Genomic DNA, 1,153,433 nt, shown 5'->3' with positions numbered 1-1,153,433 from the left:
TTCGTCGTTATTCATACCGTAGCTTTTTTAAATTTCCAATGGTAGATTATAAACAGTTACAGCAAAAAACAAGAACAAAGAACATAGAATACAGCAACAGAATGAGAAAAAAAAACTATTCATACTGTAGCTTTACAGTTAAATGCGCGTCATTATTGGAAAATCTATGAGTAAAATGACATCAATCTTTCAACTGTCGCCCTCGTCGATTTATACATTGCTTGACTCAGACCGGGAAAATTGCGCTTACGGTTTCAACAATTCTCTTCTTATAGTGACTAGTTATGGCTTGGCTCACTGTGTTTTGACTTTGACGACGAATGTACTTCATATTAGTAGTTCCATAGATATAAAATGCAGACCGAAAGATCAGACGACCGGGGTGGCCACATGAAATCTTGTAAAATTATATGTCCCGGAATATCTATCACAGCAATTATATTGAATCCCTTGTCATGTGGGAAGTTGAACTATCCTGTTGAAATCTCACTTTAAGTGTATATTGTGAAATTATGGAGTATTCAAATACATCGTTCTGCATTAAATGTTAATAAATAAAATACGGACTTTTCATCTCAAACGTTCAACCTACACAACACTGTGAGTGCAGTGGACGCTCGTGAAGTTGTGCAACGCTTATCGACTCCAGCAATGTGTAGACCGGAAGGCACGCTATTTGCAGGATGTTCCTTTTAAAACGTAATTATTTTCGTAATTTTTTATTTTTATTTTTTAAGAACCGTGGCATACAATAAAAGGAAAAGGAAATATGATCTGAATAAGAATGAGTTCTGTGCTCTGCAATCTGAATAAAAATCAGTTCCGTGCGTCTTTTGTTCAAAAATAATGACGCTTTTCTCCCCGATCCTGTACAAGCAAAAATTATCAGTTACGGCAATTACAATTTATGAGTGATAACAGTACTTTAACCTATAGCGCCGTTATCAAATTGCTCAAAAAATTTTTGCCATCTCAGTACTCGAAATTCTTAATTCTCATTACAGCTGAATGTATCACAACTTGCAGCCCTTCCCTCACTTCGGGGAAGGATCCACGAAAGGGTATCCATGCGTACAGATATCGAGCAAAAAAAAATCTTCCAAATGGATTTGGAAACGGTTAAAATAAATATTTCCTCTGAAGTATGATAATCGAAATTTTTCGCAGCTATAAATCTAACTTTTCTGTACAAATGTTGATTTCAAGAACGTTCCTCTGCTTGCAAATGTGATATTAACAAAATAATTGTAGTAAAAATTTGACGATTTTTGGATCGAATTCGGGGAAAAAATGAATCATTTAGGTTGTTAACTACTAGGAATAAAACTATGCTATGCCCCTCTATTGATTATTTTTAATGTAATGAAATAGCTGCATTATTTTTAATGTAATGTCAATATGTTAATATAGGCTCACCAGCGGCCGAGCGGCTAAAGCCGCTGAAGACTGGTAGTTCGATCCGGGGTTCGAGTCCCGGAGAACGGGCTGGCTGCATGGACATTTTCGTGGATTTCCCCATGTGTAACGTAGATACGAACCAGTTTCCCTTAAAAAGACCTCCACGGGCATCCCTCCCTTTCCTTGTAGTGCCTGAGGGCGGAGCACGTAATAAGGAAAAAAAAAAAAAATGTTGATCTGCGTTTTTCTCATGTTTGCTTTTGTCTTGTAGCCATTTTACTCCTCGCTTTTCTTTTCACCAGTTGTTAAATTGCGAATATGTTAAACGTAAATATGTGATAGTGGTCAGCGGGTACATATATGTAAAGCTTTTCTATGTTTTGTGTTGCCCCGGATAGTTGCGGATTCTGGACTAAACCCGAATAGTCTTAAGTAAGCCGCACGGGTGTTCAGACTTCTCAACTTTCAACCGTATATGAATCCACATGAAACTTGCATCATAGTCTTCAAACTGCTCCCATAATTTTTCCCTCTCAAATTTCAGAAGATAAAAATCAGTTAAGAAAAGAGGGGCAATACGCACGGAAATACGGTTTGTATTTTAAATAAGTGGATACTAATGCAAAAATTAAATAGGAATTGTTATTATTGTTTAATTCAAGTTTACCACCTATTTTTCCTTTCACAGCTGAAATTGGGCTGTTTTGTAAACAGAGTTTGAGTATTTGCAATAATTCAATATCTCATTTTATAACAGTAATATAATATAGAATTGAAATAATTCCTTTTTCCTTAAATAGTTCAAGCGGATAAAGACACTACAGAGATATGAGTTCTGGCTGTTTATTTCATATGACTTGACATCAATCGACTTTCCCACTAATGGGCAAGGGGCTCTTTTAGTGTGCTTTCACAAACGAGCGTGCCTAGTTTCAGGTGCTCAGAGGGAACAATGAAAGGAGTGCGCCTACTTGCAGATAGTCAGTCAGATTTGAATAAGTCATGGATGATGGTAGTGAAGGTCTGAATATCTATAATACTGTCGCAGAATGAAAGCGAACAATTAATTAAGAGATGGGCTAACGGTATGTTACTTAGATGCTCTGTTGAAATACTTCGAAAAGTAATGAATTTGAATGCAATTAAGCATTCAATATTAATTTTATGGTTCCTCATATCATAATTACTCCAGACAGATTTATTCAGTGGAAACAGCTAACTGGATTACAAATTTAAAATTTTTGAAATTTTTTTATATCTGTTAAAGATTTAACTATATTGCAGCGCCACAAATGTTATGGCTTAGAGAAGAGTTGTTTAAATGAATATAGGTACGTAAAATAATTAAGAACATTATTTAAAGTGTAATCTGTACTTTGATTTGAATATGGTCAATTTTAATTCGGTATTCAATTAGAGCTACAAAAATGATTATAAAAAATCATTCAAAGGGTTGAAGGGTATGTGTTTGAAAGGATTCTGTTTGAAGGGTATGTGTCTAAGTATGAATTTCTTCTCAGTATTCTGTCAGATGAGATGTCCTTTCGTGTACTATGGCTAATAGCGTGCCAGTTTTGTTTCTGCCATCCTCTTTTCTTCTCATGAAAATTGCTTTCTGACAAATTGTTTCCAGTTTCATCCTATTCTTAAGACGTCACTTACTGGATTTAGGAACGTTGTGTAGTAAATGCTCATTGACATGTTACATTTGATAGTCTGATTGTCTTCATTCTGAAGTAAGTTCTTAACCAAGAACAGATATAAAACGTAACCCTATTTTCAAACGTGTGTTATTATTCTAATTTTGCTTCTTGACATCTTCACGCGCTGTTTCAAAAATTGTCACAAATTTATCGAAAGCAAACCTTTTCATTCATCGCTAATATTCGAACTCAGATTATATATACTGAACAAAAATTTCCTGAAAAGCTTTGAGAGACTTTGTGGTAGAAAGACTCACCTACCCCAGAGAAGAAGTGTTCCTTCATGAAGTTAGAAGAAATTTATGATGAATTCAGTTCAAGAAATTTATGATGATACCTTATTATTAACACTGAATTTGGGATTAGATCTCTTAACAATAATAGTGAGATCTGAATTTGTGAAATCGTCTATGTGCAGAAACCAATACAAGGAAGTATGTTTAATGACTCATATGTTACTAGTATAAGCTTTACTAAATATGTAGTAAATCCTAAGACGACTAGTCATAGTTCCCAGTTCACTAAAACTAATTACTTATACTGATGTCTATATACTAGAGATTGTACAGATCCGGGTTCACTGCTTATTTATTAGATAGTTCAATTTTTTTAGACTACACCAAACTAAAAACTGGGGTTATATATATAAAACAAAAAAATTAAGATTCAGATATATGAAATTTGCATATACGTGAAATTCACTCATTTGGCCGAACAAATCATGAATACAAAGTAGTTAATAAACATTCGAAATCTAAAGTTAAATCGAGTGAAAACAGTACGCCCACCTTCCTTCTGCTGTTTTAATTTTTATATTCTTTTTTAAGTTACTTTGTGTTATTAACAACGTCCTATGTAAAAACTACCCGACATCTAGCACCTGTATGGCCATGTAAACTCCCGGTGCAGCCTCATGGGGCTCCAGCGAGTTGCTTCTTCGAGATAGTGGAGGACGTGGGACATATGCCTGTTTACCTATGTTATACGCCAGGCGTCCCCGTCCTCCGTCACCTGTCACCTGCTGTTTTAATTGCTGATAGCCATTGGTGTTTATTATACCAAAAAAGGGATATATTGAGAAGTAGATGAGACGGGAAATAAAAATCATATGGAAAGGACAAAGAGCGCGATTTTGATCAAAAGATGATTTGGTTCCTGTATTGTTCACCGCATGTCATGTGTCTCAGTAGATAATAACTAGGTTTGCGCAGGATGTTGTGATTTAAAATGTCTTTAAATGTACTCCACTACGCCGGTTCATTTCAAATTTCGATCAAAAAGAAAATCACCTACAATAGACAAATCAGTTCAGGATTGGTGTAAAAAATTTGAAATTCGAACTATTTACACAAAGGCAGAAAATCTTGCATGATCTCGCATAACTGTAGAAAATTTTTAACGTGTTGACAAAGCCCTCCATAAAATCTAGATTAATTGTTAAGAAAGGCAAGTGTTGAACTTTGGATTCCACAGCCTACGTGTGCCCAGTAGTTCACTTCTGTTCAAGTTGAAGCGTTTTAGTCAATTGGTGAGAAAATTAGAAGTTGTATAGATTTAATTAAGACTTTTCTGAAAATGTTTCCTTTTTTTTTAATTTTTCCTCAAAACGAATTTTGTATGCAGTGGAACATCCCCTCAACTGTAGGCAATGGAAGTCAAAGGTTCGGCTTCCTTGTTAATTTTCTAGCATATTTTTCAAGGATGCTGTACATGCATTCAGCTCGCTCTTCAAATACAAGGACAATCTTTTATCGCCACAAACCACTTTTAAACCACAGATTTTAAATTCTTATGCACTTGAACTTTGATCGAAATTTGTGCACAGAAACGGAATGGTTGAATTCTAAGATACAAAAGGCCTTTTTCACTGAAAATGAGGATGTACTATTCCTTCTAGTTTTATCGCTTCATTTTATTTTAAACGCATATTTCATTTCATTTCATTTCACACGTTATAGCATAGCTTATTTAAAAATTGAATACATGCTTTGTAATAATCATATATTGTGTTTCTAGCTGTTTATGTACCTATTTATGAATCTGGTAACATTTAAAGCACTGCACCAACCGGTAAAGGCATAATTAGGTTAGTGTAAAAACCAATCAATTCCTAAAATGTTAATGTTTTCCACATCATACAGCTTTAAAACATGCATTTGAATAGCGTAAAAGTTATGAACTCTATTATTAAGTTATTATAGTAGTAGTAGTAATATTACTATTATTATTGATAAACGGTAAAAAAATATGCATTAATTTGTAAGTTTTATTCAGCTCAATTATTTGTTGCTAACTGGGATCCTTTATTAGAGTTACTTATATTTCATTACTTAAACTATTCCCATACTTTTGTTTAACACTGCATCCTTGCAAATATGGAGGATAATTTTAAAGCACTTCTTTTGATTTATGTATAATGTAGAATGCGTAGAGCTTATCTCCAGACCAATACATCGCTAGAGATCATTTTTACTTCCTTGTATGAAGTAAAGAAGGTATTTTAAATGCGTAAACATTTCAGCTATCATATTTCAAAGGATATACCCATTTGATTGTTCTTAAATCTGTTTGGACGATTTTTTGCGTGACATCTGTACTTATGGACATAATAAAAATACTCTTTTTTTTTCCAAAACAGTGTATAACATGGAATTCAAAAGGGACTTTCGTGTGACATCTTTTTTTCTACGTGCCTATGTATGCATGCATGTATCTCTCATCACTCTGTAGAGACATTAGGTACTTTTGGAAGCAGGCAAGATGAAAAATGAGCAATCGCCTTCGCCGGGAATCAAACCTCTGGAATACCGGCCCAGCGTGCAAGAACTAATGCACCACGAAGACACACTAGGAAGGCGGGAGAAATACTTAATGACTCATAAACGATTAAGAGTAGAACCCTTTAATTTATGTATGTGACTGCTATAATAGTATCTAATTATGCACCTCCTCTTTCATTGCAATCAGTAGTACCAAATCGTAGTCATACTTCCAATCACAGAAGTGTTTTAAATGACGAAAATAATCATGTTTTCGCAATGACAAATTTAAAAAAAATCATCAAATAACGAAATCCTTTATTATGGTATCCCGGTTCCTATACTCAAATTTGGGAAACTTGAGTTTCCAAAACTTGTTATGAAATATTTCACTCGTGGAAGGCAAAAACTGTCCGGTATGATTTATTTCGAAATTTTCAATTTTTGATGCCATTTTCAATTTACCTAGAGGGAGTGGTTATTCAAATTAGAATAATGCAGGAAAATATGCTTAAATGAAGTGCAACAAAAATGTGTGTAATTTAATAGGCCGTAAAAGGAAGTCACTATTAATCATTTCACAGCCAAAGATTAACAGAAAAGTGCTTTCTGAGACAAGTTCTACTGTTTTTGTCAACAAATGTCACGAGAAACTTATGCATCATAGCTTGTGAGTCTATTAACTGAGAACTCACACGGATCCGCTGGGCAATTGGCCATATGAGATCATTACGTTTTAAATTACATGTCTTTGTGAAAGCAATTCGTTGTTTTGAAGAAAACTGTGTAAGAAATTCATAAGAAATCTTCTCAATCTGGAATTTCAGACTGGGTTTAAAGAAACAGCAGCTGATTCTGTACATTCAAAACAAAGCTAGCAGTCAGTTAAAATTATCTACAGCAAACATTTATACAGGTAATCCATAAAATTATTGAAAAATATGTTCTTGTTTGTCAGAGGCTAACTAAAATTGCGCTGCGTTTTGAAATTTTGAAGAGTTGCAAAAGCTCGCTACATTGATAGTCATAATCATGTTTTCATTATTTAAACAGTTAAATTAACTGATTTTATAGCTTGGTACTCATAAATCAATTTACAATTTTGTAATGCTTATCGAAAACTCTTGACACTCTGTGATTTTATGATATTTCTGATTGCGGCAAATATTTTCAGTGCATTATTGACAAATAAAGCACAATGTTCACAAAGTTTACTTTCTACATTTCAAAGCACATCATCAAATTATTTACGCTTTTCTTATGTTGACAAATTAAAGCAAACTATTCAAAGCACATCATCAAATTATTTACGCTTTTCTTATGTTGACAAATTAAAGCAAACTATTGACCAAATTCGTTTGTTAATATTAGGCAAAACGTAGTTCTTACACTTCACAAACCGGTACTTTTATTTTTTAACTGTTGTAAAGTATATTTGTTTGATTACCTCTTCAATGTTATTTATCTATTATACACGTAACAGTACATCACGTAAAGTTAGAAGACAAACAAGGTTAGGCTTTTCCCAACGTAGATGACACATACTGGCCCGTGTTACGTTTTATATCTGTGTGCGGTATAAGGGCGTCCGGGGCGTTATGGCCTTCTAGAATTAACGCATAGAAGTGAAAAAACGAAGACACAAAGAGAGTAGCTGCTTTTGATCAGACTAGGAGTCGGTGACATCACACAAGAGCAAACTTTGTAACACAAAACAGCCTTGGTTTCACATGAAACACGTATCAATTGCAGAACGCGAACTTGCGGTATGAAGAATCTTCAATCTTAAAAACTTAGGTTAACAATTTTTAAAACTTAAATTTATAGTTGCTGTTCACCCTGCTCTTAAGCTCATTCGCAGTAAAGTAAATAATGTGTATCTTTTAACAGAGCGTGTTTACGCATTTTTAGAACGGTTTCCATAAAGAATTAAAGGTAAAGCAAATATTTCGAATAAAGGTTTCTGACAACATCTTATTATTTGTAATGAGAAATACCATCTAGTACCTTAAATTTATTCTTCTTTCAAAACATCGCATGAAAGCAAGCTGTGGACTGAAGGATGAGTTTTACATCTTCCCGAAGAGAAATATTCCTATTCCATAATTCAAACACGTAGTGAAGTGCTTGGTATTAAAATTTCCAAGTTCAAAATGAGCAACATTGTTAATCGGAAATGGAAAAACCGTTAGTCATTACATTCACAAGGAAAGAAGACTCCAAGTGAATACTGAAGTATGTTTCTAAAGTTTCTAACCTTCGAAACTGTTTCTGATGTTTCTAAAGTTAAATAATTGGTAACAAAAGAAAATTTGACGACGTAAACATCAATTAAAAAGTCTTTAAAATACATTAGTAGCAACCATAAATAAATTAATAAATCAAGATATATCAAAGATAAAAAAATTTATTCACCAAATTTTGCCAAAAAATTGTGTAGCTGATCACAGTATAATCTGTAGAACCCTGTATGAAATCTGTTCAGCAAGAGAGAAATGAAAGTACATTATGACTCTCGAGGAGGTATGAGTTTACTTAAATGGCTGCAACAAAATGGGTCTATTTATTACTCAAAACCTGGTTCAGTCAATGACGGGCAAAGAAAGTTTCAGTAAAGGGTTTATGATTGTTGCAGGATTCTCTTAGAAAAGGAATTCAAAATAAGAAGAGTCGTAAAATATTAAAATCAACTCAAAGCACAATAAAGAGAAAGTTTTACGTACGATATTAAGAAGGGGTATTCCGTTTCTTTATCCCAATGATTTTCAAAGAGTGAAGCTTCATTAAGTCAGAGCAACAAGTAATACTTCGAAAAATATAATTGCATGACTTGGAAAAATAAAGCCTGATACAGGTATTGCATACATGCCTTTTTAATATAGTCCTGTAAAGGAAAATGATGTTTCAGTTATGGATTATTGTACCTATGGTCTCTCTATTTTAAGAAAACGGCCTTTTCTAAGCGAGAACTCACCACGACTGATGGACTGTGGAAAGTAGTAGAAGAGGACTGGGAATCAGGTCCCTTGAAAATTTTAAGGAAAGCCCTTCTATCGATGAAACTACTTGCAGACTTACAGCCCAGATAAAGGCTATCAGATCGAATATTTAAAAAACGCTCTTTACATTTTAAATTGTTTTGAAATTTGTTTAGCAGGAGAGAAATGAAAGTACATTGTGACTCTCGAGGATTAATTAAGCTTGAGCTAAAATGTACTGTCGAAAGTGTACATTTTAGTAAAATGTACTGTGTTTCTGTACATGAGCTGTCTTAAAAGTTCCAACAGACACTGATTGAAATTAAGTATGTAAACTCAAGCGAAATTAAATCTATGCAAATTGAGATTCTTCCATAATAATTCATTTTATATTACACAGATTTATATGTATTTTTTTATTTTTTAAAATATTGAGAATTTTTTTGTAGTTGGCAGATTACTTGAGAGTAAATATCTGAATTTTTATTAAAGAGCATTAAACTTTTTAATGCCACTGATTTAAAATAAAAATTGAAAAACCTTAAAAATGAATTCATGCCAAAGGTTTAGGTTTTCAGATACTTTTATAAGCATTAGGTACTAAAGTTAAAACTTTGTAAAGGAATTAATAATTTTTGACTTAAAATCTGCACACTTTTCCAAAATAAGTTATCCGATATTTATATTTCTTTCAAAAGGGGACAGAAAGCTATGAACATATGTAACACATACAACTTGACTAACATATATGACACGACCTAACTATTGTTAGGTAATAAATTAAAATTCTAGATTATCATAATATTTAACTTACACGAGGATTATAAATATTCATAACTTTTTGTTGGGTTTTTAAAAGAAGAGATGATATTAAACTCGATCCTCATATTTTATTCTTAACACTTTTCAGTTAGAAGGATGTTGCCATTAAATGTTATTGAAATGTATTATTTTTAAAGAAATAATATAGCGAATATAAAATAAGGAAATAATATAGAGAATATAAAGAAATATATTGCCGTCTAATTCTAAAGGTAGGCGCTTCTAAATAGTTTGGGATTTTGTTATTGAATTTTATATGGCATAAATATGAAGAAAGTGAGATTAAAATAAGTTGAAAAAACGTAAAACATCTGAAAGGTTTCAGATTTTAACGGTCGCCTAGAAGGGCTTGTTACGATTTTTTACGCTCTCCCTGAGCTCGCATTTTATCAGTCTGTTCTTGCACTCACTCCTGCTAACCCTTTTTTTCTCTTTTCAACTTTATTATTAAGCATCATTCTCTTTGCACTTGCGGCACATACAGTTCAACAACAAAATCACAAAATGTTTAAAAGCAGCATAGCATATATTTAGAATTTTCGGTGAGAAATTAAGTGTTGGCATATATTTTTATATATTTTCAGTCTCTCCTCAGTTCATCGCATCAATATTAAGTTTTCAAGTAAGACAGCTACCGAATTTTTAAAATATTTTTATTACTAACTTTCTTTCTATTAATTTATTCCTTAAATATCACGTTCTTTGCTTTTCAGTTCAAATAAAATTCAGTTCAACAGCAAAATCAGAAAATATTTTTAAAATCTTTGGAATTCTCAGTAGTGATAGAGGTTACCATACATACTTTTATAATCTGTATATTTTTTCTTTAAAAACTAGCCCCCACCCCACCATTCTAAATAGTCATCATAAAAATGTATATAATGATGTTAATGAGTCCTACTAGAGTTAGTTCATAAAAAGTACTGAATATTTCTGATTAGAAATCTCATGACTTTGATACATATTTATTAAAATGAATCCCATTAAAAAGGATAAAACATATTCTTAGGAACTGTGTTTATTGCTTATAAATCGCTTAGTTTATTTCTCAATAGCCTTTTAGATTAAATTTGAAGGTAGCTTAGGCTTTACTGAAAGGCAACATGCTGGCGCGGGGAAGATAAAAGGTATTCTGTCTACGGCAACACATTGCTTTCAAAGACCCGAGTTTGTTCAATAAAACTGAAAGAAAAATATCTGACGTTTTTTACTAATGGAAACGCGCTCTGGAGAAATGTTTTGTTTTCGAACATTGTTGCGATTGCTTACTTTCAAATCCCTGAATTTATTAATAAAAAGTTCAAGTTTTACGAAATATAAAAAATAATAAAATAAATTCGAAATTGACAATTCAGGCTTCCAAGTGCACGTGTTCGGATGCAGGACGACGTTATTAAAAATTTGACGGCTCTAGATACCGTCGTTTTTTCATAATGCGAGGAATAGTCGTACATGCAGATTATTCATTAATCCACTTCTTTAAGAATAATACAAGGCGACAATATTTGGTGACAACAATTCGAAACGTGATATGTTTTTATAATGAACCAGCGCAAATTTTCATTTCGATACTAATAGCCTCTTTTGTGCTTAAAAAGACAAACTTCGATAATTAAAATTTTAAAAAAATAGCAAAGAAAAATAATAAAGACAAAAATGTCAGTTGAGCATTCTGATTATTAACTGAGAAAAGACTGAAAGAAGTAGAACATTGTACGGCAACTCTTAACAGTCGATCGAGAATTCTAAAACTATGCTGCTGTTCAAATTTTATGAATATTTAACATTTTACTGTTGAATGTTATGTGGCATAAATGCCAAGAAAGTAGTTCTAAATAATAAAGCTAAAAAGACGAAAAAAGCGGGACTGAGTCCAAGACCAGACTGGTAAATTTCGAGCTCAGCGATAGCATCGAAAATCTTAACAAACAATTTTATGCGAATCTCTTCTGTTTTTTTTTTTTTTTTTTTTTTTTTTTATTTAAATATTAAAAATAATTTCGCCTTATAGTACTTGTTTTCGAGAGGTATTTCCTAGGAATGACTTAATTCTTGAACACGTTTTGACACAGATGCGTTTGATATCGTTAATAATAAACTATTGTTGTTAATTCTAAAAGAAAATAAATATTCTAGGGACATATTTTGCAAAGTGCGTACCTAAATGCTAATAGATATGAGGAAAAAAATAGGATTTAGTTAATGAATTATGTATATCGTAATTCGAATTCTGTATCTTATGTCTTTCAAGTTTTCGTAATGAAGCTGCCCTTCTCCGAATACGATTTCTGCAGCTAAAACGATTTACTTTTCTACGTGCAATTTTGTAAACCAAATTTCAACAAAAATTTGAATCCTTTACAGCGAAATACATACCAACTTCCTTTTGCCCCTTATACGCGGTGTAAACAAAATTCCCAACGAAAGCTTCTGCATCGTTTCAAAGAGTTTATTGTACGCACAGTGTTTTTAAACTACTTCGAAAAACAGGGCGTGGAAATATAAAAAACTTGAAATGTCTCCTGGCTGAAATCTTATCCTTTCGCCTATGAGCAAACTGTATGCCCTGTCACTTTTATCGTGTCGTATATTATACACCTGCGTAGCTTTACAGCTTTCGATCGAACGTGCTTGTAAAATAGCGCAAGTTCCATCTCAGATTTTTTTTGAACGTATTTTTCTGCGATTTCCTCACCCATCTTCGTACCATTCCTTAACACCGTAGGAAAGAACTGATTTGAATACTATTTAACAGACTGAAAGAAGGGCAGAAAATCAATCGGATAGCAGAGAGCTGTGTAATTTGACATACTCTGCTCCAGGCCATTCGGAATTGCTACTTTTGCAAGACGGGCTCTGTTCACGACAGAAATATGTCTTTCGGCGACGGTTTCAACTTCTTCGGAGAGAGAATTTTCGAGGATTTTATGTCCTTTGGAAACGGCTGGGCTATAAAAGCTGACGGGTTGAGAAAAATGGGCTCAAATATGCTACTTTCTATATGATTCATTTGAAATTGTAGAATGATTTAAACTTAGCTTTAATAATAAGGATTTTTTTTTACGTATTTCATAAAATTTCTGTACGAAGCACTCTCATATAAACTAAGATAATATGCAGCCTGTCATATGATACACAATTTTATAAATCATTTAAGCTACTGTTTAAAAGAATTTGAGAATAGATTACATATATAACATAGCATTAACTGAAAATAAGCTGTGTATTTTTCGTTCCTTCATTTTTACTGGCATATTATAAAAACTGATGCTGTATTATTAAATCCTGTAAAGGCAATCCAACTTAATAATAGCTTAAAATGCGTTATTTTCCGACAAAGGAACTAAGCCCAATATTTGAAACTAACTAATCAGTAAATTCTTGCTGGCAGGCTTCTATATAAGGATACTTGTCTGTATTATGTGTATGTAACTGTAAATATCAGGTATATACAACTGTAAATGAAAAAAAAAAATAATAAAGTGCGTTATGCCATTTCGTTCTAGCTAACGTTCTGTTTGTTTATCTCTCTTAACAGTAGAGCTTATTTATTTTTGTTCTTTGTTTGTGAATAACTAACTAAAAAGTTTTTTTTTTAATTTTTTGCAAAATATTGACCACAGTCTAAATGAGTTGATAATGGGAGTACATTTTCTCCCTGGAAGTATCAATTTGAGCCATATATCATTACAGAAAAACACTTGGCTCGTATTGATCTGCAATGCTTAGTTAATTATCATTTGAATATAACAAAGCATTCGAAGGCTGTCTGTCGAGGTTAGGCATGCCTTCGTGGAGGTTAGGTTATTTGAATATATGAAAGCTGATTAGGGCTATCTGCTTAAAGGAAGGCACATCTTCGTGGAGAAAGTTTTAATGGAAACTCGCTTGTATTCACGTTACACATGGGAAAGCCACAAAAACCAACCATACGACCTGCCGATTCGTCTGAGCTCGAACGCAGATTGGACTAACAGTGGTCTTAACCGCTCGGCCACTGCTGGAACACTTTCGTGGAGGATTTTCTAAAGCAGCTGGCTAGTATTTACGTGACACATAGAAAACCAGGTGGCCAGCACGTTCGCCTGGGCTCTATCCCAATTGAACTGTGCGAGAATCTAAATTTTTAATATTATTTAAAAGAGAACTTATTTTTTGTTGAGAAATTCGCATCGAGAAATGTATTGTAAGGTTTTACTAGTTGGGTTTTTCATCGTACAAGACCGTAACATAAAATAAAAGCTTTTAAAAAATTTTTTACCGGATTTCAGATTGCCGTAATTCTGAACTTATTAATCGTATATTAAGTCTCAGTACACATCAAATGAATAACGAAACCTTTAGTTATTAGAAAGTTATCTGAAAGAAACACATTTTTCACTATAGTTGATCTAAAGTTGTTTTTAATGATATTTATTTTGTTCTTAACTTTATTTTTGGAAATTATAACTGCAAAGCAGAAACGTTTAATTTGCGCTGCATATCGTAGTTCTATACGTTTCAAGTAGCTATTATCGTTCAGCGTCAATTTTATATCCATTACGAAATTATCCAAAGCATTTGTAAGTGGTATTGGGAAGTTTACTTGCTTTTTTAATTAGTTACAAGAAAGCAAGAAAGTTACAAGAAAGTGTCTATGACTTGAAAGGAAGAATGCTTTACATAGAGTTTTGTAAGAGAAACTAGTTAGTATCTCGACCACTCGACCGTGAGTACCACTCGACCATTTATGAGCCGTGGTTTACAAAAAGGTGGAGAAAGAAGCCGCAGATGGAATAGCTTTTTTTCAGCAGGCTATCTCACAGAGCAAACTCTGTAGTATTGTAACCTTGATATTCCTGAGATGGCCTCTAAAATCACTGGATCTCACACCAAATATTTTTTCCTTGCAATTTGACTACATTTAAGAATCTTCATGACAGTTTTATTGACAGACGTACATGAGTTTAAAAAGCGAAATTTTTCTACTCTTGAGACAGTTACAAAAGACATGTTGAACAAAACACGACATGAGTTAGATTACTTTTTTAAAATCCATGCTTATGTAACAATTGAAAGTCACAAAAACAATTTCATATCAAAAGAGAATTATTTTCTTTAATTTCATGCTTTGCTAAGCCATATGATATGAAATTTTAAAAATTAAGCCGTGTGAATCCATAACAATTATTATAATAGTAACAATTCAGATAATTTCTCATAGATTCATAATAATTCTTAAACCGATTTTTGGAAATTTTCATGCTCAACTTTCTAATGATACATTTAGGGATTATTTGTGCATCTATATTGCCACAGTTCATAATAACTTGGGAGACATACATCTGCTAAATTATCGTAAATATAAATTTACGATCCCGGGCAATGAGGTGGATAGCGAAGTCTCACTGCACAAATTGTTGGGACCAGGTACGAAATCCGGCTAGGAAGTTTGTGTGCGAGTTAAGGGCTTTTGCAATATTGGGGGGGGGGGGGGGCACTTGAATTTTCTCTTGAAATATCACTAATAAAGGAGAGGATTAGTATGATCTTGGTTTCCATCCTTTGTATTCCACTTTTGGGTATCTTTCATTTTGGCTGTCAGCTCTTTTGAGAGTCAACTGATCCTTTCCACACATAGATATATGGAACTCCGTGTTAACAAACGGGTATGTATCCCTTGTTGGTTCATGGAATGCTGTCCGTCAAAATTAGGAAGTAATTAGCCTTTGTATGCTTTGTCTAATTCAATCTGGACCTTGTGATAGAAATATCGTTAAGAATAAAATTTCTTGTTATGATAATGCTGATATATGAACATAATTGTTTTTAATTCAAGTATGTGGATGTTTGTATTTGAAACTAAAAATGCTAAGAGAACTGTTTAGAATTAAAAATAACTCAAGTATTTTCCAAACAAATTATTTGTGAAGGTGAATTTAGTAACCAGTTACACTTTGGTTAAACATTACTTTCGTACCAATGAAATACATATTTTATTCCATTTAGATGGCTAATAAAATGGCGTGGACTATGCACCATGCTGAACAGGTAAAGCAATCATATGCGTTTCATGTCAATTTTAATATATTTTCAATAAAGCTTTAGTAGTATAGACTCCAAAAAGCCAGTTACGAAATTTCTTTTCTATCATCAAACGACATTAAAGAAAAGAAAATTACGTGTACATAAAGACTACAGATTACTGGAATCCAATCATTTTATGGCTTCTAGAAATAGCCTTACTTTATCTTGTACGACAGTTGGCTGATCCGTTTCAGTTAACTAAGCTGCAGGACTTAGCATAAGGGTTTATTGATGCATGTAATGCTGCTCTTTTAGGGTTTCTTTATATTTTGCTTTAACGCAAGAACCTCGGTCTATGTACAATTAATTATTTGAGGGCATACTGTGGGAATGATAATTCCTATCTATAATTATTGATGACTTCATATTTAAGTTATTTATGTTCCATGAATCCATGTTAATCTTCCGCAGATTCCAAATATAACACTGAAAGTGGAATACTGGAAAGGAAAAATAGTTTATTTTTTCATTATTTGGGAAACGTTTTTTTTTCTTAAATTTGAAGTTAGATATTTTCAATTATACCTCAAGCGTAAACAGATTTATTTCAAGACATGAAGAGTTCAGAATCTTTTTATTAATGTTTCATGACATTATAACTTGCTTTTGTTATGTTCCTCTCAATAGGACATGTTACTCCGTAATGCAGAAGCGACTTAATGGATTTACTTTCCTGGGCAGTATATTGGAGGCCAACGACTAATTTGAAACCAAGGTATGGTTATAGATGTGTGTGGGTTTTCTTTATCCTTATTTGCTGGTGTGATATCGGTTATTTTATGTGAAGCTTCCTGGGTTCTTGGGATTGGGATGTTTAAAAAACGGTTGGGTTCGATGACTGCCAACAAATTGTTCCACAGCAAGTATGACGATGTTGGTGGGGATAAGCTTGAAACTTCTTGCACCGGAGACGATTACAACGTAAATTTCATGCTTTATTAATATATTGAAACAATCCCAGTCATACTTGGGAATTCGAACTTAGGACGAACTGCAAATAATCCCAGGCTCGAATTCGTTGGCGGGGGAGAGTTCGACTTTGTTTGTACGAGATCTCTAGAGCCATTTAGCCACTATTGAATCTCCAAGGTGTGCCCTGTATGCAAGCATGAATGCAGGAATGAAGCCTTAAATTAATTATTTACTAGGATACAGGTCCTGAAAAACGCAAAAAATTCTGTAGTAATAGTGAAAAGTGGAATAAGTAGCTAATATTTTGAAATGCAAAGACTGTACAACAATACCTTTAAGTATCGAACACCTTATATTTTTGGTACTGATAAAGTATAAAAGAGCGAAATATTAAGCATTAGATACTTCCAAGTATTTAAACACTCGAGTTTGGGAGCCGAATTCTGAATCCTTTATATTAAACTCAATAACAGCAGTATTTTTTCATATAATTAAGCGTTTGATGGTTTTCGTTCATTTTTCTTTTTTTTTTTTTAATGTGGAAAAATATTTAATTATCAAGAAGCATAACCAGAAAATTGAAATATAATTAAAGGGATTTCATATTGTAAGGATCTTAAGTTTTACTGACGTTTATTTTATTTTAAATCTTTACTATCACTTCTTATTTTCTACTTCCGGCCAGAATTATAAGCGTTAATGTATTTATGCAAAGTTTGTCTGGCGAACGCCAAGTATTTAAGTTGTGGCTTTTTGCCAAGCGAGAGGGAGGAAGCAGTTAGTCGAAGCAGGCCGCTTACCTTAGAAGTTTTACTCAGTTGCTGGTTGCCTTCCAGGCCAGAGGTTTAATCCTCTTGATAACTTTAAACGTATTGTAGTGTTCACAGTTCTCTGTACTACATACGGCTTCCTGTTAATATAAGGCCAATCTTCCACGTTTATTATTTTAAAGTTAAATTAGAGTTTAGTTTTATTTTTTTATATTCTTACGTTCAGACCACGAGTAGTGGGTCTTTGTATTCCGAAGTTCGGAAATTATTGTAAATAGAGAAAAATAAAGGGTTTTGTATACCCTTCTTGTGTATCCTGTCTACTTACCACAGTTATTGAACATAGCTTTAGTAAGCTCTCTGTTCCGAGTCAGGTCCTTGCATGTTCCCGAAGAAAGTAAGACGGAACATTGAACCTGATAGTGGCGCCCAACGAAGAAGAATAACCATGGCCGAGTTTCAAGAAGAACCTGTGCTGCCTGCAGAAGCGGCTCAGAATCCAGAAATGCCAGCTGCCGCCCTGGAAGGATTTGGTTACATCGTCCAGACCATGCGCGCTTCGATGAAACCAGAAGCAACATTTAATGGAAACTCACCGGTAACCAGTTTTTTGGAAAAATTGGATGACCACTTCATGCTCTACCCCGTGCACGAATTTCAAAAAGTTACCTTAGCTACCAGCGCTTTGAGGGGCCAAGCGCTTAACTGATTCAAGTGTATAGGCAGAAGTCTCTTGGGTCAAGCAGGAAGTCCCACCTATACTTACGAGAATTTCAAGACTGCCCTAGTAAAAGCCTTCCCTGCTGTAAGGGATCGTGCGAAATTAGAAACGGAACTTTTTAGTATAAGTCTTCAAACTCTTGTATGGAAACCGTCCGGATCCTGAGATAATTCAAGTGATTTTGCCGAGGTTACTGCCCCAAGTGCAAGACTTTATTGAATTAAGAAATCCGACTACACTGGAAAAGTTATTTGAGCTAGCAATCCAGTTTGAAAGTAGAAGAACGGCGGACATTGAAAGAAGACGCCAATATCAACAGCGAAACCAATTTGGTGCGCCAAGACTACAGCAAACTCAAGCACACGGCTACGGAAGCAAAGCGAATCAGTGGGCAAGGAAACCCGAGCATTCAAAAACAGCCGGCGAACGTCGACAGTTCAATAGCAATCCAGGAAAAAACTCTCAAGGCCAGGGGAAAAAGAAGGAAAGCACGGAAATGAAAAATAATTTAAACTAAAACGGATTTCTGCTGACGTGAGGGTGCGGAAATCCGAAGGCCACTAAAACCTCTCATCCTTCAAGTTAAATACAGTAATGGTGAAAAATTTGACTCTTTCGAAGATTGAAGTGTTGGTGAATAATATCCCAGCCACCGCACTCCTGGATACAGGCGCGCAATGTTCCTGTGTGGCAGAAGATTTTTTTAGGAAGTATTTTCGGAAATACCGCATATATAATTCGGATAATACGACAGTGTTAGCGGCGCAAGGAGAAAAATGTAAGTGTATAGGTAAATTACCGCTGTATGTCCGTATCAAGGACGAACAAGTAAAGGTGATGTTTTTCATAGTAAAGAATCTGCAAGCACATATTATTTTAGGAATAGATTTTCTTTCAGAGGCACAAGCAACGCTGGATTTTAATGAAGCGTCCCTTAAGCTGACGATGAAACTAGTTCGTGGAGAAAAGGCTGAACCGCCGATGTTAAATCTTGACCACCTGCCTAATGAAGAACAGCGAAGAATCCGACAAGTGGTAAGTGAATTTGCTTCGTTATTTAGTGATATTCCAGGATTTACTCACCTTACTAACCATAGTATTGACACCGGAGATTCAATGCCAGTTCGCCACAAAGCATACCGGTATGATAAGAATAAGGAAAAAATTATAGAATGGCATATCACCGATATGCTACGTAAAAAGATCATAACGCCCATCTCAAGTAGTTATGCTAGCCCGGTGGTTTTATGTAAGAAAAATAATGAATATCCTTTGACACATCCAAAAAGGTGGAGATTCGCAATTGACTACCGTAAATTAAACTCCATAACTAAATATCCGGTATATCCGTTACCTATTATTGAAGAAATTCTAAGGAACATAACATCCACCAAATATATGACGACTTAACGACTGGTTATTTTCAAATAGGGGTCAGGCCTGAGGACGTGCCTAAGACTGCTTTTATAACCAAGTCTGGCACTTATGCATTTTTGCGTATGCCGTTTGGCCTTTCAGGAGCGCCGGCAACATTTCAGCGATGTATGGACATTGTGTTAAGACCTGTTCTTGGAAAGTCCACATTTATCTATTTAGACGATATCATTATTACTAGTGATAATCTCGACCAACATGTACAGGATTTAAGACACGTGTTTTCTTTATTAAATGAGGCCTGTCTAAAAGTTAATGTCGAAAAGTGCAAATTTGCAGCCCCTGAATTAAAATATTTAGGTTACAAAATATCTCAGAAAGGAATAGAGACAGACGAATCAAAAATAATCGCTGTACAAAAGTATCCGACTCCAAACACGGCGAAGAAGCTCTCTTCTTTTCTAGGACTTTGTTCATATTATAGGTCCTTTATAAAAAATTTTGTAGCTATTGCTGAACCATAGTTAAAATTAAAAAGGAAAAAGGCAAGATTCTCGTGGACGGCCGAAGCCAAAAGTGCTTTCGAAAAATTAAAACAAGCATTAACGCAAGCCTCTGTGTTGAAATTTCCTGAAAAGAATGAGAATTTAGAAATTTTCGGATTATGCGGTAGGAGCGGTACTTTCGCAAAATCAGCAGCCCGTGGCATTTTTTAGCCGAACTTTAAATCAAACACAAAGAAACTATTCCGCGACCGAGAGAGAGGCACTTGCAGTTCTGTTAGCAGTGCAAAAGTTCCGAGTCTATTTTGGAAAGGCGCCAATAACAGTGTACTCTGATCATGCGGCGGTAACTAGATTGTACTCAGGGAAAAACTTATCCCCAAGGTTACTAAGATGGGCACTCAAGCTACAAGAATATAATCTGGTAATCAAACATACCCCCGGAAAGGAAAATATCGTAGCAGATGCCCTATCCAGAATTAAAATAGATGGATACCGTAAAGATGGCAATGCTCACAGCATTTACGGTATGGTAATACCGTAAAGATGGCAATGCTCACAGCATGTACAATAAATTCCCGAGAAACTGTAATAACCGAACTGGGTAAGGATCCTGAGTTTGGAAGCATTTATGAGTATTTAAAGGATCCTGAAAATTTTAGCCACCAAGATATTGTGGTGATAAGAAATAGGGCGGCCCATTACGAACTAATAGATGGTCTATTATTCTATACAAAAACTACGAATTCCAACAACGAATTTCGACCTGTTATCCCAGCTAGTCTTAGATTAAATATCCTGCAGGAGCTCCATGACAGCCCTTTAGCTTCTCATGCTGGTATTCGAAAAACTATGCAACGCGTACGCGAGGCAGTCTGTTTTCCTGATTTGCAAAAGTTAACAAGGGCGTATGTCCAGTCCTGCCCAACATGTCAAGCAGTTAATTATACTAATTTCCGCCCGGCCGGGTTTCTAAATAGTATTAAATCCGAATATCCAAATGAAATAATTGGCATCGATTTATTGGGCCCTTTCACAAAAAGTCAGTTAAATAAAAGTCGCTATCTCCTTGTTATGGTTGATCATTTTAGTAAGTGGACCGAAATTGTTCCGTTAAAACGAGCCTCCGCGAAATTAGTTACTGATTCTATTTTAAATAAATATATTTTAAAATACGGGGCGCCCCTAAACGTTATATCGGATAATGGTCCTCAATTTGTAAGTAATGTGCCAAAAACTGGGCATACGTCATTTAAAAATGGTCCCGTATCGGCCGCAATCAAATATAGCGGAACGGGTCAATAGAAATATAGTAAAAATTATCCGTAGTTATGTTAAAAATTTTCATAAAAGCTGGGATAACTATGTCAATGAATTTGCTTTCGCCCTTAGGACCGCAAAACATGATACAACGGGCAAAACTCCTGCTGAGTTATTTTTAGGCAGAAAGATTATAACGCCGTTAGATAAATTATTTTATGTGCAACAAAGAGCCCCAGAATTTAAAATGGGTGATATAGAAAAACTAATTAAAGAAGCAAAAAAGAATACTGAAGTAGCACAGAAGGACCATATGTCATAGAAAAAATAACTCACGCTGTAGTGATGTTAAAAGATAGAAATGGTGAAACCTGCTCCGCAAACATTGATCAAATAAAACCCTACTATGATCGTAATAAAATGATTATATTTACAGATCTTTTGCAGGTTCCGGCACGGCAGACACCACAGGCACAAGCTCCAGAGGTGGAACAACGAAAAGTACAAGGGCAAGCCATTAAGAGGCAGGAGCAAGTGAAAAGAAAGTTTCCCCGCCGGAAAATTGAAGGTAACAAGAAAAAGAAGCCGTTCCACCGTCCAGAAAAGAGAGCTCACGAACACCCCCAGAATGAAGAAGGGAGAAGGACGACGTATGCAAAGAGAGCCAGGAGAAATGACGGCAACTATAACCGGGCTCTAAAACGGAAGATCTTCTCATCCGACAGGACTCTCCGCAGCAAATGTCGCCGAACTGCGGAAGGGCCACCAGCGGCGGAGGAAAAGTTACAAGGAAAATTTGAACGGCCAGCAACGAGGTCCAAGCAGGAACACGAAAGAGGTTTCCCGGTTCCGCCAAGACCACAGGCAGAGGCGAAAAAGAAGGTATTCAAGGGTGACCGAACTGGAAAAAAAAGAAAGCTTCTAGAGGAAGGCACTGAAGGGCGAGCTCGCACACGAAGGAGGATAAATCAAACAACAATCTACGCTACTTTCCAAGACTGGGCTCAGAAAAGAATGTCCGAATATCACAAAAATAAGTAAAAATTTTATGTTACTTTGCAAACTTAAGATAATCTTTCATTCTTACTGCAAGTGGCAGATTTCAAGAAGTTTTACCTCATGCGAGGTCTACCTTTATCGCTAAAAGGGCGAGAAATGAGTTGTTACCGATTTTGGTATTATGTTTCATTTACTCGCGTGTAAAACTAAAGTTGATGTATAATAGCGATGTGTAAAGACTTAAATATAATAAACATTATTGTATAAATTTTATTTAAAACTTTCTGGCAAGAAAGAAGTTTTAGTCTGAAAGACTTTTTGAAATGTATTTCAATGTAGAAAAATTGGCACTTGCTTTGAAAAGAATAGAAGTTAAAAATGTACTACTAATGTATGTTGTCAAATGCGTAAAATTAACGGCATGTTAATATGTTTTTATATACAATGTGAACTGTTATTTTAAATGTTAAGAAATACCGTGATATGGTAAAAGTGAAAGTAATGTTAAATTTTTTTTTTTTTTTTATTCGTGTGACTGTAAAAAGACTAAATCATGGTGAATATGTGTTAAAGGTTGAATGATGTAGTTAGGCTCTCTGACGCTACACTTCAAAGTTAGCCACTTTCAGAATAGTACCTCAGGGTTTAGAGTTGAAATTAGGGTGTGTTACGAGGTCTTGGTATGTTGAATTTTAACACGTTAATGTTTTGATTGTAGGAGGAAGTGTTGAACACGTAGACAGAAACACATTCGTGTTTGGTGTTCTTTTACAACACATGTCAGAGAGCACGGGAAGAGATAATTAAAATAGTCATGAATGAAATAAGAATTTTAAGAGAAATATAATTATACATGTTACTTGCCATTTCATTGTGTAACATTTCATTAAACTAGTTTTCCTTCCAGATCTCTGGAAGTAACCAGATTTGAATAAAAACTCCTGTTTAGATGCAGTACAGATGAAAAAATTGCGTATCCTGGGAGCTGCTATTGTAAAAACAAATTTCTTTCTTTTAAATTTCTAGTTTCTAGCGAAAAATGTTTGTAAAAGATTGGCCTCGCGTTAGATTCTAGAGCTAAAAGTTTTCAACAAGGTCGTTTTGGACCTCAGTTTCAAACTAATTAACTCTGGCGGAAAGTATGTAAGGATCTTAAGTTTTACTAACGTTTATTTTATTTTAAATCTTTACTATCACTTCTTATTTTCTACTTCCGGCCAGAATTATAAGCGTTAATGTTATTTATGCAAAGTTTGTCTGGCGAACGCCAAGTATTTAAGTTGTGGCTTTTTGCCAAGCGAGAGGGAGGAAGCAGTTAGTCGAAGCAGGCCGCTTACCTTAGAAGTTTTACTCAGTTGCTGGTTGCCTTCCAGGCCAGAGGTTTAATCCTCTTGATAACTTTAAACGTATTGTAGTGTTCACAGTTCTCTGTACTACATACGGCTTCCTGTTAATATAAGGCCAATCTTCCACGTTTATTATTTTAAAGTTAAATTAGAGTTTAGTTTTATTTTTTTATATTCTTACGTTCAGACCACGAGTAGTGGGTCTTTGTATTCCGAAGTTCGGAAATTATTGTAAATAGAGAAAAATAAAGGGTTTTGTATACCCTTCTTGTGTATCCTGTCTACTTACCACAGTTATTGAACATAGCTTTAGTAAGCTCTCTGTTCCGAGTCAGGTCCTTGCATGTTCCCGAAGAAAGTAAGACGGAACATTGAACCTGATAATATGTTTATGAAATCGTGAATTAGTATGTTAAGAAATGCAATTAAAATATTAATTTGACAACTGAAAGGGGGGAACACTTCATTTTGTGCGTTCGTACATTCGGTATACTGCTATTAAAATACATCGTAACTTTCCGTATGATTTTTGAAAGATAATCACGTAAATAATCCGACTAATTATACGTAATATAATTTTGCAGCATCATATTGCTTCTTTCTAAAATTAAATGCATTCCCAAAATAAATTAAAATAGAATTTATTAATTCCCTACTTACTCACTTTAACATAAAGAGCAAAAGATGCAACCGACAGATGTGATAACTTAAATATTTGCTTTAACTAATAAGGCGAGATCTCTGGATCTTTGGAGTGTGACAAAATAATCGAAAATTTACGTTCCTTGCTTTACAAATACGAAGTTTTAATTCTTATGTACCATTCAGTATTACGAAAACTTTTGAAAATGGTGCATCTCTATTGTCAGACCGTCAGAGGACGACTGAAATACATTAAAGGAAATGATCTGCATACAAATAATGGCGCATTTCGAATTCCTGATTGTAGCAGCTGTCGACTCTTAGTTTGAAAGTGGAATAAGTGAGGATTTTCAACACATTACGAAAACTTGAACGTTTCTCTTGTATTTGAATACTTTATTGAATTTATGTGTTTTATTGGAAATTATTTTGATTGTAATAAATTTCTGCTCCTCTGTGCTGCTCTATAATTTGAATGTTTCGAAGCTTTGTAGAGGAAGTCATCTGTTTAGTAGAAATTATATGTTGTTATAGTTTAACGAATTTCATCATCATCATAATAATAAAGTTAATTTTCCTTTTAGTTGTGAGTCAGGTTCTGTTTCAGAGTTAGTCTTTATATGATAAAACGTACCAGGATTTGAAATAAGAATGTAACCCCAAATGCATATTTTTTATAAAAGATATTTTCCTCATTTCTTTTGGCTTCACATCCCAGTACCGCTATGCCATAAGAAAAATTTTGCAAACCTTGCAGTCTTGCACATTGTTTTTCACTTGAAAACTGAAATCTGCAGAAATTTCCAAAGTATTAACAATTAGATTTTAGTAATTAACTGAAAATAGTAGTAATAAATAAACTCTAAACGTTTTAAATAAACTGCATGCATGGAAATTAAATTGAAAAAAATAGAAAATAGTTTTAAAGTATTTTATAACATATAAACATCAGAAGAATTCAGTAAACTAAGTGTCCTTAAAATTAAAATCTTAAAAGAGTTTTTGCGAACGTTCAGTGGATTAAACGCGATCCAAATTTTTTAATATTAATATTACGAAATGTAAAATTTAAAATGCTCTCTGAAATAATTTAATTTTTTTAGAAAGCCTCTAGTTTAAGGAAAATATAATATAAATTAGTGTAAATATTCTAGAATAAAAATTAAAATCAACATTTACAGTTATTAACTGGAATTTGATAATTGTCCTTATATTATTATCGTGTATTTTATATCTAAATAACAATAATTTTAGAAATTTTTTATTTGGTTAATATTCAAATGCTAAAGATTAAAGCTAATGATGAAAGCGGTATCCCCGCTATTTATGAACTTCGAATAAAGTATATATAAAATTTAAGATTTATAACTTAAAATAAATACCACGTTTTAAAATAAAACTCAGTATTTTAAATATTAATTTAATTTTAGTTTAAATAAAAAGACATAAATTATGCAATAACGCACTTATTTCATTCTTACTATTCACTCACGGGGAATATCTGTAAACTCTGAACGAGCAATATTTTGGGAAAGCCAAAATGTATATATATCTATTTCAGCACATATAAAAATGGATGCCCCTAATCTCCTCCCCCCCCCAAAAAAAGGAAAAAAAAAATAAAAGACAAGGTAAATACGCTATTTGGCGATGCAGGATTATTTTCTGATGCTTTCCAATTTCAAAATATTGTTTTCCAAATCCCCAAACGGCGGATTCTTAGAATGAAGTATAAAATAACAAACGAATAGAATTATCCGTAATCATACTTACGTTCATTTTTCCATGAATGAAATTAATTGTTTATGTTTTATTGATTAATTACTGTTTGCAGCGTATTCGTTTTCAATCATTATTTGCTTATTCTTTTTTATAACAGTTCTCGCAAGGCAATATATTCTTTGTTTCAAATCTATTTAAAAAAACTGAAAAGCAAAAAAGAAAACTTAAGGCTAGAAACATAGGGTCAGAATTTGAAGAAGGAAAATCTCTATTTTTGTCCTTTGTGCGTCTGCGTGTAGGAAACTGTTTTGCTTCTCATAAATAAATCTTCAATATTTAAAAAGGTTCTCTAAAAATCGATGGAAATTGATAACTGAAAAAATTTATATTTAATGATTAAGCGTTATTTTGGCGGATCTTCCGGAATTTTAAAATGCTGCTACGTTTTGTCAGCAAGTTCACCTTTGGCGAACATAAATTTTATATTTAATATTTTCTCTGGATTATCTGTGGATATTTAGCAGATAATTTTAAAGTAAATTTTTATTTATTAATTTACTGAATTCTCTATTTTTTTAAACCATTCTGAAGTTCAGAGTTGGCAAGACCTTTAAGTAACGCTAATTTGCAACAACTTAGTTAAATCGGATTACTTTCGAAGAAAAAAATTGCATATATGTCAAAACAAATGTAACGTTTCTTTTCAATTTTTAAACGTCACATGAAGGATATATTTTTAAATGAATTAAATTGTGGATAAAATGTAGAGATTCTCTGCACACACAGTTGTTTTCATTTCTTCTACTGTTCAGTGAGTTAATCTCTAAACGCGGGAATTGCAGGTATAGTAATGTAGAGATTCTCTGCAAACACAGTTGTTTCCATTTCTTCTACTGTTCAATGAATTAACCTACTTAATGTAGCAATACCTCTAAACGTGGTAATTGCAGATATAGTAATGTATTGTAATATAGAGATTTTCTGCATACACAGTAGTTTTCATTTCTTCTACTGTTCATTGAATTACCCTACTTAATGTAGGAATAGCTCTAAAAGTGGTATTTGCAGATGTAGTAATGTATCCCTTTGTATTCTATATGGCATTCCACTATAGTTCCTCATATATTGGTGTTACAAATAAGTGATGCCATGAAATATATAATGTATGAAATATGTAAATATGGAATATGTCAAAACATGATATATCAATGTTACAAATTAATGATGCCCTGAAATATGTAATGTATGAAATATGTAACAAAATATACTTGTTTGTTCTTTCGATATTGCAATAAAACGTCGTAATTTTTATTATGATTTTTCGCGTAAACTATAAATTTATTGTATTTTCACTAAACAACTGAAGTTTATTTTATAAAAAAAACCCCGTTGATTCATTAGACTGGAAATTCAAGTTTTGTGATAAGATGATTAGGTTATTCTGGAGGCATGTCTACGGGGAGGACTTTCAAAGGAAAACTCACTCGTTTTCTCTTTACACATTGGCAACGAAAAGAAACAACACAGTCATCCCGTGCTGTTGGATTCACATCCAGATTCAACTTCCATTCTTGAGCAGTCTTAACCAGTTGGCCACTGTGGTGACTTTGTGGTGAGATGAAAAGTTGTGTATCAGATTGCTTTATATAGCACATACATTTTAAGCAAGTTTAAATTTACAGAAGTTAAAATTTAAGAAAATTATAATCAAAATAATATTATTATTGTTATATTAACCTCAACTGTTTAAATTTGGATTTGGAATCATCAGCATTTCAAAATCACGATACAGTTTCGGGAATTAAGTTCTCAAACATAAATTCATTTTAACTTCTCTAATATTTAATGTTGTTCAAAATTTTGGTGGTTTAGAATAACTAGGATTTCGTTATTGATCTCCTTGACTAAAATATGTTTTTCGTTTTCACCTTCTGGAGATTTAGCGCTTTGTTTCGATATTATTTTATATGTCTGCGAAAGGGTTTCGTGAGCATTTCCTGCCAATGTTAACTGCAATTTTCAACTTTGTTTTACAATACCTGAGATTTTGTTACTTAATAAGCTATCGAATGAAAGAATGCCAGAAAAAAGGTTAAAAAAATCAAGCAAATATTTGTACTCCGAACTTTGCATTATATTTTGATATGCGAAACAGAAGAGTTAGCTTTCTCATCTCAAAAGCGAAACAAGGAAATTTACTGAAAAATGTACAAAAGGAAGGAAAATTAATCGGTATTTAAATCAAAGCATAAGTCCCATATTTTTAAGCATTAAAAAAGCATAATAACAAAAACCAGTTTTTCATTAGGACGAGAATTTCATACCATAGCGAAAATTGGTTTTGGGATAAAAATATATTAAAATACTATTTAATAATTCCTTTTAGTTATAAGTATTCTCCTGTTGCATGAATGATACACTGGGCCTTAATCAGGTGTTCATTAAAAAGGGTTTTAAAACCGATGCCCTGTAATCCTTCTGAAACTCTAAAAGTGAAACCGTTAGTTACATAATATTTATTCGAATGCTTTTGCTAATTAAAACACATGAGATCTCTAGCTGCAATCGCTAAAGAACTTCAATTTCTTCTCATATTTTCCTAAAAAATAAGTCACATTTCACAGTTATTATTCTTTTGCTTACATGCTTGCAATTCTGATTTCATACCTGCTGAAATAGCGCAGTGAATTTCAGTGACTCCTCCATTTGTTTTAAACCACTTTTGTTCGCAATAGAAATCCAGTCGGAGGCTCAGGCATTTAAATAGAAAATTTTTCTCAGCCCCACGGGAAAATTTAATTAAGAAAACCCGCGTAAAACCTGTCGCTTTGTAATAACCTTTTGGTTAAAACGCATACTCGCACATGTGGCGTCGTTTCCATGGTAATGATACGGAGGCATGTCTCCAGCTATCGAAGGGATAGTAGCCCCAGAAAAGATATTAGCTTATTAGCATATAATTTATGATTTGGGACCATCTTCTCTCAGTGGGAGATAGTTGTCCCAGAGAAAGCATTTTTTAAGGGCCTGTGACCAATTCTATGAAGAAAGAGAGCGGTTCAAGTAATTCACTGTTTATATATGAAAGGTTTTGGAGTAGATTAATAGGCCTGAAATGAAAAAAAAAAATACTTTAAGAGAAAATTTTCAGAACTGGTAATATAATGTCTATAAACTGTAAGTAATGAAAAAATTAAATTTTAAAAGCAGCTCAAAATAATAAATTGCACCATATATTTGACATAACAGTTTCCTCACAAGAAGCAAGAAAAGGAGAAAAAGATGTATAGTGTAACAAAAAAAAAAAAAAAAAAAAAAAAAAAAAAAAAATCCTCGAAACAAAATAGAACACTTATGATTAAAGCCTATTTCTTTTCCCCCTTTCATGTTTTGGCCCGGGTGTTAGCCCAAAAGAGCTATTAGTCTGGAAACGACACTTTGCGTCGATTCACTTCAAATGTCCGAAACAATTTTTCAAATTGTTGCCACCAAATATTATCTCCGTGTATTATATTTAAGAAACTAATAATAAGGAATTTACATGAATGTATGAATGCTTCTTACACTGTGAAAAAATAACGCTTTCTAGATTCCTCAAAATATGATAACATAGATCTCGACCCGAGCATGGCCGTCTGGAAGCCCGAATTTGGTATTTCGAATGTGTTTTATTGTCTATATCATATTTTGTAAACCTTTAACGGAATTTTTATTAAAATACTCAAGAATTGCAAACCGAGCAGTGACAACAATGTAGTAAATAGCATATTTTTATCTCCAGTGCGCGAGACTGTCTATCGAAAATGCTAAAGATATGCTGTTTTGTGGCGTTAAACAAATGCTCTCGAAACTTGTATGTGTCTGTAGATGAAAAAACCTTTAATGAATTATGTAATATCATTCTGTAAGTTCTCGTATTATGCTTCGTGTAAACAACTTCATACAAACTTCTCTTCCGAAGAAAAAAAAATGCTGCAAGAAAGATAATATAAAATTTAGTAGTTTTTCTTTTCAAATCGTTAAAATAAGATTTTAAATCATGAATAAATTTAATTTAATTTCATGCAATTAAAGTGTAATTATTTCTGATCAAACAGTGTTATATTTCAAATTAATTAAACGAATTTCTTAAAATATATTAATATCATGACTATAACATTAACAGCACTAATTGCTTGATTTCTGAACGAAAGATGTTTGCGGAAAAAAGCCATCTTAGTTACTTTAGGTAATCTTACCATCTTGGTTTAGATAATCTTTATTATTACAGAATGCCACCTACAGAAGTCTTAAGCTTAAAATCAGATTTTGTTTGTTCATATCGAAAAAAGTACTATTTTGTTTCATATAGCAATAACTAAAATGAGTCCCAAGAATAAAATTTCTTTAGGAAGTTTTGAGAGATATTTGTAATCATTTACCAACCTTCTAAAACAGCGCTGAATCTATTATTAAAGTTGATTTGTACTACAATATTTTTACTCTGCTTTAAAATTTTACTTTCATTCCATTAACTAAAAATCTACTTGTGTGCATTATTAAGCATTTGGAACTGCATCCTTCTTTTGGCATATTCATCAGGATTATGTACTGGCCCACGTGGGAAAGGCCGTGATACCATAAAATAATAATCCTGAGTTTGTTTTTAAAATATTACATACTCCAGAAAAGGTGGTTATAAAAGACATTATGAAGAATAGCTTACAATATGTGTTTAATCGCCTTTGCTGGTAGACATGATTACATGAAACATTTCGCTTGAACAGGCATATAAGAGTGATTTTTATGGGAGGGGAGGTGCTCATTCTCATTTGAGTAATTAACATATTATTATAGAATTCGTTTAAGCATATATAATAAGAAACTACAGAGAAACTTAAATTTAAGATATGTTCATTTGATAGAAGGGATGCTTCAGTATGTGCTTTCATTTGAGCGTTTTTAAATCCTTGCAAGTTCAGCTTATACCATCAGGTACAGAAACCATAAACTAAATTGAATTTATTTCGCAGACACCACATCAGTTGAGAAATAAGCTATTTCATAGTTCCCACATCAACTCCAGCTTTTAGAATTGAAATGTCGGTCTCAGTTACTGCAGAACATATCAGATGGCTAAAATGTGATCATCAGCGCATTCTTTCACAGAATAGAGATGAAGAGGGAGAAAAACATGAAATGCCTCACAATTTTTATCGGCTTATCATATAATACAGCAGATTCCAGGCAATTCAGAATGCGAAATCCTGTGTACTGGGACGACTTCGCAATGTATCAAATATTTTGAGTACATTCTTTATATGAGAGGCTTTGGAGAGTTTTGGATTTCATCTCCAAGCAATTCCGTGATATTTTCATCCATTTTAGTTATGTACGCAATGCATTTTATGCAGTATATGTATATATACAACTTTGTGTTATTGGTATTTTCTTAAATATATAATAATTTAATATTTTTATGAAGATAAAAAAGAAAATTGCAAGTTTTATTATTGAAAAAAAGTAAAAAATTAACGAAGTAAATTTCATTTTTTTCTGTAATAAGCTATTGAGTGTTTTTACTGCTATTTTTGGATTTAAAAAATAATGTTTCCACAGAATACCTGAAGCGTATTAAGATTAAAGCCGCTGGGGTGTATGGGTTTTATTCACAAAATTCAAAACATTTCTTAATTTTATATATATGTTTTAAAAATTTGAATATGTTGCCACTAAATCTTTACAAGAACAGATCATTATTATTGATTAGGTGCTTTAATATTCTTGTAACAAACATATGCATATATCTGCAAATCTCTTTTTACACAAGATTTTAGATTTCTCTCCCTCTCTCTCTCTCTTTCTGTTTGCAGTCATTTTTGAGATCAATGACAGGATGAAAATTTTAAGTACAGTGAGTGTACTGTTTCAAAGAGACAATTGAATTTTATTCTATTATAAGAAGAATCCAGCTGTAAACTGGAACATGCGCATTTTTCCACTAAATGAGTATTATGGGAATGAGTGATGCATTCAATTCTACAACATGTCCGCAAAAGAGGCCATGCGACCTACGTTTTCGCAACAGTCGGCCACAGATATATATATCCAACAAACAAAACTATTTCAGTGATGCAAATGTTCAAGATTTGGCATTACTGATTTTAAAAAAAAGACTACTGCAAAAATTACGAAATATTTACTTTTATATGGTCTACCGATCTCTATATTTATATTTAGAAAAGTTTCATACGAATTAAAAAAATTAAAACGAATAAGTTTGAACTCGCTTACGACAATTTAAAATTTGAGGTTTCTGATTTGGTTTTCAACTTATTTTAAGTAGTCAGTTAATAAATAAAAATTAGAACGATTTTAGTTTTTTTTTTTTTTTTAGTTTTAGTTTTTTTTTAATCTAAAACGCCGTTAAATAATAATCTTTTGTCTTTCATTAGTGCATAAAATTCCTTAATTTATAATTTTTTTATAAATTTTACATCAACAGAAGTTTTATACAAATAAATTATGTGTTTTCTTACTCTAAAAATACATTATTAATATCCTTATGAAGTTCCATTGTTTCCAGAAAACCAGTTGTAAAAAATCCTATGAATAAATTATTAAAATTTTTTAGAATCATTGCACTGAATGAGACTCTTTGCGACTATCTGCATAAAAATGGTGTCACTTAATCTTTTAATACTAGAAGCCTTTTTCTGAACTGACATTTTACTTTTGATTACATGCAAATGCTAATGTTTTACTCTTCAGTTTGTGGTTTTTATTTTAAAAAAATTAATTACGTTTAATTGAATTTTATAGATATGGTATTTCAAGCGCATTTAATTAAAATACTTTTTAGTCTGCATTTATGAATTATTCCTTTAAGAACAATTCAAGAAGGTAGAAGTAAATTTTATTGCTGAAGAATAAATGGAAATTCTAAACATTAGAAATAAAAATGCAAATTATTCAACTAATTGAAAGGCGTACATAATATGAATACGTTTCAATTAAAATCTTATGTTTTATCCTGTAGGTATAAATATTTATGCAAAGAAGGAAAATAACGCATGGATAAGCCACATTAATTTCACGTGTATAAGCCACACCCTTAATTTAACCTCCCCCTTTTTTTTTTTTTTTTTTTTGAAAAATAAAATTTTTGAGGATTTTGGAAAGTCTCTCGACCAGCCACTGTATTATTTTCGCTTAGGAGGTGCGAAAGCAGTTAAATTGGACACACTTTTTACCTCTCACTATTTTTTCATTGTCGATCATAGCAAAATTTTCATTGTCATTGAGAGAAAATTTTCATTGTCGATCAAAAGAAACATGTATCTGTGTTTAGTACCTCTTTTTTATTGTCACTGTCAGTACCAATGGAATTATTGCTTGCGTCACCTGTATTAGTTGTCTGCCTTACCTGTATCATTTTCTTCGTTCCCGGTATCCCACAGTATGTCTTCCTGAGAGACATCTGCAGACAGGGGGCCAAAATATCCCTTTACAAGTGTAATTATTTCATGGTAGTTTGAATAACACTTACAGTTATTTATCCAAAAATGTCCGTGTGTGCACCACGATTATTCCTGCTCAGCTTGATACGCCTGAATATACTCATACTCATCCACTTGAACAGCTGCGATGTCATATGCTGGAAGGCTTCAAGCACACTTGCCCGCAGAGCACACCCAAGCACCTCTTCATCCTGACGCAAGATATGATGATCCATCCAATGCATTGTCTGGTGTCGTAAGGTTCGGACTTCGAGGCGGCCAAGCGTAAGAGGTTCGTGAATTTTGGAATCTACGTCCTACCCACAGGCCAGGAAACAGTTCATTCAGGCGTTCACAAAGAGCAGGTGCGAAGGGTTGTTCGTAAACAACCGAGTCATTGATGCCCAAATTCTGCAACCTACCGGTCATTTTACATATGCAAATAAGTAAGCTGGGTCACGTAACCCTCAAAAAAGACTAAAGATGTATTCTTCAGTCATCCTCGTCCAAAGCATGAGTCGCTGGAAACGCTTTGATGTTGCAGAAGGGACATATTTTGAAAAATATTAAGTCGATGTGTCAAAATTGCGAATATTTGTTTTTAAAGACAGTCCTACTACTTTCCGAACAAACCCTGTATAAAACACAAATGCACACGAAATACGCAAATACAAATAAATTAGCAACTGGGAAAAGTATTATTAATATCGCAGAAGGAGATAAATCACCCATAATTAAAAGCCTTCGACAGTGGTAAAATCACTAACAGAAAATCAAACGTTAAATTATATCTTTAAATATTTTTGAAATCAAAACTAAAATAAAAATATATTAATATAAAAAGAAATCCCACAGTATTAAATAACAGTTGGAAATTCTTCGGTCTTTGTCAAGAAGCAGCGAAAAGAAATTTCAACAGAAACACGATTCTGAATCATGTCTGGATAATAAATAAAACTAGTTTAAGAAAATTAAATTTTTAAAAGAATCCGAAATCTTTCAGATTTTATATTATGCCCAAAGGGACGTTTTTAACATTTTATGTGTTACCTCTATTTATTAAATACCATGTTTCTCGTAATTAAATCACATAAAATCAATTCAACAGCAATATCACAAAATATTTAACAAAGTGCAAATCTCTAGATTTTCCGTCAGACTGTCTCGCGCGCTAGAGATAACAACGTTTTTTTTTTTTTTTTTTTCGTTACCATAGCTCGCTTTGGGATCCTTGAATTTGTTAATCAAAAATTAGTTAAAGTTTTAATAAATATGAAATAGGTAATAAACCAAATTCAAAATCCTGACTTCCAGGTTTCCCTATTCGGGTGAAGAATTACGCTATTCAAAATTTGATGGCTCTGTTTATCGTCGCTTTTTCACAATGCGAGAAACATGCATACATTCATACAGATTCTTCATTCATTTCTTTAAATATAACACAGGGCGATAATATTTGGTCGAAACAGTTTAAAAAAGGGTATATATGCATTTATATTGAAACGCCACAAAATGCCGTTTTGAGACTAATAGCCCTTCTGGGCTATTGCATCTTTGGGCTAATAATTCAAATTAATTAAACAAGACAAATGTATCAATGCAAAATAAACAAAATATTTTAAGAAATGTTAAAATTTGATTTCATTCATCGAGATATAAACCTGCTACAGCATGGTTCGAAATTAATTATGCCACATATAAAGAGCAACAAATTTTAAAAATTCCTTGAAAAAGGGAAAACTGAATTAACTCCCCCCCCCCAGTAGCGGACCTTTAGCCGACTTCGACTTGCCACTATGAAGGCCAGAAGTGGTGTTTACTTTATTATGGAGTTACATAATAGGTGAGCCACATTTGGCTCCTATGAAGGGAGGAACAGTTAAAACCATGCCTTCTCCAGGATTCGAGCCCGTGGCGTTTAGTAGCGCAGTCGACTCCTCTAACCACTATACCCTCTCGAAGTCGCTTACTTAATTTAAAAACTAGAAATATTTTTTAAAAATAGCACCTTATGAAAGCAACATGATAAATTGAGCAAGTTACCAAGAAAAATACCGAAGTAGAATGGCATGGAATAGGCAAAATTGCCCAAATTCTGTGAATGCGAAATTATTAAAAATAAATTCCAAAATAAAAATTTTAATCTAGTTCAGACGAAATATCAAAGAAGCAAATTAAATGTGGGACAATTTTTTTCGTTTTTTAGTTCTTTAATTATTTTATCAGTTTTAAATAAAAGTTTATTTTATTAACTGTATTTTATTTCTTTTTTATGTCGAAATGAAACTTGTTGCTAGCTTGCGTTGCTAGTTTGCTTCTTCAATAATATCATCTGTTGCCCCTAAAAAACGCCCATTTGCCTTTTCTTGATGAACTTTTTTAACCTGTTTGACATTATTTTGAGTAAAATACCCATCTTTCTGATTGAAAAAATATTTATACTACTTCTAGTACAGAGATTGCAAAGTAAATGCTGCTCTAAAATTCTAGAAACATTCTTGAGAAATAATATAAATTACTAGCAAAAGCTCAGAATAGTACTTGAGTATCTGAAATAATATCTACTCATTCTACATATTTGCGTTTAGCTTTGTGGCAAAGAAAATATCAGAAGCAAGTGTTGCATTATGCATTAATGTAAATTAGTATAAAGTTATTCGTACTATCTTTTTTTAGGAAGATAACAGCCTGAAGAAATATATTTTTACGCAAAGTTAAGGATTTACGGTACCACACCATCAATTACGTATGACATATCTTTCAAAATCTTTATTTCATGTATTAAAGTATGATGCCATGGTAGAAAATAGTAATTATAATTTGAAAACAATGCTAAAACATATAAAAACATGTGAAAACAAATAATAGTATTCGCAGCTTGGACTTCTAAACAAAATTCTATAAATAATCGCAAGTTGCAACTTGATTTAATTAAATGAATTCTGTTTACATTATTCCTCAGCTCGAAAATAATCATTAAGGGAAAATGTAACAACTAAAATATACTTATCTTAATACGTATATTTTAATTGGCCGGAATTTTAACGTATATTTTAATGGTTCAATACCCGTACATATGCATTGACCCATCTATAGAGATTTCATGCCTGTAATTTATTTTCCATACAGAAAGACATGTCCGTAAAAATACACTGCTGCCCATTAAAATGGCAACACCAGGAAGGAATGATCTAACAAACGTCAAAAATCACAGGAAGAAGAGGTTGGGATATGCAAATGATTAGTATTTCAGCGCATTTAGACGACGCAAGACGGAGAATAAAAGAAAAGTTGTATAGTAGATTTCTTATTATCTCATTAGGAAAGCGCTTTGTAATGTCGGTGTTTGCTCAGAATATCGTGTTATGCCTGGAAGAATGAGTTTTGGAAGGAGGAAGAGTTTTGGAATAAGTAAGAAGGAAATGTTTATAACCAAGTGGGGGGCGTCGTAATTTGATAGAGGCAAGCTTGTTGCCTATGGAGAGTGTGGATTATCGTTCCATGATATCGCCCGTCGCACTGATGTACATCCAACCACTGTCATACGAATATGGAACCAATGTGTTGCTGACGGTCATATTGAACAGCATGCAGGATCTCAACGCACTGCCATGAATAACGCCCGAGAGGAGAGACATATTGTGTGAGGTCAGCCCTGCAAAACCGTACAACCGCATCACGGACCATTAGTCAGGAAATGGGCATGTTTGCAGCATGCCCAGTATACTCTCGTAGGGTGCGTCGACGATTCCAGCAGCGTCGGCCATTACTTCGGCTTCCTTGACTATGCATCATACAGAGAGACGGCGACTCTAGCGCTCCGAACGACAAAGCTGGATACAGGAGTGGCACAATGCCGTCTTTTCAAACGAGTCCTGGTTCTGCGTGCAATATTTTGATGACCGTATACGTGTCTGGAGGCTCGGAGGAGACCGCATGTCGCCTGCTTGCATTTGATATCGGCATAGGGGGCCCTGCGCCTGGTGCGATGGTTTTCCATTGGCAGCCATTGAGTACATGATACGCCCATCTCCAGTTCGGATTGACGGTAATTTAAACGCATATTGATACATTTCTGACACCTTACGTCCAGTGGTTGTGCCCTAACTTAGAGGCCTGCCAAAAGCCATCTTCCAGGAATAATGCAAGAACACTCGTTGCACCTCGTGCTCTGACCTTCCTAGATACATAGGGTATTCGATAGCTGCCCTGACCTGCACGGTCTCTAGATCTGTCACCCAATGAAACCATATGGTAACGGCTTGCTGAAAGACTGGCCCGCCACCCCTCTCCACCTAATACTGTTAAAGAAGTGTACTATAGACTTGAAGCAGCATAAAATGAGTTGCCAGTTTCTGTCATCAAATCCGAGTTCGACTCCCTGCCTAACCGGGTAAGGTTCGTTTTAGCTGCCAGGACTAACACCCAGACTGCTAACAAGTTTGGTCAGTTTTTTTTTCATGCGATACTGTTTACGTACAATAAGTACCTCTTTTGTATTTCCTTTTCCTTCATGGTATTGCAATTTTAATGGCCAGGAATGTAATTCTACCGATTCTACGAAAGGCAATAGAAGTAAATGTATTGAAGTAACATTTTCTCTAGGTATTTTAATTTTTGTATGTAGATTTTGATTATTTGTATGTACTTTTTGAAACATAAAGTGAGGCACTGGAAATTAAAATATAGCATTTGTTAGGATAATTTTAAAGCAGGACCATTTACTTCTACGTATATTCTAACCGAAGGTTTCAGTTAGCGTTGACACAGAATCAAAATAGAACGTGCACACATACAGACGCTCCTAGCAGATTCGCAGAAGTTATAAAGAACGTTAATTATTGCATTTCAGGAAATGAGAGGTTAAAATATAAAACTAACAACTGTCTTTCGCCTTCCTTATCAATACTCTGCTGCCAAAAAAATATATGAATTCAGAAATAGTTGGAACATAACTACTAAACTCGGCAGTTGTACTGTTCGAGTAGATAAACAAATTATAAGAAACTTAGCGAAAAAAGCGTTTTATTTACGAGTAACAATACGCAAAATGTGAAAATCAGTAGTTCCCCTGGCAGGTGTACAAGCCAATACTCGGTTGGGCATGAAGTATATTAAATTGCCAATATCTCTGTGTGGTAGATTGTACCACAAATGGAGCAACTAGTCAGCGACGTGGGATGTATTTGTATACTGCTGAATTTACCTGCTCAACAAGTCCCATACATGTTCGATAAGCGACAGGTCCAGAGATATGGCAGGCCAGTCGACGACATTAACTCATCGAAAACATTTTTGGGAAAATCGTACTGTATGTGGCCGAGCTTTGTGCTACTATGAAACAAAATCTGGATGGCCTACTTGTATAAGCAGTATGATCGACAGTATATTGTCGCCAATGTACCTGTGAGCAGTCAGAGTACTTTGCAGTAATACTAATGGTGAACGGCTGTCCTAGGTAATCCCTCTCCAGACTTTCTTTCTTTTCTCCATCGACGGAACAGCTGGCCCACTGGGTTAGGTGCCTGTTGGATCCCATAGATTGAATTAGTAAATGCATAAATAAATATAAATAAAGAGCTTAAATATAAATAAAGAGCTTAAATATAAATGAAGAGCTTAAATATAAATAAAGAGCTTAGTATTGTGTCCTCCTGCAATTGACCAACAAAAGAGGAACATTAAAATAAGGACCAGAACATGGAAAGAAGGTGCATGGTGGGGACTGCTGAGACTAAGGGGAAGAACCCTCTCCAGACTGCCACAACCTGTGTTCTGGCTGCGTGCCGCTCGGTAACAAATGGTATACATTAGACCATTGAGATAATCTGACATCTGAATCCAGCCTCGTCTAGTCTTTTGAGAATCATATATCTGGATATTCCGGTATTCCTGCGAGTTGTCAAATGGCGTTGAATATATATTAGAGTAACTGGTTATGCGGACGTGGCAACCCTTCTAACGCATTGGTGGCCTGAGAACGTCCTGAGCCACTACGGCGACTGATTATGCCTTAGCTGAGGCACTAATTCCAACAACGGACAAATGTACCGCTTCGACTAAAGTGCTGGCCTATCGGCCTGTTCAACCAAACGGCCTCTTTTAACCTTATGGTACGCCCCCCTTCAAAGTCTGACAGATGTTCGTAACGCCGTCGAGTACCTCTTAAGGGGACTCATACACCTTAAACCCCTCATGATCTTCGAATATGTGACTGTTGCAAGAATTGGAATATTTTATTTATTTTAAAAACAATTGCTTCCAACTTTTTACAGCTGACTACATAATATAGCTGCTTTGGAAACTAGTAACCAGAAAGTTTGTGTTGCCACAAATATTTTTGTAATTTAATCCTCTTTGTGACAAAATATTTCGCCGTGTTTCCACCTTGCGCGCATGATATTTTAAAAATGGCTAATGGTAAATACTTGAAATTTGATGGAATTCTTTATATGGGCACTATTTTCTAACTGAACCAACAATCTGATGAATATTTTAATATTGAAAAATTTTATGGGCGAAAACATTAAAAAATGTTTTAATAAAATACATTTTATAAACTCAACTCAAAATAAAATAAGAATTTAACATGAAATTTTTAGAATTTTAGGTTCACAGTAGTTTCCAAATGTTATAAAAGCTATATATTAAATATAGAATCAAATTATGAAACAGAATGTTGTAAACTGTGCGCGCAAGTTGGAAACATGACGAAAAATGTTGTCACAAAGCGGATTAAATTATAAAAATATTTGTGGCAACACAAACTTTCTGATGACTATTTCAGAAAGCAGCTATATTATGTAGTCAGCTGTAAAAAGTTGGTATTAATTGCTTTTAAAATAAATAAGTTATCCCAACTCTCGCAACAGTCACCTATTCGAACATCTTATAGGTTTTAAGGTGTATGAGTCCCCTTAAACGCATCTTTCGTTACTATGTCGTGTATCTAAACAATCAGCGCAGTTGTAAATACTCGTCATTCGCCGCACCTAACATTTTCCTTTAACCAGCTGCGCACTTCAGACTAACATTGTATCACTCCACCAGTGCTGATTGCTACTAGTTTAATCACTTACATAACTCGACAAACCACATTTGCATACCTTATTTCGTTAGTTGTGGCTCAATTTTTTCTGGGCGCATACATATTTTTGCAGCGGAGTATATGAGTTTTTCTTGCGCTGTAATATGTTTCCGCCCACACATTCACGGCGAAGCGGGTTTGGAATGCATGTGGACGTGTGTCGTGTGGATTATGAGATGCCCACACATGCATGTTGTGGCTATTGAAGTTACTGTCCTGTGAGAAAGTTGCCTCGTTCGTGAATAGCACATCCGATGGGAACTCCGCCTGCGCCGCCCAATGCTGCATGAACCAATGACCGAAATGAACTCGAAGAGGGTAATCTGTCTCTTTCAAGGCTTGGACTCTTGCAAGGCAAATGGTATGGGTGCATACCATTTTCATGCAATACTCTCCAAACGGTCGAATGACTCAGCAGCAGACGACGTGCAATAGCTCTTGTACTTGTCTGAGGTGATTTATGCACAATGTTCAAGATGGATTCTTCAATGCGAGGTTGTCGTGCACTTCTTCTTCCACTCCTAGTGTCAGAGGTGACTTCAAATGACCCGTCTTCACACAGAAGACCGATGCAACCTCTCGAACATTGCGTGCTTCGGCATACGCCTATTCGGAAACCGTTCCTGGTACAACCGTAGCACCGCTCTGCCGTTCCCATTAGCATCACCATAAATGAGATGCATGTCAGCTTTTCCCTGTGCGTAAACTCGCCCATCACGCTCGACATCAGAATTTCGAATTATCCTCTGATGCATCGGATCGTGGTTTCTCCAGCTCACTACCGCCCTCTACCGCTACATTGCCAGCCCAATCACAGCTGTAGTTCCTACTATTACTGTTAGTGTTCCCCTTTTTTAATATTTATTGTGAATACTGTATTGCTGCAAAGAAGCACTTTGCGTTGATTTTGTACATAAACACATTTTCCTCTCGTGTCGTTTTTTTGCGTTCTTGCCTTAACCTGTCACTTTAGACTCTGCATTCCTATACAAAAAATGCATGTTTCAGTACGCTCCACCACCCCTCCACGTTTGTCCCATGATCTATGAAACATCCTGCATATTTCAAGTCGCGGTTTCGAGACATGAAAAACGCAATTTGAATTTCGTCAATCGGCTCACGAGAACGAGAGATATAGAAATGTTCCCCCTTTCTTTTTTCTTTTTTTTCCCGCAGTGTACATTACTATGTTACAAGAACTAATACAGACATATATATACTTGTAAGACAGATTCCTAAATCATCCACACAAAGGCCAGAAGTGCATTTTGATTTTTATTGGAAGGATTGGGAACTAGACCTATTATGAAAGTGGAATAGGGAAGTCAGCTTTAATTAAATTAAAAGTTAATTTCGCTAATATTACTTCTGATTGTTTACTTTATATATTCTGCTAAAAAGGAATGAATAAGAAAATGAAAAAAAGAGTGTAAAACCAAATTTCTAACAATTTACATCTTTTGTCACTAATTTTAAACTAAAAATTTCCTTTCACTTCAGAGTAATGGGAGAATTCCATGAAGTACGGGAGTTTCGACTTCAAACTTTATTTTAAAAGACAATGATTATAAGCCACCAATTTTCGGAGCAATATTGCAATATGTATGAAATCGAAGTCGTTATTTTGAAAAATAAACTACTTTCAGAAGAGAAGGAAGAAATGAAACTGAAACAGTTGTTTTAATAATTAGTATTAAATATAACTTTCAACTAACACAAAACAATATAAATAAGAAAAAGTATGTAAAGAAATCAGCAGGTTTTCTTTTTTTTTTTTTTTTTTTTTTTTATAAATGATTGATTTTTTAACTGTTAAAAACTAGGCATTTACAAATAATAATCTTTATACACGAAAGGAGATAGAAGCAAGCCTCATTAAATTCATAAAAATTTATTTACTAGAGGAAATTAAAAAGCTGGAAAATTTCTGCATTTAAAGAATAAGAACTTTGAACAGAAAAATGTCTCGTCTTAATTAAGCAGGAAATTGCATTTGAAAACTATCTCTTTATCCCATTTGTTGTAATATTTTTAACAAGGAATTTTTATTGAATGCGCATCGTTATGATGCATCTTATCACAACACAATAAAATCAAAATAGAAAATCCCCTTGAAAATGAAATAACAAAGCAATTTATATTTTTATAAGCTTAATATTAATTAAAGACATTCTTAATGAAAAAAATGCTAATACAGAACTCTCTGGAAAATATACCTGGACATTTTTATTCTTAATTCATGAAGTAGTTAAGCCTCTTTGTGTTTGCGTTTGTCTTATAACTGTTTCTATAGAATTAAGTTATTAAGCAGATGTATTCATGAAGAAACGTTCTTTGAAATATAGATAAAGTTAATTTTCTAAGGCTGTCATGTTTTATGATGATTATGGTCCTCTGTAGATGTGGTGACATTATAGAATGAATGAAAACAACCACAATTGTTTGGGATTAGTGAATTCTATAATGGGATTTGAAATGAATACTCAAGCAGAGGGTGTACTATAATAATTTATTTGTACATTGAATTAAAAAAATTGCAAATCATGAGAAGTTTTAAAAAATTCGTCATTCTGGTCGATATGTAAACCTCGCTATCTGGCGAACAATTCATAAAGCTGAACAAACAATTTCGTTGATTTTCTCTACTGAGGTTTATCTGGTGTACCTTGCATTCCTAATTCAACTTCTCAATATTTATTCTGATGAGATTTTGAAAATTATATTTATGCATCCACCGTATGTGACTCTTAACATCATAGAGAAAAGTACTGATAATATTTAGAAAATTAGCACATATGTTAATTTTTATTTAATTTCATTTCCATTTGTATTAAGATTCATATAGCTATTTCTCAGTAAATGAATTGATTACTTATGTATTATTCCTTCAGAATAAAAATAAAACGATGACAGGAAAATGCTTATAAGGGATTTTGTTAGCTTATGAACAACATATTCATGTGTTATCTGGAACGCAGATTTTAATTTGCATGCTTAAAAAGCGTTTTTCTTTTGATGATGTCTAAACTGTTTAAAAATGCAAAGCAGTTAAATAATTTGAAACTAAGGTTTCTTTTACCTGATAAAGGCCCTTACAATACTTAATTGATTCAAGCAATAATTTATCAAACACACTTTTCTACTTCTCAACATAAAACTATCAAATTTGAAAACTTTGCGAATTTTATTCTGCATTTCAGTCAAATAAAATATAAATAAAATTTATATTTTCAACTAATTTTTTAAACAACTACACAACTTTTCATCTTCACAGATTTTGCCTACTATTTATGAGTGTACATAAGAATTAACACAAAAGTAAGGTAATTAGTTAATATAAAAATGACCGTCAGTTACGTCAATTGCAATTAAACAAAATAAAATATCAATAAATGCTAAACAAACAATATAAAACTTACAAATTCAGAAATACTAAATGATTGCAAAACAGAAGCCACAAATTATGTGAGAATAATTGTAAATGTTACACGTGTTTCTTTCATGTTGAGAAGCAAATCATGGTCATGGAGGTCTTTCTTCGAGAAATATGAAGGATAATAGAACATTTGCCAGCTCCGTTGCGGTAACCAGTCAGTCCCAAATGCATTCTTGTCACTATCCTGCAAACTGATGGTAGGATTCTGCAGAATGGTTTTTCCACTTCTTTTGAGACAATGGTTTCAGATTCAGATCTAAAAATAAACATTAATACTGTACATTGGCTGCCTGTTCTTGAGGTGAGGTATACAACAAGATAGTGTCCTCAGATCCGTAAATGAGAATCACCATATTTTTACTGGAGTTGCATATTGTGCTGCTGTTCTTTCTAATCCTCCTGGTCTGAGCTTAGACGCAGATCATATTGATGGGTCCGAAGGTAAATGGCCCAAATTTCTGGTCAAATTCTGGTCTGGTTACGCTTTTTGTTGATACTTTGACACTTTGTTGGTTATTCTGGCATGCAGCGGGTGATGCACTACTCCTGCTCTTTCCAGATTCCTGAATGAGTCCCCTTAGGGTCCTGACGTATTTAAAAGTCCAAAAAAGCTTCTCTAGTTGAGATAAGCTTGTAAAAGAAAACGAAGTGAAGCTCTGAGCTTCGGAGATTAGCAAGCCATGTCTGGGGCAGCTGCAGAAGGGCAGGGAAGTGGGGAAAGCTGTCCGGAACACATGCTTGTTGCTGGCTTAGGCTTTGGACACTTTATAGATGACAGTACGAATTTACCTAGCTCCATTCTAATTATGATGGAGATGCCTCAAGCGTCATGTTGGAGGACTTTTTATCCCTTTTCCTCTACTACAATATCTGAAGAGGTTCAGCCCGACAGTATTTTAAGTCCTCCACATATCGCAAACACACTATAGACTGACAAATTCCCATGTCTACTCTGGAATTCAAATGCGAAACCAAGGCTATGGTGGCCAGATAGTAAAGAAAACCTACTTTAGCAATCTGCAACATAAATTTGGGTAAAAATATATTTACGGATGCCCCTTGGCGAAAATTGGCGATTTTTAGAGGCACATGGATACCGAGTTTGTGCAATTCTTTCACTTGTTGTTTTGAAGGTGTAGCTGAAGATTTTTGGGTCAAAAATCTCCGCTACACAAAGAAAAATAACAAGACAAAGATTTGCACAAACTAGGTATCCATGTACACGTCGACCTATTTTCACTTCAAAAAACAAAAGAGAATTGCACAAACTAGGCATTGAGCATTTCCTTGACTTTGTCCATGTACACATCGAACTATATTCACTTTAAAAAATCAAAGGAGCAGCCAACCAAAAACATATATTACCTCAGTAAACTATATTTTTAATCACACAATGAAATAACATAAAAAAGGAAATTCATCTTTGCACTACACAAAGGAAATATCCATTTACTTTTTTTACGAATTAACGTGTTTTCAGTTAAAATTCCTTAACGGATCCTAAAGTTCCTTTATCTGAACTAGAATTTGTATACGGGCGTCGCCACATATATTCTCAAAATAATAATAAAAAATATCCTCCGTAGCGCCGTTATCGTCCGAAGTTTGACCATACGCATTTCCTTCCTACAAACAGGACACTTAATAATCGCTACTAAGTAAACCTTCATTTACACACCAATCAATTAATGCTCTTTTCCTCTTTCTTTCCAAATCGTACTGAAACTTCAAATTAATCTTACCACATTCAGTCATTCTACCGTCTAACCAACACTTACACTATAACCAACTTCCTAACCAACACAAAACAGAAGCCCTTACAATTCTTCTCCCATTATTTAAAATTTACCGCTATCATGCAACCGATTACGTCATAAAAGGGTTTCCATAACATTCAATTACTCAGGTTCCCATAAATGAAACAACAACTTCACGATAATACAAGGGGCACCCTTCAATCTACTCTAACCTAAATTTGAATAATTATATAATTATTACGTGATACATTAAAAAAGTAAAAACTCATCATCTTTCCGTAATTCTTGTCACGAAGTACAGAGCTATCTATTTTCGCTTAAAAACATTCGCTTAAAGAACTGTTGCGGCAAAGCCAGCGAACTATTAAAAATAACATTACCCTTTTTGTGAATGGCATCACTTACGTTTTTGTATTCATAAATGTCTTTTGCTTGTTCTATACTTCATGTTTATGTTAGGAAATAAATAAGAATAAAATACTATCTCCTAATAAGAACTGTGGTTTCGTGCAATCCTAAATAACAACGAGTATCTAAGAAACTCATTTCCTCGTTAATCCATTTAGAAAATTTTCAGACAAAAATTTTACTGCTGTCTCCTCCATTGCTCTCCGATTTCACAACCTAATATTTTAAGATTGATATTAAGGCAAAACATTATGGAATTTGAAATACAACAAAAAAGAACGCATACGTGTGTGTGCATTTATGGCAAAGCCTCGGGGGCTATCTGCCTAAGGGGAGGAATGCATTCGGGGACTTTCTAAAGGAGGCTGACTCGTATACACGTTACACATGGGGAAAAACACGAAGACGTCAATGCAGTCAGCCCTTTCGCGGGATTCGAGCCTCGGGCCGAACTGCCAGTGTTCAGCGACTTTACCGCTCGGCCGTTGATGGGCCCATAACGTATACGAAAATAGCTGCATTGCTTGACTGGTGGACTGTTATCAGCATGGCTGCCAGAGTTTGGCACATTCTGAATTCTTGGCGACTTCTACTAAGGTGGTTGCGTTAATATACATTTAGGTAACTTTTTTTTAAAATTTGAACATATTCTCTAATTTTCTAAATACAATGTGCATTAATTTATCAGAAATTTAATTTAGAAAATATGTTCTTCAAAACTGCCAAAAGTTCAAAAGAATCATAAGATTATTTTTCGTTTCTTTTAAAATATCAACAAAATAGGTCACATGACAAAACTGCAATAATTTCCAATGAATCCGTTTGATACGAAAATTGTATTATTCGCTATATGCTAATAATTAGTTTAAGCGAAGATATATTTTAAGCTAATGATTGCTTATAATTCCAGAACAAAAAGAAACATTTCATTGAAATGCTTTAAAATTTTTAATTACTAATTACTGATTTTTTAATTCGGATTCGCATTAGCTTGATAAACTCTTATTTATTATTTTTAAGGGATTTTTCCCTTGTCATCTTCATGCGTTTGTATTTAAATGATATTTATCATTGAAAGATAAGTTTAAAAACATTGAAAAATATTAAACAAAGGAATCATGTTATACGAGTAATTTTTTGGCACGTTTCTTTTCCAAATGCTGTTTAAGTGCTTTATTTTATTCCTTGCATCAGTTTTCTTCATTTTTTTAAGCTTGGAATGCGAAACTTTTTTTACGATAGCTTCAGTTTACTCTTTCCTTAATTCCCTTGAAATGTACTTTACGGCCAATGATGTAATTAACCGTGATTTTTAATCAGCGAATTTTCGCGATTCTTTTTTCGTTTTTATTCTTGCGATAAAAGTTCAACTTTTTGTATACTTTTCAGGCGTGTATCAGTGCAGATGATGTAATTAATTAAGAATTTTTCCTCTCACTTATAAAATGAGCTAGCGTAGTGGGTTGGTAAAAGTAAATTAGTTCTTCAAATAGAATTACTTGCTTCTAAGTTATTTGCAAGAGTATTCATAGTATCAGTTTTTGTTACACAAATTAACTGATTACTGGATAAAATAGATAAATTTGCTTACGTCAGTTTAGCACCCAAAATGTGTGAGAATATCGCAAAGTTTCATAACTAAAGTTCATAACTAACTTCTTAACTACGAGTTCAATACTATTCATCTTTCATTTACTCATATTATAAAAAGCTATTATAAAACTGTTTACATTTTCAGGGTTTCTTTAGTGTACCAGTACCATTTCTAATGGTAAATTATGACATTTGAGGCAGTACATTCATAACGAAAATCGTTTGCGTTAATAGTTCTCGATTAAAATATAGTCACAGAATTTCTAATAACTATGCATATATATATATCTATGTCTATGTCAATATAGACATGTAATCAGGGCGTATCCTGAATTTTCATAAGGAGCATGCTGATTCTAAAACTTTAAAACTTTCAAAACAATTACATTAGTTAATGAAATTTATTCCTTACACGCATTCAGAAGTTGGCTATGGTATTAAACATATAGTATTTGTATAGTAAATTATAAAAGTATTTATATAATAAATTATTATTCCCTTATAAGTGTTTTTAAAATGCTGCATAAAGTGTAAAATAATGAAATGCGCATAATGAATACATTAAATTCATGAGTTTGAAGGCTTGAATTTTTGAATGAATAATGATTCAATTTTTGAAGATTTGAGGAGAAATTTCATCAGTTGCGAGAGTGGAAACGATGGAGAAGCCTGTGTTCAGACGATAACAATATACCAGAAAATTTGATAAGGTTCCTATTAAGGAAAGTAACCAAATTACTATCGCCATCTACTAATAAAAGGTGAAATCAACTACGAAGTTCTTTCTTTAAAAGCTAAAGAAAATAGTTTAATTATAATTAGGATCATTAATTAAAACTTCAAAATTTTTACAAATGTAAAACGCGGTTAGAACACCTAATTCGCCAAAAAAAGATGGTTTTGAGTAATTTTGAATGCATTTTATTGGAAGACATGATTTTTTTCACAAGCAATGCAGGCAATAGAACTTTTGTGTTGTAAGATTCGTGAACTAGCCAAGAAAAGCAAAACTTCGCCAACTTGTGGACACTGGCTCAGAGCCGTGAATAAAACTTCACCTAAGTAACAGTTACAGTGACGACTTTGTAAGAGTTAGTGTAAGGCGAGGATGGTAGGTTTTTTCGCCGGTATTTTTACATGCAAAAATTATGTATGTGTATGTATCACAATAAAAAAGGGTTCTCGTTAAGGTCGTAGTGTTCCTTGAGTTTGTGGATTGATTACTTTATTTCATGGTCTATTCGTGTTTCTACAGCCTAGAATAAGGCAGCAGCAAACCCAAAATTTTCAATGCTTTATGAGTGGTTGAAGAATCGGGGAAAAATATCATACTGGAGTAACAGAAAATTTATACTTACGGTTTCCTTTATTCCTTAATATAACAATATGTTATAAGCGATAAAATTCTTAAAGTTTAGTTAATGATCCTACATCTAATCCATTGTTATCTTCAGCTTTTAAATCTCGAATTTTACGGTTTAGTGCTATCGGGTGAGAACAGGCCTCTCTTTTATCATTTTCAACTAATGAATGTTCCATTCAAACCTTCGGAACTAGTCCTGGAAATTATGCAAGTTACACTAATAATTGTTTCTTCAATATCTAAAGGATTCGCTCTTTATTGTGTCATTGTACTAAATGCGAGAGGTATTTAAATAAGGATGCATTCGCTGTGTATTTGACACGATTCAAGCATAATAAAGCAATATGTGTAGAGATGTAATGATAGGTGAATAATGTACTCATTACGGAAATTTTTTTACCTAAGTTTCACATGTATAATAAGTAAAATTAAAGCTTAAGAAAGAGATCTCAGTTTGAAATTCTGAAAGGAAATGCAGAATTCTTAATTTTTCTTCTATAAGGTGGTGGTGGTGTATTTAATTATGGAAAAGCACACTAGGGCTATCAGCCTAAGAGGAGGGATGCCTTCGTGGAGGACGTTCTAAGGGAAACTGGCTCGTATACACGTTACACATGGGGAACACCACGAAAACAGTCATGCAACCAGCCCGTTCGCGATATTCGAAATTTCTTCTATATGGAGTTATTAGGAAATATTTTATTGGACTTTAATGAAGTTAGCTTATATAAAACTGAATGAAAGTATGGTTCATCTTATACCATTATTAAGAGATTTTACATATCTGAGACGAGTAAAAGGCAAAATGTCAAGGATAGTTATTCACTCGGGAATATTTTCATTAGCTTAAGCAATTTTCCAAAGACGTCACGAACTAGGTGATTCCATTTTTAGTTTTATTTGAACTAAAACAGAACATTTATTTTATAATTTTACCTCATACCTTTGTCGCTGAAAAAAAATATTATATCACATTAAAGAATAAACGTGATTCTCGCATATTTTTATTCACATCTCATACATAAACATATACTAAACTGAAATACAATCCAAGTGTAATTAATTAATCAGACAATCCGAGAAAAAGATTAAACTAGCCTTGTAAGCGAAAAATGCCCGTTGCATTTAGTTCTAAAAATTTGTTTATATAAACTCTTCTACCAAGGTCTGCCGGGAAAAATATCAGACGGCATGGCCGCACGATGCAAGCGCACAGTCTTCTGGTCACATGATAATTTTATTTTCAACAGTCGCCATTAGAGCTTTTACAGCATCTTGGAATTCTGATTTCTCTGCTTTTAATTTTAAATGAAGACATTTGGAGGAACGTAAGGAACGAAATCACAGATATTTTTGAAACCATTTCTTGAAAGCTGCTATCCGAATTATGAGTATTATACTAACTATCAGTTTATCGCTGAAAAATATCAAAATATTTATTAGAAACAAATTAGTTTATCTTTTTAACTTGTAAACAATATCCTACTACAGTTTGAAAAGTATATTAAAGAAAGCATGCCTCTGCCCAATGATTCATCAGTTTCTGGTAGTGCTATTTGAACTTATCCTTCCTTCCATGATGGAAAATTGTGTCTCAGCGTATTATGTTAAGTATTTTATGCATAATGCTATGATTTTAATTATCAGAGGAAGAAAATCATTTTTCCCACAGTGCTGAAAAACGTCATAAGTAATTTTTAAAACAGTGTCTGAAAGATTATATGCTTGATCCGGATTGAATTAAAATATTAAATTGTACTTCACTGTATTAAATTGTTCTACATAGCTTATTTATTTTCAAGATTAGTACTGCTTTCTTTAATGAATACTTAAACATTGCTTAAACAATATACAATATAAAGATTTTTTCAAGTTTTATCCAAAATAATATCAAGAAAATATCTAGCGTCACTTTTCTTATCAATAATAATAACCAGTCGTGAAAGATTTTAAATTGATGGAGCTTTCGACAACCGTTTAATGTTAAGGCTAACAAAATCGTGCTGTCTTCCTAATGTCTCTGCCGTAAAATATCTTTAAAGTAACTTCCTAACGAAATCTAAGACGCATATTGTTTTGGAAAAAGGGAGGAAATATAATAAATACCTCTATCGTTTCTCGTAGAGAACAGCGACATGTGGTGCGCACACTTATGAATTTATTTATTCTCCTTGTTTCTTTAGAGTGATGCATATTTCATGAAGCCTTGTTTGTCCTGCCCCCTCTAACCCGCATGTCGGCTATGAAATTTCACTTTCGCTGGAAAATAAATTTCATTCTTTGCAGTGAGGAAGTCAATAAATATGTTGCAGTCTTGTTCTTGCACGAACTCCTTGTTTCCGACTCGCGGAAGACGGAATGAAGGAGTAGGTACGCCACTAAGAGTGACTTTTCTGCTCGTGAGTTAAATTAAAATCCTCTTTCGGAGTGCCATTACAGCGGCCTCACAATTGTTATGAATGAATGCGATATTAGAGTCGAGAAATTAAGATTTGAGTACAAATATATCCTCATACTTTCTAGAACATTCTAATTTTCTCATTAATATACTATATTGGCTACTATATAAAACGACCTCACTATTAGAGAAATCTGAATTTTTGAACTTGCTTCCGTTAATGAAATCCCGCTGCCTTTCTTTATGTATAGAAAGGACTTCCTTGAATATACTAAAAACAAGAAAGTTCTTGAGTCAGATATACTGGAAGTATTTCATAAGCAAAGTATTAAAATGATCTAAAAAGTGCATATTGGAAAAGACGGCCTGACGTGAATAAACCAGATTTGCTCAAAATGTTTTATATTAAAATATTTTCTGTACATCAAGCTTATTTATTTCAGATCGTGTTTACCTACAAAATATATTTTAAAAATTATTTAATATTTTTTATATGAAATGTATTTAAATAATATAAAATGCATATTTTGAAGAGAAAATATGTCTGAAATGAATGAACCAGAAATGCTGAGAATTATATAAATAACCTAAAAATTACATGTTGAAAGAAAACGAAATATATCGCTGCTAATATAAAAAAATCTCGAAACTGCAGAATCTTTGAATAAAAAGTGGGTTAAAAGTGCGTTTTACTTTTAAAAATCGAGCTATAACATCTTCATATATAAAAATTAAATACAAATAAAACCATAATCACTTAAAAATTCATACATATAAGTTTAAAAGAACATAACTCTGTCTCCTTTACAAATATAAATTGTAAAGAAACACGGCAAAACAAATGTAAGTGAATGCAGAAAAACTGCACATTTGTGGCTGGAGTAGGTACATACCAGTTTGTAATCTTTCCACCTGACAAGAAAAAAATTAGTTCTTTGCTTTTTTATGTTACTGTCCAAAGAATATACTTATGCCTTTAATGAGGGTCCGTGACACTTAGCCGAGAACCACTTAACCGACGGGACACTTAACCGACGCCAGTTAGCCGACAGGACATTTAGCCGACACGGACACTTAGCCGACAGGACATTTAGCCGACAAGGATACTTAGCCGACAAGTCATTTAGCCGACACGGACAGTTAGCCGCCAAGAAATTAAGCCGACAAGGACACTTAGCCGACAGGACATTTAGCTGACACGAACAGTTAGCCAATAGGACATTTAGTCGACACGGACAGTTAGCCGACAGGACATTTAGCCGACATGAACAGTTAGCCGACAGGACTCTTAATTGACAGGACATTTAGCCGATACACAGAATGTGCCGTCAGGGCAATTAGCTACGGGAAAGTTAACTGTCAAGGACACTAAGCCGACAGTGACGTTTAGCTGACGCGTACCTAATAATTATTTAAATTTACAATCAATTACAAAATTTCTCGACTTCTCGATTGAGTTCAATATTTAAGTTATTTATTGCACTTATCAGTAAAATTCAGTTTTCGATTCTTGAAGATCTCATATGTGCTTTTAATTATTGTGTTAAAATTTAGCATTGTTTGATATGTTATCGTGCTGTTTGGTGTATATTGGCTAAATTGAAAAAGCGCTGAAATTTCTCGTCAGGGAATATGGATTAAATTTCGAAAGGAAAAAGAATTTTTTTTTAGCTAAGTACGGCGGTCACTTTCAATTCCCATATTAAAATGTAATTCACAATTACATTTTAATATGGGATCTTCAAAAATTATCCGTAAAGCTTCTTCATTTAATCAACTTTCACATCATTAATAATTTTTCTTGTTTACTTAATGATATTAAATTTCCAATCTCGGTCTTCCAAATGCTTTCGAAATTATAATATATTTACGTTTCATTATTATTTTGCTCATCACATCCTGTTACATTCTTTCCCTTAAAAAATCGTTTGGCTTCTCCCACTAATGAAATTTCCTTTCCCTGCCATGAAAAATCTGAATAATTCAGTAAAATATTGTTATTCTTGAATTATACTTTTTCATAGAAACATATGGCGGTGAGGGTTAGTTTCGCGAATATATTTTATTTTGTTATTAAAAACAATTAAAAAAGAGAATTTTTAAGACCAGCAAAGGTATAAATTATTTGTGACCTCTATAATTTGCAGTTCATGCCACCATCCTTGAGATAAAAATTCTGTAACATTTTATTGACCACGTTTCTCGCTTAAAATACTTACTTAGGTTAATGTTTATAGCTAACAGACAGACTGCTTTCGTGGCTTTTTCCATGTGTAACATGTATACGATGCAGTTTTCCTTAGAAAGTCCTCCACGAAGACATCCCTCCCCTTAGGCAAATAGCCCTCTGGCTTTGTCGTAATTACATAAACCAAACTTACTTCTGTTAGGTGGCCGCTAAACCAAAAACGAGAAAGAGAAGGAATGAAAGAGAAAAAAAAAAAATAAAATGAATGAAAAATGAAATGAAAATTTATACATTTTTAACAGATATTGAGAAAAGTTATATTTTATAAGAAAAACATTAACATAACATATCATATTGAAAATTACACATCGCGACTTTCAAAACATAGTAAATAATATTATCTATTTACATGACAGCTATAGTTAAATCTAGCATTGTTAGATGGAACTACATTACGGTGACTTTGCACGATGTGTCGCTTTGCTCCGCCCTTCTTTGTGGCCTCTCCTTCTGCAGCTTCAGTTATGAATAAAACTAAACCTTAAAGAATATTTTACTTCTAAATTAAACATTATGTACTAGTTTAGGGCAATAAACATTAACCTAAGTAAGTATTTTAAGCGAGAGGCGTGGTCAAAAAATGTCACAATACTTTTATCTCAAGAATGGTGACATGAACTGCAAATTGTAGTCACAAACAATTTATACCTTTGCTTGTCCTACAAATTCACTTTTTCTAATTGTTTCTAATAGCAAAATAAAATATATTTCCTAAACTAACCCTCACCACCATATGTTTCTATATAAAATATAATTCAAAAATAAGAATAATTTAGAACAATTATCAAGGAACAAGTAAACAAGGGAAATTATTAATCATGTGAAAGTGTTCAAAAGAACCCAGTTGATTAAATGAAGGATTACGAATAATATTTGAAGATCCCACATTAAAATGTAATTACGTGACCGTCGTACTTAGCTAACATTTTTTTTTTTTTTCTTTATTCGAAATTTAATTCATATTCCCTGACGAGAAATTTCTGCGCTTTTTCAATTTGGCCAATATACACCAAACAGATCATGATACATATCAAACAATGATAAATTAACACAATAATTAAAGCACATATGAGATCTTTAAGAATCAAAAACTGAATTTTATTGATAATAAGAAAAAATAACTTAAATATTGAACTCAATGGAGAAGTCGAGAAATTGTGTAATCCATAGTAAGTTTGTATAATTTTTGGGTAAGTGTCAGCTAAACTTCACTGCCGGCTTAGTGTTAACTAAATGTCTTGACAGTTAAGTGTCCCGTAGCTAAATGTCCTGACCACTAAGTGTCCGTGTCGGCTAAATGCCCTGTCGGCTAAATGTCCTGTCGGCTAAATGTCCTGTCGGCTAAGCGTCCATGTCAACTAAATGTCTTGTATGCTAAATGTCTTGTCAGCTAACTGTCTGTGTCGGCTAAATGACCTGTAGGTTAAGTGTCCGTGTCGGCTAAATGTCCTGTCGGCTAAGCGTCCGTGTCGGCTAAGTGTCCTTGTCGGCTAAATGTCTTATCGGCTAACTGTTGTCGGTTAAGTGTCCTGTCGGCTAAGTGTCCACGACCGCTTTAATGGTAATACAAGGGTCTGAAATCTGTTTATTTGCCTATTCTTTGACTCTGTTTATGCCCAGGTACACTTGCTGTCTGATAGGTGACAGAAGAATACAGAGTACCTAATATGCACACATAATAAACATGTATCGTCTCTCCATCCAATTTATCTGAAAATAATTGATCGGTTACATTCTGTTGTAGTGTATACAACTACATTCTTACAATTCTTTAGATTTATCCAACTTCGAATCTAAATATGGAAATGATTTATTGCACTTTAAAAACTAAAATTTGATAATCAGCGGTCAGGACTTTATATCTTACGTGCCTTTTTATCTTGGGTAAATTTTCCCAGTCCCAGCAAAATTTACAATTAGTATTCTCCTTATTGTTAATTTAAAAAAGTTGCTATTGTGATATTAAGTATTATATTATATAAGCTCTAAGGAATATGCCATACTATTGAATAGTAAATAGTTTTTGGATTAATTATGTCTATGGACAACACAATTCAGTAACTTAGGACTGATCGCCACCTGAGATAACCACTGACCTGACTTTCTTGTAAAAGTCTTACAGTGTTAATAAGTCCTCCGGCAGAAGGGAATATTTCTTCCGTGTAAAAATATAAATATAAATATTACATGGGCATACAAAGCCTGTGTATAAGCGTAGATATGTTAATTACAAACATTGTCTTGTACAAGTTACATGTGATGGTTACATAAAATCATGACAGTTATGTGTACATTTAAACGTTACCTGAATTCATAATTGCAATACTTTTACAGAGATAATAAAAGTAAACTTGTAATTCATTTACACATTGACTGGATTTTCAATGTCATTTTAAATTGTTTTACAATATTATTTTTATCAAGTACATACAAACTGGATAGTAATATGCTTACATTATAATAGTTTTGCTTTTACAATCCTGTTACTATTCTACGGGGTGAGCTATTTTTCTTGTGTTGATTTTCAGTTGTTGTAGTATTTGAATTGCTATTAAAATTAAGCTGCGAAGATGCAATTCTCAAGGGAGGGGGAGAATTTCTTAGTACCTCGCTGAGCATAGCCTTATCACCTCCTCTGTTTTAGCATTTCGTCTGCTTGTTGCCGCAGGTATTCTCCGCCCATTGCGGCCAGTATTCACTGCTTGGCATTTTTAAATGCTGTTTATCGGTTAGTGGACAGTTGAAGAGGTAGTGATCTGCATCACCTACTGCACCACATTCACACAATTCTGTTTAATTCTTTTGCGCTTCATCTGCTTGGCTTTTGCTAGGTACCTTTTGACAGGTAATAAATCTGTCCCTTGCAGTTTGCTGTGATACACAGCCGTTAACCGTCATTTGAAAAAAAAAAAAAAAAATGATTAGGATGCTCTTTCCCGCACATTCAGTTAGTTAGTAACAGAGTGATTTCTTTCCCAAGTATTTGATGTAGAGACCACATGACTTTCTTCCACGACCTATTAAATTATCCACGTTTTCTGCTACCTTTATTTAAACTTATTTCTGGAGGTGTATTTCTCATTTAATGAATTCAGTTCTCACTTCGCGGCAAGGCAAAAAGATATGAAAAGTTCAAAACAGCATCATTACAAATTGTAAAATACAGAAAAACATAAACACTAAATACTATTAAAAAGAGATTAAAAACAGTTTTTTCAATTAAAATTAGAGTTTCTATGCAGTTTCGGTCAACGGGCAGAAAGACCCAATTTTCGGCAAACAAAAAATGTTAGTTGTATTTTGGCCCCACTGTGTAAAAGAACACTTAAGTAGGCTGACCAACTGGGACTTAATTCACTATACTGCTAGGTGGTTCAAATGTAAACAAGTAGCCGCCACGTTAGGCTAAACGAAACTTAAAAATTTAAATTGTTGATAATTCTGCAGGTATTGGGCACAGATTAACTAAAGGCACAAAAACTTTAACCGGAACATAAGAACAATATAATTCAATCACATTTAAGGCAAAGAACGCACAATTTACCAACATGTAAGAATACAGAAACGAAACTCACCGAGATGGGTAAAATTACGTATATTCGAAACGCACACCATACGTATATACTGTATAAATATATACGTCTTGTGTGGCCAAATGTAACAAAAAGAGAGGTTAATGACTAGATGTTATAGTACTCCAATACAAAATTTCAACGTTCTACATCTAATCGTTTTTGAGTTATGCAAGATACATACGTACAGACATCTCGAAAAATCTTCGAAAAATTCTTTTGTGATTCCATTTTAAATCCGTTTTAGAATCCATTTTGGGAAAAAAACAATCCTTTATTCTGTTAGTACATACAAATGTCACGCAAAAGAAATCTTTCAAAATAAATATTTTCGTTAAAATATTTCGCGATAGCAATACTTCTTACTTCGTGGAAGGAAGTAAAAATTCATCGGGAACGGACAGCGCCCAGTCAAATACTGATTCAGAAGGAAGTTAGTACTCTCCTTATCATATTTTACTTGTGGGCAAAATTCCTGGAGTCTTATGCCTCAAGGGACATTATCCCATTCATTTGCCATTGTTTATTTTCCATATCTTTCATCTGATTGTTAAGATACGGCTTTGGCCGTTTTATGTATAGGATCGTCGAATTGATATTTTGGGTCGCTTCTTTTGCCTGTTGATCTGCTTAGTCATTACCGGAGACACCTGCTGACCTTTCAGACAGGCAATTGAGATATTAAGTTGAGAGCTATTGTTGATTAATGAAAAAACAACTTCAAATATTGGAGAAAAGTGCTTCATGCTGAAAAGCACATAAGGCGCCGAAAAGTCGCATTTTAATCCTTAGTTCAAGAAATTCATGTGTTGGTGCATAAATAATTGCGTTTTTCCTTGTAACATCTGATGTGAAACCTAATTTCCATGCGGTTTGCTGTACGGGATCGACTTCGTTACGCAGAATACTTTTTGATTCTTGGTTATTTTCGTTATTCGAAAATTTCGTTAAGCGAGTTATCCATTATTTGAGGTACCATTGATGATACGAGGCTGAAGGTTTAAATTTATAGCTAGAATTAAATTTGTAGAATTGGACATCTTATAAAATAGATCGTATTTTCCTAAAAGTTCCTGTATAATTTAACTGTTTGGGAAGCAGAAATTGTTAAAGACTAAACGTTTAGTCACTGGTATAAAATATGAAGCATATATTTGCTTTACAAATGACAGAATTTATCACGAAACGGAAGCGTATCTTTTTAATGACTATTACTTATTATGATAGATATATTTGAAGTTGCTTGTATAAATTAAACTGAAAATTTAAAACAGGATCGTGACATTATCAGTGCAGAGGAATGATAAATAATAATACTCCACATGCCTCGCAGCTGATTTTAACGTTTTCCCTCTCTAAGGTTGACAGAAATTTGAAAATTTTATATAATTTAATAAGACAGAATCTAATAAACTTTAGATTGTCAAAATTGAAAGCAGAGGTGAAATCACTTGATAATTGGAATTTTTATTGAGAAGTAAATCATGATTCAGAAAACTAGATCTTAATAACTCGATTAAAATTAAAGTCTTAGAATTTCGTAATTTAGACACTTGGGATGGTATTTTACCTTTTCATTATTTAAAGGTCTGAGCCATTGTTTTGTAACTAACCAAGATATCGCCAACCTCACAAATACTCACAACTTGTTTTCTGATTCCCCCCCCCATAAAGAATGCAAAGCTGCAAAAGATCGTTTCAAACGGCCGGATATTTGCAACTTTATGCATTGCAACAATATCCAAAATCTTTCGCGTTTTTAGCCTTCTCATTTAGGAGAGCACCGCAAGCGGCAATTGAATTACATCTGTGAGAATTTCGGAGAACGAATCCTAAAATAACCCTATATCGTCCTCTACAAATAATCTCTCGAAATGAGTTTCGTTTGTAAAGCATTTTAAGCATCTACATGTCGCATAGACACTATACAAGTACATTTATCCATGCATTTTCCAGGATTCGAACTCGAACCCAAATCTGTGGTATCTGGCTCTCCTAATATTGTGCTTACAGGACGACAAGATTCAAAGGGTAGTTTGTCGTTCTTCTATTCAATCGGCACTAACACATCTCTAAACATATGTTTTAAGAAGCTTTGAATTTTTTTTTTTTTTTTTTTTACTATTATAGGTGCTTTTAGGTTCGAAATTTACATTTTGTCCGCATCATTTTTGTGTCCGAATCACTTTTTAAATTGTTGCCATCAAAATTTATTTCCTTATATTATTAAACAAATAATAATGAAGAATTTGTATGTATCATCGCATTGTGGAAAAATGACGGTACCACCGAAATTTTAATGCACTCAGTTCTACACCGTACATGTGTACCTCAAAGCCCATATTCTGAATTTGGAATATGCTATTTATTTCATATTTTTTAATAATTTAATAATTTTTTGTTTAATAAACTATGCGATTTGAAAACGAGAAGTTTCAGCACGCTTCCAAAATAAAACATTTTTGTTTCCAGCGTGCCATACTGGTTCCATCTTTCAGTTTTAATCCAAAAATTCGGCTGTTTGAAATTGTTGGTTGTTGTATTGTCATTATCTCAACTAAAATAATTATCTCTATTCACCAGCATGTTGCCATTCAATAAAGGGTAAGATATTTAACTTTAAAATTTAATTTTCTGTTACTGAGTAGCAAACTAAGGCTAACGTCATGATATGTCTAATTTGAAATGTTAAATATTTTTATGAAATAATATTAACTGGACTCATTAAAATCATTGTACATTTTTTCTCTTTTTTATCATAAGGTTTTTAGCTGACTGACGAGTCAAACGGCTAGCTTTCAACGAAATAATATAATGAATATTAAAAAATGTACGGCAACACATTTTTTAAAAATGTACGGCTCTAACATTCTATCGGGAAATCTAAAGATATGTTATTTTTAAATATTTTGTGATTTTGCTCTAGAATTTTATGTGCCGTAAGTACAAAGAAAGCGATGTTGATTAATAAAGGATAAAAAAAAATGCGGTGTTAATTGTGAAGTCTAAGAGCAGATTGGTAACCTTGAGATACTTAGACAGAGAATAAAAATCCTTATTAAATCTATTGGTGTGGCCTTAAAAGTTGAATCCTTTCATGTTTACGTTGTCTTCCTTTTTCCTGACGTATTTACAGTGATTAAAATTTCCAGTCGCATATGCCAGTAATCATTAGCTGATTTTACAGAAAAATATGCTGTGAGTACACTTGAACAGAAATATGGTTAATATTGCTGCTATAAACTCAGTTCAACATTTATAATTAACTAAATTAATATATTTAAAATAAAGTGAATATCTCTTCTATTAGCCCTTATATATATATATATATATATATTTTTTTAATTTGGATTACTTTGACGTTTGGAAATTTAGCTTTGTTCTTGCTGAAAAAATGAGTCTGCAAACTTTTTGTGAATATTTGATCAAATAATTTCTCTTGTAGGACTTGCATTTTATCCTATGCTTAATACATTTATTTTTTCATAAACGCTGTATGAAATGAAAGTTATATTTTGGTAATTTTAGGTTTGGTTGTTTGAACATGGCAAATCACAAGAAGTTTTTCTGTCTAGAAATATTTGTGAAGTGAGGTACATTTAGACTCAAAAGATTGCTTTCAAAGGTAATTTTAAGATAAACAGAACATTTCCATAAGATCAACAGTCTATACATTTTGTGGAAGGTAAATACAAATATTAATTAGCAGTAATGCTTCACAATGTACTCTTTGATTCAAATTTAAATTTATTAATTCAGAGCTATAGATTTCAATCAAATGCTATACAATAGATATTATGTTAAATTGTAATTTAATTTGTCTGGATTTCAGACAAATCCAGACAAAATAAAGGCTCAGTAACTTAAACAGTATCTACTGGAAATCAAATAAAGTATTACATTATAAAAGATTAGACTGTTTGCCAAGAAAACTCTCACTTTCTAGAATGCCCAATGTCATACAAAGAACAAAAATTCAAAAGCTGTTTACTTCGAGCACATGCAGCGAAATACGTTAAGTTCCCAAGTCCTTTCAATACAGACACGACATTTCTATCAAAGAAATTTCGCCGACGATTCGTGTTGCTGTTTTTCCATTTCAATCCAGTTTAAGCTCTCCTAGCTCTAAAGCTAGGCGTCAACAAAATGTCATACCATATTGAGAATAAGAATGTGTCTATTGGTATTGCCAGATATGTCCCTTTATTATTGTTTTAGACTTTCTTTGAAATATGGAAGTAGCTGTTCGTGTGGTTTTATAGAGGACTGTAATATAATTCTGAACAAAAAACACAATTTATTTTATTTTATTTTATTTTAATTTTCAATCTTTTTCGAATTCTGCTTTAGATGAAGTAGCGAGACGAACGAAAAACTACATGACCATAGAAACATAGGTTCAACACAGGTAAGCAATTCAAGTATGGCCAGTTTGACGAATCGCATTTAAGTTTTTATACAGAGTGGCGTAAACATTAGTTCATAAACTTTTATTTCATTCCGCCATCAACATCAAGATAGTGAATCTTATACTTACATATGAAGTAGAAAATTAGAAAGTAAAGCAAATGTAACAATCTGTATTATTTGGTTCCTGTGCAATGATTTTACATATGAGTATGTTTTCAGCATATTTTAGAATGGAATAAAAAAGAAAGAAAATTGGAAAGGATTGAGATTTTAGTTTCACCAGAGAATTTGCTAAGGTTTTTATGCTCTCGCTGAGCATCGCAGGCTACTAATATTTCTTAGAGTCGCTCCTGCTAACACATTACGTTTTATCTTTTTTAGCTTTTAGCATCGCTTTCTTTGCATTTATGCCACATCAAATTCAGTAGCAAAGCCAGATCCGGGACAAGGGTGAAGCACATGCCTCACGTGAATCGCTAGAATGAGAGCCAAATTGGCTATACCATTTCGAAAATTACTTTGATTATGTTTTTGAATTTGTCAGTAATTATTAAGGGAAATTAGCTTCGGCAAATTTAAATTACTAAAACAATAGGAAGAATTGCAGGAAAACATGGAATTTAATGCTATGTGTATTCGATGTTATTTCTTATTTATCAGCAAAGAAAATTTTTAACATTTTTATTTGAAAGTTGTAAATAATTGGCTATATTATTTTTCTGAATTTAAATAAAAAAATACGTTAAGAATTATGGTATAATTTGTGCTATAAGAATTATGATATTTTGATTTAATAATACAGTTATTTTTGTTTAATGCAAATATAGTAATTTTGATATACAATATATATTGTTACGAAATGTCCAGGCGTGGTAGGATGGCTACCCCGCAAAGCCGGTTTAAGTTTGCCATAAAATTACAAGGGAGGTAGGGTTGACACATTTTGCGAGAAACTGCCCATTTGGTGACATTTGGCGCCAGAATTGGCGATATGTCATAGACAGATGGATAACCTTCTGAAACGAATTCTTACTGGTTGAGCCCAGAAGGTTTTCGAACACACCCAGAAACTATATAAACTCTGCTAGTACGCGGAGAGTTAGTGCCTAATCTAGCGAGTGTCTCGAAGTCTAGCGCCGAGTTGGTCGTCGAGTGCATCGAGAGAGTCTTTAGTGTATCGTGAGATAGTATATCGTTGAGTTCTGTCTTAGAGTGTGCTGAGCTCCGGAACGACTTGAATCGAGTCGAAAGCCGTACTCTTGTGTATCGTAGAGTGCATAGCGAGTTGTAGCGTGGAGAGTCCCGAGAGTATGTAGATTTCCAAAAACGACCGAGCAGAGTCGGGAGCTGTACTCTGGTGCTTTGCTGTGAAGCTGCCTTCACCGTTATAGCCTGATTGCCTGAAGGCTGTGTCCTGATTGTTACAGCGTGTCTATAGTTGTGACGAACCTGCATTTATCCATGGCGGCCCGTAGAGCAAGCACAAAACATCCGATGGTTCAGTTTTCTAATGCTATTTATTATTCGTTATATTTACATATTTACAACTGTCCTATTGTTAGGTGGACTACCTTCACAGAAATCATGTTGCCTAATCAAACGACATTTCGTTTCTACTTACATGCGTTGCGCTACTGCCAAGCAGCGCCCTTTACTTCTTTCTTTACAACACTCCCCACCTGTGAACTCTTTAAGTTCACACAAACCGAATACAAAATAAACCAGTATTTCTAAATCAAACACAACATTTGAATACTCTATAAACTACATCAAATTACAAATAACAATTAAGTAATGTTTAAACACATTAAATCAACTTATAAAGTAATTACTAAATAAGAAACATTATACTAAATCAAAATTCCCAATAATTATATAAACTAAACTACATTTAGCAACAATCAATAAAGATATTCAGAAGATGATATATGTGCAAACAACAAATTAGATTATTACACTGTAACTCTTTACTACTAATTATGCACTTCAAGGTTGTACAGCAATTGTACTGGTCTCTTTAGATTACCTGTTTGAGTTTTAATGAGACACGAGCGAACCTGACCATCTCTGCCAGGATAAGTTTCTATTATCTTACCTAGTGTCCACAAATTCCTAGGTAAACGGTCGTCATGTACAAGGACTACGTCATTAACATTAAACTGACGAGACACTTTAGTAGGTGGACATAAATTCACAGATCTTAAAGAAAGCAAGTAACCCTTCCTCCACCTATTCCAAAAGTGGTTTAACAAGGTTTGTTGATGTTTATACCTTTTGATCAAGGAATGTCTAGACCCAATCAAGTCTTCTCTGCACACTCTTGTAACTGGAAGAGAAAGTAAACGTTTACCAATTAAGAAATGAGCAGGAGTTAGCGGTGAGGGTTCTGAAGGGTCATTGTAGACATACGTTATGGGTCTTGGATTAATTATAGCTTCGATTTCTACGAAGACTGTTTCTAGCTCATTCAAAGAAAGACTAGAACGTCCAACTATTTTCCTTAAACAAGTTTTGATCGTTCTAAAATGCCTTTCCCAGAACCCTCCCCACCATGCTCCTTTTTCCACAATAAACTTCCATGTTATACCGAGGGAAGAAAACAAATTTTGTACAGATGGATGTTGAATACACTTCCAAATTTTTCGCAACTCTAGATCAGCACATTTGAATGTCTTGGCATTGTCTGAATATATCGTTGAGCACAATTCACGACGAGAAATAAACCTGCGAAACGCAAGCATGAAATTCTCCACGCTCATAGAAGGGACAAGTTCTAGATGTAAAGCTCGAGTTGTAGCACATGTAAACAAAAGCAGATAATGTTTATTCTTGCTGTCCTTTGTAAAAAAGGGACCAGCATAATCCAGCCCTGTTACAGAAAATGGAGATGATTGAAGAACACGATCAGGTGGTAAAGGAGCGGTTTCCTGTGTACCGGCACGCACCTTGTATCGTTTACACAAAAAGCACTTACTTAAAGTGGACTTGACGAATTGGCGTCCTTTTATGATCCAAAACTTTTCTCTAATATCGGCTAAGGTAGCTTCGACTCCAGCATGAAACAATTTGTTATGAGACTCAAAAATTACTAGTTCACTGTATCTATCTTTATAAAGTAACAGCCATGGGTGTTTTTCTTCGAAAGCAAAGTCTGAGAATTGAAGTCTGCCCTTTAAACGCAGAAGATCATGGGTATCCAATTCTGGGTTAAGTGAATAAATCGACGATGTCTTTTCTAAGCATTTTCCACTTGATAGATCTAGAATCTCTTTCGCAAAGTATTTTCGCTGTGTAACTTTTACCCAATAGAACTCAGCTCGTGAAATCTCAACAGAGCTTAATGGACCTTTGACTTTCACTGAATTTCGTTTTATATTGTTGGTAAACCGCATAACATAAGCCGTAATTCGATACACCTTCAGCAGCCTGCTAAATCGCGTTAACTGTAGTAATGCCGAAGATTCTACGTCTTGAACAGAAACATGAAGAGATGTTTGCACCCTTGCTTCGTTCTGAACGCTCTCCTTGTCGATGTTGGTCTGTTGATTTACTGGCCAAACACTTTCAGGTTGAGACAGCCAGCTAGGTCCCTGTAACCAAAGGGAACTTCTCACAAGATTAAAGGCATCTTCTCCTCGAGATAAAAGGTCAGCAGGGTTTTCACTCCCACTGCAGTGAAACCAGCATTCAGGATCCGTGAGTGACTGAATATCAGAAACTCGGTTTGATACAAAGGGTTTCCAGTTTCTTGCACATCCCTTTATCCAGTAGATAGTTATTTGGCTATCACTCCAAAGAAACTTTTGATGACACAGTTCAGGAAACAGCTTTCTCAAATACATAGACAATTTGGCGGCTACTAAAGCAGCCATCAACTCCAAACGAGGTAAAGTCATAGTCTTGAGTGGAGCTACGCGACCCTTTGCGGTAATGAAACTGGTGCAAATAATGTTTTCTGAATCAAGGTATCTAAAGTATGCTACTGCGCCGTACGCTTTAGGGCTAGCGTCAGCAAATACATGAAGACTAACATTAGATTTTTCACTACTACCAAAATATTTTCTCGGAAGAGAAAAATCCTCCAACATCTTTAATTCAGCTTGCCAGCGACTACAGTCCTTATTTATTTCTAATGGAAGGATATCATCCCAGTCCACACCTAATGTCCAAATTTTTTGTAACAGAATTTTCATTTTCATCACAAAGGGTTGAAACACACCAATTGGATCGTAAACTTTGGCCACCCTTTGGTGAATAGTCCTTTTTGTGACCTCAGCACTGTCATGGGATAAATTTCCTAAAAATTCGCAATTCAACTTGATCTTATCTGCTTCAGAGTTCCAGATCATGCCCAAAAATTTTGACTCTTTAGCTGGTTCTATGTTATAACCTTTTCCAATCCACCAGGAATTAAGTTCCTTGGAATTTGACCTTAATTTTCTCAAATTCATCTCAGCGTCTTTAAAAATCTTAACCGCGTCTGAGGATAATCGACACGCATCTTCAATAGTGTCTGCACCGTAGTATACATCGTCTACATATAACGAGGAATCTAACATATCATAACTTTCTGGATTTGTGCTTTTATATTTTTTAATGTGGAATTTTATAGTCATCGCTAAAATTGCTGGACTACAGCAAAGTCCGAATGGAAGACGTTTAAACCTTAAAACTTTATATTTTTCCTCACTATTCCCGAACCAAAGAAATTTTAAATATTCCCTATCCTTTTCTAAGATTCCTATCATTAAAAAGGCCTTAGCTAAATCTCCGCTGAAAGCAATTTCATATTTCCGAAATTTTAAAATTATGTCCAAAACCACGGGGATCAAACTAGGTCCAATGTCTAAATAATCATTTAAGGACTTTACACCTTTAGTTCTAGAAGAGCTCGCGTCGTAAACAATCCTACAACTTTTGGTTTCCTTAGGTTTTATTATTTCCCTGTGCGGCATAAAATACGATGCCTCCGTTATTTCCTGTGAGCACTTCTCAACTATACCCTCCTTCATTTGCTCTTCAATTACGGATTTATACTGCTGATAAATCTCAGGATTTCTAATAAGTCTATTTTTAAGACTTTCAAATCGTCTTAATGCTACTCCGAAATTATTTTCTAATTGCCCTGCTTCCGGTTTCCATAATAAACTGACATAGTATCTATTACCTTCTACCCGTATTTCCTTTTCAAAGCCTTGAATCATTTCTCTCACCTCGTTAGAAATCGCTGAGTCATCGGTAAGGCCCATCAAATCTAAAGACCATAACGATCGCAATGAATCAGTTACGCAAGAAGAAAGGTTTACTATTGCCGTGTTTTGAGATACTATTTCGCTCTCTTTATCTTGAAGGCCAACTGGGACCCATCCAAACATAGTAGAAATCGCATAAATTTCCTTTCCTAATTGAATCTTTTCCCCCCTTACCATCTTCCAGTAATAATCCACACCTATTAGAATTCCAACGCTTCTTTTACATAAACAAGCGATTCGCAATCCGCACTCATACATCATTTTTAGTGCTTGTTTTTACGGCGTGGTCATACGCGCAGCCGTTATGGCGTCAGTGACGAGACAGCTGATTTTTATTTTGTTCTTTTGCTTCGCATCTGAAACACAGAATTCGACAACCTTATATGTTTTAGGTACTGCGTATTTCATTCCGAAAGAATAAATAGACAATGTTTCTTCTCCAACAAATTTTAAGTTTAATTTCTTAACTACACTAATATGAACAAAACTTCGTGTAGCGCCACAATCGAAAATTAAATTAGTTAACTCTGGCTTTCCGTCATAATGAGCTAACACTGAACAGGTTTGCAATAAAGCATTTTTATTCAATGATTCATCACATGGAACAACAGAAAGCGTGTGTTCTTTCGGGGAGTTCTGTGTTTCATCTACTGAATTGTCTCGCGAACTTTCACACAATTCTTTTATGTTTTGATTTGAAGCCGTTCGCGCTTTGTTACGATTTGAACTACTCGTACATAGTGACTCATGATGCGACTTAAACCCGCATTTTAAGCAGTTAGTTTTATTTCTACACGATTTCCAAATGTGATATTTTCGAAAACAAATAAAGCATCTATTTTCAGTACGTAACTTACACAATTTTTCTTTAATGCTTTTATCACAAGAAAATGAATTATGGGACTTTTCGCAGAAGATGCATGCACGATTATCAACAGCATTGAAACTGGCAGCCGTAGGTACATTTCTGTGAATTTTATTATAATCAGACTTAGCATGTTCGAAACGTGGAGGCAAGGTATTTCTTTTCGTCAATAAACTCGACGCTTCACGACATTCAATTTCTCGCTTTATGAAGTCCAACAAGTCTGAAACATTAATTTCTTCATTTGGGTTTTTCCTTCGATTAAATTCCAGAACGAATTCTTCTGGAATAGCTTTTAACAACACAGGTATTAATAACTGACCAAATGAACCTTTCGTAACTCCTTGCGCTTCCAAATTCCGAACTGCAATTTCGATTTCATCATATAACCTACGTAAAGCTTTAATATTATTTGAATTCCTTACTGGTTCTAAATTTAACAGCTTGTTCATGAATTGACTAATTATTATTTCTTTTTTCCCGAATCTATCCTTTAAAGATTTTATACTCTCATCGTAATTTTTTGAATTTAATTCATTGAAGATACTACATTACTCGCGGCACCTGTAAGTAATGTTTTCAAGTATGCGAATTTTTCTATCTTACTAAGACTTTCGTTTTTGTCTATAGTGCTTTCGTAACTGTTCCAAAACTCCGTAAATTTTTCAGGATCACCTGAATATTTCTCTAAAACTAGTTTTGGAAGTTTAACCGTACTTTGTACATTTTGCAGTCTAACCAAGTTTTGTTCAGGATCTTTAATACTTATTTTATCCTCTTCCAACATTCGATTAATTCGTTTAATAGCTCGAGAACATTTTTCCTGATATTCCTCAGAACTAACTACATCCGCTTCTAGAGAATCTATCTCAATTACGGAATGAATTGCCTCGTCTAATTCTTTCAAATTACTTTTCTTTTCTATTAATAATTCAAGCACTTCGCATAATTCAACTGTATCTTTCTTTGCTAAGCTATCCTCGACTTTCTTTAGTAGTTTAGATACTACCGTTCTCAATGCGGTTCTCTTTCGTTTTAATCTATCTAGTTCTGCCATTATTTCGCGTTAATACACAAATGTACCTAAGACTGCAAATTATCAAAATTCAAATCAAACACGTTCAAAATTTAATAATAATCATACTCTTACCTAGGGCATGGTCTGGACACATACTTCCTCGTGAAGATCACTTTAACAAATCCAAACTTTCCGTAAGATGCACCATTGTGACGAACCTGCATTTATCCATGGCGGCCCGTAGAGCAAGCACAAAACATCCGATGGTTCAGTTTTCTAATGCTATTTATTATTCGTTATATTTACATATTTACAACTGTCCTATTGTTAGGTGGACTACCTTCACAGAAATCACGTTGCCTAATCAAACGACATTTCGTTTCTACTTACATGCGTTGCGCTACTGCCAAGCAGCGCCCTCTACTTCTTTCTTTACAATAGTAGTTCTTCGACGTCTGTAAACATCATATCCACTACTGTAAACGCGATTTTGGAGCTGTCTTAAATAATACTGGCCAATAAAGTGTGTTTTGATACTTCATCGAGTGCTATTCTCGTTATTCACTCCAAATCCGCACGAACCCCGTAAGTACGTTACGCCAAGAAGAAAAAAGTAAGGCAACAATATATAGGAGCGCGAGTTTAACTTTTTTGCCTCAAGTGAAAAAATATCTTGGCACGGCTCTGAGCAAAGCCATAAAATATTTCAAAGCAGCATAGCTTATATTATACCCAATAGATTATACCCAATAGAGTGTAAGGATTTCTAAGCATTTTTTTATATTTTTTATTTGCAACATTATTTCTTTGATGCTTGAGCGGTTAGCCGCCTAAAAGAGGTATCAGAAAAAGGGAAAAAATGTATATAATGATTTTAATGAGTCCAAGGAGTGTTATTTCATAAAAATCTATTTGATATTTCTAATTAGACATTCATGATTTAAATGTATTTTTATTTAGGTCCATCAGATATTTTTTAAGAACTGCGTTTATTGCTCTTCCCTCAGATATTATACTCCCTTCCCTCAGATACTCCCTAATTTGATACTCAGTAACAAAAAAAATTAAATATGAAAGTTACATATCTTCCGTTTTACTGAATATTAACATGCTCGGGTGCGGAAATAATAATAAATATTCTATTTGAGGCAGTGGCAGTACATTGCTTTCAATTAGCCGAATTTGTAGATTAAAGCTGAAGGAAAATATCTTACGCACTCATGTCCATAAATTAATGATAATTCGGAGTCACGCGGAAATCGAACTCTAAAATAAATATATCACCTGTAAAATCACTACACACATCTTCAAGAATCATATGCAAATTTCAGGAAGTAACCAGATGACACTGATAGTACATCACAATGACGAGAGTGTAAGAGATATATGAGGAATACAGGCAAAGAAGTAAAATTGTTCGCAGGCGCTTTATAAGCATTTCAGTGCAATAACCGAATAGTTATGACACAAAGGACGCATTTGGATGATTTTTTTACGTGGTAGAATTATCGGCTATCTGGAATGTGGGCGTACCCAACTGGAAGTACCAGACGAACTTGGAATTGCCCAGAGTGTCATCTCCAGGCTTTGGCAAAGATTCCAAGATGATGGTAATGCGAGTAGACGTTACAGCACAGGTCGCCCTAGAGTTACAACGCCGAATGACGACCGGTATTTGGCAGTTACTGCCAAAAGAAACAGGCGGAGCACAGCTTCAGACCTGTCTCGTCAGCTCTCTTCAGCCACTGGTACGACAATTTGAAAGCAGACCGTGTACAGACTCTAAGGGCAGATTGGTCTATATGCTCGTAGACCTGTCAGATGCTTTCCACTTACTGCAACTCACTGTCGCCTGCGGTTATCCTGGAGTAGAGAGCATGCATTGTGGACACCACAACAGTGGGCTTGTGTGATGTTTTCCGAAGAGTCCAGGTTTAGCTTGCAGTCTGATTCTCGCCGGACGTTCACATGGAGAGCTCCAGGTACCCGTTACCACCAAGAAAACATCATTGAACGACACCGTTACGGTTGTGCAGGAGTGCTCGTTTGGGGTGGAATTATTCTGGGTTCCAGAACTGACCTGCATGTTCAAATTGGAACCATGACAAGCCAAATCGATCGGGACGTCATTCTGGAACAACATGTACGTTTGTTTCGAGACGCCATGGGCGCATAAATTGTGTTTATGGATGACAACTCCCGTCCTCACTGTGGAAACATCGTAAGCGAATGCCTTCAATAGGAGGATATCACCCCTATGGACTGGCCAGCATTCTCACTGGACTTGAGTCCAGTAGAGCACGTGTGGGACTTGCTTGGCCGACGAGTTGCAGCCCGTCAACCTCCTCCTGCATATCTACCGGAACTTCGGAGAGCATTGCTTTTTGAGTGGTGTAATATCCCCCAAGATCAGATCGATAACCAATTAACCAAATGGTAAAGGTGTGGTGCCCGTCTTCCCCGTTCCTAAGATCAGATCGATAATTTGATACTCAGCATGCCTAGGCGTTGTACGGACTGTATTGCATCGTCTGGGAGACATACAATGTATTAACAATCATACCAAACATGTAATATTGGATTTTTGTAAATAGGTCTTTTTTGTAATTTGCTCCAGGGAGAAAAAATCGCTATTTTTTTTTAATAATATCAAACATATAGCATCTTTTTTTGCTCTTTACCTTTTTTTTAATAAATAAGCTTTACACATAAGTCAAATTTGTTTTGCTTCTAACTCTTCCTTTGGCCGGTTTTGCATTATCCTTAATTTATGGACATGAGTGTATTTTGCTGAATAGTAACAATCTGAAGCGCGGGAGACAATAATGCTTTATTTCAAAAAGTTGTCCTCAGTTCTCTGAGTTTCTGAACAAATTTCGTCTTTTTACAAAATTTGAAACAAAAACAAATTCGTAATTTAAAATTCAGGCTTCGAGGGGCCCATATTTGGTTTTAGGACTAAGTGTCATAAAATTTTTATGTGCCGTCTTTTTTCCATAATACCAGAAGCATACATATATAGATACATATTATTCATTATTTATTTTGTTTAAATAATGCATCGCAATAATACTTGATAGTAACAATTCGAAAAGTGATATGGACAAAATGTGAGTTTCGAGACTAATAGGACCTGTGGTGCTAATAAAGATACATTATTTGCACTCATGGTAATGGTATACAGAATCGATAAATCATTTCTGACGAATAACAACTTATTTCCGTAATAGAAATTAAGAACCAAGAATAATTATCTAATAAAAGTGAAAAACATTATAAAATGAGTCCGGTATTAAATTCATATTTTCATACTTTTATTTTAAACATTTCAAATAATACGATGTGAAGGAAAATAAAGTATGAACTTGCTTATGAAATAAGAAAATAACTATTTAAACTATATAAATAGCATATTATTCTCACATTTATATGAAAGTTCTGTTATTAGGAATACATTATACACTGATGTCTAAGCGTATTATAATCCTGTTATTTAAGCCCATTACTACCATGTGATCACTTATCATAGAAAACCACCTTAAAATCCCACGAACAATAGATAAGCTTTCTGCAAGTTTGTGGTAAAACAACGTCATCTGGTGGCAAGTATCGTCCAGGATATCGTTTTATTTTACTTTTTTTCGGGGGGGGGGAGTAAAATGCGTAGACGAAGATCATAATATTCACTCAGTTTGTTTCTAGAAATTTACCATTTGTATTCTCTGTAACGCTCTGTATTGGGATGTCGCGCAATATACGTTTGTAAATATCTGTAAGTTCTGTAAATTGTATTCGTAATGTGTACTACTCTAAGCATATGTTCTGCTGTAAAATATTCTGAATATCTGAAGTAATGTAATAATTATGCAAATGATGTAATTATGTCCTCAGCCACAACTACTACAATATCTTACAATGTTATTTGATGCATCTCCTAATGCTACATACGCGGGGACGCGAGACAATACTGCTTGACTTATTGGCAGACCGATGGTGTCTCCCATCAACTGTCAACTGCAATGATTCTAGAGATTAGAAGAGCTATACGTACTTAGAACGTAATCTAATCATAGCTGCCTCAATTAATACTTTCAACTAAAAACTATTGTTTGAGTCAGCTTTAGTGAATGATCAATAAATAACTGTGTAGCAGCCGTCAAAAGATAATTAAATAGTGCCGATTACTAAATTTATTATAGTTATTATGCAAATCTGTTAACCAGTGTTACATCAGAAATTTTTATTTAGCCTCCAATACTCAATTTGTTTTCAAATTAACATAAATGCACCATGTAGTCTTCCTCTCATCGGATCATATGTTAAAAATTTAAATGATAAAATTTGGAAGAAGGGAAATTCTCAAATTGTGTACATAATAGTTTACTGTAAATAAAATTCATAAATATTTTCTTTTATCAGATTACTCACTCACCAAATCATAACTGAGGAAAAGTACAATAATTTACTTTTTTAGTTATGGAAACAGTTTCACAGTTTTATGGATTTTACTTTTTCTACTTTCCTTAGGCTTGAAGCAGAGTACTTTTTTCTAACTCACTAAGGAGTAAAATGATGCAAAGGAGTTCTAACGCATTCGCTAAAGAAAGTGAAGATCTTATATAACCCCATCGATCGCAAGGTCACCACATTGAACCCACGAGACGCATAATTCTACACCGTCAGTATTCTTGCCAGTAAAATGCCATAAAGCTCCAATATAAAGAAATAACGGCTGCCTTGGGACCTGAAGCTTTACCCTGAGTGTTAGATGACACCTTATCTGTTCTCTTTTTTTTTTTTTTTTTTTTTTTTCAAAATTGGGAAATTTCTTCAGGCGAGTAATTGAAGCATCTCCTAATGTACCAACTTATTGAAAAATCAAAGAATTTTAAAGAGTTTTACTAAATAATATTCATTCTATTTTCTCTTTCCTTAACAAATAAGAATAAGTTCGTAATATATTCGTAATATATATATATATATATATATATTAATCTTATTTAACTTCTTAATAAAGGGAGACTTTAAACTTTCAGAAAGATGTGTGTAAGCAAATTGAACTAGGAATAAGAATTAAAACTCACTATGAATTTTTCTTATAAGTATTTCTCCCACGTTCCTAGTGTGCGGGCGTGGTGTAGTGGTTTTGCACACTGGGCCGGTATTCCAGAAGTCCGTGGTTCCATTCCCGGCGATCGCGGTTGCTAATTTTTCATCTTTCTGGCTTTTCCAATTAACCTAATGTCTCTACAGTGGCGCCCGAAATAAAAGGGTGTTGGATGAGGTTTCTCCGCACTTAGGATTTGGCGATTGGGTGCCCTGAAAAAACTCGTTGCCTTTTAAAAAAAGGGAGTATAGCAGAAATTTTAGGATGGTCTCTTCTTAGAAAATGTCAGGCTGTACGAAATCCCGAGAGAAAGTTAAAAATCCCAATAATCATCTGCTTCAAAGAATGCTATTTTTAAAAATGTTTATTAGGTGTTTGTCGAAACTAGTACTTTAAAAAAACCTGTCTGGTTTTTATAGTCCATTTTTATTCCTTTCTTCTAACTATCATTGAAGGATCATATAACCTGACGGAAAAGAAAAAAAGAGAAATATATCTCTAATTAAATTCGAGGAAATATATTTAAATGAAGTTTAGCAAAAATATATATAATTTAATAGTCGTACAAGGAATTCATCTGGTGTCCACATCAGAATTTTTCAACTAATATCTGATGAGAGGAAGTTTCTGAAACGGTAGTTGTTATAACATAAAATACTCTGAAATTTCACCTGACCAGTTAAACTTTAGGTAGGTTGGGAAATTAATAACAGCAAAGTGCTCTAGATCTTTCCTGTAAAGTAGGGTATGACAAAGAAGTAGGTTCATGATCTCTTGCGAGTTATGATCGTGCAATACATAGGGCGAGGTTCTCTCGTTGATCTCTACGTTTGGTCTCACTGGTGGTTGGGGAGTTAAGCTTTATAACTGCACCACCTTCAAAGAGCATGCATATTGCATTACAAGCTGTGTTACGTTATGTTATATTTTATTATATTATATTATGTTATATGGGATTCAACTTATAATTATTTTCGTCTTAGGGTTGGGGGTACGAGATTTAAAAAAAAAAAAAAAAGAACACGTATAGATAGATCTTTGATGTAGCGTATCTGATAAGGAAGAAATGGCTTTCTAGATGAATGTTCAAGAGGAAATCAAGTATATGTACCCTCTGCAGAAGTCAAAATGACTATTTCTTGTTTGTACGCTATTAAAAATGTTTATGTTTTAATTAAACCATCTTGAAAAGGTAAACACTTTTTCAAGCTGAACATTGACATTAATAGGTTGTTTCTGAAATATAAAATGTTTGGTATGAAAGGTTGCGGTTATTACAACAATATTTTCTAGGGGCTTCGTCTGAGTACCTGCTTTTAGAACTCCAAAGAGGTGTGTTTGTCCTTTTCAAGAAACCGTTCACAGAAACAACACTGATGTACAAATTGATTTGTGTGGAACCCTTATCTACGAAATTATTTAAATGAATTCGAAGCTTTAGCTTTGGAATCCATTTTTAGAACTTCTGGCTCTATTTTTGATGATGTATCTTTTACCATTTTAGGATGTATTTATCTACTGGTAGCATTCTTCATTTTTAACAACTGTTGCGCGACTCATTTCGCATATTAACCGTTTCATTTTATACGTAGATATATAACTAAATCATAATAAGATTTAGTTGTGCACCTCCCTTTTTTATATATATCAATTATGATCCGTTTCATTTTATATGTAGAATGTTGCAGCCCCAAAGATCCACAAAAGAAGACACAAATAAAAACCAATAACGTCACATACTTTTACAATAACGTCACATACTTTTACAATAACGTCACATACTTTTACAATGACAATCTGAAGATCTCATCGTGTATCGAAGAAATCCAAAATTGTTCATGAGTTTCAGTTAAAGAAAACTATTAATATGAAAATTCTAAATTTGTAGAAGAATGCTTTTAAAGCAGTCAATTCAGTTTGGGAAAGTCATAAGATAATAAAACTAGTTTGCACCTAAAATATTTCTTTGTTATAAATCAAAACTTGACCTTAAGTCAAGTCTCGTGGGTTTTTCATTCCCACATAGGACAAAAGAATTTTCAGTTTCTTTCAAATTCCATTAATTGAAAAACGTGAAAATTAACCTATATCTGCTCAAACAACTGAATATTTTACTTCATCAGTCTGCTAAAATTAAAATGTCCAACTCATGCATGCAATATAACTTTTCATTGTGTTTTAAACTTGACGAATTACTTTGGCTTTTCTCAAAAACGAACTCATTTCTTTCATTGGGAACATATGGCCCCAGCATATACTATCCTATCCAATCATTCAGCATTCCTAATGTCGAACGCAATTCACGTCATTTCACAAAACAGTAACCATTCATTTCGCGTAACACGTTTCTATTCCCAAAGAAGTCATATCCATAAACATAATTCACGTTCCTCTCATTCCGGTGACGAAGCTCCCAGAAACAATCTCATTTATTCAATAATTTGGAACCGAAAAGCAGCAATTCTAGATAAGGTTCGCGTTTGAAAAGAAGTCTGATTTTTAACGGGAAGACCTTCTCCTACTTCTTTAAACGCTACCCACCCCCTTCTTATCTATGCCACTGAGATATTTAATGATGCGTTTCGTACCCGTCTGCCCTTGTATTTTATTAGAAAGTTTTCTTTTGTTATTTTCCAACGTAATAAATTGCTTTTCTTTTCGCTTTCAACCTCTGGTGGTTTTTACGACCTTAGATACCTTCCGCTCTTTTTTCTATAAAAATTAAATTTTCTGGTTTCTTCTCTCCTCCTTTCCTTTTCTTACCTCCCTCCCGAATCGCGGTTAGTTACGTGCTCATGGTCCGAAAAAAGAGAAGGGATTTGGGATGAAATAAATGAAAGAAAAATGAGGAACAAGATCATCAATTTTAGAGAATTTGAACAGGTTAATTTTTTATATATATTTTTTTAAACAGATTCCGAATACTCTGCAGAAAAGAATTACTCGTATGTTTAGAAGTTACGATGAATGAATCCCACTGGGAGTTCACATCTGGTAGGTAATTATGTTCCGTTTAATTGTAAAGCAAAAGTTTTTAATTTCGGTAGTAGTATATGAACAGTGGAAGTTTAAATAATTTGCAGTGTGACTATCCCTTGGGTAAAACATTTTATTTGATCACGGTAACCTGGATTTTATAAATTAGGCGGTATACTTAATTTTATTACAGAGAAGTGCTAAAATGATGGCATATATCAGGTACAGATAGAAAGAAGAAAACTAATATTTTCTAGAAAATTAAACTCAATCGTTTTGTTTATTATAAAAAATATGCAAACAGAGACATTTTAATATAATTGTGTGGTAAAACTGCATTCCAATATGTACTCACCTGAAAAAACAAATTCAAGCAATTTACTAAATGAAAGAATACTGTGGAAGCTCAAATATGAAAGGAAATTGACTCAAAATAATTAGCTGCAATGTCTAGTTTCAGTTTACCATATCGATTGCAGCCTTATTTTTACACAAAATTTGCATTTCTTGTTGTTGCTCCCTTAGTTATTGCGGCATATAATTTACGTTTAGTTTCACTTCTTGTTATTGTTAAGGAAGGCTTTCCATTAATTTAATGTCAAAGATTATTATGTCACTTAATTTTCCCTTTCTGTTTCAGTTATCTAATGTGCATGTACATGATTTGCTTCAGCCTACTTTTTCCTTGATTTCCGTTACGATTCTTCACTTTTCCTTTACGTCAGTTGAGGTTATTTTGATTACTAGTGTTCTTCGAATCTCATTTTTCCCTATTAAAGCTCTTCGTAATTTGCTTCATTTTTTAGTTTTCATTTTAGATTCGTTCTCTTTTAATTCTAATTGAGTTTACTAAAATATATTCGCCAATTCTAAACTGTTCACTAGATTTATTTTTCTATTAAGGTATGAATGTAAAAAACGTGTGCCCACTTATTTGACAAAGCTGCAATTTTTCTAGAGAAACAGTGCGTATGTACATAGTAAGAAGCTGCCGCCATTTCAGATAAAATTTCGAAATAGTAATTAATATTAAGATTCTCCTTTACGTAAATGAGAAGTAATTTTAACAACAAAAATTTAGCAGGCCATTGGCATGTTTTTCACTTTAAACGTGTACGACAGTTTATATTCACAGCTTTATTAAGCATTATATGGCATGTACCTAGTGTTTCGGCATTTATTTTGATGTACATTAGCCTATCTAAAAACAGGACCTACTGTAATCCCTAAGTACTAATTTTATATATGAATTAATTATTCTGGATACTCGTGGAAACATATGGCTTTATTACATGTTATCTACTTATACGCTTTGCCTTTTGTTTGAGCCGCATTAAACAAATTTACAAAATAATTTTACTATATTCCAAATTTTAATCACATATGCGCAGTACAATATTTTGATATTCTTGGATAGCTATGCTATCGTAAACAAGAATGGGACATTTCCTGCTCATCTCATTAAAATTTCTGCTTCATGTACACAAATATGATATTATACTTCGGGGCAATTGTTGAATTAATATGTCTTAAATCACTGAATCTTAGCAATAGCATTTTCAGTTAGTTTCAGATTTCGTACGGTATGTCCAATGGAGCATACGGTATGTCCAACATATGGAAATGGAGCTTCTATTCTGGTGATATTTTGTGACATTCATTGTACAGGTTCATTGAGAAAGAATTGTGGGATTACAAAACTTTATTATGCAAATTAATCAATATATATGACCATAAATTTGGTACTAAAATAATACGAAAAATGTAAAATTGTATACCCATTTCAGTTCGTTTCGATATGTGCACCATTAGTCACACGACAGACATCAGTGTGATATTCAGTCTCCCTCCCTGTGTTGTGAAGCATCTGTGAAGTTATAGTTTCCATTGCGACTATGGATTGACGTTTTAATTGACTGCTATCAGTAATGTTTTCAATGTACACAATGTTCTTAATTATCCCCAAATGATGAATTCCAAAAGCTTCGTGCAAGCCAGGGAATTATGCCATCTCGTCCAATACATGAGTTGGGGAACCTCTCATTTAAGTCTTCACGCAGAAAAAAAGAGAAATGAAGAGGAACTTTATTCTGCATGAAAACGCTGTTATTCCCAGTTACAGCTTCCGAATCATCACTTTATGGAAAGACATACATTTCCATCATTTATCCTGATAAATGTTTCCACTTATACTGGTTTCTGTTAAGAAGAAAGTCCCAACAACGCAATCTTACAAAAAGCTACACTTTTGGAGAGCCACGAACTTACGGGTGGGTTTCCATCGGCTCCTGTGATCCCCAAATGCGACAAATATGACGATTGACATTAATATGAAACGTCACCTCATCTGTGAAAAGAATACGATTTAAAGCTTTCATCATCATCAAGTTTCAACATAAAAAATATAGCAAATTCAACGCGCTTAGTTTTCTCCTTAGGCTTAATCCCATTTTTAAGCTGAATCTTGTAGGCACGAAATTGTAAACGCTTATGAAAGACGTTTCGAACAGTAGTTTTCGGAATACCCAAATTAAACTTCTACGAGCAATGTACCTTTTAGGACTTCTAACACGGAACTACTAATGCTTTCGAAATTCTGAAGTGCGTGGTTTTCTTGGAGAAGCACCTTTTGTTACGCTTCCAGGTTCTTTGAATTTTTTTATCCATCTTTCAAAGCTGTATCATCTGGAACTTTTTGTCTGGGATGTAATATACGCCATTTACGCTTTACTGCTTCAACTAATGTAAATTATATAGACAACAGCGCAAATAGCGCTTTTTGATACACGGTCCACATCTCTAGGCACGAATCTGATACTGAAAGAATAACTGGAGAGAGAAAACTGCTAATCCTATACTAACAACGTCGTCTGTTCTAAGAATAACAATGCCATCTATACTAGTGAGCCGAGGAAAAAATGTGCATTCCTTCACAGCATTTCAACACAAGAGTTATTTCCGTACGTTTATGAATTAATTTGTAATAAAGTTGCAAAACCCTAGCATTCGTTTTTGACGACTGTGGATATTCTCTCATATGAGGAAAAAATCAAATAAGAAATCTAAAGTTTTATGTTAATTAATCTAATTGTCTTATTATTTCCGCTGAACTTCCGCTTGTATTTTTGTTAGCTTCACGAGAATGCAAATTAGAGTATATAAGCTCAGATTTATTGGGTTTTGAGAGAAAGTATTTGAGGCAACATAATACGAATCTCGGTATACTTGAAAACTTACTGGCTTAAGCTTCTGCTAGTCACAATTGCTTCGCCAATACTTAAACCTTGTTTAAATTAGCGGAAATTTGAGTGTAAAAAACGTTTGTGTAAGACATTTATGTGGTTATTGCATAAAATTAAAAAACAGTGTAGGTGATTATTCAAAATTTCAAGACAAAAGCATATAATTAGTACGTCAAGCAGTGCCGTAAACACACGCGCATTTTTTCGGTTCAAAGTTCGGCTAGTGAAAACGGGCTTTTAGAAAAGGGCCAAGGTTTAATAGCGGCACGTTGAAATTGGATTTCGCATTTACTCTAATAAGAGTGAGCGTTGTGATTACTGGCAATTTAGCGGAGTTCCTTTTCTTTTAAACTTTTGAATTTGTGAAATCGCCAGATCGACGTGTAATTAAGTAAAACAGGTTTTATTTAACTCTTATACTGAGTTGTGATACTTTCCAACGGAAGAATCAAATAAGATGGTAAGGATAATACAAATAGTTTCTGTTTATTATTAAGGATAATAAATTTTAGTATTATTAAATATAAACTTATTTATTTTGGTTTATAAAATTAACACCTAAAGTATACCTATTGTTTTTGTGATAAGGGCATTGTTCTTAAACAAATAACCCCCAGCTGAGCAGTTACTGGTCTTTCGTTACTTAAACGAAATAATACGAGAATATTTCTACAAATGCTTGTTTTTGCTACTGAACGCAGCTTTATAATTGGACAAGTTCTCAATCCACTTACAATCGTGTATTTGGAAATTATTTAAAGTCATGTTCGTAAATGTACACTACAGTACTGAGAAATGACAAAAGTTTTCTTTTTTTTTAGTGAAATTAAGATAAAAGAATTTTTTATTAACAAACGTATCCCGATGTTAAGGAAACTTCCAGACTTGCAAGTACATCTCCTAATGTTAAATTCCAGTTAATCGGAATCATAAATTTCTCCGTTTTATTTAAAGTGAAACAGTTAAATATGATTTATAAGTAGTTTTTACATTGAGTTTCAGATAATTTGCTCTTAAACTAATAATACAGTTTTGTGAATATTAAACACTACCTTTATGGGAGATTCCTTTGTGCTTAACGTTGTATCTCAGATAAGTAACCTTTACAGACAAGCGTACGTCATTATTTTGTTGGAGTAGATTTATTTTATTATTTTTTATTCTAGCCTTTAAATCATTTTAGAACTTGCTAGAAAAACTCATATATTTAATTCCTACAGTTATAATCTTTATATCAATTATATGTATTCAAATGATGTTTAATTGCATAAATTGGAAATTTATGTGTACTGATGTGCTGTAATTTGTGTTCGAAATGCAAGTGTGAGAATATGGATTAGAATTTTAAGTAAAGCCAAGCTTTTAAGTAAAGTCAAGCTGAAATTTCAAATTACTTTAATAGTAAAAATTATGAACTTTTCCCCCGTGTAAGTTGAATATGATGTGTTTGTAACAATATCCAAAATGTAATGATAGAAATGGTTTTAAGTGTAGTAAATAAGTATTACTTGGGCACCAAAAATAGTAACTTAGCGTTTTTTGAATTTAAGGATTAACAAATGTACATCAAATGAATTGCTTACTTAGTAGATCGCGTTGTGTAGTAAACCGTAATAACCCATAAATACTTACAAACGTGCAGATCAAAATGTGTAATCTAAAAAGGAAATATGAAATCAAAGCAACTTCTCCAAAATATGACAAACATATATTACCAAATCAATTAAATTTTATTCTTTCATCTTCGTTACTCAAGTAGCATTAATATAAATAAAAATTATCAACCAGACAGACGAATGAATCAGAATCTGAATATCAAGCACGAGTGATGAGCATCACCAAAATAAAGTTGCGCTCAAAATAAAATTAATGTTTTTCCATCAGCGCGAAACAAAATCTCCCGGTATAAAAGGAACAATTAAATTTTGATGGCAGTCATTAAGCATACTTGATTAACCATGGTATTTTTGCTTTTTCTTCTTTAAATCAGGAAATTTCAGAGCTCATAAACACGTGCGCGGAAAGAGTTCTCGAAAGGTGGAAGAAGTCGAACAAAAATTATTTTTTGCAACGATGTATAAGCAACTGTAGCAATTATTCAATATCTTCATCTAAAAAAATCTCACTAAAAATGATTTTCATGTATTAGCAGACAGTATCGAAGGAAGCAGCAACGAGAAGCCGGAAAATGGCACGTCGCATCGCCCAGAGTGAGGACAGCCAGAGAGTTGTTATACATTCCTACAGTGTTATAATTGTATGTCAAGAAGTTTTATGGTTTTCGTTCTTTCATTCATATTTTTATTTCAACAAAAACTGTTAAAAATTATAAATATTTTTATTGCCAGGGAAAAATGGAAAAGCTTTTTAGAGAACTAACTATAGCAGAAATATGTCGAAAACTAATTTTAGAAAATAATCTTTTGTCAATTTTTCAAAATAGACGGCAATTTTCTATTTAATCCAGTAAAATAAACTAATGCATTTGAATTTTATTTAAGTGCACCGTAAAATTGATCGTATTGTTTTGCTTTTATTTTCATGCTATACAATTCATATTTTTATAATATTTAAGTCAAGAAAAGAAGGAAAATGCATAATGTTGAACTTTACATAGCTAGAAAAGTAAGTGATATGGGTTACTGAAAGTCTATACCTGCTCGTGAATTAGAATCTTCATTTGTCCATATTAAGCAGTAGAACCTCGAGCATCAAAGCAGACCCATATTTCAATGAAGATGCCATTCTATAGAAAATTATGACATCTTGCTTTCTGAAAAACATTGTGTGTGGTAGAAAACTGCTAAACGAAAAACAGCGTACTTAAATATCTCCCATGATGCTAAACCTATCTTAGTCCTATTTTATAGCTTTTTTCAGAAAAAGTAATTTTGAAAGGGATTTATAGAGAAAATAATAAATATTTGAAAAAACGATTTTATCATAACATTACATATATACATAACGGTAGATAATAATAAAGTTAGTTTCTTTAATATTAATGTATTTTTATCTATCGGTATGTACACCACTAGAAATGAACAAGTAAGATGGCCTCCCTCTCGCAGATTCTGCAAAACAATTCCTGCAAGTCTTTATCAGAAGACTTATATAATTCAATGTAACATGTACACTAAAATCCGGAATTTCTGACGGAGCTTTTGTTTCAATTCTTAAATTGTAGAAGATCTGCCATGATATGACTTGCTCCTAATTTGTTCAGAGGAAAATGCGAATAGGACCATGAACTCAGCAGATTTTTGGGAATCAAAGCATGTCAACAGATTGGAAAGTTAGTCATGTTCGTAGAGTTGCCGCAAAGATTTGTGCAGTAGTGCTGCAGTACTCTGCGTGACAAACTCTCGATACTAAACAGCTGAAAACTGACTACCTCTATTATTATGAATATTTCTAGGAATATTTAATAAGATATGGAAGCTATCTACTGGACATAATTCTAAAGACTTAAAATGCTACATCTCTTCAGTGTTATTTATGTATGTTATAGTATCTTCTGTACTATTCGACAATATAATACTGTATTATATTTTTGCACCTTCTAAAAAGTCCCTTTTTATCGACATTACGACAGAAACGACAATATAGTTTCTCTCGTAGTTTATTCGATAGCTGAAAACCAGTAGTTATATATTTTTATGTCACGATTCATAGCTTTCAAACATTGCTATTTACGAAATTATTAATGTGATCATAACAAACAACCAGTGTGTGCTTGAGACAAGTACTTATACAAACGCAAGTACCGGACATGTTTCTTGATAGCCTGCTCAAAATTGAAAGCAATACAAATGTAAGACGTGAGCAAAACTTTTCATTTCTGAGAATTTAAATTTCTGTGCACAAAGTAAATCATGAAAGCAAAGTTAAGTACTATAGAAGAAAAAAGTAGATTTGTTTAACTTTCCAATTTGAAGTTTTACTTTATTCGCAAGTATGCTTTTAGAGGTATGTGTCAAAAATTCCATTAAACTATTCGATAAAGCAGCTAAATGTATTTCAAATATTCTTTATTTTTTACACTTTATTTTGGAGCTGTGAATTTTCTGCGCTCAGACGCTTTGCAAGACAACCAGTTAACGGAAATGATGAGCTTTTCAATGCGATTTCTATAACCGTAGGAAATGGTCTTCGTTAGGCCTCAGGGAATTTCAGGTTTCTTCAGACGCGCAGGTCTTCTTTCCTTCATCAATCTAGAAAAATTCTAAAGGTATTTCCAGGTGTATTTGTGCAACCGGAAATGAGGAGTAGCTGCATTCACTTGTTAAGGATGCGTTCTTATTTATGCGGTTTTAGCTCCAAGTTTAAGAACTAGTAAATTTTAAATCCTTATATCTTATTTTTGTGTGATGCAGAATACTTCAGAAATTTAGATGTTAATGTTTACAAATTTCTCTTAAAAAAGTTCTTTTGATTTAATTAAGTTTTATTTAACTTTCTGCTCTAAAAGTTTATATTTGGTTAATTAGAGGAAGTGTTTTTCATTAGAAGTCTTAAATTATCAGAATTTGTTTATGAGAGCTACAGATGTTAAAAAAGATATGTTTAAATAATTTTACAAGAATTAGAACAGAAGACAATTTGTTTCTAGTGGTTTGCTAATGATAATTTTCTAGCCGGTACATTATATGAAGAACCAGAAGAAATCTTAGGCGCTAGTTACTTTAGTGGTACAATGTACTGTAAAATTTACAAGTTAGATTATTAATATATATCAACTAGATATTTTAGAAAAATAAAATAAGTTAAATAATTTTAAGAATTTGCACATTCTTCTTAAATAGCTCAGAAGCATTGAAAAAAAGTAATTATGCACATTTTATTACATAACGGAGTTTGTAAAATTATATGTAATATATCTGAAAAATAAATTCAAAGCTACGTTGTTGCCAGATTGACAACACTTCTCATAATTAGCAGTTTATCAGGATAAATGGATTTTTACAGTATTCCTTAGGTAATGTAACTAGCGAAAAATTGAAACTACTGTCTAAACAAACAGCAAGCAAGGTATTTGCTCTTTTATTTGTTGCTGAGTATCGACAAGAGGAGACGCAAGATGTATACCTACAACTAAGACTTTCGTTTGAGTCGACATCCCACTCTTGCTTCCGGTAAGTAGTCAGCATCTGCTAAACACTTTCCAAAATCTTCTGGATGCTAATATAAGTAGTGTGGAAATTAAAACTTACAAAATAAATATAACAGAAAATTTAAACATTTTTAAATCGCTAGACCATATTTTATTCACCTGTCAATTAAAGGTTTTTTTAAGTTCAACTTTCATTTCACAGAAACTGGCTGTATAGATTCTTTCCTCATCTTATTATATCAATTATTCTTCGTATCATAAATAAGCCCCACTCTGTTTACTGAAAATTTCGTAGTTATGTATGCTACCTCAATCCGATTATTGCTATTTTTCTGTATATTAATTTTGTGTATCAGTATTTATTAGTATGCATGTAAGTATCTATCTGCATTTTCTGGTCAATAAGTCTTGTGCATGTCATTACATTGGCAATCGATTTTCTTCTATTTCAATCCAGTAACCATATATTGCTTTCTTTTTTATGCCAATTTTAGTGAGTCTGCTGTGGTTATAGGACATGGCTTATGGCACGGTAACGCAGCCTTTCCAACTTAATGTACATGAAAACTACTTAGCGATATCTGTACTAATTGCATTGGCATCATGTTTTCTTGCGTTTTTCCCTCCTTGTTGTTCTTACTAGTATGAGTTTCAGCTACCGTAGTTTCCTTTGCAGCATTCATTTTCTCTATATATGTTTATTTTTCATATTATTTTTTCTCCGTTTCCTCACTTCTACTCCTTTTTTTTTCTGAAAGATAAATTCACTTATCGCCAGGATTGGTCTTTCGCACACATGGAAATACCTGAACTCCTTTCTCTATACACAGCGGAAATAACTACAAACTTTATTTCGAAATTATTTCACTGTATTAGCAAGGCATGTCCCTAATCTCAGTACATGACCCATAGTCAACAATTCATCTAAATTATGCTCCATTCGGTATTATGTCATTATGTTTTGTTGTTGATCTGCATTGTCGTTAAATGACATACTGGACATTAAAGTTAATTGTTGTTAGATATGTATTGTCGTTAAATCGCATTGTTGTTAGTTATGTATTGTCTTTGAAGGACAGAGCGAATCATGCAGATCAGGGTTCTAAAATAAATAATGGAGTGTAATGGCCGAAATGTTAATTCAAGCCAGTGAATGGCTATCCCATTATTAATATAAAATGAAAAGACTACGGGTGTAATTTTTTCCTCTGCTTTCTTTCCAGCTGAGTTAACACGGGTCGGATTTTTCATGATGACGACTGAAACCGACTTCTTATATTGACGAATATTCGAGTAAATTATCGATAGTAACTATTTAACTAACATTGATTTGTTTTCACGATGTCGGTAATTAATTTATTATTTTTATCTGGTAAAATCTATATGGGTAAACTAAATTCACCAGAAAGCAAAAAAAGCTGCCATTCCTATTTTCGAACTATAAGACAGTTAACATAAATGACAGACAGATGCAAAGGTATCCACCTATTCTGACCCAGTTTTGCAAATGCATTGCTTAACGCTCTTAATATAGTGCCGGAATGTATAAAGGAAGACCTGGCTACTTATGGGATGCAAGTTACTGCCGTATTTTCGGTAGCACCAGTTTCTTCAATACCAAAACACCTTTTTTGGATCAACTTAGGAAAAACAACAATTTCTTCTGTTATTTTCACAGTTTAAAATAGAGAGACGAGACTTTTTTTTTTCTTTTTTTTTTAAGATTTCTTGGATTTTCTTCTCTTGTCTCATTTATCAAAGGTAGTGTCTCCCGGTGTTTCGTCATGTTCCTTGGAAGGACCATAGTTTAAACACCGAGTTCTTCAACTGTTACAAGCCATATTCTGGTCAAATGTAATTTAGATAAAAGAAACTAGAGTAGTAACGTTTTACATTTTTATTACTGTCAGAGTTTCCAGCAGCAACCCTTTTTCCTCACATTAATAACATTACCGAGTGCAGGTTAAGTAAAGGATGCCCTAAATCATTAGAATTGGAGGCAACGAAAGCTTCTAATTTAATATCAATATTGCATTCAAAAATACTACATCGCGATTCCCCACTGAGTAGCAGATGGAAGCGCAATGTGCAAAACATTTCATAGGCTTAGAAATTAAAACAAAGCTGAGTAAGTTCAGACTTGAATATATCAAGTATATCTGTTATATGATCCACCTATCATTATTCTAAGATATTCATCTGTTTCATAATAAAATAATAACAGAATATAAACAAGGCCATGTTTATGTAAAAGATAGAGTATGTCGCGCCTTGATTCTGCGTTCTAATATTTCGAAATTTTTAAAAATATTCTCTTAACTATTTAAAAGAAAATTCGTTGCACAATTAATTATAAATAATATATTTTATTAAATAATTTTTAAAAAGTGATTTTCTATTTAGAGAGTCAGATGAATATTTATCTTAATTTGATATCCTACATATTTACCATTATATTAAAAATATCAATCTACAATATAAAATAATAGCAGAACGCAAACAAAACTATCATTTAGGTAGCAGATAGTGTATATCTTTCTCGCTTCAGTGTTCTAATTTTTCAAAATGTTCTTTTAATGACCTAAACGAAAATTCAGTTAACAATCTCTTAATAAATAAAAGATTTTTATTAAATTAAAAAACAATAATTTTCTATTTAGCGGGTCAGATGATTGATCATTAACCCCTAACTGATATCATTATTTTACATTATATTAGTTACAAAAGTAGAATGACATATTTAAACTATTGAAAGAGAGATTACAAAAAATTGCCTTAAATCTATAAATTTGGAAGGATTTTACAGAAACATTATATTGTAAATAATAAATTAGCAAATTCGATTTATGTAACTGTTATTATCACTGAAGTTGTTGTGAATTGTTTTGTTTTGCGATATACTAACGGTGCATTTTTTCATGTGCCTGATGAAACAAAATAAAAAAAGAGGTCTGCACACAAATAGAGCCAAATTTAATAGGCAGAATAAGCACATGTGTTATATATGCATTACAAAATTGTTATCATTCTGCTTCTTCTATTACCAGGTATATTTCAATAAAAGAAAAGTCTTAGCATTTATTTATATGGGCATTCCAATATTTTATACAAAGAACCAGTAACAACATAAGAAGTATCGTTTTGATTTTTAAAATGATTATATTATTTTTCCAAACTTACTGTAAAATGTTATCAAATTACACGTTTTGAAACCTTGCCTAATATCCTCCATCTATTCTATTACTTTAAAATGCAGTTATTCATTTCCAGTATTTAAATAAAAGTATTTGTTCGAAAGATAATGCAAGAGAACCAAAACTAAGCCACGGAAATCCTTCCATCGTTTTTATTTGATTTAATTTTATTTTTTACTCGAAAGGTCAATAGGGAATAAAAAAACATTCGATTAATTTACGTCGGTTCGGCGTCCATTAAAAAAGTTCGAGCTTCATCATCGGTTTAAATGACACCTTTCTAATTGCCGAATTAAGAATAAAAATTGTTCTCGTAAGTTCTGGGGGATGATTATATGTGAAAAAGAAACATTAATTTTAATTACTTAACTACAGTCATTACGCTGAATCCGATAAATGGATTTTAATTCGCAAAATGTGCTGAAATACATTGATCGCATTCCTTCCCCTTGCGATTAGTGTTTTAACACAGAGAAAAGATTAAATAATAACATAATTTACTATTGTTCCATTGCTTTATTTTTATGTCTTAAAAGAATCGAAGAAATAAATCTCAGATTTATTTATGTCATTAACAATGTTAAATTTATTATATATACTTTTATTAAAGTGATTGTTATTATGGGGTACGTACCACTTTGTACTCAGATCTATAGACAGTTCCTTCGTTTAATTATTCAATTCAGGCAGTTAGAGCAAGTAATTATCAGCTACATACAAATAAAATGACCTAACTGACTTACTTGCATGCACTGGTGTACATCATTTTTCTAACATCTGAGTCTTCGAAAAGTAAGCAAAAGATGACTTATTTTGCAGAATTTACTTTTTAGTTGGCTTAATAACGGCCATGATTATAAAAAGTGGTAATTATTCACAATTCAGATGGGAATTTTAATATTATCCACAGTACCTTCGGTAATCCATACTTTCCTATCACAAAGTCTTGCAGTTTAATGTAATGCAATATTAGTTGCCCAAGAAACCTATATCATGTTTGAACAGGTATATTCTATACCGCATTGATTCAGAAACTAATCTGATTCCAATTCATTACATTAAAACATCATCTGTTTAAAAGGCGTATTTCTCCGATGCACTGAACAAGAGTTGTAGCGTTATCTCTTAGAGGCTTCTCGAGTGCTTTCGCATAGTCCGAATGAATGTGCATTTGAGCATATATTCACATATAAAAATTTTATGATAAAGAAATTAATTTGAAAACAAAATGTCTAATACTTATGTATTGGTGTAAGTAAAAAAAATATTTATGAGGAATGCAATTTTTAACCCTAAATAATTCGTGCCATAGAGAAGATATATACTTTTGAAATCATCGTAGTTCAGGATTAGGCTTAGGATACTGATCTTGTGCAGAACGTACTTTTATGGAAAGGATTAAGGTGTATTTTTTTTTCTTTCCCAGAAAGACCTTACGTTACATCATATGTCACGAATATGATGAACATTTTAATGAAACCAGACCTACCAACACGAATCAAGTCTGAACGAAATTTCCAGTGTTTTGTTCAAGAGATGTTTAGCTTTAAAAACTGCTAAAAATAATGCAATCCTTTTATTTTGCTGTTATTAGAGTATCGAAGTTGTTTTCGCGCTTCTTTAATGCTTCTAAACAAGAAATAAATTAATTGCTGTCTAGCACAAAAAAAGTATTTAAGTACATTTCTTGAGCATGTGATATGCTACAACTCATTTGAGTTTTTTAAAAATTGTTTTGCTCTTCATCTTAAAAATATATGCATATCTCGTTGCATGATAATCTTAATGTTGTGTTCTAGACTAACTAGCGACCCACCGCCCATCCATTTCTGTAGCTCTTAGATAGAGGTAACGTATGTTATTAAGCGTACCACTTGTTATGCACGCCTGCCGGTGGCAATAGGCACAGACCGCTTACTCTGGGAATTCACTTCAGATCCGCGTCCTGAAAAATGCCCTGGCTCCTTTGACGCTATTCTGGCTTTCTCTTATTGCCTAATGGGAATACCAGACATTTTTTAGCGAGTCTTTTCCCTGAAAGAATCTCTCTCCTTAGACGAATAACCTACATGCGCTTTGTTACAGTCAATTTAAAAATACATACCGACCGACAGCGTTCTGTATTACCACAGTTTTGAATATTTTAGAGCTACCTTTGAACTTCAAAATTTTCCACAATTAATTAAATAAACATAACGACCGAGGTCATTGTGCATTATTATACTTTTAAATATTTTAAAATTACTTTTTGAAAATATCAGCGAAATGTTTAAAAAATTAAATTTGGTAAATTTGTTGTTTTACCGAAGCACCAACAGTTTTCCGTTAACTTGTCAGGCAATTTTAAGTTTTGAAAAGTTTATTTGAAACGGAATTTTAAATTTTTTATTCTCGCAGCTTTGTATAAATTATCACTTTTTATTCATTTATAAAGCAGTTTACGAAAATAACTTGAAATTATGTTCTAGCACCTTGGGAATAATCCCCGTTTCTTATTTTAAGATTTATTCCAAAATACCGGTTAAGCGAAGCATAATGAGAAAATTTTTACTCGGCTTAATTTGATCGAACATATATCTTAATTTGGTCTTGATCTCAATTTCCACTTTGAAAGTTTAGAAATTGGCTACCTTTATTATGCCGCATTGGGAGAAAGTAAAAACTTTTAATTAACCTTAAACACACTCTTAATTATGAATTTCAATTTTATAGACAGAATATTTTAGATCGAAACACCGGATAATGAAAACTAATTAAAGCGCATGCATTCAAATAAAAATTTATAGGCTTTAGAAAATGTTTTAAAGTTTATAATTATACAAAAATTCATTTTAAGATTCTGTCAAGATTGCTAAAGTTCTAGCTGATACGTATTAAGCCTTCTACGCAAAAACAAGTCTCAAAATTCTGCTAGTGGTTGTTTATTAAATGTCTAAGGGAATTAAAATGCTTATAAAATTTATGTATCTAAATTTTAAAAGTCATAACAGTGCTGTAAGAAAGAAAAGACATATCAAAGCATGTAAAACACTTAAGTTTAAATGCCTTTCTTTCAGCTCAGTTAATCCTATTTGAATTTTAAAAACTTAAAATAATATATGCACTTTAAATATTTTCTAAAAAGGTTGAAAAGCTCTTAAGAAATAATCTTTAAAATAATTTTACGAAGACAAAATATGAATTTTGTATTTTTATACACTGGAATATAGCTCAAGCTCATGTGCTGTTGTCAGGTTTTATTCGAAGAGCCTTATAAGAAGTAAAATTTGAAAACCATTTATTTATTTTTAGAGAAAATGTTTGCAAATATATTTCGTTTTTGTGACTCTAGTTTAAATAATGATGAATCAATAATTAATAGTTATTTCTGAAAAATTCTTTTAAAGGTTATTTATCATAGGAGTATTCTTTAGAAGTTAATGATTGATATTTTTAAGCTAAATCTATTATTTATTGTTTGTTAAACAAGCGCAAGAAGTACTACGCAACTAGCTTATTATTTCGCAAAAGATTAAATTTATTTAAGATGTAAAAATTGCATGACAGATTATAACAAAATCTGGTAAAGCATATTTCGAAGAATATGAATGCCTCTGCGGTACCAAAAATGTACTTACGAATAGCTAGAGAAATTGAAAAAGTAAGAATATATTGAAGGCTGAATTCACAACAGTGAATAAAAATTTTAGCAAACAAATATGTAGCTTTATTATACCTGAAAATATGTATGTTAACTACATTTTAGATATTCAAAAATCAAATTACTTTTTCAAAGTAAGCTGTAGCTAGACGACATAGAGTATTCCCAAACATAGTCCTATCAATGATACTGAATAATGATATAAAACGAAAAATTGCTCAAACTGTGACAGAAGGATTATGAAATATATGACAAATGACTCCAAAGTATGATAAAATGCAGTTGTGGAAATATGACGCAAGGAAATTTGAGAAATAGTGAATTTTTTCATTCTTGTTTAGTACTTTCTTTTCTGAATATTATTTTCGAACATTCATCGCAAAAGATACATACTTATCGTTATGATAATATGCGCTTTAGTTTTACTTCCACACTTTCTAAAGAAATGCTTAGACTGAAAAATCTGTTCGAAAAGATTAAGTTGGTAATAGAACTGTAATGTAATCTTTTATCCATCTAATACGGTTGTTAAGAATTTAACTTTGGTTGCTGTTACTATATTTATTTATTTATTTATTTATTTATTTTTTTCAAAATGAAAAACGCAGTTTATTCTTTTGCAGATTGTTTTAATTGAAATTAAATTTAATAGAATAAAAATAATAAATTCTTAGAAAATATTCAATCGCTTTTACCTCCTTGTACGAAGTAAAAAGGAAGTATTGTAATCGCGAAAATTGTCAGGCAGCATATTTCAACGAAAATATCCACTTTGACAGCTTTCGAATGCAATTTAACGATGTTTCTGCGTGATATCTGTACGTAAGGACAGAATAAAAGACTCTTTTCCTCCAAAAAAAATTATAAATCTGCTTTAAAATGAATTCTGAAGAGAAATTTTCGTGGCATCTGTACGTAAGTACGTATCTCGCATAACTCAAAAACGAGTAGCCTCCGAACGTTGAAATTTTGTATATAGGACTACTATATACAGTATATTTTGTATATAGGACTACTATGTATATTTTGTATATAATATATAGACTACTTTATATGTAGAAGTGCACCTCGTATTTTGGTTGCAATCGGCCGCGCCAAACGTATATAAATATTTATGTATATATATATCTACTTTGTTACCCGGCTCAGTGATCTCCGTTTCTTTACTCTTATATGTTTGTAAATTGTACATTTTTTGCTTTAAAAATGATTAAATTATGTTGTTCTGATCTTCCGGTTAAGGGTTTTATACCTTTAGTAAATCTGTATGCAATATTTTTAGAATTATCAACAATTTTAAAGTTGTTTAAGTGACGCTAAGCCTAATAATATTTTTGATGGCGGCCATTGTTATTTACATTTGAAACAGCAGAGTAGTGGATTTGTTGCCAATCTAGAGAAACGTAGCTTCGTAACAACAAAGCTAACGCCTTCATTTATTATTGCGAATTAAATCATGCTTAATCCTATCTGGAATTTTTTCGAGGAAATAAGTGTTTAAGATTTACTTCGTAATTTTGAATACAGATATTTTGAGTTTTTATGTATTTTTGCCTTGTCGCGAAGTGGGAACTGAATTAATTGAATGAGAAATACTCAATCGTCTCTGTAAAACTGTTTCTTTTTTTGTTTTGTTTGCTTAATTTCTTTTATACACCGTTCTTGCTTTATTATAGTATGTGAATAGAACATGTGGCAACGATTAGATAATTCTTTAAATGACATGAATTTCGTGCATTATGAGTTATAATATGAAAGAAATATAATACTGTTATGTGAATCTAGCGCCAGAGTGTCTCTATGGTAAACAAATACTAGAGTGAATTTTAAATAATGCATTCATTCTATTGTGGTTTATGCGCTGTCGGCGAAGTAGATTTAATTCAATCCAATGAGTTTAAACGAAATGCAAGAAAAAATGCGTATAATTAATTATTCCGTACAAGGAAGTCGTGTGAGGTACACATCAGATTTTTTTTTCTTTAGTGTATGCCAACGCTAGCCTTTAAAAAATTGTAATGAAGTTCAAATTCTATCATTTATTGAGTAATTTAATTGAAAGTGCATTTATTTAGCACATTTTCTTTACCAAAACTATTATAAATTTTAACCAACGTAAGAGTTGTATGGAAGAAGGAGATAATTTCTTTCTTTTTTTCACCTGTGGCAACATACTGAATACGCTGATTTTGAAAAGAATACACATACATTAAACTTATCATTAGGGTTTTATTACCAGGGGTATTTGCTAATTTTGCAAGTGATAACTATTAAGGGTAAGAAACACTGTTTAATCAGTTTGATTGTAAAAATTAGAGTACGTTATTTTCTACGATGAAGAAAACGTCAAGAAAGAAATCCAATTTTTTTTTTTTTTTTTTTTTTTTTTTTTTTTTTTAAATAAAGCATGGTGGAAATCGAAGGATTCAGACTTCAGGATTTCATTAGTAGTCACAATTTTAATATTTATATAATTAATATTATTTTTACTTCCAGAGCGTATATCCAGAAAGAAAATTCCGTATTAATATATTTATTAAGGAAATAACGTATTCAGACGAAATGAGCTAGTTTTATAAAAAATGCCATTTCTATTTATATTCAGGTGATCAATGTTAAAAAATCTTGAAAGATCCAGATATGGTTCTAAACAGCAATCACTCAACTCAAACGCCGCTATGAGCGTTTGTTTAATAAAGGAAAGTGAACAGTCCTTTTCCATTTCGCTTATTTTTCAAAATCCTGATGCTAATCGGGAAGTTTAATGACTAAGCAGAATTTGTTTGTGGTAGAAAAATGGATAAAATTCTCATTATGCTTTATGATTGAAAACGAAATGACTGAAAACTACATACGATGGTCATAGATTGTTGATTAAATCTAAGAACTGTTTCACTCCTTTCGATTTAATTAGTATTCTATTACTAAGCATAAAACTGTATTTCTCTGAGAGGTCTTAAAGAAATAAAAGGCAGCGGATTTTGACGAGTTCCTTTTTTTTTCATATAATGTTCGTTTCGTGAACATTATATGAAAAAACGTCATCTATTATTAATAAATTAACAGGTTTCATTGCATTACCATGATAATGTTTACTGTATTTATTACATAACATTTGTATACTTGATGCTGTAAGACTGAAATATAGTCATGAAATTGATGAGAAGTCATGAAATGGCTTAGGATGCAAATAGCACCATACATGGGTTATTTGCCAACTGCAAGAGAATTTGAAAATAATTAATATTTCAGAATTTAGTTTAAAGAAGAAAACATTTTTTATTTTTAAATAACGCAATATTTTATCTAAAGAATCTTAAAATATGAAAAAATAATGATATTTATATAAATATAGGTAAATAAATAAATACAATTATAAAAAAAATAAATATGAAAGGTTTCAGATTTTAATTACGTCCAAAGGAGCGTTATTTTAACATATTATGTGTTAATTCAGAACTCAAACAACAAAAATCAGCGGTTTTGCTGCTGAGGATGGTGGTTCGGTAAAACCATCGAAACTAGCCCTGTGAAAATTTTGTAAATATAACGCTGATTTTTGTTGTTTGAGTTCTGAATTAGTATTTATTCGGCGTGTTATTGTGTCTTAATTATATTATGTGTTGCCTGTATTTATTAAATATCACGTTCTTTGCACTTAACTATAAAATTCAGTTTAACAGCAATGTTGCAAAATAATTTTAAAACGAGCATATCTTTAGATTTCCGATACAGAGTCTCGCGCGCTGGAGATAATGTTTTTTCATACAGTGTTGCCATTGCTGGTTTGGAAATATTTTAGTTTGTTAATCAAAAATTTGCTGAACTGTTACAAAACATGAAACCGATAATAAAACAATTTCAAAGTCAAATTAGGGCTTCCACATACCCATGTTCTATGGAAGATTACGTTATTCAAATTTTGATGGCTCTAGGTACCGTTGTTTTATCACAGTGCGAGAAACATATATACATTCGTGCAGATTTTTTATTATTTAATTTTTTTTAACTATAATAGAGGGAGATAATAGTTGGTGACAACAATTTGAAAAGTGAAACAACGCTTATCGCAAATCGACGCAAAATGCCAAAGCAAAATTAATAGTACCTCAGGGCAAACTGAACTTTGGACTAAACATTGCACGAAGGAAGACAAAATAGTATACGCAGTTTACACATCTTTAGTGTTTTCATTCTGCTTTCTCTGCACTCATGCATAGAGTTATTACTATGGTCATGTGATTACTGATGAACTTGCAAATGTTGCAGAGGCTCAGGCTTCACTTTCTGAAGAAGAAGCACCTTTCGTGGAAATTGTTGAAAGACAGCAGAACCAGTACCTTCAAGATATTCTATACTTGTGTTTGGAGTTCCCCCCCGACAGTTCAAGCGGAGTGCATTAGACTGGCTTTTGAGGAGCGGGCCAAAAATTGGTCCACTGACCTGGTCTCAGAATTCTTTTCTAAGATAAGAGACCATAATGGAATAATAGTTAAATTTGCGTTTTGTCCTCTTATTATAAATTATCTCATTGTCATAACTGCTAAGAGTTTGATCTATTCAGTCATGCCTGAAAGGCGAAACAGGCCTGTGAGAGGCGAGGAAAAGTGCACTCATCGCATAAGAAAAAAGAACACTGCATCAACTGTAAAAGATCTAACTTGACAAAAGCATTAACTGTACCACCGATCATCAGGGTAATTTCAGAACCTTAAAAGGCTTGTTAGGCCTAAAAGCAACGAAACAGCAATTATGCAGACACAACAGCCAGTAGTAGAAGTCGACAGTATTTCGTAGTGCTCCAGCAGTTACATTTATGCGATGCAATCTCCAGTGTTGTATAGATGTAACTGCTGGAGTACAACCCTGCCACCATCAGTGTTCTCCAGGTAATGGCACAGTTGGGGATGGAAGTTGCATTGTTCAAAGAAACGTATATCTCCAACAGATGTATTCCTGGCATCCTGTCCACAAGCAAAGTCTTCCTCTGAGAATTGACTAGCTGCCATCGTCTGTAATGACCCTCTTTCCATTTTGCAATTACGGAAGTCAGAACATACAGTTTCCGTTCTTTTACAGACGAGAAAATTTTCACTAGCTATTACATCAGTTTACGTCTCACACAGCTCTGCCATAGACTCCCTGCTGTTAGAATTCAATGCTGGTGTTTCTCTTTTAGCTACTTATGGCATAATAGCAGGGAACGGCATTATTTTCCTTCATATTGTTTACTTATTTTTTCTTCATATTGTTTGCTTTTTGAAGCAATAAAACTGCGATGATAAAAATGCAATACATAATGATATAAATAATTATTAACTTAATTCAATTTCGGTTGTCCTCATTTTCTTGTCATTAGCATTGTCTCCATCTTAGCATCGGAAACAGCAACTACTGCTGCACTATCTGTAATGGCCGTTTCATTTCAAATTTGATAGCCTTTGACATTTTCATTATATTCCGATCACAATTTACCGTCCTTCAAAAGCACTTTTTTTTTTCTACATTGACGAGGATCTTTTAAAAATGCAGAGTTACTTTGAGCATCCCCATTTTCATTCATTAGGCGTTTCTCTTTAGAAATTTGGTAGAATTAGAATTTTAATATTTTCTGCAGTAAACTAAACTGCAAAACTCTGCAGCATCGTAAAACTAAAAAAAATACTGAATTTATGTAGTATTTCGAAAGCAGTCACAACTTGTTTTTGCAACGTTGTGCCTGTGCATCAACGACTATCTCCTGAACTTGCATTCGGAAAACTTGTATTGTAAAGATTGTTAACAACATATAAGGTGTATTTTTCCACTAAGCTTCATGAGTAACCAACATTTACTATTTCCTTTTAGTTATGCGATAATTAATAATATTATTTATGAGATTATTCAGTTTAATAGGGTACGGATTAACAAGATGTTATGATACTTCTAAATTCATTTAAGTTTGAAAATGTATAAATAAATATAAATAATGTATTTCTTACCTTTGTGTATGGCATAGTTTTCTGAAAAAATTAATTGGACATTATAGCCTATTGTATAAGCATTTCTCTTTTGACAAAACGTAAAACTAAAAATTAATTTAGTTTCTAAAATTCCATTAAACTCTATCATAGATTTTAGATTTTTAACGTATGTTTATATTTCAGCTGAACAAAAATGCCAATCTGCTCTTTAGTAACTGACAATTTTATTTTACTCACATGAAAATTTGCTTTTAAGTTTTATTTGCTCTCTAAATATCTCTACTAAAGCTATTAAAGGTTTCCGAGGGAAAAGTTAATTCGAAGTTCATGACAAAAATCTTATGTTTGTTTCGTTCTTTTCGCTTCAAACTTCACGGCAATTACTATTATTTTTTTCCCTGGACCTTTTTCTGCTTCACCATTAGCTTTCATTGCTTGGAGACATAATGGTGTAGATCGTACCAATTGCACGTAGAATTAAATGCGAAATGAATTCTTTAAATGAAAAAAAAAAAAAAAAAAAAAAAAATTACTTTTATTATACTTTTCTTGTGTGATTTAAACATTAACTTATTAACTTTTGATAAAAAGAACTTGCGTTTTATGAAAGGAGGATTTTTTATATGCCACGATCATACGTAATAATAATAACTATATTAGTTTGGATTGAAGTAAAGGGATTTTGAAAAATAGTTAAATTCCTCTTTAACTCAAGCTGTTATAATTTTGACGTCTTCATTAGTGTAGTACAAGCCAACATGAAACTATGATACTATAACAAGAGGACTAGATAATAACTAAAATATGATAATGCAAAATCGATAGCGATGCATTTTGAGCATCTTAATTTCTTAGAGCGTTGGGGTTGATATATTTGCAAAACCAGTTGCTTTAAAATTATAAAATTATTTTGGAATTTTAGGAAAAATCAAAAGTAAAGGTAATAAAATTCAACATATATACTATTATAAAATCGTTGAATCAAACATGAAACCTTAAGCATGTACTGCTTCATCTGTATTGTCTTTACTGACGAGTCACGCTTCTGTCTGCAACACCACAATGGTCGGATTCGAGTCTGGAGACACCGTGCAGAGAGGATGCTGAAAAGCTGCGTTATGCACCGCCACACTGGTCCTGCACTGGGTATTATGGTATGGGGCGGTATTGGATATCACTCTCGCACTCCTCTAATACGCATTGCTAGTACTTTAAACAGTCAGCGCTACATCTTCGAGGTGTTGGAGCCAGTTGTCCTTCTTTACCTTCAGGCTTGCACACAGCCATATTTCAACAGGATAATACGCGAACGCACTGGCACCCATTGTCCAAGGGTTCTTCTACAATCGCCAGACTGAACTGTTCCCTGGCCGGCTCGCTCTCCGGATCTTTTGCCGATAGAAAACATGGATCCATGGTTGCTGAACGATTGACCCAGATTACATCCCAAGCTGCCACACCAGATCAACTTTGGAAACGAGTGGAAGCTGCTTGGTCTGCTGTACCCCAAGAACACATCCAAAGTCTTTTTGAATCAATGCCCAAGCGTGTGGCAGCTGTGATCCTCAACAATGGGCGGCTACACTGGATACTGATTATAGAAGGAACCACACTTCACAGAACTCTATAAATTAAACCATTTGATACTTGTTCAACATGTTATCTACTAAATACATTTTGTTATGATATCTCCTGTCTTGCAGTTTGGGTGGCCAGCAATGTATATATACTATATTCATTCTACATTTTCGATAGATTAGCGCATCGTCAGACAAAAGAAGAATACGGAGAAACGAGCTCCGACGTGTTACTCTAATGAAATAGGGTGGAGCACATAAAGGAAAACGTGGTATAGATCAAAAAACGTTTTGGTTTCAATAGAAATCTTATTGAATGATTGGATAAGAAGGGTCTGCATAGCAGCGTTTCATCAGAGCTTATGATGCGGATTAATGTTAAAATGATGCCTTTTAGATTGATGTGCTACGAACATTTACTATTTTTAGTAAAGAAAAGGGCAGTAGCCAAAGTAAAATGAACACTAAATGGGCTATTGCAAAATTAAGTTTATTAATTAGTTAACTGTAGCGCTGACTGTTTAAGTTTAGCAGTTTGGTTTCATATCTTATATGTTTAAATAATGTGTTGAAAATACGAGATACATAGAGAATAGAAACGTTATGTAGAACTATTCATTATAGTTTTGAATACGTGAGTTGACTGTATTTTTTACGGATAATTTGCGGGCAGTATATTGCGTGAAAAATAAATTAGCAGAAAAATAAAGACTGTATCAGTCTGTTTTTAAATCTCTTTTATAATTTTGGTTGAGCAGCATTATGAAACATACTAGTTTCTTCATTGCACAAAACTCCCTTATGAGTGGAGTTGCAATCCATCACTGGGTCTGGTAGTTAAAATGAATGACCACAGTTGAAAGGACTGGAGTTTAAATTCTGCGAACGGAAGAGTTACGTGGGTCTTTTTGCGGCTTTACTCTTTGTTATAAAGAAGAGCGGATTTCGTTCGAAAATTCCTTCGAAGGCATTTCTTACTTTTGGCAGATAGTCCTCTTGTGTTTTGTCATATTGAAGAAGTATTCAGTTGTATATGTAAGGTTATTGCAAATAATCTTTCAAATTCCAAATACAAAATTAATTGTATGTATAAAACATAAAAGAATGTGTGCTTTCTTGTATATCGAAGTACCATGGCAGTCAAAAAATCAAAATGAAGTAAAATTCACGTTCAAATATAATTTTGTAAGAAAACTATGTGTTCGAAAGAAAGCTATCTAAAGATCTCTCTTTACGGAATATTTTTATTTTAACTATATTTGCGTCTTAAAGAAAGGGTTTAATACCATGTCAAGTTCCTTTAAAAGACTTAAAAGTATATTTATTACATACAGCCAACTTATGTACATAGTAGCGGGAAGTAATGTTTTCGGTCCAAGAGTTTGGCAGTGAGCTTTCAGTGAACAAGCACGAATTAGAGTCTCGACAGTACATTTTTACTTTATTATAATGCTGTCTACCTGTTTGTGGGTGCGGCTGCGCATGGGGTGACGACTTTTTCATCCGTAATAACTCTTATATCAAACTTTCAAGAGTACGTGTTTCATATTTAAGCTTTCTGCATTTATATAGAGAGTTGATAAGCTTTCTGGTAAAACTGGACAACCGAAAGTGGTATTTTACTTGGAGCTCAGTATGGAAAACCGGAAGAGGTACTGCACTTGAAGCTGATAAGAGTTTATTTATGAAACATTATATTAAAATATAAGCTAAAACTTTTCATTTTAGTATTTAAGGTTTTTATATCAACGGAAACAATATTTTAGTTTTGGTTAAGAATGATAGATCCAAAATCATACTTTTCATGAAGCTCTGAACAGATTTTCATGTAAAATATGCTATGATATAATGCAAAACTTCTCGAAACGAAAACTCATATATGCATATACAATCATGATTAAGGACAACATATCAGATTTTAATTATATATCATAAACAAGAAACGACATTTTACTTGTAACATTTAATAGATTTTTGTAGAAAAATATAGAATTACTATGAGAAGAATTAAATTTGAAGTAATGCAGCACATATTAGAGCTACTTGTATTATATCTAAACCTGATATTTATTTATAGGCATATTATTAAGAGATACTATTCTATTGCTCTGTTAATGACGACGAGGCACAAGACTCAATAGCAAATTCGAAAACACCTGTTGTTTTACTTCTTATTGATCCTGCAATGCACCGCAGTCACTATTCAAATAATACTCCAAAAGCTAATGGCTATTATTTATGCATACCTAAATATCGAGGGGATACATGTGCAGATCAAAATGAATTTAGATTCATCGATATAATAGAATTAACACAGAAAATATTTTAATTATGATATTCTTTTCAAAGTATTTCTTTTAAATATATTATAAATACTTAATATTATTTAACTAAAATCTAATGAATTTATATTTTTTATTAACCAGCCCAATAAAATGCAGGTTTTTAGTAAAAAGAAATGAAAAGAAAAACATTCCATTATGTTAATGTAAATTTATAAAACCAGTGTTTTTACACATTCCTAATTATGCCTAATGAAACAGAATACAATATTTCGCACTACGGAACATTTTATTCACTGGAACAATAAATTACTGTTTTTTTACAACTGATCACTCGGAACTGATATTTTACCTAAAGCGCAATAAAACAAGAAATTTGTAGGAGGTTATTTCACTGGTCATGTCAGATTGTTTTTTACGTTGTTTTCTACAATCATGCCTATCTGGGTATCTACCAGTATGTATGTGTATTTTTTGTCCGTAACAACTCTTATATTAAACTTCCAAAAATTTCTGTTTCCATGTTTAAGCTTTCTGAATTCATATAAAGAGTTAACTATGTTTTGTTTAAAATTGGAGAACCGGATATGATACCTCACTTGAAGCTTATAACTGTGTTTGATGGGCAACCAGACGTTTTACTTTGCTTGAAAGTCATTACAACTTTTAATAAAAACCTATATTAAAATTATTATTATTTGTAATTTGGTATTTAAAATCGCTTATAAGATTGAGAAAACATTAGATTTTGTTATATATGATAAGCCGGATGGGAATATTACATAAACATTGCAAAATGTAGAATCACTATAATACGAATTTAGCCGACAGGTTTGTCCAATTGTGCCGCCTGATGATTGGTTCCGCTATATTCAGCCTTCGACTGGAAGCAACCAATGGCAGTTGAAAACATAACCTCCGTTTTCAAGCGTGGTTACAAATTTATATTACGCTATTTTACTAACATCAGCCTGAAGTTATTTAATTTGCCTTAAATATGTATATGCTATTTTTATAGCGATGATTAAAATTTAAAAAAACGTTGGAGTTTATTTATATGTCTACGTGTAATGTTTTTTAAATTTTCAGATTATATTTGAATTCACTTTTGAAAATTCGAGATAATTAAATTGCAGACATAATATATTTATTTTTAAATCTTTCATATGTATTTCATCATCAAGTAGGGTAAATCGTTTACTTGAAAACTGGTACAAAACTAAAATAATATTACAGGAACAATGTCAGAAATGTATTCGAACGAAAACGAATAGTATAGCAAACTTTATACTACAGATATTCGGCTCGCGAATTTACAAATTAAAATTAAACAGGTAGAAGGAGTTCCTCAATATAAATATATTCAAAGGAAAGGTTCAAGAGCATTTTGTCCGTTTTTTTTTTTTTTTTTTTTTTTTGCTAAACATCCGAATGCCCTTTTCTCAGTACAGTTTCCATTAAACTGAAGTCGGGAGAATTTGTAAAAATAGTCTAAAAAATGTATTAAAAAGACATAGAAAACGAGTTTTTAATACTGGCAATTATTGAGTTCAATTTGAATTCAAAGGAAAAGTCATTTCTTTAGGTATATTTCGTAGGGAAATTTACAAGCTTCTTACATAATCATAATATTCATTCCATTCAAAACATAGCATTATCGAAAATATTGTGGATTGATGATATAAAAAAAACAGTTGAAGTTCTAGAGATATTGAAAATAAAAGAGAAGCAGACACGAAGTTCTAATACTTCGATCGAAATTCCGTTATCGCCGTCTTCTGCATAAAAATTGGGCACATTAATAATAAAGTGTGAACATCGAAGGAAAAAATATTGAAATAAATTTTCTCCTCAAACTAATGATTCATATACAGCGATCGATATGGGAATAAAAAAAAATGTGTAAAAAAATGTATTTGCACTCTAGATTAAATCTTTTTAATACTATCGCCAAATCCTTAAAAAAATCTAACTTCTTAAGTTTATGCACACAAGGGATTAGTGAGACTTTATGCAAAACTCCGGTTATAAAAGATAATATTTTTTAAAGTGATTTTACAATTTTTTTTTCATTGTTGTTGTTGCTCGAAAGTATTAACAAATGTAATCCTTCGTAACTGAATTTTCATGAAAAGGAAGGCATTTTTAGTCATAAATCAATCCGATTAAAATGGAATGTACATTTACTATGAAACGTCTTATTGTCTGTCTCACAATATAATCGGGAAATTCGTTTTATTACCTTAAATAATCACTATGTCTGCAATGACCAAAAGGAAGGCTTGCTTATATATTTTTTATCATCTGGCTTTTATTTTCTTTCATCTTTCATCTTCATAAGCATATATGAAAAAACATTTTGTCTTGTATATTCTCACATTGCATTGTACGCATATGAATTCAGTTCCAAAGTGCATACCTATTTCGTATATTTACAATGCTATTATATTATCATCGAAATTGCAACAAAAAATTGCCCAGCCTAGGGACTTATTACACATTATTATTTTTAAAAAATTAACACTGCAAGGAAAATTAAATTTTCGGAAGTGTGAGGAATTTGTGTTTAGCAAGTTATATGATAAAAATATACGTGCTGCGCCACCCAACCGCTTTCTATATTGCACCCTGGATATTTTCAGTTGGATTTCGCTCTTCAGAACTTGCCGTGTCAAGTTTACTGATACTTTTTAATAAAAACTCGTTAAAAAGAAAAAGTTCCTTGAAATAGCGACAATGTTCGCTTGACCTCAAACCATGTGATTTTTAATTAAGAGGAATGAACAAAGAACGTGTCTGGTTAAAAACTGCATAATTTCGACTATTTGTGTGTGTGGGGGGAAATAAAGTAGTCATACGCACAGTTCCCATCAGTCATATTCACTGTGTGCAAAAATTAAGGACGAGACGTTTTTTTCAATATAACTTTGTACAAAAGCTTTCCAAATCAACACATTTAATACCGTAAGATCCCCAATACGTAAGGACATGAGTAATGTAAGCAACACTTACTAAAAGAGAAATCAGAGGGATAAAAAGAAGCTTTATTGAAAAAGTAGCATGGAGCGCAATGCGACTGAAGGCCGAAACATCCCTGTGATGGGTGTCCAGCAAGAAACATCCGGTCTTTAATAGGGCATATGATCTCCCCTGAATGCTAGGCAGGTTTCACAGAGTCTGCCCATGCTGAGAATGAGGGTGTCAATGAGTTGTTGAGGCATTGCTGCCCATTCGTCTTGCAGCGCCAATCGAAGCTCAGGAATCGTTACTGGTGGTAAGCTGCCAAGCGTCTGCCTGGAAAATACCATACATGCTCGATGGGATTGAGATCCGGAGATCGTGCCGGCCAATCCATACGATTCAATATCCTCACTCTCTAAGAGCTGTTCGGCAGCTACTGTGCGATGACATGGTGCATTGTCGTCCATGAAAAGGAACTGCGGCTCCATAGCGCCTCTAAAAAGACGCACATATGGAAGAAGAATCTCGTTACTATAACGGGTCCCGTTGACTGAACCTGCGTCGAAGATGTGAAGGTCTGCACGACTACCAAGCATGATGCCTCCCAAAACGAGAACACCGCCACCTCCATACCTGTCCCTTTCAATGATGTTCGAGGGATGATTGCGACTTCCCCGCTCTCTCCAGATGAGTATGCGATGAGAATCACTACTCAGACTGAATCTGCTCTCATCTGTAAAGAGTACTCGTCCCCATTCATTGTCTCTCCAATTCCGGTGTTCCCGGCACCACAGAGAACGCCTTCTCCGATGGGCAGGCGTTAGAGGTACACACCGTACAGGGCGTTGTGCCAACAGACCACCACCGTGCAGTCTTCTGGCCACGGTAAAACGCGATATCAGTCGTCCAGTCGCCTGTGTCGTGTGTCTAGCGATTTCTCCCGCTGTCTGCCGCCTGTTTCTTCTGGCCTGTAAGGCAATATACCGGTTATCTGCGGGTGTGGTTCCTCGTGGACGACCACTACTAAACCCCCGGATAGCTGTTCCTGTAGTTTGAAATTGTCTCCAAAGTCGTGAAACGATGCTGTGAGCAATTCCGAACTCTGCAGCCACACTTGTCACACTGCGGCCTTCCTCCAACTTCCCAATGATTCGACCTCGGGTAAAAGCATCCAGATGTCGTCTAACAGATTGATTATTCGCCATTTCTCGCTGAGGCAGCAACTCGGTGTGATTTTAACTGCTATACGGCGTGCAATCTCTTTGCCAGAAATACTGATCTTACACCGACAACATGCTTTATACTACTCAGACACTCCCCCATTATGTCTACCTGCATATCTGCGCATGTGCTACCGTACATCACCTTACTTAATCTCCTGATTGGTCTTTCTGACCGCTCTGCCTCTTCGTTCAGCTGATATGCTAATTTTTCGACTTCGTCCTTAATTTTTGCACACCAGTGTATACTTGGGCTTTCCAGGCTGCATTGTTCATCCACATGCATTCCAAACCCGCTTCTTGGTGAATATGTGGGAGGTATCGTTACGTTCAACCTGAACGTACAAATGGCTTATGCTGTCATATTTTTTTTGCAAGAGTTGCTACTGGAATTGCTTCAGGATGTTCTGGCTGTCGTTCGTGATCGCACGTGGTTCCGGTATGATGGTGCATCAGCCCATAACCACGTGCGGGTCCGCAATTACTTGGATGGGACATTTCCGGCCTGATGGATCGGCCGTGGTGACCCATTCAATGGCCACCCCGTTCGACAGATTTATCCAGCTTGGATTTTTTTTATGGGGCCATCTGAAATCACTAGAGATCATCATCCAAATTTGTTACATTAACTCATTTAATAATAAACTATTTTAAATAAATATTATACCCTGTTTTTTTGTCTGTACTCGAATTAATGAGAAATTCCTCCTAACAATATATAATACAACAAATATCTGAATTTTTAATTAATATCGAATTCATTTGAAATGATCTATTATAAGTCAAACTTTTAACGAATAAATGAAGATCGATGTTGGGCGGCACGCAAATTACCATTTTGAAGCAATATTTGTAGCATAAAACCTTAGAAAAATATATTTCATTCACTTATATATGGTGAAAATGTTAATAGCATCAGTTAGATGCACTGAAAATTATGTCGAATACGAATACATAATAATAATTAAAATTGCTCAGCTTCATTGCCAAATAACAACAATATATTGCAGTGCTGCAGTACACTTTTGCTATTTGACAATGAAATAAAATTCTCATATGCAAAACTGACAATGGCTGTCAGAAACAGCAATTTTCCAGACCGCGTGGTTGTTAAGTGCTGTGCTAACATCATACATAACATACTATAAAGCAGAAAAAGGAACGCACAACACAAGTATTTCTCGATCATTTGCACATATGCATCACATGTATTTCTAATACTTAAGCTTTATTCAAACAATAGCTATTCACTTTATAACCATGTTGCTGTTCAAAAGTATTAAAACATTATTAAGGAAAACATTGTTTTTTAAAGTTTCATTTTTCACACTAATGAGCAAATTACAGTTTGAAGGAAACATTAACAATTTATAAAAAGGGAAATGGCAACAGCTATTACTAATAGCTCTGGAGCAATTTTTAAAAAGTGGAAACAAGTCTTATTTCTGCCTGTTAATCAAGAAATATAAAAATAATCATATTACTGGATTTTGTGATCCATTTGTAATTATGCGCTAAGCATTTCTTTTTAATGCGAACTAGTGTTTCTATTCTAATTATTGAGTCTTCTTAGAATAATTTTACCGCTCACTCGTTAACCTGCAAAACTTAAATTAGCAGTTTGGACGTAGCAGAAATTTGAAAGAATTCTAAAAATTGCTTGCTTAAATAACATTACGAATAAATTTGATTCTTCATACAGTGCTTCTTGACCAACCCCCAATATTTACTTTTTATTTATTTTATATACATACGCTGTACGCCTCTGTAATTTAAGTATGCATTAACACGCAAAATAAAGTTAATTCGAGAAAAGAAGAGCATTTTCAGTTACAATACATTAACTAAATGCGGCATTATTACAATTTCGAAAGTCTGATTCGTTTCAATGGTCTAAATGTCGACTGGTAGTAAAAACGTTATAAGGTAATTCTCCCACCTTCCTAGCGTGCCTTCGTGGTGCAGTGGTTCTGCACGCTGGGCCGGTATTCCAGAGGTCCGTGGTTCGATTCCCGGCGAAGGCGGTCGCTAATTTTTCATCTCTGCGGCCTCCAAAAAAACTCCTAATGTCTCTACAGTGGCGCCCGAACTAAACGGGTTGTGGATGATGACTCTCCACACCCAGGATTTGGCTTTTGGGTTCCCTATAAACCCCAGTCGCCCTTTAAAAGAGGGAGTATATAAAGTAATTCTCCCACCTTCCTAGTGTGCCTTCGTGGTGTAGTGGTTCTGCAAGCTGGGCTGGTATTCCAGACGTCCGTGGTCCGATTCCCGGCGAAGGCGGTTGCTAATTTTTCATCTCTCCGGCCTCCAAAAAAAAAAAAAAAAAAAAAAAAAAAAAAAAATCCTGATGTCTCTACAAAGTAAGATAAGCTTTAGAGCACAAACATTGAAAGAGAGAGAATGTTCGAGAAGTTTGATCAAAGTGGATGGAAACGAAAATACGTAATGAATTAATTTCTTTGAAGGCTAAAAAGAAGTTTGAATTTAATTTGGATTATTCAGATTATTGCAGAACCTGTGAAAGCTGTTTGCTTATAGGGGCGCTTCCGTGGAGGACTTACAATGAGAAACTGTCTAGTATTGACTTTACTTATGGAAAATTCACGAGCAATCCTCCGCAATCAGTTAGTTCAATAAAAATTGTTCCCTGATTTAACTATCAGTTCTGAGCAACTTTAATGATGGGCCACTGATGAGCAGATAGAATTGGAAATGTTTATCACAAGAGAATTTTCATCGAAGCGAAAAACTTCAGAAAAATATAAAGTTTGTTAGTTTAACCTTTATTAAAAAGTACTGGGAGAAAATTAAAGTAAGGTTATGTGATGATGCCGAAAGTATGAATCGTTTGGCCACTGATGCAGAACATTCGAGTCAGCCAATGTGATATGATCAATAGATGGATATGTTTGTATTTTCAAAATTATATTTCTCTTATTTTTGCTGTCCTAATGCATTTTTCTCTGAAAAACGCTTGTCTGACGCTAAACCATTTTTCTGTTTGAAGGAGGGGAAATATATAAAGTATAAAATATTAAATCAAAATACTATGTTTAATTCTACAACAGCCTCTTTAGTCTACATTGTAAATTGTGTATTTCTGCAAGAAAAACAGTAACTGTCATTTCAAAATTAATTCGCGTCTTACTGTCTTACGTAACTTAGAAATGCAGATACGTTTTCTCCTATTAGATAACAGATTTCACCCAAGCACGGACAAAATTGACTCCATCACGCTTTTTCTGATTGGTGTAATCCTTTATTGCTTTTGCTTCAGTCTGGCTAACACGCGTCGCGTTGCTCGTTTCTGACGCGTATCATCCGTTTTCGTAAGATGAGCTTCGTTCTCAAAAATGTGGAGTGCATATTGAACCCATAATGACGTGTGAATCAAATATTGCGCCTTCAAAATTCCTCTACCCAATAATAAAATTATGTTGAATTTATGCACATCTGTCCGCAAATGCTATCCTTTTAACTACGCCATAAATCCCTGCCAAGTTACAATTACGCAATAAACCCTTTCTAAACGAAGCGCCGAAGCACTATGGAAGCGTAACAGAGAAGGTTAAAGGATAAAGAATGAATAATTAAAATAAAGTGTAAATATTTTAAAAAATTAAATTAATGATAAGTAAACAAATCATAAGTTAAAATAACGGATGTTAACTTATATGAGGTTTGCGCGTAAATCAGATCTCACTCAAAAATTGATAAATGCTGGAGCTATGCTCCTGCAGAATTACGATCTGATTACTATACTACTACTCTCTTTAGAAATTAAATAGATAAAAATAATCCGACCTTATTCATTGTTATATTTCGACTCGACATACTTTCGACAACAGAATTAATAATACTTTTATATAACGCTGAAATTTATGTTATTTTAAAACTTCTTTACCTTTTCTTTGCCTTCAGGAATCGGAGACTGGAAGCAAAAAAGTAGTGTGTAATATAAAATTGAAGAATGGATGACGAATGTGAATGAGACAGTGATAGCCCGTAATTTTCTCTTTCCTGAATCCCCGTGCCGAAATCCCCCAATTTTAACTTCATTCTTGGCCCTGAATCCAGAAGCCAGGAGAAGCGAATTTCAAGAAGGTGGGAGGACAAAATGCGTCGGGGGGTTAATACCCATAAAAGTTACCAAAAAAGGCTGAAATGGACGTTAGCACTTCGTTCTGTATGCATAACGTGATATAGGAGAAGGAAGTGTGATTTAACTTTTGTTCTTTGTAGTCTTTTCTACGATTTTCTTCAAATTTTTACGTGCCTTGAATTCCAATGCACTTTATCCTATTAAAAATTCTTTCAGTATTATGCGAAATCTTGTAATTTTATATGGTAATCATAAAGCAATGGTAATATTAAATTCACTATACTATATCAAACTTCAAGTAAAATTAAGCCCGGTTAAGATAAAAAGTATTTTTTCTGAAATTACACATTATTTCTCGGAGTTCTTTAAACGAATAATTTATTGTCAAAATTGCATAATTTTTTTTAAAAATAACTTTCAGAATGAGAAACTCAAGATTTTTACCTCGACTGGAACCATTAAAATATATGTTAATTAAAAACTATCTCTCAGTCTGTAAACTTTAAATTGTTTTCTACCACTTCAAAATTTAAAACATTTTTCAAAATACATACTAAAAACAAGTAAATAAAATAATGTCTAATATTGAAAATTTATTATATTAAAGTTCTGCAATCAAATTTTAGAATTCTATTAAACATACAAATAATCCGTACATAAATATTCACCATTTGTTTCCCTTAGAAAATCGTGTGTTCCTTGTCAACGCTGCATCCTTAAAACTGCCTTTTTCCTTTAATTTTTTGTTTCTATTACGTTAAAAAACAGAGGCATAAATAGCCCTTCTACATCAAAACTTACATTTATTCTCATATCGGGTCTAAATATGCAAAACAACATACACACTCAAGTGAAAATGAATTAGAACTGATAGCTTACTTAATAATTTTATCAAAACTATTAAGTATCAAATATTATTTCTGTTATAGACTCAGATACTGTTCTTTTTCTGTTTATTTAAACTTTTTATGCTACGAATAAATAATTTAAATAGATCATATTTTTCGCAAGTTTAGCTCAGATTTGAAGAAAATGAAATATTTGTTAATATGTTTGTTAATTCATGGATACTTCCGTTAGTCAGACCAGTCTTTGTGCCTTCTTTTAAATGCGTTTGGGACCAGTTTGGTTTTGTTTATTTGCATTTCCTTCGCATTTCCGTGTAACGTTATCTTCTATGGCAATAATATCTTACCATTTGAAGCCGTCTAGTAGTTAGATGCAAGTATTGACAAAAGGAAGTAAATTAATTGTGTTTAATCAGGTAAAGAATGTTTCAAAAATAGTCGTTTAAACCCAATTATTGTTCAAAATAGGTAATACTTTAAAAGTATCTTATGAGGCTCGCTGTCTCAGATAATAAAAAAAAAAAAAAAAAAAAAGTGAACTTCTTACTATCTCTAGATAGAGAGAATGAAACTTTTCTCTCATGGTTATTAAAACTAAAAAGCTCTGAGACAATATAATGGTTAGTGACGTGACTACAGTTCCGAAGGACTCAGGTTCGAATCGCCAGAAAAGGCATGGAGGAGTTAAACCAACAAAATATGTTTTGTTTCTAACTCCTCCAATAATCGTTATTCAGCATATTAAATGGCGCTTAGAATCATTTAAAATATACGGCGAGGTAAAAGTCCTCCGGAGTGATTTGGTGGTAAGGAAAGAGGGGTGGAGTCACCCAAACTGTCTCCTGGAGTGCTCTCTTTCAAAACTAGGGCGGAACTAATCCATTCATACTGTCACCTATATGATGCCCAAGGCTCATATCTAACGACAGACGACAAAGTAGTCTTGCATTTCTTGCCACGATAAAAATCCTGGATTTGTTCTAATTACGTCAAACAACTGAGATTAGATAATGACTGCATATCTCGTGTTAACCTTTATTTGCCAAAACAATAATTTTTAAATATTTATAAATGACATTAAACTGCAACTATATATATAATATTTTTGTTGTTTATTTTAATTTTTAATTTTAAAATGTAAAATAAAATAAAATTTATTAAATATGTAAACTATGCTACTCAAAAATTAGTTTTCAAGGGATTAATCCATGCATTTTTGAATCTAAAGTAAAATTTACTACTTTCTTGAAATACATAAAATATTTCCGTGACGAATGGTAACATTAAGCGCTTATGTAATAAATTATGACTATGTAATTGGACACACAATTTTCCTATGCTATTAAAATCACAAGAATTTATTAATTTTTTCATCATTAAAACATACGTTCTCTCGAGAATGAAATTTGTATCTTGTCATATTCTTTTTTTGATAGTCTTTTTTTGGAAATTACTTCGGTATACTGCACTTTTTTTTTTCGAAAACCATTTTTTTTTTTTTGTAATTTCTAGAGAGCGCCTTATTTCATTTAAAATTCATATAAAGTTTTGCGTATTGCCCAGTAGGTTAGACCCAGCTTTATTTTCCTCTACTGCATATTTGTGATTTAAAATATATATTCACACTCGAAAAATAAAAAAAAAAAAAAAAAATAAAAATAAAAAAAAAATAAAAAAAAAATAAAAAAATAAAAAAATAATAAAAAAAAAATATTCATAAAGTCGTAAAGAGCATTAATATGCATTGAATATGATAAGATTAATACGAAAAAATGGCAAAAATATTCTCACCTTTTTTTTTTAAATATGAAGATCAAGCCATAAGTGGTCGAAAGCTGAAAGAGCAAGGAGTGATGAATGTTGCATCAAAGGAAACAAAATGTTCCTTCTATGGCTCTTTAGTTTCCAAAGGTTATACTCCAAAGGTCTAAGTAATCTACATTAAACTGCATAAACTACTACCATGGTAAATTAATACACTAATTATTTTACCTGCTAGAGCTTCAAGAACGATCAAATAAAATATTTAAAGTTAGCTTGTGGAGTTATTAAGTTATATTAATGCAGAAAAGTGAAAAATGTGCAGTGCCCTCTTTGGAATTCAAACTCCGGAACTTTCAAATACGAGTCGAGCGTGCTTCCACTTACACCACAAAGGTATGCGAAAAGAACGGAAAAATGCCTTATAAGTTAATATCAGATTTTTTAGCATTATTTCTTTAAAAAATATTTTCCATGAATGAACATTTTGTTTCCTTTTCAGATAGCATTAAAAGGATTAATTATCTATCTCGGCCCTTTGTCCACTGATTCACTATCCGCTATTAAGCAATGCAGAGGGAAAAACTGCCATTCATCTGCTGAACCAACTCTGGTTCATGTTATTAAAAGGAGAATCGAAGTAGTCTTTTCGGAATCCTATGTATAGTCTCAGTTTATAGGAAACCATTCATAGTCCAAGTTCACATTCCAACTTCATTGATTATAAATATGTAATGCTGTATATTGTAAATATGTAATGCAAATATGTAATGTACAATGTTTGCTCAGGCGCTGAAAATATTTGGGATTATAGATGATAGTCAGCAGTCTTTTTGCTAAATATTCTGGGTCACCTTTCAGTTTTATAATCCAGATTGTTCTTTCTTTTATGGAATAATATCTTCTTAGTCTCATTGCGCTATTCACGTAGAGTTCATCTTCAGTTTTATTATACGAAACTTCAGTGATTCCAGTTATGCAGTAATGAGATGGTATACCATTAAACTTTGCGCATTGTCTCTGTTTTCTCATTTTTTTAATTCAAAGGACTCCAGTTATGCAGCAATAAGATGGTATAACAGCAAACGTTGGCCATTGTCTTTGTTTTCTCATTTTTTAATTCAAAGGACTCCAGTTATACAGTAATGAGATGGTACAACAGTAAACTTTGCCCATTGTCTCTGTTTCCTCATTTTTTTTAAATTCAAAGGACTCCAGTTATGCAGTAATGAGATAGTATAACAGCAAACTTTGCCATTGTTTCTGTTTTCTCATTTTTTAATTCAAAGGACATATGAATTTGGAAAAAATGTTCACTGAAAAAGGTTTGATGGAACCACACAGGACATTTGAATTGCTATTTAATACTTTAGAGTATATTATTAAATGAATAATTTCTTAATACCTTGAATGCAATTACTGAGTCAGACAGTTATTGAGGCAAAACAGTTTAGTTTTGAAATTATCCTTAATGAATGAATATTTCACAAAAATAACGCATAAAATAATTTCTCAACTAAAGGAAATGCTCGAGGAAATGCTAACCTATAATCCTATTTGGAATCAACAGCAGGAATCAGCAGTACTGCTACTTTGTATTTGTAATCAATATCAGAAAGGAACACGCTAAAATACAAGACTTGGAAGATCCAATTTTCTCGCGCTGTTTCACGGTTATGAGTTTGGCAGCTTGATCCTCCATACAAACACATAATTTGGATTTTCCAAACCGCTGTGTAAAATATACAGGGAGCTGAAATGTGCTGGGGAAGCGATAACTCTGCCTTTATACCTTTCATTTAAAGCTTGTTAAAACAGGAGTGGTTTAAGTTTCTGCTGCATGAGATATAAGTTCGGAAATGAGACATATTAAGGTAAAAGTTAAAACTCACATACTTGCTTTGTAACATTTAAAAAATTATAAATAATCCTTATTTAGAAGGATGAAGCAAGAAAATATTGTAAATATAAAATTGATTATAAAAGAACAATTCAAATCATTATAGAAAAATTTAAAACTAAATTTATAAGTATTGTTTCAAGGTTTCAATATCTCAAACAAGAATACTTTAATTTTCGGACCGGCGTTCTTTAAAATTGAGGTTTTGTGCGGCACCAGTGCCCATGAATTTTCTCATGTTGCATAAATTTAAAAAAATGAAATTGACTGGTATAATTTTAACATCAGAACTTCGAAACTGAAAACATACAACGTAATTACATTTAAAATCAGTCGATTAGAAAAGTCGATTTCATTGGCTAAACCTGAGAACATAACATAGAAATTTGCATGAGTATAAATTTATACATTACTCTATGCAAATTTTTCTCTATCAATTCAGAGTGTTACAAAAAAAATACATGATTCAAATAATTACAATGAGAAAACTCTTATGATCCTTTAATCAAATGCAAGTGTGATTGCGTTGAGAAGGGAAATGGAATATAAAAACTACTGTTAATAAAAGATTTTTTTCGGCGGGGGAGGGGGATACAGTCGAGTAAGAATGAAGGGAAATTTATTCCTACTTACTTAATTTGCGATATAGCGCATTTAAAGGCGGTAGAAGTAATTTACGCCCTTTGTTTTCTAGGGAGGAATAAACGTTTATAAGGTATTTCTTCTTAGCATGCCTTCGTGGTGTAGGTCAGCACGCTCGACGCGTATTTGAGAGGTCCGTGGTTCAAATCCCGGCCAGGGCATTGCTAATTTTTCATCTCTCCTGCTTCGAAATAATGTAATGTCTCTACACCGGCCCCCGAACTAAAAAAGGTGAGGGATAATGATTCTCCACAACCAAGGTTCGGCGACTGGGTCCCTTAATCTCCAGTGGCCTTTTAAAAGAGGTGTGTATAAGGTACATCTCCCGGCTTCTTAGCATGACTTCGTGGTGTAGTGGTCCACACGCTCAGAGCGTATTCGAGAGGTCCGTGGTTCGATTCCCAGCGAGGGCATTACTCATTTTTCATCTCTCCTGCTTCAAAATACCTAATGTCTCTACGCGTTTCTTGATGTAACTGCAGTACAACCAATACACTATAAAAATTGATTTTAGTACACAAAAGAGCTGAAATGAGCTGATAACACAACTACAAAATTTAAGAGTTACAGGACGTAAAGAGTTTTTCTTTAAACTTTAAAATTTAAACGTAAATGAGAGGTATTGTGGAGTCATTGGGATTTTTTTTAAACAGGAGACACGAAAAATGAGCAGTACCCTCGCCGGGACTCGAACCTTGGACCTCTCGAGTTCGGGCGGAGCGTGCTGACCATTACACCACGAAAGCATGCTAAGAAAGAGGGAGAGATACTTTATAGTATAACTAAAATGTCAGTGAGAAAAGTTTGTTTCCATTATAATAAAAAAAATCAAATAATCATACTGAACGGAAACAAAAGTTGAAAATACAAGGAGCTTCTATGCTCAGTTTTATTTCTGTAAGCTCAAAAATCTTCATATGACACCTCAAACAATTTTCTTCCACCGTTTCTTTGACATCCTAGTCATTCGATGTATTGCTTTATTCAAATTCATTTGTTCCTGACTTGAGATGCAGATTTGGCTCAAATTTTAAAGTCTTAGACTTTACAGGAGTAACTAATATCATTTTTTTTACAATTCTTTAAATTAAGTAACCACAGCTATAAAAGCTGGTAATAGGTTATCAGTTAGATATGAAATCAGTTGAAATCAGAAATATTAATAGTAGTTGTATATATGAATAAAATGCATAATTAAACACTGCGTTATGATATTACTTTCATCATACGTAAGTATTAAATGTGTGACGATAATATATACTAAGGCAGTTACTTGAAAAGGCATCCGTTCTTTGCATAAGGTAACTGGCCTTTGTGAACTGCATTTATACATTCCACAATAAAAAGTATAATAATAATAACCTATAAAAAATTACACTTAATCGTAAAATGAGAGCCTTCAACATTATCTTATATGAGGAAGTTTAAAGGAACAACTGTACAGAGGTAATAACAGGCCTCTGTTTCGGAACCAGTACTCTCTCAACGTATTCTATACTTAACATAAAAATCACCCATAAGTTTTAACTCCATTTACCATAATTTCATATTATTTATCTGCATTATTTTAATTTATTTTTTATATTCACTTCAATCTCAAAATAATTATAAAACTCTTAATGTTAATTCAAACACTTTAAAAATAAGTTATAAGTATAAATAATGGTATTACAATTTAATAATCTTTCTTAAAAAATTTAAATTCTTTGCATATTTAATTCAAAAGCTATTTAAATGTCATCATAAAACTTTAAATTTTTCATTTTCATATAACAAAGAAAAAACAGTATTACGTAATAAATTTCAAATAACATTTAATTATTTATATATCTAATTAATTAATTATTTCATAATAATGAAAAATTTAAACATACTCTATTAACAGAAAATATCAAATAAAATAAGCTACCAAAATTAATAAATGCAAAACCATTAAATGAAAATATCATTCTTTATATGATAAATGTCGTATGATCTTAAATTCACTTAGTGCGAAATCGACTTATTCTACTACTTACATATATTAAGAATATATTCATTCTTTCGAATACTATGTACTATGTTTTTATCTCAAAACAATAAAATTAAATTTTAAGAATTTTAACTAAAACATTTAATACAAAATTTAAAAGCCACTGCAGCAACATCACTGTTGTTTCGCTGAAAAAACAGTAAGTTAATACACTTGGATCAGAAGATAGTATTTGGATAAATATAACTACGTACTATATCGTTGCAGTAGTAATCCTGCTCAGTACGAGAGGAACCTCAGGTTCGGACACTTGGTACATGCGCCTGGTCGAGTGACCAGCGGTGGGAGGTACGTGGGATTATAACTGAACGTCTCTAAGTCACAATCCCACATAATCACTTCAACGATATTGTTTGTGCCTTACGCGTCGATGGGCTATTTTAGCCGGAGCGTACATCTCTCCCGGACTGGTCAGACTACTCTGGCGACGAGGCCTATTCCACTCGGAGTAATCAAGATGCCGCTGAGACTACGTGGTCCCTGCTTCGAAAGCCATACCGTGCAGGAGCCAAATTGTCTGTAGAACGATTTAGGTACTGGTCTGGGCTACAACTTTGAACATTATAACTCTGAAAATTGAGCAAAGATCATTATCAATCTTTAACCGTTATAGCCCACCAGTCACTGATCTCACAGACTTAACTTCTCTACTAAACTTGGTCGAGAGAAACTTATCGGATAATATAGATAATACACTCACGTTTGTGAAAATTGCAACATCAAGAAGGAATCGTCATAATTGAATGCAATTTAATACACAGTTGAGTGGTAGTGGTACAAATAAATGATTAAATGTTCAAAGCAAACAAACAAGAACAAGAGATCAGAATCAGTATTTTGTGTGGCCACCACGCGCCGCAATAAGTGCTGCTACACGACGTGGCATGGAGTCAAACAAAGTTTGAATGTGTGACTGAGGAAGAGCATTCCATATCGTTTGTACGCGTACCCAAAGTTCGTCTGCAGACGCAACAGGACGAGGATCACGAGCAAGACGCCGACCAATGACATCCCACACATGTTCAATTGGCGACATATCCGGGGAACACGCAGGCCAAGGAAGAAGCTGTACCTGCTGCGCTGCAAAGAAGGATTTAACAATCCGAGCAGTATGAGGGCGGGCATTGTCCTGTTGAAATACAGCGCCTGGCAAGCTTTGAAGGAAGGGAACAGCTTCGGGCTGTAGAACTTCACGGATATACCGGTTGCTGTTCAGATTGCCCACAATTCGTAGCAATTGAGATCGTCTATGATATGCTATGGCGCCCCAGACCATAACTCCGGGTGTTCGTCCACTGTGGCGTTCGATAATGCACTCCGGAAGGTGGCGTTCACCGGCATAGCGTCTGACACGAATGCGGCCATCATGGTACCACAAATTAAAGCGGGATTCGTCAGAAAACACGACATGCTGCAAATCAGCACGCCAGTCTCTATGCTGATTGGCCCATTGTAGCCGCAGGCGGCGATGGTCGTGCGTTAGGGGGATCCTGTATAAAGGAGTCCGTGCACGCAGTCCACACTGCCTGTGAGAGTCGAGTTTTGACGGTCGTACATGTAAGACGTACATCTGCTCGCTCCTGATTTTGTGATATTGGAACTCTTCTTTTATTATACCTGATCAGAGTGCATGCCGTTGTAACAGTAGGCCGGCATTGCAATAGACTCTGATTGCTTTCCCCGTTGCTATATTCTCTGCCATCCGCTCCACCATGGATCGAATGATTGATTTTATTGCCGCTGAGATTACCAACTTAGAATGCGTTGAAGAAGCTGATGGATCTCTCTCATCTAAAGATGCACGAGACCTTAAATTCCTTCGTCGTCTCAAACTTTTCATCGACAGAGAATTGAATGCTGATCGTTCTTCTACTTCTCTTCCCAAACCAAACATAGATCCTAAGGTTAATGACAACGATTCTTCAATAACTGGAATCAACAAAACTAATGCCAGACGAGCCAGCAGCCCTGCGCGCTCAGATGAAGAGCAATCGAAAAAATATAAAGCATTGGATGAAGACAGCTCCGATACGGACTCAGGTCCTAAAGGAGATATTACTAGAAGACCAAGAAAACCCTCTCGAAAGCCTACCCTGACGAATTCCTCTGATTCGACAGCTGAGCCGACCACGGAAACAACTTCTGATAATATGGATACAGCCCCAGAAGTACAGGTCGCAGATCCGGCTACCGAAACACCAAAAAATAACGTCATGGACACTTCTCCCAGTCCGCAACCAATGCTGACGCTACCATCGACCAATCCTAACACGAGCTCAAGAAAACCACCGCCTATCATGGTTAAAGATGAAAGATTCAAATTTTCAGAAGTTAAAGCACTCCTCATCGGTTATAATCTGCAGGCTGAAAAGGATTACTTTGGTCAATTAATTCAGAGTGGATTTAAAATCCAATCCAAATCCCCTGCGCTTTATAAACAAATCGTACAGGTCTTCAAAGACAAAGGTATTCGATATCACTGCTTCGAATTGCCTGAAAACAAATATGTTAAGGCTGTTATTAGACATCTCCCCAATGACACGGACGAAAGCGAAATTGCTGAGTATTTAACTCAAAAAGGTTATAGCATCATCAGAGTGAATCAACTCAAACGAAGACGAGACGGAAAAGTTATAAATATGCCTCTCTTCTTGATCACCCTGGATCGTAAGGAAAAAAGTAAAAATATCTTCGACGAAGAATTCATCCTAGGAATGAGGATTAAAGTAGAAAGATACCGAGGTAGAGCTGGACCCCTGCAGTGTTTTCGCTGCCAGGGATTTCACCATGCTCAGACACATTGCCACCATGAACCTCGGTGCGTTAAGTGTGGAGACGCTCATCAATCGTTTTTATGTAAAAAAGACAAGAATACTCCCCCTACGTGTGCGAATTGTAAGATGACTGGACACACTGCGAACTTTCGTGGTTGTGAAAAGTTTCCAAAGCCTAAAGCTCAGGTTCAGCCATCATTTTATGCAGATCGAGTGATTAGTAACAAATCCTACTCGCAAGCCTTAGCCAGTGGACTTGCCCCTGAAGCGGTAAGCGAAGCTAAAACCATTCTACATGAACTTAAAAGCTTTGTCGCAATTATTCAAAATTCTGGACTTCCCCTGCTCTTCAAGCAACTAACCCAAGAAAAAAACGCTCTACCTCAAGAAAATGTGATCTCAGATAATGGGCCAACACACTAATAAGGCAAATTTAATCCGCTTCATGGTGTGGAATTCAAATAGTCTCCGCAATAAAATCTCAGAACTGCAAGAATTTCTGTACGAGCACGATATTGACTTCGCGCTCATTACTGAGACACATGCTCAAAGATGTTACAGTCTGAATATCTCCAACTACAGAATCTATCGCTGTGATAGAACTAGCCATCGAGGCGGAGATGTCGCCATCTATGTGAAGAGAAATTTACCATCTTGCCTAGTTAAAGAGTGTAAAGACTTTGGTTGCGAGCTGATTACAGTGTGCATTACCCTTCCGGTGTACAAAAATATTTATTTCAGTGCTTTTTATAATCCACCGCATAATGTGTTAACTTATAACCTACTAGACTCAATCCTTCCTCCTGATACTCCTACGATCCTGGCAGGAGACCTAAATGCCAAGAGCATCGCATGGAATTGCCGTAAAGGAAATACAAACGGTAAAACTCTACAAAATTACATTTTAAGCCATCCTGTTGTTATTTACACACCGGACGAATACACTTATCGCCCGGACAGAATGGAATGTTCCGACATTCTGGATATTGTTTTGTCCACCACAACTATCCCTATCACGCTTGAAGTATTGCACGAACTATCCTCGGATCACTTACCGATCATTGCTACTTTAGGAGTGAACAAAAGTAATACTGCTTCCACTAGGAAAATTACTGACTGGCAGCGCTATGAACTCTTCATGAAAGACAGTGTTCTTGATGTCAGAAATTTGATCTGTGTTGATAACATCGACTCTGCAGTATCCTCATTTACCTCAAAAATTCAAAGGGCTATTGAAAATGCTAGTGATACAGTTGTAAATACAAACACGCTCTTCCGACTGCCGCCTAAAATACGTCAAATGATGAGGCATAGAAATCGTCTCAGAAAAATTTACAACCTTACCTGGGATCCTGTCGCCAAAAGGGCGATAAATCGCCTAAACCGGGACATCAAAACTGCTGTGAAGCAACACAAGGACGAACTCTGGTGTGAAAAAATGTGCAACTTAGATTTCCGTGACGGATCTCTTTGGACTTTAATAAAAAACCTCAAAGCAAATTTTGTTACCAATCGTCCCATCTTCCATAACGGAGTTGTTGCCCTTTCAAATGAAGATAAAGCAAATGTTTTCGCCTCGCATTTGGAACTACAATTTACGCCAAATGATTGGCCTGTGGACAGAAACTTTGAACTTTTCACCCTTACTCATGTGAAAGATTGGCTAAATGCCCCCACAGCACGAAATATTCCCAAATTTGCTACCCCTGTAGAAGTGTCTCAAATTATTAAAAAACTCAAATCACGCAAAGCTCCCGGAAATGATGGCATTTCTAATACTGCAGTTAAAATGTTACCTCCCTGTGCAGTAGCGAATTTCACTAGCATTTTAAATGCGTGTTTATTTAACTCCTACTTTCCACAGCAGTGGAAAAGTGCAAAAATTATTTTAATTCCTAAACCTGGAAAGGACCACACGAAACCAGATGGCTATCGACCTATTAGTCTCCTGCCTGTGCTCGGAAAAATTTATGAGCGCATTATTCTCTCACGTATGCAATCCTATCTAAACATGTTGCCTCCGGAACAATTTGGTTTTCGCCAGCACCTTTCTACTACGAAGCAGTTGTTACGCATTACTGACTTTTGTGGCTCTGCTTTGCATAACAAACAAAGTGTTGCTCTCCTCATGTTGGACGTGGCGAAAACCTTCGACCGCGTCTGGCATGAGGGGCTCATATCCAAATTAATTACTGCTAACGTGGACCGAGAAATGATCTTGACAATTCACTCCTTCATTACAAACCGGACTTTTTGTGTTTATGTGAACGGTGCTATCTCCTCGTCTAGAAATATCCATAGCGGTATTCCGCAAGGGTCAGTTCTAGGACCTTATATGTATCTATTTTATGCTGCTGACTTTCCTCAAGCATCTCAAAATAACGCTATTTTGGCCTGTTATGCAGACGACACTGCCCTGGCAGTAAAGTCTGTTAATATGAATCACGCCATCAAAAAACTACAAGATGTCATTCCTAGCATTGAACGATGGGGCGCGCAATGGAAAGTCCAAATAAACGCAGCCAAATCTCAACTTCTCCTCATACGCAGAAATAAAAGGAACACACCTGTCAAAAGAGGACTTTATCTATTTAACGAAATTGTTCCAATTGTTCCCCATGCCAAGTACCTCGGAGTGATTATAAATGATCGCTTAACGTGGACTAACCATATAAATTACGTCAGGGATAAGGCCTTACAAATTATCAAATGTCTCTTCCCAATTATTGGTAAATACTCCACTCTCGACCTGGGAAAAAAGCGGCTCATCTACACGTCTGCGATCAGACCGATCATGACTTACGCCTCCCCAGCGTGGGCCGCCCTGACCAAAACTGACCTCAATAAATTATGTGTTGTGCAGAACCGCTATCTCAGGATTATTACGAATGCTCATTATTTCGTGACAAATAAGTGTCTACAAGATGACCTCAAGATCGACCCCTTAGATAAGTTCATCGCAAAGCAAAATCGGAATTTCTTCAGAGAAGCCCAGAACTGCAATCATATGCGTCAATTTAACCTCTTTGAATATGAAATATTGCACGAAGACAGGCACCTTAGACCATTTACTGCATTTATCCTCAATGAAAATCAGAACTTTCCAACCTAAGTTTTTACCCTGTGTTTACTTGGAAAACTGAAATGCTTAAAGTTAAGCAGCCACTATCGGGGTCAAGGCACGGGAGGGTGACCTCCCACGGGACTACGAACTAAAGTCTTCTACTGCTTACTGTAGATCTCTCACTGCTCCTATTGGTTTCAAATTTCTTTTATTTTATTTAATTTAACTTTTAGTTTACTGGAAAGTATGTTTTTATGTCTCTGCAATTGAATATTTTGTAAATAGCAAATTCTCATGATTTTCGCATACACGTCTCAACAGCCAATCAAAAGACCTCTACTAAGAGATATCTTTGACTGCTTCTGCTGGACTCCCTGCGGAATTTTACTTTTGTATATAGTCTTTCTAGTTGTGAGAAAAATGCACTTTGATGAGTTTATGCACTGAATATTTGTAAAAATGCACACTGTACCTGAAACTTGGACCAGCATCTCTCCAGCCTACCAGACACCGCTATAGCCTCACGTGACAAAGTAGTCACACCTTCTTTAATTTTGCATCCTGTCCTCCGGACACACTCATGCATTTGCTATACCTGCAATGTACTTTTTAATTCATGACAGCCGGTATACAGCTTGCTATCAGCAAGCTACACACGGCAATAGTGGGAAAAGGAAAGGAGTCCACACTGCAGCAGACGTCTACGAATTGATGAAGCACACAATGAAACACCTGTAGCTATTGACCACAGTGCTGCCAATTGTCTAGAGGAAGCTGTACGGTCCGTCCGCGCCATGCGGACCAGGTGTCTATCATCGCGAGCTGACGTCACATTTCAGGGTCCACTCCCGGATTTCCGAGTTGTTCGACACTCGTCCGTCCACTGCTTCCAAACGCGCATCACTGTGCTGCTGTTACGCTGCACACGAGAGGCTACTGCACGATACGACAATCCAGCTTCACGAAGGCCGATGATTCTCCCTCGTTCAAACTCTGTAAGTTGTTCAAATCTCGCTCTCTTTCGTCGACGAGGCATAAGTACAGATTGAGTTAACGTTTACCACTAGCAGATAACCACCGATAACCATACACGCCTCGCTACAGCCGTCTATTTATTCGGATCCATCAGCCGTTCAGAGGGCGCTGCTCAGCATACGCATGCGCTACGGATTTGCAATTCTAATCATTTGCATATCATGCGCTACTTTGCATTTCCTGAAAATTTCAGCTCACTCGCGTAAGTCCTTCATGGTGTTGCAATTTTCACAAACGTGAGTGTATTATATTAGGTGACCTCAACGCTAAGAGTGAGCTATGGAGTTCTCCATTTGAGGACCCTAGAGGAAGAATGGTCCGAGAGTTTTTAGTTTCAACACAATTCATAATAGAAAATGACCCAAATGGTCTTCCAACCTATAATTGTTCTCGAGGTAAAAGCTGGATTGACATCACAGCTTGTCGGGGAAATGTGATTCGTGACTGGAGGGTCTTAGACGATCTCTCTTTAAGTGACCACTGCTATGTGTATTTTGAAATTTCTTATGATAAAACAACAAATCCTCTTATACGACGAAAGTATAAGTTAGAAAAAATGGACTGGCTGCTGTTAAAAGAGAGACTTGGCAATTATTTTTCAACTATAAAATTGCAATATATAAAAGATTCGGTTGATTTAAACGAATTTATTAAAACTTAGACTCTAAAAATACAAGAAATATGTGAAATGGCAATAAAAGACTAAGGTAAATTCCTTAACACACAGCATAAAGGAGTCCCATGGTGGACACAAAACTTATCTATAATGAGGAAAAGAATATTGGCTGAAAGAAAACGTTATCAGCGCTGCACTCAAGATGAAAACCTAAGAGCACAATATAAGCAAATCTATAAAAAGGACTTAGCAAAATAAAAACGTGAATTACTGCGTTCCAAAAGAACATGCTGGAAAAACCATCTAGAAAATATCGATCCTAAATCACCCTTTGGAATACACTATGATATTGCAAAAGAAAGTATTTCCTTACCATTTCAAATAAAAGCGTTACACAAACCGGAAAATACCAAAACTCAAACAATTGATGAGACCATAAAACTTCTTCTGGAACATCACTTTCCAGCAAACGACCGTAGTAAAGATTCTTTGGAGCACACGTTTATCAGAACTCAATTAAAAAGCCGATACGGAGCCAGACAAGACCTCCCGTTTACTAGATAGGAGGTAGAATATACAATTAAATCCTTAAACTCTGGTAAAGCTCCAGGTTTGGATAACCTTCCTAAAGAGATCATCTTAGAAGCATTTTATGCTAATCCAACGTTGCATACTGAACTTTATAATGAACTCTTACGACGTGGCATTTTTCCAGAATACTGTAAAACAGCAAAACTCGTTTTGTTCTCCAAAGAAAGAAAGAACTCAGAACTCCCCGAAGCATACAGACCAATTTTCTTACTAAACACGTGGAGCAAAGTATACGATAAATTGATTACCAACAGATTAAATTACTATGTCTTCTCTAATGGCAAAATTAGTCAAAAACAATATGGATTTACAGTCGGAGTATGTTCCACGGATGCAATCAAAGATATTATAAATGCGGTCGAAGAAAATAGAAGAAATAATTGTTACACGAATATTATATCTCTTGATATTAAAAGTGCGTTCAATAATATCTGGTGGCCTCACTTATTAAATAAACGAAGATCTCTCTCATGTCCTATCAACCTATATAAGGTTATTGAATCTATGCTGGATAATCGTCAAATAGTTTATGAAATCAACGATGAGCATTTCCATCATGTTCAAGAAAAAGGATGTGTTCAGGGCTCAAATTCTGGACCCTTATTTTGGAACATTGTAATAAACACAGCATTAAGAATAGATTATGGAGAAGGTGTCCAGATCCAAGCATACGCGGATGATGTATTGTTTATAGTGACGGGGTCAACACATCAGCAGATTTAAAATAGAGCTAACTACGCCCTAACTAGAATCACAGAAGGAGCAAAAACAAGAAAACTTAGCTTTTCTCCGGAGAAGTCCAGTCCAATGTTTATTAAAATTAAAAAGAGGGGCTCAGCTTATTCTTCCCCTACAATTAAACTGAATGGCATAACAATTAAACGTTAGAAACATATAAAATATTTAGGAATAATTATTGACGAGTGCTTGACTTTGCTTCCCCATCTAGATTATATAAAAACCAAGGTTTGCAAAATAATTAATAGATTAATGAAATTTCCTGGCTTATCCAAAGCGGTCATGAAAGAACTTTATAAAGGAGCAATCGAAAGCACTGCAGTTTATGCTTGTTCAGCCTTTTGGTTTCCACCAACAGTTAAAATGCGTAACAAAGCCAATACTATTCAACGAGTGGCTTTATTAGCCATGACCAAATACTACAAAACTGTCCCAACTTCGGCCCTGCAGATTCTAGCAGGCCTAATACCACTAGACATCAAACTGGACCAGGAAAGTGCAATTCAAAGGACTAAAAGAGGATGGTCAGACTTCTCTTTTGAAAATCTTAATTTTCCTCAAGAAGCTCTCGACTTCCCAGTGCATAAATGGTATACTCACCCAGCACGGATTAAGATTTGCGAATGGAATGACCATCTTCCAAATAATAAAGATTATGAAGTATTTACGGATGGATCAAAGAATGATGAAGGCACAGGAGCAGGATTCTGTGTCTACTGGAAAGCTGAATATTCATACAAATTGGATAAAAATTGCTCCGTATACCAAGCGGAAAGACAATCGATGAAATCTGCTCTTTAGTGGCTAAAAGATCATAAGTATAAAGCCCACTTATATACGGATAGCCAAGCAGTATTAAAATCACTGGCAAAGTTTGACATCTTAAATTCAGAAATCATAGAAGTTAAAAAGCTCACCTTTATAACTAAAGCAAAATTACATTGGATAAGAGGCCATCGCGGTTACAGAGGAAATGAGAAAGCAGATGAACTTGCTAAAAAAGGAATATCTTCTACGGAGAGAATTAATTGTAAAATTCCACTTAGTAGTATAGTGCTAAGTGCTAAAGAACAAGTTCTCATCCTGTGGCAACGCCGATGGCAAGTAGAAGAAACCGGTAGATCTACCTTCAAGATCCTTCCTAAAATTTCTGAGAGAAGACACTTCAATGATTTCTTCGTTAATCAGATACTTTCGAATCACGGAGCCTTTCCCTGTTATTTTAAAAGATTTAAGATCAAAAATCTATTAAGTCGCTGTCCTTGCGGCTTAGATACAGCAGATGCACTCCACATGATTCTAGACTGCCAGAGTTTAGACAGTAAATGACAAGAACTATTTCCTCAAAATCTAAACTTCGATCTTCTGTGTAAATTAATGTTATTGGAAAAAGGTCGAATTCAATTATCTAAACTTATGGAATATTTATATTCTAATGAAAACATAATCTATGTTTAACATTATACTGTATCGGCTTATAAATGTTTTACATAATTCCATAATTTTTATTAATCCAAAATGTAACGAATTGCAATCTCTGTATTTCTTACTTTACTGTATAACTGAATCTGTATTATCTTTGTATTACTATATGAATATTATCTCTTCTCTTTGATTTATAAATTGATCATTGTAATTTTTGTATTTAAATATCAATAAAGATGTTGGCGAGGCCAATACATCTTCTACAGACTTCAAAATTAATGCTAGGTTTAAATCTTTCAAAATTTTAGTATAAAATCTTTAGCTATTGCTGGATTATTAGATTTATTTAGCCTATGGCTCCGGTGATACCTCAACACTGAGGTGAGGACTGGATATTCCATTCTTATGTTGTAAGTAGTAGAGCAGCCACTATACCAAAGAACTTCTGTGTACATCATTCTGACATTCATATGTGTGCCTTGATCATAGGCCATGACGACTGTAAGCTGATTCCTCCTACGCAGAATTTTGACATATATATGTAACGGTTAAACCTCTCCTGAGATCGCTTGCATAAATGCGGGGAGGTTGAAGAATAAAATTGCTAAATTTGTAAATTTTGAATCTTTCTTTGATTTTAACATATGCATTTAAAAACTTAACAGCAGAATTAACAGCAATATTTATCAACATTTAAACTGGACAAAAATAAATTAATATTTGAAAACAAAACAGAAAGTAAACGGCCTTTTTCATTAAGGGGGCCGTCCATATTCATCCATATGATATATACAAAATTTTTAGATTTTTTCGTCTTGTAAATAGCTCCCGTTCAACAGCGCCTGTTAAAAATAGTCAGTCGGTAAAAGAACACATGCCCACTGTCATTGATTACATATCTAATGATGGTAACGTCATCTTTACTACTGTTGTCTGATTGTTGCGGTAGCTAGGGCATAATTCATAGACAATCAAGCATAATGCAACGATCTTATATAGACTTTTGTAAACATTAAGCCAGAATACATTATTTCCCCTATAGCTGTTACAAACCTGGAAATAACTGCCTAGAAATAGCTTAATAACATTTTAACTAAGAAAGCAGAGCAGGGATCATACATAAGCCGTATCTTGGAAAAAATAGTTGGTTTTCGACAAACACCTATTTTCTAAAATCAGTTCCAATGGATAGAATATTTTACAATGTATTATTGTTCGCACCTCAGTTTTTAACAATGGAGAATGATAATTCTTGTTTGCTGAAGGTCATTTATGACATTCTCTTGATATTGTGTTAAAAACTTAATACTGTTAAGTGTTTTTTCTTCTATTAAAGATTTTAGACAGGACTTCCAAACTTCAGGGAACACATAGCCCTTACAGTTTAAATTATTTATTCACTTCTTGAAGAAAGGCGAACTCGTTCTCTTCTGTGTACGCATCTTTGCCAAACGTGTGACATTTTCTTCTCGTGTAACCTCTGTAAAATACTTTCGAATATTTTGAGGCTCAAAATGTTAATAAAGTCATTAGATGCAACACATGTGAGTGCCTTATTATCTTTCCCTTCTGAAGGAAGACTTGTTTGTCTTCTGGTGAACCACAGCAACATTGTTACACACACGATTACATTGTTAAGAAGACGATCTCAAAAAATCCTATATTTCTTTAATGATTTATGACTGAATAGGACAATAATGTAGATTGGAGTGTTTGTCATGATTTATACGAATATTTCCATACACATAACGAAGCCCTCTTGTTAATGCTTTGACAATATTTGTATAATAACCGCAATTTCTAGTACCATATATACTTTAAATTACTAAAGAGGTATTTCTAAATGTTTTTTGAATTTGCTGTTGCAAAGATTGAAAACTAACTGTTTAAATTAAACAAAACATATTTACACTCAGAGAAATTATTTGATTGCTATAATTTTCAGAATAAGACCCATATAATGGAATAAAGTAATGTATAACACATAGTAAAACTATAAACCTTTATATTAAAATATGTTCTCAGCAACACATTAATTTAATAAAGCATAAAGTGTAATGATGTAAAAATATATATAAATCGAGAATGAAAGACATAATAGTGCTCTAAAACTTTAGACGTTAGAGAAAGATCATTTCATTCAAGCTCTGTCTTCCTGACACTTCTCTAATTGGTAGTTGGATGAAATAGGACAGAAAAAGGATTTCTCTTTCCTCTTCTGAGTTCTAGCATTTCCTTTCTAAACGAGCAAGGATAAGTGCCAATGGGCCAATTGTCCGTCCCTTACGAAGGAGATTAAAAAGCCCTGTTCGTAGTCCGCTGTAAAAGTTTAATGCATCGCAGTGAAATTGTACGAAAAATAGTCCATGAATGTGAATACAGTTTTGTAAGTTAATCCAGTAAACTCAAATTTATATGCAGCTTAAGAAAATTTATGGATCATAAATAAAAATTATGATGTTGGATAGTCATGACTTCCTAAACTTCCTTCTCCTGACGAAGAAGAGAGAGAGAAAAGTGTATATTTACGTAAGGAAAGTATGGCATCTTTTTACTTAGGATTATGCAATTCGCATAACGACATTGAATATTATTTTAAGGCTCTAAGAAAAGAAATGTCGAGAGATATACAGGATAATTTTAAATGGATATTACGTAGTCCTGCACAAGGCCGCTTTTGTCTTAATATGCAAATGCATGTTTGAAAACTGACGATGTTGATGAAGTGTTTTAAAGGAATTTATGATGAATAAAATTTCAATTAATTAATATCTGCGTTTAATTGTTCATTAAAATGTATTTCTACTTCCAAAAGTTAATAAACTGCAACAACTGTATAACTAAAATATTATAAGCAGATTTTCCTCTCTTAATGAATATCATTGACGACGACCAGCCATTAATACATAATCCTTTAATCCCATTACTTTTCATGCTATCCAACCTTTTTAAACACGTGACTAAGATATTCAGGCATGCATTCGTTTTTATAGTTTTTTTAAGTGGAAATGTGCTTCAAATTACTCAAACTTTTAGCATTACACGAGATAAACATTGAATATTATCTTCGATACTTTGTTCTCATTTTAATATAAAATAGCGTTTATAGTCTTTCTGCTACGTATCTTCATTAGAGAAACTTACTATCAATTATATTTCGAGAAACCTGAAATTACTTATGCAGGGTGTTTGTTTTGTGTCTGGGAATCAATGCTGAGGTAAAACTGCTTATGTGTCGATATAGCCTCTCGACTCTTGAGTACATAAATATGTTCTTAAATCTGGGTGGCAATATTTCACATCAGATAGGCACATTGCGTATTCAAATTTACACAAAGATTTTAACCGTTCAAAAGCAACTTAAAACATGCAAGACTTCAGTTGTAACTTCAATTTCTTAAAATTTATCTGCGGCTGAAAGGTAATATCCAGTTCTACCTAAATCATAAAATTAATTATCATTATTGTCCAGTAGCATATTAATCGTTGTAACCGGTTAATTAGTTAAATGATTAATTAGCTCTAATAGCTTAAAGCGAGAAACATTCATGTTGTTCTTTCTAAGGGAAATAGATTCGTGTGAAATTTATTCCTAGAAAAAGCGAAAAAAAAATCCCATGCAGTTAATCAGGAAACGAACTAAGATCAAAATACCAGTGTACAGATGTTTTATCTACTCGGCCATTGGCCGAATATATAATACATAAAACTTTGTATTAATTAAAAGAGCTATAAACTGCTTTAAAAACTTCAAAATGACTCAATATAATATTTTCTTTTATATTTATAAGCTATGTGTTTCATCATACATCTACAAGTTAATCAGTTGTCATTTTATTTAATTTTTATTCCAATTTATTTTATAAAAATCTCAACAACTCTTGGACATCAATGTGAGGTTTGTTTAATTTTGTATAACTTCATAATTCAGCTTATAAATTTGAAACTATTTTATTTTGGTTTAAAAATTGCTTATGAACTTGCATAAGACTGATGGTTCTTCGTGATTCCAAATTTTAGGTCTTTACATTTACGTATATTGATTGCGTTATGTATATTAAAATGCTTAATAAGTGTTTCGCAAATATTTTAATTCACTTTTAACAACATTTTCTGTTTCTAATTTTTGATTTCTAAATGAAAATTTAATATGAATCATTTTGAAATGGTTACTTTGATTTATCAAATGGAAACGATATAACTATTTTTTTAAGTGAGCATTGAGTTAAAAAAATTCAATAAAATTGTTTTCTTTTGGTTATATTTCAGTTTAATTGTTACCCATTTAGTTTTTTACTCGTGACTAATCGAGTAACTTCATCGTTGTTTGAGTTTCTGCTACTACTTTCCCAAATTTCAGGAAATTTTCAAACGTTTGACATCAGAATTTGGAAATTATTTTTAAGTCACATTTCATTACCTTTAGGTATTTAATTAAATCTGAAATTTAAGAATTCCAGTTTCCCTAAATTTATTACTGGATTTTGTTCCCATTTGCTCGATCACCAAGTTCCACTGGCATTTTACAATATAAAAATTTGTGTCCTGCTAAAGGTTTCCACATTAAACTTTATTTCCGATACTTCATGCCAACTCATTCATCAATGGCTTAAGTCGAATGCTATTTTTCAACTCAAAATTTTCTTTCAACCCATTGCTAAATTCTTAACGGAACTGTTTTCAGGGCATGGCTTTGGGTTGTTTTCATAGCATTTGGGCAAATACCATCTAACGTTTATCTTTATAACTTGTTCATTTTGAGGATCTAATCCCTTGAACGAACTGGGTCTAAAGCTTTGTGATTGTAAAAGTTCGTTCACAGACCAGTGATCTAGCTGAGAGTTCCGGCTCAGTCTTCCGTTGCAGTCTTACACAGATCTCTCTCTGCACAAACACCTCCGCTATTGTTTCAAGGGAAAATTCGCGCTATTGTTCCTGGCAATCAATTACTTTGTATACAAAGAGGTTTTGAGCAACTTTTAATTAATTAAGGAATTTCACGGAATGTGAGCCGAGATAACAAGTACTTTTATTTCTTTAGAAGAAAGCTAGCACGTTTATAAGATTCGAAAGCTTGAAGAATTTTTTTCCTTATTTTGTTTGAACAGAGTTAATGTGAATGATCAAAATACATTCTTATATAGTTTTAATTCATTTTAATATACGAGTCGCATATATAATTGAAGTAATTAGCATTTTATCTGATGTAACGTTAAGCACTGAGGAAACTATGTTTCCTGATTAGTCCGGATGAAAAGGAGATAATATTAAAGATGATTCCCACGCATGTGCTTCTAAAATTACGTATTAATGGAATAAAAGAAAAATGAGATTTATAAAGCAGCAAATATATCAATTTTTTTTACTTAATTCGTAAGTCCATCCCATTGTCTAAAAGGAATTTTATTAGTCTTTTGAAGTAAGTGTTTAAGCTGAAACTTTATGAAAATCTTTAACGGAAATTCTGCTTTTCAACTTCCACTATTCGTAGCGTTTATAGTGAAAGTAGAAATTGTCTGTTATTTGTGATACTGAGAAAATTATTTTAAATTAACTAAAGGTGAATTTCAAAAAGTAGAATAAACCCCACTAATTTAATAATAAAGGGGAACTAAATTTGTTGAATGATAAAAGTGGATGTATACTATTAGCAAAGTTGTCTCTAAGTTATTCAGTTATTGTAAACCAATGTGTTAACGACTCACTTTAAGAGTTTAAGTTTAAGATTTCGTTTAGCGAATGTAACTGGCGCTATTGCTTGTATCTTCTACACGGAAAATTTGGGCAAGCTAACAAAACTTTATAAATAAAGTTTTTTACAAGCTAAGATTACAGCTACATGTATCTCTTATTTCAGGAACTCTGTCTTTAGGAAACTTTGCTTTAACGAAAGACCTAAATTTTAGACCTTTTTGTTACTGAAGAATATACAAAAACAAGTTCCGTTTTTGTGTAAATTATTAAAAATCTAAAGCATGGTTCGGCATTTGATTTATGCAGACTGGAACAAAATGTAAATAGTTCCGATGTAGCATACAGATCCAGGCCAGTTTTACAGAAAGTTTTGATTGCCTGTGTAAGCCTACAACAGTGTTTGTAAAAAGGAAAAGCTATTCGCTAACTAGAAACTATTATACTGAAAACACGTGGAACATTTTAAATTTTTTATGCTTTTATTAAAACCAAAAATGTCGTGTCCTAGAGCATTTTCATGTAACATTTTCGTTTCAGTTCCGTTCCTTCTGTCGAAAAACTATTCAAGATATTTTCCTCTTGCAAATCGTCAGAGATTCAAAATATTCAAAATATGTTACAGGGCATTTCTCTTTGAAATATAAAAATAAACAATTGATTACTTCTGGAGGAGTTGAGAATTTATCATATACAGCACCTGTTATAAACTAGCTGTTGCGTCATTCTCGAGGACATGATGTGATGAAAATATTTACTTCTTTGAAACCATCTTAACAGAGAAATCGTGATAAGAGGGTCAGACATTTGGATCAGAATACAGTGGTTGCGCTATGATAGAGAACTGTTTCAAATCAAAGTATCTCGAGCTTCATTCTTCAAAATATGATATCGCTTCGAAAAATAATCTAATTCAGTTCGCACTATTTCGGTTGACGTCACTTCAAACATTTCATCTGCAATGTATAATATTCTAACAACTAAATTTAACTTGGATGTTTCATGCGCTGACATTACTTTCCATTATTTTTTTAACATACGAATATTTACTCTCGCTATCCTTCTAAAACATCCATTAAACGAATATATCAGTGAACATATATACTATATTTTGGAATGAAGATAGTTTTATTTTTCAGAAAAAATATAATTGTTTTTCCATGGCACCAAATACAACACATCTTTATATTTAAAATACTGTTTGTTATCAGTTTAAGATTTAGTGGTTTTTCTGAGTTATTTTCAGCAGTTACCTTACATTAAAATGCTCTTTCTAGGCCCCCCCCCCCGAAAAAAAAAAACTTTAACGTAGAAAATAAGGAAAATTTCTTCAAGAGAGATATATTTACGCGTACCTAAGTTTGTTTCAACTAGTCATGCATGAGATTTTTTTCAAATCAGTTAAATTCACATCTGACCGAAACTTTTGTTCCGCTATGAGGATGCAGACAAAGTTAAAACTGACTTTAAACTTCTGCGTTCTTTCTATCCATAAAATAATTTTTATGCCTTGGCAAATGCGATATAAAATTAGTATTTTATTTACTAATAGATTTGCCTAATATTTTTGTGAAGTTTCTGTTTACATCTGTAGTTCCATATATGAATCTTATATCATTTTACGTGTTTTTCGCAATGTAATTTTAATTAAGCGCATATTACGGCGCATAACGCGCACTTTTAACACAAAACATGAGATCGAAAAAAACATGAGATAAATAAGTTATTCCACGTAAAACGCGTTATATGTGGGATATAAAAATAAGGAAAAGATGAGCATACAAAAATATATTTATACATGTACCTAAAGGCTGTTTGTTTAAAAGAAATGATATTCTTTACGAACTTAAAAAATTTCCGTATGGGATAACATGAGAAGTTTGCGATATTCGTTTTCCGTTATGTCTTTAAACACATCATCGAATTATTTTTCATCTTCACCATCACTGTTATTCTGTTACATTAATAAATAATTATTTTCGTGCCATTTAGATTGTTACATATATTACATTTCTAATGACATTTGAATTATATCGGGTTAATTTCATTCCATGCTTTAATTATCCGCTCACACACTATTAATGTACTAAAATGAAGGCCTTCGATTTCACTTCAAAATCGCGGCTTTAAATGACACCAGAAAGAAAAAACATCTAACTGCTGATTGCGCGAATTGATTCAGGTTCGAAGTGCATTTCTTTTCTCAAATAATTTCACCTTTTTCTCGAAACCCTAGAATAACATTCTTGTGCACACCTGTATTGAGTACAACGCACTCTCTTTTGTATAATTATTTATTCTCTCGAGCATCTCCTTCACACACATATTGTTCTCTTTATCGCTTTGTCAATTCAGTATACCATTGTTCGAAAGCCTGGGAAAAATCTTCGAATGAATGACTTTAGAAGATAAGAGCATCGCACATGTATTTTTCAGATTTCTTCTTAAATAAAAGGTGCATAAAGATACGTAGATGTATCTAAAAACTAAAAAATGTTGTTTGAAATTATAGGCGCACGTTACACACCAGTGCGCGTTAGACTCAGGAGTATGTAGTAATTAATACTGCATTTTCAAAATTACGAAGAATCTGCTGTTATATAATACTGGTTAGTTTAAAAAAAACTTGCATTAGACTAAATTTCATCGCAGATTAAGTTTTATATGTCAGTGTGAACGCACGTAAATTTCATAAATCAAACGCAAAATCTAAAAACCGATATTTACATATAAAATAACATAACAAAGGCTTACCTTTCAAAGGATTCTTGGTTTAGCGGAGCTCTTCTACAAGAGTTTTTTTTTACACATAGATATTACTAGTTTTACTTATGTTACATGTGGATAAATCCTTGAATATCCCTTGTAGGCAACCTGTTTTTCAAGCAGACAGGCAACCTTTTCCTCGAAGTATTCAGCCCGGAAAGATCCTACAGTTTTGTATCTATATTTATTCGATTATTGGTCGATCCTTTTGTTTTAAAGTCTGTTACGTCATATTAGTGGAAAATAGGAACCCTTTTAGTTAGTTTATGAAAAGTATAGAAGTACTCCTTATATTTTTGTAAAATGACATGCATCTAACGGAAATTACGAGTTAGTTTATAATATGAATTCATTTTAAAAAGTTATTATAGCCCTGTATTTATTATCATTTCATTTTTACGCTACTTAATTCTAGAAATCTTCATTTCTGCACTCTTTATTTCAAAGCAACTATATCCATGGGGATTGTGACAGATCATAAATCTGTTTGAAAAGGTTTATGGCTGAATTCTTTTATTCAGAGTCATATGACATTATGAGATCCATTTTTTCTAATCCAAAGCGGCAATTTGCCCTGAAGAACTATTATTTTCGTTTTAGCATTTTGCATTGGTTCACTATAAATGTCCGATTCACTTTCCAAATTGTTCCCACCGAATATTATCGCCCTGTATTATATTTAAAGAAATTAAATAATGAGGAATTTGTATGTTGTATGCATGTTTCTCGCATTGTTGTAAAACAACGGTACCGAGAGCCATGCAGTTTTGAATAACGTACGTTTGCACCCGAATATGGGCATCTGGAACCCCAAATTTGGAATTTGTTTTATTATCTATTTCATATTTTGTAAACCTTTAACGAATTTTTTATTAAAAAACATAACGATTTCAAAGCGAGCAATGGCAAGACTCTACGAAAAAAAAAACATTTTTATCTCCAGCTCGCGAGACTCTGTATCGGAAATTCTATGATATATGCTAATTTTATGATATGCTAATTTTATATCTCTTTTGCGATATTGCTGTTGAACTGAATTTTATGGATTAAGTGCGAAGAACATGACATTTAATAAGGAAACACACAAAATGTTTAAAAAACGCCTCTTTGGACGTAATTTAAAATTTTCAATTAAAACGTAATTTGAAATTTAATTTAAGCAGAATTTATTAGAAAATAATCAACATTAATAATACTTTTTAAAGAAATAAGGTAACACGAATACAATTTAAGTAAAAATATAGTTATAAAAATATCTGTAATATTGAATGCATCTCCTTATGTATTTTTAGTTAACAATAGATGATAATAATCTGTATGATTTTGCGTTCTGAAGGTAATATTCATATTATCTTCAGGTACAGATTATCACATTTGGAAGCAACTCGCTATGCATAACATCTAATTTTGCTCGATTCTCATGTTTGACGTTATTTTCAATTTAAAAAAAAATCATAATAAATTCTTCTTTCTTTTTTCCCCGCTAGAATGCAAATTAGTTCGTTAGTATTTAAGTGAAGTTTTGAGATTGTTAAGACAGAGCGTGTTCTGCCACTCGTGGCCACGTTACGGCCACTTTAGATAAGAGTTTCCGTTTTCGTCTTTGTCTCGTGCCGAAAGTTTAAATTTACGCCGGTGAAGTTCTTAGCCAGTTTCGCATTTATTGCCTTTTGGCTATCAGTTAGATTAAATATAGCTTTACATTTGATTTGCTGCTTCTAAGTTTCTTGCCATAAATTCTGGTGAAGTTGTAAGCACCAGGAGTGACATCTATTCAGCTTATATACTTTAAATAAAGGATCTTTAAGACTCTTCTCAAGTTCCTGTGGAGCGTTAGCGATAAATTGCTTACTATCTATCATATTGTTTAACATTTTATGATACCCAAGAGAGTTAAAGCTTGTTCAAAATGATAATCTTAGGTGCTAGTAAAAAATTATGATTTATAACTTAAAATTGCGTGTGGTCTGTTGGAATTATTTAATGAAGAGAAGGCTTAATTGCTTAAGGCAGAGACGTATATTTTCTTTATTTGTGCATGAAGCTTGAAGTAGAATTTTCTCTCAAATGAAATCGTAATACATACCAGTTTGCTATCGATGCAATTCTACGAAATGAAAACAATAAACACATCGAAGATATTTACATCAAATTGTTAATAATTCGATTTATGATTTTCCTGATTTTTCGCATGAGTTTCAGTTTCTTTCTGGTAGTGAAAAATGAATACACAATCTTATTCATTTTGATCGAGGTTTTTAAGGAATTAAATGATTCTTCTCTTGGGAAAAGTCTTATGAAATATAGTATATAATACCCAGTGGTGAAAACCCGAGTTATTGAGTTACATGTTTTGAAAACACTATCATTTGAATAAAACTCAGGAAAATTAAATTTATTGCTCGGTACAGTGAAAATGATATTAATTTCTTTACTTAATATACGAGATGCAAAGATTTTTAAATGGTTTTTATGGAGCATTCAAATACGGAATGAGTTAAAAAAATCGCGCTTTAGCATTATTATTTTAATTTAGTTACGAAGCGTCATACATATTCAAGTACCTGGAATTCTTCTCACCCAACTTTCTTTTACCTCATAACACATAAAGTTTCATTGCATTATCCATTTAGAAAATTGAGTCAGAAAAATCTGCAAATTAAATTTGAAATATAAAAAAAACATATATGCTGGCCCTTACACTTTAAGAGTTTTCTTTTTTTAATTTTTACACACCCCTCTCTGTCAGTATTTGAGAAGAAGATGGATTGCCTTAATAGAATGAACAGAATAAAATTCTAGCTTTTTTCCCTCTCCAAAATTATATGAAGTGCAGTCTTAAGTCTGCGTCATGAATGAGGAACCAAAATATTTTTAACTAAAAATAATGGAGATTCAGTGTTGCATGGTATCGAAAGTTAAAGCTAAGATTTTTAATTACTTATTTCACTCATTGTTTAGAGTGCAGAAATAAGTTAACACATGATAGAGAGTTTGTTAATAACACAATAAAGAGTTTATATCGAAAAGTTCTGTACATTCAGAGTTATATTTGTAACAACTTGAGGTCTAAAGAATCAATCAGTAATAAAAATTTTCAGTCAGGACTCGTTATTTAATAAAGATATCAAATCAGTGTAACTGGAACAAATCAGGTGATTGATGTATTGTTTTAAACAAAATATCTAAATGCCGCCCGTCTTTTACATACCATTACTAAACGGAAGTTCTATAATATAAATTTATCGTAATGTAAAAAAGAAGTTTGTGAAAGTTTTTTATTGTTCACGTGATTAAAATATTTAATACAGGCATTTTCTAGTATCTCTTTTATTCATTTCATTTCTAAAAATAGCCTGCGTAATTCTAATAATAGATAATGCAGAAAACTATACGCTGATTTACTGGTTTTCATACATGTTAATAATTGTATGTAATTTCAATACATAATTAACTTCAAGATTACATTTGCAGCTTAACTAAACTTTTATTCTGCCTCTTCATCGATTTGATTAGTTAGATAATCGGTGTTTTGCCCCCCCCCCCCGCTTCGATCCAAACGATAGCTATCAACAGTCTATAAATCAGATTCTGCCGCCCAACCGGTATAGTGGTTCGCGTCGCTGTTTGCCGCACCGAAGGACCCAGCTTCGAGTCCCGAAGAAGGCATGGATGTCTGTGAATGTATAGTGTCGGTGCGGCATGGCAGCATTCTAAATATGCGGCAAGTCGAAAGTCATCTCGTGTGGATTGGTGGAAGGGAAGTTGGGTGGAAGACCCCCTAGGATTTCTGTCATCAAAATTGGGGGCGGAACTGAGCTAAATCGTACTGTCACCTGAGTGGTGCGCAAGGTTTTTGCAAGACTGGCGTAATCTTGCTCTCCTTGCCACGAAGAATTTCGTGGGCTTGGTCTGGCTACGTCAGACAAGTGAGCCGTAAATAACAACAATAAATCAGATTCTATGTTAAAAGCGTCAGTGAGTTAGAATCAGTTTGAAGTGACTAATGAATAAGGGAGTATGAATGCTGTTATACGTGCTACATAGAAATAGTTATTGTATGCCCCATGCTAGAAGGAAACAATGCATAATATTTTATTATAAAATCTAAACCCATTAAATCATTCAAGATATTTAATACATTTTTAATACATTTTTTTTTCATTCTTAAATTATTTGATATGAACTATTTAAAAGAGTCTTATAAAAATGTCAAAAGCTCACTGTCATAGCAGTAGTTACATTGTTCAAATTATAATTAAGTAAATGCTACATTGAAGAAATCTCATAACAACATTCACATAAAATGAGCTTTAACTTCATTACGCGTTACGTGTTCAAATATACGGTAGGAAATGCCACACAAATTGCGAAGAACATTTCATTCATTAAATGCGATCATCTGTTTCTTGGTATATTATACACTAAATATTTTCCTCTAAAATAATGATGCAAATAAATCTAGAAATGTATTAGCAATTTTAACTGGTAGCAGAGTTGTCATCAAAATGAAAGTAATAGGCACAAATTATATAATATCTAGATGCATGCTTAGAATGACATTGAATGACATTTTTAGCAATCGGAACGTCCTGCGGGATTAACAACGATATAACTGCAAAACTAAAAGTAGAAAAAATGCAATTGATAAAAAAAAGCTTATGGAAAGTTATTCTCTCCCGGGAGCTAAAATTTCTCATAGCGGGTCCCCTATGCCAATGAAGAAATAGTTGAGAAGTGTTTGTGGAATAAATTTCTCTCACCCTGAAGAACGACTTTTAATTCGTGAAGAGTTGTGAGGAAGGCTGACCCGCTTTAATGAAATCCCCGTCTATGCCAGGCTGGGTTTTCAGCAGCGGCTGTCGTAAAAACGAAGTACTGAGCATAACTTGGCAAAGAAATAGGTTATGGTAGTAGTATCTCTGTTTATGCCAAGATTCAATAACTTGTAAGAAAAAAAAGTTCATCCATAAACAAATTATTACATTAATAAATCATTTTATCTGATTTAAATTTTATTTAATTTAATAATTACTAATATATATGTCTAGAAGATGATAGTTCAATGACTTTGCTTTACTAACTTTTAACCTTAAATTGGCATTATTAAATATTTAAGTTTCTTAAATTGCATTAGAATCAAATTAAAAATGGGACTGGTAATGGCTGTCAAGGATATTCTCCTTCTGTATTAAAGGCAGCGCTGTTTTCTGTTAGCAAAAGATTGCTCATCTCCTCTCTATAGTTTAACTTTTCATATTTTTAGTCACTGTTTTTCATAATTTCCTTCCTATTTTGATTGCTAGTTTACTGTCTGCCTACGTTATTATATTTTAGCAACAAAACTTTTAAGTAATTTATCTTATTCACATTCTTATGCATCATTATGATGTAAATTAAAGTTTACTTCTATAGTGGTGCTTATAGCCTATTTTTGCTTTCCTCGGTTTCTCCATTTACTTGAATTCTCAATAATTTTCAATATTGTTCTTAACTTGCTTTAAATTTATAATTTGCTCGCTACATGTAGAGAAAGACAATGAACTCTCTTTGGTTCAAAATCACGGCTAATACATTTAAAGTCGATATCCCGAGTATCTCATTTAAAAAGAAATGCTAACAAATTTCTTAATATGAATTGTCTGTCTTATAACTTAAATTTATTCGATCAAACTCTGGAAGATCCAGTTTTTACGTTCACGTTTCCGGCTATTTAAAAGATAATTATATTTCATTTTCATCACTAACCCTCCGATCTTATTCTTGTTAAAATGTCTAATATTTTCCACTGTTACCTATACATCTCTCTATTCTCCTAGTTAGTAGCCATTCAGATAACTCAGATGATAGCCACGACTTTTAGAAACGCATCTTTGTAGAACTAATTCCAAGATTTAAAATTAAAACTTGGCAATTAATTTGATCTACAGCATTTAATGAAAAATGAGGCTTCCAGTATCAACGATGGTAAAATAGCTAGTTAAGAATTCTCATGAAATTTGCTGCTAATACTGTTACGAAATGTCCAGCAATGTTCTCGATAACAGCCCAAAAGCTATATAAACCCTCCTTGTACGCGGACTAGCAGTATTGAATTATTAACTAACTCATCTCATGTTATATCCTCAGTAGAGACTATTGGATCAGCGTAGTGCTGTAAAGCCTGCATAAATAGCTAACTGATTTCACATGTTGAACTCAATAATTTTGCCATCAGATTACACGAATACAACAAGTAGAGAGCGTACTGAGAAAGTGTAATTTGCCGATTCACAGATTATGGCTCACTAACAATGGCTTGAGAAAATGTAGACTTTAAATCATGAAGAAAGTATTAAATGGATCTGCGAAATATGTAAAGACTGAAATGGATTTTTGTTGAAAAAACAAACCAAAAGTATGCTTAATGCCGATAAAAATAAATTGCGCTGTGGATTGCCTATTTACTGATTGTCGACTGATTTTATTGTAATGCAGCTTTTGTGAGAACAGATAAGAAAACAGCTGTCTGAATAGAGAAACTGCCTAACCATACCGATCAGGATGTCTCTGGCCACCCTGATCGACGTTTGTGGCGTTTCACTTCAAGAGGCGAATTAATTTATAAATTGTTGCCACCAAATATTATCGCTCTGTAATTTATTTAAGGGAATTAAATAATGAAGAATCTGCATGAATATATGTATTTTTCTCGCATTGTGAAAAAATGAGGGTACCTAGAGCCATCAAATTTTGAACAAGCTAATCTTTAATATGGGCACCTGGACGCCTGAAATTTGAATTGCCCGAATTGGTTTTATTATCTGTTTCATATTTTGAAATTTTTTAACGAATTTTTGAATAACAAACTCAAAGATTTCAAAGCGAGCAATGGCAACACTGTACGGAATTTTTTTTTCTCCAGCATGCAATACTGCGTATCGGAAATTTTAAAGATAGGCTGTTTTTAAATATCTTTAGCCCAAATACTCTCGAAATGTGTATAGGTATGTAAATGAAAAAAATTCCTCTTTGCGTGTAATATAAAATCTGAAAGCTTTCAGATTTTTTATCATTATCTAATTGTGATGTAGTTACATTATGCAATGTAACTCTATTGCATTAAATTTTGCCCAGGTGCAACAGAAAATGTGCTATCTGTATTAATCTCAATTCCACATACATTACTATAGACAGGTGTATTAATATGAAAGAATTAATGCTCGTAATGGCACTAAGAGTATTTTAACTGCTTCAATGGCTGAACGATTAAAAATTTGTAGTTCCGTACTTAAATTAAATGTATACGGGTGGGCGCGAGACATATAATATTAAATTTAAATATTTATCATGACCTTGGCCTAAGCATGAGAATCTAAATATTTTGCAAAACAAAATCTGAAAATTAAAGAGCTTAATTAAATTATTTCTAAATTCTTTCATTTTTCGTTAGGGAGGCCATCTGCTCATCCTGAAAAACTACCATCATTTGCTGAGCCTATACCGAATGTCACGGCAGCCGTAGGGAGGGAGGCTGTATTACAATGTACTATTGATGATCTAGATTCGTACAAGGTAAGTTTTATTTTATATCCTATAAAAAGAAATGGAGAATTACTTGTAGGTGCATGCTAAAAGTTAAAAACATTTTTTCTCAGCTTCCTTTTAAAAGTAATAAAATTAGCTTGTATTGACAATTAAATAATAATAGCTTGTATAGAAAATAAAATTAGCTTAGATAGAAAAGCATGCAAGGATATTGCTGCTACCTTATGAAATACGGTGAGGAAATACGGTGAATTGAAGTGTAAGAAAACAAATATATTTGCAGTTTATGCTATGTCGCAACATTTTAATAACTTTTCAGGCAACTATTTCAATAAAATTGCATCACATTATTCAGTAAAATGAAAAATACGCCAGTAAAGTGTATTAAAGATTCAAATTTCAAGAATACTGATTTGAAGTGTATGGAAATTAAGACATATAAATTGATATTTCTTGTCTTGTATGTAGACTACTTTTCTTTAAATGTTTTTGACTCTTAACAGCACAGAAACATATCAAAATGCAAAAGAAAAATTTTAAATTCCAGTTATTCTATCACTTTTCGTTTGACCAGGTTTCAAGTACTTTTAAAAGGTCCCGAATGTTACGTTGAATTCATATATAATATTTAAATAATCAACAGAGATTATGAAAACCCAATTCGAGAAAATTAAATTATTAATAAATAAAATTTTAATTTACATGAAAAACATTACCATCACTAGCTAGTCCCAGTTCATGTTAAACTTACAAGTACCCAAACTTAAACGTGTAGTAATTATGAATAAAACTTAAACGTGTAGTAATTATGAATAAAATTTAAGAAATTAAGTAATTATAAAAAGTATAAAACTAATTTAAAATTATAAATAATTAAAAAATGGTGTTCAAGTTCTGATTTAAATAAAAAGGTTTTTTTTAACCTTTTCCAGACTCTATAATTCATTTCAATCAAAGCTATAATTTACTTATATTCTGTTAGGAGTTTAATGCTAGTTTATGCTCCAAAATAAAGTCAAATTCTATAAGTTGCTAATTATAAACTGTTCTAAACTACGTCATTTCAAAATTAATCCATGTCTCGTGATTCTCGCATAGCGCTAATGACGCAGATATATGCATAATGTTTCAACGAATAATAATATCGAAAAATATAACCGAAACTTAAAATTAACCAATCAAAATACAATGCCAACAATAAATCATTCTGAAAGGGGATTTCACGTTAGACAATACGTATTTGCTTTCTCGCTAGTCTTTTGTGAATACGTGTTGTCTTTTACTCCTTCTTGTAACAAATATATTTTAAAAATCTAAAAAGTGCCGGTATAGTTCTTCAAGAATAGGGGCATTTACTGATCTAGTGTATCTTTGCTTACTAAAAAAGTGTTTATCAACGAAACTAAAGAAATGCAAAATCGGCAGGGATGCTGTACAATCTCTCTGCACTATGTTTCATCACTCTATAGACATGTTCTCCACTGCTTTATCAATTTCTGAAGTAATTAAATGCACATATAATCATGTATTTTTCATTTCGTTTTACTTGACTATTTTATTGGAGGTGTTAAGGCAATCAGAATCAGTAAATAATCTTAAATTTGCAACACTAGTATTGACGCTTTATATATAAACTTTATATAACCTTCTTCTTCAGTTGCAGAAGTGACTATTTTAGTAAATGAAAGAATTAACAGGGAAGCTTCAAACTGATGCAACAAACAGGAAGTGCATCAAACGGTAGTTTCGTAATTCAGTATAAACCTCTTACTTGAGGCAAAGTATTAAGTGCATGTAATTTGTATAACTAACCTCACGATGTCTCACTTTATGTTATATATCAATTGCATAATAAATGATTATTATGAATTGCATTAACTGAAGTGCAGCACAGTTTAAATTTTAAGATACTATATTGGTTATGTAATATGCATCCCGTGCGTCGAATACTACATTCTTTCTAACGTAACTGATAGTATGTTCTAGAAGCTCGTAATATTACAAAAGAAACTAAAAAAAATTACATTTTTAGCACTTTTATCAAACAAAAGTTTCGGCTAATATGAAAACAGTAAAGTCTGCTTAAAGACAAATGTTTCAGCTATCGATCCCGAAGATTAAACTATCAATTCCGAAGTCAGTGCAATTTTCCCGAATTTTGTTTTACTCCCTTTTAATTTATCTAAATTAGAAATTTTAGTAGCTTGTTTAATGATTCTTTAATAGTAAACATTTGCTACTCTTTACGAATAACCACTTAAAAACAGGATTTTTAATTCGATATGCTGAAAACTTTAACCAAACATGTTAAATGCTAGGTGTCTACAGTTATCTTTCGGGTATGAAAATTATTACTTCCTTCAAGATTTACCGTTTAAATTAAGACACGATCTCTGAGACAAAATATATCAGCGCGAATACGTCGTGAGGAATAGTTTTGCTACCCATTATTATCTGAAATTTATTGTTATCTGTTCCATTTCTAATCCGCCATTATCCTTTCGGAGCCTTCTCCTGTTTCCTGAATCCGATAAATTACGTCACGAGGGCTTGGCGGAACTCTTTTGCCATCATTTTAACTGTCAGTACTTTCATTGCTTCGAGTGGTTTTGAACCGAGTACTTTTTATTACAACAGTTATTATTTTATTTTAGTGGTTGCGGATAAAAGAGGAAAAAGACGAAATTCTAGTTCTTTATTTATTGTTTCCCATTTCCATTGTTGGGAAGGTGGCTTAGTTTAAAAGAGTATGGAAGTTTGACTGTAAATTAACTTTCGATTTTATGTTTCATTTGCGACGGAAGACTCAAAGGAAAAGAAATATGTTGATTGTGAAAGTATATACTCGAAATTCTAGGATGCACATAATTTCTTGTAAAATATTTTCGAAAGCATGGTGTCACTTTTGTTGGTACTGAATTTAGATAAACTCTTTTAACTAATAACATTTATATGTGAGGAAACATGAGTTAAGGTAATCTAGTGCTGATTTATTATTTTTGTTAAATAATTGTAGAATTATTACAACATTTTGAAGCAGGAAATAAAAAAAATGTGCAATGCCCTCGCCGGGGCTCGAACCTGGACCTCTCGAATACGCGCCGAGTATGCTACCGTTACACCACGAACGCATGAAGAAAGGAGGGAGAAAATACTTTATAACAAGCAGACTTAAAGCTTATAATTTTGAATATTGCAGTCGACTCTTAATATCTCTTAAACACAGACATAATCCAAAAATACCGCTTCGCTTAGCATATTTATGCACTGTTTGATTCAGAGTTATGCAGTATTGCTGCATCAGAAATAAGGGGTTAAGCAAATGAGATACTGGATATTTAGATATAGCTCGTATAAACCATGTACGGAAGAAAGGTGTTTAAGGAATTTTTCAAGGGCTTTAACAGCGAAATCCAGCAAACACAGCGGATGTTCAAGTTGCACATTAAATAGAAAGGAAAAAATAAATTCTTTTCATTTGTATACAAATAGTTTATCCTCAGTGCTAGGAGACAAGCGTAACGACGAATGTGAGTTTCTTTAAAGTGAAGGTTCTTTTAATCCATTTAATCTAAATGCGCATACCTTTGACATACAGACTCGCACACTTTATTAGCATAGCATTCACTATTAAGGATTATTACCTTTCAGAATTATTAGGCTTAACACCATCAGATTCTTTACTTAAGGTGTTATTCCTCCATGGCAAAAATTAAAATTTTATTCCTAAGACAATGTGCAAAAGCGTCAATTTAAGCTAGCAACATCAATTGATAATATAAGAAAGTAATCCAAAATTAATTGTTTAGCGAAAGTTTTCTTAAGCTACACTAAAACTACACTAGCACCTTTTACAGCAGTGCTAATAAATGCTTCAAATGTGTGTACAACGCTTCCAGGTCCACAGTAAGAAGTCACTTAACTACTCTCCCTTTCTTCATCTTTTTAATCTAATACATGTTTTTCATACAGTGTTAGAGCTAATTTGCCCTACTCAATATTGAAGTTCTTATATTAGATTCTAAAAACGTTCTATTTAAAATAACATATAGAATTAGCATATGGTCAAACGTATCCTTAAGGTAAGTATTCGAAACTTGGGTCAAAACTTTAAGTTTTCGAAATTGTTGTAGAATATTTCTGAAAGGAACCCAACCATGAAATTATATACATGTCCTGCGCTTTTTTGGGTAGAGAGGATATTTATCCGTAAATAAATTAATTTCCCATCTTGGCAACACACGCTTTCATGCAATTGTTGAAAAGCAAACGAATATTTCAGGCTGCTTAATTTTTTCTAAATTTGATTAGTTTAAACATTTTCAAAAAATGAAAAGGAAGCTTCTGAAGCCTATCCTGATTGCCCTTTATTAGTACTGTCATTCTGTCTTTACTTGTTTTTCGCGTAGGCTACTACTGCTTATCCATTTTATTAGAGTGCGTACTTTAAAATAAATCCACTCATCTGCACTAATATGTCATATTTTGTTTTATTCAAATAAGGTTATATAATAAGGTATCTGTTTTCCCATTTCTAATCTAGGAACATTCTTTGACGTTTCACAGATACATTTACACATCAATAATTTTTTTTATCTATTTTTAAATCTGCTAAGCCATTTACTGTAAAATCCACATGAAATGTACTAGCAAACTTCGACAGCCTTCTTTTCTCCGAGTAAATAATTCCTATGTTTACTATTTAAGTTCCCATGGATAACTTTTTATCAATGTTGCTACCCTTTCATCTGGAAAATATAGCTTTATAGTTTCAAAAAACCTTCCTTTCGGCCTTTCATGTCATAGAGTTTAAATGAGAGTTTAGCTGCATTTATCCTCTGTCATTCCATTGATTAAAACCACTATCATTGAGCTGATTTACCAATTCTAATCTCGACGAAGTGGATTTGAGTTGATTTCTGTAAATCAAAACCACTTTCCTTTAGTAACAAAAGTTTTTGTTTTGTTCCTTTTTGAGTCATGATTACTTTTCCAATTTCTAGTCCATATCTTTATTTATTAGAATTTTATGATTAGGTTTCCAACAAAATTAAAATTCAGGTCAAGAGAAGACTTTTAAGGAGACAGCATTCAAATTAGCAATATCTTAGGATAAAAACAGATCATCTAAGAAAACAATTTTCTAAATATCATCTCTTTCGTGCCTCCAATTTCATTATTTCTATTTTATTATAGTTAGAAACACACTAAAATGTATTACTGAAAAATACTGCAGTGTAAAAGTAGCTCATCTTCTGTGCATCATCAGAAAATGATGCATAGCACGCGAAGCAATGTAGTGTAAAAAGTTCTTTTACGCCAAATCACTAATCTGAAATCAGTTCATCAGAAACAATCAAAAAATAAAGAAATAAAAATAGAACTGATGGGAAAAACTGAAAATGATCAGATTTTTATGATTGTCCAAATGCACACTTTTAAAATTTAAAATGATTTAACAGTAGGAATTATCGATAGAGATGGTACTGGTAGAACACAGAAACATTTTATAAGATATTAATTGAATATGTTTAGACAAACATGGGGGTTATATAGCTTCTGTATATTTAAAACGTGAAAAAATATCTAATGCAATTCAATAAAAGTGTTTAATATTATTAATTAAATATGTTATGAATTAAATGGATTTTTATTTAAATAAAAGCAAGATAAAAGTATTAAGATATACATCTATTGCTTTTAAATAGTTTAATTTGCTAAATAATAAGAGACAAATTAAATATAAAGGAATAATATCTTAACGTTTTTCCGGATAGCAACAGACTCGAATGGGAAATGAAACAATGTAAAATTGAATTTCGAGGTTAATAGCCCTTTTGGGCTAAAGGACTCAAAACGGCTAACCGATTTCGAGAAGCTTTGTAATGAGTATTTCTGTATGGGCATTCAGATTTGAGAGGAAGAAAATCGCATGTGAATGCTCGAATCCTTGATTTGAAAATATGCATTAAAATACTCTCATCTCAATTAACGACTGTAGTTACCCAAAGAGACAATTTAAAACGTTTTACGTTGATCCGTAGTAAGTTCATAAACAGTGTTTCCTGTTTCAGTGGAGTTAGCTAATTGAAATGCCTTAACAGAATACGTATATAATAATATATGCACAAATTATGAAAAACTTACCCCTATTCTAATGTTTTTTGTTAAATATGTGTTATTTAATAGTGAATAGATGTAGACAGCAATATACATTAACACATAACTGTAAAGGCTATATAAATTAAAAATGTATGTGAAATTTTCGAAATTCCGTTCTTTGGGTAATGTAAGTAGAGTCAAGAATTTTGAAAAATAGAAGCGTTAATTGCATACTTTATTAAACAAATAAAATTTAATAAAACACGCTTTCATGTTATCATGGGATTCAAACTCCAGAATCTTCCGATTACTAACCGACGTGCTACTTCTTACACCACAAAGGCAAGCACGAAATAATTCAGCAATTTCTTATACTATTACTACTCATTCTGTTATTGAAAAACTTATACGTATCATTTTGATATTATATCTTCATTATATCTATTTTATTTTGAATTTATATATAATACTTCAGTACGATTATGTCGGTAATACTTATCGCTTATTTTGGATAATGTGGGCTAAATTAAGTAATTTAATTATCCTAGTTTGAATGGAATCGATACTTAGATAAAATTAATATGATCCAAAATTGTCCATTTAATGTTCGGATGATAACCTATGCCTAAAGGGGAAATCTGTTTGCAATCAAGAATATGTAAAACTTAATGGGAACGAAACTGTTAAAGAACTCACAGTGTCGACTGGAAGAGATGCATAGCCTTGACAAATACACCGATTCCGTATCATTAATTATCATATCGGTTAATACATAAAGTTACTCGGCATATGTTTCTATCATGTATTGCATAGATTAACCTTATTTTATCTGAGTGCACGGACATTTCCATATATAAATGTCATTTCATCCAGGAATGTGCATCATCGTAACATTTTCCTTCTGTTATGTTGTCATTTTAAGCGTTATCCATTTTTTGCAAATTAAAAATTTAGTACTCGCTACATCGTATAGGTGGAAAATTACCAATGTATATTTTCTTACATACTTAGGCATAATGTTTTAAAATCTTCTGTTGGATTTCAAAGCATTTTGTGTAAAAAAAATAATTACATTATTTTCGTATATGCCTAAGATTGGCCATTAAACATATCGCGGCTAATCTCTATTGACTTGATGCACTGCTCAAGAAAACTGAAAGTAAGAGAAAGCTTCCGCGGCTTGTAAAAATCCTGAATGTGACCGCTGACCTCTTGGCAGATTTGCAGTCTGATTAACAGGTATTAAAGGATAATAGTAACTCTTTTCTAACCTCAGTCAAAGAATGGAAATTCCATTCTAGATGTTGCCGATTGTGAAGATTGGCAAGTTACAGTTCGCCCACAAATAAAAATTATATACTAAACGGTAAGGAAATATACATATCCAAATTGGACTGAATCTTCTGTTTTCAACTCTGTCAGAATAGGTAACACCATCAAGTGAACTGGGGAATGTATTGACTATTTTTCCATTTTATTGGAAATAACTATTAATTCCTCTTCTCAATGTAGTTCATTTCTTCAACAGTTTTTCTGCTCTTCAAAAGTTTCTGTACTCTTTCTTCAACAGTTTATCCATCTCTGTTTCCTCTCTCTGCCGTCCTTTCACGTTATCTGTATATATAAACTCATTTTTAACATTGCATCTATCATATACTATATATAAAGACAGTTTACTCTATTTTTAATAGCCAACTGTTTTAATTCGCCCTGATGTATTATTGCTTTATGGGAAATCGCTTTATAAATTGCATCACATTAACCTGCGTAGGCAATAAACTCGTCAATCCGCCGTTAGGCTTCATATGTGCAATTTTGCTTTGAATTACATTTCATGTGTAATTTATTTTAGGAATTAGTTTTAATTTTTTACGAATAAAAATAATTAAAACAGTTTTCAACCATATATTTCTATATTTCAACCATATAATTGATAATTCGTTAAACTTACTGTTTTAATTTAGAAAGTGATAAGAATTTTTCATCTTATCTTTTGCCAAATGAGAGTAACAAATGCAGAGCTCCAAAACTTAATTATTCATTTATAGTCTCTAATAAATATTTCAAGTAATGTTCTTGAAATGCTTCAAAAATATACAAAAAACTACGAATCACAAGTGTTAAACGCGTTACAGACCGTTCTATCTTATCACTTAGTAAGCATGTTAACTTAGCGGAGCTTAAAGCTAGAAAGTCTAAGGAATTAATACACTGTCCCATTGCACTAGAAGAAGTGTAAAAGAAATTCAGTGCCATCTGATGAGGTAAAAATTAACGTCGAAATAAATCTAGTAATTTTAAAGTCTTGAATACTAGTAGATATGAAGTTTGTAAGTAGAATCTGTTATTAAAATAGAAAGAGTGATGAATTTGAAAAATATTCAAATAGTCAAGCAAGCACCTAGTCTGCAGATAAAGAAGTTTCTTCCTTCCTCTTCATATATCATTTCGATATAAATTTCTAATAATTTATAAATAGCAAATAATGCTAAGCCCTGAATATGAATTTCGTTTATTTTATATATAAATCTTAGTTCTAATGTGTTTATGATTAGTTTTCAGTAAAATTCTGATTAGCCGGAATTATATGAATCGGAATCGGGTTTAACTGAACTAGTGTGCATAGAAATAACATTATTTCAATTATAAAAGATCCTCATTTCCACCGTGTTTATACTAAATAAATATATATGTATATATGATTGTATGTATATAACATAACAAATATGCAAATCAGCTTCATAATTTAACTTAAAAATAGTCTCTTAATTCATCATTTTTAATATGGTTATTTCCTCTTTATTCTAAAAATAATAATGACATTTCTAGACTGAATTATTTCTATATTAATCTTAGATTAATCTATGCTGCAAAGCTTGCGAAACGCTGATGACATAGTTATTTCGGAACTTAAACTCCTGAGAACTGAAACCTTCCTCTTTGGTGAACTACTATATTGGATAACTCTGTTGCTCCTTAGGCGTTATTTCGCTGTGCTTTGTTCCTGTCGCAACTGTATTAAAAAAATGTTAATATTCTAAAAATAGGCACGATTACAGTGCCAAGTGAACTGTAGCTATAAATGTGCATGTAAATAAAAGTGGAATTAAAAGTGCCAAATTTCTTTTTCATTGTGAATCGGTATTTTCAGTATTATATGCAATCAGTATTCTTCCTCGTCAATATGGATCTACTTTCTACGCGAAACAACATTGCTACGCCTTTTTGTCATTTTATTATGTGTATGCATATGTGTGTTTCTAAGATTTAAAATATGAAAACAAACTTCAATTTAAATTTTGCAATTGTCCCTTTTATGTCTCGCTTTAATAATTTGGCTGCCTCGCCTTCCGGTCCTAAAACTAGTAATTATTTATAATATATGAACCAAAAGTGCATGATTTCAAAATTAATCATCATCATCATGCTTTCTTGAATAACCCGTAGCATTGACGATATCTTATCCTCAATCAGATTAAAGGAACTTTTGACTCTATACTTCACTCTTTTTACTTTTTCCGTACTTTCCTTTGCCGCTTTGCTCTTGCTAACACGCATCGCTCGTGTTTCTGCTTTGTCCATTGTTTGAAAATATAAGCTTCCAAAAACAGTAAGGTGCCTGCTATATCAGTTAGAATTGTGTTTTACACACACACACCCCTTCAAAGAGAAAAATGATAGAAGCCTTTTTGGGAGAAAAAGCAATACAGCAACAAAACAAGAAGCATATAATTTTAGAAAAAAAAAATCATAAATTTTTCAACTAAATTTTTTATATAATTACAAAATTTTGATTATAACATTTTTGACAGTAAATTAAAATTTTCAGTCCAATTTCATTTACATGAACACTCATTTGTTTTAATTCTAAAGTGTAAGCAAATAGGCATGCTCTCTAGTTTGGCCATTTTAGATATACTTGCTTAAAACTCTTTAGTAGCAGCAGCAAAAATCAGAACAAAATAAATACCCTGAACTGTCCCAGTAATCACGATTTGTGCAATGGTATTAATAAGAGTAACGTAGTATTCTGAAGTTTCATACTCTAACGGGTGATATCAATTGCAATACCATAGCATTTGCAGATCAAATAACTATCGTGGTATTCTTGCCAGAATCCATGTGGCCAATAAGTACAATAGGAATATTTTATTCAGGCATGATTGCGTACGTCATCAATTGAAACAAATAATTATAAATTTTTAGACTAAACTTAGATTACAAATCTCACCAAACTGTGAGCACATCTTAGCCATAAATTTTAAATAATTTGAATAAAAAGAAAAACTAAGTTCAGAAACCAAACCCCAGTTATGCACTGTTAGATGCACTAATTCAGTAATAATTGTGATATCTGGCGACTGTTTGGCGATCAACAGAGCATACTTGGCGCAGGTAGCCCTTCTCCGAAAAGGGTTAATGTATTTATTAAGAGTTGCATGTTAGCCTCGGAAGAGGAAGGTAGTAGATTGTACTATGCGGTAGGAGCGACGTACTGCTCTGAGTAACTATTATATTATTATTTGAATTATATATTTAATAAATGTTTGTTTCGTCTTGCTAAATGGTGCCTTGTTAAACCACGAAGTCATCACAATAATAATTATTAAAATCCAAATATAATCCAAGCAAATTCAAACGTCACATTCAATTTAGAATAATGAATGATAACGCACAAAAATAAATTTGCTAATGCAGACAACCATTGTCAAAATGTAAATAAATAATTTAAAATAATATGAGAGCTGCTCCAAATATACGCAGGGCAAAAACAAAAATTGCTTCAAACACATGCAAAATACGAAGAAATAAACTCAGATACCTTCAACGAGTACTAAGTACCTTCAACGAGTCACCCTCGGTCATCCAAACTCGGACTGGGTGCTAAATTTCCTTACGTAGATTAAATCCTAATTACTTACGTAGTAATATTCATATGCATATATATAGTGATATATAAGTTAGCTTGACTCTAATATATGCATTTATTTCTATATCTAATTGCCATGTATTATTCGAAATGTTAACTCTCCATAGATTTGCTGTTAAATACTTTTATTTCGTATCATACTGATATCAGGATAACTAGATTTAAACAGAAAATGTGAAAGCTTTCAAATAGCTCATTTATTCCTGCTCCTTGTCTCACTGATGCTTGGGTTTTTATCGACCAAATTATTAAAAATAATAAATATTAAATTATTCTTTTTCTTCAACCATCGTTAACCGTTCTTTCTCTTATGTAACACATTTATTAAATTTTTCGAAAGGTTATATCAGTATATAATAAAAACACAATATTTTCTCATTCATATTAGCCGTACATTTAAATTTTGATCCAGCCCTATCGATGTACTGAAAGAGGGAATTTTAATAAACCACAATACTTCCCTTTTTATATTCAATGGATGTTGAAAAAGAAAATCTAAAAACATATCCCAATTGAACGATGTAATAACATAAAAAATGTGCAGCTGTATTAGCTGGAATATGTACGTTTAAACCCTAAAAAAATCGAAGCGAAATAAAAAAAAGTAAATGGAAATGCCCAGAAAAATAAAATTTGCTTCGCTCATTTGCCTCTAAAAATGTCTCCGCTTCTGTGTCAGTCATTAAGAGAAGCAACGAACAAATTGAAATGGAAGAACGTATAACATCGCCTCTTGAGCAGAGCGACAATTCTGACTTGAAATCATTCAATAGAAGAGAGATTTTTTTCGCTTCATTTCAGTTTATAAGCGCATAAGACGGGGATTTTTTTTTTCGTATGTCCCGCTTTTCTTTTTTCTTCCCCTTTTTTTTTTCACTTCTTTGTTTCCTATCGTTTCCTTCAGTACAGATTCTTCGCGCGTTATTGAACAAGCATTAACTTAACGAGAACTATGCTGAAGGAATTATCGGAAGCATTATGGATGACTAACTTGGGAAAGAGAAGATAGATTTCGGGGAATGGAAATGAAAATACTCTGTAGAAATTTCTGTAGATTCAATCCTTTTTAAAACAAATATTTTCTCGAATTATTCGTACACCTTTTAACTAAATACGCTATTACAAAACCTTTGTCGTCTTGCAGATATAAATTGCATTATAAAAACGCCGGTGTGCTATTCATTCTAAATACGTAATTTCTTTACTATTTTATCGGCACTTAAGCTTCATAACGTGTTCCTTCTACAGAATTTTAGACTATATTTTGTTAACTTAGATTATTTATTTATTTAGAATTTAGACTATTATTTATTGGAAAGAATTTTTAAATCTTTTCTACGCAAAAAGAGCGCTCACTGTGCAATTCTAAATTCATATTTCACATGCTAATTTTCCAAATTTTACACAACTCAGCAATGAAATGCAGTTTCAAGGTTTTAGGAAGATAAAAATATGTCGATAGGTTTATTAAACATCTTTCGTAAACAAAATAATATTTTAAACATCTTTCGTGTTTATGAAAAGAATAAAAAACTTTTTTTTAATATAATTTCAAGGCAAAATTAAACTGTTTCAAAATATCCAGGATACACTTGTGCAACTGAATTAATGAATGATATTTGGTAAAATGGACAGCTTTGGAGCTACAGTCCGTTTACGACTGTTTCTCAAAAAGGCCTTAAGTATTTATAGCCTAATCAAAAATATTTAACCTTGTAATTTTATCTTACGCAGTTAGTAAAGAAAAGGAAACAATAATGTATTGACCATTATGTACCAAAATGCTAATACTTTTACAAATATTCCGATCGGTAGACTAAACATTGTATCTTGAGAGGTTAAATAGCTTGAAAATTTCAAACCTATAACAAATTTTACAGTTTTATAACTATATTTTTAAATCTTGAGATTTTGTATACTTATGTTGATACTTTACCATTGTAGTAGCTCTTTTTTCATGCTTTAGAAATTAAAATAATTTTAACGAAATAAAAATATAATATTATTTTCGTCGTCTTCATAAAATTGTTACGTGCACTGCGCACAGCATTGTGAACATTATGAATAAAAAATCATTATGTTTAATTGAGTTTTAAAAAATTATAAATATTATTTTTAATTTAATTTAGTTTTTAAAAAATAATTCTTTGTATTCTTGAGACACGAATATCTACATTTATTGGCATAAAATCAAGATAATTTCTATTTTTTATGCGGGAAGCATAACGTGTATGATTTGTATAGTAAGTGGTCAACACTTCTTGAAATTCTAACTAATGGTTTCACAGAAGTCATTCACGCAAACTGAAAAATCATACGTCTGAAAAAACTAAATTTGAACAATAATTATCTTAAAATTCTAAAAATGCACATTATTTTCTTCATATTGATAAAGAAATATAAAAGTACATTCGTAAGTCTATACTTTATTTTAAATAAACATAATTATGTATTTAAACATTATTCTATACACGTAAATTACTATAATTTTAATGGAAATGTTGACAAGAGCGAAAATCTTCTGAAATTTTCTTATGATTTCAAATTTAATTATAGTTCTAAACGTTCTTATGTAAGAAATACCCTCACTACCTATTTTATATACATATAGTCTTTTTACGTTTAAAAAAAATTATTGAACTTCTAATCAGTGAGCGCAGAGAAATCATGCATCTAATCAGGAAATTGGAGTTTTTATGAACATTTAATTGAAAAGAAAATACCTTGGAAATTTATAAGCATATTATTCCCTTAACATTAATAACTATATAAATATATATGCTAATAAATCAACTTTTCTGTCACGCTTAATTATTGCATTTGTATAAAACTGTATACAGATGAATTTTATGAATATTACAGGGTATTTAATATGAGAATTTTGCTAAAATGCAAATATAAACAAAACATTTGGACGTTTAAATTACACAAGTTCATTTTTACAGTAACTTCGATTGAAGAGGAAAGTTTTACATGCAGTTTGCTTTAAAATTCTTGTATAAAATAGAATTTTAGTGTAAAAGGATAAACAATTTAGTTTTTTGATTAAAGATACATGATTTCTTAAAATCAGTTTTATAGATTAGAGTAAAATACCTGCAGGTATATTTAAAAGAAACTTCATTTATAAGAGATCTTTATGTTCAAAGTAGAAGAGAAAATATCAAGTAAACTAAAAATTTGGCAAAAAGGAAATCTTAGGTTGGTGCAAATTTTGAGAATATGTCTATCGATGTCCAGAACTCAGACATAGATGATTCTTGTTCAGGAGTGGAAGAAAATGGCACAGAATAAATACAGCGGAAGATCAGCACTTGAAATTATTTAAGAAAGAGCTGAAATATAAAACTGTATGGAGGATGAATCTGGTGTCTTCAATTTCCTGTTCCAGATGTTCTGTTTAACATATCATTAGAGAAATTCCATCCACAACTTCTCAAATAAGTTCGATATCCATCGCTAGGGTCCACAAATCTTCTTCAGAAAAAAATTACGCCATTGAGAAGCTTCAGGTTTTATAACTGATAAGATGGTATTTTTTTATAAATGATTAGATTTTTGAACATAATAAATACACAGTAGTTGAAGCTGGAATATTTTTGTCCCTTAAAATACAACTTATGTCTGAACGCCCTTGAAATCGATATAATTTTGTTTAAAATTTATGGCAACTTAAGATTGCTTTCTTGACTAATTTTAAACATAGCTTTCTTGTACCGGTTAATATTAATATAAGTAATGCATATTCAGAGTTACAATTTTTATTTCATATAATGTTAGTACATGTCATATGTCATATAATGCTATATAGTATCTAAAGGTATATTCTTCCAAGCAAATTAAAGTTCTAGAGATTTTTCTCCCGTGTAATGTCGATATTTTTAAAGATGTAACATTATGTCATCAAAATTATCAAAAGTTAAGTGCTGTTTAGAAAAATGTCAGAATTAACTCCTTATATGAGAAAACAATTTAAACAATATTACTATACAGATTCTTGTTTAGAATAGCATAGTTTATTTCAGAGCATATTTTACATAAATTTCTATTTTAATTTTTGAAGCATTTACATCAGAAAACATTCACTATGATATAGAAAATAAATATTATCCATCAAATCGTATTCATCCAAAATCATTAAGCATTCCGCAATGCCAGTAACAAAAATACTTAAACTCACAAAGAAAATAGAATAAGCTAAGGAAAATGCAACATATTATGAATTCCTTCCGAGGTTTTCAGAAATTCCTATTTACAAAGAGCCCAAAATATCTTCATGAGATCTACATTTCATAGCCCAAAGCTTTCAAATCTATCATAAAAATGCTGATTTTAAGCAAAGAATATAACATTGTCTGCCGAGAAAAACAGTCTTGTAGATAAAATCACGTTCTGATTATGTCTATGAAGATTATTTACGTGCAGAAAACTATTACGTGCAGAAACACATAAAAATTGCAATTTAGAAATTTCTTGCGATTTTGTATTATTTTTGGTATAAAGCTATATATAAGAAGCATATTATACTTCTTCAGATATTCAAATAACTGTGAAAATTAATAATGGAGCAGTTTCTTGGATCTATTGTCTGCATTTTAAAGTCGAACATATGAGAAGTAAAAATGTTATTTTAGTTAATAAAAACTCCCGTGTGTTAAACCGAATGACGAATAACAAATTCAAATATCACTATGATTCATTTTCGTGGTTTTCCCCATGTGTAACGTGTATACGAGCCAGTTTCCCTTAGAAAGTCCTCCACGAAGGCATCCCTCCCCTTAGGCAGATAGCCCTCGAGGCTTTGCCATAATCACACACACACACAAACTATGATTCGTTATCATACCTTACGCAATCTTTCAAAACAAATATAAAATATGAAATGTAAAACACTAAAATCAGGAATTCGGAGAATAAAAACTTTTTGACAGGTATTGCTCAAATTTTAAGTTTTTCTCCAAATAGTGAATTAGACTTTCATCCATACATCAGAATCTTTCAATTATGGTAACAAAAAAATTTTCCAGCATAAAAACCTGTATCCGTTATCTTATAAATTTGTTTCTGTTATCCCTTCTCTCCTTTTATCATGTTCTACTCAACAGATGGCGTTAAATATCCATTGCTTTGGAAAGGGTGAAAAACTAGTTTTCTGAGAGGCGTTTAGAAAAGGAAATGGAATTTGTGTTACGTCGTCCGTTTACGTTTATGATGTGTTGGTTTACGTCGTTGGTCTGTGAGAGAATTATTACATCATTATGGCATATTACTGTACTTCTTTATTCTTTCATTAATTTTAATTTAGTCTAATTACGATTTATCGTAGGTAAAGATGTATTTAAAATTTACTGCAAATTTACTAATTTCTATTTGTGTGAAAGTCGGTTATTAAATTTAAGTTTTGTTTATTCTTGTTTTATTTCCGCACAAAATGCAGAGATGTGGAATGAACTAATAGCATTTTAAATAGTCCAAAGTTAGTTAAAATTCGTTGTCTACTTAATGTATGTAGGAAACGCCCCTGTTTTTAATATAATAAGCACGCAACATGTTTCAGCTAGACGCTTTGTGGTACATAATTATATTTTAATTATTTTAAGTGATTTCCGTTATTCAAATTAGAGTATGCAAATTTTAAATAGTCAAATAATAAGGCTAGAGGCATATGGTGTTTAATTGCATTTGAGACTACATTGGTGTGCAAATATTAAGGACGAAGTCGAAAAATTAGCATATCAGCTGAACGAAGAGGCAGAGCGGACAGAAAGACCAATCAGGAGATTAAGTAAGGTGATGTACGGTAGCACATGCGCAGATATGCAGGTAGACGTAATGGAGGAGTGTCTGCGTAGTATAAAGCGTGTTGTAGGTGTAAGATCAGTATTTCTGGCAAAGAGATTGCACGCCGTATAGCAGTTAAAATCACATCGAGTTGCTGCCTCAGCGAGAAATGGCGAATAATCAATCTGTTAGACGACATCTGGATGCCTTTACCCGAGGTCGAATCGTTGGGATGTTGGAGGAAGGCCGCAGTGAGAAGTGTGGCTGCAGAGTTCGGAATTGCTCACAGCATCGTTTCACGACTTTGGAGACAATTTCAAACTACAGGAACAGCTATCCGGGGGTTTAGTAGTGGTCGTCCACGAGGAACCACACCCGCAGATAACCGGTATATTGCCTTACAGGCCAGAAGAAACAGGCGGCAGACAGCGGGAGAAATCGCTAGACACACGACACAGGCGACTGGACGACTGATATCGCGTTTTACCGTGGCCAGAAGACTGCACGGTGGTGGTCTGTTGGCACAACGCCCTGTACGGTGTGTACCTCTAACGCCTGCCCATCGGAGAAGGCGTTCTCTGTGGTGCCGGGAACACCGGAATTGGAGAGACAATGAATGGGGACGAGTACTCTTTACAGATGAGAGCAGATTCAGTCTGAGTAGTGATTCTCATCGCATACTCATCTGGAGAGAGCGGGGAAGTCGCAATCATCCCTCGAACATCATTGAAAGGGACAGGTATGGAGGTGGCGGTGTTCTCGTTTTGGGAGGCATCATGCTTGGTAGTCGTACAGACCTTCACATCTTCGACGCAGGTTCAGTTAACGGAACCTGTTATTGTAACGAGATTCTTCTTCCATATGTGCGTCTTTTTAGAGGCGCTATGGGTCCGCAGTTCCTTTTCATGGACGTCAACGCACCATGTCATCGCACAGTAACTGCCGAACAGCTCTTAGAGAGTGAGAATATTGAACGTATGGATTGGCCGGCACGATCTCCGGATCTCAATACCATCGAGCATGTATGGGATTTTCTAGGCAGACGCTTGGCAGCTCGTACCTTAGCACCAGTAACGATTCCGGAGCTTCGATTGGCGCTGCAAGACGAATGGGCAGCAATGCCTCAACAACTCATTGACACCCTCATTCCCAGCATGGGCAGACGCTGTGAAACCTGCCTAGCAGTCAGGGGAGATCATATCCCCTATTAAAGACCGGATGTTTCTTGCTGGACACCCATCACAGGAATGTTTCGGCCTTCAGTAGCATTGCGCTCCATGCTACTTTTTCAATAAAGCTTCTTTTTATCCCTCTGATTTCTCTTTTAGTAAGTGTTGCTTACATTACTCATGTCCTTACGTATTGGGAATCTTACGGTATTAAATGTGTTGATTTTGAAAGCTTTTGTACAAAGTTATATTGAAAAAAACCGTCTCGTCCTTAATTTTTGCTCACCAGTGTACATTTGCATGCAAGTCCGACTTAGCTTCTAAGATTATATCATGACACCAAATATCAGACTGTTTATAAAGTGCTTGAGTTCAAAATTTTACAGCTAGCTATATTGTTGCTAAAATATGTGCCAATAAATTCTGTACATTAGATATCGTGATAAAAGCGACATTTCGAGGTTCATGCAGACAAAGACGCAATAAAATTCAGTTTAAGTTTTAATGAATCTACACGACATTTAACTTGAAATTATAATACAAGTTACAGTCTACTTGACTAAAAATTGGTTTCAGTATAAGATTCACAGCTCAGTTTTACCCTAGGAGAAAGCACAAACCCTAATAGTAACAAGTTAAACCTTCAGTTGTAGCTTACCATTTTACAACACTTTTGCGGAATCAACTACACCAGAATAAAGCCAGGATTAAACAGGATAAAGAAGCTCACAGATTTCTCACAGATCCATAGTTTTGCTCGCATGCTCAACCGCCCTCAGCCGCAGGCTCGAATTAACGTTCTTCAGACAATAGGACCATGGTTACAGTTAACCTAGTTGGACTCCTATGCTCCTCTCAGAAATTTACATAACCATCTGGAGAGAACGAGCAGAGTGACTAAGTAAAAATCAATAGAAAGATACAAACTAAAAACAAACTTGTTAGTTAAACTGATGTTTTTTTATAGCTAAAACTGTAAAGAGAATTTAATAATGAATTTTTAGAAAAAACACGTACGTTGTTATTAGTACTGGAAGATCGAATAGCTGAAACAATGTGCGAATACATCTGGACATGGCTTGCTGCTAACCAGTAAAATATTGCAAATCTATTAAATCTATCAAATATTGTAAATCTATTAAATCTATTAAATATTGCGAATATAGATATTTTATTGTTGTTATTTACCAGACTTTATGCTTTGCCTAATATTCCTACATCGCTATGATATGTTCCATTTTTTACTATTATTGCTGTAGATTATACTATTTGTTATAACATTTATTATTCCTTTAGGTTGCTTGGATAAAAGTGGACACAGAGACTTTGCTCAGCTACCATACCCATGTGATTCCTCGTGACAACCGATTGAAGGTGACCAACAGTAACAGTGACCGTCAGTGGTTTCTCCATATCAAAAATCTCGATGTGTCTGATCGAGGATTTTACATGTGCCAAATTAACACAGAGCCTATGATAAGCCAAGAAGGTTACTTGGACGTAACTGGTTAGTGATATTACTGCATACTCACATTTACCTTGCTTTCGCTTTTTTGATTTCAGGTCATACATGATGTGCTTCTGGCGAATTCGCAAAACTTACACGTTGCCTTATAGTATTAATTCTAAAGATATACACTGCGCGAGAAATGCAACACTATGAAAAATGGGTGAAATGTGATGTCAGCTGATACGAAAACAGAGCATCCGTATGCAAATAAGCGATGCTATTTATAGAAAGATAAATTTATACATTTGTAAGGCCTCGTTTAGTTTATTAACCAGTTATTTTATATTAATTTGGCTTCCTGTCCTCATTGTTTCCCATTTTCCTGCCAGAATGTAATACACGCGAATTTTTAATTCGAATACATACCACTTTCTAATTCGCTTGTATTCAAATGTGCTAGATAGGAGATAGTATATAAAAGACAGTTTTAAAGGGTAGAATTAGAGCATGTTTTGCCTGCTGAAGGCAATGTTACTGATTTGATTTTCTTGAGAGCAGTATTCTGAGGCGGTGCGTTATTCTCCCAATTAGGCTTGTTACTCCGACTTAAGCCATTAGTTCAGAGCCGACTTGCGCCTTACTCTACTTTTTTAGCCGTTAGGCTAACTTACCTTAATTTAGTTAAGTCAAATTTAATACTGTTGATTTAATCCATAAATGCTGGCTTTTGTAAGCACGAGTGGTGCCTTAACTTTTATTTTTTTTCAATTAAAAAGGCCTCTGCACACTTCAATTAAAGTCTCTCTTTATGCAGTCTCTATGATATTTTACAAGACATAGTGATAATTCACTGTAAGTGTTAAGACGTTTCGTAAATTTTATGTTACCAAATAAAGCGAGACGTTAACAGTGCTGAATTATACAGACAATCCTTTGAAAATGAAAGCCAAGGACAGAAGTGAAAAAAAAAAATATGATTTCGAAAGTTTAAGTTTGCTTTATCATGAATACTACATTTAATATTTAAGCATCAAACTATTATTAACTGAAACTTTATGTAAGCTTTGTGCATCAAGAACTTTATGTGAGATTTGTATAACTGTGTTAATTTTGAAATGCTGCAGTTTAGAGAGGTTTATAATAAGTAGTTTCTATTTATCAAAAATGAAGGAGAAATTATCAAATTAAAATGGAGAATGAATAGACTTTTACAGATTAAAGCTAAAAGTTTGCTTTATGGATTCTTTTATATTACATGTGTATGCATTCTATAATTGGGTGAATTCTAAAGGTGTTTGTGGTGAAAAGTATAAAATAAAATCTTAATTTGCTCATCATTCTTTAAAATAAAATCCTTTACTCTGAAAAAAACATATCATGCTTTGAAATATTGATTACATTCGTTTCAAACTAATGCTGCATATATGATGCAATAACTTGTTTTCTGTTTAATTAATTACAATTTGCTTTAGTTACAACCTGGCATCTTTTCTATTTTAGTAACACTGCTAATTAAAATTATACATTTCCATCTAAAGTGTATAAATATATGATTAACATTTTTACTCAAATACTTAAATTCCCTGTTGTCTATATTTGATCTTATATTTTAATCCGTACAACAACAGGCTTTTACGCGAGTGAGAACCTTATAAATTAAGTGCACGCCTTTCTGGCGGAGTTCTGTCATAAAGGTGCTAACACATTTATATAAGGCGACTGTTTACCAAGGTAGAAACTTTCACAAGGGTGCGTCAGCCCATGAAGGTATTTTCAGCCTTAATGATGATCAGTTTATAGTCAGTAGATAGCAAACCTGCGCAAAACTGCTGCTGCAGAAATCTGCAGTGAGGTATTCATTATTAATCAGAATAGTAACCTAAAAGTCTATTTACAGCTCCGAAATGAAGATTCCCTACTTTTGCGAAATTTACTTTTTTTGGTGACTGAGTCGTTAAAATCGTGACACTGTTTTAATATTAACTTGCTTTTCTGTACAGAACATGATAGAATTTTTTAAACGCAATCTATAAATATATAGATCTTATGTACATTTTAATTAATTTTTATAGAAAAATTCTTTTCGTATCTAATCACGCCACTTGTCAGCTTAGTAGGCACTTACGTCGCAGTTAGCTTGAAACGCGCAGCAGTATGAAAGATTCATTTAAATCTAGACTTTAGATCAAAATTTAATATTTTAAACCGAAAATTCTAATTTATCATCAAATAAATCTTTTCGTAAAATAGAATAATAACTCCTTTAGCCTAAAAAATTTTTACTCTAAAAATATAGTAGTAAAATTCATTTTTTCAGTACCTCTGTATTGTGCGCGTATTTTGTGAGTAGATTTTGAGTTGCTTTCCATTCAAAGGTTTTACTTGACAATGAATTAATCATCAGCACCTTACGTCTAATAAATACAGGTAAGAAGAAAATATCTTGTTAAAACCGTAATATAATGCCTCTTTTCGCTTTTGTTCTAAAATTAGCATTTGTTTAATGGGATATCTAAATATTATAATTTAATTAAAATTCTCATGTATTTAAAACATGAGAATTTTAATTAAATTACTTATTATAAAGGAAATTTCATTTGCATCATATTTTCATAAAATTTGCTAACATAGTAAAGATTGTCTTGGAATTTGTATAATGCAAATTTGTGCTAATTATTATTCGCCTTAGTTCCGCCGTCCATCGTAGAAGACGCTACCAGCACAGATATGACGGTGGACGAGAGGTCAAGAGTTAGTCTGAGGTGTCGAGCAGCAGGATATCCTACACCTCGAGTTTCTTGGAGAAGAGAAGACGGCAAGGAAATCAATCTTGGTCCAATGGGAGCTCAGAAAAGCTCAGGTTAGACCTTTTGAATTTTGTTATTAGCATTTCTGTGTTAGCACTGCATGTCAGCGTAGATAAACAGCGTCTTAAGAACACTGAAAGTAGTAAAATTAATTACATTTATATTTTGCCTATTATGAAATTTAAGATGATTTTGTATGTGAGGGAATTAAAAGTTTTTACATTTAGATGTGTGAAACACAAATCTTAAAACGCGTTTTGTGTATTGAACTAGAAGGTCAGTGGCTATATCAATGTATTTAGAAATATTAATTCCTCAACTGTTTAAAAAGACTGACTATTTATAACCTTAACTTTTATTTCATTACATTTAAGAAAAACATTTAATGTGGTAATCATTAAGAGCAATGTATTCTGCAGATGATCCGTTTCATTTCTGCGGGTTGCTGAGGAAATAGCCTGTGGAATCAGTCAAACTTTAAAATTAATACTGTATAAGACTTCTAAGCAAATTCAAATTATAATTTCGATATTTGTACATTTGTACATTTTTAATATAGCATAATATATATAATTTCATGAGAGTAAAATATTTGGAATAAATATTAACTTTATTATTTAAAAGGGTAGTATTTTAATCTCTTTTTAATGAAGGGTAGCGTTCAGAACATAATTTTCAGTAATTTGAAAAAAATTATAAATAAGCTTTGCCCCGTTCCTATGAAACATTTTCTGTATGTTCAAGTGCTTTTTTTTTAAATCTGAAGTAACTTTTTTTCTATTTTTTCTGTATTTGTGTTTTTTTTTAAATTCTACTGACCACAATTCTGAGAAATAAAATTTTATTCTCCTTGGAATTAGGAGAAATGCATCGTTTTTCATTATACATCTTTGAATATGTATTCCAATCTATACAATTCCCTGAACTGATATGAAGAAAGATTTCATAATATAAAATGCTCCTTTTAGAGTTAAATATGGCTGCCTGAAATGTCAAAGCCATATTTATCACATCTGAAGTGAAAACCTGGGATGACCAGAGACTATCGTGACCCCTACATTGTAAATATCACACATCTTATTAGCTGTTTTAAGTACTTTTTATTTCTTTACATTCACCGCAAGAATGGCAAATCAAATGTACAGGTTGCTTGCAGTTTTGAGACACCTTTCTGACAAAAAAATTGAATGCGCTCTAGTAATCTGATTAATTAATTAAACGGACTGGATGACCATTCAGTATGTGCTCTAGGTCACATGTCCTAGGTTCTGCTCCAGGTTCCATTGGATATCTGCATTATTAGAATCAAGATACTTCAAACTGAAAGTCTGTAAAAACGTTATATATTAAAGTAAACACAACTTTTTCCCTTTTCAGGCTATCGGAAAACGACGCTTAATACTAAAAATGAAAAGTCATGTGACAAAAGTTATCTACTTACCGCTTTTACAAAATACCGCTTTTACAAAATACCGCTTTTACAAAATACAAATGAAGGGAACGTAACTCAAAATGTATGTGAGGGGAAAATACCGGTCAGAAAATGAAAACAATATAATATCCGCAACCGAAATAACTGTTAAAAATTAAAATGCTTGAAAATGAAAGCAGTAGAAAATGTGCACAGTATCTTAAATTTAATAACATGAAATTCTCATGTAAGAACTTGATAAATACATAATAGTTTGTAAATTTAAATGTTTTTTTGTTGATAGATGGAACAGTTATAAGAGTAGAATGTAAACATGCGAGTTAGGATATGTGATGACGTGCTTGCAGGAGCTTTTAATGCGTGGGATGAAATGATTAAGTATTCACAACTTTTTCTGTTTCTTTCTCCGCTGTGAAGATTTTTAAGTTCTACAATACCTAGGCAAAAGAAAAAAAATAGTTTTTTAGTAGTAGTAAAATTGCGGGTGTTAAGATTTTTCTCTAGCAAGCCATCATATTGCATGTTTTTGGAATACTTACGTTACAGAACCTGTTCATATTACTATTGCATAACTTATCCTTGTTATTATGGAAGTAATTATGCAACAATATTAAATACAATGTACCTACATGATAATGAATTGTAAATTGAGTTCTTTTATTAATAACTCATGCTATATCTGATAATATTTGTAAACCTTTTCACCATTTGTGCAATTTGTAAGGAACAAGGTATTATATACATTGCTGGAGAATTATCTTTCGCTTGCCACTCCACCATGTCTATGTTTAATTTTTAAGTTTTCCTAAATACGATCTCATTTTATTTATATATATATAAATAAAATGATTATTTATATATATATTTTATTTATATATAAGTAAATGTCTATATTAATGTATATTCTACAACATTTCCGACATTATTTTAAAATTCGTGTTGAAGAGTTTCTAAAAAATATATTTTTCATGATTTCAAATTTAAAAAAGTGTGTCTTATTTAGCATAATTTTCACGTTTCATTATAGTTTACATTATAAAATGAATATTTCCTTTCTGAAATTTATCCTTTACCCACGAAGAAAAATTCAATAAAACTTCTAATGAAATAACGAAAATAAATGCCAATTAAAAGATTTTTCAAAACTGGTAAATACATGAAACTAATGGTTAAAGCTAAACTTTTTGCAATAAAATTCGTATTATATTCATAGACTAATATCATTTTATATTACTTTGGCAGTCCTTCGCATGGTAGGTGAGTTTCTGAATTTGACTCAAGTAACCAGAGAGGATATGGCAGCATATTTATGTATCGCTTCTAATGGAGTCCCTCCATCTGTAAGCAAAAGAATACTTTTGCAAGTAAATTGTAAGTATAGAAAAATTTTATTTTTTTCAAAGTATGTATTTTGTGTAGAAAGTTATTTTTTATGGAGTAAAATAAACAAAGGTAATGTTAATAATCTTAATAAAAACTAAAATTTAATGCCAACAACGGAAGTGCTATTATCGGATTGTAATTGCAGTCCAGTTCAAGTAAATTCAAGCTCATAATATATTTAAAGCATGTAATACAATTGCCGTCCTACATCAATTTTCATTAATCCAAAGTTGAAAGAAGTCATTGCATTCTGATGTATTGAGCTTCACATTTTATAATAAAAGTAAAGTTTGAAAATTTGATAGATATTTTTGTATAACTCTTATTTAATACACTTATTAAATGACTAATTATTTCGAAAATTGCTTAAAGCTGTTTCTTTATTGCAGAACACCAAAGATATGTCACATGCGTAACTGAAAAATTTTCAAACATCTCCCAATTACGTAATAAATATTCATACTGGATTGGTGTTCTTAAGGATTTGTTTGTTAAAAAAAGTAAAGCTGAAAATAATTATTTAAGATACAAATTCTTTAGTGGGAAAAATGTCATATTTTTAAATAGCATGATTTTATTGACAAGAGTTTCTGCATAAACGTCATATAGTATGTCTCAAGTTTTCATAGCTTCAGCGATAAATGTATTAATCATTAAAATGTACAGGAAGCTCCGATTATATTATGTTGTCTGAATGCGAGCATTGCTCAAATTACATAGTCAAGGTCAAATTATTTCCTGTTCAGAAACGCTGAGAAAGTGGTCTTGACTTTATATATTCTCAGATTTTTAGAGATATGCCAAGGAAAAAAAGATGAAATTTTAAAACAGCTTTCTTCTTCGTCTTCACTCAACCAGAAAGAGGTCACTCTAGAAAGATAAAGGACACATTAAAAATACACATATTCAGATAATGTAAACTGTAGCTTATGTCTTTACAAGAGCATTGTTCACACTGATTTTGCAACGCATAATATCACGCGAGTGTTGATCTTAAACTGCAATGTGTTTTGTTTGACTACGATATTGGCGCGGTTTTTGCTGTTTACTGCAGTTCATAATTTGGATTTTAAGTGTGTTCGTTTATCAGAAATAAATGCCACCTAAAAGCTATGGGACGCTATTTCTGAATCAGTAAGGCAGTTAACTTTTCATACGTCGCGAGTAACACAATTTCAATAACCCCCTTAGCTTTTTTTTTTTTTTTTTTTGTTCTATTAAAAGAAAATCTATGTATTTGCACAACAATATGTGACGAGGATTTTTATACTAACTCAAGGATTAATAATTTTAAAATCTAGTATCATTTTAAGGTCTTCATTAACTAGTCGTTATTATCAACAGTTTTAAATATAAAAAAGCAACTTTTAAACAATCTAAATATCTGTCTTTACGATCCAATACGTACATTGTACGAAGGATTTTATTTATATTTCTGGCCTTGGCAACAGCAAGTGTTGCTGGGCGACCGCGGACGATTCCAGTTGAAACCTTGATAGTTTTAACAATAACAGCTTCACAAAATTTTGCCATTTTAGCGTGATTTGTGTTGTTTCCAGTAAACTGGAAAATTCATCTCGAGCAAAAATATGGAACTGATTCATGAACATTTTCGTGTGATTATTTTTCATAATTTTCGACGTGAATTATCAAAAGAAGAGCTCTTCGATATACTTAATTCTCTATACGGCGATAAAGCACCATCGTAAAGCACTGTAAAAAACTGGTATAACGAATTCAATCGTAGTCGACTTTCGCTACAGGACCAATTCCGTGAAGGTCGTCCGAAATTGGTTGTTAAGCAGAAAATATCAATGCTGTGCGCAAACTGACAAGGCAAGATCTTCATGTGATATACTGTGAAATTGAGGCATCTTTTGGGCATTAGTATGAAAAGCATCAATAAGATATTATATGAAAATATTCGGCCGTTAAAAAGATTTGTTCGCGTTAGATCCCACATAATCTGACAAACGCTCAAAAGAAGGCTCGTGTCGATTGGTGTGAGGAAATGTTAGAAAAGTACGTTCAAGGTGCATTAAAGGCTGTGTATAACATCTAAACAGGTGATGAATCATAGATCTATGTATATGAGCCCGAAACAAAACAGCAATCGACTGTACGGGTCTTCCAAGACAAGCCAAATAGAACAAAAGTTTTTCGCGGAACATCGAAACAAATGGTTGCCTGTTTCTTCGGCATTACCTGTTACGTAGTGGCAGTGGCGCTAGAGAAACGGAAGGCTGCCATTTCCGAATGATACAGGACTATTTGGTTTGCCAGAAGTCATCGGAGAAATTCATAAAAAGCAGAAGAGGTGAATCATGCTTCATCATGATAATGCAAGCTCTCACACATCGGCCAAACAAAGGAATTTCCGACGGGCCAAAACTTCGAATTGATGGGTCATTCGCCGTACAGCCCTAAGTTGGCACCCAGTGACTTTTTCTTAATCCTACACATAAAAAATAAATTACGTGGTCAGTGACTTGCGCCACCCGAAGAAGCAGTTGATGCATTCAAAACGCAAGTTTTGGAGTTACCTCAATCTGAGTGGAGAAAATGTTTTGCAAATATGTTCAAACGCATTCAAAAGTGCATTGATCCTCATGGAAGAATATTTTGAAAATCAATAAAACCAATTTTGATCGTAAGGATTTGCTTTTTTTATTATTAAGCCAGAAATATAAATAGCAACCCTGGTATATCTATCTAAAAGTAATTTTTTTATGATTTTTTATTAATTTGTTGAATGCGGATTTTTGGATTTATACTATGTAGAATACCTTCTTCTAGACATATGTAAATGAATAGTTTTTAACTAATGACTACCGCATCGATATTAAAATGCAACGGATAAATACAGCAATTTTGAACGAAGGGGGGGAAAACTACACTTTTTGCTTTTGGAATACTTATAATATTAGGTTATTTTGTGCTATTGAAAGTATTATTATCTGTCTTAAAACAAAGTAATTTAATTCTTTTTTTTTATTTAAAAAGAAATTTATTTGAACTGTGATTAGGGAAGCAATGTGATATGTTAAGAATGAGCAGGGAACAGGACTTCGAACCTTCCATTCACTCATAAACTTGTTTTGAGAAATATATCCTCTGTCCAAAACAACTGATAGAAGACGATAAAGCTTAACAATTATTCAGTTTGTGTGCCACGACTTGCGTCTAATCCAAAATGCCGAAACTAGTGTTCTCAGTTCATCCAAACTCCAATCAAATGTTAAGTTACAAACAGCACACATGTTGCTGATAGCTGAATGTTTACCCTGCCCTTTCCATGTTTATTTCATGACCTTAATTATCTCACGATACCTTCCTTACACGAAGCGTTTAAATACGGCTCATTTCTGCGGTAGGTTCAGTATCGCTGAATTTCAGCCATTCCGAACGATAAGGATTATTGTCCACTCAATATTTCATAATCGCATGTTGTTGTGATAGTTGCCATACGATTCGCCATTAACCATTGCTAAAGCTTACTTATCCAGCACAACCTTGCATCGGTATTATGATTTCATTTAGGACTCGAGTATCTCTAAGGTGTTTATATGAGGAAGTAAACCCAGGTTAACAATTTTCATTTTTAGGAAATGTCTTGAAAATGTTTTTACTGACACTGTTCAGCACAGATGAAATTATAATTTCTTTCATTTTCAGATTAAGTTAATATTTATTTAAGAAGTACTCAATTTATAAAACAATTATATAATAAATTCGAATCTAAATTGAAAGCAATATAATAAAAATGCTTTAAAATATTTTAGGTAAAAAAATAAGCATTTCTCTTTCGTACATAACATTTAGCTTATTTCTCAAGGCAGAAAAAATTCGCCATTATCAAATCCAGATTGCTTTTCTCAACATATATTCTGTACATTATAAGATTTTTTTGAAAACTTTAATGCTTTTTACTGCGATGTAACCCTTAGTTATACATCAGCATTCCTGACTCTATGCTTTGTAATATCGAAACATATGCAAAAGTTGAAAATAAATGTTGGGCGAAATTGTAAATGGTGGTTTGGTATGTTCATTGCTAATAAATAAATTGCAGATGTAATCCAAATGTTAAAGTTTTCACATTTGCTAGAGTTCTGAAATATTACATGAGATTTTCCGTAAAAAAATGTGTAATAGATCAGATCAAGATGAAATTTGTTTTAAGCTATTTACCACAATAGTTGAAAGGCTGGATTGCACAGTCGGTTCAGTCGAATGACCAGATATATATAAATTCAGCTTACACTGCTGCAAAATACTATTACTTATTTCTGCAGAAAGGATAATTTTGTAGATATGTAAGGATAGTATGCTTACTTCTCCCGCAGATTATTTATTCAAATCGCTGATACTATTTTTTTAATGTGAAGTTTCAACTTTTCTTTATGATAAATAAACTATATGATAGTGATATGCAACATGTCTCTTCAAAATGAAGTAAAAAGCGTCGGTATCTCTCATTTTAATTTATCGCAAAATATAAACTGTAATGTGAAATATCCAGAAAACTTAATCCTGAAATGTAATTGCCTTGTTTTGGTGTAACTTTTGAAAATGCTTTACAGAAAAATATTATCTAGAGTTTTGTGAGGAAAGTATAATTACAATATTTCATTGATGAATCACATATCTAACTTTCATGAATGCATTTTTATTGCTTTTTAATGATGAATAGCATTGAAGTAAAGTGGAACAGAATTTCAAAACTTATTGTCAAGTTTTCTTTAGTCCCCCCCAGCCCATAAAAATTAAAAGAGAATGCATAAAAGTTATTATGTGCGACATTTCAAACATTAAAAATTTATGTTTTCCTATTCCCATGAGCAAAACTTCATATTAAAATTATGAGATATAATATTTGTACTATATAATAGTATACATATATTGTAGGAAAGGTCTTTTTAGATTTCATTCTGAACTGTTTAAGAAAGGAATTTCTCCAAAGGAACGTTTATTGCCTATTTTAACTAGATTAATCGTTATATTACATTTTCAATCGTTCTTCATAAAGACAAATACACGCTTACTTCATTTTAAACCTCTCGATAAATGTAAAAGTTAAGAGGTTCGTTATTCCTGATCTCTAAGACGTTGGAACTCTTTGCAACTTACGAAGAAATCGCTTTAATGCAAATTAGGTGTGAAAGCTAAGCACTAAAATATTTCCATCATTAATATAAGTAAATTCTCAACAAAAGAGCACTTAACATTTCTGAATGCAATTCCATTTATCAAAGGTCCGCAGCTTAAAAAGCTATATTCTGCTACACCCACGAGCCTGTCATATTTCTCTCAAGCTAGTTAATTGCCTTGGACAAGGTGTCACGCCGGAGGGTCCTTGCGCTTGCAATTAACAAAGCCTCCGCTGCCCTTCGATGCACATTCATAATTAGAAAATGGCAATTATGCCACAGAACGAATGGACGAGCTGTCAGTTGCTTGAAAATTATCATGTTTTGCGAAACCCTCTCCCTGTCAGCTAATGAAATGAAGGTGTTTGTAAATAGATGTGATTAATGGCCGTGCACGTCGGTCGCTTCGAAGATAACACGGAGAATTGATGGAATGTTCTTTGCTTCCTTCGCAAACACCTTAAAAGTCTACTTCGGAGCTACATTAAAATCTTAATTTTTAATCAATTGAAAAATTCCGGAAATATAAAAACAAATTCATCATGGACATCTAAATTCATTTGAAGATATTCCAGATTTAAGGATACAGGGTTATTCTTTTTATTTAAGAGCTTAGTAAAACTGCTAAACAATTTGCCATTAAATTATTTATGCAAATAATATCTGAAAACTTACATGCTTAATAATTTTAATTCAGTTATTTGTAGAGAATTTTTTATAGTACTTAAATAAAATTTTTACATTGGAATAAAAATAAATAAATTAATAAAATGATGCTAACTTCTCCTAAATCCTCATTGTCTCCAACTGCAAGCACAGGAAATTAACATAAATCTAATGAGCCAAAACTTATAATTCAAGGTTGTTTGCTGACGTCTATAATCACTTAAAATTAGACAAAAATGCAATTATCAGAAATTATCGTTTTTAGGAATATATAGATGACCATGTTTAACTTGTTTCTGTTGTAATACACTTCAAGGAATGAGTTGAATGAAGGGTAAGATACATCTTCCCTAACGTAGGGCTTGCCAGAGCAAAAGCTTTTAATTTTTAGCCGACAAGATAGCCTATCATAATCTTTGGCGCCTCAGACTGTCAGGCTTAGCGATCATCTATTAAGGCTGGATGCCTCTTTTCGGAAGATTGTGTTGAAGTCTATAGTGTCTAAAGCATAATCGACTGTGTCTAAAGGTTCTGCTGATGAATGCGCTGTAGCCTTTGTCATCAGTGGGTTTGCTTCAGGAGAATTTTGCCAAACGAATGTTCGCAGGCAATCCGAAGTGCAGCAGACGAATGTATAATGTTGAAGTTGATAATGGCGCATCTGTAACAGTGGAAGGTTTCCATGCTAAAGTTACATTTGCCAGGTTTGCGATTTGTCAAGTCTCTTGAACCAACTTCTTCCACATACATATATGAGCTGCAATTTTACGACAGTAAAATCTTATTTCTTGCGTGTCGATCTAAACCGATCTACTGAAAACAATGCTTGGATCTCACTCTAAATTCTAATCATATACCTGTATACATGTTTTGCAACTTCCCGTTTATTCCTTCATTGTCTGGGATTCTCACATAGAGAAAAGTAGAAGTACTTATCAATAACTGTGTTCTTACTTTACCTTAAGACCTTTTCTCTTTTAAAACCAAGCTCACCTCCCGTTCTTAATGTTTGCTTTCTTTTTATAGAAAGAAATAAAAAATATATATTGTATTACATAATGTAAAGGGGAATGGTGACTCGCAAATTGAATGTAATCAGTTCTGCAATTGCGTTCGTTGTGTTTTTACCATATTTTAGTACGAGAATAATTTTAGTCTTCCGAAGCCTAGTCGCCAAAATATCATAAACGAATATCAGAGAATATTCAAAATATTTACTAAATTTCGAAATTCTAGTAATTTACTTATTTATTAGTTTTAATAATATTTATATTTATCTTTTCTATACAGAGCCTCATATCTTCAGATTTCTGTATAGTTTAAGGAAAAGATTTAGTTGTCTTCAACCCCCCCCCCTTGCTCATAAGCATTTAGTTTTTAGTAGGCCTCTATGTTTAAAAGAATTGAGTAAAATGTTTTGAAGTTTTCTAAAATTGTATCCCTTTCTTTCAAATTATGACTAAAGTACGGCTTGCTATTGCATTTGGACATAGTAGTCACTCTGTTTATCTTAGCTTATTAAAATATAATCGCTTGGCTGTACGCTGGGCTTCTTCGAACGTATAATTAAATACGTGTCCTTAGGAAAATAAGGAATTAATATTAATGACTATATTTCTGCCTTAAAATTTTTTCTGCACATTAATGCAGCAGAAAGATTTTTAATATCGATACGTATTAGATCCTATTGCCGCATTTATGTTGAAAAATTCAAAGTGCTTTCACTGCGTGAAACGTGTTTCTGAATTTTGAATAATACGCGGACCAGCACTAATACGAACAATAATAATAATAATAATAATAATACATTAATCATGAAATAGAATAATATGTAATACTTATAACAAGAATATTAAAACTTGCGTAAATTAAATTTTATGATATGGTAATAATTATGAATTTTTACAATTTTTTGCAGGACGTTCCGTTTTAGTGAATGAAATATCACGTTTCGTTCCCGTATTACAATAGATTAATAGTAGATCTACAAATTTATCACATATGAAACTCTGTGAGCAAAGAGTTTAAACAATGGAGTGCAGATATGTTTAAATATTTCATTTGATACCTTTGGTATTAGTTACATACTGGTAACAGCATAAAAATAGCAATCACTGTAGTAGTTATTCAGCTTTCTCAATCATGCCCCCCTTCCCTCCAATGGCGGGCTCTAGCCGTTTAAGGCCGAAAGCGGTGGTTTCTTTATTATGGAGACACCTAACATGTGAAACACCGATGAAGGGACGGACAAATTATTCCCATGCCCCTCCGTGATTCGACGGACGGTAGTCTGAACGCCCACGTCTGAACGCAGAGTCACTAGCCACTTTCCCGTCTGGGCGGTCTCTCCAAACTATTCCAACATAAAGTTTCTTTTCCCCTTCTACATTTCCAATCTACTCGCTTTCTTTTCTTAAATTTCCATTTAAGACATTAATGCAATCAGTATGCCTTATCTTCAAGAAGTCAAAAGATTGAGGAAGCTTCCTCTTGTATCTTTATCACAAATGCAGCACAAGACATCTGAAAAGTTGCAATCCCTTCTTCTAGGAGAGAAAAATTAGTTGAAATATTGCAATCGGAAACTTCGGAATGTAAATCGATTCTGATCGGTTTTTACCACAGGACGATCGATATCATTTTCAAGAAGTACTAATTAATGGATTATGTTTTTTGAAAGCTTATAGGAATTAAACAATTAATTTATTATAATGTATACTTCTTACATTGCAATTGAAACGATTACATATGATCTAAAGCTAAAATAGATAGTGTTCTAGTGCTGGAAATAATTTAAACTAGTGTAGTGTTTATTTTTCACGTTAAACGCCGTGAACAGAATAGCAAAACAGCAAATTGCAACAGAAATAGCAAATTGTAGCAGGAGTAAGAATTGGTCTAGCAACTGATAAAAGTTTTAATATTCACTATATGCTTTTCCTTAATAAAAGTTTAAAGAAAAATGCATTACTTTTAAATAATTTCTTCTCTCCCTTTTTTCCATCCTAGATGAAAAAATCAAACATTTTTTAAAAAGTAAATGTATTAGTTAATTTTTTTGTTTCGAAGAATTTCTCATTCAAGAACTGTTTCGAAATTTTTATACACACTAGTATCTAAGATAACATCTATGCTTCAATGTTAACGCAGTTCCATCGAAATATATCTATCCCACGTCTCTGCTTAGCACAATTAAGCATAGATGACTATCTTTAGAGCCCATCAATGGATAAGTGTTAATGTTGCTGAACAGTGGTAGTTCGACCCGTGTTCGAATGCCGCAAACGTTCTGGCTATATGGTTTTTATGGTTTTCCAATGTGTAACCTTAATATCAGCCAGTTCCACTTAGAATGTCCTTCACGAAAACCCTAGTCTTAAGCTGAAAACTCTCGCGTACTTTGACGTAATCGAATAAACCAAACCAAACGTGGCGCTCTTTAAGGATTTCCCATTTGCATAATGAGACTACCATTTAAACAAACATCGCGTATTTGATCACAAATTTGAATAATGTGCTTTCTTTATCCCATACACCTAAATTATACATTTTATCTTTAAATTTCATGTAGAGATTTTTTTTTCCGTTTCTTACTTACTTTTGAAAGCATCTTACTCACATATGTGCGTGCTTTTTTGTGTAATATAAACGTATTTCCTTTTGCCTCCATTTAATTCATTGTGTAAAGCATTCATAAATCCATCGTAAAACTTGCATCGGTGTTTAGTTAATATAAACATCTCTCGCATTTTCAATAAAGTAAGCTCATCAAAAACTTCAAATTAGAGCTGAAACAATATATTTTAATTTTCTCAAGGATATTTTGAAAAAGAAAATTGCAAGTTTATTCTGTTTCCGTCTTACATTTTTTAATTAATTGGTTTTAGAGATGCCTAGAGGTTTTTTTTTTTTTTTTTTTTGGAATCTCTAAACCTTTACTGTGCTTTTTCTCAGTATCCTGTGCTGTGCTACTCTTTAGACACAAACTGCGCATTACACACTAAAGCGGCTTGTAAATAGATTTTTATTGTATTCTCTGATTTTCAGAATTTCGATAATTGCGTTATTCAACACGAATGTTTTAAGACTAAGTGTTTAGCTGGAAGTCAAAAAGATTAGTTTCTTAGGATCCAAAATATAATTTTAGCTATTATTCCTGAGGTCTAAAGTGCTTTATTGTATCCTACTTAATTTGCTGACCGCTTGATAAAAGTAAATGAAACGAAAAGCTAAATCTAAAAATTTGTAAAGCTCGTTTATAGCACTTTGGTATTATGCATCAATAAAGAACGTTAACTGCGTAAAAGTTTATTCTTCTCTCAAGAATTAGAAGTAATTCTTTTAATTTAAAACCACGTTTAATGGTTAAAGATAAGCATTTCGTTACGAAAACGTAAAAAGCAGATGCTGTAAATAAAATAAAAGATAATTTATTTTCTTTTGCAAGAAATCTGGGTGTGAGCAAATGTTTTAATTCTCTTCCCTATTTCGTAATTTTTAACAGTTTTAAACTAACTGTCAGTGATAGCAGCTTAAACTGAGTGTTATACTTCGCGTTCATGATCTGTCATTTGCCACAGTTAAAAGTTTTTTATTTTCGTTTTACTCAACTGCATTTTGTTCCCTTGAGAAGTTAATGCAGTGCATTTATCTGTATCGATCACTCTCCAAGACTCTTTTGTACAGTTACTGCTTGGCAAATGAGAGTAATTATTACTCCCATCGCTGGTTTCGAATTACACTTGGAAATGCGATAGTGCCTTTATCAAATAGATGGCTCCATTGTCGTACGAAAAGTGAAATTTGATTCCGATTACATTAAATTGCTCCTGACTGGGCACACTTTTTACTGCTTTAACCGGTTTTCTTATTTGTTTTGTTACCCATTGTAGTTTTTCAACTAAATAAGCTTTCGAATGGAGTATGTTAAACTAATGAGAAAATTATTTTATAAGCGAACGTTAAACCATGATTTACAATCTGGAAAAACTACCCAGGATCACTTATAGTAGTAAGCATCCAATTAACATATCTTTAACTTCATTAATCACTACAAATTTCAATAAATCTTTCCAAAGCAATTGTAGGAAATCAATTATAACACTGGGAACGTTTGTACTTAGTTTCAAACAACAAGCGTAAAACACAAAAGTAAGCTTTTACGTAAGCAGGTGGAGCATAAAATGCAATCGTGATTTATATCACATGCAGTTCAGAAGCTTTAATTTAGCTTTATTTATTTTTTACAAGTAAAATATTACTTATTTCTTGTGATATGCATAATTATAAAATAGAAATAGAAATTTAATGCGGTGAATTATGTACCATATAATATAAAAATATACAGTATCCCCTTCTTAAAAATGTTATGCTTTCGAATAACTTATTAATTACTTTTGTTATAGTTAGTTATAAAGAGCTGTGCTCTAAAAAATTACTTATCATAGATAGACTTTAGTTTTAACTCTATGTAATTAGATATCCGCTACCATAAACTAGCTTCGGATAACCTCTACTTAACCATGGAACTTGTGTAGTCCTGTTGAAAGATGTGAAAGAGGTTTCTTCCTCGTAACTTTCTCGTTCTGTTTGAAGCAGGATGGTTTCCGTAATAGTGCAGTAATGGTAAGGAGACTTTATACTGCTTTTGCTGAGAAATTACACTGTGGGACCTTGCAATTATGAAAGAGCAACTCCTCGTAGAATAGCAACACCAATGCTCTCGATGACGCTGAATAGTCAGCCAAACATCATGAAGATGACAATATCCCCCTCCCTTTTTTTTGTTGTTGTCTACCGACGGCATTTCGAATCTTCTCGACGTCCTTTCCTGCAATCTTCTTTAATCCAATCTGTGCCTACGTTTTCAAGCGCAAAATTATTCCTCGAAATTTAATAATAAAATAAATTAATTATAGACATTAGCAATGTCTATAATGCCAACAATATCTATTCCGTCAGACTAGCTTATGTGATTATACGCTTGTCTTACAGGACGAAGCGACATCTTTACTAGCTGTTAGGCAAGGATTACAATTCCCATCCGGCCATGACGCTTTAATAAAAGGTTTCTTTCCATTCGGATACATTTTGAGTTCTCATTTGCGTTACTTCGGAATTCCTTGACCACTGAGGCTGAAATGCTATTCCTTTATTCTATAACGCGTGATTTCGTTCTTTTGAAAAATTAACGTTTTAGCTGTATTCCATTTAGTTGCTTTGATTTTTGAAAACTAAAGTTTATAATAAACAATCAAATATATAACAAAAATGTCGAAAGATTTTTTATCGTTAAATTCAAAATAGTTTTCTTCAAGCATCAAATTACTGAAAGCAAAAACAAGACAAATAATTCTAATCTGATGTTCTTTGAAAATGTCATATTAAAGAAACCAGGATTTATGTTATATGAACCAGGATTTATGTTATATGAATCACTTTAAGTAAATCAGTGGTTGAGCAAACCTTATTAAATGAAATATTGACTAAAAAGACTCTATTGGTAAAAAGAGGCAGATTTCAGATACTATCATGTAGCTTTCGTTTCATGTTTCCAAAGAAATCCTGTATTCGTGCTAAACCACGCGTTCATTCGATGCCTTTAAGAAGGAACTTCAGTTGGGAAATTTTCGATTATAATTTCAGTTAAGTTAATCATTTTTTAATACTATAAATTTTTATTTGTTGAATAACTAATCAGTTTTGAAATTTAAAAGAGCATTCTTTCGTTCAGAAGCTCATTTTTATCAAAAGAAAACATTTTTCAAGAAGTTAAATGAAGACCAATTATTTTTTTCTACTTTTAACCCATTCGGCAAGAAACAGAAAGACTGCACATGGAGTTCGTAAAAGTTCGTAAAACTGCACGTTTTATTTCTTTAAATATTGAGTTTACACATGTAAGTAAACTTCCAATTATTATATGCCAGATCTCTACTTTAGTTTCTGAAATTAAGGTAGAGAATTTTAAGGGAACTATAGCTATAGCGTGAGTGGAGGAACTGTAAAAAAAAATAAAATCTTTTTCATGGTCAGTGTGGATGAATAATTCCAATCAGTAGTATGTTCACTGCATTTTAATAGTGTGTAGAGTCATGAGGTACTACTTTTGTGACGTCTTCTACGTGCGTATGTATGTATACATCTACCTCTAATCACTCTGTAGAGACATTAGGTATTTTTTGCAAGGAGGAGTCATGAAATATGAGCAATCGCCTTCGCCGGGAATCGAACCACGGACCTCTAGGGTATCGGCCCAGCATGCAGAACCACTACACCAGGAAAGCACGCTAGCATGGCGGGAGAAATACCTCATAAGTGTAATATGAAAAGGTTCATATATTTACAAATAGTTTTGGGTAGAAACTTGCATTTTAAATTTATATTTTCAGAAAGTGACCAATTTCAAAAAGTGTTATCTTTAAAGAAAATATAAATAAAATTAATACTTTTCGCTTCATGAACACTGAATTTTGTCAAGAACTTCGGAGTTTCAATCATAAATATGGACTGGAAAATGAGCTAATTCAGAAAATTCTTTTCACGAATATTTTGCAATCATAGATATGGAACTTGTTGTACTTCATCTATAGAATTATAATGAAGAGTTTATCAATATAGTTTTTGCTGTACGATGAACTTATAAAATGTTAGATTTTGTAGGTTCGGAATTCTTTTGCTTAAAGTGATAAAAGAATTTCACAACATTTTCCTTTTTTACTTCGAGAAACTTTGAAATTGAAACACGTATCTGAAGTCAACATGTAACAAAATACAGCCTGGACGCATTTTAGCTGAGCATCCTTTGAAAAGATTTCACGAAGCTAATTACATATTCAATGTATTCCCATTAAATAAAAGATTTTTGTTTTATAAATTAAAAGTTGCTACCGTAAAGATGTTTCAGTTCAAAACAATTTAAAAATTTAAGTTTTTGATGGCAATAAAAATTCATATTTTTATTTTTCTGAATTTTTTCGCTGAATTATGTAGAAATGAATCTTCCCATGACTTTCTTTTGATACTATAGAATGTCTGCTGTGATTAGCCATGTACCTGATCGAACGTAAACAATTTTACGCAGATAAAGTGAACTTATTCTTTACAAACGCAGATAATCAAGAAATATTGTAGCTGAATGAAACAGAAAGGGAATCTTCAATGAATTTTATCGTAATTCTATCCTCAAACATTAATTTAGTAAACTCTTTTCCATTAATTTTTGGCTGAGCTGCCAAAACAAACATCTGTAGAGGCTGTCAGAAATTTGACAATTCAGTAATGCATTCTGTAGTAATGTATAAATATGGAAGTAGATTACCTATGTGTTTTATTTTAACCCGCGAAGACGCGCGCTGCTTTTAACTACGCGAGGACGCGCGTCGGGCTCCGTAGGCCCGAAGATTTTTTCTTAAAAGAACAAAAATAAAATTGCTTGTTTAATTGAAGAAAAAAATTTAATAATAAAAAAAGAGTGTATAAAATATATTTTTCATTTAATAAGTCTAATAAAATTGTATTTTAAAACAATTTTAAGACTGAATTTATTTATCATTAACAACAAAAATTAAACTGATTTCTTTTTGAGCGCAAATGAAATTTAGTACTTATTTATGCAATATTAAATTTTTGCAGCAATAATTTCAAAATAAAACTTACATTTCAATTTTTTTTTGCAAATAATCGTGCTGTGTTTACCACAAATATTTTTCTCGCACATAGCGCAGCAAATTTGTGCAATATTAAATTTTTGCAGCAATAATTTCAAAATAAAACTTACATTTCAATTTTTTTTGCAAATAATCGTGCTGTGTTTACCACAAACATTTTTCTCGCACATAGCGCAGCAAATTTGTGCAATATTAAATTTTTGCAGCAATAATTTCAAAATAAAACTTACATTTCAAATTTTTTTGCAAATAATCGTGCTGTGTTTACCACAAACATTTTTCTCGCACATAGCGCAGCAAATTTGTGCAATATTAAATTTTTGCAGCAATAATTTCAAAATAAAACTTACATTTCAAATTTTTTTGCAAATAATCGTGCTGTATTTACCACAAACATTTTTCTCGCACATAGCGCAGCAAATTTGTGATTTTCGGTCCGTTACGCCAAGACTGTAACCTTTTTTACAATTTTCAACGAACGTTTCAAAGGCATATCTTATCGGAGACAGTTTATTTATTTCCCTTCTAGAGAAGCGATCTCTTATGTCATCAAATCTCAAAATCTCATTAGAAATAAAAAAAGGTTTGTTAGACATTGTTCGATGAAAAATGTCAAGCACTGTTCCTTTAGTCACCCAAAGGTCGAGAACATTTACGGGAGAAGCCTTGTGGAGTCCTCCAATATAAAGAAGACAGATAAATGCTCTGATCTGGATCTGATCTGAATATTTGTGGATCGAGCATCTCTCTGTCTCCCAAGTTTGACGGCAATGGATTCGATATAAATGTTTGCACAATCTACTAGAATTTTTACTATTATTTTATCCATAAGCAGCTGCCAAGAATTCATAGGGAAGGACACAAATTTTGCTTCACAAAAATTTCTCAATTTTTAGCAATTTTCTCACAATGTTGTGAGCATGAGTTTTCACAGCAAGTCTTGGTTCTGTTTTATTCCATTTTGTCACATTATATTTGAAAAGATAGCAATTCGTAGACGAACGCAAAATTACTTAATTCATTACTAGATTCATCGCTTGAGTCTAATGCCTCTTTAGAATTCGATTGGTGATCACTAAACTGTTCTTCACCAACTACTTCTTCGTCCTCTTCATGAATTGTATCTTCATCAGTCGACACTTCGGCTAATAGTTTCTGTAGTCTTTTCATTTCATCGTCATAACTCAAATAGCAAGACATTTTTGCAACTGCCTTATCTCTTTCACAATTATAAATGACAATGCGACCGCGCGCCTCGGGCCTGGGGAGCCCGGTTACTCAGTTTCTGAGAAAAGATGAAGGGTTAAATTCCGGAAATGCTTCTGAAAGACAAGTACATGACCTTAAACGCGGCTACTGAGAAGGTCGAAGGATTTCACCAAAGGGAGAAATTTTTGTATCACGTTTTTGTAACGCCCGGGCCTCGCAGGCCCGACGCACGTTCTCGCGAGTTTAAAACAGTTGTAGGATAGAGTGATTGTTGAGATACATTTGAGGGCGAAGTTAACTAACTCATTTTCCCATGGCATTCAATTACTGTGTGATAACAGATGTTATCCATCATATTAATAGTCTTATATCTTACTTTTGATTCTGAAAGATAAATAAAAGAATTATGCATTCTTTAATGTTTAATGATATAAAAATATATTCGGTATAATTTAACTCCTTTAATTTTATTTTGCTCTGAGTAAAGCGTAAAATGTTTTTTTTTTTTCTTTAATTATGCAAAATGGCGGTCTGTTCCTGTACCTCCGAAAGCTAATTTATGTATTTCGATCCGGGACTACATAATATATTATATTCAGCTAGTGTTCAGGAGAATATTTACTGAATTAACATAAACCGATTATTTCAAGATTCTTGTAGTAAAAGTTTCAAATAATTTGTATATAAAAGTATTCCTATGTAATCGTCAGAAGTATGAAAATATACACGAATTTGGAAATTTGGTTAATAAATGTAAATTTTGTTTAATTATCTGCTGCTCGCAGAACTTTAGTTGACTATCTCTGGTGAATGAGGCTAGGTCGCAAGAAAACATTTTAAATATATCTGGTCTAGTTCAGCAAGAAATCTATTCTTCCAGAAAACATTTGAAACATATATGGTCTTCTAATTGAACAAGAAACAAATTCCGCAAGCAAGCATGCCAAACATATCAGGTCGTCTAACTGAACAAGAAAATATTTTCAATATATCTCTCCTTCTAATTCAAAAAGAAATCTATCTCAGGAAAAATTCCAGACGTATCTAATTCAACAAGAAACACTTTCACAAGCAAACATATCTAATTTTCTAGTTCAAAAAGGGAACAATTCCATAAGAAAATATTTCAGATATATTTGATCTTTTAATTTGAAAGGGAATCAGCCGCAAGAAAACATTTTAAATGTATCTGGTCTGGTAATTCAACAAGAAAATAGTTCTGCAAGAAAATATTTTAGACATATCTGATCAAGGTGTCATGGAGTTACCTTGGGGAAATTACCGCCCCTTATCGTTTACCATTCTTAATTTAGCCTGTTTTGGTGATATATAAAATAGGAGCAAAAAATAATAATATAACACTACACTTATGCGCACTTAAAACCGAGAGAGCAGATGACTACTCCAAAGTATAAGATTACCGCAAGAAACAAACTTATCATGATTCTTTGATCATATAATCCTGCTAATTTTACATTTCGTCATTTATTCTTTCTATATGTGCTTGCGTTCATTCTTGGAATTCGTTTTTTAATTTGTATGAAGTATAAGTTTTAGTATATGAGAGTATAACAATTTTATAATTTTTTTTTCAAAAGACTTTATTTTTTCTCTTTTCAAACAGTTCAACCAAAAATACGAGTGAACAATCAAATGGTTGGAGCTGCCATTGGAAGTGATGTTGTACTTGGTTGCCGACTGGAAGCATCACCTCGACCCCTAACATCTTGGATTCGCAACGACGGCGTCATTCTTTTAAACAACAAAAAATATGAATTAATAGAAGAAGCAGAATCCTATAGAATTCACATGCAACTGAGGATAAAGAATTTAGATGAGAAAGATTTCGGTCATTATAAATGCGTTGCTAAAAATACTTTAGGAGACAAAGAAGGATTTGTTAGACTCATTGGTATGATTGTGTATAAAAGTTTGAATTTATAAACTCATACATATGCTTATGATAAAGAAAAATATGATATATTGAATAATTAAAGAATTAAGTTAAAAGAGGGAAACATGCAAATGTGTTTGTTAATAATAAAATCTCGAACGAAAGTAAAAATATTTTTCAGTTTTGCAAAGGTAGAGGTTTGACAATAAACAATTGAGGCAGATCTATCTAGAATAAACAAAAATGTTTTAATCAATAGCTAAGCTAAGTTTAATGATTAAAAAAATTCTTTTATTTTTAATGGATAGTAATTTTGATCCTTTTCCTTATGATTTAACAGTTGCAGATTGGCCTAATTATTTATTTGTGGTAACTAATTATTTATTTGTGTAGGCCAAACTTAATTGCTCAGCAACTTAGAATGTCGATTATTTTGAGGGAATAGTTTAGTCATTAGTTGGAATAAAATGCATTTCTGTGAATTAGAGTAATGCTAACAACGCGAAACTTTGAAAACGTTTCATTTACCAGATATGAATCACCTTTTTGAATTATTAAATCGAATATCTGTTATAAGTTAAGACCTTATGCATTCAAAATAGCTATCTGTTCTTATGCTTATCAATTTCCTATTCTAAACAATCTGCCACTTCATAGGCGACAAGAAAATCTCTTTTATTATTGGAAATCAGAAATTTTATTTACAGTTTATATGTAAACTAAATAATATTACATTCATTAAATTTCATGTATCGGCATTAGGCATTAGACGAAATGTCATTGGCAATGAGCTAACGTTGCACATTTCAGAAGCATCTAATGAATCACATATCATATAAGAAAAACTTGGTAAAAAGAAAAAGAAAGAAAAAAAAAAAAGCTAATCGACAAAGAAATATTTCCTGAATTTAGTATAAACATAGTGTTTACTCAAAGCTGCAAATAAAAGATCAGTATACGTTTCATTCTTGTTGAAGTTTGGGAAACTGAAGCAAGAACAACTAATATAAAATACATTCTATAACATAAAAAACAGCGTGCGGTCGAGAATTATCCTGTTGAAATGCAAGCTTCGGGGTCCGTGAAAGGAAAGGCAATACTGCGGAGTATCGAATCTCCTCAACGTACAACCACTCTGTAAGAGTGCGGCGGATGGCAACAGCGGACTGTGTGACGGACGACAGTCAGTTGAATATCTCCGCGCTGTCCTGGACGTCTCCAGAAACGTCTTCGCTGGCCATCGGCGTTCACTTCAAAATGGGACTCATGGTTGAAAACAATTCTGTTCCAGTCCATGCGATCCCAGGTCAAATGAGCTCGGCACCACTGTAAACGTGCATGGCGGTATGCGATGGTAAGGGGCAGTCGGTGTTATAATATCCGTGACCTCAGACCTTTTCGTTACCAATGGCCTACCAATGGCCATTGCAATTACTGGTGTCCCAATTACACCTCGGATCGTTAATAAAGACGCATTAGCGACTGCAAGCGCTGATCGGAGGATCACTGTCCTTACAATCTCTTGTTAGGCTGGTATCCGATGCGGGCCAACCGAAAGCCCAGCGGGTACCCCTGTTCCTGTTCTTACAATCTTCTCGGTCAAGCTCTAGCTTTTTGGTTCATGTTTTCCTGACCTGTCAACATCACTGAATGGTAACATTGCTACGATCTAAATGCCCAGCTATCCTGCGATTTTACTGTTCTGCTTCTTTAGTCCAATCGCACATTCTCAAATGGTGACATTTGCCCATAGTGTTCGCGAGGTCGTCTGCTAGGCATTTGTATAGTTTACGTAGGTTGATGGACCTACGTTCGCACGGAGGTTATGCCTTACCATTTAAATATCCTTTTTTATGCACATCGAACTTTCTGTTGCACTACTTCAGATTGGCCGCCAAAAATGAATCGTTTGCATAGGTTATTGTATGGTAAGGCATACGCAATTTCGTCCCATTCGGATAACTCCTTCTTGGTGCGTCGCCTTTTATATTATAGAGTGTATAGATGGGGCGATGAAATAATATAATTTAATGTATGCTTTCTTAGTTAGCGTATTTTCAAAACTGGATAGTATATAGCTTAGAAATATTATTACATTAAGGCAAGTTACATTCCGATATTAATGCAAAAAAAGACTTAAAATAAAATATAAATAATTAATATTAACATACGACGATAGTTAATCGTTTTTAATATCATTAATAATTTTCTATACAAAACATAATGGCATTAATATTTTTCAGTTAATTCCAATAGTATTAAAACCATCAAGCACAGCATTTACTAATGAACTAAGTAAAATGTATTTTTAAAGCATAAAAGGAAGAAAAATGAAGCATCACGGAAAGGAAAGTTTCATACAAATTAAAAAAAAAAAAAAAAAAACAATGTAGCGCAGACACTAATAAACATAATATTTTAGAAAACAGAATAGATAGCACGGAAATTTTAATTTTATGTTAATCGGTTTGCTGTTTTGCTTTAAAACTCAACTTTTAAAAACCGAATCTCATCTGTGTGAATTGGATTTATAGCATAGAAATAAACAATGTATATTCAAGATAATAACTAAGAATATATACATCGCATATTGTAATTAATAGTGTTAGTATTCGTACTAACATTAGTAATATAATTAGTATTTCGCTTAAAACTTTTGAATGAACCTAATGCCACTACACGTAAAAATACTTCCAGACAGTATTTTTAAATGACTAAAATGTAAAAAATTGTATATATTTTTTTATATTTTTATTAAACTTCATCTTTAAAATTTGCATCTAAAAACAAAGTTCACTTTTCGATATCGAATTAAATTGCATTGCTAATAAAATTTTAAACGTACAACAATTGTAACTACTTATCAATAAAATTATAGTAGCAACTGATTAACCGTTCACTGTTAATGCATTTTAATAATTAATTGAATACAGTAGAAGTAATAATTAATTTAACTGATACATTAATTTAAAAATTCCTTTAAAATGCACGACAAGCTGTATGAAAGGAAATATTGCTTGGCTATTTTTGTAATACCGTGTGTATTTATTCTTTCAGTTATATGTATTATATTTCAGATATATATTAATGCTATACCTTTTTGTACTTTTCTTAGAAATAAGTCCTCCTACAAGTGTGCCATATTCCACACAACCACATGATTTTTATGTTCCAGTGCAAAGAGGTAAGAGCCTTTTAAATTTACGTGGAACTGTTCAAAAATCATTTTCCTGCCGATTTAAAGACTTCTTCTTCATAAACACCAGCGCGAGTGTACTATATAATAAGACTATACAATTCCTTTCTTAATACATTGTTTTCAATAAAAATATTTTTAGTAAATCCGTTTCTAAATGAAATATTAGATGCCTTTTGTATTGCTGGAATGAATTGAAAAGTATTAATGTCATGTTTTGTTTAGAATATTATTAATAATATATTTCATTATTAATAAGTAATGCAGCCACTTACAAGCGTTAAAATCGTGAAACGTAGATAAGAACCCTAACTTTTAAAACTACATTAACTTTTGCACGTGGAAAACTTTCATACACTCATTGTGCTGTACCAATAATGGAAAGTATCAAAGACGAGCTGTAATAATGAAATATATATTACAGGTGGCATGTATTATTACAGTACAAAAACAAGCTGACATCTTTTTATATGCATTCATTTCGTTTTCGGTTTTTAGAAATTTCATCTCTAAATTCTTAAGATAAATTTTTCTTTACCATTTATGCTCATAAATTATGTGATGAACTGAAATGAAAAATACATTGAACTATCCTCATTACGTCAAAGAACAAGAAAGGATACAATAAACATCAAAATTGATTACATTTTCTTTTACCTGACGTTTACACTCAAATAAATGATCATAGCGGCTGATATATATCTACAGGAATGCCATAACTTTTAATATCAGCAAACATGAGGAGATCCCTGTTTGCCGGTTAGCCAATCTATTAGCTCATTTAATGGTAACGAAAAGAGAAATAAAAGAATGAAATTACCTTACAAGAAGATACTGTAAAGTTGTTTTATGATAAAGTGTACAAACGTCAGCGATGTCTTCTAAATTGAAAATGCAAATAAATAATAGCTATGGATTTTAATTCGTTTACATCGGGTATTCTTCTTTTGAGAAAGTAAATACAGCGTGTATTTTCAGATATGGAACATTATGCAAAAGAAGAGTTTTAAACCAAAATGAGATTTCATTTTGCCAGCATGTCATTTCAATAAAGATTTTATTTGCTTCTGAATTTATGCGACCTTCAACAATAAATAAAAGTAAGAAATATATAATTTCAAAATATATTTTTAGTTGAAATTTTTTATATCTTGAAATTAGTCTCATTTCTAGATTCTGATTAACTTAAGAATAACAGAGATTTACTGCTTTCTTACATTCTTCGTCAATTAGATTGCCAGCACTTTGATTGTATTCATAATGTTCAGGGTGCTTTCTACGTAATGGAAAATTATTCTTTTTCCCTCTGGACCTGTTTAAGAGTAACTAACCTATGTTGGCTTTCAGCTGCATTGTCTAGTTAGTAGGAAAAAACTGATAGCCATATGTTCAGCCATGTAGTTAATTAAGGTAGGCTATTCAATACATAATTTAAAGAATATTAACAAAATTGGCTGAATAACGGAAGAAACTTGGTTTTCATGAAAACTTGTTAACAGTGGGTTAGTGTACCCTCAAATGTCATTTTGCGATTTTACAGTTTATTTGCATCAAAATTTGGAACAACCTAGAACCCTGAATTGCAGCTGCATGTTACATCGTGCCATCTTGAACGTACTTCTTGGAGGCTTTTGCTTCAATTTGCCTCAAACCTTCTTTTCTGTAGATCCTTCTTAGTGGTCTGATGATGTTAATACTGCTGTTGTTATACGAACGATATACTCATAAGTTTTGATGCTGCCACTTATTTTAAAAATAGCAAAATCACTGTGAAATGTGTCGAAAGAAATTTATAATCATTCATTTGTTGATAACATGTTCTGAATGTGTTTAGTATTATGTTGCTTTATAAGGAACAAAATGTACATTTAACGAATTAACCGTCTGTTTGCCTAAACACGTACGACATGAGTGTAAAAGCATTACTCAGTGCAACGTTCAGGCCGTAAGCCTTGCATAGTTTCACGTACGATATTTCCTGGAATGGAATCTTCCTAGCATATATAGTTCACACAAGCAGACTTGATTTACTAGAAAAAGAGGAAGGAAGATCCTTTTTTTACAAATAATGATTGTGAGGAGCTAAATTAGTAAATTCTGGACTTGTACTTTTCAGGAAAGTGAACTTGTCAGTTGCAATCTGAGGATTAAAATAAACAGTTAATTTTTAATCAAATTTTATCATCTCTAACAGATACATAGTTGTTCATTAGAAAAATTAGAAAAAACAACAACAATAGTTTTTCAATAATTTCTGAAAACAATAATTTCTGAAAAGATCTGTGCAAAAATATTCGTATTGAAATGAAAGGAATATATTAGCTGAAATACCAAGGATTTTTCTAGTAAAGGCTATAATTTTGTTATAAAAATAGAACGGACTAAGAGGGAAAAACCTGAGACTCCGGAAAAACAAAGCACCAAAAAATCCTTTGTTTATCTAAAATCTGTGAAAGGGGATTACACGGACATACATAGACATGTTAAACTATAGAAACTAAAGTGAAAATGCGATCATTTGAACAGCAGTTGCTACATTTTGCAGTATATATCTAGCGTCATCATGGTCGGTCCTAAAATCTTCAAGTAAAGACGGAGGCATTCTAGTGTACAGATCCTTTGAGACATCTAAAAAACATATTCTAAAGGTGAAAAATGTTAGAAGTCAAAATCAGTATGGAATAAGACTGTTGCTCGAGGATAAGTTTTCGTTTTTCTGCTGGGAATTTAGATAAGCCTTAGTAATATCAGCTTTTAGACATCCTATATAGAGAGATAATACATATGTAAGCCGCTAAAGGAGCCGAAAAATTCAACATACATAAGCAGACATTCACTATAGCATTACTATGTTCTTCCTCCGCAGCATATATAAAACAAATGGCAAATGGTGCATTAGCGTTGCCTAAGCACTCTCTGCAGAAAAAACCGGCGGCTTAAGTTGCCTCTTCAAAGGCGTATTGAAGAAATGTCCTGAAAATGATATATACGATCACATTGATCTGTTTTCAACAACTCATGCAAAATAAACACTATGAAAAGTTGAAAGATTATGAACTTTAAAGCGTAATGTCGTTTTTGACATTTGTACGAAGTCCGCCTTAGTAAGCTTGAATTAGTTATTAAATGATAACATAGTGTAATTGTCCGTAAGTCGTGATGTTTCAAATTGTCATCACTCAGTGAGTTTAACGACTTATAAATTCACTGATAACATAGTGTAATTGTCAGTAAGTCGTGATGTTTCGAATTCAGTCATCGCTTAGTGAGTTTAAACATTTGTAAATTCAAATTACCGAAACATGCAAATTTTAAACTCAAGTATATGCTTAAAATATTAAAGCTGTTACGATGATAATTTTATTGAATTTTGGAATTAAACTCAGAATTAGTATGACGAATTCTTTTAGTCCATGGGATAAATAAAGGAATGGAGATATTTTAATTTATTTTTATTATTTACGATTATATGATTTTCTGAAACCACTTAGAATTTTTAATGTTTAGCTCTTGAAACTTTCAAATTTCTTCGATTAATATTTTACAACTTTTTAAATAAGAACAGCATATGAACATCCTACTATAAGCAAATATTAAGTCATTTCTGCTTTATAAAACAAAAGTTTTTCACCACCCTATATATGAGACAAGTAAAGGATTTAATTTCGTACTGAAAACGCTTTTCAAAAACGTATTTTATAACAAATTCCTAATTTCATTGAAGCAGAATCAAACTGAAACACGAAATTGTTTGCTGTCTTACACTAAAGATAGTTTCAAAAAGTACAAACAGCAGTTTATTGTCACCAAAGTATACTTTTTTGAATCATTATGAGCAATGTTTATCTCCAATACAATTAGCAATAAACTATGACGATAATCATTAATTATACATTTACACAGAATTAATGATTCCAGATATCTGACGAAAACGTCAAGATCGAAAGAAGCCCCCCTCCCCAAAAAAAAAACAGATTTTATAATGGAATATGTACTCAGAAGTTATGCATTAATGTAGTACAGACTGCTGCTGAGTGGCAAGTAAATGCGTTTTCTGGTTTAAATTGTACTTTTCCATGCGGTTTCCGAGAAATACGCATTATTGGATGAAAGCGATGTTTACCAATGTCTATTTTATTAAGTGGTTTCAGACGGAAACGGAAAAGCTTCTCAGATGAGGTACTAAATTTCCTCTACTCAATAGAGGTACTTCCTATACCCAATAGAGTTAATAGAGACACAATGCTACTCTAAAGCGGCTTCCTCTTTTGAGTAACCTCTTCATTTTATCCTCTCCTGTACGTAAAATGCATCAGCGTTTATGTAACGATGCCATATCGCTCAAAATTTGTATGGGGAAGAACAACTTAACCAGTGGAATGCTTTTAGCTAACAGCCCCTTATATCACCTTAATGCGTTCAACACGCGCATTCCATAATAAAATCTTTTTATATCGGTCCCTTTACCTATATATATTTATCACATACATATTTTTAATCATCCTTATTTTCTAACACTTTGAGGCAGCTGAAAGATTTTTCAGTTAGCCTGCAGTGTTTCAAGTGTGCTCAAAACATTATTATTTATATGCTTTTATTATTCAAGGTCCCACGGACGAACACGCTTCTAAAGGCGATTCTCCGTCTAAGAAAGGCTATGGTATACCTGCGCCAAATTCCCTTCGGGATGAATCTCAGAGCTTGTCCTCAGGTAAATTTAAACACTCAGTATTTTAACAATGAAACTTTCTGTATAACCTTTCCTGAAAATTCTTTATTAACAGCTTTAAAACGAGTATCTTAATTTGTTCAAGTACGTAAATTTATTCTGATGTCTTTGTAAGCAACCAAAGTATTTTTAAACTGTAGTTTGTCCATTAGTTGCATATCTAGGTGAATTACATAATCACGTACTTTCAAAATTCAGAAAATATTTAAAAAGTAGCAGAACATTGATAACATTTTCATTAAGATGTCGCAATGACTTCCCTTTCTTTTGACAAAGGTTTTGAGAGAATTATATATATATATATATGTATGTATGTATATATATATATAGAGAGAGAGAGAGAGTATGATATAACAGCATGAATATACACATAAATCTATAAACTTCAAATTTAAATTTTTGATTTCACTAACAACTGCGCATTTTCGCACGCCATTCAATCTACAAAATAATTTAAATTTTTGTCAGCTTTTTTTAAATCTCCTCGTTTTCGCTTTGAACTGTTATCTTGAATGATAAAAAAGTGCCATTTCGAATAAAATACGCACAAATGTTTCTGTTAACCTTGAATATCCAACAAATTTCGATTCTATAATTTTAACAGCTAATTAACTAATTTACTAACGTAACGGTTATTCATTTATGTTTCAGATTTTAGTATGACCTTGCAGTTGCAAATTACCTACATGGTAAAATGCTTGTTATTGTATATGACTTTTAAGTTTATCTGTAGTAAATAAAAGTATATTGCAATAAATAAGTTAACATGCAAGCATGTCTCCATATTTCATGAAATTTCATCGCCAAAGTATTCCAACCAGCAACGTCATACATACTGAATATCATATACTAATTAAAGTTTTGTTATTTAAAAACGCGGCTCTTAATCATTACTTTACCGTTCTTATAAAATAAAATGAAACTTTTGTGTACAGTAGAACAGTAAACATAGAAGAGAAGCACAAATAAGAGTATTAAAAGTACTCGTAACAATGTAAGGAGTTACATAAAAAATTGCTATAAGTATCTGTACCAAAGAGGCTTATAGAGAACTGTGAAGCATTTTAAACATTAATCAGGATTAATATAAAATAACACGAAGAACAATTATTAATCAAAGTATTCATAACTTTTATAACGCTGATGTTTTTAACTTATTGTTTTTTAAATCAAATTCGAAGAATAAATGTGACTTTTCATAATATGGACTATTTCATATTTGACGCTAAGTCAAAACATGTTTCCAATAATTTCAGGTTTCCATAATATCGGAGCTAATGAGTATAAATAAGCAGTTAAGTTGTTCCTTAGGAAATTGAATAAGAGAAAAGCATTTAAAAGCTATTTGGAAAGTGGCGGATATGGTTGTAAAGGTAATTCTAAGTGGAAACTCTCTTGCGTTTAAACAGTAAATATTCATCCGGAAAGTTGTGATGATTAGCAGTTAATTGTGAACAAACACGTCTTTGAACGTGGATTTGAATTCAGCGCAAGATGCAGAAGTCTATGATTTATGAAACTTTCACCTCGACACATTACAAAATTTTAAATCTGCTCAGCTGTCAACTCAGCTGTCTGTTTTATAATCTGGAAAGTTCTCTCGAGAACTTGACAAGAATAGGAGACTCGGATTTCATCACTGGAGAGTTTTGATTCAAAATTAAGATACAGCTTAGACGTATAATATGCTAAACTTTGAAATCAGGTACAATGCAATCTTAAAACCTCGTTTCTCGTTAAAATCTTAAAACTTTCAGTGTATTTCATGGAAATAATTTTCAGATCGCCTTTCTTTCAGTGCTATTTATCAATTAGGAATCGCTTTTATACGAAGCAAAATTTTCATTTAAAATTGAAAACTAATGTAATTACGTTTTTGTGAGTATAAATAAGATGCAAATAATAAGCCATGCCTTTAAATGATAATCGCTGTGAAGTCTTTAATAAATGAATAAATAATTCGCTAATAAATATAAGTTAAAGTGACATCATCTGCAAGTAAGAAATTGTAGGTAAGACAACATCTTCTATATTGCATAATAAATATTAAAAGATTCATTGTTCAATGTTTGGGTAAGGGATTTGGATGATTCAGAAGATTCAGAAAATCAGATATTAAAATTTACTACATTGTTTAGATTATTTTTGTTCTGATAAAAGAAATTATTGATTAAAATAATATTGTTAGAAGAGCTCTCAGAATACAAGTATTATTAATTCAGAATTTACCTATGTATTAAAATGTTGCGTTGAAAGAACATATTGTAATGAAGAGCTTCATAAGTATTATTAAACTATTGCTTATTTTCATATATTTGATCGCTTAGTTTTTTGATTCATAAGTTTTACATTATTTTCTTGTTTGGTTACATGAGAAGAAAAACAAATGAGCCCAGACAAAGAAGGCAATGGACCAGAAGACGGCAAAACTCATTGGAAACATAATCTGATTCCGACTCAGAGGAGCCAAACAGGTAAAAGACCTTACTTATATATGTTTACTTTTTTCACACTGAAATTTTGAAAGGCATAATTATTATTATACGATCCTGCAAAAATTTAGCTCTGAGAACTTTTCTTAAAATTTTATACTGGCTTTTCAGCTTACTGCATTAGAAAATTTGAAAATTAGCTTAACGGCTTTTTCTAGCAAGTGGAAATTTATTATAGGATTGCAATATGTGCTTGTTTATTTTTTGACAAGTGCTTACATTGCCTATTGACTTAATGATGACAATACCATCAAATAAAACCTGTTCAGTGAACATTTCAATATCTATTTCAGTAAACACGTACTTTAGAAAGTATTACATATATATAATTAAAATAGAAATTGAAAAGCTACTAAGTAAAGTGCGGTAAGACATATTTGGTCTTAAAAATTTTGCGCAAAATGCTGCAAAAATATGAAATAATAGGAAGAAATATTGCTCCTAGTTTAAAATTTTTTTTTGTTCTGTATTTTATTTCGCGTGTAGGCTGTTTTTTCACCTTTCCATGTTAATATTTTTAAAAAATTACTTCCATGTTAATATTTTTTAAAAAATACTGCGTTGAACTATTTCTTGTAGCCACAGCTCCTGGTACCTTTTTAGCGAGCTCTCTACAATATTTCTTCCTATTATATATATATATATATATATTTGCTTTTTACGTGCTCCGCCCTTAGGCACTACACGGAAAGAGAGGGATGCCCAGTGGAGGTCTTTTTAAGGGAAACTGGCTCGTATCCACGAATTACATATATTTGCGGAATGTTTAAAACATAATGTTTTACACAAGAAAATTATTTAAGCAGAAACATTTCTGCTGTTGTCTTTAGGTAATAAATTTGTGTTTGCTGATCATTCTATTGCGTAATTTGTCTTAAATTCCATGTGTGACATTGAATCATATTCTGAAATATACAAAAACACTAGACAGTTATCCTGATTCTTTACGCCATCGATATAAATGCTTAATTCTAAACTATTGCACCAAGATTTTCTGGAAATGTTGCTACTAATTTTTTTAAAAAAAAAGGTTATTCATTCCTTGGACAGCTTTAAGATTTTAATTTTTGAAGTATATATTTATCATTACACACTGAATCTCTTGTCTGCTACTTCAAACTTTTCTATGGGATTCATTAAAGCAATTAAAAATTCCTTTCCAATTTCATTTATTATAAGTTCCGAGTTTTCATCTATATATTATTTTCAATGCTGGTTCAAGTAAAATACTTTCTCTGAGCTTCAATTCTCATAGCAGAGAAATATCTACTCTCCTGTCTAAGAATGTTCAGTTTTTATTTAAATTTTCGTATAGCATTTGTTCATGATAATTATGTTTGACATACGTGAGAGTTATCAAATTTTTGCAACTTTCTTGCAAATGTATAGAATGGCGATGCGATGAACAGCCATTAATTTGTTCTCGTTAGCATATTTCACAAGTGCACATCTGTGTAGCCACCGAGGGAGTGGCTTCTAGGATGGACCAATGAGCATCCAGTAATATTTCTGTCATGTCACATGACCTTTCGCACACTTTAAGATTTAAGCAAGATGGTTGAAAATATTTTGCCACGCAATTTTCTGTACAAATTTCTGTACATCGTCATATTTCTTCTGAAAATTTTCATTGCGAAGTTAGATTAAATATAAGCAATTGGGAAGATTTCACTACCTGGTTGAAAAATTTAAAATAAATACAAACACATGTTGGATACTCCGCAAAAATACTCATGTGAAATATTACTTAATAAGTGATAAATAAGACGAAAGAAATATGTGATACACAGCTGAGAAGAAATGCTATCTTTACATGAAACTATGTATATGAGAAAAATATTTACACCAGTTATATATGTAAATAGAAGTCAGCTCTTTTTATTGCAGTCTATATGAAAAAGATGTTCCTCTTGAATGATGAAGTCTATAGGAAAAAGTCTATATGAAAAATAATAGCCAATGCATAATTTTATTCAAAGTTTTATTCATTCATTCACTTCACTAATTTGAATTCTTAATTCACTAATTTGTATTTAGTGTGTTAAATTTCGCATTTAATAACTGCTCACTCTTAAATATACTGTCTACACAAGAAATACTCATCAAACAGGTTGAATTTATCTAATTCACAACAAATATATTCAATTTATTCACATATAACTTTTAATGTTAACAATGGATATAATCAGATCATATACAATATGTATTCTAAATCTTACACTTTCAAACTCAAAAGAGTGCAAGCACTGAAATAAGAAAGCGCTAGATTCATTGTAACACTTCCAGTCTTTCTCAGCTCAATAACAAATAAAAATAAAACTATGCACATGAATTCTCTTAATCCACATTTGTTAGTAAATGCGTAATGTTCGAGACTAATTGTAACCTGAGCAATTCTTGATGTAAAATGTATAATTCTTGATGTAAAGAGCGATGATATGCCGTGAACATCAATCCAAATATCAATATGTGATAAAAATCGCGAAAGGGAAATGTCAGCGATTAATTAAATTCATAAAACGAAAGTACTACGAGATTTCCTACTATTACGCAATACATTTATATTAGAGCTACTAGAGATACCCTAGAGATTTTAACCCTTTGCGACACGCATATTTAAAATATATTTTAATCTTTAAAAAAATGCTTTAGAATAAGTCAGATGGACTTACTTAAGTGCCTTTAAGGCTTGAAAAAAATTCTGCGCTTTTATTTTTTACGGGGGAAGGTGGGATACCATTTGTCCCACCATGCAACTAGCACATGTCTTATAGCATATTGGTGTATAGCAGGGAAAAAAATCATATGTGGAATGAATAAACAAAATAAAACGCGCATTCTAAAATATTCATAATAAACACACTAAAATGCATTTTGTACTTATTGCATATATGCATGACTTGTAAAATTTTGAATATGCACATTTTGCATATATATATTTAATATTTTTAAATTTTAAGAACAAAAGAAAATATTTTCTTGAATATTATTTTAAGATTAAAATTTGATACACGTACAATTGATACTAAATAAAATATTGAAATTGGCACTTGATTCAAAAACATTTATATATGATTAAAACTGAAAAACAGTCATTTTTCATGAAACTTTGAAAAACATGTTGTTTCATTCTTTTGTAAGCATAGAGGCACTTCACATGTTTCACATATCCAAAATGTTCGTCGTTCTTCTGTCGATGTGCTGCGATATGCACATCTTTCTCCTGCTCGTTCACTTTGGCATGTGACTTATATTTTTTAGTCTCTTTTCTGGTTGTACGAACGGGTTTTTAGTTTTTATTTGAACTGGGGATTTCAGTTTTCTTTTCTGCTCTTTCTTGCCTGCAAGTGCCATTAGACCTTCTATAACTGAGAGAAGAAAATCTTTCATTGTGTTTACATCGTGATCGGTTCGCGAACAAACTTAAATAGAATAAATGCGTTTACTATACTCTCCTCTAAAAAGTAAAAAAAAAAAAAAAAAAAAAAAAATCATGTGCCACCATTTCTTGCTTTTGCGGTCTATTTCATATAGTCCTTTCAGTTGCTCAATCAGTCGACATATCCCATGTTCTTATTGTATGAAATAATGCTGTTTGGACACAGTACTTTTTTTGTCTTTCCATCTCGTTCTTTTCTATTAATTTCTTTCATTTGAGTTGCCTTTTCCAAGAAAGAGAGGATAGAAACGGATCTTTTATCCTTCCATTTTATGCAATAAATTGAATCATCTCTAACTGAAAAGTCTATATATTTTCTTGACATAAATTTGTGGGTAGATACTTCCGATTCATATTTAAAGTGCCACATGCATAGATGGCAGCCACACGCATAGATGGGTCTGTGTCTTTAAAAAGCGAAACAAATTATAACTACTTTCCTTTCTTCTTCAGCAATAACTTCAACCTCATTTATTCTCTCTTGGATTTCAATTTCATCTGAATCAGAACTGACATCTGAAGCATTTGAGTCGCAATCGGATGGCAATTCAGCAAAAAGATCCAAAGCTTCCTGTGTTGTTAATTTTTTTCTAGACATTTTAGCACATCAGAGCATAAACCGGATGTAAAAGCGCGCGCAATCACGAAAAACGTAGATGCAAAAAGAAAAGAAAAAATAATCGTGAGTGCTGCCATCTATTGAGCGGAAATTCAAGTGTGTGGTGGGACAAATTTTAACCCACTTATTTTAACTGCAAAATTAGTGTTATAAAATATTGAATCCAATTAAGATTTTTGAAAATAAAATACCTTTGAATATTAAAAAGAATCATGCATATCCTAAATTGTATACCAAAATGTTTAAAATATTGTAAAATGCGAGATACATGGATATCATTTTTGTGATCCTATTTTGAATAGTTTTTGCTTATAAACTGAAGCCCTGGTATAGTAGTGACATCTACTGAGAAAAATAATAACTAAAATAGATTATTTTTAAAAGATTAGAAAATTTCTAACGGAAATTGCTAACTGAGAAAATAAATATTAATTAGGTGGGACATATATTGACCCACCATGCCGCAAAGGGTTAAGGAAACTATAAGAAATTTGTGACAATCCAGAAAGATTTTCAGTGCAATTTATTCAGAGTCGGTCACAGTTTTGAACGAATAAATGAAAAAGAATTTTAAATTTCTCTTCCACGATTAGCAAAGCAAGCAAACATGTTGTTTTGATATCATAGCTGAATCCCATTTTCGAACACCAGTTTTTAATCAATTCTCGGATGCTGCGTTCTTGCACTTAAAAGGTTTTTTAAACAAAAAGAATAGATAATTCTTTTAATATTTTAATTCCCTAAAAGAAAAAATTTCTTCATCTCACTGAATATAAAGGAACATTTGAAATACTTTAAAATATACTCGTATATTCTTCTGGTTTCTGGGATTGTAATATTGATATTTTAAGTGCTGAATATCATCTTCGGTAAAAAAAATTGCATTAGATGACTAAATTATAAAATAAAAAAGTGAAGGAATAAATGTGTGTTTAGAAAGAGCAACATCTGAACTTTTGTTAAAGCCAGTTTAATTTTTTTTTGTCATTGGCATATCAAAATATACGAGTCATTTTCATTTACTGAGAAGATAGTGTACAAAAAATATTTGCTTTGAGATAGAATAACGTTATAACACTAAACTTTGCATTTGCTTTCGAAACGTTAGAGATGATTCGAAAGAGTATATGGTGACGCATCATCAAGAACGCAAGTGTACGAGTGGTACAGCCGCTTTGGGAAAGGGTTGTAAATGAAGCAAAGATAGGGCATCCTTCAACTTCAAAAGTCACGCACATTTGGCGAAAGGGGTTACTTCCAATGTCTATGAAGTGTTTCGGTGACCTGAAGAAAGGTTGAAGAAACTGAATAGACTCCTCTGGCGATTGTTTGAAGGCGATAAATTTATTTGATGGTTAGTAATCTTTTCTTTATTTATACGAAATTGTCCGTTTACTTTATGGGTGCACCTTAAAAATAATATATTCTAACCGACTTTTTTTGTTTTAAACGAGTTTGAATTTAAGGATATTGTCCAAAGTTTAGTGTTTAGCGTTGCTGGCTGTGGTGTCATTTGAACGGTGTTGGAACCTCGGAGAAAACCCAGCTGTTTGTAAACGTATAGTGTCTTTGCGCATGAGAGCACCTAAAATACAGGTCTAGCTGAAAGTCTTCTTGACTGAGTTGATAAAGGAGGAATAATGAGAAACCCTTGCACTAGAGCTACTAGAGATACAGGCTGACTCGTCAGCCATTTTGAATCTAAGCTTTAGGGTTGCAATTTAGGTGTGGAGCGGCAACTTTGGCTCTTTAGCGCTGTCCGCTAAAATTTAACATTCTAGAGAATCCGAATTTCAGCTTTTTTCTGCACTCCTATAAAGATGTGTGGCTTTTTCCCCTTCTTTTGTCTGCAGTACAGATTCTTTCTCGTATTTTTTTTTTAAATTGCCAAATTTCTCGTATGATTCAAGTTATTTTAAAAGTTTCTAAAACATTTTCACATATCATATTTCAAATTTGTATTTTTAGTATTAATACAATTTGCCAAATTTGTATTTTTATGCTTTCTTTTTGAATTCCTTTATTGAATTTTCAATTTTTTCTTTTAAATACACGCATAATGTTATTTATCTCAAAATGTATTTTTTGACAAGAGCTTTCCCTCAACCACATTCTTAATATGGTTGAGGGAAATCCCTCAACCTCCATTAATTTAGGATAAGGTTTAATCTTTAATTTTTGTTTTTTATTTTTAATATGTTATTTGAATTTTGCTCACATGGAATCAAGCGTCTATTACTGTAGCAAATTTGTTAAAAATGTTATTTTGTGTGTGTTTCCAGAAAAAGCTGCTAAACACTTTATGATTTTAAATACTGATTCAAGATATACACCTTTAAATTATAACGCTTTTAGAATGAAGTGCAGAATGCTATAAAAATTACTTCAATGCTCAGATGACTGTGGGATTCATAGATTTAATAGAGTAAAAAAATTCCATTTTTTTTTTTTTCTTTATTTAGCTATAAACAATATTAAAATAATACACACACAAATAAATAAAAATAAAAATAATACCTTTACATACAGAATTTACAGATACTATTTACTTATAAGTTTATTTGTTGTTGATGGTTACTTTTTATTATACTTGGAAAAATTATACTTACATACATATGCTCTTAATATTACACGTATCTGAATATTTAAATTATAATTCCATAACATAATAAGATTCAATCTATATCACAGCAAAGACAATACTTAAATCACAGTTCTTTTATTAATTAATTTGCATAAGTAAAAACATAAAAATATTATTTAGCTTCAAATCTATAAAATAAGTCCTCTAGTAACAAACATATGACAAACACATATAGTGAAAATAAAGATAAATAAATAAAAATGTTTTGCTTTTTGGTCTAATGTAGTGCAATTCAGTCTATTATATTCAAATTTTATTAAAACATACTGCAGTAATTGAATTTTTTCCATTATACATCAAACAGCTTTATATAGAATGATATTATATTAGTTTTACTTTTAAAACTAATATAATATAATTAATTCTCATTTATATGCGGAGATGTTTGAATAAATGCAAAAAACCATGTCCCTGACACAGTTCATTTGGGGCTAGCAGAGAACCACGATATGGCTGCCCAAACCAGAACAGAACCCCCGCCATGTTTCACTCTTGGCAACAAACAGTCTGTATTATAGGCTTGAGATGGCGTTCTCCAGACGTAAACTCGGCTAGAAGTGGGAAACAATGTGAAAGAAGACTCGTCAGACCATATTACTCGCTTCCACTGCTCTATAGTCCAGGCTTTATGATTTAAACACCACCTTTTCCTGTAACGGGCATTAGCGTCACTGATGAGTGGCTTCTCAATTGCAGCACGGCCAGCAATTCCCTGTTTATGAAGCTCCCTTCTAATTGTTTTGTACTCACAGGGTTCGGTAACACAACATTCATTTCAGCAGTAACTTTTGCAGCTGTGGTCTTCTTATTTTTCGTCACAATTGCTCTTAATGATCGTCTGTCACGATCACTCAGGACACACCTTCGTCCGCCCTGTGATTTAGCAGATGATGTTTTTCCGCTTTTCAAATATACGGAATAAATCTTCGATACAGTACCTCTTGAAACACTAAACACCTCGGCTACCTTGCTTACGGAAGCATCTACCATACGTGCTCCAACAATTTGCCCACGTTCGAAGTCTGTTAACTCTGACATAATGCAATGACAACCTCACATAATAGTACTCCGACAACAAGTGAACTGTTTAGCACATTTACGAAGTTGTATAGGTGGCGTCAGTAGTCAAAAACGCCAGCGCCACCTACATTTCATTAAAATCAATCTTTCTTTTCAAACATGCATTTCACAAGGTGTTTCCATATTTTTGTCCATCCACTGTATCTCATTGATATATTATAAATATAGCTTAAACATGTTTTATGTGCATACCCAAAGGGGGTGGGAAGTAAGCCTTGATTCAAAATCTGTTTTAAAGCAATAAGTAAATAAATAAAATACACTGGTTCTATTAGAATGTCAAAAAATACTGTTATGTATTCTATAAACAAATCCAAATTATCACATCATACTATATAACCCTGGTACAAAGGAAGAAATGTCTGATTAGGAACATACTCTATTTATTTGGTAAAAAAGAAGAGTAAAACATATGCAACATCCCATTATGAAAAATCCTGCAAGCCATTACAATACTATAAGACATTAATTAGTAAGGTAAACATCAGTTGATCATTCTTTCACAACAGCAATAAATGTTTCATTTAAAATTCCTAATAACATGCCAAAACAGATTCACAATTGATGCCTCATTTAAGGTCACACAAAAGTAAATCCGATTTAGCTGACTATGAGATCTTCTATTGTAGAGGACTTTCTAAGGAGAACTGGCTTGTATTCACATTACACATGGGGAAAAACCACAAAAAAAAAACCAACCATGCAGGCAGCCTGTTCGGAAATAGAACAGAAGATGGAACTCCCAGCATTCAGTAACTTTAACCATTCAGCTGTTGGTGGGCCTAATTATTATTCGAAGAGACAAACAGCAATTTTTCAGTGACAACTACTCTACTTTTTTACAGACAGAACTGAACAGCAAAAACTTCTTAAACTCTTGATTAGATTCTAGTTTACTTTCTTCCTTTTAAAAGCAGGAGATGCAAAACTTTGCCACTGCTGCCTTTTATTTTGAAGAAGCTTCTTGAGACCAATTCCACGGGCAGTCAAATAATATTTTATTATCTTTGTTTTGATATTGCAACAAGAGGGAATATTTACCTCGCCTGCTTTCTTACAAATCATATTAACAAATTCCACATCCATAGTTACATTTCCATGTATTATTTCGTCTAAAAAATTTTGAATTATTTTTTCACACAGAAGGCACAATTTAAAAATTTCTGGAGAAGGACATTTAAGCCCACCTAAATTTGCAAAATTAATTATGTACTGCTTATTTTCATCAATGGAAGGAGTATTTTGCTCACAAACTAAGAGAAACTGTGAGCATGAATTACAAGCATTTTTCAAAACAGAATTTATTGCAGCTCCTGCAATATAACAGACGTTATTTTCCTCACTAAGGGTGAGATTCTGTAGAGATACATCAGAAACTTCTGGTATGGTAACATGCTCTAAAGCTTTTTTCTCCTTCAGAAATTCAAATTCATCTTTCGCATAGTTTAATAAGTAAATATCTGAATCAGTAGCATAACTGGAGTTCTTAATGTCAGATATAAACTGAGATAAACAGATAAGCTTTAATGCTTTCACAGCTTGCAAAGCACTTGGCCTCAAACCAGCTTTTCTGCGTATCTGAGAAAATACATTTTCTAGAGCATCTTGTGTCAATCTGCTCGTCAAAATAAACTGAAAATCATTCAGAAAACATGCCTCTGCTAACTGTATGGCTGATAAAGTAGAAAGAATCAAACCAGTATGTAATGGTTTCCACCCTTTACCAATTTCTATAAGCTGTATAACATTAATAAATTCAAAAAGTAACTCAATTTTTTTGCTTTTATTTGTCACAGAAATTGAGTTCTTTCTACATCTAGAGGATAGCATTTGAAACCACTGACATATAAATCTTATCCACCATGCTGTTGTAAGAGCATTAGGGCTTATCTCTTTTAAAGCTACTGCCTTCTCCAATCCCACAGCTGTTTTAATTGGAAAAAACCTCACAGCAGAAGCAACATTCATTTTATCAAAATGTGAGGGGAAGAGGTCTTCTTTGCTGAGATGATGCATAGTTCTCAAACCACAATTTTGGTTTGTTTCAGTAATCCAGATATCTTTTATAAATCCTGCAGATACATGCAAAATAACCAAATTTTCTTTATTGCAAACATAACTGGGCAGTTTTATACTATGATTAAGAGTTGCAGACCAGAGATTTTTTAAAAGATGTGGCACATCTGCAAATACATAAATAATTTTGCCCTTAATTTCAGTAGTGAAATTATTTCTTTGGTTTCGAGAAACAGATATTCCCAAAGAATTCCACAGGCTTCTATTTACTGCTGCCATATCGCTAACAATACCAGCAACATTAAATCCAACAGAATTGACAGCTTCGATAACATTGACAACAAGTTGTTTGAGCTGGCATCCTGTTACCTGTCCAGTTATCTCATGGGCAACCACTTGCTTCCATTTCAGCTTCAAACCTCTTAGTAAAATAACTAAATAGTGATTTCCTGTATCCTTTTGATTTCCTAATGTACATTTACCAATAAATTTACGTTTTGAAATATCAAAATCAGGATTGCCAGAAATCTCCATTTCATCCAATGATAAAATACAGTCTTTATCACTAGCATTCATTTTTTCTCCTTTAATTTTCAAAGGTTCAATCATCTCACTGATGACTCCAAAATTCATTTCAAGACCTTGAAGTCTTTTATTTAAAGTGCTGTATGAAGGCACGGAAAACCTATTCTGTGCAAGTAATTATAACCATGCTTGCCCAAGGCAAATCTAACTTTGAGGCCTTTTATTATTGCCTCGTTAGACCATTTTGCAATGCTTCTATGAGGAATTTTCAACATTGCTATTTGTTCATCTGAAAGAAATGTTTTCACTCCTTTCAGCAATTCCTCATGCTGTACTTGAAGGTCATGAAGTTGAATTTCAGTGCTATGCTATTTTTTTAAAACATTAATTTCATTTTTTTTGGTTGCTGTAAGTTCTTTCAGTAATATTTTGTTCTCGCATTGCAGAAGCGAGATCAATTCAGTCTGCTGTTTTATAAAATTCCTTAAAAGAACATCCTGGAATAAAGAAAAAATCTATATGAATAATCATCAAAGAAGGGGGGGGAACACAACAAACAAACAAAAAAGATCTGAAAGGTTTCAGATTTTAAATTACACCCAAAGGGGCCTTTTTTAACATTTTGTGTTTTACCTTTATTTATTAAATATCAAGTTTTTCACACTTAAACTATAAAATTCAGTTCAACAACAATATTGCAAGATAATTTTAAAATGAACATATCTTCAGAATTCCCGATTCATTGTCTCACACGCTGGAGATAAAAGTGTCTTTTCTGTACAACATTGCCATTGCTCGCTTTGAAATCCTCAAGTTTGTTAATCAAAAATTCGTTAAAGTTTTACAACATATATATATTAAAACAAATTCCGAATTTCAAATTCGGTCTTCCAGATGTCCATATTCACAGTAGAATTAAGTCATTCAAAATTTGATGGCTCTAGGTACCGTTGTTTTATCAGAATGCAAAAAACATACATGCATTTATGAGTCTTCACTATATAATTTCTTTAAATATAGTACAGGGTGATAATATTTGGTGGCAACAATTTGAAAAGTGATGCAGCCGTTTATAGTGTTTCAATACAAAACGAAAATAATAGTCCTTCAGGGACAAAGCCCCTTTGGATTAAATGTCAAACTTAAACAGATAATAAATCCACAAAATAAAAATGCAAGTTCCAGGTCTCTTTTCCTATACTGTGGTGGGTTTTTAAATTTGACTCTATTGTTTTCAGCATTTTCTAGATTATTTTTGTTTTATTTTCTAATATTTAAAATTTATTTCACTTAAAAATAGATTTTTAAAATTTATTTCCAGCTTTTCAAGGGATCGATTATCTCCATAATCATGAGCAATTTAATAACACAAATTATCAACTTATATCACAGCCTTCACAAATGCTGATGAAATTAATTAAAATTAATTACAATTTGGTTGCAAGATGAATCTAAAGGTTGTTTTTGCAAACAAAACTGAAATTTACATAGAGAATTTGCAACTATTGATGAAATTAATTACATTCCTTTTACCAAAAAATTACTTTATAGAACATTTTAAATGCATATAAGGAAGTAATTTAATTTAACATTAGTTATCAACTTACATCAGAGCCTTCACAAATAGATGGTATTTCATTGCAAAATGAGGCTAAAGGCTGTTCTTGCAAACAAACCTGAAATGTACACAAAGAATTTGTAAATGCTGATGAAATTAATTACATTCCTTTTACCCCCCCCCAAAAAAAAGTTAATAGAAACGTTTTGTATAAGCAAGCAATTTAATAATACACTAATTATCTTACATGAGATCCTTCACAAATAGATGGCATTTTATCACAAGATGAAGTTGAAGCTTGTTCTTGCAAACAAACCTGAAATATATATATAAGAAATTTAGAAATACAGATAATATAAACTACATTCATTTTAAGAAATAATTATTTTACATAACATTTTATAATTCATAAATAGATAATAAATTGTTAACACTCAAAATTCAAAAATAATTCCATAGCACAACAGCCAGATATAGTACAGCTGTTTAGCAACCATAAGACAAACAATTTCATATTTCAGAAATCGTATAAAAATTCATTAATATATGTAAAACATATGACATTTAATAGCTGCTCAAATGAAAACATAGAATAGATTCTTTACTAGCAGCTGTTATTTAATCAGAAGGTAATGCTAAATGTTGTTGCAAACACACCTGAGATGTACTGTAATGTACACATTTGCAACCACTGGTGAAATGAAATAAAGTGCATGATTATGAAGATGGAAACATTTAAAAAAACATAGTACAGTTTACGAATAGATGTTAAAAAACTATTAAAATTTTTTAGAAGTGCAAAATGGCAATTTACATCAGATACTTCGGCAGCAAAATTTATTTCTCCAAAATATGAAGCTGAAGGTTGTGGCAAATGAACCTAAAAGAAATTATAATATATGAAATATGTGGAAGTGAAAGAAATTATAAACTCTGATCGGATAAAAATAAATACAAATAATCATTACCATTTTCAAAGTAACTCAACTTATAAAAAAGCATAAATACATTGGACTGTTCATAGCATTCATACTTCTTAAACATAAGTAAATATTACGTTAATATATTTTTTAATTTTAGAAACAGTGTTAATACTTTTTAGAAAAAGTTTATAATACTAAATATTTAATAACTGTTCAAATGAAGACTTACAACAGATGGTTCAGCAACAGAAATCGCTTCAGTTGATAAAGGTAAACCGTGCAGCAAGCCACCCTGAAGATGCAAAAATTATGAAACACATATAAGTAAGGATACCTGAAAATGCTGATAAATAAAATATACTTAATGTAATTTTAATAATAAATAATATAAATAATCCTAATAAGTTTTGTAAATCTTTAAACAAAAAATAACAACATTCAGACAAGACATATAAGACATTAAAATATACATTTAAATCAATGTATTATAACTATATTATTGTATTACTCAAGATTAAAATTATTAATTTCAATATTATTTCTTCTACTTACTCCATACATATTTCTCTCTATTTATCTGGAATTTAAAATTAAGCAAAAAAGCAACTTTATTTTAATACAAATTTTGATTTAAACTCTTTTGACTTTGAAGGCAATCAGATACCGGTTTCTTTCTTTTAGGAGCAAATTTGAAGAAACCAGACCCATGTATGACCGTCCTCGAAAAACTACAAAAACTTTATCCAAAAACTACATCAAATTGAGGTTTTATGCTTAATTTTCAATATATGATTATAATAACAAAGTACATACTTAATTATATATATAACAACAGCAAAATTTTAATTTTTAAATCTAATCTTAGGGACTGTAATTACAGCTTTATCACATAATGCCTTAATTTCAATATTTTGATTCTTTTATAAAGCAATTTAGTCCATTTGTAATAAAAACATATTTTTTTTATGAAAAACCATAAAAATAAAAAACACATACATTACAAAAATTGGATGTAACTTAACGGTGCTTTGGTAAACCAATGCCTTTTAGACGCTGTGGGGTCAACAGTTGTGGGGGATTAGGCACATTGAAAAGAGTTGGCACAGCATTGGGCTTGAGTTTTTTACGCCCATCTTGCCTAGAGCATTCAAATTGATTTTCTTCAAAATGTACCTGCATATTTAACAAAAGCATGCATGAAATTTCACATTAAAATCAAAAGCACTAGTATTAAATTACAGTTACATATATTATAATAATTTAAGAATGTAATTTTCTGATAAATTAAAATTTTTTTATGAAAATATAACAAAATTTTTAAAAAGTAATCATGTTTGTAAAACTACTTAAAACATATTTCCTGCTCACACACTAAAAATAAATTCAAAGTACCTATAGTTAAAAATACAACATTAAGATTTGCTACTACAATAAAGGATAATAATGGGATCAAAACGATTCATCGAATATTTAAATTAATATTTAACTTCTTAAAAATGTCTAAAAATACAGAATATATTTATCTTACTATAAAGAAAAAACAAAATCATTTATTATTTGGATCATACCATCCAGTTTTTAACATTGGCGCCAACTATCCGATTTGGCGACAATACATCAGAATCAAAACATAGAATGCTACTTTAAATCACCAATCGTACAGTAAAATTAAAGAAAGAAAAAGGCACATCACATTTCTAACTGAGCACAAAGTTTACATGAAATGTATGATATAAATTTTACAAACGGTATAAACTTTTCACGATAACAAAAGAAACAACATGAAACAACGATATTTTACTGCACAAACACATACACATTCCGCAGTTGATTTTGTACTTATAAAATCAGTTGATCGTCAATAAGTGACAGTTAAATGAAAATAAATATTTTAAAGTACCAAGAAGAGTAATTTTTCTAACATTCTATGGAAAAATACGAAGCTGAACTTACCTCACAAAGATACGCTCCTGGGCCCGGGATCCATTGATCTAGACGAGAATTAACTATCCATTTTCTTCGTCTTTCTTCATTTCTAGGGAAACGAAACATCCTAAAGTTATTTTTAGACTGATTCGAACAATTTGGTGCAGCACAACCACCCATTTTTCTGAAAATTAGGTCGGAATCGATCCACAAATATGTCAAGAAATCAGTGCTAATCCAATAGCGAATACCAACAAGTTAGCTTCAAAATGGATGATGATTCAGCTCCCCTTTATAGTAGCCTTAATTTATATAACTGCGAAACAAATGCCAGTTAAAACGTAAACAACATACGCTCACATGCACGAAAATTCAGCGTCACAAGAGCAATAGAAGCTCATTGGTCCATTTTCGAAACCCCTCCCACAGTGGCTACGCTGATGTGCATTTGTGAAATATGCTTCCCGTTATGTAATTGTTCCACCTTTTTAAGGCTACTTCCTGAGAAAACATTTAAAGTGTTTAAAAATTCATAATTTATTATCAGTAATAAATTCCTTCTATGGTTTATGTATTCACTTTTTTAAACAATGTACAATTAATAAAATTATGCGTTTTATTCGTGTAATGAAATATTAACGTGCAAAGTATGTGATAAAAAGTCAAGTTTAAAAAAATGTAATTTATTACACATGAATTTTAATGTCTTTATTAAATGACATTTAAAGCTAAAACGTTCAAGAAAAGCTTTCGTTAAAAAAAGCTAAAACTTTCAAAAAAAGCTTTCGTTAAAGCCACTGTTTATCACAAATTCACGGTGTCCGCCGATAACATCGCGGTAGAAACATCGCGGACGAAAACGTCAAAGAGAAAACAACGCAAGGCGAAAACGTCGTGCTACAAAACATCGTGGAAGAAAACATCGCAAAGAGAAAACATCGCAGTTCTAAAACATCGTGGTACAAAACATCGTCGTCGAAAATAAAGCGGTTCAAAAACTTCGCAGTTTAAAAACATCGTCGTCGAAAATATCGTGGTAAAAAATAAAGTATCTACAAATCATCGCGTGACGATAACATCGCAGACATGCTTTTTTCAGACTTTAATAACTGTAAATAGATATTCCCATAATAATTTTATATTAACAACTAAATTTTTGCTGAGAAAATAAGAAGGAAACTTAAGCATAGAAAATTAATGCAACTTATAGAACTTATTAGAATTTTAAACCGGCATAGTTAACTAACAGAGACCATTAATAAATAATTTTTTATAAAGTTTTTACTGGTAATTTTTCATAAAAAGTATAATCTATAAGTTGCATTTAATTTTCTATGCTTAAGTTTCCTTCTTACTTTTTCTGCAAAAATTTAGTTAATAAAAAAATGTGAAAGTAAAAATTATCCTTCTTGCGCTCACAAATTATTAAAGTAAAAATTAATTAATCTATTATTAAATATTAATATAAAATCTATTATAAATTAATTAATCTATTATTATCTATTATTAAAGTAAAAATTATACATCTTGCGCTCACAAATTATTATGGGAATATCTATTTACAGTTATTAAAGCCTGAAAAAAAGCATGTCTGCGATGTTATCCTCACGCGATGATTTGTAGAGACTTTATTTTTTACCACGAAATTTTCGACGACGATGTTTTCAAACTGCGAAGTTTTTGAAACGCTTTATTTTCGACGACGATGTTTTGTACCACGATGTTTTAGAACTGCTATGTTTTCTCTTTGCGATGTTTTCTCCTACGATGTTTTGTAGCACGACGTTTTCGCCTTGCGTTGTTTTCTCTGCGACGTTTTCGTCCGCGATGTTTTCGGCTGTACCCCAAATTCACTCTTATTTCGAAGAAGTTTGTTTACCTTTAACAGTCATTTTGTCTGACTTTGCTTACCTTGTAGCAATCATTTTGACTTTGCTATCTTACTATGATTTTGAATTTTTGGTACCTAAATCTTACTTATCTTAGTATTATAAAGTATTTGCTGTTTTAGTGAATTTAATTCCACTGTGTAAAAATACACTGGTAATGCAAGCTATTAAATATTATCGGTCAATTACATAGTAAAGAAATATAATTCAAAAGCTTTTGTTATTTTTTTTCCTTTTATTAGTGACGTTCATATAAACGTTAAACTGAGTTTACAGATATCTGGAGCTTTCTAGAATGTTATTTGGTTGTGCAGCAGAATTAAACTCTATCAGAAGGCTTAGAAAGGTTTTAAAATTACTGCAAGTATTAGATCACAAATTTCTATCATCTTCTTTTCAAATTTTTAAAATCAAGTCTCTAAAATCTAGATTTTCTTATGCATAAACGTCAACTTTGACTTCAAGAATTAAAATTTAGAAAGTGAAATCTATTGATAATGCAGTGTTAACATAAGAGTCAACTCTATTTCGTAATTCTGTTGCTGGACAGTATTCTTTTTGTAGATTCGATTATTACAATTTTATGCGTATATTGCATTAGCTATTTTATTTATTTCCGTATTTCCAAATCAGGTAATCCATGGAAATGGGTTGACTAACATATTGTAATATGTCTAGCCTGTATATCATATTAAGCCAACAGATAACCTGTGGATACCTTTTCGGGAATTCTACTTGTGTTGTTCCTTCACGGTTCTCTTCCAATACTGAGCAAGTTATCATCTTTATTTCTTCCTCTGTTAATCTCGGAGAGTTTGAGCTAAAGGCTCGTATTCCTTCCCTGCTAGATATCTTATCATTGACTGGCTCACAAGCGTTTCATTTTTGGATTTGCATATTTGCTTTGTTTCCCAAGGACAGACCCGAGGGACATGCCACAAGTTCATCCGATAATCATCACATCCACAAGGGCATCCCATAATGGACCTTTTGGTCGGAAAGCTAACTAAATCCAGTGAATGGCTTTCTTATTACTGGTGAAAATGAAAAGAAGTGTTTAACAAAAAAGGCACTTTGAAAAATGTGCAGAGAATTAGAGGAAAAAAAAATTAGAATATAATTTCGGGAAATAAGTATAAAATTTGCATATTTGTACGAATTCATACACAAATTAAACTCAGCTTTCTCTTTCAAGCTGCAGAATTAGAGCTAAGGGGTTTTCTTTTCGGGGGGGGATTTAATTACACCAATAAAAGAATGAACTATGCCGCAAAGAATCATCCATTAACTATTTTTAGTTTTTCTAAACTGTATGGAATCATTAGGATTCTTGACGCTGAGAGACGTGGAAAAGGAGCAATGCCCTCGCCGGGACTCGAACCTCGGACATCTCCGATACGCACCGAGCGGGCTGACCATTACACCACGAAGGCATGCTTAGACGGCGGGAGAAATACCTTATAACTAAAATAAAACATTACGATTGAAACTGAGCTATTTCCATAATTTTCGGCTAATAACTTACCAGCATTTATTGCGAATTGAAAAAATAAAACTTAGAATTGTTCGTTATAAATTATTAATAAAACGATTATTTCAATGTCTCAATTAATTGCACTAACATGTTATTGAAAAACATCCATTAAAAACAAAGAATATGAACGAGGAATGGGGTACTTCAAACCGTGCGGATCAAACTGTACTAAGATTTGTGACTGATATGAAACTGTCTATTATCATATTCTAGATCAGTAGCTAAGGAACAAATATTTTACCAAGGAAAAAGAAAAATTTTGAAATTTAGGAAATCCATAAAACCTACATGAAATCCATGTAAGAAAGATGACAGTAAAAGTGAGGAAAGAGATTTCTACAGAATGTGGATTCAAACTGTAAAATCCCGTCCTAAAGATAAATGCTAGAAGAAATAACACAAGGCAAATAGTAGAAAAAGCAATACGAAGCTAGAAAATCCTATGATGTGTAAACTTACAGAAAAAAGCGAGAACTTCCGAAAAACGTAGAAAGTTCAAAGGAAGCCAGAAAACTTAAAAAGGAGACCAGTAGCACCTTGGAAAAAGACGATTCCATTTCATATATGCTTTTAAATATTATGTAATATTAATGCAATTACTGAAAACACATAATTGGAAATTACCAGATTAAGAATGTAAAATATTGAGGATTTCTGTTTATTTGTCTTAATCTAAAATAACATGATAACCTTTAAGTTTATTCATTACAATATAAAAGAAGTAATAGTATGGTAGCGCATGGGTACATTTATGATGTCTTAAGAAATATGTTCTAAATTTTATCACTGGGATCTACTTATAATGTCACTCTACGGCTTTTAAATAATATGTGTCAAGTAAGTTAATATAAAAGTAAGAATCAACTTTTCAGATTTAAGTTAATATAAGAATATCTTTCAGACTCTGGAAAGAATATCCGTTTGAATATCGCATTATTCCTGTATCACAGATGGTCCAGCGAAAATATTAGTCCATTATTTAAAATCTAAGGTAATCTAAAAATTCGCCACTGTGCTTATCAGCAAAAATTCGTTTAAACCTAACGTTATAATTTTTTGAGATAAAAATAATTTTCCATTACCTTAGATAGAAGACAGACCTGTAACTCTGATCAGGAATTTACAAGTTTACTTTTCATTACATTATTAAAAAGAAAAGTATATTCAAAATAATGTTTTACATTTCTAAAAAATAATTTTTCGACATTTATCGCTTAAATTACAATCCTAAATTAAGCACATATCTTTGAAAATATTGAAATGGCTGCATTTCCGGAAAATGTTTAATTTTTTGCAAAATAAATTAAAATTAATTACTCGGTTTTGGTCACAAATTTTCCGGTGAATATTTTGCATTATATGATCAGTAGCCTCGATCAAAAATAAGCCGAAGCATTTTTCAGTACTGTAAACAAATTCTTCTAAGCATGTAGGAGTGAACGTTGACAAACACCTTTTACCTTCTGCATCATAAAAAAGCATGTTTATTAATAAAATGAATGTAATTAGAAGAAAACAAATTGTAGTAATGTACTGAGAAGAAAGAAGACAACTGGGTCTTAAGCAAACACTGATATTGCTGAGATCAATTTCCTTATCCAAACTTCTTTATTATTATTTTTTTATTCAATTAGTATTTTCGTTAATATTAAGGTTACCTAAACGGATACCACATATGCTACGAAGATACTCAATAATTAGTGGCTTTCATTTCATTAAAAACAAAAGTAATAGGTGCAATTCAATAACAGGCTTCTTAAAAATATAATTGTATCGTATATGCTTTCATGCTCAGTGAAAGGTATATTCTATTTTTATGCTATATTGTATAAACAAAGGTTTACAACTATTGATATAATGCAAATATGGGTTGCAGTAACTCCATGATCAAAACTAAGCAGGTCTGCGAATTATAAATAGATTTCTTCTGCCACGTTAGCATTAATACCCGTAAGACTCATGCTTGAAACTGGGCATCTTTGTATTATTTTTAATACAGTAACATTATATGTATTTCTTTCCAATATGCATTACAGAATTAAGATCATTTTAATTCAGTGTATTTTTTTCTTTTTCAGATTCTAACATTTCGTGCCAAATTTTGAGTTCTTCAGTCCTGGTTCTTATAGTTATTTCTTTGATTTTCTTTTTATATGACTAAGAATCCAGCCTGGAAGAAAACAACTTAATATATTAATCTTCCTTTGAGAGTAAAGGACAACTTGTAATAATGTACAGTTTATGGTCATTCGAAGATAAATAAAAGTACCGAAGCGGGTATTCAAAATGCAGCCAAAGCGTGCATTTCGTGGCCGAAAATTAGTACCAAAATAAAGAAGGTGTTGACAGCAATACAAGCCATATGAGTGAATCCTAATCAAAAGGAATTATAAATGTCATCAAATTCGCTGCTGAGAACAAATATATCTCTACTGAATAAATGTGTTCTACATTATTTTGAAAAGTAATATTAACAAAATAATAAAAATATTAAATGAAAATCATCTCTATTTCAGGTGGTTTAAATTTGTAAATTGGTAGATTTTAGTATATTGTATTGATATGATTTCGTAAAAATATTCCATTAAAATATATAATTACTAAATATTACAATAGAATACGTATTTTTACATTACTTTTATGACATACGATAAGAAATTTGACTCGTGGTGATTAATAATTTAAAAGTTTAAACTATATAGTTATAGTTTAAAAGTTTAAACCTTAACATCACCTTTCATAAAAGTAAAATTTTAAAATTCTTTCTCACTATAATAGTTGTAGTATATATCTCAGAAAATGTTTCTCAAGAACTTCAAAAAATTTGATTTAAAACTAAAAATACCGATCGTGTTAACCAGAAAACTAATGAATGAGAAGACGCATATAGATATTCTTATTTCAAGGTCAGTAAAAACGAAACATTTCGACAATTTCATTTGTTAAACACAAAATATTTGCTTTAAGTAACTTAACAAAGTCTAAAATATATTAGTATTATGAAGATACTGACATTTAAACACTCATTAAAATATATATCAGCAATTCAAGGCATGATTATTTTATTTTTGAAAACTGAAATTCAATGATTTTGTTTTATTGATTTTAAAAATAAAAATACAATTCAAATTATAGTTAATTTATTAAATTATCTATTATTAATGCCAAGTAAAACTACGGTAATGTCAGATTTTATCGTTGAGATATATTTTAACAGCTCACTCCTGTGTATTTAATATTCTTGTAAATGAACAATGAAATGTATAGCAAAATAATTCCATTGTGATATATAAGTATATAAACGCATAAGCTGCTTTATGTATATTTATATACATATATATTGCGTCATCCTTGCGAGTGCCAAGCTTTGCCAACTATTACCCAATTCGGGTCATAACTAACGTCCGATTATTTAACAAAAAAGAGAATATGCTTTAAAGATATATTCATTGTTTTCTTTGGAGATGATTACCGCAGAATATTTTCCACAAAAATGTAATGCAGTTAGTCATCATCATGCTATTAAATTCATGCATATTTAGTTCACTTCGATTTAATTTTAAATTCCTTTTGCTTCTAATTTTTAATCCCATTTATGCTGAATATTGTATACATTGAAAATATGCTGGTGGAATATGAAAACTAGAAAAAGGCATATATTTTACTTTTATGAAGGTATTTTTTAGTTGCAAGGTATCTTTTTCAAATTCATTGAAAATGAAAAATGAAATTGCACTGAAATTATTATTTAATTTTATTTTATTAGCTGCAAGAAATTAGCACAGATCTTTAATTAATGAATACAAAAAACTTTAATTATATTACAAGATATATAAACTGACATGCTTGCAGGTCTGAACCAATAAGTTATTTTATTGACATTTTATGAATAATTTTAAAATTTTAATTAGGAAAATAGTTTTCTATTGAATTAAGACTTGTGATTATAGTAGCAAATATGTATATTATTCATTAAACGTTTTCCTCTTTTAAACATACATCATCTTAAAGACAATACTTTTAGCTTTTCATAAAATATATTTCATAATTATTATTATCAATTTGGAGTATAGCTATGAATTATTTAAATTTTGAACTTAAAAAAATATATTAGTTCTGGCCTATTATTGTTTCATTGGCAGTTAAATGAAGTATGATTCTAGATTTAGTTTTAAATCTCAAATGCAAATTTTTCATTATTTTATGGAAGTTTAACATCAGGTATCATATAGTAGTTTTTAAAAATTGTCCTATAAAGGTAATATTTATGTTGTGGATACCTAAATTTAAATTGCCAAGGAGCTATTTATTACATTAATGTTGCTTAAAAACTATTTTTATGTAAAATACTAATCCAAGCATATTTTTTCCCTGGAGGTCATAGATAAATTTAAAAAAAGACATGTAAAATATATTTTCATATGAAATTGTGTCAAAACTTCTAAGTTTAGAATTCATTTTGTTTTTAAATGTTTCCAAAAATAGATATTTTCTTGATATTTCTCCATAATTTGCTTCGTCTCCCATGTACTGGGATTTTTCATTCATCCATTTACAGTAAAATTGTATGATCCCCATTAGTTAAAAATAGGTATATTTAGAACATCTAAAGATTGTATTGCATTGAAATACTGTAAATATATCCCATATAATTTGCTGCTCATTATCATACAGTAATCGTTTTGTTCTGGAAATGTATAAACAAGAAATATGTCTGCACGTCAGATTTATTTAATAAAACAATTTTGAGAATACCAAAATGTGTTTTTTTTCCTTCTACCTGTTTCATACATATGAAGTTGTGCTTGTCATTCTGAAACATATGTATTGAGAATTTTCTAACAATTTACAGTTTCTCGTGTAACTTTAAACTAAATATTGAATAAAATAATTAGAAAATAGTAACGTCTTAAAAAATTCACTGACCTAATGCAAATGAATACAATTTGAAAATCAAGCATGTACAATGACTCACTTTTATCTTCAGACACTTATGATTTTGAAATTTATTTGAAAAAAGTCCCTAACTAAATGTTAAGAAATGAGTTTGAGGCTAAATAATTGAGTTCTTTTCTATATATACTCTTGCTTATGTATTTTAAATCATGCTTATTGTAAAAGAAATATGCTTAAAATGTTTCTTAAAATCATAAAATTTTATCAAAAAGTGCTGAAAGTGCACTCCTAAATTCGGATATTTAGAGCACACAATGATTGTAAATATGTAAATAAAATTAGTATAAGTATGCAAATAACAGAACATTTAATTTTGACGCGATGTCCTTTCGCTGCAATTATACTTTTCAATAAGGATTAAAGTAGAATTTTCTTGTGGGAATGTTCAATTATTTTCAATTCCTACGTCAAAATTCAATGGGAATTTTAAAGAAATATTATATTTTCTTGTTTTTAATTTTTCATACAGTTCCGTCAATACGTGTTTGTGGTGTTTGCTCTCATAGATCACAAACGCCGTTTGATAATTTTAGTAAAAAAACCACCATAAGCAAATGCATGCTTACGTTTATGATCCACTTAGAACTTTAATGCTTTCTGCATTTCAAGATGTTTCATAGAAGGTTTCAGGACTTCATTCTGAATTTTTATATTTACATACTCATATTTATTGCTAACTATAAAAACTGAATTTCCCTTCCGAAGACAGCAAAATATTTCCCAACCATTATGCCTTCAGTTTTGTGTTTAAAATAGGAAATATTTTCTTCGGAAAACAGTTTCTAGTTAGAACTTACGCTATTCAGTATGTTGTCTATTGGATCAAAACATATTAAATTAGGAATCATCTAAAAATGTTACATAATGCCAGGGTGACATTTTTTGTTTAAATGGATATTACAAACATCAATCGTATTTTCCTTATTTCTTTGCTCACAAAAGAATTTTTTTTAATATTTGGCCATTGCACCCACATGATTTGACGACTCGAATGGGAGTTTCAAATTTATAGTTTATTAGAAAACTATTTTTCGGCTTCACTTGTAGGTTTTACTTACACTAAGCCTTGGCTTTTGCTTGATTTTCTGCAAGATGAACCTTTGAATCCTTTGCTATCTTAAAATATGATCTTGATTTTAATGCCGTTTCGGTTGCTGGAAGTAGTATTCATTGTTTAATAATAGGATAATCATAAGATAGCTTGACGCTTTAAATTAATTAACTTTGAGATATTTATAATACTTTTACCACTTTTAAAACGTTACATAATTAAATTTCTAATCTAGTAGAATTCGTTGTTAGACTGTGGCATCTTGCCAATGTTTATATCATATTTGAAATTACTAAAATACCTTGTTAACAAGCGGTTTTATGATATTGACGATAATTTTCGAGATGATTATCATTTAAAAGATTTTAAAAATATGACGAAACCAATTCTCCAGAAAAAAAATCTCAACAGATATTTGAATGTCCGAATTGTTATGAATATTTATGTTAGCAACTTTTGAATAAATTACTCCGTTTTAAAGAAAGATTTTGAATGCATTTTAATTAGAAGAAACAGATTTTTAAATATATAAAAGAACGGTATACGCGAAAAGAAATCCGTTAGTTGCATACAGTAGAGAATTTTTTTCAATTCAAGAAGTGCTATTTGAGCCAATGTGCATAAATAATAATTACGTGTGACTAAAATGAATAAGCTGCTAAGATGTATAGTCTACAGAAAGTGCTGATACAGAAATTTTATTTACACAAACTGCTGATATAAACTTGATAATTATTTATAATAAATCTATCAAATACGAATCACATATAATCAGTATTTCTAACTTTTCTCCTATGATCAGCTGCATCACTTGCATTTAGTTACAAATATATTCGTGCCCATAATGGCTGTCCAATTACTAATTTTCACTTGATAAGGAAAGTCAGTTCTTAGACTGCAGTACCATTTAAAATCTTGTTTGCTTAATGAAATGCATATTTATTTAAAAAATATCTTTAATTCAAAAAGTGTGTACACATCATATTACAGCATTAATATAAGAAAAATATAATATACTGCATCTCATAGTGTTAATTTATACAGAAGACGTGCTGATGAATATTAAAGTATCATTATAAGCACAAAATATTACACAGTATAGATGACTGTAACATAATATTTCTATCATATAATCATTGCATTCTAAATTAAAGGTCTTAATTACTTTTGGCTCATACAAATTCCTGCAGTTTATAGGTAACTTTATTTAGGGCATTTAATATTGTAATTTTACTGTTGTACCTGAAAGAGTTAAATGAAAAGAAAATGTTATAGGAGATGTTTTCCGGAATTAAGTCCTTTTCTTCAAAAAATCTTATTCTCTTTTTCAAAAACATTATCTTTAAATCTGACAGGAACTAATAATTTTCTTTTTCCTAAACTGTACTGAAAAGAGTAAATTTCTCTTTGTTTTAAGTCAAAAGTACGTTTTACGTATGGAAATAACAACAAAGTCTCTGCGAAAAAAGGCATTTACATCAGTATCTAAAAATCTGATTTAGAAAAACTTTAAAGCCGATGAAACTTGTAATTAAAGTATTAGCTTTGCGATAACTACTATATACCTTCATACAAACGCAGTGTTAATTATATTATTACATGGCTTTCATTTGACACTAAACAGAAATCAAATTTCGATTAATATGGTGTTTAAAGAAAAAAATATGTACATGTATTTCGAGGGGCACGGTCATAGGCTTTCCCTACCACTGGGAGCAGAAATGTTCTGTTAATTAATAACTTGCTTCATGAGGAAAATCTTAGAAATCTTTAAAAGTACAAAATTTCTAACAACATTCATTAATCTAATACGTAATTTTGTGGGTTTTATATTCCACATTTGCTTGCACTTTGCATAATTAATACTTATAATTTTTCATGTACATAATTCATATTTTTAATTTTAAAACCTATTAAATCTTCATATTGCATATAATTAGCTGAAATTATAGTTATTAAAAGTTTTAAGTCTCCTACCTACTCGAAATATTCTATTATACTGTTTCATCTTTAAATCATCAAATCTTGGTGAATGCAATTAGTTTTATTATGTTTACCGCACAAATAAAACTTATATTGACAAGTATGCATCATAACTGTAATTATTCTGCCTGAATTCGAAAATTATGTGCTACTGTATTTCGTCTTCAGCTATTTTAATTTTAAGTAATCTATAATGCATTTATTTTTTGGAAATTAAAATAAATGTTACGTTTATGATTTATGTTACATAAATTTATTTAAAACATGTAACTTATTACTTTTTTTTTTCTTTTTTGCAAAGTTAATTTTAGGTACGTGGTTGTTACCTTGATAATCTTTGAAACCTACCTTTGCCGTATTTTCAAGTAAAGAAGCTTATCAAATATCAAAGTTTTCATTATGTAATTATATAACTCTAGATAATAATTCTTTTTAATAATTTATTGCAGAGTACCACTTTAGCTGATCTTCTAGCAATTCTCATAAAAACAATCGTGCTCTTTAGTGATAATATTAACTTTTTTGTAACATGTTCTCTTTAATGATGATGTTTACGCTTTAGTGGAGAGTTTTGAAAATCTACTGAAAATAAACTTCTGCCCTATAATTTAACGAATTAATTATAAATAATTTTGGAAACTGTAATATTTAAGTCTAATAATAATATTATAAGGCATGCTGTTTATAATTTTATTACTCCAAACAGTTTTAAAAATTGGCTATTGCAAAATTGTATACGAAGTATAGTGATATACACAGAGTTAAATAATTATTTTACCCCCAAAAAAAAGAAGTACGCCAAAGTAAAACTGAAAATTAGGCAAAATAACAACATGATTTTGCATATATTTGTGGGTGTCTTTATACTTTACTTTAAGAATGACACTAATGTTGAGATTTAGTATTTTAATGAAAAAAAAAGAAACATAGAAGGATGAAAAGAAGTAAGATATAAATTTAGCTCCATAGCATAGGGTGGCATCACAATAGTGGTAATCCTCACACCAAATGGGAATGTTTTTAAAGTTTCTAGCTACTACGTACTAGTTTTTAGGATACGTTCACCACGTTGCCGTCGCAGCATCTATCACGCACAGAAGTGGAGAAGTCAACTTATCACACAGCTTCGAGAATCATCTAGCTGCTGATGCGGTTGCCAGGTGCAGGGAGGATAAAGGTGGATACGTTGTAAAATCGAATGTCCACACTCCTCGCCTGGGGGTTGATCTGAAAAGAAAGAAAAAAAAAAAGCAGAGAAAGTGGAAAAAAAAATCAATGTCCAGGTAGCGGATGTTAGCTTTGTGCACCACCGGTTCATCTTATCAGCACAGGTTGACATTATAATGGTGTCTTCATGGCGTATCTTTCGTACTTCGTAACAGTCAGAGGGATGAACTGACTCATAAGGACCGAAAAATTTGGGACGAAGTTTAAGTCCAAGTTTCAGTTCAAGTCGAAGATTCAGTCAAAGTGGAAGTTTCAGCTCAGGCTAGATTGGCATTTGGTGTCCAAGTTTGTATTTGCAGGCAGGTTTGTGACGTTTCTTATACTGCCGTATATGTGCTTGCTGTAAACGGAGGAGGTTCCGTTGAGCTTCAATGCATAATGCAGTTTTTCATCATCATGCTGTGTCAGCAATTTCATTGTCTTTGAAGTTCGTTTAAATTTTCTTCGTTTATACTTCCAGGCCCTCTTCTTGCGTTTCTTTGGGCTTGAAGCAGATAAAATGTATGAAACAGTAATTTTTCGTCCAAGTATTTCAGCATTCTTTTTTGCCTCAAAAGCTTCAACTGGAATGTCAGAGACAAGTAGTTTCCTTGGATTATTTTTCTGTTCTTTGGGAATTTCTGCACTTTTAGCAGGTGTTTTGTCGTTTGCTTGATCAGCACATGCTTGTTCAAATTGATTCAGTTTATTTTTCACAGTTTCTTCAATATTCTGCACGTTTGGATCATTATCGACATCATCATCATCATTAGCTTCATGACTGTCATCATCATCAACGTTGTCACCAGCATCATCTTCATTGACATGAGCTTCATCAACAACAGCAACGTTATCTTGATCAACATCATTAACATAATATTTATTAGCTTCAGGAGTGCCATCATCATCATCAGCAGCACCATTAGTGTTATGATTGTCGTCATCATCAATATCATGATCTTGATCCATGTCGTCATCTGCATCATCACTATCTTCATCAACGTCAGCGTCATGAGCTCCATGATTGGTATCAGCATCATCTTTGTCATCGTGATCATCCAAATCCAAATTGTCATCATCTAAATCTAAACTATCATCATCTAAATCCAATTCTAAATCCTCATGTGCAGCAGCATCATTTTCCTTACGTGTTTTCTTCAACTGATTTTCACTTTTTGTTATTTTCTGAAAATCTTCCATAGCAGTGTTAACTTCGTGTGGTTGGTGAGGAGTAATGATATGTTGAACTTCGAGAATTTCCGATTTGGAGATGCGTGAAAGATCAGGTGGAAATGTGTGATCATGAGTAACATTCGCAACATTAACAAAAATTTGATCATCATTATTGTCGCATAAATGAATACCATCTTTATCAAATGTAAATCCAGTTTGTTGCAAAAAGTCTATTCCAATAATGGCATCAAGAGGAATCATATAGTTTTTTACTACATGGATTTTAGCAGGTAAAATAGTGTTTTGAATTTGAATGTAGTCCTGAAAGAATCCAATACTTTGAACTGTGTCTCGGCCAAGTCCTGAGAATGTAATTCTGGAAGGATGTAATGGTGGAGAACCAATTTTGAGGTATGTTTTCTCCGTAATAAGTGTTGCTCGGGATCCAGTGTCATAAAGAGCAGTTAACTGAGTTCCTTTAAGTTGAATATCAACATGCTTATGATTTTTAGAAAAATTTTGAGCAGAAAGTGCATTTACAGTACTATCAGATGTAGAACAATTAGGAGCAGATTCCGTAGTAGAACTACCAGAACGTTTGGGACAATTGGAATGAACGTGACCATAATTTTGACAGCCATAACAGAATTTGCCATTAGATTTATTAGGACAAGTATTGCTTTTGTGACCTTTTAAACCACAAGAATAACAGACTGGTTGAGTGTCTGATGTATGGTTAGCATCAATTTTAGCATTGGGAAAGGAATTTGTAAATTTCTTTGGAGTATTTAGCTTCAAATTTTTTGAATTGTTAAAGAGTTTTTCATAAATCTTCCGTTTTTCTTTAAATTCAGGAATGGATTTACAACCGTATAAAATTATTTTGTTGTTTGATGAATCAGGAATACCATTGATAACATAATCAATCAAAGAAGAATCATCCATAGAACCTTTGTGTGCGAGGTCTCTCATAGCTAAAAAATATTCTTGTAAGGTTTCAAATGTCTTCATGTGACAAGATTCCATTATTTTATGTAATTGAAGGCTATTAATTTTATCCGAAAATTCATCTAATAAATGGTGTTTTATTGTTCCCAATTAGTAATTCCACGAATTGATCTTATTAATGTTAAAGCTGGACCTGTAAGACATTTTTTAACAAAAATTACTTGGTGTACAGGATTCGTGATTTCATAGAGATTAAAAATATCTTCTATGTCAGAAATAAAAATTTCAACGCTGTAATTATCCCGAGAGGAAAAGGGTTTGATCAAATCAACAATGCCCTTTAAGCCAAAACATTAAAACGGAACAGTCTATGTTTGCGGGTGAGTCGACATCAATAAATTTGCAGGCGCACTTTCAAGAGAGATTTTTGCCTCCATTTGTTTACATAAAGAGTAGTGTAATTAATGGCTGTTTGGGCGACGCTATGCGTCGAGGGTGAACTTTGCACCAAAGCGTCTTCTTCAAGGTCGCTGTAGTCAGCGGAATCTGATTTTAATAACGATACATCAGCTAGATTCATAAGAATATTGCCAGCACAGTTTTCAATATCGGTGGAAAAGTCTAAATGCAGTACGATACATATGGCAATTAAATCTGGGAGAGAAAATTCTTTTATAATTTTTTGTTTCGTTTCTTCAAAGTTAAATGGTTTGGGAAAACTAGAAAAATTGCGTAACCTAGCACGATTCTGCCGATCACCATCTGAGCCCAAAACTAAACGATGTAAAAGCTTGATATGCTTTGTACTGGTAGTGTTTAATGACTGTGCAATGTTAAGATAATCGTTAAGTGTAGCCATTATTTATTAGTTTTGTTTTTACCAAATATGAAATTCACAAAATATGTATGTTTTGATTTCATCAAATATTATTTATCTGGTTTCAGAAATTAGTATACCAAAATATACTCTTAATTTTTCATATTCTTCACAATAATATTAATTCTTCTTAGTATATTATGTTAAAACATTCAAAAATCATAAATGAAATTGTGAACATATGATTCAAACAAATGGTAAAATATATCGTCAAACAAATCTTCATATAAGACTATGTTAAGAATAAAAAATAGAATTTCACGTTAAGATATGATATCAAAATTAATAACTTCAAATAATATACAGTCCTTGTAAAATATAGGCATCACAAGAAATAAGAAATTTATGCATCAAATTCGAAAACGAAAGTACTTCTTCAAAGTAACTTTTTTAATACATCACAATTCTGTAAATAGTCAGCAATGGATTTTCATCAAAGTCATATACCTTTAGTTTATTCAATTAAACTTCATCAACACTGTTTAATTAATTACCATCAACATCAAATTCGAAAACGGAAGTGTTAATTCTTCAAAGTAATAATCATTCAAAAATAAAATGAATTTGCATGAAAAGCATAAAAGGCCTTTCGCTTCATCAAATAAATTTCATAAAAAGACGTCATCAAATATTCATAATAACCTGAAAGAATATTACTTCCTGATTAGAATTACTTCATCAAATAAAATTAGCTCTACAACTGGAATCTTGCGATATTATTCCACAGTAGTCGATCATGGATAATTATACTCGTTATCTTATATGGTAGTCTAGGGGGTTTAAAAAGCTGAAGAGAAGAACAGATTTTAGTTCAAGGGGTCGAAAGAGTTCCTGGGGCCGAGCCCCCATGTGGGTGTCTTTCTACTTTACTTTAGAATGACACCAATGTTAAGATTTAGTATTTTAATGAAAAAAAAAAAAAAAGAAAGATAGAAGGATGAAAAGAAGTATGATACAAAGCTCCATAGCATAGGGTGGCATCACAATAGTGGTAATCCTCACACCAAATGGGTTTGAAAGTCTCTTTCTTAACTACCACGTAATAGTTTTTAGGATCCGTTCGCCACATTGCCGTCGCAGCATCTCTCACGCGCAGAAGTGGAGAAGTCACACAGCTTCGAGAATCATCTAGCTTGCTGTAGCTGTTGCCAGATTTAGGAAGGAGGAAGGTTGAGTTGTAGGAGCGAATTACATATTTTAAATAAAAATCTCTGGATTTCGAGAGGAGTAGAATTAATTTCAAACTATTTAACTATTAAAAATCAGGAAATTATTAAATAATATATAATTTAAGTGATCATTAATTCAGAATAATAAATAAAACCTTGATAACATCTTTGAGAATAAACATATTATTATACAGTGAAAAAGTATTTTTAAATCTTATAAAGTTTCTCCCTCCTTGCAGCATGCCTTCATGGTGTAAAGGTAGAACACTCGGCGCGTATTTGAGAGGTCCAGGTTCGAGCCCCGGCGAGGGGATTACTCCTTTTACACATATCTAGCATTAAACAAAAGTCTAATAACTCTACAAGTGGCACCCAAACTAAAAGGTGGTGGAGGTTAATTCCTAATCACCAGGATTTGGCAACTGGGTCCTCTAATCGCCAGTCACTCTTTAAAAGAGGGTTTGGTTTGGTTTAGTTTGGTTTATTTAATTACGGCAAAGCACACTAAGGCTATCTGTCTAAGGGGAGGAATGCCTTCGTGGAGGACTTTCTAAGGGAAACTGGCTCGTATACACGTTACACATGGGGAAAACCACGAAAACGCCGATGCAGCCAGCCCGTTTGCGGGATTCGAACCTCTGACAGAACTACCAGTGTTCAGCGACTTTACCGCTCGGCCGCTGTTGGGCACTTTAAAAAGAGGGAGTATATAAGATATTCTCTCCCTCTTTCCAGCATGTCTTCGTGGTGTAACGGTAGAACCCTCGGCGCGTATTTGAGAGCTCCGGGCTCGAGTCCCGTTGAGAGCATTGCTCATTTTTCACGCCTCCTACTTCAAAAAAAATCTAATGATTCTATAGTCTTAGATCGAGATACTATACCTTATTTTAAAATTCTATTTATTTTTTTTAGTTTTATTTCTATAGAAAATTCGATGAAAGCTAAATACATCAAGAATTAAATTTTTCCTTATAAAATTCTTTTTTCTCTTATCCCCTCTTATTTAGTAAATGATACTATATGTAAACAAACTATATCTTTATTATGTATAAGCATAATAATCTAATAAACGTTTACATACATTCACATTTTATACATTTAAAAGCATGATATTGCTTACTAATATTTCTAATATTTCTTCCTTGCAAATGATGAATGAACGAGTGATGAATGATCAAATGGATGAGTTTTACAATTCTTCTAACTATTTGCATTCTCAATAAAAAAATTTTATCTCGGAGTAAGGGGATTGAAAACTCTATTAAGAAAGGATTATAAAATTTGATAAATATTAGACATCTAACCTAAAACAGATTGCGAAATTTTCAAACGGCTGAATCGAAGTTAAAAATAAAATTTAGGAAACGAAAAATTTAATTTGTACACTCCACTCTTAACACTAATAAAATATACATAGAATATATAATAGAATAAAGAGTATACTACTCTTTATTCTACTAAAGTGTACTAGAATAAAGAGTACACTTTTTACTCTACTAGTCTAGTATAATTAAGACACAATAACACGCCGAATAAATACTAATTCAGAAGTCAAACAACAAAAATCAGCGTTATATTTACAAAATTTTCACAGGACTAGTTTCTATGGTTTTACCGAACCACCATCCTCAGCTGCAAAACCGCAAATGAACAAGATAGAAAATAGTGATTAGATAAGATAAGAAAGCCTGGACATGAATAAGCAAGTGGCGCTACCTGTTGGTGATCTAGAACTAGAACAGAAAACTAAAACAGAAACTATAACAGATCGTTAACTAGAACAGAAAGATTTTTTTGATTGTGAAATGCCTCCAGAAAATCCAGTTCTCCAATGGAAGATGTTTTTTAAATAATTTTGGCAACAGAAAAATTGAAAGTGTGATTTTCGGACCAACAATATTGAGCAACAGAAGACTTCCGTGTTTCTTTTTTTCTAACATATGCATCATGTTCCATGACGCGAAATTTTAAGGCTTTCTTAGTTTGGCCAATTTAAATTTCCTTGCCAGTGTGGTTTAATTTACATTGGCCAAACTGAGAAAGCCTTAAAATTTCGCGTCAAGGAACATAAGGCATATGTTAGAAAAAAGGAAACACGGAAGTCTTCTGTTGCTCAACATTGTTGGTCCGAATATCACACTTTCAATTTTTCTGTTGCCAAAATTATTCGAAAACATCTTCCATTGGAGAACTGGATTTTCTAGAGGCATTTCACATTCAAAAAAAAAATCTTTCTGTTCTAGTTAACGATCCTAATTCCAATCCAAATTTGCCTTCGACCTTTAAAGAAATTATGTTTTAGTTCTGGTTTCACCAACAGATGGCGCCACTTGCTTATTATTGTCCAGGCTTCTTTATCTTATCTAATCATTATTTAATATCTTGTTCATTTGCGGTTTTGCAGCTGAGGATGGTGGTTCGGTAAAACCATTGAAACTAGTCCTGTGAAAATTTTGTAAATATAACGCTGATTTTAGTTGTTTGACTTCTGAATTAGTCTAGTATAGGCTAGTATAATCTCTTTACTCTAGTAGTTTACTAGTATTCTGCACACAAAATGCGTAATCGGTAAATACTAAAATTGCAAAAACAGTTCTTTTTGCTGTTTCCGTTATGAAATTTGATGATTTCCATTACATAAAATGAATCTATACCTTAGATCTTCTAAATGATGCAAATATTGTATTTAAATAATTATGCAAATTAATTATTTGATTTTATATAAAAATATAAGATACCATGTTATAAAAACAACAACAACAAAAAAAAAAAAAAAAAAAAAAAAAAAAAACTTCACACATCTAGTTTTAAGCGTTACACAAATATTTTAATCTCAATATTAAATTTAGTTTAATATGTACGTAAAGTATTCTCCATTTCGTTTTAAGCACACACACAGATACTTGTAAATATATGTGTGTGCGCGTGTTAGGTAAATAAGGCCAATTTTATTTTACCTATTATCCAAATTATACCATTACATTTATATAAACTATTATTATCACATTTTAATAAATATACTTTTAAATAAAATTGGGAGTAACTTTAAAGTAGTTTTATGATTTAAAAGTATTTGATTGGCTTTGAAGTATCCAATAACGACTTTGTAATTCACTCATCAGTATTGCTTGTTGCTATTCTTAACTGTTAAGCTATACTTAAACAAAACTGTGGCGAGTATTTTTCTGCTTATCTGAGTTACACTGACCTCTGACGATCAATTGACAGTAAAAAAATATACATATATATAAATATGTGTATTTACTTTTAATTATATCATCTTTTGAAGGATGCTGCTCAACTGGATTGAAAACAAATAGAATGGATGGCTGCTTTTTGATATTGGTAGACGACAGACACGCATTTCAAATACTAGTTTCAATTGTAAGTCGCTATCATAAGTCTTATCTTCATTGCTAATCATAAGCCTTGTTACGTTTTCCTATACTGATCCAGTGTCATGGTGCTACTGTCAGTTGTATACCGTCGATTGTATGCCCTCTCGATTCTATGCTGATGTCGATCTCATGCTATATCACTGATATGCTGACATCGATCGTAAGTAATGTTGTTTGTACTATAGTGATTCTGTATATATGAGGAGGTGACAAACATACATTAATCCATTTATTCATAATTATATCATTATGAATATTTCTTTCTTGTCTATGATTTCCCAGAGTTATTGTGTGTTATGCCTGCGTTGTCTTCAGACAGTGTATAGTCTAAGCCGTGTCGATGTTATGTAGTGTCACTTCCTGTGAATTATCAATTGTACACAATGGCTATCTTATGAGCAGAAGTCTTAATTTTCATTTCATATTTGAATCTGATTAGGAAATCATCTTCAAACGTTCGGAATTTATTAAAACATCTCTTAACTAAATATTGTCTTTTCAGGTATAGCCGAAACTTTACAATATTTGCCCTTTTTTATTATTACTAAAATAATTCATCTAAACTGTATTACTTACGCATGACAAAATTATTCCAATAGTAAAATTACAAAATTCAGTCACCGAGGACTTAAGAGTCCATTCAGACATTTAGATATTAATGGAAGCATATATTAATACATTTAGTATTTCTCAAAAATTAAAAGAAGACACATTTAATAGCACAGTTGCGTGGATATCGATTATTCGTAATTCAATATTTCGAAATACCGGCTATTCTAGGAAAGAACGAAGAAATAAACGACATTTAGGATTTATTAAAGACTAGTGGGAAAACACGCCAGATGAGGGGAGTGAGAGCAAAGCAAAATGTATATGCTTTTAATATACAACTGAAAAGAAAATGCATAAAAATGTCTCAATATGAATGAAATCAGTTCATTTTTTCCAGGCAAAAATACGTAAATAAATTTTCCATTGCCAAACCAGGAAACAAAAACTTTTGACACTGCAGGTTAGTATGTATACGTACGACATCATGATTTAAATTTAATGTAATATAACAACTTTTTCTCAGTATCAATAAAAGAATTAACATTGACAATACCCTGTCAGTTTTCCTAACATGAAGCGAAAAATTTGCCAACAGCAGCTATTTATTTAAAATGCTGACAATAACAAAACATTTTCAACATACGAGTACAATGACGTCACATGCAATCGCGTGCTTTCTTCAACGTCAGAATATGATAATAATATATTTAATGCTTGGCAATTCTATTTTTATTTCAAAATTTGTAAAATTAAAAAAATTTTTATCAACAAATTCTACGATTTTAAAGCGAGCAATGGAAATACTTTCATTATGTTTTTTCTAAATAAAGCATTTTTAACTGCAGTGCTCGAGACTGTTGCTATTCGGAAAAATGAATACGAAAATTGGCGATTCAGAGTTTTTAGTTAATATTTCGCCTGATAATTCAGAATTTTTAATTAATACCTTGCCTGTAACAATAATAATACGTATTTTTGGAAAAGTCGTACAAAGATGCGACTAGTCGAAATGGCTTCAGACGAATTTTTAAAATCCGGAGTAATGTATTAAATGTTTGGCAATGCTCTTTTTATTTCATTGGAAAACTTAGAATTTTTTTATTAACAAACTCTACGATTTGAAAGCGAGCAGTGGCAACACTGTAGCACTGTAGCAAATAAAGCAGATTTTTATCTGCAGCTCTCTAGACTGTTGCCACTCTGAAAAATTAGAACGAAAATCAGTGTTTTCAGAGTTTCTAATTAATATATCGACTGAATAAGAGGAGAATGGTCGAAATGGCTTTCCTATGAATTTCTGGAATCTGGAGGTACCTCTCTCGAGACTCAACTCCCGCCGTTCCAAAAGAAATAATACCACAAACAAACATAGCAAAAAAGAAAAAAAAAAAAAAAAAAAGATGAGCACAGATTTTAATAGCATAGATTTTGCTTAGAGAAATCTGTTACGGGGTTTAAATGAATTAGATCACTATACACATAATATTCTCTTAAAGAAACTTGATTAAAACATTAAAGAAGTAAATGTTCTGTAAAATTAAAGGAACGTTCAATACCGTATACATTAATGCTTCCGGCTCACTGAAATAAAGTACTAATATCCATAATCCTTTATCCAAGTCATATGTATTATTAGTGTTACGAAATGTACAGATGCGGTAAGATAGCTTCTTCTCAAAGAAAGTTTAGGAATGCCAGAAAACGGCAAGGAAAGACCGGGTTGTCAGACTTAGCGCGAAATCACCCATTTGGCAACGTTTGCCGACAGAATTGGCGATATACCATAGACGGAGCGAGAACATTCTAGAACGAATTCTTACCTGTTTGCTCCAGAATTTTTAGAAGGCAGGTCAAATGCTATAAACCCTGCCTGTACGCGGAGTAGCAGTTTATGGTGAGTTTATTGTGGAAAGTATCTTCAGTACGCTGAGTTCAGTGGTAGTGTCTTGAGCTCCGAGAGCGATCAACTGAGTCGGGAGCTGTACTTTAGTGCTTTGTCGTGAAGCTGGCTTCACCGGTATAGCCTGATAGCCTGAAGGCTGTGCTGTTGATTGTCTCAGTGTGTTTATCGTAATTTTTCGACGGCTGTAAATGCGTCTTTGGAACTCTCCTGTGTAACATTAACGAATAAATTGTGTTTTGATTTGATTCTTCTTCAAGTGTTGTCATCAATCACTTCAAATCCAAGAATCCATAGAACGAAATGTTATGTTCCATATAGTTTTTTTTTTTTTTTTTTTTATTCAGTTGCAAATTTTTGGAAGAAAATTATCTTTATTCTAACTTTCGTGTCATTTTTTATAATTGCAATTTTTTATAATTCTAATAACATTTTATATAGTAATATTGTAAAATATGCATTCTTATTAAGAATAGGAAACCACTTCTCACAATTTTTACAGTAATTATCGCATAATAAAATTCTTTCTCACGTTGGCTCCACTTTAACTTTCTGTCTGGAAATATGAACGTTGTTAAATCAGTAAAATATAATTTCTCGCAATTCGAATGTCACCATTACTTTAACCGTTAAAGTACTAGTAAAGAAATAACACCTACAAAATATATAAAATTATAAATTACTCAAAGTACTTTCAGTAACCTTAAGCAAGATTTTTAACAGATAAAGATTAATCTTACATGCTATTCAATAATTTTCTCACTCTTAAGTCTTTAATTTACGTTCGCCAGTTTAAATTTAATCTTATTTAATAACGCATTCACTACTTATTGCTCAGAGCATTAGAAGAATATTTTTGGAAAATTTTAGAGGATAATTGGAATAAAAGAGAGCTTTCTATGACAACTGTTTGCTTATACAAAATATTAAGTTTTGAGGATCCAGCGAAGTCTTCTTGTCATTATTAAGCAAATACCGAAATTTAATCAAAGAAAAGAAAGTCGGATGTTACATTTGATATTGTTTAGAGGCTATATTAAATTCTCTACTTACAGCTTAGAGATGAAAGTGACAGAATCAATTTTCTCCGATAAATAAAGTTCAGGTTAACCTCATATCTCAGTTTAAGCTTCATTTTAAAACGAATTAATTAAACTGTAATCTCTAACAAATAATACAATGAAGATGCTTATTAATTATTTTTAAATTATAATTATGCTGGAACAGTAAGATTGAGTAAATATTTGTTATGGCAGATTTAACAAAACAGAACTGACACTTAAGGTTTTGTCAATAATCAAATGAATTTTTATTTCATCATTAATCAGTAAATTATTTTATTTCTTAAAATTCTAAGTCTACGATCAGAAAGAAAATATCAAGATTTGTTTGATTTGAAGAAAATATCAAAAATGATCATTAAAATGTTCTATAATATGTTTATGTTATATCGCATTTTCGTCTGAAGTAAAATACTTGCTGTGGTTATGCCGTGGTTCAAATTGAAATTTCTCTTCACGGTCCCATCTTCAAAAATTGTTAAAATGCTGTCGCACTAAGTATACTCACTCGGAAGAGATTTCGGAAAGTTAATAAAATTGCACATTACACATACACATATACTGATACATGTTTACAAACATTCGTTTTTGCTTCGTGTTACTGTAATTTGTAGTCCCAATGGGCATTAGCCCAGAAGGGCTAAAAATCTCGAAACGGCGTTTTAAGTCGAACCACTATAATATTATAAAGTATTTCTGCAGCCTTCTTAGCATACCTTCGAGGTGAAATGGCTAGCACACTTGACGCGTATTTGAGAGTTCCAGATTCGAGTCCCGACTACGGCATTCATCATTTTTCAAGACTCCCGCATAAGAATGACCTATATTTCCGATATTATAGACCTGTATTATACTTAAAGAAACTAAATAATGAATAAGCTACATGAATGTAGTTAATGTTTCTAGCAGTTTGGAAAAATCAAAGATAAATAGAGTCATCAGATTTTAAAAAACATTGTCCTCCACCTGAACATGGGCACCTGGAAGCCCGAATTTGGAATTTGGTTTAATATCTATTTCATTTTTTGCAAAACGTTAAAGAGCAGTGGCAACACTGTAGCAAATAAAACATTTTTATCTGTAGCGCTCGAGAATGTCCATCAGAAATTCTAAAGATATGTTGTTTTTTAAATAATTTTAGCTCAATGTGGCGTTAGCCGAAATGCTCAAGAAACGTCTGTGTAAAGGAAAATATGCCCGTTTGAGCGTAATATACATTCTGAAAATTGTCATATTTTTGTTTTCTTATTTGTTTTTAATTATCAACTGCCTTATTTTGTTTTTTCACTGTTTCAGGTATTAATATTTTCCAGCTTTCTATTTGCTTTTCCACTATTACCAAATGATCTTCATTTGCACGTTTTGGAGATGTATTTTTCCCTTTCATTCTTTTTTTGTTCCTTTCATTTTATTTTTTTAATTAATTAATTAAATTTAGGCATTGCCTGTTTGTTTTTAATTTGATTTTTTTTTAAAGCCGATTTAAATTTTACCGCATGTAGGACTTCGTGCTTTAGCGATGTAGCTATTTTTAACGACGTTTTCACGTTCTTTAATTATATTAACTTATTATTTACTTTAAATTAAATCTAGAACTTGATTTAATTATTTTATTGTAGTTTAATCAATACCCTTTTGTTTTAGGTGTTTTTGATTAAATTAATTTTTTATCAAGGTTTTTCCTAAGTATCCATGTCAGTTTTTGGACTGTGCTTTTTGGCTTAGCAGCCATATTGCATATTTACCATTTATCTTAGATGAAATTCAAGTATTGCCTATTTTTTTATTTATATTTAATTTAAAGTGTTTACCTTTTTTTCTTAGGACATTGACTTAATCAATGTTAAAAAAATTAAATGGTTATTAATCTAGTATTTTTTCGCACTGTTGTTCAGAATACAGCAATATTGAGACATGAGTTATACCAGACAAAAACACAATTTATTTTATTTTATTTTTTAATTTTTATATTTGCTGTTCTCAGCTTGTCTTGTGTAATTTCAAAAATAGAGATTTTGTTTTAATTTGATTAATTCAGATTATTTTAAACACATCTCCTCCCCCTCCTCGATGAAGACGTGTTAAAAAACAATCTTTATTATTCTATTATGTAGTTTAATTTTTATTTCTTTTACTTTTTATTTTATTTATATGTTTATAAAATTGTTTCAGGGCCTAAATATTGACAGACAAATTATTTATTGATTTAATTTTTTATCACTTAAAAAGTTATTATATTATTTATATGTTTTGGTTTTTTGAAGAGTTTAAAACTTTTTTCTCATTAATATTAATTATTTTTACTGCTTTAGCCCAAATTTTCCATTTCCAAAATTACGTATATAAAATTCTTAAAGTTACACACACATATATGCAAAGAGGGATAGATATATATATATATTTTCAAAGTCTGCTGTAAACTCTGTTTCGTAAAACAGGCTTGGATATATGTTAACAGGCTTGGATATATGTTGTACTTAGTTATTAAAGCAACCTATTCCTAATTAAAAATTTTTGTTAGTGAATCTCTGTATTCAAATGGCCTTTCATTAGACAGTTGTTTTAATTTATTTTTACCTGCATTCCAATAACATTTATACTGCTTGGTGTCTATCTTTTCTAATAGGAAAACGTGCAAGATATTTAGGGTGTTGTAAGTAAAATCAATATTAAACTCAGCATCTTTTATTTTGAAGTTGAAAGGTATGAAATCAGAAAGATTCAAAAAAGAATTTCTCTTTGAGAATTTCCGAAATGGAATTTTCTCCTTCCTTCTCTAAAAAAATTTCTCTCCATAATACCTTGTAGTATCGCCAGCATTCTTTGTCCAATTGTAACTGCAAAATGCCTTTGACAACAACTGAGACTGCATACAAAACCCATCTTCGAAAAATATAAAATAGTGCCTTTAAGCAGATAATGTAAGAAAGGAACATTTACAAATAATAATAATCTAGCGGTAAGATATTTGAGATTTCAATGTTCAGCCAAAAAAATATTGTTAGAGTTTGTTTCTCTTATACTTAATATCTTAATGCAAGAAAGCAGTTTCTTGTGAAATTTGATTTTTCAACACAGATAGAAGAGTAACGTAGAATCTGAGCAATACTTCCTTAAAATAAGGAGATGATGATTTTCGAACGAAATAATGTTACCTGCATCGCTTTCAGAATGTATTAAATTTATGATAAGATATTTTAATTGTCTATTTATGTGTATCCCCGTATTATTAATTATATATATTTACGGGGCAGCATTTAAAAGGTATTTAATTGAATCCAAAGATGGTTAACTATTTGAATAATGGGGGTTAGTAACATCAACCGTCTTTTCTATTGTCTTCTGAGTACCTTCTGACAGATGGTTTGAGAGGAATAATGGTAGCGGATGTAGTGCGTGCAAGTAGTCAATGAGAGGCACAAATCGTCAGAAAATACTGAAGTCCATTTTTAAGGAATTGTGTTATAAGGTATTTCTTCCGCCTTCTATGCGTGCCTTCGTGGTGTAGTGGTCAGCACACTTAGCCGGTATTTCAGAGGTCCGTGGTTCGATTCCCAGCGAAGGCGTTTGCTAATTTTTCATTTTGCTTGCTTCAAAAAAACTCCTAATGTCTCTACAATGTATCAGTCTGTAAAGTAAAAATAACGGCGGTTGGCTGTTAAACTTCGTGCTCCCATTTTAGTTGATTTTAAAGGTGGAAATAGCTACAGTCGGTATTTTTCATGTTTTAAAATGTGTGCATAAAGTGTTCCTGATCAAGTAGATACCAATTTTGTGAAATTCGAGCTGCAAATTTTAAAGTTATGGTGATTTTGGATACTTAGTTGTGGTTTAGTGTTGCGAGATTCCAGCAATGGGGGTCTTCGTTTTGTAAAGTTTTGGATCGTGTTTTGTGACAAACATGTGTAGAAATTATGTTCTACAGCTTCCGTGGATTGCATCGATTTGCGTCATATGTATTTTAGATAAGTATTTACTGATTTATCTTCAATTTTGTATTTGTTTACATTGTACTTTGTGTTCATAGACTGATATTAAGCTAGAGACTGTTTTCGAATTAATTAATGGTCCTTTTGGTGAAATTAATTGCATTTTCTTTTAAATACTAATGTTTTTTATGATTTTATGACTTACAAAAATTTTTTGGACTGTTTTATCACAATTAGGATAATTAATTAAGATTTTTATACTATGGTACAAAAAGGACGCTATCTTACACCACTGTCCTTCGAAATTCTTAAGAGTCTGTAACCGGAAGTTGCCATACGCATAGAAAATATGTTCTAAATTTATATGTTGTTACTGATTATAATCACTAGAGAAGTCATGTTTTTGAACTTGTCAAACTAACGTTCTGAGACTGTGATTCTTTCCTGGAAAACTCCATAGACTATATGTTAAATTCATGCTTATATTACTACTTGAAGTCAAGTGATAATTGTTTTAATTTCTGTGCTATAATGTTCCTTGGGGTCCTTTTTGTTAATTTAATAATTCAAATCGTACTTACTTTTAATTAGTCTTTTGTTAATTAATGATTTTTGTTTAATTGGTTCTTTTCCGCTTACCGATTTGTTTTTCATAGTGTTTTTATTTCTGTTTCACTTTTAAGTCATATGTTTAAGGGTTTTATGATTATATAGTAACTCCCTCTGCAGAAAAGCCCATTTTATAGAATTATAATAAAATGTCTCATTCTAATGTTACGCTTTCTCCGGGACATTCAGTTTCTTCAGTCTTTGAATCTTCTCCTGGCTCTGTACAAGATTTAGCTCCAGAAAAGGTAACTGGGAACCATCTATCATTTATTAATGAATCCTATGACGGTATATTAGCATTTTTAGTTGATGCCAATGCAAAACATAAATTAAATAATAAAGATGCAGCGAAACTTAAAAAGTTTGTAAGCAATATCAGATCACATTCAAACAAACGTGAATTATACATAGCTCACCTGGAAGGTTTTAACGCCTGCTTGAAGGAAAGAGTCTCTTCATTGGAGGAAAAGAATTCTTTGTTGGAAAAAAGACTTTTGGAACTTGAGTTAAAATTTAATCAGTTAACACAGCTTGACCAAGCCACTGTCTTACCACATTCGGAAATAGCGTCCGATTTACAGGCTTGTCACTCACATAGTTTAGACGGTAAATTTGATAAAGTGAATTCGGAGTTATCTTCTGCAGAAATTGTTAGGCTCACTTCGAAGCCTTCACAGGTAAGGAAGATTCCAGCTCAACAGGATCACGTTTTGATTATCAAGGCTAAAGATACAAGTAGATCGCCAAACAGTATTAAGACGCAATTAGTTCAGAATATTAAACCGCAAAGGCTCGGAGTAAATATTTTACAAGTTCGACCAACAAGAACCAAAGAGTTACTTGTTCGTTGTAAAGGGGAAGAGCAATTGGTGACATTGAAAAAAGCCATTTTGGAAAACTCGGATTTGAAGGAACATTTGGACCTGATAATTCCAAGACTACCAAGAGTGTTTTTCATAGTTTTTGGGGTTCCTTAGGATACTACTTCTGAGGAACTACAAATTGCTTTTCAAGAACTCTTATCATCAGGTGAGAATAATTTTGTTTTTCCAAGGGAACCCAGATCCAGAACAGACGGTACGTGCAACTGGCTTGTTGAGGTATCTAGAGAACAGGCACAATTGTTGAAGGACCTGAAGAGAGTCTATATTGATTTCGCATCGTGCTTCTTTCGAGAATTTCATAAAGTGACGCGTTGTTATCACTGTCAAGCCTTTGGTCATTTAAGTCTAATTTGCAAAAATCCACCGGCCTGTGCAAAGTGCGGGAAGGGCCACCTTACTCAGGAGTGCTCCGAAAGCATTGCAAAGTGCGTCAATTGTACTCACTCCAACGCCTCTGCAAGAACGAAGTACGAGACATCACATCAGGCTAGCTCATCACAATGTCCGCTATACAGGCAGGAGATTCTTCGCCTCAGCAACACTCAGAAGTGACAGGCTCAATGAACATACCTGTTACTCAGAGCATCTCGAGTCTGACTTGTGCACAAGTAAATTTACAGAGATCAAGGGCAGCTACTTTAAATTTTATTGATTTTATGATTAAAAATGAAATACAGCTTGCTCTCTTACAAGAACCTTATGTCAAAGATGGCAAGATCATTGGATTACCAAACTGTAGTAAGATATTCTTTTCTGGTTCTTTTAAAGCGTTGATAATATATAACGGCCCTCTAAATCCATTTTTTGTGGCGAGAACTTTAGATGCAGTGACAATTCGCTTGCAATTTATCAATAGAAGTATTAATATTACTAACGTTTATTTTCCACCGACGGCCGATTTAGATAGCAATTTAACCGAACTTTGTTCACATATTATTCATAATGATCATTTGCTTATTGCGGGTGATTTTAATGCTACGAATCCTCTTTGGGGTGGAAATCAAGAAGATCATAGGGCTGCTAAAGTTCTTGATTTTATCCACGAAAACAGACTGTGTGTTCTTAATTCCTCCGATTCAGAGCCAACATTCTTGACTGTCAGAGCCAAGGGTTGGCCTGATATTACATTAGCTTCATCTCCTTTTGCAATTTCTATTACAAATTGGAGGGTGTTGACAGGTTTGTCTATTAGTGATCATCAAATTATTTTGTTTGAAATTGGAATCTCGGAAGACATAATTTTGAAACGTAGATTTAAAACTTCATATGGTGGACATGTAAAATTTATTGAGAAACTTCTCAATTTATAAATTTATTTGAATCTAATACTTCTCGAGAGGATTTAGAAAATAACTACGACTTTTTTATTGGTTCATTGATGGATGCAGTAACAGCGTCCTATAAGTCGAAAAGAGTACGTATTAAAACCTCTACATCATGGTGGTCTGACTCGCTCACAATAAAAAGGAACAAAGTTCGTCCTTTAAGGAGACGTATGCAAAAAGAAAGGGATGACAATATAAGGCATTCACTTAAAATTTCTTATAAGAAGGAACTAGCAATTTTTAAAAGATTGATTATAAAGACAAAAAGTGAATCTTGGAAGGCATTTTGTGCTGCTATTGAAAATCCTTATGGCATCACTCAAAAGATTGCAGTGGACAGAGTATTTTGACCTCTTCAGCTGCCAGTAGAGGTAGCTCCGGACTGTACTTCTCTGGGAGAGAAATATAAAAAAATTTTAGATGAGTTATTTCCATTGGATTTGGAGATTGACGATATGGATTTACATAAAGTAATGCGAGAAAAATTAAAAAATCAAACTTGGAATTCTACTATAAGTGACTCTGCCCTCCTGGAGCTTGAGGAGTTAGAAAATACAATTCGTTCTCTACCGTCTAAGAAGGCCCCCCGGACCAGACGGTCTTGATAATATTATCATAAAGATACTTTTCAAAGAATTCCCCCAATTGTTGTTATCTTTATATCGAGCATGTTGGAAATTGGCTTTATTTCCACGGTAGATGAAAATTGCCGAAATAGTTTTATTTGGCAAAAAAGGTAAAGATCCTGCTATTTTGTCTTCTTATAGACCAGTGAGTCTTCTTTCTTCTTTAAATAAACTCTTTGAAAAATTAATATTGAACAGACTAAATTATATTCTAACTGAAAATAAAGTGATCAGCGACTTTCAATTTGGATTTAAAAAGGGGGTTTCAACTGAAATGGCTGTTTTTAATCTGCTAAACACAGTAAAACGTAACAGGGATGGTAACAGGCACACGTTAATCATCTCCATTGATATACGTGGTGCATTTGACATGGTCTGGTGGCCTGACATAATTGATGCATTGGATAGCGCAAACTGCCCTGTAGAAATTTTGAATTTAATTCGAAATTATTTGGAACAACGCAAAATTCAATTAACCATCGATAATGAAATTTTAATAAAAGATTTGCAAAGAGGCTGTCCACAGGGTTCCTGTTTAGGACCAACCCTGTGGAACTTAGTCGCTAATTAATGTAATAATGTTTGAAAATACTGAACAAGTAACTTTGCAAGCTTATGCCGATGATTTTCCGTTAATTATCTCAGGCGTAAAGGACACTGAAGTAAGAGCTCAACAAGCGATTAATAAGTTTGTAGAGTGGGCAGACATGCATAAATTAAGAATTTCCGAAGAAAAAACTACTATGTTGTTTATCGGTAGGAAAAGCAAAATGCGTCGAAATCCGTCTATAAAAATCCATGGAAGGCCAATAAAATGTGTAAACACCTTGAAATATTTAGGCTTTGTTATCAGCAATACGCTGTCTTGGTTTCCACATGCGAAACATTTTAAACAGAGATGTGCCGTTCTTACGAATGGCATGACAAAGACTATGGGCCTTAATTGGGGTACTTCCCCAAAAATCTTGCGGCTGTGGTATAAAACAATCACTGAAAGAGTTCTTTTGTACGGAGTCTCCATTTGGGGTTTTGATATGAACAAAACTATGAGTGGCTTACTGAATTCAATACAGAGGCATCAGCTATTACTTATTTCCAAAGGTTATAGAACAACCTCGACAGCCTCACTGCAGATTTTGGCGGGTATACCTCCATTAGATCTGCAGGCTCAAAGAGACTCTTTCTTAGGACGGATCCTACGATTACGATTGAATGGGGATTTATGGAACCAACATCACCTAATAAATGATTATGAACTACGGGTTCCATCTAATCTTGGCCATCCTGCCTCTTTAAAACTCAAATCTGCAGTCAATTTATACTATACGGCTCCAGTAGCCAATGGCATTGCTCTATTTACAGATGGTTCTAAAACTGAACGTGGAACAGGTTGTGCATTTTGTGTATTTAACAATACTCAAAAGGTATATACATGGACTCGAAGGCTTGATAACAGAAATACTGTTTTTCAGGCAGAACTTTTAGCGATAAACGCTGATCTCACTTATGTTAAAAGAAATCTATCGGGCAAGACTAAGATCTTCAGTGATTCATTATCTAGTCTGCAGGCTATCTCAGACATTACGAATAGAAATCCGATTGTACAAGTTATTCAAGAGAAATTGCTAAGATTTAATTCATCTGAAAGACCACTTCTTACCTGGGTGCCAGCTCATGTTGGCATACTGGGCAACGAAGAAGCAGATACTTTAGCTAAACGGTCTGCTAATGATATCAACGGAATTGAAAATCCAACGAAATTGCCTTTTTCACACTTGAAGAGCGAGACCTTTAAATACACTGCTTGTGAAATGGCAGGAAAGATGGACTAATGACTCCACAGGAAGACGAGTCTTCTCTTTCTTTCCAAAAGTTTGACTCAGTCAAAGAAGCACATCGAATTTTTATACTCAATTTTTCACTGGTCATGGACCTTTTAATACATATCTCTTTCGATTTGGACTACGTACGACTGAGCTTTGTTCTTGCGGGGAGTTGGGAGACCCTGAACACTTTATCTTTCACTGTCCATTTACTAAAAACCTTCACTTGAATAAACCGTTAGATCAACACAGCCCAAAATGGGCTGAAATGATATTAAAAAACTCTAGTGAGAGTAAGAAATTTAAGGAAATTATGCTTTTCTGTCAGGAATTAAATTTTTCTGTAAATAATTCTCTCAGATCATCTCTATTGGGAGTGAGTAATTGACTTTCAGCGACTGTTAGATTTTTACTGTATAATGGTAATTGTTTAACTTTGTGTGTTTGATGCTTATTATTGTTCAGTTTTGTTGTTTCCACTACTTATGTTACTGAATTAAAATTAGAAATGGTTTTATGTAGAACAGACGTATCTGATATTGAATGCATATATGCTCTTATAAATTGTAACGGTTACTTGTAGCCTATTACTTTCTTATATTGTACAAATAGTCGGTTTTATTTGTGATGCACATAGTATTTGTTGTATGGTACTGAAATCGTTCTTAATCATATATATATCATGATTATTTTGTTCAGTTTTGTAATTGTTAATTAAATTTAACAGAAAATTTTTGTGACAATTTTATTATTTTGCATATTTTAATGCGTTCTTTTGTAATTGAATTGATTCCCTTTGGTGAATTTGATAGGCATTAATTGTGCATTCTATTATAAAAATTTGCATTCATGATAGTTATTTTATATTAATTTTCTTTACTTTAATCTTGAATGCATTTTGTATTTGATTTTGAAATTCTGTAAAATTTTGTGTCCGCATTTTTCTAGTATTGCATTTGTCTTAGCCATGCCAGCAAACCTAATCTAGAATAAATATTTTGTATACCTTTTTGCACTTTTCTGAATTGAATAGTTGACCTGTTTTTGTGAATTTTATTGGTTTTACTTTAGTTCTCTATTGTAAAATGTGCATTTAAGGCAGTATTTTATAATAATTTTCTTTGACTTATTTTTGAATCTTTGACTTATTTTTGAATGTTTGACTTATTTTTGAATGTATGTGGTTTTGGGAATCGGAATTTTTCATATATTTATGTTGGCATTATTCTTGTACTGTATTTCTATCGCATTGCCAGCAAACCTGATGTAGAGTTTTTATACTACTTGGAGTGGTTTTGTTTTTAAACCAAATTTATGTTTTGCATTGTAATAATATCTCAGGTTCAGTGTATTTTATCATAATATTGTTCAGTTATCAAAGTTATTGGTTCTTAATTCTAAATTCATATGAAAAAAATTTTATTTGGCAGTTTATTATTGTCTTAGTTTATCTTTATGCATTTTTTTTTCTAAATTGAATGGTTCTTCTTGAAATTGTGAATCTAATTGATATTAATTGTGTATAATGCAGTAATGGATGTATTATATTTTGTTTGTACCATAGTTTTTATTTAAATTAGTTGGACTCAGTTTTGAAAGTATTTCGTATTTTCAGTACAAATTATGAAAGTATACTCGGTTTATTGTTTGAATGCTATAGGTACTACTTGTAACATGCTTTCTTTAGGGTCTATTATGACTATGTTACTTATGTTCTTGTGTTCTTGAAGGCCTTGTATGCCACTGTAAACTTATTCTGCTTAGTCATAATAAATAGCTTCTGGAGGCAGGGGCTTTAATCCGTGTAAGGCAGACATCATGTCAGCTAGGTAATGGAGCCCCTGTTCTCTGGTTAACGATACGCGACAGAAATGTAATGTGTATAACGTTATTCAAACAAAATTATTTTCGAATTTATCATAAGAAGTGGTGTGTTATGAAATCTGTAATGACACTAAATTCCTGAATTAACAATAAATCAGCTGAATGGGTTTCTATCATGTAACTTTTAAAAAATATACAAAATCTGAAATGATATGTGAGTCCTTTCAAATTATGGCATTTCTTTAGTCCCAGTTTGTTCATTAGACTTCACAGAGACGCAAATCCATTCCCGATGCAAGCTTTCTGGGTCTCGGAAGCTGCCGGTTTAAGATAGTGGAAAGCGTGGGACATATACCTGCTTACCTTTGCTAGACACCAGGTGTCCCTGTCCTCATCATTCTTTTGTGTCCTTCTGAAAGTCAAAATTAGTTACTTTATCTCAGTTACATTACAAATAAGCTCACATATAATTCATGGTTTCTTCGCATCTTCTCTTAGATTTCAATTATTGTTATCCTTTCAGCAAAGGCAACGGCCATTTTATTCGCCATGTATTTTTAATTCAAGCTCAGATATGTATGCATATGATGAAATTCTATAGAATCAATTCTGAAATGAAAACTATGACTTGCAGAACATTTACTTTTAGTTATATTTGATTTCAAAATAATTAGATAATAATTAGATGTCATAATTACCTTTGCAACTGAAATTATGGAAAGCAATAACTTAAGAAAACACAATAGAAACATAATAAATAAAAGTTAAAAATGGTTAATAATTAACTTCAAATATTTTATAGAGAATGGAAAAAAATAAATATCTATTTTAGTAGACAATCCTAAATTGAAAAATAACTGCAAATCATAAAGCATGGGATTGAGTTTTCATAGTAGAGTGGTCTCTCACATGGCCTTTTCTTTTCATTCCGTTGGTTCATCAAGAGATCCTAATTCTTTTGAGATCATTACCATCATCAACTTTATTATTATTTTATCCTTTTTTAAGAATCCTGCAAGGCGAAAGGCGTTTCATAAACACCTTTAAAATGCGTTGGCGTATCTCGTCGAACCGTGGCAAATTAACGTGCAACTTTTCTTTAATAAAAATTAAATTCAAACTTTTCTTTAATAATCGATAGCAAGGATGCAATTATCCAAAGAATGAGAACTGTTGTAGAAAAAACGCACTTCATAAAGGGTATTAAAAAAGAAGTGAAGAAACACAGTGTGGCTTCGAAATAATATTCATGCGTTACCTGAAAACTCTCCTCATTATGTTTGAAAGACTGTTTTGAAGTATGGTGGATTGAAGCGTTTAAAGTACCTCTTAAAAACGGATACTTGTTAATTTTCAGAAGTAAATAATTACTTTTTTTTAATTAATGCACGTTATTCAGCTTTTATTTTGCTGTGACAATAAATATATAATGTGATAAAGCAGAAATTAAAACGAATTCAGACGCATTAAAGGCACATATATTTAGTATCATCGAAAAGATAATTTTGACTTTCGTAATATTAACTAGATAAACATGGATCTAAAAATGCATTAAATACTACAATAATATATACCACTGGAAAGAATATTTTTCTTATTGCGTATTCGATGTTGCATGATTTAATGACCTCTAGTGATTGAAACTGGTTATTAGAACTAGAACTGGGTTATTAACATGCATTCACACCTTACTATAAGAGAAACTGGGTCAGTATGACGTATTAGTAATTCTAGTGTTAAAGGACTTTTATAGTCGCAAGCTGCTCGTTGAAAATTGTTGAATAGAGAATCTTAATCCTTTTTACAAACTACACTTAATTTTCTGCATATCATAATCATTAAGACCCAAACTGAAAAATGATACTCTTCAAGTAGGCTCTTACATGTGATACAGATGACAAAGATCGATTTCTTTTAAAATTGAAGAAGATTGCTTAAGACAAGACCGATTAATAGATGGTATAAGAAGATGACTTGAAACTCGTCATTAAACTGAAATGTAAAAAGGCATCATTGCATTTACTGTTCCAATACTCGTATTGCATATATTTTTAATCACTTAAAGTAAGGAAATTTTGCTATTACTGTGTTAATTGGAAATGATAACTCGTACCTTAGTTGCTTTCAGATCGAACATGAAGTCTGATTAACCTACTGTTATTCTCATTTCATATATCTCTTTATCACGGTGTCGCCAATTTCAGGCAGCATCTTACATAGTCAATATTTTGCAACAACATTAAAAGGGCGTAAATATAAATATTCTTCATCTTTAGAGAGTTCATTAAAATGATAACTTTTTAGTTTAATTTCGGCTTTATCTTAACCTTTGTTTATATAATGATAATATTGTTTACCTAAAGAGTTTTAGTTTTCTGGATAATATAATGCTTCAATTGATTAAGTCAGACCCACCAGCGGCCGAGCGGTAAAGACACTGAATACTGGTAGTTCGGTCCAAGGTTCGAATCCCACGAACGGGCTGGCTGCATGGTCGTTTTCGTGGTTTTCCCCATGTGTAACCTGTATAAGAGCCAGTTTCCCCTAGAAAGTCCTCCATGAAGGCATCCCTCCCTTTAGGCCGACAGCCCTCGTGTGCTTTGCCATAATTGAATAATCCAATCCAATGCAATTAAGAAAGTTTATTTGGTCAGCTAGCTCATGCGATGGTTTGTAAAAAGAAGCATTTAGATAGAGATGTTTCTCATAATGCTATTTTCAATATTTATTAAGTTTGAAGCGACTTACAACAGCATATATGTCATGCTGCAAGAATTTTAAACTTCTTAAGAAGATCCATTTAGAGTAGAATGGTTTGGTAAAAAAAATAATTTTTTTTATAAATAAAAATGCCTGCTTGTTTTAAAGTAGATCTAAATGCCAGTTTATTCGATTATGGCTAAAGAAACTTATGGCAAAGGTCACAAAGACTATCTGCCTAAGGCTAGGAATGCCTTTGTGGAGAACTTTAAGGGAAACTGTCTAGCATTCAGGTAACAAATGCAAGGAAAGCGCAGAAACCAATCATGTAGCCAATCCTTTCTTCTATCATCGAACTCTGATCAAACTGTAAGTATCCAACAGTCTCCATCACTCGGACACTGATGAAGCACTGGATCTAAAGTGTAGACAGACGAATAAAAAAGCACCAAAGACTGATTATTTTATTTAGATTTTCATTTTATCGGAATACTCCAAGTTTTTTATGAAATACTCCGAGTTAATTTTCCATTGATTAAAAGTAAATTGTAATTTACTTTACTCAGCCTTTTAATAGCTTCTTGTTTTTTTGCAAACTGAAACTTGCAAATATCTTATATCATTGTTAATAAATAGAAACATAGCTCTTTTAATGACGTAAAAAGTGTAATTCATTGCTTACATAAATTCAGACTCCAAGTTTGAGAATGGGTCAAAGAATTAAATTACTTTTTCCTTATATTTCGCCTTTTCAGAAAAAAACACGCTGCCACTTTGAGTTTTTTTTTTTTTTTTTTTTTTACATTTAGCATAAAAATTCGCATTAAAAGGATGATCTACACTAAAATGTGGGGAGAAAAAAGATAAGAAGCGTATTATTAGCTAGTGTATTGCTAGCATTTTCATTTTATCGGAATGTCCACTTTACACGCAAGTCGTTTCATTGCACAAAGTATCTGTCAGTCTATCCATTTTGAGCCTTTTTTTTTTTTTCATTTTATCAGAACATCCACTTTACACGTACGTCGTTTTTTTCCCTTTGAGAACATACAGACTCCCCGTGCACCACATATGTACAACACGGGGCTTACAGAAGTAAGTTAACTAGAATATTAAAGGTTACATGTATAAACAAACATTAAAAATTACATGCATAAATAAAGCGAACAAAAGCAGAGAACAGCAGTCTGGACTTCATGAAAACAGATAAGTTCACTGGCCAAGTCACTCCGAACATTTTCAAATCGTTCTGTAAGCATAATCTAGGGCCATCAAATGTAGGGCACGAGAAAATCAAATGTTCCACATCCTGAGGAATTCTTTTTGAACATTCACATAAATTGTTTGATCGAAGATTAAAACGAAACAGATAACTTGCAAATTTACCGTGACCAGATAAAAACTGAGACACTTTAAAATTTAACGAGAGGAAAGACTCGGAATTCAGTCTATGGTAAATAAAAGGAAGGAACTTTTTGCTGACTTCAGCATTACAAGATGAAATGTATTCCTCATTCCACATAGCTAAATGCTTTTTATAATGAAAGGACTTCCAATAACTCTTTGGAATGCTAATGTTGATATCAATGGGTAAATTTAAGGCATCTTTAGCTAAGAAATCAGCTCTTTCATTTCCGTAGAAACCATAATGAGCCACGTAAGTTGTTTGATATCATAAAGAATCTAGTATCTATCTGCTAACGCAAAGCAACAGAAGTATCCTATTTTGATGAAATAGCGAAGTCTGGATTTATTCTGCTTATGAACATGCGATTAGAATAAAAGCATTCTGTCACCAAAATCGGTAAACTTAATAGCCTAATATGTAACTTGCAAAACTGAAATCTCGCCACAGATTTATACAACAGGTCCTTTAATAAAGATATATACAATTTCCTTCACGTGATCTTGAGGTGATGCCCCGTGGAGGTTTTTTTAAGGGAAAATGGCTCGTATCCACGTTATGCATGGCAAAAACCACGAAAACGCCCATGCAGTGAGCCCGCCTGCTCGCCAGGACACGAATTTGAATTGAACTACCAATAATCAGCGGCTTTTACCCCTCGGCCGCTGGTGGGCATCTTGAAATATCACTGTGCTATTTCAAGTACAACCGGAAAATCCTGCTGACGATCAGTTTTTGCTTAATGTAAGCTATATTATTCTTAAATAAAATTTATTTCTGCTGTAATTTTCTTCTCTTAAACCGGAAAAAATACTCATGGAATTAATCCTTTTTTTTTCTTCTAAGAATTAAGCTTAAAATAAAATTTATTTTATTTTGATATTTTATTTACTTTGCTGCATACAGACATGATAATCGAATTCAGAACAAAAGATCATTTTTGTGTATTCATTTAAACCAATAGAAAGTAATTTTAATTAATTTGTTAAAGCATTTCTCTAGGATATTAAATTATTTTCAGTTTTCTTTCATCCTGTTGAATATAACGTTAATTATAATTTGTACTTTAGTATGGAATTGAAAAACGAGATCGTATTTTTTCTAAAGATTGATTTTTATTCTTCTTAAAAAAAAACAACATAATACACTCACTAAATATTTCCAAAAGAATTAAATCACACTTGTGCGAAGGCAATGTAGTTATGTTAGAGTAATGCTGAAGCGCTTTCAACATTCTTACAAAAAAAGAAGAAAAATTGGTACATCTACTTATTTATCTATCTAGAAAGCTATTATAGCCCATTTTGATGGAGCAGGATGTATTGTGTTTCGTTTCCCTTCTTCTGAAGTCTGATTATTTCAACAGAACAGTGATTCTTAAAATAAGGTAAAAGAAGTCCTATGGTTATGAATCAAAAAATCTAAAAGCATTAACAATGTAATCCACGAGGAAAACATCTTGACATTTCATGATTAAATATATGGATTTATTATTAACAAGTTTTTTAATTCGTGCGATTGTAGAAATGAGATTATGAAAGGAAATTTTCGACATGGGAGAGAGATTAAAATTTCCCGCTGTCCAAATTACTTTATACGAGACAAATAGCTTGATCAAAAAAGTTCGCCCTCTAAGAAAATGGATCCAGTTTTTACTTAACGTAATTTATTTGGGCAAATGGTAATACAAATTTCATAAACGTTGGGAAAAAAAGTTTTTCTTAATGTCTTCACTACATTTATAATACAATTAACTCAAATTTTCTTACATTAGTGGGCATTCCTATATTTTGTACCTTGGCATCATTGATCTATTGCTTTGCTATTGAAATATAATTGCCAAAATTCGGTTTTACCCTCACATATACGAAAGAGTTAATAACTTGGGAGAAAGGCAAGTATTAGCAGAATTAGAGAAACATTAAGTATTTATTTTTTATCCTTTCCAATTTTCTGCAACACTAGAGTAATAAATATGAAATGTCATTTGCATCTTTACACTATGCAAAAAAAAAAAAAAAAAAAAAAAAAAAAAATGCTTCGATTTTTGAAAATGAGGCTAACTAACATCGCGTGTGAAGAGTAGCTATGCGACGTTATCAATAATTCCTACATAAAAGCAATCTTTTCTGGCCAAAGTCTTAGTTCGTCACTGAACAAACCGATAACTATTGCGCCATAATAAGCATTTATGATGAAGTATACTGTGTTTTATGCATAAAGCGCCATCTGGCGATCGTAATATGTGTTAGAAACGCATGGTAAAATATTTTGAAAGTAATGGTATGCATTTCTGAGCTAATGATATTATGTGTTAAAAACTAAAATGCCAATATTTAAACATTTATTGACTTTCTATTCACCTCATATTAGAGATACATTTTATTACTTTATTTTTATTTCACCTATCCATCTCTGTTTTCATTTTATATGAAATACTTCATTAATAAAATACTTCATTAATAAGCAACACAGTCATATTTAATATTTTTAATTTAATTTTTACTTCTCTCTCTCTATATATATATTAAAGTTATAAAATATAAATTCGTATATATATATATATCGTATTCGTATTCGTATTTTAAGCGTTAAAATAAGTCTGTCGTAAATAAATATGCAATTATTGCTGTACATCTAAACTGTTTTTCTGCATGACCATTTCAGACATAGTAATAGAAAAAAAAAATGGGAAAACTTCAAGGAAATGTTAGAAATAGAGAGGGGGAAGAAAAGCAATTAAGCTACCTCAGGCAAAGTTTGTAGTGCCAGTATTCACACTTGCTGCACGTGCGGTCTATGCAAACAGAATGGTGAATGGAGCATTTATATCGGAACTTTTATATCGAATGAAGGGCGAGGGGCTTCGAAAGGGATGGCAGATTTTACTCAGGGTGTTGCCAGGCAAAATAAGTAGAAAAGAAAAAAAAAAGTTATATATATAAGATTTTCAGCCGGCATTAATTCAGAGGGGATTTTCGTAGATGCGGAGCAGTTTTAGTTTGGTGATTTCAAGCGAAGATGAAAAGAGATTTGGGGAAGGGAAGGGGAGGATTTCAGTGAAAAGGAAGGAGATGATGGGAACGCTGAATTTAATTTTGAGCGAAGTGGCGTTTCCCCCGATTTGTCGATTGCGATTTGACGATGAAATTATCGCTAAGCGTACAGAGGGAAATCATTTTAGAATGCTGATAATGTAGTGGCTCGTAAAAGTTTATTATTTTTCACAGCACTATTCCATTTTATAGTGCAGTTTTTGTCAGACTTACTCTAATCTGTGAGAAATCGTTTATTTATACTTTATAAATAAGTGAAAATTCTAAAACAGTTGACAAAGACCATATTAAAGTTTCCATTTAGTCTCCTCATTTTTGAATTGCATTAATAAATATATTTACGCATTTTTCACTTGGAAACGAAAGCATAACAGGCTAAAAATATTTAAAAAAACGATTTAAAATTTCTCGTTTTTCCAGGAATGAACTAAAATGCAAAATATGGTATTTCGTTATTACAATATTCCTCATGAAATGTGAATAAAACTAAAGGTTCTTTACAGAATGCGAAAATGCAATATAGAAAATCAGTCACTGCTTCTGAACACAAAGAACTCCTCTTTTTGCAACCTGGTATAAGATTAGATTCGTTTCATTTGAATTTCTGTCTGATTTTGAAACCCGATCTCTCTATCACTTAAAATCTTCGCCTGGTAGTAACAAAAGGTTAAGTAATTGATTTAAAATTTCACGCTTGTTAACAGCTGCATGATAGCTGAAATTTCGAGCAGGATTTTGAAAACTGACAAAATTCTGAAAACTACATTAGAAGTTCTGAAATCCCTACACTTAGATGACTATGTGTCAGTCTATGCGTTTGTGTAATGATAAAAATTTGCCAACGATCATTTTGACTGTTATGGTTAACGATTAATTTAACCATGACAAAAATGAGTGAGAGAAATCCCAAACTAAATGAAAAATACCCGCAGTGAGTTTTGAAAAACAAAATGTAGATTACTGAATTATCATCTCTACATATTGTTACGTATTTTGTATTTAATTGTCTATTTTTAGTAGAATTGTAATTAAAATTGTTTCATTTCCCCGAGCAATGCGTTAAGAGAAGGCTACGGAAGAGTAAAAATACAAGACAATGTGCATTTAACGTTTAATAAAAGTTTCTCTCCGTAATGAATATTTAATTTGAATAAATGTAATTGACTACAATGTTAACTGTAACCGTAATCCTACGCTTTTTGCTTTCCAGAAATTGCTAGAACTCTCTCGTGCGTCCGATTTAAAAAGCTATAAAAGCTGGAGAGAGAACATCTCAGCTCCGTTGTTTTACCCAGTTATTGTTGTTTACTTAGCTGCTGTAAATTTTGATCGGATTAGCTTTCTATGCGCCTTCGATTGTGTTCTATTTAACGTTTTAGTAGTTTAGAATATGCCTACTGTTTATATTGCGTAATATTGAGATACTATACGATTAAGTTTGAGGAATAGTCCATCATTTTGTAATAATTCATGTGATTAGAATAAATTTCATTAACTTTTTATCGGACGCCTGCCTTTAATCTATTACGAACCCGTACGCACGCAACAATATAATAAAAGGAAGAATTTGTCTGTCTGTGTGTGTGTCTTTCGTTCGTGCTAATATACCCAGGACTACGAAATCTGGTACGTAGGGTGTATCTAGACAAGAGCCAGTGCACCTCGAAGCGATTTTTTCAAAATTAAAATTATCTTTTTTTTTAATTTATGTTTTTTGAGGAAATCGCATCAGACATCAGACATAATGAGCATACCAGCAACAATGGCACGCAGCCAATGTTGCTGATATACCACTGTCGCCATTGTTCCTGATATCAGTACTGTTGCCACTCTGAAAAATGAGGACGAAAATTAGCGTTTTAAGAATTTTGAACTAATATATCTGGTTTCAGCTCTTTTTTTAGTCCAAAGAGATTTGAATCCCGAAGGACTATTAGTTTCGTTTTGGCATTTTGCGTCGGACTCATAAATGTCGATTCACTTTTCAAACTGTTGCCACAAAATGTTAGAGTCCTGCATTATATTTGAAGAAATTAAATAATGAAAAATCTGCATAAATGTATGTATATTTCTCGTATTGTGATAAAACAACGGTACATAGAGTCATCGAATTTTGAATAACGTAATCCTCCAACGAATATGAGCATGTGGAAGACCAAATTTGAAATTTGAAATTTGTTTTATGATCGATTTCCTATTTTTTAAAACTTTGACGAATTTTTGATTAACAAACTCAAGGATTTCAAAGCGAGCAATGGCAACGTTGTGCAGAAAAAAACATTTTTATCTCCAGCGCGTGAGTCTCTGTATCGGAAATTCTAAAGATATGCTCGTTTTAAAACTATTTTGCGATATTGCTGTTGCACTGGATCTTATGATTTAAGTGCGAGGAACATGATATTTAATAAAGAAAGGTAACACACAAAATGTTAAAAAACGCCCCTTTAGACGTAATTTAAAATCTGAAACATTTCAGTTTTTTTTTTTTTTTTTTTTTTTTTTACGTGGACATCGGCCTTTTCCAGGACTCAGAAAAAAAATTGAAGAAACTTCCTGACTGTTTTCTCTTGAAAATATGAGATAAAATATTATTAATTATACTTTTCTTTTCAGAACTTTTTGTGTGTTTTTTGCGTGTTATTTATTCCTTATTTCTATGTTTTTAAGATATTTAAAAGGTTTGCGGGATTTTGCTTTAGGAAATAAAGTTCTTAACTTCCTTTATACCATTTGAATTCTTAAGATTTTGCAACGAGAAGTTGGTTTATTTATTAGGATACTTAATATTTATATTAAGATATATTGTTTTTTATTGTAATTTTTAGAAAACGTCTTTATAGATTTTTTTTTTTGGGGGGGGGAATAAAGTTTGTCTGCAGAGTAACAATGTGCAGTTTTTTAATTTAATGTTTGGTGTTCCCTTTAGGCATTTTCCCAGTACATTTAAAAGCTAGAAAAAGACTGGCTATCTAGAGGCTAGTTGCAAATACATACGTGTTTAAAACATTTGAAGGTAACTAAGTCAATAGATGGAGAGTCAGAAATTAATTTAACGATTTTAAACAAGCAAATCAACAGAGAGTATTGTGCTAAAATAGAGTGATAAAAATAAGGAAAGAAATACGTAGAAAGTAAATTTGAAATTTCAAAAATGTAAAGATAAAATCCCTAACGTATAATTAAAGAAAAGCATTAGCAGATTAAATGCTAATATGAAATGAGGAAATACGGAGATAAATGATTCTTCTTCTTCACCTTAAAAACACTTTCTCATTTCTGACAATTTTTCTTAGTACTGTCACATTCAGTTTCACAATTGCATCTACTAAAATATAATAAGGAAAGCTATAAGTTTATTTACCAAGCAACTATGTAAAACAACATTTCGACAGAAAACATGTGCTGATTGCAGGTATCTTTATACATAAAGCTAAAAAGGTAGGAATTTGTTCAGTTATTAAACGATTAATTTGATATTGAAGCGGGAATGGCCTTATACATTTCTATTACACTAATAATATAGCAGTAAAATATATTAATTGGATATACTAAAATTATGTTATGTCGACAAATGTTTCAAAACTTTTCAGTTTGTTTTTTCTAATCTGGAAGTTGAATGAAAGATACATAGCACTATATTCTGTGCAACCTTACAAATCTTTTTCCGAATGAGAAATCCACTACACAGCTTTTCTTTTATGCAATGCCTCATATGTCGTTTCTCCCTCCTGCGTCTACTAATTGTGCTGAAATAGTATTCATTTGCATATCCAAACTTCTTGCATTCATACAATTTTGACGTTCGTCAGGTCCTGTCTTCCTGGTGTTGTAATTTTAATGGCTAGCAGTGTAATTACTTTACTATTATAATTTTACTAATTATTTGACTTATAACGAATTTATAAACAAAGTTTTATTTCCACATTTGAGAAGTATTTCAAGAAAAAAATTGTATCCGAATGGGCTTGCAGAAGAAAATAACAGAGTATAACTAGAAAGGAAAAAAAAAATTGTTTGTAGATAACAGAATATAACTAGAGAGGCAGTGATTCAAGAAAAATTGTTTGTAAGGTGCATTTAACCGTACTATTATTTTATTTAAATATTCAAGCAAACGTGATATATAATCACTTCATAAACTACAACAGCAAGTTTTTCATTTTTTATGCAACTGCAGTTTCGAGCTTTTCCCCAACTTTCACGAACTCAATACTGATTTTAGAGCCAGTTGGTTGAATATAGAGTTTCATGGTTTTGCCCTTATATAATGTGAATACGAGCTAGTTCCTCTCACACAGAAAGCTGCTGAACTATCTCAAGAATATCGGCATGAAATTTTTAAGGGTGATTAAAGTATGTGAAAAAGACGATAGTCAAGGTATGGATTCTCACAGTCGCCTATAACAGCCGAGCAGAGGTCCTATAAACTAATACCCGTGCGAGCAAAATTCGCTGCTATGGACTAGCAAACGCAATGCATTTCTGAGTTTTACAAATTTGTTGAGGGATAAGACGCTTTTCTAGTAGGCGGCCTGTCTGTCACAGAAGAGGTTATTGTGTAGTAGGGTGCTACACAACGAGGTCATATTCGATTACTAACAAGTAGTGTTGTGGAGTAATAAATATGTTGCATGATTAGCAAAATGCTTGTAATCCTCATGCTATGGTACAAATATTATGAAGGAGATGACTCAAAAATACCCGAAAACATACAACTTCATTTTCTGACAAGCATTTTGTAACGAGATTCTTTATTCAACTTCAGCTACAAACTCCTTAATAGCATTTTCCCAAAAATATAAAACAGCCCAGAATAAAGGGCGACGTATTATAACGGCTCTTGAAACAGGTGTTATAATGGAGCCCATAATGCCATGAATTCGCTAGCATATGTACCTCAGATTTTAGATAGCGGGGACCACCAGCGGAAGAATTGTAAAATCGCTGAATTTTGGCGTTTTTTGGTTTTCGCCATATGTAACATGAATATGCGTCAGCTTTCCTTAAAGTTCTAGTTTTTATCTTAGGCAGATAGTCCTATTGTGGTTTGCCTTGATCTAATATCTAGACTGCAAATGGCATTGGACTGGACGACTGACATTTAAAAACGAGAGCCAAAGAAACAGCTATCTCAATTTCAAATCCGGTACATATTTTCTTCAATATCTAAAAAGGTTCTTTCATTCTTGATTTAAACTTAGCACAGCATGATATGTGTAAAACTTCTACCTGTGGGTCTAGTGCTGGCATTACGTATTCAGTCATTAACGTTGCTCCCAGTCCTGCTTTCTCCTACCATATTACCAGGCCATGGTGTGACGTAACTGTACGGCATGTGCTATTTTAAGATGGAGCACGTGTTCTTTTCTGATAACAGAATGTCCCAAGCCTCACAGGTATACTGTTTGTCAATCTAGAGTTTCAAATACTGTGGGCGCATGCTGTACTTTATGCGCTCAGTTTCAGGGAAGCAAGAAATTGCAAAATCCATGTATTTGCGTTTTATTCAGAACTTAATCTTTCTTGAAAGTTATGATGCGATTGTCATCGAAAATCCGGTATCTTTCGTTACTAGAAAACTTTCAAAGAAGTATCTGTTTCGTTAGTCACATAGCCGCAATATGCATTGCTATTTTAGTTATTACTCAGAGATACTATATAGCCTGTATAAGCAGTTTAACCAGGTGCTGATCTCAGTCCTATTGTCCAAGAAAATCAGAGAACTTAAGGAAAGATAGCAGATGAAAACTGTGGAGCACATAACCAAAATATGGGGAGAAGGGAGGATATTTCACGGGTTAATGTGCAGTTACATAACTAGTAATGCTGTACCAATGCAGAAGGATGGAATTTTGAAGGTGACAAGGACTGAAGATTATATAAATTTACTACATGCATAAAAATAAAAACTCAATCCCAGAACTTTGTGATCAGACCTCGTATTTCTGCAACTGGAAATCACTTTTCTACAGGAAGGGGAGAAAAGAACCAAATTGCTCCTTAATAACTTAACTGACTGATTCCATGCTCACAAAGGTTCATTATTGTTTTTAGTAAGGAAAAACTACACCTTTCATTAAAATCCCCTGCATACAAAAACAAGAACAAAAAGTTTGTTTTTAAATGCATATTAAAAGGAATTAAAAATTTAACTTCAAATACAAATGTGCATGTTATGCTTTCTTACATGAATTCTTTTTTTTTCTCATAATTTATACATCATCCATGGACATGGATCAAGCTAAAAAAATGTAAAATGGGATCAAGAGAATTTTAAAAGAAAACTATTTTTGGTAACAAAAATGAAAACATAAACCTGACTATTTACACCTGACTTCAGTGTTGCCTAAATAAAAAGGGGGTAGAAACTGGTATGCAGTGGGAGTTATATGTGGATGCAATACTGTGGTTGAAATGCCAATTTGCACACCTTTTCATTCTACGAGTTAATTGTAGTGAACAATTAACAATTTGAAGGCCAAAACGCCCGAGACAACCTTTCATTCAAACAACCGCAACCGATCGAAACGGCCAAGATTGTAATATTGTTTTCTTCCCTTCCCCTAAGGTAAGCAGTATCAGGTGCAGTTTCCCCCAATACTTTGTATCAATTTATTACTGATAGCCTGTGGCTAATGGAAGGCTAATTGAAGCTTCTATGTTAGGAAGTAGAGATCTTATTTGAAATCTTCACACTTCTTTGTGCATTAATGTGCAAGATGGCGAAACTTTTGGAAAAAAGAGAACTGATCTTCTGCAAAAATTTTATATAGACCTTCCGCTCCATTCTGCTAGATTAAAAATAAAGATAATTTTCAAGCAAACATTTCGTCGTGTGGTTTCCCATGAAGTCCTGGAATGAGCTTTGTGGTGTTTGCATTGTCCTGACTCTCCCCGATTTGACTGACTTAAGAGTTTGACCAAACACGATTGTCTTAGTGTCTATTTGTTTCCTTTCGAAATGACTAAATCCCCTGGATGTGTTTTGTGTAACTCCGGACAAAGCATGACTGTTGCTTACCTGGACGAGTGTTCTGCACTAAATTGTATTATAAAATATATTGGGGAACTCATCGTCTAACTCATCGTCATGCTCTAATGGTCAATAACCTGTCATTTTTTAATAATAACAAAGTAAAAATTTGAATTCAATTTAATCATTTTAGCCTTGGCCTCCAACGTACTGCCTACACATGAGCTTTACAAAAAAAGGAAGGAATATTGCTATAAAAGCGAAAATATTTGGAACACGAGGAAACACGATTTCTTGTAGAGAACAACTTATTTTTCTTCATAGCTATCACAATCTTTAAATCTGCCTTGATTTATCATGGTATGGCCGGCTGTTTAACCTAAGGGCAATTTAAATAGTGACTGAAAATAAAACTAAAAGAATATTTCAAAAAGTTCCTAAAGATCTATATTTAGAACTTTTTAAGGTTTAATAATAAAATTTTGCCTTTATCCTTTATGATTTCTTCCTTATCTGTAACTGTATAAGAAAAGAAATATTTCTTTTAACATTTTAGAAATTTTACGCAAGACACGGATAATTTCTTACTAACTTTGATAAATCGGATTTAATTCCCAATACACGAGGTATAGAGTTATTTAAAAACAAAGTAGAGGAGCGTCAAACATGTTCAATTCAGACGAAATTTAGATTTTCCCGTCCTCCACTAAAATTTAAAACTGATGAATCTTACATACCCCTCTTCGATTTAAGTTAAATACCATTTTTTTCAAGAATTTTAAGCTGACTTTTGAATAACTTTGAACTAAACTATGCAGTACACATCTTTAAAATTGCATTTTTCTTTAATTCGCCGTCCTTTAATTTTTGTCGGAAGGTTTGTGATCCAAACTCCAGTATTTCACTTCACGAACACATCATATGTTTTTATAAAAAATGAATAGTGCAATCCAAATCAAATTCAATTAATTGGAGTGCAATTAAAATGCAAAATATTCTTTGATAATGCAAATTATGTTACTAATACTTTGCAATATTTCTATTATGGCTTCATTTATGAAATCAATTAAATTTTCGGAAAAAATGCAATGTTTACACACGATTTGCAGAAAAAAGTGTTCTTTCTTATTACATTAATATACTCTATATTTCACAGAGTTAAAATACAGCATCACATTACTAGTAATAAACACTTGAAATTGAATTAAAATTAATCTAATTAATTAAAAAACGATTCTGAATGTGCAGCTCAAAATCTTTGTTTCGTTAGCTGAAATAAAATCAATCATTTTGATAAGAGTTTAAAATCCTACTTATCTCTACCTTTTGGATGCCGATATCTGAATTTAAATGTACCATGAGAAAGTATATGACTGTAAAAGAGAGATATCCCAAAGGAAAACAAACAAATGTCTTTCAAAATGTAAACCTTGGTATTCAGTTACCAATTAGCATGTGCTTTCTGTCATTATGTTTCTTTTCCTTTCTCTAACAAATGTTTGAAACTTTGCAAGAAGAAGTTGATATGTAAACTTAAATTCTTCAAAGGGCAAACACGAAGATTAAAAAGTTTTATTTTTTCTGAGACACTTTTATTTAAAACATTTTCCCCCCCTCTCTCTTCTTTAATAAATCATTTTTTCTCAAATAATTACTTCCCAGAAGTTTGAAAGTTTGGTTAAAAAGCATATTTAAATCATATTTGATACAAAATATTATGTGGCAGTTTAAACTTCTTAAAAAATTAAGGCTGTAAGTACTTCTGCTAATGCAATCATTTCACATTCAGCGGGTTGAATAAGACATACTTCAAATTCATTAAATAAGTACAATGGATATATTCACTTCAGATTTTGCACGAAATACATAGTTAAATGTTTAGAATTTTCGAAAACTGACCAAACAAACTCAATTATAATCCGATACTTCCGTTTTTAGAAAAGTTAGAGAATGCCAATTATATTTAATTGGAAAGTATACTGTCTTATATTTAAATACTTTTTTTTTGTGTAAGGCACTTCTAATGTAAGATCAATAAAAACCATTTTCATTAAAATGCTTTTAGAAAACAAGAAATTACAGGGAGAATAACTTTTGCATCTGTTTACAGATTTCTTTGATCAAACAAGATAGAAAGAGTGATATTCGTTTTCCTTCAAAAGTAGTTAAAATAAGTGCTTAATAAATGGTCTTCTCCTTACATATCCTTGCATGAAGTAATGGAAATGAATAAAGACGTTTTTAATTTTCCCTCTTAACTGAATTTTAATCAATATTTTGATTCCTGACAATTATTTTGATAAAACAACCCAGATTTTTTAGTTGAGGAATGGCATGTTGTAAACTTATGGCTTGGAACTCCTTTAAAATACAAAACTAGCGGCTGGCTATTGTAGCAAAACACGCAGAGAATGCACTATTTCGTAAAGTATCTTGGAAATATCATTTACCTCTCGAAAATGCGTGCTAAAGCAAAGAGGTTAAGTCTAAGAGAAATAACTATTTACAACTGATCAGATAATGGTTGGCAGTTAATAATAATAATAATAATGATAGTAGTAATAATAATAAAACTAATAGCGACGATAACTGACACAGGTATTTCTAAAGTGTTCACTTCAAATAGAAAATAAAAAATTACAAAAGTCCCTTGCAACTTTATGTCGTCAGAATTACAAAAATAATGCAACGAAACTAAAAAAATTACGATTTTTGTGTGCCACTTCATGATGGTGTTTTCTATTAAGGAGTTATTCTCTTTATTGACATTTATTCGGGAAAGTTAAGAAAAGTTCATAAAGTTGCCTTCACTCTTATGAAAATTAATTTATAATGTAAAAAATATCAGCCTTCGTAATGGTATAAGCACGTTTATGTCAGAACACAACTATGAGAATAAGCTTTTAGTTTGCTACTCCAGTTACGAAACCGAACGAAAATTCCACCTGCGCAAAGGTGTCATGGAATAAAGGTGCACAGACAGCTTGTGACACAGATACTTATGAATGGAAGGAGAGGATACACCAGGAACGGTATGCCTTCCAATGCCATTCCGCGGCTTCCTTTCATCTTAAGAAGTCAGATGCCAACAGCTGAAAAACATGGGCAAACAATACACTGGCATCCCACTAGCTCTTACAAAGTTTAGCAATTTTACTAAGTTCTGCGTTAATGTAGTGAAATATTTTTTACCAATAACTACTTCCTTATTAGTGGCTTCTTAAGGGCTGTTCACAATGGGGTTTATCTGAGCCGACATCTGACACAACCGACGCTGCTCCAAAACCAGTTTTTCTTCACAGAGGAGTTGAAAAATCCGAACTTTCAGGTAAAACGAAGCTACTCGACACATAAAAACGACTCCGTTAGAGCAGATAAAATCCAGTGTGAGTAGCTTTTTTTTTTTTTTTTTTTTTTTTTTTTTTTTTTGTATGAGATTTCATCTTACATCATTGAATCTATTAATTTTTACTAAAGTGTATAAAATCCCAAAAGGAATCAACAAGTAGTACTACAAACCGAGGTCAGGTAATAAACAAGGCTAATTTCTTAGGTTCAGAAGTTCAGAAGTAAGTGAGTTTAGAAAAAAAAGTCACAAAGGAAGTAGGCTCTTTCAAGCACGCTAAAAATCATCAGTGAAGTCTCATAAGAACAAAATTTGTAGAAACCTTCCTGGAAACTACAAGAATACTCCGCAGATAAGGTATCACTTGCAACTGGTTACTCAGTTCAAACAATGGTTAAGTTTCCTCATTGTACGTATATTCTAATAAATGTACGTGAATAAGCTTTGCTACGTATTATGAATACTATCTAAAATTTTAAGTTACATGTTGTATTGTTACCACATCTTGGCACAGTGGCTTTAATTTTTATTAGATTTAGCATAACATTCCATCTTAATATAATTAGTCACTATCTCAATTTGAAATTCTTATCACATGGACATTAATTGCACTTAGACGCTAATTACTGTTATGCTATTTGATAATTTACTGCGAGAGTTTAAAATATGTCTGCTGATATTTTTAGCATTGAAATTGATTTTTTGTTCACTTTTTTAAAATTTGTTTTCAGCGCTTCCATTTATAAGTACTGCATAGCAACGTAAAATCCAATATTTGTGAATGCATAATGTACTAAATCTAGTAACTAGTAATGTATTATTTATCAAATCGAATTTTAGTGAACTAGAAAAGTCCATGATAAATACATTTCCTTCAAAGAAAAGCTGTGCTGTGAAATTTTCAATTATGGAAACAAAAACTGTGCTATGAAATTTCTAATTTTGTACCAAGAAAAATCTATTAGTTCTGTTAAGCTGTTCAAAAGAAAAGAGAGCTCCTAAAGTTCTCCTTCCTGTTGTAAATGTATTATAACTCACAAAAAATGTAATATATTTGAAATATTAAAGAGCGTATCCAGGTTTTTAAAAGCGCATTAAGTTAAAATAAATCAAATAATAAAAGTTGTTCATAAGATTAAAAAATTCTGCAACAAACTGGCATAAACGATTCTAAAAATTTAAAGTGAATTCAATGCTTAAGCAAAAGTATTTATTCTAAGAGAAAGTGACTTGAAACTTGAGCAAAATAAAAAAACACTCATATTTTATAACAATTAGTATGTTTTGACTGATATTATGCCATATTTTTCTATAGTACATTTTATAGGGTTACTATTGACCTGGAATCTGAGTTAAAATCCTGCAGGCCCTATTAGACAATTTCGCTAGTTTTTGCTACTTGGGAAATAGTATAGCAAAGCTCTGAGAAGGCTTAAATAACCTTTTTATTTAATTCTGAACTTGAACACATCATGTACTATTAAGATAAAATAAAATAAAATAAAATAAAAAAAGACATACAACCACCTGTGGCTTTTAATATTAACAATACAGCAAGCATTTAAATTTAAACGTTGATAAAGTTGTTTATTCAATAAACTAAGCTACAAATTAGTTCAATATTTTACCGGTACGTAAGTCTAAAACGTCTGCTAGAGAAGAATGCAAAAGCTTAATAATCGATTTTAGTCAAAGCTCTTTAGAAATACTAACAGCGCGACACGCGTGCCAGAACATTCTTCTAAGATTCAAAACTGTCAGGTTTATATACTCTCAAAGATAATTTGCATTCTGATGAGGAATATGAAAGAAAGACGTTATAGTAAAGATCAAAATTAATAACTGGTTAATTAACATAAAGTACGTTAAAAGTTTAACATTGCAAAGGCTTCGTATATAGTGAAAAGTTTTATCGTTAGTTTTCTAATTTGCATGCATTGAAGTGCAAGAAAAAATAATGTAATGGAATGATAGCAGCAAAAGCGAAAAATAAAGCTATATCTTTACTAGCTATATCAAGCTATATCTAATAATGATGTAGGGTTTATATTTATTTTAACTAACATTTATTTTAAGTTTAAACTATATTTCCTGTCAAGCCTTACTTTCCCCTTGAATTGCCAATGCCAAAGTATGTAAATTTTAGTAGAACGCGCAAAGTATTCAAATTCTCAGCGGAAGTAATTTGAGTTAAATAGAAGGAAAACGAGTTCGTTGCTTCACGAGCGTGAAGGTGGCTAGGTAGAAATTGAAGAACCGCGCGTTTCGGCCTGTGTTCTTGCCTCAGCAGATAGTTGAATCTTTCAACTTAATATTCAGAAAGTTTTGCTGAAATATCAGCTGTATCTTAGAACGCGGTTAGGTTAGTTACGTTTAGAGAGCCTCGTAGGTAGTAACTTGTTATTATTCATTTTTAGTTTCTTATTTTTATTTTACCGCCGGGTCCGCGTAGTTTGTGAGCGTCAAGTGCACGCATCTGTAACTTCTAAAGTAGAATAAAAAGGGAGTTAAACCCTTCTTAAGAGTTTTGTGTACTTTCCAGTTCATAGCAGTGACTATTATTGTTGCGTGTAGGTTGGGGCCGCGCAACACCACAATGATAATAAATATAACTAGAAGCTCAAATTTTTGAATAGCTCTCACAGTTATAAAATAATTGAAATTACAGCAACAATAACATGACTGTTTCTCAACTCATGATGACAGATGTGAAATATGTACTATATATATGCACTGTTGGTCAGAAATATATAACGACTAATCAGAAAAAATAATATGCTCCATGTTTAAAGGTTTCAGCGAATGTCCGATGGTGTAATTATTTAGGTTAATATAAACCTTAATGCAAAACTGGACTTTTGCGTATAGGCTAGCGCATAAAATGCTCAGTTAGACGACTGATATCGCGTTGCGCAGTAGATGCATATTAGAATTCGGATGTATAGTGTTCCTTAAACTTAATATGGTTTATGAGAGTGCGTTATTTATTATGCACTGTCATAATTTAAGTGAAGGGCTAGTGACTCAAAGACATCGATTAAATGAAAAGTGGTGACCAGTTGGTAGATTGGAGAGGAGACTAAACCAAGATTTGAATATCCCTAAAGGAGTCATATTAAAAATTTAAAACGTTTTCTAAACAATATATCAGCTCTTGTTCGAGGGCGTTTAAGTGTAAAAATGGAATCCAAAGATCGTTTTTCGTCTTTGTTCACTGAAATGAAATCGAGAAACGATTTGAAGAAATTAATTTTAGGCCAACTATTAGCGAACTTGAATAAACCATTCTATTGCTACACGAAAGTTCCACAAATTGGATATTATACGAAAAACCTAATGTTTTGTATTTCACTAACTTTATCTTCCGAGAGAGTGGTTCCAAAGGGTGATTTGAAGGGAGCGAAGAGCAAGTAACTTGTATGTTTTTGATCGAGGCTCTGTAAACGGTCACGTAGATGTGAACGAGATCTTGGAACCTTCTGTAAAACTGTTTAGGAGTCCTGTGGCTCAGATATTTTGCTATTAAATAACAATTGTCCCTCGTATCAAACATGTCTGTTCTCAGGCTATTTGGCCAACTTACTCATCAAACGTGAAGCCAACTGATCATTTGGGGGAAAGAGCACATGCCTCCGAACTGCATAATTGAAATGTTTTTCTGGACCTGAAAAATGTAAGCTCAGAACGTTGGAGTGTAATTACATAAGATATGTTCGATAGTCTGCAAAATTCTAGGAAATCAAGATGTGAGGCCTGCATTTGTGTCACAGGCAACCCTATATCATATTAAAAAGAGATTGCATTAATTGCTCATAATTAAAATAATTTTTCCATCATCTTTAAATATCCGTAAAGTCGATTATAATTCAATATTTTGAGATCAATGAACAGATACACTTGGTAATTAATAGTAAAATTGTTTTTGTAGAATCTGTTTTTATCGTTTTTTGATAATTAGCAGATAAGTTTTACTTTTGCAAATACCCTTCATTTAGGGAAGCAGAATATATGCAAATGGAAATTGTTTTTTACCTAAGCGTGTTTCACATGGTAGATATAATTTAAAACCAAATTTTAGTTTGATTTTTTAAGTTAATGCATTTTCTAGAAGGCTAAAAGATTTACTTATAACAAAAGTCTTATCGCATTGATAAATATATATTATGTTCACTGAAATTTTGAAAAAAAAAATACTAATATAATATTATTTAACTAGAGGATCTCATTTTAAAATATAATAATAATAATAATTGAGATCTAGAAATTTCAGATTACAGTGTAACTCCACGTAAAGTTTAATACCGAAGTTTTTTAAAAATAAATTAAAGTCATGTTCCAGTTTTCAAATAGTGTAAATCTGATCATCATATGAAAATTCCAATTTAAAAAAAAATGTGTGTGATTATGGCAAAGCCTCGAGGGCTATCTGCCTAAAGGAGGGATGCCTTCGTGAAGGACTTTCTAAGGGAAACTGGCTCGTATACACGTTACACATGGGGAAACCACGAAAACGCCCATGCAGTCAGCCCGTTCACGGGATTCGAACCTCGGACCGAACTACCAGTGTTCAGCGACTTTACCGCTCGGCCGCTGGTGGGCCCAATTTAAAAAATGAAACAAATTTAAGCCAAACAATGAATGGTAGCTTACAAATGTTGCTTATATTTTATAAATTGCAATAGAAAGATAAATGCTAGCAAAATGCTAATATTTAAGTATAGCATAAATCATAAGATTTTTAATGCATGTATTGCAACTTAACATAAAATGGATATGGTACTAGAATAGAATTAAATAAAGTTATGAAAGTATCCTTCCAGAAATTCAGAGTGCTATATACGTATCTTACATTGCTATATACGTATTTCGACGGACTGCTTGTGCATGATGTTTGAAAAAAAATCTCTAAAATAGCAGTATTTTTTAATTTGCTAGAACACAACCATTCAAAAACTCATGTCTAAACACCTTGACAATTAAAACAAAATAAAAACTAAAAACTGTCAATATTGTATAAATTAAGAACAAATGTTATCGAGGTAACGAAATTAACTCCAATGATTCCAATAAATACCAGTCAGCAGACTCGACACTCAACAATCAAGACTGTGTACCTGAAATTTAAAGCACAAAGCAACTGATTTCACCATCAGAACTTTTCCTTATTAAAAGTATCTGCTAAATTTTTATAAAGGCACTGGTGATAGAAATCGTTAAAACATAAACGATTATTCTTCGTCATATACGGCGTCAGAAGCAGATTTTATTAATTGAAATGAAAAGATTAATGCTAGCAAAATGCTGACAGTTAAGTATGCCATAAATCATAAGATTTTTAATGCATGTATTGCAGTATTGCAGCTTACATAAAATAGATATGGTACTAGAATATAATTAAATAACGTTATTATTAAAAGGTACTTTTCAAGCGCTGAAACTGCTGTTTGTTAAGAATCCGCAGTTGAAGAAATGATAATAAATTAAAATTCTCACGGCACATTAAATGCAAGATTCTGAAAACTGGTTGTTTATCTGCCTGTGTGGAAGATTAATTGAAGACGTTATGCCTCGTATATAATAGCCAGACATTCCAAGCTAATAAAAATTGCTCTGATAAAGCAATTTCGTGATCCAAAAATTCAGAAAGACAATTTATATATATATTTTTGTAATAATCTCATTGATTTTAAAATTTTATGACTTAAAATTCCATTTTTCATAAATGTTTGTGGCATAATTAGTTTTACTATTATCGTCATAGAGGTCCGGTTTTAGTTACAATGTATTTTACATAATTCTGCTTACACGTTATTAACGTGATTTTCTTGTGTTTAAAATGATTTATAGTTTACCTTCCAAACATATGCAGTTTTGATTTTAATTTATTATTGAATCTTGACAGATGATTACATATTTTTACAGCATTACTTGCGAAAAGGTATTGGCTATAACGTAAAAATGAATTTTACTTTCTACTTCGTATAATTTACTTACTGTACAAAAGCCTGTATAATACAGTAGTAACCTATACAATGCAAATGATGATAGTTAAGATATATTTTAGAATTGCTGAAATTTATATTGAATATATATTATTTTGATACTTTTCCTAAAGAATAAAAGTACTCGGGATAAATACGAAAGCTAAATATTAATTTGTTTTCAAGAATGCTTTATACATTACTAGAGGGAAAAATACTATTGTGCTACTTATATCAAAGAAAAGAGTCAGTAATAAAAATTAAAGTTCCTCATTCATTATCGTTAGAAAGTATGCTTTTTTTATAACTACCGAAACTTTCATAATGGATATTCATATTATTTAAACTTACATTACTATATAATTATCAACTTGTTTACAAAAAGTAATAAAATTTCACATCTGAAAATGCAGATGCATCATTTATGTAAGCAAAGGAAGTTCTTTGCATTTGCGGTATTAGTATATGATACTATCATAATAAATTTGAGAGAGTGATGTACTGGAATAGAGGAACGTGCTTTATTAAAATAAGTGTGTACTTGAAACAATTATTAATTATATTCAAGAATTTTTAAACTAATTAGCAGAATTACTTTAAATTATGTAATTCAATAACCCTAATACAACTTACCGTCTTTTAGATATAAGAATTAGTAATTTGAGATGTACTAGCTTATATGTGTTAGGAAATATGATACACCAGCGCTGGTCAAGTAGCAATACTCAAGCGCTTATAAAATGCAAAGTGGACCCAACGTACATGGCACAATCAAGTTAGCATCTGCATATCTCATCCTTTTTTCACTCTAGCGGATGGACATATGTTCATCTATCCTATTAAATCTAAGGAAAGACTGAATAAAAACTTATGTTATTCAGTTAAATCCAGGGTTCTAAAAAATGTCGCAAAAATTCTACTACGTAACCATCAGTCTCAACACCTAACAATATGTATTCAATGAAACGTTAAAACTTCCCAGGAAGGAGATTATATTTTTCAGGGAAAAGTACAATTTAGACATATTTGGTAAAATTCAGGAAACATAAATCATACACAACTACCAAAAATAGATTTCAACATTTATTTTACAGCTTACTGTACAGTGATCTGATAGATACGTAATAATATCATATTATTCACAAAGACAAGATTACATAAATTTTCTTGGCACATATGTACATATAATTAATAATATCATTTAAACAGTTCAGATGATTCATAAAATGACAGAAGTTTGATTATCTCAAACTGTGTTGAATAGATGATAAGATTTAACGTGAGCAAAATTATAAAATTTTATGCCTTTTGAGCATTAATAAATATTTCAGTCACAAAAGAATTAAAGAGAATATAAAATTCAAAGAATGAATATGAATTCCTTAATCATGAAGAAAAAAAAATCATGGGCTGCGGGTCGGGTATTGTGATATCTTCCTGAAGTAATATAAATCTAATATTATTCCTAATATAAACATATGTCGAAATAAAATTTTGACATAGTTATTATTAAAAATTCTTCTTATTTATATAAAGATACTGAGAACTTTGCAGGACATTTTTACGAGATATTTCATGGATTAACCACATTTCACCATAATTTGTATACATTGGTTTTATCCAGGTGTCTTAATACACAATATTATGCTCATGAAAGTTTTGTATTCAGTTGGACAACTGTTCTATTGATGAGTCACTTTGAGCTTGAGGAAATTATTTAAAATGTCTTCTTCAATAGGAAGTGTGCCATTAAGACTGCAGCTACTGTAATACAGGACGAAACTCTTTCCTGACCAGCTTCGGAAGCTAGAGGAGACAATAAAAAAAGACAAATAAATTAGTTTTTAAATGTAGGCTTGCAATATCATTAGAATTTATTTGAAACCAAATACAGTATAAAATAAAATGCACAAAAAACTAATGAGATTCATCTGTAGATAGTTTAAATAAGTTCAAATTTAATAGAAATAATTCCGAATAAATACAAATTTAAAATATATTTCCTTAGGAAGTACTATAAGGCATTTCTCCCGCCTTCTTAACGTGCTTTCGTGGTGTGGTGGTCTGCACACTAGGCGCGTATTCCAAAGGTCCGTGACTTCGATTGCTCATTTTTCATCACTCCCCTTTCTGAAATAACCTAATGTCTCTGCATAACAGCATTCTTAAGATGTGGGGAATAAGGAGATAAATTTGCGTCTTATTTTTAGCATAAATATTTATTGAAACTGTAGTTTCTATGAAATAGTGAAAACTATTCCGTATTAATGGATATCCGTTTCCGGCAAAAACACGAGTATGAATAAAACATTTCGAATCTATGTCGTCTGAGTTTACATTCGATATTAAAAATTCATTCCATGTGATAAAAGCCCAAATATAAAAAGTGTAATTCTTAATGAAACATTGACGTAGATGTTTAGGATTTACCAAATGTACATTAAAAATTATGTTTACTTAATTCTATGAAAATCATGCAAATATATATACTCATTATGTAAATATTTTCTCACAATTAATTATAACTGAAAAATCATTGATCAGTTTCCACAGAATGTATTCCAAAATTAAAAATCGAGAATTACGATTTAAATAAATTTAGAGTTCCATTATCCGTCATTTTGAGGGATTTCGGTCTCATGAGCAAAATTACGAAACACTATTTTTATAGCTTCTAATTTATTCGGACACACATCGATGTAATGTGTCGAATACATGCTCAAATTTATTTCCTTTTCTGCCCTTTAATTTCAAAATTACATATGATGTATACCTATCTATTATGCATGATAATACCCGTCAAAATGACGGGTAAGCCAATTTTATAGTTTATTTTAATAAACCGTTTTTTTAAATAATTTTTATGGTGATAGTTGCAAAAGCAATTAGAATGTAGATACTAAATTAAAATCATAAGTCAACGGAAATAAATATCTTTCGATGATTTCGAACTCAGTATCAAGGCACCACAGTTCGCCAGAGCAAGGGATATGTCACATGTCATTATCTTTTAGTCTTACGTACCTAAAGCATAAACATAATGCGTTAGGATCAATACTAAGGAACGATCTGCAGTCTTTGAACTCCAGTCAATGTATCAAGACATTTTAGGAAAAGTTTCAATTAGTGCGAGTAGAGACGATCGAGAAGAAAGTATTAGATTATTACAAGCAGTATCTTTAGAGAATTATAGGAAAGCATTAGTTTTATTTTATTCTGACGAAATATTCTTCTTTAATTATCATGATACTGATTCTAGGAAAGATACTGAATGGCTAGAGAGAATAGTTAGTATCAGCAAAGACTGCTGTCACAAGCTCTGATAAGTCTGATAACACTAAAAATACCGTAAGGTTTTTTACACAGATAAAAACAAATATAAAGTAATCAAATTGGTGGTTATTAGTAGTTCTATGGTTAGGAATGTAATTTTTTTTAAATTAAATTAATTATTTTTAAAGAAAATATGTGATTTTCGATAACCGTCAATTTGATGAGTGTCCGAAAATGTAGGTTACAAAAATGACCGTAAACCTAGTAGTAATACATTAAGATGAAATGAATCCAAATCAGAATAAAATTTTCTCATCCTTTTAATGTTACACTGACTTATATATATTGCCGTCTGATACATGTTTATACGATAGAGTACACAAAAATAACTGGAATTATTTTTAAGCAATTGCATTATAATTTACACTGATATTTTTCGTTTCCTTCCAAATTTTTCTTTATCAGTGTCGATTCACTTTCACATTCACAGCTAAGAAATGCAGAAACGATATTGGAACACTTAAACACGGAATATTATTGAAGTTATATTTTGTATATGGGTCGGCTATAACATGTAATTGTGCACCTCCCTTTTTGGTTGCAACCAAAGGTGTATACATCTATCTATCCATATCTTTCTCTATATATAAATATGTTAAAAATTTGATATAAAAATTAGAATATTTTTTTAAAACCCGTCGTGCGCTATAGGCTATAGCTGCAGGATTGAAGTAAAATACATTTAAAGCATCTAGATGGACGAGGAGCATCTTAAAGCATCTAAATGGACCAGAAGAACGAAACATATTAATCGACTTTTATGAAGCTTTAATTCATTTTCCCCTGATGAGTTCTGAATTGGAGTTTCAAGAAAAGGAGATTAATTTTTATTCGTATAATTCTGTATATTTTTCCCTTCGCAATTTTATTTTTCGTGATTGCTCTACTATGAATTCTCTGAATTAATTTCGATATTGTGTTCGATATTGTGTGAATTTCACTGAATTAATTTCGATATTGTGTTAAACCTCTTATATACGGTTAATTATTATGTTATAGAGGAATTGCCGTGCTTTTATTCCAATTTACTTATTTAGATGCTTTAAGATTATGTATATATATATATATATATATATATATATATGCATATGCACTCTGTTGCCCGCCTCGGTGAGCTCAATTTTTTTAGTCTCATAACTTGGTAAATTGTGCATTTGTTTCTTTAAAATTGATAGAATTAAATTAGTCTTATGTTCTAGTAAATGTTTTTATGCCTTTACGTAATCTGCATGCAGTAGTTGTAGAATTATCAACAACTGAAAAGTTGTTAAGTGAAGTTGGGTTCAATTTTTCGTTGATGAAGAACAAAATTACTTCTATACATAGACTACTTGATGACAGAGAGAAGGAAAGCAGTGACGAAGGTAGCGACGAAGTACGGGCTATGAACTCAAAAGATCAGGGTAATAGATAATGAATGGGAAACGATACTGATTCCGCAGAGAAGAGAAATTTCAGAGAGGAGGAAAAAAAGACAGAAAATTCAGAATTAATAACGTGCACAGAATCCCAAGAAATACTGTTTGCATCAGGCGAAATAGCCGCAGAACCGCAAGTATATTCAGATATTAAAAAGAGATTTCTTTAAAATGTGTGTGAAATCATTTTAGATTAGCTCTAAGAAATTCACCAAGTTAGCGGAAAATCGCGTCTCAAGTTGTTGGTTCACCCGAGCGAAAAAGTCCTCGAGTGCAAAGGACTAAATAGCGTTCCTAAGCCCTCACACATTTTATTAAGAGAAAGAGAAAACTTTTTTTTCGCTGCTTAAAATTGCAAGGTTGTATATAAATTTTGTAAAAAATAGTCTATTTAATATATCTTCACCATTTTATTTTAAAAACGGGCAGTAAGCTGGATTAATAAACGAACAATACACGATAAGAAGAATATATGTTTAAACGAATACTTTATCGAGATTATTAGCATGAGTCTGTCCTTACCTCTCCTTCTTGATTAAAAATATCCTTAAAAAGAAAAATAGAGAAAAATACTTTCTTTGCAAAATTATAATCTTTTTTTTTATTTATACCAATAATTTAGTTTGTATGATTCTGTGGAGGAGAGGAAATGTTTTAGAATTAAGAAACGAAAACTTTACTACAATATTCAGTATGAGAAATTAAAATGTATTTCGACTTTTATTATTTCCTGCAGTTTATGTATTTTATTCAAAATTTACTGAGTACACATATTTTAATCTAGAAACTTATAAGAAGGACGGTTCACATGTTCAAACTCAAGAGCTGTTGTAGGATATAATTTATAATTATTTTGATTTATTAAAGCAACACTTTGTTTTATGTAATCTGAAAAAATTATAATGCAAATTTTAACCCAAATCAACATGAGTGTCAAATGCATGAAAATTAACCTAAGGTGTTTTAATTTATTAGATTTTTTATCAATGTTGTAGAATTTATATGCATATATATAATAAAATTATTAGTCAATGTTGTAGAATTTATATGTATATATATAATAAAATTATTAGTCAATGTTGTAAAATTTATATGTATATATATGATAAAATTATTAGTGGCAGAAATGATGTGTAACACAAGGGACAAATAAAATAATATTTAACTAATTTCAACTATCATAAGAGAAAATAACATGAGCACACTTTCTATATATTTATTCGTGCATGAATTGACAATTTTCAAGTTAAGTAATTACAGTCACTACTTTATTGTTTCAAACTATACCCTATATAATGAGATGTATACTCTGTTGACATTATATTAAGTGGAAATAACAGAAACTGATATAAATTAAATGAAAAAATTCATTTTGAACTGAAAAGTTAAGAAAAATTTAAAAAAAACATAATAACATAGATCTTTACATATAGGTAAGAAATGTGATTAATAGTGTATGTGATGCGATGCTATTCGAAAAAAGAAACACTTTCAGAAGTATTCTACAGCTATTGCTCATTTAATGCTTCTCATTGACGCTGGTCAACGAAGTAAAGAATTATAAAATTATTTTTAAACTTAAATATTGTAGCCGTTTTATGGAAATGATATAAAGACCTGTAAAATCCTTTAAATCTTCCTAACTATTCCAACGCAAAACAATAAAAAAGTATCAAAGAATCGATACACATTTTAACTGCAAGAGTGAACAATGCATTTTTTATAATTCTGTGTTATAAAATCAGGAAAACAAATATCTTACTTGGCTTTTTAGGATGTAATGTTCTGTGATCAGTGGTTCTCTTCTGCTGTTTCTCATCTTCTAATCTGCTTTCTATTTTCCCTGGTCTAAGCTGTTTCTCTGAAATATATACAAATTATTAAATGATTAAAAATTATTTGTTCTTAAATATAATTCAAAGATAGTAAAATCATTTCATGCTTTCAGTCATAAAATTTTAAATGAAATGTACCCATTACATTTTTACAGTTACTATTATTACTATTTACACCCATTTCTTCTACAAATTTTTCAAAGTGATCCAATCGGAGCCAAGAAACAATTGAAAATGAGCTATTCAATTTTGAAAATGCAATTTAATTCAGTTAAAAAAAAACAAATGTCGTAATAATCATGCTTCAGTTTTAAGAATAATCATTGCAGTTTGAACTACATTATATGCATTATTAGTTTATATAACGCATATATATATTTTAGACTAAGAGCAGAACTAATGATTTAAGATCAACTAAAATTTTATGTTTCAAGGAAATCATTAAACCTTACTCTTTGCAAGCTACTGTAATCTATACTTAAACTTAGTTAATTACAGCATTTGAAGTCAATGAACTAAATAAAAATAAGTACTTAAATAAGTAAATGGAGTAATGATCTCTATAAACTGCACTCATGATTACCATATTAATATAGTCATAATGGCCAGTTTCAAAACCAAATATTAATATTTTAATTAAATATTATTAATATGTTATGGGATTTAATGATTCTAAAGGAAACGTCAGTGTTTTATTTATAAGATGGTTAATTATGCATATTTCCTGTCAAAATCCTTGTTAATATTTTCACTCAAAATACATTTTAAAAGTGATTTTAAAAGATTGACTTTTTATTGTAGATATGTAAAATAGCATCCTGGAATTGAAATATATTAGCATAGATTAGGATTAAGACACAGATAGGATATTCTTATATAGATTAGGATATTCTTATATAATGTGTAGATTTAAAATAAAAAGGAGCAACATTCTTTAAAATTTTTAAAATCATAAACGAATATCTGGCTATTACTTTGATCATAAACTTACATTTTATTTAATTTTGTAAAAAAATGCTATATATTCATTTAAATAGTTTTGTCTCATATTTTATATTTCATTCGACTATCTTACAAGATAACGCACAATGAAATAGATATCTAAGGTTATAAATTATTATCAATTTGGTTTCAGATACAGTTATTATCTGATTACAAATAAAGGCACCAATATATACATTTTATTCATTATTCTGATGCTAGAACGCACTTTATAAATGCAAATGTTACGAAGATTACTACCTACCTTACATGCTAAAGATAAAGTTAAAAAATATTATTATCATGTAAAAGGAGTTTCATTCACCTCGTAAAAAGAATAACAAAGTCTGTTTTACACATTTTAAAATTATAGAAATATTTAACATTTTAACCCTTTAACTGTCAAGTTATTTTGATGATTTGGGCACACAAATTGTCAAATTTTTTTATTGGAAAAACCAAATGTAGCCGAAATAAACATCTCCCGATACATATTCGGGTATGACAATACGATGCACTCAAAAAAAAAAAAAAATTACCCCGAGAAATACTCGGGCGTGACATTTTCGAACACCAGTGCCGTGCCCGAGATAATCTCGGGCATGACAGTTAAAAGGTTAATGCATTTCCTACATATTTTTTAGATTTTCGTAGGATATTACAGAAGAATGGTAGTTCGCATGCGAGCTGCAAGTTGAGCTCGTTGATGACCAACAAAATGTTAAGCAGAACTGATGTCATAAATTAGTTTAATTTACAGATTTATTGATAAAATAATTTACAACATAATTTTAGATGCCAGTCTTAAAGCTTTGATACTGCGCAACAGATTTAGATACGTAATCCCGCAAGATTCAGTTTTACATTTTAAAACCCAGCTTTTAAATGCAGTACATTGACAGAGCTTGCATGTATAATACCCACGGGTAAAGAACAAAGAATTAATTTTTCATGAGATTAAGATATAATGTCTTAATGCATAAATTTAGTAGTTGAAATATTACTTTTATGTTCAAGAAATGAACTGTAAGGGATTAAAAACTACGGCTTGCGGGCCAACTCGAACTCTCCTAAAGGTTCTGTCTGGTCCTTTTTAATTAAAAAAAACATTACATTTACATAACATAATTTTCACATATATTCTTTGTCATATGAACAGCTTAAATATCAAGATGCAAGGAAAACGTGTATTTATCACAGATATCTGGGCGCATCTTAAAGGTTTCAAACTAAAACTTGATCCGTTTGTTGAGCAGCTAGCTAAGAGCGACTTGTCTCATTTCCCAATGTTAAATTCAGTACTCACAGTTAATGATGACAAGCTTAACAGTTATGAAGATAGCGTGAGAAAACTGCATTTCGAGTCTGAACTCAGATTTCAACATCTCAGTGCCATTCAATCAGAAGTGAATATTCTCGCTATGCCGTTCAGCGTTAATTGGGAAGCACTAAGGCTGGATTGGAAACTTGAAATAAATGAGTTACAATCTAAGAATCATTTCAGGCAGTTATTTCTTAATGTTCCAAAATTAGAACTTTATAAATGGTTCTTGAAAGAAAGTTTAGCAAATTTTAAAATCATTATATGTTTGCTTCATCTATTATACACGTGAACAAATGTTTCCTACCATGAACCTTTGGAAGAATTCTTTGAGAAACAGGCTGGCAGATGAGCATTTAGCATACTTCTCAGAATTAGTAACATCCCACATCGAACTTGGATTTAAGAAACTTTTAAAAATACAGTTTCAATTTCATTCATCAATTTAATATTTGTATATTCTTTTGGAAATTTTAGAATAAAATTTATTGGCCCTTTAATTTTTTTCTTTTGCTTTTTGGCTGGCTGCCGCAGAAGTTTTTCAGTCACTCATTTAACCAAAAGTTACTCGAGACAACTAGGATAAGAAATCGGAAAACCACTAATATAAAAGCATTGCAACTTTTAAGAATCACGTCAGACTATGAATGGTGCACATTATAGAGGACAAAACTCATTTCTTAAAAAAACGTTGTACGGTCCCCTTAAAAAAAATAAAAAGACTTGAAAATATCAATATATGTGCATAAACTTGAGTTCACGTTTCAGCATCTACAGGAAAATGAATCTTGAAAAATTTCAGATCTCCAACCTGCGTTTAAAGATCTTGTAAATAATGGCATAATAAATGAAACGAATGAGATTTTATGAGTGTCAGTAATGTCGTACGATGAAACGAGACTTAACATCTCAATATTTAAAGAATTTTATAATTTACTATAAATGTGTGTGTGTGATTATGGCAAAGCCTCGAGGGCTATCTGTCTAAGAGGAGGGATGCCTTCGTGGAGAACTTTCTAAGGGAAACTGGCTCGTATACACGTAACACATGGGGAAAACCACGAAAATGTCCATGCAGCCAGCCCGTTCGCGGGATTCGAACCTCGGACCGAACTACCAGTGTTCAGCGATTTTACCGCTCGGCCGCTGGTGGGCACTACTATAAATGGGTTCCATACATGCAATTCCTAAGTCTGTGATAATTTTGAAAACCTATTAGCATTCGAGTCTTTCGACACCAGATCTTGAGATATGACTAACGCATCATAGTACTTTAAGAACATTATGCGCCTTGAAGACTTGATACATTGGTATTAGAAGCTATTAATAACTGATTTCTCAAATCAAATAGTTTCGAATTACATGAAATAGTAACTTTGGCAAATAACGACGCAAAAATGGAATAATTATTTAAAAGATCATGATCATTTTCCAAAACTCGTCCTTATAGTAACAGCGCAAATATTATTTATATGTCGAAAACCCATTAAATGCCATCATGCCTTCTGTTCAGAGTTAACATAGATTTTCCCCACCACAGGCCAAGATCTTAGAATATAGCATACTAAGCTTCAGATTAAAAACAGAACAGCTGAAAACTTGTAGAAAACTACTATATCATAAGTTTAAAATGAATATCAAATGTATATTATGTTGAACTTTTCAAACCAGTTGAATATGAGTCGTGAGATTGCAAACTACCATAATCCTTTATAACAAATGAATCTACTTAATTTACCTATTTTAAATACAAAATTGAAAATAATTTTTTTAAGTAAATCATATTTACTCTAACCCCCCTTGGCAATAATATTCCATAAAATCATCATTTTCATCATTTATTTTTAACAATTACAGAACAAACGATTTCAGAGGTACTTGATAATCCAGCATCATATATGCTGATTAAGTCATCAATGGGTGTGATTTATAAATGAGACATTTTTCATTTCCCGAATAATTGGAGAAACATAATCGAGCTCACTAAAGAACTAAACATTAGAAAGAATTGGATTCAGATTTTCTAGTTAATGAAAATACTTTAACACCCTTTTTCCAATATAATCACTTTTAATACCATCTAAGGGAAAATTAAGTGCAAAGAGAATAAACACATTGATAAAATTAAATGCATGCATCCCATTCAACATTTTTGATAAAACATTCGTTGTGTGCATAAGCCAATGATTTATTCCGAAACAAATCACACAATTATCTTAACAGCCATGGTATTGCCAAAAATAAAATTTCAACATTCTGCTTAGCTCGATGGCATTTTATGTATTTCTTGATTTTCTGATTTCTCAAGGGAAACGTGAAGTATAATGAAGGAAAAGAATCTACGCAAATCATAAACAGGTTTTTCATAAACGTTTAAAGGCGAATAAATCGACCTGCAGTTTAAAAAATGAGTACACAAGATGAAATAATACAAAGGCAATAAGAATGGCAAGTACGTAAATTTTTTAATCCTATTCAAGTCTTTTTAAAATATTAGAGAAAAATGAAACAGTTAACACTTTTCATACAGCGCTGATTTTGTTCGAAAACATTGCTTGATTGGTTCTCAAAATTTATTCAAGTAAATTCGTTTGCAGGTGCCTAAAAGTGTAATTCCAGAATAAATATTTAAATCTCTTCGTTTAATTCATGATTTGTTCCTGCTGGTTTTGAGTATGAAGAGGAATAGCATTTCTTTTCTGTAGAATGCGTCAATATTTCTTGACATCAAAGTTTGTAGAATAAGAGTTGAACTATTTCGAATTCGAGAAATTGGTTGAAAAGTGCAGTATATTAGATTTAATATGTCTTCAAATTATATAAAATAACAAGCACAAGGGTGTTCAATATTTTTTTTTCAAATCGCCCAAAAAATAGCTGCCGTTAGAGTGGATGGTCACTCCAAGAGATGAAAATTAACCTTAACATATGTTACTACTAAACTATTGAAGTCTTTATAATACCCAAAGCTGAAATTCGAAAGAAATATCATAAAAATAGAGCTTAATCCTCCTTTGACGAAACAGCATAAATTTTCTCTCATGAAGTTAGCCAAAACATATCGTTTGAAAATAAATACCAGAATGAATTATTTACTGATAAAAAAAGGGTGTTGATTTACTTGGGGCAGAGGGCTTTGAAAATAATGGTGATATTCAAAAAGTAAAGTTTTACTTCTTGAAATGGTAGTATAGGGGAGTGGTGGTGTAGTTGACAGAAGGTGGTACACTACTTATTGTGGTAATTCGTAACAAATTAGCGAGGAATATTAAAATGTACATAGAGAAGGACTGTTGCTGAATAATGTTCTAATTTTTGATATGCCAGTAGGGGGAAAATAAAAGAAGATGGTACATTCTATTAATTTATGGCAAATTAAGCAAAGAAAACTATTAAGGCGTATAGAAGGTATCCATGATTTGCTAAATAATATTATACTGTTACGTAAAAACGAAAATACATATCAGATGAGCAACATGAGTATCCATAATTAATTTTGTAGTTACATAAAGAGAATAGACATATCAAATAGGTAATGTGAGTATTTATATTTTAGTTCAATTGTAAAATAAGGAGGGTAGCTATATCGGATGGACTATGCTAATATCCATACTTTAAATTCTATTGTTAAATAAGAAAAATAGAAATATGAAGTGAGTATAAGTATATCAGCATTATACGAGTATAAATGCTTTTAATTGTTGCCACATAAAAAGAACAGACATATTAAATGGATAGTACGAGTATCCCAGTTTTTGGACTGACAAACCAATGGGTTGACATAACTATTCCTTTTTTGCCTTACCGCTCTTCCTCTGATAAATTAAATATTCGGATTTTAAATTTCTGGAAAACCATTGACTCTCCTTTGATTCAGTCTGTTTACAAAGAATGTCGGATATAAAGAACAAAAACTCAGGGAAATTTTGGCAACTCGAATTTTAACTCAATTAATTGAAGTTAAAAATCGATAAATGAATATGGTTAATATAAAACGGTGATTTTATGTAACATTTCACATTCAGATTTAATCAAAAACACTTTGGTATTACATTTATTTCCCAAACAAATTTATAAGAATATATTGTTTGTGGTTTATTATAATAACTATTTTACATGAATTTTGAGATATATATTTTGTTTGTAATACAGTTTGAATTTTGATCGCATACTTATACCCCATTGGTCTGTAAGATCTTGAGAGTACCCTTAAATATCGATATTTTAAGGTTACTTTCATATGCTTATTTGAATGAATAATTTTGAAAACGGCTTCAAAAGATGTTTTTTAGGGTTCTTGCCATGTGTTTCATTATCAAAATCTTGTATTTAAAAGAAAGAAGAAAATGACGAAGAAATGTTTTGGTGACGCATGTTAATTTGCATATGCATTCACTGCGTAAAATTTCAGTCCCTATCTTCTTCAATATTTCAAATTCATTTGCTTTCTCGATATTTGTTACAAATGGTACTCAAAGCATAAGAATAATAAATTAATTTATTTTCTTCTTTTTTTTCCAGAATAAGACTGATTTTTTTACAAAGTCATGTAAGCTATCCTTCGAAACAAATCTTGATGTCTAACGACATTATTACTTCATATATTAGAACTAATGTTAAAGAAATATTCTGTTTCTTAAAATAAATTGTATACTGTTAAATTTTTCCCATAAAGAGTTATTAATTTTCTATGAACTCAGTTTGAATATGAAAAGTATGGACAGGATGATGACATACCGGTGGCATTGGTTCGGTGAAAAATATGTTAACAAATCGGTGAAAAATATGTAACAAAATATGTTAAATCTTAGGAGGAAGAAATAAAATTAGCATAAATGTCTTTTTTTTTGGAAAAGATTGATATTCATCAACATAATACATCAGAAAATTTTCTAAGGTGATCTATTGTCTTGAATCTTAGAATTAATAAATTCTAAGATTATCAAAACTTCAAGTGAGTCACAAATTCAATAATTTTACCAATTTTAAATTCCACTTTAATAATAATGTAAAAAATAAAACAGTAAACTATTACATCTGAATTACTCGCCCATTATCATTACATTACTTAAGGAGTAAGCTATGTATCGAGTATTGAATTGTGTATCGGTCTCTTATCGTAATAATATTATATATATAAATTTACGAAATCATAGCACTGATTCTTAAATTTCCTTAATGAATACGCTAATTATATAAATGATCTTACCAGAGGAAACGATATGTGATTCATCTCGCAGAGAATTCGTTGTTGGTGCACCATATTCCTTTTTTTCGGGTGTAGTGACATCTGATACTGTATGACTTTCTGTTACAACTAGAACAGAAAACATAAATAGTCAGGTTGAAAGTTTTTATTTCTGAGAAAAAATATTATGATATATATAGAAGGTAAATGTTAAAGTAACGTTCTTTAAAATTTAAAACAACATGCATAAATAAAAAATTCGCTTACAATAACAAGTACCAATTTAAATAATATACATTCTCGTATGTTGTGCATTGGCCATATTACTGAACTAATGCAATTAATACACCATTTTTATTTCGAATTTTATATTATAGCATATTCTGAACTCAGATGTTTGGAATCGTTGAGGTTAAAATAAGTGAAAACAATTGCAAAAATAATATTTAAAAAAAAAAGAAATAACATTTTTCGGCTTACCTAAAGATGTATTAAAAAATTCCTGCTATCATTCCCATTTATTTGGATTTACTAAGCGAAGAAAGCAATAAAATTAACTTAAACAATAACAAACTAAACAAATTCAAACAATTATTTAACGTACGAATAACATTCCCCAGCTTGTCAAAAGGCTTCAGTCCATCAATGATATTAAAAATCATTTTTACAGGAGACACAAATCTCTGATTTACTCAAACCGCATAAAAACGCAACAGAAGAGTAGATTTCCTCTCTTAAACCGCAGAAATCTATTCAAAATCCTTCCAACCTGTCAATTAAACCAAAGGTTTTTTAAAAAGTATATTATTAAATCTTTTATTCCGAATGAAACAGCAATAAGTCTTTCACCATTAGTATAAATTATTTTAATAAAATTGACTCTTTCGGCGTATACATTGGATATTTGAGTTCATATTTATATTTTAACATGAGTTGAAGTTAATATTCTTTCGCGATAGATCAAAGACTTGATTTTTCGAAACTGTTTTTCAAAAGTCAGCCTTTACTTGAACAAAATTACTTTTACTTCACTGAATGGAGAAAAGGCAGCTCAGTTACTGATTAAAACAGATAGGTGTATAATTTACGATAATGAAATCAATATCTTTGGTAAGGAAAAGTGCATTAACAGATTCAGATAAAATAAATTTCTTAAGTTTATTTAATTATTTTATTTATTTATTTTGCCTTCTCTCTCTTCTGCAACCTGGTAACTCCTTATATCCATTTACTGTAAAAATATTGATAAAATAAATAAAAGAATAAATAATTAAATAAAAAATAAAAAAATAAAATAAATAAATAAAATAAAAGAATGTCTGAAAGATTTCACATTTTACATTATGCCCAAAGGGACTTTCTTTAACCTTTTGTGTGTTACCTTTATTTATTAAATGTTCTTCGCACTTAGACCACAAAATTCAAATCAACAGCAGTATCGCAAAATAATTTTAAAATGAGCATATCTTTAAGATTTCCGATACATAGTCTCATGCGCTGGATATAAAAATGTTCCCCCCGTACAGTGTTGCCATTGCTCGCTTTGAAATCATTGAATTTGTTAAACAAAAATTTGTTGAAGTGTTACGAATTATGAACTCGAAGGAAAGAAATTCCGTGTTTACTAACTTGAATGCAAACATTGGATGTTTCAGTATATTTTGTCAGCCGTAACTAAATAATGAGAAAATACTATTTGCTTCTTTAATGTTATAATAATAACCTAATAATTTAAATGTAACATTAGTTGAATGCAAGATAAAACAAAATATGAAGACAAGCTAATTAATGAAAAGCACTTTACGTAATTAAGAAACATTACCTCTCTGTGGAATGAAGACATTATACGGAAGAGTGGACATTGTTGTGCTGGTTGTTGGTGGAATCTCTGTAATTAAAAATAAAATAATATTTCATATTTTCTCAGTATTTTCAATAAACATTAGTAAATTTTAATGCATAAGTTTTAATTATTCATAATCAAAATATTGGTAAATTGATTTTCGTTTGCACTTAAAACAGAAAATTTATCAGAGAAGCAAAATAAAATTTTGAGAATCATTTCATTAGCCGTAAGCTCTGTCATTTTATTTCTAGTTTTAAGAAACGTGTGATAAGTTGATAAAAATTAATGATATTATGATAAAAGGAAAAAAAATTGATAAAAATGTCCGTCTACTTTCTTCAGATTGCCCCACCCCTTCATCTGGACTGCGATAAAGAAAGATCTCCAGACTTCTTTGTTAGAAAAGACAAGATGCATTAGTAATGATTATGTATCACCAGAAGATCATTCTATATTTTTGTATGGTTACATTTATATCCGATTACATTTATATCTGATTTTTGACTATGTTAAGCATTGCAGAAGAACATTTTTTTTGTGGTGAATCATAAAGAATGTTGTTTTCACAAATAGCCGGACACATAATGCATTCGTCAAGAATGACCAAAATCCATACGTCATCTAGTTGTCGCAAAAGCGAGAACGTTGCTCAAGGTACGCCCCCAGGATTAAAAATTTCGAATGCCTAAACAGAACGAGAAACAATTCAGAGAGCAAGTTATCGTTTTTCCTCTTATTTTTCCTAGAAGGAACTTTGCATATGTTTGAACATGAAATTAAAATACACCTTCCTTTTTCAGAGCCTATCTCTAGCCTCTGTAAATTTGGAATTTGAAGAAACAATCCTACGGATACATTCGTCTTTAGGTGCTGCAGAAATGCATATGAAGCACAGAAGTATTTACCACTACCAAACATTCCTTACTATAAAAACTTTCAAATTCCAAAATTAACGGTTAAAAATGTTACAGCTAGTATTTTATGGTTAATAATGAATTTCATATACGTCGTTGGAAATTAAAATTAACAAAATTAGTTTTATGATATTAAGATACACCGTGGCATCTCTTGCCACGGCAATTTTTTATTCATGCTAGAATTCAAAATCGAAAATAACTTGAAAAAGACTCTTTCGTTTATTACCTTATTTGATGCATACACTCAAGAATTGTATAGTACACTTCTAAAACTACAGAAGCATACTTCAAACATTAAAAATCTGAAGTGTAATTATTATTTTCTTGCTCCGTCCTTAGGCCCTACACAGAAGGTAGGGAAGCCTTCTTGGAGGCCTTTTTAAGGGAAATTGGTTCGTGTACACACTACACATGGATAAAACTAGGAAAACGGCCGTGCAGCCATCTCGTTCGCGAGAGTCGAATCTCAGATCGAACTACCAGTGTTCAGCTACTTTTCCGCTCAGCCGTTTGTGGGCCATATTCGAAATACATAAGCTTTTGTATTTGAAGTATTAGCTTTTTCTGTGTAAGCACGAATAGCTAACGTCACCTCTAATTGATTTTTGGAATATGCTTATAGGTATTCTACTATGTTTCAATAGATTTTGAAATTTTATAAATTGTGACCAATGTGGAAAATGTGAACCCTTGTAAACTGAGCAATAATTCCTTTATGTTTAATTCTTGAGAAATATTGCTGGTTTAAGCCTTTATTTAACGCATAGTTGTTGTTTAAGCGAACATTTTCAAATGACTTACCCAAAAGAAACTAAACAACAAAATAGTTTGTTTACTATATGTTCTTTTTCTCTTGGCAACGGCTAACAAATAATATTTTCTTTCATTATAAGTAGTTTACTAGATACGGAATTCCCATCCATCTTTAATATAAAAATTTACATAAATATATGAAATAGATTTCAGAAAAATTGTTTTAAGAGGAGAAAGCATTTTGTAATTTGTATGTATTTCGTAGCGTGCATCAGATATTGTCAAACACAAAAAATTAGAATTTTTTCTAAAGTAAATGATACAAATATCTGAACAATTACATTGATATTCTAAAGGCACTATTAAAATAATACTTTTCTTATAAAATGTAAACGCTAATATACATTTGTCTAGTTTTGTATAAATAAACTATTCAGATTGTTATTCAGACTGCAAAGGTTGTTTTCTTTATATTTCATGTGCATTAAGTGTCTTGCATTTTTGAAGAGAACGGATAATATTTATATGCACATGTTGAAACAAATTTGCGAAAGCCTCCAATTTGATTTCAAAACTAAGAACATGGAAGATTTGTTTTTCCTTCTAAAATATTTAATAAGATTACTTATTACAATTTATGTTCTATTGATTCAATACATCAAATTTTAAAACAGAAAAAAAAAAAATAGTATGTCGTTTAAATAAGTATTCATAGTTCTTATAGACTGCGTATAATGAGCAACAACATAGCTCGCCAGGACTATCTGGCTTAAAATGGATGCTTTCATGGAGAACGTTTTATGACAAGCTAATTTGTACGCATTTTACACATGGCGAAAGCGACGAGTACCCTTGTAGGCGACCAGGTAGGATGAAGTCAAACTCGTGCTGGTCTGGGCTCTCGTCCTGTTGACTTGGTAATTTTCCTGATTTTATATTCGGAATGATGTATAGATATTATATTTTATTTAGGCAATATACCAAAAGTATGTACAATTTTATTCATAGCAGACATATAGACCAACAGTATCGACAATATTGGTTTGACGTATTTTCTTGCATCCCGCAATAAAGTTTTCAAATTTATTAATGATATTACCATTACTGAATTGAACTTTCTAAGTATACTGTTGTAGACATTTTGACGATCATTTTTTTCAAGGTAAAATTGCTCGTACTCACGCAAAAATTTGAAATTTTAGATTGCCACTATGTGCAATCGAAAGTAATATTGTAGAGATATTAGGATTTTTTTTTGGAGGCCGAAGAGATAAAAAGTTAGCAATCGCCTTTTGCCTTCTTAATTTTAATAAATATTCAACGTTTTATGTAAATTTTAGGGAAGAAATATCTGTATTTATGTGATCAATTGCATGTTTGAATCTCTTCCCTAGTAATCAGCATTACGTGCTTAATTATGTTTTGTATAAATTATGTGCATGTTCTAAGGTGATAAAACTAACTATGGAATTAATGTAGGTAACTTTCTCTTTGTATCAGCATTATGTATTCAACTGTTTGGAATCAGATATCAGTTTTACTGAGTATGGTGCTGTACTTTTCTGTTTATGTTCACTTTAAAGTACTCAAGTCTGTATTTATTCCTTCTCTGAATGTACTATGAAGGTCAGTTCGTACTTGGCTAGGATTTAGACTACATAGCATTACTTAATGATCAGTTTTATGTATTATGCTTATCAGTTTTGTTTTTAGTTTTCATGTATTATGTATACATTTTTAAGTATTATGTATGCAGGCATTAGGGATCAGCTTTCTGTATTTCTGTACTCAGTATCATGTTAGTTTTTCACTTTAATATTCAGTTTTGTACTTATGTATGTATTATCATGTCTGCAAGTACTACGAAAGAAAATGTAGGTGAATGGTTCAATTTGTAAAACAACTGCAGTTTAAGTATGCGCAAAGAACTAAATTATGCAGGAATTTGTTATCTTAGTGATAACAGGTATACATTCTTTTAAATGTTCTTACATAAGAGTCAGGCATATGGAATGTAAACTGCGTTAAATTATGTTTGGGCGCTAGGATTTTTTTCTTAATTATCTTTTAATCTCTCTCTTTATTTATTAATTTTTTATTATTTTTTATTTATTTTTTTTTAAGTTTACTATGTGCAATAATTTAATAGGTTACAACTTTCCTCCTTGCAGGACCAACGATTTCACAAAAGCCTCATAAATATATGACAGTTGTGTCAGGATAAGCACCTGCACGTAGACATTTAGCAAGTCCAGAAAATCCACGGCAGTTAATTTTTCCGGCAGAGTCCTCCTATCTTTACTTTATCTAACACAAGTTTCTGTCTATTCTAACAGCGGTTCTTAACAGTCTTTTGATTGCTACTTTGCTTAATTTTAAGTAGTTCCTAACAGGATACTCTTTCCCCGTACAACAACATCCAAGCTTATATGTAGACTTTATGAGGCTCTTAGCCGTCTATTCGGCTGCGTTCTCGGAGCAGGATGGAGCAGAGAGTAGATGGTTTCTGCCAGAAAGATAACACACTGTGAGGCTAAGGCCAGGTCAGTGGTCCTCCTTGGTGGCGCTCACTCACTCACTCACCACGAAGGCACGCTAGGAAGGCAGGAGAAATATCTTATAATATCATAACACAGTTTAAGATTATTATTTAAACTAACCAGTTATTTTATAATTTCAGCCTTTAATATAACTTCTCCTTTCCGTTTCCCCATCAGAATGTAAATGAGGGCGGAAATGAAGTTTCTGAATTATAAGACAGAGCGTGTTCTGCCTCTTGGGGCACGTTACGTAGTGACTACCAGCTCTTATAAGCTTGTAATTATTCGCCTTTGCGTTATTGCTGAGGATATTTTAATTTGTTACATCGGTTAAAGATTTTAAGCAAGCTTAGTTTATATTTTCATCTTTGACTATCAGTCTACATTTTAAATTTGAAACTGACTATTACTTTAGTTGCATCGCCACGAGTTGTAGTTGATTCTATTACCTCGAGAAAGTTCGTTTAGGTTCAAAGTTTGTGTTTAAACAAAAGAGTTTATTTTAAACTTTTATAAGACTTTATAGTTAATTTCGGAAGCAGTGATAATTCGCTTCACCTTTGTCAGGGTTTTCAACTATTTAGCGTTACGAATAAGTAAAACCTTTCAAAACGTAATCGGGGAGGGACCTTTTTTTAAATATCTTGTTGAATCAATTATGAAAAAAATTCAGGAAGGCCTTTTGCTTAAGTGAGGGTTGCAATCGTGGGATTAGGATTTAGGATTAGGATTAGGAATAGGAATTGGGAATACGGCACCACACCTTTACCATTTGGTTAATTGGTTTAGCGCCGTCTTCCCATTACTTGATCGCAGCCATTTATTGAATGAATGCATAAATTACATAATACATAATAAATACATAATAAGAGGCTATTTGTAAAGTTATTAATATCCTGTGTTGTTTCACGTGATTGAAGCTGTGGTTCTTCTACTGGAGAGGTGTCTTCGTATACTCTCTGTAAATATTTGAATTTTCTTGCCAAGCAAATTATATCTTTTGGTTATTACGGTAGATGAAACTTGTGCGATTTGGGTGACCTTTTAAAGGAAACTAGTAGCACCTATTTACGTTAGATGTGGATAAGCATCAGACATCAACTATTTTCTCTAAGAATGGAACCCGGATGACAGGCCTTTCAAAAACATAGAAGATGTCTAGCCAATAATCCACTTCAGGTTCACGCCAATGTTGCATAGTTTGCTAAAGAAATAACGGATTTTATGCTCTGTTTTAATTCTATTAAACCTCAGACCAACTAGATAGTTTTCTATCCACTTTTGAGAGTAGTCCGTACATATCGTGGTTGAGATGAATCTGTTGGATAAATGATTATGATCAAGCTTATCTTGGTTAGTTGAAAGTCTATGGATTCTTAATATAGAATGCATTGAAAATCAGTTTTTTTGAACCCATACTGTGCTCAGATTTACGAGTAATGAAATGAAATAACGCGTTATCAAGGCTGTGATTAGTCAGATATCCCCGAGTCAGCTCTTGCATCATTCATTTAATTTCCGAATGAGCTTCTGCATCATTTATTTAATCATAATTCATAATCAAGCATCAGTTAATATAAATGAAATAATATAGCATAAGTAATATAAAAATCAAACATTAACAAATTAACAACATCTCTTGCATTACTATTAGTTACCTATCAATCTAATAAATCCTTCTTTATCACCAAACGTGTTCTTGGCGACACATTTATAGTGTCCAAAATCATTCTCTGTAACATTTTTTATCTTCAGCTGCATAAGTATTTTGTAGGAGTTTTCAATCTCGTGCATTTCGTATTTATTATTGTTAATCAAAATTGCATCATCGTGACGTATCCATGATGTCAGTGGTCTGGGAGATGCCTCTAAGTGACACCCAAGCACTGTTTCTGTTCCCACAGATGCCCTCACCATTTGGTTTGCTACACGGATCTTCGGTTGGACTGAAAAAATAAAATTTATGTATTAATTTAAAGCGTTAAAATGCATGAAATATTAAATTGTTTCATAAATTTCATCATTACTTTACATCCATTTTTTGTTAACAATATATACAGTACAAGACATGTGAGGTTCTCTGTTTAATGAAAGATGCTTACGTAGAGGAATTGCTAAAGAACACCTGTTCGAAATTCGGGTTACAAATGCAGGAAAACACGAATACACCATGCAGTTAGACCATTTGCGCGGAACCTAATTTTGGAGTAACAAAGAAAGCTTTATAATTTTAGTCACTTGTCATAGATAAATGCAGAAAAAAAAATATGGGACCAGTCTTACTTCTCGCGTTATAATTAGCAGTACAGCATATAAAATTATATATTTAAAGGATTATGTTAATTTTATTAACAGTTAAATTTTGAGTTAAACTTCCTTTCCTATCGATTCTTAATTTCAACTTAACACTTCCGGTCAGAATGTAGTTTTAGAATCACGTCTGAATGCTAAAGAGGAAAAGTTGCATTTAACCGCGAAGTTGTACATGCGACATGCTAAGGAGGACGTGGGCACCACTCCTCTACCAATACGGTTAATCGGTATAGCGCCACGTCCACCTTTATCTAGATAACCGTACGTGTTCATTGTGCTAATATACTAACACATAAACATACATACAAATTTGGTAGTTAATACAGTGGCGTTAAAGCTAATTAATGTTAGACACTGGATAATACATTGCCATGTTACGAGGTGTATGCAAAAGCATGGATACGGTAGCATATATACATAACGTGTGTACTCATATGTTGAGAAAACTATGATCCTTTGAAGCATTATGATTAGATTACAGAAGACATGTACATACTGAAATATTAGGTGCGCAATGTTATGCTGGAATAAGTAATTAGTACAGTGAATTAAAAGTTAGACCATAGATTAGTACTGTGTGGTACAGAGTATTGCTACTGAATTATTTGTGCTGTTTCCTAAGTACATTAACCAATGTACAAAGATATTAAAACACGTGTATTAGGTACACAGTAATTAGTGGATACCCAAGCGTTAGGTAAGTGCTACTTTAACATACATTAACAATAGGTACTTAATACAACGCTGAGTCTTAAAGAGAGAGATATCAGATATTCTGGCTGCACGCGTCCACCTTTTTAGGATATTCTCTCGTAAGCTATTATTACGCTCGGCCGTACTTTAGGCCCTTGATAGCTTCGCAATCAATTAGCGTTAAGGGGCCAACTCTGTTAGAATTTTGATAGCTTTGGCTATATCTCTTTAGTTAAGATTAGTTTAATTTAATTCTTAGTTTCTGAAGTTCAAGGCCAAGTGTCGGCTTTATTGTGCAACTCCAAGACGGAGTTTTGTTAAACTTTAGTTGGAATAATAAAGGGTTATTTCACACTTCTTACTTGTTATTTTCTATCTCACGAACTCAAATGATTATTCGCGTATTAGTTCTTAGCGTTCTTCACTTTCAACTATAACTTAGAAATACACAATGGAGAATCCTACAATATATTAAATTTTAATTCTCAGCAAATTCATTTAGAAAAAAAAATTAATATTATAAATCTCGCGCTAGAATAAATACTAAGAACATTATAATAAGCATGTTTACGCTTATTCAATAATAACTTTTTCAATTATATCTATTAACTTTTATGACTACTAATGGTACATTGCATTACTGTTAATGGTGCAATATTTACAGGAAAGATTTAAGTGATTTTTTTTTAATTTAACGTTAAATGGCACCTCATATATTGGCACATGATGAAGCATATATTTTTTATCTTATTTATGTAGTAAAAAGGTTTAAACAAATTTGAGAACCTCTGATGTAACATACCTGTGACTGTGATCAATACTGTTTGGGTTTTAAAATATACGATTTTGTATTCAGTAGCAAGAAGTTTGCTGATCTAGCATAAGGGATATTTGACGTGATAAAATTCTCTCTCATTGCTGAGTAACGTAGGAATGTTTCTTAGTGGCCGGAATATCTATGTATTTTCCAATAATTAAATAATCTATTTCAATTCTGTTGCGTTTAATTTTACTCAATATGTCTTTCTGTATAATATTTTAAAGAATCTAGTATTTTTATGAAATTATAATTTTATTTATTATTATTATATACTTAAAAGATAAAATACTTAGATCTGATTATACTTGGATTAAAGTTTTACATTTGAATTTTAAAAATAAAATAATAGTAAAACTTTAAAAAAGAATATGGACTCCATTTTTTTTTATCTAATATTTAATAAATATGAAAGGTTCGCAAAATTATCTTAGCATGGGACGATTTTTTAATATGACATAAATACTCTTGGAAAATACCGAATAGCAGTGGATAATTAAATACAAAGATAATTTTCTTCAGTTTCATTTTTTGGTATTATTTCTTTTATTACATTGTACAGACATTAAAAAAAATTTTTTTAGGCTGGAGAGATGAAAAATTAGCAACCGCCTTCGCCGGGAATCGAACCACGGACCTCTGAAATAACGGCTCAGTGTGCTGACCACTACACCACAAGTTTGATTCATGCAATTTATCATATTGGCCTATATATAAGACTAGTTTAGCGTTAAAAGTACCGTCCGGAAATCATGTTTGTTTATATGTACACTCTAATAGCTGAAAAGCATATTATGAACAATACTTACTTATTTACTATCATATATGTTAAAATGTTTTCATAGTTACTTAAATTTATCTCAACTTATGGCCGATTTAATTGTTGTTCTTAAAGTACGCCTTTTAGATACCAAGCTCTTATATGTAAGGCCGTCTTGTGTGAGAGACTTCTCCCCTCCCTGACAATATTTTCAAAATTCAGGGTTGTTTTATATGTCAGAGTATTTTATATACAGTCCAATAAGTTTCATTTGCATCTTAAATGTTAATTTTCAAGCGCTTCTTATATTTCAGATAACACTCATTGCACGGCAAAGCTATAAAGTATAGTTAAGTACTATGGTTAAGTGATAAAACATCGAACTTAGTTTATTTACAACAATGACATTCTTATAACTTTTATTACTTATAGCAGCAGAGAAGTTCATTGTTTAGTGCTCTCATAACAAAGAACAAAATAGACTCGTCGTAAAACACAATAAAATTATTGGCATATCCATCACAAATCCCAGCCAAGCAACAAAAGGGACATTTTTCTCAAGCAGTACATAACAGCAAACAACTTTCGATCTGCAGTCCGTAATTTCGTAAGCGTCATAAATGCAATTTTTGTTTGAGTGGCTGGAATTTATGGCCCATTAAGAAAGAATGGCGAAAGTTGCATTACCGTCCATCACAAAAAGTGCCCTAAATATCTCAACTTACAATTCACCTGCAGCAGTATCCTTTTGCTCACAGAAGGGGGAACTCCATTCGAGGCAATGCAGAGATAAGCCCCCATATCCTCACGAGTCACTTGGGTGAGGTTGAGGAATTCTCCTTCTACTCGTTGAACTGAAATATTCAGAAACTTATGAAATGACTGCAGAATAAAACACATATTCAAAGTTTTCTTGCCCTTTCACATTTTATTCCAAGTTTGTTTATTCGTACGCTGTCGAGTAATCATTACAGTGTTTCGAATAGCAGCAATATCGCTGGACACTTTATAAAAGGAATAAATTCTATTAATCAGAAATTGCGAATACTGATATTTGCTCATTTAGCTGCAGAAATTTCTTTAATTACCTTAGAGTTTTAAAAATTTTATTCTATAATGAGTGTCTCATTCATTATAAATCTGATCCACGAGTTATTCCAGCTATGCTTGATATATCCATACTTTCTGCAAAAGAGACGAAGCGTTGCAGTGCAGAAGATTATTACTTTATGTAATTCTGTAAGTCGCTATAGAAAACATCATTATTCTAAACGACTGAATTTAAAAAAAAATTCTACTATTTCTATCTAAATCATGACTTTTATTGGAGGAAAATGGGGCTATGTTTTTCTCCTTTTTTACTTAAATTTAAGTACATTTAAAACATCAATGTGATATTTGCTTCAAAAAATAATAAAAACTTTTATATTATTATACTATTAATGTGATGTGCATTAATATAAAAGTTTCTATTTTTTCACACTTAAGGAAATAAATAAATATTAAGAAAATATTTTCTAAAGTTTAAAATTTAAAACAGATTTTTCTTTAATAACTTAAAAATTGGATGTTGACTTTCTCCTACCAGATAAAGAAATATGAAAATTATATTAACTTTATTAATAGTAAAAATTGTTTAATTATTTATTTTAAAAAGAGAGAAGGAAAAAACTGTTTAGTTATTCATTCAGAAATAATCTTTAAATATAATATTTTATTTTCATAAAGGAAAAAAAATCATCACACCATCAGAATAATTTTAACAAAAAATTTATTTCATTTTATCACAACATTTACATTAAGATAAATTTGCTGAAAATTAGTCAATATTTTCTCTTCATTCTTTTCATGCAGGTTAAGATAATATGGTTATTTGCACTAGGTCATGCACCATTCAGTTCAACGAAAACAAAAACTATATATTAATCTATAGCACTAATTATTGAATTGTATATTTGCCTTCAAAGATTGTAGATTAGATAGTCATTTAGATATGAAATCATAAACTATCTTTTCATACTTAAATCAAATAGTAGTTTAGCTATGAAAAGATAATACCTCATTTTCTTAATAGTTTAGATGTGAACTACAGATCTGATTACAGCCTAGACTTACAAGACCCCGGTCTAGGATTCTAGATATTAGTGCCCTTACAAATCACTTAATAGTTGTAATAACTCAATCAGATTCAATCATAATCATGTTACAAATCACTTACTCACAATCGTGATTTTTCCTCATATAAATGACGAAAGTGTGAATTTGGAGGCCACTAAAGATCGCTGTACTTATGAAGCCCAGACTATGAAAATCGGTAGGAGTATATATAAACAATTTTTTTTTAAGAAAATCCCTGCAGCTTGAAATTTATTTAATTCTTTGCATTTTCTGCCTACATTAAAGTATTTTTTCGTGAAACGACTTCGAGTTACGGAATGATATGTCAGCTACAAATTCAAAGCTAAAAGACGTGATCAAATTTTTCCACAGCTCCGGTCGCTCACATAACAACACAGCTGAAAAATAACATTTACATAATAACATGTCCCGTGGATAACACAATAGGTGCTGGTCGCGAATTTTTTAGAAATTCCCGAAGGATTCCCGACTCCTGTTGTCCTTTTCAATAGAAACTGGACTCCAGACAGCTGGGAATGGAGAGTAGCGAAACTGGTCAGTTTTAGATTTTTTTGTCGCGGAAGCTGTTTTGCTTGAGAAATTCTAGATTTCGTTATTACGGAAACACCTTATTTAGAATTTTTAAAGTTTTCAGCGAAATTCGATTTAAAAAGTTTCTGATCTGTATCTAGTACGAAAAATGCATCAGAAGAATAAATTTGCGAATGTTCAACTGATTGGAGGATTCTTTTTAATCTTGAAAATAAGCGAAAACTGAAGATGCCAATCAATATGCAATTAATGTAGGTGGCACAATTATATGCTCAACAGATGAGTCAAAATCTGTTTCCATATCAATCCGGTGGGTGAAACGGATATCAAAAGAAGTTCTTCTTTCAGTGCCCTGGTACATTACATTACTCTGGGATATTCAAATGAATATTTTTACGGCTTTCATTTTCCTCATTTAAAAATATGTTATTTACAAATCATCTTAATTTTTTATATTAACTTTGGTCAAAATATACCTAACAAGTGATCAAACGATTATAAATAATTTTATGTACGAGTCCCAATTTTGCAAAAAAATGATTTTTGTGTCAGAATATACAGCAAAAACAAGTACCGCTGTCAAGCAAATGAGCGGGTTAAAGTATGATTTGTTCCACAATTTTTTCACACAAATTAAACAACTTGTGTGAAGTGAGTGTTATTGAACACACACTTCACACAAGTATGAGTCGAATGTTTTTGTTTATCTGAAATCTCGTTATTAATATTAAGATCTCTATTTTGCAATTTGTTTACAGACCTTTCATTTTCTTCTACAATCACAACCTAATTAGCGTAATCTTCATTTCAAGAGTTGAAAAACGGCAGTCATACAGAAAGTTCACTACAGATCTGGCCATGGGGCATTGGTCCAGCCGTGAATTAAAGACCAAAAATAAGAATAAAAATAAATAAATAAAATCTGTCAAATTCAAATTTAAATTATTCCTCAAAAAGTGCAGTGAATGGTCAGTATCGAATATCTTAGTAGCTAAGCAATAAAATACACAAAGGCAGTCTGCTAGAATGTTTTAGCGAAAAAAAAAAGGTAGTCGGCAAGCATGAAATGAGATTCATATTGGATGAAAATGATTAATGGCCTACGAAAATAAATATTTAATGTATTGCTGTTTCTACTATCTAATGAATGCGTTAGCCCCAATACACTTTAAAATGTAGCAGTTGGGGAAGACAAACGCCTGCACATTGAAATGATTGATTGACAAATGCCAGCACATTCAGTGATTCTTACATGAAGCTGCAGGCAGATGGTACATAACAGAAAAATGTCGAGATTGTAACGAACGACTAAGCACTATGTTATGCTCTCGGCTTTCCAACAGCAGAAAACCAAGCATCCAATTTCAACCAAGTGATAATGCATTTTGCATGGACTTCGGCCGCGTTTTTGAAAGTGTCAAGGAGAAATACAGTATGAACATTTACCTCATTAATGTGTCGCGAAGAGGAAACTGATAGCAGCTGCCAAATTCAGCGTTTTTATATCGGAAAGTCACTCTCCTCCATCAATAGGACTTCCTCATTATAACCAGGGCGAAAAGTTTGACCAAATGTGCAATTTTCCTTTGCAAAAAATTCAACATTTTTAAATGCTTCATAACCGACTTAAATTCAACAGGTGTAACAACCCTAGAATCTTTTGCATTACGAGCTGCCAATTCTTGCCTGATGGGAGTGGAAGAAGAATGTTTGAAGAAGGAAGAGCAGTAGGAGAAGTTGAGGACAGTCAAAGAAAACCCCAAAGAATTTGCCATAGATAAATTTGAATTTGGTGATCAATTCTATCGTGAAAGCCTTTTCAACTTCAACTGAGCTTCCTTTTTATGTTTCTTACAAGATATGCGCCATTTGTATTATCAGTGCTCAGAGAGACTTCTCAGAAAGTTTAACTCAGTACTTCAACGTCTTAGTTCCAAAACATACAGATGTTCAGCCTTATTTAGGGAAACCTTGTCAAGTTATCAAGTTGATAGCTTTATCTATCCTTATAAAGCTTTTTAAAACCAATATTTTACTTCCTTAAAGATGTATTATATTTCTTAGAGTATGCAATTATGACTTATTCAAAACTGAATGACGAATGCTATTAATGCTACCAGAATGGAATAAAGGTGTTTTATCAGTATCTTTCTTCTAGTCATTTATTATGCTACCAATCTAGAGACATATTATTATTACCTTCTTAATTTTACTAGTCACACCTACATTGCGAAAACGGTGTATGGCTGGTGATTCCGATAATACGTTATAAAAGTTAACATAAATTTTATGTAGTCTTAAAATTATACATGAAGTGATATATTTTTAAAAATATCATATAGAAAATGTTGTTTTACTTAATTTCATGTTTTGAAATTATTTTCATTTCTGATTTTAGCAGAACAGAAAAATATGCAATATCATGTAATGGAAAGTATAATAGAATCATGTAAAAGAATAAATAACACTGGTAAGATTTTTAAGTAATTTAAAATAAGGAAATAAAGTAACTCAGGAATCATAATATGAAATCTGTTTTAGCAACATTTCAGATGAACGTCGATTTTAATGAAGAACAAAATTCTTTATTAGCCCGAAATGGCGTTAGTCCGAATGGGCTTTTAGTCTCGAAACGGGAATTTACGTCATCCACTGTAAACGCCTTTACACATTTCTTATTCTTGCCGCCAAATATTATTGCCCTGTTTTATTTTTAAAGAAATTAAATAACGAAGAATCTGCATGTATATATATGTATGTTCCTAGCTGTGTAAAAAACGACGGTACCTAGGGCTATCAGATAATGAATATCGTAGACCTCCACCCGAATATGAGCACCTGGATGCCCGAATTTTGTATTTCGTATTTTGAAAAACTTCAACGAATTTTTGATTAACAAATTCAACGATTTGAAAGCGAGAAGTGGCAACACTGTTCGGAATAAAACTTTTATAGATCCAGCACAAGAGACTGTATATCGGAAATCTAAGGATACGCTGTTTTTAAATATTTACCAATTTCCTATTGAATTGAATTTTATGTGGCAAAAGTGCGAAGAGTGTGATATTTGATAAATAAAATTAACGCATATGCAGTTAATAATAAAAAGAAAAAAAAAATGGTTAGCTATCTTACTAAGAAAAATTGACAAATTAAGAAAAGACTTAAAAGGGATGCCAACACTTAACATACGCTGCTTTTAAAATTTTGGCAACTTTGTCGTTGAATTATATATTTTGTATGTGTGAAGAAAATGATGCTTAATAATAAAACTAAAAATGAAAAATATAGGGGTTATCAGGAGCGAGTGCAACAGCAGACCGATAAAGTGCTCGCTAAGAAAGAGCGTAAACAATCTTAACAAACCCTTATGGACAACCGTTAAAATTTGCACCTTAAAGATTTTTAGTTTTTTATCAATTTCAGATCTTCAACATTTTTCCCACTGGCATTAATATCATTATAAATGAGGTTCTATTAAAATCAAAAGGCAATGCTGGTTAAGTTGGTCAGAAGAGAAACTTAAAATGTAAGTTGTAATTTGACTTTTATTGAAATATTACCTATATTTTTGGTATTTCCGACAGGTCCCAGATTTATGTCTTTTCCATTTTCCCTCCTCCATGATATCTGTGGTGATGGATAACCAGAAGCGCCACACCTCAGGCTTACTTTCGACCGCTCTTCGACGACAGTGTCTGTACTGGTTTCTTCTTCTGTTAAGGACGGGGGTACTACGAACAAGAGAAAAAATTATATTCATGCAAAAGTATTTAAAGAAAACAGTAATTACAGTTCCTTTTTTACAACTTTTTTTATTGTCTCTGCGTTCTAGCGAGATATGATTAAATCTTACGCATAAAACGGTTACAGAAACGAAAGTTTCAGGATTAACCAATCACAGTGTGTGTGTGTTTAATTATGGCAAAGCACGCTAGGGCTATCTGCCTGAGGGGAGGGATGCCTTTCGTGGAGGACTTTCTAAGGGAAACTGGCTCGTATACACGTTACACATGGGGAAAACCACGAAAACGCCCATGCAGCCAGCCCGTTCGCGGGATTCGAACCTCGGACCGAACTACCAGTGTTCAGCGTCTTTACCGCTCGGCCGCTGGTGGGCCTAACCAATCACAAAATATGGAGTAAGTCTCACCCAATTACAAGTTATTTAATGGATTGATTTCAGTACACATAGTTTTTTTATTAGTAATTTTAATACATTTTCACGAATACCAAATCTGCTATTCCTTTTAATTACTTTGAAAGAAAAAAGTAAAAAAAAAATACTGTTGTTTAAAGAATATTAATTATTTGCATAGAAGAAGCATTAAAATAGTTGACTACCAAAATAAGAAAACACTAAAATATCTGAAAAACTCGCTGGGATTTTTGGCGAAGTGTTGAATAAGAGAACGTGCCTATTCAGTTGTGATAAATTTGTTAAACCGCCTGGTATATCAATCTTCCAGAGTACTATCAAATATTAAACATGCTTATTCTTACGAACGGGTGAAAAGCTTATAAAACCAAATTAGTGAATACTAACGTATAAAAAATGAAAGGAAAATTTCAAAGTTACTCTAGTCTTTTTTGAAATTTTTATTTTATTATTTCTCAGTTTGATTTGTTAAATTGCTCACTCTACATGGCATCTTCTTCCATGCGTAACTTAATATGTTAAGAGATCGAAATAAATGTACATCCGAATAACATTTTATTCAGTATAAATCATAAAAGGCTAAACGCATTTACCAAACTAGAAAATGCGTCGAGCAAAAAAGTGCTAGATTAAATGGTATTTCTTAGCCAATTAAAATGAAAATGGAAACATAAGCCTTAAACCATACATACTTTGTTAATAGAATAAAATCTGCTCCTATACGTTATAGCTACAGAAGTCTTTACTCGGTCTTTATTTTTCAAACCGTTGGTCGTTATATACCGTATTTTCTTGCATATTTCTTTTTAGCTACGTTCTGAAGATTAAAAAAATATTCGCAAATTTTCTCCTTCTTCTAATGTATATAGTTCCTCCTTCTGGGGATAGTTTATTTGTAAAATGTATTTCCTTGGCTATTTTTACTTTTATTTAATGTATTATATTTATAGTTGCATTTTTTGTATATTTCATTTATTTCATTTTCTCTTGCATTTCTTATTAGAAACTTTTGTTATTAGATTTTGTGTAGATTCTTCATAAAGATATTTAGACGTGGAGGTATTCTCACACTAAGAAACTTTCCCGATATGTGGTTTCACATTGCTCCTGTTATTAACGTTTCTAATCGTTGTCTCTATCTGTTGCTGATGCGTTCGATCTTTAGAAACTGTAGTATTTTTCTCACCCCCTTCTTCGTTTCTCTGGGTCCCATTTCGGAATTGCGGTCAAGACTCATTCATGTGAGGTGCACTTGAGGGTTTAAAAGGTAGTTTTGCACGACGTATCCGGGTCGCTTACCGTCATATATTGTAATGTTAATATTACTATGCATTCTTAGTGCACTGTAAGTTTCTTTTAAAGAAATGATATTGCGATAGTTACCAGTTTTAGTAGCAGTAGTTTATTCATGACTAGTTTTAATTTGTAATGTTCTGATTGTAACCTCGGTCTTCGTAAACGAAATTACTTGTCTAATTTTTTAGTTCTTACTTTTCGTTCTTGCGTTCTTTACGTTCTTACTTTGTGTCAGAAATTCTAAAGATATGGTCTTTTAAATATTTTGTGATATTGCTGTTGATATAAATTTTGTGGTTTAAGGGCGAAGAACATAGTATTTAATAAGTAAAGGTAACACACAAAACATTGAAAAACGCCCCTTCGGGCTTAATATAAAATCTAAAAGCCTTCAGATTTTTTTTTTTTATTAATACTGTATTCATTGGCTCTTTCTTCTTTCATAAATACTCTGCGTCTAATTTACATTTCGCGATAAAGGACGAACGGAAGCAAGAGAAAAAAATTAAGGAAATAAACAGGATGAAATTCGGTTTAGATCAAACCTTTTACTTCATTTTTTTAAAAAAATTTTATGTAATGTGATTTATTACCTCTCTTACATGAAGTTTCCAGTATTTCTGTGCAGCTTCTCGTGCGGCTGTATAGCCTAAAAGACAGTTCATCATGCAGGGTGTACCAGAATAAAGTCGCTAAATTATGCCATTAACATCTAGATAGGAAACGCATTATGAGTTGCGAGACGTTAACATTGGCGATAAGCTGATGTAAAAGGGAGTTCAATATATAGAATATTCCAAAATATAAGGCCTCTACACTGTAGCAATGCATTATACAGCTGAAGATAAGCAAAATATAACTATGAACAATAAACGGAGAAAATGTATGACACGCTTTGTATATACGAGACGTTGTATATTAGTTATCACAAGATGCGAATGTTAACTCTCTGTCTCGAGCGGATATGTTTTCATAAATTCTTCATAAATATTCATTAATAGAAAGAATTATCTTCTTACTGATCTTCACTGCCTGGTAACTACTGAACTATTCATTTTTTACTTTATGCTTATTGTAGATTTATTACTTATTTTCGGCCGTTGCGCTCACTCACTACATTTGACGACTTTTTAACTCCATTTGATGAATATTTTTCATTTTGGGACACTATAGATGAGATTCTATATTCAGGGAGATTTCTATTATGTGTTTGACTACCAGAAATCACTATTATTTCAGTTGTCGAAACAATTTGAAGCCTTTATTTCAGATCTCAATTAATAATTTTATTTTAAACTATTAGTTCCTTCTTCATTAACTGATACTTAAAAATTTCTTTATAAACCAATACCTTTTAATGTCTTTATTAACACTTTACCGACCGATCGCCTATTAATCGGCGTTTTAACGCCAACGCCTACCGACCGATAGCCTATAAATGGGCTTTTGTTCGCCAACGCTTACCGAACGATAGCCTATTAATCGCTTTTTCCTCGGGGCTATCTAAAAATAGCCTATCAATCGGTAGCCATGGCGATAAACAATTACCATTTGCTACATCATCTGCATTTTATTATTATTATTGAGGTACACATTGTTCACTTGCGTTAAGTGCTTTGCTTCGTAAACTACCACGTTTTCACACAGTTTTTAAAAGCAAATTACCGTTCACGATGAGCGAAAAAAATGGTACTGGAGAGTTTTATTTAGACGATTTATCAAATTGTCCTGACAGTTATACAGAACAGGGAGAATCTGCGGCTGACAGTTACGGCCGGTCGGACGTGCGTATGTGTTAAACCGCTAGCGGTCGGTAAAGTGTTAAAATTAGTTAACCAGTTAGGTTTCTAGATTCTTATGGATTTATTGGTAGTGTAATCCAGTGAAAATACTATAATTTTCGGCAAGCTACTGTGTCAGCAAGCTGTTGTGTCAAGAAGACTTTAATTACATATATTACTTCAAGTTAAACTCCTCACAGGTGTAAGTTTTAAATTAACTTTTACATTTTATGTTTTGTCTTACGTCCATAGTCAGAATCAAAAAAGGGATATAACTCGGCAGAACGTATATGTTTTGTAAAGTGCAGAACCAGATAATGGAGGAAAAAGCTCTTGCCTGTTGATGCTGATCATATTCCCCCGAAATACGTTTACACCCACACACTTGTCGTAATTTCAAAAAGTTTCCGGAATTATTCTATTCATGATGCGTGCTTTAAACGGTTATATGTGAAAATATACATTTCGCTCTTGTTTCGGAAAGGTAATGAATGGCTCATTTCAAGGACCTTCAGCAGTTAAAACACATTAAAAATCGTTTAAATGGTAAATATTTGTCATTGTCAGAGCGGTAATATCTTCAGAAATTTTGCAGATATTTCTCATTTTACATATGTTCTGTGGATGCCTCTAGTCATGTTGTTGTATGGCATTAATATACATTGTACGTAGATTCTAACAAAATTTTTGACAGTGTGTATTCTTGCATCTATTAGTAACAAAAAAGTTATAATTCATTCTGACGGGGGAGGGAAAAAATATCCCCAACAGAATATTTTCGTGTCAAAAAGAACAGTCTGTAGTTGAATTTATATTAATTGAAAATATTTAATATAAAAAATATTTAATATATAAAGTGGTAAGATTAACTAAATTAAATTGGCTTAAATTTCAGGAAGACAGTTATTATTAGCTTTATTCTAACACAGTGGTTTTCAGCCTTTTGTGCCCATGCACATCTTTCACCATTGCCAGACGATCATCTCCTCCTTTCCAGAACTTCAAAAACACCTATAAATTTATTTAAATTTAGATTATGTTTAGTGTGTTTTATAAATTAAACAAGAAAAAGCATAGAAATATTCCTAAGTATCAAAACGTGAATATATATATATATATATATTTTAATATAGTCATAAACTGAGACTAAGTACTTAACAAGTAAATAAAAGGCTAACCCCATTTTCCCTGGTTAATAAATCTTTGTAACTCATTAAAACTTATTTTAGCTTATGGATTTGAAAATAAAAGTAAAGAAAAAAATTTAAATTCATATGATAAACCTATTTTAGAAATTCAGAAATAAAATACACATCTATTACCTTGGAAATTAGATAGGTCAATCTCACAAAGAGAATAGAATACTGTAATTCTTTACACTGACAGTTTATAGTAAGAAAACCTGTTATGTTCATACATTTGTCTCCTCCGAATTCGAAATAATGAATTATTTTTAAATTACTTTATAAAAATTAAAGATCTAATTTATTTGTTATTATCCTTCTTTTTACCAAGGCTTTAACATTTCTTTCGTTCATTTGCTTTAGCAAGTGAATATCTGTTTCATTGCTTTAAATTTTAGCCAATGTTTAATTACATAGCAGTGCTCAGTAAAAATACTCATTTGAGAGCTGCATCTACTCTAAATTCCGAAGAATCCTTACTGTAATTAATGCTTAGTCCTTCTACTTTTGTTCTCCCACACTTCATTGTTATTCACTTCAAGTAAGGATTTATTTTCGATTGGTGCTCGATGGCGGCTTTATTAAGGTCGGATATGCGGTTTTTATTTTATGTTGGTGACAGAAAGAGCCTAGCAAAATAAAAGTGGTCGAATATTTAAACATTCCTAAAAATTACCTTTTTAAACAGAAATATTATGATTTTGCTTATCGTTTTCATTTTATTATTTATTTTTAATTATTAAAATATTGTTATTTCTAAAACGCTACTGAAGTATTATGCAATTTATGTTCCCTGTTTAGAATAGAAGAGGTTTATTAGCAGTTCTATCAAAATACAGTCCTTATGATTCATAGCTTTATTTCTTTATAAAGGATAGTGTTTTTTGTTAAACGTTTTGATAGACATGTAACTCTTACTGCCTTCTTGAATTTAAAATTTCTTTATTAGCCTCATTATAAAACAACTTATAAGGTATTTCTCCCGCCTTCTTAGCAAGCTTTCGTAGTGTAGTGGTCTGCACGCTCAGCTCGTAATTGAGAGGTCCGCGGTTCGATTCCTGACGAAAGCGTTTGCTCATTTTTTATCTTTCCGACTTTTGCAATTAACCTCATGTCTCTACAAACTGTTATTTACAATCACTCTTATCTGTACATTATTTATCTAAGAAATGAAATATTATCATTAAATCTGGGCATAAGATTAACGTAATTTAAACGAATTACGAGGTAAGAGAAAAATTAAATTGTTAATTATAGTCAAATGTAGCTGAAGTATCTAAAAATCAAGGGTATAAAAATTATTCTTTTCGTTCAAAAAACAATTAATTGAATACTATCGGAATGTAATCAAGACGGGTAGTCAAGACTTTAAAATACTGAAAACGGATGCCTTGTTCAAGTACAGTTCTCGAGCAAACAGATTGTCTGCGTGAATGTTTTCAGACATTATATTGCGTTTAGTAAAGTAAAATTTTCTTACAAAGATATCTATGAAGGCATCCCACCCAAGGCAAATTATCTTTCTAAACTTTGTTATTACCAATCCCCTATCCTACTATTATCCTAAATGGTGTTATGAATATATAATTGTTAGTCAACTTTATTCATGCGAAAACTAAAAGAAAAGGCAATAATACCATTGCTTCATATAATTAAAAACAGACGATTTCAAAATTGGGAATATTAATGAAACGCAAAGAAATTATTTATCGCATGATCTTTTCTTTTTAATATTTTTTTTTTTAAATTTTGCCATATTAAAATCCTTAGACTTCACATTAAAGCATCTCCTTTACTTCACTTAATTTAAACCATGAAGTAGCACAACGCTTCCAATCTGTACTTCGCAGAGACTTAAGAGATCCGCTTGCACTTTACAGTTGCTCCGCAGCCACTTTTATGAAAATAAAATAAATTAAAATTGATGAAATTAAAGAATAAATATAAAAAAATCTGAAAGGTTTCAGATTTTATATTACGCTCGAAGGAGTGTTTTTTAACATATTGTGTGTTACTTTTATTTATTAAATATCATGTTATTCGCACTTAAACCATAAAATTCAATTCAACAGCAATATCGCAAACTATCTAAAAGAGCATATCTTTAGAATTCCCGATACACAGTCTCATGCGCTGGAGATACAATTTTTCTTTTTTTTTTTTTTCGTACAGTGTTGAAAAATCTGCCTTTTTTCCCGCTGGCCGAATTACTTGTTTTCGCGCAGAAACTGGAATTTTGATTGTAAAAAAATTTCACTTTTTTATTTATTTTAACTGTACTTAGTGTTTTATGTTTTTCTATATCTTTCAATTTTTAATGAAAATAATTCGAATTTTGATGTATTTTTGCCATGCCGCGAAGTGAGAAACTGAATTAATGAGTAGCGCATGCGCATTAGGTAAGCGGCTCTGAAACGTCTGTGGTGGTAATTCTTCAGATGATATAATTTTTGTGCACTCTGAGTTATAAAATGAATGAGATGTAATAAAGTGAATTCTACTGCCAAAGTGTAGCAATGGTAAATAAATATAATGAACTTTAAAGAATACATTTATTCTATCGTGATTTATGCGCTATCAAAGAAATAGATTTAATTTAAAATTCGTTAACTGTTAAGTCGATATGTTTAAATGAATTGCTGGAAAATTGCGTATAATTTAATATTCCGTACAAGGAAATCATGTGATGTAGACATCAGATTTGTTATTGTTGCTCTCATTGATAATCTGTTGCAACACAAATGGTTTCAGTTATTGAACGTTTATTTTATTTATTTATTTATTTATTTATTTATTTTATTTATTTTATTTATTTTTTGATACGGCAAAGTTCTGGGGAAAAAAAAAAAACATGGATATCGGTAGGTATAGGTAGGTGAGTATGAACCGAGATATTATTGTAAATTTCAAAGTTTCTAACATATCTTGTTTGCATGAATATTGTGCTGTTGTTTATCTGTTTACTTCTATTCCTTTACCAGCTATCCCCTCTTCCTCTTACACGCCTTGTAAACACGATTAACTTGTAACGTGCTTGTAACACATAGAATAGTCCTTAGGGGATCAGCCGTAGAAACTGATTCTAAAAAAGGCGCAAGACAAACCGGTTGGGAACAGTTAAGGTAAGGAAGGTTGTAAATTGAAAATCTCTACATTTTGCTCAGAAAGTTTGATTTTTCGTGTCATATTATGAACCTTAGATTTAACAAGTATTAGAATCAAATTGCATTCAGAACTGACCATTCATCAAAATCACAATTTTTGTTTTCAGAATGTACTCTGGAAAAGGAAATTTTTAGATACGGGGATATAAGTGTAATTAACCAGATAAAAGGAACAAAAATATTTTAAAAAGAATGTGCACGAAATTAACTATTTACAAACATTACAAAACGTAAAATAGTAAAAAAAGTTTATTAATGTTATTGTTTTTCTTGGGAAATGCTATTCTTTAGAAAACATAATCTTGAGTAGTCTATTATGGCCTTTTGTGAAACAGAAAAAATAAACTTTGCCATTCCCTGGATTCAAATTCAATGCGTTCCGATGCCATCCCGCGTTATTCAAATTACATCTCAGAGGCGCTTGATAATAGCTGTATGACACGACTCCTGTAATTGCATACAACTGTGAGTGCTCACCGGGTCGGTGTGACTTCGGAATTCCGTTTTATGCTGAATTTGGTAGCCTGTTTGCTTTCGGCGATGTAGCCTCTACCTCATATTCAAATTATATATTTAAATTTCCCTTTTTAGATTTTTATTTTTCAATTCCTCTTTTGGTACCTTTTCCCTTAGCGTTTGATGCTTATTATTTGAGCACGAGCGTATATTTGCATAAGAGCCGCACCACTCGCCTGCGAGACCCACACGCAGCTCGTCAGCCGTGCTATGGCCACCCTTGTGTAACCAGTATATACGAATTTGGGGAAAAGAGAAGAGGTGAAAGAGAAGAAAATGAAAGTTCCTTGCAACCTGTTTATCTTCATTCTTTTATAATAATTAAACACCTGATTTTAATAACAGTTTAATATTGTAGAACTGTTTTTCGCGCAGGTTGCTAATCCCTGGGAAACAATTAGCCAAATTAAACATAAATTTGATATATTTAATATTAATTTATATAATTATAATAATATAATTTGATATATGTAATATTATGTAACATTAAGTGAAAAAACTTCTTGCTTAGAAGATACATGATAACGCACGGTGAATACCGCTAAGATAATTAGAAGAATTTAAATGCATTTTTATGTCATGCGATTAGGAAATTATTGAAACAATATTCAGGCTTTAAAATATATTATTCATTTTTTTAAAATTTTATTTAGAAAATCGTAAATTTAATACAAAGGACTCTCAGAAATGAACTCTTTTTTTTTTTTTTTTAATTATTGTTTGTCTATGTATTTATGTGCTTAGATGGTCATGAGAAACAAACCAAAGGCTAGTTCTTTTTCCTACTATTATAACTTAATTTTAAGCTATCCTCCTATTTTTTAATTTAATGTTGAAATGAATAAAATGTTGCCAATTATAACAGTGGCGGATAGCGTTATATAGCTCAGACGAACAGGAAAGATACATACATAAGTAGGATGAAAGTATTTGCTTCAAACATAATAAAAACTCTGTAAAATATATTAATAAATAATCGTTTGCATTTATAAAACGAAACTTCAATACGAACATGAATAGTACATAATTAAAATTATCAAGGAGATCTTTTTATATTAAACTTCAACATCTTATATTCGTAACCACCATCATCTCCAAATATGCTTCCTGGAAATTAAGAAAATTTCGCCAGAGAACCAGCTTTAAAGAAAGCAAGAGATAAGAAACTATTTTTTCGTACCATTTTTAATGATTAATTTGTAGCACATGTTCAACTCCCCACGAGTGATTAATTTCTCGTTTAAAACCCATTAATTAAAGAATTTGTTTTTCTCCCTGGCGACTGCCCTGCATGTTGTTTCAAGCAAATAAAAATTTTAAAAACCTTACTTGATACAGTGCTCTTTTATGACACAGGCACGTATTAATGACAGCATGCCAAATTAGCTGTGTCTCTAAGAACCATGCATCTCAGATAATTTCCTTTGAATTTCTCAATTTGCAAGCGCGGTTTATTACAAATTGCAGAAAATGATGAACTGCTCGCTGTATTAATTAATAATAAAGGAAGATATAATCTAAGAGATAAAAGAGGAAATGCGTACCATTACCTTAAATAACTGCCTTAATCTTTCCTTTTGTCTGCATTTATCTCTTCGTAATGCTGTGGGAGTAATGATATTCCTCACGAATGAAACTGCATTAAGGGTTATTTTAACAATTATTTTCAATAAATCTGCAGTTACTACATCAGTTTCAAAAGGAAACATTAAATTAAATTGCTAACTAGGAGCAAGAGGAATAAGCGCATTTTATTAAGGAGCTATTTAAGGTAAGCAGCGAAATTCGGAAAAGTAACGTTCTCTATTTATTTTTAGAATATATAAGCTCCGAAACTCTATTAAAATATTTTGTTTATTACCTGATAAGTTGTGAGGTAGAGAAATATGAATAAAATACTAGCTTAAAGGTCAGCACTTTTCTTAGTATTGAACGTTTCAGTATTTCATAGCATTATTGTATCACAAAATACCTTTACAGTTGTCACTACGATTTATGAGAAGGGGATGAAGTTACAAGTGATAGCAAATGCAAATTAAATAAGAAAATCATTGCAAGATCAAATGAGAATAGCAGAATACAATGTAGACGTTTTTGCTTAAAATGAGGAAATATTTTGGCTATATCTTGTCTTTAGTGCCGAATAGATTATTGTCTTTATGTTCGAATGGGAATGCAATTACACAATATTTGTCACATGGTATCAATACTGTAAACCAAGCGATACACTTTTCTTTTTCTTGGAATATAATGCCGAAGCTAGGTTTATTGTTAAATAGAGTCCTACATATCGATGTAGCTCTCTTTAACCTTCTCTGTGATATTATCGTAGGTTGCTGTTGAATTGCATTTGCTATGCTACTTTTAATTGGGCTTAAGCATCATAATCTTAGGATTTAAAACTTCCGTCTCGACTTAAAAGTACAATTTTTTTGTTTGGTTTTGGAGGGAAGGGGCTGTAAATAGCTTTTTAGTTCTTGTAAGGCCAAACAGGTACAGAAACATTTCTCGAGAACATATCTTCTAGCTATGGATTGCTCAGTTTCCTCTTGTGTTTAAATAAATAAACACTGCCCGGTGATGAAATACTACCATGAACACAACCAGTGTACTCGATAATGCAAATCTTTTTTTGATTCGTTCAGCCAAAAATGTATTCCGACGTTTTTATAAATTTCTCCACGTAGAAAATACAATTTCGAGAATTATAATTTCAAGCCTACTTATCATGCTAAAATAAAAAAATATAAAAAAGCTGTACTTATTAAATTTCTTGTTGATAAAACAAATTGTCGTTTCTGACTTGTATGTTTCTGACTTGTATGACTGAACATGTTCCTACTGGGAACATGTTCAAAAAAATACATTTGCATCATTATACCATAAATATTTCTTTTCGCCCAACATTTTATTTGTGACTGCTCTAAAATATGGAGACGTTGAAGTATACTTTATAAATTCTACTTTTTTGAGTCCTGGAATGGGAAATAACCATTCAATTAAAATGATGATTTTGATAAATATAGAAATGATGTAGAAACTCCAATCAAGATATTTACGCTAACCAGAACTCTAAAATACGGGAGCCACCTCTCACAATCTTTCTTTTTTACTTTCAGTTTCATCCCCGAAAGATGATTTGTGAAACTGAAAAGATAAATAAGCAGAACTCTTTTTTTTTTTTTTAGTGCAGTTGCTATCTGCACTATCTATACAAAGCTTTTTTTGAACTGTGAAGGTGTAATTAAATTTCAAATAAAAATAGTGTATAGATATTTTTAATATCATCTCATAAGTCATTTATTAGATTTAAAAAATGAGAAAAGCTGTCAATGAATGCAATGAAGATGTAACACTAATTTTATGTATATGTAAATTTTCTACTCAGAGCTCAGATTACAAAATGCATTTATTAACAGGAAGAATGCACTAAAGACCGTAGAAAACACTTTCAAAGTGGTCTGCTTTTAATATGATTCATATTAAATTGAAATGTCTATTTTTCGGTTTAATTAATGAATAAATATGCGTGGAAAATCTAGAAACACAAATAATTCCAGTATAATCCAGTAAATATGCGAAGAACATTAAGAGATTTTTAACCTCAAAATACTTAAAATAAGCTTAAATTAAAATTATAATAATAAAAATTAAATAAATTTTCAAGCTTTTTTTAGGAAAAAATATATATTTTGTGGGTATAAATCACGTAGACATTCTTTCGTTTAATCTGAAGAAGGCTGAACGTAGTTATGATGTCATACTATTTGAATTCATTTTGTCGACTCACATTAGTCTAAAAGACCGTCACCAGATTTAAATTCACATTGTGGATAATCGATGCTGTTTCCGCTTCATCTCTACTACTTATTTCTTTCACATTTATCTTCTGAACAATTGCATTCAAAAAGTGTTGGTAAAGTTCTATCGCCGCCATCATCATTCGTGTTTTTCTCCACCGAAACATCCACGTTCACTTGAACAATATTTAAAAATAATTTTACATTTGAAATGATTTAAAGAAGATTCGATGTTATTATCACGTTATCAACAAATTATAGTCCTTTATCATTTCAATGATCAGTATTTCAAGATGCGATTTAATTTTAAGCTATTAACTTGATATCGGAACTTAAAAATAAAATTCATTCTCCCATATGTTGTGAGTTTACTCCAAAATTTCCAAACTGTGCATTATGCTTAGAAGATTTTTTTTCTGTAAATATATTTGACTTCTATGACATCCTTGGGTGTGAGCTTTCATACGGAATTTTTTTTATATCCTCTATATTAACTGAAGAAAGATTATTAAAATGGCAGCACTGATGAGTAAAAATCATATACTCCATTAGACTTCCCTGCTACTGAAGAGCATTGAAGGAATAATGGTTCATACCTGCCAAATATGGCAGCTGACTGTTTCAAAGACGATAAAAATGATGATGTAATGATATTTGATATTTTATTTCCAACAGAAATACATTTTTTCCTAAGGCGGTGCACAGATAATTCATTCCCATATAATCAAGAGTCTAGTTTATCCGGTACACATTTAAAGTGATATGATTCATAGCCATTTTACATTATCTTATAAATCCAAAGTTGGAACAATTTATGTAAGAGTATGTATTTTTATGATTTACACACTTCTGAGTAATACGTTTTCAGATGAACTACGGGAAAAAATAAAATTCTTGAACTTATAATTTGATAGAAATGTGTGTTTTCAGTACTTCCGTTCTAAAACAAAAGTACAGAAACTCCTGAGTGAATAAGAGTGCTCTTGAGTACCCTTGTGTAACTCTTAATTACTCAAGTACTCTTATTTAGACTCGAGTATTATTTACTCAAGCGTACTCTTGAGTAAATAAGAGTGCTCTTGACTATTTTGAGTAACTCTTATTTTTAGTTAGACTCAAGTAATCCTTTTTACTCAAAAATACTCTTGAGTAAACAAGAGTACACAAGTCAATTTTAACTAATATAATAATATTTGAATGATCACTTTGTGATACAATGAGAATAAGCCCTTCACTGAATATTAATGTATGTATGTCTTTAATATAAGTAGTTGAGATTTGCTGCTCTGTAACGCAGGTAACTAATATTATTATTTATAAATAAGTGTTTCATATAATAACAATGTGCACAAAATGAACGAAATTTATTATAAGCATCTTAAACTTTCAATTTTTAAGTCTCAGAAAGTAATATATCTAAATAATAATGAATGCTAATAAAATATTAAAATAATAAAATTCATAAACAAATACATCCAACATCATGCGCTAGTTTAATGACATCTGTATGGGGTATTCCACAGGAAATACTCACTTCTGAATTTCTTTGGAAATCGTGACGATAGATAAAAATATCATGTACACTGCGAAAAAAATGGAATAGTTCTATATTTCCCGTTCTAATGCGCCGATTGACAAAATTCAAATTGCGTTTTTCATGTCTCGAAAGCGCGACTTAGGATATATATTAGATTTATATATAGCATTGTTGTAACATAGGTATTTTGACACAAAATCGGACTTTTTCTGAAATAACAAACCAATTTTTCCATATTTCGATTCTACGACTCAAATTATACCTAGATATAAAATTCGGTGCGAAATTTACGGAGAAATTCACAATTTTATATTGGCATATTGTTTTCCAGTTTTCGACAAGAATAATTCGCTTGGCGAACTTCTTAATATGTGACAACCAATTTTCCTTTTCCTTTCATTATGAAAAGGTTTCTGATTCAGAAACATTTTCTTCCCAGAAAGAAGAACCTGTGTCTGGTGGCCTTCGAAATCAATAGAGATTTTATTCAAGGTCTGTGTCAAACGAAGTTTCATATTTATGTACTTTTCAAATATGATTCTGTAGTTAGTATGCAACACATAACGATATATACGAACTTATTCGAGAAAGATAGATTAAATAAATAAAATTTCCAAGATGAGAAGTTTTTTGTTTTGTTTTGTTATTTTTAATTTTATCCTTTAAACCTCAAGCCATGCAAAAGAAATATATGGGAAGAAAGAATCGTACATTGCAAGAGAAATTCAATAAATGTTGCTTCAGCAATGAAGTAGTTTCTTAGCCTATAACCTAATGCATTTCTTATTCATTAAACGATAGTAACAATATTCACTTTTCTATATTATTTTATTTCGGTAGTAGTGCATACCTAAAACAAGAGAAAATTGATAGGATTTTAATATACCAAGTAAGATACAGGACGTTGAATACATGCACTCGAAATATAGCTATCTCAAAAGAAGAATTCAGATTAAAGATTTCGGACATTGAAATTACTTTTTAACTATAATGCACTTTTTTCCTTGCCATAGTTATTAAAGGATATTAGTTATTTCACTCAGTAGCATCTAATGCGAAACAGACTTTTTTATTTATTGGGATAAATTATTAGACTTGTTTTGCAAAACGATTAACCGGAAGTGATACTTCAAAGCTCGTTGCTGACTAAAATATGGGATAAGCTGGAGATCATCAGATTTTTTTAAGTGAATATAATGCATGATGAATTATAATTATATTTTTGAAATTAAAATGAGTAATTAAGAATTTTTAAATAGTTTCCTCAAATTTTCTATTCTTTCTTTAAATGAACACTTGCACTGATAAACGTCAATAAAAAAAATTCAGAGTTTTAAGTTAAAAAAAATTAGCACATTTTTAGATTAAGATTCGAATGACGAAATTTCGCAAAGATTCAGTTTTTTAACCTCTTTTAGAACCTTCACAAGATTTGTAAATTATAATATTTCATATTTATTAAAAAATTCAAAAAATGAAACAAATTAATTACCTTGAAAAACTTCTCAAGAATTTCATGCTCGATGTATTTTATAAAAGTTCCGTTCTTGCAAGTGCAGCATGGAATAATTAATGAAGACACAAATGTTTCGTATATTCAATAATACGGTGTTGAAATTATATTCGTCAACGCGTTGCTTCTAAAATATTAAGCATTAACTTACGACTACTCTCCACTTTCGCTGCCCCATTTGAATACCATACGGCCAATCATTTCGATGCGAGATAAAATGCCATCAATGCGCTTCGATAAATAATGCCTCTTCGATTGTAAACTCTCATGCTATAGCTGATAATGAATGAAGGTATGACTTCCTTTACTCTCCAGATATTCCGAATTATTTGCGGTCGTACTTTGTGGATGTAGCCCATCGCCGAGGGCTGTATTAAGTACTAGCCAAATATGAATGGACACATTGACAAGTCACAACTCAAATCTCGGAGCAGCAGTTAAATTTGGGTCCAATCTAGCCGTAATTATAACGATTAAGCATTCATATTCAAATGTTTGAGAGAACTGCAATGGAATCATATTCAATAAGCCGAAAGAGCTGGCAGAGAACGGAACAGCTCAAACGCTCCTGCTGTCTCTTCGATTTACATGCTAATATCCTTCCACGGCTTAGATAGAAATTTAGTATCCTCGACCTACTAAATCAGGAATAATCCAGTTTGTCCGGCCCCAATCCTTATATGAAGTGTTTAAATAGTCTTCATAACATCCTGGCTATGTGGATCGTCCGCTTAACATTAAATTACAGTTCACGCTGTTTCCTGTTGTAAAATGGCAAATGTTGCTATATATTGTTTCAGGAAGGCAACAACGTACCTAATGCGGTTTTATCATGCTTTCATCCCTTTGTACGAAACAGATGTAAAGCGGATTTCGATTGCAGCCAATTTTTAAAGAAGAAGCTGAAAACATGACGTAGAGATTGTAGAAGTAATAGAAGACAAAAAACAATGAAATTTAATTATATATTTTTTAAGTTTTCATTCATATCAATAACAGTATAATGAAGTCCAAGCGAAAACGTCCTAGGATTTATTTAATTATTAAAATTCAACAATATAGAAATAAAGTTATTATTTTAATTTCTATTATTAAATATTAGTCAAATATAGCAAAAAAAGGATTATAGCATATAATACATTTTAAGTACATTTCCTAAAAGACTGAATAATGTAATATATATTATAAGGTATTTCTCCCGCCTTCTGAGCATGCCTTCGCAGCGTAGTGGTCAGCACGCTGGGAGCGTATTCCAGAGGTTCGTGGTTTGATTCCCGGCGAAAGCGTTGCTCATTTTTCATCTCTCCTGCTTAAAACAATTACCTAATGCCTCTACAGTGGCGCCTGAACTAAAAGGGAGGTTGATGATGATTCTCCACGCTCAGAATTTGGCGAATGGATCCCCTGAAATTCCCAGTCGCCCTTTAAAAGGGGGAGTGTATAAGGTATTTTTCCCACCTTCTTAGCGCGCCTCCATAGTGTAGTGGTCTGCACGCTCGGCGCGTATTTCAGAGGTCCACAGGTTCGATCGGGAAATCTGCCGGTTCGCCGGGGCGAAGGCGTTGTTCATTTTTCATCTGCCCTGCGTCCAAAATATACCTTATATCTCTACAACCTGAGTGTATATTGACTTAGCAATACATATCCTAAGTCGATCTTTCGAAGCATAATAAACCTAAATTTCATCAATCGGCGGCAGCAGAGGGGAAAATTTGTGTCTTTTCTTTTCTTTTTGTGTAGAGTGTACTATAAAATTTTAACAATGCTCTGCCCGAAACATTAAGTTTTTGCTTAATTTCATGAGTGGTTTATTTCGTTAACCTCACTGATCATTGTTGGGCAAAGTTTGAGTTATGTTGTAAAATAAAACAACAAAATAATTTATTGATATAGTCTCGTTTGATCTTCATTTAATATTGTTCGTTTATTATTTAATTTCTATCTTATTGCCAAGTCTCAAAATGGGTTACAATATTAAGTTTGGATTTTTCTTCCTTTTTTTTACTTTTCAATTCGTCTTTTCGCATTCCCATGTAATTTATACCGTAGCGAGTTTCAAGCGTTCGCTTATTCGATTCTTTAGAGAATCGGATGCTTACTAGTACTATGAAAGATATGATTGATTTGATGAATATTATTATTCAGCTTTTGTCTTTACCTGCAGAACAACACATTGTATGAGAGATCAAGTTTGTTTTCCTAAAAAAAAAAAAAAATTAGTCGAGATACATTTGGTCACGTTTTTTCAACAGTAACACTAATTTTTTACACATTATGCGGATAAAAATCATCATGAAAAAAGGAAACAATATGTCGCTACTGTTTCTTAAAATCAATATAATAAATATCGGTTATCATTTGTTACTACTATGTGAATTTTCTTTGAAGGAATGGGCAGAATAAATGGCAGCATTATAACTTGAACGCAAGAAAGGTCCCGATTTTAATCACAAACGGAAAATTATGAAAAGTAGTAATGTCACATAAATAACCGTAACTTTCTAATTTTAGAGGCAGTGCCTTGTAATAAAGCCGATTTTTTTACGGTTACAAACTGGATGGTTACAAAGTTTTTCGCTTTGGGAAGGACTGTAAGAGATCTGCATAAATCGTTAGAACTTTTCCTATTTTAAAAGCATTCTAGTTCTTTCATTACAGTGAAAATTTAAGTTGACATGATCATCGGTCAATGAAAACGTAAAAGTGAACCTATATCTATATCTAATTTATAGCCGGTCAACTCATTTTGTTCCGACATATCTTCACATATTACTATAACAGAGTTAAAATTAAAATATAAAAAACTGCATCTTTTATCACAACTAAAAATTAATAAATTCTAGTTACCCTTACTCGTACGGTTTCAAGAGCTCGAATATTTAAAGCTATAAATCACAAAATCCTGCTTTCAGCTATGCTCCATTTAATTCTTGCGCTCTAACTGATAGAAAATTCAGTCATCAATATGCATGTTGGTTTGGTTCGACGAAGGTTCGTTTTCTTAGGCTAATATTTTGTATTGAGTATTAAAAAAAATTCATTTCATTATTTAGCTTGAAGCTGAGAGGTATTCTAATGAAGATGAAATAAGGCGAAATAAGTAGATGTTACAGAAAAGAATTAACATAAAAGTAACGCATTAGCTGAAACAAATTTAATGAACATAGATTCATGAATGAATGTTATCTCATGAATACACATTTAGTTTACAATTCACAATTTGTATGCATTGGGGTAACTTTTCTCCTTTAATAAAATGCTCATTTACTTCTGAAAAAATGGAATAAATCTTATTTAAAATCAAAGATATAGATGACTCGTTTTTGAACTGTTTTAATATTATTCCTCCCCTACCTCAGTTTGTTAAACGAGATTTCGGCTAAGCGAAGATCAGTTAACTGAGATTTTGCATTGAACAGGTATTCGAGAAAGATTAAAGGTTACATTTTCTTATATATTCGTCCCCGATATGCATTTCCAGTTATAATGCTTCTTAAATTAAGATTTGAGAAAAATATAGAAACTATATTATCCTTAGATCACAGCATCACGCCATTTTAATGTGCTGAAGCTCTTGTTATACTTCAGTCTTGTTGTATGATATACGCGTAACAGTTGCGAAAAATGCAAAATATGTGTGACAGTTACTCTTAATTAAAAATTAATCTTCTTTTCTAGTAGTTTGTTTAGTTTTTTTTTAGAATTCCATTTAGTAAACGGCAAAAATTCAGGATGCTTAGCGTCGTTTGTTTAAAGCTAATTAATTACTTAAAAAAGGCGCGAAAACTTTGCCAACTCAATGATTGCTGTTCCTGTTATCGAGCAAAGAAGCGCAAAATTTCACTTTTGTATAGCAGTAGGAAAAGTACACCTAAGATCCTTCTTTTCAAATTTACATGAAAATAATTTAAATATTTAAATAATGTAATGCATTTTTGAACCAATTTAATAACTACTTAATTCTGGAATAACGCAGAGCCCTTACAAATACGCACATTTTCAAGATAATTTCACATATATGTTTCATATATGTTTCAAGCAAGATAAAATGTGTCACGAATGGAAAATTTTCAATTTTTTTTATTAAGAATCATATGTTTCAATACCAAAAATAAAAATGCTAAGCAAAAAACATTTCTTACCCATAACATCAAGATATCCTGCTTGACTGATCATAGGCTCAGTGTTTATTTGACACATATAATATCCTCTGTCTAAAACACTCACATCTTTGATATGCAAAAACCACTGTCGTTCATTGTTGTTGGTGATTTTTAACCTTCTGTCGCGGCTGATGACGTGAGTTTGGTAGCTCAGAAGAGTTTGTGTGTCAAGCTTAATCCATGCAACCTGTTTAACAAAGATAAATACGATAAAATTAGCGGATTACAGAATTTTCTCTTATCTTAAATAAGACACAATCTCAAATTAATTCGGTACTGCTAAAATTATCGGATTTTAAATGAAAATTGTCAAGGAAAAATTCAAGTGAACTAAATGTAATCATGCTTATATACGTCACACATGTAATTTCTTCTTGGTTTCTGAAACTCTGTTAATCTCCTAATACATACGGCATGTGAGAGTACAGGATTTGTTTTCAATCCTATATGACCAAGAATATTATGAAAGCTAAATCGTAATTTACTTTTGGGTGTCTTACATTTTATTCTATACTTTCCGAATAACGGAACATAATAAAATTAATAAGGAAATAATGTAGAAAATTTAGTGCAGCAATAAAGTACATGTAGCGCTACCCCCACCCGAATTTACTCTGACTCATAGGATGGCGTAAATTTACGTTTCATTTCCTTAAATTTTTGATTGATTTAGAAATATCATCTCATCACTACTTAAATTCACGCAGCTTCTAACAATGAAAGAATAAATCGTTTAATTTACGATTTAATCATTCCCTGTAATGCAACCTGAAAAATGTGCTTTTTGAAGCAATTGCAAAATGCGTATGCAAAACAAAAATCCGACATTATTATCTACCCTTTGTTAGAAACTACAAAATAACTTTGAGAAAGGAAGGTTTTTGAAACCCCATTAAAATACAGTAAATTACGTTTGAAGCTTCCACAAATCTTCTTTTCAACAAATATATTTCTTTTCTGTCCCCTAACGTAAAGATTCAGATATTGAGATGAGAACTTCGACTGTTACCAACCATATGAAAATATTCATCAATAAAAAATTGATATAGAAATTTAGAAAATCTCCGTGCAGTATTCTATAAAGTAAGCTATAAACGTGGTTACAAAGCAGTAAGCTACAAAATCACATTGGCTAATGTTATTGCTACTTATAATGCTCCCATTATCATTTATAATGTCATGTTTTAAAAATAATAATAATGCACGGTAGATATGTTTTTCAAGAATAAATATGAATGTTATGTTAATAAACCTTGTACATATGTCGAAAATTTCCTAATGTGCATTTTGAGATTTAATAAAATAAAAGTACGTATTATAATACGTATTATTATAAGACCGATTAAGAGTATTCTTTTAATATTTAATACAGTTATTAAGTAAAAATACATCATATTCGGATGTATTCTAGAGATGATATTCATATACTATTGCCTAAAGAAGAAAAATGTCATTCATTTGCATTTCAGATGGGCACAGTGCCATCTAATCCACATGGGTGTTCTGGTTAATGCATTGCATTATTATTGTGCTTTTCAAATATTCCAGCATTTTATACTCTCATTCTTCATAAGCTTACAAAATGTACTGTGACATTATAATAATGCATACTTTATAGTTTACATTGAAGTTCTTTTATATCTTTAGGAATTGTTCAGCTGAAATGCGAACAATGTAGGACTATAAAGAAAAGAGGTTTCAGACCCTTTCTTGCATTCACAGTTTGAAATCCCTTTATGCAGAAAATAAAAATGGACCAAAATTATTTCCTCAATTTCTGAATTTTTCGGGACGAATTATTTGGATCCAGCATTGCGCATAAAAAAGAGGACAAATAAAATGAATATTTTAAGTACTGTCATTTAAGTAAATGAAATCTGAATAATGTCAGGAATACGACATAAAAGAACAATCAACTCTCAGAGTTTCGAGAAGCAGTTAAAAGAAACTTTTTTTAAAAATGACGTCACCGTCAAAAGCAGACGCCATTCGTCTTGTTCATTTAATTCCGCATCAAACACTAAAGCCAACCATTAGATTTAGCACACCAAGTTGAAATAATGTAGAATCTTCCAATCTGGTATGAAGATAATGATTCCAGATGAATTCCTTTCCGGCGATATTTCCCCATTTCATACATTTTTTATTTTTTTATTTTTCGCTGGTAGTCATTTCTTTCTTTACTCTTTTTACCTTTCTTTCCCCAAGCCTCCATTAAGATAACGAGCATTCGCTCCAAAGGAATTATCTCTCCCAGTTCGTAATATTATCTCAGAAGTGGTATGGAGCGAGGAATATGTTCGGACAACTTGAGGATACTTGAAAAAGAAGGCATCAACGGCGAGCTATTTTAATTGATCTGGAATAATGCATTCTTTTCACTTATCGGAAAAGCTTAAGAACCGAAAAAAAGCTAAAATTTTAGTTAATGCTACAATTAAAACTCCATTAATAGTCAGTCTCCATAAATTATAGTTTTATCTCTTTGTGTTTGCCCACTCGTTTCATAAATGCAGTTTTCAATTAAGTAAATTATAATAATAAGAAGAGTGAGAGTAAAACAATGATTAGAGAATAAATACAAGTAGCATTATATTAAAAATGATCGTATCTAGGGTATTTATTTGAATGCTGTGGGGTCTTAAATCTTCTGAAGTGCAATGAAAATGTTCATGTGAAATCAATACCAAAGATTTCTTTGCCATTAAAAACCACATGAACCTTTTGCATTAATCATTTACAAAATCATTTAAAAAAAAAGAAATTAGGTTTAAAAATATAACGGATTTTAATTAAGCATATACTAACAAAATTAAATAATACAAAATTAACGTATACTCTCGAGATTATATGTTAGACAATTTTTTTACAAATTTCTTTCAATTACATGATTGATTAAATGTCGAGAATATGCATTATTTTGTCTCTGATTTCGTTTACAATGCTTGATTCAGTTTCCATCCCTGAAAAGTTCTGTCTGGAAAAAGGACGCTTTTAAATGATTCACTATTATATTCAGTTATTTTAAATGTAAAAGCAGGCTTTTACCCTGCGACTTGGATGAAAGAATCTTCATCGCTCAGCGCCAGAACATAAGGTCTGACCGAACCGATTTTGTGACGCATGTTTGCATGCTTCCACCGCGCTGCAAGGGCTCTCTTCTCTCCTGGCCCCCACTGCCACTTCTTATTCGCACGTTGTAAAAAGCGTATGTGTAGTCGAAATCTTCCAATTCCAATTTTTCTGAAAAAAATGATTCCGTAGCTCACGGTGCTATAATATGTAAAACTGATATCTGATAGAACTGCCAGCGATTAATTAATGCCAACGATTAATGCCGAAAAAATAACTTCATTCGTGGAAAGATAATGTCTTCCTAAAGAAGCGTTTCGGCCGGCATTGTCTATAGGTCGCCATGACTGGTGGTGTGAAATTCTTCAGTAATGTCGAGCGACTTCTTCTTGCTTGAAAAAAAATAACATATGGGCTTTAAAGAACGAAATCTTCGACGTAATTTCGCCGCACCTACCTTGTGTCACTTTAATTCATTATGAAGAAAAAATAGGATTTTTCGTCATAATTCATTATGAAGAAGAAATACAATTTTTCTTCATAATTCATTATGAAGAAGAAATAAGATTCTTCAGGATTGCACGTACTGGACTCTGTGATGGTGCGCGGTAAAGAACAGTCACTGTATTGACTGCAAGTATGGTGTAACTATGGAGATCTTATTTGTAATCAATAAATTAGTGAAATTACTTAGTAGGTACTAATAAATAAAATGAGCAAATGTGTAAATCGTATTTATTATATGCTCATGGGTGAAAGTAACTGGCACTATGTAGTTAAGTAAAATTGTTTCGATATTTAACAAATGATAAGTTGTATGAAGGATAATCCCAGTATTTTTAATATTTGGTTTATTGCAGGCACAACGCAATGGGTGTAGATTTTAGTTGAAATTCACTTCCTTACTGGGCACGCTCGGTAATCTTTCTTAAGTCATTATTCTTGGAAATTTGTATCTTATATACCAATTACAATCTTTGTTTCGACATTTGGCCCAACAGAACAACAATAAGCAATCACTGCACAAATTTTCAAAAATATTTTTCTCTTCAGAATTTTTTCAGAAATATCTTTCTTTGTTTCTAAACCAGGGCTTCCCGGCGAGGTCGGTTTGACACTTTAAGGGTCGATAATATTTCAAAGGTTCTCAGTGATGATCATGCGGTCGATAACCGAATATATAGCGGCAGTTGATCGGCATAATCAAGACTTCATTATTTACAAAAACAATTTATTAATAAAACTGATAATTTTGTTAATAAATTCTTTTTGCAATCAATCGATTAATTCTAAACCAGAGCTTCTAAGCAGTCGATGATATTGATGATCAAGGAGTCGATTGGGGGTTCATAGCTGAATATGCACCAAAAATTGATCACCATAATCAAGATTCCATTGATTACAAAATATATTAATAAAACTAATAATTAATTGTTTTTTAATATAAGGGTATCTCATGTAGTAAGAAAGAAATAATACAACATAAACTTAAAGAAAAACTGCGAAAAAATAATTTAATGTATTTCTTATATCAATAATTATTTTAGGATATAATTGTTTTAAGCTGTAAGTGCACTATCAAAAAGCGTTAAACACAGGAAAAAAAGAAAATAGTACTAAAAAGAATACGAAAAACGTAAAATTGTCTCAGAATATATAGATGTGGGATGGCATCGTTCATTATAATCAGATGACGCGACAAGCTGTGAGAATAAATCTTTTACCTTTTTCGATGATGAAGTCAGCCGATTCCGCCATTAAGACGATGACGCGATTAACCCGTCAGCACACGCGCTGGGGTAAAATCCAACCCCACGTTTAGTCTTTTCTTAAAAAATAAGGGAAGGTTGTACGTGACCTTTCTAGTACTTCATGTACCTTTCAAGATAAAGGTTAGGAAGGGGTCGTATAAAGGAATTTTTCCAGTGCCCTTGGGATTTTGAGTTTTCGGTAAAGGAATGTGCAGTGGGATTGTAGCTACCCCGCGCGTGTACTAAGGTTTCACTTCTAGAAAGATATTCACTGAAATGAGTGCGTACGAACGAGAACAGCAACGACTGCGGGTTCTTCTAGTGTTAAAACTAGATTATTCGCTAGTGTTAAAACTCATAGCGAAATTGAAGATTCCGATTCTGAGTGCGATAGTATTTCTGAAAGTGCTCACGAAACTGATTCTGACCAGTAATATGATGATTCACATAATTTAGGGAGCATATCTTTTTTGACATCAGATGATATTTATGTTTGAAAAGATGGAACAACTTAAAGTAAAAAATTACCCTCGAAAAAAGTTTAGACACGGCCGCACAATATAGTGAGACATTTAACTGGTGTCAAGAAAAGCTTTAGAAATTTGAAAAATCCAACTGAGTGTTTATTGCAAATTTTTGATGAAGAAATAATGGAGCATTTGGTGAAATCAACAAACATTTACATTTCATCAATAAGAAACAAGTTCTCTAGAGAACGTGAAGCACAAGAGACAAACGTAGGTGAATTGAAGGCGTTGTTTTTCTATTACATTACGCTGGAGTGCTGAGAGCAGCACTTCTCGAAACAAAAATTTGTGGTCAGCTGACGGATGCGGAATAACTGTTTTTCAAGTAACAATGTCTATCAACCGATTCCACTTCCTGTTCAGGTGTCAATTCAGACAATATACTGTAAAAAGTAAGCTACCTAGATATGGAATAAAAACTTTTGCTTTGTACGATTATCATACATTTTACGCATACAACCTAGAAATTTATGCTAGTCAGCAGCCTGTCGGACTATATAGACAATCATATGTGGCACTGGATGTTGTACAAAAACTTATTGCACCCATAAGTGACACTAAAAGAAATATAACTATGGAAAATTTGTACATGGGCATTTCCTCCTTTCCCAATGAATTATTGAAAAAGTACAAATTGACACGTTTGAGGACACTTCGAAAAGATAAGCGTGAAATTCCAGAAGAATTTCTGCCAAATAAAATAGGCTTCTGTACAATTCGCGTTTTGGGTTTAGAGGCAAAGGATTAACTCTTAGATCATATGTTCCTAAAAAGAGTAAATCGGCTCTTGTTCTATCATCCATGCATGAGGATAATCAAATCGATCCATTGTCTAAAGAGCAGCTCAAGCTCGAAATGATAACTTTTTGCAACTCTACCAAAGCTGATGTTTATACTGTTGATGAGTTATGTGGAACTTAGTCTGTTTCAAGAAAATTCCGCCGCTGGCCTGTAACGGCATTTTTAGGACTAATGAACATTGCAGGTGTGGTGGTGTATTGAGAATACGGCAAAGCACACTAGGGCTATCTGCCTAAGGGAATGGATGCCTTCGTAAGGACTTTCTAAGGGAAACTGGCTCGTATACACATTACACATGGGGAAAACCACGAAAACGCCCATGCAGCCAGCCCGTTCGCGGGATTCGAACCTCGGACCGAACTACCAGTGTTTAGCGATTTTCCCGCTCGGCCGCTGGTGGGCCGAACATTGCAGGTATAAATACTTTTATTATTCATCGATCAAATAACGACCAAGTGAATATGAGCCGAAGAGCTTTTTTCAAAGATTTAGCATTAGAGCTTGTAAAAGAACATGTCCTAAAAAGGGCTGCAATTCTATCTCTCTCGAAAGAACTCAAAACTGGAGTAAAAAGATTGGCAGGAATAGAAGATGCAGCAGACCTTCATCCTAAGAAATTATTTGTAAAAATATGTTGTCACACTATGTGAGGGTTGTTCAAAACGAGATTATTTGAATAATTAAACTCAGGTAGGAAGGGGGAACCTATGTGTTATTTATACTTTTTGATATTAGTATTTAGAATCTATTCTTTGATATGAATAATTGTATGACATTATATTGAGTTTTAAGGAAAAAACCTTGTAAGAATGCAACCTTTTCATATTACTCTAGTACTTCATCAAACCACTCTTTATAATAAACAATTATGTTTAAAAAATATGTATATATGAAAACTGATTTTTCTAATATAAGAAACCGTATATGTATCTTATATAAGTCAGTAATTTTGCATAAATTTCGTTTTTATGGCTTACTTTAGATAACTAGTATGGAAATGTTTGTATAACTTAAAGTAAGATTATCTCGAATTAAAACTGGAAAAGAGGTTTAACAGAATTCATAAAGCTATTAGTCATTTATGCATTCATTTAAAACAAAGAAAACACATTTATTTATACTTTGGGGGTGAACTCCGAAAAACAAGCACTGGGGAAAAATTTGTCCCGCGCGTGTACTAACGTAGCGCAGTGATGCGCGTGTGCTGAAGGGTTAAAAGATGTTTGTATGTAAAAGACGATTCCTTCTCTTCATATGTATATATCATCTATGTAAATTCATCTTTCTACACATGTAATCATTTTGTAGTCCGTAGCAACTATTTATGTTTCATTAAATATTCGAGTTATTCTTAAGTCGAATTAGTCATTTCAAGCTTTAGACAGCCACATCGGAAGTAAGTTTACAAACATCATATTCCTAGACAGTAAGTGCCGATTCTACAGAATTGGGCGCTCAGGCCGGTATGAGCCTAGGAATTAGCATGATGAATATTACAAAAGAAGAGAAGTAAGTTTTGTTTCGATTATTTCCACATTGTTACTTCTATGAATAGCATTTTACGATACTGTGAATTAAGATGACTACCTTAAATTCTATTCCTAGAATTTCAAATTCTTTAAAGACTGGGCCTACTAAGTCAATTAAAATTTTACATCAAATTGTGTTTGGAACTTTGGGTGATCGAAAAAATAGAGCTAGATTGCGTAACTTTTGTAGTTTCCCATCTGATTTTAATATTGAAGAAACAAAACAAAAATTACTTAAAACTCTTACTGCAAATGATTTTATTTCTGTGTGTAATTTGTTACATCTTAATTATGATTCAAATCCTGATAAAAACTGTGATTTAATATTGAATAGTCTTTGTGATTTTAAGCTTTTAAAATCCGAAAGTGATGACGATGATGAGTTATCTGAAAACGAAAGTGTTTATGATTCTGATAAAAATGATGATATTAATTCTGCTCGGTCAGAATCACCTCCCATAAATAACTCAGTGGATGAAAACATTATAATGCCTAGCAATATTTCCCTACATTTTCGTGATATTTTAGAAACTGCTCCTGAATTTAATGGCACTGATACATATCCAGTTGAATCCTTCATTAGTGATTTAGAAGAATCTTTTAAATTATTTAAGTTATCGGAATTACAGAAAATCGTGTTTGCTAAAAAATTGCTTACTGGTTCTGCTAAAGTATTTATTAGGTCTTTGAAGGGTATAATATCATGGCACAAATTAAAAGAAAATCTTTTATCTGAATTTGGTCCTAAAATAAACAGTGCACAACTTCATAATTTGTTACAGAAACGACACTTAAAACCTGGTGAATCACTTTCCGAATATCTAATTGCCATGCGTGAAATAGCCAGTCGCGGTTCTGTTGAAGATTCATCAATTCTTGATTATGTAATCAATGGGATACCAGATCAGAGTAGTAACAAAATTGTTTTGTATGGGTGTAAACTACTTCTGAATTCAAAGAGAAATAAAAAAATTTATGAGTCAATTCGCGTTCTAGATACGAAAATAAGGGTTATTCAAGTACTAACACACAAAATAAAACACGCGCTGTACCTAGTAAGATTAAAGAGCCAAGGTGTTATAATTGTGGAAGTTTAGGCCATAAGTCGAATTTTTGTAACAATAAGAGTAAAGGATTTAAGTGTTTTAAATGCGATTTGTTTGGACACAAAGCCGTAGATTGTTCTAAAACATCATCTAAAAATATTCAAGATGCCAAAGCTGTTACTCCAATAACTCAGACTTGTCAGAAAGAAATGCATAAAACTGTTAATTTGGGTAATTTGCAAATTGATGCTTTAATAGATACTGGTAGTCAGGTAACGTTAATCCGAGAAGATATACATAAGAAGATAGGTTCTCCTGAACTTAAGTCGGCAGATCTACAGTTAACGGGGTTTGGTAATGGGAAAATTAAGCCTATAGGAAAATTTGATGGTGAATTCGAAATCGATGGTTCTTCATTTCGATCAAATATTTGTGTTATCGCAGAAAACGAAATGTTTTTACAAGCGATCATTGGTACTGATATTATAAGGCAAGGGGAATTAACTGTAAATAAAAAAGGAGTCGAAATTAGAAAATTGCAGCGTGAATACTATTTGATGTGCATTCGTGATATTTATAATGACGAGGAAATTGATTTAAGTCATATCAAAGACGGAGTACATAGAAATGAAATACTACACTTAGTAAGGAATTATGAGCCGAATAAAATAGAAACATCTGGCCTGAAGATGCGAATAGTGATGACAGATCAACTTCCGGTTTATTGCTCGCCGCTACGCTTTCCCCCCGCTGAGCAGCATGAAATTGATAAACAGATTTCGGAGTGGTTAGAGAAACATATCATTAAACAAAGCTGTTCTCATTACGCAAGTAATATCGTGCTAAGTAGAAAAAAATGTGGCTCATGGAGACTTTGCGTAGATTATCGGCGCCTGAATAAAAAAATAATTCGCGATCGCTTTCCTCTGCCATTAATTGATGATGTTATTGATAAATTACAAGCAGCAATGGTATTTACAACACTAGATTTAAAGAACGGTTTTTTTCATGTTGAAGTGGACGAAGAAAGTAGAAAATACACATCTTTCGTGACACAAAACGGACAGTATGAATTTCTGAAAGTCCCGTTCGGTCTTGCTAACAGCCCAAGCGTTTTCCAAAGATACATCTACGATATATTTAGTGATCTTTTAAACACAATATTGTTGTAATCTATATGGACGACATCATAATTCCTTTCGAAAATGAAGCTCAGGGAATTCAAAAATTGAAACGCGTATTACAGACTGCATCGGAATATGGACTACAACTAAACATTAAGAAATGTCAATTTTTGAAGCGCGAAATCGAATTTTTAGGACACAAAATTAAAAATGGGAAATTATATCCTTCTTCTTCTAAAACGAAAGCAGTAATTAACTTTCCAGAACTTAAATGTGTAAAAGATGTTCAAAGTTATTTAGGTTTAACTGGTTACTTCAGAAAGTTTATACCTAATTATTCATTAATTGCAAAACCGCTTAGTGATTTACTGAAGAAAGATTCTAAATTTAAATTCGAAACTAAAGAACTTTATGCTTTTAACGAATTGAAACGTATCTTGACATCTGAACCTGTTTTGTGTATTTATGATCCGAAATCAGAAACCGAAATACACACTGATGCTAGTGCTGACGGTTATGGTGCGGTTCTGTTTCAGAAATCCTTAATTGATAATCAGATGCATCCGATTTATTATATGAGTAGGAAAACGACAGACAGTGAACGTAAATATTCGAGCTACGAGTTAGAGGTTAAAGCAGTCGTACAAGCTCTTAAAAAACTCAGGGTGTACCTATTAGGCATACCATTTAAAATCGTGACAGATTGTAATGCATTCAAACAAACTATGAGCAAGAAAGACATTTGTACGAAAATATCTAGATGGGCATTAATGTTACAAGATTATGATTACACAATCGAACACAGATCTGGCACCTGTATGGGACGTGTGGATGCTCTTAGTCGAAATCCTGTATGTATGGTAATTCAAGATGGTATAACATTTAAGATAATTCAAGCTCAAGAAACTGATGAAAATATAAAAGTTATAAAAGAAGCTTTGAAGTCTAAGCCATATGAAGATTATTGTTTGCATAATGACGTGCTTTACAGTGTGATGAATGAAAGTGACGCTGTGAACCATGGATTAGTGGAAGAAGCTCAAGAAGACACAATACACTCAGATTCGAAGCCAACTAGGAGAAACGCCACTGCAGAAGGAGATTCTGGAGAGAAGCATTTTCTCGAAGAAGAGTCAGTTGCTAAAGATGATGAATCAAATGCAAATTCCACTAGAACAATTTCAGTGAAATACCTTACAATAAAGAAGGAAAAGTAGCCGCTGGAGATGAAGAATCTACAGAAACCAACGAAGAGTCGAAGATTGAAAAGGAGAAGTCGATCAGGAAACCTGATGACAATGACGCTGATACAGAAAGCAAAGACGGAACAAAAAAAACGAGAGAAAAGAAGAGAAAAAGCAGATACAGAAGATATAGGAAGAAACCCGAAAGGCTTTGACAATGAAATACCGATTTTGATGATTTCTGATTATAGACTTTTTCCCAAGTTGACAAATTTCTCCCGATTTGACTAATGGACTATTATTTTAAAGACGTGAACTAATTTATGAAGACTCAAGATGATCTCTAAGGATGAAATGTATGTAGGAAGACGGCTTAAAGAAGATGATTTTGAGAAGACGCATTCGAATGACGGATCTTGAAGATATCTAAGACGCATTCAGAAGACGTATCCAGACGGTATCTAAGAAGACGCATTCAGAAGACATATTCAGATGATTTTTAAGAAGACGTAAATACGAAGACGAATCCAGACGAATTGTTCCAGACAACATCAAAGGAAGACGTGTTTGTAAAATACATGTATTCAGATAGACTGTTCAAGATGAACGAACACTGAAAGAGCATTTAAGAAGAGATAACGCCGTTATTTCTGAGGATGTTAAGATGATAAGGGAAGATGGCTGAAATAAACCATTTAAGATGACTTTTCCCTCAATAGTAACTAAAGATCTTTTTTTTTTTTTTTTTTAATTTTATTTTTCAGATCCCTAGATGTAGATGGTGGTGTTACGAGAATGCGAGGCCGCATTCCATCAGGAGCATTTGTGGGGTGGCATCGTTCATTATAATCAGATGACGCGACAAGCTGTGAGAATAAATCTTTTACCTTTTTCGATGGTGAAGTCAGACGATTCCACCATTAAGACGATGACGCGATTAAAAGATGTTTGTATGTAAAAGACGATTCCTTCTCTTCATCTGTATATATCATCTATGTAAATTCATCTTTCTACACATATAATCATTTTGTAGTCTGTAGCAATTATTTATGCTTCATTAAATATTCGAGTTATTCATAAGTCGAATTAGTCATTTCAAGCCCCTAGGCAGCCACATCGGAAGTGAGTTTACAAACATCATATTCCTATACAGTAAGTGCCGATTCTACATATATACACATGGGAAGTTTTAATGTTCGCTTCCAATATACTGAAACTTTGAAATAATGACTCATAAAACTTAAGCCTTCTTAGAATTTAAACCGCCATCGTTTCTTCTTTAGAATATGAACCTTCATCCTATCTCTCGTACCGTAAATCTTTATCTTTCGTTGTTTAAATGCGAAATATTTTTAAAAATTGAAATGCACATTTGCGGTTTCCGGGCATTCGTCTTCGCATATTCCGTCTATTTTGCATATTCTTTCCAGTCATTAATTTAATCCTCGAAATAGTATGCTGATATATAAGATATAATATATATTTATATATATTGTATAAGATAATATGCTAGTTTACATGAAAATTACAATACGGAAACCACATATTTTATTATGAAACTTTCAAGTCACAATGTTTTTATTTAGCATCGCTTATTCAGCAGCTGTATATGAATGAAAATCTGCTCAGAACATTTAGAAAACTTCTTCAGAAAATGTATCTAATCGTTACTCATTATTATACGCAAGACTTGATTCATCTGATATTATGAACAAATCAGTGATACAAATTATACTTCAGATCTTAGTAAAAATAATCCAATGAAATGAGATTCTTTAGATTCTTTACTGTTAACTAAACTTGTTGAACACCTAAAAGAATTCCGAAATCAAGACTGAAAAATTCAATATTACCTCAAAATGCATTGCCCTCTAAAAGTTAAGGAGCAGCATGTTTTTCAAAGCTCACCATTACAAAAATGTCAGTAACGTTTAAATTCACAGTTCATATGTATGTCAGTAACGATGTTTATGAAAATATATTGGAAAACAATAGCTACCACTTTTATTTTATAGAAATGAATACCTATATAGGAGTTTGAGAAAAAATGCAAAAATTGTAACTTTATCCACGTGTGTTGATCTTCAGTTGTTATTACAGCTTTGTGGACAACATCCAGGAGGGTCTATCAATTATCCGGGAGAAGTCATTTGCCCGTTTCGTTGAGGTGGCGGGTGATCGGATGGATGGAAATGGAGATGTCACAAGTTGATGCTGCTAGACGTCTCAATGACTCTCGTAGTGTGGTCCATCGACTATAGAATTAGTTTGAATCCAAGGGTTCTGTGTCTAGAAGACTTGTTCCAGCCGGACTCAGAAATAATGTACCAAACTAGCAGGAGACCGTTATTTAGCTCTTTCAGCCTGAAGCGGGAGTAACATTACTGTGCCTCAGCTCATGGGAGATCATTTAGTCTCAACAGGAACAAAAATATCAGCTATTATCTCGTTCAGGACCAGCGTCGCGTATACGTGACGCAACGATTCTACTCCTAACAGCTTAGCATCCCATAGGCGCGACGCAACGATTCCACTCCTAACAGCCTAGCGTTCCGTAGACGCGACGCAACGATTCTGCTCCTACGAGCCCAGCGTCGCGTATACGCGACATTAAAACGGAACGATATATTTGAATTTTTAAAAGCCAGTAAATTTAGCTAAGTGGTAATTGTTTTCACATAGGTTGATTCTTACTGCAGTTGACCTTCATATACTGGCATTAGTTTCTGTTTTGTGCTTCTTTCTTTGAGAGGTTTTATCAGGTTCAATGCTCCTTCTAACCTTCTTCGGGAACATACGAGGACCTGACTAGGAACAGAGAGCTTACTAAAGCTGTGTTCACTAATTGTGGTAAGTAGACAGGATACAGACGAAGGGTATACAAAACCCTTTATTTTTCTCTATATACAATAACTTCCGTACTTCGGAATACACTGACCCTCCACTCGGGGTCTAACGTAAAAAAGTATAAAAATAAAACTAAACTCTAATTTAACTTTAGAATAATACACGTGGAAGATTGGCCTTAAAATAACAGGAAGCGTATGTAGCACAGAAACTGTGAACACTACAATACGTTTAATTTAGCAAGAGGATTAAAACCTCTGGCCTGGAAGGCAAATAGCAACTGCGTAACTTCTAAGGTAAGGGCCTGCTTCGAACTCACTGCTTCCTCTCTTTCTTGCTTGGCAAAAAGCCACAACTTAAGTACTTGGCGTTCGCCAGACAAACTTTGCATAAAAACCTTCACGCTTATAATTCTGGCCGGAAGTAGAAAATAAGAAGTGATAGTAAAGATTTAAAATAAAATAAACGTTAGTAAAACTTAAGATCCTTACATACTTCCCGCCAGAGTTAATTAGTTTGAAATTGAGGTCTAAAACGACCTTGTTGAAAACTTTTAGCTCTAGAAACTAACGCGAGGCCAATCTTTTACAACATAACTTCTCTAGAAACTAGAAAATTTAAAAGAAAGAAATTTGTTACAATAGCAGCTCCCAGGATATATAACAATCTTTTTTTCATCTGTACTGCATCTAAACAGGAGCTTTATTCAATTCTGGTTCCTTCCAGACATCTGGAAGGAAAACTAGTTTAATGAAATGTTACACAATGACATTGCAAATAACATATAGAATATACTTCTCTTAACATTCTTATTTCATTCATGACTATTTTAATTATCTCTCCCCGTGCTCTCTGACATGTGTTGTAAAAGAACACCAAACACGAATGTGTTTCTGTATACGTGTGCCACACTTCCTCCTACAATCAAAACACTAACGTGTTAAAATTCAACATAACGAGACCTCTTAACACACCCTACTTTCAACTCTAAACCCTGAGGTACTATTCTAAAAGTGGCTAACTCTAAAGTGTAGCGTCAGAGAGCCTAACTACATCATTCAACCTTTAACACATATTCGCCCTGATTTAATCTTTACAGTCACACGAATAACAAATTTTTAACATTACTTTCACTTTTACCATATCACGGTATTTCTTAACATTTAAAATAACAGTTCACATGTATATAAGAACATATCAACATGCCGTTAATTTTACACATTTGAAAACATACATTAGTAGTACATTGTTAACTTCTATTCTTTTCAAAGCAAGTGCCAATTCTTTCTACATTGAAATAATACTACATTTCAAAAAGTCTTTCAGACTAAAACTTCTTTCTTGCTAGAATGTTTGAAATAAAATTTATACAATAACTTTTTACAATATTTAAGTCTTTACACAACGCTATTATACATCAACTTTAGTTTTACGCACGAGTAATTTAAAAACATAATACGAAAATCGGTCACAACTCATTTCTCGCCCTTTTGGCGATAAAGGTAGACCTCGCATGAGGTAAAACTTCTTGAAATCTGCCACTTGCAGTAAGAATGAAAGATTAACTTAAGTTTGCAAAGTAACATAAAATTTTACTTATCTTTGTAATATTCGGACATCCTTTTCTGGGCCCAGTCTTTAAAGGTACTGCAGATAGTAGCTTGGTTTATCCTCCTTCTTGTACGGGCTCGCCCTTCAGTGCTTTCCTCTGGAAGCTTCCTTTTTTCACCAGTACGGCCACCTTTGAATACTTTCCTTTTCTCCTCTGCTTGTGGTCTTTGCCGTTTGATGGCAGCTGGTCTTGGTGGAACCGGGAAACTTCTGTCGTGATCCTGCTTGGACCTCGTTGTTGGCCGTTCAAATTTTTCTTGTTCTTTTTCCTCCGCCGCTGATGGCCCTTCCGCAGTTCGGCGACTTTTGCTGCGGAGAGTTCTGTCGGATGAGTAGATCTTCCGTTTTAAAGCCGGGTTATAGTTGCCGTCATTTCTCCTGGTCCTCTTCACATATGTCGTCCTTCTCCCTTCTTCATTCTGGGGGTGTTCGTGAACTCTGTTTTCTGGACGGTGGAACGGCTTCTTTTTCTTGTTACATTCAATTTTTCCGCGGGGCAATTTTCTTTTCACTTGTTTCTGTCTCTCATTGGCTTGCCCTTGTACTTGTCGTTTTTTCACCTCTGGAACTTGTACCTGCGGTGTCTGCCGTGCCGGATCCCGCAAAAGATCTGAAAAGATTTGCATTTTATTACGATCGAAGTAGGGCTTGATTTGATCAATGTTTGCGGAACAGGTTTCACAATTTCTGGCTTTTAACACTACAACAGCGCGAGTTATTTTTTCTATAACATATGGTCCTTCAAATCGTGGAAAAAATTTGGCAGTTTTATCTTCTGGTGCTGAAGAAAGTGAATGCTTAATTTTTAAAACTTCATCCCCTACTTTATAAGTTACTCCCCGTCGTTTCAAATCATAATATAATTTCTGTTTTCTTTGTGCTATTTCCGTATTCTTTTTTGCTTTTTTTATTAGTTTTTCTATATCACCCATTTTGAATTCTGGGGCTCTTTGTTGCACATAAAATAGTTTATCTAACGGTGTTATAATCTTTCTGCCTAGAAATAACTCAGCAGGAGTTTTGCCCGTTGTATCATGTTTTGCGGTCCTAAGGGCGAAAGCAAATTCATTGACATAGTTATCCCAGCTTTTATGAAAATTTTTAACATAACTACGGATAATTTTCACTATATTTCTGTTGACCCGTTCCGCTATATTTGATTGCGGCCGATACGGGACCATTTTTAAATGACGTATGCCCAGTTTTTGGCACATGTCTTCAAATATATTACTTACAAATTGAGGACCATTATCCGATATAACTTGTAGGGGCGCCCCGTATTTTAAAATATATTTATTTAAAATAGAATCGGTAACCAATTTCGCGGAGGCTCGTTTTAAGGGAACAATTTCGGTCCATTTACTAAAATGATCAACTATAACAAGGAGATAGCGACTTTTGTTTAACTGACTTTTTGGGAAAGGGCCCAATAAATCGATACCGATTATTTCATTTGGAAATTCGGATTTAATACTATTTAGAAACCCGGCCGGGCGGAAATTAATATAATTAACGGCTTGACATGTTGGGCAGGACTGGACATACGCCCTTGTTAACTTTTGCAGTTCAGGAAAGTAGGCTGCCTCGCGTACGCGTTGAGTAGTTTTTCGAATACCAGCATGAGAAGCTAAAGGGCTGTCATGGAGCTCTTGCAGGATATTTAATCTAAGACTAGCTGGGATAACAGGTCGAAATTCGTTGTTGGAATTCGTAGTTTTTGTATAAAATAATAGACCATCTATTAGTTCGTAATGGGCCGCCCTATTTCTTATCGCCACAATATCTTGGTGGCTAAAATTTTCAGGATCCTTCAAATACTCATAAATACTTCCAAACTCAGGATCCTTACCCAGTTCTGTTATTACAGTTTCTCGGGAATTTATTGTACACGCTGTAAGCATTGCAACTTTTACGGTATTACGCTGTTCGTCTAATTTAATTCGTGATAGGGCATCTGCTACGATATTTTCCTTTCCGGGGGTATGCTTGATTACCAGATTATATTCTTGCAGCTTGAGTGCCCATCTTATTAACCTTGGGAATAAATTTTTTCCTGAGTACAATCTAGTTACCGCCGCATGATCAGAGTATACTGTTATCGGCGCCTTTCCAAAATAGACTCGGAACTTTTGCACTGCTAACAGAACTGCAAGTGCCTCACTCTCGGTCGCGGAATAGTTTCTTTGTGTTTGATTTAAAGTTCGGCTAAAAAATGCCACGGGCTGCTGATTTTGCGAAAGTACCGCTCCTACCGCATAATCCGAAGCATCCGCTGAAATTTCTAAATTTTCATCCTTTTCAGGAAATTTTAACACAGGGGCTTGCGTTAATGCTTGTTTTAATTTTTCGAAAGCACTATTGGCTTCGGCCGTCCACGAGAATCTTGCCTTTTTCCTTTTTAATTTTAACAATGGCTCAGCGATAGCCGCAAAATCTTTTATAAAGGACCTATAATATGAACAAAGTCCTAGAAAAGAAGAGAGCTTCTTTGCCGTGTTTGGAGTCGGATACTTTTGTACAGCGATTATTTTTGATTCATCTGTCTCGATCCCTTTTTGAGATATTTTGTAACCTAAATATTTTAATTCAGGGGCTGCAAATTTGCACTTTTCGACATTAACTTTTAGACCGGCCTCATTTAATAAAGAAAACACCTGTCTTAAATCCTGTACATGTTGGTCTAGATTATCACTAGTAATAATGATATCGTCTAAATAGATAAATGTGGACTTTCCAAGAACAGGTCTTAACACAATGTCCATGCATCGCTGAAATGTTGCTGGGGCCCCTGAAAGGCCAAACGGCATGCGCAAAAATGCATAAGTGCCAGACTTGGTTATAAAAGCAGTCTTAGGCACGTCCTCAGGCCTCACCCCTATTTGAAAATAACCAGTCGTTAAGTCTAAAGTCGTCATAAATTTGGTTGATTTTATGTTCCTTAAAATTTCTTCTATGATCGACAACGGATATACCGGATATTTCGTTATGGAATTTAATTTACGGTAATCAATAGCGAATCTCCACCTTTTTGGATGCTCCAAAGGATAATCATTATTTTTCTTACATAAAACCACCGGGCTAGCATAACTACTTGAGATGAGCGTTATGATCTTTTTACGTAGCATATCGGTAATGTGCCATTCTATAATTTTTTCCTTATTCTTATCATACCGGTATGGTTTTTGACGAACTGGCAATGCATCTGCGGTGTCAATACTATGGTTAGTAACCTGAGTAAATCCTGGAATATCACTAAATAACGAAGCAAATTCACTTACCACTTGTCGGATTCTATCTTGCTCGTCATTAGACAGGTGGTCAAGATTTAACCATTTAACCTTGGCGGTTCAACCTTTTCTACACGCACTGGTTTCATTGTCAGCTTAAGGGACGCTTCATTAAAATCCAGTGTAGCTTGTGCGCCTGAAAGAAAGTCTATTCCTAAGATCAAATGTGCTTGCAAATTCTTTACTATAAAAAACATCACCTTTACTTGTTCGTCCTTGATACGGATATACAAAGGTACTTTACCTACGCACTTACATTGTTCTCCTTGCGCCGCTAATACTGTCGTATTATCCGCATTATATATGCGGCATTTGCGAAAATACTTTCTAAAAAAGGCTTCTGCCACACAGGAACACTGCGCGCCGGTATCCAGGAGTGCGGTGGCCGGGATATTATTCACCAAGACTTCAATCTTCGGAAGAGTCAAATTTTTCACCATTACTGTATTTAACTTGTAGGAAGAGGGGTTTTCGTGGCCTTCGGATTTCCGCACCCTCTCGTGAGCAGAAATCCGTTTTAGTTTAAATTATTTTTCCTTTCCGTGCTTTCCTTCTTTTTGCCCTGGCCTTGAGACTTTTTTCCTGGGTTGCTATTGAACTGTCGACGTTCGCCGGCTGTTTTTGAATGCTCGGGTTTCCTTGCCCACTGATTCGCTTTTTCTCCGTAGCCGTATGCTTGAGTTTGCTGTAGTCTTGGCGTACCAAATTGGTTTCGCTGTTGATATTGGCGTCTTCTTTCGACGTCCGCCGTTCTTCTACTTTCAAACTGGATTGCTAGCTCAAATAACTTTTCCAGTGTAGTCGGATTTCTTAATTCAATAAAGTCTTGCACTTGGGGTAGTAACCTCGGCAAAATCACTTGAATTATTTCAGGATCCGGACGGTTTCCATACAAGAGCTTGAAAACGTGAATTTTTCTTAAAATAAAGCTCGAGAGATTTTCGATTCTTTGTTGATATATACTAAAAAGTTCCGTTTCTAATTTCGCACGATCCCTTACAACAGGGAAGGCTTTTAGTAGGGCAGTCTTGAAATTTTCGTAAGTATAGGTGGGACTTCCTGCTTGACCCAAGAGACTTCTGCCGATACATTTGAACCAGTTAAGCGCTTGGCCCCTCAAAGCGCTGGTAGCTAAGGTAACTTTTTGAAACTCGTGCACGGGGTAGAGCATGAAGTGGTCATCCAATTTTTCCAAAAAACTGATTACCGGTGAGTTTCCGTTAAACGTTGCTTCTGGTTTCATCGAAGCGCGCATGGTCTGGACGATGTAACCGAATCCTTCCAGGGCGGCAGCTGGCATTTCTGGATTCTGAGCCGTTTCTGCAGGCAGCACAGGTTCTTCTTGAAACTCGGCCATGGTTATTCTTCTTCGTTGGGCGCCACTATCAGGTTCAATGCTCCTTCTAACCTTCTTCGGGAACATACGAGGACCTGACTAGGAACAGAATGCTTACTAAAGCTATGTTCACTAATTGTGGTAAGTAGACAGGATACAGACGAAGGGTATACAAAACCCTTTATTTTTCTCCATATACAATAACTTCCGTACTTCGGAATACACTGACCCTCCACTCGGGGTCTAACGTAAAAAAGTATAAAAATAAAACTAAACTCTAATTTAACTTTAGAATAATACACGTGGAAGATTGGCCTTAAAATAACAGGAAGCGTATGTAGCACAGAAACTGTGAACACTACAATACGTTTAATTTATCAAGAGGATTAAAACCTCTGGCCTGGAAGGCAAATAGCAACTGCGTAACTTCTAAGGTAAGCGGCCTGCTTCGAACTCACTGCTTCCTCTCTTTCTTGCTTGGCAAAAAGCCACAACTTAAGTACTTGGCGTTCGCCAGACAAACTTTGCATAAAAAACTTCACGCTTATAATTCTGGCCGGAAGAGAGAAAATAAGAAGTGATAGTAAAGATTTAAAATAAAATAAACGTTAGTAAAACTTAAGATCCTTACAGTTTATTGAAATAAAGAAACTGGAAATCCCGGCTCTTTATAAATGCGCCTGTGAATTAAAGCGGCACAGGCGTTTTTGTTTATTTTGTTAGGATTTTCTTTTTCTTTTTTTTTTCTAGGTATCTATTTTGAAACTCAACATAAGCTTTCTTGGTTAGTTAAAAATTAACATTACAACATTATTACAGAAGGAGAAAGACTATCAGCTTTCTCGACGCGTAATGCGTCTTGCTCATATTTCTCAGAAAAGAGCCAGCATTTTTGTTTTTCTTAATCGATTTAATAGGTAATTATATATAATGCCCTGAATGGTCGTTATATATAATGACACAGGCATTATATTTTGGTATATAATGCATTTATATTACGTATAATGTATAGATTGGACGTGATCAGTAACGGATATCCCGAAAGTAGGGGTCTTTCCTTGATCACTTCCCGATCATCGTTGACGCTGTTTTCGAATTAGAAAAACATTAAGTTTTCTAATATAAACCTGATGTTACACAAGGTTTGAGGATGAAATATGTCTGAGTGTCTTTTGAAGAAGTTTTGGGACATGTGTTGGGGTTATATTCAGTTTCATTCCGTTACCCATGGCTAAGAGACCTTAAAAATTTGTCCAAAATAACCGAACACTTCATCTTTCCATCTAACTGGAAGACAGTTTCCGAAAATGTACGTTGACGGAAAAGGTAATAAAAGTAAGAGAAGATGCGTTGTGTGCGCTAAAACTAAGGAAAAGTGAAAGCAAACACGTATTTTTAGTGCGAAATGTGCAATGTAGGACTGTGTGTCGATCCTTGTTTTGAATTATTTCACACACAGCAGAATTTTTAAATTGGAATTTAATTACCCACAGGTAGTTCTTGTTTAGTTTTTTTTTTTTTTTTTTTTTTTTTAAATTTCGCATTTGTAATTTTGTAATAAAACGTAGAGATAAAAGCAAAATAACTGTAAGTCTTTGCTACCTTGAAATCCCGAATTTTATTTCAGCATAAAACTTAACTTTTTAAACATAAGAATATTTTTAGTAATTTGTATGAATGCGATTATAAAATTGCTGGCTGAAACAGATTTAATATAAATATTCTTTCAGTATAGAATTATAAGTTAATTTGAGATTTTTAGTTTTAGTGTTCAAGTGATTTATTTCGTGTGTTGAATCCTTTCAAAGTTAATGCGAAATTTTTCATTTAAGATGACATAAAATGGCATAAAATATCTTGTCGATTTTTATGATCAAGCGAAAGATTACCTATTACAAGCGTAGAAAAACAAATACCAGAAGCAGAGTGGTAAACTACAAGAAAAAGGAGGCAAAACATACCAAAAACAAAATAAGAAATTTACATCTTTCACTGCGTCATAATCAGGAGCATGGTGCAACGGAAGATATATATAAATACTACTTTTTTGAACCAATAAAGGCGCATAAAATAATCTCAGAAAAGCAAACTCAGTAAACTGTGTCTTTATCAGCCCAGCCTTTTCAGGTTGAAGTAAGCAGTGCAAACAATTGTAAAATTATAGCATCAAAACATACTAAAATGTTTCAAAAGCATGAAAATGTTATTTAAATGTGGAGATGTTTGCATGGAAGATTTGAGGCAAAAAGAAACGTAGTTCCTCGCGAAGACGTATTTATACTGCGTAAGTGCATATGTGAATCTAAGCCGTTTCTGATAAATTTTACTTTTAGTTACCTTTTTCAAGCAGTGTTATGTAATTTGCAATGGTACTGAATTTGAAATACAGGATTAATTTTGGAGGAGAGCACCAAATCTAGAACAGTTAATTTGAGTTCCCCAATTATTTCTTAACATAGCCATAGTATTTTATTATATCTTACATATATATAAACACACACACATTGATTATCATTAATTAAGGAAAAATCACAAAAATAACGATCTTACATATATATAAACACACACACATTGATTATCATTAATTAAGGAAAAATCACAAAAATAACGATCTTACATATATATAAACACACACACATTGATTATCATTAATTAAGGAAAAATCACAAAAATAACGATTACTGAAAAAGTTACATGTAGGATTTATGTTATAGAAAAAATAGCATATGTATAAAACGAACTGAACGCAAGTGTCAATCTGGTATAGGATAATTACCTTCAATTTGGAGTATGATTTTCCCTAGAAGCAATGAAGTACATACAGCGATGTGCAATGTGCTGTCAATTATGCGGTCTATCAGTTCAGTAGCTAGTGAGAGCCATCGCTCTTGCAAAGCAGTTGTAAGCTTGGCAAGGGTCTGAAGAGGAAGAATGAAAGCAGGTATACGTCTTCCTAAAGCATCCCAAACATGCTTGATATAATTAAGGATCGTTGATCGAGGCGGCCACTCCATGTTTTGCTGAAGATAATCATCCAAGATGCGGGCACTGTGCGGTCTACTACCTGTGTTTCTGCTGCAGTTGTTGTATAGCAGAAAATCATTACCTATTGCTCCGGCATCAGGTCACACATGCGCATCAAGAATGTCATCTCAATAGGCCAGAGCATTCATGTCTCTACGTAGAAAAACATGGAAGCTTGCTCGTTCGAAACCTAAAGAGACACCACCCCAAACACAGACACTGCCTCCTCCGTATGCATCTCTTGCATGGATGTTTGATGGATGATAACGGGTTCTAGGTTTTCTCCAAAACAAATAACACCGACTATTATTTAAGGCTAAACCTTGATTCCTCCCTAAAGAAAACAACCCTCCATTGATAGCTGTCCAGAAGACATCTTGACGTGCCCTCCTGAAAATTTCCCTTCTATGACGTGACTTGAGTGCTACGCAAATGGCTGGTCACCTCGTCTACATATTTCCTTCCTGAAGCCTTCTACGCACGGTTGACTTTGATATCAGTCTTGCAGTAGCTGCAGCAGAGAAGGATCTGAGTTGAGGTTCTATTCCTTCATGCGCACAACAACAAATATCAGTTATCAGCACTCATCGTAGCTTTCGGTCGTCGTTAGCTGAACATCCTGTATGCCGAAATCTGTCGTTAGAAACTTTTGCTGAAGTCCATGAACCACAGAAGGACTCACATTTAGCCATCTGGATACTTCTGTCTGACATTGTTCTACCCCTAGTCTTCCAACAGTTCTCCATCGCAGTTCTTAGGGCAAATGATGCATGGAGGTCATTGTTACGAATTGGCTAGCATAGATTTCTTATCTCAGTATCACAGCGAAATTCCAAGCTTTCTCCGAAACATACAATTTTATGCTCCTCGCAGATGACGTATTTCGGTTGCAGTGCGACTAATTTGCATACTGCAGTTTTTTTTAGCAATTCGTATTTGACAACATATTCAGAATTGTATATGGGTTGTCTCATTTTTGAACAAGTTATCCCTATTTTTGTGATTTTTCTTTAATTTTTGGAAACCAGTGCATAGATATGTATCTATAATAAACGTATGTGTGTATGATTTTTTTGGTACGTCCCTGCACATGCAAATATGCATACGAATATAGATATTCTTTCCATATAAGCAATTTCAATATGTCGTGGTGTTAAAATAGTTATACTTGTGTAGAAAATATGTAAATTTTTCACATTATGTCGTATTTCTGAAAAAAAAACACTGATATATTTTTATGAAATTTGGATTGGAAAATGAATTTATAACAGCAAAAGATATGTACGAACAAAAGTCCTTTTCTGTATGGATGATTAGCAGTAAAGGCTCATTGCGCAGAGATGCCGGAAATCCACATTGTCATATCGAATTGAAAATACCTCTAATACGGACTACCATGTGGCAGTAGATCCCGATCTGCAGCAAGGTAATTTTCAACTGCGGTATGGTTATCGAAGGGAGATGGCGAGCTGAAATTGCTCTCTAAAGGATGTCTCAGACATGCTACGAGTATGTAGAGGTAAGGTCAGGAGATCTAGCTGGGTAGGCGTCAAATATTCTTACTTTCGAACGAATCGCAGACCAACTGAGCCCTATGTAGACGAGAGTTCTCGTCTTTTAACAGGAACCCATGACCAACTGTGCCCTTGAAATGCCGAACATAAGGTACTAAGCTATCCTTTGTGTATTTCCCAGTAGTCAAAGAGCCTGCCTTTGTCAAACACATACAGGGGAGTGGGGCGTCCAATATAATGCGTGTCCAAACCTTTACACCTCTACCACCATAATGATCCTTTTCTAGAGAATGGTATCGATGGAGTATGAAGGGAGAGATGGTATCGTGTTCTAAGTTCTTTCCAAATACAGGTACGCCTAGAGTAAGTGTGTAGGGTAATCTCAACTCATCTGTAAAAAGCACGGGGATCCACTGAAGTCTGCTCATGCTGTCTGCACCAAGCTAAATGCGCTCTCTTGTGGGTTGCAGAGAGCAGGACGCAAATAGCAGATCTTCTGCCATACAGCCCTATCTCATAAAGCATTCGAGCAAATAGAGGCGGTAAAACTCGAACTGCAGTATCAGCATACAGCTCACGTGAGAGCTGTTAACCTATTAGCCGCTGTTGTTGCGTTGACGCAACGGTCAAAATAAATGCGTATATGAATATAACTAAAGATATGTTATACCAGCAGATGATTTTGTGTAAGGAATATTATGAAGATTATATCTGTAAAAAAATATATGCCTTCAACAATCATTTTGCTTATAATAATTAATCTCATACTTTAAGCAAAATTTAAGCAAAATTTTCGACCGAGTATTTTTGCTGAAAATATTTAACTAAAGAATCGCCGTCTTTATGAGTGATCTATTTTTAGTCAAGGTCACCGTTTATCAGAACATTACATCATTCAGATGTTTATATTTGTGTTGGGAAGAAAGGGAAAACAGGTGTTGCGCTGACGCAACGTCAGCAGGAAACGGGTAGTCAATCTCCTTTTTCATTCATTCCTTTCGATATTCTGGTTTATGTTCTGGTTGTTTAAAAATGCTTAAAACGAGGTATCTTACATTAGAAGAAGCCCTTCGAAGATTTTTTGATGAAGAAACAGATGATGATAATGTTAATAATAAGCAGAATGAAACTGATATTGTTGTTGTTCCCCCAGAAATTGCAGAAACTGGTGACGAAGAAGAAAGGCATGGCAATGTTTTAAATAATGACAATGATATTTTACCAAATGATACTGCTGATACTGCTTGAAATTCACGTAAGAAGTAACTTTCAGCCTTCTAAAAGCAGTTATAGTTATAATAAAAAGTTTAAAAAGCAGAAGACTGAAATCTTGAAGTGTATAGAAAAGGAACTGTTAGTTATGTCTCAGGAAGAACATGAAAAAAGACATAGAAGAGAAATTATAAAAGACGAAATACAAGGTAAAACTAGTGCAAAGATTTTTGATTTTCTTTTTGGTTTAGACATTTATTCTCTTCTCGTTGAACAGACAAATATATACGCTCAGAAAAAAAAAAAAAAAAAAAAACTTAATTTATTGCATTTGAAGCCTATATGAGAAGATTTATTGGAATATTATTGCTTACAGGATATCATTTTTTACCTCAAGAAGAAATGTATTGGTCTTTTGATAAGGACATTTCTGTTCCTGTTGTACGAGAATCGATATCACGTTTGCAGTACAAGAATATGAAGCAGAACTTGCATTTGACAATAGTCAAACTGCCAGTACTGATAAATTATATGAGGTGAGACCGTATCTAAACTTAACAATTATCACCACATTTTACTACTGGAAATATAAAGTCTCTTTTACGAGATTTCAGACGCGAGAATGCATTATTCCTTTTGAAAAGTCCTATTGAGAGTGTAGAATTAGCCAGAAATAGATCAGCAACAGGAAGACCTGGTGAATCCAGCACTCAAAAACCACTGCATGGAGATGGTAGACATTTTATCGTAAAGTCCGTTGATAACAAAAGACTTTGTTGTAAAGAGTACCATAGCCAGACTGTTTATAGATGCAAAGTATGTAATGTAGCTTTACATCATGATTGTAATCAGGCTTTTCATGCTTGAATCTTTCAATTGAAATATTCTGTATTTGTAAAAGAACTACAATTTATATTTTAATATTAAATTAATTACAAGTAAAGTGATTTGTAGATTTATAAAACGTTACACAGCTAAAAAGTAATCCTGCGCTCCACTCAAAAGAAACATCACACGAGTACAATCCTACTCACTAAACAACCGTAGTCTTATTTCGCTGACGTTGCGGGAACGCAACACTCGCTTTTTCCACAGGTAAGAGCATTTGTTTTTTTTAATTTTCAATCTAAATTTATGTTATAAATGCTTAATTTAATATTTGTTATTATTTTCATGAGAAAAGAAACATTCTTTGTAGTTTTGGCGGTTAATGGGTTAAAATGTAGCAGTCCTGTGTCGCTGCACTTAAGCGCGGTGACACAGGTCTGCCACATTAAGTGCGGCGACACAGGACTGCCTTAAGTTAAGGATCGCTTAACGATCCTGATTTGTCATTGGGGATCTTGAAAGACTTTGTTTAGGTCATCTCGATGTGAATCCAGTGTCCTCACACTGTGTCAGAAATTACGGCCGACACAGGGCGTTATTATGGGGCAGCTCAGTAGCCATCTGCACTTGTGACTGGACTGCTCCCAATCTACCTACATTACTCCATCTCATTCCAGCATCTATACGTTCTTGGTGCTCATTTTACATGATACCTTTTAACATTTACCCATATCTTGCGAGAAATAGAGCTGTCGTGAATGGGTACAAGGACACAAATCGCGGAAAACCTCCCGCGTTTTCACACAAACAAACATTCTCGTGTACGTTTACGTATATGAATGTTTACATAATTCGCAGGTGGCATTAATAATTTTGGTTTAATGCTTTCCATAAAAATAGATATAATTTACAAACACTTTTAGTTTTGCATACGACTATACATGTAAGATATCAAATATGAAAGAAAACTGTTAACTTAAATTTAGCAATAGTCATTTTTATTTCCCATTTTAATTTCATTTCTTCCCTCTTTCTCTTCCACAAATAGCACTTGCTCTACGAATTTTCTGGTCTGCATCTTTCCGTTTCATGCTTGCTTATGTTATCCGCCTGCAGTGACAGCTCGTATCCAATCGCAGATTCAAAATTAACCAACGAAATCAAGTATGTAAGTATCACTGCTATTAATACACATTACTTTTTTTTCCTACTCCTCTCTGCTGTCAGCTGTATCAATTAGCCTTTGTTAGCTATCGTCTCTGGTTTTTAAAATGTAAGCTGTACAATTTGTGGGGGTGCGTAGCGCTCCCGTAAATGATGATGTATGAATCTATTTATGCATATCAAGGCTTGTTCTATTACTAAAATAAAATTATGGATGTATATACGAGTATAAATGAACTGCCACATCTGAAAGCGTCTCTTCTCCGTTCTCTCATTTGAAGTATCCATGCAGATTTTTCTAATAAATATTTAAGGAATTTATGAAACACATTTTGAATAAATCTTCAATGAATCAATTCCATTAAATTTGTACTTAAAATTGTCTATGCTAATTTAATTTCCTTATACGTTTACTTGACCAAAACAAAATATTTAATTACTTTGCGGACTTTTTGAACTCTGCAATTATCGACAGTTTATGGATTAATGGACTAGAAGAGAAGATTAATGGACTTGAGGGAACAATTAATGGACCAAAAGGGCGGAAACGGAGAGACAATTTTTAAATTGTTCATCTTTAAAGGAAAAGTACTAAACATGTTCCTACGGTAGTCTTCAGATAAGAATATATCTTTAACTAAAATGAATGATTATGTAATTTCTGCCATATGGTTCGTAAATAAATTCCTGCAATGTATTCAAAGTGGTTTTCGGAGCCATAGAATAATCGAAATGAGATCTGATTTTGTATCAAGATAATAATAAAAAGAATATATAAAATAATACACGTTTAATGCTTCACAATACAGGCAAATTATGTTAATGAAGGTTATGTGGAAATGCGTATTCGTACTGTGAGTTAAATTGGTCTAACCAAGAACAGATAAGTGCCTAGAAGAAGTACTACAAAAAAATATAGTCATAAAAAGTAAAAAAAAAATTAATTAACTTTACTAAAATTAATTTACCCTATTTAAATAAAACGCATTACTTTAGATATTTACTTATACGGGAATGTGAATATGTTTTCACCGCATCGCCTGATACCTAAATTCGCTCTACTTTCTTAAACACATACACTTTTAAGTTTTTAATTTAATGAAACCATAGAACATAAAAGCACCAAGTAATTATGCTTATTACAAATGTTTCATATAAATTAACGAGAATAAGGCTTGTTTTGGTGTATAAAATACAAAAATGCAATTACTTCACTGAAGAAAAATAATTCTTTTCTTCCCTCCCTCGATGAGAATTTCTAGTGTTCGGTACATAAATCTGTACAGAGAGGAGAGAGTGAAAGAGAAACACCTTCATCTAGTACGAAATATTTTGTTATTACGGGGTAGTCTGGAGATCAATACTTAACTTTCTTGGAAATGATGGACGCAAGTCTTGTTCAATCAATTAGTTTGTAGTGTCATTAGGGTTTTTTGAAACAGGAGGCTTGAAAAATGAGCAATGCCCTCGCCGGGACTAAAATCTGGACCTCTCGAATACAAGTCGAATGTGCTACAGTTACAACACGAAAGCAAGCTGAAAAGAGGGAGAAAATATTTTATATACTCCCCCTTTTAAAGGGCGACTGAGGATTAGGGGACCCAATCGCCAAATCCTGGCGGTGACGAATTATTGTTCACCACCTTTTAGTTAGGGCGCCACTTTAGAATCATTAGGTTATTTTGAAGCCGGATACGTGAAGGATGTGCAATGTCGTCGCTGGCGCTCAAACCTGGACCTCTTCAGTACGCGCCGAGTGTTACACCACGAAAGCATATTGAAAGGAAAGAGAAAATACCTTATAAGTTTTATAATTTATTTTGATAAACAGTCGTTACTTCCTTCTATATTGGAGCAAGAGACAAATGTTTTCGAGATTTGTTCTTTAGGCAAGCATAATGGTGCTGGGATTGATGAGCTGAACAGGCTGTGAAAATGTTATAGCACTTTGATGTTCTTAGAACCATCGTATCACTACTTCTACGTTGTAAACTGCTGCATTATTGTCCTTGTACATAACGGATCATGCAAGATACGAAGTTGGAACAATTGAGAGGACTCGATCCATCACTTGCCAGTAGTATCATCGTCAGGAACCCTCAGCGTTGTCAAAGATTTCTGAGATATTGATGCTGAAACCATTATGTGAAAGCAAGTACTCAAATTTGAACTTCGATTATTTAGCCGTCAAGTCGCGAATGATTTCTTACTGTCATCGAAATGGTTTTCCTTTTTCTTGAACGGCGGACAATACGGATGAAGAATTCTTTCTGCCTCTCTCTTCTCCGCTAATTTGTGCTAGATCGTGCATGCAGTTTTTTGTCCCAGCTTGCAATTTGTCATGACAGAAATTAATTACCAAGTCGTTACAATATTTTGAAAATTGTTTTCGAGTTCCTTCATTCCTCAGTAAAGGGACTTTATTCACCACGAGAGTCAATATATCATCGAGAAAAACACGTTTTGTCATTTTTTGATTTTGCCACCCGCTAATGTCTTACTTCGGCCTACTGAGCTATCAAGAACTCTCTTCTTGTGTGAAAATGGACCAGCGTTCTTTCAGTGGAATGGTGTCATCAACTAATTTTCGTAAATGCAGTTGCTAGGAGAATGAAAATAGATATCTACATGGCTTAATAATGTCCAATGCAGGACTTCGTTGTGTTCGAACTGATAAACACTGTTAACAAGGTGATTAATATTTATAATTTATTTTTAGTAATCATTTACATGGGCAGATAGTGGTGACAGGAGTATAGCTACTGGTAAATAAATAATCACTTTGTTTCTATTTGGCACTGCAGTATAGAATAACTACAGTTATTATTTTATATTCTGATAATAGATTAAGAGAGATTAAGTTTCGTCATTCCTTAAATTTTGGGTTATAGAATTAATACAATTCAATGTACTGGTTTCTATCTAAGGAATGTTTGTTTATTAGTCTCATGCAATTTTTAAAACATCCACATTTATCATAACATTTTAGCTATCTTAATACATTATAAATCTAGCTTCAAGTTTGACCTCGTAGCATGCTATGAATTAATGTTGACGGTCAAGAGATGATTGTCACTGGCATATTTGTCAGTAGTAACGGAAGATATTCTTGATTTTACGCATGAGGAATTAACGAAAATGTTAAACCTAAAATTTCTGAAGTCGCATACTTTATAATTCTCATTGTTCAATAATATAGTTAATGAAGCGCCTGAAATATGCATATTTGCTTCACTTATGTATGGTTTAAATGGATAACATGAATTTAATTTCTTTTGAAGAAACTCAGAAAAATGTCATAGAGCAGGAGATTGTCAGAATCATGTACTTCTTAAAGAGGTCTCCACAAATAATCTTTGCCAGATGTAGGAAAGCGACTAAAGGTGGACTGACGGCTTAATATTTCATGTTTTACATTGCCGGTTGCCCAAATTTTTCTCCCTTAATCAATAGCTTTGATATAACTTCATAGATATCAGTCATATATAGCTATCTATAGGGAGTTTCAATAATCCTGAGCATGTTCAGGAGACTGTATATTTCTGAAGTAATAATGAGTAGTCGCTGTTTTATGCTTTTGGTTGCAATTGTTTTTAATTCCCTAAAATTTTCTCAGGTATTTTCTTTTACTTCGGCAGTTACAACTGGATTACATTCTTTGCCGCTTAGGATATTGAAAGAAAAAAGTAAATACTTTTCATGTGCTGTTGGAGTAGGTGTAGAAGAGTTCCTTGTTATTTTAAAGATATCATATTTTTAAAATTCAAAAGAGAGATCATGTGGTGTCTAATATTTATTAATAGTGCCAAACTTCCACTGTTTAGAAGAAATTTAGGATATGTAACTATGAAAAAGTTGGAATGTAAAGTATTTTGTTGTGTTAAATATATTTTGACGAAACGTTTTGCTCCTGAACTTAGATGTACTGAAACAGGGAAATCATTACCTACAATTCAAGAATAATGAATTTGCATCCTTTTTTAGATAAGGAATGTGTACTGAAAGTGGTAGGTTGCATAATGAGAGTTTAAAATTCTGTCGGAGATATCCAGCTATTTTACCTGATAAACACGCTTGAATAAAACATATGTTATGATATTTTCATAAGAAACATTTGCATTTTGATGTTCAGTCATCGCCACATCGTGTTTGGCTAGCTTTTTAGCCATTAAATGGTAAATAAGTGTGTAGAAGAGATTGGCATGAATGTATTTCTAGTTTCAAGGCTAAGCCTATTTACGCAAATCAATTTATAGGTAATTTACCTCGGAACTGTGTGAATAAGAAAAATGCTTTTAATTGTACAGACGCTGGTTTTTTCAGAACTGTGGAATCGGAGTCGGGCAGAATTTGGGGTAAAAGGAATCGGAGCTGGATTCGCTAAAAACAGGTCGACTCCGACTCCGACTCCGACTCCAGGTTTTGTTGGAAAGTTTGAATTTGAAATGAAATTAAAATGATTAAAAAAATTAATGATAAGGTGAGTTCTCATTTTTATTTATGGACTATATACACTAATAAATAGTTATTTTCTATTTTATTGACATATTAATAAATAAATATAAGAGCGGAGGATGGATGTGATATTTGCCATTAGTGATTGAACTGATTCATTTAGTTAAAAATCTCGCTGGTAAATTTAGGTAAGCAGCAAGAACTCCCAAAATTAATGCCATTCTTAGGAAACAAGCAGGAAGAAGAGCAATTATTGATCAAGCAACGCGATAAGGAAGTACATATTTGATGATAAAGAGGTTGTTAGAATTAAGAACATTTTTAGGAGATGTAGATAACCTTAATGTTTCACTAACAGAAAGACTGTGGAATAAACTTTCAAAATTGGAAACTCTTCTTTCTATACCGTATACAGACACAAAAAAAAAGCTGCAATCTGAAGAATTGACAGGAAGCGAGAATGGGATGTTTGTTATTTCTGAAATGTAGGGTTTATTGCAAAAGGAAATATTTTTTCAATGAAGAAAAGAGAAACTAGTTTGCTAGACAATGACATCTTGCTGGGTTCGGCATATGTAGATCCGAAACACTGAATTTTCTTAGATGACGAACAAATTAAAACCACAAAGAAAGCCATCTATGAACTTTCATTAAAAATGAAATTATTCTCAGAACAATTGGAGAATTCTAATCAGGACAGTCAAACTGTAGGCATAGCAATTGAGTTTATATCTTCCTCTTCCACTGATGAATTAGAGTTTGAGAAATATTTTTGGATAATATTGAAAAGGCTAAGGCAAAGTGAATGAAAATAAAGAACCAAGAGGCTTTATATATAAAAATGAAGAAAAACAAACAAGATTTCTGCATTGCCTTTGAAAAAATAGAGAAATATGATTGTGCTTGCAAAACACCTCTTTTAGAAAAATCTATCCTGAAAAGTTAAAATAAGTAGCCTTAAAAGTAACAGCTATTCCTCCTACCCAAGTTAGTGTGGAAAGAATCTTTTCAGTTCTGAATTTTATCAAATCGGATCTATGGCCTTAAGAAGATCTTGCCGAAGCTATACTGTTTCTGAGAAATAACTAATGCTAGCTTTTCCATTTCATAATAAATGTTAATTAATATAAACAATTTGCTATGCCATCAATTGTTTCTGTAGCATCTATTACTTTTTACTTCCTTGTACGAAGTAAAAAGGAAGTATTGTAATCGCGAAAAGTTTCAGGCAGCATATTTCAACGAAAATATCATTTTGACTGCTTTCGAATGCAATTTAACGATGTTTTTGCTTGATATCTGTACGTTAGGACAGAATAAAAGAATTTCCTCCAAAAAATTTATAAGACTGCTTTAAAATGAATTCTGAAGAGAATTTTTCGTGGCGTCTGTACGAACGTATGTACGTACGTATCTCGCAAAACTCAAAAACGACTAGCCTCAGAACGTTGAAAATTTGTACATAGGACTGCTATAAGATGCAGATGTGCACCTCGTATTTTGGTTGCAATCGGCCGCACCAAACGTATATAAATATATTTATATATATAACCACTCTGTTACCCGGCTCAGTGATCTCAGTTTCTTTGCTCTTGTATGTTTGTAAATTCTTCATTTTTTGCTTTAAAACTGATTGAATTATGTTGTTTTTGTCTTCCGGTTAAGGTTTTTATGCCTTTACTAAATATGTATGAAATATTTTTAGAATTATCAACAATTTTAAAGTTCTTTAAGTGCCACTAAGCCTAATAATTTTTTTGATGGCGGCCATTGCTTGTTTACATTTGAAACAGCAGAGTAGTGGATTTGTTCCCAATCTAGAGAAACGTAGCTTCGCAACAACAAAGATAACGCCTTCATTTATTATTGCCAATTAAATCATGCTTAATCCTTTCTGGAATGTTTTCGAGGAAATAAGTGCTTAAGATTTAGTTCGTATTGCTAAATCTATGCTAAGTTCAATTATGCTAAGACACACTTGGAACGCACAGTGAAATGAAGAAACGTTTTAGTACTGTTAAAAGGCCTGATGAGATATTAACAAGATATCTAGCTACTGAAGTCGTGATGGAATTTGATTTATCCCTATCCCCAACTTTTGGAGGACTGTGGGGAAGCTAGGCTGAAGGCTCTCGAGTATCATTTAAAGTGTAACTTTTGGCATAGTTTCTTGCTATGACAAATCAAACGGAAGAATACTTAACAGTCGCCCTATTTTCGTTCTGTCATCGCATCTAGATGATCTCGAAGTGTTAACTCGAGCACGTTTAAATACAGATATTTTGAGTTTTTATATATTTTTCGCCTTGCCGCGAAGTGAGAACTGAATTAATTGAATGAGAAATACTCAATCGTCTGTAAAAAACTGTTTCTATTTTGTTTTGTTTACTTAATTTCGTTTATAAATCGTTCTAGCTTTATTATAGTATTTGAATAGAACATGTGAGAACGATTAAATAATTCTTTAAAAGATATAAATTTTGTGCATTCTGAGTCATAATATGAACGAAATATAATACTGTTAAAAGAACCTATCGCCAGAGTGTCGCTATGGTAAACAAATATAGTGAATTTTAAAGAATGCATTTATTCTATTGCGGTTTATGCGCTGTCGGCGATGTAGATTTAATTCAATCCAATAAGTTTGTAAGGATTCTAAGTTTTACTAACATTTATTTTATTTTAAAACTGTACTATCACTTCTTATTTTCTACTTCCGTCCAGAATTAAATGCTTTAACTTGTTTATGCAAATTGTCTTGCTAACGCCCAAGTATTTAAGTTGTGGCTTTTTGCCAAGAATTAGGGAGAGAGAAGGAGATTTATTAAGCAAGCCGCTTGCAACTGCAGTTCTACGAGCCCTTTTAAATACGTACCCTTTTAAATAAAGGCCAGTCTTAGTGCTAGGTATTAGTATACTAATTCAAAGTTAGCTTTTAGTTAGAGTTTTAGTTAGTAGTTTTATATTCTTACGTTCAGACCACGAGTGGTTGGTCTCTGTTTCCCGAAGTTCTGGAGTACTTGTAAAAGTATAGAAAATAAAGGGTTTCGTATACCCTTCCTGCTTGTGTCGGCTGTTACACACAAATCTTGAACATAGCTTGAGTAAACTCCCTGTTTCTAATCAGGGCACATCATGTTTACAAAGCATATCAAGAGAAACACAAGTCCTGACAAGTTTAAACGAAATGCAAGAAAAAAATGCGTATAATTTAATATTCCGTACAAGGAAGTCATGTGGTGTACACATCAGATTTTTTATATTAATAAAATAAGCTGCAACCCATGCGTATATGTTTATATATATACAGTGGATGGACAAAAATATGGAAACACCTTGTGAAATGCATGTTTAAAAAGAAAGATTGATTTTAATGAAATATGTAGGTGGCGCTGGCGTTTTTGACTACTGACGCCACCTATACAACTTCGTAAATGTGCTAAACAGTTCAGTTGTTGTCGGAGTACTGTTATGTGAGTTTGTCATTGCATTATGTCAGAATTAACAGACTTCGAACGTGGGCAAATTGTTGGAGCACGTATGGTAGGTGTTTCCGTAAGCAAGGTAGCCGAGGAGTTTAGTGTTTCAAGAGGTACTGTATCGAAGATTTATTCCGCATATTTGAAAAGCGGAAAAACATCATCTGCTAAATCACAGCGCGGACGAAAGTGTGTCCTGAGTGATCGTGACAGACGATCATTAAGGGCAATTGTGACGAAAAATAAGAAGACCACAGCTGCAAAAGTTACTGTTGAAATGAATGTTGTGTTACCGAACCCTGTGAGTACCAAAACAATTAGAAGGGAGCTTCATAAACAGGGAATTTCTGGCCGTGCTGCAATTGAGAAGCCACTCATCAGTGATGCTAATGCCCATAACAGGAACAGGTGCTGTTTAAGTCATAAAGCCTGGACTATAGAGCAGTGGAAGCGAGTAATATGGTCTGACGAGTCTTCTTTCACATTGTTTCCCACTTCTGGCCGAGTTTACGTCTGGAGAAAGCCATCTCAAGCCTATAATACAGACTGCTTGTTGCAAAGAGTGAAACATGGCGGGGGTTCTGTTATGGTTTGGGCAGCCATATCGTGGTTCTCTGCTAGCCCCATGATAACTGTGTCAGGGCACATGACTGCAAAGACTTATGTGAGCATTTTGGCCGATCAAGTTCATCTCATGGTACAAACTTTGTTCCCCGATGGTGATGGTGTCTTCCAAGACGACAAAGCCCCTGTTCACACAGCTCACATTGTCCAGGACTGGATTTCTGAGCACGAGGATGAGTTGTCCCATCTCCCCTGGCCACCAAAGTCACCAGACCTGAATATTATCGAACCTTTGTGGTCTACATTGGAACGGAAAGTGCGTTCTCGTTATCCACCGCCAACATCGTTATCTGAACTTGCCACCGTTTTGCAGGAAGAATGGTATAATATTCCCTTGGCAAACATACAGGAACTGTATTTATCCATTCCGAGAAGATTGCAAGCTGTTTTGGATGCCAATGGGTTTCCTACACCATATTAAGCAAAGAAACATGTTTTTTAAAAGTGTTTCCATATTTTTGTCCAACCCCTGTATATATATATATATATATATACTGAGGGAGTCGGAGTCTTTAAAATTCCGGGATTCGGAGTCGGTCATTTTCCGTACCGAACCAAAGCCCTGGAAGTTTTGGTCTATTCTTTATCAGATAAAAAAAAGCAAAGGTGTTTATAATAAAATTTATGTTTGCATTCTAATATGTTTTGTAATTCGTGCCATACATTTAGAACATTTTATATCCGAATCTATTATTGCTACCCTAAAGAGATTCTTTGATATACGTGGTAAAAGTAGGAGATTATATAGCGTTAATGCTAAGACACACTTGGAACGCAGAGTGAAATGAAGAAACGTTTTAGAACTGTTAAAAGGCCTGATGAGATATTAACAAGATATCTAGCTACTGAAGGCGTGATGGAATTTGATTTATCCCTATTCCCAACTTTTGGAGGACTGTGGGGAAGCTAGGCTGAAGGCTCTCGAGTATCATTTAAAGAGTAACCTTTGGCATAGTTACTTGCTATGACAAATCAAACTGAAGAATACTTAATAGTCGCCCTATTTTCCCTCCTGTCATCGCATCTAGATGATCTCGAAGTGTTAACTCGAGCACGTTTTGTGATAATCGTTCAATTGTAGACATTCCTCAGAAATATTTTAGTACTTTGGAAGATATTAGACTTCCCACTGGCAAACAGTAACAAAACTGATTCAATTCATTTCGAAAAGATGGTCGCATAACTATTTAAACAATTAACAACAGAGAAGTAAGTGAATTTTTTAAAAAGAATGATGCGGAAACAAGGGCTTAGTAATCGCAGCTGGTTACTGAGAAGAGTGCTAGTTTTTTTTTCAAACAATTAACAACAGAGAAGGAAGTGAATTTTTAAAAAGAATGATGTGGAAACAAGGGCTTAAGTAGTCACAGCTGGTTACTGAGAGGAGTGCTAGTTTTTTTTTCAAACAATTAACAACAGAGAAGAAAGTGAATTTTTAAAAAGAATGATGCGGAAACAAGGGCTTAAGTAATCGCAGCTGGTTACTGAGAGGAGTGCTAGTTTTTTTTCAGACAATTAACAACAGAAAAGTAAGTGAATTTTTAAAAAGAATGATGCGGAAACAAGGGCTTAAGTAATCGCAGCTGGTTACTGAGAAGAGTGCTAGTTTTTTTTCAAACAATTAACAACAGAGAAGGAAGTGAATTTTTAAAAAGAATGATGTGGAAACAAGGGCTTAAGTAGTCACAGCTGGTTACTGAGAGGAGTGCTAGTTTTTTTTTCAAACAATTAACAACAGAGAAGAAAGTGAATTTTTAAAAAGAATGATGCGGAAACAAGGGCTTAAGTAATCGCAGCTGGTTACTGAGAGGAGTGCTAGTTTTTTTTCAAACAATTAACAACAGAAAAGTAAGTGAATTTTTAAAAAGAATGATGCGGAAACAAGGGCTTAAGTAATCGCAGCTGGTTACTGAGAAGAGTGCTAGTTTTTTTTCAAACAATTAACAACAGAGAAGGAAGTGAATTTTTAAAAAGAATGATGTGGAAACAAGGGCTTAAGTAGTCGCAGCTGGTTATTGAGAGGAGTGCTAGTTTTTTTTCAAACAATTAACAACAGAGAAGGAAGTGAATTTTTAAAAAGAATGATGCGGAAACAAGGGCTTAAGTAATCGCAGCTGGTTGCTGAGAGGAGTGCTAGTTTTTTTTCAAACAATTAACAACAGTGAAGGAAGTGAATTTTTAAAAAGAATGATGTGGAAACAAGGGCTTAAGTAGTCGCAGCTGGCTACTAAGAAGAGTGCTAGTTTTTTTTTTCCGCAATGTGACAAAAAATGCAAGTAGTAAATGTGAAGACGAAACAAAAGATAATAAATAAAGCCCTTTGAAGATTTGTATTTAACTATTAAGATAATATTGAAGGATCTCAGCTATAACTGTTAACTTCGTATGCTTCCGGGTAGTTCTAAACAGTTCTATGATTAAGAATTATAATTTTTCTTTATTTTCATTGATCCGAGAAGGTTCAAGAGGGTTGGGAGCATGTTGCGTCATAAGATAATACCATGAGATTTTTATTCATATATGGTTGTGTCGAAATAAACCAGCAGTCTGAGTGCAGCACTCGCAGTGAACGAGTTGATGAGAGAAAGAACGGCTACTAAGAGCAAGGCGAATTTGGAGTAAATTTTACATCTCTCGCAGTGAAAAGGGGAATAGTAAAGCTTAATAACCAGAGCTCCATGTAAGCGGAAGTATACTAACTACAGTAAAAGGATTAGAGTTCACATCCATGTGGTGTCCAAATTCATTGTGAGAAACAGCAAACCAAGAACGCTACAACAAACCCATCAAGCGAAAAAAATATTAATTTTGAACATTTTAACCCTTATTATTGCTGTGAAATACATTGTGTTGTAAATGCCGAAATAACCATATAAGTATGAAAAGAATAAAAATGGATCAAATCTGAAAATTTTAACTGTTCTTTTGCAGAAGGTAACCACACGAAAACTAAGACGATTGTTCATTGTCAAAATAAATGCACATTATTTTGACAGTGCTGCTACAATTCCTAATAGTAAAGGTACAATAACACATAGAACATTCTGCTAGAATACAAAATAAACATATTAAACGCAACTGCGAAAGAAAATAAAAGAAAGACCTGAATAAAATGTTCGCTAATTAACAGTCCGTGATGAAAGCTGAAACCTTACTTTTACCGACAAAATATAAGAATTGTCGAAATTAACAACGAAATCAGTCCGAGTTCTCAGAAAAAAGTAAAGGAAAAATTCAGTTGCAGATTGTTCTAATTGTATCTGTGAGCTGTGATAATGGAGACATTTATCTATTGGCATCTTCTGCGAATTTTATCATCTTCACAAACCTTCTGTAGAATAAGTGCAAAGCTGATCTTGCAAACTTCGACTCCATATTTTGCTTAAGAAATAACGCTGACATTCCTTCAAAAGAGCGCAATGGCCCTACCAAAATGGATACAAATTTCATAGCATGTGTTAATCTTTCATTGTAAAATGTTTAAAGAATTAAAATCTGCTTGCTTTAGCGCTACAGAATTTTAAATTTGTGATTTAGTCATAAAATTATTATGATGAATAAAATTTGATTTAATTAGTCATGTCTTCATCATCTTTTAGGGAAAACAATAAAACCGCCAAGAAGACTGAGAGACTAGCATTCAAATGCTGCATTTCCACGAATCACGTTCAGGAATTAAGGAATGCGTACTCCCTAGAAAAACTGTCCTATGCAGTAAAGAATTTATTAGAAAAAAGAAGACAGTGTGGAGCTGGTTTTTTCCTATGTCTACTTAATTTGATATAAACATTTGTTTTATACATACAGCCTGTTTTTATGCAAATAAAAGTTAAATAAATAATAGTTCATTCAACTGATAACTGACATCTTCCGAAAATTGAATTCTATGTTATAAGCAGTATGAACTTTCCCGCAAGATTAAGACTCAGTAAGTGTTGAACTCTAATTGTCATCATATCATCATAAAAATGCACCATAATAAAGCAACAACCTGCGTTAGGCAGAGAAATCTGAGATTTCTTTGGTCCTGATGAAGAGGGACTCGAAATTCACCCTCGAAATTGATAGAATTTCTATTCTAAAAATCTACGCTTAATACGGGTTGTTTCTTCACTTTTATGATTTATTTGAGGCGTGTTTCTCTTCTGTTTAATTATCAAGTTAAAAATTTGGATAAGATTGTTAATAAATAATGCAAATTTTGCTTCAGTGGTCTTGCTTATGATATGGATTTGTAAAAGGGTGACCGAAAAATGCCCACAGAAAAAAAGCTCACAGAATAATGCTCACAGGTATAAATGCTCACAGGAAAAAAGTCCACACAGAAATTTGCCCACATAGAAAAAAGCTCACATATAAAAGTGCTCACTTAGAAATATACTCACACGGAAAAAAGCTCAGATATATGCTCACATGTAAATAAGCCCACTGATTAAAAAATACGTAAAAATATCCTTACATTAATCAATCAATAATTAATCGATTTGAACGTCGTACACATACTTGAATTTTTCAAAAACAAATTATTTAAAAATACCAAAACATCTATGGGCCGTTTTGAATTAGGAAAATGAGAACAGGAAGGAAGAAAAATGAAACAAAATATATAGCGAAAAATTATTACAATTTTAATTGTTAAAAAATAAAATAATAGTAAGTAAAAAGTTACACATTTTATAATATAAACATTTAGAAGAATAAACAAATAGAAATAATTATTTTATTTAAATTACTTAAAATACCTTGTTATATTTAAATCATGTACATTTCACATAAACTTATAAGGTATTTATCCCGCCTTCTTAGCATGCTTTTGTGGTGTGGTGGTCTGCACGCTGGGCGCGTATTCCAGAGGTCCATGATTCGATTTATGGCGAAGGCTTTGCTCAATTTTCACATCTCCTGCTTCCAAAATACCTAACGTCTCTACAGCGGCGCCCGAACTAAAAAGTGAGGTGGATGATGATTCTGCACACCCAGGATTTGGCGATTAGGGTCCCCTAAAATTCCGGTCGCCCTTTAAAAGGGGGGAGTATATAAGGTATTCTCCCGCCTTCCTAGCACGCCTTCGTGGTGTGGTGGTCTGCAGGCTGGGCGCTTATTCCAGAGGTCTGTGATTCGATTCCCGACGAACGCTTTGCTCATTTTTCACATCTTCTGCTTCCAAAATACCTAATGTCTTTACAAACTCACTAAATATTAGCCAATATATGTAAATATCTAATTTTATCATCGAATTCATCATAGTTCTTACTTGATTCGCGATTACCAAATGTAAGTTTACATGTTTTCTTTTACTTCAGTACGCCCTGTATTTACAATAGCTAGTAATAAACGTTCACAGGCAAAATCTTTTTTCACTTCGTCAATCAAAAACCACATACTAGGATGGCTACAATTAAGTAATGAATTTAGTACCTTATGAAAGCTTTCGTAATAATTTGTTGTTTTAGGAGATTTTTCGAAGTCTGCTTCATAATGATTCCGCACTTTGATTAGAAACTGTGGTCTTCTAGAACATTTTTGGCTCCAAACGTAAATAACTATATTCAAGCATCAATTTCTATAGACACACATCAAAAGTAGGCAAAAATATAATAAATAAAAAACAAAAACAAACTATTCGACAGTTACAGGAAAAAAATGTCGAACGGGAGGGCAGTAGTATAAAATATTACAGAACATACAAAATTTTACTATAGTTTTCATTCTTTTATATACCGCCTCTGAAAAGGTTAATATGAGCATTTGTCCAATAATTTTTTCAAATGACCAAATAATTTTTCTTTAAATAATTCAAGTAGCTGTACGATGTTCAAATCGATTAATTTATTGATTGATTGATGTAAGGATATTTCTACGTATTTTATTTTTCAGTGGGCTTATTTTCATGTGAGCATATATTTATGTGAGCTTTTTTCCGTGTGAGCATGTTTCTAAGTGAAGATTTTTTTCATGTGAGTATTTTTCTATGTGGACATATTTCTGTGTGGGCCTTTTTTCCTGTGAGCATTTATACCTATGAGCATTATTCCTGTGGGCATTTTTCCTGTGAGCATTTATACCTGGGAGCATTATTCCTGTAGGCCTTTGCCCTGTGGTTTTTTTTTTCCTATAATCTCGCAAAATAATTAGCTTAAATTTCGTTACCTTTATTAATATAAATTGATACTTTATAAGATGGTATTTACAGCCGAGGATTCGAGAAATCGGGCAAGTCCCGATAATGAAAGGCCCTGCGTACCATGGATCCTCAGATTTAATCAGTTTTAAAAGACAGTAAATATACCCGGTTGTTAACAGGAGGGGACTCTGAAAATTTCACGTCAAAAGGTAATTTCCTGAATTCGCAGCTGGATATCTGTATGACATTGTAATTTTAAGCTTGATGCCCAATACCGCAGACTTATTTCCAGAATTGTTAAAATGTTACAAAACGATAGTAAATATATTTTTAAGAAAACCACCACAGGGTTCTGATATTGCCCAAAGTATGCTAGGAGGCATACAAAACAAAATAAACAATTCAATAATTAATAATACAAAGAAGATATATTAATAATATTGCGCTCTAAGGATTCGTGGATTTGAAGTAATTGATGGTAATACTTGATGAAGAATCAAAACACAATTTATTCGCTAGTATTAATTATTACACAGGACAGTTCCAAAGACACGTTACAGTCATCGAAAAACTACAACAAACACGCTGAAACAATCAGCAACACAGCCTTAAGCTATAACGGTGAAGGCAGCTTCACAGTAAATCACTAAAGCACAGCTCCCGACTCGGTCGATCGCTGTCAAGCTAATCTCTGAACTCAAGTCACTATTATTGCACTACTCTGCCCGCGTACAGGTAGGTTATAAATAGCTTTAACCTACATTTGAGAATATTACCGAGAATGAATTCTAGAATGTTTTCGCTCCTCCTATGGCATATCGCCAAAAGGACAATTTCGAGCCAAATGTGGTTACTGCCTTTTCCTGTCATTTTCTGTGAATCCTAACGCCGCTTTACGGGGAAGCTATCTCACCGCAGCTGGGCATTTTGCAACAACGCATAATATCTAGATCTCTAAAGAATAAGAATGTATATATTACAAATACTACTAGAAAAAGAATACTAAAAAGTGATTACTATGAGTAATAATACTATAATAATTATATTATGAAGAATATATAATAATAACATAATAATAATTATTATACAATAAAATAATATTGATACATTGATAAAATATAATGATTGCATAATTTTGCGTAAAAAATATAATAATGCAATAATAATAAAACTTATACAGCAAAATGACTGCTACGATAGGAAAAGCCTTGGAAGTCTTGATAAGGTCTAAGGAAACAGGAGGCTAGAAAATGCCGAGATGTCTTAAATGTAGTTTTTGTATTCGCATTAGTCATAGAGTTCAATAAGACATACTCTACCTCTTCTACAGTAGTATCGCAAACATAAGGCGCATTGGTCACGATATTAAAATGAAATAAATAATTTCTATAATTACCATGTCTAGTTAAAATTAGTTTATAATCCGGTTGATAGTAAAGACTTTCAATTACTACTAAGTACTAATAATAAATAGCAAAGTCATTTTCAAAATATAAACTATGTAAGTACATAAAATTAACTAATCATGAATTTTACTTAAAATTGGGAGTTCCCCCCCTTGTGTATTAAGAAATAGCCATTAAACTGTTTTTCGAGTTCAAGTAAATTTAATACCATCATCAATTTGATTTATAGTGCAATCAAGTCTTTCTGTTACAAAATTGAAGCAAGAATGTTGAATCTCGAACTAGCTTTCGGTATTTATAAATTTCTAAAATATGAAAAATATTTTTCGAAGTTATATAAAGATACCACGTGAGGTCTGTCAGTACTAAAAAATAGTACAAATGTATTAGTTTTAATGGAGAAAATACGAGTATGTAAGAGTACAGTATAATATATCAAAATGCCAGTCGTTTGAATGGAAATATTTATCTCATATAATGATATAACCTTTATTTCATTACTTTACAAGTGTTGACTTTAGATTTAAAAACGTTTATATAATGCTTTGTTGCATGCAGTGTACAAGTTCTTTGTACAAAAGGTTTGTACGTGAAAGAGTAGTTTTCCTTTTTTTTTTTCATTCCTCTCTGGGGTAGGATATTAGTTTTAATCCAATCAGAAATCTGAGAATTTGGTCACGCTAGTAAGAATACATTCACACACGTAATGTAGAATACATGGTAAGTAAGAATACATGGCTAGTAAGAATACATACACACATTCGAGAATACATTCACGAAATCACATTATTCTCCACCGCCTTGCGAAATTAGAATTTTGTTCTCTGCACAATTGCTGCCTTAAAATTTTTATATATTCATTAACATATTTAAAAATTAATTATAAAATCATAAATACCTTATATGAATCTAAATCATCGATTGTACATTTCAAAATGGCTTCTCTTCCCACTGTGGCTGTGGTATTCGGAATAGGCTCGGCAAAAGATGGTACATTCGTTGATTGAGCTGAAAAGAAAGTTCTCAGTTAAAGCAAAATTTCAAATATTTTACCATAAATCTTTGCACAATGCAAAAACTAAAATTCTAGAAGAAAAATAATGATTGAGAAGGTGAAGCAATAGTACAATAACGAAATAGCCCATGAAAAAAAATGAGAACGTAATGTTGAAACAAATAACGAAGAACCATGATGGATGAGCTCTGGGATTTTTATTTATTTTATCCTTGACTCTTCAGTTATCGTTAGCTATACCTAAAAAAATTCAAAATGAATTAATTCATTTTATATTCGGTGTTTATCAGGATAATATCGTAGAAAAAAATCTTTTTTTCTTAACCATCCTTCAGTTTACAATATTTTGCTTAAATCAGTTATTTCATGTTCAGGTAATGAAAGCAATTATTTTGCATGAGCTAAAACGGTGTGATTGTGTTCTTGCGTATTACCTTTTCATATTGCCCTTACTGCATAAGTATACATTAAAAATATTATTGGTTTTTAAAATATAGTAAATACTTTTTGTACCGTTTTCCCCTTGTACTTGTTTTATATGATTTTTTCCTTATTATACGATTAAGCTTTATATCATACGATAAAGCTTATTATATAGATAAAAATAATTATCAGTTTTATTAATATTTTTTGTTTTGTAATCAATGAGATCTTGATTATGTTGATATTCTTTCACTTCCTTTAAAAATTTTATTAGCCGGTTGCCATTAACGACCCTGTTGGGAGCCCCTGATTTAAACGAATCATCAATCTACTAATTAGAGTGTCATAAGCTTGAATGTTTAACAACAATGTACTTTCAGCTCTGTGCTCCTGATATTTATTTTCACTTTGACCTTTCGTGATCGCATTACATTTATTTATCATACCAAATCTCAAAACTACATTTTTCTGCTGGTAACTTAAACTTCTCATCTGATTTAATAAACATGCTGTGGTATGGACTTAAAACCAAGGATTTGTGCTATAAAAAATTTCTAAAATTTGATTTAGTTACTTTAAATTTTTATATATAAAAGCATGCTAATTTTTCCTGAGAAAAATAAACACGCATTTATTTCGAATAGTGAGTAGCTATAAATGTGGTAATTACTAACCATTCATATAGTGTCTTGTTAACCGATATCCTGTTTTGAATGTTATGATATTAAAAATGGAGTATAAAAGTATTATATATATAAATATTGGTTATAAAAAAGTATTAATGATTTAAATAAGTGACTAACTATAACAAAATTCATTATGGTAATGTAATTAAAAAGGGAAATGCATAATTTAATTTGAAATTATGATGAATGACTATTTATTTATTGAATTTAAAGAAAAGAGTATATTGAAGGGAACATAGGTTCAGCATCAGAGGAATATTTTTTTAACTGGGAGTTAATTATTTCCTTTTATCTCTTAAACAATATTAAGATATTAAGAATGAATATAGTGTTTTTAATAGAATTAATGTTTTATTGCTGAATGCTTTAACGCCCCTCTCAAAACGCCAGTTACCTTACGTAAGGAAGGTATGCTTTTTATGCCTTATATAAGGAACGTATAATGCTTTAATGCCCCTCTCAAAACGCCAGTTACCTTATGGAAGGAAGGTATGCTTTTTTATGCCTTATATAAGGAACGTATAATACATTGTATAACGCATGCCTCACCCCTTAACCAGCGGACCCCTAATATATCAGGTGATTACAGAGGGTACAGCCAAATTTAAATGGAAATGCTCGTCTTTAGGGAACTGTGGAGTGTTTATAAATTTAAGAAACCGAAGTAATTATGAATAAGAATGTACCCATCGTTAAATAAAAATATTAGGATATTTTTCATACTAAAATGTATATCATGAAAATAAAAATTAGACTGATATATAAATTTTGTGATGTGTTATAATGTGTCAAGATGAACAGCGGTTTGTTAAAGACTTTTATTTTAAGTATTCTATGAGAATGTGTGAGACCCCTTCTGAAGAACCATATTAATTACTTGGACATTCAAAAGCAAGAATATTTTCGAACTTCGAATAAATTTCAATAGCATTCTTAAAATGTGTGCTTATTTTTTTTATTTATACTTAAATTTTTAATTTGAACTTATTTAAAAATTATTATCTCAAAATTTCATGTTGCATACTTTCCATGAAATATTCATCAACATTTTTTACTGCTGTGATGCCTTTTTTTCTAAACAAGCTTTTCTATCGCCTTCTTGCAGGTATGTATGCAGCTAAAACGTATGTAAATCAAAATTTTTCATTTAATTTGCAATAGTCGCCTGGATCGCAGTAATCGCATTTTAATTGCTTATTTCTTCTTGCTGTCCTAAAAATAGCAATGTTTCCCTCTGCTTCTTTTACTAGCTAAATTTCTATCGCAATTTCTTTTAACTCATGTTCGTCAAAATTGTAAAACGTTCTTCAAGAATAGACGTGTTATGCATGTGCCACGTTATAAGCACCCACGTCATACTATGAACTGTGTTATATTCATGTTATACGTTAACCTGGGTCACGTTTTATGTGGCTGCATGTATCAGGAATAAAAGAGATTCTAAATCGGCACGACTGCAGCATCATTAAAGAAACTACTTTTTTATGCATCAGCGTGCATTGGTAACAGATATTATATCTATTTATCAATCTCTATCACCCTCTCTCTATATATATATATATGAAATGACATGAATAATTTGAAACTTGGTGGTGGCGTAATAGATGCGTAGCGGTAAGGCGGACTTGGTAAGGCGAACATGGTCAGATTCAAGATAATATTATTATTGAGGAAAACAATTCGTGATCCGCAAATTTGGGTTCACATACGGACGAGCGTCTTATGCGCCATACATTTTTGTTAGCTCTGCACATATTTTTTGAACAAAGAAGATAGCAGCATAGCGTCTAGCCAGGAGGAAAGCCTAAGCGAAAGTTATGTAGCAATTCAGAGGAAGAAGGGAGGGAGTCAAAGGTTTATGTTCGAGTTAAAAAAGTTTCCGTTTACAGTTATTCGATTGGGTAAGATGTATCTACATTAAGCGCTACGTAGGATCGCATGATTAATTTGAATGACGCAGTTTAGACATTTTTTTTTTTTATTTAAAGAAAAAGAAATCCTCGTGCACCACAAAGTATCACACGAGACTTACAAATCGTAAGTGAAAAAGGCAGAACAGTAAGTAATATCATCAGTTTTCAACAATACAATGAAATCATAACAAGGAAAAAAAAACACAAGTAAATACAAAAGTATAAAAATGTATAAAGAAATCATTAACAGTGTTTAAAATAAAAGCCAACAAAATCATTGAAAGCTCGGTAGGCCGAAATCGAGGATACAAAATCATAACATTTCGGCGGCCAATGAATTCCAATGAATTTCAATCTACATTTCAAAAGATTTCTTGCTTTATCAAGCAGTGGGCAATCAAAAAGCAGGTGGAAAACACTTTGCTGAACGCTAAGACTGCATTTACACAAATTGGAAGATGTCAGCTTAAATAGTTCAAGATAAACATTAAACTTACCATGTCCAGACAATATTGCGTAACTTTAAAATTGAGCAACAAGTCCTTACTTTTCTGTCTTTCAAAAATAGTTGGGAAGAATGCTTTTGTAACAGATCCCTTATCAGAAGAGATATAATCACAGTTCCACCGCTCAATCATTTTAGCTTTGAATGTTTTTTTTAAATAGATTTTGGAATATTTACATCAACGTTAATATCATTTTTAGTTGCATTCTTAGCAAGCCAATCAGCTCTCTCGTTTCCATAATTACCCGAATGACCACGGAAAAATGTAAAAAACACTGAAATACTCCTCTTCTCCAGATCTCCGAGAGACTGCTGTATATTGACAATAATATCATTACATAAAGAGGTATTTTTAAGAGATTCCAGGGAAGAGAGTGAATCCGTACAGATTAAGTAGCTGGAACCACTTCCATTCTGGCTAATTATCCACTTGATTGCAAAATTAATACACAGAAGCTCAGAAATATATACAGTACATTCATTTCTAATGCGAAATTGGTGACACTCAATTTCAATATCATCTTCAAAAATAACATAAGCAAAACCAACTTTATCATCAATCCTACTACCATCCGTATACAGCACAAATGAGAATGAATTAACATCAGTGTCCGTACTATCCAGAATCTGTACTGGTTGTCTTACAGAAGGATGTGGTAGAACAGACAAGGGCAATAAACGATCAAAGTGAGAATTGGAATAATTTGCAAGACTATTGTTGTAATCTATAAAGGTCAGAATAAACAAATCCAGTGGTGGAAATCCGGCAAGAGAGAAAACAGCATTGTAGCTAATAGTTCGGTAACCGCTTATAACTCGCAGCAAAATTCGTCTTTGAACCCGAAGCAGGAGTTAATTTTCTTTTTTAGAGACAATCCCCAAGCTCTACATCCATATGAAATAAGGGGTACAATGCCTTGTTTATAAATAATTGCGCTAACATTCGATTTAACACCAAAACTATTACAAGCAATTCGATTCAGCCCACGCTGAAGTCTCTCACATTTATTAGAAATGTAGGAAATATGGTTTTTCCAGTTAAATTTGCTGTCCAACAAAACACCTAGATATTTAATTTCATTCACCCTCTCAAGGGGATTGTCATTTAAAAGCAATTGATATCCTTCATAAGTAGTATTTTTTCTATCAATAAACATGGTCTTGGATTTTGCATGGTTAAACTTTAACTTAAAATCTATTGACCAATGATAAATGAAATCTATAGCATCTTGCGCGAGACGAAAAGCTTTTTGCATTTCTTTTCCTTGAAGACAAATCAACAAATCATCTGGAAAGGCAATGACTTCACAACTGAAGAGATCAGAAAGTTTCTGTAAGAGATCATTCATAATAATAATCCAAAGCTTGGGACCGGAAACAGAACCTTGTGGACAACCTCTTTGAGGTCGACGAACACTTGAGGTGCCACCCAAAGAAAGCTCGACCGTCCTGTCTTTCAGCAAATCAGAAACAACATTAAACACATTTTGAGGTATCTTCATTTCCTTTAGTAAATTAAGAATAGCAGGCCACCATACATTATCAAAAGCTCCTTCAATATCAAGAAAAATTAAAATAGTGTACAAAACTCTCATCTTACCCCTCTGTACAATGTTGCTAAGACGCAGAAGTGCATCCTCAGCACATTTTTGAGCAATGAAACCATATTGGTCATCACTAAGAATATTTTCTTTATGTAGATGCCAAGTAATTCTGTTAGTAATTAGTTTTTCAAAACATTTACCTAAAGAAGAAAGAAGACAGATACACCTAAGATTATTCACATGTGGAACAGTAAAACCTTGTTTCTTGGGTATCACAATAACAAGGGCGTTCTTCCAAGTTCGTGGAAAAGCACCAAGATTCAAGCAAATATTAAATAATCTATGAAAAACTGCAGGAAAAAGCCGATGGAAGTATCTTGTGGTTTCATTGAGAATAGAGTCCGGGCCAGGAGACCTGCCAAGCCCTAAATTACGAATTACATCATCAACCTCGGCCTGCGAGAAAGGAGGATCAATCTGAGACGCATAACTACTGCGAGCAGATGAGCGCCACTGAGTATGAAAGTCATTATCAAGTCTCACACATCAGGAGGAAAAGCTTTATCAAGAATAGCGTCGATAGTTTCCTTCAAGGAAGACGTAAAGTTACCGCTTGAAAGCCGAAGGCCCGAGATCTCAATCTTCCTCATAAAATTTTCTTTAATACCATAAGTGTAAATTTTTTTCCACACATTCTCATTATTGATATCGGAAAGAAACTTCCTCCAAGACTCTAATTTGTTCTCAATAAGCATTTCATTGTATTTTTTCCTTAAATCAAGGTATTTCCGCTTATACAAGTCCCTTATATCATTTCTAGTAGTCCTCTGGAACCTCCGTCTAGCCGCGTTGACTCTCTTTCTCATAATGGAAATTTCCAATGACCACCAAGGTACTTTTCGCCTACCAGTCCTTCTAGTAGGCATAGATTTAATACATGCCCGAAAAATAACTGAAGTCATAAAATCTACAATCACATTAAGTGAGTCAGTGCTCGAGCAAGAATCCAAACCATTAATGATCAAAGAAATATATTGTGAACAATATTTTTCAAAATATCCCCAATTTGCTTAATTTGTATTAAACAAAATTCTACTGACAGCCATTAAAGAAGCATCAGAAACAGATAAGTCGAATTCAATCATTGCATGATCTGACAATGATTCACAGTCCGAGAGACACCAGCGGGTAACATTTGCTAGCAAATCAGCTCCCATAATTGTGACATCTATATAGCTTGATCCCTGTTCCGAACAAAAGGTAGGGCCACAGTCCTCATTGATCACATATAAGTTATAGGAGCTGACAAAATCTCCAAACTTGTTTCCTCGAGCATCACTGTAGGGACTAAACCACAGTTCAGACTTACTATTGGAATCCATACCCCAAATAAGCTTTGCAAGATCCTTAGCCTGGAAGACCCGACTTATTTTATGCAAATCAAATTCAATACATCGGGAGGGCTCAAAGTAATATGAAAATAGAAAATATTTAGTATCTTTAAAAATAATATCAAGAGTCACCATATTATAATCCAAGAATCTCAAATCCAAAAAAGTAGGTAGAAATCCGGCTCGAACAACAATAGCAGCCTTTATGACCTCTGAGTTAAAATCATAGTATAACCTAAAGGAACTCGGAAAGCCAGGCATAAGACCATGATAAGAGTAAGGTTCTTGAATAAAAGCAACAGAAACATTGTTTACCTCCATATTCAAAACAAGTTGCTGAGTAGCAGCCGTACATCTATGTAAATTAATTTGAACAAATTTTAAAATAAAATTATGACTATTATCCATAATTTGTTCTTGCTATATTTTGACTTTTATAAATTCATGACAAGAGCAACTTCCAGAAAAAGGCAAATGGCTTACATTTATTTTTTTTTCTCATCTTTTATTTTTTGATTGCGTCTAATGCAATTGATACTGACTTTCAAATTCTTATGTGGGCAATTTTTACTTTCATGTTCACGTGCACAGAAATAACAAGCGCGTAGATTTTTACAATGTTCAGCACGGTTATTATATCCTAAACAATTAAAACACCGATTAATCACGACAAAATCATCCACAGTACAGATGCTCCAAGAAATTTTTAGTCTACATTCCTGTAAAATACCTCTACGCATGTCTGGATGCACCTCAACAACTAAATGTCTCGTATTTTGAAATTTCCTTAACGTAAATCGAATTCGAGATTCACTCCATTTATTTTCAGAGGCGATAACATCTGGATTTTGATTTTTTAAAACATCGAGAACATCCTCATCCCTTATTTCATTAGGGACATTTTTTATTAAGATCGTAGGATTCCTTCGTCTGGAAGGAAAGGTAGTTAATTCCGGTGATTTTACTTGAATTTCAGTTTGTATCCTTTTTAAATCATTTTCAGAGGGGCATTCTATCAATACCTTGCCATTTCCAATATTTTTTAGATTGAGAATACCCACTTTTTTCTCTACAGGATTAATTTGTAATTTAAGAATCTTCTTAATATCCTCTGACGAACGATTTTCCGAAGAAATGACAAGACCACAACTTAAAGAATTTTGTTTTGCATTCTCCACAGGAGATGGCAGCACAGCACTAGCATACGTTGGTTTTACGAAAATGTCTTTAAGACTTTCCTTACAAGCTTCACGGTAACCCAACGACTTAATACGTTCAAAATTCTTAGTAATCAAACACTTTAACTCACACATTGCATGCCTTGCCTCTTCACGAATATTCTGGTTCATATTAAACTTTGACTCAATAGCCGTTTCAAGTTTATCATAGCAACATTTAAGCGCACTATAAAACACATCATCGTCTTCGTCCATCTTGGCATTCTTTTACTTCGTAGCACTTTTCAAAGAAGTAAACAAATCGTTAAGCTAGGCTTAACTATACCGAAATCTTGCAAGAGCAATAATATTAACAATACTTCTTTTAACTTGAAACAAATTGCACAAATATAAAGCAGAGCACTTGCACAAATAAAATTATACACAATAAATAGTTTACACACATTAATTATCGCAAAATAAAGCTGAAAATCAGAGCTCAAGAAAACACACACAGCAATGGCGCGAGCATGCGCAGCATTCGGGGTGTAATAGTTTAGACATTCAGAGCTGTTTTTTAGGATAGAAAGAGGAAGCCCTCAAATCAAATAAAAAATAAAAGATTTTATAGCCAATTAAAATTAGAAGCTTGCTTTCATATTTTTTATCATACACATATATATATATATATATATATATATAAATGTAATGTTTTAGAAACGTAGTAGATACGTCGCAAATGCACATAGAAGAAGCAACTTGCAAAAGTGGCTAATTTTAATACTTTCTTAATATCATTAGCCAATACTAAATAAATTGGTGCAGTAAACGCTCCTGTTCTAGAACTGTTTACTTTTTTTTTTTTTTTTTTTTTTTGTGCTTGCAATAAGAGGAGAATAAGCGGCAGTGCGTCTACTCAGCAATCGAAATAGAAAGCAAGTGTATGTTTGAGTCAGATTCTTCTTTCGAAGTGAATTCTTTTTATTTTCATATCTTTTTATTCTCTAGTTAATTACACTGTAAAATTATTATTGGCTGAAGGCTTATGTAAGTTGTTTTGGAACTTGAAATGGCGTGATTTCTCCCTCCATTCCGCATATCTTCGGGGTGTAACTAGAAGCACGCTTAACCGCGTGTTCGGTAAGTCCACACTTCGAATCGAGGAGAGGGTTCGTTCGGAGGGAAAGCATTGCGTATTTCTTCAGTTCCTGATTTCGAAAGAATTCTGAATGTCTCTATAGATGACGTTCCAGCTAAATAAAGATGGTGACGATAATTCATCACCACTAGGATTTAGCGATTGGGTTCCCGAAACCTCAGTCACCCTTTAAAAGAGGGTGAGTATATTAAGCCTTTTCTCCCGGCTTCCCACATGCCTCTGTGTTATAACTGGAAGCGATCGCAATATATATTCGGGAGGTCTGGAGTTCGAATCCAGACCTCCCGAATTGTTTATTTCTTTTAGTTTCCTGACTTCGGAAAAATATTCTGATATACGAACTCACGCAAGGCCTATCTGTCTCTCTCTGATTTAAGAAACATGAGGAAAAAAAAAACGTTCATCATATAGATGTTTACTTTTTTAACTGAAACCAAGAACCATCCAAGGTCTATCTACAAAATCTGTACGGGAAAATATGCCTTCATGAAGGGTTCTTTAAGGAAAATGTTTCATTCTTATTTCACAGCTAAAAAATACTACGAAAACTAACCCCTTTGCCAGGATATGAATGAACATGATACAGATGCAAATCAGATAAGGAACACATAAAAATGCAACTCAAGTAAGAAGACAATCTGAGAAATTTGTTGGAGGACTTCAAGCAATATGAAGCTTAACTATTTCATTTTTATGGCTTTAACAGTAAGTATTCTAGTCTTCAATAAGCAATGCTTTTACATTTTAGTTGTTCCAAGTTGACCTTTACCTTTTTCATAAAGGAAAAAACTTGATGTATCGGAAAAAATCGCTATCTCTCACGACAACATATTTTACTGTTGCTTATAGTGACTGAACAGTAACGTACGCATACTACCGCATATTAATGTAATAATTAAATTGCTACTGCATAAAGGTAATTGCTACATTACTACAGCACAGTAATGTAATAATTACTGTATAGTAACACAATTATTTTAGTAACGTGATATTAATGATTGTGAATAAAATTATAAATCTGCATATAATTTAGCTTAGGCTTGTTGAATTAAACATGCTTCAAATGATTAATAGTAATAAATGCAAACTGAAAGAATTCAATAGATGATTATTGAAAATAAACTCAACAATATTAGCTAAGTAAATATTGAAACTTAATTACCAATGACGATTTTAGCTTTAAAACAAATACGCCAAAATCTATATTATACGAGTAGATTAGTTATTGCTTTCTAAGAATTGTTGGAACTAAATGTAATTTACCATAATTCTGTAAATAAAACAAACAAATAAAAAAATCTTGGCAACCTGTGTTTTAAACACAACATGAAATATCATTATTTTTTATACTCTCACAAATCTATCGGCTAGAAATAAATGAAAATGAAATTTGATCCCAGAAACTTAAAGAAACTTTCTTCTTCTCAAAATACGCTGTCGCAATCGAATTTGTAAAAACTAAAAATAAAGGAAAACTTTGCCCTCTTAACTGCTATGCCGCGGTAAAACAAAGAAATAATAAAGCAAATAGAATAAATGAAATATCTAAGCCTGCGTCTTTTTTTGCTTTCCTTTTCTGCGGGTTGTGGGCAATAAAGGAATAGCAAATCGAAAATTCCCCAATGTTTTTCTGAAAAGTTTCAAACATAGTTTCTTTGCCTCGTGAGAGAATAAAACGGCGGAGAAGAGGGAAAAATGGAAGCATAACATCTGGTTATGAAATCCCTAAAGCCTAAGCGGGATTTAGTAAATCTGAAAAGATAACGCAGAATTTAGGGAGAAACAGATTTGGCGGCACGTATCTCTTTTTTTTAGGAGAAAGAAACGAATATAGAAAAGTTGAAAATATATTGTGGACCATAAACAAAGCTGTTTGTCTGAAAATTATCACATGGATTTAATGGTCCTAGCACACAATATTCAAGAATTTTGGACACTTTCTTTGGCTTAAATTTCAGTTATTCTTTTCCAAACGCTTTCAAGCCAATCTGATATCGTTTTAGTTCTTATAAGTTTCCGAATTTTGATCAGTAATCTCTTCTTCCTCTCCTGGCAACACAAGTAGCCCGCGAAATTTGTTGTTCCGATATTGGCACTTATATCTTTTCCTTCCATTAAATAAATACATAGAATTTTTGGATACATAACTTATAGTATCATAGATTAAAGATTACAGTAAACACGAACGAAATGTGGCATTATTAAACAAAAGAGAAAACAAAACAGTATAGGCATTATTAAACAAAACAAGTTTTTGTGCTCAGATGCGAATAGTCTTCCTTCATTTTCAAAAAACAAATAAGAATGACTTTATTTATTAAATCATACTTTAATCTGTATAAGAATGATGATACATAAAAGAATTATTAAGAAAGAAAAATCATAAGAAAATATTTGTATCTATGTTTGTAGAAAAACAATTGTTTTCCCCTTTGTGCAAGTATTATTTTTATATTTATTTAGCATGCATTATTTCTCCCTTCCACGTGTATTATTTTGATAGGGAGGATAATTAAACTAGTGGTTATCAATCTGATTAGGATAATTAAATCCAGGCTAAGATTTCTGAACACTTGCAGTTCAACCTTGATTAAAATCACTGCGAAAGACTGATTGTATGAAAATTTTCTAGAATTTCTCATTTCTTTCCGTGTAATTTGAATACCAGCCAGTGTCCTTTAAAAGGCAGGTCCCACTCGACGTCGAGTGGTTTAGGTGGCTGAATTCTGGTAATTTAGCCCCAGTTCTAACCCAGATGAACGGCTGACTGCATGATTGGTTTTGAGTGTATTTTCCCATATGCAACTTGAATGCAAGTCAGTTCCATCAGAAAGTCTGTCATTAAGGGATTCCTTTCCTTAGGCAAGTAGCTTTAGTGTGCTTTACCATACTGAAATAAAGTAAACATAATCTTAAACATGTAAAAAATTGATAAGTTACCTCTGTTTCAGAGCAATAAAATTTGGCTTTGGCTGTACAGTTAATTTGCTATGAATGTTTGAAATGTTTCATGGAAATATGAATAAGTGCAATAAAATATTTTTGTGTTTTTGTTTTGAGCGTTTGAAGAGTTTCCCCTTTGACATAGACTTGCATGATAATCATGTCCCTAATTCAAGGCGCGTTTAAGATTAGATATCTTAGTTTATGCCATTTTCATAAAAAAAAGGATGAAAAGGAATTGCTGTGTTAAAACAATTATTAAACTCTTAATATTTTCTCAACAGCTGATATTTTAGGTACTTTTTGAAGTTTTGTAGTAAGTAAACTTTTGAAATACCCTTTAAGGTATGATAGTACCCCAAAGGATTCTATGTTCGCATATTCTATTTGAAGCAGCTCCTCTGATATGGTCGCTCTACGACATTTCGGAGCTTCAGAATTACGTGTTTTTTTGCTGCAATTCCTTCATCAGTTGGTGGGTTTATGACACAACTCCATATGAGAAATTAAAGCTCAAAGCAGTAGCATCCATACCTTTATCTAGTCATCTTTGTTTACATCTCTGGCTATATTGCATAAAAAATGCTTGTGAATGAAAATTTTGTTTTTTATAATGAGATCATTTGCGATAATTTAAACGCATTTCCCAAATGTATAAAAGAAAACGACACTTTTTTTTTTAATACAGAAGTAAAAGTTTGCAACTCTTGCAGAGATTTCCTTACTTCAAAAATATGTGTTTGAGACACACAAATGCATATCTTCGTATTAATTTAAAAGAAAAGCAGAAAGTTAGTATTTCTTATGATTTCAGAAAGAAATGCATTAGATTGAAGCTCAGCTGAATGGCAAATTTATGTCAACATTTCATTCAGCTTAATTCACTACTTTTTTATGCCGTTTGCAACGTAAGCTGAAAATAAATAAAATGGGGGGGGGAGAGGACCTCAACAAATTGTGAAAATGAAAGAAAGGCCAAGAACCGTAGAACAGCTTTCCATCACATTTCCTATTCTATGCACTTTTTCAGAGGTTATAAAAAATCAAAATGAATTGAATCCAATTTCCACCACGAAAAGAATTTCTTACAAAAGAACCAGAGAGCAAGTAGAAGCAAAAACAGAAAAAAATATGTATTTTCTGAAAACAGGGTTGAATTTTCATTTTTACTTTGTGAAATGTACTGGATTCCGAAGAGATGCAGTATGAGAGAAAATTTATTACGAAGGATGGGAAGAAATGTTACGTGTTTGGAAAAACCAGTAGAATACAAAAGGCTTTATTTTCTTCTCCGAGAACTCTCCAATGAAATTCAGGATGCTGGAAATCGTTCTTTTTCATAGGCAGTCTGATGCATCATGGTCGATCAATTCATTCCAGGGAATCTTGTTACTTGCTGAATCCATAATTTAGTTTCACATGTTGCTCGAAATCGAAGATAAGTTTTTATGTAAAGAAATTACATAAAACAAAAATGCATGAAATGTAAAGGAAAGTACCTCCCATATGCTATTGCAGTATGTATAATAAATCAAATATGGAACACCAGACCAACAATACATAAGTCTCACACTCGAGCCGGGAGAAGGACGCATTCGATACTTCGCTATGAAATTCATCACCTTCTCTGTAACGAACTGGCTGGCAAACTGAAACAGTGGATGATAATGGCATAATGGCATGAACAACATTTTTAGAGAGTGTATCTTCAGAATATGCTGTAGTTTATCTTCCAGTTTACTCGTTAATAGAAAAAAAATATAGGCATATACTTACTTCTTTTCCTGATGCAAAATTAGCGTAAAACATAAGACTGAACAGATTTGTTGTGAGAACATGAATTTATATGTCGCTGATATTACACAGAAATTCGTGCCTAATCAACTAGTTACTAGTTAAAATTCAGTTTTATGTAACGAAATTAAGAATATTTGGAAGCATTATATAAAAGGAAAAAACTGATTTTGATGTTCTGTTATATCTTTTCAATTTCGACCTAAAAGTTGTAGGATTCTCCACTGTGTAATTCCAAGTTACCGTTGAAAGTGAAGAATTTTAAGAATTGATAAGAGAATAATCGCTTGAGTTCGTGTGACACGACAAGATAGAAGGGTAAAATAACTCTTTATTATTACAATCAAGATTTAACAGAACTCCGTCTTATAGTTGTACAATAAAGCCGACACTTAGGCTTGAACTTAAGAAACTAAAAATTAAACTAAACTAATCTTAACTAAAGAGATATAGCCGAAGCTATCAAAATACTAACAAAGAGATATACCCCTTAACCCTAATTGACTGCGAAGCTATCAAGGGCCTAAAGTATGGCCGAGCGTAATAATAGCTTACGAGAGATTAGCCTAAAAAGCGTACAGCCAGAAAATCTGGTATCTGTCTCTCTAAGACAGAAGGACTTCGCGGTTAAATACCGCTCTTCCTCATTAGCATTCAGACGTGATTCTAAAACTACGTTCTGGCTGGAAGTGGTAAGTTGAAATTAAGAATCGAGAGGAAAAAAAGTTTAATTGTTAATAAAATTAACATAATCCTTACAAATTCTGGGATTATGCACTATCAAGTAATTTTACAATTACGAAGAAGTTCCTGTAATTAATTGAACGTATATATAAGAGTAAAACCTTGCTTTTGAATTAGACAGAATAGAAATAACATGTGATAATATTCGAAAACTTTTTTAGGCTTAATTTCATCGGCATCTACTGCTGTGTTATCGATGAAAATAAATAACTCCAGTGTTTAATAAAGACGAGAACTGTTAGCATATTGAAAATATATTATTATTTTCTAATGACTACTATACCAATAAGTATAATACTATAGAAAGTATTGCCATAAGATGGGTTATTTTGTATAAATATTCGATTTTCGTTCAAATGATAATAGATTAAAAATTTATTATAGATTTTTTTTCGTTTTTTTAAACGGAAGTGCTTTAAAAGGATTTATTAAAAAAATTCAAAATTATGCATAACAGCCAGGAATTTTGTTTATAGTGCAGATAAAGTTTGAATAAAATATCTGTTTTTGGTATTATTTGCTCTTATACTTTCAATAAATTTTTGGAAAAGGAATAGCGGTAAATTATCGATAACCAGTTAGGTATACCTGGATGAGTCAATTATTTTAATTATTTTATAAATTGTAAATAATTTAATTATTTTATAAATTGTATAAAATTTTATAAATTGAGGTGTAAATAATTACGGCATTCGCATCATACAGGTTTGTGATACAATGTATAGCACACCCGTTGAGCAATCCTGAGTTTTAGAGTTCGAATTCGGATGAGGAAATAATCTATCTTACACGATTAATGATTCCAAAATTTTTATTTTCTCTCTTAAAAAAATATTACTTTAAAATTCTTGTTAGATACAAAAACGGAAACCAACTCTTATAGTATCTTAATATACAAATACCTAGAGAATACAACAATTTCAAAGAAAACAACTTATAAAAGAATTTATTTAAGAATTAATTTCTTTTATTTTATTCCTTTCGCTTTACTCTTCTGTCGGTCGTTCCAAAGGTACATGTACAACTGTTATAATTTGCAACACAGCAATGCCAAGCATTTTTATTGAAACCAATGAACAATAATAGTTTTATCTACGAAACGTTTCTTAATACCTGTCTGAGCTGTGCTTTGTCTGTCAATCTCAGAAAAATAAAATATCCTAAGGCAAAGTAAAAATTTGCTTATATTAAGAATATGTAATATGAATGGAAATTTTCTCTTAATTCGAATATTAAAAAATTCCCAAATCTCTCGAATATTTAGATTATGCAATAAACTGCAATAAATAATAAATAAACTTCTAACCCTTTCCAGTAACAAAACAAAGAAAAGAAATGGAGGGAAATTCCTTAATGTTAAATGATTAATATTGTCCAAAGTTAATATTGAAATCCGTATTTAAAAAAAAGTCCCATTTGAGAATATATTTTTTAAACTACATATTTATAAGGTATTTCTCCTACCTTCTCAGCGTGCCTTCGTGGTGTAGTGGTTTTGCACGCTGGGCGGGTATTCCAGAGGTGCGTGGTTCGATTCCCGGCGAAAGCGTTTTAATTTTTCATCTCTCTTGCTTCCAAAAATATACCTAATCTCTATATATTAAAGAAGTAAAACGAAATACGTAATTAACACATAAGGTTTTTCCCAAAAATTAAATTTCTAAATACTTTTATGATTTGAAAAAAGTATTGTGAATGTATAAGAATATCCATAACATTTCAAATATTAAACAAATTCAGATACTGATTTTTAAATCAGAGCAAATAAATGCTGTATTCCTTTTCAGTGCTATTTAAGGATTTTTTTTATTCCAAGTACTGCTGATATATTCTGTTATATATACTTGTGAACAGATTGAACTCGACCAACCTGCCTTATTACAAAATACTTCTGATATTCCCCGATGTCGTCAAGATTTTCTTATTGCTGAATGGCATACTTATACAGCAGAGCAGTTTTAATTATTATTGTCATTTTTATTCTTTTTGATTTCTTGCCCCCTTTTCTTCCTTAATTGTACGAGATCGATTTATTTATTGACAGGCTTTTTCTGTAGAGTATATTTCTTACTCTAATTTCATAACATAAAATAAAGTTATCACTTTTATTCCTTATAAGTGAACGTAAAAATTCAAACATTACGAAGAATAATCACTGATTTGCATCCTGAAAAAGAAATGAACTCAAGAATGCTCGAAGAAAATCGATTAAGCTATGTTAACAATTTTATACTTTAATTTTTGTCATTTAAATTAACAAATGTATACTTTATTAAGTTATTTATCCTTAGTATAGTTAGGATGTAATTCTTTGCGAGAACACGCTTGTTTCACAAATATTTCATTTAGTCCCTGAAATTTTATGCACTCTTCAAATGAAATATTTAGCATCAGCTGTGAGTTTCTTTTCTGATTCCGCAAATTCATTGCACAACAACTCCAATAAATGCAAACTATATTCTCACGAAATTGTAACATGGATATCCTTTTCAGCTGGAGATAAGTTTTGATTTCTAAGATAATCAAAATGATAGAAATTGCATTCGATTTGCTTTATTTCTTTTACGTTCATTATAGAAGAGCACTCGAAGGTTAACTGCCTAAAGAAAGGAGTGCCTTCGTGGAGGACTTTCTAAGAGAAACTAGCTCGCGTACACGTTACGCATGTGGCAAACAGTGAAACGTCCATGGAAACATACCGCTCGTCCGGATTCAAACCCCCGAACCGAATATCCAGTGTTCAGCGATTTTACCGCTCTGCCTCTGGTGGATCGAAATTGGGTTCAGATTTCAGTAAAAACCATATACATCGAAATTCAACTCTCACTTAACAAAAAACACTCAGTAATGAATGTAAAGTTATGACAGCTTTGTATTCAAACGACTGATTACGCATTTTCAATCAGAAAATAACATTTTCACAGACAAATGGAAATTGCGTCTATTAGAAAATATACATTTCCCCCCCCCCCCAAAATTTTCATCCTACATGAACTGTAAACATCGCAAAGTGAGTCTGAATTTCATATACTAAGTCGCAAATGTATTATAATATAATTAAACCAAGTTTATTATAATATTAAACCAAGAATATTTAATTCCATTCAGATACCAACGGTAAATTTTACTAAAATCTAATTACAAATGCAAGAGTGAGAAATCTGCCAAGCGTGAAAACAATTTCTACGAAATTAATTTCAAATACAGTAATATTTATCCTTAGATTAATTTATAAATCAAAATTTAAATGAATGCTTAAGAATTTACAGCTATCTTTAATGTATTTTTAATTGCAAAACGTTCTTAACTCTTTTTTTAATTAGACAGTGTAAAATAGATAAGAAATTCTAGCGTTACATAAGCTTGTACTAACATCACATACGTAATAATTTATGTTGAGATTTGTTATACTTGAGTTTGAAAATCAGAAATCCAGAGTTCATAAGCTGGAAGAAAAATTGTGGTGTGGTGGTGTGGTGTATTTAATTATGGCAAAGCACACTAGGGCTATCTGCCTAAAGGGAGGGATGCCTTTCGTGGAGGACTTTCTAAGGGAAACTGGCTCGTATACACGTTACACATAGGGAAAACCACGAAAACACCCATGCAGCCAGCCCGTTCGCGGAAGAAAAATTGATTTAACATATCTTTTGTTATTAACGGCACAGCTTGTGTACTTGAACAGAGCTTATATAGATCAAATGATCGCTTTACTGTGTTAAGTAACGATATTTTCAACAGTAATATCCGCTGCTTTAATTACTGAGCTTAAACGATTTTCAAAACTGCGATTTCAGAAAACACCAGATCAAGTTATCCAGCTAGATTGCTAGCATCAATAATGTCAAGTAGTCAAGATCGAAGCATCCGAGACTTTTTCTTAAATATAAATTAAAGAGACCTAGTACTCGAATATTACCTATTTTCCATTTTTTAATGTACCTTAAGACCCTTACGATTTGACAATATAAAATGGTATAAAAAGGTTTATAAAAATTTTGACAGCCGTTTAAATGCCACACTCATCTCAGTGTTTATTTTCTTTTACTTCCGAATTGCGTCAATTATTTACTAAGAATCAGCGTGGATGAAGAGGAGCGTAACTGTATGTGACTGCAACTCTGAGCAAATTTGCTGTATGTATAAATTGATAGATTTTAAATACTAACTGCAGTATCCTCTCCCCCCATAAAATCTCTTTTTTTCACCCACTGTCATGGGCACTTCTCCGCTTTTTTTTTTTTTTTTTTTTAATACTTATCTCAGCAAATATCTGTCCGCATTATCTGTCAATTCTGTTATGCTTCTTCAGAAACGAAAACGTAAATTATTTGTGATAGGCATAAACAGAAAGAGCTCCTGACTGGAGCTCTCTTGAAAATCTTATTGAATGCTTTCATTAGTTAAATTACTTTTAAATTAATTAAACATGCAATTTATGTACGAGAATAATTGGATAAAAAAAGCGAAGCAAGCACCTGTTCTGCTGCGCAGTTTTAAATTAAAAGTTTTATGTCCGTTCAAATTTCAAATTTTACTTTTTGAAAAAAATGAATAGAACGACAAGTTCATAGTAATAATATTAATTAAAATGTTTCAGAAAATATATTATAATTCATTCGTATTGAACGGGTTTTACGAAACAAAAACAGCTGAAGAAAAATTCTACTTATGTTTGTGATTTTTCTTGCACTATTTCCAGTCATATAAGGTTTCAAGTAAGAGATTGTAACTTATAATTATATTTACTAATTTAATCTCTGTAGATTTTATTTTAGATACATATGTATTCAAATTCAGTACAAAAGAGTATATAAGGAATTTGAAATGATTTAATGGTAATTTACTTTATTATTCTATTATTAATTTACTTTACGTTTACATTCTTTTAACTGCGCTTCCTCAGTCTTCACATTTACGATAGTTCCTTTTACTTCAGCACTAAAACTCACACAGGTATGGACTAAATTATCTAATATTTTTGCTGCTTGTTTATTATTATATACTTGATAAAAAAGAATGGGTTTTGAAAAAAATTGAAAAATAAAATGTTTGGACGGGAAAACGCAATTGATATCATATTTTTTCCTTTAATTTAAATTCATTAATAGTACTTAAATCATCGTAAAATTTTTACTTACAAACATTCTTTTTATTTTTTTCTCATAAATTAGTTCATTAAATCCAAAACCGAACCTTGAAATTATTAAGAATATTTCAGTAAATTTATAAAAAAAAAAAACTGGCGCAAAAACATTGGACGAAGAAAGATATAATTACTAACTTTTCCTTCACAACTTTTAAACAGAAAAACATTACCTGTACATTTAGTTTCATCTTCACTTCACTTTGCTTAACATAATCATTTAATAGCGTTCGTAAAACATAGAATAAAAGTTGTGAAATTAAAAATGTCATTCAAAAGCTACGGACTCACCTTAACCAAACTAGTAAGAAGTTTTTGGTGGGTGTATTAGTATCTAAGTATCTAAGAGCAAGACGATTTGGAAGCATCATGAAATAAAATTTTAAAAAACGGACTGATCCTTACAGTAAAAATATTAAGTTAATGAAATATTATGCTTAAGAATTTCTGGTATGAATGCTTCTTACTTCATAATGGATATGTTTTGCTAAATATGTAAAACCTTTTATCAGGGGTAGGGGAAAAACCCATAAATTTAGCTTTTTTGTAGGCCTTTTTTACTTCCTTGTACGAAGTAAAAAGGAAGTATTGTAATCGCGAAAAGTTTCAGGCAGAATATTTCAACGAAAATATACATTTTGACCGCTATCGAATGCAATTTAACGATGTTTTTGCGTGATATCTGTACGTAAGGACAGAATAAAATACTCTTTTCCTTAAAAAAAATTATAAAACTGCTTTAAAATTAATTCTGAAAAGAATTTGTCTTTGGCGTCTGTACGAACGTATGTACGTACGTGCGTGCGTACGTACGTATCTCGCATAACTCAAAAACGAGTAGCCTCAGAACGTTGAAATTCTGTATATAGGACTGCTATAACATGTAGATGTGCACCTCGTATTTTGGTTGCAATTGGCCGCACCAAACGTATATAATTTATATATAAACGTATATAATTTATATATAAACGTATATAATTATATATAAACGTATTTATATATATATATATACTCTTTTACCGGGCTCAGTAATCTCAGTTTCTTTACTCTTGTTTGTAAATTGTACATGTTTTGCTTTAAAAATTATTGAATTACGTTGTTTTTATCTTCCGGTTAAGGATTTTATGCATGCCTTTAGTAAATCTGTGTGCAATATTTTTAGAATTATCAGCAATTTTAAAGTTGTTTAATTGCCGCTAAGCCTGTTTTTAATGGCGACCATTGATGTTTACATTTGAAACAGGAGACTAGTGGATTTGTTGCCAATCTAGAGAAACTTAGCTTCGCAACAACAAAGATAACGCATTCATTTATTATTGCCAATTAAATCATGCTTAATTCTTTCTGGAATTTTTACGAGGAAATAAATCATTTTAGATTTACTTCGTAATTTTTAATATAGATATTTTGAGTTTTTATGTATTTTTACCTTCTCGCGAAGTGAGAACTGAATTAATTAAATGAGAAATACTCAATCGTCTGTGAAAAGCTGTTTCTTTTTTGTTTTGTTTGCTTAATTTCTTTTATACATAGTTCTAGCTTTACTATAGTATTTGAATAGAACATGTGGCTACGATTAGATAATTCTTTAAATGATATACATTTTGTGCATTCTGAGTTATAATATGAATGAAATATAATACTGTTAAGTAAACCTAGCGCCAGAGTATCGCTATGGTAAACAAAGTGAATTTTAAAGAATGCATTTATTCTATTGCGGTTTATGCGCTGTCGGCGAAGTAGGTTTAATTCAATCTAATAAGTTTAAATAAAATGCAAGAAAAAATGCGTATAATTTAATATTCCGTACAAGGAAGTCATGTGGTGTACACATCAGACTTTTTAAATTACTTTTACATTATTCTAATCTCATCTTTTCAATTTGTAGAAAATATAAATTACGAAAATTTAAATATAAATTTTTAAAAAAAGTAGCAATAAAAATACTTAAAAAATATTTCCTATTTTGTAGCATATTTTGTTTAGCATCATGAAATACAAATACTTTGAAGTACAAACAATTTATCATTTTTATGTCAAAAAGAAGTGGCTCTGCATTTCTCAAAGCACTTTTTTATTTTAAAATTTTGAAGAAGAAACAACTCTACGCATATCAAAAGCTTCTTTTACAACGTTCGCTTGAATAGCAAATGAGATTCCTTGTTTATTTTCCGAAACAGTGAGCAAACATTTGAAAAATAAAATTTCGTTTTTCAGAAATGTGTATATTATATATATATATATATAAACATTTTACAGTATGCGAAAGGATGAACAGATTTTGCAAGTACCGAAGAAGAAATCCACAGTGACATAGTATGCAGAAAAGGTGTAATTAGAGCAAAAAGATGAAACTGCATTTCAGGTCGAGACACTGACCTTATGGTAAATTAGAAATTACCAAACAAGTTGAGATCTATTCGGATATCGTAACACTACAAAAAAAAAAAAAAAAAAAAAAAAAAAAAACCTCAATGCTAAATCTGACCAAAACTGAAATCTATTTGATTTACGGGAATCAGTGCCGAAGTAGAGGGTACAATTATTGAGTATTGGGCTTTCCGTCAGCGTTTCGATTCTCATTTGCTGAAATAGTTAAACACATGAAGTTGTCAAGATTTACAAATCATTTTATCGCGTTCCAAAATCATTATCTACTAAGAGACGAGCATATGAGGTAAAAAAAAAAAATAAGAATTCCATTAAGAAAGTGAATCTCCGAAAATAACTTACATAATATAATTATAATATTTGGGGGCTCCAAAATCTTCGCTTTTAATACTAGTCATTCTATATGGAAATTACAAGTATTAAAATGTTTATGAATTTAAATTAAAGATTTTTAACCATTCTTATAGTATGTCGTAAGAGAAAACTTAAAGGTCAAATATCTTGTTGACGCAATATTGAGTGTGTTAATACTGCAAATGAATAGGTCAATGCTCATGTATATAAATATTTTCCTATACAATTACATATGACACAAAAATTAGATAATTTCAATCTAAAATAAATTAATATAAAAATAATATACTTAAAGCTAAATTTTGGTTTTTTGAATCTTTCCTTTGCTAGAGGTTATTTATTTATGGTCTTATTTTCTGAGGCACATAAAGGGAGTTAAATTACCAAAAACTAGAAACGAAACTCGTAGTTTCCCAAATATAAGTGCTCCCCCCCCCCCGCAATTTAAAATTTTTAAATTACAGTCTAGTACCTTTTGAAACTTTAATGGTACCGTTTAATATTTTAAGAAGTTAGGAGAAATTTTTTTAATAAAATGATAAAATTAAACGAAATTACAATCTAATCTTGACATGCAGATTTCAGCTTAACTCCTGAAACTATTTTAAGCTGAACTTTTTATGATTGACTTAGTAGTTAAAGAATTCATCTCTTAGAAACTAAAGGTATAGTCTATGAAACGTAATATCCTGTATTTTCAATGAGCTATTCAAAATGACGAATGGAAGTTGTAAGAAAAAATGCTCTAATGTTATTTAATCGTAAATGAACGTATCCTGTAGAATTGGGCACTTATTTAATAAAAAAGAACTTACTCATCGAAAATCTAGTTGCGCTTTATTTCACTGAACTACTTGCAAGAAATATTTCGCTCAAGTAGTAACACTCTCTGCTTTAGGAGGACACGAAATCCATTAATTAAAAACACTAAGCACCTCGAAGAGATTCAGATTAATTTGATTACAGGAAAAAGATATTGGAATTGAATTACGAAATCCAAGATTTTGTAGATATAAGAACATTAAAAGTTGTAAATGATGATCTAAAAATTTATTTTAATTATTTTGTTCATATGAATTCCACACGTCTTTCATTTATTACTCTCGATGAATTTCGTCACTGCAATATACACAACGTTTGCTCAATTTAAGTCAAGTATGGTAAAGTTTAGTTGCATCTGGTATAGCCTTTGCGGAGACGAAGAACTGCGGTAGTAGGAAATTAGTATTTCCTAGAACTATCCGAGTACTCTGGGACTTCAACATAATGACTGCGTAAGCAAGATTCTTTTATCTGGATCATGTACATCCTGGATAGTTTGAGGTTAGGAATGGGAATCCCTTTCATAGATTTTTAAAAATCTAGTATGTAAGGAAATATCATACGCCAGCAAATTTTCTGCAGTCTCAGTCATACTATTTCCGTTGTAATCTTTAGTAAATTATTAAACAGGTTTTGGTTCAATAATTATTTTTGTTACTGGTTTGCTTTACCCCCTTTATAATATAGTTGACATTTCTGATAATGCTTTTAATTCGTCCAATGATTTCTAAATAAGGTACAGTAAATGAAGGGATTTTAAATTTGTAACATCCTACTAGAAAACCGATAATAATGCAGTTAAGATTCTTTGTTTAAAATCCTTTTAACTTAAAACAAGTTTGCAGATATGACAGAACATTTTGCTGTTCTGTGTATCAGAAGTAATCTTGGTACTTCTGAATATATTTAATATAATTAATTCTGAACATACTAGCTAGGTACTTCTGAATTTACGCAAATAATTACGTACAAACAGTAGCCTAATGTAAAAATATATCTTAAAAAGTTGCAGCGTTGCAGTTTTCCTGCTCTTTCGACATTGTTCCAAGAAAATAACAATTACATCAGTTTAAGCTTTCGTTATTTGTAAATAAAGCGAAGTGTTTGCAATCCCTTGAATTAATTTATAATCTTCAGCAACATTGTTACAAAAATATTATAATGAAACGAAATCTGTTTCTGATCAAAAGACATTTAAATAGAGCTTATTGGGTAATTGGATAAATTTGTAATATTTTAAAGAGATTTACGAAAATAAAACTCTTAAATTTTGAGTAATATTAACAGTGAAAATTGTACAAATCTGATAGAAGCAAGAGATTTAATTTAAACGTTATCAAACAGAAAGCAACTGTTATGAAATCGAGAAGTAAAAAAAAACTTAAGATTGAAAAACTTAGACTTTAAGATAATCTTACTGCAAATTAAGCTTTGATAAAATTTTTTTAAAGTAGTTACAGGGTTAGGACAACATTTAAAATAAAATATCGTGGCCATTGCTTCCGTCGGAAAGAATATTTTTATTTCCCGATAAAAGTTTGAAAGGAAATATGATCTTGGTATTGAAAAGCATTATCACAGTAATTGTTTCAGAAGACACAAAACGAAATTGTGCTTCGTTACCTAAATTAAGGTTTTGAAAAATTTGACTACGATGTTAACGAAAATATTTAGAAAAACAAAGCAAATTTAAAGAATAACTAGCTCAATATCTTGCTTTAAAAATGAACGACACTTTTTGAAATCTTTATTTCAGATTTTTGAAAGATAGTTTTAATCTTCTTCAGATGCAAAATGGGTAATAACTATAGTCTTTATTTAGTTAGCATAAGTTAGTAACACAGGGATTTTTTTCATTTTTGCAGCTCAAAAGAAAGGCACTATTTATTCTTCTAATACATAGAGTACAAATATACTCACTTTACATAGATTTTAATATTTTCTTCACTTTTCAGTGTCCAAAGATTAAAAATACACAGTTCCAATACTACATTTAATCAAATATTTAATCTAATTAATTTTTCTCATAAACAGAATTGAATATAAAAGATGAATATTATTAAAATCTTAGAATTTATAAAACAAGAAAAAAGAAATTATGGATTACTAATTCGATAGAAACTGCGAAAAAAGAAAATATTATATGAATGAAATGGTATGATATATCATCACTCAAAATACTGACGACTGTCACCGTCAGATATAAATAGCTAGATAACTAAAATTACTGGCGCAAAACCAGAAATGATTATAATGTGCCTAACAAAATTCAGATGGATGTGCTTTGTTTTGTTCAAATAAGAACATGATTATAAGAAATCTGATGTAGACACCACATGACTTAATCACCACATGATCTTGTACGGCCTATTAAATTATGCGCATTTTTTGCTGCATTTCGTTTAAACTTATTTCCTCGAATTTCATTAGAGGTATAGTTCTCATTCAATCAATTCAGTTCTCACATCGCGGCAAGGAAAAATAACATATAAACTCAAAGCATCTTCATTAAAAGTTGTAAAATACAGAAAAACCTAAGACACCAGATGAGTTAAAAACAGTTAAAAAACAACTTTTACAATTAAAATTAGAGTTTAATTTAATCAAAATTAGGCAGAAAGGTAGATGTTTCGGTGAATGAAACTTTTGGCCCCACTCGGCAAAAAGACACTGAAGTTGGTGCATAACCTGACTTAATTCTCTATGCTGCTAAGTTTCAAATGCAGACAAATCGCGGCGTCGTTAGGCTGAGAGGAACTTAAACAACTTTTAAATTGTTGGTAATTCTATATGCAGATTAACTAAAGACATAAAAACCTTAACCGTAACATAAGAACAATATAATTCAATCACATTTGAAGCAAAGAATGCACAAATTACCAATATATTGCTGTTGTTGTTCTTGTTCCTAATCTCCATGCCTAGGAATATACTAGACGAGGTCCACGAGTCCATTCACCTTTAAAAAATTGAAAAAAAGGTTAGGAGACCCGTAAAGGTTCACAAGAGACAACTCCAGGCACTCAAGGATATGTGCCGGTGATTTCATGACTCATGGGTGGAGGAAAAGGGCAGCCTCTGTAAGTCATGAGACCCGAGCACTGGGCTCAGATGCCTGTAGGCTTTAGCTGGGTATAATGGAATAGCCTTCAAGCCTAGGGTGGCCCTACCAGGAGTATACACTTCCGACGTACTTCGCCTATTCCACCCAGTGCCACCCCCTCGCCACGTTGAGGCAGCCTACAGGTCTTGAGGGTCCAATATAAAAGAATAAAAACTCACCGAGCTGGGTAACACAGTGGTTATGCATATACATATATTTATATACCTTTGGTGCCACTCATTCAAAAAAAAAAAAAAAAAAAAAAGGGGAGGTGCACGTGTACATGTTATAGCAATCCCATATGCAAAATTTCAACGTTCTGAGGGTATTCGGTTTTGAGTTATGCGAGATACATACATACGTACGTACGTACAGATGTCACAAATAAAATCTCTTCTGAATCCATTTAAGTCAATCTCACAATCCGTCTTGGGGAAAAAAAGTTCCTATTCTATCCGTACGTAGAGAGGTGAAGCAAAGACATTGTAGAAATGGAATCGAAAGAGGTCAAAATGGATATTTCGTTGAAGTACAATAACCGACATTTTGCGCGATTACAATACTTTCTTTACTTCGTAGAAGGAAATAAAAAACGTAAAGCACAAGTTAATGCTGATGTCAATCCATGCAGTAAATCCAGACAAGTCAAATATACGACTAGTTAAAATTAAAAAACATGAGATGCATTAAAATACGTTAGGCTACTATAAAACTAGATCAGAGTAAATAATAAAAGCCTGCCTTCCTAAATCCTAAAATAAATTAGAAATAATCTCTTTTCCAATTAAATGTTTAAAAGGTAAGTCACAGCTATTAAAACATTTCACGAAATCTTTCAAAATATGAGCACTGTATTATACACTGATTAAATAGCCTAACGCTTCAAGCAAATAGTCTCACTCTCAGAAAGCAATCAGAAAGCAATTACGAGTTTATCAAAAGTGATCGGCTTTAAAGTCCGAGTCAAAGAAATTCCATCTTACGTGTGAGCTTACACTCAACACCACATTACGGTTTCTAGTTGTCTTCCAATATTCCACTCTAAGTTTTTACACTTCTCAAGACTTTGTAAAGCTGAATTTCCTCGAACTGTTGCCATTTCCTCAAGATCTTCTGCATGATGACCCTCCTGATATTGCTGAACGGGGGCAGATGGCTGGACAGTTTGTAGAGACAATAAGTACTTTTTTGGTAGAAGGAAAGATGAAAAATGAGCTACGCCTTCGCCGGGACTCTAACCACGGACCTCTGGAATACGTGCCCAGCATGAAGACCACCACATAACGAAATCATGCCAAGAAGGCGGGAGAAATACCTTATAAGTTCAACAGGAGATTTTACTGTGATATTTGTGATATTTGCCACCCCATTACCATTTTTTCCTATTTGTCCAGAAATCAAACTAAACAATCTGATATCCATGGCTCCTACGTTTTATTTAAATTTAGAACTTCAATAACTATTGTATTCGGGGCATAGGAAACATTTCTAAAGCTTTCAGAACAGTATACGAGCCAGAATGAATAATAAAATTTTTATGGAATATCTTAGATATGAATAAAAAGACATAATAATGCAGATTAAGTATCATCTATCTTGTGTGTGATTTTCTATTATACACAATACTCCAACATGACTTTTGCTTTCTATTTATCTGTAGATAAGAGAATGCAACTGCTGCAACTCTGAGTATTCTGTAGGGAAAATTGCTGCTACATGACTTCTTTGGTATTTATTACATCAAGAAGTCTAAAAAGAACAAAACGCGAAATTTGTACATTCTTCCAAGGTGGAATTTTGAGATGTTTTACTGCATTTGTATACATATACATGAATCGTGCAATATTCTACAATCACTGAGCGACCCTTAAAGAGAATTAAGGCATGCAAAATGATCTCTCTCGAAATAAGTGATCGCATAAGTAGACTCTGGGCTCTAAAAATTCTAAATACTCTGGAACGTATTCGTATAGAAGCTGATGATGAACAGGATCCAGCTTAGTAAACACAGAAGGCTGTTGATAATCTGCGGTAATAGGTACCTACCAGATCAAAAGATTCAGTGTTTTAAAACAATTCTTTCTTCAGTACTATGCGGATGGAAGAATAATTTTTGATCAATGTTATTCCTAAACTTTTATTTCAGATAGGACTGGAATCACTAACCCTTAAAGATAAAGCTGTGGTTCATGGTGTAAATTTCGATTCGTGCAAAAATACCCATAAAGAGTATTATTATAGAGAGTAATATTATAGAGAGTATTATTATAGAGAATATTATTATAGAGAGTATTATTATAGAGAATATTATTATAGAGAATTTATAAGAGTATTATTATAGAGAATATTTATTTTTTATTTTTTGCCTTAACAGAAACCTGCGTCTGTTTAACCATTCCTAAATCCTGTTCAGAGTGTTCTGCTATTGTCTCTTCAATTATCTTTTTATGCATCTTAATAACTTATATAAAGGTCATCAAGTTGTAATGATCCTGTAATGGTAGCAGGAGGCTTTTTTATGAGAGAGTTTATTTTTAAACTTGAAAGAGTAACTATGAGAACACAGTCTTACGGCACGCTGTCTTTTTGTTCAAAATCTCCTGAAAGCACAAAGCCAGATTTTACTTGGAAATACATAATCCTTAAAATGTTTTTGTATAAAAACTGGCAGATTGCTGAGCAGGTCGAATCGTAAAGCTCTCTTAAAATACCATATTTGTAGGTTTTCTCGGAAGCCTTTTCCATGTCAAAGAACACATAGACTAAGCGACTTCTCTTAACATAGGCTTTATGAATTTGATGTTTCCGAACACTAAATATTATTATTCATTGTCAAGGCAGCTTTTAAATACTTATAAGCTGCAGGAGTGTATGCTTCTATCATGCACTCTTAAAACACAGCAATAAATGAGGAGCCGACATTTATCTAAATAACTGACATGATTCAAATAGCTCAAATATAATTATGTAAATCCAAAATGTACCACGGTAGTTAAATTATAAAAGATATTAATGTAGTTTATTGTACAAGCGTTATAACACAAAAATGATAAAAAAAAGTTGCTTTCAAACGTTTATAAACTAGTCTATGTGAGGAGAAATCATATTCTAGATCATATCTATTCATTCATTATCAAATGACGAGTTGTCATTGACAGAAAAAAAGCAAAACCTTACCCAAAATCCAATGATAAACAAATTAATTAAAAAGAATTCCAAAAAATTCTATGAAATCATTTGTGAATGAACTCAAATCAGGTTACTAACTATGTTTTAAATTTCTCAACAATACACTAAGCACGAACTACAGTCAACCAGTCATTTGTTTTGGAATTCAGCATAAATAACTTATGTAATTATGCATAATTATTTTAATCTCGAAGCAGTCCCACTGAATATTACTTTTTAAGATATTATGTTCAATAAATATTGCTTCTATACAACTTGATTTTAAAATAAAGTATCTGCCACTTGGAATCTAATGCTGCTAGTTAACTTGTATACTTTCATCTCCTGTTTTTTCTCTGTTTTCTTCCTTGCTTCTTTTATATAGGACTTCGAAGATATATATTTCTAGACTAGATTTATTCCTGTAGATTATACCAAGCTACAAGGTCCAACGTTATTTGATCCGATTATGACGATAATCCGATTAAGTGTTTACGTTCGTAGTTTCTGGATACTCTGCGTTAAGGTTGCGAGCAGAGTAGTGGAAATTGTTATCTGAAAATAGGAAGATATTTTCTTAAGTGTTGACTTACGAAAGCGTTGCAACTCAAATGTTAGAGACAGAAAATTTCTATTTAATCCATGTAGCTTATACTTATCGGAAACAAAGTAATATTTGTTGCTAAAACTAAGCATTTTTTCTTAGTCGTTTGCTGTTACAATCCGTAATAATAATATTAAAACAGTTCACATTTTGTGTCTGTTTTTAAATTGCAGTTACATTTGTAGACATTTTAATAGCATTAATAATGCATCTGTATAATTTCAGGACTGAATCCGTACACAAAATCGAGATCTACAAGGAAAAAGTTATTACTGTTTTGTCTTTTAATTCTCTTAACTCGCTTTGTTTCTACTCAGTAAAAGAAATGCTATCAAAAAGGTGCTATTAAAATTGAGATTTTATTTTAGGCAAAAGTAATTCACAGACTGTCTAAAAGAAAACAGTAACAAAAATTGTCTTTCACAAAACTCCAATAAAAGTAATTGTACCCTATATACATAGCAATAAAAAGAGATACGTTTCACAAAAACAGAATAAAAATGGTTGTGTTGTGCAGCGGTGGAATTATTACTAATAATATTAACTTAAAGTAAATAATACTTTAAGTTACTCAATCTTTGAATATATAAAGCTGACAATGCCTCCGTACTATGGAATAACATACTCAATTTTAACAAATGATATTTAAAAAAATAACCTATGAGTTAATCACTAGATGTAAGCAACCAGAGCTTCTGAAAGCGAATTGTGTGTATCAGTTGAATTTTACATGAAATTACTTGAACTTGAAAAAAATGTCTATTGATCTTATCTAAAGTAAGGTAATCCTTAGAATTTCAGTGGTAAATATACTAGGCATATCATGTGATGAAAAAAGAAAAACAGTAAAATTTTATAAAATAAATAAACAGTAAAAAAAAATAAATAAACAGTTTCGCTAGAATATGAGAACAGACACATGAGTATATTACTAACTTAGATACTTTACTGAAATGCAACACAGATACATTCGGCCCTTGGTTTATTATTCACTAGTTGTTAAACAAACTGCCGCCATGAGCAAGCGAAGGCATCCCTCCCCTTAGGCAGATAGCCCTCGAGGCCTTGCCATAATCACACACACACACACACACACCGTCATGAGCAAGGTCTAAACTGCTGCCTCAGACTGACAAGGCTCAGACTTCGGGACCAAGATTCTTGAGAATCCCGAAATCATTTCATAATTCCTCCCTTCACTTTTCCCCCACTAAAGGTGCAATTAGTTTCTACATATTCGTTTTTTTTTGCCCGCGTAACTTTTGTGCCATGTGTTGCTATTAAAAAAATAATGCTATAGCGAATAAAAGTGTATACTGGTAACACAAATAATTGTATGTTGCCTCCAAATGTTGTCGCCAAATACCATGTTAAAAAAACACTAACGTAGCGAATATGAGATAGTAGGTACGGCAACAAATAATGCTTTACCGGGAATTATAAGGACATGCTGTTTTGAAATATTTTGGCACTATTCTTTTGAATTTTACATTGCATAAATGCCAAGAACGTTGTAGAGCATTAGGTTATTTTGATGCTGGAGACAGGAAAAATGAGCAGTGTTCTCACCGGGATTCGAATACGCGCCCAGTGAGCTGTCCGTTACACCAAGAAGGCACGCTGGGAGGAGGAAGAAAATACCTTATACACTCCCCTTTTAAAAGGCAACTGGGACTAGTGGATCCAAACACCAAATCCTGGTGGTGAAGAATCATTATCCACTCCCTTTTAGTCCGGGAGCTACTGTAGAGTTTTTTAAAACAAAAAATCCAAGAAATGAGCAATGCCCTGACCGAAACTCGAACCCTGGATCTCTCAAATACGCGCCGAGTGTGCTATCCATTACACTATGAATGCATATTGAAAGGAGAATTTATACCTTATAAAATGATGCTTGAAAAATAAAATTAAAAAAAAAGTTAATAGTAAACATGGAATAAGAAATACTAATAAGGAATTATAATAATAATAAAGAATAATAATAATAAGGTCATAAGGAAACATAATAATTATTCGAAAACTTTACTAAAAAAAATTCTTACGAAGGAGCGGAACAAATGGAATATTCTTTCTCGAAACATATAGCTGAATAGATGTCAAAGGCCATGAAAAGTACAATTTTAGATAAATGATGTCCAATGAAATACTGAATTCCGAGTTATTTTGGCTTTTTAAAATAATTAAAATGCGTTTCAGTGCGTCCAAATAAATATGTGACTTCATTTTACAAACTTCTTGAATCAATTACTTTATATTTCTACTTTTTACCAAAACCGTTTTGAATAACTTTCCTTCGTGCCTTAAAATACTTGATCAGTATTATGTGTGAAAGATAAATAAAGTGATTTTTCTAATATTTAGTAACTTATATTTTCCAATAAAGCTTAAAAATGCAGGTGTCAGAAAACTAATGTGATCCACTCTTACGTAGTAATTCTGGTCTCAGAGGGTTTTCTAACAATTGAATTCCTTGACAGGAAATTGGTCCTCAAAATATGAGCTTAAATTAGAGGTAAAGAATAGGCCTCATTCGGTTTCTAGTGACAATGAAATTCTTTCCCTAAGGAGATCTTGGCTACTAGGTGGTTTGTAAGAACAACGTTCCGATAAAGACTTGAAGGAAAAAGTTAAGATTGTTAATAGGCAGTCGACCACCTTTCTAAAATAAGTCTTGAATGAAATAGGCGCCAGTCTGTGTAATGCTTTGCATTGCTTGATCTGTGATGCAAACGGAATACGTAGACAAAAGTATTGTTCATCGTAGGAAATGTTCTGTTGGGGCGTGAAGGTTTTCGATTTTCTTTCCCAGAAAGAGGAAAGTACCCTGAGGATTTCGCCCACCGTTAATAAAGAATTATGTGCGCGTCTACTCAAATTTTTACTGAGTTATTATTGGCTAGGATAAGGTTGTGACAGATTGCGATTCACCATCAATGAAAAGACGCGTGGTTGCGTCGATCGTTGTTGTATAATAATAATTAGGAAAGAAGTTAAAAGAGAGGATTTGGTTGAAATGAAGAAAATTCATGGACCTCCTTATTTTGAGTTGGATGGTCAGAGTTCCATTGAGCTACTTGTTTTGATTTGGATGGTGAGAGTTTTCACCTGCTAGTTTAGAGCTGCCAAAAATGAAGAAGAAATAAAAAAAAAAGTAGATTTTGTTGAAGATGGGTAGTTGAGAGTTTTTCCCCCGTCAGCTATGAGATCTGAGTTGGGTGGTCATAGTTTCCGTCAGCCACTCGTTTTGAAGAAAAACTGCAGTTTGATACGGAGATGACCTGTTCCAGTTTCTAGATTTCAAGGAAAAATTCCGACAATTTACTAATAGTGATAGATCTGTGTCTATAAATTGTGCACGGAGTGGAAGGAGAAAGAATTATTTTGATGGTGTCTGGAAATAAACAGTGTGAAAATGAAGAAGAGTAGGCTGAGTAATACGGTCATGATTCTCCAGCGTATGTGAGATAAAGTAAATTTGTGACGCAGTCCCGACCACAAAGAAAATTACCACCGTTTTCGAATTAATAAGAGTGAAATGTAAGTGATGCACAGGAACTCATAAAGCACTTGAGAAGAAGCTGAAACGGGCCGTGTGATGTTCTCGGCGGTTGTTTTAGTTTCCGAAGCCTAAAGATACATTGAATTGCGGATACATTGAATATCGTACTGTGTTAATCAATTTGCATGAACAATCGTGTGGGCAATCGTGAGCAAACACAAACTGTGTTATGTATTAGTAGTAAGTGTGTTAATGACATTTTTCTCGTATTCGGGTCGCACTGTATTGCTAAATTCGTTTTGTTTCTTGACGGTGAAGACCCTTTAATTCGGCAGTCGTAAGTGCCCTTCACCTTCTCTTAGTTGAGGAGAGATTATGTAAATCTGAATTTTATTTGACTAGTAGATATTTATTCAAGAGTTTTAGGATAAAGCTTTTATTGGTATGTTTATTTTAACTTAAATATGTTATTGGGGAACGTATCAACACGTATTAAAAATTAATAATTTTATAGCTAGGATGTGTTTATGTAGAAATATGATTTTGTCTACTACAGGTCCAGTTAATGAATGGTAAGCAGAATTATTGACCGAACATAGGTTATTTCTTATTAATATCATATATGCACAAAATATCAAAATTTTCTTAGGCAGTAAGATTAAAAATTTGTGGTTTCTCAAAAATATGCATGTGGTTATTTCGCACATATTTCGTATCAAACATTCTACATAACTAACATTCTACATAAGTCTTGAATGAAATAGGCGCCAGTCTGTGTAATGCTTTGCATTGCTTGATCTGTGATGCAAACGGAATACGTAGACAAAAGTATTGTTCATCGTAGGAAATGTTCTGTTGGGGCGTGAAGGTTTTCGATTTTCTTTCCCAGAAAGAGGAAAGTACCCTGAGGATTTCGCCCACCGTTAATAAAGAATTATGTGCGCGTCTACTCAAATTTTTACTGAGTTATTATTGGCTAGGATAAGGTTGTGACAGATTGCGATTCACCATCAATATATCAACTGTATATTTGTCTTATTCTGAATGTAAAGCTGCCTTTTAAAAATCTGTGCTCGAAACTTATATGCGTAAGTGTCCTTAGAATATGCGGTAATCGTATTTGAACGTAAGAAAATGATTTTTTTTACCTTGTTATAAATATTAAAGCTTTCTGTCAATTAACTTAGAAATATGATAAACACTCAGAGGATATTCAGCCAGCAAGTAGATGCGTATAAATATATGTATATCAGATAAATAAATTATACTTTCGGGTATTAGACTGATAATAGTCACCCAGCCTTGCTATTACTTATAGATAGTATAGCCATATGATCAGTTGCAGCTTATAGTAAAAATCGATTAAAACACCGTATTTAAAATATTAATTTCAAAAAAAAATGTTTTAAAACTATATTAGAAAACACTTTTACGCAGTTTATGAAATGTTAGTGTATCAATATCATGCATAGTATTATAAATATTTAAAGTAAAAATATTAAATTATATAAAATGCCATGATGCCCTTTTAAATATCCGTTATTAAAACGAGTTTATTTTCCATATTCTGCTTTGTCACTACCTTTTTGACCTCACATTTCACATTACAATGCATTCTGTTTCGAAATTTGCAATTTTCTTCACTTCTCCTATTAATCTCCTATTAATCCTATTAATGTTCTATTAATCATGATCATCAATTTTTTTATTCTCTTTCTCTCTCTCTCTCTCTATATATATATATATATGTGTGTGTGTGTGTGTGTGTGTGTGTGTGTGTATGTATATATAAAGCAGTGTAATAATTATTTATTCGAAAAGTTCTGAAAATGAAGTCACATAAGTATTCGGACATATTTGAAAACACACATTTTATATTTTTAAAAATATGAAAATAACTTGGAATTCAATATTTCATCATATATATATATATAGCAACTGTCAGTTATCCTAAGAAGTAATGAATAAAGTAATCGATTTTTTAATTCAATTGCCAAATTTTTTGAAGCTATCGCTTAGGAAAAATTCAAAACAGTAAATTAAAGTTTATTATTTTAGCTCATGAAAAAAATAATTCTACCTCAAGGACATTTTAATCACAGTTTGATTAGCTTTTGTTTGAGATTTTATCTTGCGAGAAGAAATATTAAAAATGGACATCGGTACAATCCAAATTTTTCTTTCTTTTACAAAGAAACTTCTGAATTTTTCAAACCTCATCAGAAATTAGAAACTGTGATAAAGTTTATTATTATTTTTACTCTGTTTCCGATCACCAAAACGGAAAGTTAATCATTTTCATCTTAATAAAACCCACGATGCAAAAAATTAGATTTTTTGTTCTGAGCTCAATTATAAAAGAATCATCAATAAAGTTAAAAAATCAGATTAAAGTAGTTTAACTAAAAAAGAACTTCAAAGAAGAATGAAATAAGTTTCTTAGCAATTTACTTTCTAGAAATATCAGAATCCTTTCTAGAATTACAAATATTCATATTTAAATGTCATTAAATACTGAAATAATATTTCGAAAATGATGTCAGCTTTTTAAAAAGCAGTCTATTTTAAAAATAGGAATTTCTGTGTGCAGAATTGAAGTTTAATTAACAAAGAAATATCACATTTATTTTTAAGATTTTTTTCGAGTAAGGTGTTTTATAAATTTTTAATGTTATTTTAATCAGTATGATTTAAAATAGAATAAAACAAATATAATATATGAAGGAATTTTAAAGATAATGAATAATTTATTGTAAGTGTCCTTTTCTGGCGAGCTTTTATACCCCCTCCCCCAAATGATGTATACATTCCGCCATTTAGTTAACTGCATGCAGAAGGCGAGCACAGTAATGTAAGACCACCTTAAAAGTTAATTGAATTGTTTTTATTAGACAAAAATCTTTCATAATCTCATATAGAGAAAACATATGAATAATTTTTTTATCTACTGTGTTTAAATAAAAAGCATATCAACTTAAGACAAGTTGAGATATTTTTACACTTTTTCAGTTCATTTTTACACTTTTTCAGATATTAATCAGTTCAGGGGATTGATGCGGACTAGCATCGTTAGTTAATACAACAAAAACTTGATTATTGAAGTAATTAGTCCGATAAACAAAGGGATGGGGGAAGGAAAGTGGTGGGAAAAGGTGAATAACGAACATCTACTTAACCACAGAATATTTTCCTCTAAACATTTTTGCCTCGTTTTCTCTTAGTCACAAATTTCCATGAAGAAAGAAAATAATTACTTCTTAGTATACTGAGAAATTCTTTGTGACATCCCGTATGAGCCCTTCTCGAGTGCCACGAATTTGTATTTATGCGGTGCTAAAACAAAATGGAAAAAATTGCTTGACAGTTGTATGATGAATGATGGTATTGATGGTAAGTATGGTTTGTATGACACAAATGTTATAAATTGTAACATTTATTGTCACTGGCTGTCGTGACAATATTGGAAGTTGTAAAAAATTGGAAAAATAAATTTTTTATATTCACCAGATGAAAGTGTTTACCGAATTGATCATTGTATGTCGAATTGATATTGTATTGTGTAATTGATCACTTTTGAAGCTGAAGCAAGCATACATATTTCTGATAATAACATTCTAATGTTTTAACATTCTGTTTTCATAATAAAATTCTGTTATTATGAGAACATAATGTTAGTTCTGTTTCTTTGTTTTTTAAATGTTAGCTTTGAAGAAAGATCTGTTTCTCATAACAACATTCTATTCTCATATAATAACATCATCTGAAAGCCACTTAAGAGTTAAAAAAATTTCTGTTTAAAATAGAAATTCAGAATATAGATTTTATTAACTTATTTCTTGATTACTATTATGGGATAGGTATTTTATGACTAAAAATCTATCCAATTTATCCACATACGTTTTTATGATTTGTTGCAAATGAAATATTTCTAAGTTTCTCTGCTTACATATGATTTTAGAAGGTTTGTTAAATTTTTTCTTACCTCTTCAGAAGGATGTTTAAAAGTTTTGGATGTGAAACTTTAGAACAAATTATATCGCTTAAAACCTCTGATCATTCTCCCTGCAGTTCTGTATGATACAGAACTATATAGTTTGTACTGTGAGCGAGAAAAGATTTGTGTCTTTATTTAAGCTTATGTTACAGGACAAAAGGTAAGGTCCTAACCCATTCTTCATCGGCCTTTCCGCTCAAAATCTCCAGAAAAGAATTTTCTTGAAAGCTATGAAGATATTTGCAAGAAATTGAAATCATTTTTTTGACATCAGCAAGTTTCTTGCTTAAGGTAATTTTCTCATTTTGTTCAAGAATTTATGACTTAGTTATACACGAGGACCTTGGCTTATATTTCCTAAACACTAAATTCGCTAAAATTTAAAGACATTTAATTTCCAGGCTTTACGAAGAGAGCATAATTATGGCCGTTGCTAAACAAGCAGGAAATAAGTTTTTCAGGATGTCTCTTAATAGTGTGAGATCAATTTTTCACATGACTCTAATTAATATGTTTGACACCCATCAAAATTAAATTTTTTGTTAATTTGACGAAAAGTCATTTAAGAACAGGCAAACCATAAAAAAATGACTCTTTTCAAGATTTGAATCTATTACCACTTGCATCAAAGAAGCATTCAAGGGGGGAATGTAATCACTCCTCATGTTCTCGCTGTAACCCGCTTAAACGTTGACTGTAGTAAGGCATGGGAGCCAGTATATTATATATAAGAAGTAGCGAGTTATAGTTCAGCATATTTTAATTGGGCGTCAATGTAGACACTTTTTTTAGAGCCAAGGAAAATAAGACGGTATTCAAACCACGGAACTTCTGACTCCTACTAACCATCTACACCAAAAGAGTACAAACGCAATGGGATAATGCCTTATAAACTAAATAACATCATTAAATAAATTCACACAGAAGTTTCAAAAATGCATAAAAAATGTGCATATGTTGATGCGTACGTTATTTGAATAAATTGCCTTATTAACATGACATCCAGTTGACACTGCTACTGACAGAAATTGTGGAAGGCATTCTTGGTAAGGAATGGGTCTTTGTTCCTGGACCTTCTAAATAGTATAAGACAATTCTAAAATCTTTCAATCACAAAGCCGTGTCGAGAAGCGTATGTCAAGGGAAGAAAGGCATGATAATCTTGGATTCCATCCCCTGGGAAGTTCTTCATTAAAATTTGAGTGGAAAGGAGAAAAGGCTTGTTGCTTATGACCAAGGTACACTACTAACAATAGATTCTGGTCTGCTTATTATTTATGAGTCTGCCTATTCAAGAACTCGGAAAGCAACAACGGCATTGATATCTGTAATTTGATTGATATCTGTAATTAGGAGTCTGAAATTTCTGTTGCACTTAGTATTTAGATTTCAGAAGGAATGTTTTAATGCCTCTTCGGAATTTGAATTAAATTATTAAAATTAAATTTCAAAATTCATTCTTCGCATTTCTAATCATTTTATTAGTATTAGAAACCTATCTTTATTTATCCTTTACTAATAAAAAATAACAATTCAAGTAATCATAGGAATCTTTCACTCTTTTTCAATTATGCTGACTAATATTTTTGGAAGCAAACATGTTATACACAAAGATATGAAATGCCAACTTAAGATAGTACTTACACCAGTTTTAGCAAAAACGTTCTACTGTACGCACTTGTGAGTTCAGTAAGTTAAAAACCTATTCTCATGCAGAACAATAGGGAGAATTTTCAAAGAGCCTAGTGGGGATTAACAAATTTTACGGATATGTAGTTTTGAATAGATTTCAACGAACAAAGCATTCACCTCATCGTCTTTAGAAGTCGATAAAAACATCAAGCTCTAAAGAGATTACTGCTTTGTATCAGATCCGTTTCTTAAATTTCATCTGGAGTATTTCATATGAAGAGGAGAATTTCATGCATGGCATGAGGTTCCAAATAACCAAATGAAATTTCTTCATCGGGTTTTAAAATTACATCTTGATGAAGACTCTTTTTAAGTTTTGACACTTTAGAAATTTGATCGTAAAAATGAACTGTTTTTCTGGAGTTATATGTGATATTGAAAACTTCGAAACATTTTTAATTGAAAATTTCAATACTTTTATGAAGAATCATTCTAGTAATGAATTTCATTTCAAGGAGTCACTGATGGAATCAGATATACACTAAAATGAATTAAAGGACTTATTTCAGAAATAACGTTTATATTTTGCACCAGGATACTTAACAAGCGCTTATGTACCTATATTATGGTTTTTTAAGAAGTTCCTATTTGGCTTAAAAAGTTTAAAAGTTATACATTTGTTACAAATAAGTTCTCTTAAAATCAAGGAATGAAGCTGTTATCGATGAAATACAGAGCCTAAACTTATCATTTTACGAGTCAGTATTTAATGCAAAACTCACATGAACTAATTCTGAAGATTTTCCTAATTATAAGCCTATTGAAGTTTCTTTTGCATTTGTGTTGACTGAGTAAACCTTGTTATGTTGTGAATAACTGTAATATTGTTGTGTCCCGGTAAGCTGATTTTCGAATTTTCATGCATCATATCCGAGCAGGTACTGTAAGTTTTGAAAGTAGTATTTTGATGAGTAAATGCAGTGAAACTTATTAATTAGGGTAAGTCTTCTCCTCTTGGTAAGTCTGTATAACGAGAAGCAGTTATTTAAATATTGCATTACCATTATAAATTTGAAAAAACACCAGGAATGCCAAATACTTATATAATTGTTTTCAAACTTTGAGCTTAGCATAGCATTTACAGTTAAATAGTTTAAAAGAACAATAACTCACCTAAATAATTGGGTAATATTATGGTTAGGTCGTAAGTTGTAAAGCCAGTTTTAAATTCCTTTTCCTCTACAGAGTTACATGTTAAATGCCATGATGGCTGTCTTTCCACAGTGCATTCATCAAGAAAATTTTAAGATTAGAGAAAAACTCAATTTTCAGCACCAGTCAGTTTAAATAATTATTGGCGTGAAAAATTTTGTGAACGCAATGAATTTGAAAACATAACTGAAGTTTTTTCCTACAAGATTTTATGCAGAACTAATATATATGACATAGAAATGTCGTATCAGTACCAGCAGAATCAGTAAATCGCAGAATCAACAAAAAGATTTGATGCTGGTCATACACACAGTAGATTGGTGTCCCAGTATCTCAATATTCCAGGAAGGTGGAATATGTTATAAGAAAGTCACCTGCCATACGTTTCTCAAATATGCAAGACCATCCTATTATTAATAATATAGAAAATTCACTAACAAAAGCTTTGCAACAGCCTTGTGATTAGATCATACAGATAAATTATTTAAATAAGCAACGCAGTACTACTCTGTATTCAACGCGGCTTGCTCCGTGCATTCCTTCAAGTTGCAATCCAATTAATATGGTGTATTGCACAAGCTTATGATGCCTCCTAACCACACAATAAGGTGGTAATTTGGGTTCCTAAAACATGCAGTTTTTTTCTTCCGCTGTTTCCCGCAGGTATTCCCGAGAAATTTTACGAGTTTTACGGTTGTCTTAATTTAAAAATTTATAAATATTGATTGTTTATGTTCGCATAACATTAACTAGACACTTTTTTTTACAAACACAAAAGCAAAAGATAAGACTAATTTACTCTCCAAAGTAATAACTGAAATCCGCAGCAACACCTAAAATCCAAGGATATAAAGCATATGGCATGCTTAATTAGCCCACAAAAAGTAATTGTTGTGACTTATCTCACTTGTTTGATAATAACATAAGAATACATCCTCGAATTTTATCATGACTTGGAGTACAGTATGTATCTGTCCTTAGTATAAATCTTGGGTACCGTATAGTTGTTGGTGCGACTTTTCTCAGTTTCGTCCAGTTTTGAAGGCAGATCAAAGAGTAGGCTTCTCTTACCTTATTATCATACCGGAACAGAAAAATTTAGGCTCACCATGTATTTTAACTATTCCCACGCCGAAATATGCTATACAGTGTGGCCATAAAGTCCTTTTACTCCTGAACTAAATGTGTGTAACAGTTTAAGAAGGTAAGGCATTGTTACGAAATGTACAGGTACGGTGGGATAGCTTCCCCGCAAAACAGTTTTAGGGTTGCCATAAAATGGCAAGGGAAGGCAGGGTTGCCACATTTGGCGAGAAATCGTCCGTTTGGGGGCAAAATTCGCGATATACCATGGACGGATGGAGAACCTTCTGGAACGAATTGTTACCGGTTTAGCCCAGAATGTTCTCGAACACAAGCCGAAAGCTATATAAACCCTACTGGTTCGCAGTCAGTTAGGGTGTGTGCTTCATCGAGAGGGCGAGTCAGAGTACCTCGTCTGGAGTGCGAGAGACTTAGTATCGTGAGTGTGCCTCGAGAGTGCGAGATAGTAAGTATCGAGTTGGTGTCTCGTCTAGCGAGTCAATCCCTGCAGAGTCGAAAGAGTTGACAGCCGGGCAGCGAGTGCCGAGTGGGTCTTCGAGTTCACCGAAGGAGTCTCTTAGTGTATTGCGGTTAGTGCATCTTCGAGAGAGCGTGTTGAGCTCCTGGAACGACTGAACCGAAGAGTCGGGAGCCGTGCTCTGTGTGTCGTCGAGTGCGTCGCGAGTTGTAGCGTGGAGAGTCTCGAGAGTACGTGGAGTTCCAAGAACGATCGAGCAAAGTCGGGAGCAATACTCGGGTGCTTTGCAGTGATGCTGTCTTCACTTATTGCCTGACAGTGTGAAGGGTGTGTCGCTGAACGTGTCAGCGTGTTTATAAAAGTTTGAGGACTGTAAAAGTGATTTTGGATCTATCTGATTAATATTGGTAAATAAAGTGTGTTTCAATACTTCGTCAAGTGTCGTCGTTATTCACTCCAAATCTACGAACCCCGTACGAACGTGAAGGAATAAAATAACGTAACAACTGGTGTCAAAAAAAAAAAAAAAAAGAAAAACGCAACAGTATTTAAAATTTTAGCCTATTTTCCTGATCATTTTTATACTAATTGTGCTCCTTGAATTTCAATGTGATTGCCGCAGGACTACCACGAGACTGCTTAGAGAGGAGAATAAAGTCTGATGCATTAATCAGTTAACTGTCAGTCCTTTCTGTTCTAGATGAAGGACAGTTGCAGATACCGTATTTCGCAAATTTTAAATATATTAATATGCGTTTTAAGTTATCATTATTCTAGTATTTTTATTTGTACTCATATATATTTTAATATGGTAAGAAGAGTATTCTTAAATTGTTATAGCCTTAGCTGGTAGGTTTTGAAACTTTCGTGTAAAAAAAGACAGGAAATGTTTGCAAGGAGACACCTGGTTTATCGTATTTCTACTAGCAGTGGCAGCAGTTAAGGTGCTGTCGTTTTCTTAGCTGAGGACCTTACCAATGACGTTGAAACGAAAATCGTAAATCGGCTTTCTCATTCTTGCTTTGTTATAGTTGCAATTTTTTCCCTTCAAGATAGTGAGGATTTGTTGTAAGTTTATATAATTGGATTCTTATCGCCTTGTTAGCTGGGGGTTCTAGTTCCCACGTTTTTCTCGAAGTACAGATGGTCAGGACTGCATTGTGCGCTTTGCCTTGTGTTGATTCGTTGTGAGGCGTAATTTTCTCAGTTAAAGATAAATTATGGGAATGGTGAGATTTAATTTTATGATTTTTTGGTAAGCCTATGAAATTTCCTGGGCCGGAGAGAGAGTTTACTGTGGTGCTTCCACATTGTTCGATTTCATTCTGATTCTGATTTTTGAACTAAAAGGAAAAGGAGAAAAAGAGTGGGGGCTTGACACCTTGTGAGTCTTGCTCTTGCGAGCGGCGTGTACCAGCGAACTGCGGACTTGGATTTCTCTCGGCTTTCAGCTGATGAGAATTTTGCTCGAGTTGAGACAAAATGCTCTACACAAAATATAGCTTCGCTGTTTCTTCGTTATATTTTTCCGAGAACTTTGATTAGACATTCTCGACATGATCCTAATACAGGTGTTCGTCCTGGATATCCCCACGTTTTCCTGACCAATGTTTTTCTAAACTGGTCCTTACCAAGGCGTTCCTGAGTACTACTTTAGCGCGTGATTGTTAGTGAATATACCTGACACTTGTAAGTTCCGGATCGAGGTGATTTATTACTATCCGGCTCTTGTGGTTCCTGATGCATAAGACGTTCCACACAGAAATTTGTTTCTGAAGAACGAACTTTTTCCTGATCGGGCGGTTAATTTGACGAAAGGACTTCACCCCTTTTCCAGAAATGCTTGTGCAGAATGGACTTCAACGCGCGAGAATTAGTTTATTAACTGTAACCAAGGTCTAAGGGAAATATACTTCCTCCGTGGGAAAACTTTGACACTTTCCTCAAGATTATATGTCCCGTAAAATCTGTGAGTGATTTTAAAATTAGTCTACCTCTCTATCTTTTCAAATTACTTATAAGAAAAACATTTGTTTTATATACGTAAACTACTAAGTGATTAGAATATTTTGAATAATGACCAGTTAATTTAAAGTCTGTAAATGAAGGTTTAAATGTTTGTTTACCAGCTTAATTTGTAAGCTATTGAATGTCAAAAATAGTAAACTTTTAAATTAATATGACAATGTTAATTTTTGAATGAGAATGAGTGTTATTTTTCATCTTAAAGTTTCTTTAATTATTGTGAGCTATAATTTGGTGTGATATTCTGTGTTATTTTGCTTAGTATTATTATATTGTGGTAGGATTGACTGATCAGTTATCCAATATTTAGTAATATAATATTATTCTAGAAATCAATAAATGTGTACGTTTAAAATTTAATTGCATTTTTTTTTTATCTTGTGTGTATATTTTTTGGGTGGTCTGTCATGTTGCTCCATTTCTTTGAGGCGGAAGGCTTTTAAGAAAATGGAGTTTTATTGAATTTGGTGTTGTTGATTTTCCTTTTTTACTCAGGTTTTCTCACAACGCGAACCTAAAATCTGATTGCGCTACCACTATACGCTTGATCTTATGATGAATTGTTCATTTTCGTTAGTTTTTGTCCGGCACCATGTGTTAAGTTGCGTCAAAGTTAAAATTCATAAAAGTTTAAAACCCCTAATTTTCAGCGCTTTAACAAACGGAAATAAAACATCGAAAATGTGAGTCAGGTGATGGATATGTTTTGTGAACGGTTGAGTAAGGAGCCACAAAGTTGTCAGAATTCGAACTCGCTGGGAAGTTAGCCTTCGGTTTTGGATGCCCCCCCCCCCCGCTCAGGAAGTCTTCAAATCATACGTCAAGAAAAACGGTATGTGGACAATGATACTCAAGTGTGCTGAAGCCTTCCAATATGTGACACCGCAACTGGGAAAGCGGATGAGTAGGAGGACATTCAGATGTATTTAAACTGTGCAAAGACGAACTGGTGCATATACGAACGTTTTAGACGAAGAAAACTCTGTTATTAAGCCTACAATGAAATAATTATACGTGTAAAGGGAGGTTTTGGCCACACTGTACGTTTACAAACATGCAAGCCTGGGATTCAACGATACAGCAACCAACAAGGCTAACCATTATACTGATAACAGCAGTGCTCACAAGAAGACAATACCATAGAACATATCTCTGCCTTTATCAGTGGCGCTTGCAAACAGTGACAATCTTTACTCAAAAGAATGTAAAACAGCATTATTAGTAGCATCCAGAAAATCCGTATAGCAAATTGCAGTTAAAGTAAGTTACACATTTTACTTAACTTTTCAACTATAACTAAGGATATAATTATCTTCTCAGTTGAACACATGTTTATATTCCCCTGGCTATATTTCGTTTTGAACGGGCATTTATGCTGTTATTTCTTCTACTTTGTTTATTTTCTTCTTGTTGGCTTCCCGTAGGTTTGTCAGGTGGATTATGCATCATCCGTATTTTATTTAATTATGCAAGGCAGTAATTTCTTTAGCGGCTTATGAGTATTTATTTATTATTATTTAAAAGTATCATATTGTTGTGTAGTATTATATTTTTATGTAGTACCATGTATAGTATTATGTATAGTATTATTATCACATAATATTTTTCTGTAGTGCTACTGAGTTCATTAAATATCAATGAGTAAATAAGAGTTTTTCTTCAGATTGAAAACATCAGGTTCTTAGGAACACATTTTTTAAATTTTTCTAAGGGTTTTTAAAATTAAAGAAATAAATATCTTTAAATGGAACTTTTCTCTGTCTGAGTGTTGAATCAATTAATAATATAATACGAATAAATATTTTATCAGTTTAAATAAGGAACTAATTAAAAGCCGATTAAAAATCTAACCTTTACACTAATATTTTCGTTACTTGAATAATTAAAGTTTTGAGTCACGTGAAAAATATTTTATGCAAAAACAAACAAGCAATTCATCTTTGATTATCGAATTAAGACTCGGAGTAGAAATGTTTAGATATCTTAATTTAGAAATAATTTTCTGACTTGATGTTAATTTTGATTGTTAATTTTGTTAATTTTGGATTTCCAAAATTTGGAGATGTTAATTTTGGATTTCCAACTTAAAAATTTGAAGTGAAATAATATACGATGTGTTGCAGTAACAGCCTATATGTTAATTTTGCTTATGTGTGTGGCAACAGCCATCATATATTCAATAAAATATCAAAAAGTCGGGTCTTTGAAACAGCCAGTCTGGAATCCGCTTTCAGTTTTCAGTTTACAATCTGAATCCGCTTCAGAATTTCAGTTTACAATCTTCTTATTTTTTTTTATGTCTACAGCTAAATGTCATTTAGAACTTTTAATGTATAGATGAGCATCTGTATGTCGTTTAATCTGTTAAAAATAAAAATAAAATTATTACTGTGAAAAATCATGCATTGTTATTAATTTTCGATAAAATGGCAGAATAAAACATCTAGCATAACAATTTAAAAATTTTCGTAGCGATACAAATTTTACACTTTGATTAATGGTTTGATTAATGGATTGGCCTTCAAAGAAACAGAATTTCGGCAAGAATTATTTATCTTGAGAGCAAATCGAAGAAAAATACTTTAGCCGACTTACATACCTGTATTAAAGATAAAAAATACATTTATGTATCAAATAATCTGCAAATATTACGCATAAAAAACCTCTCATCTTCCAGCTTATCATAATAACGCAGGTGCTTAAGAAAATGTGCTGAATGCGTGATCCCTGAGTGCGGATTAAAAGCTTAAAGGGAAATACTGGGAACAGCTGACTCATCAACTGCTTTTCCTGGTAATATTTATAGTATAACCGGGAAAAATAATGTCTAGAAACATATGTCGTTCGCTTTCTGGAGATGCGCTTGTGAGTATTATTTGGAGAAACAAAGTTATCTGAAGCAAAGTGATTTAAGTCACAGCGTAGCCTAAAAAAATCTATTCTTTTTTAGTGCCAAGAGACAAAAGATAGCATAATTCATGCATTCATATAAATAGTTCTTTTCTACCGAAAATAAATGTTTCTTTCTGAACTATTTGCATAAAAACGTTATTTCAGAAACTTTGTTTATATGTTTCATAAAATTGCCCTATCCATATATAACTAAGTTATTCAATCGTTGTACCGTTTTCTGGTAATGAAAATAAGGGAATATGGAAAATGGATTGTAGTTAATTCTAGCTTAATTTCATCATCCGTATTTTTTTATTTTAGAATCCTAGGACTTACGCTGACTATTGATGCACTTATTATCATTCTTTTAAACACCTAACAAAGGATTGTCCAGTATGTAGATAAAACACATACTGCCTAAAACAGTATGTCCCTTTTTTACGGCTAATTTTATCATCCCCAAATTATGTGATATTTAATATTTTTGAGGGGTAATAATTATAAGAACATTCAAATGAAAAAAAATGCATGGGCATATATAAACTCATTTTCCGGTTAGCGAGGAAGTAGATCAATCGTTAACCGGTTAACCGGTCAGTTTTAAAGAAAGATAAGTTTGCGTATCGCGGAACAATGAAAGAAATTATTACAATATACCATCAGCAGAAAACAGATCTGTCTAAGGACAAAAAGTGAAAGGAAAACAAAATACATGAAATAACCTCAGTGATAATATCTGCGAGATGTACTCTGTGAAAATACAAAATGATATGAACACATTTTTGCACGAAATTGATCTCAATGATATTGCTCAATTTCTCTTGTAAATTATGCTCATTAATGCCGTTTATAAATCACTTTCTTTATTTTTGATCACGTCTATTTTTTCCGCTATTTACTGTGTATATTTCTTGTTTAGAATAATGATTTAATTTACGTAATCAAACATAATTATTCTCCAAAATAAACTGCTTAAGTTAAAGGTGAATTTGTTACTGGCGTGTTAATAATATTTTTTTTTATTTATAGTTGATTTTCCCTTTTTTATATATTTTTAACTGCATTTAAATTAAAAGGATTTTGTGTTAATTGTAAACTTCATCCGCTTATTAAGCCTGTTAATTTGGGATAGACTGTACAAATATTATGAATTATATATCAACAAACAAATTCACTTTAAACTTAAGCACATTAGCTTAAACAAATTCACCTTTATTTAGTCAATTACAGATGCTTTAATTCCTCTTTCTATTACTTGATTCTATACAGGATTTGATTATTCCGTAGATGCACGAAGTGAAGACCTAAGATAGCATGCTCTATGAGTTTCTGACATAGTTTAGTAATGCCTAGTAATTTTATCTTTCCCATATAAAACAATAAAAATTAATATCTAAAGCCCCTGTAAGAACGTTCTGAGCAGAACCCCAGCCTATTGTAACTGTGTCTAAACTATTCGCGGCCACTTAATTATACCTTTATTTTGTTGTCATAAACAAGAAGTTTATAATTACGAGTATGTGCTAAAAACGTTAAAGTGTAAAAACCAGTGGTAGCGAGAAGTATTTTACAAAATAATGCATTTAATTTGGAGAATGAATTTAAATATTTTTGGATACATATTTATATTTTGTTTTACTAATTATATTATATGTATATTTCACAGCTGGTCATATTAACGTATTTACGTAGTGTACTAATTTAAAGGTGGTTTTGCCTATTTAGTGCAAAAATATATTTTTTTAAGTTTCTGTTAGTAAAGTAACGTTAATGTACTGGTTCAAATTTTTGAAATAGCCCCAGTAGGACGTGATGTATTGCCTGGTCATATCTTTTATACGTGTCGATGAAATTTGATTCAAGTGGACGATGTTAGGCAAAATGTGTGCAAAATATTTCAAATTTTTAGAAGATTTGGTTGCGTGTGTGTGTGTGATTATGGCAAAGCCTCGAGGGCTATCTGCCTTAGACGGTGTGTGTGTGAGTGTATTTAATTATGGCAAAGCTCACTATGGCTATCTGCCTAAGGGGGAGGGATGCCTTCGTGGAGGTCTTTCTAAGGGAAACTGGCTCGTATACACGTTACACATGGGGAAAACCACATCTGCCTAAGAGGAGGGATGCCTTCGTGGAGGACTTTCTAAGGGAAACTGGCTCGTGTACACGTTACACATGGGGAAAACCACGAAAACGCCCATGCAGCCAGCCCGTTCGCGGGATTCGAACCTCGGACCGAACTACCAGTGTTCAGCGACTTTACCGCTCGGCCGCTGGTGGGCGAAGATTTGGTTGCAAAATATAACATTGTCTTGACAGAGTTTATTAGAATATTTTAGAAATTTTCCCTTAATATACTATTGAATGCTAAAAACTTACAAATTAAAATTTTCTTCCTATTATTATGTGTTATTATTAGCGAGTTATTAAGGAGTTATCATTCGGTGAACGTGTTTGGAGGCTTAGCTTAGAAAGCCAGCAACATTTGTAAGCAACCTGTAACTGAAGTTAACAAAGTTAACTTTAGTTAAGTCATTATTAGGTGGTAAAGCTCTAGCTAGCATTAAAAGATTCTCAATTACTCCAGAGAATTATAAACAGGCTGTTAAATTAATTTCTGAAACATTTTGGTCAAAGAGACATTTTAATAAGTGCTCACTTGTCAAATTTATTAAATCTAGCACCTGTAAAAAATGCATCTAATATTCAGGCTCTTCGTAAACTTTATTTTGAAGCACAAACTCAAATTAGATGTTTAGAGGAATTAAATGTCAAATCGGAAACATACACAACAATACTGACTAACATAATACTAAAAAATTTGCCAGGAAAATTGACTCTTGAATTTACTAAGCAAAATATAAATAATTGTCATGATTTACAGGAATTGATGAAGTTTTTACATAATGTTATTAGTGCAAGAGAAAAGGCATTCCGTATTAATTCGAATAATGTATCTTCATATAATAATTTTCATTCTAACCAACACAAACAAAGCAAGTTTCGAAATCAGAAACGAAACTTCCCTCCGAGTCGCAATAATCAACACGTGTGAGTAACAGAATTTATGGCGAAAACTACCCAAGTTTGTTTATTCTGCGGTCAAGGTCACTGTAAGACTGAATGTGAAAACATGACTGTACAGCAAAAAAGGGATAAATTAATTAAGGAAAGGAGATGTCTGTTATGTTGTAACACAAACTGTTTTGTGAAAAAATGTAACGCTAAACAGTGTTCATTCTGCTTTGGTAGACACGCGAAAGCTATTTGTTTTAAATTTGAAAATTCTAGCAAGTGTAAATATAATTCAAAACAGAAGAAGAAAAACCAAAGGAAATGGAAATTCTGCCTACTATTTCGAATTCAGTTGTAAATGATAGGAATGTGATTTTATTGCAGTGTATTAGGACAGAAATTGTTGGTCGTAAATCGTCAGGTATACTTATTGCAATGTTTGATAACGGTAGTGAAAAGAGTTTTAGTAAAATAAATGTTTCTATGAAGTTGGGATTAAAATTTCTAGGGTCAGAAACATTAAAGATTTATTCATTTGGAGCAAAGGATCCTTGCTTGCAAACATATCGCAAAGTTGAAGTGAGATTGCGAAATATTTTAGATGGAAATGAAGTCGTAATACAGGCATTGGAAATAGATGAAATTTCGAGGGCTGCTATTAATTTGCCGAATGAGAGTACAAGAGCTGAAATGGAAGCCAAGGGACTAACTTTAACGTGGGGATATAATCAAGCGTCAGATGATAATGAAATTTCCTTGTTAATAGGTATAGATTTTTATTGAAAGTTGACAAAAGGTTTTGAAAGGTTAAGTACGTCATTGGTAGCTGTAAACACAGAACTTGGATGGTCCTTGCAAGGAAATTGTGGTGATATGAGTAAAACGGCTGCTGTAAACTTAGTTTTTAGTTTTTGGTGATCAAAGCACTGTGTCAGCTGAACTCAGGCGTTTCTGGGAACTGGAAAGTTTAGGTATTGAAAACAAGGAAGCGGAGTGTTTGACTTTAGTGGAACAGGAGATACTTAATAAATTTAATAATTCTGTTGGGTTCGTAGATGGAAGGTATTGTGTAAAGTTGCCGTGGAAACCAGGTATGCAGGAGAAATTAGCAAATAATAGAGAAGTGGCTTGGAAACGTTTCGATGGTCTCGTTAGGAGATTTAGAAATGATACAGCTTTTTATGAGGATTATAAAAGGGTAATTGATGATTATCATAAGGACGGTATCATTGAGAATTCGTCGTCACATACTGAAGTGTCATTTAAAGTTTCGACAAAATACAATCGCCTTCACAGCGGATATAAAGCAAGCGTATCTACAAATTTTGATCGATCCTAGTGATAGAAAATTTACTAGATTCTTCTGGACTGATGATATCGGTTCTAATTCATATCAAGAGATAAACTTTAGTAGAGTTTTATTTGGACTAAAACCAAGAAAATATTTATTAGCTGCAACTCTGAAATATCATTTTGATAAATGTAAACAAGGATTTCCTGATACTTGCAAATTACTATCAGAATGGTTTTATGTCGACGATTTAATTGGAGGCGAAGAAGACTTGCAAGCGGCTTTGAAAATTACGACTGAAAGTGTAGAAATTCTCAAAAGATATGGCATGATATTACGAAAATGGAAAACCAATCCCATGGAACTGCGTAAGCTGTGGAAAGATGCTGAGTTCGACATCGATGAAGAAAAGAGCTCAAGTACGGGACTTGATTCACCATCCAAGGTGTTGGGTCTAGTTTGGGATCCAGATGCGGACAGTATATCTTTTAACGTAAAAAAATTATCAAAGTTTGTCAAGAACGGAACTGCTTCGAAAAGGTTTATTCTTCGAGTAGTGGGTCGTATTTATGATCCTATCGGATTTCTTGGACCTTTCATCATAAAGCTGAAGTGCATTCTACAAGAACTGTGGAGTACATGACATGGATTGGGATGACAAACTTCCATCGTCACTGGATCACAAGTGGCAGTTGTGGTGCAGTGAAGTCGAACACTTAGAAGATCTCCAGATTCCTAGATGTTATTTTTCAAATTTGAACTGTAAATTTATTTCATTTGAAATTCATTCTTTTTCAGATTCATCTCTTTTAACCTATGGAACTGTGTTGTATTTATGAGCTATATCTGAAGAGAGGAGGATAAGTATCAGTTTTATTTGTTCTAAAAGTCGTGTAGCTCCTCTGAAAGGTCTTACATTACGAAGACTGGAATTAATAGGAGCTTTATTGTCCGCAAGATTAGTCCATCAAGTAAGTAAATGTCTTAAATTTAATACTTCTAGTTATTTTTGGACCGACTAGATGATTACATTATGTTGGATTAAGGGACAAGCTAGTAAATACAAAACTTTCGTAAAAAACAGAATACAAGAAATTCAATCTTTATCAGATACCAATAATTGGGCTCATTACCCTGGTAAGGATAACCCTGCAGATATCTTGTCCAGAGGAATTTCTGCAGCAAATTTAGCTACAAACTAGCTTTGGTGGCACGGTCCACCGTGGCTAAGCCAATCACCTGAATACTGGCCTACTGAAAGACAGAACTTAAAATCTATAGATGTAGACTTAGAGCTAAAAAAAGAATTTGAAAGTACAGTGAAAAATAAGTGTTTGGTAGAAAATTCGAAATTTATTTTAGATTTAAGGAAATATAGTTGTTTGTTAAAAGTACTAACAGTAACTGCACTAGTTAAACAGTTTGTTAATAAACTTCAAAGACGACAAACGATTGCAGGTCCCCTCACAACAGAACTTCAAAATGCTGAAATAGACTGGATAAAACATGAGCAAAACATAGAGTTCAACTTAGAATTACAGAACCTTAAAAATGGTAAATCGATTCCTAAAAGCTCTCCACTTTCAAATTTAGCCCCATTTCTCGACAGTTGTGGCGTATTGCGTATAAAAGGCAGATTAGAAGAAGGAGCGTTTACAAAGGATGAAGCTCATCCTATGTTTCTTCCAAAGCAGTCTAAATTTAGAGAGTTAATTATTATTCAAGAGCATAATAAAATTTTTCATGGTGGAGTTACATTTACACTAGCCAAAATTAGGTCTAGATTTTGGATTCCTCGAGGTAGACAAATTATAAAAAGAGTATACTGCCTAATTTGTCGAAAGTATAAGTTGAAACCAGCTAAACAAATAACTAGTCAACTACCTAAAAGTAGAATTACTGAAAACCCTCCTTTTACTGTAACTGGTATAGATTTCACTGGCCCAGGTTTAATAAAATCAGGAAAGGATACGCCTCAAAAGGCTTATATAACATTATTTACATGCAGTGTTACTAGAGCTGTGCACATACAATTAATCACAAATATGTCAACAAAAAATTTTATTTTGTCATTAAGAAGATTTTTAGCTAGGAGAGGAAATTGTAAGTTATCATTTCCGACAATGCAGAGCTTTAGAGCCACTAATGAAATTATTAAAAAATTTGCAAAAATTATAATAGATTCAAAATTGAAAGATTTCATATCAATAAACGGCATAACTTGGCAATATATTGCGCCTCACGCGCCTTGGTGGGTTGGTTTTTATGAAAGGCTTATGAAAAGTATCAAAGATCCTTTCAGAAAGGTTCTCAGAAGGGCTGTTCTTAACTTTGAGGAAATGATGACTATTCTATCAGAAATTGAGTTAGTTCTAAATCATAGACCTCTTACTTATGTCCACAATGAAATAAAAGAGCCAGGAGCTCTCACACCTGCCCATTTCTTGTTTCCAGGGCAAGAAAATATTTCTTATCCTGTACATTTCGCCGACCTTTTCAGGAATGAACCATTGAACAGGCAGACTTTGACTAGGAGAAAACTGTATCAAACTAATATTTTGAAACAAATTTGGAAAAAGTGGAAGGAGAATTATCTCCTCAAATTACGGTCTGCGCATACTTTTCTAAATCCATCCCCTGAAAGGAATCTTAAAAAGGGTGAGGTTGTATTGCTGGAGGGGTCGAAGAAATCAAAATTTTTATGGCCCATTGGAATTATAGAAGAAGTTTATAAAGGTAGGGATGGGTATGTGAGTTCATGTTTGATTCGTACTTCTCAAGGACTTTATCGAAGACCCGTCCAATTGATCTATCCTTTTGAAGTTTAAAGTTATATATAATATATGTTTGTGTCATGTATTGTATTTTTTTTTGCAATGTAGTTTTCAGTATTGATTCGAGATTATATCTACATATATTATTGATATGTAAATTTAGTGTGCTCTTAACAGAGCACAGATGGGGTGTGTTGGAACTTTTCATAGTATAGAGGACGCTGTTGCGCTAAAAGAATTCTTCTGTGTTTTTACATTATGTAACTGTAAGTTCGCCATTGCGATGTGTCTGTATTACTGTGATATATTTGATGTTTTCATTAAACATAAATGAAAGATATCGTCATATATTTTTGTATACCAAATCAATATCAAAAATTAGACTGATGCAAACTCGTCGAAACAAAAATAGCGTTCAAACAAGAATCGTCAAGTGTTATTACTCGCCTTTCGAACTTCGCATACGTATCGTTAATCGCTTCGTAATACCTTACAAAAGCAACGTACATTCATTTAATCCAGTCCTCAACAAGCTCTGACACGATTTGTCTCATCAAGACCTAAGAAAGTAAGCAATTTTTCTTGTGGGCTTAGATGAATTTAATGGGAAAATGCCACTGTATGTTTCCTTTCAAGGCTCTTTTGCTTTGAATCTTTTGACGAAATATTTTAATGTAATCCCAATAAACCTGCCTCCTGTCAATTAAAAACTTCCCCGTCCTTCCTTCCAACAAGTCAAACTAGCTACAACAAATAGTAACATACAAATTATTTTTTTCTTCCGTAAAGTAAGACTGCTTCATAACACTTTTTATTTCATACAAGTTTACATTTTCTTAAATAGTGCTGTTATGTATTTTGTTTGTTAGGTTATTATTTCATTTTAGATATGAATATGGGAAGTTATTAGATTTAGGTATATTTTTTATCATATTTATTAACTACTTTATACTGTCTTTCATTTGCATATTTTGGAGATATATAAGTTAATGGTTATATTTTTTACTGTGAAGCGCGAATAAATTTATTTATACTTGTGTTCAGGTAAAATACTAATTATGTTACCTTAAGAAACGCTTCCTAATTTATCATGACAGGGGCAATTTTCAATGTCTATGAGGTTTAACGGAACAAATGTGATAATGCTGTTATCATAAACGCTCTTTTTGTTTTTTTACCCACATGTATATCTTTACTTTTATGTCTAATTGAGGTTTATTTACATAAAACCTACTACTAATGTTATATATTTATAATAATAACTTTCATAATTACTCTCACTTAAGGGAAAAAATTATGAAATCTTAAATAATCGTAACGTAGAATTTAAGTTATTTAAAAAAATATAGTTTAAAGTACTGAAAATAATTAAGGCTATTATTAATTATGCATATTTAGTCTAAAGAGAAATTTAAAAACTTTAAAGTACTGAAAATAATTAAAGCTATTATTAATTATGCATATTTAGTCTAAAGAGAAAAAATTGTATTATCTTCTGGTTTTGAAGAAATGATAAAACATTTAAACTTTAGAAAAATACAAGGAATACAAAAATTTTAAGAAGAAGAAAAATATATTAATTATTAAGCTTATTTTTCTGCATAAATCAATATGTAACACAAGTACATAATATTTGCAACGGTTACAAAACAGTGGATGTTCGCGGACATCCGGGCGTCTTAAAGACGACTTATTGCAACGACATCCGCGACGAGTTTGCAACGTCGTAAATGACATTGCTGTGCTACTTGGGAAAGACAAACACAAAATGATAAAAATTGTCTTATTTTATTTAAAAATAATTGTATAAAATTAATTCAGTTTTATAAGAATTCATCCAGATGTATTTTAGATGCTTGAGTTTATTGATAATCTTAATGGATACTCCTTGATACAGACCGAAGGATTATAAACTATATTAAAGTGTTTTGCTTATGTTTTAATTTGAATTTTATTTAGGGCAACATATAACGAATAACAACGAAAAATAAAAACAACGAAAATAATTTAAGATTTATTTCCGTTGTTTTTATTTTTCGTTGTTATTCGTTATATGTTGCCCTTTCTTATCTCTTTTTTGTCTCTTTTTTTAAGTGACTAGCCATCTTCAAAAAGATTACTACTACAGCCTATTCATTTTTATACACATTAATTTTCCAGGTTTTTGCGCGACATTAATAGATTTAATTAAATTGTTTCATCCTCTTATTCTTTCCCTCGTTAATCAGTCTCTTTCGTAAATATAACAGAAAGAACCCATGAGTAAGCAACTAAAAATTTTAGTACAGATATAATCTGCTTTTTCAAGTTAAGTTGTCGTTTTAATAACGCTGGCCGCACATTACTATTTATGCATTCGCGGACAGAATGGTTGAATTTATTGTTAATTTCGCTGGTTTGTTACCTCAAAGTTTTACGAGATACATCATAGGAATAGATAGGTTAAAGTCATACTGCATTCTCTAAAAGTTTAGGAGGATAAAAACAGTTAATCTTAAGTAATAACTGCAACCGTGATCCCAGTAAAATTAAACAGTTTACTGCGCTAGAAACTATAATTTAGGACACTGCAAAATATTTTTTTTCGGGTTTGCTTTAACGAAATTGTATATTGAAAAAATTATTCGCAATGCTAAACTGTTTAAGATGTTCTTTTATTGTACGAAATGTAAAAAAGTCCAAATGAAACATTATCTCTGTGCCTCAGTTCTAAGGCTCCTTAATACTGAAAGCTCTATTTGTAATCAAACCTTGAAATCTAGATACTTCTCGCTGAATAACTTCGAAAGCAATAAAATTTTCGGCTCTTTGATATGACGTTGAGAAATTTCCAACCGCGTAAAACACACTACCCGACATTGAAAATGCAATACCAAGAAGAAGATGCCAGAAAGTGATGAAACTCGGCAAACACAGAAAGACCGTAATGAACGACGATTTCGAAATGATATGCGTAATACAGAGTGAGAACAGCGTTGGCTCAGTAGGTTGTAGGACCAACTTGGATGGCGATACACGAAGCAACACGTCTAGGTACAAAGTCAAAAAGACTTCGAATGGTGTTCTGAGGAATGGCTCTCCATTCCCTGCTAAACAATTTTCACAGTCCGTCTTCTGAACGCGGCAATGGCAGGGTCTGCAAATGGCGTTCAATCACTTCCCAAATGCGTTCGATTGGTGAGAGATTAGGAGACGGCTGCCAGGGAAGCATCGCGGAGCACGCTGGCTAATGCAAGCAGTGTGTATTCGGGCGTTATCCTACTGGAAATTTCCTGAAGGTAAAGGTGTGTAACCGGCTGCAGTACATCAACCACGTATCATCCGGCTATCATAGCACCCTGAATACGAACTACAGATTATCTGGAATCGCGCGAAATTAAGCCTCAAACCATGATGCCGCGTTGTCGCCCGGTGGAGTGTTCCACAATTACTACCGGATTAGACCTGTTTCTACGAAATCACCTCATATGCGGTCAGGTCGTAAATTTACCATCCCTTTTTTCAAGGAGAGAGCTGACGAGGAGGAGATAATCTTGCTCGGGGTCTTGAGAAAATGTGGGGGGCCGTTTAAACATGTTACTTCATTTCATTCAGTTTTATACAGAGGAAAATACAAATTGAATTTTTCTAATGAATGGAATTTTGTACAATGAAAATTTATTATTGAACGATAAACTGTAAGGCAAATAACATCTTTTTTTAAAGCCATAGGAGTAGAAAGACAGATATTTGTTACATAAATGAATTTGTAGTAAATATTGAGTTTTTCATTTCGAATGCTATGTTACATGTATGCGAAGTAGCTGAGTATCTGAAAAAATAGTCTTCATTCAAATGGCCTTCAAACTTTTCACGTCTAAGGACTGTTTTTCAATTACATTGTGGTCGCTGCTTTTTGGTTAATTTTCTAATGACATATAAACAATATTTTTTTTTTTATTTGAGACTTATGAATAAAATAACGCAAACTAGACTTCAAAACAGACAAATAATACCTAAAAATACATTTTTGGTGCACTTTTAGGTTTTATATGTAGTAGTTAATATGGAATCCTTAAACTATATATATCTATGTATAGGTATATATATAAACGGAGCAAAATATAGAACAAGGTATAAAATATCAAAGAAAAATATCCTTATTATACGAAGTTCATTACCATACCTATGTTTACGTAATATCAATATATATGGTTAGTTAGGTTTCGTAAACATATAATTTATTTTTATATTTTGTATTTTTTGTATTATACATATCTAAAGTTTAATTTTACTTGTTCTCCTTTTGGGTTACGACTTCAAGTGAGAAAGAATTGTTAGGGCATTTATAGGGATTACATTATATGCAATCAGTTAAGATCCTACTTTTCCTTTCTTTTAATCATTATATATATTTAAATACTACTTTATAAGTATACATAAAATATAGCAGTTTTTTAAGCTACTTATTTATATATCTATTGTTTGGTCTGGTTTGTTTGATTATAGCAAAGCATTCGGCGGCTATTTGCCTAAGGGTAAGGGTGCCTCGAGGAGAACTTTCTAAGCAAAACTGACTCTTACGCACGTTACACGTGGGGAAAACCACGAAAACGCCAATACAGCCATCCCGTTCACCGGGATTCGAAGCCCGGATCGACCTGCCAGAGTTCAACGACTTTACCGCTCAGCCGCTAGTAAGCCACACACACACATCCACACATATACATTAAATTATATTTACATGTCGTTTATTAAGTATAATTGAATGCAATTTAATCATAAAGAGTTAGAAAATATTCTACGGCATTACTTCACTTCGTAGACTTTTTGTAAGCTTCACCATATTTCTTAAAGAGCATCTCAGTGCTAGTTCCATTTCCAAGCCGTTTATGTACCTTATTTTTTTATACTTTGAGTTATATTTAGAGAATTATTTCACCTGGTTATAGCTGAAAATGCAGTTTTTTTATTGAAGAATTTAAGGGTAAGAAGAGAATTATGTCCTTTTCTAATTATTCTTCAATTATTATATTTTTAAAAAGGGCACATTAATACGGATCACTGAACTATGGTACTCAATACAGGACAGATTAATCAGCTACTAAATTTTGATTTTCATTGAGTAAAAATGAATTCATCTGCATTGTATAAAAAAACAGATATTCAAAAAATGTTTCTTCTATTCTCGCAGTCATAATATTTTTCTTAAATATTCAGCTAATTCATATCTAATACTCCAATCCATTACAATTAGTAATAAATCGATACAGTAAATAAATAATTAAAACCAATTAAATGGAATTTTAATTGCCATTTTCCCTCTGATAAACCCCTCTTTAGAGTTCAGTAACAGTCGATCAGCTTTTGTTGGGGTTCATTTTCCTTTATGGTATGCTTAAGTTATATATGCATGTCTTATGCATTGCTCATACTCGTCAATTGCAACTTTTAATATCTCTTGGAAAAAAAATCAGTATGGGAATCCAGAAAATGATTCTTAGTGACTCTAAAACTATTATTACTAGGCATTACCATTGCACAGTGTTTAAAAAAATCCCATCGTTTAAAGGTAGATCCTATGCTCATATCCTAGTCTACAATTAAAAGCTGCGAGTCAAAATTAAGGGGATTGCTCTTAGGAAGCCTTAATTAGAAGTAGTTATAGGAAATGTTAATCAATACTTATTATATTATGGTTAAATACTTACTCCCTATTTGATCACGTGTATGGCAAACGGATATTCGTCAATCATAAAGAAAAGAAAGGTGAATCAAAATGAGTTATATTCTTGTTTTTCCAACTGCAAAACCATCTTAAGCTACTATCGGATTTAATCTTTAAATTATTCCAATAATAATCAGAACAATGGGGACACTATTCTTAACTATAATTTATTAATGCAAATCCTATTTTGGTTTCAAATGCCTTTCATTAATTACATTAATGATATGGATATTTACTAATTATTACTATTACTAAAATAGTTGTAAATACTTTATTACTGATATGTTTATGTACTATTTTATTAAAAAAAGTATTTATTAATTTATTAGTAAATTTATTATAATTTATTAATATTAATTATTTATTTATTAATAAACCAAAAAAGTTCATACTAATATTATTAAGCTGTTTAATAAATACGTAAAAGAGCACTTCAAAACTTTTCGTATCCTATATAATCTGTCTCCATTCCGGTACCGTGTGCATCCTTGTACGCGTTACTGACTTACAGTTAAAAACAGAGGAGAGCTCCGTTCAAGATTTTATCCCTGATTTACTGATACTTAATGAGACCTAAACACTTTTTTTTAAATATATCTCCCCTTATGATCCCTGACACAGCCGTTTACTTTCCCCTTCCGTAATTAACGTCAGTCTCCTGCTCTTGACCGCATTTGCTAAGCCAACGTTTCTACATCGACACCACACTCGTACGCGGCGATTATCATTGGAGAAATAGAAGCGTGGCTCATCTGAGAACACGAGCCTGTGCCATTTTGTCGTCCACATCGCCCGAGCCTGGCGTCATTGCAGACAGTGGCGACTGTGATATGAGGTCAAATGGCAGTCTTCTTAACGGACGCAACGAATGCAGGCCACTAGCCATCAATCGACAACAAATGCTTCTGGTCGATACGGGAACATCCAGGGTGTCTTGAGCATGCTACAAAATGGAGGTATGAATGGAGACGTCTGCTTGCCCCTCGTAAAATTGTCGGCCCGCCAGCGGCCGAGCAGTAAAGTCGCTGAGCACTGGTAGTTCGGTCCGAGGTTCGAATCCCGCGAACAAGCTGGCTGCATGGGTGTTTTCGTGGTTTTCCTCATCTGTAACGTGTATACGAGTCAGTTTTCCTTAGAAAGTCCTGCACGAAGGCATCTCTCTCATTAGGCAGATAGCCCTAGTGTACATTGCCATAATTAAATAAACCAAATAAACCAAACCGTAAAATCGTCTGTTTGCTGGACCTGCCACCATTGACGACGGCCTGACATTTTCTGCCATTACGCGAGTTCTCTGAGACAAGCACAAATTTTCTACAATTATTTTCCTAGCAGACATAATGGCTTCAATGTCGGGTAGCGTATTTGAATTTTTTGACTTTTAGAGTTTCTAACATGGGTTTCTAGCTCAATTCTAAGAGCTATTAATCCAGAAAGTATATCTTGAAAGCTGAAATAAAAATGCAGTTGCAGACAGGATTTCGCAAAAAATATGTTAATAAATTAATAAAATAATTTACATTGATATACTGATTTCACATACACGAATTAATACTAAAGATGTCTTGCAGGTCAAATTCAAACCTGGCCAAATTTGTTGGTGTGAATTTAAATTTTCAGATTTTTATCTCTGAAATATAGATGTCGAATGATAACCAAATTCATCGTTCATTCAAAATTTCCAGTTTATTCATCGAAATACGATGAATAAACTGGAAAGGAAACTGAGGCACTATATTATACCAATATGTCAATACTATATGTATATTTTGGGGTTTGAAGCTTATTTTACAGGCAACAAACTTCTTTCTACATTTTATATTTATGTCAATGCATGTAAATTAAATTTTTCTGTAATCTGACTGGTTTACACATTATGCTGAATTGAGAGAACTTAAGCTTAACCCGACTGCTCAATTTGTGTATTTTGTTTTCCATATTTTAAATCTATATATATTGTAGAGTTGCAAAATTTCTTTCTAGAAAATATTTTTATATAGACTTTTATCATGAGAAACTATGTTGCCAGAAAAACCAATTTCAGATGTTATCACAAAATAAATAAATAAATAAAGTAAAAATAAATAAATACATTTCAGTCGAATTACAGTTAATTTCTATTTATTGTATAATATAAAAAAGTAAAATGTATAAAATTTAAGAAAATAATAAAGCGCTGAGGGAAAAATACCTTAGAAATGCAGTTTAGTATGACAAACATCAAAACAGAGTTCAAAACAGGGTTCAAGATAAAGTCCAACTTCACAGTTTTTGCACCGGATTCAATAATTCTAATTAATAATTAATCTAATTATTAATCTAAATAATAATTCAATAATTTAATTAAATAATCAAGATAATCAAGATGAACGTTTTATAGCAGCCATTTCTGTAAGAAAAATACGGCAAAATGTGAAGTTTGAGCTCTAATACCACGTGCCTTCAAATGCCGCAATTTAGTGGACAACTAACGATAGCTGTTGGCCAAAACGTAAACTAAACGCCTAATACTGTATATAATTAACTTCAATGGTTAAACGAAAAAAAAAAAAAAAAAAAAAAGGGATGCTCTCCTCAATAAATGTAGAAAAATATATGCCCTCGGAAATCACGGTTTAAGCAAATTTTGCTACATTTGATTTGCCCGTGGAAATCGCGGGATGATCAGCCAGAGGGTTAAACAACAGCATGCTTTAGAAAATTTTATTTTTATTATTACAAAAGAGGCGAAATTTCAAACCGAGTCAATTCGAAACTAAAAACGAATATTTGATCGAGTAATGAAGAGAAATATATGCAATATTTCTTTCTTTCTGAAAGAGGTAAACCTTCCTCTTTTGAACTAGTATTTTTCTTAAATAAAATTTATATGATTAAGCATATAAATATTTCAATCTAGAATTAATTTTACGCATTATGTACAGAAAAGTTCTCTGTATTGAGCTGCTTAAATTCATTTAAATTAACCAAAATTCAATTACAGATTGACAGTGGTCTTAAGGTGCGTCTACGGACTTTGGAAATATTTAATATAGGTACTTATTAATTTGGTTTAAATTCTGGGCTAAATCGCAAAATAGGTTGCATCAGTCGATGCTGTGTTTACTTCTCTTATGCTTGGACACGCCTTTTTATGACGTAATATTGGTTACGCCTCTCCTTAAAAACAAGTTATAAGTATGCTATAGCTTCGTATTTAAAGAAAACTTAAATGAAGTTTTAACTGAGTTAAAATGGTAGGTTTATAATGTTCTGCGAGAGATTTTTTTATTATAAATCTACGTTCGTGTGGTGTGTGGTAGTGTTAGCATTTAACGCAACGAATTATCTCTGACAAATGTATTATTAAGATACCAAACGATTGAAAACGATCATTACCAAACGATTGAAAATACTGAATGCATGAGTTAAAAATTATAACCGTAACTTCTGAAATTACAGAAAAGAATTCTTTTGCTTAAAGAATGTTTTAGTTATTGATGAGTGTGTCAAAATCGGTGCTTGCAGAATGGATGGGTATCTGAATCTGGATTTTTTAATCAGATGGAGCAAAGAGGCAAAAAGAGCGTTATTGAGTGGTGTATATATGGAGAAAAGTTTGATTGCAATATCGTATAAGTGCCCAATTTGTCGAACAAATATGAAACTAGTAGAGAGACGGTTTTGAGACGTATAGACGACTTTGAGTGGTGCGCAATGCCGAGTTTGTGCAACTCTGAGATGTTTTTTTAAGTGAAAATTGATCGATATGCAGATGGGCAAAGCCAATGCCGTACGCGATGCAGAGTTTGGGCAATTCTGAGATGTTCTTTGAAGTGAAAATAGATCGATGTGCACATGGGAAAAGCCAGTGTGGTGCGCAATGCCGAGTTTTTGCAATTCTGGGATTTTTTAAGTGAAAATAGATCGATGTGTACATGGGCAAAGCTAATGTGGTGCGCAATGCCGAGGTTGTGCGCGATGCCGAGTTTGTGCAATTCTGGGATTTTTTAAGTGAAAATAGATCGATATGCACATGGGTAAAGCCAATGTGGTGCACAATGCCGAGGTTGTGCGCGATGCCGAGTTTGTGCAATTCTGGGATGTTTTTTAAAGTGAAAATAGATCGATGTGCACATGGGCAAATCCAATGTGGTGCGCAATGCCGAGGTTGTGCGCGATGCCGAGTTTGTGCAGTTCTGGGATGCTTTTTGAAGTGAAAATAGATCGATGTGCACATGGGCAAGCCAATGTGGTGCGCAATGCCGAGGTTGTGCGCGATGCCGAGTTTGTGGAATTCTGGGATGTATTTTAAGTGAACATTGATCGATGTGCACATGGGCAAAGCCAATGCTGTGCGCAATGCCGAGTTTGTGCAATTCTGAGATTTTTTAAGTGAAAATAGATCGATGTGTACATGGGCAAAGCCAATGTGGTGCGCAGCGCCGAGGTTGTGCGCGATGCCGAGTTTGTGCAATTCTGGGATTTTATTAAGTGAAAATAGATCGATGTGCACATGGGTAAAGCCTATGTGGTGCACAATGCCGAGGTTGTGCGGGATGCCGAGTTTGTGCAATTCTGGGATGTTTTTTTAAGTGAAAATAGATCGATGTGTACATGGGCAAAGCCAATGTGGTGCGCAATGCCGAGTTTGTGCAATTCTGGGATGTTTATTGAAGTGAAAATAGATCGATGTGCACATGGGCAAGCCAATGTGGTGCGCAATGCCGAGTTTGTGCAACTCTGGGATGTTTTTTTAAGTGAAAATAGATCGTTGTGCATATGGTCAAAGTCAGTGTGGTGCGCAATGCCGAGTTTGAGCAATTCTCTGATTTTTCTTTAAGTGAAAATAGATGGATGAGCACATGGACACGATGAGCACGAGTTTGTGGAATTCTTTGATGTTTTTCGAGCGCATACTGATCGTTGTGTAAAAGGGAAAACGAGGTTGTGTGTGATGCCGAGCAGTAATGTAACTTTATTTATGTGCAATGTTTAACATATCGTTAGTGTATTTTAAATTTGTATTGTTGTTTTAATTGTGAATTATATTTAAGACGTCATTTTTCATTTAAATTGTACTTTTAATTTTTTGGCTTTGATATGTTTATAACGCTTTCCGACTTACGACATATATCGATAGCCCGATCATCTACTCAACAGTAGCAAAGTTGTTAACTTTAACTCTTGAAGTAGCGTTTACCTCATATTTTAATACGTAGTGTTTGGTATCGTAGTTGCACTTGATAATATGAGTTTATTGATAATATGTGTGTGTGTGCGTATGTGAAGCATTGCTTAGTGTTCCAAGTTTGTAGTATTTATTTTATTATATTATTTTCTTTCATTCTGAGAAATTAGATTTTTTTATTTATTAATGCGTAGAATTGTAGCATGCCTACACAGAATATGGCGTGATTTAGGAATTTTAGAAACTGATATGAAAGCTGTGTAATGATGTTCATATGCAATAAAAAATATTCTTCTTTTTTTAATAATGTAAAATTTAAAATTTTTAGAAATAATGAAAATTATCGAATTATTGGTATGTAAGGAATTATGTCGTTAAGTAGCAAGAAGGTAATTTGTAAAAATGATAAAATTGAAATGTTCCACAATATGAGTTTAAATTTTAAAAAAAAAAAAAAAATATTTGTATAAATAAAAAAAAATTAATAATAATAATAATAATAATAATAATAATAATAATTTAATAAAAATCGTTGAAAATATTGAAGCTCTACAAGTATTAGAGACTGCGACGTTGTTTATCGTTTTAATAATTGGTAGAATTCGCTCACTGTATCATGGTAATTTTAAATATAAACAATTTATTATACTTATTATCAGTAACGCCTAAGCTTAAATGTTATAAATGTAAAGTAAAGAATTTGATATTAATTTACAATAATAAACAATTTATTATTGTTACTTTTAAGAGAAAATAGAAAGTACACGTAGTGTAAATGCGAGACTACATTGTGACGTCATAACCTTAGTCCCACCCATTTATGGACGTCACACAGCTCCTCCTACTGAACTTTTTTGATGCAGCCTATTCTGCGCTTTTACCAAATACTGCCTAATTTTACCAATATGCTTGCTGCAAAGAGAGTGGTGACTCTTGTAATAGGCGTAGTCCTGTTAAGTTGGCCACATTTCTAGGAGTCCGTTATGTACGGATGCTATTTCCTATGTATTATTATGGAAATAATTTTTATGTGTGCAAGAGCTCAGTCTAAAATCGCCTAAATCCATAAAAATATAGAATAATATTAAAACATTACCAGTATTAAAAATGCGAAATTAAGTATTTATTATTTACATTAAATTATTAATTATTTAAATTAAGGATTGGTTTACTTTAAATAATAATACTTATTATTGTAATTGATAGTATTTATTAATTACTTTAAATTAAGAATTTATTAATTACAGTTTATGTACACCATGTTGAGTGTCTTAGTTTCTTTATTGAGCTTTCCTAGTATTCCATTAGAGGTGGAAAAGAAAAGCTGTTCTTGACAACTGCTTTCTGGAAGGCACAGAATCAGAGATGCTAATCAAGTTCAGCGACAGTTAGTGGATTTTAAACTCTTTCTAAAATTATTTGTTTCTTTTCATCATGATGGTTCTGAATTAATGCATGGCATTATCATTTTACAGAAGAGCCATTCTGTTTGCATCAGATTGGTTGGAATACAACTGATTGAATGTGGCAAGAACTTTCCCTTACTCTTCAGCAGATCTTGGCAGATGCAGCAGGCATTAATCCCTTTACGCCTTCTGTTTTCTCAAGAAGAAACCTTTCTGTGGATTAATCTTTATTTCTACTTTAGAAGGATTTAAAATTGTTGCTAATTTTGATGTTTTTTAACAGCCGATCCACATCTTCTTATCCATCACTAAAACCAGATCCTTTGTTGTGGAAAAAATGTCCTCCACTGAATCTTCATCATTTGCAATTTAAACCTGGACATATAAAAATACACTCTGTTAGGATAAATTCAGCATGCCTTGAGAGAGAATTGTGCATGGCTAAATAGTCCATTTTTTTTAAATCCCACATTACAGGAACACGATCTAGAAGTCTAGAATTGAAATTACGTTTTCTGATTATGATTTCTTGCTTCATTGCAGTAACAAACGTTTTTCTACACTTTTCACAATATTTCTTAGTGCATTTTAAAGTTCAAAAAATATTTTTTTTTACAAATTTTAGAACACAGATTACCACAATAGGGTTGCGTTTGAGGTCCAGTGCGATCATCGGTACTCACAAGCAATTTCGTCCTTCTGAGGGTACTTTCGGTCAGAAAATATGACTATACCGCTGTACGTTAGCAGCAGTTTCTGAGCCCGCAATCTAAAATATCAAATACAGGAAACATTTAACATACTAGCACAAGACACTAAACTATTTCTATTTAAGTGATGTAAATCCGCAGAGAAAGTTATTAAACTTTTCATCCAAGCAGCTATTGTCCATAAAGTCCGAGAATATCAAAATGTTCATGTCATTCAATTTAAGAAATGTGTTTAAGTGCTCGCGCTTAAACACATGATAATTTTTATTCGCAGAAGCGCTCATAATACTTATCTCCCGCGTAATTAGTAAAGGTATTCTTGTGCTGTTTGTCATTTCGGAGGTGGTTGGTTTTGAAGCGAAAGTTTAGGACCATGTCCAAGTTCTTTTTGTAGGACGTTCATTATGCTAGTCGTCAGTGTGTAGTAGAAACTCTTGACACTTTGCTTAATATTTTCAGTTTATCTCTTTACAATGCTACAGGGGAATATCATTTTATTTCAGCGTCAAAAAATTAAATAGACGAGTATTTCGAGCTATCTCATTAGACTTATATTCAAAAAATGTTTGTGTTCCAGAAAAGATCCGAAAAGATTTTCTGAGTGCAGTTTCTACAGAAGAAAGTTTCTTTCTATTTTGAAGAAACTCCCCGCCAATATGCAAATCCTTAAATTAAAAAAAAAAAAGTGCAATTAAAATAAAATATGATTAAAACTATTTGATTAATATCCTTTCGAATAGGCAACAAGCATTCGCCAAAAAAAGTTGTATTCATTTAATAATTAAAAAAAAAATATTCTGTCTTTATTAGAAACAGAACGCAGGATGTAAAGGAAAACATTTACTAAATACTAGTGGGCAGAGAAAATTTAAAAGAGTATACATTACAGAAAATAGCCCTCTTAACTCACTCTGAGTAAGCTCTATTAAAAAATAAGATGATCATAATAACATACATAATAAGAAGGAAACATATATATATATATATAAACATATAAATTACTTCTTATTATGTATAAACATATAAATATATTCATAATAAGAAGGAAATGAAAAGCTACATTTTCATTCCATTTCAATTTCTTTGAAGCTTCTTTCATTTCCCCCCCCCCTTTTTTTTTTTTTTTTGTTTTTTTTTTTGCATATACAAAACTTCATTGTAATCATATATGCATATTTGGTATTCTGTTGCGTTAGTCTACATTAAAAAAGGCAATGTAATATGAAAACAAATTTTAAATAAGAAAATTTAGCCACCATTAATGTAAGAACTTGCGATCCTGCACAGGGTTGCGAGTTACAATTCCTTATTATAATCACGAATTTATTAAACTTTAGAGCACGAAATATTCAATATATGTAAGTTAAGTGCTAAAAACAAAGTATTATTTAACTATACATGCGCATAAAAATGGGGACGGCATTTTTTCTATTCTCCTTTTAATTTTTTAACATGACATAAACTGCTTGAAGGCCTATAAAGAATTAAGGCTGGAGAATGATTGAAATAGAAAAATAAAAATAGAGATAAAGAAAGACCGTTGTACACTCGCCCATAAAATCCATTAGGTGATTAGGTACCCTCATACTTTTTTTTGTGTGCATCTTAACCGTATTATGCATCTATGACATAAACAATGACGTTGAAAAAATAAATCAGATGAAAGAATGCAAGGAAAAAAGATGCCAGCAAACGTTAAGGCGGGGAAAAAAAAAAAAAAAAAAAAAAAAAAAAAAGAAAAGAAAAGAAAAATATCGTCACATTCTTGCTCATTAAATTATCTTTCGTTTTTCGGAAGAAAACATATAGTAATCAAGTGGAGAGTGAAATTAAAATAATTAAGAATAAAGAAAGAAGTAGCGGAAAAATGTGAAAGGAAATTATTTAACAGTGAAAAAGAATTATGCAGTGTCACCACTTAAAGATGAAAAAAATGCATCAGACCGCGTTTGAAAATGCAAAAATGCGGAATGAAATTATTGCAAAGTGAATATTGGAAGCGAGAGAAAGAGTAGTGTATGAAAATTCCGGAGCTTATTAAGAAAGAGAAAATATTTATTTGATTTTGTTCTTTACCGTTTATGAGATGTTGACTGTATTTTGGTGATTGAACGCAGTTCGTTTAAAAATGCACGGATTTCTTTCATACGTAGTCAGCTTTGTAAGGAAATATTATTTTTTTATAACATTTCACAGATTAACGCTGTTACCTTTAAGAATATTATTTTATGACTTTATTAAGAAATTTATCAAAATCAGATCCTTGTAAATAAAACAACACAGCTACTTAAAACTATTTTAATTCAAATAGAGCAATAACCTTTATCAAAGGATATAACAATTTAATGTGTATTAATTAAAAAAAAGCTGAATAATCACTGACATTTTATATATACAAATGATATGTTTATTCAAAATTCAAATGCCGCATAACCGTAAAATATTTATTCAGTAATTTAGATTTTAAAACATTCATTAATACGCTTACTATTCGATTGTTTTCACCTTCTGCTATGGAAACGAAACATGGCCAGTTTAAGGCAAATATTGATATTGAGAATGTAAAGTAATGGTTGCTCATGATTATGTATGCAAATAATTTATGTTTACTTCTTTAGGGCTATTTTACAGGGATTTGCGTACAGCCTGTATTTGCTAATTTAACATTCCTGCAAAAAGATAGAATAAATAGACATACAATATGTTACAAAAATAGCAGTATTTTGCTACTTTAAAAATTCATCTTCTGTTGAACAGTATATAAAACGCTTAAATATCAGCTTTTAAACTTGTCACATCACGTAAAAAAAAATCTAGCACATGACATAACAAAGCCGCTTTGTTAATAAGGTACTGAGTCAAGATAATTCATTACAGGAAAACGGTAATTATAGAGATACATTCTCCGTAACTCGTATCTTTATTTATTTATGTTTTCACATAGTGTTATTTATTTTTATGGCATGTTATTACCCCAGTTGAACAATGTGGTATACATATTTTTCAAGTTTTGTATACACACTCATAATTTTACTTGGAAGGTTTGAAATAAGTTTTGTAATTTTATCCCTTTCACCCTTTTTATGCTAAATAAATGGATTGGAATAATTAAACACTTACAGCATGAAAATGCGCTTATCCAGAATATCAATCATCAATCAGGAATTAATATATCCAGAAAAATAAATTTACACAATTAGAAATGCGTAGGAAAATCAAACTCTCTGAAGCTTGATTCGACCGAAAAACTTAAAAGAATACAATTAATTTTGTAACATATGTTTTGTGTTCAAATAAACTTATTAGGGCGATAATATTTGGTGGCAACAATGTGAAAAGTGTTGAGATATTTGTAATCGCATTCTTATTGGTTAAAAGGAAGTATAGCTTTCTGTCAAGTCCGATACATTCATTAGCTTTCTGCCAGGTCCGAGTTATTCTGAAACTTAATCCCATTCTGTATGTTTCTTTTGATTGGTTATTTATTGTGTCTTGTTTATGATTTGTTAAACCATGATCTGTTATAAAGTTATATATATGACCTCTGTAAACGCTTATCGCTGCTAATGCTTGTACTTACTTATTTCTGCTTGCATGTAACTCTGCGTGTATCTCTGCATAACTCGGTAATAAATATTTCCTTTGCAAACCACGGCATTTTCTATGTTTAACAGCAGAGCGTGGTTCCTTCAAAAGTTAGAATTTGCTGATAGTTCCCTAATTGAACCTTCAGTGTAATAATTTATCGTTCGCGTGATTTTGATTTGGTGTATTGTGAATGATGGCTTTTCCGGAGGTGAAAGGGAAGCTTTTTGTGTAGCGCCATTTGACGGTGTTAATAACTTTACTGTTTGGTGTCGAAGAGTTCGAGCAGTATTTACGGCAAGGGAATTGGATACGTTTTTGGAAACAGAAGCAGTTGCGGACAGAGTTGCAGATGTTTTGAAATCAAAAAAGGCTTATGCCTTAATACTTGCGCTTCTAAGTGATAATGTTATTGCTTCTTTTCAACGTGAAGACACTGCATGTAAAATATGGAAGAAACTAAGAGCTGCGTATAGCGCTAAAGGTGCAGTGAGTCAAATTTTAACGCGTAAGCGTCTAGCTACCATAAGGAAATCCAAGGATGTATCAATGAGACAGCATAATGAACCTGGTGAATAGTCTACGCGTCTCTGGTGGTCAAAGTAAGTGACTTTGATATTATTATTTACATTTTAATGTCTTTGCCAAAGGAATATGAAAATATTATGGCATCTATAGGAATCAGTCAAGCAATAATTTGAGTTTATATTTTGTTATAAGTAGACTTACTGATTGTGAATCTCTTATGTTTGATTATAAAAATGAAAATAAGTATTCTAAACCAAATACAGATAACTCTGTTTCTATTAGTGCTCGTAAAGACTTGTTTTGTACTTATTGTAAAAGAAAAAGACATTCTGTTAAATTTTGTAGGAAAAAGAACTGCGTCTGTCATAACTGTGGGAAAACTGGTCATTTCAAAAGTGAATGTTTTGATAATTCTAAAAAGCAGGCAAATTCAAATAGTAATAAGTATGCATCCCCTGCAATATCTTTTATGGCTGGAAATTTTGTGCATGATCAATTTATTATTGATTCTGGTGCAACTTCTCATATGTCTTCTCACAAGGAATGGTTTACCTCAATTAAGCCTAAGACTGGAACTGTTAAGTGCGCGTCTAAGTCGGCGGTTTTAGAAGTGGAAGGAATTGGTGATATTTGCGGTAAAACTAAGAATGGTGTTGAAATAATGTTAAAAGATGTTCTTTACGTTCCAAAATTAAACGGACAGTTAATTTCTGTAAAAAATATCGAAGAAGCAGGTTTGAGCGTAATTTTTAAAAATGAAATAGTTTATATTGAAAACAAAAACAAGCGTTTTAGATTTGGAACTTGGACAAATGCGGACAATATTTTAGTGATTTTTCACCAAATCTATTTACAGCTTTAGCAGTAAAGAATGATGATTTATGGCACAGAAGGTTAGGACACTGCTGTGATCAAAAATTAAAACTAATGAATCTTCCTGTAAAAGAATCCTTTTGTGAAGTATGTGTTCGTGCCAAACAAAGTGCTTTGCCTATAGGAAAGGGTCCTCACATAAAAGAATCCAAGCTGCTTATAACTATACACACTGATATATGTGGTCCAATAGAACCTCAAACACTCCATGGGGAAAGGTATTTCATGACTATAATTGATGACTATTCGAGATTTATGGAAATCAGACTGCTCAAAAGAAAACGTGACATTGCTAATGAACTCAAGCTATTCTTTAAATTGAATCCAACTGTTACATAACTGCGCTGTGACAATGCGAAAGAATATGTCAGTGGAGAATTGCATGAAGTTGCTAAAAGAGCAGGTGTAAAAATAGATCCTGCAGCTCCTTATACGCCTTTTCTAAATGGTGTTGCTGAACGAGCAAATAGAACTGTACTGGAAAAAGCTAGAGCAATGATACTTGAGGCAAAATTACCAAAATTCCTTTGGGGTGAAGCAGTACTTACGGCTGCTTACATAAATAACCGACTCCCAAATAGTTCAATTGAAAATCGTGTTCCTTATTTTCTGAAGTATGGTGAAGATCCTGATTTAACAAACATGCGCGTATTTGGCTGTGATGCTTATACTCTAGTGCCACCATCGCAAAGAAAGAAACTAGATGAAAATTTTGTCAGAATGATATTTGTAGTTTATTCCACAATGGGATATCGTTTAATGATTCCAGAAACAAAACGCATCATTGTTTCCAGAAATGTTAAATTTAATGAAGAAAAGAAGAAAGTAGAAAATCAAGAATATATTTCCGATAGTTCTAATTTGAATGAAAATGACAATGATGACATTAAAAATGAAGACAAATCAATTTCAGACACTGATAACGGCGAATTAAATGCTGAAAATAAGAAGGAGGAACAAAGAAAATCTTCAAGAGAAAGAAACAGCCAGTTAGGTATCCTGATCCTGAGATTTACCAAGTAATGTTTGCACAAGACATTCTGACATTTGGAAGATATTGTAAATCTGCCACAAGTAGAACAAGAACTATGGAAAAGAGCTATGGACGAGGAAATGAAATCTATGGAAGATAACGACGTCTGGGATCTACAAAGTTTACCCCCTGATAAAAGAGCTATTTCCTGCAAATGGGTTCTAAGTAAAAAACGAGATGGAACTTACAAAGCGATGCTTGTTGCTCGTGGCTTTATGCAAAAGGAAGGCATAGATTATACAGAAACGTTTCCTCCAGTGATTAGTATGTGCTCTTTACGTTTAATCCTGGTAATTATCAATAATGAAGGTCTGCAAACCTTTACTTTAGATGTTAAGACAGCTTTCTTGAACGGTAAGTTAGATGAAGTCATCTACATGGACCAGCCAAAAGGATATGATGATATGAGTGGTAAGAAATGTAAACTTGAAAAGAGTTTATATGGTCTTAAACAGTCTCCTCAAAAATGGTATCAGAAATTTCTTAATTTTGTTATTAAACTAGATTTTAAGCAACTGGACTTTGAACCATGTATTTTCTTCAGAAATTTAAATTGTAAGAAAGTAATTATGGCTCTTTACGTAGATGACTTATTAATTGCAGGTTCAAATGTAAAAGAAACAAGTATTATAATATCATTGTTATCAAATGAATTTAAAATGTCAAAATCTTAAATTGTCTCAGAAATTTTGGATATTAGACTGAAATTTGAGTCTGGTTGTTTTTATTTAGATCAGAAACCATATATTGAAAAATTACTTGATAAATTTAAAATGTCTAATTGTAAAACAGCCCAAACTCCCATTGAACCAAAATCTACAGCAGTTGATTTTCAGAAAGGAAATGCATTTCATGGCCCATACAAAGAATTAATTGGATCTTTACTTTACTTGGCATATATCACAAGGCCAGATATTGTGTTTGCAGTAAATTGCTTAAGCCAACTGCAGGAGCATCCTACTGATGTTGCCTGGTGTGCTCTAAAAAGAATTCTTAAGTACTTGAAAAACACCTTAAATTTAAAATTGATATACAAAAAGGGTGATTTGGAAAGGGCAAACTTGTGTTTGTATGTAGATGCAGATTGGGGGGGGGAGATACTCAAGAAATCAATTACTGGTTACTTTATAATGTTTTCAAACTGTCCTATTATGTGGTGCTGTAACAAGCAAAAGTGTATTGCACTTTCATCAACAGAAGTTGAAATAATTGCTTTATGTAAAGGTATTCAAGATGTTTTATGGATAAAAAATGTAATAAATGAAATTTCTAGTGTTAAAAATGTTTATATTTTTGAGGATAACCAGTCATGTATCAAAAGTATTGTTAATGGAAACTTTTCAGGTAGGTTGAAACATATAGCTATAAAATTAAAGTTCACTCGTAAGACTGTTAAGGAAAATAATATTAGAATTGAATATGTACAGTCAGGTTTACAAATTGCAGATATGTTAACTAAGGCTTTGTCCAAAACAAAATTCTATGAACTGTTATCATTGAGCTGTTTAAAAATTGTGTAATTCTTTTATGTTTTGTATAATGTGCGATTAAGGGGGAGTGTTGAGATATTTGTAATCGCATTCTTATTGGTTAAAAGGAAGTATAGCTTTTTGTCAAGTCCAATACATTCATTAGCTTTCTGCCAGGTCCGAGTTATTCTGAAACTTAATCCCATTCTGCATGTTTCTTTTGATTGGTTATTTATTATGTCTTGTTTATGATTTGTTAAACCATGATCTGTTATAAACTTATATATACATGACCTCTGTAACCGCTTATCGCTGCTAGTAGCTCTTGTACTTACTTCTGCTTGCATGTAGCTCTGCGTGTATCTCTGCATACCTCGGTAATAAATATTTGCTTTGAGAACCACGGCATTTTCTATGTTTAACAATAAGTGATATGCTGTTTATAGTGATTCAACGTAAAATGCCGTTTCGAAACTATTGTCATCCTAATTGGGACTTTTGACGGTTTATTGATACGCTTATCTAAAGGCTAAACTAATGGCGATTATCCGTCTGGAACAATTTCTGTTTTCCATTTTTGTATTACACTCTTTCAACAAATTCTTCACATTATCCATTACATGGGATTTGAATATGCCTCTAAATAAAAGACTTCCTGGAATCTTTAAGACGACAGAGCTTTTTCGCCAAACATTTCTTCCGAAGTTTCACACCGTTTTCGTTCATTCTTAATTTTTCGTAAACATGAATGAAAACGCGATTTGGAAAATTAGGTTTCGACATCTTCTTCTTAAAAATAACCATTTGGTTAATTTTAACAGTAACACGATGTAAGGTTTGTGATAGACGATGTTATTTTCCACAGTAAGACCCAATGTCTTATAAAGACGATGTTATATTTAAGAGCGAAACCGAACGGTTAAAGATAACCATTGGGTTATTTTATTATTGCATAATATCCAATTCTCATCTCCACTAATGATCCGTTTAAAATGTTTTAATTTTTTTAGCAAATAATCACGTGCCGAAGTTTGGGGAAGTATATTCTAGTATTTTAAAATATGGGGCATCCATACTTCGGACCAGTTTACAAACCAAAACTTCTTCAAATGGTTATGTACTGTATTTTATAAAATATTTAGTGTGTCTGATAGTAGTTCCTGAATTGTATACGGTGGATTTGCAGCACCAGCTTCTTTTAACAGGTACTTATTTGTATAGGATTGTCATCAAAAGCAGGCATCATCCTCAAGGCTGGTGTGGTGTGTGGTGTGGTGGTGGTGGTGTGGTGTATTTAATTATGGCAAAGCACACTAGGGCTATCTGCCTAAGAGGAGGGATGCCTTTCGTGGAGGACTTTCTAAGGGAAACTGGCTCGTATACACGTTACACATGGGGAAAACCACGAAAACACCCATGCAGCCAGCCCGTTCGCGGGATTCGAACCTCGGACCGAACTACCAGTGTTCAGCGACTTTACCGCTTGGCCGCTGGTGGGCCCATCCTCAAGGCTGAGATCTCCATACATAAACTTCTCCAACCGCATTTGAACTATGTACTCAGAAACAACACACATTTTATAATTAGTCTGACTAGCAACTCTCTGAAAAATCCTCTGCAATTTTATATCATGAATAATAAAATCACCTGCGCCTAAACAGCGAAATCGAATTGCATTCTGAAAAGTATAAACCATTACTATCGCAATTTGTTTCTTTTTCGGGGCGAGCGAGCTACGTCTTAATTATTCTCGATATATAATCGTAGATGGAGTTTATAAAGAAAATTTCATTTTATTCATTTCAGAATTTCTTTTCATTCATTCATAATTTTCATTATATTATAAATTGTTTTCTTTTTTAGTTCATTAATTCTTTTATGAGCTTTAAATAAAAGCTTATTTTATAAAACTTCATAAAATAATTTTTTACAATTAAGCTTAGAATTTGCCAAGAGCTGTTCACCGCAAAATAATAAAAATGTATTTCTCACATATTATGCACGGCGATTATAATCTTGTTACAGCAAAGAAAGAGACGAACATTTAGTGTAAAAATCGGAAGTACTTAAACTGTTTAAAAAATCATTTAATGTTGAAGTTTTATCAATAGTATTCGTTTAAAAAAGGAAATTTCTAATTATTCAGGAACTAGACAAAAAGTATTTGCTGTACGAAAACTCATTACTAGGTGTTAACATAGGAATTCTGAACTAGCAAAATAAAAACTAGCGAAAGGAATTTAAGAAACAGGAAGTAACTTAAGAATAATTATCATAACATTTTAAAAGAACTTCAGGTAATAAAATTATCATAAAGATTCGAATGAAAAGAGATCAGTGATATGAAAAAGAGATGCAAAATGATGTGCTCTATGTAGCAAGAAATTTTAGAAAGGTTTATGAAAATAATGAATGGGAATGGGATAAGGAAAACTGTGCTTAGAAAAAGGCTTCCTGAACTTAAGGAAAGATAAAGAATGAAAAGCGAAGAAAAGAAGGACAGGTAGGAAGGAGAATGAAGAAAAGACAAAAGAAACTTCAGTTACTTCAGAATCTTGGTCATAAATGAAAGCAGACTAAGGAAATTTGAGCCCAGAATTTCTGAAGAAAAATAAGCGAACAAAAAAACATATGGCCACTGCCGATTTAATATTTATAAAATATTAAAATTGAAGTGAATGTATTACACAAAGTCCAATATCATCAGAAAAAGAATATTTGCAAATTATTGGTTCGAAACTTTTTTATATTAAAAAGAAGAAAAATTTTAATGAGAAGTAAAATTCCCCTGCAGTAACAATTCGACTGTACATTTCAGAAGCTTCATCAAACAAGCTTAAAATAAAGAAAAAAGCTCAAATTTTATCACTACATTCTGAAGACCAAAAAAAAAAAAAAAAAAAAAAAAAAAAAAAAAAAAAAAAAAAAACTTCCAAAATCATAGCTGAAAGCTTTTCTACAGGAAGAAATAACTAATTTTAAAGTGCATTGTATTAGATGATAAAAAGTTTAGGTATACATCATATTAATAAAAGGCGACTTCCCGCTTTATTTCCTTGAATATTAACCCTAGACATGTACCTCCTGACACAAAATTTCTTAAAATAAAGTAACTAATATGGAGAAACTAATTTCAGTAGTTGGAGCCACAGGTGTTTTTCGTATGAAAGTACAGAAAACACGAAGAAGCCTCAAATATCAAAAACTTGGCAAACGATGCAATCAACACAGTATGAATAATTGATGCGATTTATGAAAACGACTGAAAGAGCTAGAGAAGCATATTTCAGCGAAAATGTTACTTTGCAACGGATAACTATTCCTGGATTAAAAGGTTTACAGGAATTACTTATAGGGAAATTGTATTTGAAATGAAAAATTTGATATCGAAATTCCTACGAAGTTTCATCCATCTGAATAACATTCATGAATTCTAGAGTAATCCCTAAAGGATATTTCGCATTTGTTATAGACTGACCATGGTGTTAACTTGCATAGCTTAAATTTCCGAAAATGTTTTCCAAGCAAAAAATCTCGATAAGAGAAAAGGAGACAAAAAAGAACAAACAAAAAAGAAGAAGCTCTCACACTTGCGAGGAGCAGAGAATGGCTATAAAGACTTTGGCATTTATGATATCTGCTGCAAAATACTGCATTTTGATGTAAATAAAAGCTCTAGAGATGTTTATGAGTATTATTGATTTCTTAGCATTATAGGAATTAATGAGCAGTTTATGAACATTATCTATGAACAGTTTATGAGCATCACATCTATGAGCATTATAGGAATTGAGTTATGTTTATTGAAGCTTAATTATAAAATAAACAAAAATCAATGATTTTATGAGCTGGAAAAAGTTGCAGATAATTGCAAATTGCATAATTTTCTCCATTATTATTTAAACACTCTATTTCAAGAATATTTTATTAATTCTCAAGAATTCGTAATATCTAAAGAATGAAGTACATGCTTTATTACAGAATTTTCAGTTTATTCAAACTCTTTCTTTAGAGATTCATATCCATTTTGTAATTAATTAATTTCAGTTTCTCCTATTCGATACTTCAATATAGTACAATTTACTGTTGTACTTTTGTACCTGAAATACACTATGTAATGAATAATATTATAATCGATCAATGAGTAAAATATTACGATTTATACCTTTATTTTTTTTTAATTTTCTTTCCTCTGTTTGAACTTCTTGTATATTTGAAATACTGTAGTTAATAAAATTGACTTAAAGAACTTCAAAATCATATACTCTTACGATATTCATGAAGTCATATACTCTTACGAACTATCATATACAATTCATATACTCTTACGATAAGGTAACATAACATTCTTTTCCTAATTGACACCAGAAATGCTTTTGACGGATTTTTCCCGCAAAATCTGAAGCATTACGTCAGTTCTACATATTACATTACATTACGCTACCATGAAAATTTCTTACACATATCTTATTAATTTTCAACCTGCGCAAAATATATGATTTTTAATTTCTGCTAAATGCTTACTCGCAAGTACTCGACTCTCTAAGTGTTGCCATTCAGAAAAGAACAAAATATTTAATTTATAATTCATATTAAATTATCTGTAACTTTTTAAAAAAATGATGTTTTAAAATAATTAAATGTATTTCTTAATAACTCAAAGCTCAAATTCCTTTGCAGCATTTAAAGAATTGACGCAGTTTAAAACACGTTTAATTTATAAGACGCCAATTAATGTGATCACGGTTAATGTTATCATTCGGAAATTGTTATCAAATTCTTTAAAGTCCTGCCCGTTTGTATATGAAAACTTGGAAAATATATTTGTGTGTTATTCGTTTATTGTATAGTAGAGACATTAGGTATTTTTTGGAACAGGAAGAAGTGAAAAATGAGCAATACCTTCGCCGGGAATCGCACCACGTTCCTCCTGAATACGCGCTTAGCGTGAAAGACCACAATACTACGAAGGCATGCAAAGAAGGCGAGAGAAATACCTTACATACTTCTCCTTTTAAAGGGCAATTGGAGCTTTTAGGGGACTCGATTGGCAAATCCTGGTTGTGAAAATCATCTTCCAGCATCCTTTTCGGTCGGGCGCCATGTAGAGACATTAGAATGTTTTTGAAAGCAAGATAAAAATGAGCAAACGCCTTCCCCGGGAATCGAACCGCGGACTTCTGGAATACGCGCTCAGCGTGCAGACCACTACACCCGGAAGGCATGCCAATAAGGCGGGAGAAATACCTTATAGTATATATTCGGTTATTGTGATAAACAATTCGGTTATAAAGATCAAAATAATATTACAGAATATATTTTTTAAACTGAAGTAATGTCACCAAATAAATACAAAATTCACAATAAAAATTGTTAAGTGACACAGAAATGTCACCAAGTAAAGAATTAAGTCCCTAAACAGTTTCGTTTTGATTTTAATCAATAATTTTAAATTAGACAAATAAACAAACTAGCTTGACGTAGATTTTCAATAAGTCTATTAATTTTGAGAGAGGACATGGACTGGTCTCTCTTCTTCAGAAGTAAAATATTTTCCCCTGAAATAAAATTCTTTAAAAAAATCTCCGACAAATAAAGACTTTTTTTTTTTGCCTAATTTTCAGTTTTGCATTGGCAAGGTGTATTCCAATGAAAGATGCTTTCTCAATATTCAGATTAAGGGTACAGCATCGGTCAAATAACTTCCAGAAACATTATGAACAGTTCACAAATGGCCTTTTGCACTAAAGCGATGAACAATTCATAAATATACAGGAATTTATATCTAGGAAACGATTAGAAAAAGGCATTACTTTTGCATTTACCTAATCAAAATGCTACGAAAGTATCTATTTTTGTGTTTCTAATTATATTTTTATTAATTTAATTAAATTCCATTGCTTTTATGAAGGATGTTTTTCCTCATCATTTAATCTTTTGATTCGGTAATGTTATCAAAATACCCATGGACAAACGTGACCACATTATGTGGAGCCTACTGTATACTATATATCCAGTCGGTAACATTTGTGAATATTTGCAGGATTATTATATTTACAAAATATTTTTTACGCTATATTTTACCTCAGTACCTCAGATCAAAATCCTAACCTTATATTTTCCATTGTCTGTATTTCTATCATGTAATGTAATTGACATTTATTTTTAATGTAATAATAATATACTACTATTGTTCCTCAAATCAGAAATCCAACACTTTGCAATTAATCGATTACAAAAATTTAAGGAATATCTATTTTTCTGTCTTTGCCACATGGTTATTTATTATACAAATGCATTTATTTTGCATGATCAACTAATCCTGGTAAATTCAAAGAAGATCTACTTATTCGATATGAAATATAATAAAATTTATAATATATATATATATATGAAATATAAGACTTACTCGATATGAATATTTGCATTTGTTTTACATGATGAACTAATCCTGGTAAATTCAAAGATCTACTTATTTGATATGAAATATAAGAAGATTGTGGAATACCATATAAACGGTTTTAGAAATCGTTTAAAAAATTACTAAACCTTAGCTATTAGATGTAATAAATTATAATTTCATAATTAATAGTTTATAATTTCTAACAGATGTACAAAATTTATTCACAATTCTAAAAATTCAAATAAAATTCACATTGACTATATACGTTTTCAAGAAAATTCTTGAAATAATTCAAAATTCCTGTTTCATTCGATTTACTTTAAAAACCATGACATTTCATTTGAAAGATGCGTACTTAATATAGCGTTCTTTAAAATTAAGAAATGCCTTGAAATATTTCGGTCATAATAGCATTCATTCAAGTGTAATGCGGAACTCGTAGACATGCGGAAAGTTCGATTTTACTTGAAAGTTTAGTTTTTGTTTTATGTCAATACTTTTTAAGCTTTTAGATAAGAAAATAAACTTCCCAATAAGTACACACACACATACACACACACACACACACACATATATATATATATATAATACACACACACACACACATATATATATATAATATACACACACACACATATATATATATAATTTTTAAGTTTATAATTTCTAACAGATGTACAAAATTTATTCAGAATTCTGAAAATTCAAATAAAATTCATTGACTATATACGTTTCCAAGAAATTTCTTAAAATAATTCAAAATATTGAAACTCAATGCTATTCTCTCATAGCTTGAAAATTGTGAAACAGAACGCAACGTATGAATAATTATTTCTTTTAAATATGTACAATGTTATCCTTTTACATTAAGCATATGAGAGTATCAGATGCATTTAAATTATAAAATCCTTCGTATTTTATATTCTGTTTGAGACCGCTATTCACAATTTTATAATAAAATTATATTATTTCTGAAAGTAATTATCAGTGAAAGAAATAATGTTTAAAAGCTTAAAAAAAATCCGTGCTGCAAGCAGTGCTTCGTTTTAAGAGAAATGCTTTACTCTTCGTAAAACTGTTTACTTCAATGCCTGAGATGTGATGGAAAAACATCTTCATTTTATGCTATTGAGATATATTCATGTTTCTGTTTCATTTTTACTGAATTACGCACGGAAAGCAGACAAACGCTAAAGGAGGGGAATGCCTTCATATAGGAACATAAGTAAAAGAGTGTGGAAATAACTTTAAATAAATGCGTTACAAAGGGAGATCACGAAATTATCCATGCAGTCAGACCATTCGCCGGGATTGAAAGCGGTCGAACTACTAGTGGCTTATGTTTTAACGACTGACGTGTGAGCTGAAGTTTTCACTTTAATTGGAAAATTATGTAAAAATTAGTCATTCTTTCGGCTGAAGACTGTCATTAAAGTTATTAATCAATCGGTATGTAACAAATGCACTATCTAAAACGTTGCACATACTTATCCGTGACGGAAATATTAGGTAATGCATTACTAAAATAAAGTCACGGAATCTGAAACCTACATTTGATAAGGGAGGAATTTTTAAACGCTGGCGTTGCAGTATATTTCACTTAAAAAAGTTTTATGATGCGTATATTTATGCTGCAATTAAAACTTAGTACACAAATTTGACACTGCTGTTTACATTTACATCAAAAAGACCAGAATGTACATAAAAGTATCTACACAGAAATACGATACAGAATACAAGCAAGTTACATTATAGTTTTACTTGAAGTTATGATCTTTATCCCAAATTATAGTATTTCAAAACATTTTAAAAGACAGAGTATAACATTATCTATTACTAGCGGAAACACCCGATGCGCGTTAAGTTACATTGAGAGTAATGTATCTAACAACAGAGAGAACGATACCGCTGTAATCCTTCTCTAATAACGATGCAGAAAATACGATTCACAGCCATACATTTTTCAGTTTGATGCGTTTATGGAACCCACATAAAAAATTTCGATAGATAAATAAACTAATTCTCTCTCATTATCTAAGCAACAATGGCACACAATTTTTCATAGTTTTCATCTAATCAATTGGTCATAAAAGTTCAAGTTCCCTCCAATATCTCACTTACATATAATTTCAGTCGATTAAATGTGGCAAAAATTCGTCATAATTGATAAAAAATTAATAACGCGAACAAATACACAAATAATGATTCTCCTTTGTATATAGAGATTTTGTAAAATTTAAACATTTTTGATTAACAAACTCTACGTTTTGAAAGCGAGTAGTAGCAACACGTTTTTGAAATAAAGCATTTTTATCTCCAACGCGCGAGACTGTTGCCACTCGGAAAAATTAGGGTGAAAATTAATGTTTTCAGAGTTTTTAATTAATATCTCGGCTGTTTAAAGTCGTACAAAGATGGGAATAGATGAAATGGCTTCCCACGAATTTTTGGAATCGGAAATAATGTATATAGTTAAGACACAATAACACGCCGAATAAATACTAATTCAGAAGTCAAACAACAAAAATCAGCGTTAATTCACAAAATTTTTAATCACACTTTCAATTTTTCTGCTGCCAAAATTATTCAAAAAACATCTTCCATTGGAGAACTGGATTTTCTAGAGGCATTTCACATTCATAAAAATCTTTCTGTTCTAGTTAACGATCCTAATTCGAATCCAAATTTGCCTTCGGCTTTTAGAGAAATTATGTTTTAGTTCTGGTTTCGCCAACAGATGGCGCCACTTGCTTATTCTTGTTCAGGCTTTCTTATCTTATCTAATCATTATTTCCTATCTTGTTCATTTGCGGTTTTGCAGCTGAAGATGATGGTTCGGTAAAACCATCGAAACTAGTCCTGTGAAAATTTTGTGAATTAACGCTGATTTTTGTTGTTTGACTTCTGAATTAGAATGTATATAGTGTTTCAAAATGCTATTTTTATTTCAGTGTAAAACTTAGGAATTTTGTGTTAACAAATTCTACGATTTGGAAGCGAGCAGTGGCAACACTTCTGGAAATAAAGCAGATTTTTATCTCCAGCGTGCGAGACTGTTGCTACTCAAAAAAATTAGGGCTAAACTTAGCGTTTCCAGAGTTTTTAATTAATATCTCTTATTTTAGCTACGTTTTTTGGAAAACGTGGATGTCGACCTTCCCCAGGACCAAGGAATTGAAAGTTTGGTCACGATAGTTATAGTAGTAACTGAGTTAATCGCGAACAAACACACAGACGTTCTAATTTACATATATATAGAAACATTTGTTTGAATGAATGAACAATGAAACTTTTGTTTTTATTTTAATATTAAATAGCAAAACGCGTCTTTGAATTTTAGCGCGAATGATATGGATAGGAAAAGATGCCACTGTTTCACTGCGGCATTAAAGCCACAACGTAAAGTGATTATTAAGTTTTAACAGAGCGTCTTACGAGATTTGTATATTGAAGCTGGAAAGACTGTTCTCAGCACAGCCAAATGATGGTAAAAGTATCATTAAAATAAATCAAAAACAGAATTTGTTTTTTCGCTATCACCCTCAGGATATAAAGGTGGAAACCTACAGAAAAAACAGCAACAGAAAATGAACAGCCACTGCAATATGACAACTGTCCCCCAGGCTATTGGAGCAAGGCATACTTTTTGTGGAGAATGGATCTGCCATTTCCGGTAGATTGCATCGTTCGTGAAATAAATTGAGCGTGCACAACAGAACGCTCCAATAGAGAAACCCAAGTGCCAAGGATGAAATTTCAATGCTTCGTGCACCTGCTATTTGAGATTCCCATTGACATCGGCATCTATATTTCCTTAAATTACGCTCCTTGACGCAACTACAAATATACTACCGATTTTCCCCTTCTGGCTGTTTTGTGCGCAAAATGATTTGGACGTAAAACTCTGTTTTTCATATTTATGACTGAAATATGCGATTAAATAGCGCTTTGAAACTTTTTATTTTCAGAAAATATTTTTTTTTAATCTCAGAGGATTGAATTTTCTGTGAGACATACATATTAATGCATAAATTTTCACAATATGTATTTACAAAGTATACTTAAATATGATTTCATTGAAATATTCCATTTCAACTATAGTTATAACTATAGTTAAGTAATAGCATTGGAAATGGACTTAAATTATTTACTTCTATTTCAAGGATCAGTATCCTATTTAGGAGGATAGTTTCTGAAGACTGGGTCATTCGTATGTGATATCTCCATCAAAATATCTGACTACAAAATAAAGATATTATTTACACAGTTTTAATATGATATATCACTATAACTTTTTACTTCGCTTTCTAGATCTAGGCAATATGCTCAACGAAGCTAATGAAATTTGTTGTTATATTCATAATAAAGGCAATTTGAAAATATACATTTTTGATGAAGGACTTATACTGGAACTTCAAATTAGATAATTGATCTGTAACGTAAACATTTTATTCTGATTGTTTTAATCATATTGTTACGTTTTTTTCCCCCTTCTTCACTTACGTTCGCACGGGGTTCGTGCAGATTTAGAGTGAATAATGACGACACTTCTTGATGAAATATCAAAACACACTTTATTTAGCCAATGTTAATCAGGACAGCTCCAAAATCACGTTTACACAGTCGTCGAAGATCTACTATAAACTCGCTGGAACAATCAGCGACACAGCCTTCAGGTTATCAGGCTATCACGGTGAAGACAGCTTCACTGCAAAGCCCCAGAATGCAGCTCCCGACTCTGCTCGGTCGTTCTCGGAATTCTACGTACTCTCGAGACTCTCCACGCTACAACTCGCGATGCACAGTTCGAATACTGGTAAGGGTAGAGCTGACTGTTTCACATTTGTTGAATCCAAAAATATTTTAATGTCTTTATAAAGTAATAAATAATTTTAATTGTTTTAAGCATATACGCTTTGAAAAATTTGGTCCGAGATATAATTTTATTGGTGCAAGATATATATGTATATATATATCTAAATATTCTAACTGGTATTCTATGTTTGACAGGGCAAAAATTTAACTTCATTTGCTATAAAATATTTGACCCGAAAGTATTCATGAGAAAAGTAGCTTAGATTTACAGAAAAAGAGGCCTCTTCTTTTACCGTAACTAGCAAGTGTAGCAATGATGCTGCTTTTTGCAGCTTCTAATTGAACATATATAAATTTCTTATTTAAAAAATTAGAATAAAAATATTAATAAAAGCAAAATTTTAATACTTTTCTAAGGCGTTTCTTCCATAAAAGAACTCGAAAAAATACAATATTTAGAGAGAAAGCTGACTACATTTACTTGCACAGAGAACAATACACAATCTACATATTTAAATATATAAACAATAATTTTATACGCTAAAGTAACCATTCAAGAATATTTCATCTCGTTCATCAATATATTGCTGTTTAAAGATTTTGGGGTAATGACGGTATGCTGCACTGATGGCGGGACCCCACGTGGTAATTGTTGTTGGTTGCGTTTGTTAAAACTGCGTATTAATTACTGCATAGAGAACATAAATATATTTAGTATAATATTTAGTATAAATGTTTGACAATTTCTGTAACAATACATTAACAAGCACTGAAGGCATAGAAAGAATTTATGTTATTACCCTCATTATGTGAGGAATCTGTTAGCGGCAAGAGTCTCTCTATCGAGAGTTTTTTTCAGTCAGCAAACTGCTTAGACAAGGCAAGAACTGAAAATAGAGGAGTCTATTTTCAGTTCTTGCCTTGTCTAAGCAGTTTGCTGACTGAATTAGTCACGCCTTCATAATTTTTCGGTTGTATTTAAGTTCTCTGATATGTTGTAATTAAAACGATATCAGAGGAGCAACAGCAACATTAGTCCCTCAATCTCCCTGATATCTAGAGGCTTTGGTGAGAAGCACAGTGCATCTCACTAAAATGCCTTGATACTGGCCGTAAAGTTATGATTCTCGTAATGCCAATTATTGTAATGTCAGAGCTTATTGTCTCACATCTCAAACACAGCGATGTGTGGGGGAACGCACACATGAATTTCTCATCTTTTTGTGGTTCGCCATATACCCCCCCCCCCCCATCTGAAATTCCTACACCGCAATTTTATGACCATGTGACAAGAAATCTGTAAATCATTATTTTATATTATATTTTTTTTTAAATTACAAAAAGAAAACTTATAAAAAGTAACAAAATGGCTTCCAATCTCCCTAACTTAGCGGTTAGCGTGTTATACGAATGACCGTTAGGACTCAATGTCGAATCTTGTTAATCTTTGTTAATTTTTCCAAACATTTAAGACACTGAAAAGGTTTCATTTTCGCCTTAAAATTCCATGTTGATTTCTCTTAAAATTTGTTCTTAATATCTGTCGTGTTTTATATGTTAATTCTGCTTGCTCTTTATACCTTTATGAAGTGGAGGTAAATGGTTTCAAACGATAATCTGTAAAAATTAGTACTTGATACCTGGTTATAATTGTTCGAGTAAACTCACGCATTAGTTACTAGGCCCTTAATACTTAATTTTGGTTCCTCAAAAGTTTCTTAATACACATCTTAATTATTTACATTCTAGAAACTCTTGGTGCTAGGGAATACACAGACGATGTTGTTTTATCTGTAACAAAAAAATGCATCTCATTTTTTGCACTTTTTAACCAAATAATCATTCTCATATTTATCTGGAAAACAGCTTTAAAGAAATCATAGCCTCTTTTCTTTTTAAAGCAATACATTTTGAATGATTCAAAGATGCGAATTTGGAAGGGTACCTAATGTTAATAGAAATCGCGAGAATCTTACATAGCATAATATTCCGAATGCCATACCAGACACGTTTTTGAATTTGAGTATGATTTTGACTCAATGTGTCTCTAAACACATAACGAGATTCTGAGTCTAAATTTCGATCAGAATGTAAAACCTGAATCTATTTATCTGAAATATTTAATAAAGTCATATTTATTTATTTGTTATTATTGTATTTTGGAATCTATTCTGACGGTGTTGGCATTTTTAATGAACGAAGCTATTCATTAATAAAAATATAAAATTCTGCGATATTCACTTACCGTAACTTATTAATTTAAACCATGAAAACTAAGTTTGAGAAGAGTTAGTCTGAAAATGAGGCTATTCTCATTCATCATTTAGAATTTTTTTAAATCAGAATATAATTAAAATGCTTAGAATAGAAGCTTTGTCAACACCAGTTTCATTAATAAGGTGCTATGAATTAAAAGTACTTCATGAAGTGTCAAATTAAGTAATAACAAAATACCTGACTTTAAGACGCTATAACCCATTGGTAAGGGTCCAGTTAACTAAGTTTCCATGTTATCAGAGGCGGAAATCTAAGTGAAGCGTACTGTATTTTGTATGGTTCACAAAACTTGGACAGGGATTTTATAAAAAGCATACATAAATTCTTACAAGATTTCACATGCAAATTGGCTACTGGTATGGCAAGAGAGGCAATAGGCATATTGAATTCCTGGTAAACGTCACAGGAAAAGCACGCTTATTGCAAATACAAACGCAAAAATGATTTAAAGCGAAGGGGTGCAATAATGAAACTTTAAACTTTAAACGGATAATTAATCAAATAAATCGATTTTTTGCATTTAGTTTCCTTTTATTTTCCAATATGCAGTGAACGCAGCGCCCACGTTTGCTGAGATTTGGATAAAGTGAGGATCAGCTATCAAAAATTGCAAAAAAGATGAAAACATCAAGAGTTATTTAAATGTATTCATTTTTTCTCCCTTTCTCTTTGTTTCAAAATTAACTTAGTCAAATTTTTAAGCATAAATAAAAATTAAAACAATCGGTTTTGGTTAACGTTGGTGAATTTAGTCTCTAATATAGCTTATAAAAGCGTCCAGTATTTAAAAAATACTTTGCTGCATTTAAAAACAATTGTGATGTCTCCTGGCCCGCTTATCGGCTCCGTGCATAGATAGACTTAATTTACGCTGAGACTCAGTTTTAAATAAAGCTTAGGCAAATACATAACTTTTTTGCCGCCTAAGAATGTGTCACATATTTTACAGAAAGCACAATATTTTTATTTAAGGAGACATTTTATGATGCAGTGATTTCCCGTGCTGAATAATTTAATCCGGACTCATGCACACACACGCACTAAAAGAAAAGTAGTAAGCCTTCTTTTACTCTCTTCAGCGAAGTATTATTCTTTAGGCAAATCAATATCTCTGATGATCTTCGCATGCGTATTTTTAAGTTATGCTCGAATTTATCAGTAGAGTTTTATAGCATAAGCTATTTAGTTGCATCCGAAAGTAAAATTTCCATTAAGTTTATCAGGACTATTATTTTTACTTATTGTCTTTGTGAACATACTGGAGTCCTAAGTAATAACATTTAGTTTACTTAAAATTTAAACTAACTGTTCTTACTTAGGACTCCAGTATGTTCCTGCAAATGTAGAAGATACGACACAAATGGAAAAGGTTGAATCACCCTTTACTCTTCACGCAATACAGACGTTCCCGCGCTTCGGGATACAGAGATCAGTACTTGACTGAAACGTAAAATTAAGAACTAAAGTAATTAAATTAAATAAGAGGTTAACTCAAATACTTTACAAAGACTAGTAACGCGAATATTGGCCTTTTAATCTTTACGTATGTAGTACGCAGAATGCGGGAAAACTGCATATACGTCTTCAATATCAAGAGGTCTAAAGGCGGATAGCAACTGACTGAAAAGCGCTCGTGAGGTAAGACAGCGAGAAGTCTCTCTCTCTTTTCTAAAAGCCACAACTTAACTATTTAACAGTTTGCAAGCTTAATTCGCATAAATAAAACTAACCGCGTTTATTCTGTCCGGAAGTGGAAAACAAGAGAGGACAGTAAAGTTTTAAAATAAAATAAACGCTAGAAAAACTTAAAATCCTTACAAGTTTATTTTGTATAAGTCAATGAATCATCAGCGGCTGAGCGATAAAATCGCTGAACAATGGTAGTTCAGTCTAGGTTCTAATCCCGCGAACTGCTTAGCTGGAACGGGCTTTCGTGGTTTTCCCCATGTGTAACGTGTAGACGTGCCAGTTTCTATTAGAAAGTCGTCCACAAAGGAATCCCTTTTTTACGCAGGTAGCGCTCGAGGCTTTGCCGTAATCACATAAAACCAACAAACAAAGTCAATGAAATGCTCTCCATTTTTTTAGATATATGACAGTTTCCGTTCTGCCATTCTGTGCATGATAATAATATTTTCACACACATGCATTAAATATTTCCTTTTGATTTGATATGAATGTTGTATTTTATGATCCTTGTAGAATTAATTCGTGTACAAGGATTCGTAATTAACTAGATTTTTAATTAACATATCCTAAAAATTTATACTTCAATTACAGTGAATTTTCCACTGAAAGTTTAATTTTTTCTATAATAAAATCAAACATATTTTTAAATGATATAAGAGGCACTATTTTGAAGCCAATTTAGGAGTTAATAAGATTAAATTTTGTAGAACATTCATGATTTTAATGAGGAGTATTTTAATGTAGAATTGCTCAGTTCCTTTTCTTTTGCTATTTAGGGTAAACTACAAGTATTCTTCTTATTTTTGTACTAACGTAACAAGAGTGTCTTAAACTGCATGGAGTGATAGATTAAGTGATCTCCTAAAGTAGGTTTTTCTGTTTTATTCTAGTGTTTGGTATTTTGAGGAATTTCATCGGAAAATTCAGAAGCAGTATATACACTTTAGAGCCAAAACATTAGGACCAGCCCTACATTTTGCGACGAACGCTCCTGGATGACGTGGAAGGCACGTGATCAGGTGGAAGTGGTATTTAACTGCTGCTGGAGAGTCTGAAGAATCATTCTTTCACTTACTTTTGTGTGTGATGGGAAAGGCTGAGGATCTAAGCGACTTTGATAGAGGGCAGATTATAATGGCTCGGAACAAGTATTTCCGAAACAGTACGAAACTGGGTTGTTCGCGATCTACAGTTGTTAGTACGTATGAAAAGTGGATGAATGACGGTGAAACCAGCAGTAGACGACATGTTGTTGGACGTCCACACGCTCTCAAAGAAAAAGGTCTTCGGAGACTGTCTCGCATTGTGAAGCAAAACCGGAGCCAGACAGTGGCTCAGCTGACAGCCGAATACAATGTAGGGCCAATAGAAAAGTATCGGAGCACACTGTTCAGCGGACACTGCTGGATATAGGGCTACGCAGCAAACGTCCCACTCGTGTGTCTTTGCTGACCAAGCGTCATCGCCAATTTCGCCTGCGCTGGGCCCGGGAACATCGAAACTGGTCCATGGATCAGTGGGAAAGACTTTCCTGGTCAGATGAATCACGGTTTGTTATTCATCACGCCGATGGCCGTGTCAGGATACGCCGTCTTCCAGGCGAACAGTTGCTCCCTAAATGCACAGTAGGTCATACACAGGCCGGTGGTGGCGATATTATGCTCTGGGGGACGTTCTCTTGGGCGTCTCTGGGATCCGTGGCTGTGGTAGAGCAGACCATGAATGCTACAGGGTATCTGAACATCATTGCGGACCAGTTGCACCCTTACATGTCCTCTGTTTTTCCAGCTGGAAATGGAATGTCCAACAGGATAACACCCGTGTCACAAGGCTACAATTGTGTTGGAGTGGTTCCAGGAACATGATGCTGATTTCCAGTTAATGTCCTGACCGCTTAACTCACCGGATCTCAATCCGATAGAACACATTTGCGATGTCATGGGACTGCAGCTCAGAGGTCAAAGACTACCAATTCGCAATATCTCGGATTTGTGTGACCGTTGCTACAACATCTGGTACAATCTGTCTCCGGCCATCTATCAAGGATTTGTGGCATCCATGTCAAGGCGGGTTGAAGCTGTGTTGCGCGTCAAAGGTGGCCCATTTCGTTATTGACTGATGGTCATAATGTTTTGGCTCTTGAGTGTAGATCAATTCTGTTCTGAACATTTGTAGTCAAAGAAAAAATGTAAATCTTTAAGTCCGAAAAAATTTTCAAATACATGAACATAGTCATTTCCGAATTGTAGCTTCATTACCAATGCACTTTAACATTACAACCAGTGCTGCAGTTCTGTTACATTTAGTCCAGCAGTTGCCTCATTTTGATTTTCACTCTTTTCGTGCTTCCGAAATGCACTGTCCAACTTTATTTGAAATTTTTAGATTGAAAATTATCGTATGAGGTCAGATCGAGGGAACAAGAAGAATATTCGAATACAGAGATTAATTTACTGGTGAGACACTTACGAAAAATTTAGTGCGTTTCCACGATGCAAAAATCTCTCTGTTTCCTTCCTACAACTGCTATCGCGTACATCATGTTTTGTTTTGTTAGGGCGCAGCCCGGTCCACCTTGCAAAACAAAGTTTGCCGCATACATCATGTATAGTCTCGTGACCAGTTTATTTTTCTGGAATGAACTCATAACGCTAAATTCCTGGAAACTTGTAAAAAACGATGATCATGATTTTCAAGTTAGATCTGTGTTTTTGAGATTCTCGTGTTTGAGCTTTTTCTTTCACTGAGATTTCAGTGTCAAATCGTATTTGCAAATCCAAAGATCCTCACAATAATCACCGTACCGAGAAAACATTCCTTGATCATTTATTAAGACGCTTCAATATTTTGTTTAACCAGTTAAGCATTTTGCATTTTGCAACTGGCCATCTAGCTCTTAAAAATCTACTCGTCTCGACCCTCTTACCCACTTGAAAATGTCTTATCACTTGAATGATGCTGCTTGTTGCATCGTAGACTTTTCACACGTATACCTTAACACTTCATAAATTTCGATTCCATTCGTCCTGTACTCAAGTTCTATTCTACCTACCTTGAAATTTTCTAAAGGGAAATTTCACGATAATGTGCTATTCCTTTTATACATTACTTTCGACCGAAACCTGCACGTGAAGACAATTTTATAAAATAGTCATTATTCGCATTACATACATCTCACATAAAGTAAACTTGCAGTGAGCAGTCTCGTTCCTGACGGGTATGCAGCTAATTCCCCACACGCAGCTGGCAAAATTTAGGGGCATCAAATTCGGTGGGTATTCTGTATTACCAATGCAAGGACAAATACATTATCCAAAGATATTTATATTTAAAATTATAGCGGGGCATACAAAGAAAAGATAATGCATGCAGGCTTTCGAACCCCCGGCAAGGTCCTAGCAGTAAAGACGAATAACACGCTGATTTTTCATTCCCCTAATGTTACTGGGTGCAGAAACGTTTCGGAACAAAATATGTAAATCAAAAATAGTCAAGACAATATTAAAGCATTTCATAATAATAAAACATAATTCAATTTTTTGTTTACACGTCGTCATTTTATTTTTAATTTCAATCTGAGACGAATAATTCATATGTACAATTTTAAACTTGAAGCTACTTTATATCTCAGATGATAAATAAAAGACGTATTTCATAATAAATAAATACAAGAGGAGATAATTAGTTTTATTTTTATCGAGATCTGAATTTAATGAGTTATAGAAGCATAATGAAAAGTTGGTCTGTTCAATAGAAAATGATCAAATCTGCAGGATTTCTTTCTAAAAATGTATGACCTTCCATTTTATCTTAAATTTCACTTAAACTATCTTAAACTAGCCGAACTCTGTGAGACTAATTTGGGTTGTGTAACAGATAAATCGAACTATTTTTATTTCCAATATCCACACACAGAAATAATTGCAAATAAATTTTCTGGTTATTTGGAAAAACCATTATATAGAAACTTGTGTTTATACTTCTGTTTATACTAATTTGGGTTGTGTAACAGATAAATCGAACTCTTTTTTATTTCCAATATCCACATACAGAAATAATTGCAAATAAATTTTCTGGTTATTTTTAAAAAACATTATATAGAAACTTCTGTTTATACTTCTGGAAATACATTATTTGAGGTTTATGAAATGTTACAAATGCAAGTTTATATGCTACAAAGTAAACAGAACAAGTTTCTGTGCACCTCACTCAAGCTTTAAGCAACATGATGAAAGTGCTTTAAATTTCCTAATTCAAACCGAAATGCTTAAATAACTTTGATAGCTGCATTTTCGTAACATAACATTTCTTAGATACATAAAGATTCTACAAGAAGTAGTAACGGAAGAATGTGTGAATCGTTACCAAGAATAGAACTACCAGTATAACTGTTTCAAAATCTGTCCACTTACAAATAGGAAATCTTTGAAAAAGAAATTCTTTTATAACAGAGGTAAAAACTAGTTTCAGTGAGATGAAACAGCAATAATATCTTGACAATCATTTCGAATACTCGCTGCACTTTTCCTTTAAAGAAAATCTCACATCTGTTCTCCCCTCCCAAAACAAAAGTATTGAAAAAGATGAGGAAAAGATCACATCACGATACGTATAGGTGATATGAACCGAATGGACCAAAACATTGCAAAATATCGATTGTGAGTTTCTTCAAACACGTATACCAGTTTCTGTTTTTATTGGGAATCGAAAAACGTTATTTTAAAATGCGTATCTATTTTAATATCCATCCTCAAAAAGTACATCGAAAACGTGGGATTCTGCTTGAAATTTTAACCACATATTTTAAAATGTCTGTCTGCATTCATATTTTAAACGTTCTGTACACTATAATAGGTATTTGTACCTGTTTATGCAAACAGCAGGATTGTAAGCACAATCATTGTTTTTGCATGAAATACAACCTAATCCTTAGAAAGTTAGTTTTCATTCTAGGTAGAAGAGAAGGATGAGAAGTCGGAAAAAATAAAACTCTTGCTCCATGCATATTGAAATGGTTTGGATTGGATTATTTAATTATGGCAAAGCACACGAGGGCTATCTGCCTAAAAGGAGGGATGCCTTCGTGGAGGACTTTCTAAGGGGAACTGGCTTGTATATACGTTACACATGGGGAAAACCACGAAAACGCCCATGCAGCCAACCCGTTCGCGGGATTCGAACCTCGGACCGAACTACCAGTGTTCAGCGTCTTTACCGCTCGGCCGCTGGTGGGCCTGTGTTGAAATGAGAGAGTGATTTCTTGAAACTTCAAAATCTTTCTTTTAATAATTAGGCGCAATGAAAGATTTGAGAAGTTGTCCTTTTGTAATTAGGTATCGTAAAGTGAAGACTATTTCTTTATCTCTAAATACTTGTGCTTGAGAACACGTTTAATGTGTTACTTCCAGAGAATATTCATATTAAAAATGATAAAGTTACATTTTTTACCTTCCGCAGAGTTTAAAGTGAGAAGAATAATATCAGGCGTAAAGCTTGATATAATGGCCAAAAATAAAATAGCATTTAGGTTTTCTATTTACAATTAATGGTGTATTTTATATCAGAACAAGTTTTGTAAAAATTTCCTTTGCAAAGATAATTTTAGTTTATTAGAATTGTTACAAAATCACGTTTTACGCATCATTCTTTAGACTTTCAAGTTTTCGATAAGCTCATCAATTAAATGAACTATAACACTTTTTTTTTAATTTCAACAGTGCTAAGCTAATAAGAAGCTATGGAAATAAGAAAGCTATGTACAAAGATTTTCCTCATAGATTAACTAAATCCGTTGCAAAATCATCAAAAAGGTTTCTGAAATTTCAGGAAAGTGCAAGATTCTAGAGATTAGAATTAAATGTATGCTAGCCAAATACAGTATTTTAAAGATTTTTTTTGCAATGAGTTATGCAAAATTCTACAAAATATTTTATTTTACTCTGAAATTTTTAAAAGTATGTGAGCACAAGAAAATTACATACTTCCAGTTCTTTGCGACGAATTAACAGTAGAAATATTCACATATCTATCGTTTATTCGAATTTGGGATTAACGAAAAAAATTCTTTTGAAAATCACAGTCATTTGAAATCATGTGTATAAATGCATTATGTACACATAAACATATATTAGTTATTAAAGGAAAAGTAAAAAATAACCAACTGTATCAAATCGCCTTAAAACTGCACTATGATGTAAGAACAAGTAGGAGCTTATAGGAACAATTATTGACTAATCTTTACTAAATTCTAGCATTTGCAAGTTGTATAACTATCTATGTAACCGTCTGTTTATCTATTCATCAATCTTCTTCTTCGCTTACCCCTTTTTTAACTTATGTAATTTTAACTTATATAGTTTGATTACAGGAAGTCTCTTAATATTTGCAGTTGCATATAATAAATAAAATTCCTGATCGTTTAAGTATAAAATCTTCTTTTTTACTGCAACTTTTCCCTCCGATAACCATGCAAATATTAGCAAAAGATAACTGACCGTAAGTGTAAATTTAAAGAACGGCATTGATTCTTATTTAAAAATGCATAAATTGGGATTCATAGATGAACAAAATTACTGACACTTTTTAAATTTTAGTTCCGAAATGCTTTTAGTACTTACTATAATCTTTTTGCAAATATAAAAAAGCTATAAAATAATATGAAAAAAAATTAAACTTTCCTTTTTTATTAAATGATAATATACAATATAATAATCATTTTAAACTTATTTTGTTAGCTTTAAATATAATTTTAAGAGTTTACGTCTTTCCTTTGAGCCAAGCGCTTTTTCATTCCATTCAAAAACAGCCATCAGAGCCGTGAAACACATATTTTATTAAAATGTGTTGTGCCATAAAATTTCTATAAATTCTAACCTATGCGACAAAGACTTATGAATCATAAAGTGCTTCTTCAACCTATAAAGTCACTTTTCCCAGACATTTTGTAAACAACGACGAAAGAATAGCAGCATAAATTCACTTTTCTTTGAAGGAAAGAGCTACCGCCTGAAAATTCAATTTCTGCGTCTCTTCTTTTGACAGCCAAAGTGAAATTTCAAAGCTACACTTGAATGCAAATCATATTTTCTTTTATATTTGATTTAAAGGCATTCTTTAAAGCTGAAAATTATGCAAAATTTTTAATTTATGCATATGAAAACATAACATGATCACTATTATCCCACATTGTTCTTTATATATACTATTTTTAATAAAGTAAATTTAATTTATTAAATTTTTATGACAATCTTAATGATCTGAAATGTTTCGTAAATATGTATTATTACTTTACTAAAATTTTTTATTTAAAACCTTGTATTCATTATTAACTTAATAGGACGTAGCAATAGAATAATACATGACATTAAACTAGCTATGGAAAATTTAATTTTATAACCCAGACACCCCGAAAAAAACCCTCTGAAACAATTAATTAAAAATGTCAGTGTCATTTATAAAATAGATGTTTTACAAAGAGAGTTCTGAGAGTTTTACAAACAAATGTTCTCAAAATTAATTCATCTCACAGGAAATGTATTCTTAACGTTTTTAACCTAAAAGAAATAAATTAAAATTAATATTATACTAAATTTTTTCGAAGATTTGAATCTTTTGTTGCTTTGGTAACCGAGATTTTCAAGTTGTGTTGCACGTCATAAATTGTTCTGAGAATTTTATATTGCTCAGTGAGTGTGCAGAATGTTTCATTCTGCCTTGTTTTGAATTTAGAAGTATTTGTATTTATTAACTGCATATGTAAAATTTAAATAAATAGTGAATGAAGTGTCGTTTTCATTGAAGCTGATAATTTGAACCTATACTTTATGTCTGATTTCTTGTTATATCTTTGAAACAGTCTGCCTAACAGGCATACCCAATTTTCGTTCAGAAGTTTTTCGGTGATACTATAAGCTTCTTTTGTCACTGAACGCATCAAAACGTCTGCTGAGCAACGCTGCTGAGATCTTTCTCTTTCTCTGTTTCTTAAGGAATAAAATTTGTGATGATAAAGTTGATTTAAAATATTGAGAAAAATTATTAGTTTGTAGGGTTTATATTTATTTTAACTAACATTTATTTTAAGTTTAAGCTATCTTTCCTGTCAAGCCTTTACTTTCCCCTAGAATTGTTAATGCCAGAGTATGTAAATTGTATTAGAACGCGCAGTCTATTCAAATTTTAGCAGAAGTAAGTTGAGTTTAAATAGAAGGGAAACGAGATTGTATATGTGCTTCCTGAATCGCGAACGTGAAGGTTGCTGAAATTTAAGAACCGTCCGTTTCGGCCTGTGTGCCTATTTCGGCAGTTCGTTGAATCTTCAACTGATTAATCAGTAAGCTTGCTGAATCTCAGCTGTATTTTAGAACGCGGTTAAGTTAGTTAGGATTTTAGAGCCTCGTAGGTAGTGATCTCGTTATTTATTCATCCTGTCATTTATTTTTAGTTTCACATTTCTGTTTTGTTAAACCGCCGGGTCGGCGTAGGTTGTGAGCGTCAAGTGAAAGCAGCTGTTATTTCTAAATTGGAATAAAAAGGGATTTAAACCATTCTTACGAGTTTGTGTAATTTACCGTTCATAGCAGTCTCTACCACTGTTGCTGACAAGTTGGGGCCTCGCAACACTATATTGGCGCCCGAAAATCATACGAACTTAGATGGCCGGAAACTGGATGGAAGCTCCTGTACAACTCCAACAGCAAGAAATGGCGAACCAGTTAGAAGGATTTGGATATCTGGTCCAAACCATGAGAGCATCTATCAAGCGAAACGTCAATTTCGACGGAAAACATTCGGTGGCGATATTCTTAGAAGGCCTCGAAAATCACTTCCTGTTATACCCTGTGTCTGCAAGACAAAAAGTTGCCATTGCCACGTCTGCACTAAGAGGACAGGCCTCACTATGGTGGAAGAGTATAGGAAAATTTTTATTAGGAGAATTCGGAGGCCAAACATATACCTTTTAAAATTTCAAAATATCATTATTAAAAAGGCCTTCCCCATAGTGAAAGACCGAGCAAAACTAGAAGCCGAGCTGTATAGTTTTTATCAACGTAATATGGAAGATTTGACGGACTTTATTCTGCGAAAAGTTAAGCTGACGGATATGCTGTATGGAAAGAAACCTGATACGGAGATAATTGAAATAATCTTACCAAGATTGCTACCTGCTGTCCAAGATTACTTCGATATCCGAAATCCAAGCACCTTGCAGGAACTCTTCGAGTTGGCGGTCAAGTTCAAAAAACCGAAGAACAGCGGAAAAATCTAGAGGGGCATCGTATTCTCAAAGTACCCGCAGCCAATTCTCAAATCAACAGACCGGAAACACAAATCGCTCTTATGGGGGAAAGAGCTATCAAGCCAACTCATCGAAGCTAGAAGGTCAAGGCGCAAAAAGGAAATTTGAACAAAAACCGTCCGCGTAAAGACTGAAGTTGAAAGAAAGCTTTAAACGAGTAGAGGGGCCTGTAAAAGCGAGGGTCCAGACCCCGGAAGTTTCGAAAAAACCCTCAAGAAGATACTTAAATACGGTCATCGTAAAAAACTCACAATTACCGATTATACAAGTCCTGGTTGGCGATGTACCAGTGGAAGCCCTCATTGATACAGGGACAGAAGGTAATTTTATGAGTGATACATTTTTCAAGAAGAATTTTAATATGTTACGATTATTTAAAAATAAAAACACGGAAATCATAGCGGCCCAAGGAAAAACCTGTTAATGTATCGGGAAATTATCATTAAAAATACAGATAAAAAATGAAAGCCTTAAAGTATTAATTTTTGTGGTGAAAAATTTGCAGAATCCAGTCATCTTAGGCATGGAGTTTTTAAACGCCGCGAAAGCCAAGCTAAATTTTCAGGAGAATTCGATTATGCTGGAAATGGATCGGAGGGTGGTGGAGCCAGTGAAACAACGGTAGGTAGACCTTAGCCATTTGAGTGTCCATGAAAGCCAAGCCATCCAGCAAGTGGTGAGTACTTTTTCAAACTTGTTTTCAGAACGGCCTGGTAACTGTCAAATTGTAACACATGATATACACCTAACTGCCGATAAACCCTGTAGGACTAAACCCTACCGGTATGATAAGCAGAAAGAGCAAATTATCAAGGAACACATTCAGGAAATGCTGCAGAACCATATAATAACGCCCATAAATAGAGAGTACGCGAGTCCAGTCGTACTATGTAGGAAAAAGAACTATTTCCCTCCTTCGGATAAAAGGGCTTGGAGGTTTGCTTTCGATTACAGAAAGCTTAATAGTGTTACTAAATTCCCAGTTTACCCTCTGCCGGTTATAGAGGAAATTATTAAAAAGATTAAGTCTACGAGATACATGAGTACGTTGGACTTAACGTCTGGCTACTATCAAATAGCTATGAGACCCGAAGACATACATAAAAGCGCGTTTATAACAAAATCGGGCACTTATGCATTTTTACGCACGCCCTTTGGGTTGTGTGGGGCCCCGTCAACATTCCAGAGAGCTATTTACATTGTTCTAAAGCCTGTCCTAGGAAAATCGACTTTAATCTATCTAGATGATATAATTATAACGAGTAATACGTTGGAACAACATATTAAAGACTTAGAAGAAGTTTTTAAATTATTAAAAGAGGCCGGTCTTACAATTAATGCATCAAAATGCAAGTTCGCAACTAAAGAACTTAAATATCTGGGTTATAAAATTTCGCAAAAGGGTATATACTCAGGATTCCAAAATAAAAGCCATCAAGAATTTCCCACCTCCCCAACAGCGCTAAGAAACTTTCTTCTTTCCTTGGGTTATGTTCTTATTATCGGTCGTTCATAAAAGATTTTGCTAATATTGTTGAACCATAGTTAGTAATTAAAAGAAAGAAAAGTAAATTCACGTGGACAGCGGAAGCAAATACCGCTTTCGAAAGGTTAAAAGAAGCACTCATCAATGCCCCTGTTTTGAAATTCCCGGAAGGGGAAGAAAACCTAGAAATTGCAGCAGATGCGTCGGACTATGCGGTTCTCATGCAGAATGGCCATCCTTTGGCATTTTTTAGTAAAACTTTAAACTCTACGCAAAGGAATTATACAGTTACAGAGAAAGAAACATTAGCCGTATTAATGGCTGTACACAAATTTCGAGTTTATTTCGGCAAAGCGCCAGTAACAGTCTTTTCGGATCATGCGGCTCTTGGTAGACTTTACTCGGGGAAAAAACCTAACGCCCAGGTTAATAAGATTGGCTTTAAAACTTCAAGAATATAATCTAATAATTAAATATAAACCAGGGAAAGAAAGTAATGTAGCTAACGCACTATCCCAAATAAAACTGGACGATGAAGGGAATGAACTCAAATGCGCTGTGTTGACTGCGCTTTAGATCAATGCGCTGTTTTGACTCGCTTTAGAACTCAAATGCCCTGTGTTGACTCGCTTTAGATCGCTTTAGATCAAACTCAAATGCGCTTTAGATTCTAGAGAAACAATTATTGCTGAATTGGAAGCTGATTCTGAATTTGGAAGTATTTATGCTTATTTAAAAGACCCCAAAATCTTTGAACATACAGATGTCGCCGCAATAAGAAGTAAGCAGAAAACTGTGAAATAATAGATAATTTATTGTTTTATACGAAATCAGCAAACGAAAATTTTGAGTACACACCAGTCATCCCAGCCTCTCTTCGATTGCGCATTTTGAAGGAATTACACGACGCGCCAACATCGGGTCATTTAGGGGTCAGAAAGACTATAAAAATGGTACGCGAGGCGGTATATTTCCCGCAATTATACAAAATAGTAACTGCGTATGCCAGGTCCTGCAATCAATGTCAATTAAAGAATGATATTAATTACAGCCCGGCCGGGTACTTAAATAGCATTCGCGCTACATTTCCGAATGAAATTTTAGGCATAGATGTTCTTGGTCCTTTTCCCCAGAGTGAGTTAAATAAAAATCGTTTTCTTTTAGTAATTGTAAATCATTTTTCAAACTGGACAGAAATTGTTGCACTTAAACGCGCGTCAGCCAAAACAGTTGCAGATGCATTCTTACACAGGTATATTTTAAAATACGGTGCACCGATAAAAGTCATTAGTGATAACGGTAAACAATTCGTTAGCCAAATTTTTGAAAACATTTGCTCTGGAATTGGCATACGCCATATCAAAAGGGTTCCGCATAGACCACGGGCAAACATCGCAGAAAGAGTTAATAAAAATATTGTAAAATAATTCGAAGCTATGTTAGCACACATCACAAGCGCTGGGATGGCTACAGTTAGCTTATGCTTTAAGAACAGCAAATCATGATACTATTGGAAAAACTCCAGCAGAATTATTTTTAGGACGTAAGTTAATTACGCCACTAGATAAATTATTCTTTGTGCAACAAAGGGAAGAAGAGTTTAAGTACAACTTATTGTTTATACAGAAACTTATTGATCAGGCGGTTAAAAAATCGGATACGGCAAGAAATAGACAGAAACTTTACTATGATCGAAAACGCCGTGAAGCAGATTTTAAAGTAGGTGATGAAGTGCTAAAGCGGACATTTTCTTTATCAAGTGCCCCAGATAATTTCACTGCAAAATTGGCTCCAAAGTTTGAAGGCTCCTATGGAATACAGGAAATCAAGGGAGTCGTATTGTACCTTAAGAACGAGAGAGGGAAAACCTGTAAAGCAAGTCCCGACCAGCTGAAAAAATATTATAATCAAAATGATTTTGAAATCCTTAAAAGTTTCTTGCAGGACTCAAGCGCAAAAGAAGTGGAAATTTCAGAATTAACGCCACCCGCTCCACCAACCAAGAAGCAGAGAACAGAAGAGAAACCTAGCCCTTCTACAAGTCATTCTAGGGTCCCGAAAAGAAGGAAGAAAATAGTCACACTCCAGCATTCAAGAAGTGCAGGAAAACAACGCCGTCTCGTAAAGAATCTTTGGTAAACAGGAAAAGACCAGTTACAACTTCCCACAGTAGAAAATCTGCGTCGAGGAAACCACTTCCAGAGCTAGATAGTCAGGAGCAAACAAGGCCGCCGCTCACGAGAAGAAAAAGACAGCAAGAGGAACGAAAAAATTGGCACCAACAGAAAAAATTCAAACAAGAATCCAGACCGGAGACCGCCAAGACCAGCCGTCCAGGGGCCAAACGGAAAAGACAGGAACCCGAAGACTACCACCCCAAGAGGCCGGCGTATAGAGGGCGAAAAAGAAAAAACCCAATGGAGGAAACTCGAAGAACCCAAAAGCGGAAATTAACTTCCATGAACTCTGTAACTTGGGATCAATTTTGCCAGAAGAGGATGGAGTTCCAAGCATCGAAAACTCAAAGATAAGTTAAAATCTTCTATAAATTTTTCTTTTGTTTTGAAATGTTATGTGTAAATACGAAGTTCTACGTGTTGACGGAAGTCAATTTGTCTCGGTTGAGACTTAGTTTTGTTTACTGTAGTTAGCTAAGTCAAAAGCATTATATTCTTTAAGTGTAAAATCTAACAGCAAGCAGTTCCTCTTGGTCGAAAGACTAGTTCTGTTATGTTAAAGCCAAAATTTGGCCGAAAGTAAAATGAAAGTGAATGAGGGGGAATTTAGAATGAATGCGTTTTGTAGTGTTCTCCACCTACAATTGTATTTTAAGAATATTAAACATAGCTCATCGAGTTTCAGCATGTTCGATTAAGGTGTGTAATCTTTGGTCTTTGAATTCTAACAAATCATTGTGGTTAGGGGAAGTGTTGTAATACAAAAACACGAAGATTCCCATTTGACACCACACATGGTGGAGAACCAGGGTAAGGTTAAATTCATGTTTGAATATTTGAATGAATGTTAATGTAAGCAGTTAATTAAGGAAAAGAAAAGGATCAAAAACGAAAACGTTATCCAATGTTAAGAAAGTGTAAATCATAATGTATTTAGAATATACTGATACTTATTCCTTCCAGATGCTGGAAGGAAGAGAAAAAGGTTGATTCATGAAACCAATTACCAGAAAGGATCCTGTAAGAAGATATGCTATTTTAATCATCTACAGAAACCATTCTAATTGTTTTAGACAAAAGTTTGTTTTTGTAAACGGAGCTCTTGAGTTTTAGGTCAGAATATGGAAACTTTTTCAACAGGTCGTTTCTAGGACCTGCTTCCACGTTTACCAAATTCTGGCAGCGGGAAATGTAGGGTTTATATTTATTTTAACTAAAATTTATTTTAAGCTATCTTTCCTGTCAAGCCTTTAGTTTCCCCTAGAATTGCCAATGCCAGAGTATGTAAATTGTAGTAGAACGCGCAGTCTATTCAAATTTTAGCAGAAGTAAGTTGAGTTTAAATAGAAGGGAAACGAGATTGTATGTGTGCTTCTTGAATCGCGAGCGTGAAGGTTGCTAGGTAGAAATTTAAGAACCGCGCGTTTCAGCCTGTGTGCCTATTTCGGCAGTTCGTTGAATCTTCAACTGCTTAATCAGTAAGCTTTCTGAATCTCAGCTGTATCTTAGAACGCGGTTAAGTTAGTTAGGATTTTAGACCCTCGTAGGTAGTGATCTCGTTATTTATTCATCCTGTCATTTATTTTTAGTTTCACATTTCTGTTTTGTTAAACCGCCGGGTCGGCGTAGTTTGTGAGCGTCAAGTGAATGCAGCTTTTATTTCTAAAGTGGAATAAAAAGGGATTTAAACCCTTCTTACGAGTTTGTGTAATCCAGTTCATAGTAGTCACTACCACTGTTGCTGACAAGTTGAGGCCTCGCAACACTATAAGTTAACATGGCAGACTTCAAAATGAAGGCAAGTGGAAATTGTCTGAGTATTTCTGTACTCAGTACAAATATCATAAACGGACAGAACATAAAGCAGAACGCTTGGTGAAACTGACTTACAAATTATCAATGAAACGCCTTCCATTTATAATTAGCAAATAACATTTCAGTGATATCTTCGAAACTGAACTCTGTACACAAATTTATTTTAAAATAGATTAATTATTTAAAGCATAGATAAAATTCTCTAGGATTTAAGTATAAATATAAAACTCATTATTAGCAAAATACATCTTCATAATGGTAAAATGCATTACTACCGGAAAAAGTACAAAATTCTTTGATATTTGAGCAGGCAAAGTTGATCATTCATATTTTCTATTTGGATAGAGGGACCTCTCGCCGTGTTCTCTGTTGCAGGGTAGTAATAATGATCATATATAGCCCACTTTAAAAATTTATTTGACATGATTGTGGTTCCTAAATTATTGTCCCTTGAGAAATACTAGGTGTAACTAATGTAAACTATTTACAGTAAAGGATTAGTTATTGATTAGAAAGCAATGATGCTGTTCTGCACTATGGCAATGGAGATAAAGAGTAATGGATATAAAGAGCTCAGAATCAATATTAATGTAGTAGGAAGTCAAAGATATAGTGATATAATGCTTCAGCTTATTAAATATGAACTTAAGAAAGCTTTCAAGTTGATGATAATGCATATATCATGACTCAAGTATAAAGACTGAGCGCCGGCGTGTCTCATTAGAAAACTTAACCGGAAACTCAAAAGAATTACAACTTCAGTAAAACATCAAAGAAAAAATTTGTTTACCTTCTGGTTGGTCATGATTTTATGGAAAAGGATATTAATCCTTTACGAAATAATTAAGCAGTATATAGACTCTCACTGTAAATATCTGCAGTAGATTCGAAGAAATGTAAAAGTGAAATGATAATTAGTAGTAAGTAAACGAAAAATCATCTATTCTTTTCTTTAAATGAAAGGAACTTATACTAAGAAATAAATATAAAAATTCCAGAATAATCTTATAATGAGATAAAAGACTAGTTAATACGATCATTTTAAAGTGTGAGAAATATTGATTTCCAACTCCAAATTTCAATTTCTTCTGTGATAGAAAGACTGTTGTCAAGTTTATAAAACGCATATGTAAATACGCCATTAAATGTACAGCTTTAATGAGTTTCAAAAATTATTCATCATTTAAAATGAAGAATAAACTCATCTGTTATTTAAACTGTTTAGGATACAAAATAGGTTCGAAATAACTGGTCTTGCCATATATTAAATCATTTGGTTTAATGTTTGTCTGCGTTAGTTAGCAGTGTTGAAGATTAAACGTAATGTAATTGTTCCAAACATTTTATAGATAGAAGTTGCGCAAGAATCTGCGTTTTTAGGAACTGTAGTAATAGCTTTGTATGAAATATTTGATGGGATCACTTTTGTTTTCCAGTTTCTAATTACTTCATGATAGACAGATTAATCCCCCTTTCTTTCCCTTCTTGAAGATTCTGGTCAAATTTCACAGTCAACAACAAAAGTCAGGACTTAACTAGGAGTTTCGACATCTCATGTATCAATTGCTTGATTTAATGCTCCGATGATTAAATCTAGGAAAACATTCTGTTGGACAACATACAAGTTAAATGGAAAATAGTATTCTTACATTCTGGTACATTTCCATAAAAATTTCTTTACATGTACCACAGGGCAGAACAATCAGTTAATTCTCGGACAACCTTCCTGGTCTCAAAATCTTAAACATTAAGTTCCATATTAACGTTTTTAGAAAGCAGATTTATGTTCAAAGTTTAAATAGTAATTTATGTAATTTTTTGCATAGAATATTATATTTACTTTATCGTTTTGTTTAAGGTTATGTGTTTTGTTCGAAGGCAAAAATTCAGCATTACTTAAAATCTGGTTTAAAATTTACTGGAGGAAAACTTTTTCCGATATAACTATTTAATATTTTTTTGTATCTAGTGCAAGTTTAGAGTAGTAAATATTTCGATGCATAATACAGGATGAATAAATAAATATTCGTTGTACACAATAAAAAAGAAATGATGTTAAATTACTCTTTATATAAAAGATTTTGATGTAAATATTTGTATTCATTCTGTTTAAAAAATGAGAAAACTTCATACTCGTAAAATATTCACTCTCTTTTCCTTGAATTCATTTATGCAGATACGAATTCTCCAGTTTTAGTGAACAATTGCAACGCATCGCTTCCTTGGATAAGTTGCGCATTAGGCTGGATGTGTTCTAAAGCGTAATTAAAATCTGAAAATATATATTTAATTGACCTCTAAACTTATATGATAATTTGAGCGTTTAATCTTCAGAAGGAAGTAAATATTTTATTCGCAAATATTTTATTTACATATAATTTTTAGGTCATAATGATTTATCGATACTACTTTGGTTACATGCACACGTTTAAACCGAAATGCATTCATTGAAATTTCGATGAGAAATTCGTCTTCTATTCACTCAACATAAGTTTAATTTTTTACAGTAAGACTAAGATTTAGAAGATGTCTTTGGGTATGATTCACACCTTAATAAAATCATTTTTTCAATGATGATTCTTAATGATTATAGCTGACGCTTTCTTCTAAGAAACATGTTGTTAAATAAGTTTTATAATGTTTTAATTTTTCGCAGAAAAATATATTGCATAGATACTATAAATCATTTGTTCATAACGCGGCTCTAGCTCACTTCCTGCCTCTGGTTTTTGCCAAACCAAATGTGCACGTCTGCATTCATTGTCAATATTTAGATCTATTTCCTAGCACGAGCGGTAACTGGTCACGAAGCCATTCCAAAGAAAGTTCTTTAAAAATGTAACTTTTCCTATTCTTTCTTACCAAAATACTCTCAGGCTTTGCCAAATTGCAATATTTTTTTAAAAATTATATGATAAGTAAAATTTTGGTTAAAATAATAATAAATAATACAAGCTGAAGCCCAATAATAAGAAATTACAAGAAAAGGCAACACTTCTAGAGTGTAAACTTTTAGATCGCAGAACTTTAAACACAGTCCTCACACTGAAATTCAGATAAGATTTCAAGACAAAAGAAAGCAATCAAAGAATTTGGATTAAATTATCATCTCAGATATTATCGTAACATGTAAGATGCTTAAATTTTGAGAATCAAATAATTTTATGAAGCAAATAAATAAAGGTACCAAGAGTACAAGCTTAATATGAGGTAGTTAGACAAGGAATGGCTCAAAATGTTTCACTACAAGCTGCCTTTGTGTACATGTGCTCGTGATATTGGAGCTATATTAAATAAGTAACTAGTGTGATATAAAAATATAACGTCTCATTCAGTTGCTAATTGCGCATAATTTGACCTTATAAATCTTAAAGTAATAATTGTAGACTACTTTGTTGGGTATTGTACAAATAATATAATTATTCTGTACAATAAATAACAATATGTTGTAATAAATGCAGTTACAGAAGGAGGATATGTTGTTCACAAAAAGACTGCAAAGTAACGAAGGATTACGTTGTGTGTATATTGTGCACTGTAAAAAAAACCTCGAAGTTTACAGACAAAAGTCTTGTATAGTTACAGAAATGCGAACAATTACGAAGGAAATACCTGTAACGAACACAGAACCAAACGAAACTGTAAACTCTACAGGAGTTTTTCAAGAAGTTTTGCTTGGATTTTGTCCGTAGCGTGTGATCGCGTGGCTTAAAACAGCTGAGAGAGAAGAACCAATCAGGAAGAAGGTGGAAAAACAGCGTCTTAGCGGGAGAGTTCAACGATAGTCGCCATGTTAGCCATTATTTTTGCTATGGTCGAGGTAAGTTCGAAATAGTGTTTGACGTGTATTTTACTAATTTTATGTAATGTATTTCTTATGTTCTTTACACTATCTATAATTAAATTCTTTTAATGTTTAGCTTATAATTCTAATGCTCCTAAATAAACCTGTGTTGAATTATTGTTAGAGTTTAAATCACAGAGCTTGTGTTCCATTTAGTAAAATAACAACTTTTATTCGTTACATCTGCAGGTGTCTGCAGTTAAACTGCTCATATTTATAAACAGAAACAAATTTGTTAATATGTTAGTTTAAAAACAAATAAGCTTAATATTAATGTTCTATCTATAGTCTAATAATTTCTCATGTTAAATATTTATGTATCTTTTAAAACATATCGCGTTAGAATATTCATATTTTTCATTTTGTTGACAGATGTAACATTATTATTCCATACATGTTATCATTAATCCCAGCGTGAACTGCTTTAGAATATTTTTCAGAGCATTATTACACTATGTATGTTATTATTAATCTCAACGAAAAAGAAAAAATAAATGTAATATATTTAAAAAATTTGACAAAATAACTTAACATACATTAAAAATGGAATATCATTTCATTAATACATGCGATAAGTTCGCCTTAAAAGATTATATAGTCGGATAGCAATTACATATTTGTAAAAGTATTCAATGTATATTATTTTTTGTGTTAAAGATAGTTTTAATCCAGGACAGTCTTTACCAACTTATAAAGCATCTATTAAGTTACATTATAACCAACATTTACAAAAGGCAATCGAAATGCCGTGACTTTGACATATTTTTAACTATGATGTAACATACTAGGAACATTAAAGAAAAAAAATTCTATTTTTTCCTTTATGCTTGTTGAAAAGTAAAATATTAATAAAATGGTACAACATTCATTCTAGTACTTACAATGTAAATTTACATATAAATTTACTATAAATTTTGGTGCAAAGTTCATTATAAAATGCATTTGCTAATATTTAATAGTTATAGCATTCAATATCAAATCATGGAAATATTAGTAATGATACGTCAGTTGCATATATTAATTTCAATACTCAGCTCAATGCCAAATTTCTTCTATATCTGAGATAACATGTATTTTTTGAAAATAATTATTTTGTGTCATCTTTTCATTGAAAAATCTCTTTCAGATATATTTTAATGTGAATTATTTTCAAAATTATCCTCATTAGAATGAATGTTGTTCTCTTTATTATGTTTGAAACTGCCGTTACGCTAAAAAATATATTCAGAAAACTATTTATTGCTGAATGTTTAAAATAAGTTCTACTGCTCCTTTTTGACAAAGAGTATCCATTTGAATTGCAGTTGGTTTTAATTAATCGTTGGTTGTATGTTTAAGAACTACTTGATAAAATTCAACAAATTAGTTCAATCTATGAGTTCATCTGAAAAACCTAAAATTTTTATTCCAATTCTGTCATGTGTATATATTTCAAGAATGAAAAAGAATTACAAATTCACTATCCAACAATACTGAGTAATATGTTTGTTGATATAGCCAAACTTAAAATGACCCATTTTAAAACCAGATTAAATAAATCATCGCGTATTTTCGGTCATCGAATTTCTTTGGCGTTAAAAGTGTCATAAATTTAGTAAATCCAAGGGTCAAGGTAAGCTCAAATATTTTTTTTCATAGTTCATATTTGCTAAGTTATAAATTTTGCTGATGCAAAAGTTATGTAACTTATGCAAACATATGCTTAGAGTATTTGAACTAGTGTTGAAAAATAACTGGAATTTAAAATGTAATTGACAGTATGCCTTAAAGCTTGTTTTGGTAAAAGCATATTTATGGGTGCCCCTTAACAAAATTTGGCGATTTTTGGCAGTACATGGATACCGAGTTTGTGCAATTCTTTGACCATGTTATTTTGGCTTGTGTAGCGACGATTTGTGTGCCAAAAACCGCCGCTACACGAAGACAGATTGCACATATCCATGTACACATCGACCTATTTTCACTTAAAAAAAATCTGTGAATTGTACAAACTTGGCATCGCGCACTCTCTTGACTTTATCCATGTACACATCGACCTATTTTCACTTAAGAAAACACACAATTGCACAAACGTGCGCTCCCTTGATAATACAGGGAGCACCCTTCAATATACTCTAACTGCTGTTTTTCATAAATTAAAACATTTTAGGCATTTAAGATATCTTCCTGTAAGTTACAACTAAATGAATGACTCTTTTCAAATTTTTATGCTTAAGAGTAGAAGGAGTTATACACTTTTTAAATAACGGTGTCAGAAAAATATACTTTTTAAAATATGTAAACCATTGTTTGAAGTATAGAAAAACCTTCCTTAGCAACTATACCTCTTTAAGTGATTATGTCAAGTATTCTGGTGATACAAACATTGATATTAATTATCACTGAGAATCATGCTTTGTGAAGTAACCACCTCCATTAAATATCAAAATTGTACAAAATTATGGAAAAGTTATAGAGTGGTTTTACTGTATACTTAAAGTATATCATATCACTGTTAGATATTGATTATGTAAAAGATATTATCTAATCATAAATATTTCAAGCATTAAATAGCTTAGTGTAAGTCAATAAGTTTTCAGATTCTGACTTTGTACCCTGTCTTTCACTATGTAATATTTTTCTATCAACTGTGTTAAGTACCAGTAAGTAAGTTTGTCTTAAATACCACTTAATGTAATCAGGTATCATCTGTTCTGTCTGTAAAACTTAATCGTAATAAGTGAACAAATGAATATCTGTAAAACTAAAGATGACACTCTATGTAAAAAATACAAGTATTAAAATGTCTATGAGAGGAACATTTAAAATATTAAATCCACGATCAATTTTTGCGACATCTAAGATAGAAAATACCCAAACTGACTAGTTAATTCAGAGGATGAATGCATGTAACATCATTGTTCATGTGTTTGTTAATTGTGTAAGTATTGAAGTTCATGCATTAATTGTTGATAACTATATTATTGGCCTTATATATATATACTTGCATTTCAAAATTTTGTATATTTTGCCAGTGAGCTAAGTATTAAATGCTGTTACGTATAAGTTCATATTATGTGGAAAAGTAGTTTTTGACCTAACACTTTCTGAGAATTTTTTAATGTTGATCATCAAGCTTAAAGCATATGGCTGAAATTACCAGTATTAACGATAATTTAATTATTCTCTTGTTTCAGCATTTCTCAAACGTTTTTCGAATAGAGATTATGTGAATTATCATAATTTGTGAATCACCTTGCTGCTGTTCCCTTCGAAAGCAATTTTTTAGCATATATTACTACTAGTACACTTATATTTTAATATATAATTAAAATCCGTTATATTTCATAATTAAGTCCATTGAAGAAAAGTTATATTTCTAATATTTCAAGATTATTAATGAGAAGGATGATTTGTAATTCTTGCATGGCTCTTCTATATTTGGATATATGATGGTAAGACCACAGTGTTAGTGGATATATGATAGTATATTTGGATATATGGTGGTAAGTACCACAGTTATAGTGCTTTAAATCCATCTTTTACTGCTAAGACTGAGTGGGAAGTCTGTAAGTAGGGTAACCAATAATAAATTTCATAAAATGTCTATCTTACGAGAAAAAGTGATAGATGATTGTCATATGTAACTTTTTAAACTCTGAGATTTTTCAACTAAATTTTTTTGTCTTCTTTGGAAACTTCGGAGGACCATGAGGGCAAGCTGTATGATCCACAGATTGAGAAGTGCTACCTTAATACATTTCAATTTCTAGAGAAATTAATCTTAAAAAAAATCTGATCATTATTAAAACTATTTTACAGATTTATTTTATATTACAAATAAATATAGTAAATATCTAATAAACCTCAAATTATTTTCTGCAAAATGAATTATTTAAATTTGTACTGTTTTTGCTTCAAAAATGGATGATACATGCAATTTATGATTTCATGAAAGGACCAAAAGGAATCTTGTTTGCAATTTAATTATTTAATTTAAAAAAAGATTTAAATCATTTGGAATATGTGCAAGTGCATGCAATTATTATGAAGAGATTCTAAATTAAAATGTCACATAACAAATTTAGAATATGTTATGTACTTCCAACGAATGTAATTTTTTCTTTATTTAGGAGCCATGCTTTGAATCCTAAGAAGAAGAAGACTGCACCTTCACAACTAGTTAATTAAAAATAACAATAATATAAATTTTACCTATTTTTTATTTTATTTTCCTTTTGGATAGTTTTCAAATAAAAATAAACCTATTTTTGTTTCTATATTCTGTGTATTGGAATAAAGAGTCGAAATCCATTGCAATATCCAGTATTTTCAAAATATGATATTTTTTGAAATAAAATATATGATTATGGAATATTACGTTAAAATGAAATGGTTCCTTATGTAACCTGTATGTTACACTAAAAGGCTTCATCGAATACTTGTAAAGTAATGAGCAAATACTAAGTTAATATCTTGTGTGAATGAATATTATCTTACAGAATTTTTTATTCCATAAAAATCTATCTAAAAATATAATTTTGTTGAATGAAGATTTAAACATTTTTCCCGAAGATTTAAAAAGTCGTTTGAAATAATGATAACAAAAACATTAATCTGAACCATTTAATAAATGAATAGAAAATTTTGAGAACAATTAAATCATCCACAGGAATTTTGAAATAATCATCGTATTTTTGACATCAGTTAAAGAAAGAAAATCTGAGTCATTTTGATTATAGTGATAAATTAGTTCCATTAATAGTAGGATAGAAAATTAAAATTTTAAGGAGCCATTATGCATTATCAATTTTTCATTAAAAAATTTTTAGTTTATTACTACTATCATATCAATTATTAATGCTGAATTCTTTATCTTCAGTTTTTACATTCTTTTCTTAATTTTCTAGGCATAGCAGAGAAAAATATAATTATAGGATCAAGGCATTTCCAAATACATTATATTTTCTTCCTTAAATTTTTAAGATCATTCTATATTCATCATGTATTATAGACACAGTATCAGGGGATTCTGTTCAATTTTTCAGTTAGAATTTGGGACGAAGTTGTGAAGTCATACCTACATTAAATGCTTGAATTGATTATTTGAAATATGACAAAGCAAGAGAGGGTCATCTGTCCAAGGAAAGGAATATTTTAAGGAAAACTTCATGTTACGCAAACATTTACACAGGCAGCCCATTCTCTAGGATTTAAATCTAGAGCCAAATGCTAGTGTTCAGCTTACTGTCTGGCTGCCTGTAGGCAATAAATGTTTTAGTAGAAGGAATACTTGAAAAATTAAATTTAGGACTAACTAATTCTTCAATTTTGTATTCAATGAGAAGAATGTAATTTATTAATAAAGTTTTAAATCTGGGAAAATACCTGTACAACTGTCCGATTAATTAATCTATTATTTCAATTAATGGTCAGTAGCAGAAGAGATTAAAAAGCATTTATGCCTAAAAGAATTATATGTTGTAATTAAAATGAATAATGCAATTAAGCATGAAAATAATTTTGATAACTGAATTTAAGTTCATTGTTGAGTTACATAAGTAATTTTTTTTAGAATTTGAAAAAATATTTAGAATTGTTTATTGAAACAATTTCATTAAAATATTTTTTTACTGTAATTATATCCAATTGCAGTCTCTTTAGATTACACTGTTGGGTATAAGGAGAATGATTTGGTTTAGTTTACTTAAGTATCGCAAAGCACACTAGGACTATCTGCCTAAGTGGAGAAATGCCTTTGTGGAGGACTTTCGAAGGGAAACTGACTTATATACATGTTACACATGGAGAAAACCATGAAAATACCCATACAACCAGCCCATTCGCGGGATTTGAACCTCGGACCGAACTACCAGTGTTCAGCGGGGGAATTCTAGAACATTACTAATTTATTGCCAAAAAACCATTAAGTCTAATACACAAGTTTTTTTTCCAGCTATTTCGTGATGCATATGTAACTTTGAGATGTCTTAAAATTCAATAAAGGAAAGTAATGCAGATGTAAGAAAAACATAAAATGTGAGCTTCTTTTTAACATTGGAAATATTTTGAAAGAAAATGTTGTATATCTTAGAAAATCTAAGGTATTTTTCCTTAAAAAAAAACTTAATATTTAAAGTTACATAACTTCCCTTTCCCCACAAATAAATAAATGCAGCATATTTTGTTACAAGCAGTAGCTGTAGACATTTCACATAAAACATATGTTCTACATGTGTAATTATTTATAATAATATTACAATCAAAATATTTAATATTTAGGAATACATCATTTTTGTATTTTGTATAAGACAAATATGTTCTATATGCATAATTATTTGGAAGAACTTTTAAGTAAATTATCTGCAACTTTTACATATATATCCTTTAAAATTTCACATGAAAATACATGTTCTTACATAATCACTTGCAATAACCTTACAAGCAGAACACTAGTAATCTACAAATATTCCCTTTAGTAATTCACATTCAAAAATTACGATCTACTTACACTATTATTTCCTGTAATCTTTACAGATGTTTACATTGGTAAATCACATATGAAAAACATGTTATACTTACACGATAATTTCCTGTTACTTACACGAATCTTTGATCTGTAACCTTTACAGGCATATGCTTCGGTAATCAACATACAAAAACTTTGTTATGCCTACAGAATAACTTCCTGTAACATTACATGTCAAACATATGTAACCATTACAGGTATAATCTCTGTAAAGTTACTAAGAAAATTCCTGTTTTGATTACTCAAATAATCCATGGCATCCCAGTTTCCACGACTTTTCTTAGTAACTTTACAGATTTTTTTTACAGTGTGTAGCATATGTAGTCTTTTAGGGAATGACAAAAAGAAATCATTCATGTTCTAGCAAGCGCGAATATGGATACAAGAAGCACTGAGTGAACAGCATAGACTTAGTATGGATAGCTAAAGTTCATCGCCATTCATTCTTATACTAAAGACGCTTCGAATTCTTAGTATAAGAATTCATTCTTATACTAGGAATACTAAGGATATCGCTTGTCTGGAAGGTGATCTGCAATCTAAAAATTTACAAAAATTCCTCATGGAACCACACATTTGTTCGAAATACCTATGTAAGTGTTCATGTTCGTGACGGTTGTAAGACGGTTTGAGTTGCTATATTTCTTTACGTTAAGGTCTTTTCTCACTTAAAGAGTGTTGGCTCTTTATTAATATCTCTGAAGGCCCTAAGTAACCGAACTTTGGGGTTATATTATTTTCCCCTATTTGATATTTTAATTTTTAGCCTTTCCTATCCATTCTGACTTCTCTCACGTTTCTTGGCCAGGATGCGTATGAGCTAAAGTGAACGAGAAAGAATTTAAACTGAAGTAGCAAGACGTTTTGTGAGAGAGAGTGATTTCGCTATAGGGAGCGCACGTTGCTATTTTCTTTCAGCTAACTAATTTTAAATATCGGCTACGCACTCTTGCCGCCGAATTATTATCCTGCCTGTGTAAGTTCTGAGTCAACCTGTTAGATCAAATTGAATTGTGTATTCTTGTATTGCTGCTGCCTTTAAATTTAGTATTACGTACTTTTTAAGTTCTCACGGCAAGTGGCCGTTATTTGTAAGCATCTACGTAATTCCGTGCCGTCTGTAAATTATATTGTATTCAATAAAAAGTTCCTTTACACCCTTACCTTTTGTATTCAATAAAAATTTCCTTTACACCCTTACCATCGCTATGTTCATCTGTGCGAGAATTCGCAAAGAGACATCTAGGTAGACCTAGTTACATTTTATAATAGCGAAAAGAACTACATTCTACAAATCAACGGCTTAACTTAAAAGTACAAAGTTGTTCTGAATGACTGAAGAAAATATTATTTTTAAAAAATAATTAACTCAAATTAAAATTAAGTTAATTTTATATGTAACTTTAAGCAATATCAGAGCTTTGTAAAACTTAACGTAATATACTGTGCATATCTAATTTCATCTACCGAAGATAATCTGATTAAAATTTCTTATTTTTAAACAGCATTGTTTTGAGTTAATAATTTTATAGACAGTAAATACCATTATTTAATAAAATTTGATCTTAATGTTCTCTAAATTTCTATCTGACATTCAATGAAACAGAAAACTTTGTGAATTCATAAATCAGGCAGTAACAGGAGAGGATTTTGCACAATGTGAAAGCAGAATGTCATCGCACTGAAACAAGCTATTTATGAAGAGATTAGACATTTTACCTCCCGAAAGATCCCCTATAGTAATCAGATTGCGATTCGCATGATGGATGGCATGAATAAGAAATTTATTACCTGCTGATAATAACCTCCAATAAAATTCTCTTTAGTTTGTTTACTCATTCTAATTAGACTTATATATAAAAATAAAGCATAACAATTTTGTAAATTTAGCAAGATTTCGGATACTTTCGTTACCATACAACCGTACTTAAATACGTAGCTAGAAATAGTGATTTAATGTTTCCATTAACGTTCTTGAATATGTGACAGTTATCCAAAATGCCATTTCCGAAATTTTTACTCGTTCCCCCTGTTTTTTTATCCCGCGATGATACAATTTCTGCTCCAGTGACCAAAGAGAGAAGTACCGTACCTTCTGCATATCACCAGTTCTCAGTATGATGCCATAAATTATATGCTAATAAGGCCATATCGCCCACTCTCTCTCACCATGCGATGACACCTCTACGACATCGCTCACGTTCGTCGTCATGGAAACGGCGACCCGTGAGCCAGGTCATTATTATGTAGTACCGACACGACAGGTATTACTAGGACGCGATTTCTTAATTAAATTTCAACCTAGCTTTCTGGAAGATTGCCATTTTGACTCAATTCGCTAAAGCGTGTGAGGAATTTGAGACTTAACAACAGCTCTGTGGTTGAGTTTCCAAGAATAAGGTACAGTTGCATATTTCGTGTGCAACTGCTTCTAAATAGGAATGGGTACTTGGAGATATATATTTAGATGAAAAATAATTGGATACGCAATTTTTTCGCACAAGTATAAATGCTTCCTGAATCTGAATCAGTGATTGATCCTGATTGCTCTAGAAAAATCTCAAGAGCACTTCTGTAAATTCGCAAGGGAAATCTGTAAATTGAAAACACGCATTTTAAAATTTCATACATGCAATTTCAAGCATACAAACAGGAATAATACGTAGAGATTTCACATATGCATTTTAAAACCACTGCATTACCGCCTAGTATAATAACTAGACTGGTGATAAAGGCGGCTCAACATAAATTGTTGACATTCAATGTGATAAATTCTAACTGTAAAGAAAATCTCTTTTCCCTTCTTTAGGAAATAAAAGGTTTAAATGGGAAGGGTAGTAGCAGTCCACAGATAAGTAGGTCTTCAGTCAAACATATTTTAAAATGGAGTAGTAACAATACATTTGTGATAAAGTATTAAAAAGAACGTTAATTAAAAAAAAGGAACATTTTGAGATACCAAAGAAATAATTTCCACTGCTTGAATTCTTTAGTGAAATAATCCAGTATTCCAGTGATAATTTTCACATTCGAAATTTCAAAAATTAATTTTAAAATTGGAATCCATTTCTGTTGCATGTTATTGGCATAAGTGGATATGCATGCTAGTGAGTATAACACCACATACCATTGAATAATTGGGCAGAATATGATTCGGACTCACAAATAATCTGGTTATGATCATATATCTAGTCGAAAAGACTCACTGAGTTGATTTATCACTGGCATGTTGTAACAAAAGGCTCACATTCTTGTACTTATTCCTTTTTTTTGTTAGAATATATTGCACTTGAATTTAGTGACATATTTAATACTAGTAATGTCGACGATTTACCATTAGTGGAAATTACTGGCAGAGTTTTGTAGTGTTCCCAAACAACCAGGTCTTTAAACAGTCAATATCATTTTCAATATTACAGAATTCCTGAACATTTTACTGCTTTCCACAAATATAACTCAACTTATAAGTCAAATGCGTGGTTTAGGTTTTTTGTTTCCTCAGAATAAACTACTGAGTAACGAGCTTTTATTTCTTTGCACCAATAAATTTCAATCACGGCATTTTATCACTACTAAATTATACCTTATTTTCGGAACGTTAATACAGTAATTTGACACATAAGTAACGAAGAATATTTGTTCTGAGTTTTGGTAGCATTTCGTGATTTATTAGCGCTTTAATTATGTTCAGCTAGTCACCTATAGAAGGTGATTAAATGCATCAGGCAAAAAGGCAAAAGAAGGTAGAGAGTCACGATAAGATTATACAGGGTTCCGTTGAGCAGCAGATGAAGCGTTCTGCTGGTGTAAACTTTCATTCTGAATTCGAATTTGGAGCAGTATGCATCGCTTTACGAACGTAGAGCTTAACGAAATTCATTCTATCCGTGGGTTTCCAGACAAGAATAGGATAGTTCATCATTTTGTGTACCTTCTTGAGAAACTGCCCCATTTTTGACCACAGCCCTGTAGGTAAAGTGCATATCGATGCACCCCACGTTCGTGTAGCGATGCATAGAGTTCAAACTTTTCGCGGTAATGATGATTTGCTTAAAAGAAATGGTTTTACCCGCCTTTCAAAATGGCATTTTATTACCCGAATGCGTACACGCTTCTCCTCAAAAAGGTTTCCTGAATTTTAGATTTAAATTCCAGTTTAGTAATTGATAATTTACCTGCACTTATTTTTTTGCAATATATTTTTGACACTCCCTGTATCATACATAAATACATATATACACCCCTTCATCACACACACACACATATATATACATATGTATATAGTATATATATATAAATATCTACCTATATCTCTCTTTCTGTATATATGCGTCATACATTCTCGCTTGTTATGCTCCAAATAGCATGTAGAAGCTCTTTTTTCTGTATCATCCATTTTCTTAAGATGTAGTAAACTTTCAAAAATGTGAAATGCATGTTGCACTCATGACAACGTGTCAATAAGAATAACAATATGTGTCTCAAGAAATATTTTTCCAGGAATAAATTGTGTGTATCTATACATATACGTGTGCCTTCAAATTTTTCATCATTTTAGGGCGCAGTTAGACATTCCACACTAATTACTCATCAGCTATAACTACAATTATTGGTCTTCTCTCCGGCATCCTAAATTATTATATTTTATAAAAGTGCCAGTAGGATTATTTTTATCTTTAAATTTCGCGGATGCTTCAGTAGAAAGCTCAGTGGAGAGTATAGTTTATTTACTATGGAAAATTTCATGGACCATCTGTTTGAGTTGTCGCTTGCATAATGCAAAGTGGTGTGACACAAAAAGGTATACGAGGTATGACACAAAAAGAACGACACTGGTCCAATAACTCATTGTACTTACAAGAACCAGTTCTCCGTGACATTATCAACTTCAAAGTAGTACCCTTGAGCATTCACACACTTCTGCATTCTGGTGCTGCCATTGCTGGTAACAGTTCTGCAGCGAGGTTTTTGGAAGGCCCTGCAGGAGATTCTGCGTTTTTGCCTGAACTTCTTCTACTGAGGTAAAATGGCTTCACTATAAACAATATTTAACTTTAGGAAATAAAAAAGTCGAACTGTTTAGGGACTTAATTCTTTATTTGGTGACATTTCTTTGTCACTTAACAATTTTTATTGTCGATTTTGTATTTATCTGGCGACATTACTTCAGTTTAAAAATTTTATTCTGTAATATTATTTTGATCTTTATAATCGAATTGTTTACCACAATAACCGAATATATACTATAAGGTATTTCTCACCATTATTGACATGCCTTCGGGGTGTAGTCGTCTGCACGCTGAGCGCGTATTCCAACGGTCCGCTGTTTGATTCCCGGCGAAGGCGTTTGCTCATTTTTCAAATATCTTGCTTTCAAAAAACTCTTAATGTCTCTACAGGGCGCCCGAACTAAAAGGGTGGTGGATGATGATTCTCCCCACCGAGGATTTGGCGACTGGATTCCCTAAGAACCCTAGTCGCCCTTTAAAAGGGAGAGTATATAAGGTATTTCTCTCGCCTTCTTAGCGAGCCTTGATGATGTAGTGGTCTGCAAGCTCAGCGCGTAATTAAGAGGCCCGCTGTTCGATTCCCAGCGAAGGCGTTGCTAATTTTTGAATTCTCCTGCTTGCAAAAAATACCTAATGTCTCTACAGTTTGAACAACAGACTCATTTCCTTGTACTTATTTTTTTTTCTTTTAGTATAAAATTTTTGTGTTCATTTCCCTGTTGACCCTGTTCATTTCAGCCTGTGCCGGAGAAGACTGATGAAGTCACTAATTTCTGTCATTAATGTTCTATGGTTTATTAAGTTTTAAAATCTGATTTATAATTTGTGCCATTATGGGTCAGAAACAAGCTGCTTCGTTTAATTCTTTCATTGCACCAAACTTCTGACCGATGATGAGCGGAATGATGTAAATAATAATTTTTCTCTTTCTGGTTTACGCATTTTTTTTCATCTTTTTATGCAGTTTTGTCACTATGCTTCTCGATTTTATTTTGAATGGTTTCTTCCGAGTTGTGTATAGGAAGGATTTAAATGTGTTACAGAGCGCATACGCACTTTTATAACAATTTTGGGCTTATATAATTAATGCTTAAATGTAAAGAGTATTTCTTTAAATGTTCGATCTAATAAACTTTTTTCCTGGGATATAAATTTGCATTGTAACTTCTATGTCAGAAGCGCGTTTCGTAAAATTACAGGGGTATTGATTTCTGTTCCTCTCCGACTTGTTTCCGGAGTCCATCAATCATGGTGGGTTTGCTTTTAGGAAGATCTCTTTTCAAAAGACCGAAGCCTCAATAGTCCACAGATGAAACTTCAGGGATGAAACAGGATACAGGCAATACCTGCATTAATCACTCTAATTTTAAGAAATGCAGTGGTGCTTTTCGAAGTATGACTTGTTGCGTTGTCTTAAAGAATTTTCACTCTTTGGAAGTCACTGTAAAAAATAAATAATATTTCTTCTGTAAATATGGAACATAAAATATCTGCATGATAGTACGTTGAATTGATTTTAACATTTCGTTTCCACTCTAAGAGAATCCTGCGACAATCACAAAACCTTTACTGAAACTTTCTTTGCATTGACAGAACCAGATTTGCACTTTGTTTTCTTCCCGTTTTTGATAATAACTTAACCTTTCTTTGCTGCAGTCATTTAGGTAAATCAATTCCTTCATCAAGATCCGCAATTTATTTCCTTTTGTCAGCAGCAAAATGATTTTTATACTGGCGTCTAGAAGTTATTCTGCATTGAACCTCATGCCTGGGCCAAGGCTGGTGAACATTATATTTTTAGATTTTTTTAAGTTACAAATCTTGATTTATTATTTTACTTATTGTTGCTAGAGATGTATTTAATGACTTTATGATTGATTTCCGAGTCCGTGGCTTTTTTTTTTTTTTTTTTTTTGCAAACGATTTAATTTTAGAGGCACTAGAAACAGTTACTTCTTTTCGGGTATTTCGAGTCTTCATTCCATGTAGAAGTAACGATTAAAAGGTTTTGACTTTCCAATTAACAATAGTGTTTAATTTGCATTTATACTTTAAATACCATATTCTTCACAACAATTTTAATTACAAAATAGTAATATTTCCCTTCGGGAAACGCAGAAACCTATTCTTAAACTCAGAACCCTTTTACATGCAACATTTTTAAGCGACATTTTGAAAGCTAAATAAATTTAAACGTAGCAGCAGTTATTTCTCATTTGAAATAATAAGCTGTTGCAAAATGTTTTCATTTTTATTTGCTATTTTGTGTATTTTTTCCAATTTCAATCATATTACATTTGTGGCATATATCTTCGTATTTATAACTTTATCTTTCATTTATAAAATTTTTAGCAGTTCAGTTTTTCTTTTCTTTAAAATAATATTAATATCTTAAATAATTAATAACTAAATTTTATACTACAGTGTCCCGTACATTCGTACATTAAAGTTTAGGCATTCAGAAGTCTACCATGGTAAAAGACTAAAATGGAAAACCGTCACTGGATTTACGAATGCATTTAGACCATGTTCTAAACAACCGACACAGCATAATCTTGAAGGAAGTCTAAAATAGAGCATCGATACGATTTAATTTACCTACGATTACTGCACTTATAGTACAGTCTTTTTTCTTTCAAGATTTAATTTCATATTTAAAATGCTTACTGCATGCTTTGCTTTAATACGAAAATAAAACTTCGAAATTATAAAAACTTATATGAAAGTTATAAATCATCCATTTTATGGAGGGATAAAATGTAATGAGTAAATTTTGTATTTTTTATTATTGCAGCAACTAAAATATTGATTAGGCAGAGTATTAAATTTAGGCAATTGAACTGAAGATAAAAACACGTCTAGTTTCATGAAATATTACTAGAGACTAAAGTAAAATTTAAAGAATCATTTTCTATTTTAAAAATCGAAAATATATTTTTCCTATTTCTGACCATGCAGAAAATAACGACTGGCGATACAGAACATTTAGCTTTTATGCTTGAAATTTACTGCTTCATAACTCGAAAAATGTTTATCTCAAACAAGTGAAATTTAACGGGCTGATTCAAGGTTTCCTTAACTTTCAGTTTTATGCCTTACGTTGCAAGATGTCGCAGTAACTTAAATTGGAACTCTCATACAAAAGCACAGTAAAATCGAAATCCCAGTTTTCATATATATTCACGAATTTTCGTATATTACTACATAGCTATTTCGTTTTAATGAAATGGAGAAGTTATCAGCAAGGTCGTAAACCTAATACACTTAAAGCCCTGATAAACAGAAATCTTTAAGCTCTGTGTTTATGATAATAGGTTAGTACTGTTAATCGATTCTTCTGATTTAAACATGCTATAGATTAGTGCAACATATAAAGGACATATTTTGCTTAATTAAAATAACAAAACCTTAAAAACTTGTAATGTTGCGCGGCCCCAACCTGCACGCAACAATAGTGGTGACTGCTATGAACTGGAAAGTACACAAAGTCTTGAGAAGGGTTTAAACCCTTTTTATTCAACTTTAGAAATTACAGACGCGTGCTCTTGACGCTCACAAACTACGCCGACCCGGCGGTAAAATAAAAATAAGAAACTAAAAATGAATAATAACAAGTTACTACCTACGAGGCTTTTAAACGTAACTAACCTAACCGCGTTCTGAGATACAGCTAATATTTCAGCAAACTTCTGAATATTAAGTTGAAAGATTCAACTATCTGCCGAGGCAAGCACACAGGCCGAAACGCGCGATTCTTCAATTTCTACCTAGCCACCTTCTGGCTCGTGAAGCAAGAAAACACACTATCGAACTCGTTTCCCTTCTATTTAATTCAGATTACTTCCGCTGACAATTTGAATACATTGCGCGTTCTACTAAAATTTACATACTCTGGCATTGGAAATTCCAGGGGAATATAAGGGTTGACAGGAAAGATAGTTTAAACTTAAAATAAATGTTAGTTAAAATAAATATAAACCCTACATTTGCCGCTGCCAGAATTTGGTAAACTTGGAAGCAGGTCTTAGAAAAGACCTGTTGAAAAGTTTCCACAATTCTGAACTAAAATTTAAAAGCCTCGTTTCCATAAAAAAAAAAAAAAAAAAAAAAAAACTGTTTTTTCACAAAAGTTAGAATAAATTTCTGTAGACAATTATTTTACCCTCTCTTCTTACAGCAACCTTTCCTGGACTTCAGCAATCAATCTGTTCTCTTCCTTCCAGCATCTGGAAGGAGTAAGTATCAGTATCTTTCTAAATACATTATAATTTACACTTTCTTGACACTGAATAAGTTTTGGTTTTGATCGATTTATTTTCCTTAGTTACTGCTTAATTCAAATTCATTCAAGTATTCAAACATGAATTTAACTTTACCCTGGCTCTCCACCATGTGTGGTGTCAAACGGGAATATTCGTGTTTTAGTATTGCAACACTTCCCCTAACCAAAATGATTTGTTAGCTTCAACGACCAAATAGACACACCTTACTCGACATTCTAAAACTCGATGAGCTATTTTAGCATTCTTAAAATTCAAGTGTAGGTGGAGAACCCTACAAAACACATTCATTCTAAATTCCCCCTCATTCATCTTTAGACATGCAGGCTTTCGTTCTAAAGCATGATTTTATCTACAGTTTAATACTTAAACTTTAGTTCATTTCTTTCGAGTATTTACTTTTAGCATCTAAAATTTTATGCTTCTAGACTAAATTCTACTTTTACATAACTTTCAAGTATTTACGTATATTTACAAACTTCTAATACATATGATTTTTACAATTTACCATAAAATGAATAAGAGAAAAATAAATTTTTACTTCACGCATTCTTCGCCAAGCTGGCGGCACTGAAACTAAATTTCTTATTAATACAAGAATACGAAGTTATTTTTATCTTCGGCCAAATTTTGGCTTTAACATAACAGAATTAGTCTTTCGACAAGCAGGAACTGCTTGCTGTTAGATTTTACACTTAAAGAATATAATGCTTTTGATTTAGCTAACTACAGTAAACAAAACTAAGTCTCAACCGAGACAAATTGACTTCCGTCAAAACATAGAACTTCGTATTTACGCATAACATTTCGGAACAAAAGAAAAATTTATAGAAGATTTTAACTTATCTTTGAGTTTTCGATGATTGGAACTCCGACATCCTCTTCTGGCAGAACTGCTCCCACGATATGGAATTCATCGAAGTCAGTCGTCTCCTATGTGTCCTTCAAGTTTCGTCCATGTTGATTTTTCTTTTTCGCCCTCTATATGCTGGCCTCGTGGAGTGGTAGTCGTCGGGTTGCTGTCTTTTCCGTTTTGCCCCTGGACGGCTGGTCTTGGCGTCCTCCGGTCTGGAATCGTGCTTGAATTTCTTCTGCTGGTGGTGGTCTTTTCGTTCCTCCTGCTGTCTGCTCGGGAACGGCGGCCTTGTTTGCTTCTGACTATCTGGCCCTGGAAGTGTTTTCCTCGATGCAGAATTTCTACTGCGATACGTTGTAACTGATCTTTTCCTCTTTACCAAAGATTCTTTACACGGCGGCGTTGCTTTCTTGTATTTCTTAAATGCTGGATTCTGAACGTTTTCATTTCTTCTTTTCGGTACCGTCGCATGACTTGTAGATGGGCTAGGTTTCTCTTCAGTTCTCTGCTTCTTGGGTGGTGGAGCGGGTCACGTTACTTCTTGACTTTCCACTTCTTTTACGCTTGAGTCCTGCAAGAAACTTTTAAGGATTTCAAAATCATTTTGATTATAATGTTTTTTCACCTGGTCGGGACTTGCTTTACGGATTTCCCCTCTTTCGTTCTTAAGGTACAATATGACTCCCTTGATTTCCTGAATTACATAGGGGCCTTCAAATTTTGGAGCTAACTTTGCAATAAAATTGTCTAGGGCACTTGATAAAGAAAATTTCAGCTTCAACACTTTATCTCCAACTTTAAAATCTGCTTCACGGCGTTTTCTATCATAGTATAATTTTTGTCTATTTCTTGCCGTATCCGAGCTTTTAACCGCCTGGTCAATGAGTTTTTACACATCTTTTTGTTTGAACTCTTGCTCTCTTTGTTGCAAAAAGAATAATTTATCTAGTGGCGTAATTAACTTCCGTCCTAAAAATAATTCTGCTGTAGTTTTCCCCGTAGTATCTTGATTTGCTGTTCCTAAAGCATAAACTAACTCATTTATGTAGTCATCCCAGCGCTTGTGTTGTGTGCTAAAATAACTTCGAATTATTTTTACAATATTTTTATTAACTCTTTCTGCTATGTTTGCCTGTGGTCTATACGGAACCATTTTGATATGGCGTATGCCAAGTCCAGTGCAAATGTTTTCAAATATTTGCCTAAGGAATTGTTTACCGTTATCGCTAATGACTTTTATCGGTGCACAGTATTTTAAAATGTATCTGTGTAAGAATGCATCTGCGACTGTTTTGGCTGACGCGCGTTTAAGTGGAACAATTTCTGTCCATTTTAAAAAATGATCTAAAATTACTAAAAGAAAACGATTTTTATTTAACTCACTTTGGGGGAAAGGACCAAGAAGATCTATGACTAAAATTTCATTCGGAAATGTAGGGCGAATGCTATTTAAGTACCCGGCCGGGGTGTAATTAATATCATTTATTAACTGACATTGATTGCAGGACCTGACATACGCAGTTACTATTTTGTATAATTCCGGGAAATATACCGCCTCGCGTACCATTTTTAAAGTCTTTCTGACCCCTAAATGACCCGCTGTTTCGCGTCGTGTAATTCCTTCAAAATGCTTAATCGAAGCGAGGCTGGGATGACTGGTTTGTACTCGAGATTTTCGTTTGTTGTTTTCGTATAAAATAAAAAATTATCTATTATTTCATAGTTTTCTGCTCTATTTCTTATCGCATCGATATCTGTGTGCTCAAAGCTTTCGGGGTCCTTCAAATATGCATAGATACTTCCAAATTCAGGATCAGGTTTCAATTCAGCAATAATTGTTTCTCTAGAATCTAAAATTTTTGAAGTCAACACAGCGCATTTGAGTTCATTGCCTTCATCGTCCAGTTTTATACGAGAAAGTGCGTCAGCTGCATTGTTTTCCTTACCCGGTTTATATTTAATTATGAGGTTATACTCTTGAAGTTTTAAAGCCCATCTTATTAACCTGGGCGTTAGGTTTTTCCCCGAGTAAAGTCTACCAACAGCCGCAAGATCCGAAAAGACTGTTACTGGCGCTTTGCCGAAATAAACTCGAAATTTGTGTACAGCCATTAATACGGCTAATGTTTCTTTCTCTGTAGCTGTATAATTCCTTTGTGTAGGGTTCAACGTTTTACTAAAAAATGCCAAAGGATGGCCATTTTGCATGAGAACAGCACCTACAGCATAGTCCGACGCAACTGCTGCAATTTCCAGGTTTTCGTCCCCCTCCGGGAATTTCAAAACATAAATATATGGTCGTTAATTGTAAGACCGGCCTCTTTTAAAAATTTAAAATCTTCTTCTAAATCTTTAATATGTTGTTCCAACGTATTACTCGTTATAATTATATCATCTAGATAGATTAAAGTCGATTTTCCTAGGACAGGTTTTGGAACAATGTCCATAGCTTTCTGGAATGTTGACGGGGCCCCACACAACCCAAAGGGCATGCGTAAAAATGCATAAGTGCCCGATTTTGTTATAAACGCGGTTTTATGTATGTCTTCGGGTCTCATAGCTATTTGATAGTAGCCAGACGTTAAGTCCAACGTACTCATGTATCTCGTAGACTTAATCTTTCTAATAATTTCCTTTATAACCGGCAAAGGGTAAACTGGGAATTTAGTAACACTATTAAGTTTTCTCTAATCGATAGCAAACCTCCAAGCCCTTTTATCCGAAGGAGGAAACTCGTTCTTGTTCCTACATAGTACGACTGGACTCGCGTACTCACTGTTTATGGGCGTTATTATCTGGTTCTTTAACATTTCCTGAATGTGTTCTTCGATGATTTGTTCTTTCTGTTTATCATAGCGGTAAGGTTTAGTCCTACAGGGTTTGTCGGCTGTTAACTGAATATCATGCGTAACAATTTGACAACTACCAGGCTGTTCTGAAAACAAATTTGAAAATGTACTCAGCACTTGCTGGATGGCTTGGCTTTCATGGTCATTCAAATGGCTAAGGTCGACTTGCGGTTGTTCCACTGGTTCCACCACACTCCGATCCATCTCCAACACAATAGAACTTTCCTGAAAATTCAGTTTGGCCTTCGCGGCTTTTAAAAACTCCATACCTAAAATAAGTGGACTTAGCACGTTTTTTACTACAAAAATTAATACTTTAAGGCTTTCATTTTTAATCTGTTTTTGTAATGATAATTTGCCAATACATTGACAAGTTTTTCCTTGCGCTGCTATGATTTCTGTGTTTTTATTTTTAAATAATCGTAACCTATTAAAATTCTTCTTAAAAAAGTATCACCCATAAAATTACCTTCTGTTCCTGTATCGATGAGGGCTTCCACTGGTACATCGCCAACCAGGACTTGTATAATCGGTAATTGTGAGTTTTTTACGATGACCGTATTTAAGTATCTTCTTGAGGGTTTTTTCGAAACTTCCGGGGTCTGGACCCTCGCTTTTACAGGCCCCTCTACTCGTTTAAAGCTTTCCTTTCAACTTCTGCCTTCTGGGTACGCGGACGGTTGTTTTCAAATTTCCTTTTTGGGCCTTGACCTTCGAGCTTCGATGAGTTAGCTTGATAGCTCTTTCCCCCATAATAGCGATTTGCGTTTCTGGTTTGCTCATTTGAAGATTGCCTTCGGATACTTTGAGACTACGATGTCCCTCTAGCTTTTTCCGCTATTCTGCGATTTTGGAACTTGACCACCAATTCGAAGCGTTCCTGCAATGTGCTTGCGTTTCTAATTTCGAAGTAATCTTGAACAGCAGGTAGCAATCTTGGTAAGATTATTTCAATAATCCCGCGTCGGGTTTCTTCCCATACAGCATATTCGTCAGCTTAATTTTTCGCAGAATAAAGTCCGTCAACTCTTCTATATTCCGTTGATAAAAACTATATAGTTCGGCTTTTAGCCTTGCTCGGTCTTTCAATATGGGGAAGGCCTTTAATAACGATTTTTTGAAATTTTCAAATGTATATGTTTGGCCTCCGAATTCCCCTAACAAAAATTTACCTATATTCTTCCACCATAGCGAGGCCTGTCCTCTTAGTGCAGATGTGCCAATGACAACTTTTTGTCTTTCAGGCACAGGGTATAGCTGGAAATGGTTTTCGAGGCCATCTAGAAATATCGCCGCCGAATTTTTTCCGTCGAAATTGACGTTTGGCTTGATTGACGCTCTCATCGTCTGGACTAGGTTTCCAAATCCTTCCAACTGGCTTGCCATTTCTTGTTGTTGGATATGCCCAGCAGCTTCCTTCCAGTTTTCGGCCATTTCAGTTCGACAAGTGTTCGGGCGCGAATGTAATGTTGCGCGGTACCAACCTGCACGCAACAATAGTGGTGACTGCTATGAACTGGAAAATACACAAAATCTGGAGAAGGGTTTAAATCCCTTTATATTCAACTTTAGAAATTACAGATGCGTGCTCTTAACGCTCACAAACTACGCCGACCCGGCGGTATAATAAAAATAAGAAACTAAAAATGAATAATAACAAGTTACTATCTACGAGGCTTTTAAACGTAACTAACCTAACCGCGTTCTGAGATACAGCTGATATTTCAGCAAACTTCTGAATATTAAGTTGAAAGTTTCAACTATCTGCCGAGGCAAGCACACAGGCCGAAACGTGCGGTTCTTCAATTTCTACCTAGCCACCTTCACGCTCGTGAAGCAAGAAAACATACTATCGAACTCGTTTCCCTTCTATTTAACTCAGATTACTTCCGCTGACAATTTGAATACTTTGCGCGTTCTACTAAAATTTACATACTCTGGCATTGGCTATTCCAGGGGAAAGTAAGGCTTAACAGGAAAGATAGTTTAAACTTAAAATAAATGTCAGTTAAAATAAATATAAACTCTACAAACTAATTAACTAAACAATTCTTCTTGTTAATCATTTCTCATTTAGAATGCAAAAAATAATATAATAAATAAATGCATATATATACTATATTAATATATACTAATATGCATAATATATATATATATATATTTATATATAAGCGGCTAAAGTGTGTGTAGCCGATAGTTTATTGTGGCCACTCGGAAAAATGAGTGCGCATATTAATTTTTCCGCAGTTTTTAATTAATAACTCAGCCTATTAAAGTCGTACGAAGATGAGAACGGTATCGATGGATTCGGAGAATTTTTTTTGGAATCCGGGGATACGCGTCTCGAATTTCAACTCGGCGCCGTTCCTTAGATATTCGAGAAAAAAGAATTTGGCACGTAGACAAATCCCTCTAATAGGGAAAACCCAAAAGAAAGTAGAAAACGTAGGGGGAAATTAGTTTTTAATTAATATCTTAAGTACCACGAAGACGCGACTGGTCAAAATGGCGTGCCACGGACCTGCGGAATCCAACCGTTTGCTTCGCTAAGCCCGGGAGCCAGCCGTTTCAGGGGAAATGATGTTATTTCACCCCATGTATGTGGCTTAAGTGTCTGCTTTTCGCCGATAGTTTATTGGTTGCTTGCGTAACTGTACTAGCCAATGCAGTGAAGTTGCCACGGCACAGGGTTGCCGTTTCAATTTGGACGTAGACAATTTCCTGTAAAACTTGCCTTTGCTATGACATCAATAAGTCTCAGGCCAAGCGCTTAAGCGTGTTGGCATTTTTTAAGCCATTTTTTTAAGCCCAAATGCAGGCCAACACGCTTAAGCGTGTAAAAAATTTGGGCACGGTCAACTTTATGTTGCCTGTTCAAGAGTTCGTGAAAGAACGGACGTAAAATTAAAAATAATGGATGTTCCTCTGCAAGGCAAGCTTAAAAATGATGGAAAGATCTACACAAGGAATGTTGTGAACAAAGAGATCTTTGACATGTGAATAAACGTTTTATTATTTAAATTACCTTTATTTATTGAGCTAGCGGTGGCTCTTAAGAAATGTACCGCCAGTGTTTCCTTCATTGCACTCTGCTTTAAACAAGTAATGCAAGTAGAAGGGGGTAACCCCGTGGGTCAGTAAGCAAAGGGGCGTCCTCGCCGCCTACCCTGAGTAATTCAGTTTGAATTAGCCGAAACCTTTGCACAAATCATTTTAATTACAATTTATAATATCTAGAACAGCGGTCATTTCGTATGACCGTACTAAGGTATGACCGTACTAAGGTCATACGAAATGACCGCTGTTCGTAAACGTAATAAAGTTAAAAGTAAATTGGAGTCAAAGCAATGCGATTCCTCAACAATATGAAAAACTACATCCTTGTAAAGGGGTTAAACATAAAAATAAAATATTTCACAATGAATTTATGTTTAATCCCTTTACAAGAATGAAATTATTAATGTTATTGAGGAATTGCCTTGCAATGACTCCATTTTGCTTTTAACTTTAGATGCTATTTTTTTACTTCAATCCTGCAGCTATAGCACAGGACGGGTTTAAAAAATGTGTTTTTTTTTTTTTTTAATTTTTTTCCTCTTACTAAGTTTCGTTATGTATTTATATACATACATACATATATATATCTTTATGTATTTATATACATATTTATATACATATATATTATTATTCCTGATGATTTAACTCCAGTCCCCGTTAAAACATTATTAACATTTTGCTTTCAAATTACTTCAAAACATCTTTCAAAATATAACTTACCAGTATGGATTCACTCTTTTAAAATAATTCTACTTTAATTAAACTTAGGAGATAATATAATCAATTAATCAATACTGTTTAGGAAATAAATTATATATATATATATATATATATATATATATTTACTTTATTTACTATATTTGAAGTCTTTTGCAGTAATTGCTATTGATTCCACTTTACTATATTTGAATTTGCTCTTAAATTAAATTTAATTTAAAATTTTATAAAAATACATGCATACATATATACAGTTAGAAAAGAAAACATTTCGCGAAACTTCGAAACGTTTCCGCTACCCAGCAAAAATTGTCGCCACCGATGAGTGGGAACCGCTGAGAAAAATACGGAATATAAAAAATGATTTTCAATATGTATTTTATAATATTAACACTTACATATTTGCAAGGTTGTAATATGTATGCATATATATATACATATATGGTCATCCGCTCTTTTATACAAGCAAACTGGCAACAGCAACAGCTAGATACTTCTTCAAGCTGTGTGATCGAATCGAGCCGAGTCCGCTTTTGAGACGCAGAGATGAAAGTGCATGCAGCTCGATGTGATGGAACCAAGAGGACTGTGACTGTTTCTTTGATGACGTCAAGCTATTCTTTTTTTTATGATGACTGAATCTTTCGTCTCATTTTCATCTTACTTCCTTTCATTTTGTACATATCATCCTTATGTTTATTATTTCATTATTAAAAACTATAAAATGACACTACCTTCTTCGTTATTAAGCCTATCCTCATCCTATACACACACACACACGGTCCCAAAATCTATGCAATAGACACACACACAATATGCGGTCTTTTGTGGAAATTCAGAAATTTGATGTTCAATACCGTTATTAAACGTCTTGAAGGGGAGCTATTTACTGTTCCTAATAAGTGGAAGTCACATCCGGCAAAATACGAAGTGTTGCTATTTGAAGAAAATATTTGTTACAAGCCTTGTGCGCAAGCGATCACATAATGTCAACTATGAATGAGGAAAAAAAAAAAAAAAAAAAAAAAAAAACCTTTTATTTTACTGTTTGCTATAGCGATATTTAGCAGCTTTTTAACACGGGGAAATTTTAAATGCTTTAAACATATATTAGATTTTATAATTTTTTATAATTTATATATCAAAATTTTTGAATACAGATTGTTAAATCCGTAAGATAACTGGAAGTGTTTAATTTTAGGGGTTAAATGGAATCAGCATAGAAACATTAATTTGCGATCTTAAAATATTTATCATTTTTATGGTTTTTTAAATTTTGAAATAGTTGATATTTTTTGAAATTTGAAAAAGCTTATCTCGATATAAGTTGTAAATTTTGAATGTGTATTTTGTTGTTTTAATTACGTTTTCAGAAATATAAATTCCTTTCACTCTTGGATATTTTAATAATTGTTATAAGAAGCTTTACTGTTTTTGTGGTTCTAAGTTTATAGAGAAGGAATAAAGTTAGGTGCGAATAAACTAGAAAATCTCACTATGTTTTGTTCTAGAATCGAAAGCGGAATTTTTATGAGCTGGACTGATACGCCGCAAAAGTACATCAGAGAAATTCCTTTAAATTCTTAAAAATTTATTAAGTAAATTTAAATATTCTTTCATCTCCAAGTTTCAGTTGAGGAATATAACAAAGAATAAGTGAATCTGAATTTACTCTCTTTATGGTGTAGTAATTGGAAAAACATGACTTAAAATATATTAATAATTGAAAAATCAATATATATTTTTCTTATGCTTTTGTTTCAGAAAACTGTATTATCTGTCTATTAGACAGTGATTATTGAAAAGGAAATCTTTCTCGTAGAAAATAACAACACATTTTGTAGAAATGTTCGTCATATATCCACCTATCTCCTTAAACACTGCCACATTTATTTACATACAAGTTTTGTGATAGTGCTGCATAGATTTTGGGATATTATTCTTCAATTCTTTGAATGTTTGCCTAGCTATAAGGAAACAAAGAAAATAAAATACAATCAAAAGTAAAGTTTTAACGAGAAACATTATGTTAATTTACTTACGAAAGGTCATATATTCTATCTGTTTTCAAGAGAACCAAATATAATAACCTGACATTCCGCGGGATTAAGAAACCAATTTTTCTAATCAAGTATACTTACTAGTAAAATGAAACCAAATTTCAAATAATAGAAGAAAACTAATATCTGATTTGAAATCTTACAAATCAGCAGCGCGGAAAAGAAATTATATTGAATATAACAATTTAAACTTTTCCTCACGTGATTTTATTATTGTGGCGCAGAATGAGATCTGCAAGTAAAATCGGTGGTGCAATAGAATTTAAATTTCAGAGCTCGAAAAGGAATGATATCATTCTTCCTTACCCTGCAGGAAAAAGTACTTTTTTTTAAACCCAAACTCTTTTTTTTTTTGGGGGGGGGGGCTTTCCCTTTTTTTTTTTTTTTTTCGTTCACTGTCTAGATACTTCTTTTCTCGACGTCTTTACCCGGATTTGAATTTCTCGACCAAACTTACTTTGAGATTATTTGAATACTGTTTAGAAGTTCAGAAGTGCTGCTACTATTTGAAACCTCGCCTGGCGCTTCAAGAACCAGGAAATTGGTTCTATTCTTTGAGAGTTTTGCTGTGAAACATTCTTGTCCACCTTCTGAGACAGAAAGAACCGTATGGCAGAATCCTGTATACATTTTTGATGTATCGTTGATTGAAATTTACAAGTATTATTTTCTTTGTGCTATTGCTAACTTAGACTGAAGCCCAAGTGACCCTTGAAATAAGCCGCTTTGAATTGCGCCGTTTCTCTCCTATGTGATTTTTTTTTTAATATTGATACTGGAAAAATATGAGAATTAAGACAAATTTGGGGGTGGGTGAGAAGAATTACATATTGTCTAGTTATTAAAAGAACTGAAAATATTTAAAAGGTATGTCATAAATGTGTAAAGTATACTTAAATGTTGATATATTTTTCCATTTATTATCATAGCATAAACACAAATTTGAAATGAAAAATATAATTTCACCAGCAGGTTAGCATAACAATTCTTGGAGATTTTACATAAAGAGATGAATAGTGAATGAAACACAAGAAAATAAAACTAAACCCTTTTTCCAGTTACAGTACACATTGTATTATTTAAGCCAGTCTGCCGCCGCTTCCTGTTGCTATTATTTTTAGCATTGACTGAGCTTAAACATAGACTAATCCAGGAAATTAAGCAATGGAAATAAAATATATAGTTTTTGCAAATCTTAGTTATGTTTCAGCATGTTTGTAGTAATATTAATGTGTTTGCTATGGATCACAGACGACCTCAAAATAACACAATAATTCGTATACGAAATCTACCCTATTTCCCATCCATTGCTTTCAAGAGTGAAACTAGGCGAGCTTTAATTTAGCAACCTAAACGATAATTATCATTTCGCTCTAAGTAAAATAAATGTTACAGCACAAAAAGAGAAATAAAGGCAATAATTTCGTTTGTTTTTAACTAACAATTTGTTCTTTTTATTTTGCGTGTTTTCCATCATTTCTGACTCAGTCAAGCGATTCGCTTCCTTTATATGGTCTTATAGGTTTTTTGAAACGAGCGTAGGAGTATAAGTAGGTAAACTAGAACTATAGAACCACCTATCTGCGACTGCTTAAAGCTGTTTTCTGTCTGAGAAACAACAATTCGAGTCTGGGTTTAGGTGTAATGGAGGGAATTAGATGATGGAGTCTCGAGAAATTAGCTGCTGAGGAATATTTCTGTTTAGTTCTAGTCGGTGTCATTGATTCTAAAGAAGTCCTATCCGAAACAGAAAGCTACAGTTGAAAGCTTAACACATCAAAATTAGATAGAATTGTGGCTCTTCTTAAAGTAAAACTGAAGGTTGAATTTTAGCATAATCGAGTGGACTGTTATCTGTATTTTTTATGTTAATTCCCAAATAAAGACTCATTAAAGTTTAAACTATTTTTTTCTGTTCTTTTATGCATGAATCTAGAAATATCACTTCCATCACGATACCTCGATAAAAAAAAATCAGTGGCACCGAATAATTCGAAACAAATGAGCTAGCTGTAAAGGTTACAATAACCCAAACATTCTCAAATCGAACACTAGGCATCATATGCGTAATCTTTGATTCTGGTATTAAATTAAAATTTTAAAACAAGCAATTTCATAGTTTTAGAGGGCCCACCAGCGGCCGAGCGGTAAAGTCGCTGAACACTGGTAGTTCGGTCCGAGGTTCGAATCCCGCGAACGGACCGGCTGCATGGGCGCTTTCGTGGCTTTCCCCATGTGTAACGTGTATACGAGCCAGTTTCCCTTAGAAAGTCCTCCACGAAGGCATCCCTCCCCTTAGGCAGATAGCTCTCGAGTGCTTTGCAATAATTAAATACACCAACACCATAGTTTTAGATGATGCAAAAACTACGAAGATTTTACTTTAATATTATGAAATTCTTGAAAACGCATTGCAAAAATATTGCAAATTAGTTGTTGTTTCTGAAATCAAAGCTTCCTACTTCTGAATTTTTTTAAATTCTACTTTTAAATATTTTATAGTTCCTTGCGATTATACAAAATTGCATCAGTTGCTCGAACGAAATTCCTTGAAGAATTCTGTTGAAATTACATGATGTTTATTGTTTGTTTTATTCTTCTTAAAGCTTTCAAAAGCTCGATTTGGAGAAATTTTATGTTATTCTTTTTCTGGTCTATTCAAGTAGTAGTATGTCAACTGTTGTTTTGACTTTTGTGATTTATTTATTTTTATTTCATCTATTTAAGGGATCAAATTCTAGCAAATGCAGAATTAGTTTTTTTCCTGCCGAACTGACTCATATTTTCTCGATATGCATATACTAGCAGTTTTAACTTTCCATGAGATATTCCACTGGCTTTCAGTGTGCTGGAGCGTGCATTCCATGTGTAAGTTTTTTTTTTTTTTTTTTTAAATCGTCTATTCGAACATATATTCAAATTAAAAATTGAACACATTTCATTTCAGTATGCTTTAAATGTACAAATAAAGTTAAGCTTTATTACATTATACAAACGTATGTTCGTTATATATGAAGCACCTAAGGTAAACGTTTTCAGCACTTTTAATGATGCCGGAATCAGTCACCTTTCCCTGAGTGAGCCTATACTTTTCTACCTTTGTTTAAAATGTCAAACTACTTGAACTACAGAGACAGATGATTTTGTCTCACTGTTTGTTTACAGCAATCACAAACTCAGAGTGAAAATTTGAAATGTAACATATTTTTATTTTATTATTTTAATATGGTTACATAAACAGAAACTATATAACATAACTCAAATTGCTGTATATGCAGAATAAGGAGTTCAAGTCATATTGAAATGTGAAATACAATTAGCATTTGTTTAAATAAGCCTTGGCGACAGCCCTAAATAATGGCGAAGCAAATGTAGCTGACCGAAATTACAGTTGATAAATCAGTCGAAGCAGCAGGAAGGCGTAACTGAACAACGGAGAGCAAAACTGCTAAAAGCTCTCCGTTAAATACAAGAAATCTGAGTTAATATACTTTTAATTATTTTCATCCGAATGTCATGTTAATGTTGTTTGGATTTGTTGGAAAGAACATGGGAACTGTCTGCGTAGGGTAGAGATGCCATAATGGAGTAGGGTTTAAGAGAACTCAACATGTTTACAGGTTTCCACCTGATAAAATCTACAAAACTCTCTCATGCAGCCAGTCCGTTCTCTGGATTTGAACCTGGAATGAATTGCCAGAGGTCAGCTATCATACCACTCGGTCTTTGGCCTTTGATAGGGTGGGTTTCACAGAAATAGAAGCTGTATATTAAGGCAAAATAACAAAACAACTAAGTTAATTAATATAAAACCCTATAAACTCTTTTTAATAATGAGTGTTTTAATCTTAAATTCAAAAAAAATTTCTTCTGTACCTGCTTCATTCCCCTTCCCAGCTGTGCCCTTGAGAGAGTTTAGCATAGAGAGTTTTTTGGAATAAAACTAAAATTAAGGTTGAATTTGTCTAAATTTGAGTCTTAAATGAGGTTCCTAATCTTTCCCAAATATATTTAACGTTTAAACATTTTATGTATGTTAACCTTCTTATGCATTTTATTCATGTTAAATTACGTTTATGACATACTTTGGATAACTGCATTTTTAAAAATTGTACAGTAGTAAAACAAAACCTTTGCATGCCGATACTAAAATAAAATCTGTTTGCACTATTTAAAGCAATAAAATTGCTTGTTTTAAAAATTTTAATTTAATATAAGAATTAAGAGATTAGACAAACAATTAAATAACAATATATTAAATAATTCATGCAATAATTTCCTTTGCAGATAAAATGGCTGGGAATATTTTGAAAATAATCTTTCCTTTATAAGTGACTAAAATTCTTGACACGTGTATTGGAAAACTTGTGATTTATTGCGTATATTAAGAAAAATTCTATAGTTGTGGTAAAAGTGTTCGAGGGGAATACAGAAACACATAAAATACATTTTTAAAACATTATTTCCCCAAAAACAGTTGAAGCAAGAAGAAATATTTAGTTTATATTTTGAACAAACTCCTCAGTATCAAAATATTTTATGCAAAATAGATTAAGCTGCTGTTGGTTATAAGCTTGCTATGGAGATTCCATTTGAAACAAAATAGATACAGATACAAATATATTAAATTATGCACTTTTTCTTTCACTTTACATTTCCATAAACATTTCAGTTCACATATTTCGTTTACAAAGAGACATAATTTTACCGAACGAGAACTTTCTTTTCAATTTAGAAAAAAAACTCGAAGCCGCTGAAACATCAATTTCCTAATACATATAGACTAAACTCCAAGGAGAATTTATTACATTTATTTACAGAATATTTTGTTCGCTTTCTCAACGCCACATTGATATTTGTAACCTTTCTTTGTTTGAATATATTTCAAAGATAATATATCTGTTTTCATTTAATCGGAAAAATAATATCTGAAAACAAATTATTTCAAGTTAATATCTGGTTGATAGTGTATGTATATATATATTTCTGTATGTATGAGCATAATATCATTTTTGTGGACATTTATTATTATGCTATTGGAAAACTTAATTTTGCATGAAAGGTACTAAACACTGGATATTTAACGTGACCAAAAGAAAACATTATACGGTTTTCAAAATCATTTTAAATAAAGAAATGTTGAATCTCGCATAATACTTTAGCTTCTAAATGCTCTCTGGATTCAGGTTTAACTATCTGTAGATTTTATTGAGGAAAAGATTAAATAATGTGTATGTTATGAAAATTGCAGTTTATCCTCCCGTAACGAGCACTTTATCCTTACGGATAAATCATTTGCAAATATAATCAGATGGCTATTATCGAATGTGCTAAATATTTTGGTGATGAATATGCCCAAATTTTCGTTTTTTTATTAAATTTTGTTCTTACGATAATTATAATTTTATACGATTTGTGTAAGAAAATGTTTCAAATTACAAAATTCTCTTTATATAGATACCGAAGACAATAATCATACAGAAAAAGAAAGTCATTATTTTGTGAAGAGTTTTGATGACCTGTGAAACGTGGAGCTAAATAATCACATAGGGCCCTATCAAACTATCTTACCTGACTCCTTATAAAGGAGATAATCGTATATATGTAAAGACTTATTAACCTTTGAAAGAGATAAAAAACAGAACTGTAAAGAATTTGCCAAGTTATATAATTAATGCTAAAGTGTATTTCTAAAAATATGAAAACGGCTAACAGCAGTACAAAAAAATCAAATCCACCAACATATGGATTGAGTAAATACTCGGAATACCGTACAAAACTTTCATGTAATATTTTTATGCCGAAAATCGCTTTCCTACCTTTGAAATACATCATGTACTTTATACATTTAGAAAATATGTAATGTTTTGGAAGAAAATGAAAAATGTTTTTAACAAACAAACAAAAAAAGGTAAAACTAAAGTTGAAAGCCTTCAGATTTTATATTATGTCCAAAGGGGTGTTTACTTTAACGTTTTGTGTGTCACCTTTATTTGTCAAATATCATGTTCTTTGCATTTAAACCACATAAAATTCAATTCAACAGCAATATCGCAAAATATTTGAAGACAGAATATCCTTAGAATTTCCAATAGACTGTCTCGCGCACTGGAGATGTTTTGTTTTCGTACAGCGTTGTCATTGCACGCTTTGAAATCGTTCAGTTTGTTAATCAAAAATTCTGTAAAGTTTTACAATATAAGAAGAGATAATAGAGAAATTCGAAAATCAAAATTCGGGCTCCATGTTGTTCGGATATAGGTTTTCCAATAGGTTAGGATGTACGTCTCCAGGTTGTTCCAGTGTTCGGATGGAAGATTATGTTATTCAAAATTCGATGGCTCTAGGTACCGTCGTTTTTTCACAATGAGAGAAACATAATAGAGAAACGATAATATTTGGTCGCAACAATTAAAATGATTATTGACCGTTTATATCGAAAAGACACAGAATGCCATTTTGAGACTAATAGCCCTTCTGGACTACCACCCCTAGGGCTAATAAAATTATGGAGAAAAAGTTATACATAAATACACCGAATTATATATAGATGTGTATACTCCTAGGTTCTAAAAGCATATTACTCATCTTTCTCGAAAAACAACGATGGAGTGTTTTTAGGTAAAATGTACCAGCCACCGTGAAAATTGAGGTACTTTTCCGTTTTGCCGGCGCAAACGATAAAGTCGCCAAGAATGGTACAACTGATGCCAAACGGAATACCTTCGCTGGTAACCTTTTCAAAACAAGTCGCAGCCATTTCTTATTAGATTGATTGTTTCTTTCAATACTGGCATACAATTACATAGAAATTTTACAAGATAGTTAAATTTTATGCTCTAAGACAATTAATTAAGTCAATTAGAATGCAATCACACCGCTCACCCGAAGTCGAAATACAGAAAAGGCAAAACCAAGGGTTAAATTCATCAATTCTAATGAGAATGCACTAGCAAAGTAAAGCACTGCGGTTTTACGTAATTTCTGAGTAAGCTATTCGTACGAATTTACATAATTCTTTCATTTAAACTTGTATTCAAAATAAAGATTTAACTTGAAATGAATGTGTATAATTACTGAGAGAATTATATTTTTGTAGCGTAGTTTACGTGACATGAGATCACTTTGGGTCACGTGATACGAACCGGCGAATCAGGATGTTGAACCATTAAAGCATAGTCTAAATTCTTAAATGTCTTAATGTCTTTTTACAAATTTATTGTCTTTATTTATTGGCTTTTTACAAAATTTTAAACCATATTAAAATGTTTATGCCTTCAAAATAAAAAATTCTTAGCATTAACAATTGCTAAAATTTTTTATGTGTTTACTGTACGTTGTCGCCAACAAAGTCTGCTTGGCAAGATTTGCGCTGGCGGAACGGAAAACTACCAAACCTGAATCCTCACTAAACACAATTTTTTAACAAAAATATGAAACAGACTTACGAAATAGCGTATCCAAATAAAAACTTGCATCAATTATTTTAATATAAACAAGTAATATAAGGGTTCGTGACACTTAGCCGACGACACAGTTATTATCCGACACTGATCATAATTTTATTTCTAAGAAAATTATTCATAAAGGTTTTTTTTAGTTAGTAAACTGGGTTACTTTGAACCATTTTACAACAACAAAAATTTTCTTCTTTGGTATATGACTTATTTTAACAATATTAATTTTTTAACAGTTTTAAAATTCTAATAGCTTAGTTTTTTCATGTCTCATTAGTATTTTTATCAAATTACATTCTTTTGCGCTTTCCTCCACCCATTGCTTTCCATCTAAAATCGTTTCGCTCCTCCCACTGCTTAAATTTTCTTTTCATTTCTGAAACTGAGGGATTGTTTAATAGATCTCAAAATTAATTTCAAATCCATGATGAAATAAGATTGCTTTTCTACGATTACCTACAATTAAAATTTATACTATATATATACTCTAAATACTCTCTTGAGCATTTTATAAAGACAAACATCTGGTACGTGTCCGTAAAACCTCTCGTTTTGTATCCTGGAAACGATCTTTTGCCTATTAACCATGGGCACATTTTACTAAAACATTGTTGTATGTTTCTGTCTATATGTACTTAGGCAGTTAAACGTGATGTCGTCTAAATGCCCATGTCTGCTAAGTACACTGTCGGCTAAATGCCCGCGTCGCCTAAATATCGTGCCAGCTAAGTGTCCGTGCTGGTTAAATGTGTGTGTCGGATAAAGGTCTTGTCGACTAACACCCGTCCGCTAAGTGCCCGTATCCGCTAAATATACGTGCCAGTTAAAGGTCTTGCCGACTAACAACTGTCGGTTAAGTGTCCACGACCAGTAATATAAGACGTACAACAGAAGGTATATAGGAGCACATTTTCAAAGATACGAAATCAAGGTAAGTAAGTCTTATGAGAGTTGATTTAGCTGACCACCATCTTGATCAGGACGACTTGAAATTTGTCTATACGTATATTCAGCACTTAAGCATCTGAAGTGATTATGGGCTGTATATTTCCTTAATTGGAAGACATTCAACTTGTATTGTAAAGATCTAAGTTTTACTAACGTTTATTTTTTTAAAAACTTTACTGACCTCTCTTATTTTCCACTTCCGGCCAGAATAAACGCGTGAATATGTTTATGCAAATTCTACTTACTAACGCTTAAGTATTTACGTTATGACCTTTCGTCAAGAACAGAGTTAGATGGAGAGAAAGTGAGCCTCCTTGCCACTGTATTCCACGCGAGCTTTCAATCAGTTGCTGTCCGCCTTTAAGACCATAGGTTTAGTGCTCTCGATATTTAAAAGGTATTGTAGTTTTCTGCAGTTTGCGCTCTTCATACGTGATAAACTAAAAGGGCAACCCTAGTGTTAGTCATCTGTATAAAGTATTCAAATTTAGCTCTTATTTAAATTTAGTTAGTTAGTAGTTCTTATATTTTTTACGTTCCGACCGCAAGTGTTTGGTCTTTGTATCCCGAAGTGCGGGTGCGGGGTGCGCCTGTAATATCGTGGAGAATAAAGGGTAATTAAACCTTTCTCATCTTGTCGCCTCTTATACACTCCATAAGACATAGTTTATAGTCAGACTCACTGTCTTGTCAGGACACTTCATGTTCGCAAAGCAGATAAGGAAGAATAATAGTCCTGATAAAATAAACTTACATGTAAAGCAATCTTTGTGTAATTTGAGAGGTATGTGAAGAATATTTACTTTAAAAATACTTTTTCTTTTTAAATTTTGTAAGGTCAGTTTAAAAAAGATTACATTAGACTAAAGAAGATGTAAATTTGGGCTACGCATGATTGTGGTAGTCCCTTCTAAAAAACGTCTCTTCTAAATACCTGAACCTTTATAATTCCCGGCTTCAGTGGCAAAATCTTCATAATGTATGATGCCTTTCAAATTTACAGCCCAAAATGTTTTTGAGACACAAAGCAAATAAATAAACTAAACGTTCCGAAACGTTCCATTTACAGGTATCTTCAGGTATTGGTAAATAAAATTAACATGCTTATTTTTGGTACACCACTTACATTGCACAAAAGGAAATGTAACACTATAATCAAGATGAATGTTAAGATGATTTACTAACAATAAAATTCTTGTTTTCTGCGCATGCTTTCATTTCAAAACAATTTAAAAAACTCTTAATCGCATTATACTTATCGTTGCGAAAAAAAACTATAATGAGCTCTAAAAACTTCGAGCAGATTATTTTATTCTAAAGTGCAACTTTTATTTTAATAGAAAGTATTTTGCCACATATTGAGATTAAAAGGAATGCATCTCTTAACCAGGGAAATATATACATGTGCCATGGAATATTTGAAATGATAATTATATTTCTCAAGATTATTTATTGTACAGTGAACAAATGAAATAAATGTGTCTTAGAATATTGTGAAGAACAAATATATCTCTTAGCAATATATTTTCCGCCGATTATATACTGAAAAAATAAAACGCGTGTTTTTGAGCTGCTGGTTTTAAATGCCATTAGTTGTTATAGGTCGCATTATATTTTTTTAATTAAAATGTAAGTGTACACAGTAATACCAGTAGATTATGCTATATTTTTTGTTGTGCTAGTTTTATTTAATTTAGAAGGAATGCTTTTCGACCATTTTGCACCAAGTTTACATTTATTTCTACGTAATTACAATTATGTTACTCTCATTTAGTAATTTTTAATTTTTAATTTATTATTTATTTTGAAACTTGTTTTATTATGTGATCTTTTTTTAAAAATAACAATTCACGCATACTTCAAGTGTTACAGAGTGCATACATGTTTTTTTTTTTTTTTTTTTTAATATTGAGAACTGTTTGAGAAACGGCTTATGGCTTTATTAACTTTAAACTTCTTTGTACACGCGAAAACCCGTTAACCATATTCTAACGGTACGTGGATCACTGGTATCTAGCTTACATCGATGTGCAATTACAAGAGATTAAAAAGAAAGAAAAATTAATATACGTTGCATGTCCATTAAGTGAAAAAGATAAGTTCGGTTTCGCGATTTGGAGAAATTATATTTTCATATTATCTCCAAAAGCACATTACGCTATTCATAGCGAAGTTTTTTTTTCGGTAAATTACGTGCAGTTTTTTATAAGTAGGAGAACACTTCCGTAAAGATATAAACTTCATAAATTTATCCTAACAAGAATTATAGAGTGAATATTAAGACGCTCCTGTTGGACGCTTTACCTCAAAGCTCAAGAATTAGTAAGAGAGTGAAAATTTTACATAAAATGCTGTTAATTGCTCGAAAAGTGTTGTTCAAAAATGAACACTGTAAAATTGACGTGTAAGTGTAAAAGTGTACATTTTATCATAAATATGTTTCCCTAACATTGTTGTTTCATTACTTATTGAGCTTACGTGTACTGCAAAAACTGTTTGTAGTAAATAAAAGAGAACAGTTCTGAATAAAAAAAGAACATTTAACTTAGTTTATGCTTAATTTCTTATCATAATAAATACTTTTGTTGAAGAATGAATTGAAATAATAATAAAAAGTTATGCCATGCTTAATTTCTTATCATAATAAATACTTTTGTTGAAGAATGAATTGAAATAATAATAAAAAGTTATGCCAGGCACTTTTAAGACTATAGTTTTAATTTAGAAGCTGCATTTGGCTTACAAAAATACTGAGTACGAGGCATAACTTTCATTTAAGTTATTTAAGTAAAGTTTTATAATTGATCTCAGAAAATGTATTTCTTTCAAAATTTATTCCTAGATTCGGATCCTTGTTACAGAAACATATATTAAAATGCTATATAAATAAAAGGAAATAACTGAAAGATAAATAAAGCCTCTTCTGCTACGATATTTATAAACTGTTTCTTTGCTTAATAGAATTAGTTTAAGAGAATGAGATAGTAGCAGGAGCATTTACTCCCAAGAATATTATGAATTTATTTTATCATAAAATGAGAAATATTTTATTCCTTTTTAAAATCTGCAACAACAGGTTTAAGGGAGAGAAACTGAAAATCGATATACGCTTTATTTCAAGAAATTAGTTTTCCTATGTTTATTAATTTTACACATTTTAATTGTACATAGTTATACATCTTTTTATGATTATAAATTAGGCTACAAAGTTTATGAACTGCAAAGCATTTCATGTTATAGAATTTGAATTGGTAATATTCTCGTTTTTAGTGAAATAGAATTTATCTTTCTTTTGCTATTAGTCATTCTTTTTCCTCTAGCATCTTTCGGTAATCATATATGAAATACTGGTAATTGCTAGCCCATTCTAATTTAATGAACATCACTTAGAGTTAGTTTAACTTATTTATGATGAAGCATGTCGAAAGAATGCATAAAGTCAAGATAAACATGAGGATTTTCACAGATTGGAAATAAAATGTAAACATCACTATTTAGATGCTGATAAATTGTTGATAGGAGACTTAAGGTGATAGGTGATAGGGTGATAGGTGAAGTAAGACCGAGATTGCTTGGAAAAAATAACACCTACATGGGCATAACTTCAGTAAGTTCTCTTTTATTAAATCGAAATTTTCGTAAAATATATTTGTATTTTGCCTTAATGAGTATTTTTACAAACTGTTAACTGTATACTGCATAAACATATTTCATAAAAATGCCATATTTACTATACAAATAAATTATTTTAAAGCTTCAGACTATTTTCAAAGTTACATTACATGATGTTAATGAATACTAATCGTCGGACATGGTTTCTCCTATTAAGGTACACTTAAATAGTACTTATGTGCAGATTTTTATAATATTTTTTGTCTGACGAATAGCCCGACCTACTTGGTACAGTGGTTAGCACTGCTGGCTGCCTTATCGATGGGCCTCAGTTCGAATCCTAAAGAAGGCGTGGTTGTGTATAAGCGTATTGTGTATGTGCGGCAGGGAAGCACTTAAAACACTGGCAAGCCGACAGTACTCTCGATCAGTTTAATTTCTCGGAAAGAAGGGTGGGAGGCCATCGGACCGTCCTTTGAGGTGTTCTCCATCAAGCGTGGGTGAAATTGCACAATTAATGCGGTGGAACGACCAGAAGGTAAAATTCTGGTGACCTGTCCACTTGTACCTGTTTGATGAATAACACTCAGCATCATGTAACATAACTTGAAAAAACACATAAGTTACATAGTATATGATTACCAAGGAGTTCACCGAAAAATGAAAGCGTTTTCTCAAATTTAATTCCCAAATTAATAATTAAATAATAATAATTATTTCTCTTAATAATACATATATGCAGATTTGAATGTTATAATTTAGTAAATATTTAAAAGTTCATATTTACATTTCTAGAATCATATAAACACAGTTAATAAAAATATACAAATATCCTTGTTAATATGAACAAAAAAGTCATTTAACTTGATTGCTCTGCACGTTGCTTCACAGTAACTAATTTAATAAACGGATATTAACTAATCTCTGCTTGTGTCTTTACGCATCACAGATTAAGATTTGTAATAGTCTTAGTCGAGAAATAGTAATTCTTTTCTGTAGATGTTCTACTTATTTTCTTGCATCACATTCCAGGTTAAAATTTTTAAGTGCTTCATGTTAGGAATTATATCATTTTCAAATTTTTTCATTTAACAAAGTAGTTTAAAATTAAATAAAATACACAAGAAAACTGCAGATCCAATTAAAACCCACAGTTTATTTTAATAGAAAAATGTACGAAAAGCACATGTTGTCATAGAAAACGAGTCACGTTCTAGACGTGTAAAAAACAAAAATTAAGCTTAATTAATTTGCATATAAAAATAGTGAAAGAAGAAATTAGTTTAATTACTTGTGAAAGAATTAGCACACTTTATAATTTAAAGCTTTACCTTCATTTGGACAAGTTTATTATTTTGTTCTAATTTCTAATATTGTGTTTTAATTCACAGAAATATGTGATTCTTTTCTTTCATTTGAATTTTGATTTTTAAAATTAAATTAGCTTGAGATTCTGCAAGAATTAATGATGAATAAATTAATTATATTTAAATATGTTTCTTAACTTATGCAACCTTTATACATGAGCTTTTTAAATCATAGATATCAATTCAAGGGTTTCAAGAAAGGAGAATAAATAGAGAAAAGCTCGACCGTCTGAAATTCTTATCGAACTTAGAAATTATTTAGAAGCAACTTGCTTTCAAATTGTTTACTTTGTTCAGATTATGCAAAACAGCCAGCTAGCGTGGAATTTTAAGATTACATTGTAAATAAAGCATCCTTTCCGCCATAGCTATTGCTCACGAAATTTCAAAGATGGACAAATCGTAAGTTTTTTGTTCCTTGATAAAACTGGTAGGAGCTTTCTTGCAAACAACGATATGTGTGTCAGAGCTTTAATTTAATTTTGGCGGTTTTGTGCTAGGATCGAGTTTTGCCTCAGTTGTTCCACCTAAGTGATATGTGTTGTTTCAGTAAATCTCAGAACAGAAGAGACATTCATTTCTAATTCCCAACATGAGCCGATGAGGAAGAATTCACCTGACATAACTAACGTTTACTGATCCAGGCAACCAGGACAGATTGTGATGAATCTTTGCCTTGCTTATTCACCTGTTGGTAACATTTCACTCAAATGCACATCAGCTCGATTTTACCATGATGAAGATTCATCTAGGTGATTCGAAATTAAAGGGAACTGAACCATGAATTAGAATCGTAGTAAGGAGTTAGTAATGCGTAGATGCATACAGTTGCGTTAACTCGGCAAGCAGGGATGGGTGGATTTTTAATACAGAATACTTGTCGTCAGTGAGAATTTGAACGAACTGAAAAAAAAAAAATTGAACATTTAGTTTCCGCGAGCGTTTGCCATGTTCATTTTAAGGCAGAGTGGATTTTTGCAAATTTTTAATAACCTAATGAGATAACGATATTCTTAGTTTTCCTGTAAAATATATCTGTGTGTTTCACGAACAGTAAAGGCTAAGCAAAGGTTTAAATAGGCGTGTTGCATTTGTAGTTTTCCTCTTCATTCTCTCAAGTCACTTTTATTTCAATTTTATCTTTTACTTTGAGTTCTGTCTGATACTTTCGACTAAAAGATAAGACGGGTCGATAAGTCTTCTATTGGTTTGTATGGTTCCATGAGTTGATTTGCCAATTTAAAGTAACAGAATACGCTATGATGTCAAACATTTATGAGTTGTTATGTATTATTTATTTATAATTTTATTTTGTCATTTTTGCTTTAATGCTTCTTTACTAAACATTTACATATCAGGAAATAAAATTACGTTCATGCCATTTTAGTTTACAGAAGATATATGTAAATTTAATGAATAGACTTAATGTATAACTTAGGGCAAATGGTTGCAAATTATCGTTAAAGACAGAAGTTTTAATACTAGACTTGCTAAAATCATTTACATATGATCTTTAATTATAAGTGTCTGATTTCATTGTACTTCACTACATTAAGTCTGAAGGAATGTCCATCAGAAAAATGTAACAAAATAACAAAACCCTTCAACATAGAAAAATATCGATCTTAAATATTTAGTATAATAATTATTTACTATTCGATCATACAATTTGTAAATTTCAGAAAGTTATTAGCAGAGAAATTCTACTATATTAATTACACATCATGTTTTCAAAACAAAAATGACAAAATCTGTGCTAATAATAAAATAAAATGCATTTTACGTCATTAATTTTGTTACTAATATTGTATTCGTGAAATAAATTGATGCTTAAATTGCAGAAAGTTATTTATTTCTTACTTTAGGGTTTCTTAAATTTCTAACAATTTCGGAATGAATGATATGCTTAAATGTGCTGTCTTAATGGATACCAGTATCCAGAATTTCAATTTCTAGAGCAGGGCTTCTTAAATTGTGCGAACCTGCAGCAAGGGGTCGCGAAAATTTTTTAGCAGTTTTCATATTTCTTATTATAATAATTTTACAATTACCAAATATTTTTACTCAATTTATCTGAAAATAGGTGAAAAACGAAAACTTCGACGCATTCTTTTTATAATATAAACGTTCATTTTTTCTTGCTTTGCACGTGACGCTGTTACTTCTTCAGTTACTTATTTAAAATTTTAACACTGTTCTATGTCTTAAAATTAAAAATTAAAGTTAATGACCTAAAACTACAATAGTATATTACATACAAGTAAAACAAAATTGAGTTTCACTCACGCATGTATCGGATTTGCGCAATACTTATAAGGTCCCACAAAATTTTCGTAAATGTTATGGGGTCCTGGGGTTCGCGAAAAAATCTCAGTGGTAAAAGAGTGTCGCGACTGGAAAACGTTTAAAAAACCTTGTTCTAGAGTATCTGCGTCATCAAAATAATTTTTTCCTTTCTTACAAGATGCAAAAAAATATGTTTTGCTGCTTAGTTGAAAACCAAAATTACAAGTAATTGATGTACATAGAGTACTGAAGCTTTTTGAAGTACCGCAGTCACATCTAAACATCCAAAATATATCTTTCTAGTTTTAAGTTTCTGTAAACTTTATATGTAAGGCAAAAGTTGATGAATAAGGGGTGAAAAGTAATAAGCGGTATGAAGAGCAGTACTTTGAAAGCACTGAACGGGAATTCCGTTTTAGCAGTTTCCGAATTTTGATAAAGAGAAGCTTTATTGCATATGTATAACATACTGTCCGGTTTGTCTTTAATGCATACATGAAATAGTGTACGGCCAACTCTCTGGGTTTTAACAGGAGAATTTCGGATTTTCATCACACCTTCCGGTCTCCCTGTAGATCACCATATCTCTCAGTTTTTAAGTTTTAGCTTTTAATGAGGAGGTGCTTTTAAACAATAAATGAAATTTATTGAATTAGACAAATTGTTTAGACTGACAATTAGACAAGTTGAATTAGACAAATTTTATTCCCTCATCTCTAATGATTTTTAGAATAATTTTTCTTATAAATTGTTTTCCTTCTGAATTGTATTTTCTTCTTTTTGTATTGTCTCGATCTTTTCCTTATGAAATTTCATTTGATTTGAGGGTTCTAAATCTACTGTAGGCATTTGTAGATATTTATAGGAAGATTCACGTAGTGTTTAATCAGTTAATATTTGTATTTAATTTAATTTTACATCCATACATAATACATTATTATATTTATCCACACAATAACTATGTACATTAATTATTAATTTTATTTTCATCGTAATTGAAGTACTTTGACAAATGAAATCGAGCTTTTAGTACTCGAGATTTTCTCAGCATAAAAGCGCAAGAAATTAAAAAAATTATATTAACCAAGTAACATGAAATTTAGAATATCCAATTAGATGCTAATATAATTCACAACATAATTAAATTACAAACAGTTCAATACCCTTAATAATGCTTTATAAAGTGACTTAATATTAGTTTGGATTTCCTTTGAAACGGTGTAACCACGCAGTATGAAAACGTCCCTGTTTCTCACAGTTTTTAAGGTTTCAAGGTTGGCAGCTATGGGATAAATAATTTAAGAATGCGGAAACTATTCTCAAATCGCCATATGATTTAATGTAATTTTATAGCTGCTCTAACTAACTCCTAATTAAATATTCCATTCTTATCTGATTTCGATCTTATTCTTATTTTCTTATAATTAAAGTGTTGTACTGAAATTTCAGGTATGTTCTCACAAATAAAATTCAGTTAAAATTTAAGTTGTTACACATAGACTTAAAATAAGCTCTAATTTAACAAAAGTTCTACACTGTTACTTCAGAGACGAAACCTAATCCAAAGATTTAAATTGAATAAAACAGAAAATATAATTATCCTGGCAACCTTCTGTTGACTAGCTCTCACCAGCTGAACACTCACGCGTAAAGAATTGTTAAAACATTCATAAAAAATGCAACACCAGCTCAGTCGTAAAACTGGTAAAAATGCTATTGTTGATCTCTAGATAAACAGTTACTAAATGCCACAAATGCAAGCAAATTTAATAATAGCTATGAGAGATTTTTAAATTTAACTTAATTTGGAATTTAGGGAAAAACAGAACTACTAGAAAGGAATAAAAATATAATAAATAACTATTTATTTAAATGACATTTTGCACAATAATAAATTATTTTTTAAATCCCTTTGATTCTAAAAGATTAGATCCTAATTTTTCCACAAATTTGATGATGAAAGTTTGGATAAATCTTAAATTCTGTACATATTTAATATGCACATCAAAATGAAATGTGGAATGATGCGCTAAGATATTGCTTCTCCAGTTTTAACACATATTTCCCCATCTTCCTAAAAAATAGGACAATAGACATAAATGATCTTTGTATAAAATCGAAAAAATGTAATTCAAATTAAAGATGATTCGTTATTTTTAAGAGTCATTTAATGATATATTTGTCTTTATCGCAAATTATAATTAATTTAGATATTTTTATTAATTTTTTAAAATGGGGATTTTTGTGGATTTTTTGCTTATGTTTTCAACGTATAAGTTTACTAAAATTTTGAGCTCCAAGAAAAACATACGTATAAATTTACTGAGATAATATTCCATACTTTTATAACAGTGAAAAAAATTGTTAAAAGATAAACTTTCCTTGCATTTTCAACTGTCCTAAAAATAGGACGATAGTAAAACTCACTGCTACCAAATTTCCATCAGTATGTAATGGAGATAATCCTCTACAACTAACTCGGGCACTTAGCCTAGCTGGCAGGTGCATATCACGTGACAGCCAGGTGTGTGAAATCTGGGGGAGGGGTTTGAATGTTTCAAACATTGACTCAAGAAGCCAGTTTGTATTTGAAATTCATCGAAGTAGACTAAATTTCTCTCGTTTTTGCATGCTTGAATTTTGGAGAAGAATAAAAATCTAAAGGCACAAAAGAAGAAACCAACTAAGAAAATCGTAAATGAGCCATTATCTCATCCCGTCAGTTATCCAGAATTTGCTGTCAATAATTACAAACCCTGAGATATATAAGATTCGTATGGATAATTTCTTTAATTCCCATAAATTATTATCCGTTCTTGCAAATAAAAACTTCTTCACTAAAGGTACTGTTAGAGAACGCAATCTAAATGACCACCTCTAAAACAATATCAAAACTGGAACGAGGCTCTTCAGATAGCAGTTTTCATTCAAAAAACAAAGTTGCAGCAGTTCGATGGAATCACAGTCGTGTTGTTTCAATAATGTCCAATTTCGAAAAAAACAAAAAGTGTATCAACCGTAGGAAAAAAAAAAGCAAAAGCGGGCAGAAAACAGGTAAAGATACCAATGTGCATTGCATCCTACAATAAGTATGAAAAAGGAGTGGACTCCAGTTCGAAATTATAATTAAATTTCGAACTATAATTAGGGAACTATAATAATGATTGCATCGATAGGAATAACATTAATAACCTTCTTGTGCTTCCATTTCACCCTTCTGTCATTTAAAAAATTTCACGGATTCTCCAGAAGTTCACGTTTTAAATCCTTTTCTCATCCACCCATAAAATACATGGTTCGATTCATAAAGATTCCTTTTCTAACAAATTTATTGGGGAATTTATAGCATATCTTGTCAGTGCTGTTTGAGATATATCTGCCAAACTAAAACAAAGTTTTGCATTAAGGAATCTTATGTCCGAAAAAGCGAAATTAACGAGTCTTCAGCTAATCATAGTAGGAAATTTAATCGTTTTGACTTTGGGTCTGCAAACATTATCCAAAAGACTTCATTGAATTAAATTTACTTGCAGGTTTTCATATTAAAAAAATTTATCTTGTTTAGTTAATGACTTTAATTTTAATCCAGTCCTTCCTAACGCTTTCAAAATTTTATTAACTTTGTTTTCCCATTTCCTTTACTATTTCTGCCGACAGATTTCGCTACCTTTTCCTTTGCTTTACTCTTTTCGGGTATAAAGACATCTGTGGCATTATCTTCATTGGAGGTTTCTTTGCTCCTGATTAAAAGAACCCGCACCTGTGTGCCCTCGAAATCAATACGTCTTGACTAAAATCTGCGCCATACAGAAGGCTGTTGCTTTTGAAAGTTTATGTGCATTTTTATAATTTTTTATAATTACTTCTAAATTATAAGCTAATATGCACCAAGTGATTAAAAATCTCATGACCGTATAAAGCTGGTCGTGCTCTTCAGGGGTTAACTACGAAATTGAAGTTTTGTGTTCGCTAGCATTCATTGCAGATAATGCTGTTTTCAATTATATTTACTTAGAAACATATAGAGCATTCTACTTTGCATATAGGTCTCAAGGCATTTTTCTCATAACTCCTACAATTATAATTTTTTTAATACCTAGTGACCGGTAGTACATTTCATGAATGGAAATGTGGATGAAATGCCGATTTAAAATTTTTAAGGTCTATGTTAATTTTATAACAGTTATTTTTAAGTTTTCCTTTCAATTCTTGTTTCCAACTTTTAACTCCCTAAAAGAATGAGTTTTCAGAATCGCGTTGAATGCAAGTGTGTTAGAAGTAGTATTTAAAGGAAGTTCAACTTACTTCGAAAGTAAGGCTTAGGAGTCATTAGTGGCGCGTGTTTGTCTTCTGGCTATTTCGTTCTTGAATATGTTACGCTATCAGGTTCAGTGTTCCTCCTTACTTGCTTGGGGAACATTAAATGACCTGACTCGGAACAGGGAGCTTACTAAAGCTATGTTCAATAAATGTGGGAAGTAGACAAGATACACAGGAAGGGTATACGAAACCCTTTATTTTTCTCTCTTTACAATGATTTCTGGACTTCGGAATACAGAGAGACCAACCACTTGTGGTCTGAACGTAAGAATATAAAAATATTAACTAAATTCCAACTAAACTAACTTTGGATTAATAAACAAGCGTCTACTTGAAGATTGGCCGTATATTAACAGAAAGACCGTATGTAGTATAGAGAACTGTTAACACTACGATACGTTTAAAATTATCAAGAGGTTTAAACCTCTGGCCTTGAAGGCAACCAGCAACCGAATAAAACTGCAATGGCAAGCGGCCTGATCCTAATCGCTCCTTCCTCTCTCTTGCTTGGCAAAAAGCCACAACTTAAGTACTTGGCGTTCGCAAGACAAATTTGCATAAATAAGTTAAAGCTTTTAATTCTGGCCGGAAGTAGAAAATAAGAAGTGATAGTAAAGATTTAAAATAAAATAAACGTTAGTAAAACTTAAGATCCTTACAACGCTCGGCCGTATCGTACGTGTCTGTTGAGAATCGCCGGCTAGCTTAAATTAAGGGCCAATTACGTTAAATATTTGTGTCTACCTTTGGCTAAGTCTATTTCAATTAGTATCAGATTAGTTTCTTACTTTTTTATCCTGATTTAAAAGCCCAAGTGGAGGCTTTCATATAACCCCGAGATGGGGCAGTCCGTTTTATTTCCTTGAGTGAATAAATGGGTATTTTAACCTTTCTCGAGTCTATATTGTAAGTACTTGAAATCAATGATAAATCGCTACTTAGTTCACTAGGTTCCTCAGAATTTCATCACAGACAATGTAGCAAGGAACATAAGAAATTTTGATAGCAAAAATAACACTTCCTTACAACTGTATATTTAATCGCAAAAGCAAAACATTTTCGAATCTTTACTCAAAAATTCCAATAATTTCTCATTTCTTCGTGTTTATATGGCAGCACATATAAAAAGCAGCAAAAAAAAGTAGCCGCATTCACCAAAAAAAAAAAAAAATACTGCTGGATAAAGAAAACTTGGGAAAGAACAGAAAAACGTCTTTCATAATAATCTTTGGACATTAATTTGGCTAACGATTTCTTTCACAAAAGAAATGATAAGTGGATACTTTGAAAATGTAAAATTTTATTATTCTTATGCTGAAATTTGGTTTTTTTGGATTCAAGATTTCAAGTATTTCTTTACTTATGTTAACGTAATACATTCTTTTAATTTCCTTTCCTCATTTTACAGATCGTTTTAAAATTTCATTCTGCTTATTTAACTTTCGTGCATTTGCTTAAAATTTAATTCATTTTGTAAAATTTCTCTTTTAAAATATTTTAATAGGCTCACCAGCGGTAAAGTCCATAAACACTGTTAGTTCGGTCCGAGGTTCGAATTCCGCCAACGGGCTGGCCGCATGGGCGTTTTCATGGTTTTCCCCATTGTAACTTGTTAATACGAGACTTTTTCCCTTAGAAAGTCATGTATGAAGGCATTCCTTTCTTCCGTGTAGAGCCTTAGGGCGGAACATGTAAATAATAATAATCATAAGGAATAATAAAATATTTTAATAGAAAGTCAGAGAAGCTTAATTTTCCGTATTTTTAAATTTGATTTTCTTAGCATGTAAATATTTTAATGCGCTTAAAATAGAAATGCCCAACTAAAATAGTCTCGAAAAATATGGAACAGGCCCTGGAAAATATGTTAAATATTTGACAAACACCAAAAGCAGTCTTCCTTAATAACTTTATTGAATTATGCAGAATGAGGGTAAGGAGTATTGTGAGTCTTCACGTAAGATCGACTTCAATTCTAAATTCGCTGACGTTGAAATTTAACGCTTCCCTTACTCGAAAAGGAATTCCCTTCACGATTTTAGTCTAGCTTTTGCATCTTACAAGTATTTGCGTGTTCGGTAACTGCAAGCGCTTCCTCCCTTCTCTTGGAAAACAGCCTCAAGCTGCGTAGAAAAACGTGTAAGGAAAGCGCAACGATAAGATGTTTGCATATGTCGAATTCTTGTTCGCTCTTCCGAATAAGCAAGCGAAGGTAACCCTTGACAAAGAATGAAAGGAAAAAAAGAGATTTAACCTATAGTTCTTTTCTTTTTTGTTCATGGTACTTATGCTGTGATATATATAAATATATGTGACCCGCAGAGAAGATATTCCCACCGTTCATATTTTAGCATTTATACTAAATATAACAAAAAACATTAATAAAAATAGCTAAACTTTTGAAACAGGCAACTATTGTTTCATATCAAAAGACCCATAAAGCCTGAGCTTCAGATAAAAGAAGGAGTTTTATTTGGGTTTACATTTTTCATATTTGAAGTCCTTCTTTCCGTTTGTCGTCCAACATAATATTTCTTTTTTAGTCTGCATTTATGCTAAACTGAGCAGTCGTTTCTCTTACGCAATTTTCCAAATGATTATTATTAATAGTTTAACACCAAAGTATTTAATTTTAACTGAACTTCCGAATTAAAGAGAAGGTAGTGTTTTATGAAACATGTTAAGGACATATTAACAGTTACATAAGCATACCTGTTATATGTTGATACTGCGAACAAAGAAAGGTTAATTACAAATAGACTGACCAAATTCAACCTTTCAGGGATGAACCCCCGTTTGCATAATTATTTCCTGTTCCATCTTCCGAACACGCAAGTGAAGGCGGCGTTTGGCAAAGAATGATAAATTATTAGTTATATTGCAATAAGTATAATGTTTATGATCACTATGAGAAAATATTTATGCTGCTTATGCCCTTAATGAAGAGTGATGTTTGCGGTAAAATATTAAATGGAGACTGATGCTTGTGATTTCGTCTCTCTTGTACTTGACCTTCATTTAGCTTTTAAAGAAAACGACTTTTTGAATCATTGAAAACACGTGGACTAAAATAACGTCAACCAATGCGATATTTTCTTGCATTTATTTTTACTTCACATGCTATTTTGTTCTATTTTCTATTCGGAGGATTACTGATGAAGTAGTGAGAAATATTTTGTGTATGATTAAAACGCTGAGATTATACTCTTTTAATAACAAGAAGTCATAAAAAGTAGCCTTTGAATGTAAATCAAGTTCTTGAAACAAAAACGAGAGCTCATTTACGATTAAGAAACGTTAATATGAGTTTTTTGTTACGAATATAACATACTTAAGATGCAGCGACCTCGTAGAATGATTATATACCACTCGAAACTAATTTAATTTTAAAAAGAACAAGACTTAACATATCAATGAATTAATATCATCTTAAGGATTTAAGAATATTGTAAAAATGCATTAAAACTTTCAGATATAATACACTAGCTAACTAAGCTGCTATTAAAAATAATAGCACTTTGTTAAAGCAATCCCCAAGGGAAGAGCAATCCTTAAACTCTTACACACGAAGGAGTTATATTCGACAAGATATCTTGTAAATTTTAATTAATGTTACAAATTATTTTAGCAACTGATATGTGACATCTAGGTAATTTTTATTATTTTCGGAAGAAAAAAAAATCTTTTATCTTGCCGTTGCATATCATTCTCGAATGTGCAGAAATTTAATTCAATACAGAATTTGAAATTCAACACTTTTGATTAGAAATTCAAGTATCGAACAGTGTGAATAAATTTCACCCTTTTGGCAAATCTTAATAATATTCTAAAATTTAACATATTATTATGGGCATTAAAATTACTTTACTTTGAACAGGCGTAATTGAAATTTCAGAGCTTTTGAAGAAACGTTTTATCGCTTTCGATAGTTGTTTGAATAAAAAGATCCTACATTCTTCTTCCGTAAATGACAATATTTTTGGTTTCCTATGCAAAGATGGGTATATGTTCTTCCCCTAATCAAATGTTCATTGAGCTAGATGGAATTAGTTTCTTTGAAGCCTGCTGGTTCTCTTGAGTTAATGTCTATGAGTAAATGGAGGAGCTGTACATGCTTCTTTATTACACTCTATAACTGCTATCACAGCTCAGTAACAGAAGTTTTCTCCATTTTGATTTACTCAAGATCTTCTGAGAGGGTTTCCGTCGTTTAGACAAAATAAACGGCATGGCTACGTTTGCGAGATTAAAAGCAAATTCTTCATTTCATTTGCAAAGTCTGCTCATCTTTTCATTTATATACTGAGAAAAAATTCTTGTATCATTCATAGGATGCCTTTCTAGAATAACACTAAAGTACATATTTTTATTTTTACCACCTCTTCAACAATTTCTTTGAATTTCCTGTCGCATTCTTCTACAATCTCTAAATTTCCTGTACTATACAACACACTATCACCATGTGAACGTGAAATACAAGGATCTCAAATCATTAGAAATCTTAGAATATGCACTAAGATGACAGTCTAGAAAACAAGTTGAAGGTGTAATAGAACATATCTTAACCGATGACATTAAAATACTACTCAAGATACGTTTTGACTATAGGAGATGTTTGAATGAAGAAAAAAAATTATAAAATGATTATATTTCACGTCCACATATTGAAGATATAAATGGATTGTAAAAATAGAAGTCTTAGCTCGGTGACGCATATGACGGCAAACAATCAACCAAAATAAAAAAAAATCAAGTAAGAATTTGGAAAACATATCTCAAAATTCGAAATTAATTCTACTGTTGTAAATAATTCTCCATATAGTTAATCGTATCAACCATAGCATGAAATACATGTGCGATTGTAACATTCCATTTTATTAGAGGCAGTTGATTTGTTTTATACAGACCATACTCGAAATAGTACACATTACAGTTAATACAACCATAATAAAATAAATTACATTAAATAAACGGTGTTCCAGAAGCAGTGTAAAATTATAATCTTCTATATATCTCTTAGCAAGCATTTGAAGACCTTCCAAAGCGTCATGGGACACATTGCTTTAAAATTGCTTTGTAACATCTAAATGTACATGGACAAACTGAAAACTCCGCACAGCTTTTTAAACCACATTTTGAATATAATAATGCAATGAGATTGTAAAAGCTAAAGGTAATTTTTGAAATTTAAATGCTGCAAAGAATTAAACAATTGCTTCAAAAGAGGAAAAACATCATTTTAGCAGCGCGTAAAGAAAGCTTTGGAATACATTTCCTTTCATTAAAGCAAATAACAGGCATATTTGGGAACTTCGTCTAGATCAAGTGACACTTTTTTTAAAGAAAATGCATGATGAGGATGAGAAGAATGTATGAGAAGGATTAATAAAACCAATAGAAATAGAAATTTGAGAAGCGACTGCATCTGAAACGCGAAATGAAATGAGATATTTGGATGTGATTAAAAATAGGATAAGTTCCGCAAACAGAAGTATGTAAATATTTGTAAACGCGTCAAAAGTAAATGAAGTGCAAAGAAAGCGGTAATGAAATTTAAGAAGAAACGCTTTGTCCTCAAAGCAAGAAAATTCAGCAGCTAAAAGGACATTAAGACTTGATGAAAATGGAACATTACACTTTGCTGATATAGTTGTTCTAGAAACTATTGCATAATATGTTTACCCATAAACTCCCAGATAGAGTGGTGTACAAACTTTTAAATTATTTCAATTGAAAACTGAAGTATTGAATTTAAATCTGAACAACATTAAATTTATTTAAGTAAGTTCTGTTATATAAGGCTAATGAAATTATTTGCATTTTTACTTCCTTGTGTGAGGTAAAGGAAGTGTTGTAATCGCAAATTTCGGATATTAGATTGCAAAGAAAATATCCATTTTGGCCTTTCTCAAATCCATTTCGACTCTTTTTGTCATGACAATTGTACGTCCGAACAGAATTAAGGACTACTTCATAATGGATAGTAAAATGGATTAAAAATGGATTTTCTTGTGACGTCTGTCCACAAGTACGTATGTATATCGTCTACCCATCCACTTATCCGGTTTAAAAGTTCTCACCTGCCTTTATTTCCGCAATCGTTGATCGTACTCATATACTTCCAGACAGAAGTGCTTTAAATAACAAAAATATTCATGCTTTGCCAATTTCAAATTTTAAAACAATTAAATTTTTGGGCGAATAACGAAACCTATCTTTTAACGTAGTCTCTTGGTTAATATACTTACATTTATAAACGTTTTATACTCGTTACGAAAAAATAAAAATACAAGAAGTTTGACTACTGTTCGACAAGAATTGATTGGAATATTTAATTTCAAAATTTGCAATTTGATTAAGTTAGAATAATTCGAGGGAATAAATTTAAATAAAGTGCAGCAGCAGAAACAAAAAACAACCCCCCCCCCAAAAAAAAAGTCTAATTTAATAGGCCATACAAGGAAGTTGTGTGGTGTCCACATCAAATTTTTATGTTCTTAATCGCAATGAGTTCGATTTGTAACATAAATTAATTTTGATCAACAGCAATAATAAGCTACGCATTCTGAGCTAATAAAGTAATAAAATGGTACAATGCTTTGTGAGATGCGAAGTTCACTATAATTTGAAAAAGAAGTATATCTAAATCACAATTAGAAAACTCCATAGTGTTCAGATGTAACTAAATAATAAAAGATGTACAAGATTTCAAAAGAGAGACATGAACTGCCTAATAACGTTCTCTATAAATTAAAAATGTCTGTAGAAAAATATTAATATATTATTATATTCACATTGACCATTAAGAAATATCAGTAATAAAAGCAAAATGTAATACGTTTATTTAAATGTTCGGTGTCAATAAACACCTGAGTAGGAGCAAAGAGTTTACTCAAAACTTATGTTCGTGCGAGTGTAGAAGATACAGTATAAATGCGAAAGGTTGAAATTATGCTTTATTTCTCACAGTATACAGCCGATCCCGCACTTCGGGATGCAAAGAACTAGCACTAATGGCCTGAAACGTAGAGAATAAGAAATAGAACTAACTTAACTTAATAAGAACTAAAGAGACTTTACAAAGACTAGTAACGCGAAGACTGACCTTTTAAACTCTATGTATTTAGTGAGCAGAATGCGAAAACTACAATACATCTTCAAGTATCAAAGAGAACTAAATTCTGGCCTTAAAGGCAGACAGCAATTGACTGAAAAGCGCGCGCGTGGTAAGACATCGAGAAGTCTCACTCTCGCTCTCTCTTGGCTTAAAGTCATATCTAAATATTTAACAGTTTGCAAACTCAGTTTGCATAACCAAAACTGTTCGCGTTTATTCTGTCCGGAAATGGAAATAAAAGAGGATAGAAAAGTTTTAAAATAAAATAAAAGATAGTAAAAACTTAAAATCTTTACAAACATAACAGGAAAATTCTCATAATTTTCGCGTAAAATTTTACTGCTGCATTGCACATTTATTTGTGAACTTTATATTACAACCTGTCATTTATATATTATGTCGAGTGGAAACTTTCAAAATTTCCTATTGTTACATTATGCTGCCATGTTATTTATCATTTGCGTTTTATGATATTCCGTACCACAAGATTTAAGATGCTTCATTTCTCTTATGCGAGAAGAGATAAATAACTACTTTAAAAGAAAGATGTCTTTCAGTGCAACATAAGATGTTTTAAGGAGCCTTTCAAATTGTAGCCAAAATGCTTAACAAACTGAGCAATTTAAATGCAATGAACATACTTCTTAAAATTCCTATAATTTAAAGTATTTTAAATTTATTTTGCACCTAATTCATACAAATAAAGACTGTTTAACGTCATATATTCGTTAGAATAATTTGTTGCTGCTGCCGTTTTAAAATTTGTCATAAATGAGACAGACTTTATTTCGAATCACTTGAAAAACCTAAATATTTAAATCACTGAAATGTAATATCTGAACCCGAGAAGAAAATCACTGAAATTTAATATTTGATTCCTTCGATACATGTTTTAAGAAAAATTATTCTGTTTTCCACCTGTTTAGCACAATATTGCTTTCGAAATCTGAAAGCTTTGTTTTCTATAACTTATTTCTTCATAGCGTGGTGCTTTCTTAAACATGTTTTAGAATAAGTATAATACTTAAAGATTTTAGTTATAGATTGGAAAGCTATTTAAACGTAAAACCAATTTGTAGTTTCTAAGTGACGCAATGATAACAGTATAAATTAACGAAACGAAATTATTATATTGTAACTTATCAAAAACTTTTAAATAAAAATTATCCTTATACAAAACAATATGAACTCCAAGTAATAAATTAAGGCATTAGCACTATACATATGACAACATCTTTTTTAGTAGAAATGTCGCGCTACATATTGTATTCGATTCTAATATATCTTCTTCCCATAAATATTTCTAAAAGTGTAGTACTTTATAGAAGAAGATTGCGGTGTTTTAGAGCATGATATATAAATGTTGGTTTCTCCCACTGTATTCATTCATTTTACATCTTCAAAATGTTCGATCATTTGTGAGACTATATATTATGGCATGATGAAAGAAAACATGATTCAGAAGAACCAGATCTAAAGACTTCTGATATTAAGATGCATAAGTCGATGACTGAAATCAATCAGATTCTGATACTTTTTCTGAAAAAACTATAATGTATTTGTCGTTACATAAGCATATTATTGTTACATATTTTAGAATTTAGGGCTTTTTCATTTAATTTTTAATTTCTTCCAATTATTCTTTCTAGTTGCTTTTTATCTGAAATTAAGAGATGCGTTTTAAAATTTATAGAATAATAGAAATGGAGAAATAATAACTACACTTTGTCAATTTCTGAGATCCACCGTTTGTTGAGTGGATATGATCAATATACTATATACACTAGTGTGCAAAACCTAAACAATGGTTTTGATTTTTGCTGTAATTCCGCAAACATGAAATTCATGCTACAAAGGCACAGTGTTGTGTTTAAAGGATAAAAAAGTATAGTAGAAAAAAAATTAATAGGAAGCGTACAACACGGAAAGAATTTTAAAAAGGCTTTATTGACTGAATATCATTTGTACCAAAAATTGCCCGCCCAACAATAAAACAAATAGCCATAGGACAAAAGGGATATGACCTCCCCTAACTCCAATGGTTACGTTGCAGCGTCTATTGACACTCAACACCTGATTATCTAACAGTTCTTTTAACCATATTTAGCAGTCTAAATCAGGAAAGCAAGCAGGATAATCTATTCTGTGGATGTCTTTACATTCCAGAAGCCCCTCAACAGCATGAGTTCTGTGTGGCCATGCACTGTCGTCCATCAAAACAAAGCCGGAACTAATGACAGCCCGGAAAAGAAGCACGTGAGAGAGTATAAAGCCATCTTGCGTTGAATCACTTAAATAATATGTATTACTTTCAAAACTTTTGCCACCAAATATTAGTGCCCTGTATTACGTTTAAAGAAAATTAATATAGAAGAATCTGTATGAATATATATATATGTTTATGGTATCGTGAAAAAACAACGGTACTTAGAGTCATCCTATTTTGAATAACATTGTCCTCCACCCGAACATGGGCATCTAGAAGAATTTCGAATTTGTTTTATTGTCTGTTTCATATTTGTTTTAAACTAAAAAAATTTCTAAAAAATTTTTGTTAAAAAAACTCAACGATTTGAAAGCGAGCTGTGGCAACACTGTACAGAATAAAGCATTTTTATATCCAGGGTGCGAGGTCTATCGGAAATTATAAAGGTATAGTATTTTTAAATATTTTTAGCCCAACGGGGCGTTAGCCTAAATGCTCTCGAAACGTGTATGTGTATGTAAATGAAAAATCTGCCCTCTGGTTTAATATAAAGTCTAAACGATTTCAGATTTTTTTTGTTGTTGTTTATAATTTTTTTTATACTAAACAGCATTCCCATCACTCACTTTGTGTCTTTCCCACAGTTCCACCCATCATAGGTTTTTCTCTTATCACTCTAGAGCCCACCAGCGGCCGAGCGGTAAAGTCGCTGAACACTGGTAGTTCGGTCCGAGGTTCGAATCCCGCGAACGGGCTGGCTGCATGGGTGTTTTCGTGGTTTTCCCCATGTGTGGTTTTCCCCATGTTTTCGTGGTTTTCCCCATGTAACGTGTATACGAGCCAGTTTCCCTTAGAAAGTCCTCCACGAAGGCATCCCTCCCCTTAGGCAGATAGCCCTAGTGTGCTTTGCCATAATTAAATACACACTTATCACTCTAGAATTACAGGTACAAATCCGTCATTTGGTAATATACGAGATAACGTTTTTCTCTTTCACTATTTATTTATAGCTTACTATTCTTGAAATTCATTTTATCTTACTTATTTTTTAAACTGTATTTTTATATCCGATTTCTAAAATTTTAAATTACAAAAACTGCATGACTGCAATTATCGTTTTAGCCATTTACTTTGATTTTCCAAAATGTTCTATTTTACAGATTACTCGGAACAGTGTTTTGTTAACCTATTTTGAGTTTCATTATTGGATACCGAAATTTAATTTTGGAATTTTAAGTTGACTTTTATATTTCGCTTTTAAATATTTTACGAATTTCCCATTTTCGGAACTTCAGTAATTTTGCCTTTTCTATAAATTTGGTTTCTCCAGTTGTTTTATTCTTAATAACTTGCGTATTCTACTTCTGCCGTTTCCTAAGCTACTAATTAAAAAAATAATAATACATTTTTTTACCTTTGTTTGAATTTTTTTTTATTCCATTTTATATGTTATTTACCTAATTGCGAGTCACATCGGATTTTATTTTGATGACAGATTTCAGACAACAGCAGCAGGATTTCTCCTTCTGTAATTAAAAAAAAATTAAATCTCTTAAAATGCTTTATGACTACCTTAAGTATTGCAATTATTTAATTTTTTTAATTTATAATTTTGTTTCAAATCAGAGAATTTTTTAATAGTTTTGCAGTTCATCCAGACATAATTCAGAAAAGTTGCTCTGTTAATAATTCTTTCGTATACCCCTTGACAAAGAATAAATAATTATCAAATATTATTTAATATTTTGTTAATTTTGCTTTATTTTTGTATTACTTGATTTTATTTTAGTTTTTTTTCTAAGTTATTGATTTAAGCTTTTACTTTAGACTTGTTGCTAGAAAATTTACCACATCTATTTACTATTAATTCTACATATTTTAACTCCTTCTTACAGTCGTAGCTAATTCGGAACTTGAACTCAAAATTTTGAGAACTGAAACCTTTCTATCCTAAACCAAAACCTCCTCTTGGTGAACTTCCATATTGGATAATTGGGCACTTTAGCTTCTACTTCTGTTGCCACTTCTATTTCGCTGTGCTCTCTTCCTACCGCGACAGTATACAAAATGTAAATCTTCTTCAATAGGAACAATGAGAGTGCCAAGTGAATTATGGTCACAAATGTCAATTTAAATAAAAATGAAATTTATTCTGCCTCTAATGCCAAGTTTCCTAGTCATTACAGATCGAACATATTAGCATTCCACACGATCAGAAAGAATTCTTCCTCTTCAATATGCAGTCTGCGTGTTTCGCCATCAGTATTTCTGGCTTTGTACGTCTCTTTATTCCCCTCCCATCACACACACACACACACACATATACTTATGTATGTAATATAAGATACAGATGTACAAAAATGTTTTTTTAAATTTTATGTGAACAAACGAGATCTTCAATCACTCAACTTTTCCTAGAATTTACGCATTTTACTCATCAGAAAGTAATTGCAGGGTAAACGGGGGGTGGTGGTGCAAAAAGAGGTACAAAATACAAGAACAGGAAATTCATAAAGGCACAATTTGAAAAATGAAGAAAAAACAAATAAATGCAAGGTTTTCCGTTTATATAGGAGCTCCAATTTTACAAGTCTCGAAGACTTTTCTCAAACTAGGAGATGAAGTGACACTGGATGTTAATTTTTACCCCGTAAAACTTGAGGAAGGTGACTTGCTGCATCTTGTACTTGGTCCAGTATGCTGTTAAATCCCTTGTTGTGCAGTAAGTAACACTTAATTTTTTTTTTCTCTCCGCATATCGAAAATTTCCCCAACATCTCAGCTACACCGGCTTTCCAATCACGCACGCAAACGAAAACAATCGCCACCAGTTACCAAATTCGATTAAAAGTTTGTTGTTTTAAAGCGTGTTATCCTCTCATGGGTAAGTGCCATTGGGATCATGACCTGTCAAGATAAGATCAACAAGGCTTTCCATTAAAGAAAAAACAAAAATAAGAAAAAGTCGACTAAAGATTTTTTCCCTGAACTGGTCAGCTAGTGGAATGCAGCTTGCATGGGAACGAAAACCAGCGTCTATTTTCTTTCTAGAAAATTTTCAAAAAAAAGCTACAGCTCTTGAAATTGTAAATATTTTTTTGAAATTTCCATTCATATATAAATTTAATATATGATTTAAATATATTCAAAGAACTGAACTAAAAGCCAGTCTTTACTAATAAGCAAAGCACAACAGCAACTGAGCTGACTTACGTTAATCTAAAAATATAGTTTATTTTTGTTGTTTTTCACATTCTGCACCTGAAACTGAATGAACTGAAGGAATGAACACTCTTTATGAAAAAGGGAACTTAAATAATGAATTAATGGGCATTTAAATGTTTTTCTTAGAACACATTAGGAAAAAAAAATTCATTAAGATAATTAAATTTAAGTTGAAAAATTGATTTTTTAACATTAGATAAAACAGATAATCATTGCAACAAATTAAAATGATATTAAAGGCAAATTATGATACACGGCAGGCTTATACTTATCCATCAAACAAATGATATATGTGCATGTATTTGTAGGCAAAATGTTTTAAGCAGTTATAAATGAAGAAAATACTATGAAAATTATATTAATTATTAGTAATTTCTATGGATGAAATTCGAGTTTCGAAAAATGTACATTTCTGGTATTATATGGATGCCAAAAAGCTTCTTATAAATTGGAAAACTGAGCAGAAGTAAAAGTAATAGGTCTGGTCTGTCCCTCAGACATAAAGCGTTTTGCTTAAATTAGCAATTTTTCTTAAACATTGCTAATCCTTCTATATATTATACAAGTAACGTATTTTTTCTTAATGTAAGCAGAAATATTCCAGAAAATCTCACTATCAATCGTTTGTTCTAAAGGTTACCACATGATTGACGCAGTTAGAATATGGTTAATTTGATGGTTAAGTCAAATGAAACTAACGTTAGAGGAATAACACGTTGATTGAATGATGTATTTTCCCCACTCCGATGTTAATTAAACTACGTTAATTCCGAAATATCTCTGATATTTGATCAGCGCTTTTAAAAGAAAGATCTTTTTAAAAAGCGGTCTTTTTAAAGGATTAATAGGCCTCTTTTCTTTTGAAGCGTTAGTAATAAATCTAGAACACATTTTTGCTGCAGTTAAACGTTGAAAGATTACTAATTCATCATTTTCATATAATTTTTATGAACTATAAAATAAGCTATGAAAAACTGTTATACTAATAGACCTAAAACTATACTAATAGACCTAAAACTATACTAACAGACCTAAAACTATACTAATAGACCTTATATAATTGACCTAAAAATTCAATATAGCATTTCATGTTTATCTGAAAAAAAGTATAAGTACTAACTGCAAAGGCCACCTGGAAATTGTTTGTGAAATTATGGTGCGAAACTGCTGAACGTTTTCATAAAACCTTATAGCAAATGTATCTTTAAAAAAGCTTCAAGATTTTAGCATTTCAAAAACCAGATTGTACGTTTCGGCCCCTACGGATGTGAGTTTTAGATTGGCACTGTGCGAGGGTTATACCAATTTTGCCTACGGAGCTGTGATTGTGTCTTACACTCTTGTTCCTGACTTGTCTAGTAATTTTCGACAGTGCAGTTGCTTTACTGATATTCAGTTTTGATAGATCCAAGAAAGGTATGGATTTCGTAACTGCGTAATGCAGAAACTTATGGAAAATGGAAGTATTTTTCTTTTTCATGAAGAGGTTATAAGAAAGTATTTTGGTATAAAAATTTGACAATTAATCAGTTCTCTGCAGCTCTAATAAAACTTGCTGACCAATAGTAGAGTATCTAAAACAATAAAATACTGGTAGTTTGCCTTCGGATCTTTTTCCAGTAGTTCAATAGCCAGTCCGTATGAAGTTTTTAAGAGCCTTTTTCAAGGGTACAAAAAAAAAAAACGGAACAGTTTATTAGTTACTCTATACTTTATTTTAATTTCCTAATAGTTATTTTTATTTTTGAGCAAGCTTTCTTTTACTTCGTTATTTCCCACCTACCTGCTAGAATGAGTTTTCAGGATCGCGTTTTATATAAAACAGGTAGAAAAAAGAATTTAAAATGAAATCTCTATCACTTCAGTAGAAGGCTTAAAATTTCCTAGTAGAGTGTAAAGACAGCATGTTCTGCCTTCTGGCCACATTTTACTAAAAGTTCAATCTTGTTAAGCTACGGCCATATTTTTATGTGCCTGCTAGTATTCGCCTGTGATCCTTAATAAGGACCAACTCTGTTAGTTATTATTATGCAGTTTCGGCTGGTTTAGTTAATATATTATTAGTTTCTTATTTTCTATCTTAAGCTCACGTGGAGGCTTACTGTAAGCCACGAAGCGGGCATCTATGAATTCAATTCGTCCCCTAAATTTTAACTTCGAATAAAGGGTAAATTTGTCCCTTCTTTGGAATTATGACTGACTAGGAACTCTACGATTTATTAGCTAGACAATTCTTAAGTATTCTAGCGTGCAAGGACCCCAAATTTATCTAGAACATAATAACGTCATGAAAATATCCTCTTCTATAAGCATATAACATTTAAAAAAATTCGTTTAATTGAAATAATCTGATCCTGCCTAAAAAACTCCTCACTGAAAGGCCGATCAGAGGCTAAGAGATTATGACTGCAGAAACGTTAGCTTTTTTTTTTTTTTTTTTTTTTTTTTTTGAAGCAGAAAAGGGGAAAAATGTACTAAGCTCTCGTCGGGACTCGAACCTCTCGAATTTGTACCGAGTGTGCTGAGCCTTACACCACGAAGGCATGCTAAGAAGGTGGGAGAAATAGCTTATATATTCTCCGTTTTTAGGGCGACTGGGGATTAGGGGACCAAATCCTGGTGGTAAAGTGTCATCATGCACCACCTTTTTATAGTTCGGGCGCCACTGCAGAGATGTTAGGATTTTTGATGCTGAGAGATGAGAAAAATGAACAATGCCCTCGCCGGAACTCGAACCTCGGACCTCTCGAATACGCGCTGAGTGAGATGGCCATTATACCACGATGGCATGTTAAGAAGGCGGGAGAAACACCTTTTAAGACCACCAAACAATATTAGTTAGACGCGGTATTGAAGTTCAGAGAAAGGATTGCTGCAAATGTCTTTTCATGGATTATCCGTATGTAATGTGAATAGTAGGTTTCTCTTAAAATATCCTCCACTCTCCCTCCACTTAAGCACATAGCCCTTGTGTATTTTGCAACGTTCGGATAACCTAACATAACCTATCTTATGAATCCTACATGTTTTCAGACGATAATTAATATTTTAAACTGCATAATCTGGCTTAAGTTCTCTACTAATTATTATCCTACGCATTGCGTATTTTCTACTAATTATCTGATCTATTTTACTACTAGAAATTAACTATTACCAAAGATATAAATACTTTTATACTTTAAACGTTAAAATCCTTTGCGTTCTTTATAATACATAAAGCTAATGCATAAAGCTTGGTACGTATGGAAGAAAATGAGATTTTAATTTGGAATAAAATAGTTTTCATTATTTAAGCCGTTTGTTTTTTAATCACAGAGATGATAACAAAAAAGTATATTTTTAGAAGGATGGAATAATATTGCTTGCAGCGATATTTTCTCTTCACATTACAACAAATTCGAGTTCCTCTTTCGAAATAGCAATTTGTCTCGAATGAAAAGAGCCTTTAGAGAAAAGCAAATCAATTCTTATGCAAATAAGAGATGCATCTGGTCTTTCTCGCATTCTGCGTAGTCAGCAAATAGTATCCCTTCCTTCTTCACTTACTCCATTCCTATTTCAAATAAACTAGATACAGTTTTTCTTACAACTGTCTTACAGTATCTGTATATATATATGTATAGAACACGAAATTGGTTTTGCGAAAATATCTAGTTTCATTGAAATCACGGGCTGCGTAACATCATACATTTAATAATCTAGGAATTCGACAGAGCAAAATTAGGTCTTAAAATTTCGTAAAATAACCTTCAGATGCAAATTTTGAGACTTGTTCTCTAGATAAATGTTTGCAAGACATCTTTGTATGATCAGCTACTTCAATCTATATATTAAATTATGTGTGAGCTACCAGACATTAAAATGTAGATGAGCTTAAAGATTTAAGTTTTTATTTTCAAATGTTTAATTTTTTAAATTGAAGAATTAGAAATTATTAGTTAAGAAAAATTACAAGCATGCAATTCTAATATCAGAAATATTCTCAAATTATAATATATGTTATATTTTCTTACAAAACTATAATTCTTTTTTGAACTGTGATTTCAAGGGCAGTAAATTCTCCAATAATTCCTATGCCAGTTATTAGTTTCTCACGCGCAAGCGATTTAGATAATACTTTAATACTTTATAAGGTTTAATTTCTTTACTACTGTAAAATGCAACTTAACGTTTTTAATCGACTTTAAGCGACTTAGTTTCAAACACGTATAAAACTTTCGAAGGATGTAAATGTCCCTGTTACTGATGAATAGAAGGAACGCCTGGTGCCTGAAAAGTCCGTCAGCACTTAGGGTGAGAAAACTCAAAGTAGAAATTCAGAAGTTACCTAATATAAATACAGATTGCCAAAGTAATTTAGTCGCGAAGATGGCTGTGAACTTAAACTATCAACAAGCAGCAACCAGGAATTCTTTAAAATAGCAAACCTAATAACGTGGCTTTCAAACAGCAGAATACGTCCTACCTTAACAATTTCAAAAACTGACTTAAATCCACGCGAGCTAATTTGCATTTTGGCGACAAAACGGAAAGAAAAACGTGACAGCAAAGATTCTGAGCATTAAATAACTATGTAAATTAAATAAACTTCATAACTTAAAGGAAATGAAAGTAGGGCAATGTTTCGCGAAAATTAAAAAAAATTGAAGAAATGCTTTACTAGTGAAGAGGTTTTAATTGAAATCATTTCTGGTACCAATTACTTCATGCTGGGCTAGATCATTTGATTATGTCAAAACAAAGGACAGCTGCCTGCCAAAAGGGAGTTATAGATAATAATCAGATAGTTCTGGTCATTTTTCCAAAAATTGTCCTTCATATTGCAATAGTTCAATTTTCATGCATCAGTCAATCATGTATAACAACAAGAATAAAAATAGTAAATTTGTATATACAGATTGCATAGAAAAAAAAGATACTAAATTTTTTTTGTATTGTAGTTAGCGGCAAAATGTTATTCTCATAGTGAAACAAGCAACAAGCTACAAAAATCAGCGTTATATTTTCAAATTTTCCCAGGACTAGTTTCGATGGTTTTACCGAACCAAAATGGAAACTAGTCCTGTGAAAATTTGAAAATATAAAGCTGATTTTTGTTGTTTGACTTCTGAATAAGCAACAATCTTGCAGTATTCATTGCTGTTTAGAACTGAATATTATACACTGAAACTTCAACTAATTCAATGTTACATCATACGCTTAATTTATTAATCTCCTTTTAGTTCAAATTTAGAATCAATATAATATTAGTAATAAAAAGCTTGTGCTAATTAATAAAATTCACTGCAGACTAAACATATAATAATATTACATACTGTTTTTCTCAGGCAGGAAAATTTTCGAATTTTGATGAAACAACAAGCTCATCTTTACTCAACAATAAAGTCATCTTTCGATGCACAGAACGTTACTTCTGAAACATTAACGTAAACGTTTTCAACCGTTAGAAGTTGAAAACTTTGCGGCATCATTGCACCCATAAATTAACATCGCAGAAAATATGGGATGACATTAAGATACTAATTAACGTACGGAAGTTATAAAAAAAATAAATACAATCAAATAATTGAGTAAGGTGTAGCATCATTTAAAATCATTACGAATAAAATTTTTTGAAAATCTTAAAATTTCACTGACAATATAAGGATATTAATAGTGCATTCTTTCTGCATTTAGTTCAAATGAAGTTGCTCAGTTTCTAGCTAAGCAAATTTTAGAAAACTAAGGTTTTGTTAAATGAAATAGGACTTCGCTCAGATCAGTCTTACGATATGACACTGCAATCGCTATTCTTCGGATAACTACTGTAAATGGGGCAGAACAACAATCGAGGATTCATCTAGACCTAAAAATAACACGAATGGAAAAGTTGAAGGAAATATATTGATAGTGCGTTACATTAAAAAAAGATCTACTAATAAAAGAAAATGCCAAGTTAATTATAATGTGGAGAGATTTGGTCGAAATAGGAGGAGAATAAGTTCTCTGAGGAGAAATAAAGTTATATTTTAAATGTAAGGGAAATTGTAAATGTAGAAGAGAAAGAAAATTTAAAAACATAGATCTGGAATAATTTAATTAAAAATGGCATTATTAGAAAAGCAGGTTTACAACTGGTGTTGGCAAGAAACTGCAGTCATTGTCACACAAATTGCTTGAAACTAAGGACATAATCAATGCAAGATAGCATCAGGAAAACATGTCACACAGTTATTAACTTTCTATAGTTTTCTGTAAATCAAAAGAAAGAAAAACAAGCAAGGGAACAGTCCAGAGAAAAGACGTGTTGAGGTTAATTAAGTATATTGCCAGATGAAAATTTTCTTTAATTCTCCAAGAATTTTTGAAATATATAAATGCATTTACGTTCAATAATAATAGTTTGTCTAACACTTTTCAGTAAATACTTATATAAACATCTTGAAATACCATCGAATAGGTACTCTTGAAACATATTCTTCAGGAAATATATATTTCGCTTTGTATTTTCTAGATTTTGTTGTTTTTGGAGCAAACCTCATAGCCGGTTGTAGGATTTTATAACGAATATCCCTACAACAAAACAGAAATTATTCGTTTTACTTGTAACCAGGTAATAAGATGAGGGATATGTACAGAAATGTATGTCATAAACTAGAGATGCGTGAATTCTATCAGGTTGCAGTAAAAAACTTATTAAACTTTAAATCTAAAATGCTTACTTGTCGTATTTAAAGGAAAACTATCAGTTTAGATATCTTTGCCCTGCCATATGCACGCAGCAAAATAAAAATACCGTTTTTGACCAAAAAAAAAAAAAAAAAAAAAAAGTGGGCAGCTAGAGTAAGTGAAAACTTTGCATGAAATGAAAGTAGTGTCCTTTTCACTGAGCTGGGGGTGTCCTCTAAACTAGGTAAAGAGAGAAGGAAGTGCTGACATTTGATTTTCAGCAAACCCTCACTTTTGCCGAGAGTGACCACAGGCGACGCCATTTACCAGTGGGAGCTTTAGGCTGTTAAAATATGTGTTCCTTCAAAGACAAGCGGTCAGACTCGTTACATGGTATTTATAAGACGGGCACAGTGGAGAGAAACTGCAGGGTGAAAGCATTTCCATTCTGAATTGCTACGTCTTTACTCGTATATTCTCAAAAATGTATTTTATACCTATTTTTCTCTTTTTTTTTAATAATTTGGCAGCCAAAATTACAATTGCCTCAATCCCTCCTTTTCTGTATTTTTTATAGAACATTCTTACATAAGAAAATTATACTTAGGTTTCCTGCATCAGATAACAACGGTCGTTCATCCGATCACTGTTTGAAGAAAACAAAGCATTTTCTTGAAATAAAAGTATTAATGTGCAATTTGTCCGTTCAAATACATACAGACCATTTTTAGCGCATTTAAGCATGCCGTAACTATTACTAGAAATTATACAATATCATAGATATTTCAAAGATTTAATTTTGAATGAAAGTAACTAAATAGTTTAAAGCAGAATCTTTGGAGAGGACAAATAATACTTGTAAATTATCACTAATATATGCCTTGAGTGGCCTTGAGTGGAATGCCTTGAGTGCATATGCCTTGAGTGGAAGTAATGAGTCAGTCTTTCATGAATTTATCTGCCAAACTCAACTTTAGTATATTTAAATATTTAAATTTTATTATCAGTTCTTCTTAAAATGTAGAAATATATTAATTTCATAACTCATCTGCTTATCATAGATATTATTATTCCGTATAATAAATAATCATTGCACTCTTTCATAACAGATGCTTGCTTTAACAAGAATTTAAGACAAGTACATTTACTTCAGTGACGTTTCTGAAAGCTTTTCTATTTACTGCAATAAATGATGCAAAATTTTAATCAGCCTGAAAATATTGGGGACAAAATTTTAAATTTCTTCATCACGATAAAAAATTCTCTTGTAGGGAAATACAAATAGCAACATAAAATCCATACTTAATATGTGAAACAGTTAGCTAGTAGGAATTGATGAGGTAAGAATGACGAATAGAATTCATTTACTTATTATACAAAGTAAATGCACAATGTATTCTCAGATTTGTATATTATATGTATTAATATGCGAATGTAATTTTTTATGTTACATACGTTGAAATAATATATTTTAATAAATTTATTTTAGACTATTATACATTAAAAAATTAATATTTTATGACCATTTTGTCTCGTAAGACTATTATTAAGAAAAGAACATTTAAGTTAGAATTTAAATCAATTCTAAGAACATTTATCTTTTTGACAATTTTAAGTTCTAAATTTCGATAAGCCTCAAAAAGGATGAATTTTTAAGTAATATCATTAATATATGTGCTGGTTATGAAGATTTTTCAGGGATAAAATGCATTAAACACACGCCTAAAACGTTTTTTGTTAAAGCAGTAAGAAAACCTTTCTAAAATTTAGAAAAGTTGGAGCTGAAATTTCCATCCTCCCATGTCTTCAGTTCTCTTCACTGTATAAAAATGCATCTTTTTCCTGTCATTATACTTACAAGGTTTACGACAGATTTTTTCCCTCCTCGCCAAGCACTCAGTAGGACGTTAAATTCTTGTTTGTATTCAATATTACTATTCATTGTTTATCAGTAATTCAGTTAATTAAACTATTCTCCAATCTAGAATATTTAATTTGCCTTTTATATATAGAGTTTCCAGTTTTGTTTTCTTTTTTTAAGCCTACCATTTATAATTTCTAAACTCAAGCCGTCAATAAAATGCCCTAAAATCTTAAAAGCTTCAAATTCTATAACTAATGTTTTGTTTCACAACGAAACATATTGTGTAAGCATTTGTTTTTATCTACGTTGAAGAAAAAAAACAACGTTATTCGACTATGGTTGAGTTTATTCTTTAACCAAGTTAATATGAAAGATTAAAAAAGGTATTAAAATATCCTACTATTTATGTTCTTAAAATTAGTTAACAGCTTATATTTTATATAGAATTCTATACTGCATCTAATTTATTTTATTCTTTTAAATATTTTTCTATATTATTTTCTATTTATTATATTTATTTCTATATATTTATGTTTTATATTATTATTTTCTGTATTATTTATATAATTCCGAAGGTGAATGTCAGGTGCTCTTTGAGGTGTTTGAATCAACTCAGCGAAAATAAATTGCAAATCGTTGTAGAGAGCTCAGCTATGGTAATATATTTAAGATTCACTTACTTTCTCTTTTATGACATAATATACCGTTTCTTAATGAGAATTTTTCGTCTGCTTGATAATCAACGTACTTAAGAGTACTGAATTTTAAATTTATGTTCATTAAATATAGTTTAAAAAAAACCTGCGCGAATTTGATAACTTAAATTGTAATAAAACGTGTCCTTTTAAAATAACATCTTTAAATGAGATTTAAATTAGGTTCATATGTAAGAGAGCACTCATCTGAGTCATGCTTCCTATCGGAGAAAAAACATATCTTAATTTTCAAAACATTTTCAACAGAATATTTTTATTCGTTAGTTTGCCCTTTAATATTCCTTTTGCTCCAAAATATTTAAAATAATAATTTAGTACGATTTAAAATTCTGAGGCGAGTTGAAATTTAATCGAATCTTTAAAATTAGACTTATATAACTTAGTCTGCAACATTGCTATCTGTCTGAATTTATGGGGCTGTTAAACTAACGAAAAATTAATTTGTTTTTCGTTTTGCGTATTTCATTGCTTTAAATTATTCAGTTTCATATAGCAAAAAATATAATTCATAAAATGTGTCAATAGTTTTTCTTTGATGGAGATTTTCATTGGAGATCTTATTTGGCAGACATTTACAATAGCAATAGGACATGTTAAACTTCTGAAACATTAAAAAACTTGCAAACAAATGCTATTCGTTAACTACAAAGCATAATAAAACAAAAATATCCGAATTAGAATTTAAAATAAAGTACTGAGAAAATGTTTAGTAATAATAACGGAAGTTATATAAAATTTAAAAATTATTAGTTTTAAAACTATCGCTAAGTTTTACAACTCAATTTCCGAAATCATACAGTGTTGTAAATTCCTCGCATGTATTCGGCTCGTGATCGTACGAACTTTGTAAATCATTGGAAATAAATGTCATGTTTTGGTGAGGAGAAGCTTAATATTCGTCCGACAGATGGCTAATTTATTTTTAAGCATAGTCTCAAAATGTAAAAAATGCGAGATCAAAATGTCAGCTAGATAGATATTCAATAATAATACTAATTGCTTGAAGTATTTATAATTAAGAAAGTCTCAGTTTAAGTATTATATATCTCAGTTTAATTATAATAATTAAGAAATTGAATGCATAGAAATAAGTCTTAAGGAGACCCATTTCTACGCTATTCTATTTCTACCAACAGTTATTTTCAGGCAACTGCTTGCTTACCTATATAAGCAAAATGAAACTTTGTAGCGGATTCGAAAGGAATGTAAAACGCATCTTGTCTTACGTAGATGAAAAAATGCGGCTTACCCCAACAGAATATCCATTCGAGAGAGGACCTTACAGGATTTCCTTTCTAGACTTGTATTATTAATGCAACAGCGATAAAGCACAGCCATCAGCAAATAAAGGAAAGACATATGTGAACAACCATTTCCTTTCCTTTTCTATAGCGAGCTTGTTTCCTCCATTCCGTGGCAAAGTAAAGTATCTAGATTGGTATCAATCATTCCAGATCAGGAGTCTCGGTCCACTCAGGGGTCAGTGGGCGCAGATTAACGGCGTTTTTATGTCCTTCCTAGGCGAGTATATCGGATTTTATGCCTGGGATTACAGCTTCTCCATTAGATGCCGGACGACGACATTCGTAGTTTTTTGATGGCTCGCTTTGATACGTGATTACTAAGCATTGTGATGAACGGACATATTGTTTCTGTGAGAAGACTGTAAATGCATATAAATTCAGTCGCAAAATATAATTTTTATTGAACAATAAAAATTTTGTAATTCGAAGACGTATTAATTAACCGAATGAAATTTTATTTTAATTACACCTTTCTTCCTGCGTATATAAGTGCATTTGTTGAAATAAAATAAATTTCGTTCGAAAAATAAAGTAAATGAAATATTATGAGGTGAACCTATTTTATCACAATATTAATTGAAAGAATATTGGTGTGATTAATGTGTAATTTGCAAGTTTTAGTGATCGGAGTATAGTACTGTTACTGCTGTGATTTTAATTATAATTCATAGGTAAAAGAAACCCCCCCCCAGAAAATAGTTTCTTCCGCTTTCTGTTTTTAGTTTGCTACATTTGTTACATATTGCCCTTTTACCAATAAAAGTAAACTTCATTTGATCTGAACTGTAGATTCAAGTGTAAATTCGCCGCTTTATTATTAAAGATGTATGCCCCGCATATCAGTTACAGGCAACAACTCTTGTTGGCTGCAACTAATATACGGGGCATACATTCCATAACTTATCGTGCAACTTTCAATTATGCAGATGGATTATTATTAAACCAGGAATGTAAACAAATGAACTGAAGTTGTCTCTAAACCCTGTAGCTTTCATTACAAGACACAATTAACAAAACTCCAGTCTGCAGTTATGCAGATAAAATAAAACCACATTTTCATTAGAGATATATTTCTCATTCAAATAATTCAGTTATCACTTCGTGATAAGGCAAAAATACATAAAAACTCAAAATATCTATATAAAAAATTGAAAGATATAGAAAAACAAAAAATAACAAATACAGTTAAAAAATAATTTTTATAAATAAAACTAGAGTTTCTAGGCAAAAACAAGTAATTCGACCAGAGGGCAAGAAGACAGACTTTTCAGCTCACAAACATCGTTCTGAGGCTACTCATTTTAAGTTATGCGAGATACATACATACATACATACATACGTACATATGTAAGTACGTACAGACACCAAGAAAAAAATCTCTTCTCAATCCATTTTAAATGAGTTTTAGAATTCGTTTGGGGAAAGAGAGTCCTTTATTCTGTCCTTACATGGAGATGTCCCGCAAAATCATCGTTAAATTCGATAGCGGTCAAAATTTATATTTTCGTTGAAATATGGTACCCAGAATTTTTTGTGACTGCAATACTTCCTTTACTTCGTATAAGGAAGTAAAATGTAGGAGATTGATTGTCTCTTTTCTTTACTCAGTTGCGTATACAGCCTCGAAGAGAGAAAAACAGATTTAGATAATTTTAAATTACAAGTTACTGGAGTCCAGAAAAAGGGAATTCTAGTAGATGACAATTTACTGGTTTACGTAATCGCTTATGTCCAAGTTTAGTCTACAATAATCTGAAATTAAAATCAAAAACCTCATCGTACTGAAAATCATTGAAGATATTAATTTGGTCTTGAGGTTAATGAAGGTTAAATACACACAAACGTAACTCTAAAACGATATGATATGTTAAGTTTAATTCCCTAAAATCGAAAAAAGTGCTGGAAATTCATTTCGATTTCTATGATGATAATTTTCGACTCAGTAGCAACTGAGAAGGCATGCATAATTTTGTATTTAAAATCTAAGCCAAAACAACTGACAGAACAAAACTACAGGCAATCTTATTTAGACATAAATATGATGGAGTGAGTGGCTAATAAGCTAACACATTAAAAGAAGTGTAAGCATTTTACTCATAATTTCAAGTTAACAAACGGCTGCAAATGAATCTAATCTCTTATTTTTTAATGCACAGAATTTATAAACTGCACAAAAGTGTGCAATGCTGTTTTTAAACACAAATAACACGAATAAACACAAATAACACATTAATTAATACCCATAAACACAAGTAAGTGCACATTTATTAAGATATTAAAGATTATTTAAATTTAAAGTATTCTGAGGTAGGGAAAGAATACACTCGTTTGAATTCAGTTTTACATATTTTCTTTGAATCTTCATGAAATACATAATTAATTTATTATTATAAAAACTGCTTAATATTATTTAATTATTTTTATTTTTATATTTGAGAATGATTAAAATAGCAATAGTTGGATTCTTTTAAAATGTGTAAAAGGTTGTTCTTGGCATCTGTTTAATACTAGCTTTTTATCTGAAACAGTTCCTTAATATTTCTTTGAATGTTCATGCGAAATTTATAAAATATAAAATCAACTATTTTGGGGGCAATAGAATTTACATCATTTTTGTCCATATTTCTCATTTTGCCAAAAGTCAAGAAGGCGTTTTCCGCATATTCATTCACTCAGTCACTGCTGACTGTGTCTCTTCAGATATCACCCCTACTATTTCTTTAAGAAATATCACGTGTCAGACTTCAGCCTTACATTATGCATGACTAAGTCATTATTCACTCTTATTCTAACCACGAAGATAACAGTGCAATGATTGGAAAAGGAAATTTATTGCCATTTTATGCGGCTTTAAAGGAGCTTCGTGGTGTGAAATCGCATGCAATTTTATTCCACTTCTATCGAATGTCCACATTTTGTTCTCACTTACATTATTTATATTCCTTACGAATGCAGGTTTTGTTTGTATCTTCGGGATAATCAACGCGTTTTTAAAAAGTAAAAGTAAATAAATAAGATAAAAACATAAATGAGTAACAAAATATATAATCAACAACATATAATCTCGGCTTAAAAGCTATTATTTGTAGTATTTTAACCATAAAATATCACTATAATAAAAAGACTAACAATAAAGGCAATTTATCAAAAAATAGTTTTATAAAAGAATTAAATAGTATTTTATATTAAAATACTACTTTATTAATATAACTATGCATAAAAACAATTACAGGTAAATATAATTTAACAACAGAATAGTCTTATAAAAAATTAATAAAATAGTATTTTATCATAAAATACTACTTTATTAATATAACTATGCATGAAAAAAAATACAAATAAACATAATTTATCAAAGAGATAGTTACAGCAAAAAACTTATAGATGTATCGCAGCATTTGTGCTTTCTTGTGTACAAGATATGTTTTGGAATACATAGTTTTTCTCTAATCTAAAGACATGGAAATGTTCATCACGATAACTCCGGTTCAAAACTACTTGGGTAGCTTATTCAAAACCTTCGGTTCTGCACTTGCAGCCTGCTTGTTTATAAGTGCAGACAGGCATCCCGTGTCAGTTTTTAGTTGAAACATTTAAACAAGCAGCCTAACTACAACGAAATCCTCAGAAATTTAGCCGAAGCCTCTCTACATTATTTTAACAGCCTTAGACATATCTTGGCTCGAAGATTAGAAAAGACTGTGAAGAGACATAATATTCATGAATATTTCAGTGGTTGTTAATATTAGATGATGTAATGATACATTGATAATGTCTTAGATTTGATTGCTAGTGGAAACAAACCTTAATAGTTTGAGATGTCGTCGCTAATGATTGTACTTTTTCTCCCTATTTATATGGATTGAGCTAGTTAGGATTAATCACCATTAAAAGCGCTCAAGAAAACAAATTAAGAAGCCATTTTAAAAAGGAAATTATTTAAAATTGCCTTAAAATCATTCAAAAGTGCGTAGCCTCTAAATAGACAATCCTTTGATTCAGCGGCCCTACACCCGAGACAAGCTGCTGAAACTCATACAGTTTATCTATTCGAACCTTTTTAGGAGCTTTGTGTAAGTTCGGATGTTTTCTAAATACACGTTTTCTTCTCCCTGTAACTTATTTCTTTTCTTGGTAAGCATTACCAACTTACATCATTTTATATTGTCAAAAAAGTGAAAACTTATTGCTTTTATCAAAGACAATACCAGTGACCATCATCTGATATTAATGTTTGAAATACCCAACACTTTTATGCGATTTATTAAATGTTAGAAGTATATATGCAATAAAATTCCCTCAATACAAAAAATGTTCGAAGTATCCATATAATAAAATTCAGTAAAGTATTGCAATGATTATTAAAATTCAGGATAAATTCAATATATTTTATGATGGGCTGTAACCAATTAGGACAAAATGGGTCAGTAACTCTAGCGGGCTGTTACGAACATTCAGACCTGGTCTGAGCTAAAAGTCTACAATCTTTTACGTACTTCGTAACTCTGTAGCAAATTTTTGCAAAGAGGTTGCTCATCTAATAGCCTGCGAATTGCTTCAGACTATCAACTTTATTGTCCTGACTAATATAAAACTTATACAGTTTACATTTAATAAAAACGTGTGTTTACTAGATGACTTCTTAGAGTTTTGCATCTATATTATTTACACCTGAACTGAAAATGTACAGCTATGTATTTTTACAGCTGAACATAAAATGTGCAAGCTAAAAGTCGATACCTGTCGAGGCTTGACATTTACATCCAGACGATTTACTTAGAACTGGAAAATTTACAACTCTTTACACAATATTCATAGAATAACTCTCCTAGAAAACTATAAAAAGTATTAAGGTTCAATGAAACACTATCTTTAAATTATAAGCTATTATTCACAATGTGTTACTATAAAATTGTTTTAAAATCATGAAGTTTTCTTGGGATGTGTTCTTAGCAGTATAGGAATTCGACTGCATTAGATTATGGCAAAGCACGTAAGGACTATTAGCCTAAATGCAAGAATGCCTTCGTATAGGACATAATAAAGAAAACTATCTCATACTCACGTGAAGTATGTGGAAATCCACGAGACCTCCTTCACGACAGGCCTATTCGCCGCTGCTCGAAAATAGGTCGAACTAATAGTGTTCAGCGGTCTTACTACCTGATCACTAGTGAGCCTGCATTTCCCTTTTTAGCTTTTCTTTCATTAGTTTGTAATATATTTTGCGGGAATCCATTATCTTGGTAATTTTCCATATTTCAAAATTGCACATATTAGTTTTGGAATGTCCGGAGATAGCGATACATCGCTATATCTCATAATCCTTTACAACTTAGGGCTCATTTATAGAATTTTAACAGTTAAAATGTCTACTATCATGGCTTTCTTAATAAGGATATTCATATGTAGAGACGCTGTGCAACATTTCAGGGAATTACAGTTTGACCGATCCATTGTAATATGAAATCTGTTCGTAAAATGTTACTTGTTTCCCTACGCATATCTTCTAAGAATGTTTGTGAGATAAGAGCTATCTACCTATTAAATAATAAAAATTACTAAAGTAAATAAATAATGTATTTTAAAATTTAACTACAGTACATTACAAACAGGAAATTATAAGAAAATAATGAATTTGTTTACCATGTTCCTTAGATTATCGCTTTTGGGGCATGTGTGGTTGGGGTGAGAATAAGACTAGTAAATCTTTACATGGAAGATTTCAAAGCCTGCCTCCTCTCTGAAGATTCATCGACACGGAAAGGTGATATGCGTGATGAGGAGGCTGTATGAGAGGCGGAAGAAGTTGGTATGTTATATGGGCCAGCAATACCGATTTTTAAAGTGTCCTTTTTAAAGCACTTATTGTTTACATTTATCTGAACAAATGTCCTTTTCTTTTTTTTTTCTTTGCCGTAAGTGAAACAGTAGCACTGTATGGTATATTGCATATTAGACTGCTCCTCAACAATTATTTCAGAATCTAGGTCTTAGTTATCAAAAAGTGAAATCTCCGATTGTTTACTTTTTCCTTACTCCGAACAAATTTCATTCCTTGAAAAGAGACTGATTTGTTCATATCTGCGAAACTTCCTTAAGGGAGTTTTTGAAAGTACTGTTTGTAAGGAGTACTGTTTTTGAAAAAAAAAACCGCAATTTGAGGAAAAATTATTTCTAGATATCAGGGCTACTTTCTCAGCATATATTTATTAATCATATTGTTGTGGAAGCATTTTGTAACATTTATATAACCTAGCTATTGAAACTCTACTTTTATTATCTTTGGATTATAAAGCATTTCCATCAATTTTGAACAAATTTAATTCCAGATGAAATTTTCAAGAATTTCCCTCTAATATCCTGTGGATGATTCTATTCAGATGTAAAATTTAAGAACTTCCATTTAGACTACTTCAGTAATAAACAATATAATAATTTGGAAACAAAACAAGTCTATTAATTTTTTTTAATAACTTTAATAATTTTGGAAGCGAAGCAATTCTTTTCCATCCGATGTGTTCCAAACTTAGCATTTTATAATTTCATTTACAAGTAATTAAAATCGTGTTACCCATTTTATATACAAAACAGAAAAAAATAATCACTTGAAGGGTGACAGAACAAATCAATCCTGCTCCTCCCGAAGAGCTAAAAATTATTTGCTTTACATCAAAATCTTTGAAGGTATCTAAACGAAACTTGTAAATCATGTTTGTAGACATTTTTATGACTATTAGTTTGATTAAATGTCATAAAACTAGCCATCATTTCTTCTAATTTCCTTCTTCGTTAAAATCTTTAATTACTTAAAGCCTTGCTGTCGGTTATTTTGTGCTCTGTTAGCTGAAGCAAAGCATTTCTTAAATTTTAATCGGACTTATATAAGCATAAAGACTTTTTAATATTTAGATAGCATATATCTTAGATAAACGAAGAACTCTTTTAGAGAACGATCAATTTTTGTAAAGAACAAGTTTCTCTCTTAGCTTTGTTTTGTTTGTGTGTGTGTATGTCGTTTTGTTTTGGTAAAGAATCATTAGACTTAATATGAATACCTTAAATAATTAATATCATGACAAACAAATACAGAGAAACCTAGTAGAATTGTACAGTACTTCATACAGTATGGTATAAAGCACTGGACAGATATTAGATACAGAATTTCACAGTACAGAACCGTACTAGATACAGAGTTATACAGTACAGAATATATACGTTTTTCCTCAATTTCAAAGCAGGAAAGAATGTATTATATTGTTATAAATTCAAAGTTATTTGAAATAATGAATAGCAATGATTTTTAAAATTATTGTCAGAAAACACGGCATTCAAAATAAATAAATAAATAAATAATTCTACAGAATCTAGTTTCTGAAAAAAGTAGCTTAATTTTATAGTTACGTAACATTTATGTTATATTTGAAAATAAACCTTAACCTTTTATGTAAACGAAGCATAAAGATAGCCCAAAGCATGTTGAAACTTAAAATAAATATTTATGATACTCATCGTAAGGAACGAAAGGTAGAAAATAATGCATTCATTTCTGAACGTAAATCTCTATAAATTAGGTAAAGTACTACAACCACCGAAAAATTGTTCGCACACAAATTGGCCCGCACTCTCGTGATAAGTTGAAAAATGTTAAGCATATAAGCTGTAACGGGAAGAAATAAGCGCCCAAAGTCAAATACAAAAAGGATTTTAAGCGTATTCTCATTTTCAGGCAAATTCTGTCAAGTAAGCAATAAGAAGGAAATTAGAATTTTATGTTTTATAAATATTTTCTGAATCTATACCTTTCGGAAATTTATTTTAAAAATATTCCATGAGTATTTTGTTCTATATAAAAATAACGCCTCTCAGATAATTCGGTTATGTTTAAAAGAAAGAAACACCTGAAGTACTCTTATGTATATATTACAGCAGTCACGATACTCAGGATTTGTTGCAGTCTAGAAACTTTTTGTTAGCAGATCTTGAAGTAGGATTTCTTGAGCCGTCGTTCCACCTTAAACAGCTGGAATATCATTTTACTAGCATAGTTAGCAAAAGAATTAAATTACTTTTCATAGAAGAACACAAAGTTTTAGCTAGATGGGATTTTGCGAATTCTCGAAACGTGTTATTTGCCATAACAACAAACGGAACATTTAAAATGTATATTCATTTTAATTTAATCTTCATAATTGTTCAAAGAGTTGAAAGAGAATATATAATTTCCCACACGATGTGTACAATTTTGAAGATTGGCAAGTAACAGCTTCATGCTTTTGTGCGCATTCGTTACGTCGTGTTATAAAGTATAGAATAAGGAACTTTAAATACACAAATGCATAGAAGCATAGATACCAAATTTATGCAGTTCGAAACGTTGAGCTGTATATTTATCAGAGCCCCATACTGCCAACATCTAAAACGTATAATAGGCAAAATATACATCAAAATCAGCAGTAGAAAAAGAGCTATGGAGCTTTCTGGAATTCCCCTTAGTCATTACAATACCTTACCGTCTAGCCCCAAGGTTCAGTCAGCCTTATTTACAATAATTTAGAGAACTGCGAGAGCATAATTTTCCTTGTCCTAATACCGTTGGGATTCCCAATTTGTTTTGCGAATAGCAAACTAAAAATGCGGAATGTACTTCTATTTTCAAGTCTTCTGTTGTTATTTTTGGCGTGAACAGAACTATCTCATGTTACGGCATAGTAACTGTAGTAAGTCTATAATGTTAATGCATTGAGAAAAACCCACTTTTAACAAGTCTTCGGAAAATCATTCACGAATTCTGAAAACGCAAGAATACGTATCTGTTTATCCATAGCAGTAGTACAGATAAATATTGATAAGTTCAAGTTCTTAAGACAGGAGTAATATTAATGAGTTGCTTAAGAAAACAAAATTGGAGTTTGATTTGTAATTGAACGACCTTTTCTTACAATAAAAAAATCAGATTTGATAAGAATCAGTTCGGAATGATAATAATAATAGGTACAGGTGGAAGCTAGCCACCATCTCGACAGTACCACAGGTAATGGAGGTAATTCTGATCTCAGCTAACTATTAAACATCTGCCCAAGTTTTGGGGAGAGCAGTCTAAAAGTTAGGGCAGTTAGAGGATATCTCATCCTTCTTTCTCATTCTTCCATCAAACTCTCGAGAGGACATTCGGCTCTCCGTGTACTTTAAATGCCCCCTTGCCGCCCAGGCTTAGAAACTTGCATGCTTTCTTCGGAATTCGAACTTTAGCCCATCGATACGGCAGCTAGCATCATTGCTGGCTAAGCGGCGATAATAATTAACAATAATAATAAAAGAGATAGAGAGAGACGGAAAGTAAGATAAAAAAAAAACTTGGATAAATATGTATTCGTTTTTCTTTAGGCCAAATACGTGTAATTCTAATGCTGCTGAGCACAATTGTTTGTTTTTATTTAAATATTTTATTTCAACATAAAATTTCAATTAAATAGCCAACTATGGAGTCAGCAAAATCCTCAGCGTATATAATTACATACTTTAAAAATGCCCTTAGGCTTCCGAAATTTAAAATAAAAAGATTAACGTAGAAAATAAAAAAAGAGTAGGTTTATGTAAAATTACGAGAGATACCTGTACGTAGTATTACTGCATGCAACTGCATTTCCATCAACATTTTTAAACTATTTATTGCATATTGTAGGCCAATCAATATGATGACTGTATTTTTAAATGACTGTATCTGTATTTACGACTGAACGTTTCTGAATTTTATGACTGCACTTTTCATTACTGACAAAGAAAAGGAAAATTAATTAATAAATATTTATTAACTGTCTATTTTTGTATTGAATGATAATTCATAAAAACATAATAATTATTAATAACAACTCCTTGTCTATATTATGTTTATTTTCCAAATTAATACTTAATGATTTAACGAAAATTGTTAATTAAATAAACTTTGCAGCTTTCAACTGTTTACACTAAATATTAAATTTGCTTTCTTTTCTTTTTAATCCCCTAAATGTACGTTTGAAGTTTCACTACATACGTCAACTCATTCATTTTAAACTAATATTAAAACTTAAAGCAATGATCTTGAAAATTTAACAAATATATAAAGAGCATCTTGGATAAGATTTTTGAAAATAACTAAATAAATAAATTAAATTCTATTCTCGAATCACCTACCACCAAATTAAAAAAGGTAAGTAAGGCAAAGTTAGGTACTTTCCATTAAAAAAAATGATATATACAGTCGTAACTCCGTTTGATAAAATATTATTTAAAATGCGAAAAACAATGAATTAGATAGGAAATCGCTCTTTGTAAGAAATTATTATTTAAAGGAAAGCAACGTCATATAAAAATTACAAATCCATTTTTATCGGTGCTACATAGAAACGAAATTTTGAAAACTCTGGATTTGCAAACAAAGAACAAATAATCCTTCGATAGAAAATTATCTCAATAAACAGCATTTACTTTACACATCGTTTTTTCTTTAATCGATAAGTTGAGATTTTGCTGCTGAACAATCCTTGGAAACACATAAGACACCCGGATGTATTCAGAATATCATAAAATAACCTAAAAGTGTTAATGACACATTAAAGGTAAACCAAATTATAAAAAAGTAAAATAAAGGAAGGGAAATCAATAAAAACCAAAACCAAAAAATACTGAATGCAGGAGTTGTTTTCCCATTTGAGCATTTTTAGATTTTTGCCAGTCATGATGGATGACAATTAAATGGCTTTGGAGATTGTACACACGTGGTTGCAACTACTCTAATAATTTTTACTTGTCTTTTTTAATTTTAAATATAATGTTGGAAACTCATTTCATGTGCTGTAAAATAGTCACTATTAATTTGGTTTTCTGTATTTGTTTCAGATTAAGTGTTGAAATATCTGATTTGGTGCTTTGCGTTACACAGTTCTGATAAATCCAGAAAAAACAGCTCTATCCATCCGCAGAGTTGTACCAAAAAAAAGGAATATAAAACAAATATTCTAAGAAAATTATACCAGAACAAATGCATGGATTAGTAAATGCGAGATATATGTTTGAACGTTAAAACTTTAAATTTAACTTACGATTAATTGTACTTCAAATTAAATTAATTTAAAATGAAAAGGAGTTTTGAGAGAGAAATAATATCGTTTTCCTTTTTCAAAAGCAAATTATCATATACTGTTGCCTTTACTTTCCCCCAGAATTATTTGCTTCTAGAGATACAGAGGCTTCGACCTGTTCTCTTGAAATACTTTTATGCTATATTTGCGATTAATGCCAGACAACGCTGAATCTTGCAATTACGCAAAAAATAATTTCATGCACTAAAAATTGTTGAAACCAGTAATTCAAATCAAAGAACTTAATGAATTTAATCTCCAATAAACATCAAAATTTTTAGCTCATAATATACTTTGAATTTAATATACGTATCTAATAATTTATAGCCTCCTAAGAGATACCTAATTGCTCTGGGAACGGTGATCCTAAAGACTTTTCTAAACACGCCTTCATAATTCTTTTGTAAGCGATTATCTCGAGCTTGTTGATTATTGACAGAAGGGTGTATTTCCGCTGACTCGGTAGAATTCCGAATACGCATTTCTGAAGAATTTTTGATGCTGTATGCAAGAGAAAGAGCTACGTTATCTTTTGAGCTTACATTTGCTTGTCTGTTTAATCAATTATTGAAACGAACTCGAGTATTATCCGTCTAAGAAGATGATGCCTAAAGGAATTTGGCTCATATAACACATTTGATCTTGAGAGAGATTCATTTGATTTGAAGACGTTAAAGATAACGCTTGAAATACTTCGAAAGAGAGAGTTTAGGACCACACAGGACTTAAATTTTAGCCTTTTGATTCAAAACTAAAGATATCGAAAATATCTTCTTTGCTTTATCGATGAAAAGCCTTGACTTCTCTTGAAAGATTTATCTCAAGGAAACAATATTTTGCAAATAGTTTCGATATAAGTTCAAACTCAGAACATAAACTATCAGTGTGAACGTAGTTGCCTAATTTCTTGATAGAACGTTCAGAAAGAAAATACAATGATACAGGTAAAAGAAAAATAATGTTTTAAGTTATGGTTTTGCTGCAGAAATCACAGACTGGCTAATCTAAAAAACACGTGTGTCATTAATAAATCCTGCTGAGAAAAGGCAAATGAAATAGCCGTAATATACACACATGGTACAATATACTTAAATATTAGAAAATTGCCATTAGCAAGGACTTTGGTCTTTGTGGAAGCGGAAACAAAATAGGTAGTTCCACTGAAAACAAATCTGATAGTCTGAAACAGGGGCTTTTGCGGTTCAAAATGTAAGAAATGGTCACTCAGGCAATCAATTAAACCTTTAAGATAATACCTTAAATACTTAAAGAAAATAATACTTTTTGCCTTAGCTAAATAAAGTAAAACAAAACTAAGACTCAACCGAGACAAATTGACTTCCGTCAAAACATAGAACTTCGTATTTACGCATAACATTTCGGAACAAAAGAAAAATTTATAGAAGATTTTAACTTATCTTTGAGTTTTCGATGATTGGAACTCCGACATCCTCTTCTGGCAGAACTGCTCCCACGTTATGAAATTCATCGAAGTCAGTCGCCTCCTTTGTGTTTTTCGAGTTTCGTCCATGTTGAATTTTCTTTTTCGCCCTCTGTATGCAGGCCTCTTGGAGTGGTAGTCGTCGAGTTGCTGTCTTTTCCGTTTTGCCCCTGGACGGCTGGTCTTGGCGTCCTCCGGTCTGGAATCGTGCTTGAATTTCTTCTGTTGGTGGTGGTATTATCGTTCCTCCTGCTGTCTTTTCGTTCTCGTGAACGGTGGCCTTGTTTGCTCCTGACTATCTGGCCCTGGAAGTGTTTTCCTCGATACAGAATTTCTACTGCGATACGTTGTAACTGATCTTTTCCTCTTTACCAAAGATTCTTTACACGGCGGCGTTGCTTTCTTGTATTTCTTAAATGCTGGAGTCTGGACATTTTCCTTTCTTCTTTTCGGTAGCGTCGCATGAATTGTAAAAGGGCTAGGTTTCTCTTCAGTTCTCTGCTTCTTGGGTGGTGGAGCGGGTGACGTTACTTCTGGACCTTCCACTTCTTTTACGATTGAGTCCTGCAAAAAACTTTTAAGGATTTCAAAATCATTTTGATTATAATATTTTTTCACCTGGTCGGGAGTTGCTTTACAGATTTCCCCTCTCTCGTTCTTAAGGTACAATACGACTCCCTTTATTTCCTAATTACATAGGGGCCTTCAAATTTTGCAGCTAACTTTGCAGTAAAAGTGCCTGGGGCACTTGATAAAGAAAATTTCCGTTTCAACACTTTATCCCCAACTTTAAAATCTGCTTCACGGCGTTTTCTATCATAGTATAATTTCTGTCTATTTCTTGCTGTATCCGAGCTTTTAACAGCCTGGTCAATAAGTTTTTGCACATCTTTTTGTTTGAAATCTTGCTCTCTTTGTTGCACAAAGAATAATTTATCTAGTGGCGTAATTAACTTCCGTCCTAAAAATAATTCTGCTGGAGTTTTCCCCGTAGTATCGTGATTTGGTGTTCTTAAAGCATAAGCTAACTCATTTATGTAGCCATCCCAGCGCTTGTGATGTGTGCTAACATAACTTCGAATTATTTTCACAATATTTTTATTAACTCTTTCTGCTATGTTTGCCTGTGGTCTATACGGAACCATTTTTATATGACGTATGCCAAGTCCAGTGCAAACGTTTTCAAACATTTGGCTAACGAATTGTTTACCGTTATCGCTAATGACTTTTATCGGTGCACAGTATTTTAAAATGTATCTGTGTAAGAATGCATCTGCGACTGTTTTGGCTGACGCGCGTTTAAGTGGAACAATTTCTGTCCATTTTGAAAAATGATCTACAATTACTAAAAGAAAACGATTTTTATTTAACTCACTCTGGGGGAAAGAACCAAGAAGTTCTATGCCTAAAATTTCATTCGGAAATGTAGGGCGCATGCTATTTAAGTACCCGGCCGGGCTGTAATTAATATCATTTATTAACTGACATTGATTGCAGGACCTGACATACGCAGTTACTATTTTGTATAATTGCGGGAAATATACCGCCTCGCGTACCATTTTTAAAGTCTTTCTGACCCCTAAATGACCCGCTGTTTTCGCGTCGTGTAATTCCTTCAAAATGCTTAATCGAAGCGAGGTTGGGATGACTGGTTTGTATTCCAAATTTTCGTTTGTTGTTTTCGTATAAAATAATAATTTATCTATTATTTCATAGTTTTCTGCTCTATTTCTTATTGAATCGATATCTGTGTGTTCAAAGTTTTCGGGGTCTTTCAAATACGCATAGATACTTCCAAACTCAGGATCAGCTTTCAATTCAGAATGATTGTTTCTCTAGAATCTAAAATTTTTGAAGTCAACACAGCGCCATTTGAGTTCATTTCCTTCATCGTCCAGTTTTATACGAGATAGTGCGTCAGCTACATTGTTTTCCTTACCCGGTTTATATTTAATTATGAGGTTATACTCTTGAAGTTTTAAAGCCCATCTTATTAACCTGGGCGTTAGGTTTTTCCCCGAGTAAAGTCTACCAACAGCCGCATGATCCGAAAAGATTGTTACTGGCACTTTGCCGAAATAAACTCGAAATTTGTGTACAGCCATTAATACGGCTAATGTTTCTCTGTCTGTAGCTATATAATTCCTTTGTGTAGGGTTCAAAGTTTTACTAAAAAATGCCAAAGGATGGCTATTTTCCATACGAACCGCACCCACAGCATAGTCCGACGCATCTGCTGCAATTTCCAGGTTTTCGTCCCCCTCCGGGAATTTCAGAACAGGGGCATTGATAAGCGCTTCTTTTAACCTTTCGAAAGCGGTTTTTGCTTCCGCTGTCCACGTGAATTTACTTTTCTTTCTTTTAATTACTAACAAGGGTTCAAAAATATTATCAAAATCTTTTATGAACGACCGATAATAAGAACATAACCCAAGGAAAGAAGAAAGTTTCTTAGCGGTGTTGGGGAGGTGGGAAATTCTTGATGGCTTTTATTTTGGAATCCTGAGTATATACTCTTTTGCGAAATTTTATAACCCAGATATTTAAGTTCTTTAGTTGCGAACTTGCATTTTGATGCATTAATTGTAAGACCGGCCTCTTTTAATAATTTAAAAACTTCTTCTAAGTCTTTAATATGTTGTTCCAACGTATTACTCGTTATAATTATATCATCTAGATAGATTAAAGTCGATTTTCCTAGGACAGGCTTTAGAACAATGTCCATAGCTCTCTGGAATGTTGACGGGGCCCCACACAACCCAAAGGGCGTGCGTAAAAATGCATAAGTGCCCGATTTTGTTATAAACGCGGTTTTATGTATGTCTTCGAGTCTCATAGCTATTTGATAGTAGCCAGACGTTAAGTCCAACGTAGTCATGTATCTCGTAGACTTAATCTTTTTAATAATTTCCTCTATAACCGGCAAAGGGTAAACTGGGAATTTAGTAACACTATTAAGCTTTCTGTAATCGATAGCAAACCTCCAAGCCCTTTTATCCGAAGGAGGGAAATAGTTCTTTTTCCTACATAGTACGACTGGGCTCGCGCACTCACTATTTATGGGCATTATTATTTGTTTCTTTAACATTTCCTGAATGTGTTCTTCGATGATTTGTTCTTTCTGTTTATCATAGCGGTAAGGTTTAGTCCTACAGGGTTTGTCGGCAGTTAACTGTATATCATGCGTTACAATATGAGTTACCAGGCCGTTCTGAAAACAAATTTGAAAAAGTACTCACCATTTGCCGGATGGCTTGGCTTTCATGGTCATTCAAATGGCTAAGGTCGACTTGCGGTTGTTCCACTGGCTCCACCACCCTCCGGTTCATTTCCAGCATAATTGACTTTTCCTGAAAATTCAGTTTGGCCTTCGCGGCTTTTAAAAACTCCATACTTAAAATAAGTGGACTTTGCAAATTTTTTACCACAAAAATTAATACTTTAAGGCTTTCCTTTTTAACCTTTATCTGTAATTATAATTTGCCAATACATTGACTAGTTTGTCCTTGCGCTGCTATGATTTCTGTGTTTTTATTTTTAAATAATCGTAACCTATTAAAATTCTTCTGAAAAAATGTATCACTCATAAAGTTACCTCTGGCCCTATATCGATGAGGGCTTCTACTGGTACATCGCCAACCAGGACTTGTATAATCGGTAATTGTGAGTTTTTTACGATGACCGTATTTAATTATCTTCTTCAGGGTTTTTTCGAAACTTCCGGGGTCTGGACCCTCGCTTTTACAGGCCCCTCTACTCGTTTAAAGCTTTCCTTTCAACTTCTGCCTTCTGGGTACGCGGACGGTTGTTTTCAAATTTCCTTTTTGGGCCTTGACCTTCGAGCTTCGATGAGTTAGCTTGATAGCTCTTTCCCCCATAAGAGCGATTTGCGTTTCTGGTTTGCTCATTTGAAGATTGCCTTCGGAGACCTTGAGAATACGATGCCCCTCTAGCTTTTTCCGCTATTCTGCGATTTTGAAACTTGACCTCCAACTCGAAGAGTTCCTGCAAAGTGCTTGGGTTTCTAATTTCGAAGTTATCTTGAACATCAGGTAGCAATCTTGGTAAGATTATTTCAATAATCTCCGCGTCGGGTTTCTTCCCATACAGCATATCCGTCAGCTTAAATTTTCGCAGAATAAAGTCCGTCAACTCTTCTATATTCCGTTGATAAAAACTATATAGTTCGGCTTCTAGCTTTGCTAGGTCTTTCACTATGGGGAAGAATGATTTTTTGAAATTTTCATAGGTATATGTTTGGCCTCCGAATTCCCCTAATAAAAATTTACCTATATTATTCCACCATAGCGAGGACTGTCCTGTTAGTGCAGATGTGGCAATGGCAACTTTTTGTCTTTCAGGCACAGGGTAGAGCTGGAAATGGTTTTCGAGGCCTTCTAAGAATATCGCCACCAATTTGTTTCCGTCGAAATTGACGTTTTGCTTGATTGATGCTCTCATCGTCTGGACCAGGTATCCAAATCCTTCCAATTGGCTTGCCATTTCTTGTTGTTGGACTTGTCCAGAAGCTTCCTTCCAGTTTTCGGCCATTTCAGTTCAACAAGTTTTCGGGCGCCAATGTGGTGTTGCGCGGCCCCAACCTACACGCAACAATAATAGTGACTGCTATGAACTGGAAAGTACACAAAACTCTTAAGAAGGGTTTGACTCCCTTTTTATTCTACTTTAGAAGTTACATATGCGTGCACTTGACGCTCACAAACTACGCCGACCCGACGGTAAAATAAAAATAAGAAACTAAAAATGAATAACAAGTTACTACCTACGAGGCTCTCTAAACGTAACTAACCTCACCGCGTTCTAAGATACAGCTGATATTTCAGCAAACTTTCTGAATATTAAGTTGAAAGATTCAACTATCTGCCGAGGCAAGCACACAAGCGGAAACGCTCGGTTCTTCAATTTCTACCTAGCCACCTTCACGCTCGTGAAGCAAGAAAGCACACTTACGAACTCGTTTCCCTTCTATTTAATTCAAATTACTTCTGCTTAAAATTTGAATACTTTGCGCGTTCTACTAAATTTTACATACTCTGGCATTGGCAATTCCAGGGGAAAGTAAGGCTTGACAGGAAAGATAGTTTAAATTTAAAATAAATGTTAGTTAAAATAAATATAAACCCTATAACATGAATGGTAATTTCTGCCTAATGCTTTAACTACTCCTGCACACTTTAACACTTTTTTAGTTAATAGCACATTTATGTTTTTAAGTTATATTCATATTCAGCAAAACTCATAAATCACCCATAACACACTAATAAAAACTAAATGTAGTCTTACAACCGCACGCACGATGTAGGCCTGTGAATTATCTCAGAATAAAAAGGGGTGGTTTGTGAAGTTACATACTCAAATAATGTTAAAGATCAGGGGGGAGGAAACAAAATGGGAAAATCATTAAGCACTCCACGAACTCGTAATTAAGAACTGCATTTCTTAAGACATAAAAGGCCATTATTATATCATAGCTCTGTTTCCCAATTTTAATTTAATTTCATTCGGCAATTTCGTTTCATGCTAAATAAAGCAAAATCTTTTAAGTAATTGAACTTCTAATTACTTACAACCTTCGATTAAATTTATAATTATTTTCTTGCCTGAACAAAGAGCTAGCAAAGCAAAGAAAAAAACTAAACTGCATATCTTAGTATATATAAATCACTTTCAGCTGATGGAATATAAGTAGCGTATATGACTGCATTGGCCTACTGAGGATTACTATTAGACATCAAGATACCATTCAGAATGATTTTTACTTTGCAGTAATCCAGCGATGCACTGGAATTGGCACTTGACCACTCAGACATATCTACAGGTCTCGCGAAACGTTTTTGGAAAAAGGAGTATTTGCAACATAGTATACAGTGATAATGCGAACGAATTTAACAAAGCAAACTTAGAGCTATATGTACTTCGGAAAATAAAAAGAAAAACGAGGAAATGCAGCGGTTTTTGGGGAATTTATCTAATAAATGGAAATTTATCTTCAAAAGACCTGCCTGACGGGGTAGCTTTTGGGAACACATAATAAAGTAAGCTATTTCCGAGAAAATTCTAGGAAGAGCGTCAGATTCCTTTTAAGAACTGAAAATGTTATTGATCAGAGCTGAGTTATAAACACCAGGTCCCTCATTTATGCTTTCAGTGGTCAAAATGAACTCGAACCGCTAAAATATGGCTATTTCTCAATTGGAAGATAGTTATTGACTTTTCTTCAAACGAGTTAAAAGTTTTCTTCAGTTCATTAAGAAGATACAGATTACGGAAAAAATGAAAATCGTCCTATCTTCTTGAACTTAAGTCAGCCCAACAATCACGTCCAATCAGCTGGTCCAAGAAGTTTCAAGAAAGTACTGTAGTTTTGATAAACGATGTAACGCACCACGGCATTTATGACGAAGGAGTTTTGTGATAGAATTGCATCCTGAACGTGATGGCTCTTTTCGTGCATGGTCCATGAGACTCCTGAATGGAAGAGAACTGTATAAATGGTATGTCCTCTGTAAGCCTCAACCAGCATTTCAGGAACCTCTAGTCTCTTGGCGAATAGTCGGCTCCAAAGAATTCTGAGATGATATATGTTTTATGTTGTGACTCACAAAGATGGCACTTTGATACCCCAGAACTGTTTTGCTTTGTCTTAGCGTTTCGATACTAACTAGAGAGTTGTGTATTGTCAAGAACGCGTAATTGTCTCCCATTATAGTATGCTTAGTAAAGGACTGTGTCTAAATCGTGGTCGATTATTGTTTTAGGAACTCAGAAAATTAAGAAAAAAGGAAATTTTCTATTTTTATTTGAATTGAATTGGAGATTAAATTTTGCTTTAATTATTTTAGAACTGTCTTTAAGTACTAAATACATTGGATACGGGTGATGAATTTTCAAATGGGCAAGAATATGATTCGCTCTTTGACACCGTTGATGACAATTAACCCTCTGAATGAAAAATGCACTTTTTCTTTCTAGAAAATATTTTTTATATATTTTTTTATCATGAGAAACTAAGTTGGCAGAAAAACCAATTTCAGACGTTATCGGAAAAAAAATTAAATAACTTTCAGTCGAATTATAATTGATTTCTATTTATTACATAATATAAAAAGTAAAATGTATAAAATTTAGGAAAATATGAAGTACTGAGGAAAAAATACCTTAGAAATGCAGTTTAGTATGATAGAGTTCAAAACAGGGTTCAAGGCAAAGTCCAGCTTCACAGTCTTTGCACCAGATTCAATAGATCTAATTAATAATCAACCTAATTATTAGTCTAATCAGTAAATCTAATTAATGATTCGATAATTTAATTAACTAATCAAGATAATCACTGAACGTTTTCTATCAGTCATTTCTGTAAGAAAAATGCGGCAAAAAGTAAAGTTTGGACGGTAATACCACGTGCCTTCAAATGCCGTAATTTAGTGGACAGCTAGCGATATCTGTTGACCAAAACCTAAACTAAACGCCTAATACTGTATATAATTAATTTCAATGGTTAAACGGGGAAAAAACGGGATGTGCTCCTCAATAAAGGAAGAAAAACGTATGCCCGCGGAAATCGCGGGATAAGCAAAATTTGCTACATTTGAGTTGCCCGTGGAAATCCTGGAATGAGCAGCCAGAGGGTTAAAAACAGATCTGTTTGGAAAACTTAGAAAGTATCTGAAAATTTAAGTAAAATTAGGTACTCTCTTCTTGCAATTCAAGGCGTTCCAAATAATACTGTCATACATAAAGTTTAATAATATTAAGGAATTAAATTAAGTATATTTATGTAGTCTTTAGTTCTTTAGTCCGATGTTAACATTTTCAGAGCTTAGGAATTCATGTCGATGCTATAGGAAAGCAAAATGGCAGACTCTTTCAGTAGCTGGTTTGGGAAAATAAAATAAAGGGGTTAAATTTCCTTTGGCCACTGTTCAACCTAGTTAGTCGATCTTAACTGTACCTGCATGAGAGGGCTGTTTTTTCACCTTGGTAACCAATTAAATAGAGAGATGTCCCCTTTTTAAGGTTTATATTTCTGTAAGCGTATTTATTGCAGAATGAAAGTACAACACCGGATTTCTTAAAACTAGTCGTGAAAAGTGTGTTCTGACATCTCGATAGGAGCTCCCCTTTTTGTACGAAATCATAAGTGTCCACTCTGGGTTCTTTTTTGTGAACACATTTTTATGCGAATATTATGTGATGTGTGTTAGATTCCTACATTCTGAGTTTTAGTATTTTTCAGATTAAATCATATTCAAAGTTGTTTGATTAAGCTTTATTAATTAGTACATTTCGGGTATTTTTTTAACTGTTGGTTATCTGATGTAACTACATAATAATACTTTTTAATTTTAAAGGGATTCTGAAGACTAAAATTTAAACCGGAATAAAAAATTTATATTATCTAACGTGAAACTTTAAAGAGACTGACGCTAATTTATGTCGTACCGAGATAATGATAAATAATAGCTGGTTAACTTATTTGAACAAAAGTCTTCTCTGTCTAAAGCTGTGTCCACGGAAATATTTAGAGATGAAATTAATGATCATCTTCTTAATGGCCTTTAAAAAAATTGCATTAGATGTTTATGAAATGATAAACTTGAGAAAATTGCACAAATGTTCGTCAGGAGTTTCCGGACTAAGTAGACCATGCTGGGTGTTTACGCGAGTACATATTTTTCCAAGCTGACACTTTTATTTGTCTCTTAAGCTCCCAGATTAGTAACGAAACTGTTATAATTTACAATATACTTCCAACAAATAAAAAATATACCCCTAATTAAGTATCCCCTACTTCCGCACCAGTTCAGTGGTTTTAGCCCACCGGAAGAAGACAAAAAAGCAAAAAGGAAAGTTTTCGTTATCTGTGAAAGTCCAACTTTAGCAAATGGGCAGCATAAATAATAAGAGAAAAATAATTGCAGAAAAAAAATGCGCCACACATTTTCTTCTTTACTTTTTCTGTTTTTTCTTATCAAGTTTTGTTCTAATATGGCACAGCAGATTTCATTATGATGGGCGTTGAATTTCATTTCGCTAGAAATACATGCATTTAGAAGAACAATGGTGTAAAGAAACTTTTATCGTCCATGTGAGTAAGAGAAAGCATTAGTTTCGTTATTAGTTTATGATTTTGTTTTATATATCTTTTAGTTATAAGCTGGTAGCAGAGCAAAATCTATTTTTTAAATTTGGCTTATATTTAGTCACCAAACTGTAAGTATTCGCAAATATATGTCATTACGAATAAAAATATATATGTATCAATGTTTTCCTCAAATTTTTATATTTGAAGGTTATAAATATTATTGCAAAACCTTTGGCACACAAACACACATGTTTAACTTCTGAGGCCTCAACATTATTTTCCAAGATCCATGGTAGAGTTCAGTTGAAGAGCAAACGGCAAGGAAAATAAAATATATCGACTTATTGATTTTGTAAAAACAATATTTTAATAAATTCTTGGAAAGGAAAATATTTATTAAAAATTTCTCCTTTATCCGCTGATTTTTTCTTGAATTATAAAATTGAGTTTTCTGGAAATATCCATTGACAAATTGATTGAAAAGTAATCTTATTTTCAGCTACTTTCAAGAGAACAACAAAGGAACCTCAATATCAGAATGCAACGTTATCTTTCATTGATATAGCCTACTGAATTTATTGAATATTAGAACAAATATATTTACAGAAATAGTCGGATATATCGTCTTAAATTTCGTTCAAATCAATAGCTTCCACAAGAGTGTGTCATAACCCTTTTAACTTATTTTTGCTGACTGTGGATGCAGTCAAAAGATATTAGTATCCTAACAATTTTGAATGAAATTTAGGACTTGAAATAAGCAGAAGACAAAACGTATAACTTATGGGTATTTTAATAAATTAGATTCACAGACCGACATTTGGTTTCATCTTATGCGTTTTAAGGAATATATTAGGAGATAGTATTTTATACTTATTTATTTCCTATCATAAACATGAAGTATAGAACAAGCAAAAGAACATTTATAAATACAAAAAACGTAAGTGATGCCATTCACAAAAAGAGTAATGTTATTTTTAATAGTTCGCTGGCTTTGCCGCAACATCCTCCCCACCCTGGTCAACCTCCAGGGGGATGACCAGCTGCACAGGTAGGGTAATGGTATGTCCATTGGTGCGCAGAACACAAGTACGGACTCTTTTGTCGCGGCCAAGGATTAGCTCCTCAACACGGGCTTTCTTCCAGGTGTGGCGAGGTCTAACATCTTCTTGTAGTAGGACAATGTCCCCTTTCCGTATTTTATTTGTTTCAGATGGATTCCGCACTTGATGAAATGTTCCATCAAATATTCCTTTTGCCATCTTTTCCAAAAGGAGTCCATCAAATGTTGACGATTTTTCTACATATGATTTAAATTTGTTTCAGGATTTGTGGGGCTGGAAGGAATAGTGGTTAATTTCTTTCCTATGAGGAAGTGCGAGGGTGTTAAAGCTTCCTCAGAGTCATCTTTTATTCCATATTCGTGAACAATCGGTCTACTGTTAAGAGCGGCTTCAATATCACATAATACAGTGATCAAACCAGCGTCCTCCAAAAGCGTCCTTACCTAATGTTTTCCGAAGGCATCGCTTAATTGAGCCAATCCATTTGATGTTGTGGTGGGCATAAAACTGTTGTGCCTTGGCAGAGGATATAGTATCCCACAATAACTTCAGCTCTTTGTCCGCAGCGCAGAAAGTTGTGGCATTATCAGTGTACACTGTATAAGGAAATGAACGTCTAGAGACAAAACGTTGTAATGCAAGTAGGAAGACGTCAGTACGCAGATCGGAAACTAATTCTAAGTGGATAGCTCGAGTTGTAGCACATGTGAAGATGACAATGTAGGCTTTTGTAACGGAGTTATTATTTTTTACGTAGAGTGGTCCAGCAAAATCAATTCCGGTAGTTTCGAAAGGAGATGACTTTTGAATTCGCTCAGCTGGCAGTGGAGCTTCTATCTGTTAACTTCTCTTTTGTTTCAGTACTTTACATGGAAGGAAAGTTTTTATGACTTTTTAATGGCTTGTCTTGCTCTTAATACCCAATATTCTGAACGAAGCTGAGAAAGTACAATCCGAACACCGATATGATGCATTCGTAAATGTGTTTGGCGTATCAGTAGGCTTTCAAAAGGATGAGAACCTTCCAATAATATGGGATGTTTTTCAGCATGAGATAAATCAGAAAATTGTAGTCGACCACCAAGAAGTATAATATTGTTCTTGAAGAAAGGGTTAAATTGTTTTATCCTTGATTTCTTAGGGAGTGATTTTCCTGTCAACAGAGCTTCATATTCTGAAGGAAAGGATTTTTTCTGAACGGTCTGTATCCAATAAATACGAGCTTGATTCAGTTCTGTGGCATGTAACTCACCCATTAACTTTTTTTGCTTCCTACAGTTGTGAATAAAGCGAAGAATCCAAGATGTTACACGTAACAATCGAACGTAAGAACTGTAGTTTCCAGCCTTTATGATTGGTTGAGTAGATACGATGTGAAGGGTCTGAACTTTTTCTTTCTTTGCCTCGAAGTTATGACTGTAATCTTGAGAAATAGTATCAGAATGAGGCCAATCTTCTAGAGATTTGACTAACCATGGAGGGCCGTTCCACCAAATTTCCAGATTTTTTAGTGTTGATGATGAAACACCTCGAGAAAGTTTGTCAGCTGGATTGTCTTTGCCAGGGCAGTGTCTCCATTGTTAAGGATTGGTATAGGAAATAATTTCTGTTACTCTGTTGCTAACAAAAGTTTTCCATTTGTTGGGGTCACTGCGTATCCACCCTAAGACAACTTCAGAATCACTCCACAATGTTGCATTTGACGAACAGATGTTTGTTTCAGCACAGAAATATTGCAACAATCGTGCTCCCATCAGGGCGGCCAAGAGCTCCAAACGAGGTAAGGTAACTTTCTTTATAGGAGCTAGTTTGTTGCGACTACACACTAAATTCACATTCGATTGTTCACCTTTAAAGGTAACAATGTACAGAACTGAACGATAGGCACCTTCAGATGCGTCACAAAATTAATGAATAGTAAAAGGAACATGTGATGAAATCCCTATGCATCGAGGAATTTGAAGGGAGCAAATGTCATCAAGTTCTTTCACAGCTGCATACCATAAAGTTCATAAATTAGCAGGTAGTAATTCATCCCACTTGATTCCAAGAATCCATGTATCTTGTAATAAGATTTTCCCAAGAATAGTAAACGGTGAAAAAAGGCCTAAGGGATCATAAAAACTAGCAATGCAGCGGAGTAACCATCTCTTTGTAAGTGGTTTGTCTGTAAAAACACAGAGGGAAGTCTTGAATGCATGCTTCAAAGTATCAGAAGTTGTATTCCAGCCAATACCTAAGACAGTTGTTTCCGTTTTGTGAGATTCTTCATGTGTTTGTAGTACATCTTTGAGTTTCAAAGAGTTTGTAGCCCATTTTTCCATAGGCAATTTTATTAGAGCCATTAAATTCTTGATCTCGTGATATAGCATTATAATGAGTGATTCAGTTTTTATACTAGCAAAAAAGTCAGCCATATAGATATGTTTATCTATCATTGGTGCAGCAATTGGAAATTCTGCGATATGTTTTGCAGCCAATTCTCGTGTCGCAGCACAGAGTAAAAACGGACTGCAAGTAAAGCCAAATGGTAAACGAGTAAATCTGTAAACAGTTATTTCATCTGTAAAAGTTGTAGGTTAAGATAAATCAGATTTTAATTTGTACCAGAAAAATTTTGAGACGTCCCTATCTTCTTTATGTAGTGACAACTGTAAAAAAGCTTCCTTACCATCACATGTAACAGCGAATTCATGCAATCGAAATCTTAGTAGACAACCAACAGATTCAGGAAGAAGATTCGGGCCAGCTTCCAAGGTATCGTTCAGTGAAATCATTCCTGGAGCATGCGAGGAAGCATCAAACACAATTCTCCACTTGGTTTCAGATTGTGTTTTCTTTCTTACAGCATGATGAGGAAGGTAATATACTGGCTTCTCATTGGATTCATCTATGGAACAAACTTCAGCATGCTTTTGTTCAATGTAATTCAGCATGCAGTTGTCATAGTGTGTCTTTAACACATCACTAGATGCAAGTCTTTTTTTAAGAGAATGAAATCTGTTTCCCGCTATAATTTTGTTTGTAGGCAAAGGTGTGACCAATGGTTTTCTAGGCAGAGACACAATTCTTTGATTGTCTTCAGTGTTGTACGTTTTGTGAAATTCTGATAAAATTTCTTCATCTCGAGTAGTCATTTTTCGTTTCTGCGCATCTTGTATCCCTGTGGAGTCTAATTCCCAGAAGCGACGTACCTGATCATTTAAACAATCAGTTTTAACTTGCACACAAACTTGATGGACAGAAGTCTTCTCAGCGATTGTAGTATGTGTTCTTGTTCCACTAAGAACACATCCAAACACTGACGGTACCATAACAAAAGATTCTGAAAGCTTGATTGGAGCTTCTGTGGAAACAATTTGCCAATAATGATCACCACCAATAAGTATTTCTATGGGAAGTGAAGAGTCATCCGGAGGATCAGCAATTCTCAATCTTTTCTTCTGAGCAAAGTGAACTATTTCTGGTGGAGCAGTAGTATAGGAATTGGAGCTTTCAAATGCGGAGATCAAAAATGATTGGTTGCTCCACAAACTTGAAAGTGACAGTTGAACACATCTACGTTGTTCTTGTGAAGTAAAAGATTCAAATGCTTGAACTGAAAGTGAGGCAGAACTGACAACTTTAAGCTTCAGTTTTTCAATGAGGTTTGTGTGAACAAAACTTGCTTGGCTACCACCATCTAAAATGCAACGTGTTAATTTAGTAATGCCTGTGGGGCCAGTAACGTACACACAAGCAGTTTGCAAATGTGTGAAAATTGTTTTAGGAAAGGTTATGTGATTTACAGCACTGCTAGTTATCCGCAGTTGATTGTTTTCAACAGGAGGACAAATAGAAACATGATGCCTTTTCTTGCATTTAGTGCACCGTGCAGTATTTTTTCTTGGCCAGTTTGAAACTCTAGGACCACGGTTAGTACACAGAAAGCAGCGATTTGAAGTTTTAATTTTCTGAACACGAGTATCATAGTCTGTAACAGTTTCACAATATTGAGGCCAATGTCCTGTAGTATCACAAAATGAACAAAATGATGAAATTTTCTTACGTTTGTTTACTGTTTTGGAATTGATATTAAAATTTTCTACAGTGCACTTTACGGTGTGATCAGAAAAAGACGTACCTTTAACTCTTTGTGCTGCAACTACACTTTCCACTTCTTCTGCCAAAAACTGCATCAATCTAGTAATATTACCTTCGTTTAGTTTTTCACATTTGGCATATATAATCCAGCGGCAACAAATATCATTGGGGAATGCACGAATAATTTTTGGCACTAGGATTCTACCGTATGCTTCAATATTTTCACCCAGAGCAGTTAAAGCTTGAATTTTTCTGTTACATTCTATGTAAAGATCATTTAGATGCGTAGGAGATGGGTCTTGAATAACATTAAAATGTAGTAATTAAAGTGTGATTAGATAATTCGATCTTTATTTCCATACCTTTCCTCCAACAATTTTTTTGTTGTTTCGTAGGTGTCTCCTATTACACCAATTCCATCAACAAGGCGTTTAACTTCACCATCTAAATAACCTCTGAGGAAAACATGTTTATTAATAACAGAAAGATGTGGATTGGCATCTATAGAAGATTTTAAACTGTTCCCAAAAACATTGCCACTGTTCAATTTCTCCTGTAAATGACTGTAGTTTAATTGTTGGCAATTTAACTGTATATGGTTGAGTCATAGGCACTGTAGTAGGAGGGTCGCCAATTGTCGTCGCTAAATCATTGGTATCCAAATTTGAAGCAGTAACATTATTTGGAGTTGGCGATAATTTATTTTGAATAATTTTTCGTGCTTTGAAAATTGCGGATTCACCAGTATCTATGTAGTTTTCACACTGCAAATTATCACTTTCATATTCATCGTCAGAAAGGAAGTTGTGAATTTCGTTATCTATTAGTTTCATATCATTTAAAGCAGTTGTTAAGCGATTACAAATATATTCAACTTTCTCAATTGAGAAATCATCTTTCAAAGTATCAATTTCAGTAGAAAAGCAAGAAACATTACTTCGCACGGCTTTCCGCTTTCGTTTCAGTTGCGTCATTTTGTCTACAGCTTCACCGGTCGGCGCCATTGCCCGAGTAGTAGAAAAAAACAAAAACAAAACTAAGTTTTAATGTCGGAAGTAAAATATTTCAGCAATAATAATTCAACAGTAGGAAGTATAAGTTCAAGGTCCTGTTTCGTAAATGGTTTTTTCGGCACCAAATATTAGGAGATAGTATTTTATACTTATTTATTTCCTATCATAAACATGAAGTACAGAACAAGCAAAAGAACATTTATAAATACAAAAACGTAAGTGATGCCATTCACAAAAAGAGTAATGTTATTTTTAATAGTTCGCTGGCTTTGCGGCAACAGAATATGAGACCTGCAGTCTGATAGAGAATAATAAGTTCAAGCATTCCTTATCGAGTCATATTGATACCAAACATATGAAAGGTAACTACAAAAAAAAATATATTTGAATCACTACCTGGTAAAAGTCGAAAAGGATATAACACTTAGAATCCTTAGAAACAGATTTAGCCAGCAGGTACATAACAAAAGTGTGCGAAAGCTGTTTGTAATGCAGATAAATTTCGTTTCGTATTTTTCTCTTTTGTTCTCTTCCGATTTCTTCAATCATATTTGCATTTAATTTGACATAATATTAGCTTAGGCTCATTATATTCATTAACAGTCCTTTGTCATACCAGACAACACTAGTCATAAATTTGACTAATTTTGTTGACAGATTAAACTACTTGCTAACAAGAAAAGAGTATGTTTCCGGTTCCCTCTCTTTTGTCTATTCTTAGGATCCAATAGATACATTAATACCTAAGGTACTCGCATTAGAAATCACTCATAATACAATCGTTGCGTTTCGAGTACGTTCCAATTTGCAAGCCCGCATATCAAATAATCTGTCTTCGAAATCCTGTTATGGATAATTCGCCATGATGAGATTCACGAATTTCTTTATGAAATTAATTCGGACAATGGTATCATGATAATAGCTTAAGCTCTGAGGGTGTTATGCTTTTGATGTTATGGTTTGCTTGGTTGGTTTTCCAGTAAACATTTATGAGCTCTTAGCTGAAATTCCCGTTGCTTCTTTTTTCAATGGATATTCGTACGAAATGATTCACAGTGATGTGGTGGAGATGTGCTACTTCTTAGCTGGACAAAAATGACAGCCTATTCTTGTTGGACGTATTTCGAAATTACTTTTATCTGACAGTCTGAGTGGATTAAAATGCGTTTAAATATTTTCTTCTTGATAGTTACATTCACCACTCTCATTTTACTGAAACATATTACCAACACCAGTTGTAATTCAGTTTACCTGTTAGAATATGTTAAAACATTATCAAAAGTTACTTTTATATTCTTACACGATCCATTCTCTTTGCTACCAATCTGAGTACCTGACTAACCAAGACGTTTTTGTCGTTGATTTTTCAAACTGATCCTGTGCTACAAAATCACATGTGAATTTTCTTTGCTATAGGCCTAAAAGGTATTTATCTAACTGATGCCAGGATTATTTCAACGTCGGCAGTCATATACTTTGTCATTTACTTTGTTTTGTTACTTCTTGATGCAGTTGAACGACTGAGTGTGAAGAAAGGAAAAGAAGCCTCTAAAATGAATTTGAAATAATTTTACTTGCATTTTGTCGTATCTGAGTCTTGAATGTTCACGTCCCTGTAGTTGGTTGGTTGGTTGGTAACGGAGGACGGGGACGCCTGATGTCTAACAGAGGTAAACAGGCATGTGTCCCGCGCCCTCCACTAACCAGGAACAACTCCCTGAGACCTCAAGAGGCCGCCTCGGGAGCTTTTTTTTAGGATGTTAACAAGAGCATTTACATGGCCATACCAGGGCAGATTGCATTCGTTTTACCGTTTTGACATTTGTTGTTGCAATTTGCTATGGTAATTTTGCATATTCACAATAAAATTCAAATAAAAATATAAATTAAATATACAGAAACAAAAATACAGTTACAAAACAATAGGATTAAAATACAGGCTCATAGGTTAAAAAAAGTATTATGCATGTACAGAAGAGGAAATTTTAAATACATTTGATTGTACATTATTTGATAAGTGTCTGTAATAGGGACTTATGTAAGTTTTAGGAGTAGACTTATGTGTCTGAGAATGTGGAACTGCATGCTGACTTAGTTAGTGTATCATGCCTTGAGAGTTTTGATTAATGAGGAGAGCACAAATCTTGGCCCATTCTCTTGAGCTTGTTAACAACTTTGCAAATTGTATTTACTGCCGGTTTGTGCTTTATAAGGAAGCGGTGATAAGCTTCACTATTGTTGATGGGAAGAGGGAGGTGATTTCCTGCTGTCAGATGGCATTCAAAAACATATTGGTCTGGGGAGCCTTCCGCTCCGCAGGCGCATATGTCCGTGGTTGTTATGCCATGTCTATTGAAGTAGGTCGGGAATGGGCTGTGTCCCGTAATATAAGCCGTAAGAGCAGCTATTGCAATGTTGCGTTCAGTGCTGACTTTCGGGAGGTAGCTGTATGTACGTCTTCCAGTTGTGCAGTGCGTCCAGTCTTCCTGCGAAAGATTTAGGCCTTGACCCCGTAATAGCCCTTTCAGGTAGGAAGGGCGGGCTGGGATTGTGATTTTTTCAGCTTTTGGAGCAGTGACTGCTTGCTTGGCCAGGCTATCAGATGCTTCATTCCCCTCATTTTCTGCATGTGCCTTGATCCATGTTAAGGAGAGATGTTTCTGCGGGTTGCTCTGTAAAAGTTGTTGTAATCTGATGATCAAGGGCGAGGTGTGGTTGTGATTATTTAGTGATAGAAGTGTTGACATTCTGTCAGTGAAAATTTTCGCCTGTTCTATATTATTATTGAAAATGTAATCTACCGCGGTTATAATTGCCTGCACCTCCGCCTGGAACACACTGTTGTTTAAGTCAAGGCGTCCTTTCCATACATGGATGATTCTTCCTTTGTCATAGTGTGCAAAGGCGCTGCCTACCCCGTCTTCCTGCTTAGAGCCATCGGTGTATATTTGCGTATCCTTTGAAACTCGCGTCATTGACAGTGGCTGTATCCGTGATATGTTAATTCTTAGTCCTGTGCCTTTACGTGCGGGATGAGTGTGAAGAGTGTTACCTGGGCTTTGAAATTGCAGAGGGCTGTATGTTATGTTGCCTAATGTTGCATCTTTGCGGAGGTATATGAGGGTGGTGGAGACTGCCTCTTGTTCTGCCCGTATGTGGAGTGGAATGAGCCCTGCAAGGACTGTCGCTGAGCTGGTGGCTGTGGTGCGGTACGCTTTACTGAGATTCAGAGCGAATGGTCGTTGAAGAGATGTAAGATGTTTGATCTTTCGTCCTCCCATCGGTTGGGCCCATACGGCAGCAACATACAAGACTATTTTTTCAGCTACCGCATGGTAGAGGATCTTCTGAATATGATGATTTTGACCCCAGTTTCTACCTTGGAAGGCGCGCGCCTTTCTGGCTATAGCTGATGTTTTGTTCTTTAGTTCTTGGATGTGAGGGATCCAGGTTAGTTTTTTATCCCAGATTACACCAAGATATTTTAGCGTTTGGACAATCTTTATGTTGGCTTCTTGTAGTTTGATGCAGGGGCGGCGCGTTGGATTCGTGCCTGCTTTGGGTATTATTATTGCTGATGACTTTGCGGCAGAGATTGTAAGCTTTAAGTTGATGCAGATATTAGCGAGGAGGGAGCAGACTTCGGTGCCGTTTTTCTCGAGCTCCGCACGAGTGCGACCTTTGACAAGAAGAGCTGCGTCGTCTGCGTAGGCGATGACACTTGTATGTCGTGGCCAGTTTGCATCCAGTACACCGTTGAATGTTAAATTCCAGAGAATCGGTCCAGCACAAGAGCCTTGGGGACATCCTCTTTCTTGCACTTTGTAGGTAGTGTCGTTGTTGATGGCTATGAGAAGACTACGATTCTCTAGATAACTAGTAAAAACGCTGAAGATGTTGGTAGAACACTGTGCGTCTCGGAGGGCCTGTCTTATCGCTGGCCACCAGAGTGTGTCAAACGCACTCTGGAGGTCAATGGATATGAAAGCTGTATGGAAACATGTAGTGCTATTGCGTTGAATTGTTTCACAAATTTTGGAGAGGGCATGCGTAGTGGACAGACCAGTGCGAAAGCCATACTGCCTGGGGCTGAGATGATATTTTAGTCTGTTAACAATTAATTTCTCGTAAATTTTGCCCAGGGTTGGCAAAAGGCATATCGGGCGAAAAGAGCGCGGATCTTGCGGGCTTTCATTCTTTTTCAGGAATAGGACAACTTGTCCTTTCTTGAACGCCTGCGGGAATATTTGGTTGTCAAACAGTTGGTTAAAGAATTTGTAGAAGAAGGAGGGGCGTGCTTTGTAGGCAACTTTGATGATGCTATAGTCCAGGCCGTCCGGACCGGGGGCCTTTTCAGGGGTAGATGTCGTAAAATTTGCTTGACTTCCTTGTCACTAAATGGTATATCATGTGGAGTCGGTGGGATGTTGGTATTCATGCGAACAATTTTCTGTGCTGGCGTATCTTCCTCCGCGTTGTCTGTGGGAAAGACTTCGTTGAGGATTGTGGTGGCTGTATTTTGTACTGGATTGTCGTTGCTTGTATTTGGTGGCTGCATGAAGATTTGATCTGGCTGATATATTTTACTTGAGGCTAGCTTGTGGAGGATTCCATACGGATTGCTGTTTACGGTGCAAAATATCCTCCAACTGGTAATTTTGGCCGCTAGTGTTTTTGTAAAGAGCGCGCTCTTTGCGGAATGTCGCCAATAGTTGGATTTTCCTGTCTTCATTGGTGGTGATACGTATGCGGCGTCTGATAGCTCTGCATTTTTGCCGTTGTTGTCTGAGCTCTTTCGTCCACCACTTAACTCCTTGTATTTTCTTTGTGGGGAGTAGTTCACTACAGGTTGCTTTAAGGTTTTCAAGTAGTTGGTCTGTAAAAATCTCCATGCCTTCTGGGCTGTTGTGAAGTGCAAGTTTGTTTTCCTCAGTACTTAAGATGCGTGTAAAGGAGCGACTGAGGGGGCGGATCTTGTTGCCTGGAAGCCTGTACCTACGTAGGACTGTGATTTTTGTGTCACAGTTTATGAGAAATTGAAGGTATTTGTGATCGGAGGAGCTCTCATCATCGACCACAGTCCAGTCCTGCACTAGGTTTGCGATGCTGCTTGAACAGAGGGTGAGATCTGGCCAGCCCACATGATAGGTATTATCAAATGTAGGTGGGGAATCGGGTGTATATAATAGATGAATGTTATTGGCTGCCAGAAAGTCCTCGAGCTCCTGTCCCTTCGTCGTGGTATCTGCATATCCCCATATGGTGTTATGCGCATTAAAATCACCACTAAGAAGCAGAGGGGTTGAAGGGCATCGTTGTATGGTGTCAAGAATGTTTGAGGTGGTGCCAGTGATACTGTCCGTTGGGGAAGAGTAAATTGAAGCTATTAGTACTGTGCGTTATTGAATGCTACTAAGATGGCAACGAAGTCTCGTTCTTGCTTGATGACTAGTGGTGACCAGGATGGATTGGTGCATGCTATTGCGGCTCTGGGGAATTGTTCGTTAGTTTCTGCTTTGACGTTGATAGACTTTCCACGATATGGGAAGGCTTGCTACTTGACCCTCTCTACAATAAGGTTCCTGTATCAGGAGTAGATCTGCATCGTGGGATATTGCATGAATGACTGCTTGAGATGTCGCTGCCTGCGCTCTTTGCAGATTAATCTGGACGCATTTTATGGGGCTAAATGTTACTTGGTTGTTGTGGTCTGTAGGCATAGATTGATGGATGTCCGCAGTGCTATTACTCGTAGGTTGTGCTGCGTTTGATTCTTTCAACGCACCTGCTGTAGGTGGGACAGGAGATATCATAGGCGGGATGGGCGCAGGATATTTTGTTATTACTTCTGTAGTTATAGTCTTCACAGTTGATGCAGGTGGCCAGCCCGGATTTGCAGTTCTTGACGTTGTGGCTTCCGGAGCATCACTCACAGTAGACTTTGTTCTTGCAGTCTTGCTGCGTGTGCCCGAATTCCTGGCACTGGAAGCATCGTCTGTTGTTGAAGAATTCCGCAATTCGGTGCACTCTCCAGCCAAGATACAATCTGGGGTATTGCATGATGCGGTGGAAGGCTGATGGCTGACATTCCAGCACCTATTTGACGCCATTTGCTTTATTTTTTAGCCGGTATAAGATTTTTGTAGTGCTGCTGGTAAGGTTGTATTCAGAACCTAGTGCCCGTTCAATGTCCTCCTTTGTGACGTCTAATTTTACGTCGTTAATTGCGACTTTAGGTAGTCTGACTTCTGGCAGTTTTGTTTTGGCAAATTGTTTGCCTTGCGTGCTTTCTAGTGTCTTTGTGAGGTAGGTGAGATCCTCTTTGGTGGCGCAGTCAACAGCAATCCCCTCCTTCTGGATATTTCTAACTGAGTGTATTTTTACACCTAGTGATGGGAGAGGGAATTTGGCGTTGAGGTGTTAGTTTAGTACTTTCCTTGTGGCGTTCGAGTCTTCGTTTGGGTAAATAAGAAGTGTGTGTTTCGTAGAATGTGATGCCACTTGCGCGTAGGAACGCTCGATAACCGGAGCTGCTGCTGGGTGTATTGTTGGTTGAGATGGAGAGTAGGAGAGTCCTGAATCAGTATTAACACCTGTGTTGGTTTTATCTGGAGGTGGAGTGGCAGCAGGTCCTCTGGTGGCCAGAGTCCGGAAGGCCTCTAAAATGGCCAATAGTTTCTTTCTTTGCTCTGTCGGTAACATGTACTTGTTACTTTTTGTACTGGTGCCAATGTCTTTGGCTTTCTCGTAGAGTGTATTAATCTTTTGTTCGTAATTAAGACTTTCAGTTACTACGATTGTTGCTGCGTCGAATTTGCAAAGGCGCACTGACGCTTCCGAATCAGGCATAGTGCTGGTTTGTGCTGGAAGGAATATGGGTGATGATGAAGTTGAGTATAGCAATCAAGGGGTATTTTGGTGTATTTACCAGTGTAAAAATGCCGCTAGATAAGTTGTATGTAAGTTGTATGAGTATACATAAGCACTGGTCATACACTGCTCAATCAGGATAGTGGGAATACTCTGCACAATCTGGGAAAGTGACAAGTAATGCAAGTAATACTCTGCTCAATCAAATATGACAGGTAACACACTGCTCAATTAATACATTAGCAGTAGAGCTGTACACTTCTTAATTAGTAAAGATCAATTAATAAGTCTATGGGCCGTATAATAAAGGTATAGAACATGATATCACACTGAATACAAGCATTGAAACTATTCTCTGTATAAAAATTAAATCAATCAAATTATTATTATTAGCTAAAAGTATATAACACAAAATATCAGCATAAATACTTAATTAGTTAAATTATTGTAAGCCAGAATTATATAATTATACAACACATTAGGGGGGAAAACTTGATTAATTAAATTTTTGTAAGCTAGAAATACATTACACAAGATTCTAGCACTTACTGATATATAAACACTCACAGATATACGTATGGTTAAATGTATAAAACAGGAAAATATACAAGATACGATCACTGAATCAAATATGACTGAATTAAATATGACAAATACTCTGCTCAATCAAATATGACAGGTAACACACTGCTCAATTAATAAAGTAGCAGTAGCGCTGTACACTGCTTAATTAGTAAAGATCAATGAATAAATATATGGGCCGCATAATAAATGTATAGAACATGATATCACACAGAATACAAGCACTGAAACTATTCTCTGTATAAAAACTAAATCAATTAAATTATTATTATTAGCTAGAAGTATATAACACAAAATATCAGCATAAATACTTAATTAGAATAATAAATACTTAATTAATGTAAGCCAGAATTATATAATTATACAACACACATTAAGGAAAAAAAAATTAATTAATTATTATTATTTTTTTTAAGCTAGAAATATATTACACAAGATACTAGCACTTACTGATATATAAACACTCACAAATATAAGTATAGTTAAATGTATAAAACAGGAAAATATACAAGATACGATCACTGAAACGAATCCTTGCAAAACTGCTAATATTTAGGAGGGTGGTATACAGGATTAAGGAATGAATACGCAGCTAATTTACCAGCTCCTAATTGAACGCACAAAATCATAAGTTTTAAACAGCTATTATTACCCTGATGCTATTTAGGTGACTGGTATTGTGTAAATGTAATGCAATCTTAATTATTGCTCGTAGGATTATCGGCTATTTTGTTTACCGGATAATTAAAACAATCCTACCTTGATTGCAGGGCTTCTTCTGCGCTTCCTTTGTTCTCTATGAAGTAAAGACAATGATATTTATTAAGCACTAATAGTGCTGAGTACTACACACACACTGTAGAACATTGTATTCGCACAACACTATCAATCTATCACTAATTAGCTCACACTACTACGTTAATTTTTGGTTTCAGCTGAGAAAACCGAAGTTTAAAGAACTAGCGAGAAAAGTTATAGAAAACGTACAATCCGGAGGACTTTTCCAAATTCTGAGTCTTAAGGTCCTGATTCGTACTACTACGTCACACTGCTATGTGGATTGCTCTTTTCAGCTGGGAGATCCTTGGTCGTTTATCTTCTGTGTATTTCATCTATTGAATTAGGTAATCCAAAAGCGAAGGCACAACACAATTAGAACAAATCACTATAACGCACTAATGAGCACTACACTGTAAGAACTGATGTCAACACACTCACCATGATACGCACTACTCTGTGAGAACTGATGTAACACACTAAGATGAAAAATTAAGCTTTAAAAAATAAAAAAAATCTGAAATGTTTCAGATTTTAAATTACGTCCAAAGGGGCGTTTTTTAACATTTTGTGTGTTACCTTTCTTTATTAAATATCATGTTCCTCGCACTTAAACCATAAGATCCAGTGCAACAGCAATATCGCAAAATAGTTTTAAAACGAGCATATCTTTAGAATTTCCGATACAGAGACTCACGCGCTGGAGATAAAAATGTTTTTTCTTCACAACGTTGCCATTGCTCGCTTTGAAATCCTTGAGTTTGTTAATGAAAAATTCGTCAAAGTTTTAAAAAATAGGAAATCGATCATAAAACAAATTTCAAATTTCGAATTTGGTCTTCCACATGCTCATATTCGTTGGAGGATTACGTTATTCAAAATTCGATGACTCTATGTACCGTTGTTTTATCACAATACGAGAAATATACATACATTTATGCAGATTTTTCATTATTTAATTTCTTCAAATATAATGCAGGACTCTAACATTTTGTGTCAACAGTTTGAAAAGTGAACCGACATTTATGAGTCCGACGCAAAATGCCAAAACGAAACTAATAGTCCTTCGGGATTCAAATCCCTTTGGACTAAAAAAAAAAAAAAAAAAAAAAAAAAAAAAAAGAAAGGCGTAATTTGCGAATCACTAGTCAGAATTCCATCAGATAAAGAAACTTGGATCCGTCTCGATGAGCAGAGATCAAAGATGCTAACCCTCTCTTGGTACACTAATTAGTTCTACTATTAACACCGTGTATAAAAACGCCCACTTCTCTATTTTTAAACATTCTTTGCGGTCACTCCGTAGCGAATTCCGTTGGGGAGGGGGAGACGAGTGCAACGGCCTTTTGCTCAAGATCAGAGTTCACAATCGCAAACCACACCGTGTGTAAAATCAGAAATTTTAAAATATTAAATTCCCTAATTAATAGAACGACTGAGCTTGATCTTAAAATGCTCCTGGAAAGATTAAACATCCGATGGTAAAAGTTACTTGAAGATCCAATGAGCGGCGGCTCATATAGAACGGTGGCTCATATAGAACGGTGGCTCATATAGAACGGTGGAAAGTTGTAGCTTGCGTAATTACAATACTTTTGCCATTTGAGAGTTTTGAACAATCTGAAAATTCATAAATCATTTTCTATCAATCTCTCTATCACAAATCTGGTATCTTTGTAATCCTTAGATCTTCCTCTTTACGATAATGCGAAATTTGTATGCTTTAGCCCAATATTTCCGCAAGATGAGCAGGCAAGAAGCGGAGCGATAAAAAAAACGCGTGCGTCTCCTCAGAAGGTTAAGGAGTCTCCCGTCCCTGTAGTTAATGAACCAACACGTAGATCAAAAAACACTGAGTGATCTGACTAGGAAATTCCACGAGTCCAACCGGATTGAGAAATGGCGCCACGCATACCCCCATCTGGTTCGTTGCTCGTTACCCGAGTCAATGCTCGTAATTAAAGACAAATTTTTCGCTCATACTTTCCTCGTATCTCGAATTTCTCGTATATAGAGGTGCTCGAATATCGAGGTTCCACTTATCAAATCAGTGGATGAAACTGAATTTCCGTCTATGATAAATTATTTGTTTAAAACCATACTGACGCATGATATCAATAAAAATTTGTCGAGATTTTTGGTGTTTATATATAGTACGTAGACGAAATACACTACAATGACATACATTATAATTTAGGAAATAGATGGGTAAAATAAATGGTGTGAAAAAATTTTTTCTTTCCAAATTGTTTTTCATTTTATCATTTCACTGAATTTATTGTCTTTCTTCCATCAGGAATATCACTTTAGACTTGGCTGCATATCAGGATTGTGCAAAAAATTTAATAATTTATACAATACAATATTTTTATAGTTATGTTGCAAAAGGAAAAGAAATCCTTGTAGGTATGTAATGTGAATTTTCTTTCCTACAGGTCTAACAGATATTTATCTAACTGATGTCAGGATTTGTATGACGCCGGTAGTCATTTGTTGTGTGATTGGACGACTGAGCGTGAATCATTTTCTTAGGGAATATTTTGATGGCAGAATATGGAAACTGTAAAACATTGTCTTTTATTATCTCGACAAATTTTATTGATGTCATGCGTCAATATGGCTTTCAAACAAATAATTTATCATAGATGGAAATTTAGTTTCATCCACTGATTTGATAATACAGTGGAACCTCGATATACGAGCACCTCTATATACGAGAAATTCCAGATACGAGGAAAGTATGAGCTTTGTCTCTAAATACGAGCACTGACTCGAGTAACGAGCAACGAACCAATATGGTGGTATGCGTGGCGTCATTTCCCGATCCGGTTGGACTCAGGGAATTTCCTAGTCAGATCACTCAGTGTTTTATGATCTACGTGTTTGTTCTTGTGAGTCGATTGTTTATTACATTTAACGTGAAAATAATTGTTTTACGATGGCTCCCAAGAAGATTGTTATCTCAGATAGTGTCGCAAAGAAAAATAAGGAAGCCATGGCCGTTGAAATTAAGAAAGAAATCATCACGTGGTGTCAGAGGGACGGAATTGCCGAAGACTTGCGGCCTTTTGACATCGACGATCTGCACTATTCTGAAGAAGCAGAAAGAATTAAAGAAACTTGATATAGCGAAAGGAGTTAACGTTACTTTCAAGCACCATTCAAAATTCCTAGAAGTTGAGAAGCTGTTGTTGGTGTGATTAACGAGAAGCAGTTAAAAGGTCGATGTCGGAAGTTATCATTTGTCAGAGGCTATCATTGAGGTAAATTATTATTTACCAGTGTTATTTATTAGAAAAAATTGTTTTTATGCTGATATTTTGGGGGTGCGGAACGGATTAACTGGATTATTTTCAATAGGGAAGTCTGTTTCTAGATACTAGAAATTTGCTATACGAGCTCAATGCTGGAACGAATTAAACTCGTATCTCGAGGTTTCACTGTATATAATTCTGGCTATTTAATATTTTTTTTTAAATCTGCAGATATCAAACTTGTCATAAAGTATATGTAATGTTTGTAAATTATGTAATCTTCGTAAACAATATAAAGTTTGTGAAAAAAGTCTCTTTAGATATGTTTATTTTTACCAGCCTTCTGTGAGATTGTTTATCTCTAGTCATGTATACAGGGATAATTCTGCTTTATCCGAAAGTACCAGTAATAAATTATGTCTTTTCGGGATTTAGCAGACAATTATCACATGATAAAAGTTTAAGACTCTCAAACTTCTTCCCATTCGTATGGCACATGTTTTTAAGAGTCTTAATCGCCAGCAGGCATAAAGGATCAATGATAACTGCATTTTTCTTATGTAAGTACTCATTACGAGTATAACATATTCGGTACTTAAAAATTATTTAAAAATTGCCTTAGAATTTTATTTAAATGTTTTTCTTCAAGCAACACTGCCAAACATGGAAAACTTCCCTATGCAAGAGATGAACTAAAAGAAGTACAATTAATTCTCCATTTCTCTTTTAAGATTTCCAAGGAAGAAAAGCAATATTCGAAGAGAAATGTAATCCATGTGGCTAAAAGGAAAATAAAAATGTAATCTTCGAAATGCTTAAGGACATAATTCTCTATCTAAAATTAGAAGTAAAATTTTAAGGTTTATTCCTTTCTATGTTAAATTATAATTAACAGTAATTATTTATCTGTGAGTTGGGACTAATATCAGAGACGGATTTAATATCAGTTTAACATCATTAGCAGCATAAACAAAAGAAATTGATTTTTCAAAACATTTATGACTGTAAGAGAAATACATCTTTCCACAATTATATACAATTATATATCAATAAATTAATAATACTTGGAATATCCCTTACTTACAATATACACGGAGTAAAAATTGTTTTCACAAATATTTATCAAATATTTGAAACATTTATATCTAGGTTGTATCATCACGTAAATAATCAGCCAAAAACAGAAATCCAAATCAATAAGACTTAATAAGAATAAGAATTGATAAGGCAATAAGATACAGCGTTCAATATATCACCACTAGCCCAGTTGGCGTTTCTTCATGGAAAGAAATTTGCAAATTTTTCGCACTCAAGGAGAGAATTTTATACTTTTTCAAGTAGAAACATCATTTTGCCATTGTTTGTGGAAAATCATTTTCTCATTTTCATTGGAAAATGCTGTCTGAAAAGTTGATTTAAATTATCCAATAAATATTCACATGGAATTTAAGTCTGGCGAATGAAATAAACATACTAATGAGTTAATTACTGATGGATTAATAATACTGATTGGTGATTAGGTTACATGTTCTACATTATAACAGTCCAGAAACAGATGCATAACTGAACTGGAGAACTGAAACTGAGTCGCTGTATAGAAGAAGTGAGTGCCATAATGAGTGATAAGGATAATTTATTACTGCGAAATAGTAGGCACTACGCAATGTCCTTTTCAGAAATAAAATAACTGGAACCAACTTAGCCATATAAATACGTTTCAAACTATTATGGTTATATTATCAGGTATCTCTTTTCCATACTTCACGAATCTTCATATTTCAAGTATACGTTTTTTAAAAGTGCTGAGGAAATCGAATAATTGTTGTATATTTCAAAGCCGTAAATGAAACGTAAATAAAGCAAACGCATCAAAGCTAGCTTGAAAATTTGCTTAAAATATTTCAGTGATCATGTATTTTATGTTAATGAATAGGATGAAACTAAGTACTTTCCAACGCAAAATGCAGAAAAGATTTGTAATATTTTTACTTCCGTTTTTCTTTGCCAATATTCAGCATATAGCCGAATCTTAAGTAATTTATTGAAAAGTTTAGACAACTGGGGTATTTTTGAAATCCTGGAGACCTGATTGTAGTAAATTACAAAGTTAATTTTAGGAAAGCGAAAAAAAAATTATTATTTGTTCCATAATTAGAAATCTATTACTTATTAACATTATTAACCTATTATTTATTAACATACAATATTAACATTATTAATTAGAAACCTATTATTTTTTAACATGAAAAATATCACAAATAGCTTATTGGAAACTCACATTTACACTTCCGGGCGGCTTAGTAATCAATCATATATTAGTTTCATCGCAGTCATTCACTTCAAGTGCATTGCATCTTAATCAATACCATCTACAATCAATACCACTCTGGACGGTCACTGAGTGACAGAGAACTTCATGAAACCAATTAAATTATATATCTGTAATAATGCATGTGTCAGCTTTATTAACAATTAGATAGCTATGGCAAAGCCGAAAGAGTCATGTTTCAGCCTTCTAGCACAATGTGCTATCAAAACTGTAACGATACTCGATTTTAACTCGTAGTAACATATGATTTCTTTGTCATGGGGCGAAATCCTATCTTTCCAGTTTTATTATTTTTTAATTGTTATATGGTTTTATTAAGCTTACTTTTTTTAACTTTACTGTATAGTTGTATTTCTTTTATTATTTTATTACTTTTACTACATGAAAAAAATTCAGAACATTTGCTCAGAACTTGTTCGTGTATGTCTCGTCAACCATAACAATCGCTTCTGAACTTGCCGTAGTCGTCAGATTTAGATTCTGTCGAATTCTTTCTTTCCCGACTGTAAAGATGCAATATACAATGCAGCAATATGTTGTGTCGTGCAAAATCATGCCACATCAAATGTATCATATAGTTCAAAGTAATTCATGCAGAAGCATATACCCTTATTGGTATATTTTGCGCAGCATCATGTTAATCATGATAAATGTATTCTACACTTTTTTTAATTATTGTCATCTCTTAGTCTCTTGTATCATGTCATATGTAGCCCTTTTGCAGTATATAGCCTATAGCCTCTATGTAGTATGTAGTATATAGAAATGTCTTCACAATTCATGTCATATATAATTTTCATCCATTGTGTATGTAGTATGCAACAGTCTAATTGTAGTCTTTATACAGTTACCCAATGTCATTAGTACCATTGAGTATCATTCAGTAATATATCACGTAGTATCAGATATCATATATCATTGAATGTCTCATGCAATATTATGCTGCATATGTATGTCACTTAAAGCAATAAGTGTGACAAAGTACTTATCTGCCATGGTCCTTGTTTGGCATTTTTTACATGGTATTCAATAAATATGCTGGGTCTCAGCGACTGTTCTGGGGGTTCATGTGGCACCCACCTTTCTCCATGCCACCTTGGGTTGCTCTAGATAACGGAGGATGCGGTGCTATGCCAATTAACAGCCATGATAGAGGAATAGTGCTCGCGTCCTCCGTCACTAAACTAAACTAAACTGAAAGATTTCCATTTCACACCATTTCCAAGGTCTATGATGCAATTGTATACTATAATGCACGTATGATCGAAAACACCACTATAATAATTCCAAATTTAAACATAGCTATGTTTCTGGGTACACCGCTTAATAAAAATTGAAGATCACTATTACTGTTTCATAACATTGTGCTGCCATTTGTTGACACACTGCAAAACTAATTCCGAACGTATTAATTTAGTCAACCATATAAATCCCTTATATTGCAGTATAAAGACCAATAAGAGTAGTTAACAGGTAAAAGTGAAAAATTCTGCACTTCTGCAAAACTTTAAAGTGAATAACACCGGTAGGACATTTAAAGCCACATGATAGATCAACATAAGTGCGTAGTGATTTTATGACAAGAAACACAAAGTTCAGAAATTATGCAGAATTTTATATTAATCAAATATGATTTGACGATTAAAATCCTTTTGCGTATAAGATTGCTTCCAAACATGTACGACAAAATCAATAAAAATGGAACAATAAGGGCCTGATTAACTCCTTATTGCGCAAGAAGATAGCAGGTTAGATTAGGCTATTTAATTACAGCAAAGCACACTAGGGCTATCTGCCTAAAGGGAGGGATGCCTTCGTGGAGGACGTTTTAAGAGAAACTGGTTCGTATACACGTTACACATGAGGAAAACCACGAAAACAACCATGCAGCCAGCTCGTTCGCGGGATTCGAACCTCGGACCGAACTACCAGTGTTAAGCGACTTTACCGCTCGGCCGCTGGTGAGCAGAAAGCAAATGTGTTTATGCATGAATGAAAACAATTAAAGTCAATTTTTGTAAATAATATGATGACGTCACATTTGGCACTTTAAAACATTGATGTTTAGCGCTAAGAACGAACAATAAAAATGTACTTAAGGTATGCGACCATCCAGAAACTTCACATAAACTTTATAGCGAATGACCACGTTTTCAGTGAAGTGATTAACTACCGCAACTGTTAAAGACCTTTTGCCCCATTGCAGATTTCAACTGCCTGAGAGTGACTGGAGGAAAAAAAAAAGTTTCGAGACAAAGGATTATCGAGAGTATCCGAAAGATTTTCAATGAGCTTAAGTTCGGAGGGAATACAGTAACCATCCATACGAGAAATGTCCTCACTTTCCGGATACTCGTTGATAGTGTTGGCTCGAAGGGGACGGACATTACAGGGGCGTAGCTAGAGGGGGGCAAGGGAGGCATCTGTTCCCGGGGGCAGAATCCAAGGGGCGCCAAACTGATGTTACGACATTTTAGAATTAAATGTTTTCCATCCTTGGCAAGGAGTAGGGGGCGCGAAATCTTCAGTTGTCCCTGGGCGCTGAAAACCCTAGCTACGACACTGGGACATTATTACCCATAAGGAAGAAATCAGGAGCAATAGCTGCAACGCATAGTCTCACAACAGGTGACGGACATTATTACGATACTGCGCATCTATACAGTCTTTAAATGCGGGCAGCTGGGTGCGATAGTGAATTGAAGTTTTAGCCTCCACCATATTGATGCAGCCTCCGAATGCGTAATGTTCAGTGACATTCTCGGCCTAATTTCGTGTGGAGTAGTTTCTTCAGGCATTTATACGCTTATCATCTGATTCCTGGTCACTCGTCTGGAAACAGGATGTTGCACCAATCTGAAACATTCTTCAGAAATGAGGATGACACAAATTTTATTAAATCCTCTAGATAGAGCGGCTAGTGAAACACAACATTTGGTACTCAGGCATTCAGTATCTTAACATGAACCCTTCAACCTACAATATGCTGGCAGATATTGTCTTACCAATTCACGTTGCAATCATGGTTGTAACAGTTGTGCAAGCTTCTAAAGTACTATACTGATCTTCATATAGGTTGGCAAACCTTGGTGGATAGGGAACAGGTCTCCGGACAACTGTTTAACTAGTTTATAATAGCTTCCTTGTTCGAGAAATTACTGCTTAATTAACTCCGAAAAAGAAACAGCGAAAGTTTTGATTAATTGCCCTGTCTCAAACGCATCTGATAGTATACCAGCATTCATTATCTGTCATTCGTCTTTTTTCAGCAATAAGAACATGAATATTACCGAAATGAAAATTATAAACACTTTGTAACAGTATTTAAAATGAACCCTCGCAAACTCTTCAGGATCCTCCCATCTTCAACGACGGCCTAATTAGTCCACGTTTGGACAATCAATCGTAGTTCATTGACACATATGATATTTGCATAATGTCATCTGCGACATCAACAGCGATATTCAGCCCTCAAAAGGGACTTCTGTTCAATTCCGAAATACTATTCAGTTTCTTTTATAATATCGAAAATTGCTAATCTGAATTGCGTGCTTAACATTTGTAAGGCAGTGTGTGTAAGCTTTAAATGTGTGAAGAATTTGAGTAAGTCGAATTTGAAAATTGTAAACTATTTCTTTTTCATAAGGGATGGAAATATACACACGGACATGAACATTTATGTGATGAAATTTTGAGTTTTGAAGGTTATGATGCTAGAGTTGGTGCATAAAGATGCATATGGAGTCATGGCCCTTTGATAAATTTCTTTAATTTCGGCCCATTTGAATTCAAATAAATACATATCTAGATGAATTCGTGCTAGTAGTGCACCCGTTATGTAGTAAGTACGCACATACTCTTTACATATTCATAATATTACGATTGTGAAGAAAGAAAGGGGGCATATTACAAGTTTTCAAGCCAAGATTAAGCGGGAAATAAGCGAAGACTACTTTATAGCTATTCTAAGAAAACGTTACAAATATGTTTCCCACTAATTTTGTTAAGCGTCGCGTAATTACCTAGCTGTATCTAAATTATAACTCATTTAGCTAAAGTTACTTTCTGGTTTTATGATAGCTGAATGGAATAACTTTTCTACATATTATTTTAAAATCTATTTAACCATATCTCATGGAGATGCTCTGAATACTCCATAAGCTTTAGGAAAAACTGAAGTAAATGTTACCCTTTGGAAAATCAATATTAATGTATCTCTTGACACTTGCATTGCGCAAACACGTGAATGTCATAAATTAACAACTTTTATAACTGAACATATACAATATGTTTCAGTCTCCCATATATAATGCGACAGAAAACGCGTGAAGAAAAAAAAAAAAACAGTGTGGAAGAGAGAAAAAAATCTAAAGACAAATACTGAGGAATTATTTATTTCGGATATAAATTTACGAAGGCAATATCAACGGTAATACACGAAATACATTTAAACAATTAAAAGAACAATGTAGCACAGAACTGTTCCATTTAAGCGCACATATTTAACAATAAAACAGAAGATTTATTTCGTTGCAGCTTAAAGAAAAATAATTGTAAGTAAGGGATTTATAACAATAGCATAGGGCTAGAAATGGATAATCGATGAATAGATACTCTTCAAGCGAGATCATAATGAGAATGAATTGGCGCAGATATAAAGAAAACCGATATTTCTACTTATCTTCCGATCCCGATTTTTCTGCAAGCATAAGACTCTAAATGTGTAAACTATATGGAGTTAGATAAGTTGATGCTCTTGTTTCTGAGCGATAATAAGTACACAGATATTCTTGTAAGATTAAATACTAAGGCGTTATAAAAATTATAAATGGAAATATATGTAATAGGTAATTAAAAGCTATTTAGTTAGCTCACAGGAACGCATTTTCTTTAAATATTAATCACAAAAATATCAACTGCAACAAGATTGCTTATGTTTGCACAAATAAATTTGCTTGAAACACTGTAATTTAAATATCTATTAAGAACAAACTAATTACAAAATATTAAAAAAAATTAAATTCTCGAGCATATAAGTTGATGTATTGAAGATAAAACCATTCTGTATAAATTCAAAAATCATTCGCCATATCAGTATAGCGAAGCTAATAAGTAATAAATTTAGTATAATTCTTGGAATTTGTTAACGTCTCTTCAATAATTTGTATAAATTGTCTTTGGTATTTTTTGTAAAACTTTTATAATTTTCCTTTGACATTAGCACATTGTTCGACTACAGGAAATGCGTTTTAAGAATTTCTATGACATATTTGACATACCGTATATAGTCATATGCACAGCATAAAAATGTTCATTTTGTACTCTTTGTCGCAATATGCTGACTGAATTGACTGTGCTGGCAGACAAAATTGTCTTCTATGTCATTACATTAGGTTGTTACTTAATATCTATCAAATGTACCTTATATACATAAGTTACAAAAATAAAATTCATTTGAATAATATTCCAGGCTTCTATTATGAATCGTATGTAATAAAGTGGAGCGAAAAAGATCTCCCAAAATTTTTATTTGGTTAACTCAAATCATTCACAGAAAGGCGATCTAATTCCCCGCCCCCCCAAAAAAAAATTGCACTGTACTGCTCTACTGTTATATGCAGTTTTGTTCAGAACACAATGCAAATATGGGAAATATTTCTATAAATGTTTTGAGACAGTTAATTCAAACGTTGATACGCATACGTGTGGTAAATTTGCTTTTATCGAAGTTAATAATTCCATAAAATTTGAGGTCCATATCATATAACAATTGGCTACAATTTTGGCCTTGAGAACTCACACAATCTAAACCAACCACTTCGTAATTCTAATAGTAAATGAACCGATATGCAGTGCAGCTATTAACTACTTTCCATTTCCTAAATAAAAAGTACTCAGAAGGCACCACTATGAGATAGGTGCATATCGAGGTTCCGAGTCTTGTTCTTCTGACCATCGAAATGAACACCATACGCCAGTAATAAGGCTTCTCTTTACTTTTCGTCACAAGACCACTTCAGACTACGTCATTTTCCTCTAGCTGTTTCTGTGATCGATAATAACTGATGTGATATATGCGATCAAAACCTCCTTATGCTTTAAAGCAACACTGGTATCTAAAACAGATCTGTCGCAAGGCTAGGCTAAATTTAAATTTTTATAAAGATAATTTCATATATATGTTAAAATAATTTACAGTGGTTTATGTCGAAACCCCAGAAGATTATTTTCATCCGTTCAGTAGAGTGAATAATCACTACGATTCATATAAAAGCTTAAGCACAATTACGATATTATAGTATAAGGCATATACACTTGAATGATAAATTCATCAAGAATAGTTTTAATGTGTTTGTGTGTAGCAACATGTTTTATAAATTTTAATTTTTTTTATAATCAGGAATATGATTAACTGCAATGCAGCAATTTGTATTTCCTTTGAAGAGAACAATTATACTAAAATACGAACTTAAACTATGAATTCATTCTTTTCCATTACAATTTTAACACAGTCAGCTACTAGTACTGAATAAAAATTCTTCTACAAATAAAAAAGTGCAGTTTTCTGCTTCGGAAATGTAAAATACATGTAGCAATATATTAGAATTTTTTCGAGTCAATTTATACTTCAGAATTTTGTTAATTAATCACTCAAACTTTAGTATTTTATTTATCAAAATATATCATTTTTAACTGGCTATATTAACATAAAGTTTCTCTTTTACTTTTAATTAAATTCCTGAATATTGAACAAAGAATAAAAAGCACTTATTAGTATTTTAGTTATCTTAGCAGAAAAATTAAATTAATCCTAAAGAATTAAGTAATTTTACCTTCTGAACATTAACACTTTGTTACACATGGAGCCTTCTTGCTACAAAGTTTATAATGATATAAATTCATTTCAGCTTAAGTACAAAGCGGCTGGAATGCTAAAAGCACACTTAAATAACTCATTCATCATTTAAGTATGATTTAAGATGAGCATAATATGCGCTTAGATAATAGCTTAGCTTCTACTGCAAGCTTTTCGACAATGGCAAATATTTGCATTTAGCTTTTCATCTCCCCTTCACACTCATGCTGAAATACTTAAAGAAATTGAATGATAGCTCAGCCTATTAACTTGGTGATTGCATTAAGTAATTAGCTCCGGTAAAGCTTCGTTAATTACATTACGCGTATAAAGACTTATTTTTTTTTTCTTTTACTGTACCTTAATTCCATTCGTTCCTTATTCCTATGCGAAGTACAATGGAGAAGAGAAAATAAAACATTAGCAATAAAAAAAGTAACTTTAGGTTGTTTTATTTTTTTCTTCGAAGTATGCTTTCTAGCTTAAAGTATTTCCTTTTGATCTGCTTAAAAGGGCATAGAAATAATGCAGATAGTTTATATTATATTTATGTTATCATAGAGAAAGCATTTAGTGAAAGTTTCAATATATTAGGTACATTAACAGATTAATTTTCATTGTCAAGAAGATCGTTATTTCTTCTTTCATAACTCATCAACTAATGTTACCAGTTAGGAAAATTTATTAAAAATAATTTAATTAATTATTTTCCGATGTTTATGTGTTAACTCTTTTAGCTATTATTTGACTGAAATTGCATTTTATAACAGTTTTTCAAAAATAATTACATTTTAATTGCAAAGGACAATTTTTCGAGTAATTCTTATTTCCATTAAACTTCTTTCAAATGTTAATGTTCTGCATAAATGATGCATATTCTGTATAAATTATGTATGGTGTTAAAATATACTGTATAAAGTAATTTGTCACTTCCAAAATATGTATTATTAAATGTGCGTCTTTCCAAATAACATATGCAAATAAAATACATTCAAGAAATTGTATGTGTAAACATGGCATATGTAAACACATTACAGCATAAAAATTCGAATTAATGGTAACCAGTCACATACCTTAAAACTACAGTTGTAGAGTCATTAGGCATTTTCAAGCAGGAGACACGAAAAATGAGCAATACCCTTCTCGAGACTCGAACCTAGAGCTCTCAAATACGCGCCGAGTGTGCTAACCGTTACACCACGAAGGCAGGTTTGAAGGAGAAAATACTTTATATATTCCCACTTTGAAAGGGCGACTAGGGATTTGGGAACCCAATCGGGAAATCACAGTGGGGACGAATTATTGTCCACCACCTTTTAGTTGCGGCACCGCTGTAGAATCTTTAGGGTTTTTTTATGCTGGCGGCGTGAAAAATGTGCAAAGTCCTCGTCGGGACTCGAACCAGGACCTCTCGAATAAGCGTCGATATTTATGGCTAGAATGCTAATTAGTCCTATTAGAATGTCCTATTAGAAAATAATTGGATAGGCTTGAAAAATAATGAGAGAAATGTTTTATCACTGCTTTACTGACAGAAAAACTACCTAGATTACCCTTTTAAAAACGCAACAGAAAGGCCTTTAGCAACACAACAGTGGTAATTAACATTTGAATTTTAAAAGATTTCTCAAATTTGACGAAAGGAACCGTTGTATATACAAATGACTTACCTTCTAAGGAATACAATATATTAGTCTTACGCTTAGTCAAACATATGCTGTTTCTTTTTAAATCCGGGTCAGAATCTTACCTGAAATAAATAAAAAAAAACATGTGTTAGTTAATTTACTGGTTACATAAACATATCCATAGCTGCATTTACAGAAGAGATATAAAATAATCCAAACACTTGCAAAAAGCTTTGCTACATTTTACAATCTCCCTGTTTGCCACAGAAATCTGCCGCAGTGAAAAGGGTAGCTACCATTCTTTCGAAACTATCATAGCTGTTGCATACTCTTATCCTACTCTAAGTAAAACTCTGAACTGACAGACCTGAAGGATTTCCAAAGATGCATGATTGCTGAAACATTTTTAACTGAGAACACAACACCACTTTTTGGCTAGTCAAGGAATGCAATATCAGACGTTATGACAGCAAGCTTAAGACGATTAGAGGGCATCTTCATAGCAGAACAATAGACGAATAATGGTATCGCAGTCAGGCTTCCCTAACCACTATACCGTCTGAGCGGCTTAAAGTTTTAATTAAAAATAGGTATTTAGAAAAAGAAAAAAAAATACTTTACTAATTTAAATAAAATTTAAGTAAATTCGGATTTTTTAAAAAACAAATAGAGAATAAAGAATATGATTCAGTGTAAAACTTTAATTAAATTTTAGAATTAATTATACTTTAAAATTAGTAGACTCAGTAAGGGTGTACAAAAAATTTTATAAATTGTTTTTGTAGAAATGAGTAAAAAAAAACTCCTATATGTTAAATTTTAGATTTTAAAATTTTTTTAGTTCAAAGTTACACAAAAATGAAGAAGAAATCTTAAAAAGAACTAAAGGAAGTATTGTTAGAAAAGTAAAGTCTTCATGTCATGGGCTTATGACGACTATGAATATAGGAGGTCCTTGTTTTAATAAAAGAATAATAATTAAGAGAAAAAATAAAAATTAAAAACATAATAAAACCTTTAAAACATACTTCGCTTTTGGAGTTTTGAGATAAAAAATTCATACTTTTAAAAAGTATTATAGGGTGTGGACTACACCAGACTTTTTTAAAAGACTATTAATGAATTTTATAGGAATTTCATTTTCCATTAAAATTTTGGTCAGAATTAGAATTTCTTCTTTTTATGTTTCTATTTGAGTGCAAACGTTTTTAATTCTGCTAATTTGCTTAATAGTAATATTTGCAATAACTTTTTAGATATGTTAGAGTTCCAATTTATGAGATTAAAAATAGAAAAATTAAATTATTTACATTTATAAAAAAAGTTTAACTTCTTTAAGATTATGAATACTTAGACCAAGATAAGTTATTTCTGTTTGATTTTTATTAGTCTTATTTAGACAGCTTGGGTAGATGTTGCTATTTTCTATGAGATTATAATCGTTGAATTTAAAGTTTGGATACATTTGTATTTTAATCAGAAGTGTATCGGTAGTTTAAATGCATTTTGTTCCTTTTTTCCCTCTTGTGCTTTAACCTTTTTCTATGCGTATTTTGGCGGGGTGTGTTTATTTCAAGAAAACTATACATTTCAGAATTTGAATCCAATAATATATCATGCATTGCATATTATTCTTACTGATTCTTGAGATTTTGAGATATACACTAAATTTTTCGCCTTATAGTACTGTTGCATACAGATACTTTAGAAATGAGTTTTCCCACCATAATAATAATGAAGCCGGGAGCAGCTCTTCTGCGATAGTATGCGGTATTTTGCACTTCGTTACGCTGTGAGCTAGCTGTGTGTTACTCGGAACGGACACTTGTTTAGCAAACACGCTGCTTTGCATATATAAAATTTGGAACTTCCTACTGAAGAAATCGCTAGATTTGTCGACCGAGTTATGGTGAATGGTCTCGAGATGTCGCTTTAGCTTTTACGTGGGTGACTTTAGAGTGCGAAGATTATTTAACCATTTAAAGGCGAAAACACCCGAAATGGCCTTTCATACGAACAACCACAACTGCGCGAAACGGCGGAGATTTCGATGTTGTTTTCTTCCTTCCCCGAAGGCATACAGCAACAGGTGCAGTTTCCCCAAAAACATTGTATCAGATTATTGCTTAATTAAGACACAATAACACGCCGAATAAATACTAATTCAGAAGTCAAACAACAAAAATCAGCGTTATACCTACAAAATTTTCACAGGACTAGTTTCGATGGTTTTACCGAACCATCATCTTCAGCTGCAAAACCGCAAATGAACAAGATAGGAAATAATGATTAGATAAGATAAGAAAGCCTGAACAAGAATAAGCAAGTGGCGGCATCTGTTGGCGAAACCAGAACTAAAACATAATTTCTCTAAAAGCCGAAGGCAAATTTGGATTGGAATTAGGATCGTTAACTAGAACAGAAAGATTTTTATGAATGTGAAATGCCTCTAGAAAATCCAGTTCTCCAATGGAAGATGTTTTTTGAATAATTTTGGCAGCAGAAAAATTGAAAGTGTGATTTTCGGACCAGCAATGTTGAGCAACAGAAGACTTCTGTGTTTCCTTTTTTCTAACATATGCCTCATGTTCTTTGACGCAAAATTTTAAGGCTCTCTTAGTTTGGCCAATGTAAATTAAACCACACTGGCATGGAATCCTATAAATACCCCAGGAATTCATATCCGGAATGGGGTCCTTGAGTATAGAAGTTGGAATTTTATTGATGGGAGAATAAACAACTCGAAAGTTAAATTTCTGAAAAATATGTGCAACTTTATAGCTAATTGATGGAAAGAAGGGAATGACAACAGAATTTTTATAATCTCCTAAAATAAGAGTGTGGCTTTTAGTGTGTTCAGATGAGAATTTTTTAACTGCTTGATTAATAATGTTGGGTGAAAAGCCCCTGTCAGTAGCTATTGCTTTTAAATAATTTAGTTCTTCATCAAGGGCTAGTTTGGAGGAGCAAACTTGAAGAGCACGGAAAACATAGGAATAAAATGAAGCTAACTTTTGTTTAGTCGGATGACATGATTTAAAGTGTGGTGGAAGGCAAACCGATGAAGGTTTACGGTAAACTGTAGTACTGAAGTTGGATGTGTTACGTGTGACCAGAATGTCGAGAAACGGAAGAGAATTGCAAGTCTCAAGTTCAAAAGTGAACTGAATAGCAGGATCAATAGAATTCATTGTTGAAAGAACTTTATTTAAATTTTTCTGCTGCCAAAATTATTCAAAAAACATCTTCCATTGCAGAACTGGATTTTCTAGAGGCATTTCACATTCATAAAAATCTTTCTGTTCTAGTTAACGATCCTAATTCCAATCCAAATTTGCCTTCGGCTTTTAGAGAAATTATGTTTTAGTTCTGGTTTCGCCAACAGATGGCGCCACTTGCTTATTCTTGTTCAGGCTTTCTTATCTTATCTAATCATTATTTCCTATCTTGTTCATTTGCGGTTTTGCAGCTGAAGATGATGGTTCGGTAAAACCATCGAAACTAGTCCTGTGAAAATTTTGTAGGTATAACGCTGATTTTTGTTGTTTGACTTCTGAATTAGATTATTGCTTGTCCTAAAAGGCCAAAGGGAACTTCTTTGTAAGAAATTTGAAAGGATGTTCTTTGAAATCTTCACATATCTTCATGCATGAATGGACGGGGAGAAGAGAAAACGGATACTGGACGGCGGAGACGTGCTTTAAGTGTTTTAAGTATACAGGTTAGCGAAGGCTTTGGTTTTCCAGGACGTTAAAGAGACAACTCAACTGTCAGCATTGTCTTTCATCATTGTTTACTTCTACTAAAGTAAAATGAAAATCAAAGTAACTTACGACATTTTCGCGTTGTACTTACGACATTTCTTTTCCGCCAGTTGTCGAAGCCTTGTCACTCAAAATATCGTTACTATCTGTTTGCTTGTTTAATAAAAAATAATTAATTTTGTGAAATCTTAGTAAGAGCTCGTCTATTTACTGTAATATTTCGTCGAAATTACGACTTTTTTTCGTAAACGTATACTATTGTATAATCTTCTGTTCCTGAGTTTGATACTAACGGTTACAAACGGAAAAAAGAAATGCCAACAGTTGCCACTGCTGTGAAGCTTTTTTCAGTCGCGACGCCCAGGACACCATAATATTTACAAAAATTTTCTGGGACCCCATAAGTATTGCGCGAATCCGACACACGCGTGAGTGAAACTGTCACTTTTTTCACATGGACTGTAATATACTATTGCAGCTTTAGGTCATTAACTTTAATTTCTAATTTTAATACATAGAACAATGCGAAAATTTTGAATAAGTAACAGACGAAATGACAGCGTCACGTGAAAAGCAAGGAAAATGAACGTTTGTATTATAAAAAGAATGCGTCGAAACGTTTTCGTTTTTTTTTTCTTTGTCTGTATTGTCTTATCTTTATCTATTTTCAGATACATTGTGTAAAAAATATTTGGCAATTGTAAAATTATTATAAGTTAAGGAAATATCAAAACTGCTAACATTTTTGGCGAGCCCCTGCTGCAAGTCCCGCTACGCCTTGGAGGTCGCGACCAACCGTTTAAGAAACCCTGCTTTAGATTAAATGAGGAAATAAAAATGATAAAAAATAATTTAAATGCAATTAGATGACCAAATGAAATATAAATGTTTAGAAAATTTAAGGAACTATTATTTTAATAAATAAAATAAAATTAATGAACGTATAATCATTGTCTTTCCGTGAAACAAGGCAGAGGCGCCTCGCGGCGACCCTAGCCTTATATCACAGCGCCCTAGGGCCTCGCGGCACAGGCTTTGGGAACCTCTGCCGTAAAGGAAAGGTTTCAAAAGCGTTTGGTAGTTCTTTTTGCAATCCTAAATGAAAAGAAAAGGGAGTACATTACTATTTCCCGGTATTCAACTAAATGGTTCTCGTTGACGATATCTCTCTGCTGTTTGACGATAATAAAGATGCTTTAAATAAAATTTTTGCAATAATGAATTCCATTGATCCAACTATTCAGTTCACTTTCGAATTTAAGACAGCCAATTCTCTTCGGTTCTTCGACATCTTGGTCACTTCAAAAAAGCCAATATCAGTACTACTGTTTACCGTAAACCTTCATTTCTTTGCATTCTTTCAAGTTTCAAATCTTTTCATTCAACTAAATGGAAGTTAGTTTCATTCTTTCGTTTACTGTGCACTTTAAGTTTCCTCCTCCGGATCAGCTCTTAATCAAGAACTAATTTAAAAGCAGATACTATAGTCTGTCACTTTTCACCTAACATAATTGAAAAATCGGTTACAGAATGCTCATCTCAACGCAGCAAAAAGCAACCTGTTGTTTTAGGAGATTATAAGAACTATATTGTTATTCATTTCTTTCCATCGATTAGCTATACGTTTGCACGCATTTTATAGAAATTCAAACTTCAGATTGTTTTCTCTTAGGTCAATAACAAATAACAATCTCAGTTTGATACTTAAGGCCCAATTTCGGATATGAATTTCTGGTTATATATGGAATTCTTTGCCAGTATAATTTTAAATTACATCTGTCATACTAAGAGCGCCTTAGAATGCCGCTCTAGGGAACATGAGGCATATATTATATTACGAACAAATATACACACAAATCGTCTTTTGCCATATACTACTGGTCAGAAAATTAAATCTTCCTTTTTCTGCAGCTAAAATTATTCTGGAAACATCTTCATTGGCTAGTTTGGTTTTTGCAGGCATTTCGCGTGCATAATTTTTTTTTTAGTTAACGATTTTAACGCCAGGCATTATACTCAGCTATTGACAAAATTATTTCACAATTGTCTTCATTCTTTTGTCAACAGATGGAGCCAGTACCTTACCTTTCTCTCTGTCATTCTTGCTACCATATCTTATCTATGATTATATCTAACATACATCATATATTACATTATAACTTCTCTTCCATCATTTGTAAGTAGAGGTAAATAAGAGTTCTGAGCCAGGGATCTTAGGGATCTGGAGTTGAGGGAGCTCCCGAGAAGGAAGGCTCAGCCGTGGAAGGGACGTTTATCTGAAAATGGGGACAGGGAGCCTTATCAGGAAGTGGATGCGAATAGAGTTATTGCTACGTCACAGAAAAAGGACGTGTGCTTAGATTATTTTCTTTTTTAATTTGGTGATTTAGGCATTTAGTAGTTATATGATAATTTGTAAACTTGCTTATTTATATTGAGTTCTTAAAAACGTATATCAAGTAGGTGTTTTAAGTCACTGATACAGTTATTTTCTAGAAACAGATATAAAATAAAATGTTTCCTTCACAGTCTTTGGAAAATAATTATTTCCTTACTTGTATTTATTCTATGACTGAATATCTGCAAGATTGCTACATGTCATCACAATTTAATAAGAGATTATATTTTACTGATTTTTCGGAGGTGATTTCCCTTCGTTAATAAATTTTTAGCCTTTGTGTTTTTCTTCGTATTCCAACTGTTTTACTACGTATATGATGAATATCTCCTAGTTACTCTGAACGAGGATTATTTTCGAATTTAATGATTGAATGATCCTATACACTCAGAATTTTACCTTATTTCTTAAATCTTCTGTTCATAATATCACATATACTTTCCGTAATCTTCATTGCATTACTCATTCTTATTCCTAAATTCATTTTACCCAGAGTTTTTTCAGACTTGTTAGGCAATACTTTTAACTTATTCGTTATATTTTATGAGTGTAATTACTAAAACACGCATTTTCGTGTATTATATTATTCAATGTTAGATGTAATTTTTAACTTTTTTCGTTCTTTTCAACGTTAGCGATCTTCAACATATTCTGTATTTTAACTTATTTCATACATTTTCTAATCATATAGATGACTTGTATTTAATTTTAGATGTAACATTTCTAGCTTGTTTTGTACATTTTAACCTTCACACTATTTAATATACTTAAATTTTTAACCAGTTTATATTTTCACACTCTATACATGACTTTTACTTGATTTCTCTCATACATTTTAACCTCCATGATTTCCAATATAGTCCTAATTTTAACATAATTCCTGCATTTTCATATCATATACCTGACGTTTATTTACTTTTATGTGTAAATTTTAACTTATTTTCTATTTTTTAACGTTTTTAGTTTCCAACATACTCTGAGTTTTAACTAATTTGCTATATTTTCACACTACGTACATGACTTTTACTTCATTTCTCTCATACATTTTAACCTTCATAATTTCCAATATAGTCCAAATTTTAACATAATTGCTATATTTTCACATGATATACCTGACTTTTATTTAATTTTAGGTGTAAATTTTAACTTCTTTTCTATATTTTAACGTTTTTAGTTTCCAACATACTAAATTGCTATATTTTTACACTATGTACATGACTTTCATTTAATTTATAGCTACTTTCATACGTTTTAAACTTCGTAATTTCAAATATACTTTACATTTTAGTTTAATTCCTATATTTTCTGACCATATATATGAGCTTTATTTCCTTTTAGATGTAATTTTTAACTTGTTTCGTACATTTTAAACCTTCGTAAATTTTCAATTTTAAACTTTAATTTTAAACATTTTACTTTAATTTTAAACTTGTTTATTACAATTTCCTACCATACACCTAACTTATTTAATTCTAGATGTAAATTTTAGCTCCTTTTCTGTTTTTTATTGTTTTTAGTTTCCAACATACTAAGAATTTTAACGAATTTCTTATACTTTCACATGACTTTTATTTAATTTGTAACGACTTTCATACGTTTTAACACTGCTAATTTCGAACAGGCTCTTAATTTTAGCTTAATTCCTCTATTTTCTTGCCATGTATATGAGCTTTACTCAATTTTAGATATTATTTTTAACATGTTTCGTACATTTTATACCTTCGTAATTTTTAAAGTACTCTAATTTTGAACTTGTTTATTACATTTCCCTACCATACCCATGAACTTTACTTAATTTCAGATGTAATTTTCATACTTTTCTGACACTGGGTTTCTTTCTAGTTTCCAACATACTCTAAAATTTAAATCTGTTTCATAATTTTTGATTGTAATTGCGCTTGTGATTTTACTATTTCAGCTAAATTAACACGCTTAAATTTCTTAAACATAGAGATAGATTTCAATTAAGCATATTATTTTACAACCTTTAACTGTTATTCATATCCAATTCGTTGAATAGCCCTTACTTAATCCATATTTTATAGTACTATTTTAATTTGCCAATTCTACAATTTATCATTCTGTAGTACTCTTACCATGACTTATCCTACTACTTTACTTTATTATTAACTTCATTCGCATTTTCAAACTTTAAAATTTCCTGCGTATTCCGGCATTTCCTTTTAATTCTGAATACCCTTTATATCTGAATATATGTTTTTAAGCTCTTCAGTGTTACCAATGTTCAGTTTTGAATCTTGATTATCATTAAGCTAGTTTGATAGATTCCGAATTTTTAGAATGAAATCTCAACTTTCATCCATAATTTTAGACCCATATTCATTCTTTCATGTACTCGTCAAAATTCTTTCTTATTATTTTGAACACTCAGTACCTCTTAGTTCAGTAATTTGAACTAATTGAATGCATTCTACTTCACTTTAAATGTTTCGACTATGCAAATTTTCCTTTTATTACCTTTTTCTACACTAAGTATGCATATTTCTGCCTTCATGAATGATTTTCATGTGAAATTGACGATTATTTAGGTTACATATCCAAAAGAAAGTCCTAATACATTTCCAGTTTTGAATAAGAAATGAAGGACAATTGATTTTACCCATTGGCTACGATTTCATCTCTTGAAAGTTTGTTTTATTGGTATACATTTATTTCTAACACATAGTACACATAGTGTTAACACATTTTTTTTTATAACTTAGTCCAGTTCCAACTTAATTTCCCTAGACAATATCATATATAGTCTGTTTTTTTAATTTCTTAGACTAAAATGTTCTTTTTGCAAATGTTAGTTTGCATTAATTTATTTACCAATTTATTTTCTTATGAATAAAATATTGTAAAACACTACCAAACCTTTACACAACATATATCATTACCAATATACCTATATTTACAGAAGGAACCAAAGAGAGAAAGTGTAAGAGACATTTTACCCAAATCTCCACTATAATTTCGAATATTTTAACCTGTTTCATCACAAATACAGAACTTTCTTCGCACAATACGTGTCATAGCAGTTAAACATGCCTTACTAACGCACATTTGATGAGGAATAACCCCTTTTCAATTCAAAATTACACCCAAATAAGTGTTATGTTTTCTTATAATTGTACATATATGTTTGCATTGTAGGAACTTTTTATCCATTTTTGAGAACTGTAATTTGCTAAATATTACCTCTATCTGAGAGAAAAACTCCAAACACCATATAAATCATTTAACTTTTCCTGTAGTATTAACACACTAGAGAATAACTATTTTAGAACTATTTTCTTAATATTAAGAACTAAATATGAAATAAGCATTATTCATTGTAGAATATTTAAGGTTTTACCTAAATGAGGATATAACCTTTACCGAATTTAAGTTATTTATTCAGAATTCAAAAACAAATGTTTACAAAATGTGTTGATAGAAAGCAATATATTTACCTATATTTACCTAAGGTCATAACTAAGTCTATAACAGATTTTCATCGGCTCCAGATTTACTATCCGTGAGAAAAACCTGAAGTTCACTTTATCTACCCTTGTGAGTATACACAAAAAAGTCATGAAACATTCTGTAGTACAATTAGCATTTTACATACATTTAATACTAAATAATTTTAATTAACTTTCAATTAGGATTTTTAAAAGAAAAGCATATTTATGCGACATATTATTAAATTACTCCCAAGCGTTTTTGAGGAAAATGTAATTAAATATCCACATACACATTAAGAAAATCCTACTCATTAGGAACATTAAAATCTTACCAATACTTTAAACGAAATGTAAAATATTGTAATGCATTAATATAAAACCTGAGTAACAAATCATTTCCTATAATCTGTATACGATTAAAAAGACTTTTCTTATAACTTATCAACTTTTAGGAAGTAAGAGTAAGGTAATGAACCAACGTTATTAGAAATGTTCCTTTATTTTCTAAATCTACCCTTTTGTAGTAACGAGAAAATTCAGTCATACTCCTATTTTATTTTTTAGTAGGCATGCGCATTTCTTCTAACAGACAAAAATTTGAAAATATATCACTTTTCCAAAGATTTAGCTTTAGACTTACTTTCATCGGAAAAGGAAAATAATTTTTCTTAAAAGCAGGATATCTTCTACTCAAAGAACTTGAAACAATCACGATCACATCTATATGTAGCAATCAGTGATTTAGTTTCAAACCAAATTTTGATATTGTTTAATCATGCAAGCAACAATTTTCATCTTCGAGTTAAATTTTATACGACTGCAACAGATTTTTCAATGGCTTTCATGCTCACATTGCGTAAACGACTTCTAGTTTTGACTATTTTAATTTCTAATATTGAGAAATACATTGATTATTTTCAGAAAATGTCATTTCACAATCATACTTTACCACTCTGAAACTTTTGAATAACACTTTCTACCATAATGACAACCAGATACTATATTATGTTTTTACAAAAACATGAATATTTTTTTCCTAAATCCTCTTCTAGAGATACTAATAAATTCTGCTATAGAAAGAAGATTCATTTCCTATTATAACTCTATATACTACTTGCAAAGAGAAAAGACACTCTAGATGATAACATATCACCCATATATTTTTAAAAATTTAGAACAATTTCAGTAAGGCAAATTATCTACAGAGTTTTCGAATACGGATATATTTCTGAAAGAAACTGCCTAACATACCGCTCATTTACTTCTAAACCATTTAAGTAAAACCAATCAATTCATAAAATATTTGAATTTTCCATAAGGTTTAGTACATCTATACAGTTATTTAATTCATGAACTACTAAATTTTGAAAATAATAAGAGAGAAAACATCACTGTTTCAGAATTTAGGAAGAGATCTTCAATAATGAGAGTGAACATATACCGAACTTCATGCAAAATTTTTATCGTTTCATACCAAACATTTCACTATTTCGTAGATTCTAATAACATAGCCCAATATTTTTCAAAGAATATATATCATTTCACATTAATTAGAGAGTGCCATACGAGTTTAATTGCAGGTGCTTACTGAATGACACTAAAAATTTCAAGGAAAAAATCAAATATTTTTCATCTTTCATGAAAATCTGTGAATAACAATAATATTTCATAAGAGCTAGAAGACTTAGTGCAATGAAACAGTATCAAAAATAGAAAACTATTTTCAAAATTTGAATTCCCATTGAACATTTTAGATATTCTTATGTAAAGTTATATCCGAAGTTATATCAATTCAGTCGAACTTGAAGACCAATCAAATGTACTACATGATTTTACACATTTCTGGTATTTTTTCCCGAAAATAGAAGTTTATATTTTTCATACGCAAACTATTACAACGGATTAATGACATTTTATACTGCACAAAACTATTTTAAGTTCCATATTCGAAGGACAGCATCCATAAATTTCACATAATACTACAGTTACACAATACAAACTATAAGAAAAGCTGAATAATCTATATTACATACAGAACAGAGACTACAATACTCAAGGACCTACTTGAAGAATACTTGAAACTTTTCAAAATTTTATATAATTCTATGCATATTTCATATATTAAGCACATTTCACGTTTTTAGAAATGTAGCATCACGCTTCCCAAGACAATGACCAATGTATCCAACCTTATGAAAGTGAATCATCTAAAATAAGAAGGGGTAGTTTTATTATCTTCAACCGGTAAACAAGCGATTAGGGAAGTGAGGCCTCGTTAAACAAGGATATGTACATAACCTAGTAGTGGTAGTTTAACAGGCGTCACTTTCCTAATCACTTGTTTACGGGTTGAAGATAATAAATCTAACCCTTCTTATTTTAGATGATTCACTTTCATAATGTTGGATACATTGGCCATTGTCTTGGGAAGCGTGATGCTACATTTCTAAAAACGTGAAATATGCTTAATATATGAAATATGCATAGAATTATATAAAATTTTGAAAAGTTTCAAGTATTCTTTAAGTAGGTCCTTGAGTATTGTAGTCTCTGTTCTGTATGTAATATAGATTATTCTATTATGTGAAACTGTAGTATTATGTGAAATTTATGGATGCTGTCCTTCGAATATGGAACTTAAAATAGTTTTGTGCAGTATAACTTAAAATAATTTTGTGCAGTGTCCTGAATTAATTCGTTGTAATAGTTTGCGTATGAAAAATATAAACTTCTATTTTCGGGAAAAAATACCAGAAATGTGTAAAATCATGTAGTACATTTGATTGGTCTTCAAGTTCGACTGAATTGATATAACTTCGGATATAACTTTACATAAGAATATCTAAAATGTTCAATGGGAATTCAAATTTTGAAAATAGTTTTCTATTTTTGATACTGTTTCATTGCACTAAGTCTTCTAGCTCTTATGAAATATTATTGTTATTCACAGATTTTCATGAAAGATGAAAATTATTTGATTTCTTCCTTGAAATTTTTAGTGTCATTCAGTAAGCACCTGCAATTAAACTCGTATGGCACTCTCTAATTAATGTGAAATGATATATATTCTTTGAAAAATATTGGGCTATGTTATTAGAATCTACGAAATAGTGAAATGTTTGGTATGAAACGATAAAAATTTTTCATGAAGTTCGGTATATGTTCACTCTCATTATTCAAGATCTCTTCCTAAATTCTGAAACAGTGATGTTTTCTCTCTTATTATTTTCAAAATTTAGTAGTTCATGAATTAAATAACTGTATAGATGTACTAAACCTTATGGAAAATTCAAATATTTTATGAATTGATTGGTTTTACTTAAATGGTTTAGAAGTAAATGAGCGGTATGTTAGGCAGTTTCTTTCAGAAATATATCCGTATTCGAAAACTCTGTAGATAATTTGCCTTACTGAAATTGTTCTAAATTTTTAAAAATATACGGGTGATATGTTATCATCTAGAGTGTCTTTTCTCTTTGCAAATAGTACATAGAGTTATAATAGGAATTGAATCTTCTTTCTATAGCAGAATTTATTAGTATCTCTAGAAGAGGATTTAGAAAAAAATATTCATGTTTTTGTAAAAAAATAATATAGTATCTGGTTGTCGTTATGGTAGAAAGTGTTATTCAAAAGTTTCAGAGTGGTAAAGTATGATTGTGAAATGACGTTTTCTGAAAATAATCAATGTATTTCTCAATATTAGAAATTAAAATAGTCAAAACTAGAAGTCTTTTACGCAATGTGAGCATGAAAGCCGTTGAAAAATCTGTTGCAGTCGTATAAAATTTAACTCGAAGATGAAAATTGTTGCTTGCATGATTAAACAATATCAAAATTTGGTTTGAAACTAAATCACTGATTGCTACATATAGATGTGATCGTGATTGTTTCAAGTTCTTTGAGTAGAAGATATCATGTTTTTGAAGTAAAATTATTTTCCTTTTCCGATGAAAGTAAGTCTAAAACTAAATCTTTGGAAAAGTGATATATTTTCAGATTTTTGTCTGTTAGAAGAAATGCGCATGCCTACATAAAAATAAAATAGGAGTATGACTGAATTTTCTCGTTACTACAAAAGGGTAGATTTAGAAAATAAAGGAACATTTCTAATAACGTTGGTTCATTACCTTACTCTTACTTCTTAAAAGTTGATAAGTTATAAGAAAAGTCTTTTTAATCGTATACAGATTATAGGAAATGATTTGTTACTCAGGTTTTATATTAATGCATTACAATATTTTACATTTCGTTTAAAGTATTGGTAAGATTTTAATGTTCCTAATGAGTAGGATTTTCTTAATGTGTATGTTGATATTTAATTACATTTTCCTCAAAAACGCTTGGGAGTAATTTAATAATATGTCGCATAAATATGCTTTTCTTTTAAAAATCCTAATTGAAAGTTAATTAAAATTATTTAGTATTAAATGTATGTAAAATGCTAATTGTACTACAGAATGATTCATGACTTTTTTGTGTATACTCACAAGGGTAGATAAAGTGAACTTCAGGTTTTTCTCACTGATAGTAAATCTGAGCCGATAAAAATCTGTTATAGACTTAGTTATGACCTTAGGTACATATAGGTAAATATATTGCTTTTTATCAACACATTTTCTAAACATTTGTTGGGAATTCTCAATAAATAACTTAAATTCGGTAAAGGTTATATCCTCATTTAGGTAAAACCTTAAATATTCTACAGTAAAAAATGCTTATTTCATATTTAGTTCTTAATATTAAGAAAATAGTTCTAAAATAGTTATTCTCTAGTGTGGTAATACTACAGGAAAAATTAAATGATTTATATGGTGTTTGGAGTTTTTCTCTCAGATAGAGGTAATATTTAGCAAATTACAGTTCTCAAAAATGGATAGAAAGTTCCTACAATGCAGACATATATGTACAATTATAAGAAAACATAACACTTATTTGGGTGTAATTTTGAATTGAAAAGGGGTTATTCCTCATCAAATGTGCGTTAGTAAGGCATGTTTAACTGCTATGATACGTATTGTGCGAAGAAAGTTCTGTATTTGTGATGAAACAGGTTAAAATATTCGAAATTATAGTGGAGATTTGGGTAAAATGTCTCTTACACTTTCTCTCTTTGGTTCCTTTTGTAAATATAGGTATATTGGTAATGATATATGTTGTGTAAAGGTATGGTAGTGTTTTACAATATTTCATAAGAAAATAAATTGGTAAATAAATTAATGCTAATTAACATTTGCGAAAAGAACATTTTAGTCTAAGAAATTAAAAAAGAACAGACTATATATGATATTGTCTAGGGAAATTAAGTTGGAACTGGACTAAGTTATAAAAAAAATGTGTTAACACTATGTGTTAGAAATAAATGTATACCAATAAAACAAACTTTCAAGAGATGAAATCGTAGCCAATGGGTAAAATCAATTGTCCTTCATTTCTTATTCAAAACTGGAAATGTATTAGGGCTTTCTTTTGGATATGTAACATAAATAATCGTCAATTTCACATGAAAATTATTCATGAAGGCAGAAATATGCATACTTAGTGTAGAAAAAGGTAATAAAAGGAAAATTTGCATAGTCGAAACATTTAAAGTGAAGTAGAATGCATTCAATTAGTACAAATTACTGAATTAAGAGGTACTGGGTGTTCAAAATAATAAGAAAGAATTTTGTACGAGTACATGAAAGAATGAATATGGGTCTAAAATTATGGATGAAAGTTGAGATTTCATTCTAAAAATTCGGAATCTATCAAACTAGCTTAATGATAATCAAGATTCAAAACTGAACATTGGTAACACTGAAGAGCTTAAAAACATATATTCAGATATAAAGGGTATTCAGAATTAAAAGGAAATGCCGGAATACGCAGGAAATTTTAAAGTTTGAAAATGCGAATGAAGTTAATAATGAAGTAAAGTAGTAGGATAAGTCATGGTAAGAGTACTACAGAATGATAAATTGTAGAATTTGCAAATTAAAATAGTACTATAAAATATGGATTAAGTAAGGGCTATTCAACGAATTGGATATGAATAACAGTTAAAGGTTGTAAAATAATATGCTTAATTGAAATCTATCTCTATGTTTAAGAAATTTAAGCGTGTTAATTTAGCTGAAATAGCAAAATCACAAGCGCAATTACAATCAAAAATTATAAAACAGATTTAAATTTTAGAGTATGTTGGAAACTAGAAAGAAACCCAGTGTCAGAAAAGTATGAAAATTACATCTGAAATTAAGTAAAGTTCATGCGTATGGTAGGAAAATGTAATAAACAAGTTCAAAATTAGAGTACTTTAAAAATTACGAAGGTATAAAATGTACCAAACATGTTAAAAATAATATCTAAAATTGAGTAAAGCTCATATACATGGCAAGAAAATAGAGGAATTAAGCTAAAATTAAGAGCCTGTTCGAAATTAGCAGTGTTAAAACGTATGAAAGTCGTTACAAATTAAATAAAAGTCATGTGAAAGTATAAGAAATTCGTTAAAATTCTTAGTATGTTGGAAACTAAAAACAATAAAAAACAGAAAAGGAGTTAAAATTTACATCTAGAATTAAATAAGTTAGGTGTATGGTAGGAAATTGTAATAAACAATTTTAAAATTAAAGTAAAATGTTTAAAATTAAAGTTTAAAATTCAAAATTTATGAAGGTTTAAAATGTACGAAACAAGTTAAAAATTACATCTAAAAGGAAATAAATCTCATATATATGGTCAGAAAATATAGGAATTAAACTAAAATGTAAAGTATATTTGAAATTACGAAGTTTAAAACGTATGAAAGTAGCTATAAATTAAATGAAAGTCATGTACATAGTGTAAAAATATAGCAAATTAGTATGTTGGAAACTAAAAACGTTAAAATATAGAAAAGAAGGTAAAATTTACACCTAAAATTAAATAAAAGTCAGGTATATCATGTGAAAATATAGCAATTATGATAAAATTTGGACTATATTGGAAATTATGAAAGTTAAAATGTATGAGAGAAATGAAGTAAAAGTCATGTACGTAGTGTGAAAATATAGCAAATTAGTTAAAACTCAGAGTATGTTGGAAACTAAAAACGTTAAAAAATAGAAAATAAGTTAAAATTTACACATAAAAGTAAATAAACGTCAGGTATATGATATGAAAATGCAGGAATTATGTTAAAATTAGGACTATATTGGAAATCATGGAGGTTAAAATGTATGAGAGAAATCAAGTAAAAGTCATGTATAGAGTGTGAAAATATAAACTGGTTAAAAATTTAAGTATATTAAATAGTGTGAAGGTTAAAATGTACAAAACAAGCTAGAAATGTTACATCTAAAATTAAATACAAGTCATCTATATGATTAGAAAATGTATGAAATAAGTTAAAATACAGAATATGTTGAAGATCGCTAACGTTGAAAAGAACGAAAAAAGTTAAAAATTACATCTAACATTGAATAATATAATACACGAAAATGCGTGTTTTAGTAATTACACTCATAAAATATAACGAATAAGTTAAAAGTATTGCCTAACAAGTCTGAAAAAACTCTGGGTAAAATGAATTTAGGAATAAGAATGAGTAATGCAATGAAGATTACGGAAAGTATATGTGATATTATGAACAGAAGATTTAAGAAATAAGGTAAAATTCTGAGTGTATAGGATCATTCAATCATTAAATTCGAAAATAATCCTCGTTCAGAGTAACTAGGAGATATTCATCATATACGTAGTAAAACAGTTGGAATACGAAGAAAAACACAAAGGCTAAAAATTTATTAACGAAGGGAAATCACCTCCGAAAAATCAGTAAAATATAATCTCTTATTAAATTGTGATGACATGTAGCAATTTTGCAGATATTCAGTCATAGGATAAATACAAGTAAGGAAATAATTATTTTCCAAAGACTGTGAAGGAAACATTTTATTTTATATCTGTTTCTAGAAAATAACTGTATCAGTGACTTAAAACACCTACTTGATATACGTTTTTAAGAACTCAATATAAATAAGCAAGTTTACAAATTATCATATAACTACTAAATGCCTAAATCACCAAATTAAAAAAGAAAATAATCTAAGCACACGTCCTTTTTCTGTGACGTAGCAATAACTCTACTCGCATCCACTTCCTGATAAGGCTCCCTGTCTCCATTTTCAGATAAGCGTCCCTTCCACGGCTGAGCCTTCCTTCTCGGGAGCTCCCTCAACTCCAGATCCCTAAGATCCCTGGCTCAGAACTCTCATTTCCTCTACTTTTGTACTTCCGGAGCTGAAGAAGATTCTATACTTAATCCTTCGAAAATAAACCTGCAAATTTATGAATATTACGCTGATTCTTTTTTCTTTTTCTTCTTCAGTTTCTTGCAGTTTAGTTATTAAGAATGTATATGATCATTAATTTGATAACAATTCGAAAAGAAGTCTCATGCCCACGAATTTGAAATGATTCGACTAAACACATTCTGGTGACGGAATTATGACCACAAACGTGATGTCACAACATGCTTAAAATATCTGTGCTTTCGTCCGATGTAACAACGAGTGATTTTTAATTAGCCATCTTTTGTTTTTTATAAGTAACGACGTAAATTTACTAGTACTGCTGTATTTCCCCCTTGCATTTTAAAACAAATGATTGAAATTTGGGATGTGCTTTCTGCAGAACAATAAGCGATACTTTATTCTCAGAGGTTAAATGACTCTAACATCACAAAATGTGTCTATTAAAATCACAATATGCTACTTACTTTGAAAACGGTTAAACGATGGATATCAAATGCGAAAAATTGTCAAAACAGAATATCCATCTGAAAAGAAGCGTGTTTCAAGCTTTACAGAATCACATTTGTGACTGTACTCAGGTTAAAGGGGAAAATACCTACAGAAACTTTGTACTCTTAGCGTTCTAAACAAAACTTCCGGCAAAATCGGAAAAATCTAATGAAGTAATACAAATCTATACGAAACCTTTTCTACGAAGCATGGCGGCATCTCCGCAATCTTTTATGGTTCGATGGTAGCCAATTTCACACTGACGGTATAACACGTAAGTACCAAAATACATCCCGATTTATTTTATCCTAAATATAGTGTAAAATGCAGAAGTATTTTTATTTTATGTATTTGAAATTTAAGTGTCTTATTAAAGTAACTGACTTGAAAGTAATTCTAAAAATAATATGTAACTCCAAATTAAGACACAATAACACGCCGAATAAATACTAATTCAGAAGTCAAACAACAAAAATCAGCGTTATATTCACAAAACTCCAAGTTTAACGCACTTCTGCAGCTTGCGTATTTCATTATCGGAAGTTGTTTTTCAAATGGTAGTTTTAGGTTATATCAAAAGTAATAAAATGAGAGTTCTCCTCTTCCATCATCAGTACACACTTCGGTTAGAAATTCACGAACCATTACATATTTCATAGAAATTATGTGACAGGATAGTACTGCTTCGGTAATGCAGTTTTTCCTTTTATTACTCATTCGCTTAAAGTTGTATTTTTCTCTTTTAAAATCTCAGCTACCAATATTAAACATAGATTTCTTGCTCAAATTTATGTATGAATGAACTGTTTATTTAGATTTATGTATATTCATGAATGATAATGGATTTTGAACAAGCGCATTTAGTATAAATGATGGTGAAATATTCATGAAGCATCGAGAACAATAAATTGCGCGTTGTGCACTTGTCAAAGTAACGAAAAGGTTAATTTTCATTTATTCACTAAATGCTAATCTTCCGTTAATGAGTGTCATTATTCTATAACGCAGAAATTTTGAACTCTTCTGACTTATGTGTACTTATGTCCGTATGCAAAATCCATATTATTTTCTACCGTGTAAAACTAAATGTACAAAGCAAACATTAAAGTATCTTATATATATATCGTTTACTTTGTATTAGACTTTATTTTGTATATAAAAATATGATTCTTTAATAAGGTTAAATCTGCTACATATGGCACTGCATTGTGTATTGTCAAAAAAATTAATTTCTAATGCAAAATATTCTCAGTTTCTTCTTCAAAAACGTTTCTAGGTTGGTGTTAATTCAATAATGTCCAGTGTTACTCATTCGTATCCAGAAAACCATATGCAAAAGTTTCATTGAAACCTCTGGTTTAGTGTTTTCGTTTTCACTGTTAATATCAAAGAAAACTGCATGCATTCTTGTCCCAGTAATAATTCTATCAGTATTCCTGGTTTCAAAAATATGCGATTTACTGCGTAAGGAGCGTATATTAAAATTTTAAAAAAGGCCATATATAACGAAACGTATGTTAAATAAAAACATTGTTAAATACGACAAATACCTAAGTATTGCTTTTGTCTAACAGTAATGACCAGGAGCGCATACATATATGTGTACCTATCTATCTATCTATCTATTTGTCTGTCTATCTGTCAATCTATTTACCTGTCTATCTATCTATCTCTCTATATATGCTCAATTTTAATGGATTTTATATTGGTTACTCCCTTTAATGGAGAAGGGTGTTTGTTATTTTCTGTTGCTTTCTGAAAGTGCGCGGCCTAATATACAACGCGTCTGACGTATTTATCTTAGAATTGCATTAGAATGCCAGAACTCGTTAATTTCGCATTTAAATTACAGACGGAAAGGACAAGCACACTTTAAAACTGCAACGCAGGATTATCTGCTTTTCCTTTATTTAATGCTGCTTATGTTGTACTATGAATAATGCATTAAACTTAATATCTAGATGCATATTTCACTAATACCACTTTTACGTACAAATATCCTTCGGTATTTTCCGTACCTTAATATAACACCAACAGGATTGTAAATGTATTATATGGACGATATGAAAACCAACCGTTGTACATATTTCTTAATACAAAGTTATTCAAAACTTGTATTTAGATTTTTATAAATACACGCACAAAAATAAAAAGGAAAGCTATTCTTTGGAATATGGTAACAGGTAGTTTGGTTTAAAAACCTACAGCTAAATTTTTAAAAAATCCAAAAGGCAGCAAATGTGAGTATGACTGCAAGGATAAGATACGCCCCGTCAAGAATTGAAGATGAATGATTTGAAGTTATGTTGCTTTTTTCTCTAACAATATTACACTAAAATGGTAACGGGGACAGGAAAACACTGTTCCTTGACAACTGGAATAATTTGATTAAAGTTGACTTAGTTCCTTACTTAAAATTGACTTGATCGACGTGTTTCTGCGGTCTGGAGCATATGAATGTAGTAAGAATTCCACAAAGATTCTGTGGAACGCCTCGTCGAGATGGAATATCTTCAAGGTAACTATGTCCTTGGAGAAATTTAAAATAATATCGGAGAGAATAGAACCGGAAAAAAAAAGACGAGAAAATTTGCAGGGGTAATAGAACTTTGGAACAAATGGTTGAACATTTTTCCGATGCTGTGTAACTCAGGACTGCGTGCTTTTGTGGATGAACAGCTGGTAGTTTCCGAGGAAACTTTCCTTTCTGCCAATACATGCCCAGCAAGCCAGTGAATTAGGGAATAAATGTTTGGGTACTTTGTGGCAACGCAGCGCTACTCCAACTGCTGACAACGTGCCTTCGAAAGCATCCTGACTCTACACTAGAAAAAAACCAACGTCTCAGGATTGTCAAGGATCTCATTAAATTTTGAAGGGATATAGTGTAACATGTGATAAATTTTTTACGTCGTGTGATCTTGGACAAATTCTTCTGAAAAACTGACAATGATTGGAACAATACGAAAAATAACTTAATAATTCCTCCGCAGTTGCGCGCAAAAAAGGTCCAAAGTGCACATCGACATTTGCATTGACAAAGGATACGAATCTTGTACCGTAATCCGGAACAGAGGGAATACGTAGTCCTCCTTAGCAACTGTTCCCCATGACAGGGAAATAAGAGATGCAGACACAACGAAATCTCAAATAATTCTGGATTATAACAGCATCAAAGAAGTATACGCGTTAGATAAACTGGCCTTCCACTATTCCTGTCACAGTAAGACAATCAGATGGTCGATCATAATTTTCTAAAGTATTTTAGGCATTTCTCGTATAATGCATTCGTATTTTTAATCAAGATCAATCCAGAGAAAATGAACTTATTTCACAAGAGAAGAATCCTTATTGAGAATCTCGGCTTGGCTTTGGTTATCTACGACAGAGAAGGAAGAAACCATACGCTGAGAGCAAGGAGTGGCCTAGAATTTTCGGTAAGTATTTAAAACTCAGGACAACTAAATGAAGCATCCAGAAGTTTATCATCTCCTACCAAAACAGTAAGATGTCGCTTATGCCCACAGACTGACAGAAAAAGTTGTGCAAATTGTTTCTAAGGTGGACAGCTCACTCGCAAGAAACATTTAGATTCAGTTGCTGGAAAGAGATATCTTCATTGGAGAAAAAGTTTGTTAAAAGGAGTCCTGCCAAAATTAGGAAATAAATTAGAATTTTCAGAAGATTTTTTTTCATTAAGAGTGAGAAGTTCTAAAATGCATTTATAAATGTATAAGCGCTTTCTTTAAGCTGCGATATTAATTATTATCAAATACGTAATTTTTAGAGAGCAAATTAGGACTTATTCAAAACAAATATCCAGTACTAAAATAGCCTAAATTATGATAACGTAAAATAAATAATTTATAACTTCTAGGAATAGTTGCGAAATTTTTTAATTATAATGAAAAATAATGTCTAAAAGCCGCCCAGCTGGTATAGTGGTTAGTGACGGCGCCTGGCCATTAAAAAAGCAAATAATGTCTAAAAGAAAATCTTAAACTAAACAGTAAATTCTTACTTAAAAAGCCTTCAACTAAACTTCCAAAAATCAAATGGTAGGCGATTCCTTAACATGTTAAAATCAAAAAGCTGAAAGTTGATTCAACATTTGAGTAGTCCTTCAACAGACGTTCGTCGGGGGAAATATTGTTAGATTTCTTTCCTTTTGTTGGATTTTACTAAAACATTCCCATCATTTTTGATTAGTTGAAACAAGCTCGGATGTTTCGGTTTCGCAGTATAAAATGTCCAGTTTTTTACAAGCCACAGTAGAGTTAGAATATTTTACCACTCGTCATTTCTCTAATACGAATTGAATAGAAATTTTGGATATGAGTCTTAATTTAAAAAACAGATTATTCACATTACATTTTTAAACTCAGAATACTCTATCTTATGGACTAAAGTAGAGTTACCTACCTTATGGACTTCGCAAATCCAAATAAGTGCAATATAACAGTGTACATTATAATTGGCTTCAAATGTTTAGAAACAAAACAATTCGAGAAAAAAGAAAAGATGTCATGAAAAAAGTTTATTCCTGTTTTAGATATCATCAACTTCAAAAATGTTTATGTAAGGAAGCCAGATTTACAAAAACATTTTAAAGCTTTTACATATTTTTATGCAAAAGCATTTATTACGACTACAGAATTTCGCATTAGAAATTTACAATGGATTTTTCTGTTTTGAATACGTAGTATTTCGTTATATAAAATTTAAATTTACAGTCAACAACAAAAAAATAAAAAAAATACTATACTATTAACTTACTGTATTTTGAGACACATGGTATTTAACTTTCTGCAAGGTTCCTTCTTTAAACAATATTTTTCCCACTATACCAGCTGGGGCTTTAAACTATTAACTGAATCCGCAACTGTAAATGTAATAGCAACTTATCTAATTTAATGAAGAAAATTAAACAACTTAAACAGAAGCTTTTTATCACTAGAATAGACAAGACTAGAAAACATTTTAGCACTACTTGAAAGAAAGTTTACCGTGCATTTATTTAAAAAGAACTGAAACTATTACGTATCGTAAAAGAAATTCAAGTGAGAAATCTGTTCTTAACAAATTGCAAGTATTTCATCGAAAATTAAATCCCAGTTAATCCAATAATATCCCCTGGTGAAACCTATTGGAGAGCTTCAGATACATTGTCGTAAATGCTGCATCAATTTTCCGTTGTTTGATTTCAGCATTTTAGGCGATCGCTTACCGTTGGACTTTTGAAATTTAGCGCAAGGCTTTTTAACCAGCATTTTAAAATTCAACATTTTATTTTGGACGTTATTTCACATAGTAACTAAATGATATGCTTAACTGGTCTTAAAGAGTAATAAATTATTTTCTTATTACTCTTATTTTTTAATTATTTTTCTATTTTTTATAGATTGTATTTAGTTTATTTTGGTTTACATGCATAATTCGTGTCAGGGAAGTTCCAGAATAGACAAAGATTTTCTAAATTACTTTGGATTTATACTTTTAATTACATTGGCAATGTACTTTTAATTAATTTTTTCCCTAGTCGATTTGCTTACTAAATTTCTAAAAATTATTTTATAGTTAAATTTCTTATTTAAGTAATTCACTACATTTTGTTCTGAATAATTTAATCATGCTTATATGGAAAACGAAACGCGAATTGAATAACTGAAGAGTTACGTTTGGAGGCCAATTCCCCTTGAAAAGATCTGCCTCCAGCCTGCTCAGCAATTTTTCAATTTATGAAATTAATTTAGTCTTAACAACATTTAAAAAAATGCTTAGGATAAATTTGATTATTAAATATTTTATTACGCTTTCAGATACTTAATTTAAATATGCTTTCTGAATTTAAATGATATTGCAAATTAATTCGTAGCAATAATTAATCTTTTATTTGTATACAATTGAATTTTCCTAATTTAAAATTTTAATTAGCTTTAAAAAATAGAGAATATTTGTTAAATTCAAATACATATATATAGCTACAAGTACATTATAGTATATGCAATGTATAGAAGAATAAATACAAAGTAAAAAGCAGTTCAAAACGCAATTCTGTTACGCACTGAAAGCAGAAACAAGTGATGGTAATAAAACAAAATAAATTTAAATGAATAAAATAATAAAAAAGCTGATTTATACACTACATGAATTACTTGTTCGGAATATACGCACTTTTGCCTGCATTTAATTTAAACTTATTTCCTCGAATTTCATTATAGATATATTTATCATTCAATTAATTCAGTTCTCAATTTGCGGGAAGGCAAAAATACATAAAACCTCAAATATCTTTATTGAAAATTGAAAAATATAAAAAGGAAAGAAATCTGAAAGTTTTCAGATTTCATATTAACCCAAAGGGACGTTTTTCTAAACATTTTTGTGCAACCTTTATTTATTAAATATCATATTCGTCGGACTTAAACCATAAAATTCAATTCAATAGCATTATCACAAAAAATAATATTTTATCACAGAAAAGAATAAACGTGATTCTCTCATGAAGACCATGTTGTTTAAGTGTTTCTTATTTTTATTCACAACACACCTCATACATAAGCACATTACACTGAAATATAATCCAAATGTAAATAATCAGATAATCCGAGAAAAAGATTTAAGAATAAACTAAGCTAGTAAGCAAAAAATATCTATTACATTCCGAATCCTAAATATTTAGTGGCCCACCAGCGGCCGAGTCTTAAAGTCGCTGAACACTGGTAGTTCGGTCCGAGGTTCGAATCCCGCGAACGGGCTGGCTGCATGTGCATTTTCGTGGTTTTCCCCATGTGTAACGTGTATACGAGCCAGTTTCCCTTAGAAAGTCCTCCACGAAGGCATCCTTCCTCTTAGGCAGATAGCCTTCGTGTGTTTTGCCATAATTAAATACACCAAACACCTAAATATTTAGTTGCATAAACATTTATGGCAAGGCTTGCCGGGAAACAGATATGCAAACGCACGATCACCAGAGATGATATGATCATTTTATTTTCAACAAACTCAAAAGTGAATTGACGCAAAATGAAATTTATAGCTCTTCTGGGTAGATTCCCGCTTTGGGCTAACGCGAAAACAAGGAGTTAGGCCAGCGGGCAAGGAGGCAGATTAATCGGTGCACGTAACTAAAAGTTTCCTTTTGGTCCGACTCGGCAAAAAAGCATTACGGGTGCAAAATGACTAAATTCACTATTTTGATAAGTTTCAAATGTAAAAAAAAAATATGGCTGCTATGGTAAAAAAAATTAGGCTTGCAGCAATTAAACAACTTTTAAATTATTGATAATTCTACAATTATTGCATGTAGATTAACTAAAGGCGTTAAACATTAACCGGAAGATGCATTAACAAAAAATATTAACCATAAGATAAGAACAACATAATTCAAGCATTTTTAAAGCAAAAATGCGCAGTTTACCAATATATAGAACAAAAAAACATTGACCTCACTGATCCGAGTGACAGAGTGGGTATACATATATTTATATAGTTTTGGAGTTGCGATTGCAACCAAAAAGTTATGTGCCCAATTACATGATATAGCAGTCCTATATACAAAATCAAGGCTGCCTTCTAAGAAGGCTGGGCCTTATATTGGCGCCCGAACATCAAAACGAACCATGTGTCAAGGAACTCCACGATTTAGTTTGGCCCCTTCAAGTCGAAAGTTCGCCGACAGCAGTTAATCCCATGGAGGAATTTGGATTTATTACTGGTATAATAAAGGCTGCTATGATGCTATGAAAACAGCAGTCACTTTTGATGGCAAAAGCTCTCTGATGAACTTTCTTCACTTGAATTCCGACTTCCCAATGTATCCAGCGCCAGAGGCACAAAAAAGTCCCAATCGCCACTGCTGCACTTAGAAGCTAACCCTCCACTTGGTAAAAAAAGTATTGGAAATTTTGTGGCAAGTGAGCCAGGTAGTGGTGCCTACACATCTGAAAATTTAAAAAATGCACTTATTAAAGCCTTCCCCATTGTAAAAATGTAGGGCCAAGTTCGAGTCGGATCTATTTGGTAAATTCCAGAATAAAATTGAGTGACTCAACAGATATCATTTTTTTTTTAAAGTTCAAACTTGTAATTTGTTGTACGGAAAGAGGACTGATGAACAAAAATTATCTAAGTTACTCCGCCAACCTTACTGCCACAAATCCAAGACGTTTTGAAAATTTGCAACCCAACGACGTTAGGAAGCCTATTTGAATTAGCAATGAAATTCCAAAATTAAGAAATGGCAGAAAAAAACAGAAATGACGGGGCATGGCGAGAGGCCAAATTGGCTATGTTTTAGGCCATATGCCTCAGCGAAGACCACAGTTTGGGCAAAAGAGACAATTTAAGAAAGGAAAAGATTGAACCCTGAGATATTGTCACCCAAAAGATCAAAAGAAATATCAGGTGGATAAGTTAAACTAGAAAGGGGTACTTAGCTAGAGGGTGCAAGTACTCTGAAATCAAGAATTATTTAAAATCTGAAATCAACTAAACACCGTGATAGTGAAAATACTGGAGATGCCAATTGTGCAAGTGTTACTAAATAATATCCCTGCAGAAGTATTAATCGATACCTGAGCTCAATGTAGTTTTATTTCCGAAGCATTTTTTTAAACGTAGTTTCGAAATTATACATTTGTCAACGTGAAAGGGGCAAAAGTTATTGCTGCATAAGGCAAGCAGTGTACATGCATCGAAAAGATATTATTGCATGTACAAATGAAAGATGAAAAATTAATTTTCTTGTTATAAGAAATCTTCAATCTGCCATAATTTTAGGGATAGATTTTTTTGAAAAGCGGTAGGAGTTCATCTTAACTTTAAAGATCCTAATTTGCAACTACGTATAGATAAGATGGAAGAAAGAAGAACGCAGTCGCCGGAAATTTGCGTCGAGCACTTGGGGCCGGAGGGAAAAGAAAAATTAAACGGATCGGTGACTGAGGTATTTTTTTTATTATTATTTTTTATTTTTATTTATTTGTTGTTGTCTTTTTTATGATAGTCCAGGCTACACACATACCGTTCACCCATGAGATCGATGCGAGATTGCTGCTCCAATGAGGTCTAAACCATATCATTATGATAAAATTAAAGAAAACGTAATTAAGGACCATATAGAAAAGTATTAAAGAATAAAATTATAACATTTATAAGCACCCCTTTTGCAAACCCGGTGGTGCTGCGTAGAAAGAAAAATCCTCTCTCAGCTGCCAACCGCAAAGCATGGCGATTCACCGTTAACTATAGAAAACTGAATTGCTTAACTAAGTATCCTGTCTATCCCTTCTCCGTAATTAAAAGATCATACGAAACAATGAATCTGCTAAATTCATGACAACGTATCATCTAACATTCGGCTATTTCCAAACTGACGTGAAGCCTGAAGATGTCACTAAAACTGCGTTCATTACGAAGTCCGGCGTATACGCTTTCTTGAGAATGCCGTTTCATTTATGGGGAGTACCCGCCACATTCAAAAGGCCAAGGTTACGTATTACGACCAGGCATGATACATAAAAATGCCAGTCTTGATAATGGACAAAAATATATTTATTTATTTAGACAATATTACAATAACGAGTAAAGCAATCGAGTAAACAACAAAAAGATTGCATTCATAGAATACATGAATAAATTCTCTTCAGAATGAAAGGACACCTTGAATGAAAGGGCAGATAAATTTAAATTAAATGTTTTAATAAGAATGAGATAATGTAAATTGAAGCAATGTACCATGTATTGAATTTTTCTGCTACAGTCTTCCTTCTAGATTTGCCGGAGCTGCTGAAATATTATCTTTAAAGTGTATTCAGGGCTTTGTTATGTAAAATTAGAATTGCACTTCAAATTTCACATTATTGTAAGAAGTTGGCTCTGAATTCATATATAATTTGAATCTAAGCTCTTAACGAGGTCATTAAGGATCTCCATTTCATATACTGAAAACTCAGGCGGTGAAAAGCAGAATGTCTCACTTTAATTTCCTAACCAGTTCTTTTAAGTTAAATTACTATCCTATCAAGCCTAGTTTAATTTCCTTGCCAGAATGTAAGTTTCCAGAGCGCGCGATATTCAAATTATGTCAAATGAAAGAAATATTTAAAGGAAGGTTCTGGAAGTTGAAACCAGAGCTTCTTCTGTCGGCCTGAAGGCCATCTTACTAACTTTGATTCTATCGATTAGAATTCTGCGGAATTGAGTTATTTTGGCCATTAGGCTTGCTTGCGCGACATCGGTCATAGCCAACTTGAGCGTTCGTTATACTGTGAAGTCGTTAGGCTATACTTAAACTTCATCAGTTTTAGCTTACGTATTATCTTTGATTTAAGCCAAAAATGTTGGCTTCTGTCAGCACGAGGTGGTGCCGTCTATTAAACTTTATTTGGGTTAATAAAAGTTTCCTTTACATCGTTTCCCTATCTCTATACTATTTATAAGACACGGTGAAAAGTCACTAGCTGTCTTTTTAGAATTCTGATCTGACTATATGCTTCTTAAAATGCATAGATATCATAAGCTTTATTATAAAGCTAATTTTCTTCGCAGTTACACCATATGCAATTCAACAGCAAAATTATAAAAATTGTTAAAGCAGCATTTGTTTAGAAATCCCGATGAAGTGTTGGCATACATTTTTCTATTTCTTTTCAGTCTTTTCTCAGTTGATCATATCAGAGTACAAATTTCTTAGTAAGATAGCTTGCAAAATATTTTTGTGTTCTATTATTAACTTTTTGTGTTTTAAATTTATTAAGTAAATATCATTCTGTTTGCATATTTGCGAGTAAAATTCAATTGAATAGCAAAATCACAAAATAATTAAAAACGGCATATCTTTAGAATTTTCGATACACAGTTTCGCGCGCTACAGTTTTAATCCCTACAGTGTTGATACTGCTTACTTTCATACAATTGAGTTTGTTAAAAATTCATTTTTACAAAATATAGAATATAAAATTCAAAATTCAAAATTCGGACTTTCAGGTGCACTACGTTATTTAAAATTTTATGGCCCTAGGTACCGTCGTTTTTTCACAGTTCGAGAAACATACTTACATTCAAGCAGATTTTTCATTATTTAATTTCTTTTAAAATAGTACAGCGCGATCAAACATTTAAAGTGATATAACGCCTAACCCCGTAAAGCACTTTTGGGATAATAAATTTAAAATTCATCTCGCATTCAACACGAAATAAACATACGCAAAATCAAGAACCAGAAACACACTGACAGACTGAAAAAAAAAAAAAAAAAAAAAAAAAAAAGGACAAATCATGTAAAAATCAAAAATGAAATAAGAAATTCATATCTTTCTCTGCATCAGGGTGTCGGTGCAACGAAAAAAAGTAAATAAATCGCAACGAAAAAAGTAAATAAATCAGTTTGTTTTTGAATTAACAAACACACAAATTAAACTTTATAATTTAATCTAAAAAAACAATTAAAGTAATATGTGTCTTTTTCAATCCAACCCCTACGGACCAATGTAAAAAGCGTAAAAAAATTGCAAAATTATAGTATTCAAAGCGCAAACGAATTTTAAAATATTATTATTTTTAGCCGACCGAGCCCAGAAGACAAAACAAAACATGCAAACAATCAATCCAGTACATGAAATAAGCAATCTAATACATGGAAAAATATATGTACATTTTGAAGCCATACAGATGGGATGCACAATAAACCAATACAATACACCACGTCTTTCTAGATCGCTGAATTAAAGAAAACAGTAATTATTATTTTGATATTTAACTCTACAATTTTTCATTCGTTGAACTAAATACTACAACCTGTTCCCTTCCTTGGATTGAAGCGAACTGATTCTTCCCTTTTAATTAAATTTATGGTTGTTTTGTTTAACTTCTTTTCGGATTTTAATCCAGGTAATTTGATGAAATTTCCTTTTTTTACTTTTACAAAGTAATTTTTTTTGTTGCATCATTTTACTGCATCATATTTAATGTTACAGTGAAAGCTTTATTCTAATTTTTTTTCGATTTCTTTAGGTTTCGCTTTAGCTAATATTAAAATGAGTAGAATTAGCAGCAACCTAAAGAGCATTTGATTCTACCCGCAGTTTATTTCTCCTAGCTCAAATATTATAGGAGAATTATTGACTACACATTATTTTAAAATATAACTTATGCTAGGGGTATTAATAATATTCGAGCTTTAAAGAACAGCAGATTAAAGTTTTAATTAGTAATACCCTGGTATAAAACTCTTTTCTTAGAACTTCTGAATTTCTAACATATAATAAATGAATATATTATATAGTAGGTAATATTCTAAAACAGTGCTAACAAAACTTACAAGTCTTTTCCATTTTTCTAAAATGGAAGTATAAAATTTAAAATCATTTCGATTTATTTTATATATGTATATGCAGAATTATTTTATATATGCAGAATATTTATTTTATATATGTATATATTTTATATATGTATAAGGCGAAATAAGTCACTTTAGCGTATTGCAAACATAATGTTTAGAAACCTGTATTGTAAGATAAGTTTATTTCATATAAAAGAGCTTAATCATTCATTTGCAATCACAGTATGCGAATGCATTTTAATGTTTAGCTATAAATATGATAATTGCGCTATAAATATCATTTAATCTCTGTTTGAATTTAAAGGATTTAGACTTACGCATGTGCAAGAAAAGCACTTCCCATAAAACGCAGAATTAGGAATTAATAAAAAGACATTTATATTATCGTATATTTGAAATAAAACTCTTCCTGTTTCCAAGACGATTGACAAAAGCTGTTCTTTTTCAGTATAAAAAAGAAAAACTTAGTGATAGGGGATCAATTAGTTCAACGTTGATGAAATGACTATTTTAACGTTTATTCATGAAAAAGGATTCTGTGAAATAAACCGATATATCAATATAACTATAGATGAACTTAAATACATTATATATAATTTTTACCTTGAATCGAACGTTTCACTTTATACAATAATTAAAGGATTGCTTATTTATGCGATTGAAACCTCTTATTTGAAGGAACAGTTTTTAGTTTCAAGTAAACAAAAGTATTTTTCCGAGAAAGTTAAAGTTGTTGCCTTTCTAATCATAAAAATTATTTAAAAAGAAATACTTACATATTTTTGAACTTTTAAATAAGATTACATCATATCGTGTTCTGTTCGTTTGCATACTTAAATAAAGCATTTTTATGTAACATTAAAAACTATACTTTTCCTCAAAAATAAAATTTTATTTGCTTCGTTTTATGTATTTGTTTTTCTTTTGGTGCTAAATTTTCGTCTGTAAACAATTTAATTTTCTTTAAGGGGACTCATACACCTTAAAACCCATAAGATGTTCGAATAGGTGACTGTTGCAAGAATTGGGATAACTTATTTATTTTAAAAGCAATTACTACCAACTTTTTAAAGCTGACTACATAATATAGCTGCTTTCTGAAATAGTAATCAGAAAGTTTGTGTTGCCACAAATATTTTTATAATTTAATCCGCTTTCTGACAACATTTTTCGTCATGTTTCCAACTTGCGCGCACAGTTTAAAACATTCTGTTTCATAATTTAATTCCATATTTAACATATAGCTTTTATAACATTTGGAAACTACTGTGAACCTAAAATTCTAAAAATTTCATGTTCAATTTTTATTTTATTTTCAGTTGAGTTTATAAAATGTATTTTATTAACAAAATTTGTAATGTTTTCGTCCAAAAAAAATTTTTCAATATTAAAATATTTATCAGATTGTTGGTTCAGTTCGAAAATAGTGCCCATATAAAGAATTCCAACAAATTTCAAGTATGTACCATTAGCCATTTTTAAAATATCATGCGCGCAATGTGGAAACAAGGTGAAATATTTTGTCACAAAGAGGATTAAATTACAAAATTATTTGTGGCAACACAAACTTTCTGGTTACTAGTTTCTAAAGCAGCTATATTATGTAGGCAGCTGTAAAAAGTTGGAAGTAATTGCTTTTAAAATAAATAAAATAGCCCAATTCTTGCAACAGTCACATATTCGAAGATCATGAGGGGTTTGAGGTGTATGAGTCCCCTTAAAATAAATAAAAGAACATTTTGCTTTAGATTTAGATGTTTGAAGAATTTAAAAGATTCAGTTTTAATAAAACTGCTTTCTAAAAAAAAGTTTAAAAGTATAGATTTTTTCTAGCTTAAAATAAATACTTTAGTGATGTATTGTACTTAAATATAGATATTATTCGGGCTTAACGCATATATTCTTTTCATACAAAAAATAAAACCCATACAACTGAAGTAAAACTGTAATCAACATGGTATTCATTCAACTAGATCTTTACAACCATCTTCAAAGAGATGAAGCCATATATAAAAGCTTGATTTAATATTTATTTAAAACTCAGTTGAGTTACCCTCTGAAGGATTACAACAAATAAATGTTCTACATACCTTACACTTCCTTCATTGCAACCAACTATTTCACTGCAACAACTAATCTATTTCGTCATTTCATTCGTTCTGTTATAGTCAGCACAATGGTAAGGCTCGAGTAATTTTAACAAAGTGCAAAAGTTTATACCCCCTTCTCTGAAACAATTCCAACTTTTCTCGGGAGCAGAGTGAACGAAGTAGAGAGTTTGCTCCCCTATCAATAGACACGGCATCGATTAAATGCCAACGGCAAATGCCATAAACCGCGCCTTAGCGGCGCACTTCGTTTCCCCCACAAAGTAGCCCTCCATGCTCTTGCAGGTCTCGAAAGAGGATATTGAGGGAAACATTTCCAAGACTAAAAAATGGTGCATCGACGTTTAGTACCTCAAGACCAAAGACCACATCTGTGACCGGACACTTACGGCTCTCGGTTGTTACGAAGTGCCGCTTTTCTTCGCTATAGTTTTAGACGATTTTTTTTTCTTTACTCGCTATAGAAAAGGCAATAGAGATAGCATATTGGAACTTTATCCTCCTGTTTTTGGACAATACTTTCGGCATATAAAACAAAGTTATTCTCCTGTGTCTGAAAGCCCAATAGCAGATTTATTTCTTCCACCCCCTTTTTTTTTCAAATAACTATACATATTTCAATAGAATTTTTTCAAATAACCTTCCATAAAAAGTCAGTGTTACGGGGGAAAATTACCATGCAAACATACAAAACTATCTAATATCCGCATCAGTAATAAAAAGTCAGTGATAAAACAGCCTTGAGGTCTTTTTTCTCATAAAATGGAAGGAAGTTCTAAAGTGAAAAACTATAATTCATAATTCGATTTGTTTTACATATAAATGACATACAAGAGGGATCTGTTTAGAAAAAGAAAGAGATAGGTAGATTATAGTATTACTTTCATTATATTTGGCGGAAGGAATATATAATATATGTATGAATGAAATGAAATATCTACGTTTCTTGAACTTCTTGTTCTTGTTATGTCTTCTTGAATTTTCCCCTTTTTCTAGAGTGGTCAATTCAGAAATTAGTAATTAATTTAATTTTCGATGATTTCTTTTCCGAAATGCTCAAGGATGTCAAAATACTTAAATTAATAGTTAGTTTGGAAAGAAATAATTTATTTTTGCTCTAAAATTTACATCTACTTTCATTGCATGATTAACATCCTGTACAAACGAAACATTCAGGATCACGCGAAAAAATGTATAAAAACGTAACATACATATACTTAATACATATAATTTGAAAAGTTTGAGTCCTCCTAAATTTCACTTCAGCAGTATCTTGCTCACTAATATCTCCTTCACAGTATTTTATTCACGTATCTATGTAGAACCAGGCAGATAAAACTGCATCCGGTCATATATATTAATAAAAGTCTTGCTTTTTTAAAGCAATTCTTGTTGCTGCTTTTGATGTTTTTTCAGACCCTCCCACGAAATTTTAAATTCATCGCACCAAACGTTTTGAGCATAAATATCTTAATATGGAACCCATTTCTCAATCATTTAGCTGTGTCCTTTAATTTCATATTAAATGATCGAATTATTCATATATCATCAGTCTAAAATTTGCTTGCAAAGTCTAGTAGAAGAAAAGAAGAAACGTATTCAGATTTGATGTATCACAATTAAAAACTTACTAGATTATTTATTTATTTCTCATTTCCATATTTTCTAAGAATTGTTTTCGGGAATCAGAAATTCCAAAATTGAGAAATAAAAAGACTTGAGAAACAGGAGTCACAATTTTCTTATTCCTTTCACAATTTATCGAAAGAAATTCTGAAGCTGTATCTCTGCACATAGAATAATATGTAATAAAATAATGAGAGAGAATAATATGTTCAGAGAATTTCAGAGAATAACATGTAATAAAATTAAAATTTTAATATTAGAAACTTGCTTTGCATATAATATTGTTTGCTTCTAATATTTTTTTTAATAACGCATCTAACAAATAATGTATTCCAAATCGGAAGAACCTTTTCAAAATAAAAATAATATTAACTACGACTTCTAGATTTCTTATTAAAAATATTGGGAAACTTTACGGGCAGTTGACGCTTTTATTTAGCTTTATCATATTTCTGTAAGAATTCTTATACTTCTCGTAGTTATATTCCGTGCAATAATTTTATTGTAGAAACGGAATAAAAGGAAAAAATATTCGTAAACTTTAACGTTATTTTTTGTATATTGTTGTTTTATGGATCAATATCTTCTGAATTATAATATAACTTATTCTCTTATATTATCATAATATAACTCTCTCGAACGCATTACAGCTAAGAGTTACATTATTTGTGCAATGAAGGAATATGACTAAAGGGCATTAACTTTATTCATATTCCTTCACTGCACAAATATTTAGAAAATTCACTTCTGCAAGACACATAAGAGAACATTTTAGCATTTGTGGGCAGTATTATAATACATTATAGCTTTATTCATATTTAAAAAGTGAATTTGCTTTTCAATCTAACCCTAATATTTTTATTACAAATTAAACAATATTAGTCTAAGGAAGTCCCTTATCTTATTCTTTTTGATTGAAATCCCCTTCGGAAATTTTGTACTCAAATAAAATTATTTGACTTCTTAGTAATTACTACTTAAGGATGTTCTTAAAGAAATAACGGATCACAAAGCTTCTTTGTTTGGTTTGTATTGCTGGTATTTTCTTACAAAATGCCTACTATATTTACACTACTTTAGGCTTTACGGTTCTTTTGCATTAATACACAGTTGAAAATACCATTTTCATTTGAAGCGTAAAACTAACTTGGAGCTCCCATTCACTGTATTATTGCAACACTGATTCTAGTATTCTTCTTGACTTGTCTTTACAGTCTGGCAGAAGCTGGATTAAACTAATTAAACTCATCTAGTCCTTAATGCTAACATAGATTAAACTTTAGACTTTAAGCCTGATTTATGAAAGCAAGATATGCCTTTGAAACAATTTCTGCTGTAGGATTTGAGAATTACCTTACATTTGCGGAATTGCTTGCAATTTAAGCTGGAAATCCCTGGCATGTTACTACTCTATACATATCTGCAAGTACTTAGACAGATTATCTGAATATTAGCATAGAAAAATAAAAAATGCGTTCGCATTGATATAATGCTTGTTCTTTTTGATAACCAGTTTAAGAAGAAAAATTGTTTCTATGCTAGAATAATGATGTCTTGGTTTTTGCATTAAAGTTTAATAGTAAACAAATGTTGACTCTGAATAAGGATAATTAGATCTTTATGCTTTTAAACATTTAGTTAGCGAAGTGCAGCAAATAAGTATAATATTTTAATAAACAATATGGGTGGAACAATAGGTTGGAACATAGGCATAAATACACACATATCGCCGGCAAGTAGCCAAACATAAGTATCTGCATTTTTTGCTGTTTTCTGTGATATAGAAATTTTCATGCTAATTTTTTTTACTATTCTAAAACAGAAAAATTATGTATTTGACAAGTTGCTTCTTAAAAGAATCATTGCATAAAATCATAAATCGATATTTCCAAAGTTAAGCGTTTAACTAATTTTCTACGCACCTACTTAACAATTATAATCCCTATAAGTGCAATACATACTACTTCTAATAAACCAAGTAATATAAACCTAACCAAGATTTTTATAATAGATTTTATAACAATTATAATATTTTTAGTTTTAATTATACAATTTAAAATGTTGTCAAAAATACTAAATTTTAAAGTATAAAAAATCAGAGATGTCATATGAAGACCGAAACCCAAAGTAAATGCTGCCATGTTGGGAGAAAACTGCTTCTAAACTCGGAAAACACATAACAAGAAATTAAACAACTTAATTCAATTAAACGGGGAATTATACGTGTACTGTTTCTCTCTCAGAGGTGTAAAACTATAATAAAAGTTAAAAATATGCAAATTTACGTTTCTAAAACATAAAATGTTAATATAAGGTAAAAACTGAAAGTAATATTGATGAATTCGAAATAAGTCTGAAGCAGCTCTTTTAAACATTCTGAATGTCATATAAAAATTATATAAAGTAGTAATACTCTGTCCACAAAAAGAGTCCAGAAGAGATTCTCAGTTCAATCAAGTAGCTCAATGGGTGAAAATAAATTGATCTACAAAATCAGAAAATGTCTGGCTTCCAAATCGCCATTTCAGTTCACGGTGTCACTATGCTGTCTTAAAGATAATAAATTTAATTAAATAATTTTTCAAATTACTTAACTCAGCAAATTTAAAGTTCTACATTAAGAAACGTATAATCTCATTTTTTCACTATTTGAAACAATTCAATACCTCTATATTTTCTTCAAACGACAAGAAGATTCATTTTCATTTAATTATCGACAAACACTATTTATAGCCGATCATTAAATGATTAATTAGGATTATAATTATAATAATTCGAATTAATTTTAATAAGAAACAAATATAAATATTTCCTGCCTTTACTTGCTATACTTATGACAGTGCAAAAACCTTATGCATAAAAATATACAGCAGCTAGTTATAACAATATTTTAAAATTCCAATCCGTAAGTCAAACTTCTAATAATGTAATTAATGTTTTCATGTCCATTTGTTATCAAAGTGTAAAATCTGCCCAAATACAAAAATAATTAGAATATTTTAGGGAAATGATGCTAAGGATAACAAGGATCAACCCTCACATTTTCAGAGCGGTTTATTTCCTATATATACTTTCATTCTCAGCAGTATCGTTACTTTTATAACATTGCCTCTAAAATAAAAACACCCTTTCAGCATTTAGAATCTAAGAAAATGCCTTTTAAAGTTTGTATAAGTTTAAATAAGTGAGTTATATGCGTAAATCAAGTACAATTTTTAACTTATATCTAATGAATAAAATATTATAGAGACCTTCGTACTTAGAATATACCTAATGACAGAACTTTAATAAAAATTTAGTTTTAATTAAATTTCCATTTGTAGGTATATACAAAATGTTAACAAAATCTTGTACTTCCTTTAAGACAAAATAGTAACCCCTAAGTAATGTACACATTCAGAAAAATGAGTATATTCAGTCAACTGGATAGGTTCGTAAGTTCTTTGGAACTTACAAAATTTAATTTCAAATCGATGACAATTCCCAAACAAGTCTAAAGAACTTAAGTTATAAAATTGGAGGTGTGGTGTTTAATGAATGCATAACAATATTCTGTCACCGGGAAAAGTGTCTACAAAAAGGATCCATTGAAACATGTTGCTTCCCATCCGCCAGATCTGAACCTGCAGCCAGATCAGGTCGTCCACAATTTTTATCGTGACCCAGAAGTAAAGGATGCATCTGTCGATGGCTCAGGTCTTAGCCATCAACGGTTGCACGAGAATCTAAATATCACAACCGTCATATTCATTATAAGTCAAAAAATCGTTAGCTTAGTACCTGTAGAACTGAGTCTAATCTATTGCCAATTGCGGAAACTTCTCTATTTTGTTTTGTTTTATTATGTTTTTCCATCTCGGCGTAAAGTTACAGCATTTAGTCCAAATCCTTATATCAGTTTTTGTGATCTAGCAAGGTTTAGCTGCACAACAATGCTACCTATAAGTGACAGTAAAAATTTGCCCATCTTCTCCCTAATTTTGAAGGAGAATCACCCTGGAAACGGATCTGACCATCTCCAATATTTCGTCCCCTATCACCATCCTATCGAGATGATCTGTCGCAACCACATGCAGGGAAAACACATAAAAACATCCAAGCTTTCTTTGGGATTTGAATCCCGGCCCAAAGCTACATGTTTGTCAGCCACCATTCCATTCCGCCATGAAGGCAGTAGTTGGAACCTCATTTGCAGCGGTTAGCACATGACAGGAATAGTTACATTTTACAACTTTTATAAGCTTTTCATTTCATGTGAATTTAAAGAATACTTTAAATTAGCAACAATCTATAACTTACGTTTCCACATTTTTGTTACTTTGCCAGAAAACGTTTCCCACTGAAGTTTTAGTTCGCTTTTCCCCTAAGTATTTCCGTTAAAGCAAACGTAATCTTTTGCTAATCAAACTGTTCGTCCTCCATTTTGCAATTTTATTTTTTTTTAAATCTATGTTTACTAATTTATGAGTTATTTCTTTTGAGATCTGGTATTAGCAAATACTAGACAAGCGTGTCCACTAGTCTGCTCGTGGGGGAGGGGGGGAAATATGTTCCTATGAAATATGTTCTAAGTGTCATTTCGAATTTCTTACCGCAGCCTTCAATTTCCGCAGCCTTCAATTCTAATTTTCTCTCAATTATGTTTCAGTTGCAATATTCTTTGTGAAAGATATTCAAAATTACTCTTGTAAATATTTTAAAATATCGTTGTTTAATTTCCTAAATGTATATTCCTAAATGCTTCCTGCGATAATAACAAAGGGTGAGCACAAAACAATTTATAAGTTTAAAATGTCGTATAATTAATCTTAACAACATATTTTTATGAAATTTTCTTCCAAATTCAATTAGCTCAAAATATATTTTCATATCATTCTTTCCAGAATCTCTAACTTTGACATGAGTATTTTAAGCGTGGTGTTTTCGAAAAGGGTTTATCCCGCAGTGAAAAAGCTATGGTACTTGTTTACATTTGCCAAAACCAACAGTACTGACATCTTTAGGTAACTTTCTGAAGGATAACCTAACCGATGGATAGGATGAGGTGAATCCGATGGTCAGCACTTTTGCAAATGGCCTCCACTATCACGGAACTTATCTGGAAAAATATCTGGAGAAAATTTATATTATATGATACATTACTAAGCTGTGGCCTGGAGGCAGCAATATTCCAGACTGAGAGATTTAAAAGTTCTTCGGGTATTCTTTATGGTTGAAAATGTCTTTTAAATTCACAGAGAAAAGCGGAGAGTGTAAACACGTTCTTGCAATCATATTGTGATTCCTTCTTCATTATTTGTTGTTTAGCAAAATTTTCATGTACTTTTTAAGATAAAAGAATTAAGTAAGTAGTACATAAAAGAATTAAGTAAGCATTAAAGTATATTAAAACTTGACAACTTTTAAGAATTTTTATTTTGCTGTTAAAATGTGCCAGAGATTAATTTATTAATTAATATTTAAACTTAAGCTTCTTTTAATACCTATTTTATCCTCACGTGAAAATGCATAAAACTGCTTTATTAGAAGCTTAAAAGAATGTAATATGTAAATTTTTAGTTTTATTTAGTAAAATTAGAGATATTTTCAGTTTTCAAAAAGGTTAAATCTTTTCACAATTTAAAAGTTTTAACACATTTTAATTTCTTCAATTCCTAATTCTAAATAATTATATCATGTCATATCTTTTCGAAACAATGTGAATTATGATAATTTTTTACCTATTTATGAGAATTTAAGTTAAGATTTTTTTAAATTTTGAAACTCTCTTACATAAAACATAAATGCTTCTTTTAACCTTAAAAAAATGTCTGAGCAAAAATATACATTTACAAAATAAAAATAATAATAATAATAATAATAATAAATAAATAAAATAAAATAAAATATATGAGCGGAAAAAATAATTAGAGTATTTCAAGCCCACGGAAAAAAAATGTACTCTAATAAATGCAAGAAAAACGTTTGGAGCTGCTTAGTCACTTATCTGCAGATTAAGTTCACTTTCATGAAGATTATTTATTCAATTTTTTATTAGCAAATCATATATTTTACTTTATTTTCAAAAAATTCCTAAATTGCATTTTTTGGTATTTCACATTCCATCTCTTGTTTTGTTTAAGAGAGTATTAAAGGTGGATTATTAATTTTTTTAATGAACTTTGAAATAAACATCCAACAAATCAAATCTTGAAACTTCACGTTTTGTTAGTTTTACTTTAACAGTTATCTATACTAATATCCAACAAATCAAATCTTGAAACTTCACGTTTTGTTAGTTTTACTTTAACAGTTATCTATACTATATTCCGATGATAAGCGCATACTAGAAAAGAGAGATATGTATTCTATAAGACGAATATTTGAGTATTGTTTAGAAGTCATAACCAAATTTAGCCTAAAATCGGGTATCAGATTTTCATAAACGTCTCTTTGCCGAAATAACGATTTTTCCTACCCATGATATATAAATAAATTAAAGAAATAAAATATATATATATTATATTATATATATATAAACAATATTAATAATTATATATACTTATATAAATAATCAGTTTGTAACGTCGTGTATCCTTAGATAACGTAAAATGTTCGAGACGGTGAAGACAGCTTAGTGAATTATCATTAAGATTTTTAAAGTACAAAAAAGTCAGGAGAAGAGTATAAAGAATCATTTATTAACTGAAATAAATATTAAATAGTCGGAACCAACACTTTTGGTTTAAATCGAAAGGTAATGAGTAACTTAAAATTGCTGATGTTAAGTACAGCCTAACGGTTTCATAATTTAACTATCGCGCAAGCTATCGAAGTAGGCGTAAGCAAGGATAATGGCAAAAATATCTCAATGCCGCAGAAAACTATTTTCTAGAAAATCAAACTTAGCAACGTGGTGTTCAAACAGGCAAAACACGCTCTGATTTCGCCTTCCAAAACCTTCCTTTTAATACTCTCTTCTTTCGACGCAATTTGAACAGCGCTTGTGTTGGAAATTTGCATTCCAGCAGGGAAACGAAATGATAATTGGCTTGAACTTAAAATAGCGGATCAGAAAAATAAACGATACTATACAATTTTATGATTATTGTGCTAATATTTCTCAGTAATTATTTTAACTATAATACAGTACGGACATATAGAGATGAATTTTACAAATGGGGAAATTTACGTAAGAGAGACATTTGCCATTTTGCAGCTTAAGCAGAAGAAACATTAGCTTATTCTTCATACTGAATGGTAATAACAGTAAAGTATTTTTATTCTAAAGTTTTACTTTCTCAAATGGCAATATGCTGTTACTGAAGAATTATCGGCATGAATCAGGTAAACTGGTGACGAAATGTAAATGCGAGTTGAAATAATGCAAAAGAAGAAAAATGAATTTCTGGTTTATGTTCAGGGAGGTGTATTTCTAGTAAATGTTACGAGCTATGGTACTAAAGTTAAAACACTTAAAACATATAAAAACATTAAAAATTATCACTGGAAAAATTCGAAGCACTCTTTCAAAAGGTGCACTAGGATACCTAACATTTGGTATAGAAAACGAGAAGAAATTTACTGTTGTTTGCGTGTAGTACGGGGAAAATGAAGACATTTCATCCTGTACCAGAACCAAGAAATTCTTAGAAAGAGCTAAAATGTGCAACGAATAGAAACTGTTTAAAGCACATCAAAAGATTTTCCAAGTCACACAAATGAAAGAAACATTTGAAAGCTCAAAGAATTCATGATGAAAACATTATAGAAACGCGCAATGATTGTATGAAGAACAGAGAAATAAAGAATAGGCTTTCGAATGCTAATATTGTATAAATTACAGTAACATTCTTTGGGGAAAATGTCGTACAAAAGTAGCAATAATGAAATAAAAATCCTCGAAACTTCCAGCATGAAAAATATAACAAAACGGAGCGGAGGAAGAAGAATCAAATTCCTAATGGTTATAAAGAATAGTTCTAACTCAGAATGAAAGAAAAGAGCATTCTAGTTATTTCGGAAGAACATCCAAAAAAAATTTTGGTAATACAAAGAATTTTTTTAACTACATAAAGCCAAACAAAGGTCTAAAGGATATTAAAAAAATAGAAAAACATTTTGGGTCACAAGTAGAAAATTAAGTTTAATTCTTTTGGTAGCGATAAAACTTTAAATTTAAGCATATATTTCAGTTTAAATTAATAAACACTACTGCTCAAAACTATTTTTCGCTAGTAGAAAGTGTCAATGCGAAACATGCATTATAGTGTAGAAGCAAAACGCACAAACCTAGAAGGATTTCAGAACATAAAAAATGCAAAATTTCAAATCAGAATGGGAAAACCCATTGAGAGGAACTAAAGCATGTGAAAAGAATTCAATTAAAATTAGAAGTAGTTGGAAATAGTTAAATGAGACCTCATTCATCTCCCTAGCATCTAAAATTTTCTAACTTAAAACAAACCGTTTTTAGTAGGTTTCGCACATAACTCCGGCATCACACACCACACATTTAGGATTAGGAAGGAAAGTATATTAATTTCTAAACAATTATGTTCCATATTTAAAAAGAAAAATTGCAAGAGAAACTCTTCTAATGGAGTGAGTTTCCTCTAACTCTGAGTTCGTGAGCTCCTGAGTTCGAATCTCGGAGATGGCACAGCTAATATTTCCTGCTAACTGCGTCTATAATCCTAACGACTGTACACAGGCGCCCGAAATTAAATGTAGTGGACGGTAATTCATCACCACCAGGACTTGGCGATTGGGTCTCCACTTCCCCAAACTTCTTTAAAGGGGGCAAAATGTAAGGAATTTTCTTCTTTCTCACCGTGTGTCTTCGTGCTGCAGTCTGAAACAGGTTCGGCTAGCAGGTTTGGATGTTGAACTGGAACCTGCAGTCAAAAATTTCAGTAAAATTTTTTTAAATTCCAATAAGAACAATTCAAATTAGAAAATAACGTCTGTGAATGTACAGCTAAAGTTTCTAAAAGTTAAAAAAATGTACTTAAAATTAAATAAATATATATTAAAATCATGAAATTAAAGGTAAGTTATTTTCTGACCTTCGTATGGAGATTTCAGTTTGATACCTGAAAATGCTTTAAATTAAGCAACTACAATATGCTTAATATTATAAATGCCTTGAAAAAGTAAATATAAAATATTTAAAATGAATTTGACCTCTTAAAGTTAAACACAATAAATAAAATGCTGGGTATTATTTCGTTGCACATTAAAGGCACGAGGAAACTTTTGCATATTTAATATAGAATAGATTTAATTTTTCATTTAGAATAGATTTAATTTTAGATGTGTGTTTATTTCATTGAATTGCTTGCGCAGAGATATCCAGCAAGTAATTCCTCCATATGAGAATAATTATTATTTTTAGGTTACAATTAGTTTGCCATAAGCAATAAAATCTCTTTAAGAGAGTTAAATATTAGTTGCATTTTAACCCGCAGTTTTTGTCATTTTTTCGACTCTTATTCCCTTTTTATTTCGAAATGTGGATAGGTAACATATATTCATAATAATAGCTGTCTGCTATAAAAACAGCCCATTTACTGTATACCGCAAAATATTGAAAAATTTTAAATATTGCATATATCACATATAATATAAGCTTTTACATATTTTTAAGTTTCTGTTTTCAAACCGATTAGTTTTTCTCCCAAAATATTCAGAAATGTGTAATTTTTTCAAAACATAGCAAAATTAAAGGTGATAAATTGACAGTGTTTAAAAGAAAAGGCTTTCTGCTTTGGAAGGAATTTCTCTTACTAAATTTTTAAAAACATATTACTATAACTTAATTCATGAATTTGGTTTAATGTTTGTGACATACGTAAGAGATAACTATATCAATAAAAAGGTACTATATACATTTCGTGAAGATATTTGAAATAGCGATAAAGGTTCATACGGTTAAACAATGCATTAATGCATGAATACCATGTCAAATCCATTTCAACAATCATTTTGATTTATGAAAACATACGAGAAAATTTCAGTATGTAACATTTTTGATAAATATATATGCAGGATAAGAAATAGGTAAAAGAAAATTGTAACTTTAATTAATTATTGTCTCATAACGCTTCATTTCAATTTGGGTATTTCTCTTCTCTATTCTTAAAATAGCAATGACTTTTTATGCGCTGAACTATTTCTAGATTACTACGATTAATACATATATTACGGCTTTTACATAACGACGATGACAAAACTAATTCAGAATTAAAAATTTCATGAATCCAAACCTATTTCTTAATAAGCATCCATATTGGATAACTATTGTTTCTACCTCTGTTTCTCGTAAGACGCTGCAGCACTGCTTTCTTCATAGTATCAAAAATGCAAATGTGTTCAATTAGCACGATAATAATAAAATCAATTACTGATGATTCACTGGATTAGTCTTTTCCGGAAAAAACAGCAATAATTACGAGCTTACTATTTAACTTAATTTAAATTAATTTTTATAATTGCAATAGCTTTACTCTTCATTTCCAAGGGGATAATAAATATTAATAAATAATATATATATATGTATTACTATTATTACGTTATTTATTTATTTGTCTAAAGTGAAAAGGGTGTCGTCTTCTTTTTTCAGATAGAATCGAGGAATTTTTTTTCTGGATTTATATGATTTAATCAATGAAATTTATTTCGATTATTGGAGTGAATTTCATTTAAATATACGAAAGAAACGAAACACGATCAAATCTCAAACATTGTTGGTGATTCTATCGAGAAAAACGAATTCCCCTTTAAAAGCCAGGCCTTTTTTTATGAAATCGCTAAAAACGACATTTTTTATCACTTTTTTATAATTTGTGTATTTTATAAACAATAGTTTTTCGCCCAACTTAAGTGGCAATTATTACTTAGTTTTATAAACACAGTAGTTGTAACACTTCGTTTTCGAAAGATTTCCTCTTTATTAAGTTTTATGGTTACAAGAGATTGTAATCTTCATTTTCCAAGTGTATAATAATCTCTGACATATATACATAAGAAACTCCGGTATGGAAGTAAAGTGGAAAATACATTTGGTTACGAACAACTTTTCTTGCCTTAAGACATCCGCCTTAACAGATGTTATTAAATAAGACATTGCTTTTGCCCGCTCTTATAGCAACTTGGTTTAATACGAGTAATTATTTTCAGGTAATCCCATCTTCTGTCCACTGCATCGGACATTTTAATGAACACATTTTTTAAAGGAAAATGAATATTTTATTTCCTATTATCGAACATATTTAAAAATTTTAAAAGTATAAAAGTTAACGATTGAAAGATGGATAAATTGTGGATGTTGTCTTCAAACAACAATATTGCAAATTAATGCTGTTACGTAAATGCATCTATTCATCCAGAAATATACTTAACTAAATTAGATTCATTCTTGTCGCTTTGTTTAGATTAATAGCAGTAGAATCAAAATTTTGTTTTGGCGTGATTTCAAAGGTTTGAATATAAAAATATAAATAAACTAACATTCATAGTGAGATTTAATGAAAAATACTTTAGTTAAAAACTAAGCACAAATAATGAATGAAGGTTCTGTGATAGGACTTAACCTATTAATATAAATCACAATTCTAAATTTTTTATATTTAAGGACACTAGATAATTAAAATGTTTAACAGTAAAACATGCATATTAGAAATTTTTCTGTAGGAACTTTATTCTAACAAAATATTTAAAACATGTAATATTAAAGGAAAAGTCTTTGCGATTTCTTTTAGTGAACGGGTATCATAAAATAGCAAAACACCTAGGAAATTAAACTCACTTTTCACAAGCTTCATGTTAAATACACAGCACAAAAAAAACTTCTTAATAAATGTTCCATTATTTAATCTTTAAATTATTAAAAAATGTATCCTCGTGAGACCAAAAAAGTGTTCAACAAATGATACCCATATAAAAACCAACAGGTATAAACACGGCGAGAAAAATTAGAAATTTATCCCTAGACTACTTAACTCATTTTCAACGTGATTAATTACACTAACAAGCCCAGTCTAGAGACATGATGAATAGAGTGGATAGCTCTCATAACCAAAGGGCAAGCACATTTTATAAAAATAAACAAAATCTAAACAAACAAAGGATTATGAAATAAAATTAATGACTCTAGTGTAAACGGAGAGTATGTTTTATTTCCTTTCCACTTTTACAGTTTGAAGTAGCAACAGCCGAGATGAAATATTTAAATTTGGATGCAATTGTAACTTTAATTTAGATTTGAGGAAGACATTTTCTAACCGACTGGACTGGCTGCGTTTGAAAACAGCAGAAACTTTGCATAAGGGTACCTAACTCTAGTTTGTGTAAGAAACTAAATATCTTCATACTTGTGAGTTACTGTTTGCAGTAACTTAATTATAAAAGTGAAAATATTGTACATGTTAAAAATAGTGCACTTTTCTGCACAAAGTTTTAAATACTCAAACTTCAGTTAAAGTTTGGCGTAAGTTGCAGATAGCATTTTCAAATTAATAATAAAGCAAGTGTTCTTTTTGCCATTTGATAAATTACATTTTCTCAACTGATGCTTTATTTCCAACTAAGCTTATTCTTTCATCGTTTATTTGCAGCTGCATTCGTATTTGCTTAGAAGTATATATAAAAAATGTACTCAACAATCTGATATTGCAAGATGAAAACGGGGTTGATTTGCACATAAGGTTTAACGTCAATGGATAGGAAAATATTGTAAAGCGCTGGTTGACCCTAATGGTTGAAATGCATGAAAAACGATAATTCTAACTGTAATAACGTGGGTCTTGAAAATTACATGCGCTGACGCAGAAATGTTAAACATAAATGACAAAATATACGCTTAACAACATTAGTAAATATGGGTGCATATATTATAAAAGTAAGTTTTGAAGTTCTTTTCTTAGAAAATATACCTTTACATTTACCATATTCACCATAAACAAAATGTCAACATCCAGATTTATCTGGAATGCGATCCGTTTACTCCTGTTCAATGGCTTTACACTTATGCAAAAGCAAAGCCAATTTTCTTCTACAGAACTCTACCCGGTAACATGTCCATAAAAATATCAATGTGTTATCGGAAACTGACCCAAGTCAAAAACATTTATTATTTACTTTTACTTGCCAGATAAGTCTGAATTATTTCATTCTACACAAAACAATGGCAAAAGAGTTTATTTAGTCTTTTATGTTTAGCTTTTTTACTTATCTGTACGAAGTAAAGGTAGTATTGAAATCGCGAAAAAATCCCGGTACCATATTTCAACGAAAATATCCATTTTAACTGCTATCGAATGCAATTTAACGATGTTTTTGCCTGACATCTGTACGTAAGGGCAGAATAAAACACTCCTTTCCCCCAAACGAATCATAAAATTGATTTAAAATGCATACAGAAGAAATTTTTTTTCGTGGCATCTGTACGAACGTACGTACGTACATATATATATATATATATATATCTCATAACTCAAAAGCGAGTAGCCTCAGACACTTGAAATTTTGTATATAAGACTGCTATAATATATAGTTGTGCACTTTTTTTTTGTTGCAATTGGCCGCACCGAAAGTACATAAATATAAATATATACCCACTCTGATACTCGACTCCATGAGCTCAGTTTTTTTTATTCTTATATGTTGATAAATTGGGCATTTTTAGCTTTAAAAATGATTGAATTATGCTGTTCTCATTTTCTGGTTAAGGGTTTTATGCCTTCAAGTTGTGTGCAAAAGTTGTAGAATTATCAAAAATGTAAAAGTTGTTTAAGTGTGGCTAAGCCTAATTCTTTTTTTTTACCATAGCAGCCATATTTATTTACATTTGAAACTTAGAAAAATAGTGAATTAAGTCTCTCTGCATCTTCAAGTGTCTTTTTGCCGAGTGGAACCAGAGGAAAATTTTTAGTTTTATGCGCCGAAAAATCTGCTTTCTTACCTGCTGGCCGAATTGCTTGTTTTTGCGTAAAAACTGTAATTTTAGTTGTAAAAATTGTTTTTTTAATTGCTTTAACTGTGTTTGGTGTTTTATGTTTTTCTATATCTTTCAAATTTTAATGAAAATATTTTGAGTTTTTATATATTTTTGCCTTGCCGCGAAGTGAAAACTGAATTAATTGAATGAGAAATATATCTGTAATGAAATTCGAGGAAATAAGTTTAAACGAAATGCTGGAAAAATGCGTATAATTTAATATTCCGTAAAAAGATGACATGTGGTATACACATCAGCTATTTTAGTTTAGAAATATAGAGCCTTTTCATCGTGGATTCGTTTCTTTTATAATCCCTGCCATCAACATCTATGAAATACAAAATTATACACTTCTCTTATTTATTTTTATAAGATTAAAAAATCTTTTAATTTGTTAATAGAGTTGTTAATCAGTTAAATTATAGTTATTTTCCAAGACTTATTTGAATGATCCTTCTCTTGTCTTTTGGTACCTTGCTCGATTTTCAATAGAGATGGAACGAATCCTAAATATTCTTGATTCGGATCCTAAAAAGGTTCTGGAAATTATCGAATCCCTTCATATAAGAACTACAAGAGCAAGAAAAAAAAATAAAACCTTTCATTTAATGATAAAGCATTTTAATGAAAGCAAAATCTTAAATCTGCGTTTAATTGAAAACAGAATTTTAAATGCAATATTAAAAATTCGCATTTAATTATCAAAAAGAAAGAACTGTAGTTTGGGTGAAGAGTAAGTAAGTAAAATTCTTGCAACTTGATTTTAATTTTTTTCAGTATAATTTAACAAAATAGGTTAAAATATTCTGAATTTTTCAACACTACGTTTAATTTTAAATATGTGTAGAAGTTGGGGGATTATTTCAAAAGCTGACATACTTCTAATTATCTAAATCAGTGGTCGCCAACCAGTGGTCCACTGATAACTTTTTGCTGGTCGGCAGAAAAATTGGGACATTATTTATATTTTTATGAAGATTCAATCTAAAAAAGGACGAGTAACAAAACCTATTATGGAATATGGATTATACTTTTTTTAAAATTCTAGCTACTACTTTTGGCAAAGTTCCTTCTGAATTTGGCGACTTTTTAGTGCTTTCTAGCCACTTTCGCAGGTGAAGTTAGCGACATTTGAAAGTGAGAGTGAGCATCCATGGATATGCTGCTGTTATCAACAACTGGAATTCTCTTTCCTTTTGAATTACAAGCATATGCTGTTGTAGTCGTTAATAATACAGTTTTTCTCCTTGTCAATAGGCAACTTGATGGATTTTTATGAGAACCATCTACATTCTTGTTTATTACTGGAAGTTTCCGTTTTTGTTTTGTCTATGGCATCGTTGCTGAGCATAGGATGATTATTATGCTTCCAATAATTAAAAATTGGCGGCATAACACCATCAGTTTACTGATATTGCTTTGGTTTTGCTGATTTGTTCTTGCTTTTAGTGAAGTTCCTTTTAAGTGATATGGAAATGTGAAGCTCTCTGTACAAGAAGATAAGATTTTTGTACTTTTCATGAAATTTTCCAATGTGAACGAAATATGTGAAGTTTGCTGATTATTATTGTATAAATGTATTTACCTTTTTAATTCATACTAGTGTTAAATATAAAATTATGTATGTAGTGGTTCGTGAAGTTCTAAGGGTTGACGACAGCTCATCTAAATGATCATAATTAATTCTAAATCTCGAAAGTCAATACTATGGCACTGACAGGTGTTTCGATGTAGTACTGCTGATTTAGGCAAACTTCAAATGACAACAATTTTATTCTTTAATTAATTCGATTTCTATTGGACGTCAATTACACTAATTAAAGTTTGAGTTAAAGTATGCGCGAAGTTTTTAGGTAGAATTCAAATGATTTGAATGGTGGAAACGATGAAAGATTTATGCTATGGAACATTTTTTTTTATTTCATTTTATTTTGAATTTTCTGTTATTTTTTAATGCGGGGATTTCAAATATGACTTCCAAAGTTTGGACAACAAACTAATATTATAATTTCACAGCTACAAATGCATGCATAGAAGCACAGCAAAAAAGGGAGTTCTGATTTTGTTATGTTTTGCTTTCCGTGCCTATCCAATTAAACGCTGCTAAAACCTGTACTCCTAAATCCATACCTGAGTAATAAGGAATCAGGAAAGAGTAATAAGGGGTCAGGAAAAACTTAATTAATATGTAATCAATATTTAATGTTGCATTTCATTAAAATTGACTCAAGCGTACAACACAAAAGAAAGTTTTTATTATCTGTCCATTAGCACCCACTTAATTGCTTATGATATTTGCACATAGATATTCAAAGCTGGATTCGGAAAACATATTATTTCATGAGCATTTTTACACTAATTTATGATTCTTATGCATATATTATTCGATAATCTCCTAGGAATACAAGTTTGTTCAGTTCTGAATTAGTATGCGAAATCCCCACACTGGATTTTTCAAGAAATTCATTGTGCTCCGTGTCTTTAGATATGATTATTCATGAACAGCCGTACGTTATTAAAATATGTTTCTTGATTTAAACATTTAAAACATTTTTCTAAATGATTTAACACTTTTCTGTTCAAAGACTTTTATACTGTTGAGTAATTAGCAGTATATTTGCATATGGGCTTAATGATTATTTTTAAATAAATTCCAAATTCTCTTGCATAAAGCAGGCATATATTGCCATTCATCAAGATTTCTACAAATCATAAAAATGTTTTTTTCTTTGTAATTTATCGCTTCCTGAGATAATATTACTCTAAGAGAAAAGAAATATATATTTCATATTCTGTATCTCTCAATTCTTCTTTCTCCAAAAGTAAAATCCTTATCTGCCCTAAGCCAGTTGGAATCCAGATACATTATGCCTCATTTCCCTTTTATCTCAAGAAGAAACTTTCGTGCAAGACATCTTGCGTTTCTTATATTTCTTCTTTTTTTTCTACATAAAAGCATCGATTGTATTTTGATTGTTCAGTGTTTTAATGTTTCAAGAGCTGTTTTACTTTTAGAGTTTTTACCGAGTCGAATGTGTTTACTTAATTCCATCAGGGACAATAAATAAGAGTGTTGGAGTAAATAAGGCAATTTTGTATAGTTTTCAAATAGCCTCGAAAAAAGAAAAAGTATTTCCCCCCCCCCAAACTGAAAAAAACGTTGATTAAAGGTTTCTTTAAATAAAGTACATGAACTATAAACTACTTCTCGAAAGAAATACGAACTCATTTTATTCATCATTGTGGTTTCTAAAATTCTTTACGTTTCATATGCAGCAAGCAACTGCAAGTTATAACTAAAAATGAAGATTAATGCTGGTTTAATACTCAAAACGAGAAAACGTTTTGTGTTAAAAAGCATAATTAATCCATGGTTGACAGAATCTAGTGTGAAAGAGTCTTTAAAATCTTTGATGATTAGGAAAATTAGGAACATTAGGAAAGTTAAAGGAAAAAATTATGTTGAATTTTGATTTTAGATGATAATTTATTGGCTATCAATTTGAAAAGCATGAAAGAACCTTGTGTTGTTATTTGTTGCAAAATATAAAATAAAGAAAATAAAATTTTTTGATACCTATGATATTAATTATTACATAATCCCTCTGGTTTATTTATCCGATATGCGAAAACAATTTTCCCGAAAAGAAATGGCTAATTAAATTTAGAATTTCCCTTCCCAAATCATATAAATGCCATGTTGCAATAAATTCATTCTGCAGTCTTTAAAAGAAGGTTTTAGACTATAAAGTATTGTTGCGTGCGTACGGGTTCATTTGAACTGAATGCACAAGTCCGATGAAAAATGGGCAAAATTTATTATTATTACAAATAAATAAAACAAAATACTTAAATTTTCTCAGATATTCTTTCAGTATTACAAATACCTTACAGTAGTTATCTTTTAACTACTCAAACGCTCAACGGAAGTTAATTCAAAACAGCTAAAGAAAGCTAATCTGCGAATTCGCTACAATCAACAAGAGCAGTTTTCTAAACAAACTCTTAAAACAACAATAAACTAACTAATAACAACGAACTGAGAAGTTTTCCTCCTTTTATAAGATTTTAAATCGCACGCGAGAATTTTCTAGAATTTTCTCGAAATCAAAAAGAGGTATTTATTTATTTAATGTTAAATGCACGTGCTCTTGTATTTTTAATTTTCCGGCTAATATTTCCTTTAATATTCATCACGCGCTGCACTGCACGGGGATTAAAACAGTTTAATTTATAATTAAACTAACATTAGCTATTTAAATACCAAATCAGTAAGTAACACTGCCCCGGACTGCACGTTCCGTGTAGTAGAATCCCTGGACAGGAAGCCAAACTTACAAGTAAGGCATAAAGGCAATATTTAACATTACATTACAATAACAAACAGCATGAACAATAAATGCAGTAACTAACTTAAACGAATCAAATACTAAATACAAATCAAATCAAATACAAATTTAGAAACAAAAAGGACCATGGTCTGACGCAATTTATAATTATTTACATTAGATACTATGGCTGTAGTAATGAGATAACCTGTCGTAATAAACAACTTTAGGTTTAGAGTTTGAAGACTTACGGATCCGAACCAAGACGTCATTCAAACTGTTTAGGACTGTGTGCGGACCATTCTAAGGTAACTGTAATTTAGGCCTGACTCCTTTACGTCGAATCGGGTTCCACAACCGCACCTTGTCTCCTTTGTTGAATCTATGTCCAGTAGCTATCTTGTCGTATCTGGTCTTCACTTTCTCCGTCGCCAAGCTGACTTGCTTTCGTGCAGAACGGTGCATCAATTCAAACCGGGCCTGGACGTCTTGGATGTATTCATCAGGCGATGAAGACGCATCCATAGGGCGACCAAACAGGCGGTCACAAGGCAGACGAAGGTCTCGACCGCAGAGCATCTGAGATGGAGAATAGCTGGTAGTATTGCGTTTCGTTTCAAACCTAGTATGATTTCAGCAGCTTCCTGAGTTGGGTCTTTCGGACAAGGCCTCGGCATTTCCAGGTGAGGATCCCTTTCGAGGATGGATAGTCATGTCCTCAGATTCGGAAAGCAGTTTGTTGTTTTTTAAGTCCAAGGAAAAACTGTATTTCCTTAAAAAGTCCAGTCCGAGTATGCATGGATCTGTAATATCCGCCACATATGCCGTGTGATGGTAGGCGGCACTTCCAAACGTGATGTTCACGTTTAACTTCCTAGCTATGCCGATCTTATCACCAGATGCAGTCTGAAGGGTAACAGAGGATGGCGTCCAAATAAGTGTTGAGCTAAATCTCTCTGAATGATGGTAACATTAGCTCCTGTATCAATGATCATATTGCAAAGAACTCCGTCGATATGCCCATTAATGGATAGTCCATTACTGTTGCCACTCACTGCAGAAATCTTGAGCGCTCTAAAATGGTGTTTTTCATTCTCTGGCAACCTCCGTTTCTCGACATGGTCACTAATTTTGTCTCTTGCGTTGTTGCTGGGAAATAGTCTTATTTTCCGTGCTCTGGGATGTTCAGCAGTTCCTTCGTATGTGGCCTTCAACACCGCAGTTCCAGCACTTTAGGGTTAGTTTCTTCTCACCAATTTTCCGCCTCACCAATTATCGCCAATTTTCCAAGGCGTCACTGATCTTGTCAAATCATCCGTTATATTATCCGTGTCCTGGGGTGTTCTGCAGTGACGTCGTATGGGCCCTTCAGTACCACATTTCCAACACCTTAGATCCACTTTTTTCTTACTCTTACTCTTTATAAAGCATTTACTTGTCTGCATAAATCATCTAAACGAGAGAGCAACTGATCCACTGGCTCGTGGACTCACACAGCTCTGACTAGGTAGCGATCTCTAAGAGTTGCTTGCTGCGCTGCTTCGAATTTAACGGCGTACAGAAGAGCGCTTTTTATGTCTTTCACATCTGCCTTTCGTAAAGCTTTCTGTATTTCAGGATTCAGGATGCCGTCGTTGAAGTATTGCAGGGACAGGATTGCCCTTGTTTCTTTTGGGGACTCCGCAAAGGCGAGATGGGACAGCCTTTCAACATCTGTGGTGAGGTCCTGGAGTGTTTCCGTGGTTTTCTGTTGACGGAATTTTAACTGAAGCCTACTGTAGTCTTTCAAACATATCTCCAAACCGCAGCTCCAATGCGCCGGACAGAGCTTCGAAATCTATCCTTTGGTTTTCGAAAAGAGTCTGAAGGATATCCACTACGTCTGCTCTAAAAAAAGTGGCGAGATGACAGGCCATAGCTTGGGAATACCATCCATTTGCATCCGCCACGATAGAAAATTGTGTCTTATACACTTGCCATGAGGTCTCAGAACGAGACGAGCAGGCATCGGTAAAAATTTAAAACCATCCGAATTGTTCCCTGCCGTTGCTACGAATTTCTTTAAAGTATCAACTTCTTTGGCAACTGCAGAAACTCTATCATCAATTTGTTGTTCAATTTGGTGTTGGACGGTAGAAACTCTTTCTTTTATTTGTTGCTCCACCGCAGGGACGCTTTCTTGAATTTCTCCAACTTTGTCTTCAACTGTATTTATTCTTTCTTCCACTTCTTTCTCGAACTTTCTTCCACTCCTTCCTTCTTCCTCGAACTTGTTTTCTATTACTCAAGTAATTTCTCTTTTCCTTTCCTCTTCACCTACTTTCATTTCTCCTTTATCAGTTTTCATCTCCTCTTTAATGTATTCTTGGCCAGCTTGAACGGCTTTCATTTCTTCCTTCACAGATTCTTAGCCCAGTTTCATCTCTTCCTTAACGGATTTTTAAATCGTTTCTTTAAAAGATACTTGGCCAGCTTTCCTTGAAATGCAGCAAATGCAGTAATCAACTGTCTTAATTGTTCTTCCATCGCTCTAGTTATTGGCATTCAAATCCCACTTCTGACACCAAAAACTGTTGCGTGCGTATGGGTTCGTTTGAATTGAATGCACAAGTCCGATGAAAAATAGACAAATTTTATTATTATCACAAATAAATAAAACAAAATACTTAAATTTTCTCAGATATTCTTTCAGTATTACAATATATCACAGTAGTTATCTTTTAACTACTCAAACGCTCAACAGAAGGTAATTCAAAGTAGCTAAAGAAAGCTTATCCGCGAATTCGCTACAATCAACAAGAGCAGTTTTCTAAACAAACTCTTAACACAACAATTAACTAACTAATAACAACGAACTTTGATCTTTGATCGTATCTTTATTTCGGGCCTCAACCTCCAAGGGTTTTTACCAGTATCATGAAAATTACAACCATTATACATTTGCTAGGTTTAAAATTAATAAAGATGTACCTTAGTACATCAGCACACAGGGGCGAAAGTTAAACAAAATAAAAGTTCATGAGTTTCTAAAGTCTGTACGAAGGATGTCTTGCGCTATGCTGGCTTGAAGGCAGTCAGAGGAGAGTCATGTGATCTTGAGAGGGCACCTGGTTGGTCAGCTTCGAAGTAAGCAAAGTTCGTTAAAACTTCTTAATTAAGCTAGGCAATTTCTTAATTTGATATAAAATTTTGTATTTTGCTTTAAAACATAGTCCATATGAAAAATGGCTTATGAGAACCAATGCAGTGCAGCTAGAACTCGAAGCATAAAATCATAAAATAAACTAAATCCAAAACAAGTAAAATCTTAAGTAAATAAAACTATTTACAGACTACAAGTTGAAAAAATGATATATACAGAATGAGGATGAGTTGAAATAATAAGTTGCAGTTGTGGAATTGTAGTAAATTAAACTAGAATTCCAAGTCAATACTCGTAAAATAATAGAAAGCGGCTATGCCTACTTCGATTTTACTCATCATTGATTTCGCAGTTTTGAATTTTCGAAGGAATTCTTTTGCTTTATTAATGTAATCCATGAAAAGATCGAAGTTTCATTTTCATTTTCAGTATTTGGATTATTTTTTGTCCAAGCTGATTTATTTGTATTATTTGATAGCGTGGGAAGTCAGCGACTTTAAGTTGGAATTTATTGATTGCTTCTGCTTCTTTTTTGGCTTTCGCTGCAGCGATGGCTTTTTGTATATTATTTGGGTGTTTAAAATAAAAATATAAATCCAGACGTGATTTTCTCCACAAAGGGCACAGCAAGCAGGTTTATTATCCTCTTTCTTTCGGGTACATGTTTTAGCGCATTTCATGCTCCTTGCTGAATAATGACATAGCTCCCGTGTATGCTCATATCTTTGACATCTGTGGCATTGCACGGGGCCTTTTCTGGATTTGTATGAAAATAAAGACATCCTATCATCTCAGTTTCGTTATGCCATAAACGTTTTTGCCTTCAATATCTCGTTTGCATTCAACTTGAAAAAGCGGTAATTTAAGAATATTTCCATCTCTTACGGTAGTAACCTGACGAACTTTAAGATCAGGAATACCTTTTTGTTGAATTTCTTGTTTAATTACTTCTGGATTAGAATTCTTTGGGAGTTTTTAATAACCGCTTTTAGTGGTTTTTCATTATTAGCTTTAAAGCTGTGATATTGTATCACACGCTCTTGTAGGAGGCTAGTGATAAATCTGAAGTGATTAGGATCATAGACTCGGATAGTTAAGCTTTCACCTTGCATGTTTCCTAAGTAATGAGGAATACCATTACTTTCAAATTTTTCGTTACGTTCATCCCAATCCCCTCTGAAATCATCGAGAACAATTGGGGAAATTTGTTGTCTTTTTACTTGTGGTTTCTGATTCACAGGAATTTCCTCGTCCATTTGGTCGTGATCACTAAGATTAGCGAATTTATTCGACTGAGTTGGTTCATTTTGATTCTCGTCCGATGGACATTTAACTGAGTTACGAGGAGAAATAAATCCTTCGCTGTCAGTTAGTGTGCGTTTTTCCTTTTTAGTAACTTTAGAAGTAGAAGGAACATTTTTATCAACCTTTTCTTGCAAACTGTTTTCTTTTGTTGTTTGTGTTAAAGTTGATTTCTTTTTGAGATCCTCAATCAAAAGTAGAGTATTATCAATTTCTTTCTGCACCTCTTGTCAATATTAGGCGCGGCGTCTTTTATCATCTTCGGGGCCTTTACTGTCAGTAAATTTGGCCGTCTTAGCAAAAAACATTTTGATATTTAATTCCTTTCAAGTGACTCAATGTTTGGTATAGGGACCGAATTTAAATCTGTCTCATCATTGTCCATGATGTCTACCGTCGTTTTAAACCAAGCAATTGTTAGATGGCATAATTAACAGTATAATCATCAGCTTTTAAGTTGAACAGATCCATATCGTAAGGAAAACAATCAACAAAATAGCGGAGCAAAGAACATATCAATATTCAAATTCAAACAAATTCTGAAATGACTGAACAACGAACCAATGCCAATGAGGAAAAATTCCGGAGTCCCTATGGTAATCAAACCATCTCCCTCCACATCAGAAGAGTAATGATGAGCAAGGCTGAAGGAAACCAGAAAAGAAGGGAGAAAGGAGAGGAGGAAAGCTTACATGGCTGGTGAGTTCATGGTACAACATGAGATCCTCGTTCCGAGACGGTGAGTGTTAAGAGAAATCACAGCTGAGTAAAAAAGAGGATAAAGAATCATTGGCAATGGCAAATATGAGAAGAATATGGGTGGTAGGATGAACGAGAAGAATGAGAACGAAACAGGTAACGTACTGGAGCGGTGCTGGTGACAGGAAAAGTTCGGGTTCTAAGATCATCTCCTGTGGCGCCATCTATCTGCGTGAATGGAAGCTTGCCGGAAAATCGAAATTAGGGTTAGCTGATCAATGAACAACGAACTGAGAGGTTTTCCTCCTTTTATAAGATTTTAAATCGCGCACGAGAATTTTCTCGAAATCAAAAAGAGATATTTATTTATTTAATGTTAAATGCACGTGCTCTTGTATTTTTAATTTTCCGGCTTAGCTTTCTTTTAATATTTGTCACGCGCTGCACTGCAAGGGGATTAAAACAATTTAATTTATAATTGAACTAACATTAGCTATTTAAATGCCGTATCCGTAACAGTCTCATTAATAGCAATGTGATTGATGCATTTCGTAAATTATATTTTGCTGTCATTCACTAATTAAAAAAAATCTGATGTGTACACCACATGACTTCCTTGGACGGAATATTAAATTATACGCATTTCTTCTTGCATTTCATTTAAACTTATTGGATTGAATTAAATCTACTTCGCCGACAGCGCATAAATCACAATAGAATAAATGCATTCTTTAAAATTCACTCTATTTGTTTACCATAGCGACACTCTGGCGCTAGGTTCATTTAACAGTATTATATTTCGTTCATATTATAACTCAGAATGCACAAAATTGATATCATTTAAAGAATTATCTAATCGTTGCCACATGTTCTATTCAAATGCTGTAATACAGCTAGAACGATGTATAAAAGAAATTAAGCAAACAAAACCAAAAAGAAACAGTTTTTCACAGACGATTGAGTATTCCTCATTCAATTAATACAGTTCTCACTTCCCGACAACGGCAAAAAAACATAAAAACTCAAAATATCTGTATTAAAAATTACTAAGTAAATCTTAAACACTTATTTCCTCAAAAAATTTCCAGAAAGGATTAAGCCTGATTTAATTCGCAATAATAAATGAAGGCGTTATCTTTGTTGTTGCGAAGCTAAGTTTCTCTGGATTGGCAACAAATCCACTATCCTGCTCTCTCAAAGTAAACAAGCAATGCCCGCCGTCAAAAAAATTACTAGGCTTAGCGGCACTTAAACAACATTAAAATTTTTGATAATTCTAAAAATATTGCACACAGATTTACTAAAGGCATAAAAACCTTAACCGGAAGATAAGAACAACATAATTCAATAATTTTTAAAGCAAAATATGTACAATTTACAAACATATAAGAGTAAAGAAACTGATATCACTGGCCGAGTAACAGAGTGGATATATATATATAAATATATTTATATACGTTTGGTGCGTCCGAATGCAAACAAAATACGAGGTGTACATCTACATGTTATAGCAGTCCTATATACAAAATTTCAACGTTCTGAGTCTACTCGTTTTTGAGTTACGCGAGAAACGTTCGTACAGACGCCACGAAAAATTCTTTGATTTTTTGTACATTTTCATCTGCTTTTCACTGAAATGCAGGCGCCGATCTGTGTGTCTGTGGAGAAATTGGTACCCCAGACCATCTTATCATCTACCCACTTACCAAAGAACACCACATTAAAGTACCCAGCAACAGTACACAAGCCTTCTGCAAGTTTACGGTGAAACAACGTCATCTGGTGGCAAGGATTGCCCAGATTATTCACAAGCTTGCAAAATTTGAAGCTGACCTGTGCCTCGTGATATCTGTCTATCTTTCTCGATATATATACTTAAAATTTTATTTAACCTTTTTTTTTTCGGTGGGAGGTGTAATAGGAACCGAGTAAGAATTTAATATTTGTTTTGATTGCTTTTAGAAGCTTAACTTTATGTGTTACTACAGTATTTGGATATCACGCAGTATACGTTTGTTCATTTCTGCAAAGTCTATAAAGTGTCGTTTTTGTAAAGTGTATTTGTAGTGTGTACTGTTGTAAGTGTATCTTCTACTGTAATATCACTTGAGTATCTGAAATAATGTAATTATTATGTAAATCACGTAATTATGTCCTCATCCGCAACGGCTACAATATCTCTCAATCTTCTAATGCTAGATTCTTCTAATGCTTCTACCTTATCTTCTAATGCTAGATATGCGAAGATGTAAGACAATACTATTTAAGCTCTTGGTAGAATGATGGTGTCTCCATCAACTGTCAACTATTTACTGAGTATGTTTTTTTGAAATTTGTTTGCTTTTAATGAAGGATTTTCAAATTATTTTCTTTTGTGCTGTTGGTTTCCCGCACTATTTCACTTCAACTGATTAACTTCAACTCAATTAACTTCAACTACTAAGATTTAACTTTTAATTCTGCAGAAACTTTAATGCAGAGTTTTCTCACTAGTTTAATTTACATTGCTGATTTCTCTAAAAATTGAATACTTTTCTCCGCATCTAGCAGATGTATTTATAATATGCCTTATTAATAAGTTATTTGTTATTGCGAAACATTGAATAATTTTATGTAAGCAGAAAAGTTTAGCACGTTTTAAAAATAAATAATTTCATTTCTCTATAATTTGTACACTTTAATGCATGTAGGTGCATATATGTTAAATATTATTAGCTCAAACATGATCCCTAAAAATTTAGATCTCTTTTCCCATAACAAAAGTGGTAATTACGAAAGATAAGGATATATCCTGGAAATTTATAAATTTTACCTAAAAATAAGACTGACGTATTTTAAGAACAGTCAGGCTAAAGTTGTGTATTGTGGGGAATAACTGTAAAATATTTTCTGTAAAACTGAAAGCGAGAAAGAAAGAAAAATTTTAACAAATCTTTAGACTTAGTCTCTTGTCATAGGTGTGATAAAATTACTATTTTCCTTCCTTTCGTATTAAATATCAGCTGTGTATGACTGATATAAAATTATTTTACACATAGTAAAACTCTTTAATACACTACAGAATATTAAGGCAGAGATAAAATTCAGATTTCCTTTCTATGTATTTCAATATTTTACATAGATTTCTGTAAATTAATAATGTTTCCTACTTCTTGAATTTTAGAAAGATTTTGAAAATAAAGTTTTGCTGCCGTGGGAATAAAAAAACTGAAAGCAATAGTATAAAATCAAAACTTTCAAGCTCATTTAACTATATGAATATAACTCTGCTGCAGATGAAAGAAAACATGATCACACAAAGTTTAAAAAATATGCTAGGCTTGTCTTATGAAAAACAAAATTGTCTAGTCTCGGTCTTAGACAATTTCTTGCAACTCAAGAAAGTTAATGCAGCGTCAGATGTTTTCAAAAAACAACATTATTCTGCCTGAGACTACTAAACATCGTCTTTAAAAGCAAAATGAGTAGGTAAGAGTAAATAAGGTATTGAATTAGAGCAGACCTGATTTGCCAAATCATATAAACCAGACAGCAAGGTAAATGAAATAAATCAAAAAGTCATTATAGAAGGTCTTTAAATCTGCAAAAATAAATTTAAACTCTTTTCGAGGAAAAATATGTTATCAGTTGCGTAAATTTTTGCTTTATACCTAAGAAAGCTCTGCATTTCTTTGAAGCAAAATTTCAAAACCCTATTGATTTAACTATTATTACTTGCATTATAAATAAATTTGTAATCAGAGCAAAGGTGAATATTTGTCTTAATGACTTAAATGGTAAACTAGGTTAAATCAGGAAAAGCTTATATAATTAAAGTAGTTTGTCTATTAATCTTAATTAAAGTGATTAATCTTTTATCTTTAAGTTATAACTGAAATTAAATTGGAACAGAGATAAAAAAAATAGAAATCAGCATAGTGAAGATTTTATCTCTCGTCTTACTTGATTTTAAGCATTATTTTCATTGTTTTAAATTATTTACGATTTTTAAATATTCCTTAAATAAATCATACATTATTGATTTTAAAGATTCTGAAATATTCGAAAAAAAAATAAATAGCTGCAAACCTTATCCTTCTTCAATTTTAATCAAAATTTCTGAATTTCCGATTCATTCTAACAATGAGAAATACAGTTGGATTGGACTGATGGTTTATCACTTCAATTCCCAAAGTACTAAAGAAATAAGAATAAAATATAAGAGAAATTTAATCAATTAACGAATATAATTTACTTTCATTCCGTTGAACTGAGTTGCCTTAAATTAATGCATTTGTTAAATTTTAAATGGCATTCCTCTAAGTTGCATTCTACATTTTACTTACGATCGCATAATTTTTGGCACTTCTGCTGAAATTTTTGAAGGAGATTAAGCAATTCAAAATTTTACAATATGGAATTTCACCATGTTATTTGTTTTTTTAAATATGAAAATATATTAATTGACTATTTAATGAAGGATATTTTATATTCTTAACTATTTTAATACTTTTAATGTGACAGCTTTTAAAATATAGTTTTTATATATGTACTTATTCGGAAAAGCTTTCATTTCCTTGCATTAAATTCGGCTATATATTGCCACGTATGTATTAGAAACGAAGTGATGCAGCGAAGTAACTTCATTCAACGCAATACGAAAGATAAGGAAATTAACTCAAGTTGATATTCAGCTTTAAATGAATGGAAATCTGCAGAAACAGTTTCCTCCTACTGAATCAGATTTCTGCTTCATCGCATAATTTTCACTTGCAAAATAATTTGAGAGCACGACGATTTCGTTAGACATCTACTGATCAAAACGGAACAGGAAAAGCCTGGAAACTTTTGTTGTCGCTTTCTAAACCTTGGCTCTCACAGAAGTGGGTGACTCTCACCATTAATAACATAACGTGCTTCTGCCCACCCCACCTCCCAGAGTCGCTTGGAGTTTGGAACTTTCGTCGCTCAATTAAGTCCACGGAACAAGCTGTGCCCCGTGCTTCTTTTCGGCAATCAACTTTGATGCAGAAGTAATTAAATGCGACGTTCTCCAAACTGCCTGTAACCGTATCCGCGGGTAATTAGGGTAATTTGAAGAATGATTCAGCTGAGGGGCTGCGTAAAAGGAGATGAGCTGTTGGCGCAGTTTCTTTCTCATTACAAGTCAGAATTTCCTCCACTTTCATTCGCTTTTTACATGAATAATACCTATCCGAAGTACTCATAATTGGACTTCAGTTTCAGACCCATTTTTGCACCCTCTCATCTGCAAGCATCTGGGTACATATATGGCAGTAATTTACATTATAAAAGGACGTGAACAGTCACCAATCAAACGAAATTTTATTTTCTTTATCTTCGATAAATACTTCAATTCATTTAAAATATTTGAAGTTAAATTACTAGGAAACTTCATATTAACAGTTCATATGATTGTCAATAAAACTGAAGAATAATGTAAATATAATATAATATTCAAATATGTTATCACAATAATATAATATGCAAACTTCTTTAATCAAAAGCATTAAGCTATTTTGAATAAATAGGTAGCTGAGCTTCCTACAATTTTGATTTGAATTACATTTGTCAACTCAAACACAAATATATTTTCACCTGAAAATAATGGCTGGTTTTGTGGAATCTGCAGAAATTTGAAAGGTCTAGAAAAAGATCACATTATTCACAAGTTTTCCACTTTTTACAAGTATAAAAGTGGAAAAAAAATTAAAAAATATAAATAAATAAATAAAATAAAAAACCCCCAAATTGCGTTTTGTGTATGACCTTTTTCTTATTAAATATCATGTTCTTCGCACTTTAACAATAAAACTCGATTCAACAGCAATATCGCAAAATAATTTTGAATGAGCATATCTTTAGAATTTTCGAGACACGGTCTGGCGCGCTGGACATAATTAGTCCAAAGGGGCTTTGTCCTTGAAGGACTATTGTTTTCGTTTTGCGATTTTCCGTTGGTTCACTATAAATGTCCGTTTCACTTTCCAAACTGTTGCCACCAAATGTTAAAATCCTGCATTATATTTGAAGAAATTAAATAATGAAAAATCTTCAAAAATAGATGTATGTATATTTCTCGCATTGTGATAAAACAACGGTACATAGAACCATCGAACTTTCAATGACGTAATCCTACGGCGAATATGGGCATGTGGAAGTCAAAATTTGAAATTTGGAATTTGTTTTATTATCGATTTCATATTTTGTAAAAGTTTAACGAATTTTTGAGTAACAAACTCAAGGATTTCAAAGCGAGAAATGGCAATGTTGTACAGAAAAAACATTATTATCTCCAGAGCGTGAGACTGCGTATCAGAAATTCTAAACATGTGCTCAATTTAAAACTATTTTTCGATATTGCTCTTGAACTGACTTTTATGGTTTAAGTACGAAGAACGTGATATTTAATAAATAAAGGTAACAGTCAAAATGTTAAAAAAACGCCCCTTTGGACGTAATTTAAAATATGAAACTTTTCAGACTTTTTTTTCCTAACAATATTGCCATTAGTCGCTTTGAAATCGTTGTGTTTTTTTAATCTAAATTCGAAATTTAAATTTCAGGCGTAATTTCAGGCCCATGTTCGGGTTGAGGATTAGATTGTTCAGAATTTGATGGCTCTAGGTATGCAGTTTCTTTATTATTTTATTTCTTTAAATGTAATACGAAGCAATAATGTTTGATGGCAACAATTTGGAAAGTGAAACGGACATTTAAAGTTTTTGACGCAAAATGCCAAAACGAAATTAATAGCTCGTCTGCGCTGACGACCTTTGAGCTAATAAATAAAATAAATTAAATTAAAATATATAAAATACATAGCAATAATGCACGAAATGCACGTAGATAGTTGTCTGTGTTATTCGTTCAATGCAAAAGAAATAAAAACCCATTAAAATTAAAAGGTTGCAGGATAAGTGTGCACAAAGGCTTACTGACGCCATTCGCAAGAAAATAAAATAAATGAATAAACGTAAAAATGCAATATTAACTCCTGCCTGCAATTCTTATATTCTTACTGAGCTATTGTAACAATTTCACAATATTTAAAAAGAACTGTCCCAAAAAACAAAATTTGAATCCCCAGTTAACATACATTTTTCAAACATGAGCTCAGTCATTTGCGATTCGTGTAAACCAGGCTTACTGTATAACATATTTACAAACATTCTAACAAATCGGGAGCATACGTATGAAATATATAAGTTTTTCCACGCTATGGTATTCATGTATTGCATTTCATTAGATGCTAATCAATCATAAAATGGAAACACGGTTAGTAAATATCTAAATTTAAGTGAATTCGCAGATGAATCTTTTAAATGCGCTTGCCACTATAGTATTGAAAAAATATAAATTATTCCCTTTTTTACATAATTATTATGGGCGACTTTAACATTATCCTAAATGTGATTTTGTGTCTTTTTATTATTTTTATGCATAAAAGCTCGGATAATGTAAGAAACTACAGCACTAATATTTACAAATAACAATGTAGCTATTGGATTGGATTATTTAATTATGGCAAAGCACACGAGGGCTATTTGCCTAAAGGGAGGGTTTCCTTCGTGGGGCACTTTCTAAGGGAAACTGGCTCGTATACACGTTACACATGGGGAAAACCACGAAAGCGCCCATCCAACCAGCCCGTTCGCGGGATTCGAACCTCGGACCAAACTATTAGTGTTCAGCGTCTTTACCGCTCGGCCGCTGGTGGGCCCACGTAGCTATTGTATTGATGCTTTGTTTCAACATGTAGATATTTTATACGCAATCGTTTCGTTAGTGCAAACTATTTAAAAAGTTTAGTAAATAATTTCAAGAGGATGTGTGCCACGCTTCAGTAAAAAAGAGTGATTGTTGAAGGTTTTATTGTATCTAGTTCTCTGCTGGAACAAAATACAAGACAATAAATGCTTCCAAACTTCAACAAAACACTCTTTAAAGGGATCTATTTAAAAACGTAATTATTTGCACATTGTGTTAGTAGAAATATAAAAATTAATTGACTTATATTTACACAAAACAAAATTTCTATGTATTTTAAATATGCTTTCTTATCAGTCCAAAGGGCGTCAGCTCAGAAGGACTATTAATTTCGTTTTGGCATTTTGCGTAGATTCGCTTTCTGCGTTGATTCACTTTTCAAACTGTTGCCATCAATTATTACAGCGCTGCATTATATTTAAAGAAATTAAATAATGAAGAATCTGCATAAATGTATGTTTCTCGCATTGTGATAAAACAACGGTACCTAGAGCCATCAAAGTTTGAATAACATAATCCTCCAGTGAATATGGGCATCTGGAAGCCTATTATCTATTCCATATGTTTTCAGACATTAAAGAATTTATGATTAAGAAACTCAACGATTTCAAAGCAAGGAATGGCAAATAAATCGTATCGGAAATTCTAAAGGTATGCTCATTTTAAAATTATTTTGCGATATTGCTATTGAACTGAATTTTTATGGTTTAAGTGCGAAGAACATGATATTTAATAAATAAAGGCAACACACAAAACGTTAAAACAAAAGCCCCTTCGGGCGTACTTTCAGATTTTCTTTTCTTTTTTTTTCCCTCGATGTTCAACAATTTAAGTATAATTGAGATAATTAATTGGTAATGGTTCGTTATTGCTTTCATTTGAATAAAGCGTGAAGAGTAAGGGACAGTTTTCATTGGGTATGGATAAGAGTGTTAGAGTATCTACGACACATAATCTATACAGCTATGCATAATTTTACATTCACGGAAAGAACTAAAAATACATTTTCTGCTTTACTTTTTTAAGACTGAAAGAAGAGTCATTTTGTGAAGCAGTTATAAAATTGCATTAGATAAAAACATGCTCATTATACATGAAAATTCTATCTTTCTTCATGAATGAATAGAACAGATTTTTAGCTTGTTATTAAGTAAATGGAAGCAAAAAGGAATCCGGTCTGGTTCATTAATGATGATAGAATTTAGTTAGCCGTTTGGTGCATGTTATAATAATTTTCTTCTTATTATTATAATTATCATTTATTATTGACACTCAAATGCAATTTTGTCTTCTACCCATTCTATAATCTTTAAAAATAACTCGTTATATAAATTTTAAAACAATACGCAACGTATAACGGTTATCTTTACTCATATAAAGTCAGATCGTTTAGCTAACCACACAAAAACAATTTCTCCAAGTTTATCATAACAAAGCAAGTTTTAATCTCATTTGAAATGTCATAGCTTTAAAAATAGTTTCACATCTTTTAATGATTACCGCTTGCTTCTACAAACATTTACTCTGAATTGGATTTAAGTACATTTTTAAGTTTCCATAATATTCCAGCAACTTTTATCTTTATATATAGGAATAATGCATTCATGATCGATTGACAGTTTTAAAAATCTGAATGTTTTGTGGTATTTTTCAACATATTACTTAATGTAATTTTCAGAGAAATAATGCATCTATTTTGAAATTTAAAAAAATCGCGTAAACTTTGCATTTGTATCTAGTACAGTTTGAATAGTAACTTATTTCTCATATCACGTCAAACAATTTATAGTTTAAACAATATAGTTTAATTTTGTATACCACAAATAAATATGTGCCAGTTATATTTTTTGCCATAGCAAGTTTGTAAAAGGAGGGAATTTTTACATATTTTGTTTTTCAATTTATAAGTTATTTCTTCCGCCTTCTTACATGCCTTCGTGGTGTAGGGGTCAGCACACTCGACGTGTATTCGAGAGGTCCGTGGTTCGAGTCCCGGTGACGGCATTACTCATTTTTTCCTGTCACCTGCTTCGAAATAACCTAATGTCTCTACAGTGGCGCCCAAACTATAAAAAGGTGGTGGTTGGTGATTCTTCACCACCAGGATTTTGCGATTGCTTTCCCTAATCCCCAACCGCAAGGAACGGGCAATTGCAAGGAATTTAAAGAGATTTAAAAGGGCTTCGTAGTGTAATGGTCAGCATGCTCGGCGCGTATTCGAGAGGTTCGAGTCCCGGCGAGGGTACTGATAATTTTTTATGTCTCCTGTTTCGAAGTAACCTAATGTCTCTACAAATTTATTGATTTATCAAACGTTTAACAAACCTTTCGTAATTCATTGTAATCTTGAATGTTTAACACACGTTTTTTATATAAAATTTCTGATTTTAAGAAAAAAATTATAATAAAATTGAAAATTACGAATATTTCTGACGGCAATTAAAAATTAACCATAGTTCGTAGATTTATTTTATTATTAAATTTTATCGTCATGTTAATTCAGAGAGAGAACTTTCATATGCAATTAATATTTTAATGTAAAAAAAGCTTTATATCATAAAAATCGTATGACTAATAAGAATAAATTAAACTGTGCTATATATTTGCATTATTTATATGAAACTTTACAATAAATCTGGTATGAACAAGCCGTAATAATTTTGTGGCCAGAATTCAATGTTTGATTATGCATTTCTCCCAGAGATTTTTAGTACTTGAATAATGAAAAAGTTTTATTAAAATATTCGCATTTTGTATACTGAAATTAGAAAAGATAATTATTATTATTTCATCAATAGTATGCTTGTTTATAATTAACTTCAAATTCAGAAAAATATTCCTTAACCATTCGTTCTTTCAAGTATTCATGAAATGTTAAATAGTCACTTTTCTTCTTTTAATCTAAAGGAAATGTAACAGCATTACCAAATAATGACCATATTTGCATTTACTTTAATAGTACGTTATAATTTTTTAGAGTTTTTTAAGTTTGGATGTAGTATTTCCTATTCGATTGCCAGATTAGGAAAGAATATAGTTAGTTCTTAACAGTGTTTTCCATTTATCGAAAATATTCGTTTTTCGATTTCAGTTTAAAGAGGTGAAGTTTCACAAACCGTAGTTTTATTTCTCCAGCCTGTTTAAAGTGGAGATTCGCCATAAGGTCAAAAATGGCTTCGTATGCTTTGGAGGAAAAAATCATAGGTAGAAACATCCACGCAATGACTATTTTCAGTATCTTTTCGAATTCTTTTGTTGAAAATGTGCCTCATTTTGAGTTACGGCCGGAATTTGTATCTCACGGGGAACACGCTTCCCTTTCCGCTCCTTTATGAGTCAGAGAATAATTCATTCCTAGTGGATCGTATTTCGTCTTTTACACGACTCCATTCCATTGGTTTTTTTGTCATCGGCTTCCCTTCCTTTCTCCTCGCTTTCTGTGCTGCTGAATTCGCCGAGTAATGGGACAGGCAGGAAATTTGCGATGACTTTCAAAAGTTCGACTCGAGGATTTATCATTCCACTGGGTTGTGTCGAAACCGTTTAGGTGATTTCCTTCCCTCTTAAATATGCGGACGGATTTTTGTTTACTGAAGCGTTTGTTATTGTTCGGAGTTCCGGTTCTGTGTATTATTGCGTGGTGTAAATAACAACGGCAACATTTTATTTTCACAAAGCTACTGAATCGCACAGACATATAAACGAAGCTGGCGGTAGTGCATTTAATTTAACTAGAGGACCATATACGTGATATAGATTAATTTCGTTATTTCATTCACTCCCGAGTTCTTTGTTCATTTAAATAAGAAAAGGATGTCTAAAATATTTAAAGACAATAATAATCGTAATATTCGTCACAAAATACATGCTATGAATCATCAGCTTCTCAATGGGGTGACGGAAGTTCTAGTCTGATGATCAAAATTATTTTCACAAATAAAAAAATCAAGGTTTTCAAAAAAAAAGTAAAAAAAAAAATCAATCTAATTTATTTTTAATACAAAGAACGAACGGCAAATTTAATTAATACTAGGCAACTGAATTTGATCAGTTTATATCTTAAAAGTAAATTAAAGTTTGCTGTCATCGAAAGGCATGGGAAGAATTTCAAAAACTATATTTCCCCTTGGAACTTCTGAAAGTCAGGGTTTAATTGACCTTTTGACAGAAAATATTTTTTTTAATTGTGCTTAAGCATCGTTTGATAGATTCCTCGACATCGAGCGTTGTTAGCGTTTAGAAGTGGAATAGACAGTTATGAAAATAGCAGAATCTAACTTGACATTGACTATTTCAAGACAAACAATCTCTGAAGTTTAAAAAATTGGACATGAAACATGAAAATCAATAGCTTGACTAATTAGACGGTTAATAATTTGAAAATGAACACTTTTATTAGAAACTAAATAGCAGCCTGATGAATAGTTTTAAACAACAAGGAAAAGCATATCCTTTTGGTATCACTTTTAAGAGTAATATCTTTCAGGTGAGCTCCAGTGGAGGTAAGGAAAGTTGTCTGACGTTATCCATGACTTTCATCAGCAAATTCACTGGAACCGCATAGATTTCCTTTTGAATATAATCTCTCAATTCCTCTGTAGTGGAATGTCGGTAGATATAGACCTTATCCTTCAAATAGCCCATAGGGAGACGGAACATTCGCATGTTAGTAAAGCAGGTGAGCATGAAGGTCATTCAACGTCTCCAAAGCGAGAGATGTACGGCTCAGTATATGAAGTTTTCATCGATAATGGTTTGAAGGAAAATGATCTTCATCGAGCCTTATCAGCGGATCCAAAGTACTGTTGCGTAATATTTTTGTGCGATGCTTTTCTGATTAACTCTGCACGATTGCTATTGGCTTTACTCAGCAGTGTGTCTTTCGCAGCGTCTTCTACAAAGATGCCGGTTTTTGCACCAAATTTAAATCATCTATTTGTTTCTGCACCATCCTATATATCATAATGTTAAGCATTATCTTTAAAAAAATGCATTCGGTTTTCTAGTCTTATTCAACAGTGTCTGGGAAACTGGAATTTTACTGCTGGCAAAAATTATTTTCGGCAAAGTGTATTACGAATCATATCAATAGTTCTTTTCACGAGTGTAGTTCTCACAGACAATCAACACAGTTTTCTAAAGTTATGCAATCAGCAAGAAAGCTAGATGATATTTCTGTTGAATAAAGACCTTTACTTATTATCTGTGAAACGAAACAATAATACAATACTGCAGTACGTTTTATGTCTGATAAACATAATTTTCAAGGAGGTTTCTTAAACAGTCATACATAAGATGACTGTGTTAAGAAGAAAAAATTTATTTTCATTGAATAGTATTTTAATACTTTCGCAATAAAATATATAAGTATTATGAGCGTCGTATAATCTAGAAAAACGAGAATGTAAATAACATCTGCTAACATAAAAAAAAAAAAAAAAAAAAAATCAGTATTTTTGGAAAACAAAGCAGGCAAAAATCCAAATGGCATATTACTATACAATTATCATATTACGTTTACATTGAATTTATAAGCAAATATTTAAAAATTACTTTTATTATTGAGAAGGCATGCAAAAATAATAATAAGTATTATTTTGTACAAATATTTGTACGAAAAATTGTGCACTGAAATATATCTGAAGCTGAATCTTATTTATTACCCATAAAGAAAAATATGTTGTAGTGGAAACATTACGAATCATAACAGCAGCTCATCTATTTAGCGGTTATATTTCAAAATGTTGTAGTAAAGTTATGAGAAAGACTGTTGTGCGATGGTTCTAAGTTTCGTAAAACTTTACTCCTTATTCTTAAATAAGGATTAATTTCAATTTAAATTAATTTCTAATTTCAATAAAAATAAAATGTCCTCTTTCATATTGCTGCTTTAATAATTTTTTGTTTCTTAAAAGTTCGCATGTCTGAAAAACTTTAGGATATTCGTAACTAGGTTAACCCTCTGCTATCGTGAATAGTCAATTCACATGTATTTAGTGGCGAACTACCATATGAAACTTTACTACTAAGCAAAGCTTGGAATTAAATATTATTTCACACAAAATTTAATAAATAAAAGAAAAAGTAAAAAATCTGAAAGGTCCTAAATTTAATATTATGCCCGAAGGTGTTATTTTAACGCTTTGTGTGTTACCTTTATTTATTAAATCTCTTGTTCTTTGCACTTAAACCATAAAATTCAATTCTAGAGCACTATCACAAAATAATTCCAAAAGAGCATATCTTTAGAATTTCCGATATACAGTCTCGCGCGCTGGAGATAAGAATACCCCCCTTACAATGTTGTCATTGCTCGCTTTGAAATAGTTGAGTTTGTTAATAAAATTTCGTTAAAGTTTTACAAAATATGAAACAAATAGTAAAACAAATTACAAATTTGAGCTTCCAGATGCCCAATTCGGGTTAAACTTAATGTCTCTAGATACCATTGTTGTTTTCACAGTGCGAGAAACATGCATACATTCATGCAGATTATTCATTCTGTAATTTCTTTAAATATTAAATGCAGGGCTCTAATATTTGGTGCCAACACTTTGAAACGTCAAATGCCGTTTCAAAGTGTTGCCACCAAATATTAGAATAATATATTATAAACGGCGTCAGACGCCGTTTATAGTGAACCAACGAAAAATGCGAAAACGAAATTAAGAGCCCTTCTGGGCAAGATACAATTAAAGATACTATGTTTTTACCCTTTGCTAAAAACATAGATGATAACGGTGAACAACTTATAGAGTATTGCTCCCGCTTTATCGCGTGCTTTTGTAGTGTAACTGGGATGCACGTCCGACTAGAAATTCAAAGGTCCGGAATTCGAGTCCCGGTGATAGCATTGCACATTTGTCTCGTTTTGCTGGCTGCAACAAAATAAAATATTATATTTATAAATAAAATTAAATAAATTCTAAAAATAAAAAAAATTACCAAAATACCTAATTTCTGTACAAGTGGCGCCTGAACTGATAAGCGGAGGACTCTTTCTTGTCATCACCAGTATTTGGTGACTCGGTCCCATCCTTCTAGTCTGTTTTTAAACGGAGGAGAAAGATTTCTCTGTCTCCATGTCGCATGCCTTTGTAATGTAACTGGAAAGCATATCTGGCTAGCAATTGGATGCTCTGGCGCTTTGGAGTCCCGGCTAAGGTATCTCCCATTTTTCATGTCTGCAGCTTCAAAAATTAAAGGTTCTACAAACTAAATGGTCCATCACATTAAATGAGTGCTAAATATATATGCTAAATATATGCTAAATATATATGCTAAATATATGCTAAATATATGCTAATATTTAAGCTATATATTTTAGTTCTAACATCATACTGAACGAAATACTTCAGAACTTTGCTATATACAAATATTGATGTTAAAAATCATTTCCTGCATCCTCAATTCGAAGTGCCTCTTGAAGATCGCAACAGTACTTCCGTAGAATAAGGTAAAAAAAAAAAAAATGACTAGAAAAATTTAGGAATTAAGAAACTTAAATGTTGACATGTTGGTGGTTTCCAACTATAAATTGAAGGCATTATCTTTTCATTTTTGTGTGCGCAACTTGAAATGACTTAAAAATTAATGGGAGGGGAAAAAATCATTAAAAATGTACGCGTATAACATTGAAACAACTACATAACTCCTTCTTGGAACAGAAATCTCACAGTTCTTGTATTCGCTTCCTTACTATTAATCATCTGAATTGTGCTTTTTTAGTTATCGGTAACTTATTTTTGTTTGCCGTCCTTTGAGAAAGAAATCTTGAGACCAAATTCAAAAGTAGCTTCTTTGTACTCTTGCACTTCTCAGGTTCTTATTGTTTGTTCGTCGCGAAAATTCAGTTTCTTGAAACCTGTTATCGCTGAAAAAATGTTTCTCTTTCCATTAATCATATTATTTAATTTTTTTTAATCCTCATAATTAGTACTTTCGAATTAATCTCGTTGCCATGCCATTTTTACTTGCTATTAGTTACAGAATTATTCGGGTTTTACTCAAAATCAGATCCAAATTTACTGTCAGTCCTATCAACGAGACTAAGTGTTCAATCTTTAAAAGCTTTGGTTCTAATTTTGAATTTTTCGGTTTTTGTTTTTTGTATTGTATAAAAAAAATTCCATGGATCCACAGATATTTTTTATTTATGTATTTTGAAGCAAAATGTTTTTATCTGTGTCATTGTATACATATTAAATATTTCTATTATGTTTTTTGTGTTAGAAAGCTAAGACAAATAGGGAAAACAGACAATTCAATGAGACTTCTTATGCTTCTAATTTTTTGACAAATAAATTAAGTATTGCGTTTACAAGTCTCAGTGAATGTCAGAACGAAATTTGTCTTGGCTCTCTTTTTAATCGACCAAGTATGGAGCTTCAAAATACTTTTCGCTTGACAAGTTCTATTATGAAGTTGCAAACAAGGGCTAATAAATAAAGTTTTGTGCATAATTGTTTAATTTTTTGCACGATTACTTCCCTTGTTTACTTTCTTGTTCCAAACTAAGTTTTAGCATCTTAGTTTTAATTTCTTCTTTCACATCAATATCTTAACTTCTTAGATTTTTTTGCTTTTATGTAGTTCATGTATTAATTTACTTGGTAAAATTCGGGTCTTATTACTGATAGCTGGATCTAACAATGCTTTTAAACTTTTAAACTTAATTTGTAATTTATTGGCATTTTGCACTAACTTATTCTTTTAGTACTAGCGTGCTTTATTCTTTAAATCGTTGATAACTTCTTTTTTTTTATCTTTTTTAAATATTCCTTATCATTTTATGGCAATATATATCGGCCAGACGAAGAGAAACTTTATATGACACATTGAAGAATAAGCGGCTTATGTAGGAAAAGGTAAAATAGATAAATTTTCCATACTTAATCCTGTTTGACTGCTTAAACATGATATAATTAAATTTATGTTGTCTTTAATGAAAATTTATAATGTCTTTAATTAAAAGTTTTCAAGATGTAGCTTCCATTGTTCGACAACAACAGTTTTTTACGTGCCTCGCCGGCTCTTAGACCATAATAGCGCCCCAACCCCTTTGGATTGGTTCCGGAGGTTCAATTTCCTTCCCCGCTCCTCAGAGAGAAGGACACCGTCGCCATACGGCGACGCTGGTCGTTATTTGCTACCTACCAATCGCTCGGGCTGCCTGTCGCAGAGGGACATTATCCAGCGTATCCAGGACGCTACCCCCCGGACTACTAGAGCTGTTCTGCTCTAGGACACGCCAAACCACCGAGCCGGCGAATAAGTGACCTTTCCGGGGCATCCAGAACCACTAGGTTTCCATTGGTAATGTTGATTTCTTTGAACATTAAAATCGTTTCAACTAACTGCAACTAAAGATTCTAATTTCGGTACTGTTCTTCTTAGTGAGAAAGCTTTGCACCATAATTGCTGATCATTGTCTTTGAATTATGTTCAATAGATGGTGTTTCATGCTGCTTTCTTCTTCAGTGTTTGCTTACTTTTAAGTTCTTACATTAACAAATGTTGCAAAATGTTCTTTGTTGAAGGGATATAGAGTCTGTCTGAGAATCCAATGTACACTAACCTAAGGTAGACTATAAGAAATCCCACGGAAATTTAAAACACTAACCTAAAATGATTAAAAATTATTTTTGATCTAAAATGATTAAAAACAATATGTTTATTGAGATACATGTATCATTGAAGTTCTAAGTCTATTGAAAAATAAGTGTATTTTAAAGTTTGACTGCAAAGGGAATTTAAAGTTTTGAGAAAAATAAAATATTTTTCTTATTTATAATGAAACAAAAGAAAAAATCTTTTATTTCAAAATGCATTATTATAAGTCTTAAAAATGTTCCAACGATCAAAGATGTTTAGCAGAACAAAGAATATTGATTACCTAATTCTGCATCGTAAGCGGCTGTTATTTCTTACAGCTTTTATAAGATGGACTGCCTGCTCACCCCAATGCCATTCATCCTGTTTAAAAGGTATTTTAAGTGAGCTATTGTTCTATATTTTGTAGCACGCATATTGATTACGTCTTTGTTAAAATTTGAATTTTAGTGCAAGGACATTAATTATCCTCTTAATGTCCTGATGAAAAAGCTTTTTCACGTGAAAAATTGGATTGATTTTTCTTTCCTTTCTTAAGAAAACGACCGTGCTGAAATTTTTAATGATAGCTTACATTTAGCAGAAAACTCAAATACTGCCCTTTAATTTTAGACTGCTTAGGCTTTAATGAAGGCAATTATACTATACTCTGACACAGTTTGAATTAATTAATGAAAGTTCACTAAAAATTATCGTGGAGTTCCATTTCTCACAATAAAATTTTGATAAAAAACTGATTTTTTCATTTGCATAAATTTGTTTTCAATTTACTTAATATTAGAATCTTTAAAATATTGTTATATATATAATAACCACGGCAACTAATAACTAATATCATATTAGATATTTGAATTTTTCTCAATAAGAAAGAGGGAAGCATAATTTCTTGTTTTAAAAAATTTGTTTTTTCGCATATTTTCCGTTAAAACAGGTAAAGATGCATTTTGCAACAATGAATGATTAGATTTTATATTTATTTACTTACACTTCGTGGTAAAAATTATTATTTTATTCAATTAAAACGCTCAGCATCGCTATGCAGAATCTATATTATTAAAATATGTGCGCATCTGTTTCATTGTTTGTTGCATTATTTCCTCCGGAACGGTCGGGATTTGAGCCTCGAGACAGGTATCCCCGGATTTCAAAAATTCGTGGAAAGCCATTTCGACCATTTTCATCTTCATACGACTTTAATTAGTCGAGATATTAAATAGAAACTCGGGAAAACGATAATTTTCTCCCTCATTTTTCCGAGTGGCCATAGTCTCGCACACTGGAGATGAAAATCTGCATTATTTCGAAAAGTGCTGTCACTGCTCGCTTTCAAACCGTAGAATTTCTTAATAAAAATTTCTAAGCTCTACAAAATATGAAATAAAAATAGCATTGCCAAACTTTAAACATATTGTTATTATTATATAAAGTCATATTCTGACGCTGAAGAAAGCATGTGATTGCATGTGACGTCATTGTATGTCAAAACTGTTTCATTAAAATCAGCATTTTAAATAAATAGCTGCTGTTGGCAACTTTTTTGTTTCAGATTAGTATAGTATAATTGACACAATATATTAATGACATGTCAATTGTTTTATTAATATTGAGCGATAGAAGATTTTAAGTTAAGGAGATAGAGAATAGATCTTCCGTATCTTAAAACCTGTTTTGCGCATTCTGCATGAACGTCTTCAAATGATCAATGTCTCCACAATATGAATTAGAGACTCCTTTCAGTAATTCGAAAACAGCAACTTGTTAATGCAAATCAGAAGCAGCATTTTGGATCATAACGAAATTGACCACCCGTCTTAAGCCCAGATTTAGCATCACGTGATTATTTTATACTGTGTAAACTGAATTCTGATTTGCATGAAAAGAGATTTAATAGTGGTGATGTCGTGAACAGTTGTAGAATACTTTAAAGAAACGTTTACATATTCAAGGGTATAGGGTTGCTCACTAAACAGCGAAAGTTGAATCAAGATACAAGAAAATAAATTGAAAAATAAACTCATAGCATTTACCCTAATCTTTCACAAATATAAAGCCAGAAGATTTTTGGATCTACCTACGTACTTCGCTGAGAGATTTATATTCCTTGCTAGAATCAGAAGAAAGAATATAAGAATATAAAATAGCTACCTGAACCCTTTCAGACATAAAATGCAGGATAATAAAATACTATATGAATTTAATGATTAAATTATATACTGTGAGAAAAGCATTGTCGTATGTCTTTCAAAATTTTAAATTTTCATTTTGGTCAAATATAAAATACGTTTATTTTGAAACAAGCTGCTGTACCATAATATGGATAGAATTACTTTCCAACAAAAATTTCTTTAATTAACCTAAAATCAACAAATTCTGTAACTAATTCAAAACTAGTTACTTATGTAACTAATTTTAATTCAGTTATCGGTTTAATATATTAATTATTATGTTCGCTCTTAAATGATTAACTCAATATTCGATATTCCATCAAGATAGTGGACATCTTATATTCACCTAGCTTAGCTAGCATTTCAGTCTTAATTTGTACTTATTTCTCCTATAAAAATTATAAAATAATTTGAACTTATTAGCAGCAATCTACGTAAAATATAAAATAATACATTTGATTTTGATAAATGAAAGCAAAAATGAAAATTGAGCAATTTTTCCAGATCATAAATCTGTTTCATGTTCCATAATATCGCTGACCTGCACCAGGGATCATCATCCCTTTTGTCTCTCAACATCTATTAGAAAAAAAAAAGTTAAGTCATTTGTGTTACTGTAGTTATAATGGTTAGAATATAAATCTCTAAGGAACACTAGATTTAAAATTATAGTAATATAATTTTAGTAAATTTTTGTAATTTTAAAAATTATAATATAATTTTAGTGGTGAAATAATTGTAATAATATAAAAATATTATACGGGTGATTGTCTACCAGACTGACAAACTTGCAGGGTGTGTAGGGGGTACAGAGACGATTCGTAATCACATAGGAATGAAGGGTCGCAAATGAAGTAGTTGTGAACGATGGTGCAAAGAAGCAGAGAAAAAGAATAGAAATGGGACATTGCATTAATGCATTAATGGGACAGAAAACATTTTATTGAAAGGTTCTACTACAACAGGTGTTCGAAATTACGACCAGAAATCATTTGGCAGGCCTGACAGCAGCGCTGCATGGACTTCCTTACGTTCTGGAAGATTCCTGGCATGTCACGTATCCTCCTGGCAGTTACAGATATTTGAGCGACGAGGTCTTCAACTGAGGGAATGGGCATCTCGTACACCAAACTCTTCATAAGAAGAAGTCCATACATGATAGATCAGGTGATCTGGCAGGCCAATGAACCGGGCCACTACGACCTATCCACCGCTATCTAAAGGCTACGTCGAGGTATCGGCGTACGCCAATCGTGTAACGTGGTGGAGACCCGTCATGCTGGTATCACATTGACCTACACCAGACCTATCATGTAGTTGAAGACCTCTACGCTCGAATATTTGTAGCTGTCCATAACGTAAGGAATTCCATGCAACGCAGCTTTCAGGCCTACTAGACGACTTGTGGTCGTAATTTCGAATACCTGTTGCAGTACAGCCTTTCAATAAATTTTTGTCTGTCCCATTTAATGTGTTGCTATTTCTGGTTTTTTTTTCTCTGTTTCTTTTTCGCCAAAGCTCGCAAATACGGCATTTGCGACATGCATTCCTATGTGATTCCGAGTCATCTCTGTAGCTCCTACACACTCCGCAAGTTTGTCGGTCTGGTAGCGAATCACTCAGCATATATAATGGTTAGAGTGACACCTGTGTGTAATACCTTAGCACCTGTGTATAATACTTAGTATGTGTGATAGCTGTGTGACTTATAATGGTTAAAATAAAAATCTATAAGGAAAGCTGAATTTAGAATGTTATAACAATTCTCCATTTATAAGTTAGAGAAGTATTTGTTTATCTAGTGCAAAATTTTTCAAGCTTTCGTGTGAAAAGCCTTGCAATTCACCAAGTCTTCTTCAGATCAGGAAAATATACTCACTGGAAAAATATTAAAAAGCTAGCTTATGCACTGCAGCTGAAATTAATTTAAATCGCTCTTCGAAACCCATAAAATGTGAAGGAATTGAAAGTATTCAGGAAAATGACATATAGCATATAGTGACCATAATACATTTTGGAGCTACTTCCTAAACTTTTATATTTTTTTTTTTTTTTTTTTATTACAGTGGACGTTTTATTTTTCAAGTAGCATGAATGTTTTGTTCTTCACATTTCAACTGAGAGGAAAGGCGTTATTAATTTAACCCTTTTTTGCCTTTATGATTATTCTCTAAGGTTTGAGAAGCATGAATTCGGCGTGAAATTTCGCTTAAGGGTTATTGCTATCGTTACTTAGATTTTAATTGAAACTTTGATGCAATGTTTTATAGCGTCGAAATTCTGGGTAATCTGTTTTATGTATCTTTCCCGGAATCATATGTCACAATATTTACTACTGACACAGCCGGAAGTAATGTTGTTAAAATCCATTTCCATTCCCGATTTAATTGAAAAAGGTAAAATGTCTTTTTACGATATGATGTTAGCTACTGATGATTATTAGAAGCTTCAGTTCAAGGGTGGGAATAAACAAATGTATTTCAAATTGATTTGCTTTCCTTGTGGTCTATCATATTTTAACTATTAGGTGTTATGAAGTGTTATACTCTGTATGGTAGATTTTCAAGCAGTTTTTCTGAGATTTAAAAAAAAAAAAAAAAAAAAAAAACTGAGGTTCGTAGAAAGAGGCTGTTCCAATTAAGCTTCGGGCATTCTTCTGGAAGAGCACAATGATCTTTGATGACAGCGGAAAGATAACCGTTTTTACAACAATTATTCCGGAGTAATTATTCTTTTTGCATGACTTCATTCATAAAATCGTTATGACATAAGCTGTCACATATTTTTCAAAAATATATAAACTATATATACATTTTTCAAAATAGTTCTACATAATAGTAAAAAACCTTTCTTAATTTAGAAAAAAAAATAACTAAGAAAAATGAATGAAGAAATGTATTGCAAAGAAAACTGAGTCCCAGGCTATTAATTGATACGTAAGATATTTTACGTACTCTTACCCAACACAGTTAGCCTTAAGCTAAATATCTTTTTTTTCTCCAAATCAAAATTTTTTCCTGCTATATTAAATTGCTCTGAGATTCTCTTGGGTTTTGAAAAAGCGATAAAATCTTTTGAAAGAAACCATATTCATTTAAAATAATGAAACTACACTCCAGATACATTTTCACTAATCCTATATTCCATTTAACAGCCTGATTATTTAATTAGACATAATTCAATCAATGGGTTCTTTTTTGCTTTCGAAGAAGCAAGTTGGAATTAGTATAAACGAATTTAAAAATGAAAAAAGAAATGCATGTCATGTCGCAAGAAAATGTTTAATTTGGAGGAAAAACATGTTTGAAAGACGAAAAGCCACATTATTTGTCAAGTGATACAGAGGAATAATTTAAATTCATGTTACACTGCAACAAATGTAATAAAAATGCGATGCGAACAATTTTAAATAAATGTATTTTATATACTTACAGTTTCGTTCTGAAAGATGTTTTGCATAATGATTCTTAACAAGTAGTACAAACAAAACAATACGAAACTTACATTGAATATGAAAGAATTCGGAAAAAACTCGCATTTTTCTTACAAATGATATGCCCTCCAACGAAAAAAATGCATACTTCGAAAGGCTGTGCGAAATTCTCATTAGTTTTATTCTACTGTATATTTGAAATATATTTATTTATTTTACAGAACTACAAACTCTAATGGCATTTGCAGTTAGATAAATCAGAAAAGTAAAGTCGTTATTGCAGTATAGGAAATGGCCCTACAGAATGATTATTCATGGAATTTTTTTTAATTATATTTCGGTTAGGCGTATTCTTCAGTTCATAGAAATTTAACTGTTATATTTTGCATCATTTCTAAAACTGATTATTAATAGCATGAGTATTCAGCAAATAAGTTATGAACTATTCAGACGTATCCAAAAGAAATGCATATATATATATATATATAAAATCTATGAATCAAAATGTTAGCGAAGAACTGAGGCAGGAGGTTCAGATATGTACTAAGGAATACCATGGGATTAAGTTGTATTAATTTAAATAAAGAAATAATAATTTTTAATTCCAGAATGCTTTAATACCTTTAATTGAAAATTACACATTTTACCCAAAACTGGCGAAGAAATACCTTTGTATAATAATGTAAGGAACAACTGGCTGGGTGCTTGCTTTCTTTACTCTCCTGTAAGACAGATACGAGTTGAAGGCTTCACAAACCCATGCACTTCTGACATGGGTTTTCTCCATATGCACTTTTTTTTTTTTTTTTTTTTATTGAAAATTTTAAATCCTTGTGCACCACATAGTATTACACAAGGCTTACAGAGGTAAGTAAAAAAAAAACAAACAAATACAACAACACAACACAAAATAAAATAAACTTACAAATTCACAGATGATACGTAAGAGATAAATTTACAGAAAAAAGAGAAAGCCATTTTATGTTGAACAAAAACATGAAGAGGGGGAGGAAATGAAATATTCACAGAGTTTAACTTAGAAATGAGTTCCTTTCGTCCTTCCTTGAGCTTTGAACAATAGAACAACAAATGTTCGACATTTTGCACTCCCCCGAAACTGCATGAACACAAGTCTGTACTAGATAATCTAAATCTCTTCAGATATGAATTGAATTTACCATGTCCAGTTAGAAATTGAGTAACTTCAAAATTGCAGAAAAAGTGTTTATTATTCAGTCTGTGAGGAATGGAAGGAAAATATAGTTTAGTCAAAGAGGCAGTAGTAGAATTCCTGTATAGTTCATTCCACTCGAGTATTGTATCATCTCTACTTTTGTTCTTGTAAAATGACTTAGGAAGTATCATTGGAGTAATTACTTGAAGATGTGTAGCTTGTTTTGCCAACCAATCAGCCCGTTCATTTCCTAGATTGCCAGTGTGGCCACGTACATGAGAAAAGATAACATCAACACCTTTATTATTAAGGTCTTTAAGAAGAGCATGGGAAGTCACAATTAATTTATTATATGAGAAGATATTCCTAAGAGAAAATAAGGATGAAAGAGAATCAGTGCGAATAAGAAATTTAGCACTTAGCGAACAGTTGTTAGATATCCACTTAATTGACTCACTAATGCACAGTAATTCGGCTTGGAAAACACTGCATTCATTGGGAATTCTAAAGAGTTTGTATTCCAGTTCAGAACCATTATGGAAAACGACATAAGCTAATCCAACTCGATTATTAATTTTACTGCCATCTGTATAACACACAACAGGGAAATTATCATCAACAGAATTGTCATAAATGATAGTTTTATCATTGGTTTTCTTCATTTGTAACATGAGTATCATCAAGCTCTCCTAGCAAATGTTTTACGAAGTGTCTATAATAAGTTAGGTAAAGCCCTCTAACAGACTAAAGAATTAAAAAATTGTTAATGCTCTCACACTATTGTTATTAAAGGAATGCTTTACTCTAGATTTTTGCTGAAGAATTCTGAATTTTTATTTCAAGAAAGGAGTACTTGAATTTGAACTTGTACACGCGCTAACAGTAGTTAAAGTGTAGACCCCATTTTGATCGCGAAGTAATTTTTCATATGTTGCACTTCTCAAGTAAATATCTGTAAAGCATAATTTTTATGACTAAGGGTATTAAAGGTTGTTTCTTGTTTTTTTTATCTCCCCAGCCACCTTCCGCGCAAGCTCAAACATTATAAATGTTGAGAATTTGGCAGGTATTTGACGATTACTTTTTTATAAAAAAAGATTAATTGTAACAGCAAATATTTGCTTACATTTGGGCCTTTTCTTTATCTTCTTATGCTCTAATCTTTATGAAAAATGAAACTAAGATGTCGATTATTTTAACAACCTCCCACTATAAGCAAAGCCAGCTGTAGTTCAAAGAATAATTATATATACAAATATAAAATAGATAAAGGCAAGGTATATGTTAAATATTCAAACCCTGTATATTGCGTTTATCGGTAAATTTAATTCGAAAAATTAAAGCAACGAACTGATATAAAGTACGCTTCACTTTCAAATGCTACATAAGATATGGATCAAGAGAATGTTTCCAAGATATTAAAAGGCAATATAATAAAAGCGAATAATTCCAGATATAAACTCCCAGATATGTATTACAATAAAGTATTTTGGAACCTAATATAGCACCTAAGTACCTAAAAATTATTGATTCGCTTTTTCAAAAATATTTGGAATCATTTGTGTAGATTGAAGTCTTCACTGGTAATTCTTTTTAACCTATTCTATATTTATTCTTTTTTCTGGACTAAGGAAACTGCTTTCAGCAATTGTTCGGTATATGACTTACAAATTTTTGCATGCCTTGAAATTTGTAAAGTTTTTCCTCTTTCCTTTCGTATGACGGGCAACGCACAGTTCATTTCAGTGAAACGTCTATTTCAAGTTTTCATATTCATGTTTGGATAAAATATAGTCATTCCCCAAGTCATTTTATGGTATTATCCGTTTTAGGCGCCTTTATGCTAATTCCATGATATAATGTATGATTTTAAAAGCTACTATTTTACTGTATTGACAAAGCACCATTCACATGTAGCAATTTGCTATAGTGTGTCAGAATGTTATTCATATTTTTTTTAAATATGCGATATGCCAGTTAAGTAATAATGCTAATATCAAGAAAGGGGTATAAATTAGGTAATGGCATCGAATCTAAAGGAATAACACGTAAATCGGTCCCTGGAATTTTAAGAAGACTAAGGCAATATAATATCTACGTAAAGATATCTTCATAAAGCTCTATGATATTATCAATGAAACAAGAAATAGATTCTTTGGATTCGTCTCAGATATTTTTATAAATTTTGAAGGAAGAAAATCCAGAATACGTTTTCAAACGGAAACTTTCATAATCTAATGAAAGCATTATTAATAGCAATTAATAAAGATTAAAAAATGTAATATGTTTTGAATAAAAAAAGCACTTTTACAACTATCTCAAAATATGGAAGGGAATAGAATCAGTTGAAAGATTATATTCTTTAATAAATTAGTACTTTTAAAAGTTGTTTATTCATTGCTATTGTTTTAGAGAAGAAAAAAATATTTCCCCATTTTTGAACTTTAACATTTTTGAACTTTTTTGAAGTCATTAATTAAGATTCCGATAAAAATAATCCAGACTTCAGTTTTGTAAACAGACATAGAATTGAGAAAAAGAAAAAGGAATTGTAAAAAACCCTGATTAAAAAATCCCTTTCAACGAGCTCTTTCTTCTAGCAGCGAGATAAACTGTATATTAAATCAAGAAATGAGGAAAAAAATGATTAACATTTGGGACATATTTTTTTAGTGCAGTATATATATATCTTTTTCCTTTCAAACTGCAGTTTCCAACAGATGAATATTATCACATTTCACTATTAACTGTAATTAAAAATAGTTATAATTTATAAACTATTTATTCAATTTGTTTCTATTGCTTCTTTTTAAATTATTACACAATAAACTATAAACTATTTTTTATTTCAAATCTAAAGTAACGTATATCGCTATTTCTGAGAGATAGTTTTCAAAGAGTATTTAAGTTGTCCATTTTAATCACCATTGTGTTGATTAACGTTTATCTAATCACCATTGTGCTGACTAACGTTTATGCAGTTTAGAAGTGCATTCCTAAAGAGTGATAACAGTGCTGCTGTTCTTTCTTTTAGTTTAGAAAAAATGCAACAATATCCTCATAAAAAACACAGTTTATATGCGGAGGAAGGTTTCGAAGAAATATTTTCCTTTCAAATGTTTTGAATAATAATTTGTTGATTAGGATACGTAATTAAGGAAAACCTAAACAACCGAATCTCACATTTTGTATGCTTCGTTCTTAAAAGATTAATGAAGCTTAACCTTACATCCGCTTCTGATACTAAGTTAATAAAATACTTAGTTCACTACTGCCAGTTATTCAATAATTTCTTCTTCAATTTATCTTCATCAGCCTACCATTCGTGCAACAACTGAGTTTTCTGCAGACATCTGGAGTTTTAGTTAAAAGCAACTTTCCATTTTCCCACTAATAGGCTTCAAACTATTCAAGAGTCACTAACTTGTGACTTATTTAAGGAACTAAAAATTTATTCGATATTAATGAGCAGATGTTGAGAATTTCATATCTTTAAATATTAGTTATAAGCACTTTTTTAACACTTAATAGCCTTCAAGAAAAATTTACATTATCGTAAGCCATTAGGATAATATTTTTCTTTAATCAGAATAATGACTAACCCTTAGTATCAATTTATAAATGAGAAGTAAGCGTAACAAATTAAATGATAATCAGTAAGAGTTTTACAACCTATCACCAAAAATTGAAATTAAGAAAGGCCTGTTTTCAGTCTTTTCTTAAATTGAATTTCCTTCCAAAATGAAATTATTTTACGAAGTGTATTTTAAGAACTATTTTATCACTATGCAATTAGGTTAGTTCTATGCATAACTTGTTCTTTCTTTTATATTCAGACTTAATATCCTGTAACTGAAGAACATTTAACGTAGGTTTTCCTTTTGAAATTGTAAATAAAATCTTCATCAGTATTCAACATAACATGTCAATCTCTAAACGATAAACTGAGTTCTTTCACGTTTGAATATTGACATCTTTATATTACATTATGTAACTATAAAACGAACTAGTTAAATTAAAATTTTTAAACTTTTGATTCTCGCACATTTCCTTCCAAACGCATATTTAAAGGGATATGCATAGTTTGAAGACTAACATAAAGCATGAAAATATGCATATAAATTTAGAATGGCCTCCTTAATTAGAAGAAAATAAATTTTTGAATTATTATGGTGCCGCAGTACGAGATTTTAGCAATTTTCCATTTAATTACTTATGAAAGAAAATAACGTTCAACTGGAGTATTTCAAGTAATACCTCATTCGTGATCTAGGAAATTGTCACCGCTAATGATAATTTCCACTAAAATAATGTAAATAAACGTTTAAGGCGAAGTAGTTTAACAGTTTGGCTGAAAACGCTCCGATTAGGAAGCAAACATTTATCAGAGAAGCAAATGCCTTCACTAGTTTATTCAGCAATAATTTTATCTAAAATAAAATCAAAACGATAAGATTAATTCTTAGAATCCATAAGAAGGAGTTTTTTTTTATTTTCAGGGGTACTGAAAGAATTTATATTATTAATTAAGTGCATCAAATCATTTAGCTTACACAAATAGAATAAATCTGCCATGAAAAAAGTGTATTGTCACAAGAACGTCATACCCCCTTTGGACAACGTGAGAATCTGCTGACAACACAGCTTTATACATTTTTTACTTCCTTGTACGAAATAAAAAGGAAGTATTGTAATCGCGAAAAGTTTCAGGCAGCATATTTCAAAATATCCATTTTGACCGCTATCGAAAGCAGTTTAACGATGTTTTTGCATGACATATGGACAGAATAAAATACTCTTTTCCTTCAAAAAGATTATAAAACTGCTTTAAAATTAATTCTGAAAAGAATTTTTCGTGGCGTCTGTACGAACGTATGTACGTACGTATCTCGCATAACTCAAAAACGAGTAGCCTCAGAACGTTGAAATTTTGTATATAGGACTGCTATAACATGTAGATGTGCACCTCGTATTCTGGTTGCAATCGGCCGCACCAAACGTATATAAATATATTTATATATATATTCACTCTATTACCCGGCTCAGTGATCTCTGTTTCTTTACTCTTATATGTTTGTAAATTGTGCATTTTTTGCTCTAAAAATGATTGAATTATGTTGTTTTTATCTTCCGGTTAAGGATTTTATGCCTTTAATAAATATGTGTGCAATATTTTTAGAATTTTCCGCAATTTTAAAGTTGTTTAATTCCCGCTAAGCCTGTTTTTAATGGCAGCCATTGATGCTTACATTTGAAACAGGAGACTAGTGGATTTGTGGCCAATCTAGAGAAACTTATCTTCGCAACAACAAAGATACCGCATTCATTTATTATTGCCAATTAAATCATGCTTAATTCTTTCTGGAATTTTTTCGAGGAAATAAGCGTTTGAGAGTCACTTCGTAATTTTTTAATATAGATATTTTGAAGTTTTATGCATTTTTGCCTTCTCGCGAAGTGAGAACTGAATTAATTAAATGAGAAATACTCAATCGTCTGTGAAATAATGTTTCTTTTTTGTTTTGTTTGCTTAATTTCTTTTATACATAGTTCTAGCTTTATTATAGTATTTGAATAGAAGATGTGGCAAGGATTAGATAATTCTTTAAATGATATACATTTTTTGCATTCTGAGTTTTAATATGAATAAAATATAATACTGTTAAGTAAACCTAGTGCCATAGTGTCGCTACGGTAAACAAAGTGAATTTTAAAGAATGCATTTATTCTATTGTGGTTTATGCGCTGTCGGCGAAGTAGGTTTAACTCAATCTAATAAGTTTAAGTGAAATGCAAGAAAAAATGCGTATAATTTAATATTCCGTAGAAGGAAGTCATGTGGTGTATACATCAGATTTTTTTCACTTATTACGCTATATTTTATTTTACATGATATGGCAAAAATTATTTCCATTCCATTTTTATTTTTTAGTTTTTATGTTAAAAAAATCAGCTTACTCATATTATAACTTGCAGTACCACTAATTTGTTCAATTAATATTTTATTGCTTTTCCTGTTACTCGTTTTGTTTGCCTGTTTTTAGTTTTAATTTTACCTCAACCTCTCTCCCTAATACAGGGTTTCTTAAACTTAAAGTTTCTTAAGGTTATTTCAGTCGCGACCCTTTTTGATCACTGAGATTTTTTCGAGACCATCAGGACCCCGTAATATTTACAAAAATTTTGTGGGACCCCATAAGTATTGCGCAAATCCGACACACGTGTGAGTGAAACTGTCACTTTTTCATTTGTACTCTAATAAACTATTGCAGTTTTAGGTCATTAACTTTAATTTCTAGTTTTAAGACATACAATAATGAAAATTTTAACAGACGAAATGACAGCGTCACGTGCAAAGCAAGGAATTATATTATAAAAAGAATATATTATAAAAAAGATTTATATATAAAAATATATATTACAAAAATATTATAAAAAGAATATTATAAAAAGAATGCGTTTATATTAAAAAAAGAATGCGTCGAAACGTTTTCGTTTTTTTCTTTGTCTGTATTGTCTTATGTTTATCCATTTTCAGATACATTGTGTAAAAATATTTGGTAACTGTAAAATTTTTATAGTTAAAGAAATATCAAAACTGCTAAAAATTTTGGCGACCTCTTGCTACAAGTCCCGCGAACCCTTCGGGGTCGCTATCCATAGTTTAAGAAACCCTGCTCTAATACATATATATATATAGATACAGATAGGTTGTTGCATGCGTACGGGTTGGTAATAGAGTCAATGCACACAGAACGGATGATAGCTTGATAACATTTATTTTAGCTACTTCAAACTACCAAGAACGTTAAACACAACGAATGCAAAGTACATCTAAAAGGAGAAAATGTCACAGGTATCTCAATACTCCGAATTCTATTTTGAACTAACAACTAGTTACTGATTCTTTTCCCAGTCTTATATAGTTTTATCCCAGCTACCGAGATATTTACAGTACTACCCACTTCTTGAAATTACTGGAAGGTATATGAGGACCGGGAAAGGTAACAAGTACATAAAGAGATCAGTTGCCCTCTTACATGGCGTCTGTGTTCTCAATTGAAAATCAATCATAGTTATTCAGTTATAATACTTATTACAGTTATACAGGGATCGGCGCAAAATGTAGCCATATGGTCGCCAAGTTTGGCGACCTTTGGCCAATTTCTTATTACAGTTTCATATAATATTTTACTGAAATTATTTGCATATTACAAAATTCGTAACATTGTCCCCTCTCCCAAAGATTGCACTTCCCCGGCAGTACACGGAAAGAAAGCCATGCTTAAATATAAGGAAATTCAATGCAATATTAAAACAACAATTTAAAACGAAACACTAATCTGAACTTACACATTTATACCAAAATAGACCAAGGACTCTGTATGTACTATGGCCGCACTAAGGAGCTAGCCTTAGTATGGCCGTGTCGTATCGGGTCACTTTCTCCGTCGCTGACTCTCTCTCGTGAGAAACAGTGCATCACTTAAAACCCTGCTCGGAGATCTTTGGATGTACTTCCTCAGAATATGAAAGCGACTGTGGAGGGCGACAAAACAAGACAGCACAAGGGAGACGAAGGTCACGGACGAAGAGCATCTGCGATGGTGAATAGCTGCTAGTCTCGCGAGCAAGACTGAGATAGACCAGTAAGAATAATGCTAATCAGTGGTCCCAGACCTGTTGGTTTCTGAATACCATCAACGGGAGCGTATTAGGAATGGTTTGATTAAACCTCTCTACCAAGCCATCTGACTAGGGATGTAAAGATGTCGTTTGTGTTTTGTCAACGCCAAGAAGCTGCAGAGTTCTTTAATGACAGTCGAGGTAACATTTCTTCTTTGATTGAACTATAACTGAAGAAGCACTTCGAACATGGAAATTCGTGGCAGCTTCTTCATCAGAGATAGGATACGCTTCAGGTCACTTGGTGAAGTAATCACTGACAACGAAGATGTATTTGTCGCCATTAGCTGTTCGTGACAGATTTCTCCGGGTTTGTCAAAGGCGATGCATACAAAAGGCGCTCCTACATTATAACGTTGCTGCTTCCCTCGACTGCGTTTTTTCGGCTCTTTCCGATTCGCGCAAGCATCGCAAGATCAGCTTGACAGTATCTTGCTTAGGAAGACAACAGTTTACTCAATGTTAAACAGTCTTGTCCCTGTATTCTTACTGTACCTCCAAAGCTTCACTTCAGTATGTTTACATGTTAGATTATACAAAACATACTACAATTTTACATAAAATTATTTATATATGTACATATTTCGTAGCAATATATATATATATATATATATATTCCGTATCTTAATTTTTGTGTAATCGTAACTAAAGATATACTACAATACCGGTAGATCATAATTGGTTCACTTCCAGAAGATTAAACCATATGGCGGCATGAGGATTTTAATGTTTCCTTAGAATTTCGCTTAAGTAGAAAATCGCCAAACACTGATATTTCGACATGGGTTCAAATCTATGCAAAACAGTTGGCTGCATGGGAGTCTAATGATTTCCTCATTTGTAACGTGAACAGGGGGTAATTTTCCTTTGGAATGTCCTCCACAAAGGCCTTTCTCCTCTTAGGCAAATAGCGAAGGAGTGTTTGCCTTAATCTGAAAAATCTAATGTTCAGAATTTCTTCATGAACACACTTCTTCCCTTAAAATCAACAGTATTAATCTTTTCGTAATTAATATATCCATTTTAACTCTTTTTGATAATCAGGAAGCAAGGAAAACCTATCATTAGATTTACACTCTAAGACTCATAGAAAGGTCCTGAAGAAATTGTTAGACCTGAAACTCAGGACTTAGAACTATTCAAATATGAATTAGATTTTCCTTTCTTGCCGTAAACGTAAAGTTATTTTCTGATTTTAAACTCGACTAACCTTGTTTTACAATTTCAGTGAGACAAAAATTATTTAAGATGCAGCAGGAAGGAAAACTGGAATGCATGCATTTGTCGAGTGGATGAGCATTGTTATATTTTTATTAATTATACTTTTGCGATCTAAGTTATCAAGATGAATTTTGCAAATTTGTTCAAAGATCTGTAAAATACAACTGTACGTTATTTAAAATAACAAATGTTTGACAACCTTAAATTTTATCTATTAAAATGTATTATTACAGTATTAAAATGTACAGTACGTGTTTATTTATGTTAATATAATAATAGTGCATAGTTATTTTGGATAAAAAAGTTTTAATGAGTAACAAAACATGCTTCGAACATTATGTCGTTCCAACTTCCAACTAAGTTTTAGCCAGAAACTTTGCAATTAATATGCAAGATGGGGAATAATTTACTTTGGTAAATTCAGTATGAATGCTATCAATGTCATAATTAATATAAAAAAGTGAAAAAGTATGTTTATTACATGCGGAAATTTTTTTCCATGAGGATGTTCTTATCTCACCTTTCAAAAAAATGAGGCGAACGAAACTAATTATTATTTTTTTTAAATCTTAAAAAATTCTCAAAAGATATTAAAAGATTGATCTATCAGCCTTTTTCAAATGTATGGAGATTTGAAAAGACAAAATAAGTTTCTCAGTCATTGCCTAATGCAATATAAATGCTAGTAATTTCATAATTAATATTAAAAAGCAAAAGCATACGGTTGTTAAATTCAGAAATTTTTTCCATGGATATGTTTTTCCTTCCCCTTCCAAGAAACTAGAACGAAACTAATTCATTTCTTTTGGAAAAATCGATTTTATATTTAGGGATTTATCATCGGCATTTTTCAAATATGTAGACATTTTGGTTTTCAGCTATATAATACTGATATAAGTTATTTCTGCTAACGTTTCTTCGGAAATTTTCCATTTTTAATTTTTAAAGTATTTCGAGAAGAAACATTCAGAGGAAGAGAATATTTGTGAAAGTGCTGAAAAAATCAGACGAGCAGTTCGTGCAGCTTCCAAGAAACCTCTTATAAATATATAAATGAAAAATTCGAAATTTCTTATTTTAAAAACATGGTACGTGTATTTTAGCTTCAGAATTTTAATACTACTTTTATACAATTACGACTATAAAATTTAATTTTATCATCCTGATTATAATTTGCAAAATCAATAAATAAAATACTATATATATTTTAACATACAAAACATATAAACATATAAAACCTTTTAACATAAGTATGTTAAAATACATGTATTTTAACATACATATAAAAAAGTAATACAATATATTTTTACAAAATCAAAATGCTTCATTCCGAAATTCATGAAAATCCATGCTGAATGGTATTCAGCATAGAAAAATGAGACTGACAGCCTTTTTGTTTCAAAAACTTATCTTGAATAAGTAACACATTAAAAAAATTCAACGTGTTTTAGACGTAAATTTTAATTTTGGTTAAAAAGAAAATCTTAGAGCGCTTGTTGATGTGCCGTTTCATGTTTAGCTTTAGCAAATCACTAAGAAGAGGAAACATTCGAATTAAAGCTTGATTACCAAATTACACAGAAAGCAAGCGTCTGCCATCAACAATCCTGCTTAGTCAGCGGATTCCATTGTCAATTCTATGCTTCCTAGCAACCGTCCATCCATTCATCAGCTGGATTTATCCTCCCGCGCCGAAACATCATACTCCTCTCTTTCTTCCTTTCGTATCTCAATGCTCAAAAAGAAATTATTTTCGAAGGAACTGTTTGAGTTCCGAAAAGTAAGACCGAAGAAAACTTGGGAAAAAAATATGTATACAACTATAAGTTACGCTTCATTTAATTCAAATATTGAAAATGGATCTCAATAGAAATAAAAGTCCTAGATATGAAAGACATATAAATAAAAAGTTTGTAAACGGCGTCGATAAAGAATCTCTATATACATATTAAATGATGCTTAATATCCCCAAGCTCCATTGATCAGCAAGTGCCTGCCTCGTTTATGAAACAAAGTATAACTCCACATGGCCCCTTAACAAATAAAGTATAATCCCACCCCATTAGTTTAACACCCTAATCCTCTATGTTATTCTTCCTATTTGTTTACGATAATCAGTGTTACACGCGCACATCGTGCGTCTTGAATGAGGTTATAACTGCATTAAATGGATTTTATTCTCGTTTTCTGTACAATGTCATTCTTCGTAAATTAGCCACATACACACACATATATATATATATAGAAACACATGAATATATAGAAAGAAATATATATATATATATATGTATTTCTTATAGACAAATAATTAACGAGCCCAATCTTCCGAAGTTAGATGTACTAAGAAGCACTGATGTATAAGCATTTGCAAAATATATACGGAGGAATTAGTCTCTCTTATGAATAAAACATGAAAATATATTAGTGTAGTCAGATTGTAAAGAATTAAATACGTGCCTTAGGAAATGTATTCCTCAAAAATAAAATACTTTTTTTTTTCAATTTCTAATTTTACTTTTCTCATCTAACTATTCAAATTAAGGGCTGTTTTTAAGTATAAATATTTTTTGAGTAAGAGTAGTTTAATCCTATGCTGCCAAAATTACGTAAATTAATCTTCTTCGCAAAAAATATGAAAACTTTAACATCTTAAAACACTGAATGTTTACCCTAATAGAGGATATGGGTGTGGAAAGCGTATTTTCGTCTTAAAAATCCGTGGTATTCTCATAGCTTTTCTTTAAATTATAAAAAACGTTTCTAGCAAAGTATTTCTTCTGAAAATCTGAAAATCCCATTCTGGATTTATGCCTTGTATCTGAAGAAATAAATAGTGAATATGTGCAATAAAGAAAATTATTTATCGTGTGTTTCGCTTCTGCAGTGTCGCTTTTAAGAATTTTTCGAAGTGAATAAATAACTTTTCATTTTTAAATGCCATAAAATTTTCATTTACATTGTTTTTCCTTTCTAGAATCAGGACAATTGTTTACATGTTTTTGGTTTTTAAGCATGAGTCTTTTTATACACTCATGTCCATAAATTAAGGATAATGCAAAATCAAGCAAAGGAAGAGTTAGAAGCAAATCAAATTTGACTTATTTGTAAAGCTTATTTATTAAACAAAAGGTAGAGTGCAAAAAAGATGCTATATGTTTGATATTATTAAAAAAATAGCGATTTTTTCTCCCTGGAGCAAATTACAAAAAAAAAAAAAAAAAAAAAAAAAAAAAAAACCTATTTACAAAAAAACAATATTACATGGTTGGTATGACTGTTAATACATTGTATGTCTCCCAGACAATGCAATACAGTCTGTACAACGCCTAGGCATGCTGAGTATCAAATTATCGATCTGATCTTGGGGGATATTACACCACTCAAAACGCAATGCTCTCCGAAGTTCCGGTAGACATGTAGGAGGAGGTTGACGGGCTGCAACTCATCGTTCAAGCATGTCCCACACGTGCTCTACTGGATTCAAGTCCGGTGAGAATGCTAACCAGTCCATACGGGTGATATCCTCCGATCGAAGGCATTCGCTTACGATGTTTTTACGGTGAGGACGGGCGTTGTCATCCATAAACACAGATTGTGCGCCCATGGTGCCCCGAAACAAACGTACATGTTGTTCCAGAATGACGTCCCGATAGATTTGTCTTGTCATGGTTCCAATTTGAACATGCAGGTCAGTTCTGGGATCCAGAGTAATTCCACCCCAAACGAGCACTGCTGCGCCACCGTAACGGTGTCGTTCAATAATGTTTTCTTGGTGGTAACGGGTACCTGGAGCTCTCCATATGAGAGTCCGGCGAGAATCAGACTGCAAGCTAAACCTGGAACTCGTCGGAAAACATCACACAAGCCCACTGTTGCGGTGTCCACAATGCATGCTCTCTACTGCAGGCTAACCACAGGCGACAGTGAGTTGCAGTAAGTGGAACGCATCTGACAGGTCTACGAGCAAATAGACTGTCATGCACATACTCGGTAAGGGGATGCTACCGACCAAGTCTGCCGGAAGAAAAGTAAAACCAACGACTTATAGCTGAAAGGAGAGAGGAGAAAATCTGGCAACGAGAAGAAGAAGCGTGCTTGATGCGAGAAGCACGGCATGCTCGTGAGAAAAAATTTGAAATTAGTTTGGCTGTATTCCAAGAGTAGAGTTGGTCTTTTTTTTTTTTTTTTTTTTTTGTTAAGAACTGAGAGATGCAATGTATTACTTGTGCGTTTGATGTAAATGTGAATAAAAGCAATACTTTGTGAAAAGTTAATGTGTATTTACAAAATTAAAAATATAGCTCATGTTATTCTTAAACCTGCATAAGTGTCCAGTTTATTTCCTGCAAATAGAGTTGACTAATAACATTCATAAGTGGGTGGAAAACGAACCGACAAAGATGAATTGATCAAAGGATCCATGTATGACATAGACCAATCTGCCCTAAGCGTCTGTACACGGTCTGCCTTGAAATTGTCGTACCAGTGGCTGAAGAGAGCTGACGAGACAGGTCTGAGGCTGTGCTCCGCCTGTTTCTTTTGGCAGTAACTGCCAAATACAGGTCCTCATTCGGCATTGTAACTCTGGGGCGACCTGTGCTGTAAAGTCTACTCACATTACCATCATCTTGGAATTGTTGCCAAAGCCTGGAGATGACACTCTGGGCAATTCCAAGTTCGTCTGATACTTCTAGTTGGGTACGCCCACATTCCAGATGGCCGATAGTTCTACCACGTAAAAAATCATCCAAATGCGTCCTTTGTGTCATAACTATTCGGTTATTGCACTGAAATGCTTATAAAGCGCCTGCGAACAATTTTACTTCTTTGCCTGTATTCCTTATATATCACTCTCTTACACTCTCGTCATTGTGACGTACCATGGGTGTCATGTGGTTACTTCCTGAAATTTGCATATGATTCTTGAAGATGTGTGCAGTGATTTTACAGGTGATATATTTATTTTAGAGTTCGATTTCCGCGTGACTCCGAATTATCCTTAATTTATGGACATGAGTGTATTTATATTTTATTTGAATAATATAATATACAAAGATTCAATTACAAAGAATGAATGTCTCTTTTTAACAATATAACATTTCACCGCTTCTCATCTCTTTTTTACTTACAGCATTCTCCTATTTCATTTCATAAAACCATGAGTTATTTCTCCAGTTATTTTTTTTTGAAAGCATATCTCATTTATTAAATAAAGGAGGTTAATATAACAGGCAACAGTACAGTAACACACTGTAGAGTCATTAGGTTTTTTGGAAGCAGGAGAGATGAAAAATATGCAACCGCCTTTGCCGGGAATCGAACCACGGACCTCTGGAATACCGGCCCGGTGTGCTACCCTTACACCAAGGAGGCACGCTAGGAAAGTGGGAGAAATACCTTATCTACTCCTCTTTTTAAAGGGCGACTAGAGTTTTAGGGGACCTAGTCGCCAAATCCTGGGTGCGGAGAATCATCATCCACAACCCTTTTAGTTCGGGCGCCACTTGTAGAGTCATTAGGATTTTTTTAGTGGCAGAAAAGATGAAAAATAGCAAACGCCTTCGCCGGGAATCGAACCACGGACCTCTGGAATACCGGCCCAGCGTGCTACCGTTACATCACGAAGGCATGCTAGGGAAGTGGGAGAAATACCTTATAACATATGCGCATTTTGACTTAGCATAGTTGATTTCGCATTAGACGGCAGAGTGCATTCATGAATGGGTATCGGTGATTCACAGCGGCAGAGAAGAAAATATACTGCGCCAAATCGTAAATTTGGAAATGAAAGTGAGATAGGCGTAATATATCAGCACAAATAAGCTCAGTTTCCTCTTACAATCTTCTTGCATGCTCAGTCCGAACGATGAAATTAAGTTCGTAGGGGAAAAATGTTTATTTCAGAGTTTTATATGTCTGTCAGGTTAAAGGAAACCTTCGAAACTTTGAGTTAATGTCCTCGCTTGATGGCCATAATTATGTTGGTGGGCTGCAACTCATCGTTCAAACATGTCCCACACGTGCTCTACTGGATTCAAGTCCGGTGAGAATGCTAACCAGTCCATACGGGTGATATCCTCCGATCGAAGGCATTCGCTTACGATGTTTTCACGGTGAGGACGGGCGTTGTCATCCATAAACACAGATTGTGCGCCCATGGTGCCCCGAAACAAACGTACATGCGTTGCAGTTATTAATGATCACAGTGTTATTTGATTTATTACAAGTATTACTCTCAAATCATTATATTATTATCGCTTAAATTTGTTTTCTGTCTTGTCTCTAACATTCTCCGTGTTCCTTATAGTGACTTGTCAACGTGGGCTTTTCGGATTTTAAAATTCTTCTTTACCGCAGTACCATAATTTATTACAATAATTTCTTTCAGTCTCGTGATTTTATATTTTTAAACATCAATATCTATTATCTATATCTATATCTACATCTATATGTATTATCTGTTCGAAACTTGATTATTAAAAATCTTCGAGAAGTATTATCTAAAGTTTTAAGATTGAAGTGCTTCTGCAGTTGAATAACAAAAATCACATTTTCACACCTTTAAAATCGAATTTGTGATACTAAAGCAATCATAATTAAACTGCACTCACAGTCTGTATTACTAATCAGGAAACGTTCATGATCTAGTTAGTTGCATTCATCACCCTAAAGAAAGCTATTTTCGTCCATAATCCCTAAATATTGGAACATAAATGACAGGGATGATGAAGGACCTTATCTTATCATTAATGGCTCACTTCAAGGAAACTATACTTACGGTCCTAGCATCCCGATGTGAGATTTATTAGGCTTTGAAATACAATTTCTTGCTACGATTCCTTCTTGCTACTATTATATGCAACTTGTTGCTTATTATTTTATGCTGAATGGAAACTTATGTTACTAAAATAATATCTCAAGAAAAAATCTTTTAACACATAAAATAATCAATTTGAGTAATCTTACGAAAAAGCACTAAAATGGTAATAACAGAATACGATGATTTTGTGATTGTTAAAAGTCTAAGAATCAACATGGCGTTAACCAATTAAAGCCATCATTAAACTACATTTCGTATAAGGATCATTTTCTAAAAGAAAGCTAAATAATGCTATCTCTCGACAACTCTCATTTAGTAAAAACCTATTTCTTTTACGTATTTAAATGAGCACACTTTAAACATATATGAACTTAACTTCCCTATCATGAAAATGTAAATGCAATATTGTTTTGTTTTTTAGCATTGGTCCAAGCAAATGCTCGAAGGAAATAATGGTTACAAGCCTAAATATTTTTCATAAAAAAAGATAACACTGTTTTCTAGATATGTATTAGAGATTTTCTTTGAAAGTATTTTTTAGTTAAATTCAATGGTAAAAACTTTTTTTCTGGAATTAAAACACACATACCTTTTTGTAATCACATTAATATATTCTTGGTAAAAATTTTAAATACGGCAGAAATTTGGATTATGAAGCATACTTAATTCCGGACTGCTTCGTAAAAACATTTTTCCTTAAAAGGTAACTATTATTATTATCAGCACCTTCATATGACTTTTCATCTTATTCCTATGTTTGGAATTTCAAAATTAAATTTTTAAATTAAATTCGCAGGACTTCAGCCATGTGGTAACCTTAATTCTTAGCAAAGCTCAATGGCCATACTAACACTTTCATTATGACAGCACCGCCATTTTGGATTCTATCATTGGATGGTAGGCCATGAAATATGAAAAATAACTCGAACAATAAAAAATATCTGAAAGTTTTCAGCCCAAAGGTTTTTTTAACGTTTTGTGTGTTACCTTTATTTATTAAATATCATGTTCTTAGCACTTAAGTTATAAAATTCAATTCTGCAGCAATATCACAAAATAATTTCGAAAGAGCATATCTTTAGAATTTATCGATACATTGTCTCGCGCGTTGGCGATAAAAATGTTTTTTTTTTTTTTTTTTTTTTTTTTTTTTTCGTACAGTGTTGCCATTGCTCGCTTTGAACTCGTCGTTTATGTAAATCGAAAATTAGTTACACTTTTCAAAAATTTGAACCAGGTAATAAAAGAAATTCCAAATTCGGACTTCTATAGATGCCTGTTTTCGAGTGGATAATTACGTTATTCAAAATTTGATGGCTCTAGGTACCGTTGTTTTATCACAATGCGAGAAACATACATACATTTATGCAGATTCTTCATTATTTGATTTCTTTAAATATAATACAAGGCGATAATATTTTGTGGGAACAATCTGAAAAGTGATATTCCGCTTATAGTGATTCAACGCAAAATCCCAAAATGAAATTAATAGCTCTTCTTGTCTAACGCCCTTTGGACTTACATTCTGCTAATTGTCCAGACACTTACTGGACGTTAGTTAGGATGCTTGTGACTATCTGATTTGCCTGCCATTTGTATTGAATGAAGACAAAATCTTTTTATTTGCATTTTATTTCTATTCTGCATTATGTATAGCTACATTTTTTCCAGTTTTATTATTCCTTAAAACTATTTAAAAGAAAATTTCAGCTTCTTTATCAAATGAATTGGTTAGCAAATACTATGCCAACAAATTTACGTTTCCTAAACGACAACTACCAGCATTTTCATCTCGAAGGGTAGTATCCCAACCATTTCATGAAATATCCTACTAAATTATATTGCTATACAAGTTCTTCTTTGACAGACACTGTCTTTCAATAAGCAAGAATATGACATTCATGAATGTGTCAGTTTTTAGCCTAAATGTAGTCTTACAACAAAATATAAGTTTTCTCTGCCCCTTTGAAAAATTGAATAAATCGAATGATGATACTGATTGCACAAAACAGACTTATAATATTTTTATGGGAACACTAACAAATTCACAGATAGCAGAAATTCTTGCTACTTCAAACAGACTACGCAATTTAAAATTTTTAACACTTGCCATCTATCACATTTCATAGTGTTTCCAAGTTAAAAATTAAAAGTTATTCTGATTATTTAATGCCAAACATGAAATAAAATATGTGACTAGCGTAAGAGTCAATTATATCACTCCCAGCTGTTCTAAATGCGCAAAATCCTGAGACAAAATAAGAAACATTACCACTCAAACATACTTCTTGACATAAGAGTTCTTACCTTTCTCTTCTGAAAATTTAACAGAAACGTATCCGTGTTTGTGAAACATATTAAAATTTTGATAGTTCATATAGCAAAGCTCGAAGTTAATTCTATTATTTTCTATCGGTTAGTAATTAATTTGATAAACACTAAAACTAATTACAGCCAGATGAATTTCAGGATGAGGAGTATTTTCAGGACTGCGTGCTAGATTTAAATTACACCGAAGAAAGGCCCGTTATAAATTTCAAGTGTTCATTTGCTTCATATGTCTGCGTATATACTATATATTTGGTAATTTCTGTTCATTTCATTTTCAAGAATTTGCCTTCTGCGGCAAATTTTGAAAATCTGCGTCCATCACTCAAAAGAAGAGACAAGATTTATTGGTGCGGGTCTCATTATTCTCTACGAAAATGCACTGTGTATGGCAACGATGGCTCTGTAAAATACTGGAACATCACACCAATAACGTCGTCGCTTCTATGCATACTACATCCAAGTATAAGATTTGTGTATTTCTGATGTAGGATTTTCCCCAATCCGTTTACCATAATTGTGAGAAACATAATTTAAGTTTTAGCATATCCAAATGCAAAAGTAATTTATTATTTATTAATTGTAAATGAATATTTAATTTAACGTCTTGTTTTAGGATAATGTTTTCAAAAAAAAAAAAAATCATACTTACAAATTCCACCTCGATATGCTTTTAAGAGCTAACAAATTTCCTAGCTTTAAGACAAATAATGTTATATTGTGTTTAAGCAAAATTTTACGGGCTTCACTTTCAGGTTTTTATAACAGTTCCCGCTCAAGAATGTGATGAAAAGCGTTTACTAAAGTATACCACAAATTACTTATTATCCTGTAACTCTCAGGGTGACAAGGATAGCAATGAAAGTTTTTTTTCTTTAGGCTTGACGGCAGACATGACAAGAACGGAGACTTTTCTTCATCGCCAACCGACGCTGAGTGATCAGATAGCAAAGTAAGAATCACTATATAGGCCAATCAGGAAACAGAAGCCAGAGTTTTGTTTATTACTATTTCGCCTCCAATTTGATAAGCCGCCAGAACCAGAATGAAGTGCTAGCAAAGGGCCATGCCTACATGTCATATTTTGTTGTAACTGTCTAGTAGGAACTAAGCATTCCCGAATTAAAACGGAAATCCCTTTGGTTTCCAAAGCTGTCATGAACGCCTTCGAATTATTGTTTTAAGTTATTTTGCTGGTTTATAAAAATCTGATTTTAAATCTACGCAGTTACACAAAGTCAGACGCCTTAGAAGAATGGAAAGCAGTAATTTCCTCATTAAATTTAATATAATGCAGGTATAGAGCACAGATTCTTGAAACAACTCATATCAGCCATTAATGTATAGATATTCTTATTTCTAGTTATGGTAGACTTAGAACTAAGTTAAAAAAAGCAGGTGATTTGCATAAATAATAAATACTCGTAACTAGATAAACATATCTTTACATGTCATTTTCTTTAGCTTATAGTGGCGCTAATTGAAATGTCTCATGTAGGGTTATGTAAAAGTTCATTAAGAGGACATTAAAGTAATGCGTTATCTTGTCATACGTATCATAATACAATTATATGGAATTATTTATGAATTTAATTACTCTAACGATATCTGACTTGCACAAACTACTCCATCATATTTATAAAGTAATAAAAAGGATGTATAAAATATAGGATGTATATTAAAATTGCAGCAATTTTTCAGCTTATAAAGGTCTGTTAGTCTTTAAGTTACTCTTTATAAGATTACTTATTTTGATGTAGATGCATTGCGTGCTTTCCTGTGCGATATTTACATATTTAACCGACAATTGTAAAGTCTGAACACAATGATCTTGTACCAAACGCTTTAAACATTTCAGTAAGTCTTATCTATGGATAATAAACATAGGTGACTGCAAAATCTTTAATGCGCTGAATCAAAAATCTAATTTGTATTTCTATTTCTAAAGCGGAGATTACTCTTTGCAATTAAATTATTCCTCCAAAATTATTTTAAAGAAACGCGTCAAATAGTGCTTTCGCTATGTGGAAAATGCAACTGCTGTAAGCATACATTAATGTTGCCCGTGGGCGTCGTGGCATAGGATACGGCTGCCACGAGATTCATATGTCAGAGAAGGCATGAATTTTTATGTCTTTAAAGCATAGTACTTAAAATGCTTTTGAGCCGAAAGTTCTCTAGTGAGATTAGAGGAAGGGGAAAGAAACATTTAGATGCGTCATCCAGGGAATTTTCCTTCAAAACTGTGATGGAGCTTGGCAGATTTGTTCTGTTGTCTATAAAGTATCCTATACCAAGACAAAATCAAATGCAGCCTCCTTTGTCTCTTGACCACAATAGAGCTCTTGTTCTTCATCTTGGAATAAAGCCTATTGCCAGACAAATGCAATAAATCATGACAGATGCATTAAATACTCAAAAGAATTCTTTGAACTTTAGAAGCATGTTGAAACACATTTTCAGAAGCTGCTGAACCGCATATAGAAGTGTATGTTAAGTATGATAAATATCATAAATTCTAACATGTTAAAATGCATTACAATAAATGAAATTCATAAAATTCAGCATGTTTAGGTTCCATATCGTATTGTAGTTACTTTCAAAAGAGAAGTATTATTTAGGAAAGTATAAGAGCATGAAAGCAAATTTTCTTTTATATTTTAAACACTGATAATAATTTTAAAATAAAAGAAAAAGTAAGAAAGCCTTATCGTTATGTAAATATACATTAAATGGAGTAAAATTTAAATTAATAAACCTTCATTAAAACTTAGCGATGAGAAAACATTAATTATGCAGCTTACTTTAAAAATTACGGTAATGCAATTCTGGAATTAATTAACATTTATAATCTTACTTTTTTTAGCATCTACAGATATTTTCAATAAAACTCGGTAGAAATTTCAGTAAGCCATTGATAACATTTCCAAATTATGAAAATGTATCTTGGGCTTTATTGACTTTGTGTACTACAAAAACCACCGCTTTCTTTTCATACAACACTGATGAATTTTTCATTCCATTCAACCTCAAATACGTTAACTAACAATCAATATTTAAACATCTAATGAGGCATGAACAAAATTTATCCCAGAGAGTGCGAAGTAAAGGAAAAAAAAATGGATATATTCATTAATAGAGTATTTGCAGTCTCGGTTACAAAGGAATCGATACTTTCATCGATCTTCCTGTTACTTCACGTTACAACAAAAGCTCGAGTAGAGAAGTTCATAAAAGTCACTTATCTCGAAACAGCGGCACGTCCCACTGCCTCTTCATGTCCATAGCATATTTAATCACAGCGAAATATCCGCTGTCTGCGGACATATCCTATAAGGAACTCTGGAGTACAGTGCGTCCAAGACAACCATGCGGCTATGCAATTTCCGGAAATATGAAACCTTCTTCAGTGAAGCATGATCTTCATTACATTGATTGCCAAATCGACATTCCATCCAAAGAAAAAAAAAAACAGCGCGCTACTCCGCTCTTTTTTATGTCTGTTCGTTTACGCATTTGCTGATATGCTTATATGCACAAGAACTGTTTTCTCTCGGTTTAGTCATGAGAAATATTAGTATTGGTTTGTTTCTCGTACTATTTCATTTCATTGTTTTCATTTTTTCAGTAGTTAGAATTAAAACGAAAATTCTAGCGTTTTTCTAATGCATTAAATCTGTTTCAGTCTATTTTAATTTTTATTAGGAAGAGCTCTAGTAAAAATATTGTTTAGTAACAATGCTAATTAAGAGGTATGACAACTAGAAACTAACAGAAAAGCATTTATAGAAACGTGAATTAAGACAACAATTTCGCGTATGTAGTATCTATCCAGCTGGAAGAGAAAGACCTAATGTAAAAATTTAAATTAGTCAAAAGAGATATGTTATATTGTGATATATTTTGAATAAAACACTATCGATTTCGAAGGCAATCTAGATATATGTCAATCACACTAGAAGAGCATCTAAAGTTCACTTCAAAGAACACAATTTCTATGTTTGGGGAAAGGTAAAATAATAGCTGATTACTAACTATAATTTTCATTTTGGATCAGCATATTATCCACATCGCTTCTTCAATTAGGGAGCTGAATATGATGAAACCGTTCATATTTATAAAACCTTGTTTTCTTAAGTTCCATTAATTCCAATCCAGCTCTTGCCACCCTTCGACAATTGCAAAATTAAAATTAAAATTTTTCATAGTTGTTTACCGTAACAAATGGTGCTACATTTGCTCTCGTTTCGTTCCGCCTATTGGTTTTCATATAAATGTGGTTGTTGCTAATCTTATATCTGAAAATAAATGAATACGTTTTCGATATTTAACTGCCTTCGAAATCTATAGAGTTTTATACAAAATCTAGAATAATCTAATATTACATTTTCGCCTAGTTTTGCCTAGTCATATCAGATTTTTGCCTACTCACATCAGATTTACGTTTTACCTCACAGAACGGTTAATACCACTATAATAATTTTATAAAGAAAACATGCTGAATACCTATTTGTTTGTACAAAAGAAATTTGTGCGTACAAATAGGCAGAGCGGTGCTTAAGGTTTTGTTCATCTGAAGCAGAATAGTAAATGTGCGCTCCTATATGTAGTGCAAATTAATTTTGTTTGCTTTCTTAATCATTAAATATCACTAAATATCTGTTTTAAACCAAAATACCACAGCTTTTACAGTACTTTTTAATCATGGGTTTTTTATATCCAGATAGTAAAACACAAAATATTTAAAATTTTAAACTGAAATAAGTGTACTAAGGTTTTGATCATGAATCAAAATAAATAACTTTGAAAGTATTAAATAGCAAGGCAGGTTACAGTAAGATGTTATATTAATTTCAAGCCTTTATTTTATATACTAATGTTCTTGCCTTTAACGAAGAAAAGCCATTAATAATTTTTGGAAATTTTATTACATAAATCATGGTCCACAGACACACCAGAAGAGGACCTCTGAGCCTCATTCTACGGGACCCATACAGAGTTTGGAATATCCGTCATCCGTGGGACCTCGTTCTCGCGGGCGCAACACCCGCAGTCCCCGCCCGTCTTTTACAAAGCATTGGGCAGAACTAGATCGTTGCAAATTCAAAAACTCTGTCACCTTGCCTCCAGGCACCACTCCATCGGCAAAAATTCCATTGTTAGTGGGTCCTCTGTTCACTCTCTCAGTCCCCGCCACGAGAACGGAATGGGACCAAACCCCTGGGAACTTAGTCGAGGATCTCCGATATACCTCCACCACATCCGGAGGAACAGACACGACAGTACCAGTACGGTCCCTGGCCAAGTCTGAACCAACCTGAGCACAGTACCGGGTTCTAGTCCTGTGAAGTCAAATTATACACCACCGTGGTTGAGACTGCCTAGGTACAGATCCTAACCAGTACTTCCCAGGCGTTCGCCTGAGTGAACCCCGGGGAGGGGACCATGGTCCACAGAGAGAACACCTATGTTTAACAGTTTTTTGCGACTAAATTAAGGCCCTTATAAAATGTTTTATTACTTTAAATTTACCAACATTTCTTTCGTATCAGCAAGTTGACTGGAAACGTTAAAAATATACTAAACACAGTTTTCAAATATGAATTTGAACTAAATTACATTCGGGAGTATTCAGGATTTAAATCATTCGGTTATTTAAATGCTAAATTATAAGCTGCCTTTTTAATCACCTGAAATCAATGGCGCTTATTTTTTACCAGTAAGGAATGAAAAATCGGAAGTGCATCAAAGGATTCTTTTAATGGAATAGTTTATGATAAAATTAGTTTAAGTAAATAAAGCAGAATGGAAGTTACAAAATTCCGAAATCGCAAAAAATATCAATTAGAACAAGTACTAAAAGCAAATACTACATGCTTCAAATAGTTTACATATTACTTTTGAAAGTTTTTTAAATAATTACAATTCAAATTTAAATTTAAAACCAAAAGGACAAGCATCAGTATATATTTGGTTGTAACAAACCTTTTTCGTCAAAAAGCGTTCTTTAAAGTTAGAAAAAAAATCAAAGCAGTACCTTTAGTGCGGGAAGTAATCACCACTAAAATTTATGATTTTCTGCCAACGTTTTGGTAGTTTTTGAATTTGGTGGCAGCAAGTCAAAAAGCAGGTTAACTCCATTTCGGACTTCCTGTGCAGAATGGAAGACAGCAGCAGCAAGGTGTAGCTGCAGGTGTGAAAACACGTAGAAGTCCGAAGGAGTGATGTCAAAGCTATATGGGGGGTATGGCAAAAGATCCCACTCGAGTCCATACAGAGTCCCGCCGGTGAATGCAAACACGTGTGGTCTTGCATTATCTTGATGGAACATTACCTTTTTGAGCCGGAACTCAGCTAAACGTTTTTCCTTGATAGTAGCGTCAATACAGACTAGTATATCACTATACACCTTACTGTCGATGGCCATTAAAATCACATCAGTTACAAAGCGTGATCATTTTGTTAGTCAAATTGCGCTTTGCGACGCTGCCGACGGGCTCACCGACTCTTTTTTTCGGCCTGTGTAGTTAAAGTAAATCATTCCTTTTCCAAAGTGACGATTCGCTCCATAATTTTGTCTTTGCATTGATATTCGAGCAGATTAGTGCAAGTCTTAGCACGTTTGTCCTTATCTGCTTAAGTCAGCTCATGCAACATTCAGCGATTGAACGCCAAGTTTATGCGACGAGTTTACGCATAGGGCGACTAATGGATATAACACTAACGTCTGACTTCTTCGAAAGCTCTCGAGTGGTTGCATACTGATCCTCTTACACAAGTTCTAACAGGCGGTCCTCATCAACATCAGTAGGCCGACCAGAGAGCTCTGCTTCTTGAATATCATAGTCCTTGTTTTTGAACTTTCGGTACCAAACCTTCACAATGTCATATGATACAACATTAGTACCTAAAGCTGTACACATTATTTGGTAACATTCTGTAGCTGACGTCTGCAGCAGAACTGAAAGTAAATGATGGTTCTAATCTGGTAGCGTAATAGCTGCATTTCAGAGACCTTGTACTTGATGAAAGCGATATGTTTCTACAAATTTCACAATAGAGTGCTCTAAAGCAAGTCTCTTCCAAATTCTAAAAATCGTTTGACAAAAACTTATTTAAGACGCGAACGCGAACTGTTTGCTCAGACCATATTTGCGATGGCAAGAAACTTTCGATAAAACCCGACATTACATTTTTAACATTTCGTTTGCTATGCGACGGCTATCCACTAGCTTGATGTACACAACACATTTGGTGTTGCAGAAATGAATTGCATTTTCGATTTAGCTTTCAATGTTCTGAAAACTGACTAAGTTTAGAGGATTTCCGTTTGAAATATTACAATAAATAATTTGAACTTTTAAAAAATAAATGCTTTATTTATTTGTTTCATGAGTTTTTCATCACTATTTTTAATATGAGATGTGATGGCGCCGGGTAAATTTCCAATAATTTGCTGCCTTAGAATCTTTAACTTTCATTAAGTTATATTGTGTAACACAAAACGTAGACTTAAAGAGAACGTGATTTTAATGTTGAAAACATTGACTTTCCCAAAATCATCAAAAGATATTTTCGGTATCGTTTTGAGTCATGAACTTATAATGAATTTAAAATTTCATTATATTTTATTTGTTTATTTTAAAACCAGTCAATAAATTATGATTTCCTCCTAATATTATAAGTTCTGCGATGCCCATGGCCGAATGCATACGACTGCTAAAAGTACTGAGCTAAAAGTGTTGAGTGCCCTGGTAAAAGGACACGCTTACGAACCCCCTGCTGCACGAGTATTTTCGTGTGTTTACCTATATGTAACATAAAAGCGTGTTTTGATTATTTTCCCGAAAACTTCCCCACGATGCTATGCTTTCAGTTGGAGAGATGACCTGTAGTACTTTTCAGCATCCCCCCCCCCCCCGAAAATAAAACGGAAAAAAAGTCTTAGAGATATTTCTGATATCGGAAGCTGTTTGTTCTCAGTAAATAATCGTTAACTTCTACTCTTTCCCTAATTTCAGAAAGTATTTGTAATATCCTGTGGCTGAGTAAATACGATCGCTAAATGCTATTAATTTGCCCCAGGTTCAGTTACTAACTATAAGTACTAATTTTAATAGATTTTCATAACTATATATTAGAAACATTTTGCTTTTATATCGATAACAATACTTATTGCTTTTTGAAGATTTTCGCAAGACCGCAAGAATTTCTTATATGATTTTCAAACCACCTTCAAAAACTTTATAAATTTATATTATAGGGACTTTGAAATTGACCTCTAAATTTAATTTACTGAATGATATTTTGGTCTAGTAATTCTAAATTACTTCTTGAAAGCATTTATTTGTTTTGTTAGTGAAATGGTAAATATTGTACAAATTTTTCCTTCCGTTGCGAACATTCTAACGTTTTTGTTTTTTTTTTCTTCCCTTCCCCCAAAAAAATATTTTTCTATCGCCAACATTTTGATACTTCATTGATATTTTGTTTAGTATTTCTAAATTACATCTTGAAGCCCTATATACTTGTTTTCTGATTGAAAATTATTGTACAACCTTTCCCTTTTTTTGGTAACACTTTAATGTTTTTTCCGCAAAAAGTTTTTCGGTCGCAAAGTCTTTATTCTCTTTGAAGAGGGAAATATGTAAGATATAAAAATATGATGGAAATTTATTTACAAATTAAAATTAATTGAAATAATCTGAAAATAGACCTCTAAATTACTAATTTTCCGCTTTTGTACAATCTCTTCAAGGCATCTGCATTTTCCCTGCCAGTATCCGCATTACTGTAATGTCTTACCCAGTCGCTATCCAGAACTAAGACAAATGATTTCCAAACTTGTATATACTTGTATGTAGTTTTGCAACTAATTAATTACGGATCCTCATTTGCTGCCTATGCTTGCTAGTTAAAAATGCCTCTTGCCTGGCTGCTTCTGTTCCTTTATTTTAAAATGTAATTCTTCGTAATTTAAATTATGGGGTGCGGATTGCCTTCACGTAGAATTTATTCAATGGGAAATGGTATTTATTCAATAGCAGAATAATTCGCAGCACAATATATTCAAACAAAAAGGTTAAAAACAACAAAGAAATAAATTGTTGTTTGACTTCTAAATTAATAAATAATCCATAGCTTGAGATGTATCTGGTATTCTAGGAAAGTGTTCACCTTAAAGAATATGATTGTCCATAGATCCAGTATTATTCATAAATTACATTTCAAGAAAAACGGGTCACATTGAGACAGGTCATCTTACATATATAGTCCCTCTTAATTATGTCAATAACTTATGGAAAGGCTTGAGAATAAAGTTTTGAAGTTCCATTTATGGGGCTATTATATTACATTATTTTTCTTATGTGTTGTAACATTAGCACCTGTTAGGAATCTTACATCATTACTTAATGTTTTAAATTAGTATGTTTTAGGGCTATTTAAGTTGTAGAGTCATTAGGTTATTTTGAAGTAAGAGATGTGAAAAATGAGCAATGCCCTTGCCGAGACTCGGACCTGGACTTCTCGAATACGCGCCGAGTGTGCTGCCGTTACACCACGAAGGCATGCAGAAAGGAGGGAGAAAAGACCTTATAACGTTTTGTAAAAATCACACGGAGTTTTCATGGGTGCTCTTAAAGCAGTATGATTCATAGACTAATTGTGTAAACACGTTACGATATGTAGATTTGGTATAACTATAATGAGACACAACAAAGTCTTAAATTAATATCGTAACACGTATTGCTCTTTGTTCTCTTATCGTACTTCATCGAATGATAGAAAATGTACTTAGCCAGTTTGCGAAAAAAAGGAAACAGCGCTAATTATCATGTAAATTTTAAAAGGTTATAAAAGTTTTGACAAAAGAAACCGTCATATATACAAATATCTTACTTTCTGAGGAATGCCAAATGTTAATAAAAAAGTGTTTAGTTTAACAAAGGTCTCAATAAACCATCAAAAGTGCACTTTTTCTTTTGGAAACTGAGTCCGAATCTTACCTGAAAGAAAAGATGTTTTTTAGTTAAATATGGTTTAAGAAATGTAATTAAATTTGATGGCAATATACAATATGAATTAAACTTTATTTGATGCATATGTATATAAACATCTATATAAAAAAGACTTATACAGATAATAGGTTTGTTTACTAGTTAATGGTTAAATCATAGTTAGCCAATGAAAACATTAAATAAGCTGCACAAAGAGTATATTTATGCCCATTCCATAAACTCTAGGTATTAATATAGTTATTAATATAGTTATTAATACGGCTTCAAAGAAATATAAGATCTTTTAAGTGATTTCAAGTACGTCTCGCAAGCAAATATTTAAAAGCCGAAATTTTGAAGAGATCAAGGGAGGCTGATATAGTGAATGATTTTTTGAATATTTTTGGAAGTATATGAAGTTATAATGAAAGATGCTAATTGGAGAAGTACACGCCAACGGGAAGAAACAGGATAAAGATATAGCAAATATTTTACAACTCAAAAATTTCAATTCGCTTTGATTCAAACCATCTCCGAAATTTTGAATAAATATGAGTGGGATTCTGCGATTCAGTTTTTATTCAGCAATAAATTAAATTTTGAAGGAATGTAATTACTCAGCGCAGTTACCAAAATAATATGATTTTAAACAGACCATGCTAGTTTTTGATCATTAACGTCTATAAATATCACCTGCTAAATTAATATCCAATAACTTTACTAATCAAAATTTTCATCAGAGTCAAAAAAATAAAATGAACTAAGATATCGTTCACAATTTTCGGTCTTTTAAGTGCTTTAAAAATACATACAAAATAATAATAATAATAATAATAATTACAAAAACGATAAAAATTTAAAAATTTTGAAATGAAATTCTCAAGAACATATTACTTAATTACTTCATTTCGGCATTTTCCCGAATTTCATAAAAAATTAAAAAGATTCTACATGCCGAACTGAATGGTTTGAAAGTTAATTTTCATTATTAATAACTTGTTCATAATTTTTCCTAATTTATTTTGAAACCAAAGCAAAACGTTGTCAAGGAAATAATATTCTTGGTCATTTTTTGGTGAATTCCTTAAATAGTAAACCGGTGCCAAATTGCAGAAAATGTTCGATTCGATACTTCTACTACTTTTGAGTGATGTTTGTGAAATTAGTAATTGAAAGTGAATTTCAAAGCATACATAACATTTGAGCAATCAAAAAAATAAATGCCAAAAAAAAAAAGTTCAAAATACCAAAATATTGATACAACTGATATATTTTCAGGATATTAAGCACTTAAAAATTTTAATTTAATTAATGCTTAGAAACTATACGATCTTTGATTCTAATTTGGTGCCTACTTTGGTGTTAATACAATTTATAATATTCGTTTCAGACTCATCTTTTCGATAGAAACACCAGGTTGGAAAAAATGCTTATCTACACAGCGCTATTTATACTGACAACTACTCAGAGCCATCTGTAACTCGATCTAAATTTTCGGTTTCGTAAGCAAAGTAGCACAATGACGTAGCAAAGACGTTACCACGACCACCTCGCAACCTCTCGGACCAGTTTGCAACGTCTTTGCTACGTCATGTGCTACTTGGGAAACAACTGCAACGCCATTAATTCATTTTTAAACTTTACCTCAGCGCGTGTTGCTTGTCAACATGCTTATCTTCATCAATCGAACACAAGCGCCGCTTTTTGTAAGTTTAGATGTCGTAATAACCTATGCAAAAACCTCTATAATGCAGTTGAAGGGTACGAATTTTGAAGAAATAGAATCCTTATCAGTTAGTTTGTCAAAAGGTGGAAACCGGTGTCAGAACAGGCAGTTACTGATGTTGCAACTGCAATCGTTGACCGTACCCATGGAACCGTTGCTGGCAGTCGTTGTGCTCAGAGAATAGCGCAACAACTGGATTTAAAACTTGTTACGGTATGGCAAATATCGTCGAAAGTTTTTCACTTCTATCAATACAAAATAAGCCGCTTGCAGGAATTAAAACACAGCCATTTTTGCTAAACGGGTGGCATTTGTTCTAACATTTCTTGCCAGGATGGAGGTCGACGATGAATAGCTCTGAAGAATTCTGTGGGAGACTGAGGCCCATTCTCAGCTAAACAGAACTGCTAAAACTCATAGTTCTCGAATTAGGCATCCGAGCAATTCCATGCAGTTTAGAATAAATTCCTTTGCGTTCATCAAACATTGTTGTTTGGTGTGGCTTCACAGAAGATTTTCAAAAGCGGACCATTATTTAACATTACTGTAACAAGACAACACACCTGTAACGTTACCATGCAAACGTATCATGATATGCTGAATAGTTCTATCATTCCACAACATTTGCCGAGGCAGTTGCTATATCAGGCAACTTTTATGCAGGGTTAGATCCACCGCCGGCCATTGGTCTAGCGGTACAGTGACTGTTGTGTTATCACTTTACGGAAAAATATGACATAAGTCCTTTTTTTTTTCACTAGCTTGACCACCTAGTTCCCCTGAACTAGCCCCACGTTACTTTTCCTTCAAAGGGCTATTTGAAGTCTATCTTGTTGGCGTCCCGACCTCGGCGACTTTACCTTACTTTAGTTTCAACCACCTTCGTTCTACTAAACAGCGAAGAACTGTCGAAGTGAACGCTAACTCTAATTCTAAATAGAAACAATTAATTAAAAAATAATCATTTAAAATCATTAATAAATTCTTTTGATGATTAAATTCTTTTAATGTAATTAATTTATATCTCTAAATAATTGATCTTCTGACTGTAATTTTTTGTGCGGAGTATATCTAACCCTTCCGTACACTAACTGTTTTAATTAATTTACACTCCATTAATTTTAAGAGATTTTATATCGATAGATTTCTTTCCAAAAATGTTTCAAGGATTACATATTTTTTCTTTAGATTTCAAAACATTTTGGATTTAAAATCTTAATAATAAAATTTATAAAACAAATATTTCTAGAAATTCCTTCGGCGTATTCATTTATTCCATTTAGTTGAAGTTTCGAGTAGAATATCTTCCTTTCAACATTCATATAATTTTTATATGTCAGTTCGCCATTTCTACGGAGAATAGAGCCACACATACGAGTACAAAACTCAGGCATGCTGCAAGTACAGTTTTAACATTTAAGAATGTAAAAAGACGAATTTACCATTATAATAACGCGCATTTGAAATACGAAGGCAAACAAGAAAGCTGGTTGCAACATTTTATATTTTTTCCTGACGAATCAGAAATTGTAATCATTTTTCAATACAAAAATAAAATATTTGATTCTATAACATATAGGCATAAAGGCGTCCTCCGTTACAATTCTTATTTTTTCTTGTTTCTACTAAAATTCGGCAATGTACTATAACAACGTCGGATCCTGTTTGACTTTCATTTGTATAAAGTACCACAAGGCAAACAGTTGTAAAACGATTTATCTTCTTTCGCAAACTTTTAGTCGGCACACAGATAATACATACCTGCTGTCTGACAAAGATACTTCACTCTAAGGACTTTTTCCTAATGTGCTCTTTTTAAAGAGACTTCACACCCTATTAAGACCTTTGTGTCAACTGACAGCCGCCTGCAGAAAGGTAGGGGAAGGAAGACCAGATCGCGTCGTCTAAACACGTCTTAAGCAATCTTCGTGAAATTCGGGCTTCGTGTATACACGTCTTAAGCAATTTTCGTGTGATTTGAAATTCGTGTAAAGACGTCTTAAGCATTTTTAAAGAGATTCCAAAAACGTTTAAACACGTCTTAAGTAGTTAAAGGGTTAACGCATAACAAATTGTGTTATTTGCTGTTGCATAACCGTGTATATGTGCGTAAAGGGAAATAATAGCATGTTTATTAGGAATATTCTTACGTTTTAATTTTTACTGTGAAAAATTTATCTTCAGATCAACGAGGAAATACTTTGCATGGAGAAACTAATTTATCTGTTCATAATGTCACTGTAAGTAAACAAAATTCTTTTTGATTTATTACTATTAAAGAGTTGACATTCCTTTTATATTTATTCTTAAACTCCAGAACTAAAGTTTAAGTGACGGTACGAATTTCGTTTTGTACAATACATAAAACTGCAATTTTAACTGAATTAGGTGACTCTTGGAAATCAAAGCGATGCGATTTCTTCCTTTAAGGAGAAAAATTTCTTCACTTCCTTTCTTAATTTTCACATTTAATTTTAATGGCATGGACAACGAACAATTCCCAACAATTAATACTTTAGCTACTAACGCCTTCTCATCAATTAACACCTTCTTTAAGAACGAAGTTCGTGACAAACTGCGATAAAATGAGATTTACCTCGCCCATGAACAATGCAGAAAACTGGCAATTAAGAAAGAAAATTATTATCATCTTGTTGAATGCAGATGCCGCTATGAATTCATAATATATGCATTGATGTTCTGTTTTCTACGTCTACTAAACCTTTTCCTCTTGGCTTTATATTTCGTTGGAATTTTCGGAATGAATTTAAAGCATGCTTAATGAGATCTGGATGGGAAGGTTCATAAAACTTCATCTGCTGTGACTAAGGGAGGTGATTTAAATTATTTCCAGTTTAATTTAATCTTTCATTAATTTATTTTCATTTTAATTCCTCGAACACTTTCTATTAAGATTTTAGTCAATATCAAGAACTCAGGAAATTAGTTTATTAAATAATTTTCATTAGAGGTTTTAAGAGACTACATTTTTTTAAATATTTCATTTGAAATTGATTAAATAATATTGAGGGAAACAGATAACTGTCTAATTAAATTTGTAAGTTTGTTAATGTAGAAAAAGGAGAACTAGTTTTAATGGTTGTTTTTTGCAATCTTTAATGGCATTTTCTGTTATTAAACTAAGGAGATATTTTTTTTTAAACTAAACGAAAGTAACCAGTAAAAAAAATAATGTCAAAGAAGATTATTAAATTTCCATTGGATATTTGTAAGTGTTTTAAAAAAACTAATTAAAATATTTGGAAGAATTAAAAGTATCCTTCAACGAATGACATGAAGAAATTTTTTGTTTAAAATATTTTCACAAAAATTTACTTAATTCCTTGTCTTTAGTTGCTAGCTTTTATTGATATTGATTTCACCATTAAATTAAAACATCAACTATAATCTGCGATTTGTATAACACAATTATAAATACATATAGTTTTGTGAAAAAAGCTTTAAGTTGTTTTCTTGTCCGATAGGGAAGATATTATGAAACGTAATGCGTGTTCGTTTTTTCTTATGTTATTTTGCAGTGAACAATTAAATAGATTAATAGAAAAGTAATGAGAGGCAATGCGTTTTTTGATAAAACTCATATCTAACTATTTTATTTATTTGCTAAATGATACGGAATTGTTTAATCCGTGTTACATGACAAAACTGCTGACAATAAATTTGTTCTAGAAATTTAGCTTATTTTGCATTAAAATCATGGCATATCTATTATAATATTATCTAACTTTTGTATAATTATTTTGGTATTAAAGATATGGTTGCAAAATTAAATAAATAAGTATATAATTTTATAACTTTATTTATATTATTATTTTATTTTCAGATATTATTTATTTAAACCTTATGAATTTTAGAGCAATGTTAAAAATACGGGGTCGAGAAGAAGATGTTAATGATAAAAGGTTTTTTTTTTTTTTTTTTTTTTTCTTAATCTGTGATAGTTTGAATATCAAATAATTATAGAGCACTAATGCCTAGAAGTCTACCTGCAGGACAATCAGCGTCGTTTCTACTGATGTCCTAGTCCAGAACAGCATTTTTTAATATTAATTTTTATCCTCATATATTCGCATATAGTATAATGCATTTTGTATACAATATGTCACATTTCTGCATATAATATAACAACAGTGATGATAGCATGATCCGAAAATTTGAAGCTAAATTACGAGCATAATTTTACGTTTTGGATAATATAGCAATTGCTTCGATTGTTGTTTTGATTCTAGGCCAAAACTGAAAGTTCAATATTCGTCTTCTGTGGCGAAATCAAACCAGTGTTCCTTCTTAGCACCAAAACGCTATACATGTAGCTGCGACAGCACCATTCTTTTTCCATGTTTTTAAGTTATAACGTATGCGGGCTGCAATGCAGGAGTAAATTGCATGATACCCCATATTATAATCCATTACTTCTTTCCCTGCCAAACGCAAAATTTTCCAAATTCTCCTTGCACACATAATAACAAAGCTTTAAAAATTCTAAATGCATGAATCATTAAATATGTATTTTCTCACTGTAGTCACATTATTTTACCAGCATATACAACTGCTACTTAATCGCATGATTTAGAAATAGTTACAGTAATATTCACCTCGGTTGTTAGAATAATATCCATGTAATATCAAATAAAGGCCACATTTCATCAATTAATCGCAAGTTGACCACAGCTTTTGAATTTTCTTTGAACAACAAAATTAGAGCAGTCTTTAGAATTTGGAACTATACTGAGTCTTAAAAATTATGTATTGGCAGCTATAGAAGTCAAATTAATAGTAATATTTTCAAAACTGACTTACATAATTGTAAGACCTATCTCTGTTATTCCACATAAACTAAATTAGATCCTACAATGAACCTGGTGAATTCTCGCACAGGCGTAAATAAATTACCAGCACAGAAGAAAGGGTGAAAAATAACTCTTTATTAATTCAAATTAATTTAACAGAAAGGTACGGACTACGTGCTTTACAAAAACACCGTCCACTTGCGGTGGGAAGTAAAACGTAGAATATAATACAAGTCAAACCTGAAATAAATAGTGCAAGAACGCACTTAAATTTTCGCCTAAGAGCTGGACTCACAGAAACCTAACCGGCGTGATACTAATCTAATAAGGCCTAGAGACTTACTAGCGTGGCCGCGAAATAACAACGAAACGAGCGCTTGGCTAGCAAAACACGCTCTGAAGAAGAGATATTCATACGTATTAATAGCACTTCACTTAACTTTAAATTTACAACCTGCCGAGAGAATGTGAGGGGAAGTTGAGAAGTTTAGAACAGGAAATCAAAATTAAAATAAAATTGTTAGTCAAAATAAGGAAAACCCTACATAACATTATGCAAATGATATATATAACATTATGAAAAGTTTTCAGATTCTGTACAGTTTCTCCGAGAAGAAACAGTTTTTGTGTCTCTTTCATATTAGCATGCCTAATCAGCACTTTGAGGGAAACTATTGCATGGTCAAAGAGGAACGGGAGGCTTGGAAGGCGGTAAAAGACAGTGGACGGTTATTTCCCCTACTGGAATAGGCAGAAGTGTAATAGCATGCTTATGGTTTGGATTCCAAAGAGGCGGGAAATATTCTGAGACGTTACCGTCATTTTCACTTGCATGTTACCAACTCAGATGATGACCTATTACTTCTTAATAATATCTGTTTGGAACAGTTGTCAAAATGCCATCCAGTTGCAAAGGCAACATTTAAGGAGCACCAGATACACAACATAGACACAATTAATATACATTATGAGGATTATATGCACTTATGCCACCTGAGCCCCAGTGGATTCTCAACATCACAGGCCTGAGAAACACATCGATTAAAGATTTTCTTGTAGAGCTACATTCTCTTTTATGACGAATACACATTCAGGCTGAAGTTGGAAAATTGACAGCTTCTGATCTAAAGAAAATGTGCATTTTGTTCCACTGGTTGGACAGGGAATACCTTAGGAGAGCGTACTAATATGTATGTCATTCAGAATGAATCCTTTGGCCATGCCTTATTGGTGAAGTCCTCAATTTTGCCCTTTTTATACATTTTAATTCTGATATAGCATGTTTCGAGCATACTTTGCAGACGTGTAATAGCTAGAACAAACTCTCCTTTGCTTTCAAATGTTGTTCTTGAAAAGTGGGGAAGAATTTTCCAAAGCATTCTTTCGAGATGGTCCCACGCCTCAGTAACCAGTAGCTAAAATCTCTCAGTGTTTGTATTTTCTTCTAAAAATATAATTAATGTAGATTTTTATTGTATCAAATTAGATTCTTGTAAAATTATCTTTGTGTTAGAAAAAGATTTTTCATTCGTTCGATTCTTTCATTTTTCATCTCGTTTAAAAATATATTTTTCGGAGGTGATGCTTAAGCAGCAGCTTTCTTTCATCGTTAAATTATCTGCTTTCCTACTATTTTTCACCAGATTATTAACGAAATTTACATATAATTTAGAAAGAAAGTGGAAATGTTACAAATTATAATTTCGTTTTGTTTGGTGATATAAAATTAAGCCAAAACTGTTCTTCAAAACCTCTTCAGTAAAAAGAAAGAAACTAACTAAATGGTACTTAACGATTGTAACCTTCTATTACTTCGCTTATCCTGGCACATATAGAACATCCTTTTAGAAATCAGATTTAATTTATGATAAAATTATGTCTGATGTGATTTTGATAATAGGCTTCCTGCTTTCTAATTCTTCGTAAGAAAGCTTTTATCAAATGTCTTACCACTTATGTGCTAATAATATTTAGGTATGCAAAATGTATTCACAAGCTAATACTAGCAATCGTACTAGTAATAATAGTGTAAGCGAAAAAAAAAAAAGAATTGTTTGAAAAATCTGTGATGCGTATAGTTACTCTTGTTTTAAAATGAAGTGAATCACATTTTAATAGGATTTGAATTGTGCATGCTGCTAAAACTTAAATTGGGTTTTTTCGTATTAAAGTGCATTTGCTTCCAAACAATATTCCAGAAATTTGAATGCATTTAATGGAAAAAAAAATCTGAATTGTTTCAGATTTTAAATTACGTCCAAAGGGGCGTTTTTAACATTTTGTGTGTTACCTTTCTTTATTAAATATCATGTTCCTCGCACTTAAACCATAAGATCCAGTGCAACAGCAATATCGCAAAATAGTTTGAAAACGAGCATATCTTTAGAATTTCCGATACAGAGACTCACGCGCTGGAGATAAAAATGTTTTTTCTGCACAACGTTGCCATTGCTCGCTTTGAAATCCTTGAGTTTGTTAATCAAAAATTCGTCAAAGTTTTAAAAAATAGGAAATCGATCATAAAACAAATTTCAAATTTCAAATTTGGTCTTCCACATGCTCATATTCGTTGGAGGATTACGTTATTCAAAATTCGATGATTCTATGTACCGTTGTTTTATCACAATACGAGAAATATACATACATTTATGCAGATTTTTCATTATTTAATTTCTTCAAATATAATGCAGGACTCTAACATTTTGTGGCAACAGTTTGAAAAGTGAACCGACATTTATGAGTCCGACGCAAAATGCCAAAACGAAACTAATAGTCCTTCGGGATTCAAATCCCTTTGGACTAAAAAAAAATCTTTTTCCAGAAGTTTAACGAACTACTAAAGATTCTAATTAAATTACTCTCTCTATGTTATCTCAAACCACATGTATCTTAATTATCAAGTTAAATTTAAGGTGCTACTTTGGCAGACGGTTGCACGGATTTTGGCGAACGATAGGATTTATGGTAAACCCATTGCTAGACAAGTTATTTATGGTAACCGATGCTTTGTTGTCATTTTATTTAAAAAAATAATGCGTTTTATTATGCATAAATTCCGTGTTTTAAATATTATTTATCGCTTCTAAATATTAAAAATCAATTTAATTTTGCATTTTTTTTGAAATAAAAATTTTATTGTTTATGATATTTTATTTAATTTTATGCTGTGGATTATGTAATTAATGACGTCACATTACTTTAAAAGTAATTGGTTTTAATATCTATAAATTTAATCTAATGTTTTAAACATTATTTATAGCTGTTAAATATTAAAATGCAATTTAATTTTGCATTTTTTTGAAAAATTATGTTAATATGATGATTATTTAAATAATTTTAATTATATGCGTGATGAAATCAGCTCCCTGATTGGTTACAGAAAATTTGTGCATTATCGCGCCATTTTAAAATTTTATTATTCGTCTCTTCTTATTCCTTAGATTACATTTTTCAAATTTTTTTACAAATTTTGTTCATTAATATCTAAATTATGATTCCGATTTTTTGTGGTACTTATATAAGACGGGTTAAATACTCAAAAAATGTAAGTACATATTTTTATTTTACTTTATAATTGTATACTTCAATTTTTATTAAAAAAATTAATACACTGTTTTTAAAAATTGCGGAAATATTTATTGCCACATAATTTTAATGTTAAATAATTATATCTTATGAAACTAATTTTAAAGGACTTGAATATAAGTAATATTTTAATTATTTTAAACGTTGGTTGATGTTTTTAATTTGATATTCATTTTAAGCAATATTTTAATCCAACTAAACGTGGGCGCAATGTTTTTATAGTGGTAGTGATAATTTAACCTTAGCTTAGTATTTTATACTCATAGTAAATTGATTTATTTCCATTTGCCTGCCATCTTAAAAAACGACATTTTCAACAAAAATTTAATCCATTATTTTTAATGATATTAATTTTTTAAAGTTTCGAATACTTTACTATGCGTAAAATACGGAAAAACAGCGTTTTTCAAAATGGCTGACGATTGTAAAAACCGCGCCAACAATTGTGCCAACGTAAATCGCCAAAAATCCGTGCAACTATCTACCAAAGTAGCACCAAATTTAATATTCAGATATACGTAATATAATAATGATTTTCTTTATTTCACTAATTAATGAAATTTTAAAAACAATACATGAGCATAAATGCAAGCGAAACTTATAATAAGACGGAGATAATTTCAAGTGTGATTTAAATACCTTGTTAAGGAAAAACCGTAATGTGTATAAAAGCAGTAATTAAATAAAGCTGTATATCTACTGGGAATTCGACGACAGTAATTTATACAGATTTGTGTCATTTTGATGTTAATTCCAGCCAAATAATGCCAGTTTTAATCAAACAATACACACAATACACATTGTTTTAATCAAACAATGATCTTTCGTAAAGTAGATTAATTGCAGTACAAATGCTTTGTTGTCACTATCAGTGTTATAACAAGTTATTGCCGCAAGACGATAAGCATGCAGTCGCAGTTGTAAGACATACCTAACTATTATACAGATATTTTATCTCAGTAGGAAAAACATAGGCTATAATTTCTAGTTTCTCTGAAGTTAATAAAAGATACATAAAAGTATCACGCTGAAAGGTTATGTAATACTTTTAGAACAAATTATATTTTTTAAATGTACTCTACAGTTTTAATTATGCAAAGGGTTAACTGTTTTCCATATTTTTAAAAGTTTAAAACCTTAAACTAAATAATAATGTTATATCATATGTAATAAAACTTGCAAATTACCTAAATCAAAGTTACTGATGAATTGCAGCAAGAATAATGCCACAAGCAAGCAAGCAAAGTGATAAAACAAAATGTGAAAACACTAAAATTATTTATTAGCTATGCAGTCAATTAAAATTACGTTCTCATATTTCTGTACTGCAAAAATTTCTATTAACCGACCTCATGCAATATCTCGCCAGAATTTCAATGGAATACATTTCAAAAGTTATGCAAGAGGTTAAGCTAGTATATCCCCAAATCATTGTAATGTATTTTTATTGCAAAGATTTGTGATTTTTTTGTTTTGTTTCCAATTAGTTTAATAGGAATTGGATCAATGTATCAGTATGAAAGATCTGAAATTTTAGAACTGTGGATTCGACTAAGTGAATGACTAATACATCTGTGTTCGAGTGCACCTTAATTTGAAGCATTTTCCATTTCGCTTATCTGAAAACATTGTTGTACGTTCCTGATTTTATTGGAAAAAAAAAAAACTCATTGGCGCAACAGCCCTTAGTGACGTATGGCCTGCAGTGCCCTGATATCTGCTTTCTTGTCCGTGCTGCTCCGGGGTGCATCAGCATATTCCCTTGACAAGTGTCAGCTTGTCGTAGGATTTCCGATGTTTAGTTCTCAAGCGAACTTGGTACTCATTTTATCGCCCCACTCAAAAAATGAAGGCTGATGCTATCCGCACCAGTGGTGCTATTAGCCACTTGAACTATTCGCACCAACATTAACCACGCATGCGCATTGAATTGTCAGATCCGTCATTTGATCCCAATCGAAAAGAACGGATTATACGTACGCGAACTGTCTAAGTGTAGTGAATCTTTTATTTTTAAAGGCGGGTTACTACCTTGGCGTAGTTTATCATCTTTTAAGCGTTGGCGACTTTCAGAAAATTTAGAAAGGAAGATAGAAGTTTAGAAAGGAAAATGGGTTCCTTTTCTTATAAATTTTAAAAGAAGCAACACATTTTCTTTTATTAAAGTATATATAAAAAAGGGCAGATTTTTATCTTCACAATGTTTATCGTTTTCCTGAACAGTTGGAATAGTTTAAATGACTGATGTTTTGGTACAAAATCTTGTTTACATTTTTTGTACTTTTTACAATACATTTAGCTTCAAAGATGTGTTTTGCCCAATCAAAACTTTAATTCATTCCTCTTTGAAAATTGTCTGAGAAAAGATAATAAAAATTAGACAGAGGATTTCTGTGTAGACATGAAATACGATAAAAGCAATTAAATCAACTATTAAATTAAATGGAAATAAATAATAAGATGTAATTTAAAAGACAGAAATAATTTAATGTAAGCGATTTAGATTTAAAAATTTGCACACACAAATGATTTATCAGATTTTATAAGGTTTTATTTCGTAAATAACTTTGATTTTGAAATATAAACATATGTGAATACTGAAAAAGTGATGAATATATAAGAATATTGTAATGTTCAGTAAGTTTTCTTATTTAATAAGGAATTCTGACAGTCATATGATATTAGACTAAAGTCTAAGTTTGCATAAAAATTCCTCAGTTAAATAAAATAATTTAGGTAATTTCTGTAGCCTTTTTTGTCAAGACATTAAAGATTTTTTAACCAATTACACGTCGTCGCTTGCAATTAGAACCATCATTAAACCCCTACTTTATCCTTAATTTCCTGAACATTATTATGTATATAGATTGACCTCGTTTTTGTAATTGATAATTATTACTTGCAAATTATTCTCTTGCTGGTGAACTATTAACAACCCTTTCTATTGCTGAGTTAGGGTTAAAAACCTCCGGTCACGCTACCGCCTGCCTTACGGAAATCAGCGTAAAATGCTGGTACATGAGCTGATTGTGCGCATGCGCGAATGTAGGTGGTGCACCGTCGGTGCGATTAGCCACTGCGAAAAATGAGAGGCTGAGTCAACCTTGCACAGCCGACGATCGAATCCCAGACCTGTTGTGCTGCTGCCCGACGCGCTAGCCTGCGCCTCCGGGCCTCCAATAGCAACCTTGCTCTATTGGAAAACGTGGGAACTACCGGAAATATCACGAAATTCTGATTCATTTACAGCTTAGCAGAGGGGTTTCAGCAGAAATAAACCTGCAAAAATGGTCGAACAACGAACTATGCTTAACATGAAGGATGCTTTTTTTTCTTTCGTTATTATTATTATGACGACAGAGTGTTCTTGTACCATTTTTTAATGTAATTTTTTCTAAAGTTATCAAATGAAAGTTCTCATTAATTAATTTTTAAAGTCTTTCTTATTCATAAAACACTGTCACATTTTTAATGACATTATTTTTAGAAGTAAAAAAGGGTTCTGATTTCGCAGGTTGTTTCTGGTTTCCTTCACCTTTTCCTTTCAATTTTACTTAAAATGGAAAAATGTCTGTTTCTTCATAAGGGGTGCAGTTATGAGTAAGTAAATAAAATACTCTTCCCACATAAAGAGACACTCTTAAGAATGTTTCTCGAAACACATTAAGCAGTAGTTAAATATTGACGTGTATTAAAAATATTAAAAATTAATATTTAACTAAATTTAACGTAAAAAAATTAATACGAATTTCGTTTGAATATATTTATACATTTAATCAAATGAAATTTTCTTATTAACACATTCAAGCAATAAACGTTCTGTCTTTTGATTAGAATGCTTATTTCAAAGGTTTTAAACTTTTTTTGTTTTTCTCAGGTATTCATTAATGGTAAATGTAAGTTAAATTAATACCTACAACAAAGAAATCCTGTAATTTATATAGTTTAAAAACTCTAAGTAAAATACGACTTTCGTTTTCCTTTGTAACAAATCCTTGCATATTCAGCTTTCATAAGACAAATACTAAGATGCATGGGATTCTTACTGAAACAAAGCAGTCTTTATGTGTCCATAGAATAGAGTCTTCTTCAAGTAGTGCAAAACAAGGCGAATTTAGACATCTGAAAGTGCATATAAAAAACGAGAAAAAGGAAGATGACCCGAGAAAATCTAATTTGCAACGGTTACTTACAGACGAATGGGCCAAGCTGCAGTGTCCCTACGCGTAAGTGCACTTTCGTATTGTATGAAACTGCATTCTAAAGGAAAGAAGGACTGGGCGCTTTTGCCTTAGTTCTAAATCCGAGAAAAACCGGTCTAACTTTAAAAATTTGATTCCATGTCTTAAATTGAAGCTTTTGGACGACAATGACAAAATAAGCTTTTTTTAGAGTACATTAATTCTATCTTTCTGTGACATGAATTATCTGTGTTTGGATTGCTTTAAAAGTGAAGTAAACAGAGGAGCTTTATAATAATGAATACATACGGAAAGAAAGATATTTTAAGGAATCTTTTAGTGCTTAAACTATATTTTAAAGCTTAAAGTGTATTTGAACCATGAGTATAAATTTAAGTAGAGCTTAAAGTATATTTGAATCATGAGTGTAACTTTTCCTTTCAAAGTCGAATTTACTAGCGGTTGATTTCATCAAACGATGTGGCTCCATCGGTTCCCGATGAACGAAAGTAATTGTTACGTGGATTTTCATGCTTCACTATATGTAGTTACTGCAAAGAGAAAACTCTTCACTATGAAAACGCATAATGAACGATGTACGTTTAGAAGAATAAAACTGTAAAACTACTTATTGTGCTATTATTCGAGTATTAAAACTATGACTTTCTGTTTCAAGCGTACATCATTAACTGCATTTGCAAAATATTAAAATAATTCAGTCTGTAAGAATTGTTCAGGTAGGTAACAGATCTATGTCTTTTTTGAACTTTTATATGATGTTAGCAATTATATTTGAAATAATTCCAAGAAATTCTGATTATTCACAACCACAAGAGATGAATAAATAAATTTCACGCTACTTCTATTTCCATGTTACAGGTAAGTAGTCCCTTACTGGGTTTGAGTTTTGTTAAGGTTATATTAACGACATGTTTGCATCTGCGGTTGGACAGTATTCGTATTTGGTGACCGAGAATTAAAAAAAAAAAAAAAAAAAAAAAAAAAAAAAACTAGCAACTTTTATTAAGAGAGGATTCTCTATTACTATATGATACAGTTGTGATTGAATGATTGAATTTTGTTTTGAATTTAAACTTAATGTGAGGTTCGAATCCCGCGAATGGGCTGGCTGCATGGATGTTTTCGTAGTTTTCCCCATGTGTAACGTGTATACGAGCCAGTTTTCCTTAGAAAGTCCTCCCCGAAGGCATCCCTCCCTTAAGGCAGATAGCCCTTGAGTGCTTTGCCGTAATCTAATAAACCAAACCTAAACTTAATGTAGGAGTAAAATAGTTACAGCACGCATAGCGGGAGGAAACATTTAACCCCCTTTTATATTTAAACGTAAGAGGCAATCCAAGTGAATAATCTGCAGATGATTGATAAACCACGTTCTCGGAAGGTATCCATTGCGGTTGCAAATATCAATATTGCACACGCTTGGCCAAACAATGAAGATTATTAGGCCTTGAAAACGCCTTGAAAACCAATCGCGATGACCCAAGAGCAACATAAGACCGTATTCCATGATGAAATAGTGATTTTTTTCCTGGACACTATCCTGTTGCATATTACTGCTGTGTTGCTGATACTAATAATTCCTGTCAACCGTAGAATACTTTATATAGTAACTACAGCTTTAAGCATTTGCTGTTTGGAAGTTTTCAATTTTTAAAATACAGTTACATGATATAATTTTCTCTTTGGATAAGGAAGTGAAACCATTATGTCCGCATTGCTAAAGAGGATGTCAGAAAACTTAATATTTCAGGTTTTTAGAATCGTTTATGAAATGACAGAAAAAATATTATTAATTGTGAAAGGTTCCGAATTTAAAAAGAAAAATAATATAGTGCCTGTAGAGTCATCTGATTCTAAATAAAATAATTATTTTAAAAGCTTTTCAATTATTCTGCGCGTTTACGTTTCTTCCGTTTCTTTAGTAGAATTTTATATCTGCAACATGCATATCTAATCAAAAAAGAAATATAGTAATTTCACAGAAAGCAAAAACATTTTGCAATTACTGAAAATAAATTGTTAAAAAAAGTTTCTCAGAATTTTCTTTTCTTCCATAATACATGTTTTCAAAATAAAATTTTCGGAAAATATGTGAGATTTACTCATATTTTATCATTGAAAGTGCGCTCTATTTTTTGTTCATACATTATTAGAAAGGAAACAGGAAAATAACTTTGTATGCTAAAAATAAGAGATATCCTATATACTAAAAATAAAAAAATATGTTGTACATGCATACATTTATTTTATTTCAGATTCGAGACATAAATACAATCTTGAACTTTGTTTCCATTAACTTCGTTTTCTCTATGTTTTTCTCAACGAACTCATTTCAATTTTCTCTGTCAACGAATTACTCAGAATTAGACACTTTTTCCTTTGAACACTTTTATTGTAAGCTTAGTGATGAAAACTAATAAAAGTTAATGATAAGGTATTGATAATCCAACATACATCTTCAAATGCGTAAGAACTATCGACGTGTATATAGAGCGAATATTGGCAATATTGGCATGTTATTACTGTAATAGCACAGATAATGAACATAAGATACAGTAAAAATAAGTGAAATATCACTTTCAGTCAATGATAAATAATAAATAGATTCAATTTATGGTAATAAGAAATTATAATAAAAATTTAAAAAATTACCATTAATTTTAAAGATATTCAAAATGATGTAATTCAAAATTTTTCGTTAATTATCATTTCTCGGCATCGTACCTCAATACTAAAATTTTAAGGAAAGTATTAGATTCTAGTTTTTTTGTTCTTGCTTTGTATTTGACTAACACCTCATTTGAAAGATTTCACAATATGTCATAATTTGATTATTTAAAATTTTTTTAATAATTTAATATACTTATCCAGAACAATATGTCTAATAGTTTACAGCGTTTTTCGAAAGTAAATAAACTTCTTGAAAGTCTAAATTTAATGAAACGTTTTATATACATTATTAGAATTAACCAAGATAAAATAGTGAAAGCGTTAAAAATTCAATTATGGAAATATTTAATTATTGTCATGTTCGCTAGAAAACACTTCATCGATAAAGTAACACAAAATATTTAATAATAAAAGCTGAATGCATCATCCATCTCTGTGCACCTGAAAACGAATTCAGACGTGTAGAAACCTTTAGAAAACTGTAAGATGTGCTCGTTACATAGCATTTTTCTCATATTGCAGCGGAAAAGAAGGTGATACTTCGTCTTGATAGTCTTAAGGTTCAGAGCTTGCCTTTCCATTACGTCAAGAAGGATTTTGGTTCATAATAAGACAGCATAATGCTGACCTTTCACAGGGAAGTTTTAAAAGCGCAGCCATGTTCAGGATTCCAAGGTATATAGTTTATATAAATGAACTTAAAAAACAGTAAACTTTGAAAACTGTCATCCATGACTTTACCCATTTTTGTATTTATTAGGTAATGATGCATAGAAAACTTCCAAAAATGCACATTTTTAAATTTACAGATTTTTACAGACCACCTTTTGTATTAGTAATAATGATCCAAAAATTTCATGTTTTAAGTTGCAAGTTCAAAACTTCAAGTTTTCACTCTAATAAGCCAGTCAAATATACGTAGGCACTCACAAAAACGTATTTTGATATTTGTGCAATAACGATATTAGTACGACAGATTTATTAAAATATTCGCAAGGATTGAATTGTGGAATGGTTAGGTTAGGTTAGGTTATCTAATTACGGCAAAGCCTCGAGGGCTATCTGCCTAAGGGAAGGTATGCCTTTCGTGGAGGACTTTCTAAGGGAAACTGGCTCGTATACACGTTACACATGGGGAAAACCACGAAAACACTCATGCAGCCAGCCCGTTCGCGGGATTCGAACCTCGGACCGAACTACCAATGTTCAGCGACTTTACCGCTCGGCTGCTAGTGGGCGTGGAATGACAGAAGTAATTTTTTAAAGAATTTTATGGAAATTTCTACGGTAAGATAAATTTAATAGAAAGAGGTAAGTCATCCGCAGGAACTAATTCAGATTTTACCTAATGGACACGGCAGATTGTTTCAGAATTTTTCCTTTTGACTTTAAACACAATCTGAGTGCAAGTCTAAAAAAAAAATTCTTATGCATTTGTTCATTCGTTCTGCTTGCATGGTAGATCTCCGGAAAATGAATGAGAAACTGCGAATCTGCTGATAAGATAGAATAATAAGTGGTCAAATCATAAAATGGTAACGGCTAAGCGTCAGAATGATAGATGGGAGAATTGCATATCAGTGGGTGTGGCAGCTAAAATATATAAACTGCCGGAATATACTGTCTCAAACTAAGATTTCCTAGAAAATAAAGTCTCTTGAAATTTTTATCTCTGCTTTTCGTGTCACAAGCATTATACAGCACGTGTCACAAGCGTTCTAAAATTGCTATTTTAAGGCTGAAATGTATTTATGTCAAGTGACGGATTCATATCTGGCAAGTAATTCTGCTATGACAAGCCCGAAGACTTGATAATATTCTGTACTCTTTGTCATGAAAAAGCATTTTACATATGCCAAAGCCGTTGAAATAGCAGTCATTTCTCGCTTAGATAAACAGACAGAACATTTAAGCTAGAAAAATTCTAGTATTTATTCTTATATTGCGTTTACAATATCAATGAGCTATAACGCGCAAGTGTAATACTGAAAACTTTATCTAGTTTATCAAAATCTGAACTTCGAATATTCGAAGTTCAGATTTTGAGCGTGAAGGTGCAGTTGCCCCTCGCTCCCTATTTTTAACTTCGCTAATTTTTCTTGTCCTTTGTGTTACATGTTTGATCAGATAGCCTGGCTCAGTAAAAGTAGGCGGCCAGTGTAACTCTGATTAAAAATCCGTTTATAACCACGTGCAGTGCTGATAAGGACCACGTGTTTCTGAGACTCCTTCCCCTTTATTTTTCTTCTTTCTAGTTATTTCTTTCTTCTTATGAGGAGGGACCTTTAGCTGCCCTCGAAATCGATTGAGTGTTTCAATATACTTACGCTAAATACAAGATTGTTTATACGATTTTGATTGTCACATTAGCGAGTTTCTCTTCTAGTCTGCTTGACCCTAAGTCGTACTGGCAGTTCGCCAAACTGTTAAAAAGGAAGTATGATTGTGTGCGTCTGCTAAAGATTGGAGACACTTATGGTTATAAAGAACGAAATAAAAGCAGAGCTTTGAACACCTTAAAAATAGTTTAATCCTAACGCAACTCCTACGGACTGTGATTTTGCAAACCGTATAGAAGTGGAGGTTTGGATTAATTCCCCCGCTGCACTCAACGCATAATCTTACCACCTCAGCAGAAATTTGAAAATTATTTAGAGGCTTAAAAAAGCCCTTGAAATTGATGGCATTACCAATGATATACTATGAAATCTTCCTAACGACACTATTCCCAGGTTGGCCAGTATTATAAACGCTTGTCTCACTCACTTGCTACTTCCTTTCGTGGTGGAAATTAGCAAAAATCATCGTAAAACTGAAATACGACAATAACCACAGCTCAGCTGAATACTATTGACCGATAAGCGTCCTTTCTTAAGTTGCGAAACTCCTCTATACCGAATTACTTACATCTCGTCCCGGATGAGCAATAAGGCTTTCGTAGCAAATCTTCTGCTGGCCAGGTCATGTCAGGTACAAGTGTGTGAGGCATCAAACCAGAGCCATAAACAAAGTTGGTAACTTCCCAGCACACTAACCAATCTGCTTCCTTCAGGGGCCTCAAACTGGAAATTTATTTTTAATTTAAAAATGTTACAAAAAGTTTACAAAAGTTATGAGAATTTAACAGAGATTACAAGACCTTTAAGCGAACTTTGCATAGCCAAGCAGTTTAGGATCAACCCTGCAACATACGGTTTCTTTCATTCTTTTCTTCTACTCTTACCTACTTTACTGTCAACTGTAGAGTCTTATTTTTCAGCCTATCAAGGTTGGTGCTTCGCAGGTTTCATAATGTTGTCCAGACCTGAAACTATTTTATGTCGCTGATTTATTTAAGGAAAAGCTCGCCTATAACTTTGTGCTGATCTGATACGCAGACGAAAGTGCCATAGCGGTACGATGGACATTCAGGAATTGTGTTTTTGTTGGAAGATTGCTATAATCAAAATATCAGCTTCTCTTTGTTACAGTGTTACAGTTCACCCATTTTACCTTTTCGGAAATCAAACATCCAGTATCGCTAGCGTCAGTTAACTGTGTGTTCATCTAAATCCGCATCTCACCTGGAAAACTCATGTTAAGTGTGCCGTAAATAAAATATACTCTGTCTTTGGCTAATTTACATACAGCCTTGGAAAAATCTCTGGCCTTACCCTACGCTGAAAATGACAGATTTATCTGAATATCTTTCGCTCCATCACGTGCTACACTTTCCCTGACTGGACAGTAGATTTTAATACCGATATAAATCGTCTGCAGGTGCTGCAGAATAAAATTTTACGCACAATCAATGGTGCACATTTTCTAGTAAGAAATAGCCGTCTAGTCTATATGAGGACTTATAAATATATAAGCGAATATATTGCAGACCATTTTCATAGTGCTAACAAGAAATTCGTCACAAAAGGAATTAACGAAAACAAGGGAAGTTTCTCTGCTGCAATAAATTATGAGACTATCTTTGATGAAAAAAACACCTTTTTATATGATGAACATAGACCATGTTCCTCATCAGCTTCAAGATCACAATTTTGTGAATTAATCTTGTCGATCTCTGAATTGTAGAGTTGCTGTTTTTTACATAGTCGTTTCTTCTGCACTTTTGTTGCTTTGTTTACCACCTCATAGATGCTATTAATTTTGGATCTATATTTCTTAGTATACCTTATACTGCATGTAGTTGTAAAGAAGTTTGGTCCTGTTTTTTTCTCTTATTTTTTCACTTTATATAGATGGCTTTTACTCTAGATTTCACTTACTGCACTAATGATGTGTTTTTTTCTTACCGTGATTTTGTGATTTTTACCTTTCTGCTTTTAATGCATGTCACCCGGAGGGCTTGCTGTTTTCCTCGCTAGTTTCTGATGTTGTATCTTTCATGCAAAGTTGTCTCCCCTTTTTCCTAACTTTCCTCATATTTTCGCCACGGAAAGTTCAAGCTTATGCATAATTTCATGTGACACAAGCTTAGAACACAATTCACAGCTTTCTAAACAACTACTGAATTGAGATGTTTTCCTCCAATTTTTATAGGTTTTTAAACATGCACGAGAAACTTCTCGTATCTTCTTGATTTTTCTGGATAGAGTATAGTTACAAGATATCTATTATTAAAATGTTAGATGCGCGTGCTCCTGTATTTAGTTTTTCCAGCCTAGCTTTCTCTTCAGATAAGTCTTGTGCCGCATTGCACAGGAATATAAAACAATTTTAATTACAAATTTTATTAAAACTAGCTAAATAAATACAAAAACCGTAACAAAGTCTTATTGTGTGAATTGATGTTAACAATTGAATTGGTATTAAATTTTAATGCTGATGTATTAAACTAAATTTTTCGTAGTATAAATTAAGTGGTTAGGAAATATTAATACAGTGCATTAAGACAGACTTGTATCTATTGGAAACATACTGTGTTTTAATTTAGTAGAGGAAATTTAGTACATGATTGAAATAGGACAATGGCGTATTTAACGAGAGACAAGTACAAGGAGTTAGTAAAGTAAGCTGGTCTTGATATAAATCCGAGAATTACAAATGTACATTTAAGCAACTTAATTGTAAATAGTAAAAATTGAAAAGAAAAGTTTAAGACCGCTCTTGATTGTTATCGACAGGAAAAGGGAGATAGGGAACAGAGCAAATAAAATAGAGAGAAGACAGCGAGGAAAGGTGTAGGATAGTAGATAGTTTGAGCCAGAGGTTAAAAACTGGAACAGGTTACAATGTTTCTCCTGGATATTTCATTTCAGCGAAACATGCTTGAAATAAAAAGACTCATGCCAAAATTCGATGTTGACTGATATAAGCGTATACTACTGACAACTGATATTAGTTTATATTTAGCCCTCTTTGAGCATCAAGGCGAATCTCTTGCTCTATCAGAAAGCGAAAGCTCAGTCCAACGTATGACTATTTTGCCAATGGAGTAAGGCAGATAATAATTCGAGTAACGATGACAGGAATACCAGATTATTCTCAAATCAAACAGGTATTGTTAGATCGTTACTTTTCAGCCAAAAAGCCTTTACGCAAAAATGTGTAACACACAGAAAGAAGCTGAACAAAAGGTGGAAAGAATTCCTGTATGACTTGCAGACTTAAAATAATCCATGATAAAGCGGTTAGAAGTTAATACTTTTGCTGAGCTGAGAGAAATAATAGTTGTAGACCAGATAAAAAGGCGTAAAACATACATAGAAATACAAAATAAAATACATAGATGAGTGGGGAAACTAGGTAACTTCTAACCTGTGACGCTTGATTTGAAGAGAAATATATTCGCTGCTAAAAGAGATTTTCAAGTTTTGAGACCCAACGAACCAGAAATAGGGAGCAGAAAAAAGAAAGCAACAGTCTTTCAAGAAATTATCGAATATCTAGAAGAGTAACTTATGGGAACGAGTCGTTAGTCCTACGCGATTCTGTCGCTTCTATCGATGTGGTAACAAATTCCTACGCGCCTAAAAATTTTTAACTGGCGAAGTACTGTGAATCCGTCAGCCGTTGAATCGAAACTATAAGTACCTACTCCTTGCTGAAACACAGATTGAGATTGATTTTAGGTTCGCTCTTACGAAATCCGTGGTAATAGATACGTTACTTAATTCGGGACACTACAATCTAGGAAACAGAGCCTTCGAGTTCTAAATCCTCTGAAAATAGTAAAGTTCTCCTGGAGAGAACAAATGCCTTTACTCGATTCGAGACAATAAAAAGATTTCCCCAACCCGAGAGAGAGAGTTAGAAAAGATAGGAGGCGAAATCAGTGAGCATAATTTTCAAAAGGCGCAGGATAAACTTTCTTTTGAATACAACAGAGGAAAGGAAGAAACCGAAAAACTGGGTTTGAAGGTAGTCACTAATGAAACGACAATTTCGAAGGAGCGCTGATTGAATATTCGTTGTTAAATTCTAAAAGTTAGCCGTATTAAACATAAAAATTGCGCTACTCGAGACGTATCAAATGTTGAAAGATTACATGCCTTCGTTAATGAATGATAACAAACTTTATGCATGATGTCATTTTTAGCCATGCTGCTAAAAGCAAATTCATATTTCCTTTACATTTTCCTGCGGTTTCGTACCAGCATAATGATAAAGAAATTTACAAAATTATAAATATGTATTAGCATTTATATAATTTTTAGGACTGTAAACTCTACGTCGAAATATGATTCTTCTAAATATTAGTTACTACTAATATGAGCTTCGATGATAAGGATCTTAAGAGTATGTCATCGGATGTAAAAGCAGAATAATTTGTCAAAGATTTAGGTTTAGATCTTAAATATTATATAGTGTAATAGACCATAAAAAATAATTTAAAGTAACTTGTTGGACCTTTTTAAAGTCTTTTCAGTGTATACAGTGCTTATGTGGCCAGGTTTCGTTTTACTTTAAATAAATAAATTACATAATTAAATATGAATACAGCATGATACAATAAGCAGCATTCTCATATCCACCTTATAATTTTGAGATTCAAATGGTCGCCCCAAAAGAGTGCTTTTAAAGTTTAATATGGTTTATGCGTAGAAATTATCAATAGAGACGTCTCAGGTAGATTGAACATGAAAGCAAAATAACTTACATTTTGCAGAAGGACAACAACTTCGAATGAAAAGTGAAACAATGGATTTGCACTGGACGATATTTAAGATGAATTAATGCAAAATCATGTTTCGAGACAAATAGCCCTTTAGGGTTCATAAATATCAATCGAAAAATTTTTAGCTTAATACAATAAACGTTTAGATAGAAAGATAATACACCAAAGAGTCACTACATTATGACCAGATATTTAACATGAATTAATATCATCTTTCAGAATCAAAATGGCCAATAGTCAGTGAGGCATTAATTTGACAAGCTGCTGATAAGTAGCGTGGCAGCACAAATTTGGTTTTCTAGATGGAACCACAAATCTTCAGTTGGATTCATGTCAGGTTCAATTCAGAGGCCAAGATGATTCAGCTTTCATGACACGGTGAATTTTCTTACTGACAAACGCCGTCACCCGCCGGGAACGTTGTTGCCATCAAGGGGTGCATCCGGTCTGTAGTGAGGTTCGCATAGTGTATAGAAGTCAAAAATTGTTCTACGGGAATGATGGATACGAAAATACCAATTACACCCTAGTAATGCCGCCACCTCCTTGGACCCGGCCAACTTTACACACGAGTACCACAGTTTCCATTGGAAATCAGTTTATTCACAGTCACCCGTCAATGTGATTAAAAAGAGGTGATTCATCAGACCAGTCGACTTTCTTCCACTCTTCTGTGGCCCAGTTCCCATGCTCCTTGGCCCATTGCAGGCGCTGTTGCTGATAGCATGCTATCAGCACAGTGATGCAATTCTGTCTCCAGCCGTGCAGGCCCATACGCAGGAAAGTACGCTTCAGTATGTGTTCAGACACACTGTCTGGGTCACCACCGTTGTAGCTGCTGGTGATGTCGTTAATTGTAGCCCTTCGGTCATGGCGAACAAATGCACAATAGTCTTCGTTCTCCTCTGGAATCAATGCGCTGTGATCGGCAAACTGTTAGCCAGCAGCTTGTTGTTTCATCATCCATGCACCACTTTCGATAAGTACTCGCAGCGACTGCAGGTGAGCAGCAGACCAAAAGTGCCATTTTTGAAATCGATGTTCCCAGGCTCCGAGCCGTAACAGTTTGACCTTAATTTAAATCTCATAAATTAGCTGATTTTTATTACTAAATATTCTACATATGCAAAATCAGAGCATGGATGTTTAATTCATGGATGCTCATGAATCAGCCACGTGTGCATCGCGGTTTTGTTTCCAAGCGAACTCATTGTTCTAGGTGAGAGGTGGTCATGATATAATGGCTCTTCAGTGTATATGAGTACACATGAAGTGCTAACAATCTACTTATATCTATTGAAAATTATCATTACTTAAAAAAGGAAGTATTTTCAAGATTTATTATTTTCCTGATGAGAATGCAGGTAATCCTCGTATATCACAGTAGATAGGTTCCTAGAAAATGCCATAATGCGTGAAACCGTGTTGTATGCGACCCAGAACTAGTATAAAAAGAGGGGTTATGTTCCGAAAACTTATAAAAAATATTTTTTTTTAATTTTACATAAACAACTTAATTTTTATTAATCATATATATATATATATATATATGTACAACACAATACAAAAATATTACATATTTTAATTTAACACAACTTTAGTTTAATGAATTTCCTCATTGTCTCTGCTCAATATAATCCGAGAACGTTTTTTCGGTGGAATGAAATCGCTTTCACTTTCAGAATTTCTTTCTTCCTCATTTAAAGTTCTGGCATTTTCTTCCCTTTTTCTATAATTTTATTTGCCTACTAATTCTTACCGGGTCAATGTAAATTTCTCAATATGGAGCTAGACAGTTTTGCAGCTCCCTTTTCAATTTTCGGATTATTTCAGCGGAAGGGTCTGTACTCAAGAAAAATATTTCGATATTTTTCAGCTAAGCTTAGGGGCTCACCAGCGGCCGAGCGGTAAAGTCGCTGAACGCTGGTAGTTCGGTCCGAGGTTCGAATCCCGCGAACGGGCTGGCTGCATGGACGTTTTCGTGGTTTTCCTCATGTGTAACGTGTATACGAGTCAGTTTCCCTTAGAAAGTCCTCTACGAAGGCATCCCTTCCCTTAGTGTGCTTTGCCATAATTAAATACACACACACAGCTAAGCTTAGGCCTTCTTTTAATTTTTTTAATGTTAAATTATTAGCTGCACTATCTTCATCAGTGCTAGTGTCCTCAGAATCAATTTGATTTATGGCTTCGGATGTCATTTCCATCAAATCTGCCTCGTCAATTTCTTCTTGCGCTAATTACTCCTGAACGTCCTCAATAGTCATCTCGACAAAACCTTCGCCTACGATTGATTTAGAAAGTTTTTAATAAGCCAAAAATTTCATTTTCTGACGATTCACGCACATTTTCTATTTCATCTGAATAGGGCCATATCTTCTTCTAACATGCATTTAAATTTGATGCTTTCAGATCTTTGAGAGACAAAGATACCATGTCGATACAGTGCTTGATTGAAAATGTCTTCTAAGCTTCCATTACCTTAAGTGATTTTGAATCGGTTAATTCTAAAATGCATTGTAATGCTTTTCTTATGTAATATGTTTTTAAAGGTATAAATAATACTGTTGAAATTATTTCTTTTTCCCACCGATGGAACCAATTTTTCTTTTATTATTTATCGTCTGTCGCCGACTAGGTCACGTGACTGGCGGCAGAGAAGGAATGTAATAACTCTTTTAGTTTAGTTTGAATGCGACGCTTGAAATGATCTGTTCTTGGCCGCATAGCGGTAATCAACAATTATAATAATTGTTCTTGATAACCTAATCTTGGCCCTATGACGGGGAAATTTATATTTTATGTATATTTTGTGCTTTCAATAATGTAAATAATGTATATAAGCTTTTCATTAAATATTTCTGTGTTTCAACTGGAAGTTCTTATTTCAAGTTGAGTCTTTACGTGAAAATGGTATATTGACTCTTGATTATACTAGTATATTCTTGACTAATTTGATGCTCTCCCAACTCTCCCAATAGAATCGTGAATTCGTGATCATAACGTACAAGTTTTTATAAATACCTTGATCCAAAGTTTGGAGTAACGAAGTAGTGCTATGTGGTAGGAATAGTGTTTTAACGTTGGGATGATTCAAATCTTGTGGGTGACATGGAGCATTATCTAATAGTAATACAGCCTTGAAACTCAAAATTTTCTGCCTTAAATAACGTTCAGTGTCTGGCACAAAACAATTTAAAAGCCAAGCTTTAGCTTCATAATCAACGTCCGAGCAGCTTTATAATCAGCCGATGTAGATTATACTTGAATTCTTATGCTGTGATTTGCAAGTCGCTTTTTAAAATGTTCGAACCAACCTTTACTTGCCAGAAAATCTGGGTTGACAGAGGATTCTCCATATTCTTTAAAGTGCTTGAAAATTATGAGTGCTTTTTGTTTACTGATATTAACATCCAACGGATTTCATTTTTGAGAGCTATCATCAATCCAAATCCTGCGTGCCTTTTCCATCTTCTCAATTATTCGCGCTCGGGAGGGGCGAACTGTACGTTTTGCGAATGTCGAAGATCCTGCAGCAACTGCATTTCTTATTTATTTTTCCTTTTTCTTAATAGTCCGGACTGTTGCTTCATTCAAATTAAAACTTTTCCCAATGTGAGATGCCTTTTCTCCTTTTAAACGACAGTCCAGTTTTTTAGTCCAAAATTTATACCTTTACTTTTAAAGAAATTAATTTCTTCTTAAACGTTTTTTTATCTTTATCAGACATGTTTTCGGACTGAAACTTAATGTCTTAAAGATGAAAAAGTTATTCTTTAACGCACCGTGGCTAGACGCAGACTGCCGACCAGCAGCGTGAGACACTTTTGTTTTCAGGCCACGGAAATGAGGATTCGAATTTTGGAAGCCGAACGTGCAGGTTATGCGTTTTGTGAACATGCAGGTTTGCACTTATTGTGACCTCATGTTGTTCACCTTCTGTGATAGTGAGTTTTCTGTATTGTTATCTGGTGATTATGCTTTCTTGAGACTGAGTATTCTTTTTGTTGTGCAATTGTGCTTTGAAAGTCATGGAAGGAAATGCTTTTCCTTCGTTACCGGTTAAGAATTCAAATGTCGCTCTCCACCACGTAGCACGTCTCCCTGAGTACATTTGTTCTTAACGGGTACCGGATCTTGTAAGATAACTGGCAGAACTTACGAAGCGAGGATTCTTACGTGTTAAATAACTATATTTGTGCTTTGCTCAAGATGGAAAATCTTCGTGCGGAGTTCATTAAATTTATTCGGATTGCTTGGGCAATTTCTTATCGTATTAGAGAGAAACCGTTTTGTAGGAGGGCTACCTTTACATTATAATCGATGAAAAATGATTTTGTTTATATATATTTAAATTTTAAAAAGAAATATTATAAATTTAGAAGAGCTCTTTCTAATTAACTGAAGCCGAAACAAAATATTATTTTTAATAGATTTTGTGTTAATAATGCGGACAAATGTCAAAAGATTTTACATTTCAGCAAGAGGAATTTAGACCGAAATTTATGTTTAAATGTTAAGCATAGGAAAGAAGGTATTCAAAGGAGTAACTAATTGAGATGTAATATTCTTATTCAAGATTAATAAAACTATTAGGATGAAAAGAGTACTTTAAAACAATTGAATCGTTTGCTTCATGGAAAACGTCTGTATCATGGTATGAAAACATATTAAAAAAATTCGCATAAAAATAAGGATACATTTTCAGCATAAGACAGAAGATTAAAATATCTTTAGGAATTATATTATATTATAATATTCATATGAAACTGATATATGCATTTCGACTTTTTAAATGGCTAAATATCTATAGCAATAAATTTCCTTTAAACACAACTACTTTTTATTTTCTTGTTTTTTGACTTAAAAATAAATAGCCGGAAGAAGAGACCAAGAAAAAAAGCACTAATGGCCTGGGTAACAAATTCTATGCATTCCATTCGCCTCATTTTGGAACATATTTCTGCTTTAACGTCAGGAACGTGATTTGGTTTACAAAATTAGGCACAGTGGCTACTGTACTCCCTTTTAGCATCTCGGTTTAAATTAAAGTTGACTTAAGCCCTATAATCAACTTCATTCAGCTTTATTACCCGTGCAAAAGAGTTTTTGCGTCTTAAAAATTTTGCGCCTATAAAAGTGCTTTTACAACGACAGTCATTTGCATAGCTATATTCTTAATCTTAACTTCAAGCAAATATTGCATACATTACATAAGTTGTAATGCCAGGGATTGAAGAAATAATGCGATTTTGCTATTTACGAATATTGGTACATGTTTACACAAAAAAAGGTATTAATTTTCAGTTATTTAACATTTCCATTGCCAGGCAATGTAATTAAAAATGGTAATGCCAATGTGCTTGATAAAAATAACAAAAAATCAAAGAGGTTAAAAGTTTAATTAAAATAATTTTAAATTTAATTATTGCATAAAATAGACCAAATTTCTAATGAAGGAACATAGTAGTTAATAGAACAGAGGAGCAAGTTAAAAATTAAGTTCTCCAATTATTTAATAGCATTCATGCACTTTGAAGAAAGTGTTAACATGAACAAATTTCTCTTAACTTTTTCTTTTTTTCACACTCTTCAATATTATTTATTACCCACACTGAGCTTCTTTTCATTAAATGTATTTTATTGAACTACCCAGTTAATAGCGATCTATTTTCGGTAGGGTAGGAACTGCGCGAAATTTGATCGAAGATCCCTCCCCCTCCTCTTATCTAATAGACAAACTGCGCGATTTTGTCCTGACCCCTCTTTCTAAGAACTTGAATTCCCAAGGAGATTGGGTGTTACAAAAGGTCATTTATCGCCATTAACGGAACATTCTATTGAGACTGCAAGCCTTTACTTTCGTTTATCAATATTGTAAAAATTGTGCATGCAAAACAAATATTAATTTAAAGTCTGGCGTGTGCTAAAGTAAAAATAATTTGCTTTTACACACATTTTAAAGTTTTATGATGCTTAAAGGAATGATGAGCCAGATCTTTTTTATTCTCTGTAAGAATTAAAAACTTTCCAAGTTGTAAATTTTAGTCGCTGATATATATATATATATATATATATATATAAGTTTTGAATAGTAAAATTGATAGATTAATGACATACACAAAACTGATACATAATCAACCTATCAAATATCGGATTTGTAACTCACCTTAAGTAAGTTTCTTGTCTAGATAAATATTATCAAATCTTCTTAGATAGCAGAATGGTTTTAACTTTCAAATTTACCATTTTAGGTAAGCAGCTCTAAATTAATTAAAAAAATTCTCTTTATTAAATCTAAAAGTTGGACTTCTTAAGTCGTTCTAAATTCACACTAATATTATTGCAATATATTCCCGTTATTAAGCTTTCCATTTTTAGTCATTAAAGTTATTTTAAGGTTATTTAACTTTGTTACAAATTCCATAATTTAATACTAGAAACGCTTAAATATTTATTCTGTTTTCCACCTGATGTACTTTGGCATACATTTAATTTCTAATACATATTTAATTAATAAATTAGTAATTATGAGCGTCAGTAGAATTTTCATAATTAACCCCCCAAAAAATCAAAATCCCTTATATTCATATCCTGGAATTTTCAGTTCCCTTTTAATCCATTCCTTTTCACATATTGTTGCACTGTACTCAAGTTTTCATTGTATGTAGAATTTATATTTGTATTGTATTTATGCCAATTTATATTTAAATGACAATTTTTACAAATTCTTGTATCACAACTCTAGTTAACAGAAGATGTTTCTAACACCTTGGCAAAGCTTAATCTTTAGCATGTAGCTTATTTTCTAACCTAGTTTCAGGCTGAATTATTTGTAAAATTAATTACTTGAAATTATTTGTTAACAAAGATGGTCGCTAAATCACGCTAATATTATTTCTAACTGTTGTAATTTATAACGCAGCGAGTTCATGTGATTTATAATATAATTTTTTCAGCAGTATTGAAATTAATAACAGATACTGATAATGTTATACATTTAGACTGCAATGATTTAGATTGCCATTGCCTTCTTCACTCATGCTTTTATGCTACATTCCTAATATTTCATAATGGCATACATGTAAGTTTAACCCATTCATTAAACATGTAAATCTTTAATTCAGCCCACTTTTGTTCTTACGTGTGCTGTATCTTCTATTTTCTTTTATATATTGTTTAGCCTAATTTCAAAAGGTCTTATGATCAAGCGGAAAAGTCACTAAACATTGGTAGTTCGATCCGAGTTTCTTGTCCCAGTGATTCCCCAGCTCTTCCTTTTTTTGTACTTATTTACTGTGCAAAAATGTAGCGTAAAAATTTCAATTCATGAAGTAAAAATACTTTTTTAATTTATTCTTTAAAAATATTGCAAAAATTTCAACTTTACCTTAGCATATCCTTTTAGAAATTCCTCTAATAAAATTCGGTTTCGGTTTATTTAATTATGGCAAAACACACTAGGGCTATCTGCTTAAGGGAAGGAATGCCTTCGTGGAGGACTTTCTAAGGAAAACTGGCTCGTATACACGTTACACACGGGGAAAACCACGAAAACGCCCATGCAGCCAGGCCGTTCGCGGGATTCGAGCCTCGAACCGAACTACCAGTGTTCATCGATTTTACCACTCGGCCGCTGGTCGGCCCTCTAATAAGGAAAGAAATTAACTCGGTTTCGATGATTGATACATTAATGCAAATTACATGTAACATTTTTCCAAAAACATTTATATTGGATATCAATAAATTAAGGATTATTTCTCCATCTAATTTTCTTAACATGTTTATTCCAGAATTTTCTTTTAACACTGGTGCGCTTAACTTTATGAGTTTTCTATAATCATTCAATTTCTCTAGTTATGGCAACTTTACATACCTTTTGACGAGTAGTCATATTTTTAACCACTGTTATTTTAATTCCTGTTGACTATCAGTACATTATTCACTTGTTTCACAAATGCAAATATTCATTTTATACGCAAATCCACGTAAAATAGCAATAAAACATCATTACGCGGAACTCCTGATCGATTGCTTGTTTTAGATTGAATGAAATTAAGCTTAATTTTGCTGTTAATTAGCTTGTTATTAGTTTAATTATACAATTCTAATTAACTATATGTTCAGATATTTCCAAGTATATTACTCAACATTTTGCATTCCAATTTTAAATTTTTGGTTAAAAAAATAAACTTTTATTTATTGAGAGGCCTGATTGATTATATTAATTTGCAGTATTGTTTATCTAATTCCTTTCTTCTAGATAAATTTTAGAAAAAACGTCTTAGTATAATAATTTAAATTTATTTACAATTTATACGTCAGTGTTCCAAATGCATAGTAATGTAGTTATAATAGATTTCATGCTAAGCTGTTTTTAAATTTAACTAAATTTAATTTCTGCAAACATTTACACGATTAATTTAATTAACAAAAAATATTTTAGCACACTTTAACACACTTTGATATGGAATCATTTTTTGCACGCTAGTGAACTCTATTAAATTTTCCAGTCTAGTTCAGACATCTTGTCTATTATTGATGTAATTTATTAAAAATATAATTGGTAATATTAAAAATATTATTTAATTTATGATATTATTACAATAAATGAAAGATGTTTGTAATGCTAATATGCATGTTTACCAATAACTTTTATTTTCTTTGTTAGCTCTCGCATTTATTACTGTTATTCAAGTAATTAGCCTGCTTGTTAGATACTTTTTACTTGTTCTTGTGATATGTAATTCTATTTATTTACTTTTATTTTTCTCATGGCTACAATTGGCTTCGAAAAGTTAAATTGTAACCACGTAGGCAGCAGGGGGAAGAAATGTAAATTAGCGCAGTTGGTCTATAGCACGAGCCGGAGGGATTTTCATTAGCGCAGTTGGAGTACACACTTCTTTACTTGTTGTTGTGATTGTGATATGTAATCCTATTTCTTTATATTTTTCCCTCTTGGTTACAATTGGATTCGAAAAGTAAAATTGTAACCCTGTAGGCAACAGGGGAAAGAAATTTTTATTCTTACAGCTGGACTATAGTAGGACGGGGGGAGGATTTTCCATTCGCGCAGTTGGATTCCACCCCTATTTTCTTCACCTGCTGTGGTCGTTGTAATTCATTATTTGTATTTTTCTCAGTTAGAATTAATATATATTATGATCTCTGTAGAATTCTTATGTTTGGAATTTGGAATTTAAAATTAAAATTTTATGACCTCTGAATATTTTCCCTGCATAACGTTTGCGAATAGTTTATATCAGTGCTCCGCAACCTTTTCTCACCTGCGACGCACAAAAATCTTTCTGGAATTTCGTGGCACACCAAAGAGTTCCGAGTTATCAAGGAAGTGCCGAAAAAATTCAAATGCTGACACACTTACATTCACACACACAACCACACAACAGTGAAATATATAAAAACATTTAAAATACACATTATTAAGGGAAACAAATTGTCATTGTGTATTAAATACATGATAAAAAATTGCAAAATGTCAAATACATGTATTTGATTGCGGCACACCTATATCCTACTCATGGCACACCAGTGTGCCGCGGCACACCGGTTGCAGAGCACTGGTTTATATGTTCTGCGAATCAAAAAATATTTGAAAACCTGATTATGGTAAACCGAAGTGCACCGTTCAAGAAATTGAGACTGTTAAACCATAAGCAGAAGATTAAAATTTAAAAAGATTAAATAATGGAAAAGCTGAAATCTCAAACTGTCTTTTAGGGATATCATCTGAATTTGTGCTGTAAAAAATCCTTTCATCCTACTTAAGACATTTAACCTTGGAATACAGGGTTATTCCTTGGTTAACTGCATGAAATATAACATATTATCATAGTTCAACGTTGATTTTAAAGTGAGAAAAAGGAAGCGGTTCGATAATTACGTATGGTGATAAAGAATAAGAATTCTCAGAATAAAAATGGAAATGCAAACTAAAAAATGAAGCAATTAGTTCTTCTAAAGCATCCACATTTTATCAATTCACTGGAAAATTTTAATAAAAATCTTATCATAGTATATATTAATACCTTTCTTGAAATACACTTCGGAGCTTTTGTGTTCAGTTTTTGGTCAGTATCTATTGCACGTTTATATTATATATTTATTTCAAGATGGAGAGAGTTTTATTGCAATTAAATGCTTTGTTGAGAGTTATGTGTTTTAAAAAACAAATTTAATAAATGATAAGGGCTTAACCTTGTATTTAAGAAAATAAAAATTCAGTAAGCGAATATAATGCTTAATTAGTGCTAAAATGTCCAAATTAGTGTTAAAATGCAAAAATATATTAGTCTAGAAATTATTATAATCCAAAACTTTATCTAAAACAAACACTCGGAGAAATGAATTTTATATGCCCAAACAATATTCTATGGCATCTTAAAGAATTCTGTATTCTAATTCCACGATATAAGCTATAATGTTTTAAAAAACATGCCGCCAACAGAAAAGTGATTGTACACGAATTAAATTATTTAATGCAAGATTTTAATACTCATTGCTGTTTTCGACTTTCTGCCACAATTAGGATGTTTTAAACAATCTAAAATGTAGAACGTATAGTATAAAATAGGTTTGTATAGAATTTTAAAGTTGTTCTTTGTATTTTTAGAAACCCTCTTTCTTTCGATGTGCACGCAAAAAGTTAATATATCAATAAGTCAATTCCATTTTATATTCTAAATGTCACCAGACGTTCCTTCTTTGAGTTCTAAACACTTTTCTGCCAACAATTCTTGACTTCTAGTGCTCCAGTGGAACAAGATAATTAAGAATCGCTGTGAAGGGTGGTATAATGGAATTTTCTTCTTGTTTCCTAATTCTGTATCTCAATCTTCTCCCAGTGCCCTCTGAGACCTGACAGCCATTAAAACGAATATACAAAAATTAAACATTTATACATTGGTTGACATTTATGAGAATAATTCAGGTCGCAGATTAACTTAGCAAACTAAATACTAATTTCGCATATTTTGTAGGACCATGTATAATAAGGTACTTAAAGCAACAACGATAAATTTGTATACACGAGAATAGTAACAACTACAATAGAATGATTAGTGGTTTTACCGCCTTTCAGATTTAGAATTTCCACTTGTAGTAAATGAATCGATTTAATGGATAACTTAAAATGATTATTGAAATTAAAACAAACCTTTATTTTGGAGGCGCAGATTATGTAGTGTACCTGCTTCCAAATATTTATTAATATTGATCATGCCGAAATGAATTAAACATTTAGATTAATCAAAATATTTTGACTAATGTAGGCTAATCCAAGACTGTGAAATTACTACTACTACGCTATGAAAATTACACCTATATTATAATATTTTCTACAAGCCTTTTGGTCTATTTGACATATAATATAAAAATATAACAGTTTTGCTTAAATTTGTAGAAAGTGCATCTGAAATTATTTACAGAATAGTTTTATAAATCAAGTAAAAACCAAGCGAAAGAAAATAAAGTCATGTGTGGTAGATGGCATTCTACATTGAAAAAATAGAACACTAAATATTATTCACTCAAGGAAAGTATGAAATAAGAAATCTTAGATTTTTGTTTAGATAGTTACAATATAAAGTAATAATAAAGGTGTTTAATGATTTCAATAACAAAAAAGTCAGAAACCGATTTCAGGTATAATATTTTGCGCTAGGATATAACATTCATTAGAAAATACTGACACCATAATTAATTACTGATAATTCAGAGTTCCCTTCTATAAGTAGCAGTGTTATAAAGAGCTACTCTGAATTTTTGTTTTGCATTGGACTTTCACATTTCTGAAGCACAAGAACTCAAATTAGTAATGGAAAGAAGTGCTTAGGGATGGATATAAGTTGGCCGTTTGTAACTGTAGCTGGTAATTGTTCGCACTGATTATCAATCAAGTGAATTCTTGTGTGATTACTCTACTTTGCGCTGCGTCATCTGGGAAAAAAGGAAAAAAAAACATTATTTGGATATAAACTAATTCTTCAGATGAAGAGAGGTCATTTCTGAATTTTTAATTTCACGTTATGTAGATGCTCTCATCGAATATGTCTGGATTGTTGAAAATTAACTGAAATTATATTTATGGCATACGTTTGAGAAGCAACAATTTAGGTTACATATTTCTAACATACAAACTGTGGTAACAAAATTTGAATTCGCTGTTATTAAGAAAAATGTCGAGATCTAACGTGTGGCAAGTTCCCTAGCAGTTTCTTTAATCATAGCTGTAGGAATGTGCAACGTTCTTCAATTCATTTAATAAACAATTTATTACTTTCTTTGATATCGGATTTCTAACTTGGCAAATTTTAATTGTCAATAAATTAGGTTAAAAAAAATTCGACTTCTCCAATTAGAAATTACTTGGCAAGTTTTAATTGTCAGTAAATTATGTTAACTTGCCAAGTTAGAAATCCGATATCGAAGAAAGTAATAAATTGCTTTTTAGATGAATTGAAGAAAGTTGTACATTCCTAGAGCTATGATTAAAAGAGCTGCTATGGAACTTGCCCATTCGTTAGATCTCAACTCTTTTGTCCGGTGAAACCGATACACCGAACGTCGTTTGTCTCGAATTTCGCCCCTTTTTCATATTTATGTTGTTGTTATTATATGATTAATTTTTTAAAAGCTAAATTAAGGGTTATGTTCTTACTTAACTACTTAAATGAAAAGCGTCTAAACATTTATGTGACCAATTTTGTTTTCTTCCTTTTATTGGCTTTCTGAGATTTTTAATGGGACGTAAAAATGTAAACAATAAATTTAAACAGATATTTTTAATTATTAACCAATATAAGTGTTCAAATCTTATTTTAAAGTATAGATTAACGTTTCTTTTTTTTTTTTTTTTTTTTTTTTTAGTTTCTGTTGTTTTATTTGCATCTGGCATCTGTTTCGTTACTTATTTGAGTTGTGGAACGGCAACGCTTTTATCGTTTGAAAGCTGTTTACATTCCTTTTGCGATATCACTGTAGTTAGGCCAGAACCGACTACCAAAATGAAAAAAAAAAAAGAGACGGTCCTACAATCTACCTTTGTGATATCATTTCATCTACTATAAATAGGTTTTTATTCTTCACTTTCGGCAAAGTTGATTAGTATCTGAGTGGCGCGGAAACCGGCTATCGGTGCATCGCCATCTATTGGTGACGTTGTCAAATCCTCGTTATGAGTATTATTTGGTTTAACCTCGATAAGTAATGTAGTTTTTTGAAGTTTTAGAATTTTTTCTTTGTATATGCCTAATCTACCTTGATGCCAAATTTCAAGTATCTAAGTGGCTTAGAAGTGGACTTGGTTTCTGATGAGTCAGTCAGTCAGAGAGTGATAAAAATGACGCTTTTCAGACCTTAATAATTCCATAACTATAAGAGGTAGATTGACGAAATTCGAGATTTTAGGGTTCAAAAGAGCTCTATCAGACATACAAAATTTCAAGTTTGTAGGTCTAAAAGTTTTTGAGTTATGTGGAGGTCGAAAGTAGCTTGAAATGGTTATGCGTAGACATACACATGGCCGGTGTCTCGCTGTTTTTATTTTCCGTCTGTTCCAAACTTAGCTGACAAACTGCTGTGTATCTTAATTTGGTGGATAGACTATTTGGACGTTTACTTTTAGCATTTTATCAAAGTAAATTCCTACATTTCTTTAAACTATTGGTTAAAAAATTCAATTTTTTTATTAGTTTGTTATTTAGTTTAATTAATTCAACAAAACTTTGGTTTTAATTTAATTTAAATAATATTTATTAATTATTTTAAATTTATATTTGTGTTTTTTTATTACTTAGAAACACTACACTTTCAATATAGCATTTTAATGTTTATGATTATAAGATAATCCAGTCATGGGTGCAAAATCGGGACTTTACGTTTAAACAAATAAAAGAAACCTATTTTATTAATTATTTAAAGCCTTAGAAAAGGAAATGCAAATGCGTTTGGAAACCTTGGCAGAAAAAGAAGAAAAAAAATTCCTGCTCTTAAATGTACGGCTTTCTAAAAAATAATAAAATTACGAATTTCCTTTAGCAAATATAGCAATGAAAATCACACCAGGTTTATTACTAAGCTAAGATCTACGTTGCATTTTATTATTCTGATTAAAGTTTTGCCCTTATTTTGACATTTTACTTGGAATAAATATATGCTTTTCCTATTTTATGGATTTGAATTTAATTCTGAATATTTTATAATTTTGCTGTAAACTTGCTCTTTCGAATATAATTTCTTTATTTGAATACACTTGCTATGTTTAAAAAGGAAATCATTATTTCATTTTTAAACATTTGTCACCTTTATTTAAATCCTAGACATTCAGTGAGGTTTTATAATTTTATGAAATGGTACACATTTTATTCAAATCTAAAGTACTTATTTTTATTTTAGCTTATTAGAATAAGATAAATTTTGCATTTTCTTGAATTTCATTTCATTTTCAATACACAAATTTTATTCTGCGGTCTTTGTTTCGCGCAATTGAATTTTTCATTTTAGCCAGTATATTAACGCTTAATTATATGTAACTAAAACGTAAATTAATTGAAATGCTTCATAGTTTCAAATTTTATGAGATAAATACATAATACAGAAAAGCGATTATTTAAAAGTGTTTTTAAGCAAAACCATTACTACAGTCGTTTACTTTATAATAAGCAATACAAAGGCATTTCTTTTGCCCAAACCATGACCCATAACCAAGCAACAACTGCTGCAGACGAAAGGACAGATCCTCTTATTTGCAAAAATTTTCTAATTCCTTTTATGCAGTGAGGATGACACACGTTACGATCGTTAATTTAGACAGGGTCACTACAACCTTAAAGTGCCTATTTTAGACTAACAGACTATATTCGGAGAGCAAACGATTATTTAGTACCTAGGTAAGGCTTACAAGGAATTAAAAATATCTTCTAGAGTTTGCTTAAAATGCTTTAAATATTTATAAATATAAGTTAGTTACACTTTTAATAAGGTGTTGTTGTGTTCTACGGGTTCGTGGATTTGGAGTGACTGATGGCAACACTTGATGAGGAATCAAAACACAATTTATTCGTCAGTATTACACAGGAGATTCCCAAAGACGCCTTCGAAAAACTACAATAAACACGCGAAACAATCAGCAACACAGCCTTCAGGCTATCAGGCTATAATAGCGAAAGCAGCTTCACGGCAAACACTAAAGTATAGCTCCCGACTCGGTCAATCAATTTCTGAACTAATTTCTGAACTCAAAGCACTACTACTGAACTCACGACACTCAAGATACTCTTTGCGATAAACCTCCACGATAAACTGCTCCTCCACGTACAGCCAGGGTTTATATAGCTTTTGACTTGCCTTCGAGAACAATCTGGAGCAAACAGGTGAGAATTTTGTCGCCTAATGTCGCCAAATGGGGGATTTCGGGCCACATCTGGCAACCCTAAACCCACTTTGCGAGGAAGCTATCTTACTGCAGCTGACATTTCGTAACAGCGTTTTGAAAAGTTTGGCATTTAAATATATTATTAAAAATGAAGCAATGGCAACTGTTAATAAGAAGCATTTAAATTTAAGTCATTCAGATTTATTAAATTAATTTGGAAGATCTGTTAAATATCTCATTTTGCTTAGCAGAACAAAAGTTCTCAGAAATGATTATTAGTCCATATATAACTTATGTAACGCTATGTGACGAAACGAGTGATAAAATGAAAAAAATGTCATATCAAACAGAAACTATTAGAAACAGTTATTGAATTGTTGAATGGACTATAATAAACACTTTGTTTTAGAACAAGGCAAGTTTTAATTAAGAAATGGACTTTAATATGCAATTTTTTGTAGGAAAAAGAGAAAAAGTTCTGAAAATATGTATGAAAAAGTAAGAAAATTTCCGATCAAATTTTTTGTTTTAATTCTAAACAGGCATACTAACATCCTTTATTCATTTTCAACTAAGTAAAATTATCTCATCATCAATTATTATACTTAAAGTCATAATCTTTAAGTAGTAAATATAGAATTTATTACATTTTAAGAAAGTGGACGACTTATGCTCAGCATTCGATGTTTAGGTTACGTAAAGAAGGTTTCAGCTCAAGGTACCTTAGTGTTTAGAAAAACTCTTCATCGTCAACAGAAACCAATGGAGTATATTTTTAAAACAATAACGCGGAAAATAAATTCAATAGAAGGCTGAGAGTCATTCACATGTAATTTCTTCTTAATTGTAATTCTATTTAAGCTTTGAAAAATCCATTGATCCACTGCATGTTTCTATTCAAACTTTGAAGCAGACCAAGTAAATTTTTGCAGATATTCATTGCAAAATATTCCAAATCTAGGACTTAATCTATCTGAACGTTTGATAGGCATATTTGGCAGCTGTTGCATCTGTCGAATACAGAGAATTTATAAAACATTTTTTCTCACCCAATAACGCGCAAAGTTACAAAAGATCTAATCAAAGTACCCCACCTGATTATACTGTGAAATTCTGATCGGGTGGTTTCCAGGAAATATTTCATAAAAAATGATAGTATTAGGAACATTTATAAGAGTTTTTTTATAGTAACAATGAGATTATTTTTCCTATTGTATTCTTCTCCGATATCTCCACAAACGCGTATATAGGCCATGTGGAGTTTTTTTGTTTCAAGTACATGATATTCAACTGTTGAAAAGTCGAAAGCATACAGCATTTTATCACTCACCATAAGCTGACGTTTTCGTAACATGTATCTTATCTTGCGGCAATTATGCCAAAAGCGTTGTATTAATGCATTATTGTGCAGGTACCTGTTTTGTTTAGCTAGTTCCTATTAAATATAGTAGGTTTCAACGACTCATCAGACTACATACAATCAATATATTCAGAATGTGTCTGCTCACTATAAGCTTCGTCATATATGAATTACATATCATTATTACCAATCACCGTGTTTATTTCCTCTCCAAGTCCTTCTCATAAATTTGCATTCTCTAATTTTCTCTCCGTTCTCTCACCTCGTACTGACACTTATTTGTACTTCTAATGGATACAGTTTGAATGCAAGATTTTCACTAGAATTCCTCTTGTGAAGGTTTCCTGCTTTATCTTGAGAATTATGGGGGCTACAGTTATGTTAATATTAAGGAAACATAAGAAAAAACGCTCAGAATAAACGAAAGGGTAATACAGGTGATAAAAGCGATTCTTCGTATACAAAGATGTAAGCACAAAAATATGTTTCATTTGCTTTATTGGGCACCCTGTCATTCATACTTCAGACTATTTCTATTATAGCAACTATATATTTGATAGTTGCTAAACTTTAAAAACCTTTTCTCTAAATGTAAAACTTAGCGCATATGTGGATCAGTGAAATATAACAATCAGGTTCATCTTTTGTAAAAGCTCGCATACGTCAAGCTAACGGCATTGCAATGGCAGCTTGTAGTATAGTTATAGTATATGCATTAGACTCAACAGTCAAACATCAGTTAAACATGACCGAATTCGGAACTAAGCTGCATCATTTACCTAGTTTCGTCAATGTTAAAGCTGATCGTAACATATAAATGTCTTTTATATTCAGATATTTAGGAAAAATGTCTAAATGCAGTGAATGAAAAATAAAGAATAATCGTAAGGTGGATATTACAAGCGTAACTCCATTCTTTAGAGTCGTTCCATCGATTAGGTTTATGTACAACAACCACGAAAACGATCTCAGGAAACAGCACAGACAACATAAGAGAGTTAAAAAAAAAAAAAAAACCGTAAGAGGCTCAGACCGCCCGTAACGCAAGCTTTCCAGTTGGCGCAGGAGAAAAGTCCAGAGACTAGCTGTTAGAGAAATCATTTACATCAGCAACGGAATTTATGCTAATCACACTGGCTTTTAACCGTAATCCCCCCAAACGCCATGTCCGGCATAAAAATGCTAATTTGACAATTGTGAGCCACTGCTTCTAATGCGCTCGCACTTGTAAGCCAAGCAACCGACTAATTTAAATAAAGCTTCAAATAGTGCGCAATCAGGATTTCCAGATGCGACTGTCTCGCCGTTAAGAGATAATAAATTACGATGGAACAGAGGGAAAAATATCAGGAATCCTTCATTTATTTTAATGTAGCGATGCAAAGAATATGGAAGATAATCAAATTTGTTTTTAAACCGCCCTTATTTCCTTGTTGTTGGGTGTGGGAACGGTTAAATTTGACAGCATGATTGAGGGTTACTCCAGAGTAAAGAGCATTAAGCGGTATGATAAAGTCGCTTCAAAGTCTTAAGGTTAATTCCAGATATAAATATTGGCTATTACCTAAATTTAACATTTGACAGATTGACAGCTTATGCCACATTTTAAACTCATCCCCAAAATAAGAATGACGAATAAAATATAAGATGAAGTGTATTTTGCGAATCTTATTAAACTTATGTAGTTAGCTTGAAAGCATAAGTGATGTTTTATTTAAAGCTTATTTATTTCACAGAAACTTCTAAGAATATTGCCACAATTCTAGTTACGAATGTGTATTTTCAAAAGAATTAAAACAAAATAATATAGTACCTAGTAATATGATTCTTCAAATAAATTTACGAATGGTTTTAGTCAAAATGGCGTTAAAGACATCAGTGAATTTCATTGTTTACGTTGTCTGGCTTTTAAATGAACCGGAAAATTGCTTAAAGGGAATACCGAACATTAAATTTAAAAACTGCACAGAAATTTACTCTGCAGAACAGATTTATCAAAAAAAATCAATAAAAATGTATTATATATAAAAATTACAATGAAATAAGCAATACTCCTTAATAGAAATATTAACTAGCCTAATAAAAAAATTAACGAACTTGCAAAATCTTAAGATTTCAAAAGGTATAAAGGAAGTCAAGAACATTTTTCCTAAAAGAATCACACAAAACTTTTTATATAATTAAAATTATATATAATTAAAACATAATATAAAAAATTACAATATAATAAGCAAGAAATCTCATATTTTCAAGAGAAAACAGTCAGCAGTCTAGTATGCAAAGTAATGAATGAAAAACTGATGCCAAAATCACATTTCTAAAAAAGTGAAACTGTGATCAGAAAGCAATAACCAATCAAAAATCTGCTTTGTGAATGACGTAATTGAAAATATACAAACCTCTTTGTCATTAGCTAATAAAGAGAGAGAGAAAAAGAAAGGAAATTCTTTCTGTTGTGCCTCGCAAGAGACATGTGCGTCAGAATAAGAAGATTGCGATGTGCGTGTTGCGAGTCCAAAAGTCAAAAGAAAATAAACAGCATTTTATCTCATATTTTCAACAGCCAGCAGTCCAGTATACAAAGCACAATGAAAAACTGTTGCCAAAACCACATTTCTAAAAGAAAGAAACTATTCAAAATGATGCGATTTCACAAAATAAATAAATAAATAAATAAAATTAAAAAAACAAATCTGATTCGAATTTTGAAAAAAATCGCTTCGAGGTGCACTGACAAAATTCGCTTCTAAGATGTACACTGCTCAAAAAAAAAAAAAAAAAAAAAAATGGGACAGTCCTATATCTCCCGATCTACTAGGCCGATTGACAAAATTCAAATTGCGTTCTTCATGTCTCGAAAGCGCGACTTAGGATATATATTAGATTTATATATAGCACTATTCTAACATAGGTATTTTGACACAAAATCGGACTTTTTCTGAAATAACATACCAATTTTTTTTACATATTTCGATTCTACGACTCAAATTACGCCTAAATATGAAATTTTGTAAAATTTGGAGCGAAATTTACGGAGAAATTCACAAATTTATGTTGGCACTTTTTTGTCAGTTTGCGCCAAGAATAGTTCACTTGGCGAACTTCTTAATATATGGCAACCTAGTTTCCTTTCCCGTGAGCGGAAAAAAGTCACCATCGTTCCTTTTTCCAAATAATATTCTTTATATTATATTTTTAATTATAACTTAATATTTAAAGTAATTTTTTTCTTTTTCGAATTTCATTTTAATTGTTTAAGTTGCATGGTTTTTTTTCGAATAACTGTTTAAAAAATTTCTACTTACCTATTCGAACTGCGTAAATAAAGGTGCAGCATTTATTTTTTTTTCAAATAGTTTTCTTTATATATATTTTTTGTCATAGTTATTATTTTAGGTAATTTTTAAATTCTTAACTTTTATTTTAATTGTTTGTGTTGCATTGTCTCTTCAGATAATTGTTTTAAAATTTTCTATTTATTCCTTCGAATTGAGCATTTTAAATATATTTATTAATATAAATTTTCCAGAATTTGATTTTATTTATTTGAATTGCGTTTCTTTCGGAGGAATACTTTGTAACCCAGACTACGATGCGTTTGAAAACTGCATATATTAAAAGAGAAAATACAGTAAAGCACAGTTAACACGCCTTTCAATGTTCCGTTCAGAAAAGATATATATAAATAAGAGAGACATTTAACTTAGGATTGCGACATTTTAACTTAGGATGACTTGCATACACTGCTTTAAACAGTTTTATCATTGTGCCCATTGCTTTACACAATTTTATCCTACATTTGGCTTCTTAAATGTTATTCATATTTTAGTCAAATATTTTATTTTTGAAATCGTAAAAATCAAATATCATAAGATTAAAAAGTTTTAAATTTTAAAAAATACAAATACTAAATTTTACCCAAAAATTTATTTTTTCTTCTCTTTCTCCTCAGGCATTCTACTTTATTCTTGCTCTTTTTCTTCATTCTACTTTATTCTTGCTCTTTTTCTTTAGGCATTCCGCAAGTATATTAAAAAGTATCCAAGTTTTCGAAATACGTATCTTGATATTTCTTACAAATGTTTTAAATAAAGTTATCGCCTTCCATTTCATAAAGGCCCACAAACGGCCGAGCGGTAAAGTCGCTGAACACTGATAGTTCACTCCGGGGTTCGAATCCCGGTAAACAGGCTGGTTGCATGGGCGTTTTCGTGGATTTTCTCATGTGTACCGTGTATGCCAGCTGATTTCCCTTAGAAAGTTCTTCACAAAGGTATTCTTCCTTTTAGGCAGATAGCCCTGCTTTGACGTAACTTAATAATTCAATTCAATCCATTTCATCAATATTTGGTCAGAGCCTTTATCAGTCTTTAGAGGCTAAACATTTTGAAGGTATGAGATGAAAGGAAAGACTGGTTTCATCAAGAGGTTTTGGTTTATTTAATTATGACAAAGCACATTAGGGCTATCTACCTAAGTCGAGAGATGCCTTCGTGGAGGACTTTCTAAGGGGAACGGGCTGGCATACACGTTGCACATGGGAAAAACCACGAAAATGCCCAAGCAGCCAGCCCGTTCGTGGAATTCGGACCTCGGACAGAACTACCAGCGTTAAGTGACTTTATCGCTCGGCCGCTGTTTCATCAGGAGGAAAAAAAAAACATCTTTAGGTGACATCCACATAGATCACTGGATAAACTCCTGAATCTTCAAATAATTCGAATGAGAAAATCATGGGATTCTCCATTTATGATACGATATGATGTTCTATAACGTAATTTAAATTTATACAACCATATTGTCTTTTCTGTTAACCACTAGCTCAATTAATGGTATTTGCTGGTGTACACGTCCAAGTGTTTCTTCTTTGAACACCTAAATTCATTGAAGTATCCTGAAAGTATCTTCAAAAGCGTCCAACTTTTTGAAACATCTTGGTATGTCTGACAGCCAAATTTCCCTGCAAATTTTTGCTTACTTTTCTCCCTAATTTTCTTCTTTCCTTCTACAGTTATTTTCAGTGCACACACAAGAAAATTAAGATTTTTCGATTGCTAGACTTCCATAAATTTTGCTTTCTTGTCAATTTTTTAAAATATCAATTACATGAATTGCGTTTCAGCTGAAGACAGCTTTTCATTTTCTAGTCATTTTAACTATAAATAAAAATAAGCGAAGTCCAAGGGATAAATATTTTAATTAAAAGATTTTTGCTAAATGGCAAAGAAATAAAACAGTCCAGCAGGATTAATTCTGTACCACCGAGTAACCCGATTCTTATATCGGCTGAAACAAACTAAATCATATTAAAGATCATGTTTTTTTATACAATCTATAACGCGAGAGAAAAATTAGCTTCTTAAAACATTCTTTCCAAGAGGATTAATATAAAAGATTTCATTTTTATATATATTTTTAAAGCTGGGACTTGAACCAAACTGTAAAATTTTTAAAGTTTAATTTACATGGTGGTTATAATTAAAGTTCCAATTTGAAATGGTCATAAAAGGAAAACTACCGTACCAAATGTTATCAAACTTGGGAATCGTGTAAAGGAGGTTATGGGAATTTATTTTCAGCGAGGAAAAAATAGTTAAAAAAACTCATCACCAGGGGGAAAATGACGCTGTATACAAGATTTTTAAATGAAATAAGACACGAAAACATCTGCTTAAAATGTGTTTAATATTTTCCGAAACGTGTTACAAAGCATGTTCAATGTAGCGTCTAGCATTTTCCGAAAGCAAGTTAAATCCTGTTACTGCATTCTCAATAGCAGCTCTTTGCATATCGGGAGGAATGTTACGGACATGTCAGAGTTTAACATTTTTCATTTCTGCCAAATTGTTTAGATTATCACCATAAACAGTGCTTTTGAGAAAACCCCATAGCTAAAAGTCACAGAGGTTGAGGTCTGGTGAGAATAGGGGAAGTGTTGGCGTATAAGACGTTCATTCGTGAAATGTTGCCTAAGTAACTGTGCGACACACGTGAGGTGGGGTCCAGCCGTGCATAAAAATCGTAGTATCTAAAATGCCACGTTACTGCAGTTCATGTATCACGAAACATTTTAACATTGACTCTAAGTGAGCTGCAATCACAGTAGTCCAGCTGTCGACTGTTCTTCAGAGAAAAATGGTTCAGTTATAAAACTAGTTGTCATTCCACACCAAACGGTGTGGAATGACTGCTATGCAATCGAATGCAGTAGGAGAATGCAATGGAACTAGATAGATAAAATGAGGGATTTTTTTGGCCCAAATCGATTAAAAGCGTTTTGAATCAGTATCTTCATGTTTTAGGGCCGAATTTAGGCTTCAAAAATTACAAATTAGCGATCTGTAAGAAAACGATTTCCAGATTGTACGCACTTGTGCGAGTGATTTGCGATCTCACATTTTCTAATCGCTAATTCGTGGTTTTCACGGACGAATTTCTCACTTACACGTATGGCGCACTCGACTGTTATCGAATTTAACGCCTTTAAATGGTAATTTTCTTACTTCAAAATTTCTTAAGGGTATGCAACATATTAAACCCGTGTAACAAAAGGTTATGTTAGATTCCGACCCATATTTCGTTTAAAAATATTGCATACAGCGCCATTTTGCCCTGGTGGTGAGGTTTGGAACTTCCCTTTTTTCGCGGAAAATAAATTCCTATGATCTCCTTTACACGATTACCAGGTTTGATAACATTTGATCCAGTAATTTTTGTTTTATGACCGTTTCAATGTGGAACTTTAATTATAAACATCCTGTATATTATTAAATTTTAATTGAAGCTGTGCGTTATATGTATACCATGCGTAAGATTTCCGCTTTTATAGAAAAAAAAAGAATCGAAGTAAATATACTTAGGATAATGGAACAAAACTGAAAAAAATTCCCCTCCCTCCGAAAATAAAATATTGAAACTTCGACCTTGAATTTATTGGATTATCGAAATATTCAATATGACCTATCTTCAAAGTCCTAGTTCCAACAACAATTCCGTCAAAAATTCCGAATTACTTAAGCTGAAGTAAAAGATTTAGTATATATTCACTGTATGTTAATAAAATAATCAGAGTGTAATAAAAATAGATTATAGAATTAACGCTGATGCAACTTTTTGTCTGACTGCACAACATGTAATGGAAGAGAAGGCTTGTAGAGATCTGTTTTTGACATGCCTCTAAAAGTAGATGTCATACTCCTTTTGTCTCTTCAATATCAAAAAACTTTCCTTTGAGAGGCAACTTTAGTTTTGGGGAAAGAAAAAAAATCACAAGAAGACAAATTTGAAAAACATGCAGGAAGATTGAGTACACATACTTATTTTCGGAACACAAGCGGTTCTCCGACTGGTTATTGAATAATGAAAAGATGCATTATCATGCAATATATTAAACCCGTGTATTTGGAATACGTTGTCTGACTGAAAACGTAAGATTAAAAGTCATCTGCTTAATTCACAACCATTTACAAGTCAACTACTAGGGCAATTGCAGAATCGTTTTGATCCTGAGCTTCTAAGACAAACCTTATATCACTGGATTTAAACACTTCTTTAATCTTCCGAGAACGTTCCATCTTTAGCTCATATTCCAAGAATATTAAGTGAATATAATTATTGCAAATGAAAATGAATATTCATTTGCACTACGGCTTGGTAATGCTGCTTTTTGTGTCTAAGTATACAACAATATTTTAAATATTTACAAATAAAATATTAAATTGGAGATTTAATTGGAGCCTCACCAGTTGCCTAGCATTTGAAGATTGTTAAATACTAACTGTTTGTTGCGAAGTCTAACCCAGGGTTTCGCACGGTTGGTTTTCGTAGTTTTCTAGGTTCTCTTTACAAAGGTTCTCTATGAAAGCATCTTAACCAAATAGCTCCCATATTCTTTCTATGTTCAAATAACCAACTAACCTAGTTTAAGCGCGATTTCCAAATGAAGTTACTAGCAAGACTCAAATACTCATTAAAAATCATGTAGCTTGCCAATCAGGAGTAACATGAAAGATACGGCGCCAATAATTGAATTGCTGTTACGGCACGCTGTTTCTAAATTTAGATGGTCATTCCTTAATTAAATAGCCCACCAGCGGCCGAGCGGTAAAGACGCTGAGCACTGGTAGTTCGGTTGGAAGTTCGAATCCCGCGAACGGGCTGGCTGCATGGGCATTTTAGTGGTTTTCCCCATGTGTAACGTGTATACGAGCCAGTTTACCTTAGAAAGTCCTCCACGAAGGCATCCCTCCCTTTAGGCAGAGAGCCATCATGTGCTTTGCCATAATTAAATAATCCAATCCAATCCTTAATTAAATATAATTGATTTGTAACTTCTACTAGAGCTGACGGTAAAAATTGAAGTACAAATAAATAATATCGTGTGCAATCTTGATTAATATAAATTAAAAATTTTGCATAGAAAAATATTTGTATTCAGACAGAAAGTTTTTTGAAATATTTGCAATTACTTTATAAGAAGGATTTATTAATAACCGTAATAATTACTTATTATATTACTGATGATTAGAATTCAGTTCTTGACAATTACATTCTAAATTAGAATTTTAAGGATATAATGAAAATAAGCTACGCACAAAAATACATTTTTACAGATTAAATTGACATTAAATACAAAAATACAGAATGTTCAGTGTCGTTTATATAATTATTCTTGCTTGTCCACAGAATCTGCTGACTTATCCAGCCATTAAGTAGCTGCAGATCATTTCTACATAACCATTGAACATTCCATTAATTCAATCTCTACAGGGTTGTATGTTTATATCATAATTTGACTTTTATAAAAATGATTATTCAAAATCTTATATTTCTATAAAAATATACTATGCTTTAAAAATATGGATGATAGTATCTGCCGCTCTTTCAGCCACTTCAAAAGCAACAGTTTGTTTAGAAATAAATTATGCAGTTATTGTCATAAAATATTTTCATTAAATTCAAATAAACATTAAACGAAAATTCTCAGTTTTAGACAATTCGATTTAAACGAAGTAAAGTAGCAGACGATAAAACACGGAAGGTAAAAATTTACTATTAGAAAAACGTACTCTTATTTTTTTTAAAAAAGGAAGAAAGAGAGAAATTAAAAAAAAAAAAAAAATATTGTTAAAAATTTGAATAATATCATCTATAATTTAAAAAATAGACTTTCATATTATTTATTATATATTAATAAATATTTATTACGCCTTATTGTGGGAAAAAATTTCATATAATTAATTCTCCGTAAAATTTTACTTGAAATTTAAAGTTAAAAATAGCTGTGGCAATTTAGTGTAACAAAAATCCATAGACCACATTTGGCGTTATTATCGCTCAAAAAAAAGATGCCAAATTTCAAAACGCGAAAATATGTAAATTCGTGTATATCTTAGAAAATTTTGAATAAAAAAGTCTAATTTTTTGCAGATATGCTTAAAAATACACCTACTTTATGATGATGGTAAAAATTTTATAGGTTATAATTCAAAATTTTTTTCGAAAAATTTATAAAAATTATTTTAAAATAGAAATTTTAAAAATAAAACACAAAAAAATGGGTAAATTTTATTTGGAATGAACCTAAATTTCGAAATGTGAGAGAAAAAATAAAAAAAAGTTTAGTAAAAAAAGAGATATTAATAAATATTTGCCAAATTCAATTAACATTGAGGAGCTAAAATTTTGAGAGCTAATATTTTAAAAACTACTCGTACGATTTTTACAAAACTTGGTATTCTGGCATAATTTGAGCTGTAGAATCGAAATATGGAAAAAAATTGGTATGTTATTTCAGAAAAAGTCCGATTTTGTGTCAAAATACCTATGTTAGAATAGTGCTATATATAAATCTAATATATATCCTAAGTCGCGCTTTCGAGACATGAAAAACTCAGTTTGAATTTTAGCACTATCCTTTTTTTTTTTTTTTTTTTTTTTTTTGAACAGTGTACCTATGAACCAAATTTCGTAGCTCTGGGTGTATTTAGCTTACGCGCAGTATGAACGAAAGACACAAACACACACACAGACAGACTCTTTCTTTTTTATATGTAGAGAAATATTTGTTGTACACAGCTGAAAAAGTTAATAAGAAAAAATACCAATCAAAAATATAAACTATATTTTATCAATGATCAGAAAAAATACGAATATTTTCATTTGTTCATAGAAAATATTCATGAAATACGTTTAGTATTATATGTATATAATTTACAGTTTGAGAAACTTAAACGAATAACATGTCCGTGAATCTTTATGGAGGTATGCGGATTTGTTTCCTCGAAACTGTTACTTTAGGTGGTGGCAATTACGTTACGTTCCTTGTAGTTCAGATATAAATTTAGCACAAGTCTTGTTCTTCTTGGTTTTGTTTTCAATAATTCGTTCATTGCAGAAATTTACACAAAAAATAGCTGCATGAGAGTATTGCAATTCTTAATTTGAGCTTTTGCTGAATCAAAATCAATCAATTAATGTGTGTTTTGCTGAATGTTAGCGAAATTAATGACTAATGGTGAAAATATAATTTTTGAAAATACTTCCTGTTCTGTCGGACAGCTATATAATTCCGGAATAATGTGCTTTAAATCTGTAGACGTTTTCTAAGGAATTATCGCATTTCTCCCGTTAATAGCACATCTAGTTAGCCATGAAAGATTCATGGCTGGAGATTTCATGTTGGTTTTTCACAGTTCGTGCTTCAAAAACCTGATAGTGTCTATAACGTAAGATCTAGATAAGTAATTGCTTGACCAATTATTATAATTGGGGACAAAATAATTATTATATTTGAAAACAAAATTTTTATAAGTGCTGATTTCAAAACTAAAAAGACGGGAAATGAGTAAGACATGAATATTTTCGTATTAGTTGTCATTCAGCTGTTCTCAGCAGTAATAACATAAATATATAAGAAAATGAATTTTCATACCGTAATACCGTATTCTATGTAGCAAAGCGTTACATTTATTAAACATACCTACTAAACAAATAGAACGAAATGACGCATCAGTAAATTTTGTTAAATTTACTTTAAGCTATTACCAGCATATATTGATATTTATTTACGAAGTTTACATCTGCATTAATCAGTTTACTTTCTCCTTTTCATATTTTATGACAACTAACACAAATATTCTGAGTGCGTGGACTGTGTGTTGTTTACATTGATTAGACTATTACTATATTTTCAAATATAAATCTTAATAAGCTCTATTTGTGTTAACCCATCAAAAATCGAGGCTTCCCAAACATATGTATGCTTAAAATACTGAAACGCCCGTCCCCGTCCAATAGTCATCCCTTCCGTTTTGTGCTTTCCAGGTCCATTCACGCAAAAATACTTGTGAAGACTTCAAATTACATCCTTTCTATATTCTAACAAAGAAGGTTCCATTAGCCTTTTAGGGCAAACTGTCTTCAATAAACTGATGCAATGCATTTGGAAAAAATACATCTGCTAATGCATATCTTAGGGCGAGGAAAGAAGACAACATCGCAATCTCGGCGGTTTCGGGTTGTTGGGGTCGTTTGAATGAAAGGGTGTCTCGGGCGTTTTGGCCTTCAAAGGCTTAAATGTATTGTATAGCAAAAATACCAAAATTTTAGTTACTCACCTACTCTAATAATATATATTAATTAATGCTATCTAACTGGGGTAATCCCACTCATAGAAAAATGTTTAAGCAAAGTATGATATATATTTGCATTCACTAAAAATACTTAAACGGAAACAGAGCAACATGCTAAAATTGAAAACTTTTCATTCCAGTCTTCTCAGTTGTTGATATGAATAACTTGCTCAGTCGTATTTTGGTGCATTTTTCGTTCTTTGACGAAATTTGCAAACTTATCATAATCAAACAATCACACATTTCAAGTTTAAGATGATGATGAAACTTAATTTAAAGCAAATAAATTTTCAAAACAAAATGCTAGATGAATGAAATTTAAAAAATAACAGGCAACGCTTAGGAAAAAGGAGAAACTAGTTTTTCTCCTAGAAACGTTATTCTAGGAGAAAGGAACATTTTGAAATAATCAGATCATTTCAATCAGATCATTTTGAAATAACCTTTCTCAGAACCAAGCACGAGGTATTAGAATAACCGCTTCAGTAAGCAATGTTGATTTCCTATAAATCTTAATAGAATTAAAAAATATGACTAAATTTCAGTTTCCTCCAACGATTATTTTCATTTTCGTAACAGAACTTTTCCGACGAAAAATACTGCAACTAAAAAAAAAAAAAAAAAAAAAAAAAAACATATATCAAAACACAAACTTCTAACTGCAACACAATTGAAACAATTTACGGTTCCAATTAAAATTTACTAAAAAACAGAGTAAGGAAAGAAATATCGATTTAACAGAACCTTTTGGTCTCAAAATTCAATCCTATGAGACATTTGTGAGGAAGGGTGTGTGAAAAATATTCTCTATGAGCATTAAAACTCGACTAATCTTCATTAGAGATGTGCCAAACATTCTTTTATAAGTTCAGATAGAAACCGCTCGCTCACTGAATTTAATCGGTTTTTTTAAGTTCATATATAAGAAAATGAATTTTCATACCGTAATACCGTATACAATTAATATATTAATAACAAGCCCCGGCAGGCTGAGGTTGCCAATCGTCTTTACTAAACTTAAAACCTTTTTATCTAAAACGTATGAATTTTCAGGTTGAGCAGAAAACGTAGCAGATGTATAAAAGAAAGATTTAGTATGAGAATTAAAATAAGCGCTACAAATTCAGAGATAATTTTTCTAAAATAATGGCCCCTGAAGAGGTAAAAGCAACATAAAATAATTTTTTGAGTTCAGTAGCTCACATTGTTATCTCGAAAGGGTCTCCAAACACAATTTTGTGTTGTTTCACTTTTCATTCGAGTCTGTTCCTATTCGGAAAAACGTACGATAGTTCTTCAAATTTAATCTATCTGCTATTAATTAACAAACTATTTAAAAATAATAGATGAAGTATTCATGAATATTATTTTTTTCACCTTTTATTCTGTTTGATTTAAATAAAAATGCATTTAACTCATAATATACGTAAGTAAAAATAGCCAAATATTTTTTTTTATTAAATATATGTCTTCTTTCAAATACACAGATGATATATAAATTTCCCTTCTAATCTAAGTGCATATTCATCTAATATTCTATAAAATGTTTCGCTATTCCACATGGGCTATGTCTATCGGTAATCCCGATAAACCATATTACAATTTACGAGATCCCTTTCTGAGGGATCTGAACCTTTTCAGATTAATTTTACTATTTCTTTTTTATTTATTAATTTATTACTTTCGTTAATAAGTATATCAGTAACGTGCGTCTCATATAGATTCAGCTCTACAGAATAATGTATAGCAACATAAACGCGTTTAAAGCATCCATTTCAGAGAGAAGTCATGAAAATTAAGATTATATCTGAATGCAGATTATAAAGAATTTATAACCCCCATGCTTATATTTATCGCTTGTCATCGCGAATTTTCATTTGTTAATTAAAGAAACCTGAAATGGTTTAAGTATGTTAAGATACACAGCGTTATTTTAATAACCTTTTCATCCCTTTAGAGAGAGAAGCTAATTACATAAGAGTTCGTTCTGAAAATTAAGATGTATCCTGCACGAGTTCTTTCAGTTAAGTATGGTTAGTTTTATGGTAGGTTGTTTTAATTACCGTAAAGCATACTAGGATGAGATAGCTGAGAAATATTTGCTTTCAAGAATGTTTCAAGAAAATGTTGTTCATATACAGAATTTAGACGAGATGTAAGCAATGAACATTTTGCCTGTCTGGTAACTGAAAAGGATGAAATTATCGACGTTTAACAAAATGCATATCCAAAGTATTTCTACTTATAATGTTTAGTTTTACATACCGTGAAAGAGAGTGCTGACTAAAGATTACTTCGAAAAATACATTTTCGTTTCTAACTTCGAACGTTTCGGATCTTAGACAGTGTGTATACGAAAAATGTTCCAAAATATTGCACTTTTAAATAGTTCCAGCTGTAACCGAGCGGTTAAATATATTTAGCAACATATCACTAAAAGTAATTAATAGATAGAGTTTATTGTAATACAGACTTCAACAGATGTGTAACTTATAAAAGAATCCGTGCGCATAATTCGATAATACACATCTCGAAAATCAAATAGATACCAATATTCTAATAATATCAGCCTATTTGACATATCGACAATTTTCAATTATGAAATTATCAGCTTTCTTTCACTCTATAAAAGGATCACTTGAAATCGAGATTATGTAATAATTCCGGTTACATTTCATTATGCAGTTTAGATACACTCGCACAGGCGGAAAAAGTAATGATTATATATTTGATTAGTAATTTTCATAACCGATTGATATATGATTAAATATAGGTTTAGTAATTACCGCTAAAGTTCATTATTTAACCTATTGCTCAAATTTATACTGAAGCAACACTCTGTTGTATGGATGTATATTCGAATTCTCATGTAATTGGATACAAGGAATGCAATCACCTTCAAATTTAGAGCTTTAACCTTTATGTATTCTTTGTTTGACATCAGAAATATGTTAGCTAGATTTACTACTAGTTCTGTAGAACTTCGTTAATGTCTGAGTGATTTTGTGATATACTTTGAGAAGAGCAGACAAACAAATATATTTTATTTATTACAGAAAAGTTCTGAAAAAAAAACTCTATTATATAGATGATTTAAAAGATTGCTGAGAGTTACATAACCTCTGAACTTGAAATGAGCTTTGCGCTCGACATTCGTGTTCACTATAAACCATCAAAGAAAGAAGTAACTAAGCCAATTAAAAATCACTGATATGCCACATATATATATAGACAAATTAGTTTTGAAACACTGAAAAGTAGAGATTCTTATTTTAAAAAAATTAAATTCGTGTTTATGATATGTTTTATATAAATTAGTTTCAGCATGTTGCTTTATTGCATACACGTATTAGTTAACGTAAATGTATACGTATGATGTATCAGCCTGCTTATGAAACCAATAGTTATAATTTATTTGAAATATGCTACTTTACTGCCGATGCAATTTAAGTAACATTCGAGCAATATGATAGATTCGCATATATTAAAACAAGCATTAGTTACTTTTAAATTTACTAGAGCAGTTTATATTTTAAGAAGCTGTATTTACTTTTAAATTTATTAGAGCAGTTTATATTTTAAGAAGCTTTATTTACATAGATCGCCTTAGTTACAGTACGGTTTAACGTGACAGAAAGTGTCAATCTAATAAAAACCGCTATTATTAACGATGCAAGTAAGCTAAAATGTATGCATTTATTTCGGGTAAGTAGTCAGACTGACAATAAGCAATATATTAGTGTGAGAATTGTCCAAATAAGTAGTTCATTTGCTTAAGAAAGTCTGAAATTCCCCCTAATGAATATCTTTGCAGAGCTCCGAGTTCTAATGTAAAAGCTTTTGTAAATCTACTGCGTTTAGCGTACTGAGAAATTTGAGTAATGTGTTCTACGCTTGTATTACGTAATAGTGAACGATATTAAACATTCTTGGAATTATATTTGATTTATTATTACAATTCCTTTATTTTATCAACCTCACTTAACATCAGTCTCCGTTAAAATTTCATTTACACTTCTAAATGCTAGAGGTTATATTCAATTATAATGATTTCATTATTTACAATTCTTAAAACATTTTTAATTCTTATGAATGAAAATATTCTTCGGACGTTAATTTGCATAAATTAATTTAGTTGCAAATGTTATTATTTCTGAAGAAAGAGGATTTTAAATTATTGTAATTGGCAGTTATGCAGATTATATAATGTGGAAACCGAGGTTACTTGGTCAACTGCAATTTATCATGACACATAAATTCTAAGCGCTTCGTTGACAAGACGACATGTCACCACGCATGGCCACTGAAATAATGGCGCTTACTAAGAAAACAAAAGGTTTTTGGAAACGGCATAATCTTGAGAAAAATAAGGTGCTGACACACTAACTTATAAGCTCCTGCTAGATTAGGTTCGTAATTAGGGCACTTATCATCCAAGCAGTGTGGCATATGGTCTTTAACATATATGTTGTTGAGTACTCTCACTTGTGTGACCTATAGTCAGCCCAAGCCCACGAAATTCATCCTGGAAAGGAGCGCAAAATTACGCCTGCCGTTGGCAACAGCCTTGAACACTTAATAGGTGACAGTGCGATTTGGCTCAGTTTCGCCCCCAATTTTGAAGGAAAGCACCCTCGGAGGGCGGGTCCGAGGGTCTGTCACCCCTTTCCCCTTCCCATGGAGAAGATGGTTTTCCCCATGGAGGTAAGAAAGGACTTACACTTCCTAACTTCCTACCTCCATGGTTTTCCCCATATCCTGCTCTGAAGCACTGGCGATCTCTACGTGGTGACCAAAACATTGGGTAATTTACCATTAAGTTCAATGGGTTTTGACACGATGGGCTGTAAATATTTTATAATTACGTCGTAAATATATATATAAAGTATATATTTTCTTTCTTCTACAGTACTTCAGAGTCCTAAGTACATGAAAAGAATATATTTTTAAACATTTTATTCTGACCGGAATTAAATGCTATACATTTCACAGAACAGTTTGCTCAGAATGGTTTAATTTGAATGAAATATTTTCACAAGTTTTCTTTAATTACATTAAAAAAATTAAGGTAATTTGATTTTATTCGGTTAAGGATTAGAAAAATTAAGATCAAAGTTTATTGTATTATTAATATTAAAATTATGCATTACTTCTTTTCTGTTTATAGAGCTTCTTCCTAAAATACTTTCTCAAATATGACATGATTTTTTAGCTTCTAAAGCATCTTTTAAATCGAAAAATATAAGTCAATTTAAAATTAATGCTCTATTCGGTCCATTTCAAATTAGAGCACTTTTTATTTTAATAGCGAAATACTTTAAATAGTACTTCACTTTCTCTGAATATTTCTGAAAGGGAATAAAATAAGGTTTTTTTTTTTTTTTTTTTTTTTTTTTTTTTTTTTTTTAATATTATTTAAGACTTGCAACTGAGTTATTATATAATGTAAGGTAAATAATTCTTTTAATTATGCTTATCAGATATTTTTACACTTAATTTCAACAATATATTCCAAAACTATTCTTTATTACTTAAGTACGCATCTCATAGAATTTGCGTTAGAATACACTTTAATAGATTGCTTTCCAGTACGAACAACTATTGCTTGAATAGTTTTATAGCATATTTGTCAACAGGATTTCAATTATGTTTACAAATCAATTCTAAGTTTATTTTATATTTAGATAACATTTGTAATCATTATAAATTTAGATACATTTTTAATAATTAGATTTCTTCACAATATCTTTCATTTGTTAATGAATGAATGAATTTTTCATTTCAAACACATTTATAAATAATTTAGTAAATATTTACGTATTTTGTTAAAGGCAGATACATGCTTTTTGCAAGTACATGCATAAATACCCATACATATTTCATATTTTTCATTTCAGGCATGTGCAAATCTTTAATTTCTGTGCATTCACTATATTTTTCGAGTAAAGTAATTTACACTAATTTAACATGTACCCGAAAGTTTTATATAAATATGTATAAATATAATTTGAATGAAAATTATATGCATTATTTTTAATACCCACTCAAAAGTAAGTTTTTCTTCAAAATTCCTCCACGATGGCATCTCTCCCTTTAGGCAGATAGCCCTTGAATGTCTTACTCTATTTAATAAAAACTTAACCTGACCTATGTGTCTAATTACAAATATTTTAACATGCATAATTTTATATTTACATTTAGCCATCAAGTTTCAAAGTTTTGACTTAAAACACGCTTCTTAAGAATACATTCATCATCAAATTCAAACCTTCTAGTAAATATATTTTGACAGAGCATTCAATCACTTTTTTATCGATTTTACAGAGTTTAATAATTCTCTGATAATATAATAAATAATAATAACTAAATAAAACGTGTAAGCTCAAAGTGATTATTTTTCAGATATATAAAAATAAAATGATGAGTTTAAAATGAGCACCAGTAAAGCCTCTCCTCTGAAAATTTTTTAAAAGTACATGTTACAATAATATGTGGATGTGAAAAAAATTTATTTTATTTAAATCATATTGGCGTTTGGAACATAAAATAAAAGTAGCGAATCCTCTATCAAGGGTATCGAAAGATGTATACAATTTTAAAGGTACCGTAAGGTATTTTTCCTTTTTCAAGCATCATATTTTTTCTAAAATCTATATTTTTGTAGTTCAACAGCTTAGAATTTTATAAAACAAATTCATAATCAAATCGCTGTTGTTATTTATCTAAAAATAACCAGGATGTGATTTTTGCGTAAATGTCACTAAAGTATACAAGTTGCTATTATCCATCACACTAGGAATGTTTCTTTCATGCGAAAGTGTCCCGTTTTTCGATTTGTATGGAACTGTCGTGTATCGAAAACCCATCAGAGCACTGTCAAGTGAGCTTCTGAATGTAAACAAAAAAACACTCCTTTTGGTGACCGAAGCCAAGGTTTGAAGCAGTGCTTCACTTCTAGTGCCGGCCACCTCTATGACCAAACCACACCAGAGGACTTTTGGCTTACCGCATATTTAGAATCTCGCAATGCCGCAATGCAGTATACATTTGCAAACATCCATGTCTTCTCGATATAGTGTCAACCGATATAGTGTAAGCGACGCTAAACACTATCGGTTGGGAGAACTAACATATCTTTGAATCTGTATTAGTAAATTGTAGATGTTAGCAAGATATTATTGTTGAACATTTTAAAGCAATAACAAGAGTTGTAATAATTTATATTTTTAATTTATTTGAAATATATATTAGTGTTTTAAATATATATATATATATATATGTGTGGGAAATCATACCGTCCAATGCTGAATGAGAATTGCCCGTTATGACGTCATCAGTACAGCATCACCCAGCGCAGTAAGAATCATCCCAGACAGCGCTGAGACCTGGTCGAGAGTGGAAGGCAGACGTGAGCAGACGGCTCACACGTCTTCAAGAGTTTATGAACTTTAATTGTGCTTTCGATGTTATGCCTTTACATCATTATGTTAATCCTGCATACCGTTAACTTCATCTTTATTTACTTTTATTTCTTTCTATTAAATAAACCATTTAACTATTACTTCGTGCTCTCATGCTGTGAATTAAGTCAAATTCTACAAAAAAATATGGCGACCAACCGTGCGGCCTCGAATTCCAAAATGTGCGAGTACTAGAACTGTGCTTTGAACTGTGAACTGAGTGAACTGTTGTCACAAGTTATTCGATTTATTGGATTACTCGTATAAAGTGTGGATTACCCAATTGACGACGATCATCTGTCAGGTGAGTACAAAACTTTCTTTCCAATATGGAATTAGTAGAAATTCCAGAATTGGAAGCAGCTTTAAAGAACAGTAAAAGTTCTGAAATCAAAAGTTTGCATAAGCTTATTTTTAATACTGATGGAGATCGAAATAACCGGAAAAGATTACGTGAATTTTCTGGCTTTATATTTAAACCAGATTCTGAAGAATTTAATAAGAAAATAGATGCAGTGCAGAATAGTTTTACTTTGAATGAGTTAATTAAAATTTGCAATGTACTGTGCATAAATTCAGAAGGTTCAAAAACGGAAGTCGTAACCCGAATTGTCTCTTTCCTATGTGATTTATCTGTATTACTTGAAAATATTTTGCATGAAGAAAATAGTGATATTGAAGATGAAACTATTAATAAAATTTCTGAAGTAATGCTTGATGATAATCAAAGAGACAATCCTGGTTTTAATGAGTCTCAAGTAAACAACAGTATGCAGCTTCCAATTCAAGATCATTTTAAACCTCATCTTAGTTTTTCTGATATTGAAAGTATTGTTAATCCTTTTTCTGGTAATGCATATGAAAATGTTGATAAATGGATTGATGAATTTGAAGATGTTATAAACTCTTTGAAATTGAGTGATTTGCATAAATTAGTTTTTGCTAAAAGATCATTAAAAGGTAAAGCGAAACTATTTATTCAGAGTGAACCTAAAGTTAATGATTGGTGTAAGTTAAAAAAGCTTTTGAAATCTGAATATGGTAAAGCTTTTAATTCTGCTGAGTTGCATGAAATGTTATGTAAACGTAAATTAATGCCTAATGAATCTTTAGATGAGTATTTTTTGAAAATGAAAGAAATGTGTTCGCGAGGTAACGTTGAAGATGCTTCATTAATTAAATATGTTATTGATGGTATTCCCGATTCTGTGGTTAGGAAAACTATACTGTATGGTTGCGAAACAATATCTGAATTTAAACAAAGGCTTAAAATTTATGATAAGATGAAATCGGACAATGATAAGTTTAAAAATCCGAAACCGAAAGTAGACACTCAAGTTAAAGATAGAAGTAAGCTTTCGTCATCAAACCGAAATCAATCTAACGTTAATAAGGTCAAATGTTTTAATTGCCAGGAATTAGGGCATTATTCTAAGCATTGTGTAAACAAATCAAAGGGTGTAAAATGTATAAAATGTAAGAAGTTCGGGCATTATTCAACGAACTGTCCAGAGCAGACCCCCGAGACACAACAAGCAGCTTTATTACAACGAATTTGTGACAAGGATAGAATTAGGAAGACTGTAGAAATAAATAATCATTTAGTTAATAGTTTAGTTGACACTGGTTCAGATGTAACGATATGCAGCGTAGAGTTACACAAGCAGATTGGTTCTCCTAATTTAAATTGTAGCGATATCACATTAAACGGAATTGAATCAAAGCAAACGTACCCCATCGGCTTTTTCATTTCTGATATTTCAATTGATGGGTTTTCACTGCGTACGAAAATTTATGTTGTTAAGTCATTATGTAATCAAATTGTATTAGGTTTGGATGTATTGAGTCAGTTTAACTTCTCTTTTACTGAGAATGGCCTTCAAATAATTTCTCATCGGAATAAAAGTAATGTAAACTTGATAACTGCTGAGTCATATCGAAATTCTAACGTTCGTTGCGTTATGGGAAATTTGAATATTGCTGTCTCATTGAAGAATGTTTATGATCCTTCGCAATCGTCTGGCGTCTCTGTTAATGCAAACAAAAGTCCCGAAAGCGGAAGTAGCGCGACGTTTAATTACCTTTCACATCTGGTGGATGCTATTTCTGTCAACGAGATTGATTTATCGCATATTTCAAATGCAGAACATAAAGAAAGACTGTGTAATTTAATTAATTCGTACCAGCCTCGGAAAAATAGACAATCTGACTTCAAGATGCAAATAAATTTATGCGATGATATTCCTGTCTGTCAAAATAGAAGATACATGTCTTTCGCGGAACAAAAAATTGTTGACGATCAAATTAAGGAATGGTTGAAAGAGGGCATAATAAAGCCTAGCAATTCTAATTATTCGGCGCCTATTGTGTTATGTAACAAGCGTAATAACTCGAAACGTTTATGTATAGATTATCGGAAATTAAATAAGAAGATTATTAAAGACAAATTTCCACTGCCTTTAATTCCGGAAGTACTTGATCGCTTAGAACAGTCAAAAGTCTTCACGACACTAGATTTGAAAAATGGCTTTTTCCATGTAGACATAGACGAAAATTGCACCAAATATACCGCATTTGTAACACATAATGGTATTTACGAATTTCTTAAAGCTCCTTTTGGTTTATGTATTAGTCCAAATGTTTTTCAAAGGTACATTTATTCAGTATTTCGTGACTTGCTAAATGAAGGTGTACTAATTATTTATATGGATGATATAGTTATACCGGCTAATGATGAAGTTGAATGTTTAGACAAATTAGAAAGAGTATTCAAAACTGCTTCGGAGTATGGATTACAAATAAATTTCAAAAAGTGCCAATTCTTAAAACGTAAAATTGAATTTTTGGGACATGTAATTGAAAACGGAACTATTCGACCATCACCTTCCAAAACTGTTGCTGTTCGAAACTTTCCACAACCGCGTAACTGTAAACAACTACAAAGCTTTTTAGGACTAACGGGATATTTTCGTAAATTCATTCCTCAGTATGCTAAAATAGCTAAACCTCTTAGTGACTTACTTGGAAAAGGTATTGGTTTTAAGTTCGATTCCGAACAACAGGAAGCTTTTTGCAGATTAAAAGAAATTCTCTCTCAGGCACCTGTTCTACACATATTTAGGCAAGGATATCCATTAGAACTTCATACTGATGCTAGTAGTCAAGGCTTTGGTGCGGTATTACTCCAATTGTCTGATGATGGTAATTATCACCCAATCCAGTATATGAGTAAGAAGACTTCACCGCAGCAAGAGAAACTCTGTAGTTACGAATTAGAAGCCCTTGCAGTAATAGAAGCTCTGAAGAAATTTCGAAACTATTTGTTAGGGACTAAATTCAAAATTGTAACTGATTGTAGCGCTTTTCAGAAAACTTTAGATAAGAAAGATTTAACTCCTAAAATTGCAAGATGGGCAATGTTTATTGAAGAATTCGATTACGAAATTGTACATCGTTCAGGAAGCCAAATGAAACATGCTGATGCTTTAAGTAGAAATGCTTTAATTTTAACATCATACACATCCGATGTAACTGAGAAGATTCGGTTAGTACAACAACAGAACGAAGATGAACATGTGAAATTGATAAAGAATTTAGTTGAGAAGGGAGAAGAAAATGGATTCTTCGTGAGAAATGATATTTTGTACAAATTTGAAAATGGTAAAGATCTTCTAGTAGTGCCAGAATCTCTACAGAACGAAATCATACAGAAGGTACATAAAAAAGGTCACTTTGCTGTAGATAAAACTGTGAATGCTGTAGAGCAAGAATTCTATATTCCCAGACTGAAATGCAAAGTTGAAAAAGTAATTGCTAACTGTATAGAATGTATACTGTACAACAAGAAGCAAGGAAAATCAGAAGGATTTCTTCATCCTGTACCAAAAGAAAACGTTCCTTTGAGTACGTATCATATCGACTTTATTGGACCTCTTCCATCGACGAACAAGAGATACCAACACATTCTAACTGTTGTCGACGCTTTTACGAAATTTACTTGGTTCTATCCAGTGAAATCACCAACTACGCAAGAAGTTATTTCAAAATTGAAGCAACAACAGACTGTATTTGGAAATCCAGCCAGAATCATTTCAGATCGAGGTAGTGCCTTTACATCGAAAGAATTTTCAGCGTATTGTACTGAAGAAGGAATAGAACATGTCAAATTTACTACCGGTATTCCAAGAGGTAACGGACAAATTGAGCGAATTCATAGAATTTTGATTCCTGTTTTGTCAAAATTATCACATGAAGATTCAACGAAATGGTTTAATTATGTTTCAGATGTTCAGAGAATAATCAACAGTACAACTACGAGAAGTACGAAATATTCACCGTTTGAGCTTCTCATAGGTACGAAAATGAAGAATAAAGAAAATTTGAGAATTAGTGAGATATTGAATGAAGAATATCTAAAACAATTGATGCAAGAACGTGATGAAATGAGAGAAGATGCGAAAAACAACATTTTGAAGATACAAGAAGAGAATCGTAAACAATTCAACAAGAAACGTAAGAAACCGAAACTATACAAGATTGGCGACTTGGTAGCCATTCAGAGAACTCAATATGGGACTGGTTTGAAACTACGACCTAAGTTTCATGGACCGTATAAAATCATAGCTGTTCGATTAAATGATAGATATGAAGTCGAGAAAGTAGGATGCCATGAAGGACCAAATTTGACATCTACTGCGGCTGACCATATGAAGCCATGGTCAAATTGATTTAATGCTTGTATCAGCTCAAAACCTAAGGACCTGATACTCTCTTTTTCTTTTTTTTTTTTTTTATTATCTTTGCAGGTACATGATGGTGATGTCTATTCAACAGACATCGAGGACGATGCCTCTTCAGGCTGGCCGAAGCTGTGGGAAATCATACCGTCCAGTGCTGAATGAGAATTGCCCGTTATGACGTCATCAGTACAGCATCACCGAGCGCAGTAAGAATCATCCCAGACAGCGCTGAGACCTGGTCGAGAGTGGAAGGCAGACGTGAGCAGACGGCTCACACGTCTTCAAGAGTTTATGAACTTTAATTGTGCTTTCGATGTTATGCCTTTACATCATTATGTTAATCCTGCATACCGTTAACTTCATCTTTATTTACTTTTATTTCTTTCTATTAAATAAACCATTTAACTATTACTTCGTGCTCTCATGCTGTGAATTAAGTCAAATTCTACATATATATATATATATATATATATATACATATATAACGTTATTTCTAATGCATTTATTTGCACTATTGGTCTGCTTGGAGTTATACGATATATATATAAAACGTAAAGCTTCCAAAATTAAAAATTAAATTAAATTGGAATCAAAAAAAGGCAATTTTCTATTAATATTAATAAATAAAACCGTGGAAAATATGTCCAACATTCTAGCTAACCATAATCAAAATTAATGTAAGAATTCATCAGTAGAATAAACCCGAAAAATAAAAATGCAAAATGGCAATGGAAATAAAAACAACAAATTAATCTCCTTTGTCTGAAATCTTAATTCATAACTCATCATTTTGTTAATTTTTTCTTTTTGGCATATTACTTTTTTTCTTTATATATATATATATATATAATGTTGTATGAACTTAAATCCATTTAGTGTGAATACAAGTTATTATTACTTGCGCAATTGCTGCAAAGTTAGTTAATAATAATTTATTTCCTAAACAGGACATAATATAATCAATTAATTAATTGATTATATTATGTCCTAAGTTTAATTAAAGTAGAATTATTTTAAAAGTGTGCATCCATAGTGGTAAGTTATATTTTGAAAGATGTTTTGAAGTAATTTGAAAGCAAAATGTTAATAATGTTTTAACGGGGACTGGAGTTAAATCATGACTCCCGTTAAACGGGAGTTGGTTTGTTCCCCTTGAAAAGTCAACTAATTTCCGATCAATGACAATAATTACATGTTTTAATTTTTCCTTTTACAATTGATTTATTATTCTTCGTGATGATTTTACTCCAGTCCCCGTTAAAACATTTTTAACATTTTGCTTTCAAATTACTTCAAAACATCTTTCAAAATATAACTTACCACTATGGATGCACACTTTTAAAATAATTCTACTTTAATTAAACTTAGGAGATAATATAATCAATTAATTAATACTGTTTAGGAAATAAATTATTATTATTATATATATATATATATATATACACTGCACAAAAATACATATATCTTATAACTCCATATTTTTAAACGTTTGCAGTGCGGTAAAAAGAGAAACAGCAAGCTGCAGTCTATCTAAGTGTAGAAAGCAAGTAAGTTGTGTTCAGTATGTAATTTGATTGGATAATTAATACTGTTGTACAGCTATTATTGGCTGTTCGAAGTTTACTTCCATTTACATTACCCATGGATTCGTCCAGATATGAACGCAGTGCAAAAACAATTATTGCTATTTTTAAAACAGAGAGAGGAAATATGCAAATAAAAAGTGAAGCATTAATGGGCTACTGCTTATTCAAATTATAATTTATATTTACATATTTTTATCTCTCTTGAACATTATATATATGAGATATATAATTTACAATTATTTTATGAATATTTTTATGATTGTTGTAATTGATAAAAGACGTTTCTTATTTCATACATAAATACAGAATAAGCGTTTTCTTTGTTGTTGTAAGGATTATCCCAGAGGCCTGATGAATGTCTATACGAACAGATGCAATAACGAAGCAGACTAATTATTTTTTGACAAAAACAATATTACTTTAATTGCAGTAAATAAATAAATAAATAAATGTTGTTTTAGTCTAAATTCGTTTTATACAAATTTCGTACTTTTAGATATATAAGTAAACATAATCAATTACCTGAATGTTTGCGATCATTCCTAAAAAAACTATGTTACTTCCCATAACTTTGGGGGCAAAGGAAAAAAAATTAGGAATTGAGAAATTCTTCATACTACTCTTTCTGTGTCTATTATAAAAAATTCTTTATTATTCTGAGTGTAATAATGCCAGCTAATGACAAAGCAAAACACGTTAGTCTAACAAATATTTCTAAAGGACAAGCTTAGTACAATGTCGAGGGTAAATGTGTTACTCCTTGAATTCATCGATTTCCATTTCAGCAAAGCAAATTGACTGCTACTTTTTTTTTTCAGCTAGGTATGCGAAAGTCATTAAGAATAAGTTGCCCATTATGGTCAATCTTTTTCCAAGCACTCTCGGTGATTTGGTATAACGAAAAGAAATATTTAACGCCTTTCTATTGCCATATCGAAAAGAACTGCTCGTGCAAAAAAAAAAAAAAAAAAAAAATGATTATCTTCACCGCTTCAGGAAAAAAATGTGAGGAATAAAACTCTTGACTATACCTCGCCTATTCATGGTTGGTGCAAATTGACGCTGTGGGTTAGCAGATATAAGCTAAGCGTAGAATCATCGGAAATATCTCGCCAAGGCGAAGAAAAACATCGCCTAAGTAGTAGACATTCTTCCGAGACAGTGATTGATGAGACCCGGATGCAATCAGCTTTTTACGGTTTCCCCGTTCGCTCTTTGATTTGAAGCAAAGTGATGCGATGCTTCAGAGGAAGAGTTTTAATTGATTTCTAAAATACATAACTTCTATTCCATTAATTATAGAACCTCCGTTACCCAAGAAAAGGCACGTTAGATTGCAAGAATAATCTCATATTAGTTTTCTTTTATTAAAAAGAATAGTTTGGGTAACAGAAAATGAATTTTTGCACAAGTGGTAATGGTTCTCATGTTTTCCCATCGGAAAACCATCATCCGTTCATGATTTTAAGCAGTAGATTTAAATGCACATACAGGAAGGTTAAAATGGTCTCTGCTAGGAAATGAAAATAATTCTGGATTGCATATGAGAATGAGAAGACGATAATTTCAAGTCCCCTCTCTGTGATATATATCTGTATCTCTAAATATAAAAAACTATTCTCAGTTGTGAATGATGTTAATGCATGTTTCTGGAATGACGAAGCTTAGTGCATAAAGGCTGTAGCAAATGTCGTGGCCTTAACGTTTACTTTCATTGTTACATAACACTTTTAGCGAATGCATTAATATATCGGAGCAACTTAATGTCTTTTTTTCATTACTTATATTTGCACCTTTTTTCACATTTGAACATCTTTACTGGAACATATTTTAAAAAAGGAATACAAGCGGCGACATGTTAACACAGCAGCAAGTGAGCGAAGAATACTTTGTTCTCTAATGAAGAGTTTGGTAAAAATTATAAATATATTTTTTCCTTATCTGGTAATTTTAAGTAGTTTCAGGGTGAATATTTTATATCATTATGATTGGCTGAAGCGTTATGTAACTTCTTGCATCATTAGTGGTATGTACGAATAATGAGAAAATGATTAATTTTTAAATGACGGAGTTTAGAGCCTTTGCTAAAAGTTTGTTATTATTTTTAGGATGGAAATTGAAAATAACCAAATTTTTTTAAAAAAAAAGAGTCAAGGACCAGCTGCAAATTAAAATTAATATTTTATCATATATATTTTTAATCTAGTATAGTTACATATACGTATGTATGTGTATTACAATGTTATGTTAAATATTTTAAACATTGGTTTGAATTTTCAGGCAGCATTGGTAGCCATGCAGCAGGCAGCAAAGTTTAACGCTGCTATCTGAAACTTCTCTTCTTCGGTGTTTTTCACAGTTACATGGCAGCATTTTATGAATATTTCATTCCTTTTCAACACTTGGTTACCATACAAGCCCTTAGTGAATCCTCCTTAGTGAATTACTAAAATGTTTTGGAACCCAAAACTTTTCTAATACTTTTCACAATGCTCTTTGACGAGGCCCGTACCAAGCTTAATCGGCGCCGTTGTGCAAATGTCTAGCGAGCGCCTTTATACAGTGACGATATATTAAAGGGAAACTACTTATGGTTAACACTTAAAATGAAGTATTATTAGCATAATAATATGAGAAACCCAAAAAACTACATTTTACCTTTCAGTTTGTCTAAATGTACAAACATTTTGTGCTTTGTTAAAACCCACTCTCAAACATATTTATTGAAGAATTATACACATATTTTTATTATAAAAAAGTAACACTGCAAATGAAGCGAAATAATACACGAAACGCATTGGATACCAAATATATTGCTTAAAATTGTTTATCATCTTAAAATTAAAAACAAATTAATTTACGTATCTAACAAGTTTGCACCGAATAAATTGTCGTTTACGACAAGGTTCAAACTGCGATTACAACAGGGCACAAAAAATGCTCTAAGACTGATCCAAAATTCTTTTCTGCACACCGCTATGTTGTTGACAATGATATAAATTAGAGTTTCAGCAAAAGTCACAAGGGCTAACTACTTAAAGGAAGAGATGTATTCGTAGAATGCTTTTGACGGAAAAAGGGATCATATTCAAGTTTCACATGATAAAATCATCCATGCAGCTATCTCTTTCTCCAGCCCAGAAGCCAAAGTCAACATCCCTTATTTATTGGCTCTACGTACTTCCCATTAGTGGTCTAATTTTTATTATCAATTCAGAGGGAAATATTCAAAGAAGAAAACTGCTAATTTGAACACGAAAGTTATGTAGAAATAATATACGAGTATGTTGAATGCGGAGCATAGACGTAAATATTTGATTTAGCTTAAAATGCTATTTTAAATTAAATCAGGTTAAAATTTTATTTTTACTTCTGCACATAGAAAGTTAGCTGATAAGTTAAAAAAAGTAATAAACACTGCATGGAAACGCGAATTTCAAGTTTATGTGTTATTTTTTATGAAACGACTGTTAGTTAAAATGGAGTCTACTTTAAATTGAACAGTATTTTTTAAAATAAAGATAGAAATATTTATATTTACAAATATGGAATTTTGGCATGAAAAAAATGCGAAAAATACACTGCTTTTAAAGCACCATATTCTCAAGTATTGGACACTATTCTTTTTTGCTTTCCTCTCACTTTTGTGTTAAATTAATTTCTTCTTATGTTTCGATAAATTAGGCAATTCAGCCTTAATAGTAATTTAAAATAATCTATGTTATTTACTTGCTTATGAAACTCCAATCGCAATTTTTAATAGAAACTTAAACTTCCTTAAAAATGAAAAGAATAACATAGTCAAACATTTTTATCATTCGTTATAGAATTCAATTTTTGATATTTCATACCACGTTGTACGTATCCAAATGATCAGAAGGTTGTTGATGCTTGTTCCTTGATCTATTGCACCAAGATATTTTAAAGTACATTTATTTACAATTTATTTACAAGTCGTATGCCACCTGGCATATTTACAAGCGTTATGCCTCCTGGCATGTACATGATAGACATATTCTGCCACCCGACAGATACGATGCAATTACCTCAATTAGCGGTAATACGCCCGACATTTTGGCGTGTCCGCTTCCCTTACGTTCTGTAACGCAACTAACTTTTTGTGCGGTGCGCCCTCTGGGCACAAATCACCGTAATCATCGAGGAGGCCAAAACATCCTCCCCCCCCGATGAATTACATTCATCTTAATACAATCTTCAATATATGCAAACAAGTAAATGAAAAATATAGAAACTGAAAACATACAAAAATCTTCAAAAAGTATAAAATTACATGTTACACTTACCAATCTTCTAGCAAAACATCTTATATCTTACTATATTGAAACGTTAACTATGAGGGTTAAACTAGAACAAACAAATAAAATTATTAGTACAATAAGAAATGAAAATAATAATAAAACATATTCAATATAAACCTTAACCATAACACTTAAGTTAATGTTCTTCAACTGGTAAAAGACACAGTTTGGTAATAGGACGTTTAATGTCCCCGTGCACAGTTTTTAGTCTAACCACTCGGACATTATTGTCTCTTCCATTAAACACTTCTATTACTCGCCCGAGTTTCCAACGTAATGAAGGCATATTATCTTCTTTAATGATAACCAAGTCATATAGACGAATATTTCTGCTAGGCTGTCTCCATTTGCTACGCTGCTGTAGTTGGCACAGGTACTCTTTAGACCACCGCTTCCAAAACCCTTGGAACATCTGCTGTGTTAGTTGCCATCTTTGCAATGGAGACACTCGTACTTCGGTTAAATCTTGTTCCGGAACAGCTGTTAAAGAAGTCCCTATAATAAAGTGTCCAGGAGTCAAAGCTGTCAAATCATTGGGATCACTGGAGACCGGTGTTATTGGCCTCGAATTTAAGCATGCTTCAATTTGTGCAATTAGAGTTAGAAACTCTTCATAAGTCAAAATTTGAGTTCCAACACATTTCTTTAGATGCAGCTTCATAGATCTAACAGCTGCCTCCCATATACCACCATGATGTGGAGCAGCAGGCGGGTTGAATATCCACCTTATGTTTTCATTTGCTAACCACCTTTGAAATTCTGAAGCCTTCCGTAACTCATAGGCGGTAAGCATACCAGATTGCTTTTCACGAACGGATTTACAGTTGTTCACGAAGCGCAGAACATAAGCCATTATTCCCAGTACTTTGGTTAAATTTCCGTACAGTTCAAGATTTAGTAACGGTTCTGTAGATTCCACAAGTGTTTTCAAAGTAACACATTTACGTTCTTCACTAACGTTTTGCAAGTCAGCTTCGGTATTCATTTCGTTTATGTGATGTCGAATATCTACTTCTGAAAGCCAGGGTGGCCCAGAAAACCAATCACTATCATTAATTAGAGCTTCAGCATCCATCCCCCTCGTAAGTTTATCAGCAGGGTTTGTCTTCCCACTGCAAAAGTACCAGTTGTTTAAAATTGTTTTCTCCTTGATTTCTACCACACGATTTCTAACAAATTGTTTCCACTCGTTGGCAGATCCCTTGATCCAGTGAATGCAAATTTGGGAATCAGTCCAGTAAAATATATTTCCCTTATACAACTGCGGAAATATCGATTGCAAATACGAACCTAATCTTGCAGAAATTAATGTTCCCAAAAGTTCAAGCCTAGGGAGTGTTACCCTTTTTAATGGAGCCAAACGGTATTTCGACATTATGAAACTTGTTTTACATTTATTTTTCTTCTTAAATCTAAAATATGCTACGGCACCATAACACTTGGGACTGGCATCAGAAAATATGTGAACTTCTATTAACTTCCAACACATATCACTGAAGTACTGTCTGGGAATTTCGAAAAACTTTATTTTTTCAACTTCTTTTAACCATTCCTGAAATATGAATTCTGTATCAAGGGGAACACTTTCGTCCCATTGAATACCCTTTTCCCACATAGTTTGCATTAAGAGTTTAATTCGAACAGTAAATGGATTCATAATTCCTAAGGGATCAAAGAGCATACCACATGCTGCTAAAATGATGCGTTTAGTTACTTTGAGATTTTGTAACTTCTCAAACTGAGATACATCTATTTTCAAATTATCATTGACATTGTCCCAGATAAGACCTAAAACTTTCAACGGTACCAAAGAGTCTTCAAATGTTTCACGAGAGTCAATTCCATTAAGTTTCCATAGTTCATTCAGCTCAGGTGAGTTTGAAACCCATCTACGTAAATTCATACTGGCCTCGCTAAGAATGAAAATCATGTCCTTGCTTAAATGTAAGGCCTTTGCTACATTAACTGTCCCAGAAATTAAATCATCTACGTAAAGCTCTTTTAACATACTGCATGCCTCTTCGTAGGCATCTTCATACTTTTTAAATGCAGTCTTACTGTAGCTGTTAATAAATAAGGTGAGCACTTGACCCCGAAAGGAACTCGATTGTGTTGGAGAACTTGTAAATTGGGATTACTGTGATCGAGATTTGACCCTTCCTCATTTATCCACAAAAACTTTAAAAAATCCCTATCTTCTTTAGCTAAGCCTACCTCTAAAAATGCACGCTGAATGTCGGAACAAAACGCAATTGAATGTACCCTGAATTTAATGATAATCTTTAGCAAATCAGGATTTAAATTAGGTCCGCTTTCCAAACAATCATTAAGTGATAAATTTCCCTTACTTTTAGAAGAAGCGTCAAAAACTATTCGAACCTTTGTAGAATCCTTCAGCTCGCGCACTACCGCGTGATGAGGCATGTAATACCCCGTTTTCAAACTACTATTTAAATACGTATCTACCCGTTCCACTATACCATCTCTCAAGTGTTCATTAATTATCTCATTATATTTTAAATATAGCTCGCTATTTTTCTGAAACTTATTATTTAAAAATTGTAAACGCTGTTTCGCGATTTCATAATTGTTATTTAAACCTTCAACACCCTCTTTCCACAATAATCGAGTTTCATACCTTTTATTCTTGTAAGTTGTATTTCGTTCAAATGACTCTAAAATTTCTTTATCTGATAGAGATATTTCTTTATCCGAACTTATCCCAATTGCTTCTAATTCCCATAATTTTTTAACTCTTTCATAATCTAGTCCTCATTTACAACGGTTATATGATTAACTCTTGCGTCCTTACACTTTGATCCTTCGTCCCTGCCTTGAATCACAAAACCGAAAGTGCTTTCTGTTGCGACTAATCTTTTACAAATCTTCACGTTTCGTTCTCCTAAAATTTCCCAAATATAATCCGAACCTATTAATACTTGAATTTCGTCACTCGTACCAGCATCTGCTAATTCTATTCCCTTCTCAAACGCTATCTTTCGTATCCACCGAGAAGGAACTTTTACTTGCCCTAGTGTTATAGAATCAATGACTATTGCGTTAATTTTTATCTTTTTACTGGGATGGCTTACATTTTGCAATACGATTTCTACGATATCATACAAGCACTCTTTTGCATCTTTGCATCCAAATGTGAAAATAATAAGCGCTTCTTTATTAATAATTTTCAACTACAGTGAATCAACCACTTCTCGTAAGATGAATGACTTTGTTGACCCTGAATCTAGCATACAACGTAATACGTTTTCGTTCCCCCCTTTACATCTAACTATTGCCGAAAACGTCTGTAAAAGAACGGAAGTCGGTGGTTTAATTTTGTTATTATTTTCATTATATAAGAGCGAAAGAGAAGCTTCAGGGATTGGCGTTTGTTTTGTCTGATTGGAAGTATCCGTCTCTAAACCTTTCGATGCGGCGTCACATATTAACGAATTATGTAAACCTTGGACATTGCACAGTCTGCATTTTTCATCTTTATGAGCACAGAAACGCCTTGGATGCCCTTTCGAAAAGCAAATAAAACATAAACCTCGATCCATTAATGCCTTTCGGCGAGCCTTTAAATCAAGTGCGCAATCATGATTCATATGACAAGCAGATAAACAAAATATGCAGACATTTTGATTCTCTTTCTTAGGCGGGGTAGAGAACTTTCGATTTTGATTAAAATGTGATTTTTGAAAGTATTTAGAGGGAGTTTCGCTTTGACTAGTTAATACTGAAGCACCTTGCTTATTCGTACTGTAAATATTTCATTTAGAATGCATGTAAGATTTATTTTGATACCCTTGATGGGAACTTTTGTTTCGCATTGATGTTTCATTTACATCAAGATTCTTAGAACGCGCCAACATCATTGATGTTTCCCTGCATTCCACTTCCGTTTTCAAGAACGTTAGTAGTTCATTAACATCGAAATTTTGTTTATCACTTCTTTTCCTAGTGAATTCTAGAGTTAAATTCTTGGGTATTAACTTTAACAAAATAGGGGCTAATAAATGTCCATAAGAACCACTAGTAACATTTAAAGAATTTAAATTCCTTATTTGTATTTCTATATCGTCATAAAGCTTCCTCAAAGAAGCCGTATTTCCGGAATATTTTACAGGTTCTAAACTCAACAATTTATTCATATGCGCATTAATTAGCAGGTCATCTCTGCCGAAACGGTTTTTTAGTAAATCAACAGCCACCGTATAGTTTTCACTAGTAAATGTTAATCCACTAATAGCATTTAAAGCTAAACCTCCCAAAAGCGATTTTAAATAACAAAACTTGTCAACCGAACTGAGACTTTCGTTTTGGTGAATGGAATTACTAAACTGATTCCAAAATTCAAGCCAAGAACAAGGATCACCGTAATATTTTGTAATCGTTAATTTTGGCAATTTTAAAGTATTAACTTCACAAGTTTTCAACTTCGGAGATATAGTTTCCTCACTAGAATTTCTAGATTCAACTTTACACGCGTTTTTTCTTAACTTTTCCTGAATTTTACATTTAAAACTTATAATTCTTTCCTGATACTCCTGCGCGGAAATTACTTCTGTTTCCAACTCCTGTTCCGTAATTATAAGTTTCTCAATCTCAGAATCGTATTGTTTCAACAACTGCGATTTTTCAAGTAACATTTCGAGTAATTCTTTTAATTTCTCATCCGCAGTTTCACCCTCTTCTAACAATGCAGAATCTATTTTACTCATCAACTTGGTAGTTAAGTTAAGCGTCACCGTACGCAACTTCTTTGCCTTATTCATAGCCTCCATTTTACCATTAGATTCTATCAACTATAATAATCACCAAGATTTTTATTCAACAATTCTATTCAAAACTGGAAAAATGAAAAAGGGCCTACCTCGAATTTCTTCGCGTTAAATCCTGGCTTTTCAGTCATGAACTCACTAATTTTCTTCGTCCATTCTTCATCTCCACAAATCAAGTCCGGTGTCACCAGAAAAAATGAACGTATCCAAATGATCAGAAGGTTGTTGATGCTTGTTCCTTGATCTATTGCACCAAGATATTTTACTGTACATTTATTTACAATTTATTTACAAGTCGTATGCCACCTGGCATATTTACAAGCGTTATGCCTCCTGGCATGTACATGATAGACATATTCTGCCACCTGGCATGTGAATTGATACATCATACTAGTTTTCTGCCACCTGACAGATACGATGCAATTACCTCAATTAGCGGTAATACGCCCGACATTTTGGCGTGTCCGCTTCCCTTACATTCTGTAACGCAACTAACTTTTTGTGCGGTGCGCCCTCTGGGCACAAATCACCGCAATCACCGAGGAGGCCAAAACACACGTATTTGAAGTGAAAGTCACATTTATATATATTTTTTTTAATTTTAGAAAACTTCTAATGCCGTTTTAGGATTATTTAGAAAAATAAATGTATATGCAAATAAAAATACTCATAAATATATAATAAATTTTTCTTTATCGCATTATTTGTAGGCATATTTGACCCACAATTAATAAAATTTCAATTTTTATAGTTCTCCTTTTCTGTTCCTGTATTATATATTGTTTATGGTATGACTTGTACCGATAGTCTTCTGAAGCCACTTTTGTGTCTGTATATCAAATCCTTTGCAAAGAAACCTCAGCTAAGATTAATCAATAACTGTATTGAAATATACTTTTTTATACTTCGGAGAATGCTTTTCACCTCTTTTTCATGCCTCAGCCAGTGCTCTTTTGTGAAGGCACTAGCAAGAAATTTTTCACGTTTTTGTCCGCAATGGTGTTACAGGAGATCATATTTTTGCGTGAAAAAAAAACATTGATAACCACGCATTCTAATATTTTTATCATTTATTTTACGTGAAATGTACAGGGAAAGAAGATTGTTAGAGATTCGCTAGTTTATTGGTACTGAAGCTTCATAATGGCAGCTGCTAACGTGCAAGACCAATAAGAATCACACCGTTTTTTTAATAAAGATTTTTTGGGTTTTTTATTAGATACTATAGTTATTTCGGTTAAAGTGATCTTAAATTCGAATGACGTTATAGGTAAGCATAACGCGGAAAATAAACAATCTTCAGCTACCGAAACTTCTAAGAAAAATCTTGAAATTTCTATTAAAAGTAAAATGAAAAGAAGAAATTCTAAATAATTTTGTAACAATTTTCAGCATTAAATTTACTTTCCGTATGGTTTGTTTTTAGAAGTTTATCTCTAATATCAGGTTACATCTGTAAATAGTCACAGATAACATGTAATAAACTTTCATGATATCTGAGACTATAAGGATTTTCTCCCTCCTCCCCGAGTGTCTTTGTGGTGTAATATGGAACACGCCCGGCTAACATTCAGAAGATCAGGAGTTCAACTCCGTGTGAGAGCAATGATGATTTTTCTTGTTTAGTGCTCTTATAAACATCTAATAGATAAAAGAGAAGCATTGAATTTATTTGGTCAATTGACTTCAAAACCGAAATAAATTCTGTGTCTCTATTTTACTCATGTAGAATAAAAACGAAGAGATAATAGAATTTCGTCCATTTTTCTATGAGAAATGAACTCCCAAATCTTATTCCTAAACACCTTTAAAAAAACTGTATGACTTTGTGGTTTCTAAAGTTTTTAGGGAACTATTGTGTTATAATTTAATATCAATAAGTATTCAATCTAGACGTATTCAGTATTGTTGATTGGAAATATATATTTTATGACTGAAGAATTAAACAAGAAAATTTCTACAAAATGCTGCAATAGTTCGTACAGAACTTGTTTTAGATAAGCTGCTCCTAGCCTTCAAATAAATTGGACATTTTATTACACGGCCCCATCTACTTTCTGGAAATATCTCTATGTCTGGTTGAAGCAACAATCAACTGGCCTGAAAATTTAATACGCATGAGTGAAGGAAAATTCATGGGTAAATATCAGTCAATGAGAACGATTTATTATGTTAGTGAGATAAATAAATGAAACACACGCCCTAAGGATGTATTTAAAGTATTTATAATTCGCTTTGGTTAATAACTTGAATATCGCTAGACTGAATTGATCAGAATACAGTCCAAACCTCACTATCTCTGAACATGTCTGGAATGTATTAGGCAATACACCAACCTTCTCTCATGAATCTCTATTAAATAAGGTGTCAATTTCTAGAAGAATGGGAGTAAATCCTATATTGTTTAATACTTAAGCGTTTATTATTAATGCAATTAATTCTATATAAAACATTGCATTTCCATGTAAAAGTGAACTAAAGTTTGATGCTCGCAGATCAAACCATATTAATAGCCTTGCTAAAGGTAATGGAGACAACATGATTTTTCTTTTCAAAATATTGCATATATTTCCTCCGTAAAAAGTTTTAGTATACAAATGAATTGCACATAAATCGCATATTACGTCTTCGCTATAATTTGTGAAAAATACAAAATTTTCCTTTTCATAAAGAAAATGTCTATTTAGCTTTTAAAGTTATCCTTTAATTTTACACTCCGTTCTTTCTTGAAAAACATTTCATTGCTTTGGAAACAAAGTGTTGTGCACTTAAACCTAAAATAATCAAGCCTTTCAAGTCCTCGTCCTTAAGCCTCGGCAGTCCATTTCTTAGAACTTCCATCTCGTTATCTTGTGCTCTTTCCCTTTCTTGGTCTCAGACTGAAAATATTTCTAATGGATGCTATTCCGATCGTCTTAATGCATTGGAATTGGATTAGAATAGTTTATTTATGACAAAGCATATTATGGTTATCTTGGTATGAGAAAGGATACTTTAAAAAAAGTTCTATGAAGCAATAACCAACAGTTTCGTAAGACACAAGAAAAATCACAAAAAAGGTACTCAGTCAATAATTTCTTCCGTTGGGAATAATGGAATCGAGAGCAAACTATTAGAATTTCGAGGCTTTAGTTCAGATGCTATAGCAGGGTTCTCACCCGGGGGGGGGAGGGTAATGTCATAGCTTCAGGCGGGGGTGGTGGTCTTTTATTTATCTGTTAAGTACTTAGTTATCGTTTATGAACAGTAAAAAATATTCAAGTTTTCTTATTTATCCACATTTTCTATGATTTTTGCTGTTTGATTTATAAAAAGCTAAATTTAAATGGATTTATATATGTATTTTTCGAGTTTTAGAAAAAAGTGGTGAAAATAATCTTCCAGCAAAACTGAAAGGGGTGCATGAGCTAAAAAGCATGAGAACCACTCTGCTAGAGGATATCATTCAAAAATGGTAACTCGTTTGCTATATGGTATCTAGCAACTAAAGGATGCTAGACGGCTAGAGGATAAATAGTAAACTCTGTTGTTAAATGTTTTAACGTTAATTTTAATTTAATTAACCAGGAATTTTATATTTGGTACTCTGTACTATCTCGTGTTCTTCTCATTTACTGGCTTGAATGCAAATTAGGTCCCGTATTTAAGTGAGAGTTTGAGATTGCTTAGACAGAGCGTGTTCTGACCACGTTACCTTTTACCTATTCTAAGACAAAAGTGCCTGCCCTTCGGCGTTGCTTTATTCTTGCCGATTGTGCTTTGACGCTGGTGTGTGCTTTAAGAACCAATTTTTGCGCTTAATTTAATCTGCGTAGCCTTTGGCTATTTGATTCTTCGATTTAATTTTAAATGTAAAATCCGATTCTCGCCATAAATGCAGATCGATTTGTAAGCACCAAACATGCCTTCTGTTTACCTAATTGAGTTTTAAATAAAAGTGTCTTTTAAACCTTTTCCAAGTCTCAATAGTACTTGTCGAGTCATAGCAATAAGTCACATGCAGACTCATTTAGGTCTGGTCACAAGTTACTTTTAGTAAAAGGCAAGTATCTTACAATCGTTCATCCAAAATTAATTCTGTAACCATAAGGCGGTGAAGTCCAGTGCAAACATGATGAAATCATTTATTGGACGTCACTGTCATGCAACATTTATGGACACTACTGCACCACCATGAACATTTCAGTATTCACTTCCTTAATAGCTCTAGCAGCTGAAAGAAATATTCTTATAAAATTTCTTATTTATGTCCACGATCTGTACTCATTTTTTCGGGGCGAGTTGTAACTTTTTGAATGTTTACGAGTTCCAGTTTTCTGCTAATTAAACTAATATTTCATCTTTTTGCGTGTACCGGTCCCATTATTTTGGTTCCTAGCTCTACTGCTAAAACGTTAAAAGGAATTGATGCTTAATGGATGGCTCTTAATGACCGACTCTAGTTTCTAACTATTATTTTCTAATGTCTCGTATTAAAGTAGTTTATACGATTACTGTCAGGAGTTTGATTACTTTCTAGAATTTCAATCTGAATTCGGATTCCGATTTCCAATTCATTAGGACAGCGGTGTAAATTTTAATTCTAACTATGCAATTGAATTCTAAACGCTTAAATTAAACCATTTGCGTTCCACATCCCTAGAAATCCCCGAAATCACTTTCATTAAACACATAAAATATTGAATCTTAATAATCTTAGCAAAGTAAATTGCCGTATTTTCGATAATGAACCTCATTTTCACATCTAAAATACTTCAATGATAACAACGCTTCATTTGGAGCACAAACAGCAAAACAAATTATAAATGCTGAACACTCAAACGTTAACGTCTCTGTTAAAAGTCTGTGCCAATCAACGTCTCTGTTAAAAGAGTCCCAATCAACGTCTCTGTTAAAAGAGAATAAAATGAAATAACGAAAATTTAAAATGGAGATTTATAGACAGCAGAATTTTGATTGGTGACTTAAAAAAATTTAGGCATGAATATGCTTTCAATAAAATGAAATTATTCAGCTGGTAACATTAGTTACAGATTTTCTGTGCTTTATTTGTGTAAAGCTTATTTCGTCATTTTCATTTTAAAGCGAATTTACTTAAAGACAAAAAAAAATATAATTCGAAAACCAAATAAAATGTAACATGCCTATATATCGTAAATGCAAAATTGGTAAATTAAAATGAAATTTAATATAGATTAAAATATACCCAAAACACACAAAATCACAGTTTCTAAATAACAGCGAAATTGGCAAATGAAAATTGCGAACGAAAACTCAAATTTAGTATAAATCCTTCGCTTCGAATAATTGTCTGATAAACAGTGCTTTGTGGATGGTGAGATTGAAATTAAATTCGACAAAAAACGGGTTAAATTCTGTGAAGGATGCTTAGGAAAGTGCAAAACTGATATACAATTGTTGCATTAATTAAGATAATAATATTAAAATTACAAGAATATAAAGTAAAATTATGAGCGCGATTAAAATTAAATTAAAGTGAAACTGTAAATTAAAATTTACATCCAAAAACTACAAATTTTCAAAAGATTTCGTTAAAATAAATAAACTATGATTGCGGGTAATGTAAAAAAAGATGCTAATTCAGGAGTATTTTTGCTGCTTAATAAAATTGTGGTATAAATAATACTAATGCAAATTTCAACTATCATTTTTTTTAAATTATCAAAATGAAGAATTAATATATTGTAAATATTTTAAATAATTTATATTGTATACATTTATAAAAGATCAAATTTTGGATTTTAATATAAAAGCAGCAGTAAGCTATCTAATAGAAATGCTATAGCCAAGATGTTTCTCCGATAGCTTATGGTAACTTGAAATAAAACATCCTTGTCACCAAACCCTGGAAAACAGCCTCCATTTTCTGCAACGCCACTCTAGTGGACGATTAAAAAAAAACCAATCAGTTTTGGCGGATTTTTGCATGGATACAACTTTTCTCCTTATCCCCGAGTACATTTCTTTGCCTTGCTTTTATTAATTTTGTCATGTAATTCTTTTACATAGTGTTGATGTTTTAATTTATTTTGTCACTTACTGTTTTCGATTAGGTTAAAACAACGCTACGAATATTATTATAAGTATTACATTAGAAAGAAAGCATACGTCATAAAGAAAATAATGGAATAATTATCTGGAAATAAACTGAAATAATTACAGACGATTAGTATTTAATTAAACAGAAACAAAAGTAAGCTTTTAAATCTATATATACTTACATGAGTGTGCTTGTGCATTTGCTTAATTATATTATACACATGCGTAGAAAAGCCACGAGAAATAAGATAAAAAGAAACTTTAAATGGCAATCACTGTTCGGAAATATATAATTAAAGATGCATAAATACACACATGCTGTATTACTCAGAGATTAAATACTGCCATTAAAATAATTCTCTTTCATCATTTTATACCTGTGGGTAATGTAAGGACACGTTTAAAAACATGCGTATTTTATTCCCAATAGGTTCCTCTTCATCATTTAATATTGCCAGATCTCATGTATTAAGCGCAAAACTTTCAATAATGGGTCTCAGTATCCAGCTTAGTATAAACCGCTTTACGTTCACGAATGAAATATATCAGAAATAAGCCACTTGGTGGACGTATCTGTGGTTGAACTACCAGAGGGACGTGCTCTGTTGACAAATAGAGTTCTAATGCTTGTGATAAATACAGTTATTCCTAGCTTACCTACTGCAAGATCAATAAGAAGCTTTAGATATCGATTCAAACAAGAAAGTAAAATGTCTCACCGCAGTTTTCTTTCAAGAGGAATTACGCAAGATTCAGACGATGCTGCTGTTGTGGGGATTTAAAGAGCTCCAGTTAGTTTTCATTATAACATCGAAGATAAACATAAAATTAATCGGTTTTAACATCAGTTATATGGCTTGAGCATCTTGCTGATGTTAATTATCTACAGCACATATTTGATCTTAGCAAGACGCGAGAGAAATATTTTTCAAATCTAAGAAGGAAAACGCGAATTTACACCATCGTTAACAGAAAACCTTTATTTCCTCAAACTTATATGAAAGTTACATATTCCATATTATGCAATAAATTCGTCATTTATTATATTTACAAAATAATCCCGACAGCAAGCCTTTTAATTTTTTAACAATTAGCGCAATGGCTTTCTAGTTTAGTCTTTCTTGCTTACTTCATTTAATTACTTTAGCAACAAGTAAATCGGTTAGAAAGTATTTAAGACGACAACATACGACTGATTGATCTTGAGTACTTGAGAGGAATACCTTGTGTTATAACAGATGATTTATTGAATTTCTGATTTAAAGCCGCCTGTTGTGCTCCGAACAATCTGAAAATTCTCGAATGACAAATATGTTTCGCTATCAGTTTGCTTTGATTAGCATAATAGGGTGAGTTTTTTAAATACTCCGTCTAAACTATCTTGGACTGTCAGTCTAAAACTGGCAGCCTATACTAGTTACATTTTAAATTCTGTACCCGGAGTAGAGTTGTAATACATATTTACTTTTTGATTCTAAAACTTCTTTGCATGCGCTTATTTAGAATCTCGCTTTAGTGTTCTGTAAAAAATTGTCTAAAGCGAAACATCTCTAACAGAAAAATAGTACACAAATTTTAAAAATGAATTCAGTCTTTGTTATACATTTTATACAATGAATATTATAAAATAAATTTTTGTATCTTATTTTTAATATAAATGTAAGAAATTTTTCCCCCAGAAAGGGTAATCGATCTCGAAATGTGATTTTGCCTCGAATCAAAATAAAGCATCATTTTAATTTTTAATCGAGTCTGTAGCCGTTCGGCAAAATGCAAGATATTTTTAGCTTTCAATTTGAATCTCTCTGTGATGGATTAGCAAACTGAGCTATTTGAAAGTAATATATGCAGTTCTTAAGAATATTCGTTTTTTCTTCTTTTGAATCGGATTGATTTGAATAATAAAATGTATTTAATTCATGATTTATTTAATTAAAAACATTCAGTATTTTCATAGAATGATGTTATACATTTTTGTTATTTATTTGATACTTTGCAAACATTTAATAAATTTCTGATTAGCAAGTGCAACGATATCCAAGCGATTACTGGCAACACTAACTGGAATAAAACATTCTTAGCCCAGCGCGCGAGACTGTGTATCAAATTTCTAAAGATATTCTGCCTTTTAAATATTTTGTGATTTTGCTGTTCAATAGAATTTTATGTGGCGTAAGTGCAAAGAATATCATATTCAATAAATGAAATTAACGCAAAAATAATAACTACAAGAGAGAGATTTTATAATAACAAGATAAAAAATGTGCAAGCCTTCTTATAGAGACATTAGGTTATTTTGAAGCAGGAGCTATGAAAAAGGAATAATGTCTTCGCCGGGACTGCAACCATGGACTTACGCGCCGAGCGTTCTGACCACTACACCACGAAGGCATGCTAAGAAGATGGAAGAAATACGTTATAATCTCATTCGGAAAACTAAACATTCATATGATGAATTAACAGAAGATAAGACAGAAGAAAATAGAAAATGTATGCCAGCATTTAAGAGTGAAATTCTAAACGTGAGGTGCTATACTGCTTTTAATATTTTTGTGATTTTGTTGTTGAATTACATTTGATGTAAGTAAGAAGTAAAGATGCTTAATAATAAAGCTAAAACGACTAAAAATTAAAACAAGAATTGGTTAGAAGGAATGAGTGCAAGAGTAGGACTCGTAAGTAGACTAGTGCAAGAGTAGGATACTGGTAGACAGTGAGCTCAGCGAAAGCGTAACAAAAAGCTTTACAGACAATCTTTGTGTAACCGTTAAAATCTGAAAATTTTCAGAGTTTTTCCTTTCAGTATTTAAATTTATTAAGTTTAAAATGTGCATTTATTGTATGTATATATTGTATTTATTGTATGGATATGTGTCTACATATGCATGTGTAATGCTGACTAATTATTAGCACAACAAATAACGTTTTACCCAAGGAAGAGATCGATGAAGTAAATGCAAAGTATCAGTTTTGAATTCAGCAAAATTTGCCACATGCATTCCAAAAGAAATACATGTTAATTCATGAGAAACGTAAAACAATATAAGAAAGAATTTTTTAATCCAGATCGTTGGTTTGGTGGTGATTTAAGACAAAATATTCAAGGGCTTACTTCAAATCAATGAAGTAGTTTCTCTGCATGCATGAAAGACTTAAAACTAGTGTTCACTTCCTCGCCTATCGAATTAATTTCCACTTTTCGTTGCTCTGCGTTGGCAACACGCTTTTGAGATTTGTCGTCGGAAGAATTCGGTCGCTAAAAACGTAGCTGATCTATAATTGTTGTAATTCTTATTTTAAAGCTTATCTGTATTGCTGAATTATTGCTAGATGTTTACGTATGAATGTTTTATTATTAAATGTATGCAGTTTGGTTTGAATAGATCGAGAGTGGTTTGATTTGTTAAAGATATTTAAAATCGAAAGTACTTTATCCATTTCGGAGCCATTCTAATACAGGAACGTAAGCAACTAGATAAAGTATCTTTCCATTGTTCACATCTAGACTTCTAAAACATACCTTTTGCTTTAGGCATAGATTAGAGACACAGTTTTTTAATATATCATTCGGTATGTTTTGCAGTCATTTAATAGATACCAATCTCTTGGTAGACTGGCAGCAAACTATTGTTAAAGTAAAGTATGAAATTTAAGACTGGTGTAAAAGATCCTTTATTTAAAACTAAATGTGAACAACAAGCACACTTGGTGCTTACAACTCAGCATAGAATAAAGTTTTTTAATTTATCATTTAGTATGCTTTGCAGTCATTGAATAGATACCAATCTCTTGGTAGACTGGCAGCAAATTATCGCTAAGTAAAGTATGAAACTTGAGACAACTTTGTAAAAGATCCTTTATTTAAAACTAAATGAGAATAGCAAGCACACTTGATGCTTACAATTCAGCCAACTACTTGTGGCGAGATAACTGAAAGTAACAGTAAGTCAAATGTAAAATTTAATTTAAATAAGCTAGTAACGAAAGGCTAGCAGTATGGATATTCAGCCAACGGCAATTATAATACAAGACCCAAGAGTACAAATCTTTTCTAAGATAGCAACCTCGTTTCGTCGCTCCGTAACGAGGCAGAAAGCGTTCCGTCTTTGAGTTAAAAAAACCTCAATTGAAACAAATTCGAGCTAATTTGCATTCTGGTGGGAAGACGGTAGGGAACAGTGACAGTAAAGATCTAAAATATAAAATTGCTCTTTAATTAACGTGAAAGAAACTTATAGATCTCTAGAAGTAAGGAGAGATACATTTTGTAGAAAATGAAAATCTCATTTTTTCATCTGGTGAAGAATGGCATAAAGAGCATCATTATGACAGTCTTTAAATAGTTTTTATGGCCAATTGCTGAATAGGATAATGACCAATATGCAGAGTAGAACATATTTTACAGACACCCATAATAAAACATTGGTGAAAATGTGCTTTAGGCCCCCTTGGCGATTTTCAGCAGCGGCGATTTTTTGAAAATCGCCAGTAAAATACGGCGATATCAGAATACGTTGCATAAACAAAGTTGCGAACTATGTGACGTTCATAAATGGGTGGGACTAAGATTGTGACGTCACAATGTATTCTCTACAGATGTAGAAATAAGTATACTAAATTTTTTGTATTTCAAACTACTATAATACGGTAAGTGAATTGTAACAATTATTAAAACTGTAAACAACGTCGCAGTCTCTCATACAGGGTGAATATTTTTAAGCTTTAGTATTTATACAAATAAAAACTGATTTTTTTAAATTTTGATTTCATATTGCGGAACATTTTAACTTATCATCTTTACAAAATTACCTTATTGCTACGTAACGACACCATCTCTTACATACTAGTAAGTAAACAATCTTCATTATTTTCTAAAAATTTTTAAGCTTTACATTAATAAAAAAGAAAAATATTTATGATTGAATATCAACATCATACACAGCTTTCATTTCCCTGTTTCTTAAGTTCCTAAACCACGTTCTATACTCTCGTATTAGAATTCTACACATTAATACATTTAAAAAATATAATTTCTCACAGTGAAAGAAAATAAGAAAATATTAAAAATAAGCAATTTTAAAAAGAAAAAGTATTTTCACTTACCCTTTTCAAGAAAATAAAAAGTCTTTTTGACAATGACGGCACGTTTCCCTTTCATTTCCAATAAAGTAATAAATTTACATGTACATTCACTCACCTCTCTCAGCATCACAGATAAATCCATAGCGATTGTTTATTTAACGAAATATATGCAGAAAAATGTTAAAAACACACAGATAAAACCACTCGATTGATAACTACCAAATAACATTCAAACGGCAACTGAATTAACTGCCCAAATTACGAAGTAAAAATTCCAAGAGAAATTGTCTGCTTGGAAATTCTTTTTAACTACAAGTATATATTTTTGAAAACATAAATTATCGTCTGCTACTTGACAATTCGTCTTCGGACATTCGTGCTCTCTCCGAAGAAATTTATTCGTATCTAGTTATTAAAAAACGCTGTGAAAGCCATGGCTTTTCGATATCTAAAGCTACGATAAGTAATATTGTCAACGATAGGAAATTAAAAAAAGACAGCAAATATAATGAAATTAAAAAACAAAATAAAATCTGAAATTTAAGTTTAAAACACAAAATAAAATTAATTTCGCTTAAACGCTACGTGTAATTCACAACAAATGCGAGAGGTTTAAACCTCGTAGAAAGTTACAACATTTTCATTCAAACATGGAAGTTTATTTCTCGCAAAATGCATGATTCATGCGAAGGATTCATTTGCTAAATTTATTTGCGTGCATACATATTTTCTTAAGGAGATATCAGTCACTATACATACCAGAAACAGTGTATAGAAAAGCCTGCTATACAATTTGAAGTCAATTAAATAACATTAAAATATTCAGATAATTACACAAACTTGGTATTGCGCACTGCCTTCGCTTTGTCCATGTGCAAGTCGATCTATTTTTACTTAGAAAACATTAGAGAATTGCACAAACTCGGCATTGCGCGCTACATTGGCTTTTCCCATATACACATCGATCTATTTTCACTTAAAAAAACATACCAGAATTGCACAAACTCGGCATCGCGCACTACATTGGCTTTGCCCATGTGCACATCGATCTATTTCCACTTAAAAAACATCCCAGAATTGCACAAACTCGGCATCGCGCACAACCTCGGCATTGCGCACGACATTGGCTTTGCCCATGTGCACATCGATCTATTTTCACTTAAAAAAATCCCAGAAGTGCACAAACTCGGCATTGCGCGACACATTGGCTTTCCCCATGTGCACATCGATCTATTTTCACTTAAAAAACATCCCAGAATTGCACAAACTCGGCATCGCGCACAACCTCGGTATTGCGCACTACATTGGCTTTGCCCATGTGCACATCGATCTATTTTCACTTAAAAAATCCCAGAATTGCACAAGCTCGGCATCGGACACAACGTCGGCATTGCGCACCACATTCGCTTTGCTCATGTGCACATCGATCTATTTTCACTTCAAAAAAATCCCAGAATTGCACAAACTCGGCATTGCGCAATACATTGGCTTTGCCCATGTGCACATCGAACTATTTTCACTTAAAAAAATCCCAGAATTGCACAAACTCGGTATCGCGCACAACCTCGGCATTGCGCACTACATTGGCTTTGCCCATGTGCACATCGATCTATTTTCAGTTAAAAAAACCTCCCAGAATTGCACAAACTCGGCATCGCGCAAAACCTCGCCTTTGCGCACTACATTGGCTTTGCTCATGCGCACATCGATCTATTTTCACTTCAAAAAAATCCCAGAATTGCACAAACTCGGCATTGCGCAACACATTGGCTTTGCCCATGTGCACATCGAACTATTTTCACTTAAAAAAATCCCAGAATTGCACAAACTCGGCATCGCGCCCAACCTCGGTATTGCGCACTACATTGGCTTTGCCCATGTGCACATCGATCTATTTTCACTTAAAAAATCCCAGAATTGCACAAGCTCGGCATCGGACACAACCTCGGCATTGCGCACCACATTCGCTTTGCTCATGTGCACATCGATCTATTTTCACTTCAAAAAAATCCCAGAATTGCACAAACTCGGCATTGCGCAATACATTGGCTTTGCCCATGTGCACATCGAACTATTTTCACTTAAAAAAATCCCAGAATTGCACAAACTCGGTATCGCGCACAACCTCGGCATTGCGCACTACATTGGCTTTGCCCATGTGCACATCGATCTATTTTCAGTTAAAAAAATCCCAGAATTGCACAAACTCGGCATCGCGCAAAACCTCGGCTTTGCGCACTACATTGGCTTTGCTCATGCGCACATCGATCTATTTTCACTTCAAAAAAATCCCAGAATTGCACAAACTCGGCATTGCGCAACACATTGGCTTTGCCCATGTGCACATCGAACTATTTTCACTTAAAAAAATCCCAGAATTGCACAAACTCGGTATCGCGCACAACCTCGGCATTGCGCACCACATTGGCTTTGCCCATGTGCACATCGATCTATTTTCACTTAAAAAATCCCCAAATTGCACAAACTCCGCATCGCACACAACCTAGGCATTGCGCACCACATTGGCTTTGCACATGTGCACATCGATCTATTTTAACTTAAAAAAAATCCCAGAATTGCACAAACTCGGCATCGCGCACAACCTCGGCATAGCGCACTACATTGGCTTTGCCCATGTGCACATCGATCTATTTTCACTTCAAAAAAATCCCAGAATTGCACAAACTCGGCATTGCTCAACACATTGGCTTTGCCCATGTGCACATCGATCTATTTTCACTTAAAAACATCGCAGAATTGCACAAACTCGGTATCGCGCACAACCTCGGCATTGCGCACCACATTGGCTTTGCCCATGTGCACATCGATCTATTTTCACTTAAAAAATCCCAGAATTGCACAACCTCGGCATCGCACACAGCCTCGGCATTGCGCACCACATTGGCTTTGCCCATGTGCACAAACAACTCGTCCTTGGCAAAGGTCACATACACAGCTCAATAGAGCCTAGTAACAGGCACTTCCTTTGTATCACAGTTTCTATGATTGAACAATTTTAACTCAATAGTTTATATTAATTGTAATACAGCTATTAGCATTTAATACGCCTATCTACTCTTAACTGAAAGTTTCTCTTTGTACATCACATCTAAATGTTTAATAACTATGTTTTTGTAATATCTTGTATGCAACAGCAATCTTAATAGTAAGATGTTCACTGGTTCCCGTCTGCGTGTCAACTCTTAAATGTACCTCTTGTAATATAAAGTGTCATATTTTTCTAATATACTTAGAACAACCAAAATTTTTATATCAATATAGTAGATTGAGTTTGGCAAACTTGTCGAATCAGAATTTTGATCATTCTTTTTGTTTAATTAAAAAAATTAATATGTATAAAAGTTATGAACACTGGTTCTATTCAGCATAACCAGGTCTTTAGTGAAGTAAATTCGGCTGCTACAGTCACTTTTAAGCAATTTTTAACTGATTTGAAATGTTCTTATACATTTACTAAGCTCTTAATCTTAATCTACATATACTTTAGTGTGGTTTATAATGATCTCTTGCTAAAATGTGTTTTTGTTAATTAGTAATTAATCTTCAAACCTAGCCGCTTAGGTAGTTCAGAAACTTAAGGGGAGTTTTCTATTTAATATCCCAGCTATTTACAGATGTTTTAATCGTATTTAAAATGTTTGCATTCATGATTTTCATTACTAACGACTGTTCATATATCTAATTGTTTACTCTAAAATGTTGCATTTATACCTTAAGTACATCATTTATTCATTGTTAAATTAATCACGTTAGGCTATTTTCGTTGTTGAGCCAGATTGCTAATTTATGTTATCTGTATATTTGGTACTGCATTATCTCTTTAATTGCCTACATTAATAAGCGTATATGTGATATTACCTGTTGACAGTATCTAAGAGTTGACAGAGTTACAGTTGACAGATTCTAAGTCTTAAACAACTGCTTTATTTTTGTAAATCAATTTCTCAGTAATGAATTGTGGTATTTTACCATCTAAAGAAGTATTTATTATCTTAGAATATATTACTGCATCATTCTATCCAATTTTGCAAAGCTGCATTTAAGACCTGTTACTTTACACCAATAAGTGTATAGTACCTTTATTATTAATTCGCCATTTTATCAGTCATAATACTGTTGTCAATCACTGTGTATGCCATTTCATCATATGACCATTTTCTAATGGCCGCTAAAGACTCCTCACTCCCTCCCTCCGCACCCCCCTCCGTTACATCAGAAGGCTTACCGTGTCCAACCGTTATCGACTCATCCCTTTCAAGAACGCAGAACGTTTTGGCTCAGATCGCCTTCATTTCCCGGTTCCTGGCAGCCAACAACGCCAAACGCAAACTGAACAAAGAGGATCTCAAAATAATCCTGGACTTTATGGACCTGGCTCAGAAATTGGTGCTTGAACAGGAATTAATAATAAACTCCCATCAAACACAACTGGAAGTCTACAACGGACAAGCAGATTCTCTGCAGAAATTGCTAACATTATTCGAACCTTCCTCAACATCAGTTTCTGTTCCAACCTCCTCTCATCTCCCCACCACTGCAGAGGCACAGCAGGAAGTTCAAGAAGACGAGGGAGGTCCATTCACCTTGATTCAACGGAAAAAGAAACGGCCACAGAAAAAGCTGTCGGACAACGTCCTACTTCTAGCCCCCATAGATTCCACCACTTCCCCGATTGCCATCCAAAAGCAGCTTACTTCTCAGCTAAACCCCTCTAGATTGGGCATCCCTATAGAGCAGATTCGCACCACAAGATCCAAAGAGCTTTTAGTCAGGTGTAACACCCGCGAGCAATTACTCAAGCTGAAAAGTTCAATAGAACAAATACCATCTTTAAAAGATTCATTCACCCTTCGAGAGCCAAAGCCAAGAAGAGAGTCGATAATCCTCTTTGGTGCCCCGGAAGAATTCACTACAAAAGACATCGTTACGGCATTTGAGTTACATCTCCCGTCCAACAAAGTAGGGACTATCCACCCAAGAACTCCCCTACACCAATCCAACTCCAAGAATAACTGGATTATCCAATTGGATAGAGACTACTTCAACAGGCTTGGATCTAGCGACCGCATCTACTTAGGCTTCTTCTCCTGCCCTTTTAGAAGATACCTCCGTGTCCCTCGTTGCTTCAACTGTCAAGGTCTATGCCACATCAGCAGGAATTGCCAAGAACAACCCTCTTGTGTGCAGTGCGCAGGCCCACATTCCATGCCCATAGGATCCTGCAAGGAGCATCCTATATGCAAAAACTGCACATTGGCAAATCAGCAACAAGGTACAGATCACGACTGCCACCACGCGGCTAGTTCAAGACAATGTCCTGTATACAGGACTGCGGTCCAAAAACTCCTGCGGACAGCAGGACAACAATAGATAACACCCAAAGATCAAGAATTCCAGTTCTCAAAGTCATACAATGTAACTTACAAAGATCCTCAGTAGCCACAAGTCACATGCTGCATGTCCAATTCCAACAGCAGGCGGACTTAGGTATCTTTCAAGAGGTTTATATTACTAAAGGTCTTCCAGTTGGCTCAACTTCACACAACAAAATTTTTCTTTCCCATAACAAGCTAGCTATGATCGTCTATAACGTGCAATGAATCCCATGGTCTGGAGAACGACAAACCACACAATTGCCATCATTCTGGACTCAATAGAGGGAAGCCTCATGGTCATTTCATGCTACTTTCCCCCTAGTCTCAGTATCAACGACCTCCTAACTGAACTTGACTTCTTACACCATACTCCTCTAACCCACATCCTGATCTGCGGGGATTTTAACGCTGCTAACCGCCTTTGGGGCTCACCAACAGACAGTCCTCGCTCCTTTCCTGTCATAGACTTCATAAGTTCTCATGGATTGGTCATCCTCAATAAAAGCGACTCCCCTCCCACCTTTGACACAATACGTGCCAGAGGCTGGCCTGATCTCTCTTTGGCAACACCACAGCTATCCTCACATATTGCAGCCTGGACAGTAGCAGACTTCCCTTCTCTTAGTGACCATCAAGCTATCATGTTTAACTTGCAATCCCCACGCAGCATTGTAATTAAACAAAGATTTAAGACGGCATATGGTGGGACACAAAAACTGGAACAACACCTTTCTCCCTTCATCCCCTCTATTAAAACAGCACTTCAGAATAGCACGACCAGAGCAGCTCTAGACAAAGCCTATGACCAATTAATTGACCAATGCTCTGATGCCTGCCGCAAGAGTTTCAAGACAAAAAAAATTAAAATTCGGACATCAGCCTCATGGTGGACACCCCAATTGTCACAGGAACGGAGCAAACTCAGAAAACTGAGACGGCAAGCTCAATCCACACAGGAGCCAATGGTCCGCAGGACACTCTTCGCCCGTTACAAAATACAACAAGCGCAATATAAGCGACAGATCTCTATAGCCAAGCAAGACTCCTGGCGCGAATACTGCTCTCGCACCGTTGAGAAATACGACAAAGTTTTCAAGATTGCAACCAACAAGGTCTTTAGACCAACACAAATCCCCCTGTCAATATCTCCAACAGCCACTAGCGCAACCGAAGCAATCAGCTACATACTTAAGTCACTCTTCAAAGAAGACCCACCGACAGATGACAACCTTGCGCAATCAGAGATAAGAACTTCATTCAATAACTTCACCAGTTATCAGACTTCTTTGGAACCACTCCTACTAGGCATGAGATAGAGGCTATCGTCAAACACCTAAACACAAAGAAGGCACCAGGCCCGGACGGGCTAGACAATGCCGTAATACGCATGATTTATGCTTTTGCGCCTGACCTAGTCGAAGAGTACATCGGTGCCTGTTGGAAGAATAGACACTTTCCGAAATCGACCAAAAATGCAGAGGTAGCACTCTTCCATAAAACGGGCAAAGATCCACAACAACCCACATCCTACAGGCCAATATGTCTCATCCCCTCGTTTGGCAAGCTGCTAGAAAGGGTAGTACTTGGAAGACTAAATTTTTTCCTACAAAGAAACAATTCCATAGACCCCAGGCAATTTGGCTTCCGAGGAGGACATTCTACAGAACACGCCATCTCCAAGTTAATGAACTTGATAGAGTGCAACAGAAGCAAGGGGCACCACTCCTTGATCATTAGTCTGGACATCCAGGGAGCATTTGACTCCCTGTGGTGGCCAGACGTTATACAGGCTTTATCTCAGATGAACTGCCCGGCAGAACTACAAGAGCTAATTCATAGTTACCTCAGCGATCGCACACTCCAGTATACAGCGAACGATGGTATAGTCAGACATCACCTAAAGAAAGGATGCCCCCAGGGTTCATGCCTTGGACCAGTACTTTGGTCGATAGTTGCCAACTCAATCTTCAAGGAATTTGATGACAATTGCCAGGACTGTGACATACTGGCCTACGCGGACGACTTCTTGATTATAGTCCATGGAAGATCCAAACTAGAAATGACAGCGCAATTCTACCTCGACAAGTTTAGCTTCTGGGCAAGGGACCACAAGATCACGATCTCTGCCTCAAAATCCCAAGCTTTGCTCATAGGCGCCAAAAGACCTCTCAAAAGGAATCCATCCATCAAACTTTATGGCAACCCAATCAAGATAGTTAAACAACTCAAATACTTGGGCTTAATCATTGACTCAAGGTTATCCTGGCTTCTGCATCTTCAGTATCTAAAAATAAAAACAGACAGTCTTAAAAATTACATGCAGAGAACAGCGGCTCCAACTGGGGCATTTCATCGAAACTGCTAAAACATTGGTATCTCACCGTTACTCAGGTCATAGTTTTATACGGATCCGGCATTTGGGAAAAACATCTAACGGTACAAGAGAGGCGCCTACTTAACTCACTCCAACACCCACACCTTTTGCAAATAAGCAGAGGATACAGGACAACTTCAACAGCGGCACTGCAAGTCCTAACAGGGATACCACAACTAGACTTGGTGGCAGAGCGAGAGGCGGCCATCTTCAATACTCTCCGACTTAAGAATGACTATAAACTCTGGAACAGGAACTTGCATACCTCGGAGTATATGCACAGGATCTTTGACTATCCCTGCCACCCAGCCTAGCATAACCTCGCGGAAAATATATACACGCAGACACTTATCTGTCGGCAGAACTCAATAGCCATCTACACGGATGGTTCCAAAACAAAGGATGGCACTGGATGCGGCTTATGCACAATGATCGATGGAGAAATCAAATACCGCTGGAAACGTAGACTCAATCCGAACAACAATCCTACCAAGCTGAATTGTCAGCTATTAAAAAAGCAATCGATCTCTCATATAGTCACCAAGAAACTGTCTATATCTATAGTGACTCACTGTCGAGCATAGCCGCCATAGAAGGACCAGCCAGCCAAAACCCCTTCGTACTCAACATACAAAGGGCATTAGTCAACCTCCCACTCAATTATCGTCCCATCATTAGCTGGGTACCAGCGCACACAGGTGAAGTCGGCAACGAGCTGGCGGATGAACAGGCAAAACAAGCGGCTTCGGGTATCTTCCTGCCAGAACATGCTCTACCTCTGCCTTCCTCTTATCTCAAAAAGATTACACGCGGCGACCTTTACGCAGAATGGCAGCAGAGATGGGATACTTCCCGGACAGGTCGAAGGACGTATAAATTTATCCCAAAAGTTACAGACCTTGTCTTGTCCAACTCATCTTCATTGACTACGTTCCTCTCTGGGCACGGCCCGTTTCCTGATTACCTACACAGATTTGAACTTAGAGACTATGATCTCTGTGAATGTGGACTAATCGGAACGCCAGACCATTATGCATTTACATGCGGATTGACAGAGGCGCATCACATGCGTCCTCCTTCAGATAGATATTGGAGGGAATGGACAAAAGTACTACTAGAACGGAGGGGTGCGTGCTTTAAGCTTCACAAGATCATCAGGTTCTGCAGGGTACACTTTTCATTTGTCACCTAATACCTCCCATCGCATAACCCTGCTACCAGATAAGTAATATCTGTTTACTACTGCTATGTCCATATTATTTTCATCATACTCTTATCCTATTCGTTAGATGCATTTAACGTATTACCTTAAATACTATACTTTATGTGACTTTTACTTGACTGTAATAATCATCCTCGATGTGTTTATAGTATTAACTTAATTATTATAATTGATATCACATGTTTTCATTTTAACCTGAATTTTGTAGCTACAGTATATGTTGTCAACACCATAACGTGTCTAATATATTAATTTAATCATTATAATCGTAATCTTATGCCTTCCACTTAAATTGAATGTAGTAAATACATAATGCAACGTATATATATGTAAGTGGATTCCCATCAGCATTAAGTAATGAACTGACATTCTTATAAGTATGTTTCATAAGCAAATTATCTTAAGAATGTATTATATTATGTATATTTAAGCATTGCCATAAGTAATGTAAGCAAGATCCTTTATGCGTATCAATAATATGTGTTGCCAGTTGTACAAAATTTCATGCTTGTTTAATCATTGTACCACGGTATTCTGTGCTTTGCTTACTGTACTCAGAAACTTCATTCTTAGTACTCATTCATCTCAGTATGTTGCCATTTTTATCTCTTATGTTTTTATTGCATATTACCAAGAAGTGTCATGTAATCAAAATGCGCACTAAGTCATGTCAGTCATAGCACTTCCCTATATTCTTTATTATTTTACTGCTATGTAATTATGCCTTATTGCAAATCGTGTAACCTACTAAGCAAGCAAATATTAATCTAGAATTTATCATGCGCTTACTTAGTATTAATAGTTATAAGATAGTTGCCTCATTTCGATTTCCGCACAAAATTCCTGAAACACAGCTGTATGTTTTGCATTAAATTAAGAAATTTTGAAACTTATAGTACTATTTGCGAACTTTGTTATGCATTTATGAGCTTTAGTATTAAATACTATTCTTTAGTTACTCACTATTAATCGTTATTAAGGTATCTCAGTATCATTCATTTACTTACCTATTCAAATTTGCAAAGTTCTGCATTCGAGTATTTAATTATTTATCTTATAATCCTATATATTATGTAAGCGCATATTATGAAACGCATATGTTGTGTAATATGTAAATAACGTGTGGCTGCTAGGACCTATTTAATGTTTATAATATTCTATGTGCACAGCTACTAATGAGTACAATATTTGTGCGGATAGTAAGTTATATAATTTGTTCATTGAGCAAAACAGTAATAATGTTTGATGCTATGTATATTTTTTTAATGCTATGTGTAATTTTTAGTGCTATGTGTAATTTTTAGTGCTATGTGTAATTTTTAGTACTATGTATAATCTTCATGCTATGTATGTATTCTTCATGCTATGTATATCATCATGCTATGTATGTATGTACAGTATGTCTTTAGTATGTGACACGGACAGATACGCAGCATAGATTAAGCTAAGTTCACCAATAACGATTTGTAGTGAAGTCCGGACACCTTACTAACTCAATGTACTAAATTTCATGCAGTGCTCTTAACCATTACTGCCGATGGAACATTACACAATCAGAGCAATTGTAATTACACGCGCGTATGAATAATACTCAGCTCAGTACAGCACTTACATCTTTTCATGTAGCAGACAACGTCTGCAAAGGTGCCATTGTAACAACCATTACTGTGAATCGATAACTTCTGACTTAGACTCAATAAATGCCGCTGGTTTGCGGGGCTCGCCCTGGCAGTGGCGGAAGTAGATAGTAGATAATTTCTAAAGGTCAGGCACTATTCCGATTGGTTATATCTGAGGCCGGAAGCCTGGTCTGTAGTGCTCTGCCCATGTGCACCGAGAGGCGGCCATCTCCAATACTCTCCGACTTGGGAAAGACTATAAACTCTGGAACAGGAACTTGCATACCTCGGAGTATATGCACAAGATCTTGGACTATCCCTGCCACCCAGCCCAGCATAACCTCGCGGAAAATATATACACGCAGACACTTCTCTGTCGGCAGAACTCAATAGCCATCTACACGGATGGTTCCAAAACAAAGGATGGCACTGGATGCGGCTTATGCACAATGATCGATGGAGAAATCAAATACCGCTGGAAACGTAGACTCACTCCGAACAACACAGTCTACCAAGCTGAATTGTTAGCTATTAAAAAAGCAATCGATCTTTCATATGGTCACCAAGAAACTGTCTATATCTATAGTGACTCATTGTCGAGCATAGCCGCCATAGAAGGACCAGCCAGCCGAGACCCCTTCGTACTCAACATACAAAGGGCATTAGTCAACCTCCCACACAATTATCGTCCCATCATTAGCTGGGTACCAGCGCACACAGGTGAAGTCGGCAACGAGCTGGCGGATGAACAGGCAAAACAAGCGGCTTCGGGTATCTTCCTGCCAGAACATGCTCTACCTCTGCCTTCCTCTTATCTCAAAAAGATTACACGCGGCGACCTTTACGCAGAATGGCAGCAGAGATGGGATACTTCCCGGACAGGTCGAAGGACGTATAAATTTATCCCAAAAGTTACAGACCTTGTCTTGTCCAACTCATCTTCATTGACTACGTTCCTCTCTGGGCACGGCCCGTTTCCTGATTACCTACACAGATTTGGACTTAGAGACTATGATCTCTGTGAATGTGGACTAATCGGAACGCCAGACCATTATGCATTTACATGCAGATTGACAGAGGCGCATCACATGCGTCCTCCTTCAGATAGATATTGTAGGGAATGGACAAAAGTGCTACTAGAACGGAGGGGTGCGAGCTTTAATCTTCAGAAGATCATCAAGTTCTGCAGGATACACTTTTCATTTGTCACCTAATACCTCCCATCGCATAACCCTGCTACCAGATAAGTAATATCTGTTTACTACTGCTATGTCCATATTATTTTCATCATACTCTTATCCTATTCGTTAGATGCATTTAACGTATTACCTTAAATACTATACTTTATGTGACTTTTACTTGACTGTAATAATCATCCTCGATGTGTTTATAGTATTAACTTAATTATTATAATTGATATCATATGCTTTCATTTTAATCTGAAATTTGTAGCTACAGTATATGTTGTCAACACCATAACGTGTCTAATATATTAATTTAATCATTATAATCGTAATCTTATGCCTTCCACTTAAATTGAATGTAGTAAATACATAATGCAACGTATATATATGTAAGTGGATTCCCATCAGGATTAAGTAATGAGCTGACACTCTTATAAGTATGTTTCATAATCAAATTATCTTAAGAATGTATTATATTATGTATATTTAATAATTGCCATAAGTAATGTAAGCAAGATCCTGTATGCGTATCAATAATATGTGTTGCCAGTTGTACAAAATTTCATGCTTGTTTAATCATTGTACCATGGTATTCTGTGCTTTGCTTACTGTACTCAGAAACTTCATTCTTAGTACTCATTCATCTCAGTATGTTGCCATTTTTATCTCTTATGTTTTTATTGCATATTACCAAGAAGTGTCATGTAATCAAAATGCGCACTAAGTCATGTCAGCCATAGTACTTCCCTATATTCTTTATTATTTTACTGCTATGTAATTATGCCTTATTGCAAATCGTGTAACCTACTATGCAAGCATATCTAATCTAGAATTTATCATGCGCTTACTTCGTATTAATAGTTATAAGATAGTTGCATCATTTCGATTTCCGCACAAAATTCCTGAAACACAGCTGTATGTTTTGCATTAAATTAAGAAATTTTGAAACTTATAGTACTATTTGCGAACTTTCTTATGCACTTATGAGTTTTAGTATTAAATACTATTCTTTAGTTACTCACTATTAATCGTTATTAAGGTATCTCAGTATCATTCATTTACTTACCTATTCAAATTTGCAAAGTTCTGCATTCGAGTATTTAATTATTTATCTTATAATCCTATATATTATGTAAGCGCATATTATGAAACGCATATGTTGTGTAATATGTAAATAACGTGTGGCTGCTAGGACCTATTTAATGTTTATAATATTCTGTGTGCACAGCTACTAATGAGTATATTTGTGCGGATAGTAAGTTATATAATTTGTTCATTGAGCAAAACAGTAATAATGTTGATGCAATGTATATTTTTTTTTAATGCTATGTGTAATTTTTAGTGCTATATATAATCTTCATGCTATGTATGTAATCTTCATGCTATGTATGTAATCTTCATGCTATGTATGTATGTATGCACAGCATGTCTTTAGTATGTGACACGGACAGATACGCAGCATAGATTAAGCCAAGTTCACCAATAACGATTTGTAGTGAAGTCCGGACACCTTACTATCTCAATGTACTAAATTTCATGCAGTGCTCTTAACCCATTACTGCCGATTGAACATTACACAATCAGAGCAATTGTAATTACACGCGCGTATGAATAATACTCAGCTCAGTACAGCACTTACATCATTTCATGTAGCAGACAACGTCTGCAAAGGTGCCATTGTAACAACCATTACTGTGAATCGGTAACTTCTGACTTAGACTCAATAAATGCCACTGGTTTGCGGGGCTCGCCCTGGCAGTGGCGGAAGTAGATAGTAGATAATTTCTACAGGTCAGGCACTATTCCGATTGGTTATACCTGAGGCCGGAAGCCTGGTCTGAAGTGCTCTGCCCATGTGCACATCGATCTATTTTCACTTAAAAAAACATCCCAGAATTGCACAAACTCGGCATCGCGCAAAATTTCTGCATTGCGCACTACATTGGCTTTGCCCATGTGCACATCGATCTATTTTCACTTCAAAAAAACATCCCAGAATTGCACATACTCGGCATCGCGCACAACGTCGGCATTGTGCACTGCTTTGGCTTTGCCCATGTTCATATCGATCTATTTTCATTATAAAAACATCAGAGAATAGCACCACGTCAGCTTTTCCAATCTTCTAGGATTGAGCCAAAAATAAATACAAAATATTTAAAATAAGCAACTTTAAAACGAACCATACAAGAAAAATTTGTTCCCTTTTCAAGAAAAATGTAAAGTCTTTTAGAGGGGTTTTATTTATGAAGTTATCTCAGGGGGAAACCCTTTTGTATCCCTCCTCATCTTTAAATAAATTTACTAACGTTTTATACGCCGTTTTCGTAATATATGCAGAAAAAAGGCTAAAACCCACAGTGGGGGAAAACACTCGATTAAAAAAAGAACCACCGCATAAGAATATTCAAACCGCAACAGAATTAACAAGTAAAAATAAAAATAAATAAATAAATAAATTTAAAAAATGAAAGCTTTTAGATTTTACATTACATTACGCCCAAAGGGGCGTTTTTTTAACGTTTTGTGTGTTACCTTTCTTTATCAAATATAATGTTCTTTACACTTAAACCATAAAATTCAGTTCAACAGCAATATCGCAATATAATTTTAAAATGAGCATATCTTTAGAATTTCCGATACACAGTTTTGCACTCTGCACGTAAAAATTTTTTTTTTTTTTTTTTTTTTTTTTTCTCGCACTGTGTTGCCGTTGCTCGCTTTGAAATCTTTGAGTTTGCTAATGAAAAATTCGTTCAAGTTTTACAAAATATCAATCAGATAATAAAAAAAAATTTCAAGTTTGGGCTTCCAGATACCCATATTAGGTTGGAAACGTATGTTATTCAAAATTTGATGGCTCTAGGTACCGTTGTTTTATCACAATGCGAGAAACATTTATGCAGATTTTTCAATATTTAATTTCTTTAAATATAACACAGGGCGATAACATTTAGTGGCAACAGAATAACAACACAGCTTCAAAACATCGGGTTAGCCATGTTGGCGCGCTTATTGCCCATTGAAAAACAATCGCCAAGCAGTGGGCTAAACCGCATTTTAACCAAAACATTAAACTTCGCATGTATTTGATAAAATATATCACAAGTTAAATGTTTTCAATCTGAAAGCTTATGTTTGATTCATCTTTAAGAAGCGATCTCAGTTTCCACCAACGGTGTTCAAAGACGTTTAGTTTGCAATATTTTTTAAAACAACTCTTTATAACGTTTACCGTCCTTATTTAGTCTTTAATCTGTAACTAAAATACGTGCCTTTAAACAGATTATTAAAACTTTTAGCTGCTTCTCTACCGGTATATAAATAAAACAATTTATGTAAAAACAGATCTTTATTTAATATAAAATAAATCTGCTTATTTGAGTACGAGAAACAAAGTTCGTTAATTTAAAAAACAATAAATTAAATCTTTAAGGTAAATGTTTAACATACTTACAAATAATTTCATACTTTAAGCTCTTAGCCAAATAGCAAAAACAGATTTTCATCTTAAACGTGAAAGTCTGAGCAGATAAAAATAATTTTAATCAGTTGCCTACGTTCCCACTGAATAGTATGGGTGCCCACGTTCAGATGACATCGCGAGTTTTATATTACTTTAACAATCATACCATTATTATACAAAATTCAAATTTATCCAACAACACAGATTAAAAGTGATATTGTTTGTTTTTAATTTTCACCTTGTTCTTCGTTTACTTTAAAAATGATTTTGCTTAGTGATTTTCATCTGGCGCGATTTTTATTTCTGGGAAGGAGCGAGTTTAATCAAGTACACGTACTTCACGATCATCAAGCTGCAAAGACACCAATTCATTCATATGCTTCTCTTAATGACCTCTTTAAATAATTAAATCATATTAACTCAACACAGACAAATTAGAGTCAGTCCCTTCAGAATAATTCACTTCCTTGTGGGTATTTTATTTTGCTTTTATAAAATGAGATTTCAGCGTAATTCTGCATTTCACTTTGAAAACTTATCTTCCTTCCTCTAGAATCTAATCTGTAAAAAACAAATTAGCTATTATGAAACTTTATGCTTTGAGTAGTAAATAAAAGTAAATAAATAAATAGAATCAACATTTAAAAAGGTATTATGTCAATGCACATTCTCGCATAATATTATCGACATCTACTGAATATCAAAATCCTTTTTGGTTATTTGTAATAGACAAAGAAATACGCATTCGTTCTCTAGCAGCACTACTGAACCATTATTAAGACTTAACATTTCCCTTCAAGCTCATAATAAAATTTTCCCCAAGAAAATTAGATGAACTTAACCAAATTACATCACGAAGATTAGTTGTAATCAAAATGAAACTTTTCATAATCCTCTAGAGGCGGTTCTATGTTCCCTAGAGGCGTATGTTGATGACGTGTGAATATATTAAATGGCGTTTCAAAATGGTTCAGCAGAGAAATATTTCCCGTATTTAAGGTCGGTTGGTTGTAGAGCCATAGTTCTCATTAAACAAGATGAATGAAATGGTTTAAATCATTTTAACTAATTTGTTTGATTCACGTCTAGATTTTATTCATGTGATAGCTTTTAGTTACTAAACATCTTTTAAAGAACCGCTCTTTTAACATGCAAAATTCGCTCTTAAAAATCACAGCTGAATGAATTAATTTCCACTTACTCATCTGAAAGAAATGACAAAAGTTTGAATTTCCAGGTCCATACAAAAATTGATTTATTTTACTTTAAAATATTCTTAGAAACTTGCGTTTCAAACTTATACGCATATTTGTCTGCATTTTCTTATTGCTGCAGACAAAATTATGATTAAACTTTTAACTAATGATATCTCTGACCATACATATTTATCATTTATAAGAATTCTGGCAATAAGAAACTATTATGAATGATCGTTTTTATCTTTTCTATGGGACAAGTATAAAATTTAAATTTCGTCAATATATAACGTAATAAAAATAGTTGCGGTTTTAAAGCACAAATCATTTGATTCATTTCTCAAACTACTGATACGATTTTACGTCAGTAGATAAATATATATACTAGAAAGCCCGGCAGTCATACGAATGACCGCTGTTCTAGATATTATAAATTGTAATTAAAATTATTTGTGCAAAGGTGTCTGCTAATTTAAACCCAGGGTAGGCGGCGAGGACGCCCCTTTGCTTACTGCCCCACGGGGTTTCCCCCCTTCTACTTGCTTAATTGCTTAAAGTAGAGAGCAAAGTAGAGAGGTACATTTCTTGAGAGGCCACCGCTAGCTCAATCAATAAAGGTGATTTAAATAATGAAATGTTAATTCACATGTCAAAGATCTCTTTGCACACAACATTTCTTGTGTAGATCTTTCCATCATTTCTAAGCTCACCTTGCAGAAGACCATCCACTATTTTTAATTTTACGTCCGTTCTTTCACGAACTCTTGAACAGGCAACATAAAGTTGACCGTGTCTAAATGCAGGCTCAGGTAAAAAAATGCCAATACGCTTAAGCGTTTGGTTCTGAGACCTATGGATGTTCACAGCAAAAGCAAGTTTTACAGGAAATTGTCTACGTCTCAATTGAAACGGCAACCCTGTGCCGTGGCAACTTCACCCCATTGGCTAGTACAGTTACACAAGCAACCAATAAACTATCGGTGACAAAAAGACACTTAAGCCGCATATATATATGAGGTGAAGTAGCCTGATCTCCTTCGAAACGGCTGGCTCCCGGGCTTAGCGGAGCACACCGTTGGATTTCGCAAGTCCGTGGCACGCTATTTTGACCATTCGCGTCTTCTTGGGTCTTTAATTAGCCGAGATATTAATTAAAAACTAATTCCCCCTACGTCTTCCCTACATTTTCCACTTTCTTTCTTGGATTTTCCCTATTACAGGGATTTGGCTACGCGCCAAATTCTTTTCCTCGAATATCTACGGAACGGTACCGAGTTGAAATTCGAAACGCGTATCCTCGGATTCCAAAAAATTTCTCCGAATCCATCGATACAGTTCTCATCTTCATTCGACTTTAATCGGCCGAGATATTAGTTAAAATCTGCGGATATTTTAATTTCCGCGCTCATTTTTTCGAGTGGCAACAATAAACTATCGGCGACACACACTTTACCCGCTTATATATATAAAGAAGGTCGTGAAATCGTTTTGGAATTTTTCATGGAAACATCACTTGAAATCAACTTGATCAAAGAAGTGAAAATTTATAACATAATGTGATAAGGACGCGTGTCGTTGGTTATTCGTAAAGCCTTGGGCTTACGAATAACCAACGAATAACTTCTTCTTCATGGTATTAAGATACTTATGATTCAAATTTAGTCAGAAAACTTAGGGATATAAAAGTTGTGCATTACCGCTCACAATATATTTAGATTTAGATTTTGATAAACAAATTCAACGATTTAAAATAAGTATGTTGCCGCTATCCAAATAAAAATATTTTTCACCTTCTATTCGTATGTGCATTAGCCTTCAACAAAGTGTTAAAATATTTAATTTTTCTTTCAGATATATTTTGTTATTAATTAACAAACTAAGCCATTAAAGACAATAAATACAGATTCATTTAACCTATTATTAAATGAAATTACATTACTTGCATTCCTTAAAATCATCTTTATATATACTCGTATTTATATATTATATACATACATTGTCCCTTTGTTTGTCCGTGTGGGTGTGTAATTCATCCTAATTTAATTTTTTTTTTCAGATCTTAATGATATGGCGCACTTGATCTTAAAAATGAGAGGACGGTTCCGTGTCTACATAATATTTTGAAAAACCAAACCACACTCAGGGCATTTGTATTAGAACAAGAACCAACTCACGACACCAACTTTAATTCATATATCCATTTTATTGATTCCGCTGTCACTGGAAGCCATACATGCTACGCAGGGTAGTTCTAATTTTTTTTTACAAATATATAAATACCAATATTTATACACGGTTTTAATTTTGAAATCACTTCATCCATCTTAGATTGACGTCACTGCTGTTGCGTTCTCGCTTGTCAGTTCCTATGAAATCCATTAGATCGTGCCATGTTCGTTTACTTTTAAGAATATTGTAGAATATTTAAAGCAGAATTTAAGTGCCCTCTCTATGAGTTTTGCGTGAATGTTTAAAAATCGGTCAAAACGTACGGTGATTTTCTAGAAAGAGGCGTAACTAATAGCAAAGCAAAACTCTTAAAAAAATCGATAGACAAGCATATATATTGATTCATGATTATAAAGATAGCGGCAGAGAATTAGGATGAGCCCCTGTTAGCGACTTTCCTGTTCTACGGATTACCCTGGCATTCTGGTAAAACTTACAGACGACCCGTTTGGGAATTCCTATGGCAACTCAGATCATCTCACCCGAATAGCATCTTCTTTCTTTCCTTTTATTGGTTTAATATTTCCAACGCCGTATCTGTCATTTGGTCCGCTGTAGAATATTCTATGAGTTTTCACTGAGGTCTGCAAATTTCTTCAAAAACGGAAGTTCGAAAGTTATTTACACACCGCGGAAATTCTCAGATTGTCATTTCTAATTTGAATGTTCCTTAGCGTGGTGGTTAGCTTAGATTATCATATTTCAGTTTGTCTATCACAAGAAGAACTCTCGTCAGATAGTTTGCAGCTATCTCTTGTCGATACAGATCGATTCATTTGTACGACAACAGATACCAAAGATATCTGTTGTCGTACAAATGAAGAATAACATTTTTTTCATAGGGTGTCCTAATAAATTTCTTTTCAGTGTGCCATCGTTGCGCACTTAATGTCGATTTGGCGATATGGTTTAGCTTGAAGTAACATTCTTGTTGTAACACTTTTAATATTCCAAGCGATTTCTTTTTTCTCTGAAAGACGTTGAATTATTTTTCCTTATTCTTAATTTTCTTAGAGATATATGATTACATAAAACTTGGTTATATAGCTACAGTTAGTTTTGTTGCATGAATATAATTTTGTATTCATATTTTTATAATAAAATAAAACATTTTTAATGTATACCTCTTTTCTTTGCTTTAAACATTTTGCCAGCCGTATTACACATTTATCAAAATTATTACTTTCGCAGCTTCTATCAGCAGGCCTTTTAAAGTTCTTTCCAGGCATACTTAGTTTCATTGACCCATGGTCATTGCTTCATTCTTAGTTTTTATAATTAAACTTTGAGATATACTTCAGTCGCATGAGATGTTCTCTTCAAAGCTTGTGGGAGAGTAACTACTAAATATCTCCCCGAAGCTTCAGGAGAGCAAATTCTAGTAACCCTCTACACGATCTGATGGGCCTGATCTTTCAAAGTTTAATCTTTCTTAAACTGGAAGGATATTTTTAAAAGTGAAGATTAACAAACTACTCCAAAAACAAGGATGGACAGAAAAAATTTTAACAAAAGCCAGTACGAAGGAAATAACAAAAATAACGACAGCAAAAATAATTGAAAGTAATATAAAGCTGTATAAAGAAAGCGTGTTCTTCTGGGTTGAAAACGAGAATACGAAATACACACTTTCAGTTTCCTCGGCCAACATTTGCCAGAAATAAAATAACAACGCGTCAATCACTTGGCTTCACTTCTACTTGAAATATGCTAGCCCTGTTATAGCAATCGCCAGAGCCAGATTTAGACATGATAAGGTCTTAAGCTATTTGAGATAAAGGGTCCTTTATAAATCTGTTATACTATATTTTAATACTATATTTATACTATAGTTTAATTTTTTGGCCCATAGCTATAGCTCGTGTAGCTTATACGTAAATCCTGCACTGGGTAACCGTCACCAACTAGGCATAGCAATGAGAGCTATTCTTCCGGTAAATAGACGGGAAATCATATTGCTTTTTGTATCAGTAGGGCTATGTGAAACTGGCAATTTTAGCGCCAAAAACCGATGGTGTTAAGTATGCTAGCAAGCTTTTCCAGTAAATGTTTTCCGCCAATACTGTTGCATTTTCGTCCATTGATTAAATAATGGATACAGAACAAGCTGTACTTTATGCGACAGAATTTTGAAATTTTCTTTAGGCCTCAGAAATATCACCACGCAAGCTCCCTTTAAGAAAAGGATAACCTATCGTATCATCGAACTACCAATGTACCAGAACTCTTATTGTGATGAATCTTTTGCCGAACCACCTTCACTCCTTGCATTCCATGATTACCCGCGATTCATATATGCCCTTCGATTTCAAGTAATAGCTGTTTCCCAATCGGCTTGCATTCAGTATGCTATCGAGCACGTGGGCTGGAAATTTAACTTGCTGCTTGAAACTGTCTTGGGAGTAGTTTGAGACTAATTTGCTTGGAACTAGCTAAGAAACAACAGGAAAATCTTTCTCTACCTGGGGTTTTGTAATGTCAAAGGGTGCTGGTATTATTAATATTCAAGAGTATTAAAACGTTTTGAAACTTCTGGCTATGTGGTAAATTTTCTAAGATTTACAAATGTTGATGTAAATTTAAAAGAGAATTTCGAAAGCATAAAGAATAAATCCAGAGCTATAACTGCCTCGATGACAGCTATCATCTATTACCTGCCTTGGAAAAGTATGACTATTTCAACCCAGCAAAGGTCGTTCCTCTATAGGGCTATGATGTCTATTTTCAACTTTCACTTGGATATCTCATGCATAGTATCTTGCGTAAACCAACAATTCTCTTTTCTGCCAGGAAACCGAATGACGGTTCGACATGATAAAATCGGTATACAGGGTGTATCACTACAGCGGTGATAAACTTTCAGAAGAGATTGAGTATAGATAGACAATGGGAAATGATATAGCAATGCATAGTCGGAAACGCTTTTCTGGCTCATTAGTGACGACACAAAACGCAAAAAAAGGAAGAGCACAAACAATGAGACAAAACGTTTTTTATTATGTTTAGTACAGCAGAAACCAACAAAAAAGAACAAAAACAAATAACAATAGTCATTAAAGAAGGTGTTCCAAATTAGACCCCGGACAGTGATGCAGGCCTCACTTCTCCGGCGCATGAAAGATGCACGAAGCACGGTTCCTGCATCACGGTCCGGGTTGTAATTTCGAACATCTCCTTTGATGACAATCATTGTCTCTTTATGTTGTTTTTTCTTTGTTTTCTGTACCACGACCACGAATAATAGACATGTTTTCTCATCTCGTTCGTGGCCTTTCTTTCTTGATTTTTTGTGTTGTCCCTACCGTGCTAGGAAAGGGCTTCCGACCATGCATTACTATGTGATTTTCTATCATCTAGGTGTACTCGATCTCACCTGAAAGTTTGTCACCACTGTACTGATACACCCTGTATAATGCGGTGATCAGTAGGAATCTGTAATCATTACAGAATAATTTTCATAGTGATTACGTAAAAGAACAACAGGCCTTTTACCAATACTGTACTAAGCCTTAAAAGAGATAATTATAGTATCATACTTCTGTAAGGACTTAGTACGCGCATACTACAAAAAATATTAATTTTGATTACTATAGGAATGCAGTCCTGAAGTTTTATACATATTCTTTAAGGTAAGTGAAACAGAAACCCATTTAATTTGTGCGTTATGATGTGCTGTACACTAGAAAATAGAACAAATATCTGTAAGAAAAATCTAAATTCAAATCTCTTAATATTAACATTATCAAGTATATTTTGATTGTTGTATTCGACTTCTCTGAGATATCATCTCCAGCATCAGCTACGAATAACATTGAAAGAGCACAAGTATCGTTGTTATCATTGATTTAAGTACCATTTGAAACGATATGAAACATCGCAGACCTTGCTGTTTTTGAAAGTATTTATAATAGTGCGGCCCGAAGTACTAATTTTGATGACAAATAAGTTTCGATAAAAAGTGTCAGCTGAGAATTTCTTTAACATGTGGTCACCCATGTATATTTACTTCAGAAGTGCGGGCTAAATTTTCAGATCAAATCGTTATCGACTCGTTTATCACGCTTGTATTTTCTGCTTTCATTTTTGTTTTGTTTTCTTTTTTTATTTCATTTCTTCAGAGACATCTTGCAAGCAAAACAAATCGATGCAATATAGTAGTTTCCGCCTCACACTTGAACGGAGGCAACGTGGACAGAAGCAAAGGAGAGAAAAAAATGGAGAAATCGTACTTCAAGAAGAAGGAAAAAATCCCAACGTTCATTTTCAGAACCTTAGTCGATATCTCAGATTTTAATTTCCTTTCTATGAAAGGAAAGAATGATTGCTACGTAGAAAAAAGAAATTGAGTTTTGGCGAAAATTACGACTCAAAGTTTGAAAACCTTTTTCCTCTAAGTTTTCTTTTCTAAACTTCTTTTTCGCTACTCGAAAGCGATTCGTTGGAATAATGATTCACAGCTCCCATCGAGTTATTGATAAATTACTGCAAAATGGTCAAAATAAAAAAAAATAAAATTGAAATCGTTAAGAAAAATATGTAGGCACTGAACGTTGGACTATAATTTTGGCACTCGAAAGACGTTAGAGCATCAAAATTATTTTTTGAATTAATATTTTCTTTTGACTTTGGCGGCTAGAGTTTTCTTGCAGAAATTTTCAGAAAGTTCTTTTAACTATCATTTCTTTTGGAACTGTTCAAATGGATTTTTCAACTAAGAGAAGAAAGTAGTGCATCATGCTTATTCAAAACAAGATTCAGATCATTAACTTCGTATATTTTTGGTTTCGTCTGCCTTATTTCACAGGCTGAATATTTTCCGTTAAAATACTAACTTTGAACAAAGGCCTTTCGAAATTATACTTGAAAAATAATTTATTTTCTCTCATTCTTATGCCTCATAACCGAAAGCTCTGAATACTTAAATATGTTACTTAATATATGTATGCAAAATTAAATATTAAATTTTATTTTTAAAAACATGTTTTTGGTTTTGTTTCATCGTCCTCTAAACAGGTACATATTCATAATATATACATATATATATATATATATATGTATGTATGTATATATATGGTTTTTCTTGTGCTTTTTATGTAACTCTGCTAATGCAAATAATTAAGTGGCAGTAAAAACGTGACTATATAGCAGTGATTGAGAGAAATCCTCTGTTCAGTAATATTAAAAAAAAAAAAAAAACATTTAATAGCGAGTAATAATAAAAAAGAATTACTTATTTATGTTTTAAATAAAATTATAGGACCCTGGTAATTTATTATTTATTCTACCTATACTTACACTTACACTTTTCGCAATACAAACAACGTAATTTTTCCCCTGCCATTTTATATTTTTCAAATGACATTTACTTCAGCTAAGGCCTATTCTTTGCTGCGGGTAATACCTTAATTATCGTTGCCTTAAAAACTAAAATTATATGTTTTTCTGTCCTGCTCACCTAATAGACATTTAGATTAATTTGAACTAACACAAGGCATTTCAAAACTTTTCAAAATGGAAGTGGCTGTGGCTATGTTTTCTTGTGCCCCAGCTGTACAAAAATGAAATGACGTTCGAGTCCTTTCACAAAACTTAATACCGAGGCTTCTATCACCAAAATTGAAGGCTGGCTTCATCTATGCTCACATGTTATTTGTGGGATCATCGAATCCTTCAATCGAACATGCAGACGCTCCTCCAACTTACAATATTGCAAAAGCTAAATTAAGTTTGTCTTGACTCCAAGCATTTTTAACTATACGCTTTGGGAACCAATGTATGACTCTATGCTACTTTAAGTGCTAACTCCTAGAACTGTGAAGACAGACAGATGTTTTATCTTTCCATGTTACTTCTAAAGTGCAAGAGAACACAAATATAGCTCACAGAACAATTAGAGGAAATGTAAATACAAAATAACCCGTGACTATTAAGCTTTGGCTCAGAGTTAAGATTTTCAGAAGCAAATGCCGCTAGCGAAGCAAAAGCCGATTAAGAATTCAGTAGCAGGAAAATCTCATTAATTAGGCCGGTTACATTAGCTTAAAATCTTCAGTAGCTGCTAAAAGCTCTCTCCCGAGCTCAAGAGCTTTGTGCTTTTATGCATTAATTAATTTGTATCATAACGGTGAAAACATAAACAAAGACAAAATAAGAATATTACTATGTAAAATGACATAAACGTCAGAAAGTAACTTCCATATTCGAAATAAGCTTCAAAGGTGCTCTTCATTTTCCTTCCTTTATTTGCATAGGATAGATGAAAAAATTTCTGGTACAAACGTATAATTAGCACTCATTTACCTCTTTGTCCGCCAGCAAATTTACTCACTCTGCTGTGATTTACACCAGTGGAACCGCATTGGAAAGTGTTACAGACATAGCAAATTAGATGAAAACTAAACCAAGCAAGAAAGCAAATTTTTTTAAATGGCTATGCCAGGACATGGAAGCTAAACACATGGACCTAGTAACATATTATTGCATTTCACGATTTCTTTCACGTCCTGTCTTCTTCATTTGAGCTGTACCTAGAAATTAACACTTTTCTGCAAGAGGAAAATCACAGAATTGATCGCCAAATATTTTGTCGAAACCGACTTGAAATAAAAATTGCATAATAATGCTACATATTTGACAAATTAAATATCTTGAATCTGTCTCTCCAGGACAATGTGTGGAAACACTGAAACTTGTAGAAAATATTTCAGCGTTTAGGGAAAAGCTGTTGTTGCGGATAACAAAATTGAATGGCGGTGGTGTTAGGATTGGTTTTCTATATTTTACCAAAGCATAGCTCCTAATAAAGTCGTTGTTCTACAGAAATCGCAATCTCTTTTCAAGGAACATCTTTCAGAGCTCACTGATCAGTTCGAAAAATACTTCGAAGAAGATAATGTAGAGAAATTTTTGTTGATCCTTGATCCTTTTCCTTCTAAAGCTCCCTACGACTTTTCTTCGTAAGCTGAATACATTTTAATTGAACTGTTTTGTGACAACAACCTGGAAACAAAATTTGCTTGCTCAGATATATTTGAATTTTCGATTTCAGTCAAAATTTAGTATCCAAATTTAAGTTCGAGAGCTCTAAGGATTCTCATTTTCTTTGCGACATCCTATCTACCCGAAGATGGATTTGCAGTTGTCGCTGTAATAAAGACTGAAGTTACAGAATCAATGTGGAGCAAGAAATGAGATTAACTACATCAAGCCGTTTTCCTTGATCTGAAAACCTGTGTGGGATTAACAACTCAAATGCCACACTGACTTTCTGATTTGCCACTGAAAGTTTCTTTTATTTGTATTTTATCAGTATGTTTTCTTGTCAATTAAAATCATTACATTTTTTCACTAAAGTGTCGTTTTTATTTCTGTACCAGATTAAAGTTATAGTATAAATATTACAACTAAGGCGTCGTGAAAAATTTACAAAACTGTAAGTAAGGCAGTAAGTGCACCGCTTACTGAAAACGTTTCAGGACCCCTGGACTGAGTTATTGCATTTTTCACTGTATGCTCGTATATCAGGCCTCGTAACAATGATTTAGCATTTCTTGTTCATTTAACCTATCATTGAAGCTATCCTAATAAAGAGCTGCGAGGAAATAATAAACTTATCACTGATTTTATGCTTGCATAAAATATTTTAAGTTAAATTGCAATTCGAGCATATATTATTGCAATACTCAAAAGCGAATTAAGAGTGAATAAAAATATTTCGTGCATTTTATATATAAATAGTGCTATTTCAAATGAAAATTCTTAAGAATGTGCAAGAAAAATAGCATTATTACTATAAAAATTTGAAGAACATTTTTAATGATTTGAAGTCGGATTTCGCATTATCTCCAGTAAAACCAAACATCAGTAACGCACCAGCAAATCTACAGTCAGAGCTAATTAATTTTCAATATCATATTTATCTTATTTAAAGATCTGAAGATACAGAGTTTATTAACATTTATTCTTATTGTTCGAAACATCAATTCTCTCAGTTATGAAATGAGAATAGAATAATCTCTTTGTTTGGGAGTATATTTATTACGTGAATAGATTTATTTCCGTAGACGAAAACTTACAAGAAAAGAATCTAGCATGCACATCTCTATAATAAAATAAATTTCTAGTCATATGTTTTCAAGGCTAGATTCGACACGCCATCAAGCGTTAATAAAGAAAAATATATAAATGATTTGCATAAAACTCACATATGTGTTCTGTATTGAAGAAACATTTCATAAATACGAGTAAAATAAGAGAATAGGTTATAATTTTTTATTATATTGTATCTCACTTGGAAAATGTTTCGGAAAAAACGTGAAAAATTTCCATGATCGATTAATTTTAGCTTAAGTTAAAAATAAGTTATTTAGGAGTTTGTAAGGTTTATTCTAAGTTTTTAACTGTTATCTTAAGTTAAAGCTACTTTCCGGTTCCTCCTAATTTCAGTTTACAATTTCATACCAGAATGTGTTTCTAGAATCGCGTTTAATGCAAATGAGTAAAAGCGGTATTTAAGTTCCTCTGACTGTGTTAGAGAGCCAGAGTTTCTGACTAGCTTGCGTTCGCCTTTTGACTACACTCTCTCTAAGCTATTTCGACGCTCGGTCGTATCTCAGGCCCTTGATAGCTTCGTCAGCTTAGTTGATACTTAGGGGCCAACTACTTAGAAATCTCGATAGCTTCGGCTATATCTTTTAGTTAAGCTTTAGTTAAGTTTCATATCTTAATACCTTAAGTTCAAGCCAAAGTGGAGGCTTTGCTGTTTGTCCTGAGAAAGGGACCATCTGCTAAACTCTTATTTTGAGAGATAAAGAATAATTCACCCTTCTTGAGTTTTACGTATCTGTTTCTGACATGAAACGATTATTCGCTTAAGTGTTCACGAGGTTCCTAAACACTTAGCTGTTAGATAAAAGGTTGGAACCCCACAAGTTATACCAATATATTAGAATTATTCAAATAAAACGCCTGTCTGAAAATGAAATAGTTAGCTGCTAGTACGTTTGAATTAGAAAGTGTAACCTTTAACCAACCAAATTTTCTTACTGGTACAAAATTTTAGATTTCAAACATAAAATAAATAGGAATTAGAAGGTTTTCATTTTCATTGTTATTATTGCTCTTTATATAAGTTTTGATAATTTTTTTTAAAAAATATGTTTAAAAATTTCTTACATACAGATAACCTCACGTACAGTTTACGTACGTGATTCACGCATCTCATACACATTACCTTATGTATTCGTACGTTATTTACTATTCTTTATGTAATAAAGAAGTCATTTGTAATATATCTAATGTTAATATTTACTTTTTTATCCTTGATGCTTATATTATTGAAATCACATGTATACAGTAACATCAAAATTACATAACTAAATAATATATACAAAACAAATTATACTAAATTTAGAAATCTCTTTAATTTTATTCAATACTATTCAAAAATTTCATTTAAGTGTAAAATATATAACCAGAATCATTTATGTGAAGAATTGTTAAAATATAAAAGCGCTGTTAAACTTTTAGCTCATTATTTTATTGTAAATAATGCGCAAATTTTATCTAATTATTAAAATAATAAATTGCATGGTTCACTTTCAGGAAATGCACTTATAAGGTATTTCTCCCGCCTTCTTGGCATGCCTTCGTGGTGTCGTGGTCTGCACGCTGGTCGTGTATTCCAGAGGTCCGTGGTTCGATTCCCGGCGGAGGCGTTGCTAATTTATCATCTCTTCTTCTCCAAAAATACCTAATGTCTCTAAGGTGAAGCCCGAACTAAAAGGGTGGATCATGATTCTATCCACCCAGGATGTGAGCCGTGTGGGGCTCAGGATGTGAGCCGTCATTGAGGGCAGACGTCGTTTCGATTCGCTCCTGTATTTTTGAGATTTTTGGTGGAAAAAGTGCCGCCGGAAGTGTGTTGTTTATTTTAAATTGTGTGTGAATATACGCTGCATCCGAGGATATATCATTTTTGCGTGTGCCCCAAGTATTTCTCTAGTTATTAGTGTTTTAGTGCCGAAAACAAAGGATTCTAGGCCGCTGCAAAAGTGCCGGACTTTTGTTCATATGTGATGCCGCCACTGCTACGGTCGCCTTCCGCCAGCTTACCACGTGGTGCCCTGGTAGGGCTAAGAAAAATGCTCAATTTTTTGAAGTCCCGAAATTGGTGTGTAATTTTGAAAAAATCATATCTTACCTCCAGTTGCACCTAGGCTTACCTGGTTTCCGGGAAAAAGGTATTTTTTTCATGATCTATTATTCTGTACAGTTCTTTTATTGCTAACTATTGTATCTTCGGACTTGATCTTTTAACTGAAATTTCTATTGTTCTATTAATTGGTTTGCAATCATTTTACTATGAAACCCATATTCTCAAGCTAAATATTTAATAGTGCCAAAGGGTTCGTCCTTCTGACTTAGACTCTTTGAAATTACAATAATTTTGACTCTGTTGAATTGCCCTATATTTCGTCGTTATTTGAACTCGATGACGAGTGTTATTACGACACTTTCACTCTTATTTCGATAAGTGTTGAATGCTATCTATATGTATTATTGTAACAGTAATTGATGTTTAAACTGTTTTAAATAATTTTAATTGATGTTTTAATATACTTTATGTTTAAATATTGTTGTTATTATGCAGTATTGGTAAATTTACTTGTATTATATTATTTTGCTCTTTATACTTCTTGTTGAATTACATAATTTTGTGGTACAATTTTATCTTTACTCATTATACAGCTGATTAATATATATGTTTAATGGTGTTTATGCTACATTACTTTTTGTAAAATGTCTCGCCCTTCTGTAATACCTGTTGATAGTAATCAAACTCCTTCAATAAGTGATTTGGATCCATTTACATTGATACATTCAGACATTTCTTATCATGAAAAAATAAAGGTATTATATGAAACTATCCATACTATAGCAGTAACATATAAAGGAAGCAAATTTGTCCTTCCCTCAAATTTAAGAGAACCTCTTTGTAAATCCTTAGACGCCTTCAAACAATTAGCTGAAGAAGGCCCAGATTTTGTACCTAAGCCTCCCACAACTGATACTGGTAGCAATACCTCGACTGTTATTTGTTGTGAACTTGCCCATCATAAACAGGCTTCAGATATCTCATTTCCTGTGCAAGATACAGTAAATTTGCCACCTCCACTCGCAGGCTATTCTTACGCTGCTGCAGTGCAGCATTCCATCCTTCCAGCAGCTCCTCAACCGACGTTGCTAATATATCCAAAATATACGACAACTAGTCGTAAATTGAAGGATAAACTTGTTAAGGAGTAACTGCTATACGTTCAATTAAAAAGGGTGGTCTTGCTGTTGTTTGTTCAACAGAGTCAGATAAGAAGAAACTAAAAGATACCTTAACATCTGAGAGAGCTTCTTCACTAGTTACTATCAAGCAACCAACATTAACAAATCCTTTACTAGCCATTCATAACATTCCTACAGATCTTCCTCAAGAGGATTTAGGGGAAGCATTTCTTACTGAATTTGGTTTAGACACAGAGGACATAAAACCTCTTTTTCGATTAAAAGAAAAGAAAAATGTTAAGTGGATCTTCCAATGTAAGCCCGCAGCTTTCAATACAATTATGCGATACCTCAAACTCCATACTGGATGGCAGTCTCACAAAATCACAGAACATTTTAACATCAAGAGATGTTATAAATGTTAACGATTTGGACATTTGCAGCGGGAATGTCGCAGCAACTTCTACTGCACATACTGTGCCGGTGAACACGACTCCCGAGACTGTTCCTCGGATTTTGCAGCCTGCATCAATTGTCTCGACGCAAACAAGAATTCCAGAAACCCAGTCCCAGTTGATCATACCGCCAACTCCAACGCATGCTTTTGCTATCAGAAACAAGTCGAACGAATGCGCCAGAATACCACATATATCTAAAGGTGCGATTCATGTATCACAGAGTGCTTTGCAATCATTTAGATGCTTACAAATAAACATGCAGAGATCTCGGGCAGCTACAGCACAGACAATAGAATTTGCATTAAGAAATCACATTGATCTCATATTGGCCCAGGAGCCGTATACTACAGACGGTCAAGTTGCTGGTTTTCCTCTTCTTTGGACAACCTTCTCCAAGGCAGACACTTTAGCACCTCCACGTGCAGCCATTATTAACTGTAATACACAAATTTCTCCCTCAATTTTATCAATTAATAGAGATCAAGTTGCTGTAGTTTTAGAAATTCGAAATTTAATAGTTGTTATTTATTCAATTTATTCTCCTCCTACGGATGACATTACCCCAGTTATTGCCTTTTTAGAAGAGAATCATAGCATTATTGGTAATAAACACCAAATCATCAGTGGGGACTTTAATGCCTATTCAATAGCATGGGGTTATACAACAACTGATCCTAAGGGTCGCCTATTGGAGGATTTTATATCTTCAAAAAATTATGTGCTTTTTAACTCACCAGACTCTGCGCCTACCTTTGATAGAACATATGCTATTGGATGGCCTGACTTAACTTTTACTAAAGCAAATACTGCACATTTGGTTCATAATTGGACTATTCATGATGAAATAAGTTTATCGGACCATAAATTCATTACGTTTGAAATAACCAACAATGGCTCAGTTCCTATTCTCATTAGGTATAATCTCCCAGGTCGTAAATATCGTCAATTTACGAGAAAAATTAGAGGAAAATTGAACCAACTGAGAAGACAACTATCTTTGCAAACAACTCCAGCTGCCTTGGAACAATTTACGGACTTGGTTTTAACTACAATCCAAGATATTTGTCAAGATCTTCTTCCAAGGAAAACAAATAAAAATCTTTCAGCTCTCCATTGGTGGAACGGTGAATTAAGAACTCAACAACAGAAATGTCGAGCGCTTAGAAGAAAATTAAAATCTGACCGTCGAAATGGTATCACCTCAAATACTTTGCAACATTATCAAACAGAAAAAGCAATTTATAAACGTATGATTATTCAATCTAAATTAACAGCATGGAAGCAATATTGCACTCAAAATCATGATCCATATGGACTTCCTTACAAAATTGCAAGGACAAAAATTTTTCAACCTTCGCAAACTCATTTAATAGCATCTTCTACTTCGACTGAGCACCCAACACAAGACACAATAGAATCAATTTTAACCACCGTGTTTCCATCTGATGATCCTTCCACAGATTCTCAGTTCCAGACAGAAATTAGAAATAACTTAACAGTTCCTGATACTGCAGACGATCAAGATATAACTTTAGACGAAATTAAAACTACAATACGAAATCTTCCTAAAAAACGGGCGCCAGGGCCAGATGGAATTGATTATGTTATCATCCGAGCAACTATTAATTCTCATCCTTATTTCTTCAAGGACTTCTTCAACAAAATTTTCCATTTAGGACTTTTTCCTAGGGCTTTTAAAATTGGCAGAGTGGTCTTATTCCTAAAACAAGGTCGAGACCCACATAATCTTGCATCATACAGACCCATATGCTTACTCTCTGCATTGGGTAAGGTATATGAGAGAATAATTGTTTTACGCTTAAAACATCATTTGCATGTGCAAAACTTTTTGTCTGATAATCAGTTTGGTTTTCGACCTGGTAGATCCACTGTTCAGGTATTGTCAAAGATTGTCAATGATTTGCAATCTAATAGAATCAGTGGTCACCACAGCGCTTTCATTAGTATTGATCTTCAAAATGCTTTTGATACGCTGTGGTGACCAGCAATTCTGGAATCATTAAGAAAAGCTCATTGCCCTAAGAATATATTCTTGGTATTTAGAAGTTATCTATCTGAACGAAAATTAATGTATTTAAATAACCGGGAAGTAATAACCAAGATACAAAATCGTGGCTGTCCCCAGGGTTCCTGTGCTGGCCCTGATTTGTGGAATGTAACATTTAATTATGTTCTATCCTCCACTTGGCCAGCACATACCCGTTTATATGCTTATGCTGATGACACAGCTTTTGTTGTCACAGGGCGAACAAGAGATGAACTGCAAATTAACTCCACAGAAACTTGTAATCTTTTTTATGAATTATGTAATAATATCAAACTTACAATTTCCTCTTCAAAGTCAACCATTCTCCTTGTCCCAAAGAAAGGAAAATCTTTAAATCGACGACCGAGAATTACAATAAATGGTACCAGAATTGGTATTAAAAGGCAGCTCAAATTTCTCGGTATAGTATTTGATGAGAAATTAAATTGGATTTTGCATCTGCAGGAATTGAAAAGAAGAACAACTATCATTGCAACTAATCTTCGCCGTATGTATGGACACAATTGGGGTATTAGTCCGTACATACAAAAAATATTATATCAAACTGTAATCGAGAAGATGGTTATATATGCAGCTGCAGTCTGGGCCGACCCTATGCAGGGTCGTAAGGCCAGACTATTGCAAAGCTTACAACGACCCTTTGTATTACAGATTACCCGCGCTTTTTGTACAACTTCTTCTAATGCTTTGACTGTGCTTGCAGGCATTATTCCATTGCCTCTACGCACTCTACAGGAGGCAGCTTATCAAACAGTTCGCCAATTGCAGCAATCTGTAAATTTTCATGATGACATATTTCTTCCAACCAACTATGAAAAGCAAACACAGCATTTGGATAATCATCCTGCTCAACAAGGATATGGACTCAATGTCTTTTTGAAATGTGACAATTTGCCACAACTACCTCACTTACAGATATTCACTGATGGTTCGAAAATTGAGCAACAAACTGGTTGTGCCCTTGTGGCTTATCACAATGAAGACCAAATATTTAAATGGTTAGGACATCTTACTGCTGAAAACAGCGTTTTTCAAGCAGAAGCGATGGCTATTCTTAAAGCTGTTCAATATTTTAAACAAACCGGCGAGATGGAAGGTATAATAATAACGGATAGCCTTTCATCTCTTTTTGCAATTAAAAATCCAAGGCATTCTTCACCTATTATCTCTGCCATTCAGCAGGAATTGCACATGTCCGGAAATTCTAAAATACTGATGGCCTGGACAAAAGGTCATGCAGATAACATTGGCAATATTCAAGCAGACTTGTTTGCAAAAATAGCTGCCCAAAAAAGTATTGATCATATTGGTGAAATTGAAAACCTAATGGTAAAATGGCCAATTTCGTATTTTAAAAAGGAAATTTTACTCAAGACTATTTCTGCGAGGCAAACAAACTGGGATGACTCCGACACAGGTCGTCGTACTTATTTTCATATTTCATATGCTGATATACATAGACAGGTTACCAATCATCATTTGGTACGTTATGTTACAGGGCATGGACCCTATCCAGATAAACGTGGCTGTCCCCAGGGTTCCTGTGCTGGCCCTGATTTGTGGAATGTAACATTTAATTATGTTACATTATCAGTATTTGAAATCCCATGTCGATAATAGTAATGGATATCCATTACTATTATCGACATGGGATTTCAAATACTGATATGTGTGTATGTGGTGAACTTGGAAATCCTGAACATTATGTGACTCAGTGTCCTATTACACAAAATTATCACATTCCCATACCAAATACTAACACTCGTGCATTTTGTAAGTTTTTAATTAAACAAAAATACTTAGTTAAAAAACTGATCAAAATTATGGAAATACTTCATTCCTATGGTACTGACTTGTGCTTGGTAATATAATTTACAATTTTAGTATATTGTACGCATACATGTTAGTGTTAATCTACTATTTCCATATGTCAACTTATCACATGCTTGGATTGGTATTTGTCTCATCGAATCTTCGTTGAATTTTGTTCAATAAGAATGTTTATATATATATATATATATTATTTATCTTTGTTAGAAGTACCATTTGATATATGCATTTACTTTTCTATTAGTATCTGGATTATTTTAGTATTTGAATTTGTATTGTATAGATCTTATCGATTATATTGGGATGTTTTCTCGATATGTCTTTAACTTGTTATGCATTTATAATTATATCAGTATATATCTATTGACTGTATTTGAATATGCATTGCATAGATATTTTAAGAATAACATTTTGCTTTTGTATTGGTCATATGTTCGGATTTTTATTTGAGTTTATTATTATAATTATATTTTAATACTGTTGGTATTTAATTGCAATACCATTCTGTTGTAAGAATATGATTTTCTTTTGTATAGTATATCTATATCTAACATTGTATACTACTACTCTTTAACTTTATGTTTTGCATCGATATGCATAGTCCTTTAACTTAGTATTGTTTTGCACTGATGGTTCATGAAATATTAACATTTGTAATTACATACTTGTGTTTGCATTATAGTGTACTGTTGGACTTGTATTGTATTATACAGTCTATTTATATTTACAATCTCATTATGTACCAATTGATCATTGTATTATAATTGTCAGAGAATTTCAGTATTGTTATCATATGTACTAATATTTGTAGCAGTAGTCCTTAAACTTACTATTATTTTGCACTTATGGTTCACGAAATATTTGCATTTGTAATTATATCTTACTTTTTACATTGATATTGTACTATTGGACTTGTATTATGCAGTATATTTATAATTGGAATTTCATTATGTACCAATTGCACATTGTATTATAATCGTCAGAGAATCTCAGTATTTGCTATCATATGTACTAATGCTTGGACGGTTGGGTGAGCGTTGTGTGGAGGGCGCTTTTGGTCTGTTTGACTGCCCTCTGGATGGTCCGAGCGTTGGGCCTCGGCTTTTGGTGCTGGGCGCAAATGTGGCTCCTACACATTGGCTCTAGACAGTGGTGGGCACGGTGCAATACCGATGAACCATTATGGTAAAGGGACGGTGCCCGTGCTCCCCGTTACCTATACCTATACCTATCCACCCAGGATGTGGCGATTTTCCCAGTCGCCTTTTAAAAGGGCGAGTATATAAGGTATTTCTTCCGCTTCCTTGGCATGCCTTCTTGGTGTGGTGGTCTGCACGCTGAGCGCAGACCAGAGGTCCACGGTTCGATTCCCGGCGAAGGAATTGCTAATTTTTCACGTCTCCTGCTTCCAACTAACCTATAATGTCTCTACACATTAACTGCTTTTTCTCTCACATTTTAAGCAAAAGAAACGTAATAATTATTCAATGAATTTTCATAATTAGAAATTGATCAGTTTCATACAAACGTTCGGGCAGAAAGCTTTAAGTTTTTATCATCAATCAGTTGATTATAAACAACACGAATTTAAACATGTGATTAAAAATTTGCAGTTCAAACTGAATTTAATGCAATAATGTATATTTAAGTAAAGTAAGTAAGATTAGTAAAAATATTAAGTTGCTGAAAAATCATTAAAAAATGGTTAATGTAAATCGGATAAGAGTATGTAAACACTTTAGTAACTACCTCTGCTCTGCTCACCCCTTAAAAGTTACCTGTAGTTGTCAGTAAGTTATCGCACTTGTTAATTCTGACTGTGCAAACAATGTACAAAACAAAATCTAAAACGTAATTTTATTTCCTTCCTTTGACGTTAACTTAAAAGATTACGACGGAAACTAAATTTATATTGTCAACAGCAGCTTGCTGAAACTTTGCAGTATGTTAACTGGATTACTCTGTCAATAAATCTATACGCTATCAGTAATCGAAGCTACTATATTAATTAGATCGGACAAACGAATCTTAATTAATTTACATCATTTACCAACCATGCCAATGTCAGGCGTTCATGTCTAATCTGACCAGAAGCTCGCTTCTGCACCAAGCGGTAGCTGCGGAAACATCCAGACCTCAACACTGTGTCATGCCAATTAAAATCCTTCTTTTCATTTAATCTTACGTCACTCTTTTGTAATTATCTGGATAACTCTCTGAAATCAGCGACTACGTGATAAAACGCATAAAGTAAAGAACCAAGGTAAAATTAGTAAAACTATTTAGTAAAACTTAAATAAAATATAAGAAATGTGAGCAGTGTTTAGAAGAGGGTTTTGTTTTTACCTCAGACCAAGTTAGTTGAGTAAATTCTAGAAAATGCCTCAATAAAAAGCCGTTTTCATGCAACCAGCAAACTACTTCCTCATCCTACTTACACTTTCAATAACAGTGTTATTAACAAGCTAAATAATTCTGTTTAATGATATAACACATCATTTAAATCTTCTTTCTACATGAAAAATATCCTAAATGTAGCAACATAGAAAAGAAAGAATGAAAGGTTTTCTTTTCCTCTCATGAGTTTATTAAAAATTTTAGGCATGTTGATGGTTTTATTTTAAAGACGTTTTTCCTCACAATAAAAATCAGTATGAAGCAAAAATTCAAATAAATGCATAAATACATGAATAAATCTGGAATATTAAACATATTCCTTTTAATATTTTATTGTTTTGGATGCATCCTTTTCAGTTATGAAAGGTGTCGAAATTATAATCTTATATTCACGCTCGGTTTCATCATAACTTTGCTCACATCATATTCAACTAAATTTGATTTCTTTTCACAGATTTGGTTTAAAACATTGTTATTGTAAAATTGTATTTTTGAAGGTGCCAACGAAGATGCTCCTTTCACGCTCTAGGGCGAAAATATGCAGCATCAGTTCTTGGTAATAATTCTAAGCAGAAATTATTATGACTTATAAATACATATCTCATTTATTCAGGATTCCACAAATTAATCATTGTTTACCAAACAGGAATTTCAAGAGTCAAGACGCAGCGTAGGCATTCAGGAATTCCGTAGTTTCGATAGAGTGGAAGTGTGCGGATATTAAAACGATGTAAAGCTTTTATTAATTTCGTATATCCTATGTTCCGCAGGTATGTTATTAAGAACGAGAAATCACGTATGTTTCTCTGTGCACAGAATTAGATCATTGTTGTAGATTTATATACGGTACATTATCGAGTTTGCCTTTCCTTCGGACGCCACTTAAACAGAATGATTTTTAGAATTTTCTGATGTCAGGAAACTGAAGAAATTCACTTTGCCCTCGCCAGAATTTGAGCTCCTAACCTCCCGAATACCAGGAAAGGAAAGGAAAAGGGTGAAGCAAATACCCTAAAATGGTGATATTTTACAAATTAATTCACATTTTCACTTTAGTACAGCGCTTCCAAAAATATTTTTTAAATTGGTTTCTTAAATTTTCATACTCTGTGTGCATGACCATTTCAGTATGACTGTACATATCAGATTTTATACTCCAACAGTTAAACATAAAAAATGCGTATGCTAGCATTGCTTATTGTTTTTCTGCTATCGCAGTCGTAAGTATGTTTCACTACCATTGGAATAATTTAAGTTTTTTATACTTATACAAATATTAAAACCTTCTTCAAGTACACATTCTGAATATATAACGTCAAGAAAAGGGCAGGTATATTTCCAAGTATCTCGAACCAAATCATAAGGACTTCGTGCTCTAATCATCAACCTGTTAGCACTATATAATATTGCATTATATTCATGAAATACAGTTTCATTGGGAAAGGGAAGCAATTCAATCTAATGCGTGCCACGTGAGGTCGCGCATTATACTGTTGAAATATGGCTAAAGGCAAGCCCTGAAGGTAAGGAAGGACAACTGGCTCCAACACCTCGCAGATGTAGCGCTGGCTGTTTAAAGTACCGGCAATGCGTATTAGAGGAGTGCGAGAGTGATATCCAATACCTCCCTATACCATAATACCCGGTGCAGGACCAGTGTGGCAGTGCATAACGCAGCTGTTCAGCATTCTCTCTCCACAGTGTCTCCAGACTCGAATCCGACCATCGTGGTGTTGCAGACAGAAGCGTGACTTGTCAGTAAAGACAATTTCATTCCATTCTGCCGTCCACATCCCTTCTTTCATCGAACCATTGGCGGCGGAGACGTGTGTGGTTCTGCGTCAAGTGTAGACTAAGCAATGAAGTCTTGTGGACAGATCACACTGCTGTAAACGGCGTCGAATGATACGCGAAGTCACTGGATAGTGCGTTACAGACTGAATGTGCTGTACTATGGTTCGTGATGTGACTGAGCAATCCGTCACTGCCATGCTCACAATGTTCCTGTCATCACGTGAAGTGGTGCACTGAGGTGGATGCAATCGAACACGTCGGTCCGTCGTACCCTCCTGCATCCAACGGCTACATATCCGCATTACAGTTGTTTGGTTTCGTTCAACACGACTACCGATTTCCCTGAAAGATAATCCACACTCTCGATAGGCCACTATCCTTCCTCTGTCGAACTCGGATAGTTGATCAAACGATGATCGCTGTGTACTACGAGGCGTAATTGATCTTTTTTCTGAAAAAAAACCACAAGAAAACATAATTGCCGAACTTGAAATCGTCGAAAACTCCGAACCTTAAAATCTCACCTCCGCTAATGCATGTTGTAAATTTCATGTTATTTGCATGCTTTCTTCAGGATGTTGCGTTTACGGTGGCCAGCAGTGTAGTTTTCTCGATAAATGCATCAATGCATCATGATTGTCTAATTCGAAATAATATATATCAATATTGCAGTGTACTTGCCCGTAGCACAAATTATCTTCGCTTATTTAAGAAGAGGGAACTCTCATTTAAGAAAAAAGTTGAAATTGGAAGTTTATGCTTGCAAACAACGGTTGCTAAAATCAAAGGCCGAGCCAGGATTTTTGAGTACACGGTATATAAATGCGGTGTATGATTATTTAGGATGCGAGAAAAGATGCAGGATTATTTATTATAGCTGATAGTTTTAGAGGCATGGCCTGTCGAATGCATAATCGTGGAGTTTCTTTCAGACGCAACGTTTAGGACTAGTAAACACACTTTATTTCTAGATAAAGGAATAATTTTAAAATATTTTATTTCACACATTATCTGCACCCATTCCTCATCACATTGTTGTACCTATTCGACATCTTCACACGTGAGGTAGAGAAGAAAGCGGCGCCACATTAGTTTGAGGTGAGCAAAGCAGGAAAGATTTTTGACGCATTCAAAAGAAAGCCTGGAAGAAAATATAAAGATTATGGCTACCAATGTTAGTTTCAAATTATCGTGATTGGTTGATTAATGAAGCTCTTCATTATTATTAGCTGTTTGAGTTTTGGTTCAGCTCTCAAAACCATTTACATAACCAGCGTTATTTAAATTACCTTTAAAATATTAGTGAGATAACCTATTGAGAAGCTTGGTTGTAGGAAAGAAGGCTAGGGAGACCCTCGGTTCCCTTCATCGAGATATTTTGTACCAAAATTGGGATGGAAGTGAACAGTTGTCTCTACGAGCTCTATCTATAAAATCATTAATGAAGCTCTAGTGTTTCACTACAGCTTCATCAACGAATTTTTACATCTTTATCTAGTCTATAAAACATCAATACTACATCCTTTTCTAGTCTACTAAAGTGTGCCTGCAGCACGGTTTCAATTTATTGCAGATAGAATGAGTAGAACGACAACCAGAATAACATTTTAATTCAAAACCAAACTGAGCAAGCAATATGGGAAAAAAAAATTATTACGGCTATCGAATGCAATTTAACGATGTTTGGTTGTGACATCGTACGTAAGGACAGAACAAAGGACTCTTTTTTTTTTCTCCAAAAGGATTATAAAATGGATTTAAAATGGATTCAGGAGAGATTTTTACGTTGTCTCTGTACATATGTATGTATCTCACATAACTCAAACGAGTAGACTCAAGTTGAAATTTTGTGTATAGGACTGGTAGGATTGGAATAATATTTAGTTGTGCACCTACCATTTTGGTGGTAATAGGCCGCATCAAACTTATATATATATATATATATGTGTGTGTATATATCCCCTCTGTTATTCGGCTGACTGAGCTAATTATTGTTATTCTTATATGTTGGTAAATTACGCATTTTTTGCTTTAAAAATGATTGAATTATGTTGTTCTTATCTTCAGAGTTCATGTTTTTATGCCTTTAGTTAATCTGCATACAACAGTTGTAGAATTATCAACAATTCAAAAGTTGTTTAAGAACGGCTAAGCCTAATTTTTGTTTGTCATAGCAGCCATATTTGTTTACATTTGAAACTTAGCAGAATAGTGAGTCCAGTTTCTGCACCTTTAGTGTCTTTTTGCCGAGTGGGGCGAAAATTAAACTTTCATTTCTGTGCACCGAAAAGCCTGCTTTGTTGCCTGCTGCCCGAATTGCTTGTTTTTGCGGAAAAACTTTAATTTTAATTGTAAATGTTTAATTGTTTTAACTGTATTCGCTGTTTTATTCTTTCTATATGTTTCAATTTTAATAAAGATATTTTGAGGTATTATCTATTTTTCCCATGCCGCGAACTGAGAACAGAATTAACTGAATGAGAATTATATCTCTAATGAAATTCGAGGAAACAAATTTAAATGAAATGCATCAAAAAAAGCGTATAATTTAATATTCCGTAAAAGGAAATCATGTGGTATAGACAAAAGATTTTTTTCTCTTCTTTTATCAAATAATCCTGTTCTTAGCAATGCATTATTGACATTTGTATTCATCTTTTGCTTCTCCAACTTTAAATTTTTATGTCATTTCCTTTTAAAATTGTAGCAAATTTAAAAGTTATAGAGCAGAGTTTTTAATACATTCATGTAACCTTTCCTAAGAATTGAACACAGTTCTTCACATTTAACTGCTCTCCAGCAAGAAAAAATAAAAGGAATAAGTTTGGTTTATTTCCATATTACGTTTGACAAAATAAGCATTATTTTAAGTATGATAAGAAATAAGTATTATTTATTAGTAATCAATTCGCAAATATAATTATATTTCAAACCTTATTTCACAATTTATATCAAGATATATGTTTAAAAAAATTGTAAAACAACAAAAGCGAAAATAAAGTCCTGGATAACAAGTATCGATAAAAAACAATCCATTAAATCATTCTTATATTGCTGTGCATATATCATGTGATGATAAATGTATGACTTCAACTAATGGACTTTAGTGTTATAGTTTGTACAGTTTTGATTGAAAGTAACAAACGAATGACAGCTTGTAACGTGCTGAAACACCGGCATTCTCAAGATCTCAGGTTTTAGACACTTCACTTCTAAGCTCTAGTTTAGGTGAAATGTTATGAAATTACTTTCTGAATTAAAATTAACTTTCCTGAAAATTTCATCATATATTTTCTTAAAGGATTCGATAAAGGAGCTTTGTTAATTTTCTAACAATCAATTTAGAATTTTTTGATAAGCATCTAGCTAACTATGAAAAATTAGACGAAAAATACACGTTTTAGCTTGGCATGGAAATTAAATAAAACTCTACCGACTTCAGATGCAGGATACTCTGTTTCAAGACGAAAAACGTATTTTTAAGAGATTATTTTGCTCGTGAACAAGAAAGATCCGTGCGGAAATTGTAACCCTTTTTGTCAAAATCTATGACGAACCTAAATTGTTTTCACGTATAATTTTAAGTTTTGTATTTGTCTCTTATAATTGTATCTAGTTTACATTTTATTTGTAATAATGCTGCTTTGTCTCGATATAGTTTACACACGCAAGTTATGTTTGTGAAAAAAAAAGTGTATGAAGTATGCAGCTAGGATGTCAAAAATAGAAACTCCAGAAAAACATAATTATAAAAACAAATTGATGTAAAGATTGCTTTAGAGTATTGCTATTGTAGAGACATTAGGTATTTTTTGGAAGCAGACAAGATGAAAAATGAGCAATGCCTTCTCTGGGAATCGAACCGCGGACCTCTGGAATAGGCGCCCAGCGTGCAGACCACCACACTACAAAGGCATGCCAAGAAGGCGAGAGAAATACTATAATTATATTTGAATATAGTTACAAAAACCATTTTCGTGGCAAGGTCAATTAAACAAAATTTTTCAGTGGAATGATGGATTCAAACGTTTAAGTTAAATTGTTAATGTTATGTTAAATATTAATTAAGAAATAGAATTATCATTAAACTAATACATCAGTACTGTTGAAATACGAGCATTCTTTTGTTACTGCTACTTGTTGCTTATTAAAAAGCCGTGAAGTGCATTTCAGTTTCTCTGCATCAGGCTTAACTCTGCTCATGCTTGAGGTATTTGTCACTAGAACTAGGTATATCATCACAATGCTATTTAATCTAATCTTCCTTAGGCTCTATTTGAATTTGTGTGAATAGTTTATACCGTATATATATTCCTTTTAAAGTTCTGATAAATGAGTTTTCTTACTAAAAGATATTATCTAAGGCTTCTCTCTATAACACTTAGGCTAAGTAATTACTATTACAAAATGATTGAATAGGAATTATATTTTTAACAATTATTGCTAAATTTAGGTGATTTTTATAATTGAAAAAGAAGCATTAAGTGTTACGCTTTCAGCTATACGCCATCATTTCAGTTTTCTTCCATAAAACCAGAATTTAAATTTTATTACGCTCCGTTAGGGCCGAGATCCCCCGATATTTACACACACGCTTTTATTTGCATGCAAAACGATAGCAAGTAAAAGGCTCCAACCGAATCCACGAGCAATCTGCGGAACAACCTTTCAACCGAACAAATTCCGAAAGCTCTCGCTCTTTCCTCATCCCCAGCCGATACTTAAACTCAGTTATCAAAGCATCAGTTTAACAGAAATTTGGTTAGCTAATACCCTCTGCCGTACGTGGCGAGGATGCTGAAAAGGGTTGCTGCGGGAAATAATTTAATTACGAATGGTGGATCTTCGAGACGAATTCCGAAATCCACACTACGTGGAATAAAACTTGGCTCGTTAGTACCAAATGAACGGGCTTCTTCCCATTTCTGGCCATCGGGTCAATAGCTGTCGTTTCCTATTACCGAAGACGAGCGATATCACCCGAGCTTGGATGAATGACTGTTATTGTTCCGATTGGAAGATCTTGCAGGTTGCTGAAGTGGGAAGAGTTGGGACAAACGTTGAGCGACGCAAGGAAATATATACTGAAATTTTCTTCCTTCAAGGAACGAGATATACGGTTTAATAACCATAGCTACTAGACATTGAATTTGGAAGACATTTATGGTTGATCTTATTGAATGTCTAAAATGTTTGGGTGGATAATACATTTTTGAATACTCATTAAATTTAGCACTGGGAAAGTGCACTGATTGTCTACGTAATAGGAATACATTACGGTATTATTAATGTATGTTGTCTGATGCTCATCATGTTAAAGCTTAGACAGGAAGTAAATACCAGAAGCTTAAAATACAGAAGTTATAATCAGATAAAGAAGGCTCTGATTTTCAGATATATCGAATTAATATATCAGCTGACTCTAAGCTATATTGAAAAAAAAATTATATTTGAATCAGTACGAAGATACTGTTTTGTTCTTAGAAAAGTTTTAAGAATATTTTTCTTGTAATTTTATGGTCGACTTCAGAGACTTCTGGCATTTTACTTTTTTTACTATCTAGCATGTTTAAATAATTCTCTTGAAATTCACAAGCAGTCGTTTTCAATTTTTATTCGAAAGTTTATTTTTTGATCAGTTAAATGTAAAAATACGTTTTATCTGCGATGCGAAACACTTTTTTATCATAAAAGTTTTCGTTAACCCAAAACTGAGCTTATGTAGGAAAAGTAATGGAGTCAGAAAAAACTTCAAGTTCCAATATATCCGTAAAGCTTTCAAAGGCTGTTTATGATCCTAGTGACTAGTACCACGATATACCTTTCTTAGTGTTTATTATTACGTTTCAATTAACCAAAATTAGCAGTGCCGTAGTCATGAGACATCTTTCATTCTAAAATCGAAACAAAAACAGAATTTATCTGTTTTTTTTTCCTTTTCTACTTTTTTGTGAGCTAGGGAAAAAGGACAAAAGTATCTCCCGAACAACCTCTTATATCTTCAGAAAGAATGCGGTATCTTCAGAACTTAAAGCATACCTTCAGAAAAGAGAAAACAAGCAAAATATGTTCATATTTCTGCCACGGATTTCTTTCCTTTCAGTAAGTTTTGCAACGATTATTCAAATTTGAATTTTTAGAGGTAGTGAAGTTTGGAAAGCATCTTTGTAACCTATTTCTCTGACTTCTTTTTTAATGATGAAGAAGATATCATTATTTGGCATTAATCATAATTGATTAATACAAGATTTCTGGTTTGCATACACGCACGTAAAAACAGTTTATAAAGAAAAGTATTTATGCTGGAATTTTAATCTTGTACCTTGTTTAGTTATTGAAAATGTAAAAACATTACTTCAGAGCTTACAATACTCTGTGAAACAAATAACTGGTGGGGATGCATAATAAAGTCTGTAATAAACGGAATAATCTTAAATTTAGTGAGCTCTTAATAATATATATGCCGGGAATCTTTTTTTCTTTTAAGCGGATTGAAGAAAGCACAATTTATTATAATTATTGAACTATAAACTATTATTCTTTACGATTATTTTGTTCTTGATCCCCTAGAATTTAATTCGGAGTGTTCTCCCTGCAAGCTGAAAAATTAATTTTCTTGAAACGTCATTAGGTTTTAATCGAAAAGAAGTTATCGAGGCGCTGTTTGACAGTCTCCAAAAATGTGAATTCAAGGCAGTACAGAGAGTTTCGAAGCTATCTTAAGAAATGAAAATCCGAGGAAACAAGGTCTAAGGAATATGTGTGAGGGGAGAGGCATAAGACATCACACATAGTCAAACTCCCACTTTTCCGAAATTATTGTCCTATTAATGAAGTAAATTGACGGTACACAATTTCTTTGTAGTCCCGCCATACAAAAATCATTACTTTTTTGGAATGGAGCTCCCTCTCTATGGTACTAAAGAAGTTCTTTCGGCTTGCATCATGATAGAAGTTTTGCAACATTTCTGTATAATATCCACATCTCATCTGAAGTAATGAACCGCTTCAAAAAAGGAGCTTAGTTACTTCCTTCTACGAAGTATTGTAATCGCGAAAATTTTTCGTGAGTTATATTTTAAAGAAAATATTAATTTTGACTGGTTTCGAAAGCATAAGAACTATTTCTTTTGCTTTACCTCTGTACGTACGGACAGAATAAAGGTTTTTATTTTTCATAATAGATTGTAAAATGGATTTAAAATTGATTCAGAAAGGAATTTTACTTTATGTCTGTACGTACGTGTCTGGCATAATTCGAAAGAGATTAGCCGTAGAACGTTCAAATTTTGTATATGGGACTGATATAGCATGTAGTTGCGCATCTCCCTTTTATTTGTAATCTTCGGCAAAAAACGTAATAGCTACTTACTCGGCTCGCTGAGCTCTGTGTTTTTGTTCTTGTATTTTGGTAAATTGTACATTTTTTGCTTTACAATTGATTAAATTATGTTGTTCTTATGTTTGGGTTAAGGTTTTAATTACTAGTTAATCTGCATGCATTGCAAAATTATCAACAATTTAAAAGTGGCCGCTGTTTGTTTACATTTGGAACACTTAGGAGTACAGTAAATTAAGTCAGTTGGTGCGCCAATTTCAGTACCTTTCTATCCAGAAGGAGAAAAAGTTAACTTTTTTTTTTTTTTTTTTTTTTTTTGCACCGAAAATTTTGTTTTCTGACCGTTGGCCGAATTGCTTCGCAAAAACTAATTTTAATTGCAAAAATATTTTTTACTTTTAACTGTATTTGGTGTTTTAGGTTTTCTATGAATTTTACAATTTTTAATGATGATGTTTTTATTTTTTACGTATTTTTGCCATATCGTGAAAAGAGAATTAAATTCATTAAAGAGTAATATATCTCTAAAGAAGTTCAAGAAAATGAGTTTAAATGAAGTGCATAATTTAAAGTAGCATAGTGCATAATCCACAACAGAATTTTGCTTTCCTTTTTAGCAAAGAATTTCAAGCCGAAACTCGAGCAAACGCATTTGTTCTGTAAAGTACAGATTACCCATTTTATATGCCCAATTTTTTTCTAATGATCCTCTAATGTACTATTCGAATATTTAGTTTATTCTAAAATGTATAACGTGAATTTTCAGAGATAGCTTCTTTTATATGTCCTTGTTTGCGAAAGGAGGTCGTCCGCGAAAATCATTTTCGAGGCTGAAATTTCTAAGCTTTAACTTCTCAAACCACCTTAAGACTATGCCATCAGAAACAGCACTTTGTCTATATACAGTAAAAATGTATATGACGAAAATGAATTTTTGTGTTCTCCATTCTCCATTCTTTGTTCTCCATATTGTTTCGAAATACAAATTATTCCAGAACACATGCTAGAAGTATGCAAAGTGAGCAGGAAAAATCGCATTTAAATATCCTCTTCGATCAAGGTAACTGCTTAACAAAATAATTAGAAGAAAACACGCGTAGTTTTGAGAAATCGTAAAATTTTTCGGATGACCAAATATACAGATCCTGTTAGTTATGCAGATTGCAACTTTGAGCTCAATGCTGTAAAGATAGATATCTCGCGAAATATAATTATTACAATCAATATGCATATGCATGACCTCATCTACAGATGATATTAATTCAGATCGATACATCTTTAAAAATCTCGAATTTCCAAATTTCTGATTCCAGATTAACATTTGAAATCTGACATAAACGTGTAACATCGCAGTGTGGAAACTGGTGCCAAACTCCGGCTTTTTTCAAGTAATGCAAAATATTTGCTCGTTATGCGACAAGGATATGCAAACAAAGAAAAGCGGAACTGAAGTATTGAGAGAAACTGGGCGTTCAACGCTTCCTTATAATATATGTTATGAAAATCTATGTTTTTTATTAGGATAGTCTTGCTTTTCTTCGCGTAGAGGAAAACCTGTCTTCAAGGGTTCAGAAATAGAGGATTTTTAATATATAAAAAGCAAACATTAAAACATTAAGCAGAGGTTGCAAAGTACCTACAGTTTTAAGATATACGTTTTTGCAGAATGATTGGCATTATGTTCCCATTATTAGTCTTTGGAATATAGGCTTAAAAATGCTTCTTAAAAATAACAGGTCGTGAGCAAATAGTAACATTTTACAAATAAATTAGAGTTGTTAATAACACATTTATTTATATGCTTAATGCGTTCTATATTCAACTATTCCAAATTAGTGTTCACACAAGAATCTAGAAAAAAAAAACACATCTTAATGAAAAGGTTTCTTTAAAATTACTTTGAAGGCGATATTTTCTTTGTTAATTTTTTTGCAAAGATTTAATATCATTATTGCTTTTGTCATTTTTCCGATTTCAATTAAAGCTCTGAGTTTAGCGGCGAAACTTGCAGATGAAAAATACAAAATAAATATTTTAATTACAAAATAAATATTTAATTCTTATGTAATTAAAATAAATTAAAATAAATAAATTCTTATGTAATTATATACCATGATACAAATTCAGTTATATCTATAGACATAGAACATAGAAATTAATTATATCTGTAAAACTAAATTATATCTATAGAGAAAGATGTGTAGAAATCGTGTCTAGAATGCAGTGGTATTTAGTGTAACAGTAAAATAATACAATTATTCTGAATCTTATCGAGTAATTATGTAGTGGTAACAGAATAATTGTAAATCTGCCAGCTATATTAATTGTGAAGAAACAAAAAGCGTATTCAGTCAATCTTTTAGTTGATTCGTGGGTAATTTTCATAAATAGCGCTTAATGTAATTTTAAATTGTCATAAATGTATTGAGTAATTTCAAAATGTGTTTTGAATATTAAGCTGAAATTTTAACGGAAACCTGTACATCTCTAATGTTATATAAAAATTATTTTTTAATTCATGTGAAAATCATTATTACTTCCTTGTACGAAGTAAGCGAAGTATTGTAATCGCGAAAAAGTCTGGGTATCATTTCTCAAATATCCATTTTGACCGTCCTCGTATCCATTTGAATGATGTTTTTGCGTGGCATCTGTACGTTCAAACAGAATAAATGACTCTTTTGTCGATAACGGATTGTAAAATGGATTTAAAATGAATTCAGAAGAAATGTTTCGTGACATCTGTTCGTACGCACGTATGTATGTATCTCGAATAACTCAAAAACGAGTAGGCGTTTTGAGTTTTGTATATGGGTCTTGAAATATATATGTGACTTGAATATATCTTATATGTGGAACTGCTATAACATGTGGTTATGCACCTCCCGTTTTCGTTGAAATTGGTCGTACCAAACGTACATACGTATATATTCCCATCCTGACAGTTTTGTTATGATTTGGTATGCTGAGTATTTTTATTCTTATGTCTTGATAAATTGTCCAATTTTGCTTTTAAAAGTTGTTTATTTTATTCTTATGTTTCGGTTAAGGTTTTTATGCCTTTAATTAATCTGCATGCAACAGTTGTAGAATTATCAACAATTTAAAAGTTTAAGTGGCGCTAGGACTAACAAGGCTGCCATTTGTTTACATTTAAAACACTCAGAAGAATAATGAATTAAGTCGGTTGGTGCACCAACTTCAGCGTCTTTTTGTTTATTGGGGCCAAAAGTTAGCTTTCCATTGTGTGCATCAAAAGTTTGGTGTTCCTATCGGTTGGCTGAATTGTTTTACAAACTCTAATTTTAATTCTAAAATTGTTTTTAACTACTTTAAAGTGCACTGGCTGTTTTAGATTTTTCTGCAATTTACAGTTTTTAATCAAGTTGTTTTGAGATTTTATGTATTTTTGCGTTGCGGTCAAATGGGAACTGAAGTGACTGAATGAGAAATATATTTCTTAAATGAAGTGTGTGTGTCTGTGTGATTATGGTAAAGCACTCGAGGGCTATCTGCCTAAGGGGAAGGATGCCTTCGTGGAGGACTTTCTAAGGGAAACTGGCTCGTATACACGTTACACATGGGTAAAACCACGAAAACGCCCATGCAGCCAGCCCGTTTGCGGAATTCGAACCTCGGACCGAACTACCAGTGTTCAGCGACTTTACCGCTCGGACGCTGGTGGGCTTCTTAAATGAAGTGCAGAAAAAGTATGTATAATTTAATAAGCCTTACAACGAAGCGGCCATTTTTCATCTGCGATAAGGATGTAGAAATCGCATTTGAGATTCTAATATGGTTGTCCCACACCAGTCATCATTTGTGTGGCAGAGGCAAGATTTGCCACTGAAGATTACACTGCTTACATACGGCGCTCAACACTGTTTGACACAATACAAAGCATTCATAACATGGCATGTTGTTGATAGAAGCTTCGTTAGGACAGACGTATAGCAGCCATTCTTAACCCAGTCGTCGCGAAAGTATTCTACATCGATACTGGAGTGGTGGAAACATGATGTCGTTTTAGAATACGTAGTATTCTTGTGGATCGTAGGTGAAATATGGTGTCGCGACCTACAAGGTGATTATTGTGCTCTAATATTCTAGTTCTAAGACATTTCCTTTCTGGGCACTATGTAGCGAAATTCGAACAAAATTTGTGACATCAACCTAAGTTTCCTCCATTCCATGAGGCAAAGCCAACTAACAGTGCTGAAGCCTAACAAGAAATTCTTCACGAACTCGCGCTTTTGCTGATAATGAATACAAGGACGACTTAAGCGCGTTATTTTGTATTCTTCTTCGGACATCGAAACAGTTTAAAAACTCTTTTTTTGTTATGACGTCATCGAAACTGATGTATTTACATGTTGTTTGGCACTTACCCATAGTAGACCATGAAGTGCAGCGGTATACGCATTAGGATATCTGGGCGATAAGCCAACCTGCTTCGAACTAAGATTTAACCTTTCTAATCAATTCTTGACAGTAATTTATTATTTTTCTTAAACGGAATTGATGGGAGATAAGTTATACATATGTATAAAATATTTATTCATAGGAGACGTTAGCTTGCACATTTGTACACCTAGTTGTTGCCTACCCAGTTGCCTACCTAGCAGCGAAGTTGTCCTTTGATAATCGTCTGACTGGTGTGCTATAACAAATTATTTACGTAGCTTGTGCGTGTGCACGCCCACAGGAATCAGCATGGAAGTGCGTTTTTTTGTGCTTGATATTTTCTCTTTCTGGTAGAGCATATGGAAACAAGATACATTCCCACCCCCTCGTTAAATATTACACTAGAGAATGCTATTTTATCAAGAAGAATCACTTCTATTTTTACAGACATTTTCTGGTGGCCACAGTTCAGCAACTGCTTCTAATAATGCTTCAAACATATATAGCTTCTTTTCTCGTTGTCGGAAGATTGAAAATACTAAGCATAATGAGTGTTTTACAATAAAAAACCGTCATAAAATTCTCGCCAAAGCCGCTGCAAAAAGTAGCAGAGACAGTCTTAAGGAAAACGTTATCTTGAAACTAGAAGTCTTTAGGATATCGGGGTCAAACGTTTAATAAAAAATTATGCATATAAAGAGGTGTCATATAACTAACAATTTCCAAAATGAGGTTTTAAAACAATTTTTCTAAACGTGCGTACACTATTTGATGTACATATATATATATATGTAATATACTAAGTGCGCAGTCATGAATCTGGTATACTTTTAACTTCTGGCTGTAGACATAGCTGGGTGGATAAGGCAGGAATAAGACGTTGACAAAACTAATTTCGGATAATCACCATCTTTATTTTTAAGCACATCAAAAATGATTTCTTTGGCAGACAAATTACCTTTCGATCATAGTTGAATACAAATAATTTTTGTACACACGGATAAAAAGCCACGACGTCATTTCAGTCAGGAAAGCATACGCGGCGTTGTTTGCAAACCAGAAGTCAGGAAAAAAGGAAAGCGTAGCACTCATATGACTCAGTATTTGTACTTCATTAAGTGCAGAGAGTATTCTAAACTATGATTGGTTAATATTAGTTTTAGTTTACCTTTTTTAAGCAGTGTTACGTAATTTGGAATGATCTCGAATATGGGAGAACAGATGAATTTAGGGGAAAGAGTCCCGAATTTAGAATGTTAATTTTTGAGGCCGCCAATTATTTTTTAAAGCAGCCATCGCATTTTGTTATATTTTACCCATATATATAGTTATGCCATATGCGATGACATTTTACGTATCAACTTTCTTTATTTTTTACGTTTTCTTATGTTGTAGGTGCATTTTAAATACTGAAATAGATTACATAATATCGCTGCTTTTTAAATTCCTTGCCCATTTATGTCGAAATGCATTAAATATTTTTAGAAATTTAATAAATATTTTTAGAAATTTAATAAATATTTAAGTATATAATGGATTGGCTTGGATATTTCAATTATGGCAAAGCAAACAAGGGCTATCTGCCTAAAGAGAGGAATGCCTTCGTGAAGGACGTTCTAAGGGAAACAGGCTCGTATACACGTTACACATTGGGTAAAACCACGAAAACGACCATGCAGCCAGCCTGTTCGCGGGATTCGAACCACATACCGAACTACCAGTGTTCAGCGTCTTTACCGCTCGGCAGCTGGTGGGCTTAAGTATATAATGGTTTTACATCATGTAGGTTTTCCAATCTATTATCCGGGGAAAATTTCTCTTTCAATATAATGAAGGTTCGGTTCTTTTACTAACTTGGAAGTTCTTAAAACAGAATGCTGGGGATATAATTATATATCAACATAAATATTATAACACTAACATATATTAAACAACTATATACTAACATAAACTATCACAAAAATGTACCTTCCGTCCAGAATGCAGTATATATAAGCTGTACATAAATTACATAAATAATGAAGAACAAAAAAGCCTCCTAATTACGGGAAAAGATTTTTATCTCTTTGAACGTTTCAATAATATCTTACAATTAACTGATTAATTAAATTGTACGTATTTTTTAAATGAAAGACAAAGTTTAATAAAATGTCACACATAGTTATAGGGTAAAAATGATCATTTGCCCTTCTGAATATTTTGGTAGCCTTTGAGATTAGTTAATAAATCTAACTACAAATTTTTCTTGCTTGTACTGTATTTTAGTTCAAGGTATTATTAATTTTAGTTTAGTATCACAGCTGAAGCAGCCTGAACATCTGCAAAAAGAGAAATAAAAAAATACCACAATTGCCAACTCGTTTGACTCATTCTTAATTCTGAAAGGAGAGGAAGGATTTAATTGTATTTGCTTAACATAAGTCCTTAAATTATCATTTTTATCAAAATAATTTTCCACTCATGGGGGAGCTAAAAATACCAAAAACAAAAAGAGAGGTACTGTAAACTACGCCAGAGACATGCTAGGGTTAGCAAAATGGGAAAATGTGTTTATTCTGCATAAAGTATAGATTATTTTTCTCAAGTTGTGATAGAAAAAGTACTCTTTTTTTTAACAAATCAATATGAGATATTTTTTTTTTCAGAAACAACATGTAAAAATGAAAGAAATTTTCCGTTTGAAAGATATAAAACTAATTTCTGGCAATAGACGATTTTGGAATGGCATCGAATTTAAAAAAGTAAATCCTAATATAAAACTTGGATTTACTTTCTAGCAAACAGATGTCTTAGAAACAACATTCCATAGTCATATATCCGCACCGCTTAGTGATGAATGTTTAATTGGTAAACAGTCGTAAGTCTTAAGATCGTAGTCTTAAGATCTTCAGTTATACCCTTATAAACCACGACCCGATTTCTAGGAAGTTGTATTAAATGAAGACATATACCGAATGGATGGATTTATTCATTGTCTTATTCTTGTTGAATTCCCGATTCTTGTCCATGGGCCTTTTTCATTTTTTCTCTACTAAAGTGGCTAATGAAATTATTCTATACTATATTATTAAGATATTTGAGGAAGATAATTTTGTTTGTTGAATCAATGATTTAAACTGAATCTTGATATTGGAAGAAAAGATCCTCTATCAGGCAACTCAATGCAGAATTTCACGTTACAAAAATAAACCTTCAAACAGAATTCAGCGTAAAAATGACAAAAATGGTTTTGAAACGAAAATTACTACAAAAATAGTAAATATAAATGTTGGCAACATTATATATTTTATTTCATTTCTACACTTTATTAACACCTTTCATTTAATTAATATTTTATACGTCCTTTTTGTTGTTATATTTTGTAAATTAATTCAACAGTTCAAAGGGCCCACCAGCGGCCGAGCGGTAACGTCGCTGAACACTGGTAGTTCGGTTCGAGGTTCGAATCCCGCGAACGGGCTGGCTGCATGGGTGTTTTCGTGGTTTTCCCCATGTGTAACGTGTATACGATCCAGTTTCCCTTAAAACATCCTCCACGAAGACATTCCTCCTTTAAGGCAGATAGCCCTCGAGTGCTTTGCCATAATCTAATAAGCCAATAATCCAACACTTCAAAGAAAACACGAATAAAAAATAAATCAAGTGAATAAATATCAATGCTAGAAATAAGTACGAGCATTTATTTCCATAGTCTTTCATGATTACTTGGAAGCAATTTATAGGATATAGATTTATTTTAATCATGGATTTCCTAATATATATATTACGTAAAAAATAACTTGGTTCTCACATTTCCATTTTCTTTTATTCATCATCGTGCATTTCATACTTTACGAATATCAAATGTTATTCAAACAGGTTCCGCATATTCTTAACAAGATAATGCCTATTCACATAAATTTAAAATTCAATTCTAGAATTCCTTAGTAGAAAATTCTTATTGTGTCGAGCTAATTCAATTTAAATTATCGCACATTCTTTCCAAAACTTAATCGATAAATTTACACAATAAATTTTGCAATTTATAGGAACTCATTGATTGAAATTATATCTCATTAGAATCTGTCAGCCAACAATAATTTGGTGAATGAATTGTATTTTTACTGCTAATGCGTTTTGAAACAATAGCTGAAATCCAATTACGAAGTTCTTTCTTTGACGCTTTTCCTGCCATTAGGTAAAACCTGAATACACATTCTTTAATTCATTCTTTCCTCTTTGATGCTGCACGATGCAGAATAGCCAGATAATTATAAATATCGGTAATACATGCAGAATTGACCTTATTTTTCTGTTTCCATCGGTAAAATATGGAATTAATATTTTCGAGTACATTCTAAAAGAACACAATTTTATAAGCTTTCGAAAGGGAAACGCAGCATTTCGAACTATGTTAATGTCAAAATTTATTACAGTTCTAACAATTTATTTTGTAAAATGATCTAATTTTACTGCATAGCTTTACTTATTTTTTGTAATATTCAGTAACTGAACTTTAAAAAGAAGAATATTAAAAGGCTTTTGCTCAAGAGGAAATAGACGAAGGCTGATCGAAAAAAAAATAAAACCTATTTCTCTGAATCCCTATTCTGATATTAAGGATGCCAAAATTCCATTGAGTTTTGTACGTGCCTTCTATCTGCTTGTTTTTAACCCCCGTTGAAGATCCATGGGATTTTCACGAAGAGTGGAAGCATGTAGTATGTTTTGTCGGGAAGCATAAGAAAGAAAAAAATGTGTGCGTGGAAATACAACATAGATGGGACTAAATTTTCTATTAAACTTTATAAAAAGCAATGAAACATTTTAAAATGCTTGGCATGAATTTATAGTTATTAAATATTTAATCCTGTTTAGGGATTGCAATAGCATCGGTCCTTCAAAGACAATAAAACTAAGTTATCGACATAACAAGTTCCTGTAGCAGATTTACTGTGGTTACGGATGTCAACGTAGCCCAAATATTTGCAACCATTGAACGGTCAATAACACAGATTTCTTTAAAAGTTACTTACTTTGAAAAATAAAAACAAAAACAAATTTCCTCAAGCAACAGTATTTTGTCTCCAGAACTATGCTTGACTATATAATGACATTAACAACCCAATCTAACTTGAATAGGACAACACTAAAATAACCTCCACCATGCAGTCTGCATTTAGCTGCTGGCGATTTCTGTACAATCGTAAAGTTGAGAAGACAATTGTGGTGTTCCCATGTGGTGAGGAGGATGTCTTATAACAGTAAGTTATCCTTAACTAAGTGTCATGCTTGTGATTGGTTCTGAAAACACAGTAAAAAGTGTAATTCGATAAGAATACTTTTTTCATTCTCAATTTTGGAATCAATCTTAACATATTTTAATTGATATATGCATATTATTGCAGCAGTTCTTAATCCGAAAATAAGTTATTTTTTTCTTTCGCTGACAGGAATAAAGTTTTAGATAAATTATGATTTGTAGTATTGGAATTCTAATAGGATACAATAATAGAACAGACTGGGTAGATTGGATAGTAGTACTATGACAAAGAACTCTATGCGTTTTATCTCAGGGTGTGGATATCATCATGGAGGATAACAATTTTTAATTATATTTTTATCATTATACTTTATCATCATAATAATTATTATTTATTATAATAACGCTGACTTATGCCATGCCCCATTTTTAGGCTCGCATTATTTATAGAATTAAGTATTCAATAGATTTACCTATTTTAAGCAAATAAGCTGCAAAATTACTTCGCAGTGTTTTAAAAAATATTTATCTTCAGTCATTCTGTGCACAAATACATAATTTATATTCTTTCAATAATGTGAAAGTCTAATCTATTCGTATGGAATTTACATTAAGAATTAATTTATTCATTATGCTAAGCATTTTATGAAAGATTATAATATCATGAAACCTACGACCACAAGTTGAACTATTTTGATGCAAACTTGCACAAATCAAAGAAAAAATATACGTATGTTCTTATTTTTAAGCCACATAATGGAACAAAGGGAAAAGTATGTGGTGTTTAAGCCCAAACGTGTTCTTCCATGAAAAGCTATCTGAAAGGCAAAATTTGGCATTTTAATGGGAGTGGCAATTACTAATACAAATATTTAAGGTTTATCTAGGTTTGTGTACTTTTCTTAGTATCGTAGTTTTCTGCCTACAAACATTTTCGTGTCACGAAATCGTTTAAAGCTAGAACCTTAAAGTTTTTAATAATATTAACTGCCGCCAATTCACAAGCAGACGTAAAGTTCTGATAAAACCCTTTTTTCCCCCCCAAAAAAAAATTCTTGATGTACATATATGCACAAATCTTCACTGAACATAGAATTCCTTTTTATTCTTTTAGCGGCCCAAGCATTCGTTAGTGCATCTATCACTAGGGCGCCCGGAGCAATAAGATTAGGATTCCTTCCTTGTTATTCTTTTCTCCAGATTTAGTGGCATAGAATTTGTTCCGAGTATCGTTTCTCTCTTTTAGTAAAGAAAAAAATTCCAAGCCTTTGTGGCCGCTTATCAGATTTATAAGCTCTCCTTCATTTCCCGTGACAAGGGATTGTGGTACTTCCAAAAGCCTTTTTATCTGACAAAGCGTGCCGATACCCTATCAAAACAGGACACAGTCTAACTCCCTTTTTGGAACAGTGATATAAGTTTTGCCATTCTAAGCTTCAAAGGATATTACTGAACCATAAATTTTCAGTATCTTAGATGGTAAATAATTATATTTTAGAGTTTCTAGTCCTTACAAATGCAAATAACACTCAAACGGAAATATTACTTGCATTTCTCAAGTCATTTAAAATCATAATAAATCATAACTTTAATAAAATTTAAAAGGATGTAATTGTGGTGCCACATTTAGTCGCCTAGCTGTAAAATTGTATTAAAGTTATTAGAATGTGCCTCCTTTTTAAATTTCTGTGTAAAATCTTGATGGAAAAATCATATCCTACGCATGAAACTTGCAGTACTCTCATACGGCTATTAAATTTATTAACATCTTTCTATAGAAGACAAGTATAAACTATCATCGTTAAGGAATCTCGTAGGTTTCCCTGAAATGCAGGCAAAATTAAAACTTCGAGCGACTATTAGATGAATTCCCCATTTCTTTCAAAAAGCTTTTGAGGAAAGAAGCTTGAAATTCTTTTGTCAGAAACCAAACCTTGTCATTAAGCAGTCTCATATTACCTGATTTGTCACCCCTCTGAACCTGTTATTCTTTTCTTATGAAAGTTCTCCAATGGAATAGGCGGTTCCAGATACGTCGAGCTCTCTTACGCAACGCGACAGGTAGTTTATGCTAGATATCAGAAAAAGGCATTGCTTCCATGAATTGATTGAGTTACGAACCACACTACTTAAATGGGTGTTACTTTGAAAGTGTAAGTAATAAAGTTTTTTTTTATTTCAATTGTAACTGCCTTTTAAACGTTTTAGTGATATTTTTTAATGCAGGTGTTGTTAACATTTTGACCTGCTGCCAAACACTTTTGCATAAAATTGCCGAACACATAGCAAGAAAATAAGAAAATTCGATGCATTTAAATCATTTGTAAGAGAAACTAGAATATGAGAAATATTTTTCCCAGTAGGTACTAGTCTATAAAAAACAAGTAATAGAAAGGAAATAATCATTAATAGTAAAGCAATATATGTAGTATCAAATAATTCACCTTTTATAGTCCAATTATCAGTCTTTGACTAGTTTACACGCAAGAATTGAGAATATCAACTATCATATTCGTGTTAAACTTATCAAAAACACTTAGAATTTATGTTTGTTTATAATGTATAGTTGCCGTTCAAAATATTTAAAATTAATCTCAGCATAAATCATAATATATTCTAATAGATAAAGAAATAATTATTCATGTCCTCTTTTGTTTATTAAAGCCTTACAGGAATTCTACAATAATTGCAAATATTTCTTGTTTTGTTCTAGGTTTTGAAACTACTGTTCATACTTTTTAATAAATAATTTCGAATTTTATCCCTTTCAGTGATAAATACATTAACACCCCATGAAAAAAGGCATTATTATTTTAATCAAAAATGAAATTTCTTCATGAGGAAACTGAATCACATTAAAATGGAAGATTGTTGTCATTTCAAAGGGCAACAAAAATTTATCTTACATCGTTTGTGACTACATCTCACGCTTCAAATGAAAGTTTTATTCGTCAAATCTATAGTCTGAATTTGAAGGAAGTAAATATGTCTTACAAAAAAATTAAATTTGAAATTTTTAAATTTTACCATTCATTGTTTTTCATTGCAAGAGATAATCTAAGTGATTTTAAAATGCAGATATTTTAATTTAGCTAAGTTTAAACGACACTCAGCAATTAGCATAAATTTATAATTGTTTACTTTCAATGAGGTAGAAGAAATATTTCTTGGACTTTGCCAATAAAATGCACTGCTCCATTTTTCCCTCCTTCGACAGCTTATTAAAAATTAATTTAAGCTTATTAATTTTCTGTTAAATATTTAATAATATGCATCAACATTTGTATTACTTAAATTACATGAAGATATTTTACACAACATTCGATGTTAGTTATTTAATTTATTTTTCTAAAGTTTATATATAGATTATATAAGTTATGTTATATAAGAACTTGGAAATAATTTTTTTTAAAACATTGCAATTTGTTTTAGATATGTTTTCAGAAATTATCTGAATCTTTCTTACATAAATGAAATAATACCAACTATCTCTCAACGGTTGGATGTATACTAGGTTTGGCAGAGAAATCATGTGTACCGACGTGAAATATATAGCACTAACAATTCTGCATCTTCCCATTTTTATTCTAAACTTTCATATGCATTAATTTTAATAAAAAGAAAATCCACACTTTTCACAAAATACTGGATTTATTACTATTAGTTTAATTATTTTACGAGTTAAGAGTACGCATTCTACACAGTTATTAACTTTGTATTACCTCTATGCTATATTAATTTTATTGTATTGTACTATTGTGCATCTGTACATTTCACATCTAATAACCCATTTTACATTCACCGGTACGCAGCATTGATTGGTAGCAAATTTTTTATCAGTATTTAAGTATTAAACGTCGAGATATTACATATTTACATCCATACTTTGCATGCATTACGAATCCTTTGAAATATAATTAGAGAGGTTTGCTTAAAAAATGTGTGGCTTCACTCTTTTGCTAACAAATGGATTTTATAAACAAATTTCTTCTCAGTGTTTGCAAATATTCTTAATTCGAAACTCGTATTTTGATTGCATATTATCAAAATCTAATTCATTTATTCAATTCAATTATCAGCTATTCACTTATTTTTCATAACTGTAAATAATCAATGTGTTTCTGCTATTTATCTCAACTTTATTAGATTAGTATTTATGTTGCCATGATTAGCTTATTAATCAAGATTAACATGTTAGTGTATTGATAAAATGCTATGCTTTAATTACACAAGTAACAACGAGAGCAATTTCAGAGAAAATCAAATCAGAGCATACTAATGAAGCTAATGAATAAAGGATGAAAATGGCTTAGTCTTTATTTGCTTTAAATTACTTATAAGTTATTTACCATTGATATGTAAGCATTGCCAGAATGAACAGCTCAGTTAGGAGAAGAAATACATGAACATTTCGTCTTAATTTTCTGATCTTATGCTTGAAAAGAAAATTAGTGTTAAATTATTCGGTAGTTAAAAATAACACTGCGTATTACAAAATTAAGAACTGATTGCTTAAGGATAATTCTAGCTTACAAAAATACTCAAAACATTTAAAAATGATATAGGAAAATTCTGTAAATATTTAAATTTTCGGATGAAAATATTACGTGACTTAAATTAATTTTTGCGGGGAACGGAATAATTAATAATCGTATATTAAATTTGTGAGTACTACGCAAGAAACATTATTAAATACTAATTTGTGAAACAAGCTCTATATAAAAATAATTTTAGTTTTCTACAATTAGATGAAGTATACGGGAATTTCAGCTATGAGAATGTGAGTCAAAAATATATACAGAAAAAGGAATATCTATGTTAGGTCATTTTTCGAGTAAAAATCCTTTAAAATTCATTTTAAATGTGTAAGTTATATTCTGAGGGAGTTTAATAGCTTTTCTCAGTATTTTATTTTTTACAACCGAGTAAATAGAACTTTTTTGTGCAGAATGGTGATTATTATATTCATTATTTTAAACTTAATTTATAGTAAACATTTACTATCATTCTATTATTTGTATTCTTTCCTGTGCTGGTTGATTCTTGATTTTAGATTTTTTAGATTATGGCCACGTACACCAGGGCCCTCTACCTAAGTAGAAGAATGCTTTGTCGACGACTTTCTAAAGGAAACTAGGTTTTATTCATGTTATAGATGGAAAAAAGCAAGAAAACACTTGTACAGTTAGCCTCTTCGTCCAGATTTTTAACACGAACCAGTCACCAGGATTCAGTAGTCTTATCTTCCTGGCCGCTGAGGGTCTTGAACAACGCGAGTTTAAATTACAGTTTCACTTATGGAAGAACCGATAAATTTAAAAATAAATATGCTGAGAAAATCTTGAAAATTTGTCGTAGGTTTAAACTAGCAGGCGAAACGTTTACAGTAACATTTGGGGGAGAGGAATTACGATTTTAAACCTATGCTAGAAAGTGGAAATTTTTATAAACTCTAGTCTTGCATATAGAGCACGAGTGCAATTACATACTGACTTCAGTGGGATTCTCAAGATTCCTTTCATCCCTGTGCCGATAGTCTTCTGTAAGATGCCAACGTATAAAATTTATAATGACATAAATGTTTCACCACCGAGTTATAATTCTGTTTTGCAGAATTATGAAGAAAAGTAGATGAAACACTGTTGTTCTCCTGATTCATCTCACTTGTTTGACAGTAATAGAAGAACAAGTCCACGAAGTGTCGATGAACGTAGAAATGAGTCTTTCTTTCGCATGAAGCTTGGTTAACTTATAGCTGACATTATAACTTCGACCAGCTCCAGTACAGGTTTGAAAGAAAATACCCCGTGGGACAGGTCCAAGTGTTTCTCCCCTTTTCGCTTACTACCAAACCACACGAGTGGACTCCTGATTAGTCATGTATTATTTTATGTGTCCTCTCGTACTCTCTGCCTGCGTCCTTAACAATAAGGATTCTTTAGCTACTTTTTGACTTTAGCTTAACTGCTCTTACCTTTACCTTTAGCGAATGCTTTTCTCTCAATTATTTCAATTTTTATTAATGATGATGTGGAGGTAATTGTAATTATTTTTGCAAAGGTACTCCGTAACCATATGTCTTGGTCCTTGGTCAAACCACGATATCTCTATACACTCACAAACATACAGGATTTCTCCGGGGCTTGAAACCGGGCCATTGAGACGGCAGTTCGCAACCACTATACAGATCACTATACGAATCAAGAAGGCAGCGAAAGCACTAAGGAATTAATTTACTTTATCATTTAGTGTTCCAAAATACACTTAAGCAACCTGTAAAAATAATTTGTTTTTAATATCTAATGAATAATTAACATTAAAGAATTTTTAGCATATCACATGAGAGAATATTCACGTAGATAACCTTCATTATTCATCTTGCACACGAAAACGCAAATGTAGATAAACACACAACAATATTGTTAGTATATTTTCTCTACACTCTGAATACAAAATGTTGTGCCTAATGCACATAATGTAAAAAGTACAAGTTTATGCCATCGATAAGCAAAAGGGCTCTTTTTTAATTAACTTCTTTAATAGCAAAAGTAATACCTGGGGGAATTTTGTTTAACTCTAATTTGTGAAGAAATTATAACAAAAATATCTCATATGACACCACTGTCATAATCAACTGCTCAGATACAGGACTTCCGTATGTTCACAAAATCTGAATACAGGCTGCTGTTTACTTAAATATTGAACCTTTGAAGATCATCAAGCTAAGCTACAGTTTTCTATGGGAACATTTTAAGTATGGGAGATTAGATAGTTTGTAAATGTAGCATTCAAATGTTTTGTAGGGATGGACCAATTGATAAAAAACCCATGATACTTTGATGCCCATTATACTTTGAAATATGAAAATATTCCAGGCTGCTTGTAAAATGCTTGTAAAATGCTAAAGGCTGCTTGTAAAAATAATAATGCTAAAGGCTAAAGGCTGCTTGTAAAAATAATAATGCTAAAGGCTAAAGGCTGCTTGTAAAAATAATAATGCTAAAGGCTAAAGGCTGCTTGTAATCCTAAAGGCTGCTTGTATCCATAAGGCTGCTTGTAAAATGCTTAAAGTCACTGGGTAAAATGTTTACTTGCTTAGTTCATATTTCAATACTGAAGTTATTTCGACAAAATTTTAACTGAATTTAGTAATATCTTAGAAACCAAGAGCTGCTTGTTTTGACTATTAATGTTACCATACTGGGTAAACCAGCACCCTTTTATACATTTGTATCTGTTCTTTTAAATTAATTAGAAATACCTATGCAAAACATTTCGGAAATCTTTAACGCATTAATTTGGACCATGATGCATCTTTCACTTATCCTATCAGAGACTTGAAAAACCCTATTCCAAGCTTTACTTTCTTCGTTCTACTTCATATTCTAACTTGCGGTTGAACTGCTGGAGCTTCCTTTGTGTCTATCAAACAACAAATCTAGACTAGATCTAAAGAAACTTCAGTCGAAAAAATTTCATCTTGTATTTGTGCTAGTTTTTATGCCGAACTATTTCTGGTTGATTTCATAATACTTTCAGTTTGATTTCAGTAGAATAATAAAGATAAATTTGCGTCGCTCGGGCTCAGATTGTGGGATCATGCCTCATAGCCTGCAGCTTGGTTAACAAAATATATCAAATTAAATATCCAAAGTTGTGTATATTGTCATGCTTCTGATCAACATAGGACTACTTATATGCAAAGAATATTTGGAATCAATACCATTGTAGTCTTACAATAACTGGTATTTATTGGTCAAGAACATATTCCTAAATACTTATTAAGCATAACAGCAGCTTCAAGGCATAATAAGAAACTGAACTTCGAACTTCGGGGTGGAGGGAGGATTACAAAAGTTGGCTAAATATTCATAGCTTTACTGTATATAAGTATTTCTTCCCGGGGTCGACGCAGAGAATTCTGCGAAGCTACTGGCTAGGATCTGTACCTAGGCAGTATGGGCCACGGGGGTATAAAATTTATGAACTTGGTGGTTCTGAAGGCCCTGGGAATGATCAGGTCACTTATTGGCCGGCCCCGGGGTCTGGCGAGTCCTGAGCGGTACGGCTCTAGTAGCCGGGAGTAGCGTCCTCCGGTTTGTTAGATAATGACCCACTACGACGGGCAGCCCGAGCGACTGGCAGGTAGCAAATCAAACGACCAGTGCTGCCTGGCAATAGCGGAGGTTGAACCCTGCGACTTGTCCTAAAGGATAAGTGGACGTGTAATTTTGTTTAATCTAACGAGACAGGGAAGCCAATAATTAGTTAGTATATTACTATTAACATTTTTAACTTAGCCAAACTGACAAAACTGGGCTGCCATCATATGAGTACTCATGAATTGTAACCTTCATAGAGAATATATAGCTTATTTCCACGTTAATTTTATTCTTCATAACATAGAACCATTTTGCTTGTAACTGATTATTGGTAAATTTAACATATTGATTTTTTATTAATGTTGCCTGTTTTGTGCTTTTATCAAACATAAGTTATACTACAGAGATCTGGAAAATTCATGTTTCAATTCATGTCAATTCATGTTTTTTTTTTCCTTTCTTAAATGCGTTATTAAAATAAATCAGAAATATAGATTCAGTACTCTTGTTAATGTATCTCATTATATAAAGCATGCAAACGTAATCGGAAAAGACAATTTTATTACTTAGTATTCCGTTCCATATGTTCATCATTCATATCTTCTTCGCTGTTTGCAAAACTTGTACAGTTCGTTTTACTGCCACGCCTCAATTCACAGAAGTCTGAGTAAATCTCATTTTCTCAGACATCAGCTTAGACCACAGCATATTTAGCAGCATGATGTCAGCCGTCATTTCAGAGTACACGGCTGGAGAAGTTTGGCGAACTATTTATTTGTCTACAATTATAAAGGCGATAACAGATGAAATTTTGAAGCTCGTTTTAATATCTAAAGCGTTATTAGTGTCTCCAAATTTTATCAGCGGTTGCCAAACCTAAACTCGTAATCCTCTCTGAAGATTAGCGGAGGTACCTATTGATCCTTAGGAATTGAAAGCAAGGAATACGAATAACAGTTCGTTATGAACTGTTATTAATAGGAGGTTAGAATAATAATAGGAGGTTAATATAGGTAAGATAGAGGATAAGTAGGTTAGAAAGAAGAAAAATGGCATTATTATATAGATTAACAACATAGTTTTTTCTATGAAGTTAGCTACAAACTAAGAGATAAGTAATTAATTCTTATAAAAAAAAATTTTAATCACTATTTTCATTTCCAAATTTTAAGAGAATAAACCTCATTTCGTATTACTTCTAATATGTTAATGATAAAAGCGTTTCTTCAAAATGTAAATTGTGCAACTCTTTAGAAGTTAAAAAAAACCGCTTTTCATACTGCAACCATTTTCTAGCAATGAATATGCAGCATCTGTCCCAGGATTACTTTAATTTGATTATGATTGAAGAGATAAGCAGAGGATAAAGTGGACAAATGATGTCTTTAGTTTACCGAAAAAACAGCAAATTCCAGTTAACAGTAGTTTGTTATAAGAGAGGCACTAATTTATATTATGTGCTTACAAATGTTTTTAAATTATATTTCGGTTATAATTTAGAAAATTCTTCCAGAAATAATGGTTGAAGCAAGTTTACCTCATTAATAACTAAATGAGATTTTAAAGGCACAGTATCCAATTATCAGTAAGGCAACAAAAGAAGTTTTATGAAAGCCTAAGGATAAAATTAAGTTTCACAGAATAAAAGTTAGCTTAGTCGTTAATAGATAATCTACGATAAAGTCTTTTTTCTTTATTATTACTAGATTGTTTCATGCAAAACATAAAAGAGGAGAAAATTAAATAGAGGGTATAAGAGAGATTTTTGATGGCTAGAAATAATGCAGTTTTTAATTCCTATCTTTACTGCTTATTTCTACAAAATGTGTTTCTTTTAAACACGCATTTGTAACAAAATTTCTTTCTATTAAACACACATTTGTAACAATATTTTAATAATTAATATCTAGTCCTTTACAGGATTGAATTCCAGCTAAAGTCCAGTCTATTATTTTACAGATTAATACTACATAATTTTATTTGGTTCTTTAATATTTAATATATTTTTATATAAATAATAATAGCTTGCTAGTTATATAACCATCACAAATAATATATAAGTAAAGTCTAGACCTTATACCCTTTAAAAAATTGTTCTGGATAGACATATAATTTAGACCTGGTTAATATTCATCTTCAGCAAAGTTCAATTTAAACTTGACTTCATGGCAACACGTCTAAAAATCTTAAATAAAACGCTTTCTCGTTATTAACGGGATGGAAAAGGGGGATCAAATTTAGTCTTTGTTAAAAAGGCATAAGATGTATATTACAAATTAAATCATGCAAAAAATAAAAGATTTATCTCGGGCGATGTATAATATTAATAAGAGAATACGTATTTACGTAATAAATGTTACACAATCAGCCAACTATGCAACTTAATATGTAATACACCAAATATAGTTTCAAATATAGTTTATATATATATATATATATATATATATATGTAAGATAAAAATATATGAATCAAAATTATAGATTAAACTATAAACATTAATTCTTCCTCTCTATTCTAAAATCGTAATAACTTCTTTGCATTGCGTCATTTCTAGATCACTCTATGGCCCGCGCAACTCTGATGACGTAATAATTAAGAACTGAAACTGTCCTTGTAAACCAAAACTTTTCTCTTCGCGTGCTTCCATCTTTCATAACTACGCACTTCAGCTTTTGCTCTGTGCTCTGCTAAGAATATGTAAGATAAAAATATACGAATCAAAATTATAGATTAAACTATAAACATTAATTCTTCCTCTCTATTCTAAAATCGTAATAACTTCTTTGCATTGCGTCATTTCTAGATCACTCTATGGCCCGCGCAACTCTGATGACGTAATAATTAAGAACTGAAACTGTCCTTGTAAACCAAAACTTTTCTCTTCGCGTGCTTCCATCTTTCATAACTACGCACTTCAGTTTTTGCTCGCTACTGTGCTAAGATGTGATTTCGCTGGCTTTCTTTCTATCCCAACAATATCAAAAATGTAAATCTTCTGTGGAAAGGCACGGCTAGAGTGCCAAGTGATTGTGGCCACAAATATCAATTGGAAATAAAAATGGAATTAAAACTGCCTCGACTGCCAAGTTCTTTAAATACTACGCCATCAAAATTCTTCTTCAGTATGGGTCTAATCACGCATCTATACTGCTCCGGCGTTTTTCCTTTGCTTTTAATATGACAATTAAGCCGGTAAGGATAGTTTCCTGCAGCCTGAAACCTCAATGGAAAATTTAATTCAGCTCTTCAAATCATCGTTTTGTGATAAATCCAAGATAATGTGAAAGAAGTGAATCATCAAGTTTATTTTTTCAGTGTGTTTTTTCAGTGTTTAAAAAATAACAGATCATTCTTCTGCTGTGGTGTTTTGCAAGTGCTCCAAAAAAGTAATCACGCGTAGTGTTTACAGATTGAAAGTAATATCTCGATAAATTGAGAAGTTCGAATGCCTAGTGAAAAGGAAATCATCAGTGAATTACCGTTTAGGAATTAAGCATTACAGCGGGTTCAAGGTCGATCCGAGTTAGTGTTTGCAAGTATGTGCGGCAGAAAATTATTTGCACTTCCGCTTTTTCAACAGCTCAAAAATTATTACATTCGTGTGAACCTAGCTCAGATGTGCTGCGAATTCTATAGTTTTCATTTCAACATTGGTTAAAATTTCTGCAATTTGTTTTGAGAAAATCTGAAATTCTTGTTCATTAATTTTTCTAATTTTTCATAATTATGTGTGAGCAAATTAAGTAACGAATTTTAAGCTATTTAAATTATTCATAGGGAAGGATATTAAGATAAGTTTTTATGTTTTTGAAAATTTGTTGAGAATTTTGAATACGAATTTTATAATTATTCTAAAAATAAAGATGTTAAAAATAAGTGAAATTAGTACAGATAAGTAATATGAAATTATGGTAAATGCATGTTAAATTTATGGGTGATTTTATGTTAAGTATAGTGTATGTCGAGGGAGTACCTCTGTACAGTTGTTCCTTTTACCCTCTTCATGCAAGATAATGTTGGAGGCTCTCATTTTATGAATGTTTGTAATTTTTTTATATTATTATTATATTTTTTTTTATTATGGAATGTATTAGTGCAGTTCTCAAAGGCCAGTTAACTTAATGCAAGGAACGGAGGCCTTTTCAAGTAACTGTCTAGGCACTCTGGGCCACCAGTGCAAAGAACACACTGGTTAGCTCAAGAGGACAGCCCTATTGATGGATATGTTTGTTTAGAAGTATTGCGAGGCTTCCAGTTTGGTAAAATCAGGAATTGTAAATGAAAGCTGATAACGGTGAAACCATAAATTCTGAAAATATTAATCCTATTATTTATAATGTTAAATTATAATTAATCAGTGTAGAAATAAGTATTATAAATATTTATGTGCATTACATTTAATTATAAGTACTAAATATGTAAAAGTTTATTTTGTGATATTCTGTGATATCAAGAACCTTCTCTGAAGAATTATGATTATGTGAATTCTCAAACAAAAAAACTTTTGGACTGAAATGCTGAAAAATTCAATAGGACTCTAAAAATTAAAAATTTATTTAAAAAAAATTGATATTTATAAATTATACTTTACAGGACAAAAATTTTATGATTTATTTTTTTTTAACATTTGCTAGTGCTTTACCTCTTTCTCTTTAAAAAGGCTTCTCTGTCGCTACGCCTTTTTCTTTTTGAAGGGGGGAATATGTAAGATAAAAATATATGAATCAAAATTATAGATTAAACTATAAACATTAATTCTTCCTCTCTATTCTAAAATCGTAATAACTTCTTTGCATTGCGTCATTTCTAGATCACTCTATGTCCCGCGCAACTCTGATGACGTAATAATTAAGAACTGAAACTGTCCTTGTAAACCAAAACTTTTCTCTTCGCATGCTTCCATCTTTCATAACTACGCACTTCAATTTTTGCTCGCTACTGTGCTAAGATGTGATTTCGATGGCTTTCTTTCTATCCCAACAATATCAAAAATGTAAATCTTCTGTGGAAAGGCACGGCTAGAGTGCCAAGTGATTGTGGCCACAAATATCAATTGGAAATAAAAATGGAATTAAAACTGCCTCGACTGCCAAGTTCTTTAAATACTACGCCATCAAAATTCTTCTTCAGTATGGGTCTAATCACGCATCTATAGTGTTCCGTCTTTTCCTTGTGCTTTTATTATGACATATATATATACAGTCAACTCTGTTTAATTGGGACACGTCGGAACTAATCCATGGTTGGTCAATTAAGTGGTTTTTCCATAAAGGAATTAATAATAAATTCTAAATGAAACTATTTTATGCGATTATCATATCTTAGATATATAAACCAGTAGGCAAAAATAACAATTAGGTATCTACGGTGATGCATTAATAAACCAAAATATTGAAAATATTTCTACTTAAAAAAATAGAAAAAGTAACACGTGCGTGCTAAATTTTAGAATATCAGATTTTACTTCTGCAAGAAATGCCTCAAGTGTAGTTATTTCTATTACCTCAATTATTCCAAAATACCTCAAGTGTATTTATTAACTGTGGTTACTGTTATTTTTCTTCTGAAAGTCTGCGGTTCTACAAAATCAGCATATATATTCAATGCAAATATAAGGCGTTTTTCATTACCTTCCAGCTTAACTGAAAGCTGCACCTGACGTTTTTTGCCTCAGGATTATCACAAACGTAGATATGCCCATCATCTTCCTCATTGCTTCCTTCTTCAAACGTGCTGACCGTCGTCATACGTAACACCACGAAGGCATGTTAAGAAGGCGGGAGAAATACCTTATATACTCCCCCCTTATAAAGGGCAACTGAGGTTCAGGGGACCCAATCGCCAAATCCTGGGTTTGGAGAACCATCACCCACTACCCTTTTAGTTCGGGCACCATTGTAGAGACATTAGGTATTTTGGAAACAGGAAAGATAAAACATGAGAAATGCCCTCGCCGGGAACCGAACCACAGACCTCTACGAAACATACTAAGATGGCGGGAGAAATACCTTATATACTATCCCTTTTAAAGGCGACTTGGGTTTTTAGGGGACCCAATCGCCAAATCCTGGGTTTGGAGAAGCATCATCCACCACCCGTTTAGTTCGGGTGCCACTGTAAAGACATTAGAATTTTTTGGGAAGCAGGTGAGATGAAAACTGAGCAATGTCCTGATCGGGAATCGAACCACAAACCTCTGGAATACGCGCTCATTGTGCAGACCATTACACCACGAAAGCACGCTAAGAAGGCGGGAGAAATACCTTATAATACATATATATTTATTTAAAGTTACATTATTTCTAATGTGTTTTAAAATTACAGAAAATGTTGTTAAATAGTATAACTTGAATAAAAGTAGTGTGTTATATTCATGAAACAGTATTTAATACGTAAATATATAATTTACGGCATTCCCACCCTGAAATTAGGGAATGAGCTATGAAATTCCCCAACAGTTCTTTCCAGGATAGAATTTATGCCTATTTGAGAATACCTGGTGTATAGGAATAACTGAAATATGTTTCGAAAAGTCACGTAAAATGTTTAATAAAATTAATATATTCATATTACAATTAAAACACTCCAACTGTGTAATACGAAAAAACATGTTATTCGCAATCACTGAAAGAATCGTCTCATTTCGCAGCGATAGTTTGAGAAAACTAATTTAAAAGCAACCCTGCCTTTTAGAAAGAAGTCATGGTTTATTTTACGTAGCCCATCACGCTTAAGGTATAAGTTTTATTCTGCTTCTTTATTTAAACCTATTTCAGTGTTTCGGATGAGCAATCAAAGCAAAGCTTGAGCAAATGATGCTGAAAATTTTAACTTAATAAAGAAGCAAAGAGCAACTATAGAGAGAATGTAATGTTTATTACCTTTCCTTTTCTCCAAATGGCACGATCAATCCTAATCGACTTGACTACCCGACGTTTACTTTAAACCGGGTCATTTAAGAGAACGCTACATATTGATTTTTTAATGATTACAGTACACAGCTACTTCTTTCCTAAACGATTAAATTTAAATGGTTTCGAAAATTTTCAGTTCTACTAGAATACTTTAAAACTGTTTTAAAGTTTGTTGCTATATTTTTAATTTTAACATCTAAGATGCGGTAGAACTTAAAACTAATGAGAAGATAAATTTTTCTCTCTCTGATACGTTAACTTTTATTACTACGGAACAGCAGCATGTAAATCCAGTAAAGTATCTCTCTGATAGTATTGCATAAATATTAGAGCGGTCAAGGAAAATGTTAAGCATTTAACAGTTATGTAATTATATAGGTTACTAAGTTAGGAATTATATGTTGTTAAATTTCATTTAAACAAATTATTTTTCCGGAGTGACTATATTTGAAGCTGTATACTTATTTAGAACATTAAACTTTAGACGGAGTCTGGAAAGGGTGAGACAGTAGAAAATCAGCGTAATACCAATTTACACTTTTAGCAGTTCGTTGGCTTGCGTGGGTTATCGGAAAACACTAAAACTATCTATCTAAAGGGAAAAGGGGCTTTCGTGGACTAATTTTAGGTAATTATTTTGTATTTCCTTTACGTGCCGGGAAAATCAGAAAACGCCTATGTAGCCAACACGTACGACCACAAAATTTCAGTACCTTCCAACTTCTAGAGCTTAACATCTAAACCAAAGCTTAAAAGTTTTTTGATCTCTCGTCGACAACTTAAGATAAAGAATATATTTTAGAATAAAAAAACAATATTTTACAAACAATTAAATATTTAAATGAAATATAAAACGAAAACACGTATCAGAAAAGTAATCTGACAAGTGATATTCATCCTAATCATCATTTATGCACGGATAAACTGAAAGGAACCTAAGTTAAGTGATTAAAATGTTTGAAGAACCGATAAATATCTGTTATTGGTATCTGGACTCACATAGAGAAAACAGCGGTCTTGAATGGACTTAGCTCACATTCAAGATACGTCGCATAGGGCGCGCTGATGAGCTCAGTTTTCTAGAACGACATCTGCTTTGTGGAAGACAAACGACTCTCCTTTGCGCAGCAGATTTTTGCGCCATGGCAAATAACAAAGCTGGTATCGTTTCTGAAAATAAGTTAGCTTTAAGGATAATCTTAGATATAACTGGAGAAGTTAACTGAATTTAAAGACTGTGCATGGAGTAGAAATGACGTTAAGTACTGTGCATGGCCTTAAATTTTTGCGTAATTTAGCTGATTTCTTTGTTCAGACATCAGAGCTTTAGATGTCAGGGAACATTAAATATGAATCATGTCCATGTCGGGTTTCGAACCACAGATCTTCCAGTATTTAGCTGGATGTTTTTTAACCGCAATAATTATAAAATATAAGAAGAACGTGAAAGGACGATAATTCCTTCGTAGGGTACCTTATGTTAATTAAGCCCTTATTATAATTTCAGCCTTTATTATAATTTTTCCTCTCAGTGTTCCATTTAAGAATGTAAATTAGTTGTAAGTATTTAAACTGAAGTTTTTCGATTTAAGATAGAGCGTCTGGCATCGTTTGAGCACTACATTGTTAGTTTCTGCCAGCTCAAACAGTTGTAATTATTCGACTTTGCTATCTTTCACTGACGACACATTAAATCCGAAGCGCCCTTAAAGTTGTTGAGTAGCTTCAGTGTAGTATTTACATAATTGTATGATCCTCGACTGTTGTTAAATGTTTAATTTAAGTATGGTAGTATGGAAAATTTTAGGTATTGTAGTAGACTTGTTGGCTCGAACTTAATACCGGCGTGATAAGCTTAATGGCGAGAATAAAGCAACTCCGCAAACAGACTGCTAAGTAAGCTATTCAAATAGTAACGTGGCTTTCAGCAGGCGAAATACACTCTGATTTAACAATCCAAAACCGCTATCCCTTTCTATCTCAATTGAATACACACGAAACAAAATTAGCATTTTGGAAGGAAAACGGAAAGCAAGATTGATACAAAAGCTACTGAGCGTAAAATAATATAAATATAATAATAAATCCTTACAGGCTATGGAATAAATAGTAGGAAGCATGTATAATGCATCTGCATATTCTGACCGAATTTAGCGAAATTTAATTTTTCTCTAATTTATGCTGATTGAAAATAACTACTCATAATTTAATAAGAAAAATAAAAACTTTTATTTTAACTCTACTTCACGTAATTTGTAAATTAAAAAGTAAAAGATTTACCTACAGCTGTTCGGAAGAGGAAAACCTAAAGTGAATTCCCCCCGCCCAAATAAAACCCCTCAGTATTTATGTGCTTCCACCTTATTAGCGTACTTCATAATTCCTACATTTTTCGCTCTTGAAGAGTGATTCTATGGTCAAAGTTATAGATTCTGTCTGGACCTCTGAAGTCTTAACATTAAAACCATAAGTATCGTTAATAAGCAAATGAAAAAATTCAATATATAGTTTCCCACAAATAAACATAAAATGTTTTGCTGACTTCATATTCGTTAGAACTCAATCAAACATTACGAAAACATTACAGCTACTACTGACGCTTGCAGTAGAAGTCACAATGTTACTATTGGAAGTTGGAAAGCATGAAAAAACAGCGGCGGGGTTAACGTCAAGCTTTTCGGAAGCAAATAATTAAGTTAACATCATTCTTCTCTTTTCCCAATGTTACAAACGGTATAGTCAGCAAAGAGAATTTCTCTTCCTTCACATATTCACATTCCATCGACTGCAATTTTACGTTAAGTAAGTTAAGTAAGACAAATCTGTAGATCTTTAAAAATTCAGAATTAGTAAATATATTTAGTATTTTTAACGCAAAAAAAAAAAAAAAAAATAAGTGTTTACAGTAATTTTTCACTTTAGAATAAAAATCCCAACTTTCAGATTTCGGAGGTTCAATCTATTGCTTATACCATTTGAAAAACTTAATTTTAATTTCCAAAAGGTCATCATCATAACAATAGAAAGAAAAAAAAAGCTGAGGAGAAGTATAGAAATAATACGGCACACAAAATTGGTTAGAAACTAATAAAAATTAGAAGCTAAATATCACTGAAAACAGTAATTTAGAAATAAAATTAAAATAAATTAGAAAGAAAGTGTCACTAAATAAATAGTTATAAGTAGTACAATAAGTATTTGGAAGTAAATAAAAATTCCATAAAAATTCCATTGCCAGAAATTTCTTGCAATTGTTGTAAACAAGCAGAGAAAGTTGTAACTATGATTGTTGCATTAATTCCTTAATTTTTTTACCCACAAAAATTCTTCAATCGTTGTTCCTTCTAAAACGTGTAACATTTCGTGACTTCGGCCGGTTTGCTCCTACTGCAATGGTTTTCTAACAACCGGAATAAGGAAAAAAAAAAGACCCAAATTGAAGCGTGCAGCTTCGAAATCCGATAGATGCATCTCACTTTTACACCACTGCTGTCTCCTTCAAACATCGGACTTCCACACACTCTCTTCCACCATCCATTCCCTTACTTTTTCTGTCTCCCCTCTTTAAATGGACTATTGGATAAGTATGACGTTTTTTATCATCTTCATTCCGCACTAAATCCGCTTTTTACTTGAAAACCGTTCGAGAGGAATAAAAAGTGAAGAAAGAAAATAAAAGACTGAAGGGGGAAAGATCGGGAACAAAAATAAATACATATAGAAAAAAAGGAAGATATCTTCCTCCTCCTTCTTTTCTGCAAATAGGAACATGTGATTGCAGAGATCTGCTGATACTGGATCGAGTGCCCTGTTCAAACTTGGAGATAGAGCAGTTGGAGAGGAGGAAGATCGAATGGAACTACGAAAAAAAAGTGGAAAAAATGTATGGAATACGGCTGAAAAACGAAAAGGGGTAAAGGGATGGGAAGAAAAATGAGGGTGGAAAGTGGGTTTGCTGAGCGCCGGGTCCAGGACTTGGGTATTTCTCTGCTACAAGGACCCAATGATTGGTATCCTTCCCAACTCAGAAGAGCAAGATGGGAACTGAAAAATAAGTCTTCGGAAATAAGAGGCTATATTTTTCCGAGGAAGGGATGGTGCGGGCAGATGCCTGAAAGAGGAGTTTTATGGGATCTATACATTTCTTAACCACAGAAATCTGATGCTGATGCTGCTGAAAGAAGACGGCGTCTCCATTTCGGAAAATTACAGAGATTTTGAAGTGCAGTGCATGATAATAAAACGCTCAGCGTATATGGAAGAAAGAATTGCTCGAGGAAACTCATTTAATTGAATGACATTTTTCATAAATGCTTTCAAATGTATTTCTATATATTCAGAGCAGACGTATCTCGACAACGAAACTAACGATACAAATGGTTACTTAGAGAGTGGCTGTAAGCTTTATTTTATAATACACTTCGCGCATTACGAAATGCATTATATTTATATTTTTTTTTAATGAATGTGATATAAGGGACTAAGTATATCGCAATATATTAATTATCTTTAAATTAAAATAAAATTCGGTTATAGGCCTAAGTCGAGATGTTTAAGATAAGGAGTCTTTTTGAATGTCACATATTAATCATATTGGCACATATTTATCCATACATAGAAATCAATCTGTGACCGAGTTTATAAGATTGCTCCAGCTCTAATTGTTCAGCTCGGTTCAAATCCTATTTCGGTGCATGCAAATTTCATAATTTACTTCAAATTAAACACTTCGCTTTCCCTTTTTCACAAAGAATCCTTGCCTTAAATCAGGTAATGACTATGTATTGTAACTTACGCAATTACGTTAACTGCCTTAAGCAATTAATTGCAGTTTCAGACCCACAGTACTGTTGCCTTTGCGTTATAATAGATATAAAATTCATTAAACCAATGAAACATATTTCTTCGTTTCAAACTGCAATATGCTTTTGTAATAGTTTTTATAGCACTCTGAAAAGTAATATATTTATTTTTTCCTATTTGTTGTATCACTTGCATATTCGCTGACGCAACCGTTAAAAATATTGCTCTAAAGTGTGTTCTTCTCGTTCGCAATCCTGTTGTTATTGAACATAAAATACCCATTTGCCAGTGTGTCTTTGGTATGGTATGTTGTTCTATAGACACCGGAAATATATATGTTTCGTTTGACTTAAATAAACGACGTCTAATCCATTTTTTTAGCATTTAAATGCAAATATGTGTAGCTTGAAGAAATCGTAATTTAACGGAATTATTGTTGGCATAATTATTGTAATATACTTAATAAATTACGAGAATTATTTATTTGCGTCAGAAATTTACAGAAATGCTGCTTGTATGGACGGAGTAGTATGAACAGACGTAAATTAGAAAATAATATTATTTAATCACAATCACAAGCCAAAAATCAATCATCGAACAAACTTCCGATTGTAAACTATAAAAGGTAAAGTATTGGTTATAATTTGATCTCTCACAATTATATAAGACATACAACTTTGAGATAAAGTTCACAGTGCAAAAATGTGCAGGTAATTAGAGAAAACAGAATTACTTGCTTCTAAAGTATTAATATGGTATTGCCAGACAAAGTTGAATGAATGTCTTTTTGATGTCACTGAGCACTTACCTAAATATCACTGAACACATATCTGAGATCACATATGTATAGTACGTATTAATTTCAATCAATTAATAGTGAAAATATTTGATAAGTGACGAGAATATTTAGGACTTGGCGCAAAAGCATGAACCGAGCAAATAATTTGGCAAAATGACATCAAAGCAATGCCTCAACACAAATTTCCTGCAAACAATCCATTTGTAAAAATTAATGTGTTAGGAATGCAATAAAATAAAGCAAATTAAAACTATACATGGTTAAATACACAAAAGAAGTAATTTCAAAAACCATATGACAAAAGCATGATAAAAATATACTATCATTTGTTTGACAATACAATAACAAGAAAATAATTTTAATATTTGATATAATTCAGATGAAACAATTTTGCACTGAATCTCATGACATAAGCAATACACTTTGTTTTAGCTTGTGAGCTACTTATAACAACATTATAAACGACAAAATCTTTGCAATAGTTTCCCATTTTAATCGTTCTAATATATCACTATTTCAACACTTACGAAAAGGTCCAAATCACTTTTAAAGGTTTAACTTAATTTGAAATTCTATACTGTTTTTGAATCGAAGATAACAGCAAATTTTGTGTAACATTTGAGACATTTCTGTCATGTATTATGTACCAAAATTATCAACCTGAAGGAAAGACATGCTTTTAAGCGTTGACAATTTGTACCATATTTAAATAATATTATTTTCTAATTTTTAGACTTAACTTCTTATATTATAATTTACTTAGAGATAGAAATGTGAAACAGAAGGTGACAGATATATTCAGTATTAATATGAAATATTTCGTTTCATAAAATTAATTCTTCATTAATTATATTTTAACACATCATATGAACCCTTAATGCTAACGACTTCCTATAAATTACGCATCGCAGTGCTTTAACTTAACAATACATCAGACTAGGCCTCTGACACTTACAACTGAACTACAGAAAGCTGATCGGGGTCCAGACAATATATCCTGTTCCTAAATCTAAGACAATTACTGCTTTGTGTCCAGAAATTTAATGTGTCATTAGACGTATTAGCGCGAGGATTTAAGCTCTGTATTCCTGGGGGAAACCGTTAATTCAGATTTCGAACGGTGCTTTCGCAGTCTCGTGTGCCTTGCGAACAGAAGACAAGGGGGTTACTACAAGGATGCAATGAGCCACTGAACATGCGGAGTAATTTACTTAGAGTTAATTCTCAGTCAGTTTGTAGCGAGAGAAGAGTAACAATTAAACATAGGTGGTGTAACTAACACTACAGACAGAGGCCTGCACTTAGTTTTATCTGAGTTGACAGTTTGTAAGGTCGTACTAGCCCTGAAGCTGAAAGAGAAGTTAGACGGTAATGGCAGTTTGGTAGTTTGTACATCTGCAGTAAGCGCGAAATAAGTTCGATTTTGCTAGGAAAAGGAGCGAAAATAACATTTCAGGTTGTGGACTGAACACTGCATAGTAACAAATATGTACGCGAAAACACGGATGCAAGTGCTTGAAGAATTCATTACCATCGTATTTGTATCTTAGGAGTAAAATTTGACTTTTAGAATAAGGTGATGTTTTTTTAATATATAAGGTATTTCTCCCACTTTCCTAGCGTGCCTTCGTGGTGTGGTGATCTGCACACTGGGCCGGTATTTCAGAGGACCGTGATTCGATTCCCGGCGAAGGCAGTTGCATATTTTTCGTCTTTCCTGCTTTCAATTAACCTAATGACTTTACAAGTGGCGCCCGAACTAAAAGGGTTGTGGATGATGATTCTCCGCCTCCAGTATTTGGCGTCTAGGTCCCCTAAAACCCTAGTCGCCCTTTAAAAAGGGGAGTATATAAAGTATTTCTCCCGTTTCTCTAGTGTGCCTTCGTGGTGTAATGGTTAGCACACTGAGCCGGTATTTCATAGCTCCGTGGTTCGATTCCCGGCGAAGGCGATTGTTCATTTTTCAATTCTTTTCTCTTTCAAAAAAATCCTAATGTCTCTACAATGGCGCTCGAAATAAAAGGGTGTTGGATGAGGATTCTCCACACTCAGTATTTGGCGATTGGGTCCCCTAAAAACCCCAGTCACGCTTTAAAAAGGGGAGTATATAAGGTATTTCTCCCGCTTTCTTATAGTGCCTTCGTGGTGTGGTGGTCTGCACACTGGGCCGATACTCCAGAGGTCCGTGGTTCGATTGCCGGCAAAGGCGTTTGCTCATTTTTCATCTCTTCTTCTTCCAAAAATTACCTAATGTCTCTACAAATATCTTGTGTGATAATATAGTAATACTTCTTCAAACAATAACTCATACAGAAACACAAACAGTCAAATAAGAGCAAAATAATAATACCTCTGTTGCTTAGAATGTAAGTCGAAATTGCATGTAAACAGGTTTAACATTTCAAAAATGTTTTTAAAGAGAGTGAAACAAGAAGACTTGAAACGAACAGTGGCACTTGCTTGTTTGATATTTCCATAGTTCTGTATGGAAAACAGTTAAATATTCCTTAAAACTACAATTGAATAAAAATGTATTCTTCTAGTTCAAAATAAATGAGTAAAAAACAGAAGAGAAAAATGAATAAAAGAAAAAAGCATTACACCATCTTTAAATGTTATTCTCCATAAGGTAAATCAGTATAGCTTTCGGAAGTCATTTCAAATAAAACAAGATGATATCGTATTCGAGCTGGTATGTTATTTATTAGAAAATGAGTTTTCCCCTCCTTTCAAAATTAAATTTATCGAAGTAATAAATAAACTAGTATATAATACAACATTTTAATATTTAAAAACGTGTCGTTTAAATCCTGAACGGAAAACAAGAATGAAAACTATCATCTTTAAACTTGAACCATAAAGTCATTCACATAACTTTCTAATTATTTATTTTTATTTTATATTAATGTGCATGCCTCATCAGTATGCAAATAGTCCTTAAAATAAGTATCATATATGGATCAGTATAAAAAAAAGATGCATTTAAAGCGGAACTTCCTTTATCAAAATATTTTAATATATTTTTCAAAGGAGAAATATGGAAACAATTACTAGAGTTTCAAAATTTAAATATGTCTGTTTAACTCCCAGAAAACTAAATTTAAATATAAATTTTAATTTAAAAACTTTTAATCAAGGGATTTCTATTTGATAACAGACAGCTTTAATCCGATGAAATCACGCTTCCATACCTCAAACAATATACTGCACAGCTTCTAAAATCTTAATGCCAGCTATTTTTGAAATATTGCGAAACCGTGTAAGGTACACTGTGTAATGAATTATTGCAAAAGTATGCAATTGTGTTGGTAACTTTAACTTTGGACATTGACTATATTTCACGCATTTTATGATGTAATACATATGTATACTTCTTATTACTCGTATTATTAAAAATATTAATGTGATTTATAGTAATATTATTAATAAAATATAAATGCAAGCAAAAGCAAACATCTGTTGTGAAGTTGTAATCTGAGCACAAGTGATTTTTAAATGTCTTAAATGCATTCTAGTATAGATAATTTTTTTAGATAACATTTTACTCAGTTATAGGGTTTATTTTTATGATTTGTCAATAGTAATGCTATTATCTATGATGAAGATATAAATATTTGTCTAATTTCTCATCTTTGATATTTTCATATTTTCGTATTTTTTAAAACTTTTATTATTAAACTCTTGCTTGACATGTTTGATCATAAACTATATTTTTAAGATTGAAAGATGCCTTTTTATTCATTGTTTTCTGTATCGAAATGCCATTTTCAAAATGATTTTGTCAGAGCTCAAAATGCACCTGCTCAATTTATAATGCTATAAAATTTCATTAAAAGTATTGCATTATAAGATCACATTTTATAATGATGTAATTCTTAATGTTGAACAAAGACCAGTTAAAACAAAAGGATCATCACTTAAGGAATTGATACAACCTTTTGCTTATTTCTAACTCTCATCTCTCAAGAGCAGGGCAAAAGTTTGTAACAAATTACACCGTCAACTAGGAAGGAAACGAATTTCCTTTTGCGTTTTCTCCGATATATAAGACTGAAAGTTTTAAAGTAGATTTTCTCGTACGTGTATGGCTAAATGTATAAACACAAATATAAAAATTGCAAAACTGAAGCTTACTTTAAATTAAATATACAGTGGTGGCCAAAATTGGGGACACTTTTGGAAATTTTTATGTTTTTGAACTTTGTATGCTTATAGAAAACGTTACGTTTGACAAAATGAAAACTTGTATATATCATTTTAAAGAGAATTTATTACCGAATTCAATACAAAACACAAAATTCAATTATTTGCAATACAAAAAAGTTAAACGATAATAGTTATCGATATATATTAGATAGTAATGGATGCAGTGAGTTATCAGTACTTAGTAGGGTACCCTTTATTTTTGATTACAGCTTCACATCGACGTTTCATTGAACTGACAAGAGTTTTAAGCTCTTCCTTCGTTATTACATGATGCCAGGAAACAATTATAGCCTCAATTAGTTCCGTTTTATTTGATGGGTGCCTCATTCGGACAAGAGTTTTCAAACGGTGCCACAAGTTTTCGATAGGATTGAGGTCAGGACATTTTCCTGGCCATGACAACAATTTAATGCTCTTTGTACGAAACCACTCTTTCGATATTTTGGTCGCGTGTCAAGGAGCAGAATCCTGCTGAAAAATAAACGAAGCATTATTGGGAAAGATATCTCTGATGGAAGGTAGAAGTTTTGGCTCTAGAATAGTGTCAATGTATTTTCTGGCATTCAGTGCCCATCGATGACATGAAGGCGACCAATACCATCTGCTGACATGCATGACCAAATCATAACACTAAATGGGTTCTTCACAGTTGCTTGAATGCAGTCAGAATGAGCTCTTCTCCTATTCTACGTCTTACATATTTTCACAAATAACTACCGAATAACGATATCTTAGTTTCATCACTCCATATAACTTGTGACCACTGATCATCTGTCCAATTAATGTGTTCCTTTGCCCACTGTAGTCTTTTTCTTCGATGCTGAAAATTAAGATCAGGCTTTTTTCGTGGAATTCTACCTCTCAGTCCAACATATGTTAATCTTCTTCTGATTGTTCTTGAACTGACAGAAACACCAGCATCATTCAGATCAGTTCTGATGGCCGCTGATTACATTTTTCTGTCTTGGGGACATATTCTTTTTATTCTTCTGTCATCAATAGATGTGGTGCACCTTTTTCGGCCTTCTTTGTTTTTTATTGAATTTGTCTCCTGATATCGTAAACAAAGCTTTCGGACTCCAGATGTAGTCACTGAACCACCCATCTGTCTTGAAATTTCAGCACAGGAAAAACCACTTTCTCGTAACACAATAATATTACATCTCTTTCCAGGTGTCCAATCTACTATTTTATTTGATGTCATTGCTTCTTGACTAAATATTAAAAATTTTTACAAAAATTCCGACTTGTAATTGCAGTGTATAAGAAACAGGTCCTCCTTCTACAGAACAAAGCAAAACAATGAATTGTTTCGAGTGTAAACATGATGTCAGCTTCTACTGGCAGTTACTAACATTTATTGGTTCTCAGATCAAGAACAGTGATTGGTCAGGAAAGCTAGACATTACAAACCACTTCATAACTGTGTTTTTTATTTATATTAAAGTACATATAACTTTTTTTGTATTGCAAATAATTGAATTTTGTGTTTTGTATTGAATTCAGTAATAAATTCTCCTTAAAAGGATATATACAAGTTTGCATTTTGCGAAACGTAACATTTTCTATAAGCATACAAAGTTCAAAAACATAAAAATTTCCAAAAGTGTCCACAATTTTGGCCACCACTCTATTAGATATGTAAGTAAAGTTTGCAGATTTATAGGTTGATGTCTATGATGAATAACTGTACCTATGCAGAGAATGTAAAAAAAAGCCTGCAAATATTTAATCAGAAAAATCTGTCAAAATTGAAAACATTAACTACTCAATCTAATACATTTTTTACTTAACGATTCTATGATTTATTTCTATTTCATGAGAAATTTCAAGAAGTTTGGAAGCACTTTCTTCTGAAACATTTAGAACGTTGATGCATCAATGTATACTAAAAGCAAAATGTTAACAATTGATGAATGATTATAGTAATATCCTTAACGGAAACCTTTGTAAGGACAATTTGGTAACGGAACATAGTTTTAGGAACCTCACTTGGACTTTACGGAAATGTTTCAGGTAACATTGTTGATGAAATAATAAAGGATTAATTATCACGCAATCTTGTTAAGAGTTTGAAAGATTCAAGTAAATATTTTTGCTTTGCACTGTGCATTTATTCTCTTAAAAGGAAAATCTTTTATATCTGAAAACGTTTTTCACATTTAAAGAAAATAATAGCGTTGTTTGCAGAAGGTGATACGCATCGACTCGTTGCCCGCCCATGTACAAGCTTAACAGATTACTGCTTTTAGTGACAACGGAATTCTAAGACTTCTTTGTGTATATGAAAAGGCGATACTGGAATGAAAAGACGATATTGGATAATTTAAAAGAAAGGATATCGTAGAAAAACATTTCATTGCTCATATGATCTTGATACGGTGAAATCTGTATGTGCTTTACTGTTGTGTACTGAACTGTTATATATTTCATCCATAAAACGGATTTTTATAAGTCATACCCCAAAGACATATGCATAGAGTCATATATGCAATATTAAAGATAATATCTTTTGGAAGTTCATGAAATTTATTGAAAACAATTTCGCTTTATGCAAGGAATAATATAAATGAAGCAAGGGACATCACGCGTATTTACAATAACAATATCCTATAACATAATATTTATAGAATAAATAGATTTATGATAAATATTAAAACCCCATACAATATTTATCATAGATCTGTTCGCTTTATATTTATAAACATATCCACTCTCCATTTGCCGTTTTAAGTGGCATTTTCAGTCAATACAATCTCTTTAACACTAAATTCTCGTAAGTGCAAATTCTAACACATGGGACTCCAACAGTAATGCAAGTAGGAGGCATATGTTATTACTCGAAATTCTGAATGGTCTTCAGAGAGATATTTTTAGATCTGAAGTTATTTATTTATAAAATTTAACCTGTTTTTGAACAGGAAGAATTGTTTCAATTGTTTCAAATGAATTAACAAGATTTTTGCATATTTTAGATTGTGTTTTTAATGCGTTTATTTATATTCATAAAGTAGCAGTTCTCGCTTTAGTTTGGATTCAGGAAAGTATCATAGAAATGAGAGATTTTTAATATAAGTACGATATGATGAAAGTTTATATTCGAAACAACTAACTTTTATGAAATTGTACTTCTGTCTTTTATATGAGCCGAACTTAAACTTTTTTTATTGTTGACTATAATACAAAGAAAGATTTTAGACGAAAGAAAATAGAATGCTTTTTACAGTAATGTTCAAATGATCTGCACTGCGGTTAAAAGTAATGCAAATAATTTAAAAAACTGAACCATTCATTTTTTTTTACTCTTAGCGTCTGAGCACTTGAAACGAATAAAAATGAATAGAAACCACGCAATATGAAAAAAACTCTTAGTCGAGAAGATAAAACTATTTTCAATAATAGTGTAATTTTCAACACACGGTTAACACTAAGACTAGCATATGGATATCACACCTAACCATAAATAATTTAACTAGATTCTAGATTTGAATTAAATCATCATATATAATTTGTTTTCCCAAAGTTCAAGTTACACACACCTTATATAATACGATAAATATAAATACACACACACACACACATATATATATATATATATATATGTGTGTGTGTGTGTGTATATTTATATTTATCGTATTATATAATTCGAATGATATTATTAACGCAAACGTTATGACGATAAAATATCGGTTTGTTATCAATGTTGTTACTACATGTTTTTAAAATATATTCGTCACATACACAGAATTGTTTAATATTAAGTCCAAAGAGGCTTTGTTCTTGAGGAACTATTGTTTTCTTTTTGCGATTTTGCTTCTAATCACTCTGAATGTCCGTTTCACTTTTCAAACTGTTGCCACCAAATATTATCGCCCTGTATTATATTTGAATTAATTAAATAATTAAGAATTTGCATAAATGTATGTATGTTTCTCGCATTGTGGTAAAACAACGATACTTAGAGCAATCAAATTTTGGATTACGTAATCCTACTGCGAAAATGGGGATCTGAAAGCCCAAATTGGAAATCTGGAATTTGTTTTATTATCGATTTTATATTTTATAAAACGTTAACTAACTTGAGATTAACAAACTCAAGGATTTCAAAGCGAGCAATGGCAATATTGTACAAAAAATATTTTTTTCTGCAGCTCGCGAGACTGTGTATCGGATATGCTAAAGCTATGCTCAATTTGAAATTATTTTGCAATATTGCTCTTGAACTGAATTTTATGGTTTAAGTGCGAGAACATGATATTTAATAAATAAAGGTAACACATAAAATGTTAAGAAACTCGCTTTTGAACGTAATTTAAAATCTGTAAACTTTCAGATTTTCTTTTTTTATATTTTATTTATTATTTTTGTGATTAACGTGCTGACACGTTTTTGCATTACAAATTACATTTCAGACATTAAACTTCTACTGTTTTAACGTGAACGTTTTAAGAGACGTATGTAACTCTCGTGCATTATTGTTGGATGCCTGGTGTTACAAATCGGAATATGTAAAACATGATTTGTTACGAATAAATACATAAATATTGCATTCGATTTAACTATTATTTTATTATCTTAACGAATAGGTTCTTCCATGTCTGAAAATATGATACTCCATGATGTGACAGACCGATGATTGTGGTTTCTTTTCATCCGTTGTTTACTGTCAGTCATCAGCTAAGCCTGTATTTTTTAATTCACTACAATGCAATAAAAATAACAATATTTTTACATATATTTCTCACAAATCTCTTCCTAAGAGTTTCCATTTTTAAACCTTTCAGCGCGTTCCGCGTGATTCGTTTTTATTGTTTTTCTCTGCATCTCCCTAGCGTTTCCGTCCTCGCTCTTAATAGGGGATGCCTGTGCCTCACGCCTCCCCCATTCATGTGGGTGCTCAAACGGTTTGAATAAAAATACTTAACTTGAAATAAACTAAATGAAAAATATTAAAAAATTAAATTTGAATGCAAACATTGATATTTAAAACATAAGATTTCCATACTGGATATTATAAAAGTAAAATGTGTCTAGGAAATTATTCATAAATGTTATATGTCGTCCCAGTGAGTAGCTGGTAGTCGACACAGAACATCGTGATTTAAATTACTTTTTCTACGCCGGTAGCTGACACTAATGTTGTATCTTTCTAATGACAGAGATTATCTCTAATTCGAGCAGTTTGCGAAAAACATTTTTTCAGATAAGTCAATGGGCTATGGTTGCTCACTATCTGGGCTTTGAAGTCCTACATATATATATGTTTCAAACTTTCTTAGAGCGAAAATAATGGCATATGCTTCTTTTCCATTAGTAGCATATTTTATTGGGATCGTGTCAATTTCTTACTCGCAAAAACTCTGCCGCTCAATTTCATCTTCTTCATTTTAAGCAAGGCAGGCTTCAATGGTTAAATTGGAAACATAATAAAAGGGGTGAAATTTTAGAGCAACAAAACCAGGAGCTTCACAAATAGCTTTTTGGAGTTTCTTTAAAGCATCATATGTTACAAGGAGCTTTGCCCTTTGTAACTTCTCTCAAAGGAAGTGCTATTTCTGCAAATTTTGAGACGTAAGATCAGTAATAGTAGAGGAGACTTAACAGTCTTCCTACATCTTCCTTTGTCTAGGGTGATAAAATATTTTTAATTGTAAACATACTTTTCAAGATCAGACGAATAGTTGCCGGAATCTATAATATGTCAAAAACGTTTTACGTGAAGTTCAGAAAAGCTGCATTCTTGGTGTATAATCGTGAAGTTTGTTTCATCTAAGCTATTTAAAACAGCGTCAAGATGCCTCAAATGAACTGTTCAATTATTCGAAACTATAACAATATCATCTAAATAAGATACAGTACAGGTTCTATTGACTGGTCAAAAGTTGGTTCATTGTATTCGGAAACGTAGCTGCGTCATTCTTCAGGCCAAACGGCGTAACTTTGAAAGCGCATTGGAGCTGATGAGTTACAAAACAGGTTAAATATTTCGATTCGAGATTCATTTTAATCTTCTTTTTAAAATGTTTGAAACAGATTAACACAAGTTGTTTCAACAGGTACTTCTTGGTAAAGCCATAATAGAAAACGTATATACTTGTCCCATTCATTAGGATTTTATCTCATCACGTTATACTATACTTTCCCAAACAGTCCATCTCTCGAAAATCCCATTTGATTGTAGATGTTCTGGAACAGATAGCCTAAGAGAAGATCCTATTCCTTTCATAAATTATTTTGTAAGACTCGAAGGGAAATTTGTACCCTGATATATAGCAATTATTTGAGGTATGTCAGTTTGCGAAAATATTTGCAATAAAGCATAAACATTTGCTGTAGCCAATGTATTCTTAATGTATCTAGGTTAAAGTTATCGTGTACATTGGCCTATTACTCACAATACGTATTTAATCCTTCTACTGCTTGGGTTTTATTGGACCTATGAGATCGACATTAATTATTTGGAAAGACTCATCAAGTCGAGTTACTGGAGTTATGACTATTTCATCACATGGGCTATTTTTAGCTTGTAGCTGACATGAAACGCAAGTATCACAAAAATATTGGACACCTTGAAAATATCCACTCCATACAGTGGAATGCGCAATATCTAATAATTGAGTTCTGCGGTCATGCAATTGACTAACAGGTTCACATAAAATCTTTATGATACAGAAAGTCATGTTCGATAAAATATCCATTAGAACCGTTTTTGGTGACTTGCAAACATTTAACTAGGTTCGCATCATTCTTTTGCTGAAAATGAAATTCGCATGAATCCGAAGCAAAATCTTGCATATTACTCTCAATAATATTATCACTTGTTGAAATTTTGACAAAGCAATCATTGACACCATACATGAGTATTTTATAGAGTTTTTGGCAGTACTTGGATGTCACGTTATCCTCACCAGCACTAACAGAAATATCTTTATGAGACCATTATATTTCATCAACATTCAGAATATAACTCAATTTAAAAAATTATCTTCAGATAAATTTCGTTAGCACTAAATATAAACTAAAATAAGCACTAAAATATAATAGCAAATCAGGTACTAAATAATTAACTATAGCAAACATAAATGAAACAGGTGCGTACAATGTTTTGTTGGGAACTCATTACTAAACTTACATTTATTAAAGATGAATTAACCTTTTGACCAAAAGCAGATTTTAATATTGCACTTCCACAAGGTCTTTTACGATACTATGCTACACCAGAAATTTTTATGATTCTGATCTGAGTGGTAATATAAACGACAGCATTTAAAACTTATCACAACTTATCAATTAAGACCTATCATAGTCTACTTAAAAAATAATTAGACTATTAACTTTGTCAGAACCATCCTTCAAACTTATTAAAGCATCATTTGATGTATTCGCTGTAAATAAATGATTTTCTGTTTTACTTCATTGCTTATCGATTTCCAAATTTTGCTTTTCAGAATTACATAAAGATACATGTTTAGGTTTATTGCATAATTCACAACGAATTTTTATTCTGCAATCTTTCGCTATATGCCTCTTGACGAAGCATTCCTAAGACCAGCACTTCCCTTTTATTTCTTTTTTCTTTGCAAGTCTTTGTCAACATGCGAAAAGTTTACTGCGTCGCGGCTCAAAATAAACAGGTTTTAGACACGGACGTTACAGTGTAAGGTGTGGTGGTGTGGTGTATTTAATTATGGCAAAGCACACTAGGGCTATCTGCCTAAGGGGAGGGATGCCTTTCGTGGAGGACTTTCTAAGAGAAACTGGCTCGTATACACGTTACACATGGGGAAAACCACGAAAACGCCCATGCAGCCATCCCGTTCGCGGGATTCGAACCTCGGACCGAACTACCAGTGTTCAGCGTCTTTACCGCTCGGCCGCTGGTGGGCCGTTACAGTGTAAGACGTTTCGCTTCTGAGTTATATTCGCATCGATCTACATCAGTTTGTAATGTCTTGTTGGGGCTAAACCGCAACTTTTCACTTTGTGTACATATTCTATGCGTTTGCACTTACAAGCTCGAAAGAGAGCAAACGCATTCAGTTGAGTGCGTTTGATCTCGTTCGAGCGTGTAATTCTTTTTTGAGAATTCTAGAAATTTATTTATATAGAAACATGTCTCATCATCATTCGTATGTCTATATTCTAATAATAAATTTGCTGGATTACTCTAAATAAAACTGTAATCAACATATTGCTATAAGTTTTGGGATTAACATTTAAATAAGAAAGACTTCGAACCTGTATTTCTATAGTGTCATATAATTTCGTAATTTTAAAACGTCGCTTGATCGGTAAGCAGGTGAGGTTTAGGAGGTTTTGCACATGACTATGTATCATAATATCGCGTCTTCGAAATCTAGTATTTAAAATTTATATTGCTGCATCGTAATTTCCTTCAGCTATCGGAAAACATTCTGTAACATTGGAAGGAATTTCACTTAAGTAGGATTTTAAGTAATTAAATTTTTCTACTTTCGAAAGGGTAATATTGTCGTGTATCGCGATTTTGAATTCATCCCAAAAACTTATCCATTGTCTGATGTCACCATAAAATTTAGAAATCTCTAATTTAGGAAGGCGAACTCGATGATTTTCACTCTTGCATTCAGTTGACCTAATATCAAAGTTTGTTTTGTGTTTGTTTCATATTGGATTTTAAATATCTACTTATCCTAGATTCCCATAAATTATTTTATCCTTATTATTCATAGAACTTTCAATTTTGCTTCAAGGGTCTTTTCATCTTCTATCAAAGATACAATTTCTTCATCTAAATTATGTAGTTCTTTTCCTTTTTTAATTAATAATGCTAAAGAAATTTTTTGTAAAATTTCAATATCACTACTATTTTTTACATCGTCATCTACTTTGTTTATGATGTTAATTATTGATGTCTTGAAAACTCCGTGATTTTTAAGAAGCGTATTCCTTTTATCCATTTTAGCATAAACAATAAAACATTCTTACCTTAAAAGTCTTTGTACATTCTATAATCCGATTTAAGGTAAGAATAATTCATTTTTTCACAGTAAACAAAACTTGATGCTTCTTTCTTTTTAATCTTATGGTGCCATTATTCTACTTCACTTTTCTGACACCAGTTTGTGAGGACCTATGCTCGTGGGTTTTTTTCGTTCGTTATTTGGCATCAATTATCATCGTATTTATTAAACGTTTTTATTCATAGTAATACAACACAAATAACTACATTTTTACATATAGTTCCCCAAATCTCTTCTTAAGATTTTCTTTTTAATCCATTCCGCGTGATCTGTTTTGCTGTTCTGGAGTTAGTGTCCTAGCTCTCCATCGAGAGCGCTGGTGGCTCACACTGTACGTATCTGCAATACTTCCAAAATATTGCAACAAAATATCTCCTCGTTTTATTAATCACATTTTCTTTTCAGAAATTTTAACCTTTGGGCTTAAATCTGAAATTGGTTATGTAAAGTCCTGACTTAAATCAAGCTTTAAACATCTTGTCTGAGGTCAATGGACTACGGTTATCATTCTGAAGATAAAATCTTATATCTCTTTCTAAAAGCAATGCAAATGCGAAATTTGATTTGTAATATATGTCATAAGATTTTTATTAGAGGTCAGAATAAAAAAGCGAATAAAATTACAAGAACTACAGTTATAACTATATCCGATATTTTTGTTCTGATGTATACGTGGCTCATGAAATAATTTCTGACTTTATTTACACGTTTTTCCGACAATTTAGCCACTTCCTTCACTAAATAAACTATTATAAACAATCAGTGATTTAATATTTAAAAGCGGTAACTGAGAGTAAGTAAAAAATCATTTATTCCATTTTAAATGCATTACGTTCACACTTTAGCAATCTAATACTTTACATTACATTAATTAAAGTTTAATAATTTAAGTAAGCAACTAAATTAATATTTTATTAAAGTTCTTGATAAGAAATAAGTCTCTTAAAGAAAGCAGAATCTCATAAATTCAATTGGCAAAAATATTGCGACGTAATAAAAAATATTACATTATATCCAGCATGTTTGAATACTGCAGTGTAGCTACATAAAAATTATTGGTATCTTTGGAGAATAAGTTGCTGTATATATAAATAAGACGCTAGTATATTATGGGTTATTTATGAACAGTTGTCATAATGTCAGAAAAAAGGAAGGCCTATAGACGAGAAACCTCTTGTCGCCATATTATTTCATACAGCGAAGCGAAGAAATTATTCTGCTTATATTTTTAGGTGATGAAAACATTTGAAAGCTTTTACTATACAATCATATTATTTATTTTGTTCTTTCTGTGGCTTAAATATAAAAGTCTTTTAACCACAATGGAACTGAAAAATTTTAAACTTAAGATATTATTATAAAAGGAATTTACTTTTCTAAAAAGTATTTGTGATGAAAATGTAAATTTTTTGTTTAATTTTTTAATTTACGTTATATTATTATAATATACAATATATCTACTGCATTTTCTTTCTTAATTTGCATAACATTATTTAAAACAATAGCAATTACAGGTTTCATATTGTTTTTGTTCTTGCAAATGTTCCTACGATTTCTTTAGTTGGAAAGAAAGGTAGCTTACATAATTGCCATGGTATACATTCTTGCCATCTGCTCTACATTAGATTAATCCCTCGTGAATACAATTCCTCTGAATCAGAATAAAAGAAGTCCTGTGTAATGCTGTTTTTCATTATTTGTGGCATACAAACTGTGAAGTGCTAATTAATAAATTATGTTATTGTCGTACAAGATGTTAGTCAGGAGAAGTAAAGTACGAGGATAAGTTTAAATATATTTAAATTTCGAAACCCATTTTATTGAATTACAAACATTTATATCATACTTCTGCTTAATATCTGAATAATATTAATGATTTTTTGAAAAATGATTTAGTATTTCTTTCTTTATGCTTATCCATAAACAGAGTATTTCATTTTACAAGTGCGAAACTTGTAAGGATACATTTGCAAGAATAAATGATTTCATTTACTAGAATCCTTTGATAATACAATATGAAAAAAGGCTGTATTTACTGGAATTCTTTGTTAAATGATGATTTTATTTTGAACAATCTAGATTCCCTTTCAAGAAATGAAACAAGTATTAACTAAATAAAAATGTGTTAAATATTAAATTTCTGAAATTAATTAATTAAATAAGCAAAAAAATGCACTTTTTAAATATTTTATTCGTAAGGAAGTTAATAAATGCTGAAAAATATCGCTATCTTACAATGAATTTTGGACTATCGCCAACAAATCTGAACATATACTGAATAATATATATTTTTTTTTCACAAAAACGCTGTTGTTGTTGTTGTGGGCGCAGCCCCGACCCCCCCTAGTCGATTCATATCAGCCATAAGGCCACAAAGAGGAAGGCCCGTCTAACACAAAACGAGGCAGCCACCGAGCCAACCGTGCCCCAAAAAGAAACACAATTCTTAATTTTAAAATTCTTAATCTTAAAAAAAAAAAAAAAAAACAGACAATTCTTAATTTTTAAAGCCATAAAATATCAAATGCTCCCGCGAAACCAGGCCCGGGCCCCGAGCAACAAAAAAGATAAAAAAATGAAACATAACAAACTAAAAAAAAAAAAGGTTCAAATGGTTGCAAGCCTTTTAAAATCTCTTTTAAAAACTCATAACATCCAATTTTAATTCTCTCCTAACTACCAATGCCCACGATACTTTTATTTTTATTTATCACAGTCATAACATCTTGTGAAAATTTCAATAATTTATCATATTTCATTTGCGTTATATCTAATCCTGTTATTCCATATTTTGCCCTCACCCCTCGGGTAAGAGTACATATCTCAACGAAATATTCCGCATCTCCAATAAGATCACATTTGAGGCATCTATCGTTGCCCTGGAGGTGGAATCTCTTTAAATATTGTGGAAATCTTCCATGACCTGTGATGAGTTGATTCACATCTATATCTGTATAGGTTTTCATTTTTCTATTTATTTTAATATTTTTTAAATAAGACTTTCGTCTTGTTGAATCAACAAAAACGCTGTAGCATTTCTTTTCCTACTGTAGAAACTGACTAAAGGTTTAGTTTTTTTCGACTGATTACGGCAGCATGAGTTCTGACGTTATCACGCTAAGAGATAACACCATCAAAATTGCAAAGTGCTGGACATTTGCTTATAAGCTTTTGTCTCACCTTGTCCAGCTGTTGGTAGTGCACGTCAGTAATAATGTCTTTGGGTTACGTGTGAACAAGTCTCAGTGAAATATTTCCTTCATATCTTACTATACATTTAAAAACAGCTTTTCAAAATCCAATCCTTATTTTTTTTTTCTTGAGGTGGATATTGCCTTTGTTGCCACGTGACGCACACATTTAAATTTAGGGTATAGAAAGTTTTTGTCATTACTCATAAATTTTCTCCAAAAATTGTTATTTCAGGAACGAGAAAACAAAGAAGACGGCTACTGGTTCTCACTTGTAGTGGCTTTTCATACAAATGATGCGAAGCTCAGCTTTCTAATGAAGCCAAGTGGGGACATTTATGAATAACTTATTCGTTAATTCCTCAAGAATTGTATTGGTGAGATTTGATAAGGTCTTATCCAAAATCTGCTTAGAGATAGACGTCCGGAACATGGTTGAATTTTGCAGTTTCTGTCTTTGTATCTAAATTTCCGAAACCAAAGATGCCTATTGTCATACGTACATTCCCCGTTATACTTAATTTTTTTTCCAAGATGCTAGGACTACGGTAATGCATTTATCAATCCCGTCAAAAATTTCGTCTGATACGTCACTGTTCCTTGCATTTTAAACTGCATAATATTTTTATTAATGGTTTACTCTTACAAGAAGTTTGTATTTGTATGCTGTCTGTTAGCATGTTTCATCGAAACATTTCAGTCATCACAAAGACATGTATGAAGAAAATCTAGTCTTAAATTGAATGTCTTAAAACCGGACAAACATCCCCACCAAACTAATAATTTTCATTTTCCGCTGAATAATGTTTCCATTTTTCTCCCTTCTTAATAACTTTCTTTGAAAAGAGAGAACTTTTATCTTTTTGAAAGGTGACACATAAGACATTTTTTTAACTTCTTAATTCTCTAGGATTTTTTTTCTTAAAGACAATCATCTTAATCATCTTATCAGATATTCTATATGTCATTTTCTGCTACCCTTGAGCGTAAACTTTTAATCATCTCTGAACTTTTAATGAAGGATATTTATCTTATCCGGTTTTCCATATGACATTTTTTTGCTACCATTGGCAAATTTTAAACATGGGCATATTTTTAAAAATATGAGTTTTAATTAGGCATCCTTTTAAGACCTTTGTCGTTTGAGAGGAACTGCGAGCTTGAAAAGTGAAACGAAGTCACACAGAGGCTTAACGAACTAATTGAGAGTTGCATCCACACGTGCAAATTAATGTAACTAATGGAAACTTACCCCGTAGCTCAGTTCCCCCGTATTAGTTCCCCGTATTAGACAGGAGATAAGATTCGACCAAAGTGTCTCGCACTCATCGACGTCGGCCCGAAACTTTTGCCGACCTTCGATGCTGATGAGGAGGCGTATTTCCCAACAAACCTCGAAAAATCTGAAGGCTGTCCGAAGCGACGTCATTGATAACTCGAACCGTCACACTACAGGCTGAAATAGATGTTAAGTAGAAACTCTGATCATGCATTTTATACTCTCAAAGCCGAGACTCTTAAAAGACAGATATCAGCAGGTACAAGTATCAGCATCTGGGGGAAAAGGGGGTATGCGAGGTTAAACTACACTTGTCCGTTGTATTTGGAAAACATTTCGAAATTTGTTTGGACAAAATATTCTTTCACAAAAGGCAAGGTTTCAAGAAAAGGTTTTCTATTCGTCCCCCAATTCCTTTCTTTCGTCCACGAACATTTTGTGTCATCTGAAGATTGGGGCTAAGGAAGCACAACCCCATAACTTGCCCTTAACAACTCCAACGTTTCAGAAAAAGATTATATGGTTGTCGGGAAAACCCTATCATAGAACGCTTCTCGAACTTCTGTATTTTTATCCTCAAGAGGACATAAGAATTAATATGCATTTTGATATTGTACAGACTGCTGCTGGCTTACGGTTATTTGGATAAAGGCAAAGCGCAAGGGGCCTATTTGATCGACCACTGGTTGACACAGACTGCGTATTAAGAACTTGTAAACTGTCTTTTTTTTGCGATTAGTCGGTTTTGTTTCACATCTGCCGCTGTCTAGAGGAAGAACCTCGCGTAGGGGATGAGCATATATAGATCTGGGAAGCCCGACATTTTTAATGTTATGTTAGGTCAATGTGTATGTAACTGTTCTTCATTATTCAAATCTGATTGTACATAGCTATAATATTATGTTACTTAGATATTTTGATTTCTAGGATTATATGAATAATAATATATACAACACATGATAGTGAGACAAATAAGCAACAGAGTAAAAAATAATCCACGCATTCATTTTTTATGTGTAATATACATGCACCTTTATGTCAATATACATGCATACGAAGTTCAACGTATACAACGTTTCGAGATAGAAAAATATCCTTAACATTGCAGTTTCATGATCGCCGCGATTCTCTTATTTCAACCGATCGATTTCTGGGTTTGTGATTATCTGAAATCTAAATCATATCAAATCCATGTGATTTGTCGGAATTGGAAGATGCCATAAAATGTGAAATTCCTTCCGCGATGTTACGCTCGTTATTTATTCCAACAACCTCTCGCATGTAATGTGTTATCTGCAAAGGTGAAAACTTGCAGTTCCAATGAAATTTTTCTCGCTGTGCTGTCATTTTTTTCCGCCGTGCTTCATTGATTACGGAAGCAGACCATTCTAAAAGTCCGTAATCAAGGGTAAAGGTCTACGTGCTGTCAAAACATACTTAAATCTGCAAAATCATTGTGTCTCTAAAACTAGTGTAATCATTCAAGTGAAAATAAATCCATTTCTTCGAAAAGTAACCTAACGCAGTGAAAGTGAATTAATACATACGTACATTCTGAGTTACTTTTAACTACGTAATCTAGTTCTTATTAAGGTTGTCGCTCATTCTCTGAATAATTTATTACTACAGCTATTCCATCGTATAAATTATGCGTCAGCAATCTTTTCGTTAAAAGAAATCTCAAAGTTTACTTTTTCTAAAAAAATATAACTATTTTTCTTACGCTATTTATTCATTCACTTTTGATTTCTGAGTTTTGTAGTTTGGATTAAAAAAAAAGAAAGGTAAGATATATTAATCCTCTTCTACCCTATTAAACTTGAACCAAGAAAATTCTTTCTGACAGGAGTGAAACAAATGAAAGGTTTGATAATATGAAAGGTTTAAGCATCTAATTTTCTGAAATCAAATATTTAAGCATAACTACGAATATGTTTTGTTCATTCAAAACTGTACTACGTTCCCTATTTCATCAGCATCCGTGTGTTACGTCATTTTTGGTTTACAACACAGGTTATTACTGGCTAGTAATTTTAAGGATCTTCTCGCCACATTAATTTTTATTAGTGTTCATATTAATCAGTGTTCGCCTTTTAGCGCAATTTAAATAATGTATTTAAAACATCTTTATTTAGTGCATTTACCAAATAAAACTCCTAAATAAAGTTTGTGCTAAGAATATTTAAAGCAATGTACTTATTTAAAGAGGATCAACTAGTCGCTACTCGTTAATTTTTACATTTGGTGAAAATTATTTTCCTTTAAAAAAATGGTATTAATTTCTTTATATCATTTCACGAGCTTCCTTTTTGAGAGAATGAAAGTTTTGATCTTTCTATTATAGTGCAATTTAGATCATTAGGTACTTTTTGGATTACGCAAATTTAATAGTGATTAAAATTTAAGCAATTAATTAAGAATTTCATCCATTAATATTTTACTCATTTACCTGTGAATTTTCACCTTTCAATTTTACAATGACTTTACTGGTGCTGTAATACAATAATAGCAATAACTGTAATTTAATAGCAACTTAATAGTACCATAATAGCAATTTTTCCACATATATAATTTCTTCAGAGCTGCAGGCAATTCATTATTACAGGCGTCCATTTTCAGGGTTTCAACTTGCATGTGTTTAGCTTTATTAGGAAATATGTGTTTCCGTAAACATATAGAGCATTCATAGTTTAAATTATTATATATTACAGAAGTTAAATCTCTAAATGCAGGAAATAAAATTTTTTATACTGCTGAAAATTACATTTTTACCTTATTTGATATTCATTACTTGAAATAAATTTCTGATGCTTGCTTTTAAGCGCATCTTTTCAGTTAGATTTGTAATTAAAATTCTTCTTTTACTTAAATCTGTAAGTTTATTTCAAATAACTGTCTAGGTTTACTTGGGTTAAAAAGATTTTAGTTTCAATAAATTTCAAAATACACAAAGATTCCCTTGAAAGTTTTGTGTAATTAACTAAGACAGGAAAATAAAAAATTACCTCACAGGTGCACAGATAACTGCTAAATTTTAGTTTACTATGACTATTCAAAGTAAATCAAAAATAGCAAGTACAAGCCAGTTTTAGTGCCATATCTCTGCAATTTAGTAGTTTAAACTGGCAGTAGTTTCATGGTTGAGAGAAAATTTATTGGTCATCAGTAGGAATATATATGAGGCTTAAAGTAAAGAAACAATTATATAAAGGTACTTAATGTTAATTCTATTCACTGAGATCCAACGAAATATAATCAGTGGTAGATCAAGTTTAAATATACCCTTCTGCCCCAATTTTAACAAGAATAACCTGGAGGGAGCGGTCCAAGGGTATCCCACCCATCTTCTCCTCCCACCGTCCTCTTAAGAAGACTTAACGACTCGGCGTGTATTTTAAGTGAACCTCTTGCCGCACAGGCACTATACGCTTATGCCAAAAAATCCATGCCTTCTCCTCGACTGAAACCCAGGGATATCGATATGGTTGTCAGCGTCACTAATCTGTATACCGACTGGGCGGCTAACATAACAGACACTGGAACATGTGTGCAATGACATAAACGTTGGCAAAAATGTCATTTAAAGAATCAGGAAACAGCTTAAAAGCACTGCTGATTTTTGCGGCCGAGGTAAAAAATGTGCCATAACGTACTTTCAGGACCGTTATTTGGCAAATGTTGCTGAAAGAGTTCGCTGAAATTTCAAGAGCCGTTCAATCAAAACAATAATTGTAAACTTCCGAGATGTTTCATACTTGCAGTGGTCAATGCTATTCAACTATATGGATTTTGTGATGTCTCTTTGATGGCATATGCAATAACCACCTACTGTCTTCAAAAATGCAATGATACGATTAATATTAGTGTTTTGGCGTCAAAGACTAAAGTCGCGCCTGTAAAGCAAGTATCTATAGCTAGTAGCTATCTATAGCTAGTAGAGCCAGCTGTGTTCTCTATCCGGTCGTAGAAACAAGGTGTTCTCTATCCGGTCGTAGACAAAGGCGTTCTCTTAGCGGTGTTTAGCGTACAACTAAACTTTTTCCCCTGTTGGTTTTTGTAAAGATTAATCCTGATAGAATACGAGTATGCTTACGCTCACGCTAGGTATTCTCTCATAATTAATTTACATTTATTCATTTCCTTGCTTTGGCAACAGGATTTTAGCGTTGCCATCGCCATGGAATTCGGTCGCTAGAACGTCGCTGACCTATAACTAATTTAATATTTATAGCTGACAGTTATATGTTATCGGATTATTATTAGATGCATCTATATGAAAATTCTAACTATTGCGTATTTACGATTTGTGACTTGTACAAAGCAAAAGTAGTTGAATCCATTAAAGTTAGGGCATAATTGAAACTTCATCGCATTTCGGCTCCATTTGCTTATCGTCCATTTAGTATTATCTGTTCCATTTTATACCCGTTTAGTGTGTTATTATTTGTACTTATGTTTCGCAAAAATTGAACTTACGAACTTTGGAGACAGATATCTTAAAATAAAAATCTTGTGCAAGTTCCACGTTCTTCAGAATCATTCAAGAAGCATATTCATTCATGTTGCATGAGGTTACGCTTGTCATTGTCTAATTAGATGTTTAGGATATGAGCATTAATAAACTAGAATTTTAACAAACTTAATATGTAACAAACTAGCATTTTAAAAATCAATTTTCAAGCTATTTGTTAATATACAACTTGTAAGCCTCAAAGTATAAATACAATTAAAAGCCTACAAATGTGTCAAGGGTTTGTGCGTTTCATAATATATTTTCCTCAGGGCTGATATTCTGAGCAACAGATATCATATGCTTTAGAACTGCTGAAAAGAATGCAACATCAGATGCTCCGTATATTAAAACGAGGAAGCATATGGGAAGGGAACATTTTAATTTTAGTCTTTGTGATCAAACTAAAAATTGAATTTTCTCATTTTAAAAAGATTCTCTATCTTCATGTCAAAATTCGAAGTGACGAAACTTGTATGACGATCACTTTCTTAAGAGCGGAAGAAAATCTTCACTTTTCATTTTGATACCATAAATTTCGCACTAAAATGACATTTATCCACCACATCGAGTGACATCCCTTACACCTAAATGGAAAAGTATTATACCGTCAAGATCGAATGCATATATGAATGTTCATTACAAGGCTCGAATGGAAGAAAAATCCCCACTCGCCTTCAGACCATTCAAGCTAACGTGGCCTATCGGCGAGAATATTTTTCTTAAAGAACCTATACGTTCAAAATTTCTTCTAGACATTTTTATCTGGTTCTTTCTCTGTACATATATATTCTTTTCCTATGCATTAAGATGTCTCTGATTTACAGAAACTGTCAATATGTTTCGAAATATTAAAATAAATTACGATTTTATTTTTATTTTTAACATTTCTAACAAGTAGTACTTGTTCTTTGGGGGGACATCAATATTAACGCTCTTAAGTTACTATAAGAAACTGCTTTAAATCTTATTTCGACAATATAGTTCGGAAAATATGTTTTTGCGTGGCCCCAACTTGTCAGCAACTATGGTAGTGACTGCTATGAACTGTAAATTACACAAACTCGTAAGAAGGGTTTAAATCCCTTTTTATTCCACTTTAGAAATAACAGCTGCGTTCAATTGACGCTCACAAACTACGCCGACCCGGCGGTTTAACAAAACAAAACTGTGAAACTAAAAATTAATGACAGGATGAATAAACAACTACATCACTACCTACGAGGCTCTGAAATCGTAACTAACTTAACCGCGTTCTAAAATACAGCTGAGATTCAGCAAGCTTACTGATTAAGCAGTTGAAAGATTCAACGAACTGCCGAGATAGGCCGAAATGCGCGGTTCTTAAATTTCTACCTAGCAACCTTCACGTTAGCGATTCAAGAAGCACACTTACAAACGCGTTTCCCTTCTATTTAAACTCAACTTACTTCTGCTAAAATTTGAATAGACTGCGCGTTATACTACAATTTACATACTCTGGCATTGGCAATTCTAGGGGAAAGTAAAGGCTTGACAGGAAAGATAGCTTAAAATAAATTTTAGTTAAAATAAATATAAACCCTGCAAAGAAATAAGCTTCGGCAAAATTTCAGTAATATATTTAATTTTCCTTCAAAATATAGTCCATCAAAATAGCTCACTGCTAAGAAAAGCAAAAGCTCAGACAGCATCCATAAAAATACTCAAGAACGAATAAGTATTTCCCTTACAAGTTATGAATGCACAAATTTCATGAATGGTTATTTTTCTGTTCTTTTAATGAATTTATGAAATTTACTTCATTATGGATTTTGTGGATACACATATGCATTCCATGTTATAGTATTACAAAATTATTTCTGCTAATTAAGTGTGAATTTATTTCAAACATTAAGTGTTGAAAATAAAATTTGTTAAATTAAGTATTTATAAATAAAACCTATGAAAAGGAACAGTGAAGTACCACATTAATTTTAGCTTCGTTTGTTAGGCAATCATAATAAGGAAATAGCATGAAGCAGCAGATAAAACGAATGTTTAATTTGTTTAAATAGAGTATTTGTTTACACGCACATTTCTAAGGATATTCTAAGGATATCTTCATTTCTAAGGATATCTAAGGATAGGCTGATCGCAAAGAGAATTTATTATTACCTAAAATAAATGTTTTTTGCTGTTAAAATGGGAAATTTTCTTCCCCTATCGCAATCGAATTGAAATGAAAAAGATATTTTGGACTACTTTGATGTATTTAAATATAAGCCTGGAAATAGACAAGTTATATCATAAATTGTGATTCGGAGCTAATTTCAATCGAAAAAAGGGAAAACTGTAGAGGGGCAGCTGGATCTGATGATTATGAAAGACAAGCAAATTACAAAATCCTTTTATTGCTCAGAAGCTGATATAAGGCTGCACAGAACCTAGAAAAGCCCCAGACGTCGCTGGTCCTGGGTGAAGACTTTCGAGTTTTATTTACTATTTTCCTTTTTCCATGACTTTCAGCGAGAGAGTAATATGTTTCTGTTAGCTTTAATCCGAAATAAAGAGTAAACTTGATAGCCAATTAAGTGATTTATAACAACAAAAAATTCACACTGAAAACACTGAAAATTACACTAAAATATCTTCGCACTAAAAATTGTAGCCAATGAGAAAACTGAACTCTAGAAGTTTCTCGCCAACTAATCACGTGTGCAGCTCTACTCTGTCGTTCTAAAATTGTTTTTGGTAAACTTAGGCGTCACTTTTATTGGTTCCCTTTTGCTTTAAGTATTTTACAAATAGCTAGATTGGGAGTTGAACAACTAGTTTAAATACATAATATTTTTACGTCTAAATTTGCGTTTAGTTATATATTGTCTTTTTAAATTTTTTATATTAATTAAATATGTAATTCCTTTGTTCATAATTTTTTATGTATGCTTATTTTGTCTTTGCATTGTCTTTTCATGGTTTTATTTCTCCACTCTCTTTTTCTATAATATTATGAATATCTTATATTATTAATTATATGATTTTATAGTACTCTTATATTATGAATATTATCGCTTTGGAAAAATCTATTATTATTGAATTCATATTTGAACTTTAAGTGATCATTATTTTTTGCTTCTGTGTGCAGTAGAATTAATTTATTAGTTTGTATTTAAGGATCGATTGTGACGAAATGTGATAATCCTCAAATTATTGCACATCTGTTAAACAAAAATTATATCCCATACATGCTATGAGTACCTAAAGCAATGTGGCTCAGCAGGCAGTATACCATATTTCTCCCTTATTTTCATTGAAAGACAGGTGACAAAATCATAATAGTATGTAGATCCACCACCAGTGACTTGATAATCTGTTACATAAGCAAGTGGATCGCAAATAATGAAGCTGGATGTAACAAAAATGAACTTGTATTTATTATACTCTTCATTTCTTAGATATCTACTTTCATTATTAGCAACTGGATAATATCACGACTGCGTAATGCATGTGTTATAAATCTTCAACACGGGCACTTTTTCCCGCTGTTGTGATGAACAAATAGTAGCAAAAACATGATATTTTGCAATGAAAAAAATGCCTTGAAGTGATTTCTCTCTTAATACTTAACAGCACGAAAAAGAACGAAAAGATTTGAATTTGGTTTTCTTTGCGATATATCTTGAAGGTTATAAAATCTTAATCGGAACTCCAAATGTGTTGCATATTTACCAATTAAACTAACGTTGCTCTGCAAGAATTTTTTGAAGCTAATGCAAACTTGTTGGATGTTATAAGAGCTGCGGTTATATGCATTTTTTCTTGAATGAGAGACAAAACTATGTAATTATATCAAATCAGCTATCAGTTTCTTAGAAATTGCATTTTAAATATCCTATATAACATATGGTATAGAAAATACTAATGGTGAATTGTTTTAAGCTCTATTAACCCTTAGAAAACAGAAGCATTCACTAAGCTATAAGCTTAAATTACCTGTCCATTAAGGCACAAAACGGGATAAATTTCATTAGCTTTTTAGGATAAGCAGTCTGTAATAAACTGATACAATGCATTTGGGAAAGCTGCACCTGCTACAGTATACATTAGTGAGAGGTAAGAAATAATATCGCAATCTCGGCTGCGATATTATTGAATGACTGGATCACGCGTTTTGACCCTCAAAGTGCTAAAAGTTCAAATTTGAATATCATACTGGAAGCCTTTGTAACGAATCCCTTGAAACAGAAATTTATACAAATTTAAGTTAGGTGCAAATAAAATTAAATAACACCTTTCCTTAACTCTTGTTGTTACAGAATGCACCCATAATGGTAAATAATGGTTGAATTTTCCAGTGTGTAAATCATATGTCCTGAATACGTTACTTTTAGATACGGCGACTAAATGATCGGGGACAATCAATTAGTTGATAGTTCAGGTACCTCTTGATCTCGAACAGATATTAACTTATAGAGAAGCAGCGAGGCTATTAAATTTAGGGTTGCAAATAGGACAATATGTGCATTCACATTTTCTATTTATGATATCATCGCAGTATAGAAATTAGTGAAGGCTTCCTGCTAACCAAAAACCAAGAGTAAAAGCTCTACTGCAGCATAATATTATGTGTGTTATACTTCTTTTCATCGCAAGTGTAATATCAATGAGGCGTGTGAAGCAGCTTGAGCAACATTCTTGTGCTGAGATAGCTAAATGGCAGACAGATGTGGCCAAATTCCGCACGAAAGTTTAACAACTACGTACTGGATTGATACATGGAGGGGAGGAGGGTTAGTTTGAACCTTGCGTTGTAGCTTTAATAAATTTTAGTTCATTGATTTTTAGACGTTTAGATGTTTTATGCCAATAACTCGCCGGGGTACCTGATTTAACTGTTTCGGTCATTATCTTTAAGATCACGAACCAGTTACTGAAAGTGTGGATCAAGAACTACAGATTAAGAATGACATTTTTATTTGATAGCGAAAGATATTCATTGTAGAATTTAGTACAATGATAAATGGTATGAGGAGACCATCAACTATGAATTGTCTTTTGTCTTATTTTTCGCAAAATGGTAAACACATGTATATCTTTTCATCTACTAGCAGTATGTGTTCGGGCATTATCATGCAGGAGGCGACATCATCACTCAACTTGCCAGGATGCTTGTATAGGGCGGTTTCACGGCCTTGTCAATGTGGCACAATAACAATCGGCAGTAACGGTATCGCCAGCCTTCAAGGATCCGATCAAAGAATACTGAGCCACGGATCGCACCTCCAATTAAGAGGAGTTTTCTAAACGTCTTTCCACTTCAGATTTCAGTTGCTCTCATGCGTCTGCTAACTTATTCTACTAACTATCCACACAATCGCTGCTAGACAAACAGTGCCATCTGTCTACACTCCGTCTAAAACTCCGTCTCTAAAACTATTCGTCTACAATAATGCTAATGCTTGTAACCGTTTTCGTTGTAACTTTGCTTATAATTTTCAAATGCTGATGCTTGTAACTTTTTCTTGGATCTTGTCTTTGGGAGCATGGGCTAGCATTTGCATATCCCAGTATCTAGTATCATTCACGAAAATTTTACGCTTATTGCATGCTACCTTCATGGTGTAACAATTTTAATGGCCAGCATAGTATTATGCATTGCAAAGTATAAAAATATGTGTACTTCGAAAACAGTCTCTCTAAATTTTAATATTTTATTCTCCCGTTATTAAACTGTAATAAAAAATTTGAAACTCTGTTTAGAAGCTTGCTAAAATATCTTAAAAATACAAATATTGTTTAATGTTTTTCGTCAAATGAAATTAATTTGAAAATAAATATGATCTAAGTTTAATCAACGTGTATGTAAGACATTTAAACGTTTAAAAAATTTTAAACAATTGAATCCCATTTTACTATTGTCTTCGCTTTGTTGCCCTTAAAATGTCCAACTTATCCAGTTATATTTCATTTTCCTCGCATGTAAAAGATGCATTCTAATCAAAACAATAAACGATTTGGTGCTTTTAAAATAAAACTTGATATCTAAAGAAAGCGCGCTTTCTTGAAATCCTTAATGGAATTATTCTAATATTTGTGTTCTAGTGAATGTGAGGAAAGAAATGTTATGAAATTAAAAGAAAATAATAATAACAGCTCAAAGGGAGATCATTGCTTTGCTCAAGCACGAATAAAGCATGTCAAGTTCAAATAAATAAATAAATTTACATTTCCTAATCTATCGTAGATTATGGATTAATTAGGAACTCGTATTTGCTATTTGTTTTATCGTTTTATATGTCAGTTATATTTTAAAAAATTGGAATTACTTAAAAAGACGGCACAATTTATTGTCTTAAAATTACGTTCCACAACTTTGAAACGTTCTATGTGTATAGGAGTTTACGTGAATGTTCTTTATATCTTTCTAGACTGAATAGCGAATAATCGCTCTAAACTGAATAAAAATGAAAAGTGTTACGAAAAAAGGCGATAACTGCGCTAAAGAACAGAATCCCGCCTTTTGTGAGTATTTAAAGTAACGTAGTTCAGATTTGAGTAACGTAGTTCAAGTAATTAAAATCTTTTCAGTACCGCATTTGCAACAAATACATCATTTAATAAATGTACGGGCCACATAAAACTACTTTAGGGGGTCACAAGCGGCCAGCAAGCTGCCAGTTTGAAACCACTGATTTACACTATATATATGAAAACACGGTATTTAACTTCCACATACCTTAGCAAATAAAAGCAGTGCGATTTATATGCTTTCGAAGAAAAAAATGTGGTTGAAATACATGAAAGAATTACTAGGTTTGCTTTGGATGAAATGAAAAGACATGCAGATACTAGCAGTAATCTGTTCACTGACAGTCTGAATAACAGAGAGAGGACTGTTTGAAGTATTACTTGTAATTAGTTTCAAAGATAAACGATTACTATTTTTACATGACTATTGATAGCTCTTTTCTGGTTACAACAGATTGGCTGCATAATTATGAGGTGATTAATAAACTCATATTAATTTATCAATCGTCAATAATGTTAAAAGCAGTCTCAAACGAACACCTCTAGAAAAGCATTGGTGTCTTTTCTGAGCTACAAACTTGGCAGCACCCGAAACACAATATTGGCAGATATTATATTTTAGATATCACACGTATTACAGACACACATAAAAGGTGCAAAAATAAAATGTAAGTCACAACGCTGATATTTTAGTAATTAAGAATTATATCGCTTACGACTTTTAAGGATACCGTTCAATTAATGTAAACCACAAACGGAACTAAAGTAAAGTTTATATGTTTTATCCGAATTGTCTTGAAGGTTTCAAGGACCTAAAACCACAAAACTCCATTTTAGAGGATTTGTTTTGTTTCGCAGTTTTTTTCAGAAACCGTTAATATTATTCAGATTAGTTTGTAGTTTTATGAAATTTAACTGATAGTAATAACTAACAGTTAACTTTACCCAACACATTTCTATAGAAATGTTGTATCAATCTCATAACTTGTAGATCTTGTTCTCAAATTGATTGGATCTGAAAAATCGTTTCATAAATAAATAGGTATATTACATAATACAGGTTCTGAAAACGAGCATTGCGGCATATGGCTAGCGTCATCATCATCATTTTTATACAACATAATCCATACATCGTATTTGATACATGTGCATACGACATGCCCCTGAATTTTTATCTTCTAATTAAAAGAGATGCACATTTTTGAAAGTTTTACACATTTAATAAGCTCAAAATGTATTTCATAGAGACCCTTATTTTCATTTTTAATAATCTTTCTGCATAATTAACCATTTGATAAGGCCTAAACATGCGAGACGATGGATGTTTTGGCTTTCATTCAAACGACCACAACCGTTCGAAACGGTCGAAACTTCTTTCTTTCCTCCCCCTACGGCAGGAAGTAGCAGGCGTAGTTTCCCCAAATGCATTGTGCCAGTTTATTGCAGACAGCTTGTCCTAAGAGACTAATGGCTAATTCTTTGTTAGGAAATAGAAAGGATGCCATTTGGAATCTTCACGCCTCTTTGCGCGTTAACGGTTGAACGTTTGATTTTCTAAGGAGTAGTTTAGATGCTATAAGTGACATTGAGGATTTTTCCCAATTAAATGAAATTTGAAACATATTATGATAATCCTTTTGCGCAAGCTATATACTGTTTATTTTCTTATTCAAGCCAAAAGGTTCCAAACGAAGGCCAACAACTGCCAACTCACTGCAAAGCACTGGTGAAATTATCCACTCTCATCTATCCACTATCAATATCTGTGTCGAGATGCGTAATATATTACGTTGGGAATATCCATTCTTAATTTTAATAATTCTGCAAATATTTTAATTAGTTAATGGATGTCTAGAAAACAAATCAAACAGTTATGAGAAATGGACATTTTCTAATTATGTTTGATAAATGGGTAGCAGCGAACGCATATAAGAATGCAACATTACAGAAATTTTTAAAAGGCTCTACTATATAGGTTTAATGATTAAATGCAGTAAGTGAAAATATATTCTTAATAAACAAAGCAATTTACGGTCTTAAAATAAGAAATGTATTTACTATGATGTTAGTATACATCATAGTAAATACATTTCTCATTTTAAGACCGTAAAGTTATCACTGATGTATTAACTAATATCTTTGTACCTTAGTCACATCAATACTTTCGAAAAGGCTCCAAATAGTTTACCAGCATTACAATAGAGGAATTTCATTTTAATTAAATTAATTTAAAAAGTTTTATTTTATAAATTTAGGAGAAAACAAAAAAGAATTAGATTAAATGGAAAAAAATCAATTTGTACAGAACAATTTAAACGTATTTCTTAAGATCAATCATGCATCTCTAAATTTGTTTTTAACCACTCAGTTCATAGTAAAGTCCACTTTGCAGAATAATGGCTTTTAATGCTACTAAAAATTGCACCTTAGTATCTTGAAAGAAAGATGTCGCATTCATTTAATGACCCATAAAATAAGATTAGATCCATTTTCTTATAGCATCTTGGAAACTTCTGAACCGGGAAATGAACTGTGGTATAATGCACAATTTATTGTTATTTTTACGATGCATAGTTATAAAAATGTTGACTACAGTTTTTTAATATGATAAATATGAGTAGTTTTAGTGATGAGGTAGCTTTAAACGCTTCATTCCTGAAAACCATTACTGCTATTGAATAATAAATACATTTATATAGGAATGGAGCTTCAGATAAATCTTACTTTAAATTTCACAGATTTCCCTTTTTAAAGGTTTTTTTCTTCTTAAAGGAAATATTTTGTAAAAGAATAAAATTATAAGCTTAGTTGAAAGGAAATATGCAGAATAATACATAGATTACAAGAATTTTAAACGGAAACATTTTCGACATTTAAAATGCAGAATTAATCCAATAAGTGAGTTTCCATTGCATGCTTCCTGGTTGTATGTTACAAGTACACCGAGAACACAATTAACAAGGGACTTACTTAACCCTTGAAACTTCACACTTTTATCAATAATTTTTGATGTAAAACAAATTAGCACAATGACAAATTTTAACATAAACCGTAGAAATTAGAAAATTATTCCTTAAATCTGCATAACTATTCTTACTTTTTAAAAAACCTAGCAAAACTTAAAGCGCAATTTATATTCTGGAATGTTAGCTTGAAAAGCTAGAATTAAGCTTTCACTGATATTTGAAAATTATCAAATATGCAGCTACGCTATAAGGATTCATATGATAGAATTCGATATCTACAGAATAATGCGTTAATTAGATTTTGTTTAAAAAAATATTCTCTTTTTGTATGCTCTGTGTATTGTGTGTATTGTATATGCTGCTTGTGGTAAAACTTTTCAGTTGATAGCAAGACGTTTTCGAATGAATAATCTTTATGTGATTTAAATAATGGTGGTTCATCCTTTAAAGCATTAAAACCACCTTTTAACGAAACGTATAAATTGTGATTTCTCATAGGAAAAGGCATATTCCAATTACACATTTTTGTAAATTTTTTAATTAGTGGTAAAGCCAAGACTCTCTAGAAAGTGCACAATGTTCATTTTACCTTCGGAATGGTAAACTATCTAAAATAATCAGTAGAAAAATTTATTTTAGTCCCATACCCAATTATTCAATCCCACCATTACAATCTCTATTGTCTGCTATATGAAAAAAAACACATATGTAGCTAAACACAGACAGGAATGAAAACACTGTTTTGAGGCTTGCCGGAATTCACATTTTAAGATTTAACTTGCAACAACAAACCGGCATCAGAAGATCTTCTATACTAATCAGAGATACGAATACGTAAAGAGATAAGTACATATTCTTAAAATTTCAGCTTTACATATAGCGAATTAAATCACCTACAGCTTAGGATTCAGCGTTTTCAGCCTCACATAGAATCTCCGCTAAAGAATCCCTTGTTTAGCAGATATCAGTTTTATTATAATTAGCTAATTAATGAGTCATTACTACTTGCAACGTAGAGATTTATGAGAACTGTTATCAAGTGACATTTTTCTCTATATTGCAATCCTACAGAACTTCAGGTAACAACGGTCTCTTGATCTTAAAGTTACAAAATATGAAATCAATCACATATATGTACATTTTATGTGATTTATAGTTGGGTCATTAATCCACTAATTAACATAATGTTAGTGTATTATATGACTGCAGTATGAGTTATGAAATTAATAATCATAGCATAATCCATTATTAATTGATTCACTACTAATGTATCTGCACCCAAAACCAGAAATTGATCTGCATTTTAAAGACTGCAATGTAAATGTTCGCAAACATTTTAATTGATATTTGATAATTTTGTGTGCTTTCGAATTTATTTTTCCATTCCTTCAGCTTCCAAAATATCATGCTTTTCCAAAGAACAGCAATACATGCCAGATATTTGCTCTTATATTCAGAACCGTACTTAATATTTGCAGGGTAATGTGCTCGCAAATCTATCAAGATGCAGTGACCAAAAGAACCGTATTCTATGAAACGGTTCTGCGTTTCAATTCAATGTCAGCACAGTGTTCATTGCAAATATTTTTAGAAACATATCTTGCATTCTGTAAATATTCTTGGATTTTTTAAATGTATATACAGAATTTGAATGAACTTTTAGGGTTTCCTATCATTATGATATATTTTGTGAGATCAGAAATCTGATCAATAATCAAATATTCATACTTTCTTAAATGTAGGCTTTCAAGGATCTACCAAGGTCGATAGAAAGAAGGATTTATGAAATAATTTCTGGATTTCTATTACATCTGCGCTGTGTACACGGAAAATGGGGAAAAAATAAATTTTCTGAAAATTTTTAAATGCATCACCTTTCGAAAATAGTATAGAATGTAAAATTGTGGTCGAGCGTTTAACTCCTAAAAGAAAATATTTTGTCGAACGATAATTATATGATATCGAATACTTCAATGAAATATTCAGTGAGTCATGAAGGTACAAAACAAAGCAAAAATTCTTCTCGTTTTTATATGCTAAGTTTTCCGAATACAAAATTACTAAAATTAAATGGGATAAAGCGATATTTCTCTAATAATAGAACCAATCACACTTCTTTCAGTTTTCTAACATTAATACCAAAGCTCCATTTATTAGGAGCAATTGAAGAAGGGCGCATTTAAATAATAAATAAACTTTTCATGACGACAATCCCTGAAATTAGACAATATGTTTGAAAAAATAAATATTTACTAAGCATTTATTACTAAGCAAATATTTACCAACAGCCACATCCTGTAAGGGGAATATTTACCTTTAGAGTACACTGGAATGGTCTGGAAACATGACTCTCTTTTGGATGCTACAGAGGAAATTTCACTGTACATGTGTAGAAATTATTAAAAAAAAAAAAAAAAAAAAAAAAAAAAAAAAAAAAAAAAAACATCTTAACTGTTTGATATATACGACTACACACCATATGCACAAATAGCCTTTCCCGGACTATACGTTTGGAACCTTGGTTCATAAACTTATACTTCCATTTACTCAAATGTTTAAAATGATGCAATATTCATTATTTGACATTTTTAAATAATAAAAAATATATATTTTTTTAATTATGAAAATCTAACTTTTTATACTTTCTATCGGTCAGTATATATATTCGTATTCAAGAAAATGTTATACTCATTATAAGACGCCTATAAGGTATTTCTCACACTTCCCTAGCGTCCTTCGTGGTGTAGTGGTTCTGCATGCTGAGCCGGTATTCCAGAGGTCCATGGTTCGATTTCCGGCGAAGGCGATTGCTCATTTTTCATCTTGCCTGCTTCCAAAAATTCCTAATAACTCTACACGCCCAATAAAAGTATGTGATTTCGATACGTCAAAAACTGACCAAAATTTTAATTTTGAAGTTCATATTCAAGGCCACGTACACAAATTTAAGGGTGAAGTTCTTGCATTTATACTTACACAATATCCATTTAGGGGAATTTTTCTGATTTTACTAGATTACGTTATTAAAATCGATATATGCATATTTTTGTGAAAAGTATTGATCAGAATAATTTGTGGGTGAAAAAGAGAGATCTTTCAGAATTTCGCAGAATACTTGATCTAGAATTACTGGCAAGATTAAGGGCTGCTTTACTACCAACTCGTAATATTATTTTTAAAATTAAAAAATTCAAATATTTTTAGCTTTATGATTCTTTTGTGTAATTTTTAGATTGAAATTCTAAAGCAATAAAATTACAGAAAATACTAATAACATATTTCTAATTTTCGAAAATTATAAATTTTGTATGGGAAAATTCGTCTGATGTATGAATAGTAAGAAAATTATAAATTAAACAATGCTACATGTTAGTATGTCATAAAAGAATATCGTTGTAGGGAATTTAAGAGAAAACTCAAACTTAAATTTACGTAATTTATTTATTAACCAATCATTCAATGAAAATATAAAAGTAAATCAAAAATTGGGAATTTTGAATTTAAATATTTTGTTCAAACTTTGTCGCACGTGATTCAAAACTTTTTCATAGGCCTTTTAACAATGAGCATAACATTTTCCTTAATACACTTACAAGGAACGGAGGATTGCATGAAAAGTCAGATTGCCTAATTTTTCCAAACCTGATTTCTAAAATTTGAAGTTTTCAAAACATTAATATGTGCGCGATTTAAAATACATTTTTAATTGGAAGACACTTTTACGGACACGATGAGTATATATATATATATATATATATATATATATATATTTAACAAGCTAGGAAGTAATTACAATACTGAAAGACCAATTTGGTCTAAAAAATGTTTTGCGCAATATGCTGCAAAATTAAGGAAATAAGAAATTGTAGAGAGGTCGCCAAAGAGTTACCAGGAGCTGTGGCTCCCAGAAAAAGTTCAACACATTTTTTTAAAAAAAAACAATGTCATTGAAGGGTGAAAAATAAGGCTACACGCGAAATAGAATGTAAAATATATTAAACACAGTAAAATACTAATCGTTGGAAACTAGTAATGGCAAAAAATACAGTAAAATACCTATCGATGTGATAAGTGAAAAGGAAAAAACATATAAAAAACCAATCGATGGAACAAGTTAAAACAAATAAAACAAACAAAAAAATATAAAAATATAAAGCAGAAAATGGTAAATTAGCTCAATTCGAAGTCCAATCTGGCTTTTCAAGGGAAATTTCTAATTAAACGTCGAACCAAGCTAACTCTATTACGCGTTTCGCCGAAACAGACAATTGAAACTTTTGCGTTACAAAATTTTTTATTTAATTAGATGAATTGTTTTAAAAAAATTTTTAGTCTCAATTCTCTGTTCCAATTTCCCGACGCGTCCGCACAAAATGACACATTGAGGTGTTAAAAGATGTAAATGCAATTACGATGTACAGCAATAATTAAGATAAAAATCAATAGCGGTCTGCTATTAGTCAAAATTATATATGTGTATATATATATATATATATATATATATATGTGTGTGTGTGTGTGTGTAAGATATAACAAAATACGATGGCTGCTTTAAAAATAATTGGCGACTTCAAAATTAGCTATACTGGATATGGTGGTCCCCCCCCTAAATTCTTCTGTTCTGTCAAATTCGAGATCCTTCCATGTTATGTAGCAACCTAAAATTAATCAATCACAGATTAGCTGTACTTATACATCATTCTTAGTATAAATACGCTTGGCACAATAAACTACGTCATTCCATTCCTTTCCCTAAGTGCTGCTCTGTCAATGCTGCGCCGCTTCGATTCGCAGATCATACGTCTTACTTTAAAAATCAGTGAATAAAATTATATTTTTAAATGGCTACATCTGTAAGTTTGTGGTTTATGCATTTATCCATCAAACTGTGTAGACTTCAAGCTGCAGCAAATCAAAATATCCTTTCCCGGACACGACGACTGCAAGACGATTCCTCCTACGCATTAAATTATGACATATATATGTGGGAGGCATATAATCAGCGAACCGCCAGCGAGGTGTGACGTCATCTGACGCCAGCCCAGCCCAGCGCAGAGCAGCAGATGAGCTCTGAACCTGCTGAGACTAAGACGTGTTCCAATGAGCAGGCTGAGAATCCAAGATTCCATCGAGGCTTAGGTCCAAGCGGACGATGCTTGTCTTCAGCCATGAATGAGTATAGGCGTATTCTCTCAAGGCATGAGCTTACGTGCCTGTAGGACTTGTAGATACTGATAGTGTGTAAGAATTACTCAGTATTACACGAGCTGACGAACTGTTGTGAACTACTGAATCTTTGTGGGGTTGCCTTTATCTTAATCAATGCTCATGTCAATTTCATCGATCACCAGCTATATGTTAACCTCATCATTTACCATTTTTTCATTCATCTTATTAATCTTATAAATAAATTAGTTAGTTATGTTTAACTCGTGCTCTATTAGTGATCTTCATGTTGGGTAACCTTACATATATGTATATGAATTTTTCTCCAAACTGTTGATGACCTTCCAGACATCAAGCGTACTTATTTAAAATTCTTCTATCTCACGAGCAATGCTTTTAGCTTCTAACAACGAAGTGTTATTTAAAATTTTTCCGAGTATTTCCAATTTTCTATTTTCGTTTTAAACATTAATTTCATTTACTTATTTATTTACTTATTAGTTTTGATAATGAAATTCCTGCGTATAATTTCTCTTTCCTAAAGTGTTCTCCTGAAAGATATACCTCCTTTCTTCCTGTAATAATATTTTCTTTCCTACAATTCAGTCCAGACAGAGAAACTAAGCGACAGTGAGAGTAAGCAATTTTTATTATAACTCTCAGCTTTCTTTGTAATTTTTAATAACCTTTCAGTATCTTTTGAATCACTGAAAATACAATACAGTGCAAAAGAATTATGTCAGTCAATGTCACTTCTTTAGTCATATGAAAAGTTCTATAATTAATATAAGGAAAAAATCGTACAAAATAAGTCGGTTTGTTTGATTATTGTAAAGACGTGAGGGCTATTTAACTGAGAGAAGGCATGCTTTCGTGGAGGATTTCCTAAGGGAAATCAATTCGTGTTTATGTTACAGACGGGGAAAATGGCAAAATTGTACCTGAGACCAGCATGTAAAATAGGGATAATATAGTTTTTGAGCAGTGTAGGAAATAAATTTCTTTGTGATTAGGTTACACGCAATAACGGCGAATGTAGGTTTAGCAAATCTAAAAGATTATGTGCAACAATATGAAAGTTTTTTTGAAAGGAAATTGACTTTTCCAGATTAAGTATCCGAGAGGTAGCAAAAATATATTGCATCTTAGAAAACAGAGTAACAACAACTTAGACCACACTATGAAGAAAAATCGCACTCACCACCTACTTTTCTTTACGGAAGAACTAAATTGCAGCATTTCCACGCATAACTAGATTTGCCTGAAAACTCTATTTAATCATAGGATACAGATTAGGCACTACAGCGTATGAGAAATTAGCTTTCTTAAGACAGCGAAACTAGGGTTTAATTCCCAACAAATAAGGTCTATAAAAAATTACGAATTGTAATTTTATACAAAAACAAGCCGAAGTGGAAAAAATCTGATCATCTAAAAGTGTCCTTCAAAAACTTGAATTAACAAGAAAAGCTGCTTTTAGGGAAACAAAGACAAGGAAACAAATCCATTTGATACACTAACTATCTAATGCAGCAGTTCTGAAATTCATTAATTGAACGTCCCAGAAAGACGCCATTTCAAGAAAAATTCATATCTATCTATAAAACTCTTAAAGATCAAAATATAAAAGCTAAGAGACATTCTGTAAACGATTCACAAAATTAGCATATATTTATAGATATAGATATATGTATAGAGGTATAGATGTATGAATTAAATTCTTGAAAGTACTGCACTTTTCACTGAATAAGTTAGATTCAACACTACAGAAAACGCAACAATCGGCGTTAAAAATTCCTGAAAATATCCCATGAACTAAATGTAGCTCTGATTTATCTGACTCTTTTCATATCACGTTATATTCTTTAAAAACGTCAAAAATTGCATATAGAGTATATCTGGCATAAATACAGGAAGGTCTATCTGGATGCCCTCCAGGGGTCTCAGTCATTCGAAATTTCAGTGCCATTTGATTCTATAAATTCTGTATTATATGAGTAAGATTGTAAGGTCATTAGGTTATATGGATGCAAGAAACTGAAGAAATCCGAAATGTTTTCTCTAGAATTCGAACTGCGAATAATCTGAATGCGTATCCAACACCCTACATTCCAAATCCAGTAGTGGTTTCAGTGCCAGATTCTATCGTGGCAATCTAATTTGTACGCGTTGTTCCATAAATGGCCATGGTAGTGAAAATTGTACTACCGAGCCACTCTGCAGAAATTCAAAGAAAGATAATACACACTTTTTTCAATATTGCACATAATGGAACATAAAATATTGGAATTCCAATCCATAAAATTCACCCAAAAGATATCCAACACGGAATTAAGAAATAAAGTAAATGATAGCCAAGCAACGTAATAGGTCTTTTGCAAGCAGTGTCAAACCTACCACTAGGTCAGTGGCTACCCAAATAGCATTAAGTGTAAAAAAAAAACCTTTCATAGACCCAAACTCATCAAAACATAACCCAAACTCCGTGATTCTCAAAAATTAATATACTTATGAGAAATATAGAAAATAAAAAAAGAAACAAAGCATACAAAGGGCGATTCTAAACAGGCAAAATAAATTTTAAAAAAATTAAAAAAAAAAAAAAAAAAAAAAAAAAAAAAAAAAAACCCTCCCAGAAGTCAAAGCTTGAGGTCTTCTACGAGCATGCGTTCGGAATAGTTAGAAACCGATATGGACGTATAGCAAGACAGGAAGTTCCTAAACACCGTTTTTCCAGCGAAATCAAAAAGCAGCATCCAAAGAGCAAACACTATTCATAGTGGCCTTCAAAATGTCATGAAACTGTCAGACCTTCTATCAAAATTTTAACAATGGACGTGTAGGCCTCCTCGCCTCTTATCCACCAAATGCTCTTAGTCTGACAACAGGCCTCCAAGCTATCGCTACACAAATTAATTTCCATATGTGTGTTTCAGTTTGCCCTGTCTATTTGCTTCCAAATCAATGAGACTTGGATGATAGATCTGATAGAGCCGTTGCCTGAAACTTTTTATTCTTATAGAAGACTTTAATGTTCACACCTTCTCTGGGGAATAAGGATTTAAATTCATGAGCGAGACAGATCGAAGAACTAACAGAGGATCAATCACTGCACTGTTGATTAACGGACAGTACACTTGCTTCTATCAGCCTGCAGAAACTTTCAAACTATGGATCTTTCAAACTATGTTCGCCAGCTCTTCAACCGCATTTTTCTTTTAATGTAGGATTATGACAACAATAAGTTTTCCATATCTCTAACCTTCACATGAAAGGAAAGTGTCCCTTTTCAAAACCAACTGCTTTCTTGCTTGACAAAGCAGACTGGTATATTTTTTCCTCACTAGCAGATATCAGTGAGAAAATAGTGAATGATGAGCTTATCGATGAAGAAATGAAAGCTGTTACACACACTATAACTCAGACAGAAAAAGTCTTGGGGAATGTTTTAAAATAACACACATTATCAAACATTACAGCCTTAAAAAAAGCCAAAGGAAACGCAAGAAGTCTAAGTTGATATTCAGAGGGATTCGAGGTTATCTTATGTGTCATTTATAACACCTGCTAGGCCAAATAAATGAGTATAAGAAAGAATTAGGAAAACCTGCGAAATCTATAAAGATCACGCGCTGTACTCTGTGGGAAAAGATGGCCAAGTAATCAGCAAAAGAGGAGAAATTGCGAATGTAGTTGGTAAACCTATGCTGCCGTTTAAATTAGCAGGAATTATATACGAGCACTACGTTTTGCAAAGCATCGCCCCTAGAAAATTCCATTGCGTAAAACGTTCCCAAATCGTAACCATATAATGGTGATTTTAGCAACCTTAAACTAAACACATAATCCATAACGAGAGCTATTAGGCTAGTCACATAGCTGTAGGCTTGGTATGGAACGTGTAAAATATGAAATGATAAAGCATCTGATTTGCTACTTTTGGAAACTCCTATTTTTAAAGTCGTCAAAAGAAACCATGTCTCTGTATTTTTTGACATAGGTTTCTGATAAGGCACGGAAATGTAGTATTATGCATGATCTTTATGTCAGTGGCTTGCGTGGCAACCTATCTGTTTTCATTCAAATGTTTTCAGGTCAGAAATGTCTTGGTAGTCTTGATTGGATCTTTATATTGTCAGATGTCTTCGTACACGTAGAAGGCCTGCTCAAGGCTGTATTCTGAGTGTAATCTTATTCAATCTAAAATTAAATTCTGTTTCGAAGAAACTTCGTCCATTCATGTCAAAATATTTAAATGTAGATGACCTCCAGATATGTTTCAAGGTGCAAATATGATATATCTGGAGAGACAATTGCAAATCGCTGTTAATATGATTCAGAAATTTTAAGATAAAGAAGGATTTATATTTCCATTCAGAAGATGGTTTGTGCGCACTTTTGCAGAACGGTGGTCTTCATATTGAACCTCAGCTGCGTCTTCATCGATCATTGATTCCAATTACATCCGAGGTAAAGTTTCTAGGAGTGTGATTCGATCACAAACCAGCATTCCTTCCACTCATTTTATACTTGAGAAGGAAATGTTTCAAAATATTAAATCCTCTAAACGTCCTCGCAAGCACGTCTTGGATTGAGGATCGTTAGTCTATGCTTCGCATGTTCACTGCATTTATCCGTTCTAGAATTGACTATGGCTCAGTAATGTATGAATGAGCAATACCTTCAGTTTTATTCAAATTGGATCCTATGCATCATCAGGACCTACCTATTTGTTTTGGTGCTTTCAGGACATCTCCTGTTCAAAACTTGTATGTTGATTGTTATGAACCATTACTAATGTTGGAGTGTGAGAAGTTGATCGTTCGTCAGTATTTCAATATCCTAACGATTTATGTAAGCTGCTTTTGCTTGATGAGATGTTTGAGCCTCTATTTGACACACGGGCGTCCTGTATAGCTTCCATATCTTTAGACGTTCTCCCACTGATTGAAGAACACGGCATGAACCAAATTTATTATTCACAGGGCCCCATTCAGTGTATTATGAGCTTCCGAAGCACTTTGCAAATCCAGAATTCTTTAGTAAGTCCTTAAATTAAATTCTGGCGTGAAGAGCCTTGGTGTGAGATTCTATTATGTTGCGTTCTCGGACACATAAGGATTAATGGGAATGAACGTGCAGATTTCGCAATAAAGATTACAGTTGAAATGCCCATTCGGCTCATTCCTTCCAGAGATATTAAGATTGCCATCAAGCAAAAAATATGTGTAAGTGGTTGTGATTGGGAGTCTAATAGAAACTGGAGAGAGAAACTCCTTTTAACTCATCTCAGAATTGGCCACTCTTAAGGTACACATAATTAATCACCTTCTGAAAGCTAAGAGTTAGCCTATTTGTTGTAAGAGTAGTCGTGTGCTTTTGGTTCACCACATTTTAATGGAATCATCTTGATTTAATGCACTTTGTGAGAAATAGTTTAATAATTGTACTATAACATGTGATCTTGTTATCGAGCATGACTTTAATTGCAATATATTCCTGTATTTAAGAAAGAGTGGTTTTCATCATTTGTTTTGAAAGATTTTTAATGTAGATTAATATATTTCAAATGTTTTTCATGTATCTTGCCTGTTTTGTTATCATAATTCATTTTGAAAATTCATTCATCACATTTTAATTCATTAGTGCTTACCTTACGTTCTTATTCTGCTTCAGTTTTAGTTTCTGATAACATCACGAATTTTAATTCACCCCCAGAAGAATATATGGATCAAAATTCACTAAAAATGTAAAATATGTTTTACTTTTTTCCATATTCTTATCATCTTAAAGTTTGAAATGACGCCATGCATAAATTAGAGATATCAAAAGTCAAATACTAGAAGATTCAGTAAATCATAACTCATAGATATACTATTAGTTTTTCTTTGAGACAATTAAAGGCAAAAATTGATTCTGAAATCTGACCATGACACATTAGTTAGCAAATTTTCAATAGAGATTCTTAATAAATTTTCATGAAAATTCAAATAAAACTAACATAATTAGAAGGTGTATTGGTACAATCTTGCCCAGTTAACTTAAATATCCATTTCCTGTGTTATCATAGATAAAACTGAGTCATAATGAACCGAAAAATGAAGAAAGCAATTAATCTCGTCTTCCTTCAGTTAAAGCCATATCGATAGATGAAAAATGTTTCCTTATCATTTGTATTTTATTCACTTTTTATAAAAGTATACAATGACTTATTTTAAGATTAAAATTTTTCTGAAACATATTTTATCTGAAATCGTGTTTTATCCCAAAACTCGTGTTCTGTGCAAACCACACGGTTACAGAAAAGTTAAAGAAAGGCAATAAAGCAATCGAAAAAGACTACAATAGAATCTAATGAACATAAAACTACAGAAACACTAAAAGGTATTGAGTTGCTCTCAAATTAAATTTTTTATTCGGAATTATGATTTTATCAACAAAATTCGAGACTTACTGGAGCTAACTAGATAATATTTAAATTCAGCAAATAATAATCTAAATAAAATAGCTTTATAAATTGCATTACCTAGTATCTTTCAACAGTATACAACAGGCAGCGTGTATTTAATAAAATATTCAGTAAAACATGCAAGATTGTGTTGCATTTTAAATCGGATTGATCTTCAGCAATGTTTATTCAATATGCTCATATTTTGTTGCGTTGAGAAGATATAACACTTTATTTCAGAAAATAAACAAATCATATTCTGTGCGTTGATATACTGCACATGGATATTCACGCATTCGTTCCAGCTTGTTTGAACATTTTTGTGAAGACGTGCATAGCAGAGCTTATGCAACAAATTATATGCAATTAAATGTTTTCGATTTAGTCACTTAAATTCGGTAAAACTTAATCACACCCAAGCAATGTTTGCAACAATTGATCATATTAGAAATATAAATTCGTTTTCATGATGTGTGCTAAAAATGCAGAAGCATGAATCTTAATTATTTAAATTCTAACCACATCAATTAAGCCGATTTCGTTTAAAACGAATGCTCGAAGTAAAACGGAAAAAAGCAAAGTAATTTATGGAACTCTTAGCCAGTTTCTTAAAATTAAAAAAAAAAAAAATGTTAACTTTTTTTTCATCAGAATTAAGGTTAAATTATAAACATAAATATGTAAAAAATTAAAATCAAAATTAAAGAAGGTAACGTGAACTGTTATCTAAAAGGAAATACACAAAACAAAAGTACGAAATTTTTTTTAAATTTAAATATTATAAAAGATTAAAAAATATAAAACTGTAAAAATTGTTGAAACCTCCTTGGCCTTTTCAAGGAGCAGCAGAAGATTTTCCAACAGAGCAACTTTTTAGTTATATCTATATCATTTTTAAGCCCGGACACATTTAAAACATTACAATAAAATTAAGATAAATGAAGTGTTTAAAAGCGCAGCTAATTAAATTTTTAAAATATTTTAATTTAATAATAATCAAAATACAACATGCCACAGCATGGCTCCAAAAATTAAAAGGAAATCTTCTTGAGTAAGAAACAGAAAATCAAGTTTAAATCAAAAGAATTCCGTAAGCAGTTTTCATAATTAATAAAGTAATTGAATAGTCATTGGGTAAATAACTCAAAAGTAATGTCCAAAAAATATATATCTGTATAGAAAAAGAATTTTTATTGGGAAAAATTCAAGAGTAATGTGATAGATATAAATTAAGTGTAATATGCTAAACAAATATAAAAATTAAATTTTTAGCAAATGAAAAAGCAAAATTGGCAAAGAAATCATAAGGTATTTTTTTCCTCGTTTCCGCGTGACTTTGTGGTGTATTTGAACAGAACGTCGGACGCATAATAAGGAGATCCAGAATTCAAATCCTGGCGATACCACAGTACATTTTCAATGTTCCTGCATCAATACAACATAATGACTCTTGTAACCTTATAAATCAAAGGCAACTGTTTAAAAATGAAAGTTAAATACCTGAAATATATTTGAAATTGGGAAAATAAAACTGAATAAATCAATCCAAATAAGTTAGTAATTCCAAATAAATTACTTTGAAAACGAAAATAAAGTAAAACTTGAAGAAAGAAAATTCATGTCGCTGTAAGAAATCGTGTGTTTTAATACGAGTGAGTTTTACGACTTTTCTCAATATAAGTGTTGTATTGAGTTGCAATTGTGAAGCTGGAGAAAAGGAAAAATAAAATGCAATGAGTTGAGTTTCAATAATTTTTAAATCTTAAAAATGGATGTTGAAAATATGGTTGACAAATCGAAATAGATATGGTATTTGTTTCGTAAAATTAATTAATTAAAAATGAATTGCAAATTGGAAATGAAATTAGAAAAATTAGAAATTTTAAAATATATTACTAATTTCGAAATATAATGAACAAATATTGTTTAAAATGTGAATTTTGGAAAAAAAATATAAACTTTAATTAAAAGATATATAAAGAAATATATGGATTTAACAGGGCAACTTTTTAATCAAATTGCCCTCTGTTTAAATTACACGTTTTAAAAAATCATTGAACAACTGGGGTAAAACTAATGTTTAATCTTCAAAATCCTTCCTGATTTACGAATTTCTAAAAGAAAAATAGCAAGCACAAAAGGAAGTAAAGGAAAAAAAAAATCTTATCAAATATCAGGCTAAAGAAATACTTCTTTTCTTTATCTTTAGACAAAAAAGAACTAGATAAAGCTCCTTCACAAAAATATTGCAAATGAACTTTCAAGTGCTTTTCCCTTCAAGGATACCATATTTCAAAACGATGTTTGAACAGAAAATAATCCTACATACATGGACTGTACATAGAAGGAAATCATTTAGATTTTCGATATGACCTTCAGCGGAAAGGAATCGCAAATATGGAAATATAAACCAATATAACTTACCGGATGTGAGAAAATTCGTTTTGGGGTACAAATTTGTTTTTGAAATTTTGTTTGTTTCAATTTTTTGTTTTTATACCATTTGTGTAATACGTATTTTTTAAATTATGAAAAATAAGAGTTAGGTTTAATTTGTAAAAGAAAGATAGTTTTCATAAAATAAAACTGCTTTTAAATTACAGTTTTATTAATTCCTGCACAGATAAAAGAGAAAGCATTTTTTAAGCATTTATTTCAATATATTGGGAACATATTATATTGAGATTTATATGATTATTTAAAAATCATTGAATAATGTAATTTGAATAATTGCAACTGTATGGTATTTAAAACACAATTTGTTGCTTTATATTTACAGTTTTATATAAACAATAACTTAATTTATTTTAAACTTTATTCGAACCTAAAAGTCTTGTATAATTTATACATTTTAGCGTACAGGTTACTAATATAATTTCAGTATTTACGAACATTATGCATAGCGTGTTTTCACACTAGCTCAAAAGTTCAATTTCAAATGAAATGTTCTTAAATGAAGTGAAAGTTCCATGTGATTTACCTATTTAAATTAGTAATTAATAATTATTAATAATTCTCTTATAGTCATCCTAATTAGTCATCAGTGAAATTAAATTTCTCCAGAACGCAGCATAATCAAATGGTAACGTCCGCTGTGCTTGCAAGCAGTTAATCTACGTTTCCTAAGTGCAGCAAGTATTTTCATATAGAAATACAGGAAAAAGTCATTTTCTCTATTGCCATATGTAAACTTATATATTGTGTATACTTTAAAATTGGTGCTTTTTCTAAGGCATTTTTCATATCGCCCATTCATACGGACTTGCTTTTTCCTAGAGTGTGTAAAATTTTAAGATCGACCATCGAAAAAAGGTAACAAATATAAGATACATTTTAACGTTTTTAAATGAATACTTCGATGTATCGTAGACATGTATTTTCAGACTTTAGAAGTTTTAAACACATGTTTTCGCAGTGATGCGTGAAAGCAAGAAAGAAAGGGGAATATTTTTGTTTCTGTTTTTCATACTTTTTGAATTAACAAATACATTTTTAAAGAAAATCAAGAAAACTTGAGCATTCAAACCGAAAGCGAATAGAACATCAATACAATATATAGCAGTTCAAGATGTTTTAAAAATGTCAAATTTTTAACCACTTCATTTTTTACAACAATGTTTTTTTCCAAGATGTTTCAAGAACTGCGATATTTTTCTACTTGTTTTAAATCCTCCCACGTTGTTTCGCGCAAAAATGTTTTGCCGCTGCATTGTTTTCTCCGCGATGTTTTCGGCGGATATTCATTTTACTTTTCCCAACTGCCCTTCCCATCGAGAGATTCTTTAAAAAATCTTTTATTTATTTTGCTTATATTTCAAAATACCTTTCAAAATTCATGACTGAAAGAAAAATGTAAGATCCTTAATAGAAAAGAGCATTGGTGATGCTATACACAAAAGTTTACAAACTAAAATTCACACTTGTAGTATTATTGAAATATAAGGATTTGGAAGGGAAAGAAGAAGATGTTTTAACAAATGCATTGTAAAAAACATTTATTTGCAGAATCTGATTTCAATTAACCACAACGTTTTTTATTAATTCATCTTTTCAACTTTCTTTTGGAATAGGAATAGGACAAGGAATAGAAGGAGGATATGATTCATGGATATGCAGGCATTTAACGGTTTTAATTTCAGTGAGATAATATTTCATACAAACACATCAGCATGTCTAACATTAAATACGAAAGAAAGTTTATTTTTCAATATATGGAAGATAAGCATTAACTATAAGTATGACAATAAAAAACTTACAATTAAGAAGAATTAAACTTTACATAGACTTTTGGTTTTACAGAATGTTTTATGCAACCAGCAGTTGCACATAACGTTTAGTAAAACACTACATTTTTCTAATTTTCAAGCAAAGTTCAATTTTATGTCAATGCTAATTTTAATAAAATAACTGGTGCTAGAGGAAACAAAAAATTTTGCACATCAGTAACTGAAATTACTTTTGGGATGTTAATGATAAGGTAATCATTATAGTATTCATTTAAAGTAACTGTCTTTTTAAGCAATTAAATTAGAATGATTTAATTAAGTAATTAAGAAACGGGATTACTGAGAAATGACACATGTTCCGTTTAATTAATTCAATTGAGTTTAAATGTTGGCAGCATTATTCTTAAATGAACACCAAGCAATTTATCTCTGTGTGTATTTTTTACACTACCAATTTTCTGAAATTAAAGTCTCTTTTGAATAATGAATCTGTATTTTAACTATTGTCAGTTGTGCTATGCATCCTACTTTTCCATTTTTAAAAGAAGTATATTTTCTAGTATCCATGTCTTTTCAGGATCAGAAACTTGTCATCAGCGTTGTCTGCCTCTTATATACATTAATTCCATGAATATTACAACTATTCAAAAGTTGATATGTTACCGTGAAAGACCGAAATTGGAGAATGTCGACTTTCACCGGAGAATGTCAACATTCACCAAATACGTCAGTGAAAGATCGGATATTGTACTACATTCTTGTATATTCGGACCCTCACCGGTGTATCTCGACAATCACAGATATGCTCTGGTGAAAGTCGAAAAAAGAGGTCATAAAGTGCCATAATAGTTTAAGTTGCTGCAATAAATAAGATTTGAATCACATAATTTAGTAAGTTTTTATTACTGTTATTTTATTTTCTCATTTACAACGTACTGGTAGTAATTAAGTAAGTTTTTAACTTCTGTTATTTTCCTTTCTCATTTTGAATGTATTGTGTGTTTTAGGTTCCTTTCTCATTTTGAATGTATTGTGTGTTTTAGGTTCCTTTCTCATTTTGAATGTATTGTGTGTTTTAGGTTCTCATGCTCTTAAGTTCATATTTCAAGTCTCAAGTACGTTTATTCGCGACTGAATTACGGAGAAGAAAATATAATATTGTTATATGTTCAACATTCACCATTAGTACATGGTGAATGTCGATATTGAACGGTGTAAGTCAGAAATAAGAGTATTTGGAAAATATTTCGGACATACACCAAAAGACTATGTGAATGTTGACATTCACCGGTGAAAGTCGACATTCTCCAGATTTCGGTGTTTCACCGTAACAGATACAATGCATATAATTCAATTGTCGATTGTGCTGCCTGCTCCATTAAACAATGTTTATAATTTATATATAAAATTATTCTAATAAAATGAAGCAAATTGAATTTAATGCATGCGGCTTTTAAAAATCGTTCACAGCACTCTAATTTGAAGCTTTTATCTACGACACTCTAATTTGAATTTTAGTAATTTCGTTGGAATACGTCAAGTACAGTGTTCTTAAATAAATGAAACTTATTTAATTACAGGATAAAATCAGATTAAGCAATACAAGTTGTTAATAATAACCTTATTTCATCTAAATTAGCCCCACTGGTTATTTAATCGAAACGATATGTAATCACTTCGTAAGATTTATATCATAGTTGATCTAATTGTATACCATTTTCATAATAATAAAAACAGTGATATACAAATATCTATTAAGTTATTCACCAAATGGAGCGATTTATGGTAACAGGCACAAAAACATAGACATTTACATCAATTTCAAGGTTTGAATAATGTTTCAGTTTTATTTAATATTACGGTTCACATATGTATTGGGCTACCAATTTTCAGAGACTTTACTTAAAGCTGAAAAAGAATATAAAGGATTCGTTTAGGGCTGGTTTATTGAGATTACAGCAAAGCACATTAGGGCTATTTGTCTAAGGGAATTGATGCCTTCGCAGAAGATTTTCTGTGGAAAACTGGCTCGTATACACGTTACACCGAAACCGCCCATGTAGCCAGCCTGTTCGCCTGGAATCAAGCCCAAGTCAGAATCACCAGTGTTCAGCGACTTTACGCTCGGCCGCTGGTGGACATAAATGACTCGTTATACGATAATAAGAAAAGAAAACAGAAACATTACAGCAAAGAAATGAGAAGTAAATTTGGTCAAATCAAAACGAATGCTAGTATATAAGCAAAAGGTTCAAAGAAAGTATAAGGGTCAACGAAATATGTATCTAAAAATTAAAGCATATTATTTAAAAATTAAAAAAAATCAGGAGATATTTATAAAAATGCAATAACTTAAAAATATCATATTCCATATATAAATAAGGGCAAAATATTATATGACAGTTTTAACTATTTAAGTAGTTTAAAACTTTACATGATATGCATGTTTCTCATAAAAAAACACACGCATGTCATAACTGAAAATTAAGAGGTGAAATGTTTGCACTTTTTTCTGAATTCCTCGAAGAGGTTTAATTATTTTCTTTAAGTGCGTTTTGTTTACGGAAAAATAAGAATTCTTGCTGCTTGAAGGAAATATTTATTGTAAATTTCATGTGCGTGTGATCCGGCAAAATAAATGCATCGGTACCCTTTACTAAACATCTTTAATTAATAAGACCTGATTGACAAGCTAATATAAGTATTTTAGAATATAAAGAGAAATGTTCTTAAGTAATATCTCAAACAACTCAAAAATAATCTCATCTCACTTGCATAAATGCATTTTTTTTCTCTTTTGTTAAATTATATTAAGACACAAAGCATTGAATCATGTTCTTCATTAGTTTAATAGCTGAGCAAATAGTTAAATAGATCTGTTAAATAACCAGTCCTCTCAAATACAAAGTACAAAACATTTCATTATTTCTTCAAAAGTAACAGCTTAAACCAGTAATGCCAAAGGGTAAGAGAAAATAATGCTAATAGCATGGCAAATTTATTTTCATCATAATTGCACCCAGTGGCGGATTGTTCGCATGTATTTATCTCTGAACAAAACGTGTGAATAATATTCCAGCAAAAGAAGGGACAACCATTAGAATTTAACTAAAACGCGAAATTCGCGTATTGAAATCAATAGTACATGATTTCACGTGTCATAAGACAAATCATTCTATTTTGTTTCTATAGAAGGTAGTTTGGCAAAAAAAGATGGTATGTCCTTGCTCAAATGTTAAAGGTAGATTAATATTCTTTGGAGCAGTTCACAAAGAAAATCCATTTCTTAAGATTGTGAGGATTTATCTATTAATTTTGACTAAATGTTAATTTTAAGTTGTAGGGTTTATATTTATTTTAACTAACATTTATTTTAAGTTTAAGCTATCTTTCCTGTAAAGCCTTTACTTTCCCCTAGAATAGCCAATGCCAGAGTATGTAAATTGTAGTAGAACGCGCAGTCTATTCAAATTTTAGCAGAAGTAAGTTGAGTTTAAATAGAAGGGAAACGAGATTGTAGGTGTGCTTCTTGAATCGCGATCGTGAGGGTTGTTAGGTAGAAATTTAAGAACCGCGCATTTTGGACTGTGTGCCTATTTCGGCAGTTCGTTGAATCTTCAACTGCTTAATCAGTAAGCTTGCTAAATCTCAGCTGTATCTTAGAACGCGGTTAAATTAGTTACGATTTTAGAGCCTCGTAGGTAGTGATCTCGTTATCTATTCATCCTGTCATTTATTTTTAGTTTCACATTTCTGTTTTGTTAAACCGCCGGGTCGGCGTAGTTTGTGAGCGTCAATTGAACGCAGCTGTTATTTCTAAAGTGGAATAAAAAGGGATTTAAACCCTTCTTACGAGTTTGTGTAATTTACAGTTCATAGCAGTTACTACCGCTGTTGCTGACAAGTTGGGGCCTCGCAACATTATAAAGCAACTTTGCTGTCACTCTCCTTCTCACCCAGGCTTTTCATGTCAGAATGTAAATTTATTCAGAGTAAGGGAGAAAGAAGTTCTATTTAAGTGAAGGTTTCGAAAGTTTATTTTAAAGCGTGTTCTGCCTACTTAAGGCGATACCGTGACTAAATAGACAATGGATTCTGTAGCGTTGAGTGCTCCTAGCCATTAGGCTTGTCTCGCCGGCTACCACGAGCCAGAGCCTTCCTGCGCTTTTACTTTATCCTGTGAGCTGTTAGGCTAGTCTAAATAACTTTTATTTGAATTTCAACATTAGTTGTTTAATTTAAACTAGAAGTGTTAGCTTATGTAAATCTAAATGGGGTCAACTTAATAATATGGCTTATGTAAATATAAATGGGGTCAACTTAATACTATGGCTTATGTAAACCTAAATGGGGTCAATGTTAATTTTTTGTGATCGACTAAAAGCGTCTTAAACCTTTCTTCTGACTGCCTTTAAAGACCCGAGGAAAATTCCTCTATAATCTTACTACAGCTCGTCAGTTTACGCTACTAAAGCATAAGAGAATCTATTAAAATAAAATATGGAATGTGAATATAGCATTTTCTTATCTATAGCTAAATGCGTTAGTAAAATCTTTAGGCATGCAACTTCATTCAGGTGTACCTATTTTTTTTTTCTTTCAGACTGTAATAGAATCATGATATCTTCAATTTCACTTTGTTACTCGTATTACTGGCAACGCATGAAACTGCTAGATTAAAAAATATGTATTATTTGCTTACTGAAATTGAAGCGTAAACAAATATTGAAACTGTGCGCAAAAACATGACAGACATATGATGAGGAGATAGTCCGTTTTTACAGAAAATTTCTCAACTACGAATATAAGTACCTTAAAGTAAAATCCGCTCACTCATTCAGTGGCTTTTGATGAAGTTTAATAGTAGAAATATATATATATTAAATTATAAATCTTTTTGGCGCTACATAACCTACGAATACGGATGAAACTTATATAAATTCAAACAGAAATATACAAGCTGGCAATAGCATTAAATAAGTAAATATCTAATGAATCGATATATCTGCCTAGTATAATTTAAAAAAAAATTATTATATGATAACAATAAATACATATGATACATTTAGTTCCTATTTCTCTCAATGTTTAAACATTCAGATCTTTTTAATGACATTATTGCAATCTAAAACATTCTTTTGGTTCTTTTTAACGCAATGCGTATTTTCCAATGCTAAGAATAAAATTGTAATCAAGAACATCGGCGGATACAGCGAGCTCTCTGCGGTGTGTGTGTGGTAGATATAGGATATGTTTTAGTTCTTTCCTTACCTTGTGGATTAAAATTATATTACACACACATATATATTATTGAGTTTGGTATTTATCTGCGATAAAGTGGAAACTTGAGGTCACTAATTTACGTCAGATTTCATTTCTAAAATTTATGATTGTAAGTAGCTACCTAAATTTTTAAAAATATGATAGTCATTTCAGATTACAGTCTAATACTTTGATAAGTTATTGTAACATTACAGAAAATAGAAATTATATTAAAATTTAAAAATATAAAATTTGAAAGATTAGATTCACAATCTTATCTTGGAATACAGATTTTAAATTAACACGTAAATAAATCTAGTTAAATAGTTTTGACTAGCCTACTAGTTTAATACTAGCCCCTCACAATGTTTGAAATTTAGTTCCAAAACTTCAGTTTAATTTTTGATTTTGTCCTAATAGCTGCTTTTTAATTTTAATAAAATCTACTTACTAGTATTTGCAATAAATAAAAGTGAAATCAAAGAGGAAAATGTTTCTTCTGGTGAAGAAGAGACATACTTTTCTTTTAAACGTTTTTTCATGTTCAGTGAATGCTTCTCAATTATAATACTTCTAAATTCCGTCTTTTGTGTTTATATAACTCAGCTACTTTTTTCATCGAATTAGCATTACGTAATGTTAACGTTTCCTGTTTTCCAAGTTAACTTGCATTTGCTATACTTACAGTAGCAAACAGAATGATTGTAAAGTTTATCAAGAATATGTTTAAGTAATAATAAGTTTATCTGAGCTTTGTTTAGACTTCATATAATAATTAACAACATTTTCCAGTAGTATCGAAAGGAAACTCACAATCGTAATTAGTAATCCCTGTAAAATGCAAAGTTCATTCAGTCTAAGACAATAAGAGCCACATTTATATTTAAAAAATAGTTATAAAGATATTAGAATTAACAAGGGTTTTGGATATTCATAATTTTTATTTTATTTGATGACAATGGATTTGTGTCTGGAAATAAAAACAAAAGCAAAATTAGCTGCGTATGAAAAGGACTAGTGGTTTTTATCGTTTTGGGTGATACTATAAATTCAACTTCTACTATTATAGTCTCCTTTCTAGAACATGTTTTATGTCTGAGCTGCAAATTAAATACTAAACACAAGTTTTTACAACGTATGTTATTCCTATAGTTTTGTGAAATTCGATTGCTGAAGACATTTTATAGACATTCTGTACTTTTGTATCTCCAGGTGGAGTCTGCGTCTAGAAGAATAATATCTTCAACCTAACATTAAGTCTTCATGACATCTAGGACACCATACAGTACTGCAGCCTTAATGTACCTATCAATTTTCATTTGTTTCAACATACCGATCGTTTGAAAGCATTTGTGAGACAAAGAGATGTCTTTGTTTCATGTAGTGCAGATTAATCTTTTCGAGCAGGTAGACATCAATAAGTCAACAAAACGTCAGTACCTAAAGTTCTGGCTTGTTTAGTTAATACATCTTTAACACATTCCGTTTCTAATTTGCATTAAGTCACTTTCAACAGCGTCGTAATATTTTTAGCTGCATTCGTATTTCAAATAGTTCTTAAAGTCGATTTATGCTTTTGTTTCTAACTTACTCATTTTGAACGTTTTCGCCTAGACCTCCGTAGAATTCTGTGTTTTCCCTGAAATTTGAAGTTTGGGTCAAACATATTGCAAACTAAATTTATCGCTAACGACAAGATTAAATGATTCATAAAATAGTTTAAAAAGATCTATTTATAGTTTTCTTAATATCATTTGCTATGATATGAACATTAAAATGCCTTTCAAAATATCATGTCACAAATTCAGTGAAGAAAATGCAATAAGTAAATTATGATTGAAACATATGTGTTATGTTTTCTTACATATCCAATAATAGTAGATTTCACTTCTGTTTAGACGACGTAGATCTCGGATGCTTTGAAATTTTATACAAATTTTATGTATCTAAAATATTACAAGAATTTAAAATCTACTTCTGTGTTTATAATTTAATAATACATGAATGCCTTTATTAAGCTTAACGTTTTCCATTTAAACTCCAGCAGATGATTTTAAATTATGTTATACCTACTGTAATGAGGAAATAAACAAATACCTCTCATATTCACTTTCTTGGAAGAATTTGATTTTAAACTGTTCTAGGTACCATTTAATGTTTAAGCTTTCGAGGTTGAACAATGTTTGACAAACTATATTCATGATGAAGAAAATGCATATTCTGGAGACAGAAGTGACCATTGCTTAAAATAGTTTTCCGTAAAGTAATTTTCATAATTCAAGGATGCTATAACGAAGACATTTTTCTCATACCGTTTTGTACTATTTGGCCAATTTTGAAGATACGCCACTAAAATGTCTAACTTAATAGTTAATAATGTATGTTAAGACAAATTATGTGTCCTGACTGATTAACTGTCCTTCCCATATTTTCTCTCTTTTAGAAGATACCATTTGTTACGGCATGCTTAAAGTGTACCAATTTTACAATATTTTATAAAAAATATACTACAAACTTTGGATTATCTGTAAGTTTTTACACATAATTTCAAAGTAACGTAATTTCGAAACATGGATTATAAATTATAAGTTACGAAAATGTCAGCCCTAAATCTGGAGGTTCAAAAATAAAAATATGGATATGAAAAGATAGATTATGGATAGAGATAAATTAATTATACGCTTGCACAACTATATGATATCCTAATAAGACGTTTCAAAACTCTTAAAAAATAATTCCAGACCTTTATAAAAACCAGAAATATAATTGTCGTACAAAGCCACTGTTCTTGTTTCTGATGCACTTGCTCTTTTTATTAACTTTAGTTTTATCATACACTAAGAATTTTCTCGACTTTTAATATGTTTTCATATCCTACGAGATAAAAGACTAGTTATAATTGCAAACGTTATAGGAGACAACATGTAAAATGAACTGCATCAAGATCAAAGCAAAGCATACGTGGACTATCTGCTTAAAATAATTGATACCTTTATGAAGGACGTTCTAAGGGAAACTGCAAAAATTCACGGTACACACGAGGAATTTACATAAACTAACCATGCAGCCACCCATATGCATGCAGGCGAACCCGGGTCGATTTACCATCACACGCTTAGTGATGGACAGCTAGTGGGGCATAATTTGTGTGATCGGACCAGTCAATGAACATTCAAGAAGACATTTGCAAACCTGACTTTCATCCCAAGAGGAAAACAAGTATGTTCATTTGCTTTGAGACTATCTGAGTCCACGTTTTCATTACAGTTCACCGTACAGACTGTAATTGACAATCTCTGTAATAAAATATGAAGTCAAAGGTAGAGTAGAGTGATAAGACCACTGGACGAATATTGAAGTACATATCAACAAAGTCTGGCGACCACTTGGGATAAGTCAGCAGCGCAAAACTTCAATTTATTGTTTTATTAGTGTATACAAGGGGCTTTTCTGATGTTGCCCATAATTCCGTTCCGAATAAGAAAGGATTAAAGAAGACAGCCCGCTAGTGTCTGGTCAATCATATCTTGTCAAGCGGAAATTATGAAAAATTGATAGACTTCATCACAGTAGAAGTTATATGCCTATCCATTCACAACAAATTTCCCAAGCGTGTCCAAATTGCTATTAATTACTATTTGTAATTTTCCATACTGCTTCAATCAAAACAGTAAAAGACTGGTCCAGTTTCCATAAAAAGTTAGTTTCCATAAAAAATATGACATGTTATAATAAGTTTATGCTTCATTTTAGTGTTTCAGAATTAAAATCGAACAATGTATGTTCAACAAACATGAAAACAAATCTATGAAATACACAAAAAACATGAAAAAGTAGACATAAATCATTACTCTGTTTCTATTACTATTACATTTCAAATATTTACAATAATTTGAGCATTTAACATATTTTTACTCTGATATATAATCAAACGTATGGAAATCCATAACAGTAATTAAACTAAGATCTTTCTCTAAATTACAAAATTAATGCACTTTCGGATGATTTAATACCACACGAACTAAAAGTCGTAAACATAACAGTAAACAAATTCTCAACTACATAAGGTCGTTGAGAAAATAGAAAATAATTAGGTGGAAAGTTTCATTTAATAGCGGAATCGTTTTATTTTACGTCACTGTTGGAACTGGCTTCAAGATTATCTGCCAAACACGATACGCTTTTGAGAAAGGTTTTTAAAAGCGCAGATCACTCATATTAGAAGTGAAAAAGCCACGGATGTTCCTGGGTACAACTTTGCTTCAATGCCGATAATTAACGCACAACTAACCAGTAAACGTTTAGCAGCTTTATCCATTTAACCTGATTATTACGTTGAAAAACTTAAAAATTGTATGCTGAATGAATTAGTAATGTTCGTATATTCTGATAATAAAAAAATCATTAAGTTAGACAAAAATGTACTTAAAAACACATATTTAAATAAAAGACTGATTAATTTGATTAAAGATTAATTTGTTATCTGAAACTAAATGTATAATATCTGAGATAAAATCAAAAGTTTCATCCCTGATATAAAAACAATCACAAAAGCAAGTCATAGATTTTCATCTTGTAAAAGGCCCACAATTATTCATGCTATAAATCTATGCAGAACTTTGCAATCACTCCCCCCCCCGAGTTAGTAGAAGAGAATTTTAACGTAAATTCAAAAATCAATTCAAAATAGAAATAAAATTGTTTAACTAAGGTCGTGATATCTTTAAAATGAACGTTTAGTTCAGAAACAGAAAATAAATTTCAGTAATAGATGAAAATTATATAAGAACAATTTAAAATCCAAATTTTAAGCTTCTTTTAGATCCTGAATTTGATTGGCCTATGCCAGTTTGTCTTTCTTTCACTTGATATTTTTTGCGCAATTAGGCAATATTATGCAGAATATACATATATACCGGACTTCAAATCAAGTAATGGAATTAATTATTTACAGCATACTTCAGCTCGCCTAATAGCGTTTTTTCTCTCTTATAACAAAATATTTAACAATAATTCCTATTTCCTAAAAATAAATTATTAATTTATAATTAATATTGTTTCGACTGTCGAAAAATTATTGTTCTGAATCTTCACAATTCATACAAAGGTAAGTTTTATTTCATTACAATGAAATTTGAAAATACAGGGAACGCATTTAAAAACATTCATGTTGAATTATTGTGTGTGTAGGATATGCGAGACATTGACTTTAAGTTTTAAAATAACTGCACTTACACTGCTTAAAGCACATAATGTATTTAAATAAACTAAAAACGCGATACATAGTTAAAATATAATTCAGACTGAGGTTATCACGATTTTCTTAGCATTATAAAAACAAAATTATATGCTTTCAATCATATGCTCTGTAATTATTAATAATATTTTTCAAAATATAAAGTGCCGCATTTTTTAAGATAAAGCAAATTATGATCTCGAATGGTATGAAATGTTATTTCCTAGAGAAGAAATTAGGAAATGATCGTAAGAATCGGGGAACTCTTCTCTTATCGGGACCGGCTTAATAAATGTATGCATGTGTATGTGTGTGCACGTGTATATATATGTGTGTGTGGATGTACGACATGTGTGTGTATACACACATACATTGTACTTACATAGGCTGTATAGTACGTACATACATATGCATACATGAACGTATACATCCATCCATATATGCATATATACATTTCTGAATCCGATCCAGTTAACAGAAAAGTACCGAAAAAGAAACTTAACGATATGTAAACACTATATAAACGACACGTAAAAGTAAGCGATATGTAAAAGTTTATACAACATACGTTTCTAATCTTATTTTTCTAGTTATTACTAGGACACTTAATTTAACGTTATAAAGGGTAATCTATGACTATTTTACAGTTTTTAGAATTATTATCATAAACGTCACATTTACATTAATGCATACATAAATTTGACTGACATTAAAAAAATAATCTATGTGCTAATTTATTCTGCTTTGAATATTCAAATGAATTTTTAAAATTGATGAATCTGAGTATTTCCTAGTAAAACTAGTTTTTCTTTATATAATTTGGCTTTCTGTAACACAAAATGTAAAATTTATTAAAATTTAATAACATGATTTACAGTGTTATTAACGTGCTAAAACAGATCAAAACCAACCGTCATCCAACATTTATCTCCAAACATTAAGAAAACTATCTTTTGAAACAGAAAAATATTTGTTGCTTTAAATTGTGGGTACATTATCTTTATTCATAAGATGTGACTTCTTAATGAAAAATTCGTTATTCTACTCAAGTAATATTCATTAGTGAAATATTCCATTTTCCATTTCAGTTCCCCCTTTAAATTCGGTATGAAAAATCTCTTCTCTGTTTCATATACAACTAAAGAGCATTAAAGAATATTTGTTCTTCATGTTGCTATATATTTCTATAAAAATGTATCACAAATTAAATCCAACTGTTTTTTCCTACCTGGAATGATGAGCGAAACCCATACTCCAAACAGAGCATGAACAATCTGTGCACAAAAGATTTCCATAACTTTTGAATTTCCCGCTTTCACAAGAGATTCTTTATGCGAATAAGTAAGTGATGGCCAGTTCACTGATACTGAACACAGACTTTTAGACACTTCATGTGTCCGTCTGCTTCCCGTCCATACTGCGCGCGGGTTGCCGTGATTTCAGGTGGCGCAGGTGTCAAAAGTTTCGAGACAAAAATACTGGAGAGAATATTCGGTATGAGTGCTCTGGCGGGAGCGGTCGTCAACCAACTAAACATTTTCCGGAAAATACTCCTTTCCCTAGTGCACTTTTATGCGCTGCCCACAACAACGCCCCCTGTGGCGGATCTCTGTCCTATGAAGCGTTCATGAATGAAGTAAGGTGTTAGGAAAATACAATTCCGTTTCAACATTTGGAGAGTTAGTTTGTTTAGCGAAGACTTGAAGAGACTGTAACTGTCCTTCTAGTTTGTCGGTTTCCTCTCTCTTCGCGTATCTCCCGTCTTGCTATCATTCTGTTTCTCACTTGCCTGCCTTCATTGTCTTCTTTATCTATTACGTGATGCACATCTCAGAAAGTATATATCTCTTTGTTTCTGCATTTTTCGTCTCTTGTTATCTGTCTCAGGCAAAAATAGCTTGATAAAATAATAAAATAATAAGATCGTAATATCATTAGTAATACCTTAAATAATAATAGTAATTGCTATTGAAACCTTCAAAAATAATAAAAATAGTAAAAGGATAGACGATTAGACAATATGCATCTTAAGAGATTCATGAATGTGTATCAGATATAAACTAATACGGTCAATATTATATAAATATTCTGTTCAAAAACCCAGTTTATCGATGTCAGTTCAACTGCAGAGCCTTAATTCCCTTTGTGCTAGCTTTAACATGTATCAATTAATGGTTCCCATATTGTCCACTAAGCTTATACTAAGGCTCACTAATAATTTCGTTCTATGTATTAGAACTTACTATACTTTTAAAAGCCCTTGCATGATTTACAGTGTTATTTTGATTCTGAAAATTATGCTAAAATTAAATTCATAATTATTTTAGGTCAATTGACTAAGACCAAATATACAAAGGCTACCTATTTAAAGGAAGGGCTGATACCGTGGATGATTTTCTAAAATAAACTATCTCGTATTTGCTTATTCTTTCAGGTCAATGCTAAATTGTCTTTTCTTTTATTGCTAATACATTGTTTCGATAATTAATTAGAGAATGCATTTTGAAAGAAACTATTTCTACAAAATCAAGAAAAATTCTGGGTTTCATATTTCAACGAAAATATCCATTTTGACCACTATCGAATGCTATTCAACGATATTTTTTCGTGACATCTGTAGTTAAGGACAGAATAAAGGACTTACCCACCCCCCAAAAAATAAAACTGATTTAAAATGTATTCAGAGTTTCATGAGTTCATGAGTTTTTTTGTGGTACGTACATAGGACTGCTATAACATGTAGTTGGGCACCTATTTTAGTTGCAATAGGCCGCCCCAAATGTATATAAATACATATATATATATATATATATATATATATATATATATATACCAACTTTGCTACACGGCTCAGTGAGGTCAGTTTTTCTATTCTTATATGTTGGTAAATTGTGCATTGTTTTGCTTTAAAAATGATGTTGCTTTAAAATTTATGTTGTTCTTATCTTTCGTTTAAGGTTTTTATGACTTTAGGTACTCTGTATGCAATAGTTATAGAATTATCAATAATTTAAAAGTTGTTTAAATGCGGCTAAACCTAATTTATTTTTTACCGTAGTAGCCGTATTTGTTTACATTTGAAACTTAGCAGCATAGTGAATTAAGCCTTTCTGCACCTTCAATGTCTCTTTACGGAGTGGGACCGAAAGGAAACTTTCAGTTCTATCCACCGAAAAAGTTGCGTTCTTGCCTGCTGGTCGAATTGCTTGGTTTTGCGTAGAAACTGAATTTTTAACTGTAAATCATCATATTTAACAGCTTTCATATCTTTCAATTTTGAATGAAAATATTTTGAGTTTTTATGTATTTTTGCTTTGTCGCAAAGTGAGAACTGAGTTAATTGAATGAGCAATATATCTCTAATGAAATTCGAGGAAATGAGTTTAAATGAAATGCAAGAAAAAATGTGTATAATTTAATATTTCGTACAAGGAAGTCATGTGGCGTACATATCAGATTTTTTGTAAATGTCCAAACATAAACTTTTTATATATGATGGAGTAAATACATGTTTATTTTCCATGATATTAGAATTTTTTAGCTTACTAGAAAAGCAGGGAAGATTGAAAAGTAATCTTGCACTGACAGTTATCTGAAATAATGTCAAAATTGTAACCACTAGATATTAGCTGTAGATTCTGTTTAAGTATTTTGATTTGTTTGAGATTTGTTTGAGATCTGATTTGTTTGAGAAATGAAATGTAGGTAGCTCTGCAGCAAAATTAAAATGATGGTATTTTGTATCAAGCAACAACTACAGGCATGGCGTTCGAATTACATTAATAAAAACTCATGTAATAGGAAGCAGTTATATGTCCATAGATTATAACTATGAACTGAAAGACTGATATCCGCAGTCTGTTTATGAAATGAAACTTAAAGATGACATGATGATAGTAATTTACTAATAAGTAACTGATAAAAAGTTCTTAAAATAAAACAAGAATACTGTATTTACGCCATTCTTTTATAAAGTTACTTTCACGACTTTTATTCCTCATGATTTTCACTAAACAATATTACAAGTTACATTAATTTTATGAGTTGAATTTATAAGAAAGTACTTCAGTTTTACTTATTAATTTTTTATTTTTATTTTATTTATTTATTTATTTATTTGCATTTACTTTACTTTAGTTTTGTTCATCTTTCCGATGGCTTGTTCTTCTTTTAGAGAAAAAGGGTTTTTTTTTAACATTTATTCTCAGCTTCAGAAGTGTGAATTCTCGTATGCATATTCTAAAAATTAAAAATACGTATAAACAGCATTGTTGTGTGACTAGAAAGAAGATCTTTAAATATAAAACTTAAATTGTGAATATGCTTCTCACATTTTTTTTCTAGTAAGGTAACAAAATTGCTGTTGTAACTAGCAAATGAATGTTTTACATTATATCATAAAGATATAGCATCATTAAGATCAAAATTGATTTTTAAAAATAAACAGAAGCTACGCTAAAAAAAAACCTTTTGATCAAAAATTGGGAATATTCTGTAGTTATTGTATTAGTAACCAGTAATAAACATTACAGCATGCATTTGAAATGTCGACATTCAAACTGTGATGCGGGCATCAATTCTTCTCTTTCATCAGGCAGTTTGTAGGTTTTAGAAAATACCACTAATCATAGATAAGACAGCATACTGACAATTAAGCTTTATGAATTTGATTAAATCTCTTCAAATTTTCTGTAATGTCACAAGCTTTCGAAATTCTTGAAGTATTTTACATAGTATTACGTGCTGTTGTGTCGTGAGTCGTATGTTACTGCTACAGAGAATGTCAAAGAATACAGATCAGCCGATTAATTAGTACGCTTTTCTGTTGCAGATGTAATTTTCCTTGAACATTGAGCAATCTTCTATCAACCACATACTGCGACCAGTTCATCAATTTAATGTGAGCTTGCTGTGGTCTATCTAGAAAGCGTTTTGCTTACTATAGGATTCTTACCATCATAGCGAACATCTTCATTGATAAAGTTAATATCCGTAAGTCCAGTATTGGCATATTTTAGGTTAAGAGTATATTAGTGAATAGTACATAAGCCCTTTATTTAATGCACTGTTTAAAGACTTCCGTTAGAGAAACGCCTTCACAGTAACTTTTTAATGATTTTGTTGGGGGGAATTTCGTTACCGCTAAAGCCTATTTTCACCATTTGGTTATTAGTACTGTTTATAATGTAGCTGACTGGAACTCTTAAAAAGAGATTCCCGAACATTTTTAGTAAAAACATTGCTCATAATATAATGTGTACTTCTGCATATATTACATTATGTGTATTTCTGTAAAATATATTATATTCATTCTGTAGAAAACAGAATACTACAATACGAACATTGATCTATGATATTCTATATTCGTATGTATAAATAACTAGCTGGGGATATAAACAGTGATAGAATAGAAATTATACCCACTCTTGTGATCCTGAGTAAGTAATGGCTTCATACCTTTATTAAATAATTTTTGAAATATTATAAAATTATATGCGTGTACATATGTGTATTCTAAAGTAATAATAAAATTTTATTTTTGCCAATTTAATTCTCAAAAAGTGTTTTATAAAAATGTAAATGATAAACAGAAGCTTAAGTAAAATTTTTGTCAGTATCCATATTGGAATATAATTGTTGTTCCGGTGATTGTGAACATGAGAAATAAAAAACAAACAATTTGTCTAAAACGTTTAAAAAACCATTTTTATGTGAAAATTTAAATACTGTTGGGTAAAACTAAATTTATGGTTTAAGTTTTGTCTACATGAAAATCTTGGCACAGTGTCAACCATCGTTGAAAGTGATAGAAATTTCCGATTATGATCAACAACTGTTATTATATATGCTTAATATCCAAGTTTTTCTATCTCTGCAAAAATGCGCTGAGGATATGAAAGAATAGGATGATTATGAAAACTTTCCCTGAGGATCCCAGCAAAATTAAATGAAATCAATTAACTTTAAAAAGGCATTTGGAATATTTTGTTGAAGTAGCAAGTTTTTTATTGCTTTGTGAAAACTTTTGTTTATTAAATTTTATTGTTTGATTAAAGGCATTTTGAAATATTATCTAAACTTTTCTTTTTATAAAAAGAATTTTTTGATAAAGATGCATTGAAATTTTGTTATTTAACCATGTTGTTAAGCATTCTATTTGAATGCATGCGCATTTGACCAAACATGGTATTTTACAATTTTGTTTTTCTTTATTTCCTATAATAATATATATTGAACTTGAACAGTTGTGATTATTATGTATACTGTTATGAATTATGCACCAGTCTCCCACCAAAATGCTAAAGATTAAAAGATTTTCTTCTAGGTACTGATTTAGCTTAGCATCAATCTGCCACAAAAATTGGAATTTGAGAAATTCTGTGCATTTTCTCTACCAAACTGGGAGTAAATTTCTGTTTCACTTATCATATTCATACTGTATCCTAATCTGTGCTTTTGCAGACACAATGTTAGTTTGTTGAATTTCTCAAAATCAAGAAAGATTTTTCCAAACTGGTAGTATTTTTAATAGCCGAAATGAAAAAAAAAAAAAAAAAAAAAAAAAAGTTCTACCAGGAAAAACGAACTTTGACTGTTTAAAAACATAAGTGATTATTTCTAGCCAATTAAAGTATGAGCTAAGTGTTATTTCTTCATACGCCATTTTGTTAGAATTAAATATGGTAGAATTTTAAATGATAGAATAACTAACATTCAGTTAAATTTTTAAATTTGCTATCAGTAATTCGTAGATGCATAAACTTCTTTCATAATTGGAAAGCATAACACAAAGATTTAAATTAAGTACTATTTTTTTAACTGTACAGTATAATTTATTGTTGTCAAGGGCAACAAATATTGCCAAATACTGTTAAGGTATATGCCTACATACAAAGCACTTTTTTTTTAATACATAAAATTTTTATTAAACACACATGTTTTTGAGTAAGATGGGATATAAAACTATGAATTTATATGGGATTTTATAAAACGTTTCATTAAGTTTTTAAATATAGACAATATTTAGTAAAATTTTAGTGAAAATTTTCATTTACGCCAGATCTTCTATAATAGATTCTAATGAATATACTTCAATAATGTTTACACAGTATATAAATAACATACTTACCTGTGTTCTGTAGCAAAAGATTTGCTGTACTTATAAAATCTTTTGAAATATTCCAAACTTAATACAAAAACTCAAAATTAAAACAAAAAAATCCTTTTTTCTTCAAAATACTGTCAATAAAATCAATAAATAAATACAAAGAGGTCATATTTTGCTACAAAACACAGCTAAACATGAATAAAACATTTTGGCAAAATTTCATTTCAGTATTCTAAATAAATTGAGAAATTAACGTAATCGCAATCAAAAGTAACGAAAAACATAATTTCTCACAAAATGCATTTAAAGATTTTAATACAGCACAAAAAGTTTTGTAGCCACTTTAGGCCTTTAAAACTCGCTGTATTTGTATGTTAGGCCCTCTTTTATTTCATTCTTAACTAAGTTTGACTTTCTTTTAGCATTTTTCTGGATAACTTTGTTGCTTGTAGAGATTGGCCTTTCGATTTCTTAATTCGCTGTTTCTCTATTCCCATGTAGCTTTCAAGCATAATAGGAATAATTTCTATTTCTTTATACCTGAAAATAGATAAAAGTCCTAAATATCTTGAATTAAATAATAATACAGCAATATGTGCACCTAAAAGCAATGTTTTCAGTTGGACAAAAGTTTCTTTAGGTAAAATACACCTCAAAAGGTTATTAAAACACTCATTATTGTTTTGAGTCTTCCCATATAGGCATTTTATCATGAAAGTGTCACACAGTGAAAGATGTGTTCCTTTTATAGCTTTTATATTGTTTAATAATTAGAAAATAGTTGTTTAAACTTATTGTTTACATTTTACGACCATTTAAATGCCAACTTCCGGCATCTAAAAATTCACTTCCGGTTTATTTTTTATACAATAACTTTTCTTCTACTTATCGTAAAAACAGAAATAAAGCATTTTTGGATACCTAAATGTATGGCGTATAAAATGAGTAAATAAAAAACATTTCGAAATTTTTGGCTAAAACGACGAATTTAGGGTAGGCACTTACCTTAACGACCTTTAAAAAGCATTATATTAGTGCCTGAGAGAAAAGGGCCTGTTATATAGGAAACAAATCAAGAAAATTGTGCAAAACTGACATTCTGAAATTTCTTGAATATTTTTACTAGTTGATTTTTCTTTTATTTAATCTAAACCTTATTTTTTATTTGAATAACTTTAACTTTTCACTTAATTTTGCAAAGGGTACTTTGCCGTTTTTCGTAATTATTTTAGGTAACTTTTAAGTGCTTATACATCAATACAGCAAAAACGTTTAATAAATTTAAATTAAATGTATATCATGCATCTTGGTAACTGCATATATCAGTGTCTTCTGCACCTTGTATCATATATCTTGTAACATCCTGCAATACGTGCCCTATGTTGTAAAATGTAACCCTGTGTGTTTTAATACGTTTTAACAAATACCGTATTTATGCGAATCTAATGTGCCATCGAATCTAATGCATCCCCATTTTAAAACTTAAAAAAAAAAAAAAAAAAAAAAAAAAAAAAAATCTGAAATTTTTCAGATTTTAAATTACGTCTAAAGGGGCGTTTTTTTAACGTTTTGAGTGTTACCTTTATTTATTAAATATCATGTTCTTTGCACTTAAACCATAAAATTCAGTTCAAGAGCAATATCGCAAAATAATGTTAAATTAAGCATATCTTTAGAATTTCCGATATACACAGTCTCGCGAGCTGGAGATAAAAGTATTTTTTTTTATATATAACGTTGCCATTTCTCGCTTTTAAAGCATTTAGTTTGTAAATCAAAAATTCGTTAAAGTTTTACAAAATATAAAATCTATAATAAAACAAATTCCAAATTTGGGATTTCAGATGCCCATATTCGCAGTAGGATTTCGTCATTCAAAATTCGAGGCTCTATGTACCATTGTTTTATCACAATGCGAGAAATAGACAATCATTTATGCAGATTTTTCATTATTTAATTTCTTCAAATATAATGCTGGACTCTAACATTTTGTGGCAACAGTTTGAAAAGTGAACCGACGTTTATGAGTCCGACGCAAAATCACAAAACGAAAACAATAGTCCTTCAGGGACAAAGCCCCTTTGGACTAATAATAAAAAAATTGTTTTTCGGCGAATGTAATGCGCATCAATGATATGAGGAATTTATTGAATCTTATTTTATACAACAATGGATTTGTATATAAACTATCAATTAATGGTATGATAATTTTATTTAAATTTAGATACGATATTTTATACAACAATGGATTTATACATAAAGTAGCAGAACATAGAATTAACATATTAGTGGGCTATTGTCATTTGAAACAATCATTGTTAATTAGCACTACCGTATATACGGTACCTATCGTAAAATATGAACATGAAATAAATCGTAACATTTCTATCCAGCTAACAGTTTCTACAATCAGTGATTAATAGTAAACGTCTTTATTCACTAATGTTTTCATCACTGGAATCCTCGCAGCTCTCTTCGTCAGAAGCAGATTCATTTCTTCTTTCCTTATCATCGTCATCGTCATCCTCGGCGTTCCAGAGCAAGTCATCGTCACTGCCATTCAATGAATTTGAAATGCAGCATTTCTTGAAAGATTTCACAATCATTGCTGCTTCGATGCTTTTCCAGGCAGCAGAAACCCAGTGTGCAACAATGTGCGGTGCAGCACGCTTAATTTTTCCTGTCGGGGTCAATACACGGTTTGGCTCACAAAACCATTTTTCGTACTCCGCCTGAACGTACCCCTTAAAAGGTTTATTTATACTAACGTCCAGGGGTTGTAACACAGACGTCATCCCTCCAGGAATGATAACAAGATCACTGCCTAGGCTGTGCATCTTCTTTTTTACGTCGTCGGTGAGATGACCACGAAATGCGTCCAGACAAAGCATTGATGGTGGATTAGAGAGCCCACCGAGACGGCGTTTCCATACATTTCGGAGCCAATCAAGCATTAATGATTCCGTCATCCACCCCTTCTCTTGGTTTCGAATCAGGACATCATCTGGGAACAGCTTTTCATTCGGGGTTTTAGGGCATGTTTTCCGTTTGAAGATTAAGAAAGGGGGAAGTTTGCACCCGTCTGCTGTTATTGCCAGCATCACTGTTACGCGTTGTTTTTCACATCCCGAAGTTTTGATGATAACTTCCTTAGTCCCCTTCTCCGTAATGGTGTAGTTACGAGGCATATCAAACCAAATTGCCGTCTCGTCAGCGTTGCCAATTTGCCCCATTGAAAAATTCTTTTCCTTCCGAAGTGTGATGACATACCGCTGAAATGTTAGTAGTTTTCCCTTAAAATCTGGAGGAAGTTTTTGGCATATTGTTGTACGGCGTCTTAGAGATAAACCAATCCGCTTCATAAACCGATCCACCCAACCACGGCTAGCCTTAAACTCTTGTTTCCCACATTATTACAATAATTATAAACATGAGACTATTCGGTATTCCAAGAACTTCAGCCTCCTCTTTTGCTTTATTTCTTATGGTGTCACTAGTCACAGGTTGTCCATTCTTCCTCCTTTCACGTACAAATTCCAAAACTTTTTCTTCAATTTTAGGGTGTCTTCCTTTGCGAGCACCAGTGAATTTCTTTCTACTAGCTTTAGTTGCAAACAGCGCCAATTTTTGTTGCCGCCACAAGCGAACATTGCTCTCAGCTACGTTGAACTCTCTTCCTGCCTTTCTATTGCCATTTTTTTTTCAGCATAAAGAATTACTTTACGTTTGAAAGTAGCATCATATGACATTCTTCTCTGTTTGCCCTCCATTTCGTGACTGCGTACTCTGCAGTTTGTATCCTCTATGCAATAATGTGTCAACGATAAATGTAACGGTAAATGTAGTCGAGAAATTTGGTTGAAGTCATCGCCGAACTTTGCACTCGAATCTAATGCGCACCCCAATTTTGAATACTACATTTGGCCAAAAACGATGCGCATTAGATTCGCGTAAATACGGTATATCGTATCATCCTGTAATATGTGTCATATACCTCGTGGCATTCTTTAATATGCATTATGTATAATGTATCTTGGTATCTGCCTATATTAGTATCTTCTGCACCTTGTATCATATATCTTGCAACATCCTGCAATACGTAACCTATGTTGTAAAATGTAACCTTGTATTTTTTTAACAAATATCTCGTATTATCCTGTAGTATATGTCATATTTCTCGTATCATCCTGTAATGTGTATCATATATCTCATATCATCCTTTAAAATGTAACCTATTTTTGAACCTTCTGTTCTTAAGTATGTGTATGTCACCTCATGCATGTCCGTATATTTGTCACCTTACGTATCTACTGCGTCTTACGTTCTACGCATCAGGCATCCTGGTATCTGCCAATATTTGTATCTTCTGCATATTGTAACATATATCAGGCATAATCCTGTATCATGCATCTTATTTCGCGCCCCTTCTACCATGTATCCTGGCACTTATATCACTCTGCACCTCTTATCATGTATCTTGACATCTGCATATATCTTTATCCACAGCATATTGTATCATATATCTCGCGACATCCTGTAACATGTAACTTATTCTGCATCTATATATCTTATATTCTTAAGTATGTGTACGTCACCCAATGTGTGTCACCTTAGACATGTTCTTATGAATGTCCCCTTATACACTCATGCACCCCATGTTCTTTCGTAACATGTATTTAGGCATCTGAATATATATGTATCTTCTGCACAGTCTATCTGTTGCCACCGTATGTTCTTATATATCATGTATCTGAGCAATAGATAAAGGTGGACGTGGCGCTATACCGATTAACCGTATTGGTAGACGGACGTGAAGGATGCGACGGAGGACGTGGTGCCTACGTCCTCCGTCGCAAGTCTCATGTTTATAATTATTGTAATACAAATATTAATATCATTTCAAGATGACAGTAATAAAGGTAAATTAAATTTTCAGTTTAAATTCTCAGAATATAAGTTTCTGATTTGTATTAGTAACTATGTGTGTAACTGCTCCAGTCTTCGTTTTATAACTTCAAACTGCTGAAATATTCAAAATATTCAATTTTTAATCTGTTTCATTTTTAAAATATGTTATTACAAAAAGTTGCATTTCTGAAAATTTCCTATTCCACTTTCTTAGCTAACAGCGGTTTTTGCAATCATGACATTATATCAGTAGTTCGCAATGGCATCAGTAGTGGCCCCTGGCGGGCATCGAAATTTTATAGGAAGTCAATGAAGATCTGGGCATTGACAGCCGAATTTGCAGTAGCAATTAATCAGCATGGTCAAGATTCCATTGATTCCAAAAAAGCATATGTATGCTAAATTTCAGATTTTAAAAGTCATACAAGAGTAATATCCCAAAATAAAAATTGTTACCGAACCAACATTGCCTTTTTCGTCTTCTAACAGAGTATAAGTAGGCTTGAGTCAAGTCAGCAATTTACTGTGGGAAACAAGAAACAGGTTGAATATTTCTGATGGAATTGATATAAGAATTACGCAGTTTTATGCCAAATATCAAATTTTCAACAAATATATTCAAATGACTGCTGTATATATGTGTGCTTTCTGAGATTTATTATTTGAAATACTCTTGAATGTGAACCTGCAAAATGCTTTTTGTTAATATTATAAGTAATTGTTAATATCACACATGCTTTACAAGTAAATTTATCTTATTTATTTCATACAATTAAAGTTTTCAAGTTAGAAATAATGTTATTGATATATATCCTGCTTCTATATGAGAATAATAATTCTAACATGTTTAATCAATCATCTAAAGTTAATCAATCAATAAATTACATTAATTTAAATAAAAAATAAAAAATATATTAATGTTTTGTAAGTTTTCAGAGGTAAAGTAGGATGAAGCTTGAAAATATATAATGATAATTTAGCCTCTTTCTTTTATTTATGAAATGTTTCTTTGTGTAAATAAAAAAACATCTGATGTGGACATCGCATGACTTCCTTGTACGACGTATTAAATTATACATATTTTTGGCTGCCTCTCATTTAAACTTAGTTCATCGAATTTAATTAGAGATATACAGTGGATGGACAAAAATATGGAAACACCTTGTTAAAGGCATGTTTGAAAAGAAAGATTAATTTTAATGAAATATGTAGGTGGCGCTAGCATTTTTGACTACTGACGCTACCTATACAACTTCGTAAATGTGCTAAACAGTTCAGTTGTTGTCGGAGTACTGTTATGTGAGGTTGTCATTGCATTATGTCAGAGTTAACAGACTTCGAACGTGGGCAAATTGTTGGAGCACGTATGGTAGGTGCTTCCGTAAGCAAGGTAGCCGAGGTGTTTAGTGTTTCAAGAGGTACTGTATCGAAGATTTATTCCGCATATTTGAAAAGCGGAAAAACATCATCTGCTAAATCACAGCGCGGACGAAAGTGTGTCCTGAGTGATCGTGACAGATGATCATTAAGGGAAATTGTGACGAAAAATAAGAAGACCACAGCTGCAAAAGTTACTGCTGAAATGAATGTTGTGTTACCGAACCCTGTGAGTACCAAAACAATTAGAAGGGAGCTTCATAAACAGGAAATTGCTGGCCGTGCTGCAATTGAGAAGCCACTCGTCAGTGATGCTAATGCCCGTAACAGGAAAAGGTGGTGTTTAAGTCATAAAGCCTGGACTATAGAGCAGTGGAAGCGAGTAATATGGTCTGTCGAGTCTTCTTTCACATTGTTTCCCACTTCTGGCCGAGTTTACGTCTGGAGAACGCCATCTCAAGCCTATAATACAGACTGCTTGTTGCCAAGAGTGAAACATGGCGGGGGTTCTGTTATGGTTTGGGCAGCCATATCGTGGTTCTCTGCTAGCCCCATGATAACTGTGTCAGGGCACATGACTGCCAAGACTTATGTGAACATTTTGGCCGATCAAGTTCATCCCATGGTACAAACTTTGTTCCCCGATGGTGATGGTGTCTTCCAAGACGACAAATCCCCTGTTCACACAGCTCACATTGTCCAGGACTGGTTTTCTGAGCACGAGGATGAGTTGTCCCATCTCCCCTGGCCACCACAGTCACCAGACCTGAATACTATCGAACCTTTGTGGTCTACATTGGAACGGAAAGTGAGTTCTCGTTATCCACCGCCAACATCATTATCTGAATTTGCCACCGTTTTGCAAGAAGAATGGTATAATATTCCCTTGACAAACATACAGGAACTGTATTTATCCATTCCGAGAAGACTGCAAGCTGTTTTGGATGCCAACGGGTTTCCTACACTATATTAAGCAAAGAAACATGTTTTTTTAAAGGTGTTTCCATATTTTTGTCCAACCCCTGTATTTCTCATTCAATTAATTCAGTCCTCACTTTGCTGCTAGGCCAAAAATGCACAAAAAATAACTTCATTAAAAAATTCGAAACACAGGGGAAAATGTAAAATACTAAATACATTTAAAACAATTAAAAAACAATTTTTACATTTAAAATTAGAGTTTCTACGCAAAAACAAGCAGTTCGACCATCGGGCCAGAAAGCAGATTTTTCGATGCAAACAACTAAAAGTTTATTTATGGTCCCACTCAGCACAAAGACGCTGAAGGTGCGGAAACTGACGTAATTCATGATTTTGCTAAGTCTCAAATGTAAATAAATATGGCTGCTCTGTTAGTCTTAGCCACACTTAAATAACGTTTAAATTGTTGAAATTCTACAACTATTGCGTGCAGAATAACTAAAGGCATAGAAAACCTTAACCGGAACATAAGAACGATATAACTCTATCATTTTTAAAGCAAAAAATGCATAGGGTCATAATGGAAATTTTCGTTGAGATATGATGCTCGAAATGTTTCGCGATTACAATACTTTCTTTACTTCCTATAAGGAATAATACGTATGTTTGCATTTGAAGAATTGTAAACTTCTTTATTACATACTACAACTTGACTACCTTTCGATTACCATGTGAGCAATGAATCGAATTTGAAGAAATTACTAGAAATAAATTTTATCACGGATTCCAAAAGCTCATCTGTCAATCTTCTTCTTTTCTTATTAATTTTCAGCTGTGAAAAAACGCTGTTCACACATAAATTTATTCTCAAACATAGTGATTGTTCTTAGTGTAAAAATTTGTGACTGAAGCTATTTATTTTTTCATCAGTACGGATAAAACTTAATACAATCAAATCTGTATTATGAAATATTTGAGCGAATTTTATATCATACTGCAAACTAATTAGTTTATAGATTTTTTGATTCGTTATTCATGTTCGTTTTTAAAGGTAATGATGCTAATGAAGACTTAAACTAAAAATAACAAAATTTTGAAATCTTTGCAATACCGTATTTTGCCAAATAACATAATTGAGATGTCTTAAAGAGCTTTCAGTTTGAGACTATTGGAACAAGCGATTATCAGGATAGAGAAGGTAAGTGGTAAACGCATTACGACGAGACTCATTCACATTTGGCTAGGAATCCATTATTCAGTATTAAAGAAAGAACTGAAGTGTATGATAGTATTTATTTATTCCATTCCCAAAAGTAGTTGATTCTAAGGAGTAAAGTGTGAAAGGACCATGTGAGCAATGAAATCAAATATTTATTACGTTTCACACTAACACATTTTCCATATTTAATTTCTCATTTGGAATTGCGTCGAAACATATATTTAAGAACTGGTTAGATACTGAATAGGACTATAAACGTTACCTCAGGAGGATAGCATTAACCCTTTGTTAATGCGATGCGTGCGTTGTTATATAACAATTTCAAATTAACTAGAAGTGGACTGTACTAAATATTTTATTCGACAACTTTAATCAAATGCGTGCCCTCTTTCAAGCGATGACTTAATACTAACAACAAGGGAAAAAAAACTGAGTAAGCGTTTACAGGGTTGCTGTAATGAACATCTGCGCCATGCAAGGCGCCAAGAAGAGAAAAAATAACGTAATCTTACAGTTAAATAGTCCTAATGACTTAACACCCTTTATGAAAAGTGTACTTAAGGAATCATATAATTCATTACTCAGCACAGTGGTTGTACTTTCATGAATTTATTAAATTATTAGCCCAGAGGGCGTTAGCCCAGAAGGGCTGTTAATTTCGTTTTGGCATTTTGCGTTGATTCATTATAAAAGGGGAATCACCTTTTTAAATTGCTACCACCAAATATTAGTGCCTTCTATTATATTTAAAGAAAAGAAATAATGAAGAATGTGCATAAATGTATGTATGTTTCTCTCATTGTCATAAGCAACTGCAACTAGAGCCAACAAATTTTTAATAACGTACGTCTCCACCCGAAAATGGGCATCTGGGAAGGTAAATTTGGACTTTGTTTTATTATCTGTATCATATTTTGTAAATCATTTATGACGTTTTGGTTAAGAAACTCAACGATTTCAAAGCGAGCATAGGCAACACTGCACGGAAAAAAAAAAAAAAGACATTTTTATCTCCAGCGCGAGAAAATCTGTATCGGAAATTCTAAGGATATGCGCTCTTTTAAATAGTTTGATATTGCTGTTGAATTGAATTTTATAGTTTAAGTGCAAAGAACATGATATTTGACAAATGACGATAACACACAAAACCAACGCTCTTTGGGCGTAATATAATATATCAAAGCTTCCAGATTTTTTTAAAATTTTTATTTATTTATTTATTTATTTATTTATTTTTGAAAAAAAGAATCATAATCATCATAAACATACATTGTATTTTACCACAACTGCGATGCTTCGTTTTATCTCTAATAAAAACACTCACGCCAACTACAAGAATGTTTTCAAGTTTAAAGTATACGAACCATTGCACGAAGTTAAGTTTTTTTCCTGCACTAATTTTTTTCTTTTCTAATGTGTTATATGTGTTTATAATGCATGAAAGTTCTATTGGTTCAATTGTGTTAATACATCGAATGCGATATTTGGCTCTATGTTAACCACATAGTAGAGTCTGAATTCAAACTTAAATTGAACGGTGATGATCAAATTTAATAATAAGGTAGAAATTTCAGTTCTCTTTCTATTAATGCACATATGTTTCTTTCTTCAACTTATGTTCCGTCTTACTTTCTTCGGGAACATGCAAGGACCTGACTCGGAACAGAGAGCTTACTAAACCTATGTTCAATCACTGTGGGAAGTAGACAGGATACACAAGAAGGGTATACAAAACCCTTTATTTTTCTCTATTTACAATAACTTCCGTACTTCGGAATACACATCCCACTACTTGTGGTCTAAACGTAAAAATATAAAAAATAAAACTAAACTCTAATTTAACTTTAAAATAATAAACGTGGAAGATTGGCCTTATATTAACAGGAAGCCGTATGTAGTACAGAGAACTGTGAACACTACAATACGTTTAAAAATTATCAAGAGGATTAAAACCTCTGGCCTGGAAGGCAACCAACAACTGAGTAAAACTTCTAAGGTAAGCGGCCTGCTTCGACTAACTGCTTCCTCTCTCTCGCTTGGCAAAAAGCCACAACTTAAGTACTTGGCGTTCGCCAGACAAATTTTGCATAAATAAGTTAACGCTTATAATTCTGGCCGGAAGTAGAAAATAAGAAGTGATAGTAAAGATTTAAAATAAAATAAACGTTAGTAAAACTTAAGATCCTTACATACTTCCCGCCAGAGTTAATTAGTTTGAAACTGAGGTCTAAAACGACCTTGTTGAAAACTTTTAGCTCTAGAATCTAACGCGAGGCCAATCTTTTACAAAAATTTTTCGCTAGAGACTAGAAATTTAAAAGAAAGAAATTTGTTTTTACAATAGCAGGTCCCAGGACACACAATTTTTTCATCTGTACTGCATCTAAACAGGAGCTTCTATTCAAATCTGGTTCCTTCCAGAGATCTGGAAGGAAAACTAGTTTAATGAAATGTTACACAATGAAATGGCAAGTAACATGTATAATTATATTTCTCTTAACATTCTTATTTCATTCATAACTATTTTAATTATCTCTCCCCGTGCTCTCTGACATGTGTTGTAAAAGAACACCAAACACGAATGTGTTTATGTCTATGTGTTCAACGCTTCCTCCTACAATCAAAACACTAACGTGTTAAAATTCAACATACCAAGACCTCGTAACACACCCTAATTTCAACTCTAAACCCTGAGGTGCTATTCTGAAAGTGGCTAACTCTGAAGTGTAGCGTCAGAGAGCCTAACTACATCATTCAACCTTTAACACAGATTCACCATGATTTAGTCTTTTTACAGTCACACGAATAAAAAAAAATTTAACATTACTTTCACTTTTACCATATCACGGTATTTCTTAACATTTAAAATAACAGTTCACATTGTATATAAGAACATATTAACATGCCGTTAATTTTAAACATTTGAAAACATACAGGGTTATCCAAATTAAACTTCCCCAACTCAGAGGCCTGTGCAGAGTGTTGTATAGGTCATAATGTGATGAAATTTTAAAAACAGACACTTCAGATCATGCGCTCGAAATTTATTAAACAAAAAAAATTAATACAAGAATTTGTCGATAGGTGGCGCTGCAGATCAACAAGACATTCTACAAATGTTCTATATGTGTGCCATGGTTCTCCACAACTCTTTTCATTCGCAAAGCCGGGTGTTTCACAGCGTAACGCAGTAAGTCTACATGAATTCCACGAACATGTCGAATAATTGCGTCTTTCAGATGTGCCAAGGTCGCTGGGTGTTTTCGGTAGACCCGATCCTTTGAGAATCCTCATAACCAAAAGTCGCATGGCGTGAAATCAGGCGAGCGGGGAGGCCAAGCTGTAGGGAAACAGCGGCTGATCACACGTGCATCGGTAAAAGTTTCCCGTAACACCTGTTGAATGCCACGAAGAATATGGGGAGGTGCACCATCCTGCATAAATATCGTGTCCTGGAGGCGGCCACTTGTTGCAGTTCAGGGATCACAAACGTTGTCAACATGTCCTGATACAGTTTTCCTGTGACAAAGCAGGTTTTGAACCTTGTTGGAGTCACCTCTTCAAGAAAATAAGGCCCAATGACGAATGTTGCAGTGAAACCGCACCATACAGTAACCTTTGGAGGGTTCAAGGGCACTTCATGGATTGCGCGCGGGTTTTCACTTGCCCAAATTCGGCAGTTGTGCGTATTCACTTGACCATTCAGGTGAAAATGGGCCTCATCTGTCCAAAGGATGTTCTACGGCCAAGCAGCATCGACTTCCACTCTGACAAGGAAGTGCAACGCAAATGTTTCCCGAACTACAGGATCCTTTCGGACAGCTGATGATGACTATGGATTTTGTAAGGAAAATAACCGAGGATTCGACGCATCACACGCCAGACGGTCGTATAGGGCATATCAACAGCACGGGAAACAGTTGGCACATTGACAACACCATGTGGCGATTGGCTAGTGGGGTCCATGACCGCCAAAGCAACGTCTTCTACGCGTGCAGATTCCACAACCTTTTGTCCTCTACGTGGTAAAATTCCGAGCTGTCCCGTTCTTTCGAACTTCTTCATTATGTCTCGTAGAGCACGTGGTGTCATTGGTCCTCGCGTAAGATCTTCAGCCGACGGAATGCCCTTATCTCAGCACAGGAGTTCTCTTCATTCTGGTAGAAAAGTTTCACTAACAGAGCTTTGTGTTTCAAAGTCGCCATTGTGCATCAGCGAGCTGGAAACATCTGCCTGTGCAAGGGATGTCTTCCACTTTTGTAGGGCTCGTCTTTTGGATACGTTGCGCAGAAGCTTTATTTCTGCAAATCACGCTGCTGCAATAGGCACATTACTAGTGTTACAGCGCCACCTATCGGCAACTTCTTGTACTTATTTTTTTTGTGTAATAAATCTCGAGCGCATGATCTGAAGTGTCTGTTTTTAAAATTTCATCACATTATGACCCATGCAACGCTCTGCACAGGCCTCTGAGTTGGGCAAGTTTAATTTGGATAACCCTGTACATTAGTAGTACATTGTTAACTTCTATTCTTTTCAAAGCAAGTGCCAATTCTTTCTACATTGAAATAATACGTTTCAAAAAGTCTTTCAGACTAAAACTTCTTTCTTGCCAGAATGTTTTAAATAATATTTATACAATAACTTTTTACAATATTTAAGTCTTTACACAACGCTATTATACATCAACTTTAGTTTTACGCGCGAGTAATTTAAAAACATAATACCAAAATCGGTAACAACTCATTTCTCGCCTTTTTGGCGATAAAGGTAGACCTCGCATGAGGTAAAACTTCTTGAAATCTGCCACTTGCAGTAAGAATGAAAGATTAACTTAAGTTTGCAAAGTAACATAAAATTTTACTTATCTTTGTGATATTCGGACATTCTTTTCTGGACCCAGTCTTGGAATGTAGTGTAGATTGTTGTTTGATTTATCCCCCTTCTTGTACGGGTTCGCCCTTCAGTGCCTTCCTCTAGATGCTTTCTTTTTTCTCCAGTTCGGTCACCCTTGAATACCTTCTTTTTCGCTTCTGCCTGTGGTCTTGGTCGTTTGATGGCAGCTGGTCTTGGCGGAACCGGGAAACTTCTTTCGTGTTCCTGCTTGGACCTCGTTGCTGGACGTTCAAATTTTCCTTGTAACTTTTCCTCCGCTGTTGATGGCCCTTCCGCAGTTCGGCGACAATTGCTGCGGAGAGTCCTGTCGGATGAGTAGATCTTTCGTTTTAGAGCCGGGTTATAGTTGCCGTCATTTCTCCTGGCTCTCTTTGCATACGTCGTCCTTCTCCCTTCTTCATTCTGGGGGTGTTCGTGAGCCCTCTTTTCTGGACGGTGGAACGGCTTCTTTTTCTTGCTACCTTCAATTTTTCCGTGGGGAAACTTTCTTTTCACTTGCTTCTGCCTCTTAATGGCTTGCCCTCGTACTTGTCGTTTTTCCACCTCTGGAGCTTGTGCCTGCGGTGTCTGCCGTGCCGGATCCTGCAAAAGATCTGAAAATATTTGCATTTTATTACGATCATAGTAGGGTTTGATTTGATCAATGTTTGCGGAGCAGGTTTCACCATTTCTGGCTTTTAACACTACTACAGCGTGAGTTATTTTTTCTATAACATATGGTCCTTCAAATCGTGGAAAACATTTGGCAGTTTTATCTTCTGGTGCTGAAGAAAGTGAATGCTTAATTTTTAAAACTTCATCCCCTACATTGTAAGTTACTCCCCGTCGTTTCAAGTCATAATAGAGTTTTTGTTTTCTCTGTGCTACTTCAGTATTCTTCTTTGCTTTCTTAAGTAGTTTTTCTATATCACCCATTTTAAATTCTGGGGCTCTTTGTTGCACATAAAATAATTTATCTAACGGCGTTATAATCTTTCTGCCTAAAAATAACTCAGCAGAAGTTTTGCCCGTTGTATCCTGTTTTGCGGTCCTAAGGGCGAAAGCAAATTCATTGACATAGTTATAACAGCTTTTATGAAAATTTTTAAAATAACTACGGATAATTTTCACTATATTACTATTGACCCGTTCCGCTATATTTGATTGCGGCCGATACGGGACGATTTTTAAATGACGTATGCCCAGTTTTTGGCACATGTCTTCAAACACATTACTTACAAATTGAGGACCATTATCCGATATAACTTTTAGGGGCGCCCCGTATTTTAAAATATATTTATTTAAAATAGAATAAGTAACTAATTTCGCGGAGGCTCGTTTTAAGCGAAAAAATTTCGGTGCACTTACTAAAATGATCAACCATAACAAGGAGATAGCGACTTTTATTTAACTGACTTTTTGGGAAAGGGCCCAATAAATCGATGCCAATTATTTCATTTGAAAATTCGGATTTAATACTATTTAGAAACCCGGCCGGGCGGAAATTAATATACTTAACAGCTTGACATGTTGGGCAGGACTGGACATACGCCCTTGTTAACTTTTGCATTTCAGGAAAATAGACTGCCTCGCGTACGCGTTGTATAGTTTTTCGAATACCAGCATGAGAAGCTAAAGGGCTGTCATGCAACTCCTGAAGGATATTTAATCTAAGACTAGCTGGGATAACAGGTCGAAATTCGTTGCTGGAATTCGTAGTTTTTGTATAAAATAATAGACCATCTATTAGTTCGTAATGGGCCGCCCTATTTCTTATCGCCACAATATCTTGGTGGCTAAAATTTTCAGGATCCTTTAAATACTCATAAATGCTTCCAAACTCAGGATCCTTACCCAGTTCGGTTATTACAGTTTCTCGGGAATTTATTGTACATGCTGTGAGCATTGCCACCTTTACGGTATTACCTTCTTCATCTATTTTAATTCTGGATAGGGCATCTGCTACGATATTTTCCTTTCCGGGGTATGCTTGATTACCAGATTATATTCTTGTAGCTTGAGTGCCCATCTTATTAACCTTGGGGATAAGTTTTTCCCTGAGTACAATCTAGTTACCGCCGCATGATCAGAGTACACTGTTATGGGCGCCTTTCCAAAATAGACTCGGAACTTTTGCACTGCTAACAGAACTGCAAGTGCCTCTCTCTCGGTCGCGGAATAGTTTCTTTGTGTTTGATTTAAAGTTCGGCTAAAAAATGCCACGGGCTGCTGATTTTGCGAAAGTACCGCTCCTACCGCATAATCCGAAGCATCCGCTGAAATTTCTAAATTCTCATCCTTTTCAGGAAATTTCAACACAGGGGCTTGCGTTAATGCTTGTTTTAATTTTTCGAAAGCACTATTGGCTTCGGCCGTCCACGAGAATCTTGCCTTTTTCCTTTTTAATTTTAACAATGGTTCAGCAATAGCTGCAAAATTTTTTATAAAGGACCTATAATATGAACAAAGTCCTAGAAAAGAAGAGAGCTTCTTTGCCGTGTTTGGAGTCGGATACTTTTGTATAGCGATTATTTTTGATTCGTCTGCCTAAATATTTTAATTCAGGGGCTGCAAATTTGGACTTTTCGACATTAACTTTTAGACCAGCCTCATTTATTAAAGAAAACACCTATCTTAAATCCTGTACATGTTGGTCGAGATTATCACTAGTAATAATGATATCGTCTAAATAGATAAATGTGGACTTTCCAAGAACAGGCCTTAACACAATGTCCATACATCGCTGAAATGTTGCCGGCGCCCCTGAAAGGCCAAACGGCATACGCAAAAATGCATAAGTGCCAGACTTGGTTATAAAAGCAGTCTTAGGCACGTCCTCAGGCCTAACCCCTATTTGAAAATAACCAGTCGTTAATTCTAAAGTCGTCATATATTTGGTGGATGTTATGTTCCTTAGAATTTCTTCAATAATAGGTAACGGATATACCGAATATTTAGTTATGGAGTTTAATTTACGGTAATCAATTGCGAATCTCCACCTTTTTGGATGTGTCAAAGGATAGTCATTATTTTTCTTACATAAAACCACCGGGCTAGCATAACTATTTGAGATGGGCGTTATGATCTTTTTACATAGCATATCGGTGATATGCCATTCTATAATTTTTCCTTATTCTTATCATACCGGTATGCTTTGTGGCGAACTGGCATTGAATCTCCGGTGTCAATACTATGGTTAGTAACCTGAGTAAATCCTAGAATATCACTAAATAACGAAGCAAATTCACTTACCACTTGTCGGATTCTTCGCTGTTCTTCATTAGGCAGGTGGTCAAGATTTAACATCGGCGGTTCAGCCTTTTCTCCACGAACTGGTTTCATCGTCAGCTTAAGGGACGCTTCATTAAAATCCAGCGTTGCTTGTGCCTCTGAAAGAAAATCTATTCCTAAAATAATATGTGCTTGCAGATTCTTTACTATGAAAAACATCACCTTTACTTGTTCGTCCTTGATACGGACATACAGCGGTAATTTACCTATACACTTACATTTTTCTCCTTGCGCCGCTAACACTGTCGTATTATCCGAATTATATATGCGGTATTTCCGAAAATACTTCCTAAAAAAATCTTCTGCCACACAAGAACACTGCGCGCCTGTATCCAGGAGTGCGGTGGCTGGGATATTATTCACCAACACTTCAATCTTCGGAAGAGTCAAATTTTTCACCATCACTGTATTTAACTTGAAGGAAGAGGGGTTTTCGTGGCCTTCGGATTTCCGCACCCTCCCGTCAGCAGAAATCCGTTTTAGTTTAAATCCTTTTTCGTTTTCGTGCTTTCCTTCTTTCTCCACTGGCCTTGAGACTTTTTTCCTGGATTGCTATTGAACTGTCGACGTTCACCGGCTGTTTTTGAATGCTCGGGTTTCCTTGCCCACTGATTCGCTTTGCTTCCGTAGCCGTGTGCTTGAGTTTGCTGTAGTCTTGGCGCACCAAATTGGTTTCGCTGTTGATATTGGCGTCTTCTTTCAACGTCCGCCGTTCTTCTACTTTCAAACTGGATTGCTAGCTCAAATAACTTTTCCAGTGTAGTCGGATTTCTTAATTCAATAAAGTCTTGCACTTGGGGCAGTAACCTCGGCAAAATCACTTGAATTATCTCAGGATCCGGACGGTTTCCATACAAGAGTTTGAAGACGTGAATTTTTCTTAAAATAAAGCTTGAGAGATTTTCGATTTTTTGCTGATATATACTGAAAAGTTTCGTTTCTAATTTCGCACGATCCCTTACAACAGGGAAGGCTTTTACTAGGGCAGTCTTGAAATTTTCGTAAGTATAGTTGGGACTTCCTGCTTGACCCAAGAGACTTCTGCCTATACACTTGAACCAGTTAAGCGCTTGGCCCCTCAAAGCGCTGGTAGCTAAGGTAACTTTTTGAAATTCGTGCACGGGGTAGAGCATGAAGTGGTCATCCAATTTTTCCAAAAAACTGGTTACCGGTGAGTTTCCATTAAATGTTATTCTGGTTTCATCGAAGCGCGCATGGTCTGGACGATGTAACCAAATCCTTCCAGGGCGGCAGCTGGCATTTCTGGATTCTGAGCCGCTTCTGCAGGCAGCACAGGATCTTCTTGAAACTCGGCCATGGTTATTCTTCTTCGTTGGGCGCCACTATCAGGTTCAATGTTCCGTCTTACTTTCTTCGGGAACATGCAAGGACCTGACTCGGAACAGAGAGCTTACTAAACCTATGTTCAATCACTGTGGGAAGTAGACAGGATACACAAGAAGGGTATACAAAACTCTTTATTTTTCTCTATTTACAATAACTTCCGTAGTTCGGAATACACATCCCACTACTTGTGGTCTAAACGTAAAAATATAAAAAATAAAACTAAACTCTAATTTAACTTTAAAATAATAAACGTGGAAGATTGGCCTTATATTAACTGGAAGCCGTATGTAGTACAGAGAACTGTGAACACTACAATACGTTTAAAAATTATCAAGAGGATTAAAACCTCTGGCCTGGAAGGCAACCAGCAACTGAGTAAAACTTCTAAGGTAAGCGGCCTGCTTCGACTAACTGCTTCCTCTCTCTCGCTTGGCAGAAAGCCACAACTTAAATACTTGGCGTTCGCCAGACAAACTTTGCATAAATACTTTAACGCTTATAATTCTGCCGGAAGTAGAAAATAAGAAGTGATAGTAATGATTTAAAATAAAATAAACGTTAGTAAAACTTAAGATCCTTACAAACTTTATTCAAACGATAATATACTTCCTATTAATATATTGATATTTTCCACTTGTTCTATTCTGGATTTAAAAAGAAAATATAAAAGCAAAATCTGTAGCTTTTAAAATAGAAGACTTTTTGAACTGAGCCAAATTTTATTCAGCATGAATGATTTAGTTTTCTTGAACACGAAAAAAAAAAAGGTCTTACTTCTATTGAAACAGAAAGGATAACTATTTTCGAAGCTTTTTAATTTTCTAAAGATTTAATTTTCTGAGTTGGTATAAAATATTCAGTTAGTTTGATATAGCATTTATTAAAATGTTACATTTATTTAAAGGAGTTAAATATTTGAGAGATATTATAATTTTTAAACTTTTAATCACGGACTCATATTTCAAGAGTTAAATCATAATCCAAAGTTTTCAGACTATAATTTTATATACTATTTAGCATTTTTTCATTTCATGTTAGTTTCATTATATATGTATATGCATTTTAATGTATTCTATTTAATTTTGGGTAAGCAATTTTAGTTTATATCGTTTTTGTATTTCTTGTGAAATTACTAAGCACGAGAGAAAACAAAAATATGCTTTTAAAGTATGTTCAGGAAAAGGAAATTTGTTTCCTTTATTTCCCTCCTTCCACTGTTTTTTCAATACATCGATTTTTATCTTTTGTATATACAGTAAGAATTCGTTCAATTTGTTTAGCACAATCTTCCATCTGCAATTGCTACGTAAGAATAAACTCCAGATGTTCAATATCAGCTAGTTTTTTCATACCTGTCTCAGAGAAAGGAATAGCAAAAGCTTTCAATCAATAACAATAGCAAATACAATTCTAGAATATGCAAATTTGAAGAATAGGCGAAAAATATAAAAGATTATATGAAACATGTTAATAAAATTTACATGAAGCAGCCCAGTTGCTTTTTGAAATACAAGATGATCACAAAAAGAAACTGCGTGACGGCGAGATGTTCATGGTAAATCCCCAGTAGTTTTAAAAGCACATAAAAGAAATTACACTTGAATTAACAATAGAAGAATGAACCTAGCAGTGATTTAAGTGTAACAAGAGTTGCTCACGCAACGAAAGAAAGAACAGAAAGATATACGTGTCTAAAGTCTCGTTATTTTAAAAAATGCATGCTGTTAGTAACAAAATGTCTACTTTCAAAATCTGTAAATCTTAAATAACACATACGTCTCTTTCGCATAACACAGTAATATATAACTTTATGCAAAATTATTGTAAACAAAGTGTTTTTCCCTATTTAGTTTCATTGATATTCAAAGCCTACTTAGTATATACATCTGAACGTCTTTCTCAATATTGCTCAAATATACCTTTAAGTAAAAATGTAGACTTTTAGTCTAGATTTATCTGGAAATTATTTAGCAATATGTTCCTCACTTACTGATACAATATGATACAGTGAAAGAGGCAAAATATATTTATGCTGTTGGTATATATCAAATGTATTTAAGTTTTAAAGTTACGTCTTTGTCATAAAGGTATAAATAAGCGTATATTACAAATCAAAGTGTAAATTAGAACGCCGATGTTTTACCAGTTGTTCATATTTTCCCACAACATTGCATGTCTTGTGATGTAAAATGTTTTTTAGTGTATTACTTCCAAATTATCAACAGAAAAATTTGCAGCTCACAGATATAACATTGTAGACAAAACTTACAATATGTCAAAGGAGCGAGATTCAGACTATACAATGAAGAAGGGAGAATTTCGGTTCTGTACAGATTAATTTTCATACTTCTTTTTCTAGGGATGTAAAGATAATCATTGTAATTGTGAAGAAGGATATTCTAACTGCTAATTCTAACATCTAATATTCTGTTCTGTACTGAAAAAATCTGAGTAAAATAACAAGCCGAATATTTATTATTGGTGGTGTTAAGGCAAGTGACAGCGTAGTATTCATAAATTTAGTGGACTAGTTTCGAAGGTTTAAATATAGAACTTTTTTCCATCTGCAGAATTGCAAATAAGGAAAGAGAATCCTATGCTTAGGCAATAACAGTGAGAGAAAAGACCTAAAGCTGCTGGCGCAATCTGTTGACAAAAATGAAAACATATATGAAATAATTTCATTAAAACCTGAGGGTAAAGATGAATTGGAGTTGGGTCTGTTAACTGAAACTGAAAGATTTTGTCAATGTGAAATGTTTTTATGAAATATAATTCGCCAACAAAAGATGTCAAGCTAAGAAAGCCTTAACATTTCGCGCCAAGGAGCATGAGATATATATTAGGAAAAAAGAAACATATATTATTTGTTGCACAATACTATTGAGCAGAAAATCACCTTTACCATTTTTATGCAGCCAAAATTATTCAAAAAACAAACTCCGTTGGCGAATTCGATATTTTAGAGGCATTTTACTTTCATAAGCATATTTCAGTTCTAACTAATGATACCAGTTCCAATCGGAATTTTCCCTCACCGTTTAATGTGATTATTTGATAGTTGATTTTATTGTTTTTCAATAGATGGCGCTAGTTATTTGACTTCCTTCCTCTTATTGTTATCTCCGAGCACAAGCTTCTCTTTTGTCATTTGTACTTTTGCAGCTGAAGGAGAAGGTTCGATGTTTAAACCTTCGAAAATTAGGCAAATTTTCGCATACTACTCTGTTTCATATTGCTTCAACACCTCCAAACGTCGGAGTAGTTTTCAAGCAAAGAAACACATCATCTTTTAAACTAAGTTTATAAAAATTAGAGTTGATGATAGAAACATCTGGCACTATTCCAGAGTGGACTGCTGGCTTAAAATTCTGTTAATCACTGATTAAAACATTTTCTTTGAATCGTGAGATTTTTGCCGATTTTTTCCGGATTCAATATAGAAGTATGGTGTCAGAATCCTGACGTTTTTGATTTAAAAAAGCTAAAAAATGTGAGAAATGATTTTGCGGCTTCCGAAAACAGAGGCTCTAAACCTATGCCTATTTATCCAGGTAGGAATCAGACACAGTTTCCTGTTTTCTTTATTTCCTGTTCAAATTCTTCACTCGTCATGTCATTACTTATTTATAGAACTGTAGAATCAAAATGTTTTCAGGGAACATTTTACAAAGGTTTGACTCGAAGATTTTCTTCTAAAGATCATGGGGTAATAAGTTTTAAGTATTGGTACGGTTTGTTTTCGTATTCAGTTTGTAATTTTTAATACATTTGTTATTAAATTGTTTAATTTCCTCGTGCAATGCTGCGCGCGACAAGTTTTAAGAGAAAGCTACGCCGAAAAAGTAAAAATACAGGAGCACGCGCATTTAACCTTTAATAATTAGATATCTCGTAACTGTACTCTTTTGCTACAGAGAAAAATCGGGAAAATACTAGAATGTTCTCGTGAATGATTAAAAGGCTCAGAAAAGCCAGATCAAAACATCTAAGTTCAGTTGTTTACTTAGTTCTTGTTGTTGATTGTAATTCACGGTGAGATCGGATTAAATTTCTCTGTTTTGAATTGTGTTCTTTTAACGTTTCTATAGTTTAAAATATAACTACTGTGGGAACAGCTTTAGTATAACCCACCTTCAAAGTTTGGCGAATTTGGTTTGGCGCCAAAGCACATGAAATACGTTGTTTTGAAAAATGGTTGCCATCCAGATTTTCGACAAAACTCCGTGTTTCAAAAAATGGCGGCCATCTTGATTTCACCAGAAATCGTGGATAATAGAAATAAGTTTACGACTATTATACACGATTTTAAGAGAAAGAAATATTAAGAAATGATTAATAAAAATGATTAAGGTTAATAGGATGTAATTTTAAAAACAATACCGGAAACCTTTAGCTATTTCACCTTTAATAAATAATGTGTTGTGACGTCACAATGTATTCTCCATGCTACGCGTAATTTGTATTTTCTCTTTAAAAAAATAATGAATTGTTTATTATTGTAAATTAACATCAAATTCTTTAAATTTACATTTCTGAGCTTAGGCGTAACTGAAAATAAGTATAATAAATTGTTTATATTTAAAATTATCATGATACAGTAAGCGAATTCTACCAGTTATTACAACGATAAAGAACGTCGCAGTCCATACTTGTATTTCATACAGCTTCCATATTTTCAAAGATTTTTAAGCTTTAGCATTTATACAAATAAAAAAAGTTTTCTTTTAATTAATACTCTGGAACATATCAATTTTATCATATTTACAAATTAACGTTTTGCTACGTAACAACATAATCCCTTATATACCAGTCAGTAGACAATTTTCATTATTTTCTAAAAATTTTAAACTTCACATTAATGAAAAACAGGTTCTTAAATTTCTAAATCACATTATATTCTCTATAGGCAGGCATACTAGAATTCTACACATAAATAAATAAAAAATTTAATTTCTCGCAATGAAAGAAAATATTATAAGAAAATAAATACTACAAATTAGGAACACTAAGCAATGCTTCACATACACACACACATACAGTGTCTTACAAAAGTGATGGGACGCTTGTGCTTTACAAAAGGAAACTGTAGTAAAATAAATGAAAAAAAAAACATGTAAAAATTTTTTGTGGGTGTGTTTCATACTTAAATTTAGTAACAATTATTACATAACACATTTTCTCAAAATATTAAAATATCAATTTAATAAAAATACAATTGTTTAGAACGGAGCAAAAAATGGCTCACATAAGTGATGGGACACTTACTTTTCCATCAAATATTTATCCAAAAATTTTACTTTATAAAAGGTTTTAATATTTTGTTGGATTTCCTTTTACTTTTAAAACATGATTTAATCTTCTTGGGATGGATTCGACTAATTTTTTTTGCGACTTCTGGAGTGATTTTACCCCATTCTTCTTGAAGCACCGATTTTAATTGTTGTTTTGAAGAAATGGTGTGTTTGCGAAATTCTTCCCTGGGTTTTCTCCACACCAAGATTCTACCGTCAGAATCAAATATATTAAATTTACTCTCATCAGCAAATATAACTTCATTCCAGTAATCAGAATTCTTATTTATGTTGGATTTTGCGAAAGCCAGTCTGAGGTTTCTATTCTTTTCACTCACGAAGAATTTTTTCCTGGCTGCTCTACCGTGATATCCAGCAGATCGAATTACTCTTCAAATAGTCTCAGGATTAACAATTACTCCATATAATGCTTGTAAATCAGGCAGCAACTTTGGGAGCATTCATTCTTGGATTTTTTTTAATATTTCGAACGATAGTTCGCTTTAGTCCATTGGATAGCTTTGATGGTCAGCCAGGTCTTCTTTTAGCCTGAATCATATGATTCTTTTTATATCGTTTAATGATATTAAAAACTGTTGAATGACTCAGGTTAACGGTTTCAGCAGTTTCTCTAATAGAATTTCCACGTTCAATATGCAAATTAATAACTAATTTTCGAATTTCAGGCAAAGTTTCTTTTCGTTTAGCATTCATGGCTGCACAGAGATAAAAAACACAAGAATTCCAAAACAAACTGGAGAGAAATACTGCAGACGATTGCGATAAATTATTGCCAATTGCTTTTGAGTAAAAACAAAAACCCCAAAAAATATTCTTATTGCTTACTTCAGACGATTTTTGTTGCATAGTACGTAGTAGTATCTAATGGTGTCCCATCACTTATGTGAACCATTTTTTGCTCCATTCTATATTTTTATTAAATTAATATTTTGAGAAAATGTATGTGATATAATAATTGTTACTAAATTTAAGTATGAAACACACCGACAAAAAATTTTTACATGTTTCTTTAATTTATTTTATTACAGTTTCTTTTGTAAAGCACAAGTGTCCCATCACTTTTGTGAGACACTGTATTATCAAAGAACTCATATTTTCAAGTGCGATTACGATTGCAAAAACTACGTATTATAATAATTATAATAATGAGGTAAAAGTTACTTATAGGGTCAAAGTTTACAGTTTTGCTACTGTTGAGTAGATCGTCGGGCTATCGATATATATAGTAAGTCGGAAAGCATTATAAACATATCAAAACCAAAAAATTAAAAATACAATTTAAATGAAAAATGATGTCCCAAATATAATTCACAATTAAAATAACAATACAAATTTAAAATACTCAAACAATATGTTAAACATTGCATATAAAATACGTTACATTACAGCTCGTCATCACACATTATCTCGTTTTCCTTTGTACACAACGATCCGTATTCGCCCGAAAAACATCAAAGCTCAGTGTCCATGTACACATCCATCTATTTCCACCTTAAAAATATCAGAGAATTCCACAACCTCGGCATTCCGCACTACATTGGCTCTGCCCATGTACACATCGATCTATTTTCACTTAAAAAACATCCTAGAATTGCACAAACTAGGCACCGCGCACTACATTGGCTTTGCCCATGTACACATCGATCTATTTTCACTTAAAAAACACAATAGAATTGCACAAACTCAGCACCGCGCACTACATTGGCTTTGCCCATGTACACATCGATCTATTTTCACTTAAAAAAAATCCTATAATTGCACAAACTAGGCACCGCGCACAACCTCGGCATAGCGCACTACATTGGCTTTGCCCATGTACACATCGATCTATTTTCACTTAAAAAACATCCTAGAATTGCGCAAACTAGGCACCGCGCACAACCTCGGCATTGCGCATTACATTGGCTGTGCCCACGTACACATCGATCTATTTTCACTTAAAAAATCATCCTAGAATTGCACAACCTCGGCATTGCGCACTACATTGGCTTTGCCCATGTACACATCGATCTAATTTCACTTAAAAAACATCCTAGAATTGCACAAACTAGGCACCGCGCACAACCTCGGCGTAGCGCACTACATTGGCTTTGCCCATGTACACATCGATCTATTTTCACTTAAAAAATCATCCTAGAATTGCACAACCTCGGCATTGCGCACTACATTGGCTTTGCCCATGTACACATCGATCTATTTTCACTTAAAAAACATCCTAGAATTGCACAAACTAGGCACCGCGCACAACCTCGGCGTAGCGCACTACATTGGCTTTGCCCATGTACACATCGATCTATTTTCACTTAAAAAACATCCTAGAATTGCACAAACTAGGCACCGCGCACAACCTCGGCATTGCGTACTACATTGGCTCTGCCCATGTACACATCGATCTATTTCCACTTAAAAAACATCCTAGAATTGCAGAAACTAGGCATCGCGCACAACCTCGGCATTGCGCACTACATTGGCTCTGCCCATGTACACATCGATCTATTTTCACTTAAAAAAAACATCCTAGAATTGCACAAACTAGGCACCGCGCACAACCTCGGCATTGCGCATTGCATTGACTTTACTCATGTATATGGCGATCTCTTTTTACTTAAAAATCAGAAATTGAATAAACTCTGCATTGCTCATATACTAAGAAATCTGCTTTCACTTAAAAGAAATCAGAGAATTGCAGAAATTCGCGCATAAGCAACTCCATTAATTCGCGTTTAAAAAAAAAAAAAAAGTTTCTAGAAAAATTGAGTTTATAACAGGCGAATCAAGATCCAAGCCTAATTGATTTCTCAGCCGTACATTTCTTGCAAGTACTACCATTCGATGACTTTTTCTGACTAACTAACCAGCATGGTATCTTACATTTTTCACAGAAAACGTTATCCTTCAATAATCGACAATCCATCAAAAATCGTCTAAAAAGTTCATACTATTGTTAATTCATACATAAAATATCTGTACCCAAAATTTTACGCTTGTTTGAAAACTCCCACCTTAAATTTTCTTTATAATCTCCTGATATTTAATTACAACATCACTAACAGCAGTTTTAGAGCAAGCAATAACTAAACGCAAAAATATCACCTCAAGTAGCCAAAAATATATATACAAAATAGAATTCACGGTATCTGAGCGTTAAACAATCGCCAATAACAGTGTTACGAATTGTGTATTTAGATATTAATTTTAGTAGAATTCTAATTTAAAATGTATTTCCTCTTGCAACGCAGCGTGAGACAAATTTTAAGAGAAATCTATACCGGAAAAGTAAGAATACAGGGCACGTGCATTAAACTTTGAGTAAACGGATATGTCGGTAATTTGTATTGAAATTGAATAAATGTAACAGACTACTAAATTAGCTGTAACCGTAATTCCAGCCTCTTGTTTACATTGCGTTTGGCGAATAGTATGGGTTACCAGATCATATCATTTATCGCCGCTCTTGGCGATATTGTTTTTGTTTAAAATTCCGGGTGTGCTATACTAAAGCTGTGCCCTACTGTGAGATATTGTGATACTGAGCACCGCCTGAGATAACCACTGACCTGACTTTGTTGTAAAAGTCTTACAGTGTTAATAGTCATCCTGGCAGTAGGGAATATTTGCTCCGTGTAAAAATATAAATATAAATATTACATGGGCATACAAGGCCTGTGTATAAACATAGATATGTTGATTACAAACATTGTCTTGTACAAGTTACATATGATAGTTACATAAAATCATGACAGCTATGTGTACATTTGTTATGTCGTGGAGCAAAAACTTTACTTTACACCTGACTGCCACTGGGTCCGACATAGCAATGTGAATACTCTACATCTAAAATTTTAAAACATCATTCCAGAATTTTAAATATTTATTAAATAGAATTCTATTCATATATTTGCAAGTTATACACTACAAACACAATAAATAAAATTCGAACTTATCTGCACCAGCGTGAATAAGCCTGGCATAATATTCTGACTCGACGCAACTTTAGGAGGAAAAACACCGCAAATTCAAACACAAGGTTTCATCCTTTCCAACGCAGCTAATTTTCTAAATATATTTTACTAATATCCGCAGCGGGATAGCGGATTCATTTCATTCACCCAAAACTCAAATGTTTTAACGCAATAGTATCGCAAAGGAAACATCGACTCAAAATCAAAATATTAAAATCTATAGAATATCATCCGCTGTTGCCATTCCAGCACTGCCAAGTTTTTTCTCCCTGCAGCTGTTGCCAGACTTATCCTCGCTGTATGATGAGAGGTACAACAGATATGCTGATTACGAACATTGTCTTTTACAAGTTACGTATGATAGTTATATAAAATCATGACAGCTATGTGTACATTTAAACATTATATGAATTCATATTTACAGTACTTTTACTGAGATAAAGTAAACTTGTAATTCATTTACACATTGACTGGATTTTCAATATCATTTAAACTGTTTTACAATATTATTTGTATCAAGTACATACAAACTGGATAGTAATATGCTTACATTACAATAGTTTTGCTCTTACAGTCCTTTTACTATTCTACGGGGTGAGCTATTTTTCTAGTGTTGATTTTCAGTTGTTGTAGTATTTTGAATTGATATTAAAATTATGCTGCGAAGAAACAATTTTCAATGGAGGGGGAGAATTTCTTAGTACCTTGCTGAGCATAGCCTGATTTCCTCCTCTATTGTAGTTTTTCGTCTGCTTGTTGCCGCAGGTATTCTCCACCCACTGCGGCCAGCATTCATTGCTTGGCATTTTTAAATGCAGTTTATCGGTTTGTGGGCAGTTGAAGAGGAAGTGATCTGCATCACCTACCGCACCACATTCACACAATTCTGATGCTCGTTTGCTGAATCTCTTAAGATAATGTGGGAAAGGACCATGGCCAGTGTAGAATTGAGTTTGTACTCCGCTGTATGTATAAATTGAGCATGTAACTTTCGGAAAGAACTTGTAGGTTTTCCTCCCTGGGCTTTCCCTTTCCAATCTTTTCTGCCATTCTTGTAAAAGGCTATTGAGCGTGAATTTTTTTAAATAGAACTGCGGAGCACTTACTGCGTTTTCCAATCTACTGGAGTCATTGGCTGCAGATTTCGCAAGCACATCCGCCGCTTCGTTGCCAGTAATACCCACATGGCTGGAACCCAGATCAGGATAGGTCTGTCATCTGGTGGGATACTTAGAAGAATTTTCTGAATATCTTGCACCAAAGGACTCCTTGTCTTGTGCCTTCGGATGGACTCCAAACTTGAGGCATAACATTGTCTTGTACAGATGGACACGGATGGACTTTATTTTTATTACCTTTATACCTAATTGATATTTTGCCAAACTGATGGCTAATAATGAAAGAAGCTCTGCCTGAAAGACAGTATTTTTTGTCTGCTAATCAAATTGATTCGATCCAAGTAAATAATTGCGACAGAAACTGATAAATAATTTTTAGTCTTCCGCGATTCATTTGACACTTTTATCGTTTTTGCATGCTGAGTAGTATGAGGAATTATGGTACACTATTGATTATACCGTTATTTATGGTACATTATTGATATATATTTATCAATTGTGGTTATTTACATTTTTGACACGTTGTTGCAAAAATCCTAGGGAACACAATCATAGTTTGGATAATGACAAAGCCGCCTGATATTGATAGAATGTATGATATCTATTTATACAGCAATCAAACGCAGTAGTTGCATAATCTTTATAAATATTTAATTTAAATTTCTTACTTATATTATACTACTAATTTGGAACATAATTAACCATACATATTAGTTTATAAATAACTTATGTGAGTGGGTCGTTTTAGATAGGGTCATAGAAGAGACCTGTATAGTGTAACAAGTATTTATTAACAGGTTTAAGTTACACACGCACATTACATTTAACTTTAAGAAAATTACAGAGCAAGAGTCTGGTACAACCTATCAAGTGGGACACTTGGTTTTTTACGGAAGTACTTCTCTGTCTACTCACCAGAGGGCAGCCTTGTTGTCACAGTTAGTCCAACAGTTTATGTTAAAAGATTGGTTACAAACTCCCCCTCTGGCTCCGCCTACGTCCCGGCAAGGAGACAGAACTGGAGGATTTGGGAACTCTTGTAACATTGTCTCTCTAGCCTAATTTTTTTTTTTTTTTGGTTTCACTGGTAAGGGAACCTCTCTTTTAAGCACTGTCCGGAACCACAAGTTCTTGATTATTTCGGGAATGCAAAGTAACTTTTGTCGGTCTACCTCTCTTCCTGAGCGGAAAAATGGGAGAAGTGGACGAGTTTTTGAAAGTTGTTAGTGCAGACGTATGGTACGTTCCTAACAGTTCTGATGGTTTATGAAGGCTTGAAATGACATAGGAAGTAGGTGATTTCTGTGACATTACCAAATATGGACCGTTACTCTTTGGTATGAATTTTGAAGTCTTTTTGTTTTTTGCATTGCTAACGGGAGTAAATTGACCCATACATTATCACCCGGTGAATAAAACACTTGTCGCCTTCCTTTATCATATTGCTTTTTACGTTGATCTTGCTTTATTTCGATACTCTCTCGTATGTCCTTTGTAATAGTTGCGAATTGTTTAGGATAAGGGGAGATTTCAGAAACAAAGTATCATTTTCGACCACAGCTTGGAAATCCTGAACAACGTCGTCGACAGTCTTCAGCTCTTTTCCAAACATTAGGAATGTTGGTGTATGGCTTGAATGCTGGTGTATGGAGTTTCGAATGCCAGTTTTCCTGTACATCTCCTACAAGAATTGAAAAACGAGGTTTTAAGTCTCTAATTTTCTGTTCTACAGGATTTGATTGAGGAACGTAAACTGGTATCAAGTTTTGATTGATATTTAATGTGCAACAAACTTGTAGCATGACTGCAGTGATAAATTGGGTTCCGTTATCGCGGATGATTCTTCGTGGTATACCATGCCGCATGAATACTTCTTCAATGAGGGTTATAACGCAGTCGCTTGCTGTAGCTTGAGCAAGAGGATATAATTCAACCCATTGCGGAACACAGTCTTCGACAATGAAGATCCATTGTTCCCCAGTGTCAGTTTTTGGCACTGGTCCAAACCAGCCAATAGATATGATCTCAAAACTCTGAGAATAGACAGGGGTTCTTAGCAGTACAGTTGGCTTTTTGTTGGTAGCCTTGTATTGGTTGCATTCAGGACAGCTTTCCACATAGTCGGATATGTACATTTTCATACCAGTTCAATAATAGCGTCTGGCAATTCGTTGGAATGTTCCTTCCTCTCCATAATGTCCAGCCATTGGGTCATCATGGTGCTTTCGCATGATGGACTCACGCTCGGCAGTTGGAATTGCTAACTGGGCTGAATCAGAGTCTGGGACATATCGGGACACCTTGATTCATTAAGAATCTCCGTTGTTGGCACATTCTTCAGTTTTCTGAGTGGATTCGAAACTTTCTATAATCATTTTAAGTTTTCATCTTTAAGTTGGGATCACGCATGTCTTTTGGACTTTTTGTGGTCATGTCCACTACAGATATATTTGAAATCTCGGAAGGTGAAACTTAATGTTCGGAGCTTGGACAGGACAGCATGTCAGCGATGACGTTTGCCTTTCCAGGCATGTATTGGACTTTCAGGTTGAAAGATTGAATTTCACGCGCCCATCTAGCAAGTTTTCCGGTTGGAGACTTAAGGTTCAAAGGCCATTTTAAAGGTCGATGATCGGATGCTAGAGTTACTTCTGATCCTTCGACGGAACCGCGAAATTTTTTCAGGGCCCAGACTACAGCGAGGTCTTTTCGTTCAGTCGTGGAATAGTTTCGCTTAGCCGGAGAAAGCAGTCGGCTGGCATATTCGATAGGGGTGCTCTTTAGACCCTTTCCCTTGAAGTAAAACGGCTCCAAGAGCATAATTGCTTGCATCTGTTCGAAGAATATACGGATGAGTACCATTTGCTTGCTTCAACACAGGAGGTGTTATGAGGCAATTGTTTAGATTTTCAAATGCTTTTTGCTGGTTGAAACCCCATTCCCATTGGACTTTCTTCTTCGTCAAATCACTAAGAGGTCGTGATATTTCCGCGAAGTTTTGTATATATCGTCTAAACCAAGAACACGTTTGAAGGAAGGATTGGAGTTCCTTGATGTTTTGGGGAGGTGGAATTTTAAAGAGGCAGTTTAAAGAGCAAAAGAATTTCGAAAACAGCTGTGAGATCAGAAAGGTGTTTCTTGAATGATCCTGACAACACGAATATGTCGTCCAGATAGGTGAGGGTTAGGATGTACTCAAGTCCATTACGAAAACGGTCTATCAATCTCTGGAATGTTGCTAGGGCATTCCGAAGACCGAAGGGCATTCGTAAGAAATGATATATTCCGAAGAGATACACAAATGCTGTCTTGTCTTGTTCCTCAGTATGAACCTTCAATTGGTGATAACTTGCACGAAGATTAAGGGTCGACTTGAAAGGAGTAGGTTTTGCTTCATGTAACAGGTCGTCTTTTCTCGGAAGTGGATAGAAATCCGGACCTGTAATCGCGTTCAATTTCCCGTAATCTATGCAGAGGCGTACTGTTCCATTAGGTTTCGGTATTAAAACAACTGGAGAAACATAAGGGGATTCGCATTCTTCAATTATTCCTTCGGATAAAAGCTTGTGAATTTCTTGCTTTAGATTTCTTTCTTGGCAGGGTGCATTCTGTATGGTGGTACAGCTACTGGGGAATGGTTTCCAGTTTTAATTCGATGTTCTATGAAATGTGTTGCTTCTCCCCATGGTTGGAAGATTGTTGAATATTGACTCAAGTTCATTTAATTAGTCCAATTAGTTCATTTAATTGTGATCTTTGATGAGCCTATAAATGTTGTCCTTCACATTCTCTTTATAAGTCTAAGAAAACAGTACAGTTTACAGTACAGTGTCAACTTTCGACGTACATTCAGTTCAATCATTGGGTTCAAAATCATCATCAATAAACTTTTGTTGCGGATTATCGTGGTATAACCACCAATGATTTTGTAGATCTAAAACAATTCCAGCGCTTCTAAGAAAATCCGATCCTAAAAGTGTCCTGTTAACCTTTGCTGGGGAAGCGCAAATAAAGTTATGTGGAATGATCTTCCTTCAATGTGAATGTCTATCTGGGTTATGCGGACCTCTTCGTCCCTTTGAATACCTTCGGCAAGAGTGACCTTCATAGCAGTTTTCTTAAATTCTGATTCCTGTTCTTTCAAGAGATTATATAATGTTTCTCCCGCTATAGTGTGAGTAGCACCAGTGTCAGCACAGACAATTCCCGTAAATCCGTTAATTTTTACTTTTAAAAGAGTCGTGTGAGATGTCTCTACCAACACTCTATGTAAGGTTTTTGCTTTGAAGTCGGCTGATTCTTTACTTAAAGAAGGAGAGCAGTTGGACACTTAGCCTTAACGACGCCTGATTTTCACACAGCCATAACAACTAACAGTTGGTCGATCTTCTCTCATGCCAGAATTCCTTGTGCTGAGTTTGTAACAATTTGAGGGTTATTTTTATAATTTTTAGGACCACCACGTTGAGATGGCTTTGGAGTGTTATTACTGACGTTTCTACTCCTGATGGTTTTAGTTTCTTCATATAAATCTAATTTATCAGCCAGTTGAAGCGGGTCAGTCTACTCGGACCAATGGCCCATAAAATGTTCTTTATACTCACAAGGGAACAGTCTTTTAATTTGGTCCGATATCATCAAATCCTTTAACTTCTCAAAAGTATTGTGACTTTTAATTCACCAATCCAGTCATCAAAGAAATTTCTCAAATTCTCTCAATCCAGTCATCAAAGTAAAAATCTCGCCATGTACTATCAGGACTTTTGCGATGTTGCGAAAATAACTGTCGAAACGTTTCAGCTCTTAATTTTAAACGCTTTAGGAGAATTTGATGTTGCCATAATCTTGTGCATCACTAGCAGATTTCTTTGCAATCAGTTTTGAAACGTCATTAGGTAACAAACCTAAGAGATACACTACCCATTTTCCTTGAGGTATGTTCAAAATTGTTAGTTGCCTTTCAAATAAAGTGAGAAAAAGGCTCATGCCATCACTTTTTGGATTAAAGTGAGGAATTAAAGTTTGTAATTGTAACTTGGATATCCGTGTCAGTGGGTTTCAAAGCAGGTACGGAATCATGACTAGCACCTGAACTAGCTACGTGTATTTTCAATTTCTCAAGCTCGTGCTTGCGTTCTACTATCTCTTCCCTTTGGTTATACTCACGTTCCTCTATTTCTTTTCGTTCCGCAATAATGCTAAAAAATGGATCTTTAGTGAACTCTTCATTATATCCTTTACTCGTTACTTTTGTCATTTGTTCCGTAACATTCACACCAAGTTCGTTTGCTAGAACACACATATCTTGTTTACGTCCTTTAGCAAAAAACGACAAGATGACGTATTTCACTTAAAATCAATTGTTCGATGAAAAAAAAAAAAAACTTTATTATGGTACTATCCAGAAGTTTGTAATGAAGTCACCTTACCCAGAAACGATTTGTAGTAATTTTAATATAGAATAGCACTATACTAAAGTTAGTTGTATCAAAAGAAGCACAGTGGCAAAATAATATATAAAAAACAGTCCCTTCCTTAAAAGAAAACATTTTACAGGGCTTAGAAATGACGCAGTTTAAATAACATCAATAAAATCCTTTTTTTGTTAATTTTTTTATTCTCAAAGGACAAAATAAAACATTCATGGATAGCAATACACTTATGAAACTAAAAGAATTATGCACATCTGAAACTTATATCAATCAGTATGAAAAAATAACATTTTGCCAGAACGAAACTTACGCTTCTTTAAATCATCAAATATAAACAGTTTTCAGCAATGTAACAGGAAATGCAAGAAAAAATATCAATAAATAAAACCGTTATGGAGGCAACAGTATAATAAACATGTCATTGAGCCACTGGTTCGTTAAGTTAAGCTCAAATCGAAACTACGTTTATAAGATTGAATACATTTAGCATATTATAATAACAATTTCTAATACAGAATTTTACTCTTAAAATGCCTCGCTTTGAATATATTATACCTTTTTATGTTTTACCACATTTACCATTTCGAAACAAAACTGAATATTATGATTATGCAGTTCTCGAGCACTCATTATGTGTAAACAAAATGAACGAATTTCTTAATTACTTCAAGATGATACAATATTCATAAAAGTTATACATATGTACTTTAAGAACACAGTAAAGTATTGTTACGACATGTACAGGGGCGGTAAGATAGTTTACCCGCAAAGCAGTTTTAGGATTGCCATAAAATGGCAACGGAAGGCAGGGTTGCCACGTTTGGCGAGAAATAGCCCATTTGGCGACAAAATTGGCGATATACTATGGACGGTTGGAGAACCTTCTGGAACGAATTCTACCGGCTTAGCGCAGAATGTTCCCGAACACAAGCCAAATGCTATATAAGCTCTGCTGGTCCGCAGTCAGTTAGTGTGTCTCTCATCGAGTGTGTGTGCGCCTTATCTAGCGAGCTGATAGTCATTGAACGAGTGTCTCGAAGTCTAGTGCCGAGTTGGTCGTCGAGTGCATAGAGAATCCTTTAGTGCATCGCGAATTAGTGCATCGTCGAGTTTTGTCTTAGACTGTGCTGAGTCCAGAGCTATACTCTTGTGTATCGTCGAGTGCATCACGTGGAGAGTATCGAGAGTACGTGGAGTTCCGAGAACGACCAAACAGAGTCGAAAGCTGTACTCTGGTGGTTTGCGGTGAAGCTGTCTCCACCGTTGTTCCTTGACAGTGTGAAGGCTGTGTCACTGAACGTGTCAGCGTGTTTATAAAAGTTCGACGACTGAAAAAGTGGTTTTGGAGCTGTCATGATTAATATATGTAAATAAAGTGTATTTCGATACTTCATCAAGTGTCGTAGTTATTCACTCCAAATCTACAAACCTTGTACGAACGTGAAGGTAGAAAATAACGTAACAATTGGTGTCAGAAGAATAAAAAAACGAAACAACTGGCGTCAGAAGTGGAATTTGCGAGTGAATGCCAGTGACCCGCCTGCAGAGGAAAGCCATGGCGGAAGAAATGAAGACTTTGATGGACCTTTTAGTCGAGTGAAAGCCGGGCAGGAAGAAATGAAAGCTGAGATAAAAGCCGGATGTGCTGAGATAAAAGCCGGATATGATGAGATAAAAGCTTGATATAAAGAGATGACAGCTGAGATCTCTGCCGGACTGAAAGAGATGAAAGCCGGACTGGAAGATAAGAAAGCCCAGCGGAAGGAATAAATGACGGCCAAGAAAATGTGCGAGAGCAACTCCAACCGCTGAAAGTGGAGTTTGCAGAAGAAACTAGAGCCATAAAAGAAGATGTGAAAATGACAGTGGTGGCATGTGGAGAATCCAAGGATGAAGAAATGAAAGAAGTAGCTAACGAACTTCCTGAGAAAGATCCAGATATGATCAATGAAATATCTAACGGGATTAAGAAAAAAGAACGAAACCATGAAGAAATAAACTACGGGAAGGAAGAATTTGATTCTCACGTGCCTGAAGTAAAGATAGAAGGAAGTAAAAATGCGACTGTCAAGTTCCTAGAAACTGATAGTGAAGTTATGAAAACGCACTCAGCAAGTCTCGAACCATCTGAAAGTGCATGTGATGCAGAGATGGGAGAAGCTGATTTACAGCTTAAGCAGTGTGCTCCAAAATAAAACTGAATATTATTTCACTTTTGAAGAAAACTTAAGAAAATTCACTCACCTCGCAAATTATGTGTGCGTCTCATAGTGCGGATTGTGCGGACAAGGACTTTATTTTAAACCTGGATAATTGTGTTTGTGAAGAATCGGGTTCCGTTCATGACTCTACGAACGACCAAGACCCGTACGAACGTGAAGAAAGAATATAACGTAACAACTGGTGTCAGAAGAATTAGAAAAAAAAAGTAACAGTATTTTTACGCTTTCATATTTACGTATTTTCACGTTTTCAACATTAAGAGTTAACACATTGTAGAACAGTTTAATGCTATTTAGTTTTATTAGCTATAATTTTAGTGTTTAAATGCAAAAAGAATTATATCATTGACAACAACTATTTGTTGCTGATAAGTCATGGGAGTAGCACACACACACACACAAATCATAACTGACGGGTGAGGTATTTCTTTTCCTAAAGTTTTAGAAGTTGGATCCAGCGGGTGTGGATGCAAGTACTATTTCTGAAAAAGAAAGTGAGCAAAAGCCAAGGAAAATTCTTAAAGCTAAACATTAACGTTGCGCGTCACTTTGTGAGGGGGTCGTTTTAGATAGGGTCATAGAAGAGTCCTGTATAGTGTAACAATTATTTATTAACAGGTTTAAGCTACACACGGACATTACATTTAACTTTAAGAAAATTGCAGAGCAAGAGTCTGGTACAGCCTATCAAGTGGGACACTGGGCTTTTACGGAAGTGCTTCTCTGGCTACTCACCAGAGGGCAGCCTTGTTGTCACAGTTAGTCCAGCAGTTTATGTTAAAGTATTGGTTACACGTATATTTAAATTAAATGTATATAATCTTGGAAATGGCAGCACTTAACGTACACCAGGTATTCTCAAAATACAAATATGCCATTAAAATTGTTTCTCTAGTCCGAAGTCACTTATGATATTATGGGAATTTACTTGATCTGGTTAAAGTTTAGTGGATCTAAACACCCAACAGACGTGAAGCAAACTATCCGTATGTCCAACAGTAACTACATAATCAGTGAAAGGATTAAATAAGCCTTTCTGTTTACACAAAACTTAAAATCTAAATGCAAGCTCTTGTGCCAACAAAGTTAGTCACAGCTTTCGGTGGCGCAACTAAAGAAATAATAAAGTTTATGCTAAGACGTGAAATAGTAGTCAGACTGTACAGTTAAATTTTACCCTTAGCTGGTTCAGTAACCGTACCGTCGTATAAAAAATAAGAGTTGGACAGTGATATAATGCAAAGCGGAATAATTACAATTTCTCAGAGATGGCAGGAACTATACTTAGCCAGCAGGCACAGGCCAGAAACAAGCTTTTCCTTGAAACTCCAAGTTCCTCAGTTTAAATACTAGCTACACTCATTTGCATAGTGGGGAGGAAATGGAAAGGGAAAGTTACATTAAAAACTGAAATTATAAATGATTGGTTAATTTAAATAGTACCTTATCGTATTCAGTGGTGTTTGATATCACTTAATGCACAGTGTAAAATAGTCTGTAAAACTGAATTAAGTGTAGCCTTTAAGTTTCAAGTTAACGCTAATCGACAAAAGTGCTCAATTAAGCTGGACATTTTGGAAATGTGGTGTACTTCAGAATGGAAATAACTAAAGTGAATTGTGAATTTTTAGGCATAATATTTCACGCAGATATGAATACAAATATTTTAAACTCAATTCCGAAGTGTTACTGATTTCACAACATGTATTAAGATATACTATATCCACTCAAGTAAAATACCATGCAGAACATTTGTTACATTTGTCATTTTTGTATACAACATTCATGTGAGTATATTCACGTAACAGTCTATAGACTGTTTCGATCCCATTTAAAATTTTAAAAATTTGCGGTTGGAAAATGTTATAAAATGCAGAACCAATGAAATTGTGCCATATCAAATCACTTGCAACGATTATTAAATTAGCGTATTTTAGTGGTTATGTTTCTTTCCCAAATGCAGTATTTAAGAATTTATAAACATTCTTAAAATAAGTTATCTTTTTTCCAAAATTTGCCTATTAATTCATTAATTTTGTTACAACGTTGAAATAATTTTAAATTAATTAATTAAAAGCATAATTTACAATTACAATACATTACAATTAATATAATTAATAATTAAATTAAGATTTTGTAAATTAATTCATTCTTATTTTAATTTATTTTATTTTATTTTTGCCATTTCAAGACATTTCTAACATATTTGACATAAATAATTGAATGCATTTTAGTCTTCGTATAGAAAGACACACAAACGCACACACACACATATACATATATATATATATATATATAAGTGGGTAAACGCAAATCCTGCCGATGTCATAACTACGAAATGCACCATACAGAATAATATTATTTTTGTAAAAGCAAGAATTTCTTTTCACACTTTAGTTGCTGTAAAATATTTTCAAATATCACTGCAGTAGAGTAATACTGCTTTAAATGTATATATTTAAAGCATGTGCTATTCTCAGTGTTATTTCTCACTGTTTGCCTTCATTTCTACTCTGGAAAACTTGATAATTTATAATAAAAATAATATTTTGGCATTCGTCATTAGGGTTTGTGTAATGATTTCTAAATTTAGTTAATGAAATGATATTTTGAACGAATCATCATTTCAGCATACAGTCTGAATTTAAGAACGTAGAGTTATAAAACTATGTAAATTCTTCAATTCTGTTTACAAACGTTTCCGTAAAGTCTTTACCTACATATAATTTAACATATCTAATATATAGTTAGCGTATAGGATTTTATTAATATTTATTATTTATTTGGCATGCAAAAGAATGTTTTACTTTAATAAAGAAATGATATAAAATTAAATTAAAATATTTGTGGTAATCTATATTTGTTTATAATCATAAAATTAAAATCATGATTTTAAGAATCTAATGTAAGATGCAGGAAACAGAATATAGACGACAAACTTTACAGTAATTGATACAGTGTTTGAGCTTAACTTAAAGATGTCTGAAAATTTCTCAAAGCAAAAATTAAAATATAAACCCTCCATAAAAATGCTAAAATTACTAATATAAAATAACTTAACCTTATACACATACTGTTTCGTATCTTCTTTTACACCTTATGATAAACAAGAATAAGCAGGGTCAGGAGAAATTACATAGCGAGCATTTATCAATATTGTTTGTTATTTCAATATCTTGATTTCGTTTGATCAAACAGTGTTGGTCAATCTCTTAAATACTATTCAAATTTGCATACTTCAGCTAATAACTATGATTTTAAAACGAGGACGCAAGCAGGAGCATAAAATAAAACAGAACTACTTATGTATGTGAAATACCTTGTATTTCTGTTAATGAATTAACTTAAAACGGCTAAAAGATGTTTCCATTTTGAAAAGTGTAATCTACTAACTATTTGATTTTTAGCCCAGTTTTTGATGTAATATATTCTTATATTTAAATAAAATTATCTTTGTTATGTAATTTAAGCAATGGTGTTCGCTTTCTCTGTCATATTCTTAAAATATTAAAACAGTTGTTTTTAAAACATTTTCCATGTCATTTGCCTTGAACTTCACGAAATATTACGTTTCGTTTCGACAAAAAAAGGAAGAGTTGGTTGATTTGATAAAAAAAGATAAAAAATATTGAGAGTTATGAACTCTGACATCAGAAGTAAATTGCACAGGAGCCGTATTACGTGACTTTTCGATTGCTATTATTGCAAGATATAAATGGTTCTTTTCCTTAAAAATATACACACTTTTTATGCAAGTTATTCGCGAGATATCGATATTTCAAGTTAATGGAAGTTCAATCGATTTTTATATTAAGCTGCCTGAAAACTCTAAGGAGGGAAATTCGGAGAAATAATTTTAAGTCAAAACATAAATTTTTCATGCCCAAAATTATTTTATTTTGTTAAGGGAACATCAAAAACTCGATTTTCATCACAATCTCTGCATTTTCTTCACCTGCGTCACTGAAATCAATTTTTGCAGTAGTTTAAATTTAAGAAAACTTCTGATTTAAATAGGCTTTTATTTCTCAATTTTTTTTATTTAAGGGATATGTACACTTCTGTTTCTTATAAATTATGCAGTCTCAAACAATAATGGTCTTCCTGAGAATGTATGTAAGAAACATATTAAAAACTAAATTTAAAATAATTTTTCTATTATCATTTATTAATTTTTGCTAGAAGATTTAGGTTCAAAATGTGCCAAAAAATAACTCATTTTAAAACTTATTATCTGTATAACTGATTAGCTTATGATCGTGGTATTCTGCATATTTATTTCTATACTCTTCATACTACAACTTCTAATTTATGTTTTAGATATTAAAATACTTAAAATAAAATAAAAACGATGTTCCTTCTTCGTTCATTGATATAAAATTGCAATTCCTATGCAATTGGCATCGTAGAGAGCTTCACGCTTTTGCTTAAATGGGGCTTACTAGTTTTGTATAACTTAGTGAAAGAAAAGAGGATAATACACTTGCCCTTTTATTCGGCATGGAATGTACTGGTAGATTATTCAAGTCCACACCTGTCATTGCACGTCGAAGATTTGTTCAATTCATAAGTAAAGGTTTCATAAAAAATCGCCTGAAACGTTGCTGCATGTTATCAATGTAACTATTCTTCGCGATTTTAAGACCACAAGCAGATTTTTTTGCTTTGGCTAAATACGTTCTGCACAGCATTTTTTTTCCAAAAATGATTTGTTTCATTTGCATTGAAAAGTTGGTGTGAAGTGCATTCCACATTTCTTATCAATTTTTGATAATTTAGCAAGAAATTCTTTAGCCGCGGTTTTATCAGCGGATGCGACTTCACCTTTTATTTTAACACTATGCATCGCATGCCTGTTGAGAAATCGTAATAACTATTCCGCACTTGAAGAAAATTTATCCTAACATGGAAATCAAGACCCATCGTGCTAGCCTAACGCAATTTTTGACAGGTCATGGGCCGTTCCCAGTATATCTAAAAAGATTCAGATGTAGGGATACTCCCTTCTGCGAGGGCGAAGAAAAAGCTGACACGGACCATCATTACTTTCCTTGTGTTAATTCGGTACTTAAACCAGCGCACTCTACCTGAGCAATGTGGAAGTCCAACCAGTCAAAAAAGAGTAGTCCATATTAAAATAGAGAAACTCTCAAGACACTACGTAAGCAGAATCATTTCTGAATAAGATTATGTTTAAAATGACCATAATTCAACGCAGATAATATAGATAACGCTTAGATTCTGCAGTTATCAAACTAAAAAATTCCTGAAAGACTGGTACTTTTATCACAATCTAGTAAGGCTTGTTTTCATTCAGCAAAAAGTATGAACCTGTAGCGTTGTTGGTTGTGCATTAGCACTGAAGGCGTAATGAGTACGTTTTCTCAAGCACAGAATTAAATAATCATAAGTCAAAAGATTAACTACGAAATCTTTATTTAATAAAATAGGATACTTTTGCTTAACTTAAGCATAACAATAAAGTAATAATGTTCACGGACATTAAAACACTGAAGTATTGAAAAGAATAACTTACAGAGAATCATCATCAGTCCTAAATCACCAGGCTTACCTATTTAAGGCAATAAGAACAATAAACAGGAACATACTTCGACATCGTACCTGAAAGAGAAGAAAGTACTACTGGATTAGACCTTTCGCCAGGTAAAAGTAGCTAGGTGAGAATAGAATATACTGCATTGGACACGAACTTTACTTTCTCTCGCCAATATATATCTTGGCGCACGTCGTTTCGTATGCCTTTCGAGTTTCATTATGCAAAATACCTAAATTTATGCTAACATTGCCCCTGTTTTGCTAATGAAACTCATATCAATTGTAATTCATTCCTGCAAAACTGAAATTTAACTTTAGGAATTGGTTTAGTCATAATATCAGCAACCATTTGCTCTGTCGAAAGATAAGCAAGTTTTACTATTCTTTTGTTATTCAAGTCGCGTGTATGATGAACTTTTGTATCAATATGTTTGTGCGTGAACTGAATTTTTCAGATTCTACAAGTCTTATAGTAGACTGATTATCTTCAAATACCTTTATCGGTAGAGTTTGGGGTAGATTGAAATCTTCTGTTAATTTTAATAGCCATAATAGTTCTTGAGTAGCTTGCGATAGTGCAACATATCCAGCTTCTGCTGAGAATAAAGAAACATAAGTTTATTTTCTTGAAAACCATGAAATACAGTTTTTTCCTAATAAAATAACACTTCCTGATGTAGATTTTCTATCTTCAATATCTTGTCCCCAATCAGCATCTGAATAAACTGTAATATTAGGTTCTTCACTCGACGAAATTTGTAAGGATAGATTCTTTGTCGTATTTTAAGTATCTAATGATTCTTTTAACTGCATTCCAGTCCTTTTGACGTGGATTATTACACCTTCTGCTGAGTATGTGAGTTGAAGCTGTTATATCTGGACTTGTGATAAACGATATATACAAGAGACTTCCAATAGCTTGGCGAAATTTATCATTTGAAGTTAGGAGATTTTCTTCCTTGTTTAGGTTATAATAGTTTGTTTCCATTGGTGTGCTGGCGGATTTCGCTTCGTCAAGTTGAAATTGCTTGACAAGTTGATTTATTTTATTTTTCTGTGATAAGAGATAACTTCCATCTTCCTTGCGATTTATTTCCATGCCTAAGAAATATTTAGCTTCACCAAGATGCGTTATTTGATAACGTTTCTTTAAATTATTTATTGTTTGAAAATTAGTCCTTCTTCTGTAGAACTTATTAGCATATTATCAACATACACTATTAAATTAATTCTTTTATCACGAACCACTTTTGTGAAAAGACACGGATCTGCTTTGCTTTGACTGAACCCAAGATTCTTCAATGTATTTTCAATTTTTGCATTTCAGCACCTATCTGCTTGTTTGAGACCATAAATAGACTTCTGTAATTTACAAACTTTATGTCTTTCTTCCGGAACCACGAATACTTCTGGTTGTTCCATATATATTTCTTCATTTAAGTTGCCATACAAAAAAGCTGTTTTAACATCTAGTTGATGTACCTTGGCATTATTATACGCTGCCCATGCTAAGAAAACTCTTATCGTAGTGTGTTTCACTACTGGTGAAAAAGTTTCATCATATAATCACTGTCGTATTTTCGAGTAAATACTTTGGCTACTAAGCGTGCTTTGTATTTTATATTTTTACCAGTTTCATCATATTTTGTCTTAAACACCCATTTGCTGCCTACTGCATGTTTTCCTGGTGGTAATTCTGTAAGTGTATAGGTTTCATTTTCATTTAGAGAATGTATTTCTTCTTGCATAGCCTTGATCCAAGCTTCTTGTTGACGTTTTGGTAAGCTTATAATTTCTTCAAAGCTTTCTGAATCTTTATTTTTAGATAAGATTGATTCTTCGTCTTCTGCTTTATACAAGAATCTTTCCGGTGGAACCCCTTTGGTTGATATACTAGAAACCCTTCTTTCTACATTTTCTTCATATTTAATTAACTCTTCGGAACTTTTTGAATCTTCTGTAAAATCATCGCCGAGATGTTTCTTCATTATTTTCTTCATCTTCTTGCGAGTTATTGAAGTGAATTAATGCTACATCTTCCGCATTATTTTCTGTATGTTTTTCGATAAAGACGTGTTTTCTGAAAATTTAACAGTTCTACTTACTATTATTTTCCTTCCACCTACATAAATCCTGTATCCCTTACTTTGTAAATCGTATCCTACGAACATTCCTTCTTCAGCTGTATTGTCGAATTTAAGCCGTTTTTGTTTCACGTAATAAAATGCTTTACAGTCAAATACTCGTAAGTGACTTAAGTTTGGTTTTCTACCATTCCACAATTCATATGGTGTTCTATCTGTGGCTTTAGTTGGTAACCTATTTTGAAGATATGCGGCAGTAGCTGCTGCTTCAGCCCAGAATCCTTTCGGTAATTTAGAGTTTATTAGCATAGCTTTTGTCATTTCTATTAAAGAGCTATTTTTTATGTTTTAGATATTAAAATACTTAAAATAAAATAAAAACGATGTTCCTTCTTCGTTCATTGATATAAAATTGCAATTCCTATGCAATTGGCATCGTAGACAGCTTCACGCTTTTACTAAAATGGGGCTTACTAGTTTTGTATAAATTAGTGAAAGAAAAGAGGATAATACACTTGCCCTTTTATTCGGCATGGAATGTACTGGTAGATTATTCAAGTCCACACCTGTCATTGCACGTCGAAGATTTGTTCAATTCATAAGTAAAAGTTTCATAAAAAATCGCCTGAAACGTTGCTGCATGTTATCAATGTAACTATTCTTCGCGATTTTAAGACCACAAGCAGATTTTTCTGCTTTGGTTAAATAAGTTCTGCACAGCATTTTTTTTCCAAAAATGATTTGTTTCATTTGCATTGAAAAGTTGGTGTGAAGTGCATTTCACATTTCTTATCAATTTTTGATAATTTAGCAAGAAATTCTTTAGCCGCGGTTTTATCAGCGGATGCGACTTCACCTTTTATTTTAACACTATGCATCGCATGCCTGTTGAGAAATCGTAATAACTATTCCGCACTTGAAGAAAATTTATCCTAACATGGAAATCAAGACCCATCGTGCTAGCCTAACGCAATTTTTGACAGGTCATGGGCCGTTCCCAGTATATCTAAAAAGATTCAGATGTAGGGATACTCCCTTCTGCGAGGGCGAAGAAAAAGGTGACACGGACCATCATTACTTTCCTTGTGTTAATTCGGTACTTAAACCAGCGCACTCTACCTGGGCAACGGGGAAGTCCAACCAGTCAAAAAAGAGTAGTCCATATTAAAATAGAGAAACTCTCAAGACACTACGTAAGCAGAATCATTTCTGAATAACATTATGTTTGAAATGACCATAATTCAACGCAGATAATATAGATAACGCTTAGATTCTGCAGTTATCAAACTAAAAAATTCCTGAAATACTGGTACTTTTATCACAATCTAGTAAGGCTTGTTTTCATTCAGCAAAACGTATGAACCTGTAGCGTTGTTGGTTGTGCATTAGCACTGAAGGCGTAATGAGTACGTTTCCTCAAGCACAGAATTAAGGAATCATAAGTCAAAAGATTAACTACGAAATCTTTATTTAATAAAATAGGATAATTTTGCTTAACTTAAGCATAACAATAAAGTAATAATATTCAGGGACATTAAAACACTGAAGTATTGAAAAGAATAACTTACAGAGAATCATCATCAGTCCTAAATCACCAGGCTTACCTATTTTAGGCAATAAGAACAATAAACAGGAACATACTTCGACATCGTACCTGAAAGAGAAGAAAGTAGTACTGGATTAGACCTTTCGCCAGGTAAAAGTAGCTAGGTGAGAATAGAATATACTGCATTGGACACGAACTTTACTTTCTCTCGCCAATATATATCTTGGCGCACGTCGTTTCGTATGCCTTTCCAGTTTCATTATGCAAAATACCTAAATTTATGCTAACAAGCGTTTTTTTCAGGTACTCAGAACGTGTATTAATATGAACTAACTTTAGACAAGAAAAACATCGTAGAATACAAAAACTGCTCTAGTACATAATATTGTACCTGATTTACCCACATTTCGAAAGCTAAGATTAATAGATTTTCCCGCTGAGATGGTATATAATTCCGTTTGGCTCACCTCCGTGGTCGGAAGTCATCTCAGCCGCGCACTCATTCACTCGGATGGAGTTTTTATATCATCATCCGATTCCTATTTCTTAATCTGCTTAGAAAATCCTTTAGTCATCTGCTTAATAGTGTTGCCATCTATGGGAATTAATTTTTGGGTATTATCTTCTATCCATATTATTACAATCTTTTCAAATTTTCTCTATAATAATATGTCTTGTTTTTGACATAATAATATGTCTTGTTTTGATTGTGCTCGAACGTTTTATTTAAAAGACTCCAGTTATCTTACAGCAACTTCACTTGTTTAGTTATGTTTCTATTTTAATGGTTTTTCCACTTATTTTTAATTTTGGCACTACCTGAAGTTTTAGAGTTATTTTATTTTGCGGAAATATCAAGAAATTATACCATATACACAGATCAAACCATCCGTCTGCAGTGCCCCACGGAATATACTCAACTGACTAAATTGTACTGCGCAGTTTCTAGTGATTTTCGCTCCTTCTAGACAACTCACTGCAGATGCCATGTAATAACTATATACAGCATTTGTGGAAAATTCAAAACCTGAACAGTATTAACGTTTCGCATTTAGTGTTCACGACATACTGTAAAATTATACAGAAAATGAATAACTGCACAAAACATGATCAATACTAGGCAATACTAATGCCACATTTTTTAAAATCTGTTATATAAGATATGCCAGCTTGACAAAACTATTCTTTTTCTGCTGAAAGAAAACTTTATGGAGCATATTGTAATTTTTAGATTGCAAAAGATGTCAAGCATCTCATCTACCGGCCTGACTAATCAATGAGCTTCATGGCAATGATAAAACGCATTATGAAATTTTAAATCCTTAGAAATGGATCTCAACGAATATCCTGAATAACATAACAGTCGGATATCAGTTCCATCTTCAGTACACACTGAAAATTATGATTAAGCAGTGAACATTCAATTACATCTTTAATCAGCTTCTGTTCTAAATTTCAAACACTTTGATCAATATTTATTTGAAACCCCTCCAGATGAATAACATAAGATTAAATCTTAATTAATGAATCCATTGGTTGAGGGAAAAAAACCCTTGATATTAGGCAGATTATTGTTGCATTGCTTAGATCTATTTTTCAGAACTGATCCAGTCCATGTTGTAATGAACCTGCTGAGATAGTAGATCACACATATAACATGGGTGTAAATAGATGCACATGTTAAAGTGATTTAGTCAAAAAAGAGTCAAATATATACTCATTAGAAGAAGCTTCTTTTCTTGTCTCAATAGTTTGCATAAAGATAAGGTTGTAGAGACATTAGGTGTTTTTTCGAAGCTGGAAAGATGAAAATTTGCAACGCCTCCGCCGAGAATCGAGCCACGGACCTCTGGAATACTCGCGTGCAGACCACCGCACCAGGAATGCATGCCTAGAAGGCAGGAGAAATACTTTATAAGGTATATCAATAGTTTGCATAAAGATAAGATACAAGTACCTGTGAATTTTGTATCAGAAGGGGCAAAACTAAATCCTAAGAAAACCTTCGTTATTAACTAATAATGAACCTTAGAATACTGTGTAAATTTATTAAATATAAAAGGCTCATAAAACATAAGTAAGTAACAAAGCCTAACTATACATTTCCTGTGGATTGATTAGCTTGGTATGCTTTCAAGATCATACAGCCTAATTAGTCTTTCCTTTACAATCAAAATGTTACTAAAGTAAAATAAACCGAATGATAAGAGAAAGTAAAAATTTATAAAAGTATTTTTCTAGGAAATAAAATCTGTGCTGCAGCTTTATATATGGGTAAAAACGTTATTCAGGGCTATCTGATGATACTGCCCTGAATTATCTGGCATAGATGTTTTTTATCCAAACTGATGCTTTCTATAACATTTCCTAGACTCAAAAATTTATACCGTGATGAAAGATTTAGCCTTCCAATGATTTCCTGGCGAATAACTGAATACATTGAAACAGTTTGTTAGTTTAGAATGGTACATGCGTTAACTTCTTTCCTTACATTTTATGTTCTACATTTCTTAGCAGACATTATGCGTATGTCGCTATATTTTTGCCTTTTGCGTGCTTCGCCAAAGTTATGTATAATTTTCCACTTATGTGTATCCAGTTACTAGATTTTTAAGCATATATTACAGTAAAATATACTTTTTATACTGTAAATATACTTTTTACTCTTTAATAAATGTTTGATGAGGGAGTACAAAGAAAAAATTTACTATATTTTTAAGCCAAGTTACCGGTGCTCAGAATAGTGAGTGCGTATTAGGTATTTTTAAAGCATAAATATGCTTAAATACATCATAATTTAAAATATCAGAATTTTTAAATTTATATTAGTATATAATTTAAACATATCAGAATTTTTAAATTTATATTAGTGCGTGTAAAGTACGCTTAATATTGAAATTTACAAGTACAATATTAAATTTTTTGTGCTCTAAATATCCTGATGTAGAACATTCAGATTCAAAAAGTTTCTATCGTATTAATTATTAAAGTTTATAACTTTAAAAAAATTTATATAATTAATTTTAAGTTTCTGTAATACTCTCATTTATTTAGTTTAATAACATTTCTGTAAAGCTGGTCTTTAGATAAGATTCTTAATTTTAAAATATAAAACTTTAATATTTAATATAAATATATCCTTTTTCCACAATCAGCATGTTAAATATTGGCGATTTCCGAATAATAAATCATGCATACAAAAGTGCACACAAATTGCAACATGTCTGTTTAATTAAGATACAAATTAATAAAGATGGCATAAAAATAGCTGGAAATCAGACATATTTTAAAAAATAAAACGTCCATTTTGTGCACGTGTAGGAGTATAAATCATTTAATAAGAAGTAAGAGTTTTAAAATACATCTATTACAATTCATTTATATTGCTGCAATTAATTTAATACCACATCGTTGCTACAAAATTAATATTACTACGGATTTGGTATTTAGTTAGATATTTTTAGTAGACATATACTTAAAATTGTTTTACATCCCCGTGCAATGCAGTACGAGACGTATTTTTAGAGAAATCCACGCTGGAAAAGTAAAAATACAGGAGCACGCGCATTTAACATTTAATAAATATATATCTTGTAATTTATATTTAAACTGAATAAATGAAATTGACTACTATGTTAGCTGCAATCGTAATTCTACTCTTTTACTTTCCAGAAACCTCGAGAAAACAGAAAACACCAGAACTTTCTCGTGCCCGATTAAAAAGCTTTAAAAAGCCGGAGAGAAATATCTCTTCAATTGTTTACTTAGTTGTTATCGTTGACAGCAGCGAATTCGTGTTCAGATCGGATTAGCTTCCTCTGCACTTTGGATAATGTTTCTAGTTAACATTTTCGCAGTTTAAAATATAACCCCTGCGTGATATTGTGTGATGCTGTAATATTTACGAACATCTTTAGGAAATATACAGCGTTTTGTTATATTTCTTGTGAGAAGAATGCATTTTTATTAACTTTTTATCGGACTAGTGCATTCAATCTATTAGGGACACGTACGCACGCAATACTTTCTGCTGTCAGAAGTGGGATTGAATGCCAATCACAAGAGATTTGGAGAAGCAGTTAAGACAGTTGATTAGAGCCTTTGCTGCATTTAAAAAAGAGCGAAAGCTCGTCAAGAAGCAGTTAAAGTACAGATAAAAGCTGGCAAAAATTCCGTTAAAGGACAGATGAAAACCGCTAAAGCAGAGATGAAAGCAGGTCAAGAGGAAATGAAAAAAGATTACCTGTACAATAAAAAAAAATTTTGAAGTTATGAAAGGCACAATTCACGCTGTCGAAAATCAAGTTGGACACACTGAAGGAAGAGTTTCTTCTGTAGAAGAACAAACAGAAGAGTTTCTGCTGTAGAGAAACGAAACATTTCTGTTGTCCAACAACAAATTGATGACAGGGTTTCTGCTGCTATTGCCAAAGAAGTAGACACCATAAAGAAGTGCATAGCGACAGCAGTAAGCAATTCACATGGTTTTACATTTTCACCCATGCCTGCTGGTCCGTCATTGAAGCTATCCACATATGATGGGAAGACCTCCTGGAAAGTGTATAAAACACAATTTTCTATAGTGGCGGATGCGGATGGATGGAATTCTCAAGTTAAGGCCCTGTCATATCGCCACTTCTCTGAGAGCAGACGTTGTGGATATTCTTCCAAAACTTCCCCAAAACAAAAGGCCAGATTTCGGAGCTCTGTCCAGCGCGTTGGAGCTGCGCTTTGGGGAAAAATGTTTAAAAGACTACATTGCTCTGTTGACAGGCTTCAATTAAAATCCTGTCAACAGAAGCCCACGGAAACACTCTAGGAGATCACTACGGATGTTGAAAGCTGTCTAACCTCGCCGTTTCTGAGTGCCCGACAGAAACAAGGGAAATCCTGGCCCTGCAATAGTTCATCGACGGCATCAGTGATCCTGAAATACAGAAAACTCTGCGAATAGGAAATATCAAGGAATAAATTTTACCTCAGCTGTAATTAAAGAACTCTGCAAGCTACTCGAAATTGACAGAACCCAAATTAAGCCATTACATCCTTAGTCAGACGGCATGGTAGAGAAGTTTCATCGAACCATCCTTAATAACCTATCACTGGTGGTTTCCAGAAACCAACAGGACTGGGACAAGAAGTTACCACCGTTTCTACTGGCTTACCGCATTTCTGTCCACGAGAATATCGGCTAATCCCCATCTCTGATACTCTTTGGTCGTGACCTTCGTCTGTTTTGTAAAATTTTGTTTGTTCGCCCTCAAGATGCGCCTTTATCGCCTGAGGAATACATTCAAGATCTCCACGCCCAGTTTGAAGTGATGCACAACGTTGCACGAGAGCGAGTCAACTTGGCGACGGAGAAGATGATCCGATACGATACAACAGCTACTAGACATCGATTCAACGAAGGAGACAAGGTGTGGTTGTGGAATCCGACTCGACGGAAATGGCTCTGTTCTAAACTACAGTCGCCTTGAGATGGTTCTTACACTGTCCTAAACAGGCTGAACGACCTCGTGGTTCGGATCCGTAAATCATCGAATTCTAAGCCTAGAGTCGTTCATTACGATTTTCACTTGATTAAATTTCTATTTAGTATTTGAAAGTATTTGATTTAAGTTAAATATTGCATTTATTGTTTAAGTTGTTTGTTATTGTAATGTAATGTATTGCATTGTGTTGCATTGATGCCTTAGTTGTAAATTTGGCTTCCTGTCCAGGGATTGTACTGGCCGGGATGTGCAGTCCTTGGGAAGGGGTAAAGTATAAGTAAATTATATGTAAGTTTTAAACTTTTGATAGTAGTGAGCTGTATAATTTCGAAAAAGAAAAAAAAAGACATTCTATTAAAAGCGAAATGGCCCAAACATATCATGATTTAATAATATAAAACTGCAATTTTATACTATTTTAAATTATGTTGCTTTCAAAACATTTCAGAGTTTGTACAGTTTTCCCATAGAATTAGGTAGCTATTTATTCATCTTCCTAGAAAAGTTCTTACTGGCTGTACGAGCGTTTTCGTGGTTTTTTCCATGTGTAACGTGCTTAAAGCCGGTTTCCTTAGAAGCTCCTCCATCAAAGCATCCCTTCTCTTTGTCAGATAGCCCTCAAGGCTTTCACGCTGTAACCTAAACCAAACTTTACGCGGTATTTAATTTCGTAATTGTTGTTCTAAGGCATATACAGATAATCTTCGACTTACGATGGCACAAGGTGAAATCTGGACGCATTCCGTTCCACCTGGAGAGCGAGGTCTTCTTATGACATTAAAGAGAGAACGCTCGTTCTAATAACCCACAGAGACATCCAGCGATCCAGCCATGATCCAATAAAAAATACACCAATAAAAAAAACCAGTTACAGAAAAACACAAATTAACCAGTTACAGAAAAACACAAATTACAAATTACCAGTTCCGAGAAACCAATCCCGAAATTCCGAGTAAATAAAAAGTTAATAAGAAGAAACAAAAGCAAATAATAAAATACATCCAGCACGCAAAGTTCAAATTTACCTAAATTAAAATTCAAATGCTGGATGAAATAAAACAAAATGAAAGAAGGAAACAGAAAATTTATCTAAAAATAACGGGATTATTGAGAGTGCAAACAAAACTAAAGGAAACAAACAATTTCAGACAAAAAACACAGAAACATGCAAACGACTAAATATCAGTACCATTGATACTACTACTATTGACATTAACAAATAGTACTACTACGATTGACATTAACAAATACACATTATTTCTTGAGCAAAACTTGCAACCAAGTAAGGATCGAAATTCAAAAAAACCCAAACTTATTACTCTCTCACTCACTGGCTTAAACTTCAACAATGTTACAATAGTGGCATATGTTTGCGTCCTGGAGTCCAAATATTTTTAAATGCGCAGGAAACCAACAGCATATACAAGGTAACAAAAATACCTTAACGCTTTGAGGGGCGGTATATAAAATAATTTAAACTGTGGTAACATTTTGCGTGATTGTAACTTATGGACTCTAAGAACACAAAATTGAGACTTAAAAAAATCTAGAGCTAAATCCTGAATTTAAAGAGCCGGTATATATTTTATACCGGTGCCCAAGACATTTTTTCCCAGATAGCTGCTAATTGTTAATTTTTGTTTTTTAAATTAATTCTGCGTTCTTTTGATGTGCGTCTATAGAGATGGGTGCTTAAATATAGTTACGTAAGTCTGAAGACAAAAACTTTTAAAATTTTGCTAGAAATTTAAAATTTTAAAAATAAATTTCATGTTTTATGCACTTGATGATGCAATCGAGCTGAACATACTTATACAAAATATGGGTAAAAAGCTTATGAACTTGATATTTTTATTTTATGAAAAATTTAGCAAATAACTTTTGGAAAAATTTTGGTTAGCATCTGAAACTGGCCTTAGAAATATTTTTCCTCCTTTCGCCAATTATTAAAATTTATTTCAAAAACCCCCTATTTGTATCCTAATCCAGAGATAAAATTTCTCTTTTGTTCCCTAGACTCTAATCTGAAATTAACCAAGACCCTACATAATACCCTAAAGAATAAAAACATGCTTTCAAATCAGTAGGGGGTGTTCTTCTGTTACACTAAGAGAAGAACAAAGTGCATTTCCATTCCCGTATTTTTAAGTGAGCTTTCTCTTTGTGCTATTAAATCACACAAAAGAAAGAAGGTGTGAACACCATAACACTCTTTCATTTTCGACAAAAAGTGTATCCATGTTTCAAAAAGTGACAAAACTCCAGGCGAAACAGACATTGTTTGTACCCATATAACACTGCGCTTCACGCCTCAAGACAACCTCTACATCCATGCAAGATCATGTAGTGCGTATGGTTGACTAATAGCCAAGCTTTGCATTAAGAGCTACAATTTCCAGGCCACACCATCACTGAGAGCCGGTACTCGAAACAAACGGGTGCAACATGTATTGCTGCAGGAGGAGGTAGCATTGTTTAATCTCAAGAGTGTGCTATAGATCCAATGCAATGGATAAATATTGTGAAAAGTACAGAAATTCTCTCACGGGGGGGGCAAGGATGATCAGGGATACCATTCAGCTTCTTGACTGAGAGATACTATGTTCATCGGACTTGATGCTCAGACATTACCGCAGGTTCTATGCTCTGGACAACTTACTCCATTAGAAATACACTGACAATTAAACAGACTTCTTGCATGCAATAAAGAACTTCTTTGCGTCCAACACCACAGTTGATAACTTCAGGACTTTGCACAACTGCAACAGGTTATCAAAAAAATGCTGGCTGCTGAAGGAGGTCAAATGCTGGATGCTGAGTACAATGCGCTGTATCTCTTTTGACGATTATGCACGGCAAGAAAGTTTCTAGTTACCTTGTACCTACACTCATTGTTTGTGTACGTGATGGACAGAGTATAGAATCTATGCTATGCCTACAAAATGCGCTATTTGACTTTTGAAAATGTTATTATTTTTTTTCTTTATTTTCTTGTTGGGAAAATATTGGAATATTCTGAAGAAACAAGTTATCTGCAAAAAGGCGATGAGAAATTATCATTTTACTACGGGTCATTACGCCATATCAGTTTATTTCAAAAGAATTACTACAAAGGCAGTTTTAAAAGACTAATAAAAATATACATAGCAACTTAGAATTTGACTTAAATTTAAAAAAATGTCAAAACATGGATTTTTACATTATTTAAAATATTTTTTAGTAATTAGAAATGTATGTTTCTGACCAAGGATTGCAACATTAAAGGCCACGTAAGGAGTTTGATGGACACTATGTCTATTCATTAAATATTCATGACTATATAAACTTAAATGCTGCAAATATAATAGGTTCAAACATATAATTCCCAAATAAAAACGTATTTGATAAGACTAATATGTATCGATGTTCATATTTTGAAAGCTAACAGAAGCAAAAATGGAAAAATAGAGTATTGAAACAAAAGTAATATTTGCAGAGATTTAAGGAACGCTGGAAGATTTCCAAAAACAACGGAATGCTCCGTGAATGAGAGGAAAAAAACTCTAATGAACTACTTTAATGCATTCTAAACAATGTATATCAGCATTATAATTGAGAATGCATAGCAATCTTTCCCGTTTCTAATCACCTGCTTGCTTCATGTATGGATCCAATTTTTGTAAATTTCTATTCATTAGATAGATTAGTGGGTAAAAATTTCGGTTTATATAACTGTTAATTTCATTTAAGTAAAAGATAAAAAAGACAATCGAATGGAAGAATGTATGGATGAAAGCTCGAGAATGTCAATGCTCTCAGCTGGAAACTGAATAATTGAGAAGAATTCTTCTATTCGTCGATAGAAATGAAAACGAAAGATAAAATTCCAGATAAATGGTTCAATAACGATTAAATTCGTACGATAATTTTAAATGCTGTGTAAATCTCCTTGTACACGTATCAATTTATTCGAAGGAAGATATTTGCATACAATTATGCACATATTATTGATTCTTGTCAAGGGAATATATATATTATTTATGATTTTTTCTTCCTATATTGAGCACGTAATTCGCTGTCTCTTCATGTTGAGAATCAAAACTACAGTTTCGAAAACGTTTAATTTCAGAGTTTTGAATAACATGCTGCGAAATTCATGAATGAAATATTTTTAATATGTCTCCAATTTTTAGTGTTCCTATTTGAATATACGTATGTATTTCTGTTTTGTTCTACATAAATGCCAGCAAGACTTTATAAAAGCAATAAATAAATAAATAAATCGGAATAAATTTCTTCAGTATTTGAGATTTTTTTGTTGTAATAGCAGACCTATTTTCCAATGCTAGCTTCATCAACGTGTATGTGTTATTGCAATAATATTTTACTCGTACGTGTCTTAAAATTACTCTTAATGCAGGTAAATAATCTACAGCTTTTCGGAAGGTGTATTATTTAGATCGAAAATCAAACAATCAAACAATTTAATAAGAATATAAAGACTCTTAGATAAACATCCCAGAAAAACGGATCTTCCCAATCTGCATGCATTTATAGCTTTAAGATTTAAGATATATATACACGTACGTCTTCAAAAGGGATCCATCATGTTTTCAATCTCTAGGTATGTATCTAAAAGTTAAAGCAGAGAAATAAAAAAAAAAAAAATTTAAATTGCCTACATTTAATTTCCTCTGTTGAATTACTGTCTTTTCAATTTATTCGTGTCTAATGTAATTTCAGGAGACAAGAAAGACTTAAAACTCCCTTCAAGGATTATAACCTTCAAAATTCGTAATCGTTACAATTTTAAAACTCGAAGTTAATAAAATTAGCATTGTTAAAATTACTGCTTGCGGATATGCCGAGGTCACATTAAATTTAAGCTCTTCCGTTATTGCAACTTTTACGAATACAGCTGATAGATTGCCTCAGATTATGATGCGAACATTTAAGAAACTTTCTCAGTTTCTATTGGTGATAGAGTCATTCACCAACTTGTTTCTTGTAACATAAGTGAACTATTTCATCGCAGAAGAACTCATTTCAGCTGTTTATCTAATAAGCATACGGTAATTTATGATCAGTTATTAGATAATTTTATCATTGACGGCGATATCGGAGCATTATATTTGTAAGTGCGGATACCGTGTAGATTATTGTAGCTATTTCGGAAATTACAGAAAGCTGCTGCTATTGCGATGGTGACTTTTATAAATTGTTACGACTGCTTAAAGATGAGCTTGAGATGTCGAATTTGTGAAGGGCCTTCGTGTTTTATCTTCGCCGGTGTGTTTTTCTCTAAGCTTTCGTCCAGAGCTGAATTTACACTCAAAGGATAGCATCTAATGCAGTGTTTGTCATCCGTGCCTTGTTATCTTCATCGTATGAGGCAAGCGACTCCATATCACGGATCGCATCTTTCTCTCGCGATCGTTCATAAAAAAGGTAGCCCATACTAAAGTGAAAATGTTATAAATAGAGTGACTGTGTTTGAACAAGTTCGTTTTGTGTGCGTCGTCTCTTCTCACCATGGCCAGGCACCGAGCATGAACCATTTATGCAACTCATCATTAGTGTCATTATAACATCACCACACCTAACACAACACCGCAATTGAGGAGTTGCAAGAAAAGCAAAGGCATAAATCATGTGAATGCAATTCAGATTTCCCCGGTCAAGTCGTGAATATATACATGGCTTGTTCCAGTTAAGCTAGGTTTAATGAAATGCGAAAATTACTTGCCTCTCTAGCGGAAAAATGTTAGCAGCAGTACTGGCTCTTAAGAAGAACACCAGTATTAATTTAGAAGATAAACAACAAAAATCAGCGTTATACTTTCAAAATTTCAAAGTGCCGTGAAAATTTGAAAAAAAATTATGTTTATATTTATGTTGAAAATATGTTGTTTAACTTCTAAATTAATACTTTATAAGGTATTTCTCCCACTTCCCTAGCGTGCCTTCGTGGTGTAACGGTAGCACGCTGGGCGGTATTCCAGAGGTCCGTGGTTCGATTCCCGGCGATGGCGGTTGCATATTTTTCATCTTTTCTGCTTCCAATTAACCTAATGACTCTACAGTGGCGCCCGAACTAAAAGGGTTGTGGATGATGATTCTCCGCACCCAGAATTTGGCGACTAGGTCGCCTACAGCCCTAGTCGCTCTTTAAAAAGGGGAGTATATAAGGTATTTCTCCCACTTCCCTAGCGTGCCTTCGTGCTGTTAACGGTAGCACGCTGGGCCGGTATTCCAGAGGTCCGTGGTTCGATTGCCGGCGAAAGCGTTTGCTCATTTTTCATCTCTTCTGCTTCCAATTAACCTAATGACTCTACAACTTGTTCGGCGCGTTATTGTATCTTAAGTACACCAGTACTTAAGTGTTGCTAAAGTACACTCTAGAAATTTCTCTTCTCACTCGTTATTTAATTAATTTGCAATATATTGAAAGTTCAACGGAAGAATAAAAAACGCCTAACTAATTAACATAAAATAATTTGATAGTTAAAATAAACTTTATACTATTGCCATGAGTTAGATAACTAAATGAGTATTCTATTAAAAACAATATATCTGACATTCGTTTTTATGAAATGTCATATTCTGAAAAAAAGGAAATTATGACAGGGGTTTGCTAAAACGAAAGAAGGCTTAATATACGATCATCAGGTATTTTAGACCTCCTTTATATGAGTTGGTAGAGACATTTCATAACGGTTACTATAGTGGAGTAATTGCTGTATGAGCTGTAGTCATTATAGCTTTTTTAGTTGTAAATATTTGTGCATAATTTTACTCACTGCTGCTACAGATATATTTAAGGACTGTGCAATTGATTTCTGTTTGAGCAGATTTTCTTTTGTTACCAATGATTTAACTTAGGATGTTATAAACAATACGTATCTATTCGGTATTGAAGTGTTCTATCCATGTAGAAGCAAAAATTGATAAGTTTTCTCTTTCCAATTAATAATGTTGTTAATTTTACACTTATAAATATTAATACCATGTATTTCATAACATTTTCGAATAATGTAATAGGAATATTTATCTTCGAAAAGCGCAAAAGCATTTCTTGTATCCACAGCTTGTTTAAATGCTACATTATTCAAATAATTCTAATTTTTTCAAATAATAAGCTGTTGCAGGAAAAATTTACCTGAAAACATTTGCTGTAGCAGATTTCAATATTTTATTAATTTACTTAGGGGAGCCAAATCAAACCATAAAACACTTGATAAATATTCGATTTTATTGTTCTGTAAGTAAGCAGTACAGTTACCAATGCTTCAAAGAACGCCCAACAAGTTGCAATAGACTGCAAACAAGCGAAATGTTGCCAAAATACCAGTTTAAAATGGTTACAATGCTTGCTTGTTTACCTATGCAGCAAATGCAGGATTAGAGTAGGAAGTTCAGAAATGACGTGATGTATATGGTAGATGCTCCGCGCCCAGATCAGGCACACCGCGTTGTGACTCTAGAGTCTACTGCAACAGATGTCCAATCCTGACAAGCATAAAGGCCTTGTTAGGATGGATGAAGTAGCCGCAGATATTAACAATGTCAAGGTTGAGCACATCACATTATTCATGATGTGATAAACTTTCACAAGTGTCTGCAAGGTGAATGCCAAAGCATTTCACTCTACAACTAAAAGAACAACTCATTGAAGAACTATTGCAGCTCTCCGGGAACGCGCGCACTGGATCCAATGGACCCGCGCTATTAAACAAACCTTTCCCAAAGCAAGCCTATTGCACGCAAGCTCTTGACGTCCACCGTAGTCATGTCTGAGGTCCACCTCTTTATGTTTCGGAACGAGCAAGCAGATCAACTTGCAAAGGAGGCTACAAGAAACATCAATGCGGAACATATCACCATCCCTTGGCCAGTTTCATATTTAAAGAAAAGTCTGAAACACAAGGCAAAATCCGTTTGGCAGGAGGAATGGGATACTGGTGAAACAGGACGCCGTGCTCACTATCACGTCCCTACGGTAGACTCAGACCGTCTCATAGTGCATGCACAAATGGTCCGATACATTACCGGACACGGTCCTTTTCCCGTGTACTATGAAAAACACGGGATCGCACAAAATGCACATTGTATATGTGGTGAGATGGGCACCCCAGATCATTATGTTACCCAATGCCCGCTTACAGCAGATCTGCACCTGCCAATTCCAACTACAAACACGCAGGCTTTCTGCAGATTTATGGTTAAAGACAAACGTACTGTCCGAAAAATCAACAAGATAGTTGATAAACTCATGAACGTGGGCACAGACTTATGTCTAATCTAAAGCAAACGTGCTAAGATATGATATGCAAATGCAAGGTGGAGTGTGCAACGCCATTTACCATGTGCCATGTATCGTGTAAATTAAAAACCATGTCATACAAACTCCATGTATATATAACTATCGGCATGATGTGCTACGAGCAGCTCACAAACTAAAACTGTAAATAATGCAAATGAACTGAGTCAGTAATGAACATTACGCACTGAGGTCAGTTATCGTGCATATAACTATGCACTTTGCAGCGCGTATAACTGCCTTCAACAGAACAGCAACGTGTCAATACTGGCAAATTACGCAATGAAGGACAGTTCATGTACTACGCGTACTAATACCATCACATCCATATACCGCGACCTATTCTAAGGTGCGAAATGTAAGTAATGGAGAAATGCACAGATGCAAAATTCTGCAGTAATATGCTAACTGTAAATGCAAAGTAATCTATGTATATTAAGGAATGCTAATGTAATCCATTATATGTTTTTGTACATGGTAAATATATTAATGTAATGATTAAGCAATGTATTATAAGTGTAAAGAACTTCGGTACAGAATAACATTGTAAAGCTTACCGGCTTAATTATAAGGAGTAATGTAATATGCACTTTCGTATAAGTTAGTCAGTATAATTTATCCTGCATAATGTTTCACCAGTGCATAACAAACTTCCCTGCGTGTAACTTAACACGCATCATGTATATACACCCTTCTGTGCATAATGTTTTTCCAACGTATCACTAATTTCCCTGTGTATAATTTAATGCGCATCTTGTGTTGAATGCGCAGCCAGTGCAAAACAACATTATTACAATCTGATGATAATATATCTGTTACCAGTATACGGTATATTAGGAAAGAAAATTAATGTAATAAGTATTTGGAAGTTAATGTAATGTTAAGGTAAGGCGTTATTTTGTCTTGTCAATCTGATGTGTAGAATATAATGTAATGTGTAAACCATGTATCGCAATATAAAATATGTAGTGTAGTATGTACTGATAAACTATCCTGTTAATTTGATATGTAGTACATTATCTAATACGTAAGCCAAGCATCGTAATATGTAATGTAATCGTAATAGTGTCATATGTATCATAATATATAATGTAATATGTAATACAATCGTATTAGTGTCATATGCATCATAATAAATAATGTAATATGTAATGTAATTGTAATAGTGTCATATGTATCATAATATATAATGTAATATGTAATGTAATCGTAATAGTGTCATATGTATCATAAAATATAATGTAATATGTTATGTAATCGTAATATTGTCATATGTATCATAATATATAATGTAATATGTAATGTAATCGTAATAGTGTTATGTGTATCATAATATATAATGTAATACGTAATGTAATCGTAATAGTGCCATATGTATCATAATATGCAATGTAATATGTAATGTAGTATGTACTGATTAATGAGCAACATGACACAGAATGCAAAGCCCAACTGAAGAAATGTGAATGCAAACTTTATAATAGTATTATGCATAACGATGTAGGCAGTGTATCGAGAAGCCTATCATGTGAATAAGTTATCCTGTATAATGCAATACCTGTGTATAACTAATTTCATGTGAATAATCTAACCCGTATCGTGCTTATAACCCCCTATTGTGTATAATGTTCCTATGTATCATTAATTTCCCCGTATATAATGTAATGTGTACCCAGTGTATAATGATAATATAATGCGTATCCTGTGTCTAATGCGAATCCTGTGCAAAATAATCCTTTCATAATGTACCAATATAGGGTTTATTAGAAAAGAATTTTAATGTAATAAGTTGATGTGAAGTTAATGTAATGTTAGGATAAGGTATTAATTTGATATGTAGTATATAATGCAATGTGTAAATCATGTATCGTAATATATAATGTAATATGAAATGTAAGATAAAGGTGGACGTGGTGCTGTACTGATTAACCCAAATGGTAAAGGGACAGTGCCCACGTCCTCCGTCGCTTATCGCTTATCGCTTATGTTTCGGAAGTTTTTTTCGCTGGGCTATAGTTCGGAGCCTTGGTTTTGATCAGATCGGTCTTTTAGACCCAGCGCCTTTACTATTGGATTACTATTATATACATAGTTGATTTGTGATAGTAGAGAAAGCGGCAAACCTGTCGCGTAATTTATTTGACAAAAAAAAATGTTGCAAAAGTTATTAGATGTATCAACTGGCGAAGAATATATTAAAGAAAATTAGGATGGAAGCGATCAATTATTATTAGTTCACATGATACTGATTCAGAAACTGATATAGATTATGAAAAAACGAAAGTGAGAATGACATAAATTGCTTTATTGGGAAAAAATATCGAAAACGAAAGAAAAAAAAAAGATGCAGTGTTTGCCCACCGAAAAAGGCCAGATAAACAAAAACGCGCTGTGGCGAATGTGAAAAATATTTGCATTTGGAACACACGGCAACCCTTTATTCAATGTGTTGTTAACATTTGTTGTTGCATTTTTTGTCTGCGTCTATAGCCTTAATAAAGAAAATAAAGAATCGATACACAGTATATGTATATTATTTTTTATTTATGCTAATATGTTATGCGATTTTCTATTCCTTTAAAAAATTTAATTTCATAAAGGCACATTTGAAGAAAGTTAAAATTTTAATGCGCATATTTTTAAAGTTTGATCATAAAATTTATTATTGGCATAGATGTAGCACTTTTTCTAAAGAGTTACAATTTTTTCTTCAAAAAACACGAACCGGGTCTTTTGAACCCAGTGCGCGCGCTCGTGTAACTCTTATGAGCGCGCGTGCTCCCGGGTTAAGTACAAGGTAATAGCTAGAATCGTTAAAGGAGACGAAACCTAGATCTACAAACATTAAACTCAAAACAAGTTAGCAAACAAGGAATGGCGCTATTCAGCATCACCAAAACCTAAGAGGTTTTTCACGCAGCCAGTTGCAGGAAAGATTACGCTGGATAAATGAGACATTATCTTGTAATACTAAACGCCTCATCAGCAGTGCGTCGTATGCCAATATATTGAAAAATCATCTTCGGTCTGCGATCAGATCAAAACCAACGTGGATGACTGCAGCTGCCATTTTGCAGTACGAAAATACACGACCTCATACTTCTCGCACAGCAGTTGCTTCACTCACTTTCACTTTTATACTATTCCATATCCACCATTCACATCAGACATCACTCTAAATTATTACCGTATGTTTAGACAACTCAAAGAGAAGGTGGGAAAAGCGAAATTTCGTTCCGATGGAGAGGTGCAGCAAGTGGTACATGTGTGGTTGCACATACGAGCACAGTTTTTTTAGAGGAATCCGTGCACGATAAAGGCATTAAAAATTATGCATTTGCATTCTACCTTTGTTCTATAAATCACGTGCAAAAATATTTAAAGCGTTCGTTTCACTCACCATTTTATAAACTCTGATTAAATTTTAAGTACCGATTTTGAATTTGACAATATTTCTGACAAATTATTTTTCAAGCACCAAGAGAACTAGATAAACTTAAAAAGTAAGTAAAACATAGAGAATAACAAAATTAAAGTACAGTAAGTTAAAGGTGCTATTGCAGGCAAATAATATGTCAGATAACTGCACGTAATTATTTATAATAATTCCCAGAACGTAATAAATTCTCCAGCGACACTTTAGTGCTTCTCACAGAACTCAAGTAAAATAAATTGATTTTAAATTGCTTGCTCCGCAAGAATTCTAACCTTAGAGGAAATTAGCAACAGCTACAAATTAGCAAGAAAACAACGTCAGCAACCTCCTACAACAGTTCGCTGGCAGATCCTAAGGGTACGGTTAATTTCGCTTCTGATCAAATTAATCAGTCAGAGATGCAACTTAAATCCATTTTATGCTTAGAAACACATTTATATATAACTGCAATAAGCGGATGATTAAGAAACGAGTAAATGCATCGAAAAGAAAAGCTTTAAGGTGTAAATGAAAATAATAAAACCTTACAAATGTGTAAAATATGGAACTCACTATATAAAATATATTAAAAGACATTACACTTATTTTATTTTGATAAACATTCTTGTGATAAGATTTTCGACTGAAATGTTTACTTATTATTTTCTGTTGCGGACTCCTAATTTTATTTATATTTTTACTCATTTTAATGAAAATTAAATTTAGAAGGAATGCATTACTATTAACTCTTATTACGAAAATAAATAACCAAATGCTCAAAATTATTTGGAACAAAAGGAAGACAATAATTTTCTCCAATTATATTTCTATATTATGTAGTATTTCAAATTATATTTATATTATGTAGTATTTCAATCATTATTATGCTAAACTCTGATAACTAATTATTTAAATCAATATTTATAAGTTAGCAATCAACGTATACATTCAGAAAGCAATGATAATGGAGTACATTTTTTTATATATTTATTAAATATTAGCAAATTACGGAATATTTTACCTTCTCATTGCTTTGCGTTTGCGCTGATATTTTTGAACTGATTTCCTTCAATTTCGAATTCTCTTTTGGAAGCCTATAATGCAACCTGTGAACTATTAATGAGATTTGTAACATGAAAATGAAATTTTCTGCAAACATGTATCATTAATGCAATTGATTTAAAACAATTTCAGAAAACAAGGAAGAGAAAGAAAAAAGAAATTTTAAATGTCAGCTATATTTTTCGCGGTATAAAGTTCCTTAAAACTTTATTTTATTACAGTTGTAAAAAGCTAAGTTTACAATATTCAGTTTAGGCAATTTTAGCGTTGTGCACGCCATTATAATGATAAAAAATATAATCTACTTCTTATTAAAAAATCAAACTTCATCTGAAGGGAGACATTAACTTAAGTCATTTGAAACATTATAACTTTCAAATGCATGATTTTCAGTATTAATCTTATTTAGTTGTTTTATTTCTTATTCTTTATTCTTAACAACGAGATTACTCCTACTTAATGTTGATGTAGTTCAAAAGAAGCTATGTGTATAAAGATACAGTATCAGGGCGTGCTATCAGTTGATCTTTATGTATGTGAGTTTTATTTAATGTTAACTGTTTTTATGTGTGAAAAGTAATGAATAAACTTCACCTATTTATGTTTCTTCCAAAAACATCAACTGAAATGTATAATAATTAAAAAATTTTTATCCAGCCCTTTTATTGAATATAGAGCGAATATTGTATTAATTATAGCACAGCATTATGTTTTAATTTCGTAACACGATCTACCACAGCAAACAGATGACTTTATGGAAGAAGGATTGAATGTATGTTACAGTGGGGAAACACGTAAATGCCTAATGGGAAAGAATATAGATCGAAAGAATACAAGAAATGAATACAAATCAAAGTGCTAGAGCGTCGGAAATTTAACTACTAGGCCATTTCGAGGGGAAGTCATATTAACTGTGATTCTGCATTCTTCTGAAGGAAACATATAAGTGTAATAAAACTAAAGAGTTTATATTATAATTCTTGATTCGGAACAAGGCAAGAAATGAAAATAATGCCCAAACAAGAAATTAATATTAATGTAATATTTATTATAATTTTAAAATGATTTGCCACCAGCAGGTACATAAAAGCTGCAAAGCATTCTCATACAGATAGCTTAAATGCTATCGAAACTAAATTTTTTTGTGCAAAATTACATTAAGATGCTAGGTTTTACACATATTTTAATGCTGAGGCAACGACGAAGCATATCACTAGGGCAAGGAACACTGCACAGAAAATATAAAAAATAAAGATTTGTCTTCGAATTTTACAAAATAATGAAAAATGAAATAACTTGATATTTCCCATTGCCTTTTAAACGTTGAATTCTTACTCATACTGAAGATTAGTCAAACCACTCTCATTAAAATGTGCATTTTAATTCTAAAACTATTGAATATATGAATATATTAACTCTGTAATGAATAACATACAATGAAATAGTTGTCATTTCTATCCTAACACTTAATTTATCGAGTCATGAAAAGAGTCTTAAAAGTAGCACTATACCATCTAAATTGATAAAGTATTTATAGCAAAACTCTTAATTGTAGAAAGCCTTGTATTTTATCTGAGGAAGTCTTTGCCCACATTAATTAGATAATGCAAGATATACTGAACTTTCGGAAATTACTATAGGACAATATTATGTATTTATATTTTCGCATAATATATTATTCCGAGTATCACACATTGCAAATAATTGAAGAACTGCTGACAGATTTTTATGCAGATCATAATTAATATTGAGTTAAAAAATATGCTTTTTAGTTTCCATCTCCAGCATCATACTAAGCACTCAAAATGTCATCATTTCGATTGTAAAAGAAACGTAATAACCTTCTAAATTATTTCTGAAGCAAGAAAAGTAAAGTTGCGATAAATTATCAGCTCCCGGCGGTTTCCTCGATACGTTTATAGTCACATCCTCTACATCATTAAACAGGAATAACGGACTCTGTAACAAGCTTGTATCGGTGTGAAAACAACATCAGCGGTTGAACGGAAATGCGGTTGCGAAAGCTGCATTAGTCTTAGAGAAATGCTGACTGATTGTTGGTCTGCTGCTCCCGTGGAGAGATCGATAAGATTCCATTGTTGGTGAAGCAAATGAACGATTTCTCGTGTAAATTACAAGTTTGAACCGAAAGGTGCATTGTTTGTGGCGGGAATGTTTGAAGACAGCTCACTGCTTGATTTATTGATTTAAACGATGTTGCGTACCATCAACCGCTTCAGATGATTGATATCCATGCAATAGTTGCGTGTTGTTTTATGAGGTAGCTGCTCGTGCCGGTGTAGGTCTGAGGAAAAGACACCAGGGAAACATCTTTGTTTTTAAGAAGTGGAAGATGATGGAGAGGGTTATCGTGTGTAAAACAACAGCTGTTTAGGGTATCATAGTAATTAGAGCTCGGGTTCCATATAAGCAACCGCATATTTCTTGAATGCTTCCTCACACACAAACTGCAAGCCTAGGAAATCAAAACCTCAATTATTAGGTGCATAGGGGGCCAAATAAATTACTTTTGAAAGAAATTCCTCATTTCAGGAAGGAATATTTTTCACCTTTTCTATGAGCTTCGTTTTCCGACCTTGGAAATCACACATGTTGGCACAGGTTTCCTTTAAGGAATTTTGCTATAGAATTTTTGTGTAGATTTAATTGCACATTTTAAAGATAAAACTAATGCATTTAATACAACTAGACATTAATATTAAAAATACAAGAGAGAATTTTTTATCCATATTGACAAACTGAAAATACTAATATTTATAATAATTAGAGAAGTAGAAAAGTAAGTTTGGTTACTTAGCAAGTAATTATCGCAAGCAGTATTTATTGCTCATATATCACGAAAAGAGACTCCTTATATGTTATTTCTATGTTATATCATGAACTTGAATTACTTATAATGAATTGTTTCCTGAAATAAAAAATAGTTTGGAATAATCGGAGTGCTATAAACAATTATTATGCCTTCGTTTTGAAAGGAGATTGATTTCAATTTAATGACCTTTCCTGCTGAAACTAGAAAAATTAAAAAGGAGCTTCGATCTTACACACTGTGAAAGATGAAAAGAGCATGTATTAAAACTACAGAGCCATGAACTAATGCTGAAACGCGTAGAAATTCCATAACATATTTTCAAGACTGTTAAAAAATATGAAGTAACGTACTGTAAATAATTTGGTCCAAAATTAAAAATTTAAATATTTGCTGCAAATGCAATATCAATTTGCCTTTTACGGGTAAATGAAGTTATTTGTTAAACTTGTGATAAAAAAGTAGTGTCGAGTTGTATACAATGGAATCATAACAAATAAAATAAAATTTATAGCCTTTATTTTCTTTGGCACAATAGTTCAAACATATTTAACTGAAATTGCATTATTATTGATATACCGTGAGGTGTAATTTTGTGCAAATGCATACCTTTTCTTCAAATCTCCACGGAAGTCACGTATAACTTGCATTTTTTATTTCATTTTATATATTAAAAATTCATTACTGCTTGTAAAGCAGCATTCTAGAAATTTGCACTGAATTTTTCTCTTTCCGAATTGTGATTATCTGAGTTACGGTTAGTTATAATTTTAATACCATTAGTATGGTTACTTAAAAAATACGTAATGATTCGATTCTTAATAAGTTTTAGATATAAAGGTATTTATATTCATACTAATATTAACTTTGAATTTGGAGATTTATTTCATTTCAAGTGTGATACGTAATTTAGAAAAATCCAGATTTAAGATTTATGTACAGTTCAGTATAATCTAAGAGCACAGCACTTGGTATATAGTATTTGCACAAATTATTGCGTTTCATATTGACGATTAAAGGGAAAAAGCGTAATTAAATTCTGGTTTAAATTTTCTTTAAAACAATCGAAACTCTGAGTTTATATACCCCTGGTCTACTGCGGAATAATTTTGATTTAAAACAGAATTTCATAAGCTCATATTGAAGTTTCGCAATAGAATTTCGGCTTTTGCGTTGGCCTTGGCTATTATTACGATCCTAGCCCTTTTAGTTAATGTAATGTTCTTCATAAATCGGTTCACAGACTGGATGAAATTTATCATTACCTGTGATTCCGATTTAATATTCTTTCGACGAATAGAAGGAAGATATTGATTCTCTCTACTTGAGAGGCAACGATAAAAAAAGAATCTGGTTAGCTCCGATATTGTAATTTATATGCAAATATATACCAAAGTTATTCCAAACATGGTACTGGCAGCCGAAGCAGTAGTTTAAATTTCTTTTTTTTATAAAACTGGGCTGGCATGCAAATATTAATCTAGGTCTGGTATGGTGAATATTCCAATTTCCCACAGGTGAAAAAATTATCAGAACTCTACGGATGCCATTACCATTGTTTGGGCCTTCGACTATTCCCAAGCTAGCTCCAAACTTTATTCAAGTCATAAAGTACAGAACCCTACGAAACTCTTATCCAGTATTGTACTTTGACAGTTATACTTCCTTTTAATGCAAAAGCAAGAAGATACTGTAATCTTAATTAAACTATTTAGTATGTCCAAATGCTGAAAGACTGGTTCTCTTTGAGAGGAAAGAGTGAGGAAAACGATGAGTGACTTCATGATATTTTTTGCTTAGCTATTGCCATTGCAAAAAAATGAAATGCAAAGTTTGGATTTCCGTAATGATATTTTAAAATATGTGCACTGAAGGTGAGGCTTAAAAAGCATTATATTAATACGAATTATAGATAAAAATGGTGTAGTTGTACTTTTTCGCCTTTATATGTTTTTTATATTCAGCATAAAAAGTTTTAAAATATTGAATATTTTCTTCTAAATTATTTTACTACTTATTATACTTTTTAGTTCTGAAACTCTGTTAAAATAAAAGCGTCGATTTTCACAATTAGATTAGGTTATTTGAATATGGCAAAGGCAAAGCATGCGAAGGCTGTCTGCCTAAGGGAAGGGATGCCTTCGTGTAGGACGTTCTAAGAGAAACTGGCTTTTTTCCACGTTACACTCGGAGAAACCCATGAAAATCAACCACTCACTCAGCCCGTTTCCACTCAGTCAGCCCGCCTGGACTGAAACCTAGCAAGAAATACTAAAATTCAACGCTCGGTCATTGGTGGATCCGTTAGTCAAATCCAAATAAAACAATAAGAAGTATATACTAAATAAAAATACTGTATTACCTCATATGTTATTTATTAATCTTTTTAAATACTTGACTTCAGATTATATGAAATATGTGTTTTTTTAATAATCTTCGGTAACTAGATATTAATTGGTTTGTTTTGTCTTGCTATTCAGAAAATAAACATCAGTGCCAAGTTTTGTTTCGATTTAATGATTCATATAAATAACATGAATGCGCCTTATTGTTATAGGAAAAGAAAGAATACATGGTAGCTTTAAACTTAATTCTACACATCATTTATAATTCTATATACAATTATTCCAGGCATTTAAAGTTGATACGATATAAACAATTTTTTCAAGCATTTAAAATTGATACGATATAAATAATTATTTCAGGCATTTTAAAGTTGAGATGACATAAAATTTTGAAGTAAAATATACTTAATAGAGAAACAACTGCGAAATGTAGTAATTTGAAGCAGCTTTAGATCATTCGAAGCAAATAAGACTGATTAAAGATTCAAATTACACAAGTCTATTGAAAATTCGGTAGCTTAGTCTTATTCAAGTAAATTTTAAGACTTTTGCTTCAAACACACAAGTAACACTCTGTTGAGAATGCATGTCAAACTTCGCCTTTTGATTTGAAATAAGCTTCCGAAATGTATTTTTCGCTTATAATCCGAATTGAGTACATTTAACTCAATATTCCTTTGATATGCATCATGTCGTGAGAGAGGAAATATATCCTTGTTACGAAGAATTTTACTGCAGTGACCATCTTTTTAGTTAAATGTACGAAATTAAAGATATCTTCTAATAATGACATTTATCTAAATGTTTAACATTCTTCACTTTCGCCAAAGAAGGAAATTTTTACAATATTGTGAGAAAATACGAGAAAGCAAGATATCATACGTGCGGTCTAAAATGACAAATGTTGTTTATTAACTAAAAGGAACTTCTGGTACAGATTTCCAGTTTTCAACTTTTCGTAGCTTATAATAAGTAAGGTGAATGTTACACATATTCCATCTATTACTAATTCATAAAAGTAATAATGAAATTAAAGTTTGTATATCATTATGTGAATTTTTAAAAACTTATGATTAGCATTTCCGATATTCTTAGCAATATCAGGAAGGATTTATGACTTAGTTTCACATACAGCTACAGCCACACCAGAGGAGTATAGAAATCAGTTTAGTTTCTTTAGTATATATATAAGTAAAGACATAAAGTAAGATTTAGAACCAAATTTTCGCAAAAAACTGAAATTCATAAGTAATAAATTTCAAATAGTGCTATAAATGCAAAAAAGAATTAAAAAAAATGTTAAAAACCAAAACACTTCAAATAAGCAAAACCCCAGAGAAAAAAAATCAATTAAATTTAAAGAAAAAAGAACAAAATAGAAGACGAATTCAAGCAACTTCAATGCCACTTCGTCAGTGAGGAACATTAAAATCAATTGAATCTCTCTTCTACATAAATCCTTGCTTTTTCTGTATCCAGAATTATCTGATGAACCATTTCAATGTATTTGAATTATAATAGTTCACGCGACAATTCTGGCCCCTCTTCATTACAAGGAGAGAACAATGTAATTTCTAATTAAATGTTTTTATATTATTTACCTTTTAATAAACAGAACTCTATAGAAAAATTGAAAACTTAAGTGAAATAATAAAATACTTTAGGGAAAAATTCAAATTAAAATTTTGCCTTTAAACAAAGAGAACATTATCAAAAGAATTGAAAACGTAAGTGAAATTATAAAATTTCAATGAAAAGAATCTAAACGAATGAAATATAAACTCACAAGAAATAACAAAAAAACTTCGACAACAAAATCGAAACTAGTAAAAAATCGTTACTGTAAGGACGTTTAGGTTTGTCAGTTTTACTACATTTTCGAAACTAACGAAAGATAAAAGTACTAAGCATGATTATCTTATGTTTTTTTTTTTTGAACAACTGTTATGTAATTATATATAAGAAAAGTAAAGAATATGTAAAAGATTAAATTAGCAGCGTTAATTAATTTCCCTTCTCTATTCTAAAAATAGCAACATCTATTTGCACTGCGTCATTTCGAAAAAAATCTGTCATATGCATGGACCTTATAAGAAATAGACCAAACCAAATGGATTTTCTCACTCGTCTGACGCGTTCCCGGCTGTCACCTTGGTCACATCCGGAGGAGTAGGGACAACTTGCAGAAATTTAACCGTAGTTGCCTATTGCAGCGTGTATATTTGTCAAGAAAAAGCTGGTTGTAGCGCCTCATTTCACAAATTAGAATTTCTCTATATTTTTATTTTTGAAACTGAGATTAATTTTAAAAAATTTAGCATATTTATCGAGCATAATCAGCGTTCCAAGTAATTATAAAGCTATTGCATGCTTTCAGGGCTTGATATGTTTTTAGCTTTTCCTATGCTGTAAGGAAATTTGTAACTACTTCTTTTAGAAAATAATATTTTAAATCTGAACTAATAGAAAATTTAAAACAAGCAATTTTCTCTTGCAATTTTTATGCTTTTTATTGGTGTAAATAAGTAAAAAAATGCTAAAATATTTAAAAACGAATTTTTGAAAGTTTTGTTTAAAATTCTAAATTGTGCTGCTTTTTTAAAATTATAGATGAGTATTATAGCACAATTTCTGTAAAGGAATTTTATTTCATAATACATCAAGTGATAAACACTTTTGACTCCTTAAAAATTTTTATAAATTTAAATCTGATATTAAAATTCTATTTAACCGTAATAATTAATTTTGCTTGTACTTTATAGTGATTATTTTTTTATTTATTTTTAGTTCTGCATAATTTTTTTTTATTTACTGTTAATTTACTTTATTAGCTCGAAGCGGCATTTTGCGCTGTTTCACTATAAATGTCCGTGTCTTCTTGCAAATTGTTGTTACCAAACATTACAGCCCAAATATTATTATATTTAAATAAATTAAATAATGAAGAATCTGCATGAATGTTTCACGTGTGTGTTTCTCGCACAGTGACAAAAACGACAGAATCTAGAGCCATCAAATTTTGAATAATGTAATCCTCCACCAGAACATGAGCACCTGGACTGTCGAATTTCGAATTTGTTTTAATCTATTTCATATTTTGTAAAACTTTAACAAATTTTTGATTAACAAACTCGACGAGTTCAAAGCGAGCAATGGTACTGTACGGAAAATAACATTTTTATCTGCAGTGCGGAAATTTTAAAGATATACTGTGTGGTTTACGCGCGAAGAACATGCTATTCAATAAATATAGGTACCACACAAAACATTAAAAAAAGGTTCCTTTTGGGCGTAATATAAAATATGAGTGCGTTTAGATTTGATTTTATCTTTTTTTCCCTTCATTACACTCAGAAAATTTTATGCTCCGAATTTTATAAATTACTAAAATAAATAATTCACTTTAATGTTAATAATTTAATCATGATATAATCAAACAAATAATCGTTTTGTAATGTTATTATGGTTTTGAAAATAACTGCCTGAAAATGTTCATTAAAAAAATATCAGATCTTGTTTAAATTTACATTATTTATTTCAAGGCATCACGTACTATCAATATTATTTAATTTTACTTTATTTTTAACAAAATTAAATTCATAAATTTTGTGTTTAGAGTTTTTACCGTTTTACCAAAGTAAAGATGTTTGTACAAGAATTACGCGTGAAAAAAATGCGCGAAATGCAGTATAAAGTGCTTTAATGAGATTTATTAAATCCTATTTGGAAAAAACTGTGACTTTCATAACCTCATCACTATATAACGTATCACATTTAATAATTAAAAACAGTTATGTGGTACAAAAGCCATAGGTTTCAGTGTTAAAGTAAACCAGATCGTCCCTACTCTTTCTTGCGGACATGTCGGTGACGCGTGCCCCCCGCCCACTGGGTTACTCTATTTCTTACAAGGTCCATGGTCATATGACTCTTACGTAATTCTGGTGATGTAAATTGAACTAAAACTCGAGCAGCTAATAGTAATTTTACAGCAATATTAACTATCCAATCAAAATGCTTTGAGAACCAAAACTAACTTAGTTTGACTTGAGATTTCATCCTGAACACTAGGCACTTGCTTTCCACGCTTTGGCCTAGCTAGACTGCTGTCTATCTGCTGCTGCCTTCTTGCTACAAAGTTATCAAAAATGTAAGCCTTTTGGAACAGACAGATTTAATGTGCCGACTTGTGTGTAGCCGCAACCTCTTGCTGAAAATGAAACTGAATATTTAATCTGCCTTCGCCTCCAATTTCCTAGTCATTATGGATCAATACTTCTTCTACGCCATCAAAATTCCTGCTCCTGAATATATTACATTACTCCATATATTACTCCTGAATATAATTATATATATATATATATATACATATATATATATGCGTTTTTAGCGCTTGATTTTGTGCATATATTACTCTTTTTCTTTTCATTTTATTTTTAAATGTATGTTTTCAAGATATACTAAATAAATATTAAATTTAAATTTGTTACAAGTTCTTAATAATTTTATCACAGTCCTCTTAACATTTCCTAATATGATTGGCTATAGATAATAAGATAATAATAAACAGAAAATTAATGATTAATATGTCCAAATGTCTACTACAATATATATATATATATATATATATATATAATGTAGTAGACATTTGGAAAATAATAATTTATGCCGCGCATAATGCTGATAAATTCATTAAATAGTCAAGGAGATAAGTTACGTAGAATTTATATCCAGCTACAGTGGTAAACTTAAATAAAAGAAAAGAACAAAATAATGTAATGTGCAACAAATTCTGTTTGCAATAGCATGATGCCTTGTCAACTCCATTGTACTTGTTTTGTTTTCTGGCTGTTCTTCTTCATCTAGATTAAAATTTTTATTTTAGAATTTTACTTTTAATAATTTTAAATTTCAAGAATTTGGGAAATTTTTCTTTTTTGTGTATTTTTCTTTTTAATTTATGCAAGTTTCCAAGCTTTTAATTTTTTTTAAAAATGTCCTTGTTTTAAAATTTTTTATTTTATTCTCGTTCGATGAATTTTTTAGTCATTTTTGTGTACTCTGTAATTAATGTCGAGTCACGTTGGAGTCGGCTGTGTCTTGACAAATGGATTTGAATAACATAAAATTTTATCAACGTTTATAAAATTAAAATTTTTTAATAACTTTCTATTTCTATTGATTTATTCATATTTAAATATTGTTCATAATCTTCAGTTAGATTTTTAAATTTTTATTTAATTAGTTTTGTTTTTGATCCCGATATAAATTCAGAAACAGGGCTCTGTTAAAAATTCTTTCAGCTCCTCCTTAAGAAATACATAGGAATTTCCATCTATTATTTAATATTATGCGAATTTTGTTTATTTTCTTTAAGCATTTCAGTTTTAATATAAAAGTTTGGAATATATATATATATATTTATACCACACAGCACACACACACACACACACACACACACACACACACATATATATATATATATATATATATATATATACATGTACTATTTTAGAGCTTCGCAGTCGTGGTATGTAGCAGAGAGTTAACTAGAGAAGATGAAATCAGTTCACGTTTTAGTCATGGTTGAAAAAAAAATTGTTTTTGAAGTTATTTGTTCTCAAATAATGTAAGAGTCTGACAATTTGTATGCTTTAGTTTTTAGCAATAATATGGACATAAAGTATTTCAACGGATACATTCATAAAGATTTATAATTTTGAAGGTGGAAGATATGCTTTAGAATTTAAAAGGAAAAGTAAGGCAGAACTGAAAATTTTACAAGAAAAAAAATAAGCTTTGTTGCATCTGAAACAATTTTAAGTATGATAGAAGGCATGTATAAGCCAAAGCATATATTCCAAAGCAGTCCTTGTGATTTGACCAAGAAGAGAAGACAAATAATCTTAGATTCAAATATTTATAAATAAAAACGGATTGTTGAGGAGAAAAGTTTAAAAAAGAAGAAATACCATCTCTACGTAAGCCTTTTTTCTCTGGGAGAATCAGCTGAATTCCTTTTCGTTTGAAAATACACCACGCAGTAATTAAGAATTTATTTTAAGACCAGTTTCCAGCTCAGACTGGTTCAATTACAAAAGTTTCAGAGATTCCAATTTATAATTTAGCTTGGAGCAGAACTTTTAAGTATATTCTTTCTCGTTAATACTACATACTTAAATATTGAGTTAAACAAAATGCATGTATTATTATTATTAAACGCAGGCTAAATTCTACATTTTATAAATTCTGAAACTATAGTTATTACCTTATTACACACATCGCAAAATATTATTGGGATTTTTCTGCTATAAATGGAGTTAATCCATTGTATAAGAGAAGTAATTTGTATGAACTAAAAAAAAGAGTCACTCTGTTAGATTAGGAAACGATAGAAGTAAGCACATTGGACAGAAGGAAAAAAATCGCAGATGTCTCAGAAAAGAATAATGTCATTAGAAATGTCGTTTACTAGCCTGTTGAAAGCATTAGCAAATCTTGAAGCAAGACATCGAGGATACTTTGCTGATAGTCAATAATGTACTTGTCAATAATGTACTTGTCAATAAAGTTATTACTGGATTTCTGATATTTTTAGTAAACATTAATTTATTATTAAAAACTATTAAATTGATTTTCGGAATGTTAAAGAGAAGCAGATTGATATAAAGCCTGTGGCTTATAAACATTGATGGTTAATAAATTAAATATTACGTAGAGTACTACTATTTTCTTTACTCAGCGAAATGATGCTTTTGCATAAACTTTGATGCTTACCTTATAAGGTATTTCTCCCGCCTTCCTAGCGTGCCTCCGTGGTGTAGTGGCTTTGCATGCTGGGCCGGTATCCCGTGGTTCTATTCCCGGTGAAGGCGATTGCTCATTTTTCATCTCTCCGGCTTTTCCAATTACCTAATGTCTCTAGAACCTAAAAATTAAACTAGATAAATGTGATGAGAGTGGCTAAACGAAACAAATATGTAGATATATACTTTCATTTTCAGTAGAGAGACTATAAGTGAATTGAAAATACTTTCCTATACGAAGATAAATAAAAAAAAATATATAGATAACAGGTTATTGTTAAGAGGCAAAAGTCATGAATACGTTAGAGATGCTATGAGGCTAATGGATGTTAAATAAAATAAATAAATGTTTTAAATACATTTAACATCTATCAGAACTCAAGACAATTAGAGAAGTTCATTTCGTAGTTAATAACTTCGAAGCATTCTGTTTTACATTCTTTTTATTCTTAAAAACCTTACACTTTAAAGGATATGAAATCAGCAGTCGAGAATACAGCAGTATGATATTGGAAATTAATGAAAAGGCTGATCTAAAACAACCTCATTGCTTGCTTGCATAGTTTCGGTCGTGATTTTCTGTGAGGAATTTTCTTCATTTTAAGATGAATTAATTACTCGGGAATCTCAATAATTATTGATTCTGTCCCCATAGACTTTATCTAGAATGATCAAAGCAGTGTATTTTACTTTCAACCGCATATCAAAACAATGCATTCATTTATGCGAACTAAAATGCTTTACTAAATACAAGAATAGCGTCACTTCTAGGAAGCCAAATAAAATCTTAAATTGTTACAATAGCCTGCTATAGTAAAGAATATTTCTATAGCATAATAAGAAAAAGCGAAAAGTGCTATCCACCTCCGAAAATAGAATCGACGAAACAAAACTTCTCGATTTGCATCGAAAGAAATATCCTTGAATAACACAGGTTCACACGTAGAAGGAAAATGTCGTTTTTATTTGTATATGTATTTTTAAATGTTAGATAAAAATTAGCGGGAAAATATTTGTACCAAATATGCTGGTAGGGAAGTACAGCGTAATAACATTAGTCAAATAAAAATCATTCCAATGTTTCATCTTTTCGAATGAAGTGTATTTTACATTTTGTTTTACGGAAATAGTACAATTCTTAAATTTTTATTCATTTTGTTTTTGTGATTTTGTTGAAATAAACTATGACGAGCTATAAAAGAAACCTTCTTTTCTGTATATTGCAAAAAGCAAATTGTGATCTTGTTTCAAGTGAAGAAGATTATATTATTATCCCACTTTTTCAAATATTTGGTTTGGTCCGAGTATACAGAGTTTCTGGTTAATTCTAATTCAGGTGTACGGGGTTCTACAACGCTTATTAATAAGATAAAGTAAAAAAAAGATAATACTGGAAGCAAAAAAGTACGTACATAGCAGCCATTATAGTTACAAGGTTTTTCATTTATATATTATCGCGTGAACTGAAGTAACTAAGTTTCTTTAAGTTACTCGATGCAGATTTTCTAAGCGCATAAAATGCTTAGAAAATAATGCATAAAATGCTTAGTTTGTGTTAAAAACAAAGGAAACCCCCAAAACTCCATCTATTCTTCTCTTAAATTGATCCCACTGGGACACTACAATTATACTGAAGTTTCATCTACATGAATACTGCTGTAGAAAGAAGTAATAGTAATAGTGTTTGCTATGAAGAGAAAGGCCCTTAATTGCAGTAAAAGTTCAGGTAATGAAGCCTATTCCACAGAAAGGAATATTTTAGCCAATCAGTTGATATTTCTGTAATATTTCTGTAAACTCGCATTACAAGGAAATAGTTACGTTTAAATGACTGTTTTTAATTTATATAGCGAAGAAGGAAAAGGAAGAAAATAAAGAAAATATCGCGCTTTCTGTAATACTTCGTTGGTGAATTCATTACAGGGAAATCCCGTCATGATTTAAGAGAAATATCTTCTTGGACAACTTAAGTTAAAGTGGCTCGTACACGGATTCGTCTATTAACGGATTAAATGAACTCATGTTAAACATAGGAAAAGTCATAAAAACTGCTTTCGATTAGTGCCTTCGTTTTAAAGGTAACCTGACATATTAATTGTCCACTAATTGTCTTGTACATTTGTTCCTTGGAGAAGTCTTTGAAAAGGCTTATATCCTCTGAAATTTCTCAACATAAAGTTTTTTATATTTTATTTTCACGATACTTTATTTTCTTATGAAGAAATGATATAGACTTAATATTAAAAGAAATTCTAAATTTTCTGCGATTGAAAAAAAATGTAATACAGTTGATAAGAGCAAAACCTATCAGCAAAACAGAAGGGACAAGTACAGAAATATGTCTAATGATTCATGATTTAATAGCTGATGATGTTATATGATCAATGTGAATAATTATTTCATATAAAAGTGCAGCACATAATTTTTAATAATATGAAAGACCTTAAAGAGCTGAATTTAAAAATTATCGAATTCTATCTATTATATATCAAATCAGAAAACAAATGCTTAAATTATACAGGTCAGATGAAGATGAATGGGATAAAGATTAAAATCAGCGAAATATTTCTATAATCAGTAGTGTGTTCATTACACGACTTACTTCAGATGCCATTAACTAAGCGATTTACTAATACGGTTGAAGCTGGTTTAGTCAAAACCAATGAAGCGCTCAAGCCGACTTCAATATTCATTACCCCATTTCTCGTTATTTAATTTCCTTTTTTATTTCATACCTAAGAATTCAATTCGGTATTCAGATACTCAGCAAAACTATAGCGTTGGAGTTACGCTGAATCATCACTAACGGTAAACACAAAATACAGTACTAAGCTTTTATTGCTTCTCTTAATACCACCCAAACCAATAAGTTTTGAAAAACAATACTTTCAAACAGCTGTCCAAAAACTCCCAATATTTTTCTCATCCCGGTTGCAACTTTGACGTGAGGAGAAACATAACGAAAATTATTGATTACGTTCTTTATTAACAGGAGAGGAACTTTTTTTGCTTCTTCCGTTTGCTTTCCCAGTCGAGATTTGAACTCGTTAATCAAATAGAGGTTTTAACTTTGCCGTCTGTCAGATGCAGTGTCCGGTTTTCCTTTGCAGCTAATAAACTAGTTCTAAGTTTTTTCAATCCTAGAACTCGGAAAACGCATCATTCTTTCATTCAAAAGAGTTTTGATGAATGATTTCTTCGCCCTCGCTGGCATATGTATGGATTAGAAACAAATGAGAAAATATTAATTTTATCTTCACTTTTTTTTTTCCAAAGGACCTTTACTGGACTTAATTGCATACCGCGGCTTATTTAAATGCGTGAAATTTCATCAAATAAAATTTTTGCTTTCCAGAGAATAATGAGCCCTCTTATTTTCGTTTTCTGGTTATCTATTAAAATGCAAATACACTTTTTAAGCTATAGAACGAATTAAAAACTGGAATTTCATTCAGAATTCTATTATTGGGTATGTCAAAAGGTAAACGAATAATGAAATGTTTCGAGCCTTTAAAAAGGAATTGACTGCTATTATTGTGAAAATTGCTTTAAAATAAATAAGTTAACAAATGACTTTCTTGGGATTGGTATCGTAACACTATTTAAGAAATTTAGTAAAACATTTTATTTTAACATTCAGGCAACATTTTTTTCAAAATTTGTTGTTCTGAAAAACATGTACGTTTTACAAGCGCAACCTAATATTAAAGATACATTAAGTTTAATTATTACCTGTCCCTCCTTTTGTGTCTGTTAAAATCATACTTCTGAAGTGTTATCGCACTTAAATACAAAGTTCAGAGCATTTAATATTGTTTTAATTTTAATTTTAATTTCATTATATATTTATTTATTTATCCTTTTTGCAAAGCAATACACGTAGCTCATAAATGTGACGTTGTAATGACATGGAAGCCATTTTGTAAGGTCTTCAGCAATGCACGATTATCTTGCGTGCCAAGTTGCATTATATTTAATGTATGATATACTTGTTATAGAAGTTGGATTTTCATGACCATGCTTACCAATGAATTTCTTCACATGCCTGTCATGAGAAAAATTGTCTATAAATGTCTTCATCCTAAAGTGGCAAATCGTGAACGTTCAATCAGTTAAGTTCAAATCATGAGCATTCAATCACTTAATCTGATAATTGGGAGATGAGGTGTAAAATAGCTTTCTAACATCTCTTCACTTGTTAATTTAAACTCTGTTTTGCTCATTTAACTACAGCATCCTATTGAAAATGTAATTCCTTTTGAATATTTGAAATTTTTTAAAGCCGAGTAGAAAGCATTCACTCTTAAAACAATTTCTAAAATATTTCAGAGTATAAAACATTTAACTCCTCAATCCATATCTAGTTTAAAGGACTTGCTCTGAAGTAGTTCACTCTATGACTATGAAAACGCAAAAGAAAGAAAAAAAACTTATATGGTTTGAAATTTTACGTGTAAAACTAATTTTTCATGATTAAATTTAATTCTTTTTAAAATTTTAATTAAAGAACATTCGGCGATTCTTGAATACATGTATGCAATAGATTACTTTTATTCCAAGACATTTTTATTCAAATTTTGCTCATTGATAACATAATGGATTTTTATATGCTTTAAAAGCAAGTAGCATTCCTCTATTCTAAATTTTCTACTAATTCAAGCTAAGAAATTTCGGGAAGTTGAATGATAATAAACATTTTTTATCATCTAATATATTTTATATTTTAGACGAAATTTGTGAGAAAGGATTATTTCGGCTATCAAGGAAGTACTATAAAATCAATTTACTAGCTCTTAGATGTTCTGTAACACCCAATAAAAATCGATAATAAAAAGATATCTAGCCACATTCTGCACATTTTAGAGTAAAGATTTCTCGTTCGCTGAGACTGCACTAAATTATTTAACTAAGGCAAATAATACAGAAGCTATCTTCCTACCTCCTTTCGATATGAATTAAAAACGTCTTTATTTTTTTTTCCTAAAAAAATGACGAATATTCGAACATTCGTCATCAATTAATAGTCTATCTTTCTATCCCTAGTTTTTTTTTATATATATATATATTCTTAGAAAACAACATTAAAAATGAAAATGTACGCACACTTCGTTCCTCTTAAAAATCATTGTAACAAATGCTTTTTTTTTCCTCAAAGTTTAAAAGAATTTCTATTTTTTTTAATCTTTTTCTTTTGAGAAAGGGATTTGCAGCTCGTTTTCAGATGCAGCCTCATCGCTCCGAATTCTCGCACTTGGAAATTAAGAACCCTCTGCAGATTTTTCCAAGTATTATTTCATAGCTTGCCTTGTGGGAGCCGAATTATCTTTAACCAGTTCACCGTTTGCGCTAAGAAAGACTTGTCCACTGGAAACGTGTCTCAGTAACTGCAGACACTCGTCGGGGTGAAATATGGGCTGGAACGTAACCCCCGAGATAGATTCGTCGCATCGTGTTTTTCCAAACCCCAGAATGAGTCGAAAAGGAAAAGAAGTGATTGATAGATTATTTGGTCACGCTTATCTACACAATGGTGTTGGATAAGTTTCACAAGGTTGCTGTATCAGGAAAGAAAAGGATGGGGGATCACTTTCGTCAAGTAGATACGGCCTCAACACATCTCGTGATATCCACAACAGCTTCGTCCCTTTCATTAACAAACAAAGACGTTTTGAAGTTATTAAATTATATCGTATGCCATAGCTAAAAATGATTACATGGGACTTCTAAAACATCTATTAATCACAACCGACAGCAAAAGGTGTATATGCTATATATACTTTTGAATAGCGTCAAGGGGTGGTTATATATATATATATGTATGTATGTATGATATTTCTCAGCAGTCGTAATGAATCTTGGCATTGCTTTTACAGAGTTTTAAGTCGGTATCCAAAGACGACACAGGATTTCACTTTTTACTATTCCATATCTTTATTTCAATTTCAGAAGCCGATCAATATTCGTTACTAAATAATACTACACATTTACGGCGTCATACTTTGAACAAAGAAAAGAAGAAAAGCAGCAGCGACGTATTGTAGCGCAGCAGGAGCTTCTGTTGGTGTGTGTCAAAAGGGCACGAGCTCATTATTTATAGTACGGTTACGTAATAGGCTAGCATATTCTAGAAGGTACTGGTCTTGGGGAGAAGATTTTAAATTGCGGAAAGTTAATTGGAGGTTGCGTATTCGCGTAGAGCAAAGCTATCGTATTTTTTTATATTTTACATATGTATAGTATATAGTAAGCCCCCCTTACCTTACCTAGTCCTTATCTGACCTTAAACTTTCGTAATCGTCGGTTGTAGTCATATATTCTTCTAATTAGAGAAGCGTTTTAAGTTACAAAAATATTCATATTTTGGAAATGTAAAATTTTAAAAGATTATTTATTTATGACAAATAATGAAATCTAACTTTTAATGTGTTCTCCTGGTTACTATACCTATATTTAGTAAAGTTTGCTACTTGTTCAAAACAAAACTAAAATAAAAGAAGTTTGATTCACTATGTCAAAAGTTGAACGGAATATTTAATATAAAAATTTGCCACGTTTTTAAGGTTATTCTCAACTTGCCTTGAGGTATCGATTAATTAATTTAGAATGATTCAAAGTTTAAATGAAGTTTAAATAAGTTTAAATGAAGCGTGCATTAAAGTACATTAAAGATATTGCACTAATTTTCAACTCAGAGTTATAATTCAATATTTCGTTTATTGAAGCAAAATCTTTAATATTTTTAAACACAAAATATTTGATCGCTCAATTAATATTTTCTGGAGAGAATATTCTTTATCGACAATTTTTCTTTCCTGAGGTTACTTATCCGTTTTAATTTGACCGAAAGTTTTGCTCCTCTGGGACAATAACTGATAATGTTAAAAATATCCTTATAAATTTTGTACATGAAATTTTCAAATTCATGTGAGATGGAACTGAAAGGATTAGTGAACTATCCTCAAAATATATCCCAACTAGTTTAGTGCCCGTAATTATTGTAGTTAAATCTGTTGCGAAACTGATTAGTTGTATCTTACAAACATTAAAAACAAATCTCTTCATTTGATGTACGAGACACAGATGGCGTTGGCTGTCATTGAAGTAGGAAGAGAAAAAGAGTTTTTTCCTTTCGACCTCGTGACGTGAACCGTTTAAGATGTGTAATAACTTTAGAGGCCAGAAAAATTTCCCGAAAATTGTTAAATAATGTATATATTTTGTAGTCTAGATAGAATATAATTAGATAAATCAATTCTTAGAGTTTTTATTCCGATTCAACATCACACTATCCAGGTAGGTGAGCAAGTTTTGTCTTTAGTTTTTTTGGATTGCTCGGTATCTGGAATAAGTGAAGGAAGTATTTTTATTTTAATGATATTTAATGATAAGATTATGTTTTAGTAATAACAAAATCATTTAAAGATAAAAAAATGATGAGATTTACTCGAATTTATAGCATTCAGATTTTGACTTTCAGGCTGCTTTACTAGTCAACTTACAAGGTTTTTCTCCCACCTTGTTAGCATGCCTTCGTAGTGTAGTGCTCTGCACGTTAGGCGCGTAATCCAGAGGTCCGTGGTTCGATCCCCGGCGAGTGCGTTGCTTCTTTTCCATCTTTCCTGCTTCAAAAATACCTAATGTCTCTACAAAGTAAACCCCAATCATAATTTTTTTTAATGAGTGAGAAATTCAGAATCGAAAGTGAACAGATAAATTATTTTAGCGTAGCACTTTATTATAATGAAATTAGTAAAGGAAAGTAATGTAGTAAAATTCCATATAATGCAGAAATCTTAAAAAAAAATGAGAATCAAACAGCTGAATAATTTCATGTACTGTACCTCTATACCTGGGTCATAGTAAAAATAGATAAATAAAAATATAATAAATCAATATGTGTAATAATGCTACGGAAAATTTAAAACTTTTATATAAAAAGACAACAAAGTAAAAATATCACTTCTTCATATATAACATTCAATTTTCTTGCTGCATTAAATCGCACAAGTTATACATAGTGCTTGGCGCCACAAGTATGAGCCACATTTTTGATTTAGCCTTTAATACTCCGGAATTCGAACTATGACAAATTGTTCTCTTTGAAACATTTATATAATTGCGTTATTCGGCTAATTAAAAATGTTATCTGACTAATTACCATCTTTCTTTCTGCAATATGTTTCCGCTGAATAAATTTACTATAATTTGTTACCCAAATCAATTTATTTGTCATTTAATTTTTCTTCATTTATTCTGTATATCTCATAAAGCTGACACAAAGTTAACACATTTTTACTGCTGACAAAGATTGGGATTCCTAAACCAACTAAACATTCTTCTGTTTGTTAGTTTGAATTCTGCAACTACAGCGAATTTACACTTTCATAATTTTACAATTCTTCAATTTTAGCATATATCAAAAGATATCATTGTTTCATCTTCTCGTAGTAAGCCCTGCTCACCGATTTTCGAAATAGGAAGACTGTCCATAGATCAATACGATAACGCGGTCGCACGAGACGGCAACGCTTTTAGAATTTAGGGAAACTCCAAGCAGTAAATTTTAAGAATTGCAAATTTTTTTTAAATAAGGGGAGGCACTCGGCAGCAGAATTTAGGGTTGGCAAATTTCTAGAATATGGGGAAGCATAGAGCAGCGGAATTTAGGACCCGCAGATACTGCACCGGGTGGCAATATGTATAAATGCGAGTCATCTTTCCTTACAACGTTTCTCCACTTAAGTATTCATCTCCTTAAGTAAAAGCTCTCTTGCATTTTATTTTATATTATTAAAATAATTGAAAACGTCCAAGAGATATTTATGTTTTGAGAATTATTCCTAAGAATTAAACATTCATTTCTAAATTTCTGGTTTTCCCTTTAATGTCTGTTATCTCTCGTCACCAAAAGAGTAAGACTGCTGAATGCTAGTAGCTTATTCTAGGTTTGAATGCTTATATGATCAGGCTGGTTTTACTAATCGTTTCTTGCCAGATAACATGAATTTGTGTCAGTCTTCTCTGGAAATTACGCCAGAAAACCTTCCGCCTACGTGTTTGATCACGAAGACGTTTTGATCAATCGAAAAATCTAAATACTTTTAAGTAAGGTTTTATTATTAAAATGATTTAAAGTTTTAATTATATTTCAAATGATCACTCACCAGCCGTCATCCATGTGATTTCAATGTACCAATGATTCAATAAGTAGTTCGAGAGTAATTTTTATTCAAAATGTCAGCTGTAACAATAGCTGCTTAATTATATCTTTCTTTTTCTTCTCTTTTCACATTTTGATCTGTTTCTTTTTCTCGGAGAAAATATTCTTCTCAAATTATCATCCTTAAAATGTTTATAGAAAAGTGATTTTCTTTTTAAATAGGCTCTTTTATATTCAGTTTATCTTAAAATCAGCGGAATGAAATTCAAAAATATGTTCATTTAAAATAAGTTCTTTTATTTTCAGTTATCTTAGACTCTAACGACGTCATTTATCTTAGTCTCTTCACACCAAATTTAAAAAACTTATTTCTTTAACATTTAACATGTTTTATTGCTTTATATCAAGAGTGGAAATATTCATAAAAGGACAAGTCAAGACTTTATTTCTTGACATGCTAGCTAAATCTCGTTTACTCTGAGATATTTCTTTCCATTATTTTAGTGGTTCTTCAGAAACATTTCTAGTATTTCTTCAAATGAAATACGAATTTTTGGCAAACTAAATAGATTTCGTTTTTGAAATTTTAGCAAATACAGAAATATTACAGCTTTTCAAAGCTCTATCTTAAAATTTAATTATTACTCTTATAAAATTAAATTTAGAAAACGTCAACAGCATATATTCTTCTGTTGCATTCTATTGATGCACAGTTTTTTCTTTATTCGGAAATCTGCAATTCATCAATAATTTTACAATAATTGATTACAGTTAGATGTTTACAAATAAAAATCGATAAAAGCGTATACTAATCTTTATAGAATATGGAAATAGACAGAGAACAACCAACAATGATATTCGATGTATAAATTCGAAAGCAAATAAAATTTGAATGCAGCATGGCATGACTCCACCCATGAGTCTCACTTAATAGCAAACATTAGTCGAATACGGAAGCAAGAAGCTGACATAGTATATAGTTCGCTTTCAGTCATAGGCTCTCGCATGAAATATTTGTAAGAGAAATTAGATAATTTATACTCGAATAATTCATTATTTATTTGTTTGAATATACTGCGAGTAAAATGAAAACTGAGAAGTGACGGCCTGATTGTGCAGATGACTCTGAAAAATGATTAATGGAAACCAATAGTTGGCTATGTAGCACGAGTAATCAAATGCAGATTCCATATTTTAACGCGGTCTCTTTTGACTACTTACACATGGCAATTTAAAATCAAATGGTTTGTTTTATGGTACTTTCTCAAAGTGTTTCAAGGTTTAATCATCATAATTTCTTTTTTTAATGTATTCCTAATTTTTGTTGGTAATTTAGTCTCCCTCCTACACGTTTTCCTGAGGCAAGTCAGTCTCTTTCTTCGCCTTTGTCTCGGGTCTGAATATTCTCACTAAATAACCAACTAAATAACCAACTAAATATATGTACCAATGTACTAGATTCTTAGACATTTTATGTGTTTTATTTAGTTACTATTTCCTATAACAATCTGATTTAATTAAAATATATATCTTAGAACCAATCGTATCCTTGAAACGTCTATCCACTAACCACATCTTATTTTTAACATAATAACATTTAATTTTATCATCCTATTGTTGCTAATAAAACTTCAGTAATAAATTCTGTGCCAAGAGCCTTAATGGCGGCATATCTACACTGTTGGCCATTAAAACTGCAACACCAGGAAGGAATTATCTGGCGAACGTCAAAATCACATGAAAGGAAGAAGAGGTTTGGATATGCAAATGATGAGCATTTCAGCGCATTTAGACGACACAGGAGGAAGAAACTTCATCTGAAGAACTCCATAAAAGAAACGTTGTGCAGTGAATTTCTCATTCGGAAAGCGCTTTGTAATGACGGAGTTTAATGAGAATAATAAGAATAGTAATGAGAATAATAGAATAATAACCATCAAGTGTGAGAATTCGATAGAGGCAGAATCTTTGCCAATCGAGAATATGGATTATAGTTCCGAGATATCGCCCGTCGCACTGGTCAACATCCAAACACTGTCATGCGAATATGGAATCAACAGATTGCTGAAGATCATACTGAGCATTCGAGACCTCAACGCCCTCCCGTGACTAACGCCCGAGAGGACAGACATATTGTAAGGTCAGCCCTGGAAAACCCTACAACTACATCACGGACCATTAGTGAGGAAATGGGTATTGTAGCGATTTTTGAACCGTCAGGTTTTTATTATTGGTAGCGTGAATAAAGGTAAGTGTTAAATTTCACAAACTGAATTTTAAGGTAAGTTCAACTGCTTATCATAACAAAGTAGTTTGCTTAGCAAAGTAGTTCGTTTACAATAGGAAACGATAAACACTTGAGTTCAAACAGAGGTAGCGGAGAAAAAGTCCGGCTACGCTTCTTTGAGGGTTTCTTTTTCCCGCTCATGACAGAGCTTAGTAGCGACTCGGGACGAGCCGTAAAATACACAAGAGAGAAAAGGGCTCTCTAAAGATTACTAGCGACTCGGGAAGAGCCGTAAAATACAAGAGAAAGGCTCTCTCTTCTCTACGCAACGACTGCGTATTCTTCAGACTAAAATCTCTCTAATTATTTTCACTTACTGTTTTTATGTCCAGGTTTTCTGGGCGTGTCTTGTGCGTCTGCTGCAGTGATTCGCTAAACGTCTTTTTCGGAGCATCTCTCCATTGGTCAACAGGCGCTGATTTGTTCTCAGATACTGTCTTGACTGCCTGAGAAACTGAAATTTTCCGTGAGAAAATTCAGAACGTCTTTTTTGGGAGGTCTATCTAAATTATTTCGAGAAACAGGCAGTTGGCGACAGTCTATCGCATACACACAATGGACACTCCACAACCCGTGAGAACTTGTATGAAAGTTTTCTCCTTTCGTAAGAACAATATGCTTTCCACACTTTGTTGGGGGTCACGTTCGACCTCAAGAATTCGTAAGTGTCATCAGGGTTGTCATCTGGCGCCCATTTGAAGTCTCCTTTTCCCAGACTTCATGGGAGTCCGTGGGAAAATAGCTGACGACGTTACAGCTATAGATTCCTTCCCCCTTCGGAAGAACTTTTCTCGAGTTGAAACGAAGAGGAAAGTTTTCCTCATCATTTCACTAACTTAAAAAATGACACGAAATAAACTGTTCTCTCGATAACACTTTCACACACACCTATACAGGAACACAGCTACATTGATTAATAACAGTACTAGTAATGTCACTATTGAAAAGTTCACATATAAGTCAATAAGGCATTAACTCTAGAGGCGAGAATTAATGGAATATTTAAAATCAGAATCACACACATATATATATATACACATATACATCACAAATATTCTTAACAAAGGGACGAAATAACTGATGATATATTCTTATATTACACTTTTACTGTATACAAAATACTTATTCAGATAAGAAACTGGCATGATCACCTCTTTAATGTTTCGCCCGATTCGAAACGACTCAGCCCATCAGCATTTTTATTCAATTTGCCTGGGCGGTAAACTACCTCAAAGTTGCAAGGCTGCAACTGTACTATAAAGCTAAGGAACACAATAAATCCTAAGTAATTCTAAAAGGATCAACACTCAATATACAAATACAAAGTACTACAATAAATAAAACAAACAAAAAATTATTGTACTCAAAACAAGTTGTCGACTCCTATTGGTACCTAATTCAGATAAAATCTCAATTTATTTGGTGCGTTTTCGCACCTATGAGCTTTCATTATGTCTGTGGGTTTCCCACTTACGGCTAAATATTTTGTGTTTCTATCTTGAAAACTACTTTGCCAGTGATCTGTTCGATTTCGATGTTCAGTTTCAGATTTCCGAACAGCACATCGTGAATGGAAACCCTCCGGGGGTCTTCCTGCACTTCTTTCTTTCCGAGTTTTTTCTTCCGGGATTCCAGACAAAAATTCTTCCTGACGGACCAGCGTTTTTTTCTTAGAAATGTTTCGCTTTCTTCGTAAATCTAAAGAAGTTCATGCACTTCGTGGGTTAATGACCGCTTTTGTTATCTTGATTTGTCCATTTCTTGACCTGTTCTCCGAACGGTGAGGACACTTCACCCTTTCTTTGCCTCTTGCGTTAGCTGACTGGACGGGGAAAATTTCACCCTCCTCCTCGTCATGCATTCGCCCCGCGGGGCGCTCAACTTCGTTGTTCTCTGGACCTTGGCTAGGGGAATTTTCTTTCCTGCTGCAAGCTTTCGTTGACTGCGAGTCATAACAGCATTGATTTTATGGGGCTGCATTTTATTCTGTTCTATCAATCGGGCTGTTCGATTTCCCAGCAGATAATATTCTTGATTCAGGTCGGAGCTAATCACTGCGGCTTTAGTAATGACTTTCCCAAAGTCCTCTCCCTCTAATTCAATTCGAGCCAAGGGTAAACACCAGGGATGTAAATCTAGCGGCTGCTTAACCCACACTGTCTCTCCTAGAAGCATCTGATGTGTTACTTGGTCCAATCCGATCAGATCGATAGTGGAGCCAGTATCTCGGAGTACAGGCATTTCTCGATTGTTTACTCTCGCTGTACTCATATAGGGAGCTAACCATGTATCTGGAGATCCTGAAATGCCTAGTTTGTTTACAGCTTCAGCGGCCTCTTGTCTTTTTAACCGAGGACACTGAGGTCGGAGATGGCTATCTGAATTACATTCATAACATCTAGGTATTCTCCGTTGTTCGAAAACACTTGACTTCCATTTCTCCGCAGTTTTTTCTTTCGAAACATTATCATGGCGACGTACTCGATCTGAAAATTCTCCTTTTTTCCTTTCGTTAATATTTGAATCCTGTTCGGTATTTTTAGTAAAACCTGTTGGTTTTTTTACGGACTTTCGTACTGCTTCATATTCATCTAATTTCTTCACTAGTTCGGCAGAAGATATTATACTCGGCCACTCATCCACGAAGTGTTCGCGAATTTCGCTGTTTACTCGACGTTTAATTTGATCCGTCAACATTAAGTCTTTTAGCGCATCGAAATCTCGTACGTCTACTCCGTTTAACCATTCATCTAGATAGTTTTTTAACTCAAAAGCAAAGTCTTTATATAAACTATCCGCACGACGCTGGTGTTGAACAAATTTGACGCGGAACGCCTCTGGGTTCAACTTAAACCGCTGCAAAAGAATTTTCTTTACGTAGGAGTAATTATCTAGCTCCTGTTCCGGCTCTCGTAGAATAATAGAAACAATGCCCATTGGCAATAGAGCCATCAAATGTGACACCCAGTCTCCTTCCTCTACCTTCGCTTTGCGAGCCTGACGCTCAAACATCGCTAAGTAAAGCGAAATATCCGACGATTCGGGATTATATCTCTGCATTAAATTTTGCAAATCTCTCATAGATCTCGGAATATTATTTTGAGAATTTTCTCTGCCATTATTGGCGTTTGTCAACCTTAGACGTTCTAATTCAAATTTTCTCTCCTTTTCCCTTTCAAGTTTACGCTCTTCGGCTTCTTCGCGTCTATGTTGTTCGATTCGCGCTTCGATAATCGACTCTAGTGTTGCCTCGACGAATTTTTCGTCATACTGAGGGCTCTGTACAATGAGGTTTTTAAGATATTGTATTTTTGCATTTGGGGAAACTTCTAGACCTAATTCTACAGACAGATTTATGAGGTCTTGCTTTCTACCCTTGCCAAGATATGACATTTTGCCAGTGACAAAATTTTAAAATGATACAATAAAATAAAACTAAAGGTACCAGTTTGTCTACTCTGAAAGTTTCACACTATCCAGAAATACTACAGTAAAACAACATAGCAATGCAATTTATGGTATGTATGACATAAAATACGTACCATTAGCAATATAGGAAAAAAATTAAAGTAAATTAAGCATTTCTTAAATAATCTGTTGCCGCTTAACACATAACCATACTTAATGCAGTATATAAAAAAATTTGCTAAATACTTATTGGCAAAAGAATATTAGTCACAAAGAGCAATACTTATTAATTTCGATACACAAAAGACAAACTCCATTAAAATGCCTCTTTAAAAATATAATGCCATATCAACTTAAAAATTAAAGTAAATTAAGCATTTCTTAAATAATCTGTTGCCGCTTAACACATAACCATACTTAATGCAGTATATAAAAAAAATTTGCTAAATACTTATTGGCAAAAGAATATTAGTCACAAAGAGCAATACTTATTGACTCAATTTACAACTGATGCGTGCTTTCTGAAGGTTGAAAATACTATTATAAAATTCTCTACTCATCAAAAACAAAACATTTACGAGTAACCATTTAAACATATAATTTCGATACACAAAAGACAAACTCCATTAAAATGCCTCTTTAAAAATATAATGCCATATCAACTTACCCATTGCAGACAAAAAAAAAAACAGCTCTACTTTCCTTTCTTTTCTATTTGCACACGCGATTCAATGACCGAAGAAGGAAACCAATTGAACAATAGTCGACTGGGCGATTCCTCTTTCACTAAACACCAAAAGCACTTTCACTGCACAGAGGGTGGTAAACACCAAACGCGAATTCACAACACTTCACTCTTGTCTGGACTTCATGTGTCTTGTCTTTACACCTGAGGGAGAATTTTACTTCACACTCTTTCCCAGGCACTTCCGGAACTAGTCTTTGTAGTAGTTGATACTTCACGAACGCTTCTCATTGATGATCCCTCTTCAGCTGCTGGTTAAACTCTCCAAACTTTACTGCGAAAGAATTCTTTTCCACTGCTAGAATCGGCTGATTCTGAATGAAGATAAGAACCGGGACGGTTCTCCAAAACGATCACGTCTTTGTTTGTCTATTGGGTTTTTACGATCCCACCGCTGCCACCAATTAACACATACCTTCTAGCTGTAGCGATCTTTGAACCGTCAGGTTTTTATTATTGGTAGCGTGAATAAAGGTAAGTGTTAAATTTCACAAACTGAATTTTAAGGTAAGTTCAACTGCTTATCATAACAAAGTAGTTTGCTTAGCAAAGTAGTTCGTTTACAATAGGAAACGATAAACACTTGAGTTCAAACAGAGGTAGCGGAGAAAAAGTCCGGCTACGCTTCTTTGAGGGTTTCTTTTTCCCGCTCATGACAGAGCTTAGTAGCGACTCGGGACGAGCCGTAAAATACACAAGAGAGAAAGGGGCTCTCTAAAGATTACTAGCGACTCGGGAAGAGCCGTAAAATACAAGAGAAAGGCTCTCTCTTCTCTACGCAACGACTGCGTATTCTTCAGACTAAAATCTCTCTAATTATTTTCACTCACTGTTTTTATGTCCAGGTTTTCTGGGCGTGTCTTGTGCGTCTGCTGCAGTGATTCGCTAAACGTCTTTTTCGGAGCATCTCTCCATTGGTCAACAGGCGCTGATTTGTTCTCAGATACTGTCTTGACTGCCTGAGAAACTGAAATTTTCCGTGAGAAAATTCAGAACGTCTTTTTGGGAGGTCTATCTAAATTATTTCGAGAAACAGGCAGTTGGCGACAGTCTATCGCATACACACAATGGACACTCCACAACCCGTGAGAACTTGTATGAAAGTTTTCTCCTTTCGTAAGAACAATATGCTTTCCACACTTTGTTGGGAGTCACGTTTGACCTCAAGAATTCGTAAGTGTCATCAGGGTTGTCATCTGGCGCCCATTTGAAGTCTCCTTTTCCCAGACTTCATGGGAGTCCGTGGGAAAATAGCTGACGACGTTACAGTATGTAATCAGCACGCCCGGTATCCGCGCGCACAGTGTGTCGACGTTTGCAGCAGCGTGAACTATCAACGGCAACCATTACTTGGGCTTTGTCTTGACAATGCAGCATCGAGAGAGAGAGGACGAGTCTGGTGCGCCGAACGACTAATCTGGACACAGGAGCGACACAATGTCGTCTTTTCTGACGATGCCTGGGTCTGCGTGCAGTATTCTGATGGTTGGATACGTTTCTGCAAGCTCCAAGGACACTGAATGTCGATTGCTTGTTTTCGATATCGCCATAGGGACCCTGAACTTAGTGTGATGGTGGGCAGACATTGAGTACATGACACTCACATCTCTAGTTCGCATTGACGATAATTTGAACTCACATCAGTACATTTTCGTTGTTTTAGGTCGAGTGGTTGTACCCTATCTTCGAGGCGTCGCAAACGCCATCTCTCAGCAAGATAATGCAAGACGACATGTTGCACGTCGTGATTTGACCAGCCTTAATACGCAGAGTATTCAATTGTTGCCCTGGCCTGAACGGTCTCCAGATCTGTCACCCATTGAAAACATGGGTTGCTGAGATACTGGCGCGCCATCCCTCTCCAGCTAATACGGTTGCTGAAGTGTGGCACAAATTTGAAGCAGCATGGAATGAGTTACCGTTTCCGTCTTCTAAGTCTTCTAAGCGTCTTCTGAGCTTCTAAGCTCAACTATATGCCTAGGCGGGAAAGTGCCGTTTTAGCTGCTAGGGGTGGTAGCTTATTTTACTGATTGCGCACCTCGGTAAACCCCAAAAATTTTCACAAACTTAATCATTCTATCTTCATGTCATACTGTTTACGTACAATAAATATCTTTCTTTGTATTTGCTTTCCTTCATAGTGCTTCAAGTTTAATGGTCAGCAGTGTATTATGAATACTTTGCAGATTAACTCTGTAGAAGTTACTTTATTCTTAAACTGACAGATTCGTGCTGAATGAAAGAATATTTAAACTCTTTTTTCGCCTGCAACTTGCAGATTGAGTTGTTTTGAGGCGTTCTGTAAAATGGAATATCTCTGGCCTCCACGATTAAATTCGTTATGCTTTGTTAAAATTATTGGATTTCAAGTTTTTTGCCCATTGCACGAAAATCATCGTCTTCCCTTCACAAAACATGAGAAACATTATATTTACATTATTTTATAACACGTTTTATAAATTAATCAGTAAAAAATATTAAAAAATTTTAATAATGCCACAACTTGAGTAATAGTAGTTTTTATATAACAGCTAAATAAAAGACTGACAATATTTTCCCAGTTGAAACCACGAAATTCCTTCATGGTTGAGAACCTGTAGGCTAGATGCACGGTATTTTACTCTTCTTTTGCCACAACGAGCAAAGGGATTTTCTTTATGCTTTAAGCATTTCCCGTCCTTTTTTAGACAATTTTTTTGGTCTAATGTTTTTGCGCAGTTTTCGGATTTATGATTAAAGTTTATAAATCATATGTAGAGTTCATCTATTGCACTCTATCATTGCACATGAAGTTTTATTTTTCTCATTTTTGCAAACGCACAATGAAACATTACGAAAATTTAATTTGTCTCTAGAATACTGGGTGTTCTTCGTTTGATGTTCGACATCTGTTTCGGTTCGTTATAGAAACATTTATTTTTAATTTCCGATTTAAGACTTCAAAGCTTTAACAAATCTAAACTTCCCTTGCTTTATCTCCACTGTTATGTTAGTTAAAATCTGAGGCAATACTATCAGAAATCAGTTTAATTAGCACAGGAAGTAACAAAGAAACGGCGTGAATTATGTTTTATTGCCAATGATTCGAAACGTCTGATTTATATTTCACAAGCATCGTGCAAATCACGAAGACCCATGAAGTTACTTGCAGAGATCAGAAGATGCAAATTTAGTAACTTATCAATGGGTGCTTGAACTGTAATCTCCCTACGACTGAACTTTCTGTCAGCACCTCAATAGCTAAATAAAAATTTTTCTCCGAAATAAGTAGCTTTTGTGCAATAATGAGTGCTGATCCTTCAAAATAGACTCAAATTTAATTTTCTATTTTACTGATCATTGTATCGTGAAACTTTTGTAATTCATCATAGAATTCTTCAATAAATAATTCCGGCAGTATTATACTGCATTTCGTTTCGAGTTTCATTTTCTTGAATTATTAGTTAACTTCTCGATTTAAAATCCACCGAGTAAATTTCAGATTTTCTTAAATTTACTTCGAATTTTTATTCCTACGTAGTTACGAACAGGTGATTTATATATATTGAACTAAGAACGTGATATCTATAGTCTTCTATTTTCGGTACAAACTTCTCATGCGGTGAGTTCTCTAATATCAAGTTGAAACTGAAATAATGTCCCAGACTTTCCACATAATCCATCAGCATCAAGTAAAATAATATTTTGTTCAGTAATTTGTCCTTTACTCACATAAGTAGGGAGAAAAACAACTACTAGCAACAAAAATTTTATGTAGTATAGCTGCGTTTTTTTTTTCGTCTGACACCAGTTGTTACGTTATTTTCTTCCTTCACGTTCGTACGGGGTTTGTAGATTTGGAGTGAATAACGACGACACTGGATGAAGTATCGAAACACACTTTATTTATCAATATTAATCAGGACAGCTCCAAAACACATTTACAGTCGTCGAAGATCTACTATAAACACTCTGTAACAACCAGCGACACAGATTTCACACTGTCAGGCAATAACGTTGGAGACAGCTTCCTGTAGAGCACCCGACTCTGCTTTCCGGAGTACAGCTCCCGACTCTGCTTGGTCGTTCTCGGAACTCCACGTACTCTCGAGACTCGCCACGCTACAACTCGCGATGCACTCGACGACACACGAGCACAGCCCCCGACTCTTCGGTTCAGTCTTTTCCGGAGTTCAACACGCTCTCTCGACGATGCACTAACCGCGCTACACTAACAGACTCCTTCGGTGCACTCCACGACCCACTGCCCGGCTGTCAACTCGATCGACTCCGCAGGGATTGACTCGCTAGTTGAGACACACTCTCAATACTACTGACTTACTGCGGACCAGCAGGGTTTATATAGCTTTCGGCTTGTGTTCCAGAACACTCGGGACTAAACCGGTAAGAATTCGTCCCAGAAGGTTCTCCAACCGTCCATGGTATATTGCCAATTTTCTCGCCTAACGGGCGATTTCTCGCCAAATGTGGCAACCTTGCCTTTCCTTGCCATTTACGGCAACCCTAAAACTGCTTTGCGAGGAAGCTAAACACCGCGCCTGTACATTTCGTAACACTGCCCCCTCCCAAGGACTGCACGTCTCGGGCAGTACAACCCTTGGTTAGAAGCCAAATTCGATACAAACAAAACATAATAAAACAAACAAATAACATAACTAAACAAATATTTACACTATGTACAAGTTATATACACAAATTAAACAAATAACAATTTTAAATTTATATAAAATTAAAGTTCAGAAAGAATTTCTGTCTCAGTCTTTTCATTAAAATATATCCGGGTCAAATACTTTTCCACTGCAGTTCTCAGATGCATTTGTGTTTTGCATATCACAGTCTGAAGAGTCAGTTTTTTCAGGCATTTTATCCACAGGAAAATCTAAAACAGTTCGTACACCGCTCTGTAGTTTATTCCCATCATGTGTACAGCTCACCTTGATACTTTTAGCAAATGGTTCATGCTTTTTTACCTCTATTTCCTGAAAGCCAGATCCAATGTTTGCACCAGGATCATGAATAGAATCCGATCCTTTAGCAGAACTATCCAGGTTTAGAATCAAGTCCTTGTCTACAAAATCTGCACTATGAGACGCACACCCAGTTTGCGACGTAGGTGAATTTTCTTGCAGTACTGGAGCGCACTGCTTAAGCTGCACATCAGCTTCTCCCATCTCTGCATTACATGCACTCTCAGATGGTTCAACACCTGTGCCTGTGACTTCGTAACTTCACTATCAGTTTTGACGAACATAACAGTCGCATTTTCATTTTCTTCCACTTCAGGCGCTTGAGAATCAAAAGCTTCATTCCTGTCTTTATTTCTTCATGATTTCGTTCTTTTTCTTTAATCTCGTTAGATGTTTCATCCTTAATTTCTTGATCTTTCTCAGACAATTCATTAACTACTTCCTTCTTTTCTTCATCCTTTGATTCTTCAGATGCCACTCTTCTCATTTCCACATCTTCTTTTATGGCTCCAGTTTCTTCCGGAAGCTCGACTTTCACCTGTTGGAGTTGCTCTTGGACCTTTTGTTGGCCGACATTTATTTCTTCTCGTCGGGCTTTTTCCCTTCCAGTCTAGCTTACATCTCTTTCAGTCCGGCTTTGATTTCAACCTTTATGTCCTCCTGTCCGGCTTTCATCTCAGCCCTCATCGTATCATATCCGGCTTTTATCTCAGAGTATCCGGCTTTCATCTGTTCTCGCCAGGCTTTGATGTCGACTAAGAAGTCCATCAGTCTTCGTTTCCTCCGCCATGGCTTTCCTCTGCAGGCGGGTCACTGGCATTCACTCGCAAATCCCACTTCTGACACCAATTGTTGCGTTTTTTCTTTCGTCTGACACCAGTAGTGTTACGAAATGTACAGGCACGGTGAGATAGCTTACCCGCAAAGCAGTTTTAGGGTTGTTATAAAATGGCAAGGGAAGGAAAGGTTGCCACATTCGGCGAGAAATCTCCCATTTGGCGATATTTTGCGGTATACCATGGACGGTTGGAGAACCTTCTGGAACGAATCCTTACCGTTTTAGCCCAGAATGTTCTCGAACACAAGCCGAAAGCTATACAAACACTCCTGGTCCGCAGTCAGTCAGTAGTATCGAGAGTGTGTCTCGTCTAGCGAGTCAATCTCTGCGGCGTCGATCGAGTTGACAGCCGCGCAGTGGGTCGTGGAGTGCACCGAAGGAGTCTGTTAGTGCAGCACGGTTAGTGCATCGTCGAGAGAGCGTGTTGAGCTCCGGGAACGACTGAACCGAACAGTTGGGAGCTGTGCTCGTGTGTCGTCGAGTGCTTCGCGAGTTGTAGCGTGGAGGGTCTCGAAAGTACGTGGAATTCCGAGAACGACCAAGCCGAGTCGGGAGCTGTACTCCGAAAGCACAGCCGGGTGCTTTGCAGGAAGCTGTCTCCACCATTATTGCCCGACAGTGTGAAGGCTGTGTCGCTGATTGTTCCAGCGCGTTTATAGTAGATCTTCGACGACTTTAAAAGTGTTTTAAAGCTGTCCTGAATAATATTGATAAATAAAGTCTGTTTCGATACTTCATCCATTGTCTTCGTTATTCACTCCAAATCTACGTTCTCCGTACGAACGGGAAGGAAGAAAATAACATAACAGTATTATATTTATGCCGCCCATCTAAACACACCATTTCATTCAATTATGCATAGAATTTGTTCCCTTTAGAGTACATGCAGCCGAATTTGAATGCATGTCACAGTATCCTATCGTGTATGTCGGTCTATTAGGCTAATATACGTTGCGTGTATTTAGACACTTGTGGCGTTTAAAATGTTAAACATCATATTTAGGATATTTACATCGCATCTGTTTTTATCAGAGCACTAAAAATCACTTTTATTTATAAATAGCTGCAATGCAGTTAATTCCAAACGTTCCTGGCCATTCTTTTACGATAAAATAAATACAATATTATCTTCAAAAAATTAGAATTCCAACCTTGAAAACAACATTGTTTGGTAAGAAAATGTTGGTACGTTTTTCACAAATCCTGTTGTACTGTCATGATGTGCTTGGGGCTGTAAGGCATAGAATACAAAGTAGTAAAAATAATAATAATCGTGATAATAGTCTGCTTGCCTTGAATGTAGACACACTGCCGATGAGCTCCCTTTTCACCATGTTTACCACTAAATGAAAAAAAAAGGCGGCAAACTTTTGTATAATATGTATTTTGTCGAAAGAGAAAACACTCGAAAATATTTCGAAGAAATGGAATTCTCGGAACCCGATATTTTAACTCTCTGAAGTATTCTACAAGCTCCATAATCATAAAAAATATTACCATTTTTGTTCGATTCCTATTTAAATTTTAAATATAATCCTGGAATTTTAACTTCATCATTAATGAAACTGCTATAACTTTTACTTCCAACGTTAAGTTGCTTTTTTGAACAAAACTGAAATCAGCACACAGGTTGAAGAACTAATTAAAGCTGAAATTATCCTCTTACAGAATTCTGAGCTTCGATTTTCCTGTTAATAAGAAAATATGATAAGCAAATATAAAATCGTGTTTGTCGAAATTAGGCTGAAGTGAATAGGATGTCCATTCTTGCCTATGCCAGTTGCATGCATCCAACCAGATACTGAACATCTTCATAAACAACTACGATATAGATATCGTAACACTTAAAGTGAGAGGAAGAGTTTCTGTAAATTCTTTTTAATGCGTCATTATTAACATAAGCAATAAAAATAATGTCAGGCGTTTGATCCAAGAATGAGCTTAAGTAGATTCAGAAATGTCTAGCTTTACATATAAAACGTCTTTTGTAATAAGTAATACTAAATAATGAAACTGAAACAATTTGTTAGTGAAATTAACTGTCTATTGAAGTTTTGGCTGTCTATTGAATGATGCTTCAACTTATACTTAAATGTGTGTAATATTCTCTGATTAAATGTTTCACTGAAGAAAGCCTTACTCTCAAAGAAATAAAACAATGTTTGGATGATAGGCATGCTGATTAATCTATTTTCTATTCTAATGGGCAAAACAAATATTCTCGTGAAGGGTCATCATTGGAAGCACCGATATAATAAAGATCTTTCGTGTTCTAGGACTAAATATTGAGTCATAGAAAATTAAAAGCTACATGAAAACTGGATCCATTTAAAAGATCTATTTTGATCTATTATTCTACATGAACATTTTCAAGCAACCAAAGAATGTTTAAAATGCATATCTCGACTACTATTAGCAGTTCAAAAATAGCTATGTATTAGTGCAATTCAAAATCAGCAATATGAGTTTAAGTAACTAGACTACATCCCTTACTTTGTTCCGAAAGGTTTATCATCCGTTATACAAACTGAAATGTATCCATTGTGGAATGTGATTTAATGATGAAGATAGCATAAGCTGCTGTGAAATATTTCGCGGAAAAACCTTCAGATGTCTTTTTCAGGGGTATATATATGCTTATTAAAAGATGCGAAAAGTGGATCTAAGTAAAATATAAACTATTAAAATTTTCTCCATTACTTTTAGAAATAAATAAAGCCAGAAAACTTTGAATCTACCTACATATCACTTGGAACAAGTCTGTATTTCCATAAAGTACGCTTCGTTTAGCATTAATAAAATATTTGGTTAATATTCTTATTGTACTTGTTTTACTTGTTTTGTGTATTTTCGCTCGTCTTAGAACAACAGTGGGGGCTGATACTACTTAGAAGTAAAACAGCATGTTCTACAGAGATATTAAATTCACTGTCTTCCTGTGAAGGCAAGCCTCCACATGAGATGCTAACTGCAACCGGCACTGATCACGAGGCGAGGTTGAAGGACGAAACCGGTTTCTCGCTCTCTTCTGCTGCTGGAGTTTGTCGAGGTAGGACGCCCTTCTGGGTTGTCCTGGCCGAGTCCTCTCTTTCCGAAATTTTTTTTCCCTGGCTGCGTGAGTTAGCCATTTTTCATCTTTGGAGTCCCATCGAATTAAATCCATATTAAAAGAACTTATTTGGTCAATTGCCTGAAAGGCAGCTTTACGAGAACCATCTTCTGATAATGCTCAGTGACGAAAAAGTATTTTGCGCAAAATTTCATCGGACTCTTGTTCGTTCCAAGAAATCACACAGCCACGTGCTAATTCTTGAGGTCTAAGATTCCGAATTGGAAAGGCATTTCAATTAATTTCATCAAAAATGTAAGTGATTTCTATGCAACTAACTTTACCTAATTATGCTATTCACGTAAGGACAGTACTTTCGCGGATGAATTAGGATTCTTCTGGACTTCGTCTGTTACTCACGAGCAGCTTCATGTGCGCCTTGTATTAGTTGTTTTATGTCTGGCAATGTGATATTTTTTATATATATCTTTTACAGTCTGGCTAACTAATAAATTGTGAATTGTTTCAACGAGTCAATGTTGTCATTTTGGGGTAAGTTAAATTTTATTTTTTATTTCCTGGTTCACACAGTTTACCCTTAGTCCTTTCCAAGCATGTTACAGGTTATTGCGGCACAATAGCAATTGCGACACAATAGCAACTGCGGCACGATAGCAACAAAAAAAAATATATATAACATTTATTAACAAAACAAATATAACACTCCCTATAAACAAAATTTAATCTCATTTTGTATTAGTTTACATTTCTCTTCCACCGGCAATCTACTAATGTTTAACTACTGTTGGTTGGTAAATTGTATTGCTCTTGGATAACTTTTTTATTAGTGCGGAAATATTTGACTGTTTTCCATAAATTTGGAATCCTCTGAAAGCCCTTCCGGAGAGGAATATTTTGACACATCTTTCAAGAATTTTGGACTTTTTTTCGAAATCTTACAGGAATTTTTGGACTTTGGCAGATCCGTTAATTAGAAGTACAACAGTGCAACATAGGATTTTGAGTTCATCATTCAAGCAACTTACATCAAATTATCATTCAAAACTGGATTTAATGCACAGTTTGGATAAATAATGGATACCCGCCACTTGTTCAAGAAGCAATAGGACTAATTTATACAACTTCTCGGACATCCCCGGTATTTTAGAATAACTTATTAAGATTTTTAACTAATACTTTGTAAAATCAAATTATTAGCTTATTTACTAATTTTGTTTCATATTTCATATGATATTATATATAATATGGTTATAATTTATGTTATTTAATTCATTTACATGATTTAATTGTAATAGATTTTAAATTATTTTCATTTTAAGTTCTTTGTATGTCAGTTAGTTAGAAATTCATTATAACTTTATTTACTGTTCGCATAATTTTCAAATTGTAGTTGCCACTCAAATATTTCTTAATGATTACACGTACTCTTTAACTCATATTTTAATATTGAATTTCATTATTTAAATACTTTATTTGAATATTCATTATTTGAATACAGATACCATTTAAATTCATTTTCCATAGGATTAACATTATAATATCATTGACTTAACTTACTTTACATATAACTCGGCTACAATTGTCTTACTTATTTTACATTCTTTATTAATATCATTTCAAGTAGTTTAAGATGAAATTTTATTTTTGTTGCCTGTTAATATTATTATATATATAGCTATTTTATACTGTATAAACTAAAAGGACTTACTTAAGGAAATACTGTTAAAGTTAAGGAATTTACATTTCGACGAACTTTTCTGGAAATCAGACTTATTATGAAGAACTTTTACTGTAAAGACACTTTATTTTATGGCCTCAGCTAATGATACTTCCTCTGTTGTGACCCCATCTGTGGTCTCAACTCCTTCCACTTCTGTGAACAATATTGATTCTGATAATATTAGTACAGATTACATACTTTCCCGTATTGCTGCAGCTCAACAATTCACTGGGTCAGAAAAAGCTAGGCACAAACTGAATAAAACCTATACTAAATTCTTCACAGATTTGTTCTTATTATTGCAAAAAGCATTTTTGGATAGAGATTCCCGTATTCTGGAGGAACGTGTGCAAAAAGAAACAGCTTTAGCACTTAACAATTCTTTGCTGAAATCTCTATCTTTGATTGACCCATCCTTAGTTCCTAATTCTTTAGTTAATTCTGACCCAGCTTCTCAACAGCCTCCTAATAAAGAGGACGATTCAACTTTCACTCTTGTGGAAAAGCAAAAACGAAAACCGCGTTTACCAGTGAAGTCTGAACATGTTCTGTTAATTGGCTCTTCCAATTCAGATTGTTCACCACAGGATATTCAAAAACAACTTGCCTCTAAATTGAATCCTAAGAAAATTAAAATTCCAATTAAACAGATTCGACCTGCGAGGAATAACGAACTATTTATACGCTGCTCCACAAAGGAAGATATATTGCATTTGAAAAACACTTTGAAAGCTTCTAAAGAATTGCCGAATATCAAGTTTCGAGAGCCTAGAATTCCTCGTAAATCAATTATAATCTTTGGAGTTCCTGCTGATTATACTGCAGACGATATAATAGAGTCCTTCGATCATTTACACTCATTTGGAGACCTATCCCCGATTCACCCTAGCACACCATTACATCGTGTAGATTCCAGGAACAACTGGATAGTTCAAGTCGATAAATCATACTTTGATCAAATTGGTGAAAAGGGAAGGATCTACTTGGGATTTACTTCCTGCCCATATAGAAGGTATTACCGTCTGCAACGCTGCTATAATTGTCAAAAAATAGGACATTTAAGCAGATTTTGCAAGGAACCACCTAATTGCGCTAATTGCTCTAAATCGCACGATACTTCTACGAGGGATTGTAGTGATTCACCTACCTGTGTCAATTGTCTAGATTCTAACTCAAATCTCAAAACCTCCTTTGATTGTAGTCATCCGGCGAATTCTAAAATATGCCCGTCATTCAAGCTAGCGCTACAGAAACTTATGCGGACCCAAGCTCAGAATTGAAGAATCAACCTCTTGCAATATCTGATCCATCGTCAACTCTTCATAAATCAAAAGAATGCCACAATTTGAATTGTGAAACCAACACCTCTAGACTAAGTTTATTAAATCCTTCTAACTTAGCTATACGCACACTTGATTCCATAAAATTTTTGCAATGTAATTTACAACGTTCTATAGTGGCAACCAGTCACATGCTTCATCAACAATTGGAATTGGGAATAAACATTGCTCTGTTGCAAGAACCATATATTAAACTGGATGGTACAATTGAGGGAGCTTCACTCACTCTAAAACAATTCTTCTCTGATAATAAACTTGCAGCAATAGTTGTAAATAGTGCTTTTAATCCAACTTTATGGCATACTACGGAACACACTGTTTCCATTTTATTGGATGTAATGGACCTCCGACTCTTAATTATAAGCGTCTATTTTCCTCCAAGCCAAAATATTGATAACTTACTATTTGAATTAGATTTCTTACATCGCACCCAGACCCAATTTATTTTGTTGGGCGGAGACTTCAATGCTTCGAGCTCTTTGTGGGTCTCATCAATGGAAAATGCCAGATCAACGTCGGTGCTTGAATTTATTGAATCTCACTCATTAATAATATTAAACGCAACGGACTCTCCTCCAACTTTTCTAACTAGTCGTGCTAGAGGTTGGCCTGATATAACTCTTTCTTCTCTGCAACTTACTCAATTTATTAGTAATTGGTCAGTAGATGATATAATAACCTTAAGTGACCACAAAGCAATCACATTCCTCCTTGAGTCACCAAGTAATTTTATAGTTAAGAGACGTTTCAAGATAAATTTTCATCAATTCGAAGCTTTTAGAGCAAATCTTTCTCCTTATTTGGAGGAGATTATTTCGCAATTTCAGAATTGCTCCACACGGAAGGAACTTGATATTGCATATGAAAATTTTATTAACATCTGCTCTAATGTTTGCAAACATACTTTTAAAGTTAAACAATATCGTTATCACTCTTCAGCTTCATGGTGGACAACAGCTTTAGCCAAAGAACGCAGTGAAGTGCGAAAGAAACGACGTCGCGCACAGGTAGAGAAAACTCCTTCGCTCCGTCAACAACTTTTTCAGTTATATAAACAATCTTATGCGGTCTACAAACGACATATTGCAGAGGCAAAACTGACCTCTTGGAAAAATTTCTGCTCAAGAACAGTCAATTCATTTGGAGTTGTTTTTAAGATTGCGACGGATAGGGTTTTTCCCCCGTCCTCTTTACCAGCTTCCTTAAATCCAGCAGCAAAGGATACATCAGAAGTTTCAGCTTCTGTTTTGGAGAATTTATTTCATCAAGATTCCAATGAAGAAGACTCTACACAACAAGCTTCCTTGCGCACTTCTTTTGTTCATTCATCAGTGATCTTTCCTTCAGCAAATCCTCTGCCGACCACTGAAGAGATTTCTACAATAATTACTAGACTAAATATTAAAAAGGCTCCTGGCCCAGATAGTCTGGACAATGCATTTATTAAGATGTTATACCGTCTCTCTCCAGGCACCATTCATCTATTTGTTCGTAAATGTTGGGAGATGCAATATTTTCCCAAAATGACAAAAATAGCAGATGTGGTCTTATTCCATAAACCAGGACGAGATTCTTCACAAGTGACTTCATATCGCCCTATAAGTCTAATCCCTGCATTCGGGAAATTGATTGAGAGGGTGATCTTGGGCAGACTCCTCTACTTTATGCAAACCAATAAAATCTTAGCACAAAATCAGTACGGCTTTATGAAGGGTAGATCTACAGAACATGCCATTTCCAACTTGCTAGACCAAATTAATATCAATAGAGCAAATGATTTACATACCCTGATAATAAGTCTTGACATCCAGGGGGCCTTCGACTCTCTGTGGTGGCCGGATATCTTTGATATTCTGGTGGCCATGGAGTGTCCGGGGGATCTCCTGGGCCTTATTCGCAGCTATCTGGATGATCGTTTTATTCAAATTTTGCATGACAATGGAATTGTCCGTCACAAGTTATCCAAGGGTTGTCCCCAAGGATCCTGTCTAGGTCCTATTTTGTGGACCATAGTTGCCAACTCTATCCTCTTAACTCTCAAGAATGAAGATAATTGTTCAGTCATCGCTTATGCGGACGATTTTCTGCTTGTGATCTCAGGCAAATCTAGGCTGGAATCAACAGCCCCGCATATCTTAAACATCTTTTCTGCTTGGGCTCGACAACATAAGATAATTATTTCGACTACCAAAACACAAGGTCTAGTTATTGGTGCTCGCCGCCCACTAAAACGAAATCCATCACTCAAGTTGAATGGTACATCTATTAAGATCGTCCCTCAAATAAAATATTTGGGATTAATAATTGATCAAAGACTGTCTTGGCTACCACATATTAAATTTCTTAGGAATAAACTTCTTAATTTACATCAGAATATGAAACGAACTACAGCCCCAAGCTGGGGAGTCTCACAACGCCTACTCAAAATTTGGTACCAGACTGTAATTGAAAAAATTATTTTATATTGCTCTGGAGTATGGGCTGCTCATTTGACGAAACTGGAAAAAAGAACTTTACTTTCAATCCAGAGATTATTTCTAGTTCAAATAGCTTGAAGCTATAGAAGGTCCTCAACAGTAGCACTTCAAGTTTTAACAGGCATACCGCCAATAGATTTGGTCGCTGCAAGAGAAAATACTTTGAAGAAAATACTTTGAAAATACTTTTTACGTCTCACTCAAGATTCTACTCTATGGGGACGTACTTACAGCACGGCTATTTATGATAAGAAAGTTAATTATCAAATTTGTCATCCAGCGGCTTTTAACCTTCAAAATTCGATATCTTTACAACCTGTTTCTTTCTCTAAAGGCATATCCATTTTTACAGATGGATCGAAAATGTCCACTGGCACAGGCAGTGGTTTATGTATCATGAATGGCATAAATTTATTACGTGAATGGCGAAGACGTTTAAATATAGAAAATTCTGTCTTTCAGGCAGAATTAACTGCATTCAAAAAAGCCATTTCCTTATCTTTTGCATTTTTACAAAATGTCACCATCTATAGCGACTCTCAATCCAGCCTCCTGGCTATCGCAAATCCAAATATTCGACATAGCCTGGTTTCTTCAATTCAGCAAGCCCTTCTAAATTTACCTGATGCAATTCGCCCACAATTATCGTGGATTCCTGCACACCAAGGATTTGTAGGAAATGAGCGCGCAGATGTTTTAGTGAAGCAAGCCGCTCAGGGAACAATGCTACCTGAACATGCCCTTCCATTGCCGCCTTCCCATTTGAAAAGATCAATATTTACTCAACTAATCAGTGAATGGCAATCACGTTGGACTGCTTCCACTACCAGTAGACGAACCTTTAAATTTTTACCAAAAGTCTCCGTTGAATATTTAACCACTTCTGCAGCCTTAACGTATTTCCTTACTGGACATGGACCATTTAAACAGTACTTATTTAGATTTGGGCTTAATGACTCAAATATTTGTGAATGTACTCTTTCTGAAGGCACTCCTGAACATTATGTATTTAATTGTCCGGAAATACGCCTTCACTTGCAGAGACCACCAGAGACATCCTGGCCAATATGGCTTACACATATTACGTCAAACCCTAATTTGTATGGTAAATTAATTACAATAATTCAACAATGTTCAGAACTTTGCGCATATCGCACTTCTTAGTGTTACTGCTATATGTATTTTACCTGTATATTTATATGTATTTTATTTTATTATTTATATATTTCTGTATTATTATTTTTATGCATATTTATATCTATATTTATATGTATAGTTTCATTACTTAATGCCTTCAATTCTAAATTCTATTTATTTATTTTTTGTATTCTAAATTGTTTATTCTGCAACCTTTATGCAATTATGCAATTATGGATAAATATTCTAACCTTGATAGTGACTATGTATAATCGAGGCAACCTTCAACTTGTAACTGAGCCTTTTAGCAGATGTACTGTGATGCATATTCCTGCTGAACTTGTTATTTTAAGATACCTCGCAAAATTAGCAAAATTATCAATAAGTCTTTTTCTTTTTGTCATTTATGTATACACTCTTGAATTAATGTGCTACTTGGCAGAAGATGACTATGTATCTAAAGATGACTATGTATCACTTCTTAGTGTTACTACTATATGTATTTTACCTGTATATTTATATGTATTTATTTTTATAATTTCTGTATTTCTGTATTATTATTTTAATGTATATTTATATGTATTTTACCTGTATAGTTTAATCACTTAATGCTTTCAATTCTAAATTATGTTTATTTATTTTTTGTACTCTAAATTGTTTATTCTGCAAACCTTAATATTTAAGTTTACTTCTGTTTGCAACTATTTTGGATAAATGTCCTAACCTTGATACTGACTATGTATAAGCGAGGCAACCTTCAACTAGTAACTGTGCCTTTTTAGCAGATGTACTGTGATGTATATTCCTGCTGAACTTGTTATTTTAAGTTACCTCGCAAAATTCTCAATAAGTCTTTTTCTTTTTGTCATTAATGTATACACTCTTGAATTAATGTGCCACCTGGCAAAAGATGACTATGTATCTATTCATTGTAACTCTGTAATTTTCTTATGATTATGCACTAAATGCCCGTCTGACCTGCCAGTCTCTCCTGAGGCTGTGGGTCGTTAGTTGTAGATTTTACAACGGACTGAGCATTATTCTGATTGGATTACATAGGTCAGAAGCTCATCCCGTGGTGCCCCTTGTATTTCTCTTCCACCATACTAAACTGATACCCGTATGCGGAGGCATATTACCAAAATAGTATTAAAAGAATCAAGATTCATTTTCGAGTTGTTATTTGCATTTATCTATGATTTTTATGTCTTTTAAATGTATTGTTCATGCTTTTTAGTTAAAAATATTTAAAAAATCTTAAAACATTTGACAGAAACTAAATTTTCGTGGAAATTTTCTTGCGTGTCTTTATCTGAATAGAAATTTTTATTCGGATTTTTCGAATGGAAAAAAGCATCGTTATTTTAATTGATACCAGCATTAAAAGTAACAAACAATTAAAAATGCGTATGAATATGATGTTGAATTTGATTTGAAAAAAATTAATATAAATAATTTTTTATGCTCTTTTACTGTATATTTTGCACGTCTTCATAAAATAAACGTCTCGCCAAAACTACTACATTGCTATTAAAATCTGCGCCCTGTTTCGTGATTATATTTCAGAAAGTTACCATTTTTATTTTATGAAAGAAACAGTTTGTTTTTAATTTAGTCTATGCTATTTCGTTATTAGAAATCTACTCTTCAATCACTTCCATTTAATCAAGTAGAAAAAATTTAAAAGTTAAAAAGTATTAACCACGCTACAGTAAAATAATGATGAACATTATAAAAGTATCTTCCTATACAATCAAAGATTCCTTTCAATATAAAATCGTTTGAAGAAATTTGTTATTCATTTTAATGCATTTTAACGTATATGTATTGCTTCTTTTGAATGTTAAAACTGACTCGATTTCAAATGTATTTCGTAGATACTTCTAAACAACGGATTGGGAATCTATGTTATTTAATGTTTCATTTGCAGCTTTTCTGCTCTTTTCTTAAATTATGAATATGGGAAAGACATCACTAATACTCATCGAGTTATTACTAAATTACGATTTATTTACATGAATTAAAAGTGATAAAAAAAACAAAGGAGAATAATCTTCACAATGTTATTAATGTTACATGTCTGCATTCGTCATCATCGCTTTTACTCGTCTGCGCACTCATCTAGATGGTGCATTATAGCTACATCACTCAGTTGTAGTTATAGTTAGTTGCATAGTAATTTCCTACATAAAAACTGCTTATTTTAACGTATTCCAAGTCATAGCCAAACACTAAACGTGGTTATATTTTCAAACACAGTTATTTATTATAATCTTGCACATATTAATGCTATCTTTGTTCTTACAGTACTAATATTATGGTCATCAAAAGCTTGATTTTTGTGTGCATTAAATTACAGTATGGATTTTACGAATGCATTACATAAATAAAGTATGGCTTTTGAATTATAAAACGATTCCTCATCGCTATTATGAAAAGCATTTAAACTAAAAATATGAGGTTCCAGTTATGTCTCACTTGTTTTCTTTCTGTAAGTACTAGATAAGAAGAAATTAATGGTGCGTCAGGTGATATTCTAATACTAAATCTCATCGATCACCCTTCTTTTAAACTAATCTAATCACCCTTCTTTTAAATTTTTAGATATTTGAAAACAACAAATATCGTTACTATTTCATATTGTAATTTTTTTTAATTGGAAATTTTAAATCCTTGTGCACCACATAGTATTACACAAGGCTTATAGAGGTAAGTAAAAAAAATACAACAACACAACACAAAATAAAATAAACTTACAAATTCACAGATGATACGTAAGAGATAAATTTACAGAAAAAAGAGAAAGCCATTTTATGCTGGACAAAAACATGAAGAGGGGGAGGAAATGTAATATTCACAGAGTTTAACTTAGAAATGAGTTCCTTTCGTCCTTCCTTGAGCTTTGAACAATAGAACAACAAATGTTCGACATTTTGAATTAATGAATGTGAAAATTAGTCATGCTTATTTAATAATTCTTTTAGAAAATTATATAAATAATAAATATACAAATAATATTATGTAATTGATATTTAAATTACTATAATTTTGTATAATATTTAATAAAATTATTATTAAATAACTATAGTAGATGACCAGTCAAAATAATTACTAAATAATTTTTATTTGAAAAAATTAAATATGATGTGGTTCGTATTAATATTGAACCAAGAATAAAATTGACTTCAGAACTTTCGGTAGCTTATAGACCATATAGGACCTCTCTAAATATAATAATGAAATTAACAAACAAATAGAATATTACTTGCAGGCATCATAAAATCGTCATCTAGCACCTTCGGTGTTCCTGTAAATTTATCCTATAAGAGAGATAAAAGTAGAAAAGCTAAACTAATGGCATCAAATACGCAGCACCATGAAGGAGTATCTAAGCAGCATAAAACTTGCATCATATGTGAACTGCGATGGAATATAAAGATGATTACTATTTCAACCCAGCCATAACATAATGCATAAGATGCATTCCTTTAAATAAACATACATACAATACCGAAATAAGGTGGATTATGTAGTGTAAATAGCTGCTATGTTTGAAAGAAATATTTTATTTCCGAAAATACACTTCATCAGAATTGTTTCATGGAATATGTAAATTAATAAGATTAATAAACACGGTATTTACCAAATTGAGTAAATAATTTAAGAAATAGTTATCACATTTAATGTTTTATTTACACATAAATGTTGTGAATTTTGGAAACCAACAGTTCACAACATGCATGACATGGTTACACATGTCGCATTAAGTTTTTTATCAATCCTGATATTATGGGAAACAAGAAAGAGCTAGTATTCGGCCTGTAGGTTTCATAAGGAAGCAAAAATTAAGATGCGACTATGACGGGAATATATGTATTATATGAATACACTGAAGTTTTAAAATGTTATATACCTTCTTTAACTTGTTATTATACATGGCGAAAACAATTTTTTCCTAAGCTCATTTTTAATAGTTTGTATATGTTTATTGCTTTTCTGCAGCACATTAGAAAATCTAGGATAACAAAATGACATGTTTTAACTAAATTTCTGAGCAATACTTACAGATGTCAAAATACCCACACTTTTTTGTACACTATAATCTACGGAACAACCAACGTACAAATTTTTCGAGCAAAACTGCTTTCTAAATTCTTATAAAACTAAGTCTGGACAGTGATATTACGCCGTCCATCCTGCATGACAAAGCTGAAGAAAAAGTGGGAGTGAAAAGAACCCCCGAAGCGATTTCTTTCCCTATTTTCCAATCCCCGTACTAAGATTAAACTCCGCGAAAGGGGCTATTTTCGATGATGAAGAGCGCATTCTCCGGGTACCATACGTTCCTATTCAACCTCATTGAAGGGGCGAGGGAGGAGCGCCTCATCTCTGAAAAATGCCGGGGCGCACCAGATGGTTTAAGACATCGCGAATGGCGGGGGAGATGCAAAGGGAGGGTGAATACAAAAGAGAAGTTTTCGAGCTGTGCGTTCTTCATCTTCTTCGGTCACGCGAGTCCAGCCAGTCACGCACCTTATATACGTCAAACCATAGACACCAAGAGCTGTACAGCTGGAATTGTGCAGTCTACCATGGTAACATTGCAAGCCAAGGCAGTTTCAGAAAGAGGAGAAATGTTCCATTAGAAGACTTGCATTTGTAGGTGGTTAAAATGGATAATGTGTTTCCAATGTAAATATCTAATTTAGTTTGGAATATTCTGTAAATGTATATTAAATTCCTTATGTTTTTAACGAGATAAATAAAAAAAGAGCTTTCAGCACATGGTTACATATTCTGTGAATTTTTACTCTAATTATGCATTATAAATTATCTAAATGTTTTTTACATGTAAAACTAATGTAAAGAAACCTTTACTTCCTTCTTCCGTTTATCTCTACTACTTTAAGGTAAAATGAAAATAAATACAGCTTTAAAACTATGTAACTTAGAAACTAGTAGTTCAACGTTCATTCTACAGCAAGAGTCTACGACATTTCTCTGAGCTGTTCTTTGAGATCTCTTCATATCCAATCTGAAATCATACATTATTGGTTATGCCAGGCTGTATATTTTTTACTTTACAATATTTTTTGCATGTCAGTCCCACGAAGCCTGAACATCTACTGCCTCAGTATCTGTTTGATATTTTTACGCTCTAAAACTAAGAGAATATCTGAATCAGAGAATTAATTGTTAGGGAAAAAGTAATCAATCCCTAATAAGTGCCATCCTAGCAGCACATGGCATTTGCTAAGTACCATTTGTTCTTTAGAGTGACATCTCATTTTATTTGTTTTCATTCTGAGAAAATTTTGAAAATTAAGCCCATTTCCATGACCGAACTAATGTGTATATCAGCAGCTGGCTTTCATAGAAGAATCACGAAAGTGCACAAGTACATTCTTCCAATACCATTTTTCTAAATATTTTCTGAATAACAATCAGAAGTAGGGCATCTGAAGAAATCTCTGTAAAAGATTAATCAGTGAATTAAATGTTTCTTTCAGTATTAAAATTCTGTTCCCATACACTGGGTGTATTTAAAATATGATCCGTTATAATTATATAATAAAATAAGATATAATAAAATAAGATATTTTATTACAGTTCAAGTATTGGTTTAAAGTCACTTATTTCCTTTTTACTATAATTTGTGTTCTTTGAAGATACTTGAACAAACGTACGTACTAAATCTCAACAGGCAAAATAACCTACGCTTTAAATTTCCAACATTTTGTATTAAATAAGAACTGTGTTGTCTGTGTGTATGACAAAAAATTATAGTGATGCATATATTGTAAAATTTGCCTGAAAACCAAACATTCCATTTCAGCTATACAGCAATTTCTTTCGAGTTTGCTTAAGGTTCAGTGTTAAGGGATGGAATGTATTGTATCAGACACATGTTGCTCATTCAACGGAGCTCGTATTCTAATTTCGAAAACATCATTAAAAGATGGCATTACACATTTGGATGCCGTAACTGTAAATGCGGTGTAGATGTGAAAATAAATTTTTGCTTTCCAAAAAGCTCTTGACATTCCTCAGTCCATTTTTAGATCTATCTTTCTAACAATTTATTTTGAAGATACCTCAGCCTAGCATAAATATTTTACTCTTTACGAAATTAAATTAATGTCAGAATCAAACTACTTTAACCACACAATTTATGGGAAACCTAATACATAAAACTCAAACGAATATTCTCATTTAATATTATGATAATGTTTTCGTATTCATGTATTAACGCATGCAAAGTTTTACAAACGACGCATTGCTCTAGAATAATTTATGCATAGTCATATTCAGTAGCAAAAGAAAACACAATAAGATTTTAATTTCGCTTCTGAAAATCTTTGTTTGAATCCTTAATCATTGTGAAGTGCTTATTTAACTACATTTGCTTTGCATATATATTTATCTTGGAAAAACCTTTAACAGTTTATATGTAAAAATTGTACTTAATGCCGATTCAAATAATTTTGCTGATTGTATCAAAATATGTTCCCTTTTTACGAAAGTAACGGAAAGCAATTTTTCTGCGTATTTAATTTATTTTTGATTTATTTATTTAAAAGCGCATTTTGATTTATTTTCATTTCTTATTATGAATATTCTTTCTTATAAATAAAAAATAATAGAAACATGAAAGGCAAACTTTTATTTTTGAGAACTTACGCGAGAGTTAATTATGGAGTGCTTATGACCAGCATATTTATTAGTACTGAAACTGTGCTTTTTGAGTTATTCAAAGTTTCTAGAAAGGAGGAAAATTTATAATAATTTATAAAAAATAACGTTCCCTTTAAGTCTTCGAGCAAAATGTACACATAATTAAATAAAATTTGCATCTCGTAATTGGTTTTTCTCTGAAAGTGAAAAATTTATAATGTGGAAATAAATTTTGCAAATAATTCTGGGAAAATATGAAACGGTCTGCAAATCGTTAAGTTTAAAATTCACGGAAAGCCTCAGGGGCGTTTTTGAAACTGGAGTTTTTGTTTAATTACTTAATTTTTTAAATCAATATTTTGTCTTTTATTCTTGTCCGAATTCAAGTCACAAATTTAATTACTCTATTGAATTTTTATTAACAGTAATAGGCTTTGTCTTTTAAAGTACATTAGTTATTTTCACCAAATAGCGAATTATAACAATTTCGAATCAATTACTATTTTCACCTAAAGGATACCTCCAAAAATAAATTAAGTAAATCTTCAACTTAAGTTTGGAGTTCGTTTACTGGAAATTGTGACTGTTGTAATGCACCAGCGGTAACCTAAACCCGAGTTTTGCCTAATTTTATTTCAAGCATTGCCATATGTTTTTTCTTTAAAAATTCGATAAATGTTTCTTTTCCATTTGCTACATCTCATTCTATACAAAATAGAGGGTCATTCAAATGGATTGTTCTTGTTTTAGATCAGCATAATCCTGGATTTCTTAATAGTTTATTAATTTGGTGTTCAAAAAATAAAAACAATATTACTGGAGTTTTAGTGTATTCATAAAATGTTACTTCACGGTGGTTTTAATAACTCATGTATTCACAAGACTCAAAATTTAGAAAGAGAGATTTGGTAATTTAGTCCCAGGACGCTGTAGTGCTGTATACTGATTGCTGGTGATTTTGCTTTCATTTATTGTGAGTGAGAAAGTTCTAATTAACCTACTTCGTAGTTTGAAACGTTTTAGTTTTATATAATTGAACCACTATTATATTTCTCAAGCCGAAAACAATGCAAGTAAATTTCGTGTAAATCTACTTAGTTCTGAAACGAAGCTTTAGTTGCTTTTAGACAACTGTTATTATCTGCATTGTGTCACTGAATATTAGACAAAGACGGAACGAAACTTTGTCTAGCATTCTAGTAAGGTTACACAGTACTTCGAAATAGCACAATTAGGATGCAATTTTGGATTAGATTGGATTATTCAATTATGGCAAAGTACACGAGGGTTATCTGCCTAAAGGGAGGAATGCCTCCGTGAAGGACTTTCTACGGGAAACTGGCTCGTATACACGTTAGACATGGGGAAAACCACTAAAACGCCCATGCAGCCAGCCCGTTCGCGGGATTCGAACTTCAGACCGAACTATAAGTGTTCAGCGTCTTTACCGCTCGGCCGCTGGTGAGCCCGAATGCAATATTGTAAGTGCACACCCATTTACCTTCAAACCTTGAACGAATAAATATGTTAAATGGCATATTCTTATATTATACAGAAAAAATTGATTACTTTCATACTAACTACCATTTTAGCCGTTTGTTCAAATTAATGAGCATTATATCAGGTTTTGTAAAATTAATTTTTAACTTCCACTTTTTAAGTCTAACAATATTTTGTAATATTTTACAAAAGTACTTCAAATGTTTAATGACTCAACTCCTTGTGACGTTTATTTAAAGCCAAAGTAATGAATGTAAGTTTTATTTTAAAATGCTTTATTCAGGTATCAAAAAATAAACTTAGGCTAGAATGCTGAAACATTGAAGTTAGATATTAAATATACATTTTGGTAAATCAAATTTGCCATGATATAAGGGTTACTGAATTAAGTTACAGAATAAAAACTGATCCATGCTTTCTCAGTAAATTCGATAGCCCAAAGAGATAAGTAATTTCTATTTGAGTTTGAAAGAAAGGACAATCTGAAATCTTTAGGGCAGCTGATGGAACTCGAATAAAATGATGATTGGAATATAATAGTTCTCTATCGAAAAAATATTGATTTAGAACATCTTGCAAGCATGAGATTTTGTTCAAGAGAAAATCATTAGTAGCATACGTAACGCCACGTCATGCACATTCAATAGACCCTTTACTATCGGAATGGAAAAATAATCATCTTTTAAAATAATAAATTAAAAGAAAGATAAATAGTTTATCTAGAAGGAAAAGTTATTTTCCAATCCAAGAATTCGGAATGCAGATATAAACTCCTTATAAAATTACATAAGAGTAAAGCATATCTATGTCTATCTATCCATCTATCTATCTATCTATCTATATCTATCTATCTATATCTATCTATCTATATGTGTCTATCTCTCTCTCTCTGTATATATATATATGTTAGGAAAATAATTTTTGTGTAAAATTCGTCAAGTAATTGCTTATTTTTAGCAGATGTAGTAATAATACCTTTCAATCTAAAATATTTCGAATATTTCTCACTATTTTTAAATACACTATGAATATACAAATATAACAGAACCCTAGCTAAAGGGTTAAAAAAATTAAATGGAAGCAACAATAAAAGTATTTTTTACTGAACAATAACATTAAACGTAAAGGCAAAAGGTAAGCATAAATCCTGAAATGAGTAGAAAAATCCAGTTATAAAACTTAATACAGGATGCTCAGGAATATCTGGAAAAAATTTTAAAGCAAATAGTAGAGACAGAAACAAGCAGATTTGTAAAGGAACAGGTGTGCCAAAACGCCGCGTAGATTTGTTAGAGCAATCTATTTAGGGTAACACTGAACTGGCATAAATTGTCATTCTTCATTTTCAGTTTATTATTTCCTGTCGGGAACTTATTTGAAGAACTACTTACGTGATATATTCCAGTAGCATTACATTACTGAACCAGAAACGTGGCGCTGTTTGTCAAACCCGAGGTGGTATTTGAATAGATATATAGATAATTGTCATTATCCGAACAGGTTTCGAGTAGTATGCATCGCTATGACACCGCGAAGCGCTCTGTCATTAAGTTTATCAGATAGGGCCTTCAGTTAAACACAGCAGCTGCTAAAAAGAGGCACAATGATTGTCCTTTGAGCATCTGGTCCGTTTCCATCAGCAACCCTAGAGACAAGATCATATTAACGAGCTCCGCCTTCAGCTGAGAAGCATACCAAACGAAAACTACACGAGAAATGACAATTAACGCCAGCAAAGGCCTCTTAATAACACCGTTCACCCATTCTATAACGCCTTGTGCCATCTTAATGCGTCATTTGGGTACGTACAGAAGGTATTAGCCCATTTTTGTAACGATTTTATATACTATAAACAAACCTTAGAATTTTATTTTCTAATATGTTCAGTATGATAGGACTTTTGTTGAACTATCATATTACATCTTGGTTTTCCAAAACGATAATTAAAACTTTTTCCAGTTGATGCCAGTCACGTTTGTGTTTTAAAATTAATATTTAAATTCATAGAGAAAATCAAAATCGTTACAAAAATGTATGAACACCCTCTGTACATTCCATCACAAAATGTATTCATTTCGGTTCTTTCTAAATGCTTTTACATTTTCCCCAGATATTTTCCAAGAAACTTGCTTAATAAGTTTGGTTCAGTTAATTTAGTTTTTGTTAATAGGCAATGTAAATTTTGGTAGATATGCCATTTGTAAAAAGAATGAATTTTGTGAAACACCCAATTGTGAGGGGTTAAAAAAATACACTTCTTTTGATTAAATTGTAGTGTTTATATTTATTTTAACTAACATTTATTTTAAGTTTAAACTATCTTTCCTGTCAAGCCTTACTTTGCCCTGGAACTGCCAATGCCAGAGTATGTAAATTTTAGTAGAACGCGCAATGATTCAAATTATCAGCGGAAGTATTCTGAGTTAAATAGAAAGGAAACGAGTTCGAGATGTGCTGTTCGTACTTCACGAGCGCGGAGGTAGTTAGCCAGAAATTGAAGAACCCCGCGTTTCGGCCTGTGTGCTTGCCTCGGAGAATTGTTAATCGTTCAACGTGATATTCAAAGTTTGCTGAATTAGCAGCGGTATTGTAAAACGCGGTGAGGGTAGTTACTTTTAGAGAGCCTCGTAGTTAGAGTCTTGTTATTATTTTCTTTTCAGGTTCTTATTTTTATTTTACCGCCGGGTCGGCGTAGTTTGTGATCGTCAAGAGCACGCAATTGTAATTTCTTAAGTTGAATAAAAAGGGACTTAAACCCTTAGCAAGACTCTGTCTATTTTCCAGTTTCAACAGTCATCTCTAGGTTGCGTGCAGGTTGGAGGCGCGCAACTCTACATTGGCGCTCGAACTCTTATCGAACTGAAATGGCCGAAAATCGGATGGAAGCCGCGGCACAACACCAAGAAATGCAAACCAATTGGAAGGATTTGGATACCTGGTCCAGACTTTGAAGGCGTCAATCAAGCCAAACGTCAATTTCGACGGAAAAAATTCGGTGGCGATATTTCTAGAAGGCCTAGAAAATCACTTTCAGCTCTACCCTGTGCCTGAAAGACAAAAAGTTGCCATCGCCACATCTGCACTAAGAGGACAGGCCGCGCTACGGTGGAAGAATATAGGCAAATTTTTATTAGGGGAATTTGGAAGCCAGACATATACATTTGAAAATTTCAAAAAATCGTTAGTAAAGGCCTTCCCCATAGTGAAAGATCGAGCAAGCCTGGAAGCCGAACTATATAGTTTCTATCAACGGGATATAGAAGAGTTGACGGACTTTATTTTGCGAAAAATTAAGCTGACGGCTATGCTGTATGGGAAGAAACCCGACGCGGAGATTATTGAAATAATCTTTCCAAGATTGTTACCTGCTGTTCAAGACTACTTCGAAATTAGAAACCCAAGCACATTGCAGGAGCTCTTTGAATTGGCGGTGAAGTTTCAAAATCGCAGAATAGCGGAAAAAGCTAGAGGGGCAACGTATTCTCAAAGTACCCGAAGGAAATCTTCATATGAGCAAACCATAAATGCAAACCACTCTTATGGGGGAAAGAGCTATCTAGCTAACTCATCGAACCTCGAAGGTCAAGGCCCAAAAAGAAAATTCGAAAATAAACATCCGCGTACCCAGAAGGCAGAACTTGAAAGGAAAGCTTTAAACGAGTAGAGAGGCCTGTGAAAGCGAGGGTCCAGACCCCGGAAGTTTTAAAAAAACCCTCAAAAAGACATTTAAATACGGTCATCGTAAAGAACTCACATCTACCAATTATACAAGTCCTGGTTGGCGATGTACCAGTAGAAGCCCTCATCGATACAGGAGCAGAAGAGAATTTTATGAGTGAAACATTCTTCAAAAAGAATTTTTATAGGTTACGATTATTTAAAACCAAAAATACGGAAATTATAGCGGCGCAAGGAAAAACCTGTCACTGCATCGGGAAATTATCATTAAACATACAGGTAAAAGAGGAAAGCCTTAAAGTATTAATTTTTGTAGTGAAGAATCTGCAAAATCCTCTTATTTTAGGTATGGAGTTTTTAAGGGCCGCGAGGGCCAAATTGAATTTTCAAGACAGTTCCGTGGTGCTGGAGATGGACCAGAGGGTGGTGGAACCTGTGGAGCAACCGCAAGTTGACCTTAGCCATCTGAATGACCATGAAAGTCAAGCCATCCAGCAAGTGGTGTGTAATTTTTCTAACTTGTTTTCAGAAAAGCCTGGTAGTTGTCAAATAGTTACGCATCAGATACAGGTAACTGCCGAAAAACCTTGTAGGACTAAACCATATCGTTATGACAAACAAAAAGACTTAATCATCGAAGAACATATTCAGGAGATATTAAAGAATAAAATAATAACGCCCATAAATAGTGAGTACGCGAGTCCAGTCGTACTATGTAGGAAAAAGAACGAGTTTCCTCCTTAGGATAAAAGGGCTTAAAGGTTTGCTATCGATACAGAAAACTAAATAGTATTACTAAATTCCCAGTTTACCCTTTGCCGGTTATAGAGGAAATTATTAGAAAGATCAAATCTACAAGATACATGTCTACTTTGGACTTAACGTCTGGCTACTATCAAATAGCTATGAGACCCGAAGACATACATAAAACAGCGTTTATAACAAAATCCGGCACTTTTGCATTTTTACGCATGCCCTTTGGGTTGTGTGGGGCCCCATCAACATTCCAGAGAGCTATGGACATTGTTCTAAAGCCTGTCCTAGGAAAATCGACTTTAATCTATCTAGATGATATAATTATAACGAGTAGTACGTTGGAACAACAAATTAAAGATCTAGAAGGAGTTTTTAAATTATTAAAAGAGGCTGGTCTTACAAGTAACGCCTCAAAATGCAAGTTCGCAACTAAAGAACTTAAATATCTCGGTTATAAAATTTCTCAAAAGGGTATAGAAACGCAAGATTCAAAAATAAAAGCAATCAAGAATTTCCCACCGCCCAACATCGCCAAGAAACATTCTTCTTTCCTTGGGTTATGTTCTTACTGTCGGTCTTTCATAAAAGATTTCGCTAATATTGTTGAAAAACTCTTAGTAATTAAAAGAAAGAGAAGTAAATTTACGTGCACAGCGGAAGCAAATACCGCTTTCGAAAGATTAAAAGAAGCGCTCATCAATCACCCTGTTTTGAAATTCCCGGAGGGGGACGAAAACCTGGAAATTGCAGCAGATGCGTCGGACTATGCGGTGGGTGCGGTTCTTATGCAAAATAACCATCCTCTGGCATTTTTTAGTAAAACGTTGAATCAGACACAAAGAAATTATACAGCTACAGAGAGAGAAACATTAGCCGTATTAATGGCTGTACACAAATTTCGAGTTTATTTCGGCAAAGCGCCAGTAACAGTCTTTTCGGATCATGCGGCTGTTGGTAGACTTTACTCGGGGAAAAACGTAACGCCCAGGTTAATAAGATGGGCTTTAAAACTCCAAGAATATAATCTAATAATAAAATATAAACCGGGTAAGGAAAACAATGTAGCTGACGCACTTTCTCGTATAAAACTGGACGATGAAGGAAATGAACTTAAATGCGCTGTGTTGATTTCAAAAATTTTAGATTCTAGAGATACGATTATCACTGAACTGAAAGCTGATCCTGAATTTGGAAATATCCATGCATATTTGAAAGACCCCGAAAACTTTGAGCACACAGATATCGATGCGATAAGAAATAGAGCAGAAAACTATGAAATAATAGATAATTTATTATTTTATACGAAAACAACAAACGAAAATCTCGAGTACAAACCAGTCATCCCAGCAAGCGTCGATTAAGCATTTTGAAGGAATTACACGACGCGAAAACAGCGGGTCATTTAGGGGTCAGAAAGACTTTAAAAAGGGTACGCGAGGCGGTATATTTCCCGCAATTATACAAAATAGTAACTGCGTATGTCAGGTCCTGCAATCAATGTCAGTTAATAAATGATATTAATTACAGCCCGGCCGGGTACTTAAATAGCATTCGCGCTATATTTCCGAATGAAATTTTAGGCATAGATCTTCTTGGTCCCTTCCCCCAGAGCGAGTTAAATAAAAATCGTTTTCTTTTAGTAATAGTAGATCATTTTTCAAAATGGACAGAAATTGTTCCACTTAAACGCGCGTCAGCCAAAACAGTCGCAGATGCATTCTTACACAGATACATTTTAAAATACGGTGCACCGATAAAAGTCATTAGCGATAGCGGAAAACAATTCATTAGTCAAATATTTGAAAACATATGCACTGGACTTGGCATACGCCATATCAAAATGGTTCCGTATAGACCACAGGCAAACATAGCAGAAAGAGTGAACAAAAACATTGTAAAAATAATTCGCAGTTACGTTAGCACACATCACAAGCGCTGGGATGGCTACATAAATGAATTAGCTTATGCTTTAAGAACGGCAAATCACGATACTACGGGAAAAACCCCAGCAGAATTATTTTTAGGCCGAAAGTTAATTACGCCTTTAGATAAATTATTCTTTGTGCAACAAAGAGTTCAAACAGAAAGATGTGCAAAAACTTATTGATCAGGCGCTTAAAAGCTCGGATACGGCAAGAAATAAGCAAAAAGTGTATTACGATAGAAAACGCCGTGAAGCAGATTTTAAAGTTTGGGATAAAGTATTGAAGCGGAATTTTCTTTATCATGTGCCCCAGACAATTTAACTGCAAAGTTAGCTCCAAAATTTGAAGGCCCCTATGTAATTCAGGAAATCAAAGGAGTCGTATTGTCGTATTGTACCTTAAGAACGAGAGAGGGGAGATCTGTAAAGCAAGTCCCGACCAGGTGAAAAAATACTATAATCCAAATGATTTTGAAATCCTTAAAAGTTTCTTGCAGGACTCAAGCCTAAACGAAGTAAAAGGTCCAGAAATAACGACAACCGTTCCTCCACCCAAGAAGCAGAGAACTGAAGAGAGACCTAGCCCTTCTACAACCCAGACGACGGTACCAAAAAGAAAAAATGAAAACTTTCAGACTCCAGCATTTAAGAAAAACAAGAATGCAAAGCCACCGCGTAAAGAAACCTTGGTAAACAGGGCAGGGACAGGGAAAAGTGGACGGAGCACCAGAACTTCGTCAGTGACTTTTACAGGTGTTGCTCCGCCGCACTACTGTACCCCGCTGGGCTTTTAGTTGGCCCGCATCGGATGCTAGCCTACCAAGACATTTACATAGTAATTTTACATTAATATTAGACTTACGTATTGAATATACAATTACAAAGACATAGTATACAATTATTGCAAAGAAATTAACCTATTAACAAAAGTTGGATTATGGCAGATTGAAATAACATAATTACTTCGAACATACATACAAACTTTCATTGTACATTGTACTTCATACAAACAATATATTTACATTAGTATATCTAGTTACATCGAATTAAAATAAACATCATTTTAAGGAGCTAATTGAAGGATTTTTTTTTTGTGCACTTTATCATACTTAGTTGAATTACTAAGGCGAATTCTCTTATTAATACATTTCCTTTCATTTTTTTTAACTTGTTACACACAAATGCATCAGCACTGAAATCTTACATTATTATTTTTGTAAATTAATGTATCATAAATACAGAAAATATACATTAGAAAATCACATAATACTTACATTAACACTAATATATCTAATAGAGTCGTATATTATTTATATTATTTTTTAATTAATGATTTAATTATTACATTAATACAGTCCAAATTCTTAATGTAACTATTTTATAAAAACTGTTTATACCATATTTTGCCTGTTTCAGACACTTGCAATATTTCTGAAATCTTGCATTATTTTTGCAAGTTGTAGAATAAGAGGTATTTATACAGATGTGATAGCATCTTGACATATGTCTTCTCTTTTATATGCAAAAAGTTTCTTCATAATCAAGGAAACCTTTTGTTGTAATTGAGGTATCGTTAGCATGCATTTAATGTACTCAGGCGTAATTTGTGACCTTCCTTTGCAGTGTAGCTCTTTTGTGAGCTGGCACTTGAAAACATAGTGTTCTGGGTCTCCCTTTTCCCCACATACGCACTTGTCTGAATCGCTCAAATTTCGTGCAAAGTAGTACGTGGGGAAAGGACCATGTCCAGATAAGAATATGTTGATGAAGAAGTTATGAGAGATTGGATCATATGTGGGTTTCTTGTAGAAGTTGAAAAGCCTTCTACCTACTTCTGCATTTTCCCATTCAGTTTGCCATTTTTTTAATGTAATTTTTTTCAACATATGTTTCACATACGATTCAGGGAATGGGACATTGATTGGAGGTAGAGATGGGTCTTGAGCTGCATTTTTAGCAAGCGCGTCTGCCCTTTCATTTTGGGCTTGTCCAGCATGCACTTTTACCCACTTTATTTTTATAGATGTTCTCTTGCGCTGTGATAATAAATCGTAGATATCTTGCACTATTGATGATTTGTTTCTTGCATCATCGACAGCTTTAATTGCCGCTTGGCTATCACTGTAGATGGTAACATATGTTAGATGCTTTTGATGAGACCACAGAATAGCGTGTTTTATGGCTGAAAGCTCAGCTTGGAAAACGCTGTTGTTGTTCCTTAGGTGTCCTTTCCATTCTGTTGTTTCTTGTTCTGAGAGGAGTGCAAAGAATGCGCATCCTACTTCTTCGTTTAACTTTGACCCATCTGTGTACACGACTGGAAATGAAGGTACACTGAGGGTGTCTTCTTTTGTAGATATTCTGAGTTTTGCATGTACTGCAGGGTGTCTTAGGTAAGGATTTCGTGGCTGTTCAAAATCAAGAGGGCACAGGTTTTGATCTTCTACCTCTATGTTTTTCTTGAGGTGGAATAACGTGGCTAAGTCTGCATCTTCTTTTGCTTTCAGGTGGAGGGGTGGGATTCCTGTTAATACACAGAGAGCTGCCGTTGAGGTAGTTCTGTATGCTTTTGCTATTTGTAAGAGGAAAGGGCGTTGGATCGAAGCTAAGAGTCTTTTCTTTTTCACTGTCATAGGGTGAGTCCATGCTGATGCCCCGTAGAGGATTATTTTTTCGATCACGGTATTATAGAGAATGTTTTGCGTCCTCGACTTGAGGCCCCACGTTGTGCCTTGCATCCTCGCGAGGGCTCTAGAAATAGTTTGGGTCTTCTTCCGAATTTCCATGAGGTGTGGGATCCAAGAAAACTTTTGATCAATTTTCAATCCAAGAAATTTGATTTCTTTTGAGATCTTGATTCTTCTATTATTGATTTTAATGCAAGGTAGCCTTTGTAGCGATTTGCCCGGTTTTGGAAATAAAATAATATGTGATTTAGACTCTGAAATTATTAGTTTTTGATTGACGCAGAGTGATTGGAATATGGAGAGAGTCTCGTTACTATTCTTTTCTAGTATGTCTCTTGAATGCCCATTTGTTACAAAGGCCACATCGTCGGCAAAGGCGATGAGCTTTGTATGGTCCGGCCACTTGTAGGAGGTGATATAATTGAAGGTGATGTTCCACAGGTCTGCACTTAGACAAGAACCCTGTGGACAGCCCCTCGTTATTCTTCTTTCTACTATACAGTTGTTGCTGATGATTATCGTTGCTCTGTTTGTTAGGAAACTATTCATTAGCTTGAATATGTTCTGAGGGCATTTAATGTTGCGCAAGGCTTCAAGGATACCAGGCCACCACACGGAGTCAAACGCATTTTTGAGATCCATGCAGAGTACTGCTGTATGGAGGGCTGAAGATTTATTCCTACGGATCTGCTCTTGAAGTTCTACTATCGCATGTGATGTAGATTTGAGAGGTCTGAAGCCGTATTGGTTGGGGCTTATGGTTTTGTTTTTCTCTAAGTGGTGGCGTAATCTGCCCGCGATTGCACGTTCCAGAAGTTTACCTATTGCAGGTAAGAGGTTGATTGGTCTGAAGGCTTCCGGATCCGTAGGATCTTTATTATTTTTCTTGAATAGTATTGTTTGTCCCTGTTTGAGACAATTCGGGAAGACATAAAATTTGAGGCAGAGGTTTAGTAGTTTGTGGAACAGAAAAGGCATTGCGTGGTGAATTATCTTAATAATCCTGTTGTCTAATCCGTCAGGTCCCGGAGCTTTATTATTCGGAAGATACTTAATAATTTTTTAAATTTCTTGTGAGTGGAATTCCACATCGTCTGGAGTATTTGGAGCGGTATTATTGTATCTAATATCGGAATGTGAGTGGCCATTATCTTCTGCGTTATCTTTTAGGAAGACAACATCTAGAATATTGTTGAGAATCTTTTCAGTGACATTACCAAGCTGGCTGTTATGTGAGAGTTGATCTCTCGAAAGACCGATATGTGCGGGACTAAAAACTTTACTTGTAGCCATTTTATACAGCTGGCCGTACGTATCTTTATTACTACAGCAGTAATTCTTCCAGCTGCTTAATTTTGCTTCAGTTATTTTCTTTTTGTAATTTGCCAATTGTTGCTTGTATTTTATCCATATTTCCATTTTCAACCCTTCCGGAGCACTTTTCATTTTTCTACGAAGGGCCCTTGTATGTTGCTTTTCACGTCTTAATTCCTTTGTCCACCAGTTAGTCTTCGTAATCTTGTTGTTATTACGGAGTTTAAATGTGTTGGTCGCTGTCTCCTGTATTGTTTTGATAATTGTTTCCATTAAATCATGGACTGCATCGGGTGATGTGCATTTATCTATAAGTTTCTCCGCATACTGAAGACATGTGGAGATTTTTCTTCCAAATTGCCTTGCTTTTTGCTTTGAGATTGAAAATCTTCTTAATTTGAGGTCGGGGATTTCTTCTGATAATTCAAATGAAATGTAGTTATGATCTGAGTGGCTTGGATCATCAAGAACTTTCCATTCTTGTATTTTATTGGAGATACTCAATGTTGACAGTGTCAAGTCCGGCCATCCTTTACCATTTGTTGTTTCAAATGTAGGAGTGTCTGAAGAGAGGTTATGTATATACAGATTGTGTGTAGCAATAAAGTCAGCTAGTGTATGTCCTCTATTATCTGTATTATTGTAATGCCACATTTGATGGTGAGCATTGAAGTCACCTGTAATCACGTGCTGTGATCTTCTGAGATTACTAAAGATATTTTCTAATGTGTGGAGATTCGGCCCCATATCCTCTCGTGGTGAGCAGTAAATGGAAGTAAATAATAGCTGTTCTGATTTACAGTTAATACTTATCGTCATCACATCTCTATCTTTTTTTTTACGATGAATAATACCAGTATAAATTACTAATCAGATTAGATGAGTTAAATATAAAATATATAACAAAAAACAAGTACAAACATAATAATAGAATGTTAAGAACAAATAGATTCTATTCAGTGCAATAAATGAAAAAAGTAACTAATATAAGAATGTAACTTATTAAAAACATTGGTAAAATGAAATGAAAAATGTTAGGCCGAATATATATTAAGTCAACTGCGTTATTCAGCACTTAAGAAAATAAGGAATATTAGGCACCTTAATTCATCTCTTTAAACACTAAGCAATTAACTCTGTTTGTTATTAAACTATGCAATGCGTGTGGTATAATTAATCAATTACAGAAGCAAGGAGAATGAGAAGCGGGGACGAAAGAGTAAAAAGTCCTACCTTGGTAGCAGTACTTCTTCCGTAAGTTAGACAATTTCCAAGAGAGAAAATTCTCAATTCTTGTTAAGAAAAGAGTGCGAAAACAATGATACACTAATCTTATCACACAATATAGAGTCTGTACAAGCTGTTACTAAAATCAAAATTTCACCAAAATCACTAAAATTGAAGTAGATGACCGATAGAGATGCAAAGTTCACTTTTAAAGTACTCTGGAAGACTTGAGAAGGAATTTCTCTGTCCTGTTTCCGTTTTCTAATTGAATAAAGAGTGACTGCACAATTGAAGAATATCCGCTGTCGTAAAAACCGCAAACGTAGTGGGAGAGGCTCTTTGTTCGTAAGGGTCCTGGGGGGGAAGGGGAACGTTGTAGATTCCTTCCTTGTGGCGATTGCTGCGGTGGGATTTCCTCCAGGGTAGAAAGGAGAAAATAAGCCAAATTTTATATTTTCTGAACTATTTGACGGAGAATCTTTTAATTTAGAAATGCGCTTAATCGTCATTTTCCGCTGATTGTTGTCATCTTTTTTTCATGAAAAAAGGGCTGTAAAACCTGGAGAAACTGCCTGATGAAGAAACCACTAGTACCTTTTGTTATCAACAGCTTTTCTTATCTCTTTGGAGCTCTTTGTCATAGTTAGCAATACGTTCAGGGATGAAACCGTACTTTTTCCTGCAATTTCACAGATGACTCATCACACCACGTGCTAGCTAAATAATCTTACGTAATTAAAGTAATAATGATCTGATCACTACGAAAATAGTTCCAAGGAAAACCTGACACGATTGCGCGTCCGGTGATATAAACCTTGAGAGTAAATGATGGACTAAAGTGCCATGTTGTTCTTCCCTTGCATGAACAATGGCGGACACAATGGGCTCCCACGAGTAAACTAGAAATTAATTAATAACTTTTTACGTATGGATGATACAGGCTTAATCCATATATCAAAACGCACGTCTTGGCTTCCTCAATAGTATGGTATGATTTACTCAACCTAATTATGAGGACTTACGCGAAAAATTGCGAATATTGAGGAGCGTGAAAACAGCGATGCACGTCCAGCATTTAAGAAAAACAAGAATGCAGATCCACCGCGTAAAGAAACCTTGGTAAACAGGAAAACACCACCTACAGCGTATCGCAGTAGAAATTATACATCAAGGAGAACGCTCCCAGGGCCAGAGAGTCAGGTGCAAACAAGGCCGCCGTTCCGGAAACTGAAAAGACAGCAGGAGGAACGAAAATACCAGCAACAACAGAAGAAATTCAAGAAGGACTCCAGACCGGAGGACGTCAAGACCAGCCGTCCAATGGAAAAACGAAAACGACAACAACCCGACGATTGCTACGCCAAGAGGCCAGCATGCAGAGGACGCAAAAGAAAAACTAATGTGGACGACACTCGGAGGTCAGTAAGGAGAAGATTGACGTCCATGAAACCTATAACGTGGGAACAATTTTGCCAGAAAAGAATGTGTTTCAATCATCGAAAACTCAAAGATAAGTTAAAATCTTCTATAATTTTTTTTTTCTTTTGTTCCGAAATGTTATGCATATAAGTACGAAGTTCTATGTTTTGACGAAAGTCAATATGTCTCGGTTGAGACTTAGTTTTGTTTTACTTTATTTAGCTAAGGCAAAAGTATTATTTTCTTTAAGTATAAAATATAAGAAAAAGCATTTTCTGTTGGTCGAAAGACTAATTCTGTTATGTTAAAGCCAAAATTTGGCCGAAGATAAAAATAACTTCGTATTCTTGTATTAATAAAAGCTTTAGTTTCAGTGCCTCCAGCTTGGCGAAGAAGGAGTAAAGTAAAAATTTATTTTCTCTTATTCATTTTACGGTACATTGTAAAGTCATATGTATTAAAATTTTGTAAATATACGTAAATACTTGAATGTTATGTAAAAGTAGAATTTAGTCTAGAAGCATAAAATTTTATATGCTAAAAGTAAAATGCTCAAAAGCAATGAATTCAAAATTTAAGTATTAAACTGTAGATAAAATCATGCTTTAGAGCGAAAGCCTGCATGTCTAAAGATGAATGAGGGGGAAGTTAGAATGAATGTGTTTTGTAGGGTTCTCCACCTACACTTGAATTTTTAAGAACGTTAAAGTAGCTCATCGAGTTGTAGAATGTCGAGTAAGATGTGTCTATTTGGTCGTTGAATTCTAACAAATCATGGTGGTTAGGGGAATTGTTGTAAGACTAAAACACGAATATTCCCGTTTGACACCACACATGGTGGAGAGCCAGGGTAAAGTTAAATTAATGTTTGAATAATTGAATGAATGTGAATTAAGCAGTAACTAAAGAAAACGAATCGTTTAAAAACAAAAATTTATTCAGTGTCAAGAAAGTGTAAATTATAATGTATTTAGAAAGATACTGATACTTATTCCTTCCAGATGCTGGAAGGAAAAGAACAAGATTGATTGATGAAGTCCAGGAAAAGTTGCTGTAAGAAGAGAGATTTATATAAGTGTCGACAGAAATTTAGTATATACATTTTGTTACATAAGATTTTTTTTTTGTGTAAACGAGGCTCTTACCAGTTAGTTCAGAATTGTAGAAACTTTACAACAGGTCGTTTGTAGGACCTACTTCCAAGTTTTCCAAATTCTGGCAGCGGCAAATGTAGGGTTTATATTTATTTTAACTAACATTTATTTTAAGTTTAAACTATCTTTCCTGTCAAGCCTTAATTTACCCTGGAACTGCCAATGCCAGAGTATGTAAATTTTAGTAGAACGCGCAAGGATTCAAATTATCAGCGGAAGTATTCTGAGTTAAATAGAAAGGAAACGAGTTCGAGATGTGCTGTTCGTACTTCACGAGCGCGGAGGTAGTTAGCCAGAAATTGAAGAACCCCGCGTTTCGGCCTGTGTGCTTGCCTCGGAGAATTGTTAATCGTCCAACGTGATATTCAAAGTTTGCTGAATTAGCAGCGGTATTGTAAAACGCGGTGAGGTTAGTTACTTTTAGAGAGCCTCGTAGTTAGAGTCTTGTTATTATTTTCTTTTCAGGTTCTTATTTTTATTTTACCGCCGGTTCGGCGTAGTTTGTGAGCGTCAAGAGCACGCAATTGTAATTTCTTAACCTTTTAACTGTCATGCCCGAGATTATCTCGGGCACAGCACTGGTGTTCGAAAATGTCACGCCCGAGTATTTCTCGGGGTAATTTTTTTTTGAGTGCATTGTATTGTCATACCCGAATATATATCGGGAGATGTTTATTTCGGCTACATTTGTTTTTTCCAATAAAAAAATTCGACAATTTGTGTACCCAAATCATCAAAATAACTTGACAGTTAAAGGGTTAAGTTGAATAAAAAGGGACTTAAACCCTTAGCAAGACTCTGTCTATTTTCCAGTTTCAACAGTCACCTCTTGGTTGCGTGCAGGTTGGAGGCGCGCAACTCTACAAATTTATTGATGTTTAAATATTCTATTTTAAACTTAGTAACTAGAACTGAGAAATCAGTTTGCTGAGTTTCAGCTATTAATTTTAAATATAAAGTAGGAAACCGAAATCTTTGATCACATAAAAATTAATTCATGAACAATGATTTATCTATTTAAGTTAATGATTTCAAATTATTTTGAGCATTTGCTTGATCAAAATACAGAGAACTCTCCTTAGTATCCCTATACCTTTTCGTCCTGTACTCTGTTGGGTGCTAGGGCACGTAGGAATACTTGGAAATGAAAGTGCAGACCTTGTGGCTAAAGAAGCAGCCTGTAGTGCATCCTTACTTGAGCGCCCAACAATACTTCCAACCTCGCTGCTAAAGCATTCCATATGCAAACTTCTTATAAGACAGTGGCAAACCCGCTGGAATGATGCTACAACGGGTCGACGTACACATGCAATGCTCCCAAGTGTGAGCATGGATCTGCAGAGCAAAACTGGCAGCATGTCACATTTCCTAACAGGACATGGACCGTACAAAGCCTATCTGCATAGGTTTGGTCTATCCAACACAGACATCTGTGACTGTGGGAAAGTGGGCAGTCCAGACCACCATTACTTTGAATGCCACGTGACGGCGAAGTTCCATCTAAAAAAACCAGCACCCATGTTTCGCGCAGCGTGGTGGAATAATATTCAAAATAACAATGTTGCTCTATCGAAACTTCATGCTATCACTACCTAATGCGCTGCAAAAACGCAGTAACCTGGAACAGCTCTCATCACAGTCATTCCCCAAACAGCCAAATTACTGTTTCAGTTCCTGTAATATAAGTATTTAATTTTCTGATATATATATATGTATATATATATATATTTTACATATATACCTTTTTTTTACATATATGTAGTTATTTAACTCTTTTGTTATAAAAATCTTTGTTCCATCGAATCAACTTCTTGACATATACAAATATTTGTACTCATCCGGTGTAATACATTGTTCATACAGTTATCTAACTTTCGTAATATAAGTGTTCATTCCAATACAGTAAATATGTCAACCTAACACATGAAATACCAATAACAATGTTGCATAATGTCTATATATTTCTGTAGTGTAAAAATATTTCTTCCACATTGATTGTCATCACTTCAGTGTATCACATTTGACTTATTTATACACTAAATGTAGTATTCATTTAATGCACTGCGAAATGCACACATGTGTATGCATACAATATAATTTCACTTATATAGAGTATTGATTTATGTTATAAGAGTGTTCATATGTAATGCTGTGATATTCAAAATATCTTGTAACAAAAGAAAATAATGAACAACAAGCCTTGTATGCCAATGTAACTGATTTCCGCAGAAATGACGTTCAATTCCGTACGGCAAGAACTAGGACGGATGTCATCTTCGCGGTGTATAGTATTTGTTTGATGTAACTGACTACAAAATGCCCCAGATATTATTAAGTGCAATCCCTCCCCCCCCAAGAAAAAAAGCTGAATAAATCGTATTGGAAAAAGCTGAATAAAGCGTATTTAATTTAGGATTTATGCTTAATTATTGACCACCATTAAATTTATTGTTCGCTACTATTCATCAAAATTGGTGGCGAAACACAGCGAAGTCGTGCTATCACCTACACGGTGCTGAAGGCTCTTGCCAACGACAGGTGAAATCTTGCATCCTTTGGCATGATGAATTTCGTGGGTTTGTTTTGATGCTACTGTCAGACAAGTGAGATAAATCACATACAAATGTATTCTCAAATATAAAAGAAATTTATGATTAATTTTCTTTATTAACTATTTACAGTTACTTTTAGGTAGATTTTTGCTAAGTTTTTTACGCTATTGAAACGAAAATTGTGATATTTTTTGAAAATGAAAATCATTGATTTCAAAATATTTCTCTAGTTAAAACGTTTTAACACGTTTTAACTTTTAGAACAACATGTGTAAATTTACTATTTATTCAAAATATCATTTTAATAGCTTTTTTCGAAAAAAAAAACGTTTAAAATTTAAAAGCAATTAATATTAGTAAATATAAAATTTTGCTACATTATTGCTGTTGGAGATTCGCAGTTTCACTTTATCGTTTGAAAGTATAAAAATCTGTTCGGTTCGCCCATGGAATGTTTTAATATTCTCAATGCAATTACTTTGAGAATCATAATTTAGTGAAGATATAGTTTTAAATTAAATCTTAATAGTAATTTAACTCCTTGGTTCAAAATAAATATATTTTATAAATATAATAATAACACCTTGCTTCCAGAAAAGAAGAAGTTTTAAATATCAGGAATATAAATGTAAGATTTAAATATCTAATTTAGGTTAAAATAATACTCGAACAAAGATTAGTTTAGAAATACGAACAAAGATTAGTTTAGAAATCAAACAACAAGCTTTAAGTTAATTATTTGCACTTCGGCAGCTGAAGCTAATGGTTTGGTAAAACCATCGAAATTAGTTCTAGAAAATGTGCAAATATAACGCTGATTTTTGTTGTTGAATTTTAAATTAATCTAATATAGTAGTTAATATAATTGTGCTTCCTGATTATTTTTTATTCGGCTTGTCAAGATGGAAGTGAAATACGAAGATATTTAAGCTTCTCAAGATTTCAGAAAGGATAGAAAAGAGCAAGCATATACAAATCATAAAAAAATTCTCATACAGAACTTGTCATCATTTGCTCGACATGCATTTTCTATGAAAGGAATATGAAAATAAAATATGCAGTAGCTCATCGATAACGTATAGTGATCATGATAAATATATGAGAAACTAAAGCATCACAGGTCATAGGTGCTTACTGCATTATATGAGAAAACCTACACGTACTTAGCTGGTCATGCAGAATATTCATGATAAAACACTATAGAGGTATTAGGAAGAATTTACAGTGAGAAGTCGGATTGGTGATTATCTTTTCATATTAATATTTAATGTAATAAAATATCACCTGCTAAATATACCTTTACTTTTCCTTGTAAAAGCGGCTTTAGTATTTAAATATTTTACAGCATGTAAACTTTAACTAAAAATGTGGATATTTTTCGACAAAATTGCACACTCGAGTTTTAAAGAAGATCGCTTGATATTTAATATTATGTTCAATTTTAAATTACCAATTTCGGAAAGTATATAGAATGTCGGTGAAAAGAGAAAATGCTGGGAAAAAGAAGAAGATGGAGGAAAAAAGGCTCTTAAACATTTTGTTGCTTCCCTCACTATGTAAAGATATCGTATAGCAGCGAATTTACGTATAGAATACAAATTTAAGATTAAAAACTTTAACCAATAACACAAACGATGTCTTTACCAATAATTTACTTAAAAATAAATTTTTACTTATTCTACTGCAGGTAATCTTTCATCATCACAAAGTGCTTCTCTTTCGGAAATACAGATTTTCTCTTTCATTTTGCTACACTTAGTTAAAATGTAAGTAAATGTTTTACTTCTTATTTTTTGTCCTCTTTACTTATTTCTAATACATATATATCTATTAAAAATAGAAAACTCAGAGCAGTGAAGACCATAATATTCTAAATGTTAGGTAAGAAAATAAAACCTGAAACTTAATAAAAATATATTACTGAATACAAACCTACTTCGTTTATCAATCTCCTACTGTTGAAAGTATTTTACAATAAAAATAAGGTTGAAACTGGTTTCGTAAATATATATGTATGTTGGCTTCATTTACTTAATATTTAATTGCTTGGGTATTTGATTATAGCAAAGCATTCGAGGGCTATCAACCTAAGGGGAGGAATGCCTTTGTTGAGGTATTTCTAAGGGTAACTGGTTCATATGCACGTTGCGCACGGGGAGAGGCAAGGGGGCCATGCAGCCGACCCTTTCTCAAGATTTAAGCATCGGATGGAACTATCAGTGATCAGGGACGTTACCGCTCGGCTGCTGGTGGGCCCGATACTTAGTTGTTAAGAATAAGTGTTGTTAAGGAAATTTAACAATCTGAATATATACGATATGTGTACTATACACATATGTATAGATAGATAAATAGGCACACACACACACTTATACGATACATATACACATATATATATTCATTCTTTCTTTAATTACTCAGCCAATTTTTTTTACGGTAAACGTTAAGGAAGACAATGCATAATTTTCAATGTTCATATATAGAGAGATAATTTATGCAGCACGCCTTCACTTATTAAACCGACTGGTTAATAAAGTCCTTATTACGTTCATATTTCCATATACCAAACAAATATATATTAATCAACAGAAAAACAGCCTTTTATTTAAATCATTTCTCCTGCTTATGAAACTCAGGTTAGCAAAAAGTGGATTCTTTAGTGTTACTATGTCCTACTATACTTACCAAAACTGTTTGGTATTTACCTCATTTAACTTTAACTAACTGTCGACCATGCAATACTTATCTTACATGTAGATAGTGTTTAAAAAAATGGCTTTGTTCAAACATTTTCTAATCCCCTGTTTGTGCACCTGCCAGACACTAGTTTCAGAACTGTTTGTCTGCACTGTAGCTCTGAGTATCATAATTTTCTTATATTAATTTTAACTAACTAACTAGATTTGTATTCACCGATGCAAATGAATCTAACTACGGGGATCTTTACCCGTTAGTAGTCAAACATTTGGTACTGAATGTTTGCAGTATTACGGAAGCTCTAGGTGGTTAAGTACTAGGTTCTTAGTAGTTCTTCTAGATTTTAGGATTACCAAGCTCAGGCTCTGAGGTTTAGTTGCGCCTCCTCGTTAAAGGTAATGTCATGTGCGGCCTTTGGAAGGGCGCTTATTACTGGAAACTTTAGAACTGGAATTGGATTAATTCTTGGATTTGATTTAGATAACTGAAACAACTGTTACTTTGGATTTTGAAAATCTCTTCTCAAAGCTTTACAATCAGATTTTATATTTGTAGGAAGTTTAATTAAACCAGATGAAGAACATTATTATTTACCAACTAAACCAGATGACGAACATTACCAGAACATAACTGTTTCATCTGATTCAATAAATCAAATAAAATAGCAATGCTCAAAGAAGGAGACGCTCATTCAAAAACAATACAAAGAAAAACTCAACGTGAAGGATAATTTGACTCATAATCCGACTAGACACAGCAAAAGATTGCCGGAAAACGCTCCAGAATCCCGGTTATCTGAAAGGTCAAGGAATCTTCAAAAAGGTTCAGTGTGATAGAATTGGACCCGGAATCCAAAATTACCATTTTGTAGAAGAAACTAAAATCAGCAAAAAACCAGAAAAGAAAGTAAAAGCTAAGTGTTTCAACGCTATCAAACTGAAGAAACATACATCCTCTCAAAACGTCAATTCCACCGAGCACCTCCTCGACAAAACGAGATAGAAGACCAAGAGAGAGGTGGGATTTGCAAACTCGCAGTCGTTGCCCTTTTTCAATCAAAATTCTGTCTCGCAATTCCTACTTGCCGTTGTTTGTGAAGAAAGGGTTTCCGTCTCGATTGCACAATTTCCCAATTGCCAGGATAATGCTTCCATCAGTATGGACACTAATAATACTCAAGTACATGACGAATCTGTAACTGAACGAGTGTACAGTACCCAAGAGAAGTTCCAGAATGCCCCCAGGTATAATTGAAGGTGACCGCTTTACATGAAAGCAAACTGAAAATATGTTTTTTGAGGCAGGCATTAATGACTATAAAAATAGTATGAATGACAGTTACAAAAACAGTATTATGATATCTAATGCTCAGGTACACCGACATATAACTGCCTTTCTTGACACCAAATTTGTCAAATATGATTCTTTACTGCTTATTGAAGACAAAATACCAAACGTTATCAAATGGAGTGTTCCCAGTACAACAGATACTGTTTATCTAGAAATATCCTTATCGAAAATCAGTTTCACCATATTAAAAGTCAAAAATATTATCAAAAGGCTTAGAGGTGAAAACACCAAACTATAACAGTATCAAGTAACGCTCCCAAAAAAAAAAAAAAAAAAAAAAAACTCAACGTAAAGGATAATTTGACTCATAATCCGACTAGACACAGCAAAAGATTGCCGGAAAACGCTCATTACGTATTCAATATGTCTTACTTGTTCCACTTTGAAAAATAAAAAAGATGTAATATAGTGGACTCCCTTAGGGGTGCCTTCCAAGGGAAACTGGCTAAGTTGTTTCCTGCCCTCGAGTGCATTGCAGTAATCAAATAAATAAAAAGGCTACGTTGGAATCCAGGATGAACTACCAACATTTAGCAGTCTAAGTCGCTCGGTCACTGTGGTGAAGTGAACATCAGCTTGGAACTTACGCCGATTTTAAGGAAACAGATACGTCGTGTTTGATATTTCCGCAAAAGTAATATTATTCTGAAGTACTTTTTGTTGCTCTAACATTGTATATAATGTATATATATCCGTAAGAAATAATGATACCAATGGCATTTTTAAACTAAATCTCTTAATGAAGGAATACAAGCTGCTCTAAAATGCAACTTGAGACTCATATCATTAACTGATAACTTGGTTTTGCAACAGTATTTCAGAGCAAAAGGTAGTATGTAAATTTATATATGAACAGAGTCTCAGGACAAGAATATTAGAAACACTTAAGCTAATTATAATTCACGTTTACTGACTTGTCATTTTTTGTTTACCTTCTGGCGGATTATAATGTCTTCCTTTGTTTTCTAAAACAACAGCCGGTATAATTCCGCTAAATTCGTCTCTACAAGCTAATATTATTCCAACCGATTAGAAATTTCACCGAGTAAAGGATATAATCAATTTTCCATAGATGCACATTAACACAATAATAAGGAGTGGGTGAACATTAACTGAGAGCATTTTATGGATTATTGGACTAAAAGCATTTGAGAACTAAAATGGTGAAGACGAAAACAGATTTTTGATCGAATACTTCAGTTAATCTAATTAAATTTTAATACACTGAGCAACAAGCTTATAGATGATTAAAAACATCCTGGATTGGAAATATATTCAATATTAAGTGGCACCATGAATATGTCATATTTGAGGACAGCCACACATTTTATCGATATAAAAATGAATTTATTTTATGTTTACAAGCTAAAATTATTCCTAAAAGAGCATGAAAGCGAAATCAATAGGCAAGAAAAATAATAACTTCTCATTTCGGAATTTAATCAACGAATATATCATATCCACGTCTATTTCTTTTAATTACAAGAGGCATTCTTCTTTAATACATCAATTACAGTTGTGATATAAATTGGGGTAAATATTTGTACCATTGCTGTTGGTTTGTTGATTGGATACAACCAAGTACACAAAAACTATAATAAGGATACCTTCTCAAAAGACCTTTGAAGAAATACTGGCTCATATTCAGGTTACACATAGATAAATTCTTAAAAAATTATGTACCAACCCGTTCTCCCGGATATGGAGCCAGACTGCCTATACTTAACTGGCTGATGGGACTGCATGCCTGATATTTGTAAATCGATTCAGTTCGATAATTGCGACTGATGTAAAAAGAACTTACTCTCAAATACGTTTTTGGAACACGTAACACGGAAATAATTTTATATTTGTATCGTCGCAAAATAGGAATAGTATGAGACAATTTTCTGCAGCAAAATACGTGAACGCTAGAATTTTTTCACTCTATCCAAGTTTTCAAAAAATCAAATTTCCACCATTATTTGCCTTCCTTTCAGTATCGATCGGCATTTATTGACAACCAAAATATATATCTTGCGTTTCTCATATCTTCATTTATCATTTACATTTTTCGTTACATGAGTAGATCAGCTTGGCCATTTTCCAAATTTTCAAAACTGCATTTTCAAATTTAAGAAAATCACCGAATTTTCAAAAGGACAGTTCTGTATCTCCAGATCTCGTTTTTTTAAAAAAAATTAAATTCTTATCTAGAAAATATCAGCAACTAATTTGTTTCTCGGTTATGTATTTCTAGATGAGCAGATAAATACATATTTCATTCAAAAATAATGACAAATGTTTTTGAGACTTTGCTGCGCTCTTAGAAACTCTACAAGGTTAACGTAAAAAAAAAAAAATCTTTACATGCTTATAGTACAATCTAAATCATTATTTTGTTTTATTTAATATGTCTGAAAATGTTATTCATAAAGTTGTTTCTGTTTCTAATTAAGTTGAAATAAATATCGAACTTTGAATAATTGTGAAATTATGTAATAGTTGCGATCATTTATTTTTAATTCTTTTCTGAAGTATGGTATATCTGGAAATAATTATTCTGTTGCAACAGAATTAACAAAGCATTTTTGTCATTTCCCCCTCTAACCTACATTCTTCTTTATTTTTTGTTTCAAAAGTTACTTGATGAAATGCTCATCCTTGATATTATTTAAGGTATTTTTTTTATTTGGTAGTTATGTCTTCCGTTTTCCGTATTCTGTTTGCGTTGAAAAATCCACATCAATAAAAAATTTAAGGGACTATTTATCTGTTCATTATACCAAAGCATAATTTTTTGGTTGTTTTTCTTTTGTAAATTTTTGAACTATTTAAGATAACAATCTCATCTAGACATTACCGTAAAAATCTTTACATCAGTTGCGTCTAGAAACATAAAGAATGAATTCCGTTTTTAAGGAGCTATGCGACACCATTATTGTTATTATGTAGAAAACACGGCAACAATACCCTACCAAACGATCAAAAGAAAATTACTTAATTTCGGTTATACAATTTATTTAATGAGATTAAAAAACATATATGAAAACTGCTATCCCACTCCCTAAAGATCAAAGATTTGCAAAGTGAAGACTCCAAATTACAAGCTAATGTTCAACCTAATGCTTCAAGAATAATATGAAAAAGTTCTAAATTAAACAGAAAAAGAAAATTACTTATCAAATTTACATATCTAAAACACCTTAAAAATTAAAAACGCGAATAATGATATACAGTTGCGTAACATATAGTTGCGTTTGAAGTCATCTTTGAATTTATAATTAATGATTGAAGGCTTTTCTCTTTCCGATTAATAAAGTTGTTTATTTTGCACTTATAAATGTTAATACTCTGAATTTTACGATGTTTCGGCATTATGAAATAATAATATTTCTCTTCGGAAAGCACAAAAATATATCCTTCAATACACAGCTTGTTTACGTGCGGTAATTTGAAAGAATAATAAATTGAAAAGTAACAGATTATATTTCTTTTTTCAAATAAGAAGCTGGATGAGAGTTTTACTCTAAAACAGTTTTTAAAACTTCTTTATCAAATTTTTTCTAAAAATATGTAAATACCCTCTGTAATTCAATTATTTCCATTACAAAATGACGGCACGTTATATCTATAAAATTTATTAAAGAGTTTTTTTTTGTTAAATTTTGAATATTAATTAACTGAATTTGAAAATTAATTTTAAAAATTAATTGATAATGAGTATGTTTTGGACGAATGAGTGTTTATTTTATATCATAATTTTAAAAATAAAGATAAAAGGATTTTACTTATAACAATACTGAAAACTCTTTTTAAGTTTCTTGTGCCCTTCTGGATATGTTAGAGACTAACTAAGTAATTTTAACTTTTTAAAAATGAAAATAATGTAACCTAAACCTTCTCTGCTGTCCTTATTGTCTTATACTGACCAAGAGAAGAGAACCTGAATGCATCTTTAGGACGTGGTAAATAAGTGTTTTAGGTGTTAAAACATATCGGCACATTATCTAAGGAACTTAGTAAGCTCGTCAAGGGAATACACTAGGATTCTGGGTTAAGCGTTCGGGAGGATGCGTTCAGGAGATTAATTTGGGAGTCCCAGAATTTCCTGAGTGCAGGATTTTAAAACCTACATCGAACATTCTGTATACTCTCAATAAGATCAAACGAGAATGTCCATTGCATACACTGGGGTGGGTTTAAAACTTATAGGGAAATATTCGAGAAGCCCTGCTCAGTCTTTTGCACTATGTATGTTATTATATTTTTATATTTGTAATAACTTAATAAGAAACTAAATTACTGAAATAGTAAATGTTAGTTGTACTAAGAATATCTCTGTGCGTGATGGTGATCTTAATAATTAAAACTAATAACCACTGAAGACAACCAATGCTGAACGAACGCTTGGAGAAACCAAATCGAAATTTAATTTCAATAAAAGATACATAAAAATCATTATCTTTAACTGTTAGTAAGCGAAGTTCTCATATTAATACATTTCACGTTTTTGTTACTTTTGGTTGTAAAGTGTATTTTAATTTCATAACAGTTATTTTAATTCCAAAGTGCTTTCCTATCAATTCTTGTTTCACATTACAACTTCCTACCATAATAATTTTTTAGAATCGCGTTGAAGAAAATTGAGTTAGAAGTAGTATTTAAAGAAGCTTTAACTTACTTCCTGAGAGAGAGAACTGGAAATCCTGAGTAGAGCGCTTTTGCCTCCGAGTTAATGTCTCTTGAAGCTGTTAGCTCGGTTGAAGCTTGAAGCTCGGCAGTATTATTACGTGTCTTTTGATATTCGCCGACTAGTTTAAATTCAGGGCCAACTACGTTAGATACTTGTGTTAACTTTGGATAAGTCTCTTAGTTATTTACAGTTAGTTATTATTTTACATTTTGAGTTCAAGCCCGAGTAGAGGCTTTGTTGTAGCCCGTGAAAAAGTTGACTGTTATTCTTAGTTAACCCTTCTTCATTCTACATCTCTGGTTATTTGAACATCTAGTTATTTGAACTCAATGATAAGTCGCTAACAGTTGACTAGGTTCCTCGACGCTTACTTTAACAAAACGAGTGAGGAACACTACATTGTAATGATATTTGGGAACTGTAAAACAGCACACTGATAAATTACATCACTTTCCGTCAGAGAGCTTAATTAATTAACAAGTGAGTTCGTGAGACATGAAAATTTAATTAAATTTTTGATCTACAATATTTAAAGCTAATTCCACTTAATAATTGAAATTTTATATTTTATTCAACGAAATTTCTCAGCATTAAAATGTATTTACATTTATTTTCTGTTCCCGTAATGCTGAAATTTGTCGAATTTGCTTTATTAGTTTTGGTTTGCTTTGATTTACTTAATTATCGCAAAGCATTCGAGGGCTATCTCACTAAGAGGCGTAATACCTTTATCAATGACTTTCTAAGTGAAACTGGTTTGCATACACGTTACATAAGGGGAAAATCACGAAAACGCTCCTGCAGCTAGCGCGTTCGCTGGGATTCGAAACCCGCACAGAATTATCAGCGTTCAGTGACTTTACTGCACAGCTGTTCGTGATCTCCATTATTAGTTCCGTATTTAAGTCAAAATCATTGAATAATGTCAAGAAAAGCTCAAAAAAGGTAATTCATTTGCCTATTTTTAGAGGTCCGAGGTCGCAGTTTCAGTATCGCATTCACTATAATATGTGAAATGCAGAAAGCATAGCAGAGAAACATTTAAAGCGTTAGATATCTGAACAGAACATTCTGAATGCCTAACTCATGGGGCAGTATCGCATTTTCGTATGTGCGGCCGTGTTGTAAGTCATAGCATATACTCTGATAATCAGAAGATGCATAGTTTGAATCCAGGTGAGAACATAGCTGATATTTCTTATCTGCTACTTCAAAAATATCTAATGTCTCTGGCATTGCAATTGGACGAAAATGTGCCAGATGATAATTTTTCACATGCTTTATAAGTAAAGGAGAATATACAGTTATTGTTTATCAGTTAAAGCGCTTGTGGTATAAGTTGTAGCAGGTCTAGTTTGCAATCGGAAGATCTGTGGTTTGAATCCTGAAGATGACATGACTAAGTTCATTACCTTTCACACTAAAGAAGAATTCTAAAAATATCTGCGAATGCTATAATGTGGTGAATGGTAGTTCTTTACCCCCCCGAATTTGTTAGACTCATATATAAGTAATGGGCTCTCGCTGTATAACTAATAAGCACGTTCGGCTAAAGTTCGAGAAGCAAGAATTCGAATCTACGTCTGGTCGTAGTCTTGTTTCCCCCATTAGAAAAATATAAAATAGGTCTACAGAAACTTAGTGAAAGAAATCACGTTGTTTTCAGTATAACTCGTACACCAATATGACATCATCGAATGTATAACAGGGAAGAGGTGATTTTTTATTTGAAAATCCACTCTCCTGTCCCAAAACCAATTTGTAAACAGATTTCTAAAAATTCTATGAAAGTAGTTTCTGTATATTATTTGTTATATAAATAAAGATTTTCATCGATAAGGGAAAATTTGCATTCGATGTTGCATACGAAGCTCAGTCAATCCGAAGGAAAGAAAAATCACGAGATCTAGCTAACTTTAATTCCAGGAAAAATTCTACGGAAACGTTGCTTTTCAAAGCGTATTGCAGAATTTAATTGAAACTATTGCTTTTTATTATTGTAAGTGTTTAAAAAAATCTACACTAAGCAATTTTACTATAGTTTAGCTATAATATTTATTGCTTGCAAAGATGAAATCTTACTCATATATGGAAGTAGATAAAAATGTATTTAAATGTTGTTTAACTGGTAACATTAGCAACTAATAAGACAGTGGAAATTTTCACGTTCCATGTTTGATTAAATGATAACGTATTTCCTTGCATCCCCCCTAACGTTTTAGCGCCAAGTTCCGAAAATTTTAAAATTATTCGAGTAGTTTTTCCTTTTCTCGATGCGTTCAGAAAACAAGTTCCCTTAATTTTAAAATTTATTTGTTTACGTTGTTATTTTTTTGCCTTACTAACAAACCCTCATAAATTAACTACGAAGGTCACGCCGAATCTTTGCCTTCTAACTCTTGAACTTTATGCCAACGTAATACAATAACTGACCCATTACAGCGAAGATAACATCAATTGACTTTCTGTTTAGAATTTCGCTGAGCCAGGTGCACATTCATTTTCTGTAATAATTTGATGATGATCTGAGGCCTAACGAGTAAAGATAATAAGCAGAACAAACCAAATTCAAACTAGATGGAAACCGAGACGAAAATATTTTACTAAATATTGTAATGCTGATACTGCTGTGTATTCTTATTGAAACGTAAGTTTCTTTTCAAGAAGTAATATCGTTTTTTCAAAATGATACAAGGTATTTTAAAAGTCTTCATTTTTAAACAGAGACGTACCAGAACGAATTCAAAAGGAAGGAAAAAGGCTATTCTTTCCTCCACAGCTTTGTATTGAGTACGAAAGATTTGGTAGCGCTGTGATTGCTAGAACGAAAAATTACGCAAGAGTTTTGCGTCTTGCAGTATACGGAATAGGGAACTGTAATTTTGGTCCAACGTACGTTTTGTAGAAGATTTGGAAAAGACAGTCTGACTGACAAAAGCATTCGAAAGTGGTATTACTAATTAGAAGAAACAAGCTGTCTTTGTAAAGGCAAAAGCACAGATAAATCACGCATTAGTAGCAAGAATGTGGAAAGTATAAACTCTTATTAGGGTATACGCTTATGATGTTAATGATTTCACTGTTAAGCCCTATGGCCATTCTAAGTTATCAAGTAAATAAAGTCATATTATCTATATATTAGCTATTGTACTATATTTACAGGGTGTATCAGTACAGCGGTTACAAACTTTTAGGAGAGATAGAGTATACCTAGACGATGGGAAATCACATAGCAATGTATGGTCGGAAACGCTTTTCTGGCGCGGAAGTGACGACACAAAAGTCAAGAAAGGAACACGAACAGGGTGAGAAAAACGTGTTCAATTTTCGGAGTACAACAAAAACAAAGAAAAAAACAACATAAAAAGACAACGATCATCATCAAAGAAGGAATTACAACTTGGACCGTGATGCAGGAACCGTGCGTCATGCATCTTCCATGAGATCTTTCATTCGTGGTACAGATCTTCCTTGCGCCAGAGCAGTCAGTCATCACTGTCTGAGGTCGTAATTGCGAACACCTTTAATGACATTAATTCGGACAACATGACCTGGCTGCTTCTAGGGTGACCTTAACATGATACAGAGGCCTTCCTTAGTTGACTGTGCAATCGATGTTTGTTTTGTTCTTATTTGTAGGTTTCTGCTGTATTAAACATAATAAAACATGTTTTGTCTCACTGTTTGTATCCTTCCTTTTCTGCGTTATGTGTCGCCACTACCGCGCCGGAAAAGCGTTTCCAAGCATGTATTACTATGTGATTTCCCATCATCGATCTCTCCCGAATGTTTGCCAGCGCTGTGCTGATACACCGTGTATGTTTGTGTTCTCTAATTTGATGTCTCCTCTGTTATGTATGAACCCAATATATCCATTTGTATGTACTGTTATTTAAAGATTCTTAAAGTTGTAACACACTATGGATTCGCTCGTAAGTTTTAAAAATTAGTTAATAGTTTTGCATGCTTACCATGTTTTCAGATTAGTCACCAGGTCGATCTGATCCCTCTACCATTTTCTTCTCTGAAATGAACCACGTGAACGCTTACGCTCAAATTTTCTATTCAGATTTCCCCCTGACCTATATAAAAAACTGGAACGTAAATAGAGTTAATCTTATTATAGTCATCTAGTGTTATTTTTGCATTATTTCAATCTTTCATGCATACTAAAATATAATACAATTAGGAATAATAATTTTTATTTAATTCAACATATATTGAATATACCCTAATTAATTATAGAACTTTGTCTAGTTATTTTGACAGTATTGTTGATTTTCCGATGATAATCCTATGTGTTATATCTGACTTCGAATCTAAAATTTTCTGAAGAACACAAAAACCTTGTCTAAAACTTAAAGGTTTATTTAACTGGAACTTCAACACTGATGAAAACTTAACATCACAAACAAAAACTTAACATCTTGGGTGGAAAACATTCAAAGTGCTTTAAAGTAACAGCTATGCCGGCACGGTGAAGAACACTTTCCCTTAAAAGACAGAAATCCATCTAGCCCTTTCGGCGTATATCTCCATTCCGCTGAATTCAGACATCCGCTCCTACGTGTTTTAGACTTAAACGGCCACGCTGGAACTGGAATAGGACTGGAACAGGACTGGAACAAGACGGGAACCGGAACAGGACTGGATCCGCAACAAGACGGGAACCGGAACAGGGCGGAAACCGGAATCTCTCATCCCCTGGCTTCTCCCCGGGCAGGTCTATTCTGGCTCAAACTAAAAGGAACTGCGGTGCCACTAAGGAAAGCCCCTCCTTTTATTGCCGGCGGTTGCCGTTACTACAGGCGACTATGCAAATATTTAACATCCTTCCACCTAAGGGGGAAAAAAAAGGGAACTTTCACATCAAAGTAAAACAATGCCAAAGAGCCTTAATATGCCAGTCTGTCCGGCGGAGTTACAGTTCTACCAGATCGCGTTACAGGCCTGACAAATTTATCATCTATGTTGAGTTTAAGTTCAGACAAAGAATCTTGTTTTTCATTCTGCAGCTTCACGGGTACATCATTTTGCGCTACCTCTAAAGGATACAGAGTTCGAACTGCTCTAAGCAAAATTCCATTTCGGGTCTTTACTCTTGCAAGTCGATTTATTCCATCAGGTCCTGGAAGTAGTTCTATGACACGACCAAGTTGCCAAAAAAGTCTTTTGTCACTACTACCGATCAAAACAATATCATCTAATTTAATAGTAACTTTCCTTTCAGCTCTTTTATGCGAAACCTTGAGAATCCCCAAATATTCTTTACGAAATCTATTTTTAAATGCTTCTCGTACAGTTTGAATATACTGAAATCTTCTCTGTAAATTACTTGATTTAATACCGTACTTTATATCCCGCAAACTACTAGTTCTAATTTCTTTTAAAAAGTCGGCAGGAGTTAAAGCTTTAAATTCAGGATCGGAAGGAATTACTGTCAACGGTCGGTCATTAAGAATCGCTTCACAGTCACACAGTATCGTGTACATTTCTTCATAATTTAAACAAGCATGTTTAAGAACTTTTTTAAGGACTTGCTTCATCATTCCGATCAGACGTTCCCACCAACCACCCCACCTTGGAGCACCAGGGGGAATAAATTTCCATGTTATCCGCTCATTGGCTGCCTGCCGATTAATTTCTTCAAAATCTATTAATTTAAATGCATTTGAAGATCCTACAAAATTAGTTCCATTATCACTGTACACAGTTGTGGGTTTACCTCTTCGTGACACGAACCGATGAAAAGCCTGAAGAAACACTTCTGTAGATAGAGAAGTCAGCAACTCCAAATGGACCGCTCTATAAACGGCACATGTAAAAACACAAATCCATGCCTTTTCTTTGTTTCTCAACAATAAAGGACCACAAAGGTCTATACCCGTTACTTGAAATACTGCTGAATCATTTACTCGCTCTATTGGCGGTGGGGCTGATATGTGGTCAACAGGTGCAGCAGAATATCTCTTGCAAGTAATGCATTTACTCAAAACAGAACGCACCGTTCTTCTGCCAGATCACAACCAAAACCTTTCCCTTAAGGTATTCAGTATATATTGTACACCTGCATGCCCTTTCTTTTTATGTTCTTCCATAATTAAATTCCTAACTAATGGATGTTCTCCTGGTAATATTATAGGTGTTCTAAACTCTAACGTGTCATCTCTTCGAAACGCACCAGTTTTAATTCTTAGAATTCCCGCATCATAAAATGGACTAAGAGTTCGTAAGCGTGCGTCTTCTATATCCTGAAACGATTCCGATTGAATCAAGCGAATAACAACCTTTTCTGCAAAATCAATTTCATCAACAGTGAGTTCACCTTTCCTTTTTTTTCTTATTTCTGCAATTAAAGAAAAATCGTTGAATCCAACCAACAACTCTAACTGTTTTTCGAAAGCTAGAAAATCGCTCACTCAAACTAAACCTTTCAGTAGACACTAGAGATGAAACCACTGCCTTTTTTTTCTCGCTGGCTATTTCCGCTTCATCAGTTATAAATTCGGCACTCGGCCAATTTTCTTGGGATTTTAAAAACCAGCTCGGACCTTCCCACCATTTTGACCGGGAGAGTTGGCGAACTGAACACCCTCTACTTGGAAGATCTGCAGGGTTAAGGTGACCAGGTATATGCCTCCAATCCTCCACACGTGTCAAAAGCCTTATTTCCTGTACTCTATTTTCTACAAATGTCCCCCATTGTTCTTCCCTTTTTATCCATGCAAGGACAGTAGTTGAATCTGTCCAGAAAAATATACTTCTGGTCTCAAAGTCTTTTAGAACGTCTGCAGCAAGATTTTAGACGAGATGCAATAGTTGCTGCTAACAATTCTAATCTTACAATAGTAGTTTCCTTTTTACCACAAGGGGAAACTAGACCTAGCCTGAAGCAAGTGGACTTTAATTGATTCAGGTTCTTCTACACGAATAAAAACTACTGCCGCATACGCTGCTTGACTGGCGTCACAAAAAACATGGATTGAACACTGTTTTGGCTGATATCGTATCCACCTTGGAATTTTAATGCTTTTCAAAAGAGAAATGTCTTTTACCCATTTCAAAAATTTACTTTTAATTTCGGTGTTAACTTCTTCGTCCCATTTTACTTTTGTTTCCCATGTACGCTGTAATAACATCTTAGGTAATATAAGGACTGGACATGTTATACCGATGGGATCAAATACTTTATGGGCTATTGCCAAAATACTCCTTTTCGTAACTTTCTCGAAACAAAGATTTTGTAAATTAGCAACATTTATTTGAAGAGTATCGCCTTGTCTTCCCCATAACAAACCTAATACATTCGCAATAGTTTCCGTTTCTAAACTACAGTCGGTACATTCCCAACCCCGTAATTCAAATTTTCGTTCTGCCATAACATCTGAAGATACTTTCATGAAGCGCTGTAATTCATCTTCACTTCCGACACTTGTTACACAGTTATCAACATAGAAACTATTCATTAATTTAATGTTGGAAATTTAATGTTAAATAATGTTGGAAGAATATTTTACATCTGCATCATTTTTCTCCAAAATTGAATTTAAGTGATATTGAATAACAGCTCCAAGTAAAAATGGACTACTGGTTACACCAAATACGACTCGACAATGACGAAAATGCTTCAAGCCATCTTCACCCTTTATCCAAAGAAATCGGAGGAAGTTTCTGTCACTAAAATTCAGGCCAATTTGTAGAAAGGCCTTACGAATATCAGAAATCACCCCTATTTTTTCTTGGCGAAATCTATTTAAGATTGTAGGAATACATGAAATAAGGTTTAATCCCTTTTCAAGACAATCGTTGAGACTCTGAGAACCGTTTACTTTAGACGAAGCGTCAAATACTGGCCGTAACTTCGTAGTACTATGTTCCTTAACAACATGTCTATGTGGCAAATAATGATGGGGTAAATCTAATTCATTTACGGGTACTTCCTCTATTACGCCCTCTTTGAGCCATTCTTGGAATATATTTTCATACTCTTGGCGAAGATTATCTATTTCAAGTTGCCTAATCGTACCGTGCAACCTTTTAAGCGATAACTCAAAATTATCCGACAGGGGAGGGTGCTTTTCCAACCAAGGCAAAGACACTACAAAGCGGTCATCTTCTATTTTTACAGTATCAAGAAAATGTTGCCTGGTAGCCTCATACAATTCCAATTTAGTCTTTTGTTCGGATGGGTCCGTACTACCAAGCGAGTCGAGGGCCCATAAATCAGAAATACAAGCCTCTTTATTCAACATTGATGTAACTAAGAATGTTGAACCTTCACTATTCAACTCCCCGGTTTTTCCCATAACCGTCCATCCTAACTTTGTTTCAATAGCTACAAGACCGTTTGAAATTTGTTTACGATTCCCCGTTAATAATCGTCCTGCAACATCGGCTCCTATTAAAATTTCTATAGGTCCATCTAAACGATCTGTTAAACTTATTCCACTGTCAGCAAGCTTTTTAAGCCATATTCCTTGTCCAATAGAAGGTATACTATTACAAATAACAGGCTGACTTAACGCATCAAAATTACAACTGTACGAGCCAGACATATTAGATAAATGAATTTTGTAAACTTTATGTTCACACAAACTGGTCGTTGTACCGCCAAATAATGCGTGGCTAATGTATTCCTTTACCGTATACCTATAACCCATATCTTGAGCTGCGCTTTGTAGAATATACGACCTTTGAGAACCAGTATCAATTATAGCTCGAGCCGAACGAGATTTTTTATCTCCTTTAATTATTACTCTTATTGTTTGCAGCAAAACTTTAGGAGACCTTGAAGAAATGTTGGCGAGTGTTTCAGCCTGATTTGGAGGCTGTTCCGTTGCCCTTGTCTCACTCATTTGTGAATGGCCCTTACATAGAAAAATATGATGCCTTTTGCCGCATGTAAAACAAACTGTTTTTAATCTACACCTCCTGACAGAATGTCCAGATTTCAGACACAGATAACAAGAGCGTGTCCTTTGGACCAAAACTTCTCTTTCCGACAACGATAAGTTACGCGCCTGAAAACATTCCGCAGAGCCATGATTTATACTGGAACAAAATATGCAGCCTTTTCTAGCTTCATTAGAAGAAGTAAACAGTTCAGCTGCCGTAGGTTTTAAGCGAGGTTCTCTTATCTTTAAACCAGAATTCCCTTTCTTATTACCGTGAGCCAATCGATCGAAAACATTGAAAGATTTAGCTGCTAAAGAAATTCTTTCCTCACTTTCAACTTCACCGCGCAAGAAACATAAAAGGCGCTCAAGGTCAGATTCCCTTTCTCTTAACTCGGCGTTTTCGCCGGTTAAACTTTCTGATCCTTTACGCGAAAACCTAAGTCTCTCCCAGGTTTTTAAGACTTCATTCGGCAATGCTGATTCTACCAATGGATATAATATCGCGCAATATTTGCCTCTATTTATTCCCAATATCTCCAAGGCTCTTAGATTAGATTCCAGTTCATCGTATAGTTTCCGCAAAGAGTGTGTACCTTGTTTTTGAATAACAAGGGTTCACAAATCACGAATATAAATCTCCGTTAGTAATTCTTTGTTACCAAAACGCGTCTGCAATGCTTCGATTGCGCTCTTGTAACTATCGCCAGTTGGCGGAAAGCTTTTAACTATTTCCTCTGCAGAAGAATTCTTCTCCATAGCCTGTGCTAAATAAGCAAATTTATCATTATTATCTAATGTAGGATCTTTATCAATCTTTTGGAATTGCCCCCAAAATCCTAGCCATTTCTTCACGTTGCCGTCTAAAATAGGCAATTTAATCTTCGGATAATGTAACATTTTATTCTGAACAAAGGACGGATCAATTAAAGTTACATTCGGGGTTCCAGAAGTAAGATCTTTTACTTTACTTTCCAGAAGTCTCCACCTATCAAAATATAATTCAGATTCATCTATTTCCTTAATAAGTAAAGTCTCATCTGTAATTTCTTTAAACATTAATTCTCGTATTTTCATTTCAGTATCAAACAAAACTTTAGCTTTCTCGGAAATAAATTTTATTTTAATTAATTTTTCTTCCTGATTAAATTTAGTTTCTTCATTGTCAAATTCATTACAAGCTTTACTGAATAGTCTTCTATATTGAGTTCTTGCTAATTTTAAAGCTTCCATGATTCAAAAATAAAAAAGTCGCTTACCTCGCAGACAATATCCTGTCGCTTGATGCCAAATGTTGATTTTCCGATGATAATCCTATGTGTTATATCTGACTTCGAATCTAAAATTTTCTGAAGAACACAAAAACCTTGTCTAAAACTTAAAGGTTTATTTAACTGGAACTTCAACACTGATGAAAACTTAACATCACAAACAAAAACTTAACATCTTGGGTGGAAAACATTCAAAGTGCTTTAAAGTAACAGCTATGCCGGCACGGTGAAGAACACTTTCCCTTAAAAGACAGAAATCCATCTAGCCCTTTCGGCGTATATCTCCATTCCGCTGAATTCAGACATCCGCTCCTACGTGTTTTAGACTTAAACGGCCACGCTGGAACTGGAATAGGACTGGAACAGGACTGGAACAAGACGGGAACCGGAACAGGACTGATCCGCAACAAGACGGGAACCGGAACAGGGCGGAAACCGGAATCTCTCATCCCCTGGCTTCTCCCCGGGCAGGTCTATTCTGGCTCAAACTAAAAGGAACTGCGGTGCCACTAAGGAAAGCACCTCCTTTTATTGCCGGCGGTTGCCGTTACTACAGGCGACTATGCAAATATTTAACAGTATTTATTCGAAGGTTATTCCATAAGGGGTAAGGTCTTTGATCTAGGTACCCTGGTGTTACACTACTTCTCTCGCGTTAAGTTTTCTACGCGGCCTAAAGATATGAACTGACGAACCAAGTTATGAACTGGGACTTCCGAAAGCAACGACGTGACGTGGTTTGAGAAAATAATTTCGAAATAAAACCTTACAAACTGCAGATGAATCAAGCCTTACTTCCTAGGGACAAGGACCAACGAATGGAGTTTTGTAAGAACAGGAGAGTGATTTTGTTTCTGTATCGTATTCAGTTGACGAGCCAGCCAACGTTCCATACTATGCGAATCTGTGAACGGAAAAAGCTCATTGTACCATGCAACATGAACGAGTTTCGGCTAAAGTGAACGTATTTTGTACAATTTCGGACACCAAATTGTATGCGCCGTTCATTTTAGAAGAAGAGACAATGACTGGCAATCTTGGTATGTTACAGATCTGGCTTTTCCTGCAATTAAAGGAAGCCTCGAATAATTCCGTCTTTCAGCAGGATGATGCGTTTGGACATCGTCCTCATGACTCGATGATGTCGCATCAAACACTTATAATGTTATGAAAGAAAAATATTGAGTTATCCCCTTCTTTTAAATTTGTTATGCTGAGTGTTTGTTTATAACTGACTTTATTATAGCATATTAAATACAGTACATCATTTTAAATACCCTATTGTGATAGTTACCTGTAGTTCATCCATGACTTCATTCGTTACGCTTTTATTGTAACCGTGTCATTGGAAAATTACATTGCTCACATAGTTTTCCTCTCTCGATATTTGGACGATAAAAGGAGGAAAATACGAGAGGAAATACAGTATTTATGATGATGATTTGACACGCTTCTTTCTTTTTGACAATATAAGATATTTCTTACGTCTTCCTAGCGTGCCTTCGTTGTGTAGTAGTTCTGCACGCTGGGACGGTATTCCAAAGGTCCGTGGTTCGATTCCCGGCGAAGGCGTTGCTAATTTTTCATCTTGCCTGCTCCCAAAGAAACCTAATGCCCCTAGAACATGATCTTAAAATTTTCAGCAAAAGTGAATTCTGTTTTGCGTAATTTAATTATTGTTATATAAATTTTTGGCGAATAAACAAAGGCGAATTAAAGAGCTTAAGAAAATACTGAGATGAAAATTATTCAATTACAAGAAAATAACGCTTTTTACTCTCTTCAGTTTTAGCTATTGCTTTTAATTTACCGATTCTATAACTTAAGCCATATAATGTATTTAAATATACTCATATAAATATGTAAAATGCAATTTTTCAGAAAATGAAATTCAAATTTGACAAATCGCAATACCCCCTGACAGTTCTTAAACACGCTCATTTAGAACCACGTCTCTATATAAGATATCACAGATTACATAATTACGCATTTCTATTTATACAATTAAACTTGAATATTAGATCACACACAGAGTTTCGTTTTTAAATATTTATAGTCATTTAGTATAAAATATATGCATTCAGATTTTCAATAATTAATTCCTCTTTTCTTCTGTACAATTTAATTAAGAATATTGAAAAGAAAATCATTTATTCGCTGGTGATTAGATGAAAAGGCGATTAGTTCTGCTACAGTGATCTCTTCTAAGAAAAATTCGATTTAACCTTAATTTGTAATTAGGCTTTAACGGTCCCGGTTTGCTTATTAAAAAGAAAGCTTAACTGCCTTCTTTAGTTACCAAAGCTAAAGATTCTCTTAAGCCCTCATATTCTCAGTAAAAGCGTAGTTAAATGTAACCATTGAATTTATTCAATAAAATACACTTAACGCGTAGCAGGATAAGAGGTTAAATGTTTTAACTTCTTCTGCTTAAATTTGAATATATTTTATTAGATTTTTTATAATTTTAATATATTTTATTTTATTAGATAGAAACGCTGTAATTTAGCTTTTTTTATTATTTGCTTTTAGTTTTATTTGAATTATTCACGCGATACAAAATTTCTTTTAGCTAAAAAAAAGAAAAAATAAGAGAGGAAAAAAAATCTTGTTTGCTGCCCAATCAGGATAGTGGTTAGCGATGCTGATTGTCGTTTCGAAATGTCTGGGTTCGAATCCAGGAGAAGGCATGGATGTTTGTAAATGACTAGTGTCTGTGCAGCCTGGGGTAATTCTAAATATGCGACGAGCCGAAAGTCATCTCGAAAGGTTGAATGGTAGAGCAAAGGTGTAAGAGACCCTTTGACTCGCCCCCCTGGGGTTCTGTCTATCCAATTGGAGGTTGAAAGTACTAAAGTCTTTCTGTAATCTATATGGTACTCAAGGGTCTTGCAAACGACAGTCACAGTCGTTACCTCTTGCCACGATGAATTCGTGAGCTTGCTCTGATCTCAGAGATCTGATCTGATGCTACTGTCGATCGATGGGATAAGCCACAAACAAAATAAACATATAAATTTTAGTTCAATGAGGCGACTAAAGATTATTATTTCTTGCAGATAACTGAAGATCTACTGGAAAAATATCTAAGAATAACCAGAAAATATTATTTCGTTTCACTGTAAAGCTATTATCAAATGCTGTTATTAATATTTGCCAACTGAAAGTTATTTATCCATTTCTTTGCTAACTGCGTTTATTTTAATTTCAGTTATAGATGATGGAGAAAATTTCTGTATCGTTTTCTCTTCTTTCAGCACTCTTAACTGAACAGTTATTTTGCTTGTGAGCTTACACATTTATGTGTCCAGCAAATCAATCAAGTTTTCAGAAACACCAAAGAATAGTTTTTTGAATTTATTTATCAAATAAGCTGTAATTTAAAACTGACAATGATTAATAAACTAAAAGAAGAAAAAATATTTATCACATAATTTCACAAGAATAAAACCTTGAACAATTCTCTGTAGAAAATTCATATTCAATTTATTATTTACGAATAATAAAAGCCTGCGGAGCTCTTGATAAACTCATAAAAACTTATACGTTTGACAATTCAGATTGATAATTCTATTTCGTTATTTAGATACCCAGGCACTTATTATTCGTGATGTACAATTTTAGATGAATTTTGCATGAAGAATAATTTACTCTCCCATGAAATTATATGCTCAATTATTTTTCATGATCGAAAACGTCAAGTTATTACATAGAAACTTACATAGAAATATCATGTAATATTCATTTAAAAGGTGTTGTACGGTGTTATCCGATCGTGCGAAAAGTAGAATACTGAGAAATTTAGTTTTTTTAATGAAAGATCCACGCGTAAAATAGTTTTAATTTTAAATTTAAAGAAACATAATCTTACAAAAACATTTTTATAAAAAATCACAAATTGTTGAAAGTACTGCATGAGTAAGCGGCGTTGGCGTTTCACTGTTGACCTAGATTCTAGTTTCTATTAACGTCAGTCGTTATACTTCAGTCAGTAGTCTGCACTTGCTCCGCCCGTTGACCTCAGTACCAAGTTGTATTTGACGATGAGTTGACTTTTGTCTATTTTCTGTTACTGTGACAATTTCCAGTTTACAGTGCAGTATTTTTCCTTGTATATGCGTATACTCTTCTGTTGGTTTCATAGATAAATATTTGAAAGAAGCTTTCACAGATGTGATGGTTTCACAAGGGAAAAAGTTTATTTTATATTAATTTTATATAGAGAATTGTTTAGAATGTTTTTGTGGAGGAAAAGATGTAAGCTTCGAAGACATTGGACAGGTGACAGGTAACGGAGGACGGGGACGCTTGGTGTTTAACATAAGTAAATAGGTGTGTGTCCCACGCCCTTCCCTATCTAGGAACAACAACTCCCTGGGGACCCGTGAGGCTGCCTCGGGAGTTTATAATGCAGATCTAAAGATCAATACATGGCCAATACGTTGCTGAGGATTATTGTTTGTCAATGGTTACGTGACAATAGCTTTGTGGATGTTGTGCATGGCCGTTGGAATAACAGAGATACATAAAAATATACAAAACAAATACAAGAATAGGCACACAGATAAAAACAAACAAATATTAACAGATACGAACATAAGGATGCATTGATATTAAGAAAAATATGAAGAGAGACACATATGTAAGATAGCAATACAAGAGTAAAAACCTAAAACACTAAAAAAATGCTCAAATACAGAATGGGGTAAAGGGAGTCATATGTGTAGTGCTGGTATCCTTGTGGTTGTAGGTTTGCTGTGAGTACTTAAACACAGAGATGAAGAAATTAGTACCGGATGTAGAGTTATGGTGCAGGGATTAGTGCTAGAGTCACTGAAAGTACAGTCTGCACTTTCAGTGAAAGTAGTTCAAATTTGCGAGAGTTCAGGCTACATTAAAGTTTAGTGTACACTGTGGTACTAATAGCACTAAATTTGGAGTTTGGCACAGTCACTAAGTTTTAACGCACTTGCTATAGGTTGATATAGTCGCTACAGCCTAGACACTATGTTAGGCACAGTAATTTGAGTACACAGTCACAATGGTTGCACAATTACTATGACAGTGAGCAGTCTAAGAGAATTATCTAAATCACGGTGTAGGTACTGACGGTCACTGATGTGTGCACTAGTGCTTAAGCATAGTCGGAGTTGGTGCACAGTGTATACGTGCGGTGTACCGTGCATTGCAGTAGGTTGGAAGGTGATGTAGGCATTCGAAGGCACATTGTGTTGACAGAGTTGGTACTCTGCTAGCACACCGGTAAGGTAAGTTCTAAAGAAAATTGATGTGTGCACATAAATTGAAGGGTTAGTGATGGGGAGCTTTTGTTTAAAAACTTGTGGGGGGCCCCTGAGTGAAAAGCTTTTGAAAAGAGAAATTATAACTGTCAGAAATTATAACTTCACAATTTCCTCGCTTAGCCCAACTTCTCTTCAGTGACAAAATAAATTTTTATTTGACACGCATGTGATTGATTCAATGTGCAGAACTCTAGTTACACTGAAAATATAACTAATGATGTGCAAGTCCTTTGAGGCTTATCCTTCCCTGATTTTGTCAAAACCTTGTCAGTGAAATCACTAACAATTTTTGTAAAGGGAGGGTTTTATGCAATTCTATTTTGAGGCAATTCGTTATTTATTTGTTTAGCTGGTTTTAGATTATATTTCTCTAATATTCTTTTTACAGTCTGTCTGTCTTGCGGTATCCAAAATCTAGACGTTAATTTTTTGTTTAGCTGGTTTCAGATTATATTACCCTCATATTCTTTTTACAGTCTATCTGTCTTGTGGAATTCAAACTCTAGACTAAATTCTGGCTAGTGAAAATTTCACTCCATCATGAGAAATGTCATTATTCTCTGTAAAAATACATTTAACTCCGTAAGTTTAGACTTTTTACAGTCTATCTGTTTTGCGGAATTCAAACTCTAGACTAAATTCTGGCTAGTGAAAATTTCACTCCATCATAAGAAATGTCATTATTCTCTGTAAAAATACATTTAACTCCGTAAGTTTAGACTGCTAGGAAGAAGAACAGGGTGAATCTCAAATGTTGTAAAAGCTCCATCTTCTAATCTTCCTTTTATGAGCAACTTATTCTTAGTACTCTTGTAGGTAATTCTTTCGTAAATACAGCTTTAAAAACATACTTCATTTAAGAACTATTGTAGCTCATCAAGGATGCTGTACGTAATAGCAGTTTAATATACTTTTATGCTACTTGACACAAGTCCGTGATTTCCTTTGGTAGTTTACTCATGATAATGTAGATATTTTATTAAGATTAAACTGATAAATCTCAATATTCAGAGGACACTTCCAATAAATTTCCTTGATAATTAGGCATTAAAAGACATAATGGTTTACTCCTTCTCCACATATGCAAATAGTAAAAGAAGAAATATTGTTATCGAAGAAATATGTGGGATCATGATTTCTTATATTCTAAGTAAGAAACAGGTTGGAACTTGTTAGTTTCCGTATATTTTGGAAACTACCGTATGTTCTTTCCATTTCTGGCGCAAAGTCTCAATCTTGTTGCCAGTTCTTCCAGTGTTGTTTCTTCTGTTTCTAGTTTAGAAGAGATCTCGGCCAAGGGATGTTAACGGATGAATCTATTTCATTTGAGATTCTTGCTTTACAAGTTCATCAGCTTTCCCATTTACTTAATGGCTGGAGTGCTCTCTTATCCACGATATTATGCAGTTCACATCGTTTTTGGTTAAGATATTTTTACTGCTCTATGCTATTGGTAAGGAGTGCATTGGAGTTTTGACAGCCAGGAGTGCTGCTTGTTTGACAATGAAAACATTTATATTCGTCAATTGTAATTAAACATAGAAGATTACTGCTAGTACAACGATTAATACTGGTTGCAAAATGTTCGAAAGATGTCTCTGACACGTAATAGAATTTACTGAAAATACTTTGATCAGAGCCCCTGCTCGCATCTTGTCATCTAATTTTTAAATATGCTTAATTATTTTTTGTATTTTTAGAATGCTGGATGCTTTTGATATGGAAGAGGTTTTTGTTGAAATTGATCACTGATGAACAGTTGCTCTCTCGCTTCCATATTTTACTTTAGTTGTAAAACTTTAGTACTTGCTGTCTGAGCTTCCGCGATAATGTTGTGGGGAAATATTCCTACAAGAAGATTTAGGGTTACATTTGAAGTCGTTCTGCAGGCCGTAGTGACTGGAAATAAAAAAGGTCTTTTTAATAGCTCTAAGTATATATTTTTCTGGCCGTCATCGAATAAGCACAAATTACGGTATGTAATAGTTTTGAAGATAAACGTTTTAATTTGTATCATAGTTATATGGGGATTTAGGTCCCATCTGAATCCTTGTATACGGCGTAATATTGCTGTTATTGCATTTGTTTGGAGTTTTGTTGCTGGTGCAGAATTAATGTGAGTTTCTGGTCTATTGTAATAAAGACATATTTAATGCTTTTTACATTTTTAATTCTATTGCTATCAAATTTCAGAGATATATTTTCTGTGATTTTTGCCCTAGTTTATGAATCTGACGTGATTGAGATTTCAAGGGAGCAACTTCTTTAGCTTCATTTGGTTACATTGTTTTTTTAAATATTAAGTATTTCGTTACAATTATACCTTAGTATTTCTACTGTGTTCCTATTTGTCAAAAAAGCTACGTCATCTGCATTGGCAACTATTTTGGAATGAGGAGGCCATTGAAACTGACGATTTTGTTAAATATAAAGTTTCGGCAGAATCCCTGTTGGTATCCTCTAGCCTGGTTTCTTGAGCTTCTTTCATTGTTATACAGTTAAGGTTGCAGTCTTAGCTTGTACAGAAATTCTTTAACAATCAAAAATACATTTTTAAGGCAGCTGATGTTCCTATGCCTGGAGCATCGCAAGCCACCAAAGAGAATCCGAGTGTTGGCAAGGCCCAGGCACAGGTTTATTGAATGAAGTGATTCGCTTTATTTTGCAGTTTGATTTGTGAATCAATAATGTTTACAAATTAATAAGTTCATTAGATTTTCTTTTTTTGAAGCAGGAGATCTTAAAAAATGAGCCGTGGCTTCTCCGAAGTTTAAAACCTGGACCTATTGAATTTGCGTCGAGTATGCTTCTAATTACACCACGAAGGCACACGGAAAGGAGGGAGAAAATACCTTACCGACACCCCCTTTTAATGGTCGTCTGGGAATTAGGGGAACCAAATGCCAAATGGTGGTGGTAACGAATTATTGTCTACCACCTTTTAGTTCGGGCACCACTGTAGCGTCATTAGGTTATTTTGAAGCAGGCGATATGAAAAATGTGCAGTGCCCTCGCCGGGACTCGAACATTGCACTTTTCGAATACACGTCAAATATGCTTCCAGTCACATTATGAAAGCATTCGGAAAGAAGGGAGAAAATACCTGATAACGTTAACTAAGGAGCATTGACTAAATAGTCTGTATTCCTGAGGGCTTATATATCGTGCTTGAAAAAGTTAGACTTTGGAAATGCATTTTTCGAAACTTTTAGCTAGGGTTGGGAGAAGACTATTGGGTCATTATCTGTCCAGATTTGAGGCAGGAATTATTTGTTATAGACATTTGTTAAAACATCCTTTGAAATATTATTATCTGCCGCATGTATTATATTCATGATTTGATTGCCTATCGCATCTAGCCCTGGTGCTTTTTTTCTTGCTAGATTTTTGATAATCTGGGTGATTTCGAAAGAAAAAAAATGGCTGTTCATCTAGTGTGGAAGAACTTTTGTACAGTTTCTTTGTATTATCTCTTCTTTAGTGTCTTCGTTAGAAGAGTCTGATATGACTTGAGCTAAATATTAGATTAATTGCTATATATGTGACATTCGCCAGATTAGTTAAAGAATGCAATGAGTCCGGAGATATATTTGAGAAGATTCGAATACTTTATTCCCTGCAAATGTGTAGACAGGACCAGGTGTATCCTCATTTTTAGTACAGTAGTTATAAAAGCATCTTAGTTTTTCTGCAATTTGCATTTTCTTCTAGATTGCCCTCTCTTTGGTAAATTGTTCCCAAACTGGTTTCCTTATATTTTCATCTTATTTTTAATCTACTTCTTATTGCTTTTGTCTTGTTTTTGAAGTTCTTTGGTAATAAAATGAATTTTTTTTCGGGGGGGGGGAATTTTAATTTTGAGTTTGAAAGATGCTGTGTACGCGATTGGATTTTAAAAGTTACGCTTCTGCTGCTTTATTTATATCTCCCTTATTATTACAGCAAAGAATGATGCAAAGAATATTTTTTGTTTCGACTTTAATGAGGGCAATATCTTCTTTTCTTTGTTTTTAATGATTTTATTAGGTTTTAGGATATTTATGGAGGTTGGATTTGAGAAGTTTATAAGGTATTTCTCCCACCTTCTTAGCATCCCTTTCGTGGTTTAGTGGTCAGCACGCTCGACGCGCATTCGAGAGGTCCGTGGTTCGAGTCCCTACGAGGGCATTGCTCATTTTTCATCTCTCCTGCTTTCAAAAATATACCTAATGTCTCTGCAAGTTAAATTTGATGTATTTTTGGTCAGACTGAGAGATGCTATCTAGGATCCTTCTATGATCAATCATATTTGCTAGGTCATAAAAAGAAATTATCAGATCGAGCCAGCCACATCCTTGACGTGCCTTGAGTACTGAAAGAAGTTCCATGAGTAAGGCAATCTCTCTATTTTGCCGTCAATGTAATAAGGCTTTTGTATAACAATGATACCTTTGTAGTTTTCATTTTTCAAACTGATCAGATGCATTTTTGCTTTTTGCATGTTAATTTGAAGGATTAGATACGTATCCTGAGTAAGCAACAATCTTAACGCATAATCGACTTTCAAGGACCGCTTTTTTGGAGTCAATTTCAGGCAGCAACAACATCCATTTCCTTTGTGATAGTACCAGTATCTGAAAATGTTGACAGAGTAACAAGCATATAAAGAGCAGGCGTAAAGCTATTACAGCAGATGATATATACAATGACGGCACAGTAGATTACACTATAACAATATATATATTGTAATATCGTGAAAGTAGTGGAATACAAAATGGTGACACTTTGTTAATTAATGTAATTATTATGTATAAAATAACATATAGTTTCGAAAAATCATGAACAAATACTGGGACAATACAGAAAATATCCCTTTTTATTTATAACGGCTAATAAAACATTTGAAGCAAACATGAATATCCAAATATATTTAACAGTTATTACTTAGCACGAATGAGCATAATCGTCTCAAGAACAAAATGATTAAATTCTAATATCTTATACGGGCACTCATTATAAATGAATAAAAAAATCGAGCAAACAATTATCGATATTTAAAGCCTAATTTTGAAGATAAAATAGTTGTTAAAAAGAGATTATTATGTTTAATTTTTTCCTGTAAGAAAACAATTTAAATATTATTACTTAAAAATGTAATTTGATAAAACTAGCAGCTACCATTATATATTCAGCATAATTTAACACAGCATTTAAATGCTAGATAATACTATATGAGTTATCCATGTTAAGTTATGCTTGTATTTATATGCTTTTTTTATAACAGAGTGGATGAAAGTTTTTGTTGACGAGTAACAAGAATGAAGACTTTGAAGGAAGCAGGTAAGATGCAATGCTTTGAATAATAAAAAAAAAATGCACAAAATAGTAATGTAAGAGTCGACTAAGAAGAAAATAGCAAAGAAAATAGATATTTGAATATCACCGAATGACAATTTTTATTCATATCTGGAAAATTCACTACGTTATGTGCCCCCTGAAGTCAGCTTCAGAAAGGTGTAGTTTATAATACTTGGCAGACGTTAGACACAGAATTTCATTATTAATGTTTGATTGCCTGAATGAAGTCTCAAAGTAAAAGCTGCATTGCTTGAAACTGGCAGAAAATTCTCCCTCCCTATGGCTATTTATTCACCTTTTGAAGTCTCTTTCAACAATAAAAGGAAATTCGATCTTGCAATGATTGAACTGGCAGGGCAAATGCAAGATGACGCATACCATGCAATTTCGACCAACGATGAAACGCGTCGCGAAAACGATAATGTGAACAATCACTGCAGTTCTCCACCCTCTCCTCGACCCCAGGCCTCTTTCTGATTCCGGGCTGAACGGAAGCACAAAATTCTCGGCGCGAAGTTTTTCGAATAGATAATCAATAGTCCTTGTCGGGGATGATAGATGAATGGGCTCTATTTGGATAATAACAGGCAGATCCAAGCGATGATATACCGAGCACCACTTCTTATCTGGGCATGAAATAAAAAAAAATGGTTGGCATTCATGACAAGAGAACGGTCCTGCTTAAGTAATAGAATGATAATTTTATACATTCTTTTCAAAACAAATTTCATATCGAAAATTATTAGAACCAAAAATAAAAGACTGTTTCGACTTTTTCGTCGGTCCTGATTTGCGCTGCTGGAAGCCTCGTTAATATTTAACATTTATAGGGAAAAAGCCAAGTGCAGCTTATAAAAGGAATTCCAAGCCATATACAGAATTTCATACTTGTATCAGAACAGGTGAGAACACAAGGCATAATTGTAAAATAATTATATTGTAAGAAATAACAAATACATACTTTCGCAAAAAAATCGAAGCACCAAGAAGGACTTTTGCGATCGCAACGAAATTTGGAATGCAAAAACATCTTGATTAACATGCAAATGATCAAAGTTTAGAGGTAAGTGAACAGGAATTGCGATCATAGCGCGCATTTCTAGTGCGCAATTAGCAATTAGCAATTAGCAAAAAAAACCAGTAATACAGGCGGAAAATTTATCTTTTTTTTGTTGTTGTTGTTGCTGTCATTGTAATTCCAACAACTAAACGACTTCCAATATGGTCGCATTGTTGGTTTGCGTAAAGCTTGGTGGTCATATCGAGCAATAGGCAGCCACCTGCAGAGTACAAACACTGCTGTGCAAAGATGTTGGAAGCAATGGTTGCTACAAAGAAATTGCCGTCAAAATGAATGCTCTGGAAGGCCGAGGATCACAAATGCGAGGAAAGATAGGATGATTGTTCGCCAAGCCCGAACATCCCCAACGGTATCATTCTCGACTATTCAACGCACTACAGCCACGTCTATACGCCCCGTGGTACCGTTCACCATCTCACGGCGATTTCTGACGCAAAATTATGCACACAGAGGCTTTTAAGACGTTTGTCTTTGACCACACAACATCGTAGGAGTCGTCTGGAGTGGTATCGCAGCCGATCATCATGGTTGCCATCAGACTGGCCTCGCATAGTGTTCAGCGATGAATTCCTGTTCACTCTTAAAGCATATAACCACCGTGTTCGTGTCTAGAGAGAACGGGGCCAGCTGTCCCAATCAGCCTTTGCTTTACAAAGGCATACAGCCATAACCACTGGTGTGTGTTGTAGGGCTTTATTTCTTATGACAGCAGGTCATCTTTAGTCATCCTCCGTACATCTTTAACAGCTCAACGATATGGTGATACCATCCTGCGGCCGGTGTCATTACCCTTCATAGCACGTCATCTTGGGACCATTTTACGAACAAGATAATGCCAGGCCACATACCGCTCGCATATCTCTGGACTGTCTCCGTGCGGTTGATATTCTTCCTTAGCCAGCAAAGTCACCAGACCTTTCACCAATCGAGCATGTCTGCGACATAGTAGGCCGTCAGATTCGGGGGCCACAAAATATCGCAGATCTGGAGCGACAACTGATGAATGCATGGCAGAATGTTTCTCAGGATGACCTCTACTACTCCTTTGCTCGACGTTCGACCAACTACTAATTTGAACACTCAATGGGTGATGTCAATGTGGAGAGGTGGGGAATCCAGACCACTACGTCTTCCATTGCACAAACACGGCACAGTACCATATAAGAAAGCCAAGTCAAGCTTACTGGCCACAATGGGCGGCAAATATGAGAACAAACAAAACAGCAAATAAAAAGCTACAAGCGGTAATCAGCCATTGTCAGAGAAAGTATTCTCTAATACGACGATAAGTGTCCCCAAATAGAAATCATCAAGTGCTTAGCGCTCTGAATCATAAAATGTATAAATCACACTAAATCAATCTGGGCACACAGCTCGAACCTCTCAACCCAAGACTAACTTAGATAATTAGGACTATGGCAACAACCTGCCTATATTCTTTATAATGTTTACTTTTTCAATTAATGTACAGGTCTAGGACTCGCAAGACCAGATCGTGCCAGTAAAATCTTCAACAGCAATGAGTTTTTCCTACACTTACTAATCGTGTATTTAAATTACAAGTTTGTGATAAATAGGTTCAAGAAGGGCAAGCTCAACTTATGTTATCACCTCAAGTTTATGAATGATATTATTATTGGTATGGCATTTTTGCCTTCTTAATTTTAATAAATATTCAACTTTTTATGCAAATTTTAGGGAAGAAATATCTGTATTTATGTGATCAATTGCATGTTTGAATCTCTTCCCTAGTGATCAGCATTACGTGCTTAATTATGTTTTGTATAAATTATGTGCATGTTCTAAGGTGATAAAACTAACTATGGAATTAATGTAGGTAAGTTTCTATTTGTAATTATGTATCAGCATTATGTATTCAAGTGTTTGTAATCAGATATCAGTTTTACTGAGTATGATGCTGTACTTTTCTGTTTATGTTCACTTTAAAGTACTCAAGTCTGTATTTATTCCTTCTCTGCATGTACTATGTCAGTTCATACTTGGCTAGGATTTAGACTACATAGCAGTACTTAATGATCAGTTTTATGTATTATGCTTATCAGTTTTATTTTTAGTTTTCATGTATTATGTATGCATTTTTAAGTGTTATGTATGCAAGCATTAGGGATCAGCTTTCTGTATTTCTGTACTCAGTATCATGTTAGTTTTTCACTTTAATATTCAGTTTTGTACTTATATATGTATTATCCTGTCTGCAAGTACTACGAAAGAAAATGTAGGTGAATGGTTCAATTTGTAAAACAACTACAGTTTAAGTATGCGCAAAGAACTAAATTATGCAGGAATTTGTTATCTTAGTGATAACAGGTACCCATTCTTTTAAATGTTCTTACATAAGAGTCAGGCACATGGAAAGTAAACTGCGTTAAATTATGTTTCGGCGCTAGGATTTTTTTAATCTCTCTCTTTATTATTTTTTTATTTTTTATTTATTTATTATTTTTTTTAAAAGTTTACTATGTGCAGTAATTTAATAGGTTACAACTTTCCTCCATGCAGGACCAACGATTTCACAGAAGCCCCATAAAGATATGACAGTTGTGTCAGGATAAGCACCCGCATGTAGACATTTAGCAAGTCCAGAAAATCCACGGCAGTTAATTTTTCACGCAAAGTCCTCCTATCTTTACTTTATCTAACACAAGTGTCTGTCTATTCTAACAGCGATTCTTAACAGTCTTTTGATTGCTTCTTTGCTTAATTTTAAGTAGTTCCTAACAGGGTACTCTTTCCCCGTACAACAACATCCAAGCTTATATGTAGACTTTATGAGGCTCTTAGCCGTCTATTCGGCTATGTTCCCGGAGCAGGATGGAGCAGAGAGTAGATGGTTTCTGCCAGGAAGATAACACACTGTGAGGCTAAGGCCAGGTCAGTGGTCTTCCTTGGTGGCGCTCACTCACTCACTCAATGGGTGATTATGAGCCGTGAACAGGTACTACGACCTTGAGTTTTTAATCATTTTATTATCTGTGTATGAGCTATACACATATTAAATTTCATCAAAAACAACCACAGTCATGGTGCTTCGATTTTTTTGCAAAAGTGCGTAGTTATAAAACTATTTAAGCAAGAATTTTTCATACTAAGGAACAATCTAGAAGAATATGTTTTAAAGGACAGTATATGAGACGAATATTTAAGGAAGTAGTAAAGTAGAACTTTTTGAATGTGTATTGTTGAAATCAAAAGTTAAAAAAATTCTAAGTATAAAAAGAGTTTTCCTTACATTTTATAATAATGCAGTTGCAATTCTTAAATAATAATAATAAATTCTTCCTTTTTCCCCTTTCAGAAATCTTCATAGAAAATTGAATACATGGAAATCAGAAATCAGCAGCAATATTTAATCTATTTAACTATTAAAATAAAAGGTGCTCTAATTTGAAAGAACCAGACGGAACACGAATTATAGAGTAATTAATTATAGATTATGCTTTTTTGACTTAAAAGAAGCTTCAGAAGCTGAAAATCATCTCGCATTTGAGAAAGTATTTCAGAAAGAAGCGCTGTAAATAGAACAGAATAAATGAGTAATTTAATTCTTAATAATACATTAAACTTTGATTTTAATTTGATAAAATTTTGATTTTTGATTTTTCTAATCGTTAACCGAATAAAATAGAATTACCTTAAAATTTCTTTCTTGTGTAATTAGCGAAAACTTGTGATAACATTTGATTCAAATTAAAACTGTTCTGAGCAAAGGAAAAGTACAGCATTTAATTCCATTCAAAATGAACTATTGTTTAAAAATGGAATCTTTTACATACTTAGGAATCTAAAATATTGGTGAAAAAAGAATGCATACATGCATATTTTCATACTTATATTTAAGACGTAATTACAAAATGTTCACCATCGAACATGTAAAACCCTATTGACCTTAATAGCAAGTCACTGAATGTTTTGGTAAAGAAGGGGACGGGGACTCACTGCCTCAAGTGTGTATGGGAAAATACAGTCTGAACCTCCATCCCTTATCAAAAAATTATAGCTGATTTCCTATGTATAATTCCTTATTTAAAAAAGTAGCCATAAATTATTTAGATTCTTAGGGTATTTTTTCAGGGGGGAAGGGGGAATTCTGATTTTTTTTAACCGCCTTTAGGAAGAAATGTTAATGCCCCTATATTCATAACTACGTTTGCATCGTCTAAAGTTAACAGATATTTTGCATATTTAAAATAGAGAACTTTAAGAATAAAATGTATTTCTTCAAATAACTCTAAAATTTACAAAAAAGTGAAGCAATAAGAATCAATTTAGTTTATTAACAAAATGTTTCTTTTTTTTTATAAAACTTGTGTTAGTAAATGGAATTTGGCACAGCTAGCCTAATTTTTAAATTAACCTAACTAATAATTAATAAACAATCGTTTATTTTTGCTTCCTGAATTTAATGAAATCTGTTGAAAAACTATTAATAGGAATTAATGAACTAAATTTTTAAATCTGTTATTTTGCAATGTTTAAAAACATGCCGAGATATCGAAATTTTAAGCATACGGAATTAATTGAAAGATCAAATTCTTTAATTAATTAAAAATTTTCAAATTGCTTTTTTATCAGAATTTATTCAGCTTCCCCCTCAATCAAACAAAAAGAGTTTCACATTTTTAAATGTCATTATCATTAATTAAAATTCTAATAAATGTAATAAAAGGAAGCAACCTTTAAGTTTATTTTTCAGACTTAAATGAGATGGTAAAGATAGGAGAAAAAAGGAAATGAGTTTTTATAAAGCTTAGAATAAAGAAATCTCTTTTGATGAAACTCAGGTTTCTAGTGCAGACGCAATTATATTTTAAAAATTAATAACTGGAAAGAATATATTTTCCTAATATTTTTAAGATATCATTTTAATATAATTTCCAGTATGTGAATGTTTTATTACTTCTGTATTAATTGTGATTTTAATCATTAAATTTATGAATCCAATACTCTGATTTTCTCACTTTTTAACTATCATAGATTGTATTGTACTATTTAAAATAGCTGATTCGAGTTGATTATTCCTTATAGTTCGCAAAAAATAGGAACTTCTGACGCTCGTTTTCAACACTAATATTAGTTTATCTTCACATAAGCTGTACATATATAGAGAGAATTATTATTTTAATATATCTGTCGGTAAAAGACCATTGCGCACTTCTCCTGCACGGTGCAGCTGTGGTATATATATATGTAAGTGAACGCCTGCGGCTATCGTGTAGCTACCTCATCTTTCTGAACAGGCCAACTCAATCATTCTCTGAGGCAAACAATCGTCAGAGGGAGATACATGCATTTTCTCGTTAGACATGGCAGGGAAGGGAATGTATCAGACAGTACAATAATTTTCAAACTCTGCACTAAAATTATGCAAAGTTATTGATCCTTGTTTTGGACATTTGCGCAAATTTACGTTTAAAAATAAATCGTAACTTCTTTACTTATTAGTTCCAGGTAAAGATTCAGAGTCTCTCAATGTACTCATTAACAGTTAGGTGTGCTTACTTAGATAATGGGTAGTATCGCTTACTGTATTATCCCCATAATATTTTTCAACCGAGTACTTCGTTCTCAAATTTTTGCACATTAACTTTTAACAGAATAATGAGACTTACACTGTTCCCCCCAAACCCACACACTTACACAGAAACATGATAACAGGTAAACTGTATTTTTGAAAGACGCTTCATAAATTGTTGTAATAGAAAATATACTAGCTAATCTCATGCAAATTTTAACTCAATAAGAAAGAACATATCAAAGTTGCTACTTACTGCCGTCGAAACACAGTTCTCAATTGCATGAAACTAAAACACATTCGGAAGTGCAGATGAATATCCTTTCTATGTATTTACAATAAATGGAAGCAGAAAAATGTAACATCTGAGAATAAAAATTTGATTGTCTAAAACGCAATGAAATATTAAAATTAGTAATGGTAAGACTATTACAGAATATAGATAGTAAATGAAAATAGTACTATAAAGTATAGACTAAGGAAGGACTAATCGATGTACAGTAATTAACAATTTTTAAATTAAAATACTAAAAAATATTGGTCAATATAAAAGAAGTATTTTAAACTTGGGAAAAATTTCAATGTAAAATTAAATAAAATCAATAACATTAAATGTTACGATTATGAAAAACGTAACATCATTTTTAACAGAAGATATAAGAAATATTTTTAAATTAAATGTACATAGAAAACTATGAAGAATAAAATGTAAAGTACACTGTCGAAAAAAAATCCCAACACCAAAAAGAATTTTACTAGATAAACCAAATTTATAGGCGTGTTTATAGCCCTTGAAAAATGATGTCTATTCAAATTTCGCGCTAGGCACAAACGTATGGCGCTAGCAGAGTCACTATTTACATCCAAATCACGTTTGCTTTAACTACGTCTGTAATGTTCGTGAGTAACATTTATCGTTGAGATTTGACATATTGAGTAGATGTTAGTCAAGAATGCCCTTAAGGAGTCGAAAAAAGCATTATCAACAGCTCGGTGAGTTAGAGCGAGGTCATGTAACAGGGCGACGAGAAGACGGATTTCTTCTCTGCGATATTTCAGAGAGACTTTCGCAGGAATGTATCTACTGTGCATGATTGTTGACGGCAGTGGTCAAGGAAAGGTACTGGCTCAGGAGAACCGGGTTCCGCACGAATAAGTGGCACTCCTGAGACCAATTTCGTATGACAACAGGAGCATTCTTGTGTTTATTCCATGCAACCTGACTGCAAATTTGTATGTCAGTCGAGTAATTTAATCTGCTCTGCGCCATTCATGAACAGAATTCAAAGGGTGGGGAGTTCCAACAGGATAACGGTAGCCTTCATATCTCTGTTGTAAACCAACATGCTCTACAGAGCATCGGTCTGTAGCCTTGGTCTGATAGATCACCAGATCGTTCTCCAGTCGAGCACGTATGGGACATTATTGGGTGACAAGTCCACCATATTGGCCAGATGTTCATGCGGATGTTCAAAACAATTGTTTTTGTTATATCCAATTGTGCTGCTAACTGCTTGATTTTTAAAATCCTATTACTTCTAATTGCTGAATGCGAGCAATATTTTCTAATTGTATTATCTTTGACATCAACCTTCTGTGGATTCTCAGCCCAAGCGGAATAGTTTTATTCAATATTTCCCTATTTTCACTATTATTTCACTAACGAATATTCTTAATATAGTTTAAACATAATCAAGAATTAAATTTATTTGTTAATTTCTACATACCATGAGACGCGAATATCACCTCTAACAAAATACAATCTTTGCTGAAAGCGCTTTTGCTTACAATTTATCTATCTAACACTATCTAAATCGAAACTTTCTTCGCTGATTCACAACACATATAAATTTTAAGAATAGTTCTATGTTTGAATAAGCATTTGCTTATTTTCGAATTTCATGCTAAAACTCTCACGCGTGAAATATGTGTTTGAACTACTCATCCGCTTTTGAATAACTAGAGTTATCTGCTTGTAAAATAATTTGATATTTTCTGAAAGCAATAGTATTCCGAATGTGATGTATTTCTTCCAAACAGTATTATTTGGAATAATTTATATATCACACAGGCAATATTATTCATAAATGTACACATTTCCTATAAGCACAGTTAGTGTAATAACACATCTCTATATTCAAACTCAGAAGAAAATTCATTCTATTGAAATACTCAAAATGTCAATGCGAAACCATACTTATATAGTTTGTTAACATAACAGAATATGTCGAAAGTGTTTCTAGCATCGCCTTCGGCTGGATAGTTAAACAAATAAAATGCTTAACTATTTCATGTTTCGCAATAGACTCTTCTTCAGTCTATCTTCTTCTGCCTCAAATTCATTTAATATCCGGAATTCGGGGTGAGCATGAACTCCTCACACACGTTTATAATTTTGTGTAACAGGAGCATTGCTTGTTTCCGCTTTATGCTTCAACTGTTTCAAATCTTATTCAGAATGCAATTTATTCAAGGAATAAGAAACTTGTTCGATACTCTGCTGAACAACCTTGGAGAAATTTTCATCGCCATAGTTTATTTTTAGCTCTTTAACAAAATTTAAGAGAAGGCGTCTATTTGTATGCAATTCCACGAAACATCTTTATTGCATTGGAATAATAGTTCGACCTTTAAATCAAATTTTGAAGGAGGAAAAAGAGATATTAAGTTGTAAGGAAATAATATGTTCAACAAATAATCTTCAGAGATAAATTAAGCCATTTTTCTTTTCAATTTACCATTTAATTTATCATTAAACTTTATTTTTTAATTAAGTAAAACTAAGTTTAAAAAGAATTTCATCTTCTGAATTATATTATCTTTGTATTTTCAGGATACTGCTACCTGCAACTCGTATTGTGGATGTATGCACATATGTAAACTGTCTTTCAACTTTATAAAGAAAAATTACCTTCTGTTTTAAGAAAAAAAAGTTTTAAGAAAAGAAATCAAAATAGTATCAACAAATTTGCATAGCCGTTAAGTTACATTTTAATTTATTTGTAAACATTTTGCTTTCATACGAGTACTAAACAGCTTTGACCATTAAAAAAGAAACATACCGCTCAGTCTCTCAGTTACACATATTTTTTCCTAAAAACATGACAGGGAGAAGAAACTTTTTTTTTGTTAATTACGATTAATTTACGAATCACAATTTATTTTTAAAATGCCATACTGAGATTTTAGTGCAGGTTTATAAACCCATCTTCCCAAAGTAATGGACGTTTATGAACCTTAGTGGGTTTTGGATGTAATAATGATTCTATTCACTCAACTGTCTTTAACAAAAGCAGAAAAGTATCAATCTTATCTTACTTAGCACCATATGCTTGATTAAACCAAACACTGATAATTAACTACAGTAGTTGAATCTACCCTGCTGGCCATCAAAATGGCAACACTATAAAGGAAAGCAAATAGAAAAAAGATATTTATTATTCGTAAACAGGATGGCATGAAAACAAAATGATTAAATTTGTAAGCAGTTTGGAGGTTTACAGAGGTAAGAAATTAGTAGAAACAGCTGCCACCTGTCGCAGCTAGAATGGCGCTTACCCTTTTTGGCATGGAGTCGAACTGGGCTTGGATGACAGAAACGAGCAACTCATTCCATGCTGCTTCAAGTCTTTGCCACATTTCATCCACCATATTAGCTGAAGAAGGTTGGCGGTGTAGTCTCTCAGCAACCCATGACCAGATGTTTTCAATAGGTGACAGATCTGAAGACCGTTCAGGAGAGGTGACAGGTGAGAGCGGATCCGGACACCCGGGCGGCTTACTAGGACTATTTGGGTGTCGTACGGAATCCGCAACTGTAGAACGCGATAATTCTTTATCGTCCCAGAAGCGAGGCGTCAGGACCTTAATAGAAACTGTTGTTGGTGCTGTATATTGAAAGTTAAGCATTTTAAACTCATATTTAAACATTTTACGATAATTGTAATTTACAATACAATAATTGTATACTGACGCATACACTGCAGCTGTTATATAAATATTAAAAATTAATAATTAAACATGACCATGGTTCATTTTATGTGAACCTAGGTTTAAACACTGGGAAAAAATTGTTGTTTTGCACTTACATAAACATTCCCCATTAATAATTAAACATTTTACTCTTGATTTCAGGGCAGTTCTACAAAGAAACATACATATATACTTAAATAAATAAATACACATAAGTTATCCTGGTGCATTTTGCATATATAGTAGCTGTGAGTATGTTACTTACTTCAGAATGTTCATGTACTGGGCTCCAGCATATAGACACTAAATAGCACACTAACATGCCGCACAAGAGCACTAGTACCATACAACGAGACACTCAGGAATAAGGCAGTAAGTACTTAAGACTTGGCAGGAATCTGTAGGGCACTAGGTGACATGACAAAGGTCCTGTCCCAAAGCCTGCAGTTTTTCCATTATGAGTTTTAGTTTTCTGAGCAGAGCAAGCTGCTTAATGAAGAAGCGCATGAATAGTGCATCATCAACTGGTAGCCGCATGTGCCACGTCTCTGTGAGTGGGCATGCTGTTATGTAATGGTCTCGAGTACCATCCTCACAGCATACACAGAAGTTAGATGACTAAAGTCCCCTTTTGCAGAAATACTATGGAAAGGGGCCTTGGCCCGTTACAAATCTTGTTACAAAGGGTGCCGAGATATGTCGATCAGTGGAAACTTTATGATAAAATACATGAGCTCTTCTACCTTGAGGAGCTGCATCCAATTCCTCTTGCCATTGTTTTAATGCCTTGTCTCAGATCTGTCTGTTGAAATGATATCTAGGCAGCAGAATGGGCACAGGCTGAGCAGTGATGTTTCTTGCTGCTGCTTTGGAAAGTTCATCAGCTTCTTCATTTCCCTGGTATCCAGCATGTGCCTTTATCCAGAAGATATGAATAGTCCTTCGACTCTTGCTCTCTCTAAGCAAAGCCTGGATACCAGCTATCCGAGTAGCGGAACGGTAAGGATTATAAATACCAGAAAGGCTGTCTATGAAGATGCGGAATGTGTGTCCATCAAATTGTTTCGTCACTGCGATGGCCTGCCTAATTGCGGCCACTTCAGCTTGAAATACCTAATTCTAAGTGCATTATCCATGTTTCTAAAACTTCATTGTTACATTTTATTACTTCATTATTCAGCTCCTCCATCGAATTTTGAACCGTCTGTATATATGCAAATTGCATTTTCCGAAACATTTTGGCAATTGAGCATCATCGAGTGGGCATTAATACCTGCTCCATGTTGCACTGGATGTACATTAAGCAGCCACTTCTTGTGCTCATAATCGGCTTGATTAAGGTGAAGATGTTTGTAAGTTTGTAAGTGTTAAGGTTATTCGCTATGCGCAAAGCTTTCGTCCTCTGTTCTCGCAGGTGCGATATCCAACTTAAGACTTCATCTATAACGAGGCCCAGGAGTTTGAGTTTCTTAGTTTGTTTCACTCGTTTACTGTTCATTTCTATTAATGGGTGTTCTTAAAACTTAATATGTTTCACAAACAATAATCAATCAAAAAATGGACTGTATTCCTACACTTTTATTAAATTACACTTGTCAGCGATGCGAAATAATTGATACAAAATAAGCGAGCCATTCTACATGGCTATCACAAACACAATTCTATCAATCAATTATCTTGTTGCCACACATAAAGTTCAAAACTAAAGGAAGAAAAACAAAAGGAATTTACGCTGTTTGCAACAATAAAATGAAGCAAACGATACTCACATAAACATCCTGGCCCTCGTTGAAATCCCAGGGGATATCAACAGTTGGAGCATTTTGAAACTTCTTAGTCTGTAATAAAGATAAACATAAGAAAAATAATACAAAATATTATATGCGAAGCAGTTCATAGTTTTTTAGTCTGAATAGGAAGAGGACACAATTTCACGACTGGTCGTTTAATGACACCATGACCAGTTTTAATACTAACTTTGATCTGACTCTTTGATCTGAGCCTCTCTGACTCTTTGATCTGAGCCCGGATGAACAGCAATTATTCTCCCTAACCTCCATTTAAGAGGCGGAAGGTTGTCTTCTTTGATGAGGACTAAGTCATTGACTTCTAAATTGTTTTTACATTTTTGCCATTTAGGTCTTTGTTGAAGCTGAGACAGGTATTCTCGACTCCATCTTTTCCAGAAGTGCTGAAAAATAAACTGTCTCACATGCCATCTGTCAATGTGATTGAAGGAACTATAATTTAGGTCTGGTTCAGGTATGGCAGTTAAAGACGTTCCTATTAGGAAATGACCAGGTGTTAATGCAGTTAAATCATTTGGATCAGCCGAAGTTGGACACAATGGCCTATAGTTGAGACAAGCCTCAAACTGCGCTATCAAGGTCTGAAATTCCGGATAGATCAGCACAGTATCACCAACAGTCCTTTTTAGATGTAATTTCATTGACTTTACTGCCGATTCCCATAGTCCACCAAAATGGGGAGATGATGGAGGGTTGAATATCCATTTTATTTCCTCTAAAGACAAAAATTTGTGAATTTCTTGATTTTGCTTACATTGCAAAAAACATTTTCTGATTTCTTTGTCTGCACCTTTAAAGTTAGTACCGCAGTCACTATAAATCTCAAATGGTTTCCCTCTTCTTGCAATAAATCGTTTCAATGCACTTAAAATGCCTTTGTTGACAAATCTTCTACCACTTCAAGATGTACTGCCTTGATTACAAAACACACAAATAAGCATATGTAATATTTAAATGATTTTTGTCCAGTCCTGCACGATGTTTAATCATGAACGGTCCAGAAAAATCTATTCCAGTTCGATGAAATGGTCGTGATTGTGTTACTCTAGATTCCGGTAGATCAGCCATTATTTGACTTGCAGTTTTAGCTCTAAGTTTGCAACACGTGATACAAGATTTTACTACTTTTCGGATAGCAGATCTAGCAGCTATGATCCAAAATTGCTGTCTAATTAAAGATAGAAGAAGTTCCGGTGCTGCATGCAGATATTTGACATGAAAGTGTCTAATTATGATTTCTGTCAGATTGTGTTTTGAAGGTAATAAGATTGGATGTTTTTCATTTTCTGACAGTTGCGCATTTTTCAGTCTTCCTCCTACACGTAACACTTTGTTGTCATCTAAAAGTGGACACAAGCTAAGGAGGTTGCTGTTTGTAGGTAAGTCCTTTCCCAACTCCAAACATTGAATTTCTTTAAAAAAGTGAAATCGCTGTATTATTCGGACAATACAGAAAGTTGCAGCTCGAATTTCATTACTAGATAAAAAAGACGTATTTCTTTCTAGATATGCTACTTTGGAATTCGATATGAATCTTAATATCCAAGCAAATATGCGTTGTAACTTTGGAAATGAAGATATATTTGATATAATAGCAAGTTCCTGTACAGGTTCAGAAACTACAAATGAGACTGTTTTACGTGCATCTGGTAATGCCTCTTCATCTATAAAAATATTTTTAGACAAGAAATCTCACTGCACTTTAACCAAGAAGGACCAGTCCACCACAATTGATGAGATAATAGTTCTGCAGGAAATAATCCACGTGAAGCACAATCAGCTGGATTTTCCTTTCCATCAACATGACTCCAGTTCTCAGGTGGTAAGATGGATTGTATTTCAGAAACTCTATTGGATACGAATACTTGCCATTTTTTAGGATCTGACCTTAGCCATGACAACACGATTTGTGAATCACTCCAAGCTTGCACTAAATCAAAATTTATAACTAATGCAGCTTTTACAGACTGAATCAAGCGTGCCAATAACACTGCTGCACATAATTCCAGTCTTGGAATCGTAATAGATTTTAATGGTGCTACACGAGTTTTAGCTGTTACGAGTTTAACATTAATGTCAGAGTTATTGCAAGTTTTGATATAAATAACTGCTGCATAACCTCTTTCAGACGCATCACAAAATCCGTGAAGTTCACATCGAAAATAATCAGGTAGCAGAATTTTCCTAGGTATATTTATAGAATTCAAAAGTTTAACTTCTCTACATAGATTTCTCCAATTTCGATCAATCTCTTCTGTTACAGGATCATCCCAAGATAATTGCAATTTCCACAATTGCTGAAGGATCATTTTAGCGAGAATTACAAACGGAGCTATCCATCCCAATGGATCGAATAGTTTTGCTACGAATGACAAAATAATCCTTTTAGTCGGAACTCTTTGATATTCTATTACACCGACATTAATTCATCATTGTCCGGATGCCATTCCAATCCCAGAACTTTCAATGGTTTGTCTTTTATTACACGATGAATATTGTCACTATCTGTGTTTGTTAAGCCAGAGGTTTTTAACAACGACGGTTCACTTGTCCACCATTTGTGAAGCTCAAAGCCACCACTTTTTAGCAGATGTTGCAATTCGTCTATCAGTGCAATACCTTACGAACTATCTTTTACACCAGTTAACATATGATCAACATAAAAATCTCTTAAAACTATATTCTTTGCCTTAGGAAAGTTCAATCCTTCATCAATCGCTAACTGACTCAAAACTTTGGTTGCAAGATATGGAGCAGCTGCAGTTCCATATGTAACTGTTTTCAAACGACAAACTTGTATTTGCTTATACGGGCTACCTCTCCATAATATTCTCTGAAAATCTCTAACTTTTTCATGAACCTTTATCTGTCTGTACATCATTTTAATATCAGCGGTTATTGCAATGTTATGAAGTCTAAATCTTAGTAAAATACAAATTAAGTCATCTTGTATTTTTGGGCCTATCATTAGTGTATCATTTAAAGAAACACCAGTGGTTGTTTTAGCGCTCGCATCGAAAACAACTCTCAATTTTGTTGTTAAGCTAGAGTCCTTCAACACGAAGTGATGTGGGATATAATAGTGTTTTTTCTCTAATTCATAATCTGTGTCTGGCACAAATTCTACGTGTTCTAGTGAAAAGTACTCTTTCATAAACTGAATATACTGGTTGTAAATTTCTTTCATAGATAACAGCCTCTTCTCCAAGTATTGAAATCTTCTGTACGCCACTTCACGGGAGTCACCTAGAATATCTCTATTATGTTTGAATGGTAATGCAACTGAATAACGACCTGATGTGTCTCTAAAATGCGAGTTTTTAAAATGTTCTTCACAAAGTTTTTCTTCATTTGTTAAAGGTTGTACATTTGGAAACTTTTCTAACTCCCAGAAAGAATTTACTAACTCATCTGTGTTTGTATTCAAATGATTTACATATACTGGCTCAAAATTTGTAGATTCAAAATTTGTAGTACCCGAAATTATCCATCCCAACCTCGAATTTAGAGCAAATGGTAGATCAGGACCACGTTTGACAATTTCTCCCGTCATTAAATGCAGAAATACATTTACTCCAAATAAAATGTCAACTGGTTGTGACTTGTAAAATAATGGATCAGCTAATTGTAAATCACTGAAGTTATCGAAGATGATTGATGGCAAAGATACATAGGGAATGTTATCTGTCACCTTGTCCAGTACAAACGCTGATGTTGATACACGAATATCACTTTTAAAATGAGAAGTGAATACTAAATCGACTTCCCCATTACTTATAGTATTAAATTCTCCTAGACATGATACAGAAATGGAATTATCTTTCACTCGTAATCCTAATTTCTTCACACAATCCCTTGAAATAAATGATCTCTGAGATCCAGTGTCACATAAACATCTACACTTCACAAATTGTTGCTTAGAATTTTGAACTTTTATTAAAGCAGTACACAATAAAATGTGACTGGTTTGATTACCTTTTGCATTCGAATCATAATGAGAGGCACAAACTGTGGCTGAAACGTCCTTAGGACTCGTTAATTCATCTCTTTTAATGATAGATTGCGTAGGCGGAGATATACTGTTTAACTGAGATTTATTCTTTGAATTATTTACAATGTGCAAAATACTGTGATGCTTCTTAAAGCAATGTTGACATGTATTTAAACTTTTGCATTTTTTGAGCAAGTGCATATTACATAAAAAATTAAAACAGTAACGATTAGATTTTACAAAATCTATCCTTTGCTGAACCGATAAATTTAGAAATTTCGAACATTTGGCTAAACTATGATCTTCTTTACAATAACCACAACCCAAAGTAGCAACCAGAACATTATTCTTATTTTGAAACACAGATTTAGGTACCTTATTACTTGTTGATTTGCTATTTTGAAGTGTTCTTGCATAGTTTTTTAGGAATTCAATTAAAGTCGTAAGTTTTGGAATTTCATTAGATTTTAACTGACGTTCCCATCATAATTTTGTAGAAGGGTCTAATTTTTGCAAAATTAAATAAGTCATTAAAGTGTCACCAAAATTATCAATGGTTTGATTCAATACTTCTAAAGAACGAATTACTTCATTAATATTTTCAACTAAATTTAAAATAGCAAATGCTGATTCATTTTGAATAGTTGGTAAACTTAAAAGACGTTTAATATATGCAAAAATTTGTTCTCTCTTATTTGAATATCTTTCGTCGAACAGATTCCATGCTATTTCAAAATTACAATCCGAAATTTGAATGGTTTGAATAATGCGATATGATTCACCTTTCAACGAAGCCTTCAAATACTGCAACTTTTGAGCATTAGATAAATTTGTATTATTTCTTACACAAGCACTGAAAAGATCTTTAAAAGCTATCCATTCTGTAATATTACCACCAAAAGTCGGTAATGTTAACTTGGGTAATTTAATATTGTCAAGAACTTGTTCTGAAATTACACTATTAGAATTATTTTTATTATTTTGATTTTTTAATATTTTTTCACCTTTAAATTTCCACAAATAAATTTTATCTGTGTACTCCTGAACATTATCTATTTCGTTTTCTAATTCTTTAGTATCTGTAATTAAACTTTCGATTTCAGAATCAAGCTTCCTTAACTCAGTTTCTTTTTGTGTCAATAATTCGACACATTCCTCTAGTTCTATTAAATTAATTTCATCTGCAGTTAAAATAGTTTCAATTTTCTTTACATAATCAGTAACACTCCTGCGTAAGACCGCTCTTTTTGTTTTAAAAGTTATAAGTTCACTCATAATTGATCAATTCAAAAACAGAAATTGTTCTTAAATCACTTAACACTATTATTAAAATGAAATCGAATTTTATGCTGCATTACAACATTGTTCTTAAAATTTAACAACAAATTAAACGAATTTTTGTTCAAAATCCACTTACCTCACAAAGTGGATAATTTTCACCAACCATATGCATATTTGCGTTGTTAGAATACACTTAGAACAGTCACTATCTTCACTAGCTCTCCGGCTAGACTTTTGACCAACATTAAATGTTCTTAAAACTTAATATGTTTCACAAACAATAATCAATCAACAAATGGACTGTATTCCTACACTTTTATTAAATTACACTTGTCAGCGATGCGAAATAATTGATACAAAATAAGCGAGCCATTCTACATGGCTGTCACAAACACAATTCTGTCAATCAATTATCTTGTTGCCACACATAAAGTTCAAAACTAAAGGAAGAAAAACAAAAGGAATTTACGCTGTTTGCAACAATAAAATGAAGCAAACGATACTCACATAAACAATGGGTTTTGTGTGGCGAAATGGCCTCAGAAAATAAAAATTCACTTAACCGGGTTTAAAATACTACGGTGTTTATTTTTACGAAAAGAATACGAAAACGTAGTTAGAACAGACTCACATCTTTATTACAATTTTTAAACTCAACTGACAGATAGAATGTTCTAAGTAAACAATATAATTTCTGTTGCCATTCCAAAAAGGTAAATATAAAACGATATAATTGCATTCATTTCCAACAGGTTTCTTTGGATAGTTTGACCAGATTTGTGGAAAATAATGTGCATGGATTTCGCTTCCAGGACTTTAAGACGTTTCTGGCAACAGAGAAGATGGAAGAGGGCTGTAACTTCATTGCAGTTTTCCTGGAGAATGTCTCTGCTATGCCCTTGAACAATAAACGTGGCGTCATCAGCAAATGCCAGAGCTCGTGTGTGTGATGGCCACTGAGCTTTAAGTATAGAATTGAAAGTAACATTCCAAAGGTGTGGACTAGCCTTGTGGGCAGCCTCGAGTCTGCTTTCGAGTGAGTATACCTCAGCCTACGGATCTACATTGTGAACCACACCGTAGGTCCGGTGGCTGAGGTAGCTGATGAAAACTTGCAGGAGATCATTAGGAATACAAGCTGCATGCAATGCCTCTATTATCGCGGGCCACCACAAAGAATAAAATGCACTTTGTAAATCCAAACTAAGAACAGCTGCATGGCATTTGCTGCTTTTAATTGCTCTCACTTCATGTTGAATAATGTCTAGGGCATTTAACGTAGATCTATTTTCTCTAAATCCAAACTGGGTCTCAGAGATTGTGCCACTGATTGTTAAGTGATACTTCAAGCGCATTACCGCTAGCTTTTCATAAACCTTCCCCAGAGCCTGGAGCAGGCAGATCGGCCTGAACGAAGCCGGGTCATTTGATCCTTATGAGGCTTTGAGAACAGAACCTGTCCCGTCTTAAAGGTTCCAGGGAAGTGTTGCAGATCAAAATGTCTGTTGAAATAATAGGCCGGGAGGCTTGACTTGGCTTTATGGACAGCTCGGATGATGTTATAATTCAAAGAGTCCGGCCCTTGGGCCTTTCGAGTGAGTATACCTCAACCACCGGATCTACATTATGATACTAGCTACTTAATATAATACAGGGTAAATACATAACATTATGCGGTTCAGGATACATTAGCACATAGTTAGAGACATAGTTCCATGTTAGAGACGCATTATGCATTAAGTATATAGTACATCCAGCCGTTACACTAATTGAGGTAATTAAATTAATTCATAAATATGATTGAGTAAACACGCATACTTAGAAACATATAATGAAGGTTATAATGTTTTGACTTGGATAAATAAGGTCATCTATATTAGATATACATACAGGGGCACATACATGGATGAGTAGTTACACATACGTTATTAAATACATATACGCTTTTATATACACATTGGGTATAGGTACAAATTGTTATTAGATACACACTGAATTTGCATTGCGTAATGAGTATGTTATATACAGCATGTGTATTGAGTATATTAGCTAATTGAGTATATCATATATTATAGTAGCTATATATTATAGTAGTTAGTATATATTATAGTAGCTATATATTATAGTATGTATTATAGTAGCTTATTGAGTATATCATGTGCACGGGATACACATTACACATACAGGGGTATATAGGAAAAAATATATATAATAAACATATATGTAGTGGGGGAGTTGAAGATGTTAAATAACAATTTCAACGTTTTTTTCCACATCACAGAACATTTAATAAAGATAAACAGAAAAGGTACAAATTAGATTAAATACAAGTGCCGTTTGATACAAACAGGATTCTGAATAGTTTTACCAGTCTTATCACATAACCGATTAGTGCTTACTCTCACTTGCTTATGTTATAAAGTGAATTTGCCACCTTCGCGTGGAAAACTACAGTTCCTTATTCTACACCTTCACGTGCAGACAGACATCTCACCACCTTCGCGTGGGATAGCAGAAGAGTCTCTGTTATACTCCTCTTTCACCTCGCTGCTGGCGCATCGGTGAGGCCCTCTGGTGGTTGTGTCGCACTTACGGATACTACAACTCGGCCTTCCTGACACTTTTTCGTCCACGAAAACACGGATCAGCTACACTAGAACATCAAGACAGCACCTGAAAATAAATTTAAAAAAAAAAACAAAAGAAAAAGAAAAAAAACAAAAAGAAAGAAGTGTGGAAGAACCACACATAGTTCTATATAGTAGAAGTCCACGGCTTCATGAGATCAGCTGCTGTAGTGGTACATCCAGGATCTTCATGGTGTCCCACTTTTTCCACCTGGTAACGATCTTTGCCTTTCTTCGCTGTTACACGATATGGGCCGAAGAACATTGGCCTTAACTTTAGTCCACCTCCATATTGCGTTCTTTGTATGGCAACTAAGTCGTTCACATTGTATACTCGTGCCTCTTTTTTCTTCTTGTTGTATGTTTTTCTATTCTCTTCCTGAATTTTTAGAATGTTTTTCCTTGCTTCCTCTCTCATATCTTCTCGATCTTTCATCATAGTATTTCTTTCTTCTTCTTCAAGAATTTCCATAATCTTTATGTCCTCTCGATTTCTCATTTTAACACCAGTGAGAATCTCAAATGGAGAACTCTTTGTGCTTCTGCTCTTAGTGCTGTTCAAGATCCGTTGTACATCTCCAACATATTTGTACCTCTTGGTTGGATCATCTATGGATAATTTGGACAGGACTGGAATCAGAGTGAGATGAATCCTTTCTACTTGTCCATTTCCTCTAGGAACGCCTGTAGTTGTAAATATGTGCTGGATCTTCTCTTGACTACAGTAATCTTCAAAGTCTTTAGAGGTAAAGGCCGTACCACTTATAATTCTCAAAGGACTACCGAAAGTTGATTGTTGCAGTTTCAGCTTCTGCAATGTAGACTGATGTAGACTTTACTGGATAGAGCCATACGAACTTTGTCAATGCATCAACCACGGTTAAGATGTGATTGTAGTTCTTATTTGTCGACGGTAATGGTCCTATAAAATCGATGTGAAAAGTGCTCAAAGGGATACTATCTTTTGGTATGGGATTCAGCAATCCTTCGCTCTTACCTCGTTTTCTGTCGCACAAAATACATTCTACACAATTTGAAATAACTTGTTCAATTCGTTTTCTAAGGTTAGGAATATAAAAGTCGGTTTTCAGCAGATCTTCTGTTTTAGACACTGCGAAATGTCCCTTGTTGTGGATACTACGTATGATTTCTAGCTCTAATGCTTCGGGTACCACAAGTAGCTCACGACCACTGTCGAACTTGTATAATACTCCATTTTTCACTAGCAAATCTTTCTTTAGTCCTTGATCGACTAAGGATTTTAGCAACTGGAGACGCTCATCACTTTTTTGCGCAGCTGCAATTTTGGCTGTAACCTCTCCCTGAGAACAAGTAACCATCATAACTGCGTTCCTACTTAATGAACCCACATGCTTCATTTGTTGCCCAGATCTGTGAACAATTTCATAGTCAAATTCTTCTAGAAGTAACGCCCATCTCGCCACTTTAGGGGTTAGATCTTTATTAAACATGGTCTTCTGGAAAGCATCGCAATCCGTAACTATCCTGACCTTAGATCCTAAAAGGTAATTCCTGAATTTCTTTAGAGCTTCTACTATAGCTAAGACTTCAAGCTCATAACTAGATAGCTTCTCTTGTTGAAGACTAGTTTTTTTACTCATGAAGTGAATGGGGTGTAACTGTTCATCATCTGACTTTTGTAGCAATACAGCGCCGAAACCATGACTGCTTGCGTCTGTATGCAATTCTAATGGTGCTCCTTGTTTAAAAATATGAAGAACCGGACTTGTCGATAAAAGTTCTTTCAATTTATTAAATGCATCTTTTTGCTCAGGCCCAAAATTGAATTCTGCTCCGTTACGAAGAAGATCACTTAGTGGTTTCGCTATTTTTGAATAATCGGCAATAAATTTCCTAAAATACCCAGTAAGGCCCAAGAAACTTTGAATCTGCTTAAGGTTTTTGGTTCCGGGAAATTTTGAACAGCCCTGGTTTTTTCAGTAGAGGGGCAAATTGTACCATCCTTAATAACATACCCGAGAAATTCTATTTTTCTTTTCAAAAATTGGCATTTCTTAAAATTAATCTCCAAACCATATTCTTTGGCTACTTCTAAAACGCGTTTCAACTTTTCTAAACCTTCGTTCTCATTTCGTTCTGGAATAATAAAATCGTCCATGTAAGTAACAACAGTGTCATCCCGAATTAAATCTCTAAACACATTATAAATAAATCTTTGAAACACACTAGGGGACGTGCACAAACCAAAAGGTGCTTTTAGAAATTCGTACAAGCCTGCATGAGTAATAAATGCCAAATATTTAGCGCAGTTTTCCTCCACTGGAACACGAAAAAAACCATTTTTTAAGTCTAATGTCGAAAAAACCTTTGCTTCACCCAAACGATCTAAAACCTCTTCTACTTGTGCCATAGGAAAAGAATCCTTAACAATTTTTTTATTTAACTGCCTGAAGTCAACACAAATCCGTGTCTTCCCCGATTTTTTTCTACACAAAACAATTGGCGAAGCATATTCTGAACACGACGGCTTTATAATCCCATCCTTTAGCCATTCATCTATTTGATTATCAACAATTTTTTGATCAGCAAAAGGAATTCTCCTCGAACGCTGAGAAACTGGAATATCATCTTTTAATATTACTTTCATTTCTAAGTCTGTACTGCGCGGTTTTGCTAACGGTTTATACTCATTAATAAGAGTGGAAACAGTATTGCGTAATCTTTCATCTTTAATATGCCATAAATCTGTTTCGCTGTCTGCCTCAATGCCTGCAGAAATAAAAGACAAAAAATTCCTTTCCGAAGAGACGGAATCATTTTCATATTGCGTAATCATCACCTGGTCACAACAGATCATTTTTAGACAGAAAGGGGGGGAAATACAGTCTGTTATCAATTCATCAACCATCGCTGCTTCTATCTCTTTTTGTTTTTTGCTTTCGCATAAAGAAAAAATAAACTTAGCCGTTTCCGCTTTAACCACGTGACCAAACGAACTTTTGAGTTCTATACATCCACTTGATAATTTATTCGGAAAAAGGGATTTCTTTACAACTATCAATTCACTTCCAGTAAACATTCAACTTTCTTACCATCAATCAACAGTTCAATAAATTCTAACTTATTCCTAGCTGCATTATTCGATTCAATCTCTAACCCAGATAACTTTTTTGGAGACAAAATTTCCTCCTTTCCTAACCGTTTGGGACAATTTCTCGCAAAGTGAAATAATTCCCCTTTACTCCCACATACATAGCAAATACGTTCTGGTTTACTACTATTCTGATTATTATAATTTACAAGCTTCCCTGAACCTTTGAGATTGTTCTGAGCTTTTCTAAGATTATTTTTGGAAAAATTAAGCTTTTTATTTTCTGGAGTTTCGATTCGTGTGTTACTGGTATCAATTAAAGATTTACCCCTGGATGAATAAAATAAATCACATTCTCTTCCCAATTGATTAGGTGGGTACCAACTTTGACCCTCCCGAACACTAATATGTTCCTTTGTTTTAGAATCCAGAGTTTCATACAAGTTATCAGATACAATAAGATCACACAATTTCTTAAAGTCATCTACCTCTCTTAACTTACAATAATAATTGGAAGTTGCACTGAGTCGAGACGCGAACTGAACATGTGATTCAGATGAATGTCTCTGTGCATTTTTAAAATTGTTCAAACATTCACGCGGTGTCGGCTGAAATTCTTTCAAGATTAGAGTCTTTAATTTATCATAATCCGCGATTTCTTGTTCAGAAACATACGTTAGAACATTATTGCATTTATCACCTAATATATTAATCAACACTTCTGATTTTAACTCCACTGGTACACTTTTAGTAGTAAAAGCTTTCTCAAGTGACTGAAAAAACAAATGCCGGTTTCTGAGGTACAGCTATAGTTAGTGTTTTGACGCTTTTAATAATAGCTTCAACACTAGTCTGCGCGTTTCCTCTATCACTCGATAATGATTGTGATTTTAAACTTTCTAATTCAATCTGCTTCTCAATGAGCTAATTTAAGACGTTCGATCTCTAACAGATAGTGTTCATTACTTGTTTTAGGCGTCCGATCCTCTGCGATCGACTTGACGACGCCACGAACAAACTCAACGTTCGTTTTGAAAACATCAGAATTTTCGATAATTTTTCTAATGTCAGCTTTTTTAGCATTTTCTGGAACAGTCTGTCCAATTTGTTCCGCAATTACTATTAAATCACTTTTCTTTAAATTATTTAGGAAACTCATTTTAAAAACGAAACAAAAGTATCACTATCTTCAAGAAAGAAATAAAGCAAAGTTTTCACAGTACCTCCAAGTATGAATTATCCAAATATTTCGGACAGGCCCCCAGATTTTCTGTAGTGGGGGAGTTGAAGATGTTAAATAACAATTCCAACGTTGTTTTCCACACCACAGAACATTTAATAAAGATAATCAGAAAAGGTACAAATTAGATTAAATACAAGTGCCGTTTGATACAAACAGGAATCTGAATAGTTTTACCAGTCTTATCACATAACCGATTAGTGCTTACTCGCACTTGCTTATGTTATAAAGTGAATTTACCACCTTCGTGTGGAAAACTACAGTTCCTTATTCTACACCTTTACGTGCAGACAGACATCTCACCACCTTCGCGTGGGATAGCAGAAGAGTCTCTGTTATACTCCTCTTTCACCTCGCTGCTGGCGCATCGGTGAGGCCCTCTGGTGGTTGTGTCGCACTTACGGATACTACATATATATAGATGAGTAAGTACGCATGATGCTTATAATGAATTAAGTTGGATAAATAAGTCTCTTACATTGGATACACAATACACATAGAGAGGTAAATAAATAATACATATGGATAAGTAGATACGCATACGTTGGGTTTATAATGAAGTAACCTAGGTATTTTGAGATCGCCTCATCAAATATATATTACAGTTACAGAAATAAATTAATTATATACATATTCCTGGGTAAGTAGATACAGTAGTGCACATTGCGCACTGACACGAGGTTAAGCGTATTATAATTATGAAGAGTACACTTGGATAGGTAGAGTCACCTATTAGATATACGTAACGCATAAATGGTAATACTATATACATATGTATAGAAAAGTAGATACTCATACTTGAGAGATACTTTGCATACACATTATACATGACAGATACATAGCATACACATTATACATGAGAGATACATTGCATACACATTATACTTTGAGTACATTGCATCTACATATAAATATACGATGAAATATTCACATATATAGGGAATTATACTTGATTACGTTCATCTTTGACTACATTACATTATCAGGTTCAATGTTCCGTCTTACTTTCTTTGGGAACATGCACAGACCTGACTCGCAACAGGGAGCTTACTAAAGCTATGTTCAATAAATGTGGGAAGTAGACAAGATACACAGGAAGGGTATACGAAACCCTTTATTTTTCACTCTTTACAATAATTTCCGTACTTCGGAATACAGAGACCAACTACTTGTGGTCTGAACGTAAGAATATAAAAATATTTAACTAAACTCTAATTTAACTTTGGAATAATAAACGTGGAAGATTGGCCGTATATTAACAGGAAGCCGTATGTAGTACATAGAACTGTTAACACTACAATACGTTTAAAAATTATCACGAGGATTAAACCTCTGGCCTGGAAGTCAACCAGCAACTGAGTAAAACTGCTAAGGTAAGCGGCCTGCTTCGACTAACTCCGTCCTCTCTCTCGCTTGGCAAAAAGCCACAACTTAAGTACTTGGCGTTCGCCAGACAAATTTTGCATAAATAAGTTAACGCCTTTAATTCTGGCCGGAAGTAGAAAATAAGAAGTGATAGTAAAGATTTAAAATAAAATAAACGTTAGTAAAACTTAAAATCCTTACATACTTCCCGCCAGAGTTAATTAGTTTGAAACTGAGGTCTGAAACGACCTTGTTGAAAACTTTTAGCTCTAGAATCTAACGCGAGGCCAATCTTTTACAAACATCTCTCGCTAGAAACTAGAAATTTAAAAAAAAGAAATTTGTTTTTACAATAGCAGCTCCATGGACAATTGCTTTTCATCTGTACTGCATCTAAACAGGAGCTTTTATTCAAATCTGGTTCCTTCCAGAGATCTGGAAGGAAAACTAGTTTAATGAAATGCTACACAATGAAATGGCAAGTAACATGCATATTTATATTTCTCTTAACATTCTTATTTCATTCATGATTATTTTAATTATCTCTCTCCGTGCTCTCTGACATGTGTTGTAAAAGAAAACCAAACACGAATGTTTTTATGTATACGTGTTCAACACTTCCTCCTACAATCAAAACACTAACGTGTTAAAAATTCAACATACCAAGACCTCGTAACACACCCTAACTTCAACTCTAAACCCTGAGGTACTATTCTGAAAGTGGCTAACTCTGAAGTGTAGCGTCAGAGTCAGAGAGTCTAACTACATTCATTCAACCTTTAACACATATTCACCATGATTTGGTCTTTTTACAGTCACACGAATAAAAAAAATTTTAACATTACTTTCACTTTTACCATATCACGGTATTTCTTAACATTTAAAATAACCGTTCACATTGTATATAAGAACATATTAACATGCCGTTAATTTTACGCATTTTAAAACATACATTAGTAGTACATTGTTAACTTCTATTCTTTTCCACGCAAGTGCCAATTCTTCTACATTGAAATACTACATTTCAAAAGCCGTTCAGACTAAAACTTCTTTCTTGCCAGAATCTTTTAAATAAAATTTTATACAATAACTTTTACAATATTCAAGTATTTACACATTCCTATTATACATCAACTTTAGTTTTACGCGCGAGTAATTGAAAAACATAATACCAAAATCGATAACAACTCATTTCTCGCCTTTTGGCGATAAAGGTAGACCTCACATGAGGTAAAACTTCTTGAAATCTGCCACTTGCAGTAAGAATGAAAGATTAACTTAAGTTTGCAAAGTAATATAAAATTTTACTTATCTTTGTGATATTCGGACATTCTTTTCTGAGCCCAGTCCTGGAAGGTAGCGCAGATTCTAGTTTGATTTATCCTCCTTCTTGTGCGGGCTCGCCCTTCAGTGCCTTCCTCTAGAAGCTTTCTTTTTCCTCCAGTTCGGTCACCCTTGAATGCCTTCTTTTTCGCCTCTGCCTGTGGTCATGGCCGTTTGATGGCAGCTGGTCTTGGCGGAACCGGGACACTTCTTTCGCGTTCCTGCTTGGACCTCGTTGCTGGCCGTTCAAATTTTCATTGTACCTTTTCCTCCGCCGCTGGTGGCCCTTCCGCAGTTCGGCGACATTTGCTGCGGAGAGTCCTGTCCGATGAGTAGATCTTCCGTTTGGGAGCCGGGTTATAGTTGCCGTTATTTCTCCTGGCTTTCTTTGCATTCGTCGTACTTCTCCCTTCTTCATTCTGGGGGTGTTCGTGAGCTCTCTTTTCTGGACGGTGAAACGGCTTCTTTTTCTTGTTACCTTCAATTTTCCGGCGGGGAAACTTTCTTTTCAATTGCTCCTGCCTCCTAATGGCTTGCCCTTGTACTTGTCGTTGTTCCACCTCTGGAGCTTGTGCCTGCCGTGCCGGATCCTGCAAAAGATCTTTGAAAATTTGCATTTTATTACAATCATAGTAGGGTTTCATTTGATCAATGTTTGCGGAGCATGTTTCACCATTCCTGGCTTTTAACACCACTACAGCGTCAGTTATTTTTTCTATGACATATGGTCCTTCAAATCGTGGAAAAAAATTTGGCGGTTTTATCTTCTGGTGCTGAAGAAAGTGTATGCTTAATTTTTAACACTTCATCCCCTACTTTATAAGTTACTCCCCGTCGTTTCAAATCATAATAAAGTTTTTGTTTTCTCTGTGCTACTTCAGTATTCTTTTTTGCTTCTTTAATTAATTTTTCTATATCACCCATTTTAAATTCTGGGGCTCTTTGTTGCACATAAAATAATTTATCTAACGGCGTTATAATCTTTCTGTCTAAAAATAACTCAGCAGGAGTTTTGTCCGTTGTATCATGTTTTGCGGTCCTAAGGGCGAAAGCAAATTCATTGACACAGATATCTCAGCTTTTATGAAAATTTTTAACATAACTACGGATAATTTTCACTATATTTCTATTGACCCGTTCCGCTAAATTTGATTGCAGCCGATACGGGACCATTTTTAAATGACTTATGCCCAGTTTTTGGCACATGTCTTCAAATACATTACTTACAAATTGAGGACCATTATCCGATATAACTTTTAGGGGCGCCCCGTATTTTAAAATATATTTATTTAAAATAGAATCGGTAACTAATTTTGCGGAGGCTCGTTTTAAGGGAACAATTTCGGTCCACTTACTAAAATGATCAACCATAACAAGGAGATAGCGACTTTTATTTAACTGACTTTTTGGGAAAGGGCCCAATAAATCGATGCCAATTATTTCATTTGGAAATTCGGATTTAATACTATTTAGAAACCCGGGCGGGCGGAAATTAATATAATTAACTGCTTGACATGTTGGGCAGGACTGGACATACGCCCTTGTTAACTTTTGCAGTTCAGGAAAATAGACTGCCTCGCGTACGCGTTGTATAGTTTTTCGAATACCAGCATGAGAAGCTAAAGGGCTGTCATGCAACTCCTGCAGGATATTTAATCTAAGACTAGCTGGGATAACAGGTCGAAATTCGTTGCTGGAATTCGTAGTTTTTGTATAAAATAATAGACCATCTATTAGTTCGTAATGGGCCGCCCTATTTCTTATCGCCACAATATCTTGGTGGCTAAAATTTTCAGGATCCTTTAAATACTCATAAATGCTTCCAAACTCAGGATCCTTACCCAGTTCGGTTATTACAGTTTCTCGGGAATTTATTGTACATGCTTGAGCATTGCCACCTTTACAGTATTACCTTCTTCATCTATTTTAATTCTGGATACGGCATCTGCTACGATATTTTCCTTTCCGGGGGTATGCTTGATTACCAGATTATATTCTTGTAGCTTGAGGGCCCATCTTATTAACCTTGGGGATAAGTTTTTCCCTGAGTACAATCTAGTTACCGCCGCATGATCAGACTACACTGTTATTGGCGCCTTTCCAAAATAGACTCGGAACTTTTGCACTGCTAACAGAATTGCAAGTGCCTCTCTCTCGGTCGCGGAATAGTTTCTTTGTGTTTGATTTAAAGTGTTCGGCTAAAAAATGCCACGGGCTGCTGATTTTGCGAAAGTACCGCTCCTACCGCATAATTCGAAGCATCCGCTGAAATTTCTAAATTCTCATCCTTTTCAGGAAATTTCAACACAGGGGCTTGCGTTAATGCTTGTTTTAATTTTTCGAAAGCACTATTGGCTTCGGCCGTCCACGAGAATCTTGCCTTTTTCCTTTTTAATTTTAACAATGGTTCAGCAATAGCTGCAAAATCTTTTATAAAGGACCTATAATATGAACAACGTCCTAGAAAAGAAGAGAGCTTCTTCGCCGTGTTTGGAGTCGAATACTTTTGTACAGCGATTATTTTTTATTCGTCTGTCTCGATTCCTTTCTGAGATATTTTGTAACCTAAATATTTTAATTCAGGGGCTGCAAATTTGCACTTTTCGACATTAACTTTTAGACCGGCCTCATTTAATAAAGAAAACACCTGTCTTAAATCCTGTACATGTTAGTCGAGATTATCACTAGTAATAATGATATCGTCTAAATAGATAACTGTGGACTTTCCAAGAAAAGGCCTTAACACAATGTCCATACATCGCTGAAATGTTGCCGGTGCCCCTGAAAGGCCAAACGGCATACGCAGGAATGCATAAGTGCCAGACTTGGTTATAAAAGCAGTCTTAGGCACGTCCTCAGGCCTAACCCCTATTTGAAAAGAACCAGTCGTTAAGTCTAAAGTCGTCATATATTTGGTCGACGTTATGTTCCTTAGAATTTCTTCAATAATAGGTAACGGATATACCGGATATTTAGTTATGGAGTTTAAGTTACAGTAGTCAATCGCGAATCTCCACCTTTTTGGATGTGTCAATGGATAGTAATTATTTTTGTTACATAAAACCACCGGGCTAGCATAACTACTTGAGATGGGCGTTATGATCTTTTTACGTAGCATATCGCTGATGTGCCATTCTATATTTTTTTCCTTATTCTTATCATACCGGTATGCTTTGTGCGAACTTGAATTGAATCTCCGGTGTCAATACTATGGTTAGTAACTTGAGTAAATCTTGGAATATCACTGAATAACGAAGCAAATTCACTTACCACTTGTCGGATTCTTCGTTGCTCTTCATTAGGCTGGTGGTCAAGGTTTAACATCGGCGGTTCAGCCTTTTCTTCTCGAACTGGTTTCATCGTCAGCTTAAGGGACGCTTCATTAAAATCCAGCGTTGCTTGTGCCACTGAAAGAAAATCTATTCCTAAGATAATATGTGCTTGTAGATTCTTTACTATGAAAAACATAACCTTTACTTGTTCGTCCTTGATACGGACGTATAGAGGTAATTTACCTATGCACTTACATCTTTCTCCTTGCGCAGCTAACACTGTTGTATTATCCGAGTTATATATGCGATATTTACGAAAATACTTCCTAAAAAATCTTCTGCCACACAGGAACACTGCGCGCCTGTATCCAAGAGTGCGGTGGCTGGGATATTATTCACCAACTCTTCAATCTTCAGAAGAGTCAAATTTTTCACCATTACTGTATTTCACTTGAAGGAAGAGGGGTTTTCTTGGCCTTCGGATTTCCGCACCCTCCCGTCAGCAGAAATCCGTTTTAGTTTAAATCATTTTTCATTTCCATGCTTTCCTTCTTTTTCCACTGGCCTTGAGACTTTTTTCCTGGATTGCTATTGAACTGTCGACGTTCGCCGGCTGTTTTTGAATGCTCGGGTTTCCTTGCCCACTGATTCGCTTTGCTTCCGTAGCCGTGTGCTTTACTTTGCTGTGGTTTTGGCACACCAAATTGGTTTCGTTGTTGATATTGGCGTCTTCTTTCAATGTCCGCCGTTCTTCTACTTTCAAACTGGATTGCTAGCTCAAATAACTTTTCCAGTGTAGTCGGATTCCTTAATTCAATAAAGTCTTGCACTTGGGTAAGTAACCTCGGCATAATCACTTGAATTATCTCAGGATCCGGACGGTTTCCATACAAGAGTTTGAAGACGTGAATTTTTCTTAAAATAAAGCTTGAGAGATTTTCGATTCTTTGCTGATATATGCTGAAAAGTTCCGTTTCTAATTTCGCACGATCCCTTACGACAGGGAAGGCTTTTACTAGGGCAGTCTTGAAATTTTCGTAAGTATAGGTGGGACTTCCTGCTTGACCCAAGAGACTTCTGCCTATACATTTGAACCAGTTAAGCGCTTGTCCCCTCAAAGCGCTGGTAGCTAAGGTAACTTTTTGAAACTCTTGCACGGGGTAGAGCATGAAGTGGTTATCCAATTTTTCCAAAAAACTGGTTACCGGTGAGTTTCCATTAAATGTTGCTTCTGGTTTCATCGAAGCGCGCATGGTCTGGACGATGTAACCAAATCCTTCCTGGGCGGCAGCTGGCATTTCTGGATTCTGAGCCGCTTCTGCAGGCAGCACAGGTTTTTCTTGAAACTCGGCCATGGTTATTCTTCTTCGTTGGGCGCCACTATCAGGTTCAATGTTCCGTCTTACTTTCTTTGGGAACATGCACAGACCTGACTCGGAACAGGGAGCTTACTAAAGCTATGTTCAATAAATGTGGGAAGTAGACAAGATACACAGGAAGGTATACGAAACCCTTTATTTTTCAATCTTTACAATAATTTCCGTACTTCGGAATACAGAGACCAACTACTTGTGGTCTGAACGTAAGAATATAAAAATATTTAACTAAACTCCAACTTAACTTTGGAATAATAAACGTGGAAGATTGGCCTTATATTAACAAGAAGCCGTATGTAGTACAGAGAACTGTTAACACTATAATACGTTTAAAAATTATCACGAGGATTAAAACCTCTGGCCTGGAAGGCAACCAGCAACTGAGTAAAACTTCTAAGGTAAGCGGCCTGCTTCGACTAACTGCTTCCTCTCTCTCGCTTGGCAAAAAGCCACAACTTAAATACTTGGCGTTCGCCAGACAAACTTTGCATAAATACTTTAACGCTTATAATTCTGGCCGGAAGTAGAAAATAAGAAGTGATAGTAAAGATTTAAAATAAAAATAAACGTTAGTAAAACTTAAGATCCTTACAACATTATATTTTGAGTACATTACATCTGCATATAAACATACGTTGAATTATTCTCATGTATGATGAATTCACACTCACTGAATACAAACGTAGTATTATAAGACACATTATACATGATTCATTAGAATGGACAAACCCAGAACTCTTATGTTTTAAGATAATACTATACGACTTTGCAGTGGTCCTTATCCAGTTCAGACAGTTTTTTCATCATCTTACTAATCTTAATTGTTAGATGTCGTTATTTCACTAGAAACTTCCGGAAAGGGTGTTGGTTTGTGATAGGGAATCTGATGTGCGTTGCAGTGCTGAGTGGGCAGCTGGTAAGATAGTGCTCAGGGGTGCCTACTTCTCCGCATGTGCATCTATGTGATGATTCCAAATCTGTGGAAGTACTCTGGAAATGGGCCGTGTCCGATAATATACCTGACCAGCTGTGGATTGGTGACTAACCGCATCGGGTATACATACCCAAAATGATAGTAAGTCCTGCGGCCTGTTGTGCTGCAATCCCATTCTTCCTGCCATTGTGCCGTGACCGTTCAGGAGAGGGCAACAATCGAATACCGTTCAGGACAGGTGACAGGTGACAGGTGACGGAGGACGGGGACGCCTGGTGTTTAAGAGAGGTAAACAGGCATATGTCCCGCCCTCCCCTATCTACCGGGGGTTTATTGAGATCTTAAAAGATTTATTACATTGCCATACAAGGGCAGATGAGAGATACATTGGCTATTTATGTTGCATTACAGATTTTAGGTTTGCAAGGTATAAGTTACATAACATACATACATTTAAAAAAACCATTAACATAACACATACATGACATGACACATAAATACTATTAATAAAGGAGGTACATGCGCTTAGCAGGAGGAAGATACTGTATTTCCTTAGATGCAGAGGAGTACTTACATTCACTTAAGACCCTGAATTAGTGGGGTTGGCATAGGTCTTGCCCCAGGGCGGTTATCTGGCTGATTATTCTGCAGATGGTATTCACTGTGCCTTTGTTCTTAACGATGAATCGTTTGAAGGCTATTTGGTTGTCCGCTGGCAAGTGGAGGTGATTATCCTCCGTGATCAGGCATTCAAAGATGTAATGCTCTGGAGTTCCGAGCGACCCACAGACGCACAAGCCTGTATGAGAAATACCAAATCGCTCAAAATAGCTGGGAAAGGACCCGTGCCCCGAGATGTAATTAGTGATGGGAGGTATGGAGCATTGGCGCTCCATTTTCACTCTAGGCAGAAATAAATTGGTTCTGCGACCCGTATCACAGGTCTCCCATTCAGCTTGCCACTTCTGCAGATCTTTTTCCTTAAGAGTTCTCTTGAGATACGAGGGCGGCGCTGGAATAGTTACCATCTGTGCAGCTATGTTGCTTGCTGCCTCCTTTGCCAGTTGGTCAGCTGTCTCATTACCCTCGTTGTTAACGTGTGTCTTAGTCCATATTAGATTTACAATTAGTTGAGGGTGTGATTGTAGGATATTCTGGAGGTCCGATACCAATGGGGAGGTGTGGTTATGGTTGACTAGGGCGAATAGCGTTGACATGCTATCTGTAAACAGCATTGCATCGGTGATCCCGCTGTCAATTGCATGCTGAATCGCAGTGGTAATGGCTATGACTTCAGCCTGGAATGTACTGTTTATTGGTTGGAGATGCCCCTTCCACTCGATTTCCTTGCATCCTCCGTGGTACAGAACGAACCCTCGTCGTACCCTCGTCGAGCTTGGATGCATCTGTGTAGTATTGCATGGGGTACCGTGGATCCTGTATTGTAATTTGTTCGCCACTTCTGCTGACGTGAATCCTTATATTTCTTCCCTTGTGCGCAGGGTGCGTCTCCAGGGTATTCCTTGGATGCTCATACTGAAATGGACTATAAGAGTTTCCGCAGAAGGTAGCTTCCTTCTTTAAATGGATAACAGTAGCGTAAGCAGCTTCAGTCTCCGCGCGTATGTGCAGTGGCATTAGACCAGATAATACCACTGCTGCACTAGTGGCCGTTGTTCTGTAGGCCTTACACAAGAGTAAGGCGTAAGGTCATTGTATAATTCCCAGCTGTTTGACTTTTCTACCACTCATTAGATTAGACCATATTGTTGAAGCGTAAAGGGCTATTTTCTCTGAGATTGTGAGATAAAGAATTTTCTGTATGTGGGAGTTTTGACCCCAGTTTCACCCCTGAAATAGGCGGGCTTTTCTTGCTATTCCGGAAGTTCGCTCTTTAATAATTTGGAGGTGGGGATCCATGTTAATTTGTTGTCCCACAGATGGACAAGGTACTTCAAGGTGTTATTGATTTTAATGTTCCTCTGCATTAACTTGATGAATGGTTTGCGTCTCAGGTTGGCTCTTTGCTTCGGTATGATCAGGGCACAGGACTTTTCAGTAGATAGTTGAAGTCTAAGTTTGCCGCAGAGTTCTGCAAAGAGTGCACAAGGCTCGGTGCCATTCTTCTCAAGCTCGTCGCGGGTTCTTCCTTGTACTAACAATGCGGCATCGTCAGCATAGGCGACGATGGACGTATGTTTCGGCCATGTGGCCTCCAAGATGGCTTTGAAAGTAATCGTTCAAAGAATCGGTCCAGTACACGAGCCTTGCGGGCAGCCCCTTTCTTGGTGTTTAGTAGTAACTCCGTTGTTATGAGTTATTAGTAGACTTCTGTCCTGCAGGTAGTGGCAGAGGACGCTGTAGAGATTGATGGGACATTGCGCTTTCCTGAGTATCTGCTTGATTGCTGGCCACCAGAGTGTATCAAAGGCACCATGGAGGTCCAGCGAGATGAAGGCGGTGTGCAGGTTGCCTGATCTATTCCTTTGTATTTCCTCAAAGATAGCGTGCAGAGCAGGGGTGGTGGATTGTCCAACTCTAGAGCCGAATTGTCTATTGCTGAGGTAGCGGCTGCGATGAAGGTGAAATATGAGTCTATTGACTATTAACTTCTCATAAATCTTCCCTAGGGAAGATAGAAGGCATATTGGCCTGATGGAGCGCGGATTTTGTGCATCTTTATTCTTTTATAAGAATAACGTCTTTAAAGATGACCTGTCCCTCTTTAAAGACGCGAGGGAAAACTCGATGGTGCAAGAGCTGATTGAAGAATTTAGTAAAGAAGGGTGGTCTTGCCTTGTAGGCTATTCTAAGGATGTTATAATCGATGCCATCGGGTCCCGGTGCCTTCTTGAGAGGAAGATGGCAGTAGATCTGTCTGATTTCTGAGTCACTGAAGGGCTCGTCGGCTGGATTTGCTGGAGGATTTGCTTGCGTGTTGAGTCTGCACGTATCTCCCTTTGCTCTGTTGTGTCCTGTGTTGGATCATCATTCGGGAACAGTGTCTAAGTAGGTGGCAGCTGTGGCTCCTGCAATGCCTGTTGAAAGAGAGGGGTGGGCGAAGATCTATGATGACTGGTAGATTTTATTAGTCGATAATTTATGGAGGACGCTGTATGGATTGTTATTCTGCGTGCAAAATGTTCTCCAACTTGTTATCTTTGCTGCGAGGATGTTCTTTTTGTATGATGCCCTATCCTTACGGAAAATTGAAAGGAAGTGCATTCTTGTGTCCTCGTCGGTTGCTGTTCTTATTCTGCGCCTTAGAGCACGACATTTCTGACGCTGTTGCCTGAAATGCTGTGCCGTTTCTTGGCAGCTCGCGTCGGTAGCAAATTTGAGCAGATGGTCTTAATATTATCCAGAAGATGTTCTGTAAATTCTTCCATCTCGTCTTTGCCGTTGTAGGCCTCTAGTGTCTCCTCTTCTGCTGTTAATAAAGTAGAGAAGGCTGCTGTCAGAGGACGGATTTTGGCTTTTGGTAACTTAAAGCGCTTTATAATACAGATGTTGGTGTCACAGTTGATTGTGAAGTTTATGTAACGGTGATCCGAACAGCTTAGTTCGTCGCTAACTTTCCAGTCCTGTACTTGCGATAGAGCCGTTCCTGTTGCCAGGGTGACATCTGGCCAACCTTTGCAGTACGTATTATCAAAGGTAGGGGGTGCGCCGCTGGTATTGACCAAATGTAGGTCGTTTGCTGTTAAGTAGTCCTCTAGCGCTTGTCCCTTGGGAGTGATATCATGGTATGCCCAGTTTACATGATGCGCATTAAGATCACCCCCATAGACTTGTGGCGTTGAATGGCATTTAGATCGGACGTACTTTGCGTTTGCCACGAAATTGTCGATGGAGTCTGTTGGGGAGGAGTACGCAGATATAAGAATCAGTTGTACATTTTTGACCACAATTAAAACGGCAACAAAGTCTCTGTCCTGTTTAATTAACAGCGGATTCCAGGCTGGGTTACAACATATTAGACCCGCTCTGGGTGCTTGATCTTGATTCCTTGCTTTTGACTGCAAGACCTGCCATGCTATAGGGAAACCTGCATTGCGTCCTTCCTGGCAGTATGGCTCCTGGATCATCAGGAAGTCTACAGAATGCTCCGTTGCATGTTGTATCGCCTGTGCTGTAGCAACCTCTGCTCTTTGCAGGTTTATCTGTGTGCAACGGATTATCTGTGCTGTCGTAGGGTTATTTGATGTTGTGGGTATCTGTTGATTATTACTTGTTGCTATTAGTTGGTTGTTAGTACGCTGTGCTGCGTTGTTGCCGTTCAACATATCGTGCATATGTCGGGCATGAGGCTGTGTATGCTGCATGCACGGTATTGATTTTACCACGTGTTCTGAAATCAGAATCGGCACAGTTGATGGAGGTTGGTCTGCTGGCTCTGCATTCCTTAACGCTGTGACTTTCTGAGCAGAAGGCGCAATGTTGCTGGAATTTACATTCACTTTGTAGGTGTCCGAATGCCTGACATCTATAGCACCGTCGCGTATTAAAATATTCTGAGATTCTGTAGACTCTCCATCCGAAGCTGATCTTTTTGAGTTGCGTAAGCTTGTCGTATGCCGCAGGTTCCCATTGGATAATCCACTTTGTTCCATTTCGTCCTTCTTTTACTCTGTACAGAACCTTTGCTGTGGACTTTGTAAGAGCAAATTGCGAAGCTAGAGTCCTTTCGACCTCCTCCTTCTGTACTTCTGGCTGTACAGCGTGAATTTCAACCCTAGGATGCCTTTTTTCCGCGAGTTTTGTCAGTACAAATTTTTGACCTTCTTCACTGCCCAATGTATTGGCTAGTTTAGAGAGGTCTTCTTTTGTGGGGCAATCTACTGCCAGTCCTCCTTTTTGGATTTTCCTTATTGTATTAACTCTAACTCCTAAGGTAGCAAGGGGGAATTTTTCATTCAAGGTAGCTTTTAGATCTTTGCCTCTTCCTTTGGCATCTTGGGCCGGATAGATCAGCAGAGTATGGGTTCTGGGCTTTCTAGACGGGCTGGGCTTCTGAATCAGCTTTGTCGCCTCCGCAAAAGATCTTGGGATGGGAACCTGGGGAATTACAGCTGTTTCTACGTCAGTGAAAGGGCTTGGTGCTGCTGAATCACTTGGTCCTGCGTTATGTTGGAAGTGCGCTAAGCCGCAACAGACGAGGGTAGATGTGTTTGTGCCTGTCTCGTGTGTTGGCGGTTTTGGACTGAAATCTGGGCCTTCGAGTGCCAACCCTTTTAGCACTTCCAGTGAATCTTTGAGCCTGTTTCTTAAGACTTTGGAAAGAACGTGTTTGCCTCCTCGATGAGTGTCGGCAATTAGACTGATGTCCTTTGCTAGAGCTGCAATTCGCTCTTCTCGTGTAAGCTCAGACGTCAATAAGGCCTCCGTATCCAAGTTATCTTGTGAGGTAGTTCCTGCTTTGTCTGATAAAGTTGTCGGACGTGTCATGTCAGAGTGGAACGCAGCACTGAGCAATTATGCACTGATTCCTAATTTTCTAATTCCTTACATATTGCCCCATGTAAAGTGTGACCACACAAAGAGACACAATCGACTAAATCCAGGTGATGAAAAGATTATGCACGCCATTGTAGATCATGCCATCCTTTCCGGTGTTCTTGAAATAAGAGAAATCAACTGTGTCCTCCACAAGATTCAAATCATAAATTTTCCAGTTGCTAGTTGATTATGCTAGATGCTTACACTATATGAGATTGCAAGGGGAAATGTGATAATTTCTTACGGCCTATTAACATCCTAATTGTGATGATCAATGAATTTTAAAGATTTTTAAACAAACTTATTTTAACTTCCCATTTTAAATGTTTTCATTTTAAGAATAAAAGTAAAATAAAAAAATTGGATAAAAGTATATTGATAATAATAAAAGGATTTTCTATCATAAGATTTGGATTCAATCAAAAAGCTGCATTTGAAGGTTTAGAAGAACATACGTTTAAAGACTCAAATTTGCTTTAAAGCCTCAGTTTACCACAAGGAAAATGAGAAAGAATATGAACCACTAGGAAACTTCTATGGAAAAAAATTCAAGCATATATTTAAATTTTCATAACATGTGATAAGTTAGTTAAAATAGAAAAAAAATACAAAAAACAGACTAATAGTTTGTATTGGGATTACGTAGGCAAGAAAATATGTTACAAGAAAAGTATTCTTAATGTGCAAATTTTTCGGGAATTAGGTATAAGTAATTCTTGAGTTATCTGTGTCGTGCAGTCAAATAAAATTTGGAAGTGTCTATACACCCCCCCTTTAAAACTTAGGAGTTGTAAAAAGAACATCGGTACTTTAGCTATTTACTGCAAAACATGAAAACAGCGGCTGCCGTTGCGGCGGTCGAACTGTAAAGTGGTACAAGGAGTTTATGTTGCAACGGAACCGTTTACCGGAGAGCAGCATGCTTTTGGGTAAGGCATTTTACTGAAACAATAATTCTATTGTGAAGCACGCCGTTACTATTGTGCCCATATCATATTCGATCATCCAGCACTGGTGTTATGAGAAAAAGGACAGAAAGTTTGAAGCTACTGGTTCTACAGTGAAAATACACAAAATGGGTCGCCACGATCTGTAAGGGATTTTGAAAACATCTAAGTTGTAAGAGAGGTAGTCAGAAAAAATCCAATATTATCTCTATGGAAACGAAATCAGAAATCACATAACTAATGTTTAAAAATAATCATTAAATGATATCTTATTAAAGGCTTTGTAATGTTATTCCTTTTATCTATTAACTAAGTGTTGAGGAACCTAGTGAACTACTAAGCGAATAATCGCTTAACTCCAAAAACAGAAAGGTAAACTCAAGAAGGGTTAATTACCCTTTATTGCTCAAAATAAAGATTAACAGATGGCCTCTTTCTCAGGATGTACAACAAAGCCTCCACTTCGGCTTAAACTCAAAAATAAATTAAATAAGAACTAATGACTAACTACAGAGATTTAGCCGAAGCTAACGCAATTTCCAAACTATTTGGCCGTTTATTAATTAGCTATTGCCGCTATCAAGGGTACGGAATGCGGCCGAGAGTAGTAACAGCTTAGAAAGACGTAGTCAAAAGGCAAACGTGCGCTATTCAGGAATCCTAATTCTCTTTCTCTCGAAGTGAGTGAACTTTCACTTTAATGCTCTCTACTACTCGTTTCCATTTAACGCGATTCTAAAACCTCATTCTGGTAAGAAATTGCAAGCTGAAGCTAGAAGTGATAGAAAAGTCGTATAAATTTAAAGTGGTTGTTATAAACTTAGGAGATACCTTGCAACTTGCATCTCGATGCCTATAAAATATAAGCAGTGCAAAAATTAAAAGCGATGTATTACATTGCAAGGCTTGGTTTTGTCAACGAGATGATGAAACGGTTTAGATAACATTTAATTTACGATGAGACTAATTTTCATCACAACGTTTGCAGGTACTGGTCTGACAGTAATCCTCGAAGAAAGAATGAGCACCCACTGCCCAGGCCGAGTATGGTCGTATGAGCTGCTGTGTCTTCTATCAGTATCAGTATCAGTAGCGGGAGCAGCCCGACCCGCCTAACCAAACAAGTTGGTCTTATGGTCATGACAGGCCATGCCCATTTCAACAAATGAAAAAATGAAACATAAAATATCTAAATGAGAATAAGCATGTGTAAATAATAATTATAAGCATAAAAGGGAAGAAAAGGAACAAATACAAACATTTAGACAAGAGCAGCTACTAAAGACAAAAACAAAAAAGCGAATAACAAACACAAACAATGGTAACAACAAATTATTAAAATATAGCAATTAGTGATGGCAACAAAATACAAATATGATACACAGATTCCCACTGCCCGGCGCTCACCGTCAATAAATTTCATGACAGATTTACACAATTGTGCGAAATCTTAATAGCATAAAAAGGGATTTTCAAAATCAATATTTTTATTGTTTCTTAAGCCATCAAAGTAGGAACAGACCTCGAGGAAATGCTTAGCATCACCAAACAGATCACATAGTTTACATTTATCGTCGTTCTGTATCTTAAACTTAGCGAAGTATCTCGGGAAACGACCATGTCCGGTCAGAAACTGGTTAACTTCAAAATCATTAAAGATATTTTTTTTTCCTAATCAGTTTTAAACGTTTCAAATAGCGACTTTTCCTTTTAGAAGAATTCCATTGTAACTGCCATTGCTTAAAATAAAACGAATGCTGTGTCTACTAATAATACCACTGAACCGTAAGCTTTCGAGGATCAAAATAAAGACGCACAGTTAAGACTCAACGATTGCGCTGCGTTAACCATGAGGCCGACTATTATCGGCCAGGAGGGTTGCAACACACACTCCGTATACTACATTACTGTTGAATACTGCTGATTACCGTTAATACTCAACGATACTGTTGCGAGATTTTCTTGCGCCGACTCTACAATAGTTTAAAGGATTTAATTTAGAAACTCAGTTAAAGCAAGATGGCGCCACATGCCACTTATCAGGCAATCGAATCTGTTGGCAATTATTTCCCAGTACAGGCAATATCAACTGGGCCGCTAGGTCTCCTGTTTTACTACCCCTTGATTATTTCCTGTGAAGTCACCATAAAAGTAAGGTCTACGAGAATGAGCCACTTGATACAAATCAATTCAAGGCAAATAGCGAGGCGTAAATACTAATATCTGGCTGGAAATATGTGGGCGCGTTATCAACAGTCTGATCTCGATCTGAAGAGTGCATGGAATGCAACGGATATCATTTAAATAGTATTATTTTCGGCTCATAAATTTCCATTCTCTGTACATTACTTTTTCATAAATAAATGGTCACAGAATTTAAGGTTTCTTTCTGTAAACAAATCATAGTGCTGATACCTGTTTCGATTACCTTTACAGTAACGAATTTATACGACATCTCGTCAGTTTGGACAAATTTTAAAAAACGCTGTAAATTCAATGGAAATTTCAATCCTTTAAAATAAAATTCAACTGAAAACTCATAATTGACTGTTATTTTATTAGAACTGCATGTACGCAAATGAGCATGAATAAATATTGTATAATCTTATTTTTTCGTTATTCAATTCTTATAGTGTGATATCAGCAATACCATCTACTTGTGAACATTTGAACTGAAATTTGTTCAGATGCGCTATGCTTTCCCCCTTTGTTATAAGACTTAGTATGGAAAAAGTGCATTGATGATCCAATTAGATTATTTCATAGTAATTTTTAAAATTCTTCAGATTTATGGATCACCCTTTTTTTATGAAATTTTCGAAAGAGGAGGAAAGGTGAATGTAGTGTTCTAGTGACGTGCGAAATCATTATGTTGCAATTTTTAATAATTTATGCAAATTATGTTTATGAAAGGAATCTTTGGTAAAATTCAGAAATAAATACCAGGGAAATTAGATAAGATGAAAGGCAAGGAGTTACGGCTAGAGAAATCTGAGGTCGTTTATTATGATATCAGTATTCTGTACAAAATACGTCAAACCACTAATACCCACGAGTAACAGTTCATGTTTAATACCCGTAAGTATCTACGAGAATCGCAAAAGGTTTCTTCCATCGAAGGAAAGTAAATAAAATATTACACGAAAACTTCTACTACACTACGGCATCGATAAAAATTAATTGCGGTCCTTCTAGATTGCTCAAATGTGGTCAATGAATACTTGATAAGGTTGTAAACATAAAATATGTATTAGAAAGTACCATGCATTTCCCAAAACATTTCAGTCGCATGCGTAGAAGAAACTTGTTATTCAGAGAAATTCCTGAATCAGAATTTTCTGTATTTGTAAGAATATATGGAAAATATCAGGAAATGAAATTAATTTTATTTTTAGTTTTTTGGAACTTATATTGTTTTATTTTGCTTTTAAAATGCTTGAGAGATATTTAAGACAAAGCAAGCTAACCCTAATAAAGATCCCTAAATATTACTCATTAAATTTCAATGTCGCAAATGGACATCTGAAATTTTACAACAAAGAAGTTATGTAAAATACTTTAGAAACAAGCACTGCAGACAAAATGTGCTGTCAGAACGCGAAAACATGAAATTTCTCGTCGGTTGGAACGATAGGTTAGGGGCCTCTTGGATAGCTTCTAGGGCTTGGGGCGTTTAACTGTGCTAAGTCGGCCTCGAGCTTGCCATTTCTGAGTGCCCCTTAAGTGTAGTCTCATTCGACAAATTGCTTAATTATTATTCTGAGTCTGCTGTTGCAATAGTAGTAATTTGTGCAACATTTACATTTTTTTGATTGCTTGTTTTTATTGTTATTCTACATAAAAAAAAAAAAAAAAAAAAAAAAAAAAAAAAAGTATGACCAGTTACATATTATGTTAAACTTAGACTAGCTTTTTTAATCGGAAAAGCAACGATTTGAGCATAATTACTCGAAAACTGTTTACTTCCTACGTTTTAACCATTGCCGTATTCCTGGGCGCGTAAATTTACTAATATCTAAAAAATTTTCTTCTAAAGTCTTTAATAAGAATGCTGTTCTTCCTTCACCGGTCGTATCTGCTGTAACAGAAAAATACTTTGCCTGTTCGACCTTATTTAAAATAATTTGTTTTATATTATCCCCTGATAAGCTAATTGTTTTATTTTGAATTTTATCTCCAAGTTAATAAGGCATATTTTTTTAGTTTGAATTTTATTACTATATAAGACCTGATAGGGTCAGATTTTGTGATAATTTCTATACACTTTATAATTACTATTTCGTTCGAATAATTTGCTACTGGAACCAGGGAAGGCTAAGTTTTGTTTGGCTAAAAACTGAATGGTATAGATAATTTTTTCAATAACATCGCGCCAATGCTTAGTCTCTCTTTTAATAAATTTTGAAATTCCGAATCAATAGGTTTATTCTTTCTTAATCGTTCTAAGAAATCGGATCAAACATGCAGATTCAGGAAATGCGTTAATTTACGTCGACTTTTGTCTTTTGGCAAACTGGAACTGGATACCAGGTTTTCATAATATCGAGGATCATTTTCTATTAAGGCTTGACCTTGGGATTTTAATATTGGACTTGTGCATAATCCGGAATAAGCAGGCACAGTCAAATGCGTATGTACTGCAGAAATTGCAGATTTTACTAGTATTTCTTCTGTTTCTACGACCAGCTGCATTGAAGTTAAAGGTAGATTATTAGGTCCTTTTGGTAATTTCAGTAGCAGTTGACACGTTCATGGACAACTAGTGCTAGTAGCGTCAGCTTGGGTATTCTCTGAGTTTTGCAAAAACTGATTAATTTTAAAGTTCTGGTTTATTAAGTCTTCTTCACACTTTATATTTCTTTACTAAATTTTGATACCCAGACAGTTTTTTTTTTTTTCCGAATGTGGTGATGTGCGCTTTTAGGAGGCGTTGTAATGTGACAATCTAACCAAATATCTATTTAAAAATCCTTAATTAAATTTACATGTGCCGAATATTTACTGGCCTGAATTCTTAGTGATCGTACATTGTGTATTAAACCCTAACATCAAGAATAATTAAATATTTCACTTACCCAATAACCCACATGCATGAGACTTGGAGAGATAAATTTCTTTTTCTAATCTGACATTTATTTTATCAAACACATTTTCTGGATTAAATATGGAAACATTTATCACACACATATAAAATATCAAAACTTAGAACACAAAACGTGAGAAATCAAAATGGAATAGTAGACGAAACAAGAAAATGAGCCTAGCAGTCGACCAATCTCAATCTTATCACATCATGCATATATGCAGTCAAAATTTTCTCATATTAATTTCGTACAGTGCTCATAATATTGTTGTACATGTGCAAGATATTTTTTTTTTTTACTTTTGCATTCTTTAACCCTTTGAAGGGCACCGGTATAGAATATATACCGGTTGTTTGTCAATTTTTTAACCTCCGAAAAAATGCTAAATTTTCTACACCAAAAGCTATAATCGTAAGTGTCTAGTATTTTCTTTCGATTCTAAATGGCAACATCACCTTATGAATGCTCAATATTTTACAGTTATGAAATTAATATACGTCGTTCCAAGGTATCATGTTGGAGGATTGATAAATTCTATTGGAGGGAAAGAAAAAATTCAAAATCTGCAAATATATGACGTACACATACTGAATCTTATATATTTACTTCATTTCAGTCAGAAGTGATAATTAACAGCAGATTATTTATACGATTTTAAAACCGGTATATAATATATACCGGCGCCCACACTGAGGGTACCACGCCAATAGATGGCAGCACCAGTCTTCTCCTTTTCTACTCTGTGACGTGACAGAATTTATTATTATAACAGTTTATGATATAATAATATTTCATGATTAACTTATAAGTCGTTTAGGATTAAATATTATGTTCATGGAGGAATGGGGAGTTTTCTGACCCTGCGCTAGGACTGAATACAAGTATATTAGTTTCATTTATTCTTTGTGTACTCAGCTCAAGTTTCATTCTTCTGTGTTTAGCTAAAATTCTTATTTCAGCACTTATCTCTTTCCCAAGAGAAAGACTCATCGATTTCAAAATTGCCGTCTGGGGTCAAAACTTCACACAATTGTGGGGGTTAAATGTGACATGCTAGCCCCCAAAAGACACCTGTTGCTTCCTGTTTTCCAAAATCCTAGAATGTAAGAAAATGAAAAGAGGTGATTGACAACTAATTTGTCTTTCGGGAGCCAGGCCTTCTTCCTTTTGTGAAGTGTGATAAGATCACACTTCACAAAGGGAAAGCTCACTTAAAATGGAAATGTATTTAAGGTCCATCTCATAGTGTAATCACAAAAACTGCTGATTTGAAAGCATGCTTTTATTCTTTAGGGAAATTCTTTTTAATTCTTTGTTAATTTCAGATGAAATACTAGAGAACACAAGAGAAATTTGCGCTCTGGTTGATACAAATAGGTTGTTTCGGAAATAAATTTTCACAGTTGGTGAAAGGAGGAAAAATATTTCTAAGCCCCGTTTTAGATGCAAACTAAAATTTATCCAAAAGTTGAAAAGGATCCCCTATGAAGCCAAAGGGGTTGAAAATCAGAATAAGAGCTTTGAGGTGTATCAAATAATAAAATTGTTTAACGGTGTTTCTTCCTGAACAAAAAGATATATTACAACCTATATTTACAAAAAATAAAAAAGGGACCCTTACGGTCCTCCGTAATCTAAAGTGTGTGTGCGTGGAGGGGGGGCTATTCTTCGTATCATAGTATGAAGCATGGTTTTTTCACATATTATCTAAAGCATAAAATACAACTTCAAAAATGCAACATACTTTCTCAGCTGAGTCGGTCGTAGTGCTTCATTTTTCAATTTTTTTTTAATTTTCGGCTGAGTTACATCTGCTTGTAATATTATACTAGTTCAGTTACAACATGATACGATTTACACATGCAGTGTTATATTTGCTAATTTTTTTTTTATAAAATAATATTGAATTTAAATCAAGTTGAAGAGCTTTTTACCCATAAGTATGTTCAGTTGGGTTGCATCATCAAAGTGCATAAAAACATAAATTTTATTTTTAAAATTTTAAATTTCTGCCGAAGTTTAAGAAAATTTTGTCTTTAGACTTACATAACTATATTCAAGCACTCATCACTACAGACGCACATCAAAAATGCCCAAAATTAATTTAAAAAACAAAGATTAACAGTTGGCAACTACCTGTAAAAAAATGTCCTAGAGGGGCGCCGCTATAAAATATATACCGGCTCTCAAAATTCAGGATTTTGCTCTAGAATTTTTTTAAGTCTCAATTTTGTGTCCTTAGGTTCCATAAGTTATAGTTTATGCAAAATTTTACCACAGTTTAAATTATTTTATATACCGCCCCTCAAAGGGTTAACACACTTAGAATAATCACGTGGTCACACATCGCTGGTAATGCACATGCTGGAGTCGAACACCTATAGATAATCTGCTTGAGATGTTTTAGAACGGTATCGTGGCCGATGGATTTTAACACTGAACATTTTCATCTAGAATAAATCGCAACCTTTAGTTCTGCTTCTTTTTATGCAAAAATACGACTACACTCCATGTGAAAATATCAGGAACGATGAAACTCCATTAGCGGGACATGCAGGAGCTGAGCCCCGCACATCGTGCGGTCTCGCTGATTCCAAGCGACTGCAGGAAGGTCATGGGCGCAGAAGGGAAAAAGGGGAGAAACCAGTCTGGCCGGTGCTTATATACACACGTGCAGTTTAGCGATTACGATTAAAATTTGTGACGCCGCCAAACTGCGTGGTGTGAGAAGTTACTATTCTCACACCGACATCTGGGGAAAAATGAAAACAGGAAAAGTAGAGGTAAAACTAAAAGTAGAAAATAACTATTATAAGAAATATTGCGTAAAACACTTCTTCTTCAAAGCACTCGGAAAGTCACTGTTTGAAATATTTTACTTACTTCTGAAAAACTGAGTATATCTTAAACCATTGCTTGGAAAATATATGAACTATTATATCAATGGCAAATAATTCAAGGACGTGGTGGTAATCTTTTGATGTTAATCTTTTGTTTAAAGTAAATAAATCAAATATAAAGTATCTATTTGAAATGACGTAATGAAATAATGAAACATTTTCCTTCCGTTTTCCGTATCGCTAAAAATCGGAAAGTGGCAAATTGTGTATTTTAGAATACCTTGTCTATTTTTACTTCACTTTATATCTCAAATAGGTATATTTTAAATTCAGGGGTACCCCATAAATATGTCAATCCTTTTTTCTGTAAAGATTATAATTTTTAGTTAATAAACAAATGATTCATGTAAAAAAAAAAAAAAAAAAAAAAAAAAAAAAACATTTTTCGAGTAATTATGCTCAAATCGTCGCTTTTCTGAATTAAAAACCTAACCTAAATTTAACATAATATGTAACTGCATTTACCTTTTTCTATGTAGAATAACAATAACAACAAGCAATCACCAAAAAAAAATTCTGAAAAAAGATAAATGGCGCCCAAATTACTGCAACTGCAATAGTAGACACAAAATAAGGATTAAGGAATTTGTGTAACGCGTCTACGGCGCAGGCCTCTACCCTTACGTACGCATGGGCATAGCGTATTTTCGTTCCATATATTTACAAGATCAGCTGAACTTATGTCAAAAACTGCAAAAAGCATTAACTGATAAAAATCAAACCCATAAAAAATGCCGGTTGAAACTTTAAGCTATGTCGTTGTCAACAACATAGTGGTGTGCAGAAAAATATTTTGGATATATCCCTAGATATCAGCCCTAGAGCATCTTTTGTGCTCGGTTGTAATCGCAGTTTGAAACTTGTCGTAAACGAATCTGCGAACAACAATTTATTGTGTAAACTTAATAGATATTTAAAGTAATTTGTTTTTATTTTAAGGTGATAAATAGTGTTCAGCAATGTATTTGGTATCCAATGCGTTCAGTATCTTATTTCGCTTCGCTTTCAGTGTTACTTTTGTAAAACGTGTTGTTTTTGACTGATGCTGGCTTGTCTGACCTACATTCAGCCCACGAAATTCCTCGTGGCAAGGAGATCAAGATATGACTCTCGTTCACAAAAGCATTAAGCACCTTACAAGTGACAGAGCGATTTAGCTCAGTTTCGCTCCCATTTGATGGACAGCACCCCGGCCGGGAAACGGGTTCGAGCGTCTCGCACCCCTCTTTCCCTAACACCAGCCTCTTAAGAGGACTTTCGGTTCGCAGCATATTTAGAGTGCCCCTATGCCGCACGGACACTATACAAACATCCGGCAATCGAGTCGGGCCCTTCGGCACGGCAGTCATCAACACTAACCACTATACCGGTTGGGCGGCTTTTTATAACTTAATTATATGTATAATTCTTCAATAAATATGTTTGAGTGTGAGTTTTAACAAAGCACAAAATGTGTAAATATTTAAACAATTAAAGGATAACATGTAATTTTTTTCGTTTTTCATGTTATTAGGTTAATAATGCTTCATTTTAAGTGTTAACCATAAGCAATTTACCTTTGATGTCGACACTGCATAAAGGCACTCACTAGACATTTGCACGACGGCGCCGATTCGGCTTGGTATGGGACTGATAACAATTTTCTAATGTTTCTGAGTATCGAAGTTGTTTCTTAGAAACATACAAACATTTCCTAAAACAGTTTCTACAACTAAAGTTAACATTCCGTTCCAAATCATCCAAGGTTACTTGCTAATAATTACATAACATTTCTTGTTCCATACAAAAATGTAAGTTATTTGCTTAATACAAATTTAAAAGTTACTTGCTTAATACAAAATTGTAAGCTACTTGATTTATACAAAATTGTAAGTTACTTGCTTAATACAAAGTTGTAGGTTACTTGCTTAATCCAATAAACATTGCCCTCTACCGAGGCAAAATTGAAATAAATATTTTCAACCAACTTCGCAGTAGCTTTAAAATACATTTATATAGAATAATTTCGACTCATCTTTTGTTTGGCGAAATCCAACGTCCTCTTCTTTACAAATTCCTCCCATGACGGAACTTGGTGCATTTGTTGAAGTCGGATACGCTGGGGGTGGTCTGATTTTTCCATTCTTCCCAGTCGTCGGATCTTTCCGTTTCGCTTCTGTTTTTCTTTCCCACGCCACCTTCTTTTGGCGTTAATCCACATCTGGAGGTGCTGGACGCTTGCGAGGTGTGGCCGAAGAAGTTCCATGGTCTGGCCGAAGAACTCTTCCTAGGTCAGTCCTCCGAGCACCTTGGTTTCTCAGTAATTTCTTACTACTGGAATGTTCCTCTTCTATTCGGTGTCTCCTTTGTGGAACTTGCGTTGTCATCTTGTCCTTGACTTCCTTCCTTGATGGCTGGATTCATGACCTCTGATGTCTTAATTGCCTTTTTTCTCCCCTTTCGCCGGTTGGTAGATCTTGCACAGGGTCTTGTTTCACCTTCTTTTTTCGGTGACTTGTTCCTCTTTTGCGTTGGCTCCAGTTTGCGTTTGTTAATGCCTCTTGGCGTATCATGTTGATGTTTCTTTCCTTCCGCCTCCACCACTCTGTATACTTACCTTTTGTTTCTGGGAGACCCTTTTTAGATGTTGAAAGCCCTTCATCTGTGTTTTGTACGTCTTGTAAAAAATATCTTTACAAATAGGCATATGTTTTCGGTCATAGAACATTTTGACTTGATCCACATTGGCAGTGACATTGCCAACTCTTTCTCCTTTTAAATATAAAACCGAACCACAAATACACTCAATAATGAAAGGGCTTTCATATCTGGGGTAAAATTTGGACATCTTTTCTAGCGGTGCGCAAGACACCGAATGTTTTATTTTCCAATCATAAGATAGTTTATGTTTTACTCTGGTTATGTTTGAGTCTTTTATTGTCTCGTTAATTATTTTCTGAATATCATTTAATTTAAATTTTGCCTCCCTTTTCTGGATAAAGAACAGTTTGTAGGGGGTAATTATTTTTCTTCCCAAAATTAACTCACAAGGAGTTTTTCCGTAGTACCGTGCTTGGTTGTTCTCAGGGCATAACTTATTGACTCAGTTATCCCAGTGTCGGTGGTAAGCTTTTACGTAACTACGGGTAATCAATATTGCAGTCGGCAATATTTGACTGCGGTCTCTAAGGGACCATCTTTAGATGGCGGATGCCAAGCCCTGCATATAAATCTTCAAAACCTCGGTTAATAAATTGGGGAGCATTTTCTGATATTACCCTGAATGGTGCGCCATATTTTAGAATATACTTATTTAGAAGTGAATTAGATACAATCTTTTGCTGAGCCTCTTTTAATGGAAACTATTTCTTCCCACTTCGAGATCCAGACGACAACAACTAGGAGATATCTATTTTTATTACTTTCACTTTTCGAATATGGACCTAACAAACCTATTCCTATTACTTCATTTGGAAAAGTAGCTTGTGGTTCTATACTATTTAGATACCCGGCCGGGATGCAATTAACACCGTTAACTAATTGGCACGCATGACAAGGCCTGGCATGTTCCGTCACAAATTTTTGAAGTTGCGGGGAAAAAAAAACGCATCGCACACTTTCTGCACCATTCTCTCGAATACCGAGATTATAAGGTATTTCTCGCACCTTCTTGGCATTTCTTCGTGGTGTGGTAGTCTGCACGCTGGGCGCGTATTCCAGACGTCCGCAGTTCGATTCCCGGCGAAGGCTTTGCTAATTTTTCATCTTTCCTACTTCCAAAAAATACCTGAAATTTCAATAAAGGAAAAAAAAAACTTTGTAGACTTTCTTTCCTTTATTCGGGCAGTGGCGCCCGAACTAAAAGGATGTTGGATGATGGTTCTCCACACTGACTTCAACTTTTGATAGTGTTGTTTGGTTAACTTTGGGCTCTGCATTTTGTGCTTTTTAAAAGCGGATTTAGTTACAGTTGATGTACATAAAATTCAAAAATGTGTGCATAAAGTTTTTCTGAATAATATGATACAAATTTTGTGAAATTTGACCAGAAATTTCCAAAGTTATAGCGATTTTCATAATGACCATAGTATAATGCATAGTGAGTGAACTTTTCACGACTACCAAGGGACTTATACAGTGATTTATCTTATTTATACAAGCGTTTTGTGGATTTACTTGGAATCCTGAGAACTGCGAGCTTTGTAAAGATATATAGTTTCTGTAGCGGATGTTCAGTGTAATTGGTAATGTAATATTTCAAAAGTTTGTTTACATCGTCTTAGCATTGATCATTGATTTAACATAACGCATATTCGTATATTTTTAGTATTATTTATCTTTATTATATAGTATTATTCAGTATTTGCTTTTGTACTTATTGTATCTAATATATTATATTTATCATATTTATTGTATTATATTTATTGAATTTAATATAGTCAGTATTATTTATTTGTAATTATAAAAGTGACGCTATCTTGAGCCACTTTTGTTCTAAATTCCTTTTTCTATTAATTTTTAAAATATCTTTTGCTGTTGCCATTCCTCACTAAACTTTTTTTTCTCTTGAATAGCTTTCAAACATAGTGCTTTAAGTTTCAACTTCAATTTTGCATTTGACAATTATAAAATACTACCTCACATATGGGATGGTAAAACGATTCTGCTACATACTGTCATTTAGTGCAGAAAAGCCCACATTATGACCTAGTTAATTTAACCTTCCAGCACGCGCGTATGCGCAAAATTTGAGACAAATCCAGTTTTTAATGCACATTTTTCGCATATCGAAGCTGAGACTTCTGAAGGTCATTTCTATTCCTCCCTTCTATACTTCCTCACATCATGGAATGTGCCAACAGGAAGTCATTTGACTTTTTTTAACTGGGCTTTTGTGCTACGTGGCAGCTTTTTCATAAGGGTTAGGACACGCACGTGGCCGTGTTTTAAAATTCGGAAAATATTTTTTTTTTCAAATATTTTGTAATTTTGTGTTATTAATTGCAGTGTATTATTTTAATTTGAATGTATTTGCCTCTGTAAATTTTATATCGGTTTTCATGACAAAAAAATATGTGCAACCAGCTGATTTTGGTCGGATTCTTCAAGAATTATCTGATAAAGAAAAGGAATACAAGGAAACCTTTGGATGGGAGAACAATAGGGATTTACATTCCTTATTTTCTTTTATTTCTACTTTTATTTTTAGAAATAAATAAAAACATTAAAGTGCGTTTTTGTAACCAGTAAGAAGTAAATTTCCTTGCAGAAGTAAGTAATGCTAAACTTACTATTTTTCCTATCAAGGTGTTTCCTTTTTTATTGTCTATATTTGTCTTTGATGAATAGGGAAATTAGCTTCGATTTTAAAACATAATTATTAAATAATGAATTTAAAATTTTATATAATGAAATACATCATTGCATTTCCATCTCACTAACATAAGTTAAAAATAATTTACTTATATTTGAATGTGATATCATTTGTATTTTGCAATAATAAGATTAATATTTTATTTCTTAACAAACGTATTATCAATATTCACTCATTTCTGTCGTTCTTCGTGCCAAAAAATGATAAAATTACGGATGTCGTAAAAATACGATGCGCGCGTGCTGATGTAAAATTGCCAAGCGCGCGTGCTGGAAGGTTAATTTTCATTTGAGAGTTTCTAACTTCTATTCCTGAGGTTAAGAAACTTTATTCTATTTTGAAGTCGTATAAAAAGAAACAAATCTTTATCAAATCTCAACAGGATTCTATTTTAGAACAACATAAACAGATTGCATGTTTGAGAAAATTAGTGGAAACACTGAAAGACCAGGTTAATGAATTTAAAGCTTATGAAAACAGTGTTGCAGCCTTGAGAGCATTAGCTGATAATGTTGAAGAGCGTCTTGCTATTATTCGAGACTCAAGATATTCAAGTTAATACCGACTGGACGGGCATTTCTGTTTCTAATGACAGTGTATAATTTTCAAGTCTTTCAACAGATGGTTTTCCCGCAGCAGATGTACTGGTAAGGAGCCCGGAGGTTCTACTGACTGAAGATAAATGTGTTGATTGCATTATTAAATTAAATGATGCTTCTGTGCATGCAGAGGTTAATGAAAGTTTGCAAGCAAATTTTGAAAATTCAGAAGAAATAGCTTTTTTTAGGGATAAATTACATAAAAGTAAGCATTTGAGCTTAAATAAACACGCCACAGCCAAACTCCGTTCTATATTGGTTGATCTTCAGTCATTGATTTTTTTCTCATCAAGATATTATGAAAGACTATCAATTATTATTGAAACAAAGTTTGAACTCATCTTCGGTTTATACTCTAAGGGAACAGTCTTTGAAAGACTTCTCAAGGCATAAGACTAATTCTTCAAAATCGTCTTTGGTTACTGCAATGTTAGACATTGGTCTTCAAACAGATCGACTAACCAAATCTTCTTTTCTAACTAATAGAGTGATTCGTTTGGAGGAAAAGAATTTGCAAATTGACATAACTGGTAAAAAGGATAAATATGTACCGTCTACTCCTGTTTTTGTTTCATTTATATCCTCTTTTAATCTTTCAGACTTCAATAAAGGAAAAAAAAACTTTGTAGATTTGAACATAAAAAAAAAAAAAAACATGTAATGTTTTATTAATTTCCTCCACAGATAAAAATATTTCTCCTAAATTATTATGTAAAAAATTGAAATATTGGCAGAACCTAAAAAAATGGAATCCAAATTACTTCATTGCGTTCTACCAAATCACATGAATTGGCAATATCACGTTCTAGCTTGAAACAAAGAGATAAGTTACAAAGCGTACTGCAACAGTCAACTGAAAATTTAAAGATAAGGGTACCACTTGGGAACACTGATAGAATAATTGTGTTCGGAGTGCTTTTGGATGCATGAGAAGATGACTTGAAACTTTTCGGGTTTTATTGCCAGCACAGGAGGATCTTCAATTGTCTTTTGTTTCTAAGTTCAAAGGTAAAGATAATACTGATAACTGGATTTTAAGAATAGACGAACACGTTCTAGGGAAAATTGGTTTCAAAGAAAGAATATATATAGGTTTTTTGTATTTTTCTTTAGAAAATATGTTACAGTCTTGAGATGTTTTCATTGCTAAGCATTTGGACATTTTGCGAGTGAATGTACAAATCAGTATTTTTGTGGACATTGTGCACAAAATCATGAACAACCAAACTTAACTGTAAAGAAGGACACTCCTGCATAAATAGTTTGCGATCAAATTTGGATGCTAGAACGCAATGTAAATTGGATCAGCCTTATGTCCAGCTTTTTAAGCCAATTTGAAAAAACTCTTGGAACAAACTCGTATTTCATATTGACCTTATAGTTACATTATTCACTTATAATTATTGTAGTTTATTCATGTTTTTCATAAGGGTAAAATTGGAATTGTTGACATGTGAATTAAGAATATTTTAAATGCATGTGTAATCTTTAATAATGGAAAAATAGCTGATGCAAAGATATGTGAAAGTTTCACTTGGATATTCATTAATAATCCTGATTTAGAAATATTATTGTTTTGAATTAATTTATTTGTTAATGAGCAAGAGTTTTATTAAAGCGATAGTCATGATTTCAGGATATTTAGTCAATTTTCTGCGCTTTTGAGAATATTAACAGTACTTTGGAAAACTTAGCTAACTTTTCACTAAGCCGCTAGGAATACGGGAGTCACTTTTATTGTACTATTTTATTTTATTTTTATTATTTTATTTATTCACATTTAATGTATATTTTATTGCATTTTAACATAACACTTTACTGTACTGTAATAATAACGTATAACTGTAATAATAGTATATAAGTGTATTTTTATCACTGATCTTATACTTGCATCGCTGTACTGTACTTGTGCATTGTACTTGTAACACTGTACTTGTATCACTGTACTTGCCGCTGTACTGTACTGTTAACAACTTAATGTAAGATTAAGAAGTTGAAGCTTCAAATAAATTTATTTTACATTTGACAAGGTTTTCTACTAGGATTATTTCATAGACTTGTCAAAACTTTGTACACTGTAAAACTTAATGTAACTGTTAGGCCTTGTCTGCCAATGTATTTATTTTATCTGACACAAAAAATTGCCGTCTGATCTGCTACCCGTCCTGGTGTGGTGGAGCGGATAGTAGATAGCATCTGGAGAGAAGAGCATTTTCCATGGGGGGTGAACTATAAGCTCACCAGCTAATGGAGCCCTTGTTCTCTGGCTAAAAGTAAAACTAAAAGGTCCTCCCCACCCAGGATTTGGCGATTGGGTCCCTTAAAACATCCAGTCGCCCTTTAAAAGGGAGAGTATATAAGGTATTTATCCAACCTTCTTGACATGCCTTCACAGTGTAGTGGTCTGCACGATGAGCGCGTATTCCAGAGGTCCGCGGTTCGATTCCCGGCGAATTTTGCTAATTTTTCATCTTGCCTGCTTCCAAAATATACCTAATGTCTCTACAAGATGACAGTAAGTAGGTGCATTAATTAGTGCAATATGCTAAGCCGCAACTTGGTGGGTTGACAGGTCTTATCTCACTATTCTCGTTTGTTGTTTTAGTATAGTTTGTTTATCGATTATTTCGTAATTTTCTGCCCTCTTCATAATGTCTGCTATACCGGATGTTCGAAGCATCCCGGAATTTGCAAGTGTGCATACATATGCCTATACTCTGTATCAGTTTGTAATTCGGAAATAATAGTTTCACGGGAATCTAAGATTTTTGATGTTAACATGGAACATTTTGTTTCTTTTCATTCTTAGTGTAGTTTTATTCCGGACAAAGTATAGGCTACGATGTTATCTTTTCCAGGCGCGTGTTTGATTATTAAATTTAATTCTCGTAATTTTAATGCCCATCTGATCAATGACGTGACATTTTTTCCGAGTACAATCGACCCACCGCAGCGTAATAAGAATACACGATTATCGGTACCTTATCAAAATATACTCTAAATTTTTTGCCCAGTTAAAAGTACAGCCAATGTTTCTCTCTTCGTGGCCGTGTAGTTTCGCTGTGTTTGATTAAAGATTTTGGAAAAATAGGTCACAGGCTGATGACTCTGCATCAAAAGAGCACCTACAGCGTAATCCGAGGCATCTGCCAAAATTTTAAGACTTTCGTCTCCCTCTGGGAATTACAAAACCGGCGCTTAAATTAACGCAGTTTTCAATTTCTCAAATGTGGAATTAGCCTCAGCTGTCCACTGCTGCTCTTTTGCTTCAATTTTAATAGCTATTCTGATAGCTGTGCAAAATCGTTTATAAATGTTCGATAGTAAGAACACATGCTCAAAAATGAAGCGAGTCTGTTCGCTGTGTTTGGAGGCAAGTGATTTACATAGCATATTTTTATCTTCAGTTTGTATTCTCCTTTTCGAAAATTTGTAACTTTGGTACCTAAGCTCTTCTGCAGCGAATTTTCACTAATTAGCATTTACTTTCAAACCTGCGTCTCTTAAAAATCTGAAAACTTCGTTTAAATCTTTTATGTGTTCGTCAAAATTTTTACTTCACACTATAATATCGTCGAGGTATAAAAAGATTGATTTTCCGAGGACGACTCTTAATATAATGTCCATAGTTCGTTGGAAAGTCACCGAGGCTCCACACAAGCCGAAAGACAATCTGAGAAATGCATAGGTGCCTAATTTTGTGATGAATGCTGTTTTGGCACATCCTTGGGTTTCATCGCTATTCTAAAAATACCCTGAGGTGAGGTCTATTGAGTTTAAACATTTAGTTAATTTTATATTACATATGATTTCTTCAATAATAGGTAGTGGATAAACGGGATACATGGTTAGACTGTTTATTTTTCTAGAGTCAATGGCAAAACGCCACGATTTAAAATTTGAGAGCGGCCTGTCGTTCTTCTTTCTGGACAGCATGACTGAGTTAGCATATGGGTTACTGATAGGGGTAATTATCTTATTTTTTAGCATATATTAAACATGCTCCTCTATTATTTGTTCCTTCAGCCTGCCGTAACGGTATGGCCTATGTTTCACTGCTCATCACTTTTTCAGTCTGTTTCGTCTGTGTGAGTCCTGGTGTTTCCAAAAATAAATTAGAAAAATTACTTACAAATTCCTCCAATTTGTTCCTGTCTTTGAATTGCAGATGTGTCAGTTTGAAGTCTGAAGGTTCCACAGCTTCTTTGAGTGCAAAGTATCCGTTGGTATCTGTACAGTTCCAAAATCTCTTCTCTTAGAAAGCGCATGCCTAAAATGATGCCAGCCTGTAAATTACGCACAAAAAAAATATCAATTTTTGAACCTCATTCTTAATCTGCACATTGAATGCCGCTTTACCCATACACCCACACTGTTTGCCCTAAATTGCAATAACTTTCGTAATTTGAACTTTAAACAATTTATATTTCTTAAAATTTCCCGAAATAAAATTAGCTTGCTCCCCAATGTTCAACAAGGCATCTGTTGGCACGTTATTCAATAGAATCTATGCAACAGGTAAAATTAACTTTTTTTATTCTTACCGAGTTTAACTGCACTTTCGAGGGATTTCTATCTTAGCCGGGGTGACTGAACCCTTTGTTCAGCACCCTGGCCTTGTTTAACTGCTGCTTTATCGTCCCCTGTTTAGAATCTTGCGTCTTATTTTGGGGATCGCCTTTCTTATTATCTTGAAATTTATTTCTGCGGTTGAATCTCCTTATTTTTTCACAATTTGGCCAAGAAAACTATCTGCTTAATCCTTGGCAATAACTTCTTGTATGCGTACTTTTTAAAAACCGTCTACTTTCAGATTTTACTGCCAACTCAAACAATTGTTCTAAGGTGCTGTGGTTTCTCGATTCGATGCCATCTCTGGGTCTCTGGCAGTAGTCGGGGCAAAATAGTCTGAATTATCTGCGCATCGGGTCCTTTCCCGTACAGCAAAGTAGTAATTTGGACCTTGAGTAAAATGAATTCACTTAAATCCTTAACTTTAAACTAGTGCTAGCCGTACAATTCAGCTTCAGATTTCGCTCTATCTTTGACCACGACCTTTTACCAGCTTATTTTTGAAATTTTCGAACATGTATGACTCGCTGCCTGTTTCACCCAGTAGGAAATTTCTGATTCCTTTAAACCATTAAGCTTTTTAAACCATTAAGCCATTTAAGCTTAGTGTCTGTCCTCGTAAGGCAGTCGTCGCTATAGTTATCTTCTGAACTTCTGGGACCGGATACAGTAGCATCAACTTGTCCAATAGTTGTAGGAAGCTAGTAACCGACATTCTTCCGTTGAATGACACTGCGGGTTTCATATTCGTGCTGCCATGCTTCAAGGCTCCGTAATTGGACCCATTATGTACCTCTTCTGTGTTGCAGACCGCCTTATGACCATATGCTAACTGAATTCTATGCTAGCATGCTATACAGATGACACTGCTCTTCCAGTAAAAATCTGCTAATATAAATCATGCAATTAAGAAGCTGCATTAGCATATTTCCATCAAGAAGACTGGTTCTTTGAATGGAAAATGTCCATCAATACACAAAAGTCCCAATTATTTCTTATCAAAAGCAGAAAAAGAGGAAATCATTAAGAAACATGTCATACCTTCGATAAACCTACTATGAAGTAGCTACCGTGAAGCAAGCCACGCATCTGGGTGTTATCCTATATCCGATCCTTAGATTCATCATATTCAACAGTCAAAACCACAACTACATAAATTAAAGTGCTTGTAACCAATAATTGGAAAATACTGGAAACTTGATCTGGCCAAAAAACTCTTACTGCACGTCTCCGTAGTATACCCGGTTATGACAAACGCATAGTCTGCTTGGGCCACAGCAACTAAAACCGATATAAAGAATCTCCAAACACAATGTGCAGAATACGTTTATAAGAATTATGATTAATGCTCATTATTTTGTAAGAAATAAATTCTTACACAAGGATTTAAAACTTGAATTCATGGACGAGTTTCTTCGGAAGACAAATGAAAACTTCTACAAGAATGCTTTTAGCTGTAAGAATTTGAAATATTTAAGTATATTTCAGTACGAAATTCTAAATGAAGATAGACACATTCACCCACTTGCAGCGCATATGATAAATTAAAATTAAAGTAAAATGACAAATCAAAGTGGACTTTGTGAATTTTTTTTAAAATTATGATTCCCATTTATTGACTTTTTCTTCCACCAAATAGTGCCACATTATTGTGTCAATGAAACACTTCATGGCACATTATTGTGAAACTGCTTTCTGATTCTGTCAATGAACTCCGCAATTTTCTTGCCTAGATGATCTGAATGAACAATGTGTACATTTTATATGTAATGAAGCCTTGTATCTGCGTTTATTTTCATCTGATGATCTACAAATGAGTTTTACATGTTGAAGTTCTTCATCTGAAATTAGTCAACCTAGTGACTGCACTTGACGTGAACACAAAATTTGCTGCACAAGCATTCGCCCTTAGTTATGTTGTGAACTTTATATATATTCAGAACGCTGAAGGACTGTAGTCTGAGCATTTCTTTCACTGTTACTGTATTACATTTAATGTTCATGTGACAAGCGGTCTCATCTCTTTTGTTAATTTCTATTACTACCCTTCAGGAGAAAAGTTGTGCAGGAATATTTCAAGCTGTGCATCTTTATGGCATTTATTTGGTGGTAAGTTGCAGTGACAAAAAGTAAAAAGCAGACTACCACAGCCCGTGTGAATTATGCTACTTGAATTATACTAGCTACAATAAAAGGATTATACTTCATTACCATTTAGTGTCAAAATTCTAAAGACAAGCCAGCAGGCGTAGAACGAAACATCTAACGCAACTCTTTCTTGGTGTCGGGATTTCATTTTCCATCATAGTAATAAAATATTTATAGAAGCTGCCTTAATTATTTTTTGTTAGTATAATACTCAAAAGTAGGAGCCTTACTTATTATTCATCAAATCAATAGTAAATAGACGAATATGACGTGTGGAAGCTTTCTAATTTTTCAAAAATATTAGAAAATAATTTCCAATTTTTAATTGGATAAAATATTAATGCGCTTCGGGTAGAAAAATGATTAAAGTTCAATGCAGTATTATGTGAATTTTGAATACTGTTTTGTACTGTGGGTTCATAGAAATCTCCTTAAATATCTAGGGCAGAGAAGGAAAAAGTCTTTAAACTTGAGATAAATAGAAGTTATTGAAACATAGGGATAAGGTGAAAAGTTTCATAACACTCTAAGAATATCGCAGAATGAATCGTGAAAAAAAAGCGATATGCTCATTAGCAAAATAGTCGAACAAGCAGCAGCTCTGAATTTAACTAACTCAGTCTAGCGCAGCCTCATCTTTGCAACTTTCCAGAAGGAAAGTAAGCACTTTAGAAACATTAAAGAATAACTACAAGAGCTTCAAAGATGCTCAAAAACTTCAAAAGTATCATCAAGTTGGATAAAAAAACGTCAAATATCGCCAAATGGAGGATTAAAATTGTTCCTATAAATGACAGGAGGATCTGTGGTCATATATCTACTTCTACAGTTCTACATGAGCAGTTTTGTAATTTAATCATCAGCTGATTCAAAAGCAAAAGATGTGCACCATAATTTGTGACACAGATATTTGCAACTATATTTTAATAACAAAAATTTCAGAATTGAAAAATAAACAATAAATAAACCTATAAAGTTATGAAATGCATCAAGCATTTAAATTAATTAACGAAAGCGACCCACAGTAATCTAAGAGTACATGGAAACCAAATTACACTTCTGGCCATTAAAACTGCAACACCATGAAGGAAAATAAATACAATAATGATATTATTGCGTTCGTTAGGATTAGTAATAATTTGAATGCACAAGTGCGATGAAAAGTGAATAAAATTGTATTATTATCACAAAAAATAAAATGCTTAAAGTTCCTCAGATATTCGCACAATATTCCAGTATCTCACTAAAAGCGTTCAGCAGAATATAATTTGAAACAGAGAAAGGTAGACAAAGCTATCCGATATCACCGCAAATTCGCTACAATAAACAACAGCAGATTTCCAAACTCATAAAAAAAACAACAAATTGAGATTTTTTCCTCCATTTATAAGCTTTTTAAATCACGCACGAGCACATTCTGGTATTTTCTCGAAAAGCAAGTGTACAATTGCGAGATATCTATATATTGTTACGAAATGTAAAGGCACGGTAAGATAGCTTCCCCACAAAGCAGTTGTAGGGTTGCCATAAAATATCAAGGAGAGCAGGGTTGCCACATTTGGCGAGAAATCGCCCATTTGGCGGCATTTGGAGATATAACTGGCGATATCCCATGGACGGGTGGAGAACCTTCTGGAACGAATTCTTACCGATTTAGCCCAGAATGTTCTCGAACACAGGCCGAAAGCTATATAAACCCTGCTGGTCCGCAGTCAGTTAGTGTGTACTTCATCGAGAGGGCGAGTGTGCCTCGTCTAGTCAGTATCGAGTTGGTGTCTCGTCTAGCGTGTCAAACCCTGCGGAGTTGATAGCCGGGCAACGAGTGCCGAGTGGGTCGTCGAGTGCACCGAAGGAGTCTGTTAGTGTATCGCGGTTAGTTCATCGTCGAGAGAGCATGTTGAACTCCGGGAACGACTGAACCGAAGATTCGGAAGCCGTGCTCTGTGTGTCGTCGAGTGCACCGTGAGTTGTAGCGTGGAGAGTCTCGAGAGTACGTGGAGTTCCGAAAACGACCAAGCAGAGTCGGGAGCTGTACTCCGGAAAGCAGAGTCGGGTGCTTTGCAGGAAGCTATCTCCACCGTTACTGCTTGAAAGTGCTGTGCCGCTGATTGTTCCAGCGTATTTATAGTACATCTTCGACGACTTTAAAAAGTGTTATTGGAGCTGTCCTGATTAATATTGGCTAAATAAAGTATATTTTGATACTTCATTAAGTGCCGTTGTTATCACTCCCAGTTTACGAACCCCGTACGAACGTGAACGAAGAAAATAATATAGCAACTGGTGTCAGAAGAAGAACAAGAAAAACTGTCATGGGTTTGAACCCCACTCCTGACACCAGCTGTTACAGTTTTTTTCTTTTCCTTCTTCTGACACTAGTTGTTACGTTATTTTCTTCGTTCACGTTCGTACGCAGTTCGTAGATTTTGGAGTGAATAACAACGACACTTGATGAAGTATCGAAACATACTTTATTTAGCCAATATTAATCAGGACAGCTCCAATAACACTTTTTAACTCTTTAACTGCTTAAGACGTGTTTAAACGTTTAAGGAATTTCTTTAAAAATGCTTAAGAGGACTTTACACGAATTTCAAATTGCACGAAAAATGCTTAACACGTGTATACACGAACCCCGAATTTCGCGAAGATTGCTTAAGACGTGTTTAGACGACGCGATCTGGTCTTCTTTCCCATACCTTTCTGCAGGCGGCTGTCAGTTGACACAAAGGTCTTAATAGGGTGTGAAGTCTCTTTAAAAAGAGCACTTTAGGAAAAAGTCCTTAGAGTGAAGTATCTTTGTCAGACAGCAGGTTTGTATTATCTGTGTGCCGACTAAAAGTTTGCGAAAGAAGATAAATCGTTTTACAACTGTTTGCCTTGTGGTACTTTATACAAATGAAAGTCAAACAGGATCCGACGTTGTACATAGCCGAATTTTAGTAGAAACAAGAAAAAATAAGAATTGTAACGGAAGACGCCTTCATGCCTATATGTTAT

General features: G+C 32.9%; 3 protein-coding genes across 8 annotated transcripts in view; 1 reads left to right on the top strand and 2 right to left on the bottom strand.

The window, feature by feature from the left end:
* Window positions 1-219,619, top strand: part of LOC118179448 (lachesin-like) — a 572,252-nt gene extending 352,633 nt beyond the window's left edge. The window contains exons 2-10 of one of the 2 annotated variants that reach the window (XM_085815603.1): window positions 143,553-143,674; window positions 162,926-163,136; window positions 165,769-165,939; window positions 168,561-168,689; window positions 186,020-186,307; window positions 189,405-189,473; window positions 194,092-194,196; window positions 196,593-196,688; window positions 216,938-219,619. In XM_085815603.1, the coding sequence (XP_085671729.1) occupies window positions 143,553-143,674; window positions 162,926-163,136; window positions 165,769-165,939; window positions 168,561-168,689; window positions 186,020-186,307; window positions 189,405-189,473; window positions 194,092-194,196; window positions 196,593-196,688; window positions 216,938-217,020 (1,274 nt within the window). In that variant the 3' untranslated portion in view covers window positions 217,021-219,619. Of the gene's footprint in view, window positions 1-143,552; window positions 143,675-162,925; window positions 163,137-165,768; window positions 165,940-168,560; window positions 168,690-186,019; window positions 186,308-189,404; window positions 189,474-194,091; window positions 194,197-196,589; window positions 196,689-216,937 lie in introns of both variants that reach the window. The other variant, XM_085815602.1, reaches the window with a different exon arrangement.
* Window positions 207,276-211,503, bottom strand: LOC118179449 (uncharacterized). 4 transcript variants are annotated; one of them, XM_085815601.1, is made up of 7 exons: window positions 211,464-211,503; window positions 210,507-210,683; window positions 209,740-209,802; window positions 209,402-209,467; window positions 208,835-208,903; window positions 208,637-208,705; window positions 207,276-207,526 (listed from the first exon to the last, which is right to left on the bottom strand). In XM_085815601.1, exons 5-7 carry the CDS (start codon window positions 208,859-208,861, stop codon window positions 207,398-207,400), a joined length of 225 nt encoding a protein of 74 aa, XP_085671727.1. In that variant the 5' UTR covers window positions 208,862-208,903; window positions 209,402-209,467; window positions 209,740-209,802; window positions 210,507-210,683; window positions 211,464-211,503; the 3' UTR covers window positions 207,276-207,397. The 4 variants fall into 4 exon arrangements, with proteins under 4 accessions (XP_085671727.1, XP_085671724.1, XP_085671725.1 ...); XM_085815598.1 differs by having other exon boundaries at window positions 208,835-209,467; XM_085815599.1 differs by lacking the exon at window positions 211,464-211,503 and adding an exon at window positions 211,079-211,435 and having other exon boundaries at window positions 208,835-209,467.
* A 51,065-nt stretch (window positions 219,620-270,684) lies between the features above and the next one.
* LOC118202801 (lachesin-like) lies at window positions 270,685-923,886 on the bottom strand. Of its 2 annotated transcripts, XM_085815596.1 has the most exons (10): window positions 923,589-923,886; window positions 364,956-365,065; window positions 320,092-320,299; window positions 300,563-300,733; window positions 295,055-295,183; window positions 291,405-291,692; window positions 285,513-285,578; window positions 283,712-283,819; window positions 276,128-276,226; window positions 270,685-271,420 (listed from the first exon to the last, which is right to left on the bottom strand). In XM_085815596.1, the coding sequence occupies exons 1-10, from the start codon at window positions 923,653-923,655 to the stop codon at window positions 271,332-271,334; spliced, it is 1,335 nt and encodes a 444-aa protein (XP_085671722.1). In that variant the 5' UTR covers window positions 923,656-923,886; the 3' UTR covers window positions 270,685-271,331. The 2 variants fall into 2 exon arrangements, with proteins under 2 accessions (XP_085671722.1, XP_085671723.1); XM_085815597.1 differs by lacking the exon at window positions 295,055-295,183.
* Between the last annotated feature and the right edge of the window lie 229,547 nt (window positions 923,887-1,153,433).

The sequence above is a fragment of the Stegodyphus dumicola genome, chromosome 4, assembly GCF_044657685.1.
Source record: "Stegodyphus dumicola isolate Sdum_Otavi_A_Nest chromosome 4, ASM4465768v1".
NCBI classification, from domain to species: Eukaryota; Metazoa; Arthropoda; class Arachnida; order Araneae; family Eresidae; genus Stegodyphus; species Stegodyphus dumicola.
Note: the sequence above shows the minus strand (reverse complement) of the source record. Positions and strands in the feature narration are given on the sequence as shown.

Coding starts and splice junctions, on each gene's coding strand:
- LOC118179449 (XM_085815600.1), bottom strand. CDS start 208,957: ATGAATGTAGTTTATATTATCTGTATTTCTAAATTTCTTATATATATA. Junction 208,706..208,834: donor CTATTTGTGAAGGATCTCAT/GTAAGATAATTA, acceptor TGTACATTTCAG/GTTTGTTTGCAAGAACAGCC. Junction 207,527..208,636: donor CTATTTGTGAAGGCTCTGAT/GTAAGTTGATAA, acceptor TCTTTATTCCAG/GATGTTCTTTTAAGGAATTT.
- LOC118202801 (XM_085815596.1), bottom strand. CDS start 923,655: ATGGAAATCTTTTGTGCACAGATTGTTCATGCTCTGTTTGGAGTATGG. Junction 320,300..364,955: donor ATGATTTAGATTCATATAAG/GTATTTATGATT, acceptor TTTGTTAAACAG/GTTGCATGGATTAAGCTTGA. Junction 276,227..283,711: donor ATCACATATCGTTTCCTCTG/GTAAGATCATTT, acceptor TATATATTTCAG/AGAAACAGCTTAGACCAGGG.